This window comes from Ambystoma mexicanum, chromosome 2q, assembly GCF_040938575.1.
Source record: "Ambystoma mexicanum isolate Mex_15411 chromosome 2q, UKY_AmexF1_1, whole genome shotgun sequence".
Taxonomy (NCBI): Eukaryota; Metazoa; Chordata; class Amphibia; order Caudata; family Ambystomatidae; genus Ambystoma; species Ambystoma mexicanum.
Window position 1 is genome coordinate 497,111,362 of NC_090924.1, and position 1,153,433 is coordinate 498,264,794.

Sequence of the window (1,153,433 nt, forward strand, 5' to 3'; positions counted from 1 at the left end):
TGCTGCCTGCACATCAGCCAGGGGTGCTGTTGCTGTGACCACCCCTGCTGGAACCGAAGACTCCCGACTGGAATTCCATCGCTCCACAGCCCAGCCCCAGGACCCAGTTGCCCACCCACTCCTGCCTCTGGGGTTGTCATGTCGGGGAAAACACCATCTGTGAACACTGACAAGCCCCGGCCAGAGAGGCAGAGGGGCACCAGCTTCAGTGCCACCGAAGTTGGTGTCCTGGTGGAGCAAGTCCTGGGGCAGTATGATGCCCTCTTCGGAAGTTCCCGCGCCGACAAGGAAGGACGGACTCGGATCTGGACTGACATCGTGACTGCCATCAACGCGGAGGGGGTGGCAGTCCGGGACTTACAACATGTCAGGGAGGACTTCAGGTCCAGGACCCTGGACAAGGCCCGGCGCCTCCTGAAGGCAGCGGATGCCAAGGGGTGCCGGGGCCACTTGTCGGAAGAACAGATGGGGGTCCTGGAACGCATATCCCCAGCGCTCCACGTCCAGGTCCTAGAGAAGCAGACCCATCTGGAGTCGAGCGGTGAGTGTACATGCATCCTGATTGTGAGCAGTGCGTGTGGTGATTATTCGGTATTGTGCAGGTTGCACATCTGTTTGTATGGGGTCGAGTATGGGTGGGGGTGTACAGGGCCGTGGGGCTGACACATGCGAGGGCTGTAATGTGTGAGACATGGATGGTGCTTGTGTGTGTAGGCTTGCATGGCAAATGCAGTTGTGCGTGCACACATGTTTGGATGAATGTGTATGTAAGTAGACATGTCCGTGATGTCACGCATGTATGTTGTTTTCAGCTGCATGTATGAGCACTGTGTACATGTGCATGTGTGTGTATTTGACAAGGGTGCAACAGTGATGCAACATGGATGCATGTGACAGCGGTATGTGGAAGCCTGATTGGCAGATGTGACATGGATGCCCGTCTGAACAGTGCGACACTTGGCAGAGGTGTACACATGCATGCAAGTGTGGTGGTGTGTGTACATGTGTGGTGCACTTCCTGTGTTGCATGTGATGTCTGGCTCCCCTTTGGCTGCTCATGCTGTTGTATGTGTAGGGATGGTGCTGGCAGTTGCGATATGGCTGTGGTATGGTTTATGTGTGCGAGTTGCAATGACATGTGTGTTGGGGATTGTGATGACATGTCTGAGGTTTGCCAATGCCACTCAGGTGCAACTGTCATGTGTGTATGTGTCCATTGTACAGTGCCCTGATGCCTGTGTTTTGTTTCTCCCTGTCTGCAGCGTCAACTGATGAAGAGGCCGGAGAAGGTGCTGTGGAGCACAGCGGCGGGGATCCGACCGCCAGCCGGAGACGCAAGACCCGGCTCCCCTCCCGTGTTGTCATCTCGTCGGGGAGTGAGGAGTCCGGTGCCGCGTCCCAGGCCGCAGCTGCCGGGGGGAGGTCCAAGAGGCGGAGGTTGCAGTTGGACTCCTCGGCAGCAGGAGGGGCAGCTGGGACCCCAAAGGGCCCAACAGGGGAAGATGGCACGGAGTCATCCAGGTTGGTGGGGGGTTTGGTGGAGGAGGAGGCCGTGCAAGCACCAGAGACGGGGTCTGGAGGTGGGGATCCCACTGGTGCTAGTGGTGCAGTGCAGGACCAGGGACAGGAGGCAGCACAGGCCGCCGCAAAGGTGCCTGTGTGCAATCCTGTCCCCGATCCTGTCCCTGCATCATCTTGCACCAGCAGGGATGCCTATGTCCAGACCCGTTTTCAGGCAGGGGATGAGCTGACGTCAACTGGCCTTCCTCTGCCTGCAGACGTGGCCATCCAGGTCCGGGTTGAGCCTGTCCTGGCTGGTGTGGCGTTGCGTCAACGGGCCATGCGAGGTGACCTGCAGTCTTTTCATGGAGAGACTGCACGTCATCTCGAATGGCTCGTTGACCACGTCAGCCTGCTGGGACAGGTCACCCAGGCCGGATTCCTCCATCTGATGGGGCTTGCTCCGACCCCCTCCTCAACTGGACCCCCTAGGCACCAGTCATCCTCTGTGTCATCTTCCCACCCATCAGTCACCTGGGTGCCCTGTGGAGCTGCCTCTGACGGTGCGGCCAGGCTGGTGGAGGCGGCATCCCTGCCACAGTCGGGAGTCGGAGGTCCAGCAGGGGTGGCCACATCAACAACTGCACCCCAGCCGGCGGAGGATGTGCAGGCAGCTGGAGGCAGTGCACGGGCAAAGGCAGAGCAGCAGCAGCAACATGGTGGGAGACATGAAGGCTCGGGGCTTTCGACATCGGAGGGGCAGGCATCGGCCGGAGGGCAGGGGGACCCAGGACAGAGAGTGTCTTCCGTGTGGTAGCGGTTGGGCCACGCTATAGGTGCGGAGCGGCGGCTGGCGGAAGAGGCGCGGCTCACAATGGTCAGGGCGGAGAACTCCATGCGGAGGGCCCTGAGGCAGGCCGAGTGCCTCGAGGCAATCCGCAGGGGGTTGGAGGAGGACACGGCGTCGTCCCTGCGGACCCTCGGGGCCATGGAACTGGACCGCCTCCAGGACATCGAACAGGAGTTCGATGATGCACTGGCCCGGGACACCACGGAGTGAGCCGCTGGACTTGCCCGCCGCCTTTGTATATAGTTCTTTAGTTTTAGGTTTCCTTTGTTTCTTATTATGATTTGGAGTCGACGGACACTGCTCCACTTTTTGTATATAGTTGATTTTTAGTTAGGTTTTTTAGTAGGTTTCCTTTGTTCAGTTGGGCTCATGGACCCTTGGTAGTTTTTTACATAGTTCTTTATTGCATAGAGATTTTTTTACATTTGACTTTGGACGACATTTTTTTGGATTCTGATTTGCAGCTTTTTTTTAAAATACGGACATGCAGCTTATTTTTTCTCATTCCCATTGTAGTTTGTTTCCTTTCTTTAGCATTCTTTATTTTTTTCAATACAATTTTGTTTTCATGCTTCACTGTGTGGTATCATCTCATTGGTTTCATGCATGTCATGTTGGGTGTTTTCCCATTCAATTGCAACCATTGTGTGTGACGGACATGGGTTCATTAGCTTCATGAACATTGGGGGTGTAACATGTAATTTCCATTTCCATGTGGGTGACTGGGTTACTTGGTAGGGCTTTTTGGCTGTGGAGGCTGACCATTACGCACATGATTGGGGATTGTGAGGTCCTGGTGGAGGGTGCCCCTGGTGGCTGGGGGGTGGGGGTGGTGGGAGACATGAGTGGGGGCCTGGTGGAGGCTGCCCCTGCACTGCTGGGGGGTGGGGGTGGTGGGAGACATGAGTGGGGGCCTGGTGGAGGCTGCCCCTGCACTGCTGGGGGGTGGGGGTGGGTGGAGACATGGGTGTGGGCCTGGTGGAGGGTGCCCCTGCACTGCTGGGGGGTGGGGGTGGTGGGAGACATGGGTGGGGGCCTGGTGGAGGCTGCCCCTGCACTGCTGGGGGGTGGGGGTGGTGGGAGACATGAGTGGGGGCCTGGTGGAGGCTGCCCCTGCACTGCTGGGGGGTGGGGGTGGTGGGAGACATGGGTGTGGGCCTGGTGGAGGGTGCCCCTGCACTGCTGGGGGGTGGGGGCCTGGTGGAGGCTGCCCCTGCACTGCTGGGGGGTGGGGGTGGTGGGAGACATGAGTGGGGGCCTGGTGGAGGCTGCCCCTGCACTGCTGGGGGGTGGGGGTGGTGGGAGACATGAGTGGGGGCCTGGTGGAGGGTGACCCTGGATGCTGGGGGGGTGGGGGTGCAGGGGGACATGAGTGGGGGCCTGGTGGGGGCTGCCCATGGTGGCAGGGGGGTGGGGGTGGTGGGAGACATGAGTGGGGGCCTGGTGGAGGGTGCCCCTGCACTGCTGGGGGGTGGGGGTGGTGGGAGACATGAGTGGGGGCCTGGTGGAGGGTGCCCCTGCACTGCTGGGGGTGGGGGTGGTGGGAGACATGGGTGGGGGCCTGGTGGAGGCTGCCCATGGTGGCAGGGGGGTGGGGGTGGTGGGAGACATGAGTGGGGGCCTGGTGGAGGGTGCCCCTGGTGGCTGGGGGGTGGGGGGGTGGGAGACATGGGTGGGGGCCTGGTGGAGGCTGCCCCTGGTGGCTGGGGGGTGGGGGTGGTGGGAGACATGATTGGGGGCCTGGTGGAGGGTGGCCATGGCGGCTGGGGGGTGGGGGGGTGTTTCGACATGGGTGGGGGCCTGGTGGAGGCTGCCCCTGGTGGCTGGGGGGTGGGGGTGGTGAGAGACATGAGTGGGGGCCTGGTGGAGGCTGCCCCTGGTGGCTGGGGGGTGGGGGTGGTGGGAGACATGAGTGGGGGCCTGGTGGAGGCTGCCCCTGCACTGCTGGGGGGTGGGGGTGGTGGGAGACATGAGTGGGGGCCTGGTGGAGGCTGCCCCTGCACTGCTGGGGGGGTGGGGGTGGTGGGAGACATGAGTGGGTGCCTGGTGGAGGGTGCCCCTGCACTGCTGGGGGGTGGGGGTGGTGGGAGACATGGGTGGGGGCCTGGTGGAGGCTGCCCATGGTGGCAGGGGGGTGGGGGTGCAGGGGGACATGAGTGGGGGCCTGGTGGAGGGTAGCCATGGTGGCTGGGGGGTGTGGGTGGTGGGAGACATGAGTGGGGGCCTGGTGGAGGCTTACCCTGCACTGCTGGGGGGTGGGGGTGGTGGGAGACATGAGTGGGGGCCTGGTGGAGGCTGCCCCTGCACTGCTGGGGAGTGGGGGTGGTGGGAGACATGAGTGGGGGCCTGGTGGAGGGTGCCCCTGCACTGCTGGGGGGTGGGGGTGGTGGGAGACGTGGGTGGGGGCCTGGTGGAGGCTGCCCATGGTGGCAGGGGGTGGTGGGAGACATGGGTGGGGGCCTGGTGGAGGGTGCCCCTGCACTGCTGGGGGGTGGGGGTGGTGGGAGACATGGGTGGGGGCCTGGTGGACGCTGCCCCTGCACTGCTGGGGGGTGTGGGTGGTGGGAGACATGAGTGGGGGCCTGGTGGAGCGTGACCCTGGATGCTGGGGCGTGGGGGTGCAGGGGGACATGAGTGGGGGCCTGGTGGGGGCTGCCCATGGTGGCAGGGGGGTGGGGGTGGTGGGAGACATGAGTGGGGGCCTGGTGGAGGGTGCCCCTGCACTGCTGGGGGGTGGGGGTGGTGGGAGACATGAGTGGGGGCCTGGTGGAGGGTGCCCCTGCACTGCTGGGGGTGGGGGTGGTGGGAGACATGGGTGGGGGCCTGGTGGAGGCTGCCCATGGTGGCAGGGGGGTGGGGGTGGTGTGAGACATGAGTGGGGGCCTGGTGGAGGGTGCCCCTGGTGGCTGGGGGGTGGGGGGTGGGAGACATGGGTGGGGGCCTGGTGGAGGCTGCCCCTGGTGGCTGGGGGGTGGGGGTGGTGGGAGACATGAGTGGGGGCCTGGTGGAGGGTGGCCATGGCGGCTGGGGGGAGGGGGGGTGTTTCGACATGGGTGGGGGCCTGGTGGAGGCTGCCCCTGGTGGCTGGGGGGTGGGGGTGGTGAGAGACATGAGTGGGGGCCTGGTGGAGGGTGCCCCTGGTGGCTGGGGGGTGGGGGGTGGGTGGGAGACATGGGTGGGGGCCTGGTGGAGGCTGCCCATGGTGGCTGGGGGGTGGGGGTGGTGGGAGACATGAGTGGGGGCCTGGTGGAGGCTGCCCCTGCACTGCTGGGGGGTGGGGGTGGTGGTAGACATGAGTGGGGGCCTGGTGGAGGGTGCCCCTGCACTGCTGGGGGGTGGGGGTGGTGGGAGACATGAGTGGGGGCCTGGTGGAGGCTGCCCCTGCACTGCTGGGGGGTGGGGGTGGTGGGAGACATGAGTGGGGGCCTGGTGGAGGGTGCCCCTGCACTGCTGGGGGGTGGGGGTGGTGGGAGACATGGGTGGGGGCCTGGTGGAGGCTGCCCATGGTGGCAGGGGGGTGGGGGTGGTGGGAGACATGAGTGGGGGCCTGGTGGAGGGTGCCCCTGCACTGCTGGGGGTGGGGGTGGTGGGAGACATGGGTGGGGGCCTGGTGGAGGCTGCCCCTGCACTGCTGGGGGGTGTGGGTGATGGGAGACATGAGTGGGGGCCTGGTGGAGGGTGACCCTGGATGCTGCGGGGTGGGGGTGCAGGGGGACATGAGTGGGGGCCTGGTGGAGGGTGGCCATGGTGGCTGGGGGGTGTGGGTGGTGGGAGACATGAGTGGGGGCCTGGTGGAGGCTGACCCTGCACTGCTGGGGGGTGGGGGTGGTGGGAGACATGAGTGGGGGCCTGGTGGAGGCTGCCCCTGCACTGCTGGGGAGTGGGGTTGGTGGGAGACATGAGTGGGGGCCTGGTGGAGGGTGCCCCTGCACTGCTGGGGGGTGGGGGTGGTGGGAGACATGGGTGGGGGCCTGCTGGAGGCTGCCCATGGTGGCAGGGGGGTGGGGGTGGTGGGAGACATGAGTGGGGGCCTGGTGGAGGGTGCCCCTGCACTGCTGGGGGGTGGGGGTGGTGGGAGACATGGGTGGGGGCCTGGTGGAGGCTGCCCCTGCACTGCTGGGGGGTGTGGGTGGTGGGAGACATGAGTGGGGGCCTGGTGGAGCGTGACCCTGGATGCTGGGGGTGGGGGTGCAGGGGGACATGAGTGGGGGCCTGGTGGGGGCTGCCCATGGTGGCAGGGGGGTGGGGGTGGTGGGAGACATGAGTGGGGGCCTGGTGGAGGGTGCCCCTGCACTGCTGGGGGGTGGGGGTGGTGGGAGACATGGGTGGGGGCCTGGTGGAGGCTGCCCATGGTGGCAGGGGGGTGGGAGACATGAGTGGGGGCCTGGTGGAGGGTGCCCCTGCACTGCTGGGGGGTGGGGGTGGTGGGAGACATGGGTGGGGGCCTGGTGGAGGCTGCCCCTGCACTGCTGGGGGGTGGGGGTGGTGGTAAACATGAGTTGGACATGAGTGGGGGCCTGCTGGCAGGTGCCCCACAGTGCTGGGGGGTGGGGGTGGTGGGAGACATGCATTGTTGATCAGTAGTGCAAGGTGACATGTGGGTTGGCTGGGGGGCATGCCCATGGTGGATGGGCTGCCTGCGGGACATGAGCAGGGGTGCAGGGTAGTCCCCCGTGGTGTGGGCTGCCTGCAGGGGCCGTGGAGGTTGTGGAGCGTACACCTGGGAGGACCCACACGGCCAATTCATGTGTGGTACTCCCCAGAACCCCTGAAATACACATACCCTGCTGAAATCGCGTGTGGAACTTCCCACGCACCCCTGAAATACACGTACCCTGCTCGCACTGGGCCAATCGCGTGTGGAACTTCCCGCGCACCCCCGCAATACACGTACCCTGATGAAATCGCGTGTGGAACTTCCCGCGCACCCCTGAAATACACATACCCGGCTGAAATCGCGTGTGGAAATTCCCGCGCACCCCTGAAATACACGTACCCTGCTCGCACTGGGACAATCGCGTGTGGAACTTCCCACGCACCCCTGAAATACACGTACCCTGATGAAATCGCGTGTGGAGCTTCCCGCGCACCCCTGAAATACACATACCCTGCTGAAATCGCGTGTGGAAATTCCCACGCACCCCTGAAATACACGTACCCTGCTCGCACTGGGCCAATTGCGTGTGGAACTTGCCGCGCACCCCTGAAATACACGTACCCTGATGAAATCGCATGTGGAACTTCCTGCGCACCCATGAAATACACATACCCTGCTGAAATTGCGTGTGGAACTTCCCGCGCACCCCTGAAATACACGTACCCTCCTTGCACGGGGCCAATCGCGTGTGGAACTTCCCGCGCATCCCTGAAATACACGTACCCTGCTTGCAAGGGGCCATTCGCGTGTGGAACTTCCCGCGCACCCCTGAAATCCAAGTACCCGGCCAAATCGCGTGTGAGACTTCCCGCGCACCCCGGTATACACGCACACGTATTTTCTGTCAGCGGGTGTCCGTGTTTGTGGGTACCCGTTTGCACGTCATTTGTCCTGGAGGGCCACAGTATAGGACATTCATCATGGCAGTATATAGGTGCTATTTGTTGGCGCACCTTTTGGCGCACATTTCTTACAGCCGCAGAGACGCTACCACCTGCTTTCTTGTGGCGGTCATGTTTGTGCCCGTGCACTGGTTTGAGCGTGCGCTTTTTTGCCCTATTCTATTCCATGAATACGTGTTGTAGGCGAGCGTGTGGGCGTTCCGCGCACTTGTGCCCTGTACTTCCCCCTTGACGCCCACGTTTTGGCAAGTTGTTCCCCATTCCGAGTGTTACGCCCGTGTTCCGCCTACTTTTGTTGCTTGCGCCGCGCTATGTGCGATTTTCGCTGTGGCCTGTGCGATTTTCGCTGTGACCTGGCGCACACAGTTAGATGGCCTGTGCGCCAACGTGCGCCGCGCACTTTTTTATCGCACATCCGCTGGTTTTCTCGCGCACGACCTTCCATGAATCGATGTGCGCTGCTTTTCGTGCGATTTTCGCACTTGCACTGCGATTTTCGCTATTCCACTGCGATTCGCATGTTTTTGCCCACTTGCGCCGCGCTAATTATTCCATGAATCGGCCTCATTGTGTTGCAGTCTGCGTAGGTTTGTTGTTGTGCTGCGGCCAGGAACAAACCAATTCTGGTCTTCATGTATTAGGGTCCCAATAACTTTAGATAACCTATTGGCAAGTATGGTGGTGAGGACTTTTATATCATATTTAAGGATGGCTATGGGTCTATAAGAGCCACACTCGGCAGTTGGCTTCCTGGGTTTGGGTATAGGGATCACTAGGGTTTCGTTCATGCTATCGGGCAACATCCCGGTTTCGAAGGCTTCTGTATAGACCTTGTGTAGAATTGGAGTTAGTTCAGCTGTGAATGCTTTATAGAACTCCGGCTAACCCATCGCTCCTGGGGGTCTTACATGTGGATAGTGCTCTAATAGCCTCCTGTATGTCTTCAATGGTGAGCTCTTAGTTCAGTATTTCCCTCTGGGCTGCCTCCTAGTGTGGGGAGGCCTATTTCGTCTAGCTTGTCTTGGATCTCACACTGGGGGACGACAGAGTCGTGGCTATATAGTTGTGAGTAGAAGCATTTGAATGCCCCGTTAATCGCTGTTTGCATTGTGTGTGTGTAACCTGACTGGTCTTGGATCTCAAAGATTGGGTTTTTTGGATTCTCTTTTTTGCACAGCCATGAAAGTAGCCTGCTTGGCTTGTCTCCCTCCGAGTGGGCCCTGGTGGTTTTCGCCACATAGTCGAATTTAGCTAGTCTGGACCAGGCTTCCTGGCAGTTCCTTATGGTTGCGGACAATTCTTTCTCGAGTTCCAGTGACTTGCTGGGCGCGACCTCTAGTCGTCTAATCTTCTCCTCACCACCCTCCAGTTCCTCCTTGATGTCCTCCGGATCCCTCCGGCACTGGCTATGATATCCCCTCTTAAAACTACCTTCAGGACCTCCCAGATGGTGCTCCATCTGTCCACACTTCCCACGTTATTGTCTGTATATTCCACTATTTTATCATGGAGTTCCTCTTTGAATGCCTCGTCCGTTAGAGCGTCTGCTGGCATCCGCCACATCGATATGGGCAGCCTAGGGCCCTTTGGTTTCCATACCAGGAGGAGCGGGGAGTGGTCGGATATAGTTCTACCTAGGTATGAGGCAGATTCTACTTGCGGGAGGTGTGCTTTGTCTATCAGTAGGTAGTCTATACGAGTGTATACCCCGTGTGGGGACGAGTAGTATGAGAATGGCCTACCTTCAGGATGCAGGTCCCGCCACACAACCGATAGGTCCAATACCTGTATGGTTCTCTGTAGGGCAGAGGAGAATTGGCTGGTAGGTTGCGTCGGAGGAGCAGATCTGTCAAGAGCGGGATCACAGACACAATTGAAGTTGCCTCCCCATATGAAGAAGCAATCTCTGTAGGGAGCTAATTTTGATTGGAGCTTGGTGAGGTATGCTGCGGTCCCACAGTTGGGGAGGTATGTGTTGACCAAGCACACCTACGTCTGTTCAATGCTTCCGTGGAGTATGAGGTACCTGCCCTCCGGGTCTGCCTCTTCGTACCAGAGTTTAAAAGGGACAGGACTGCTAATCCATGTGTGGACTCCTCTGGCATATTTAGAGTATGTTGCACCAAAGCCCTGGCCATCCCACCAGTCGGGGATGTGAGAGTCGATTTCAGCGGTGAGATGTGTTTCTTGAAGCATTGCAATGGAGACATGTTTTCTTCTCAGAAAGGATTTTATCCTGTTTCTGCGCATGTTGGTCCCCATCCCTCTGACGTTCTAGGTCAGAATCTTCATGTCAGCTGGCATGCTTGTACGGTTGGTCTCCTGGCCCGTTGTAATGTTTTTTTTCGCTCCGAAAGTTGAATGTGTTGAGGACTACAGGACTTTTTGACCTAAAACAACAAATGAAACAAACCAAACTTGTCCAACTGGACCAAGTGCACCCAGCAGTTGTGCAGAGTCTGCATTGCTCGGGTGTCCCTGCCCTGCCAAGGCCCATCCGGGTCATCTTGGGTGGTTTTGGTGCATCAGCGGTGTGCTGTTGCGTGTCCGTTCGCTGGGGAGGTGTTGTAGGCCGGTCTGATAGGTTAACTCCCTCCTGCCTTACGGTACGCAATCTTTGGTTCAATTTGCGCCAAATGTTTGTTGATGGGTGGACTCGTCTTGTGGGGTCATCATGCAGATCACGGTGCCCTCTCCTCCCCGTCCACCAAGTTGTTGTGTTCTAGCCACATGGTGGCAGCCGCCGGCGACTTCAGGAAAATTGCTCTACCTTTATCGATTAACTTGAGCCTCGAGGGATACATTAGCATGTATTTGATGTTTAGTTGATGCAATCTGGCTTTGATTGGGATGAACGAGTTCCTTGCCCTTTGTACTGAGGGAGTATAATCCAGATAAATGGCGATCTTGGCGTTGCCTCTTCTGATTTCCTCGCCGTCCCGGGAGAAGCGCAAGACAATCTCCTTGTCTTGAAAATGTAGAATTCTGGCTATTATTGGGCGTGGGTAGGAACCTGGTGGCGGTTTCTTCTGGAGGGATCAATGTGCGTGTTTTGACCGCAAAGCCTTGCAAAAGGTGGGCAGCGCCTATTTCTTGTTGTAGAAGAGTTTCTATAAAGTTGGCAGGGTTGGAGCCCTCCATTCCTTCGGGAATACCGAGTAGGCGCACATTGTTGCGTCTGGAGCGTCCTTCGGCATCTTCCGCCCTCTCTTCCAGGAATGTGTTGCGCTTCTCGGGTTCTTGGACTCTACTCTGTTTATCCTTGAGGGTCTCGGTGGATTCCTTCTGCGTTGCCTCCATGTTGGATACGCGATCCACAAGATTCCGTAGGTCCTGTCGCATTAACATCACCTCTGCTTTTACTTCCCCAATTTCGGTATCTATGAAGGAGCGTAGACCGCTGATGGCTTCCAGTATTTGATTTTCCTTATCTTTAACTTCTGGTGTTGTGGTTTCTGGGCTTGACTCCTTCGCCTGTTGGTCTGGATCCCTGGATTTGCCTGCTGAGAATGACTCCATGATGGTGTTTTTAGCCTTGCCTTTGGTGTTCGGCATGGTCGCTCAAGGTACGCTGGTTCGTCTGCAGGGTGAAGCAGTATTACGTATCACCTAGGGTCACCCAGGGATCCAGGTTCTGGGCGTGGGACGTAGGAGGCAACACCTGGGAGAGTGCTTGTGTGTGCCAGAGGGCCAACGCTGGTTGGCTGCAGAGGTCAGGGTGAGGGGCAGCTGGAGAATGGGAGCCGTTGCCTGCCAATCTTCCTCTTCAGGGCGTAGTGCTTATCCCCTTATCCACATCACGCTGAATTCTCATTCAGTGCATTTCGCGCACGGCGGATGCTGCAGGACGCAACGGTGCCGTCCTTCGTTAACGGGCTGGTAACAATTCATACAGCTACTCGATTCCCCATACCAGTGCCTCCTGTTTTAAGTAAGTTTGTTATTTATGTTACTCGACCTACAGCCCTGTGCTAATTTTACGCTGTTAGGCTGCGTTTCACATGGTGTTGACTATCATATGCCAGCCTCTGCTGTTTACTAACCATTAGGGCAGCGGTTCGCTTTTTGCTAATTTATTACGTGGGCTTTTCTGGCCCACACCAACCTATTATGGTTTTAGCATTGTTTGGTGTACCGTTTAGACACTCAGGGCCTCATTACACGGATGGCGGTAAGGATTTACCGGTACCGGTAAAATACCGGTACCGGTAAATCCTTACCGCCTTACTCCGAGGTCCCTTGGCGGGTTGGGGGATTTAATGCCTGCTTTTGCAGGCGTTAAAAACCAACCCGCAAAGGGACCCAGGGAGCTAATTACGGTACCGCAATTTGCGGTACCGTAATTAGCGCCTTCCCCATTCCCATTATGCCCTATGGGGCAAAAATGGGAATTGGGAAGGGCAATGGTGGAAGGGGGAATTACCGCCCCGCTAACCTTGGAATGGGGCGGTAATTCCCCTTTCCGCCAAGGCGGTGTCGGTATTTTACCGGCATGAACCATGGCGCTAATGGCGCCATGGTTCTCCGCCATCCGTGTAATGAGGCCCTCAGTCTTTTACAATGCCTCTTGGCCTAGGTCACGGACAGGTCCCTGCACCCTGTTAGTGTTTTTTTCATATGGCCCTAGCCCCAGGGACACTATTTCGTTTATTGTGTTGCTATAGGCACGCCTGGACATTCACTTCGTAGTTCACAATATTGCTTTTTGGCCGTGTTTTAGAGATATTTGCTGCTTTATCCTTCTTATTGCTCTTGCGGTATACTGCTTGTTTCATCTTTGTGGATACAGCTTGTGCCTTACATTACTATTTGGTCCACAGCTAACCCAGGCCCCTTAAACCAATAGGAGCCCTTCTGTCCGCATCCTGCGCCCTGAAGGTTTTCTCATCGGAATCTATTACGATGGGCATCACTTAGCATAGTCCATTTGGTTTGACAGGTAACCACTCATCCTTTTCCAGTTAGTCTTTACTGGTTTTTGTCTTGTTTTCTTTTGGCCTCACTGTACCATTCCTGCCTTTCAGTCCATGGATAGCCTTAGCCCCTTGCAGGGCTTTTTCTTAAGCACAGACACTCTGTTCATTCATCGTGCCAGAGCCTGGCTGATCGTGCAAGGTCAGTTTTGTCTATTACTTACTAGTTCACCATTGCATGGGACTCATACCCCTTAGGGTACTCAGTTCCACCCATTGACTTGACACACCTGCCTCTTCCTTCTCTGGCTCTCCTGTGGTGTCTACAACTGTTGCTCCTGCACACTGCATGGAGCAGGCACCCCTGTGTTTGGGCAGCTATTTATACCTCCGCTTTTGGGATGTTCTCTTGATTCTTTCCCAGCACCTAATTAATTCTTTTTCTTTCCACTTGGTCTTAAATAGGTGGCACATGGTGGGTACATAATTATTTTTTTAACTACTTAGCATGCCTTATGAGGTGGGGCACTGCTGCATACTTATGCAGTAATGCTCTTCTCTTGCAGTCTTCTGTTCCATACCTCCTGATGAAGACGTTGTGCAATAGACATACCACGTCGAAACCGGTTTAGTTTTGTTCCCAAGGGATGTGATCCATGCCACATGTTCACCTCTAGATCCGCCCTTGTGATAGATTGTTTTAATAATCTTTTCTATTGTATGTTTTTCTGCTTCTATAAAATAAAAAAAATATATTAAAATCATTAGACGGGATGTGAGGATTGTGCTCGCTCCCCATTATGTATTAACTTTGTCATTTTTAGCTATCGTTGTTTGGATGATTGTCACGTTGAATGTTGTATGGGTTGAATGCTGCACTATGAATGGTTTGGATGATGGACTAATTTTAGCCATGTTTTATATGTACCTCTATTGTTGTGATATGTAATAATATGTCCTCTAAAGCACTGTATCATTAATTGACTATTTTTCCAAATCCTGTATCATGACTAAATAAAACTGATACAATTTGTAAGCCACACAGTTTTTGCTCTCTGGACAATTTTTACGGATTTCTGGGGTACAATAATACTCTGGTCCAGAGTATAGAGTTTCCCTGCTCCTTTCTGTTTTTGTTGTGGTTTCCGGGCTTGACTCCTTCGCCTGTTGGTCTGGATCCCTGGATTTGCCTGCTGAGAACGACTCCATGATTGTGTTTTTAGCCTTGCCTTTGGTGTTCGGCGTGGTCGCTCAAGGTACGCTGGTTCGTCTGCAGGGTGAAGCAGTATTACGTATCACCTAGGGTCACCCAGGGATCCAGGTTCTGGGCGTGGGACATAGGAGGCAACACCTGGGAGAGTGCTTGTGTGTGCCAGAGGGCCAACGCTGGCTGGCTGCAGAGGTCAGGGTGAGGGGCAGCTGGAGAATGGGAGCCGTTGCCCGCCAATCTTCCTCTTCAGGGCGTAGTGCTTATCCCCTTGTGCAAGGTCCCCTCAGCATTAGTCCTACAACCAATCACACTCCCTTGGGGTCCCTGTGCGGTAGTGTGCAGCTGTGGGCGCTGGTGAAGTTTATCCGGGCGTTCCTCCAGGGGTATGTTGAGGGCCAGTGATTCGAGCATTCGGGGTCAGCCCCGACCGGCAGAGTGCAGCCCTCCTGGGGGTTAGAAGCAATGTATGCCACTAAGTTGGTCCCCAGGCTGCGAGGGGTGGACGTGGTCAACCCCCGATATCAAGTCTCCTTACTTGTTGGCGGAGGCTAGGCAGTTGGGCTCTCCCGTGGCCTGGACTGGCGGTAAGTATTGGACACCCCCAGGAGTTCCAGCAGGGATTATTTGCAGGGACCGGGCCCTGTTCATCACAGAATGTAGTCACTTCTCTCCACTGGGACCTTCTCTCTGTTTGTTTGTTTCCATCTGGGGCACTCCGAGGGCTCCGTCCTTTATGTGGATGGATGGCCTTCGGGCGGGCAGGTGAGGTAGTTTGCCAGACAGCCCACCGGATTGGGGCTGTGGTTAGGCTGAGCCCCCAATTGTTGCCTTCAAAGGGGAGAGTCTGACTGCAGAGGAGTGGGGGAATCGGAGCTTCCTCAATTGGCGGCACGTGGAGACCAGGTCTGTTTGTTTGTATCTAGTTATCCTTCTGTTTTGTTCCTTTGTTCAAAGTCACGGCCTCACTCACTGTGTTGTTGTGGCTGTTGGGGCCGTGTGTCGGAGGCCCGGGTCGCCCGAAGGCTGCCGCGTTCTTACTTCCGCAGGGGGGAGGACCCTGCGGATCGAGCCATCCACCGGGGGCGTGTGTCACATTGCTGCCAGCTACGGAGGACCCCGGCCGCTAAGTCCCAGGCGCTCTGCGCGGGTCCTCTGAAGAAGTTGGGGCGCCCACTCTCTTGAAGTGTTGGACCTCGCAGGGGGTCTGCGACGGTCGGTATCTCCGGCCGCTCCGTCCCCGGTGTTGCGTACGCCGGATGCAGGCACTGAATTGCCAGCGCACTAAGAGGTTCGGAGCGGGTGGGGAGGTGCTGGTGTCAGGGCAGAGATGCGGGCACCGTCAGTGTCTCACGTCTCGGGCCAGCGGGTGCTGCGGCATCTCGCGCTTGGCCCCTCCTTCTCCTGGAGCTCAACGCGGAGTAGCGGCCGCCATCTTTGGTCCCTGGGGGCTGGGATTCAGGTGTTGCATTCTTGACGCCCGGGTCTGTTTTTTCTCGGCGGTGCAACACAGGTGTGCAGGATCGGCTTCTGTTGGCCAGCATATATCTGTATGTGGTAAAACATGAATCTAACCGTATTATTTAAGGATTGTTAGTAGGATCGGGGCAGGAGCGATGGAGAGGCACGTCTTCAGCCCATGGACCCAGGCCACGCCCCCCCGCCGCCCTCGTAATGAGGCCCACTGTGTCTAATTTCAGGTCTACACCGTGTGATCAATGTCATGCAGCCCTGCTGGTCTGGGTACCCCCAGAACAGCATGCATAACCTGGGTGCACCCAGGCCACTGTCCCTCTGTGTGATTGCAGAGCAGCTGTTTGTCCGGGAACCCCCGGCAGCTGAGGTCTTGCCATGTGTCTGCCACGTCATGACGTGACTAGCCAACGCTCTCCCGCATCGTTATGTGGGCAGGCCATGTTCGGGTCCATTGGTGGGGGGAAGTGACGTTGGGCTAGGGAGGGAGGGGTTGAGAAAAGGGGATGTTATGGGCAGTTACTGGTGGACCGTGAATAAAGAAGGTTCTCCATTATATGCAGTGTGTGTCACATTTATTTAAGTTGGCATTTGCCTGGTAGCAGAAGCCCTGCTTACACATGAGCATGGTCCGCTCATGCTGACAGTGACCATGGCCATCGGGGTGATCTCTGCAATGGCTGGCCTGTGTGCCTGTGAGCCAGCCCGCAACTGTCCCTGCTTAAGTGCACCTTTGAGTGGAAGATTTACCTCCAGCAAACCCTGGAGGTAAATCTTGCGACTCAACACTCAAAAATCGGCAGAATTGGTGGAATTACCACAGCAGCATTTCTGCTGTGGTAAGTCTGCAAAAAACACCCCATTGGGTGCAATGGACTCCAAATAAATGGGGATCTACACTGCTACCACCATTTGTAATCAGGAGGAAATTCCGCCTGACCAAGTGGTGGTAACTGCAATTCATTTGATGGCATTTCAGAGGATTTCCTCTGAAATACTGCGGGGACTGATCACGTGAGATCTCGGGACGGCGAGATCTTGCGAGAGTTACGCAGGAAGCACGCAACGGACACGGATACAGGCAGAATTGGGTCGAGGCACCAGAATATGGTTGGGCCTTGGCACGCCTCCTACGAAGCCTGTCTCATCCACAGATCCCTGCACACAGCTGAGCGTAATTCCATGGCTGAGGACAGCCTTGTGGGAGCTCCAGTTGGCAGGGGATATCAATACCCCAACATACATATTGTGCAGTGAAGCCAACTGCATGGGGCATAGCATACATGCCAACATTGTGACGCACCTGGGAGGGAGATTTCCCCAGGGAAATTGGGAGACATGCATTTTCCCATAGGAATGCATTGGGGCTACGGTTATTTTAGGCGGGAAACTGTGAAAAACAGCAATATTTTTCACTGAAAAATCAGGTGTCTCCCGCCTAAATTGGGAGGGTTGCCATGTATGCATAGGAACTGAACTGTGAGTACTACCCCCAGTCTCCAGTCCTGAACATATATATATATATCCCTTTTGCCCTGCATGTGTCAAAATAAACACCTCTCGGGCCCGTTATTAGCTCCATCCCCATTGAGCCATATTGAGCCCTATGGGGGCACAAATGGGAATGGGGAATGGTTCCTGGAATGGGGATTTACCGGGTCCTCTAAGGTCGGAATGACCTGGTAAATCCCTATTCCGGGAACACAGACTGGAATGTGGTAAGGGATAGCGCCATGGCTACCTCCCACCTCGTAATGACCCCCAGTGTCCTGTATTCATTAATGACCACTACAAATACCTCCAAACTCGTAATGCGGCCCATTGTATTTCACGTCGTTGTTGTATCCTGTATTCCTCGAGTTTTCAATAGTTTAAAAAAATCCAGTTATGTGATATCTGATGTAGCGGTCATGACGAAGGGTGCCGGTGTTTTGGACCGAAGCGATGTGGAATATCTCTATTTTTCTACAATACCCGCTATGAAAAAGTTTTAAAACTTTGTTGTCCTTCTTTTGTTTCCAAGAGTGTCCTCCAATCGTAGAGAGCGAGCGGTAGGCGGCGGCTGGAGCTTATGCACAGCTGTGGTTTGCTTGGGAATTGTCACGTGGGTCACAGCGGCTCCTGACACACCGCTCCCTGCTTGTAGCTGTTTGCTGCAACTATCAAGAGGTTTTTGCATACTAGTGGGTCCCGGCGTGTCCCCTGCACAAGGTAAGCCCGGCTGCGAGCCCCTCGTCTTCACGTGGCACTTGCTTTGGGAAAGAGACACGTCACTATGGCAGTTGTCTGGAGCAGAGCAAAAGGCATTGAGATTCTGAGGAGGAATGGATGCTGCTGCGCTCCCTTGTTTTATATTACTGGAGGAAGGCTTGTTACTTTGAGCGTGGAGTTTGCTGATGTTTTCCACAACGGTGGAACGGTGCGTTCAGCGCGGGGGTGCAAACGCATCACAGTCTGGTAAACTTCCCCTGGTTTGCGATAGACAGACTCAATGTTGAGAAATATTTTTTTTTGTATTGTTAAGTGTATGTTTATCTTTGGATTTTTTTCTGTCATAAAATCGCTTCAAATGAACGCATTTCAGTGGAAACCTGCCAAATGGTTTTCTTTCACATTCCACATATGCCCCTTTATAATGTCTCATAGTTTGGAGTATGTACTGGTACGGCTGCCTGCTTGCAAATATGTTGTAGAATCTTGGCTTCTCGAAGCAGTGCTAGTTGGTGTGAGTGGGAAGTATACAGTAAGATGTTATATTTGTAGCCTCGTCTGAGGCATTTGTGTGTGGAATAATCTCAAAGAGCATGTCTTTCTGGTCTACAGCTGTGCAGTAAGAGAGTCTAGTTTCACATTAACTCATCAGTAGTTAACACCCTTAACTTGTTACACTTATTAATTCAAAGACGGCTGTAGGGACTATCCTGGAATTTTAACTATAGACTGAAATGGCAAATGGCAGCGGTGCTCAATATATATCCCAGTAACATAAACACAACCAACACACCTGGCAAAGAAATCTATGAATCGGTTCTTGTGTAAATTCTACCTGTATTTTTAAAGGTGATGGGCAATTTGTGTTTTTAAGGCACCAACAGATTAGTTTATCTGTCACCTTATATTGCCCCCCCTGCTGCCCCAAGCAGATGGAAAGCCATGTCTCATTGTGATGGATCCCAAGCAGGGTCGGACTGGGACTAGAAATAGGCCCGGACACACACAAAAAGTGGCCCACCCCTCACTTCAAAAAAATTCGCCCTCAAACCATCATCCGTGAATCGCGTCAATTCACAACTTAACAGAAAATGCTACTTATGGGGGGTTCATGTGTCTGTTGCATGTTATGTTTTATGTAAAACGCCTGGGAAAGTGATAACCGGTCCGATAGCACAGCACTATAAAAAAAATAAAATTAGAGCTCTTGCTTTGACATTTGTGCAGAGCCTGCTGATGCAGGTTCAAATCCCGGCAGGATCAAACTCAGCCTTTCATCCTTCCGAGGTCGATAAATGAGCACCACACACCGTGGGTATTAATAAGCGGTGCTCAGATACCTGAGGGTTCGTAGCGCTATATAAATGCTAAATTATTATTATTTTATAACATTCCTTTTGTTCTTTTTAAAAAATAAAAACATCATCACTTAGTAAAATACTTATTTTGCAGAACCAGACTCAAAGCATGTCTACTCGTTGACACCAGCAATGAAAATAGAGTTGCATTTAATAAGCAGTACAGCCAAATGATGACACAATAACAACACAACTCATAAAATAACATAACGTTGCATACAGTTCTGTGACAGGGTCCACAGCTCCTGGAAATCCTGCTTCCAGCTTCATGAAAATCCTGGAAATCACTCAATCAAGAGTTCCTGCAACAATGCACTTTTATGTGCAACCAGGTCGATTATGTCCGGATTTTGCAATTGGACAAGCACATTACGCTCCACTGACATGAGCATAAAGGCTTCGAGGTTGTCCTGGCAGAGGTGGTTTCTTAGGCGGGTTTTAATATTCTTCAATTTTGAAAAACTTCTTTCACATGCTACCTGTGTGCAAGATAAGGTCAAGATGAACTTGTATGCCAAATACAATTGCCGGTAAGCACTACTAAAAAGTTCATACCTTTTTTAAAATTGCATAGCAACATATTGCACAGTTACGGCATGTATTGCATTTCTGTACTAAAGGTAGCTCTCCAAAATCTTGTAGTGCTAGATCTTCACTGTGCAGGGTTTCAAAGGCATACTCTTCTGGTAGTGTCCTCCTCAGTTTAGTCCACTTGCTTGCAAAGACTGAGAGTTCTTCCCTTAACCCCTGTAGCATTATGGAGTCATCCAGTCTTTCAAGCAAGGAGCACATATTTGTAAGAGCATTGTCGGGTAGACTTTCATTGAAATTTTTGGGATCCAGGCATGCTATATCTGCGGCAAGTGATGAGTGGGTTTTAAAACGACTAGTTAGGCTTTGAAGAATGTTGTCCATAATGGCATTATGTACAGTAACTCTAAACCGGTCTTTAGCCAAGGTGATTGGCTCATCCCTTGCATTCATTCCAGGCATCCCCTCTGGAAGTGCAGTTTCTACTCTTTTATCATAGCCTCTCTCTTCCAAGCCCACGTTTGCCCATTCTGCAAATTTTTCAGCTGCAGAATACACAGAATCAAAATTTCTTGACTGTGCAGCAAGCGCTTTTGTAGTGTCCAAGACCATTCTTTGTGCCTGTAGGATGTCCATTCCACTTGTCTGGAGGTACTTAGATATTGGAGTTGTCGAATTAAATACTCTGAGATATAACTGAGCTGTGAGCACTGTTTGGAATTTGCACAGAGATTCAGAAAAGTTTAAAGCTTGGTAACAGACGTTTGCATTGAATTTATCTGTATTTGAGCCAATATTATTGAGTGCAACAACCACATCAATGAACATTGCTTTGTTTGGGTTATTAAAGGAGCCAAAAACTTTCCGTAGTGCTGCATCCTTTGCCCACCACCTTGTTTCTCCTATTATTTGGATTGTGCGGCCTTCCACAGACAACTCACGCCACACATCCATCCTTTTGTATGACTCCCTGAAAAAAACGGCACAGGAGTTTAACAGGCCAAACAAAGCCATGGATTCATTTGATACTTGTGTCCCCTCTACAAGTACAAGATTTAATACATGTGCATAGCACCAGACATGTATTTGACCAGGGGATTCCTTACTGAGCCAGGATGTGAGACCATTGTACTGCCCCTGCATATTGGATGCACCATCGGTTGAATTCCCAATGCACTTGCGTAGGTCCAGACCATTATCTTTAATAACACTCTGCACCAACTCAAACAGCCCCTTTCCAGTAGACAAAGTGCAGTTGGTTACTGCTAGTAGGCGTTCATGTACAGTGTCAGTAACATATCTAATAATTATAGAGCACTGATCAGTAACACTCACATCTTGGGTTGAGTCTATCTGAATGGAAAATATCTCTGCTTCCTTTATTTCTTGACAGATTACCATTTTGATCAGTTTGGAAATGGCTTCAATCACATACCCAACTGTAGTCTTTGACATGAAGGTCACAGAAGCACCCCGGCCTTGCCCAGTTTTCTTTTTGGATTTGGTTTGAATGACCTCAATATGTTCCTTTAGAGGTCTGTCATATTTACTTAGGAGCAGAAGGATTTCAAGGAAGTTGCCATGATCCAGCTCTTCATTATCCAGCTCGGACATGGACTCTGATTTCCCACGAAAACTGAGCCCCCTTTTCCCAATGACTTTTACAACATCAAATACACACTCCAATATGTCTCTCCTTTTTCTGATTTGCTCACTTCGAGCTAATCTCTGTCGGTGAAAGAGTAAACCGCCTATGTCGACCCCTGAAAAGTTTAACATATATGAATCTGTGCACCTCCGGTGACCTTGGCCTGCCTCATGTTCTGCAATGCGCTGGTAAATACGCCTCCAGTTTTTCATCCCGTTGATGAAAAGACCCCTCTCTCCACGTTTAGTAAACGCTAAACAAACTGTGCAAAAAAGGGCCTTTTGTATTTCAGAGTAACTTAACCAATACCGTTTTCCCCCATCTTTCCTCCAAAAGGCTAAGCTGGCTTTGATGTGTCTATGTTTGGGAGGTTGAATTGGATGGTGCTGAAAGAAATAGGAAAGTTGATCTGGTTTTGGACGTTGAAACAAGTAGTCTGCCACCTGTAGATCATCTTTCCGTGCTCTGTGCTTCACACCCCCGTTCCCTGAGTCTTCAGTATGTTGTAAAGCAGATAAAGATTCTTCCGAATGACTAGTACCTGCCACTTCCTCTGGGGAGATGATGTTGTCTCCAATTATTTCGGGCAGACTTGATTCTGACACTTCCTCCTTGGGGGAATCTTCAATTGTTCGTGGCAGACTGGTACCACCACCGGCTGGCACTTCCTCGAGACGGACAGCCTCAATTATTTCTGGCAGACTTGTTTCTGACACTTCTTCCTTGGGGGAATCTTCACTAGTTTGTGGCAGACTGGTGCCACCACCGGCTGCCTCTTCCTCGAGATGGACAGCCTCAATTATTTCTGGAAGACTTGATTCCAACACTTCTTCCTTGGGGGAATCTTCAATTGTTTGTGGCAGACTGGTACCACCACCGGCTGGCACTTCCTCGAGACGGACAGCCTCAATTATTTCTGGCAGACTTGTTTCTGACACTTCTTCCTTGGGGGAATCTTCAATTGTTTGTGCCAGACTGGTACCACCACCGACTGCCTCTTCCTCGAGATGGACAGTCTCAATTATTTCTGGCAGACTTGATTCCGACACTTCCTCTTGGGGGGCACATTCAATGATTGCTGACGTAGTTGCTGCAGCATCTGCCTCTGTTGAGATGTCTCCAATAACTGCAGAGACTCGGGCTTCTAGTCTTCTCACATCTTGATCTCTTGTGATGGGTCCAGTGAAGAACCAGGTTTAACACTTGTACCTGAAGAAGATGGCTGGTCACCCTCATCCACTTTTCTCCCAGCAACACCACTTGACATTTTGATGGTCTGACCTGTAAACAGATCTTCAATTTCTTTGTTTTGCCGGATTTCCTCTTCAATTCACCTTTTCTTCTTTTCTCTTAGTTTTTCTGCTCCTCCCTTTCTTTTTTTTAATCCATTTCTCCCCTAAAAAATAAAATTAGCTTAATTGTGCATCAGATTCCTACCTTTATCACAGTAGGTCTAAGTAACCTGGCTGCCAGTGCCAACATCCAAAATATAATTTCAGTAAGAGGAAACAAGTGCTTGTCAGCATTTTCAGATGTGACTGTCCCCAGCCTCACCATAACCTCCCTCCCAAAAAAGAGAACAATATCCAGCTGGGTCTATAAAATGCTGAGTCCAACAGTAATCCAGTCCCATGGCATGGTAAATGAACTGGATGCATGCATCTTATTTCTCCAGGCGAGCAAGCAGTGGCCTGGACGTTGTATTATGGCATGACGTCTCAGAAAAAAATAGTAGCCAAAAAGGAAAGCTGCATTGTAATTAACTTATGAAAAACACCAAGGGTGCATGCAGCAACATACATATAGCAAGTGAATGCCTGCTGCATGCACACAAATGCACACATTTGTGTAATCATCCTACCCTCCACCCCAGTGTTTGAGAGAGGTATAATCCAGGTTTTCCTTTTGCCCTAGCATACATTAGGCCTGGATGCAAATTCACAATAACAAAACGTGGCCAGATTGAAAGAGGAGGAATAGGCTAGGAGTTCTGCCTGGTCACTGTTCTGCTTATATGTTGGACTGGAGCCTAGGGTGGCCGTGCATCTGGGGGAGACAACAGGTGTGCACAATAAAGGCTGCCAAAGTGGTTTGAGTGTGCTATACAGGACCACCTTACATTGCACTGCATTGAATATGTACAGTCACTAGTGGTTACTTACCCACAGGGATGGGCTTGCCTGGCTGGCTGTTGGTAGCTCCGCGCTAAGGCCTGACTCGAGTGGATACTTGAACAGTGACCTGCCTGCAAAAAGAAACAAGGTAAAGATGACGAAAACCCAATAAACACAGTATATAGCATATAAATACAGTGCAGGGCTTGTAACAAAGATATGATGGGCACCGAAGCATCCCCCAATAGCTAGGGGCTAAACCATAGTCTGTCACAAAAAAAGGAGTAGAGCATCCAGGTCCATAAAGGCTATATACAAATTGAGCTAAAAACAATAGAGGATGATTTGTGATGTGTTGATGTATTCCTTGTTTCATTTGGAGGATGCAAATTGCTAAAGCATTGCCAGATAGTAATGTGCTATTGCAGGGAACTGGGATTGCAGTAAACAGGTAAAGGTCATTTGAATATAAGCTCAAAACTAGACATCAACTACAAGGGCTTGTAAAAAACAATGTGTGTGAGTGAGACTTGATACAGAGTGAACACTGACTGAGGAATCTGTGCCCAGCAAAGCGCAATGCTATAGAAAGGAATGCATTGCCTACCACGGTTCTCACTGCACAAACACAGATGTTTCTACAGAATCAGTGCCATTAATGAAACACTACCTTTCACCCCTTGACAAAACAGGAAATGAACATGAAATAGCATTGTTCCTAAGTACACTATAAAAAATATGGTTATCATTTCACTAATGTGATATACATTTCATACAAGAATGGATCACCATATGTATCATTAATATCTGTGTGTATAGATTCATATTGTCAAATTACTGTGAATACAAGCAGACGTCCAAGGCCAAATGATAATATGTTATTGTATAGCACTTACGCTTAAGCTCTTTTTTATGGAACAAATATGCATACAATATCACCCAACCTGTCTTGGTACTCATTTATCGCCCTCAGGATGAAAGGCTGAGATGGCCTTGCTGGGATTCGAACCTCCAGATCACAAACACATCACAGCAGAGAGCGCTCAACCCACTAAGCTATCATATCGGCTATAGTAAAATGAGCATCTGCAGGTCTGGTGCAAATTTGGCCGCATTTCAAGCCTGTGTGGTTCTGGACCATGCTCTGTTTTGGGTGTGCTGCTTCCTGCACGCGCAATACCTAAGAGCACTCACACAGTGTGCTCGCCCTTGTGCGCAGAGTGATCAGAATCCTCAAGATAGAAAACCGGGACGGCCAACAACATAAAAGAAGGACTAACCCACTCCCCCACTAACCCAACGACCATCTTGTCACCTCGTCCGCCCCCCAATCCCACGGCTTCTCTCTGCATACACATTGTGTGGTTTTGACTTTTGATAAAAGCATGTAAACAACATGCAAGGTATATTTGAAGTAATGATGCATTCACATGTTAAATGTGTACAATCAACTTGATTATTATTGGAATTTAGTGGGAAAAGTTGAGCATCTCAACCCCTTAACTGGCAGGCATTATGTAGCAAGTCTATGCAAAAAGGACGAGCATATATTTTTTAAAAAGCATGTAAATATCAATGGGGCTGCTGCTCTGTTTGACAGGACATGCCCTGGTGTTTAGATGTTTTTCAGCCTGTCTTTGTGGCAAGCAATTAATGCACACAGGCTACATACCAATTGAATGTGGCATCACCGGAAATTATCATTTCAACTTGCCCTCTGAAAAAAGTGAGAGGAATCCTGGAAAAAGTGGGGGGTCAGCATCTGCGTCCCCACCCGCGTGCACCCTCGACTTGAGCCCTGTGGTGAGTCAGGGAGGGTGCTTGCCCCCAGCCAAACTCTGTGCTCGTCCACATACAGCACACACATGCACACAGAACATTGGACATAGGAACAGACTCGTAGCCAAAGGGAGGCACTGCAACTTGTCTTGCATTTAAAAATGGGCCTCCACTCGCTGTTATTATTAACCATAAGGGTCAAATGAATGGTGGGAACGGAACCCCCCAACCATAGAATATCACAACTGCTTACACCACCAGCCACCGAGGTGGCGGCCGCCTAAAAGGATGCACAGGGCTTTTTAACATTTCTGGGTGAACCCCCGTTCCTTTAAGGAACGGGGGTTCACCCAGAATCTTAAAAGCCTTGATTGGTCCGGCATCGAAACACCTGAAGCCCACGTCGTTATGTCATCATAAATCACCACAGAGTCCACTGGCTTCGAGGAGTGGTAGGTGGTGGCACAGTGATTTATGGTGCTGGACAGCCAACCACACTAAGAACCTGCAGCGTCCGGGGAGGGGCATGTATGCACCCGTACAGCTTCACCACCAGAGAGAGCTGGGTCAAGCCCCCAGCCCCGCACGCACACCCACATACTCCTAAGAATTGAAACGAGGGCCCACAAACGGGGGAGCAGAACTGAGGGCTTAGCCCCCCAGGCACCAGCAGCAACAGGCTCGGACTGTCCTACAGGATAATAGGGCAATGCCGAAACCAAACACGCAAAATGCTGTTGGTGTGTGTGCCCGTTTTTTGGGAGTCACTCAAAGGGGGCCAGTTTGATGAGTTACTTCTGTGTTTTCCATTGTTATGGAATAATAAATGTTCCTTAAATTGCACTATTTGCATCACATTTTATCAGAAAACTCCCCCTGGCCTTGGGCACTATTCAAACAGTGCCACAAAAGGAACGCATTGCCATTTCCAGCTCTGGACACCTTTTCATTGGTGCCTGAGACAATGCTATGCCCCATTTCGAGCCTGCCCACTCAGCACCCATCTACAAGAGAGTTAGCTCAGTCATGGACTGGGCTCCTCCACTCCAAGCCTTATAACACCCCCCGCAACTATAAAGAAAGAGGAGGCAAGGTTGCAGGCCCCCCCACACACTACACAAGTCAAGAAGTTGAAAGAGAGAGAGGCGGTGGGACAAGGAGGCAAAGACTGCACAGTGACCTACAAAAAGAAAGAAAGGAGGGATCAGGGAAACCAGTCAGTCTGTACAAACACCGGCCCTCACCTGGGTGCCCCCGGCGGTCCCATTCTCTGCTCTTGTCTCCGCAGATGATTTTGTGACTCAGTTCAAGGGCGAGTGCTTCTATCTGAGCGGTTGGGAGCGGGTGCGCTTTGTTCAGTGCTGCGCTGGTCCTACAACCAGCAGCAGGTCGTGCACTGACATCGACAGGGGAAGGCTGTAATGCCACATCAGAAAGAGTCCCGCACGGCCCACGCCAGGGCAGGGACACACGAAACACGTGTATGACGAGGCGTTCTGTAGCGGCCACTCGAATGCACCAGAGGTGGCGTGCCCCCCTACCCCAGATGAGTGTGGAATGGGAGGGGCATGGAAAAAAATGAGAGTAATCTTTCACTAATCAGCCTGGGTGGTGGGTGTCGGCCTCCGTGTGATACCATCTGCTCACCCCTCCAAGCCCCCCAGCAGCGATACATACACTGGAGGCAGCACTAGAATCTGCCCCATGGTGGCTGCCTGGCACGGTACACATTGCGTCAGTGCCCCTCACCCCACCCCCACTTTCATATCCCACGGGCAGAGTGCACGCACGGGATACGCAGTGATTAAGGACGTTTTGCAAATTGTGCCTCTAAAAACATGTTTTTTTCAGATTACAATTTTAGAACCTTTTCACCCCCACCTAAGCTAAAAATACAGATAAAACGAATGCATACGTACCCCCCCCTCAAAAATAAGAAACTGCACAAAATGTCCATTAAAAGGACCACAACAAACTAGCCAAGCTCTCCTGGTGAAGGCTCTGTTTATGGCATCAATGATTTTACAAGAATAATCATAAAACTTTTCCTGAACATGAAAAATATGTTACGTTATGTTATGTTACTTTGAATTTATATAGCGCCTTATGTACCATTGGTATGGTCTGAAGGCGCTGGTAGGTTGAACGCCCTTGGGAACCGAAGTTCAAGTCAGTAGAGAGAGTAGAGAGAGAGTCAAAGGTGCGTGTGAGCACCGGATATGTGTGCAGCTGGTGTGGCATTCGTGAAATAGCTGCTTCTTAGCGGTAGGTGTGGTGGTTGAGAGGTCAATGGTATGTGTTCGTTCTGGCAGGATTTATCCAGACCGATTGTGGCTGCGTTGGGCCTGAGGAGAACGCCTGGCTGGGGGGTGTGCAACCAGCAGTGTTTAGTTAGAGTGATGGGGGGTTTGAGGCAGATGTTGGTATGAGAACAGTTATACCGAATGGTGTCATAGTATCGCTGTGTTCTATTTGAGTGGTGGTGTAAAGAAGAGAGTAAGCGTGGAGAAGTGAATATGGTGGTTTACTGTAGGTGCTTGAGATTGCATCCACTCCAATAGTTCTATCAACTTCATCCTTTCCATGTACTCCGACTGTTCCGTGCATTACGACCATTTCAAACACTCAGACCGTTCCTTTCAAAGCTCTTTCAGATGTTCCATGCCTTCCAAACCATTCCATGTACATCATGCCATTCTGTGCACTCCAACCCGTTCCATGCACTCCCATCCGTTCCATGCACTCCCATCCGTTCCATGCACTCCCATCCGTTCTATGCACTCCCATCCGTTCCATGTCCTTCAACCATTTTATGCACTCCACCATTTTATGCACTACTCCTTTCATTCGTTCTACCCACGTTATCCTTTCTTCATTCATCATCCATACACATACATCATCTTCACACTGCTCGTTTCATTCGTTCTACCCATATTATCCTTACTCCAAGCATCATCCATCCACATGCGTCATCTTCACAAGTTCCATTCACTTAACTAATTGCAACCATTTCACTCGTTCTATGCACTTCATTAGTTCCACCCACTTCGCCGGTTCCAAGCACATCACCCGTTCATTCACCTACTTCATCCGTTCTACCATTTCACCTGTTCCACCCACTTCACCCATTCTACATCAGTTCATCCGTTCCATCCTCATACTTCACCCGTTCCATCGACATACTTCACCCGTTCCATCCACATACTTCATCTGTTCCAACCACATACTTCACCCGTTCCATCCACATACTCACCCGATATAGGGCATCCACTTCACCCGCTCACCCGATATAGGGCAGACTTTCTAGACTTTGGCACATTGACGTTATTGGGGACACTGTCAAATCCCGTTATGCCAGAGTGTTGTTGTTATATACACTTCTAGAATCAACTTTGTACCTAGAGGATATTAGGCACACTTCTAAAATCAGCCAAGGCACGCTAAAAGGCACACTTCTAAGGACAACCAGGGCATGCTATCAGGCACACTTCTAAATTCAACTAAGGCACGCTATTAGGCACACTTCTAACTTCCACTTTGCACAAAGAGGATAATAGGCACACTTCTATATTCAGCTTTGCAGAAAGAGGATAATAGGCAAACAAAACATCTTTGCAATGGGGGTGATGTTATTCAACCAAATTTAAAATTGCACAGTGAGGATATTCAACTAAGGCGCGCTAATGGATACACTTCTAAGGTATACCAAGGGCACGCTATCAGGCACACTTCTAAATTCAACCAGGCCACGCTATTAGGCACCCTTCTAAAATTCAGCTTTGCACAGAGAGGATATTAGGCAACCCAATTCAACTCTGTACAGAGAAGATATCAGGCACACTTCTAAATTCAACCAGGGCGCGTTATTTGGCACACTTCTAAAATCAGGCAAGGCACATTAATAGGCACACTACTAAATTCAAATTTGCACAGGGAGGATATTAGGCACGCTTCTAAATTTAGCCAAGGCACGCTCATAGGCACACTTCTAAATTCAACATTGCACAGAGAGGGTATTAGGCACACTTCTAGATTCAACTTTGCACAGAGAGGATAAAAGGCACACTTCTAGATTCAACTTTGCACAGAGAGGATATTAGGCACACTTCAAAATTCAACTTTGCACAGAGAGGATATTAGGCACACTTCAAAACTCAATGAGGGTACGCTATAAGGCACACTTCTAAAGTCAACCAGGGCACGTTAATAGGCACACTTCTAAAGTCAACCAGGGCATGTTAATATGCACACTTCAGTCATGATTTTTACAATAGATGGTAATGTATATGCAATTATTTTCTCCATCTGCTTAACATGGACTCCGAAATGTCTCAAAACTCAATGATGGCAAAATAAACACAACTTCACCCCTCACATTATATATGGGGTGTGGGAGTGTGGGGGGGTGGGGCGCTGGGGCGCGCAAGGTTTGTGGAATTGTGGTGCATCTTAATCTTACCTGAGCACGGCCTGGCTCCTCAGTATGCTGAACTTCGACTGTCTGACGCTCTGTCTCTCGTAGTGGTGACTCGAGTCGTCTTCTCTCTCTTCTCGACTTCTTCTCAGGGCAGGCAGGCTGGGCCGCTGCTGGTCGCCGGGACTGGAGTGTCTCAGGTGTCAGGACAGGTCAGGTGGTAACCACTGTGTGTAGTCGTGGAGTGACTGTGGACTCACTCGTCTTCTCGTGGGGTGCCTGCGTGGCTCCTGGCGCTGCCTGCTGCCAGCTGCCGACGCGTGACACACGATAACTGAACTGGCCAAAATCATCATGCCCAGGGACGGAGGAGAGACCCAACTTATGCTCTAGGCTCTCTCTAGTCACGTGGTTGCCGGAGACACAGAGTCTGGGTCTGAGTGGGCGGCCTGAGTGACTCTGAGCCACATCCATATTCCCAGGGCCCGGCATGGCAGCCCCCCAGGCACAACACAGTTGCAGTTTCAACTTTACACAAAGGGCTACTTGCCTACTTCCTGACTTGAAAGCAAGCAACTTGTTTATAAGGTGCCGGTCGGGGAGGCCGCCAGACTGTGTGCAGTGCCCCGGGGCCCAGGTCCAGCCCCCTGGCCCAGCCCTGGCGGCAGGAGGAGGCCACAGGCCTGCTAAATGCTAATTTCATTAGCATTTCAGAGCGAGCCAGGGGCGGCCCTGGCCCAAGGCGAGTGAGCACCACTACACCCATGGCTGGCACGGTGCATCTGCATGATGCATTCGCATGTGTATGTCATGCAAATTAGCAAATTAATGCTGCTTTATCAAATCATCAAAGCAAGGTAACAACGTGTGTGTGTTACCTTGCTTTGATGATGCGTGACAGCCTTCCCGAACCCTACCCGCCCCCTGCTGCAGTCAGACAATCGGTGTCAGTTTCCTTTCCACGCTGCGCCTGCTACTAGCGAGGGCGAGGCAGCAGCAGCAGCCAGCCTGGCCCAGGCCCTGAGTCACGCGGCCTGTGCTCAGTCCGTGTGGTGTGTGGCACTGGCACACTCTGACACACGCACGCAGCGCCACGGCACTGCCACACAGTGTAGTATACATTATTTATTAAACAAAAAAAAACGGCCCAGCGTGGCTTCACGAAAAACCGGCCCCCCAGGTCCTCAAAGTGCATCGGCCACTGGCCGATCGGCCGATGCGGCCAGTCCAACCCTGATCCCAAGCTCATAATAGTGCCTGTCAATATGTTCTACGAGGTGTAGTGGTATGTGTTGTTTTAATTCGAAGCTGCACAAGCAAGGCTTTTCCAACAGTAGCATGCATGCCATGCATTTTGACACTGATTTGGTATTTTTAAGTGCTGCACAATGGTGGTGTCAGACCGTAAATGTCACAGAATGCCTTCTCTGAGGGCAGAATAGAGGAGCTTGATTTTTAGTAACAAAAGGATGCATGTAGTCAATGAAAGTGAGGTATGTTAGTCATCCAACCACCCTTTCATAATGCTCCATGGTAAAAAGCATAGTGCACACATTATTTCTGCTAAGCCTGTTTACTGACGCCTCTCAGCTGGGACATGTGCATTCCTGCGAGGAACTGTAGGGACCAAAGGTCCAGCCGCCAGAATCTGCTTTTAACCGCGGCTGATCCTGCATCTAAATTACATTGTATTTGATTTTGAATATTTGTAATGCGCCCAAATCAGACGTAAACGTATAAAGGCACAGTTGGAACAACACACATATAGCACAAGAATAATAAGAGGATGAGAAGTCACCAGGTAAGCTATTCTATTACTATTTAAATAGGAAGGCTTTTAGGGCCTTCCGAAACTGGGCAAATGTCTGACAGTCCATAATCTGCTGCGGTAAACTGTTCCAGAATCTGGGGCTGAAGAGCGCAAATCTTCTGTCTCCTCTAGTAACAAATACTGAGTGGGGGCTGCTCAACAGCAGCTGGTCCCTGGACCTGAGTGTCCTATGAGGACAGATTTTAGTGCTTGGGTATTCCGGGGCCAGTCCCTTTTATGCACTTAAAAAATCAGGCATGGCACCTTACTTTTTTTTTTTATTGGCTATTCCTATGTCCCGTCCCCTTTCCTCCATACTTAAGGGATATCTCTCCGTCCTGTGGGACGGGACCGGAGCACTTTGTAAAAAGCATCCAAAAATGTTTCCTAAAATTTGTCCTTCCTCTCTTTCTTGCGCGAGGCCTGGCACGCGGCTGTACCCCGCCTACCTTGGCTCCGTCACACGCATTGCCTATCAGTCCTTTTCTCTGCTTGTTCGGGACTGGATGCACTTGCATCCTCGGAAGAGTTTCTTCCCTTTTTTCATCTCTGGCTCTAGCTAGCGATCGTGTGCTGGTCTTTCTATGTCGTTCAACCTAGATTTTCCATATTGTTCATTGTGTCACCGTCGTTTCGCGAGGGCGGATCCCCATCCTCTTTGTTTAGAGTGCTTGTGTCCGGATCACCGTTGGGACTCCTGTTTTTACTGCGACTCCCTTTCGGTCCGGGCACTTCAACGTCGGTTGGAGCGGTGGGAGGAGGTGTTCCGACGAACTCCTCCTTTGCATTTTCAGGCGAAGAAGAAACGGATTGATAAGTTCTTTACCTTTCAGAGCACCCCGGCCGGGGGATACCTTTCCGGGTTCCTCTCGGGCTGGGAGGGTCTTTGATCGCTCTGCCACCGGGGTTCGCCCTGAGGTGCCCGTTGGGCCTAATAATTGTACCAGAGTTTTCTCAGAGGGTCTCCGTAAGGAGCCTGTAGATACCGGAGTGCGCTCCGAGGCCCCTCCTGTGCGGTCTGTTTGTAGACCCAGTTCTACTGAGTCATGGGGTACCGTAGCTCGCTCTGAGGCCGTTCTATCCCTCAAAAATAAGACCAGGGTGCGCCCCAAGGCCTCCTGTGCGGTCTGTTTGTAGACCCAGTTCTACTGAGTCATGGGGTATCGTAGCTCGCTCCGAGGCCGTTCTGTCCCTCAAAAATAAGACCGGGGTGCGCCCCAAGGCCTTGGGTGGGCTTGCTGTTACCGAACGGATGTTTGAGGCCCGTGCAGATAAGGCTGTTACCGGACCTGGGTCCGAGGTCCCTCGTTCAGAGGCTAAAGCTACCAGCAGTTCTGAGAGGCTTGATAAGGCCTTGTTGGTGTTACACATAGGCACCGAGTGGCTTTGCTCGGTTTACGGCGCTCCCGACTTCAAAGAGGTTGGGTGTCCTTTCTTGCTTCCCCGTTCTGGAGACGCTGGCGGTTGTCAGGGAAACCACGCCACTGGAGCAAGCATGTCCCTAATCAGCTGACTCTGACGCTCCTTCGGCCAAATAATAACACACGTCGTGCAAGACACGGTGCTTCTAATTAGCGTTGCTATTCTTGCCATCGTTCGTGTGTACTCTCTTGGATGATTCTTGTACCTGACCCCGGACTTGTTATCGGACTTGCATCTCGCGCGCCCCTTGTCTGCCTTTGGAATTGCCGGCTGTTGACTCGACTTCGGAACGCCTCCGGACCTGCCTTTGTATTATCCTTTACGGCCAGTTTTTCTCCTTCTTGCAAGTTTACCTGAAGCCCGACCTCGTAACGCTTTCTGACCTGCCTGTTGTCTGGCCCTTATTTGACTACGTCTCTCCTTCCCGCTGGTTGTGCATTACGTTACACTTGTTGATCCGGTTTTTCTGTTTACAATTCAAGCATTGGCCGGATTACCGCTTCCTCTGTTTCCTGATTACGGTTCTTACTAATTACGGTAAGATATTTTCAGCCATTGTGACTTGTCTTCTTAACATACTGCATGCAGTCTTCTGTGAATAGACTTTGTGGATACCTCATTGTGCAAGCTGGACCTCTGCTGATTCCTTGCACCATCCCGAATCTAGTTGCGACCCTCGTGCTGTTCGGGAAGCTACCCTCTACTAACCTTCCCTGTTTATTATTTTATACCTCCGTTGTGTTCTCTTTGGACCTCCTTTCATCCATAAGGGGTTAAGACCTTCTCCTTACTTTTCTATCAATATTAACCACCTAAATGGAACTTCCAACTTCAGCCTTTTCTTTTCTTTCTTTTCTTTAGAATTCCTCCTAAACTAATAGCTGCCAAACCTCTTTGAGGTACTCGCTCACATCCTAGATTTCCATCAATCCCTTTATGTTCTGATTTATTGCCTCTAATCTGTACCTTGTGTTTTTTTGCAGCTTGGTGTGGCAGTGTGGTTTCTCCCCGGTCTTTTGGGTAATACACAAACCTGCCTGTTCTATTATTACACAGTCAAGGGGGTCCATTATCTTAAAGAGCCGCCTCAAGAGAGGCAGTCCGGTCTGAGGGGTCCTTTTCTGGACTATACTTAGCAGTGACAGAAGGTTCCGGTCCATTTGGTGTTCCTTCCTCTTAAAGCCCCGGCCAGTCCTACAGGTGGTGAGTAACAGTCGGTGAAAGCTATTTCTCACCGTTCCCGCTCTTGCAGTGACACCAGACCTTTTGAGGGGGCAAAGAAGCAAAGTTCTTCTTTTACCGGCAGTGCCGAGGTCCTTCCTTCGAAGGCAAATTTGGCAGTTGGTGTGTCGCAAAAACATTCCAGGCCTCACAGTACCGGCTCTGCCGAAGTCCCTTGTGTTAGGGCTAAAGTTAAGACCCCTGATCCATCTGGGGCATTTACGCTGTCTCCCTTGGAGCGTACCGGCCTGTTCTTGCAGAAGGACATTCTGGCCGAGGTATGCATAGTCTGGGAAAAGCCACACTCTGGACTTTTTGTCAGTAAGAAAATTGACGCTAGATACAGGCTGCATTCTTTGGAATAGGTGGCCCTGTCATCTTGTCCGGCCCCCTCCTCCACAGTGGTGGCTGCGGCCACTTTGCAGTCCAGGCCTGCAGCATCCTCTTCCACGACAGCTACTCAGGTTCTGGGAAAGGAGGACAAGCTCCTCGATTCCCTCGGGAGGAAAATCTTCGCCAACTCGGCTTTGCAGCTCAGGCAGGCCAACTCTGAATTGATATTAGCGGGAGCTAACATGCGGATGTGGAAAGGTCTGTCGGAGTTTGAGGAGTTTATCCCGGTCGAGAAGCTTGAAGACTTTAGAGGAGGCCTTTCCGACGCCAGGGTCTTGGCCCAGCATCTCCTGGAGGTTGCGGCTCATCATGTAGACACCTCGGCTCGGGGCCTTATGCTGGGGGTTGATACCTCATGGCAGGCGTGGCTGCACGCAACTACATTTTCGAAAGAAGTGCAGGACAAGGTGCTGGACCTTCCGTTCGATGGGAGGGAGCTCATTCATGCTACAACAGATGTAGAGCTCACCAAGACGAAGGATAGCACTCAGACAGCTAAATCCTTGTCTGCCCTGGTTAAGGCTCATTTCAAAACCCAGAAACCGTTGTCGCAAAGTCGACCTTCCTCTGGCTTCTTTAGGGGCTTCATCGAACGCAAGTCTCGCAGAGTGGATACCCCTGCGGGGAATAACTGCTGTAGGCAACAACGGATGTGGTTTTTCTCCCGTTCCTCAGCCTCCTCCTCAGGTTCAGGTGGCACCGCCACCGATAAACCTGCTAAATGAGGGTTTTCCGCGCTCGCACGCGACCCCGGTGGGAAGACGCATTGCGTCTCACTGGGAGGCGTGGCAGGCCATCACAGAAGACAGATTGGTCTTGTCAGTTGCTCGAGCGGATTTCCGCTTACCTCTACCCCCTAACCCACCCCTCAACCCTCCTTTTCAGCTGTCGGGCTCGCCCTCCCTCAAAGCCGAGGTTCAAAAACTTCTGGACCTCAGAGCTGTGGAACCCGTTCCCCTTGGGGAGCGAGGGGAGGGCTTTTACTCCCAGCTGTTTACGGTGCCCAAACCCAACCAGGCTGGCCTGCGCACCATCCTAGACCTTTCCCAGTTCAATCTTTTCCTACCCCAAGAGAAATTCAAGATGATCACGCCCGACCAGATACGGTCCTTCTTGCAGATGGGCGATTGGCTCAGCGTCGTGGATCTTCAGGATGCGTACATGCATATCCTGATTTGGAACCCACACAGGAGATATCTCCGCTTCTCTTTGGGAGAGGAGCACTTCCAGCTTCGAGTGCTTCCTTTTGGCCTCAGCTCGGCGCCTCGTGTCTTCACGAAGCTGATGTCGGTGATTGCAGCCTATCTTCGTCTCCAGGGTATCCATATTTGGACGACTGCCTCTTACGCAGCCTTGTCCGCTGACAGCAGCGGGCAATCTCCAGTCTCTCCTTCAGCTCCTGTTCCATCTTGGGCTGTCGGTGAACTGGCGGAAATCTTCCATAACGGTCTCGCAGGACCTGATTTTCCTAGGTTTTCGCTGGAACACGATCGACTGCAGAGTGTACCTGACCGGGGACAAAATGGCAGATCTGTTAGCCACGTGTCAGATGTTTGCGCAGTCGGAGAGCATGTTGGCCTGGTGGTTCCAGAGGCTTCTGGGCCTCATGGCCTCGTGCGTGCTGGCTCTTCCTCTTGCTCATCTCAAGATGAGACGGACCCAGATGGCTCTTCGGAGTTCCTGGCGTCAGGCTGTGGACCCGGATTACAAGCTGATAATGATTCCGGATTCCATGAGAGTGGACCTGGATTGGTGGTCATCTCTCAGCAACCTGTCGGTGGGTGCGGGGTTTCAGGACCCAGCCCCCCACGGTGACGATCACGACTGACTCCTCCCTTCTGGGATGGGGTGCAACGTTAGATCTTCTTCAGGTCTCGGACCTCTGGTCGCCTCAGAACAAGCTCCTGCACATAAATCATTTGGAGCTTCTGGTGATCTTCCTAGCGCTCAGGGCATTCAGACCACTCATTGCCAACAAGGTGGTCCGCATACGCACGGACAATGTGGTGTCAATGTTTTACATCAACATGCAAGGGGGAACAAAGTCTACGCCCCCCCCCCCCAATACCCCCCTCGTGAACCTGTCCATCCAGATATGGGAGTGGGCCATGCTTCATGGTGTCTGGCTGCTTGCAGTACACATCCCGGGCCAGCTGAATGTCACAGAGGATGCCCTCAGCCGGAGGACAGTGGTCAGCTACGAGTGGGAGTTGAAGGCGGAGGTCATCTCATGGGTTTTCCTACGCTGGGGCACACCGCACTTCGGGGCACTTCGCTGCGGCGGTAAACAAGAAGCTTCCTCAGTATGCCTCCACAGGGGGACTGGGAGCCTCGTCTCTGGGGGATGCTCTCGAGATTCCATGGCACAACATGAGAGCTTACGCATTCCCGCCTCTGCCTTTAGTTCATTGAGCTATTTGGAAGCTGAAGAACTCGGTAAACTGTTCCCTTCTACTCATAGCCCCTTGGTGGCCGACCAGGTTTTGGTTCTCAGAACTTCAACATCTGTCGATGTATCCGCCGATCAGGTTACCAGTGACCCCCGATCTTCTCCACCAAGGGGAACAGCAGATGTGGCACCCTTCCCCACAATCGCTCAGCTTAGCGGCATGGTGCCTGAGTTCAAGTCTTTAGAGCACCTTAACTTGTCTTCGGATAACATGCGTATTATCCAGGCAGCCAGGCAACCCTCAACCAGATCCCAATACAGGAGTAAATGGCTCAGGTTCTGTCATTGGTGTTTAGAAAAGCAGTTGTATCCAAGGGTGGCTACGATTGACACGGTGCTGCCCTTTGTGTCCTCCCTAGCAGAGTCGGGTGTTCACGTTCTGTCATGCAGAACTTACCTTTCAGCAGTTTCCGCTTATCTTTCTAGGGAACAATGCTCTTATTCTCTGAGTAAGCCAGTGGTTAAGAGACATTTTGCAGGCTTAAAAAACCTCTACCCTCCGGTTCGTAGTCCGCACCTGCCGTGGGACCTAAATGTAGTCCTGACGGCGCTGTGCCATAAACCTTTTGAACCAATGGCCATGGTGGACCTCAAGTACCTATCATGGAAAGTGTCCTTTCTGGTCGCCGTTACGTCAGCGAGGAGAGTGAGTGAGTGAGCTCCGGGCCTTGTCAGTGGAGCATCCATTCTTGGTCTTTCACAAGGACATGGTAGTCCTACGTACAAACCCGGCCTTCCTACCAAAGGTGGTAACTGAATTCCATCTGAATCAGTCGATTTCCCTACCGGTCTTTTTTCCAAACCCTGCCTCAGAGTCTGAAAGGGTTCTGCACTGTCTTGATGTGAGAAGGGCTCTTAAGTTCTACCTTGACAGGACTTCCGAGTTTAGGAGTTTTTCTCAACTTTTTGTGACTTTCGGTAAACCTCAGGATAAGCAGGGATCTAAGGCGACTATTTCTCGGTGGATCGCCGCCTGCATCACAGAGTCTTTCACCGTCCAAGGGCTGAAACCGCCTAAGGGTATTCATGCACACCTGGTATGGGGCAAGGCAGCCGCGGTTGCTTTTCAGAAATATGTCCCCTGGAAGTCCATCGCTAGGGCAGCTACTTGGGCCTCCCCATCTGCTTTTTGTAAGCATTAGTTTGGTCAGGCTGTGCTGAAGAGCCTTTTTCAGTAAGGGGTATTTCCATCCACCCGTAGTTTCTGTTAGGAGTGCTTGGGAATCTCCCATAAGTATGGAGGAAAGGGGACGGGACGTAGGAGTATAACCAGGTTACTCACTGTAGTGACCACCTTACTCCTAGTCCATAGTCCCCTTTCCTCCATACACCCGCCCGCCGTCCCCTCTAATAAGGTTCCTCTGTTATTGCTAATAGGTCTCTGACCTGGCGATAGAAAAGGACTGATGGGCGATGCGCGGGGCGGAGCCAAGGTGGGCAGGGTTACGGCCGCATGCCGGGCCCCGCGCAAGAAAGAGAGGAAGGACGTATTTTTGGAAAAAAGTTTGGATGCTTTTTACAAAGTGCTCCGGTCCCGTCCCACAGGACGGAGAGATGTCCCATAAGTATGGAGGAAAGGGGACTATGGACTAGGAGTAAGGTGGTCACTACGGTGAATAACCTGGTTAAATTTCTTTTTGACATTTCAATATTGTCATAATGCAATGTAAATACGTTTTTCTCTCAACTTTAAACCACCCCGCCCCCCTTTGCTTCATTATCTGCTTCCCATTTGGTCCAGTTTCTTTTGCACTCTTCTTTCACGTGTTCATCTAGAAATATATTATGTCCAATATTTTCAAATTCTGGGGGCACCATTGTAACACATAGTCCTCCTTCATCCATTCCATCGAAATTATATCCTAAACCTTGCGTAACCATTCAACATTAGTGGGAGATGTTTTCTGTTTCCATTTCCTTGCTAACACCAACATGCGGCTATTGTAATGTAAATTTTAATGGGTTATTTATAACGAGCTTCATACCCAGAGGTTTCTAAGCACGGACTCAGCCATTGAACCTGTGTTGTTCAGTGTCGTCTTGCAAGGCGAGCACGTTGCCCCTGAACTATCCTCCTGAGACAATCGGTAGTATAGCAAATGCTTTACATTGGGGTTTTAGTGGGATCTGGAACTCTGGGTCAAATAGGCCGCACATCCATTCCCTCAGAGTATGATGGGGAACTTTGCTCCATATCTTGTATTTTTGATTTGACCTCTCCCCAAAACTTCAGTGCTAACGGGCAATCCCACGATAGTCTCCAATCCCCCCCCCAGTATTCCCGAGACAGTCCAGGGTACATGGCATGAAGCCTTTCTGGAGTGTAGTGCCATTGGACTACCGTTTTGTACCATGCTTCCCAGACCTGTATGGAACGTGTACGTTTCGGGATTTGTTCCCACAGACATTAGCAATGCTGCAGTGGTATGTCTTGCCCTAACTGGGTCTGCCATTTCTCCTCGTATTGCCAGATCTGATCTAGACTTTCCCATTGTATAATTGTGTATACATTTGACACAAGGTGTTGGCCCTGTGTGCGTTGTTATAAACTTCTCGTACTTTGTGAGCTCCCTTTGTGTTGTCTGCCTCATGGTAGGGCAGTGGTCTTCAAACTTTTTTTGGCCTGGCCCCCCCTGAGCAAAATGTGGGCAAAAATGCCAAATGGACAGTATGTACAAATGGCTATGTACTATTGCGTGCTGTCACTGCACCCTACTTACAGTATAGTTGTTGGGCTCCCCTACCTGCTCCCATCAGTCAATGGGCTCCCTCATCCCACTCCTACCCAGTCCCTGTGCTCTTCCCCACCCCATCACAGACCCTGGGCTCTCCCCACCCTGCTCCCACCGCTATCCTAGTGCCCCCCCCCACCCCTTTCCCAACACAGTCCGAGGGGCAGTGGGAGCTGGTGTATTTTTTTAAGTGGAGGAGCATAAATATTTACCACAATAATGCCATAGTGACTGAGTCCAGCGAGGGAGCACAAACCAATCAAGTGGGGTTTTGGCCCCCCCCGGTGAATATTCTTTAAATGGGTTAAAAGTAATCTGTCAGTTATGACCCCCTCCCCCTCCCAAAAAACTAATATCACAGTGAAGCATGAGGGCCACTCTAGGCCCAACCAACCTCCCCCGCCCGCCTGTTCAAACAAAAGTAGACAAAGTGCATATGAATCATCCAAGGGCCCTGTTCTGAGGGTTTCTAGGGTTGTTTTGACCCACTTTCCGAAGAATCTAGGATATCGCATGCCTCCTCTGGAGTTTGAAAAACTCATAGTTGAGAGCAGAGGGGGTGGGGGTTCCGTTGGGTGAAAAGCTATACTCCAGGAGAGCGCTCAAGAGACATGCCAAGATGGCCACCTTAGTGTGAGCATAGTTCATGAAGGGATACATTGCATTCTCAATGTATCCCTTGATTTCAAGTGTCCTCTTCCACTTGCACAGCACCGGCGCCTATCCAGGGACTAGCCCTGCAAGCCCTCTCCATTATTTTTCAATCACTTTTCTTTTTTTGGTAAACCAGTCTAGCTACAAAACCTCTATGTTCCCTTCCAAATGAATCAACAGTCTTGACGCTTTTTTCATTTGATAAAAATAGCTTTCCAGACACGTTGAACTTACTATAGTCATAACATGACCCCTGTCCGGGCTCGAGGGTAGGACCCCTTCAGTTTTTCTGTGGCTGTGAAATCAATTTCTCAGATAACCTCTCGCATCTACAGGTCTTCCCTTGATTTTCCTTGCAGTCTGACCTCCCCTCCTTAAGGGGCCCCAATCCTCCAGCTCCTCCATTCGGTAGCAGTTGACTGATCACCCATTAGCTCATAATCATCCTTTGATGAGATTACAAATTGTTGACTTTGGTATTCGAAAATGCAGCTTGCACGGAAAGCCCCATCTATACTGCTTTTTGCATTCTTCTAGCCGGCTGGTTGCTGTGTTTAATTTGTCATTTGGTCAAGGTGAGCAGCGATAGGTCCTGTAATGAAGAGATGTCCGCATGATGGAGCCCCTCCCTCTGTCTGCTGAGATTATCTTTTTTGCTTCTGGTGAAAGAAGTGGGCCCCGGTCAGGATGTGGGGTAGTTTCTTCTTCGCTGTACTGCCAAGTACACTCTTTGTCCTACCCCGGATCAGCTGTGAATGTTCAGGGGTCTGGAGCAGGCTACATAAGCAGCTCTGGATGAACTCCTTCAGGTCTTGGTCCTTAATCTGGCATGGTACACCCCTCACCTATATTATTTCTGTGCAAACTTTTCTCTATTTATTCCTGCTTTACACAGACCAGTTCCAATTGCTCTTCCAGGGAGTCAAATCTTTTTAGTTCTGCTTGTTCGTGGGCCTGCTCACATAGAGTTCTCTGTATCGTCCAATCCCTTCTCACCCGCTAACATATGGCTATCCCAATCTGCAATACATTTGTACAATTTTCCCCCATTAGTGTTGATCTCCTGTTTAGTTCTGCGAGTAAGTTGAGTGCATCCCTTATTTTTTAGAATGTTTTTTTTTTTTTTCGTATCTGTGGAGTCACTGGTTTCGTTCTCTGCGAGTTAAGTGCACCTGTGCAGGGATTGCAATTCAGATTTTATGAGCAGGAGCTAAAACTATCTCCTGGGTATTGGCCATCACCTAGTATGCGGGAGCTATCATAGGGAACCAGGAGCTATTTAACCTGCATGAGATGCAAAATGTTGTCCATTCTATACAATTCATTATACTTTAAATGTCTTCTAGACGTCTATAATGTTTTTTATATAGATTCCTAGATACAGAAAGTTAATGCTGCATATGCTTGTTTGTATAGTATCAGTTTCCCTCAAGAGCCAAACGTAGCTCCTGGTAGTTATTGGTATCGAGCTAACCAGGCTCTCTTGGGCTAGAAGCAGGAGCTAAAAAGCTCTTAGCAATTTCACACCCTGCTGTGCCACCACCATCTGAGGTTGTTTGGTTTTTGATACCTGGGTTGTTCGCATGGACTTTATATCTCCTGCCCCCCCTTGGGGCCCAGTTTGGACATCTCAGGAGATTATTATATATTTAAAAAAAAATAATAATTTTATTTCAACAAACAGCCAAACTTGCAGTGCATATTACAGTATTTACAATGTTTATGCAACTCCATCAAGGTTTTACTGCGTCTCTCGTTCCCCCGCCCCCGAGCCTACACTACCTCTCGATCTGCTTCTTCATCCTGCGAAGGGGTTCCCTTTCCTGTGTTCTCTGCAGTGTCTTGGTCACTTGACCCGTCTTGTATGGACCCAAACAGTGTAGCTATTAGATGTTTCCAGGCTGTCAAGGTTTCTGCTTCTTCATGCCCACCAACATTACTAGCTTCCTGCCATGCTGCAGTTTCGGCTTCCGTCCATTTCTGAAGGTCTTTCCACCATATTTCTATTCTTGGTCTGTGGCATGCCTTCCACCCCGTGGTGATCCTACGCTTCGCAAGTATAAACTCCAAATCTTCTAGCCTACTTACATGTTTAGTCTTACGTGGCCTAGGAAACCCCCCTATTAAACATGCCCATGCTATTTCTACAGTTATGTTAATCCCTTTTTCTTCCAATCTATGGGCTACCTCTCCCCAAAATTTCTCAATTTCTGGGCATGCCGAGAACATATGTGTCATTCCAGCATTTTCCTTGCCACATTTGGGGCATGTTTGTCATTCTGTGTCTTTAAATTTAGCTATCCTCTGGGGTGCCATATAAGCCCTATGGGTTACATACAGTTGTATTTGCTGTAGCCGCGCATTCCTTGACACTTGTGGAACCCTTGGGTCAGCTCCCACATCTCATCACTCATAGGGGTACCCACTTCTTCCTTCCAGTCTTGTCTCAATTGTACCACTTCCTTCCCCACTTTAGAGATCAGCAGCTCATATATCAGATGTATGAAGAGGCAAATGATGATGAGATTGGCTGAGAACTCCAGATCCAGGGGCATGTCCGTCCCCAGCGAATGCAACGTAGGATGGAGTAGCTGGGCCCCTGTAGATCCGGATTGACCCTTGTTTCAAATGTTTCCAGTTAGAGCTCCTCACTCCCAGCTTCTCTGGGAACTTGGCATTGGCGGCCAACTGGGTCGCAATCATCCCCTCAATGTACTTGCGTTCTACGGCCCGTTTCCTATTTCGCTTTCACTGGGTGCCTGGGATATAGTCAGTGCTCCAGATAAGATTGTGACGTGGGAGTATTTTACTTCCTATTTTTAAACTTTGAGAGTAAATGTGATTTCAAGAGAGTAAAGTTTTTCCTTTTGCAAGAGAGTAAAATGTATGTGACATCCAGCTGACGTGTGCAAAAACGGTATGGAAATCATTACTATGCAGCAGCTTTCTGCATTGTGACAGAATACAGCATTCATTATTTCAGTAAGGTCTGGCCATTTGATCTCTCATGTATATATTTAAATGTTGGCAACGCAAAAACGTAGCCAATTACATGGTAACGCAAACATGAATTATATTGTGTGTTTTGAGGTTCGATAGCAGAACTCTCTATAGATGTTTAATGAAAGTCCTAATTTCCTGGAACTATTACTACCTAATGTTATGATACAACAGAGCAGAGAGGCAAGGACTCCATGCTAAATTCTATATCTAATCTAATGGTCAAATGGTTATTCATATAGCGCTTTTGGCAAAGCGCAGTACATAGAACATATTTATCACAATTATCACCAAACCAGTACTCCTTTATCGACCTCGAAAGGATGAACGGCTGAGTTGGCCTTGTCAGGATTTGAACCTGCAACCTAAAGATCACGCACAGATTTCAGCAATGAGCGCTCAACCGGCTGAGCTATCTTATTGGCTAACATCCTACAGAGGTCGGTTAACTGAGTATCAACTGAGGTATAATAATCACAGTACCTAAATGTTGGGCGAACCATGTATGAAGCGCCAAATGCATTTTAATACCTATCTGGATTATCACAGGGACAGGTTTTGCTGAGTTTCTATTTCAATTACCAATGTAACTCTGTTTGTTTTTGAAGAGCGCTTGCACTTCCTGGAGAGTCAGGTTTGGGATGTTTTCATTGTAGTCTTGAAGATTTGAGAGGCTAGAACACCTGGGTTGGTATAATGGCAATCACTCACCGTTGAGCAAAGACTCTGCTGCCACTGAAAATGTATAGTAATGTACCCCATTGACTGCAAGGTTGAATGGATGTAAACTAGACTGTGCATAGTTATCATTTTACACACTGTTATTATAATTAGAGTGTAAGTTAAATTAAAAGTGGAAAAAGTATGTGCCTCCGCATGATTATGCACACAGCACCGGAACTCGGAAAAATACATATTGTGCAATACAGGTTTCCTTTCACAGGGGGGAAAATGCATAATTTGTTACAAAATATTAATTCTCAATTGCAACTTAGTTTTCCATCTTATTAATTAGAAAATTCTAGGAAAATAAATATGCACAGTGCTTCTGTTTGCTCCATGAGCATCAACACAGCAGAAGCTGAATGGAAATACACAATTCCTTTTATCACTGTGTGCAGTTTCTTTTTTTAGGAAAGGCTTCAGAGAAATACATTCTGTTTCAGAGGCTTTTATCCATGGCTTGCAATTACATCCATGTAGATTAAAAATCAAAAGAAGCCTTCTGGTTTCTGTCAAGTCACCTGACCATTGCCCTGCTCTCTGCCCAAAACATGTGTGTAAATGTACACAGGAAAATAATAAAGCTGTCGTATTTTAATGTGTAAAAAGGCCTGGTATGCACCTTATTTGGAGGCCTGGATGTCGTTCACGGTGGGTAGGGACAGCTGGAGCCTTCAGCTCCTCGCTCTGCCTCCCCACCACTGACGCCGCCTTCTCTGAGCTCTGGTACTCAAGGTTGTCGGGCCGCTATCTGGAAGTTTGGGCCGAGCCGCCTCGGTCCACTCTGTTCACATTGCCACTGTGTTGGGAAGGTTCCAGTGTCATGGTCCACCGTAGACTCGAAGGAAAGTCCCGGCCATGGTCTCAAGCTGCGGCTGCCCCTAAAGCATCCATAATCGTTGTGCTTCCTGTACACCCCTTGTCGCTGCTGTGGCTTCAATACCTCCTGCTATTTTCTGCACCTTCTGCAGTTGTTATGGGCGACCAGAGCCTCTCATCGATCACTGCACCCTATAGCCATCACCACCTTTCTTTTCGGAAACTCTGCCACTCGCGATTGTCCAGGCACCATCTTGTAATCTACGGCAGAGCAGCCATGGATTTCTCTTCGCTGCCTTGTACCACTTGCAACTGCTGTAGGAAGCACTTTTCCCTGGGCCAGGAGTGTATAAGGCTAAAATGTTATCGATTACTACATGGGCTCACGGGCAGTGGACCCACGAAGATCGTGGGAATCAAGTTCCTGTGGTTCTTCACTTAGCCGCGTACACCAACCCGTCCATTCTTATTGCTTCTGGACTTTCAGTCCTATAATTCTTTTCTCCATTCATCATTCTTTTGGCAATGTGGGATTCCTTACCGTTTTTGCACCAGTTGGTTTATTTATAGTTTTTAGTATTGGTCTGCGTTAGAAGCCAAAACTATTGGATTGGAGTACATCTAGGAATGAGAATGAACAGGAGACTTTTTTTTTTTATTTTATTTATTTTTTTTATAAAATTTTATTTTTTTATAAAATTTTATTGGTTTTTATAATTTTAAAATCACACAAACGGTGCACCCAAACATGGTGCATAACTATTCAAACCCCAACTCCCTCCCCCTTTCCCCTCCCCCCAGTAAAGTCTCTTTGAGGAGCCATCCCGGTCCATTAGTCCTCAACTGTCTCTTCTTCTTCTCCGTATTCCTGGGAGCTATCCATGTCCAATTCGTCAGATCCCAAGCCCGTCAATGATGCAATCAAGTGCTGCCATGCCATCAATGTACTTGCTTCCTCTTCACCCCCTTTGCATGCTGCCTCCCTCCAGAACACTGTTTCAGCCTCTGCCCACTGCAGCAGGTCCCTCCACCAGGTCTCTACATTGGGCCTCACCTGAGCTTTCCATCCCATGGCTATCCTTCGTTTAGCTAAAATATAGGCCAGGTCTTCGACCTTACTCACATGCTTAAGTTTACACGGTCTGGGGAAGCCCCCCACCCTACATGCCCACAGAGTGTCTTACCAGTACAATCCCTTTGGTTTTCAGCACTGGAAGACGGACGCGATACGGCATTGCAGACGGGCTCGTGAGAGAGAAGGGAAAAGATCCTGTTGCAAGATCAGTATCAGAGTTACATCTGGTGGCCGCAGATAGAAACAATTCTCTGTACATAAAACGCTCCAACAGTTGAGCATTTCTCTTGCCCGCAGAAATTACATTAATTCATGAATATATCTGATGTGTGAATATAGCAACATAACTAATCTGAGTGGTGATACTCACCCTACTTGATGTTTACGGGAATAAGGCAACTCCCGATTTTCTGTCCTGAAGAAGGTTGCAAGATCCAAGGGGCCATGAATGGGGATGTCCCGAAAAGACAACCCAAACACGTGTAGACATAAGTATCTGTGATTAAGAACACGCAGGCAGAACCATCACAGAATCTGATAGAGGACTTTTGTTGATCACTGTGTAAACAAGTAACTGGAGGCCATCCAGGAAGGTGGCCATGAGACAACAAGACTTATGTGTTGTGTTAACGAAGTAGGAAGTTGAAAGAGTGGTAGGAGTGAATCAGTATGAATGTGTGATGCAGATAGTTGTTTTTGATAAAATGTTTGATTTTATATTTTATGAAATTTTGATATGAAAATAAAGGTTTTTAGAAATCAACAAACGGTACATTTATTGATATTGATAAAAAAATGTTGTGATTAGCTATTCCCCGTTCCGTTGGTCCAATATCAGATTTATTGCAATCCCTTTGGTTGCCAGTCAGTCCGCTATTTCTGGACAATCCCAGAACATGTGTACCATCCCTGCGTTCTCTTCCCCACATTTCGGGCATCTCTGTATAGCTGCGTTTGCAAACTTGGCAATTTTCTTGGGGGTCATATATGCTCTCTGTGATATACAATTGAATTTGTTGTAATCGGGCGTTCCTCTACACCTTTTTATGGTACCCTTGCACCCTTTCCCATAGGCTGTCACTCATTCTCTCCCTGCTTTCTTCCTCCCAATCTCGCCTTGTCTGAAGCACCTCTTTTCCAATCTTAACATCAATAATTCGTAGATTCTAGAAACCTCGTGTCCCCCTGTCTGACACCGCTTGGAACATTTCCAAGGTCTCATCTGGGTGATGGGCCAGTTCTATTTGTGACATTTCTTTAAACAGAGCTATCAACCTCGCATACGTGATATACTGCTTGCTGTGTAAGCCTGTGTCCTCCCTTAGGCTATCAAACTCTATCCCGCAACCTTCCTGCCACACGTCCCCTACCATTGCCACCCCTATTGTTTCCCAATATTTCCTTATGGCGCATCTCAGCTGATCGTCTATCCCTCGCAGTGTCGCTAAGGGGATCTGCGGGGAGTACGGTGTAGGAAACTGGGAAGCCAGACAAGTCCTCCGCCAGATCTTCCTTCCCTGGGTCAGTAGTGCCGCCCTCACACTTGTCGGTGGCTCCATTGTCCACATCCATTCATTCAGGAAGTACGGTGCACATTCCGCCCTCAATTGTCTGCTGTGGTATCTTCAGAGAGCCATCTAGCTACATATTGGAGTTGGCTCGCCAAATAGTATACTTCAAAATTGGTTTGTTTAATACCTTCCTGGTCGTGTGGGTTTTGTAATTTCCACAGGGCCACCCTATTCCTGGTGTTGTGCCAGATGAACCCCCTACAGATATGTTGGAGTCTATTGAAAAAACGTTTTGGTATAAGATATGGGACATTTTCTGAAATTATGCAACAACCTGGGCAATGCCATCATTTTGAGCAATGCTGTCTTCCCCATCATGGTTAGGGACAACCTCGACCAGAATGCCATACTGCTTTGTATCCCCTCCACTGCCTTCTCTGTGTTATTCTTGTGTTTTTCAACTCTGTGTTATATATTTATCCCCAGGTATCCGAATGTATCTACTGCCCAGTCAATCTGTAGCACCGGCAGCGCCTCCCTGGGCATATCCTTATATCTCCCTAACGGGAATATCGTGGACTTCCTTGGGTTTACCGTTATGCCCGATAATAGTGCGTTAACTATCTAGTACCTCTAATATATATTGTATTGCAAGTTTTCTTCAGGATATTTTAGATACAATAACATGTCATCTACGTACAATGATATCAGGTGCTGACTGCTCTTTGTAGTAATGCCCACCTCCCCATATTGGTATCTAAGGTACGCCGCCAGTGGCTTCAGCGATAGGATGAACAGCATCAGGGACCAGGGGCAGCTTTGTCTGGTTCCTCTGCTTAACCTTCACCTTTCCGAGACCACTGCTCCTGTTCGCACTCTCGCTAGCAGTGCACTATACAATAGCTTCACCCACTGCAGATACACTGGTCCCATCCCGAACATTTTTAGGACCGCTAGTAACCAGGGCCACTTGACTGAGTCAAAAGCCTTGACTTCATCTAGTGAGACTATTGCCAGTTCTTGGGAGCTTCCCGCGGTCTGGTCTATAATATGATGTAATCTCCTGAGATTATCAGATATGCTCGGCTGGGGGACGTATCCCGTTCGGTCGTGGTGTATTATAGTGCTGATCAGTGGCTTCAATCTGTTCGCCATTACCGCTGTGAGAATCTTGCTATCCTGATTTAACATCAATAGCGTCTGTAAGAACCGCAGTCGGTGTCTATTTTTCCCGGTTTGAGAAGCAGGATAATGATTGCTTCCCTCCTAGTCTCCGGGAGCGTGCCCCTTTCTAATGCTACGTTCAGCATGTCTAGCAGTGGTGGAAGCAGGTCTACTATGTAGGTCTTGTAAAATTTGCTTAGCCTCTCCCTCTCCTCTGCTTGAAGCCTAGGCAGGATAATGTCCTCCAGCACCTCATTTATGTCCATTTCCTCTGCCTCTACTTTCTCTGCATATCATTTCTTATAGTATCTCTGAAAGCACTTGTTCACCCCTTCTTGTGTCCCTAACAGTATGCCCTCCTCACTACGCATCTCTCGGATCACTTGCTTTGGGGTCTCACTTTTACACAACCAGGCTAGTAATCGGCCTGGTTTATCTCCTTCCGCATGTTGCCTCTCTGTGTATTTCCTATAATTGAGGTTGCATAATCTCTGCCAGTGTGATTTACATTTTTCGGTTAATTGTCTGATCGCATCCGCCTTTTTCGGTTTGTTGGGTCTCTCCTGCATTTTATCTTCAATCGCCCTTTCTGTAGTTTGTAGGTCTGTCATTATGCCATTTAGTAACCCAGTAGACTGTGATATTGCTGTCACTCTTATCACCACCTTAAACACCTCAGAGTGTGCCGGCCGACTCAACACTTCCCTTATTTGATTCGAAGTACTCTTGTATGGCTACCCTTAGGTCTTCCCTAAACATGGTGTCCTTGAGAGCTTCAGCTGGAAGTCTCCATGTCGGTATCCTGGGTGTGGGCAGTGAGATCTGCCACGTCCCCACCAGGGAAGTGTGGTCTGATAGGACTGCCGCTTTGTACTCTGCATGCTTAATCTGCTCTACCATGGTACCAGACACTAGTATGTAGTCCAACCTGGTATATAAATTCTGTGGGGCTGCGTAATGAGAGTACCCCCCTGCGGGCAGGGTGAAGCTTCCTCCATATCTCTGTGAGTTGGAAGTTTCTTGTGAGTTGGAAGTTTCTTGTAAGTGTGGTCAGGGTTTTTGCTGCCGGGCTGGGCTTGTTCAATTTATCATCTGATCTATCCATCTTGTGGTCTAGGGTGCAATTCAAGTCCCCCCACCCCCCTCTCCCCCAATCCCTCCTACTATGACCTCTCCTTCCATATATGAGCTGATAGTGGTATACAGATTCCTGAGATACGGTGCAGTGTCATTGTTCGGGTCGTAGATATTAATCAGATTAACCACTTTATTACCCACCATCCTTTTACCAACACCGTTCTACCATCTTCTCTTACCTCCTGACGTAACAATTTGAACAGGACGTTGGGTGCGATCCATATGAGGACCCCCCTGGCATATACCGAGTATGTAGCTCCTATTGTGGTCCCTTTCCATTTTCTCTTCATCACTTATAGTTTATCTTTGACTAAGTGTGTTTCCTGTAGCATTGCTATGTCTGTCTTTTGCTGTTGTAGGTACATCATAACTTTATTGTGCTTGATATAGGTGTTTAACCCCCTGACATTCCAGGTCACAATTCTAAGATCCCCCATCTCTGCTATATCCTACTCCGCCCGCCCTTCTTCCCATCCTCTTCCTGTACAAGATTGACTGTGCTTGTGGGCAACCCGTGATATGCTCCTGTATTCTTGTCATTATTCCCCCCCACACCCCAACCATTGGATGTAAGCAAGTTTCCCTTTAAAAACCACTGCACACCCTCCAACTCCACTCCGACCCCCCCCCCTTCCCATTCCCAACAGCTCCATCCCTGGATCTCGGGCCTACCCACATCTAGTACTTTTTCGGCGGTGCCGATACTAGGGACACTGCAGGGGATTACCACACTATTGGCAACCCAACTATTCTATCTATTGGGGTGTAAGAATTAGTCCACTGCGACTCCTGTCTACGCTACTTTACACTATGCACCTTCAATACTCCATGCTTCGCCCATAGTTTATTACTTCAGGATCCATCCTGCCCTAACTTATATTCAAGTCCCAATGTCATAGTATATACAGCACCTCAACTTCGTGAACACACCTCACTTGTCCATCCCGTCCTCTCTCTGGCTCTCTGCTCCCAGCGGGCAGTTTTGGGCATCCAGCCACTCTGTAGCATCTCCCAGGGTCTCAAAGAACAGAGCCTTGCCTTTATGGAACACTTTCAGTTTCGCAGGATACATCAGCATGTACTTGTGACCTGCTTCACGCAATCTCCTCTTCATGGTCCCATAGTTCAAGCGCTGTCCCTGCACAAAGTGTGTAGTCTGGGTACGCCGTTATCGTCGCAGATGCTCTTTGTATTGTGCCCCCTTTTCGGAAGTGTTTCAGGATCTTCTCCCTGTCACGGTAGTTCAGTATCTTGGCGAATATGGGTCTCAGGGGGGAGTGGGGGGGGCTGGGGGGTAGGGACCTGGAAGGGGTCTCCTAATGAGCACTCTGTGTGCTCTCTCCACCGTGAACCCTTGGGTGAGCACTCCTTCTCCTATTTCTTGAAGCCGCATGGCCTCGCCCTCCGGAAGGCCCACTATGCGTATATTATTCCTCTGGGCGCGTCCCTCAGCTTCCTCCGCCCTGTTTTCTAGGTGATGTACTTAATGAACAGGAGACTTAATGAGTTTCATCAACTGTGATGTAAAGAAACCCTTTTTTATTACAAGTTGTAACCTCGTTATTGGCAGTCCAGTTGGCAGAGCTAACCTCATGGATTTGTAGAATCGGAATGTCACTTTGGTCTTTTTTATTTATGATTTATTCTTTTTTTTTAAAATGTATTTATTTATTTTTTTTATATGCCCCAAAGCAATATCCTCTTGCAGTGTTAGAACCACAGTTCCCAACAAGCAGTTCTTATTGGATCTCTTTCACTTGTCAGTGCCATGGCCATGGGATGTGGAACTGCAACTCTGAACCTTCTGATATTTGGGCTCTCATTCTGTGCTTTTTTTGTGTTCTGCCCTTGGGTCAACTGCACATTCTTCAATTCTTTGGCTCCTTACTTTCCATTCAGATAACAGGATATTGTTTGTTGCTTTTTGCTGTTGGCTCTATGCAACCTTAAATCCTTCATTATCTTAGTGTTCCAATAACCGCTTCCATTCTCTGGTCCCAGTGGCTCATTGCATTTAAACACCCTGCAACATTATTCACCAAGGGCATTTAGAGTAACTCCTCAAAAATGTCCTCCAGTACATGTCCTGGAAGGCTGTTCATAGATCAGGCAGTGCAGTCCCTTAGTGGTGATTAGTTCATGTTTTCCATCAGCACCTCCATGGTGGGCTTGTCTCTTTTATGCAGAGTTATCTCGGCTCTGCACTGCTGTATGACGATATGCTTCCAACCTTTATTTTTATTTATTTTATATTTTAAACTGCGGACCTAGATCGAGAGCAGCAGAGCGCTGTACAGAGTGTGGGTAGCCAGCATTTGGGCTGCCATCTTTGTATAGTAGCACAATACTGTGAGGTCTGTGTGTCGGTATGTGCATCCATTGGAATGAGTCCTTGGTCAGGTGTTGTTGAAGGAGCCATGTTTTGAGAGATTTGCAAATCTGGAGAATTTTGGGGGCATTCCGGGCCCACACCGGGAATCGAGTTCCAGAGGGTGGATGCATGATGAGAAGGATTGTTTGCGGGTTCTCTATTTACGGACAAGTTGTGATTCAAGCTGGTTGGTCTTTTTGTTGCGCGAGGAGTTTGTGCCACCAGATATGTGGAGCTTATCCGCCAGGTACTTGTGACTGTTTTGTAGATGATACATGCAGTCTGGCTTGGAGTGGAAGCCAAAGCGTAAAATGGGGGTAATTCGGTCAAATTTCTGTGCTCCCGTAATAAGATGTGCTGCACGGTGGTTGGCTGCTTTTAGGGAAGCCAATTGAGCATCGGGGAGCCCTGTCGGGAGAGCATTTTCCCCCCATCGTTGTGCGAGAGAACAAGGGCCTGCACTACAGTCCAGAAGTCCTGCGGCGGGATGAAGTGTTTGATTTCTATTTTTATTTTTTTGGAAGAGTTGAGGTTCTGAGCCACGCTATTTGATCCTTCTTGGCTATGTGTTTCTTGAAGGTGTGAGTTGTGATCAAATCCTTCTAGGCACATACCATTAAGACATAGTTGGTTACATTCAGTCTTGGATTGGTTTAGTTTGAGGTAGGCAGTCAACATCCAGGACTGGATGATGTCTAGGTAATCGCAGAGGTGAATGAGGTCCTGCATGTTATTTACTATAATGTACACTGGAGTATTGTCTGCTTATTGGTGGATGGCTATATTGGGATCTTTGAGGAGAGTGCCCAGGGGCTCCATTTAAAGATTAAAAAGGATTGGTGAGAGGATGGAGCCTTGGGGGACTCCATAGGAGACCTGAAGTTGGCTAGATTGAAACAAGTTAATCTCGACAGCGGGTGTCTGCTTGAGAGGTAGGCAGTAAACCAATTCAGGACAGTGCCAGAGAATACCATCTGTCGGCAAGGAGGGGTTGAAGGATGCAGTGGTCGGCGGTGTCGAATGCAGACGAGAGGTGAAGGGAAGGCATGGTATCAAACAGTGAAGACAGACACAAGTGATCACAGTTCAAGAGTGTTTATTGAACTTATGGGTTGGATGAACACCTATCTAACAAGGATGAGAGCAAGCTATAACCACCAAGTAAAGATAACAGTCCTAGTGGAGTCTTGTCAATATAAAAAAAAAGACTATACTAATAAACCTATTGCCAATCCCTACTTCTAAATACAAATGGTGTGGGAAAATGATGTATGCAAAAGAAAGAGTTTTAACAAATGTCAGGACAGCCGGATAATTAGCTTCCCCTTCCCCATGTTTTCAGCACAGGGCAAGGTGACACACTAGAGCTTAGCACAGACTCTGGCTTCTCCAGAACGAGGATGCAGTTCAGGATATAAACCAGGATCTTTCCGTTCAAAAGTCTCTCATTCGTAGAATGCCTTGTATACAAAAAACAACATCAAAGTTCCTTTTTCTTCAGGAGTCTCACACTTACAAAGTCTTGGGTGCATTGTTCACCCTGGGTCTCCCTCAGCCATGCTCGGACCCCTTTTATACACCAATTCACAATAAGTCTCCCTCGATCAGGCTCAGACCTTGTACTCTCGCTTTCTCCTTATTTCACAGTTCGATAAATTCACAATAGGTCTCCCTCAGCCAGTCTCAGACCGTGATGCATTTATTCATAATCTAAGACTTTAGAGTGTGCAATAGATTTTACTTTTACCCTCGCAGGACCACTTCGATTCATTCTTACTTGATTTCTATTCTTTGTTTTCACATTCACATATTACGGTTCCTTTTGCAACTTCTTTGTGGGATACCTCAGTCAGAGGCCTTCGAATTGGGCGCATACGCTGTGCCGGACCACTCTGCTGTCTTGTATCTTAGCTCACATGAAATGTTCAAACAATTCATTAGCCGTCTGGCCTTTACCCACGTCTTTTATCAAATGCTTCAACATTTACTCTTTCGGATAACAATGCTGCGACGGGCCTCGTACAGTTTCCTTCAACTCACCGGCTGTGTTGATGTCTCTATTAGCGGCTTTGATCTTGGCGCCAAGGACAATACCACAGTGGCTGCTGCTCCTCCCTGACTCTGCCACTCATGCAGGAGGGCCCTGGATATCACAAACACATAATGCAGGATTCTTCGGTTTCCTTGCTTGGCCTTACACATGCTGCTTTCAAGTTCCTAGGAGTATAATGATCACTCGTTGAAGGGTATCTCCTTCCTTGTTCTCCTTTCTCGATCTGCTGTCCCTCTCATCGGCTCAGCTGCTGCCTGGGAAGAACTGCAACTTCGTGTGCTTTGCCTCACTAAGTGAGCTCTCGTGCTCCACCTTCTATCTGTGTGGGGAAGTGTAATTGAAGTCAGGTGCGTGTTGTCAAAGGTAGTTGCCTGACCATGGTAGTAGGACAGGTCGGGTACATTGCTTGCGTACTAGTCTGTTTTCTCCCAGAGCGGGTTGTCTGTGTAGCAGTGTTTGCTTAGGGAAGGGGGGGGGGGGAGTTGGAAGTCCTCCGGCATCCTACATGGTAGGAGGGGTTAAAGGTCTTAGAGGGAAAGGGATACCGTGCCTCGCCATCAGGTGTCCTACTCCTCAAGGACCCGCACCCAGGTGATCCTCCTGCAGTGGTTCACCCCTAGGAACTGGGTCCAGAAGCGATGGCTGTGTCCTGGCTACCTGGATGACACATCCTTGGGTACTAGTCAGTGATACACCCTCTGGTTTTTAACCAAGATCAAGAGGACGAGGAGGCATGTTTCGCCCTTGTCCCCGATTTGGAGATCATCATACACCACCTGGATGGTGGCTGTCTCGATGCAACACTTTGGCCGGAACCTGACTGATAAGTCATTTAGGAGGTGGAGTTGTTCGTTTCTGGCGAGTAGTTGTGTAGCAACTACTTTTTCCAAGATTTTGCCAGTAAACGGCAGGTTTGTAATGGGCCAAGCCATCTCCATCTAGGGTTGTTTTTTTCAAAAGAGGTTGTTTGAGAGCAGTCTTGAAGGTGTCTGGGAAAGATCCTTCTGTGAGGGATGCATTGATGATGTGGAGGAGCGCATTGAGCGCCAGGCCTGTCAATTGTTTAAAGATGGAGGCTGGAATTCTATTGTGAGGGCAAGCAGTAGGTTTGGGGGAGGCATCATTTTTAAGAAGTTCGGGGGAAGGAGAGGGGAGAATTCGGTCCAGGGAAGCAGCGTGCATTCTGGGGTGCAGTGGATGCTACTGCTGTGAGAGGTTGATTCGATGGCCTCTTGGATCTGGTCAATTCTTTCAATAAAATATGTGATTCCGTCGCATTTTTCCTGAGTTGCTGTTGCCTTCGGGTCGGGTGAGGGTTTGGTACAATGCTTTACTACTTTGAAGAGGGCTCTGCTCCTGTTAGAGGCTGCTGCAATGGGGGTGGAGTAGGAAGCAGCTTTGGCCTCAGTAATCAGAATCCTATGGTTTGCGCACAGAGGTTTGAGGTTGGTGAGGTCTCCCAAATTATGGTTTTTGCTCCACTGGTTCTCCAGGGCTCTAATTGAGTGTTTGTTGGATGCTAACATAGGACATATGGATTGTTCTTAGCCAAGCTGGATTTTAGGGGGGCATGAGTGTCCACCAGTTTCATAGCAGGGTTGCTGAATAATTCCAGGAGGCTAGAGGCATTCCCTGTGTTGGGGAAGTCTGCAAAGTTTGCTTCTACCTCGGGGGCATGGCTAGCACCCATGCTGTAAGGACACATTTCCTTCAGCTCCTGCAGATCAGAAAGGATCCTGGCCTGTAACACCGGCGTTAACGTGTGAGGTTTCCAGCCAGCACAACTACAGATGGAGGAAGCGGGCTAGCACAGTTGTCCACAGAGACAAAGTTGGTGGAGGGTGGATGGCCGAGTATGTGCTCACAAAGTTTGGAACCCAGCCAGAAGCGGTGAAAGCAAGATGGCAGACACGAGGCAGGAACTGGCGTACGCATAAGAACAAAGCGGCACGGAATGGAGACGGAACGGCAAGCGGGAATCCTGGTGGCCAAGCTGGCCTCCGCCTCTGAACTAATGCGAGCTCAAGATTTGCCTGGCTGAACGGTGGAGTGGAACAAGCGGTCAACACGGCACAAGCAGCGCACCGTGTCGTGGAGAGCAACGTTGTACAATAATAGGAAGGAGATTGCCGAGCGTGGCCACGACAGCCGGCAGAGCACTGGAGGAGCTGCGCACAAAGCGGTTTTTGTGTGTGTAGTGGCTGGACAGGCAGCCTTGCAGAGCAACAGTGTGGGTGTAAACAGCCTTCAGCACAGGGTGAAATCCTGGGTGCACAGCGGCACAGGGGTGCCCGTTGCCTGAAGTGGCTCCCAGCCCCCAGGCTGCTAGACTCTGCGCACCGTGAACAAACGCAGGGTACAGAAGCAGGCTACGGCGAGGGACTATTGGTGCACAGGGGCCGAAGCAGGAATCTGTCCGCAGGGGACAATAACTGAACAATAATGGAGGAATCGGGCTGCCGGGGCACACAGCGATTTAGTGCAGTCCACATCCTGTCAGGCACGACCCGGGAGAAGGGCCTCAGTAAGCACACGCCGGAATATAAAACGCAGCCAATAACAAGCAGGCGCTAGCGGTAGGGTGTGTGGAGGTGGCTGTGGCCAGGGGAACAGGCCGCCTCGCAGAGCAAAAGTGTGGGTGCAAACAAATTTGCGCGCTGGGCGTAGTCCAGGACGCAGCGATGTAAGGTGGAGCCCGGAGCGGCTCCCGGCTCCCTCGCCGCCAGACCCTGTGCACCAAGAACGAGCGCAAGGGACAGAAGCCGACCACGGCTGGTGAATATTGGTGGGCAGGGGCAGAAGCAATAACCCTGTCCACGGTGGACAATAAGTAATAATTGAGGGACAAGCTGCTGGATTCTCTGCACTTTAGTGCAATCCACTTCCCTGGAGCGTGGTCTATAAGAAGCACATGCTGGAATACAAAGCACTGCCCAACAACGAACAGGCGCATACTGACTTCTATCTGGTAACGGAGCAGTGGCACATGAGATAAAACACCCGAACAGTAGGGGTACGCTGCAAATAAAATTGGCTATTTGGGCAACGTGGGGGCTCGGCAGGGTGCAAGGAGCCACTGGCTGGGTGCGTCGACAAATACACACGATAGCGGCATGATGCAGAAAGACTCCATGAGTGGGTGAAGTCCAAACTGCAGCACCAGTAAAGGTGTATGTGCCTACAGCCAGCTCCCAACAGGCAATTGTGTACCCCGTGGGAGGGACAGCAATTGTAATACGCCCCAATAGACATAAGTACGCGTGGGTGGGTGTGGAATGGCAGTGGCTAATCCTCCTGGGTCAGACTACATCTGACATTGTTCCGTGGGTAACGCACAGTGAGGCAATAATCCACTTCTCCAAAACGATGCACCAAACCAGACATCGAGCAAGATAGTATGTGTCGCCCGTTGGCAAAGTATATGGTGAGCATCAGTGAAGACAACATTGTGGCACTGTAATACTCAAGGTGGCCTCCATCCAATAACAGCGAGTAATCAGTGGATCAACCAACGACAAGTGCAGAACCAAAGGGTGGCAGAAGAACCGGCACTGGCTTAACAGACTATGGGCATCTAAGCCGTAGAAGAACAAATCTAAGCAACCCACATTAGACATTTTTACTGAATCCACAAATTCGACAGAGAAAGCAACGCCAGTGACCGCATCACCATAAGGAGAACAGACCAAAATGAAAGGGGATCAACAAGTGCTGGACGCCATAGCAGCCTTGAAACTACTTTCAATCCAAAATGGATGCCATCAGTCTGGATGTGAACCTCCTGAGGCAAGATGTCCGGTCACTCGTAGAGCGCACTGGAGCTCTTGAAGAGGAAGTTGCAGTGAACGCTGCTAGCATTAAGGACACCTTGAGTGATGTATCGATATTGCAGCAACAAGTAAAGAAGTTTGAGGGCAGAGTGGAAGACTCAAAAGGAAGGGCCAGATGTAATTATCAGACTCCAAAAAGGGGAAGAGGGCGCAAACCTCACCAACCTTATAGAGAATATGCTGTTGGAAGAAATCGGCCCAGACACCCTCACCCATGGCTTCACAGTAGAAAGGGCAGATGGGTCCCTGTGAGGATACCACCACCAAGAGCCGGACTCGGCCCATTCTAGCCTGGATTTTCAATTGCAAAGACAGAGAAAATATTCTTGCACACTTCCGTAAAGGCGGCACGATACAGCGGGCATCAGCCACCATTACCGCATACACGGACTACACTGTGCAGGTGCAAAAACAGAGGATGCATTTTGCATTGGTTAAAAGGAGGCTGCAGGTGGTGAACCTCAAGTACATGTTGCTGTACATGGCATGGCTGAAAGTAATAAGCAAAGTAAGGGCCATCTTGTTTGATACCCACAAATAGATGGACATAGAAAACATGCCAACATGGGTGGTCGATCAAACGACGGATGAGGGAGACGCACGCTAAAAAACCTACAGATGAAATGAGGACATTACCAGACTTAGCTTACTGCTTGCAGTGGGAAGCAACCTTTAAACTCGGGCACTAATAATTTTGCGGATTGCAGGAGCGAGCGGAGCAGATTCCATCCAGGAATGCACTGCAGGGAATTATTCTTCACCTAAGAGTGTATTTGTTTACGGATACTAGCGGTTAAGTATACCCCTGCTGAACCTCAACACCAGGACAAGCAACTGGGGAGGGGGTGAGAAGCAGGGATGCCTGAGCACAAGGTATTGAGCTGGGCAAATGTTGGGGGGAGGGGTGGGGAGAGGCAGGTTATGCGAGTTAGGGTAGTTGGGAGTTAGCCTATAGATCCACACACAAAATGTATAATGCGTGCAATGGTCTGTCGAGACGTGCAGGAACGCCAGCTTAGAATGGCGGAACTTAGAATAGCCTCGTGGAACGTTATTGAACAGTTCTATTAAACTAAATAGGATAATGACATATCTGCGGGGGAAAAAAGATTGATATTGCACTCCTTCAGGAGACTCACCTCGCAAAGGAAAATAACTGCAATGGCCGTAAGTGGGGTGGTACAACTTTGGGCTCATCATTCTGAATGTTATGTTACTTTGCATTTATATAGCGCCTTATGTACCATTGGTATGATCTCAAGGCGCTGGTAGGTTGAACGCCCTCTTGAGAGGGAGGTCCTAATATGGGTAGCGCCGGCTGTGCCATTCAAAGTCCTTAAGACCTTTTAAAGATGAAGAAGGGAGGATGATCATAGTACAGAGACTGATGCAACAGAGAGGACTCTGCATTATTAATACTTATGCACCAAACCATGACACAGCGGCCTACTTCCCTTTGTTGTGTTCGCATATAGAGATGGTACATTAGTATGGGGAGGGGATTTTAATTGCACACTGAACTTGGCACTTGATAGATCAGATGTTATATCAGTACACCCAGGTCCTTCAGCTTAAGCCCTGAATACACTGCTGCAGGCATTTAATATTTCCGACATATTGAGGGCCCTACATCCGCAAGCCCAGGGTTATTCCCATTCCACAGCCCCAAATTATCTATATACTAGAGTGGACTATGTCTTTACTGACTGGGGATGAGACACTAGGCAAATTCAAAACAGGCGAATATATCTATCGGACAATGCTCCCCTAGTGGTCACATGGCAGACTCCCCCCCCCACCCCCCCCTCCCCTCTTAGGGCATGTAGCCCGCCCTGGAAGCTTAGGAGCGAATCCCTAAGAGATCGATGTTCTGGGAATACATAAGAGAGGGGGAGAAGGACCATTTCAAAAACAACACAGGGAGTGTAAAATTGGATGGCACACTATGAGATGCTTTTAAGATTGTTATCGGGGGGACGGCGATAGCCAAAGCAAAGGGAATGCAAGCCAGGTTAGAAAGGGGTCTACATAAAGCAGAAATCAAATTAGTTGTACATTGTGTGAGCGACACACCGAAGGTTAGGGCCCAAGAAGTTACCTGCCTGAAACAGGAATGTTCGGAACACTGGGAAAGATTCGGCAAGCTGAGTTACAAGAAATGCGTAGAAAGGCAACATGCTGAAGGGGACAAGCCGAGGCGCCTGCTGGCCTGGCTGTATAAAAGTGAGGTTAAACGGGATATGATACGTTTTCAGGGGGAAAAAGGGGAGGTTTGTAGGACGCAAGAAGGCATAAACCAGTTCTTCCAAGATTATTACAAGGTGTTATATGCAGAGACATCAGACATACAGTCGGCAGACATAGACTTGCCCTTGCGCAGATAGATCTCCCCAAGCTGGATGCAGAGGCAGCAAGTAAGCTGGAGGCCCCCATAACTATAGAGGAGCTAGAATCTAAAATTAAAGGGTTGCCTACTGGTAAGGCTCCGGGACAGATTGTTTACCTAGTGAATTTTATAAGTTCATGGCAGATGTGGTACCCCCAATGTTGGCGATGCTAAATGAAGCGGTGAAGACCGGCATGCTACCAGTGTCACTACGAGAGTCCATTATCGTCCCGCTATTGAAGCCAAACAAGCCAGACATTGACTGCAGATCTTACAGACGCCTGTCGCTGCTTAACCAGGACGGTAAAATACTGACCGTGCTACTAGCCAACAATATCTAAGCTTATACACCCGGTACCAATCTGGGAATATTACATGCAACTTGAGGAGGTTACACCATATCATTGATCATGCCCATAACCGTTTGCCCCTTTATGGTGTGGCCTTGCTTGATGCGGCCAGAGCATTTAACTCGGTTGGATGGCCATGGTTGCTGGTGGTTCTGAAGAGTTGTGGCACGGGCCCCTCATACATAAAATGGGTATGGCTTGTCACGCATTCCTCGTCACCACAAGCCTCGGCCCCCCCCTTACCTGCTCTGCTGGGGCCTCAGCGCTCGCACGGACTGTGGGTCCCTCTCGCTCGGTCTTCGGCAGCACGCCACGCCTTATGGTGTCCTTGGCGCCTCTGCCCCACCTGCCTTGGGGTTTGCCCTGGTGCTTGCGGGCACGCAGCGGTGCCCTTCGCCTTCACGGGCACCCCAAGATTCCGACGCTCCACAACAAAGGGTCACGTGAACCGGAAGCAATTCAGGAATCGGTCACGTGACCAGATGGGCAGTCACATGACCTGGAAAAACGCTTGGAAAGGGATCCGGTCCACTTCCTCAGTGCTTCTCAGCTGTTTTCTTTGGCGAGTAGCGGTTCTTGTGCTCCTCGTATCTCTCTTGCTGGATTCCATGGAGTTTGGCCCTGTTTTGTTATTCTGGATTGCCTCTTTGGATTTGCCCACTGAACCTTGTGCCCTGGGACTGTATTGTCCCATGGACTGCCTTACTGGACTGTTGCCTGGATTTACCTTTGGATTTGTTTACCTTTGGGACTAATCTTTTGTGATTTACTCATAGCTCCTGGAACGCTTTCTGTACTGCCTTGCTTTCTGCTACCCCAGACTCAAGTACTCAGCCCAACCTCAGCAAACCTTGTCTGCCAGCACCCTGCTCTGCGCTCCTTCAGGTGGAACAGTTAGGCTCTACGCTAGCACCAGTTATCCTTGGGGTAGGTGTTTATTTCTCTCCTGTTCGCCCTTGATTATTGTGGTAACCTAATACCTGCATTCTAACGCTGCCTTTCTTTTCAGCCACCCGGGACCCGGTGCTTCCTGTTCCTGCCGATCTCCTGCGGCCCCAATAACTGGTCAGCGAGTAGTATAGCTCTTCTCTGACTGGTGCTTGGGGACAGAGGCATTATAATCCACATGGACCTCGGATCATAACACGGCTGCTATATAGCAGCCCAATGGCGAGGGTCAAGACGGGCACCCACATTTCGGACCAATGTCTGCTAGGGAAAGGCATTAGGCAGGGTTGCTCATGTTCTGTGATTTATACTGGCTTTGGAGCCATTAGCGGTGCATCACGGGAAGGAATACCAAGAGGCTGGCATAACGGTACGGGGCGTGGATAATTTTAATTTCCTTATACGCTGATATGCTATGTACAGCACCCAGAAACCAACCCACAGTATATTTTGGATGTGCTTGAGCGCTATGCAGAACTATCGGGTATTACTATTAACGTACAGGAATCAGGCTCGTTCCCCTTAGCTGGGTATAAAGGGAAACCCCTAAACACATTGCCAGTGCTACCGATTAAGTGGGACGTGAATTAATTTAGATACCTGGGAGTGGATATCTTTCATGACCCTAACACCAAACACTCCCAGAACACACGGAAAGCGGTAGATAAAATAAAATAGAGCAGTCTATGACTTTCTGGGCCAGATTGCTGCTCTCGGTGATGGAGAGGACAGCATTGTTAAAGATGGTGGTGCTCCAGAGGCTTTACGAGTGCTCTACTTCACTAATGTCCGATACAACATACCCAAAAGCTTTTTAAGAGACTTGACACGATATGCCGCAGCTTCCTATGGCATAATTTATGATGGCGGATGGCACTGGCGGAATTGCAAAGGACATACGATCAAGGAGGTATAAAAGTGCCCAACTTTGAGGCATATTTCGTGGCGTGCCAGCTGCAGTTTGTCACAAATTGTCTGTCGGATGAGCAGACCCAGGACATGCGGTTGCTGCAGCCAGCATGCACCCCGTTCTACTTGAGGGAGATGATCTGGACTGAGACACCGAGTCCCGAAACCACCTCTGCGGTTTATGCTAGGTAAGACGATGTAGCACAGGGCTTGTTGCTTTCTGGAGACAGAATCGCCTCCCCCCCCGCCCCTCCCCCAAACCCCCCCGCACCTCCTTCCTAGATCCCATTGGTGACACTAAAAGTGGAGGATCCACAACTCGGACTTAAGTGTAAGAAAGTATTGGGAACCCATGGGGGTAGTGACGGGGGGGAGACTTACTAAGAGGAAAGTAGACTGATGGACTTTAGTTCACTCACTGCAGAAATAGGCCTACACGTGGGACAACATATAATATACGCTTCACTCCTCGCCAAGTTAAGGCAGAAATGGATGGGTACAGACTGGGTACTACAGGAGGACGAAAGGATAGAAACACTATGATATTTCGGAGGGTGGGCATGCAGTATCAAGAATATAATGTCAAGGCGGGAGGATACGCTCTCCCACAGCCTGTATACTTGCCATTTTTGCGCACCCGAAGCCGGCAAGACATGTTAGTAAGTTGAAGGATTTGGCATATAGTGTGGCGTAACGTAGGATAGCTATGGGTTGGAAAGCGCACAGAGGTCCGGAGGTACACTAATGGTGGAAGGGACCTCCAAAAAATGGACGCTGGCAGAAACCTCAGTGTGGCACGTCGGGGGCCAAGATGAACAAAACATGCACTTGGAATCATGGAGGCATATGGTGCAGGATGTGATGGCTGTGGCGCACACTGAGCCTCAAGGGGCAATAAATGCCCCGCCACAATTGGCAGATAGGTTAATGTTAAAAGATATTTGTACTGCACACTATCACCGCCGGAGTGGTCCCCCGGCGCTCTGGCGGGTCTGAAAAAGGGAGGGGAGGGGGGTGTTAGTGGGAACAGGCTGGAAAAGTGCAAGAGAGCAGTGATGTGCTGTTGGCGGCCTCAGCCCGGAAGTCCGTTGGCTGGGTGTTTTACGGCCAGTAGCCGTCGTGTGCTATGTGTGGTTTGTTTTGTTGTTGCAGTGAAGTTTGTGTGGATTGTTTGTTTAGAGTGTGAGAGGTGTGTGCAGAGGTGGGAATTTGAATTGGTTTGGTTAATTGGCCTCGCTGTCTGCAAACAAGGTGCTAAACTTACGTATTCTCTTCCGGTGGGGTTGCGTGAGCATCTCTGCGTCTCTGTCCAGATCTGGTGTTATTCGACACTCAGTCCCTTTCCCACCTGGCATCCACTCATATTCATAATCTTGCCCAAGTTGGGCACTGACCGCCTACGTGGCACCTGTTTGTATGTGGGGCAGGCAGGTGTTTGTGCGTCCCTTCAGATCTGGGCCAGAGAGCGTTCCCAATCTAGTCGGTGCGTGGCATCAGTGAGCCAGGGTTACTTCCTCTATATGTTGCGACCGCTCAGCATTCATCATCTTGATCAGTTGCTCATGCAAGCTACCATTATCGCTCCTTGCTCCTTTGGATATATTAGTGATAAAATATATGCGTAGTACAGTTCGAGGAAGAGTGGCAGAACAATGTAGGTGGAATAGGCGGGGGAGTTTGGGGGGCAGGGAACACATAGACACAATCGGTTGTATATTGTTATGCTAACATGTATAAAAGTCTGTGGTTCTACTGTGGTTAATAAATCAATAAAAATTGTTTAAAAAAAAAGATTGCTTCTAGCACATTGACTAGGAAGGTTTTGAATGAGCGGTGTTGAGTGAGGGCCGTTTAACCTGACCTTTTGTGAACCGTAATCGAGTGGGTGATTATCCTGACGAGAGGTGTCCTGACCGGTAAAGTGGGATAGGGTCTGCACAGGTGATGCACAGGGATTATGTGAAGACCAATTCTAGGGTGTTGCCTTTGTTGTGCGTGGGTAAGAGCACAATTTTCACACTGCTTAAGGTCCATAGAAGCGATCAGTGTGAAAAACATGCTTTTAGTGTGGTTGTCTGCCTGTGACTCAGGGACGTTAAAATCACAGAGAAAGACATTATTTGAATGTGCTAATTTGACAGAGGAGAGTAAGTTGGAGATGTTTGCAATGAAAGAGCCCTTCCTGTGAGGTGATCTGTAGATGAGGTGGAAGGTGATGGATTTCTTGTGTGTTAGAGGGAGCCAGCATGCGAGTCAAATTAGCTTGTTCTGGGAGAGGAGATGATGGAGCATGACCAACTTTGGATGATTGCCTCTTCGCCAACTGCAATTCTTGGCCAGTCGGCATGTTGGATGCAGTATCCTTGGGGTTGAAGGGCATTGAACACGTGGTGAGGATGGGGTAAACCATGTTTCAGTGAGGAACAGAGCATCTAGGTTGTTTGACGAGATGAGATTAGCGATGTCTGCGGCATGAGCAACTGAGTGAGAAATCAACATGCAAGGGCGTGTGCATGTGGTCCGTGGGTGTTCGATGTGGGCAAGGGCAACATTGATGAGGTTCGCTGGGGCAACTGCGGGGGCTGCTCCGGACACTTGGCCATTCGAACCCTAGTGAGAGTGGGACTGGGCTGTTGGGGGGGAGGAGACACATCGAGATGTCTCTTGGTGAGTAGCAGTAGTAGCAATTTCTGTAGGTGTAATGTAGGATAACCGGTTGGGCCCTTAAAACAGATACTAACAGGTGAGATCCTTATCTTTGCACGTCCTTTGCTGAGGATGCCAGTGATGATGCCTAAGGAGGACTGTTTAAATGGGTGGTGGGCGAAGCGACTGAGTGGCAGGGCCTGGTCATGTGATCAGCAGCCTACTCCTTTTGCTGTTACATTGCTGACTGTCTTTATCCTTCTTACTTTTCTGTTCTCTGCGACTGTTGGTAAATATTCATGGAGCAGGGAAAAATTCTGTCCCCTCCATATTTTAATGATGCAAATGGGCCTATTTCATCACGCAGTGCAGCCAGCTTTAAAAGGAGTCTGGCCTTTCCTCTTGACATTAATTTTTCAAACTGTTTATTGAATTTTCCAACATAAAGAAACCACCACCAAAACAATACCCAAACTTCCCGCACCATAAAAGCAATATAAGGGGTATCCCTGTTGCATCACAGTCTCAAATCTTAACATAGCTTTTCATCAGTCGCTAAGCCATCCCGGTTATCACCTCCCCCACACCCCTGGCTCGGCTCTGAGGCCACCAGCTTCTCTGCTTCCACCGCCCATTGAGGCCCCCCAATGCCAGTTTCAGAAACTGCACATGTAATCGCCATAAGCCTGGAGGCTGTGCTGATGCGGCAATGTGCGATTATAAGCCAGTTCAAAGTCCTGATAGTATGCAATGTCCTTCATCCACTGCACCTTGGTTGGCACCTGTCCCTTCCACTGCACTACAGCTATCCGCCTCCGAGCCAGGACCAGCAGGATGCCACCAATCTCCTATATGGCCTGGCTAACCCCATTCTCGAACCCAGCAGTGCCAACAAGGAGCTCAACACCACAGTTTCCTTTAAAAATGGCAGATAAGGTCTCAAATGCCCACCCCCCCGAAATGCTCAATCAGCTGACATCTTCACACCAAGTGTACAAAATCTGCTTCCGCCACCCGACAGCACGTGCAATCCCCAGGGATTTCTGCATTGTATTTGCCTGTACCTGGTGTTAAGTGACACTCCTCTAGTCTGTGCCACAATATAACTTGACTCCTCTTCCCCAATCTCGACTCTCAATGTGCTCTTCCCACTGTTTCACCTTGCCTCTCACCCCAGACATCCCGGCCCTCATCTTCACATAAATCTGGAGACCAACCTCCCTGTGCCTCCATCACCTAAATGTCTGAAGTGGGAATGAAAGGAAAAACGTTCATTTTGAATCCTAAAATCCAGGACTATATCGAGGGCCCCCCCACCCCCAAACCACTCTTGAACTCTTCCAAGCTGAGAAATGTATAATTCACATAAGTCTCCCATGCACTTAATGCCCACTTAATCCATCAGGGCTGTGTACACCAGTTCATTGGTATTCCCGAGCACGCAGATAAACTTAACTGGTAGGGCCGGAGAGTACATTTTGCATCCCCATTTTTCCTGCTATTCTCCGACCAGGCCTCACATGTGCCGGCCACTATCCCGATGCCTCTCTGCGCAGTAGGTGTGGTGCTACTATTGACCGCTCTATTTGCAAATGAGGCCTACTGGGTCCCTACTCGTACCAAAAGGATAAGAAGCTTGTGCCACCCAAAAGTAATGTTCGAAGTCTGGAAGTGCCAGACCCCCTCCCGGGTATGGTGCACAAGAAACTCCAAGCCCACCCTTGGGATTTTCTCAGCCCACTGCAGTTCCACTAGCATCCCCTGCATTCTCTCTCTTTAAAAAAAGAAAAGCATTTAGGAAGAAAAAGCGGCAGATTATGAAACGGGTAGAGAAATGTAGGCAACACCACTATTTTAATAACCATGACTCGTCCCAATAGGGTGAGCGGAAGATTCTGCCACCACCAATTTGCTCCTGTAACGTGTGTTCTACCCTACCATAGTTTTCCCTAAACAAATCCTCTAGATCCCATGATATCTCTATGCCCAAGTACCCCACGAAAGTAATGATAACGATGATATCCTCCACCCCCACCAGAGGTAAATGGGGGGAAAATCACTGATTTGTCATAATTGTTTTGTAAGCCGCATATCTCCCCAAACTGGATTACATGTCCTATCACTGGGTTAAGATCATTCTTCTTTTTAAAAAATAAATAAAGCTAGATCATCTGCGTAAAGGGAGAGGATAACTGTGTGTATATAACTGAATTCCCCTTTCCCCTTTCAAGATGTCGCTCCCTGAGGCCTGTGGCCAACGTTTCGATAGCCAGGGCAAAGAGAAGCGTTGAGAGTGGGCAGATTTGCAGTGTCATGATTTACAAATGTTACGAACGAGCTAAGACAGTTGTGCCACAGAATACAAAGTACACAGTTGCACAAGGGCTAGTGGCAGAAGACATTTGCTGTAGACGATCCATTGATGAATAACTCTTGTGGGTTCAGCAAAGAGCATGCGCATAGCTTGTTCCGTGGCTTTAGCAAAGGCGATTTAACAAGACATGATACATTCTCTCCTAACCACAGACTAGCAGCCTCTTGTCTTCAACGGCTTAATGCCTTGAAAATACACGTGGTGCTGACACCATCATAGCAATAAGCTATGGACGTTCGTTGGCAAATAGCACGCATTCACATGCAATGGGAGCTTGACTTCCAAAGGACAAAATCAGTCACTAGCTGTAGACTCACAGACCCATGCCGTTAGGATCAGCTAAAGGCGAACAGTTTCCCCTTTCCAACAGAAGAAAGCCAACTACAAGTGGCAGCTTCCTGTTTTAGTTGAGCTCGTAGCAGAGTCAAGAGATGCTTCTGCGCTGATAAGCAGCCAGGGACAGGAAGCGGGGTACCAAAATACACAGGTGCGGTTAAAGTGTCCAAAGCAATTGTCGCGCCTAAACCCCTTCAGAAAATACATCCAATATAAAGGCATTTGAAATAGGCCATAAGAGAACGCAGTGCTTGCTTGGTCGTCAAGCGGAAGCCCATGCATTCTAATGGAAATAATCAAGAAGCAAAGACAGTACCCGTCACCTGAGTTTTAAAGAGCAGGTTCAGACTGTAGCGTGTTAATATAAAAAGCACAACAGACTAAGGCTAAAAAACCTCGGCAGCAGAGAGCAAACCAGATTTGGGGGTGGGAAGAGCCTTCGATCGCAGGTCGGAGCAGCAGGTCCCCGTGGTCACTTTGCATGCAGAACAGCATGGCCTAAAAATCGTGAGTTTAAGTGTGCTGGTTGAACTTTTTGCATAAGTGTGACTGAAGGCGTGCTTTATTATGTCACTCCAATTCTAATCATACCATAGCATAGCTTAGATAACATAACATGAACCCTATGATTGCTCAAGCTGCTTTTTAAAAAATGAATTGTACTTAATCTTTGTTAGATGCCAATTGTGTTTTTAGCTTATGCAAAAACGCTTTCCATATATATGATAGTATGTTACGTTATTATTGCTGTTATTATAGCAGGCATAATGATGATCAAAGCTGGTAGGGAACAGAAGTGAAAATAAATATATTGACTTGCTACCTTCAAGGGTCAGCTTCATATTTTTGAGCAATGCTTCTTAATAAGGTCTCTGAGTCAAAACAAACTACACAACATTTTCTGGCTGTATTTTTGTCTATTATGACAAGGGGTGTAAAACTCAGAACTGTGAAAGCGCTAGGCCGAACCCCTGAAGCACCTCTCATCATAACTCAAGACTTGTGATTCTGTGCCCACTCTACACAGCCCTACCTAGGGGTGAGGGGGGGCAGGCAGGGAATCGCGCCCTAAGGGGCAATCAAGTCAGAAGTGTCCCCCTCGCCATCTGCACCGGTGCTGACTGTTCCCTGTTGATGTCTATCTGGGCGGTAGGGGAGGAATATAACAAGGCAACGTACTCCAGGAACCTTCGTTGTGGTGTAAAGAACAGAAACTCCCACTCTGTATAGAGTCGAACGCCTTCCCTGCCTCCAGGGACTGCAATTGCCGGCACTCCTGGTCTATCGCTTCAAGAAGGCCAAAGAACCTATGCAACCTATAGGTGGTATTTCTCTTAGGAATTAACCCTGACTGGTCGGCCAGGACTAGACTGTGCATAAGGGGAGGAGGCCGATTCGCCAACAAATTGGCCAAGATTTTTATGGTCCAAATTCATTTAGGCTATGGGTCTATACAAGGAGCAATTTTCTACTGGCATCCCCCTTGTGCAGGATAGTTCTGTGGCTTCCCTCAATGTTGGTGGTAAGATGCCCATCTACACCACCTCTTGGTACACCTGAAGTAAATGCAGAGCGATTATATGACTGTAGGCCTTATAAAATTCACCAGTGAGGCAATCCAGACCCAGCGATTTAGTCCCCGGCAGTCCCTTGATCACCCCCAGAATTTCATCTGTTGTGAAGTCCTTATCAAGGGGCTTCCGCTGTTCTGAGGATAACCAATAGAAGCCTACTTCCCCTAAATATTGCTCAATACTATCCTCTGAGTGCGTCCTCTTTGACAAGTCCACGGCACTATAGTACTCCTGGAATGCCTCCCCGATGACTGCCTGCCATTTGATACACATACTAAAACCCCTGCCCCTAACAGGAATTATTAATGTCGTCTACCTGGTGGGTCGGCCTCCGTTCGGCTACCAGGAGCCGTGCTAAAAGTGCCCCCCCCTTCTGGCCCTCCCCGTATTGTTGGACCTCGGACGATCTGTGCATGTATGAAACTTCTCGTAAAGCATTTGCATGAAACCCATTAAGTTCTTTCCTGATATCCGCCAACACCTCATCCTCTCCCCTTTCCAGATACAACCCCTCTGATTTTTTTTTTCAGTTTGTTTTAGTTAGCCTCCAATTCGATTCTTATCTGCCTGAGTATCCCTGCCTCTTTTCCCAGACATAGCACTTTTAAGGCTTTCCACCAGACTCCAGGGGATTCCACCGTGCCCACATTTCTGGCAAAGCAGGACTGTATTCCATCATGGAAAACCACATCCTTCAGCGCTTCCGACTTAAACTGCCAATCCTACGGGCCCCCCAACCCCCTTTCACTCCCCCCGGAAGCAGGAACTCCAATTTTACTGACGAGGGATCTGAGAGTGTTCTAGGTAAGAAATTGCAAGCCCCGCAATTGCATCCCCAATTGTCTGGACACAAGTATTCGTTCTATTCAGGAAGCTGAATGGAATGTATAGTCCAGCTGATTGCTTCGTATGCCACACATCTATCAGCCCATATATAACTCACAAATGCCCATGATCTTCCTGTTCGATTTGGATTGGTGGGGAGCTCCACCCGTGGACCTGTCCAGACCTTCCTCTAGCACAGTATTGAAGTCTCCCCCCCCACCCCAAGAGCATCAGGGAGTCCCCCGCTTGATATAAATGGGATGCCACACAGTCAAAGAAGCCTGGGTCATTCGTGTTGGAGCATACGTGTTTAAAATGGACACCCTCAGCCCCTCCACTTATTCCCTAAGCAGGAGCCCCCTGTCCCGAGTGTCTCTAGTCCCTTCCGATAAGCAAGACCTAAGGGAGCTATGAATCAGTATAGCCACCCCTTTTTGCATAAGGGGAGTAAAATGGAAAAATATCTATGACTGCCCATTCTGCCGCCCACATGCTCCGCTCCTGGGCCATCAAGTGAGTCTTCTTAAGAAATGGCACCTTTATGTCATAGCGCCTCATATATAGGACCACCTTCCTAACGTTATCTGGCCGATTGCCTCCTCGAGTGTTCCAGGTGGCCATCTCTAAAGCTCTTCCCACTATATATCCCCCCGGCCCCCCAGCTCAGTGCTTTTCAAGGTATTGTAGAATCGGTCCCTGTCTCCGGGGGAAGCCTTCTCTATATCAACTCTCCCATCCATGCCGTGATGTCTTACTGGAAATTGCAAGCAGGTGGGCACCCCAAAAAACAAGAACTCCCACCCTGTTATACCCTCTCCCCACCCTACCGAACAACCACCCCAACTTGTTGAGAACCCTCACGCCTTACCCCTTCCACCAAACAATTTGGTGGATCGCACACTGGGGCCTCTTGCGGAACATACACTGGGGCCTCGCGCCTCCACCCAGCCATGATCCTTAGACATGACAAATGCTCTTGATGTTCAGCCACCCTGCAACTTGGGCCTCTGAGGGGCGCCCCTCCAAACTAGCTCCAACGTGCCTAGTGTCCCTCAGGATGATCCCTTGGCGAGCCGTACCATTGCTCCACCAGGAAGAACCCCACATCCATCATTCTAGGCTACGCCTGTTCCCTCAAGGGGTCTAAAAGGATTTTCCCCAGTTCTTCTCTCAAATGGTGCCCCCCCTTGCAACCTAACACAAGGCACCCCCAGTGTATATCATCACACCATCCTCCTATGCAGTCCTTGGCCAGGGCTGCCTCCTTCCTTAGTCTCAGGACTGATTTTGGGAGGGCCCGGACAGATCTTGATCGGAGTTGTGGGGTGACCGGCATCCACCCGGTCCTCTTTACCTGAGTCGATTCAAAGACCTACTATCCTCCTCCAAGGTTATGAAAACGTGTGCCTTACCAGCATACTGGATCCTGAGCGTAGCCGGGAATATCATTGCATATCTGATATTGTGGTCTCTGAGGCTATGCTTCACTCCAACAAAGGTTCTCCTCGCTGCTTGCCCCGAAGCTGAGAAATGTGGGAAAATCTGTATGCGGTCTCTGTCGTTGGTAAGGTCCCACTTCTCTCTGCATAGCCTAAGAATCGCATTCCAGTCCCTGTAGTTGAGGAGTTTTGCGATTTATATGATGGGTAGGGTCCCCTGGCACTGGGTGCTGCGCTGGGATTCTCTGGGCCCGTTCCACAATGAACATAGGTGAAAGCTCTTCCCGTGATAACCTTCACCTCCAAACGGAATCTCATAAAGTTGCAAGTAGTACAAAACAATGCAGTGAGGACAGTGGCCGTCTTAAAGTGCTGAGATCACTATACCACAGCCAGAAGGGCCCTGCACTGGCTGCCTGTGAGGGGGAGGCTAAAGTTTAGTCTACTCACCATCGTGCATAAATGCCTGTTTGGTAAGAATCCAGATTATTTTAAGCAGAGACTGAGTGTAAAACAGCATTCTAGGGTTTTAAGATCATGCCATAGCAGTCCGCTTTCTGTGCCACATTTTAAACTGGAGATAGCAGAAAGATGTGCCTTTACCTTTCTTGCACCAGATCTCTGGAACCGTTTGCCGTCCCACTTGTGTTCTGAGACCTCTCTTACACCTTTAAGAAGGCATTGAAAACATTATTTTTTACCTTTGCTTTGCCAGTTTTTCATTCTGCATTTTTAGTTTAGTTTATGTTGCATTCTTGACGGATTCCTTGCCTGATTCCTTGTCTGGTTTTATCTGTATTTTTATAGTTCTAGTGTTGTATCTTGTTTTTCTGGTGGTTTTATCCATTTACATTTCTTTCTTGTGTTTTACGGTCTGTTCGTTTAGCGCCTGTTCGACTCCCTGGGCTTAGGTGCGTTATAAATGTATAAATAAATCTTGGTTAGGGTGCTGCAACACTGATGCAGTAGCGAACTCCCTCTTTAGCTTGTCAAATGCTTCTTGCGCTTTCTCTTTTCAATGAAGCTGGTTAGAGATTTCAATGGCGCCGCCAAAGAGGAGGACTCTTTATTCTAGAGCCTATTCAAATTGGAAAACCCCAGAAATGACTGCAATCCTTTACTGTAGTGGGGACCGGCATCCGTGACGGCTTTAGCTTTTGAAGCGCTCATGTGTACCCCATCCGCTGATGGCTTAAACTCAAAAAAGTCAACTTCATGTATGTGGAAAAAGGCACTTCTCGGCTTTGGCGGAGGTGCAATATGCCCTCATCTCTAAATTTGTTTTATATGCACCTGGCAGGATGGCAAATAGATCAGTATGTTGTCCAGGTAGACTCTGACATAAGTGTCGATAATATTGTGGAAAATGTCATCCATGACTCTTTGGAATGTAGCAGACGCATTACATAGCCCAAAGGGCATGACCAAATATTCATGTAGACTGTAACAAGTGCAAACGGCAGGTCTTCCACTTGTCTCCTTGGCATATACGCACCATGTTGAACACTCCCCGAAGGTCTAGTTTGGTGAACCACACTGCTTTCCGCAATTTGTCAAGCAGAACAGAGATCAGAGGAATGGGATACCTGTTTTTAATAGTTTACTGATTCACCTTTCTGTAGTCTATGCAGGGTCTTGCGTCTCCTTCCTTCCTAGGCACGGAAAATGAGGGACTAGCTGCAGAGAACTGTGAATGTCTAATAAAGCCGTTCTTTAGAGACGGGTCCAGATATTCTCCCTGTTCAGCAGTGATATCTTGCCTTTTCTCTTCATTCTTATGTGTTTCGCAACACCTTGGCTTATACTTTCACTTCTGGAACCCAAGTTGTTGTATATCAGACTGAGATTTTGTTTTGTCCATGTTCCATAGGGTCAAATAGCTTTTGGTCCTGAAGAAGGCGGTTCCAGTTACCCACTTCCTCAAACGCCATCTTGATATACACGTGTTCTACGGCTCTACCTCCCTTGAAACACTTGTATATGGGCGCACTATAAATAGAATAATTTATCATTCAGCCTTTGGCGTAGACCCTAGCCACTGTTTACTTAACTTATTCTTCATGTCCATGTATGTTGCTACATTGATTTGTGCATCCTACTTCTGATGTAGGCTTATCGTCCTACAACTAGGCTCGACTTTTTCCTTTTGTGACCTACTCAATTTGTAGGTTGACTAGAACAGAACCAACATACAGTTGCTCCTATAGTTCATTAACTGTTTTTGATGTTTTTATGTATATGTACGTAATCATGTAAACATTTTTTTTTTTTATTGTTTTTTTTTAAACTTTATTTTTGAGATTTTCATAACAACAAAAAACACAAGCACACCATCGGGGTGTGCTAACGTAGCAAGGCGAAACAGAGAGGAGGAAAAGGAGGAGTTGAAGAAAAGGAAGAAAAGGAAAGGAATAGAATAAAGTGAAAAGAAGACATAACATTTCCCGCTCACGGGTTCGACCGCGAAGCCGCCCCACCCCACCCATGTCCGCAACAACAAGCATCAGGACTTTCCTGGTTAATTGTCAATCACCATTAAGGCACAAATAGACAGTGTCTTTCAATCTCACAGATCTATTTCGGAGTCAGGAGCTCTCAGTAGCAGAAGGAGCTGAACTGTGTAGCAGATATGTAATATAAAGCCCCCAGATGTCGGGGGGGTCTAGCGTGCAGTGGTAGAGTTCTTATAAATTCGCTCTCTACATCCTGACAATAGGTTATGTCTTTTTTCCAATCTTCGATTTTGGGTAAGGGGCCCCGGCTCCAAGCCATAGCGATCCGCCTACGGGCCAGCTACTTTCTGTCTTCTATGTCTTTGATCGTCCTTTGTATAAAAACAAATCATTCAATTCTAGATTTGACTGTATGAAGTACTAATTTGCCTTGGATTGCCTGAACACTTTAATGTGATTTATTGACATTTCTGCATGACCAGGATGCCCAAATACTGGCAATTTATTCAGTCTAAATAAGTCTATATGGGAACACACATTTTGTGTATATTTTGACTGTCCAGTTCCCATTTACAGTTGGACCTTTTTTCTCTCCGGTGCCAGAGATATTCTCAAAGAACAGTGTTCTCTTTCTGTGTAAGAGAGTATACTCTGCCCCGTAGAATCGCGGCCCCAGGTATGATATCGATAGGACAGTCATAAGGACGATGTGGTGGTAGGTGTTCTGCCTTTTTCTTATCAAAGGTCCTTGAACCCCTGATATTCAATAGGGACAGTCATTGCACCCTGGTCAATGGCTCCTACTATATGCAAAGAAGATCCCAGGGCCTGACAAGGTGTTGGGGATGACATTTAGTCATCAGTAGGAAAACGTGTTTCTCAGGAGAAGGAAGAAGGAACCCCACATTCCTTGAAACCCATTCGATCTGTGGGTCATGCTTTTGTAAGCAAGAAACGCCTGATATGGTACTGAACTGTCAAGCAGCAATGAGATCGAAAGCTGTGTTCATGATGGCCTGGATGGTGTACCAATGAGCAGATCAATCTGCCCTTGACCCAATTGGTCCAGATTAAACTGACCTCTTCTTTGGTCTCGGAGGACAATCCCTGTTGAAATGCCCTGTGCGACCACAATAAATGAAAGTGTCAGCTGCATGTCTTTGCTGTCATTCGACAGGGGAGAGCAGCCCCCTTAGCATCTCGGCATGGGTTCCGTAGCACTGTCTGAACTATGAGAAGAGTTGGTGCCAGGCCTGACTGAAGGAGACATAACCACTGGCCTAACTTCCCCTTTTCATTTTGTTTGGCGTGAATGCACCTGTAGCACCAGGTTGACTTTTTCGGGATACGCAGTAGCCAAAGCAAGGACTACAGCCGTGGCCTCCTTAATCACACAGTTAAGGCCCTGATAAAACAATCCAACTTTCTTTTGATCAGGCTCCTGAGCTTGTGCCCTGCCATTTTTCTCGTGCTTCGAATCCGCTGTGCCTCTAGCATCCCGCTAGGCAGTATTGAGTGAGTTTGAAACTTGCAGACTTCCTGGTTTCCATCTGCTGCAGGTGTTAACGCAGCTTGGGGCCATCCCTGGCGTGCATGTGCATTCCTCTCTTCTCGCTTGTCTCTTTGAGGTCACCCTCATCAAGGTACTCGTCCCAGTAGATTGGGTATTCTGATTTAAAGGGACAAGATCTTCTTCCAGAAGATAATGGGATCTATTGGGACTTACTTTGTCCGAGTCTTGTCCCCTAAGGTGGGGGCCCCCTCCCGGTGAGTTCCCACTACCCCTAGAGAGGGTACCCTCACGGGTGGGGTGGATGCTCCCCTTGAGGAGAAAGGACGAATTCCCTCAATTCGTCACAATACCGACCTGGAGTTGCCTATTTGGATTACCCCTGTTCTGGAACGGTTTGCTAGAACTTTTGTGTACCGTCCTGGAACTGCCTTTTTCAATTATCTTTGTATTTATTTCCTGTATTTGATCGGTTTTGCTGGGATCACTTGCTAACCTTGGGTTTTCCTTATGGATGCCTGAAAGTTTCATTGACTGCCTGCATTTCCTTAGGTTTTCTGGAATGTTTTCTCTTCCATATAGGTACTGTTGTGGCTATAAGGGAGTAAGGATGTGGGAGGACGGTATTGCCCGTGCTGCTACCTTTCCCTTTCAGGTGGAGGAAGCGCAGGTTGGTTTAATTTTTGGTTGAACCCAGCCTTTTTGCCCCATCCATGGGTTGATTTTTACTCCTACGAGACGGAAGGGTTGGTTTAAAATTCCTCCTTGACAGAGCTTCAGAGGTTGCTGTGACGCTTAAGGAGGGCCTGACAAGGAGTTTTTCCACCTGCCACCTAATAACTAAATCTGAGTTTTTAGAGGTTTTTGGCCCCTCCTTCCAGCCTCCTGTCTGGTGGAATGGGGATCAGGTGTGGTGGTTTCATATGTTGAACATAAGAATAGTAGTTCTCTGGGTCTGAATGGATCTGGATTGCAGCTTTGAGAATGATGTCTGCAAAATCGGAGTTCCCAAGTCCCTCTTGTTCTTTAAGCTGCTTGCTGACTGTCTTGGGAATATCTCGCTCTAGCATTGTGAGAAGAATCCTGCAGATTCCTCACTAAAACCCTGTCTAAAGTCTCTTCCCAGGTGGCCTGGGGAGAGCAGATGCATCCTGATCCCAACCCTGGGTGTGGTCTACTGTGGGAGGATCACCTGGGTGGAGACAGGACCCAGGGTAGGGAGGCGATTCCGTGTGCTGCGACAGTTTATTTTCTCTCAAGGGAATATTCTTACCACTATGCCAAAGGAGGTTATGGTTTGTTATTTTAATATCTCCAACCCTACTGCTAAAACTAAGGTTGTAACTCCCAAAGAGAACCTTTTTCACCCCTAAAACCACATGTCCTCAATATCAAGGGTACACTACAAGGAATGGACAAAGTGGTGCCTTCTCTACCACATCTTCCTCTAATAGAGTTAACTGTTATGGTCCCTCTTTTAAAAATACTAAGGGAATTAAATCTACCCTTAAAAAGTTACAAGAAGTGGAATAACCTAACTTTGATAAAGTTAACTACATGTTCCAGAATCCCATAAGGACAGAGACAAAGAAGACGGCTGAAGAGGCATGTAGAAGTAGAAGACGGACAATTCGGCCTAGCAGCCTTTACCAGGGTCAGGAAATTAACAATAATAGACTGCACCTGAAAATCAGTTGCCCCACCTAAAAGGCATACAAGGCTGCAGCACAATGGGGAAGAGAGAAGAAGCTGGGAGAGTAGCAGGGTCTGGAAGGCTGGCAATAGTAGTAGGAGAAGAGCACGAGGCTGGCAGTTCATGAGGAAGTGTGATCATTTAACGGACACTGGGACAGCGAGAGCAGATTTCACATGCAAGTTCTCAGAGGGTCCTGTGTTCACAAACCCTGCCTTTCCGTGGCTGTACTGAGAGATGTGCTGAAAGTGAAGACCTTCATAGGTGCGCCTGGTGGCTGTAATTGCAGTGCTGTGCTGAAACCTGAGGCCCGTAGCAAGAAGCCAGTCGAGGGACAGTGTTCTGGAGCCGGTGAGGGAAGCTTGGCGTTGTGGTTCACTCTTAAAACTCTTGCCGGTAACTGTTACCAGCGCTAAAGTGGCTTGCGTAAGAGTGGAAGCTATTCTTTACAATAGAAATGTATCATGCGCACTTTGAGTAAAAGCTATAGTGCTTGGGTATGAAGAAAAGCTTTCCATTTACCATTGTTGAAAGTTTTAATATTACCAGAGTGGTTGCGTGTTTCCAGTTAAAAGTTCTAAAGACTCTGAAAACTCTGAAGCTAACTTTCACATTTGTTACAATACATTAGTGCATCAAAGGAAGCTTACTTGTGACCAAGTACGATTCCCGACTTGAGTAGAAATTATCTGTGTTGTATGTGGGAATACAAACCCTTACAGACAATTAAAGTTGAAGATCTACGGGAAAGAGTGGTCGCGTATACCTAACATCCTTTTTCCTTTGAAGACTGACCCTTTTTAACTCTAAGAATGAATATTCTTTAAAAGCAGAAGTTGTTGTATTAATAAGGAGAAAAAGCGTTACCCAAGCCAAGAGGCAAACCCTTTCTATAGAGAAGAAAACTCTGTTTAAAGCAGTCCACCTAACAAGGAAGTTGTTAAAGTTCCAGTGTCCTCTGATGCACGGGAGACTTTGTTATCCGAAGTTGGCAGTCTGGCAATACAGATTAAAGGTAGGTATTGGAACCAAGAAGTTGTATACAAAGTTGGGGAAGGGAGCTGGGTGCTTGTAGGAAGATTAACCAAATGACCTGTAATGCTGAGACTGCTAAAGTGGGGATGAAGTCAGTCTGAAAGCAAAGGCAGGTTTTCCTTGTGGCAGTAAGGCAGACTGAAGAGGCAAAGAGGCTACCCTTTTCGTGGAACACAGAAGAGTGCCTTGCCTACCTGCAGAAGTCAAAGTGTCTTGTCTTTAAAATGCCTAACCAGTTTCATATATGAAGTTGAAGCAGAAGTACAAGAACCATGGTTTTGTATAAGACCGTCAGTAGATGTCAGTTTGAAGTTGGCTGTAGTAGTGGCACACTGTGAAACAAAGAGTCTGTTCTATAGTAACAGTAGTAGAAGGGTGGTTGTTCAGAGAAGAACAACCCACGAAGTAGCTGCCTGACAATTAGACCAGCTGTACTGTAGAGGTTCTGACCGTTTGTAGAATTGTAGAGGAAGAAGTGGTTAATCTATTTTCTGAACTGTAACAAAGCAATTCTGGAAGGAAGACATCCGGGATTAACATTTGGTGCTATTTCCTTGGCTAAAATTGGAACAGGATTTTTTCAACTGGAAGCTGGATAACTTTTACCAGTGGATTATTTTTTTGTTTTAACTTTTGTATCTTTTGGAAATTACAAGAACTGGTTCAAGGCTTTATTCTTCCGTTTGAACATTTGGGGAATATGACTTTAAACAATCCTGGGGAAGGGATTTACCCAGGACAGGTGAAGGTCATCCAAATTACTGATGTTTGTTATTCATTCATTTATGTTGTTGGTCATTTACTTTATATGTTTTTGTTGCCTAGTGTGAGGCCCAGTTTGTTTCTGTTGGGAGTGATTCCCTTAGTTCTTAGACTAGGTAGGGAACTCCCTGATAGAGGTAGGTTTAGCAAGGATTTATTTGCATCTTTTTCTTTTAATAGAATTTTTAATTCTGAGAAACATGCAAGCAGTTGTCTGTCTCGCATTACTGACCCCTCACAATAGTTCCTTATTGTACATGGATTCGGGAGCAGCTTCAGCATCCGTGTTACTGGAGCCGAGCATACCAGTGGTGCAGGCCCTGTGGAAACAGTGGTCTTCATCTTGACTTTTTTAAAGGGGCTGGAGTAGGGACAGGTATCCTATGACGAAATTCCTCTTTTGCGACCCTCAACATCCTGCATCTCATGTGTCACTACTTGGCTTCCCCACAGCGGCCAAACGGCAAAAAATGGGATAGCAAGCACCAAGCACTGTGTTGAAAATGAGGTTCTTTATTCTTTTTTTCCCTTTCTCATTCCTTTCTCTTTTACTGTGTATGTGGCAGCTGGGGCAAAATGGCCATTGGGATTCAGCCCAACCTTTTTTTATACAGATGCTACAATGACATTTTTTCATACAGAGTGCTTCCATAGAGATCTAGCTATACGTGACCGAGCATTGATCTAGGTCCCAAAGGGACAGAGTACTTACATGCCCTTGTGTGGGGATCATGTGTCCCTGCAGGCATTAGCTTGCACAGTGGAGTCTAGCAAAAGGAGGCCACAATGCATCTTATTTCAGTGCTGTTCTCATTTTCCCTCTCTGGACCACTATGAGGCGAGATTCTCAAGGAAGTTGTCAAACGGCTTCTCTTCCTGCTTCCTGATCAAGTGCAGGCAGAAGAGAAGCTTAAGTGGTGCCAAGGAACAAAGCAGAAAAGGGGAAGGGCTAAAAAAGTGGTTGCGGGGTGCCCATAACAATATTGGCATAATTTGTCAGGCTCAATTACCATTAAACTGTTAGTTACCATGGTAGTGCTGGCATATACTGTTGCTCATACCAGGGGTAAAAATGGCAAGTTGCAAGCTATTAGCCAGCCATAAAAAGTATCTCACCAGCTCCTGTCTTACGCAGAGCACATCACTGCTTCCACCCCAAGAGTTAATTAGAAGTGCAAATTGTGCACCTTTCACATAAGCACCATTCAAATGTTTTTGCTTTCTTTGCTGGTATATAATGTTGACTGCTGTGCTGGAAAGTGGGGGCAGCACTGGTATATTGCGTGGACCTGCCCCATGATCTACTTGGAGCACAACCAGTATGAAAACGGTTCCATGTCATTTTTTTGAAGTAATTTACTTCGAAAAATCACTTTACATTTTTTTTGTTTCAAATTTGAGGGGGGTCCCCTCCTAAGCCCCCCTTCCCCTACCCTAGTACCCCAACCACCTATATAATTTGAAGTGTTTTTGAAGTAAATTACTTTGAATAATTACTGTTGGAAAAACCACAGGATACCCATGAAAGCATGTCTTTTAGGGTTTGCTGGCATATATTAAGACCAGCCTCATGATTTTTCGATGGGCACAGCCAGCAAGACCATGTTTTGCAAAATGCTCCTCTGCACAGTTAGTACCTAAAAATCTATTGGAATGTTTCATGCGTTCCCTTGCAGAACAGATTGTCAATTGAATTCCTTTTTCTGGTCCCACTAAATAAATATTTTGGGCACATAGGGTGTCTGTGATGACTCTCTGGCCAACTCACCAGATGGCATAATTTTCTTTTTCTCGTTCCCCCTCCCAATTTCTTTTGTCAATTTTTTTTCTTTGTCCAATCACACTCCCTAATCTTTCTCTTACACTGCTTCACCCTTTCATTTTTTTACATGTCTCTTCTTCCCCCCCGCACCCTCCCCCAACACCCTTTTGGTTTTTGTCCCATATTTCATCTTTCTAGTACCTTCTGTGTCTATTCTTTTATTGGTTCCTTCTTTTTTTCTATTGTTTGTGGCAGGCCTGTGTGTTCTGACGTTACTTGGAGCCTTTTGGTTTGGCTCATTTAGGAACAAACAGTTCAAGGATTTAGTGAGAGGGGTTGAATTCTTTCTACAACCTTTCTGGGTCTGGCTTGGAAGTAGACCTGCAGGTGTGGCCAGCTGTGGGGCAGAAAATGGCCTGAAGGTCTACAAGATGCCCTAACTCCCTTTGAGTCGCCCTGGAAAATGTTACAGGTCTACTTCAAGGGATTAATACTTCCCACTCATTTCCGGTATCTGGACTTTTCATCGAAATCCAAGGCATCTAAGACCTTTCCATCAAATTTTATTCAATGAAAATACTTTCCACCGAAATGCATTTTCATTGAATAAAATATGATGGATATTCGATGGATTTCTTAAATTAAAACTTAGGGTTAAGGTATGGGGTAGGGCAAGGGTTAGAATTAGGGTAAGGGGTGGGTCAAGGGTTAGGGTTGGGTCAAGGGTTAGGGTTGGGTCAAGGGTTAGGGTTGGGGTTAAGGTAAGGGGTAGGGCAAGGGTTAGATTTAGGGTTCGGGTAATGGGTAGGGCAAGGGTTAGGGTTAGGCTTAGGGTTTGAGTTGGGTTAGGGGGGTGTTTTGGGGTGGGACTCGGGAGGGGGGGGGGCAACTCCCTCTTTCCTAATCTTTCTCTTCCATTGCTTCACCCTTTGTTTTTTTACATGTCTCTTCCCCCCCACTCCCCCACACCCTTTGGTTTTTGTCCCATATTTCATCTTTCTAGTGCCTTCTTTGTCTATTCTTTTATTGGTTCCTTCTTTTTTCTATTGTCTGTGGCAGGCCTGTCTTTTCTGACGTTACTTGGAGCCTTTTGGTTTGGCCCATTTAGGAACAAACGGTTCAAGGATTTAGTGAGAGGGGTTGAATTCTTTCTGCAACCTTTCTGGGTCTGGCTTCGAAGGAGACTCGGAGGTGAGGCCAGCTGTGGGGCAGAAGACGGCTGAAGGTCTACAAGATCCCTAGAAAATGTTACAGGTCTACTTCAAGGGATTATTACTTCCCACCCATTTCGGGTATCTGGACATTTCATCGAAATCCAAGGCATCTAAGACCTTTCCATTAAATTTTATTCAACGTAAATACTTTTTAAATTAAAAATTAGGGTTGGGGAATGGGGTAGGGCAAGGGTTAGATTTAGGGCAAGGGTTAGGGCAAGGGTTATGGTTAGTTTTAGGCAGAATCGCATGCAGTTCTCTTTGGGAACACTATACACAATTAAGACTAAAGGTGTCAGTACAATTTCACCTTTGGTACAAGCCTGTATCTCGAGTAAAGTGAGCAGTACAAGGGGTTACACAAATGACTAGCAATCACAGTGGTTCAAATAAACACTTACTCAAGGTTTCTTGGTAAAATAATATACGTTTATTTACACATTCCACTAGTAAGGTCAGCTCAATATCACAATCTCATATACTACAATACACAACCAATATGTTACTGAACAAGTTCAGCTCCCCTGAAGTGGAAGCAAAATGGCACTTCATTTACTTTAAAAAGGAGTAAAAAGACAATGTTAAAAGAACTATGGCACAAATACTTTGCAAAGGTAGGGCAAATAGTTTCAGTTCACTACAACCAGCAATTCAATTCACTAGGCCTGGGCCAAAGTCAATGGTTCAGAGTCTTGTATAGGATAGCACAGTTCTGGTAGTAAATGGTTAAGTCTTTGCCATGGTTTGTAGAATGATGTGGTCAGACGAAAAGTTAGATGTTGGTTTAGTGAACGACAAGCCTTCAAAGTTGGATAAGTTTGGCAAACTTTCACCATGGCCGAACGGAGTTCTGAACTGAACTTGCACAGTACCTTGTGAGTGAAGAAAAGCTGTAGCTGAGGCAGTTGTTCCTGGCAGTTCCTGCAGATCTCGCTGTCCTGAGCTTGAGTCGTGAGGGACAAGGAGGACGACGTCGGGAGGTTCCTCCACTGCCCAGGGAAGAGGCCACCATCTTAGCTAAACGTCTGTTTAAGATGCGAGTGCCTTAAAGACCACAAACTGGTTTCCTTCTCAGTGGTTATGTGGTTTTCTACAGCACTCTGCAGAAAATTCAACCAGTATGGAGTTGGTTGTTCCCACCAAACTCAAGGGAAGAAGTTAACTTTGAATGGCTTCGCTGATGATTAAATTTCAGACAATTTGGACCTGCAGCAGGGCTTCACCGGTGGACCAGGAGTTGCGGCAGTCGTCTTCCTTCAGCTCGTCTTTGGCTCTTTCGTTCCAGTTGTCGACTCCAAGTCCCAGAGACCTGCATTTTCCCCGTTCATTCCAGCCTGGCTGTCGCCCACACAGCAGGGTGGCTGTCCTTGCCGGCTAATCACGCCAGAGTGCATTTGGGTCTCCTAGGAGACTAAGCACAGGGAGTTTCGGGCACCTCCCTCATATCCTGCCCACCCCAGACACTCAGGCGCCAGAGGAGGGCTTCAGCACTGAAGCCCGCCAAAGGCCAACGAACAAAGGCCAACGAACAAAGGGACCAAACCTGGTTTGGCGCGCAGAGTTAAACACAAGAAGGACCTTTCCTAAAAGAAATGGTGAAAAAAGTCAACCTGAGTCTGTTTTTACAGATAGTCTTAGGCAAGGCGCCATATTGAAAAACATGGCTGACCCGATTTTTAGCTACCGTTGTTCGCGGTCGGGAAAAATCATGGTTTGAGCTAAACCACTGCCACCAGCCATTATAAGTAGGAAAGTGTAACATTTGACTGTTTCTTGAGTATTTTGACTTCGGGGGTGGGGGGGTGTGGGAGGAGGGGGAGTTGGGATGCAGTGGGGTGGGGGGGGTCAACCCCTCCCAATTTCCTTTTTTAAATTTTTATTTTTTTTATTTTAAATTCAACGTTACATTAAGATGGCCAGTGCCAAAATCCTTTGAAGATTTCAGCACTGGGCAGCTCCATGTAACGTTTTAACGTTCCAAAAAAATTTTCGAAATGCAATTTTTTTACATTTTAAAAGTCCATATCCATCTAAACTTGTCCATTGATATATTCGATGGACTGGTTTCGATGGAAATGCACTTTTACCTATAAAATGTGGCATTCAAAGCAATTACATCAATGAAAGACCATAAACCCCCGTTTCCCTATGCTGTCAAATGATTGTATCCACAGCTTGACTAACCACATCTGGAATTGGATGGATATATATACGCACACGGAATGTACAATACATAAATCAGATTTGATGGGCAGCAATGAGCTTCTTAGAATAGTTTGAGTGACATTCCGACCAGGTTGTGGAGTCGAGTAAATGGAACAGTCAACGGGGATAATGCATGGGTGAACATACATAGATTAAGGACAACCAACATTTGTTCTTTTTAAGTGCAGGTAGATGGTACTGCCAGCTGTTAATGATGTGACCATCATGGCTGGAGTGCTAGAGTGGAGGAAGGGAAAGTGAGGGAAAGAGACAGTTTATAGGCGAGGAGAAAAATGTTAGCTAAACGGCAGATGAGAGGTAAATTTAAAAGGGCAACTGTGAGGCGAAGAGGTAGGCTTTTAGTGTGGTTTTGAACAAATCAGTGTGAACTGATTTTCGGATGTAATGGAACTGCGCTTGACCTGAACTTCTTGACTCTCTAGAGCACAGCAGGGGTCAGCAACCTTTGGCTGTTAAGATGTTTTGGAATACAACTCCCATCAGCCCTAGTCATATCAGTCATTGGTGTGGGATCATGGGAGTATGAGTCCAAAACATTGGGAGGGCTGAAGGTTGCAGACCGCTGCTCTAGAGACATGAATTGTATTATGGGCCACTGGGACAGTGTGGGAGAGCAAAACCCAAAGACCCCATAGTCTGGTTAGACTAGAACTGCTTGAAAAAGAAACCATTGGTTGTACTTTTTTGTTTGTTGATAAAGTGTTGCTATTCTCAATGTCAAATGATTTATATTTTGGACAGCTGTCATTGATGACTTTGTAGTATGCCCTATTTGCAGGCACCTCCACCCGTATCTTTAACAAGTTACAAGTCATACATGACTGCTTTCAGAGCCGCACTAAACATCCCCATGCGTGAGCATATAGCCGCTGCCACGAAACAGGTTCACTGGCTGCCTGTTCGAAAGTGCATCATCATTAAAACATATGCCATTTCACATGAATGCCTCTCCAACGCTGCCTCTAACTACCTGCCACACGAATTTAGAAAAATGCAGTCAAGACCCACCAGCTCCGCTAACGCCTACCGGCTGACCACCCTAAGATATGATCTAAAGAGAACAGGAGGATCAAGCTTCCCAGTCATTGCCTCCAAACATTGGAATTTGCTGCCCCCCAATCTAAGAGCAGAATAATCCTAGTTGACATTCAGGAAATACCTCAAGACATTGCCCTTTGCACATGGACCTCTATTACTATGAAAGACTGGCCTGTTTCCAACCATGTTCAGACTTTGTAACCCTGTAACCAACGCCTTGATGTCCTTGGGCTTGATGCGCTTTATAAATGTGAAAATAAATATTCTTGTCTGCAAGTGTAGTAATGTACACACCTTGGGTATCCATCTGACTAGCATCTGGTTTCTGAATGAATGGTGTTTTGGATGTGTTTTTTATGCCATGTCTACCTGGTGTGGAGAGGTCCAAGGGGTATTCAAAGTGGTGCTGCTAGGGTGTTGCTGTGGCTTGATTGACTTGAAGTTCGCTGTGAGGTTGTTCATGTGAAGTGTGGTCTCAAACTCCATTATTGGGTTCTTTAAATCCCCAATGTGATGCAGCAATTACATTCCTATGACGCTGTAGGGGGTTGCAGATGCCTAGATTTTTCATCGGACGGGTGGGCGGGCGATCCATATATGTTAAAGTAAAATTGTCAAGTTGCAATCTAGTAGCTATCCCTAAAAAGTTACTTGCCACCTTGATTCTACACATACACAGGGCACACAGTTTCTTACACGCCAAGAGTGAATTATAGCTTGCCTAGATCTAGGCAAAATGTATAGTATTGAAAGAATAAAGTTCTTGTGGTCTAGACAATTTGTGTCTCGTGATGTGGCCCTGAAGTGTTGCTCATCCTGGGATGGAGCCAGACTATCCGTTATGTATTCAAGAGGGAGTGGATTGCTATAGTCGGGTGATGGTGATCTTCTTTAGGATTTGAATTTTCAATAATGAGCAGAAAAGAGGATCTGGAAGTGCTTCACCTTTTTTTTATCGCCTAAATTTGTCTAACTTCAAAGTGAGCAGGGAAATTCATAGATGGTCAGAAGCTACATAAAAGAAGGTTGGCCATACACATTTACAAGGTAGAAGCTGCAAAGTACAACCCATGTATGTGTTAATTGGTGGCGATTTATGTGAATGTAAGCTTTTTGTGAGTTCATTTATTTTAAAGATTATGTGAAACTAATAATCTGTAAAACCTTTTGGATCCTGAAAAATGTTGGTACAAATTATTATAATGAAGAAACCTATTCATTTGAGCTGGGTTAAAGCAGTTCACTCTCTCAACCTTAGGATTGTGAATTATTCATTATTGCTCATTGTTAACTTGTTAATTGAAGCCGAGGGGGTATTCACGTGTTTAACTTCGGAGTTTGTGGCTGGACTGGTTGTCCCTGTTTTTATTGCATTAACCCTTATTTGTCAATGTGAAAGTCTTGATTCCTTAAGAACTAAATATTTGAAAGCATATGACAACTCTAGGAATCTTGAGAAATTGAATGAAATATGGGAATCTCTTTTACAAGGAAACAATTTGAATCTTATTTTTCACATGATGAAGCTTTGACTATTCTTAAACAATTGTCTGCTGGCATTCTGTTTTTATAGAAAGTGTCTTTCGCCCCAATGAATTTGATTTTGATTACCTCTTTTTTTTTTTTTTTGTTTTGTTTTTACTTGTATGTGATGAAATGGGATTTTGCTGTTTTTGTTAATTATATTTAAAGCTTTTGTTGGCTGTGAAAATATTAAATACATTAATTAACCCTTAAACACAAATTGGGGAAACTCAACAATTGCTTTGCTCTGCATCAGCACCACCCATGAAATGTGTGTTTTATTTATTATTTTCTTTTTTCACAGCCTGTGGTATATAGAGCTAATAAGTCTTCATTGCATATCCTCAGTTCATATCGACTTTAAAATCTGCAGAGATCATATACAATTAACCTTGCCTCATGAATAGCGCCTGTATGCCAGCCAAACAATTGGAACTGATTACCATTCCACTCCCCATACCTGTGAAACATACAAACTCTGTGAGAGCGATCAGGGGAAGTGTCTTGTCTTGTTTTAGGGATTTTCAAACCACTGCAATCCTTAAGATCCATTACAGGAGAGTTATGAACGTGCTTCCTTCCATCGGTCATGTGTTTTTGTTTTCTGCTTCTTCCTTCCATGCCCTCTTCTTTCACCTCTTATTGGGCAGCGTCCCACATACCACCTTGCACCGACATCTGTTCTGTCCATGCCTCTGCAGAATGTCCTTTAAAACATTCACTGTGAGGTTCTTTTGTTTCTCCAGATAGGACAGGCTTGCTTTAGTCACCAACTTGTCAGAAAGCTGTACAGGAGGATTCTGCATTTTATTTTTTGAGGTTTGGTGGTGAGGAAGGTCGCACAAAGGGTGGGGTCACTACTGCAAGGTGTTCACTCTGTAACTCCTATTTAGGACTATAGGGGTGCCTTTCTTTTAATTCCAACGAGCAATGTTTTTCTTTGCAGAAACGATTATGTGCCATTTAGTGTGACTCCTATGCTTTTTTACCAGGTTTTGGAAGACCTGCCATCTAGTTTAGTATCTATATATTGTACTTTCTGTGTTGATTTACAGTCATTTTAAATCCTGGGTGTTGGTCACTGTCGACTGATAAACTAGAAGACCTGAACTGGAAGACTTGAACGCAATTAGAGTTACAGAGACTGATCCAAGAAATCAAGACTCTGAATATTTCAAACTGATAAATACATGTTGTAGACTGATACTAGAGTACCCAAAGGAGAAGGGAGTCCTTCTCCGAATGTAGGTTAGTTTGCATAGTGGTAGGCCTTTATTTTAATAAAACTCTTGAATCATGCCTGCAAAGTGTCCACGTCCTTCTTCTCACTGGTCACAATTGGGACATCTCCCTCCTGAGTATCCGGTTCATGACACGTCAAGGCAGTGGGTAGCGGGGACCTTCTTGACCTGGGGCAAGAGAAGCCCTTAAACAAAAACTCAACCAGTCCTGCTATGTGAAACAGGATTTGGGAAGGGGAGGGAATCATCAATCCCTAAAAATTCCCATGTGCTGCATATACCGTCTCTGGTACCACTCTCTCCCAGTGCCACCCTCAAACTCTTTCCCTCCATATTCCCATCTTCAAGGACTCTGCTCTTACTGAGTGTTCTTCTACCTCGCTGACCACTCCTTCGACTCATGGGACCTCAGCTCCTCCACCCTAGCTCCCCTCGCAGTGGGCGTTTCCTGAAGTATCTGCTCTAGGCCGACTTCTGTTCACTGTTTACATCTCCTCCAAATTCCTCTGTTTACTTTGGCTTTTTCCTTATTTGCTGACAATACTCTATTCTTCTACTTCCCCGACCTTCACCCGTGCAATCTCTGAATGCATAACCAACTGCCGATCTACCATCCACCACTGGGTGGCTGAATCCTGCCTCATTCTCAAGCCCTCAAAGACCGAAATCCTTGTCCTCCCTGCCTACAAGGCCAACTCCATTGTCACCCCTCCTATCTCCCCCCGACTCCCCAGACCACCCCATCATTGGCCCACAACCTTGACCGTGATCTTTACACTTTACAGTTCATCATGGCCTCTGCCACCCCAGCCAGACTCAACATTCAAAAATTCCACCCACACCTGTGCTACACAAACGGGACTACTGCACAAGCTTACTTTTTGGTCTACCCCTTGTCTCTTTTGCTCCCCTCAACAAATCTCTAAACTTTGTATTATGCACTGTTTTCAACATTCCCAGGCCTTGCTTCACTTATCTGCCATCATGCTGTATAGCTTTCAGAAATGCACTGTAAATTGTCCTTGCTCCGCACCATACAGCCTAACACCTACCCTGTCTATGGCTTTTTTTTATGTTTGTGTTGCTCGTTTGGGCATATGAAATCACCAACTCCACATAAATCACTTCTTGATGGATGAGACGTGTATCTTCCATTAATTGTACAACCATTCCACTGTTTAATTGGCGCGCCATGTACATGTTTTGAACCCTATCAGATCGTCCTCAGGTGGCCCTCCTTTACGAATCTTCACTTTGTGTGCGGCGTGACCGAATCTCGGCAAATGTTGTTTATTGTTCTATGTACATGCTGTGGCAATTAAACTGTTCATGGCTGCCTCATTTTAAAAGCATTTTGAATAAAACATTTTAACTGCACGATGGAAATTTCACGTTGGAATAAGAATAAATCAATGTTGTTAAAAAAGCATAGTTGATATAAACGTCTCATTGCACAAGAAGTGATTTATGTTGAGTTGGTGATAACCTATTTACGATCCCTGGCCGTGATTTACGATAGAGACGCGAAAGAAACTTTTTTTTTTAATTGAGTGCGATTGACCAACTTTTTTCCCCTCTTGTTTGGGCAGACTGACAGCATTTCAAGTGCAAAATCGTACCTTAAGTTCAAAATGCTTGTTAGTGCACTTCACACTGGAGAAAGATGCTGGTTAGTCTCTAGCCGATTTGTAGTCCAATTGTTTGTGCCCGTTATGACATGAAATGCTTCCCTTTGTTTACTGCAAATTGTTTGCCCGACTGTGAGTTGCTTTAGTCAATCTTTTTTTAAAGTGATATTTTCGGTACAATGACAGTTAATGAATTGGTGAGGGTGCATTCCAGAAGCAGATATTGACTATCTTTAGGAAATGTCGCGAATCGTGGCATATCCTGCTTTTGTAATTGTATTATTACAGATGTCCCAACAGAGTGGGGAATGACCTCTTGAGGAAGTGTTGGTGCCCCACTCGGCATTTTTTTTCTCTCGCAGCAGATGTTGACACTGCAGAAATGACATTACTGAGGACGTTTGGTGCACTTTTCTTTCCTTTCCCTGGTTTCATGTTTGTATCGTATGCTCTTTAATACTAAGTTCTCACATAAAAGAATAGCGCACAGAGAATCGTTCGTGGGTGGTGTTTGTGGGATGGGGATAATTACAGATCCTGTGTACTGATAAAAACTAACTTGGACCAATGAAGCCTGAACGGTGCAACTACCCAAGCAGCATAGTGTTGTCCATGACGAGTTCTTGGATCGAGGGAGTGAGGTTGGAGTTTGTGTCTTGGGAGGCAGATGAGGAGGTATTCTGTTTTGGAAGGGTTGAGTTTAAGGCAGGGCTGTTATCAAGTTTGTGATGGTAGGGGGACAGGTTTTTAGGGTGTGAAGTTGTGAAGGGGATGAAAGTTGGAACAAGGCAAAAAATAAGTGGTATCACATAGCAATTCACGATGCAATACCAGGCAGGTGTTGTTCATTTCATGATGTCTCACACACTGCGGTTTGATTTCAGAGGGAATACCTGCTGTGCTAATTGTGCGAGAACACACCTGATTACAAGCGAGGCAGAGGCCTCGATTCAGGAGGCTCATCGGCAGCAGTTTTATTTTTTTAAATATGGCAGGCCCAGTAAACCGGTGCCATGCCTGGCTTGAATGAGATGCTGGCTGCAGACGTGAGGTGTGGTGTCAGTAGCTTCATTCTGTGTCGAGTCGGCTCTGTAAGCAGATCGCCAATAAATTTGTAAGGGGTGTGGCGGAGACCAGCGCTGGCAGCTTTGTCGATGCTGCTTGCCCACTGAAAACCTTCAGATGCTAATCCCTGTTGCCTAAAATTGCTTTTATTCCACCATCACTACAGAGCCCGAAAAACATTCTTCTGATTTTATGTTTTTAATACTATTTCGATTACTCTAGGGAATGTCTGTGATCCTCTTGTTGCTCCCTCACAATCCGTTGCCTTCCTATGAATTGAATTACTGGGCTCATCCTTTACTTTTTATTTGCACATGCATGATAGCACTTGTAACATGCCTGTGTCCATTAACGAATCTCCTCTGCTTTCAATCCTGTCCAATTTAAACACTGCTTTCTCAGATATGTGCCTTCTATCGTAATGTCTAATTTTCATAATCTGAGGAGTTATCATGAAACCAGTGCAACAGGAAGTGAAATGATAAATTATTGTATCCAAAAAGTTACTTGTGGTGTACTGACTGAGGGCACAATGGCTTGCACATGTTCCATAGTAAAGGGAACAAGAAGGGTCTTTTGCCCATGTGCTGCCTCAGTAAAGCAGTCATGATGGCCCCAGTGTCTCGAGTACTCGTATCAGCAGTTCTCCTGAATTTCACATTCTTTTTTTCCAACACTGGCTTTTTGATTTCGAAAAATTGCATCTGTCCGCATTTTTCTTAATGGCTGCACTAGGCACCACGACTCGTGTAGGAGTGGCCATTTCCTCGATACTCAGTTCTTGTGAAGTGTTATTAGCTTTAATAAGATAAAAGGCAGAGAAAGACCTGCCACAATTCTAACATATTCATGCAGGCTACAAAACGATATCTGGAACTTCTTCACATAGGGTCGCTTAGTGTACCAACTTTTGATTTTTCCCTACAAGGCAGAAGAAATCTCGCTCCGCTCACATAGGAGCAAGCTACCTGAGCAAAACGAGGACCGCAAGTTTTCCTCAGATAAAATGTTTTTTAAATTTGTGACCAAACTGCATTTTGCAGCACCTTTTTCAGAAGAAATTGGGGGGAAAAAAAGCTGAAGTAGTTGGACTGTTCAGATGATACCCACAAGTCACTCAACCTGCTGAGCTACTTTTCTTACTTTGCCCCTGTGCACTCCTGACTGAACTTTTAAATTGCTCAACTTTGGATGCCCTGTTAGTGGTTGAAATCACAACATGACCAACAGCTCAGTTCTTGCAGTTGACCTAAGTCAATTTTTTCATTTGTGCATTCATTTAGAATTTACAGTTGGACAGAGCTCTCAAATTATTTCCTGTGACTTTTAGCCTTTTGAAGCATGTCATTTTTCCACATAAATACACACACGTAATATGTGAGGAGGGTAAAAGCCAAGAATTGTGATCCTTTCACCACCTGATATGTGGCAATTTGACAAACTGATAAAGTAGGTATTGCATGAATCTTGTTGTTCTTGTTCATAATGTGCATGTAACATTTGCACTTGAAATAATCAACAGTAACCTGAATATTGGGTAATGGTAATATGATGTGTTATGATTCACATTGTTACGTTGAAGCTACGAGCACTCAGTGATGCAGTGCAGTTTATGCCTTGCGGGAGGGAACCTATGGACTGAAGTGTTGAAGTAGGACGTGGGAGCCCAAGGAGATGGTTGGTTAGGAGTTGCTTCCTTCTTTGGCCACACTGTGAGAGACCTGACACTTCACCAACAATATTGCTTTTTCTATAATTTGTCTTTCCACCTTACCATGCTGGATCCCCCCCTATAATGTCTTTAATTGTTTAGATCAAATATCCTCTTCATTAATGAACTTCACTTTAAATAGTTTATTGAGGAATGTGGAGCGTGAGTGAGCAGCTTCATAAATGTGCAAATAAAGCTCACCAGTCACTACAGATCATAAGGCAACCTTGAATGAAATTTTAGCTTTTAAGTGACCTGTTGGAGGTGTTGAGAGAAATATTGTAAACTGCTAGTTTAGATTTACTCTCCAACTCTTCCTGTGTGGTACTGCAACTTGGACTTTTCTATCTTCTCAGATACTAACTTTATGAATGTATCAGAAATGGATGAGGTGGGGTAGACAATTGCTTGAGACCATGCTAACTGTTCACAAGGAGAACGAATAGGAGAGAGAAAATGAGTCGATAGAGAGCTTGCATTAAAGGACAGGAGAGGCAGGAAGAAGAGAGGCGTGGCAGAAATTGAGGTCGATCGAGGGGACCGAATGCAATGGTGTGAATGGATATTTCAATAATAATGGTTAACAAGCAGAGATTCGGAATAAACGAAAGGGCAAAGGAAAGTCAGTAGACCGGTAAAGGGGAAATGTCACATATTTGCCCTTTTGGCTTTAAGGGGTAGTTGGGTCAGAAATGTTATAATCGATGAGGCTTGTATTTTAGAGCGTGCATCGATCTTTCTTAAAAGATTTCAATGCAACTTATCCAATTTTTTCTCACTTGAACACATGTGAAAACGACAAGTTGAGTACCACCATCTTTTGCTAATCTTATCTGTTGATCCATCTCCCTATTCAGATCATCCACCCCTAACATTGATATCAATAGACGCTCGCAATGAGCTCCACTTATTTTAATGACGTTAGTGGTAGCGTAGCGAAATGTACCCAGTCATCACCAATGTCCTAACCTGTCACGACTCGCTCCCTTCGCTCCCGTTCCCACCACTTGGGGGCATGATTTGGGGTTTATTCCCTACTGGACCTTTCCTCCGAACCTTATGATACAGTGCTGTGATGAATTGGGAGCGCTAAATCCCTATTTTCCAAGCTACTTCCCTTCCGGATCCATTCCAGGTTTTTGGCAGCCAGCATGCTTCTTTAACCAAATGACTATGCTTCCCAGAATGCCTGGCCCACTGCTCCTCCTCCACCCTTGCAGGACAAGGTTGGGTGGAGGATAGGCAACACCTGTGGCTGCAGGTGCAGCAATCAGCACACCTGAGGCGTGTGCTCATTAAGCAGCTTTAAAAGCCTCAGTCTTACTTCAGTCCAGCGCTGGTCATCGTTTGCAGTGTTCCTGTTGTGACTAGTCCCTTGTTCCTTGTTCCTTGCCTTTGTACCTAGTTCCTAGTTCCTGTTTTCTTGTTCCTCCGCCCTGAATCTCGGATTCATGCGCTAATTGATTTCTGCTCCCTTGATTCCCTTTTTGTCTTCCTCTGTTTGCAGGCAGCATTTCTCAGTGCTTTCCCCTTTTAGATGCAGCCCAGTTTGTCTGTGTTCTATATTTCTTTGACTCTGTCCTTTGCTGCTGTAAACCCGTATGCCTTAGCCTTCCTCTTAGATTAGCTTCCTGTCTTTTCCTTGGAGGGGTAGGGAGAAGTTTGCATTGGTTATTTCGTTTTTCCCTGCTCCTGATCCTTACTTTCTATTGGGATCCATTCCATGTTTTCCATTGCACTTCTGCATTTATTTCCCATTTGATTATTAGGTGTGGTGTGCGGTTGTAGCTAGCTCCTGTGTGAATGCTTAGGTTTTCCTCACTAATTTGTAATCACTATTCCAACTTAGGTATTTAGTTTTCCTCCCATTGCTGTTCTAGCCTTTCTGGGTCCCAGTTTCATCAACAGGATTCGTGGGCTAGCTGACATTCAAGAGGTTTATCTCGTCCTCGTGAGTACAGTTCTTTAGTTCCCTTATTTAATACCATCAAGAGTGTTAGTTCACAGATCCTGTCATTGCTTGGCCTCCACGTGGGTTTAGCGCTGTCAGTACCTGTAACAGCAATTGGGGGTAAGGCGCTTGCCGACTTTCCTCGCTGTCAGGTGCTTACCCCACATCCCTTTTCATATATTGGTTTTGATGTCACACTCTATTTGCACTCCTGGGTTCTAGCATACATGAGTCGTTGTTCCTGTGTGCACGTAGTTTAATTCAAAGCTATTCACTGTGTGATTTAGTGCACATTTCCCTTGCCATATTCGCTGCCTTTGTACTCGCCTGACTAATCCTGACATAACCGGGAACATAAACGCACACATCCACAACAGATGCAAAACTTTTTTGTTACTTTTCACAAAAATGATGATAATCTTTTCTTTTGAAGGAAACCGCAATAGCCGGGAGTGTAACGAGCACTTTTAATTTTGTCATAACACTGAAAAGAGGTAATTAAGTCCACGAAAACATGGCTAACATTTTCCAGTAGAGGTTATAGATAGTGAACATTGCATAGTTCTCATTTTTTGTGTAACTATGAACCGTGATCTTGATTCTGTTCATCGATCGATTAATCGCAGGCTTTGCATTCTTCACAGAAAGTTATCTTCTATCACCGATTTCTGACCGGTGCACATGGCGTTCCATTACAGCGAAGAAATGAGTGGTTGAAATTTCAAATGCAACACTTGTCTTCAGAACCTCTAGGCTGCCATGTTGCTCCGTATTACAGCCTCTGCAAAAGGACAGATTGGTGTTTAGCAATTATCCCATATAATGGTCATAACAGATGCGTTGTTGATGATTATTGTTCAATTATGGTTGAAAAAGCTGTTGACTGGTAAACTGTCCCCATCAGGCGCACATCGGTATAATACAACTATGTAAACTCGAGAATGCTAAAATATATTTCAGTGCCCAATTTATAATTGTGTATGTAAACAGTACGTACTATCAATTTAAGTTAACAATTAAGACGTGCAATCGTCTATTATTTGCTTGAGCGTCAAATTGAACATTCATATGTCACAACGTTTATCATGTAGCATACAGCACACTTGCCATCCTCACTTGCATAAATATTATTGAAAACTTTGCTTACATTTTGTCTTGTGTTTCCATTCTCCCCAAGTGACAGATGACCAAACGCTGGGAAAGATGGATCTTGGTAATAGAAACGTAACTTTCCTATGTACGTTTTCAATATAGTGAATCTTATCACTTCTTTGTTGATATGCGACACATTTGGGTATTCAAATTGTAAGTGCAGTGGATTATGCGACCGTTCATCTAGCGTTCACAGCGTGTTAGAGAGAGTTTCGTTCTGGGAACACATGCCACAAAAAGGAACATTATTAAGCTTTGCAGTGAAAAACAAAAATATTTCAAGTATCCCACATATGAAAATATTTACTTCCATTTGAACATTATCAATGTGCCTGGTCCCACAACATTTATGTATTCTTTCAAAGATAACCCTAGGCGAGGTGCAGATGGGCTCGGATTTCTCTGTACTTAAACAGGGCAATGCCCGAAAAAAAGCCAAATTTAATAATGTGGGCAGTTTTGTTTTGGGCAAAGTGGTCACTTCTTTTCTGAAATAAAAAGAATTTCATTACAAAAGCGGTGGGTTTATATATAGAGACTGCACAGACGTACCTGGAAGAGGACAAGGAGGGGGTGGTGATTTGTGGACTGTTGCAGCCAGGGCAACACGTGCAATGAGCAAAGAAAAAAGTCACTAAAATTCCAGCATGCCTCGAATGAGTGCAGTTTTGAAATGCTTACTTGTATATCTATTCCAGCAATCCTATTGATTTCTGCATTGATGCATGCGTGCCTGGTTGTCCTCCACATGTGGGCCTCCACAGTACGCTGTAAATGTGCAAAGGCCACAGGCGCATGTTCATAGTGCACATTGGCAAGACCTATTCCTTTGCTCGTTATTTCAATATTGGCTAACAATGTGGCACATGCACCTTTGGTCTGTTGCAAACTGCTGCCACTTATCATGATTCTTACTTTCCAGCGAGGTTAGACTTCATTTATTTTATTTATTGGTTATCTGTGAAGCGCCTATACAGAAAATTGTGTTTCAAGGTGCCACAAGACAAAAGGTGGGGGTGGGGCAGGGAAGAAAAAAAAAACGGTCCTACTAGGCCTTGTCATTCGAATCATGCAAGAGCAGTAACACAAAGTGCAGGGGGGGAGGGTGGTCTAGGTCAGGGCAGAAGGGAAAATGCTATGGTGGGAGGGAGGTAATGGGCAAGAGTAGATAGTGCAGGGGGGAGGAGGAGGACCAAAGGGAGGGGGGAGGTGAAGAAGAGGACCAACGGGGCTAGGCAAGTGCTAAGGGGAGGCCAGGTGGGCAAGTGCCAAGGGAAGCAGGGAGTGAGGACCATATGCGAAGTGCGGGGGTGGACCAGGCTCAGTAGGGATGCACATCCCGCCAGGCTTGTTGGGAGGGTGGGGGTGGGCAGAAGGGCAAGTTCAGGTTGTGGGGGAGGGCAGAGGAGGCAGGAAGAGGGTTTGCTGGGGTTATACTGGGCGAGCAGGGCTTGGTGTCCTGTGGAGCTCAGAAAGGACCACACAGCCAGTCAATGCATGACAGAGGAGGAGGGGCATTAGTGTGGGGGGGGGGGTGAAGAAGAGAAATGTTTGGACTTGAGATTCTTCCGGAACTTGAGGAGATGAGGCAGAATCCTTAGCGGGGCAGGGAAGCTATTACAGAGTGATGCTCCTGCCGAGGAAAGAGGTCTACCCCACACTCTCTGCTTGGAATAGCATCTGATCTGCAGAGAATTGCAGCTAGGTGACCAAAGGTCTATAAGAGGGAGGTATTTATGGAAAGAGTCAGATGTAATCGGGTTCCTGGCCTCAGAAAGCCTTATGGATGATTCAGAGGGTCTTGAACTTGATCCTCACAGCAACTGGTAGCCACTGGAGAGGTTGTTGTGCTTGAGAGATGCGGTCCCTGGGCTTGAAACGAAGGAGAAGTCTTGCATTCCTATTCTGGATTGGTTGAAGGGGGCAAAGGGAGGATTTAGGCAGATTGAGGAAGAGGCTGTTGCAGTAGTCCAGCCTGCAGAGGACCAGTACGCTGAAGACATTGAGTTTCTGTATGTCTGCTCCTCCAATTTTCTGTTGATGTCTATTGAGAGTTCATTACAAACGGGGCTCGAAATTAGGCTTGGATAAGTAGGAATTACAAGCAGTGCCTGGATATCCAGCAGTAACCGGTCACTAAGAGCTACCTCTAGGGAGCTAGATTATAGTGTTAGATTAGTCGGCCTGGGGAGCCAAAAGTAGCTTCTGGTAACTGTTGGTTTTAAGCTCACCAGTCTCTTCTAAATTTGATTTGATTTCAGTCACATACTTGAAATAATCAGACTGATATTTATTGTTGTAATATAAATCAATGATATTTATGTTATCAAAGAAAAATAGAAATCCTAAGGCCTATCTAGGGACATTACTTCACAGACCATAATTAATGAAAAATATATTATTAAACAATTGCATATCAAGTTACCTACTATTACATTTATTGTACAATGAAAACAGTTTCCAAACAATGTGCAAAAGCTTGAAACTGGCTTGTTAAACATTGTGAAGAGATCCCCTCATCATTTGAATCTTGAAGTCAACCTTTCAACAAGTTCAAGTTTGGGAGGGAAAACCTCTTTTGCAATGTTCTGTGGCATAAACTGGGCCCTGGAAACAAAATCTGGATCAATTCCATGTGTTTGCATGACCAACACATTCAGTCAGATCTTTCGCAAATTCAAAATCCATCTGCTGGAAGATTGACTTTGCCACCCACCGTTTTCTCCTTTTGTTAAACTCCTTGTTGTAACGAGGCATCCCAAAAAATTCCTGCTGTTTTTGCTTGTTCCCTTCCAACGTTTTCGTGTGCAAGTACAGCCAGTCTTGTTCTGCCCTCCATACCGTCTATGCCAAAATGCAACCTTTTAGGCCTGTACTTCAGGCACACATTATGGCATGCTTCCAAATCTCCAGTGTGGCAGAACTCTGAGTCCCCTCATGTCTCTTGAAAGCGTTTTGTCGTACACAATCTTCTCAAGTTCTGTGTGAGGACGGGAAACTGGAAACAAACATCTGTAAAAGCTCCTGGAATTGCTCAGTGGTTTATATACACATTCGTGGACATTTTAGTTTTCTTTCCAAGAGTGTATGTTAGAACAATGGTGCATGAATGCCATTTTCCAAACAGAATATATACAGATAAATCACATGTTTTTTAGCTCCACCAAAGATGGTTGCTGATAGACTGTGACCAATGTAAAATGTGTTCTGTAGCCTCTTTTTTTCGAGCAGCTGTAATTTTTCTCAAAATGGATCTTGCAACTTGCCATACATCATATTGATGCTTTAGTTCTGGGAACTGCTCTCGCATTGCTTTGGCTATTGAAACGTGCCTGTCAGACCCGATAGCCACTATTTGCCTTCCTCTGGATTGCAGAAGTTGAATGGGTTTAATGAAACCATATTTTTTTCCATGGCAACAGAAGATGCACATTCAGATACTTGCACAATGACTGAACTCTCAATTTTTTTTGGTTTCAATATCTTGGAGGTGGTAAATGCAGTATTTAGCAGAAAAACCTGGACTGTCCCACTGTCCATCACCAGCAAGCCAGAGCCTTTTGCCAACGAGAACATTGTCCATTGACATCTGTTTGAGTGTCCATGCTTGGTTAATATCGGGGAACAAGAAATCCTTGTGATATTTGTAATATTAGGTTTTTGAAAGGAACTAGAGTCCCACAAAGTTAAAACTTGAAATTGTACTGTACAATGACTCTTCAAAAATCCTATGTAATTTAAGATCACAGTTAATCATTTTCATAATCTCGATCAGACAGCAGTCGAATACAATGTTATTTTGTTTCCTTTAATAGCCAATCTGCATTGCGATTCCATGGTAAAGGTTATGTCCTCAACACTAGGAAGAGTGAAGTCCAGCCACATCACAAGCACAATCGTCAATCAGTAGCAAAGATGCTTCGGTTATTTCTGTGCGAGATATTTCCGATTTGTCCACATGTATTGGGGAAACAGGGAACTTTGTCTGTTTTTTTAGATAACATTATTTTTTTTTATTTTTTTTGAGGGTGTGGATTGTGTGAGCGGTTCTGCAAGCAAATCTGAAACGTTTTCTGTGTTGTCTGTTTCTTCTGAGCTACTTTGTGTGCTGTAACAATGATCCAGGGTTACTTTCCATGGATAACTGCTGACATTCAATTCAAATTCCGGCCACTGGACCATCTGCATCACAACACTGAATCTTGCGAGGACCATGCTGAGCCTCAAAATGTAGCTGCTCCCAAGTGACGGTTTGAAAAGCGACATCATTATTTTGTGTAGTTGTCAGTCTTTATGCTTCACTTGTTCCTAGGCCTCTAATGGAAGAGAAAACAAAATGCTTAATTTATAGCACACATACAAAATCTATGAATTACATGAAAATGTAATTAACAACTTTGAAACGGTCAAATTGGATTTGCTGATTTCCCCCCGCATAATGTTTGTAGAGTTAAGTTATTCAGTAGGTCAGTTCAACCAGCTTATCCCCAGCTGTTCACCTTTCATGGACCTCAGGCCTAGTTATATCAGCTTGAGTCCCCAACCGTCTCCTGTCTTTTAACTGCTGACACAATCCGGACTGGGGAGGGAATCCCCCCCACATGAAAGCCTCCTCATGCTTAGTGTGGTCGCCTGCAAGACCTTTCCCCAGTTCGACATTAAACATCCCCAGTTATATTTGATAGGTTAGAACTCTGGGAACACCTAGACTTTGGCTGTCTTGGAGCACATCCTCATTGACTGCGGCCCCTCCTTTTCAAAGACATTGAACAAAACAAGTGAATTAATTTCTGTGGGATTCCATTGTAATGGGAACACCATGTTGGGGGTATGACAAAAATTGGACAATTGTCCCTTTAAAGTGCACTGAGATCCAGGTTCATACTTACCCGCCATCTGCATTTACTACCTTTTAACTGTTCTTTGTTGTCTTTGTGTAAATGTCATATAGCTATGGGTCTATCGGGGTGCCACTAACCATGTTTCCTACAGCATGACCTCATAACTTTTTAGGCAGGAGACAATGGTTTAATATGCAAGTTTACTGCAAACTCCGCAGTTTTCCATGAAAGTATAACTAAGCCATTCCCTGACGCGCAATCATTCCTCTCCTATAGGTCATGGGTGATGTCCCTTCTAGTAGTTCCATTGGTGCAGACCAAATATAGATCACTTACTGTGGTTCATGGAGTTCTGACAATATCTTGTTGTCAATCGATTTCTGCTAGAGACACGTTAAGTCATCTCCTGAATGGAGGAATCACATACTAGAATTAAATGTTAACTCTGTTTTTTGTGGATTGAGCATGGGGTGAGTTACACTGTGGATTGAGGGAGTAGAACAGCAGCTGTGATTGGATTGATGTCATACATGGCCTGAAGGGCCATGCAAATTACTGTGTATAAAGAATCCAACACCCCACCCACTCCTGGTGACTGCTTCCTCCTGCAGGGGCTGGTGTACACTGATGGCATTCCTACATGTCAAAAGAAAACAGTGAGATCTCCCAACCTTCCTCCTGCCCCACCAATCCACCCTTCTTGCCTTTAAAATATCCCGAGTTTCATACACCCCGTACATCTTGGTGGTAAGCCAATGTGCCACCTTTATTAGGGACTGAACGTATTCTTCTGAATAAATCAGTAGGGGGTAACCCACCATCACCAGAACCAGGGTGCTAGATCAGGGGGCATTTGAAGACTAACATTCCTCTGCCTCATATTCCCCATGTGTCCTTAAGACCTCCTAGGATCTGACACTGCTCCTTGTGCCCCTATCCCCATGCCGTCTCCCTCAATAGGGCTTGAATTGTGTTCTGGGACAGAATGAGGCATGTTGCAACATTCTGAGTTGCATTCAGAGGGTCCAAAGTGGTACCCCCGATGCGTGCAAGTAGGACACTGCAACCAACCAGTTGGGACATGAACGGGGCTTGAACAACTGTTCTGAAACTCAAGGTAGGTTTTAAGGGCTTGACTAGTGCAATCTGGTACCTATGCTGTTTGTGTCTTCTTGGAGATGTGTGGCTTGAATGATAAGGCGTAGTCAATGGCAAAGTTGAGCACTGAGTGAGAGTTGAGGTGTGAATCTGTCATGTTTATTTCAATCGGTCAATTCTCAGGGACCGAAATTAAAATTGGATAACCAGGAGCTAAGTGTAGCTCCTGGGTATCCAGCATTAACCAGTGACCTGGAGCTAGAATTGGGGTAAGAAGGAGCTAATACATGGCTTTCTGCAAATCTAACTTTCATGTAACATGTATAATTGTGCGTATAATTTATGACCCCTTATGTTTTAGTTTGTGTCCTAGAGATGTATCCTAATGAATAATTATTGATTGTCCGAAACACAGAGTTCTATTCACCTAGGTGTTTGTTGGGCATCGGTTCGCACGGGGAGAAAAAAGTAGCTACTTAGCAGTTGATGTCAAGCTAACCTGGCTTTTTAGCTCCTGCCTGTAGCCTATAATAGCTCACAGCTCCCCTGAATTTCGAACCCTGCAATGATTCGAAAATATATAATTTTTGAATTAGCATCAACAGTTCATCAAAAAGAACTGAGCAATGAAGAAATACACAAGAGAATTTACAAAAGCAGTGAGTGCATTCTGCACCCTGCTGGATGCGGACGGCTGAGGATAGAGGCATGTTGGGGCGGGGTGCTGCAGGGGGGGCGGTGACAGAGGCTGATGTGGTCCCTGGAGCTGGTGCCTGTGCTTGTCATGCTGCATGTTGCGAAACGCCAGTAACCGTGTGAGCCAGAAGCAAACTGGGGTATTCAGAGGCACACGGGATTGTTACCAGGGCACCAGTAACGCATGATAAACACAGCATTCCCAGCAGTTACAAGTCAAGTGCATGTACTGTAGACACTGTAGCTACTGTAGAGATTGTTGTCGGTGTCAGCTGCTCACCCTGTGGATTCTGTTCCATCAATAGAGGGCCTAGACCCAGATTTTGGTACTCTTGTTCCCCCTGGGCTGACTTCAGAATACATTGCTACTGACAGGTCAGAGGAGAGTGCCATAGGTGCTCGGCAATTGGGGGGGCCCTGCATATTTCCTGCTTTTTTTATCATTTTCACAACATCATCAACTTGATGATTAGTGTATACTTTACATCTTCACGAAGCTGACTTTACCTTCAGTCATCTCCCCAGTAGCTATAACCGTGGGAGTTTTGGTGGTGGGGTGAGGGGGGGCACTTCTAACAGCCCTCTTATGGAGAAAAGGCTAGATGGCAATCTGGAGGCAGAAGTAGATCTTGTGGATATTTATACAGATGTCAATGCGGACACTGGTAAAAACAGCTCACAGGTCTCATTAGTCCCAACAACCCACTTGTGTGCTGAAATACAGAACCAGAGGTACACCTTACGATTGCTGTAGCCCTTTCCGAAAGATTAATCGTGGATGCAATGGAGAGATCTATAGACCGAATGTATGAGATGTGTGGAACCTTCACGTGACTTACCTCATTGGGATTCTCTCGCTGAGGCAGATATAGTGACTGTCAACAGTTCAAATTACCCTTTTGAGCCGCTGTCTGGGTCTGCCTCGTCGCTCTTTTTCAAATGGCCCTGACCTGGATTTGCTGCTCAATGAGCCTGATCACGGATTGAGCAGTCGAGCTAACAAGTCCGGTTTTGGACCTCTGGATGAGAGATTTGGGGTGTAAGCATGCAAGCTCTAGTCATGTATCCCAGAGATCGGCTCAGTGATTACTGAGATTGTCTCAAATGAAGAGGGCATCAGGGTTTTCAAGTCGGGGTTGGTCAGTAGCTCTACCCCGAAGGTGGTAACTTTTATAACACAAGAAACCCCAGGAGCTATTCACAGCGCATCATCTGAACCATGGTTGAATTTATAAAATCATGGCTGCCTGGTGGAGGAGGCTCATGGTACTCAGATGAACCTTGCCTTTGCCTCATCCCGCTCCCCTACTTTGTTGGTGGATATTTATTTTTCTGAGGTCATCATGGGACACGTCGCTCTTTTAGAGAGAAGTTGACTGAAATTATAACAACTTTAGAAAAACTAGTCTGCGTTAGAGTCATGGCAAAGCCAAGGAGTTGAATATAGTGGATCGTTCACTGAGGATGGTGGAGAAAGCATTGAACATTCTCCCTAAAAATGAGGGTGGATGTTTCTTTCCACTCTGAGGCTAGGTTAATAACTAATCCTGCCCCAAAGGAATCGTACAATACGGATTGCAAGAGCAGGTCGCTCTGGGCTTTGCGCCTGATCTTGGAAAAATACAAAATGATGACCATTGTGAAGGAAGACCGGTTTATTTAAGTATCCCCACCCATCATGGAACAACATCAGGGGAAGAACAGATCAATAGGGGTCCTATGGGAGTGACTCATCTGAATCATGGGGGAGACAAGTGGTCATCTGTAATCTGGCTGTATTGGAAACCCTACCCGAGGAGTGTACGGTCTCCATGAGTGGGTCTATAGTAGATCCACTGGATGTTTACGATTTGCCCGCACACTTTTTGTTCACGGGCAGACCATACAAAGAATAACAAACATAACCCCTATGTCCTAAATCCCTGCATTCCCCTATACACGTATGGAACATTTTACCACAGCACAAGTATGATATGGCATTTATAATGTGCCTATACACAAGTGTTTCAAGGTGCGACAAGGCAAGGGAGGGGGAACCGAGGGAAGATGGAGACAACAATCTTACTAGGCCAGGTGACCTTGAGATCATGCAAGTGCAGGGGAAGGGGTAAGGGGAAAAGTGCAGGGGGCAGGGGGCAGTAAAGTGCATGGAAACAAGAGTGAAAATAGAATAATAAAAGCAATAAGTAAAAGTGAAGCCAGCTGGTGGCAAGTGCAAGGGTAAGTGCAGACATCAGGTGTCAAGTGCTGGTAGGGGGCTGTAGGGACACAGAAAAAGTCCCCAAGTGAGAGAGACGCAAGGGGGGCAGTGCAGGGGTGCAACTGGCGGGTGTGGGCACCTTGGCCCGAGATCAGAGGGTAGCCAGGTGACCAGTGCAGTTTCAGCCATGAGTTCAGCAGGGGAGAGGAGGAGAGAAAGCAGAAGCAAAGAGGAAGGTTTTGAGGTGCTTCCAGAACCAGAGATGGTTCTCCTCAAGTTTCAGGGAGGCTGTTACAGAGTGAGGCTCCAGCCGAAGAAGGAGATCTATCACCAACTCATTGCTTGGAGAATCGACTGACCCTGAGGGAGTTGGAGGCAGATGAGCGAAGAGCTTGAGAAGGAAGATATTTAGGAAGAGAGAGTTGAGGGTATTGAGGTCGAAGGCCTTATGGACAATGCAGAGGGTTTTGAACTTAATCCTCGCAGCCAACGCGACCCAGTGCAGTGATTTCAGTCCTGGAGAGATACGATTCATTGGCTTGAGGCCATGGACCAGTCTTGCAGTCCTGTTCTGGATGAGTTGCAGAGGGCAGAGGGTAGAGAGTAGAAGCAGGCAGATTTAGAAAGAGGCTGTTGCAGTAGTCCAGCCTAGAGAGAACCAGTGCTCTGGAGCTGGTGAGCTTCTGGGGGAAGGAGAGTAAAGGAAGAATACCTCTGAGGAGGTCCAGCTGGTAGTGTGACTTCTTAGAGATGTCAGAGATGTGAGGAGAGAATGAGAGTATGGAGTCGAAGATGACCCCGAGATTTTTTGCGCAATAGGGCCAAGAGAGGCCGGCCAGAGTGACGGGAAAGGAGGGAGCAGGTGTGCCGATGAGGAGAATCTCGGTCTTACTGGCATTATGGCAGAGCTCATTGGCGGCACACCACTCTTGAATAACAGACAGACAGTCAGAGATGAGAGAAGGAGAAGTGGAGGAAGGCAGTTTTTCTTGGAGTTTGCCCAAGAAAGGAGTGATGTAGTGAGTAGATTAGGATGTTATTTTTGGCCCCCCCGCATCCTTTGTAAAGGATGCGGGGGACACCCCTGCAACCCCTGCTCCTCATGTTCAGGTAAGAAGGTCAAAAATGCATCATGTCAAAGTACATAAAGTAGGTCAAAAGGGCATAACTATCAAAATTAAACTATCAAATTGTGTAATTCCGATCCACTTATATAGCCTGCGTATGCTGATTCGCCCTTCCCAGCTCAATATCTTCTCGAATTACATGCTCCAACCATGGAGAGGGCAGGGACACCAATCGATAAACCCTCGGCTATGGAAAAGGGCCCACTGAATTCTTCAGAGGATCCATGACCCATCACGGTTAGCTGTAAGTGGAGCGACAATGATGGATCAAAGGAATGCATTAAATTTAGAAATGATGATTGCTCCTCTTGATCCATTGGCAGATTGAAGGGAGCTTAATTTGGTTTGTACTTTTAAAGGAAAAAATCACGGTAACAAAAATTCATATAAATACTCGCTCATTAGCGCATTGCCCAATATCCTCAGGGTTTCAAACATTTCTTTGAAGATCTTCACTTCGGTACTAATTTTATCCGACTGTATGTTCTGTGGGGGCTGTAGCATGCGTTTTGGTTTTAATAACCCAAATTTAAGGCTTTGTTTAGTACAGTGCAAGCACTTGTGAATAATGGCATTGAGGTATTTTTGTATGTTAAGGCAAGGCAGTTCCATCGACATGATGGATGGTATGAAGCCCTGCCTTTTATTAATTAGATTTTAGAGGATAGTTAGTTGTATCCCCCCTCTTTAAATACATCCTTTCTTGACATGCCTCCAGCAATTTCAGACCCTTTTCTTCACTCACAATGTAGCATGGTAAGTTTATCGAAGCACGCTTCAGACCCGGTCTTCAATTGTTTAAGTTTGCTTGAGTCGACTCTGGGGTAACACGCAATTTGTAGAGGCTATTGAGTCACAGAGCCCAAGTGTAATTTCCTGGAACATTGCTGGTGTGAGTGAGGAACTACTTGATGCAGACTGGCTATCTTTTATTTGTTCCTATTAGATTGACTGTTTCCAGGAAACCTGGGCACTGTCGGCTGTTACTTTGAGGGGTACACTTATTTAATGGTGCCTGCAAGGAAAAGTCCCGTGGGAAATTCTAGAGGACGTTTATCCACATGCTTTTGTTCAGAGTTGCCATTTAATATTGAGCAACTCCCAAGCAACCAGGATAACTTGTCATTTTTACTTAAGGGATGAGGTTTTGATTTAAATGTGTATTTGCCCCTTAAAGTTAGTACTGCAAAAGATAAAGTTCTATTTGATTCATTTGAGAGATCTTTGTTATCAAACCCTACAGAGCATGTTTTTATTGTTTGGGATTTTAATGTGAAGTTAGGGATTTCTGCTAATTTAGATGAAGAGATTAGAACTTTGGAGGAAATGTGTGGGATACCCAGTAGCATTTCCCTTATGGCTGATGCGCAGGGAATTGTGTTAAGAGGTATTTGCAGAGAATACCCTCTTTTTGAAGTAAATGGCAGGATGGTAGATGACTGCCTGCAGCCCCACATTTGAGCGGCGCTTACGGCTCCACGATTGACTACTGTATCATGGATTGCTATTTATTTTCTAAATTTGGCGGTTTTAAGATATTAAACAGGGTGGTGAGTGACCACTTCCCTCTAATTACTGTAAAGTATGGGCATGTGACAAAATGATCGCCTATTATGACATTGCAAGGAGGAGTTCTCGGACGAAAGATCCGACTTGGCATGGCAGAATTTAGGGAACGTTTTCATTCACCAACGATGAATCAAATTAAGGAGCGCATATTGGCTGAGGAGTGCCTAGGTGGGGGAGTCATGACTTTGATTTAATTTGTGGTACAAACACTAATAGCACATTATCCCAAAAAATGGTAATTCAAGCAACGCTCCATAGTATGACTGAGGGATTACAAGAAACTGTTGAGACGGAAGAAAACAGCATACACTGTGAAACAGTGTGACCTATTTGAACAGGCAGTGCTGACTAACAGCAAACGACTTTGGAAAATGGTTGGCAAAGATTTTGAGGTTTCACAGGTGAGGGAGATGAGACCCGTCTCAGCTGAAAAATGGAGATAATATTAACATAGTCCAGCTGATGAATTGATTTGTCCTGCCTAAGAATGGAATTTATTTTAGTATTAAGGAGATTGATGAGACAATACGATCGTTACCCCGAGGAAAAGCAACTGGCCCGGATGGAATATGCGGCTGACATTATCAAGGAGTTTTGAGATTGGTGGACCCCCGGTTCCATTTAAAAATGTTAATGCTGTTTCCTTATCCGTGGAACTCCCTTGTACTTGGTCACAGAGCATTGTGGTCCCAATATTTAAGAAGGGGGGGACCACGCAGACCCAGACTATTAGAAGCCTATTCCTCTGATTTGACATCTCGGCCAAGGCATTTGCAAAGTGCATACTTACTAGAGTAGAGGAGTGGGCAGACTCTATGAATCTTTTGGAGCCATTGCAGTGATGATTTAGAAAAAGCTACTCTACGATAGGTCATTGCTTGGTGCTCTCCACCTTGATCAACCAATATTGCAAGGTCAGAGGTGGGAAGCTTTATGTGGCCTTTCTTGATCTTGAAAATGCTTTTGATTTTATTCCCGGGCATAAACTATGGGGGAAATTGGATGCTTTGAATATGCCTGCAGGTCTCTCAAATCTGTTGCAACTCTGTTATAGGGTGTGTCTCCTCGGATTGGGTTCCTCTCCGAAACATTCCCAACTAAAAAAGGTGTGAAGTAGGGAAGCCCTTTGGCCCCAAAACTATTTATTTTATATCTGTCTGATATTAACTTAGCAAGTTTAAGAAAAGGGGTGAATGTCACTAGTCTGGTTTTAATTTTGGGTTTTTAATGAACGTGGATGAAACCACTCTGATCGATTTTAACTCCAGGCAAGCTCCAGCAGAGTCTATTGTATGCCAAGGCATATTTTTCTTCCCTTGGGTTGAAGTTTAACAGATCTAAGACACAAGTTTTGGCCTTTGGTAAGGGAAGAGTGGGTTTCACATGGCATCCTGGTGGCGAACCGATCGAGGTAATAAAATCTTATTGCTATCTCGGTATGTTATTCGCCAAAAATGGGAAATGGACAGAGCACATTGCAGCCATTGCGGAAAAGGCCTCTGCCAGGTTGGGTGGCCTTCTTAATTTTGATCACATGTAGGGCAGACATATGCTTAAGTGTCTGGAAGTGTACAAAGCCATGGTTCACACCCTGATGATCTATGGGAGCGAGATCTGGGGCTTTGTCAATTGTATCATTTTGGAGAAACTTAAGAAAAGAATAAGGAAAATATTAGTGGGCCTCCCACAAGGTACGCCAAATAGGGCTCTGCGGTTGGAACTGGGGATTCCATCCTTTTGAGGTAGAGGCACAAATACGGTTTGCTAGTTACTTTCTAAAAGCCTGTGTGGGCCAACCAATAAACCCTCATTTTCAGAGTGGCAGGGGAAATTAAGGGATCCCCTGCAATTAATGAATACCAATACCAATGGCATAATGAAGGAATTAAGTAACTGTCTAGATGGTAAATCCCTTAAAAGGACTATCCTTTGTGCTATACGCTATCTGACATCGTGGATATGGTAAAGCAGGAAACAAGGACGGTGGGGATTTGGAGAGAAATGTCGGGGTGGAGCATTTACTGCCCTCACTTGCTTCTTTTATAGCCGTAAGACATTTTACGCATGGGGCGGTGAAATTTGCTCAGTTGGATCTAGGCCCTGCAGAAGGATTATAATAATGACAAGGTTGAATCTGTTATCTTTGAATGATAGAAGGTGGGGGCATAAAGAAATGTCTAGGATCTGCCACTGTAATCAGGATAGAGACGAGGACTTGTGTCACTTTTTACTTTTATGTCCATGGTACTTAGACTCACGTGAACGGTTTTTAACTCACTATTTTAAAGTACAAAATATTAGATGTTAGTGTGATGTAATTTTTCTAATTATGGAGTATCATGATGATGAATTCTTGTATAACATATAATTATGTTTTCAGAGCACTTAATAGAAGAGCATCTATTTTAAATATTGTATAAGCTATGTTAAATTGAAATATGGAAATGAACAAGTGCTAAATCTGGCGCTAATACAGCTGAGATTTACCTCCAGGCTGGAGGTAAATGACCCAGGTGCCAGGAATCGAGCCACAGGTGAACACAATGCACACCAGAGAGCTACATAAGACCCACCCAGGTCCCAAACATTGTTTGCAACATCATGCTGCTATTATTTGATGCAGGCTGGGACAGGCAGCTGTTCAGGCTGCGCCTGGCCCTTCTGATGTAGGACAACCAGGCCAGTGCACATGAAGTACACCGGAGGGGGTGCGGGACGGAGGTGTGATGGAGGTGTAATGGAGGGGAGCAGGAGGGCAGCCCCAGCAAGGCGAGTACGCATCCCCAGGCCATCACCCTGGGCCCCCAGTGAAACCCTGTTGGTAACAGAGTACCGCCTGGACAGGGAGACCATCACTGAGCTGCTGGCCACAATACAAGACGAAATTGGGAGCAGGATTAACATCCGCACAGCCGTGCCCACTCTGGTGAAGATGGTGGCAGTCCTGCAGTTCCTTGGGACGGGAACTTTCAAGCACTCTGTGGCCAGGATGCATGGTATGGCGTGGCACAGTCAATGTTCAGTGCAGTCCTGGGTCAAGTGCTGGATGCCCTTAAACACCATGTCAACCAACACATTGCACTGCCCACCACCCAGGCAAATGACATGAAGGCCTGCTTTTATGCCACCATACAACTACCCAATGTGATAGCTGCAATCGACTGCACCCACGTTGCGTTGGTGGTGCCCCAGGCCCATGAGGTTGTCTGCAGGATCTGCAAGCACTACCATTCCATGAATGTGCAGGTGACGTGTGGCTCTGACCTCATAACCCACTACTGTGCCCACTGCCCAGGATACGGTACAATGTCCTTTCATCGTGGGATGAAAGGGCGCTGGGTTTTTTTCTGTTATTTCAATGAGAAATCTCATCGAATTTTGTACGGCGGTTAAAAAAATATATAGATAGGGTGTGGGTTTTAGGGAATAGTTGAACAATTTAAAGGGATGAGGGTTGTGGGGAACCCCCCCCCCCCCAAAAAAAAATGAGTTTTCTCATTGAAATATCCATGGAGAAAAACCCATCGTTGTTTCATCCCGCAATGAAATGACATGGAACCCAGGATACACTCACGACTCCATAGTCCTATGCAACAGCACCCTGCCGAGATAGATACATGGTGAGGCACAGAGTACAACGCACCTGGATAGTGGGTTAGTACAAACCCCGCCACATATGCATTTTGAAGTACAATCTAAACAATAGGGGGCCCCGGGGGTAGCCACAGGAAGGACTGCATGTCAAGAGAAGGCACTGGCAGCACCCTTGTAGCCCCTACAAAATCGATTGTGGGCATCCAGGGGTGCATGTGCACGTTTGACACACCTGGAGACACACGTGTTGTACACACATCGCTGCCATCATGACACATCAGACCACATGTAGCACAATGCATCTTGAATGTGCCAATGTGCAGATCCACACAGCCACACCCAACGGCATGTCCACCTGTGCCACAGCTGTCTGCCCATGTGCAGTAAAGCCAGACCCGCCACAGGACATCTGCCACAAAGTTACTGTGTGCATGTACAGGAGAAGTAATCAATGCGATAATCCACAAATTATGCACACCCATCACCCGTACGTATTGCATGGCCCGGATGCACACAAGAATGCCCACAGCTGGGGGCGCTGTTGCGCACATTTAAGATGGCCGCCTAGTGTGGGAGCTCCGGCTCGGAAGAAATCCTTATCGAGAGAAATCCTGTCAGGGACATCTAAAGTGCGGAAATTTTGTACTGCCCTGATGGCCGGAGCTCTGCTGCACATATTGGTGGAAAATCGCTGAAAATCGGAGCAGGGGTGCGGAAATATCCATCTACAAAGTTTGGCGGCGAGTGAAGGCCTGCAGGGCCGCCTGCGAGTTCCGCGGAAGCCCGGCTGAGTGGGGGAGGTGCGCCGCTCATCATACGACGACCCGCCCGTGCGGGAGAAGGGGAGTCCGACCGTTCAGAAAGCACGGAGCTAGTTCCCCGCCCGCGATATCGCCCCAGGTCCCACTTGGAGTGGTCGGACCCCGTGCGAGCGAGAAAAGGAGCACGGAGGCGCCAGATTGCGTCGCGGCCGCCGGGCCCGACTCCCTGCCTGCAGCTCTACGTGGGGCGCGAACTCCTCCCTACCGGGAAGATTGCGGCTGAGACGTAGTTTGGCCCTGAACAGAGGCCCCCTGAGCGAAGTCTGAACTTGATAGCGACCCCCATCAACAGGTCGCGTGCTGGCACAAGGGCGAGTGTGGCTGGAATCTACCCCCCACCACCCACGTTACACCAAGTAAGTGGCTGTGTATTGCGGGAGTGACTCCCCCACTTCGGGGGAGGGAAAGTAGAACTGTGGTGGACGCACTGAAGGAAGGCCCTGCTTAGCGCCCCGGGACTGGAACCTAGGCCCGATTCATATTGCCCCCGCCGGTACAGAAGGCGGCGAACCAAAGGCACCCCAGACTATTTTGGAACAATATCATACAACACCCTGAGACCTCCCGTGCATCGTAAAGGCCCGATAAGCAGCACCCGGGTGGGGACCCACACGTCCTGCAACGACCATAGACCTTGCACTGGGGAGAAAAGGCAGAACTGCAGTGTAATACCAGGATACATTTAGTTCTGTGGGTGAAGCTCTTTAACGTATAATCCTGATTGGAAGTGGGTGAGGCCTTAATTGGCACAACGTTGTGCGATTACACTCTTGCTATTAACTGTAAGCCAGACGATAAAGACGGACACATCGAGGGGTACCCCCTCCCCACACTGGTGTACAAGGGTACAAAATACGTGGAGGAACACAGTCCATCCGTCCAAGAGTGCCGCGCCACATGGGCCGCACTGAGAAAAGGGGGGCAGGAGGGAAGAAGATCGGCCCAATGGACACTTTCACCAGCTTGCAACCGCAGGGAGCGTCTAACGGGGAGCCGCAACTACCTGACGGGCGAGAGGCTAACCCGATGGAACGACTAGCAACATTGGTGGAGAACGGATTCATGGCTATGAACGTTAAACTAGACGATATAGTGGCGACAATGGGATCCTTAAAGGCACGTGTTGAAAAAGAGAAAGCGCACGTGTTACGGAGGCGGAAAATAGAATATGTGCAAGCGAAGACACGATACTGCAGCACAGTCGAGATATAGCACACCTACAAACTGAATTGCACAAGACTCAGATCAAGTGCGAGGACCTTGAATCAAGATCCCGGCGAAATAATATCCGGATTGTTGAAGTTTGGTAAAGGCCTCATGGAAAGACAAGTTGAAGTGTTGCTGAAGGAAATCCTTGGTGCCGATGCCTTCTCGGATCACTTTCTGGTGGAAAGAGCCCATCGCACTCTAGCACCACTCCCGAAACCAGGAGCCCCCCCTCAAACTATAATTGCGTGCCTCCTAAACTACCGAGACAGAGACACTATACTCAGGCTGTCGAGAGAAAAAGGAACTTTACAATTTGAGGTAAACAAAATCCACATATACCCGGACTTCTTGACCAGCGTCTTGACCAAATACAAAGGAGATCATATGAAGGGGTGAAGAGGCAGCTACGTATGCGAAACGTGCTTTATGCTCTCATCTTCCCGGCGAAAATGAGAATACAGCATGGGGGACGGGCTCACTTTTTTGAAAACCCTACAGATGCTATGTCTTACGTGGAGTCTTCCATCCCACTACCCCCAAGTGACCGAATGACAGACCAGAACGCAGATGCATAACTGAAGAGGTAGAGGCGAGACCTGGCTGAGCGAGAAAAGAGGACAGGGCTTGTTGGCCTGTCACACGGTGAGAAAAAATGCAGAAATTGGAAATTGTACGATGTTGACGGACTGAACTATATTTGTTATTGTTTCTGGGCTTGAGCCCCAACTCAGAGCGCGCCAGCGGGCTGCAATTAGTGACCATCAGGAATGTTCCACATGTTTCAGGGACTGTTTATTGCGGGGCAGCATTGTCCTGTTGGGGTTGATGATGAGGGTGGGGGTTTAAAATGTTATATGACTGAACGAGGAGGGAGGGAGGGGGGAAAAATTGAGAACTGGGACTCAGTTGGAGAAGTCTCACAAGTTAAAAAAAAAAAGTGGTGACATTGCAACACTTGGAAATCTCCTGAATAGCAGCAAGGCAAAAAATGTAAACTGGAAGTACAACTATGGCTGATTCTGCCAAGGCAGCCCGAGGGCTCAGATTGAAATTGCTAACTTGGAATGTCCGGGGAGTGAATAACCGAGCCAAATTGAGGAAAGTGGGAGCCTATATTACTAGGCATCAGCCCCACATTGTCATGTTACAGGAAACTCATGCGCTCCAGAAGGTCAATGCCGAGTTCTTGAAAGGGTGGGGCTCTCACAGGTATTGCACAGAATACTCCTCACAGGCCAGAGGGGTGCTAACCCTGATACACCCATCTGTTGGGTTCCAGCTTGAGAGGAGTAAAATGGACCCAATGGGTCGCTACGTTATAATTTGGGTTAGCGTCAAGGGTGAAGAAATGATTTTCATTAATACATATGGCCCAAATATTTATGACCTTAAATTCTACATAAATGTACTACATGAGATCTGTGCGTGTGGGGAGGAGATTTTAATACTATTTTGGATTCGGAACTAGATCGCTCAACTTCCACACATAGGAACCCCTCGAGAGCATCCAACACCCTGCAACAAATCATTTTACAGCTACAGCTGGTAGACGCCTGAAGAACACTCCACCCCCTAAAACGACAATATTCCTTTTACTCCTCAGTACATGACACTGAATCCCGCATTGATTATTGGCTGGTGTCGGCGTTTCTCATGCACCAAATTAATGAAAGTGAAATATTTCCCCGCACATTGTCGGATCATTCTCCCATAGAGTTAGATATGACTTTAAAAAAACCTTAAACCCCCGGCCAGGAGATGGAGAATGCCTTCCGACATCTTTAAGGATCCTGGGGTGGTAGAGGAACTACACACTGAGGTTGAATTCTTTTTTGAGACCAATAAGGGTTCGGTGGATAGCCCCTCGATGCTATGGGAAACATTCAAAGCATGGGTGAGGGGGATCCTGATTTCCAAGTCCACGGGACTATTGAAAGCAGTCAGGAGAGAACTATAGGAGGTTGAGAAGCGGTTGGGGGAACTGGAGCAACAATATACAGCCTTGCATGAGGATGGCACCCTGGCAGACATAAATAGCAACCTACAAGAATTTCTAGCCAATAGGGAGGTGCTGTATATGGCCACTCCGGTTAGAGCATGTCGGTATGGCGAGGGAAACAAGGCGGGGCTGCACACTAGCTAACCTCTTGAAAGCTGACAGAGGCCGAACTCTGATTACCAGCATAATACGGAGCGACGGCACAGTACGAACAAGTAAGGAAGATATTAATGGGGAGTTTGCCCATTTTTATAAAGAACTCTATGCTAATCATGACTTAAAAACCCCCAGAGATATCCAAAGGTATTTAGATAGCATAACGCTTCCAAAATTGATTGCAGAGTATAAACTACAGCTAGACCAACCCCTTACGATTGAGGAAATTAAGGAAGCAATCAAATCTTTGGCTAACGGAAAAGCTCCTGGCTCAGACGGTCTGGGAATCGAATTGTACAAGGAGCTAAGCGAAGAACTCGCCCCAATATTGCTGTCCATGTGGGAAGAGGCCACGGAGATAGGAACACTGCCACCATCCATGAGAGAGGCTATAATCAAGGTACTCTCTAAGCCCAGACGTCCCCCTAGCGAGATGTCCTCATATAGGCCTCTATCCCTTATAAATTGTGATGCTAAGATATTCGCGAAGATCCTGGCCAATAGACTCCTGCCACACATGCCGGCACTAGTGCACCCTGACTGGTGCGGGTTCATCCCCACTAGATCCACAGCACTTAATCTGCGTAGGCTGTTTGGCGTAATGGCCCAAATCAAACCGGAGGCCCAGGCGGTAGCTGTGTCCCTAGATGCCGAAAAGGCGTTTGATTCTGTGTCATGGACATACCTGTTCACGGTGCTTGGTAGGTTCGGACTGGGCCCCAGCTTTTTGAACTATGTCAAAGTGCTGTACACTAACCCGGGGGCCAGAGTTTTAACTAACCATACTATGTCAGACTGGTTTGAGTTGAAGAGGGGTACTAGACAGGGCTGCCCATTCTCCCCCATACTGTTCGTTCTCACTATGGAACCAGCTGCGGCAGCTATTAGAGAACATCAGGAACAGAGGGGTATATGGATGGCGGGCCTTACCCAATCGATATCCCTGTATGCAGATGACACCCTAGTGTACATTAGAGAACCTGACACACACCTGGTTCCAGTAATGGATGAAATGCACAAATTCGCTTCATACTCAGGATACAAGACTAATCGATCTAAGTCTGAAATCTTCCCCCTGACCCCTGCTACCAACTGCCCACACAATACACATGGTCTAAAGTGGTCCAGATAAGATTAGATACTTGGGGGTTATAGTTAATGGAGACAGAACATCTCTATTTTTGAACAACCATGATTCCCTGCTGACTACCATTGCCACTAAGCCCCGCCTCTGGGCCAAACTCCCCATTTCACTCATAGGCCGGGTAGCCATATTAAAAATGGTCATCCTTCCTAAGCTGCTATACATATTTCCCAACATCCCGATCTGGCCTGGCAGAAGGTTTTTAGACACCCTTGGGTCCCTGGCGGTGGAGTTTATCTGGTGCGGGGGGGCGGCTAGGATGAAGTGGGAGAAAATGGTGGAGCCATACAATAAAGGGGGCATAGCGGCTCCCGACTTTGAATTATATTATTTGGTTGCACAAGCCCAATTTGCTAAGCACTGGTATGACGAACACAGCACCTCACCCCACATCTGTCTTGAAAGACATGCAGCGCGCCCGACCGACATAAGGTCAGTCATTTTTAAAGTTAAACATGGGGACGAGTGCCCATTCGATCCAGTTAGTGCGACGGCTCAGGCATGGTTCAAGATCTTCCGAAGACTGGGGGTAAAGACGCCTTATTATGCTGAGGCCCCTTTCTGGAACTTCCCAGGCATAACACCCACATACGATCCAGGTATACAAAATAAATGGGACCCAGATGAAGAATTTAAAATTAAGGACATATTTCCCAATGGGAAATTTATAACGCTGGAGGAATTCAGGACGGGGATGGGGAGCGATCAGCTGATGATTCTGCAATTTTATAGAATGAGATGGGCTTTTAAGGCCCGTTGGCCAACGTTCCCAGATTAGCCCCCACCACACCCATGTCTATTGACCCTTTCAACCCGGGCTGGAACTAGCATCTCGGGACTAAATGTGGCTGTGCAGACCAGTACCCCAACATTAAATGTAATGAAGGCCTCCTGGGAGACAGATCTGGGTGAGGATATAACGGATAGACAATGGGAACGGTACTGCGAAATGACCAAGAAAGTATCCCTGAATGCCGGCCTCCGGTTGATCCAGTTTAAGATGCTGAAAAAACTACACTATACCCCTCAGAAGGTGGAGAGGTTTACAAACAATGGGTCTGGGGCGTGTCCAAAGTGCGGGACGGATCGGGCTGATTCAATGTATATGTATTGGAACTGTCCTCTTGTGCTGGCTTTTTGGGGCAAGGTGGCGAATATCCTGGAGGAGGTGACTCAAATACCTGCAGACCTCAAACCGCGAAAATGCTTGTTTGGGGACATTGGTAAACAATCAGAGGTGACAAGGAGACTCTTTAATATTACATGCGCAGTGGCGAAAAAGTGTATATTGCAAAAATGGAAGAGTGCACAGGCACCGAGAGTGAATCACTTCCTTAGAGAATTGATGTATGTAAATGAGTGTGAAGAATACTATATATTGACTATCCCGAATCCAAGCAAACCGAAAGATATATGGGCCCTGTTTAGAGTGTATCTTAGCGAAGCTAACTCCAACAGTAATAGCCCGGTAGGACCAAGTACTCCATTAAATCAGTAAATAATGCCTATGCTGTAATGTTACCTAACTGAAAGCTTATGTTTCGAAGATATCCTATTTATGTTGTTGTTGCAATGGCATGTACCACAATCATTAAATAAAGTTTTTAAAAAAAAAGAATGCCCACAGCTAACAATTGACGGATACATTGAGACTTCAGACCCATGCATGAGACAAATGACTGATGTCCGCATTACACCCCATGCAGGTGACTCTGGATATCCGCAGCTGACGTGGCTGATGACCCCTGTGCTGACCCACATATACCACATGAGGCCGCCTACAACTATGCCCACAGCCAGACCCGTGTTTGCATAGAGCACTCATTTGGAATCCTGAAGGCACAATTCAGGTGCCTGGACCACACGGAAGGGGCTCTGATGTATGCCCCTGACACCAAGCAGGCAAATTAGTCTTGGTTTGTGCTATGCTCCATAATATTTGCCTAAGGAGAAATGTGCATCTACCCCCTGACAGGCCACACCCAGAGGAAGATGGAGCTAACGACCATGTGGCAGGAGCCAGGGGAGATGCACACAGGGATGAAGGGAGGGAAGGGAGATTGGACTGACAGGCACTAGTAGACAGTTTCTTGACCTGACGCAGTACATAACTTGCACAGTGTAAATAAAGAACACAAGAACAATCCTGAATGTCCTCGCATGTCACTTGTTCAACCGTTTTATTATGTAACCTTTTCAAATTACATCTGCCCTAAACCCCACCCACCACCCCAGCACACTCTTCCCCCCCCCCACCCCCCACACCCACCGACAACACTCCAACACGCTATCCCTGCTCCCTCCATCCACCGCCATGATCATATCAAGGCCACTCTGGCCAACAATAGTCATGCCATTCATGATGGCCATGCCCTCTTCTCCCGACCCGCAGCATCCGAGGAGCATGAGCTCAGCTGGTGCAGGGACCTCCGCCTAGGGGTGCTCTGTTGGGTGTGGAGGTGGATGGTATAGAAGCTGCCATGTGCTGCTGCTGGCGTTGGAGCATATTGCCCTCCCTCACCTGCTCAGCTAGGGCAGAGACACCCTCGCACAGCTTGCACACCTTCTGACCAAACCCTGTCAGTGAGGCTGTGCACGCTTCCACGGCTTTCCTGGTCAGCGCATTGTCACGGGCCATTATCCTTGTGGCCGCTGGGATGGCCTCACTGATCACCTGCATAGACTAGCTGTGCACAGTGGCAACCTTCTCCATATGGGGCTGCTGTTCTCCATCTCACTAAGGCACTCCATGACTGCAGCCAGGTCCACCGTCGGCTGGGGTGTGACGGCACCGGAGCTTGTGCCAGTGTCTGGTTGTGGGCTCCGTGCGTGCCACCTGCATGCTTGGCCCTGTGCTGTTGGGGTGCGCTCAATTGCCTGAACTGTGCTCACTGGCGTGTTGGGTGGAGGAGGGCAGCGACTGTGGCCAGGTGTTGGGCCCCCTGTCACATCCTGGCCGTCATTGCTGCAGTGTTTGCCCCTTATTCCTCCTGGGTGGTGGCTGTCTGTGCTGTGTCCCCCCTGGCAGCCTGGGCTGCCACGCTGTCGTCCTCACTGTGAACAAGTGTGTGCCTGGCAGGTTGGGATTCTGGTGTGGGCGAGACCCTGCTGGCGTAAGATGTGGTGGGGGCATCATGCGCCTAGGGGTAGATTTGCGTCCCCTTTGTGGGGGGTGATGGTGGTGGTGTGGGAGGGCGGATGTGTATAAGGCCCCCCTCAATCTTCGTCCCCTGACACCTCTGGTGTAGCTTGTGTGCTTGTAGGGGACATAGGTGATGGTGTTAGGAGACATTCCCTCACATGTTTTGGCATACATGACTGTAATCACATGATGATGGGTGTGGCATGGGTCTGATGCACAGGCCTGGCCTGCTTGCATTTGGTAGTGGATAGGCTACAATGGGCACACATGATGGAGGTGGGGGGCGGGTTATGCTAATGCAATTGGCTGTGGTGGCATGGCAGGGCTACATAGGTGACCTAGCCGTTGCTTTGCTTGCATGTGTCTGGTCCCCATTTGCAACTGGACTGTTACGCATGCTGATTGAAGGGGGGCGGGGTCTGGTACTTGTCGGTGCCTGTGGTGGCTCCCACACACTATCCCGAGCTGCAGTGTCGGCTCATGGTTAATTGCACTGGTGGATGCTGTGCCGAGCTGTTGTAGTTACATGCAGAGGTTGGGGGTGGGGTTTGACTCACGTTAAGCCTCCTGGGTGCCAGCACCCGCCCCAGATTCTCCAACTTCCTCAATCCCCTCCATGTCTATCACAGTGCTACATTTTTCCTCCCCGGGTGTCTGGTCCAGTACAGATGGTGTGACTCCCACTGTGGCCATGCTGTCCTGTTGATGGTAGGACAGGATTCCCTGGACCCGCTATCACGATCCATGCCCCTGAGCCCCTGAGGTATAACAGCCCCCTGGCAGTAGTGGGGCTAAAGCCCTTCACACTGGCCCCAAGGGCCTTAAAACTCCATCAGAAACATACGTGGAGTCAGTCCCGGCGTTGGCGCCAGGCTCATTATCAGGAATAAAGCAATACCAGTTTTGGACCTTAATCCAACATGGAGGCCTATTACACAGCTCAGTTCTTTAGAACCAAGCCATGCGGTCTAGTGTTTTGGGTGTTGCCGGGACTGGAACTGGAACTACTTGGCCGGGAACTACTTGGCCTGGGCTATTCAAACCACACCCAAACCGCAGAACATGCTTTGTGTTATTCTGCACTCCTGCAGCGTAACGCTCACCGTGTCCAGCTTCTGCTCATCTGCTTCTCCTGCAGCCCGATCCTGAAGCCCCTAGATCTGGATTCCATTAATAACCTGGAAAAACAATAACAGCATTAGCGAGCAAGAACACTTACCTGTGAAGTAACCGGTCTTGAATCCATCCTGCGCTTCGCTTACCTCGCCCATCTCTGGAGTTCGCCGCAACCTGCAAAGGTAAAGAAACAAGGATAGCATTAATAACAATTCTTACCTGGGCAAGCAGCGAGTCCTGGCAGCACCCTGCGCTTCTCTTATTTCGCCCATCTCTGGGTTTCACCGCAACCTGCAAGGGAGAAGGAACAAGGTCAGCATTAACAAAGCACTTACCTGGGCAAGCAGCGCTTCGATCGCCCATCACTCCGGAACATCACTGCAACCTGTACAAAGAAGGGAAGAGAACACAGGTTAGCAATTAACACCAATAAACAGTGCAGCGCTCCGCATCAATAACTCAATGTGATCTTCGCTATCGGCGCGGCACCTCCGAGATCGCAACCATCCCTGTGAAAACAAAAAGAGACATTGTTAGGGAACAGCGTAGTGGAGCAAGATGCCGAGAAGACAGAGAAAACGGAGGGAAAGAGAGACAGAATAAAGACGGAAAAACATTACTCACCTGGAAGACAGCAAGCAGAGTCGGAGTCGCAGCCGGTTTGGACCCGACATAAGGCCACACGGACCAGAGAAGCAACTAGGTCCATGGAACGCCCGCACCACCAACCACGCGCCCCTGAACAGAGACGCAGGACGAAGAGTTCAATGCACAAAAACCTAAGGTGAGCAATAACCCCAAGGGAGGGGATTTGGATCAGAGGGAGGTGGGAGTCCACCCGTCAGAGAACCAGCATCTTAACCCTCCATTCTCCTGTTAAAGGTGCTACCCAACGTCTGGCACATAACCAAGCAGAGAGGGGTCCCGGATAGCGCTTAGACCTCCATCCAGTATCGTGTGGTGCCCCCATGGATACCAGGTGAGCGTAACACCCGCAGGTCATTCCAGCATTTTCAGGCACTGTTGCCATCGGGCGCGATTAGCGTTACCGTCGGGGCCGTGGGCGTGTGCCTGCATACTTGTGATACAGTGCTATTTGCGCCACGGCTCCTGGCTGTAACACTTTTTCCGCTTGGAAATAGCGCCCTCATTACGCCCTACTCGTGATGAGGCCCAAAGTATTTTAAGCCAAGCTTTAACCTTGAACGGGAAATTGCCTAGTGCTTTATGATATGATGATGATTCAGGGTCTGGTGACTTGAGTCTTACATTCTCTTTGACTGCTTGATCCCCTGGCAAGGGGATCCCAACCCAACACTCTACTGTGTTGGTTAGATTTCTAGGAAATGGGAAAGGGGAAGTTTCTCCCCCACCCCTCCTCCGAACTTTCTCTACATCCACCCCTGCCCAGCCTAACACATTTCTCTCACACTCTCTCTCGTACTTCAACAAAACATTTGCCTCACTCCCCCTACTTCCATTGCCTGGTCTCGCTGGTCAGTGCCCGCGCTTTTCTGTGCTTTTCATGCAACTTCACTTATTTGATGGTTGAGAGACAGACGTTTGCCAAGTATAAAGCAAAGGTTCTTAAGAGTCCAGGGGTTCTGGCAGCTGAATTTATTGCAGTTAAATATTGAAATTCATCTTTACTGATTTTGTTGATATTCAGATTTGGGGTTATGTTGTAAACGAGAATAACATTTACTATCTCTCAGATGTTTCTGTACGTCAAGAACATAATCCTCATGACCACAACATAACTATTGCCCCTTTTATTGGAGGGTTTGATTATCCAATTGTCTATTTTTCTGAAGTTCCTTCAACTTTTGAAGATCTATCGATGGACATTTTGACCCAATATTTTGATGCCAATTCATTTTTTTGGGATCTGCTTTCACAAAGGTTTCAAACCATGCAATACATTGATTGGCCAACATTAATACAACAAAAGTGGGTAGATTGGCACAATGTATGGGACACTTTCTAAATCAAAGCTAGTCTCTGGTGTTCCCTGACTCCCAGTATATTTGGTCAAGACTTCCTAAAGCCTCTGCTTCTCTAATGTTTAGATGACTAAATAAAGCATTAGGATGGGGACCCAGAGGTATGGTATTGACAATGTTTCTGTAAATGCAATTTCCTACAGAATCTGAATACATCCACGTAGGTGTCCAAGTCCAGATTGGGTTTGCGGGGACAAAGTAAACACCAAGTTTGAACATGTTTTCTGCTTTGCGAGGGAGGTGGAATGGCGCAAGATTGATAAGTATTGGATTTAATTATACTTTTCTGGTACCATGTCTGAATGTGTCTGTTCCCCCTCAAGTTGCTCGACTCTTCCTCCGATTCCACCTCTTGCCCACGCTTATTTTGTATTTCTTAATTTTGTTAAACTTGTGGAACTGTACCTTTTGCAAACAGAATTCCGATTCCCTCAAGATAATCGCGTTGGTTCATTGGGACGAAACTGCGTCTTCTGCAGTGCTGATGTCTGAAGATTCCAAAATAACTGTGTTGTATATAAAAATGTGGGGCAGAATTGGTACTTCATCCAGATAGGGTTCACTGTGGGCCAAAATAGAGGCTCTGCCCATCTCCACAGTCCTGCCACATGCACTGCATAACCCATTAAAATGGAATGGGGAGATTATGGAGGACAGGGAGCAGAAAATGTCTTACCTCAGTGTGGGCTGCAGTGAAGTGAAAAAGAAAAATCTAAACTTAATGTGGAATGGTACAGATGTATCCTTCCATGAGTTTAGGGGTGGGAATGAAGATCGGTGCATAGGCCGCTGCTGCATGGTGGGAGAGAGAGCAGAATAGGGAAAGAGGTTCTCTACATAATGCAGCCTGGTGCACCTCATGGAGAAAGGGAAAGGGAAAGAGAAGGAACTCGGACACAAGGGACCGGGATAAAAACATTCAAGCTTTAAGATCTCACTCTTAAACCATAGATATAACTGCAGAATCCTCGGGGCAACAAGGATCTCCCGCAGCAGCCTTGTGGAATACAGAACAAAAGGGGCACAATATCAAGTAATTCTAGTTGCCGCATACAATCCAGAGTTGGAATCCCTCCCCAAGATTGCTCAGGAACTGCAACCCATTCTGCACAAATAACTGTGGGAGATCTTCCCGGAAATGCCCCTGCCCCCCCTGTCCCTACTTCCCTCTCTCCTTCATTCCTTCCTTTCGACAGCCAGCAAATCTCAAATGATGAGAAGCAAGTTACATCCACATTGCACACAAAATTGAGAGGAGCCATGCAAAAACAAGATGCCGAACATGTCCATATATCTACAATTCAGATATGATCAAGATAACCTACAAAGGGCAGGATTACAAATGTACAGGAAGCTTCACATGTGCATCAACCAATGTTGTGTTTCTGATTGTGTGTAGGAAATGCCCCTTTTGGGTGGGGGACTGGCGGGTGTGGCACTATGTTTGGGAAGACTGGCTAGCTATTATATAAAAGGATGAATCTACAAAGACCGTGTTTGGCAACGAAGTAAGCCCAATTAGTGAGCACTTTTTGTAACCAAATCACACCCTTGTTGACTTTAAAATTGAAGGGCTGATGAGCAACTTTGGGTCAGAAAATGCAATAAAACACATGAATACAGGCCTTCCAGGGTCATTGCCAGAGCCAGTTCTACCCGTGAGGTGGACGGTGGCAACAGAGAGGGGACCCAATTCCTACTCCTATCACTGCAAGTGCCCATCTGTACAGAACCCGGTCTCCAGCCTTGCCCCTATGTGTATATGCTCACCAGTGTCCTTTTACCTTTTCTGATGCTGGCCCCTGAGGAAAAGCAGAGAACAAGAGGCAAGGAGAGCAAATTGAAGAAATGGAAGCGAGACCTTGCACAAACATAATTTCAATGCCGTAGAGACCCAATCACAGCGGCAGAGCAGTTACCAGAGAGAGACAACTTCATCTGTGCAGCAGCATAGAGCACCTGTGCCACGAACGGGACTGGCTAATGTACCTACTAGACCACCCTGGATTTTCATAGGGAATGTTCCCTGGACTTAGCCGATGGGTCCCCGCTAATGCGACCCAGAGGAAGAACTTTGCCATTGACCTTCTTTCACCCCCAGATCTCCTGCGCAGAGAAAGTTGGCGGGGTCAAGACCTGCTATTAATTTGTTTATTACACATAAACGCCCAGGAAAGGGGAGGAAGTCAGGAGATTTGTTGGGGACAGCTGACCAACTTTCAACAGGGTAGGGCTATTTAATTTGGAGCAGGTACCAGGACGTGTGTGTGTGAATTGGGTGAGGGTAAAGGAGGAGGTGGGCGGCGACAAAAGATGAGCAGGAGGGAGCACCAGGTTGTGAAAGAGGTTTGGAGAAGGTCAGGGTTTGGCCTAGGAGTGATGTTCGTTCTGCAGTTTAAGTGCTTGTGAGACATGTATAGAAATGACAGTGTAATGTGTGAATGTGAGCAGGCTGGTATTGTGTGTAAGGAGGATGACTCCGTGGGAGGAGGAGGCGTGCTTGTAGTGGGAAGAGGAAGCATGCTAGTAGTGGTAGCAGTGGCAGGAGGAGTGCTAATAGCGAGTGTAGGAGGAGTGGTAGTAGTGGGTGGATTCAGAGGAGTGGCAGTAGTGGGAGGAGGAATATTGGAGTAGGAAGACAAAATCAAAGGGTGAAGGCATGAGAGGAGTGAAACCTCAGAGGGATCAGGAAGTTGGTGGGGGAAGAGACTGGGGAGTAGCAAGTAGAGTAGAATGAAAAGGTGAATGTGGGCATGAGTGGAACTAGGTTGCTATAAGGCAAAAGATCCTAACTTTACCCATTGGAACATTAACCAGCAGAGAGAACAGTGGATGTTAAGAGGTTCCTGCAGGAGTTCATACGCCTGCCCTCATTTAGAAAACCACCAGTGTAAGGCAGCTAGTATATGCAGGTTAACAATCTATAGGACTAACCAAGTGCTACATAGAGAGGGAGAGAGGGGGAGAGAGACACACACACAGATACGGATGACTCTGAACAATATCAGCCATAATTGCAAGTAAGACCAACATCATCTATTTTAATTCCCACAAAAAGAGGCCGCCCGTCCAATCTTCACTAGAAACTTAGCATAATTTTTTATGACAATGTGGTTTGAAAGTTCCATTCTACCCTTAGCTTGATGTTTTGGAGAGTAGGTAGGCCTAGCGAGATCCTTGGTATTTGAGCTAGACTACTGCAATGATATCTGTAAAGCTCTAAACAAATCCAAAGTTAACCAACTCTCTCTGTCAAAACTGTATGGCATAAATGATTCTGGGCCTTAAAACACAAGCCCATATCACACTGCTAGAGGCATTATCCTTGGGCACTGTTTCTAGAGCAGATCTACCTCACTTGGATACACATATCCTTTTAGTGCACAGGCTCCTCAAGGGGTAGTTTGGCAGAGCAAACCAGGCTCAACTCTTGGGCAGCTAGGGTGGTTAAAAGGTACAGTAAGAGTTTTAATAGACACTCAATTATTGGCATTTGTAAAATAACAACCCAAAAAGAACCCACAAATCCTCCAGCCTCCCCCACCCCACCCGGCCCCTCAATACCATTCCCCAACTCTCTAAACAGCTTTCATTTGAACAGTGTCAGCAAATTCCTAACCCCCTTCCCCCCTCCCCCTCCCCCTATCCCCTTCTCCCCCCTTCCAGTGTCCGGATTCGCCCACCAAGCTTCCTTTCATTCCATTGGTCACAGCATGCAATCCTACTTCATCTATGATTTCCTTGTAGATTGGGCAGGTCCACCACCAGTTCCCAAGTTCATGTCTTCCATGTTCATCCCTACCACACCACCCCTCCGCCCCTACCCACGCCTCTTCACGGCGGTCGTAGATCATTATCCTTTGACAGGTCGTTCAGCAATTGGGTCCAATGGATCGTTACATCCTCCTTTTCTGTCTCCGGATCCATATTCTGCAGAACCCGTTAGCTGTGCCAAACCCCACCTCTGCACATTCTTCCGCCATAGATTAATCGCCGGCCCTTGTGGGCATTTCCATGCTATCGCCATTCGGCGTTTAGCCAGTATAAGCAAGAACTGGCCCATTCTATTCTGTATTTTGTGCCTCCCCCCTCTTGCCACCCCACCCTGGAAGCTTACCCCATAAACAAGTTTCCAACATCTTTCCAATTTGGTCCCCAACAGCCCATTCACTCCTTTAAGAACCTCATCCCAGTATTCCACTATTAGCCTGCACTCCCATGTCATATGCCAAAACCCTGCCTGCGTCGTGCCACACCTAGGACATTCATCCGATAGTTCTCTGTTCATTGCCCGGAGTACCACCAGAGTCGCATACACCCTATGTAAAATATTAAATTGGCCCAGCTGGAAACGGGCATTCCTTGATGTCTTCTGGACCAGTTTCCAGACCTGTGTGCATTCTTCCCCGATATTTGGCGTTTCATGTCCATCTCCCACTTCTCCTTAACCTTCAACTACCCCCTGAATTTCGCACCCGCAGGGCCTTCTAGATCCCTGGAATACGAGCCTTACCCCCCCATCCGGTCTAACAATACTCGAAGCACCTGGCACAAGTCCGGCTCTTCTGGAATTCCCGCCCATATCTCTGCTAGCCTACGAACCACTGCCCCATACGCTAAGAAAAGCCCCTGCAGTAGTCCAAACTTCTGGCACCATTCCTTACAGGTAAGTAGCTTCCCATCTTCAAAAAGGTCCCCCACCGTTTCACATCCCTTCTCCCGGAGCCTCTGTACTCAATTGCCTGACAAAGCTTCTGATCAACACCCCATGGGAGACTGCCCTCGTACCGTCCTCCAACCCCCCCTGCCACCAACATATTTCTTCCATGTCTCCCTCACCGCCTCAAACACTACTGTTCTACCCTGATCACCCAGTGGGTGCCAAAGTAGTTCAACCTGTCTACAATTCGGTGGCAGATCGCCTATCAATCCCTTGAGGGTCTCCCCTCCTACCCTCCCCGGTTGGTCTCATACCAGCACCGACTGCAATTGTGCCGCCACAAAGTATTTTCCATAGTTCGGGAGGCCCAGCCCCACTTCCTTTCTAGTTCTCTGCAATATCTCTAAAGACACCCTCCACCTCCCCGTATCCCACAGTAGCTCCCTAATCTTAATGTCTAGCATTTTAAAGAAAACTCTTTTGGCCACATATGGTATATTAGTAAAAGAATAGAGCAACCGCGGTAGGATCACCATTTTGCATAGTGCCACCCTGACCATCAGAGAAAGGGGTAAAACCTTCCAGAACTGGACGAAGTCTCCTATCCTAGACAATGCCCTCCCTGTATTGTGTACGAATGTATCCTCCATCTCATGGAATACCGTATCCCCAAATATTGAAATGACTCAGTCTCCCACTTAATTCCCAACTCCGGCAACTCCCCCAGTGGGCAGTCCCGTAACCCCCCCCTAACGGAAACAGCACCGATTTCCCCGGATTAATACGGAAGCCCGACATGAATCGGAAATTTCTCAATATCTCTAACAGCTCTGGAAGGTACACCTTGGGGGTCTACCACATATAACAAGTTGTCCGCATAAATGGACACTATATGCTTTTGACCTCCCACTTCAATTCCAGCCTCCATTTCCTGCCGCAGAAACTCAGCCAGAGGTTCCAGGGCCAGGGCAAACAATATTGGGGAAGCTGCACACCCCTGCCATGTCCCCCCTTCCCAGCTCCCATGTTTGTTCTCACCATCGCCAGCGGTTTCTTATATAGGAGAGCCAGCCATCTACAGATGTTCTCCCCAAACCCGAACTTCCGGAACAACCCTCTCCACTACAAGGAGTCGAAGGCCTTCATAGCGTCAAACGAGGCTATTGCCATGTCACGCCTCTGTGGATTCACTAGGTCCATAATGTGGTGCACGAGAAATATTACCGGATGTATTCCTTCCCCCAATGAACCCGCACTGGTCCGAATGGACGAAGCTCGGAGCCACCCCCGCCAATTTAGCATCTAGGATCTTCCCCAAGCTTTTCCATCAACATTCAGCAGGGAAATGGGTCGATACGCCGCACAATCCCACGGGTCCTTCCCCTCTTTCAAGATCAATATGATGACTGCTTCCCTCATTGATTCCGGGAGACAACCATTCTGGAAGGCCTCCTCATACACCACCTGGAGTTGTGGCACCAGGAGGTCAGCAAACAGTAAATAAAACTCTACCGGGAACCCGTCACTACCCAACGCTGTACCTCTCCTCATTGTGCGGATCGCCCATCTAATGTCCCCCTCCTCGATTGGAGCCTCCAATTCCTCCCACAGGTCCTCCCCCAGTTTCAGAAGCCTCAACGATTCCATGAGGTCTTCTGCATCAACCTCTACATACCCCCCCTTGCTCGTGTATAGCTCCTTGTAGAATGCCACAAAAGTTTCATTAATCTCTTTCTGGGTCCCAACTACTTCCCCCCCGTACCCGTCTTAAGCTGACTTATGACCCGATTCGGGTGTTGCCTACTGATCATCCAAGCCAACAGCTTACCCCCCCCCCCCCCTTACCCACTTCTCCGTGCAGTCTAACATCCCACCTGCTACTATCAAAGCACGACAGCTCTGCCAGGGTTCCCTGATAGAGCTCCAACTTCTGCGCCAAGGCTTCCCCCACCTCTGCACCCCCCTGCCGCCTCCCTATCTAGTTCAGCCACCTGGGCCTCTGTTCGTTGCAGCGTGTCTAGGAGCCGCTTACGCATCCCTACTGTCATGAATAGGCATTTCCCCTCTCATAGTCGCCTTAAAGGCTTCCCACAGCACTCCCCTGGATTCCACCGAGCCCTCCTTCATTTTGAAATACGCTCTAATCCCTTCTCTAAGTCCGCCAACAAATGCCCCATCCCGCAGTGCCTCCCTTTTGTAGATGCCATAACCACTGCGGGGGCTTCTCGTTAGTCCCAAATAACGTGGCCACCAAGGGGGAATGATCCGACAGGGTGCAGCCCAGGTACATTGCCTCCCCAAAATGTTGACAATATTCCCTTCCCGTTACAATGTAGTCCAGGCGCAAATATGAGCCGTGTACACCCGAATAATAGGAATAGCCCCTTTCTTCCCCATGCTTCTCCCTCCACCAGAACAAGCTTTTGCATTATCCTATGAAGCAACCCCGTCATATACTTCTTAGGCACCCCTCTACCCCCGACCCATCCAACTGCACATCCAGATGACAATTAAAATCTCCGCCCCATATTCTCATTTCCCCCCTAGACGCCCCCATCATGCGAAGCACCGCGGGAAAGTATTCCTTATCATCCACATTTGGTGCGTATGAATTGACCAAATTATCCTGCCCTCCCATGAGCACTGCACAAGTACTGTTCTGCCAACCTCGTCCTTTAATACCGTCTCCACCTTCAGTGGTGTCCCCTTGACCACCAAGATGAGCACACCCCTAGCTTGGGTTGAATGCCATGCCGATTACTTGCCATTCCCACATTTTCCCCAGCACCTCTGTGCCCGCATGCATCTCCTGTATTAGAGCCACTTGTATCCCCTGCCTCTTCAGGAACTCGCCCACTCTTCGCCTCTGTGTTTCATATTAACTTAAAAGAAAAACGCTGATCTGTCTTTATTGCTTAGAGAGATTTCAGTTCTGTGGTGAGCCAGGAGGAGTTAGACTAGAGCTTAACATTTCAGGGTTGTTTATTCAAAATAAAGAGAAAATGCCTAGCTGTCACCATTACTATGAGGTATTTTCCATGCCTAAAAACACTAAATTAAGGGTGCTCGTCAATTATCAATATAGTTCTTGGTCCAAAACCTAAGTTCTATCTGGACCTACCACTTTGAGAAAACACCTGATATAAAAATTAGCCAGAGCAGTAGCCTTTCCATTCACGCTTCTTCTGGCCAAAGCTACTTGGGTTGCTCCCAAGTACTGTTCATCAGCCTAAGGTGCGATTTCAGTAGTTTAATAATTATCTTAGTGCGATTCTATCAACTTGAACATTGTCTTTCAAGTTCTTCTTGATTTAGGATTAAGTAATTGAACCCTCTAGGTTACCTGTTTTTCAAGGTGTTGATTTCTAGGGCTCCCCAAAGCCTTCTGGCCCTCTGAATTTGCTCAACACGGCAGAGTGTCTCTTGGGCATCTGCCTGTGTCGAGCAATTTGGTTTCTTTGGGCTCCTGTAACCAGTTTGGCTTCTCCAGCTTCTTGTCACGTTCTCTTTAGTTAAGCCCCTTTTGGCTTTTGGACTTTCGGACTTGCTTAACTCCGAGATGTAACTGTCCGTCCCTCTCCCAAGCTTTACCTCCTCAGGAGTGCTCCCTTCCCGCAGCAGTGGTTACATTTCTCATATGGAGATCGGTATTTGGTTGCTTCATCGCGGTCTGGTCTTTGTGTCGGTCAACAGGCCAGGCCCACTGTTGCTGCTTTGTGGCGCGACAGTCTCTCTACTGTCCCAGTTTCGGCGTTGTCACCGTTTAGAACACCAGCCTTCCGGCATCTCTCTGACTGCTCTCTCCACACTATCGCTGGCTCTGCTTTGTAGTGCAGCTCTGCCCCTTAAGGACGTCCTCGCCTCAGCGGCTCACCTCTGCGTAGGGTTCTTCTTCCTCCATTCCAGCTTCCTTGTCTCTTTCTCACCACCATATTTCCACGAGGCATGTTGATGCTGCATCAGCTGTTGACTTCACCAGGATCTCTCAGCGGTGCCTTCTTCCAAAAATCTGGGCGTAATGTTAGTATGTTGGGCATGCCAATCCACAGCAATAATATCCATCTTTTCTATTCCCATCTACGCATAGCTGGTGTTCTTTGCAGGGAGTTCTTTCTAGGAATGGAGTCCTTGTCCCCTAGAGGGGAGTCACTCCCAGTGAGGTCCCACCTTCCCAGAACCTTAGGGAGGTTCTTGCTTAACAGGCTCACCTCTCTAGCCTGAAAGGGGGTGACTCCACCCTGGGAAGAAGGGATGAATTGCCCAGATATGTGTCATTTCCTATAAACTAAAGGTGCTTGTCCTTATGCAAAACCTACATAGTCCTCCTCAGTCCAAAACCTAGTAACTACCTTGCCCCACCATTTTAAGAAAAATATGTAAAAATAAGCCACAGCAATGTGCCCTCTACTTGGTCTTCCTCGGATGCCTCAGTGTTTCTTCCAGAGTCTGTGTCACAGTCCCAATGTTCGTTCTTGATAGCTTATCAAAGAAAAGTTACATAGTGTTTTAGGCTCTTCATGGAAAAATGGAAGTCTTTAAAGAAACAAAATGTCTCGTTCTTTAAATAGAGGGACTATTCCCTTAATCTGTCCTCACCAGTTGGGCCGCTCTCTTTCTGCTGATTTTTATACCAAGGAAGTCTCCAAATCCCCCTTGTTGCTGCTCTTTGTTTGACTGACTGAACCATCCAGGTTCCCTTTCATGAATAGGTTGCAACGTTCCACTTATCTCGATGGGGCTCTCCAGATCCCTCTGGCCCTCCGGCTTTCTTTGCTCTTTGGCTGTCCCATGGGCCTGTGCCAATGCCCAATACTCTAGTTTCTAGGGCTTCCGTAATGCTAATATTCTCTTTGGGGGTTTGGCCGTCCCCTATGTGGTTTTACCCCACTTGCTTTTCTTTCCTATTTCATGCTCTGTTCGGCTCGCCTCCTTCCACCCTGGGCATCCCTGGTGCCTTCACTGCCTTTGGTGTGCTCCAGCGGGTTAGGCGTCTGAGGGAATGATGACGTTCTTCGCTCTCTTCAGCGCCTCCAAGTAAGCGTTGGGCTTCCTTATTCCACCCGTTTCGTCACTTTCTTTTGGTTCTTGCACTGAGATTGTTTGCAGGCCACAGTCCCACCACGGCTGCAGCGTGGTCACGCCACCAGGTAAGGCTGGGTTTCTTCCATCTTCGACTCTGCAATATTGTACTGCTCAATGGCAGCCTCTAGGCATCGCTCTTCCACATCTTGGTCTCTCCACGCCACTGCTAGCTCCAGGGTGCATTGCGGCTCTGCCCCTCCGGGACATTGTCATGTCTGAGGTTCGCCTCGGCGTAGGATTCTTCTCCGTCCATTCATGATTGGTTGATCCTTTATTCTTGCCGCCATACTTCCAGGGGGCGTGGTGTTTCTCATCAGCTGTTGTGTTTTTGTGGAATTCAGCATTACTTTGGGCCAAAGGTGTATTTTTTGAATTTCCATCAACTTTTACTCCCATGTAGTCAGACAAGGCATTTCTTATGGGGATTTCCTGATAGGACTGGGAGTCCTTATCCACTGCAGGGGAGTCACTCCCAGTGAGGTCCCGCTTTCCCAAAGCCCTATGGAGGGCTCATCTCCCTAGCCTTAGAGGGGGTGGCTAGCCCCAGAAAGAAGATACAAGTACCCTAGATTCCTCACAGAATGGAAGGAAAACTTATTTCAGTGGCAACCAAAGAGAAAGACCGGCGGTAAGGCTTTGGATGGTGAAAGGTCCTACGAGTTGCAATCCTAATGGTCCAGTCAGATTCGAAGGATGGCAAACCGTGGACCTGAATGTGTGACACCCACAGATGAGGATCCAGACGAAGAAGGCCCCAGCAGCTCTAGAGGGTCGAAGAAGAATTCCAGAATCCATGAGCTTGTACCAATGCAGTTGCGGGATGTGGTACCAAGTGGTTCAGAGATCCATTTCTCGAAAGGCCCTCAGATTTCAAAGATGGTTTACTGTTTCAGAGGCTACCAGGAACATTGTGGCTTATTCAAAATACCCCACTAACGCAGAGGTCCGAGCTCGTAGTGTGTGTGATGATTCCAGGGAGACGGCACCTCTCACCAAGGGGGAGCCAGCCCCTTTTGGGACCGGGTAGGTGATCCAGCAACACCCTCTAGGGGACAGGGAGGGCAAGCATGATCTCTTTAAGGTGACTCTCTAAGGTGACTTCCCCCTTTAGGGAAAGGGACCCCCAAGAAGGATTTAAGTCCCCATCCCTCCCTCCCTCAAAGTTGATAACTCCTTTGTAAGGATATGTTATGTAGGGGTTAGTATTTTTAATAACTATATACACACTTTTGCAACGGCCGACTTTGCTACTGACTTTACCTGTGCCCAATCTCCTGCCAAGACAGAGGAGAAATGATGGAACCAGCCCCCTGGAGGAGTGTACCACTTCCAACCAATCACAGATGATATATGGCAAGCACTGTGTAATGTAATAGTGACAACATGGAAGGAAGGGGCGTGCCTGGTAAAACCGTGAGAATGCCAGTATCAGCGGTCCATCCAATGATAAGCAGCATGTTGGGTAGAGGTACCACGGCAGGCATTGTAGCCTCTCGCAGCCAAAGTGGTGCTCAGTTGACCTGACGCGTAAACGACTCCGCTCAATCTACAGAGCCACAAGAGCGAGGACTAGGGACCCTCTAAAGAGCAGGCGTGGAGCCTGACTGACAGATCGCATAAGCAACTTCTTGCCAACCTGGAAGACTCGAACCCAAGGAAGAAAGACCTCAGGAAACCAAAGGAGAGCCCAGCTGAAAAGCTGCACCCACGGATGCTACTTGACCAGCCCGACTCCACGTCCATCCCACTGAGCTCTGCAAGAAGCAAGCAGGTATGTGGAGGCTCCAGGAGAAAGGGATGAGGCCAAAAGAGAGTTAAACAGAAAGCATTCCCAAGTGGGGAGAGAAATGGCACATCCCGTATTGGAATGTGGAACAGAAAAGAGGCCTAAAATGGGGGAGAAACAGAAGGCACCCCAGAAAGAGGGGGGGGGCGGAGAAGAACCCCAGAGTGGAGAAGGACTGAGAATAACCCCAAATGGCGAGCAAGACCAAGGAAAGCCCCAGAATGGGGAACAAACCAGAGGAGATCCTCAGAGTGGGAAAAGACTGACATCAAAGCCGAGTGGTGGGCGAAAGAGAGGAGATCCCCATAGTGACAAGAAGAAGAAAAGAGTGGGGAAAACTTCAAAAAAACAACCCTGAGTGGCAGGTGAGAGAAAGTAGAGCTCTATAGTGGGGAAAAGACTGCAAATACCCTAGGAGTTGAGAATTAAGAAGGCCCCAGAGTGGGAGGTAAGACTGACACAACACCAAAAGGGGGTGAAAAGAGAAAAGGCTCAGAGGCTCCCAGAGTGGGAGGATATGGAGTGAGACCAGAACTGGAATTCTCAGCACCCAGGAGTTAGCTTTTATGAACTGTAACTGTGACCAGAAGCCTGCCCTTAGAAGGGACAGAAAAGGGGCGGGGCAGAAGCCAGCAGCCAGCCCCTGTCATTCATAAGCACCCACCCCTAAAGTCCGTCTTTTATTTTTTTTGTCATTTAAATGTTTTGTATGAGGAATAGGGACAGCAGGGGCTTAGAATAGGATTTGGGACGGAAAACTTATCAGTGTATGGATATTGTGACACACACTTTAAATCTTTCTTTATTAGAATAGGCCAAGCTAACAGGAAAATATTGTTTGAAGCTGACCAAATAAAAGAACATTATGCCATGTCTCATACGAGTCCTGATTCTGGCCTACCACAAGTTTCAGAAGTAGGCATCCAGTTTCCAGAGTCGCAGTTGTTTGTCACTGGAGATCCTTTGTTGGATTCCAGCTTTTGAGCCTATGAATGCCATAGGAACAATGGGGTCATTGACAGAACACCCCAGAGAAGGATTATTCATGATTCGTCCTGTGAACCACCCTGGAGCGGACACTTCTACCTCTGACTATCTGCATCCAAAAGACCCCCCCCCCTTAATTGAAGGTTTGTCATTGCAGTATGGCAACAGAGGGCAGCACAGGTCCCTTGAGCTTCACAGATGGAACCAGGCTGCTTGACATTTGTTCTTGGTTAAGGAAAATCTGGTCCAGCAGTCGCCAATTAATGCTGGGCAGTCGGCAGCAAAGGGCTTACTCTTCTGGGAGAGGTGATGAAGGCTCTGCCGGGAGATTCAGGGAGACTGAACATTTGGGCAGGTGTGGTGATCCAGCTGTCCCTGCCAGATCAGAGTGAAGGAGTGCCAGTCCATTCCTTCTTGGTTGCTGGAGAGGCAGAGCTTCACCGTTGAGAAGTGCTTGAGATGCTAATGCAGAGCTTCAGTCCCCTTCCTTGAGCAGTATGCCTTCCCGGTGTGCAGCTTTGAGCTCCAGCAGTAAGACTGGGTGATTGGTAAGGAGTCCTACATACATACACTGAAGGCTTGGAGTGACCACAGTCTCCTATCTCACACCAAGCTACAGTTAAAGACTTGTCAACCAGTCAATGGTTGGTCACCAACTCCGGCATCCCTAAGCAATAAAGTGGGGTGGGTGTGTTGCTTCACACAAAGGAACAACAAATATCTCTCCCCAGACAGGCATATGCGTATGCCAGGTACAACTGGTTTGGGCTGCTGCAGCCCCCAGATCAGGGAGAAAGTCATCCTGTGGCTATGTATGGCCACATTCACGCGGCCCCACACTCACGCTTGTGCGCACAATATATGATCATCTGACTCATCTGGACCTCGAGGAGAACAAAGACCATCTCTATTATAGGTACCTGAAGGAGAGGGTCAATGGAAAAAGGGTCTCCCGCTTCACAAAATGGTTCCACATGGTGAAGCCATTTTGCACAAAGGAATTCTGCTACCGGTTTTAGCCACATGCCTAATGTGGAGGCTAAATCCACCCTGGCATGTTATGTGGTACCTTTCTGAGTGTTATGGACTCTTAAGACAGAGTGCAAAATTATAGAGCCACCCTTCCAGAGAGGGTTTGGACTAAGCCTATGAAGGAGGGTAAAGGGAGTCAAAAACCAAAGGAATTACTTAAATCTTTAAGCGGCAAACACATTGGGGCAGAAAGAAGACTTCCAACCTGACACACAAGGTCTCCAAGCCCACGTCTGGTTGCTGATAGAAAAGTGCAAGGGAAATCCTCTTACAAACACTACATATAACATGTGACCTTTAACAAACACAATAAATATAACTACATAGGTCCGACCATAGAACATAGATTCCATAGACGGAAGAACTCAGCAGGTCAAAGAATGGCTGATCCTGTATAATATGAAGAACAAACACATCCTGTACATTCCAGTAAGTATTTTTTAGGTTGCTTGAAGTGTGTTTACTTAAGCACGCAAGTTTCGGCTTAGAGACAATTATTTGGTGGCCCAGCCTCAAGACAGTATATTTGGTAACGGTAACCACATTCTCTATTGATTTGATTATCTGTGTATCTGAAAACCAACAAACAGTGTGGTCAAAAAATCAATGTCCTCGCTAAACGGAGTCAGTTAATATTTGTACCGAAAAAGGTCATGTTAGATTTATGCTATTTAATTAAGGGGCTCCACGAGCATCCCTCATACCTGTTACCTTGTTCTGTACATCAACATAAACACCAATGTAAGACCAGAAATGGAAATAAATAAAAGAAAATAAATATGGCTGGGCATGTTCCACGTTTGCTTAACTTCAAGAAAACATAGGATACATTCTGTTTTGAATAGATCCTGCTGTATTTGGACACGTGCATCTCAAACCGACCACTGTGGCAAAAACCTTGTAAAACTAGATCTTTAAGTATGGGTCAGATCTAGAAGAAATGAATACAGGTAAATATTTTGCGGCCAAATATTCCTTGTTCCAAAATTTTAACCTATATAAATAACATTTTGTGTCCGAGTGTAAACATGAATGCACATACTTGGACGCAGCGGAAAAAAGTGGCACCCTCTTGTAGGAACAGTTTCATGCCGACACCAATCACCGATTTTGTTCATAGTTTAATTATGAGCACACTTGATTTCTAAAAAATAACGTGGAACTCCTATTACATAAATTGCGAAAAACACATATTTCTTTGACCTGTTCCAGTCACATATGACTGGTCTCATATAGTTAAGAAAACAAAATGCCATTATTATGCATGTTGCCGACACGTGTTGTCGTGAGGGCACCGCTCAATGAGGCACTGGACACTGTAAATGTGTAACATCTCTATTAGTACGGGGGTAGGCGGCATTGGAACCGTACTTCGCGCTCAGTGGCTCCGCTCATAATGTCATTTCCGGCACCCTGCCCCTCGCATGTTTCCAATAGTCTGGTGAGACCTCATGTCTCCTGAGACGCACCTTCCACAAACATCGCTCACTTGTAACTTGTGCTGGTGTTACTGCATTTTAAAGTCCCTTTAACGAGAGGCCCTCCTCTTCACCCTGTTGGGTCTGGTGTACTTACTGTTTACAACTGGCTTGGTTCATCTACGTTCTTTTATACTGGATTTCTTCACTGTTTTATGTTAAGTCTTCCTATTCCTTTCAACACTCCTTTGCATTCTCGTGCATCCTGCAATATCAAGTGTTCCAGTAGCCTTCCAAAGCATGAACTAAGTTGTTTTAATGAACATGTTTATCTTTATCCACACTATATTGGCAAACTGCCTAGTACACATTCAAACAAACGTTTACTGCTTCAGTCTTGTTCCTAGAACATAAGTGGTTATTAGAGTACAAAACTAAGCATTGTTATTTAAACCCGTTTCCGACTCCAGTTCCTGTACTTCTATACTGCATTGGCTCTTCACAGCCACTGTGCGAAATCTCTTTGGTATAGCTACTGCACTGCTTATTTCTCCCTCATTGGACGTTTAGTTTGAAGAATTAGTCTCCTCTGCGTACTGACCCATTTTTGAAAAATATAATTTTCTGTTTAATTTCCCAATTCCTTCTCATAAAATATAAAACCAATTAGGAATACGATATTATATCGGAAAGCGATGTTTACTCGGATATGTTCACAGTGATAGTAGTAGGGTTAATTGAACAAAGTAAAATCTCAGTCTCGGTGATTGGGGCTGGAGTCAAAGCCTGATGCTCCCCAGCCAGTGCTAAGGCCTAACTCTCATTGGACCGTCCATTTGGAGGCTTGTTGCATGGATAAGGAATTGGTCCTAGTTTCACTCTGCCGGTTAAGGAAGGAATCCTAATAATAAGTCCACTCCACAATCTTCACTCTCTATCAAACCACAGGTTCCAGCCTGCCAGTGGACAATACAACAACCTTTGTACCAGCTCCATCATTCTATATCAGTGGTGGCTACCACATGAGAATGTTTACTTTCAGGTCCATGTCAAGTGGGAATTGGTTGCCACGGTTCTGAGGAAAGAGAGCCACTTGGGATAGCAAAAAGAAAGCATAGTCTTATAGTCACTGACCTTGTAACAATTCTATTATTCATTCGACCGCAAGAAGTAAAGAAAAGACTCCAATGGAATGATTGGATTTGTACGATACACTTGAAAACTCAATATCACCTTGCCCTAAATTGAGAAACTGAAGCGCGTGCATTGAACCAAAACTGTCCAGCACATATGAGGGACACCTTCCTACGGCTCAGGCTTAATTTACTACCAACTCGAGGTGCTGGTAAGGACTAAACCGCTGCCAGAGGCATTGATATTTTGTACATTCTGCTCACAACAGGCCAAATGGAGACAATTCAACATATCATCATGGACTGTGCTGTCCTCAACGATGAGACATTTGTTCAGAGATATGCTTCCTCACTCAAGAATGGAATAGGACACAAACGAGAGATGGGCACAGATTCTTTGTGGCGATAACAAAGTTCTTATTTTTAGAATTATTAAATTTTAGAACTCCATAATTTCCAAAACCACTACTGAGAAAATGGCAGACGCGATATAGACATGATAGTACAGACTGCAGGTGACACTGGATCTTGTAGTATTTTATGTATAAATTAGTAATTTGGCATATGAAATAATGAAACTTTAACAAACCATAACATTAAATAAAAATAAATGTAATCATTCTTCCGGTGGTACATCTCATTTATGAACTGTGTGAATCCAAGTTGCTTTTTCTTTTACCTTTGTTATGTTATGTTTGGCATTTATAAAGCGCCCTATATATCTTTGGTACGATCTCAAACCGATTGTAGGTTGAACGCCCTTGGGGACCGTAGTACAGGTCAGTCGAGAGAGTAGGGTAGAATACAGTGCTTGGATGCACTCAATATGTGTGCAGCCAGTGTGATTTGCGTGATGGTGGCTGCATCCTAACACTAGATGCAGTGGTAGTGAGATGTCAGTCGAATGCATGCAGTCAGGTGGTTGGTCTCTGAGACTCAATTCTGGCGACATTAGGCCGGTGTAAGATGTTTGTGTGCAGGCCGATTTTATTTTTTTTACATTTTTTTATTTTTATTATTATTTTGTACATTTCCTTTCACCGTGGGGTATAGTTGCATTCTAACGGGTTGTTCGGGTGTTCACGGAAAATTGTTTGTATGTGTGCAGCTAGTATGAATTTGATCGAGGGGTGTAGCTGCGCTCTATTGTTTGTTGGTGTAAGGTGGAGAGTGAGCTTAGTGGTAGGCGAGATCAGTGGAGTGTATCGTGTACTCGTGGGAGTCTACTGTTACTGGTTATTATCTGGGTCTGGATGAGCTGGCAGTGATCGTCCTCATGTTTTGCAGTAGTTGGACTCTTGGGTAGATTCACAGGTTGGAGCATAGTAAGTTATGATTGCACAATCAGAGGGTCAATATTCTTAGGCTAAGCACTGTATCGGAGACCCAATTTTCGGGTCTATGGATGTGCTTTATGAAGGTAGGTTAAGTCTTGGCAGGATACTGGTTATAGGTAAGGATATATCTCACTGCAACATAGTTCTACCGAGGCATTGGTGTTACAGAACAGACAGGACAGAGACATTGTGGAGCCCGGTTGTTTGATGCCTTGGGATGGTTCCTAACTTAAGTATGCAGTTAAGGTAGGGGGTGAGTGGGTATGATCAACTTGATGGCACGAGAGGCTGTTGGGCCTGTCTAGTAGTATCAAGAAGCGGATAACATTAAATAAAAGCGGATAAAATTCAAGAAGCGGAGAGTCGGTAGATGCATATTTTAGAGTCTGCAGGACAGTAAGGAGGGTGCGACTGTGGTCTTAAAGTTCCTAAATCTTCATTGATGTTTTATTGGTTTATTTCTGTGGGCCCTTCCCTCGGTTTCTCTAGGAACACTTGTTGGCTGACTGTGATTATTTTCGAATTTAATGTAATTGAACTCATGATTGTATAATAACAGTGAGTTTCGGCAGCCTTGGTCACGGTTTACGGAAAAAGGCAGGTTTTTAGGGCTTTACGGAAGGCCATGTAGTCTTGGGTGTGTCGAATTCTTGGAGGGAGTGAGTTCCACAGAGTTGGAGCCAGGGTTGAGTAGGCAGACTCTCCAATCCTGTTTCAGATGGAGGCTGGAATCACTAGTAAGAGTGTAGTGCTTGACCTTAGGGTGTAGTCTTCTCTTGTAGTTATGCTGGGCCGCTTTTGTGCACTGCTCGGTGGGTAATGCATAGGATTTTGAAAGGGGCACTTCGTCCAACAGGCAGCTAGTGAAGGGTGCAGAGAGCGAGGGAGATGTGATACCTGTGTCCCATTGCAAGAAGGAGCCTGGCAGCAGCATTTTGGGCTATGTGGAGTTTCAGTTGGTATGCTGGTGTACCGAGGTATGAGTTGGCATAGTCCAGTCTCGACATAACCGTGGACATAATAGCAGCAAGTCTGTTGGGGTAGGTGAGATAAGGGAAAGTGCGTTTTAGCAGATTGAGGTGGTAGTGACACTATTTTGATACAATAAATTATTTATCTGCTGGGAGAAGGGTAAGCCAGAGTCCATGGTGCAGCCAAGGTTTTTGACTTTTTCGGAAGTGAGAGGGGGAGTGCCAAGGGATGGGGGCATGGGCGTGGTTGCGGGAGAAGGGCAGTGTTGCTGCTCACCATGATCTCAGTTTTATCAGGGTTCAGAAGGAGGTGGTTTCTTGTCCTCCATCAGTCAATGTCTCTGAGGCATGCTTCAAGATCGGGTCTCGGGTTGAGGCTTGTTTTGGGAATTCTCGGGATAATTTGGGTATAGTCAGCGTAGTTGTAGCAGGTGAGGTTGTGCGCACGGATAATCCCTGGTAGAGTGGTCAGAGGTTGAAAAGGAGAGCAGCGAGGCAGGCGCCTTGTGATACTCCAGTGCGAGTGATTGAGAGAAAAGGGGAGACTAAAGTGATTTGTTTCCTGTTGTTGAGGAATGAGGCAATCCATTTGAGTGCCGAGCCTCAGATTCCAAGGGAGTGCAGTCGGTTGAGGAGGATAGAATGGTTAATGGTAAAATTTCTCGGTTATACAGTCGCTCACATGTGGTACCTCATATGAGGTTACTGAATCAGTTTGTGAGAGCAGTTCATGCCAGTGTACTCGGACCATTCTTTCTTCTTGTAATATACTTTTTTGCGATTCTACTCCACGAAAAAGGAGAGATTTGTCAAACACAACATTTTTAATTTTCAAGTTCTTTTTAAATTGAAAATAATTTCCTTAGGAAGAGAGAGCCAAAGTAAGGCTAACACAAATGGTACAGAGATTTAACGCCAAAGCATTTCGGAGATGACCATCTCCTTCAGGGCTATACTCTGTTGAACGGAAATTGATCTGATAACCTGAATCGAAAGACCCTGCATTCTTCATTGACTTTTACATCAAACAACCTTAACCCCATAAACAAGGAATTGTTGTATGAAATTACGGGGATCCATGATGCAATGACTCTTTACTAAATTGCACATGCATATATAATATGTTTTTTTGGGTTGTTTGGTTTGTTTTCTTGCACTTTATTTGTAGAATTATTGGTTTTGAGTTGCTTTATAATGTTTTGAAGAAATTAAATTTGCTTGTATTAACTGTTTATTACTATTTTTGAAATCTTTTTGTTTCTGTTTTTATGACTATCTTTTATAAAAACGCATTTCTCACCAATCCTTGGTTTGTAAAACTGTACTATTCTGTTCAACTGTTCAGAATTCACCTCCTAAGTGGGTGGTATTGACCGTTTGAGCGGTGGGCTAACCTTGGGATTGCTAAAATCAAGCAACTCAATTTTTTCTTAAGAACTTGGGCCAAACATTGATTTTGACCTGCTCTTTAATCTCTGTGGTTAAAGCTCCAACAGTAAGGGTACCTCTCTTGTTCACAGAACGGTAAAACATAGCCAAATACAACCATCAGGTTTTGCATAAATACACATATGAATTGCATAATATTCATTGTGTGTGTAAAAGAAATGTACATACCAAATATTGATATACAGCATCATGTCATCGAAAGAGGAAAAAGTACAAAGGAGGTTACTGCAGTCTCTCTAAGCATTACCTTTGGTTGCAATTGATAATTAGACTGGGTACCTTAATGAGACTGCCCACTGATCTCTAGATCATCTGAACAATTTACAATCCTGTAATTCGATCTTGACCTGCAAATAATATGTGACTGTGTAAGTCTCAACTGTGTTGGTCCAGAAAATGCCAACAAAATAGTGTTTAAATGTATGTCTGTTATACAGAATATTACTCACATGTATAACAAGCATGTACTAGATTTGCGCTAATCTGAAGTAAATGTGATGAATCGCCTACAGATCAGCGGCTAAACGAGAGTCTATGAACAATAGAAAAATGCAGGGAAATTAGTTTTGTGTCCCTTATTCGGTTGTTAAACTAATGAACTATATTTCATATCAGGAGCTCGTAGCTTACCTTGCTGCCGACGTGAAAGCGTTTGTAAAATGAGCAGCACGTATGCCGCACTCAATTAGTTAATAACTCGTTGCCATGGCGTTTGCTAGAGACGCCTGGATTCCACACTCCCGTGGGTGTGTACATTCCAAGCGCCTCACGTCCCAGCTTTGGCTGTGCAGCCACGGCTGGGACGTGCAGAGCGCCAAGTGTGTACATAAAAATTGTGGGCTACATTGACCCCCTCGGCAGAATTCCAATCCACAAACTGGCTGTGCTTCTGTAGTCGACAGCAAAATGGCTGCGCGGGCTCCTTGGAGCACCATTGCATCAAAACTGCGTTTTGCAGCGACAAAAGGATGGCTGCATCATCTTGCCAAACACCTATTGGGCGAGTTGGAACAGGGAGCACACCGAGAAAGGTGCCAGTGTATGTTTTTGTGTGCACCAAAAGAAGCAAATTGAAAAAAAAACAGCACTGCTGTGCTGTTTGCTAAAAGTTCCCATTGACAAGGGAATATTTTACATTTAAAAGGATGCTGCCCTGATGATATTTTCATCTATTCCACATCACATTGCTTTTATCATTAAGGCCATGCCATGCCCATCCATATCCACATTGTGCTTCAGCAGAAGAGAGCATGATCCCTGCATGACCAGACCGTGTCAAGCCAAATCTGGGAAAATCAAAAGAAACTTCCCTTTCAGCCATGCGGGAAACGCTTAACTTTTGGGATACAAAATGTCAATTTCAGTGAACCGGTGGCTTGAGCAAACTGCTCTATAAAAGAAACTGAATAGGGCCGAAAAACAATATTGGGAAGTCAGATGGAAGAACCGAATTTAAAGAGAAATCCTAGCACCTTTCACCATGAAAGAAAATGCATGTTTTAAAAGTACAATGTTGAATACAAACTTGCCCCTGCCTAGCAATGTAAAGGGGGTTTCGCTGGGAACATATATGGGATGTTTTACTCAACAGGCTTGTTTTTGATTCAGAACAAAATAAAAGAAAATAAAGGAATTAAAATGCATTGGCTGGATTTTGCAAGCTCCAGAACAGGTCTTTCTGCTGGGTAAACTGAGGTCTTACCCAAAAGGAGCCACCATAAACGTCCGGGACACATAAGTGATGATTGCTAGCTTAGAAAACTTTGAATAGGACCAGAAGGCAGCATATCACATACTAAACAGACTTTTGTCTGTGCTCCAGGCTGAGACAGTGATTCTGGGACACCAACCTGTGAAGTGAAGAAGTGGCAATAAACCTTCAATCAAACTGGGAAACCCCCATGGCCACCCTGGGCTGAAATGACAGTTTGTGGTAGCTGAGATAAAAAATGGGCCAAGTGAAGGACAAAGGCCAGTCGCATTTGTTTCAAAAGATTATTTTATTAAGAAACTTGGAAGACTTTTATCTTTGCAACAGGACTTCGCAGGAATGTAAAAATGTAAGTTTAAATGTAATTGTGTGGTTTTTAATTTAATTTAAGACTTTGTAACCTTTGCTGCCATATTGGGAACAGAAATGGCAGAGAATTGCATATTCTAAGGAAAGTGCACATGATGCCACTTTGAAATTCAGTACTGATATGCCTAATAATAATCTATACACATGTATAAAGTTATAGAATTTTAGGCTGGATATTTCTTACTGAAAACAACTAAAAGTTGTTAAGCGAACAAAACTAAGTTTTAGAAACTGGAGGGTTGGACTGCAACGCTCTGCACAAAATATGTAATCTGCCTATATAATTTGTTAAAATGCCACAAATGTAAAAATGGGCCATTTATGTCAAAACTGGGCTGTGGAAAAATGTACTGTGGGAGGTTCTGGACATAGTAAACCCACATCATAAAGCTGATGTCATGTCTCTAAAAGTCCAATTAGCTGATAGGAGGGCGGTATCGATCACCCCTGACCAATCCAGTTGTTAGGGGTGTACCCAGCCTAAGACTGCCCACCAAGAATTCTATGATGTCACTGTCTCTTATAAATAAGGGTGGCTGACAGAACTCTAGACACTGTCTCCTGAATTTCCAGCGCTGGCGTTCCTGATGGTCTACATTTATCTTGCCAGATTCCACTCCAAGGCCAAAGCATAGCTGACTCTATCAAGGCCTTGAACTAAAAACCCCACTAAAAAAAAAAAAAGGGAAAAGCTGTGGTACCCTTTTTGGGGAGCATCCCGAGACCAGACCAGCTTTTTGCCTGCTAGCTGCATGCCCGCTGTACCTCTGCCATCCAGCTGAACCACTACCTGCATCCAGCTGTACCTTTGTCATCCAGTGACCAGACAGGCCTAGCTGTGGTTTTGCCAGGATAGTCTGCTGTTATCTGGCACCCGTCGTGCGGTGACCAGAAACCGGTTGACTGTTCCAAAATCCCAAGCTCAAGCGTGGACTGTCGGTATCTCCCCATCCCATAGAAACACATAGCCTACCCATCTTGATCCTTTGTCTTGTTCCACTCTCCCAGTAACCATATCCATACCCTGGGAACTTGTTTAATAAAACTGTTAGAATTCTCTGTGCACCCTGTCCTTGTTTTTCTAATGTTGCCGCAATTCTTTCATTCATCCCATCTTGTAACTCCTTAGCGATATTTTGAATAATTGAAACTAATTCCAACATAATGTTGAACGCAGGGGTGACAAGGTTGACGTTGCAAATAAACCTTGGATTGTACCGTGTCTTTCTTAACTATCTAGTCTTGATAATCTAGCTTAAGTAAGACCTGTCTTTCTTTCCAAACCAATATCCTCATTTTCACGGCTTCATTTTATCAAAACCGAACCTCCTTTTATCTTGCAAATTTCATCCAGTTCTTTAGCTATAGCTATCCTGTTACCTCTATATTGTCCATGTCATGTGAATCTATCCCCAGCACAAAAAAGGCATTCCAAATCGAAGTATTTCACCCGTTTTTCAAAAAATGCCTGACATTAACAACTGCAATTGAGAAAAGAAAATGTAGCTTTCCAACGTGTGATTCCGGCTGCATTGTGTTCTTACTTTCAACTTGCTTTTAAACTGTATGCCTTTGTTGATACTTTGCCTTGTGATTGCTAGGGTTGATACATTACTGCTATTGTGGGAAATCATATTTGCCTCATAGATTTAACCGCACATTAGTTATTTGTCAATTTCCGTGTGTCATTTTAGGCCATTGCAAAGGGTTTAAAATCCTATTTTGTGAGTGAAGGTGGGATTTTGATTCCGTTTGCTGCCTTATATCCCTGACTACCTGCTGCTTCTTTCTATCCACTCAGAAATCCATTCATTGTGGGTTGAGTGAACATTGCAGGGGAAACCGTAACTTGGGTGCTATCTATCCTAATTGAAAAAGTGCTCCTATTCATTTGCGCTTTGCTTATGTTCTGGTAGAAGGTTACCCAAGTGTATTTCAGTGGTTTTCACTGTAATTATCACCCCATTGGTGATTGCTGCCCAATATAAAAATTTGCATGATTTCTTTGAATTTTAAAATAAATATTGCATTCCCACCAACCGGCCTGGTTCATGGTCCATTGTGTATTTGTAAAAGGGGGTGTGAGACGGGTTGTGTGCGATCTCAAATTAAATTCATAGAAAATAAAGAGAAAGCATTCCAATTGTGTGCTACATCCTAGGCTAAGACCAAGGTGTGTCACCCAATTGAAATCCTTAACAAAATACACTACTGGTAATCTCCTAGTGTGATTGTAATACATAAAATAAAATCACAGTAATTGTCTGTGTGTTTAGATCGGCTCATGCATAAACTAGACCTTCTGTAATTGCTTGGATGTTATGGCAATGCGCGAGCGACCATGTAGGGGGACACAAACTGTGCCTTCTGGCAGCTGTCATGGCACATATAAAAGTCACAAATGTAATACAACTGTCTCTGTATAAACACTATATGTGGGCATCAATGACAGAGTGTGACCGAGTTCTTAAACATATTGATTTGCAAAATGGATTCTAGACTGCAATATAGAGCGGGAGAGTCCTGTAGAAAGTAAAAACGACTGAACTACTCTCATTAAGTATCGGATGTCTCAGTATTTATACTCTGAAAAGAGAGGTGCAAATAAACATTGAATTTGTGATGCTTTCACCATTAATAACAGTGAAAGGATGATGTGTGAAAGTCATTTGGTAGAAAGTAGAACCAAACCAAAACTACAAATGCCAAACTGTTCCAATTAAATAGCATATATTTCGATGAGTCTATGCTGTCAAGAGAAGTGCAAATGAATGCTTGATTCATGGGACTTCAACCACTCATTTTAATAAAGAAATGAAACATTAGTCAGTATGTGTGAAAAGCAAAACACTTCCAATGTTAATGCCACATTGCAACACAGTCTAATGTCCTTATATCACTATTAAACTTAATAAATATCTGACTCGCTCTTTCATCCTACTAAGAGATGTACTGTGGTCAATGCCTTTCTTCGTTTATGCCTGACGGGTTCAAACAGCCTAAACGGTTGATCCAAAAAGTTTCTCTTCTGTCCAATTTCAAGTCCACATTTTCTTGTGGATTTGATGTGCTGACAACCTCCCAAATCTGGAATCTTATTTGGGATAAGTTATGTTTCTTCTCTCTCCACTGACGGGCAACTGCAGAATTCATATTGGAGTAATATACACGACCGATAACATAACTTATCGCAGATAAGATTCCAGATACTGATGGTAACGATTCTTCTTTTACTCTCAATTCCGGTACCTTCTCCCTAATGTTAGCCTGGCCGGAATTTTCAATTCTTTCCTTCCTTGTTTTGATGGCAAGGCTCCTCAAATTCCACCTGATACTTGTGGTTTAAAGTTGCAGCTGTTCTAAAACCTTCCATGAAACTTAATTTCCCACTCAAGTCTTTTAGAATCTGCCTCACCTCCCGTAGTTCAAAATTTAGGGACTCGTACACTGTGTCCATGGTATCTAGAAGCCAACAACTGTGCGCGGACCGGGAAGGTCAACATAATCCACAATTGTTGACTCCAACCCATTTTTAATGGGACTCTCAACCTAGCTAAGCAAATCTGAAAGGGGATTCTTATGATGATGGTCCTCTAAAGCCAAATCAGTATTTTTCAAATATACCCCACCATCCCCCTTTCCCCCCGCTTTTACTTCAACATGCATATTTAACATAGGGGAGCATGCTACATCACATTTCGTAATGTTCTGTGATTCCGGCTGATGAAGAATAATTTCTGTCCAGTCCTGAGAATTAGAAACTGATTCAGGGATTAACCATTGATTTGTCTTGAAGCCTAAGAAATGAGTGAAGACCTTCCTATTTAATCAATCTTAATAGAACCCCCTTGGTCATGGACCTTTCCCTCTGTATCTATCATGCTGCACTCTGAGGCCTACAGGCATGTAGCGCCCTACAAAAACGAAACTAAACTAAACTAAAATGAAATGTAATGAATAAGGAAAGTATGACGCGTTTGCCCAACTCATGGGGGAGAACTTGGGCCAGCATAGACATCCGAGACCAAGTCCACTTCCTGCCCAATATCTCCCAACACCATCTCCTGTATGTTTTCTTCAATTCTGGTCAGCAGTTGGTCTAGTTTACCAGTAAACACAGAAACCTTCTCCCCCGGCTCCAAAAATAAGCAAATTGTGTTTCACTCGGGTAGTCAGTGACCAAGTAATATTGCCTCCTCATCTGGCATTGCTGGCATACCAGGTATCAATACATTGTTTTGGGGGAACCTCCAAAACAATGTTTGGACTGGGGTAATGTTCAGAACAAGGGAGACCTTTGTTTCCCCTGTACACTTCCATGTCCATATTACCTAGGGGTAACTTGGAGGTGGTGGCTTTAGCAGTCCCCGACACCCCCTGGTTAATTGCTGGATTAATCGTCTCTGCCGGGATCAAGGCTGCCATACTTCTTAAAGTGGCCACCATTCTTGAACAGAGTTGCAGTTTTTACCTTTAATTCCAAGTGAAGCGTTACACACAGGGCCAATATAAATTACCTGGTTATGCGGCCGGGGCTCCTCCGACATTCTTCGACCCACACTGGACCACAACAGACCATTTCCAAAGCCACTTTCAATCCGTGCCACTTTTATACAAGCAGAGTTTCACCATAAGTTGCAACAATTTGCCACATGACACAGTTCTTAAACTTTGAGTACACAAAGGACAACAAAAAGCCCTCAAATTGAGTTTGTCTGTAGATTGTAGGCTCATTAAAGTGCACTATGGTACACAATTTCCACCTCTAACACACGAGGACAAAGAGGGCAAAACTGGGCAACCGTTAGCTAGCTTCCCTGTGGTGCGGAATTATGTTTCCTAGGTCACAGCAATCTGTGCCCAGTGCCATGCGACAAAGCCCTCCGAGTTGTACGACAAGTTTCGTACAACTCTGTGTTGAGCCGCAGTGCCACAATGCTTCCAGCGTCAAAGCAAATGTTTTTGAACAGCGCGTTGGGTCAGTCACTCAACACTCTGTTACTTGCTTGCATTGCAGCTTGCTTATTGTGTTTTGCTCATCAAGCCTTCATGTTTTCCCCCTGTGATTGACTGTTGTGCCCCACCCGCCACCTTGCACCCCCCCCACCCCTGTTAGGTCTGTGTACCCCCTGCCCCCCTTGAATTGCCTTCTGCCCCTCCCCCCTTCACTACCCCCATTCTTTGCAACTTTCCTACTCCTCTCCTCCTTTCTCCCTCCTCTCATTCTTCCCTCCACTTAGCATTTACTCTTATTATTTGTTCCCGTGACTTCTGATAGCAGCTTGTCTGTCTCTCCTCCTCCCCCTCCCCCCCCCTTGTCTCCTCCTTCTTCCCCTCACCCCCTGCTCTATTAATTTGCTGCTGGCAAATGTGTACTGTAGCGTGTCTGTTCATCTCCTTCTCCCCACTCATATTCCCCCCCGACCCACTCCTCCCACCCCTCATCCTGTTTACCTCTTGCACTACATCAATTGTCGTCAGGCATAGTAATGTTACTGCTTGTTTTGTTCTCCTTCTTTCCCTTCCCTCTCTGCCTTATTTGTTCTATGCACTTGCACTATCCGAAATGTCGTCAGGCCTATTACGATAGTTAGTTATTTTTTTACATTCTGTACTGTTTCAAGGATTGTAAATTGAATGTAACTGTATTTTCCTATGTTCCCTTCCTCCTTGAAGCGCTTTGAAACACATTGTGTATAGGCGCTATATAAATAATCAATCAATCAAGGCACCACTGACACACAGCAACACACTCCTCCGCACTCAGCCATGCTCCGCTTGGGGGTTAAGTGAAAGACTGCCTTCTTCAAAGGTGACTGAAAAAAGACTGCACTGTTTCTCCGCAGTTTCAATAGTAACCATTCACACCTGTCCCCACTTGACAGTTCTTTTCACTATAAAAGGTGTGGTCTGACACAAATGTATGAGCGAGTAGGAGAGCAGGCAGGAGAACAAGTTGGGAGGAGAGCCGAGACGCCAGCAATGCCCTAGACCCGAGACGCCAGCAATGCCCTAGACCTGGATGCTGAGACACTGTCGCGCGAAAGGGCAGAAGTGTGGCGAATGAGCCATGGCTCTACAGAGCCAAGAAGGGTCCATGTACGGGAGCCAAGCGGTGTGCTGGTGCCCTGCAGAAATTGTGTATGTGAATGCTCATTACCCTGGCCGGTGAGACAGCCCAGGAGTGTGCGAGCAGCAGGTGGTGAGACCCTGACGGAATAAAGAGCCGGAATGAAGCGGTGGTGCAGAAGTCGGCCTAGTGAGTCTGAAAGCTTTGCAGAGTTGGGTTGTGAAGAGCGCGATACAAGGGGACACCAGAAATGCATAAGAAAGAGGCCCACATTTGAATGAGCCTTCGTTTGAAGCTGATGGGAAGTCTTCAACAAAAATACAAGTAATAGTGGAAGCACGAGACGTGTGTGTGTTAGACAATGAAACCCTATGAATGAAAGAGGGCAAGAAGCCTGTGAGAAAAGGTGCAAGAGGCACGAAAGGAAAGGACAGCATAAAAAGAGGGCGAGTGACCCAAAAAGAGAGTAGCAAGTGCAAGAGTGTGCGAAAGCACGAAAAGCGTGCAAGACGCACAATAAGGAATAAAGGTCAGTGCAAGTGTGCACGGAAAAAGCGAAGGGACATAGGCAAATTGTGCAGGAAGCACCTGAAGATAAAGTGTGTGATGGGAAGTGAAAGTAATGAACCAAGAGAGGGGCAAAGGGTCAGAGTGATCATGCTGATGAAAAGTAAAGAGTCTAGCATTTTCGAAAGCCTCTAATTCTACCCCATGAGAGGATGATATGTAGGACAAATTGTACATGAGAAAAAGCACATGCTGACCAGCTGGTTTTGTGTTTTGCGTTTTGAAAGCTGGAAGAGGCTGGAGCTTGGGGAAGGAAACCACCAGGGGCCTATTGAAGAAAGTGACTGTGGTTTGTATTGAAAGCTTAAAGTGAACAAGTTAACGCTTAGGGAAGGGAAGTAAGGGCCCTTTGGAGAAGGTAGTACAGACAGCCCTGGTGAGTGAACCCATCTTTGTGACATTGACCAAATTGCACCCGGTGAGAAGACCACCTGAAACCAACTTTGGTTTTGCCATTTTTGTTGAATCACTATTTTTCCTTCCAAAAGATTTCCTATCACATTTTTGTCCAGTGTGAGGGCAAGCATAGGTTTGGAGACAGACTGACTTTTATTCTGGACTATTGGACGACAATGGCAATTATAAACATCAGTTATGGGAACCATCCTTTTAGAGTTGGGGCCAGTCAGGCATTCCTCAACCCCAGGAACCATAGTAAATACAGGTTTTAAAATGAATACTTTTGAGCCTCTCTCTCTCTTGATACCATGCCTGTCTCACAGTTCCCTACTGGCCTTGCCCCGCCCCCTACAAACCCTGTCGCCACCCCCAAGCACATTACAAACCCCCACACACACATGCACAATGTTTAAGGGGACGTTCAGCGCAGTGCATTGAAAATGCAAGTTTCAACTTCTTCCTACACTTTCATTTTAAAACGAAATAATTCCAGAACTGTTTCTTTTAACATTGTAAAGTATAGGAACAGTAAAATTCAATTAAAGTAGAGCAGCACCGCTACCAACCGCTCCTGTCCACTTTGACCACTGTGAAATAGTATATTTCTCGGAAAGGCTTTATCAGCAGGATTTTGCGGAAGTCCCACTCTATGGGCCCTGTTGATTCCTCTTGTTCATTGGCTTAAGACCGTGATTAGAAAGCAAGCATTGTTGAATATCAAACTAAAGAAAAGCTTTGCTAAGCCCACCAATGAAATGAAAGCGTGTGTGAAACGCACATAATAAATACTTAAAGACAAAGAATGAATTCTTATGAATAAAGTGAAAAGCAAGTGATGAACATTTATGAAGATTGTGAAAGCAAGGGCGTGGAAAAGAGTGAGCACCACAGTCAGTTGTGTGGAAGAACACACTGTGGCAAAGCCAAAAGAATGACATGGAGGATTCGGAGTGAGTGCAAACAAAAGCACAGGTGCAGAGAAACAGAAACCTGTGTGGGCAAGAAGCCAAGGGTTATCTGTTGCATGACCTGTAATGGGTGGACCGGGTGGTCTGACAACTGCGCCTAGACGGAGGATACTCTGCCTGGAAAAGCCAAGGGAAGTCAAGATAAAGAATCTCCACTTGTGAATAAGATTGCTCAAGTGAATGTGAAAGATCGCAATCTGCATCAACAGAACCTGAAGGATTATAAATGGGTTTGAACTGTTTTTGAGAATTAAAAGACTTGAACTGATTTTCAGTTGGCAAGCTGGAAGAGCTGACGTCTTGGGGAAGGTGAACCTGAGAATTGTGAACTGTGTTGTTGCCTTGGGGGAAAGAACCCCAATGCATTTCCAGAACTGCTTTGAATTAGGGCAAGGGGAGCTGGAAAGTAAGCCAAGAGCTGGAAGAAGCTCTGAACCTTATTTGGAGCACTAGTTCTTCTGTTGCTGACATCCCTACACCCTGTTTAGCTTTAGTTGCAAGGGCAAGTAAAGGTTTTGGACACAGACAAACTTTTAAGTCGTTCTTAATCCCACCTTAGCATAGGGCATGTTAGACCTTAAACCATCCTGACATTTAACAAAATAAAGATATTTAGTTTGAACCTTGAATCTGCTATCTGTGTCTTGCTTCATAATGCCGTCACAAGTAGCATACTGGACCTGGAAGGGAAGTGCGATGAGGAAAATATGGATTTAGAGCTCTCAAATCACCACAGCAGTGTCTTTTAAGGTTTGGAAGGAAAATCCATTAAGGAATAAAATGCAAATCAGGCCCCCAATGAGCTGGAATGACCACCTGTTATTGATAACCCTCTGCATGTGGTGCGGGTCTCTACAGTCCGATCTGATCGCTATGGCACCCAGAGGAATGTGCTCCACACCCGGCCACTGGCTCACCATGTGGCTCCTATGTCCCATCAACCCACTTGGTCCCATTCACAACTCTCCCGCTGCGCAGCCCGGCCTTCCCTCACACTCAGGGCTGCCAGTATGGTGTATCATGTTCCCTGGTGGTGCTTTCTTCCCCCCCTGCACCCCACTCCCAGTGTGGTATGTGGGTGTGGCTCCGGTTTAGCTGCTCCCTACTGGGGATTGTGTTTCAGCCGTTCAGTTATGAGTGTGCCCAGTGCCTTTCCACAGCAGTATGTAATGCCTTGGCACCCCTTTAGTAATTGGGGCTGTTATTGATCTCTGCACCAGCTTCTGCTCTCGGTGCCCGGGAGATATAGATGTTTCCCACTCCTAACTTGGACGAGTCACAGGAGGGCATCTCACTCCCCCTTGCTTAGTCGGTTACTCCTCAGAGGGCAGGTCCGTCCACCTCGCTCCGCCCTCTTGCCGCTGCCTTCCCTCTTGGTCTCCGCATAGTCTTGTCGCTCCTGCTCCACCTTCGGGCACCGTTCAAGGCTCTTTGATTTCCTGTATTGGTGCAGTTTCCCCAGTGACACTTTATCTCTTCAAATTTGTTGGATTGGGCGGAGTACTGCCGGAGCCTTGTGGTTCCCCATCCTGCCATGCTGCCATCTTGGCTCCTCCCTGCTTATCACTGTTCATGCTGGTAAGTATCCTAAATCATGGCGTATACAACTTTATAAGGGCCCATACAGCTGTTTTGCATCTAGTTCCCAAAACTACTAAGATATACCCTAGTTTGTTACAGCTTTGTGGTTGGAGGAAATCGATCTGCAAATTCCCAAAGGGGCTATAAAGTGGTGGTGTGCTTCTGGTATAGTCTGGACCTCTCTTCCTGGATTGTTTTGGAAACAAATAACACACCAACTACATTGTTCTTGTGCCATTGCTGCTAACTCGGGTGCATTCCAAGTGTCGGGAGTCTAGCCAGGAAGCACAGGGCAAATGCTATATCTCATGGTATGCGCTGTAGATAAGGGGAGATTCCTGAGGCAATGCTAGCATATAACAGACAGGGTACATACAAAGCTGACTTGAGTTGAAACAGGTATTCACAGGAACTGCAGGGGCAGAAGCTGGCTATAAGCAAAGAGACAGAGAGAAGGCAAAGACACGCAAATATACAGGCAACACCGATTGAATAAAGGGTATACTGGAATATGATAAGGGGTCTGCATGGATTAGGGAAAGCCTTTGGAATCGGTATCAGCAGATTAATCTTAACTGTCATAAAGCAGCGTCATGAGTTAGGCGTGTCGAAGTGACTGTTGTACTCTGTGCAAGGGTAAAACTGGAGAACGTTTACTGAGGCAGGTAAGTCTACAACGGACTAGGCAAAGGCAATAGAAGTCTTTCCCTTATCTGATCGGAACGGAGACCAACCAAGGGGTCACACTGTAAACGGATATAGAGCGAGGCACAAAAGTGGACCAATATATAATACAGGCAGAAAGCAGTGTTGAAAGAAGTAACCAGGTACAGGACAGGATAGAGAAACAAAGCAGAGACTGGAATATCAGAATACACAAGGCAAAGGACGCAGTTATGATAGGTTGCTGCCAACACAGTGAATATGTGGGATTCCTTAAACTCAGAGCACTAAGAACATGCCCTAGAACTATGGACTGAAGTTTGATAATATCACAGGCAAGGAACAAACAAGAGAAAAACTGGGCAGAAACAGGACAAGTCTGTGAAAGGCAGAAAAGATATCGGTAAACACTGAATGTCTTTAACAGCAAAACAGGAAAGGGTTTCAGAAGTCGAAAGCTAGAAATCGAGGAAAGGGGAAACGGGCAGACTGAATAGGGTGCTGCAAAGCAGTAACAAACAGGATTCAAAAGCCAAAAATCAGGATATTGTGGAACGGTTCAAAGGCCCTCCCAGCCAACAGCCAAACAAGGTGGAGCTGATTGCAGCCTGAGCCAGCTGTGTCCAATTAATCCCAGTCCAGGCTTCAGTAACCGGCAGCAGTGGATTGCAATTAAAGCCTCACAATTTCTTGGTAGCCTAGCCTGTAGTAGCTTGAAGCAGGTGAATGCAATCAGGGCCTCTCCAGCTCCTAGATTGCTGCAAATAAATGTACTCTGTAAGCCACCTCCAGCACTCTGCCTCTTGGACAGCATACATGTACCAGAATGCATCTGCTGGTTTTACCCAAAACCTGGAATGGAACATGAAATTAGATGGGTCCAAAACTGCAGCGGTAAAACAAGTAAATGATTGTAGAGGCAGTTTGTAGGTTTTAAACGTGCAATTATGCTATAAACAGAGTCTGAATGTGCACATGCAGCGGTGCTGGGTGGCAGGTGGGTAGGATTGTGACACCAAGTCTCATTTACTATTGAAATCATTCCTGTGACAAATCCTAACCAAGTGAGAGAGAATATTTCTGGCCAAGCCAGACATCCCACCTCCTCTCTCGATGGAGAGATTGCTTTTATAATCAACACCCTATACCCATCCAGCAGTTTTTTCTGAATTTGAGGGAGCATGCTCTTGTATTAATGCTAATTCCTCAAGAGTCTGAAAAAGAGACTGCTCTGGCATCTTTCTTACTGGCATCATATATTTATCCTTCTAATCGGCAGTCTCCACCAGCCCAGCTTACCTGTGTCTGCATAATTGTTGCCACCGTTAACCTCACTGTCCAATGCCCAAAGTGCTGCACATTTGATTATTGCTAATTGTTTAGAGAGCATAATATCATCCAGGAGTGCTCTTTCATATTGATGGTTCTTGGTAGGGGGACCCAAAAGAAGTTCAGAATCCTCTTCGATGCTACAACTGTCAGAAGTTTTGGGTCCTCCAAAGACATAAAATTAGTAGGTATGTTTACACGCTGTTGTTCTGCCAGTTTACAAGCCCTTGTGTGTGCCGCAAGCTCGGATATCTCTGCTGAGGTAACGTTGGGAAATGTATCACTTTCTACCACCTTTGCATCTGCACATAGAGCATATCCCGCCACCAATTGGCCATTCCGATCACAAAAACATGACCCTTCGAATAAATGTCAGATCTAGATTATCTAAAGGAGTATCGGTCAAATTGTTTCGTGGAGTTAGGAGGCTAGAAACATAATCATGTAGTTCAGGTTCCTGTGGTTCACCATCCTGGGGGGTGGGACGCAAGAATGATGAATTAAGCACAGTGATCGGATTAAGGAAATGTAAGAATTTTACAACAGAATTTCTTACTTGTTGGTACGGGAAGCAGAACTTGTATTGAATGTGTTTTGGTTTTAAACAACAATGTCATTACTGAGTGTGGCACAACCTATTCTAGGGGAGAACTTGGATCATGTTTTCAGACTGCTGCACGCCGGATATGCAGCGACAACTAAAGACTGCAAGCAAGGCAGCATGACTGCTTCCATTGGTTCCAAATATTTGCTATAATATGCAATGGGTCTGTTATGCTATGTTTTTAAAAATAAATGTATTTATTAGGTTAACATAAAGGTCAGCATCAAAAACATGTAATAAAATACGTATCATAATTCGGGGTTCTATCTCAGCAAGTCATAAACAAAATATAGTCCAGAGCACGGAGCTAGAGACACATCAGGTTGTTGCTAGCGAAGGAGGACATTCTAATGCCGCACAATCATCCTCACCAGGAGATTCACTGACCATCAACAGCATATCACTAGCCCGAGCTAGGAGAAAAAAGGAGAAAGGGGCCCAGATATCCTAGGGTCTGGCAGCCAAAGTGATCATAGCACAGTTGTCTGGTTCCATAGCACAACACCAGGTCATCACCTCCATCCATGCTGCACAATTGGGCGCCTGACGACTAGTCCGCTTAACTAGAATGCATCTCTGTGCCAGAATCATGCTAAGGGAGAGCAATCTCGTACAGCCCTTGGGTAAACCAGGCAACCACCTAAACATGCAACACAAGAACTCACGAGGCACCTCACAGCCCAGCATGGATGTACATTTTACCACCACGTCATCCCACCACATGATCCCAAAAGTTCGGGACAGGGCCAGATCATATGCAAAAGGTTTGCAGCATCAGTCTGACACCCTGGGCAGCACCCATCTCTAGTAGGATCAAAGAGTTTGTCTAGAAGGTGTGAGACGCGCCCAATGTAGTTCTAAATTGGGTCATTTTAAATCTCGAGCTTAAAGCACAGGTGTGAGTAGTCCAGTAGAGCTGTTCCCATTGTTTTCACTAAACCCACCACCCACGTCCACCTCCCTTTTTTCTCTACAAGTCAGCGTTTTCCTGGTATCCCCGGAAACCGAGTGCATCCAGAACATCATTCATATCCCCAGCCCAGATGAGGTCCGTGTGTACATTTGGACCACAGCAGAGTAAAATAGTCTAAAAAAATTTGGCATCATCCATATTAGTTCCGTAAATATTCACAAACATTACTTGTCTGTGAGCTAACATCCCAGAGACCAGAACATAGCTACCATCCGGGTCCTTGTAGTTGAAACTGCAAGGATTTATGTATCAAAGTGAACACCCCACGGGAATAGGATGAAAAGGACGTGTAATGTCTAGCCGCCCCCCATACCTTGGCCACCCCCACTTAATGTGTTTCCTGTAGTATCATTGGCTATATACAGTGTGGAAATGGGTTTCTGCAGAAGTGCTGTCAGTGTATCTAGAGGGTTCATTGATGCCCATGTTAGATTGTAATAACCGTGACCTGTTGGCAGCTCTGGTCTCAGTCAATGAGATATTGGTAGCCAATAAAATGATTCCTACCTGTTAGGCTCTGGGCTCAGATGGAGGTATCCATTTATTTGCTGCAGGTTTGGCAGGAATCTTTGCAATCCGGGATGTTGCCCTCCACGCAGAGTAAGGCGATAGTGCTTCGTGCTGCTCTCAATAGTTAATCGCCTTCTGTGGGTTGGTTATTCAGCCCCTCACATTCCAGCTCATGTGACACGACTCCATATCCAGGGGGCCATGGGGCCAGGGTCAAGAGCTTCAGGATAAGACCCGCCCTCGAATCAGGAAAGCCAGGGACCAGAGAAGTCCCCGTCCCCCCCAAACAGGTCTACACTGTGACGATCTCTAACCCTGAAACCGCAAGTACATAATCTGACGTGAACCAATTTTTAAGTGAAACCTACACAACCCACTCAAATAACCCCTCCACCCACACTGCCATCCCCCAACCTGCAGTGAAATACCCCCCAACAAAAACTGCCCCTCGCCCCCCCCCCACATTGACCATCATAACCTAAGAGACCCGGGCTAGAAGGAGCAGAGGGGGGAGGAGGCCATCCTCACCAACTCGTCAAAGCAAGTGGACTGCAATGTTACATATTTGACTATAATTGCACCAGCAAACCACTAAAAGCAAAAAGATAGGAGCGGCACACCAAAAGAAGAGCCAACCAAAGAAGCTTATGGACTCAGCCTGCATCAACAACCCACTCCCAAGAGATCCAAAGCATTCAGCCCAGAGCCGCAGCAAACGGAACGTTACATAGTGATCCAAAGGGCTGCCACAGCCAACAAAAGTCAGGCAGAAAAGAACTGCAGTAGACGTCGCCCCTTCGGCAGGGACTCCGGAAAGTTGTGCACCTCAGCGGGGTCTGAAAAAAAAAAAAAGACTTGTCCACCAGTGAAGACTTTGAATAAGTGTTGGCGAAACGACCACTAGATCGTCCCACTGACCATTTGCCTGAGACCATTGTTTCGCCAACTATTCTTGCATGGGTCGCATGCGCAGGCGCGTGTGGGGGACCAGGTAAATACATGATGCCATCATGCCTAGCAAACGCATCGTTTTGTGCACAATCACTGTAAGTCTGGAGGGATATAACATGGCATACTGTGGGCATTGTTCCATCAGGGAGCGTTTAGCTGCCAAGAACTAGAGACTTGCTCTGTGCACAGGAGGGAAATCCGGATAGGAGACCTTCGATCCATTGTACAAGCACCTAATTTCACGGGCCCTACGAAGGACCACTTCCCGGTCTCTGTAGTTTAATAGTCTGGCAATCACAGGGCATGGATTTTGGCCAGGTTTGGGAACCTGAGCAGACACGATGAGCCCTTTCGACTAAAAACTGCAACAAGAGTAGGGGGTCCGCAAGCACCTCTCGTGTAAAGTCTTCCATAAAGAATTCCATGTTCTGATACAAGGTAGACTCGGGGATCCCCACCACTCTAATGTTTCTACAGATCTCGCCTACAAGTCCTCATTCTTATCCCTGATGGTCTTCACATCCTGTTGGAGTGTACGGATGGCTTGGCAAACTTCTGCATTCTATTCCTCCAATATCCCCACTGTGTACTTCGCCTCAGAAACTCGACAGCTCTCCTCCTCTATCTGCTTCTGCATGCAATCAACTTTATATACAAACACACCCATTCCTGGGAGCCATCTCCTCCATCTCCAACGGGACCGACACAGCCCTGTGTGCAGGCCTAGCAGGTTTACACATGGCAGTTGCCTCCTTGTGAACAAAGGGCAATCGAGACTGATGCTTATTACTTTAGCCATGAATGCAGGATGTTGTGTAGGGCCAAGGGTAGGCCCTCTGTCCCTGATGCCTGCACTGTAAGGCTGCGGCTACCCAGGCCTAAGGCGTGACAGGGGGTCTCAATACTCCTTGCAGGAGAGCTAGGAGAATACTAGCTTGAAAAAGAGATCACCGTAGAGTTAAAAAAACAGGAAGATTTATTTTGACAAGAAGACATATTAACAGAATTCTTTGTGCCGTGGCACATAATATATGCATACTTGAAGTACATTTATAGTCTGCATATCGGTGGGTTAGTAATCAATAAATAGTGACAAACTATTCCATGTATTGTTTACATTCACAATATATTAACATTGTCATCTTGTCAAAATAAATCTTCCTGTTTTTTGAACTCTACAGTGATCTCTTTTTCAAGCTAGTATTCTCCTAGCTCTCCTGCAAGGAGTATTGTAACCCCCTGTCACGCCTTAGGCCTGGGTAGCCACTGACTCTACGCCTCTATATCTCTGTACCTCTCAACCCTCTAGAGTCAGGCTCCCAACTAAAAAGAGGGTTCCGCCCATTTTTTTCTTCCTGCACTGTAAGGCTGCCTGGAGTTCCAGGCTGGAGATTGGGTCCAACACCTGTGAACCCACACAAAAATGGAGCAGCAGGTCATGAATGTGCAAATAGTGAGAACAGTCTATGTGTGATGGGGACCAATATGCCAAGCCGTGATAGGGACCATAGACCATAAACTGGGCCCCCCTCAAACACAGAGACACATAGTGCGCCACAGGGCACCTGTCCCATAATAAATAACGTTTAAAAAAAATAAAAAATCCAGGTGGTCTGCACCCTCACAGAAACTGCAACCAATCCAATCGCAGTGGGCTTCCCCACCAAGGTGGTTGTCACAACAATCCAGGTCAAGCTGCCCGACTGCAGGGCAAGGCTCTCCAGATGGCTGACTCCAAAAAGAGCGTCCAGGCTGGGAGAGCTGCAGCCCCTACCCTCACTCTACACTACGCCCACTCCAGGGCTCAGACCCGATCTCCAGCCTGGAAGTCTAGGCAGCCTCACAGTGCAGGTATCGGGGACAGAGGGCTCTCCTGAGCCGTGGCAGCCCGCAGCAGGCGACCACGCACCCACCCAGCCTCAATCCTCGTCCTCTGTTGGCAGAGCAGGACAGGCGTTGCATGCTCAATTCAGCTTGAGGACTGCAGCGGGCTGCTCCAGTGCCATCACCCACAGCCTGTGCCTTCAAAGGAGCAGCAAGCCTCCACACAATAAGGTTGCTCTTTGTCGGAAAAGCCTGAAATTTGCACTAGGTGCGTTCCAGGGACATCCACATGGAATGCCGATCACAAAAATGGGTTGCCGCCAGTATAGCAGGTCGCCGCCCTCCTCCAGTGCAATCCCTGATACGGAGCTCAAGACACTGCAGCCATCTTGGTCGCTGGCTCACGAGCGCCCCCCATGTTATGTTCATTATATTTGTAAAGCGTACTTTCACTGCAAGGGCATCATGCCGCTAGTGATGAGGAAAAGCAGTAAGGACTAGCAGTAGGAAGATGGAAGATTGAAAACAGAAAGGTTTTAAGGTGGCGCTGAAAGAGAAGATGGCTGTCAGTGGCACAGAGGGAGCTGGGGAGGTTGTTCCAAAGAACCACAGTGGCCACAGAGAAGGCGCAGTCACCAATCCTCGTCCGAAGAAACCTAGGGACCTGAATCTGAAGACCAGAGGCAGACTGGAGCGCTCAAGTAGGAGTATATGGATAGATCTTCTGCAGAAATTTAGCACCATGGCCATAAAAGGTCTGTTGAACAATTCAGAGGGACTTGAATTCACTACGGCGTCTGACAGGGAGCAAGCGGAGGCAACGCAGAGTAGGCAAAATGTGGTCCCGGACAGAAACACCTGCAACCACGCTCGCAGCAGCGTTCTGAAGTATTTGAAGGTGGTGAAGTATGTAAGAAGGCTGGGACAAAAAGAGGGTGTTGCAGTAGTCTAAAGTTTCAAAAATAGATGTAGCAACCACCGGGGCACGCATGTGGGAGGGTAAGAACGGAAGGATCTTTCGAAAGATTTGAAGCTTAAAATGGCCTCCTTGACAAACCAATCTCCCTTGAGCATCCATAGGTAAGGTAGCTGAGATCTTATCTCCAAGGTGTTTGGTTTACAACAATGGTCACAGGTTTAGGAACATGGCATAAAGAAGAGGGCTAGATCTTGGAAGTCCAGGCCGAGGTCACCACCGAAGCACCAACTACTCTCTTTGATGATGTATTAGCGTTTGTGTCAGTACTGAAAGAGCAAACCTATTTCTTATGGCAATGCAAGGTAAAACTATTTGTAATTTTCTTAAACCTAAAGTGAGTGTTTCAGAAACTTTTCTCTGTTTTAAAAATGATTCTTCAACTTCTGGTGACCATTGTAAAGATAAAATAGTGTTGGCCTTCGCATAGTGTTGTAATGGTTTCACTGTCCCTGCATAATCCTCATATCTATTGTCTACAGTAGCCTACTGTACCTAAAATGCTCATCTGTGTATCTGTCGTTTGGGAATTGTATAAACTGCCTGTTTTCTGGTGCAGAGGATGACTGACCCATTACAATATTATGTTCCAAATAGTTTACTTTTTCCCTATACAATTGCAGTTTCTGTTTTGAAGCTGTTCGCCAATGCGGTCAATAGCACCGTTGTGCCCAATTTACATACCTCATAGGAAGAGGATACTAGCAATGAATCAACAGACTGCACTAGCCCTGATTTTCCTGGTAAATAAATTTTGTCTAGGTATTTCATAAGTTGTTCAGAAAACAGGATATGGGAACTCCATATACCTCTTGGGCAGCCTAGTTCACGTGTAATGAATTCCCTTATGGGACAATGCAAGCAAATACTGAATGTATTTAAATATGGATATGGGAAATAACGCCGACTACAGGTCCACTACTGTGAAATGTGTGGCTGATTGTGGTATGTAGGATGAAATGGTAGCTGGTTTGGGCACAAGAGTAAATGATGGAATAACGACAGAAATCATTTCCTTTAGGTCTGGTACAAATCTAGAATCCTGCATATGTGATTTTCACTTCAGGTGTTTGAGAAGGTCAATAAAGAAGAATTGGGACACATCTAGAACACATTTAAACATAATGGATCATACTTAATGGGGAAAAGGTTAGTGTAAACCGTGTGTGGGAGTTAGATTTGAAGTGTGCCGTGCACTTGCTCCTGCCTATTGGTGATGCCTGACACCCAGGAGGTGATTTTAGTTCCTTCTCATCAAATCTTTTTTCTTGGGTGTAATTTTATTTTTCAAATTTAGGTTATCGGTGGAGTGGCATAGTTACAGCATAATCAAATTAACTTCTTGCATATTTGTACACCAAATCAAAATGTGGGTTTTAAAAAATGTTCAACCCCCCCAACTGTGGGTATTAACTCCCCTCCTTCCACCCCCCCCCCCAACATTCTTTCGTGGCTCCAGGATCACCATACCGGAAGTCTCTTTGGGTCAAATGCTCGTGTTTTGCCAGATACACCCCATAGGCCTCCACTTCCGTTTTCGGGCCCATCTCGGGGCACATTTATTCACTCTTTTCCACCACTCCACGTTACTGACACAGCCCTCCCTCTACACCTCTGCTCTTAGTTGGCCGGGGGAGAGTTTTGTCTATGCCAGTCCCACTCTGTCCTCTTCTTCCCCCGCTTCCTCGTCTCATAGTAGTCTCTCCGGGTCATATTTGTCCAAGAATGCTGCCCATTCTGTGGACCTCGTTGAGTTTTTGTCATGTAACTGCATGGTTCGTTCTTCCATAGGTCCAATGCTTTGTGTGCCCATTCTTTCTCAGACGGGAGCCTTTCCCTCTTCCACCCTCACGCCAAGCCCGCTCTGGCCGCCAGGAGAAGATAGTGCGGCATATTTGGGAGTTTCAACCATTCTCCTTCAACTGTTTCCATGCCGAACACTAGTATTGGGTTCGCATCCCTGTTGATACCTTCTAGTCCCTTGATCCACCACAGGACCTCCTTCCAATATTGCTGCACTTTACCACAGCCCCACCATATGTGCCAATAGTCAGCCACTTGTCCACATTTCCTCCTCCAGCAGCGAAGATCGGGCCCTGGGAACATTGTAGCTCTCCTCACAGGGTCCCATCTATATAAGAGCTTCAGACCTTGCTGTTTATATTGGTGTGCCACTGACGTACGTTGATACATAATTTCTCCCATTGTTCTGGTCCCAGTCCCGGATCTTCCTAATTGTACTTGTATCTTCTAGCAGCGCCTGATCCATTCTGGATATGACCTCCTTGGTCCCCTTCTCCGAGTCCAATAGCTTTTCTGTACGGGTCAGATCTCTCTGTAATTCCAACTTCCAGTCATCTGACATTAGCACCCCTTTGAGTTGCAAGTATTTAAAGACGGATATGCTTCATATCCCCAGTGATACTTCCAGATCAGGTAACTGTGAATCTATCCTTCTTCAAAACCTGTCCCCATCTTTCCAGTCCTGCATTAAACCACTCCTGGAACTACCATGGTCTGGTATCTGTTCCCGTATCGGGGGTGGGGGGGTGGCATATGTGGCTTAGGGGTGATGGGCAAGTAGTAACCCAGCCATCTCCCTCCTAACCCTCCACAACCTCCAGAGAGGACCCAGGATTATATACATGTGTACGCTGTTCGGGCAGCAGCCGCCAGAGCCACTTTCCAAGGGTTACGGGTCGGAACAGGAAGTTTTCTATCGCCACCCATTGCTTAGCCTTCTCACGTAGGTGGGGTATGAGGGCTCTGAATTGGGCCGCTCTGTAGTAGGTCCGCATCTCAGGTAGTCTCACCCCCCCCCCCTTTTTCCTTGGGTTGCACATTTGCCACCCTGTGCTTTCCTCCCTGCCAGAGGAATCTCGGTATTTTATTTTTTTTATCTCTGTGAAATGTAATTCAGGGAGTTCTATCGGGAGCGCATGATAGAGGTATAGCACTTTGGGGAGGAACATCATTTTGATCGCGTTTACTCTTCCAAGCCAGGAGACTTTCCAAACACTTAGTGCAGTCGGGATCCTCACCTCTAGGTACCTTATATCGCTCCTCTCTACTGCAATCCATAGGTCTGCTCATTTACCCATTTGATCATCTGTACACTCATGGAGTGGGAGGAGTCGACTTATTGACGTTCACCTTGAAGCCTGACACCTCCCTGTATTCTTCCAAAGCTCTGAGCACCCTCTGTAGCGATCTCTTTGTGTCTGAGAGGTAGAGTAGTACTTCATCGGCATAAATGCTCAATTTGTGAGTCTCTGTCCCTACTTTTATTCCCTTTATTTGATCATCCATTCGTATCTTCTCGACAAGTGGCTCCATTGTCAGCGCACATAGTAGGCGTGATAGAGGCATCGCTGCCTAATGCCCCTCCCGAGTTTGAACTCTGTGGACATGATTCCGTTCACCACCACTCTTGCTGTTGGTCTAGAGTAGATTGCTCCTATTGCTGGACACCTTCTTTTCCCCCATCCATAGTTTCTGCATTACTGCAAAGAGGAAGCTCCATTCCACCCTATCAAAGGCCTTTTCGGTGGTGTCCAAACTCAATAGTGCCTGGTCTCCAAACTCAATATTGCGTGGTCTCCTGGGTTACCCTTTGTGTGTTCTGAGGGCTAGTGTTTTTGTAATTGCATCTGGGCCTTGTCTACATGCTATTAACCCCATTTGGTCCGGGTGCACTAAGCAGAGTAGCTTAATTTCTAATCTCATTGCTGGGAGTCTTGTGAATATTTTTTTATCTACATTTAGGAGTGCGATTGGACGGTATGACAGGCATTGGGTTGGGTCCCTTCCCTCTTTTGGTATTACAGATATCAGTGCATTGCTAAATGTCGCGGGCGCTATCCCTGTGTCTAGAATGTGGTTATAGAGTTTCGCCATATGTTGTGCCAGGATTCCTGCATGTTTTTTATAAAATCCTATAGTGTACCCGTCCTCATCTGGGGCCTTGCCATTTGGGAGGCGTGTAATAGCATATTGTATTTCCTCTTCTGTGATTGGGCTCTCTAGGTGCTCTCTCCGGATGTTCGTCTAGTCATGGTTACCCCGCTTAAGTATTTCTCCCACTGCATTTTCCCTGTCGGTAGCCTCGGACTCATATAGCTTTTCATAGTATTGGGCAAATCTCTTGGCAAGGCCTACTGGGCGGCCCTCCTCCCCCCCCCAGCCCCCTTTCTGTGTCTACCAATTTGGTTACCCAGCTCTCTGCCCTCTGCGCCCGGAGTCTGGCTGCTAGGAGTGCATCTGCCTTGCCCCCTTTTTTGTAGTATTTCTGCTTTAAATACCTCAATTTCCATAGGGTTTCACCCATACCAAGTGCTTTCAGCCATGCTCTTTTTGACAACCCCTCCCTGATCTAACCTGTGTTCCCCTTCATGGCATGAATCCTCTCCTCCCCTTCCTGTACCTCTTTTCTGAATTTTTCTTCCATCAGGCCTCATTTCCTCCTCGCTCCCTCCCTAATCAAGAGACCTCTCCATGTGGCCTTGCCCGTATCCCAAACCACTTCAGTGCTTACCTCCCCCGTGTCGTTCAATTCAAAATAGTCTGCTATTCCTTTGGCTAGTTGGTCAGCAAAAATAGGGTTGCTCCAGAGTGATTCATTGCAGCGCCATGTGCCCGTGAGCCTATATAAACCCGTCACATTCAGGATCATTCCAAGCGTCCCATCGCTCTCCATCGCGCAGAGTCTCTGTTGTAAGCACAAGCATATGACAAAATACCACCCCATTTCTGAAAGAAGGCTGGAGTCTCATTACCAACATGATGGACTTCCTTTTCAGAGGCCAGTATTGACCACAGCGTGACCACATATCCCCCTCACTTGGCATCATTGCTGACCTCCAAAAGGATGCTATTGTGGCCTTTGCAGCAACGGGCATCACATGTACCAGTCCAGCATTGGAAATCTGTCCTATGAGCGCCCTCCTCCCACCCCCCGGAGAACCCTGAGGAGGCAAATACTTGGCTCCAGCGGTAATGGGATCCCCTTAATGCAGTAAATTGAAGTCCTCACCTCAGACCAGTACCGTGTGAGATTAGGACAACGCCACCATGTATGTATGTGTGCCCAACTCTCCACACCACCTGACCAGATTCCCGTTCCCCCATGTGCCGCATCTTGTCTGGTGTTAAATAACCTATTGCCAGGAACGCATACCCACGCTCTGAGTACTGGACACTTCTGGTTGCCCTCCGAAGACCCCTCCACTCCTCTGGGGAGAGCACACATCCCAGGTTCATATGCCACGCATCTACATAGGATGGTTGAGAAACCCTGTCATTTCCGCCCAGGCAGGAATAAAGATTAGACACAACACCCCCGGAGAGAGTTAACGAGAATACTGGTTTCTCAAATTTGGTAAGGGGCCTGGTGGCAGCATGCTGGTTATGTAACTGCATCGGCCAGTGCCGACGCTGCTAATACTGTCTCCCTCCACCCCAAAGGTGTCCTTGCAGGATATAAAGGAAGGAATATGGCTCTGGTCAAATAGATGCTCCAAGAATTCAGAGCCTGCTGCTCCCCAACTGGAGAAGGCCTTGCCATCGTAAGCCGGTTGAAAGCCAGTATTAAAATGAATAGGGGATAAAGTGGAGGGAAAGGAGGAGAGTCCCAGATGCCCATCCACCGAGTCCCATAATCGCATGGTTACCCCAGTAGCGGGTAATTTGTGGACACTCAAAGGCCTGTCAACCTTGGGAGTTATCAAAGCGGCTTGCCCGCCACGTCCTCTTTCAGGCGATGCCACTCTTCAGTATAGATCGGGTTGATCCAATCCCGAATGGCTCGTAATTGAGTTGCCCAGTATATGTCAGGTAGTGCTATGCCCCCGATCCCCTGTTCCTGGCCCATAGAGTATCTTTGGTGATGCAGGCTTCTCCTCCACCCCCTGCCTGACATACCTCATAATCTCTGCAGCATAGCCAGTGAAAATGCTGGTATATTAACAGGTACTGCCTGAATGTGGTACAGCGGCCTCGGTCGACTATTCATCTCGATAGCCGCAACCCTCCCAAACCACGAGATGGCCCTCGTGCTACAAGAGCGCAAATCAGTTTTAACAAGCCATTAAAGCGAGACATGGGATAAAACCCCAAATATAGAAGTTTCTCAGCCGCCCAAGGGTACAGAGCTGTCCGTTTCAATGTACATAGACTCAACCCCATCAGGAGATATTCAAAGCCTCGCTTTTACTGAGGTTTACCTTGAACCCTGAAACCAGACAGAAAGTATCCAGGATATCCATCAGCTTGGGGACCAAGTCCTTAGCCCTCGCCAGGAGCACATTGTCCGCAAAGAGTGTGATTTCGTGTGCCGTGCCCTTATTGGGAATAATATAAATACGCTCCTCTGACCCTTGCTGCGAGAGGTACCACCTCTATCGCACGTAGGAGAGGGGACAGAAGCCTAGTACCGCGGGAGAGCACGAAACCCTGCGGTATCTCTGCATTAGCTGATACTGGTGCCTTTGGGCAAGAAACACCCGCTTGATAAAGCCATCCCCAAAGTTGCACCTGTGTAGGACCTCGCTGAGAAAAGGACACTCCACGCGGTCAAACACCTTCTCAGTGTCTAGCCCTAGCAGTATGGCCGAGGTGCCAGTACAGTGAGCTACATCTATGAGGTTCGCAATTTTCCAGACATTGTCTGCCCCCTGGTGTCACTTTACAAATCCCGCCTGGTCCTCCCTCTCACAAGAAATGGCAGCACCTTATCCATCCTCAAAGCTAAGATCTTAGCATGTATCTTTACATCAGTATTTAGCAGCGCGATGGGCCTGTTGGACGCGCACTTGGTGGGGTCCTTATGCGGTTCCACTATGAGGGAAATCCTAGCCTGACCCATGATCTGCTTGGAAACGCCATGTCAGAAATACGGTTAAACAAGGTGTGGAGAGGTTCCAGGAGACTAGCCGAGAATTTATTGGACAACGTTGTCAGACCATCTAGCCCGGGGTGCTTCCCCCCACCCACCTGCACAATCTCCTCCTAATGATTTCCTTTTCTAAAAGGTCACGCTACTCGGTGGGCAGGCGGGCCAAAGGGCACTGATTCAGAAACCTCCCTTGAACGGCCTTGTCTGGCAGGCCTGAGGTATAGAATTTACAGTAAAATGTGTCAAAATCCCCCAGCAGGTCGCAGTTGTTACAGTGAGAAACCTGAAGGTCTCCCTGACTAGTCCCCGGGAATCTGTCATCCAGGTGGGCAGGACATGGCCATCGCCATTGTATCCAGTTCCTGGGGGTGGACCAGTGCGGGAGGATCACCTGGATGTGGGGGGTCATCAGGGAGGGGAGGTGGGACACCTACGGTTGAGAGGCGGTGTACCCCTTCTTATAGCACCTTTTCCTCATCCTACCACGTGGGATACTCAAACTCTACCTACTTCCCTTTTCCGACGCAAACACTTTTGCACACTACGAAAAACAGATTAACACCAGAGCCGTTTACCCGACATGTCCCAACACAAGGATAAGACAAAGTCAGGCAATTGACCGGAATCACACACACCTGATGGCATTTTCCCTTCCCCCACTGGGATAAAATGGAGGACGAGAGCACACTACGAGCAAGGCAGACCACATAACGAGACGGCTATCCCAGTACGGCAGTTCAAGAGGAGGAGCAAGGTGGAGACCTCCTATAATGATGAGCAGGACAGGGAGAGAGACGCTTGCTACTGTGGTACCGTCCTTGACTTCAGAGACAAGAAAAGCCAAGTGGTTCATCACACCTGCTGAGTCGGGTGGAGAACCAATAAGAAACCGAATTGTGTTAAACGAAAGTGGCAAATGCCAAATTAAGGGAAGTTCAAAGAACTGTTAACATTTTACGGGAAGACCAGCTGCAGAGCAGTCCGGCATCTCGTGGGAGCTTACTCGAGAGACTCTGGTTTGTTCTCCTTTTTTTGTTGACACAACCGATACCAGAAGGCCTTAGGAGAGCCGGCAGGAAACGGTCAAAGTGGTCATACAGCGGTCTAGCAAAATCCCCTCTACAGTCGAAAGTCTTTGACCGGCAAACCATTGGAAAACTAAGGGAAGCAACTCCCGTGCAGTGAGAAAGCAGAAGGAACTGTGAGGCTGGCAAACGTGCACCCGACGGAGGGATGCCCGCCGAATGGGGCGAAGCATAATGCCCCAATGAACACGAAGCATAATGCCCCAATGAACATTGTGTTGACCAAGAGTGAACCCGACAGAGGAATGTCCACAGTGGATTGTTTAAAAAGGCATTAAGACTTGTGAATGCAACAGGTGAAATTGTACAAGAAAAGGCCATAGTGAAGGGTCTGGACCCGGAAGAGGGGAATCCAGGGGGTGGAGAGTCATCACCCTATGTACATACGGAAAGGAACCTTTTGGTTTGTTACTTTTGAACATAGCAGGTCCTTGGAGGCAAGAGACTTTTGGTCGAAAAGAGACATAACCACTGAAGGTCCTGATTCATGAGAGCAGAACTGTAGTCTCGTGCTGGGAAAGCTCGAGCATGTGCTGTACTCGAGTCCCGCCTAGTCCCGTGCTCAAAACGTGGGGAAGGGAGAACCCCGGGTACCACATCCTGACTTATCATTTGTGAACACTTCTTTCTTTCTTGTGAACCCTATCCCACACGCGTTTTGTATTTATTTGTAAGGATTGGCAATAGGTTTTTCTTAGAATGGGCCCTTTTATTTGACAATACAACACAAGGACTGCCTTATTTAATAGCTTGCTCCCATTTTAGGTTTAGATTAGGTGTTTTTCCAACCTACCTAAACAGTTTAATAAACACCCTTGACCTTTGATCATTTGTGTCTGTCTTTACTGTTGCCACCATGAGTTCCTTACACTACTCAACACAGCTTGGAGAGCCCAGAAAACCTTTACAAGACCCCTTTTCCACCCCTCTACTCTTCACTTCTTGCCCCATTAGGATGGTTTGCTCCCTTCTAAGTCAATTTATCCCTGCTGCTTTGGAAATGCGCTCCCACCCCCATAAGCATGCCTTAAATGCGTCCCATCCGGTCATCTCTGGGACCTGTTCCACTGGGTTAGTCTGAAAGAACTCTGCAATCGCTCCCCTAACCTCCTCTCTCGCTACATGATCATTGAGGAGAGTGTGATTGAGTTTCCAACACTTATGGCCTGCCTCACTTGGGGGCATGGGGGGGTGAGATACTGAGACTCATGGTGATGGGGGCATGGTATGAGAAGTAGATGGACCCTATATCGATGCTACTTACTTTAGAGATCAACTCTTGCCCCACCCAGAAGTAGTCTATTCTGGAGTATATACGACAGAGCTGATACCAAAAAGTGTAGTCCCTTTCCTCTGGGTGCATGTGACGCAACACTTCGACCATTCAAGAATCCAATATGATAAGCCATTTATAACGTGCCTGTACACAAGTGTTTCTAGGTGCCACAAGACAAGTGAGGGAAGATGAAACAATCTATCTTGCTAGGACTTGTAATTCAGATTGTGCAAGTGCGATAACACAATGTGTAGGGGGAGGGAAGAGGGGGAAGTGTCAGAGAAAGGGAAGGGGGGGAAGTGCAATCATGGAAGCATTGCTCTGAGTAAATACAGCCAGGGCAGCGCGGCTCTGGAAAAGTGCAAGGAGGCAGGGGACTGTAGGGTTAGTTAGAAACCCTAAGTGCACGGTAGGCCTGGAGGCAGTGCCGGGGCGACTGGACATGGAGGAGCCTGGTACCCAGTGAGACTGAGGGTAACCAGGCAACCAGTCAGTGGAGCAAACTGGTAGGTCAGCAGGGGAGAGAGCGAGTAAAGCAGAGGCGAAAATGAAGGTCTTTTGCTGCTTCCGGAACTTCAAGTGGTCCGACTCAAGTTTGAGAGGGGCAGAGAGGCCATTCCAGAGGGAGGCACTTGCAGGGGAGAGACCTACCACCCCACTCACAACCTGGAGAAGCTGACCATCAGAGAGTTGGAGGTGGCTGAGCGAAGGCCTCAAGAAGGAAGATGTTTTGGAAGAGAGTTAGAATGTAGTGCGGGCCGCGGCTCCAGAAAGCTTTGTGGACGATGCAGAGGGTCTTGAACTTCAACCTAGCAGCCACTGGAGGGATAGAGTCCCAGGGGTTGAGGCCAAGGACAAGTCTTGCAAACCTGTTCTGGATTAGTTGCAGAGGACAGAGTAGAGGAAGGTAGATTGTGACAAAGGCTGTTGCATTAGTCCCGCTTAGAGAGAACCAGGGCTATCGAGACAGTGAGCTTCTTGGCGGAAAGTAAGAAAGGGAAGAATACCCCTGAGGAAGTGCAGCTGGTAGTTGGGCCTACTTGGCAAGGTCCGTGATGTGAGGAGAGAAGGAGAGAGTGGAGTCGAAGATGACACCAAGGTATTTTGCCTTCTAGGAAGGCGAAGGAAGAGGGCCCAAGGAGGGTGGCCAAAGTGAGAGAGGGAAAGTGGGAGCAGGGGTCCCAATGAGAAGGATCTCAATCTTACTGACATTAAGGCAGAGATTGTTGGAGGTGCACCAATCCTGAATCATGGCTAGACAGTCGGGAATGAAAGAGAGCAGAGTGTCATCTGCATAACACTGAAAGTAAGAGTTGAAGGTAGAGATAAGGTGTGCCAAAGGGGCCAAGTAGACATTGAAGAGGCAGGGTGAGAGCTGCTTAAGGAGAGTGGCAGAGGAACGCACAGACCACCATTAGTCCTGTTTAGACTCATCCCAATTGGGGTCAATGGGCAAGTTAAAATCCCCCAACCCCCCAGAATAATATGACCCTTAGATAATGCCAACAATTCGCCCAATACCCTGCACAGGAAGTAATTGTGCCCAATATTGGGCCCATACACCACCACAAGCATAACCTGGACACTATCCAGGGTGGCAGTCACAAATAGATATCTCCCTTCAATGTCGTATTTGATCCCCTGGACCTGAAACGGGACCCGCTTCCCTATGAAGATGCCTACTACCAATTTTATGAGGTGGTATGTGGAGAGAAACTCCTTTTTGAGCAGATGCTGCCCACATCAACCTGGCACAGATGCTGCCCACATCAACCCGGGGCAAATGCGTCTCCTGAAGGAATGCAACATCCACCTGCGAATGCTTCAGCCTATGTAGCAAAGTGCTCCGCTTCCTGGGAAAGTTCAGGCCCATAACATGGGTCAAACATCTCAACTCCATGCCCCCTCATAAAAGCATATTGGATGACGGTCCACTAAATGATCACCCAGATCCCCAACATAACTATCGACTTGACCCCTGGACCAATGCTATTTGACATAGATGATGCTGACTGGCACACCGACCCAATTATAAGGAAGCTAGCACACAATCCTATTCTCTGCACACAAACTATTAATCATGCATTGGAAAAAAGACGAAATACTGACCAAACGTGCATGCATAACGCTGATTACTAAAATCTGCTCACATGAATGCTTTGTCCTGAGACGACGAGGCAGAAGTACACAAGCAGACCACTTAAGGGATATATTGGACAGATAAATCGATTAAGATGGTAATCTTGACAAGGCCACCCTCATTGTATAGTTGTATATACGCACCATCAATGAACCAAGAATAGGTTCGGAAGAACGTCAGCAAACAGTGCTGCACAATATAAATCTCCTCCAAACTGGCTGATGTCAATGCAGCGAAACATTGAGCCCTACTAGACAGTTCCTGCCTAACTAACTATATAACGTCGAACATCCCTATAATGTATGTGTGTTATTACTGTCACTGTTCTAACAATGGCCAACACTTATGCTCTGAACAGGTAGATGATGGAACACTGAACAATGTGAACAGCCGGGACGTTGACTCTACTTTTTCAGTATTTTCTAAGCTGGCTGAGCAGAGGGTGGGGGAGGAGGGGAGGGCGAGTATGGATCAATGATACTGAAACCTAGCCTCCGACTTAGGCCGATGAGTCATGTAAGATGTCATTAACATGCTTTGCAAAATTCTAATAAAAAGAGTGTTTAAAAGAAATCTCAACCCCAGCCCACCTGGAACAATAATTGAAAATCTAATTGAAAATCTACCACCTGCCCCTTATTCCTCACCACAAATAGCCAGTCTTGAAATACCACCCAAATAGTGCCTCCCACCAGGCTGAAATTGCCAGGATCATTATGCATCCAAACATCCCCACAGTTAACAAAACAACCATAACTACAACCAGTAACTGCATCCCCCAACCACTCTTCAGGGTGTAGAGGCAGAAATGTCCAGCCAGCGAGCATTCCCCTTCATAGAACAGGCCCGGCCCTCGCCCAATCAAAATGTCACCTGGAACACTCCACTCATATGCAAAGACTTTGAGAACCAGACAGTTCTCAGGACTCTATGCCATACATTACCAGTCAACCCGCGGTGCCCTGGGCAGGCCACCCCACCCCATCTCCTTCAGGCTCCTGTCCCTCACTCTCCTCCCTCTTCTCTTGGTGTTCTCCTCTGTCGAGTGATCGTGACATCCCCAGGATCTATGCTGCCTCGTCCAGCACTGTGCAGTGCCATTGCTCCCCTTCCCGAGTAAAAAGGAGACCAAAGGGGGAATGTCCCCTGGTATGGGACCTGCTCCTGTCTGAGCTTCCCGGTCCCCAGTCAAAATGCCAGATGCTTCTGGAGTGCAAAGGTGGCCATGTCGTGAATGAGGAGCTTGTGCTTGCCGTAGGATATCTCCCCCCCCCCCCCAATGATTTAGAAACCTGCAGGATCTCTTCCTTATCAGTGAAGGCATGGAATTTCATTCAAATGTCCCTAGGCTGTCCACACAGGCCCTTCCGAAGGGGTCCAACACTGTGCACTCTATCCAGTATAATGTCCTTGAAGAAACCGAGGACCCACGACTTCAGATCTGCGTCTTCTGCTAACTCCAAGTCCCCTGGATCCTGAGGTTCTCCTTGCTGTGCCGACGCTCCAGATCCTCGATAGTGAAGATCAGCTCCTCAATACCCAGCTAAGCTCCAGCTAGTTCCCCTTGCAAATGTATGTCCTCCTGGAGGGAGTGAATGGGACTGTTCAGTGTCTCCGACTCTAGTATTAACTTGCCTCAGGCCTTTTGATAAAACATGAAGTGACTTCATAAACGTGCTGTCCTTCCTTGGTGTCCGTATCTGGTTATGTCACCAGTGGTACAATCTGTTCATTCGGGGATTGGACCTTCACCCTCATGACCACTCCTGGTCAGGAATAAGCACTTCCTTTGTCCATACCTGTTGAAACAAGTTTTCCCAATAACATGGGTGCCAGTGAACCTGGTACCAGTTTTTGCCGAACAGCACTTTTCAGTCTGTGAATAGAGGCATTCTTATTAATGTCACTGAAAGAAGTTATGGCAAAGCCAAAAAGGGGATGGTGGAAAACTATGCTGTCAGCTAAAATGTAATGAAACACTAATGGATATGGGCGATATGTCATCATGGTGGGGCAAATAATTTTAGTTTATGCTACCTAGAAGAGAAATTCCTGCCCCTCATTATTTATTCGTATATGCCTTTTATTAAAACTACCTGCTCTCACACCTCTATTTTGCTGGTCATTTAATGCCCCAATACCCTTCTTCCACCTTTCCTTCTCAAAGCACTGTGAAACTATTTGGAACTGTGCACTTTACAAAACAATAAAATGAATACCAATGTTGGAAAGGGAAAACCTATTTTCTCATTCTCTTCTTCTAGATATACATTTTTGATCATTTGTGAATAAATTAATCCTCTTTTAAAAATATTTGAGTGAACTTCATTATTATGGCCTAATATGAGATGGAGACCTTGTACATAAAGACTTGATTGTTTTGTTGCCCGCATTTGCTATGGAGAGTCTGTTTGCAAAGCTTTTCTGTAAAAAAAAAAAAAAAAATTGGTAGTGAAAATTATAAACCCCTGAATCACAAATAACAAGGGAACAGGGGTTTGTCGAGTTTGACATAGTTTACATGTGGAAGGAAGTGGGAGTTAACAGGGATACATCCCAGTAAAACAAGGTGGAAGAAGAGTTTTAAAAAGTAAAAATTGATAAACTCCAAATTGATGAAACTTTAATTGTTGAAAATACTTGAATCCGAAGCTGAAGACGCTGCTCCCTAACACTTTTGTTTTTACCACAGAAAGCATGTGTTTTAAATACTGTATGCTATTCATTCATCATATGTTTTCCTCTTGGCAACAAAACTCTGCCTCCTCTCTGGTCTGGACTCTTTCTCCACCCCTAATTGCTAAATTTGTAATGTGCCAATTTCTTTCGTATACCATTTTACAAATCTTCCAGTTTCTTTTCATGCCCTGCATTTCTCTTCTTGTGTAAAGAACTATATTGCCCTTCGAGGTTAGGTTTTTGCTGTAATAAAGAAAGCAATTAAAATTAGATATAGTTCAGTGACGGTTGCAATTCATGTTCCCCGTTCACTTTCTAAAACATTTTTTTCAAACCTTATATTTCAGATTTTCCATAACCGCTGTTAGTGGAGCAGGGGAACCAGGACTTACTAAAATGCAGGTATCCGAAGCTGACCCACTACTAATTTCCTACACACTGCAGCAGCTAGTTGGGCAGGACACAGTGCAAGTGGAGTTGATTCCTGAGAAGAAAGGCATGTTCATTAAGCATGTGGAATATGAAGTCTCAAGTCAGGTAAAGCAAGTTGAAATGTAATACAATATGTATAAAGTGACTCGTTGGCATGAAAGGGATATGTAAATATTAAATGCTAAAACATTTATAATGGCTGTAAAACGTTTTTGATTTAACCAACTGAAATCTGAATTATTGACAGCTTCTATTGAGGTGTTATGCTCTTAATAGCGACCATTGTGTGTCTGTGTGGTTTACATACTGGTGTTTTTCAAGACATCTATTGGGTCTTTGTTTGCTGCCAGAGCCCATGACGATAAATATTACTGAGGGACATTACTGCTAGGCTCTGCAATTAGTGCAGCCTGGAGGAAGCTCTGTTACAACAGATGCTATTTTGTAGCAGTGAGTGGAGCTGGTTAAGTTAGCCAGAGATGTTCTCAAAGTTGCTTTGAAGGGCTTGTTTTGTTTAAATGTTGCTTGGTACATTCTGTTTTTCCTTTTTGTATATGTTTGTGCAGCCTCCACGCTACCCATATCCTTTCCCCCATCCACATGTTGCTCTTGTGATGTAGTCCCCTTCCTTGTTGTGGAGATCTCTAGTGGGATGGCCAAGGGGATTGCACGCTTCCTCATGCTAGTGGCTGATGGGCCTGGGCTTTTATGGAGTGTCACCCCAACTTATTCTCCACCTCAGGACGGCACAGTCACATGGACCAGGAATTACACCTCTCCCCAACCGCAAACCACAGTACTTTTGCTTCTGATCAAGTTGAGGACTACTGCCCCCTTTTAAGGGAAGCAACGCATAGTGATCCCACTGGAAGTGCCTTCCTGATCGGCTCCCCTCACTAGTACAGGAATCCCATCTAAATCTAAAGGGGGGGAAATATAGGGGTCTGAATTGGGGAGTTTAATTCTAAGCCAACCAGCCATCACACAATGCCTCCACTCCCATAAAGTTAAGAACATATGGGCTAAGGCAGGCCACACCAAGCTCATGGGGAGGGTGAGACAACCAGAGAGAAGGAAGATGGACTAGCCAGCCCGAAGTTAGAACGGAAAGCTATGATCAATATGAGACCCACCAGCCTGTCCCTATGCCAGCTGCCTCAGGAGAGACCTCAAAGGTCCCATACCCAAGAGTGGCTGAAAGGTAGGGCCAGGAGCCCTCCCCTAGGGAAGGACTAGCTAATTCTAAATCCCATGAGGAATGTGAGCCGTCTCAGAGAGCAGATGGGTCAACAACCAGCCCTCATCCCAGCTAACGCACTGGAAGCCTATTTTACCAGGGAGAGGCTGGAAGGCAGAAACACAGCATTATAAGATTACACAGCCCCAGTTTGAAGTAGGAGCTGGAGACAGGAGAGTTAAGGCAAGACCTGTTATGTAGAAGGTTGGAGGAGCGAGCAGGAGGACCTCGAGTTGGAACAGAACCTAGGTGGCTGAAGGATCGGTTCAGAAGCATGGGCCCCATCAGAATCTGTGAGCTGGAAGAGAGACCAAGGAGACCAAACTGATGAGCCAAGAGCACTAAGTTTGTTGGTAAGTAGCGGGGGAGAGGTGTCAAAGAGGGTGACACTAGTAAGAACAGGGAAGGTGTGATTTTTGACAAGTGCCCAAAGGGATGAAAATGTTAATGTTAAAGGACATTTGTATGGAGGAGATGGTCACAAAAGTGCATAAAGGGATTACAGTGAAAATATGGATACTGTGAGAAACCTGAGGGTATCCTCAAAGTGGCCAGGGAAAGGCCCTCACTTTTGGATCCTGGTATCCCCTTGCCCTATTGAAGACCAACCTAACCCTCCCCCGGCCTTTATAGGCTACTGTAACACCTCTTCCCTCATTTCTCTACATTTTACCTCTGACCGTACTGGGACGAGGAAGTTGCGAGTAAGAGTAATGAACACTAAAACTTAATATCACCACTCTAGTACTGGGACGAGGAAGATGCCTACAGAGTACTTTGAAGGTCAGGCATGTCCCTTTATTTATAGTTGGCAAGCTCAATTGAGAGTACACACCTGAAAACTGTCAAGTGGTTGGAGGCGTATAAAGGGAGACCAAAGGAGCAGCAGAGGGAGCAACAGGGAGCCCTGTGTGGGAGAGACCAGCAAGGGACCCTTTTTGTGAGGAGGCAGCTGTGGTGGGTCCTGGGAGCAAGCCAGGACGCCGGCAGATGTCCCAGAGATCCTGTGGAGTCCAGGCCGAGTCAGGCTGTTATGCTGCCAGAGGTATGGCAGGTATGGGAGCCTCCGTGGTCAGGAGAAAGCAGCTGGAGGGGAATACATAAGACCACCTCAAAGTGAACTTAATGAATGGATACAGTGTGTCAAGGCCAAGGACTGGCATAAGACCTGTGACACACAATGGCTAACCAGGAGAAGCTACGAGAGTGTGAACCTGCACATAAATCCAAGAGGTTGACAAGGAGAAGCTAAGTGAACGTGAATCTATAGACGGGGGCAAATGCAGAAGAACCTGTATAGGCTCAAGAGCCTAGGGATCCTGGTTGCGTGACCTGTGATGGGTGGACCATGTGGTCCGACAACTGCACCTAGACCAGGGAGCCCTAAATTGTGACAGCCAAAGACATTGTGAAATAAACCAAGAAGAGCACTGTGAATGAACAGGTGATGCAATCCAGAAGGAAGGTCAAGTAGACCTAGAATTGTGTTCAATCTTTGAAAGATTGAAACAAGTACAAGTTGCTACGTTGACGTCTTGGGGAAGGGAGCCCTGACACTTGATGAACTGCAAATGCCTCAAGACCCCTTATTTGTTTTAACTGTGTTGCCTTGAATTTGGGAAAGTTAATCTTGAGACTTTTGTGGAACTTTCTTGAACTTGGGGAAGGTGACCTGAAGAGTAAGCTAAGAGCTGGAAGAACTTTGGGTCACCATTTATTTTATTATTGACATCCCCACACATTATTTAGCTTTAGTTGTGAGGGCAAGAATAGGTTTTTGACACAGTCAAACTTTTAAGTTGAACTCAGACTTTCTTTAGTTTTGTTCAGGACATCCGACCTTAGCATTGGGCAAGTTAAGCCTTCTACCATCCTGACATTTGATTTAATGAACCATTTTATTTTGAACTTTGAATCGGTTTGTGTCTTGCTTGATGATGCCTTCACAATACCACTAAAAATGTTAAAATAGTACATTACTGCTTGAATGACCCCATTCATTGCAGCAAATTGTTGATTGACCTCCACAGACACTTTTATGATACGCCTTCAAGAAGTTTGTGATGAGGCTATAGAGAGTGGGTTCTTTGAGCAACAAGAGGTGTACTGTGCGCTGAGAGATGCTAGGAACCCCCTCTTCTATGCGTTGTCCAAGATACCTAAGGATCAGGTGATTTTCCCCCTAGCCGGCCAGTTGTCATTGTGCAGCACCATGCTAGAACCCAGGGGGAAATCGTCATGATGAGCAGACCAGACCGCCTCAGCCCAGCAACAGTGGGAATATTGGGGCACATTAAGGGCCCTGACTGGATCAAGCCTCAAAGGAAGGCCACCTGGACCCAGTCTTGGCGCCTCTGGCACCAGGCTCAAGGAGCGAACCTCAAGGAAAACACAGGTATAGTCAGTCTGCCACTGAGTGATTGACTTCTGTGCTAATTGCAGCTTAGGACGTGGCTCTAAGCCATTAACTTGAGCATTAGTCTGCAATCATGGGTGTGGCAGAGAGCTTCTGGAATTAATTGCACAATGGGAGTGGCAGGGCGCGGTTGGCTATATAAGCCCTACCCAAGCCCTAAGGCATAATTTGCGTTATTCTGCAGTTAGCAGCGCAACGCTCTCCGAGGAACTCCTGCCAGCAGTGTTCTACAAACCTGCAAAGAAAAGCCAGAGACTTTCGGGCCTCGCATACTCAACTGCTCTGACTTACCTGTGCCTCCAGCAATGACCCGGTTGTTCGACGAGGACTCCAGCTTCCATCGAGGACTCCATCGGTCGCTGGCACCTGCAGAAACAAGAGAAGGAAAACAAGGTTAACCGCTGAGCTCATTCATTGCGCCCTGTCACTACCGTGCATTACTCAACGCTTCCGTTGCCGTCGACCGGATTCATTCATCACGCCGGCTCACAAGTACCTGGAAAAGAGAAAGAAAGAACAGGTTAGATCACGCAAACCGCACCTGAGCTCACACCGGCCCCCTAGACACAAGGCAGGCCACCCTGGCCCACTGGCTCAGCCGCTCACACACGTTGCACCAAACCAACACACACCGAGGAGAGCTTAGTGCCACAACAGCGACACGAGTCACAACAGTGAAACGAGCACGGACTGCGACACGCAGCAAAGGACAACACAGATAACTGGACACAGACAACATACAATACAACGGATTACACGGACAATAACAAGCAGAGCAACACGAGTTGCGACCACAGCAGTACTGGGTTGCCACTCGACTTCAAGGGTCAGTCTAGTAACTGGATCCTACAGGATATTGCGCCCCTGCTGAGACTAATCATGAAGGAGAGCCCACCAACCAAATACACAAGGTGAGAGAACCCCGGAGTGGGGAACACATGTGGAAGGAGATGGGTGGGGGGTCACACGTGGCAGGTACAGACAGTCTCACTCACCACCCTTTCCCCTGTCGCAGGGGCTGAACCAAGGCCAGTCCAGGGAACAAAAGACGCGCATCACCTCTAAGCAGGGAAGCGGACACTCCACGCATCACCCACGCATCACCGCCTGACGTCCCCGCAGAGACAATGTGAGCGTAACAGAAATATATAGATCTATTTTTACAACCCATAGAATAAGAAACAAAATCCTATTTAAAAGACACAACTGATGTGATCGGACTCATTGAGGGGCAGCAATATGATAGGAATGTGTTACGCTCACCTGGTCTCTGCGGGGACGTTGGTGCATGGTTGCAGCCCTCCCTGGAAATGGCTTCCCTTTGTCAGGCTTCTTACCTGCTCACTGGTTGTTGGCACTGCCCCTGCAAGGATATGAGCGGTTGTGAGAATGCTGTGTTACGACTGCTGGGTCCCTCAAACACTTCTTCCCAGAAGGTGGTGAGCATGCGCCGACCCATATAGTCTCGCCTGTTTAATGATGATGGTGAGCCCTCCGTCCCGCTTCTCACTGCAGGGGCGCTTTTAGATGGAAAGAGTTTCTTCACTGGTCTATGTGTGTGGCAGCCCAGACTGGCTGTGGCTGAACCACTCAGAAGGTAAGTGTTCTTTTAATAGTGTCTTTCCTGGATTATTGTCCGTATCATTTTTATAATGTCTTTGCTTTCTCCAAATAGGTGATATGCGGCCCACCGGTAGTTGCGAGGCAAGAATTGAGCCCCAATGGAAGAGACTGAGTTCACGATGTTCCAATAGATGGTAATGTTGGTTTTAAGGTCAAGCGCAAGGATTTGTCGGAGCAAGACCTTCGCGTAATGTCTTTAATGATTTTCTAACCTTGTTTGTATTTTTCTCTTGCAGGAATTGCTTGCCGAAGTCGGACTGCAGTGTTGCTATCCAGAGATCTGCCGACGAATGATGAATGCCTGGATCCGGGGTGATGGTGACTGAAAGTGGACTCCCGGGTAAGTGTTGTGGCTGGGAGCCGGAATCGGGTAAGCATGCGCTCAGACTGCGGTTACTGCTGGAATCGGGTAAGGATGCGCTCCGACTGAGGTTGCTGCTGGAATCGGGTAAGGATGCGCTGCAGGCGGCAGTGAGCGTTACGCTGCAATAAGCAGAATAACACGAAAGGTTTACAAGCGGGTAGGGCAGGCTTAAATAGCCTGGCTCCAGCCACGCCCTTTAGTTCCGACTCATGGCCCCACCCTTCAACTCCTTGAGAATGCTGCAAGTGCAGCCCAACTCACTCCTATGGCCACGCCCGACCCAGAGGCACGTGGAGGACCTGCAGGGGGAAACCAGCACTTGCACAAGAATAAAAGTGTACAGGGCACACTTACACATGAGTCTGGTGCCAAAGGCGCCAGGACTGGGTCCAATTGGACCCTTTAAGTTGTGGAGTCGGGGTTCTTGCACAGTGGCCATCACAGAATGTAAAATGTTTGGTTACATTTGATGTCTCCGTGCTATATAATAACATCCTCCAATCCCCCAAAGAGACACCATCCATCTACCAAACAAATAACGTAATGATCATCCACCACCACATTCAGTGCCTACTGACTTCATTGTACAATCAGTGGAAATTGCCTTTTATGCACAAATAAAAGGTACTGCGATGGGCGCTGCATTTGCCCCAAGCATATAAAGTGCTGGAAGTGTTATATTAACCATGTCTTTTTTTTATTATATATATATATTATATATATATATTTGGAAGGGCGTTACTATTCAGCTTTTGAATCTTTGTACATGGCTTAATTCTTTAAATCCTAATCTCGCTTTTACAATTACATTTGATCCAGATCAAAATCCATTCTTGGACATTACCATTGTATACAAAGATGGACAGTTATATACTACTCTGTACCGAAAGGAGTGTCAGGTTTCCTCCTGGTGTAACATGAAGACCCATCCATAGGAAACTTGTCTCTCGAAACCGCCACAACCGGAGGATCCAAAAACACCTGGTTGTCGAGCGTTCCGGTAGAAAAGGGTAAGTGAAACAGCAATGGCCCTTGCTGTCACAGAAAAGAAAGAAAAGGACAGAAAGTAAACACTGTATGAACATATGTACTACCAAGTAGGCTTCCCAATAGCCCCTCTCTTACCTGAATCAGAGTCCAAAAAAGCAGAAAACCTAGAAGATTCACCTACCCAAGAAGAAGTCCATAGACCAGGAAGCCACGGACAAAAGCAGAAGGTGACACAATGCACTGATTAGAACCTGGGTGGAAAAGGGGCACAGCTAACTAAAAAGCCCAAGGGACAGAGTCTGACAGGACACAGATGGAATATGCAGGGACCTACCCGGGCGGCACGAGGGAGAAAGCAAAAGAATTCCACAATTCAGTCTGCAAGCACCCCAGGGTCAAAGTACAGGAGAAAAACAAACTGAGATCCAGAACCCCATAGCCATGGGACAAAAGTAGGGGAGAATCCAAGGAAGAAAAGTGAGGTCAAATCCACAGAGAACAGGAAGCCAAAACAAGAAAACACGCCTCTCCTAACGTTGAAGACCTATTGTAACTCCATACTACAATACTCGAGCCAGCACCCCAAAGCCATCCGTGACAAATCTACCTTACTCTCAATTCTTAGAATCAGTAGGAATTCCACCTACAAAGATTATTATAGTAAGCATGCTAATTTACTTAGACTGCAATCACAAAGTTATCCATTTAAACTTCCTACAACACTTTGCTAAACGAGCCTGGTACACAGTAGAGGCATCGCTGTTCACACTCAAGATCAAAAAGACACCAGGTAACACCATGTACTCCTACCTCCTGTCACCTTCCCTCCATACTCTATCGCTGCCCCGATACAGGGACAAGACCAGTATCATTTTGCCTCACAAAAAATGCTTCCTCTTTAAATTTTGTAGTGGGCGAGGGTGCGGTCACGCCCCGTTAGCCTCACCCACTGGTGCCTCGCCTCAATCCTCTTTTCCACTCAAGAAAAGATCAGGTTTACTTCGCATAGCACTGGCAATTTCTGCTGCGCAATGCTTTTTCCCCACATTGTTTTTTCTGGTTTCTATGATTCACTGACCTCTGGTGCTTTGCTCCCCCGGTGTATGTCAGCTCGAGCAGGTTTTCCAGGTGTTCCTCTTGCGAGAAGTCCCTCCTGCCTTCAGACACCCTTTCGATAAGCGTGTCTGGTGGCTGAACACCAGTACGATTCTTCCACGGCCTCTCATGTCTTTAATCTGCTTTCCTTGTTAAATTGGGCGGCGCAATTACCCTGTGAGGTCCGCTTTTTTTAATTGCATTTAGGCAACCAGACAATAGACATTCACCAATATTGAAACAAACCACTAGCACATTAGAAAGCTAATAGACATCGTCTCTGTGTGCTCAATTGTGTCCAATTACTTCTGTTTGCCAATGTCCAGATAACACTCCTTGCCCCAGCCTTCCAGTGTGTCGTTCCCAGTACACGCATCGCTACCCCTCCTGCTCCACAGCCTGGTGGTTCTTAGCAATGTCTCGTTTTCATTTAATTCTTCATAACTAAACACAGACCCAACTACGCATCCTACCCTTCCTGCCCCATCTGTTAATTTCCCCCTTATCTCTTCCTGTCAGCCACATAATTCTTTCTCTGCTGGTGCGCCTTTATTCTCAGGGAGGCCTGTTGTCTGGGGTCGCAAACAGCATCTGCACCAGTGTGCTCTACACAGTCCCATCACTACTGACCTCTCGTTGATCACCGCCCTATGCCACACCACCTTCTGGGCTTCTGCTCATTTCTTTAAGTCTGCCCACCATGCCTCTGTGATACCCTCCACTGATATCCATGCTAGCACAATTCGTCTTTTAGCCAAGACACATACAAGGTCTTTCATCTTTGACAGATGTGCTTCCCCTCCTCGCTGTGGGAACAGTCCCAGCAGACCAGGCCCAGGTGACCACTTGCGCATATCTATCCCCCCCCTCTCCTTATTCTTCCTGCTATATTCTCCCAGAAGACCCTGATCACCGGGCATGACCAAAACATGTTTATAATCCCTGCCGTGTTGCTTGCGCATCTGGGACATCTATGCAGCTCCGCTCCTGGGAATTGCGAAATGGCTTGTGGTGTCAAGTATACCTTGTGTATGAATGTTAGCTGTACCTGCTTAAATCTGGTGTTCCTAGACACTTTGCTCGCGTATACCAGCACTCTGGCTCATTCCCCATCCGTGAAAGTCCTCCCCAGGTCACTCTCTCACTTGGCTCTCACATTGAGCTCTGCCTGACCGAGTGCCTCCAGTACGACATCATAAAGCCTTGATCGCGTGGCCCCTCTCTGCCACATTGTAGAGCACATCCAGCATGGCATCCCCCTCCCTCTTCCTTTTTCAACCCAGGCCATGTGTCTTCAGCTGTCTTTCAGTCTATGTTACACCAAAAATTGTCCTTTAGGGATATCGCATTTTTTCATCAGTTTAGGGAAGCCCACCCACACCCCCTCCTTGTATAAGTCTTCCCATGTGATTATCCCATTCGATACCCAGTAAAGCAGGAGGCTGCAAACCTCACCCAGGTTTCTCCCACAAATGGCTGTCATGGGTATGTTAGTGGAGTACAGGTCTCGCTTCCCAACCATCCCCCACAATCTGCGCCAAATTCTCTGTCCCAGTGTTCTAAGCGCTGATGTCTCCTGTAGACCGGCGTCTCCCACCCATAGTACATCTTTCAAGTGGTATGGTCCGGCTCGCCACGCAGCAACCCTGTGTCAAGTTAGCCCTCATCCGCTAGCCATGTCGCGACAAACTGCAGTTAGCCAGCCAGGTGGTACGCCTCCAAATTGGGCAGTTTGATCTCCCATCCCTGTAATCCCTGCTCACTGTGCCCAGCGAAATCTTGCACCTCCCTCCACCCCAGATGAATCCCCTCGCCATTGACTTCAGTTTGTGGAAGAACTGCCCCGGGATGTCATACGGCATAACGACAAAGTGGTACAATAAACGCAGCAGTACCACCATCTTCATTATCGCAGCTCAACCCATCATAGACAACAGTAGCTTTTGCCAGAATTCCATAGATATTTTGACCCCCCCCTCTATAGCGCCCATAGTGTGTTCTGCTTGTGTTTCTTTCCAGGATCACGATAAACATCCACTCCAGATACCTAAAGATATCCACTGTCCACCTGAGGCCCAAGTTTGGTAAGCGCTCTTGTTCCAGCCCTGCCAGGCCCGCTAATGGGAATAGGCTAAACAAATTTCTTTTTCTTCCCTGCTGAAGGTTAAATAGACAACCTTGCAAACCCATCCAGGACTTCTAATATGAACGGTAGGTTTCCTTCAGGATTCTGCATGCATAGCAGCATGTCATCTGCCCTTTCCCTCCCCATGCAGCTCTATCCATACATCTGAGGCCTAGCTCCTCAACATGACTCTGAATGCTTTAGCCGGTGGTGCCCATTTCATGTGCCTGTCATCTGACCTATCCAAGGTAGGGTTTAGTGTACAATTTTAAGTCCACACCGCCAAATCCACATGGCGCCCCTATACTGGGCCATTCTGGGGTCCAGTGCCCTGAAAACAGCTGTGACATTGTGATTGGGAGCATATGTATTAATAATGCAGATTTCTCGCTGCTCCAGGAACCCGTGCAATACCACCATCCTGCCCTCATTGTCGCGCTTGTATTCCAACAGTCTGAAGGGTACTGAGGGAGCCACCCATATGAGCGCAACCTGGGCATGCGTGGAATAAGTTGAACTGTAAATCTGTCCTCCCCACTTCTTGGCTATCGTTGCTTGTCTAGCCACCCTGAGGCATCTCCTGCAAAAGGGCTATTTGCACCCCTTTCCCCTTCAGGTATGTGTGCACTCTGTTTCTTTTCACAAAACTGTTCAGTCCCCTAACATTCTAGGTGACGACTGTGACAGTGCTCATTCCTGGCTCCAGCACCCCCTTTCCTCAGACATCCCACTCACCTTGCCCCTCCTCCTGCCTCTCTCGTCTCTCTTCGAGCTTCAACACACTCCCCCTGCCCCCTTGTTATTCCCCCTCCCTTGTGCATCCTATGTGGCAGTGTGGCCATAAAGGCCATGTGCCAGGTTAGCATGCGTTGTAATTCCATGTGTAACTGAACTTTGAACACCCCCAATTTCCAAACAGTATAACAATTGCTGAACGGCACTTTCATGCTCGGCCGTTTCTCGCTCTCCACCGGTCGTCACCGCCCCTCTCACTGGTCTCGCAATCTGTTGCCGGGCACCTCTATCTGGCACCCCAAAGAACTCCAAGTTAAAGTGTGGAAATGAAATTATTACTGCATGGCCACTGAACCCCCCCCCCCTCCCCCTTCCTGGAACCTCTGCAGTTTCAGTCTATCACTGTCTTAAATCTCCCCATTTAACATCTGTTCTCCCCCCGCCCCCATTCGTGGAACTTATACTTGCCTGCCACAAGTCTCTGAGGCCAGAATCTTTGTCTTTTCCATCGTCTCTCAAGTCTCTGCACCACACCTCTCTGGGAGAGACGCCAACCCCAGAATGTCGATCCAAGCGTGAGCTCCTGCTGTGTTGTCGAAAAAATGAGGCACTGTCGTGTATGATCTTGAGCTTTGCAGGGTGAATCAACATATATTTGAAACTGGCTGTCAGCAGCCTTTCCTTGGTGGGATCAAACTCTGCTGTTTGCCTCTGGGCTTTCAGTGTGTAGTCTGGGTATACTGCAATCTTGTCTGACCCCATTTCGATGACTCCTCATCTGGAAAACGCAATGATTTTCACTTTATCTCTGTAATTCAGGTTTTTCGTTATCGCCAGTCTCGGTGGTGCCCCTGGCGAGGGACCGATGGGCCCGGTCCTACCTCCTGCAGCAGCTTATTTTCAACGAATGTCATGGGGTCTCTGCCCTCTTCACCCTCTGGCAGGTCCAAAGTCCTTAATTGTTTCGGCATGTCCTGCTTTCCAGCGCTGCCACTTTCAGCTTAAGGTCCTTCACCTCTGTCATGGTTTCCGCTATGTGCTGCTTGTTCTCCTCTGCTTGGTTCTCTACTGTTCACACTTTCTCAGCCAGTGTTCTTACTTCATGCCTCAGCAGCCCCACATCTGTTATAACCTAATCTATCTTCTTCTGCAGCGAGGTTTGGAGCGCTGCTATGACCTTCACAATCTAATTTTCTTCTGTTCTAGTTTGTATGCTCATTGACGCCCTCTTGCAATGGTCCACCACTGCTGTCTACCTTCCGTGCAAAGATGTCCATTTTGGTCTGCTTGGTTTTCCTCTTGTATAGTCTATCAGGCATGTGGGTGGAATGCCTTTTATGCTGTGCTTTCTTTGCTTCCTAGTTCATGCCCAGGAGTGTGTCTGTGAGGCGTCTTGCCCCCTCTCTCTCTCTCTCTCTCTCTCTCTCCCTGTTTGCGTGCTGTGCTGAAACCTGCGTCTTCTCCCTGTGGGGTGCTCCTGCACTGAGTTCCATCTCCTTGCCTCTTCTCCCACTCACTGTATGTAGTCCATGGTGCTTACGTCTTACTTTCTGTGTGGATCTCGCCGCAGTTCCATCCACACCTCCTTGTTGGGCTCACTAGGGTCTCTGTTGGCCTCTGTGATGGCGTTGGCCTGTGCAGCCCGTCACCCTGCGGTTCTCACCTCCTCCTGGTGTGCTAGGGGCCACGTTCCCTTTCTGGCCTCTCCTTTGCCATCTTCCGTGGCTCTGCTCCAGCTCCTCTACCCGTAGCTGCAGCAGCAAGCTCCCAGTGGCGCAGGCCTCTGTCCAGTGGCATCCATCTGCTGCTCTGTCGTGCAGCTCCTCTCTTCGACTCCTTCACCTCGTTTTTAGTGTGCAATCCAGGTATATTGCCAAGAGGCAATTCTGGGCTCAAGAGTGTGTTGCCACTGCTCCTTTCAGACCCTTCAGGCCTTATTTCAACTGCCTCGCTCTCCCTGCCTCCCGATAACTGCCCTCTGCTGCTCTCAGTACTATGGGTGTTTGCTGTGCCTACAGTCTTATCTTACCCAGTCTCCTGCACCTCCTCCTTCCTCTTGTGGTCCTGGTCCCCTGCTCCTGCCTCAAATAATCTGCTTTCTCCAGGCCCCCACGGCCTATAATCTGGGCTTTCACTACCCCAGTCACTCAGGCTGAGGTAGGCAATGTACATGCTCGTCCGTTCCTCCTCTTGCCCAAATTCACTCTGCATTGCTCCAGGGATCCTATGTGCTTCCCAGTGGGGATCTGCTGTCTTCCACTGCACCGCCACTACCCGGTGCCGTCTGTGCTCCTTCTTGCCGCACAGCTATCCGCTGCACCATCACTCACCCCTGCTGCTCGAGGCCATCTGTACTCCTTCTCCCCACTGGGGCCGGCTCTTTCCTTGCTCCTCCTCTCTGCAGCCCGCAGAGCAAAGCAGATCCAGGCAGAGAGCAGCCCGGCTGCTGGGACCTGTTCTGCAGGCTGCCTCCTCGCCCATTCCACCAAGCCGACGGCTACCTGCTGGGCGCTCTGTTCCGCTGCCCCTCACTAGCGGCTGCCTTACACCGGCGATGTCAGTTCACGACACTCTCGCCTGGCTCCTGATGCGCCAACAGACACTCCCAGCCTCTGCTGTAATTAGCATGCCGCCTCCCTCTTCGCAAACTGGTGCTAGGTCACTTGGGCAGCTCCCTCGGCGCTTGCTTCAGCACCAAGTGGCAGGTGCCGTTACTTCACTGCAGACTCTGTGCTCTTCTAGCCTCCCTTTCTTGGCACCCCCGGTGCACCGTGATTTCCTTCTCCCCACCCCCCTACACCCTTCAGCAGTTGGGGGAAGGTAATTCAGTGTTTTCTGCTGCAAGCTGTCATTTCTTCCGCTGCAGGGCTCATCTGTATTAACGGATCCAGCAGGAGCTCTCTGGGCTCACGTCTTTACAGCATGGCTGCTGGACGTGCCCCCTTGTGAGGTCCACCATTGTGGGGGGATGTTTCAACTGGAAGATTGGGGTTGCTGGTGGGGTGTGAGATGATAGAGGGGCAGATGTGCACTTGCTTGGTTAAAGATGTGTTTTTCAGGACAACAGGCGGTTTTCACTCTCATGAGGTTTTGGTCATGAGTCATGGCTGGACTAATCCTGGGGCAGTGGTTTGCGGTGGTGGAGGAGTGAGAATGTATGATGGAAAATCAGGGGTGGGGAAGTGTGCGTAGGAATGCTCATCATACAGACAGGTTTCTCCGATAAATCTGGATAATAAAATCTTAGCGAGGGTGCTCAAACAGCGTTGGCTTGCTGATGTCCACAAGTGTTAAGGCCGATCAAGCAGGCTTTATTCCGAGACGGTCCACATCATATAGCCTGCGCATGGTGTTTGGTCATCTCTCATCGCTTGACCGGCCATCCCCAGTTGTAGCAGTCCTTCTTGCCGCTGAGAAGGTGTTCGACTCCGTGGAGTGGCCCTACTTATTCTTGGTGCTCAGGAGTATTGGGAGTTGTTGAGGCATTTGTCACGGTTAAGGTTGAATGGTAGATTGTATGACCCCGTTAAGATGGGGCGTGGAACGAGGCAAGGGTGCTCCGGCTGAATTAGTTGGATCTAAACACATTCATTGGGGAATAAGACAGTTCACGCATAGACTGGCGATTTCACTTTACACAGATATGATATATGATATGATTCTATTTGTCACTGACCCGACGGCAAACCTGGCACCCATTATGGCAGATGTATTGGAATTCGGGCAATATTCTGGGCTCAACAGTAACCTCACGAAATCTGTGCTGTTCCCCCTGACCAATGGATTGGAGCAGTTCAGTGAAGGGTTGGGCTTCCAGTGGCATGGGGAAAGCACTAGTTGGATGGAGGTGATGATTGCACCCTCCCGCCCCCCCAGTTGTTGTGCCAGGAGAATTCTAAGGTAAAACATAATCTGGCTGAAGTAACCTTGGAACGGTGGAAGTATTTACAGTTAATGTATGTTTTGATTAAAATGTTTATGCTCCCTCGGTTCCTATATACGTTCCTGAATATACCTTTAGTGATTCCCCCTTCCTTTTTAAAAAAAAAATGAAAGCCTTGATTTCTGGTTGCTTCTGGCTGGGTAGGCTTGCCTGGGTACACTGGAGCAAGCTGTTGGCCCCACTAGAGAGGGGTGGGCTGGCACTCCCAGACCTGGAAACCTACTGCGGCGCAGACATTATTCTTAGCATATTGTTACGACCCATTGCCTGACAGATCACATGTTCTGATTGAAAGAGCGCTAGTGGCGCAGTCATTCCTGAGGGCAATGATACTGACCTCCCTGCAGCGCATTGCTAAGTCCAAGAACATGGTTGATATGGCTAAGGTGCAAGGCCTGGTGGCAAATTGAGGGAGGATCGCGGCAGGAAGTTATACTCTTCCCCTCCTGCCTGTGATGCTTGTCCCTGTAATCTAGTTGACTAGTGAGGGTCTACACAATGCATACGCAAGCATAATCGATAAGACAGTGAGTTGGGCCGACTTCTACGGGAAGTGGGAGAGCGCCCTCCGTGTCTCCCTGTGAGAAAACGGAGGGTAGTTTCACTCCATCGACTCATTGGATACTCTACACAGGTGGCCTGGGAAAGGCCATCGCTATTGGATCCTGACCCTTTGGGCGGAGAAGTGAGGGAGCATCACCTGGGTGGAGGGTCCTTGGCGACTAAGAGTGTGGTACCCTTAGGCGAGACCTGGTATCCCCTTTTCCTAGTGACAATCAACCCAACCCTGCCCCAACCTTTATGGGCTATTGCAGGGCTCGCAAAATCTACTATCCCACTAGCATTGGCGAGTCGTTTTTATGAAGGGCGAGTACCATTTGCATGATACTAGACCTTTCTGGTGAGTATGGGGGATGTTGGAAACATATTTTGTAATTTACTGCATACACACTTTGTTTGCAGTAAATGGCAAATGCAAGTTTGTGTGTATGCTTGACAGCATTGCACCAAACATGAAGTGTGCTTATGGCGACATGCACCATTTTACAAAAAGCACTGGTAATTTTTTTTTGCCACCAGCCACCTTGGGGCAAGTGCATTTCTTAGATCTAGCGCGATTTTTAAGAATTCGCAAGATCTGTAAATCAGATCCCCCCCCCCCCCCCCCCTAATTTGTCCACCATTGACACTTGACAGTACTGGGAAGAAGAAGAGGCAACTAAGAGCAATGAAGACTATGCTCCTTTACCACTCTATTACTAGGAAGAGGCCTACTCGGAGTAGTGAAGGTCAGGCATGTCCCTTTAATTGTGTTTAGGCAAAGTGGAACAATCATCCACCCCTGCAGCCTGTTAAAGGACTACAGGTTTATAAATGGAGCTCAACTCAGTGGGGAAGGGGGAATGACAGTAGAAGGACCAGGAGGTGGAGCACCCTCCAACGTGGCGTGGGAGTAAGGACTCCCTGGAGAAGAGCAGGAAAGGTGAAGGAAGCCGTGCTGGGAGGCTACCCCTTTCCTTGTAATTGGACATGTTTGTTCCCCTCTAGTGGAATACCACCCAGCAGTGTTTGTGGGGCAGGAACTGTAACCCTGACACTGAAGAGAGGCTGTGTGATCCGGGCTGCAGAATTCATTTTCAAAACGTACAGCGAGTTTCGGGTAATGGAGAAACCCGGTGCGCGTGTGAGTACTTGAACACTTAAAATACTTTGTATCAGCGTGTTCGCATTTGGGTAGAGGCATGTTTTTGAAGGTCTCTGAACATTGAATGGCTCAATTAAAGTGAAACTAACAAATAGACTTTTCAATTATTTAAAAGAAGGAAATACTTAGTATCCGAGTGGTCGCGTGTGCAAAACGCACGTTTTTGAATCTCTGAACTAACCAATTTAATTGAAGCGAACAACTTGTTTGTGAACTGTTAAGGTGGAATATTTTGCATCAATGTTTTCAAAACATTGAACTATTTATTTAAAGTGAAACAAACAATTATTGAATCATAAAATGAAGGGAAAAAGAACTCTAAGCTAAAGATTTCATTATTGAATACCGAATTGAATTAACTGTACTACTAACAAGATTTGAAGACAAAACGAGCGAAAGAAAGCTTAAATCCATGCAAACCATCATACACTGAAGTGTATACAGAAGTATCATTTGTGTGAAAGCTACAAAATCATCCAAAGCATGCACTTGACAACAACATTTAACTAAACTGTGGAAGACCAAAACATTGTTTCTTTTTGAAACAATTTTGTTCTGATTTCTCTCGATTGATCAGAAATTGTAGGGAGGACAGAAGAGCGCTCACCCATAGCACTTGCTCCCTGAAGGCTGACTTGTTCTGTGCTAGCACTAAGATATCGTCTAAGTAAATACTAATTCTGATGTCTCTGTTTCTGATGGCTTCCGCGACTGGCCGCATCACCTTCGTAAAAGCCCAGGGGGCCGATGCTAGGCTAAAAGGCAGGCATGCAAAATGCCAACTCTGCGCTTTCCAGTAAAACCTGAGATAATCTCTGAACTCCTGAGCTACTGGAATTGTCAGGTAGGCATCTTTCCGATCTGGCCTCGCTAGCGGGTCTCCCTTGCGCAACAAGTCCCTGAGGAGGTGAATTACCTCCATCTTGAAGTGCCTGTAAATCAGCCACCCGTCCAACTCCTTCTGGTTGATAACCGGCCTCGACTTCCCTTTACTGTGCACTAGGAACATATTGCTGTAAAACCCTGTACTTCCAGCGGGACACACCTCTATCGCCCCTTTCTCCACTAGTGCTAGAAGCTCCGTCTCGAGGAGCAGCTCCTCTTCACTTGACATTCTTGTGCTTGTCGGGATACGGGTCTGCTGTGGTGCAACCACGAACCCCCAAGCTTAAACCCGCTATCGCCTGCAACACCCAGACATCGCCTGATAACGCGTGTCACTTGCCTATATGCAGTGATGTCCGCCCCCCCAACCCTGGGGTAACTCTGTGCACTTACGCTCTGGCTTCTTCTCCCACGGAAACCTCTCCCTCTAGCGGGAAAGAAGGCGTCCTGTTGCCTGTTCTCCCAGTACTGTGTCCTGGGTCCCTGAGGCCGTCTTGTGAAGGCGCTACAGGCCGCGCGGCCTCTATGGCATCCGGTCCCAGCAAAAACTTGTCCAAGGAATATCTTACGGATGGATGTCTTGGCCTTGTCCAGCGCTGTATGGGTTCCCACAAAATGGGACATCCCCCTGGCGAATGCCTCGCCAAATAGCATGCCTTTCGCAGCTTTGCCTGCTTCGTAACTGGTGAGGTCTCCTAACTTGCTGTCGATCTTTAGCAATAGGCTGCGGCGCCTCCCTGCCGACAGGGCTCAACTGGCATTACCCATAAAGCAAACCGCTCTCTGCTCAGAGTTGGCCATCATGTGCGGATCTACCGGTTCTCCGGTGTCCTTCCTACTTCCACAGGAACGGCCACTTCTAGGACCGCAAATCCTCCAGTGTACTCCTGACACTGCTACTCCCTGAGCCACTGCGCTCCCAAGTTCTGGTAAGCACCGGTCCTTCATGTATTTAAACCTCTACCTGTGCTAGATACCCACGAATGTGCCCACTCCTATACCATCTTGTTTGTTTATCTCAACAGACCTCACAAGATACTTCCTGCTTTGGAATATCTCGTCCTGATGAAGGCCACACCATCAGAGCTCATCCTAGCTCACCTTCTGGCCGAAACACTGTTGTGTTGACCGTTATATTGTCTGTGTTGTCCTTGTTCAACCCTACATTGTTTTGATGCATATGTGCTGATTATTACATGCGATCACCTCACTAAATCCACTGGTCTCCTTCCCAAGGACCCCTCAGTGGATGTGTAAGCATTGGAAAGACGCTACAAATATTTGACATTTGTTACTTACAAATTGGTCACTATACCTGAAAAATGTGTAAATACTGTTGTATCATGTGTAACTCCTAGTTAAGTGTATCTACAAACACGTAAACTGCAGTTTTATTAAAAATCTAACTGCAGTACTCAGAATTGTCCTGATACATTTTTGTCAGAATTCATTTACAGTAACGTGTACACACTTGCCAAGGTGTAACCCCCATAGGAGTGTGTTCACCCTTCGTTCATCAGCCAAGTATCCCATGACCTTGCTCTTTAATACGTGACTACCCACCTGGGTAGAGCAAGGCATCAACCAGGTGCCCTTTTGGATAAACTTTCCTGGAGTCAAGACCCTACCACGGCCGCGGGAGCTTCCCTTGGTCATTCTTATCGGCATAAGCTTTTACCATGGACATCTGCTGAAAGACACTTGTACTATTGTCCGCAGTTTTAGGCTCCCCTCCACAAAGTTTCTGCGGGCCTGGGATGAAAAGAGCAAGGTCACTTCTCTCCTCGCCACTCTCTCAATTCCTGACACCTTTCTCCTTCGTTTGAACTGCCGCACTTTCTTAGCTGTCTCGTTGTGCTGTCTGTCATGCTCTCCTTGCTCATACGGTGCTCTTTGGCTCCACCTTTTATCCCTTTGGGGAAGGGAAAAGGCTGTCTGGTGTGTGTGTGATTCTGACCAGTTGCCTGACTTTGCTTGACCCTTGTATTGGGACATATCCGGTAAACGGCTCGTGTTAGTCCGTTGTCCTTTGTGTTGTGCGGAGTGTTATTGTTGGAAAAGATGGGAGGAAGGGGGGTTTAGAATGTCGTACGTGCGAGGAGGAGGAGAAGGTGTCAAAGGAAGGATACCGCGTCTCACCTGTCTGTGTCCCACTTCCCAAGGACTCCCCCATCCAGGTGGTCCTCCCTCACTGGTCTACCCCCAGGAACTGGTTCCAATAGTGATGCCTGTGTCCTGTCCACCTGGATGACGGATCCCTGGGGACTAGCCATGGAGACACCTTCAGGTTTCTCACAATTGTATTGGGACGAGGAGGCCCTACACAGAAGTGTCTATCCAGCTACTAAGGATTCTCTGCAAATAAAAACAGAAGAGGGGCAAAATGAGAATGATTGCAGAGGTAGTAGCAGGAGCAGTAGTGGCAGTGGAAATGCAAGAAAAGCAGTTGAATTGTAAAAGTAGCTGGCACGAGAGGATCCTGCATTGGGAGAGCAACAGTGGTGGTGAGAGCAATACATTGGAAGTACAGCATGGTCGTAGCCAAGTAAGGAAGAAGTGGAAATTGAGAACCCTACTCCGGGAAGCGAGAAACGTCTGTTCACTTTACCACCTCCGAACCACTTGGAAGCCTGGAGGCATGCTTTCTCATGCAACGTTTTCTGAGTTATGGAGGAAGCAGGCCAATGAAAACCACTGCTTCGTGGGGTGTTGCTGGATCAGTGCTAACCATCCGCGGCCTGAACGGATAAGCACATTGCCTGTTGGAGAGGCAGAACGCCGGAGTCCAGACGCAGGAAACCTTGACCAATCCAACAAGCAACAGCAGAGCGCAGAAGGCACTCACGAATACCTGGTTATTGACTGGGAAGGCAAAGGATATAGGGACGGGGAACGGCTACCGCTGCATTACACCAAATCCAGTACCTTTGCAGCAAAGCCTCCAGGGGAACCAGAAACACTGAGGCTTCACTGACTGTTGGCAACATGAAACCACTTTGCAGAGAGACCTATCGGCACAAGTGATCTTCTAGCGGAAACAAAGTAACAGTTACCGGTTGGGGTTTGAAGAACTGAATGAAAATGAATTACTCATCATACGTGTTTTGAGGTAATAAGTGTTAACAGGCTCTTTCTCGCATGAAGAGGAGGAGTAGATGAATCTGGAGAGAGGAATAAAACCCCAATATATCCAGAGGAGCAAAGCTAATAAAAAGGCTCAAGGTAGGTTGGGACTCTAATCCACCTAATCCTTCTCACCACTCTTCCTCGTCCCAGTGAGTGTGGGAAATAAAAATTGATGGTACTTAGAATGAAAGTATGCCAAGTCTAATTAGCAAACCAAGGATTCTAGACCAGTAGGAAAAGACGTACACATCTTGGCAGGGGAGCATACCAAGTGTGTACCTAAAATCTAGGCCAAGCTTGCATTTAAAAAGGGCAGCCTATGCACATAATGGGTTCAGACCGCTCTGTAAAGAGGTCAAACAGGACGATAAAAGTCAATCTTAATGGCACAAAAGCAATGACTCATTAAAGGAAAGTCCTGGGAAGAAGACTGTCTGCTTGCCATTCATTTTTTTTTTTAAAGTTAATTTATTTGACTTGACGACAAACAAAACAGTGATGCGTACAGCATAACAATAGGACATACCATTACAACAATACATGTTTCATAGTAAAGTGCTGGATTTCGGGTACATCGAGATGGTCCGGGAACGAGGTAAGTGCATGGGTAGGAAGCTGAAGGTTCACTATTCAAGGGATGACCATTGTGTGGAGAAATGGCAGGGGTAGAGGATGCAGTGTCCGAGCTTGAGATAGTGGCGGACATATAGCTGCAAAACCTACGCCAAATGTCTCTCGGCCTTGAGTGTGGATGTTGCATTGCTCCCCAGGCCTCCTCGGTGTTGTGTGCCCATGTGACAGTCCTGATCCATTGTGCATACGTAGGTGCTCCAGGTCGGAGCCAGTTCATCAAGATGCAGGATACAGCTAATAACATGCAGAGTCCTGCCAGCTTTTTGGAGTCCCTCCCCAGTCGGGGTAAGTCGTGGAAGAGGCATCGCATTGGGGATGGATCGATGGTATAATCCAGTAAGGCGGACAATGTGGTGCATATTTTGGACCAATATTGTGAGAGCCGCGGGCAGCTCCAGATCATATGAATGTAAGGGGCATGATCCGCACCGCATCTAGGGCAACTGGAAGGGAGTTCGCTATACATATGGTGTAATCTGTCTGGGGTGTGATGGTATCTGTGCAACACTTTAAATTGTATTAATCTGAACCGGGAGTTGTATGATACGTTGTGAGTGCGAGCACACATCTGGGACCAGCATTCATCAGTGATCTCAACTCCAAGGTCCTCCTCCCACCTATGTCTTAGCTTACTGAAAGAGGGGTTAGCCTTAGTTTGCAATAGGGTATAGAGCCTTGATACATTTCCTCTAAAGGAGTCAAAGGAGCATAACTCTTCAATTATGGGCTCGTCTGGTGGTATTGCAGGGAAGTTGGGGTATCTGGCTTTGAGATTTTTCCGGAGGGAGTGTTGTATAAAGCTAAACCTTTGTATGCTTTGTTGTATAAAGCTAAACCTTTGTATGCTTTCTTGTTGCTATGGATATCAGCTGTGTTTATGCCAAGCACATCATCTGTAATTCCAGAATGGATTTATGCCTACTGTGCCATTCTGGAATGATGTGTGCTTGGAGATGTTTACTCTGGAGTGAAGTCAGTTATACCCTGGATGCTGCCTGTGTTGGGGGTCTTAAGTGAGTTACTGAAGCTGTTCCAAATAAATTGGCTTTCACTTACCAAGTTTGTGGCTTCTTTACAATGGCAACGTGGATGGGATGTCTGTAGTGATCCCTGCAGAAGCCAAGACCCCCAACAGTGACTGGAAGTGGAGTTTGGCAGGGGCTGTCAGCAGGAGCAGCCACCATCCAGGAGGAATTGGCAGGAGCTATCAGCAGGAGCAACCACCATCCAGGAGCTGTCAGCTGGAGCAGCCACCATCCAGGAGGAATTGGCAGGAGCTATCAGCAGGAGCAGCCACCATCAAGGAGGAATTGGCAGGAGCTATCAGCAGGAAGCTGGAAGCTGCCTTTAAGTGGATTTGGCGCTGAATCAAGCCCAGCTGAATACGGATGTGGCGCTGAATTGAGAAAGGATACTGAAACCTCGCCCAGGGCCCCCTGTGGGAAGGCGAATTAGGGGTGTATGACAAAGGGCACCACAGCTTAGAGAAGGTGCTTTCTCTGGCCCCCCAAAGGAGGAGATATATTTTGTGGTGGTGACTGGACAAGCATAGCCAAAATAGAGTGGCTATGTATGGCAACATTTGACGATATTCTAAGAATCACCATTTGACATCTTGAACGCAAAATTGTTTTTGTTGTATCATATACTTTGGACGCATATTAACCTGTTATTTTACGCATTGTGTTACGTAGCATTTAGAGGTTATAAATATGGCCCTGTCTGGAGTCCCCGGTCCGCAAGCATTTATGCTCACACCAGGCCCGCCAAAAATTAAGTGGGCCCCGTAGAAGAAGGGATTCCTACATTATGTTAAAGCTATGTGTGGGAATGGAATGTCTGTAGAATGTAAAGCAGCGATGTTAATGCATTTTCTGGGGTATGAAGGTCAGAGGATATATGACCCACTTCCTGATATTTCCGAATTAGATTCAGAAGAGGGAACAAATGATTTTGACCTGGCATTGACCAAACTTGATAGGCATTTTGAGTCAAAAACTAGCACGGTATTGGAGCGATATCATTTTGGCATGAGATGTCAACATGAAGGAGAAACTGTTGAAGACTATATAACTGCTTTGAGACATTAATCCCTCAATTGTAAGTTTGGTGGTGGATTAGAGTAACACATAAGAGATCAATTTATGATTCACTGCTCTAATGATAAAATACGGGAGGAAATTTGGTTAAAGGACGATCCAAACTTAGAGGAGGTCATTAGTATAGCGAAGAGAATTGAGCACACATTACAGTGTGTAGCGAAGCTGTCCCTCAAGGAAAATAAATCAGCACCAAGTGTTGAGGTACTAAGAGTTGGAGATAAGAAGGGAGGGTGCCCAAAGGAAAAGAAAAAATGTAGAACCAAGCCCAATAAACATGAGAATACCCAAGACAAAGGTGGGGGTGGTGAGCAGAATAATAGGCGGTTTCAAAAGGACGCCGCTCAATTTAATGTGAAAAAGGAAGATAGGTTATGTTTTCGCTGTGGGAGCTCACAACATTTGTCTACATCTCCCATTTGCCCTGGGAGGCGAGTGAATTGGGGTTTATGTAAGAAGTGGGGGCACTTGAAAATTGTTGTAAAAACTATCGAATTGGAGGTGGAAGGGGAACCCTCCTGATTGAAGAATATGGCGGTGTATCTTCTGAAGAAGCTGATGTTTCTGAGAATGAAATAGTTACCGTTCATATGGAAAAGTATTCAGGTTCTGATGAGTGCGAGCATCCATCAGCATGGATAGAGGTAAATGGTCATATGGTTAAAATGCTTGCTGACTCCTGCTCCAAAATCACATTAATGTCTAAAACTGTTTTTGAGAATGTAATTGGAGGTGGCGTCAGATGTTTGATTCCTTCAGATAAAATGCCTGGCGGATATAACGGAGACAAAATAGAAATTCTGGGGTGCTATGAGACAGAATTCAAATTCAAAGGGAGGTTCACACGTGGGAAAATATGTTACCAAAAGAGGTGAAATCTTGTTAGGTTGGAAGGAACAAAGGGGTTTGGGAATCAAGTTGGATCCTAATAGTGAAGAGCAAGTCCTCAATGTGGTTAATTCTTCTGAGGTTAATAGTGACAAAACAAAATGTGAAATGGTGACTAGATATCCTGAGGTATTTTGTAACAAAGTGGGGTATTTCAAAGGGATGGTGCACAAGATTGAGGTGAAAGAAGGAAGCAATCCTGTTGCGTCAAAGCTCAGACCGCTGCCCCGGTCTATGCTGAATGCTGTGCGTGAGGAATTAATGAAATTGGAAAGAGAAGGAATTATTGAGCCAGCTAGGGCTGTGGAGTGGATATCTCCTGTGGTGGTGGTAAAGAAAAGCAATGGGGATTTGAGGGTATGCATTGATTTGAGGGAGCTTAATCGGTGTGTGGTAGCAGATCGCCATCCTCTTCCCAATATGGGGGAGTTATTAAGTAGTATAGGGAGTGCAAAATAGTTTGCAAAGCTTGACATGGCGAGTGCGTATCATCAGATAAGTTTAGATGATGAGTCACGCAAATTGACTGCTTTCATCACTTATGAGGGAATATATCAATTCAAGCGCATGCCATTTGGGCTGGTGTCAGCGTCTTCCATATTCCAAAAGGCTATGGACAAATTGTTGAAGGATGTCGGCGGTGTATGGTGCTTTCAGGACGATGTCCTGATATGTGGGAAGGACGAGAGTGAGTTAAAAACAAGACTGGATTTAGTTCTCAAGATCTTTAAAGCAAGAGGAATAACTTTGCGTGGCGAAAGATGTGTATTTCTGACTCAAGCGGTTGATTATCTAGGTCATGAAATTTCTGAGCAGGGACTCAAACCAAAAAGGAATTTAGTTGAGTCCATTTTGAAAACACAGCCACCAAAGAATAAGGCTGAGTTGAGATCGTTTCTAGGTACTATTGAGTTCTATCATAGGTTTGTTGAGAACTATGCCGATTCCATAACTAAATTGAGGGCATTATTAAGGAAGGGTGCTGAGATTGAATGGAGCAAGGAATGTGAAAAAATTTGAAGCAATGAAAAGAAAAATTGATATGGCAAAACCCCTATCGATGTTTGATACTAGGAAGAAACCCATTCTGGCCGTGGATGCCAGTGAGACCGGTATAGGTGTGGTGATGTTGCAGCCAGATGTTGATGGTACGGAGATGATTGTAATGCATGCAACCCGCATGTTAAGAGGTGCAGAATTGAACTATTCCGTGTTGGAAAAGGAAGCCCTGGCATGCCATTGGGGCATTGAAAAGATGAACAATTTTGTCTGGGGTCAAGAGTTTACCTTTAGAACAGATCACAAACCCCTTAAGGCGATTTTTGAAAGTAAAGGCCTCGACAAGGTTTCAAGGAGAGTTGCAGGCTGGGTAACCAGGCTACAGTGTCATAAATTTGAAATAGAAGTAGTTGCTGGTAAAGAGAATGTGCAAGCTGATCACGCTTCGAGAATGAAGTTGGAGAATGATGCTGGTGAAAAGGAAGTAATGTATATGGTGAACATGAAATGGATTTTGCAACTGTGGAGGGTATAATTCAGAAACAAGAGTGGATTCAAGTGTTAAGGGCCAATGAAATGTGGAAGCGGATTATGGTATTTGTGGCGGATGGGTGGCCAGAGAAAAGGCTATTATCAGGTGAAGAGAGGGCTATGTGGGAAGTAAGGAATAAACTATCCGTAAAAGGAGAGCTGTTGTACAGATGGGACAAGTTGGTGGTTCCAGGCAGTCTGCGGAGGAAATTGATTGATTGTGCCCATCAGGGACATATTGGCATTTGTAAAACGAAAGAAGTAATAAAAGCCGATTACTGGTGGCCAGGAATTGATCGCGAAATTGAGAAAGTGGTTGGTGCGTGCAGTGACTGTACCAAATCAGGGAAGAATGCGATAGCTGTGTCCCAATCAATGGGTAAAACTACCATTCCTGATGGTGTGTGGCAAGATTTGTCCATGGATGTTCTAGGTCCCGTAGACATGGGTGCAAGTAGAGGTAGGTTCATTTTGGTGATGGTTGATACCTTTTCGAGATGGGCAGAGTTTAAGATCCTGAGGGAAGTCGCGTGTCAACGCATAATTGAATTCATGGAGGATGTGTTTGAAAGGGAGGATTTGCCTAGGAGCATTCTCACGGATAATGGTCCACAATTCATGGGAAAACTATTTTTGGAGTATCTGTACAAATGTGGAATCAAACACAAAAAGACTCCTTTGTATTGTCCCCAAGCAAACGGTATGGTTGAGAGAGTAAATCAAAGTATTATGGATGCTATTCGTGGAGCTAATGCATGTGGTCTTGACAAAAAGGTTGCAGTAAGAGACAGACTGTATGCTTTGAGGATGGCTCGGCGAGTAGAAACGGGGATTAGCTCATTTGAACTTATGAGGGGGCGAAAGGCAAATACCTGTGTTGCACCAGCTTGGTTGGGCAGGGCGAGAGCGTCGGATGCGGTTGTGGATGATGTAAAGAAAGGGATGGAAGCCCGAAAAAACAAGTGGGTGGAAAGAGTCAATAAGAAGCACCCAAGCACCCAAGGAGAATAACCGTGGTCAAAGCTGGAGATTGGGTACGGATAAGGAAGGCTGTTGTTACCAAGAAAGGGGAACCGTTATACACAGAGCCTGTTAGGGTTACACGAGTCTTCAAAAACGCTATGTGTGTAGAAAGTGGTCAAGTCTGGTCTTTGTCCAGAATCACGAAAGTAAAATGATGTAAGTATATATCTGTTCAGTGGGTACATATCCTACAATAAAGACATAAGGGAGGGGGATGTGTTGTATAAAGCTAAACCTTTGTATGCTTTGTTGTATAAAGCTAAACCTTTGTATGCTTTCTTGTTGCTATGGTTTTCAGCAGTGTTTATGCCAAGCACATCATCTGTAATTCCCGAATGGATTTATGCCTACTGTGCCATTCTGGAATGATGTGTGCTTGGAGATGTTTACTCTGGAGTGAAGTCAGTTATACCCTGGATGCTGCCTGTGTTGGGGGTCTTAAGTGAGTTACTGAAGCTGTTCCAAATAAACTGGCTTTCACGTACCAAGTTTGTGGCTTCTTTACAGGGAGGAATATTGCAGCCACGCTGAGGGCCTTCGCTTAAGGGGAATTGGGAGGTCTCCCCATTCGAGGAAGTTGCCCTGTTCATAGACATCCCGGAGTGCTAAGAAGCCTGCTTCAGCCCAACGGGACACCATGGATTGTGGGATATTTGGAACATCGGGGAAGAAGTTCCAGAGTGGGAGGTCCCTGTGGAAGGGATGTGGTGTTCCAACTAGCTTCCAGATCTTAGTGAGAGCTAAGGGTGTGCTAGTAACAGGATCAGTGGAATCCAGGTCAGCCGGATCGGGTTTAAGAATAAGGGACCCAAGTTCTCAACCACTGACCGACCGTTTCTCTAGGCGGATGTGGGAGGGGGTTCAGTGGTGTTAAACCAGTACGAGGCGATTGTGCCTGGGACACCAGCCAATATCTGGCAAAGTCAGGAGCCCCAAATCCGCCCCATTCCTTAGGGGTGGTCAGTGTTGTCAACTTGAGTCTGACTGCACCGGAGTGCCATAGGAAGGTATTGGTTATGCAGCGCAGAGACCGGAAGAATTCATCACCTGGCCATTGGGGAAGATTTGTAAATCGGTAAAGTAGTTGGGGCAGTACCACCATTTTAAGTATGCCTATTCGACCCGCCAAGGAGATAGTCTATTCCAACTCTCAGTTTTAGTGGCTAAGTGTGTGGGGTAGCTCCGATAGCTATCTTCGCGTAGCTTCGTTGTATGCCGGGAAACCACCACCCCCAAGTAAGTAATGTTGGATTGGGACCACGTGAACCCACATAGGTCGGAGGGGGGTAATGTGGAGTCCGTGAGTGGGAACAGAACGGATTTAGTGCAATTCACTCTTAGTCCAGACATGTGTCCGAAGCGGACCACGTCCTCTAGGATTGGGGCAAGGTTGGCTTCCGGGCAGCGAATATGGAGGAGGGCATCGTCGGCGTACAAGGACACAATATCGGTTTGACTTGCAGTGCGCAAGCCTCTATTGGAGTGTGATTGGCGCATCATATCGGCGAATGGTTCCATGGCTATGGCGAATATCAGCGGGGAGAAAGGACAGCCCTGCCGTGTTCCCCTGGTTATCGGAAAGAGGGAGGAACATCTATCTTCTGTGCAGACTTTGGCCGAAGGGTCAGTATAAAGAAGCCGCACCCAGGTGCGGACGTTGGGGCCAAAGTTGCATTTCTTAAGGAGTCGCCAGAGGTATTCCCAAGACACTGAGTCGAATGCCTTCTGCATATCTAGGGTGGCTGCCAACGCCTGTACCTCTGGATCAATCCTGCTGATCACGTTAAAGAGTCTTCTCCGCTTTAGGGAAGTGGATCTGCCCGGGACAAACCCCGCCTGATCAGGATGGATGATGTGGGGCATAAATGAGGCCAGTCGGACAGCTAGTACTTTGGCAAATATCTTGATGTCACTGTTGATTAGTGAAAGGGGGCGGTATGAGCTGCATTGGGTGGGGTTTTGTCCCGGCTTTAGAAGGACCATTATCATTGCCTCACGGAGCGAGGGCGGGATTATGCCTACCTCACAAGCCTCCTCCCATAGGGCCAACAGGTGTGGGACTAGGAGGGTTTTGAATCGTTTATATAGGTCGATGGGGAGACCATCTGGGCCGGGGGCCTTACCTGATGCCAATGATTCAATTGCTTCAGTGGGCTCCTCTGGTGTGAACAGCTTTTCAAGGGAGATGCTAGCATCAGTGGAGAGGACCGAGAGTGGGAGGCTTTCTAAATAGGAGTCCATTTCAGATGTCTGGGGGCCATCAACTTTAGAGTAAAAGGAGGTGTAGAATGATAGGAATTAGGAGTTGATATCCTGAGGGGACGTGGCTAGTGTTCCATCTAGTCTCTCTATCGCTGGTATGTTGGGGCTCCGAATTCTCAGCGAATCAACCTGGCAAGCAGTCGTCCTGGCCGTTCTCACTTGCCATATTTCCTAACTGAATGTGGGTTGTCCAAGAATTTGACCTCTCCTTCCGCTAGCGCGCGGAATGTGTCTAGGTCTGTTCCCAGACATGCCAATGTTTCAGGGGCCTGATCGAGGGCATATTGAGCCTCGAGGGTAGCCAGGGTTGACTCGCTAGCAGCGATTTCTGTGCGGAGTTCCTTCAGGATACCACACCCTTTGGAGATGGCAACGCCCCTTATGTATGCTTTAAATGATTCCCAGAGGGTGGCCTGTGATGCGACCGAGCCAGAATTAATTTCAAAGAAATCCTCGATGGAGGACTTGAGTTCAGATGCAAAGGCTTGGTCGAGTAGGGCATGGAGTCTTATTCTCCACTGCCTTGTTTTATTATAGACCTGGCCCCAGTTTAATGGGATAACTACCAGTGAGTGATCAGACAAGGTTCTAGGGAGGATCTTCTGGTGGGATAGGCACCTGACCAATATGTCTGACCCAAGCCACCTGTCTATCCTAGAGTGAAAATCATGCACTGTGGAATAGTAGGAGTACACAGAGGAGTCGGGGTACATAAGTCGCCAGGTGTCTATGACCGCCAAGCGAGGAAGCGTGATCAAGATTGCATGGGCAGCCCTGGATAGTTGGCGGGGCCTGGAGCCTGACCTGTCCAGGTTGACGTCAAGTATTGTATTGAAGTCCCCGCCCCATATGATTGGGACCAGGGGGTAACTCTCCATCATTGAGGCCAGGTGTAAGTAAAAATCGGGGTCATCAATGTTTGGGCCGTAAATGTTTAAGAGGACTACTTCCTGATTTTATAGTTTGCCATGGATTAGGACATACCTCCCTTGCAGGTCTATCAGTTAGTGGCTACATGAGAACTTAAGGCTTTTGTGTATTAGGGTTAGGACACCTCGACTTTGGGTTGAGTAATTGGTAAAAAATCTTTGAGGCCCCATTGTCTAGCAAACTTTTTGCATTGTTCTGAACGGGCTTTGGTCTCTTGTAGGCATAAGACTTTAATGTCGTGCCGTTCCGCGTATAATTGTATCTGCCTTATTTTTTCATGGTTACCTAGACCTCTTATGTTCCAGCTCATGAATGCTAAGCTACTATCAGCCATTTTTCTGGGGGTGTTGGTTGCTTACCAGGGTACAGAGTGGAAATAGGTAAGGCCGGCCCAACGGGGGCGGGCATGTAGACCCATTCGCAGGCCCTGCGGCCCAATGCAATAGTATGTGTGGCATCTTCTGTGGTCGTCAAGTCCTTTTTAACATAACTCCCAATCCCCCCCCCCCCAACCCACATCCCTCCCCCAACTAGAGGAATGATAACCCAATCAAACCACAGTAACCGCAAACTCATTGGCATCGGCGCCTGGGGGCCCTGGCTTACCCCGACGGGCTCACGGCTGTGGTCTGGCGTTCTGATTGATTACTCGGGCTCTGGGAGGTAGCGGGATCGAGGCCTACACGTATATCATGGTTTCTGTGGGGCTTTCAAAAAAGTGAGCTCTGCCACCATGTTGGATTCTCATTTTTGCTGGGAAGATGAGGGCATATGGTACGTTGCATAGCAGCAGTTGTTTTTTTACCAGTTTGTAGTATAGTCTCTGTGCTTGTATACCAGCGGAGAAATTTGGGTAGATGTGGATTCGAGGGGATTGGGTCCTCTGACGTATTCCATATCTATGACCGTAATCACCACAGCTGTGCTGCTTCGGAAAATATTTCGGCGTCTGCGCGCCCTGCGTCGATGACGTTGATACTCCGTCCTCGAGGACCTATTCTGACGGCCGACGTCACCAGATGTTTCACCAGATGTTTCACCAGATGTTATCAGTAGGACGCACGACGCCCATAGCCTCAGTTCCGTTTTTTCTGCGAACGTGTACGCTTCGGAGATCTCGGCGCGCCTCGTCTCTTTGGAGTTTCTGTTCTTTCGGTTCTTCAAACCTGTTAGTTTGTGTAGTAAAAGTCCTTTGAGATGTCTAACTCTTCCTCCCCGTGTCCGGGCTTCAAGAAGTCCGGGGGACTGCGGGTCCAAGATGTCAGTGACTGACTCGCACAATGCCTGTCTCTGGTGCCTCTGGGAGACCCATGACACGGATGATTGTGTCGTCTGCCAGTCGCTTACGTCCAAAGCCTTGCGGAAGCGCAAGAAGAAACTGTCGGTCGGTAAGGTGTCCAAGCCCCGGAAGTCAAGGTCCACAGGGCTTTCGACGGACGATTCGAGGGGCAACTCTCCGCATCGTCATCGGAAGTCCATTGGGTCTCGGTCCCGGAGAGGGTACCGCCACTCCTCTGCGAGGCACTCCCGGAAGCACCGTCATCGGTCGCCTTCCCCGTCCTCATCCGAGGACTCCGCCCGTCGGCGGGTCGCTTATCCCACCAAGCATGCGACGCCGGAGGAATTGGCTTCCTTCGGTAAGAAAATGCTAGCGATTCTCGAATCGCAGGGCACTGGTCCGTCCGCGCTTCCGAGTGGGGTCAGTCATGATCGGACTAGAGACAGCGCTCGTACGCCTTCGGGCTCGGGTGGTTGGCACGATTCGCGGGAGCGGTCCCGCCCGGACAGCGGGAATCGTTCTAGTCGTGCCCGTTCCAGGTCCCGGTCCTTGACACGCTCGAGACCGTGTGAGCCTGTGATGTCTTCGAGGAAGACGTCGACGCCTGTGGTGCTGAGGTTATCGAGGGACTCTCTCAAGGCTCCGCCTCCGAGGAAGTCGTCGACGCCATCGGCGCCCAGGATGTCAAGGGACACGCTCAGGGCTCCGCCCTCGAGGCCTGTGTTGATGCTGTCGGCGCCGCGTTTGGCGTCGACGCCGATTCACTTGACGCCTTTCGAGGCTGTTTCGACGGGGGTACCCCGGGGCACGATTGAACACCCTAGAAAGGCTCTGGCCAAGGTCAAGCATGGCTTGGTTCCCCATTCTGTGCCCACTTTCCGCCATCTTGAGTAAATTTCGGAGGTGCAGGAGAGGAGGGTGGCAGCAGCTTGGACTACTCCGGTGAGTCTTCCGGCAGTGGGCAAGTCTTTGTTGCGAAAATACCACCCAGCCAGTAGCGACCCCTGCTACTTGACCAAGCACCCCACTCCGGAGAGTTTGGTGGTGCAGGCGGCTACGGCCCCAGCAAAGCAGGCGTCATATCCTACCATCCCTCCTGATAGGGACGACAAGCGTTTTGATGGTTGGGTGAAGAAAGTGTTTTGTTCAGGGGGGTATGGCTCTTCAGGCGGCCAACTCCGTATGTGCCTTGTCACGTTTCACGCACACCCTGTGGAACTGTTTCCTTAGTGGCTGAACATATTCCCGAAGGAGACAAACGGGATGGTTTTTTTGCTTTGGTCCAGGATGTCAAGGACGCCATGTGTGAGGCCGTTCAGTCGGGTTTGGACATGGTAGATTGTGTCAGCCGGTCCATGGCGGCGAGCACCGTAATACGCATGTTTGCGTGGTTGCGGAAGTCGGGATTTGCTCCTGATGTGCAGGCCCGGCTCCTCAACATGCCCTTTGACGGTGAACATCTTTTTGGCAGCAAGGCTGACGAGAGTTTTGAGGTTGCAGACTTCCAAAGCTGCAGCAAACTCGTTGGGTTCTGCAGTTCGCCAACCTCTGCCTTTTCGTCCTAGGGGACAGCAATGGAGGGGAGGTTCCTTTCGTTATTACTCATCCTTTGGTAAAGCGAGAGGAGCTGTCAGTCAAAGGTGCCACTGTAGGAGTGCCAGAGGTGGAAAGCAGGGTACTCGAGGTGCCAAGGCTGTTCGGGCAGTTGCCTCTTGGCCCTCAGGCAACGCCGCAGCTGCTTCAGCTCAGTCCCATGGTTCGCCGGTTGGGGGAAAGCTGGTGCAGCATCTTGTCGAATGGCGTGCCATTTCTTCAGATGTGTGGGTTCTGGAGATCATAGCCCACGGCTACTGTCTTCCCTTTCGGCAGAGGCCTCCCGACAATCCACCGGGGAATCTCTCGTTGCAGAGTCCGGATCCGCTCCTTGTGCAGGAGGTTCAAGCCCTGCTGGAGAAAGGCGCCATAGAACTGGTGCCTGTAGCAGAGAGGAACATGGGATGGTATTGCCCTTATTTTTTGATTTCCAAGAAACACGGGGGATTGAGACCCATCATGGACTTTCGCGGTTTGAACAAACTCCTCAGGAAGGACAAGTTCAAGATGGTTACTCTTTCTCAAGTCCTCCAGGCCCTTCAACTTCTGGACTGGTTGGTGTCTCTCGACCTCAAGGACGCTTATTTTCATGTGCCGATCCACCCAAAGCACAAGAAGTACCTGAGGTTCGTGGTTGGCGACTCGCACTTTCAGTTTTGGGTCCTGCCGTTCGGATTGACCTCAGCCCCGAGAGTCTTCGCCAAGCTCATGGTAGTAGTGACAGTGCATCTCAGGAAAGGGGGGATTCACGTCTAACCCCTACATGGACGATTGGTTGATCAGGGCGTGCTCTCCCAAGCAAGTCTTGGATCATCTGTCCGTCACCTGCCACTCCCTCCACAAGCTGGGCTTCTCCCTCAACTTAAAGAAGTCCCATTTGACACCAACTCAGGTTTACATCGGAGCCGTGCTCGACACGTCCCTTGGGCAGTGTTCTCCTCCCCAGGTGAGGGCTCATCACATTCAGCAGATGGTGCGCAAGTTTCAGCAGTCTCCCAGCGTTCGAGTTCTTGAGATTGCTCGGCCTCATGGCATCCTGCATTCTTCTGGTGCCAGGGGCCAGGTTGCGGATGAGATCTTTGCAATGGGCACTCAAGCTCCAGTGGTCTCAGTCCTCCGGCAGGATGTCGGACCCTGTTGAGGTGCCGTCCTCGGTCGCCCAGGACCACCTTTGGTGGGCCGTCGAAGGCAATCTGATGAAGGGGGCTCCATTTTGGCTACCCTGGCCGGAGGTGACGATCGTGACGGACGCATCTCTCACGGGATGGGGAGCTCATGCCAACGAGTTGACAGTCAGCGATCTTTGGTCTCCGTCGGAGTCCAGACTCCATATCAATCTGTTGGAGCCGAGGTCCGTCAGGCTTGCCCTGAAGGCTTTTCTGCCGACTGTGCGAGAAAAGAATGTCCTGATCCTTACGGACACAACAGTGGCCATGCACTACCTCAACAAAGTGGGAGGCAGGGTCACTTCCTCTGTGCAGGGAGGCGATGCAGCTCTGGTTCTGGGCAATCCAGCAGGAAGTTTCGATCTCGGCAGTTCATCTGGCAGGAGACGAAAACGAGACGGCGGACGCTCTGAGCAGGCAGAGCGTGATCTCTCACGAGTGGGAGTTGGCTCAGGAGATTCTTCCGGAGATCTTTGCCCTTTGGGGGACCCCTCAAGTGGATCTCTTCGCCTCCAGTGTCAACAGGAAGTGCGAAAGGTTCTGCTCGCCGGAATTTCTTCCAAATGGAGCCTTAGGAGACGCGTTCGTGATGGAGTGGTCCTTCCCACTGCTGTACGCGTTTCCCCCAGTCCCCGTCATTCCGCAAGTACTGCAGAGGTTACGGAGGTTCGGTTCCCGGATGATCCTCATTGCTCCGGCATGGGCCGGGAGGACGTGGTACCCGGACCTTCTCGACTTGTCCCTCTGCCCTCCACGTCGTCTTCCCTACCGAGACGATCTGCTCTTGCGGGAGGGGGGTCAGGTTCTCCATCCAGAGGTCAGATCTCTCAACCTTCACGCTTGGTTTCTGAAAGGTTGAGGTATAAGGATTGGGACCTCCCTGAAGACATGATGGAGGTGTTGCTTTCGGCCAGAAGGCCCGCAACCAAGTCCCTGTACCGTTGCCGTTGGAGAAAGTTCTGCGACTGGTGCAGGGTTAAGGATGTGTATCCTTTTTCATGTGACATTCCTATGGTTCTGTCTTTTTTGCTTTCTTTGGCCCACAGGGGCCTGCAAGTGGGTACCATCAAAGGTTACCTGGCGGCGCTATCTATATTTAAGCGCTCGTCTGAGGAGTGTTATTATTTTTAAATCCCTTTAAATTCTCAGTTTTTGAAAGGGCTCACTAATGTGTTCCCTCCGTCACCTTTCCAGGTGCCCGGTTGGGATCTGAACCTTGTTCTCAAGTTTGTAATGGGTGCTCCATTTGAGCCTTGGCATTCTTGTCCTTTGAGACTGTTAACCCTTAAAACTGTATTTTTAGTTGCGGTCACTTCCGCTCGCAGAGAGAGAGTTACAGGCACTTTCAGTTAAGCCACCCTTCACTGTGTTTCATAAGGACAGGGTTGTCCTGTTCGTCCTTCCTTTCTTCCAAAGGTGGTGTCAGAATTTCATTTAGGCCAGAAGGTTATTCTTCCGGCATTTTATCCTCATCCGCATCCTGGTAAGACCGGGTGGACCGCGAAGTTTAATCAAGTTCTTATGTGGTTCTAAGTGGGGTGCCCCTCTGCAGTACTCCGGGGTTGAGTTCAGCCCGTTGGGAGCCGCCTGGCTCTGTCCTTATGTTCCGGGATGTAAACCGTGCGTCAGTAGCCACACTACATCAGGGTGTGGTGTTAGTTTGATCGGCTAGTGTCACTGAGTGCTCGAGGGGGTGCAGCCCCTTACGCCCTCTGTCATGCCAGCTCCAGACTACTGTAACCCATCGGGGGCACCCTCAATGATCCCCACCACTTATCGTGTGTTGTGCACACAGGGCACTGTAATCATTCAATCCCTGTACCGGTTGCAGTTTGTGGGATATATTATGGAGCTTCTCTGTGGTCTCCCCCGGTGGGTTTCGCCATGGCACTGGTGTTCTTCGTCGTGGGGGGATGGGGGGGGTTCTCTGCCCCGCTTCACTTACTTGATATTAGGGGTGTGATGTCTTCCCGCTGCTCCTCCGTGCCCCTCTGTCTGCCTTTGCGGGGGAAGAGGGGGCTAGCCCGCTATGGCCGCGAGGGCCGTATGTTTCTTCGGCTGCCCCGCCGGCCTTCCGCCTCCCTCCTCTTGTGTGTACACGGCTACGGTTTTGCGAGCCTCCACCGGAGGCCTCTCAACGTCCCAGGCTGGGGACGGCTGCGCCGCGCCTCGCTTCTCGGGTGACGCAGTATGAGAGTCACCGCTACGCCCCTCCCCCGCTGCGGCCTGCCCTTCCCGGCGCACCTCCGGCACACAGTAGATGTTCAGTGGAGCTGGGGAGCGGCCGCGTCAACCTCTCCTGTCCGCCAAAGTGCTTCCAGCCGGATCATTCAGCTTCCCCTGCATGTATTCGTACGATTCTTTCGGGGGTCGTTCAGGAGTTCTTCCGTCTCAGGAATTGTCCTCTTTTTAGCATTTGAAACGGCGCTGAAAGGATTTATTGGGGATATGATTTATGTTCGAGCCGGAGCTCTCCTCTCAGGCAGCCATGTTCGTTGCACGCAACACCACTCCCTGCTTGCCATTCATTTTGACACTATTAAGCAGAAGAAAGCCACTTCCCCAGACATTTAATTTTGGACTACTTTATACATTGAACTTTGTACATCGGCTTTTTTCCTGTCACCTTTAATAGCCAAAGAACATTTTATTTTCCCTTGTCGTTATTGTAGTATTTGAGTGTGAGGGTCAGAATAGGTTTTGGACACAGGACAGTGAACATTTATTTTGACATCCTGATGACTGTCTCATTAGTTAGTTTGGTTGAGGCAGGGAGACCCCTCATAGAGTTAAGGCAAGTGAGGCTTTTTTCCAACACCTTTTTATTTTTAAATAAAAGCATTTGTGAAATAACAAACAGTGTGTGTCTTGTTACTCTGACCCCTCACACAACGCTGCACGAAGTAATTTCACTCCTAAAGCAAGGGGACTATATGGCAACATTGGACATGAAAGATGCGTAATTTCATATTTCAATGTTGCCCTTGCACAGAAAGTACCTAAGGTTCAAGGTAGGGACAACTCACTACCAATTCAAAGTACTTACCTTCGGCATAGCCTCGGCGCCAAGGGTATTCGCCAAAGTGCTTGCAGTAATGACTGCATGCCTGCAGTCAATTCCAGTGTACCCCTATCTAGACGACTGGCTAATAACAGGGGACACGCTACAAGCATATCAACAGAACACCCAAGAAACAATCTTCGAATTCTCAATCAACGAGAAAAAAAAATCTCCTTCCCAGTCAGGTAAAAGAGAAGGAAAAAAAATGCACCTTTTTACTAAAAATTGCTTCATTCGTTTACCGGGTACCACACGCTTGTCTACACATGCGTCCTATGCAAGAGTGGCTAGCAAAACAATGGTCGCAGTCAAGCGGTCTATGGGACGATCTAGTGATGGTTTTGTAATTCCTCGTTCAATCTCTGAAGTGGTTAACAAAGGAGAACCTTTTAAAGGGAAAATCATTCACCACTCCCTCAGTAGAAACCACACTATCAGGGTGGAGAGCACATTTCCTCCATTACACCGTGTCCGTAGTGTGAACGTAGGCAATGTTAAACGAGCATATCAATCCTCTGGAACTAATTGCAATGTTAAAAGCTGTACAATCACCAGCTGGCAAACAAAACGGTCAGACTGCACCACAGTGATGTACTATGGGTGGCAGGGGCACACTCTCCAAGTCTGTCAAACTATCCCAGAACATCTGGTTTTGGGTGCTCAATTACAAAACTCGGCTCGGGAGGATAGCTCAGGAGCAACGTGTTCGCCTTGGAAGCAAGATGACACGGTGATCCCCGGGTCCGTGCTTAGAAACCTCTGGGTATTAAGCGCGTTTTAAATATCATATCATATTCCTCCTGTCACATGTTCCAGGGGGACACTACTGTCTTGCAGTTGTGCTAAGCACAGAAGTTTAACTTCCAACAGAACACAAATAGCTGCTGCACTCGGACATCTTAGACCGCATCTTCACAAACTGGGGTCATCAGACATAGATCTCGTTGCAACACAAGCAAACACAATGCCCATACTACGCATCGAGGTATCCCCAGACTGCGTCCAAGAGGAACGCACTGTGGATGTAATGGTCAGGGAGATTTATGTACGCTTTTCCCCAACACCTCTTCTCAACAAAATAGTTCACAATATGCATCAGGAACAAGTCAGACCTATGCTGATGTCACCAGCGTGGGTGCATCAACCATGATTCTCACACCTGCTCAAAATGTGTGTTTGCACACCAGTCAAACTACTGTGCCTTTACTACATGTTATCCCAACATCAGATGACACATTGCATCCATGTCCACAAACACTGAACTTGGTGGCTTGGCTCCTGAAGTCCTAGAATTTGGACACTTGAAACTGCCCCAAAGATGTATGGACATCTTAAAGAAGGCACATAAGCCCCATCCAAGAGACTGCAATTTCAACAAATGGAAACGCTTTGTTCTGTGGTCCAGAACACGTAGCATCAACCTCATTGACTACTCACCTTCACATATTGTACACGATCTGCTTTATCTAGTAAATACAGTGTTCGTTTTTAATTCGCGTAAAGTTCATCTAGCATCACTTTCAGCATATACCACACTTGGAGTAAATTCTCATTGTGGAAAGTCGCAGTGGTGAAAGCATTTATGGAAGGGGTTTTTCAATTCAATTCTACTCCACGTTGGGAACTTAATGTTGTCCTTACAAAACCAGTGGGGTACCCCGTTGAGCCAATGCATAAAGCCAGTCTTAAAAATCTCACTTATAATACTGCTTTTCTTGTTGTTATCATTTCGATTAGAAGGGTCAGCAAATTGCAAGCTCTCAGTTCAAGATCCATTTTGTTATTTTTCACAAAGACAAAGTTGTGTTGCATACACCCATGTTTCTCTTCTAATTGTATTTCAAAGTTCCATGTCAATCAATCCATTTAACTTCCTACTTTCTTTCCAAATCCTCAACACTTTGCTGAAAGAAGCCTCCATACACTAGACGTCAGGAGGACACTGATGTATTACCTAGACAAAACCAAACCATTGAGGAAAACCGACCCATTCTTTGTTTCCCCTGCTGCAGAAATAGAAGGGGCCCTGTCTCTGAGTTGGCTGTTTCAAAATGGATTGTCAAATGCATCCAAATCCGTTATTCAGTGTCCAAGAATACATTGCCTTTCACGTCCAGAGCATCTAACTGGAGGTACTCTGGCTACTCTAGTTTTTATTGCAAATGTGCCCTTAGAGCCTATTTACAAAGCAGCTACTTGGAGTTCAATTCACACCTTCACACAGCATTACCGCTTATATGCACATTCAAGGGGTGACTCACAGGTGGGACAGGCAGCGTGAAGACATCTTTTTGCCACTGTACCTTCCAACAACCCACCATCATCTTCAGGCACTGCTTGCTAGTCTATGCAAAGCTTGCAATTTTAAGCAGATCCTCAAGCCTCAGAATGCTCCCACTTCCACTGGTCACAGTACTTCACAAATAAAGGATATCCAATCCTATAACTGTCTATTTCAGAAGGTTCTCAGTTTCTTTACTTCAGGGAAAATTGATCCCTTCCCGTGGATCAAATGTCCCCAGCATAATTCTTGTTCTGCCAGGTGTAATTACTCCCTTCCCTTGGCCTCTTGGTTTGGTATCTGGCTTTCACACAACACCAAGGGAGTGTCTCCCTTCCCATGGCTGAAGGTTCTGTGGTCTGCTCTCAGTTGTCCAGAGAATGACTCCCTTGTCTTGACTGAGTGTTTTATTTCACCTGAGGGAATTACTCCCTTCCTGAGGCTTCTTGGCCCTTTTTTGTAGATTTGGCACTACACAAAGAATGACTTGCTTCTCCCGGTATATTGGCTTCACAGTCAACTTCACACTCAACTGTACCCAAGGGGAATGACTCCCGTCCCCTGGTTTCCTTTGTTTCACCCTTCGGATTCTCATGTACCAGCAGGGCCTTCGACCCATGCTTCGCCATGATCACACACTTGGTTCTCTGGCTGGCCAAGTGCTTCCACGAGCAAGAGGACTAAGCTTTCTTTTGTTGTGGGTCCCAGACACGTATTTCTCTTCAGTTCACTGAACAGACTTGGTCCACCACCCTGCCAAGTACGGTTGTGACTCTTTCAAGTTGAGGTTATATACTGTCCCCTCTTTGGGAGTTCCACCCCTTTGTATTCACAATGTCTTTCTTTCTTTGGGGGTCTTTGACTACCCCTATTCTTATTCCGGGTTTCTCAGGGACTTTCCGTTTAGTGCCAACAGTCTCTTGTCCCCAACAGCCGGCCTGTGTGCTCCTGTACCTTCAGGGATCTTCCTGGTGGGCTCCGTCTGTCCTAGGATCTGATTTCAGGTTGCTTGCGTCTTCCGCGTACTTCGGCTCTGCTGCAGCCACTCTGCAGCCTCTAGCTCTCTACAGTTCTCCGCCCGTTTCGGACTGCGCGGTCCATCTTCTTCCTTATGCTGTGCTTCTGCTTCGCCAGTTTCTTATGGAGTCATTCAGCATGGGCTCCTTAGAGAGGCCTAGGTCCTCCTGACCGCATCCCTATCTGCTGTCTCTTCGTGCTATGTGCAGAACCGCTTCCCTGTGCTCGGCTCCTCCTGGGGTGGGTTGACATTGCGCCCCAATTGTTTCCCCAATGTGCTTTCGTGGACAACTAAAATGTTCACCCTGGCTCCAGGTAGCATTATTCATAGTTCTGCACCTCCTCCTCGTCTCAGTCTTTGTCACATCAGACACTCTTGGGTAGTCCTTGTCCCAGTAGGTGTTAGACTGATAGCCTGACACACATACATTGGCACACTCCTTATCGTGTCGGGTTTTACTGTGTGGGGAGTTGCGAGTGGTGATGGGGTGAGGTCGTTCTACTGTGTTCTCCCTAGATGTTGGTCCCTGACCCCAGAGGGGGTGTCTCTCCCCCATGAAATCATTCCTCTGTGCACCACCTCCAAAGGGACTGTTTGGTAGCGGCCTCACCTTCCTGGCCTCATGGGAAGGGGCTCCCCCTTGCGGAGAAGTGACATCTAGGGATTTGTCACAGTACATAGACATCTTCCATCTTTCCTTGCTTTTCTGTACTTGTGCATACACTCTGTAAGGCACAAGGGAAATCTCCTTGGGGAATACACAAGAAGCCCAATTGCAGTACCTCTGATAGTCTGCACTTGTGATCACTACCTACCCCTTCAAGTCCCGACTTATCCGATCCTCCTTGCATGTAAGTGTGACCTGCTGGTGTCCGGTCAAATGCTCGAATGCAAAGGGTCGAATGACCTTTTGATCGAATGTAAAATGACCGAAAAAAGTATCGAATTTTTATTTATTTATATATATTTTTTAGTTTAGCATATATAAAAAACTTTTTTCTATAAAAAGAAAATGGGGGGGGGGGGCTTGGGGGGATCCCTCCCGCCCCCCATTTAAAAAAAAAATAAAATAAAAATAAATCAACCTTTTTTTCGGTCATTTTACTGTCGAAAAAAAGGCTTTCGACCCTTTTGTTTTCGAACTTTTTACCTAGAACCTGACCTGCCTACTGCTTTCATTTTCTTCTGGGGAAAATAAATGTATATATAATCTTGTTACACATGTTTCTATAGCCATGTATAATTGGTCAGGTTGGTTTATGTGATTAATGTACTTTTACAGTCATCTATAAAAAGCAGAACATTTTTTTAGCCCTGGCAAGCCAAACATTCACACATATCCGTACCAACTGGAGCTGGTTATGAATGTGGTCTTGTGCCTACATTACAGACTCGGATGACTTAACCAAAGTTAGTGATCCTAAGCCATCATTTCACCTGACTGTGTTTTAGGTTATTAAATCGGGAGCCCATAAAAGTAATTGTTCTTGCAGTGTGTGCTATCAAAAAACATAAATGAACTAGACTATACTGTAACAATAGCTAAATTCTCAATTTTGGATTGCGGATAGTGGAAATGTTTTCTTTTTTTTGGAAACTATTCACTGTGCAAAGAAATATTTGTCCACACATGCGTTGATCGCCTTGAGCATCTTGGTTACTGTGTTGGTTGCTGCTAGTTGCGAGCGTTTTAGTAAATTGAAATTGATAAACCATATTTACAGTCTGTTGTCTGGATAGAGGCTATTAGCTGTAGATAGACGCAATGAGAGCAAATGGAAAGCATACATTACGCAGCACAATAAATGTTTTCGCAGCTGTAAAATATAGACGAGTATACTTAACAATGAACATGCACACAATACAATGTTATTTGTTTGCAATATTGTCTATTTTGATGTCTACGTGTTAAATTTAAGTACTTCAATTACAAGTTGACATAACCAGCTTTTGTTTATATTTCAGTGATCTCGTAATGATGGGGCAGGATTGCAGTACCAGTGTTGGGATATTTATATATTTTCATTTTTATTTTATTGTGCTTTAGAACAAACAGAACTTTTCACAGAGACTAACAAGTTTCACATTAGCAATTTGTGCATCTTTAGAAACTATGGTTAAAAGACATAATAAATACACCATTCAAAAAACAATAATTCCTTAAAATTCAAATAGAAAAATCCTTTAACATATTATTTTGAAATCACAAAATCTAGTTCATTGCCTATTAACAATCTTTAAGAACAGCTTCCAGAAACTTATTGACAGCAAGAGCTCATTAGTATTCAAGATTATAATCCACATATCCTCTGTACTCAGACTAGGGCTGAGCTCAGTTTTTTCCCACACATCGCATAAGTCTAGGCATGAGATACACAGGTGTCTTAGGATCTCATCTGCAAGGGCACAAAAACGACATGACAGTTTTCCTTTTGGAATCTTACTCCTTCTCCCCAACACTTCTATAGTTGGGCAAAGAGTTACCTTCACTCTCAACATTTTGAACCTAAAATCTCTCGATGGATGTTTCCTTAGATATGGGGCTAAAATATTTGTCATTTTTTATTGACCAGTAAAAATGGTAATCAAAGGTTTCATATTCCATTAAGCCAGCCCTAAGCTGAATCCAAACATGTCTAAATAATTTCTGGCATACCTTGTTAGGATTCAGCGAGGATTCAATTTTTGAAAGTAACTGGGTGCCCCACACCACCCATTTCACTAAAGCCATTAGGAGGACTGACTATCCTTGCAAAGGTTTGCAATTTTCCCCAGTCAATTCCGGCCTCCAATGGGATCTGACCCAATTCAGTCAAAATCCCAACCACTAGGACGGAGGCCGGAAGCCGCACAACTTTGTGCCATAATTTAGTCTCCAGCTTAGCCGAGGGTGTACAATCTTCCCTCATTTGTATCCCAAAGGTAAGCTTCAACACAATCTGCTGTCTGAATAATTTCATAACTGGCAGCAAAGAGTACCATCCAAATTTACAATCAAATTGAGATAATTGGAAAGTTGCTGCCAAAAATCTTTTTTTTCCCCACTTAAATTTTATTGAAACTTTTCCGATTAATAAATCAAGCCGTAAATGTTAGAACAGTAATTGCAATATCAACACTTCAAGTAAAGACCTCCCCTCCCCACCTTCTCCCACCCCCCGCTCAGGGATCAACCGAATTCAACATGTTAATGTGTTAATGGAGTCTCAGGGTTCACAAAACAAAGGGACCAATGCATCACACGGTATTACATCATAGGCTCAAACAGAAAAGAGAAGTAGATTGACAAATAATGGGAGGGACACGCTCCATAAGATACAAACCTTCTCACGAGTATTCATAGTCTCAACGATTCACAGTTCTCGTGGAGAACAACCATCCGGTCTTGTAAAAAAGTGTTCATAGTATCATGAGTCAATGCCGAGAGCTTCTCATATGTGAATATCATCCAAAACTTGGCCATCCATTCTGATTTTCTCTGAGGTAAAGCACTTTTCCACTTTTGGGCCAAGACCAGCCTCCCTGCATGGCTTCAACCACCCTGGAGAGGGCAGTTGGGATTCCGTCCAGGGAGGAGAAGCCAAAAAGGAAATCAATAAGGAGAAGTGGCAGAGAGATTCCCATTATGTCATTAATCCAGGTCTGGAGCTCAGCCCAGTAAGGGTCAAGTTTGACAGACCATCAGGCCCTGGGGCATTTGACTTTTTACTTGATATTGGTCATTTGCCCCAGGCTTTATTAGCTGCCAAAATCTTGTGGTATCTTTTCCAAGCATGCTACTTAACATTGTCTGCCTCATTGATCCCGATCAGGAATGTGTGGCCCTTTAACCAGTTTTTTTATTTTTGTTTTATGGGGTGGACTTCGATGTAATTTCCGAGATGCTTCTTCTTCCCTGCTTCCCTTAATTCTTGGTGCATCTGCTTTTTGCACACCCTCCCCAAACGGTCGAAAGCATGGGTCACCCCCACCCTCTACATCCCTCTTTCCAAGTGCCTTGCTGGCACTAGGCTCCACAAAACCATTGAGATGCAGGGGGCAAAACCATCTCGAGAGCACAGGATCTCTGCGCCTGCACAAAAAGATTCATCTTTCCATCAAAGGCCCCCGATATTTTAGAGGACCATTTAACTGCGTGGTTTCTAGGATTAATCTCAGTGTAGTCCATAGACCATAGAATGTTCGCTCAAGTCTGTGGGGTTAATCCTCAGAGTTCACCCTTTCTGAATCAGATCAGCATACCTGAAAATATAGTCTATGGTAGACTTCTGCAGACTATCCCGCCAAATGACGCACGGAGGGACATCGCCTGAGGAATTTCCATTTAAAGGTGACAGGCCCGATGCATCGAACTCCTGTCTTTTCATTTGTCCTCTCCTACAAGCTTCTCCTGATGTTTTTTTCCTGATCGTGGATTGATACCAGATATCCAAACATTCAGCATTAAAGTCTGCCACAATAACAGAGGCACCCTCTTCTGGTGTTTCCCTCAACAGTAAAAAGGATAGCGAATTCAGAGATTATTCCATCTTTCTAGGATCTGGACTTGGGTACACATTCAACAGCAAACACTTGTTAAACTCCCCTACACCTTGAGCCAGCCATTCAAGCAGGACCTCTAACATGTCTTTTCTTTCTTGATCAATTGTGCATACTGTGAACCCCCGATTTCGCCTTGCAGCCGTTAGTATTCCACCAAATCAATTCATTGATCTTTGCCACTGGCTTAGAGAGCTTAGGACCCAGTAGAGGTTTAGAAGTTAAATCTCTTAGGACACAGACTTCACCATCTCCCCTACCCACAATCGCTTCAGCCTTGGGTCCACCACCTCCATACACCCTGTCCACTGAATTCTCCACAATAGAATAGGTTGAAATGTTAGTTAAATCAAAAGAGGGACTATCTTCAATGTGTTGGCACTTTTAGGGACTTTCAGACCAGCACCTAACCCCACGCATTCTAATGAAGTTCAAGCAGGCGCCACAGTCCCCTTTACTTTTCTACTTTTGAAGAAATCCCTCTTCCGTTCCAAATCTAAGTTCCTACCTTGCTCAACCTCCCTCTTCAACATTGCCGTAAATGTACTTGTTTCCTCTTCTTTTTCAGCCACATTTCTTTTCTTTTTGGCCCTTTTACAGGTGGCGGACCTTCCTTGAAGTTACTGCATAGGATTGCATCTGCCACCTCATGACGATTCCCTAAAATGGATACTGGCGCAAAGCCTCTTTTACTGGAGTATGAGGGGCTGCTCCCCGGGGGTTATTTTTTCAAACCTCCATTTCCACTGTTAGTGTTTCCAATATGTTCCCAGTGCCGGTGGGCATCAGAGGTGGGTCTACCCCTTCCTCTTGTCCCTTTTGGCCCGAATTCAGGGCCATGGAGCCTTGATGAGGCAACGATTAACCTTTCTAGGAAGCTGACCTTACCTGCAAGCTCCTTTTTAGGTTCTGCCTTACCACATGTAATTTGAAATTCAATTAAACGTACCCCCTATCCATAGAATTCAGAATTTGTGATAATATTGGGAAGGACAGCTCGTCCACCTCACAAGATGTAACCCCCCCCCCCCCACCTCGCCCCGATTTGAACTCCTCTCTGAGGTGGCTGGGATCCGCTACAGGCCCCGCTCTGTCCATGGAGTCTCAGGCCCCCACCCACCGATTGTCACCTGAGCCCCCCAGTCGCACACATGTTCAATGTAACAGGAGGGGTGAGCAAGAAGCGTCTACTCCACCTGGGTTCACTTCTTCCGACTGGTACTACATGATTTCTGTCAAACCCTCTGCCTTTGCTGGCGGCTCTGCAATTGACCAATGATTCATCTTCAAATCCAGGGACAATCTCACTAAGGTTGTGTGAAATTGCTGGTGCCAAAATGGATACGTCTGACACCAAATCCTTTGTTGAGCCAAAGTCCTCTTCCACCATATTGTTTGTTTCAATTCTTGTTGGTAGTCTCTTAACACTTCCTGTTACCACCTTCAAGGAGTTATCCTGAGTAATTAAAGCCCCAATCTGCTGACCGTCTCCAGGCACTGCCAAACCAATGCTATTGCTTAGAGCTTCAGTCCCTTTAGCTCTACTGCCCAACAACAGCATGGTTGAAGATGACAGGGCTATTCCTTCTTGAACCCCGCCCCCTCCGGTTTGGGCATTACCGTGGTTATATCCCTCCCTCCCCCTTGCTCGGTCTGTGATCAGCCCTGTGCTTCTAAGGGTTGCCACCATTCTGTGCAGGTTCATGCTGATGAGCATCTGCTCTTCGTTTTCAATGCAGTACGGTTTAATGGAGGAGTACTATACAGCAAAGTCACCTAATATGCTGCTTTCCACACCAGCCTTTTAATTAGGGGGTTCAAAGGCCCAACGGCCCGCAGTCACTCTTATTTTGATCAAGAATTATCAAGGACTGAGCTTGGTTACTTGCTAATCCCGTCCCAAGGCACTCTGTGTACCTCGCATATGAAGCATAGGTCAGAGTTTCTTAGGCAGGCTAGGGCAATATTGGCACTTTAGAGCAGCACTCTGTGTGGATTGCTCACTATTTTCTTTGTGCGCCAGTGCTTATTACCTGTACTTGGAGTGGCGGTCTTTGCCGCCCGCACATCCCAAACACACCAAACACACTGCTTCACACCGCTGTGCTGCGTGCAGTAGGGCAGCCTTTGTAGTGTCCTCCTCCAGCAGTATGGAAACTGTAGAAACCGTGAAAAGACTCGGTCTTTGCCTCCAGGGAAAAACTAGCAGCTCCTTCAACGCCACAAATACACTGCTTCACACTGCACTTGAGCCCATAGGCGTGAATGCGATTTCAGACATTACATAAACAAACCCTAAATAATACTTAATGTTGATCAACAAGTCAAAAGGCCGGGTGTCGGTCACACCCCTGGAAAGACCAAAAGATTGTGAAATGTTCTCTTAAAAGATGTCTTCAGTTGTCTTTTAAAAGGATCAAAATTGGAAATCAAAACGCAGGCAGTGTGCTAACATGTTCCACCAGTCTATGGCTAATGTTTGTAAAGGTCTGCATGTTGCGCGACTTGCAGTCCTTTTTAGCTGAGTTGTTGTGTGCTCAAGAGATGGAGACACCACCACCCCCTCTAGTCACACCCAACTCCTTCTCCTTCAAGGAAATCAAAGAATGTGACATGATCAATATCATGAAATCCATCAAACTGCAAAGGGGACATTTGCCCAGTTACACTCATTAAGGATTGTGCGAGCCATCTCACTCCCTTCCTTACAGCATTTGTGAATGCCTCCTTTGCCACCTGGCAAAGTCCCCACCTGCCTTAAGGAAGCCTGGGTTTTCCTTCTCATCAAAAAACCCTCCCTTGACCCCTCTTTACCTAACTACCGGCCCATCACCACGGTTCCCTTCCTCCTCATAATATTGGAAAAAGCGGCCTATTTAAAGGTACAATTATTTATTGAGGAGAACTAACTTCTCGGGTTACGTCAATCCGGTTTCCGTCCAGGGCACGGGATTGAGATGGCCCTACTCGACTTAAAAAATCAAATGGACTATTTAAGAGACTCAGGGAAACCTGCTCTGCTCCTTCTCCTGGATTTATCGGTGGCATTTGACCTTGTCGACCACAAGGTTCTATGCCACCATCTATCCACCACAGCCAAATTCTCACCCAACGCCACCACCTGGATATCTTCCTTCTTGCAAGGTAGGACCATGCAAGTAGTCCCTGACATGGCCTCAGCCTCACCTACCATTTATCCTATGTGGCGTCCTACAAGGAGCATGCATCTCACCCACCTTCTAACATTTGTACATGTCTCCTCTTCCTCATACTCTACTCTGTGGGTATCTCGTACACTACGCTGATGATACCCAGATCCTCCTCACGCTAACAGGGGGGAGGGGAGGGAATATCAACTAGTGAACCTCTGCACCCTATATTGCCTTTATTGATATGAAAAGGTGTCATATGCGTATGAAGGCAAAAAACAGACATGAGTCCCTCTACTCCGTTTACATAATCATTTCTTCACACTTGGTCATGCGCCATAATAAATATCAAATTGATGCAAATTGAAGTTCAATCCAACTCCAATTTTTATTGTTGAGTGGTATTTAAATATTACGGTTTGCCTTCTGCGTTCGCGCGTGGGAACGAACAGACGTGAAAGGGAGAGACATTTTCAGAAGGGATGCAACACAGGACGTACATTCCAATTCCATAAACGATGATAAAGACGCTACAGAACTGGGGTTTATTTATGATTTGACCTGATTTGACAAAGGCATAGTGTATGTCGAAACATGTGTTAAATAAATAGTACAAAACAACGCGCTTCGCGCAGCTCTCAGCACCCCCAAAAGGGAACACATCACCCAGGCTAGGTATGCCGCCCACTGGCTCCCAGTTACAGAAAGGATAAACTTCAAGATACTTACCCTAACACACAAATGCATCAATCACTCTGCCCCATCGTACCTAGCAGACACCATTATCAGAGACCCATCCACACGCCCCAAACAAAGTCATCACGCCAATCAACTCAGCGTACCCCCCCATAAAAAGAGCTAATGCAGGAGGCATCAGCTTCCCACACATAGCTCCCAAACTATGGAATGCCCTACCCAACGCACTCAGAACTGAACCCGCACTCTCCACCTTTCGCAAAACCCACAAAACTACCCCGTTCATATAGCCCTCTCTGCCCGCACCTCCCTCCCTCTATCCACCCAGCCTCCCCTTCCCATCTTCTGATTCCTGTAACTAAGATAGGTCTACGCATACTCTGTGAACTGCAGGATCATGTAACTAAATGTTGATGATATGCATACCCTGTCAACAATAAGTTCTATGCTTTATCCTCTGTAACCAGCAAGCGTCTCTGTAACAGCGCCACGATGCCCAAGGGCTGATGCGCGCTTTATAAATACTAATAGATAAATAAACTGTGTGCCTGATCGCCTATGCCTTTGTCTGGGAGGTTGTAAGATGGTGGTGGCCCCTAAATTATTGTATTATTTTACTACTATCCCAATATGGCCTGGAAGATTATTTTTTTTTTTTACAAAGCTGCGATCCCTGGTGGTCGACTGTGTGGGGGTGATGGGAGTGTCCCGGATGAGCTGGGAGGGGCTAGTGGAACCGTATAACAAAGGGGGGCCTTCCGGCACCCGATGTTGAGTTATATTACATTTTAGCACATACGCAATATGCTGGACACTGGTATACCTCGACCCCCGGCCGATACCATGTCCTCTGGAATTTTACAGCGCGGCACCGACTAACCTTTACCTTCGACCCAGTCCTCACGACAGTGATCGCATGGTGGAGGCTCTTTAAGAGGATGGGTGTGACCGCCCCATATTGCAGAGCGTTACCCTTGTGGAATATTCAAATATCATGGGACGCTGACGAGTGTATGGTCCTATGCGACCTGTACCCCGAGGGACGGTTTGTGATGCCAGAGTACTTCGCATCAAAGCTGGGAGAGAGTCCCATTTAAATATTGAAGTATTATAGAGCAAGGGCGGTGGCCATCGTTTCCGCGGGAGCCAGATACAAATTAATGGTTGGAAGCTGTGGCGTCCTGCAGAGACACCAGGAGGCTGGTATCCAGACTATACCGACTATGTCAGGAAGGGCAGACCTTAACAGGCTGGGCACGGCAGAAGTGGAAGACCGACATAAACATTGAAATACAGGATGACTAATGGCAGATATGGTGTCAACTGACAAAGGATGCCTTGCTTAATGTAAGGCTCCATCTCATACAATTTAAGGTGTTGAACCAACCATACTATACAGCAGTGCGTATTTCCAAATTTGCCTCAAATGTCAGTGATGAATGTGTGAAGTGCGGGAGGGCACGGGCGGACTTTCACATGTTTTGGGTATGGCCGTTGGTTGCACAATTCTGGCAGGAAGTAGCTGATGTGTTATACGACATATAACCCCAGTGCTTTTTCCTTTTATGTACCATCTGGGGGACGTCGGGAAGGTCTCTGTACCGGTATGCAAATTCTTCAATCTGAGCAGCATAATGGCCCAAAAAAATGTGTATTGGAAATCCAAGGTACCTCCAAACGGAGCAGAACGGCTTGAAGCACTAACGTTCGTCATTGATTGTGGGGAGGGATATATTGCAATGGTGATATCGAAATGTAGGACAGAAGACACATGGGGATCCTTCTCGAACTATGTCACACAGATTAACAGGGGGGGGGGTGTGGTGATGAAGTAGATCACTAATATACTATGACATTTTTTGGGTACAGGTCACTCAGATCAGATATGCTGCATTGGGGACTGATAACCAGTGCCAATCTCACGTGTGTTAAATCAAGAACCTGAGCATCTATTTTGCTTTGTTCACAGTTGAATGCTGAAAATATGTATGTCATCAGATATTCCATGGCGTGCCTAGAAACACTTGGGTATAGGCACGTTATAAATGCCACATCATATCATACTATACTTCAGTTAAAGATACTACATTTGTATTTCCAGCTAGTTTCATATTCCCCAAAACAGGTGGATGCGAGCTATATATTCGAAGTTTAGCTCTTCTTGTCTCAAAAATGAACCAACTACAGATAAGTCTTCTGACCTAACACTTGAGAAAGGAAGGGTTAATTCTAGATCACCTATTACGTCCCCGGGTGTTCCTCTCACTGCTCTTAAAGAGCAAGGGTGACATTCATTCTATATTTTGGTTAGCTACACCCTTATCCTTCAAACTTAAATTCAGCAGTTTTCACTACACTTCATGTATTTCATGGATGTTGCTTTTAATCATACTCTTATTACTTTGATAATCTGTTTATAGTTTTTAATAAATTTGCTTTTAGTCACTGTTTTGCTGAAACAATTCTCTCACTTCTTACTTAATGGTAACTCATTACATTTACATTTTATGGTGAGATGCGATTCAAAACATTTATGTACGAATTACATTCTTCTTAGTATTATATTTGTATTTTTGTTACTCCCATATTGTCTGTGTTTTGTGTCTTGTTTATTCATCACTAACAGAGGGTCCTTTGCGTTTGATAGGAGGAAAGATTTTTACTCTGTATTGCCATCCCACACTCACCCTAACATTACTATTATATGAAATTGTGATGCCTTTAAATCATTGAGGGTCCACATCATTCAATTCAGTACAGTGAAGAAAAGGAATTTTGTAACTGTTTTGGTTGCTTAATCGAAGGCTATTGACCCCTTAACTGCCAATGGTTTTCCCTCCCAGTGCCAAGCCCTTTTTTGGTGTTTTCAGTATGTCGCCATTCAATGCCTTGTAACTTTATTTTTCTATGTGATATCGCAACTAAATTTGGCCCCTTTTCTTCCCACATGTAGGCGGCCATAACGCCACCAAGGAATCCTAGTTTGCTGTATGGGGGTGAGAGAAAATAACCAAAAAGGAGCACATTTTGTGTTCTTCGAAAATGCCAATAAAATTATGTGCAAAGAAGCCTGTGTTTTTTATTTCTTTGTAGGAGCTAGGAACAAATGGTTTGCTATGCTAAATTCGCCATTTTTCACAGGTTCAGTGGAAACCAAAGAACATATTTTTATAAGGTTACCTTCGGTTTTGTGTGAGGTAGCTGATTTTACTGTTTTTTCCAATAGGACATGCACGGACGGAATGGAAGAGGGTAGGAAAGAAGAATGGGAAGACAAAGGCATACATTTCTGAAAAGTAGACAAAATGCCAAGTTTAGGAAGGGGTCATTTGCGCAGGTCCGGCAACCACTATATAGGTACAATTCCCATAGTTTGGGGAAAAATTTGAAAAATGACAGGAATAAAAGGTATATGCTGTACATGGTTGGACATGTAAGGTAATGGCTTCTTTGAATATTGAGAAAAGCAATGCACCGCTACATTCCCCGACTCTTCTAGCCTGGAATTCACACATTTTTCATAAGCTTTTCACAAAACAAGCAATACCACAAGCCGAAAACAAAGTCATGGTACACAGGATTTTTATGCTGACGGCCTAAACAGACGTACTTAGCATGAAGGTAAACAAATGTGGTGAGGAATGGCAAGCTTACATTCTCTGTTGTTGAAAATCGTATTTTATTAATTTTTGAGTTATAACATTACATTGCAAGGTTAACCACAAGTCAACATAGAATCAATTATAACATGTCCCCCACCATGTCCCTCCCCCCACCTACCCCCAGTTTGAGCTTTCGTGTAAAGTTCACATAGCGAGTTCTTGGAGAGCGTAGCGCTGTTTAAACATAATGTCACTTTGCACGCTAGAGTTTTGGGCCAAACATTGGGTAGCTCTCAGTTAGTCCGGTGGGAAGCGTCTTTCCCCCTCTAGGGGGGGGGGGAGCCCTTTTGTGAACCTGTCCCGCTAGGCAGGGTGTCCATATTTTTCAAAGAAGGGCAGCCAAAGTTCCTCAATGTTTGATTTGGACTCATCTAGCAGATGCGTGAGAAACTCCATGTCATAGATGGCCCGTACTTTAGTAACCCATACCTTTTCTCCCGGCATGTTGGGACTTTTCCATTTCTGTGCAAGACAACATCTAGCTGCTATCAGCATAACCTGTAACATGTGGCTCTGGGTTCCCTCCTGCCCATCCCCTGTGTCAATTCCAAAGAGGAGGAGCCGGGGACAAGGGGGCCTTTCAACTCCGTCCACCCCTTTGATCCAGTACAGCACCTCGCCCCAGTATGTCTGGACCACCGGGCAGCTCCACCACATATGGATATAGTCCCCTCTTTCTGCCCTACATTTCCAGCATATGGATTGTATCCCGGCCTCATTTTGGCGATCCTCTGCGGGGGGTAGCGCCATCTATCTAGTACCTTAAGGGCCTGGTGCCGGAATTGCAGCGAGGCCTTGAAGCGGTTGGCCCGCCTGCACATTTCAGACCACCTTTCATCACTGATCTCCTCCCCTAGGTCCCTCCCCCATTGTGTGCGTGCCAGTGATGGGTCCCTTGGAGCGGAGTGTAAGAAGAGTTTGTAGAGGCGGGATATTACCCCCTTAGTGCCCCGGGTGGAAATGAGGAGTTTCTCAAACTCAGTTAGGTCTCTTCTGAAGGTGTCCCCCCCCCACCCCACCATGATGCTCCAGTAAGGACCCCCTTGAGCTGGAGGTATCGGAATGGGGAGAGGGTTCCTATTCCCAGGGCTTCCTCTAAATCCTGCAAGGGTAGGAATGAGCCCCCCACCCAAAGGTGGCCAGTCCTGATTAGAGTGGCTTCAAACCATGTCTGAAACGCGGCTGGCTCTGCTATCTTATCTATAAGGGGGGGGCCCAGATACAGCTCAGTGGGGAGGGCCAGGTTGTGAGACAGCGGTAGTAGCCTCCCTCCCTCCAAAGGGACCACATCACTTTCAAGACTGGATGGTTCAGGAGCCTTCTTGGAATATTCTTTCTAGGAACCCAGAGCCATTCCTCTACTGTGGCAGGTGCGAGGAGCTTGTTGTCCATGGCTACCCATTGTTTTTCTGTTCCAGGAGTAAAGTGGTCGATCAGTACCCTCAGCTGGGATGCCCTGTGGTATGTCTCGAGGTCTGGGTAGCCCACCCCGCCATCGTCTTTCGGCCTGGTTAGCACATCATAGGAAATCCTGTGTTTTTTATCGGACCAGAGAAAGTTCAGGAGAACTCTTTTCGTTTCTGTAAAGAATGTCTTGGGGACCTGGACGGGAAGCATTTGGAAGAGGAATAGAAACTTGGGAAGAACCACCATCTTTATCAGGATGAGGCGCGCCATCCAGGAGAGACCCGATCTTGCCCATCTCTCTATATCCTTTATAATTTCAGACCAGAGCGGGCGGAACTTACCCGGGAATAGGCCATCAGGGTCTTGTGTCTCCTGAACCCCTAGATATCGGAACCCGTCCTCCTGTAATCTGAAGGGGGCTCTCTCACATAATTTGCCTCTGGGTGTGCCAGGTCTCCCCCCACAAATGCTACCGACTTCCCGAGGTTGACATTGTACCCCGAAAGCTCCCCATAACGCGTCAGGCCCTGGAGGATTCTGGGGACCGTCTGAGACGGCCGTGTAATGTAAAGTAGTGCATCATCCGCGAACAGGCAGATCTTGCAATGCATATCTCCTATTTGTACCCCTCTGATAGCCTTGTCGTTGCGGACAGAGATTGCCCATGGTTCCATCACCAGTGCGAATTTTAGTGGGGACAGTGAGCATCCCTGATGTGTGCCCTGCTCCAGGGGGAACGTCCGTGATTCCATCACGTTTGCAACCACCCTAGCCGATGGAGAGGAGTATAGCACCGACATCCAACCAACCCACCTCGGCCCCATCCCCAGAGCTGAGAAAACCTCCCCCATGAAGGCCCAACTGACCCCGTCGAAGGCCTTGGCTGTGTCGCGGGCCAATAAGAGCGCGCCCTCTTTCCGGACCACCCTGGAGCTGAGCACATGGAGGGTCTTCCGCATATTATCAGAGCCCTGTCTAGGATGAAACCTGCCTGGTCAGGATGTATAAGGCGGGGAAGGCAGCCCTTCAGTCTGGATGCAAGGATTTTGGCAAAGATTTTGGCGTCGAAGCGAGATAGGTCTATATGACCTGCATTCTGCCTGATCCTTGCCGGGCTTGGGGTATAACAGTGATTAGGGCCTGTAAGAATGTCGGTGGGATCGAATCCCGATTTCTAATTTGGTTAAACAATTTGGCCAGCGGTTTCACCAAGATGGATTGGGTTTGTTTGTAGAAGTCCGCCGTGTAACCATCTCCCCCCCCGGAGCCTTCACAGCCTTTAACCTCTTGATGGCGCCCTCCACTCCATATTTCCCCCTCCAAGACATCCCGCTCCGAGTCACTCAGCCGGAGCAGGGGATGTTCTGCCAGGTAGGACCGAATATCGTCCAATGACTCACCCTCCTGTCTGGAGTAGAGTTCACTATAAAAGTCGGTGAAGCCTTCTGCTATTTCCTCCCGGCTCCTACGAACCCTACCATCTTTGTCCCTGAGGTGGCCCACTACCTGTCTACCCTGCATTTTCGAGCCCTTTGCACCAAAAGGGTCCCCACCCTGTCCCCCCGTTCGTAGTACCTCTGTTTGGTGTATCTGACTTTCTTGATGACTTCCCCTATGAGGACCGTGTAGCTCCTGTCTTTTTTTAGCCTGCATCTCCACTAGAAGAGCCTCGCGGTCCTCTCCGTGAACTCCCAGCCTAAGTCGCAGGGCGGCCAGCTCTGTGCGGAGCTTATTTTCAATTAGGTCCCATTCACGCTTACGTCTTGCGCTTTCAGCTATCAAGAGGCCCCTGAAGGTGGCCTTCGCAGCCTCCCAGACCACAGACATGTCGGTCTCCCCATTGTCATTGGTCTCGAAGTAGGATATCATTTCTTTCTGCAGGGATTCCCGAAAAATTGGGTCCTTAAGGAATGTATCGTGCACTGCCATTGTGATGACCTCGGGGAGATGGGCAGTGACCAGTCGGCTATAAGTAATTCGTGGTATGACCATGTTATCGCCTCCACCCTTGGTTGATCGGCCTCCCCGCTCCCTTCCTTGGAGATTAGCAGGTCAATTCTTGTGTAGGTGCAGTGTGGGGGCGAGAAAAAGGTATATCCACCCTGGGACGGATATGTTCTATGCCATATGTCAACCCAATAGTGTTCCTGGAGAAGGGACTGCATAGCTAGATTGTCCTTGGGGATTCCCTTAGGCGTTCCTCCCTTTGCCGACCACCAGTCCAGGCCATCGCCATTCGAAAGCCAGGTAAAATGGATGCCCCCAGCGATATCGGACCCCTTTCTCCTGTAGCCATCTGGTGATGGATCCACATTTCTTCCACATCTGGAGCGTGAGGGCGGAGAGGTCCTGATAGATTGTCACCCTGGAGTTCGCATACTGAATGTCCCTCAGATTCCTCGCCCTCTCCAGTAGCCTGGTTTTGTCTCTGTAGTAGTGGAATCTTGCCTGCACCGAGTGCGGGCCCCTCCCGCCCCCACCTGACCGGTAGACCCTGTCGAGCAGGAGCATCTCTCTGGAGTCGGATCCCAGGACAATCCTGATAATGTCCTGGACCTTGCCCTCCAAGCCTGTTTGGGTCTCCCCCTCTATCTCCGCAAGGCCGAAAATCCTCGGGTTATTTCTCCTTTGGCGGTTTTCCATATCGTCTACCTTGAGCTGGAGGTCCTCTTTGCGGCGCTGGAGCCCCTTAAACCTTACTTCCATCTGCGTTTCAAGGAGGTCCGTTGACGCTTTATTATTCTCCACCCCTTCCATTCGGTCTTCTAATGTGGAGACCTTGGCCGTGAGATCGGCCAGTTTGGCACCCATATCTGTCCTCATGCCTCTGATCTCCTCGATCGTCTGGATATTGCTCTGGATTGTATTCATGTCTGGGGCTGACGCAGAGGCGGGCCCGGTCTCCATTTCCGAGTGTCCTGGGGTGAACAGGTATCTTGCCAGCATCTCTTTCCAACTCATGGGACTACAATCGTTCTGGGTTACTGTGGCTTTGTGGGGCGACCCCCGACATCCACCCCAGGTCCTGAGTCGTTTGTGCCAATGTGTGAGGCAGATCTGCGGGGTTCCCCCCCCCCCGATACTGGAAGCGCGCGTTGATCCCTGGGCTCTGTTTTGTGAACTATCACACTGGTCTCGTCAAGGCGGCCCCCCCAGTGCGCTGGCCTAGGGTTGGTGGAGTTCTAGTGTCCACTTCAGTACCACTCTCGGGGGGTCGGGGGGGGTGTGTGAGTGGTTTAGTTCATAGCTGGTGTACGAAAGTTCAGATATTGGAGGTACCCGTCCTTGGGTGGGCTCAGTTCGTGTTACTGGTCTCTTCCCCCTTAATGTGTTGAGGGGGTTAGTGCTCCTATGCCTCCCTGATGCTGGTGGTCCAAAGGAGCTCGGCAGGCCGCGCCGAGATCACCCCCCACCGCCGCGGGGACGAATCACTGCTTTACTTTAATTGACTCCGGAGGCGGGGGGAGGATCACCGGCGCAGGCCCTCTGCAGTCTGGCAGGCCGCAGCGGCGTGTTGGGGGGCCTCGCACAGGGCGAGCGGGTACTGCGCGGATGGGGCGCCCGTCTCCTCCTTCCCCAGCGTGGGTGGCCGCGCTGCGGTCTGCTGCCCACGTCTTCTCTGGTGGCGTCGGGGGGAGGGTAAGGGCTGAGGCACAAGAACCGCTGGCACAGGAACGGGGCACCTCTGGGGTCCTCTCGAGCCTCTTCAGATTCCCCGCCGGGTCCTCTTCATGAATTTCGCTGTCTGGTGGGGGCTACACTTCGTTGGGGTGCATTTCTTCGCTGGTTTCCCGGGGCCGTGTGGGGAGCGTGAAGTTTAGGCAGCCATCTTGCCCGCGCCCCCTGGTGGCCTCCGCTTACATTTTTTGAAAGAGCACAGGCAGGCCTTTGGAAGGGTAGGTGACTTGTTCAGGTTACAAAAGTGTACAGTGCCTAAAGCAGCAACTGAATGTAGATCACATTTGGGAAATTAAAGGGATGTGTGACAAAGTGCAGTAGCAAATGTATGAAAACGTTATGAAAACCAAGACAAAACAACAAATGTCCTACCTTCGCATAGTCCCACAGGTGTCCCGACGGAAACGGTGCCTCATATGTGGCAGTGCACCTACTTGGGCGCAAAGGGAGAAGGCCAAACCACTGGTACATCAAGTGCCCTGGGGAAGACTGGATTTGGCTTTGTGGATAACCCACAGATTTGTGCTTGGGTTGTCGCAGCCACCAAGGAAAACTGGGAACCCCATGCAATTCTGAAAAGACTCCTGTGGGAATCCACAGAGGTCTGACTTGCGCGAAATGCCCTAGAATTTATTACCCACAAGCCCCAGAAAAGTCTGAAATTTAGGAACAATAACACAATTTTCAGACATGTCCTATCTTCCCGTGTTCCCACAGGTGTCCCGATGAAAACGGTACCTCGTGTGTGGGTACACCTACCTGGGCGGAAAAGGAAAAAGTGTTGACCGTCCACAAGTCCAACAGCAGTCCCTGGTAGCCGCGGCAGGGTCCACATCCATTCGCCGAGGGAAATTCTGTAATGCTGAATAGCCAGAGCTCCAGGATGGTTTGGGGTGATGTCCCTGGCCTTGCGTGGCTGTCCTTCATGTGGGTTGACTGTCCACAAGTCCAGCAGCGGTTTCTGGGAGCCTCGGCAGGATCCCCGTCCTTTCCCAGTGGGAGAAGGTGTAACGCAGCCCAGCCAGAGCTCCAGGATGGACGGGGGTGATGTCCCAGGCCTTGGGCACCCGTCTCCCTTGTGGGTCGACCTTCCCCAAGCCCAGCCAGGAGCTCTGGCTAGGCTGCGTTACAGCCTTTCCCTCTGGGGAAAAAGGGGGACCCTTGCCGGTGCTCCCCGGAACTGCAGCTGAACTTGTGGACTGTGGAACCCACATGGGAGACATGTGCCCAAAGCCAGAGATATCACCTCCGACCATCCTGGAATCCTGGCTGTCCTGCGTTACAGCTTTTCCCTCCGGGAAAGGACAGGGACCCCGGCCTTGGGCATTTGTTTCCCATGTGTCTACCGTCCCCAAGCACAGCGGCAGCCCAGGGAGTCCCGGCAGGGTCCCTGTCCGTTCCTGGAGGGAGAAGTGTTAATTCAGGCCAGCCAGAGCTCCACGAAGGTGGGGGATGCTGCCCCTGGCATTGGGTGGCTGTCTCACATGTGGGTCGACCATACCCAAGTCCAGCGGCAGTTCCGGGGAGCCCCGGCAGGGTCCCCATTCGTCCACGCAGGTAAAATCTGTAAGCAGCACAGCCACAAGTCCAGAAGTGCAGTCTGGGCTTGCGAACGGTCAATCTACGTGGGAGACAGCTGCTTGCAGGGAAACACCAATGTTCTGCTGGCATGAGGGGCAATATGTGGCCTGACGCTGCAATTGTGTACCAGCCCTCCAAAATAACTCCCCAGACTGCCCACTCCCGCCCACACCACCAACAATCCAGCCCCAGCCCCCACCACCCTACTGACAATGGGCCCTAACCGTAGAATAATACATTAAAAAAATGACTTGCATAACATTGCAGCTCCTCGCGTAAAAAACTAAACCTGTAAACAAAACAAACATTTATTTTCTATGGTCAGCCCAGCAAAAACACATCACTATCACTCTCGGATCATTAGTTTTGTATTTAGTTTTGTCCCTTCCCTAGGGGCTGATGGGCACATTATTGTGCCCATCTGCTGCCAGGGTGTGCAAAATGTATTTCCCCATGCTTTAGGGGCCAGGGAGGGAGAGGGTCGCTTACATAGTCAGGAGCCCCCCCCCCACTTCACAAACAGATCACTGTTGGTCTAATGGCATTGCTGTGCACGCATTGAGCGATCCACGCCCAGCAATGCTTCAAGGTAGATGTCCTTGGAAAGGGGCGAGTCTCCCCTTTCCAAGGACACCTCCCTCGATCTAAACGGCAATTAAGACTACAAGTGGTAATACAAGTTCACCTTTGGTACATGCCTGTACTACACTGTTAAAGTGGCATCAGTAGCGTAGCAGCCAGACTTATCTCCAGAGTAAATGAGCAGTAGTAGAGATTACACAAAGGACCACAATTACTGTGACTCAAGCAAACACTGACTCAAGGTTTTAGTTAAAAAATATAAGTACATTTATTTAAAATCATCTGTTCATAAAACACTTCACTTCTATAATTTCAAAACCACACGTAAAATACAGCACACACAACCACTTCCACTTGTTCCAGCAAATTCAAGGTAAGTACATTAGGATTTGATAGACCGGTGTTGCGATACTAACGCGTACCCGCGGCTAGAAATGCTCACGAAGTTGAAACACACTTTGTACTTTAGAATTTCAAACAAGGGAAAAGGGGTTAAAATCACAGGCAATACTTTTGTCTAGGCAAGGGAATCGGAGGACTTGTTCAAAGATACAGATTAAAGTCGATAGGCCTGTGCCAGTGTCAATGGAGCAGATGCTCAGTTGCCGGGGATCACACGTTGAACAGTTCGAGATTCGAGATGCTAAGAGTACTTGGATATTGTCAATTTGAAGGAAAAGTTATAAGAGGGAGAGAAGAAAGTATAAATCTTCGTGGAGGAAAAGGGTTCACACAGATTCCGGATGGTCAGTCGGAGAGAACGACCAAATGTGCACAGTACCTTATTCCTTTGGAGAAAAGCTGGTCCACTGCAGTTGTTCCTGCAGACTCACGGTTCCTGCTGCTTCAGTCGTGGGGACAAGGACAACGTCTGGAGCGATCTGCTCTACCCAGGGATGAGGCCAGCAGCAGCGAAGAAAAAAGACAGCGAAGAATAAAAGGTGCGCTCTTTTAAATCAGTAGAGGGCTCTTCTGATGGCTATCCAGACCACTACAGCACAGCAGTGATTTTGACCCAGGAGAGGATGCTCTGACTGAAGAAAGGGTGAGCTGGTTGATCCCACCAGGCTCAAGTAGATCTGGGGTTGCAGCAGCCATCTTCTTCTCAGCTTCTCTTCGGTTCCTTGCAGTTCCAGTGGTGACTGTGCCTTCTAACCCAAGAGTCCTGCCTTTTATGCCAAAATAGCCCATTCACTCAGTAGGGGGGTTGTCCAGCCCGGACGACCACCTCAACCAATCAACACAAAGTGCGACTCGGGTCTCCAAGGAGACCCTGTGCAGGAGGTGACTACACCCCTCCCTCACATTCAGCCCACCTAGACACCCAGATGCCAAAGGAGGGATCTGGTCAGAAGCCTGCCAAAAGGTCGGCGAACAAAGGAGGCAAACCTGGTTTGCCGCCCAAAGAAAGACTCAAGAAGGATGTTAACAAAAAGAAATGGCGATTAAACCCAACCAGAGCCGAAATAAAAAGTATTTGGGCCAGCGGGTTTTAAAAGTTTGAGGCTACTAAAATAGCCTAAAATGGTACCACGTTCTATAATATAACCGCGGTAGGAAAATTAGGGTAGGTACCACTGCCACCAGCCAAGTCTTAATGTTAAGGGAGCGAAACAATGCTCCAAGAGGCACAGACAAAAAGCGATAAGAATTAACCCTTTCCAATACTCCATATGAGGTGTACTGGATCCGTGGTTAAAATTGACTATGTAAAGTTTAATGGCAACTTTACCCTTTTCTGGGGGACAGTAGTCAGTCCCAGAAAATGGAGTCGGTGGGAAGCCTAAGACAACCCTGTGTTACTGCACTGAAGGTGCTGTGTAACACGAAAGAGTGGGGCTACTGAAGTGGTGTACTCCAGAGTCCACAATCACAAAAACAGTCCAAATACACATGGCAAAACACAGGTAAGAGTGGGGGAAAAGCTCACACTCTTACCATGTGGAAAAAATAAACTCCAGAAATCCAGCAAAGCTGCTGGGGGACTCACTAGGTGAGGGAAATTAGCCATAGAATGAGAATTCTCCCTAACAAAATCCAACCCCCGGACCGTGAAGCGGAACCTCCTCCTCACATATTCCAGGGGTTGGATTTTGGTTTTGTGCGATCATACAAAGTGAAGTGCTGAAAAGGACGAGATACCTCGTCCTTGGCACTTAAGGTGTTAAAAAATTGGAATCTGTTTTATGCCAACCACACGCTAGAGAATATTAAAAACATGGGACAAAAATGGATTGAGTATAATAAACTGATCACAAGTAATGAATGTGGTACCCTTCTACAAGTAAAAGCAAAATACAATAGGGGGGGAATAAAGAACGCATACATTTGGCCAGCTATTTAACACATAAAAGGGAAAGGTGCAATAATATGCTTGATTCTAAATTCTATTTTACAGGTCTCTAAAGATAAATTGATTGTAGATGCTTTTATAGATTTTTGCAAGACCCTCTATGCATATGAGTCACTGAACAAGCTGTCATTAATAGATAAATGGCATAGTAAACCCCACTCTTGATCAAATAAATTTACAAATCCTCAAGGCTGAAATTGCACAACACCAAATCTGTTTGGTTTTGTCTGCTTTGAAAAAAACACTACTGCTAAATTGTTTAAATATTATTATTTTTCTTCTTCTTGGAGGCACTATTTCGGTATGTCCTCTTTAACTACAGAATGTTTGTGTTTTTATCTATTAAGTTGAATAAAGAAATCCATAGCATTAACATTAGCAGTATTCGATATTTCTACCTATATGGATAATATCTAATCGGGTAACCTCCATTCCATTACTACTTCCTACCATTTACACATTTTCCAAGGTATCTGAACATACTATGGATTTAAATGAGATATTCTCCCTTTAACATCACTGCATAACAACTAGTCCGCAAAGGGAGGACCAGCAAACCGTACTCTCGTCACATACCCCCACCCTCTGGTACTCAGTTTAAGTATTGACTCGCAATGCTCCCACAATTCTCCAGTTTCACATCTCTCTCAAATCGTGGCTTTTTCAACATCACCTGATCATGAACTAATCCCAATGGAAGCTCAGAACACAAATAGATGCCAGCTTAAATGCTGGCTACCCACATTTTGTACAGTGCTCTGCTGCTCTTGAGCTATGTCCCTGCTGTTAAAAATAACAAATAAATATATTTCTGATGTTTGATAATCTGCTTAGAATCACATGCTGTGCATAGGTCCGACATCCAGTGGTCACTGCAGAGTATTGCATTTTGTTTTTCGTAGTCGAAAAGGGGACGTCGACAAGGCGTGTCTGTAACACTATCCCTATAGTGACGTGCGTTGTACCCATAATCCCTCACGCGTCGAGGTACCTCAGATTGTTTTTTTCCACCCAGCTTCTGGTCGCATTACGCGGAGCTCCTAGAGAGACATTGCAAATACTTACTATCGGACCTCGGTCCTTAATTATACTTATTATATTGTTAAAGATCCCTCCCCTCGACATTAGCTGTGAAGCTGTTTCTCCGCCGAGCAAGTTTTCGACGGAGGGGAAGAGACGGAGGAGATCCTTCGGCGCTGTCGAACACGTGGCCTGGCCTTGCCGGCCAACATACAGTAGGGAGAGTGGGGGTTCGAACTTTTATCTTCTCTTTGAGAATGTCTTTCTTTCTCCCCTATCTTTCCCTTGGGGTTGTTATCACCAGTTATTATTGCCTCAGCTATGGAGAGGACAGCTTTTAAGTTTTGCCCACGCTGTAGGGGCAAATACACTTGGAAGGACAAACACAAGCTCTGTAATCGTTGCTTGCCCCTTGATCATAAGGAGGACAGCTGTGCGGCCTGGAAGCTCTTGAAACCAAGAACTCTTAAAGAACGCAAAGTTAAGAGGTGGGAGGACTATGCTATGTCGAAGTCAGTTTCCTCACCCGCCGCCGCTGTTACAGAAAGTGACGAGGAGGGTGATAACTCGACGTCCGTTACGGAAGTCATTAACCCCCAGAAGGAGCGCTCGCGCTCCTCGACGTCCGTCCCCGGCCCCGACGGGCTCGGCTCACGCCCTGCTCATGGGGATGAACACCCCGGCGACAGGGACGCACACAGACCCCATAGGCCTAAGCACACAACCCACGGCTCTTCTTCGTCGAAGACGAAGGATCCATCAGCGCCGAAGGGGACGCAGGGCACTCCGGCGTCTACCTCAGACCGTAAGGGTCTCAAGCCCCACCCGCAAACGCAGCCGCAACCAGCGATTGGGCTTTCATCAAACACGGGCGTAACCCCAAAATCATCCGACGTAACGCTCCATAGAGCGGCCTTCGAGGAACAACGCGTAACGCAGGCAACGTCGACACCAGAGTCCTCTACTGACAAACTCGTTGTCGAGAGCCTGGCGAGAATTGTTTCCGAAGAGACACGTAAGCGGACGACGAAACAAACGTCGAATACCGCACAAAAAGCTATAGAAACGCCGAAAGAGCATAAGAGTAGCCAGGAACTGCCCCTTTCATCTAAGGGCACTTCGGAACTACCGGAGGGCTTTTCAGATGGCGACGGAAACCTTTCTTCGACGTTGTGGGAGCGTTCTAAGCGTTTCGAAGCTGAAAACACTGATTTCCCCCCTCTAGACTATTCAGGGGTCCCCCATGAGACCTTTGAAACACTCCATCCTTGTATGGAGAAAATGGAAAGGTTTTTGGGAAACCAAAACCCACCCACACCCAAAAGACTAAGAGAATGTCCCCAGGATGACCCTAGGGTCAAAATTCCTAGGCTGTTTCCCCCTTCTACAGACGTATATGACCTCACGGAAGAGGAGCAATACCTCCAGGAGGATGATGAGTGTTTGGGTGGAGAGGAAGAACATGAGGAAGAGGGGTTTGAAGAAGATCCTTACACTAGTGCAGGAGCTTTCGAAGAAGATACAGCTACCTCTCAGCCTTGGCAATCCCCATCAGTGCACTCAGACCCTGATGTCTTTCACCCTTCTCCTCCCAAGGATTCACCTATTGGACACACCTCTCCCATAGATGACCAACCTTCACTTAATGCACTATTGCGCAAGGCAGCAGCGCATTTTGAAATAGACACAGGGGAGACTCTTCCTGACATAGACTTTGTAGAGAAAGTTATTAAAGAAAAAGCCCCTGTTAGTTAGTCTATTCTGCTCCTGGCTTCTATAAAGAGAAGAATAACTCCTTCCCTTTCCAATCCTGCCTTAGTCAGAGGGGTCAACCCTCGGATAGAAAAGCTCTTCAGCCCTTCGCCCTTTGACCCGTTGTACATCAGAGGCCATTCTATTCCGGACTCCCTCGTAGTTACTAATACAAGGAAAAGAGCAGGGGTACCACTATCCACTAGTGAGGCACCACCTGACAAAGAGGGCAAAAAGCTCTACGCACTTGGGAAGAAAATCACAACGTCCGCCGCCTTTTCAACTAGGATTGCAAATAACAATTCCCTACTAGCTAGCTACGCAGATGCACAGTGGAGCAAGCTGCACAGCGAAGCAGAGGACGCACCAGAACCCCTGCGTTCACGCCTGTTAGCTACAATCTCAGAGGGATCTCTTGTAAACCAGGGCATTGTAAAGAACACCTTAGATGCTGCAGAGACGGCTGGCCGTTCCCTGGTTCAGGGAACACTTCTCAAACGCCATGTCTGGCTGCGCAATTCGGGATTTAAGCCGGAAACCCAGGCTTCCCTGATAAATAAGCCCATAGAAGAAACACATCTGTTTGGGAAAGCAGTTGATGAGGCCCTAGAACATGCGAAGAAAGAGTTTGATACCATCAAAACTCTTGACCACATTTCTAGGCCCCCTAACAGACACGGCTATGGCAATAGACACTCCTTTCGTGGCCAACGCCAGCAGCAAAACCAACAGCAATTTTACTCTGCTACCAACTGGCCCTCTAACCAGGGTAACAACACCAAGTTCAGTCAAAGAGGCCAACGCCGTGGCAGGGGAAGAGGTCGCGGCTCCAGCCCCAAAGGTTCCACGCCCAATGCCAACAAATGACCCGAAGATTCGGGTCCCCTTCCATGCATCACCGGTCGGGGGCCGGCTAACATCGTTCCTTTCAGCATGGGAGGGAATATCGTCAGACCGCTGGGCATTATCCACCATAGCCCACGGAAACTGCATCGAATTCAACGGTTCCCCGAAGTACAGACCCCCACGGAACCGACGCATGACACCGGAACACCTCACCATTCTTCTACAAGAAGTAGAAGAGCTACTGAAAAAAGAAGCTATAGAGGCTGTCCCCCTATCTCAGGTAACAGAAGGTATTTATTCAGTGTACTTCCTTGTACCCAAAAAGGACTTAACCATGCGCCCTGTATTAGACCTGCGCCCAGCGAACAGGTTTGTCAAACCCCAAAAGTTTCATATGGTGACCTTGCAGGAAGTAATCCCACTGTTATCACAGGGGGATTACATGACAACACTGGACATGAAAGATGCATACTTTCATATTTTAATGTTGCCAGCGCACAGAAAATACCTCAGGTTCAAGATAGAGAACAAACACTACCAGTTCAGAGTACTACCCTTCGGGATAGCATCTGCACCAAGGGTATTCACGAAGGTACTGGCAGTGGCAGCGGCCCACCTGCGCAGGTTATCCATCCCGGTATACCCTTACCTCGACGACTGGCTCATAACAGGGGATTCTTACGAAACATGCTTCTCCAATACCCAAAAGACTGTAGACCTTTTGTTCCAACTGGGCTTCTCCATCAACGAAAAGAGTCCAGCTTAGACCCCAGCCAAATCAAACAATTCCTAGGGGCTCTAATTCGAACAAAGGACGGCCTTGTCTTCCCCTCCAACGAGAGGGTCCAAAACATGCTGTTTCAGATCCCCCATTATGTGGCAGGTCGAGAGGTGACGGTACGCAAAGCAATGCGCTTGCTAGGAATGATGGCGTCATGTATTTATTTGGTACCTCACGCGCGCCTGCGCATGCGCCCAATGCAAGAGTGGCTCAACAGCCAGTGGTGTCAGGCCAGCGGACAATGGGACGATCTAGTGGTGGTCTTGCAGGCCTTGGTTCTCTCGCTACGGTGGTGGACAAAAGAAAACCTGTTATTAGGGAAAACTTTTGCCACACCCGCAGTGGAAGCCACTCTAACCACAGACGCATCCCTTACAGGATGGGGGGCTCACCTATCCCATCACACTGCTCACGGAGCGTGGACTCCGAGCTTAGCATCCAAGCATATAAACCTGCTGGAACTACTAGCGGTGTTCAAAGCACTGAAAGCCTTTCAGGAACACCTACAAGGAAAGACAGTGATGGTCCTCACAGACAGCACCACAGCCATGTACTACCTCAACAAGCAAGGGGGCACTCACTCTCCAGGACTGTCCAAGCTGTCCCAGAACATCTGGAAGTGGGCTCTCAAACACATGTTCCTACTATCACAACATGTACCAGGGGAACTTAATCTGCTAGCAGACGAACTCAGCAGAGACTTCCCCCTCCCCGTAGAGTACGAATGGCGGTTACAAGAAGACATTGTCTTCGACGTCTTCACACAGTGGGGTTTCCCAGAAATAGACCTGTTCGCAACTCTGGAAAACTATCAATGCCAAGATTACGCCTCCAGGTACCCCCAGAACCAGTCCAAGGGGAACGGTCTATCGATTCCATGGTCAGGGAAATTTGTTTACGCTTTTCCCCCCCGACTCCCCTTCTCAACAAGATAGTGCACAAGATGCACCAGGAACAACTTACCATGATACTGGTGGCCCCTATGTGGGCCCGACAGCCATGGTTCGCTCACTTGTTAAAGATGTCTCTATCTCCTCCAGTGAAACTGCCCTGCCCGTACAACATGCTGTCACAAGACAGGGGCAGGACACTGCACCCATGCCCTCAGACCATGAACTTAGCAGCCTGGCTCCTGAGGTCATAGAATTTGGACATTTACAACTTCCACAGAGGTGCATGGACATCCTCAGAGAGGCCAGAAAGCCTAACACTCGTCACTGCTATTCTAGCAAATGGAAAAGATTTGTCATCTGGTGTAGAGGGAAGAGTATCAACCCCGTTGACTGCTCTCCCACACAAATTATTCTGTACCTGACCCATTTACTGGACTCGGGTCTAGTATTCAATTCTATTAAAGTACACCTGGCAGCGCTTTCTGCTTACACCACTTCACAACTCAAAGTATCGTGGTGGAAGATCCCAGTAATCAAAGCCTTCATGGAAGGGGTAAAGAGAATACACCCTCCAATAGCAAACCCAGCTCCCGGCTGGGATCTAAATGTGGTACTCACCAGGCTCATGGGGTCACCCTTTGAACCCATGCACAAGGCAACTCTTAAAGATCCCACTCTTAAGACTGCTTTCCTAATAGCTATTACCTCCATTAGGAGAGTAAGTGAACTACAGGCCCTTTCGGTTTTAGACCCCTTTGTAACAGTTCACAAGGATAAAGTGGTTCTACGCACACACCCAAGGTTCGCACCGAAATTAATCTCCAAATTCCATGTCAACCAGTCTATAGAACTACCAACGTTCTTTCAAAATCCTTCAAATCTAGGAGAAAAAAGCCTGCATACACTTGATGTGCGCAGAGCTGTCATGTTTTACATGGAAAGAACTAGTCCACTGAGAAAGACTAATCAGATCTTTGTCTCGGTGGCAGCAGGAAGAGAAGGAGATGCAGTTTCAAAATCCACTATATCTAGATGGATTGTACAATGCATCACTCTCTGTTTCTCTCTTGCTAAGAGAGAACTACCCTTCAAGCCAAGAGCACACTCTACTCGAGGCACTGGGGCATCCATAGCATTCATTGCAAATGTTCCCCTTGAGTCCATCTGCAAAGCGGCAACCTGGAGTTCTGTACACACCTTTACAAAACACTACTGTCTAGATGCCCACTCTAGATCTGATTTCCAGGTGGGACAAGCAGTATTAAGACATCTTTTCTCTACTGTTCCTTCTCACAACCCACCTCCAACTCCGGGTACTGCTCGCTAGTTTATGCACAGCATGTGATTCTAAACAGATTAACAAACATCAGAAGACAATGCATTACTTACCGTAAAAGCATTTCTGATGGTTGTATCTGCTTAGATTCACATGCGCCCACCCTTCCTCCCCGCTCGGATGGAAGGAACATAGACATCCTTTTCTATATCTCTCTTTTCTGTACTCACTCACGTCTAGAAGGCTCCCTCAGGGCAGAAAAATACAAACAGAGGGACCTCGATGCGTGAGGGATTATGGGTACAACGCACGTCACTATAGGGATAGTGTTACAGACACGCCTTGTCGACGTCCCCTTTTCGACTACGAAAAACAAAATGCAATACTCCGCAGTGACCACTGGATGTCGGACCTATGCACAGCATGTGAATCTAAGCAGATACAACCATCAGAAATGCTTTTACGGTAAGTAATGCATTGTCATACTCTATGTTCACTCTGAAATTACTACTTTAGGTATGAACTGGATGCAAGATATCATCTTGAGGGTTTTATTTAGTGCAGCGGTCACCAGAAAAAATCATGGCGCTACAGAATGGATGAAAAGTAGGGGTTTGGAAGCAACACTTCGACCTAAGAAACATTAAGTAGGTAGGTTTGAAGGTGCTTTCAGAAAGTTGGTAAATTGCACTTGCTTCGTAATGCAGATGGGAGATAATTTCAGTTATGCTTCCTGGACCATGAAGGAGCGACCACCCAGTCTTTCTTTCCGATAAATTGGAACAGTGATTCTTCTGACCTGATTAAATCTTTGTGGACAATTTGGAAAAGAAGGTCTTCATTGATTTAAAAAAAAGTAATATCACATGTGTGTACTCTTTTAACGGTAAGGTACATGCTCTTGAAGACAATCTTAATTATTTTTTATTTTTATAATTGGATGCCAGTGAAGACCTCGTAGTGTCGGTGTTATAGGTCTGTTTTTTTGTTAGAAAAATATTCTTTGGACTCTTTTCAGTGGGTAGAATGAGAAATTTGGTAGTCCTAAATAGATACTGTTATTAAAATCCAGGCAGCATGTTACAAAGGGGTTCATAACTAGAACCTGATGTGAAAAGGACTGAAGCGGAAGGATGCATTCCTGAAGAAGAAACATGATTTCGTAACTGCAGCGATTTTGCTTTTTAGTGTCAGTTTGTTATCCAAGATGATACCTACGTTTTTAACTTTGGATTTAGGCTTTGGACATTTTCTGCAAATGGTTGGCCAATAGGATGGATTCCAAAGATTGGTTTCTGATTCACAACATAGATCTCTGCTTTGTCAAGATTGATTTTTGGTAAATTCCTGTCCATCCAACTTTTGCCGAAAGTAAGCATTCTTCCAGACAGGTTGTAGTCCAACTCTTGTAAGTCTACCAAAATTTGAGTGTCCTCTGCATAATTTAAAAAAACGCACAGAAAATTGTGAATAATGGCCATTAAAGGGCAGAGCTATAAATTGAACAGTGCAGGTGAAAATGCAGAGCCCTTTGGTATGCCACAGATTATAGCTAATGACTGATGAGAGAACAAGCATACCTATTGTGACACTGCTAGAAAGGAATGGGTTCAGTTAAGGTCTGCTCCCCGAAAGCCTTGACTTTCTAGTTTGGCATGTAAGATTCAATGATCGACCATGTCAAATGATGCTGACAAATCGAGAAAGATCAAGGCCCCTGGTCTAAAATTGAAGTAGTGTTTTAGTTCTGTACTGTGTGATTACATCAAATACTAAGGGGCTAATTCATAAAATTTAGCGCACAAGTGGCGCACGCGGCTGGTGCACAGTGTGCGCATGCGAATCTCTGCGCCAGCCGCGTGCGCTAAAATCCAATTCCGTGCACAGCGTATTCATGGATTTTAGCTACCAAAACCAGCCGTGGCGTACAGTGGTGCAGCGACCCTGCAGCAGCGCCAGTTACGCCCCCAAGAACGCCCCTCGCACAGAGAAAAGCCATCAAAATCCCCAATCCAGCGCAAAGGGCTGCGCTAACCTTGTACCAGCACGGCAAGCGGGGAACGTGTATTACTGGGGTTCGTGGGAAGTTTCACACGCGATTTCAGCAGGGTACGTGTATTTCGGGGGTGTGCGGGAAGTTTCACACGCGATGGGCCCTGTGCGAGCGGGGTACGTGTATTACTGGGGTTCGCAGGAAGTTTCACACGCGATTTCAGCAGGGTACGTGTATTTCGGGGGTGCGCAGGAAGTTTCACACCCTGTGCGAGCGGGGTACGTGTATTACTGGGGTTTGCAGGAAGTTTCACACGCGATAGGCCCTGTGCGAGCAGGGTACATGTATTACTGGGGTTCGCGGGAAGTTTCACACGCGATTTCAGCAGGTTACGTGTATTTCGGGGGTGCGCGGGAAGTTTCACACGTGAATCAGCAGTGTGGGTCCTCCCAGGTGTTCCCTCTACACCCTCCACGGCCCCTGCAGGCAGCCCACACCACAGGGGACTACCCTGCACCCCTGGTCATGTCCCGCAGGCAGCCCATCCACCATGGGCATGCCCCCCAGCCAAGCCACATGTCAGCTTGCACTACTGATCACCAACTCGTGTCCCCCTGCACCCCACCCCCCAGCAGTGCAGGGAACCTGCCAGCAGGCCCCCACTCATGTCCCACTCATGTCCCCTTGCACCCCCACCCCCCAGCAGTGCAGGGAACCTGCCAGCAGGCCCCCATTCATGTACCCCTGCACCCCCACCCCCCAACAGTGCAGGGCATCTGCCAGCAGGCCCCCACTCATGCCTCCCTGCACCCCCACCCCCCCAGCAGTGCAGGGCACCTGCCAGCAGGCCCCCACTCATGTCCCCTTGCATCCCTACCCCCCAGCAGTACAGGGCACCTGCCAGCAGGCCCCCCCTGCCCCCCAGGTCATGACGATCCTCAATCATGGCCCTTATGGCCAGCCTCCCCAGCCCAAAGACCCAACCAAGTATTGCATCCACCCACATAGAAAAGGCAATTACATGATACAACCCCAATGGCAAGTATGTAAATGAACACATGTCCGTCACACACACAATGGGTGCAAGTGAATGTGAAAACCCATATCATGACATGCATGAAACCAATGAGATAATACCACACATCGAAGTATGAAGAAAAAAATGTATTAAACACAACATGAAAGTAATTAAAATCCAACACACAACAATGGGAATAATAAAAGAAAAGCTGCATGTCCATGAAAGAATAAAAAAACAAGAAATCATAATCCAAAGAAATCCAAAAGAAATGGTGTCCAAAGTCCAACAAAGCAAAGCCAAGGGAAAAAATTAAGTGAAAACCATTGCTCCATGGTGAAAAGAAAAAAAAAAAAGAGAATAATCCAATGGTGAACTATGTACAGATGAACAATCCAGGGTCCATGAGCCCAACTGATGAAATGAAACCTATCAAAAATACTACCTAATAAAAAACTATATACAAAAACGTGGTGCTTTGTCCAAGCGCAACCAAAATAAAGAAAAAACGAAAGGAAAAACCTAACACTATGTAACTATATACAATGGCGGTGGGCAAGTCCAGCGGCTCACTCTGTGGTGGCCCGGGCCAGGGCATCATCGAACTCCATGTCTATTTGCCGGAGGCGGGTCTCTGTCCTGGCCCAGAGGTCTCGCAGGGAGGCACTCGTGGCCTGTTCCAACTCCCGCGAGTTGCCTCGAGGCACTCTGCCCGCCTCAAAGCCCGACGCATGGAGAACTCCGCCCTGACCATGGTGAGCCACGCCTCTTCCGCCCGCCATCGCTCCGCACCGATCTGCTGGCCCAACCGTTGCCACACAGAAGACACTCCCATTCCTGGGTCCTCCTGCCCTCTGGCCGATGCCTGCCCCTCCGATGTTGATGGCCCCGAGCCATCATTGCTCCCACCTAGAGCCTGCTCCTGCTGTCCATGTGCCATGTTTGATGGTGCCTGCACATCCTCCATCAGCTGGTCTCCAGTTGTGGTGTCCACCCCTGCTGGGCCGCCGACTCCCGACTGTGGCAGGGATGTGCGCTCCACCAAGCTGGCTGTGTTGGTCGGGCCAGTTCCACAGGGGGCCCTGGTGGAATCTGGGCCGGAAGACGGTGTGGAGAATGACTGGCGCATAGTCTCCACAGAGGTGGAGAGAGGTCTGCCAGAGTGTGCGACACATGTAGGAACCCACCAACCAGGGCCCCTCCCAGCAGTGCCACGTCACGAAGCTGCTCTCCGTGATGGCGTGCGTTCTCCACCCAGGAAGAACGCACGTCATCACAAATGACACGCGTGCGCAACACGACACCAACCAGAACGGAGCCCATACGTTCGTGGGACTCCTCGTCCGCAGGTAGTGGAGAGGCAGATGACATGGCACTCTCCCCTACCTGCGGAAGGGCCTGGGACGGGCCTCCCTGCTGGTGCATGGTGGTGCAGTCACAGGGTCAGGGTCAGGGACAGCGACATGCACAGGCCCCCCCCCGCGGTGACCTGTGCTGCCTCCTGACCCTGGCCCTGGACTGCACCACTTGCACCAGTGGTACTACCCCACCAGGCCCCATGTGCGGCTCAGTAGTGGGCTCCTCCTCCTCTGTGGAGACCACCAACCTGGATGTCTCCACACCGTCTTCTGCCATTGGAAGCCCTGTGGGGGCTCACCCGGCCCTTCCGCCACAGCCGTTGTGGCAGACGCAGCACCAGCCCCCTCGCTCCCGGATGATGGTAATTCCTGGGAGGATGGCTGGGCCTTGCGTCGCCACCCAGTGGAGGCATCACCGCCGCTTGGCTCCACAGCGCCGTCTCCGCCCTCTTCTTCACTTGACGCTGCATAGAGGGAGACATAGAACACAAGCATCAGGGTACATTACAAAATACCCTAGACAGGAAGCAATAACACATGAGTGGCACTGTCAAATGTCACTTCCATCCTGTCATTCCACAACACATGGGTGAATGCACACAACACACATGCAGAAATAGTCCCGGCGCCTGCAATCAACATCCATGTAGAAGGGCCTCTGTAAACCAAGATGTTGCCTTCAAAGTCACATGCATCCATGGCGTTTCAAAGTCACACACACACACACATGTGCACCATACATGTACATGACATCAGCACCCATTCCTCGCCCCCCCTCCATGTCCAGGAACAGACACAGCCATGCTTTCATGTGTGCATTCCGCATAGAGCTCCCCATGTTGCATTAAAACACATGCACCAACAATGTGGTTCACACGTAACTGGTCTCGCATGCATGACCATGATGTCCCTGCACACACACATCCATGCATGGCCTATGTCACACATACAGGCAAGCATCAGACTACCAGCACACTCCAACATGCCCTGTCTCACACAGCAATGCTTGGCCACTTACTGCTCAACTCCAGACGGGTCTGCCTCTGAAGGATCTGGGCGTGGAGCGCTGGGCCTACGCATTCCAGGACACTCATCGGGATGTTACTCATGCGTGCCCAGCCCCCCTCCGCAAGGCGCCGGGCATTGTGGAGGGTCCTGGACCTGAAGTCCTCCCAGCGCTTCTTGACATGCTTGATGTCGCGGGTTGCCACCCCCTCCGCGTTGATGGCAACCACTAGGTCGTCCCAGATCCTCTCCCGCCCTTCCTTGTTGGCGCGTGATGTTCCGAAGAGGGCATCATAATGCCCCAGGACATGCTCCACCAGGACACCAACTTCGGTGGCGGTGAAGCTGGTGACCCTCTGCCTCTCTGGCTGGGGGTTGCCAGTGGTGCCAGATGGAGATTTGCCCGACATGGCAACCCCAGAGGCAGGAGTGGGTGGGCAACTGGGTCCTGGGGCTGGGCTGTGGAGCGATGGTATCCCAGTCGGGAGTCTTCTGTTCCAGCGGGGGTGGACACAGCAACTGGACCCCTGGAGATGGCTGATGTGCAGGCAGCAAATAGCAGGGCACGTGGGCAGCAGGCAGTCAGGCAGCAGCAAATGGCAGGTGGGATTGTGCTCTGGGCTCTGGGGGGCAGTAATTCGGCTTTCTGGGCAGGGGCGTGGTCTTCCGTGTGTTTTCGCGTGGGCAGCTTGATACGGAGTGATTTGGCATGTGAAAAATTGCTAGTCAGCGTGTAATCCGAGGAAAGGGCCTTAGCGCGTAAACGCGTCAGCACACGCACGCGATTTCATTGGACCAAAGGCCCTTAGCGCATAAGCACGTAAGTTGCATTACGCGCGCAGCCGTTTCCCTCATAGCACGTGATGACAGAGCACACATGGAAAAACTGCATGTCCAAGTGTCATCGCGTGTAATTGGAGGAAAGGGCCCGCGTATACGCGTATCTGACGTGTACGTGTGGGCCGGTTTAAAAGCTATGTGTAGGACGCCATTTCCTTGTACATGCTTTTCGTGGAGAGCGAGTGGGTGAAATCTGTACTTCTTGTCGGTTCACACGCGATTACTTCACAGCGTTTCTAGTTTGTACTCCCTGTTACCTCAGGCAGCATATAATTTTTCTTTTGGCGGGGGTGTTGCCAAGGCGCACACGCGTGTATTTTTCACGTTCATTTTCCAGGCAGACGGGTTCCGCACATACTTAGCAACTGTGCTTGTCCCTTGTGTCGCGTTCCCCTTCAGAGGTCATTGTAGGCTGCGTGTATTGCACGTACGCTTATTTTTGTGTTTCTGGGTGCCACAGCGTAGTGCGGGTTCATTTTTTCACGCACGTGGTCTATGAGGGGTTGCGTGCACGTTCATTTTAGATTTTGGGCTGCCTGTGCATTGCGTGACCCGTCATCTTCCCCCAGGGGTCACAGACAGCCTTGATAGAGCACTAGGGTACAAATTCCATCTAGTATCCTACCCCTTTGACCCCCAATTGCCCAGGACAATAGTTTACTGCAACTCCCATACGCACAACATCATCACTGCCATGGTTGGGAGGCGACCAAGCGGTAAGGGAGGCAAAGGTGGCCGACCTTCAAAAGGTGGGCGTGGTGGGCACGGTAGGGCACGTGGCCGGGATTTGCAAGCTGCCCCTATACCCCCATGTGTGGAGGAACAATCGGGGACACCCATGCCCCCCCCCCATTGTTGAGGGAAACATGGCTGACACCATCCCAGCTCAGCCCCTGTTGGACCAGCCCATTGTGGCACCTGACCTGGCACAGGATGACCCCCAGGCTGATTTCCAGGTCAGCAAGTCTAGGCCACGTGTGGCGGTGCAAGTTGTTGTCACCAAGCCACGTGGATCTGGGGCAGCTATGTCATCTGCTGCCCCAAGTATGCAGGGTGGGGAGGCCGCAGGGGCAGCTGCAGCTCCATCCGCCCCAGCTCCGACTCTCCCAGCCAGGACAGTGTCAGTCCAGGTCCATCAAACTGACATTCCCCCTGCCAACATTACCCTGCAGCCAATGCCTGCATCAAGACCTATGGTCATTGTGCATTCCCACACTCCTACTACCCAGTCCACCGGTGATTCTGCCCCTACTGACCAGAGCGGCGTAAGCCACTCTGGCTCCGCTCCACCTTTAAATAAGAGGAAGAAGGGTGCTCTGGCACGACAGGCTGAGACCCCAGACACGGCTACACACTCCGGCACGTCAAGGAAGCCTTGCTTTAATGACGCGGAACTTGATGCACTTGTGTCCTATGTGTCGTCACATAGCCACGAAATGCTGGTGACTGCAGGGTCCAAGACCACAACTACTCAACGTAAGGCACACTGGCAGATCATCGCCGACCGCATAAGTGCCCTTGGATTTGTGAGGCGCACAGCTGATGATTGCTACAAGCGGTGGAATATCTGAAACATAGAGCAAAGAACAAGCTGGCCTTAAATCATGCCGCTACTCTGGTGACTGGCGGTGGGTCTCCACAAGAGGACAACAAACTCACTGAACATGAGTCTGTTGCTGGGGCCTTCATCACAGAGGAACAGATCCAAGGTGTGGGAGAACTACCTGATTATGATGCATTGTCCGGTGAGTGCCCATGCATGTGTGTGTAATGCATGTGTATGTTGTTTGGGTGACGGGTTCTGATTGAGTGCCAGGTGAGGGTGTGTGTGTGTGCCTGAGTGGTATGGGTCACCCATGTGATTCATCCAAAACATTCAGCGGCCTTGGATTTGGGTGTGACAGTATCCCTTCTGCCCACAGTAGTAATTTAGCGCAACATTACGGCAGTTGCCCTTGAAGTGGCATCTTGCAACAACATTGTTTGTATTTTTCAGTGTTCGTTCAGGCTGATTGTTTCAATTCTCCCACTTTTGCTACGCATTCCTCAGCCCTATTGTCACATTTGTTACATGCTTCTGTCATTGATGAACCCCACATTGGCCCACATGTGTTACCTTGTTAGGTCAATGATTTGACCATTCAGGCTGATTGAGTATTGGCCTGATCACATACATTTTTGGGGCCTGTTTGAATGTGGAACATGATAGTTGTTTCTTGTCATGTTGAAGTGCACAACCATTGATGTGTACATCGGCCTGCAATCACTGTATTTTTGTACACTGGATGTGTTGCAGTGTGTGGCACATGCGTATTTTGTCACACTATGTAGCATTTTTCATCTCATGTCCATCTTACATGGATGGCTGACAGTACTCATTCACTGACATATGGATGTACTTGTGCAATGTACCATGGCTATGGTACATGCCATCTGTGTGATGGCATGTGTCATGTATGTGTATTGGACATGCCACTCACAGGCCAATGCGTGATGGCAGTGCTACCCAGCATGCAGCAAATGTGTTGCTCTTCCATCTTGGTGTCATCAGTGTCTGCCTTTTGCCTCCCCTTCCAACTCAGTGACAGTGCATGCATGGGAGGGTTATAGTCATGTGAGACATGTGTAAATCATGTACTGGTTCTGTAGCTTGTCAGGCCTATTTGTGTGCTATGGTGCTAATGCCTGTTTCCATTTTTTGTCTCATGTTTTTGCAGGGGATGACACACTTGATGTTGTTGAGGTTGAGGAGATGGTGCAGACCCAGGAGGAATCTCGGGCACGACCGGGCACCAGTGGGGGACGTGGTGGTGGATGACAACCCAATCTTGCTGCAGACCATTCTGTCCAGGGGTGTCTCTGGGTGCACCTCCCAGACCTCTATTCAGGTGCTGATTCGGATGATGAGACCTATGTGCCGTCGCAGGTAAGTGTTTCTGGCAGGGATTCTGTTCTGTCCAACCCACCTGCACCAGGGGGAGAACCCTCTATGGGGATGTCAGTGTTGGTAAGTCCGCCTTTGGCGGTTACGGATGCAGGGTCACACTCCACAACATCTGATCCTGTTCCTGGGCCAGCAGATCCGAGGGGGAATGTAGTCCTGCAGCCTCAGGCGGTGCCGGAACAGCAAGGCGCATATCGCCTTGCCCCAAACGGGTGTAGTGCCCGCCGACGCGGTGGCCGTACGCCACCAGGCAATACCGTTTGTGAACAGTCCATGTACGGTATGGCAACCCAACAGGCAGCATCAGTTGAGATGATGGCTCAAGCAATGGAGAGGGTGGCCACTTCCATTGTCCCCCCTGAAAGGCAGATGGAGCAACTACAGCAAGCAACAGACTCAATTTGCCAATCACACAGGGAAGACATGTTGGCGTCCAACAGGGACCGACTGGCGGCACTGGAGACTCTACGCCAATCGATATCAATAGAGTCCCAGGGCCACAGGGAAGCCCTGAGGGTAGAACTCCATCACCTCAGGGAGACTCTTGTTGACCTTGAGGCTTCCACTAATTTGAGGACAGAACAGCAGCTGGAGCGGCTCACACATTCGGTCTCAGCTGAGATGCAGGCAACTCGAGAGGAGATCCGGGCATCACGTCGGGTGCTGCATGGGGATGCCCGCACTATAATCCTCCAGAACGAGACCTTCCACACCCGCATGCTTGCTGCCATGGAGGACAATACCAGGGCTTTGCGTGGGCTGCCTCCCATAGCACCACCACCTCCTGATGCAGCAGCAGAGGGTGATGAGCGACAGCCGCAGTTCTCCCACAATGGCATAGCCGTGCAGGCCATGAGCCCATGGAGGTGTTTTTTTTTCCCCAACATCCGCACCCTGTCCTCGGACCTCCTGGGTGGCCCCACCATCCCCTGGCCCCCACATGGCCATTTTTGATTTTTAATTTTCTTTTACAGTGTGTTGCCTTGTGTGGCTCCCGTGGGCATCCACTGTATTCCGGCTGGGCACATGCAGGCTTGTCCTGAGTTTGGGTTAGATGCTTGGGTTCGTGAGACACACACCCCCTCCTGCTTCCCGTTTCCATGGGCTTGCAAAGGGTGTGCCCAAGTGACCGTGAATTACATAGTGGCGTTGGACTCCCATGAGCTGTGTGGGCAGTCTGTAGTCAATACTGTGTATGCATTCCTAGTGGATATTGTTGTTGTATTGTACACTGCATGGTGTATTGATATGTGCTTGTGCATCCATGCCTTCCTCCTAATTTGCAGGTTCATTCCTCATGTCTTCACAAGGCCGTCTACTTTGGAGATGGAGTTCATGTTGTAAGAAGTGCACCTACACATTTGCGTGGCAGCAACACTGTACAGTTGGAAGTGGTCGATGTGCTGGCATAATCGGGTTGTAAGACTACCACTACTTTAACTTAGTACTGTCATGTTTTTGCTATGTTTGAGGTTGTGTAGCTGCATTGTATTGTTGGTAAGTATTTGGTCATGTGTGGTGTTAGTTCTATATTACTGAGAGCATATTGTGTGTGGCCAGTTTCCGTTAGGGACACTGTACTTTGTGACACTTGTGTCAGGTTTTGGGGATTGCTTTGTTTGCTCTCACATAGCATGACATGCCATGGTGTGTTGGGTGGCGCTGCTGGGGAGGGGTTGGGGTGACATGGCACTGTTATGTTGTATTTTGCAAGGGGGTAATGAATTTAGCAGCATGGAAGTGTGTCTTTTGATGACACATCATTGGTGGTGTTTGTGTAGGTAGGGATGCACACAATGGAACACTTCCAGGTGTCCAATCTCAGACTGGTATGGTTGTGACAGTTGACTGTCCCTTATGTCATCATCATTGATTGTCAGCTGGTATGTGCCAGGGCTGTGTGCACTCCACAGGGGTGTGATTTTAGGTGAAGTAATTAGCCACCAGCTGCGTACGGGCTGCCTCACCCCGTGTCCTTTCCCCTCCCATGCGGAGTGGCTGTGCATGTGGTTGGGATTGTGGGGGCACCACCATGTCCACCGGCAGGCCCCGGCGTGTTGCAACGTTGTGCAGGACACATGCTGCCACTATGATCCTGCACACTACTGGGGGAGCGTATAACAGCTGCCTGACAGAACGGTCAAGGGAGCGAAATCGTGACATGAGCACTCCGAATGTGCCCTCCACTATGCCCCGGGTTGCAATGTGGGCTGTGTTGTATCTTACCTAGGGTGGCATTCCTAATTGGCGTCATCATGTGGGTGTTCAGAGGGTAGGCACTGTCCCCTGGGGAGGTGGTGATGGGTATCATTAGTGGGGTTTTGACATTACTCAGTCTGTGACATGCATGCATGTGCTGTGGCATTTATACTCACCGAGCAGCCATGTATCGCCATGCCGACCCAGCTTCTAGGTCCCGGTTTAGGGTTGACATTCTGTAAATAAAACTGTCGTGGGTGGACCCTGGATAGTTGGCATATACTGAGGTGATGATTCCCTTGGCATCACATACTACCTGCACTTTGATGGAATGCCTGTGCTTGCGGTTTCTATAGATGTGCTCTGATGGCCTGGCGGGACGTAGAGCCACATGGGTGCAATCAATGGCATCTAGGACTTTGGGGAATTGTGCCACCCCATAGAAATCCTGGACGGCAGCCTGCCTTTCTGCAGGTGTTCTTGGCAGGTATATGTGCCTGCAGACTGATGGGCGTGCAGTCATGATGGCCAAGACCTGGTGTAGGCAGCGTGACTGCGTGGCCTAACACCCCACCTTCCCCCCCACTATAACCCTTGTCCGCTGAAATGATCCAGTGGCCAAGAAGTGCAGTACATTGAGGACCTTCTCCAGGGGGCTGAGTGCTTGGGAGCACAGGGTGGGTGATGTGAGGTCATCCTCCCACTCACTCACCAGGTCGAGTATTATGTGAGGTGGAAACCTGTACCTCCCATACACCTGGTCATCAGGCATCCCAAAAAGGCTGGTGCTGGGTGTGAAAATTCTGGGCCTGACTATCCTCCTCCTCCTCCTGCGGTATCCCACGACCACTGCTGCTAGGAACGGTATATTCATCCTGGCGTCTGAGCTTGTTTGTTTGCACGTACTTTTATGCTGCGCGAGTCCACGTACGCCTGCCTCCTGCTGGCGTACGTGTTTCCGGATTAGCGCGTCTTTTTTGGCGCACGCGTTAGCCCCATTCGATTCCATGAATACGTGTTTTGAACGTGCATGTGGGCGTTCCGCGCATTTGCCTCCTGTACTTCCCCCGTGACGCCCACATTTTCACACGTTGTTCCCCATTCCACGTGTCACGCCCCCTGTTCCTCCTACTTTTGTTGTGTGCGCCGCGCTATGTGCGATTTTGCTGTGCGCGTAGCGCACGCTGTTTGGAGACGTGTGCGCCAGCGTGCGCCACGCAGAATTTTGGCGCACATCCTGGGATTTACACGTGCACTGACTTCCATGAATCGCCGTGCGCGGGTTTTTGCTGCGATTTTCGCACTGGCGCTGCGATTCGCACGTTTTCGCCGAAAATGTCAGTGCACATTAATTCCATAAATCGGCCTGTAAGTATGCATTTTGCTATAGATTTAACTGCCACCATTCGACCCGATGTCAAATACATTTTAATAGAAATAATAAATGCTCTTTCTTTACTGATGTGGTCGTTTAGAGTCAATACAAATTAAGTTGGTTTTGATTATATTATCTTTTATCGATTCACCCAATCTTTTTGACCCTTTCTTGACCATTTCTTTAAAGAAATAAGATTTTATTTTACAAAACATTTTGTGGTCAAATAAAATGTGCAGAATTCAGTTAAAGTATTTCTTCCTAAGAACAATGGAGTGATAGTCTGATCTTCAGTAATTATCATGAGGCTCTTGTCGGGCAAACCTATTACTTTCTTCAGCATGGTACTGCAAATAGTCTGCCCTTAAATATTTTTGTGGAGAAACGTGTGTGTGTGTGTGTGTGTGTGTGTGTGTGTGTGTAAATCCACACTGTTGAACCCACATCTACCATATAATTTTGCATGGATTGCTCTTTTGTCTGGGGCAAGATGGTAGTCTGTTTGGATGCAAAAAATTCACTCCGTAGACCCCCTCATTTACTTATGCTCCACTCGATTCCCTACAGTAGGTGCTAAGACGCAACATTTGGAAAAGTGTCTGAAGCCAAATGTTCAATGTGTTGGCTAGTCGTTTGAAATATATTGCTACTGTAAACAGTTTGAAAGTTTCTAAAGGGAAAAAAAGATTTCACGTCACTCCAAATATGGGAAATGGCAAGGTTACAGTTTACTAAAGCTCATTCATGAGAAGAGAGCACAATCAATATTTTATGGACATTGTCTAAAATTTGCTGAAGCCATTGAGTGACGGGAACATGCTGCACAAAAAACGAACATCACTTGGAAAAGCTCCATCTGATGCAAAGCGAATATCGAGAGCTTCTGAAACACAACAAACGGCACGACTTGCCGACCAGAGCACAAGAGCAGCATCCCACAGGGTACATGAGACACCCCCGATCAGGACACGACAACGCTGGGTACCCCAGCTATAGAATTTACTTTAAAGAGTGTCATGAGAAATGGATTTGCAGAACTGGTTGTTTCACAAGGATGAACCCAGGTCCTTCTCCCTGTTTTCTTCCAAGTTTAATATTACTGTGAAAGATCTGCAACTTTTCAAAAAAGCTAACAAGTATGATTCCGAACCTCATTCAGAATGGTAGTATCACACACTGTTTTGGTTAGACTTTTATAATCGGTGGGTGATTTCGGATGGCATCTAAGGTTTACAAAATCATTTTGAAACCAATTAAAGCTTTACGAAGTCGAATATACCATCTCAGTGGGAAAAAGGCCCGGTAGTTGAATTCTTAGAAAAAATGTGCCAAAGGATTTGGAGTAAATTATTCAATATATGTTTTAGGTAAGCGGTCTCAGTCATTATTGGTTTATGCATGCATTTCATTTTATACTCAAAGAGCCTCAGAGTCTGCTAAAAACTGTCCAGCTGGTTATGTAATTTACTCAATGGTGAATGGCTTCAGCATATGTTGTTCTATTGCCCTCATGTGTTCTTTTTGAAAGAAAATGTGCTTCATTTTGCAACATATTTTTAATTCTCTGAATCGTCCTTTCCCAGGATTGTTCTTGGTTCATTAAATTCCCTCATTTGTATTTCTAGAGTGAAAAGTGAATTTGTATTAATTAACTGCATTACCTTTAAAAATGATTTCTTGCACTTGGGAGGACTCGTCTAAGATCTCTATACAAACTTAGTACCATTTTTGCTGTTCATTTCACAGACTTTGTAAATGAATAAGATCGTTTCTTTGTCTAAATGCACCAGAGAAGCAAATGTTGCTAAATCTCCTAAAGTATGAGAAACAACCTTTAAATATTTTTTCGGCCTCCAATATCGAGTTCACCTCTGTAGTACATTGTACATCTCAGTAGGTCTATATCTTTAGCTTTGTCTTGCTGCTACTCATGATAACAAATATCATTGATATCTTTGATTATATCTAATGTTGCTAATTACAATTGCAATGTCTTCATTCTTAACTACTTATAACATGTCTTAAACTTGAAAAAAGAATGTTGGTGAGAGTAAGATCACATGAATCTGTTTTTTTGTTGTTTTAGCATTCAGTGTAAAACGCATGTTCTGATGCCTGTGCCATATATATATATATATATATATATATATATATATATATATATATATATATATTTCTGAGGCTTGTGGAATCTGCTTAGATCACATGCTGTGCATAGGCCGACATCTAGTGGAAGCTGCAGAGTATTACAGTTTGTTTTTCGCCATACTGGTCGGAAGCATTTCGCGGAGTTCCCTGGCCTTAGCCATACTTTTTCAAAATATCGTTATATTTTCCCCATTCTCCACCCCAACGTCGAGCCACCGAACTTCTCACACTCTACTCCGGCCCGGAGAAGAAATCGACCGTCGAGAGCTGCACGATGGATTTGGGCCTCGGAAGGCCTCTGGCCCCGGCCCTGCAAGTAGGCAGAGTGAGGGGTGGACATACTCTACACTCTTTGGTATATAGGTACATTCTTATATATTCCTACACTTATCAGCCCGCTGCCACAAGGTGCGTATGGAGGGTACCCCTTTCCAATTCTGCCCCAAGTGCAACCGCAAGTACCCTTGGGTTGACAGACACGCCACGTGCAATCTCTGCTTGCTGAGGGACCACCCCGAGGCGAACTGCAGAGCGTGTAGTAGGTTTAAACCGAAAACACTTAAGGACCGTTCGATCAAGCGTTGGGCCCACCACGCCAGGCGTCAGGAGGCCATGGCAGTGGAGGGCACCTTCAGCGATGGCTGCGACGCCGTGCTTTCGGACGGCGAGGGCAACGTGGCGTCAAGAGACAGTCGAGCGCAAGTCCCGGACCTCGGAAGGTTGTCCGGCAGGGCGGCTATGGGGAATACCCTGGGCGACACAAGCGCTATCCACAACACTTCCACAAAGCACATGAAGTCCAACCGAGACTCGACGCGCACGTCGAGTTCTCGGAAAGAGGCTCATAGAGAACGGTCCAAATCGGTGTCCTCTGGGCGTTCTTGATCTAGATTGCCGCATGACTCCAGGCAATCATCCACCTTTGCCAAGAGTGCCTCGCTCCCCAATGTAACGGAAGTTCGATCGTCGGAAGACGAAACTGACTTCCATCCCCAGACTGCACTCCAGGAGTCGGCGCCCGCAGACCGCATAACGGCGGCTCCCGAGTCCCTACCTCCACGTTCGAAAGATAGGGACACTACCCCCGAATCTAGACGCCAGGCGTCGGAAGGCTGTGAAGGGGCAAAAAAGCAGGGAAAGCACTCTTCCACCCACGGGAAGGGGGAAAACAACAAAGGAAGCAGTCTTAGCCTCCTTCCACACCTCTAAAACTTTCCACTCCACATAAATAGACAGACCAGTCTTCTGTTATCCCAAAGACCCCTGCTAAAACCAGTAAGTCTAGTCAGGATAAGGCGGAGAAAGTTCCAGAAAGGGTAATTCCCAGTTCTAGAGAATGGTCTAGTGATGACATAGACAGGGTTATGTCAAGGATGTCATCATTGGCAGATTTTTACGCAAAAAAACCCTGAACACTTTCTCTCTTATACTCCCGATGGGTCAGCACCCTCAGGCTCTAAGGATCCAATACCTCCAAGTAAGAAGTACCGGTTTGAAGCCCCAACACGGTCTTCGGACCCCTTCTACATACAGCCCTACTCTCAATATCAAGGGGATACATCCTTTTGTGAGGATCCAGATTTGGGCATGTTGGAAGAGCAAACTGGTACGGGCTACTATGGGAAAGATGAGGGCCAGGAAGAGGAAGAGGAAGATCCTGAAACCTACAGAGTAGATTCCCCGGTAGAGAAAGAACCCCCGGTTACTGACTCCCCTGTCGACAATCGACCTCTCCTGAATGAAGTTCTGTCCCGAGCGGCAGAACACTTCCACATTGACACCCAGGGTGCTCAAGAAGAGAGGGACTTCGCTGAGGAGTTAATAGGAGAAAGGAGACCTGTTGCGCAGGCCATCCCTATCCTTTAGTCTATTCAGAGAAGAATAGACCCTTCACTTGTAAATCCCAACCTCACCAGGGCAGTGAACCCAAGGATTGAGAAACTTTTCAGGGCAGCCCAATCAGACCCACTATACATAAGGGGGCATCTGAAACCGGACTCCCTGGTAGTTACAAACACCCTTAAGAGGGCGGGAACACCCTTGTCATCGTCTGAAGCTCCTCCCGACAAGGAGAGCAAGACACTATATGGTTTGGGCAGGAAGGTAGCCTCTACTTCAGCCTACCAGGCAAGGATTGCCAACTCCACCACCTTGTTGGCCAGTTACAACTGCCACCAGTGGTAAGAAGTCACGGCACTCATAGACTCCGCCCCGGAACCCTGAAAGAGCCAATTGGCACGAGTTTCCGCGGAGGGAAGAGCCGTGTCCGGTTGCATTTTAAAAGCAACCTTTGATGCCGCGGATAAAGCTGGCAGATTGATAGCAGAAGGGACTGTTATCAAGTGACACGCTTGGTTACGGCAGTCTGGATTCAAAGCTGAAACCCAAGCATCATTTTTAGATAAACCGATGGAGCCCGATCTGTTGTTTGGTAAGGCGGTCGAGGACGCGCTGAAAAATGCCAAGGACGAGTATGAGACACTCAAATCCCTAGGCCAACTAACCAATAAACCCCCTAATCAGAGAGGAAATGGCAATTTTCGTCGCCCACGCGGACAAAATTCCCAGAGAGGATCTAACTATTCCCAGGGGCAGGGTACACCATGGAACAATAACAACCAGCAGTCTACCCAGGGTTATGCCAGGGGTAATAAGAGAGGATGTGGTAAAGGTAGAGGCAGCCCCAGTAGAGGCGGCGGCACGCCTCCACCAAAACAGTGACGCTCCGTTCAGGGTCCCTTCTCACGCAACCCAAGTAGGGGGACGCATTTCCAACTTCACCCAAGCTTAGGAAGGGATCACATAGACAGATGGGTGCTGTCCACAGTATCCGCAGGGTACTGCATAGAACTGTTAGAGCATCCCCGGAACCATCCTCCACGACAAAAAATACATTCTTTGGACCACCAGAAGATCCTCCTCGAGGAGATCGTCAATCTGCTAGCAAAGGACGCAATAGAACTCGTCCCGGGACACCAGGTAAACAATGGTATTTAATCAACTTACTTCCTTGTGCCAAAAAAAAAATTTGACAATGTGCCCAGTATTGGACTTACGGCCTGCAAACAAGTATGTCAAGCCCCAAAAATTTCGCATGACTGCTCTCCAAGAGGTAATCCCCCTCCTAAAAAAGGGGATTACATGGCAACATTGGACATGAAAGATGCCCATTTTCATATTTCCATGTTCCCAGCGCACAAAGTACATGCGCTTCAAGGTGGACAGTCGGCACTACCAGTTCAAGGTACTGCCCTTCGGGATAGCTTCGCCTCCAAGGATATTCACCAAGGTACTGGTGGTGGCGGCAGCACACCTACGCAGGGAGGCAATCCCGATGTACCCTTACCTGGACGACTAGCTCATCACGGGGGAGACCCCAGTAATTTGCAGAACAAACATTCAAAGGACGATCGACCTCCTCTTCGAATTGGGCTTCTCAATAAACGAAAAGAAGTCAAGTCTGGTGCCAAGCACCTCCAAACAGTTCCTAGGAGCTATCCTAGACACTCAAGAGGGGTTGACCTTTCCATCCAAGGAAAGATTTCGTAATATACTACTGCAAATTCCGCATTATCAGGCCGGTCGCCACGTAACAGTATGCAAAGCAATGCTTTTTCTGGGTATGATGGCGTCCTGTATTTACCTGGTCCCCCACGCGCGCCTGCACATGCGACCCATGCAGGAATGGTTGGCGAAACGGTGGTCTTAGGCAAGTGGTCAGTGGGTCGATCTAGTGGTCGCTTCGCCAACACTTGTACAAAGCCTTCACTGGTGGATCCCGAGATACAGGCGGTAGTCACAACCGATGCATGCCTGACAGGGTGGGGAGCTCACCATCTCCACCACACAGCTCAGGGTCTCTGGCCTCACTCAGTTGCCAGGAATCATATCAACCTTCTAGAGCTTCTGGCGGTATTCAGAGCGCTTCAAATGTTCGAGCCCTACCTGCAGAATCGGTCACTGCAGATCCGGATGGACAGCACTACAGCCATGTTTTACCTGAACAAGCAAGGGGGGACTAGTTCACCAAATCTGTCCAAGCTTGCCCAGAAAATTTGGATATGGGCACTCAGACGGAACATCTTCCTGTCATCTCAACATGTTCCAGGAGATCTCAATTCTCTGGCGGATGCTTTGAGCAGAGACTCCCTTCCAGAGGAACACGAATGGTGTCTACACAGAGAAATCGTAGAAGATATCTTCTCTGTGTGGTTCCCCCACTATAGACCTATTCGCCACAAGCGAAAACAGTGCCCAGGATTTGCATCCAGGTTCCCCCAACCAGACTCCCAGGGGAACTCCCTGTGGATGAACTGGTCAGGGATGTTTGCGTACGCTTTTCCACCAACTCCCCTCATCAGGAAGGTGGTCAACAAGATGAACAGAGAATCGATGACGCTTGCAGACTAGCAGTGTGCAAACCCATCAGACTCCCAGGCTGTTACAACCTACTGTCCCAGCACCAAGGGCACAAGGTGCATCCTCAACCCAACTCATTGAACCTGGCAGCATGGCTCCAGAGGTCGTAGAGTTTGGACATCTCAAATTACCACAGAGATGTATGGACATCCTAAAAGAATCTAGGAAGCCAAACACGAGGCACTGCTACTTTGACAAATGGAAAAGATTCGTTATCTGGTGCCAAAATAAGCAAATCAACCCGGTTGATTGCACACCTTCAACAATTGTCACATACATGCTTCACCTACTGTACGCAGGACTGGTTTTTAACTCACTAAAGGTACACCTGGCAGCTCTGTCAGCATATACCACCTCCCATAACAAGGTGTCATGGTGGAAAGTACCAGTAGTTAAAGCCTTCATGGAAGGAGTAAAGAGACTTCACCCTCCTATTTCAAACCCACCACCAGGATGGGACCTTAATGTGGTGCTATCTAAGCTCATCGGCCCCCCTTTCGAGCCCATGCATAAAAGCAGTCTCAAACACCTGACTTATAAAACAGCCTTCTTAGTAGCTATTACATCTATAAGAAGGGTCAGTGAAATTCAGGCTCTGTCAGTGCAAGATCCTTTCTTTACAGTTCATAAAGATAAACTGGTTTTACGCACACACCCTAGGTTCTCACCTAAGTTTATTTCTAAATTCCACGTGAACCAGTCCATCGAGCTTCCGGCTTTCTTCCAATACCCTCAGAGCTCAGCTGAGGTGAAACTACACACCCTAGATGTGCGTAGGGCGGTCCTCTACTATGTAAACAAGACCAGACCGCCAAGGAAAACAGACCAACTGTTTGTCTCCGTAGCTACTGGCAGAGAGGGGGATCGCATCTCTAAAGGTGCCATCTCTAAGTGGATTATTAACTGTATCCAGCTGTGTTACTCCCTTTCTGAAAAAAACTCTGCCTTTCACACCAAGAGCCCACTCTACAAGAGGCATTGGGGCCACTCTGGCTTTCGTTGCAAATGTACCCCTTGACACCATTTGCAAAGCAGCTATTTGGAGCTCTATTCACACTTTGACTCAGCACTACTGCATTGACTCCCATTCCAAGACCGATACCCAAGTGGGACAAGCAGTTCTAAGACATTTATTTTCTCATGACCCTTCTCACATCCCACCTCCTCCTTCAGGTACTGCTTGCTAATCTATGCACAGCATGTGATCTAAGCAGATTCCACAAGCCTCAGAAGGGATACATTACTCACCGTAATCGTATTTCTGATGCTTGTATCTGCTTAGATTCACATGGGACCCATCCTTCCTCCCCTCTGAGAGGAGGCGCATGGATGCTTGTTGTCTTACCTTTCTTTCTATCTGCTTGGATTATCTGTACTCGCGCTACTCATCATGCTACCTCATGTCAGACAAAATACATTCTGAGGGTCCTACACACGTGAGGGATCATGGGTACAGTGGACGTCACACTAGGGATAGTATTACTGGCACGCCCTGTGTCTACGCACATTTTCGAGTTTCGAAAAACAAACTGTAATACTCCGCAGCTTCCACTAGATGTCAGACTATGCACAGCATGTGAATCTAAGCAGATACAAGCATCAGAAATACGATTACGGTGAGTAATGCATCATATTTATATATATATATATATATATATATATATATATATATATATATATATTTCTGAGGCTTGTGGAATCTGCTTAGATCACATGCTGTGCATAGGCCGACATCTAGTGGAAGCTGCGGAGTATTACGGTTTTGTTTTTCGAAACTCGAAAATGGGCGTCGACACAGGGCGTGCCAGTAATACTATGCCTAGTGTGACGTCCCCTGTACCCAAGATCCCTCACGCGTCTAGGATCCTCAGATTGTTTTTTTCCGCCATGCTGGTCGGAAGCATTTTGTGGAGTCCCCTGGCCTTAGCCATACTTTTGCTAAAATATTAATTTATTTACATCCTTCCCCGTCCCAACGTCGAACTTCGACCCTCGACGCCGGCTGGAGAAGAAATCGACCCTCGGCTGCTGCACGACGGATTTCAGCCTCGGAAGGCCTCTGGCCTCGGCCCGGGCCTTGGAAGGCCTCTTGCCTCGGCCCTGCAAGTAGGGAGAGTGGGGGGTGGTCCATACTCTACACTCTTGGTATATAGGTACACCTTATACATTTCCTACACTTAACAGCCCGCTGCCTCAAGGTGCGTATGGAGGGTACCCCTTTTCAATTCTGCCCCAAGTGCAATCGCAAATACCCTTGGGTCGACAGGCACACCACGTGCAATCTCTGCTTGCCGAGGGACCACCCCGAAGCGAACTGCAGAGCGTGTAGTAGGTTTAAACCTAAGACACTTAAGGACCGTTCGACGAAGCGTTGGGCCCACCACGCCAGGCAAGCGGCCATGGCAGCGGAGGGCGCCTTCAGCGACGGCAGCGACGCCGTACTTTTGGACGGCAAGGGCATTACGGCGTCGAAAGACAGCCGAGCGCAAGTCCCCAACCTCGAAAGGTCGTCCGGCAGGGCGGCTATGGGGAAGACCCCCGGCGACACAAGCGCTTCACACACCACACACACTAAACACACAAAGTCCAACCGAGACTCGACGACGTCGAGTTCTCGGAAAGAGGCACAAACAGAACGGTCCGATTCGGTGTCCTCTGGGCGTTCTCGATTGAGATCGCCGCATGACTCCAGACAGTCATCCACTCTTGCCAAGAGTGCCTCGCTCCCTAAGCTAACAGAAGTTCGATCGTCGGAGGACGAAGACGACTTCCACCCCCAGGCCGCGCTCCAGGAGTCGGAGCCCGCAGACAAAATCAGCGAGGCCCCACGCTCGAAGGACAGGGACCCTACCCCCAATCCTCGACGCCAGGCGTCGAAAACCTCCGGAGCCACAAAAGGACAGGGAAAACATTTTTCCACTCACGGGGAGGGGGGAAAACAGCAGAAGAAGCAGCCTTTGCACTCTTCCACACCTGTGAAACACGCCACTCCCCCTAAACAGACAGACAAGACCAGGTCTGCTGATATGTCTAAAACCAGCAAATCTACTCAAGATAAATCCCCAAGACTTGCTGAGAGAGTCATTCCCAGTTCCAAAAAATGGTCCAGTGAAGACATGGATAGGGTCATGTCAAGGATGTCTTCTTTGGCTGATTTTTACGATAAAAATCCAGACCATTTCCTTTCGTATGATCCACAAGGGGCGACACTCTCAGGCTCTAATGATCCTATCCCCCGAGTAAGAAGCCCCGGTTTGAAACACCGATGAGGTCTACAGACCCCTTCGAGGTACATCCATACTCAAGACCATACTCACTGTATCAAGGAGAGGCTTCCTTTGGTGAGGACCAAGAATTTGGCATGGTAGAAGAGCAAACCGGGACGGGATACTATGGGGATGATGTGGACCAAGAAGAGGAAGAGGAAGACCCTGAAACCTACAGAGTAGATTCCCCAGTAGGAAACGAAGCCCCGGTTACCGACTCCCCTGTCGATAACCAACCCCTCCTAAATGAGGTTCTCGCACGTGCAGCAGAACATTTCCATATTGACACCCACAGTGTCCAGGAGGAGAGGGACTTCGCAGAGGAGTTAGTGGGAGGAAGGAGGCCTGTTGCCCAGACCATCCCGATCCTTAAGTCCATTCAGCGAAGAATAGACCCGTCCCTGGTGAACCCGAACCTCACTAGAGCAGTCAATCCCAGGGTTGAAAAACTTTTCAGGGCAGCCCAGTCTGACCTTCTCTATATAAGAGGACATCTGAAGCCAGACTCCCTAGTTGTCACTAACACTCGTAAGAGGGCTGGAACACCCTTGTCATCGTCCGAAGCTCCTCCCGACAAGGGGAGCAAAAAACAATATGGTTTCGGCAGGAAAGTAGCCTCAACGTCCGCCTATCAAGCAAGGATTACAAACTCCACCACCCTGTTGGCCAGGTACAACTACCATCAGTGGGAAGAAGTCACGGCACTCATAGCCTCTGCTCCTGAACCTTTATAGGGCCAGTTAGCTCGGATTTCCGCAGAGGGTAGAGCCGTGTCTGGTTGCATTTTGAAAGCAACCTTTGACGTTGCGGACAACGCAGGCAGATTGATAGCAGAAGGCACTGTTATCAAGAGACATGCGTGATTACGGCAGTCTGGTTTTAAGGCAGAAACCCAGGCATCATTGTTGGACAAACCGGTGGAAGCCGATCTGTTTGGTAAGGCGGTCGAAGACGCACTGAAGAATGCCAAGGACGAATACGAAACACTCAAGTCCCTTGGCCAGTTAACCAATAAACCCCCTAACCAGAGACGGAGTAGTAATTTTCGTTGCCCACGCGGCCAAAATTCCCAGAGAGGATCTAACTATTCCCAGGGGCAGGGTACACAGTGGAACAACAACCAACAGTCTACCCAGGGTTACGGCAGGGGTAATAGGAGAGGTTGTGGTAAAGGCAGAGGCAGCCCCAGCAAGGGAGGCGGCACGCCTCCACCAAAGCAGTGACGCTCAGTTCAGGGTCGCTTCTCACGCAACCCCAGTAGGGGGACGCATTTCCAACTTTACCCAGGCTTGGGAAGGGATCACATCAGACAGATGGGTGCTGTCAACGGCATCCACAGGGTACTGTATAGAACTACTGCAGCGTCCCCGGAACCATCCTCCACGACAAAGAGTACACTCTTTAGAGCATCAGAAGATTCTCCTCGAGGAGATCGCCATTCTTCTACAAAAGGACGCGATGGAACTCGTCCCGGGACACCAGGTAAACAAGGGTATTTATTCAACTTACTTCCTTGTGCCAAAGAAAGATTTGACAATGCGCCCAGTATTGGATTTACGGCCTGCCAACAAGTATGTCAAGCCCCAAAAGTTTCGTATGACTACGCTACAAGAGGTAATCCCCCTCCTAAAAAAGGGGGATTACATGGCAACCTTGGATATGAAAGATGCTTATTTTCATATTTCCATGTTCCCAGCGCACAGAAGGTACTTGCGCTTCAAGGTGGACAGTCGACACTACCAATTCAAGGTACTGCCCTTCGGGATAGCTTCAGCACCAAGGGTATTCGCCAAGGTACTGGCGGTGGCGGCTGCACACCTACGCAGGGAGGCAATCCCAGTGTACCCTTATCTGGACGACTGCCTCATAACGGGGGAAACTCCAGTAATTTGCAGGACAAACATTTAAAGGACTATCGACCTCCTCCACGAGTTAGGCTTCTCAATCAACGAGAAAAAGTCAAGCCTGGTGCCAAGCACCTCCAAACAGTTCCTAGGAGCAATCCTAGGTACTCGAGGGGTTGCCCTTTCCTTCAGAGGAAAGAATTCGGAATATACTACTGCAAACTCCGCATTATCAGTCCGGTCGCCAAATAACGGTACGCAAAGCAATGCGTTTACTGGGCATGATGGCGTCATGTATTTACCTGGTCCCCCACGCGTGCCTGCGCATGCGTCCCATGGAGGAATGGTGGGCGAAACAGTGGTCTCAGGCAAGTGGTTAGTGGGACGATCTAGTGGTCGTTTCGCCAACACTAGTACAAAGCCTTCACTGGTGGACTAGAGAGAATCTCGCACAGGGGAAACCCTTTTACAATCCCGAAGTACAGGCAGTAGTCACTACCGATGCATGTCTGACGGGGTGGGGAGCTCACCATCTCCACCACACAGCTCAGGGTCTCGGGTCTCTGGTCTCCCTCAGTGGCCAAGAACCACATCAACCTGCTAGAGCTTCTGGCAGTATTCAAAGCGCTTCAAGCGTTCGAGCCAAACCTACTAAACCTGTCAGTGCAAATCCGGACAGACAGCATAACAGCCATGTTCTACTCGAATAAGCAAGGAGTGACTTGTTCGCCAAGTCTGTCCAAGCTTGATCAGAAAATCTGGATATGGGCACTCAGACGCAACATCTTCCTGTCATCACAACATGTTCCAGGCGAGCTCAATTCCCTAGCGGATGCTCTGAGCAGAGACTCCCTCCCAGAGGAACACGAATGGGTTCTGCACAGAGAGGTCGTAGAAGATATCTTCTCTCAGTGGGGTTTCCCCACTATAGACTTATTCGCCACAAGCGAAAACAGACAATGCCCAGGATTTGCATCCAGGTCCCCCCAACCAGACTCCCAGGGGAACGCCCTGTGGATGAACTGGTCAGAGATGTTTGCGTACGCTTTTCCACCAACTCCTCATCAGGAAAGTGGTGAACAAGATGAACAGAATCGATGACGCTCGTCCTAGTTGCTCCCATGTGGGCAAGACAACCGTGGGTCCCACACCTACGCAAGATGGTGGTGTGCGAGCCCATCAAACTTCCAGCCTGGTACAACCTACTGTCCCAGCACCAAGGTCAAACAGTGCACCAGCAACCCAACTCAATGAACCTGGCAGCATGGCTCCTGAGGTCATAGAGTTTGGACATCTCAATTTACCACAGAGGTGTATGGAGATCCTAAAGGAATCTAGGAAACCAAACACAAGGCACTGTTACTTTGACAAGTGGAAGAGGTTCGTTATCTGTTGCCAGAGTAGACAAATCAACCCTGTTGATTGCACTCCTTCCACTATTGTTACATACATGCTCTATCTGCTAGATGCAGGATTGATTTTTAACTCACTGAAAGTACACCTGGCAGCCCTGTCGGCATACACCACTTCCCATAGCAAGGTCTCGTGGTGAAAAGTACCAGTAGTTAAAGCCTTCATGGAAGGAGTAAAGAGACTTCACCCTCCTATTTCAAACCCACCACCAGGGTGGGACCTTAATGTGGTGCTAGCCAAGCTCATGGGACCCCCTTTCGAGCCCATGCATAAAAGCAGTTTCAAACACCTGACTTATAAAATGGCCTTCTTAGTAGCTATTACTTCTATAAGAAGGGTCAGTGAAATTCAGGCTCTGTCAGTGCAGGATCCCTTCTTTACTGTCCATAAAGACAAACTGGGTTTACGTACACACCCTAGGTTCTCGCCTAAGTTTATATCAAAAATCCATGTAAACCAGTCCATCGAGCTTCCGGCTTTCTTCCAGGACCCTCAAAGCTCGGCTGAGGTGAAACTACACACCCTACATGTGCGTAGGGCGGTCCTCTACTATGTAAATAAAACCAGACCGCTAAGGAAAACAGATCAACTGATTGTCTCCGTAGCTACAGGCAGAGAGGGGGATCGCGTCTCTAAAGGTGCCATCTCGAAGTGGATTATTAACTGTATCCAGCTGTGTTACTCACTCTCTGAAAGAACTCTGCCTTTCACGCCAAGAGCCCACTCTACTAGAGGCATCGGGGCCACTCTGGCTTTCATTGCAAATGTACCCCTTGACACCATTTGCAAAGCAGCTACTTGGAGCTCTATTCACACTTTTACTCCGCATTACTGCATTGACACCCATTCCAAGGCAGATACACAAGTGGGACAAGCGGTTCTAAGACATTTATTTGCTCATGACCCTTCTCACGTCCCACCTCCTTCTTCAGGTACTGCTCGCTAATCTATGCACAGCATGTGATCTAAGCAGATTCCACAAGCCTCAGAAGGCATACATTACTCACCGTAATCGTATTTCTGATGCTTGTATCTGCTTAGATTCACATGCGACCCACCCTTCCTCCCCTCTGAGAGAAGGCGCATGGTTGCTTGTAGTCTTACCTTTTTATCTATCTGCTTGGATTATCTGTACTCACGCTACTCCTCATGCTACCTCATGTCAGAAAAAATACAATCTGAGGATCCTAGACGCGTGAGGGATCTTGGGTACAGGGGACGTCACTCTAGGGATAGTATTAGTGGCACGCCCTGTGTCGACGCCCATTTTCGAGTTTCGAAAAAAAAATTGTAATACTCCGCAGCTTCCACTAGATGTCGGCCTATGCACAGCAAGTGAATCTAAGCAGATATATTACTCACCGTAATCGTATTTCTGATGCTTGTATCATATAATAAAATGTTGCCGCCGTCCGATGTTTTAATGATGCTTTGTAAATATGTCAGTACTGACACTGGAAGAACATACTTGTGTAGGCTGTACCCTGTGTGGCGGATTTGAGGGAGGAGGCAGTTTGCAGACTTGATTTGCAAGTTCTTTTTTTTAAAAAAAAAATAAAAAAAAGGATAAGGCCTAACTTTCCCTGTCTCTCTGGCTGGTCCCCTATAATCTTAACTAAGGTGCTTGTTTGTCAGTGAATGTTCAAAGAAATAGTCCACTGTCCCAAAACTACGCTACTCTGATCCTACTACTATGCAAACTAACCTATATTCAGACAATTACTACCTGCTCCATCTTGGTACCCTAGTACCAGTATATAAACTTATTTATCAGTTTGAAATATTGAGAGAGTCTCTTGTGATTTCTTGGCTCAGTCTCTGTAACTCTTTAATCGCGTTCTGGATTTTTCCCTTCTCCCTGGATCCCCTTTTGAAGCTATAAGATCCTAGTTGTTTTTACCAGCATATTCTGGGAATATACTATTCAGATAGTCTTTCCTTCTGGGTAAAGTATAGCTTGGCATATTTTGTACTACAGGATTATTTGTTTCAATTTCCTAATTCCTCCGAAGACTGGTTGAGAATATTCAGCTGTGTCGATATTCTTAAACTCTTGTGCAAAATATCTAAGGACTCTCCCCTTCTTTCCTATCCTCTATCTTCCTCTCCACCTGTGTGGTTCCCCAGGGTCTAACCTCTCACCCTGGCTTTTCAACCAATACCTGGCAACTCTCGCTCACTGCATTGCCATTTTCTGCTCAAATTTCCAGTGCTACGCTGATGACACTCAACTCATTTTCCGGATGCCCTCTGCCACCTCCTCTCGCTCTCTCATCTCCGACTGCCTAACTGCCATTAAAAATTGGTGTGCCGCCATTTGTCTGAATGCCAGCAAGACGGAGATCCTCCTCATCGGCACACCATCTCCATCCTTTTCCCTCACTCTCTAGCCGGCCTCCCTTGGCCCTCTCCTACCTCTACTTGCGAGGCTAAGAACCTTGGCGTCATCTTTGACTCCACACTTTCCTTCTCGGCCCATATCTCTGATGTCTCTAAAAAGTCCAACATCCTACTGCACCTCCTCAGAGGTATTCTTCCTTTCCTCTCCTTCCCTCAGAAGCTCCCTGTCTCTCAAGCTCTGGTTCTCTCTCGGTTGAACTTTTGTAACAGCCTCTTTCTAAATCTACCTGCCTCTACTCTCCGCCCTCTACAACTTATCCAGAACAGGACTGCAAGACTTGTCCTTGGCCTCAAGCCCTGGGATCGTATCTCTCCAGCTTTGAAATCTCTCCATTGGCTCCCAGTGGATACAAGGATTAAATTCAAAACCCTCTGCATTGTCCACAAGGCTTTCTGGGGCCTGGGTCCAAAATACCTTCAGCTATCCCTCCGCAAATACCTCCCATCTCGAGCTCTTCGCTCCTCTACCTCTAACTCCCTCAGGGTCAGTCGTTTTTCAAAGAAACAAGCTGGGGGTAGATCTCTATCTTCGGCTGGGGCCTCCCTCTGAAACAGCCTCCCTGCCACTCTAAAACTTGAGGAGAACCATCTCCGGTTCCGGAAGCACCTCAAAACCTTCCTCTTTGCTTCTGCCTTCGCTCCCCTTCTCACCTGCTGATCTGCTCTCTTGGCACTGTGCACCTGGCCACCCTCTGTCTCCTGGGCCCAGGTACCTGCTCACCCTGCCACCTTCCTGCACTGCCTCCTGGCCACCCCTTGCACTGGGGACTGTATCTGTACCCATACAGCCCCACCCCATCTTTCTTCTTTTTCTGCACTTATTCAGACTTACCCAGTCTGCTGCCTAAAACACAGCACATCTGCGCTCCTCGGCTTCTGCACTTTCCACTCTCCCCCTTCCATGCACTTTTTCCCTTTTCCCTTTTCCCTTTCCCATGCACTTGCACGTTCTCAATGTCACTGGACCTAGTAAGATCGTTTTTATGTTGTGCTGTGTTCTCCCCTGTTCCCCTCCTTTGCCTAGTCGCGCTCTGAAACACTTGTGTACGAGCGCGATACAAATATAATATCATATCATATCGTATCCCGGGTATTGTTATTGCTTGTTCTAGTCTCTAAATGTTATTTCTTTTCCTTGTATCCCAATTATTTTATTTAATCTGCTTCAAGGATATATCTGTCTCAGGACTCCTACTGAGGCAAGTTGTTTGCTCCATATAATGATTACTTTTCAAATGTTCCATTCTCCCCGGTACCTTCTGTAACGAGGGGAACATGCTCTGGAGCCTTGTCCTTCCGCAACCTTCTTTCATCTGTTGGAGCGTAGCCGCCTTGCCTTGCCTTTGTCTGCGTATTTCTCCTTCTGTTCTATCTTCTCTTCACGGTGTGCTGGTGTTAGGACGAGGGGCCGGACATCCTGCGTTTCTCCGTGCGCGATGGTATAGGCATTTGTTCTTGGACGGTCCACCATGGGCCTTCTGTGATCTCGCCACCACCTTCGTTAGGGCTACTGCACTGTTGATCTCTCAAGCTAGAGTTACGCTGTGACTCTGACGTCCCAGCTTGCAGTCTCTGGTGAGTAGAAACTCATGGACTTCCTCGCTTGAGCGTCTTCCGCCACCACCAGGTATGCATTAAGCAGCATAGGGCCCTCTCTAGCTCGCTTAAGCGTTCTTGTATCTCCACGATCTCCGTCCAGAGTAAATTATTATTTTCTGTTATTGGCATATGGTTTATTTCAAACCTTTACCATTTTACAAAATTACACAAAGGAGAAAGAACAGAATAGAAATAGAAGGGAAAGATCTTTGAAGAATGCAAGAAGCATTAGTAAAATTACACTGTTAAATTCCTTGCGTAAAATATATTGAATTTTAAAAAGAGGGCATTTATGTTGGTGTACAAGTTTAATTAATTAAAAAAAAATGGAAAGACCAATAGGAGTCTGATCTAAAATGATGTTGGCATATAACATTCAGCTCAACGCGTTCCCGTTTATTTTAGGGGGAAAGACGTCTGCTATCATGTCTTTTAGATCTGATATAAACAACTTAAACAATTTTGCGGCTAACGAGAATCCTTGTTTCAGGCCGCATGAAATTGGTCTTTTTTTGCTTAATAATAGCCCGTCTTTGTTTAATCTTATTTTGATAGAGGTATCTGTGTAGAAAGCTCTGATCTGAGCTAAGATGTGGTCTGGGCACTTCATTGTACCATTTATTTCCAAAGTAGTTGTCAATCCACAGTGTCGAAAGCCTGAGTAAGGTCAACTGATGCAATATACATTTTGTTCCTTCCTTAAGAGTTTAGTTTAAGGACATTCAATATAGATAAATTCAAGCCACATCCCACACCTTTGACAAAGCCTGTTTGTCTTCGGTCAAGATGACCGGAAACTAATGCCCAGTCTTAGTCTGGCCAGAATCAAGGATGCACATATTTTCCTGAATACTTTGCAGAGAGCTATTGGATGGTAGTTTTTAGGGTCCGCTCTAATACCCTTTTTAAAAATGGGGATGACGATAGCTGTCTTCCATGAATCTGTAATTTTTCTTTTGGTCAAACATTCTTCGAATAAGACCAAGCAAAAGTCTGCACACTCTTCTATGGCTTCTTTAAGTATTGAATTCGAGAGGCCATCTGGGCCTGGGCCACAGGAATTGCTGGCTTTATTGATTATTGCTAGGACTTCAATTTTGTCAAAGGCTACTTCCCATCGTTCAATTAAAGATGGAGGTTCATAAGTCATCTGCGATTTTCTTGCCAAAGTTAGAATAAAAAAAATGTATCTATGCATCTTCCTGCACTGCGTTTTTTTTTGCAGAGCTTTGATTACCTCCCATCTCATTCAGTACCAACCACTGGGCTCTCAAGTCATTTGATGCCAAGATTTTAAACCTGTGTTCTGCATATTTCTGCAAAGTGGTGCACATATGACTTTGCAACCAATTTTTATATTGTTTGTGTTTTTTTTATCATTTTTTTTTCCCGTTTGAGAACTTCATTTTCTAATATCCCGGCGCAGCTCACGTTTCTTTACTACAATGTCTTGGTCATATATGTGTTTTTAGGATTAAAATGTGTTTTCTGCTCAGGCACTCCTGTCATGGTAAATTCGCTAAACAATGGAGGATAAATAAAACCAATGTACTGCTCTTCTAGGGCTTTTTAAAGTATCTTGTTGACTGACTGAACATTTTGCACAGTCATTCGCAACCTGTTTCTTCCTGGTCCTACTTCAATGTTGTACTTCCACGCCTCCATCTCTCTCAGATTCAGATCACACAAAGACAATTTCACCATGTCATGATCGCTGTATACTTTTTGAATTATATTTAGTGATATGACCAGGGGGGACACAGTAGTGGATACAAAAAATTATGTAAGATGGGTGATTGGTTCCCTCTTCTCCATGAGGGAGCTGCTGGAATATCGCTCGTAGTCTGCCCATTCAAGAGGTGTAGATTTCGCTCTTCAGTCGCTCGCATGCAGATATTAATTCTCAAATGTTTCTTATTGATCTTGATTCTCTCATCAGCCTACGGATTACAGAGAGAATATCCTAAACAGTTCATATTTAGATTGCCTCATAGAATTAGCGTAGGATCATGAAATTGAATTTGTTAGCTGTTAATAAGAGACATTAATTCCTCAATATAACATTCATCCTGCCACACCGAAGGATTCCATTACAGATAGGTAGTTACTGACTTCTGTATTTTAAAAATAGTGTATAGCCTTCCGCTAGCAGTGGGGACGAAATCCACTTTTCTTGAAGATCAAGAATATCAACTTGTTTTTTGTTTCACACTATCGTTGTAGAAGAGGTGCCTAAACCCTTTAGTGTTCCAACTGCTGATCGTAATTATTTTTATTTGGGGGCATCTAAGTATTATTGTTTTTTATTTGAATTTAGAGTCTTGGAAAGCCATCCCCAGTTTGCATCTGTAGATGATTTTATATTACTGGTCACTTTGAGGTTTATTTGCCTTTTGCCCTCAGATACTATTAATGGTGATCTCCCATGGAGCATTTGGGTCTTTCAGCTTGTCTTCGCACTCTCTAGGGCCTTGGTGCGTGTTTCTGCCTGTTGCTGAAATTGCTTCAGCAGTGTCTCGCTTCCTTGCACCCTTCAAAGAGGCACTATTCGTACCCATGGGTGGGTGAGTCTGATGTACATTGGCTCTCTGGAACTCTGCTTCTTTAGGTCTTAGTTTTTATATTAAACCCGAATGGCCAGAGCGTCTCGGCTCTTCTAAGAGCAGGGAACGTATAATTTTCGGATCTATACGCAGACCTATGCAGTCAAATTGGTTTGTTATCGGGAACTCAATTGCTGCAATGTCACGTGATTCCAAACTGCAGAGCTTAGGTATATGCTTGAACAAAGACATTTGAACGATTAAATATTAGATCATCGTCCAAAGAAAGTATCCATTCTAACTAGACTTGTGGTCTTTCATTGTCATATTGCACTGCTGTTTCTTTTATCTTGTTTTACCTAGATTCCTAAATTTGAACACTGGGACATGCTCTGGTTTTTATTGTTTCAGCCAGGTTCCTGGAGACTTGGTTTGACACGGTTGTTTTTGAAGTTGCTTGAAGATTTTCCTTGTTATTTGGGGATCTATTAAGTATGTAGTTAATTGACAGCTGTTCGACAATATGGAGTCTCGGCGAAATTTGATTTCTGCCTACTTCTAATGCAGCAACAGAGTCAGGAAGTGTGAGTTTTCAAGTTAAACAGCAAACAGAGTTATTAGGAGCAACGTCAATGGTAAAACCTTGGATTGTTTATCCAGGCTTGATGTGTTCATGGCTGCTATTGACACTACAACTCGCGTAAGTTCACCATTTTCAATTTCCTCTTCATAAACTGAAATTTTTGTAGCTCCACGTTGCTACCGAGACGATTTGAGTTTCTAGTGTGATCCAAATGATTATTTGAGATAATAGATTGTGACAGTGTGGTCATTTTGACTTGGTTGCCAATGGGTCTTCTTTTCTCACAGTTTGCATTTTCTGGCAAAGATTCCTCTGGTTCCAGTAGGAAGGACTTTAGGTTTCGAATGAATCCACGAGATCCATGTACTTTGGGTATATGCTTTGCCGGTATAATTTTAGGTTTCTTTGTGTAAGTTTGTTGTTTCGGGTTAGTTGCTTCTTTTTCTTCCGTGAATAGAAGATTTCATAATTATTATCTTCATCCGCCACCAACGTGTCTTTACTCAAGTCAGGAACTGGGTTCGGCAAGCAAGAGGTCAGGGAGGTCGTGGGTAGAGCTTGGTCAGCAGGTTTTTCTTCAAGAGCACTTGATAGACAAGGTGATGAAGAGCTCATAGATGGAACTTGCATGTCGGCAGAAAGTTCTTCTGGAACAACATTGTTCACTGCCATCACCAGCTCTGTATTGAGGAATTGCTTTTGCTGATTCAATTGAATGAACATGGTCTGCAGTTGAAGCCTCGACTGCTGCTGGTGCTTTTGATATATCTTCAACCTCACCGTTGAAGATGTTTTGATTTATTGTCATCACCGGTGTCACTAGGCTGTTGTAGGGTCTAATTATGACCTGTGGTTTAAGGGGGGCTCGTTTTATTGATTCTTTGCCCCATTTCAAGATATCTTTTCAAAGTCCAGTTGGGCTTTCTTGTTAGCACCAATCTCTATCATATGGCCATGTAGTAGCTTTTGCAACAAACCTTCTGAATCAGATTCATGATCTATTCTTTGTTGGATTAAAGTTATAAATGCTTCCCAATGGATCAGATTTGTATGAGCCATAGCTAATAATGTGGCCTGATCCTTAAAACCCTCGTTAATGGATTCATATAGTTTAAGGAATGATGCTAGCGCAATTGTCAAGGCTGACATTAGATTACATTGAGTTAGGAAGAGGTCTGTTTTTGCTCAATGTTTTTGTCTGCCTCATTATTTTAGACCTGAAACTTGTCTGGGAGCTCATGGAATTTAGAGGGGAATCTTTATCTGTTGATGTTTGGGTATCGTCTTCTGGAGAGTGTCAATGACTTTGAGGGTGGCAAAGGCGGCCACCGTCTTTCCTGTTAATTTATTTTTGGGGATGCAACTTTTGCTTGGGTAGCAATTGTTTTGCTGCCCTTTGTTTCAGGTTGAGTGTGTAGCGGTTCACAAACACTGGGTAGAGTTGGAATAGCACCAAGGTGCTTTTCACACCAATTTTTTGAAACAGTTGTGCTAAAAGCAAAGGGGATGCATCTTAACTGGGCTGAGGTCTTCGGTATCGCAGAGTTAGGCTCCTTCACTTTTTCATTCAGTTTGTTTAATGGCCCAATTTTGAAATTAAGGAGTGTCTTTTGCAGGTAATCTTGTTTCTCGCACTGAAGCTGTTTCAACCCCAGCTTCTGTATCTAGTTTTATCTCTGGCCCTTCGAGTGCTAAAGGGCTCCTTTGTAAGCTTGAATTCTTAGGACTGGCAACAGTTAAAGAGGGTTCACTCACCCGATCACCCTAAACATTTGCTCGGTCTAGACTTTTTTTTAACTTTCTTTTCTGTTATGGAATAGACTTGCTGAGTCCATTTTCTTTGGAGACACAGCCTATGACGCGTTATTGGGTGTCTCCGATCTCTTGTTTGAAATTTCTTGTGAGCGGCTTTCATGTTGTTGCTCTGGGTCACCAGTCTCGCATCTTGCGTCTTGCTGTACAATACGCTCCAATGGAAGAACCTCCAAGGGTGTCAGCCTCACTCTGTTAGGCAACGATTGATGTTGTGACCCTATGGCAGACTTTACAACACTTGTCCTCTTGGTATTAGGTAACCTACTTACTGGTATAGGCCTGTACTACGCAAGCTGGTAGTGTGACTGAGCAGCCAGGCTTAACCCAAGGGGGGGATGTGAGCTGTAGAGATGAAATCCACAAATACAAGTAGCCAAGTAACACTTAAACTCAAGGTTTTTGTTATAAATAATTTTTTGTTTTTTTGTTTTTAAATAAGCATTCTTTTAAAAGGGTCAATATTTGCAGCAATCAAATGCACTTCAAAATACTTTCCAGAATCCACAAAAAGCTAGTAGATACTCTTTAGAGATGCTTCCTTCTTACACACCTCATACACCCTGAGGTGACTTAATTAACTAGGAAAGTAATTGCATTTATATATCACTAGTACAGTTTGTAGATTCTGTGGTTGGCAGAAAAGAAAGGTTAGAGCAAGGAAAAAGGTTAAACAGGTTCTCTGAGGATGTGTGCACTTTAAATCCTCCAATGAAGCCTAGATAAAAACCTTTCCCAGCAATATTAGTTTAAAACCAATGCATCACTTATGAGGGACAGTAAGTATCAAAGTCAAATGGAATAGAAGAGTTTGCATGGAGCCAGGACAGTCAAAGTCAATTGGAACAAAGTCCATGGATCTGAGTCACTTCTTATATAGTAAAGGTCTTGCACAAAGTTAGTCTGTTGAAGAAAAATCACTGTAGGGTCAAAAGCGGTTATATTTGTGATGGGTAGTGCTGAAATCAATTCTGGCAAGGTAGCTACTGCAAGTCTCAACTGAGAAGAGCAAAGCTAAAGATACTGAGGTAAGTATCCCAGGTCTGAACAGTACCTTTTGGTTAGAAGAGTGGTTCAGCTGGCTTCTGTATGGTTGCAGCGATGCGGTTCCTGGGCCTCAGTCGTGGGGACATGAGGGAGGACATCTGGGGACTCCTGCGGCAGCAATTCGAAGGTTGGTGGCAGCTACAGGCTCTTTTTAAATCGGCGGCACTTCGCAGTTTCAGTGCTTTGTAAACAGCACCACCGCGGATAATTGATACTGGTTGGGCTTCCTTCACTCCTTGAATCCTGCACTCTGGTGAGGGGACCCGAGCTCTGGTCATCCTGCTTCTGTAGGGTCCTGGGGAGACTCCAGGAGCTTCTGGCTGGATCAGAGACATTGCACTTTACTATGGATTTCTCGACCCCTGGCACTCGGTTCCTGCAGCAGCTAAGAAGTAGAGCCTGCCGGGGAAGGTCTTCCAGTGGAGTTCGTCTCGGGGTTAGTTGGTCCCACTAACCCAAAGGAAGAAGTTGTCCCTTCCGGAGCTTCTCTTGTCGATTCAAAAAAAAAGAAGTTTCAGCACAGCAGCAGGTCTTCACCGGGCATTTCAACGGTCCAGGAGGATGCAGCACGCTTTGTTCACGGTTTGTAAATCAGGTTGTTCTTCCCAGTGGTCGACTCTGACTCTAGTCCCAAAACCCTAGCCTTTTAAGCAGGTTTCTCCCATTCATGTACAGCCTGTCACTCAGACAGCAGTGTGGCTGTCCTAAAAGGACAGCCAGCCAATCGGGACTGGGTGCATTCAGGTTACCCTGGAGACGAAGGACAGGGGAGTTTTGGGCACCTCCCTCACTTCCTGCCCTTCCAGACACACTATAGCCAGAGACGGGTTTCAATACTGAAGCTCGGCAAAGGCAAAACGAACAAGGGGCACAAACCTGGCTTGGCACGCAGAGTAAAACCCAAGAAAGACCTCACAAACAGAAAATTATGAAAAAAGAGCACCGGGGCTATTAAGACAAAATGGCACCCATGGGTGCTATACTGCAGCTGAGGATTCAGCCTGCTTTAGAAAAGCACAATGGTAGGAAAATTAACCACTGCCACCAGCCATTTGAAGTAGTGAGCGTAAAATACAAAATGTTACATGATTAAGTAGGAAAAGGGGCTACTAAGTAACCCCTCAGCACTCCACATAAGATGTGTGTGGTGTTCTGGACCTACAAAGAGAAAAGGTAAGTAAAGTCAATTTCACTTTACTATTCTTGGGTACTGTAGTTCACCCAAGAAAAGGTATTTAAACCTTCGGGGAAATCTAAAGGATTTCTGTGACACTGCACTGAAGGTGCCTGTGGAGTTTGTCCTGCTCCAAAAACAAAGCAAACACATAATCCAAACCAGGTCAAAACACATGAGCGAGTAACAAAAAGGGCTCATTCAATCCAGGCTTAAAAGTAGAAAGTCCTAAAGTCCAGCAAAAGAGTTGGGGGTCTCTAAGGTTGAAGGGAATTGGCACAGAAATTAGAATTCTCTTTAACACACTCAACAGGGAGTTTGACTCATTGCGATCTTTAAAGCAGATGAATGATTCACTCAATGCAAGAGGCTGCAGGAAGTGGGCTTGCGCTAGCAAAAGGTGGGTCGAGCACTTTGACTTGGACAGGAGTGTTAGTGGGAGGGACACGGGTGTTTGTGTGTAGTAATTGTCTGATTTGGACAGAGTCAACATAGTTTCGCTCTTTCACACGGACAACGCTCTAACTTGTATGCAAGAGTTCTTTATTTCTCCATACCTGGAAAGTGTACAGGCGCGACTTTGGGTTTGCGGAGTTGTGGTCACGCTGGCAATGGGATCCATCTGCAAGTCCTCCTGTCTCCTTGAGGCACCCCTGACAGCCTCTCTCTGCCACTCCGTGTGGATCCGCGTGTGAATGGTAGTTTTAATGCAAGGCTCCTCCTCTAGCAGTTCAAACTCGGAAAACCGACTGCCGACCAGCACAAGACGGCACTGATGGCCATTATTGAATGTATTCCTCTCAGTGACTGGAGTTAAAAGGACATCTTCTTTTCCTGTAACATACTGGCATCTCTGAAGAGTTTTTGTCCCAGTCTTGAATTTTAGAAACTTCAGATAATGGGGAGGCTCCATGTATTTCATAGTGTCTAGCTCTAAGGAGTTCCAAACAGAAACAGGAGTCTTTATCCGCTAAGGGGTGTTCTCGCGCGGTGAGGTCCCACTTACCTTTACCCTTAGGGGAAGATGTTATGGAGCGGGCTCACAGGTGGGTTTCCCCTTTGGGGAGAAGGGTCGAATTCCTTCGATTTGTCAGACTTGTAATGCCACTTGTGGTGATTTGCCTGGGCGGGGGGCCTTTCCTATGAGACTATGGAGGTGCAGCCACTACCCAAAATTCCCCCCTCCCCCTTAGGAGTGGTAATATGTGGGAGGACCTGAAGGGGAGGGACTCCCCTCCTGGGAATAAAGACGTCCACCTGGTGAAACTCTGCCTTAAAACTATGTCTCAAAGTACCTCACACGCATTCTTGCAACCCCTTCCCACTATTGATAGTGAGACCATGTGCTTTTGTGAGACTCACTGTTCCAAATGTGAAGTATACAGGGACAAGGAAGAACAGGAGAAGCACATGGAATGGATATGTGAAAAAGCAACCAGCTACTGTGATGTGGTGGCCCTCAGGAGGCATAAAGATTGAACAAGGAACTCTTAAAGATGGTGTTGACGTTACGCGAGGGTAGAGCCATCAAAATAAAACTAGCATGAAAGGACTGGTAGAGAACCACTGTGGAAGATGATAGTCCGCAAGTGAAGCCCAGGAAGTTCAAACTGGGCATTTTGTTGGGCAAGTCCTCGAGAGGGAAGAGGCGAACTGAGGGTTGCAAGTTGCACTTTAAACTAGTCTGAAAGGAGCCGACATGCTGAGGTCAGAAAAGGACCGTTGTGATGGCGTGACCCATGGTGGGTGGACTGGATGATCTTGGAATAATGCTGTGACCGCTAGCAGTAACCTGCTACAGAGCCGCACTGGCGAACAGAGTAAAAGCAAACGGCAAGAAGCAAGAGCTACAGCCCCGTGAAGAACCAGTGAATTGTTCCTGCAAAGCAGGTAACTGAAAGACAGTCTGGGTGGGGGACTGGGTGAAGGAAAAGTGATTCAAGAGTGCATCAGGAGTTATCATCCTTAGCGCAGTGGCCAGTACCATACCACTGCTAAAACCGAGAGTAAGGAAGAGGGCATCAGAAGTTATGTCCCTTGGCACAGTGGCCAGAATCCTACCACTGCTGAATCAAAGATTATAATAGAGAAGAAAGTTGGGTTCTAGGTACTGAACACTCCTGTGCTGGGTTCAGTGAGTAGTTTGTTTAGAGTCTATTAGGTTCTGCCGGGTCACAGGCTGGAAAAGGTAAACCCAGTACCTCTTGAGAAAGGAGTTTAGTGAGACGTCCAGGTTACCTTGCAAGTAGAGTATTGAGACCCTTTCAAATAAGGAGGATCTTTATGCGTTTTTAGCTGTGGTTTTTACAGGTGTATTTTTATTTGCATTGAAACATAGTCTAGACACATTGTCTGTAGAGAGAGGATCAGCCGACACGTGTTTCAACCCCAAAGGGTCTTTATCAAGGCAGATTGGTAAGGTAAAAGGAATCAATTCCGTGAGATTGTCAAAGGCCAATGGCAGGAGTCATCCAATATGCTAAGGTTCATTCAGGCTGATGCCTACGGTAAATGTCTGTCCGTAGGAACCTTGGCATATTGGATGACTCCTGCCATTGGCCTCTGACAATCTCACGGAATTGATTCCTTTTACTTTACTAATCTGCCTTGATAAAGACCCTTCAGGGATGAAACACGTGTCGACTGACCCTCTCAATACAGACAATGTGTCTAGACTGTTTCAATGCAAGAAAAACCACACCTGTAAAAACCACAGCTAAAAACGCGTAAAGATCCTCCTTATTTGAAAGGGTCTCCATACTCTACTTGCAAGGTAACCAGGACGTCTCACTAAAGATTATAATAGGGTTTACCGAGAACAGTCTACCTCAGAATGGCATTGTGGTCTGAAAGAACCTCGGTCACAGTGAACTCGGAGCACTTTTGTCGGAGTAGCAAGTGGGATGTAGACAATGGTTGGAGTTTCTATACATCCTGGAAGGAGCTAAGAGTAAAACAAGCGTGTGGTAAAGAACTTTCATCAGCGTCCAGCTGAAGGGAGCCATTTTCCTGGTCCCATTTTGGATTGAACTTTGAAAGAACTATTCATTATAAAGCTGAAGATGCAAACCAGGAGAAGGGAGGCATTGTTCTGGAGATGAAGATTTGAACTTGACTGTTTCTTTTGACTTACTTACTGACCATACTGTAGTATCCTTAGTTGAAGCAGGGAAACCCCTCTGGAGATGGGGATGGATCGGTTTCATATGTATGAAAATAAGTCTCTAGCCCAAACATGAACCCTCATTGTCAGTTTCGTCCTTCTACACCCTCACGCATTGTAAGAACACTTGTGGTCAGGCCAGTATTCGCTGGCTATACCTTGTAATGCCAGTAGTTGGTATTGTAAGAACACGCATGTAGGTTGTGCCTAATAATAATGCCAGCCGTTACCACTGTAAGAACACTCCTTTTCAGGTTGAGCTCAGTAGGTTAACTTATTTTCCACTGTAGGAACACTCATGTTGTCTATGTACAGTAATGCAAATATTGCCCTGTAAAGGTTTTCTTTAATTCATGGCAGACGCCCCTCCCTCTTGAAATACATGGGGAGGATGAGTATGCTGCATACTATGGAAACCTTGGATGCAGACACTTGTGCACTAATTCTAATCACTCATACACACATGCACAGCGGAGGACAGGAGCAGGATTAATTCACAGGTAAGTGTGGACTAACAGTGTTCTTGTTCTTGCAGGAAACCGGCTCCGTAATGCTGGTGAAGTTCCGAGCTGAACGTGGTGAGCGTCACGCTGCCAAGAGCAGAGTATCGCGAAGCGTGTTCCTCAGGCTGGCCGTGGTTTATATAGCCCCCAGGTATCCCAGGCACCCCTAGGTCTGACCACACCTAAAAGACTAGACCGCATAGCTCTGTTCTAGGGTTGAGCTATGCGGGGGCATCCATGTTGTGCAAAAGGCTATTGCCAAGCCCAGTTCTGAAGTTCTTTTGCTTCACACATGAGCCTGGCGCCAAAGGCGCCAGGACTGGCTCCAAGAGAGCCTTGGGCGAGATGGTGAGTCCTTGAAGACCATGATGGAAGGTTGTGGCGCAGCCCAAATGGCTTGCCTATTAGGGCCAGGGGTCATGACACAAGCATGCCTACACAGACTCTTGCACACATGCTCGCCCTTAATCAAATGTACTGTGAAAAATCATGTGACGTCATCCCTGAGGCACAAACGCTTTCCATGAGGGCAGAGAGGTGAGGCCGCTGCCTGATAGTCTGCCTGGGGGTGGTACTCGGCGGGTGGATCTCATGGGGAGGGATTGCTTTTCTGGAATACAGGAAGGACATCCTGGGCTAACGCTGTATAGTGCTCCAAAACCCACCTTTCTTCCCTCACCTTTTCCTTCTTCTGGTCACTTAAGTTCCCCCCATGTACTTTTGCAGTCGTACCAGTAGTACTGAGACGAGGAAGATCAAGAATAACTCCACTGAACTGTCACCTCAATATACTGAGACGAGGAAGAAGCTCGGCACCCGAAAGAATTCACATGACCATAACATTGAGCAGTCTAACTTTTGTGTTCCATGGATATTAAAAAGTGAAGAAGGGTGTGGGGGCGTGGCAGAAGCTGCAGAAACACTCATTTGGAGGTGAGAAGCGACTTTTATTGGTGCCGGAGACAATTATATGGGCCAGTCCGCCACCGAGGAACAGGAGCAACATTAGGAATGGCGGGACTCTGTTAGCCAAGCCCTGCTCATTTCATAAGTGTGGCAAGCTGAAACGGTGTCCATATAACTGTCTTTCACACGGACACTGTTTTAACCTGCCACACTTGGGGAAAGAAGCAGGGCTTGCTCCTAGAGCCCTGCCGTTTCCAAATGTAGCTCCTGTGACAGATAATCAGCCCAGGGCAAAACAGAGGCATTTAGCTATCGGGCTTAATGTCTCTGCCCCATCCTGGACTCATTTTCAGTCATATAAACTACTCTTAGAAACGGCAGGGCTCCAGCGAGAGAGTCCTGAGAGGGCTTGCTAGCCGGAGACCTGACCTGCCCTGCCCTCTTAAAAGTAGCTTATACGATTGAAAATTGAGCCCAGGACGAGCAGAGACATTAAGCTTGATAGCTAAATGCCTCAGTTTCGCCCTAGGTTCCTTTCTGCAGAGAGTTGCTGCTGAGCTGCCTGCCCCTCCTCCGACAGCGCAAACAGCTGTGCGCACATGAAAGGAGGAGGGTCCGCAGTAGCTCGGCACAAAAATATTTCCCATCCTCTTCCCCCAACCTCACCTCATGTGTTGCTTCGGACAGCCAGCCTACATCCTCGTAAAATCTAAGCCCCAGCCCAGCTCCAAGATGCAAAAACTGTGCGCCATGGTGCTTTTAAATGAGTAAGCCCGGGCTAACCCCAGAGCACAAAGGGAAACCACTGTGGCCAATTGGGGTACAGCTTCCAGCAAGGAACTTGCTCTAACCAATCACAGGACTCCGTCTGTGCTTTAGAGATTTGCAGCCCTGTGATTGGGCAGAGCACTTCTTCTGAAAGTCGAGCGTGGGCGACTTCATAGGCTCAGGCGAGCTACTGGTTCGTTCGACAACCCCTGATCTAGACCAACGAATGGTAGAGGCAGATCAGAGGCTGCGTGAGGTGGAAGATCAATCTACGGGCGAGGTAGCGACAGTGGCGGAACTATATTGCAACATTAAAGCATTGGACGGTAGAAGGGACGCCATGGAACGCAAACGGGAAGACATGGAAAACTGAGCTCGCAGGAACAACCTGCAGATCTGGGGGGGTTCCCTCATCAGTCGTCAACTAAGCCCTTAATGAATACACAGGGGGTGACCTCTTCCAGACCCTCCTCCCGCCAATTGATGAGCCAATGTTGCTCCAGGACCGCACTCGCAGGCTGTGCTCCCGGGTGGGGGATTGACCTCGAACCTTCTGCCAGATGTAATCCCGAAAGTCCATTTCTTCTCGAGCAAACAAGAAATCCTCAATCAGCCAAATATGTTTAGAGTTAACTTTCCAAGGGATACTGCTCCAAATCTTCCAAGACGTAGCCACAGCCACAGTACAGAAGAGGAGAATGCTCAGGCCATTGACCACCTTCCTGCAGGATCAGAAAGTTAAATACTGCTGGCTGTTTCCTGCTACTCTACAGTTTGTGCTGGAAGACGCAACCCGCACCATCCGCTCCCTGGAGGAGATGGAGGGCATTCTCCCAGACACCTTCTTGGATACGGGTGCCCCCCCCCCCCCATACCCCCTCTAGCTCTCCCATCCCCCAAAAAAAGATGCCCCCCCTCCCCACCTAAACGCAACGCCTGGGCAAAAGTGGCCAGGGGACGAAAAGCAAAACTGCCCTCCCAACAAACCTGAAGGCCCCCGGGCTAAGCTACTAGCTTGAACCTTTTGTGGCATGACCACCCTGCAGCCAAACCGGCCCGACCTAGCAGTGAAGCCTACCTGGACACCCGGCTTCAGACCTGTGCCCAAACTTGGGTATGACCCACACAGAATCTGACAGGGCTCTGTGCCCAATTCTTTTGTTGTTTTATGGTTACTGGTTACCAGTTGGAGTTATGTTGAATATCCAATTGCTGAAAGGTACTGAGTCAGGAACAAGACTGAATGAAGGATGAAACTTGCATGGTACCCCCCCTACGCACTGTAGAATTGCGACGCCTCCACCCCATCAGAAACTGAACTTTTTTGCTCAACGTGAAAGGCCTGATCGCTCCACCCGAATGCAGATCCACACTCCAGCCCCTACAGGACCTCAACGGCTTGGTAATATTTCTGCAAGAGACCCATCTGCTTCTACCATATTTCACCTGCCTTGGGAATAACCACTTCCCAATCCAGTACCAGGCCTCCAGTGGGTCCAAAAAAGGCAGCACGTTCAGGGAACTAGAAACCCTCTACAGCTTGTAGGGCCGATACACAGGGATCAAAGCTGTTATTTGGCCAACTATACACACTGATCTCTGTTTACACCCCTAAAGAAGGGCAAGAAGCCTTTCTCTAGGAACTAGAAGCTTCTCCCCTTCCTCAAGGGGCAGGTCATCATTGGGGGAGACTTTAATGGGGTCCAGACCTCCGGTTAGATAATAAAACACCAAACAACTTCAAACTCGCTTTAAGTCTCCTTCACTTATTTAAAGCCCTGGGGGTGTTTGGCACGTGGAGAATATTACACCAGAGAGAAAGATTTTACCTTGTTCTCGCATGTACATCGAACTTCCTCCCGAATAGACTTACTCTTGGCATCCCCCAACTTATGTGCTACATTGAGGAAGTGGCTATAAAACCTAAGATGTTGTTCGATCACACTCCAGTCTTACTGACATCCCGAGTCCATGACCCGAAACTATCCCCCCAGCCCGCAATGGAAGCCTCTATGACCCGATCCAGAATGACATGGTGCTTAGGGGCGCATTCGCTAAAGCTATGCGGTCCTACTTCCAGGAAAACCCCACAGAACTGACTTCACCGGGAACCTCATGGAATGCCATGAAAGCGGTAATGGGAGGGGAACTCATAGCCCACGCCTATGGGGAACGTAGACGAGAGGCCAGGGTCCAGTTAGAGAGGGAACTTCCTGAAGCAGAAGAAAAACATAAAAATGGGTGGTCCCCCTAAAACGCACTACTCCCTGAGGGTCGCCTGAAACAAACCAGAAGCCCACTATGCTCAAATGGCCCACTCCTTACTTAAATCCAAACAAGCCTACTATGCCAAAAATAATAAAGCCAATAAATTCCTGGTTAAGGAGTTAGCAAAAATAAAATGACACAATGTCATAATTGGCCTGCGAGACTCGTAGGGTAAGGTCCAATATACAGAAGAGGCCAAACTGCAACTTGCAGCAGCTCACCTGACTAAAACCATGACAGCATCCCCCCCGGGAATTTAAAGAACAGACACAATACATTGAGGGCACCACCCTGCCACACCTCACGGAAGGGGACTATGAAGCCCTAGAAGCGCCGATCACTAGTGAGAAAATTGACACGGTTATCCATTCCCTAAGAACAAGAGCCCTTGGCCCCCAATAGGTTCTTGACTAGATTCTACAAGCTCTTTCATCTTCAGTTGCTGGCCCCCCTCACAGCCCTTTTCAAATCCTTTCGTCAATCTGGCTCCATGACCACATCAATGCAGATTTCTTCAACGATCCTCCTACTGAAACTCTGCAAGGACCCCTGAGACCATGCTGCATACAGGCCCATATCACTACTTAATGTAGAGGTCAACATCTATTCTAAAGTTTTGGCCAACTGCCTTTCCTTGGTTCTCCCTAAAATAATGAATCCAGATCAGACTGGCTTCATTAAGGGCAGATCCACAGGGGATAACATTCGGCAGGCCCTAAACTTAGTCGAGGTGGCGGTCTCAGACAGCTGGAAATTGGCCCTCCTGGCATTGGACACGACCAAAGCCTTTTACAAGGTGGACTGGCCCTTCTTAAATGCAACTCTTGATGCCTTTCAGTTTGGCCCCCTGTTCTGCAGGATGGTCCTAGCCAACTATAGCTTGCCGAAAACTACCCTTCGGGTTAACCGAGGGCAAACAACGCCCATCTCTTAAACTTGTGGGACGAGGCAGGGGTGCCCTCTATCTCCTTTACTCTTCGCCTTGGTAATGGAACCTTTGGCCCAACAAATTCGGAACAACTCTTGTCATTGGGGGGGGTGGTTCAGGTGTGCCAGACAAACTGCAAGGTTTCCCTTTATGAAGATGATGTCCTGCTCTCGGTAACAAACATCCACGACTCCCTTTAATCACTTTTAGAACTAGAGAGATTTGGCAGGGTGGCTGGGTTTGCTATTAATTACCACAAGTCATCTGTCCTGGGAGTGGGTTTGACCTCAACAGAAATAGATGTCCACTGACCTTTATGTCCCATCCACTGGAACGAGAAGTTGATAGATTACTTAGGGGTGCACATTTCAGCACTCCCAGGTGAGGTATATGCGACAAATATCCCCCTGGCCGTTATTTGAAGAACTAGAGGCAGACCTGAAAAGGTGGACCACCGAAGAGATCGCTGATGGGTCGGATCAGGAACTACTTTTGCGCCACTCTCCCCACAGTGGCCCCCTTGGCCCCCTTACCCCCCTCCTTTGCCTACAACAAAAGATGCTACAGTTCAAATGGAAGGGTAAGAAAGCAAGGATCCCTAAGAGGGTTATGATGGTTAACGCTCACCTGGGTGGTTTGCAGGTCCCTAATCTACGAAAAATACTATGTGGTGGTGCAACTAGCGTGCTTCCAGGCGTGGCTCACTCCGGCAGACCACCGGAAATGGGTGGAGATCAAATAATCAAGGTTGCTGCTGCCCCTCTGCTCCCTCCCCCACATCCCCCAGCCTGCACGGAATACTGGCCGGGCATACTTTTCACCACAAAAGCCACAGTAAGAATATGGGACTGGGCCAGGAAACTCAAGGGCATCGCGACCGATCTGAGTCGATACTCCCCGGTCTTCTTTAAACCAGCTTTTACGCCAGGCATGCACCCTGCACATTTAAAAAACTAGGTGAGGGGCAGATTGCAAACCCTGGCGTAGCTATCTGTGAATGGCCAGCCATGCACCTTTGTGGACTGTAAGGGGGCATTTCAGCTAGCTGAGAGTGAAAGATTCTCCTACGCTCAACTTCGTCACTGGTACACGCACCCTCTGGTCCGTCCGAAGGCTACACGCAACCTCGGTCCCATTGAACTTACTTTGCAGGAGGGACTTAACGGAGGGATTGTTTCCAAGCTATACAAGGTACTGCAGGAGGACATGCGTACTCTTCGCCTTGTTTATGACACAGACGTGGGATGCCCAATTGGGGACCAGACTTGGGTCGATATCCGGACAAGAAGCTACTCCTCCTCAGCCTGTGTGACGAACAAAGAATGTGCACTTAAATTGCTCCTTCGCTGGTATTACCCCCCGGTGCGGCTTCACCATATTCAGAATGCGTTGGACCCGCTGTGCTGGCGAAACCGTGGGAACCAAGGCATTTACCTACACATGTGATCGGATTGCCCCTCTGCCCAAGCCTTTTGGGAGGAGGTACTCTCGGTGATTGAAACTGTTACCCTGGTTAAATGCCTGAAAAGGCCCAAAGTGATCCTCCTGAGCTCCCTGGTGCTGGGGGGGCAAGGGGGCTCCAGATCCGGGACGACAGCTAAACTGATTACCCAGCTTCTCCTGGCAGGGAGGATTATGATTGACAGGTATTATCTCCAGAGGGCCCATAGATGTCTCTGTGGTGGCTCAAGATATGGAACATCCTAGTGGCGGAAAAGGTCACAGCAGCAAAGAGGGCCTCCTGCACCACTTCACAAATATATGGACACGTATCCTGGAATATGATCAGGACTTCCTGGCCCAAAAAAACACAAACTGTGGATCTAGAGCCTGTTCCTTCAAGACAACATTTGAAGCAAGACCCTCCCGGCCAGCTGTTGCCTGGTTGGGGGGAACAGGTGAAGGCAGGAGTGGATCTTGGGGGGTGGGGGAGGGGGGAGGGTGTAGGGGTGTTGAGGGGAGGAAGGGGTTACTTCTATCTTTATAGTTTTGATTTAATGTTTGAAATGATATGCAACTTGGTACTGCCGTTACTTGTCTGCAACCGAATAAAATGTGTTTTTTAAAAAAAAAAAAAAAAAATCTTTTTAAAAAAGGAAGAGGGACTAACATTCCGTCCATCCACAGAAGCACCGCAAGCAAGGCAAGCACCACAGAGACAAGCTGAACATGCAGCTACTGACAAGGACGTGCCGGAAGAAGAGATGGCGTCTCTAACTGCTTGGAAGAGGAATGACAACCAAAGGCTGGAAGAGGCTGAGGCTCCGGATGCGGAAGAGCGAAGAGGAAGACTGTCCAGCAAGTACGTGTAGCTGGGCTCCCAGGCACTGCTAGGGAGTTGCAAACAGGAAACGGTGCAGAAGAACCGCTGAAAGACGCAAGGCATAAAATGGGCAGTGTCGCATAGCAATTTGCTATGCAATTCCGTAGATTTGCTAATTAAATGGACACTTGTGTAGCAAAGCTAGCTATTTAAGTTATCCTGTTTAATGAAAGTCACTATCTTCATTCCTTTCGCTGACTCTGTACTGTGTCACGTTAATTAGCACCCCTGCTTCTATCATCTTGGGGATTTCCTCTCTAGCTTTTCTGCACCCTAACACCCCAAAAAAACCTTGGTTTGAGCAGAACATATTCTGCCTCTATCAACTTGACATCGCCAGTTCTGGTATTCAAATACGTACACATAGGGCTAGTAAGAGATACAACAGCTTGGGGCTAACGTTCATTTTCACTGAAGCAATTCCCCCTATCCATGTATTGTAAAGCTTCCTCAATCTATAATAATCTTGGTACAAATAGACCAATTTTGAGACTCTCAATGCCCAGTTGATTTCCCCGCTCTCTCGCTTCCCCATTTCAACTCAAATGTGCTGTAAATATTTCCCCCCCGACAGCATAAAATGGAGTGGAGTAAATGTACACCAGGCTTCTTTTCCCTTCACAACAGAGTCCAAGATACATCAGTTAATGCCCATCCTGGCCCATGGCGTTTGGTCTCTGTCACCCGAGTCACATACATGTACATAACCCCAGTCCACGTGATGAAATTCCTTCTAACCAACAAGTGAGAGAAACACTGATGAGGTTAGATCTGTGAATATTATCCTTACATGGCAAACACATGCAGCATTTTCGATGGCACTACTATTTGGGTGGACACCTGCCTGTCTTAACCAATAAGGTTGGAGAAAGAGGACTTGATGTGGCCCTTTTAAATTCTCATGTACATTTTTACATCAATATTAATGAAACCAGTTTGTAATAGTAAAACAGTCGGGTATCCTTCCCTTGCTTGGATAGAATTGTGATCTGGGATTCCTCCATAGACTCAGTGATTTGGCCTATGCACCTTAAGGGGTTAAACAGTTGTGTGAGATAAGAGGTTAAGGAGGCACATTTTTCTTTTAATCTTGGCTATGACTTCACCAGGGGTAGAAATCATTTCATTTTCCATTTTGTAAATTACTCAAGAACCACATCTCCTGTAATAGGAATGTCTGGTTACTCTGTTTGGTCTTGCATGCATTTTAATAAGGGAATCTCATCTTGACATGTACCCTGAGCTATCGAAGCACACTCCTCCATAAGATAAAGGGAAATATGAAATTCTTGCACCAAAGTCGATCTGCCTTCTTATTGATGGTGTGATCAGAAAACCTTTCGGGCTTATGTACTGCGCCAACCCTGGCGGGTGAAAAATACTCCATCTTATTGTTTGCTGGCGATGCAGCCCTAATTTATTTATCTCCAATTTGTCTAAACTCTCAATTTGACACATTTGGAGATTTTTGTGCTTGCAATGGTCTAATGATGGCCAGGAAACCAAAGCAATTTCCCTCGGGGGACGTAGGAATATGAAGAAAATGAGGATTGATTTAATGCTCATTGGTGAAAGAATTGAGCAGGTGGAATAATATGAATATTTAGGATTGAGAGTGAAGGATAATTGTAGTTGGTCGGCACTAATGGCAAATGCAGAGGATGTCTTGGCTAGATACAGCAGTGAAATTGCAAAATACACACGGGAACATGGTAACGGGGCTGTTAAGGTTTCATTGGAATTTGTAGATACAAGCCAGACAATCGTCATTGTATAATGCAGAACTATGGGGGGTTGCAAATCGCAGCACCGTTGATCATGGAAAACAAATTTGTTAAGAACATCTTAGGCTTGCCTGCCATGCTTTCAGACTCACCCAATCACGACCGGGTGATATGCAGGCGGCGGAGAGAAACATGGACCCCTCCCGCGATCACCTCTGCTCGATCGTTAGTGGGACGCTACACTCTGAGGCATCCCTGGCGTCGATTTCCACGCCTGCAGTGGGGATTGCCTTGGAGATTGCAAGCGCGGAGGAGATCACCACTCCATACTGCGGTCCTCTGCTTGACGCGATTCGTCACGAAGAAGGGGTCATGTGACATGGCTTCCAGGAAACAGGCATCAAATGAACCACTGGATCATGTGACCAAATGAAAGATCACGTGACCAGGAAAATGGATCATGTGACCAAGTGAAAGATCATGTGACCAGGAAAACGTCCCCGATTGGCCAACGAATCAGGAAGACTGCAATAAAAGGGGCTTGGCCTTTGCACACATTGCTTCTCAGCTGATCTCTCGGCGTTTAGCAATTTCCTGTGTTTTGAACTTCATGCTTATCGAATTTCTTGGATTTTGGACTTCGTTTTTCTTCTGGATTGCCCTCATCAAATTTTGGCACTTGGATTTCTTCTGACCTGTATTACTGGATTATCTGAACTTTGAACTGTTTTCTTGGATTGTTTATGGATTGACCTTTTGGATTTGGCGCTTGATAAACCTTCAGTTACCTCTTGGAACTTTGTCAAGAACTGTGCACCTACAATCAAGCCCTCTCCTCTCCCTTCAGATCCTGTGGTCCCGTTATCCCCTCTGCACTACTCATCTGACCCTTGGGGAAAACTCACTTAGATTCAAGTCACTCATCATTTACCTCCAGGGTAGGTCTTTCTTATTATTTTTTTATGCTTGTTGTGAATACCGTGTAGCCATTAGCTAACCTGGTATTTTCTTTGCAGCCACCCGGGACCTGGACTTTCCTGTTTTCCCCACCTGTGGCTCCAATAACCGGTCAGCGAGTACTTTGCCCCTCTCTGACTGGTGCTTGGGGACGGAGGTATACTAATCCACGTGGCCCTCAGGATTTGACATTGCCTTTGATGTCCCGAATTTCCTGTGTTCTTGGAGACCAATTTGCAGAGAATAGACCCCCATATGTATTGTTAAACCCATTAATTAACATGTCAGTGTTAGAAAGATTTCTCTTTACAGTACCCTTCCCTCCATTTTTATGGACCCCCCAAAGTTTTTGTTTTTGAATCTGACCTGAACTTTTTACTTATAAGCTAAGCTATGACTAGGCTTGTCTTTATGTGATGATGTAAAGTTGCACTGCAATGGTAACCAGATATGTGAAATTTGAACATGTCTAGCAACCTCTTTTTGTTTATATGTTGACACACCAATGTATGTGGTGTTTGTTTTATGATGTGTATAATGACAAAAGGGAAAGGTCAAATAGAAAAATGTTAAACAAGAAAATGATAAAAAAAAACTGATAAAGGTTAAAAGAAAAAGGTAAATTCACAAGCTAAATAATAAATGCTTTGTGTACTTGATCAGTGTTACTTCATGATGTTTATAGTTGACATAGAGAAATCCTTGCCAAGACTAATGTGAAAATTAAAATATTTGCATGAATGCATGTGAATATGCAAATGTATGTGGCAGGACGCCCCCTTTGTTTCAAAGTTTACTAAGCCCTTAGTCCTCCCACAACCAGGGCTGTCCCTTCAGTTACCGCTGAACTTTTTACTGTGTAGTAAAGCCTTTAGTTTCACTGCACTGGCTTTTGGTCATTTGTCATGGTGAAACGGACATGTCCTTCAGGCTGCCAGTCCCTTAGTCTTGTTACATTGTTATGACTTATGGTAACTTTTTATCATTGTACAATGCATCTTAAAATGCACTACAATGTGGTTCGCTTTTTGTTGTACCCTTGACTAACACTCAGAGGATGTTTGGTTACTCTAGGTGGGCCTAAGGGACAAGCTGGTGGCAGCATTTACTTTTTGCTATTTTTTGGTGCATTTTACTTTCGCCTTACCGCGTTTACTGCTTTTGGCTACCTACTGTTGCTAGTGTCCAAACATGGCTGTGCCACAAGGTTTTTCATTTGTCTCTTGGCCCTCTTGTTCCTATCTCTTCCTCCTGACGTGTGAGGACAGGAAAATCCTTATGGACTTCCAGGGCCCGGGAAAAGAGACTTTTGTGAGCTTCTGCAGGGCCAGGTATGTTTCCTGCCAGAAAATGGGTTGGGACTGTCTGGTCCCAATCCACAAATTGGTCTGTGTGTCTGAATGGTATGGATGAGCTGTGCCAACGGTGATCCTGATTGGACCAGTGCTTGTGCGCGCATGTGTGTGCGCGCGCGTCAGTGGCCGTGTCAGATCTTTGATTGGCTTGTGGGAGTTTCGACTCTTACCTGCTTTTTGGATAAGAAGACCCCTGCACCCCTTCTTCAGAGATCCTGGAAGAAACCCGAAGGAGCCAAGTATCCTTTCCAGCTGCAAGACGTTTGAGGAGACTGTGAACTCGTTGGAAGAAGGCCTTGTGACCAACTTCTGCTGATGTCCTGGAAGAGCCCCGTATTGTAGGTGATCTTCAGCAGTTATGTGAACGAGCTGCAACCCTTGGAGTGGAAGGAACATCCATTCTCGACGTCTGCTCGGAGTCCTGCCAAGAAGAGCCCTCGGAAGTGCCCCTGGATCACCTAGTGGCTGCCCAGCTCAGAGTTTGAGCTACTGTGCTGCAGATGTCACTGTTCCGCGTTGAGGCCTGGAACTTTGGGGATCGACAGCTTGTGCTACTGGACACTGAATCATGCCAAAGTTCAAGGTTCCAGCATCGAGGGGATCGTGGCAAGTTTCTCCCTGCGTCACTGTGCATCAGTGGCAGTTGTCTAAAATAGCTTCCCTGCATTCAGTCCTGTGCTGAGAGGGGCCATGCATTGATTTTTTTCGGCATTCTGCAACTGGAAGACCTTGCTGCAGCATTTGTCGCCAACCTGAGAAATGCTCGAACATGCAACCCCTGGGCATCAGGGACTGGAGCTGAAGGTAGGAAAATCGACTCTCAAACCCTTTTCAGAAGTGACCTGCCAAGTTTTAAGAAGAATCGGAGTACAGGGGTGAGTTGTAACAGACTTACCTCAACTCCTATCTCCCCTATTAACAGTTTGGTAACTTTTAGAACAGTTTAAAACAGTTTGGCTTTACCACTGCTTGCTCCTGCAAGTACTCCGAAAGTGATGGACACTTATTATAATTCTTCATTGTGGTCAGCATTTGGGCACAGGGCTTCATACATTTGGGTATGGACTTCTAAAGTTAGTGTTGTATCTCTGTGGACCTTTAATGCTGCATACTAATACTTACCGTCCTTTGCCGGGATTTATGGATGTTGCCCTACTCCAGTGATCGTATATATGTATCTTTTTTTTAGTGTTGTGTGGTAATGTAATGTAATATTACATGCTAGTAGTAATTTCTAATAGCGTTATATGGCCATAAATAAACAAGTATTTGTATAACTGATTGTCTAAGTGTGTTCCTTGACTTTTCACTGTGTGTACTCCTTGAGGACCCCTTACAGGCTTACCACTTCTTGACTCTTGGCCTTGACCACTCACCTTGCTACCTTGAACTAGTTTGGCTACAGCTCCCAGAGTTGTCCCTGTCACTAAACTAGGTTGGCCGTCTTTATATCTGTCCCCCAGGCCAGGCCAGAGTAGAGAAAATCAGTCTTCACTGTTAGGATTTGGACCCTGCCTAGGCTTATTAGATTTAGAGAAGCCCTGGAGGATGTATTGTCATAGGAGGGGGGGGGGAGACATACGTTAGCGTGGTTTGCACATATTAAATCATTGCTGTGTAGTCTAGGACATTGTGAATGTTGGAGCACACCGAATTGCATGGGGTAGTGTTAAGCCTTCTATTAAAAGTGCTGTGCATGGACAAAAAGGAGGGTGAAGTCACAGATGGGCTTCAGAGATATTGGGAAATAAAACAAATCCTAGGCTACGAGCAGTACCTGGATAAAGTCCACCCAAAGCATATGAGAACTGCGCTTGGGCATATCCCGGTGGCAGTTTTTTGCTAGATGTAGGAGGTTTGTGCCTCGGATAAATGCCCACTTTGTACAGAAAAGATTGAGAACATTGTGCACTTTGTGCTTTTTTCGTCCAGGATATCTGAATGCATCAAAAATATATTTGAAACCTTGCTTTTTGATCAGATCGGTTAGAACCACTCAACAGGCTATTTTAGCTGAATACTGCTGAGGTAGTATCTTCTCGGGAACGGCATGGGGGAGGGCTTAGTCTTCTTGAAGGCGCTTGGTGTTTCTGAACTTCTCTGCTCCTCAAAACCAGGACAGCTGATGCTGCTTTCTTATTTGATGCACTCTGCTGTTCGGTGTCATTCAGGGGTTTTCTGAAAATGAAGAAAAATACTCGCGAGCATCTAAACTTGAAGGGTAAGGCTGGAGATGCCAGTCTGCAAAGAAACATACTGGCACATGGGAGGATTGGCATTGGGGGGGTGGGGCGCATCTGTTGCCACATCCACTCCAGGGGTAGGACTGGCTCTGGATTGTTTCCTGGTAGGCCTCTCAACTACAGCTGACAACTGAGAGGTTTTCCATCCCTCTTGACAAGGCCACGTTTCATGTCTTCATTACTGAAGTGTTTGTGAGATGTACGTGCGAGTAAAAGGAATAATCTAACTTTTCATGGTGTAAATTCCATAACACACTGAGGAGACCCAAACAACGTACCGTATTAAGTTTAGCAGACATATCCCCAGTCAACTTATATGGGGAGTTTGAAGAGAGGTTTGATGGCTCTAACACCAGATTGAAATTGTCAACTATTACTTTTTCCTATCCTTCCTTTTCCAATCTCGGGCATTCTAAGAAAAAGGAATCCTGCCTTTTTTTTTTTTTACATGCATACAGTATTCTCTGTCAAACTGGAGCCTTTCACCAGTTCCAGAACCAGAATATATCTGCCTCTGGGATCAGCTTGAACTTTCTCTCCTGAAAGAGGAAATTCCTATGAAATAATATCGCAACACCCAGTCATTTCGATTGATTTCCTGTATTATATTGCTCGTGGTAGCCTTTTTTTCTTTTTTTGCGTGAGCATCTCTGCCACAAATGACTCTTGGAGAACTATTACCTTGCAGAAAATGGTTCTCTACAGCCATGTAGCTGTTACACTAGAATTGTGGATATACTCGACCCTAAGCCAGAGATCGCCCTGACAAAGGACGCTGGTCTGAAATACATTGGCCACGACAAATGTTTCTGCCACTCAGGATGTTTTGATTAAGGAGCTTTCATAATAAAGATGGTGTGCAAAGAAGGAATAGAAAGAATCCCCTTACCTTAATTTGAGTCTATTTGTGTCCAATTTATATGTAGTATTTACTACTTTGGTGGAACCAATTTCGGTGGCGTTTCCCCAATTTTTGTTGAAGTCCTTAAATCCAAACCTGTTTAAAGATGCTATATATATCAATATATCCCATAGTACCACTATCTATATTTTGCTGGTATTGATTTTCTACCTTAAGGTCAAAATATCGACCTCATTTTCACTAATTGCTTTAGTTAAATCTGTCCCTATGTTCCTCATCGCCTCTTTCATTAAATCCTACAAATAATCTCTCAAAGCGGTCATCACCACTTCAAAAATGTCACTTGTAAGCACAGCGGTTAGACTGCTTGACTGCCCCGATCTACCATAATATGCATCATACTTCCTGACAAATTCTTCTTGAGGGATGTCATCTTCCACAATTATCTTGTATTGCTGGGAGTTTTCAATGTTTTCATATCCCTCGTGTAGGAAATTGAGAGGTACTGTTGTGTCAGTTTCTAACCCTGCTTTTTGGTTTTGCATATCACAGGTCTTGCATTTAGGTGCCTCCCACTCCCTGGTAAAGTGTCACCCGATTCTTATAGATCCCTGGTCTTTCTCCAGGTCAGCTATCCAGTGCCCGTTGGTCTGATCATCCTCTACTCACTGTTATAATCCCTCACTTGAGGCGCATGCATTCCCACTCATAATTACACAGCCATTGATCCAATACTGTAGCACTCTGGATCTGAGTAGGTGGGTGCTGCCAGAAGACACGCTAGCTCTCTCGCAAGTGGTACCCTCTTCAAGTGAGCTTGGGCTGGCATAGGCCTACACTATAGGCATCCCAGACTAACGTGGTGAACTGCTTTCATGCTCGTGGTGGGCCTATTATGGATCCTTTTGTCAGTAGTATTTGAATAGGTATTTTTGTTCCGCGCATGCCACTGCACCATATGTCAGGAACACTCCAATCTATGTACATTGTTCGTGACGTCCGCACGCTCTTGTAATGAACTGCAACAACTTCGATGTAATAGCTGAAACCCAGCCTTCAGACACCTTTCAGTGTCATTGCCTCCTAGGCCGACCCCTTACTGGCTGCAGCTGTAGTGCTAGGTCTCCCCCTTTATCAGAGTTTCTCTTCAGTCATCTTTTCCCAAGTCCATAAAGTCCCTTTGTACCCACAGAAGGCACCCATGGAAGGTACCTTGCTGCTGCCACACACTAGCACTCAACCCCCTCAAAATTCAAAGACTCGTGCCATGATTTTCCTATGTGCGCTCCAGACCCAGGGTCAAGCAACTGCTGCTGTGTATGTATATAGTTTTCCCCATCTGTGCTGAAGCATATGTGAATTGACAAACCTGGTTGGGGTGCAGGTTTCGTCCCAGTTTTTGCCCTGAAGCAAAGAGCCTTGACAAACCACATATGCCCGGCTCTTCGCACTATTAGTCTTTCTCTTTTCACAAGTTACTGGGGGGGGGGGGTCTCTGTGGCCTTAATCATAAGATAATCTATAAATCTGCACTCCCAACTCAAACACATTTACAGTGTAGTTCACTTTAATAGTATTCTATTATCTGTGCAAACATGTATAGAAAACCAACATTTGGTTTCTATTAAACTAATGTGGAGATAGTCCTTATGCGCCCGAGACCCCAGGGCTTGGCACGCTTTACAAATGAACAAAATACAAGAACAGTGAAATCTATAGAAACTATGCTGCTCTCACCATAGGGCAATCCCCCTATAACATTTTTTGGACATTCTGAAATCATTTATTAAGTATAGCCAGTCTTGTCGTCTTTCATCCAAATAGCAATTCTAAGCAAGCAAATTATTACATGTTATAAACACATATGCAGTGCTTAAACCATAATTGTTTTTTTTTTACGTCAAAAAAGACTGTTTTCATTACATTTTTTCCATTTACTGTAACAATTACGTTGACCTTGGATGTATATACACCCTAAGTGTTTTGAAATCTGAAACCCTTCATCAGGAGTAATAAATCCCAACTCATTTTCAATAAAATAATAAAGAAATGTTATAAGTATTGAGTACTCAAATTATCTTAAAGACTAATGTATTGTAATATTGGAAATCCGTCATAAACTAACCTTAATTAGAAAAAACGTGATGCATGTCTGGACTGAACTACTCCAAATTTAATAACGAGTACCCTAGTTTGTTACCCAGCAATTGATGCGGAAGGAATTGTCCACAATGTAGCAAAACAATGACTAGTCTAGTCAAACTATCTGTCTTTAAATACATCCTTCACTAGCTGATTCAGTATACCCACGCTGTAATTTTACAAGACCCAATAAGTTCACATTTTACAATAGAAATACAGCCAAATTAAGTTACCAATTACTCTGTCCTTTGCCACATTGGAGTCCTTATCAATTAGCTGACAGAATCCTCCCCCCAGTGGTGGCAGCCCACCCCTGTATCCCCCCCTTACAAATCTTTTATTAAAGGGGGCAACTAGCTTCACTTAGCTACCCTCAACTTTCGCTCTATGGAACACTCCTCTGACATCTGTCACCTCCTTGAAGACCTTGATGTCCTTGCTCTCACTGAGACGCGGTTGAAGGCCAGCTCCTTCCTTCTCCCTGAGGGCTACAAGATCCTGCCAAATCGCAGGCCCTCCCGGGCTGGGGTTTTTAGTGGCTCTGATCGTCCCTGAGTGGGTTCCTGCCTCCATTATCCTCACTCAAACCTACTCATTCTTTGAAGCTAGTCTGCAAGCTCTCACCTACTTCCTATTTTTTTTCACTAACATCTACAGAACCCCCGGACTGTCCACCCTCTTCCTCTCAGAATGGGCTGACCTGTCCTCCTCTCTTCTTTCCTCCTCCCCCAAACGTATTTTCCTTGGGGACTTCAACATCCATCTCGGCGCTCTCGTTGGGGCCACTGTTCTCTTCTGCTACCTCTGTGACACACTTTTCCTCTCTATCCTTCCCTCTGGCCCAAACCACCCTGCCGGACACACCTTGCATGCTCTCCTTTCAGCAGACATCCCTCTTTATCCCTCTCACTACCCCACTCTCCTGGTCTGACCACACTCTCCTCCCACCGTGACCCCCCCTGACACCTCTGCCTGCACTGCGAGTCCCTTCCCTGTCATTCGACCGATGAAGCGTATCAGTCGCTGCATTTGCCTTGATCACTCCTCCGCCCCCTTCATTAGACTCTCCTTCTGACTCTGTTCTAGCTAACCTCCGTCTCACTATCTCTAACACCCTGGACATCCTTGCCCCCTTCATGAGGATCCGCATGAAGCTTGCCTCCAAATGTAACTCTTGGTATGACTCCCGACTTGGCTGCTTTGAAACACAAGTGCAAATCTGCAGAGCGGAAGTGGCAGGCATCTAGCTAATACTCTGACAACTGGCCTACACCTACTCCAAAGGCAATACCGTACCTCGATCTGCTCTAAGAAGAGGGCTCTTGTACAAGCCCACATCTCTGGAGCCACATCTCTAGAGCCACGGCTGAACTCTTTAAAATCTGCAAGCACCTTGCCAATCCTACCGCAGTCTCCTCCTCTTCACCTCCCCCCCATTCCCCCCAAGCGCTGCACTTGCTGCCCACTTTCCTCCAAAACTCTGGACATCCTGTCCTTTGTCCTCTCGCCCCCCCCCCTTCTCTCCCCTCCCCTCGATCCACGTCCCCCCAATCTCTCATCTTCTCTCCCATTGCACCAGATGAGATATCTAGAATGCCTGCTCTATGAAAGTCTCCTCTAAAACAGGTGCTCCCTTGTTCCTCCAGAACCATCAAGGACAACATTGCGCCTCTCGCTCCAGCCTTGGCTGACATCTGCAACCACTCTTTTGCCACTGGCTCCTTCCCTCAAGCGCACTCTTGTGCACCCTCTCCTAAAATAGCTATCTGCTGACCCTTCTTGTCTGGCTAACTATCGCCCTATCTCATCATCCCTTTCTTGTGCAAACTCCTGGAGAAGCTGTTAATCCCCCAATTTATCCTCCACACCAAAATGGCCGGCTGCCTCCATGACCACCCGTCTGGTTTTCGGGCTGCCAGAGGCACGGAAACTGCTCTCCGCAACACTGTGAAGACCTACTCTCCAACCTGCACTCTTAACACTCCCTCTGTTCTGATACTCCTCGATCTCACTTCTGCTTTTGACACCGTCAACGACTCCATCCTCATAAGCTGCCTCCATGATACCAAAGGCATTGCAGACTCGGCACTGGCATGGCTGACCTCCTTCCTTTCAAACAGACATTCCCAAGTGCAAATGGGCTCTTTTCACACCTCCACCTCACTCTCTACCTGTGGCATCCCTCAGGGCTCTATCATGTCACCCTGGCTCTTCAACATCTACCTGGCCTCTCTGGCCCACCTGATCTCTACTTTCTCACCCCATTTCCAGTGTTAAAAAAGATGACGCACAGCTCTCTTTCAAGCTGCCTTCCTCTACTACCTCCTCCCTCATACCTGACTGCCTTACTACTATTAAGGCATGGTCCTCTGACAATGATCTCTGCCTTAATGCCAGTAAGACAGAGATCCTTCTCATTAGGACATTTGCTCCTTGCTCTCCCTACTCTTTAGCCAGACTCCCTGGGCCCCTCTCCCCTTACCCACTTGTGAGGCAAAAAACCTTGGGATCATCTCTGACTCCTCTCTTTCTCTCCACACAGTTGTCCCACCTCGGGCATTCTACCTTTCCTCACCTTCCCCCAGAAGCTCAAGGTTTCCAGAGGCCATGTTCTCTCTTGGCTTGACTACTGTAACAACCTCTTCCCAGTCTGCCTCTTTCCTCCCTTCAACTAATCCAGAATAGGATTGCAAGGCTTATCCTTCTCTAAGGTCATTATTAACGTCTACCTTAATGGCGCCGTCCTGGTTCAAGGCACTCAATTAAACCTCCTCTTTGACGGACGCTTCCCGCGCCTTATCAATTTTCTTTCCCACCGACCTTTCTCTCCCTTCGGCTTCCTTGCCTCAAGCCTCTGCCACCTCTCTGGCGCCCTCTTCCTCCTCCTCGGCTACCTTGCCATCTCCTCTAACCTCTTCTGTCCTCCTTCTACTCTTCCATAGGGAGTACCTCTGATTTGTACCCCGCAGAAGTCTTTCAAGGATGCCAACCTTCTCCACCTCACCACTCTTAACTCTCGCTCAGCTGTCAAACACTCGTCTGACATCTGCTGTCTTCTGGAAGAACTCGACCTTGATGTCCTTGCTCTCACCGAGACATGGTTCATGGCCAGCTCTGTCACAAGCTTTGATACTCTTTCCCGATGGCTACAAGATCCCCTCTGCACCCATATCCAACCGGTCCTCTGGGGGTGTAGCCTAGATCTTCCCATAGTGTATTCATGCCTCTATCCTTCCTATGCAGGCCTACTCCTTCTTTGAATGCCTGGTCTGTAGGCTTTCTCTCCCTCCTGCCCACTCTCTCACAGTGGCCATCTACCGGTCACCTGGTCAGATCACCTCTCTCCTCTGAGTGGGCAGACCTCTCCCCCTCCCTCCTGGCCTCAACCACTTAACTCCTCCTCCTTGGTGACTTCAACACCCAACTGGATGCTTTGTGTCCTGCCATGGGACTCTTTTGAGACCTGTGTGACTCTCTCCCCCTGCATTGTTCCCTCTGGCCCAACTGACTCTGCAGGTTGCACTCTCTATATTCTGATCTCCTCAGGCCTCCCCCTCTCTTACCCTCTCACCACTCCTCTCTCCTGGAGTGACCACTTTCTCCTCTCATCTCTACCCCTCAGGCCAAGCCTACCCCCACCCTGCCGCCCACCTTCTCAGTCATTCAATCCATGAAGCGTGTGTCTGAGGCTTTCGCTGCATCTCTTGCCCCCTCCTGCACCTCTGGCTGACTCACACCCTGACACAGCCCTTTCCATGCTCCACTCTACCTCTGATCCTCTCGATGTACTTGCCCCTGTCATGAGGTTCCGCATGACACCTAAAATCAAGTGCAATTCCTGGTACGACTTGACCTTGTCACCCTTAAACGCAAGTGTAGGGTGGCTGAGAGGAAATATTTGACATCTTGTACATCCTCTTACAAACTGGCCTTCCGCCTGCTCCAAAGGCAATACCCTCTCCTCACTAAGAAGAGAGCTCATATCCAGGCTCGCATTTCTGCGGCATCTAACAATTCGGCCGAACTCTTTAAAATCTGCCAGGAGCTGGCCAATCCTGATGCAGTCTCTACCTCTCCTGTCTATTCCCAGGCCCTCTGTAAGGCCATGGCTTCTCACTTCATCTCTAAAACCCAGGACATCCTGTCCACCTTCTCTGCCTCTCCTGCTTTTCCCTCCACTCTCTCCTCTTCCTTCAGCCCTCCTGCGGCCACCCCCCTCCCTTCCTTTCTCCTCTTCTCCCCGGATGAGGTTTCTAGACCAGTCCGATCTAAGAAAACCTCATCAAAAGAGGTTCTTCCAAAACCATCATGGACCACACTGACACCCTCGCTCCAACCTTGGTTAACTTCTGTAACCGCTCTTTTGCCACTGGATCCTTCCCCTGCCTCCTGAAGGGCTCTCTTGTGCACCCTCAGCTCCCGGTAAATGATCGCCCAATCTCTCGCAAACTTCTGGAAAAGCTGCCCATCTCCCAGCTTAATCTTCACACTGAAACTGTTGGTGGCCTCCATGACCATCGGTCTGGCTTCAGAGCAGCCAGAAGTACGGATACTGCTCTCCTGAACATCTGTGAAGACCTGCTCTTGGACCTTGATTCTAACCACCCCTCTGTCCTCATCCTGCCGGATCTCCCCTCTGCCTTCAACACAGTCAACCATGCCATCCTGCTCAACCAGCTCTGTAATAATCTGGGTATTACTGATCAGTCTTTGGCCTGGCTGACTTCTCTGACCGACCCTCCCAGGTCCAACTTGAGTACTTGCTCTCCTCTATCTCTCTCCCTACCTGTGGTGTTCCCCAGTGGTCTAACCTTTCTCCCTGGTTGTTCAACCAATACCTGGCACCTCTCGCCCAAGCTGTCATGATGCCTACCCCCGGAGCACCAGGCCAGGACCAGCACCCCCGGGAGCAGGCATCATGCCCCCGGGTAAAAGCCCAGCGGCCCTTTATAGGGGCTCATTGAACTCTGTCCTGGCGCCGTTGGCGCCAGGCTCATGTTGGACATCAGTCCTGGCACCATAGGCGCCAGGCTCATAAGGGGAAGTGTTTGGTGCACTTACCTGAAGCAGACCATGCTGCACACTCACCTGATGCAGACCATGCTGCATGAAGAACCAAGCCAAATGAGGCTTAGGAGGGACTATTTTTCTGAAGGAACTATTTTGTTACTTGGCTGGGGCTGTGGAAGAATACTCACCTGGAACTTCTTCCAAGGCTATTTAAGCCACGCCCGGACAGCCACACGTGCTTCGCGTTGTTCTGCATCCCAGCAGCTGAACGCTCACCGTGTCTGCTCTGCACCTGGACTCCAGCCACGCCCGCCTCGAACCTGGAACACCTGTAAGGAAAGAAGAGAAGAGAAAGGTGAGAACCAAGAACTTATTCAACCTTCTTACCTGCATCCGGAATCTTCACGCCAGCATTCCTGAAGGAAGACTTCCATTTAAAAGCACTGCGTTGCTCGCTGCAGCGCTGTGCTTCACTCACCTGTTCCCGAGACGCCACCCGGCTCCATCGCGGCTCTCAGCACCGGTCGCCACATCTCTGCACCTAGGGGAAAGAAGAAGAGACAAAAGGTGAGCAAGGGAACACAAGAGGAAAGCCGAATTTTCAGCCATATTACTTATTGGCTTTTCTTGGTGAACCATTCCACATCTCGGGTCGGCGCCGCATCTTTGGCAGGTACAGCACCCCGGCCCCTATGGGGAAAGGACAAAAGACATTACTGGGGAATTATAAAGACATTTAGAGGAGTCGCCCTCATCACTAACTCACCTGATTTTACCACCGGCAGTTTAACCCCTCAACGCATCGCCTTTGTTCTGCACCTGAAATAAAGGACAGATCACAGGTTAGGAAAAAACAACATAAAAGGAGGCTCACACTTGAACTTTTGCATTTTCATACTTACGGCGTATCGCTCAGAAAAGTCAAGTGGATTTGCAAGCGCCATTCTGAAAACCAGTGAAGTAACTGGACGAACGCACTACCCTGCACCAGAAGCAGGATGGAGAGTTCATCCTTCCAAACCATAAGGTGAGCTTAAACCGGGGGTTTTGGAGGAAGTCAGAGAAGAACGAAGGGGGGAAAAGGGGGGAGCAAGCACACTATTCAGCAGACAGTTAATCCCCTTTCTCATCTGCAGAAGGATATTCCTACGGGCCAGACAAGCAAGATTTGGGGGTCCTGTTCAATCGGTGGTCCGAATTCTGCGCATCACGCTTGAAGAGGCCACAGCAACCCAGACCAGACCAGCGCCTCCGTGGGAGCCAGGTGAGCGTTACAGAACGCAAAGCCTTCCTACAAATTCCCACCCAGGCGCTATGGAAACTTCTGAGACTGACCAGTTGGCCCAACTACTGGGGGAATTACGGGCCGAAGTACACGCCGCTCGTCAAGATACTAATGCTCTCAGGAGGGAAGTGATTGTAACAAAGGAAAGAGCTGATGACCTGGCTAGACAGCTTTTGCAAGGTCAAGCTGGACAAACTCCTTTACCCGGTTCCGGAGGGAACCCCGCTCCTGTGCTTTCCAGTAACCCGGTGCAGATTAATCTACCTGGAAACATGCCGCTGGCCCCACCCGAACGCTTTGCTGGGGACCCCAAACGATTCGCCGTATTCATGAATCAGTGTCGTTTGCATTTCCTGTGCAGACCTGGGGCCTTCCCTAATGACCAGACCAAGGTAGCCTTTGTATTGTCATATCTCGGCGGCAGTGCTGCCGATTGGTCAGTTCCACTGGTAACTCAAGATGACCCGATTCTTCGTGATTTTCAAGGATTTCAAGCAAGCATGGAAAGGTTATTTGCTCGTCACTCCCAGGGGCAGGCTCTAGATGACAAACTTCTATCTCTGCGACAGGGCAATCAAGACCTCCTTTCCTACATTGCAACCTTTAATAGACTAATTGTGGAAACTGGGTGGCCAGAGGATAAAAGAATCACGTTATTTTATCAAGGTCTATGCGGAGAACTTAAAGATGTCCTGGCCCAAGTTGTAAATCCGCCCCAAGAATGCTCAGAATATATAGATTTAGTGGTCCAATTGGATCACAGACTGCAAAACAGAAAAGCAGATCGGTCCAAGTTTGAGACTCGGGTGTTAGTCAAGACCCACGCTAACCTCAAGGGGGCTGAAGCCTCTGAGCCAATGCAAATCGGAGGAGTTAAAGGACCTTTAACTCAAAAGGAACGTGAAAGAAGACGGCAGATGCACTTATGTCTTTATTGTGGATCCTCTGGACACTTTCTACGAGATTGCCCGGTAAGGGCGCCCAGGAAGGTGGTAGGAGCCGCTGATAAAATCCATGAAACCTCTGTATCGGGAAATGACCCAGCCCTACAAGCGTAGGGGTCCGCTTGCCGAGCTTGAAAACGAACTCTCAGACCTCGCATTTCATTGTGCCAATGGTCCTCGTAGATCCGGAACAGCCTAAGCGGTTGCATGCAATAAAGGCATACATCGATAGTGGGGCTATAGGAAACTACGTGGATCGTGAATTGGTCTCCAGGATTAACCTCCCTCTGCGTCCTAAAACCAGCAAAGATGTCATCACCACAGTTGATGGAACCGAAATTGCCTCGGGACCGGGAACACATTACACAGCTGAGGTGACACTTGTAGGTCCGGACGGCCATCGGGAGGCAGTTGTGTTTGATGTAATCAAGGCTCCACAATTTCAGGTTATTCTCGGAATCCCTTGGTTAGAGACACAATCCTCGAATTGATTGGCGAGCGAAGAGAATAACCTTTGCGGAGTGTGCATGAACCTGCTACCCAGAAAATCTGAAGATCAGTCTAGCATCAGTAACCTCTGTCTCCATGCAACTACCTCCGGAATACCAAGACTTTCAGGACGTCTTCCAAAAGGAACAGGCCAACACGTTACCTCCTCACAGATCGTACGATTGCCAAATCGATCTGGTGCCCGGTGCACAACCCCCTTGTAGCAGGATTAATGCCCTTACTGAGCCGGAGAATCTGCATTTGAGACAATATTTAGATCAATACCTAGCCAATGGTTTCATTCGCCCGTCAAAGTCTCCGGCATCCTCGGCTTTGTTCTTCGTGCCAAAAAAAGGCGGCGACCTTAGAACTTGTATCGATTACCGCGCATTGAACCAGATAACTGTTAAAAATCGTTACCCTCTGCCTTTGATCCCTGAACTCCTTGACCAGGTGAAGGACGCTTGCATATACACCAAGTTAGATCTCCGGGGGGCGTATCATCTGGTACGAGTAAAAGAAGGCGACGAATGGAAAACGGCCTTCCGTACAAAATATGGACTATTCGAATACCAGGTGATGCCTTTCGGGTTGTGCAACGCGCCTGCTGCCTTCCAATTCTTCATGAACGATGTCCTTCGGGAACTCATTGATGTCTGTGTTGTCGTGTATATCGATGACATTCTGGTGTACTCCTCTTCGGAATCAGATCACAGAAAACATGTCAGGGCCGTCCTTGAGAAATTGCGCCAGCACAAACTGTTTGCAAAGCTGGAAAAATGCTTTTTCCATACCACCGAGGTTGATTTTCTTGGATTCATCCTGACACCTAAAGGGGTCCTAATGGACTCACGGAAAGTGGATGCCATCCTCAAATGGCCATCACCTAGTTCGGTGAAAGGTGTCCAAAGCATGCTTGGTTTTGCCAATTTTTATCGCAGGTTTATCCCGGAATTTTCACGGGTGGTGCAACCCATCACTGCACTCTTGCGGAAGAATAAACGTTTTGAATGGACCGAGGAAGCTGAACAGGCCTTTCAGGAATTAAAAGCTAAATTTACGTCCGCACCTATTTTGAAACATCCGCGTCCTGATCTCCCATATATAGTCGAAACCGACGCATCCAGCTTAGCCATGGGAGCTGTCCTGTCTCAGAGAGACCCCGAAACCAACCAACTGCACCCCGTAGCATTTTGGTCCAGAAAGTTCTCGCCGCCGGAGATAAATTATGCAATCACCGATAAGGAATTATTAGCCATTAAGTCCGCCTTTAAGGCTTGGCGGCATTATCTTCTTGGCGCCAGGCATACCATCACCGTGATCACTGATCACCGAAATGTACAATATTTAAAAACTGCCAAGGCTCAGTCTTCACGACAGCTCCGATGGGCTTTATTCTTTGCTGAGTTCGATTTTGTAATCACTTACCGTCCCATCTGTAAGAATGGCAAAGCGGATGTGCTATCTCGAATTGGAATGGGAGAAATGGACACAAACTCAGAACCTGTAAGATAATTCCCGAACAAAGAATCTTGGGGATAACCACTTTACAAACCCTTGAAGACATTCAAGCACAGGTAAAACTATTCCTGGACTCTTCAGCCTTGCAGGATTGGATCAAAAGGGGGTCTGACTTTTCAATCAACGATGGCTTACCTTACTTCCAAGGACGTTTATTTTTGCCAGAAAAGGAATTGCAAGAACTGGTTATTTCCCGTCATCACGATACTCTGATGGAAGGACATCCTGGCATTGCCAAAACAGAGGAAAAAATTAAACGACAATTCTGGTGGCCGTCCTGGCGAAAGGATATTAGATTTTTCGTGATGTCCTGTGGAGTTTGCGCCCAAAACAAAGGTCAAAAAACAAAACCCGCCGGTCTTCTTCAACCCTTAGACATTCCACCAGCACCTTGGCACACCTTGTCACTAGATTTTATCACGGACCTGCCCTCTTGTAATGGATACAATACTATTCTGGTTGTGGTGGATTTATTTTCCAAGATGGCCCATTTTATTCTGTTGAAAGGATTACTTTCAGCTTTTGTTCTTGCCAAGGAATTCCTCGTAAATATCATCCGTCTGCATGGATTCCCATCCATACTAATCTCCGATCGGGGAAGCCAGTTTATTTCTCATTTTTGGAAAAAGTGTTGTCAACTGGCACAAATCGACGTAAGACTCTCAACCAGTCACCACCCACAGACCGATGGTCAGACGGAGAGAACGAACCAGACCCTTGAACAATATCTACGATCTATGTTGCACCAATCGGAGGGTAATTGGAAGGATATTTTATGGGTGGCTGAATATGCATACAATAACTCGACACACTCTGGAACTGGTCAGAGCCCCTTTTATACCCTATATGGACATCACCCTCGTACTTCAGACTTGGACTCACCTTTGAGCCTCGAAATGCCCGCAGTGGACCATTTGCATTCTACGATTACTCAAGCCTTCAAGGATGCTGCTGCACACTTACAACATGCGAAAGGGAAATACAAAAAGAATGCGGATCTGCATCGAAAGGAGGCGCCTCCATACCAAATAGGGGATCAAGTATGGTTGGCTACCAAACACTTATCGCTCAAGGGACCTCGGACTTTTAATCCAAGGTATTTAGGCCCTTACTCGATCAAAGCTATAATTAACCCAGTGGCAGTCAAGCTAGATCTACCAGCTAACATGCAGATTCACCCTATTTTTCATGTGTCACTTTTGAAACCAGTGCAACCAGGAACCAGATTAATAAATCCACCAGAACCAATCCAGATAGATGGGGAGCCTGAATTCGAGGTGAAGAACATTTTGGACTCTAAGATCTCAAAATCAAAACTTTTCTATCTAATTGATTGGAAGGGGTACGGGCCTTTGGAAAGATCTTGGGAACCCAGTGACCACGTACATGCACCTCGGCTAGTAAAAAGGTTCCATCGGAATTTCCCGAACAAACCGAAACCTCCTGAGGGAATGACCTTGGGAGGGGCCTTGGGGGGGGGGGGGGAGTGCTGTCATGATGCCTACCCCCGGAGCACCAGGCCAGGACCAGCACCCCCGGGAGCAAGCATCACGCCCCCGGGTAAAAGCCCAGCGGCCCTTTATAGGGGCTCTTTGGACTCTGTCCTGGCGCCGTTGGCGCCAGGCTCATGTTGGACATCAGTCCTGGCGCCATAGGCGCCAGGCTCATAAGGGGAAGTGTTTGGTGCACTTACCTGAAGCAGACCATGCTGCACACTCACCTGATGCAGACCATGCTGCATGAAGAACCAAGCCAAATGAGGCTTAGGAGGGACTATTTTTCTGAAGGAACTATTTTGTTACTTGGCTGGGGCTGTGGAAGAATACTCACCTGGAACTTCTTCCAAGGCTATTTAAGCCACGCCCGGACAGCCACATGTGCTTCGCGTTGTTCTGCATCCCAGCAGCTGAACGCTCACCGTGTCTGCTCCTGCACCTGGACTCCAGCCACGCCCGCCTCGAACCTGGAACACCTGTAAGGAAAGAAGAGAAGAGAAAGGTGAAAACCAAGAACTTATTCAACCTTCTTACCTGCATCCGGAATCTTCACGCCAGCATTCCTGAAGGAAGACTTCCAATTAAAAGCACCGCGTTGCTCGCTGCAGCGCTGTGCTTCACTCACCTGTTCCCGAGACGCCGCCCGGCTCCATCGCGGCTCTTGGCACCGGTCGTCACATCTCTGCACCTAGTGGAGAGAAGAAGAGACAAAAGGTGAGCAAGGGAACACAAGAGGAAAGCCGAATTTTCAGCCATATTACTTACTGGCTTTTCTTGGTGAACCATTCCACATCTCGGGTCGGCGCCGCATCTTTGGCAGGTACCGCACCCCGGCCCCTATGGGGAAAAGACAAAAGACATTACTGGGGAATTATAAAGACATTTAGAGGAGTCGCCCTCATCACTAACTCACCTGATTTTACCACCAGCAGTTTAACCCCTCAACGCATCGCCTTTGTTCTGCACCTGAAATAATGGACAGATCACAGGTTAGGAAAAAACAACATAAAAGGAGGCTCATACTTGAACTTTTGCATTTTCATACTTACGGCGTATCGCTCAGAAAAGTCAAGTGGATTTGCCAGCACCATTCTGAAAACCAGTGAAGTAACTGGAAGTAACTGGACGAACGCGCGCCCCTGCACCAGAAGCAGGATGGAGAGTTCATCCTTCCAAACCATAAGGTGAGCTTAAACCGGGGGTTTTGGAGGAAGTCAGAGAAGAACGAAGGGGGGAGAAGGGGGGGAGCAAGCACACTATTCAGCAGACAGTTAATCACCTTTCTCATCTGCAGAAGGATATTCCTACGGGCCAGACCAGCAAGATTTGGGGGTTCTGTTCAATTGGTGGTCCGAATTCTGCGCATCACGCTTGAAGAGGCCACAGCAACCCAGACCAGACCAGCGCCTCCGTGGGAGCCAGGTGAGCGTTACAACAGCATTGCTGCTCACTGCACCAACTTCCAGTGCTATGCGGATGACAACCAGCACTCCTTCTCTCATCCCTGACTGTCTGCAATCCAGGAGTGGTGCATCGCCAAGGATCTCTGCCTGAATTCCAGTAAGACTGAGATGCTCCTCATCGGCACACCTGCACCCCTCTTTCCCGCCACTCTCTGGCCGGCCTCTCTTGGCCCTCTTCCTGCTCCCACCTTTAAGGTTAAGAACCTTGCGGTTCTCTTCGACTCCACCCTCTCCTTCTCTCCTCACATTTCCAACATCTGTAAGAAGTCAAACTTCCAATTGCATCTCCTCAGAGTTATTCCTCCTTTCCTCTCATTCCCCCAGAAGCTCACTGTCTCCAGAGCTCTGGTTCTCTCTTGGCTTGACTACTGTAACACACCCTCTTTTTAAATCTACCTGCCTCCACTCTGTCCTCCGTAACTCATCCAGAACAGAGCCTCCCTCTGGAACAGCCTCCCTGCCTCTCTGAAACTTGAGCAGAACCATCTCCGATTCTGGAAGCAGCTCAAAACTTTCCTCTTTGCTTCTGCTTTCGATTTTCCTCTTCCCTGCTGATCTGTCAGATACTGCACTGGTTACCTGGCTACCCTCTGAACCTTGGACCAAGGTCTCTGCGCTCTCAGTTGCTCGCTTGCACTGCCTCCTGGCAAACTTGCACTTGGGGCTGTATCTGCAACCCTACAGTCCCCCTATTTGCACTTCTTACACCTGTTGTCTACACTTAACCCCTGCACTACACCTTTGGCTGCACACTTTTTCTATGTCTTGATCCTATGTTTCTCACTTCGCTTCGTCCCCTTCACCTGCCACTTTTCCCCTTCCCTCTCCCCTGCACTTGTGCGATCTCAATGTCACTTGACCTAGTAATAGTGTTGTCTTTTACTCCCTTGTTCTCCTCCCTTGCCTAGTCGAGCCTTGAAACATTTGTGTATAGGCTTGCTATAAATACAATATATCATATCCTGGACCTCAAGCCTAGGGACTGCATCTCTCCAACCTTAAAATCTCTCCACTGGCCTCCGGTGACTGCAAATTCAAGACCCTTTGCATCATCTACTAGGCTGTCTGGGGCCTGGGACCTCTTTACATTCAGCTTTCCCTCCCTAAATACCTCCTGAACAGAGTTCTTAGATCTTCTGGCTCCAACACTCTGCAGGTCAAATGCTTCTCCAAGCAGAGAATGGGAGGTAGATCCCTTCCCTCGGCTGGCTCCTCCCTCTGGAACGCCCCCCTGCCCCTCTCAGACTTGAGACGGATCTTCAGTTTCCGGAAACTTCTCAATATAATCGTTTTTGTTCTAGTTTTTTTATTCTTATGTCACCAGCCCCCACCCCCTCCTCATCTGGTCTTGTGGCACCTGGATACACTTGTGTATAGGCACCATACAAATGTCCAATAAATATATCAAAAACATAACCCAACAAAATCATATTTGAACCAGAAATATGTTCATAGTCCTGACTTATGCTCGAAGTGAAGTCCCCTTACCCAGATTCCACCAGGGGCATTTCACAGTTCAACAGAAAATAAGAAAATCCTGGTTGATAACCAAGTTCTATCTCCATACTTTGTAACTTCCACTGGACGATAGAAAGTTCCAATACATCAAAACAAAATATTTTTTCCTTTGCATACAAATTTACCTCAGGATAACCTTCTCCACAAGGCAAAACAACTTGTCTTTGTCAGGATGATTTTTGCCACAACTGAATGCCTTCAAGAAATGTAACTGCTCTACAGCAGGATTATACAATTCTTACTTAAGCGCCATAAACGATGACAATTGGAAGTACAGGTACAACTCAAAATGATCTTTTCCCTAAGGTATCACAAATTGTCTTTGTCAGGAAGATTTTGCCAAAACTTGAATGCCTACAAGAAATGTAATTCTTCCACAACAGCTTGCTACACTTCTTCCCTCAGTACCATATATGATAACACATTGTTTATCAGGACCACACTTAGTGTCAGTTCAGCACTTTATCAACTGCTACTTGGTCTCTTCCCATGCCATGCCAGGCCTACTACTTCAAGGGTTCGACATCCAGGTCTACTCGCCTGCCAAAATAGCTCTTTATAAACAGCATGTGCTTCAGTGGTAACAACAACTTCAATAATTTTGTAGTAACTCCACAATGCTCTTGGATTAGCAGCATGAAACTCATCAACTTTTTAGGGAAACGAGATTTGCTGTTATGCTCTTCAAGATTCTTCTGCAAATGATGCTCCTCTCCCTCTGAATAACCTCCTTCAGAAGGTCAGGCTGTTTTCCTCCTTTGGTTCCCCACTGCACCAGAAACCATATATTGCCACCAATACAGATTTGCTTTGCTTCGCTTTTGGCTTTGGCAATATCTGTTGGACTTATATTGCTCAGAGTTTAAGCTCTCCCGGCTTTGGTAATAGTTGTAGACCTTCGTTTTTAATAATGCTGCATCCTCGGGTTGGTGGACTTGCCATACACTCAGATGCCCAATTTGACAGTCACTTGGTTTTTTAATAGGCCACTTTCACTGCTTGGTTATATTTCGGTATTCAAAATTAACTTTATTGCCTCTTTCACTCACTCGCAGGTGAACCTATCTGCCTGCACCATGCAATTGACATTGGAGCGTTCTGGAGTCACTTTCACACTGTGAACTCAATGGTTGGGTTGCACGCCTCCGATTCTCTCCGTGGTTGCAGGGCTTTTGCTGTTGTGGCCTGCAGCGACTGAGCTAACACCTTCTTCTGTTCCGCCTTAGCCCGTACCACTTGTTGTTGGGCCCTCCTGGCTCCTGAGAGTTCCTGGTGCATGCAAGCCACCAGTGACCTCTCCAAAGGGAAAACGTGCCTCGCAATATCTGCAGAACAAGCATTCACCGGGACAGCATTCCCTCAATACGCTTACCACTGCACAACCTCTACACCTGTGACCTCTGGAGACACAGCCCCGACCTTGGCTGCATATATGGTCTGCACGGCTTCTTCTGCTCACACTGCTCTCTCTCCTCCTGCTTTCTCCGCACAGCTCTCCTTATCACCTTCCTTCCAACTCTTTGACTGCACCTGATGGGCCCTTTTAAGCCTCACAGCCTCCTTCAGGTGTGGGTCCTTTACATTAATTGACTGACCACTCCTGCATTGTTCCTCTTCAGTCCTCTTCCTCGTGCCAGTACTTGGGGGAATTATTGCACTTGAAGTCCCCAGTAACAAAGTTAGTTTTTCTGTCATTCATAACATTCTCTACATAAGTGTTACACATGTATCCATGGGACTTTATTGATAGGAGGAATAACGTTCTTTCAGAATTCAAACTGGTATTATTCATATGTCATTTCACTATCCTTTGGGAGTTAGTGGAGACTTTAGGTGTTTGACTCCCTCTAGTTTGAGAAGGGCTTTTCTTCCTCTTTGTTACAATGTTGTAGACTGCTTTTACCTTAAACAGGGTGTTTAACTTGTGGGTTATACAATCATGACAAGCCATTATGTATTTTGGCATTTGTTATACATCTGCGTCTCATCCCACGGATTTCTCTCGCTCCCCTGGGCCTTTTCTCCTCCCAGGTGATCCTCCCGCAGAAAACCACCCCCAAGGTCAGGATCAGAAAGCATCTGCCTTTCCCTGGCCATATGGGAGGAGACTTTAGGCAGGGGTTTAGTGAGGGATCCTTAGGATTCATCACAAAAATGTACATCTGCTTTGGAAAATTACAACCAGAAAATAGAAGGCTATAAAAAGGAATTGCAAACAAAATTAAATGAGAATACAAGTTCTATATTGTATACACTTAGCAAGAGGTATACCAGAATAAAATGTTCTTTAGATCTGGACCATCTCATTCCAATAAAAAATCTTTAGAAGTTTGTATTGGAGATCTTTTTTGGTAAATGTCATTTTATTTTAAAAAGAATGTATTGACATTTCACATAACTGGCCCTTTCGGTGGAACATCAGCTTTGTGGCCTTGTGTACCAGAACATCATCAAGGATACAGACCATCTGCATATCGTTATCATTCCACAATCCCCTGTTTCAGTCCATGGTGCCTTTAGTGGAGATCTTGACGAGCAGCCACAAAAATTGTCAGAAGTAGTAAGTATGTTTGCAGAACTAACAGTTTCCAAGACTAATCTAGTAATACAGGATAGGGAAACACCATTGATTGACGTTAAATTCAAGAGAAGTCATTTTTTTAGACAAAGATAGCTGATACAAAGAGCTGAAAAGAAGACATGTCTTAAAGGCAACGCACCTTAGAAAAAAATGTACTGAATAATCTGTCTGCTTTACAACTCGCGGACTTTCAGGAAAGTACTACAAAGAGACCTACTAGCAGTGCTACTTTAAGAACAGATTGATTTATTCAGACATCTTTGGGAAATTAAGTTAAACATTTTCTTTGCAACACAAGAATGATCTGAAAACACTGTTTTAAATAGTAATGCATCGTTTTTGCTGAAAAGTATATTCAATCCACAGGTTCAAAATCCTGGATTAGATTATTTTCGTAAAGTAACATTAATTTACTTGTGATGTTTAAACTATGAGAAAAATACATATGTTAACATATGGTATAATTAATTGAACCAAATGCAAGCTCTTGCTAATAACAAATGACCATTAAACCTGCTGATAAAAGTGGCACATTGGAAACAACGTGTACAACCAATTATGTTGTGTGCGCACACCAAGTAAACGATGGATCTACCTGTTTGAAACTTGAAAGAGATCTGGCCAGGCTGATGACCGCCAATTGACTGCCCGTTAGAGACAGATTTGAAGAAATGGGGCAGTGGCTCTGCCTCCCAACTTGGCTGCCTTGAGATGGAGTGAAGAGAACGGGTACAGTACTGGTACACACAGTGTAAATGTTCACACACAGAAAAGGCAAGACAACACATGCAGCAGAATTTGAAACCTCCCTGACATACAGGAAATGTACAATATGGGTATCGGCGCAAGTTACCACCACACAAAAAACAGGAACGACAAAAAGGGAGCAGAATTGCAAGCTTCCGTCAAACACTGGGCAGATCCATCATGTTCCGCAACACTGTACATTACTATCGCACACACAAATCTGGTACAGCATGGGAAGCAGCAGGTACAAATTCCCTCACAGGCCCCCATAGTTTACAGTCTAGACAGCAGATTTTCCGAAAGTACACAGTTTCCTCCCATATAGAGCCCATACATAGTTACTAAATGCGTAGGACCAGCACAGGCTTCCCTCCCAAAACAAAACCGGTCCAGGACCAGCAGAGGCTTTCGTCAAACAGGTTCAACATAGACCAGGCAATTGCAGGCTTTCCTTTAAAATCCATCAGGAACCCAATGGGCAAGGCCAGTGGATGCTTTCCACAAAGCGGTACAGCATGTGAAGGGTCACTACAAGTTTCCCTAACAGCCAAGCATACATACAGGACAGACTGGGCTAGTGCAACGTTCCATCTCAAACAGAGCATTTATACAACAAGATCGCACTTCTCTCTCAAACTATTCAGCATAGCCAACTGGAGGTGGCCTCACAAAAAAGTCAATGCAAGCTTCCCTCACAAACTAGTATGGGCATTGAGTGGACTGGCCAATGCATGTTGCCCTTACAAGTGGGTACACGTGCAGCATGGACATGTCAATTACCAGTTTCCCTAACAAGTGGGAACATGGACAGCATGGCTAGGGCCAGAGAAGTTTGCCTCACAAATAGACACAATATGTGCAGGGTCACAGCAAGCTCCCCAACAAACAAGTACAACATGGGCATGCTTAGTGCAGGTCCTGAGGATACATGTACTCGCACTACATGCGAGGGCCAGTGTATGTTTCCCTCACAAATATGGCCCAGTACAGCATTGGCAACTGATTTCAAGGGGCTGTGAACATTTCACTCAAATTGGTACATTTCTGGTACAAATAAGATGAATGCAAGCTTCCTTCACAGACTTCTACATGTACAGCATGTGCAGGGACAGTGCAGGTTTCCCTCCTAATTAGCACAGGTGCAGCATGGTCAGAGGCAGGACAACTTCCCTCAACAGATAACTTGCAAAGCATAGGCAGAGACAGTGCAAGTTTTGCTTGCAAAGCACAGGCCGAGCGAGTTTCTAGACCCATGCAGCCTGCTAGCTCCCTTGCCTATGGAGAGCTCCTCCTTACACTCTTAGCTAATCAGCAGCTCTTACCATTGACAGTGTGCTGGCTGGGGAGTAGGGCAGGTACAGGGGGTGCACTGTGCAAACTTGCCTGCTTTCTGCACTCTGTCTCATCAATCGCTCATTAGACTTATTTGGTAGTGGGTAGAAGGGCAAAGGTGAAGAACATGGCGTGGTAAGGGCAGCTGTCACTGGCCAGCCCAACACACACAACTATTGCCAATTGTGAAAAGTCTCCAAGTCTTCAGACTGCCCACTAACCAATGTCAGGCTATCCAAGTAGGTGGGAGGGACAGCCAGAGAGCATGTTCTAAGACTACAGAGCAGTGCATCTTGGTTGGTCTTTATGTGGCCCTTTGAAGCAGAAGTGCACTGCAGGCAATGTGCCATCAGCGTCGTCTATATTCAATCAATCAAAGCATTTATAAAGTGCACTGCCACTGAAGGTGGCATGGTGCGGTCTAGATGCAGAGAAAGAGAAGACGCAATTAGGCAAACAAGTGTGTTTTTAGGCTACGTTTGAAAAGGCGATTGTGACAAAGCACTAAAGTCAGAGCATTCCAGAGTTCCAGGCCAGCAATGGAGAAGGCCCTACCTCCAAACTGCTAATGACGATAAGCTGCTATCTTTAGTAACACTGCGTCCGCAGAGCGAAGTGTGTGCCCTGGCCAGTATTACTGAATTATCTCAGGCCTTCCTATTTAATGCCTGATGAATAATTCATAAAGCCTTAAAATGGATTTGAGCTGGCGCAGGCAGCCAGTGTAGCTCACGCCACGCTGTGGAGATATGGTGACCAAAGGGAATGCCCTTAACCAGACTAACAGCTGCATTTTGCAGAACCTGTAAACATTTTAATGAATACACTGAGAAAGAAGGGTAGCGTTGTATTAGTCAAGATTGCTGTTAAAGACTGAGACTACAGATTGTATTAATCTGGGTGTCCCTGGTCAATGAGGCTAAGATTTGTGTACCCAGGTTCATAACTGTTTTAGCTGGGACAGGAAGAGAGTGCAACAATATTGGTCAGAAATCAGAGATCCAGCTTTCTGGAGCGGCAGCAGAACCAATAATCAAAACTTCAGTCTTCTCGCAGTTGAGTTTTAACCAGTTGGCTCCCCTCCAGGCACCAATCGCTTCCAGACAGGATCTCAGCTGATTGGCAGTTACTGCTCAATCCAGGTCAAGTGTGAACAGGATTTGTGTTGTCTGCATAGAAAAAGAAATGGAACCCAAATGAGTGGATGAGTGCTGCCAATGGTTGGATGTACGCGTTAAAAAGCAAAGGGGAGAAGCAAGAGCTCTGCGGATCTCCACAAGTAACGGCTTTAGGGGAAGATCTGAAAGAGGCGGGAGAAACAGGTTGCGTACATGTCAAAAAGCTTGGAACCATTCCAGGACTAACCCTGAGATGCCAGATCTCTGCAATCTAGATAGAAGGGCATGATCATTGGTATCAAAGGCGGCAGACAGGTCCAATAAGAAAAGACCTGCCATAACCATCAAGTCGCCCAGCACAAAGACTAAAACCGAATCTGTCCCCATTAAGGGTCAAAAGCTGTAAAGGCGTCATGATGCAAGACACACACAACAGATTCAAAGGTCAAACAAAATATGTTAACTTAAATGTCAGGATGGTGTAAGGCCTAACTTGCCCTATCCTAAGATGGGATTTCCCTACCTAAAGAAACTAAGGAAAGTCCGAGTCAGTAAATTCAACTTAAGTCTGTCTGTGTCCAAAACCTATACTTGCCCTCAAAGCTAAAGATAAACAATGTGTAGGAATGTCAGCAATAAAAGGAATAGCGTTTCAAATAACGTTGTGAGCTTCTTCCAGCTCTTTAAAGGCAACACAGATGCAAAAGGGCCTTGGGGTTCCTTTCCTCAAAGCAACAACACAGGACACACTGTCTTAGGTTTCCCTTCCCCAAGATGTCAGCTTGTCCATCTTGCCAACTCCCAATCAGTTCAGTCAACTTAAAACTCCTTCAGTCTCTTCAATAGTTTAAAGAGATTGCTATTTTCTGTATTCACTTCAGCAATTTAGTTCATAAGTGAAGATTTGTTATATGTATTTTCCTTGGCTTTTCCAGACAGTGTATCTTCGGTCTAGGTGCTGTTTTCGGACCACACAGTCCACCCTTTACATGTCATGCAACTGATTACCCTAGGCTTTCCTGCCCACATAGGTTTCTTTGTCACTACACCTGTGCTCTGGTTCACATTCACTTTGGTTTCTCATTGCCACTCTTGGCTTTTCCACAATATGTTCTTCCATACAATTCACTCTGTGGTGCTCACTCTCTTCCACCACCTTACTTTTACAATCTTTAGCAATGTTCATTACTTGTTTTTCACTTTATTCATTAAGATTTGTTCTTTGTCTTTCAGTATTCATTACGTGTGTTTTGCACATGCTTGCATTTCATTCGTAGGATCATCAAAGCATTCTTTTAGTTCGACATTCAATAATGCTTGATTCATTTTCTTTCACTTATAGTTCGACTTGCTTGTATTCAATAAAACCCCTCATTTTGGGTTTACTTTCAATTGCACATATATTTCCGTTCATCCAGCAGTCACATCTACCCTGTCGTAGCCCCAGGAGCGCCCTGGTATGAGTATTGCCTCTGTCCGTGGCGGCGCCTCCAGGCGTTTTCGCTCTTCGTTCTCGGCTCTGTACAAGTTTCTGTAGCTTTGCAAGCAGCGTTCGCCTTTCGAAAATCTCACTGTGGGTTGCTGGTAAATCAGACCGTCACTTACTGATGCTCTGCGTAAGACTCCCTCACGCCCAGGTCGCTTAAGCACTGGCTCGAGCGTGGGAGGGAGCTCTGACTGTGGGCACCCGACGAAGGAGGCTCTTAAAGCTTTGACCCTCTGACGGCCCTCTCGAGCCCCATCATCAGTCTCTCCTTGACAATTGCCAGCGACCTGGCCTCCAGGCAGGACCCTCCTCGGCAGCGTCCTTCTTAGGAGGATTTTTCCCCCTCTCTGGCCCGTAACACCCGGACCGGCTTCTTTCCTGCTGGTCGCTCCTTCTCAACAGGTCGCTCCACCTTTTATGAATCTGTGGCCTGTTAACAGGTTGCACGTGCGAGCCCTTCCACTCCATTGCCTGACTCCAATTACCTATATTCTTGGGACATGCCTGACCCTTTCAATAGTTTGCAGGTCTCTTCCTTGTCTCAGTACCAGAGTGGTGTAACTGAATGTACTCCTAGGTCCCGTCCCCCTTTCCTCCATCCTGTATGGTCATCCCTCGCGAGGGACGGGAATGGAACCGTTTTTCCACCAGAAAGACATTTCCCCTTTAAATGTAGTCGTGTGGACGCAGGAGCGCTGGCTCCCTTAACCCCGCCCACCAGCACCACGCTGCAGTCCCCTTTTCCACGTCGACTGAAACAGACTGCTCCACCAGCGCTCCTTCGTAATTCCATGCGCTTTCCCCAGTATCTTATATTTCTTTTTCCATTTCAGACTTGGGAACACTGTGCACCGGTGCCCTAGCTCTGTCCCCTGCGCATATCTGCCCCGACAGGCTTTAGCAGATGTCTGTCGTGCGACAGTTCCTTCCCTACAGCAGATCCCCACGCTCTGTCTCCGATGTCTTGGTGAGGACCACGGTTGGGACTGATGCTCTGCGTAAGACTCCCTCACGCCCAGGTCGCTTAAGCACTGGCTCGAGCGTGGGAGGGAGCTCTTCAACAGGAATCCTCCTCCAGAACGTCAAGGACTGCGTCCGGAGGAAGACACAGAAGGTAGGTGCATTATTCTCCAAGGCACCCGGCAGAGGTGACTCCTTCCCAAAGAAGCCCTCTGGCGGGAGGGGTTGGTCTGGCCCTCAGTTGTTCAAGGAGCGCTGAGGCTCACACAGGTACCAGCCTCACAGACGATGTTTCCTAGGACCCTACCGGTTCTGCTGTCGAGGGGCCTGTGAGCTCTACTACCACTGGGTTCTGTGCTGAGGGGCATCACCCTAATACCGGGTCCTTACCGGAGGGGGTGCCTTCACGCACGGCCAGCACTAGTAGCCAGTCGGGGTGTACACCTGAGGTGCAGGGCAGGGCAGGGCAGAGCTGGTGCAGTCAAGCATGCAGGCCAAGCCCTGGAACACACTGGCTATTGGTACATGTGCTCCAGGTGCAGACAAAATGGCGACAGCTCAAGACAAAATGGCTGCCATTCCCAAGCAGCAAAGGCGGGAAGCCTTGCAGGCAGGAATGGAGGCTAGTCAGCCCATCGATCAACAAAGGAGAAGTTTTACTCGTAGGACAGACTGGGTACCACTGACCCCCATCACCTGGTCCATGTCTTATCCCAACAGACCTGTTTGCGACAGCACAAAATCGGACGTGTGAACAATTTGCATCCTGGGGAGGAAGGAGGTGCAACTCTCTAGGGGACGCACTCCAAATATCTTGGGGCGGGATGTGGGCTTATGCATTCCCACCCACACCGCTCGTGCAAAAGGTTGTGAGCAAGATCAGGAACTCCAAGAATCTCATGATTACCCTTGTGGCGCCTCGCTGGCCAGCGCGGCCATGGTTCTCAGACCTGCGGCAGATGTCACTGCCGCCGTAGATTCTACTCCCCCTCTGAAAATGTCCTCTACTAGCACAGCAGGGAGGCACGGTGCTACACGCCTCTCCAGAGAGGCTAGCCCTATTGGCCTGGTTCCTAAACTGCTAACGCTCCAGCACCTTCAGCTTTCCAGCAACAATCTGGCATCATTCGAAATGCCAGGAGTCGGGCTACATGCAAGCAGTACAAAAGTAAATGGACATGATTCTGCTTTTCAGCTAAAGAACAGGGGGTGAACCCGTTGGCATGCACCCTAGACCAAGACTTTGTCATGGACACTGGCCCAGAAACACTGACCCCATGCCATCAGTGGATGAGGGCAAGGGGTGACAACTTTTAATTGTCCAATTGGGACAGTACAACATAGGAAGGACAGCTGGACTCGGTCCTGGCACCTTTGGTGCCATGTTCATGAACAAATTCAAAACTAACGCACTTTATTTTTTGCAAAGTACTTTCTTTTCCTGCAAGAACCTCCACATGCGTTTATCTGGGTGTGGTCACAGGGGAAGCTGGATTACACATGCAGCATCCTTTGAGTGGCAGGGTGGGGCTGGTGAGTCAAGGCTGATGGGCGTGGCCAGAGCTAGACTATTTAAGACCGCCCAGTCTTCATACAAACGCTTCGCGTTATTCTGCACTGATGGCAGCGTAAAGCTCACTGTTGCCTGAGCGCATCTTACCTTGTTTCCAGCTACCCGCCTCAGCACTCACCTTGTAACCTGTTTTCATCGGCACGCATCATCGTTGTCTCTGGCATTCTTCATTTATCTCCAGACCTCCAGAAGGCAGTGCTCCACCCGACATCGAGGCACGGCGGGCAATACATCCGAAGACGGTGCCTTTACAGGAAAAAGATGAAGACAAGGTTAGAGTTCATTAAGACCTAACGTTTAAGGTCACGCTTTTGACAAATCTTCGTGCTCAACCTTAAATCAACACTCACCATCTGTCGGAGCATCGTGGACTCCATTCCCGTCCATTTTGGCCTCGCTTCGTGCACGGCAACTACCGCAGGGCCGCATTTCATCTGTTGCGAGAAAGCAGAGGATAGACCTTATTAAAAGATATGTGGAAAGTGCCACATGTCTACCTTTGACCTAGCCCCGCGTGGGCGACCATGTTGTCAATCTCAGAAAAATCTCCTAGCGGGGTGTGGATCACTATGCCCCCCTTCTCTTGTATCTCGGGGCCTTTGTGCACTGTTACTCCTAGATTACTCCTAAATTACTCCTATGGACACACTAACATAAGACACAAAGAAAACACATGAATCGAATCAACAATAGAAACACTTTTATTCATACATAGCAATGCATGATGCAAACACTACTATAATGCAAATCTCGAATTTGCACCTTTTATGCTTTTGGTGCAAATCTACCGTGCAATGCAATAACTATACGCCTTACAGGCTTCTAGTGCAAGCAATCTAATAGAAACTCCATTCCACACCATACTTCACACTCTCTAAGACAAACCCTGTCTGATTACCCCATCTATCATGTCAGCCAAAGCTCTGTGTGAGTGTCTGTTCTAATTCCCTATGCACGTGTCTTATTCAGCAATACTCCCCTTTTTCTCTGTGTTACTCTGTCTCTCATCTCCAACTAACTTCTGCAATCAGCCAGTCAGTCAGGGCCGGGCCTCTCTCTGCCAGATCCCTGCTGAATCGATTTCATCAGCTCTGCTGCACCTAAAACCGCTTCCCTAAGTACATCCAATCCCTCTCAAACGCCTCTCCAAGTCATCTCTCGATCTGAGTGTCGGTGTGCCATCTCGAACTACCAACTCCCTCTCTCCTCAGAGCAGACCAGCAGAGAACAGCCACTCAAATCTCAGAGCCTCACCTCTCATTATACTGTTCAATGACACATTCTTATCCATGGTTACATGTCTCTCTAGCTGAAATGCCTCTCCTTCTGTCTGTCAGCAGAAATGTGAGCAGTGCCCAAAAGTCTGTGATGCACGTCTTGTACTTTTCAATCACTGTGTGTTATGGTCATCATGACATTTTCTACTTATCTATACCATATCTTCTGTCTGCCTGCGGTACAAAACACCATCTCCTCATATTTCTCCATTCAAATACCTCTCTCCTTCTGCATGTCTCTCCGTGCAAAAGCTCTCCCTCTCTCTTCATGGTGCTGCCTGCCCTCACCTTCTCTCTGTCTGCGAAGCACCAGCCAGTCTGATAAGGCCTCCCTTGCCTTCTCCACTCGGACCAAAAGTCGTGTTATCTGTCTGCCAAGCAACTGTTTACGCATACTTTGTACACTGTAACTCATAACTTCTCCGCGGAACGAACAGCTTCTGAATGGCTTCAGAGCCAGCTTTCATGCTCTGTCTAGCGTTTACTCTTTCTCTCGCAAACCCAAGCGCTATCTATAATGGGGACTTCATGCATTTTCTAAGTTCACCCTCAATGCATACATAATACATAACAACATATCTCTACAAATATAACATGTGTCTCTACATGGCACTTCAAATATAACAGGCCTCATTCTATAGCAAATTGCTAATGCATACAAAGTGGCAGAATAATGTGTATAGTCTAATGTCACTACTAATCAGAATGAATGATGGATAACTAGATCCCTAAATGGGTAATGATTCTGTAACAATGGGTAATAATTGCATAATGATAACAAACCAGGCTTCTCCATACAATCAGGTTTCACAGATACGGACAATAATCAAGAATCAACATCACAATACTTAAAAGCCAAAAGATACCATCAGAAAGATTAGCCACAGCTGGTCTGGGCAGCCACGTACAATGAGCCAGTGAAGGAACTCGTTGCATTAAGAGCGCCCCTGCAGTGAGAAGCAGGACGGAGAGCTCATCATTAAGCAACAGGAGCAGTGTCATCAGCTGTCGCAGCCAGCAGCATATGTGCAGGGGAAGAAGCCTGATAAGGTTGATCCACTTCCAGGAAGGGCTGCAACCGTGTCGCAACGTCCCCGCAGAGACCAGGTGAGCGTAACAGACTTATCATTCTTAACCTATCTTGCGTTAGTCGCCTCGAAGCTGCACACTGGATTTCACAAAGACAAGGTTGTGCTCCACACGCACTCCAAGTTTCTCCCAAAGGTGGTATCTTCCTTGAGGGGCTGGGGGGGGCGTGGCTAAGCAGCCATGAGCTAGGACGCCTACTCTGCAGGCTCCCGCAGATCCGTCTATGATCCTGCACCTCAAGAAGAAAGAAATGTAGCTTGAGTCACTTGAGTCACTGGAACTGTCCCAGAGAAGATTGGAAGCGGAGTACGGCAACTGTAGCAGAAACCGCAACAGAGACTAACAAAGACACTGAAAACAAAATGGCGGCCGGCTTCATGTTTCGAACAAAGGAACACGGAGCAAGTAAAGAGATATATCCGTCGAACGGACGGAGAGAAAAATCCTACTGACACCTGCATGCAAGCTGTGTGCTAGAGTCCGTTGCGGCTGCGGACCTCCGATGAGCAGATAGCAGAGACGGCCGCCGCGGCAACCGGGGTCCCCGCGCTGTACACAATTGAACATTGCGCACCGCGCATGAGGGGAAAGAAAGTGCACCGGAACGGGCCCCTGATAGCGGAGGGTGTCGGCGGGGGCCTGTGAAAAGTGGGCGGAGCCTCAGCGCACAGCCCCGAGCAGGCAAAGGGGGCCAAGTGGAGGAGCGTAAGCAGCGGTGAAACCAAGGCGGCTGAAACGTTGTTGCAGAGGCACCCATTGAGGCACTGGAAGCCTCAAGTTACAATTACTGCATGCGATCTGACACGTGGCCACGGACTGTGCGTGGGATCAAATGATCCAAGCAGAATGACCTGTTGAAAATGGATACAGTGTACCAAGAAGACAGCCTAAGGACAAACTAACGGCACAGATTCCCAGCATGAGATATGGCGCTCTGAGAGGCCACTCAAGCCTATGGCACATGGAGCGCATGGATTCAAGGCAAATAATCACTGACCCGAGGAGACAGCTGTGAACCCCCCACAACACCAAGGCAAGGGTCCGACCACATTACTTAACCCAGCTGCACTGCTGCTGAAAAGGGCCCCCAAGCAGTACAACACACAGGGCAGAACCTTTGAGAAACAGACACCACGGTAAGCACACTGCAAGATGGACCGGAGGGAAACCACAGCCCCACCGGGGAAGTGGAAGCCTACACCCAGCGAAGGGCACTGTGACCTCAGTCAGCATAGCGGTAGCCCCCTGACAAAAATCTAACATTGGGCACAGGGGGGTAGGCTCAACATACCCAGACCTCAACTGTCTCGAACTGTAACGCTGGGATATAGGACAATGGCAGCCAAACCACCAAAGACAAAGGGGAAACAAGCCACAATGGAGGACTTTGCAAAGACACCACAAACGATGGAGGGGGCCAAGAACAAAGAGAGGAATGCACAGGGAGACCCGTCTCCAGCATGTGGCGACCAGCAAATTCTAGAGGCCATAGCAGACCTGGAGGCTACCATGACCACACTCCAGGAATCATTGGAGGGTAAAATCGACGCAGTACAGGTGGACGTCAACCTATTGAGACAGGACATGCTGCTACAAGAGATGAAGGGGGGGGACACTCATTCAAGGATTTGCAGTGGAGAGAGCGCACAGGGTGCTGACAAGGAGATCCGCCCCCCCGGAGCTCCACCGAGACCCATCATCGCTATGATATTAAATTATTGAGACAGAGAAAGGATCCTGGAACATTTCCGCAAAGGAGGCACTATACAAAGGGTGTCTGCATTTGTCACCGCATACCCAGACTATACACTCCAGGTGCAAAGGAGACGACTAAAATTTGGAACGGTTAAAAGGAGACTGCGTGAAGCCAACTGCAAATACATGTTAATGTACCCTGCTAAGCTGAAGGTGTTTCACAGGAATCGAGCAATATTTTTTTAGACATCGGAGGATGCGACAGAATGGCTAGACGCACAGAATTGCCCGGTGGAATCAGAGAAACAGAAGAAGAGCGGCACAGAGTAACGAGAAAATGGTTCCGGATGCTAAGGTGCCGTATGAACTGTGACAATGGGACTTGATTACAGACATGGGATGATGGACAATGACGTGCAAAGCTGATGAGGCATTAAAGCTGAAGGGAGAGAGAACCCAAACTCATACCCCAGCTGGGCAACATTTGGGGATGGGAGAGGAGGCGGGAGGGCGGAGAGTTGGGGGGGTTTGTAGTGGTAGTAATAGGGAAACAAGCTTATACCCACACGTTATGGCGTGCAACACGAATGACAAGGAGGGATAGAGATGGGAAAGAGTACGGCTGACAATGGGAGACCTTAAGATAGTGACTCGGAATATCAGAGGGCTTAACAGCTACTTGAAGAGTACCAAGATAATGATGCATTTGAGGAGGCAGAAAATTGACATAGTTCTACTACAGGAAACCCATTTTACGAAAGACGAACAAGAGGTAATACAGGGAAAATGGAAGGGCACTACTATTGGGGCAACATACTCCGCATACGCCAGGGGAGTAATCACCTGGATCACTCCGCATGTACCCTTTCAGCTAGTAGGGTCCACAGAGGACCCGAATGGGAGGATGGTGGTGATAAAGGGATTGATTGAAAACAGAGGTGTGTATAATCAACACATATGCCCCCAACCAAAATACTGTGGCCTATTTCAAGACATTATATGGTAAAGTCAGCCCGTACTAGGGAGGGATAGTCATATGGTTGGGGCGGGGGTGAGTTCAATTGCACGCTAGACCTGGGGATGGACAGATCGGATGGGAAACAAAGCAAACCCACCCTGGCTGCCAAAGCTTTGAAGAACCTAATGGGTGAATTTCAACTAGAAGATATCTGGAAGTTGCGCCACCCACAAGATAGACATTACTCACACTATGCGGCTCCACAAAACTTGCACACTAGACTGGATTACATGTTTGTCTCCACAGAGATAACTGGAGAAATTGAGCACAAAGCGAGGGTCCTCTCGGACCATTCCCCACTGATGTTAACCTGGCAATACCTACCTCCCAGAGCTAAGATCCCCACATGGCGACTCAGAGCTGAGGCGTAAAAAAGATGCAGTGTGTAGGGAAAACCAGAGAGAGGACATTCTGGAATATTTTGAAAAAAACACAAAGTGTAGATTCGGCTGGCACTCTGTGGGAGGCGTTTAAGGTGGTGGTGAGAGGAGCGGCCATATCAAAATCCAAATGGCTCCAGGGCGGAATAATCGGAGAACTACAGGAAGCTGAGAGGCATCTAGAGGCAATTACAAATAAGGTGGACAACTTCCCGGAGACGGCCGAAACCATAAGTACGCTACAGCGGGAGTGTGAGGCACACTTGGAGAGGCTAAGTAACCTAAATTATAAGAAATATACGGAAAAGCAACATGCGTCCGGAGACAAACCTGGGAGATTGTTGGCATGGTTATTAAAAAGGGAGGCACCTAGACAAACCATAAAGGCAATAAAGGTGAAGAACGGCCAGATATTAGATACCCAAGAGGGAGTGAATACAGGGTTTCTCGAGTTTTACCAACAGTTGTATGGAGACACAGCAAGAGGGGAATGGAGTGAGATCGTGGAAACGCTGGAGGATATAGGTTTGCCAAAGTTGAGCACAGAAGACAGAAAACCTAGATGCCCCGATCACGTTGGAGGAACTGGAAGCAGTAGTTAAGCAACTACCTACCGGGAAGGTCCCAGGGGCTCACGGACTCCCTAGAGAGTTTTAGAAGATGCACGGGTCGGAGGCACTAGAGCCCCCCCCCTCCCTTTGCTGGATATGCTAAACGAAGCATGGGAGAGAGGGAGGCTGCCAGAAACCCTCAGAGAGGCAATCATCATCCGCTCCTTAAACCCAACAAACTAGCACGGATTGCGGGTCATACAAACCACTATCCATGCTAAATCAAGACAGCAAGATTCTTACAGCGGCGCTAGCAAACAGACTGAGACAGGTTATAGGCAAACTCATACACCCCGACCAGACAGGATACGTGCCACATAGAAGCATACCTGACAATCTTAGGCGGCTTCACCACGTCATCGAGCAATCGGAAGGAGATCTACAAGACCTAGCAATTGCGTCACTAGATGCAGTGAAGGCCTATGACTCAGTCAAATGGACCTGGCTGATGGCGGCCTTTAAAGAATATGGAATAGGGCCTGGGTACTTAAAATAGGTTACATTTCTGTATAGCTCTCCACTGGCCAGGGTTAAGATGGGAGCGAACATTTCAGACAAATGGGAGCTCAGCAGAGGCACCAGACAAGGTGCCCCTGGTCTCCAATGCTGTATATCCTCGCATTGGAACCTCTTGCAATATATTTGAGACAATATGAAACGGTGGGGATTTATATGAAGGGAGGACTGCATCTGATATCACTGTATGCCGACGACATACTGCTATATCTGAGATATCCGGAATAAAACCTACAGTACAACCTAGAAGTAATAGAGTGGTTTGCATCGCTCTCTGGGATTGCAGTCTACCCCATGAAATCAAGCCTGTTCCCATTGGGTAGATGCAGAGGGACCCCACAAGAGAATTTACCAGTACTGCAGATACCCTGGGAGACTAGGTCCTTTAGATACCTGGGGGTTGATATTTATCAGAGAGTGGAGGACGAACACACATATAATACGGAGAGGGCAATAACATACTTGGAGAATAGCATAAAATTCTGGGCAAAACTCCCCCTGGCCATGATGGGGAATGTGGCACTAATGAAGATGGTCGCGCTGCCCAGGCTATTACTTTTTCGTGAACATCCATTATGCGATACCCAAGCGCTTCTTCGGCAAATTACAAAGCCTATGGTAGAGGCTTTATATGGACAACACCAGGAACAGGATAGCCTTATGGAAATTGCAAATCAGAAGTGAGAGGTGAGAGAGCGCAACCTAGGCTGTTGAAACTAGGATGGGTGATGTGGCGTAGAGCTTGCCGAGCTATAGATAACCCGACCCCATGTTCCTCGCAGACGCCACTAATGGCATTGCTGGGTGTAGAAGAGCAATTAAAGAAGACTATCCGTAAGCACTGGGAACTGGTGGGCATAGCCACATTGGGAGACCTATGGAAAGAAGGGGAAGTAACTAAATTTGAGGCGATAGCAGAAGAAACTGGTCTACACCCAGGGCAATATATCACCTGTACCAGAGTGGTGCAGAAGGTGAAGGAAACGTGGCCAGAAGAGATGTTGACTAATCAGCCTGATGAAGTTATAGAGACAATCTACGATGTCTCGGAAGGTGGACATGAAGTCTCTCAAATCTATGAACTTCTGATGTCTAGGGTGGGCAAGGAAGTGACACAGTTGAGACAAGACTGGGAAGATGAAGTGGGGGAGCCCATGCATGACGGGTTATGGGAAAGAGCCCATAGATATCATAAAGTATCTAGAAATGCGAGGCTGCAACAAATCCAACTATAAATAACTCATAGGGCATATATGACCCCTCGGACAATGTGGGGAGGTGAACACGGGGATGGTGCATATGTTCTGGACATGCCCAGAGATTAGTAAATTCTGGAGTGAAATCATGCACCAGCTAGCCGAGAAAGAAATTAAGCTAGATGTGGAATCTGTATGGGCTTGTATGATGGGGGGGCTTTGTAAGACCTCGCAACCTGGGACATGTGAGTAAACTGAAAGACCTGGCCTACATACTGGCCAAGCGCAGAATCGCCATGGGCTGAAAGGCAAGCCACAGACCTATATTAGAGGTATGGTGGCACGTATTATGGAAATGGGCAGAGGCCGAAACAGTGACATGGTATGAGGCAGCCAGCAGGGGAGGTGAGGATGAAACCGAAACCCTAATGGCCTGGAGACACCTGGTAGCTACTCTGCAAGGGTCCACCCAAGGCTGCCCGAACGATCAGAACTCCTCGATAAATACAGATGAGGAAAAACCCTCAGCAGAAACTGAAGCTGGAAAAGCGGGTGAATAAGCTCGAGTTAAGGGGGGGAGGGTAATGGGAAAACAGTGACCACCTGCAACTTTGTGTCTGATGCTGGATAACTGAGACATGCACTGTTAAGTTTGTTTGTTTTTGTTGGTTGTTGTTTGGAATAAAAATAATAAAAATTGTTTTTAAAAAAAGGTGCTATCTTCCTTCCATATCAACAAGTAGATTGTGCTCCCCTCATTCTTCCCGTTCCCCAAGGAGGATGCTGAAAAGACACTCGACTGCCTAGATGTTAGGAGGGCGTTGAAATTCTACCTTGACAGAACGAAAAGCATCCGCAAGACTGACGCTCGATCTGTAACATTTGGAGGCTCTAGGCCTGGGTAGCAGGCCTCCAAGGCATCCATAACGTGGTGGATGATGGCGGGGATCCAGGAGGCATACAAGGTACAGCGCAAGGACCTGCCGCAGGGTATGCATGTGCATGCTCTACGAGCCAAGGCGACAGCAGTCGTGTTCCAGTGCCATGTTACCTGGCAGGTGATCAGTAGGGGGGCAAGGTGGTCCACTACTTTGGCTTTTTGGAAGCACTACTGCTTGGATACCAGTGCCAAGGCTAATGCAGCGTTCGGCCAAGCGGTGCTTCCTAATCTATTTGCCTAAGAGGTCAGGCCCTCCTTGCAAGGGTGTTGTCAGTTGTAATTGCCCATACAGGATGGAAGAAAGGGGACGGGATGTAAGAGTAATTAAGTGTTACTCACCGGAGTGACTAACATACGCTTAGTCCATAGTCCCCTTTTCTCCATACGTTCCACCATCCATCCCCATATAATAAGACCAGTGAGGTTGTTAAAGAGTAATACAGCCGACACGTAAAAAGTGGACTGAGGTGTGGTGCTGGTGGGCATGGGTTAAGGGAACCCGCGCCCCTGCGCACCAGTAAATTTAAAGGGGAAATGTAATTTTCTTGTGGAAAAGAGGTTCCATTCCCCTCCCTCGCGAGGGACGCCCATACAGGATGGAGGAAAGGGGACTATGGACTTGAAGTACGTTTGTAACTCCAGTGAGTAACGCTTAATTTAGTGTGCACAACTCCTAGTCGCCTCTTCCTCGTCCCAGTACTAGAGTGATGTGACTGAGGGGAAATGCAAGGTAAGAACTGGCAACAACTTATGAAGGTAGGGGGAGGGTATGATTTGTTATCACAATGGAATGAGGATACCATGCCTCGCCTAAAGACATTCTCGCCCCACTCCCAAAGGACCTTCCACCCAGGTGATCCTACATCGCATCTCCACTCCCAGGGGCAGGATCCAAAAGCATTTGCCTTTCGTTGCCCACCTGAGGAAGATCCAAGAGGAGTAGGTGTGGAAATGCCTTCAGGTTTCTCACAAAGTCCTTTTGACAAGGATTTAAAATATTATGGTCTTCCATAAAAGATCTCAATTGAGGAGTAAAGACCGCCTCCATAACTTTCATAAAGGAGGGAAGTAAGGGGATAGGCCGATAGTTACAAAACGTCAACACATCTAGGGAAGGATTTTTCAATAATGGAATCACCAAAGCTTTTATATGTTTTGAATTTTTCATAACTGCTGCATTCTGACCAAGAGCAAGCAAGAATTGATCGCTTCTACTGTTATGTCACTAATACTCTTGGTTGCAGACTTAAAAAAAAATGCAGGGGAATATCAAGTGGTGATGCGGATTTCAGAAGTGCTACGATACGGTTGATCTATGAACAGCCAGTGGACTGATTGTAAGTAAAAACCGGATGATCAGCATTATTCTGGAGCAGCAGGTTGGTGTTAACAGAATTCGAAGCACCAATGAAAGAGTTTGCAATGCTACCCCTAATCTTTTCCATTTTATTCCTAATAATATGAGACAGCTTCACACAGTCTGAGACACTGGGCCTATAGAAACTGTCCTAGGGTTTGATAAGACTTTAACCATTTGAAAGAGTTTCTTAGGCATATTTACTGCAGACTTAATAGCAGTTGTAAAGTAAGCGCAAGTTTAGCACCTTTAAGAACTTTGTGATACAAAACAGGCTGTTTATTCAAAGCATCTTTTAAGAGTTTATCATAGCGGGTACTCACTTTACGTTCCGTCTGATGAACTGCCAGGCGAAACAAACGTAGCTCACTAGAGAATCACAGAGCGGAAGGACGCAAAGGCTTTTAGGTTAGGTCCATTGGAAAGGTGCTGAAGGATTAGGTCATGCAACCAATACACCTTACTTGTTTCGTCTTTACCATTGCTTGGCCACTTCTCATTTATTGCAACGTCATACATTTGTATGGCTCTTGCCAACCTTTGGTTAGGCTCTTGCCAATGCTCGTTTCACACAGTTTAAGAATGGCTCTTGCAAATGTATGTTCCACTTTCAATAACACTTTTGTAGCATCTAAAATGTCAGTTAAATTGCTTTAAAACTCTCATATATGTGGCAATGTGATTTCATATTTTACCCGTTTGTAACTTGCACATTACTCTCACAGCCTCTCCTTAGACAACACAATATTCTCCTAGCTTTTACGGAATAAGCATACACCTCTTTACTTACCTTTAGTTCCCAACAATGCCGGCATCGAAGGTTCAGTCTTATTGTAAAGGAATGGTTTGCTGGCAAGCTGTCTTTCTACAGCAAAACTGTTTAACAATGCGGTGCTATTAAGTTGCTGTTCGCGTGAGAGTTCCTTTTTCTGTTGCGAATGTGTTCAACAATGTCATTTACTTGCGTTCGCTTGCAAGACCACTCTGTCAATGAAACTCACTGGTGCAGGCGCTTGTCTTTCCGGTCTATGCGAACCATTCTGCACTGTTCCGCCTTCAGGGGTCTTCAGCCTGCCCCGTGGATACTCCGGCGTTCCCGTAACGGCCGGAGGTAACGAGCACTCTTTGTGGGGATCATGGGATGGCTCTCTTTAGCCTGGCTTCCCACTGCACTGACTCTCATGGGACCCGACCCAAACAGCACAGGGGGTCAGCGTCTCGGTATGTCTGCACCCTCATATACTTGCTCTGTGCTCATCACCCTCAGCGATGTGAGATGGCCTTACTGTTAGGAAAGATTTCTCTTTACAGCACATTTCTTTCCATTTCTATGGACTGCTCTTTTTGCAGTGCAGTGCACTGGCTTTTGCTAATTTATGTCATGAGGAAACTGACATGTCCTTCAGGCTGTGTAAGGAAGGCAGGGAAGGCATGGTATAAACAGTAAGACAGACACAAGTGACTACAGTTTAAGGGTGTTTTTTGAACTTGTGCAAGGGTGTGATGAACGCCTATCTAAACCTAAATCTACAGATGGGAGCATGCTACGACCATTAAATAATAATGCAGTCCTAGTGGAGTCTTGTCAAAATAAAAGGGCCTATACTAGCCTATACTAAAAAAAAATCTATTGCCAATACTTAGAATTAATTTACAAATAATGTGGGATAATGTTCATGTCATGGTGCATGCTCCGAAACCCCTGGAACTGTTGAGCCCACCCCAGTCCCTGTCAACCAGAAGGACTTGTCTGGCCCCAAGGAGGTGCCCCAGAGCCTCATCGATTCAGTCCTGGCGCCGTTGGCGCCAGGCTCATGAAATGGGCTGAACTTATGGAACCACTTAATCTGCCTAGTGAGGCTGAGCCTTGTGTATATCCAGGGTGTGGCAGAGGGACTACTTTTCCTGAGGCAGGGTGTGGTAAAGGGACTACTTTACCTGGAACTACTTGCAAGGCTATTTAAGCCACACCCTGCAGGCAGAACACACTTTGTGTTATTCTGCACTCCTGCAGCGTAATGCTCACCTTGTCTGCTCTGTTCCTGAGTTTGAAAGCCACGCTGTCTGAGAGTTCCATCCATTGGTGCCTGGAAGAAGAAAAGGAGAAAAACAGGTGTTACTACAGCGACAAAGGCCTTACCTGCATTTCCGTCCATCAGTCTCGTCTCCTGCTGGTCATCTGACCGCCACCCCTGTTGGGAAAGGACTTCTGCGCAGGCTTCCAATACTCACCCGGGATTCTGCATCCCTCCGGAACTTCGAAGCGTTTCTTCCATTCTTCATCTTGGGGCCGCGCCTGCAAAAAGGGAACAGAAAACAGCAGGTTAGTCGCGCACAATACAAAAAAACACACTATTGTTCAGCCATCCAGCGACACTCCTCCGCGCTAATACTCACCTGGAGGCAACCAGTTCAGCATCCTAGGAGAGTCAATTCCTCTTCTAACCCTCCGCACGAAACTCCGTCTGCAAGCAAGACAAAACCCGTTTAAACCTTGGAACAATAAGACTTTGAGCATCTATACCAAGCTGTCATTGGGATAGAGACTTAACTGATTAATCCAAGCATTCCCGAAACACAGCAACAGACACTCCGGAACAGTGAAGTAACTGTGCCCACAGAAAGACTGAGCCTACTGCGCCCCTGCTGAAGGTCAAGCAAGACGGAGAGCCAACCTCACCAAACTCGAAGGTGAACAGGAGAGGAGTCGGGCATTAGGAGGTTGCAGGAAGTGGGACCAATCCAACCCACTCATTAGCTGACATCTTGTTTCAACATTGCAGGCTAACGCCTCCTGGGGAGATAACAGGGGAGAGGACACCATCATACTATCAAAACTACGCCAGTACAGATACCGGTCATACGACTACGTGCTACGCCCCCGTGGAGACCAGGTGAGCGTGACAGTTCATGAAAGAAAGAAGTGTTCACAAAATAATATTTAAGGATGCTTGGGCTGTTGGCCTCTCTTCCGCACGGTTTCAGCATGGGACAAGTTGGGTCACTTGAGCTAAGTAGACACTCTGGTTTCTGCTGCATGAGGATACAGTTCCATTTTCCCAATTCAGGACCCTCTGTTTGCTAGTCTCTTGACGCAGACGGCCTGCTGTACTAAAAACAAAACTGAAACGTAATTTCCTTTTCACCAGTATTCAACTTGGGTATTCACCCTGGATCCCCCTCAGTCGAGCTCAGATCCTTTTCAAAACTAAAATTCAACGTTGGATCTCCCTCTTCCGGGCTCTGATCCTTTTCAAAACAAGGTTCAGAGAATTATTTTTCAGGTGACTTCTGGTTCACCCTGGATCCCCCTCTGCCAGGCTCAGATGCCTTCCTTTCTTTCAGTTAGTCTCCCTCACCCGGGCTCGGCCAATTGCGATGCACATTAAACTATCGAAGACTTTCGAATGTGCACAGGGTTTAGCTTGAACCATTGCATGACCACTTCGATCTCAATATTTCTTTCTCTCACACTCAGCATCAGTTGGATACTTAATAGAGACATTCGAATGAGCACCCACATTGTGCCGGACCACTCTGTGTATGGTATCTTTTGTTGGCCTCTCAAACTTCAATTATATAAAATTCAACTACTTCCTTTGGCTTCCAATTGTATTTACGTCACTCATCACAAACGCTTCACACACTTTATACAATGTTGCCTCTTGCAACCTTGGTTCGAAACACAAGCTGTTTTGCCATCAGTCTCTCCGATTCACCGGCTGTGCTGTCTTTTCTGACGCTGCTTTGTTGTAGGAGCCAAGGACAGTAGTGTTATAGTCTTGTACATAGTTACAGGGTCCATGGCAATTACAATTGTAGACTTTATAATGCTTCATGATAACTAATGTTATGCAGCTTGTAGTTGTGCATTGTTCTGGAAGCTCTAGAACACAACTGGGCTGGTGACCACATATGAATCTGGGAAGAATGTTTATATTTGAAAGGGGACTGTTGTGGATAGGCAAGAATCCGGGGCTGCTGAGGATTTATCTGGAATAAATAAGTTTCACAAACTTACTGTTGTCAGTGGATTAATTAACATTATACTGGCGACAAGGATAATACTGGTGACAGCAAAGAGTGTGCAGCATTAACAGCAGCCCCATCCAGTCATAGGCCGTGCAGGAGAGTTGAGTGGCATAGCAGCGAGCAGCAGGCAGTGTGCCGGCTCATGGGCCAGGAGTTCTACAAGCTTCAAGATAGAAGCCAGAAGTGCCCAGGAGCGCTACAGTTCTGTCCCACCCAAAGAATACTTTGAGCGTATGGGAGGAGGGACATCGTTCCATATCCTAGAGTGCTTGAATTTGAAGGACAGCCCAGCGCCAAGTGAGCCCTTCCACTTAAGGCACTGCGCTGAGAGTGTAAGCGTTCCCAATGCAGCGTTAAAGCAAGGGACGATCAGCTGACTACCATACCAATACGGAGGAAGTCCTGCAAGACTTCAAGGATGCCATTTTAAGGGCAGGCAAGTTGGAAGATATAGCAACGTTCTGCATGTGCCACCACCATTTTGAGGTCAGGCATGCCAAAAGAATTGCAAATTGCTGCATTCTACAAGGTTAAAAACACTCAAAAAAAGAAACTTCAAGGCAATTTTGATGATACCAGTGGGGATGCTTACCAGTACTTTGCGGTGAAACCTAGATGGTGTTCGCTGGTTAAACTAAGGTTAAACAAAGCTCATTGAAACATAAATATACCTTGTTCTGCATTATTTTTGGTGAATCCAGGTGAGCCAAATGTCAAGTGGGCAGACTGGAAAGATGGATTCATGAGATGTCTGCATGGGGTATATGGCATTAACTTTGCTGCTGCCCGCAAGGACTCGACGTCATATCATTGTCTGGGTCAGAAAGGTCAGCAGCCCCAGACCCTAAGCAAAGGAGGGGCGAGGTTTTCATCTCTCATTAAGGTGGTGAGGGATGGTAACAGTATTATTGAGTAATGGCGAGTGGTGAAGTAAAGAGACAGTGGCTGTGATGAAATGTGATGGTGGTGTTAACAGGCAGCGGTTGGTGGTGAGCTAAGATTCTAGGACTGGAGGTGTGTTGTAAAGAATAGCAACGCATTAATGTCAATGCATATAGTTGGAGGAGAGGAGATGTATTAGTGTTGGATCAGCCTTAGTTCCTGGTCTTCAGTTTCTTACTTTCCAAGGCTCACGAAAGTAACGGTCTTTACAGGTCAAGGTTACTTCCCTCTGTGTAATCCTCTATGGTCTCGGCGTCTTTTTCCTTGTATTAAACTGCCACCTTGGAACTGCTGTTTCCTTGTGTGTTTTTTGCCTCGCTCAGTCTGCTTTCATGCTCCGCCCTTTATCCATGTGGGGAAGTGTGATGCAAATCAGGTGTGTGTAATGATCCATAATTGCCTGATCATAGCTGTGGGATATGTCTGGTATAGGTCTCTGGGGTTAGTCCGTTGTCGCTCACGGTGAACTGTCCTTAAGGACGTGTTCATGTCAGGAAACGGGGCGCAGGGGGCTGGGGTTGATTTCCTAGGTATCCTACCTGGTAGGATGGGGAAAAGGTGTTACAGGGAAGGGGATACTGCGTCTCACCCTCAGGTGTCCCACTTCCACTCCCCGAAGACCCCTCATCCAGGTGATCCTCCCGCACTGGTCCGCTCCTAGGAACTGGATCCAAAAGCGATGGCTGTGTCCTGGTTGCCTGGGTGACAGATCCCTGGGGACTAGCGGGTGAGACACCTTCAGGTTCATCACAGCTGTCAGGACTGGGAAACATTCTTTCCATTAGTCTAGTTACTTTGTTACAACTTTTAGTAACTTATCACTTTGGTAACTTGTTATCATTGTACAATGCATCTTACAGTGCAGTACGATGGGGCAGACGTTTTGTTTTTTCCCTAGACTAACACTCTGAGGAATTTTGGATACTCTAGGTGTGCTAAATGGACAAGCTGGTGGCAGCATTTACTTTTTGCTGTTTTCTGGGGTATTTCGTTTTAGCCTTAGCATATTTGGCTAGTGGTCAATAATGGCCATGCCACAGGGTTTTTTGCTTGTCCTTTGGCCATCTTGTCTTTCACCCTTCTTCCTGGCTTGTGAGTCCAGGAAAATCCTTATATGGACTTAGTGCCTGGGAAAGCAGAGGCTTTTGGCGGGCTACTGTAGGGCTATGGGTGTTTGCTGCCAGGAAGTGGGCTAGAGCTGTCTGGTCCCATTCCATAAACTGTTTTTAGTGTGTGAATTGTATGCATGAATTTTGCAGCCAGTGGTCCTGATTGGACCCACTGCTGGGCTGTGTGTGTGTGTGGGCCATATCGGTCATTGGCTAGTGGGAGATTCAGCTCTTACCTGGCTTTTGAGATAAGAGGACCCTTGCACCCACTCTAGAGAGATCCTGGAAGCAAAGTATCCTGCCCAGCTGCAAGACCCACAAGGAGAACAGAGACCCATTGGAAGAAGGCCTGGCAACCAACTTCTGCTGGTGTCCTGGTAGATTCCTGTCTTGTGGAAGATCTCCAGCAGTCCTGCGAAGGAGCTGCGACCCTTGGAGTGAAGGGAACATCCATTCTCTATGTCAGCTAGGAGTCCTACAAGGGAGAGCCTTTGCAAGTGATCCTGGCCCGCCCAGTGGCTGACAAGCTCTGAGTTTAGACTTCCATGCGTGTTGAGGCCTGGAACTTGAGGGATCTTCAGATTGTCCTATAAGACTTATCTCAGCATAATTACGTGGTCCTAGCATCAAGGGGACCCTTTGCGTCGCCATGCATCGGTGGGCGTAGTCAGAAACTGCTTACCTGCGTCTATTCCTGTCCGGGGAGGGGTTCTGTATTGAGTTCTTTTGCAGTTTTCAACCGGTGTACTGCTAACACCTGCAACCCCTGGGTCTCAAGGGCTGAGGCTGATGGTGGGAAAAGGAACCTTGAACCCTCTTCAGCAGGCCTGCCAAGTTCTATGAAGAATCCGAATATGGGGGGTGAGTTGTAGCGATACTTAACCTGAACCCTGAACCCCTAACTCCCTAAGTTTTTATAGAACTTTTGTAATTGTTTGGCTTTGCCATTGCTTGTTCACACAAGCACTCCGAATGTTGTGAACACATTTGTTAGATTAACTTGTCCCCTGACACGTGTAACTGTTCATTAGACACCAGAGACCCCACCTTCATTTTTTTCAGCTTCACAAGTCTGAATGTAACTTTGCTGAACTTTTGGGCCATACATCTTATGGATGGACTTCTGAATCTAGGATTGTAAATCTGTTGACCTGTAGTGCTTATACTAATCTGTACCTTCCTTTTCAGGGGGTTGATATGCATTTTGCCCTACTCAAGTGATTGTGTCTATGCATCTATTATTTGTGTTGTGTGATAGTATTACCTGTTAGTAGTCATTTTTCACTGTTATTTGGCCATAAGTCAAGTGTTTTTGTACCTGTTTGTCTAAGTGGGTTCCTTTACGGTTTCACTGTGTGAGTGCTCATTGTGGACCCCTAACAAGCTCACTGCCTCTTAAGACTTAGCTTGGACCATTCGCCTTGTTACCTTGAACTGGTTTGGCTACAGCTGCCAGAGCTGTCCCCGTCACAATACTAGGTTGGCCTGCTTTACATCTGTCCAGCAGGACTGGGTATATAAAATCAGTTCTAACACTTAGTGTTGCATGAAGTGCTATACAAGCAAGAACTGTCATATCTTTGTCTGGTGAGATAATCTAACATTGGCAGCTCCCCCATGCGGGAATGTTGTCCTGTGTAGAGTCTATGCTCTCAGTGTCTTAAAATATATTATCAGAATATTACACTTAACCCCCCAAACCCCACCTGCCCCCATCGGTCTCTGTAATGGCCATGCAAGTATGGTATTCTGAGAAATGGCCCAAACACCTCATTTTTCTTCCCCTGTGTGTACTCATCATTTACCTTGGGCTCTCTTCAGACAATCGGAAGGACAATCGCACCAGCATTTTTGTGGAGTCTTTCAGGTATAGATAACACCTACAAACCACCTTGCCTCAAAGGTGGCTTGAGCACATCTCAAGCACATTATGCAACCTCTGATTGACTAATTTGAGTAATTTGTTAGTACTGGAAGCTGCCAACATGGGAGTGCACTCTTTCACAGAATCATTAAGCTGATTGCCTGGTTCTGGTCAGCACTGTGCCCTGATAGTGCCTAGCTGATTGCACATCCATGCAAACTATCACAAACTGTACCCTATTCTTCATTTTCTTTCTTAACTGCACAAATAGTTCAAATGCTTCTGACATATTTCCTCTGTAGTATTTACCTTCCCCTTCTTTGTTCTGACAGACCATGGTCTGGATACTTGCGGCAGGGGTACAAAATGCTATTTTAAAGTGAACCCTCTGCACTGTTAGACGTGGTGGCTGAGGCAGTAGAAAAAGCTCCTAATTTATGTATCAATTTAATTGTTGAGCCTTTACTTCAGATGTCCCCATAGAAAGTTGATCCCCTATTAGATGGACCTACTGTTTCCAAATTGCAAATGGAGTGCTTTGGGTCTTTCCCCATTTGTTACATCTTTTGCTTGCAACTCAACAGTAATATCTTTTGTCCTGAGACAATGGGCCTTTGGGAAGGACCTTTGGTTTAATAATTTTAACAACATTTAAATGCTACGTTGTCATGAATAGGTGGGTTCGGTGATGTCTTGGGATTGCACCCTCTAGTTCAGAGCACAAAGCAAGGGCGGAAGGCATTACGTTGCATTAATATCAGACACCTGCACTTTAATGCAGTAAAAGCATACTTATTATTTGCTTCCCACCTGCCCGTAGAGATTCTGCTTGCTCGAAGTCTAACTGATTTTTGTTTTATTGCACAATACAAAAAATGGTAGTTTGTTCATTGTTTTGTCATTTGCGATTCTCAGCAATTTAGATCATAGGTCATGACAGGCATTGTTTTCTGGGAAGGATGTGTATACTTTTATCTGGTTCCTGCAGCATGAACGTTGGCATTAGCTTCTGCCCAGCAAAACCTAGCCTAATCTAATTTTGTTTGTGACAGATAACTATTCTTATATTTCTGACATGCAGAAAAGCATCTGTGCGACCCCAAGCCTTTCTGAGAAAATGGTACAATGCTTTTCCAAACCTTGGGACTTATGCTGTCTTTTCTTCTCTCACATCTCTTCCTTTTTTTCCTCTGTTGCAGCGTTTCAAGTCTACAGTGTTCAGACGGTACAATGATTTTGTGGTGTTCCAGGATTTACTTCTGCAGAAGTTTCCGTACCGCATGGTTCCTTCACTTCCACCAAAGAGAGTGCTGGGAGGTAAAGCTGGCCTTTGCAGCAGCATTTCTTATATTTTATCACGACCGTCCTAATCAGTTATACTTGTATTATTTAAAGGGGACCTTCTTGTTTGACCATAATGGGTTTAAAGGATCAAACAATGCCATGAAAACAAACTCCTCTCCACCTTCCCCTAGCATCACCTAGAGGATGGGTTTATTTTAGAGAGGGGGCAGTAGAACATGTGACCTGTGACAGCTGTGCATATACACTTGCCAAATTGCATGCCCCTTGTGCTCTGTGGGCTCTCGGGAATTGGTGTATGTGGCCCCTGACTCAGGCAGAGCCGTCCTTGGACGGGTCTCCTGTCCCTTATCTATTACATGCTGTCAGAAAAAAATCAAAACAAACACGCAATTCATCAATTATATTTTATTAGAGTGCCTTTTAATTCTTTTTTTGTTATTTTGGTTACAAATTGAAACTTTTTAACACATACAAATTTAATACACATTTACAACATTCCTTCATATCAAAACAATTGTTAAAATACATGTATTTGTGGCAATCAATCATTACACCAATCCAGTATATTTCATTTCACAATAATAGTCACAAAATCAGTTATATATAAAGAAAAAAAAACAGTTGTCTGATATTCATTATAGAATAAAAGTTTAAGTAATATAAATAGCCCATGATATTAATATCCTTACAAGAACTCTGCATTCATTCCCATTGTGAGGTATCCCCCATCAAATGCTCAGATCTTTTCCTTCAGACCGATTAAGGCATAATTCATGAGTTGTGAATAATCTGTAACAAATGCAGCCACACATAATGCACTCTAAAGTTCACAACTGGATTTTCCCCAGAATAAATATAGGCCTATGTCTGAGATCTCTCCAGGTTATCCATGCCCAGGTACTCCACATAGCCTTTTCTATATACTTCCGTCAATCTTTGCCACACAGTAAGTAGGTGCATTGAGGTTTCTATGTCCATTTTACAGATCCTGCATGGAGTGGGTTTTGGGCACGTGCACCCAAACGGGACATGGTAGGTAATTGTTCCTGGCGAAGTTGCAGAATAAAATCTTCTGGTTTTTACATTGCTAATTTTAGTAAGGTATGTACAAGGTGCATTATTCTTGACGTGACTTTGGTGAACATTGGAGCCCACATGACGGTGTAAAGTGAATTTTTAAAATTGGAAGCCTGTGGACAAGATGGCAGACGGGACTGGGTGTCCTCCCTGTGGTGCCTGCGGCTCTGCAATAATCTGGAAATGAGGGCTTTGGCGCAAAGCAAATCTGGCCAAGCGAGCCTTCAGGGGCGCCAGAGACACTCTACCTTGATCCGCTTGGACCAGAGCGTGAAACTTTAATGTCGCACTGGAGACGGAGGTTCTGCATTGTGCCTGCATCCCTGCGATCTGTCCACGTGCCATCGAACCCAGAGGAGAGTTCCCAATCCGGGAAAGGGTAAAGAGGCTGCGGGGGTGTTGGCGTCCAGTGGGGTGGCGGTTGTAACTGCAGTGCCCCGGACAAATTAAACAGCTGGTCCTCTCGGGACCGAAAACTGGTAGAGGAGAACAGACACCACAGAGGCGCGCAACGGCCCGAGCGGCTGGGTGCTGCAGGGGGGGCCTGGGGCATCGGCTGCCAACTGACATACCCATGGACACTTGGGAGTGAAGCCTCCCTTCGTCTTCGGGAGCACGCGGGTTTCCTTTCTATCTGGACTGGAGGGGCAGCCCTAACTGGGGAACGCTCAGAGTGATGGGGGAGGGAAGCTAAAAACGGAGTGACGAGGAGAACAGTAGCCAGGCTGCGCGACATCTGTTTGGGGGTTTCATGTGACCCTGGTACAGAACTCGCCCACCCAGCATAATATAGGGTGATTATTAAAAGGCTGGGCACTGGCATGAAATAAAGCAGCTAGCACCCTGCGGGAGACCAAGAACGATAGACAACGCTGCCTGAGGTGCGTAGTGGCGGCCGGGTGCCAACGCAGCGCGAAGCAGATATAAACTAATCTCCAAGGTGCCAATGAAGTGGAGAGAACAACCCCTAACGGCACATCAAGACGTTTTGGGAGCAGCACCAGGGGACTAGGGAACGCAACAGCAGCCAAAGTGCTAGGCTTGGATGTCCACTGAATTGCTTTGCCCCTCCACTTATCTGTAATGGGGTTTGCATGAGGCTGGTCCACCCAATGAAGCAGACCATAAACAGCTAGACATAAACAGGAACAGGTGGCAGGGGCAATACGGAGAAGAAAGGAATATATACTCCCACTGTACAGCAAACTGAGGCACACAACCCAAAAAGGGGTGAAGGAAGAGGAAGGGCGGATCTCTTGAGGCTAAACCCAAAAGTGCAGAATAAACCTCAGTCCACAGCACAAACATAACATAGATAAAGGATTACACCTGGTCCTACATGGGTTTTCCACATTCCACCACTTAGGGGATTCCCATCTGGGGGCAACAATGGCGAGCAACATCGATCCTGGCTCATCAGACCTAATCTAGAACGACAAGCAAGAACATCACACATCGACCAATTTGTCCAAACAAGCAACGAAAGCTAAAGGCCAGGGCACTGGCGATATCCAGGCCCTGCTGCCGATAGCAGCCACTCAGAAACGCAATCAGGTGCAGGGGATGGCCCAGGTACATACCCCCCCTCCGGATGGGTCGGGAAACCTCGAAGACCCACCTGTTCGAATGTCAGATCTACTAGAAATGCTGCAGGAGCTTAAAGACATTAAAGATAGTGCAAATAACCTAGCCAAGTCCATATCTGATCTCAGTAAAGGACCCTTAGCGGTCGAAAAAAGGATCAATGAGGTTGAAACAGTGGTAACGGAACAAAGCCATGAACATGACATCTTGGCAAACAGAGTGCATGAGCTGTAACAACAAATGGAACGTGTGCAGAATAAACAGGAAGATGCCGAAAACGGGTCCAGGCGAAATAATATTCGAATTTGTGGAATTCCGAAGTCGGTAATGGACTCTGACTTACAACAATATGTGATGGATCTGTATCGACACATCCTGGACACAGAAGAGAACAAAGAAATCGTGCTAGATCGGATGCACAGGATCTACTCTGCATATCAACTTAACAAGAATCTGACTTCCGGTGTGCTAACCTGGATACACCTGTATCAACTGAAAGAGGACATTATGCGGGCTACTCTTAAGAAGGAACCTATCCGATTCCGTTCCGCATCAATTCAGCTGTTTCAAGAGCTAGCCCAAACTACACTCGCCAGGAGGAAAAGACTGAGGGTAGTCAGACTGGTTGAGAGCCAGGGATGTGCGATACCGGTGGGGACACCCGACATGCCTTCGTTTCGAGTGGAAAGGCCAGAGGTTCACCGTCTCCAAAGAGGAGGATATGGCAGATCTCATGCAGGAGGACAAAGGAGGCAACTTCACCGACAAGGAAGGATCTCCATCCCGGAACGAGGAGATAGAAGGTGGATCGGGAAGGGGCCAATGGAGGCTAGGACGTCCTCGACCACGGGGGCTTAATAAGGAACCTAAACCCACAGACCCCACCTGAACAACTGCTAAGCACCTGGAGGTCCCGGACAGTCACTTCAAAATTGAAAAATGGGGACGACAGAGAGAAGGGTGACACCTACATCTGGAACGTAATCCCAAACTAAGTTGGGTGCACAAGAAGCAATCGTACTAGCCGTCAGGTGGCAGAAACGGGGGGGGGGGGGAAGAGAAGAGACCGAATCCCAAACTTCCTGGGTGAGTAAAGAACCCGGTGACCTACTGTGAATACATTAGTGAGAATGTTATTGGGAAGTTTTAATTCAAATGTTTGGGGGCGGGGGGGGAGTTTTTTTTCTTTTTTGGGTGAAAAGGTACAATGGCTAAAGTACAATAATGACTGGGTTAACATTTGTTTCGTTAAATGTCCAGGGGCAATTTAATTCCCCAATCAAGCGGAAATCTATGTTAACTAGGTTGAGAGAGATGCACGCCTCAGTGGTATGGCTGCAGGAGACACACTTACTCCCAGAGGAAGAACAGAGGTTGAGACATAGAGCCTTCCCTACACAGTATCTGGCCTCCAGTGGGACTAAAAAGCTGGGAGTGGGCATCTTATTAGCAAAAGGTATCAGTTTTGAGAAACGATTTATTAAAAAAGACCCGGAAGGCCGCTATTTGATACTGGGGGGGGGGACTGATGGGCCAACTGGTTACGTTGATTTCAATGTATGCCCCTAATGTGAAACAGGACCACTTCCTACTGAGCCTATTACCCAAAATTGCACAATGAGGAATAGGGAAAATTCTAATTTCAGGCGATTTTAACGGGATGATGGATGCAGCAATGGATAAAACCCTCCCAGCCACCTCCAACGATCACACATTCAGACAAGCCCTGGCCAAATGTCTAAGGGAACTACACCTGCTGGAAACATGGCGATTCTTTCACCCATGAGATAGAACATATACCCACTATTCAGCAGTACACAGGGGTTATTCCTGTATCGATATGGTACTTATCTCAGAAACAGTGGTCCCACAGGTTACAGGCTTAGAAATTGGAGTGCGATGCCTATCAGACCACGCTCCGGTACTCCTGAAAATAGAACAATGGGGTAATATTGAGAGACCTAACGGTTCGGATAGGCATAGAGCAAACCTTAGAGAACTATTTCTGGGAAAATATGACACCGGGGGTTGACTGGTCGACTATCTGGGATGCCAGCAAAGCGGTAGTACGGGGGGAGTTTATTGCGCAAACATCAAACTATATTAAGAGTCGGGAGAGGGTGAGACATAACATGGAGGCCAATATACACAAGGCAGAGGTGGAATACAAAGACAGGGGCTCACAGAAGGCGTGGCGGGAATTAAAAAGGGCCAGGGTGATCTTAGAAACCCACTTAGCAGATGATGCAGCACGCCTTCTGGTGCAAACAAAACAATTTTACTATATACATGGGGGTAAAGCTAACCGATTCCTTGCTGCTAAACTGAGGCACCAGAAACTCCGGAACCGTATAACCCAACTTCGTAATGGAGACGGGGATTTAGTGAGGAGGCAGAAGGAAATGGAAGAGGCGATGTTGTCATTCTACGCCAACAATCTGAAAAGGGAAAACCTAGAGGGGGAGGCACAGGTTGCATTTTTTAAACCGGATAGTGTTACCGCAAATTAATGAGGCAGACAGGCAAAAGTTGGAAGCTCCGATAAAAGAGGAGGAAGTGGGGGAGGCAATAGGGGGCACTAAAAGGACACAAAACCCTGGGCCCAGATGGGTTAAGCAATGCATATTATAAAACATTCAGGACCATCTTAATAGGCACTCTAAAAAAACATATTTAACTTCATTATGGACACGGGGCGAGTTTCCCAGCAGCTACGGTACTACTGTTGAAACCAGACAGGGATCCAACGGATTGTGCCAGTTATCCCCCGATCTCCTTATTAAACGGGGATGCAAAGATGTATTCCATGGTACTGACCCGGAGATTAGCAGTGGTACTCCCGGAGATAATCAACTCCGCTCAGGCAGGCTTTGTGAAGGGGCGCACACATACGACAATATTCGCAGAGCCATAGATACGATAGACTGGGGACGGTGGATGGGTCAGATTTTTTCGGTGGAGGCTCTGGATGCTTCCAGAGCCTTTGATGGCCTACACTGGGCTTTTCTACAGCTAACCCTTGAAAAATGTGGATGTGGACCTGTCTTCACTCGCATGGTAATGGCCAATTTTACATACCCATCCACACGGTTAATGGTTAATGGGAAACTTACAGGGAGTAGCCCCATTCAGAAAGGCACAGGACAGGGGTGTCCGCTGTCACCTCTGATCTTTGCCATGGCTATGGAGCCATTTGCATGTAGGGTTCGTAACCATCCAGGAATCCAAGGGGTTGAAGTGGGCACTGTGGGACCTCAAAAAGTAGCACTCTACGCGGATGATATTCTTCTGTTTCTGAAGGACACCGGAAACTCCCTACCAGCGGCCATACTATTATTGGAAGAATTTGCGAAGGTCTCATGATTCCATATTAACTACCTCAAATCCAAAGCTCTTAATATTACGGAAAAGGCAGAACGAATCCCGGAATGGGAGAATCCATACCCCCTGAAGTGGGAACATAAGGCGGCAAAATACCTTGGGGGTACAATTGACCCCCAGATATGATGGACTATACGGTGCTAATATTCCGGACCTCCTGAAAACACTAGCAAGGGATCTAAAACGTTGGGAGCTGCAGGAACTGTCCTGGCTGGCACTTATTATAGCGGTTAAAATGACCCTACTTCCTAAAATTGTATACGTGTTGGGCGCCCTCCCAATAAGAATCCCGGGCCCAGCCATCCAGACATTACAGAAGGAAGTGATGACCTTTATCTGGGGGAAAGGGGGAAGAAACCGAGAATTCCCAAAAAAGTACTATTTAGACCACAAGCCTTGGGGGGACTGGGAGTCCTAGAACTTTGTAGGTACCTATGGGCAGCACAGGTAGCACGATGCTACAATGGACATCTGGGGAAGATCGAAATTAGTGGGTAACATTAGAAAGAGCAGCAACCAAGATACCCCTGGGGAACCTAGGCTTCCTCGCCACACGACATAGGGAAAAGGAAGTATGCTACTAGAATCAACTAAAACTACTCTGTGGTATTGGGATAAGGTATTGAGAAGTAAGAAGATCAAAGTGGGGGGGGACCACTCACACCGATTGCTTATAACCTGGATTTTACCCCAGGAATGCAGGCTAATTTTTGGACACATTGAGGGAGCAGGGAAAGTAACATGGTTCTAAAAGACCTCTATACAGATGGGACACCCTTAACGTTTGAAGACTATAAGGCCAAGTTTAACATACCGAAGCGAGAACGATTTCACTATGTTCAGCTTAGGCATTGGGTCTCAAACGCAAGGGTGAAGGAGGGGGCAGCTAGAAGCCCAATAGGAGTGGAGCTAACAGTACAAGAAGGCCAACCAGATAAGGGAATAACTAGATTATATCGTCTAATGGGGGTGATGGATCCTGGAGAGAACCTCACATATATGCAAAGATGGGAGAAGGATCTAGGGAGACCAATCTCTAGGGAAACTTGTGGCCACATTTGGCATAGAACTGCTAAGAGCTCTAAATGCCCCTCAATTAAGGAAGCAGCATACAAGCTCTGCCTTTTGGATGGTATATGACGCCCGTACGTATGCATTCCATCAAACCAGAATACCCTGCAGCCTGCTGGAGAAATTGTGGGACAGCCCGGGGATCTTATTCACATGTGGTGGTCCTGCCCACTAGCAGAGACCTGTTAGGAGATTTTAAGTTATATTAAAGAAATAACTGGTGTGGGGCTTCCCTTCGATCCGCTTGTGGTGCTCCTGGGATAGGCGGTCGAGGGATGATATGTGAACTCAGGGCCTACAGCCACGCTTATCACCCACATGCTGAGCGCGGCCAGAATTGCTGTTGCACAAGCATGGAAGACTAAGGAAGGACCAATAGTAGCCATGTGATGGGTGAGGTTGTGGGGAGTGATGGCCATGGAAAAGGTGACGGCAATAGCCCATGGCTCTTACTCAAAATATCTGAATACTTGGCTACCACTAAACGAGTTTACAGACGATAAAGAGCAGATGTACTTTAAGCCTAGGTTGCTCCGTGCAATATCTGTTATTTGATAAACACGAATTTTAAGCTGGAAAAGCGATCCAACCCGTTGAACTCTTAAAATAAGAACAGGACACTTCTTCACCAATAAGTTGGGGATATGTTTGATGGTTATTATATATGAGCAAAGGAATTGAACTGAACTGAAACCTCCGAGATGGGGCAAGAAAGAGTTGGCATGAGCAAAACAATTTACGTTTGTCATTAGCTGTTTATTGATATATACATGCCTATGATATATGCTCTAAAAATTAAATAAAGTTGGTAAAAAAAAACTGTTTGACATCATTTCTCAGGGTAGTCTTTTGGCTAAGTTTCATCATATTGATGCGTCTATCCCAAACCAGAGCCTTCTGTTTGAGATCTGTTATGTCAGTCAGTCCCTAAGCTTCTTGAATTGCTTGGCACAAAATCAATATCTTAGAAAAATGCTGTGATATCTGTATTCATATTCTGCGAGCTTAGGAGGGATTTCTTTGTCCAATAATTTGCCAAAAATCGAATATAGAGAATACTCTTTTTCGTGAGTAGAGAATCATTTCAACATAACAATTCTGGCTGCAATTTTCCTTTTATACTTTCATTGATGTTCTACCCAATTCACAATGAATGGTCTCAATAGGAGTAGATTTTGATAGACCCAGGGCCTCATTACGAGTTTGGCGGCAGCCATGGAGCTATTAGCTCCATGGCTGCCGCCAAACCGGGCTCCTTTACCGGGTTCCCAGAATGGGGAATTACCGGGCCATTCCGAGTTCGGTGGGCCCGGTAATTCCTCCCTCTGGGAACCCGGGCCCGGACCTTCCCCATTCCCATCTGAGCCCCCATAGGGCTCAATGGGAATGGGAGAGGGAGCTAACAACGGGCCGATTACGACCAGCCCGTTGTTAGCTCCCTCTTCCCCTCACGGGACCTGGTAAAGACGCCTGGTTTTACCAGGCGTCTTTACCGGGTACCGCGAGGGGACCTCATAATTTCGTGGGACATAATTTCGTGGGATGGGTTCAACGGGTCCGCCTCCATTAGCGGAGCCCGTTCACCCGTTCTGCGAAAGTTGTAATGAGGCCCCCCAGTGTTGGATGCCAAAGCTTTCCATCTAATTTATTGTTCATTGGCAAGTAATATTTCTGCTTTACACCAAGCAATTTGTTGCGCAACTATAAGAGCTCAATGGATTATGCAGAATAACCACTTATTATTCTTTTTTGCTGAAGGACTGTTGAGTATAAGACAGGCGGAGGATGTGTCCCTGGGGGTGGGGGGAGATGGCCATCTCTGACAGCACACCAGGGTCTGTTAAGTCCGGTCCTGTGAATCAAAGTACTAGGGCACATGGCAGGAGGAGCTGATTCCCGACACTGGTAAAGACTAAGTCCCTGGCCATGGCATTGTCTGGGCAGCCTGGGGAAATGGCTGTGACATGGGCCACTTTGCCAGTGTGTTTATATGTGTGTGCGCCAACGGGAGGCTGACTGCCTGGGCAGCATGAGCAGGGTTGCCTGGGCGGCACAAGGAGGTGGTAGAGCGGCATGTAAATTCGGGCTGCATTCATGGATGGGCTAGATAGCAATGGGGAGAAGTGTCTATTGTGTCCGCCTACTCCATGGCGGCGGTACGGAAGGGCCGAGTGCAGCAGTGCTAGCAGTGCAAGCCGGAAGGCTAGCATATATCTGAATGCACTAGGCGAGGGTCAAAAGACATGTCCGTTTCCCTCCAACACCCAGGGATGCGCCACTACAGGGAGCGGTTCAGGGCAAGCGGGGCCCACCCTGTCTGTGTGACGCATCCACAGCAGCCTGCATGGCGCAAGTCCATGGATGAACGAGGATAAGAGGGGCGGTTCTCAGTGGAAATGTAGCTATTATGTCTTTCTTTTTTATTTGTGTTTTAGCCAAGAGCAGTAAACCGAAATCTTGACTTTTCACACATTGAATTAAAAGGCAAATTAAAACAAAACACACAAACAGAAATTGCTGTACATACAACAAAGAGAGAAGAATAAAGGAAAATAAGCGAAACATATCAATCACTATAAAATAGACTAAATCATTTAGTTTCTATTAAATCCAAATCTCTTAAAAAGTTGACCACCTCAGCTGTAAGAAAGTTTTCATTTCCAGATGAGTCTGGTCCAAAATGTTTTAGAGTCCAGAGCACGGGTATCATGCACAAACCTGTGGAATCTTTGAAATCTCAGGTTCCATGTGCTTGTGCATCATGAGCAAAGATGCTCAGCCGTTTGTCTCTCCATTTGATCACACTTGTCGCAGATATCTGAGGGGTATTTTCCTTTATCTCTAGCATGTAAAACCTCTCGTGTATGTTTTAAATTCAATCGGAATCATAGAAATTCCATTTGAGTTCTTGGATCTGATGATTTCTTCAAGTATGACGGCACGATGGATCTCGGTTTGTCTTATCGTGTAAAGCATGACGATGGCTTTGCACTGCTCATCTTATCAGTAGTTTGTATCCAGTCCATTCTTTTAAGACACACTTTTTCATTCATCTTATTTGATTTCCCTGGGCATTAACTGATAGTTGCTGCTCCAACAAAATTTTCTTTTGAATGATAATCAATTCAACAGTACAATCGAGAATAGAGTGATCATCCAGATTTCATTCAGTGACAGTGAACCTACTACAGCAATCCAAAATGGATTTTGAAACAAACATGTGGTCAATAGTAGAGGAGGCAGAACCTCTCTGCCATGTAGGTGCACATGGAATGTCCCCCCTCAACATTACCAATTAACAGCCACAGATTCCAATTCGATATAAATTGACACCAAGAGACCCCATTGGAAGTTTTATATTTGTATCCATTTGAATCTAATAGTCTGGTTTTGAGACATTGTGAGTTCAGATCCCCCATTATAATGATCTCATCAAGAGGGAACTGAAAAGTAAATTCCTCTAAAAGATCTGATACATTTTGTAAGAATTGTGTCAGTGCTGAGGGGTTCCAATATACATTTACTATTAACTAGTTCAGATTTTTCATGTTGGTTTCAATTTGAGCTCTAATCACCTGAATTTCTTGAACCTCATTTGACAATAAATTAGAAGACACAAATAATTAATTTCGACATGCAAGGAGTAAACCCGCTTTTGGTCTACCCCTACCCGATCCCAGTGCCATTTGAGAATATATTGAAAAACCATCATTAACTACTGACATGGTCAACCAAGTTTCCTGGAATGCAATTAAATCGTATTCTTGAAAAATATCACGCTTTCTGATGTTATTACAAAATGAATTGTAACCCCTTGTATTCCTTGTACTAATAGGAACCAAAGTTGTGCTGCCATTAAAGTGGGTTAGTCACTTTTTCTACCCCGCCCATTTACTGCACACACTCCCCAGGGGTGGGCTGGGCTGGGGACCAAAAGAGGCCCTGGATATAATGTTCAAAGTGGTCCCATATTACATATTTGCAGCAAGCCCAACCCTTTTCCTATGAGAACCTTTGAAAATTAAATGGGTTACCACACAAGAGGCGCAAGGTGCAGACACCTACCGGGAAATCTTTAGAGATCCCTTTAGGTCAGTCCACCCCTGCTTCAGGTTCTCCCCTGAATTATGATGAAGTGTAGTTGACTGGAGAGGGGGATTCAGGCAGTGAATGAGTAATGGCACAATATGTTGGGATATCCTTTTTAATGGTGCGACCTCCAGTTGTTATACAACATCTCTGCGTTTATTGCATCTGTTTGAGTTAACAATGGATATCCCCTCACTCAGAGGTTTAAAACGTCACCAGGGGTGTCGTGCTTTTATTTTGAGGATGGTGTCTCGTGCTTTGATTCCCAGGGTCATAATGGTGCAGTGTGCAAAGGACCTCAGTGTAAGGTGTTTCTCCTCTTTAATTATGTATGACGGAGTGTGCAGCAACCTGTATGGGACCTGAGCCGGGGATACTCACACCTCACTGCACACATGTGCAAATGAAAAACCAGGGGATAAATTGTGAACCATCTTGTAAAGGCCTATAGAGACCTCAGTATATGAAGGCTACACTGGGGGGAGTTTGTCCCTCTCCTATGGCTGGTCAGCCCTGATGACTCTCAGTTGTACCTGAGAACCTGGTTAAATAAACACACAGCCTTATACATTTGCAATGCGTGAACAGCCTTTTTATATAACTGCATGGGTATATAGCATTCAATTTATCACATGAGTAACTTTACTCCTCTGCACCCCTAGAGTGTGGCACTCTCAATCCTTACATAAAATAAATAAAAAATGGACATATCAATAAATAGCATCACTTCAATCACCTGTGCAGAGGGGTGTTTGAATGGGAATATTTCATACATAAATGAACTAGCTGCTAGGTAGCAGGAGTTCATTGACATCTGATGATAAATAACTAAATAGCATCAATTCAATCACCTGGCAGAGGGGTGTTTGAATGGGAATATTTCATACATATGCTACCTAGCAGCTAGGTCATTTGAGTTAATTGACATCTGATAATAAATAATTTAAATAGGGGGGCCTTCCTAGATACCCGGAATGTCACCAGGCCACTCCTAATGTTAACTCCGCTGCTTTAAGGCATTGCCCTACCTTCCCCAGGTAGGCTCAGGAGGCAGCACCAGGACACTTGAACTACAGGTAGCTGCAGACTACCACAAGACACACAACACCAGGTACAAATGACCAACAAGCACAGACAGCCCAAATGGGTTCACTTAAACACCACTACTCCTCCTGGGGAGCAGGGGATAAACTAGCGGGAGTATCTCCAGCCTTAACTAACCCCTCCTTTATCCCTGATCCAGCTGCCTGAGGAGAAGAAAGGGAAACCCCTAAATTGTGTCACACGACGTTGCCCCAGCACGGCTCTGTGTAACCTTGAATCTTGGCTGTCTACCGCCAAGCCGGGCACGTCTCGCATGAGAGGCTGCCCTCCAACCTCTTGCGGATCCAACCCCCAGAGTTGGCGCGCTCCCCACCACCCAGGGTGAAGAAACAAACACAACCTGGGAAAACAACACTGTGATCACAGCGCTCAATCTGTCAGCTTGCACTACCCGGCTCAGTTCTTCACGGCCGCACTACTCGCCAAATCCTCCCCCAGAAAAGGCAAGGAGGAGGAAGTGAACAACCCCACTCGGAGCCAAGCGTGACCTATGAAGAATAACACCATGTATCCAAAAGGGGTAATTGACCACCCTCACCATGCTCACGGTCGGGTACTTCTAGCTGGTACCCTAGAGGGGCATCAGATGCGTGCCTAAGGGGGATTTGCCTCAGCAACCCAGTCGTGAGTGGCCTACCTAGCAGTGTGCTGCTCCGCGAGGCCCTATGACCTGATATAGCTCAATCGAAGACAAGCCGGTCTGTGACGCACAAAACTGCTTTCAACTTTCATCAATGTCACTGAAGGAGAGTGGCATTGAGCGGTCCCTCACGGAGCTGCTCTGGAAGCGTGGCTCAGGCACTCGCCAACTTTCGCCTAGCTCCCTGGGCCGGCTCGCCTTCGCAACCCTTAGGAAGGGGGAGAGCGAGATTGACGGCCCAGACACGGAACAGCCTCTGGGGACGTCCCTCACGGTCACAGTGTTACCGCTGTCCACGTACCCTCTCTTCTCCCTAACTCCCCCTTAACATGCTTCTCCTGCCGGCTATATTCCCCCACGGGGACCTTCCACCGGCATTTCTACGCAGGGGGCCTCGAGTCTGCACTGCGGTGGATTCACCTCACAGACGTGCCCGCTGCCCGAGCAGGTGGAGCATACCATCTCCACCGGTGCGCCCCTCGCGCTGCGAGTTGGCAAACAATGAGAGCTAAAGCCCGCCAAAAATAAACATGGAACACACAGCCCCCTGGCCACACAGAAAACCCGCAATCAAGGCGGGATTACATCAGGAACGCAGGCAGCTGGTAGATCTCTCCTGTTCACTTCTGCCATTGCAGGTTGCGCAGTAAATCCATGGCCCCTCCAGCTGCCCTGCAGAGGGGACTGGGGACACTTCAGCCACCCACCAGTCTTTTGGCAACTGCCTTACCCAGCAGGCCTGAGAAAATATACCCTGGATTACACCTGTGTTTTATGGAAGTCACGGGGACAGATTGTGGTCTCAGAACATCCATCCTAATCCTTTTAGATATTTGGCATCTAAGCAAGATCGGACAGGTTGTAATGGACAATAAGAGGAATAACCTCCCTTGCTCCCCCTTCGTTTGTGATCAGATCTACTGTGATTGTAAATATTCCCCATCGTGGGTTGTTCATTATTACTCATAAACACAAAATTGCTCGGCGTATGGGCGGGCTGCCGAACGCTTTCTTGGAAGTAAAGGAAAATCTTCCAAATATCGAAATAAATGCCTATGCATCGTTTTTGTTCTTTTTCATTGAAGGAAAAAACAAGTAAACACTTATTGATGCAATTGTAACTGCAGAAAAGAAATTGTTACTTTAAAGGTTGCCATTTTTCTCTGGAGCAAGGATTTCTGCCCACTGAAATAATAATGGGAACACCTGTCATTGCTGAGACTTGAGGTATTTGTTACTGCTTTGAACAGTGTAGGCCAGCAAAAAATATTTTTGACATGAGCCCCGGATTCATGGGTTATTGCATTTTTCCGAGCTGCATCAATATGCTGCAGGCCTTTTCTTTGCTCTGATTTGGGACTGGCAGAAGCAGATGAACAAACAGGTACATGGCATTGACAACTGAGTTACACGCCTAAAAACAAGGAGTTTGAACATTTGAAAGGGTTAAACCTATAAACAAAGGTTTTGGGAAATTGTCAATATAAATAGGAAGAACTGAAAGACTAACACGGGTTAACTTTGAATAAGTTACTATATTGCCATGAAAGTCTTTAGTCCGAAACACGGCTCGTTATTAAACAGCTCAATATTTGGTACACACAAGGCTAAAATATTTTTTGGGCCAAGTGGATGAGAACAAATCAGTATGAACAATTAAGCTCAAATACGTTTTTGGGTAAATTGAAAAGGTGATGTGTACCTAACACGACAGTACAGAAACTATTATAACAAAAGGCAAAAACAGTGGCCTTTTTGCAATTCGTTGTATGTATATACAAAACAGCCATTTAAGACACTGACTTATAAATGTATTTGGTAAATGCATAGAGGAACTGAATGAATGATGCACGTGAATTCACTTTGAACATTGCTAGTGTGCCGTTAACCCTAGTTATTCGGATCCCAAACTGCAGGCTTATTTCTTGTCTATGCAATCTGCTTCATGATTAATTGTAAACCGCCTCATATCATCACTGATTATTGTAACATTGTTCTTATAATTGCAATAGCGATTTGGTGAAAGCGCAGTGCATAACAATAAAATACAAATGCAGACCTTTTTTCTAAAAATGCCCAAAAGTAGTGAGGCCAAAAGAAATTGGAACGGTCCTTTAATGGGATTTTAAAACCTCTGCATGTATAACAATTGCCATCTGCAAATTTGTTTAGATTGTCTATTGTGGCAGTCTCCTGCCTGCTCTTGGAGTTACTGGATGCAGTGATCATGGGGCTGTACGCTGCCACCCACTTTGTGATTCTGGGCCCTAAGGAGGTATACTCGGGTTTCCCTGGACCACCCTCTGTTTTCCCAGGACTGAGGCAGGAAATCCTCAGAGGCAGCCTAAACGTAATTCTTCTGGCCATTTATGGAATCCCCGGGTATTTCGAAATGGTCTGTACACCAGTGACCCTGTACATTATGATTGCTTTAGCAAGCTGGAGGCATTATGTGTGCAGACTGCAGTCAGCTCAGATGATGGTAGTGCAGAATAGAATGTGCAAGTGAGGCCCGCCTGCCCTCATCCTGAGAACACATGAGTTTCAAGATTGAGGCGAGCCCAATATGGCTTGGTCCGCATTGCGACAGTGTGCGGCAGGGACACATCAGTCACAGTTGAGTGATCAAAGGAAACGTCTGACCCAATCCTGAATGAAACCACACCAACATATACAGCTGTCATTACACCGGCATGCAGGGGGCCATGGGAGTAAGCCAATAAGGGTGCAAAAAGGAGTACAGTGGGGGTGCGGTCTTGTAAGTCAGATATACGAGACAGATAACAAGACATGGTTCGACAAGTAGTTTTATTATAGAAAAGAAGGCTTCCAGCTGTCCTTATAGCAGTGATGGGTTGGTTTTTCTAACTTCAAAGAAAACAAACTGGTGCTAGTCTGGATGTCCCACCAAAATTCTGTCTTCCATCCTATGCTTTATGCCTACAACTAATAAAATAAAAAACATAACTGTTGTTTCTCCAGCATGGGGTCTGGCATGGATTCACATGCTCATGAATATTCCCCGTCGTCAGGCTGGGAATCCTCGGTAAAGAAAAAATCAGTTTCGTTTCTGATCTGTCTTTCGTAGTAGTAACCAATCATTGATCTCTGCGTCATACTGACCACAGCCAATGACTGCCCTCTACCTAAGCCCCGCCTCTGGCAGCCATCTTCAGATTTTTACCGCACGTTCAAGTGTTCGGATCCTCGTGCTATTGCTCTCTAGCGTTAGTGCTATTTTTCACGTTTTTTCTCAGAAACATTTCTCTTTTTTCGGTCAAAAGAGCCTCAAGCTCCACCGTTTCTTCATCCGATCAACGGGGACCCGTGTCGGATTCATCTACGCCCCTCAAGGGTGAAGATTTCATCGAGCCACGCTTTTGGAGGATTCCAGAAGTTTCTCAGGCCCATCTCGGACATGGCCCAGGAGAAGGGAAGCTCGACGCCCGGAAAGCTGTTCAGGGTCTGCCCTGGATGCCAGCTTCAGAATGTCTTTAAGGAGGACGAACACTCCCTTTGCCTTTACTGCCTACATGAGGACAAGACGCACGTGGAGAAGGCCTGTGCGTTTTGCGGCAAATTTCAGAGCGGACCATGAAGGACCGCCATCAACGTCTCGCCAACTGGCTGGAAAGAAAGAGCCCGTCAGGCGAGAAGAAGAAGAAGTCTGAGCGGTCTTCTAAGACCTTTGAGGGCTCCCCGGCGACGGGGGTCCAACAGAAGGCCAAGCACCGCGAGTCCGCTGACACCGGGAGCGCCGAACGGTCGGGCTCTACGGGCGCCAGGCAGAGCGCATCCTCCCCGGCGCCATCAACCATGAGCCAACGCTCTGGCTCGGGTAAGAGGAAGGCCGAGCACCCGGCGAAGCTCCTGGAGAGACCCCGGTCGAGCTCGAAGGCCCCATCGGAGGGGGAGCGAGGTGGTGACCCTCCCCCCAAGGAGAAGGCGGTGAGCGCACCTAAGGTGGTGAAAGCCTTGATCCATCCGGCCAAGGCCTCTATCGAGACAGTCGCGGCGGCCCTGGCTCAGCCTGTGGAGGCTACACCAGTGGTGGCGACCCCGGGGCCCAGAATCTCCCTGCCACCGCGGAGGGAGTCCTCTTTCATGCCCATCGACAGGACCCCCGTGAAACCTCCGACGGAGAAGAAAAGGGGGGGCAGGAGGTCGTCGTTGACTCGGCCTCAACCTCTGAGGAGGAGCTGATCGAAGTCTTAGGCCACGGCTCTGGCGTGGAAGAAGGCCATCCTGTCGGGAGGGACCCCGACGTGGAAGACGACAAGGGCGTCGAGGATGCCGACGGGGCTCCTGATCGCCTGTCGGATCTCCCTCAACCAGTGCCGCAAGACAACTCGGCGGCCATTTGTTGGCTATACAGTCCTTATGCTCGGAGATAAGGACGAGACTGCCGTTAACACCAACAAAGGAACCGCTCCCGACGGGGGACCCGGAGCCAGGCCCTTCTGGGAGCCCTCCCCCTAAGAGAAGGATTCATCCTCCACCTCCTATTCAGCCATCACGCCCTGTTCAGTCCTCCTCCCCGTCCACAACACGTGGGGATGATACGGGGACTGACACGGCCACGACGGGTACAGACGACGAGGTTTACGACGAGGATCTCCCGTCATCACCTCCCACCCAGGCTTCCCCGCCCGACGAGATTGGATCGTTTCACTCCATGATCGCCAGGGCATCCGAGCTTTTCCAGCTCTGCCCGGAAGAGAAGAAGGAAGGTTTCCTTCATCAACGGCGCAAAACCAAGAGGAAGACGGTCCTCGCTGTACCTCTACTAGACGATATTTGGGATGAGGGCCTCGCCCTCCTCAAGAACCCATCCACGACGCCGGCTAGAAGGGATCGGTACAAGAAGAAGTACCGGGTCCCGGATGCGGCCCCCTTGTACCTTCGGGCACAGTCGACCCCGGACTCGGTCGTCTCCGCGTGTGGGGCGCGGCCTCTACGTCAACCTCCCCGCCGGACGGCGAGGGAAAGAAATTAGACACGATGGGACGCAGAGTCATCTCGTCGGCAGCGACGACGATTAAGGCGGCCAACGCCTTGGCTATCGTAGCCCGCTACGACAGGGAGTTGTGGTACAAACTGGCCCCCCTACCAGACGACAAGAGGGCGGAAGCCCTAGAGATCTTGCAGGAAGGAGAGGTGGCGTCAGACCACGCCATTACGATTGCGACGGACATCGCTGACGCTGGATTTCGCCAGTTGGGCAACGGCGTGTGCCTTAGGCGGCGTGGATGGCTCAAGGCTACTGACTTCCGTCAGGACGTGCAGACCAGAGTCTTGGACATGCCGTTCGACGTAAACAACCTGTTTGGGAAAACAGTGGACGATTCCCTTCAAGCCATCAAGGCGGACACGGAGACGGCCCGGGCTCTTGGGGTTCTCCAGCAACGGCGGCCGCCCTTTCGGAGCGGCGGAGGCAAACAGGGTGCCTCCAAAGGTTCCAGCGGCGGATTTTCCACCTACCGTCAAGCGGCCTGTTCGTCGTCACAGGAAGCTTACAGGGGACAAGTCAGACGGACCCCGCCGTCGTCGCCAAGGAGGACAAGGCGGCAAAGCCTCGTCAAAGCAGGACTGAACTGGCCGTGGGGTCGGGCCCCCACCGAAGCACCCTGGTGGGAGGCCGGCTGGCGAGCTTCGTCAGCGTGTGGGAGTCCATCTCCACCGACCGTTGGGTGCTGGACGCCCTAGCTCAGGGTCACGCGCTCAAGTTTCTAAAGAGGTGCCCGCGCGTGCCCCCCGTGGCCAGGAATGAACATCACGTCCCTCAACTTCTCTTGGAGGTAAAGGCGATGCTCAAAAAGGGCGCCATCGAGCTCGTCCCAAAGAGGCTTCGGGGCTCCGGAGTTTACTCAAGATACTTCCTCGTGAAGAAGCCGAGAGGATGGCGTCCCATCATGGACCTACGACGACTGAACAAAATCATCAAGGCACAGAAGTTCCGGATGGTCACCCTCCAACACGTCCTGGGTCAACTGGAGGAGGGCGATTTCCTGTCGTCGTTGGATTTGGAGGATGTCTACTTCCATATTCCCATCCTAAAGGGACACCGAAGGTTTCTCAGATTCGTGGTCCAAGGGCGTCACTACCAGTTCAGAGCCTTTCCCTTTGGATTGAGGTCGGCACCCAGGGTGTTCACCAAGTGCCTCGCACCGGTGGCGGCGCAGCTGCGCCGAGAGGGGATCCACGTCTACCCCTACCTGGACGACTGGCTCATCTGAGCAAAGACGAAGGAGCTCGCCGTGGAGCACACGGCCAGGACCATCCAACTACTCACGGACCTGGGATGCTCCATAAACTACGCCAAGTCCCACCTGGTTCCCGCGCAAGACGCACTGTTTCTGGGAGCAAAGCTCGACAGTGTCGCTTCTGGCCTCTCCGTCGGAGGAAAGGACGAGGGCCATCTTGGGCAAGGTGCAGCGGATGCTGGTTGCGGACGCGGCCAGGGTGAGGTCCATCAAGTCCCTCCTCGGAATGATGTCTTCTTGCATTTATCTCATCCGCCTGTGCAGGCTCCGGATGCGCCCGTTGCAGGAGTTCCTGGACGCGCGCTGGATCCAGACGACGGGCAGCTTCGAGGAGAGGATCACACTCGACGGGAGTTTCTGACGAGCGATCCGGTGGTGGGGCACCCGCACGCATCTGACGGCGGGCATGGACTTCCAGACCCCCCGGCCACCAGGAGACAGTGACCACGGATGCCTCCCTGAAAGGATGGGGAGCGCACACCGAAAAACTGCACGCGAGAGGCCTTTGGCTTCCGATGGAGAAGTCCCTCCATATCAATGTCCTGGAGCTCCGTGCAGTGTTTTGGGCCCTCAGGTCCTTTCTTCCGTCCCTCAAAGGCAAGGTGGTGAGGATCTTCACCGACAACACCACCACCATGTTCTACATCAGGAAGCAGGGCGGTACCAGATCCCCAGCCCTGTCCAAGGAGGCGCAGGATCTGTGGCATTGGGCCGTCGCCCAAGGGATGTTTCTGGTGCCGTTTCATCTGGCAGGGATAAAAACACCATCGGCGACTCGCTCAGCAGAGAGCTGCGCTCGTGCCACGAGTGGGAACTACGACAGGATCTAGTGGACCGCCTTTTCCGACGGTGGGGCACACCCCAGATCGATCTGTTCGCGACGGCTACGAACTCCAAGTGCCGGAGGTTCGCCAGCAGGTTTCCCCAGCCGAGGAGCATGGGCGATGCTTTCTCGTTCCCCTGGGAGGGCCTGTTTCTATACGCGTTCCCTCCATCGCCATTGCTGATCCGGCTCATCAACCAGCTCAAGAGGTCACGGTGCAGGATGATCCTCGTCGCACCCGCGTGGCCGAGGCAGATATGGTTCCCGGACCTTCTGGACTTGTCAGCGTCCCCGTCAATCAAGCTGCCAGTGAACGCGGACCTTCTCTCCAGGGAAGGAGGCGCCATCCTCCATCACGACCCGAAGTCGCTGAACTTGCAGGCCTGGCTCCTGCAGCGTTAGAGTTTGGAGGATACGACATACCGGCCGACTGCAGAGAGGTTCTTGCAAAGGCCAGGGCGTCCTCAACTCTTAAATGCTATGGACACAAATGGAAGAGGTTCTCTGTCTGGTGCCACGCACAGATGATTAACCCTCTACGGATTATGGCTCCCCAGGTACTGCCGTACCTTCTGACGCTGGCCAAGGCTGGACTGGCGCACGCGTCCATCAAGATTCATCTTGCTGCGATCTCCCGATACATCAGAACCACGGGGCGGACGTCTTTGTGGTCTCATCGTCTGGTGAAAGAATTCATGAAGGGACTGTTCAGATCGTTCCCGCCGGTGAAGGCTCTGGCCCCGGCGTGGGAGCTCAACGTGGTGCTGACCAAGCTCATGGGACCTCCGTTCGAGCCTCTGCATTCGGCTCCGTTGAATTTCTTGTCGTGGAAAACAGCGTTTCTTGTGGCCATCACCTCTGCACGAAGAGTGGGAGAGATCCAGGCCCTTTCCTGCAAGCCCCCGTACTTGACTTTTCACGACACGAGGGTAGTGCTCAGGACGCACCCCTCCTTCATGCCCAAGGTGCCGTCGGACTTCCACCTCAATGAGCCCTTGGTGTTGCCTGTTTTCTTCCCGTCGCCTTCGTCGCCGGCCGAAAGGACTTTGCACTCGCTGGATGTGGCTAGAGCGCTGAAGTTTTACGTGGACCGCACGAAGTGTTTTCGGAAGACGTCACAACTTTTTGTGAACTTTGGACCTGCCAATCAGGGGAAGGCTCTCTCAAAGGCCTCCATTTCCAGATGGCTCTCCGGCTGTATCATGTACTGTCATCGGTTGGCAAACCGACCGCTGCCTGGCCATCCGAGAGCCCATTCCACCAGAGCGATCGCAGCTACCACGGCGTTCCTATCTGGTGTGCCCTTGCTGGACATCTGCAGGGCTGCTACGTGGAGGTCGACGCACACCTTCACGAAATTCTACTGCATCGATCGGGATTCCAGGGAGGAGTCCAGGGTCGGCCAAGCAGTGCTGCGCAATCTGTTCGCCTAAGGTGAGCCTGGTGAGGAGGTAAGAATTGCTTAATGTTGAGTTTGATGTAATGCTTAATGTTGAGCCTTTTGCCACCTCCTGTGGTTGTGCATGTGTGTACTGCTATGTATTCTTTATTCATGAGCATGTGAATCCATGCCAGACCCCATGCTGGAGAAGGAACAAGTTACTTACCTGTAACTGTTGTTCTCCAGCATGGGTCTGGCATGGATTCACATGCGAACCCTCCCGCGCCTACCCCTCTGCGGCTCTTCACTTGGTCATACTGCCACTTCACGTGCTACCAAATCTGAAGATGGCTGCCAGAGGCGGGGCTTAGGTAGAGGGCAGTCATTGGCTGTGGTCAGTATGACGCAGAGATCAGTGATTGGTTACTACGACGAAAGACAGATCAGAAACGAAACTGATACTGATTTTTTCTTTACCGAGGATTCCCAGCCTGACGACGGGGAATATTCATGAGCATGTGAATCCATGCCAGACCCATGCTGGAGAACAACAGTTACAGGTAAGTAACTTGTTCCTTACACCCACTCTACTTCACTTCTGGTGCTGGGTTCTGAGCACCCACCCCCACCCCACCCCAATTTTGTCTTGGGTTCTCCTTCCCTCCCCATCTCTCCTGCTACCTTACAAAATTGTGTCCTTTTAATCTACTTCTCTTCTTAGACAAGGTTGCTCTGGATTGCCATGCTAGTGTTCTCATCAGTTCAAAAAGTTCATATCCACATTGGAGTAGTTGGTTCTTTAAACCTGTTCCTTGTATTCAACAACATTGAGGAGTCCTGATTTCTCTTATTTTATTTTCAAACTCCTGCTTCCCCCCACTGGGCCTTTGAAGCTCCTCTGGGTTTTCACATATTTGAGTCCTGTGTGGTCTATCTGATTATGGTATGGCATTCACCTCCTCATGAGGTATACTTTGATTCAGCCCCTCCTGGGGTATCCGACCTCCCAGGTCATTTGGTTATCACATGGTTTTCACCCCTTTCTAGGGTGTTTCTGAGTCAGTCCCTTGTGGGCTGACTGGCCTCTCAGGCGTCTGATTCTCTGATGGTATTGTTGGGGTGAGCCCCTTTTGGGCTCTCTCAGGGCCTCACCGCCCGCATCTGCTGCATACCTGTTCTCCTGCAGTGATGCTCATAGGGCAAGGCGGCTTCTCTGTTAGTTGCTGAACCGTAACACAGTCTTCACGTTCGGGTCTCATTTAGTTACTCCTGCCTGCGACCGACAGCATTTCACCGTCTCGAAAACTGGACGCTGGTGAACCGCTCCTGCTGCGACTCAGTTCTCCCTCAGTTTGGCAGTTCTGCATGATCCTGCCTCCAAGCTCCTCCTGGAAGGGAGTTGTCCCCTCCTCTGGGGTCCATCGCAGGCTTCTGTGTTTCATGCTTCTGCATGGGTCTCAGGCCATTAAGTTCCTTCCTGGAACGAAAAAGGAGACACAATTGGCCTAGTGGGTGTTAGGCGGAACAGGCTCACCTTCTTAGTCCCAACGGGAGTGATTCCCCCTTAGAGAGAAGGGACACATTCTCTGCATTAGTTACAGTGGACCGCAGTGTGGAGGTTGTTCGGAGTTAAGGAAGGTGGAGGAACTAACGTGTAGAAGGGCAGAGGAAGGGAACACATTGAGGTGATAGGAAACGGGAGAGGAGAACGTTTTTTGGTAGAAACCGGAGAGAGCTGGCTGGTAGAAACAGGAGCAAGGAGGTACAAGAAGGAGAAAACATCAGAGGAAGGTGGAGGAAAGCTGGGAGAGATGGAGGGGGTGAAGGAAAAGATTCTTGAACAAGATAATTGGGAGGTGGGGGAAATTTGGTGATGAGGGAAGGAGATACTAGGAGGAGGGTACTAGAAGTTACAGGGAGGAGGTTGGAGGAAACAATCGGTAGAAGAGGGGCAGGGTTTCTTTGAGGAGAAGAGACATCAAGGTGGGCCGGAAGGAGAGGATGGTGGGCGAGACGTTGAGGATGGAGAGGGAGGGAAAAGGGATCATGTAAGGAAGGCCAAGGGTGTCGAAGGTAGAGATGAGGAGATACAAGGAGAAGGTTGGTTGGAGAAAGGCAATCCCAACACTTGATAAAAGGTAACCTGCGAGGGATGGAGGAACAAGCATGCAGCAAAGCATTGAGAAGGTGCAGGAGGAAGAACAGTTCAGAGAGGAGAGTGCAGGAAATGTAGAAAAGTTTCCCTTAAGCACATTACTATTGTGATCCGCTGCAGAGATTGAGATTTTGTTTGGAGAGAGTGGGGCCAGGAAACAGAGGCAAGGAAGTGGCAAGAAGCAGAATTAAAGTTTGTGTCACAGATGGCCCAACGAACACACCAACTCGCAGAGATAGTTCAAGGTTGTTTACAGTGAACCTTTGCTGGGTGCTTGTGGCCGTCCATAAATCTCTCGTCTTGAGTAATCTGTTCCCACCCTAACCCATGTGTCCCTACTTCCTGATCACCCCTGGCTGGTACTGATGACCTAAAGGGTAACGCCTTGTCCGTCTATACTCCCTCAGAGATTTTCTATGTTATCCCTACTTTAACATTCTGGTTGGTTCTAAGGGATTTGTAAGGATGTGCCTTACAGACACTCAAATCCTACTTGGGTTGCTTACTAGCGAAAATACATGGGGCCTCGGTCTTGGAGTGGTTCCCGCCATTCCTCTGCCTCTTTGAAGCACTCTAGGAAGCGCCGTCACCGGTCGCCTTCCCTGTCCTTGTCGGAGGACTCTGCCAGACGGTTGACTTGTCCCACCAAGTCTTCGTTTCGGAATGAATGGGATGCATTCCGCCAGCAGATGGCGATTTTCGAATCGCAAGGCACAGTTCCGGCCGTTCCTTCGAAAGAAGCCGGCAGGGAACGGGCTCGGTCCACCACTCGCACGCCTTCGGGCTTGGTCGGTCGGCACGATCATCTGGAGCCGTCGAGGTCCCGCTCGGACAAGGGAGATCACCATAGCCATGCCAGATCCAGGTCCGGGTCCTCAATGCCATCAAGACCGTCGGAACTGTGAAGCCTTCGAGGAAGGCGTCGATGCCATCGGTGCCGTGTCCGTCGAGGGACGCTCTCGGGCTCTGCCCTCGGAGAAGTTGTCGATGCCTCATTCGACGTCGATTCCCTCGATGTCGTTTGTGGAGGATTTGCCGGAGGTGCCCTGGGGGGGTTGTGGAAGCTCAGAGGAAAGCTTTCAGTAAGTCTGTGAGGCCTGTTTTTGAGCCCTACTCTGTTCCTCCTCCCAGATTGGATTTGTTCCAACCTTTGGAGTATATTTCAGAGGTGGAGGAAGGGTCTGATGAGATGGTTGTGCCTCCGGATGTCCCTGATGACCTTTTGTCGGGGCACAGTCAGATGGAGGAACTCTGTCAGTCCTTGCATGACGCCAGTGGTCTTGACACCTCTCCGTAGGTGGAATTTGGCAGGCCTGAGCCTGGGACGCATGCCGAATCCTTCTATAGGCGTCTCTTGTCAAGGGTGACTGGATACTTGGGGTGGTCTGCTCCACCTGTTGAATTTGATCAGGATGATCTGACGGACATCCTGGACCAAGGTCCACCCACTGACCCGGTGTTGCCGTTTCATATGGCTTTGCAAAGGAGGGTGGTGGCGGCTTGGACTGCTCCGGAGAGTCTACCAGTGGTTAATAAGTGGCTACCGAAAAAATACCAAAAGAGAGAAGTATAGGGGTGCACAGACAAGTTAAATAAAGAGATACCGCCCATCCAGTAGTGACCCCTGCTATTTATCGACGCACCCTACTCGGGAGAATTTGGTGGTGCAGGCGGCTACGACCCCCGCGAAGCAGGCTGCATACCCTACCATCCCTTCTGATAGGGACGATAAGCGCTTTGATGGTTGGGCGAAGAAGGTATTTTCATCTGAGGGTATGGGGTTGAAGGCAGCCAACTCCACTTGTGCCTTGGCGAGATTCACTCACACTCTGTGGAACTGTGCATCTTTGGCAGCTGAGCATATTCCCGAAGGGGAGGAACGGGATGGTTTTCTAGCCCTCGTGCAAGACGGCAAGGATGCCATGTGTGAATCCGTTCAGTCGGGTTTGGACTCAGCAGACTGTGTCAGCCGGTCCATGGCTGTGAGCACCGTGATACGCAGCCATGCGCGTGGTTGTGGAAGTGGGGGGGTTTGCTCCTGATGTGCAATCCCGGCTTCTGAACATGCCCTTTGATGGAGTTCATCTGTTTGGCAGCCAGGCTGACGAGAGCCTTGAGAGGTTGCAGACCTCCAAAGCTGCAGCGGAGTCTTTGGGCGCTGCAGTACGTTAACCTCGCCTTTTCGTCCTAGGGGACAGCAATGGAGGGGAGGTTCCTTTCGGTACTACTCTACCTTTGGTAGATCGAGAGGAGCTGCCAGTCAAAGGGGCCACTGTAGGAGTACCAGAGGTGGAAAGCAAGGTACTCGAGGTGCCAAAGCCGCTCGGGCAGTTGCCTCTTTGCCCTCAGGCACTGCCCCAGCTGCGTCCGCTCATTCATGAGGCCATGTCCCATGGTTCGCCGGTTGGGGGCAGACATGAGCAGCATCTTGGAGAATGGCGAGCCATTACTTCAGATGTGTGGATTCTGGAGATCACAGGCTACTGTCTTCCCTTCCGGCATAGGCCTCGCGACAATCCACTGGGAAAGCTCTCTTTGAAGCGTCCGGATCCGTTCCTTGCGCAGGAAATCCTATCCCTGCTGGAGAAAGGCGCCATAGAACTGGTGCCTGTAGCGGAGAGGAACAAGGGATGGTATTCCCCTTATTTTTTTGATCCCGAAAAAAGATGGGGTATTGAGACCCATCATGGACTTGCGTTGGTCGAACAAGCTCCTCAGGAAGGACAAGTTCAAGATGGTAACTCTTTCTCAAGTCCTCCAGGCCCTTCAACTTCAGGATTGGTTGGTGTCTCTCGACCTCAAGGATGCTTACTTTCATGTGCCGATTCATCCCAAGCACAGGAAGTACCTGAGGTTCGCAGTTGGCGACTCCCATTTTCAGTTTTGGGTCCTGCCGTTCGGATTGACCTCCGCCCCAAGGGTCTTCACCAAGCTGATGGTGGTGGTGTTGGTGGCAGCGTATCTCAGGAAAGGGGGGGATTCATGTCTACCCCTACCTGGACGATTGGTTGATCAGGGCGCGCTCTCCCGAGCAAGCCCTCGATCATCTGTCCGTCACCTGCCACTCCCTTCACAAGCTGGGCTTCTCCCTCAACTTAAAGAAGTCCCATTTGACACCTACCCACCGGCTCCAATACATCGGAGCAGTGCTCGAAACATCCCTGGGGCAGTGTTCGCCTCCCCAGGTGAGGGCTCATCACATTCTGCAGATGGTGGACAAGTTTCAAAGTGCCCAGAGTCTCCCGGCGTTCGAGTTCTTGAGGTTGCTCGGCCTCATGGCATCCTGCATTTTCCTGGTGCCAGAGGCCAGGCTGCGGATGAGATCTCTGCAGTGGGGCTCTCATGATCCAGTGGTCGCAGTTCTCCGGCAGGATGTTGGATCCCGTTCAGATTCCGCCATCGGTCGCCCAGGATTTTCTGTGGTGGGTCGTCGAAGGCAATCTGATGAAGGGTGTTCCATTTTGGCGACCATGGCCGGAGGTGAAGATCTGGACGGACGCAAACCACACGGGATGGGGAGCTTATGCCAACAAGTTGACAGCTAGCAGTCGTTGGTCTCCGGAGTCCAGACTCCACATCAATCTGTTAAAGCTGAGGGCCATCAGGCTGGTCCTGAAGGCTTTTCTGCTGTCTGTGTGCGGGAAGAATATCCTGATTATGACCGACAATACAGTGGCCATGCACTACCTCAACAAAAAGGGGGGGGGGAGGAACAGGGTCACTCCCGTTGTGCAGAGAGGTGATGCAGCTCTGGTTCTGGGCCATCCAGCAGAAAATTTTGATCTCGGCAGTTCATCTGGCCGGTGACGAAAACGCAGCGGTGGAGGCTCTGAGCAGGCAGAGCATGGTCTCTCGAGTGGGAGCTGGCTCAGGAAGTTCTGTTGGAGATCTTCGCCCTTTGGGGAACCCCACAAGTGGATCACTTTGCCAGTGTCAAGCGGAAGTGCGAAAGATTCTGCTCACTGGAATTTCCTCAAAGAGGAGCTTTAGGAGACGCATTCGTAGTGGAGTGGTCCTTCCCACTGCTGTACGCATTTCCTCCAGTCCGTCATTCCGCAAGTGTTGCGGGGGCTATGGAGGTTCGGTTCCCGGATGATCCTCATTGCTCCGGCATGGGCCAGGAGAGCGTGATGCCCGGACCTTCTAAACATGTCCATCTGCCCTCCACACCGTCTTCCCTACCGAGACGATCTGCTCTCACGGGAGGAGGGGGTCGGGTTCTCCATCCAGAGGTCAAGTCTCTCAGCCTTCATGCTTGGTATCTGAAAGGTTGAGGTATAAGGATTGGGACCTCCCTGAAGACGTGATGGAGGTGTTGCTTTCGGCCAGAAGGCCCGCAACGAAATCCCTGTACCGTTGCCGAAAGTTCTGTGACTGGTGCAGGGAACAGAATGTGGATCCTTTCCAATGTTCCATTCCTTTGGTTTTGTCTTTTTTGCTTTCTTTAGCCCACAAGGGCCTGCAAGTGGGTACCATTAAGGGTTACCTGGCGGCGCTGTCAATATTTAAGAGCTCGTCTGAGGAATGTTCTTATTTTAAGATCCCTTTGATTTCTCAGTTTCTAAAAGGGCTAACAAATGTGTTTCCGTCGTCGCCTTTCCAGGTGCCGGGATGGGATTTGAATTTGGTTTTAAAGTTCTTAATGGGAACTCTGTTTGAACCCTTACATTCTTGTCTGTTGCGACTGTTGTCCTTTAAAACTGTATTTTTAGTTGCGTTTACTTCCGCACGCAGTGAGTGAGTTATAGGCACTTTCCGCCAAGCCACCCTTTACTTTGTTCCATAAGGACAGGGTTGTCCTGTGGGTTCGGCCTTCTTTTCTTCTGAAAGTTGTGTCGGAATTCCCTTTGAGCCAGAAGGTAACTCTTCCGGCATTATATCCTCCTCCACATCCTGGTAAGGAAGAGGAGAGGCTCCATAGGTTGGATCCTAGGAGAGCTTTGAGTTTCAATCTCTCACGGATGTCCCGTGTCAGAGTGGACGATTAGCTCTTTGTTGGTTATGCTGGAAGACGCCTGGGTCAGGCTGTTTCTAAGCAGACCTTGCCCAGATGGATAATTCTGACGATCTCTGAGTGTTACCGTTTGGCGGGAAAGGACCCTCCAGTAGGCTTACGGGCTCACTCTACTAGGGGTATGGCTGCCTCTACTGCTCTGCAGAGGGGTGTTCCTATTCGTAACATTTGTGACGCAGCCACATGGGCCTCTGTCCATACTTTTGTGAGACACTATTCCTTGGATTTCATCCATGGGCAGGATTTGGCCTTTGGTAACACAGTCCTCTATTCAGCCATTTGATTGGGCATTCTAAATTCTAAAATTGTAAATTCTTTTCCCACCTCCATACGTTGGTACTGCTTTGGGAGTCTGCCATAGATGTGGAATACGTTGGAGGACACAATCCCCTTCTTATCTGGTAACGTTCTTTTGATGGGATGTTCCTCCGACGTATTACATATCGCACCCTCCCATCCTACCCCTCTACAGAATTTCTTATGCGATTGCAGCTTACGTTTCCGCAAGGCTTTCTGCAGTCATACTGGCAGGAGATTGGTGACACACATTCTGGGGGAAAAAACTACAACTGAGGCTACAGGCGCCGTGCGTCCTATATATAAAATCCAGTGACGTCGACCCTCGACGGAGGCCCTAGAGGGACAACGTATCAACATCATCGAAGTGTCGGAAGTGTGTAGCTATTGGTAGTAGCAAGCTGCTCCACAGCACAGTTGTGTGAATCCCTTTGATTGGGCTCCGTCGCTGTTGCTTGGTGGTGTGCCGCATTCCTCACAGCTTTGCAGATCCCCTTTCTCTCGACTAGCTGGTTCGCGCTGTGGCGTAGAAAGCTCTGCTGAGTGCTAGTTCTGGAGGATCTGATGGGCTAGGCTGTTGCTGGTGGTCTGCCTAGGTTATTGGTATATGTAGCTGCCTGTAAGGTTAAAACTAAGACTGGCCAGCATGTTTTCTGAGGTTTGGGGTGACAGAAGCTGGTACCATCCAGATTCAAACAGGCGCTTGTGGAGGGGACAAGATTTTGGACCTTCCCAACTGCCACTGCCTCTGCTCCCCATGGGCTTCCACCCAGATAGGCATCCCATCCCAGGCTGAGGGTACCGATCCCAACATAACTAAATTCGATTACTGACCTTGTCACGTTTGATAGTAATCGCAACACCTTGGTGGAAGCTTGTCTGCAACTAAAGCACTGCATCTTCCACCTTTTGGGAAGGCCTGCCGGGCCATCTCGTGTGATTCAGAGTTCCAAAAACTATTCACCAACCACCAGGAGCAGAAGCAGATGAACCAAGTACACCAACTGAGTAGAACAGTGCAGGGACACTCAAAACCCTCTGTTTGTGAGTGGATCCTCCACCCCACAGAAGAAGCCAGATTAGGATTACCAAAATAAGGACTGAACTGTTAACTTGAAGTAGAGGCTATTATTGTATTGGTGAGGCTTTGTTTTGCATACTAATAAATGGACCCAAAACTGTACATGAGCCATAGGTCTTACTGCAACATTCTGCCAAGTTCTCGGAGGAGGTGGTATAATATTTGCAAAAGACCTCATCGAGCAATTGCATCCTTTCCCAGTGGGCAAAGGAATCTACTCCTTGTTTCCTTGTGCAGATGAGAAGCTCAGATAAATGAAAGAATTGTGATGTTATCTGTACAACAGAAACTACCACACTTCACATAAGTTGATTGGCAATGTGCACTGGATCTCCAAGATGCATACTTTTATATTCCAATAGCCAGGAAACATTGTGGGCTTATTTACAGAAATTGGCAATGAGTATTGCCCATTACAAAAGCCAGCTAGTACGGGTCGGAGATCCCTGTCCTCTTGTTTTTTTCATGCCTTTGGGGGACCTCTGGCCAGTACAGCCGGCAGAGAAAAGGTTGGGCGAATGCAGTAAACGGTCAGGCGCTCCGCTGGTGCAAGGTTCCGGTTGGCCTTGTGCAAAGCCTCTTAGCCACCTTACTCCAAGGCACCTTGCTCCCCAATGCAGTGAATGGCTTGTTCTTCGCATCTCCCTCGATTGTTTTCTTCATTTGTAGGCCTTTTGAAGTTTTGGGTTTACCTTAGTTCTTCCCTTGGGAAGTTGTTGGAACTTTTTATGTGCCTCTTGGATTTTGACTCTCGTTGGCTGCTTACCCGGAAACCTTTGTTGCATCGTGTTCTCTTAGTTCTTTCCTTTGGATTCTAGGACTGGACTTCTGTTCCCTTCACCTTTTGTTCCTGTGTTCTTGTCGCAAGTTCAGTAGAATCACTGGGCTAGACTAAGAATGTTGACCCTAATGGGACAAGAGCAATCCCACACCCCCAACCTCCCCTCCAGCTGTGCTAGCAATAAGGGCCTGCTCAGTTCATTCCCACATGGGGATCCCATAATTCTCATTAAGAAAAGCAAAAAGCTTCAACATCAACTAAATTCAAAAAAGAAACATGTTCAACTCCACTTATCAAAATACAAGCCTGTATTCGAGAAACCACATGCAATGAAATGTAAGAATAGAAACACCTTCTCTGGTGCATTAATTCATTCTCATCTCTACCAGAGAAAGACCAGCATTTTAACATTGCAAGAAAAACCAGTGTATTAACCTAGAAAAACCAACATTTTAGCATAATTGAAAGGGAATGCAACAATGGAAACACATTAGATCATTGTATTAAGCAGCTATCTATATCGAATGGAACAAATGACTAGTTGACGCAACCCAATTCAGTTAAAACCAGGAAATAAGGTGCAAACTTCAAAAGGAAACAAACGCCCCATGCCATTTGTTCTTGAAAGTTCTGCCTGACAGCCAACCTCTGCTTGTCCCATCCGATTGTGCTAGCCTTCCCCAATGGACTTTCATGGGGTTTATATCGGGCCCTGGTGGAAATTCCTTAATAATGAACTTGCATGTCACTCGATCATAAACCTTGCATCGTGTTCTATGATGTTTGTACACCTCCTACAATGACTCTTTCCCATCAGCACAATGTTTTAATAACAATGCTTTAGGCTCTAGTCTGGTCACTTTGTACAATGCATTAAGGACAAGGTACTCTAAATGACATATTCAGTATATCAGATCACACTGTAGCTTGCCGCTCTGAAGTCTACACTTCTAGTCTATTCACATCATCAAGCTATTATTGCTAAGTAAGGGTGGCATCCTGCTGTGCTAGGTGAAAAGGGAAGGCCTTGCCTTCCCTTGTTCAGCCATTTCTTAGCTCCTATCATGTAAAGAATAATATTGAATTTGCTTGCGTTTCTTGCTGGTTCACTGTGTAAGTAACAGGATTCAATGCAGAACTAAATAGGTATGCATCCAGGTATATTGGAATAAGTAAAAGCAATCAAACCTCTGTGTAAGTAACTTAAACACGCACCCCTCGCTAGAGGCTGCTTTGCAAAGGTAAAGCAAATACTAGTTAATAAAGGTATCTGGCGCATCGAGTGCTTCATGTTTTTTTCCAAGCACTACATTCCATTCTACTCACAGACTTTGTTTTAGTTTAAGCTAGGCGATATATATTTCTTCATGACATGGCATCTTATTTGCAGCTTTCCTACTCCATAGGGGGCAGAAGGTGTGCCTTTACATGACTGCCTTGCCCTGTGATTGGTCTGTCATCCCACCGTGGGTCGGGAACCTGTTTTCACTTCACCCACGGAACCTCCATCAAGGAACCTTGTACCAGGTGAATCCTCCACCCCAAAAGTTACCCTGGACTAGCAATGCCTCTGTGACGTGTGTGTAGTTCACCTTTGCCTGGCATATCAACCAGTTAAGTGCATGTTTGCTTCTGCTTGGGTTCTTGGGTTACCACTGCTAAGAGTGGAGGGAGTTTGGCTCCTGGTGATATCCCTGACATTGTAGAATGTTTTAATTGTGTGACAGACAATTCGTGGGAATTTTTCACCCAGCCCCAAATCACATGACCACCTACTTGGCCTCCTCTCCCCGAATCCCACACCACTAATCTTGCTTGGTGACTTTAACCTCCATCTCTCCACCACTCACCTAGGCTCCCCCTTCCTATCAATACTCTACTCCTATCTTCTTACACCTCTCCCTACCCCACCCACTCACTCCTCCGGCTCCACTCTCAACCTTACCTTTGTTTCTTCTTTCACTGCTTCCTCAGTATCTGACCTCCCTAGCCATCTGTCTGACCATTCTTTACTCTGTCTCCCTCCCGTCTCCCCTCCCCCCCCCTCACCCGCCACCTCCTTCTCCCGATGCGACCTGCATAACTTTAACCCCTCTCAATTCTACAATTCCTGCACCTCCCTCCCCCTCTTACTCACTTCTCTTCTCTCTCTGCAAACAAGGTCTCATCCACCCTATCCTCTTCCCTCACCTCCAGCCTTGACCAACTCTACCCTCTCACCTCCTTCCAGCCTACCCGCAAACCCGCTCAAACCTGGCTCTAGCCACATTTTTCTTCTATGCACCACCTCCTCAGACGCCTTGAAAGATGCTGGCGCAAACACCGCTCTTCAGCCAACCAGCCACCTACTTCTCATACCACACCCTCTGACCACTGTATCGATTCTGCTAAACAAACTTACTTCTCAGACCTCCTCCACTCTCAATCTTCTCACCCCCGCCAAATCTTTCAAACCTTAACTCTCCTTCTCTCTCCTTCTACCTCTGATCACTCTATTGCCTCACCTCTTTCTGCTACTGATCTGGCAAACTTCTTTTCCTCCAAGGTTCACACTCTACGTAAAGACATTTTACGATCCCCCTCTTAAACTTCCCCATCTCCCACTACCCCCCTCTTTCCTCCATTTCTAACTTCACGCCAGTCTCTCACTCTGAAGTCTCCCTCCTTATGTCTAAGACTCACCCAATCGCTGCTCCCTCTGACCCACCTTCTCACCCCTCTCATCCCCAAAGTCTACCCTCCTGATACCTTCTTACCTCCTTTTTCAACATCTGTCTCACTACCACCACCTTTCCTTCTGCCTTCAAGCACGCAACTATCATCCCAATCCTGAAAAAGCCCTCAGCCAACCCTCTCCTGGATTCCAACTTTCACCCCATCTCTCTTACCCTTCCTAACCAAACTCCTTGAACGCCTTGTGTACTCACAACTCTTAGCCCACGTCTTTTTTCTCTCTCCTACCTTCTACCCAATCTGGGTTTCGCCCCGACCACTCCACTGAAACTGCTCTCACCTCCGTTCTTAACTCCCTCCTCACTGTCCGCTACTCCAAACACTCTTCTGTCCTTATTCTTCTTGACCTCTCAGCCACCTTTGACACTGTAGATCACTCTACTTCTTGATTCTCTCTCCTCCCTTGGCATCAGAGGCTCCGTCCTCAACTGGTTCACTTCATATCTATCTAATCGCACCTTAGCAGTTTCTTGGGGCAGCCGCATCTCCCCCTTCTACTCCCTCGACTATGGTTTCCCCCAAGGATCAGTACTCGGCCCTTTCCTCTTCGCTCTGTATACCTCCCTTCTTGCCGCAATCATCTCTTCCTTGGGTGTGTCTCACCACTTCTATGCCGACGACACCCAGCTTTTCCTCTTCTTCTCATCTTTTACCTCCGACATCCACCATAATCTCTCATCCTGCCTCATTGCCATCAAATCCTGGATGTCCTCCCACTTTCTTACCTTGAACACTGACAAAAGCGAAGTCTTATTCTTTCCTGCTAAAACCGAAGTCTTATTCTTTCCTGCTAACACCCTCCCTCCTCCCTCCACTCTCTTTCCTTCCTCCCAGCTCCCCATTTCCCCCTTTGCCCGCAATCTTGGTCTCCACTTCCACTCTAACCTCTCCTTTACTCACCACATTTCTTTTAACGCCTGTGACTGTTGCTTCCATCTTTATAACATTCGCAAAATCTGACCCTTCCTTACCTTCCACGCCACTAAACTCCTAATATCTTCCTAAATCTTCTCTCGACTTTTCTACTGCTCAGCTCTCCTCTTTGGACTCCCTTCCTCACATCTAGCCCCTCTCAAATCTACCATTCAGCCATTCACTCTCTGTCCTCTCTCTCTTCATGACTCTATCTCTTTTTCTCTCTCCTCTGGGCTGGCTCTCCTTTCACCCTCAACTCAAATGCAACTTCCTCAGTCTTGTCTTCAAATCTCTATGGACTTGCCCCACCCTACCTTACCTCACGTCTCTCATTCTACTCTCCCCCTCGCCCACTCCACTCTGCTGATCATTTCCTACTTACTGTTCCAACTGCACCTTGTGCCCCATCCCGTTTCTGTTCCTTCCAAATTCACGGGAACCTTCTCCCTCTCCCTATCTGCTCCATCACTTCATAGTCCTCCTTCCGCACTTCTTTAAAATCCCACCTACTTCAACTTCCATCCTGACAGTTCTTTACTGTTTTCTGACATTTGTCCTGCACATGTTTATTCTGATTGTATCATGGTAAATTGTTCTGTATATTGTTCTCTGCTTCCTGATTCATGTTGTAGTGTTAACTTGCTGGCTTGTAATGTTTTACTTGTTTCATGTAAAGCTTTTTGACTAAAAGCGCTATATAAAATTCAATAAATACAAATACAAAGGACGTTTTATGACCCTGGGACAAAAATTTAATGGTATAGATTCGACATAGCCTTGCTCAATCCCTCCCTTTCGGACAATAAACTGTACTGAAAGTGTATTTATTCAAGATATAAATAAGCAACACCATGTAAATATCAACAAATTGCTCATCTAGGAAAACCTAATATCAAGGGTTACCACATTGAAGAATGATCAAAGCGCTAGTAAATTCAATTATCCAAAGCTGCATTTAACTTAAATGTAAACTTTTTAAAGCACATGTATTACCATACGTACATTTTGTTTACCCTGTTTGCACTTTGAACGTCTGTATAAAGAAAAATTAATGAGGATTCCCGGACAAAGTTTTCATTTGATATAAAACCAAGTTAAATCCAAACAGCTCTGCCTATCTAAATCACTCTTTATTTTATCTATTGAAAATAAACATACACACACTTTCCTCAACTGGCATGGCAAAATCTCAAACCGAATTCTAGAAGACGGCTACTCGATATTCCTACCTGTGAATTGCTTGCAAAAATAAAAAAATATCTTTGATATATATGTTTGCTAGTTTCCCTTTTTAATGGTGTTTTTATTGTATTTTTTGGGTAGAGGAAACTGGATTGGCAGCAAACACACTTTCCAATTTCCTTTTGAGTGGTTCTGTGGTAGTAACATGACTCTGATTGGTGATATGACCAGGGAATGACATTAATCCAATTATTTTTCTAGCTATGTGCAAAGTGAGTTTATTTTGGCTCCCCGTCTGTACTTGTCCAGGGGAGTAGGGGATAGGGAGTCGTATGTAGAAATATACAAACCATTTGTTTCTTTTTTTTGTCAAATCCAAAGTTCCAGAAGCACATACACTTATGAAATATCTACTAATGTTCCTGGATGTACAGTCCATTTATATTCAACCCCCCATTACTTTCAAAAATAAAAGGGATGGGATTTAATCTATTCCCCATTAGCGTATAGCTCCCATCAAAATGATATTTCCCCTTAACATGGTACTTGCATAGGAATGTCTTTTTGGTTGAATCAAAACAGGTCGGCACCCTCTTAAGAACAGGCTACATTTTCCCTCTTTGGTAACAGGTGGACATCAGTTGGCAAGATGAGCCAGCTTCCCTCCACAGCCTAGTTTCCCTCCTCCTATATTGGCCATGTCTGCTTCCTTTTCCACCCCTGTTCCTAGAACAGAGCATGTGTGTCTTTGTGAATCCCGGCAGTTTTATCAAGTGTGTAGTCCAGCTTCAAAGGCCTGTGTTTTTCCTCTCTTGGGAAATCCACCCCAGGCCTGTAGCTGTAGGAGGAGGCCTGCAAGTTTGATTATGTGGCCAAACTTACTGTTTAATTCACAAATTCATAATTTGAAGTCATTTTCTTTTCCACATTTCCACACTATAATTGTCACTTTAAACTGGCGGCAACATTAGAACATTTTAGTAATCAGACCTGTCAAAGCTTTATGCTTTCTCTGTAAGCTTTTACTTTATAATGCTGATACTCAGTCCTGTAAAGAAGGAAACAGAAATAATATAGGCATTCATTCGATTTTGCTCTTTAATAACATCCTGTGCTTTTACATCCCAGATTAACTGTTTTCTGTTTAATAAAAGGTTGTTGGATACTTTTATTTTGGGCTACTGACTTTACAATACTTCCTAGCATGTGTCTCTTACAAATAATTTTCACAGGATGTTGTTCACGTGTTTTTAAACCAGGCATTTCTTTCTGCATTCATGTATAGATTTGCCTACAGCATAATCCGGTTTGTAAGGATCACACAAGCATCTATGTTGCTTAATTCCTTTAAGATGTCTTTTAGGTACAGCACTAGTAAGCTTTATAAATTCAATCCCTATCTTACAATAACAAGCCTCTATTTTTAGTAATGGTTAAAAACTACCACCATCGAATAGTACATCACTGACAAACATTAACACACAACATAAAACAGACACTTCTGGTAACTTTCTCTATTACGATTCGCCTTTCCCATGCTTGGTAAGTTTACATTAGTTATACAATTCGTTGAACAATCCCCAGACTTCAAAGTAATGTTCCTCCCGTTTCTGTTTCCTTAAAGCATTTTTTTCATATTTGGACAAAGTGCGAACATCTAGTAAACAAGTCCTCAACATTTTTTCTTTTCTTGACTGACACACTTTTAATATTTTTTTTGGTGCTACAACCAGAACTCTATTTATCCATTCATTGTTCTTTTGGGCCATTCCACCTCTCCCCTTGCTTGACAACAAAATTGAGTGAGGTGTTCTCAGAATTGCATTCCCCAGCACAAGATCTAGTCGGCTTAAAACGTCACTCCAAAAGTCATTAACTCTCGGGCATGCCCATAACATATGTAGCAAAGTGCCCCCACTATGCCCACAACCCCAACAAGTATCATTGTCAGATAGTCCTGCCTTGGCCATCCGCAAAGGGGTCCAGTACAATCGGTATATGATTCTTTGCCATACATACCGCAGGCCTAGATCCATCTTTGACAGCGTGCCTATGCGTGGTAGTTTGTCCCACTCTTCTTTTGAAATGTCCGTTCCTAGCTCTTCCATCCAAGATTGACGCAGTTTCTCCCATCCCTTCGCATGCGAGCTATCCACCGGCATCAATTTCATATACGTCGACACTGCACATGGAGAGAAGCGAATGATGTTACAAACTGTAGGTCTCTCTTGCATGGGGTAACTTACCATTCCCTGTCGTTCGGTTAGGAGGTATTTTAGATCCATGTAGCGCTTGTGCTCTCTGCCCCCTAGCCCAATAGTTTCCCTGAGCTGTTCAAATGGAACCATTTGGCCACCTACCCATATATCCCGTACTCTAAGAATACTTCTTTTTATCCAGCTCCTCCAGCACAAAGTCTTGTTGCTATCTGTAGCCCCGAATTGTTCCATAGAGATGCATCATACTGAACCCAGATGTTTTCCCCCCTAGCAATCATGAATTCTTGTAGGGTCTCTCTAGTAATGTCCATGGTTAGCAATCAGTTAACTGAAATAGGTCTTACACATTGTGTACATGTCTTGTAAGGCATACGGTGAGGATTTCTCCCTCTCAATTTGCCAATAGGGCATTTCACTGTCCGTACCGACAAAGTAAATAGTTGATTTTTTTCAGAACAAACCCTCTACAATAATTAGTCAGATTGGGATAGCCAAAACCCCCTTCCTGTACAGATCGCATTAAAATGTACTTCAAGGGGATTGTGTCCTCTGACGTATTCCACATCTATGACAGTAATAACCACAGCTGTGCTGCTTCAGAAGAAATGTTCTGCGTCAATGATGTCGATACGCTGTCCTTTGATGGCCTCCGTCGAGCGCCGACATCACCGGATGTTATACATACGACGCCCGTAGCTTCTGTTCCGTTTTTTCCGCAAACGTGTTCGCTTCGGAATCTCGCTGTGCCTCGGTTCTTCTCCTGTTGAATCGGTTCTTCGTACCTGTGTAATATGTCTGTCTTTTTTTACCCCGAGGTCGGGCTTCAAGAAGTGCTGGGAATGCGGTTCCAAGATGTCACTTACAGACCTGCACAATGTCTGCTTGTGGTGCCTCGGCGAGAGCCATGCCACCGATGATTGCGATGAATGCCAGTCTTTGACGTCGAAGGCCTTGCGGGAGCGGAAGAAGTTGTCTGTAGGTAGGGTTTCCAAACCCTGTTAGTCGAAATCCGCTGGGCTTTCGACCGACGATTTGAGGGGCAACTCTCTGCGTCAGCGTAAATCCAGGGGGTCTCGGAGTGGTTCCCGCCATTCCTCTACCTCTTCTAGGCATTCGCAGAAGCAAAGTCACTGGTCGCCTTCCCTGTCCTCGTCCGAGGACTCCGCCAGACGTTGGGTTGCTTGTCCCAACAAGCATTCATCTCCGGCAGAATGGGACGCATTTCGCAAGGAGATGATGGCGATTTTCGAATCGCAGAGCACCGTTCCGTTTGCGCCTTCGAGAGAAGCTGGCAAGGAACGCGCTAGGGCCACCGCTCGCATGCCTTCGGTCCTCGGGCAGTTGGCGCGATCATCAGGAGCCGTCGAGGTCCTGATTGGAAAAGGTTGATCGCACTAGCCGTGCCAGGTCCAGATCCTGGTCCTCGACGCCCTAGAGACTGTTGGAGCCTTTGAGGCCTTCTAAGAAGGCGTCGGCGTCATGTCCATCGAGGGACTCCCTTGAGGCTCCGCCTCCGAGGAAGTCGTCAACGCCATCAGCACCTAGGCCGTCGAAGGACACGCTCGGGGCTCCGGCCTCAAAGCCGTTGCCGAAGTCGTTGGCGCCTCGCTTGACGTTGACGCCAATTCCGTCGATGCCTTTTGAGGATGCCTTGTCAGAGGTGTCCCAGAGGCTGGTGGAGATTCCGAGGAAGGCCCTGAGTAAATCAGTGAGGCCTGTGTTTGAGCCTATTTCTGTACCCTCATCCAGGGATTTATTCCAGCCTTTGGATTACATCTCAGAGGTGGATGAAGGGTCAGATGTGGATGGGTTTGTTCCTCCTGAGGTTCCTGATGACCTGTTATCGGGTCATAGCCAGATGGAAGACCTGCGTCAATCCTTACATGATGCCAGTGGTCTGGACACCTCTCCGGAGGTTGAGTTTGGCAGGCCTGAGCCTGGTAAACGCACTGAGTCGTCGTACAGGTGTCTCATGTCGAGGGTGACGGAGTACTTGGGGTGGTCTGCTCCACTTGTGGATTTTCTGCAGGATGACCTGACAGATATTTTGGACCAAGGTCCACCCACTGACCCGGTGCTGCCATTTCATATGGTTTTACAAAGAAGGGTGGCGGCGGCTTGGACTACTCCGGAGAGTCTCCCGGCAGTGAATAAGTCGCTACCGAAAAAATACAGTCCAGCCAGTGGCGACCCCTGCTACTTGTCTACGCACCCCACTCCGGAGAGTTTGGTAGTGCAGGCGGCTACAGCCCCAGCAAAGCAGGCTGCGTACCCTACCATCCCTCTGGATAGGGATGACAAGCGTTTTGACGGTTGGGCGAAGAAAGGGTTTTCATCTGGGGGTATGGCTTTAAAGGCAGCCAACTCCGTTTGTGCCTTGGCAAGATTCACTGACACTCTGTGGAACTGTGTATCTTTGGTGGCTGAACATATTCCCGAAGGGGAGGAACGGGATGGTTTTCTTGCCCTCGTTCAGGATGGCAAGGAAGCCATGTGTGAATCCGTTCAGTCTGGTCTGGACATGGCAGACTATGTCAGCCGGTCCATGGCGGTGAGCACTGTGATGTGCAGGTTTGCGTGGTTGCAGAAGTCGGGGCTTTGCTCCTAATGTACAGTCCCGGCTTCTCAACATGCCCTTTGATGGTGTCCATCTTTTTGGCAGCAAGGCTGACAAGAGCCTTGAGAGGTTGCAGACCTCGAAAGCTGCAGCGAAGTCGTTGAGCGTTGCAGTACATAAACCTCAGCCTTTTCGTCCTAGGGGACAGCAATGGAGGGGAGGTTCCTTTCGATACTACTCTTTTCTTTTTGGTAGATCGAGGGGGGGGCTGCCAGTCAAAGGGGCCAACGTAGGAGTACCGGAGGTGGAAAACAAGGTGCTCGAGTTGCCTCTTTGCCCTCAGGCACTGCCGCAGCTGCTTCCGCTCAGTCATGAGACCGTCCCATGGTTCGCCGGTTGGGGGAAGGCTGGCGCAGCATCTTGTAGAATGGCGTGCCATTACTTCAGATGTTTGGGTTCTGGAGATCATCGCCCATGGCTACTGTCTTCCTTTCCGGCAGAGGCCTCACGACAATCCACCGGGGAAGCTCTCTTTGAAGAGTCCGGATCCGCTCCTTGCGCAGGAAATCAAATCCCTGCTGGAGAAGGGCGCCATAGAACTGGTGCCTGTAGCGGAGAGAAACAAGGGATGGTATTCCCCATATTTTTTCATCCCGAAAAAAGACGGGGGATTGAGACCCATCATGGACTTGAACAAGCTCCTCAGGAAGGACAAGTTCAAGATGGTTATTCTCTCTCAAGTCCTCCAGGCCCTTCAACTTCAGGATTGGTTGGTGCCTCTCGACCTCAAGGATGCTTACTTGCATGTGCCGATTCATCCCAAGCACAGGAAGTACCTGAGGTTCGTGGTTGGCGACTCGCATTTTCAGTTTCGGGTCCTGCCGTTCGGATTGGGTCTTCACCAAGCTAATGGTGGTTGTGGCAGCGTATCTCAGGAAAGGGGGGATTCATGTCTACCCCTACCTGGACGATTGGTTGATCAGGGCGCGCTCTCCTGAGCAAGTCCTGGATCATCTGTCGGTCACCTGCCACTCCCTTCACAGGCTGGGCTTCCCACTCAACTTAAAGAAGACCCACTTGACACCTACCCACCGGCTCCAGGACATCGGAGGAGTGCTCAACACATCCCTTGGGCAGTGTTCGCCTCCCCAGGTGAGGGCTCATCACATTCTGCAGATGGTGGACAAGTTTCAACATGCCCAGAGTCTCCCGGCGTTCGAGTTCTTGAGGTTGCTCGGCCTCATGGCATCCTGCATTCTACTGGTGCCAGAGGCCAGGCTGTGGATGAGATCTCTGTAGTGGGCTCTCAAGATCCAGTGGTCGCAGTCCTCCGGCAAGATGTCGGATCCCGTTCAGGAGCCGCCCTCGGTCGTCCAGGATCTTCTGTGGTGGGCCATCGAATGCAATCTGATGAAGGGTCCTCCATTTTGGCTATTCTGGCCGGAGGTGACGATCGGGACGGACACATCCCTCAAAAGATGGGGAGCTCAGGCCAACGAGTTGACAGTCAGCGGTCGTTGATCTCCGTCGGAGTCCAGATTCCATATCAATCTGTTGGAGCTGAGAGCCGTCAGGCTAACCCTGAAGGCTTTTCTGCCGTCTGTGCGGGGGAGGAATATCCTGATTCTGACGGACAATACAGTGGCCATGCAGTACCTCAACAAAAAGGGGGGGCAGGGTCTCTCCCACTGTGCAGAGAGGCGATGCAGCTCTGGTTCTGGTCCATCCAGCAGGAAATTTAGATCTCGGCAGTTCACCTGGCCGGAGAAGAAAACGAGGCGGCGGACACTCTGAGCAGGCAGAGCATGGTCTCTCACGAGTGGGAGCTGGCTCAGGAAGTTCTTTGGGAGATCTTCGCCCTTTGGGGGACCCCACAAGTGGATCTCTTCGCCACCAGTGTGAACCGGAAGTGCGAAAGATTCTGCTCGCGGGAATTTGCTCAAAGAGGAGCCTTAGGGGTACCCGTTCGTAGTGGAGTGGTCCTTCCCACTGCTGTACGCGTTTCCTCCAGTCCCCGTCGATTCCGCAACTCTTGCGGAGGTTATGGAGGTTCGGTTCCCGAATGATCCTCATTGCTCCGGCGTGGGCCAGGAGAGCATGGTACCCGGACCTTCTCGACATGTCCATCTGCCCTCCACGCCGTCTTCCCTACTGAGACAATCTGCTCTCACGGGAGGGGGTTCGGGTTCTCCATCTAGAGGTCAAGTCCCTCAGCCTTGATGCTTGGCATCTGAAAGGCTGAGGTATAAGGATTGGCACCTCCCTGAAGACGTGATGGAGGTGTGTGCTCTCGGCCTGAAGGCCAGCAACAAAATCCCTGTACCGTTGCCGTTGGAGAAAGTTCTGCGACTGGTGCAGTGTACGGAATGTGGATCCTTTTCAGTGTTCAATTCCTGTGGTTCTGTCTTTTTTGTTTTCTTTATCCCACAAGGGCCTGCAAATCGGTACCATTAAGGGTTACCAGGCAGCACTGTCCATATTTAAGCGCTGGTGTGAGGAATGTTCTTATTTTAAGATTCCTTTTGATTTCTCAGTTTCTGAAAGGGCTAACTCATGTGTTTCCTCTGTCACCTTTCCAGGTGCCCGGTTGGGATTTGAACTTAGTTTCAAAGTTCCTAATGGGAGCTCCGTTTGAGCCTTTTCCTTCTTGTCCATTTTTGACTGTTGTCCTTTAAGACTGTATTTTTAGTTGCAGTTACTTCCGCTCGCAGTGTGAGTTGAAGGCACTATCCGTCAAGCCACCTTTCATGGTGTTCCATAAGGACAGGGTTGTCCTTGGGGTTTGTCCTTCTTTTCTTCCGAAGGTTGTGTCGGAATTTCATTTGAGCCAGAAGGTAATTCTTCTGGCGTTCAATCCTCCTCAGCATCCTGGTAAGGAAGAGGAGAGGCTCCGTAGGTTGGATCCTAGGAGAGCTTTAGGTTTCTACATCTCACACATGTCCCGGGTCAGATTGGACGATCAGCTATTTGTAGAATACGCTGGAAGGCGTTTAGGTCCAGCTGTTTATAAGCAGACCTTGTCCCGTTGGATCATCTTGACAATCTCTGAATGCTACCGTCTGGCGGGTAAGGACCCTCCGGTGGTTTTACGGGCTCATTCTACTAGGAGTGTGGCTGCCTCCACTGCTCTGCAGAGGGGTGTTCCCGTTCGTAATATTTGTGAAACAGCCACATGGGCCTCTGTCCATACTTTTGTAAAACACTACTCCCTGGATTCTATCCATGGGCAAGATTTGACCTTTGGTAAGGCGGTCCTCTATTCTGCAATTTGATTGGGCATTCTAAAATTCTAAATTCTTTTCCCACCTCCATACGTTGGTACTGCTTTGGGAGTCTGTCATAGATGTGGAATAAGTCGGAGGACACAATCCCCTCGAAGAACAAGTTAATTTCTTACCTGGTAACGTTCTTTCGATGGGATGTTCTGACGTACTCCACTTCGCACCCTCCGAGCCTGCCCCTCTACAGAATTTCTTATGCGATTGCAGCTTACATTTCCGCAAGCCTTTCTGTAGTCATACTGGCAGAAGATTGGTGCCACACATTCTGGGAAAAAACAGCTGAGGCTACGGGCGTTGTGCATCCTACATATAACATCCGGTGATGTTGGCGCTCGACGGAGGCCCTCGAGGGACAGCGTTTCGACGTTATCGACTCAGGACGCAGACAAAAAATTGCAAAGCAGCACAGCTGTGGTGATTACTGTTATAGATGTGAAATACGTTGCAGGAACATCCCATCGAAAGCACATTACCAGGTAAGAAAGTAACTTGTTCTTTGGGATCTTGGGTCTATTACCTTCCCCCCCAAAGAAAGATTTGGAAAATCTTATCAATACGGTCAATAATTTTTTGGGTAAATTTTAAAGGATTAGTTTGGACAATGTAGAGTACCTTTGGCAAAAGTACCATTTTAATGTCATTGACCCTTGCCTACAGCCCCAGCACCAATCGGCCCCACTTCAGTTTATCCCTCTGTATCACCTCAATAACCTTTGACACGTTAAATTCCACCATCTTTCTTAGGTCACGGATAAAGTAGACGCCCAAATACTTTATTGATCCAACATTCCACTGACAATTCCATGATTCAAAATCCTCCCTTGGTTGCACAATATCTAGAGGAAAAACCATTGACTTGGCCCAGTTGATATTGTGGTCAGACAAGAGCTCTACGTCCTCAAACATGCATTTTAGTTTATCGCCCCCTTCCCTGGGATTGGTCAATATGACGGTCATGTCGTCTGCGTAGCACAGTACTTTAATCTCGCTGCCCCCGAATTTAAGTCCCCGAAGACTTTGCTTTTGTCTTATGTATGCCATCAATGGTTCTAGTGCCAAATTTGAAAAGATACAGCGATAACGGACAGCCCTGTCTAGTACCTCTTGTCAGGAAGAAGACAGAACACCATTAACCCATATTCAAGCACTAATGGGCGAGTTCAGCATTTTTATAGTTCCTAAAAAGTTCTCCCAGAAACCCATCTTTTTGAGTGTGTAAGTCAAGAAGGTCCAATTGACCCTGTCGAAAGCCTTCTCTGCGTCCATGATGACTAGAAGTGCATGCTTAACCTTCTCTTTAGGGAGTCCCATTATGTCTAAAATCGTCCTAATGTAGTCATATCCATACCTAGGTTTATTTTTAACGCAAGTAGACATGTCAGAATTCAGGTACTTTACATTCTGGGACAGCTTAACCTCCTTTGACCTGTACCTGTGTTTCCTCCGCCTCCCTTCCTTCAGAGTCCTTGGGATTAATAATTTCCTGCACTCTTTTCTTGGTTGTCTGGACTTTTTTAATCTTGTTGCTGTTGTCCGGCTTGGTTTTGGTCTTCTAGACCCACAAACCAAGCCCTCTGCATCTGGTAGTTCTAGCTCTCCCATTGGTCCTGGCTGGCTGTAGGAACTGCTTGGCTTTTAGAATAATGCTGCCACCTTTTACTGCTTTGGCTTTGAAGACCTGCCTCTCAACCTTGTCGTTTGCTATGTTCGGAATATGCCTTTGGGAACCTTTGCGCTGGCGGAAGAAAGGAACACATGAACTGTGTAGTTTGTAAACTTGTTTAATCAAGAACATTCGATTCCAAGCAGGTAGAGATGTTCAACAGTCTCTGGATTCTATTTTTTGAAAATAGGAGGGGAGTTTTGCTTCCTTCGTATCTGCTTTTTCCAGATCCTTAGCCTCCAGGCTTGGGTTGCGTTTGGTTCCTTTTCTTGCCTTTGGACAGAGTCTCAGCTGGTTCTGCACACCTTCCATTTCTTGGGTCTCTCTGTTCCCTCAGTAGGTCCAGATGAAGTACTCCTGCTCTTCCTCAGTTGGTTCCTTCTCTGCAATACTGGAAAGGTGAACAGTTTACTTCTGGCATTTGATTGTTTATATAACCCCCCTCAAACCCCACCTCATGAGTGGATGAGTGGTCCTGGTTTTCATCTCATTTGCCCTCCCCTGTTCAATCCCTGGGCTCCACCCCTCAGCATGTGTGTAGAGCCTGCCAAAGCAGGCTCACTCTTTTCCTTCCAGGAGATGTCCCCTCCTCTTCCTGATCTTCTCCCCAGTGACACGTCGGATCTACTCCTAGGTCTCCAGCTCTGCTTGCGGCAGTCTCTGCTCCATCAGGTCTCCACCTCTGCTGGGCCGACCGGTTAGGCATTCAGCCACAACATGCGGCTCAGGGAAGGCCCCTCTCCGACTCGTCCTGGGTGGGGACCTTCTCTCTTTGCCCAATGCTGCTGCCTGCTACTGTTGCCAACATCCCAGGCGGGGGTTCCTCCTCTACTCGTCTCACTGTGATCTGCTGCCAGAACTCCCGGCACTGCTGGTGCACCAGTACTCCCACAGCCTGGGGCTCCACCCCTCTGTCTCTGCCATGCTACAGGTGAGTGCCCTCACAGAACCTTTTAAATGTGAGATTTGTGGGTGGTTCATTGGCAACTCCTTTTCCGCCTTACTTCACCCTTTCATGTCCTTTTTTTCCTCAACTTCCCTCCTCCTCCTCTTGCTTAATTTTCTTTCTCCTCCTCTTAGCTGCTATTTTGATCTCTAATGCAGGGTCTTCTCTTCTGTGTTCTCTCCACCCCGCCCTCCTCTGTTTTCCCCACTCACCTCCTTGTTGCACCATTAACACTTTAACCTGCACCTCTCTTGCCGTTCTGCTAAGTCCCATGTTTCCTCTTGGCCCACTCCCTTTTTATCATTTTGCAGGATTGGAACAGGAACATGTAATTGCTTAAGCAGAATAAGCTGTTTGCTTAGTGTGTGATTCCTTCACTATTGTGTGTCAGCTGTTTGAACTATGGTAATATAGGTGTAGAGGAGCACTACTGTTTCAATCTGGTTTGTGTTGAATGCTCAAAGTTGTACAGTTTCTGAATACAAACTCAGGTGCTAACAGAGACTGATTCTGGGCCATCAAATAGCCAGTTACACAACATTTCAAACGAGAGACACAACATCGCCCAGATGAGGTTCATCATCCTGGAACAGGTGAAAACCCCAAGAAGGGGAGGCAACCTTAACAAAATGTTGCTTCAAAGGGAAACTTACTGGATCGAAAAATTGAATACTATGCAAACCAACGGCATGAATCCTGATTGGGATTTAAGTTGTTTTTTATAACAACTGAACAAATGAAGACGGGCATGTGAACTACATATGAAGATTGAAGATCTCAATACGATGACACAACTAGTAAGGATATGTTAAAATGGCGCCCATGGAATACGAGTAATAAGTCACCTTGTCTAGTTCCTCAACAATACAGTTACCATAACAACCAAATTGAACGGGAACGCTGAGCCTCAGTGGAACGCTCCACACACACGGAAACATCAAGCGGTGGACGCCGGAGTAGGAGAGAAGCAAAACGAGACGAGTGAAAGACCTGTGAACGGTCGATTCAACACAGACGGCGACGCCGTTACAGCGACGGGAACACACACGGCACTGGAACTCTAGGACTAAGGTGAGCACATGATTGAAATGCGCATTAACATCTACTCTTCCTGAAAATGTTAACAATCAGGGTTATGACACTGGGACCCAGCGCTTCTTCCCAAGCGACTGATCCCGGTGCATAACCCGCATCAAAACGCCCCAAAAAAAAGACTGTATGGAGTGAAAACAATCTCCTATTGTTTTCTCAACAGATCTAACAAAGAGACTGTTCGTTGCACGCTAAAGAAAAACAAATCATTAAAAATCTACCGCCCAAGTGTGGAAGGTGTTTGGAAGAACACTGGATTTTTTGTATCAGTGAAACTGAAGGTCGGAGGTATTTTCAATTAACATTTTTGAGAAGCACGTAATAAGTATTCTGGAACACTGAGTGAACAATGATACTGACTAGAATTTTTCTCTACTTAAATTACAGAAATTGATTTATTGGTACTTGTGAATAACTCGCACCTGATGAAGGGCTAGAATAGCCCGAAACGCATTGTGCATTAAAAATCAACACAAAGGCAATCAAATTGAAAGAAAGGAAGCCACATATTTGGACTACCCCCATCTGTAAAAGACAGGGAATAGGAAATTGTGGATTAATTATGTAAATTTGAGTGGCTAATTCTATCATCACATTTTGTAAGCATGTGTTAAAGAATCACACTGGGCAATTTAGTCACTTGAAAGAATTGTTTGTTTCTGTAAGTAATGAAGTTATGTACACAATAACCTGCAATCCTAACCATTGACTAGTACATCATAATTGAAAAGTAAGATTTAATTTGCATATTTCTATGCATAAGAGTGTGCACGGAGAATAGGTCACTCCGGTGTGGAGCGACCCTGTTAATTTTAGCTGTTTGAACTATCCCAGGAGCCAATAAGCTGTAGCCAAGTCTACAAAATGTCTTTCTGCCATCTTGGAACTCGTTTGTAAACCGCTTGTCTTCTGCCGGCTGTTTGCGGTTAAGTGGGTCTGTGACTCAGGTATTCTACCTTTTCAAGATGTTTGTTCTGTCGCATGTGCAAACCATTAAGTTGGACAGTCAGGATATGCTGCTATTATCGCTCATTAACCTTTTCTCTCAACGGACCATGCAGGCGACCAGCTTGAGTATTGTAGAGACAGCCAGATGATCAATTTCCATTTTAGGTCTTCCTAGGTTAGGAACAGAAAGCAGAAGACCACGAAGGAGACTAGCAGAGACAAATCATATAATGCATGCAATAACCAACCCCAAAGCGGGATACCAACAACTTAACCTCAATGCGGGTTAACCAAGAGCAATCCCCAAGACAGGGTACCAGAGAGGCAACCGTAAGGTGGGGAACCGAAATCCAGCCCCAAAATGGGTTAACCATAGCCAGACTGTTATGCTCACCTGGTCTCTGCTAGGACGTTGGGGCACGGTTGGAACCCTCCCTGGATTCAGCTCCCCTGGATCGGTTCTCACCCTCGGCTGCTGCCCAGTACACGGTTCTGGATGCTGGTACTGCCCCTGCGGGAACACGAGAGGCAATGAGAAGGGTGTGGAGGCATCGTGACTCCCCTCTGACCTTTTTCGCCAAAATGAGCTAAGTAAGCGTTTGCCCATATAGGCTCACCTGATATATAGTTAGGGTGAGCTCTCCTTCCTGCTTCTCATCAGCAGGGGCGCTTCATGATGACCCAGTTGCTTCACTGGTCCATAGATGTGGTGGCTGGCCCAGGCCGGGTGTGACCGAAACACTTTGAATGTAGGAGTTTTGAGATGATTATTGTTCATATAAGTATTAAGGTCTTGTCACATGATTTAAGTTTGTACCCTTAATAATGTCTTTCTCCCTTTTTTTAAAACAATTATTACATATTCAAACAAACAAAACCAATACAAACCAAACACGCAGTGCATATATCAACAGTACAATTGTTCATTGTATAATTTGTCACTGCTCCCCTTATCCCACCCCCCCTTGCGAGCCTATTTGTTCCACTCACTCTGTATCTGCCACGCGTGGTGGGGTCCCATTTTCCGTGGATTCTGTCAGATCTTGTATCATTCCAAACAATTCCGCTATCAACGATTTCCATGCCATCAGGGTTCCCACCTCTTCCTCTCCCCCTATGTTACTTGCCTCTTGCCATACCATGGTCTCCGCCTCTGCCCACTTCTGCAACTCTTTCCACCACACCTCCACCCGTGGTCTGACATGTCTTCCATCCATCTTTTTGCAAGCCCATATGCTAGATCTTTCAATTTATTGACATGCTTAAGTTTCTGCGATCTGGGGAACCCCCCCAGCAAGCAGGCCCAGGCTGAATCTATAATTATAATGACCCCCCTTTCCACTAGTTTCCACGCTACTTCACCCCAGAAGCGCTCAATCACCAGGCATGACCAGAACATGTGTACCATGTCAGCTTGTTCTTCGTCGCATTTGGGACATGTTTGTCGTCCGGCATTTTCAAACCTCGATATCCTCAGAGGTGTCATGTATGTCCTGTGCGTAATATATAGCTGTATCTGTTTTAGTCTCGCGTTCCTTGACACCTTCTTATGATACCCCAGGGCACGTTCCCACATCCCATCCTATATCGGGGCTCCCACTTCCCAGTCTAGTCTCAATTGCGTTAATTCTTTCCCTGACCTTAGACATCATCATCTCGTACAATCTAGAGATCTCATGCCCTCCTTCCATAATATCATATATCACGTCTATGGTAGCATCTGGTGGTTCTTCTAGTACTTTTTCAGGCCATGTTTTCTTTATTCTCTGCACCATTCTATGATATGTGATATACTGGCCCACGTGTAACTCCATTTCCTCTCCCAGCTCTTCAAAATGTATGATAGTCCCCTCCCGCCAGACATCTCCCATCATTTACCAACCCCACCGATTCCCTGTGGTTTCTGATTGTCATCTGTAGCTGCTCATCTCCCCCTGCCAATGCAACCAACGTTATCTGCAGGGAGCATGGAACTGGGTTTTCCATCATCTGGCATGCCCGGCGGGCGCCACATTTTCCACCCAAGCATCATCATCTTAGGGCGCTCTTTCATTTCTGTCTTGGGCAGCCAGATCATCTCTTTTAAATAGAATGGGGCACAATCTTGTCTGAACAACCTGGATTCAGGGGTTGCTTCATCTGAGAGCCATTTGGCGATATATTGCAGTTGGCTCGCTACATAATAGACCTCATAATTAGGCAGTTTTATTCCCCCTTTTTCATAAAAGTTCTGCAGCTTCCATAGTGCCACCCTTTTCCTGGTGCCATGCCACAGGAAATCCCTGCACGTGCCGTTCAGTTTAGTGAAAAACTTCTTAGGTATCGGGTACGGAATGTTCCCATAATAATGCAGGAGCCTGGGCAAGACCACCATCTTGAGCATTGCCCCTCGTCCCATAATTGCTAGAGGCAACTTCACCCAGAATTTCATACACTTCTCAATTTTCTCTGGCTACCTCGGTATTGTATCTGTGGTGTTCTTCCACCATGTGGTACACTTCGAAGGGATTGTGTCCTCCGACGTATTCCTTATCTTAGATATCTCCTTCCAGCTCTGCTGGCCTCGGAAAATTTTTCTCTAGAGGGCGCTGCGCGTCGACGTCCTCCGAGTCGATGTCCCTTGACAGCCGCCGTATCGACATCATTCTGCCTATAAAGGCCGCGCGCAGCGTCCGTTGCTCAGTTCCGTTTTTCCGCGCTTACTCAGTGCCTCGGAATACCGTTGCTCAGTTTTGTCAGGTTAATCCTATTTACCTTGAGTTATTCGATCCGTACTCGATGGCTTCTTCGTTGGAACCGACAACTCCTCGGTCCGGCTTCAAAAAATGCCGAGATTGTGGAAAAAAGATGTTGCTGACTGACCCTCACAGAGTTTGTGGTGTTTGGGAGCTGAACACCATTGTTCGGAGTGCGAGGACTGTATGTCCATGACAGCTAAGGCCCTGAAGGAGCGTAGGGGGAAGCTGGAGAAAGGTAAGACTTTTAAAGCTTCTTCTTCCTCGACAAAGTCGAGACATTCGTCTCCTCGTCACCATTCGCGCTCCAGGTCTCGGAGTGGGTCCCATCACTCCTCGAGATCGAAGCACTCAAAGAGGAGACGTCGAAGATCCCCTTCTCCGTCTTCCTCTGTTTCTCCAAAGAGAATCCCTTGCCCCACGAAACATAGTTCCCGGCCTGAATGGGAAGAATTCCGCAAAAATATGATGTGCGTCTTCCAGAAAGCAGCCTCGACCCCCTCGAAGACTGCCGAGAGCGATGCTCTGGTCGGAAGACCCGAAGGTCAAAAACGCCGCGAGTCGCAGTACCCGGCGAAGGAAGCTTCTCGAGCGCGTCACGAACCCTCGAGTAAAGCTATGACTTCGAAACCTTCTTCGAAGGTTCCGTCGACGCAGTCGACGAAGGTTCCGTCAATGCCGAGGTCGGTGTCTTCGACGCCGTTGTCTAAGGGACCTTCGACACACGGGTCTGTCGACTCGACGCCATCTTCGACACCGGCGTCAACGCCAAGAAAAGTCACGGTTACGACACACCCAGTGGCTATCCCCAGGTCCTCGATGACGATGGCGTCGAGATTGTCGAGCAGAATCCCAATTCTGTCGAGGTCATCGAGGCCTCCGCCTTTGTTTTCGACGCCACGCTCGAAGCCTTCGACGTCGATGACATCGACGTTTTCGAGGCCGATTATGACAAGTTTGGCACCCTCTGCCTTGGAGATGGGGTTTACACCCTTTATGAGTTCAGAACAATTGAGAACTATGTCCTCAATTATGGAAGAGGGTGAATTGTCTGAACAGGAAGACACATTTGAATTGCAGGGACCTGTAACTCCAATTAGAGAGGAATTTTCCTCTGAAGAACGCAGGTTAAAGGATCTTCATGATTCCTTACATGAGGCAAGTGGGTTAGACACTTCCCCTGAGGTGGAGTTTGCTAGGCCAGACCCAGGGGAGCATGCTGAAACCCCCTATAGAGCCTTAATGGCCAGGATCACAGAGTTCATGGGGTGGTCTGCACCTTCTCAGTCTTTCCAACAAGATGACCTCAAGGATATTCTTGACAAAGGCCCACAGGAGGATCCTGTAGTGCCCTTTCATAAAGCTCTTCAGAGGAAGATTATGACGAACTGGGAAACCCCAGATGTCGTCCCGGCAGTAAATAAAAAACTGTCTACAAAATACAGGGTATCTTCTACAGACCCGGAGTTTTTGTCAAAACACCCATCCCCAGAAAGTCTGGTGGTACAGGCAGCATCTTCTACTGATGTCAAGACTGCTTACCCTACGTCCCACAGGACAGGGACGATAAAAAATATGATGCTATGGCAAAGAAAGTTTTTTTCGGCATGCAGCATGGCATTAAAATCTGTTAATGCTACTTGCACCCTTGCTAGATTCAGCCATACACTTTGGGAGTGTGCTTCTACAGCGGCTGACTGCATCCCGGAGGGAGAAGAAAGGGAGGCGTTCCTGAATATCATACAGGACGGTAAAGACGCTATGTGCGAATTCCTCCAGACGGGCATTGATTCGGCTGACAGTATCAGCAGAGCAATGGCGGCAAGTACAACAACCAGGAGATTCGCTTGGTTGAGAAAGTCTGGTTTTGCCCTAGATGTGCAAGCCAGGCTCTTGAACATGCCATTAGATGGCTCTTCTTTGTTTGGGGAAAAAGGCGGATGACAGTTTAGAGAAACTGCAAACTTCAAAAGCAGCAGCAAAATCCCTAGGCGCTGCAATCCGTCAGACACCTTTTCGTCCCACAGGAACCTCTGCGAGGGGCAAGTCCTTTCGCTTCTACTCCGCATTCGGAAGAGGTAGAGGAAGACCGGCTCAAAGGGGACAAAGAAGAACTACCCGAGGTGGATGGGGTAGATATTCAAAAGCCGCACCAACAGCAGGTGCCTCTTTACCATCGGCATCTGCATCAGCCGCCCCAAAACCACTCTGAGGACTTCCCTCACAGGACACCTGTAGGAGGCAGGTTGACTCAACATCTGGCGGAATGGCAGGCTATCACGTCAGATGCTTGGGCATTGGAAACAGTTGCCTGAGGTTACTGCCTGCCTTTCCTACGCATACCTCAGAGTCATCCACCGGGGATCAGCTCTCAGAAAGGTCCAGATCCGCTCCTCTTGCAGGAAATTTTGGACCTGCTAGAGAAAGGTGCCATAGAACCGGTACCTGTAGCGGAGAGGAACAAGGGCTGGTACTCCCCTTACTTTCTCATTCCAAAGAAAGACGGAGGACTGAGACCCATCTTGGACGACAAATTCAAGATGGTCACTCTTTCTCAGATCCTCCAGGCCCTTCTGTTCCAGGACTGGTTGGTATCTCTGGACCTTCAGGACGCTTATTTCCATGTGCCTATCCATCTCAAACACAGGAAATACCTGAGGTTCGCAATTGCAACTCTCATTATCAATTTCGAGTGCTGCCATTTGGGCTGACCTCCACCCCGAGGGTCTTCACCAAGTTAATGTCGGTAGTGGCGGCAAGTCTAAGGAGGGAAGGGATTCACGTCTACCCCTACCTGGACGATTGGTTGATCAGGGCTGTATCTTTGGAACAAGCTCAGATCCAGCTAAATCACGTGTGCCACTCCCTTCACAAACTGGGCTTCTCCCTCAATTTAAAGAAGTCACAAATGATACCATCGCAGAGACTCCAGTTCATAGGAGCGATCCTGGACACTTCCCTGGGAAAAGCCTCGCCACCAGAGGTGAGGGCTCTAGATATTCTACAGATGGTTACCAAGTTCCAAGATGCCCAACGTCTCCCAGCCTTCGACTTTTTGAGGTTGCTAGGCCTCATGGCATCCTGCAGTTTCCTAGTGCCAGAGGCTTGCCTGAGAATGAGATCCCTCCAGTGGACACTGAGGACTCAGTGGTCACAATTCTCAGGGAGAATGACAGATCTTCAGGTTCCCGACAGGGTGGCTCGAGACCTTCAGTGGTGGGCCTGTCAGGAGGACATTCTGAAAGGAGAACAGTTTTGGCAACCCTGGCCGGAGATAACAGTAGTCACGGATGCCTCACTCACGGGGTGGGGAGCCCACGCCAACGACTTGACCATCAGCGGTCGTTGGTCTCCATCGGAGTCCAGACTACATATCAACCTGTTAGAGCTGAGAGCCATCAGACTTGCGCTGAAGGCGTTCCTGCCAGCTGTACAAGGGAAAAATGTCCTGATAATGACGGACAACACGGTGGCCATGCATTACCTCAACAAAAGAGGAGGCGTAGGATCACTACCCCTGTGCAGAGAGGCAATGCAGCTCTGGTTTTGGGCAATCCAAGAAGGAATCTCTCTATCGGCAGTTCATCTAGCCGGAGAGAAGAACTTGACAGCGGACGCTCTGAGCAGGCAGAGCACAGTCTCCCATGAGTGGGAACTAGCTCAGGAAGTCCTTCAAGAGATCTTTGCCCTTTGGGGAACCCCTCAGGTGGATCTGTTCGCCACCAGCGTCAACAGGCAATGCGATCTGTTCTGCTCAAGGGAATTTCCCCCGAGAGGAGCTCTGGGAGACGCGTTCATAGTGGACTGGGAGTTTCCGCTTCTGTACGCGTTCCCACCGGTCCCTGTCATTCCTCAAATGATCAGGAGGTTGAGAAGATTCCGGAGAACCATGATCCTAATTGCCCCGGATTGGGCCAGGACAACGTGGTACCCGGACCTTCTAGACTTGTCCATCTGCCCTCCAATTCGACTTCCACTCAGAGAGAACCTACTCTCACAGAAGGGAGGTCAGGTTCTCCATCCAGACATCAAAACCCTCAACCTTCACGCTTGGCTTCTGAAAGGCTGAGGTAGAAGGATTGGGACCTCCCTGATGATGTTATGGAGGTGTTGCTTTCGACAAGGAGGCCAGCAACAAAGTCTCTATACCGCTGCCGTTGGAACAGATTTTGCAGCTGGTGTAGAGAACAGAATATCGACCCCTTTTCATGTGGTACACCAATGGTTTTGTCCTTCCTACTCTGTTTGGCAAATTCAGGCCTTCAAGTTGGCACCATTAAGGGCTATCTCGCAGCGCTATCCATCTTTAAGCGCACTGCGGAAGAACCATCCTATTTCAAGTTACCCTAGGTAATACAGTTTCTAAAGGGGTTAACCAATGTTTATCCCCCAAGACCATTCCAAGTTCCCCTATGGGATTTAAACTTAGTCCTAACTTTCCTGATGGGCACGCCTTTCGAACCACTCCATTCTTGTTCGTTAAGATTCCTTACCCTTAAAACTGTTTTATTAATAGCGCTTACATCTGCTAGAAGGGTGAGCGAATTACAAGCTCTTTCTTGTAAACCCCCTCATACAATTTTTCACAAAGACAAAGTTGTCCTGCAAGTGAAGCCTAATTTCCTCCCAAAGGTGGTTTCTGAATTCCATATCACTCAGAAGATTACCCTACAATCTTTCTATCCTCCTCCTCATCCGGGGAAAGAGGAAGAGAGGTTACGCAGGCTGGACCCTAGAAGGGCTTTAAGTTTTTACATCAGTAGACTAGCCAGGATAAGACAGGCAGACCAGCTGTTTGTAGGTTACGCAGGCCACAAGCTGGGGTTACCAATAACCAAGCAGACCATTTCCAGATGGATCATTCTAGCCATTTTGGAATGTTATAAACTGGCAGGTAAAGAGCCCCCTCAAAACCTTAGGGCTCATTCGACCAGAGGTATTGCAGCTTCATTGGCCCTCAAAAGAGGTGTGCCGGTTAAAGACATCTGTGCGGCCGCTACATGGTTGTCTGTCCATACCTTTACACAATTTTACAACTTGGATTCCTCCTCCAGTCAAGAGACTAGGTTTGGAAGGGCTGTACTGCACTCTATTCATCAATAGAAGACAGCGTGAAGTGAGTACTCCCTCCTCCAATAATAGAATACTGCTATGGGAGCCTATCTAAGATAAGGAATACGTCGGAGGACACAATCCCTTCGAAGAACAAGTTACTTCTTACCTTGTAACGTTCTTTCGACGGGATGTTCCTCCGACGTATTCCTTATCGACCCTCCCATCCATCCCCGCAGTTCTACTTCCCTTGTTGTTGCAGCTTACGCTCCTTCAGGGTGATTAGTCTAGTCCAGACAGAAATACTGTGGGCTACAAAACGGAACTGAGCAACGGACGCTGCATGCAGCCTTTATAGGCAGGATGATGTCGACGTCGATACGGCGGCTGTCGAGGGACATCGACTCGGAGGACGTCGACGCGCAGCGCCCTCTAGAGAAAAATTTTCCGAGGCCACCAGAGCTGGAAGGAGATATCTAAGATAAGGAATATGTCGGAGGACCATCCCGTCGAAAGAACGTTACAAGGTAAGAAGTAACTTGTTCATCTATCCCAAGGAGTTTGCAGCACCGGCAACCGTCTAATAGGGATTCCCTTATAACTACCTAGCGGGAAAATAATAGATTTCTGAGGATTCACCGCTATGTCAGACAGCCCCGCATACCTCTCCATCACCTCCTGGATGTACTGGAGATTCTCCTCCGGGTGCCTCAGGTACAGCAGCAAATCATCCGCATACAAGGAGATCAAGTGTCGCTCCCCTCCCACCTCGATGCCTATAGTATCGTACTGCTGTCTGAGGTATATCGCCAAAGGCTCCAAAGCGAATATGTACAGCATAGGGGACCATGGGCACCCCTGTCTCGTGCCTCTGCCTAGTTGCCACCTTTCGGATATCACTGCTCCTGTTTTGACTCTGGCCAACGGTTCACTATATAGCATCTTTGCCCATTTTATGTATCCAGGCCCCATAACATAGCCCGCCAAGGCCGCCAGCAGCCATGGCCACTTGACAGAATCGAAGGCCTTCACAGCATCCAAGGACACAATTGCCATTTCACCCTCATTCCTGCTCCCCCATTCAACAACCTGATGGAGTCGTCTATGATTGAGTTATGTTTCTATTCGGGACATAGCCCGTCTGGTCGGGGTGTATTAGTTTGCCAATGAGTCTTTGCAATCTGCTTGCCAAGACAGCCGTCAATATCCTGTCCTGGTTCAGTATTGACAATGGTCTATAGGAGCCACAGCTATTCCCAGGCTTGTTAGGTTTGGGAAGCGGTATTATGATCGTCTCTCTAAGTGACTCTGGCAGTCGTCCCATCTCAAACGCTTCATTTAACATATCCAACATTGGGGGGAGCACATCTGCTTTGTACACTTTATAAAATTCACTTGGAAACCCGTCCGGCCCCGGGGTCTTACTAGTAGGCAGCTGCCTCACCACTTCTTCTAACTACTCTAAAGTAAGCGGTGCAGCCAGCTCCTCTTTCTTCACCACTTATTGTAGGCAGACCTATGTCTTTTAGTGTTTCTATTATTTCTTCATAACTGCTTCCCTCCTCATCCACGTATAGTTCCCTGTAGTAATCTGCAAACTCCTGATTAACTCCCTCCTGGGTGTCAGCTATACTGCCATCTTCTCTTGTTATTGTCCTAATGGTGGGTCTGGGGATCTCACTCTTGTATAACCATGCCAAAAGCCTTCCTGTTTTATCTCCTCCTGCATGCTGTCTCTCTATATATTTTTTATAGTTAAGGTTACACAGTCTGTCCCATTGCTCCGCACATGTCTGCTGCAGTTTAGGTATCCGCTCCATGTCTCTTTCAGTGTCCTCTCTCCCCCTCAGTGCCTTTTCCAATTCCCTTTCTGTTTCATGTAGATCGGCCAGGATCCCGCCTTGCAGGCCTTTATATTTTGCTATGGCTACGCCCCACATCACCACCTTGAAAGCTTCCCATAGCGTGCTCGCCGAGTCCACGCTGCCCGTATTCACCTCAAAGTAGTTTATAATCTCCTCTCTTATGTCTTCCCTAAAAAGGGGATCTTTAAGCGCCTCTGCCCGGAGACGCCATGTCGGAATCCTTGCTCTCGGGGGGGCAATATTGCCAGCCAATAACCAGGGGCGAGTGGTCTGAAAGGACCCTCGCCTTATATTCTGCCTGCGTCGTCTCCATCATTATTTCCGACATGTCAAAGACATAGTCCAGCCTCGTATGCAACTGCTGCGGGGCAGAGTAGTGCGATTACTGCCTTTCTTTGGGGTGTTTCATTCTCCACACATCCGCCAGACCAAAGTCATCCAGCAATGTCTGCAGCGCTTTAGCCGCTGGGGCGGGTCTGTCAATCTTCCGATCTGTCCACCCTAGGGTTTAGTACACAGTTAAAATCCCCACCCCAGATCACCGCACTCCCCATACACATGCTAAGATTAGTACTCGGGGTTCTGAAATATGCTGCCGTATTCTGATTGGGGGCGTGTGTATTTACAATGCTTATCTCCCTATTCTCCACCAATCCCCTCAATATGACCATCCTCCCATCTTCTTCTTCAGTTTCCTGCAACAAGTGAAATGGGACATGCGGCGCCACCCAGATGAGCACTCCTCTAGCATAGGCAGAATGTCGAGCTCGCCACGACCCCTTTCCATTTTTTCACAACCGTTCCTCAACTTTTCCTGTGTCAGGTGAGTCTCCTGCAGCAGTGCAATATCTATCTTTTGTCTGCGCAGGTACAACATGACCTTGTTTCTCTTTAGATAACTATTGAGCCCCCTGACATTCCACGTGATTATTTTAAGGTCCCCCATGGCTTGTTAGAGTCCCCATTCCCCCCCCCCCCCATCGGTGCAGTCCAGTTCCCCTTCCCGTTTCGGTCTATATAGGCTTGTTCCCCAGTTCAAACTACCCTTAACTACAAACACCCCAAATACCCCTCCCCCTCCCCCGCCCGCCACCCTTTCCCTTCTCCAACTTTACCCCCCCTCCCCCCCAACAGTTGCCCAGCTCCATCCCTGGATCTCAGGCACCCCTGCATCTAGCACTTTCTGGCAATAGCCTGTACTCGAAGCTCAGCAGGGTGAGGTAGCCCTAATGGCTATCCTGCTGCTTCTACTACTACTTGGGGGGCGGGGAGGGGTAAGGTACCTGTGTTCTGCTGCTCCTATTTGCCACAATTCAGCCACATACTACTATCCAATTTACTTACATAATCAAAGTTCTATATTCCAGTCCAATGCACCTCAATAAAATCAAAGATATCCTAACCTAGCTTCCGCACCTCCCATCCCTACTCATCTATTGTTTCTATCGAGTCTCTACTGGGATACCTCACAGGGTGATTTACCAGTATGCATGAATTGTCTTAGTCACTTATTTTGTTCTCCTTGGGCCCGTGCAGCATCTTGTTCCGGGCAGTCCTGTAGGTCCAGCCATGCAGCAGCCTCCTCTGGGGTATCAAAGAAGAACATTCGACTCTTGTGTAACACTTTCAATCTTGCAGGGTACAGAAGCATATATTTGATGCCAGCCGTACGCAGCCTTCTCTTCACCGCTACATAGCTATACCTCTGCCTCTGGACCAGCATTGTATAATCTGGATAAGCTGTGATGGTAGCCGAGGCTCTATCGATCGTTCCCCATTTCCTGAAATACTCCAAAACCTTCTCACGATCTTTATAATTCAAAATCTTGGCAATTATTGCACGTGGAGGGGCTCCGGGCTTCGGTTTCCTCGTGAGGGCTCTATGTGCGCGCTCCACTGTGAATCCTTGTGAGAGTTTGTCAGCTCCTATTTCCTGCAGGATCATATTCTCCACATAGTCTGTAGGATCCTGGCCTCCTTCTCCTTCCAGCAGACCAACCACTCAAATGTTGTTCCTTCTCGCTCTCCCTTCCGCCTCCTCCGCACGGTTCTCCAGGTTAGCCACTTGCTGCTTTAGTATGTGGACTTCCTTTGCATTATCAGTGCTGGTGGTCGTGTTAGTTTTGACTGCACTTTCCAGGCTGCTCGTTCTGTCTGCCAGCGCCCTGACATCTTGTCGCAGCAAGTTGACATCTATCCCCACCGCGTCGATCTTAGCCTCCAAGGAAGTCCTTAAGTCCTCCATTGCTATCCCCCAAGAATCTCTTAATTCCGTTATGACTGCCAATATCTGGTGGTTTTCAGTCCCAGGGGAGCTTCCCGTGGACCCACTTGCGCCGCCAGCGCTGGCGCAGTTGGAGACTGCCGTGTCTTGCCAAACGCCTCCATCGTGGGTTGCTTGCTCTTGCCTTTGATCACTCTCCCCGCCATCTTGTGATCCAGGGCAAGTGTCCCACACTGCTCCGTCCGTGGCACAGCAATTTTGTTGCTCTATTTCGCCGTGTTGTCTGCGGGTTACTACTCGTTCTGATTATTGTTTCGTGGTGCCCGCATGGATTTCTGCGCGCTGAGCAATGCGCTAGAGTGGGTTATGTCCTCACACGTATCAGTTGGCTCATCTACCACACAGCGCAATTCAGTACTTTGCGCTTTCCAGCATCCGCTCTTGAAGCACAGCCCTTGTGTTTTGCGGGCTATCTGCCTCCCCCCGGCGCTTCGGGGCTCGTGTGACGCGGAAGCCACGCAGTCGTGCCCCAGACGATGCAGGAAGGCCTCCTCTCTTCCTCTGCCTCCCACACTTTCATCCAACGAACACAGTGGCGCAATCCACCTATATCGGGCGCTCCACTGGGCACCTCTCATGTCCAGTGGCTGCTACAGTTAATGTCCGATCCCAGACTCCAGGTCCCCCACTATGTCTATGCCAAGGACAGCTCCCCTTTGTCAGCAGCGCCTTGTTCCAGGTGTCTCCCTTCCAGCTTGCCTGTCGTGAGGGGGAAACGTCCTACAAGCAACGCCGGTCCCACTTTGCATTCAGTCCAAGTACTGCTGATTATTAAAGGCAGCAACCCCCTGTTCCTCGCTCTCACGGGCGCGGGTGCTTTCACTGTGTAATGGTGGCACTTCGTCTCAAGACGACGATGGTAGCCCCTCCCTTTTTCCGCCGCACAGAAGAGACAAAGGAAATGTCCTCCGAGGAGCCGCGCAGCTCTCTCATTCCAGGTGTCCCGGTGCCCAGAGACTCAATGGACTCAGCAAGTCCCGGCACCATAGTCCTGCACACACGGGTGTCCTTATATATTTTATGAGGCGCCCGACACGCACACACGGGACCTCCGCTCCCGTCGCTCATAACACTCGGCAGCTGTCCGCTGCCCGGGCCCTCAGCCGCACCGCCACTCTTATTGTGCGGCACCCGCGCATGCAATTTGTTAGCCCTCGTAGGTGGCAGCAAACCGCTCGCACGATATTCCACGCTGTTGGGGGGGAGGGGGCCTGCGCAGGCTCCAGTCACCGGCCCCCCATCTTCTCCGCATACGGCCACCACTGCCACAGCCTGGGCTCACCCGCACCTTCGGTCTCCTCACGGCAGCACGACCTCGTACCAAGTCGCAGCTCTCCGTTCTGTCGGCAGGGGTCCAATCGAACTCCAGGCAACAGTGTATTCTTGTACACGCCGCACTTCAGTTCATTCTGCTGATCCTGCATTCGCGGCCGCTCGCCCATTGCTGTCCGCCATTTTTAGATACTTTGTCTCAGGGCCGCGGAACGTTCCAAAGTCAGTTTCACTGCTGCTGCTCACACGATCTTCTCAATATTTTCAGTAGTGGCAGGGCATCTATTCACCCGCCCGTGTTTCCATTATTGGAGTAGGTTGTCCATTTCCAGTATGTGCAATTTTGGATCTCCGGAGCTGCTCTCATCAGGCACGTCTTGCTACATGGCCGGTTAGCCACGCCCCCCAATGTCTCTTTCTCCCTTATAGGTGATGGTGTTCCAGCAGAGCTGTTGCGCCGGTGGAGGACTTGGAAGAATTCCCAAGAAAGAATGACAAGTTGGAACTCTAAGGTAACCGCTAGATGCGATGGTGCACGACCGTAATAAATGTCTGTTTGCTTTCTAACTTTATTTGTTCTTTCCTCCTGGAGGTATGATCTGGCGGTGCCTGGAGAAGAGTTGCGGTGTGCGGACCTGGAGACGGGTGAAGTATGCCTGTGACCGCGATGAAGCTGATCGAGTAGATCTCCAGTATTGGTGTCTGAGCTGGAGGTCAGGTACGGCGTGCAGTCAGTGGTTGTATTCCACGAGCCAGGTAAGTGTGCTCTGGACGATTGCTGATGGAGTTAAGAGGCGCTCCAGCGATGATTCTGCTCGTTCTGAAGGAGAAAAACTGGCAATGGTTTGGCTGGCTGTGCAGGTAAGAAGCTTCTCTGAGATGTGTTCGCTGGAGAACAGGTAAGTTGCCTCACCGAGATGGTTTCGCTGGAGAGCAGGTAAATTGCCTCACCGAGAGGGTTTCGCTGGAGAGCAGGTAAATTGCCTCACTGAGCTGGTTTCGCTGGAGAACCGGTAAGATGCCTCACAGAGATGGTTTCGCTGGAGAACCGGTAAGATGCCTCACCAAGATGGTTTCGCTGGAGAACCGGTAAGATGCCTCACCAAGATGGTTTCGCTGGAGAACCGGTAAGATGCCTCACCGAGATGGTTTCGCTGGAGAACCGGTAAGATGCCTCACCGAGATGGTTTGCTGGAAGACAGGTAAGAGGTTTCTCCGAGGTGGTTGCACTGGAAAACAGGTAAAGTGTTTCTCAGGCGGCGGTGAGCGTTACACTGCTTAGGCAGAATAACGCGAAGCCTAGGCCTGCAGGCGGGACAGGCTTAAATAGACTGGTTCTGGCCACGGCCCCTTGCTCTGCTAGATGGTTACACCCTGCCTCTCCCAAATGAAGCTGCATGTGCAGCTTCATTGATTCCAATGGCCACGCAAGGCCCAGATGCACATGGTTGGCTGAGATGAGATGACACGTGCCAAAGGGAAAAAGTGTGCGGAACACACTTTCTTATGAACCTGGCGCCAAAGGTGCCAGGATTGGGTCTAACTGGGCCCTTTAGGAGATGTAAACTGTGGTTCCTGTCAAGTGGCCATGCCACAGACCCTAAGGTGGGGTAAACGCAACCAAGCCCCAGGTAAGAGTGTGAAACCCAAAACCCATTGAAAGGGCTAGAAACCAGGGAGAACAGTGCAAAGAGACTACTACAAGATTCTGTGACAGGAAGACCAAGTAGAGGTGTACCTTGGTTCAAGTTAGGATCTTGTTTCTTTGTTCTGTTACATTGGTATGGACAGAATCCACACTAGACTAGGTTTTCTGAATGACAGACTTTGATTTAGGACATCATGATGAGCACTCCTCAATTCCTTTTCCTTTACTAGGTTAGTGCCAAGAACCTTTGAGCCAACTTAGTTATGTTGGGAGAAATAAAATTCTAAACTCAACATGACATCTTGTCTGCCTCCTGATTTTTGCTTTCCACAGAGCTCGTTCCAGGTTATTTAAATGTAAAAGTTTGCCCTTTGTAAGATTACATTTGAGCTAAAAAGCCAACATTGATGTCATAGAATGTCACTAATCTGTCAAGTGCTACTATCTTGGTTGTCAGTCTTGATTACTAAAGGAAGCTATGCCTTGGTTTCTTGAAATGTGCTGCACAATTCCACAAGATTAAGTTTGGAGGTATTTTCAGGTAACATACTGTGAGGAACCAGGAAGGATACACATACACAGAGACTTATGGTTTTGGCTATAAACGCTTATTGACGACAGAAAAGGGGTTGGGAAAATGTCTCTGTCCCTGCACTAAGAGGTGTTTTCCTACCTCAAACAAAACTGAGGGTATGTCGGATGTCAGAATGTCCAAAGTAAAATTACCTGTGTTCAAAGTACTATTCTGGCCCTCACATTCTAACAATATTAACTCTAAGATGAAAAGGGCAATGTCTTTGGCCTTGAGTGAGTTATCAAAGTTCAAAAAGGAAAATGTCTAACAAGTTACAGAAGGAATCAGCTAATTATTCCACAGGGTGGTTCCCTTCCCCTGGGTGTCTCTTCTCTCTGTTTATTCAAAGATATCCGTTCCTTGAGTTTCTCTTGATCCACAAAGCAGCTCTTATACAAACAACTTGGCTCTTTTTCTTTCTGGTCAGGACACCTAGTGTACTCTCTTGCCAGGTTTGTACCCCTCTTCTCTTAATAACATAACTGGTATACAAAACAAGTTGGCTGTGAATTTGTATCTTGGTGCAATACCTGGCGTCCTTCCTGCCAGGATTTCAACGTTCTTTTCTTGTTCAGCAATACAACTCGTACACAAAACAACTTGGTTGTGACTTTGTAGCTTGATGTACTTCCTGCCAGGAGTTTACTCCTCTTTTCTGGATCCTCAGAGCCTTTTTGTTAGTCCTTGTATATCCATCTCAGGACTCCTTTAGGTGATGTATTTCTTATACACGTTTCAATGTGTCATTGCTTAGTGCATTTCCCTACCAGGGCCTTCTCATATGAACACACCTGCAACTGCCTGGTGTACTCTCCTTGCAGGGCTATCCTCATGTGGGCCTCTTCCGAGCGTGATATCTTCTTGTATCTGTTTTATCTAATACTGTATCTGCCTTGTTCAGTATCCTGCCTGAGCTTTTCTTAAATGTGTATTGCGTAGACTCAAAAACTTGAAATTCTCTTACTTTTTGTTTTTCCCTTTTAAGGAAATGTTCACGGACTCCTTTTCGTTTAAGTACTTAATTTTCTTCCTTTACAATTATTCGCCTTTGGCATGCCTGCCAATACGCCTCAGTGTCCCTGCTTCCCTTCCGTGGACTCACCGGTACATACTGGCGTACCTCGCCCCTCTCGCAGCAAGCCGGTGGTGGTCGTTCAGCATCTCTTCCTGTCTCGCTGCCCTCGTTCCTCTGCTTCTCCACCTCACGGGGTTTGCCGCTGGGCATTTCTGCTTCGTATCAGGGTTTGGTAAGGCAAACGCTGCCGCTAAACACCTGCAAATGCGCAGTAGCCTTGCATCTGCTTGTGGCATTCCTGCAGAGTGCTCTCTCTCGTTGAGCTTTCCTCTTCTTCCTCTTTGAGTCAGATGGCTACACTGAATTGCTGATAGTCCCACAGTCTCTCAGTCATTACTGAGAGAAGTAGCTTAATCCCTCCAGCAGCGCGCCTCAGTCAGCTGCTTCTGCTTTTACATTTCCGGGCCACAGGTATCCACTCACAACAACTAGAGTGCAGATTGTGGTCTGTCTTTACCGCTCTGCATACTCGGCTCATCTTGCTCGTCCCAGTATTCTTGCAGTTATGGGAATGGAAGTCTATTCTTAATGTTTTACATGTAAAATCTGGATAAGTGTTCTCAGTGGTCTTTAAGGGCAAGTTAGCTCTGAATAACTTGTAGGTAGTCTGAGAAGATATTTCCATGAGTCTGAGGCCAAGTCAGATTTTGATGGCTCATATATAGATCTTATTAGGTCTTCAGTACCCTTCGCAGGTGGGTGAGGGGAGGTGTAACAAAATACCATTAAGTCATTGGGTGTGGATGTGGTATCCTCAAGAAAGGAAGGGGAATTCCATGCTTTGACCGTTGGTGCCCTGCTGTTCTCCCAGAGGTTGTTTCCCCCCTATGTGATCCTCCCTCATATAGCCGCCCCCAGGGTCAGGATCCTGTTGCGGCTGATGTCCCCAAGCCACATGGGGAGAGGTCTCCACCAGGGAAAAAGTGATGACCCCATCAGATTCTTCACAATACACATAACATCCATTGCCTTTTGTTGAGGTTCTTTTGTCATTTATGAATCTGCTCAACTGTTAAGTCTTTTTTTTAATGTTGAGATAATCACAGCAGGCCATATTTCTCAGACCGATGTCTGTTTCTTCTGCTGTGGAACTGCAGTAGATTATTTCTTGGAACACAATTTACTCAAAGCACTGGCACTGAGTTGGAGTGGGACTGCTGAATTGCGATATAGGGCAGATGAGTGGCACCTACAAAAGTTATGTGCTAAAGACTTTATTAATGGTGTAAGTTTTCAATAATTAAGTACTAATTCATGTGGCCTCATGTAATACTGGAAATTGCAGGCCTAAGAGCTTGACTTTGCTAAAGACGAGAGCGGAAAAGCATGGCCTAGTTGGCATCATTACTGGTATTGGTCACTGCTGTGAATGACACAATTAGCACCTGGACTCGGGGCTTAGTGATGATTCTGGGTGCCAGTTATGTTTGCAAGCAGAGTGCAAAGCTATCGTCATGTGCAAACATGAAGTCCATGCCCGAAAAGAGATTCCAATTTGGCTGCCATGAAAATGACATGAGACGTGTGAGAAAGAGCAGCCATTTTATTTGTATGCACCTAGGAGAAGGAGACACAGTGCCAAAGAAGGAACCTGAAAGTATGTGAATTTGTGATCGACTGAGTATTATGGAATCAACTAGACTGATATGATATGGCATTTATAACGCACCTATACACAAGTGTTTCTGGTGATATAGAAAAAGGCTACGAGGTGGAGGAGCAAATGTAGAGACTAAGCAAGCAGAAGCCAAACACATTTTTAGTATGGTACTGTTCATTAAATATGAAGGAAGGCAAAGTAACTATTAGTGCTACTTCACTTCAAGAAAGATAAAGGGGCTAGCCTTGACATATTACCTAGGAAGTACCACCAGCCCTACAGGATGCCTGGAAGAAGATGCCCCTGAATTGAAGAGTCACATTTGTCTCCTCCCACAAGGGGTGTACTGGGAACCAAAGGGATCCTTGGAAAGAATTTTTGAAGTGGCCCCATATTACCCATTTTCAGCAAGCTCCCCCCTTTTACTATGAGAACATTTGGAAATAACATAAGTTACCACACAGAAGAGGTCTAGAGTGCGGAGGCCTACTGGGAAATTTCCAGAGTTCGTTGTAGGCAAGCCCACCCCTGCCTCCCAAAAAGGCGTAGTGGGCTCCTCAATATTCCAGCCATCACCCACCAATAAAACATACTGTCATTCCACTTGTAATAAGGGCTGGGAAAAATTGTGAAATTCCGTTCCACCAGTTGCAGAAGTGAAATCTGTAAGATTTCCATCCATTTCGCTGCAATCTGCTGTTCCGCCACCCCTGTATATTGAAAAGGGCGGCGCAAAGCTACTCGTGCCGTCTCGCAAATGGAAACGATCTGTCATGATTTGTTCCCTTTTCTCTCGTTCCCTCCACTTGGAGGCATGATTTGGGAACTGTTTCATATTGGACTTACATTCTGAACCCTAAAACACAGTTTTGGGAGCTCAAAAGCCCTATTCTCCATTTCACTTCCCTTTATGATCCCTTTTGGGTTTTTGGCAGCCAGTGTGCGTTTTTAGTCAAGACTATGCTTCCCAGTATTCCTTGCTCACTCCCTTGCCGGACAAGGTTGGATTGAGGTTAAGGAACAACTGTGGCTGCAGGTGCTAGCAAGCATCACACCTGAGGCGTGTGATTGTTAGCCAACTTAAATAGCTTAAGTTTTCTTCAGTCCAGCGCTAGTCATTGTTGCAGTGTTCCTGGTTCACCGGTCCCTTGTTCCTGGTTCTTATGCATAGTGTCTAGTTCCAAGTTTTTTATGTCTTGCTCCTGGATTTTGAATTTAGTGTGCTTATCAGTATTTCCTGCTTCCTAGATTCCTCTTCCGTCTTAATCTGTTTTTCAGTCAGCGCGTTCCATTGCATTCCTTTTCCTGTGCAGCCCCATTTGTCTTTGTTCTTTATTCCTTCGACTTTGCCCTATTCTGCAGCAGTTTAGCCTTGATCTTTTATATCACGCTTCATTTATAGATTTACAATTTTGGACAATTTTTCTTCCTTCCCTGGATAGCGAGGGAGGAGGTTTTGCACTTGAAATTTTGTTTTCCGTGCTCCTGTTCCTTTACCTTCTCTTGGAGTCTGTTCCTGGGTTTCCCTTGCACTTCTCGCTTTGTTCCCTGTTGATTGTTAGGTGTAGTGTGCTGTTGTATCCAGCTCCTGTTTGAATGCCTGTTTTCCTCACTATTCTGTAAGCACTATTCCTATTTGTTCCTTTTCAGTATTACTTTATCCTGCCTTTCCTGTTCATAGCCTTTTTGTGTCCCTATTTGATCAGTAGGGTTCGGGAGCTTCGCTGTCATTCCAGGTTGCTCATACTCTTGTATATTGTCTTTAAGTTATCTTCTACCCTATCATTAAGGGTGTTGGCTCACAGATCCTGTCATTGCTTGTCCCATATGTGGGTTTAGCGATGACCATGACAATAACAGCAATTGTAGGTGAGGAGTTTGCCGACTTTATTTGTACTCATAAGGAGCTTCTAAGTGCTTACCCCACCTCCCATTTCATATATTTGTATTTGTATCACGCTCTACATGTGCATCCTGGGTTTTAGTGTACATGTATGTTGGTTACTGAGTGACTGCTGTTTGGTAGAAAGCTGTGTGTTCTTGATCACATATTTCTTGCCATATCCACTGCCTTTGAGCCACACAAAGTTTCTCATGCCACTGCACGAACCTACCATGAATCAGACAAAAAGCTGCATGAAGTTTCTCGTACCACAACTCGAAACTAGAACGGTTTGTGGAAAACTGCACCAAGTTTATTGTGCCACTGCACGAAACTAGTCTGGAACGAAAAAAGACCACCGTGAAGTTTTTTGTGGCACTGTAGAACTGTGGAATACTAGCATAGTTAGAAAAACCTGCACATAGTTTCTCATGTCGTGACATGAAACTAACTTGGGAACGAAATGCCTCGTGAAACCGCATAAAACCGGGTGAAATGTCAGTCGTGGTATAACTGCAATGCTAATTTTGCAGACCAGGCAGAACCGGAATCCAGTGCAGATTCAGAGTTTTCGCTTCATGGGTGACATTTTCACTCATCCCTACTTGAAACTAGTCAAGCAGTTCCACGTGGAACCCCAAAGGGATGTATTCCATGATTTTGAGCAATGCCAGGTGCACAAATCGATAGTCTCTCACGATGAGCATGAATACCCTTGAATGAACCTGAACTTTTAATGGTTGAATCCCTATTGATGTGGGCGGTGAGAGGCAAGACTTTGTCTCCACTAAATGCGACGAGACCGCACATCCTACAGGTCGTCTGGTCATCTTCGACAACACATGTATGACAACCAGGCTGAACCTGTAATATTGTCAAGGAAGGAGAGCAGACTTCTAAGCAAGTCATTGATACAACTTCCTGGTTTACAGGTGTCCCACACCCTCTGTTCATCTGTGCAAGGGGATTGCCTTGATGTCTCAGGTTGGGCTTAAGGATTTACCCCGACTTTCTTCTCTGGGCTTCTCTGGTTAACTTCACCCTCTTGATTCTTCTCAATCTCAGGTTTAAGGGTTTCCTGCACCGTTCTTATATTACCTTCTCTCAGCTGCTTCTGCTTTGGACTGTCGCATCCCTTTTCCAAAAACGGGTTTTTATTTTTCGGGTGAGGCCAAGCTTGAGGGGTTCCGGCATACATCTTCTCAGGGTCTCTCCTCCACTGAACTCTGGGTACTGGGACAAGTCCATGGAATAGCCCCTTCTCCTCAAAAGGGAGCACCCGCTTTAATACTAGAGGGGTGAGCCTGCTATGCAATACCCTCTCTAGGGGACAGGGCAAGCAGGATCTTTCTGGGTGTGACACCCTACCTTAGGGGACAAGGAATCCCCAGCTAAAAAATCTGTAACATCTCCCTTGGCACGAATGTCCCAAGTGTTTGTCGGATGTACAGGATTTGATAGTAACGTTAATGTAAATGAGCCTTTAACTTTGCTTGGTTTGGCTGCTCTCCCCTCCCTGAGACCGGAATCCCAGGACCAATGGAATTATGTTTCTCATTACAGGGAGAGACATGTAAGAGATTAGACCTTTACCATTCAGAATGAGTTTACCGCTGGTGGCAGAACAACCAGAGAGACCGTGCACAAGGGAAGCTGCCACTGTAGAGTGGAGAAGACTCATCTTGGAGACAGGATTGTGACGCGCATGTACTGGTTGGATAACCCGTGTAACACTGCAGAGCCCAGGATGACTGATGCGCAAGACCGGCGTGCCAAAACTGTGGCACCCGAAGGAAGCAACAAGGGACAGATTACCCAAGGAGCTCTGTGCCACCATGGAAGGAGCTACCGCCTTTCACAAAGAAGGCTACCACGAAGAAGCAGGTATGCAGTTCTCGACATGGAGAGGGCGGAGGACAGTTGAACTCTGTGGCACTCGACAGGAACCAGTGCGCTGAGAAAGCAAAGTGGACTGAGGGCTCAAGAAGGCCATTGGGCCTATAAGACCCCAGAGACTAAGAGAAATATGAAAAGGGGGTGCACTTGAGAGCCAGACACAAAATACCAAAAGGGGGTGAAGTTGAGAGCCACAACCCGCAAGGGGTTACTAGAAACCAGAAAGCAAACTTAACTCCCAAAGGGGTTAAACTTGAAAGACGTACTGAAATGAGAGATGGAGAACTAACTGAGAAGGGTTCAGAGAAACGAAACCACCCAAAAGAGAGGAAAACCTGGCTAAGAGCCCAGTCAGGCTAAGAAACCCAACCAGTCACAAGGGACAACCCAAAAATGTTACGTAGAGGTACAAGGTCCCTGTTGGGCCAGGAGAACTTACTATTGCATAAATCTGAGACACCCTGGGTGTGTGAGCGAGAGTTGGACCGAGCAGGTCGGAAGTTGTCTGTATCTTACTGAACCATGGGCGACGTGCGTTCTAGTCTCAGAGAACCAGAGTAGCGAAATACAACAAAATGGAATGGACTCTGCAGGGTGCACATGGGCAGCCCGGCCATTCATTTTTCATCAAGGACGCGGTCTCTAGCTGAAACATGTATGCCCACTCACCAGTTTCTTCTGATGCAGCACCTTTTCCTCTGCAATTTCCACGGGGTACAAGACCGAAGCAAGCCGATGGCCAGGCGTCATGGCGGGTTCTCTGTGGAACGACGGAGGAAGTGGGCAGAGTTCCTACTTGCATCACACTGTCCTGGTACAGACGCAGGATATCATTGGTCTTCTGGGCAGAGCTATAGTGTAATAATAATGAGCCTAGGGTAAGACAGCTTGTTCACACATCTGGCAACTTGTAGGTAGCCAGAAACAATGGCGAAGGTTGATTGTTAATGACAAGTTGCTGAACATGTCCATTGAATATAATGGTCAACTACAGCACATGCTTTAGACGGAGAAGGTGCATTCCATTCACTTTTGGCCGAGCATGAATGGCTACAAACGGCACGTCCGCCGACGTGGATATACCAAAGCCCACTATGTTCACAAGGAAAACACACAGCAAGGTTCGGAAGGCAAAACCGTACTGAAACCAGAACAAAAACATTTGTATAACTGAATGGAATGTTGAGAATCAGATACCTTCTTTCAAAACGAAGGGTCAGGTTGATGAGACTTTGAGGGGAGTCCGAGAACAAGTGGAAACCACCCGGGAGGATCTAAGGAGAGATCCTTGGTTTAAGGAAAATAATAGATTGTTCTACCGTGTAAAGATGGGCCCAGAACAGAGGGAACCTGAGAAACTAAACACATGGGAATCCACCATCGATGTGACCACAAAGTGCTAACGTCTGATCTTGGCCTCAATACTAGAGGAAGCAAGGCTCGGGTATGGGCGTCCCTCCCGATTTTACCTTGTTTCTCGCAGCTCAAAAAGCTGCAAGACTTGCCATTGTAGATAAATATCTAGCATTGAAATAGGATGCAAACCCTACCTCTCATGTCAATACCAGGATTGAGGCCGGGAAAGAAGACCTGTGTTCACAAGACACATCCATTACCACATCCGAGACATTTGAATCACATCTAACCAGCCCAAACGTCCCAATACAGCTTACCGAAGTGGCCCTAGAGTCAGACCTACAGAGCAGTAAGCTCCCCAAGCATGCCTGAAATCTTAAACTTCGAAACCATGCAGAGAAAATCCCTCATATCGAGTTGTCGTCCGAACCGGATTGATGGAGGGGATTCAGCAATCCCGGAAGGATACTTCATTATTTGCAAACATCGAGCCACAGTATATGGAGGTGAAGTGGCAGTCCTTGCAAAAAAAGCGCTTTCCTGTTTTTGAAAGCACCAGTTCCTGTGACAACTGCGAGGTACTTCACTTAAAACTCACCCCCTCCCATGTAGCAGCTTTAACCTTATCCTAGTATATCGGCCACCCCAGGATATGTACCACTTTAACAGTGATCTACTACAAATTGTAAAAACCATCAATGCCCCGATTTGTTCCACGCTGGTAGTAGGCGATTTAAACCCATGGCTTCACAATTCCCTAGACAAAGAAGCAGTTTCATTAGAAGAATCACTCCTGGAACTGGGATGTAAAGTGGAGAACAGTGCATCCACTGCAATCTCCAGAAATATCTTAGATTGGGTGATTTCTAGAAACCTTGATGTAGTCATGAAGAGCACTACTCCATGCATATGGTCAGACCATTGTATTGTTGAATTTACCATATTATGATATATCAAAAACCTACCAAAACCCTGCTGTGGTTGTGTATAACCGTAACTTTAAGAAAGTGAAACCTCCCCACCTTAAGAGTTGCCTGAAGGAAATGTTATCCACAAATAGCTCTGACAGCCCAGAGAAACTGGTGGAAACCTATAATATCGTCCTGGTTAAAATGCTGGACAAAGTGGCCCCTATAGCAAGGAAATTGATGAGAGAAAATAGAAATCACAACAAATGGTTCACTTACGAACTATTAAGCTTGGAAAAGCTGAAGAGAAGTGCAGAAAAGTCATGGCTAAAACACCCTTCTTTAATAAAGAAATCACAGGAGCCAATAACAACAAAGCTATTTGAGACCCTGAAGCTTCCAGAGAAGCCGAAGGCATTAACACAACTCATCCCTACAACAGATAAATACTGTGATGATGTCCAACTGGCCTTTGCAAACAAAATTAAAATAGCCCAGCAAAGCATTTAAAAAGACTTGGGCAATGGCCGAAATAAGCACTTGCGGTTGACCAATGTCGGTAAACAGACCGAACAATCGAACATAGTCTTTACACACGTGACCAACCTTGAGATGGAGTCAATACTATCCTCAAATCACCCTAACTCGTGCTATTAGAAGATTCTTCCAGCGACATCTATTACGGAGAATGGTAAGGATTTTGTCCCGTTCTTTTCCAGACTGGTCAACGGCTTGTTCGATAACACCTCAGTCCCAGATAAAATAAAGATTGTTACCATTACCCCCCTGGTGGAGAAAGCTGGTCTGAACCATGAAGTTGCAAAAAACCTAAGGCCCATCGCCAATACAAACTTTTTGCAAAAGATGCTAGACAAGGTGGCTACAAAACAACTTCAAGCGTACTTTGAGTCAGCATCTTCATTCCACAGCAATCAATCTGGGTTTATATCTGACCTTGGCACAGAGACGGCCATCCTTGATTAACAGACCAACATGCTGGAACTGGAAAGAATGGGCTTCTGGTCCTTGTTGACTTGTCTGCAGCTTTTGACCTGCTGGACCACAACCGCTTAATTGACACACAATCTGGCACAGGGAACTGTGTGCCACAAGTTGGATCAAATCCTTCCTCTGCCCCTATCTTTTATGGGGTCCCTCAAGAAGCCTGCATCTCGCCAACACTTTTCAACCTGTATATAAGACCTCTGTGCAGTCTCTTGGAGTCTTGCTGGGCCACACTTACAAACTATGCTGATGACACCCAACCTGATCCTGGAAATCGGTGGGGATTATGAGACAGACACCAGGAACTTGACCACAATCTACGGGGTGATAGAACAATGGAGGACAGAAAACTGGCTCTGCCTCAATGGAGCAAAAACTGAACTGCTACTCTTTAGTAGCCCAGGGGCAAGAGTAAAGCTTGAGAATGAATACCGACACTTCCACATCAAAGACTGTCCCATAGCAGAAGCCGAAAAAGTTAAGACCCTGGGGGTGTTCTTTAACGCCTCCATCAGCACTGAGACACAGACCAGCTACATCTCGAACATTTTTAACTATTACCTGAAACTTCTTAGGAATATAAAACCCTACATCTGAGTTGAATTGTGCCTCTATTGCTCGAGCCATCATACTGTCATACTATCACGACTACTGTAACTCCCTTTTTATCGGGGCCAGGAAGAAATGCATACATTACCTGCTGACGCTCCTAAACTATGCATTTCGGATCATTAAGAGCCTCCCTAGATGTGAAATGTTTTCGTCTGGGCGAGAATCCCTTCACTGGCTTCCAGTACCTGTCTGCATTCACTTGAAAACAGTTGTTGGTGCATAAGTGCTTGTACGGAAGGGCCCCGGTGTACTTGAAGTCCTGATTTTTTTTCTCTACAACCCTAGCCGCAGTCTTAGGTCGGTTAACACAGGAACAATTGGGTCCCTCAAATTTGAAAAGGCTAGTGCACCTGGTAGAGCTTTCTCCATGAGGGCAGCACAAGTGTGGAATTCACTCCCAAGCTCGCTCGGTCTGGAAAAAAAGTCAACATTTTCCGTACTGTAAGGAAGGCATGGTATCAACAGTAAGACAGACCAAGTGACCACAGTGGTGTTTATTGAACTTCAACAAAGGTATGATAAACGCCTATCTAATACTAAATCTACAGATGGGAGCAAGGTAGGACCATCGAATAGATAATGCAGTCCTAGTGGTGTCTTGTCAAAATAAAAGGGCCTATACTAAAAAACTATTGCCAATCCTTACCTCCAAGTACAAATAGTGTGGGGGTAATGTTTATGAAAAAGAAAAGTGTTCACAAAAATGATATGTCGGGCTGTTCAGGCCATTGGCCTCCCTTCCGCACGTTTTCAGGACCAGCTAGCTCACTCGAGCGTGGCACAATCTCTGGCTTCTTTGGCACGAGGATACAGATAAATTACCAGCATCAGGGCCTTCCGTGCCCAAGTCTCTTTACTTATCAAAGTCTCTTGATTCAGAGGGCCTGATCTATCAAAAACAGTTATTTTCCTCTATATTCCTCTTACCAAGTACTCAAGTCAGGTGATTCACTTTTTAAAAAAAAAGTTTTTTAAATGTATTTATTGGCAGAGGTTTACAGTAAATGCACATGTCGGAGCATAATCCATAGTCAGTTAACAGGTCATGGTACAGACAAGAAGCAAGTAGTATATTGCTAAATGAACAAATGGCCCCATACGAAGCACATCAACGTACCAGAATCCACTCATGTGGTCATGGGAGAGTCCAGTCCAGACCCACAGGGTAGCTGTTAAAGGCGGACCATATGTTTTTGGGACGAGAGTGTACCGGGAGCAAGGTAAGGTGGTATTCTTCACAAGTTTGGGGCCAGGCAAGTACATTGAGCCACCTCTGAAAAGTAGGGGGAGAGGGACTCTTCCAGTTCTGAAGCATACATTTCTTGGCAACCATACAGCTTATGTTTAAAAATGTAGCCATCCGTTTGGTATCATCAGAACTCCACACACCAAACAGAATTCCCAGTGGGCTAGGATCGACCACCGCTCCAATGATTCCATCCCAGAAATCTCCCAACATGCGACAGGTCCAGAACATGTGTAAGTGGTCTGCCCCCTCTAATTACAGCGAGCGCAGGCATGTGTGCCATTGCGAGAGAACTTAGAGATTTTGTGGGGGGTATAGTATAATCTGTTCAATAGCTTGAACTGCATACATCAATACCGGAAATTGAGGGATACTCTGTGTGTGAGCACATCTTTTTCCATAAATGATCGGAAATGTCACGGTCCAGTTCAGCTGCCCAATCAGTACGAGCATCCAGTTCAGCTGCCCAATCAGTACGAGCACTGGAAGGAGGGGATGGGGTCCCGGTCAATAGCAATCTATATAAGGAGGAGACAACGCCACACGCGCCACTTGAGTTAGCTATATATGCAACCTCTGGGGCGTCAGGGGGATGGGGTTCGTTGGGAAAGGACGCCCACTGGCGCGGAAAGCAGCGCAAAGTCTATAATATTGTAACAACTCGAGAACTGATCCCGAGTGGCCCTGCCTCCATGTCTGTGGATCAATACATTTCCCACCAGGAAACCGATCAGTCAAAGCCTGGTATCCCAGTGCGCTCCAGTGCCGGGCCAGGGCTTTATCGTGCGTAGACTCCAGCCCAGGAAATCCACAGATGGGGAGCTATTTGTGATAGGGGTAATATTCCCCAGTAGGGTTTAGAAGCCAGCCCCAGGCCAGTAGTCGTTGCCACAGGATGAAGCGGGGAGTCCAGCACAATGTTACGACAGAATGTCAGGGTCATAGAATTAACATCGGTAGCATTCATAGTTTCCAGCTTGACATGTAGGAGAGTCACAGGACACGGGTACCAGTACGTGGCAAACTGGGCCTGTGCGGCTATCCAATACAGTTTTAGGTCTGGAGCAGTAAGACCCCCCACCCCTCTTGACGAGGGAGAGTTTCCCAGCTAGTGACGGGGGAAGGGAGCACCACCTCACCGTTTTGGATTCAGCTAATTGTGCAACGGCGGTGTAGTTGTCAGCCAGCAGGGTGGAGACGGACCGGGACACACAAACTCCCAGGTATCTGATCCAACTGGGGGACCAGCGCAGTGGGTACTTCAAGACAGGGTGTTGTGTGGCGTTAGTGAGCGGGAACATTTCCGATTTAGAATAGATGATTGTGAAGCCAGAGAAGGTACCCACACATGTGATATTGCGTAATATGGGATCCAAGTGGGTGGCAGGGTTTCTGACTTACAGTAACGTGTCATCAGCATAGAGGGATATTATTTTGGGGGAATCTTTCAAGCGTATTCCTCTGTGGGCAGGACGTGCTCTAATATAGTCCGCCATTGGTTCGATGACCAGTGCGAAAAAGATTGGGGAGAAAGGGCAAACCTTGGCGTGTCCCTCTAAAGAGTGTAAATAATGTGGATGTTAGAGAATTAACACGAACTCTCGCAACCGGAGACGTGTATAGCAATTTAATGTATCTAATCATATTAGGACCAATCCCCACCATCTCCAGAACCAACCGCATATACTGCCATGAGACCAAGTTGAACGCTTTTTGGGCGTCGAGCGCAACAGCACTTGAGTCTTGGTCGATCCTAGCCATCACATTGAAGAGCCACCGGATATTGTGGAATGTAGATCTCCCAGGCACAAATTCACCCTTGTCTTCCTGTACTAGATATGGCATGACCGGCAGGAAACGATTAGCTATTACCTTTGCAAAAATCTTAGCGTCAATATTAATGAGCGAGAATGGCCTGCATGAGCCACATTCGTCCTCCGGTTTTTCGGGGTTGAGCAGCACTATTATAGCAGTCTTGCGCATGGAGGGGGATGGGGGGACAATGGACTCCTGGAGTGATCCGGCCCACACTTCCAACAATCTAGGAGCAAGGATTGCTACGTGTTCCTGGTAGAACTCTGGGGTTAGTCCCGGGCCTGTTAGGCAGAATCCTGTGCAGTGCCCTTAGGGACCACTACACGCAATTAAGACTACAGGTGGCAATACAAGTTTACCTTTGGTACAAGCCTGTACTACTAAGTTATAGTGGTGGCAGTAGCAGAGCAGCCAGGCTTATCTCAAGAGTATCTGAGCAGTAGCAGAGATTACACAAAGGGACCACAATTACTGTGACTCAAGCAAACACTGACTCAACGTTTCAGGTAAAAAATAGAAGTACATTTATTTTTAAACCATCAGTTATAAACACAACACCTCTATTAAACTTTAAACAAAACCACACGTTAAATATACTACAACTAACCAATTCACTTTGTACAGTATGTCTCAAGGTAAGTACCCTGTGTTTGAATGAACCGGTGTTATGAGCAAAACACGATAACGCGGATACGGTTGCAATCACTTTTTGACAGTTCGGTCTACTCAATAAATGCATATCCGTGACATGAAATGCTACTGGGGCAAAAGCACACTTAGCACCTGAGATACCCAGAGGGAGTTGGAGGCAAAAATCACAGGCAATATTTAGGTTAGGCAGACAGTATCGGGAAACACTCAGAAACAGGAGTTCAGAAGTCAAAGGGTCGGAGCCAGGTTTAAGTGACACCGGAGACCTGTGCCGAAGATCACACCATTAGACAGTTCACGATTCAGCATAGCCCAAAAGTACTTGGATATTGGCAATGTTCGGAAGCAAAAGTTATAAGAAGGAGGGAAGAGGAGGACGAGCCTTGAGGATGAAGAAAAGGGATTCACCCAGTTTCCTCGAGTAGAGCACAGTACCTTATTCCAACGATGCAGCTGGTGCCCTGGCAGTTGTTCCTGTTGGTTTCCCGCAGACCTACGATTCCTGGAGCTTCGTTGTGAAGGAGGACGTCTGAAGGGGGTCTGCACCACACAGGGATGAAGCCGGCAGCAGCAACAACGAATAAAAGGTGCGCTCCTTAAAAACAGGAGAGGCTCGGCAGGTGGCTATCCGGACCACTACAGCAGTGTGCAGCGATTTCGATCACGGCAGAGATCTCTGGCTGAAGAAGATGAGCTGGTTATCCCCACCAGGCTCAAGGGAAGATGATTCCGGACTGGATCTCCTCTTAGTCGTTGAAGGGAAGATGGCTCAGGACTGCAGCAGGGCTTCACCGGGACGGGGTAGTTGCAGCGGCCGTCGTTCTCTCCGCTTCTCTTCGGTTCCTTGTAGTTCCAGAGGCGACTCTGACTTCTAGCACAAGAGACCTGTCTTTTATGCGCAAAACCCCCATCTAATATAATCGCGGTAGAAAAGTTAGGGTAGATACCACTGCCACCAGCCAAGTCTAAATGTTAAGAGCCAAACAATGCTCAGGGAGGTACAGACAGAAAAGGGGTACAGATTAGCCCTTTCCAGAACTCCATGTAAGATGGGGTGTACTGGGTCTGTGGTAAAAATTACTATGTAAAGTAAATGGTAACTTTACCTTTCTCTGGGGGACAGTAGTCAGCCCCAGCTAAATGGGAGTCAGAGGGAAGTCTTGAAGACAACCCTGGGTTACTACACTAAAGGTGCTGTGTAACCCGTACAAGAACAGGGGCACCTGGAGTGGTGTGCTCCAGTGCCCAATATCCCACAATGAGTAAAAACACATAGGTCAAAACACATGTAAGAGTGGAAAAAGGATGTACACTCTTACCAGGTGGAAAAAATTAACTCCAGAAATCCAGCAAGGCTGCTGGGGGACTCACTAGGTGAGGGAAATTAGCCCTAGAAGGAGAATTCTCCCTAACAGGGCCCTACCCTTCGAAAGTCAGAGATGGCCTTCACAATCTCCTCAAGCAAAATCGGGGAATCTAGTTGTTTCCTAGAGGCGTGGGAGATGAGAGTTGTGGGGATCTGGTCAAGGAGGTCCCTCATGTGTTCACTGTGTTACGGCGTTGATGCATAGAGGTTAGTGTAACATGCAGTAAAGATCTCCAATATCTGTTGGTCAGACCAGTGAGGAGTGCCCTGTGTATCCCTGACAGACACAATCTGGGTGTTGCCCTGTTCCCCACGCACCATCTGGCAAGTGTCCTACCCGGCCTCTTCCCCCTCATCGTATTTGCGGGCAGCTAGTGGGCGGCTAAGATAGCGAACCACCCTCACAGCGCATGCCTCGAAAAACCAAGTTCCTCTCTAATTTGTGCAAGTTTAATGGGGTCGGCTGCGGACGTGCAGTCCAGCCCCAACTCACGAAGTTTGGCCTCGGACCGACTCAGGTCGTTCCTTATCACCTTGCGCACCCCCGCTTCGCTGGAGATGGACATTCCCCTTATGTACATTTTAAAAGCTTCCCAGCTGACCCCGGCAGTAGTAGACTCTAGGGTATTACACTTGAAAAAGGACACAATATCTGCCAGTATGTCGGCTTTGAACAATATGTCAAGGAGGGCGGCGGATTTGAAACGCCAAGTACTGTACATAGGCACAGGCAGTGCCAACTCGATCGACAGGGTGACCGTGGCATGGTCCGATAATGTACGAGAGAGTATCTGGACTTTAGCTATCTTCCCGATCAGATCACCAGACACCAGGAAGAGGTCAATCCTAGAGGACCTATCATGTACGGACGAATAGTATGTATACTCGCACGTCTGGGGATGAAGAGCTCTCCAGACATCCCGGACCCCAAGTGATGTGATGTGTGATTGCAGTCCACGCGCCGAGCGCGATAGGGCTCTGGGCGACGGTCCTGTTCTATTGAGTATAGTGTTGAGTATAAGGTTCATATCACCTCCCCAAATTATCTGGACTCCCACATAGCCCAACAAGATGAAGTCAACAGTATCAAAGAAATCTGGGGTGTCCACTTTGGGGCCGTAGGTGTTCACTATGAGATATTCCCTATTCACCAATGTGCAGTGTAGAATGACATACCTGCCTAGGGATCGATGAAGCTTTTATGGAGTACAAACTTGATTTATGAATCCGTGTCAATACCCTCTGGCCTGGGTGGAATAAGTGGTGTAGAATCTATCAGGCCCCGAGGACTGTGCGATGCTCGTTGCCAATCGGCCACCGGCATGTGTTCCTTGCAGCTTAAGTATTTTGATACCATGCATTTGGGTGTAAGCCGTGATTTTCCGGGCCTTGGTGTAATTGCACAATCCCCGGACATTCCAGGACAATATGTTTATAATCATTGCATTACTTTAATGTACATCCCAGCTAGTGAGACCTAACGTGTGCCTGTCAGTAAGATTGATACAGTAATGCCACCTTTCCATAATGTGAAACACTGTTCCACCTCTGCCATTTTCAAGATAACTTCCCGCAACAGTTCCTCCCCCCTCCCTCACCGGCCAGTCCCAACTGGCAGTGTTCCCCCCGACCCCCGCATTCCTTCACGGACCCCCCAAACCAGGGGTCAGTTGACCAAGCCCAACAAGAACCAACCACACTAGTGGCCTAACAGGGGCACACACCCAACAGTCCCTCCAAAATAACCATTGCAACTGCAGTGGGGTATGCTGCTGCCGTGCAATTAACTTGTAGGAGCAAATGAAATAAGAAAATTGGCACGCATGGTCGGCGGTGGAAAATATGGGTGCATGTTCTCGCCTCATGGGCATATACAATGGGCAACTGTACATGTGTAATATAAAAACAGCATAGCAGTGACGAGTTATCAAAAGCACAGTGCAGTGAGTCAATAGGCAAATAGGATACCAACATGTGATTAGTTGTATAAGGCAATAACACTTTTGGAGGGGCTCCCTCCGTGGTCCACATGGGTAAGTAAGCCACATCTAGACATACAATTAAGACATGCTCTAAAGAAGTAATTAGTTCGACACTACCATCAAACCGGGCATGGAAGGATATTTGTTACCAAAGCCCCGGACCAAACCGAGATAATTAGCCACTGGTCAGTCATTATCTATGAGGTCATCGGCTGGGTTGTTGAGCGGTATCTGTGCCTCTATAAACGTAACCGCTTCATCAGGGACAGTGAAGAAGTACAACTTCTCTCTGAAGGTGAACTTGAGGCGTGCCAGAAATAGAATTGCATAGGAGATGTTGCATTCCCTCAGCATCTTTTTCACTCTGAGGAACTTGCGTCTTTCCTGCTGCACGCCCATGGAGAAGTCAGGGAAGATGCGGATTGTTTGGGAGCCAAGGCGTAGTTCCCCTTTGTCGCGTGGCAGACTGAGTACAAGGTCCCTGTCCCTGTAACTAAAAATCTTTGCAATGATTGGTTTGGGGAAGTCACCGGGCTTGGGGCATGGGGATAGAGCACGGTGGGCGCGCTCAACAGTGAAGAAGGGAGACAGCTCAGGGTTGCCCAGCAATTCTTTAAGCAGATTTTCAACTGCCAGTTCCATACAGCCTTTAAGAGCATTCTCCGGGACCCCTACAATACGAATGTTGTTCCTGCGTAGGGGACCCAGCGAGAGCCAATCCGTTAGACGTTGGGTGGCCGGGCCTAATCATGTAGCTTCGCGACCAAGGGGTCTATATACGGATGTGGCACATCCGGAAGGTCCTGGCGCAGAAGGTTGGGAGTAAAATAGGTGTGCAATAGCCGTGCAGTCCTCTACTCCAGCTGCACCCCACCAGCGCAAATTTATTGCCTCCACTCCAGGGCTCACACCCGGTCAGAACATGGCAGGTGCCTGTGCACTCAGGCATAAATATGCAGGGAGAAATATAGTATATAGTAGATGAACCAGATGCACCGCTAGGGCACAGGGAGTGTGGCTCAGGCAGCCTCAGAGCAGAAAGGTCATGTACAGTGCTACAGACTGTAGCTGCAGCAGAGACGGTGTCCAGGACAGCAGGGGTTCGGGACCACAACCAGAGAGGCCCACCCAGCAGCAGGCCGCACAGAGCCCCAAGGAATCGGGCAGGATCGCAACAACATGTGGTGATAGCAATGCCGGTAAGAGCCACAGGGGATTATCAGGCAGGGAGGCCAGCACACCTCCAGGACCAGCACAGTAGTGGGGCCCCCCAGGTGTCGGGGGAGTGTTGCCCAGAGCCCCTCACACATACCGGCGGGGTCATGGGACCCGAGAGGGTTCCACCGCAGCCATGCGCAGCACACCCCAGGGCCCCTGACCTGATTAGAGGGGCCAACAGGTTGCCGCAAAGTCCAGTGTTGTCCCCCGCCGAAGTCCGGGGCAAAGACAAAGGGGCACGAAGTATCGCGGGCAGCCCACCACACTCGCTGCGCAGGCTGGCGCTGCGTGGCCTAGGGGCACCAGAAGGAGGAAGACATACTGAGGCGGCCGCCTTTCACAACACGGGCAAGCGTGCAAGCGGGGTGCGGGTCATCCACACCTTCCCCCAACGCAGAGCAGGCACCTGTAATGACGTCACTACGTCATGGCGTAACATGATGCCACTGATGTAAACAGTATTTATTTCGTTCTGAATATGACGGAAGACGTTCTTGTGTAATTAGCCAAATGTTCTAATGGTTAATTGTAGTCAGCTTGGACATGAGATGTATGGTTCCTTGATATCGGAGTACATAAAATGACGTCGATTCGAAAGTAACGCGGTTGCTTGAAAAGTGCATTTGAATAGATTAAGACAGTAGGTTATTGTAGGTTTCTAGGCTGGGGAGCCAGATGGAACGAGATGGTGGAGGAAGTACATGTGTGGTGGAAGAGAGTAAGATGAGTACATAATGTGACGTAGATTCGTAAGTAATGGGGTTACTGTAATAGTGTATTTAAATGTCTCGAGATAAAGACAGCTGGTTAGTGTAGGTTTCTAGGCTGAGGAGCCGTGATGAAACGAGAGGGTGAGGGAAGTACACCTGTGGTGGAAGAGAATATGAGTGTTGTGTGGGGGGAGGTCAATGGGGGAAGTTGAAATGAATCTGGAAAGAGCATCTTGGTCTGGATATCACAAGGTGATAATAGTGTCCGATGGATATCAAGTTAACACAATGATAAACCGTAGGAGACTTACATTCTATCAAGTTATTCAAGTGTTATACAATTTAAGATGTCTGGGTTAATCATGGTTACAACAGTGTTAAATTGTTTCAAGCTTTCAAAATGTTAACCAGTAGGAGACTTACATTCTGTCAAGTTATGCAAGTGTTTTGCGTAATATGATGTACTATTCAAGTAGAAGACCTTGTCATTATGACTTATATTATAGTGGGGACAACCGCTTGGTCTTGTTGTGACCTCTATATCGTGGTTAAAGGGACCTTGTCCACCTTATCACAAATAAAGGTATGTGAAACTCTCTCAATGTCTTATGTAATCGGTGGTGCCTACTGCCATAAGCATTCTAGATCTGATGGGCAAACTCATCGTGACTATTCCTAAAGTTGTTATATATTGGTTTTTTGGTCTATAAGTATGCGCCCAAATAGAAATCTTTGTTGAGACCTAATGGGGTCATTGCGTCCAGAGTATGGATCCAATATAATTCTCTTTGTGGCAATCTTTTGGCCATATCTCCTCCTCTGGGTGCTGGTCGAATTACTTCTAGTACAACTACTTTGAGTTGGGAGATATTGTCCATTTTCTTTAAAGTGTTTTGCTACTGGGGATTTGATGTTACCCGTCCGTATGTTGGAATTGTGTTCTGTCCATCTTTCTCATGCCTTACGTATGGTCTTCCCCACGTAATACTTGCCACAAGGGCATTTCAGTCCGTAGATAACGTTCTTGCTTTCACAAGTCGCGAAGTCTTTCAACATAATTTTTTTGCCACTGTTGGGGTGTCTTATTTGGTCACCCTTGATTAAATTGGAGCAATGTTGGCAATTTAGACATGCATGGGTTCCTCTCTCGTTTTCTCAATGTGGTTTGTGTAGCTTTTTTTGGTCTTTCTCCCCTAATAAGGTTGTCTTTCAGATTCTTACCCCATTTGTAGGCCAGCATTGGTGGGTCAGGGAATAGTTTGTTCAGGTTAGGGTCTGATTTTATTAGGTCCCAGTTCTTATTGATTATTCTTTTCACCTGATAGCTTTGGCTAGAATATTTTAAGGTGTGAATTAATCTAGTCTCTTCCTTTTTTGGGTTTTCCTGTAGTAGATCTTCTCTTGTTGTAATGCTTGTTCGTGCCAAAGCTTTACTGATCGTTTCTTCTGGAAAACCTCTGTTCATGAATTTCTCTTTCATGATTTCCTGTTCTGATTGCAATGCCATGGGGTCGGATGTGATCTTTTTTAGGCGGAGGAATTGGCCACATGGAAGATTATCTTTTAGATGGAGTGGATGGAAACTTCCAAAGTTTAGGAAACTGTTCACATCCGTAGGTTTTCTGTAGATGTTCATGTAGAATTCTGTATTTCTCATTTCAACTTGAACATCCAAAAATTGGACACCCGCTTTTCCAATCTGAAGCGTGAAGGTAATGCCTTCCTGGCAGTTGTTGTGGTATGTAAGGAAATCTTGACGTTCTCGATTCGTTCCTTGCCAGATTCCGAAGATGTCGTCAATGAACCACTTCCAGAATTTAATTTTGTTTTTCCAAGGTTCTTTATGTAGAATGTGGTGATGTTCGAAGTGAAACATGAATATATTTGCGTAGGATGGTGCTACAGATGAGCCCATCGATGTGCCGGATATTTGGAGATAATATTTACTGTTAAACCTGAAGTAGTTGTTATATAAAATGATCCTGATCAGTTCAATTGCGAAGACTTTGTTTGAGTGTTTCATTCTGTCCAAGTAGGAGCCATTCCAGAGCTTCTATGCCTGCTTGGTGAGGAATTGATGTTTATAAACTGTTGCCATCTAGTGTGAACAGTATCAAATTTGTTTCATCTCTCTGCATCTGTCTTAGTAGTCGTAGGAAGTGCGCTGTATCTTTAAGGTAGGTGGAAGTTTTCTGTACAATCGGTTGAAGAGCCTTATCAAGGTAAATTGCAAGTGGATGAAAGATACTTTCTGTGCCCGCTACTATGGGTCGAAAGGGTCCTTGGGTCCTACCACAAAGAAGCGCCAGTAAAGTCAGTACAGCCAGTGAGTCAGGCAGACTGATACCAGACTGGTCTGTGTTAGAGCCAAGGTTGCAAGCAGCAACATTGTATAGAGAAATCTGAAGAGAACAGTGTGTGAAGCGTCTGTCACGAGCGACGCAAATATATAATTAAACAGCAGATAAGTGACTGAACTTTTGAAGGCAAGACAGACACCGTAATCCGAGTTGTCCGGCACCACGTGGGTGCTCATTCTGAGATCTCTGTTAGGTATCCCACTGAGAGGTAGAAAAAGACAAAAAGGAATTGTGAAATCAGAGTGGTCCTGTAACGGGTCAAGCCACACCTCGTGCACATTTGAAAGTCTTCGATGGTTAATACTAATTGAAATTGGTCTGAACCCGGCTGAGGGAATCTAATTGTGTAAGGCGAAGGATCCGAGCCCAGCTGGGGGGGATCCAAGGTGCACTGTGAATCACCCAAGAAAGAATATTCTATGAACATGGTAAAAGGGGATTTGAGCCCTGAAGTTGGGGATCCAGGGTGAAGAATGAATCACCTGGGGGGGCACTGTTGAGCTGCCTGAAAAATGGCCGCCTAGCTCACGAGCTCTGTGCCCAATTGACGCCAATCCGACTACATCGGCATGCATTCTGCTCTGCACTAGCTACAACTTCTACCATACCAAGGGTAGAACCTGAGGCATCTTCTTCGGTCTTTATCCTGAGGAAAATCAGCCCTCAATGACCGAGCTGTGACTGGCCAAACTTTGGGACTGCAGGAAGCTGCGCTGTCAGCTGTGACTGTTTGTGCTCCGTGGGCTCGTGGAGCGGCCCCCCAGAGCCGTCGCTCGGTCTGGTCTACTGCCGGCAACTGACTGGTACATCTGAACCTGCTGCTACCAGGGATTGCCATCCTCCCCCCGCTGGTCCCCCCACTCTGGGAGTCTCCCACTGCTCCCCTCCGGATTGCAAACTGAAGAAAGATACTCATCCTTGAGATTAATCATTGGAAACTACAATATGCTTGTATGCCAGCAATCATAATTGAATGTATTAATTGAAATTTACTTCTAAAATGTTCCTAAATGTTTAGCTCTTTTATGAGCTTGTGAAAGTGTGCAGGGGACGGGAGTTCCTCCATCAGGAACTTATCTTGTTCACGTATATTCCACAACCCAGATGCCAGGGTTGGTTGATATCTCCCGTGCACCTTAAAATCATCAAAAGCACTGTTGTCCTATTAAGTGTTTGCTTAAATTTTGGAACTACCTAAAACAAAGGTGAACAGATCAGTAGATTATAGGAGCCAAGGACAGTACCATGGCAGAAAACGCTCCTCCCCGCCTTGGCTATCGACACAGGAGTGCTCCAGGTACCTCCGACAGGTGTTGCCGATTTCTTCAGCTTTAATTCCAGGTCTTCTGTTTCTTATTCTCGAACGCTCACAAAAGTAACAGTCTTTCTTTGAAAAGGTCAAGGGCACTTCCCTCCTTGCAACCCTCACCTGTCTTCCCGCATTTCTCCTCATATTAAACTGCCATCTTGGAACTGCTGCTTCCTCATGTGCTTTGCCTTGCTCAGAGTGTGCTTTCATGCTCTGCCTTTTATCTGTGTGGGGAAGTGAGATGGAAGTTAGGTGTGTAATGATCAGTAATTGCCTGACTCTGCCTGACCATTGTGTTGGTACATGTCGGGTATACGGCTCAGGTGTTAGGCCGATTTCTCTCACAGTGAGCTGTCCATGAGAAAGTGTTTTGTGTTCTGAAAGAGGGGGGGGGGTGTGTTGAGTTCCTAAGTAACCTACCTGGTAGGATGGGGAAATGGTGTTACAGGCAAGGGGATACAGCGCCTCACTGTCAAGGGTCCCACTTCCACTCCCCGGAGACCCCTTATCCAGGTAGTGATCCTGCACTGGTCCACCCCGAAGAACTGGATCCAAAAGCGATAGTTGTGTCCTGGCCACCTGGATGACTGATCCCCGAGGACTTGCAGTAGAGATACTTTTAGTTTTCTCACAGTACCCAATTGAAAACCTTGCTCTTCAAATTAACTCACAACTTTGAACCATGAAGTGAACAGTCTAAGGGTCTGAACCTTTCATGTATGTCCCGTCCTCTCACATGTCCCTTCGTGTTTGTGTTGGTGCCCTGATGCCTGCAGGTTCCCGACGCGGTATAAATAAATAAAATAAACTAATACTGAAATCCTATCGCGTGTCGATATTGCACTTAGCCCATGATCATGTGACAGGACGCTACATGGCCGAAGAGAAGACGCTAAAGAAGGTTCTACAAAGATTTTACTGGCCGGGAATATGTCTGGAAGTAACCAATTATTGCCTAGGTGCTCTACTTGTCAAATGGATAGACCCTATGTGCCTCCCAAAGCACCCTACACTAAATATCCCTTATCCAATGAGCCGTTCCAAAGGATCGGAGTGGACATAGTCGGACCCTTAGAACCAAGTAGCCATGGATCGATTATGCTACCAGGTATCTCAAAGCTTTTTCCCATGCGAGGCACATTGGCCAATCAGGTGTGTGATTTGTTACTTCCATACTTTGCCAGAGTTGGCATACCAAAGGAAATCATCTCTGACCAAAGGAGTCATTTTTTGTCTGTGGTAATGAAGCGGGCTTGCCCTAATTTGCACATCACACATCTATGAAATCACTGTTTATCACCCACAAACCAATGGTCTTGTAGAGAGATACAATCAAACTAATAAAACAAATGTTGAAGAAGGCAACTACCTTATGGTTTCAACTGAGACAGAGCCCTCCCTTGGGCATTGATGTTTTAAAGGACGCCCCACAATCAACTGGATTCTCTCACCATTTGAACTGCTATTCGGACAATCACCCAGAAAGGTACTATATGGTGTGAAAGAAGAATGGGAAGCAGAAGAAGATAGAACTCTGACAGAATACGTATCCAACTTAATACACATATAGGACACCTGCGAGATCTAGCATTTGACAATTTAGGTCACTCCCAGCAAAAACAAGAAGAGCAATATAACAAAACTAGTAGGATGAGAAGGTTCTGACCCCAGTACAAGGTATTGATCCTACTCCCCACTTCTTAGAATAAGATGCTTGCCCTGTGTAGGGGACCCTACGTGATCAAACAGAAATTGGGACGCTTGAATTATCTAGTCAGCCAACTGGTTAGAAAGAAGGAACAGAACTAACTATCATGTCAAACTTCACTATAACTTGGTGGATGTCATATTGAAACGTCCTGTACTACACTGTCTGGATTTCAATCAACCTTTTTTTTTGTTGCAAACTGACACCTGTGGTTGTGGATTACGGTGCCGTTCTCTGGCAAGGCACTTCAGAAGATCTATGTTCTGTGGCTTTCATCAGCCGGAAACTTGCATTATGCAACCATTGAGAAGGACTGCATGGCCATTAAATGGGTCATCAGATCGCTCCGATATTACTTGCTCCTGTGATGTTTCATGTTGTATACCGACCATGCGCCCCTGGCTAGTGATGCAGAAGAATTTGAATCACAGACAGTTTTGAGGTCATTGGGGACTATCAGTCCTGCGTACCGGATCAGCATGACCGGCTTGATCCCACAGTGGGGGTTTGTGACACTGAGTGTTGGACCGAGTAGGTCAGAAGTTGCCTGGATCTTACTGAACTACGGACAACGTGTGTTCTTTCCTCTGAGCACCAGATGAATAGCAAAATACAACAGACTGTTGGGGTCACACGAGAAGCCCGGCCATTTATTTTTATTAATGACACGGCCTCGAGGTGGAAACCTGCCCACTCACTGGTGTCTTCTTATGCAGCATCTTGTCCTCTGCAATTTTTACATGGTACGGGACCGAAGCAGGCTGATGGCCAGTCGTCATGGCAGGCGCTCTGGGGTTCGACTAAGGAAGTGGGCGGAGTTCCTACTTGCATCACACGCATTCCTGGGACAGAGGTGGAATATAATTGGTCTTCTTTGCGGTGCTATAGGATAAAAGGTGTCTCACCAGATACATTGTCTTCTTGGTTTTCTTTCTACAAGGAGCGAGACGCAGAAGGACCCGGCTCTGAACCCTATCACTGGGCTTATTAACCGCGTGGGAAGAAGCTGCTAGAGGACCCAAACATATCGACGAAAGTACAGCAGCTATGAATTGAACGCCGTTTATATTTACCTGAATAAAGTAACTTTAGTTTCAGCAAGTTCTGTCTCCGGCATTGTACTTTACAGCGAGAGACCGCATTTGAACAAGACCTACAAATTCAACTTGCGCATCGAAGTAATATGTTGCAGCTAACCACAACCTGGAGCTGGGGCAAAGGAGTATGGCAGAGGTGTTGGTGCTGAAATGTAAGACTTCTTGTTTGCTTGACTATGCAAAAAGATGAGAACTAAAACCTGCTGAAGGGGCACAGCAGACGAGCACTGTTTATTTTCTTAGATTAGGGACCCTCCACCATAGTGATGGGGCTAGGTGAGAGCTTTTTATGTTACTTTAATAAAACTCAGAAAGTTTAAAATATGTCCAGTTGTCGGCGTCCTCTCTGACAAACCATAGTATTCTGCTTTTGTTTACTTTCCTTTGCTTTTGTGACTAAGGACTTTTTTCGTTCCTCGAGTTTTCACAGGGCAATATTTATAAGGGCCTTGTCACCTTCCTGCACTAGGGTTCTGACGCCTACCACATAGCTACTCTTGTGCTAGTTCTTTTCCTCTTTGGTGAGCTGCAGACTTTCATCCTCACATTGTGGGATAACCTCAGTTGCCCACCTGATCCCTGCCTTGGGCCAAGCTTGTCCTCTCAAATCTTGCTAGACTGACTAGCTAAGGTTTTTCTCTTGTCCTCTTTTTGATCCACTGACTGACGTTCTACTTTCTCATCCTGGTGTCCAACTCTACCTCCTGATATGCTTCTCCTTCCACTTTCTGATCATCTTCCCTTTTTGCCTCCTAATGGTCTGTACCTTTCACCCATCATGGTGGTCTCCTCTTAGATCCTGCTGTCTGCAAGGAACCTCCTAATTCCTTGAACCAACCTCCTCCAGATTAATTAACTCAACCTCCTCTTTGTCTCTAATTGACTTTCTCATTAACTTTTAATCTCACCTTCTTCTGATGCCTTATCCAAACCTCCCCCTCCTCTCTCAATCCAATCTCCTCAAAGTGATGACTTAATTTTTTTCATTTTTTTGTAATTGTATTTGGTTAAAACAAACCTTTACAAAAACATCATGAATCTTGACCAAAATTTAAAAATGCCAATTCTATACTTCGATTTAAACCTAAAACAAGGTGATGACTTAACCTAACCTCCCCTTAGTGATGAATTCATCCATCCTGAACTAGTTGCTTGCTCTCCAAGTCTCTCATAGCTCATGTTCCAAACACCTGCACTGCCTGTCAGGGTGCTTGGGATTAAATAGCCTTGTGGCCCTCCCTTGGGGTTAGCCTTCCTGTGGAGGTCTGGTCATGTGGAGGTGAATGAGTATGGGGTTCAGATTGGCTGACCTTAATTGTTTCACCTGTTGGTTGTTTGGGGCTTGGGAGTTGGGCCAAGTGTTGATGTGCCACTATGGATTTTTCTACTCATTCCTGCAGTGTCCTAGTCTCACCATGGCAACCCCCTGTAGAAAGACTGCGTGGTGTGTGCCCGGGTCACACAGTTGGTTTAGTTGAAAGTAAGCATAGAAAAATCACTTTTGCATGTGCTAACTTTACCCTGCAGGAGCTCACTGAGCTTGCACAGCAGTTCAAACATGGCATTTGCATCTTCAGCAGATGTGCTGCATTAGTGTTTATAGGATTGTCACTGTGTGCCATTGCCAATTGTATGGTCCACAGGCTTTCTGGTGGTTCTGGAAGAGATTCGGGAAGGGAGGGGTTTGGTTAGTTTGGCAAAGAGGCAATGGCAAGATTGTAATGCTTTGTGTTGTTACTGTGGATCCGAAGTGCCTTGTGGTCTCTGTGCATGTAAGCTTCCTAGGTGTGAAATGTAGAAGGCATCACTGTTTTTGTGTCCAGCGGGTTGGCCCTGTGCTTATAGTGTTGGTCAGAGGCGGAGTGTATGAGTTGTAGTTAAACTTTTATGTGAATGTTATTTTTTATGTTTGGGGAGGTTTTGTTCTTTTGAAGCCCTGTGTAAGTGGCTTGTTTGCGTGTGGTGAGAGATGGAAAGATTCAGGTTAGTCAAAAAGTTGACAGTGCTCTTGGGAGTTCTGTTTCAAATAATTGGTCTTGCTTTTGGCTGAGTTAAGGTGAAGGATGTGCTGTGTTAGTGATTGATGCGTGAAGCAGTCATTTGCTAAGATTTAGATATTCCGGGGGACAGGATAGGCGTTCTGTTAATGTTTTTGTGGTGCTTGACGGTCTTCCAGTCACGAATTTCCTGAGCTCCGTGTATTGTTTTTCAGGTGGACAGTTGGCGTCTAGAATGGTGTTCCCTAAGGTTGTATTTGTGTGAAAGTCGAACTATTGATAAGTGTTATTTTCACTGTTTGATGGATGTAGGTTCAGATCTGTCGAATAAACATTGAAAAGCCAGTATTTGGCAACCATTGTGGAAAAGGCAGAACCGTTGTCTTTCTCTGCAAAATCTTCAGGTTTCTAATGATATGTCGTTTCTCAGGTCTTAGTTCTTAGTCGAGTGATTTCTTTAGAAGAATTTTGCTCCTTGACCTTCAGCAGTGATGTATTTACAATAAGGCCAACTAGGCCTGGTCTAGGGTGGCAGATTGTCACTGGAGAAACCCTTTTAATAGCAGTTAATTTCAATTTACTCAGTCATTTTCTAAATTAAAGCTTGTTTTGTTTCTCAGTCTGTCAAACACAACAATGCATGACTGATTTGGAGCTGTTATTAGATATTGCACTCAGACAGCTTAAGTATTTGCTGGCCAAACTTGTACACCTGCTTGATGGTTACAAAAGCTGTATTGTTAGGGTGACGGTTGTTAACAAATAAATGAGGAAATGTGTACAAAACCGAGTGTGCTTTAAGTATTTAGTGATTCACTCGTACAACTCTCACGACCGTTGTGACAGATATAAACTTCTTTGTTCATTCTTATGTTCCCAGATTTCTACTTAATATGCAAACCAGTCAGAATCTCATTGGTTTTATTGGAGCCACGCCCCATTATCATTGGAGTGTGTTCTAATCAACACATAGCTACACCGTGTTAAGCAATCACTTTTCTGTTCAAATACACGACATACATTTTTGTAAACCATTGCAAAAATGAGCGTTTCCCTGCAGAAAAATAAAGGTTAAAAATGATGCATCATTTTCCAATATTAAATGCATGCATGTGGTAACATCAAGGACAGCAATCCCACAGGTAGGCACTAAAATGATGGCCAGAGGCAAACACCACTTTCTCTAACCTGCCACACATTTCGGAGGTCTGTGGCCGCCCAGAAGGTACAAACATAAAAAATTGATTGTACAGAGGTTAAAATTGTGAAAAGTACATCTAAATGTGCAAGTGCATCAAGAAGCCTGTGAAATTATGCCCAACGCCATAGAAGGGTGAAAGAGAAAACAAACTGTGTGCCAAAGGCTAACACGATTTCAGAGCTGTAAAGAAAAAAGGTCTTAGTTGTCCCTTCAAGATATTCATTTGGCCATCTTTACAGAAGCTGCCCAGTACTAAGAAGGTAAATAGCACCCCTGCTCGGTTTATTATGTGCCTTTGATGACATTAAGCTGCATGCTCAGTGCTACCAGGAGTACTCTAAAACATGCCACCCAATGCATAACAATTGCACTTATAAGTAACCTTTACATGAATTAGATTTAAAATACAAGGTATGAATTTTACTGTGGAACAGTAACTCAAATGGCAGCACAAAATCTATACCTATAAACCATAAATCTGAAAATGTTCCTTTTGTATTTTACAGTCCAACCAACTCTAAGGAGTTAACACAAAATTTTAATTACCACAAACGCAAGCTGGCAAATTCCACACCCGCCAAAGTAATGTTGTGCTGGAAAGCCTGACCCATTACACTTGGGGTGTTGGGAGTTTCAGACAATGGCACAAACAGCAAAGATGTAAACAGTTTGTACCACTTTGTTATAAAAGCTGCCTTGACTGCCTTGACTGTTACCCATCCATTACTCCACCGTACAAATGCTCAGCCAAAGGTCCTAGGAACCTTCGCCAACATATTTTTATTCCACAGATGTGTTTATGCCCAGGCAGAATTTACAATTTTCACTTGTGACTTTGTCATCTTTTAATGGTGTTCCAGCCGAGGGATTTGTAGGTACATGGGCTGCAGCAGGTGTTAACTTGTTAATCTCCGTAATGGATCTTGCCAACACCAGAGCTGTAACCATGGGAAGGCGGTTTAGTTATTTTTAATTAACATTTTTTCGTGATGCGTCTGAACCACCTGTATATATATTTCATATGTAAACTATACCATTTCACAAGACCACATGTAGAATTGTAGTTACGTTGCCTGAAACATTCATATTACAGACCAGCCCAAGTGCTTCTCAAGGGTTGACTGTAGGCAACTCTAGAGAAACCAGATATTCGCATTGAAATCAAAATTCCTTGTTCCAATGATCCCACACTTGTGTCCAGTTGGCAGACAGCTCATGCTCTGATTGCTTCTCTAAAAGATTGTTCTGCAACCTAGTCGAAAGTAGGCAGTTGGCCTCAACAAGTACCTCTAGTGAACTTAACTGTAGAACACACTGTTTCTCCAAATTCTGGGCAGCGGAGATCTGAAAACACTGTTTCAGCTAACATAAGTCAATAACAGACTTCAATGAGAGTGTAAGCAATAAGTTCCTAATCCTTTCATCCTTACACACGTCCTTATGTTGCTATGAAGCCAAAATAGGACGAGATGGCAGTGAATGGGCATAGTTTGGCCAAAGCTGACAGTGTTTGTTGAATGTGCGGAATCTGGCGAAGATGCAGAATCTTGCAGAGGTGGGGTAAAGTTGGGGTGCATACAATTAGTTTGGCATAGGGCAGCACAAAGCTTAAATACGCCACTGCCTTCAAGTGCTCTGTGAATGAAGGAGGACGTTGAACTGGATACTTTTTTGATTGGTAGACAGGGGAGTGCTTAGAGGGCCGGTGTTGGGTTTTCCCTCTCAAGTCTGAGGAGTCGTCAAGCTACTGTGTTTCAGAAAAAGTTTTCAAGGAGAGCAATCTAATGTGCCTCTGATGTCTGCCTGACCACTCACTGTGCAGGTGCCAGAGAAGAATGTAAACTGCTTCTCTCTGAAAGTTTATTTCTACCTGTGACATACATTTTTCTTCCCTTGCTCGCTGTGTTCAACTTTCTTAATGGGGCAATGTTGATGAATTCTCCTGTGGAAGAAATACAAAACCTGCTCCTTTTTGGGCCTGGATAAGAGGCTTCTATTACTGGTGCCAAAATTTTCCAGATTCTTAGAGTTGGAAGTGATCGCCCTTAAAGGGACAGGCTTATTTATTCGGGAATGAGTCTTCAAATGGCCAGAGCATCTGTAGTATGCTTTTTCTGGCTGTTCTATGTGGGGAGAACTATCTTTAGGAGAGAAAGGTAGGCTCAAACTGAATGTTTGACCCCTGCCATGTGACTGGGACTCAGTGAGTGTGTCCCGGTGGTCCTCCCCCATACCCTACTGGCTTCGTCATGCACCATCTTTGGGAGGTAGCTGGCTCCATGGTCACCTCACTAGTCCCCAGAGTCAGTCGAGAGACTTTGGCAATGGCACTGTGTTGTGGCAGCGGGCATGGATGAAAGCCACAGACATTGGAAGTGCACACTTCTTAATCTACAATACCATTCAACTAAAATTACCTCTTTATGACAAAGGTGCCTGAGACACTAAGGGATATAACAGCAGAAACTGCAATTGTGAGGGCCATATAAACTCTTTTATGTCAAGGCCAAGGAATCAACTGAATATTCCACAGCAAGATTTCCTTTGTTGAGACCAAGAAAAACTACGATCCGGGTACGCCACTAGGTGATGTCTGAAGTAGGGCGAGCAGTGGCACAAGTGGCTCAAGATGTATAAAGTTTATATTTGGTTAATTGGTACAATACAGGACAGGCTTGGATGAACATCGAAGGTTCTGTGTGAAAAGACCTTATTCTAAAGGACTCAAGAGAAAAGGTCGATTTACAATGCCTGATTTTTCTTTGGCTCGTAAAAACAGCACTGTAAGGGTCTTTTTCTCTTGAGACCTTCAAAATGTGTTTTTTTTTTTTTTTGTTTAAATATTCGGAGGTTTCACTAACTCCACCCCCCACGAGAGCTCCCCATTGTTATTAGCCACCTTCCGACCCCATCCTCTCCTGCGTGATTTCACCCCCAGCCCACTCCCCGACTCTCCCACCCCGCCCAAACCAAAACACATACATACATACATACACACACCAACACACGCACCCACACACTTACCCGTTCTCCTCACCCTCCACTTCCGGTTCCCGCAGAGCCTGTTAGCCCCTGCGCGGTGAGGCAGGGGCATGACAGTTTGATTTAGAAAGACCGCTCTGTGCGTACACAGAGCGGTCTTTCTAAATCTGTCGTGTAGTGAAAAGATCTTTATAAAAAGATCTTTTCACTTTGGACCAAATCTAAGGGCCATATGTGTATCACTTCAGATGCTATATTATACTATATAGCCAAAGGATGTGAGGGGTCAGGACAAATGAAACTGAATGATCTACCTAGAGTTTTCTCCCCTCTCCAACCCCCCCCGCCCCACTAGCCCCAAATCCCCACCCCATCTAACTTAGTCTGTCTCGTTTGCGGACACTATATAAAGAGCTAATGTTTCAAATAGGTGATTAGCAAACAATCCAACACCCTAATCTCATTATTTAGCCTTCTGGCTACCCAGGTCTAACAACTAAATTCCCATCGGTTATACAAGACAAAACGCCCATAACCTACTCTTCAAACATCCATCCCTATATTAATGGAGCAAACAACGTGGCTGTTCTTGAAACAGTTCTCATAGTGGTTTTTGACAACTTTGGCTTTCATTTAGACCTCTTTGCTTCCACTTGGTTTTTCCCATAGACCTAGTAAATGTAAGTATTCAACTGTCCACGTATCTTCTCGTGGTCTTTTTTTTTTTTAAACCCTTTATTAAGTTTGCAATGAACAACAACTACCAATAAAGTAAACAATGTCTCACAGTAAAGCATCACAACTTAATTTACAGAACAATATAAGCATCATACATCTTCAATCTGTCATAATAGCTTTATCCTGCGAAACATAACCGCAAACTGACAAATATACACGGAACAACACAAGAGACAACACAAGTGGGGCGAAGAGAAAAAAAATATATATATCCTCTGCCTTATCCCCCTTTCCTCCTCAGATGACATATCCACCAGATCAGCTCCACTGTCACATTAATCATAAAGAGCCAAAAATGGGCCCCATAACTTTATGTATTCCTCATCTTTATCTTTATTTTCCAATGAAACCTTATCACACTGTGATAGAATATGCAACTCTGTTAACCACTCCTCGACATTAGGCTTTTTCCTCTTTTTCCAAATTCTGAGAATTAATTTAATTGCTACCATCACTGCCCTATCAATCCAATAAGTACATTTTCTAGAACGCACACATCTATTTTTATGTGACAATAGAACTATATTAGCTGCAGACCTTTGTAAGTTTATTCCATAAATCAGATCAATCCTATGAATGACATCCCGCCAATACAATTGCACTCTCGGACATTCCCACAGTAAATGTAACAGGGTGCCTCTACCAATGTCACAGCACCAGCATAAATCACAAGATTGAAGACCCAATTTAAACATCTTAACCGGTGTCCAATATAGCCTTCCAATGATGTTCTGTCGAATCAAACGCAAACCCATGTCTGCTCCCAAATGTAAATTCACCCTCAGTATGTCACTCCAGTCCTCATCAGTAATAACCCTCCCAATATCATGTGACCAACATTCCTTCAGTCCATTCCATGCTGATTGAATATTTTCACCAATAGGCATAAATTGTATATAAGTCCGTACACAATATTCCTGACCTTCCAATAATTTGCTAAGTTCTGGTTTTCCCCCAACAGAACCCCCAGCCATACCTATCGTTGGTCTTTTTGAGCACCATTTTTGGCCTTTGTTTATCTTGCTTTCTGCACCCTTCATGCAGAGTCTTCAATGGCCCTCACATTGGACATCAGGACTCCCTACATGTCCTGGCTTCTCCTGGGTTGCACAAGTCAGTTGTCAGACTTTTGGGTTCTGTCATTGCCTCAAGATCCCTTTTTGTATCTTATTTTAGCAACAAGTCTCTATGAATTTCTGACCCATCGTAAGGACGGGCTCACATAGACCTTGACTTTCTAGTTATACACCAGGTTTTCCACCAGACATGGGCTTCGAGAATTTCAATCAGCCCTTCATCAGACCTTAGGTTGTCAGTGTTAGGGAGAATTCTCTCTTTAGGCTGAATTTCCTAACCTAGTGAGTCCCCCAGCAGCTTTGCTGGATTTATGGAGTTTGTTTCTTTCTCCTGCCAAGAGTGAGACTCTTTTTCTCCCACTCTTGGACATGATTTATGGTGTTCCTTTGACTGTTAATATGTTTTATGGGCTATGGGGTCCTTTACTCCATAGGGTCTCATGTGTTTTTACGATGTGTTACACAGCACTCTCCGTGCAGTAACACAGGGGTGTCATAGTGACATCCCACCATAGACCCCATACCCTGGGACTGACTACTGTCTCCCAGGGCATGTAAAGTCACCATTGGCTTTACTAGTCCCAAATTATTAACAGAAACCAGTACAAACCATCATATTGTGGACGTACTGGTCAGGGCAATTCAATTGCCCCGGGGTCTGTTAGTCGAGGGGGCACGTATCCGTCCCCCCTGATCGAGTTTGGCTGGTGGCAGTGGAAACTACTTTTTATATTCGACCGCAAATATTTCCCTATGGGATTTTCCCATTGTTCGAGGCTACCAACTTTAATGATTTAATTCTCATAGCCTCAAATATACTGCCGGTTTATTTATTTAATATTAATTCGCCGGTTGGTATTTTTTGCCAGGACTCGATTCTAAAATGGCGTTTGTGTTCTCTTCTGTGACTCCAACCCAAGTCGAGCCCTTTGTTCCACTTTTTGGCGGGCTTCTCCACAGAAGCCTCCAAAAGTGGTGCCACTCTGTCTGGGTACCACAGGGGGTGTGAGAGGGGGTTTAGGCACCCTGGACTGAGTTACCTTGGTAACTCAAGTCGCACTCTTGTGTGATTGGCCCAAGTGGTGAGCCGGCCGGCTCACCACTTAGCATGTTTGATTGACAGCTAGGCTGAGTAAATGGGGGTATGCTGCATAAAAGCAGGGCTTTGGGGATTGGAACGTCAGAAGTCGCCACAGGACCTGAGAATCCGACGAGGGAGAAGCTGAGCCGACCTACCACGACAACACCACCGGTGGAGCCCTGCGGAACCGACTCACCACTTCCCGACGACAGAGAAGATCTACCGGCTGGAGAGGCTTCTTCCCCTGACTGGTGGGCACAACCAGTTTACCTTCTTTCTTCGCACCCCAGATCGGTTTGTGGTCGAACTGCCCGTGCCAAGCACCCCGGTGGCCGGATAGCCACTTATGTTAGGTTATGTTACCTGGACTTGTAAAGCGCACGGTCGCCCAAGGGCATCACTTACCACTGAACCGCGAATCAACGGACCGCTCCTTGTACCTGAGAAACTCCGCGGCTGGTTTCTTCCCTGGCAGTGCAACGGACTCCTGTCTTCCTCCCCGACGAGATCTTCTCTTCCCCCGGACGAAGCACCGACTTGCATCCGCTGCCAGGAACTGCTGCCCCCGCTGGACTATTCTCACCACTTTAAGGTACCGTGTCCGCCAGGCCTCCCTTTCTAAAGATTGCTACAAGGTAATAATAACCCCTTAACCTGCTGGACTGGGCTGGCTGCCTTGACCCTCTAACTGGTCCCTTTCTTTGGTCCAATTCCTTTTTGAATCATTACAAGACTTTTGTGCACTGCAACCGTGTGACCTTGGACACATTTCGTTTTGATCCTCTTAAAGCAGATCCGGCCTACTGATTCTGAATTCAGTGTTACTTTGCCTTCCTCTCTTGTTGTGTTCGTGAAAAAGTGTTGGGATCTGTTTCAATTTATTCTCTGCTTTTCTCTCCCTTTTTAAAACAAATTATTAGAGTGCCATCTACGTTAAGCGCTCACCGCTGTCTGAAAATAAGTGGGGCTTTACGTAAGACTTGTCTAATATTCTTTTTAGGGAGTGTATATCTTTTAGTGACTGCGTTTTTGAATTGCTTACTATTAGTGCCTGTGTGTTTTTCTAGATGTGGTTTTAAATAATTATATCTCTTTTACACCAAGCCCTGGTCAGTGTTTACTTGTTCTATGGTGTTCTCCTGACCTATTGTGAATACTCTGTATGCTGCCTAACTCTTCTTGAGGGAAGTCTGACTGCTCAGCCACAGCTACCAAGTGAATCTGTGTGGTGCAGACTGCTACCAAGTGGGCTTACTGCCAAACACCTGTAGTCCTAAATCTTTTGCAGTGGTCCCAGAGGGAACTGCACAGGTTTCTGCCTAACAGTCGGCTTCCTAGCCAGGTTTTATGGCAGCCTGGGCTTCATGACTCATTAGGCCTTTCCTGGACCTTGAGCTAAGGTTTTTCTTCAGGTCTTCAACCAGACCTTTGTCTTTGGTTTCATGGTAGGCCTTTCACTAGATCTTACTTTTAGGTTCTTTTTCAAGTCTTCTCCAGGCATTGGGTTCAGAATTCACAGCAGGCTTTTAACTAGACCCTGGTTTCAGTTTCCTCCCCAGGTGTTGTGCCAGAACTTGGTTCTTGTTTGACAATAGGCCTTTCACTAGACCTTCACTTCTGGTTCCTCTTCCCGTCTTCTGCCAGACCTGGTTTTACTCAAGGTAATAGGCTTTTCTCCCTCAGTCCCTTATTTGAGTCCTTGTCAGTAAACCAAAATTCTGATGCCCTCTGCCACAAGCCAGTTAATTTTCCTGAGTTTTCTGGTGAAAGTGCTAGGGACTTGACCACTCTCGTTCTCCACTGTGTAGGCCTGGTCCAAGGCTCGCCCTTGTGTGTAGTTTCAGCTCTGGTCCTTTGTAATCTTCCCAGAAGTCAGCAGGTTTCCACAAGCATGCAGTCTTTCTGGGGAGCTCCTCCTTCTGTTCTCCCATTCACTGAATGGAGCAGGGACAACATGTCTGCCTCATTCATGATCCTACCCTCGTCTCTAATTCTCTGAGCCCATTTTATCCTCCTTAGTGGGACTGGGGTGTTCCTCTAAATTCTTATAGTTTATTCCCTAGGTCTGTTTGAACTAGGGAACCATATTGGTTTTTACCTGTTTTTCTCTTACTACCCTCCATTATATCATTCGAATTTGAATAATTTGTATCGTGCCACCGACTTACTTAACTGCATCTTGGTGCAGATGTTAGAACATATAGACTCTGAGCACAACCGAATGATGCGAACAGCGAGCTGAAGATCAAACCACCAAAGGCCCACTTTTTAAACAAATGAGTTTTTTAAGCCATTCCTAAAGTAAGCAAACAGCGTAATGCTTCGAATATCAGCTGGCAGTAAATAGGACCATAGACAGAAAAACACCTATCACCCGGGAGACGCATCTGGATGACTGGATAATCAGTACAAACTTATCTGAGGAATGTAACACCTTTGATACATAACTGGTCCATTTCGCTAACAGATATTTTGGTGCTAAATTGTCAGACACTTGAAGACCTGACTCAGGATCTTAAAATCTATCCTTTCTTTGATGGGCAGCTAATGCAGTGTTCAACGCAAAGGCGAGATTGATGCTGTTTTGGGCACTTTAAAAATAAGTCGGACTGCTGCATGCTGAGCCCTCGCAAGCTGGATCAATTGTCTCTCAAGAATGCCCGCTAAAATACTATTGCCATAGTCCAGTTTGGAATTCATGAAAGCCCCCAGCACGATTAGTTGCCTGCATCGATCAGATAAATGCTAGATAGGTTTGATTTACTCTGAGGGTTTGCAAAGTATTAAATGGAAGCGTTGGAGTCCGCACCATCTTGGAACTTATTGGGTCAGGGATGCATGGTTTGGCTTCTTCCGTGTCTTTCCAGCCCAAGCCATTTTCTCCAGGACCACCTACTTTTGGTGCGCATGAACCTCGGTCTCCTGGCTTTCACTTATTTAACACTTGCCGATATCTAAAGCACATTCCGGGAGTGCCCCAGGCTTGCAGTTCTGTTAAATCTTCACCAGGATTCCAGGTATTTAGAGGAAGGGCCAAGGTCTTGCAGTGTTGCTCATACCTGTCCCTCAGATACATAGGGAGTTCTGTCAATGACCTAGAATTGCTTATTGAAGAGCACTCCGATTCCTGGCTAACAGAAAAGGTACCTCGGAAATGATGGGAACTGTGGTTTTCCAAGTCCCCTCATAAACCCATATTATTTGGTGTTGTTGCTGTGCCTCCTGCCCAGTAGCAGGCCTGTAAGATCCCTCCTGATCCCTCTTCATCCACACTCTGGGACGCACATCGGGTAATTTCATATCTAGCAACCGATTCTTACCAGCAGGAGGGACATAAATCAGCAAACTCAGCACAGGTCTCACAACCACTTGAGGACTGTGGTCTTTATTCCTTCCATTCCATACCTTCCCTTGTTCATGGCCCCCTCCTTGACAGGGCAAACAGTCACTCAGTCGCTGGGATTTATAGTCTCCCATATTTATTTGTTCTGCTTCTTTCTTGATTGCACTGGACCTTTCAGGATGTCAGTGGTCTGCCACATCCTTTAGTTTATCTGCCACCACTACCCCGGGTGCCCCAAGTCGTTCTGATGGTGGTCACATGTCACTCTTTCAAAACCGTTGAATCCCAGCGGTGCTTATGGTACCCTTTCCGAATCTGGCTGTGTAAGTTTGTTCAACCCCACTAGTCCCATACTATCACCTTGGAATTGTAACTCGGAAAAGGAAAGCCCTCCTCAAACAGGAAATGGGCAGAATAAGGGTAATACAAAATAGGTTGTTACTGTTGAAGTGTTTAGATTACATTGTTGGGGTTTACTTTTTTATACAGCATCCAAACCAGTTCTGTTTTGATAGTTTTCTGTTTCGGCAGAGGATAAGTATAAATGCTATATCATTTTCAAAGGAAATGTTTTCATCAAAGGTGATTATTTTCCTGTACAGTACCGTTTTAATAAGTTTATATTACAAACAAAAAAGTGTTAAAAATGCATGCTGTAGAATAGATGAGACGCAAATCAATAAATGAGTAAAAGGTGTAACAAAAATAAGAACTTCACTAATTTGTTGCATGTATTTTGATAAAACTACATGATAAAACTACATAAATGCCAAGTTGATAGACTTCTATACTTGAGTTTGAAACTAATTGAGGTTAACAATGTGCATGTTTTGTCGTTATGTAAAATACCTTCATCAGAACTAAGACAAGTAGTAATACTTAAGAAAAGAAGTCTGAGTATTGCTAAAGCTCTAGTTCACCGCTCCTCAACTTGGTATAGGCCTGTGTTTAATCCTAAATTGTTGGCTAAAATAATGAAAGGATTCGAAAGGTACCCCGCCCAGATATGGAGAACTATTTAGAGGGATGGCATGACCCTCCCCAGAGGTAATTTGATCCAAAAGCCAATATTCATATATCCAGCATCTATGCCCCTCCGTAAGTTAACAATAAGGCTTCCAGAGAATTAAGCTTCAACTAGACCAATTACGAAAGATAGACGTATTCTGTGAGCACAAGATAAAGGGAGACCCATAATTCAGTATAGGAATATTGCACCACTCAGTCACAGCTTGTGCAAGTGACTGCATGCTGTAAGGGTGCAGAAGTAAGGTTCGGACACAAAGGGGACATGGTTTTGGTTACAAACTTTTATTAACCAGTAAAAGGTTTGGAAAAACGGCCCGTGTGTCCCTTAAGCTAAGAGCAGTTTCCCGGCCTCAAAGAAATCTAATGAAAATGCCACAATGTCAAATAGTCACTCTTGTGTCCAAAAACTCTACTTCTGACTTTACCAATAATGACTCAAATCTAATGTGCAAGTATGCTGTATTCTGAAATAGTGTTGTTGACAGTTCCCAATATCTCGGGCTGTCAAACAAAACAAATGTTTCTTTTCTGCAATGTAGTATTTCAATGATTAGGCATAATATCTTTTGCCCTGGATTTCTTTTTGTCCTACTTGGCAAGCTAGGAGCTCTTCTCCTTATGTAGTTTCCTTTACAGTACATGCACAACAAACGTTTCCAGCTTTCCCGTAAACAGCCCTTGTTTGGTTCACTCTACTCTTCTTGGGTCCCAGACACTGTACTGTCTTGAATGCTCTTCACCTTTAGGCCTTCATATGGGTGCAAGTCCCAGACTCTCAATGATGAATTATACCAGCTTTGTATACCCTCCTGCCAAGCACATGGTTCCTTCATGTTCATCTCTTTTGCTTTCAGGGTCCCAGACCCTCTTTTTCTCTGGCTCTCATATGGGTCCCAGACTGGCAATGCGGTTTCACAATAGCGTGGTTTACTCTCCTGCCAAGCACAAATATCCTTCTGGACTGTCTGTTTCTCTCAAGGTCCCAGACCCTCTTGTTCACGGGATCTCATATGGGCGCGGGTCCCAGACTCGCAATAATGTTCCTGACCTGCTTGGTTTACTCTCCTTTCAAGCATATACATGATTCTTTCTCTCTGTGGTTCGCATGGACCAAGTCCCTCTTATCTCGCACTCTGTAGTTGTTCCACGATTCCTCCCAGACCTCTAGCACCTCTTGGTCTGCCTGTGTATCTGTTTGCGTGGTTCGTTTCTTCTGAGTGGCGGTACTCGGCTTCGAGGCTCCGGTAGTGTTCAGGTGCTCTCTCGGGTCAGCCGGCAGCTCTGCCGTTTGCTCCTTTTATTTCTGGCTGTGCTTTCCATCTCCAATCACGTCTGGGTATCTCTGCTCGTCTGTGGTGGCTCTGCCAGTCACTTGTTTACTTCTCGAGCTGCAGGCCTTGCTTCTAGGAGCTCTGCAGTCTGTGGGACTCCTAAAGGGTTTCTTGGTCAGTTGTCGGGGTAGCTCCTCTGTCCTGGATTACCTTTGTGCTCCCACTTGCCTCAATGCACGGCATCTCATCTTTCTCTTCCTGCTCACTGGGTTTGCATCTCCTGGGTTTCCTCTTCAGAGGATGGCGCTCTCCTTCTTGCTTTCCTTACACTATTTTGTATTCCCTTGAACCAATCAAATGCTGTGAAAGACTAGACCATTCACGCTGGTTCTATGGTGGGATCGTCATACTCCTGGTCATCCTCTTCACAGTACTTGCATTGGAACTTTATGGAAAACACATTATGTTCTTAGGTGCTTTAGTCAAGTCTAGCATACTATGTTAGCTGCTTTTACAATAACAGATATTGGCACGTGTTGGGCAGAGGGAAGGGGAGTTACACTGGGGGAAAAAGGGTCTAACAAAGCAGTGGTATACTGCGTTCTCAGGGGATAGTCGTCCCTAATTCCTTAAGGGGCTTCCTCTCCCAGGTGATTCTCCCCCGATGCGCCACCCCTATTGTAGGGCTATTGTACTGTGGACACGCTGCCTTGGCCCCATGGGAAAGGTCTCCCCCTAGGGGAGAAGGGACGACATCCACAGATTCATCACAACACCAAAGAAACATTGATGTATCTGTGTTCTGTAGACCGGGAAATATCTGGTATGTGTGGAGCTCCATGGCTGCTCCAGCGGGGAGGTGTCTGGTAGTATTGTTGGGAAGTTAGAGGAAGTGGGAGACACTGACAAAAGGAGCTTGCAGCAGAGCTGGTGGAAGGAGGCTGAAGAGAGGTTGCCATAGGGGGGGAAGGAGAGGAGGTTAGCAGCAATGAGGAACTTCCAGGAGGGGGCTGAAGGAACAAGGGGGTGGGGAAAAGGAACATCATGAGTGAATAGGATGTGTCATGAGGAGGAATATCTGACAGAGTGAGGAGGAAGTGGCTAGGTCAGAAGGAGGTTGGAGGAAACGCCAAGGCGTGAGAGGAAGAGTACATTAAAGGAGTGGTGGAGAGGCATTGCGAGAGCAGAGGAGGAAGAGGAGGAGGAAAGTGGAGATTAAGATCTTAGGTTGGAGAAGGGGGGGCCGGGGTGCAGTCACACTCACATTGAGAGATGCGAGTCGAGGAAGGGTGAGGTACAAGCATGTGATGAGGAGAGAGAGGTGGGAATTGAGCGAAAGAAAGAGAAAGTAAGAGAGAGGGAGTCAAGTGGGTATGTCTGGAGTTGCATGTAAGGGCCTCTGAGGTATGACTCCATTGTGACTTTTGGATGAGGTGAACATGGTGTTGATGAGAATTTGAGTCCGCACCTCAAGACAGGGAGCTGAAGAATGTGCACCCTTTGCCAGACAGTTAAGAAGCTTTGTTGGCAAAACATTTAGTGGAAGTAGAACTTCTGGGGCTCACTTACATCTCACCTCGCCATAGCCCCTGCTAAAGCCAAGGGTGCAGGAGTGTGCAGGGCCTGACACCCAGACAAAGGTGTCTCCCAGAAGTCAAGGAAAAGAAGCAGAGGACCTGCTTCTACAGACCAAAGATCCAGGAAAGGTCGGGAGGATTGCTCAGGGGCAACGTGCTCACCTTGGAAGCAAGATGACATGGAGCAACACAGGTTTGATCCCAGGGTCTGCGCTTAGAAACCTCTGGGTATTAAGCAAGTTATAAATAACCTATCACATCACATCATGTCATATGATACATATCATGTAGAGCCACTCAAGCCCCTGAGGTGTTAGTTACTCAAACATGTGAACATATACCGGAAGGGATCCCGGGATTGATGATTGTGAACCCAAAGACGATTGTCAAAACTCTGACCTTTTGCTGAATCCATATACATCGCTGAACACAGAGGCTTTCCTATGTTACTTGAGACAATTTTGGAAGGAAAAACCAGAGTAAAGGCCTACGTAGTTGAGACGTGTTACTTTCTTGTAAGAATTCATTCTGATTGTTGGTTACATAGTTTGCATCGAACAGAGTGCATTTCCTGGACTTCCAAGATTAATTGTATGAGTACAACTCTTAAGGAACCTGTGGATTGGTGGCAACAACATTTGGTTTACTTTGACCCAAAATCTTAACTACCTAATTCAACCCTTTCCTTGGCGTACTTTTGTATCCGTCTCTTCTGCTCAGCTTCAAGACACTAATTGTTTAGGTGAGTGGTGTAAAGTAGTGGTGTAGTGTGAATTAATGTTTAATTTGTAATAGTTTTTGTGTAAGGAAAATGTTTACCTGGGATATTGTTTTTCTACCTTTACGTTGGCATTCCCCACCTTGGTACACTTTTTGTCACCTTTTCGGGGTTTGGGATAATTTAGTCCTTTTCTGGGGGTTGGCTCAAAGATGGTCAAATTGGGCAGGAATCTAATGTAGTAGGGCCCACCGCAGTGACGTGAACATCTGTAAATGGCCACGCAGCGCTGCTGACTGGGCATTTAGAGATTTTGGGTGGGCCTTGGCCACTCAGTCCCTACCCTGTCTGCACTTCTGTATACTCAGTCTATAGTGATAGTAGTTTTTGGATGATTTGTGGGCCTCTAGGAGGTTCTATGTAATGTCTTGTAGACAGTGAAGTTAAAGCTTGAGGTGTGTTTGCTGTCACTGAAAACTCAAATGTGAAATATTCTTGTAGTTTAGAGCTACACATCAATAACACTGCAGCACTATGCTTTTTTTCCATATCCCCTAATGTTACCCTTATTGTCCATGCTAGGCAGCTTGACCCCTGTCTTCTCTTTTGTACAACGAGGTGTTATCCATGCCTACCCAAAAACAGCATTTTGCTGACTTGCGGAGCAGGCCAGTGTCCAAAGTCTCAGCATCTAGTCCCTGCCGACCAAGCTATCAAACTGGGGAGGAGACCCTGCTTGATGCGATCACAAAGTTCTCCAGCATTGGATCTTTCATGGATTCACATGCTTAGAATGTTCCCCGTCGACAGACTGGGAACCCTCGGTACACTTAAAAAGCCGTTTCCCATAGGAAAACTTCCGACACTTTTGTGTCCTATCTACGTCGTTTTTAGGGCTGCCCAGGCATGCCCCATTAGGATGTAACGGTATAAATGCCCCGCCCCCGTGGCTCCCTTCAGATTTCAACCGTCTCCAAAGTAGTGGGAGCACCTCGTGTAGTCTACTATTTTGTCTAGGTTGTGCTGTTGGAGTTTTTGTCCTGATGTCCGGAAAAGCGCTTTTCCGCCCGTGCGCTACGTGCGGGTTGAAGAAGGTGTACGAGGGGGACGGACATATGGATTGCATATATTGTCTACACTCATCATTTGGCAGACAAGTGCGACATATGTAAGGGCTTCTCCCAGAAGACTCTTAAAGATCGAAGTCGAAGACTAGTGGCATGGTTAAACGATGGAGCTGGGGCATACCCGCCTTCGGAGGTAGGCTCCATGCGCAGCGTGGCCTCAGTGTCAAAATCTTCAGGGGCCCCGCGCCGCTCAACATCGTCGGAACTCCCGGTGCAGAAATCACGACCGGCGGAGAAGGAATCATCGAGAAGCCATTCTCTAAGGAGTCTTTGTCGAAGAAAGCCTCGTCATCCTCAACTTCGACAAAGAAAGACAGAAAAGTCGAAATCCTCCTCGGGCGATCATCATAGATCGACCTCGAGTCGAGAAGCGTAGGTCGAGTTCAGAAAAGGCAGGAACGCCTCAGGGACCTACACGACCACCACCGTCGTCGACGGCAGGGCAGTCGTCGACCAGTTCTCTGCCACTGACACAATTGGTCTCAACTGTTCTTGGGCGGCAGACAGTGACGACGACGATGGGGCCAGCTTTAGCCTCGTCGACGGAGATCCCGCAAGAGGCCTGGCGACCAGAATTATTCGACCCGGTTTTGCCAGAGACTCTACTGTAGCAAGAGGCCTTGTCGGTGTCCTCGGGAGATGAGGATGTGAGAGTCGTTGGCCCTGCAGACCTTGGGTTACGAGAGATTACCAGGCCTCTCTCCGGGAGCATTCCGAGGTCTACCCTTCATCTCAATCCACAGTCACTCTTGTCGCTAGAGGTTTTATCCACGTTACAAACGTTGCTGAAGACACTGGACGAGAGGCTACCTCCGTCAACCCCCACGGCAGTGCCAGCGGGTGGAGACCTCTCAGCTCCATGCCACGAGGAAGGAGAACTGATAGATTCGGACTCGGACAGGAGAACCTTATCGGATGTCTCACTTTCCCCCTCCAGGGATCCAACCTGGAAGTCTGAGGTGGAATTAGAAACCCCGAGAAGCCCGGCTCAGCCGTCTTCCCCCGGACAACATTGGGGTCATTTCACGCCATGATGGCCAAAGCGTGTACAGAATTCGGGTTGGCGCAGGAAGAGGAGAAAAAGGACTGCTTTCTTTTTGACCACATGGGAAAGGGAATGTGGTCGGTTTTTTCGTTACCCATCCTGGATCATGTGTGGCAGGAGGGGTTACAGACCATGCGTCACCCTTTCTCGGAACCGGCAATAAAAGGTCGCCTGGAGAAAAAATTTAAGGCCCCAGAAGCTACCCCCAAGTGTCTGTCCTCCCAACCAACCCCGGACTTGGTGGTGTTGGCGGTGGTGGCGAGAAAGGCGAGGGCCCAGCACAAGTACATGACCCCCCCGGAAAGTGAAGCCAGAAGACAGGATGCCTTCGGCAAAAAAGTGCTGTCGGCAGGAGCAACCACAGTGAAAGCGGCCAATTCTCTGGCCATAGGAGCCAGATACGACAGGGAGATGTGGCACCGACTGGCGGCTATGCTGGAGCATCTTCCGGAAGAAAATCGTAAGGCAGCGATGTTACTGGTCAGGGAAGGTGAGGAGGCCTCCAATCATGCCATAAACATTGCGGTGGACCTCGCAGAATCGGGGTTTAAATCGGTGAATAACAGTGTGGTTCTCCGAAGGCAAGCATGGCTAAAATGCACCAACTCTAGACCAGAGGTGCAATACAAGATGCTGGATATGCCTTTTGAGCGAGACCTTCTGTTCATCGAGAAGGTGGACGAGGCCCTGAAAGGCATGAAGGAGGACTCGGACACGGTGCGTTCCTTGGGGGCCCTCCAATGTGGTCGAAGTTTCAGGTCTTTTCGTCCCTTTAGGGGAGCATCGAGAAACTCCAGATTCTCAGAATCGAGAGACAGATCCTTCAGTAGGCCAGCATACCCCTCCCAGGGATAAAGACGGGCTTCTCAAGCGGCAAACCGACGCAGAGACTACCAGGCCCCCAGGAAAAGAACAGGTTACTCGTCATCGACGAGGGATAAGCAGACCAAGGACCAGCAATTACGGGCATCGGAACGTTCTGGGAGGCAGGGTATCGTGCTACATCGACGAATGGGAGCAAATAACAACGGATCAATGGGTGTTGGACACTGTAAGATACGGTCATTCCCTGCAATTCAAAAGCAACCCTCCGCACATTCCACCAGCGTTTGTAGCTCAACCCCATCTCAGCGTGTTGCAGCAGGAAGTAGCACTTATGCTACAAAAAGGTGCTATAGAATTGGTTCCGTCGTCGCAGAGGGCTCAAGTGGTTTATTCCCGATACTTTGTGGTGAAAAAACCAAACGGAAAGTGGCGTCCCATTCTAGACCTGAGCGATCTAAACAAGACGTTGAAAAGCCTAAAATTCAAGATGCTCATGCTCCAGGAAGTGATGCGGTCAGTTCAGGAAGGGGACTTTCTGGCGTCTCTGGACCTGCAGGACGCGTACTTCCACATACCAATGTGTCAGCGATACAGAAAGTTCCTAAGGTTTGTGGTAGGACGGACTCACTACCACACATTACTTCCTTTTGGGCTGAAATACTCTCCCAGAACGTTCACGAAATGTTTGGCCCCGTTGGCGGCCTGGCTGAGAAGGCAAGGCCATCATGTGTACCCGTATCTCGACGACTGATTGGTGAGGGGGTCCTCCCCCATGTCCACTCACACAAGTTTGCAGGCCACCATGCACCTTTTACAACAGGTCGGGTTTGCGGTAAACTTTGAGAAATCCTCGTTAACGCCGTCGAGAAGCTTGGTGTTCTGGGCGTGCAATTCGAGACCCAGTTAGGGTTAGTGAAGCCATCCCTCGACAGAATCACCAAACTCAATTGATTGGCATGTCAGCTGAAAATCAATATCAGACTATCAGTGAGAAAATGTGTCAATTCTGGGCGCTTTGACGTCCTGCATTCCTCTGGTGGGCAACTGCTGCCTGTTCATGAGGCCAGTTCAAGAGTTTCTGGCGGACCGGTGGACGCAGGCCCAAGGGCTCTGGTCGGACAAACTGACCGACGACGAGCTCCTACTAGCTCTTCAGTGGTGGCAGAGCTTTCAGAATCTATCCAGAGGGATACCTCTACAGGAGCCGGAGTTTCGGCTAACCATAGTGATGGACGCATCCCTGACAGCCTGGGCAGCACACATGGGCACTCTACAAACGCAAGGTCGTTGGTCTCAGAGGGAGTCTCTCCTGCACATCAACGTTCTGGAACTGAGAGTGCACTGGGCTTTGAAGTCTTTCCTGCCGCACATCAGAGGGTCCATAGTGAGAATATTGACAGACAACACAACAGCGATGTTTTACTTGAGGAAGCATGGGGGCACGCGATCCAGAAACCTTTCCACCGAGTCTCAGAAGGTGTGGCATTGGGCTCTGAAACACGATATATCCATCGTAGCTCATCATCGTCTGGGAGTATGGAACGAGCAAGCGGACTCACTCAGCAGGAAAATGGACCAAATACACGAATGGGAGATAGACAGCGTTCAGTTGTCGAACGTCTTCGAGAAATTGGGACGGCCTCTGCTGGATCTCTTCGCTACGAAGAGGAACAAGAAGTGCGAGATGTATGCCAGCAGGTGGCCACAGGAAGGCTCTTTGGGGGAAGCGTTCTCCTTCCCGTGGATGGACAAGTTCCTCTACGCCTTCCCTCCGTTCCCTCTTATAAGGAGAATTCTGCAGTGGATACGCAGGTTCAGGTGCCGGGTCATCCTAGTGGCATCGTGTTGGCCGAGACAGCCGTGGTTCTCCGACCTGCTTCACCTGTCAGTGGATCAACCAATAACGTTCCCGAAGGTTCCCAATCTCCTGTCCCGGGACGAAGGAACAGTGTGGCATCACAATCCAGACAGTCTCAATCTCACAGCTTGGCTCCTGACTTTTCAGAATTTGGTGCCTTGAGCATTTCGTCGGATTGTCGGAGAATCCTGCAAGGAGCACAGGCCCCTTCCACCAACAAGTCGTATGCGTGTAAGTGGAGAAGGTTCTGTACGTGGTGTCAAGGACAGACGGGAGTGCAACCTCTAAGGGTAACTCTGGAGCAGCTTCTACCGTATCTGCTACACCTGGTAAAGAGCAGATTATCTTTTTCATCAATAAAGGTGCACCTGGCGGCCATCTCTAGGTTCACGAGGAGGAGGCAGTCGTCTCCCTTATTTAGTGATAGGCTGGTGAAACACTTCATGAGGGGTCTATACCGAACGTTCCCTCCGGTTAAACATTTTCCACCAACGTAGAGTCTTAATGTGGTGCTGGCAGGGTTAATGAAAGCACCCTTTGAACCAATGGCCACATCATCGATGAAGTTCTTGTCATGGAAATTGGCTTTTCTCATAGCTATAACATCTGCTAGGCGGATCTTGGAATTGCAAGCATTGGTCGTAGACCCGCCGTACCTAAGGTTCTTTAAGGACAAAGTGGTTCTGTCAACTAATCCTCGTTTCATTCCAAAAGTTCCTACGGCTTATCATAAACACTCATCCATTGTCCTGCCTACCTTTTTTGCGACCCCCTCATCGGCTGCGGAAAAAGTCCTCCATACCTTGGACGTGAAGAGAGCTCTAAAAATGTTACCTTCATCGGACTCAGCAACTTAGATCTACGCAACAACTCTTTATTGCATATGGTCTGTCGGCGAGAGGAAAAGCAATTTCAAAGCAGGGACTGGCCCGATGGGTCTCGTCGACGATTGCCTTCTGTCATTCCAAAGCGGGACAACTGCTACAAGGGCGTCCGAGAGCTCATTCCACGAGGGCAACTTCGTCGTCGACGGCATTGTGGGCAGGAATCCCGCTGACAGACATTTGCCAGGCAGCGGCATGGTCAGTGCCTCACACGTTTACCCGCCATTACTGCCTCGAACGCCAGCATGCGGACGAGATACAAATGGGAAGAGCAGTCTTACGCCATCTGTTTCAATAAGGTAAGCCCTTTTCAAGAAGTCTGTACTTATTTGGGCATATGTATGTATGGATGTATATATGGATAGGTATATATTGATATGTGCATGTACTGTTGCGTATTTATAAATTGGCAGTTTTCCGTAAGCGTGGTTCGCTATACGTATGCTTAGGAGGGTGCCCGATTGCATTCACACCTCCCTCTTTTTTCAGGATCACTGCTGTGCATTCTATTCTAAGCATGTGAATCCATGAAAGATCCAATGCTGGAGAAGGGAATAGTTTCTTACCTGTACCTCCATTTCTCCAGCATTGGTATCTTTCATAGATTCATATGCGCCCGCTGGCCTCCCCGGAATGCAATCGACTTGTATAACTAGGTTTTCACTCCATTCTGCTTTGGAGGGGTCGAAATCTGAAGGGAGCCGAGGGGGCGAGGCATTTATACCGCTACGTCCTAGTGGGGCATGCGTGGGCGGCCCCAAAAACGACGTAGATAGGACACAAAAGTGTCAGAAGTTTTCCTATGGGAAACGGCTTTATAAGTGTACCGAGGGTTCCCAGTCTGTCGATGGGGAATATTCTAAGCATGTGAATCCATGAAAGATACCAATGCTGGAGAAATGGAGTTACAGATAAGAAACTATTCCCTTTCTTCGTACTCCGAAGGTCAGCCTGGTCACACCCATCGTGATTGCGATCTTGCAGGCCCTTGTTTAGTTTCCTCACCCTGATTTGCAATGCTATGTACTGTTAACACACATACCGTGCAGCACTCTGTTCGTTTGTCCAATGTGGTCGCAAAATTGACTGCACTTAAACACTCTCCTGTTCTAAACCCTGCTAACAATACCTGCTCTGCGGAGAGTAGCCGCGGCTTTGCCAGAAAGCGCTGCTCTCTTACTCTTCTTCACTGTGTAATTGCCAAGGACTACCTGAGTTTCTGACACCGCCCACTGCTCCCTATTCCTGCTTGAGGCATCATTCTATGCAGACTGCTTTAATATGTTCCCTGCAGGAGGCGTTCTTCAATTTTTCACTGAACTCTTTGATCCCCTAGGACTTTTTCCTATGTCTTGTGCAACCTTGAGTTGCAAATGCAACTTCAACCTGCCAATTATACTTGTGCAGCCTTGCGCTGCTTATGCATCTTAACTCTAACACTTGACAACATCTTGTTACATGATTTCCACTGTAACTAGCTCCTAGATGCCCCAAGGCTTTGTGTGCTGCTATAAATGTAAAAATAAAATAATAAATAATAATGGGCTAGGGATTGGTATGAGGAGAGGATGCCCTGGTCACCCCCACTTTGCCCTCTTCAATGGGCAAGGGACCGTCACATATGCCAACCACGTATAAATGCCCCTTTTACTGTCACCTTCCATTTTGCAGTCACCCTTTGTGTTATATGCATATATCTGCATTGTAGGGAAGGTAGGGCATGAAGGAAACACACACAATACAAAATCTCTCCAGGTTCCTCATCAGTGTGCACCCACCACAGTAAGATTTAGGCGGAAATGTAGTAGTTTAGGATAGAGACAAAAAATAAATCACTAGTTTGTTTTGGCCAAGTTGGCAACACTTGAAACTTTTACCCCAAATCTGAAGCCTGTGCGTTTGATACAAATTAGGTCTGCTCTACTCGCAAGGAGAGACATTGTGCACAAGTGGCCGTGGCCTATCATGGCCAGGAAAAAACGGGTAGACAAGGGCCAGCCAATCAAAGCCCTTATTGGGTGGGGTCGGCTGCAGGGGATTCTGGTGATGCAGTAGCCAAGGGGAAATCCTGGCTAAGGCAGAGTTCCTATTTAGGAACTGGAGACCCAAGATATCCGGAGCTTAACCAAGTGCCAACATAGTCGCTGAGTAAGTAGGGAGCACTATATTCCCTAATTTTAGCATAGCAAGCACTTTGCTATATCCATAAAACCAATAGGATGGAAAGTGAAAATGATTGTTTTTCAGAAGAGGGGGTGGAAAGGAGCACTCCATCAGGCCTACATAAAGACCCTGGAACTGGTAGCCAGGTGAAGAGGATGGAATGCCTTCCCGAATGTTCTCAGGCAAGAACAGACATCACATAGAACCCCCAGTGCAGGATTGAGAACTACAGACATGCCCCTTCCAAACCCTTAGGGACATGAGTGGTGTCACACGTTTTACAGAAACCATTGACCGTCCCAATGGGCAATGTGGCTAAGAAATATGCATCAAACTAGACCTGGGTATTGGAGGACTAAAAGTACATCGTAACAATAGAAGTTCCCAGGATCTCTGTCGCTGAGGCTGTCGGTGATTTTTGTGTTCTCTCCCCAGGGATGATATTGAGGAAATCTTGCTTTCTAGACTATGGTGTGGGCTGGTTGGATTCAGGCCCTTGTGAAGCAGGGAATACACTTTGTTTAGCTCATTTTGAAACCTGTTTGCTGATAGAAAGTGCCTATCTGTTGTTCCATAGAAAATCCTCAGCCCATTGAAGTACTCACATCACGTACATATTGTTTTGGGAAGTACTGACCTGCAGGCTATCTGCAGGTAGAACCTGGGAAGGCACGGAGCATGGTTATTTTGGCAGGTTACTACATTGCACAGAAGGTTTTCTTTTTTATTATTCCTAGGAGTGTGTAAATATCAAGATTTGTGTCACCAATTGGGCTGTTCCTTTCTCTTTGTGACATCAGACAAGTATTTGTAAGGTGCATTTTTGGTTACAGATCATTGGAAGGGAACTTTCTTACTTTCTGGATTAGAATGTTCTATCCCATTCTCATTTTCTAATTTCACCTTTTCTCTTCTTATGCAATGTGCTTGCTATTCCATTTCCTTTTTTATTGCCAATTAAGAACCCACGATTAAGGAGGAAAATGTACTTACTTGTACTTAGTTCTCCATCATGGGTATTGAAATTAAATGAACCCACCCGCCTCCTTTATGTAAGTTGAGGTCAAAGTCGGAGGTATTGGCGGGCTTGAGATCACTTGCACTATATTAAACATAAAACAGGACTCTAAGTAATAGTGCAGTGCTTTCTTGAAGTGAACAGCAGTGTGGCTGCCCTAAAGTGTATGGGGACCTTTTAAAAAAAAAAAAATATTTATGCAGAAATCTTATCTGTTTCATGTTTTTCTTTATTAGTGAACTGTTTATAAACAGCACTGTTGTGGTTTTCATACTGCACATTGGCAGACAGTAAAGCCGGATTGGCACAAATATTTGCTAGTTAATAGTTTTAAATGAGAATGCTTTCTCTTTATTATTTAGTGTTCCAAGTTGCTGTGACTATATTCGTTGTGTGAATGAAGACACCCCTGATGGAAAAAAAATGTGCAAGAAATCAACTTTAGCTTACGTTCTGAGTAATATGACAGCTGGCAATGAAAGCAGTTTGCCATAAATGCCATATTGCACTTTCTGATGCACACTTTAGCGCACTTTTGTTTTTTACTTACTGTTTCTTTATTTCATTTGATGCAGTGAAAGGCTGTGTGCCATTGTAACCAGTTTCGTTATTTCCCCAAGGTCAGGTCAACCAACTCCACACCTGTACCAATTTATGCAACATCAAATAACTACTCAGACTATACCTAATACCACATTGTACTTGAGATTGACATTTGTTCATTCTATTTATTTGCAGTTCTGTTTTGAAGTTTTTTCAAAGCATTTTCTTTTCCCATTAGTGGCCTAGGACTATGTGCCCCTGCATGTAGGCATGCACTGAGCAAAACACGAACATACTGTAGGTTTCTGCACAAACGTATAGGTTGGAAGGCAGTACCGCCTAGCTCATGCAAGTTTGGTAGGACAGGCATCCTATAATGTTCACAGAAACAATCTGCAATTCTCAATCAGCCCCGGTCTCTGCTACAGCACCAGCTTCTATAAAACTGCTGCTTTACTGAATCTGCCCCCACCCCGCTGCTAGCTTTCCCTCCCCCACAAATGCACACCTTGAGTGGTGAGGCCTGCAAGGGTAATTTGTGCTGTATATCTGCAATATAACTTCCCTAAGGAGTGTGATCGACACCCTTGAAGTGACCACAGCTTATAGCGGCACTTATAACAGAAAAAGTAAGGCATTTGCATGATGGAATGACCACTGAATTTAATATGGCTCATGTAGCACTTAAAAGGAGAGATTGCCAAGTGCACCTTTACTGCTCGTTCAATTCTGAACACTGTATTTGCCAATACCCAGTGCGAACCAATCATTAAATGGGGAGCAACAGGTTGTGCAACAAACAGCAGACCTTGCCATGCCAACTGCTCCCCTTAGTCGATAGATCAACTTTGTGATGTTCGGAGCCTGCTATGAAATTTAAGAGTCCTAGGAGTGCAAAGGAGAATGTGCTCCTGAAGACCGAGAAAATCCAAGCGGTTCCAGCCAGGGAAGAACCAAGATTCTCTTCAACACCTGGGCTAAATTGGTGCACATACATATATAGTACAGAGAAAGCAGAAAAAGTGCGGAATACAAAACCAATGTGCACCTTTTCCAGTACGTATGGTGCATTAAAACGGACAGGTTGTAATAAGATTTAATAGAACGGCGCTAATAAAATATTCTAAATCATTGCAGAATATATATTTAATGGAAGTTGATAATACGCAGCTTCTGAAGAAATGTTTAATTACGAAACACTTCAAAAGAATTGACCAACTATTGTCATCGAAAAATGTATACAAAATTGATTATAGTTATACAGATTTATTTTAAAAAAGTTTGACCAAAAAATGTTAATTGAACCGATTTATTATAGGAAGGATTTTTCTGGTTTAGAGTGTGGAGCTTAACCCATGAGATGATTTTCTGAGGGACGTTTAGTCATTTACTTTGAGTCATTGCAACAGCATGAGAGTGAGAGACAAGTTGGGGTCTGGATGAACCGGCCTACAAGTTCAGCGAGTGGTGGAAGTACAAGGAGTGAATCCTTATAATGCGACTGGTGAATCCTTATAATGAGACTGCACACAAAGTTCAGAAATGTCATTTTAGGGTACTGGAAGGAACCAGGAATGAGACGTGGACACAGAGGACTCATAGTGATTGCTACAAACTTTTATTGAAATAATCAAAGGGTTGGAAAATGCCTCGCTATCCCTTCTAGGAGTTGGAGTTATTTCCATACCTCAACCAAAACAAATCGTCTGTCGTGCGTCGAGATGTCCTGTGTCCGAAATCCTATCCTAGCCCCCACACTTTAAAAGTAACTATAAGATGCTAAGGGTATTGTCTCTGCCCTTGAAAGGGCACAAATGTATAAGTTCAGAGGAAAAGGTTAACTCCAACAAAAAGGTTCCAAATGGATAATGTTCACAGTTCCAGGGGATGACTCCCTTCCCCAGGTTTCTTTCCAGCAAAACCAAAGTTCCCCAAAAATATAATCAGTTTCTTTATAGCTCAAGAAAATCGCTCCCTCTTCCTGATATGTGTTATTTAATTCACAGACTGGGCTCCGCCTGGTATGCTCTCCTGCCAGTACTTTCTTACACAGTTCAATCAATTCTCTGTCCCCAAGGGCATAGGTCTTCCTTAGGAATGTTTGTCTCGTGAAACACCTGGTGTTCTCCCCTGCCAGGTTCTTTAGTCACGCAATTTGGGCATGAGTACCAGTCTCACAAATGCCTGGTATTCCCTCCTGCCATGACTTTATTACACAGTTCACTTTTTGCATTTGCAAATTTTACTCTGCCCGGTATACTCCCCTGTCAGGGCTTTCTCATGCAATACAACTCTTTCATATTTGGGTGTGGATTCCAGGTTCGTGACCCTTTTCTCATTACTTCATTCTTCCAATTTGTTTCTCCTTTCCCCCGATATTGGATCCCAGACCTGTTCTCACATTCATCAATTCTAGACATTTGCCCCAGCATTTCAAATTTTTGCTGTGGGCTTGCTTTGACTTGCTTAGTGCTTTGTTTTCCTACGCGATGCCCCGAGCCAAGCGCCCTGGTGTCCCAGCTCCCTTCTTTGAGCTCACCAGTTTTGGTGGACCGCTCCAGAGCTCATCAAGGTCTTTGATGCTCCTGCTCTCTGGTTGTCGCAGGCAACTGGTGTTTCTACTGCTCTATGGTTCCTGTGACGTCGGAGGGGCTTCTCCTCTTCCCTTGTTCTCAACGCTTACACAGGACTGCTCTCCCACAGGATTCCTTATCACTGCTAAGAAGTTCTACTATAGTCAGAAAGTTCAATCAGCCCTTAACAAACCTAAGGCCCTCTTTGATCATGTTCAATCTCTCGCCTCCCCTGAGAACAGTAGGGCCTCGGTCCTTCTGTCGCAGGGCCTGTGTGACTCTCTCTCGGCCTTCTTCCTTGAAAAAATCTCCACCATTCGTGACCATATAAAGGATGTCCTACCATTGCTCACAGCTCCTACAATTGCTACTGTTTGTCCCTCTTCTACTGCCTCCTGGTCCTCGTTTCCGCAGTTTTCCAACTCTGATGTACTGTCAGCTATTTCTAAACTGAAGTCGTCATCTCCTAATGATGCTATACCCCCTGCTCTTTTAAAGGAGTTATCGCTGACTTGATAGAGCATATTGCCACTGCTGTTAATACCTCCTTTTCCACTGGGCTTATTACCCCATCTCTTAAGCACGCCCTGGTAGTCCCTCTTCTTAAGAAGCCCTCCGTCGATCCTGATGTTCTGTTCAATTACTGTCCTATCGCACGTCTCCCTTTCCTTATGAAGCTGATGGAGGCGCTGGTGACCCCTTTTCTGTCCCACTTTCTTGAATCCTCTCACTTCTTTGACCCATTTCAGTCTGGTTTCCGACCTGGGAGGGGCACTGAATTTGTCTTGAACTCTGTACTCGATGATCTGTTATGTCTGGTGGACAAACAGGTGTCGGAGCAGTCCTGCTTTTGGACCTGTTGGCTGCTTTCGACATTGTCGATCATTCCATCCTGCTCTCTCGTCTCTCCGACGCTGGTCTCTCCAGCCGGGTCCTTCACTGGTTCACTTCGTTTCTGTCTGATCGCTCCCAGTCTATTTCTCTTCCTCCTTTCCGTTCTGGTTTGGTTACGCTTCTTTGTGGCGTTCCTCAGGGGTCTGCACTGTCCCCTATTCTTTTTAACATTTATATTGGATCTCTTCTGCTTCTCATCCAGTTGCATGGTTTCCGTTACTATTCTTATGCGGACGACACACAGATCCTCGTCCCCCTTGATCTTAGTCAAGCCGAGACTGGAGCACGGTTCAGGAGCTGCCTGGAGGATCTGGGGCACTGGATGATGAGTAATTGGCTAAAGCTGAATGGCAGTAAGACTGAGGTCCTGGTTCTGGGTACTTCATCTCCCCAACTTTTTTGGACCTCTCAATTTTGGCCATCGAGTCTTGGCCCTCTTTCGGTCCAATCGGTCAGAAACTTGGGTGTTAAAATCTCTGCCTCTTTGTCCCTGGATAATCAGGTGGCTAGTGTATGTAGTGCTGGGCACTTCAAACTTCGCATTCTGCGGAAAGTCCTGCCCTTTATTCCTGCTGAATGTCAAGCTCCGGTAGTGGCAGCTCTGGTTCTCAGCACCTTTGATTACTGTAACTCTCTTTATTTGGCCCAGCCTCGTTATTTGATCCAAAGGCTTCAACTGTTACAAAATGCTGCCACTCGTTCCATACTTAGCCCTCCTCTTGGATCTCACCTTTCCCCTCTGCTTAAGAAATTGCACTGGCTTCCTGTGGCCAGCCGGATTCTGTTTAAATCTGTGTCTGGTGCACTGTGCCTTCTGTGGCATGGGTGCTGAGTACCTTCAAGCCAAGTTTATTCTCTACGTCCCTACCCGTTTGTTGAGATCTAAGTCTGCATTTCTTGTCGTAGTTCCCCGCTATCGCCTGTCGCGCAAGGGAGGTTGTGCCTTCTCTGTGGTTGCTGCCAGAGCCTGGAATGAGCTTCCTACTGCTCTTCGTGCCACTGAAGATCACCTCACATTCCACAGGCTGCTGAAAACCACTTTTTTAGGCTGCTTTTTCTTCCCTCTGCTGTTGGTTTCTGACATTGTTTCCCTCCTAGTAGCCAGCGCCAAGATGCCTTTGGATGTATGTGCGCTTTACTAAGTTTATATAACATAACATTCCCACGCGCGCTGTCTCCAAGAGCCGCTTCCTACTGCGTGACCGCCTGCTTCCTCCATGCTCCCTGAGTGCAGAGGCGTCCTGTCTCTCCATTCTACATTTGTATTTCTTTTAAATGTCCCTGTGCTTGTTGGCCGCCTACAACCACAAGAGCGCATCTCCAGCTTCTCGGCACCAGTGATGTGTGTCGCTCCAGTCATCTTCCTCTTCTCACGTTTTGTCATGTTGGTTTCCATGAAATATTGATGCAGCTGGTATTGGTTCTTTTTGGGAGTACTCATTACTACTCCTTGCCTCTTACACATACCGGTTTTTGTCATACTATTTTCCATCTGGTATTAAGGAATATTGGCTATAGATTTGGCAAGAGGTTGAGGGAGATTGTTCCAATATGCCTTCACAGCATGAGGAAGGGAGGGTACATCCCTAAAAGGGACAGGGGGCTATGTTTTTTCATCTGATGATGCTGTATTATCCCCTTGAGGGTCGAATCCACCCATGTAGTCCTCCCTCACATAGCTGCCCCCAGGGTCAAGATCAGGTAGCTACTGCAGTCCCCTGTTCACATGGGGAGAGGCTATCTTAGGGAAAGGTTTGCTGACATAATCAGATTCGTCACATTACCTACAAAAAAGTCTGGCTACTAGTGCACCCTGTGCTCCTGAATACAGAATATTTATTCAGAACTCTGCATCCAGCAGTGGCAATTGGGTTTCCTAAGGAACAGTGTGTACCTGCTATAGTGGACGGTGTAGGAGTATGAGGGGGTTTCACTTAGCTCCTGCTATAACAGGTAAAACTGTCTGATAGGTTTGCAACATATTGTCGAGAAACCGCCCTGGAATGAAGAATGTACAACCATGGTGAGTACTATGATAAACCCAGGGAATTTGTCCCTTCTCCCCTCTTCACCTTCCCCTTTGGGACTAGGAAAGTGAGCCTGTGATGCTTAACACCCCCAAGGGGGACAGGACAAGCAGGATCTCACCATGGGTAACTCCACCCTCCCTCCCACTTAGAGGACACGGAATCACCAAGTAAATATTTTACTACACCTCCCTTGAAAGCAAAGTCCCAAATGTTTGTTGGCTATATGGGGATTGAACAGTATAATAATGTGACCCTTTTAAGGTGAATGGCTTGGTTTCTGGACCCACTCTGTTAATCTTCATGCCTGAAAAGCATAGCCAATGCCTCCTTTCACGTTCCAGGGAGGAACATTAGAGTTGAGGTCCATACAATGAGGGAGAGCCAGTCTGAGGGTGCAAAAATGGAAGTCTGCGCTGGAGCGCAGAGAAGAGGTCTTATCCTGGAGGCAGGGTCATGCAATTGGTGTGGTAGGCAGAGGAAACCCAGAGTGTGTGGATCTCTGTGAGCCCAGGAATACAGAGAGCCTCAGAATCTCAGGATCACAGAGCAAGCAGGAGACAAAACCGCCACAGATTCGGCATACCGGCATTCAGCAGCTCTAGCACCAAAGTCCTGTGCGTTGCAGACCGGAGAAACAAAAGCGTAAGACCTGAGCATGTTGAGGTCAGCACTGCGGTTCTGCAACAAACTGAGAAGCTGCCTCCCCCGACGAGCACTCCCACTGAGAACCATGCACAGGACTTAGATGAGCGGGAGGACGGTCGTGAGTCACCGAAATACCCCATGAGGGGCTAAAAGCAATACGAAAGCCAGATGGCTTGAGTGTCAAATAGCCCACGCCGGAAGAGCCCCAAAATGCCCAATGAAGGGGTGAAAGCAATAAGAATGCCAGATGGCCTGAGAGGCAAGCTAGCCCACGCCGGCTGAGACAGAAGGTATCCCACAAGGGGTTGAAAGCAACAAGAAAGCCAGATGGCTTGAGAAGCCAAATAGCCAACACCAGGCTGAGCCACCAGATATCCCACGAGTGGGTGAGAGCAATACGAAAGCCTGAGAGGCCTCAAAGCCCATGCAGGGCTGAGGAAGCAGTTACCGCACGGAAGAGTGAGAACAGTGCTAAGCTGAGAAGGGCTGAAGAGCCAGAAGGTTCACGCCGGGCTAAGGCCTAATAACCCGGAAGAGACGGAAACACCTTGGAGGGTTGAAAAAGGAAGAGATGCTAGGAGTACAGAGCCTGTTGTACTAAGTAAGTAGCCGGTTTGCAGGATCAGTTACTCCAATTGAGGAATAAACTGTTTGAACTGACACGTATGTCTATGGGGGTCTGGAGTCCCCTCTTCTTTAAGGATAAAGGCCAAGAAAATGTGGAAGTAATAGTTCAGCCTAAACACTTTTTTGGTGCAAAGCAATAAAAGTAAATATAAGTAGTGGACATAGAATACAACAATTTAGCTATAAGAGAATCATGTTAACACAATAAAATAATTACACATAAATGGGGGCGTGGCTAGCAACCATGGTGTGAAGTCTCTCTCCTTGGGAGCTCCTGAATGATCCTGCAGAAGACAGTGATCCTAGCTCTGGGGGAAGCGCTCTGCCCAGCAAAATATAACCACCGACACCGGAGCACAGTTGGAGTCGGCAGGGGTCGAAACTGAAAGAATTGGAGGCGGGTGCCGGCCTTGCAAGTCAAAGGCGCACTCCCCGAAATGTCAGCCCCATCACTGAGCGCGCATGGGGAGTGGCGCTGAGCCTGCACCTGCATTGACTTGCCTATCCAGAGGGCAATCAGACACGCCACTGACCCACGGCGCAGACACCCTGGGTCCTGCCCAATATAGCAGCATAACAGGTGCACAGGGCGCTGACACTGGTGACACACAGTAACAGCTAACTAGAAGAGCTCAAGTGTTGGCTGAAGCAGGACGAGATGAAGAGCTTTCTCCTAGAGTGTGGAGCACAATTGTGAACGTAGCCCCAAGGGTGCGGAATCCAAGACTTTCACGAGCAGAGTGACCCACGACTATCAAATAAGTTGGGCACGGAATTGCTCTTTAATGGCAGAGAAAGGCAAGGAAAAGGTTGACAAACTGTCATGGAGGCCTATGCTCAAAAAGAAGATGGCAGCCAGAAACAACAAGGGGAACAAGCAGGCACGTCCGCAGGACAGCAGGTGGCCGCACAAGAAGATCCTATTCTGGTGGCCACAGCAGCATTGAAGACCACCCTGAAGTACAAAATCGATTCAGTCATAGTGGACGTGGGCATACTCCGACAGGACATCAAGGCGGTGGTTGACCACCTGGGAACAGCAGAGCAGCGGATACAGGACAACGCAGCAAAAATAGCTGGTGCCCAGACCCAAGTCGTATACCTGATCGACAAGGTGAGGGTCCTGGACCATTGTGTGGAAGATGCAGAAGGGAGAGCCTATCGAAATAACGTCTGGATACTTAGACTCCCCAAAGGGGACGAAGGAAAAGACCCCACGGAATACATTGAGAATATGCTACTGCAGGAGGTGGGCCCAGGCGGACTAACACATGGATTCACGGTCGAAAGGGCGCTCAGTTGATGAGGCCACTTTGGGCACACCCCCAAGAACAATGATAGCCAGGATCCTGAACTATAAAGCCAGAGAAACAGTGCTTGCCTTCTCTAGAGAAAATTGAACCATCACAAGGAGATCCTCAAAACTTGAAATTTAGCCTGATTATACTGCTTTGGTCCAGAAACGGAGGACACCTTTTGGCCCGTCTAAGGAACAGCTGAGGAGAGGGAACCTACATTACATGCCAATATACCCGGCCAAATTGAAGATCATGCATGACAGGAGATCGCACTTTTTTGACAGTACGGGGAAAGCGCAATCTTGGATGGACGCACAGGGGTTACCGCAACTCCTGCGCAAGAACAATGATGGACCATAATGAAGACACCCAATGTAATACGGAACCGACTCTGGGTGTTACCACACAACAACAAGCTGGAACGGAAGTACACTGAAAGAAAGTATACGGGGGCACAAGAAACTGGGACACCATAATACGAACTAGGTGCCCACAAGAAGGCTGCCGTAACTGTGGCCACATGCCCTAGGCAAAACTTTATACATCGGTTTCAAGACGCCAAGCTGCTGCACATTGCCCGAAGGAGGAGTTTCCGGAGCGAGAGAAGAAGCTGGGCCTGAGCGAGAACATTACCGCTGGGTCATTGTTTGGTTTGGTGAAGTTTCTCTGGGTTGTTGAAGCAATAAGGGAATGGCAAGTGAGGGAGGAAAGTAAACAGTGGGAAATGTTGGGGGTTCATTTTATGTTAGTAGACAGGTGGAACCATGAACATGGGACATTGGGTGAGGAATGCATAAAAGTGAAATACAACGGCACATTGAACTATCAAGGCGTGATGATGAGACGTGAAGGGCCGATAGGCAGGCCAAGGGGGCGATGGGAATTGGGAAGCCCGAAAGCACGCAGCGATCACAAGACCTAGGGTTGTAAATATAATTACTTGGGATGTAAGGGGCCTTAATTATGTCGATTCCATGTGATCACTGCGCTGCCGAAAATGTCGGAGCAAATTACGGCGCAGTGCAGTGATCAGATAGTTAATTTTGCCCGCATCCCCCAGCCCACATTCCCTTACCCGACCCCTCCACCCCACTTACCTTTATGGCGGTACACTTCTATGTGCACCGCCTAGATCCCACTATCCCTGCAGCGTCAGTTCCTCCCACTTACATGGGTCGGAGAGGACGTACCAGGGGGCGTCTCTTATTTTCTTTTTATTTATTTTTTACTTTCTTGTACCCCGCTTACCACAGTGGTAAGCGGGGGACACACCCTCAACCCCCGACTCCCGTTACTACACCCAAGGAGAGCGGGGGACACCTCCGCTCTGCATGGGCGCTGTAATGGGATTTGGTATTTTGTGGGCCCCCGAAGTCGCAGTAACTGTGGGGGCACAGTAGTGGAGACGACATTTTGGTACATTTCCATTATGTCACGAGACTAAGAGTACGTACCTACCTGTCTAGGAAGGGTGTACAGGTAGTGATGTTACAAGAAATGCATCTAACGGCAGACCATCATATTGATGAGCCATAATGATGAGGAAATGGAGGGTGAACTATATGGCTCGCCCTTCTCTGCGTATGTGCGAAGGGGTCCTCATTTGGAACTGTTGGAGTTAAAAAAAGACAAAGGCAGATTGTTTGTTGTACACGGATTGTGGGATGGCAGGGAGGTCTGCTTTGTAAACACCTACGCCCGAACCGCTTTGCCACGGGGTTCTTCAGATCACTGCATCCTAGATTGTCTATGTATAGACAGGGGACGTGGGTGTCGGGATGAGACTTCAATTGCTCCCTTAACCCAGTGCTTCATAGATCGGACACTAAATATAGGAAGCTGGCACCCCCAGCCAAAACTCGCAATGGCCTGCTGCAAGATTTAAGATTGGCCGACATATGGAGGGAGAGGCACAGTGAACAGCGGGGCTACCCTCACTTCTCAGCACCTCACGCAGTGCACACTAAGATAGACTACATGTTCACAGGGGAAGAAACATTGAGTGACTTTGTGTATATATGTTATGAAGCAGGATGCTCTCAGATCATGCCCTTCTAATAGCAACATGGCAGAGCATGGCCCGAGACTTTGAATACCCAGCTGGCATCTGATGGCAGAAGCCCTGCATGACGAGCTGTTCCAGGACTACATGGGAACCCAGATAGAGGAATACTTCAACCGAAACACGGGCAGCATAGCACAAATGAGTACGGCATTCGAGGCATTCAAAGTGGTGATATGAGGAATGGCAGTAGGGGAAAATGGAGGACCTTAGGAGGGAAATACAGAAGACCCTGGAGAACACTGAAAACAAGATAGCAGACCTGGAAAGCTCTGGGGGCGGGGCACCTGAGAAATTGAGGCAAAACGGTATGGGGGAATGGGAGTAGCTAGGGCGCCTCAATTTCGCAAAATACACCCAAAACCTGCATGCACAGGGGGATAAACCGGGGCAACTGCTAGCATGGCTATGTATATGTGAATAACCAAAAGACGGAATTCACGCCATCACAGGCGGAAAAGGGGAGGTAGTTCGGACCCAACACGAGATCAATGAGGTGCTCCCTAGATTTTACGAATCCCTGTACACTGACGAAGGAACAGAGAGGGGTAGGGACATAGAAGAAGCACTCGGGCAGATAGCCCGGCCAAAACTCAGAGAAGACCAAGTGGAAGCACTAGATGACCCACTGACAGAGGAAATAAATGTATTAATAAGAGATCGTCTGACCTCCAAAACCCTGCAACCAGACGGATTTCCCGGGGAGTTGTATAACGCATATGCAGACATACTAGCGCCCAGACTGCTGAGTGTCTAAACAGAGGCATACAAACGGGGAGTGCTCCCAGCACCCTGAGGGAGGTGACTACACCAATCCTCAAATCGGCAAACCGAAGCAGTTCTGTGGATCATACAGACCGCTCTCAATGGTGAACCAGGATTGTAAAATCCTAACGGCAGCCCTATCCAACTGGTTAAAGAGTTTAATAGGAGACCTGGTGCAGGCAAATCCAACAGGGTATGTCCCAGATTGGAATACCACATGGAATTTGCAGAAGTTAACCACATCATAAATAGTATGAATCAACGGTCAGAGGAAAGTGCTGTGTCCTCATTAGAGGCAGTCAAAGCCTTTGATTCAGTCCGGTGGGACTGGATGAATGCCCCTCTGGCGCACTTTGGAATCGGCAAAGTCTTCCTCCGATGGGTAAAATTGATTTACACAGAGCCCAGGGCTCACATGAAGACAGGTAGACAGATTTCTGAAGCATGGGAAGTGCGGAAAGGCACCAAACAGGGCTGCCCGTTCACATGGATGCTGTACATCCTAGCATTGCAGCCGCTGGCTGTGTTCCTTAGAAAAAAATACACTGAAGCAGGAATAGCCTTAGACTGGGTAGTACACCTGATCTCCTTCTACGCGGATGACATGTTGTACGTAAACAGGCCAGACGACAACTTGACACTTTTGTTAGATGTTATTGACCAGTTCGCAAGGCTATCGGGATCAGAGTAAACCTAGGAGAAATCCTGTCTGTTCCTGCTGGCGGGACTCGGGGACCTAGATAAGCGACGGCCGCCCCGGTCCGGCCTCCAATGGGAGACGGAAATCTTCCGCTACCTAGGCATTAACGTGTGGTATGACCCAGAGGCCTCGCAGAGGAGCAACACGCAGAAAGTTATGGATGGCATAGCTCCATGAAGTTCTGGAAGAAACTCCCCCTAGGAGTACTGGGTTGAGCGGCCCTCTTGAAGATGATTGTACTTCCCCGTCTCCTGTATTGCTTTGCCAATGTGCCACACAACATACCTGTGGCCTTCTTTCGAGAGCTGAACTTGCTGATGAGAGAATTCCTGTGGGAGGGGGGGAGAAATAAAATTGCCCTGGGCACTCTGCAAAGAGACTATGATGCGGGCGGGATGAAAGTGCCGCACTTTGAAGCCGTACAGGACACCTGGTTGCTACAACCGTTATTGAAGCAATATTATCTGAAAGAAGTACTGTGGGTAAAGGAGCTGGCCCTAGAGAGACCTTCCCAACTATTGCAGCTGGGTAAGCACACATGGCACAGAGCTTGGACATTTTTGGGCAGCCCAGATCCCTATTCGGCACATGTCCCCCTTGGTAGGGTTCATCGGCGAAGATTGTGAAATAGTACCCTTTCAGGCCCTAGTAAGCGAACATGACATCCACGAAGGTCAGTTTCTACTGTATTTAGGCATGGCCAAGAGAATCGCGAGAAGATGGTTGTCAGCAGCATGAGGAGGGAACCAATAGACACCATGTACGACGTGGCAAAAGGGGGGACACATAGTTTCCAGACTATATGACCTGTTTCTGAGCAGCTTGGGAAAGGAGCCGGAGGCGCGTAGCAAATGGAAGACTTGGGGGTGGGGGGGGACCCTCACAGATGCTGAATCGGAGAGGGCACTGTTCTACACCAAAAAAGTATCGAGGAACGCCAGATTTAAGCTCAACCAACTGTACATCACACATAAAGCATACATGACTCCACATAGGTGGTCTCTCATAGCGGAACGGGGGGGCCAAACCTGCCCAAGATGCACACGGGAAGGGGCGGGTTTGATGCATATGTTCTGGGGTGCCCTGTAATCCAGAAATTCTGGGGAGATATAGCAGAAAAGGTGAAGCGAGGAGGCGTTCAAATACAGGAGTGGCCACCGAACCACTACCTGCTGGGTCTGTTCCCCAGGGCATTGAGGCAGGACGTACACCTCACCAAGATGAAGTATCTGGTCTGTGTGTTGGGGAAACGTAGAATTGCAATGGCATGGAAATCTGCGAAGGCCCTAGAATGGAATCCTTGTGGGCAGACCTAAGACGGTGGTCCTTGCGGGGACAGCAGTGTGGCACAGAGCACTACAGAGGGGAATGCATGAAAGGAGTGAGCGAATCACAGCATGGAACACTCTTGACGCAGGAAATCTTTGCCCTTGAAATAGACAAGTCTCGGACGGGCCACCAGGCTTGGAATCCGGTAAGAACAATCGGCAATGTGGGGTTTAGGAACCCCCACCAAAACTTTCCCCGAGAGGTTGAAGGGCAGGGAGCACTGGGCGCAACGCCCTTGCTACACTAGGGACCCTAGCCCTATTCGGGGGCATAATGTTAGGTTTATGGTTAAATGTTGGGGGGGGGAGTTCAGGGGAAAGGGACAAGGTGAAAGGGGACACATTATCAGCATAGAGGCAAGGAGAGGGAAGCCAAGCACAATGAACTTATGCCTTACCGAATGGGGAAAATCTGCATAGTATCTTATAACATAAGGGGGTTGAACCACCCCACGAAAAGAGTAAAGTTGGAAAAAATCATCAAAAGGGAAGGGGCGGACCTCCTGCTCCTGCAGGAAACCCACATAAGAACAAAGGACAAACAGAAAATCCGTATAAGGGGATATACAATCTGGGCCCAGGCCAACACGACTTAAAAAAGATTGGGGGTCCTAATAGCAGGGAGGGATGGAAGAGACGCTAAACTGGAGGACACCTTGGCAGATAAGGAGGGAAGGTTTGTCTTTGCTAACGTGGTATTGGAGGGGCAGCGGCTCACCCTGGCATCAGTATACGCGCCCAATGTGGGACAAGACGGCTTTTTGAGAGACACCCTGGGAAAACTTGAATCCTTCGCAAGGGGGGAGGTGATTCTGGGGGGCGACCTGAATATGGCATGGGACCCACAACTGGACAGGAGCTCTGGCGGCGCACACGGTCTTGGGGCACCATCGAAACGCCTCAAACAGGTGGACCAACTTGCCCTGAATGATGTGTGGAGGGAATTGAAGGGGGAGCAAAGAAGGTATACATTCTTTTCACATGTACATAACACCATGTCAAGAATTGACTATTTTTGGGTTTCAGTCGGGCTTATGGGCAAGATCCAGGGGCTGGAAAAGGGGGCAATTGCACTTTCAGACCATGCACCCCTGTGGCTAGAGATAAAATTCCCGGGGAAGCCTAAAGGGCTGTGGAAGTGGAGGCTACCGGAGGACATTATCCGGGATCCAGTTTCGGGGGAGTCCATAAGGGAAATGATTGAACAATATTTCATTCAGAATGACACGGGGGAGGTCTCTGAGTACGGTCTGGGAGGCCTTTAAAGCGGTGATCCGCGGGAAGATAATGGCACTGAAAATCACAAAGGAGAAGCAGAGGGCTATATGGGAAAAGGAACTGGAAAGATCAATAAGAGAACTACAAGGGAAAATAGTAGCACATCCCTCTAGAGACCTGAAGAAGACGCTTAGACATACCCAAGGTCAACTTGAGATGCTACATACAAAAGGTGCGGAAAGGAGCCTACTCTACCTAAAACAAAGGTACTACATAAAAGCAAAGCAAGACAACTCCGCGCAAAACAGAAAGACACCACGATCAAAAGCATCACAGCCAAGACAGGGGAACTTCACATGCGCACACAAGACATAGGGGAAGTGTTCAGAGAATACTATCAGGACCTCTACTCCTCTGACCACCCACAGGCAGACGCACAGGACACATATATGATATCCCTCACCTTCCCACAAATCTCAGTAGCAGATAGGCAGGCCCTCGAGGAATCCATTAAAGAAGAGGAAGTCAAAAAAGCAATAAATAACCTCCAAATGAATAAAGCCCCAGGCCCGGATGGCTTCACGGCCCCCTTTTATAAAAAAAATGCGAATTTCTTGACTCCAGTACTGACCAAACTCCTAAACTCATTTAAAGATAGTGGCACAGTGACCCCCACAATGAATGAGGCGAAGGTCCTAGTATTTCACAAACCAGGGAAGGACCCTATAAATCCGGCTTCATATAGACCTATCTCCCTAATAAACATTGATGCAAAAATCTATACGAAAATCCTAGCCACCAGGCTCTCCCCTATACTTCCCAAACTAATACATTTGGACCAGTCGGGCTTTATCCCAGGAAGACAAACCCACGACAACCTGAGAAGAATAATCCATTTGGTAGAAAAAACTGGCATAAAACAGACTCCGGCTATCCTACTCGCAGTAGATGCGGAAAAAGCCTTTGAAAGGGTGGAGTGGGCCATGCTCTTTAAGACACTCCACTCCTTGGGCTTTGGGGAGAACTTCATTGCAAGAATAAGAGCGAACTTTATCGCCCCAACTTGCAGGGTGGCCGTTAATGGGGAGTTAACGGAAAAGGTACACATAGCCCGTGGAACTAAGCAGGGATGTCCGCTCTCCCCGTTGCTATACGCCATATTTTTAGAACCCCTACTTCTGAAACTAAGAGAAGCCACACATATTAAGGGGATAAACATGGCAGGCATACAACACAAGGTAACCGCATATGCAGACGACATGCTGCTGGCATTAGAAGAACCGGGCCGAACATTGGCGGCAGCGGTAGGGGAGCTAGAAGCATTTGGGACCATCTCAGGCTTAAAAATTAATAGAAATAAATCGGATATTCTGATATTGGCGGGAGACAGGGGGGAGATTGTCAAAGAAGCTAAGGCTCTAAATCTCAAGATAGCAGAGGATGGCATCAAATATTTGGGAATTACACTCACACACAGGGTGGAACAGCTCTATGGTAAAAACTTCCCGCAGCTCCTCACGAGCATCCGTAGGGATGTGGAGAGATGGAACCCTTTGCTGATCTCGTGGTGGGGTAGGATCCAAGCGGTAAAGATGTCCATCTTACCAAAACTTCTCTATTACTTCCAGGCCCTCCCGATAGGGCTACCCAGATTATTCTTTAAAACTCTGTCCCGGGTAATCTCAACCTTTGTGTGGAAAGGGAAAACGCCAAGAATGGCTAGAGCGGTCATGACCACATCAACCAGGGAAGGGGTTTGGCGCTCCCTCACTTCCAGAAATACTATCAAGCGGCACAGTTAGAGGTCCTACGGGAGTGGCTAGGTGTGATGACCCACAACCGATTTGGGCAGCACAGGACAGAGCAGTGGCAAGAACCCCATTAGTGGAACTATTATGGAAACAGAAACAGCACAGACACCCCAACATAGGGATAAGCGAAATAATGAAAACAACGATGGAGGCGTGGGACACGCTAACTCGTAGGGGCATAATGACCACCACGCTAGGCCCGTTCACCCCCATTTGTAGAAACCCGCAGTTCCCACCGGGGATGGAGCAGGGGGCATACGACAGCTGGGAGGAGGAAGGAATTATGAAAATTGGGGAAATGTTTATCAACAATGAAATTAGGTCATTTGAAGCCTGCCTCCCACTCACAGCACACTCCACTCGGGAGAAATACAGACACAAACAACTCAAACATTGGTTGAGATCCCTGGATATAGCGAAGGCAGCAACGAGAACTCTCACCCCATTTGAGAAATATATTACGACGAGCTCAGGGGCTAAGAAATGGGTTTCCACCTTATATTCCTTTATAAATACACAGGATGAAGTAATTAAATGGTCATATATGACTAGATGGAACGGCACCCTGGGGTGGGAACCAACAAGGAAACAATGGGAGGACTTCTGGTCTCTAATTCCAAAAATGACCAGAGCTGCTCAAACAAGAGAAATGTGGATAAAAATAGTAACACAGTGGCACTACACCCCAGAGAGACTCCACACTATGTTCCCGAAAACATCATGCTTATGCTGGAGGGAATGCGGAGAGGTGGGAACCTGGAAACACATCTGGTGGACTTGCAAAGGAGTCAGGCCTTTCTGGGAAGAAGTTAAGGGGGAAATGAGCAAAATATTCCCAGATGTGGGGCAATTAGGAGAGGGAGTCTGGCTGTGAGGAATGAGAGACGACATGGCTAGAAGATATAATAAAACACAATGGAGAAGTCTTATGGGCCTCATTATAGCGGCATGGACAACAATTGCCCACAGTTGGAAAAAAAAGACACACCACTGATCTTCGCATGGCTCCAAAGAGTCTGGGCCCAGATGGCGATTGGAAAAAATAACACACACAATCCAGGGAACGAGAGACAGGTTTGCAAAGGAATGGGGCGGAGTCCTGGAGTATCTCCAATCAGACTATATGGAACAGTGGTGCCCAAACAACATCAAGATATCGGATATCTTTAATGCATAATGTAACCCTTATACTAAAGCTCACGTGTCCCCAGGGAGGGAGGGGGGGGGGAGTTGAGGAGGGGATGTTGAAGTTATGTTATTTAATTATTGCTTTCTCGAAAAACAATAAAGACAATTTATTAAAAAAAAAGAAAAAAAAAAAGAAATAGACAAGTCTCATTGAAGGCACATGTTTGAAAAAAGGTTAATTACATCAAAAGGCACACATGGGAGGGGGGCTGCACACAATGGTTGGCAAGGAAACTGTGAGAAATGGCAAATAGATGGGTAATCAAATTGGGGAGGAATGTTAACCCCTGGAAGATGATTGAATTGGTATACGCTGACAAATATGTAACAGCATGGTGAAATTTGTCTGTACATTTGTTCATGAATCAAAACCTGTTTAAAAAATAAATAATAATTACACAGAACCTTTCACATAATTTCAAAGCATTTCTTATTTCCAAAGTTCATATAGTCCCAAGGCATGTGATGAATGCAATGGAGTCATCACTGATGCCCACCCTAAAGTCTCCTCCCGTGTGGCTGGGGGAAGGCAGCCGCTACCTGATCCTTCGGGTGGTAGTTTGAAGGTGGATCACATGGAGTAGATGGCTGTCAGGGAGAAGTGGGGACTCCAACAGGAGAGACACTGTATTGTTCTCTGTCCTGTGAAGAACACCCTTTAATTCCAGAGTTCCTCCTGATGGCATGTTGTCATTATTCAGAACCCTTCAGTGGTAAAACCTTGAAACCCCCACTTGTCAAACATTGCAGACAAAATAATGTTCACTCTTCATGTATATATAAGACCCCTAAAACACACTTGACGTCTACTATTTATGATGGTTATTTAAACACAGATGTCCAGCAATATAACTTAAAATGGTCCCAAAAGCCTCAAGTACTGAGACAAAGAGGAGGAGTAAGCGAATGAAAGTAACATCAAGTTCAATATGCGGTCTAGTTGTCAGGTTCTCAATCAGCTGCAGAGGACATTTAAACTTGAAGATTACCAGCAAACAGAGAGGAGAGGAGAGCTGTGGAGAAAGCGACACAGGAATCGGACCCAAAAGAGGGGGCAGACACACAGACGAACCCCGTTAGAAGAGCCAAATGCTTACAGGCAATCGCCTGGACGCGTACCTTACTGGAGGAGCGGGAGCCCAGTGAACTCACAGCGAGTGCACTGGAGGAATAGCTAAAAGACAGCCAGCCACCTTGAGACCGAAGACGACGCAGTCCTGTGTGGTTGTCCTGGTTTCATCAGCGAGTAGGTGGAAAGCAGACACGGGACACGAACAAGAGTCTGCCTGACAGGGGAAGCCTGCCCAACAGTAAACCTTCGCCTCAGGTGCACGTTACACCAGTGAGTCGACCCAGAGAAGTTGGGGCCCACGGGACATGCCAACAAACTCAGGAACACTTGGGTAATTATTTTGAATACTGACCAAGTAGAATTGAAGGGCAAAAGTGATACAAATCTCCTAATGAGATATCAATTTGGGGAAAATTGGAACATGCATTGCCATAAACCAAGAGACGCTTTTGAAGTTGAAAGGCTAAAGTTGTACAAATCTCTTTTATATGAAACGTACATTTGGGGAAAATTGTAACAAGCATTGCCAAGAGATACTGAGAAACAAGTTGCCAGACAGAACTTGTACAAACCCTCCATATATGAGATGTCAATATGGGGGCGATGTTGGAACATGTGATATCTGAAGTCAATGGGGTATAAACAATGAAGAAGTGAAACTGTTATATTTGAAAAAAAGTGAAGATTGTAGAAAGACCTGGTGAAAGATTAACATCAGGCAGTGGGCCCTTTTTGGAAAGAGTTACCTAGCTGGAGAGTACACCAGAGGATCTGCAAGAGCCAAAAGGGAGAGATTCCTGGCAGAGAAGTAAACCAGACAACAACATGGGGTGAAAAGAAGGTAAGGTTTAACCACATAGATTTTAAGTTTTTTAGAACCACATTCAGCTGGTTTGGCACAAGAGAGTTGTAAACATACACATTTCAAAAATTATTTAAAGTGCAGTGTACAAAGAAGTGCAAAGAGTGTGTCCCTCAGATTGGGGAGGAATGGGAAGAGGAATCTTTTAAAGTGCATACATAACCATCACCTGCTGATCAATATGGATGAAAGAAGGTTCCAAATTGATTCACAATCTAGAACAGATTATAAATAAAATCCAACAAACCAACAATTTGGAATGATTAGCAGTCATAATGAGATTATGTCATTTATAACACGCCTGTACACAAGTGTCTACGTGCGACAAGACAAGGGAGGGAAGACGGAGGGATGACGAGACAAATGAAATTACTAGGCCCTGTGTCATTAAGATCATGCAAGTGCTACGACGTAAAGTGCAGGGGAAGGGGGGGTGCAGTTGGAGCAGCATTGCTCTGAGTAAATGCAGCCAGGGCAGCGCACGGCTCTGGGTAAGTGCAAGAAGGCAGGGGACTGTGGGAGGCAGTGCAGGAGAGACTGATCATGGAGGAGCCCGATACCCAGTAGACTCTTAAGGTCACCTAGCAACCAGTCAGCGACGGGTTGGTCAGAGACGGAGAGAGACAGACGGACAAGAGCGAGACAGGCAAGGGAGCGAGACAGGCAAGGGAGCGAGAGAGACGTAGAGACACTCACACGGCTAGTCAGAGTATGGCCTCCACTAAACCCCTCTCTCGTTTCCTCTGAGCTCCTTCCGCAATGAGCAGCCCCCTAAGTGTGGCATTGGTTGCCTCCAACACCATAACTATGTACACCTCGCTGATGTTATTGGCCTCAAAGTACACCCTGATCTCCTTCTCCAAAAAGTCCCGGAAAACACCTGATCCGTTGTCAGTGTGTCATTACACCTCCAACTGCACCATCCACTCCGCCGGCACTAGTTTGTGACCTGACGAGGTTATCGCCTCAACCTTGGGGTGTTTCATCCCTCCTGACCACTCGCGTGGGCTAGAAGCAGGTCTATCCTAGTGTCCGACAGGTGTGGGGGGAGAAACATGTATAGCCCCCTGGCCCCTGGAAGTGACTGCGCCAAACGTTCACCCACACGTGGTCCTGTAGGCGATTACCAATTTTCTTTTCCTTTGCCAGTACCCTCGTGGCTCCCCCCTTTTGTCAACCACCAGATTGAAGTCCCCTCCCAGGATCGTGGCCCCCTCCACCCATCCCTCCAACATTCCCAAAATGGTACGCAAGAATTTCATCTGTTCATTTGGTGCATATGGTGTGACTCGCGTACCCTCATAATAGCCTTTAATCCCTAGGAACTGCACGGCCCCCATAAGCCCTCTTGATCTGGACCCCCGTCATCTGGAATGCCTTTCCAACTACATTGCCCACACCCTGTTTCTTACAATCCTTGCTAATGTCCCTCCCCCGCCGCTTATAGTGGGTCTTGTGCAAAAAAGGATCGCTAAGCATTGTTTGTGAAACATGTTGCTGGTGAGCAATCTCTTATTCTGAGAGTTAAGCCCCTTCACATTCAACGTGGCCACCTTATCTCAGCCATAGCCCTTCAGTACCTTTCGCAACCTGTCCACCAACACCTGTAGATGGTATCTCCAATTCAGCCTCTGAGCTGACAGCTGCATATGATCACTCCTTCCCTTTTCCTCCCCCCTCAAACCCCCCCCCCCGAATCGTTCCCCCTCTGAGGCGCCCAACCTTGTGTCCCGCCCAGCCCATCACAGTCCACCCAGTCGAACCACCTGGGTTATGGCCCCTGCCCTGGCACCCTTAGGACGTGGGAAGCGACCTAGCAAACAAGCCCCTGGGGAAAGCACGTCCTAACTCAGCCTGCCTCCCTGTAGCTTATCCGCCACCTTTTGCCAGTACAATCTCACTACTGGGCATGCCCAAAACATATGCAATAAGCCCGCCACCCCTGCTCTGCACCTGGGAACCTCAAGAACCTTTGTGGTGTCATATAAGCCCTGTCGTCACCAGCAGCTTTATAAGCTGCAGTCTACCGTTCCGTGACACTTTTGTGGTATCCCAGCACTTGCGCCCATTGCGTATCCGTAAACTCTGCTCCCAAGTTCTCCTCCCACTTACCCTGTATCTCTAAAGGGGTGGAAGGCATATTAGCCAACAAAAGGTCATATAGACACGATATAGTATGCCCTTCTTCAGCCATATCATACAGGACATCTACCACTGGACCATCAGTTCGCTGTATGCAGGCCATCTATGCACCATTTCCCGTTTAATTGTTTTATATACCAAATATTGGCCTTTATCTAGTCCAGTGCATTCCGACAACACTGAGAAGGGTATAAAGGACATATCCCCCAATACGTCACCTATTGTGGACACTCTGCACATTTCCCATCTAGTACCCACCCACCACCTGCTTTGCTTCGAGAGTGCCATCGCCGAGGTCAGCATTATTTGCACTGAGATTGGGCCCGTTAGCCCTAATATCGCTAGTGCCCTATCCCACATCTTCACCCCCAATGACGCCAAGTGCGACCATTGACTACCCTGTGGTGTATGGATGCACACTAATTCTTTCAAATAAAAGCCGGTCAAGTGGCACAGCGAGTAGAGCGCCCGCTTTGACACCCGTGCAGAGCCTGTTAACGCAGGTTCGAATCCCGGCGGGGCCAAACTCAGCCTTTCATCCTTCCGAGGTCGATAAATGAGCACCACACACCGTGGGTAATAATAAGCAGCGCTCAGATACCTGAGGGTTTGTAGCGCTATATAAAAGCCTAATTATTATTATTATTATTAAAAGCTCAACCCCGCAGGCTGCAGCATCAAAGTGTCTTGGGCAGGGTCATCAGCCAGCCAGTCAACTTCAAACTTGAGTTACCCCAATACATAGTATAGCTCGAACTGTGGGACTTTGATGCCACCTTCAGCGTGCAGTCTATGCAGCTGTGACAGAGCTATGCGATTCCTCCCATTTTGCCATAAGAACTCTCTACTAATGCTGTCCAAGGTTTTAAAGAAGTATCTGGGTATATAGAATGATTGGACATTTGCAAAGAAGTGCAGCAGTCTGGGCAGCACTACCATCTTCAGCAGAGCTGCTCTTCCCATCACAGAGAGAGGTAACCTAGACCAAACTGCATAGAGCTCTGGACCCCTTCTAAAGCCCTCAGCGTGTTCTGCACGTGTTCCTCAGCAGAGTCACGATGCATGTTAATTCTCAGATAACTAAAAGTGGACATTTCCCATCATAACGGCAGCTCCCTTTCTTCTAACCCGCACAACCCTGCTATTGGAAACAGCACTGACTTATCCATGCTAACTGTGATCCCCGATAGCATCGCAAAGTGTGCTAGTGCCTCTAATAACAGTTCCAGATTATCTTCCGGATTCTGAATATACAATAGTGTGTCGGCCGCGTACAGTGATATTGGGTGTCTCGTGCCTTCTATATCAATACCAGCCTCCACATAATCTGCCCTGAGGCACTGAGCAATGGGCTCCATTGCCATATCATAGAGCAACGGCGACAGAGGACAGCCTTGTCTGGTCCCTTTCTCCACTTCTCATGCCTCTGAAATAAGTTTGCCCGTTTTAACCCTAGCCATCGGTCCAGTATACACCAACTTCACCCACCTAATATTTGCCTGCCCAAAACCAAACCTGCGCAAAGTAGCGTAAATCCAGTCCCACCTAAGTCAAATGCCTTAACGGCATCTGGAGTGGCTATGGCACACAGCCTGTCCCCAGATGCTGTACTATCACATGGTGCAATCGTCTCAGATTCCATGACAAGCTACGTCCTGGTATGTATCCCGTCGGATCAGGCACTATCAGGTTATGTATCACTGCTTTCATGCAATTTGCAAGTATGGATGCAAGTATCTTGCTGTCTTGATTAAGCATGGATAGAGACCTGTACGAGCTGTACTCTTGCGCAGGTTTGTGTGGCTTAAGGAGTGGTATGATTATAGATTCCCTCAAGCTCAGCGGGAGAGCCCCCGCCTCATAGGAGTCAGTAAAATGGCCTAGCAAGTGGGGGGGGCCAGGTCCTGGGCGTATTCTTTATAGAACTCTCTGGTTAGTCCATCGAACCCAGTGTTTTCCCCGTTGGCAGGGCTGCTATCGTGCTCAGTATGTTGTCTAGGGAGATGGGCGCGTCTAGACTCTCGTTCCCCTGGACTCAGTAGGAAGGGAAATGTCGCCTAGCACTTCCTTTATATGGGCTAGTGGAATCTGGGAACTTTCCTGATAAAGGTCCTGGTAGAATTCCAGAAACGCGTGTAGAGCTACTCTTACAATGTGCATCCTAATTGTCCCCCTCGCTACCACCAGGGCCTATCTTCTCCCTGTCCATCCATGACTGCATCTTCTGGAACATCAAAGAACCAAGTCTTGTGCTTGTGTATGATCTTGAGTCGAACAGGATAAATTAGCATTACTTCAGCCCAGCCTCGCGTAGCCTTTCCTTAGTCGCTGTGAACTGCTCTCTGTTCTTCTGGACCTGAAAGATGTAATCGGGGTAGACCGCCGAATTCTTCAGGTCTGCTATTGCTTGCATCAGCTGGTTGTGCAGCTCCATAGGCTCATCGCCTTTTCTCTGTGCTGGTTCCATGCCACATTCCTGCAGTTGTTGCTTGACCTTGGCGAAGGTGTCTAGCGTTGGTTGGGCTTGTTTCGACATAGCCAGCTTGGGAGGCATCAGGCCTGCCAGGTTCCCAGGACGCCTCCCATATTTCTGCCCATTGCTTGTCCTCTCTGGGTACTGTGGCGTGGGTATCGGCACCGTAGCTGTGGCTGAGCGCCCTCCAGTGCCTCTAGTGAGAGCCCTGTTATTAAACACTTCCGACGCCTGTCACTTTCTGTGACTCCTCTTCTTGGGGGAGTGGCTGCAAACCAACGCCTCCCGTGGCATCCAGCACAGACTAGCACACTCCTGGATGTGTGTTCCTAGCAATACCTTGGCGCCACACTATATATGGCTGATACAGTAGGCTTGTCGCTGTGATGTGAGGGGTCACGAAGACGGCGCCATTTGCACAGCCAATGGCATAAGTAGTCAGTCACACTCTGCGCAAATTCAGTTGCTTGGGGAGTGCAGGGACTTCCCAATCTCCCCCCTGCCTTGTACCTTCCCGGCTCTGCTATAGGCCCTGCGTGCAATTTTTCTCTAAGATGAGGGCAGCTGTTCTCCATCAACCTCTCCGTTCTTCGCCTGCTGTCCCTGGACTCCACTTAAATCCACATCAAGTCCCCTCTGTGTAATAAGGCAGATGTCTGGCAGAATCTCATTGAACACCCAGGAGACGCCCACTCCAGCGATCCGTAGCTGTGCTTTTCTCTTGTGCTAGGGCACTGGCACTCTCCCATTTGCCAGCGCTGCGCTCTGCGGCTCGCCTCTTGTTTTTTTTCTTCTTCCTGCGGGCTCCCCTCTGGTCCGCCCGGTTAGAAAGGCAGAGAGTACCCAGGAAAATGTTCGCGCCGGGGCAGCGCTCCGTTACAATGTTATTTTTGCTGCCAATTTCACTTTACTGTTTTGTCCAGTTGGATCTTGCTCGCCGCTATCCTCAACATCCCCCAAGCGGCCCATGACACTGCTGATTCATGCTCCCTCATCTAGCAGCGCCTTACCAGATCGTCTGTGTTCGCTTCTACGTGGCCTTCTCTCTGGTCTGCCCCGTTCCAATGCGCCAGAGCACGTATTAGAAATAGCCGTGCTGGGGCAGTGATTATCCACTTTGTGATGGTTAAGCAGTGAGGGTCCCAGATTGTCCCCGTCACCCAGTCCAGGGGCAGCGCAAGTGACTTTCCGTACCGGCCCTCAGTAGTCTCGCCTCACCCGGCCGCGCTCCGACTTTTCCAGGCACCAGCTCAGGCACCCGAACAGCAGGGCAGGCTTTCCCCTGAGCTCGGCTGCACTTTACACGGCCATCCGCCCTCTGATCTTATCGTCCTCGCTCAGCCGTCACCCCGGCTAGATCCACGGGCCAGCCACTATCCAACTGCATCGTCTCCACCTCCTCGCGGCGGCGGCCATCTTACACCAAGTCACCTTCGTCCTCATACAGTGTTTCGCCTCGCAATTCTGTTGTCAGCACCGCATGGCTCCAATATCGGCGTCCCACTCTACCAGGGCATTTCCACGCCTTTCCTCCAATTTGCTGCTGAATCCCTGCAGTAACACTTGCCGTCGTTCCAGGATCACTGCAGGATCAGGCAGAGCTGTCCGTTCTAGTGACCTACTCCAACGGCTGCCAAGCCACTCCCCCTCCAAGGCCCCTTCATGTGTCATCCTGCCAGGGCGAGGGGCTAATGAGCTTCCAGAATTTCCTAGCCCCCTGGATCTTATTCCTGCTCCCTGTAGACTGCGGGCCTTGCAGACCCTGGCCGGGTTCAGCCCCACGACTCCCTTCCTTCTGAGAAGCACCGCTCTGCAACCTTCCCATCACTTTTGTGGTCAGTTTGTTTCTTGTGAGAGAGGGTATGCCCAGACGTGGGTCCCTTGCTCGCTGCGCCACAGGGTACCAGGCTGCACCTCACTGAGGAGGTCCAACAAGGCCGAAACATGTCTGGGGTTGCTTGGTTTTCTGTGCAGAGGGGACCTGGCCTAGCAGTTCGGGCTGGGCTGCTATCTTCGGTGGCGGCAGCTGCTGACTGATTTGCACATGGCTGGTCCCCTTTTGCAATGGGGCAGACTGGCTAAAAAACGGTGGTGTGCAAGGTTGGCCCAGAGCAATTGCCAGTGGTTTAGATTCATTCGAAACCTTCCACCCATCGCTTTTGTGGCCGCTCTACGGACCCACCAGGTCTATAACCTGCTTAACCTCCATCTGCGTGACCAGGTGATACCTTTCACCCTCTCGCTCAAAAATCAGTGCAAACGGGTAGCCCCACCTATGCTTGACTCCCTTCTCCTAAAGCCACCTAGTGAGAGGCCACACTTCTTGTGCCGCAGTAGACAACTGGCTCACAGGTCCTGAAAGATGGCTACTCTGGAGTTCACGTACTCCTTTGCCCATACGGCGTGCCTTCTCGAGGATCCTCACCTTATCACTGTAGTAGGACCGATCACAGCCCTCTACTCCCTTCCCCCCGCACTCTATCCAAAGTGATACGTTCACCCTCTTTGGAACCCAGCACCATACCCATGATGTCCTGGACCTTCCGCTCCAGGCCGCTGGGGAATTCCCCTTCCACCTCTCGCAGCCCAAAAAATCAGAGGTTGTTGCGCCTCCCTTGATTTTCAATGTCCTCTTCCTTGAGGCGCAGCTCCTCCTCAAAGTTCCTTTTCTGCAAAACGTGTCTGTGGGCACCTCAGTTCCCTCCGAGGCCTGGTTGGCTTCCACTCCCTCCACTCTCTCCTTAAGTGTGTTCACCTTCTCCGAGAGGTCTGCCATCTTAGCCCCTATGTCTGACATTGCTCGTATCTCCTGCAGAATGGCCCGAATGTCACTCTTGATCATCCCAATCTCTCCCACGCACGGATGTGGGTCTCTGTCTCCTTTAATCTTTGCCATCTTCATGCTGTCGTGATATCGATATTGCTCAAGGGTTTCTCTCCAACTCACCTACCTGCACCCCCTCCTTTGCTTCAGTGTGCTGCAGCACGTTCAGGCTTAGTGGCGTCTGCTTTTGACCTACGTTCCCCATATCACCACAGGGGGGTGCCACCTAGCAAGTCTACTCTGCCATTGGGTGGAATCTCCCCACGGGCTTGGTAACCCACCTGCTGCCTTGGGCCACCAGCCGCAGTCGAAACCAGCAGGGAGTTGTCGCCTCTACTCCAATGGGCCCCCTAACCCCCGCACTGAGCTCCACCGCTGCCCAACACCCCCTTGTCTTGCTCCACCCTTCTGAGGTTTCTGTGGCATGTAGATACACAAGGTCCCTTAGGCACCCTTTCCTTGCTCTGCAGCGGTCTATGGCGTTTCCCCTCTGGTGGCAGAGAGTCCTCCGCACACTCTCCAGGCATAAGGCTGTTACCCCCCAGCACTCCAGCGAGCCCACGTGTACTACACCAACCGGGCACGGGGGGAACTCGCCTATAATGGGCCACAAGCCCACATTTCCCCACTCCTCTATCCCTGTGCCTTATAAAGTTATGGTCATCAGAGTAGCCTCCTCTTCTAAAGACTGTGTTGTGCTGCTCACCCTTACAAGTGCTTCCCCGGGCTTGTTTTAACACAGGCTGCTGCTCCAGCCTCACACAATCCGGACTCGGGGCTCCTGTCTTGCGACCCAGGCTGGTATCACTGGCCTCCGCCAGCCCCCGGCCCTTGTGGTATCCTCTCCAAACACTGAGCGCCCTCAAACACCACAGGGCTTACCATCTGCTTCCTCAGCTGCAGGCCGCCCCTCCAACTTCACACGGGCCGCCGAAGTCCTCTGCCGCCTCCTCCTCCTTCCATTGCCTGGGCCTGCTGCCCAATTTGCTAAATATCGCCGATGGTATCTGTCTCCCATCCCGCTCCGGTACACAGCACTGGGGGCCGTCCCGCAGACCAAGGGGAGGTCACACGTCCAACAGCAATGCAGCCTTGTCTGCCGCTTCCTCCAAATCTCAGTACAGATGCGTGGCTCTTGTCTTCTCCTGCCATGCCTGTGCCCAGTCTCCTCACAGCAGGCCTCTGCTTCCAACACCACTGGGGGTCCGCCTCCTGGCCCGCCCGGGTCACATTAACTCGGGCCACCTCCCAGGCTGGGGGGTGGCACACCCCCAGCATTGCTGCAGCCCGACAGCCACTTCCTCTGGGACCTCACACAGGAGCATGGCTCTGGTCTTCTCTCGCCTTGCTGTGCCCAGTCTACACACTAGAGGCCTCTGCTGAAATCACCTCTGGGGGCTAGTATACAAAGGTGCAGCCCCCAGTTCTTTGCCCGCTAACACCATGGCAGGTTCACCCACCCGAGGACCATCAACTCCACCAGCCTGCACAAGTTAACTTTGGGCAGGGGATGGAGCTACTTGTTCAGGCTTCCATCTTGCCTGCGCCCCCTGGTGGCCCTCTGAAACTTTACTTTTTAACCCACCCTAACACTGTTGCGCTAGACCATTCCCAGGCAGGGAATCCCTGTTATACAACCAACTGGATTGCCACAGCCATGCAGGGGGCAATCTTGTTTACCTGGTGGTGGGTATGTGCATCTGAACCTTGTTTCATCTTGAGACTTTAGGGGTTGATCAAGTAGGGCCCTCAAACGCATAGGTTGACCACCTCAGCAAGCTTGGTTTCTCTCTTTGAGAATTGGTGCCACACAAAAAGTAGATACGTTTGTGTTCTTTCAAACCTCATGTGCAATTTGAGTCTTGGATCAGTAGGGATCGTCCCTATGGTACCTTTTTACCTTGGGCTGCCCTAGGTGATGATTGTTTATCTTCTACAGAGGGTTGTAGACGTTTCTAAGACATCTGTCATGCCACATTCTTCTGAACGCATTTGGTTTTTAGTTCTCTTGTGTCTGGTGCTGGAAAGTGGCAGATTTAAGGCAAAGGGCCCCATGGGTAAAAATTAGAGGGCCCCCAAGTGGGCGGGTCCTGGAGGCGGGGCCCCAAAATGGGCAGAGTTGCGCAAAGATGCACTTTAGGGACACACGATTCATTTTATTTAAGTTGTGATTTTTAAGGCCCGAGCGCAGACATCCAGCCCTGAACTACAATTACAACAAGCAGAATTCAGGTCTGCTTAAATCTGCATTATTTCTTAACTATAATACATTAAACACTTGCTAGAGCAGAGGAGCGTGCGTTTCTGGAGAGGTGATACGGCGAGAAGTAAACTTCCCAGTCAGAGCACCCTGGACCGAGCAGCAGTGAACAACTGGGAAGTGATTAACACAGAGTAATAGTGGGCATTGTGCACCGCGCGCAGGTGTTTAAAGCCCATTAATAGATTCATTGTCTCCATTACAGTGTGCTCTGACCATCTGCTGAATTTTCGGTCTGACTGCAACGTGTGTCTCAGAGAGATAAGGGGTGGGGCAGGGCACAGGGTCCTGCTCGCCGTTTGTCTGCCGACCGTTAAGTCCGCCTCTGGTGCTGGGTACTCCACTTTTTCTTTTAGTGTGTGAGTGGAGGGACAAAGGAGGGATGTATTCCAATGCACTCGTTTCCATCAATTTGTGGCTGTTGCAGTGAATCGCGGTACTGCAATCCCCCACAAGAGTTACCCATGACTTCCTGGTGTCGATGTCAGCGATGGCTACTGGATTAGGACGCCATGGAAGATGGCGGTGGCACTGCTCGCACCCCATGGAGGAACAGCTTGGCGTCCGCCCCGCATCATTCCTCTGCTGGAGCACCAGGAACCGGGATGGCAGCATGCTTCATGCTGTGGGAAAAAAAAGGAGAGACACTGATAGAGAGGTGCTCCAGGGCCTCGAAGTAAAAGCCCTAGCCTTTTACTTCGGCAGCGCAAGCACAGGTGCAGGATCTGTGGAACACCATAAAGCCTATGGGAAGAGTTGGATTTGAATCCCCATAGAGGAGCTAGGGGAAATGCAAGGGGTATTTAAAAGGAGCCCGGAATAAAACCAAAATAAATTAAAGAAAATAAGGAAAAGTGAATCATTAATTGAACTAACAGAAGTTCAGACGAGCCAAAAGAAAAGTATTCAAACACAGGAAGAGCAGATTGGAAACACCCTGCCATCCATTCCTGCTAGCAGGGCTTTACCACCAATCAGCAACCAACAGGATGAGGATGGTCCTGGCTATAAAGGTAGAGCCAGCTCACTCTGTACTTGTCTGTCAGGGACAGGACCCCTTTCCTTCTCCCCAGTTGCTGGGGCATGACAAGGAGCTGTACCCTGAAGGAAGAGGAATTGCTGCCTGGGTGAAGAAGCCTTGACCACCCTGGAGCACTACCTCCCTGGACGATACCTGGCGAAAACTGACTGTACTAGGAGGAAGGAGAGTACTACTGCAGCGCCACCTAAGCCAAACGAGTGGAAGAGCTGAACCACCTGGGAAGAGGCCATAACCCTGCTCAAGAGATGAGGACAAAAGCAGGACCATTGAAGAGAAGAGGGACAAACCAAAAACCCTATTCAGAGAAGAGTGGCAAAAACAAAGATCTGCTGTAGAGTAGAGGAGCCATAACTCCAGGTCCCATGAAGAAGTGAAGGACAAATGGAGAGAGAAAGAAGGTAAAGAACACTCCTGAAGGAAAGAGGAGAGGGGCAAAGCAAAAGGAAAGAGAAAATACCAGATAAAAGGGGCCACCAAGTAAGAAGTGCGAATACCCCATTGAGGTGGGGAAAGTGACAGAAGCTGGAGAGACTGAACAAAAAAACCCGGGGGAAGAGTCAGAACCCCTACATGGAAGACTGAGGCTATGTAAGATCAAGAAACAACGGACCCCAATGGGAGTTTTGACATTAAAAAAACCTGGAAGCATAAGTGGGGCGGAAGCTAAAGGCTGGTAAAATAGAGGGGGAGATTAGTTGGTTCCAATCCTTTCTTTTTTCATGGAGTTTTGCCACGGCTGGGGAAACAAAAGACAACTCCATTCCAACTGGTATTAGAAACAATAGGGAAATGGGGGGATTATTTTTAACTGACCCACACAAGGTTGGAAGCATGTACAGCTTGGTTAGACTTTCCTTAAGACTATGGTCCTCAGGCCTTCACTTTCTCCCCCAAAGCAGGTCTGCTTTTTTTTTGGTGCAACAGCATGCAGTCCCTGGGTTTTGAGTGCCCCACGCCTATTTCTTGGCTTGGTCTCATCAGGATGTTGTAGTTGTCCACATGATCACGTAGAATACCTTGTACCACCACCTCTATTACCCTGGGTTGTCTAGATGAGGGCAAGGTATCAGACTCCTTTACTGGTGCTGGGCCTCTGGCTTCAACTTGTCTTTCCCCTCACCTTTTAGTGGTGACCAGGCGCAACTGGAAGCTCTGTAGCTGAAACCAGTCCCCTCACCACCAGTGGAGTATTCAGTTACAGGTTGAGCTTCTAGGCACTTAACTCCCTCTTTGAAACCTTGTTTCTTCCCAGTGGTTTGCTTACCATTCTTCCCTCTCCTCTTTCGATTCCTCCTCTTCCTCCATTCCTTGGCTTTCGTCCTTGCCGTGTTGCCACACTCCTTAGTTCTTTTTCTCACCGCCCTCTTCTAGTCTCTCTTTCTACCACCTCCTCTGTTTCTTTGTTCGTTCTCCCGCCTGCTCCTTTTTTCTTCCTTAGTCTCGTCCTCTACTATTTTCTCTTCCTCCTCCTCCTTTCTGGCCCTTATTCTTCTCGGCCATCTTATGTCTTACCCTTCTCTTTTCTATGTTCTGCTCATGTTCACAAATGTCATTTCTCTGCATTTGTCAGATGCTTCCAACCTCTTCATTCCCTGGCCTCTTGGCTGCTCCGCCACATTTCTTTCCTTCTCCCCTATTTCAGCCTCCTCCATTATCTTCTCTACATGAGTCTTCTTTTCCCTCTTCCACTCTTCTCTCCTACATTCACCTTCCCTCTCTGCTCCTCCCTTTCTTTCAAATCTGCTTTGCTCTCTCCTTCATTCCTTCTCATTGCACTGCCACGCTTTAACTGTAATCCCCTGACTCTAAAACTCCCCTCCTGGTTTCACTTTCATTTTTCTCCAGGCAGTATGATTCTTTGAATGTATAAGTATTCCACTGCTTTGCGGTGTTAATAACATGCAAGTATGCCTTGTGGTTAGATGTTAGGATTATGGATTCTGCAGCCCGAAGGTTGAAACAGTTGTATAGTAGACTGTTCCACTAGCCAATGTCCACTAGCCAATGTTATCGGACGTCTTGGAGTCATTCCGAGGTCTACTGGTGTTGCCACTCCCTCTGAGGACCAGCATCTCATTTACTTTACTACCAGACAGTCAGGTTTTTCATACAAGTTACACTCTAGTTGGGTGAGTGAATGGGGACTGCAGTTTACTATTCAGGAGAACTTGGTCTTTGCCTGACCAGCTTCCTTAATATTTAATGGGCAGTCTATGGACACATTGTGGTTGCATTCTGTACACCATAAGGGCCTTTGCCTCCTTTCCATTGGGTCCAATTGGGGCGTTTTCTCCTAGAATGCCAAGATGTTGCATGCACTGTGAAGGCATCATGAAGCAAGACATAGACAACATACTTAAAAATCAAACAAAGATATTTAATAATTTAAATGCCAGAATGGGTGAATGCCTGACTAAGGTGGGATTTCCCTACCTGAACCAAACTAAGGGAAGTCAATAGATCAACTTAATAATCCATCTGTGTGTTAAACCTATTCTTGCCGTCACAACTAGAACAAACGCATGTGAAGGGATGTCTGTCAAAATAAACAGCGTTCAGCTTAAATTTCTGAGCTATTTCCAGCTCAGTTTTCTCTCGACTACCCTTGCACAAGCAAGTTCCACAAAAGAGAGTCTTAAAGTTTACTTTTCTCTGGTTCAAAAAGGAATGTAATTCACAGTCACTCCTGCGGTTCCCTTCCCACGATTGAAGCACAACAATCCAACTTTTGCAAAAGTGCATTTAGCTCAAGTGTATTTAGCGATTGCTGTCTCGCTGGGGAGCTCTGCTTCATTTCACTTGGATTGTGTTACCAGCCGTGGACGTGCTTGGAGCGACTGACCCACGTGACGACTGCTGTGTGATCCGGCGTCCAATAGGAGTTAGCGGTATGAACTTTTGAACCGCAAGACTTTTTGAACTTTTGAACTGTTTTACTCCGATACGAGCATTTGGCAGCCATTCTTCATTGCTATTTTTTCTTTATTTTTTTCTTTTCCTACTCGGATCTTAGCCTGCCTAACCTCCCAGAATCCTACTTAAGTGTAGTGCGCGCGCATTTGCAAAAGTGCATTTATCTCAAGTATATTTAGCGACTGCTGTCTCGCTGTCTAGCGGGAGAGGCGAGAGTGGTGAGGTTTATTTATTTATTGATATTTATTTTTGGCTTTTCTAGCTTTGTGTTTTTTTTATTTAATTTAATTTGTTCTTCTTTTTCTTGTTGTAATCTTTCTAATTTGTTTAACTTACTGTGTTTTTGCGTACCCCGTTATACTTCGTAATCCATTCTCGTCTATTTTTGTGATAAAACGTGCTAAACGTGTAAGGAAGGTAAAAATCTGTAGCCGTTTATTTTGGAAAGTGGTAACAGTGTCTATTTTTGAGTGCTCAGAGCGGTACATCTGTTAGGGTGACCCGACGAACAAGATTATTAACATTGTAAGGATACATCTGCATACTGAGAATTTTACACCTATACAAGTGATTTAGCAATCGACGCATTCCCACGGCTGTAAAGACAAACGTACATTGCACGAGTGGTCCTCTTTGATCTCCATTGATTGTATTACTTGAAAAGAAACAAGAGTTTGGGGAAAGAAGGAAGAATACAATGTCATTTACTTTAAAAACAGGAATGCCAGTTATAAGTGTGACGTTATTTAAAGAAGGGGTAAATGTGATCCCACCAAATGTGGTGCCCGTTCCTGGCACGCCATTGAAACAGCAAAAGAAAAATGCTTTGACTCGTGTGGGAGACAGGAAAGTGGCGAATAAAGTTAGGAACCTCTCCATAACCAAAGGATGCGATATTCGCCAATATTACAATCTGGGGCCGGTCATGGGTTCGGGGAAAAATGAAATTGTTTTGAACAAAGTCAGTCATGATAAACGTGGCAATCTTCATGAACTAAACACTCGTCTTGACTTGGAAGTGGCTACTATCAAAAACGGTGTACAGACCAGTGAGAGTTCAGTGTGGGGGTATGATATCAGACACGACGATGTAAAATGAGAGTAAACGTTGTGATGTCATACCAGTAGCATGTAAAACACTTGGCATAATCAATGAGAGCCCGCCCAGAGTGTGCACTGTTGAAGCTCAACATAGATTGAGGGAAGCTTATCACAAAATGCGCATAACAGGTCAAGTAGACGAGGAAGCTCTTAATTTCATGGATTTGTCTGGGATGTCAACTAGTGAGGAAGAAGTGGTATTTGTTCATTCCAATACGGGCAACCTTATGCAGGTGGTTGATCTATCCCCAATCAGAATGCAAAATTTAAGTACCCAGGTCTTGCCAGAGGTGTTAATCGAGACTAGTGATCCACAAACTCTAATAAATGAGGACTCTAAAATAACCCCTAAAATATCAGCAATTTCTGATAAGCCTCCATCTGCTCATTGTCATTTGTTCTTCCTACTCCAAGGCAAGCAAAGATACCTTGGGAGGGACATGGGTCCCCCGGGGTTGGATAATAATCATATGGAAGAAATAGTAGCACAGGGTGACATGAGCCCAACCCTCCTGGCAATGAATTCAGCCTTATTATCTCTGGCTAAATTATATGAAGCCTTCGATCAAAAAATTAATTACCAGACGATATTGCTGACAAAGCTAACAAACAAACTCAATGAAGGAGGAAGTGCGGGGGAATCCAGAGTAGGTGACACTCAGTTTGAGATCTTCAGACATTGTAGTGTCAGAGACTCAGAGTCGCAAACCGAATGTCTGCAAAGTAAGGGAAGTAAGGCTGCCTCAGTTCAATCATTTCATCTTTGGTGGAGGTAAAGAAACCAAGGATGGAGGTAAAGAGTTAGAGGCCAAAATTCGGATCAATCTAACTAGAGAAAGCACTGAGGAATTGTTGCCTGGTCCGGATATAGTGAGAAAAGAGGATGTCTTAAGCAATGAGGGTTGCCAACCCGATATAATCCTTGCACCAGTAAAAAATGCTCCAGGCGAGAATACCGTCAAGAAAGGAGCTGAAGCCCTTAAAAAGAAAAAGGCTAACAAAACACAGGCAGAGCCTAGACGATTTCTAAAAATAACAAATGCCAAACGAGATGAGGCCTCTAAAAAAAAAAGAACCCTGATTGCGGGGAACAACTGAATCAGCAATTGGTGAAGAACAAGGGGAAAGTTTCCTTTGGGGTGTGTTATAAACCTTCTAGATGATCTGGTGGCTGCAAGTGAGGCTGCAACTGAAAAAGAAAGAGTATAACTGCAGGTTCCCTCTGGAACCTTTCCTCTTGTCACACAATCTGAAGCTGACGTGGGTGGTCGAATTGACGCGCAAATGCGCGAGGAAATAAATAAAACAATAGAACAATACATTGTGGAAAGGCAAATGGAGAAGTCCAAAAGGGACAATGAACAGGTAAATCAAAACACTTGGAAATCTAAGACTGGCTCTTGCACCACTTTGCCGCCAGGGATAAATACTGAGAGGATCTTGTAGGAAGGGAAGGTGGTGCCAGGGGAACACTGGAAACCCAGTACAGGCTCAGGCAGAGAATATACCCCGAAAGTGAGAACAATGGGGCACACATTTGATTGTATCAGGCCTTATGGTCACCTACAGACCACATTTGATTGATTTGTGTTGTGCCTTATGGTCGCCTACAGACCACATTTGATTGATTTGTGTTGTGCCTTATGGTCGCCTACAGACCACATTTGATTGATTTGTGTTGTGCCTTATGGTCGCCTACAGACCACATTTGATTGATTTGTGTTGTGCCTATGGTCGCTAATAGACCACACTTGCAACCCCTGCTTACTAGCAACACTGCCCACATCATGTATTGGTGCCTATCTACTCTCATCCACCTTCTGTATATCTACACTAGACGTTGGACTAGTCAACCTAATCTATTTCCTAGTCAAGACACTTACACCTGCACATGCATGTTAACCACCACCCTCACCTCGTGGCCTAGTACCATGACACCTGCTAACCCGTATTTGGATGATCCAGCACTCTGGATACGCCACTTTGCTACCAGACCAACACCTAACCAACCTTGTACTACGGCTATTAGAAACAATAGATTGAATTCTAGAACTAGCCCACCTACCTTTCCATGCTCCCACCACCCTAGCATTTCTAATAGAAACATTAGATTGAATTCTAAAACTAGCCTACCTACCTTTCCATGCTCTTTCCACCCTAGCATCTTAACCAGAAACTTTAGATTAAGAGCCCGTAGCATGAAACATTTGCATACTGACCACAACCCTGCCAATTCGACCACTGACTCAGTCAAGTTAGCCCATACCTATTTGCACGACCTACCTATACCACCTGAAAAATCTTCCCAAAAAGACAAACTCATTAAAGCAGCTTTGGTGAATGCTAGGTCTCTTCCTTATATCGCACGAAAAGCTCGATCTCCTCGCAGTCGCATAAACTTGGCTTCATACTGCCTCCGGTCCATCTCTGGCCCTTGCTATACCTAATGATTATGCTATTATTAGATGCGACAGAACCACCACTCAAACGAAGGGAGGTGGACTCGCCATCATATTCAGAAATACATTCAACATCAAAGTCATCCAGGACGCTCACATCCCATCTGCTGAATCCTTGTCTATTAAGCTACCCCTACCACCAAACCACACGGCAACTATGCATCTTATTTACCGACCACCAGGTCCCATCTCCTCCTTTATAGAGGACATTGCATCACTCATAACCACAGATACCAAACCCAACTCTCAAACGATCTTACTTGGGGACTTTAATCTTGGTTTTAACGACCCTAAGAACACTAACGCCCATGACCTAGCTAACACCTTATCGGACTTGGGTCACACGCACATTATTCACGAGCCCACTCGTATCAAAGGCAGAACTCTGCACTGGATCACTCACCTCAATTGCTCTATTGATCTTCTATCCAATGACCCATTCATTTGGTTGGATCATCACAAAATAACCTTCTCTATCAAAGCCAATAAACCTCAACTGGCGCCTATCATCGCACCAGCACGAGAAATAAGAAAGATATTAGACCTGACAAACTCTTACCCATACTACTCCCCATCCTGAACAATATCGACTCAGAGGCTTACCCCACAGTCTTAGTGGATATCTACAACCAGGCTATACTTAAAGCACTGAACACCATTGCCCCCCTAAAATTGCGGAAACCCAAACCACAGCGTCAACTTAACACTTGGTTCATGCCGCAGCTAAGAGAATTACGCAAAGTTAAGAGAACCGCAGAGTCACATTGGAAAAAACATCCCACAGCATCCAATAAGACTGAGCTAACCCTAGCCTCTTCTAGTTACAAAGAAGCCATCTTTCTTGCTAAAAAAGACACATATAACAAAAGGATTACACAAGTGGAATCCAACACAAAGGAACTCTTTAAGATTTTGAAAGAACTAGAATCCCCCATTGCCCCCATAGACAAATGTGTTACAGATGCACTATGGTGTAGTAATATTCAGAAGGCCTTATTAGATAAAATAGCTTGCCTACAATCTAAAATCAATGCAAAAAAATCCCTGCTACTTGCTGACCCGGACTACAATTACCTAACAAATCACCTACCTTTAAGTCCACTTGTTAACCTTTCAGCTTCTCACCCCTCTCAATCTGGGAAGTAGAAAACATCATCAGGAAACTTAAACCTTCAAATTGCCAAGGTGATGGCTGCCCTGCCCCGATCATCAAAGCTGCTGCGCACGACCTGGCACCATTCATAACCAACCTCATCAATGCCTCCTTCAAAACTGGAGTAGTACCTGATAACCTAAAAGATGCGTGGGTCATCCCACTCCTTAAAAAACCTACTCTTGATCCAGCCAACCCGTCTAACTATAGACCGATAACAACTGTACCTTTCTTATTAAAAATACTGGATAGAGCAGCCTATTTACAAATACAGGCCTACTTAGAATCAAACAATCTCCTAGGACTTAGGCAGTCAGGTTTCCGACCGAGACACGATATGGAAACTGCATTAATAGATCTCACTTCCCAGATCCAAATCCTGAAAGACAATGGTAAACTTGCACTCCTCTTATTGCTTGACCTGTCAGCAGCTTTTGACCTGGTCAACCATCAAACACTCTGTCACCACTTGAAAACTGCAGCACACTTCTCAGACGCAGCCACGGCCTGGATCAGTTCCTTCTTGGCGAACAGAACCATGAGGGTCTTCTATGCCACTGATTCTGCTGAACCTTCACCAGTACCCTGTGGAGTCCCGCAAGGCTCTTGCGTGTCCCTGACACTTTATAATATATTCACAAAGCCCCTCTTTGATATCCTTGACTATCTGGGTGTCACGTATACCAATTACACGGACGACAACCAGATAGTCATTCCTATCTCGGGGAACTATGAAACAGACAGCAAAACCTTTAATGAAATCTACTCCGTAATTCAAGCATGGATGGCACATCATGGACTCTGTCTCAATGACGAAAAAACTAACTGAGTTGATCATCCTTGGCACTCACGCCAAACTCAAAAATCTCAATCCCGCATTTAAATCCTTCACCATAAATGGCAATCTCATCCCCGTGTCAAATAACACCAAAACCCTTGGGGTTTACATCGATGCCACCTTATCCTTCTCCAAACAAACTAATGCAGTAGCATCATCAGCCGCTTACACCTGTAAGCTGATCACTGCATGTAGGCCGTTCATCTCCTCACCCAATTGCATTACTCTTGCTAGAGCATTAGTCCTATCCAAGATAGACTATTGTAATGCCCTTTACTTAGGCACTAGCTACAAAAATATCAACAAACTGCAAGTAATTCAAAATAATGCCATCAGAGCTGCCCTCAACATCCCCAAAAAGATGCACATCTCGGAGACCAGACGCAAACTACGTTGGCTTCCAGTCAAGCACAGAATATCCCTTAAAACTCTGGCCCTTACACATAACGCCAGGGGCAACCTTGCACCAGCCTACCTCACCAACCAACTTACACCTCACACTTCTTCAAGATCACTTAGAGCAGCACAAGCTAACACTATGTCCATACCGAGATTTAAACTTCATAACTCGGGGGGTGCTAGCTTCCCTGTACAAGCCTCTAAATTATGCAACACAATACCTGCGCTTTTGCGAGCAGAACCTTCATTTAACCTATTTAAACATAACACGAAGTGTTGGCTTCACAACATGGACTCTGACAGCCTAACCGCCTGATCCCAGCATGATTGACTGTCACTGGCACACTTTTGTAATTAATGTACTTATACTAGACTATGTATATATGCATTTGCATGACTAAGTTTGTACCCACCTGTAACTGCAATGTAACGTAACCCTTATTGACTGCTTTCAATTGTAACTGTAACCAGACCTAACTTATGCGCCCGTATGCCCCTGGGCCTGGCTGCGCTTTATAAATAAATAAATACAAATACAAAGTAACTTCCACTGCTTTATTCTAGAATGTAGAGAACACCCCTATGCACAATACTACCTTAATTGATCCTGTGTCCTCAATATTTGCAAAGAAATACCCGAGTTGAGGAATCTGACATCCTCTGATATTGATAGGGTTGAGTTCTTGAGTGACAAGGATCTATCAAGGTCTACGATCATGTTTCGATCAACTGTCCTGGCTGATATTGTGTGGGAGGCGAGGAACTCTCTTCTCCATATGGGTTTTAATATCTATAGAGAGGAGTGCCAGAAAGCCGGAGGTGACAGACTGAGAGTCAAAAAATGGGCACCTCGCATTTATGGCTCTAACAGCAGGGGACAAAACAATTATGGAAATAAAGGTTTGACCATGCATAACAATCCAAAACAAAAGAAAAAACCAACCTTGTATGCTGAATACTCGGGGTTTCAAACACTTTATCAACACTCATAGTTCGGAGCTGAATGACTTTGACATTGTTGTATTGCAGGAAACTTGGTTGGTTGAAACTCCAATTTGGAATGACTATGAGAGAGTGATTGAACCTGCCATCTCCCTGCCTAGGGGGATACCTATGGCTGGCCTTCTCATGGGTATAAGGAAATCAAAAGGGTTCAAAGTTACAATTTTTAATTCTGGTACTACTTTTATTCAATTCATCAAATTGTCCAGTGAAGCTTAGACCATCATAATAGTCAATATCTACTGGGGGAAAGCTCATTTGTCAACAGATTGTTTTTTTGCCCATTTAGAGAAAATCTGCTTCAGAATTGCACTAGAAAAGCACATAGATTATGTGCTAGTTATGGGTGACCTTAATCTTCACCTCATACCCAAAAGCAAAAGGAAAAATAATAGTTTAAGGACAAAGATGGAATCAATGTATGGAAAATATGCAATTGGTCATGGTTAATGGTTCGGTGGAAGGGGACACGCCGCCTGCAAGCACTTGACATAATGGTCTATTTGAAGCCACCATTGATTATATCTTTGTAAACAAAGCAATGATGAACATGATCCAGTCCCTGAATATAAGACATAACAGTAAAAGTGACCCTCACCAACTTTGTTTAGAGTGGGAGTTAGAGAATAAGCACCCGGCAAAAAGTTGGGGGAAATATAAAGGCAATGTAGTTGCAATAATGCGAGAAATCGATTAAAATGGTCCAACGCCTCATTGATGAGCTTTGATAACCATTTGTCTTGTAATTCGGGGAGGGATTATGTGTCATCCATGCAAAAATATGTGACAGTCAATGACTCTGTTCAAGGCCATAGCTATAAGCATACCCATACATTGGATATGGAGGTGAAAAATAAAGTCTGAGCTAAGACATCAGATACGCATGATAAAACATCTCCCAAGCGAAGAAAGGATGTTGAGAACTAAACAACTTCGTATGAGGTACAAAAATTGGCAAAGGGGAAGGAAGGCCTTGTGCTTTCAGAGAGACAGTGAACTTATGCTAATAAAAATGTCTTCCAAGTCGACTGCTGAAATATGGGGTGTGCTAAATGAAGCAACATATAAAGACCAAAATTCGGTCCAGCTAAACTCTATTTCAGCTGAAACTTGGTGCGCACACTTCCTACATATATACCAAACGCCCCTGATAAACAGCCAGATTGCCATTGAGTGTGAAAAGTGTGACCATCAAATTATATTTGACCAGGATGATATATTGTTGTATATTTCAAAACTCGGGGCTGTTGGTCCCGATGGGCTTAGGAACAAAATGCTCAAAGAACACCCTGAAATTTGGTAGAGTATACTTTTGCAAATATTCAGAGAGGTGATGCGCTCTGGGCATTTGCCTATTTCCTGGAGAAAATATATACTCCTTCCATTATACAAGAAAGGTAATAGATTGGATCCGGTATCTTACAGGCCCATTGCTCTCCTAGACTGTCTGGGGAAGATCTTTGCCCACCTAGTACTGCGAGAGTTTAATTGCTGGCTTGACAGTAAAGAGCTGAGATATCCATGGCAAACTGGCTTCCTGAAAGGTCTAGGTACAGGGATTAATCGGTTATGTATAAATGCAATTGTTGCCAAGCAAGCCAAGCAGAAATGACCCTTGTATGTGGCTTTCGTCGATTTTAAAACCGCTTTTGATTCAGTTCCAAGGGAACTCCTTGTTATGAAGTTGATGAAAACTGAGTGTCCATGGAACATACTCAAGTGGATTATTGATCTCCACTCTGAAAAATCCTTACAAAATAGACTGAATAATGAGGGAATTCTTTCAGACCCGATTTGCAGTTCTAGGGGTCTGAAACAAGGGTGTATACTTGTGTCATCAATCTTTAACTTCTTTATCCTTGGCATCGGAATGGAATTTGATAACATCATGACCGACTCCCCAAGGCTGGGTTCTACTGAGGTTAAATGGCTCTTGTATGCTGATGACCTTTTATTGTTATCTAAAACGCCCATGGGTCTACGAAATATGTTAGGCGCTTTAGAGAACTATGCGATCCATAACAAAATGACCATAAACATCACAAAAACGCAGGTGATCCAATTTGGCAACTGTAAACAACGTAATAAAAAGTTTGGATGGAGTTTATATGGCAAAGAAGTGGAATCGGTATCTGAATACATATAGTTGGCATAAACATCAGCAATAATCCAAATGACTCTCTATGTGCTCAGTTTAATTTCAAAATGGAAGAGTTTGATATCTCAGTCAAAAATTATTAGTGGCAGATACAGTAAATGTACTATTGCGCCAATATTAATTTACTATACACAGAAAGCTTTGCCAATACTGCTATATGGTGCTGAAACCAAACCAATTCAACCTAGTAGCTTTTGGAACAAGAAAGAAGGGCTCTTCTGGAGAACTCTGCTAAATTTACCATCATCCACACCTATAGCCCTGATAAGGCATGAATTGGGGCTAACGTCGATATATGCATCATATAAATGGAAGTTGTGTATGCTCTATAGAAAGTGTGTCCTGGAATAGCACCGGAATGGTCTAGTTACACAACTAGCAGATTATATCCAAACATCTAAGGATGCCTTTATTTTGCAATGGAAAATGCAGGCGCAGAAGTTTATGCAAGAAGCGGACATAACAGATAACTTGCTTCTTCAAAATCCGAATAAAGCCAAGTGCAAAATGTGGGAGAAGGATTGGATAGAGACCAGGGGGCTGTGCAATCAGTACCAAAACTTCAAACAAAATCCCTTTGGTCTCAAAGCATATGACATTACAGAGGCGTATCTTCTGAAATCTCCCAGTGTCATGCATCGTGCAGGACTTCTGCTCCTAAGATTGAATCTATGGCATACCAGAGCAGTAACAGCGAAATGGGCCAAGGATATCAATGTCACCAGTATGTGTCTTTTCTGTAATGTTGAAAAAGAAACTCTAGAGCACATTATTACAGCATGCGACAAGCTAGTGGAAATGAGAATCAAATATTTTAAAACCTTATTTGAGTACAAGTCACATATGGGGGCAAAAGACCTGTAGAAGTACATATTTCATGTGTACTCGAGAACAGTTGGCTATGCAACAATAAACTTCTTGAATGAATTGAGTCTTGACAAGGATAGTATGCTAATTTTATTTTGTTTTTATTGCATATATGTTTTCAGCTTCAAGAAGAAGGAAAGTAGAACAATTGTTTGATTTGTATCAATTTTTAATTGTATTTAAATGAGAATTGTAAAATGAATTTGTTTTTTATATTGAAGGTTGAGTTTCTCAACCAAACCAATAAAAAGAAAAGAAAAAAAAAATCCAAGTTTGCCAGGCCTCAGGGGTTCCTTCCCCAAGACTTCAATGACTTGACACTTACTCCTGTGCGCCAAGTTACTCTCACTTGCTTAACTTTTCCAGTTCATAGTTTAATGCAGTCTTTTAATGTATTTTTATGTTCCTTAATTCGATTTAGTTTCAGGATTTGGAACTGTTCATTGTACAGCATACTTTTAGCTTCTAAATTTATTCCATGTGTAACCGGCATTCAGCCGTCAGCGTCTTACTGTTGTCTTTTAATGTCAAAGTTATTTTAGTTCAGCATTTAATAATTGTTGTTTTCCGGGAATGTCCCATATAACATTCCAAGGCAGTTCTTCCGAGACTTAGAAAAGATATTCAGGGGGTTCCTGTGGTGGGGGCGGGGAGGAACAGGTTAGCCCTGAGCACACTGCAAAGATCGTATGAGCATGGACGGTTAAAATTACCAAATGTTGACGTGTACTTTCTGGCGTGCCAGCTACAGTATGTGGTGCAATGGATGGCTGATGATCCCACGACAGAAACAGCACTGTTACAACCTGTTATCAAAAGAAGGTACTTTAGAGACCCACTTTTATTCCCCCCAGGGAACAAACCGATTATCCTTATTTGGTAGACCTGGGCATCTGAGTTTGGAAAAGGGATTGCGGGATCATGGGACTGGTGGATTCCCTTTCGCCACAGGCATAGATAGCAGCAATGTTGGAGGGTAAACCAGGTAGTAGGGCGATGGTGCGAACAAGATGGGAGGAGTGTGGTATAGCTACAGTGGGGGACCTGCAGAATGAAAAGTGGCTGATGACGTTTGCAGAGTTGCAAGAAACCACGGGTATACACGAAGGCCAGTTTCTGTTACATAAAACAGTGATGAAGGTATTGCCGGATAGATGGCCGAATAGCAATGCTGAGACCATGGAGTGAAGACTTTGAGACACTGCTAGCGGTGGCAGAGGCCGGACACGCCGTCTCTAGGATTTATGAGGTATTGATAGACTGGAATTCGAGAACAGAACCGAAGTGCAGATAGAGATGGGAAATGGAATTGGGGAAGACGTTTGAGGATAAAGAATGGAAGGAGGTGAAGTTGTACCACAAAAAGGTCTCTAGACTGCCAGACTACAACAAATACAATTGTATATTACACAAAGAGCATACCTCACGCCTGCCACTATCGCGACTTTTAAGGGCGCGAAAAGACAAGAATGCCCTAGATGCAGGATGGAAAATGCTGGACTGATGCACATGTTTTGAGGATGCCCGATAGTGCAGGGGTTTTGGAGGGAGGCGGGACACAAGGCATCTCAAGGTGGCCTAGAACTGGATATCCAGACCCCGGAACCTTGCAGGCTGGGCAGATACAAGAGAAATGTAAAAGATAAACCGCTAAATAAAATTAAAGATTGCATGTACATAATAGCTAAACGTAGTATAGCTATGAGGTGGAAAGATGCTAGAGAGCTGACTAGTTGGTGGAGGGAGTTGTAAAAGTGGGTCACCGTAGAAACTGGAGCATGGGAAAGGGCACTGAGTGAGCAAAAGGCCGAGCTGGGAATGCACATTCAACAATGGATAGCGTTAACTGTGACTTTGTTTACATGCAACGGTGAGGACGACGACACACAGGCCACACCAGGAGAGGTAGATGCAGAGTGATTAAAAGCATATATCCTGACATGTTATGTGCAGGCTGAGTTGGTGGGGATTATGGTAGAATTAGTTAAAGTTGGAAAACGGATAGGATAAAAATATGCTGTACAACATTGAGTGTTTTGTTATTGATTGTTGTGATTTTAAAAATGCAACACAAATATATATATTTTGTAAACTGTTGCTTTCTGTACTTTTATTACATTCTTTCAGCCCGACTTAAGCGTTACACCCCAACTCGCTCTCTAAAATCTTGTGCTCGGTTTAGACTGGTGTCTGCTGGTGGACTGAGCTTCAATGTGTGTGGCCCTACTGCTTGGAACTACATCCCGTTGATCCTTCGGTCCATTCCTTCAACTATGGATTTTAAAAAGGGACTAAAGACAATGTTATTCAATCAATCTCCAGATTAGTATTTTTTTGCTATTCTTCTCGATACTCCCCCTGCCAATCTGATCTACTTATACTTGTTCTTTAATTTGTTGCTTTCTGTTTTGTTTTGTTTAGTTGTGTGTGCGCCCTGAGGCCTGTGGGCATGTGGTGCACTCAGCAAGAATTCAAATAAATAAATAAATTGCTGAAGACTTTCGAATAACGTTCCTGCAAGGCACGCGGCCAAACTGATTCACAAAGGAAGAATTCACAACGTTCTGAGCCTTTTGAAAACGTGTTTGTTCCTTTAACAAGGCACACAACCACTCAGCTACATTCTATCAGTTCAGATTCATAGACAATAGCGCTTCACTCGCTGTCACAGTAACACCGGGTTTCTCTGAAAAAGTCATTGGTTCACTTTGGAGTCTTCTTTTGCATTGTTCAGGCCACAAAATGGACGGCTTCCCGGGAACGTCGAGGGAGACATTCCACCTTTGACATGGAAGAGGGGTGAGCGGTGTTCGACTATTGATGAACTCTTCTTGTCCAAGGACTTGTTTGAGACAAATAGCCATTTCCATGTTGAACAAGGGGACTCAAGTGATCATGAAATGCTGGAAGGGACGTTTTCCCTCCAAATTGTAAAGTGTGAAGAATACTTTAGGGAGCAATTTGAAATAAATAATGGGGAAATAGAGCTGAGAAATATGGGAGATGCGATGTGACCTTATTAATAAGTTGCATAAGGAGCAATAATGAATTGGCAGCATTCTGTAGTGCAAATCATTTTGTAAACTTTTTATGGGATCTAATTCCTCCTGAAATAGTGGGAAAAAAACCAACATGCCAGTTCAAACATATTTGATGACAGAACCTGGGAAAGGAAAATAAAACTGAGAAGAGCAGTGCATGCTTTAAAATTTAACCATCTGGCAGTAGATGTGTTTTTGAGATAACTGAAAACAATTAGAAATTAATGTAGAAACTGGTCTAGATCTAATAGATATTTGCACCTGTAACGGGATGGTGAAATTGTTCTACGTGTGGTGGGTCAGACCACTTCTGTAAAAGTTTGGCCAGCAGCATACATCATCATTTCTACTTATTTACACCAATCTAGATTCACTAATGAAACACTGACACTTCATTAAACGCACCATTATTGTAAATTCTTTGTAAGAAAGGATTGCATCATTTTCATCCCATTATATACCAAAGCTGATTAACCAGTGTAGCAAACAAACACCGCTGTTTCTAATCGGGCCAATGCACTAGTCAAAGAATGCACGGCTACATTGACTCGAAACCCATGATAAATGGATTTCGTTGCTGCTACGAGAACGCTTGCAAATGCTCTCTTCCATTTCAACACGTAAAACTCTTGCAACAATAGACTTCTGCCGGCAGTATACATGGAAGTCTTCCTTTATAACGCTGCTGCATGCGTCTCATTGTTTCTATGCCGGTAAAGCGACCTTGAAGCCTCACTCGTTATTGTGCCCAAAATTGTCAGGGTGCCGCCACACTAATTACTAAGTATTAAACGTCCTCCTATCTGTGCCAAAACCGTCCATTTATACTGTGTGGAGCGCCGTCTGAAGAAATCTCTGGTGTTCCACTTGCCGGAAAAAAACTTCCTGTATGCACATAGCATCACACTGAAATGCGTAAAGAGGGCCTTTCCTCTAACCATCTTCACGGCATTCAATGAAGACAAGCCATGGTTCCAGCCCAACGGCATGGCTTGAACACAGAGGCTCTCGTGGGGGGGGGGGTGCTCGGCCCAACGGCCTCCAGGACCTCGGCTAGGCCCCAAAACGTACTCCCTGGGCCTCTGCTTCCATTTTATCCAATTTGGCATACCTTTTGGACAGACCACAAGTCGCACAATCAGGGGTGTTGCTAGGTCTGGAAAAGGCCCGGGGCTACCCTGATGTCGGAACTGTCGGGACTGGGGGCTAGCTAGCCTTTTGGTTGTAGCTCCTGAGATTCTATCTGGGGCTACAACCAAAAGACCAGGGGCTATAGCCCCCTTAGCACCACCTAGCAACGCCTATGCGCACAATCCTCACTCAGGGAGCGCAACGGCGCTCGGATCAGCAGCAACTTTATAATTCTCAACACACAGCATGTGTGCACCTCTGTGGCTGCACTGGCCGCAGGACTTGTGTTGAGCTATTTTCTGAGCTCCAAGACAGCTGCTTTTCAGGGTGAGCAGATAATATCACAAGCAATGGCACATTGAACAGCACCACCTTTCAGCTTTGTAAGATTCTCCTGGGCTCTATACTGCCACAGCTTCTTCAATCTCTGTAGCTGCCTACTGCACTGCTTCTTCTTTTGCAGCAACTGCTCTCCCCTTCCTCAAATGGGTTCTTTGAAAGATAACTCATTGCAAAAATGTAGTATCTTGGGTGGCAAGAATCATCAGTCTGTAAGCGGGAACCACTCCAGAGCCAGATACAGGGAGGAAGGTAAGTAGGAGAGCAGGTAACCAGCTTCTACTCTCTGACACAGAGAGTCGCTCTCTCTCTCTCTCCCATTCCCTCTCCCTCTTCTCTCCCCCCACACCCCTGCGCTAGGCCACTACAGTTTACAAAAAGAGGTAGAACCAGAGGTGACGGTGATTACAACAGGAGTGGTAGTAAAAGAAGAAAAACAGTGGGCATAAGGAAGAGAATGATGGATGGGTGACAGATGGAGGAGCTAAGGTGGTGGCATGTGGGGCATCTGCAAGAAAGAGCAAAGAAGGTAGAGAAACATCGAAGACAAGTCAGAATAGGAAGGAACAAAAGAGTAAGTAACAGGCAGGCCAAGGGGTATGGGTAACAGCCCTGGATCTGATGGGATTGAGCCTGTGGTCAGAGGAACTGACAGGTGGCGTGGCATTGACGAGGGCCAGGATCAGAAGACAGGAAAGTGCTGAGCAGGTTATAGACCAGGAGCTTGATGAGGGGAAGTGATAGGTGCCTAAAAAGAAAAAAAAACATTTCTGGAAATTAGGGCTGTTCAACCTTTCTGGCTCTACCTTCCGTCCAAACTGTTGCGACTAGTTACAGCAACTCCAGACCCCTATAGGTCTTGCAGAGGGGACATGAGTCGACTAAACCAATCAACAATGGAAGCAGTGGCCGGAGGATACTTGTCGGACCATGAAGAGATGCTTTGTGTGCCCAGAAAGATACCAATAAACACTTGTGAATGTTCTAAGGAGTTAAATTTGATACATTTGTATAGAGACACTAGGTAAACCTTCTAAGGAAACCTATTTTTTATTCGTTTTTTTTCTTTGGTTAATTTGATACCTTAAGGAAAAAACAGTGACATTTCTTTAACTTAAGTTTTCTACAAATCTTGACTTTGATGACAAACTGAGAACAAGCCCCTTTCAATTTATTCAGTGAAAGAGCTGCCTTAAGTTGATACTTTTTCCTTATTTGAAAAAAAGGAAAATGGCAGAAAACTTTGTTTTTGTATGGGTGATTTCAGGCAAGGATACATTGTCATGTTTTTAGGGGTTGGGTAAATATGTTTGGGGTAAGGGAATCAGTTGCTTGTGGGGCGTTTGTTGGGGGTTTTTCAATTGTGAAACAATAAGTTAAGGAAATGGATAATATTGCTAGGTTAATTAAAGTCGTTCTGTAAACTATTTAGGTCTGTTTTGTAAATACCAAAGTTTCAACCACATTACTCAAAGCTGATGAGCATGCTATGTTCTTTTGAAATGGAGGGTTTTGATAAATAATTTTAGCTATCAAATGAAACTAAGGTACTGGTTTTGAGGGATATTCTACACATTTTCCTTTTCTTCCCCAACCTTTAGCTGACCGGGAGTTCATAGAGTCACGGAGACGTGCACTGAAACGCTTTGTTAATCTTGTTGCTCGTCATCCATTTTTCTGGGAGGATGCAGCTCTGAAGATCTTTCTTACATTTAACGGCTCTGTGAGTATGTAGTGTCTTCTGCAACCCCCGAATTTGCCACAAAAATTGATCAGTCTTAAACAATTGTAACTGCATTCTTAGTATATTTACTAAAATTGTACCAAGAATTATAGTTATCAATTTGTGTTCTTCCTGTAAATGACATCCGTTTGCATTGTCCCGTCGTTTGAGTATTTTCATCCTATTGAACAAAGTAATTATTTTCAAATGAGGCATCTTATGCAGGATCTTAATAACTTTGGTGGTGCCAGCAACATGTGCAAGTCATGCTCTGAGTAGTGTGCAACAGCTTAGCAAATGAATCGCTTGCCCCAGACTTCTACATTCAGCCCGCATAACAATATCCCTGACTGAATTCTTCATCTGTGATTAAACTGAGTGCTGTTAAATTTGGTACTATTAACACTATTTTGTTACAGTGTTTACAAACTTGAATCTGGCATGAAATGACATGAAATGCTGTATAAATACTAGATATTAATAATTATTACTGGTCTCACAGCATTTTCAGATGAATTGGGTAAGACATTTGTAATGTCATTCGGTTTTTGACAATGGAAATGTCAACCCTTGCAATGATCTATTGTAAACAATTAACCACCTTCATAGCAATTCATTAAACATGTCAAACTGCGAGGGCGCGGCCTGGAGCGCCAGCGATGAGGCAGCTCCATTGATGGCCTCTGCATGGGTCCGCGGCTAAAAGCTGATTCCTCCCGGTTCCTGCTATGCCCGCCATGAACGCTGTCAGATTGAGGCAGCGGAACATCCCCAGCACCATCGCCTGCAATCTGGGAGCTTATCGCCCCTGGGTTCGCCATAAACGCGGCGAAAGAAACATTCCTCCGGCTGCCGGCGCCGCATCCAAGATGGTGGCTGCATCTCTGAACCCACGCCTCTGCACCCCGCCAACTCCTCCTCCCCGACGCGCGGCTGACACTGGGGTCAGGAGCCTTCCTGGCACCCTTTAGGGGTGCGCTGATGGTCCCTGCTCCCGCCTGCCTGCCACTTCATTCTGGAGCAGCTCGTAGGATCCTAGCCTGCGCCCTGCCATTGGACCGCGCCCGATGCCTCGGTGAGCCCGCCATTGGCGTGATCTGCATGCCGGTCCCCTGGAGGCCTGAGGTGAGGAGCTGGGGGTGGCCTAGCCTTCTGAGGCTTGCAACATCTGCCCCCCCCCCGACCCACTTACAAATCCACGCTGTTCCCCGGAGTGTGACACTTTCCCTGCTTTCCTGGGGCGCCCCGGCCCACCTCCCCTCTTTGCCAGCCGGGGAAAACCTGCACCCGCCAGCCGCATCCTGGACCCCGTCGCAGAGGGCCGCCTGGAGCCCCATGGCTATTACGGCGACCCAGACCGCTTCCTGAGGGCCTGGAATTCTTCCCACCTCCTGGGGCGCTCCGGCCCACTCCACCCCCAATCGCTCTCGCCATTTTGGATCCTGCGCCACGTGGATTCGGGGCCGGACCCCCAGAGGGTGCCCCTAATCCTGAAGCCATGTCCCAAGCGCTGAAGTCCTCCAAATTGGCTGACATTTCCACCATGCTACAGGCCGCGGATAAAGGAAAGAAAGCAGATTCCTCCAAACTTACACCCCAGAAAGCGAGCGACGACAAGGGGACACTCGCAACAAAGGAAGACCTCCAGGCCTTCATGTTGGACATCAAGTCAGAATTTAGAACCTGCAAGACAGAACTCACTGCTAAACTGGCACAAACTGACCAAAGGGTCGGGAGCATAGAGCAGAGGATGGGGGAGGCCGAAGACCTGGCCACAGATCACTCTAACTTGTTATCGGCTCTACAACGCTCCGTCCAGATGGTAACAGAGAGGACCGAAATTCTTTAGTTCAGACAGGAAGACATGGAAAACCGCTCCCGCCGCAACAACCTGCGCATCCGAGGGGTACCTACCTCAGTTTCTGATAAGGAGCTCCCCGGATATGTAAGCACTTTCTTCCAGTCCCTCCTGCCGGACCTGGAGGAGGCCCAACTCCTACTTGATCGGACCCATAGGTTGGGTCCTCGCCGGGGAGTGGATTCCGACTCCCCTCCAGACGTAATAACAAGGATCCATTTTAACACCTCTAAGGAGGCCATCGCAGCAATAGGCCGATCAAAGGAGGAGCTCTCCTTCCAGGACGTCCCACTAAGGATCTTCCAGGACTCTCCCCTCTGACTCTCCAGAAACGCAGGATGCTTCGCCCCCGGTTTCGCTATTCCTTCGAGACCAGCAGATTCGCTACCGGTGGCTATTGCCAACGGCACTACAATTCTCCTACAAAGGCACTCCCCGCACCATCAGCCACCTCGATGACGCAGCATCTATTCTCCGTCCGGACTCCCCCGGGACCTCAGATCCATCCCTCCCGGGCCAAACCAGCCCAGCCCCGAACTCCAGCTCCCCCCGAACTCCAGCTCCCCAAGGCCGAATCGGGCCCCTTGGTCAAGGGTGCAGAGAAGCTGCAAACCCAAATGACGTGCGTGGATGCCCGCACAGGACACATAGCACTGGAACCACTTGAGCCTCTCGAGCTCGCCGCGGACCCTATGCGGTCCATACCCTCCACCAAGGGGCCACGCCGATAGTTTAAAATCGGCCTCCTTGGTCACAGTTTGGACCTCCCATTGGAGGCAGTTGTTGAACGCTCATAACTTTCGTTGGAGACCAGTCTTAAAACCCTCAACCACAGGAGAATCTGAAATAGCTAAGCTCGCACAGCCAAGGCTGATTTAACCCCCCCCCCTAGTTCCTCCCTCCCAGCAGCCAGCCGCCACATCTGAAACTCAAGTTCACCACCTTGAACGTTAGGGGCTTGAACTCCCTCTCCTCCTCCCCCCCGCCCCCGAAGAGGAAATCCATTCTGCAGAGGCTACAGGACGATGGGACCTGAATCGCTTTCCTGCAAGAAACGCACCTAATCCCATCGGACTTCTCATTTGCGAAGCAGACTCTTTCCGCTACAATTCTTTGCTTCCAATGGAACTAAGAAGGGAAGCACCGCTATTCTATTCACGAAAGACCTGAAACCCCAGATCCTGGACTTGCTACGATGTTAGGAGGGTCACTTTATCGCAATAAAATGCATTGTCCTGGGCCAGTTCTACACCCTCATCTCGGCCTATGCCCCGAACGAACACCAGGAAGGCTTCTACCAAGACCTAGAAGACTCCCTCCTCCCATTCATCGAGGGGCAAGTCATCATGGGAGGGGACTACAACGGGGTCCCGGACCCCCCTCAAGGACAGATCCCACCCCCCCTACATCCAGAGATTCGAAGTTGGTCACTGGCCTGCTCCATCTGTTCCGCAAGCTGAACATTGTGGACTCCTGGAGGCTATTGTCCCCAGACGAGAGAGATTTCACTTTCTACTTGTACGTGCATCGCACCTTCTCCAGGATCGACCTACTCCTGACCGCCCCCAGATCCTGACCTTCACGGAAGATGTGGTGATTGGCCCCTGGATCCTCTCGGACCACGCACCAGTCACCCTGACCCTGCGGTCTCATGACCCGGATCCCCCGCCTCGCCGCCAGTGGAGTCTATATGATCCTATTCTGGGAGACATGGCAGTGAGAGACTCAATCGCTTGGGCAATAAACTTCTTCGCAGAAAACCGGGATGAGGATACTTCCCCGGCCAACACCTGGGATGCCATGAAGGCAGTGCTCAGAGGGGAACTGATCGCCCAAGGCGCCGCAGTCCACAAAAGAAGGCAGGCGACCCATGCTGCCCTGGAAGCCGAGGTCCGTGAAGCTGAGGCTATTCACAAAAGAAAGGGCTGGGCCCCAAAATCTTATTGGGTCCTGCAAATGGCAAGGAAGAAGCTTGAAGCACATTACGCTGAGGCTACTGCAAACCTATTAACTAGAACCAAGCAGTGGTATTATGTTCATAACAATAAGGCCAACAAATTGCTGGTTAATAAGCTGACCAGGTAGAATAGCAGGAATTCCATCCTGAGCCTCCGCGACCCGCGGGGGGCGATCCACTATGCAGACCACGAGAAATTAAGCTTGGCGGCTGCCTACCACTCAAAAGTAATAACGGCAGCCCCGAGGGATCCGGCCGAGCAGCATGCGTACATCCAAGAGGCGGCACTCCCGCGCCTGACCTCGGCGGCCAGGGAAGAGCTTGAAGTGCCTATTACGACCAAGGAAGTGGAGGCTGCCATCAAAAGCCTGAAATCTACAAACTCTACCGGCCCCAACTGGTGGCCCCCCTGGCTCGACTCTTCAACTCATTTGCGGCCTCTGGAACGGTCACTCCAACGATGCAGGAATCCATCACAGTCCTCATCCTTAAGCCTGGAAAGGATCCCCAAGAAATCAGTTCGTATAGACCCGTCTCTCTGCTGAATCTGGATGCAAATATATATTCGAAGATCCTGGCCAATCGCCTTGCACTTATCCTTCCGAGCATCATGGACCAAGACCAGACTGGGTTTATGACTGGGTAACATTCGCAGGGCACTGAACCTGATAGAGATCGCCAACTGGGACTCTCAGCAATTGGCCCTACTGGCGGTGGATGCAACCAAGGCCTTTGATAAGGTGGACTGGTATTACCTACGCCTCACTCTGGAGGCCTTTAGCTTGGCCCGACCTTCAGGAAAATTGTCTTCGCGAACTACCAAGCCCCTAAGACTAGGCTGAGGGTCAACGGCCGCCTATTGGATCCAATTCACCTCACATGCGGGACGAGGCAGGGATGCCCACTGTCCCCGCTACTCTTTGCTCTGGCCATGGAGCCGCTGACCCTACGGATTCGCAATAGCCCCCGGATCAGTGTCCCGAGGGTCGGCTCCGAACAACATAAAGTGGCCCTCTATGCAGACGACGTCCTGTTGACCATCACGAACATTGAAAGCTCCATGAGGGCGGCCCTGGGTTCGCCATTAATTTTCAAAAGTCAGCGGTGCTCAGAGTGGGCCTGACCCCAGCCGAACGAGAGACCCTAGAGGAACAAGGCCCGTTCCAATGGAGCACTCACTCGATCCCATACCTGGGGCTCCAGATTCCCTCACTCCCGACAAAAGTGTATCAGGCTAACTTTCCGCCGCTCTTCGAGGAATTGGAGAAGGACTTGGCCCGCTGGCAATCGCAGAAATCTCCCTGTTGGGCCGCATCACGACATGTAAAATGAACCTTCTCCCATGCTTCCTCTACGCCTGCGCCTCCCTCGCAGCCCTAATTCCGCCCCCCCCACCCACAGCAGCTTCAAAGAAAGATGGTCGCCTTCATCTGGAAGGGGAAGAAAGCACGCATCCCGCGAAGATCGATGATGTGCCAGCACGAGACTGGGTGGATTGGGGGTGCCCGACCTCCGAAAATACCAAATTGCAGCACAGCTGGCCCACCTTCAGGCATGGGGGCTTGACACAGGGCGGCCAAAATGGGTGGACAGTGAGCAATCCTGCCTCCCTCTCCCCCTGCGCTTCCTCCTGTTTCTCCCCACTGCCCTATGCCAGAGCTGGCCAGCAGTCCTGACGCTACAAAACAGTCAAAGGCTTGGGAGTGGGCCCACAGACATTGTGGTGTCCCTGGAGACCTGAGTGCACTCTCTCCAATCTTCCTCAACCCAGCGTTCTCCCTGGAGCCTGTCCAAGGAACTTTAAGAATTGGGTCGCGGGAGGCCTTGAAACCCTGGAGCAACTCTTCGATGGGGACTCCCCCCTAACCTTTGAACGCTGTAAAGCGGCATTCCAACTAGCGGAGACGGATAGATACTCCTATGCCCAACTCGGGCACTGGGGCTCCCACCCCCAGACCCGGACAGCGGCCACAAGAACCCTTACTTCGCTAGAGCTAACAGTGAGCGACCTGCCGGCCCGGGGAAAGATCTCAACTCTCTATAAGCTGCTACAAGAGGACCCCTTTCGTTCCAGGCCCTCCTATATGTCTCAATGGGAGGCGGACCTTGGGTGCGCCATAGAAGACCACGCGTGGGTGGACATTTGGTCCAGAGCACGCACAGCATTCCGCTGCATCACCAACCGAGAGTGCGCCCATAAACTGCTCCTGCGGTGGTATTACCCCCCCCTCCGCCTCAATCACTTCCAACGGGCCCTGGACCCTCACTGCTGGCGTCTCTGTGGCCTCTCAGGATCATACTTTCACATGTGGTGGACCTGCCCCAGAGTAAAGGACTTCTGGACTCATTGCCTAGCCACTATAAAGGACGTCACCCAGGTGGCCATTCCACTCACACCTGAGCAAGTCCTTCTGGGGATCCCGCTACCAGACGTATACCCAAGATCGGGGTGGAGAGCAGCCCTGGTATCCTAGTTCTTGCTGGCAGCCAAATGGTCCCTTGATGACCCTCTGCTGGATCAAACTCTGGGACATCCTGACTGCTGATAAGGTCACGGCAGCTAAAGCAGGACTGCTCCACCGATTCATGGACATTTGGGCTCCGGTGCTGGACTATGACCAGAACCTTCCGGCTCTGACATTTAAGCCACGCCTGATTGCGAGAGCCCTCCATTCTATGGACGATCCGTCGCCACTACTGGACCAGGTCGTCTAGGCCCGGGTACAGTGCTCACAGAGGGACATCAAGGGGAGGGGCAGAGGGAGGGGGGGGCTTTGTGCCTTATGTCTTGAGATGCTATAAGTACTGTTAATGTATTTCCTCCTGCGTGTTGAGTTATAAATAAACAACAAAAAAAACATGTCAAACTGCTCAATAATTACTCATCCCTTAACAAAGGTTCTTTATTGCAAAGGCTATGGGTAGTGGATGGAGGTAATCTTTTGTTTTTCCCCTCAGGAAATAGTACTTGACGGAAAAAACTTGGGTAAATGATCTTTAATCTATCCCCTTCATCTCCTTTAATGGTGAGTAATCTGTCATCAATGTGGTAATTCACAATACTGTTCAACTGAATACACAGACGCACTCTCTAGAATAGAGTCCCGTCACCAAGCACACATTAAAACTGTTCAACCACAAGTCACACTTTGGAACAATATCAACGCCCTTGGCATACATTGGCTCTGAGCACCTTCATCCCTATTGAATGGGCGTGGATAAGTCAATTAATGGTAGCAACTGTCCTTTTCTGTTCTGGGGTTTGCTCAGCCACTTTGGTTTTAATACGAGTTAATACGGAAAACATCTGGAATCCTGTTCTCCATCATGGATCTTCCTAAATCTTCATGAACACTCAATTATATCTGTCCGTGTATATGTGTGGAATTCCAGAAGATGTTTGCTATGAGAAAGACTTCTTCCCAAAAATTGTTTTGAACTAACTACAAAAGGTTTTTGACATAAATTAGAATGCAAACTAGGTAAGACGACAACCAAAGCTGCAACCGTGTCGGATGAAAACCAGCATATGGCCCCAGACAAAATATCCGCAGTGCAGAAGATGATGACTTGCATGCGGGAGGGTATTACTGCAGTCATTACCAAGCTGGATCATATTACAGGCACCGTTAACTCCCAGTTTGAGAAGGTTGAAAAGAGGCTGGCAGAGGCAGGGACATGAATCGGGCTAGTAGATGTGATGATCACTGACCAGGTGCGTCCAGGGTACCCAACAGTACAGGGGAGGCTGGTACACATTGGTGCATAATTGACGCTTACACCAGCCCCCTCATGAACCAAGACCCTTCCAACATGGTCGCCTGGAGACCAGAACAGACCTTCAAGATGGCTGCCTCCTAAACCACAGAGTCCATACTCTATTTACTGCTCCTGCTCCATGCAACAAGGGCAGTTGACCCAAAGCTATATAAACCACAAATCGGGCCCATGCTTGTGCTTCGCATTCAGGACTGCCACTTGTGAAGAAGCAGCAGCACTCACTGCACGCTCACTCTGAAAAAAGAGCCTTTGCTCTGCACCCGATACTTGCCCTACTCTGAGGGATCCTGCATAAAAGGAAGGAAGACAAGCAATCGTAGTTCTACATTTCTGCGCACCGCTTTTTGGGAGTAAGATTTAAAGATCACTGCAACCCCTAGAGTTTCAGCTCCTCTGTTATCTTTGGTCCAGAACTTCAGCTCTTGCGCCCTGTTTGGGCCTTGCACTTCTAGGTGATCGCCATCACCTATGAAAGAAAAGAAAAAGACATTAGATACCAACTACCACGAACTCTGAACTTTGCCAGACCGACATTAAGACGAGAACTGTAAGAGAATTTGGAACAGCAACATATGTGAAGAATTAACTACAAGCTGCAGCAGGACTGGGCCTTCACCACTGACGTAACTGGTCGAGAATAACTTGCATGCAATAGCACCACATGGGGATGTCGCTGACGACCAGCCATCCTGGTGCATCCATCTTGACCTCAAAGCCCCACCCCTATTACCCAAAACCTGTCAGTGCACCATTCCGAGTGCCGTATGTGATTTCAGTAGGAAGAGATCTGGGATTCATTACTGGGTATCCAGATGCCCCCCCACCCAAAGACATCAGGTGAGCATTGCAGTAGAAGGTGGTGTCTGTCCTCAAGGCTGAGTTATCACACTTTCTAAGCAAGTCCACATAACTCAAAAAGTGTGACTAGCTTCAATCAAGATCACACCGTAACATCTGTATAATGAGAATACCAGCAGGGAAACGCTAAAGACGACATCGAATAATGCTTGGATATAACCCCCATGTAACTCCTGGGCAGTCTTAATCCCTTGCCCAAATACATGGTGGAATAAGCACATGGATCGTTGGTGCCTAAGCCTGGGGCATCCCCAAGACCAGTTCTCACCCGGCTTCAAAATTATAGAGAGGGACGCCGTTCTGTGAGATCCAAGTGAAAAAGGTGACCTTGGGCATTGATCCTATAAGGTCCACATCTATCGGGACTTCTCTATAGCTGTGCAACAAGATCGTAAAATCTCCCTGGGAGTAAAAAGATGCTGCGGGAAACAGGGGTGAAAAACACAATGTTATATCCTGTGAAACTGATTTGAAATCCACAATAAGATGTAGTTCAACTTGTCTTGGTTCTAGATCCTACGATGGAGTTAAATTGTATACTCCAGTTTGACATTGCGTCTTCTTTACTTATGTCTGAAACACCTACTGTGACAGGGTGCATACGCTTTCTATACTACATGATTATACTTTGATGGTTCGACAAAGCTTCCAGGCCGGACCCAGTGCTCATCTCTCCCAGACCCCAAGCAGAGTTGCAAGTTTAGTTGGGATTGTAGAGTTGTTTTAAACTGCCACAATTTATTGAGTAGTGAGGGTGACGGCGGAGTTGGGAGGGGTTGAAGAGTTAAACAAAAATGTCATACTTGGCTGCTCTTACATGCATTGGATATGTACTTTTAATAGTGTCACACCGAGTGAGAAGCTCTTCTTGTATTTGATTTAAGGCTCCCAGGTTTCTGTTTTTACTGATTTGTACACATAGATACAGATGGAAATCAATCTACTTTGTCTGTATTTATCAATAAAAATTGGAAAAAACCTGAAAGAGGTCTTTCTGCTTGGTTCCCTATGCTGTCAATCATGCATCACAGGCCAATTGCTTTGAGATTGGCAGCATGGAGAGTGTAAAAGTTGGAAAAAATAGCATTACAGTTCTTCACATAGCTGACATCATATATCTAAAGTTGACAGCAATCATGGGAGCAACCATTTGTTATAGCAAAAATAGAGGTCGCATTTCTTTCCTGTCTGGCTGTGTATGTGCTTTAGTAAATGCATTTTTTAATTGGAACGCATGCAGAAAAATACTGTTTGCAAATTATCTTTTTACATGACAAAAAACTAATATGGGTAAATGCAGACGGAAATGGTAGAAAGAAAAATGCCATTAAACCGGGAGCCTTAATTAAATTATGCTGAATCTGTTGCCTCACAAGTTATATTGCAGCTGAAATAACATGCATAAACTGGAATGTCAGCCTCTTGGGTAACCATGTTAAGATGCGTAAACTGCTCTCATATTCCAAATGGCATGTGACACAAATTATATTCTTACAAGAACCCCATGGACTAGAAATGTTCAATGTGAGGTTTGCTTGGTATTGGGGTAAGAGCAAATACTTCACGTCCTATTAATGCCAGTTGAGGGAGGGGGGGAGGGATGACAATCCTGCACAAGTCTCTCCTATTCCAGCACAGGAAAACACACATAGACATCCAAGGCAGATAGGTTATTATATATGGTAAAATTGCAGACCGGGAAATACTCTTGGTTAATGCTTATGACCCCAATATTGGCGATTCACAATTCTATGCTGGCATAATGGAGATTGTGGCTACCTATCCACTAGTTTCTGTGATGTGGGATGGGTACGTCAAGACTATTCGGAACACAGTACTAGATTGTTCCACTACTAAACAAGGGAATGACTAAAGCTGCCCATACAATACTAGATGGCATGCAAAGGTTGGGACTTATAGATGTTTGGAGGGTATTCGATCCTATGCAAACAGTTATCTACAATTGATTTATGGCGAATCTCGGCTTCCCTCATGAAAGGAGTGACCGCTGTTTGATTACTCCCCAGAACCTACTTGGACCGTTCGCCTTAATGTTAAGCTCAGGGGTAACCCGGATGATTACAGATGCTGGCTGTTTAAACCGCAGGTGCTCCTAAACCTAGTATTTGAATCAAATATACATGACAACATGAAACTGTTTTTTGACATTAATGTGCCTACAGTTCACACGATGAGCACACTCTGGCAAACACAAAGTATACGAGAGGCATTGCCATGTCCACTGAGTTGGGGGTGTTAAGTGATCAGAAAGGATATCAACGATTTTGAGGACGAGCTATGCAGGCTTGAACTAGGGTAGGCGGCGAACCCCCCTACAGCAACTTACTGTACCCCACTTGCAATTTACCCTATTTGCAAGTCGAAGAGGCAGTAGACAAATGGCAGCAAAATGCAGAAAGGGAGCTGAAATGTTTTGGCACCCCAGCATCTGTGATGGGGGGTGACCAAGGAGAATCCTAGCAAGGATAATCCTATATATTAACCTAGAATATTTCTTGTTCTGCAGTGTTACCATATATAATCCTAGCAAGGCTAATCAGAAAAGATGGGGGCAGCAACTACATTCTGCTTATTAATGATGCTGCTGCTGCAAACTTGTTGTACACAAGCTGTGATATCAATAATGTATTTAGCAGCTTTTACACTAGGCTCTATGCACAAAGTGCTACATGCACCTTGAAAAATATAGACCAGCTTCCTTAAAGCAGCTATCCCATGATGCCCTCATACAATTAGACTTACCGATTACAGCAGTGTTTGTCCGAGGGATAGAAGACCTACCCACTTGAAGGCACTTGGCTTAGATTGATTAAATGTTGAATTTTATGAGCAATACAAGCTGATCCTCCGTCCTCCTCTCCTCAAGGTTTGGTAAGATTCCCTGGAGGCCCGGATACTACTTTGACCCATACGAGAGGCCATCATTGTCAGTCTAGAAATCTAATTTGAGACCGCAAACGCATTTTGGTGGCCAACCATCTCATGCACGATACGACAGAATATAGGTTTTGGAGTTTTCCAATGAACGGCCATTTTGATGTAACAAGAATCGCCATTTTGTTTTCTAACCATTGCTCATTGCTTTCTGTTCCTATTGCTTTGCAGTTTATTTTCTGCTTACACTGCTCGACAGTGGAACATTGTTGTCTGTATATGAAAAGGACAAGGCCACCGGGCCGAGAGGATAACAAGAGTTTTGCTGAAACACAAACGTAGGCCGCGCCAGGAAGAATGCCCGGCTCCCTCCTTAATGTAGCCTTGAAGCAGAGCTGCAGGGCATTTAATCATTTCACAGCTGCCAGCCAGTCTCGTTATATGGTAGAATATGTTAGAATAATACCGCTAAAGGCTTGAATTATGCTTTCCTAACGGCCCCCCTTTGCTGAGCCCGCTGAGAACATGGCGGCTCCCAGGACATGAATAGCATCTGATAGATAGCAAGGTCTGGAATGCAACTCCCTCTGTATGTAGTTTGCTTCCAAGAACAGAAGCGCCGAGTTCTATTCAATAACCGAAAGATGCCTACACACTCACAAATTGCAAATTGTTACTAGAATAGATGTTTGAAGGTGTCATAGTGGTCGGAGATATCCATCATCACACCAAGTTCAAAGAAACCCAATGAAGAGGGGTGTTATACATGTCATAGCTGATTGTTTGATATGCATTTTGTATATATGTAGCTGATGTACGTAATTCACTCTCTTGCGTCCCTCGAGGTCTAGAGATACACGTCGCGGGGCGTGAGACCGAGTTGGCCAACTGAGACTTTTGCTTTGCAATAAAACCCTAGCTTTGGGAATACAACCTCATGTCTGGCGTCTATATCGTGTGTGGTGACCCGCCTTGTTTCCATAGATGTTAGGGTCCCTTAGGGGCCCCTTTCATCATGGCCATCATAACCATCCTACTCAAGCCCAATAAACCTGTGGATGACTGCAGCTCCTATAGGCTATCATTCATCAACTCAGACATTAGTGTTTACCAAGATACTGGCTAATCGATTGACCCGTATTATCCACCCTGACAAGTCTGGGTTCATTCTGGGATGTTCAATTGCCCTTAGCGTATGACGTGCATTCAATAAAATTTATTTAAATAATATGCTCATAGCTTGAAATAACTTTGTATATAACAACATACAAACATAAACAAAAGATAGAACAATACATAGTAAAATAGACAATATTCTAAAATGTCCACATCAACACATTAAAATATCCCAATAGAAAGGTTGTTTAAAATTTCAGTACATAGAATACAAAATTTCATCACGTGGAACATCAAATTCTCCAGCATGGGGTCTGGCATGGATTCACATGCTCATGAATATTCCCCATCGTCAGTCTGGGAATCCTCGGTAAAGAAAAAATCTGTTTGTTTCACTTCTGAACTGTGTTTCTCCTAACAACCCATCACTGGTCTCTGGGTCATACTGCCCCCAGCCAATGACTGCCCTCTACCTAAGCCCCTCCTCTGGCAGCCAACTTCAGATTTTTACCGCATCAAGTGTTGGGAGTCCTCGTGCTATAGCTCTCAAGCTTTTACTGCTTTTTGCAATTTTTCTTAGAGTTCTACTCTATTTTTCCGGTCAGTGGAGCCTCAAGCTCCAATGATCCATCTTCTGATTAACAGGGATCCTTTTTTCGGCTTCATCAGCGCCCCTCAAGGACGATATTTCGTTGAGTTTCTTCTTGGAGGATTCCAGAAGCTTCTTCAAGGCCTATCCCAAGTGGATATGGCAGAGAAGGAAGACTCGACACCTCTGTTCAGGATTTGTCCAGGATGTGTCCTGCGGAATATCTACTTGGATGATGGGCTTTCCGTGTGCCTCCACTGTCTGCATTCTGACCAGGCACACATGGAGGATGACTGTGCGTTTTGCCAGGAGATGGTCCCCCACACCATGAAGGATCGGTGCAGGCGTCTCACGGAGTGGCTGCAGGCCAAGGCCCATGCTACGGTTGGGTCCCGGCAGCATGCCTCCCCCAGCCACAAGAAGAAATCTGAGCTGTCTTCTAAGACCTTTGAGGGCACCCTGGCGACGGGGACCCAACAAAAGGCCAAGAACCGCAAGTCTGGGGGCACCAGAAGCACCAGTGCGACGGGCTCTTCGGCGCCCGGGGCTGGCACAGTGTCCCCGGGCACCTTCGACCACAAGCCAACACTCCGGTTCGGCAAAGAAGAGGAAGTCTGACCACTCCGATAAGCTTCTGGAGAAGCCCTGGAAGGACCAGTCGGAGAAGACCAAGGGGCGCGGGGCGCTGACCCTCCTCCCCCCCACCCCCAAGGTGACGTCTCCTAACGCGACCAAGGTCATCCAGGGCCAGATTCACCCGGCAAAGCCTTCCATTGAAGGCGTGGCATCGTCCCTAGTGAAAGCCACAGACGCGGGTTTGCAGGGTATGGTCCCCTAGACGAGAGTTTCCCTGCATGTCAGGAGGGAATCGTCGTTTCAGTCCATAGAGAAGACGCCGGAGGAGGGGATGCCCATCATCTCCCCGAAACAGTCTCCCCTGGTCGAAGAAGGGGGGGGCACTTTAGTCCTGCAGGGCACGGACATCTCCTCTGAGGAGGAGCTCTCTACTCTCCAGACCATTTTGGAGAAGAAATTTGTCGAGGCCAAGGCCTACAGGAGGGACCCCAAAGAGGGAGACGTCGAGAGTGGCGACGAGACCGACGAGGAGCAGCAGGGCGTTGAAGACTTGAAGAACCCTACACCGCTGCCCCCCCACTTCCCCCTCCCTCACCTCCGCAACCACCTCAACCCCCTACGGACATTTTTCGGTGGACATTCTCCAGGCACTCCACACCTTGTGTTCGGAGATTCGGATGAGGAGGCCCCTGCCGCCGACAGAGGATCCTGTGGCACGTAAGATCCCGCGCCACCGGAGCCATCAGGTGAGCCCTCTACCAAGATGTGGAGAGTTCACCCTCCACCACCTTTTCACCGGCCCCCCTGGATCCCTGAGGGTGGATATGGACCTGGGCACAGACTACCACGGCGGGTTAGGCTCGTTCCATGCCATGATCTCTAGGGCCTCAGACTTGTTTCAGCTGACACCCGAGGAAAAGAAGAGAGGGGTTCCTGTACCAACACCGCGAGGCGAAGACGAAGACCGTGCTGTCGATCCCTCTGCTGGACGACATTTGGGACGAGGGGCTGTCCCTTATGAAGAACCCGTCCTCGGCCCCGGCGAGGAGGGACCGATATGAAAAGAAGTACAGGGTGCCGGACTCGGCACCCAGGTGTTTAAGGTCCCAGCTTTCCCCAGATTCCGTTGTCTCGGCAGCAGTGAGGAAGAAATCCTCTGGCTCTGCAGCGTCAATGACCTCCTCTCCCCTGGACAGCAAGGGGAAGAAGTTGGACGCCATGGGACGACGACCATCAAGGCGGCCAATGCACTCGCCATCGTGGCGCACTACGACAGGGAGCTCTGGTTTAAGATCGCTCCCCTCCTTGGCATCCTTCCAGAGGACAAGAGAGCGGAAGCTTTGGATATCCCGCAGGAGTGCGAGGTGACATTGGACCATGCTATCACAGTGGCCACGGACATTGCTGATACAGGATTCCGCCAAATGGGCAACAGCGCTTGCCTTCTTTGGCAGGGATGGTTGAAGGCCACAAACTTTCACCACTAGGTGCAGTCGAAGGTATTGAACATGCCTTTCGACGGGGATAATTTGTTCGGAAAGACCGTGGACGAGTCCCTTCAGGCCATCAAATCGGACACCTTGGGCACCCTGCAACTGCGACGGCCGTCCTTTCAGACCTCGGGAGGAAAGTCCCAAGGTTCTTTCAAGGGCTTCGGGGGAAGCTAGTCGTTTTACCGTCAACCGTCCCGCTCTTCGGCCTAGGAGGCCTACAGGGGCCACAGCAAGTCCGGAGGAGGTCACCGTCGTCGCCAAGGTCCCCAAGACGGCACTTGTGCAGCAGAGCAAGATTGAACCGGCCATGACGTCGGGCCCCCACCCGTGCACCCTGGGGGTGGCCGGCTGGCTAACTTCATCAGCATGTGGAAGACCATCTCTACCGAACTGGAACCTGTGCATCCAAACTGCAACTGCTTGGGTCTCACTGGATAACCTGGAAGTGCCTCTCCGTTATTCATCCCCACTTGCGATCAAGATGTCTTCTGGTCGTCTCCTACAACAGATGGAGAAGAAACCACGAGGGCGGGCATAAGACAATCTGAACATTAAATACATCACACATAGGTTCAGAGTTTGTCATCTCACTGGGTGGGATATAATGCTCGCCTCCTTGTCTTGAATAGAATGAAGACTTCCTGAGCTGTAAGCGTTGGCAATCTTTATTCTATGACAAGACAGGATGCTTGCATTATGCTTGTTCAAAGCTCGCCACCACTCTACTTGTTATATTAGATACAGGCTTAAAATAAAATGTCTTCAAGGTCAACTCAGAGAACCAATTTGCTGACTTCATTATGTCCTCAAGTGATGCTCCTGCGGCGAAAGCTCTAGAAGCCATTGCACCCCTAGCTGAATGAGCTCCAAATATGGACAGGTCTATCCCTGCCCACTGCATAAACTCACGCACCCATCTAGCGATCGTCGCTGCTGCTACTGCATGATAAGGCTTCCTACGTGCTATAAGCAACTGGGTCACCCCTCACGGTCTAAGCTGCACTGTGACGTTCTCGTAATCTTTAATACATTGCGCAATGCGCAACTTCCTATTCTCTGCAAAGTAAGGGTACGAAATAACTTGAGCATCTGTCTTCGTCCACTTAGCTATGGAAAATGCTACTCCATCTGGGTAGAATACTTTTCTATCAATCTCCAACGCTTTAACGTCGGATACCCTCCAGCATGCTGTAAGGCACAATAACATTGCCAGCTTGCCTGATAGCTGTGAGCAAGAAGATCCTCGTTCGCTGGCCATCCAAGGAAAAGTTTGAAGACTTCGCTGACATTCCACAACACTGCATACTTCGGCTCCGGAGGCTTTCTCAGCTTTATGCCTTTCAGTAGACGCAGGACTGCGAGGTGTTCACCCACTGCGCCCCTTCTACCTTGTCTTGTCCTGAAGAGATTGCTGATCTGTACACTTCCATTGTTCTAAAAGCGCAGCCTTCCTGGAACTTAGCGGCTAAGAAGTTAAGGACCTGCACTATAGGGGCGGAAACGGGATCCAAACCCTGCTCCGAGTACCACTGAGCCCAGGCTCTCCATGTGCCGCTATAGCTCCTAATGGTGGAAGGCACCCAGGAGTCCTTGATGCAGTCTGCAGCGAGTCGCGAAATCCCTGGTAACTCCCATTTTTTCCTGAAATCCTGCAGGCCATCAACTGCAGCTTGCCTTCTGTTATCAACGGGTGAGTCTGACCGGCCAGTCCGAGCAGAATGTCCGGCCGATGAGGAGCTATCCTCAGAAAATCCGCAGAAAGTTCCATCGCTACTGGAAACCAAGGCTGTGACTTCCAGGGGGCTAGTACCATCATGATTTCGGCGCGTTCCCTGCGAACCTTTGCTAGCGCTCTCGTTAGCCTGATAAACGGCAGGAAGGCACAAGGAAGCACTCCGACCCATGGCTGCAGAAAGGCGTCGATGCCAGCTGCACTCGGGTCTATCCTCCAGCTGAACTACCTCTGTGTCTGAGTGTTCACTCTGGATGCAAACAGATCTATGTGGACCCCAAAGCTCCTGAAATTTCTTGAAAACCTGCGGGTGTAGCTTCCAATTGCTAGAATCTACAAGATATTGCGAGTTCCAGTCTGCTACCTCATTGCGGGTCCCCGGTAGGTACTCTGCTGTCACTGCAATCTGGTTCTGAAGGCACTAATGCCAGAAATCCTTTGCCAATTCGGCTAGCAACTTGGATTTTGTTCCCCCTAGTTTGTTAATATAACGCACTGCTGAGATATTGTCCATCTTGAGCAGCACACAGCATTTTACTCTTTCGTGAAAGCGCGCACTGCAAAAGAACCTGCCAATAATTGTAGACAGTTGATGTGCAGCCGCAGTTCCTGATCTGACCATTTCCCTCCTGTTTCTATGTGCTTGCACCTGGCCCCGCAGCCTGACCTGGTTGCATCCAACGCTATGACTAAGTCCAGGGCGTCCCCGAATATCGCTCGGCTGTTCCAAGCCTCCATATTCTGCGGCCACCAGTGGAGCTCTGTGAAGGCATCGCGATCGATGGTTACGAATTGGTGATAACCTACACCCACCTGCAGATGCTTGATCTTGAGTCGCTGGAGTACTCGGAAGTGGAGCGGGCCAGGAAATATCGCCTGAATCGAGGCAGCTAGCAGACCCACTAACCTGGCCAGAGTCTGAAGCGAAATAACTCTCTTCGCTATCAGTACTCTGACCTCCTTCTTTATCGCCCTCACCTTGTGTTGTGGGAGCTTGAGTCGCTTTGACTGTATCTATCATAAACCCTAGAAATTCTAGCTTCTCAACTGGCAACAGATGTGACTTGTCTAAGTTCACTAAGAATCTGAGCGAGGACAAGAGCGTGAAGATCCATTGTACATTCTCGGTGAGAGTCACCTTGTCCGGAGCTAGCACGAGGATATCGTCTAGGTATATAATAATGCATATTCCGCTTTCTCTTATGGCTGCTGCCACTAACTTCATTACCTTGGTGAAAGCCCAAGGTGCAGACGCTAGGCCGAACAGAATACATGAGAAACGCCAAATCTCTCTGTTCCAGCGAAAGCGCAGATACCTCCAAAACTCTTGCGCTATCGGAATCATGAGGTAAGGGTCCTTGAGATCCAGACGTGCCAACCGGTCTTCCGTGCGTAGGAGATCCCATAGCAGATGGATGCCCTCCATCTTGAAATGATTGTACACGAGCCATGCATTCAAGCTCTTTAAGTTTATGACAGGCCATATCTTGTCTCCCCTGTGAACTATAAACATGTTGCTGAGGAAACCCGGTCCACCCTGGCCATCTCGCTCTATCGTGTTCTTGTCGCCGTGCAATAATGCTGCTTCTTCGCCAGCCATGAATATGGGGTGAGGTTCTGCGCCCTGGACGGGTCTCCCACAAACTCTAGCTGCAGCCCTGCCACTGCATGCAGCACCCATGCATCGCGCAAAAAATCTTGCCACTCGCTTAAAAATTGTAGAGTTCTCCCTCCTACTTTCATTCTTGATGTACTCACCGCCGGCAGTACTGGTTTGACAATAAGATCCTCTCCCTCTACGACCTCTGGAAAATCTGCATCTGGTCGGGAAGAAGGTATCCTGTTGCTTGCCTTCCCAGTATTGGGCGCGCTGTCCCTGGAGGAAGAGGGGGTGGTGGGGGAGGTGCTGCGTTGGTAGTTGAATCGACTGGACGCACGACCCCAGTGTCGTGCGGTCCCGGAAAAAACACGAGCTGGAAAGATCTTCTTTTTCAAGCTCTGGGCCTTCTCTAATGCCGAGTACGTGCCCACGAACTACGACATTTCTTTTGTGAACGCCTCGCTGAACAAAAGGCCTTTGGCGCCCTCCCCTCCCCTGCCTCGTACTTAACGTTCTGTCAATTTTCAATAGAACGCCTCTTCACCTCTCTGAAGAGAGCGCGCAGTTGGTGTTGCCCAGAAGACACACTGCTCTCTGGGCCCAGTTACCAAGAACGAGGGGGTCCTCTGGGGCTCCGGTGCCCTTTGCCTTCTCTGCCAGGTCCATTATCTTCGCTAATGGACCTGCTATGACCAGAAGCTTGTCCTGGCATCCCCTCCAAGCGCGCCCCCCCCTTCCAGATGTGCCGTGCGGACTTTGTCACGAAGGTGACCATCTTGGGGTCCAAATCAGGCGTTTCTGCCAGCTTCCCTGGCAAATCCGGCCTCAGGCATTCCGACCTCATGCGCGACCACACTTCTCTATCCAGCAGCTTCCTTATGTGCTGGGAGATGTACGCCGCTACCTTGGGCAATGGCACCCACTCTGAGGACTTGGGGTGTCTGATGGCCTCTGGGTCAAACATATCCGTGATGTTTTCCACATCTTGAGGGTCGCCGTTTTCATCGGTGCACCGGGAGGCGTCGTCTCCTTCCCCCTCATCGGGCGAGTAGCCCTCGTCATGATCCCGTGAATTGTCCACCCCTGTGGCAGGGGATCTGTCCTGGCGTTCCTTCTTTTCGTCCAGGAAGCTCTTGCTTATTCCTGGGGAGCAGTATCCTCCCTTTCACCTGTGCTTGGGGTGGTCAAAGAGTGTTTGCTCTTCCGAGCTGCTTTACGCCCCTTTGTCAACCTCTTCTGCGGGGTGTCTGGCTGACGGTCCCTCTCCAGGGCTCTTTGCCCGTCTTTTTCTGGCAGCTAGCTGTTCTTGCTGCTTTGCCATGATCACCTCCAATACCTCCAGCCTATGTGTGATAGGCTGTACTCCTAGTGAGACCGCTTGTGTCAGAAAGTCTCCCAGCACTCTTTTAAAGCTCTGAGATAAGTCTGGCTCCAGCTGAAAGGGATCCTCCTCCCACTCCTCATCGCTCCATTCCGGAGATGTTAATGGAGTTTCAGCAGGGCTCTTGTATTGAGCCATTCTCTTTGTTGGCAGGGTCAACTTCTGGGCTGTGAGCAATGAGGGGCTGAGGTGGCTGCACTAGTTGACAATTATGCTCTTGGGCTGGTAGGCTTTATGTCTTTGCTCAAGCCTCCTCTCACAGGGCTAAGATATTCATATTTTCCCTCCGTTCAGCAAAGGTTTTTTTTTTTTAATGTTAGAAATGATCTGGAAGCCCATCATACTCTCCGCTCCGTTATCGCAATATTAGTAATTGCGCACAAGCATCAGACAGCTTCCCAGGGGACGATTGGAAGCTTAACGCCTCCTGCTCCCCTGGGTCTTGCTGTCCGCCATGTTCTCTGGTGCGACTATTACGAGGAGCGGGGCAGGCTGCCTTGGGCGGGCGTGTTCGCTCGTGGCTCTGGCCCTAGCTCCTCCCAACATTGAATCAAGAAGGATTTAGGAAGGCTTACTTACCTTGCAAAAATACGCCGGTGCTCACGCCAAACTGACCCTCGCCATGGCGGCCGCACGCTGTGACTGACGCCGCAATCGAAGGTGATAGCCTCACAAGCACTCTCAATTACTTAAACTAAACTACTCTCATAGTCCGTAAATAATTAAGCACTCGCTCGCTGACTATTCACTAGCACTCTTTAGAGTTAGCTCCTGCACAATGAGAGTCATAAAATATCAGGTTTTTATCTTCATGAGGCAGCAAAAAGAAAGAGGAAGGGACCTGGTGTAGGAGGTTCTTGTACTTGCGACTGGACTCGGATAGGTGGAAGATGAGGGGTCAGGTTTACCAGACCCCATAGGATCATGGGAGTTGTAGTTCTTGGATGGGACACTGATTTTGAAACTTTAAACCTCTCAGATTTGTATTTTTCAAAAAAAGCACAAATGTTGCAGTTTTAAAGTTTTGTTGAAATGCTGATATGGCAGTTTTGAAGGAAGTATAGCATAATGCGAGCCTCCTGTCTTGTCATAGAATACGATATGCTCTAATTGTGGCACTATGTGGAAAGGCATTAATGTATTTAGGATGTTCAGTTCAAATCAAGACCGATTGGATACATTCACCACTATTTGCATGGGTAGACAGTTGTACTATCGAGCATTCAGTACTGTGGCTAGTGATCTTTGTTTTGAGCCATCGTTTTGGTGATGTGGCAGATATAGAAGCATTAGCAATAGGAAACCCCTGCATCCACTTTTGATGGATGGTCTGTAAATGACTGATTCTGCCAAGTGATCCACCATCCATATTTTTATAGGCAGACATCACATCTTCCATTATGGTCTTTTTGTCTAGATGTATTAGGGTTTCAAAGTTTGAGGCTAATTTATACTGCACTCTAGCCATAATCCTCATGATATTACATTCTAGTAGCAGGTATTCAATTGACATAGATGTGGGCATTTGAAATAGAGTGTGCAGTATCTTAGCCTTAAACCTAACTAAATCTAAGCTAAATCTCGTTCCCCATACTTCAGTGCCAAGTCATGCAAGTGACAATCTTAGCAGAGTATAGCAATAGTATGATTTTAATCGAGTATCTTCCTTGAGTGCTGATAAAGTGGCTTAGAGCATGGCACATATGCATACATTTGGTTTTAATTTCTTGCCATTGGGTCTCCCAATTTAGTTTGTCAAAGTAGACCCCCCAAGTATTTATAATGGGGAACATCTTCGACCACATTCGTATCAAGTTTCTATGTCATTTGATTGAGTTTGACATTTGGTTTTACCTAAGAAGGTGATAATCTTGGTTTTAGCAATGTTGATATGCAGACCATTTTCATTAGCGTAGCTACCCGGGATCATCAGTTTCTCTTGGAGATCTGATGGTGTATAATCGAGCAGAAGAAGGTCGTCTGCATAGCCGAGCCAATCTATCCGCAAGTTGCCTAATTTGAGGGGAAAAGATTTACTAGATTTGAGGGCACCATCAAGATCTACTCGACATAGATTAAACAAAGTGGCTGCTAAAATGCATCCGTGGTTCACCCAACGAACCGTATAAAACTGGCCACCCATACACCCCTCCACATCCAGCCTCACGCGCACCAATGTATTAGAGTACAATAGTTTAATCATGGACAGCAGCCCAGAAGGAATTTTCCATGATACAGGTTTATTCCATAAGCGATTACGCAGGATTGTAGCGAAGGCTGCACTGAAGTAAATAAAAGCGCCATAAACAGGATGTTTGACGGCATCCACATGCATGCTCAATCAAGCTTACCAAGATTAGTACATTGCCAGTTGTGCTTGATTTTGCTCTGAAGCCTGTTTGCTTAGGTGGCAGTATTGCATTTTCATTAATCCATTAATTTAGTTCTTAATAATACTTTTGCGAAAACCTTCACTGGAATGTCAAGCATGCGATTAATTTAGGGGATCATTTCTGCACCCTTTTTTTTATGAATTGGCAGAATAATACTCTTTCCAACTGGGGTGGGGGGACCATACCACATTTCTCCATCTGTATGAAGAGGACATGGCGAGTATTAGCCCATAGCCCAGACGACAATTCAAAAGCCCATTACAAGTACCAGCCGGACTGACTCCGAGATGTAGGTAGTAATCTAATTGCTTGGTGATATCAGCAACAGTGGGTGAGCAAATCCATTGTGTGCTGTGAGTCACATGTTGGTCATCTAATGTCTCACCTGATCCTAGGGTATTTCTAATGAGTCTCCCAACATGCCTCATGCACATTATTTATTGGGAGATTGTGCTTTGTGATGCAGTTAATTGTGCTCCAGATCGCTTTATTTGATTTTGCATGATATGCCAATTGTAACCATATGTTCTACGTCAAGACCCTAGGCAAGCATTATGCTGTAACTTCTTTAATACTGTTTCGAAAGCTTTTCAAATCAACTTTTTTTCCCTTTTTAATTGTATTTTTTTTTTTTTTTACATCAGCCGGAGGCTGGGAAAGCAAAAACAGTGTGTAAACCAAAAAGGAGAGTAGAGAACCACAAATCCCATGAGTCTCTCTTGTATGGTAGTCCTTAGCCTCAGTTTCAATCCCCAATCAGGGCTCGACCATACATACAAATCCATGCATCCTCGGGTCCTTTCCTCTTCTTTTTTGCTGCTCGTCCGACAGTTAAGTGCCATTTTCAATTATTTGCATTATACTTTTCTAATATAGCTTTGTTCGTATCGACAAGCATTTACATAAGATTCACATTTACACGATAACTGCGTTGGTTTAGAGTTGTTCTTATGCACGGTGTGCCTCAGTGATTGTAGCCCTCAATTGTATGCGAACGGTTTTCTACCTCAGCAGACCGGACCTGGGAGCCCTGAACTCTCTCGCATTAGGGCTCGCTCTGCATTCTTCATGACTATCAACTTGTCGTTCTATGGAATTGGACCTACCACCCTTCTCAGCCTCTGTACGCCATGTGAGAGTAGCATGACACGCTATGCGTGCAATGCGCATGCGCATGAATTCGCATTGGTAAATCTGACAGACATGAACGCTGGACTCGGTTTCTCCCGCTTCAGAAGCAGTATTCAATTAATCAGACTTCACGCTGACACAGCAGGTCGGTAGGCCTCAGGAGACGCGTTGTCATTTATAATTGTAAAAAAAAGAAAGTTAAAGGAAGATTCTCCTGCTTTCTGTGGGACAGTGACTAAGTAGGTATCATTTAAAGAGAAAGTGCCTCCCTTATTGATTAGAGCCTACAATACATTGCCAGGTGAATAATTATGGCATGTGATACAGGGGACTACACTTGGAGTGAGGAGAGTGAGCAGGACATGGGGGAGGAGGAAGCAGTACTCTCACAGAGCTTCAAGAAAGTGTTGGGGGACTCCTTGGTGAGAGCGGTCACCCAAAGAGTGAAGTCCCTACAGGACAGACTACAGGTCCTGGAAGACATGTTGGGCAAGAGAGCTGGCGGCCTTGAAGATCCATGTAAGGGAACCTCCACAGATCAGCCCCTTCGAGAAGGGGAACAATATAACCCAAAAGAGAAAGGCCTCTTCTACTCCCCAGGCACATTGATGGGGATAAAAAGAACGCTCCAGGAGGCGGCTGTTAGCTTTTTAATAGGCTTAAAAATGCTTTTCTATTAAAATCAGCCATGCCCAGCCTCTTACCCCATACCCCAGGGTGAAGAATACAGGGGAAGCTTTGTCATCAGCAGAGGAGTTTGATCAATTCGATGAGGAAGATGATGACAATATGAGCATTGACACGCAGAGCAAACCTATCTGAACCTGAAGCCAGCAAGGTGGAGGTCCTCAAGAGGAGGATGACATGCCAGACATGCTTGAACCGACTCTGAGACACCCCCCATCTGAGTGGGTCCCATCACCAAGCGTGGCGCTTTACGTGGCGCAGAAGATGCACAAGCCCTTAGAGAAGGAAACCAGATTTCACTTAAAGGCAGAGTGCCCAAGACCGGAGCTCACAGGAAAGGTGGCAGATAAGCCAGAGCTTGACCCGAAGATACTCACGTTTGTGACCAAAGCGGGAAAGGATGCCAGAAAAGGCTTGGATGGGGCTTGGCAATCTTTTCAGGACAAGATCCTATATCTAGCCGGACGCATAGGAAAGATTATGGATCTAGCAGAGAGGGCGAAGGATACAGGTGAACCAGTCGAGCCACAGGTTCTAGCAGGCTGGGCGCAGCGAGCAGTATGTTTTCTGGGAGACGCAAACTGCGCAGTATCCTCCGACGTACCATGGTACTGGAAAAAATATGAAATATTGGGGATCTACCCTCCTATGAGGAAGGAGAAGGTGCTTAGGGTTACTCTTTGGTGAGGCTTTCGTGAAAGAAATGAACACGTTTGGGGGGTCTTTCACAGCACTGGAGAAAGCGCAAGCCTCCATTTGGAAGGTCTTTCCGAGGAGAGCTTTTGCAGGGGCCGGCCGACACGGGCTGTTCGATTGGCTGTTTCAATTCGCAGAGAATGCCCCAAGGTCCTAGAGCGCAGTATTGGGAGTTAAGGCAGCAAGATGCATTCTTCCCCAACAGAGTTCGAGGGAGGTATAGAGGCCGTAGAGTCCCAGGATATTTCAGACAGCAAGGAAGTACTGCAGGTGAGAGCGCACAGTGTCCCCCAGTGGGAGGGAGAATGCAGCTTTTTATAAACCATTGGTTCAATCGGTCTTCCGACGCCTGGGTCTTGCAAGCTATAGAGGGGTTCAGACTAGACTTTCTGGAGATTCCCAGGCAATCACATCCTCCCCGTGCATGCATGGTACACTAGCAGAAAGTGTTCTATTAGATAGAGATGCAATTGCTAGTGCATAAAGAGGCTATAGAAAGAGCGGACTTGCGCTCAACTATTTGCCTGAGCAACATGTTCTTGCTACATCGCAAAGGGAAGGTGCGCCCAGTAATACATTTGAAAGAACTGAACAGTGTTCTAGTGTACAGACATTTCAAAATGGAAGGGATCCATTTGTTAGGGGACATGCTCAGGAAAGACTGGTTAGCACGTCTAGACCTGAAAGATGCATATTTTACAATACCCATAACGACAGGGCACCGTCCATTTATGGGGTTGATTTGGAGAAGACACGCTTGGCAGTTCAAAAGTGTCCCGTTCGGTCTCGCCTCAGCTCCCTGGGCCTTTACCAAACTGATGAGGCCAATAGTGGCAGCCTATCCAGAGTAAGGTATCTGGATTATCATCTATTTAGACAACCTCCTTTCCATGGCAAGCGACAGAGAGAGGCTCACCAAGTAGGTGCAGTGGGCAATTTCGATGATATCAGGGCTGGGTTTCCTGGTAAACGAAGAAAAATCTGCTCGAACGGAAAGCAAGAGAACAGAATTTGTAGGCTTTGATAGACACCCGGAAAGCAACCTTAGAGCCCACTCCCTAGATGAGAGCAATAAAGAAGGATCTGAGAGCAGCTTTCAGGAATCCGGTTATATTGCTTCAGAACCTAGCCATATTGGTGGGGCCTACTCTTGGCATCTATCCTTATCTTTCTCGGGCCTCTTCACTATCGAGCCCTTCAGAGATTGAAAATCAAATATCTTCAAAAGGGTTTGAGATATCATCAGTTAGTACCGCTAGATGAGGACAGTAATGTAGAACTACGATGGTGGCTTCACAATAAGGAAGCGTGGAACGGCAGAGCCATTTTTCTGTACCTCCTCGTAGAGTGCAATGCCAGCAGGTCAGGCTGGGGCGGCAGGTGTGTTCAGACACAGGAGAGAAATGGTCGCAAGAAGAATTCGAGCTTCATATCAACTGCCTGGAGCTTCTGACCGGCTCTTTTGCAGTGAAAGCTTTTACCAAAGGCATAGCATGTGTGGTGTATACTTCTGCGGATGGACACCATCTCTGCGGTAAGGTACATAAACAAGCTAGGAGAAACAAAATCGAAGATGTTAGCAGAGCTAGCAAAGGACTTCTGGCATTTCTGCCTGGAGAAAAAGATCTGTCACAGCAGAGTATCTGCTGGGAGTTCAGAGCACAGTCGTGGACTGGAACTCCTGCTATCTCCTAGACGCGAGCGACTGGAGGCTTCACAGATCCGTTTTCAAGAGGTTGCAACAAATGTGGGCTCCGTTCCATATGGATCTTTTTGCCTCGAGACTGGACACCCAGTTGACTAAGTACTTCAGTTGAAGACTGGATCCGGAGACCCTGGGGACAGACACTTTTCTACACAGTTGGGAAGATCAGACCCATTATGCGTTTTCCCCCATTTTCGATGCAGGCGAGGGTACTAGCAAAAGTGCGCAGAGACTAAGCAGAATTAGTGATAGTTACACCAGAATGGAAATCGCAAGCATGGTTTCAAGTTCTGGTGGAACTTTCTTTGGATTTCCCTTGGAGGATTCTGCAGAGGGCAGATCTCCTAACCGATCTGGCGGGAAATCAGCACCCGCTAGTGCAGAGTCAGACACTAACTTTATTGGCATGCAGAATTTCAGGCGCAGATGGTGTTTGACAGGGCTTTCAAAGGAAGCTACAGAGCTAGTCAGAGTATCATGTGCACCCTCCACCATTCAGAGCTTTAGTTCCTCTTGGCAAGCTTGGGAGCTCCATATTTGCAATGATAATCTTTGAGCGCTTTAATGTAGGGGGATAAACCATCTGCCTCTGGCTATCTAGGGTACGCTTTTAATGCTTTTGCAATATCCAGGTGTAATTTATTTTTTGATGCCTGGATTTCATGGTCGTATTTAGCGCTGTGGCGACAACCCTGGTTCCAATGTTCGCTCGGCTCTTAAAATTTCTTTTTGGCAGTGGCCGCTTTGATAATTGAGATTGCCTTAGAGAATTCAACTAAAATCGTAGGATCACAGCCTTCAGTCACAGATCTTCACTTTGCCAAAAATTATGGAAGGATATATTTTACAATGGAGTTTGCCCTGTCTAAGTTAGTCAGGGTCCATCTAATGCGGTTCGCCCCGTTGTTGATATAGATATCATCATTTAAGTCATGGAGCTTAGTCGCACGCTTGGATTTAGTGAGAACACACAATGGTAAATGATCACTCTCCTGGCGAGAGCTCATTGCCATATCAATTACCATGTTGAGGAAGCCGTCATTGACTAAAACATAGTCATGGGTGGAGCAATGCTTGCCACTTATCCGCGTAAAAGCTTTGTCAGCATCACCAGGGCAGTAGCCATTCAACATTATCATTTTATGGGCACTCAAAAGGTTGGCCCATTCTTTGCCTTGTTTATTGGAGTCTGAGGTGGCATGGGGCTCAGAAGTAAATTGCTCAGTTTGCCATTCATAAGTAAGGGAAATTCCTGCAATAAAATCACCAGTAATAATGATGGAAATATCCCTGCCATAGTCATCAAGCCTTTGTTTAGCTGTGGAGCTATTGGTTTTGGTAGAGACCCTATTTAGTGGATCATAAATATTAAAAATTAGAACTTTACTAGCAGCAGAGGTGGGTACATTAATAATGGCTGCTTGCACAGTCAATGTCTATGAATGGATTGCATTCATTGTTCATGGATGACAAACAGATATCAGCAACCCTCCTTTAGGCCGTCCAATGGGTCCCTTAGTTACATTAATCTGGTAGGTACTACCCCATCAATATTACAAATCTCCATTAACCATGTTTCTTTCAAAGCCACAATATGAAACAGATCTATGAAGGCTAGTAGGCCTTGTTGGGCTACTAAATGGGTTGACCCTCTGGTATTCCATGAACAAATCATATCAGTCATCAGAAATATTTTTCAAACTGGGCCTTGAAAGCACTTCGTAACCATTGCCAGTAGCCTTCATTAACACCGATATCTCCTATGACTGTTAACTAATGTGGTTGCACCAGTGTCTAGCACAATAGATGGTATATTTGAGGGATTTTAGCAGTGTAAATCAAAACCTATACTACGTGACTGATACGGTCAGCATCATAACTTCAGTCCAGCTATAGCCTAACTTAAGCAGTTCATTCTCGAATTGTAGAATGTATTCTCGGCTCACATTGGAGCGGCACCAAATGTTAGATGTGACATTCATTTTATCCTCCAACTGATCGACAAATGTCATCATTCATAATCACTCGGAGGGACACAATTCCGTGTAAGCTTTGTAGGACTGCCGCTCAATTTAGTGGGGGATGGTAATCAATTCCAAATATAGATTTTATCTGTAGAGCATTTATTTGAGCAGTCTTGCCACCTTCTTTGCAATCAGCATTGCTCAGAAGTTTACAGCTTCAACGCTCATGAATTTTAGGCATTGGATGGTTAGTGACCTTTAGTACATCTGTAGCACTGGATTCAGGAATTATTACGATCTTAACACCTACAGAGTCCCTCAGACATTAACAAATGGTTATCAATTCTGGAATTTGTTTGGTTATCTACAAATATGCATTTGACCGCTTCTAATATTTGATCTGTGATAGCTACCTACTTTTTAGTTTTTACTGTTAGGGAGAATTCTCATTTATGGCTAATTTCCTTCACCTAGTGAGTCCCTCAGCAGCTTTGCTGGATTTCTGGGGTTTATTTTTTCCACCTGGTAAGAGTGTGAGCCTTTTTCCCACTCTCACATGTGTTTTGCCATGTGTATTTCTACTGTTTGTGTGATCTTGGGCTCTGGAGCTACACCACTCCATGAGCCCCACTCTTTGTGTGTGTTACACAGCACCTTCAGTGCAGTGACACAGGGTCGTCTTTGAGACTTCCCACTGACTCCATTTTTCTGGGGCTGACTACTGTCCCCCAGAAACATGTAAAGTTGCCATTTACTTTATATAGTCACTTTAAACTGCAGAGCCAGTACACCCCATCTTACATGGAGTACTGGAAAGGGTTAATTCCTACCCCTTTTTGTCTGTGCCTCTCTGAGCTTTATTTTGCTCTCTTAAAACTAAGACTTGGCTGGTGGCAGTTGTATCTACCCTAACTTTTCTGCTGCGATTATGCTATATAGACTTGTTTTGGGCTATTATATTAGCCTCGAAACTTAAACCCGCTTGACCAAATACTTTTTATTTCGGCTCCGGTTGGGTTTTATTGCCATTTTCTTTTTGTTAAAGTCCTTGTGTTTTACTTTGCGCGGCAAAACAGGTTTGCCTCCTTTGTTCGCCGACCTTTGGCAGGCTTCTGTCGAGAAGCCCTCCTTTGGCGTCTGGGTGTCTAGGTGGGCTGAATGTGAGGGAGGGGTTTAGTCACCGCCTGCATAGGGTCTCCTTGGAGACCCAGGTCGCACTTTGTATTGATTGGCTGAGGTGGTTGTCCAGGCCGGACAACCGCCCCTGCTGAGTGATTGACAGCCAGGCTGTGTGAATGGGGGATTTTGGCATAAAAGGCAGAACTCTTGGGCTGGAAGTCAGAGTCGCCACTGGAAATGCAAAGAACCGAAGAGAAGCGGAGAAGAAGACGGCTGCTGCAACTCCCGAGTCCCGGTGAAGCCCTGCTGCAGTCCTGAGCTATCTACCCCTCAACGACAAGAGAAGATCCAGTTCGGAGTCTACTTCCCTTGAGCCAGGTGGGATCAACCAGCTCACCTTCTACAGGCAGAGGATCCTTTTCTTGGTCCAAATCGATGCACACAGCTGTAGTGGTCCGGATAGCCATCTGAAGAGCCTCTACTGTATTAAAGGAGCGCACCTTTTATTCACTGTTGATTTGCTGCTGCTGGCTTCATCCCTGGGTAGTGCAGATCGCTCCAGACGTCGTCCTTGTCGCCAGGACTGAAGCTTCAGGAACCGTAAGTCTGCAGGAACTACCAGGAACAACTAGACCTACAGAAAGCGTTTTACTCTGTCTCATGGCAATGCCTGTCCACTGTGCTTACTAGATGTCTGTTGGGACCAAGGTCTATAGCTTATGTCCAACTTTTGTATACATCCCTAACTGCCAGAGTCAACATCAACCGCCAATTATCTGATCCTATCCCCATCGAAAGAGGTACATGCCAGGGTTGCCCTCTATCACCTCTCCTATTCCCTTTAGCTGTAAATCCCCTAGTGGTTGATGTTGACTCAGACCAAAAATACTCCCATAGGGACGTCAGCATAGCGGGAAACCCAGACATATCTCTGTATGCAGATGACTCAATCCTGTTCATAAGGGACCCTCAAACTAATCTGGATCCAATTATTAAAGATGTCATATGCTTCAGTATGTGTTCGGGACTGCTCATAAATTGCAGTAAATCCAAAATATTCCCTCTGACGGAGGCAGCAACCAGGCTGCATAGCACGACTGACTTTATTTGGTCCCCACAATCTGTAAAATATTTAGTAGTCAATCTCTAGGAACTCTGCTTCCCTTTATAATAGCTAATATGGTAAATATATGCCATGCTTAATCATTAAGCTACAGCGCTGGGCACACTTATCACTTTCCCTGGCAGGCAAAATATCTGTTAAAAATGGTTGTCCTCCCAAAACTGCTTTATTTATTTCAGCACATACCAAAATGGCTGGGTGTGCAATTGAGATAGGCTCAGCAATCATGAAATTCATGTGTCACTTAGGACCTGTGCACCTGAAATGGCCACCCCTTACTAAACCATAAGAAAAGGTGGGGGGCGGCTTTGCAGCACCGGATTTCATATATTGAATGGTGGCAACATCTACAATCCATGACAAATGGGCCAGAGACCTTAATACCGACACAAATGGAGATGCCTGACGCGCTATGTGCAAGGTGACATAGGCGGCCTCTATAAATTCTTGTTTTAGTCTTGGACAATTAAAATTCTGAAGAGATATCACTATACCTCTGCTAGGTTGCGGCTGTTTGTGCAAGACTCGAATGGCAACTGCCGCCATTGTGGTGAGGATGATGCGAGCAATATACAAAGAATAAAAGTGGTATCACCTAAAGAATCCAGGCCCCAAGAAAACTGATAAACCCATGAAGTTCATCTGTTGAAAACCTGAGGGGGGAGGGGACACGAAAAAAGATCTATTCCTCCTAGAGAAAAAAAATAACTCTAACACCGAAGAAAGCAAGGGACCCACAACCCTAAATCCCATATGTTTCTCCTGTTGTACAAGGAGACCTATAGCTTGAGCTTGCCCAAAAAAACAAACTGAGGAACCCATGGAGGTGGGCTGGTTGGGAGGTGAAGAGTGTGGGGAACCAGGAATACCTGAAGAAATCGAATCCAAAGTAGCCATTCTCTTTAAGTCCCACAAATCTTTTGGGATCAATAGTATCCCAGTTTCGGCCCTAATAGATTCAGGAAGTAAACAAACCGCGGTAAGGGCTGACCTAGTTTATACTGACTAAATCCAAGAGGGTAAACTTGTTAGAATTCTATGTCTGTGGGGATCAAGAAGTGTAACCCAGAGCCCCAGTTACTATCTTCACACAGGTAAGAAAAACTATGAGTTTGACTGTTATCCCAGGCTTACCTGAGGAAATCATAATAGGCATAGACTTTCCAGGGTTCTCTAAGATTAATATGGGAAATTAATAACACTAGTGCCTATTCTGCCATAGATACCTGGGAGGAAGGGGATTTCTGAAGTAACAACAACCTAGTTTGGCAGTGGCAAGAAAATTCAGATTGGGAAGCCATCAACATTCGTGAAGGGTATATGATGAATCCTTGCATGTAGTCACTTATCCCTTTGGGGAGGAGGTGGATCCTTTCCATTTCGCCTGGGAAGTGAGGCCGCTGCCCGATAGTCCTGCTGGTTCTCAGCAGGAGGACCTCATGGGGAGACTCCCATTCTAGGGACAAGGACAAACATCCAAGGGAGACACAGTATAATAATCCTCAACCACCACCCTATACGCCTCCTCCACTTTGTAAATCCCAGTCCTATACCAATCCAACCCATGTATTTATGTGAAACAAAGGGGGGTCTGGGAGTCTCTCTACCAGCACAAACACAGCCCAATGACCTGTTCTTGGGTGAATAACCCCTGGGAGAGACTCTACCAAGTCTTTAGCTCACTGTCCCTTTCACATTGAAGCAGGGGCAGTCCAGTGCCGAAATGCTAGGCAATTCTTCCCTGAACAAGAGTACCAACAGTAACCCCATACACGTGTTTCAGCCTTGTTGGGCATCATTAGTGAGGTGAAGCTGTGCCTCTCTAAGAACCTCAACTGTCCAATTACTGAAAAAATACCTGAAATGTATGCGAGATGAACACAAAGGTATAGTTTTCTCAATATTTGCCATTTATTTATTAAAAATGAAAGATGAAAGGGGGGGGGGCTGTCTGGAGGCTAATGGAGGAGTAGCCCCATGAATGTGTCAGCCCTGAGAAGAGGAAACCATAAATGAAGCCTCTTATCTGCGGATCTGGGTACAGTGCTTGGAATACCCAACCCATCAGAGGCCTGACTTTTGGGGATCGGGTGATGCTTAACGACCTAAAATAGCTACAGGCATGAAGCCCGCCTTCTTGAAGCCTGTTTGCGCCAGTATGACGCCCACCTGCACCGAAGCAGCAAGGAGCCCTAGCCCACATGTGGCCTGGTGTTAAGCTTGAACCCCAGCGCTGTCCACATTAGATCCGGGAGTGGGCCGTAGTGAGCCAGAACAGCTACCATAGCCGTGGTGTTGCCGGCCGCCGCAGGAGAGGCCTCCGAGAGCAGAGTTGCGCTTCTGGGGAGTGGGTCGGCCTCCCTGGAGAGTAACCCAGCGGGCCTGCACACTTGCTGCTTGCCACACCAATATGGCGCATACCCCTTCCAGGGAGGTGAAGAGCCGTAGACAACAGGGGCTTGCCGCTGCGGCAGAGCCACAATGCTGCTGGGGTCAAGCCCGGGCACAGGCAGCAGCGAGTCGGAGAAGATAATGATGTGTTATTTATATAGCGCCTTAATCCAAAGCGTTTCACAAAGCACATATTTACATACAATATCACCCAACCGAAATTCATCAGTCCCTGGAGCGGGAGACACCATGAGTCCCGGCTGATGTGGGATCGTTCTCGTGGAGCATTGCTGCCCTTCCGGAGAAGCGGATCGGCTGCTGGGAGCCATGGAAGCGAATGGAAGGCAGCGCGGAGCAATCTTAATCCTGGTGGGGGAGCTGAGCCTGTCAACCCTCGGGTCCACAGACCTCTTTTGGCATCTATACTATACAGACCCCAGCATTTAATAGTTATTTCTTCTACGGGTTCCACACACCTGTTCTCCCAGTGGACAGGCCAAGTGAGCCGGCGCATCCGAGTGGCAGGCAGCATGCAGGAATAGGTGGAAGAGAGTAGCTGAATAGAGGGGGAATGGGGATTCTGCTGTCGATCTGTAGTACTCTGGGCATAGTTTATCTACCACCACCGCCGGATAGCTGCTGACCTGTGCATCGAGCACAAAAGGCTTGATTGAGCACCTCGCTCCCCATCAGATTGCATCACACTCTGCATCTCGAAGCCCCTTGATCAGGGCGCTGCAAACCTGGATCGCTCTCTAACTGGGGGTGTTTGGTGAAGAGCAGCCTGGGAGAGAGATCGGTGTGTGCGAGGAAGCCTAACTGGCTAACTGGCAGCCGGGGCGGTAACAGCACCCAGTTATCAATGAACAGATTGATAACTGAACGCATATCCCCCAACTTGTACGCCAACCTCCCTACACCTGAGCCCAGCACCTACCCCCGAGTACATCATGAAGTCTGATAAGGTCAAGACAAACTAGGGACCTCAATTAAGGAGATGCTCCTACAGCCGCCCTCTAGCATAGATGCGGATCCACAACCAGCCACGAAAGGAGACATTGCACACTTGTTTCCATTTATACAGAAAGACATTGTCTTGACACTACTAGAATGAAAGATGAAAGAGCTCTTTTCAGGAACTATCGCACAATGTCCAGCAGAATGAAACAAGACCCGGGGAGCTGGAGACAGCATTCTGTGGCCAAGCGAACTCTCACGACCAACTGGAACAGCGGATGGCTGCGTTGGAAACCTATTGTAGTTCCGCAGAAGAGCAGCAGGAGGATGCTGAGAACCAGTCCCACTGGAATAATATCCGCATCAGAGGGATCCTAAGGGATATCTCCATGGGCTTAGAGATTTTGGGGGGTGCATGGGTGGACCTCACTCTTGACCGAACGCATAGGGTGTACTCCAATTTTAGCTGAGACAGAACCTCCTTCAAGATGTGCTGACGAGGGTCCATTTCTTTAACACTAAAGACCTTATCTTCCAGAAGACCAGAGCGCAGCAGGGACTAGAGTACAAGGGGGCCTCTCTTAGCTATTTCAGGGAACCATCTAAAAGCGTAGAATGATGAGGCCATTGACTAACTGGCTATCTGAGAAGGGTGTCTAATACACATGGGCATAGCCGTTCCGTATTCTGGTCCAACTGGACAGAGTTCAGCATCAGTTTGCACAGCCATTGAAACTCTGAAGATTTCAGAGGCGGACATACACTTACCTGAAGGGCCAGTTCAAGAGTCCGCTCCCTCTACCTGGTCCCAGGCGCGCTTGAGGAAGAAGGGTTTGTCTGAGGCACGTCATTTAAAGAAGAGAAAGGAGCAGAGACTCTGATGTGAAGCCTGGTCCCATACGTTTGGCCGATGAGTTGCTTACAACATACTGGTAAAACACAATGGGGTTTGCTGTACATTTCAGGTTATTGTGAGTGGTATTTAGAGTTGTTGAGGCTTCTCTGAGCCATATTGGTTTGAGTTCACTGCAGTTATAAGGGTATCGGGAGCATGTACCTGCTTTCAGGCGTCTTGCCACAATGATTACCACAAACAGAGTTGCTCTTGTTCTTACTTTCCTTTTTCCTTTTTCTTGTTTATTGATCAAGGTGCTGTACAGTGGGTGGTTAATACAGAGCAGTAAAGCCCCAAGCGGGATCGGGATGGAAATGGATCTGATCAGGAGAGCGAGACCTGGTCAGGGGCTCAAGAGCTACATGGCATTTGGGGTCCTAGAGGGGAAGATAAAGGGAAGTTAAATTGTTTCTATGGCTGGTGTGAAAATCATTTTTAATTAAATGTCCAGGGGTTAAACTCTGAGAAAGAGGAAGAGCGTGCTATCTAAAGTGGTGGATCTCAAGGCTGGCATTGCTCTACTCCATGAAACCCATCTCTTGCTGAGGGACTGGCCGTGGCTGCGATCTCAATGGTTTCCCAACCAATTCTTTGCATCTTCCTCTCAGAAGAAGGCTGGGGTAGCAATCTTAATTGTTAATTCTTTACACTTTGAACGGGTGAAGGTTGTGAGAGATGCCCAGGGCAGATATATTGGGCTGCAAATACGGATAGTGGGCAAGGACCTCACTCTGGTTTCCGTCAAACCAAACCAGCAGCATGACATTTCTACGCCTAGATCTTCTGGCATATTGAACAGTTTCAACAGGGGGAATTTGTGGTTAGGGGGGGACTTTAATGCAGTGCTGGAATGAAGGGGGGGATAGGTGAGGCCCAAAGGCCCCGGCTGAAGCATCAAAGACTGTTTCCCTTAAGAATGCTCTGGTGGATAAGCATTTGGTGGATGGATGGAGACGCCTTCTCCCCCACGCTCATAACTATTCTCACTTTTCACATTTCCACTGCAGTTACTCTAGAATGGATTATTTCTTTGTATCTCAGCCTTTGCTTTCAGGGATCTCCTCAGCCACCATAGAGCTAGCATTGGGATCCGATCACTTCCCTATTACCGTACAATTAGACGGCTATGGGAAAGGCAGTAGGAAGAAAAGATCACTCAATACTTCCATGAAAATCTCACAGGGGAGGTCCCTGTGGCAGGAGTATGGGAGGCTCAAAAACCTGCATTACGGGGTGAGCTAATTAGTCTGGCCTAGGCACGTAAAAAGGTCCTTGTAGCCCATCGGGTTCAGACTGAGGAGAAGGTTAGGGAGTGGGAAGTCCAGTATAAACGGGATGGGGGATAGGAAGACTTACAGGCAGCTTCAGGTAGCAAGAGCAGAACTGAAGGCCCTATGGGTGGATGACATTTCTCATAAATTGTTCAGATGAAGCATTTTTATTACAGCACGTCCAACAAAGCATTGTATATCGTGGCATACAAACTCCAGGCCCAGAAAAATATTACTGCAATTGGTGGATTAAGGGAATGAGCGAGCCCAATTACACAATGATGAGCCTGCCAAAATGTGTTTACTGACACAGTATTACACAACACTGTTTGCAGAGGACTCTTGCAATGGCTTGCAACAGCATGCATTTATTCAAGTGGTTCATCTCCCCTGATTTTCTGCGTTAACATACAAAAGCTCGACTTGCCCATAACGGTGGAGGAGGTTGCACAAGCTATTTGCTCTCTCCCAGGTAACAAGGCCCCAGCCCCGATGGGTTCACTGCCCTTTTTTATAAAAAATTTCTCAGGGATACTCTCTCCTCGCATGTCTGCCTTATTCAATTATTTCGCTGATACACCCTCCATGGGGCAATCGGCAATCAAGTTAATAAGTAAACCGGGTAGGACACCACTTTGTTCCTCCTTTTGGCCAATTGCAGTCCTTAATTATGACTCTTGAAGTGTTCGAAAGTCTTGGCCACGTGTTCAGCGACAGTATTGCTTGGTGTGGTAGCGGGGGACCAAACCGGGTTTGTCCCCAGATGCCAAGCATTCAACAATATTCAGCACACTGTTGATGTCATGACCTGGGCACGTAAGCATAGACGGGCAATGGCTTTACTATCGATAGACGCCGAAAAAGCATTTGATCGTGTAGACTGGACATACCTATCCAATGTTTTAACTGAATTGGGGTTCGGCCCCCTTTATTTTCTACTAGTACTTGCCAATTTCATGCTCCCAAACATACACAACTCAAAGTGAATGGTGTCCTATCGGACCCAGTCAATCTGCAGAGGGGTACTTCGCAGAGATGCCCGCTATTCCTGCTTCTGTTTGCCTCATCTATGGAGCCCTTGGACTGTATAGTCCGTTCCTCCACTGACAGCAACGGATTAGACCTAGCAGGATATCCGCACAAAATGGCGTTGTACGCTGATGACCACCTGTTCTATATGCGGGATTCCCATAACTCCTTGCCCCTCTGAGAAATACGAGTGTATTCTCACTCCTACTCCCCTTGGATCCTCTATGCAGGTGGTCAGGGAAAGGCCATTGCTATTGGATCCTGACCAGGGGGGTGGACAAGCAAGGGAGGATTACCTGGATGGAGGGTCCTTGGGGATTGTGAGTGAGGTACCTTTAGGTGAGACATGGTATACCCCTTATCCTCGTGATAGCCAGATTAACCCTCTCCAACCTTGATGGATCATTATAAGGCAGTTCCCCTTTATTCCTCTGTTTAGGTACCTAACAGTACTGAGATGAGGAAGAAGCAACTGAGAGTAATAGACACCACTTACTCGCACCACTTTGATACTGGGAAGATGCATGAAGGTCAGGCATGTCTTTGTAATCAGAGCCAGGCAGCATTCATTAATGCAATACACCTAGAGCCCATTAAAGGACCACAGGTGTATAAGAGATGGAATGCAAAAGCACAGGAGATCAGCAGGGGAAGAGGAAGATGCAGCAGAAGGAGCTGTGCAGGAGTGCGCAAACCTGAGTCATGGACCAGGATCCCGGTAGTCCAGGTTGTGGGACGGTGCAGGACAGAGAACCCTCGGAAGGGAAGGCAGGCAGCAGGTGCTGCCGTTGAGTGGACGCGTAGCTGCGCACAGGCGCCAATGTGTGCTGAACGAAGCACCCAGCGAACAGGCTTTTCCGCTTAGGGAGAACCCGTCGCGAGGAGCTGCCAGGTCCAGGCAAGTGTCGTGGACCCTGAAACCACCCAGGTGCTCAAAGGGATCGTGAATATAGTAGTGGTCCATAAAAGTAAAGCAAAGATGCAATTATTGAATACCGAATTGAATGAAGTAAGCAAAGATGCATTTATTGAATACTGAATACCGAACTGAATAAAATAAGCAAAACCTACACATATTGAATACTGAAGTGAAAGGAAAGGCAAGACTACTCGTTTTGAATATTAAACTGCATGAAACAGCACACTTGCTAACATTGACCAAAATGAATGCAAAGTTGGCTGAATGTTAAACTACTTAAGGAGAACTGGACGTTCCTGGTTGCGTGACCTGTAATGGTTGAATCGTGATCCAACAACTGCGCCTACACCAGAGAACTGCTACCCATTCAATAATGAACTCCTGAAAGTGAATGTAAGTTTCCTGGTTGCGTGACCTGTAATGGGCGGACCGTGTGCTCGAACAACTATGCCAAGACCAGAAAACCCCTATATTCTAACAAAGAAGTTTGATGTTGTGTAAAAAGGAAAACTTACCGTTGGTGCATACCAAACTTGGGGAAGGGAATCCTGAGACATACTGCCCTGGAATTATATTGAACTTGGGGAAGGGCATCCTGACATTTACAAAGGTGTGGAACTTTGTTCATTCAAGTCCAGAAGAAGGTAAATTGAACAGTGTGATAAACTGGTTGACATTTGGGGAAAAGAGACTGAGGAGTAAGCCCGAGCTGGAAATAGCTCAGAACTTTACTTTTGGAACACAGTTTAGTTTATGGTCGACATCTCTATACATTGTTTTGCCTTAGTTGTGAGGGCAAGCATAGGTTTTGGACACATGGACCTTTCAGTTGAACTTACTGGTACAGACTATCCTTAGTTTCTTTAGGCAGGGAAATCCCACCTTAGCATAGGGCAAGTTAGGCTTGACACCATCCTGATATTTTCTTTAATAAAAACCTTTAGTTATATGTTGAATCAGTTGTCTGCGTCTCCTTCCATGAAGCCAACCTCACACCCCACATAGTCTCATTGCTAGAATAGTTGCACAGGGTCTCTAGGTTTAAGATAAACTATACGAAATCTACAATTTTCAATGTATCAGAAACGTGGTCCTGCCATTGAAGGGTGATTTCCCATTTTCATGGGCCTCTCAATCCCTGAAATATTTGGACGTCCCCTTAACTGCACACTATACCGCCCTATACACAGCCAACATACCAGCACTCTTCGCTACGGCCAAACATAATTGCATGCGGTGGGGGGAGTCAGAAATATCCTAGTTGTGGAGAATAACGGCGGTAAAGATGACTACTACTCTGGCTGTTCTATTCCTTCTAAGCACTGCCGATCTGGGTCCCTAGAGTGGCGCTCAAGGACCTACAATCCCACATTTCTAGATTTATTTGGGCCAAGAAATGTACATGGGTCGCTAGACGCACTCTTATGGAGGCTAAGAACGTAGGGCGGTTTAGCGGTAGCAGACTTCGAGCTATATATATATGCGGCCCAACATGCACCCATATTGGAAAGCCAGGCAACCGCACAAAACCCTAAAAATGGAGTTGATATAGAGCGGGACATCCTGGGGACCCCCTCCCAACAATGGTGCTGGTATTCCCCCGTTTTGTGGAAACAGGAGGAACGGGGGCTCCCAACGCCCAGAGTGACAATGGAGTACTGGGATAAAGCTACCCGGAGATATGCCATAACCACCTTCTCCTCCGTCATGATGGATGTATGGAAAAATAGGGAGTCCCTCCGGAACTGGACACATGGCGATTCCCTCGTTGGATCGAGGGAGTTTTACACAGATTGGGCCAGTTGTTTGCAGAGCCCATCCTCTGGTATTCGAGCAATGCATGCAGGCCTATACGGTGGAAGACCTGGATGGATATGGCTATATGCAGCGAAGACATTGGGTAGCCCTGACAAATATAACTAATCGGGTGCAGAGAAACTTCCCAATTAGAGGTCTTGTTCATAGAGGATACCCCGGCAGCCAAGCTAGTTTCTCTTTCAAGGGTGCTGAATTCCAGTGGGTTTAAAACCCTGCATGCGTACATGGCTAGGTGAGAGGAGGATATAGGCAGGCCTATAGATGACCTGGCCTGGTACAATATGTGGACAAGGGCGGGTAAATCATCTCAGTCAGTTCAGCTTAAAGAGAATAGCATTAAGCTGCTATGTCATTGTTATCTTACCCCCAGAGTGCCTGCACAAGTTTAACCATGCGCTCTCCCCCTTTTATTCGACATCTAGGGCAGCCCGGGGCTCCCTTTTCCATATGTGGTCAGTGTGTCCCCAGATCTAACTGTTCTGGAAGGAGTTCCTAGCTCAGATCAAAGGAATATGTGGAATTGTGTTGGACCCGCTGGTCTTCCTACTGGGGATGAGCACTCACAGGGGCATTACAAACTAGGGGCTAGAACCTTCAGATTGATAGCTCGCTTCCTGGTAGCAGCGCACTTGATGATAGCTAAGAACTGAAAGTCCTCTGCGGCAACCAACATGAAGGAATGGTAGGTGAGAGTGTGGTTTGATTCAACAAAGTTCTGTTCAGTTCAACACATTCTTTTACCTCTACTGCGTCCTTCCACTGGGTAAAGTAAATGTCTTTCACAAAATACAAGTTCATAAACCCAGACCATTGTTTTCCTCAGGATGCAAAGCAATTATTAGCATGTCACTTATTCTTCCAATGGAATACATTGGTCAGGATAGCACAACTACCTTTGTTGATCCAACTGTTGGTCAAAATTAAAATGTTAACAGGTTCTTTCCACTACACCTTTTTGCCACAACCACACTTTTTAAGAATATTTTATTCTTTCCTTGTATACTCACCTGCCAAGACTAACTACTACTGATCCCTTTCCTGGTTCACTCGCCTGCCAGCATGAAAGCTCCTACAACTGCATTTGGTCTTAGTGCCAATCTTTGTCCAAGGTTCTCTACACCAGTATCCTATGTGAGGAGGCCTGAACAATGGCTGCCTTTTTTTTTTTTTTACAATCTCTCGACTCTTGGCAATGTGGGTTACAGGTTTCCCCAAGTCGGTATAGAATAGAAGGGGAATGTGTTCCCTTGTCGCCTTTTTACTTTAATTGTTCAGTATTCAAAAGTTTTAGTTACTTCCTGCTCGGAGCGCGCGGGCACCTGAACTTCAGGACAACTCACCGTTCTTATTTGGCATCTACGCCTCTCTCTGCTGCTGTGGTGAACCTTTCTGCGTTCTGCCGGCTCCATTGACAGCTCCTGTGTAACGTCTGCGCAGCTCTTCTCCAGAGGTCTGCCAATTCTGTTGGGCCTCTGTGTCCTCCTGCACACGGTAGAACCTGCCGTCTGGTTGGGAGCATGCCCCCCATACAGTTGGGCTTCTCCTTCCATTGCCGTCCACAACGCTGCTTCTTGCTGCATACAATCTTCAATGCTGCACGCCATCTCTCTCTGTCTGCCTCATCTGGCACTCTTCCTTGTACGGCAATCCCAGTACCCCGAACTGCCTATGCTACTCCTTCTGTCTCTCCTCAGCTGTAGCTCATTCTTGGGTTTAAATTTGCCACGCTCAGGTGCCTTGGTCTACAACTGGACCGTACATTCTGTTCAATAGTACCTGTGATCCTTACTAACTCTTGGTCCTTCTTCTTTGTCCCAGTACCGCAGGCATTATGGATCTTTAAGTCCATTATGGATTGCTTAGCATTTACATTGGTTTGCTCTACTTTACAATAGGCTTTCAATGTTTCAGGGAGGATAGGGGGAATCATGAGTTACATAAGTGAACTCTTACCCCGGTAGAGCTCCTCCCATCTGATCCTCCGACATTACTGCCCCCACGATCAGGGCCAGGTGGCGGCTGAATTCCCCATGCCACATGAGGAGGCCCATACCGGGGTCTTAGTGATGATCTGATTAGATTCATCACAATATGCACAAATCCTTAAAGGCATTTTTGTCAGAAAATAGGGATTAACAAAAGATTGGTTTAGGTAGCGTGGTGATTAGGATAAGGTGAAAGACTAGGGTAGGGTACTCATGTTGGGGGGGGGGAAAGGGACAAATCACTTAAAGAAAAATGACAAGGATGCTTTTGGAAACAAAACACATACATACCTCTTTAAATGTTCACCACTCCTGTTCAATTCAAAATAACAGAACAGTAGTTAATGTTGTGTGTCATATATAGCGTTTGCCTGTAGTGCACTGAATGCATCTTTAGTTTCTCACATTTTTAATGCCACGCTAAAGGACTTTGCAGTTAATGGTCACCATAGATATTTATAGATATGTATAGGTCTGTGAGACCACATACAATGCACAAATAATTTGGGAGCATCAATAGGGTATGTAGATAATTGTCGTTCCATTTAGATAACTCTCTTGCATGATGGGATGCCTTGAAAGCCTACGTGTACACTTAACTGAAGAACTATGGTAAAAAAAATATATATAACAAATACATGCATAAAATTGTATGTTAAGTAACATAAAAGAAATCACTTTATGACTGATGGGCTTTAGTTAACGCTTCAGAAATGCTGTAAAATGAGTACAGCAACGTAATCTCGCTTTCTGATTTGAGGACAAAGGATCACAGACCGATATGATTTAAACATTCTTACGACTCAACATTTTCTATGGAAAAATGTTTGAAGTCGGTGACGCCCTAGTTACAACAAGCATATACGTGATTGTAATGGTTGAAAAACATAAGCGTGACGGTAGATGTTTTTGGTTTTGTAATTACATTGGTTAAACTAATAATTCTCTGGCTTTAAAAATGACTGTATTTGGGGAGATGTGTGCCAGGGTGTCACTCACTGGCAGCGGTAGTTTAAACAACCAACAAACCGTATATAAGCATTGGGAAAAACTTTCATCGGAAGAATTAAAAAGACGATTCACATCATATTAACCAGACTTAATACAGTAAAGATGGTAAGCAGTAAAGGTATGCATACAAAGTAATACACACAATCAAGTTTAAAAGATTGTTTGTTGATAATGTTGTTGAAAAGAGGAGTCAAAAGCTTACTTCCTCGCCTGGTCCATTGAAACCTGTTGTATAATGTCACTAGTGGACCCAGCTTGCCCTAGATATGTCTGGTATCAAGAGCTGCTGGATATGCGCATTTAACCACCCATCCAACCCAAGGTAAAGCTATCACTCTTATCGGGAGCAACAGCCCATTGTTGCACCACAAATTGTGATTCCTTCATTTGGCACATTTTGCTCCTAGACACTTTGTTTGTTTGTTTATTTATTTGTATAGCGCTCTTGACCAAGGGGTATATGTGCGCTTAGAGCATCAAGTTACAGGCAGCAGTAGGGAACAATAGTACAGTAGTAATGAGGCAGAGTAAACAGAAAGACAGTTAGTGCATAATAAGAAACATTTGTACATTAGGAAAGCATACATACATGGTTGGTTATTTGTTGAGTAACCAAGTGATGACCTTAGTTCTGAAGGGTTGGAAGGTAGGTGTGGATTTGATATCCAGTGGAACAGTGTTCCAAAGTTGTGAGGCCAGAGTTGGGAAGCTGGATCCACCAGCTCTTTTGAGGGAGTATATGGGCACCGTCAGTTGTAGTGTGTTAGAGGATCTAGTGGTTCTAGTGTTCTGTCTTAATGTAAATTTGTTAGTGAGATAGGGTGTGGCTAGATGGTTAAGAGCTTTGTATATAAGGCATAAGGTTTTTAGGTTGAGTTTTTGTTGGATGGAGAGCCAATTGCAGGAGATTCTTGTAGCGGAGATATGTTCTCTTCTGGGAATATTTAGGGCGGCACGGAGTGCGTTGTTTTGTAAGACTTGCAGTTTGTTGATTACTGTTTTGTTGGCGCCTACATAGAGGCTGTTACAATAGTCCAATTTAGATTGAATGAGTGCTCTGGCTAAAGTGAGGCAGTTGTTGGGGGAGATCAATGGCCTGCAGGCCCTGATTAATTTACCAATGTAGGCAGTGGCTGAGGCAGTCATATTAATTTGTTTGGCTAGGTTGGTATTTGTGTCTAAATAGAAACCGAGGGTTTTTACACTCTTGGCAATGGGTAAGGTGTTGCCGTCAATGGTAAAGCTGGTGTAACTGGGGCAGAGTTTCCGGATGGTATTAGGTGAGCCGACAAGAAGCAGTTCGGTCTTATCATCATTCAGGCAGAGGCCATGTATGGCCATCCATGCCTGAATGATGGAGAAGACTTCATTGATCCATTTGGCGTCTGCGTTGTAATTACCGGATAGGGTGAGGAGTATCTGGGTGTCATCTGCGTAGTTCGTGTAGGTGACACCCAGATTGTCCAGTTTGTCGAATAAGGGCTTTGTAAATATATTATACAAAGTAGGTGAGACACAGGAACCTTGTTGGACACCGCAAGTAATGGGAATAGGGTCAGCCTCTGCTAGGGATGAGAAGACCCGCATGGTATTATTATCCAGGAAGGATTGAATCCATGTGACCGCAGAATGGGAGAAGTGTGCTGCCGATGACAAGTGGTTGCACAGGATTTTGTGGTCAACCAGGTCAAAGGCAGCAGAGAGGTTGAGGAGAAGGAGAATGGCAGCCTTACCTTTTATCTTTGAGTTCGTCTATCTGGCACTTGAGGTCAACAAGGGCCGTTTCTGTCCCATGTTGTGGTCGAAAGCCAGATTGGCGAGTTCCTAGTAAATGGTTAGTCTCAAGGTAATCCTGGATTTGTAGATAGGCCACTCTATCAAGAATCTTTAGTAAGAATGGGACGGTAGTAATGGGTCTATAGTTAGTGGGTATGTCCGGGTCGAGAGTGTTTTTTTTTTAGTAGAGGTAGGACCCAGGATTGTTTCAGATTACTGGGGACCAGGTTGTTGGAGAAAGACAGGTTTATTAATTTAGTAATGAAGGGGGAGAGATCCCTGGCTGCATCTTTTATGATTTGTGCGGGGCAACTATCCCCCTTACGATTCGAAGGTTTCAGAGATGCTATAATTTTCTGTACCTCGGTATGGATACCTTTTTGAAGGTAAAGCCTGAGCTGGTGGCGGTGGGGGGGAAGAGGGGTAGAACTGGAGGTAGAACAAGGAGTGAGTTGTTGTCGTTTGTTGTCAATTTTGGTTTAGAGCCCTGAAATTTTGTTAGCAAGAGCATTCTGGATCCCTGTGCACCAGGATTTATCCTTGGTGCAAGAGTCAGTTGGAGGAGTGGGGTTTTCTAGTTCTTTTAGGATGTTAAAGAGCTCTTTTGTGCTAGAGCTTGCCTGGGAGATCCTAGTGTTGAGAGATTCTTTCTTAGCGCGTGTAATCTCCTTTTTGTAGAGTGGAGATATTAGCGAGATTAGTTTTGTTGTTTATTGAAGGCACGGATTTCCATAGTGCTTCAAGTTTACCTTTTTGTTGACGGAGCGTTTTGAGCTCCGGGGTGTACCATGTATTCAGGTGCGCTTTAGGTATCTCTTTGCACATTTTCAGTGGGGCAATGATGTCAATGGCTTTGGTAATGGAGTCGTTGTAGACTTTGACCAATTGGTTCAGGTCAGTTGTAGCTGGAAGTGCGTTTAGAGTCGGGATCACCAAAGGTATTAGTGCTTCCGCTGTGATGTTACTCTTTTTCCTAGTTGAGCAGGCAGGTGCAATAATGGGTTTTTTGTGCACTAGATTACTGGTATTAATGTCAAATGGGAGGAGGTAATGATCGGTCCAAATGAGCTGTGTGGGATCTTTCACGGTAATGTTGCAGTTGAGGGCGGTTATCCAGTCAAGGATTCTACCCTTCGAGTGTGTGGGTTTGGAACAGAATTGTTTTAGGCCCTGCTCCCCTAATGCCGTGGCCAGGGCAATGGCTGGTGTGTCGAGAGGGTCATTAAACCCAAGATTAAAGTCTCCCAAGTATAATCATTTGTGCTGATGGTTTAGAGCTTTCTGCAACTAGTGAGGTGATGTCTTCTTCAAATGAGCCAGGTGGGCCCGGGGGTCTGTAGATTAAATGCAGCGTAATAGTGCTATTGGGGGAAGTTTGTAATTTGACTGTGAGATGCTCACAAGATTTAAGTGGAGGAGAGGGGGCTAGTCTAATATCAAGCAAGGACTTAAAAATAATGGCTACACCACCTCCTCGCGCGTTAGGTCTATCTGCTCTGAGGATGGTGTAGTTGTCAGGTATGGCTAGGGTGAGAGATGGTCCTGCAGCATCATGCAGCCAAGTTTCGGTTACAGCAAGGAAGTCCAAGTTGTTAGTTAGAATAATATCTGCGACTTCTATGGAATGGGCGACTAATGATCTAACATTTAGAAGAGCTCCTTTAGGAATAGGAGGGATAGGATTCATGGGTATTACCGAATGAATGTTAGTCTTATTGGGCGGTTTAACTGGGCAGTTGCTAGATCTATGGTGGGTTCTGGTACCAAGTCTAATGTTCCGATCGGTAGTGGTTCGAGAGATGGTTGGGTTAGCAGTTGTGGGGGTGCTATAGTCAAGGGTGGCGTAGGGTGCTCTCCTGTCGGTGGTGTTCCGCTTGGAGACGGCTGAGTGCATAATAGCTGGGACATGAGAGGGGTGAGCATAGCTGCAGGTAGGGTTGGCGTAGTGCGATACCGGGAGGAATGCCGGTGTGGTGGGCAGAAATGGTGTAGGGCAGGTGATGGGGTGATGTCTTGGGCAGGCAGGTCTGACTAGACCATTGTTGAAGGCTGTGTAACTGTTGCCAGTGCAAAGTATGTTACTTTGCAGGACACAAAAGGGGAACATGATCATGGTAAAGTAGAGTAGCATGCTAGGGCTGGGGTGGCATGCAGAGGACTGGCGAATAGAGGGCATTGGTGACATAGGGTAGGCGCAGTACAATTTGAGTGTGGACAGGAAACGACCATGGGTCGCAACACAAAATCGAAAGTGGTCCTGAGTCGACCATAAGGCACAACACAAGGCAGATGTGGTGTGGGGGCGACCATAAGGCACTACACAATGCAAATGTGGTCTGGGGTGACCATAAGGCACAACACAAAATCAACTGTGGTCTGGGGCGACCATAAGGCACAACACAACACAATGCAGGTGTGGTCTGGGGCGACCGTAAGGCACAACACAGTCTAAATGTGGTCTGCTGTTGACCATGAGGCACAACACAGTATAAATGTGGTCTGCTATTGACCATAAGGCACAACACAGTCTAAATGTGGTCTGCTATTGACCATAATGCACAACACAGTATAAATGTGGTCTGCTATTGACCATAAGGCACAACACAGTATAAGTGTGGTCTGCTATTGACCATAAGGCACAACACAGTATAAGTGTGGTCTGCTATTGACCATAATGCACAACACAGTATTAATGTGGTCTGCTATTGACCATAATGCACAACACAGTATAAGTGTGGTCTGCTATTGACCATAAGGCACAACACAGTATTAATGTGGTCTGCTATTGACCATAATGCACAACACAGTATAAGTGTGGTCTGCTATTGACCATAAGGCACAACACAGTATTAATGTGGTCTGCTATTGACCATAAGGCACAACACAGTATAAGTGTGGTCTGCTATTGACCATAAGGCACAACACAGTATAAGTGTGGTCTGCTATTGACCATAAGGCACAACACAGTATAAGTGTGGTCTGCTATTGACCATAATGCACAACACAGTATTAATGTGGTCTGCTATTGACCATAATGCACAACACAGTATAAGTGTGGTCTGCTATTGACCATAAGGCACAACACAGTATTAATGTGGTCTGCTATTGACCATAAGGCACAACACAGTATAAGTGTGGTCTGCTATTGACCATAAGGCACAACACAGACAGTGAGGTCAGTAATTATTCATGAGCCAAACAGGTGTTGGGCTCTATAGATAGACCCGCAAAAGGAAACAGTGTAGAAGATTGAGAGGTATATTGTGCGTCTTAGCAACCAAGGCCAGGTGGGCTGCAATCTCTAGCTAGAGCGCCTGGAATCAGAGTATAACACCTAAGACTGGTTTACTTACATGGCCTGGTGGGTATGAGGAAATTTGAAAACATTGGCACATCAGTGGCGCCTTGTTGGCTGATGAGGTAATTAACAGGGTTTCAAGGTTTCAAGGTAGTTCTGTAGACGGGTAGGGAATGTTCCGGGCCTTCACTTGCCTGAGTTAAGGGGCAGCATCTGTGGCCCAGGCCCACAGTGCTCCGAACAGGCGCAGGAACAGGCCTTTGTATGGCCTTCGGACTGGCCGGCAAAAATGTGTATTGTCTAATAAATATTTCTATAAAGTGAATGAATATTCTTAAACAATAGAGTGTATTCTACAAGGTGGTGATGTATGCCTAAAATCTAAACTAATTTGGTTGGTGCAATTTCGGGAATTAGACGCATTATACTTCTTTTCTCAGCAAATCTTGCTGTACTTGGAACATTTATTTGTAGTCGTATACAGATTACATTTGTTAGTGTTCACATCTTTCTTCCATACACAGGAACAGGAAGTTATTTTTTTGTAGGCATTTATTCCTTAAGGGAGTCGATGCATGATATTTTCTAGTAAGGATGCAAACATTTCAGCAGAGTTTTTCACCTGTATTGCTGCATACTCGCCTACCTTTTTGCTAAATCATTCTAAAACGGTCAAGAAGCATTTGCCCTCGTTAAACATGAAAAACTACTAGATACTACATACAAAGAACGGTATGCAGTGATTTAAACAAATGGAAAATAACGAACAACATTTACATCTAAACATTTCTACAAAATAAAAATGCAGAATTTTGGGGGTCGGTTAAGGGGTTAAAACAGGTGGGGAGGGGGTTGCGTGGGATTATAAACAAAGGAAAACGGAGGATTTGGAGGGGGAGCCCAAATTTAAAACTAAATGTTTTCATTCGTTAATGTTTACACACAAATATTGTTATTTTCTATTAGTTAAAATCTCATTTAACCACACAGAACAAGTAGCAGAAGAGCTTCCTAGCAACTCTATGGCAAGTGTCGGAGGAAAGTATTTTGCTGTCTTTTCTTCCAACTTTTGGCAGCAAAGCAAACGCAACCAGAAACAGAAAATCCGATCACTCTTTTGGCATTTATGTATATGTACATTTTTAGAACACATTGTTTACACTGTCCAAATAGTTTAACTCTATCCCCATGATATGTCCTGTCCCCATCACATACTCTTTACTGCTTTCAGCAGGTTAGTAACATTTTTGTTGGACCGTGTATTTGTGTTTTTATGCTCTTTCGTAGTTCTATATGGGTTGTTTCTGCTTGACGTATATACTATTTGCTTTCATCTTTTACTTTTGCACATTCTCATGAGGCAGACGAACCTCTGACCATGCCTTTTCTCACATCACAATTTTGATTTGTTTTTTGCTCTTGTGCACCCACAGTGTGTGTTCCTCTGCAGTGTATAACCCACACCTTGATCAGCTAGGTTATCTGCTTCTCCTACAATATTGCAAAAACAAAATGTTGCTTTGGGAAAAACCTCCCACAGTCCTCTTCCATGCACTCACCAAGGAAAAGGACTACTCAAAAGGTATATAAATACAATTAATAGAATAGTTGAGATATTGGATATTACTCACATAGATAATCCAATATGGACATTTATCTCATCCACCTCTTATCCATTGTTTCTGAAACTAAACAAAACCTTATTAAAACATGTATGGTCAATAAATGCTTGTTATTGGACTTAGCTTAGTTACTATTTGTTATGCCAAAGCTACTGTTCTTATCCCAGTCAAACAATCCACATGTATATTCTTTTACTTCATTTTACTTCATTATTAAAGTGTTTTCACAAACATGTGATAATATTGGCGAACAAGGGTAGTGATCACCAACTATACTATATTTTTCTAAACAGCATATAAAGTATATCTGCGAGTTGAAATGGACTTAATTGAAATTTCAATCCATCAGGTGGTCGGGGATACTTCAAAAAGTGTGCGTTATTCTGCCCACTCTTTTATAAATGCTAAGCATGTTAAGCGCAGACAAAATGGCTGCATACCCATCATGTACTATTATGTAGTTTTTCAGTACAATGGACTGCTTCCTCAAATTTCTCTACTTGCTTTATCATTTGTAAAGTGATCTATTTTTCTAGTAAATCTTTATGCATATCCTACTTGGATTTAGGTTTTACTGATTTGCTATGTCTTTTTAAACAGAAGTTTTAAGATTGCCAACACGTGATTAAATACAATATAGCCATTTTAACAGGGCTGCTGCCATGACCAAAACATACGTTCATTGCAACATTGTCTATTATTCATCAGACCATAAAAAATACATGATAATAGTTAAGATAGTCAGTGCGGATCACATTTTATGAGATAGACATTTACAGGCAAATTATATGCAATATAGTAACGTTAATGACATTTAATTCAGGGTTCAATGGTTATGAACGCACATCAAATTCATAAAGTATAGACATAGACGAATATAATGCTACCAAGCTCATCGGTTAATATGTCTTAAATGGAGCATCACAAATCATAAGTGTCTACAAGCCCTGATATAAAATATGATTCTATTTGCAATGCTGTTATTCAAATTCTGTAGTTGTTTTGACACATTACTTGACAAAATTCAGATACCTATAAAGCATAAGAAACCGTGTGGTTCCAGTTCCTCGAAGTATTCTCAGGTTAACTGTGTCCATTTTGTCTATCCAAAATGCTTCTCGTTGGAGGAGAAATCTAACCAGGTCACCTCCTAGAGTTAATAGTTTGAGCACTTCAAATATAACACATTTTATTTGTAAAATGTTATGATTACCATCTCTAAAATGTCTTGTTTATGGGTTATTTTAGGTTGCAGTTTCTAATGTTGGATTTGTGCTCTGTCCACCAAATTTTAGCTTTTCTATTGGTTTTGAAGTTCACACTGACATTTGATAGCATAGACCACATTAGATGCATCACAGGTACTGTAATCATGAATACAAATATTTTTGCCAGTATGTAGATGTAAAATTAATTCCCCTTTCATAATGCTGTTACAATGTTGGCAGTTGTAACACAGAGATGTTACTTTTGTTTTCTCCAGCGTGGGGTCTGGCATAGATTCATATGCTCATGAATATTTCCCGTCGTCTGGCTTGGAATCCTCTGGGAAAGTAAAAGTTTCACTTTCACTTACAAAACTGTATTTCACCCATACACCGATCACTGTCCTCTGGGTCATACTGCTCCTAGCCAATAATGGTCCTCTCCCTAAGCCCCTCCCCTGGCAGCCATCTTCAGATATTTACTGCACGCTTCAGTGTTGAGAGTCCTCCAGTTTTGCTTTCCGAGTTAATTCTAGGTTTTTGTTTTTTCGTGGAAAAGGGTTCTATATTTGTTCTGAAAGAGCCAGTGTGCTCTTCTCTCCATCTGCCGACAGCAGGGATCCTTTGTCGGTGAAGTTCAATGACCCTTGAGGGCGAAGATCATTGAAGTTTCCAGAAGACCATCAGGCCTACTTCGCGCCCTCTGACTGTAACGGAGGCCAAGAAAGGAGGATTCCTCTTCAAGCCCTGCACTAAGTGCGTGCTCCGAACTGTGTTCGTGGAGGAGAAGCACCTACAATCACTCTACTGCCTGCTCCTGGACCACATGGAAGGAGATTGCGAGAAATGCAGTGGATTCTCCAAGAAGACGACAAAGGACAGGCACAGTAGACTAGCGGCATGGCTGAACGCCAAGGCCTTGGCCACGTGCCCCCTGAGCAGGGGCATGCCTCACCCAAGGATGGTCGGTCCGAGGAGCGGCCTTCTAAGTCCTGTGAGGGCGCCTCATCCGTGAGGGCCCAAGATGAGGCCAAGCACTGCAAGTCCGGGTTCACCGGTGATGCCGGGGAAGCATGTCCCATGGCAAACAGGGCGCAATTGACATCACCATCTGCCTCCACTGACAGCAGTCAATCGAGCTCCTACTCGAAGCAAAAATCGTCCAAGCGGCGGGAGAAGCCTGAGAAGACACAGATGGAGGAGAAGAAGGCCGAACTGCCCAAGAAGGACCAGGCGGTACAGGAAAAGTCTTTGTTGACGATAGAGCTGGTGGCGGCTGCTATTGCGACAGCTAAAGGGGCTGACCCTGAGAGGGTAGCCACCACAACGCCAAAGGTATCCCTTCTTCAGAGGCGAGAAGCTGCCGTGGTGACTTTGACAAGGTCTACGGCATTCCGGAGAATAGGACACCGCCTCAGAACCCAGTTCTAGTCCCTAAGGGTGAAAAACAAGGGGGGGCATGGAGGCCCGGATCAGGCCATGGGCCAAGCCATGGACATTTCTTCCACAGAGGACGAGGATATTGAGTCCCTACACACAGTCCACAAGGGCATGGAAGAGGATGAGGGTGACAGCGCAGGGCCTACTGTTCGATCACACAAGTTCTGCCAAGGCATGTGTCTCTGGACATCATATCAACCCTCCACACCTTGGTTCCGAAGATCCAGAAGAGGATGCCACAAGGGCCTGTTCTAGCGGTCCTACAGATCCCCCCCAATCAACCGCAAACGAAGAAAAGAAAGTGCCATCTGACGTCCCCTTTTCTGCCTCCACACCCGCATCTGGTCCCATCTCCCCCAGCATACCAGGACATGGGGAAGGATACGGCCACGATGACGGACAACGACTAAGATATCGTCGGAGCAGGCAGCGGGTCCCCACAGCATAGGGCGTCCTCATTGAATGAAGTGGAATCGTTCCATTCTATGATCGCCAAAGCCTCAGAGCTGTTACAGCTTGTGCCCGAGGAGACCAGAAAGGAAGGTTTCCTATATTAGAGGTGCAAGGCCAAGAGGAAGACCGACATGACGGTACCCCTCCTGGATGAAGTGTGGGAGGAGGGCCTAGACCTCTTGAAGAACTCTTGCATGGCTCCAGCCAAGTGAGCTAGGCTGGAGAAAAAATATTGAATACCAGAATCTGCCCCCAAGTGCCTGAGGTCTCAACCATCGCCGGATTCATGAGGAAGCGGCCATCTAACCCATCCTAGTCTTCAGTCCCTCTGGACAGAGAGGGTAAGAAGTTGAACTCCATGGGGAGGAAGGTAATCTACACAGCGGCGTTCACCATCAAGGCAGCCAATGCACTGGCGATCCTAACCAGATAAGACTGAGAGCTGTGGTACAAGCTGGGGCCTATTCTGGAGTTTCTCCCCAACGACAAGAGGATGGAGGCGATCGCCCTCGTTCAAGAGGGAGAGATAGTTTTGGATCACACCATCACAGTGGCGCTGGACGTTGCCGACAGAGTGTTCCGCCAGATGGGCAATGGTGCGTGACTTCGTTGCCAAGGCTGTATGAAGGCCACGAATTTCCATCAGGAGGTCCAAACGAAGGTAATGAAATGCCTTTCGACGTAGATAACCTTTTCGGGAGGGCCATTGACGAGTCCCTGCATGCCTTCAAGCGGATACAGCGTCAGCCGGCTTTTCCTTTCGTTCTTCCAGTGGAAAGTCGGGCAGGTCGTCGAAAGGTTTCTTCTCCTTCTCCTTGTACCATCAGCCTTCCAGATCCATGACCCAGGAAGCCCACAGAGGCCATTCCCAGGCCTACGGAGGAGGTCAGCGTCATCGGCAGCAAAGCAGGATGCTGATGTCGAAGCAAGCCTGAACTAGGCAAGGAGTTGGGGTGGAAGGGAGGTTTGGGGGTCATCACCGTCCTGTGCACCCCGATGGCAGGCTGGCGAAGGAGGTTTGTCAGCAAGTGGGGGAAAAGGTCACCACCGACGCATGGGTGCTGGATGCTCTCGCCCAAGGACATACCCTGGAACTTCAGTACAGGTATCAGCGGATCCCAACGGTTGCCCATCAGGAGCAACAAGCCCCTCAGCTCTTGGAGGAAGTACAGGTCATGCTGCAAAAAGGGGCGATAGAGCTGGTTGCCCAGCGACTCCGGGGCTCCGGAGTCTACTCCAGATACTTCTTAGTAAGAAAAAAGACGGGGGGGCTGGAGGCCCAATCTAGACCTGAAACGTCTAAAGAAGTACCACAAGTCTCAGAAATACAAGATGGTAATGTTGCAGCACGTGCTCCGCCAACTGGAAAGAGAGGATTTCTTGATGTCGCTGGACCTGGGAGACACCTACTTCCATGTCCCCATTCACAGGCAACACTACAAAATTCTACGCTTTGTAGTGCAGGGACAGCACTACCAGTTCAAGGCCCTATCCTTTGGCTTAAAATCGGCTCCAAGGGTGTTCACAAAGTGCCTGACACCGGTGGCGGCCCGTCTGCATCTACGGGGGATTCAGGTATACCCGTACTTTGACTGGCTCATCCAGGCCAGCTCACGGGAGTTGGCCGTCGGACACACGGAGGCAGCCATCAAGCTGCTGACAGATTTGAGATTCTGCATCAATTATCTTAAGTCCTGCTTGACACCATCGCAGAACGCACTGTTCCTGGGAGCCAGGCTCGAAACAGTGTCCTGCCTAGCATCGCCCTCTGAGGAGAGGGTAGCAGCCATTCAGGGGAAGGTGTAGCAGCTGTTGACGATGAAGACGGCCATGGTGAATACCATCAAGTCGTTGCTCGGCATGATGTCATCCTGCATCTACCTCATTCGGCTCTGCAGGTTCCAGATGTGACCTCGTCAGGAGTTCCTGGACACTCGCTGGGTGCAGGTGTCCGGAAACATTTCAGAAAAGATCATTCTAGAAGACAAGTTCTGTTGTGCGATAAGGTGGTTGGGCAACCGCTCCAACATCACCCGTAGCACAGGATTTCAGAACCCTCCATTCCAGGAGACTGTTACCGTGTACGCTTCCTTGGAAGACTAAGAAGCCCACAACGGATGTCTTCACGCCTGGGCCTGTGGCTGCCAGAGGAGAAGGATCTCCATATTAACATCCTGGAGCTACAGGCAGTGTTTTGGGCCCTCAAGTAATTCCTCCGTCTCTGAAGGGCAGGGTGGTGAGGATCTTCACGGACAGCACCACCATGATGTTCTACATCAGGAAACAAGGGGCCCTCTCCAAGGAAGCGCAGGAACTGTGGCGCTGGGCCGTGGGACAAGAAATGTTCCTCGTCCCCCTTCCCCTAACGGGAGTCGATAACACCATTGCGGACTCCCTGAGCAGAGAGTTGCGCTCCTGCCACGAGTGGGAACTTCGGCAGGACCAGGTGGACCGTATCTACACCAAGTGGGGAGGCCCCTGGTCGACCTGTTTGCAATGGCAGCGAACTCCAAATGCCAGAAGTTCGCCAGCAGTTTCCATCAGCCGAGGAGCCAGGGGGACATTTTCTCCTTCCTGTGGGAAGGGATGTTTCTGTATGCATTTCCGCCGTTGCCTCTCCTGCTACAAGTCATCAACACACTCGGACAGTATCAGTGCAGGATGATGCTCATTTCCCTGGCGTGGCTGAGGCAGATTTGGTACCCAAACCTTCTCAGTCTGTCAGCGTCACCGCCAGCCAAGCTACCAGCGGTCTTGGATTTCTCACCAGAGAAGGAAGCTCAATCCTGCATCACGACCCAGGATCACTCAATTTGAGGGCTTGGCTCCTGCAGCCCTAGAGTTTGGAGGATATGAGTTGCTGGCAGACTGCAGGGAGGTCCTCGACTCTGAAGTGCTATGGGCACAAGTGGAAGCGTTTTGCTACATGGTGCTGGTCGCAGAAGATTGTCCCTCTGAGGCTCATGTCCCCGCAGATTCTTCTGTACTTGATATCCTTGGCCAAATCTGGACTGGCACACCCCTCAATCAAAGTACATCTGGCTGCTATCTCCTGCTACACGAGGTCTCCAGGAAGGTCTTCACTTTGGTCTCATTGGCTCATCAAGGAGTTCCTCGAAGGACTCTTTCTATCTTTCCTGCCGTTGAAGGCGCCTGCCCCAGTGTGGGAACTCAACGTGGTTCTGACTAGGATCATGGGGGTGCCCCTTCGAGCCTATGCATCAGGCCCTTCGCAAGTTCCTCTCATGGAAAACTTATTTTCTTGTGGCCAATCACCTCCGCCAGGAGGTTGGGTGAGATTCAGGTCCTGCCCTGCAATCAGCCATACCTGACTTTCCACGAATTGAGGGTGGTGCTGCGGACGCACCCCTCTTTCATGCCGAAGGTTCCGTCGGAATTCCACCTCAATGAACCTTTGATGTTACCTATTTTTTTTCCCCAAAACCTTAGTCTCCGACTGAGACACCCTTGCACTCGCGCTTGACGTTGCTCAAGCTCTGAAGTTCTACGTAGCACGCACAAAGAGTTTTCGGAAGACGTCTGAACTGTTCGTGAACTTTGGTCCTGTGAACCATGAGAAGGCTTTGTCCAAGGCTTCCATCTCAAGGTGGCTCTCCGGCTGCATCATGCACTGTCATCGGTTGGTGAACCGACCACTAACTGGCGGTCTGAGAGCCCATTCCACTAGAGCGATCCCTGCGACAACAGTGCTTCTGGCTGGTGTACCCCTGCTGGACATCTGCAGGGCTGCTACGTGGAGGTTCACACACACCTTCACGATATTCTACTACGTTGACAGGGATTCCAGGGAGGAGTCCAGAGTTCGCCAAGCAGTGCTACGCAACCTGTTGGCTTGGGGTGAGTCTGTTCCAGAGGTAAGAGGGAATTGCTTCTGTTGAGCCTTGCCCCCTCCAGTGGTTGTATAATGTTGTACTGCTGCATATTCATTATGAGCATGTGAGTCCATGCCACCCCCCCCCCCCATGCTGGAGAAGGAACAAGTTGCTTACCTGTAACTAATGTCCTCCCTCATGGGTCTGGCATAGGTTCACATGCGAACCCTCCCTCCTTCCCCTATGCGGCTCTTCTTGGTCATGCTGCCACTGTGCTTATCATATCTGAAGATGGCAGCCAGGGTAGGGGCTTAGGAACTGTCATTGGCTGGGGGCAGTATGACCCAGAGGACAGTGATTTGTTTATGGGAGAAATACAGTTTTGTAAGCGAGACTGTTTTTCTTTAACCGAGGATTCCCAGCCTGACGGGAATGTTCACAAGCATGTAAATCCATGCCAGACCCATGCTGGAGAACAATAGTTACAGGTAAGTAACTTGTTATTTATCACTTCTCTAGTTAGCACTTAAATCTTTAGTAATGTATGATTTAACTAGTATGTTACTCAAACTTTAGCTTTTTCTATAGGTCATTGTCAGAGGTTCTGGAAATAATCTATGCAAAATAGGATCATATTTGTTAGTTCCCAATTATTTCTGATAATATTACTAAACTTGGGACTTTGCTTCGAAAGAGTAGTGATGTAAATCCATGCCAGACCCATGCTGGAGAACAATAGTTACAGGTAAGTAACTTGTTATTTATCACTTCTCTAGTTAGCACTTAAATCTTTAGTAATGTATGATTTAACTAGTATGTTACTCAAACTTTAGCTTTTTCTATAGGTCATTGTCAGAGGTTCTGGAAATAATCTATGCAAAATAGGATCATATTTGTTAGTTCCCAATTATTTCTGATAATATTACTAAACTTGGGACTTTGCTTCGAAAGAGTAGTGATGTGTGTCCAAATAGGATTTGTATGTCCATTTGCATTATGAATAAATTAATCTCTGGTTTATTTGATGATTTAGTTTTAGCTTTAGCTTTGGTGGATATATTATATCCACATTCTTCAAATGTATTGGATTGCTCTTCAATACATACAGACATAGTAATTTCTTCAGAGACAATCCTTTTGATTCTGATTATTTGACTATACGGGAGACGCTTGTTTTTTTAGGATGGAAACTTAATGCGTGCAGCAAATTATTCCTCTCTGTACATTTCCTATAGATATGTCGTAAGTATATTGTGAGAAACCTGTCTGTATTCTTCCACCCACTCCCTTGTGATCTTTTATTCAGATGGCTAGGGAAGGGCCATCGCTTTTGGATCCTGACCCTCGGGTGGACAAGGGAGGGAGGATTACCTGGGTGGAGGGTCACAGGGGATTGGGAGGAGGATACCCAAGGGCGAGACATAGTATTTCCCCAGTACCAAAAACACCCCAACCTACTCTTCCTCAGCCTTTATGGGGTATCTCCAATAAAAACCCCAACCGCCCACCCACCACATCTCCCCCTCTTCATTTTCAACAAATACTGAGACAAGGAAGAGGCAACTAAGATCAGTAAAGATTACCCATAGGAATAACATGGTCAAAGTAAAGGAAACCTACCATAGAAAGAACTCAAGTTGTCCCACTAAATCAGGCAGGATCAGGCATATGATATTAACCATTCACACATGACTCCACTTGACTGGTATTTTCACTATAAAAGGTGTGGTCTGACACAGATGTATGAGCGAGTAGGGGAGCAAGCAGGAGTGTGAGTTGGCAGGAGAACCAAGATGTCAGAGGTGCCCAGGACTGGAGGCCAGAGACCAGGACCATGAGTTGCTGAGAAACTGCAATGTGAAAGAGCAGAAGCGTGGTGAGGAAACAGTGTCTCCAGGGAGCAAAGAAGGGTCAGTGTATGGGAGCCCAGTGGCGTGCTGGTACCCTGCAGAACCTGTGTATGTGTATGCATATGTTCATTTGTTTGGGCCAGTGAGACAGCCCAGGAGTGTCTGAGGGGCAAGCAGTGGGACCCCGACCTCGGAACGAAGAGTCACTGTGGAGCTGCAGCGCAGAAGTCAGCCCAGTGAATCTGAAAGCATTGCAGAGCCGGGTTGTGAAGAGGGTGATATAAGGTAAAGCTAGAAGCACGTAAGAGGACAGCGTTTCAGTGAGCATTCGATTGAAGCTGATGGGAGGTCTGCTATAAAGATACAAGTAACAGTATAAGCGCGAGATGCGTGTGTGTGAAATGATAAATGAAAGCAAGTTGAATAATGAAGTGATACGAATGAGAGTGCCAGAAGCCCATGTGAAAAAGGTGCACAAGGCAAGAAAGGAAAGGAAAATATAAAAAGGGGGGTCAGTGAACTGGAAAGAAAGAAGTGCAAGAGTGCAAGAGTTAAGAACAAAAGAAGCGTGCAAGAGGCACAACAAAGATAATGAATAAAGGACAGTGCAAGTGTGCACAGAGAAGGGAAAGGAATACATGAAAATGGTGCAGGAAGCATCTGAAGAGAAAAAAGTGCAAGAAAAAGGAAGTACAAGAAACGGAGAGGGTCAAAGGATCAGGGTGGTATCGCTGTCATGGCCACTAGTCAAGGGCCTTTAACATTATATCCTGCAGGGTCCAATGGAACCAGTCCTGGCGCCTCTGGCACCAAGCTCATTTAAAAGTGTGCTCTGCCCACAGTATGCTCAAAGCACGTTCACCTAGGCCGGGCGTGGTCATATAAAAGCATTGGAAGCACGTGCAGAAGACAGGGGGAGTGGCAAGGTGGGGCCACAAGGCGGGGCCTAAAGGGAGTGGCTTGGGCCAGGCTATATAAGCCAGCCCTACCCGCATGTTGGCGCTCCGCGTTAGTCTGCTGGAAGCAGCGTAACGCTTACCGCCGTCTACAGATCCTTACCTGTTCCAGTCCAGCACTAGCATCTTCAGTCTCCGGAACCCATCCTGCATCTTACCTGGAATCAGCCACGCCATCAATGGAAGCACTGCTACCCGCTTCCAACTCTGCAGCGGCCGCATGCCTCTTACCTATCTCCTCAAATCCACCTCTTGCGGCGCCTGGCATCCTTACCTGTCCCGAACCCCCATCCACACAGTCATCTTCCGGTGCAGCATCCTCACGGATCCATTATCCGGCAGGAGTTCGGAGGACCGCGTGCCATTAAATGCTGATCGGCTGCACCCGCAAGGGAGACGGAAAGCACAAGGTTAGCAATTGCATAAACTTTAAACGCTGGACTGCGCAACTCATGAACTTAGTGCATCATCCGGAAAGTCCACTGACCTCTTGTAGGTTCTCCGGATTGGACTCTCTTCCATCTCCACGTACTCGTGGGACATCTTCATACCTAGAGGGAGAGGAAAGGAATATATAATGTTACGGACAATAATCATGTGGGAAATTACCACAAAAGATACAGACAATAATCATTGTTATAAAACACCTACTTTCAAGGCGGAATTGTTAGCAGCTGGTCTGGACCGCCACGTTAAGGACCAGTGACGCAACTAGGTCCATCCACGGCGCCCCTGCTGAGAGAAAGCAGGATGGAGAGCTCATCCTTACATTTAAACAGTTGAGCTTGCATGGGCAAACTCTTGCTCACTTCATTCTGGCATGAAAGGGTCGAGGGGGATCACGACAAAACCACGCCATTCTCACTGCCTCTCTTCTCTCAGGGGCAGTACCAGCATCCCGAGCCTTCGATTCCGCAGCAGCTGGGGGAGAGAGTCGATCCAAGGGAGCCAAGTCCTGGGAGGGCTCCAACCGTGCCCCAACGTCCCCACAGAGACCAGGTGAGCGTAACAAGTGCTGAGGAAAAGAAAAGAGCCTGGCATTTTCGAAGCCTCTGAGTCTACCACATAAGAGGATGATCTGCAAAAAAGACTGTACATTAAAAAAAGGGCATATCCTGACCAGCTGACTCAGTATTTTGAAACTAGAGCGGCTTGGGGAAGGGAACCCTGAGAGGCCTATTGAGAAAAGTAGACTTGGTGTTTTGTATTGAAAGCTGACAGTTGAAGCTTGGGGAAGGAAACCCCAAGCAACTCAGATATTGTAGATATTTGGATTCACTGTAAGGGCCCTGTGAAGGTCTTACAAACAGCCCTGGTGAGTGAACCCATCTTTGTGACATTGACCAAATTGCATCTGGTGAGAAGACCATCTGAAACCAACTTTGGTTTTGCTATTTTTGTTGAACCACTATTTTCCTTTTCAAAAGATGTCCTATCATATTTATGTACAGCATGAGAGCAAGCATAGGTTTAGACACAGACTTTTATTTTGGACTATTAGACAAAGACGGCCATTAGAAACATCATTTAAAGGAACCATCCCTTTAGAGTTGGGGCCAGTCGGGCATCCCACCAACCCAGGAACCTTACTAAATGAAGGTTTTAAAATGAGTACCTTTGAGTCGGTGTCGCCCTTGATACCATGCATGTCTCACAATATCTTCATCCCATTTTAGAAACATCCACAAATAGTATTCCATTATCATTGATCTCAAACGTGAATATAATTCTTTCATGAATACTATTGACATAACCAAAAAAGTCATTAAGTGCATCTCTACTCCCCCGCCACACTCCAAATAAATCAGTATACCTGACCAGTTTAACCAGTGAGTTTGTTCAGTCAGGGTTATGAAGAATAATAGTACATTTGAAAGAATGCATTTGCATATGAGATTGCCATTGGTGCTCCCATAGCGGTCCCCGACAACTGGAGGTAAAAATTCTCATAAAACTTAAAGATGTTGTGTTATAAAACAGTATGTCATAATTCTATCACAAATTGCTTGTTGGCTCCCCCATTATATTCTTCTTGAAGTAACCACTCCGCTGATTCTAAACCCTCCATTATGAGGGATAGATTTGTACACAATTTTAACATCCATGGTAAACAATAGACATGTAGTTAAGCGCCTAAATTAGAATGTGTTTCATACTCTTCTCCTAGAGTATTGCCATGGCTGAGCCACTTTGCGGGCGTGTTGGGCAAAGGAACTATGGCTGTGTAGGATACAGGGTGCATGTGTGTTCCAAGCAGTGAGTTGCAACTTGGGGCAAGGAAGCTTGGGCCATGGGGATCCCTGTCAGGCCCTAAGCTGGTCTTTGCATTCCTGACGGCTCCCCTGGCATCAGCAAAAGTAAGTGAATGGAAGATGCAATAGAGTTCACTTTTTGCTCTTCTCCCCTCCATTCCTTCCCTGTTTAGGGAAGTTGGGTTGTTGCATGCTCAAAGAGGCCACGTTGGCAGATAGGAACCATAGTTTGTCTGTGACACTGATCTGTTCATTATTTGATCAACTCTCCTCTGCAGTCTGTGGGATCGGCATAATGACATCAAAGAGTATTGTCTTGTGATCATAACATGCCCACCGCACGCTAAGGGCCCTATTATTGTAACCAGTTTCACCATGTCCACTGAAGAGTGGTTACAGCAGGAGGGTGAGGGGGCATTAGAATATGAACACTAAGGAAGAAGTTCATATGTGGACTCATGGTCCTAATGTTTATTAGGGGCAGCCTCAAGTATTTGCCACATCCCTCTGTGCTACCTATTAAAGTGTAGGCCATTACCAGTCAAAGCTTAATTGAAGAGGGGCCAAGTGTTTTGTGGTGGCACCCACCTGCTTCAGTCAGATGTGCTGCAGCATTTGATTAACTGGCAGTGTAAGTAGGAGTGTGAATGCATGAGCCTTGAGTAAGGAACTATAGAGATGAGTAGAGGAGGATCAAACCCGGGAGTACTGGTTAACTGGCCTGGCCTGGGCTGGCGCTAGGGGCCGCTAATGATCGGGAGGGCACTTGATCCAGTAAGAGTTGGGCACAACATCAGATATGCGACGCTGAGATGCACAGGCAGGAATGGACACAACAGGACCTCTCAATGTCTTTCTAAAGGGATTGGAAAACTTTGAAACCTCTCCCTAATACAAGATCATTTTGGAAGACTGCATCCCCCAAGAAGAATTTGTCGTGCAGAACACCACCAATGAGTAGACTAGGGACAGATGGCACAGACTGGCTTACATGAGAATTGTTGGAAGTAATGATGATCAGTTTGAGAGGGGGTGTTGATAGTTTCTTGAAGGGGGAAATGGGGAAACTCTGGGCTGACATGTAACCAAAGGCATTGGCAAAAATGAGGCCACGATTTCGACCTTGGAGTAGAGGATCAACACATGCAAAGCATGTATATCAACAATCTGGGAGAAAGTCCAGCCAGTGGACACAGAAATGCCATCTTTAAAACAGGCTTCAATTTAAGGACTTTATCAAGCAATATAATGTAGGAATTTGATCTAAGCGTGTGTCATTATTTCATAGGAATTTCGACTTTCAAGTAGAGAATGTTCAAGCTGATCCAAGAGGCAGATATATTCCGGTTGTGTAACAGGTGGGAGGTTTCAATTTGACCATGAGGACTGAACACGCACCTAAACAAGGGCAGGATTAATTTCTCTTAGAATGCCTGAGGAGACTGGAAAAAGAAGGGAAGGGAAGAATAATAACTGGCCATTTCAATCTGTTGCCAGTCGCCAAACAGCTCTTCAAACTCCCCATATCGGACAATGTGGTTTATGCATGCTAAACGTAAGAATAGGTTATGTAGTTTATGCCTCCTCGTTGAATGGCAGAAATTCCACCTTGTAAAGGTGGGCTGTTCCTTTTACTTGCATGTGCATCACACATACGCCAGAAATGACCTTATACCAATATCCAGAATGTATTGGAAGTACACACCAATTTCACTAGATGCTAAGCGGGGTTAATCAAGGAATACATCTGGAATCATTCTGCTTGCAGGTAGGAATTGTTGGAAATTATTGATTTATTAAGGATTTGTTTCAAGGAGATGTCTTTTCAGACCAATTGGGGCACAATAAAGGCAGCGTTTTCTGGGATAAATATATAGTGTATCAAATGGATTGTGTTTGCCAACGTATTCCACATCTTTGACATGTAATGTCCACAGCTGTGCACTTCGGAAACTTTTTCAGCAGAGGGCGTCCTTCATCGATGACATTGGGTCTATGTCCCTCGAAGGCTTCCGTCGAGGGCGACGTCATCGGATGTTATAAATAGGACGCATGGCGCCCGCAACCTCCGTTCTGGTTTTTCCACAAACGTGTTTGTTTCGAGAACTCGGCGCACCTGGTGTGTTTCATCGTAGTGATGTCGTCTTCTTTGACCCCTCCGACTCTGCGGTCTGGCTTCCAGACCTGCCGGGACTGCAAGTCTAAAAGGTCGATCACCGACCCGCGTTGCATTTGTTTGTGGTGCGTGGGGTAGAGTCACGACACTGCCAACTGTTCAAAATGCCAGTTGCTGACTGCCAAGGCCTTTCAGGAGCATAAGGAGAAGCTTCAGGAAGGTAGGGGTTCTAAGCCCAGTAAGTCCCAGAAATGGAAATCCAAAGGGGTGTACACCAATGACTCGAGGGGCGACTTTCCGCGTTGGGAGGAGGCCCGGGGTTCTCGTTCCCGGAGTGGTTCCCGCCATTCTTCTTCCTCGTCGCTGCATTCTTGGAAGCGCCGTCACTGGTCGCATTCACCGTCCTTCTCGGAGGATGGAGCTGTGCGGAAAGTGGCATGCCCGACAAAGGGGGTCATTCTGAGTTTGGAGGCAGCCATGGTGCTATTAGCACCATGGCTGCCTCCAAACTCGGGTCCGGTTAGTCGGAATGGGGACTTACCGGGACATTCCGACCTATGCGGAACCGGTAAGTCCCCATTTAGAAAAAAATTCCCCAACGGGCCCTCAAATAGCGGGCCCGTTATTAGCTCCATGGTCCCTTAACGGGTCCTGCTAAGGACAGCTGGTCAAACCAGCCGTTCCTGGTGGGAACCGCTAAGGGATCTTGGAATGTGGCGGTAGGGGGTTAACGGCACCGGCATCCTTACTGGTGCCGTTAACCCCCTACCGCCATACTCGGAATGACCCCCAAAGTGCTCGACTCCAGAGAAATGGGCTGCCTTTAAGGAGCAGATGTTGGCGATTTTTCAATCACAGGACACGCTTCCGGTCGTGCCTTCTGATCAAGCTGGCAGGAAACGGTCTTGTACTGCGGCTCGCACGCCTTTGGGCTCGGGTCCGCAACGCGACTCACATCGGGAACCTTCGAGGTCCCGTTCGGACAAGGCTTTGGATAGTCGCAAGAGACGTGCTTCCAGGTCTCGGTCCTCGTCCCAAGCGAGACCGCTCCAACCTGCTAAGGGCTGGAAGCCTGCAGCGACTCGGTCGGGGCTGTGTCCGTCTGACTTGGACGTTGAGGCTTTGCCTTTTTATCAGCCATCGGTGCCATTGACGCCGAAGCATTCGGCGCTCTCGACGCCGAAGCTGTCGATACTCTCAACGTCGAAGCCTTAGGCGCCCTCGACGCCTTTGGGGATTTTTGCCCGAAATGTACCGTTGGAGTTCCCTGTTCTGGTGGATCCTCAAAGGAAGGCTACTGCTAATTCTGTGAGGCCAGTGGTGGACGCCAGGCCTCCTTTTGTCCCCAGGCCAGGTTTCACCTCCCTTTGGATGACCTATATGAGGAGGAAGAAAGGTCTGACTTTTATGACCCTGTTGAGCCGGATGTGGCTCCTGTCTTTTCTGAAGACAGTCAATTGGAGGAGTTAAGGCAAACCCTCAATGATGCCAGTTGGTTGGACACTTCTCCGGAAGTGGAATTTGGCAGGCCTTAGCCTGGGGCTCATGAAGAGTCGTCATACAGGTGGCCCATGGCTAGGGTCACAGAGTATCTGGGCTGGTCCAGTCCTCCTGAAGATTTTGTACAAGATGATCTTACAGACATCTTGGACCAAGGTCAATCCTCTGACCCGGGGTTACCTTTTCATCTCACTTTATGAAAAGGGTGGCAGCTGCTTGGCAGTCACCGGAATCGCTTCCGGCTGTTAATAAATCATTGACAATGAAGTACCGCCCCTCCGTTAGCGACCCCAGCTATTTATCCACTCGCACCACTCCTGAGAGTTTGTTGTTTCTGGAGGCTACGGCCACCTCGAAGCAGGCGGCGTAACCTACCATCCCTCCTGATAGGGATGACAAACGCTTAGATGGTTGGGTTTGCAAGGTAATTTCTGTGGGGAGTATGGCGTTGAAATCGGCCAACTCCACTTGTGCTTTGGCAAGGTTTTCACACACTCTGTGGAACTGTTTTTCTTTAGCGGCTGAGCATATTCCGAGGGGGAAGAAAGGGATGAGTTCCTTGCTCTCGGCCAAGATGGAAAGGATGCCATGTGCGAATCCCTTCAGTCTGGTTTAGATGCAGCCGACTGTTAGCCGGTCTGTGGCTGCGAGCACCGTTTTACGCAGGTTTGCGTGGTTGCGGAAGTCGGGTTTTGCCCTGGATGTGAAAGCCCATCTTTTGAACATGCCCTTTGATATAGTGCACATTTGTTTTGCAACAAGGCTGATGAGAGCCTTGAGAGGTTGCAGACCTTGAAAGCTGCAGCAAAATCTTTAAGTGCAGCTGTAGGTCAACCTCAGCCTTTTTTCGTCCTAGGGGACAGCAGTGGATGGGAGGTTCTTTTCGTTACTACTCCTCCTTTGGTAGAACGAGAGGGCCCACCAGTCAAAGGAGTCAGTGAAAAAGTACCCGTGGTGGTCTGGGAAATAGAGGTGCCAAAGCCGCTCAGGCAGCTGCTTCTTTGCCTTCAGCACTGCCGCAGCCGCTCCAAAGTAGTCATGAGGCCATGTCCCATGGTTCGCCTGTTGGGGGCAGGCTGTCTAATCTCGAAGAGTGGCGAGCCATTACTTCGGATGCGTGAGTTCTGGATACAATAGCCCATGGCTACTGCCTTCCCTTCCTAAAGGGGCCTCACTACAATCCACTGGGGAAACTCTTTGAAGCTTCCAGATCCGCTCCTTGTGCAGGAAATCTTGACCCTGCTGGAGTAAGGCGCTATAGAACTGCTGCCTGTAGCGTAGAGCAAGAAGGGTTGGTATTCCCCTTATTGTTTGATCCCAAAGAAAGACGGGGGATTGAGACCCGTCCTGGACTTGCGTTGGTTGAACAAACGTCTCAGGAAGGACAAGTCCAAGATGGTTACTCTTTCTCAAGTCCTCCAGGCCCTTCAGGATTGGTTGGTGTCTGGACCTACAGGATGCTTACTTTCATGTGCCGATTCATCCCAGTCACAGGAAGTACCTGAGGTTTGCGGCTGGCGACTCACACTTTGTTTCGGGTCCTGCCATTCAGATTGACCTCCGCCCCGAGGGTCTTCACCAAGCTAACGGTGGTGGTGGCACCGTATCTCGGGCATACCCCTACCTGGACGACTGGCTGATCCATGCACGCTCTCCCAAGCAAGCATTGGCTCACCTCGGTCTCGCCTGCCGCTCCCTCCACATGCTGGGCTTCTCCCTCAATTTCAAGAAGTCTCATCCAACACCTTCTCAACAGCTCCAGTACATAGAGGTTGTGTTGGACATGTCCTTGAGGAAGTGCTTGCCTCCCAAGGTGAGGGCTCATCACATTGTGCAGATGGTGGACAAGTTTCAACGTGCCCAGTCTCTCCCGGCTTTCGAATTCTTATGGTTGCTCGGCCTCATGGCATCCTGCATTTTTCTGGTGCCAGAGGCTAGACTGAGGATGAGATCCCTGCAATGGGTCCTCAAGATGCAGTTGTCGCAGTTCTCAGGCAAGATGTCGGATCCCATTTAGATTCCTCGATCTCCAAGAATCTTCAGAGGTGGGCCAAAGAAGGGAACCTGATGAAGGGGGAGCTGTTTTGGCAACCATGGCTGGAGGTGACTGTAGTGACGGATGCTTCCCTCACAGGATGGGGCGCTCATGCCAACGCCTTCACCAGCGGTCGTTGGTCTCCGTCGGAGTCCAAACTAGACATCAACCTGTTAGAGCTGAGGGCTGTCGGGCTTGCCATGAAGGCTTTTCTGCCATCTGTGCGGGTGAAGAGTGTCCTGATCATGACGGACAATACAGTAGCCATGCATTACATCAACAGAAAAGGGGGGTAGGATCACTCCCGTTGTGTAGGATAGCAATGCAGCTCTGGTTCTGGGCCATCCAGCAGGGAATTTCAATCTTAGCAGTTCATCTGGCCGGAGACGAAAATGCAGCGGCGGACGCTCTGAGCAGGCAGAGCACGGTCTCTCACGAGTGGGAGTTGGCTCAGGAAGTCCTTCAGGAGATCTTCGCCCTTTGGGGAACCTCCCAAGTGGATCTCTTCCCCACCACTGCCAAATGAAGTGCAAGAGATTCTGCTCAAGGAAATTTCCTCCGAGAGGAGCCTCTGGAGACATGTTTGTGGTGGATTGGTCATTCCCACGGCTGTACGCGTTTCCTCCAGTCCCCGTCATTCCTCAAGTGTTCCGGAGGTTCGGGTCCCACATGATCCTCATTGCTCCAGATTGGGGCCAGGAGAGCGTGGTACCCGGACCTTCTTGAAATGTCCATCTGCCCTCCACGCCGTCTTCCCTACCGAGAGGATCTGGTCTCGCGAGAGGGGGGGGGGGGGGGGTCAGGTTCTCCATCCAGTGGTCAGGACTCTCAACCTTCACGCTTGATATCTGAAAGGTTGAGCTATAAGGATTGGTACCTCCCAGATGATGTGATGGAGGTGTTGCTTTCGGCCAGAAGGCCTGCAACGAAATCCCTGTACTGTTGCTGGTGGCGTAAGTTTTGTGACCGCTGCAGAGGACAAAATGTTGATTCTTTTCAGTGTTCCATTCCTATGGTTTTGTCTTTCTTATTTTCTTTGGCCCACAGGGGCCTTCGTGTAGGTACCATTAAAGGTTACCTGGTGGCGCTGTCTATATTTAAGCGCTCGTCTGAAGAATGCTCTTACTTGAAGATCCCTTTTTGATTTCTCAATATCTTAAGGGACTGACTAATGTATTCCCACCGTCCCCTTTCCAGGTGCCGGTTTGGGATTTGAACTTGGTTTTGAAATTTCTCATGGGTGCTCCGTTTGAACCTTTGCACTCTTGTCCTTTGAGTTTACTGTCCTTCAAGACTGTTTTCTTGGTTGCGGTTACTTCTGCTCGCTGAGTGAGTGAATTGCAGGCACTTTCATCTAAGCCACCCTTTACTGTGTTCCACAAGGACAGGGCTGTACTACGGGTACGTCCTTCCTTTCTACCCAAGGTAGTGTCTGAATTTCATTTGAGTCAGAAAGTGGTTCTTCCTTCTTTCTATCCTCCTCATCCTGGTAAGGAAGAGGAGTGACTACATAGGTTGGATCCTAGGAGAGCCCTAAGCTTTTATATTTCTAGGATGTCCATGGTCAGAGTGGACGATCAACTCTTTGTGGTATATGCTGGACACCGTTTGGGCCAGGCTGTTACCAAACCGACCTTGTCCAGGTGGATTATCCTCACCATTACTGAGTGTTACCGATTGGCGGGTAGGGACCCTCCTGAAGGGTTGCGAGCTCATTCCACTATGGGCGTGGCTACTTCTACCGCCCTCCAACGGGGAGTTCCTATTAGGAATATTTGTGAAACAGCTACATGGGCTTCTATCCACACTTTTGTTAAACATTACTCCCTGGATACGATCTATGGTCAAGATATGGCCTTTGGTAAAGCGGTTCTTTTTTCCGCCATCTGATTGGGTACGCTAAACTCTTTTCCCTCCTCCATCTTTCTGGTACTGCTTTGGGAGTCTGTGAAAGATGTGGAATACGTTGGAGGACACAATCCATTCGAAGAAAAAGTTACTTACCAACTGGTAACATTCTTTCAACTGAATGTTCCTCCAACGTATTCCACATCGCCCTCCCGACCCGCTCCTATGGAGAATTTCCTATGCGATTGCAGCTTACGTTTCCGCAAGGCGATGTGCAGTCCAGCAGGCATTGGATTGATGCCACACATTCTGGGGGAAAACACATAAACTGAGGCTATGGGCGCTGTGCATCCTATTTATACCATCCGGTGACGTCGCCCTCGATGGAGGCCTTCGATGGACATCGACCCGACGTCATTGATGCATGACGCCCTCTGCTGAAAACGTTTTCGAAGTACACAGCTGTGGACATTACATGTGGAACATCCAGTCGAAAGAACTTTACCAGTTGGTAAGTAACTTGTTCATTATTAGGAACAAACATTGGGATGTAGCGCCCTTTTGTGATTGGAGGAGGATAGATGACTGAGAGCCCACTTTGCCATTTGAGGAGCCTGGTGTGATGGCATGACCTAACAGAAGGGTCTCATACTTTGGTTCTTTTCAAAGAAAACTGTTTATTAAGCAAGTGTAACAGGCTTTAGGGAATAAAGTGAAGTGTTCAAACTTAAGGGACTTAAGTCAATTCTTGTATAAATAAATCAAACATAAGGTTCATGTCACCTATTAATTAAAAATGTGACCAAAGTACTAAAAAAGTAAAGTAAACTTGCCTGTCACAACCAACCCTCAATGAAAAATAAAGCTTTCTTTTAAAAAAGTTCCTAAAATGTGAGTTTTCAGAATAGCCAAATGGTGCAATGAGGAAAATAACCTTGAAGTCTTTCCCTTAGGGTGAAAAGCGTTGCGAGTAAAATATCTAACCTGTAGTCCTCTAGTAAATTAACAAAGTCCAACAATTCAAAGAGGTCTGCTCTTAGGGTTTCATCGGGTAGACAACCAACAGGGCCTCTTACGCGAACAACTCATACTGGGACCTGTAGCTGCCTTCCAGGTGCAGGGCCTCTTAGGCGAGGGATCAGCTGGGTCTTGCGCTTTGGTTCTTTATCTGTCCTTTTGCTGGTTCTGCTCTGTCTCATACTCACTCTCTTGGTCTTTTGGTATGTTGCCCCAACTTCCTCTTGAATTTCTGGGCTTTTTTCTCCTTTGTCCCCAGCCTTTAGCTTTTCCCTTTGTGACTATTCATCCGATGTCGTCACTTCTCCCATAGGGGAGCCCCTTTCCATGAGGCCAGGAAGCTGAGGCCGCTTCCCGATAGTCTCACTGAGGATGGTTGAATGCGGGAGGATCTCGTAGGAAGGGATCCTCCACCCCTTAAGCAGAAGGACGAACATCTGGGTAGAATTAGGCACAATATCCTTAACCTAACCTTCCCAAACCCTTTGCCTTCTTTCAGCCAACCTTTGCTTACTAACACTTGCATTTGCTTTTGTAGCATTGTACCAGTTAGTGACTCTAGTACTGAGATGAAAAATACCTGGGAGGCCGGTACTGACACGAAAAGGATGCACGGATGCAGGAAGAGCACATAAGTGAACTCAAGCGTTCTAGCCTTCCAGGAAGAAACATGCCTGTATACATTTCAAAACCGAAGAGGGGGGGCGCTGTTGAGCGCCGAACAAGATGGCCGCCTGAGTGTGTGTCTCCGCGGTGGGTAGATCCCACAATCCTTTTTTGGGCACTTTCTGGCTCTGTGACTTGGCCCTGGAGAGTGCGACTTGTATCCTGAGGCAACAGGCTACCACCCGGTTCGGTTCCTGTTCGGATTGTGGCTGGGGATCCCGAGATCTGGGCGCCCCTTCGCCCTTCCCCCATCGGCAGCGCGTCTTCGCGCCAATATCAGACCTGGCTGGGCGAGACGCGCTTGCCTCCCTGCATCCCGGTGACTGCGGGACACCCCGGTGAAGACCTGCGGTGCTCCTCGGGGCTCCGTCCCCCATTACCTGCTTCTTCAGGGACCCGCCGAGCGGGATTGGCCCCCCCGCCGTTCCGGGGGCGCTGCGGCTACGATCGCTGCTGCTGCGCAGCTCCTTTCTGGATCCTTGGTTGCGCTCCACCGGAGACCCCCTCCTCTACACTTCTGACTCTGCTGACCACTCTGAGGTGGACCCGCGAGGTGCTCCGTGATCCCGGCCCACATCGCCAACCTCTACCTGGGCCCACCCTGCAGGAGCGGACCCCTTCGGTGCTTTGGCCCCGCTCTGGACCTGGGGCCCCCTCCAGCTACTGCGGGGGGGCCGCGGCCGCTGCTACTGGGCGGCTCGTGCCTCCCTGGAGGCCCCCTCGGCGCTGCCGGGGCCTGACCTCCCCTCTTGCCCCGGGACCGCCTCCAGCTGCTGCGGGGCTGCCGCAGCCCGCGCCTCCCCGGGGTCTCCCTCGGCGCTGCTGTGGCCGGACCTTCTCTGGAGCCTCGGCCGCGCTCTGATCCCCGGACAGCATTCTACTGGGCCCCCCCCCCCGCGGAGGGGAGCCGTGGTGCGCCCTGGGACACAGAGTGCCGCGCTCCCCTGGAGTCTAGCTTGGCAGGCCAGGAGTGATTAAGGTACGTCAAGGGGGTGCTGCTGCGCGCCCCCCCCCCACTTGGCCTCGAGACTCTGGGGCACACTTGGAACACTGGTCTTCCCCCGCACCTACTGCGCTCGGACTCCCCTCAGCATCAACCCAACAGTGTGCCCCCTCCGCTTTGTAGCCATGATTGCACCCATTCGCCTTACTGGGGGGGGCCCTGGACCTTGCCGGTCACCCACACCCCTACTCTGGGGGGTCTCCTATCTCCTGAGTGGGCCGTGGGGTCCTTGGAGCCACCACTCCGTACCAGATCTGCTGTTCACCTGGGGCCTACTTTACCCCACATCGCTGTTCCCGAGACTGCGGCCGGCCGGCCCGCCCTGCACTTGGCTAACCCCTACCTCCACGGCGAGCCCTGGTCATCATCACCCCCACCCCAGGGGCCTCTTGTTCTGGTGCCCGCCTGGCATTGCCCCCCAGGTCTCCCCGGGCTAACTTAACTCCATCAACCTGCACTGGCAGCCGCAATATCTCTTACTCATTGAACTCACAGCCTCTGGTTCCTCCTTCGTGCTACCTCCGGTCCCATACTGCACCCCCAGCTACGAGGTATACGGTCCAAGCTCCTCCCTGTGCTGTTGGGCATTCCCCCTCACCCCACCCGACATTCTACTTCGCCAGGATGACCAAGGGGGGCGCGAGGAAACAGAGTTCCATCAACATGTTTGCAAAGGCAACAGTGAGATCGCCGAAGGGGACCGCCGAGCGGGCACATAACGCCTCATCTGACACAGCTCCTGAATCCCAAAACATGATGGACTTTATCCAGGAGGGCTTCACCGCACTTCACTCAAAACTGGACGACATGAACGGCACTATATCATCAATTAAAGCCCACATTGAGAGGACTGATAGCCGAGTGTCGGAGGTCGGGACACGGGTCGGCTCCGCTGAGGATGCGCTGGGTGCCCTGCGCTCTGAGGTTGTTGCTCTCTCCGGCCGAGTCCTTGAGGTGGAGAAGAAGAACGAGGACTTGGAATCCCGCTCAAGGCGTAACAACCTCTGCATTATCGGGGTTCCCGAGAACGAAGTCCATGAGCCAATGGAGGAATTTGTTGAGCATAAATTGTTGTCACTCCTGGATTCACCCAAGCTTTCCCCCCACTTCGCTATTGAGCGGGCAGACCGCGCCCTGACGGCTAAGCCTAAGCCGGGGGCCCCACCTCGACCCATCATAGCCCGAGTGTTGAACTACCGTGACCGTGACGCTCCGCTCTCCTCAAGGCCGCAAGGCTCAAGGGTGAGCTACTACTGGGTGGTGCAAGGATTCATCTCTACCCAGACTTCTCAACTGCCGTCCAACGTGAACGCAAGACTTTCCACTCAGTCAAATACGCTATGCTCTATCCCGCCAAATTACGCATAGAACACGCTAACCAGGTGTTCTTTTTCACGATTCCCGAGGAGGCTTCCAAGTTTATGGACGAACATTTCCCAGGCTGACCCTCTCTCTCTGACCATGGTCCTACAGTTACCCTTTGTGCTCGACGGGGAGAGGCCAGGTCCGGCCGCCTCCCTGCATTGGGGCCGCACTGATCCTCTATCCCGTAACCTGCTTGTCCTGCTCATCTTACAAATATGTGCCATACCACCATGTGCAAAGTACCTGGTCTAAGTTACATGTAATGTCTATTGGGGGCACCTTATGTTCTACTGGATCTGCCGTACCCAGAGTGGCGCGGCTAGCTCGGCCTACAGGCCCCCAGGCGCTGATGCCTCTAGTTTGGTTTTGGTTGAGGGGGGTTGGGATTGCCATCCCTCTGTTTGGGGGGGGATGTGGGTGGCGGTGGGTCATGTTTGGGGTTCTGTTATTAAAAAGTTGGCGCTGGCAGCGAAGGCGGATCGCGGGGTGGCACTCATCCACTGGCTATCGACATTCTCTCGGACTCGAACACTACTGCATCTATGGCCGAGAGTGACTTGACCTTCATGAGCTGGAACGTACGGGGGTTGGGCAACTATAAAAAAAAATGAGGCGGCTCCAGCTGCAGGCTGAGCGCCATGGGTCCAAGATTCTTTTTTTACAAGAGACACATGCCCGCACGGAACAGTGCTCACGTTTTGCCAAAGCCTGGGGCCCCCATAGATTTTTTACTGATTTCTCCACTCAAAGCCGAGGGGTCATGACCCTCATTCATAAGAGCCTCAAGTTCACCCTTATTTCCTCACAAATTGACCCCCAAGGCAGGTATGTCCTGCTGCATGCCACGCTTCAGAACAAGGAAGTGGTTCTGCTGAACCTCTACGGCCCTAACCTGGACGACCCGGAGTTTTATGCACATGTCACGTCCCTTCTTGATGGCTTCCTCCTTATCCCCATTCTCTGGGGGGGGGCGATTTTAACACAATCTTTGACGTAGCCCTTAATAGATCAGGTTCCAAGCCCCGTCATCTCTCCACGCCTGGCCATGGTAGATGCATGGAGGTTCTTTTACCCGGATTCCCGCATCTATTCGTTCTACTCCTCAGTCCACGATTCCTATTCCCGTATTGACCGATGGGTGATCTCCAACGTTTTGGTTAAGAACGTTATACAGCTGATGATCCTTCCCAGAACCCTGTCTGACCACTCTCCAGTGACTATTACCATAGGTTGGGGTCCAGACCCTGGCCGGACTCGTTGCTGGAGGTTGAAACCCCTCTCCCTACTTGATCAGGAGTTCTGCTCCGAACTCGAGGTGTCTATCGAAGAGTTCTTTGAGACGAACACGGGCTCGGTAACATCACAGGCCACTTTATGGGAGGCCTTCAAGGCCTAAAATAGAGGGATTGCGCTGTCCAAGGAGAATGGGGTCCTTAAGTCAATCCGGAGAGGCCTTGCCGAGAGTGTATCCCGACTGTCTACCTTGGAAGCTACAGCCTCACTTCACGCTACCCCGGGATGCCTGGCGGAGATCGGGGTGGAGCTAGATATGTTTCGATCCCTCGCGGAGCGCGAACAAAGGTTTCTGGACAATCCTGGTGTGGCGAGGAAATACGGGGAGGGTGAGCGCCCTGGTCGGCTCCTGGCGAGACTGATCCGTCACGAGACGGGGTCCCTGCACATACTTGGGATCGAGAGGCCGGATGGCTCTATGGCTGTCTCCTCGCAAGACATCAATAGTGAATTTTTTTCTTTCTATGAGACCCTATATTCTAACTCAGATGAGGTGTCAATGGCGGAGATTGACTCTTTTCTCGAGGCCCTCCCTTTGTCGACGTTATCTCCAGAGACTGCAGGTTCCCTTGATTCCCCTCTTACGCTGGAGGAGATCTCAGATGCCATTGACTCCTTATCCTCGGGGAGAGCCCCCGGCTCAGATGGTATCCCAGTCGAATTTTACAAGCGCTATAAGGCACTGCTTCTCCCCCACTTGCTGGCTCTTTGGGAGGAGTCGGTTGAGGCTGGTGCGTTTCCCCCTTCACTCCATGAGGCCTCAATTATAGTATTACTTAAACCTGGGAAATCCCCCTCGCAATGTGGTTCTTATCGCCCGCTCTCACTTATAAACTGTGATGTCAAAGTATTTGCAAAGGCTCTGGCGCTCCGGTTAGCTCCCTTTTTACCATCCATCATCCATCCAGATCAGGCGGACTTCATCCCGGGGCGCTCCACGTCCCTGAACCTAAGGCGGCTATTTAATATAATTAACAGAATTAGTCCTGAGGCACACGCAGTGGCTGCCACGCTCGACATGCAAAAAGCGTTTGACTCAGTTTACTGGTGGTATCTGTGGCGGGTTCTCGAGAGCTGTAAATTTGGACCCTCCTTTCTCTCCTGGGTCAGATTGCTTTACTCAAACCCTGTGGCTAGGGTCCGCACCGACGACCGTTGCTCCCCTCTCTTTGGGATCGCCAGGGGGACGAGAAAGGGGTGCCCCTTCTCTCCCTTGATTTTTGCTATAGCAATAGAGCCCTTCGCTGATATGCTCCGCCAATTTCACGCTCAGAGGCCTCCGCACTGCGGGTCAGGCGGACATAGTGTCCCTATATGCGGATGATGCACTGTTGTTTATACGCTCCCCTTCCATCAATTTACCCCCAATACTGGAGGACATCTTTCAGTTTGGCCGGATCTCGGGCCTTAAGGTGAATTGTTCGAAGTCCACTCTCTTCCCACTCACGGAATGCACTCTCCCCCCTTCTGACACCCTGGGATTCACGTGGGCTCAATCCACGTTCACCTATCTGGGGATAGAGGAAACGCGCCAGCAGGCGCTAACCTTCAAGGAGAATTATCAGAAGTATCTTAATCACCTGTCGGCTAAAGTACTAGCCTGGGACAAGCTCCCGATATCCCTTGCAGGCAGAATAGGGCTATTGAAAATGGTGGTGCTACCCCAGTTGCTTTACAGGTTCACCAATGTGCCCTTGTGGCCAGGAGTGGACTTCTTTCGTGATTTGACCCGTACAGTAAATTCCTTTCTTTGGCACTCGGGTGCGGTCCGTCTCAAGCTCGAGACCTTGTCCACCCCTATGATTAACGGGGGATTCGGTGCCCCTGATTTCTTTAAATACTGGCTGTTATCCCAGATCCAATACACGTCCTACTGGATTAATACAACGGGCCCCCCCCCCTCATGTCCGACTCGAGAAGCTTGCGGTATGCGATCGCGACATCCGGTCCCTGGTAATACAACCCGCCCCCCTAGCACTGGACTCACAATGCCCGGTCGTTTGCACATCCCTCGCTTTGGCAAAAACATGGAAGCTGACCGGAACTACTTACGCTTTCCATGGCAACCTCCCGCTTTGGAACTTTCTCCCGGGGGTCCCACGGGTTGCACCACTCACGGCTCGCCGCTGGGCTGAAGCGGGCTATGAGTTGCTGCGTGACGTGTTTGATCAAGGCATATTCGTTGAATGGCCTGATCTGCCATTACCCTTGAGGAGCGGCCAGAGTGTATGGCTCCAATACTCGTCTCTCCGAAGGACCCTGAAGCGTAATTATCAAACGTTCCCTGCATTACCACCGGACGACCCTGCCATCGAGGAACTCACCTCCCCCTCGCCCACAAGAGGCAAAATTTCCGGGTTATACTCTATGCTGCAGTCTAGATCTGTCCCAGAATTTGCTAAACTTAAGCGAGCGTGGGAGGGGGACCTAGGGGGGGAAATGTCAGATGAGCGCTGGGCACACTTATGCGAGCGCACTCACCGAGTGTCCTTCAACTCCCGTTTTAAACTCATTCAGTTCAAAGTGCTGCATAGGTTCCACTAAACCCCGATCAGATTGCATCGCATGTCCAATGATCATCCTTCTAGTTGCCCCAGATGCGGTCAAGATGATGCTGACTACATCCACATGATTTGGTCCTGCCCCCGCCTCTCACAGTTCTGGGAGGCGGTTTGCTCAACGGTGTCTGCAATGCCCGATCACCCCATTGACCCTTCCCCGGCATTGTGTCTCTTTCATGACCTCCCAGGCCTTTCCCGAGACCCCAAAAAACTGGCAGGCCTCTGGATGCTCCTCGCGGTGCGATCCATCCTGCTTTGTTGGCTTCGCCCCTCACCTCCCACGCATGCCCAATGGCTAAGGGCGGTCACGTGGGCCTCGGACTCTGAGGAAACCTGGTCTCATATGCAACCTACCCACTCTAGGCCTAGGAACATCTGGCTCAGGTTCCGTTCTTACATGTCCGACCTCAACACGACACCGGAAGCTTCACCCCCACCTGCTTCCCCCCACCAGGCTTGACTCTCCCCCCTATCATAGCTCCCTCCCAACCTCCCCCATGTCACAAACATTACTATGGTTTTGTGTTAATGTGTGAAGTAGTCTCTGTATGTTCATACTGTATACACTGTATTCATATTGCAATTGCCTGGCGCTGTTTGCCTGTGTTTTGCTGCCACGCCGAATAATAATAAAAAGAAGTTTAAAAAAAAAAAAAACGAAGAGGGACTTGACACAAGGTTAAGCCATCCCTGGAGCAACAGCATTCCTGGAAGCTGTTCAGCGTGGGAGATTGGAAGGGCTGGAGACCGGGATGCCGTCTGAGGAGTAGAAGTGTCTCTAGAAGGTCTGACTTGTGAGATGCTGGTGAAGCAGTAGCATGGTCTCCATGAGGAGGTGGACTGCACAGTCCCTAACAGGTGCATAAACTGCAAGGAGCCAAAAGCTGTGAAGCCACAGCAGCGACGTAGAAGCCGTCGGAAAACGCTGAAGAGCGAAAACCAGGGCAGTGCAAACCCCAGGAGCGGGACCAGAGCCTTTGCGAGAAAAACCCAGAAGTTTTGGAAGAGAGCAGGCTGAGTAGTGTAGGCATGAGAGGGTCCTGGCAACTGAATAACGGTGAATAGGGAAACCGGAGTATGCATCAATCCCTTAATTTAAAAACAAGTGACAAGTTAACTGTGCCTAAGAGGAAGTCTTCCTTGTGCCAGTGATGATGCCAAAATCACTGACCACCAGGGAAGGGTCAAGCACCACAATGTGAGATAGTGTGACTTGCATCCAAGGATGTCTTCCTCGTGTTGGTAATAGCCCCAAGGCCACTCAACGTCAAAGGTTGTGTATCCCAACAATGGAGAACAAGATAAAGATACAAGTACTCTTCCTTGTGGCAGTACTTGGCAGGGAAGTGAACCAAGCGGGCTGAGTCAAAGAGGAGGTGAAACCGAATAGGGTGTGAAGCCTGATGGAAAGAAGGGCACAGGAAGGGAGTCATTCTTCTGGTCGTCGGAAACTGCAGTAAAGTCCAAGAAGCCCTGGGGAAGCAAGTAATTCCCCCAGGCTATCTGAAAACATAGTTCAGGAAAAAGGAGTCATTTTCCTGACCTTCCAAGAATGAGTACCAAAGTGTTAAGGACTCTACCATCAGGGAAAGGGAATCAATCCCCCTGCTAACATGCCAAAAGTAGTTTTTGTAACATTACAAACAGGGGATGGGAGCTATTACCCCCTGACAATGTGAGACACACAAGACTGTTTTGAACTGAATAGAACTGTTATAACAAAGCAGAAACTTCTACCCATGAGAAGGGCGTCATTCCCCTGGTATCGGCAAGGACGGTACTAAGTTAGTTATAGTTTCAAGTGTGAGGGTCAGAAGCAAGGTTTTCATGACGCAGGACGGTGGACACTTGGAGTTGACAGACATCATGACAGATGCCTTAGATCTTTTAGTTGAGGCACGGACCTCCTCCCCAACCCCTCCTAGAGTTAGGTTGTTTTTATTTTCTCCTTTTCACTGAATTTAAGTTTTTGCCCACAAATATTCCACCTTTGAGTCAGTCTCCACCTTCACCCTTCACTCTCTTATGCTTCCTGCTGGGGTACGCTCTCCTTCTTTCTCTATTTGATCTTAACCCTGTCTTCCTTTCAGGGGTTTCAACGTTCCTGTGTCTTCCTCTGGGGGGTTGGTTTGAGTTCTGGTCAATCTCTCCAGCTTCTGTTTTTTACCCCCTCAAGTGGGCTAGTCTCACTTCTTACTTGGTGGCCCTTTTCGCTGAGATTTTCTTTTCTCCTTCTCTTCAGGGGACTTGGCATTGATCCTCTTTCCTTCAGGAATCTGACTTCTTTACCTTCTTTCTCTCTTTGCTCCTCATATCTTCAGGGATTCTCCCCCCTCTCCTCTTCAACTGATCTTTGCTTTTGGCCCAAGGAAGTTGAAGTGGTTAAAGATGATCCAGGTCCATTCCCCCATATCCATTGCTCTGTGAGCTAGGAGCTTCAGGCACAGGATGCTCTACTCTAGTCACTGCACAAAGAATCGGTCCTGGTGTCAACAGGCAAAAAATTATTTGAGGCACTGGAAGCGGCAAGCTTCATTGCTAGTCATGATGCGGCTTGACGGCTACTTGACGTAGAGAGGTGCTCTCTTCTAGTCCACCTCAGGAGTGTGAGTTGGTGCCCAGAGAGATGCTGTGCTTTAAGACACCACATTTTGGAGTACTTTGTATCCCGAATCCCATGCGATTCATGGGTTGCTCCAGTGCCTGTCTTGGTTCTTCTGGTTCTCCCCCATAGTGGGACATAACCCTGCAACTTTAACAGCCGTCCGTCTAGGCAGGGTGAAGTTGCTATGTGCCTTGTGGCACGGTTGCCGATGGAGATTATGGCAAATGTGGTGATCACAAGTGCGCTTGTAATGAGTGGAGAGCCCCAAGAAGAAGGGAACATGTGCAGAGTGTGCAAACCTGAGACCGGTAATCTCAGTGGTGCATCGTAGTCCATGACCGTCAATCTCTGGTGATCTAGGGGACGTAACGTGTAACATTGTCGGACTGTTTGTACCTTGTAGAAATACCCAAACACCCAAGTTTTGGCATGCCGACAGTGGCTTGTGGTCTCATTTCAGTTTTCCCAATGCAAATCATGGGCAAACCATGTCCAAGAAATGAGTTTCCAGCAAGGTGGGGGAAACCGATCAGGTGCCCGAGAGGCGGGTTAGCCAGACCGCCAAGCGCAGTGGTGTGCTGAGGCAATCTACAATTAAATTAGCCGGTCAGCTTTAAGTGCTGTTGCTGACCCAGAAATGGCTAATGATCCATCTTTGTTGCCATTAAACCAACTGCGATCTATGACTACATGTGAGACCACCTTACACAAGAGATTCTTAGCCCATCCTCCATTTTAGGCAATGCTCCCAATGGAGAAATTGTCCGTTCCCATGTGGTATGCATGTCAGTTGAACTTTCTATACGTGTTCTAAAAGCCGCAACTCTCCCACTTGCTGCATTTTCGATAGGTCGCTACTTGAGGAATTGGAGGCTTCGATCAATTGCCATTACGAAGAAAACTGCGTCTGCAGAGAGTCGAGAGAGCATGTATGTCTGGGGAGAGAGGGGAGAGGGGAGGGGGGAGGGCAAGGTGGGTAATTCGGCTCAGTTTACTGCTTGTAAACCTGTAACGCCCTTCACCTGTAACACAGCTTTTGCTGCTTCCCATGTGGAATGCTCTCATCTCAGGAGCACTTTTCCAGCTATTATGAGACTTTCAAATGTCCTAGTTGATCATACTGTGGCTTGGACTACCCGCGATGGGCCACGAGATAGAACAGTCAGGCATGTGCCTTTTCAGCTGACTTCTGCGCTTGCTTCCTCAGTACTAAATCGCCCCTCTCTTGGACTTCCTGATCAACCGGACCAAATGGGAGCCGGATTTTGCAGATTTTCTGGAGCATCTTTTTCATGTGTTTGGATGTGTCTCCAGAATAACAGTGTGGTCAACCCTTCTACTAAATTAATACCTCAGGGGAGCTGCCTGGATAATTTCCCTGGGTCAGTTGACGTAGGGTCTACTGCTGTGGGTGCTCAAGGTGGCCCTATTATTGTACCATTACCATCTAAATTGAACCCAGTCTTGGACGGGTATGGCGATTCTTTTCCTCATACTGGTTGGTCGAAAGAGTGTGTAGTTTGTGGTCCAGAGGCGGCCATAACTTTCGAGCCCGCTGGTTGTGAATGCAGGTGCTGCCATCCAAACAAAGTCCCAGAGTAAATTTGATACAAGAGGAACTGCTTCGGGTGAAGAGCACCTGGCTGGATGGCGGGAAAACAATCAAATTCTGTGTTTCAAGGGTCTCGCGCATGGAAATAAGAACTCTTATATTGGGAGTGAACGATATTTCTTTTTTAAAAATTTGAAGTGTTCGTATTCTTTCTGATTGTATGTATTGCAAGGGCTGTACTGTTTGGTTTTGTTTTTCAAATGTATTTTTTCGCTCTTGTATTTTAAATTGCCTCAATGCTCTGTCATGCAAAGGAATAGAGGTCCATGAGGTTGTTCAGGTCCTTTTATGTTATCTTCACGATACATGGCTCATCCCTTGTTACTTGGCAGAGCCTGCAGCTGGCTTCAATGATCAAAAAGCATTTTTCGGTGTCATTTTAGACCCTAATGGCCTAATTATCAACTGGAATAGAGAATAGCTTGAACAGAGACTGTCTCAGCCACCTCCTTTTAAATTTAACTATATCTAAACAAGCGCAGGAGAAGGTCCACGCTTACGCCAAGCAAAGTCCTCCTACAAAGTCGCTTTAGTCATCATCAAACCTGATTTGAGCTGTACATATAGTGATGCAAAAAACGTTTTAACTGGAACCCAGTCCACATTTCCAGCTCTTGTGATCATGCACTATTAATCCTCACTTCCCCCAGCAGTAAGGCAGTCATCCTGGGAGGGCCCACCTCGTCAACCCTAGAGTTAAGAAGGTCCACAATCAGGTAGAAAGACACACTTCCAAAACCCATTCCCTTCACTGGGCATTTTGAGATTGTGCAGTATATCAGTCACAGGAGATCTGTTGGAGGTGGTGGTGGGCTCACAGCGCACCCGCTGCTTCCAAAAGCTAAGAGCGTGACACTGAATAAAATCAGTTGTGACTGAATTCAATCAATATAAAAACTGTTTACATATATTTAGTCAGCAATAGATCTTTTAAGGTTCAAAGCTTATACATATGTTTATAACCAGTGTGACAAATCTGAGAATGTGGTCCCTTGTTCCCCAGGGTGAGACCTTTCCAATGGGGCAAGGGCGGTGGGTCCACAGTATATTAGTCCCCCTGAGGGTGGTGCACAGGGGGAGGATCACATGGAGAAGGAATCCCCTTATGGGATTTGGGACGACCCTTCTCGGAGAACGCGGTATGAACCTGCTTCAATGTGCACAACCCATTCTCCAATAACAAAGCCTCCTTTCCCCTGTCTAGATGGAACCAGTGTGTTCTGTTGTCAAGTCAGTCAACTTAATACACTTGACCAGATTGAAATATCAGAGATTTCAGATTATGTTGCATTTATTTTATTGAGCAGAATTGTGTTTCAAAGCGCCACAAGGCTAAATGGGAAGGGAACAGGGGGAATGCAAACAATGGCAAAACAGTAATATACAGTTGTGGTCCTACTAGGCCTTGTGGCATTCAGCCGTTCTAGTGCATTGAGGAGAAGTGCAGCATAGCTAGTATAGAATCCTTTGTTTCCCTTCCTAACTAGTTTATCTGCACGGCTAGTAACATGTAGTAGTAAAATTATTTTGTGTTTCATGTTTTTGCCACAGGGAAATGTGATGAAGTCCCATCCTGGAGGCCAAGGATGGGCACTGGCGGACCAGGACCGCCACCGGCTCAGTGATGCAGGTCCTGGAGGGTGTGTATGGCTGATATCCCCAAGAAGTGTTATTGAGATAAGGGTGTCCTAGAGCAAGGGAAGATGGGGCAAGCCGGTCAGACTCACTACTGCAGGCATCTGTGAACCACTTGTTAAAACTCTGGACACTTGGTTCACCATGAAGCAGACGTTTGCGAATGACACTAGTAACATCACCCACGGTCCCCACCGCCTATAACACTCGGGGTTGTACACGTCTCCGAACATGAATGTCATACAGTGGCCCTACCAAACGACCGCAGGAATGAAAGGCCTTCACACACGGGTTCCAAGAGTGTGGAAATTATGAGATGTCATGTATCCGCTACCAGGGCCAAAGGCATTCTGCTAGCTAATTGCAGATACCTGATGTTTCTGCAGTTCATGTAGTGAGCACATAACTCAAATAACACATGATAAGCATTTATAGCTGATTCTTATTGTGCAAATGCCTGTTCTGGGCCCAATCTTGTGGCAAGATGAAAAGGATGGGGAGCCATTGGAAGATGTCAGTCATGAGTAGGACCAGTGAACTGCTTGTTAGATTGTGATGATGCCACAATAAGGATATAAGACCTTCCTTCATTCCCAAGCGCTTTAGAATTAGGCAAGACTTCTTTTGACTGCTTCGAGGCACTACAAGAGACCAGTGGGGTGGAGGAGCACTGAGAAAGCTTTTTGACATGGGTGTGCAATAAAAGAAGGCAGTTATTTAAATATAAGGTGCAAATAACTATTAGCTGAATAAATTGGTAAGTGTTAAATCCAATTTAGTTTTTATCAAAGCACGATAGAAACAGGGTCTTTGCCAAAAGGAATGTGGCCTGCACTAGAAATGGTCCATAGGCATTGCTGTGGTGTTAGTGCTAGCATGAGCGCACTGACCAGCTTTTTGCTGTCTGTCAAAAAAGCCCATGCATGCTAAAAGGAGATTTTATCATGATATATGCACACAATGCAGAATTATGGAAAACCAGGTTTCAAAGATTATAAGACCAGATGAAAATATGAATAGAATGAGTGAAGTATGGAGAGAATGACGGGAAAAAGTGTTTATATATAAAAGTTCATAGGTAGCCAAATGAAGGAAAACATGAAGCTACAGTATATTCTTGCATATGCTAGCAATTTGTAAAGTAGCATGTCCTAAATGGAAATCCCACAATTAAGAAAGGAAGACTAGAGCATCCCTTGTATGGAAGGTGGACGGTTTGGGATGGAGCCATAGCCTGTATCCAGTGACCAAGCCAAGAGTATATAAGCTCCTGCCTGGCACCAGTTTGGCAGGAGAAAGGAATGGTTGAGGAAACAGAAGACACAGTTCAGGGAGCAGAGTTCTTTGCCCTATCCTCATTTCTGTAAAGGATACATGTGTTATCCTTGCAAGATAGACTTTTGGCTTTACTTCCCTAGAGGGGTGCACTTTACTCGGGTGCGAGCGTGATTTAGGGGCACCCATATAATTGGGGATACCCCTATAAATTGGGCAACCCTTAAAGTGGTGACGACCTGACGTGATCGCAGTTATTTTCCCCCGTACTTCGTGAAGTCCAAACCAGCCACCAGGTGTCTCACCCATCTACAGAGACCCGTCCCTCAAATAAAAAAAAGGTGTATCCTGAGCGGTTTTACTAGAAGCCATTTAAAAAGAAGTCCCCTCCGCTCACTGAAGCAGGGCGCGGCTCCAGAGAGAAAGACAGGCCAGCTTTGTAACGGAGGAAACTCGAGTGAAACACGCCCATGCAAGTGATAACAACAAGGGGACATGTATGTATGACAGTATTGTGATGTGGATGAAGTACAAGGTACATGGAATAGATTAATTGGGACTTTTGGCGCTTTGTTAAGGAATAGATTGAATAGGAATTTTTGGTGATATGGTAGAAATTGGATAGGATTTCAGGTGATTTAAGGAGTAGACTGGGTAAGAGGTGGGTTATGTATTGGAATTGTTGTGTATTTCTGTTTTTGTACTTTTTATAATGGAAAAAGAGAGCCCCAGCGTATAAAGACTGGGAAGTAAGGGATCCTCAGCCATAACAGGTTGAGAAGGTAGCACCACACATATTCTTTTATGACGATAAAAGCAATGGGATCCTCAGCATATTAAAAAAGCTGGAAAGGTGGTATTACAAGGATAAAAAGAAAATAAGTAGTGGCTCAGTATAAGGAATGGGCCTGGATTTTAGTCAATTATTTTTGTATATTTTCTCTTGCTGTCTTTTGTGGTAAAAAAAAAAGGAAGAATGGTGGCTGAGTCGCCGTGCGTGTGTGGGTGAAATCAAAGTGGAAAAAATAAGGTGGGTGGGGGGAAAAAGTGGGTTGGTCTGTATTTTTGTGTAATAAGCAGAAGCGTGCGCAGCATAGCAGTAGGGTCTAAGTGAAGCATTAGGGACACGCACAACATTATGGACGAAGAAACCCCAATAAAACACATGCATAGGGTCCTGCCACTGTATTGAGACAGAATAAATAAGTACCACAAAAAATGGATAGTAGAAACAAGAGGGATGATGTCTTGCTCCTGGCCTTAGCAGAGCTCCCATAACAGAAACATGCTAGAAAAAATGTTAATCTTTTTAGCAGCAAAATATAAAGGGAACAAATTAAAAGAAAAGAGATTCTAGTTCTCTGGCAAGTATTTGAGGATATGGAAGATCAGGAAGATGAAAGAGATCCAATGTGAGGGAATATACCCCGTAAACCTAAACTTGAGTAGGGTATACAAACCCAGTCTCTAAGCCTCCAGTGGTAGAGAGAGTGTCAACAGCTTTATCAGGATTAGCAACTAGGGGGGGACTCGAGAGCTTTTGCCCCTCCACCTCCATATTACCCATCCAAAAATACAGACATGCCTGTATCATCAGTGTACCCACAAGTAGATATAGACAACAAGTTAAGAGCGTTGCGGGAAAGGTTAGTCAGGTTACAAGAACCTGAAGAAGTATCAACAGAAATAAGGGTACCATTGCAGAAAATGGGGGATTGGAAGTCAGGAGATTTTTGGGTTAGATTCAACCTTGGGGCAATAAGAAATGTTTGTGTTGAAAAAGAGGATGGGGAAAGGGTATGGATGGTCCTGGGCAAGCAAGGGAAAATGAATGGGAAGATCAAGGTGGCAGAAATAATGAAGAGACAGGGCAAGAAAGAGATCAAGGAGAGGAGGTGGCGAGAAACCTGTCTCTGACACAAGAGCCAGTGGGGAGGGATAGACAAAGAAATAGACCAGATTCAATGGTCGTAGTAAACGATCAGAAGAATACTAACAAAGGGATAGAAGACAAATTAGACATGCAGATGCCTCTTATACATAAAGGAGTAGGGATAACGCAGTATGTTGCATGGCCTTAAATGGACACAAAAGAATGTGATTAAAGCTCTCCCCTAGTTGATAGCCGGAGCTAGTAAATGGATCTATGAATTTGAAAAACAAACAGCAGGGGTAGCTGTAGCTCTAGGAAACCTTAAGAGTTTACTGGTCGCCATAGTTGGTGACCAGGCTGGGGACACATGGGCAAGGGCTGGGTACCCTGGGGTAAGTCTTGCAGATAAGGAACATGATGGAGCAGCCTTTAATGAGGTAAGGGCAAAGGTATGGGATGCCCTATGAAGGATATACTCAGATAACCCTGACTTACATTCTTTAATGCAGTGCACAATGGGCGATGATGAGGACCCAGTTAGGTTTATTCTTAAGTTACAGGAAATGTGGAGAGTTGAGACAGGAGGCCAATGGGACCACTCAGTACCATTTTTTGATTTTATCGTAAAGAGGGGATTAGCAAAAGAGGTCTAGAAGGCACTATTTAAAATTGCGGGAATTGAAGCCAAAGGGTGGGCAGAGATGCAAAGTATAATAGTCGACCATTGTAAGAGAATCAAGGAGCGGGACAGGGAGACGGCCCAGAAGTGGCGAATGGATGAGGCAAAACTAGTCGAAAAGAAGCTAAATAATAGTGTCATCAAAGCACCGGTGACGGCACCAGCTCAGTGGGAAAGGACAGGAGACACTCAACAAATGGTGAATGCCACAATTCCGACACTATGGGGTGAAGGAGGACCGGGAGAATGGGGTGGAGGCGGGGGACAGTACCCCTACCCACAGTGGTAGTATGAAGGCGCACCAAGGGGAAGAGTAGGATTGTGAGGAGCAAGAGCAGGAGGCTTTGGCGGGATAGGGCCCCGGGGAGGAGGATTGGGAACATCACAGTGCTTGTATTACGGAAGATGGGGGCATTTTGCAAGGACATGCAGGAACTGGCCAGGGATGGGATTTAATTATGGGCCATCACCTCCAGGGCAGGGATGCCGAGGGCCTCAAGGAATCGGACAACAGCAATTTGGGGAAGGGAGTCAAAATCAGTTCCCTTATGGGGCTGACAGGTAAGGGCAACGTGTGCAACAACTACAGCAGGGTGAGGGAACACAGTTTAACAGGATGGCAGGGGGAACTGGTGCCCCATTCCAAGGAGTTATAATGGCAGGGCCGACCCTTTTTTTCATTTCCTGTGACAAATACATATTCTGATTAGGACAGCCCACAGAGAGCACTCGCGTGTCCAATCCAATTGACAACCGCACATCCTGAAGCGGAGCCTTTGGTGGAGGTGGAAATGGGAAACAAGCAATTTATATTTATGGTAGATTCAGGTGCAACTAAATCATGCATTATGGAGGGGAACTTTCCATTATCAGGTAAAACTCTTAACATACGCAATGATTCACTGGGTCTATTTCTATGGTTCCATACACTGAGGAGCTAGATATAAAAGTAGGAAGGAAGGAGGTATGAGTCCCCTTGTTATATTCCGAGAGTTCCCCTGTGAACTTGTTGGGTATGGATATGCTCAGTAAACTAAATAGAATTTTATCATTCACAGATCAAGGGATGGTGTGTTCTACTCCAGGGATGTGTGTAGCTCGAGCAATGGTAATAATCAATGCAATGGCAAGAGGGGCAGTAGTCTGTGGGGGTCCTCCGAGTCCCGGCACCAATGAAGGAAAAGCCACCCAGTGGTAGCTTTTGTTTACTACAGCTGGCTGGCTTTTCCTTCATTAGTGCCGCAAAAGCCAGCACAGGCGGGCATCCATTTCACAAAATGGATGCGCCCATGTGCTTGCTTTTTCAATTTTTGAGCTTGAATTGCTCAAAATTTTACATAGGAACTTAACAAAAAAAAGTGCCAGTATATTTGTTTTATTATTGCCCATCTTTTTGGGCAATAACATTTTTGGGCGAACCATTCCTCTAAGATATTGGGTGCATCTCTTGGATGTCTGAAGAGCACCTGAGACAAGGCAAAGCTCAATAAGGACCTAGCAAAAGAAGACATTTTAAAAGGATCCATGCTAGGGGGTGGTGTGCAGTGGCACACACCTGATATTTTTAAATTGTTCTTTTTCTTTTTTTATTCTTTTCTTTTTTTTGTTTGTTTGTTTATTTGATAATGCGCACAAAACCCAGGGGTAGCCGGGCGCAGCAGTCATAAGAATACTTGAGCTTAGGTTACATACATGGAATACATACAAGGAATGCAGTACATTAAGAAATTACAGAACAGGTATACAGAGTGCATTAAGTACAAGATACGTGAAATACAGGTTCCTAGTATGAGGCAGTCTAATGTCAGGTAACAGAGGTAACAAGGCAGTTAAAAATGCTAATCGGTCCTGGCCTAGCGCAATTGTAGGTCGTCATTGGTCCAAAGCCAACTTTTCACTTTGCATCTAAATCTGGTGTAGGGTAGGTTGGCTCTCAGTGCGGTGGGCAGTGCATTCCAGGCACGGGCAGCTCTAACAGGGAAGCCCCACCCGCTTTGGATAGTCTGAATCTGGGTATTTCAAGTAGAAGGTGGTTAGAAGCTCTAGTGTGTTGAGTAGAGGATTTTCTTGTCAGTCTGGCCGAGATATATGGGGGCGCAGTGTTATTCAAGCGTTTGTGGGTGAGGGATAGTGTCTTGAGGCGAACTCTATCACTGATTTTTAACCAATGCTGGTCTTTTCTGATGTTAAAGATGTGGGCTCGACGGGGTATGTCCAGAGCTGCTCTAAAAGCATTGTTCTGCAGTATTTGCATTTTGTTTGACAGTTTTGCTGGCACCTGCATAGAGGGCGTTACAATAGTCCAGTTTCGGCATTACGAAGGCATTGGCTAGGGTGATGCAATTAGTTTTGGAAAGGTAAGGTCTGCAGGCCCTGATTAGTTTGCAGGTGTAAGCTGTGGAGGACGCTAAGGAATTAACTTGTTTTTTAAGAGATAGAGTGGAGTCGAGGTAGAAACCTAGTATTTTTACCTCCGTTGCCACTTTGATTATGTAGCCATCTATGTTGAAGGTACAGTAGTTTGGGCTAAGTTTTCTGAGGTTGGAGTCGGAACCCAGGATCAGTATCTCAGTTTTGTCATCATTCAGGCAGAGGCCGTGGGAGGCCATCCATGCCTGAATGAGGAGGTAGATCTTGTTTACTAAAGCTGTCTTCGACAAAGTTGCCAGATAGTGGTATGAGGATCTGCGTATCGTCCGCATAGTTGGTATAAGTTACCCCTAGTCTGTCCAGTTTGTCGAAGAGTGGCTTAGTGAAGATATTGTACATGGTAGGTGAGACACATGAACCTTGTGGGACGCCACAGGTTATTTGCATTGGGTCCGCTGAGGCTAAAGGGGAGAACACGCTCATTGTACGGTTGGCTAGGAAGGATTGTACCCAGGCTATAGCTTCACTTCAGAAATAGGCGGCAGACGCTAGGTGGTTGCATAACACTGCATGGTCCACCAGGTCAAAGGCCGCCGATAAATCAAGGAGGAGGAGCATAGCTGTTTTACCTTTATCTTTTAATCTTTTTTCAATTTGTTTTGATTACTTTTATGAAGGTCCAGAACCCGGAGGCCCTGGTAGGAAAAGTGTATTTATCCCCTCTCTTTTACCCTCTCCCTTTCCCTCTGTCTCCGCCTACCCCTCTCCCTCTTTCTTGATAACCTTTTTTTCTCCTCTCCAGGCATAAGCAATGGTGCCTGACCAACGTGTTCAAACCTCTGTTATGTAGAGATAGAGTTAAGATAAATGTTATTTGTTCTAGGAATTATGCAGTATATCTTTTAAGTATTACATTGCTTTGTATGACACTGGTTGTGGTTGTTGGAGTGGATGAAGGTATGTATGTTATATGGGCTAGCCATATAAAGGGGGGCGATGGACAGTTGGAAAATAATGCTATTATGAATGTCTATAAAAAAAGAATTGCAAAATGTCTCACTTTTGGCCGTACACCCCTACAAGTTTTCTTAGACAAATGAAACGGGAAGTATGAATGACGTATGATTTATATAAAGGGTTGGGCTTTGACGCCATTTCTGGTATCATGTACACAGAATCCTCCAATAGCTGTACTCCTACATGCGCACTGCAGGAAGGAATTTGATCAATGAAAGCTGTTACGCGTGTGCACTTAACCCGCACGCATCAGGGGCTCCTAAGGTTTTAGTTTCACATCCAGTGCCAATTACAAAGGCACAATGCCTGGTACATCTTGCACTATGTCGAATAAAGGACACATTCCAGGCACACAGCGTGCAGTTGAGGAGCATTGATCTAGACCTGGCGTTCTGCAATGGCAACACAAAATACCGCCAGTGTCTACAAGTACCATAGTTTTCCTTGGGAGGTTACTCACATGTCAACGACAAATGACAGGGAACCAATGTTTTGTGCCCGCAGATGGACTGATGGAGTACAGCAGAGAAGCAACAGCCCAATTAGAGACTGTCTGTGCGCAGATATGGTCCCAATACATCACTAGGCTGACATGGATTGCAACAGTGGAGAAGCCAGTGCTAATACATAGAGACATAGACTATGAACTTTGTTTTAGCAATGAAGCAACAGTTCCTGTTGGCGTAAACACACAGTGCAACCACACTCTTGTGATCCCTGATATGACGAAAAGTATGGCAGCGGTGATGGATTACTACTGGGTTTGTGGCCGACAAGCCTACTTAAACCTGCCACCCTCTTCGAGGGGCACATTTTCACTGCCCACCCTGTACTCGGTGCTACTAGTAGTCCAGGAAGAACACCTGAAGGGAGAAGAAATGCCTGTCGAGGTGCCAACAGCAACTCCAGCACCTAAAGAAGCAGAAAAACTTGCAGATCAGAAAAGAATTTGGTATGCTGCCAGAAAAAAGACGATTTCAACAGCGGGGAAGAAAGAAGAGATCAAACTGTTTCAAAAGACTTGTCCACGCTGCTCAAGGGAATACCTGATGAGTATCGACTTTTTAGCTCAGCTGAGACCTTTTCATCTTTTTTGGCTCCTAGGGTACAAGCAGCTGCTGCACTTTTAGACCCCCAGAGGATGCTGAGAATGGGTCACTATCCCACGTCATTGAGGTGGTGCACAGTATAGGTGTTCAGAACATGGATTGGCTATCGCTTTCCTTTTTATTGGTTCACTCATGGCTGGGGGCAGCAGTAGTAAAAATACTGGTGCTGGTTATCGTATTCTTCTTGGTCCTCTTCTGCACGTGCCAATTGGTTCTCCAATCTTGTCAATATAGTGACAAGATTGGAGTGTCAACTATTAGCTGAATAAATAGGATTTAACATTTACCAATTTAGTTTTTCTCAACGCACGATAGAAACAGGCTCTCTGCCAAAAGGAATGTGGCCTGCCCTAAAAATGGACTATAGGCATTGCTGTGGTGTTTGTGCTAGCACAAGCACACTGACCTGCTGTTTGCTGTCTTTCAGAAGCCCACACATGCTAAAAGGAGATTTTAACATGCTCAATGCACACAATGAAGATTTATGGAAAACCAGGGTTTAAAAGAGATTATAAAACCAGATTCAAATATGAGTACAATGAGTGAAGTATGGAGAGACTGACAGGAAAATGTGTTTATATATAAAAGTTCATAGGTAGCAAAATGAAGGAAAAAATGAAGATACAGTATATTCTTGCATAGGCTAGCAATATGTAAAGTAACATGTCCTAAACAGAAATCCGACCATGAAGAAAGGAAGACTGCAGCATCCCTTGTATGGAAGGACGGTTTGGGATGGAGCCATAGCCCGTACCCAGTGACCAAACCAAGAGTATATAAGCTCCTGACTGGCACCGGTTTGGCAGGAGAAAGGAACAGTTGAGGGACAGAAGAGACCGTTCAGGGAGCAGAGTTCTTTGCCCCATCCTCATTTCTGTAAAGAATACAATTGTTATCCTTGCACGATAGACTCTTGGCCCTACTTAACTAGAGGGGTGTACTTTACTCTGATGTGAGTGTGATTTAGTGGCACCCTTATAATTAGGGATACCCCTGTAAGTTGGGCTACCCTTGCACCATCCATTGCTCACATCTTAAGTAAGCAGTTCCCACCCAATCCCAGGCGTCCCTACTCCCCTGGTTAATAAGGAGTATTTACCCCTCTACCACCTGGCTGGTACTGGGAGCCTAAAGATTATCTATCGCCTTGACTATCTGAACTCCCTCAGAGACTAGACCTACTCTCATATTCTGGTTATTTCGGAGGGATGGGCCTTGCAGATACTCAAACCCCACTTGGCCCTCTTTCTCTCACTTCCTGATGTTCCTCTTCCTATGTCTCTCTATCTCCTCCTCATCTGGCTACTCTCTTCCCTCCAACACCTCCCACCTGTTCCCCTTTCTTGTCCTATGTCTGTCTTCTCTTTTCCTTGATTTCTCTCTCGCTCTCTTTCTCTCTCTCTCCTAACTACCTCCACCTTCCAATGTTGTCTCCTCTTGCTCTATCTGCACTTTTATTCCATCTCTCAACGCTACTACTCCCTCTCTCCTTGCTACTACTCTGTCCTCAAAACTGCCATTCCCTTCTACACAGTACTACTCCCTCTTCCACACCACTCTTATCACTACAACGCACTTTCTTCTCAGTCACTCTCCTTTCAGTCACTCCCTACACTCATGCAAACACCAAACTTGCACACAGCCTCACCACACAGTACCACTTGCTCTCACCAACCAATACCTTCTTACATTTTCTTCTAAACTCCTCCACACTCCAGTCGACTATCCTTACTCCTTCTGGTCTCATCTACCACCTCCTCCGCCTCTTACCTCACCCGAATAACCCAAACCTTCCTTTTTCCTGTCTCCCTTCTTATCCCCAACCTGTCCAAATTGGACATCTGGCCCTAACCAATCAAGTTCTGTTTTCCCTGCATGGGAGCTTTTACAATTGTCATTGCTTTAAAAATAAATACTGTTAAACTCTGTAATTTGAAATTGAAATGTAATTAAATGATTTCACACTGCATATATAAATACACATGCTTTAAACTCCTGTTAACTGCTGTAAACTATCGTAACTGTACTCTTACCTGTTGTTCGTTTAAGCAAATCTCCTGTAACAGCGCCACGATGCCCAAGGGCCGATGTGTGCTTTATAAATGCAAAATGCAAATACATAAAATAAAATAAATAAAATGCTCTGAAAATGGTGGCCCACTTTGGCAAGTGCCCAGGTTCGTGTTTGCGATCTGCTTTAAGAGAATTCCCGGGAAAGTGTTGGGGAATTGGTAATGGAAAGCCACCCTGCAGCAGTGATGAGTTTTAGTGGGGGGTGTTTCTCATGGAGCACAGCATATTATGCAGATGTTTCACAATGCTTTGAATTCCTTGAAGCTCCATGAATCCACACACTCTTGGTTTGCTCTCCTCTTGCATCACATGAAGCTCTGCTGACTGGAGTACTGGTTATAAAGGCTCTGATGGGTTAAGGGCGTGCTGGTGGTCGACCAGGGTTTGCATGATGTGTAGTTGGCAGCAATGATAGAAGTAAGACTGGCAAGCATTTGTTTTCCAAGGAATGGGGGTAATACAAAGTGGTACCTTTCAGATTGAAACAGGCTCTTGTGGAGGGGATCGGAATTGGGGCCATCTCAACTGCCACCGCCCCCCTCTGGAGTAGGAGCGGTTCTGACTTCCATCTGAATGGGGTTACCAACCCCTCATGACAAGACATGGTTGCTGACTTTGTCACACAAGGTAGAGGAATAAAGGGGCAATGCCCATATTAATCATTGGAAATGCTCATAAATGGAGTCGCTTTTCACCAGTCGCTGCCCTACTTTCCACTCAGTTTGGAGGATTTGTGATATTCTGGGCTATTACAGGTAGTTTCAGAATTGTGGAAGATATGTAGCTCCCCCCTCCTCCCCACCAAGGAGAGGGGCCATAACTATTTTTTAAAAAAATGTTTTAAACAAACTGCTTGTCGCTGGGAGTAGATCACCTCATATTTTTAAGGAGTGTGACGAGGGGGAAAAGAACTTTATGTAATGAGATTACCAGTTAGTCATCTGGTATATGCTTTAAAACTGATGAATGAACAATAAATCAGGACTAGGATGTCAATCAAAATTGTTGTTCATAAGAGCTCTCCTTTTCTTTTTTTTCTTTTTAAGGAAGTTCAGAACATTATGCGGGAAAGTTCACGAGGAATCGGAGATGAGTTCATGACTTGTAAGCTTGCCACCCGAGCCAAGGTATCTCTCTCCCACTGTCAGAATGGACTGCTTCTTTTCAAACACTCACTTCTGGACTCACTTCTCACGTTTCATACTTTCTTTATGGGACCTTTTGGCTCTCTTCTGTCATTCGGAAATCTTTTTTGTAAGTAAAACAAGTTTAAAATCTGGGGTGAAAGCAGGTTGCTTGAGCTTTAGAAGTTATTTATTGGAGGCAGTACTTACGTAATTTACCATAGCTTAAACTGTTGCATCACTTACTGATCTGGACGTCTGATTGTCAACCAATCATTTTTGTCCTTTTGCTTGTACCTTCTGGCTGATCTGATGTCGTTTGCTATTTTCCTGAGAACAGACGGGACTGCCTTTTGGAAACTGTATTTAGCTTGTCCGATTATTAAAAGGGGTAGGTACCACTCTTGTTCATCTGTAAATCGTCTATAACACACCCTGCGCACTTCATGACGATGCGCTGTAAAAACCCATTCACATCACTTACTTGTACATGCCCTAAACACTGTGACCTAGCCTCCTTCGGCAGAGCCATCATGTAGTAACACAAAGTCAGACCTAGGCAAGTTAACTGCCACTGCTCTCGCAACACATACAGTAGCACATGCGCCTGCTCTTGACATGTGCGGTCACCAAAGAAAAACGCTCTCTCAATGTCTTCACATAATTATTTGTCACCATGGAAAGGCGGAAACCTATGCATTTGCAGTTCTCCCTTTATTATCCCTGTTTTTGTCTGGTGACTTCTCGCTAATTGAAAGTGTTTTCAAGACTAAATATATGCTATACCAAATCTCCTTCTGCATCTTTGTGAAAGTATAAGACTCAAGCATTGTCTACATCAGTCACAATAAGTGTTTTTACATTAATAAATTATATATATTACTGATGCAGGATGTTTCGGTGGAGGGATGAATGTAGTTTTAATTTAAGTATTTTAGACTACTGAAGGATCTGCAGTGGAGGCGTCTGCCTTTCACTAAGCATTCTAAGGCAGTGCGATTGTTATTATTCTTTTTTTAAATAGTTGAGCATGTTGTTCTATCTCTCGATTTATTTTAACCAATAGTGCGATTTCCTCTGTTGAATCATTCATCATCCTTTCCGCTAATGCTGGTTTTATATATACTTTCTAATACGTCGGCACCCTTCCAAATTATTTTAGACTACCCATATCTTTTATCATGGATGGTTTACATGCATTTGTTTGACCCTGATTATACTGATGAAGAAATAGTAGCAAGACCAACGGAAGATCTCCAGATGCAAGGAAATGGCATTCCTGTACATCAACCAAGTCATATGGACGATATTTCAAGTTGCTGTTGTCATAAATGTCAGCTGATACCCACATTATAGGAAAACATCTGTTGTCTGTATAATTTGTCATGCTTATCTAGCTGAAGAAGATCCCACCATAACAATGTATCCCTCTTCATAAGGAATTAAGGGCAGCATGTTTTACCGGCTCCTTCCTTCATGCCCTAACGAAATTGATTCTGCTGATAACAATAATGCATGAGCTATGGGGCACTGTTCATCTTCGTGTCCCCATTTATGAGTGGCTGATTTGATTGGAAAATATTGCAGTAGAAATAATCTGTATGAAACCAAAACATCGACCTCTTGCACGCTCAAGGGCACGCACGCTCAAAGCAAGTGAGCGGTTTGGTGGCAATCCCTGGTTCCCTTGAATCTGTGGCGGAGATTTGCAGCAGGCATCTACTCTGCACACCTAAAAATGTGAAAATACGACTTATTTGGCTCCCATGTGCTCATGCGCGCGCGGTAAGTGAGCACATGTGAGGGGTTTGGCGGGCTCGTGGGCCGGTGGCCTGGTGTCTGGTAAGTTCATTTTGTTGTCCATTTGATTCAAGAATGTACCTCTACTGTTAAACCGCTCGCAGTACAGTGTGGTGGGTGATACTGTACGTGATTGACTATTCGATCTTATTATTTGAGACATTGAAACTTCAGATTTGTAAAATATTACATTACTCAGTGTACTGAGCCACTACACGGAAGAGACACAGGGGTGACTGCGGGTAGTTATCTTTGAGCCCTGGATGTTCTGTTGCTATGCTTTGCCGTTCCACCTGTAAGCTCTCAACCGTCTGTAGCTCTTCAGAGGCTTTCCTGCTCCGTTACTCACACAGCCTTTATCGCGTGTGTTTAGATCGACACCTTGCTAGATTCTTGCCTCCCCCTCTCTCTGCTTCGAGCGGCTGGCATGCGTAGGGGAGGAATGTTGTGGCACCTGGACTGCGAAGAACAAAGCAGCTTTCACCACTGTCCTCCCTACTGCATTCTTTTACTTTCCATCTCTAAGCCTGCATCTCTTGTATGTCTAAATAGCGCAGCGGTAGGAAGTGGGATCGTGAATATTGTGGAGTTAGGAAAATTGAAGAAAATACATTTATAAGTGACTTCCTTTAAGTTTGAACACTAGCTGTCAAGACCATATGGATAAACCACATATTTCCAAAATGTTACCAGATGGGATGACTACTCAGTTGAAGAATCTAGAGAACTCTTAACTAAGTTGACGTTCTGGTTAACCCAGTAGTAAACAAGAAGAATAATCTGGCCATAAAATGAGGGATTTGAGTACCTTTGTAGAAATGCAGACGCCAAATAGTGTCTTTTCACTCCAGAAAACTCATAATGATTCCTTAGAACCAGGGGGGAGACCAGATTAAAAGCATTACGCAATAAATTGAGCTCCTCATCTACACCTAAGGGAGCAGAATTAACGTGTACTGCACTAGGAAAGGGGCGAGAGCCATGTAAAAAACAGGACCGGAGAACAAATGTGTCCTTGCACTCACTGGACATAAACATATCAAACAGACTGAATGTGGGCGTAACCATAGCCCAAGTATATTTGGCACCCACCTACCTCCCCCCTGTGTGAACCTTTTATCTTTGGGAATAAATCGGAGGAATATGAAAGACTTTTTTTCTAAAGCTAAGGGCAAGATCTACAAGGGAAATGAATGCTGTAACGAAGACCTATCAAAAGCTGGTCCCAGGCGTGTCAGATGGAAGTCTACTGGAAGCTTTCCCATTGATGGAAAAAGAAAGAGATTAATTGGTAGACCAGAATATGCATGTAACTGTAGATCTTAGTGCCATTAAGCGGGTGGAATTAACATGATCCAGCTTTTTTTGTAACTGAACATTTCACTTTTGACTTGGTGGGAAGGACAGGGTAATCTACATCAGGAGAATCTCCATGAAACATTGATAGAGATGGATGAAAAGGTAAAGCTCTCAGCCCCATCAATATCAACCCTGAATGTAGTATTGAGTTACTTCGTCACCCTATGAAAATATAAAATATACTCTCTCAACACAAGTGTATCCATCGGCTGAAATAAAGTTGGTGGTAGAATTGGTGGCCGATTTGATATCGCAGTAGAAATGTTTCTAAATGAAAGCAAGACATCGACCTCTTTAGAGGGCTTAAATCAAAACATTGAACATCTTTCAACTATGCTGGAAAAACAGTACTTTGCAGTTTCTAATAGATTGTCATCACAGGAAACCAAAGTAGATTCAAGCAGTGACAAAATAAAAACTCACTGGAGAAACTCTTAGCAATGTTACAGAAGAAATACTAGAGAAAGACAAAACGATGATTAAAGACAGAAACATTGCAATGACCCAAATGGAACACCGGTGTAAGGATAGAGGTGAAGTGGTGAGAAATGGGGATGATACTGGCTTGATTAAACACATCCCTGAGATGGAAGTGATGGGATGTAACAACCTTAAGGATATTGAGCGGGGAAATGGGGGCAAAAAAAGAAAAATAAGAAAAGGAAGAATAAACGAGGAAAACATCTTAAGGGATCGAGAAAGTATGAGATTTGTGGATCTATCGGAGGATATAAGATTGGAAGAGGAACTGCCCCTCGATGGAGACAAAAATGGATTGATTGGAAAATGTGTGGAAAGAGTGAAAAGTAACTGTAGGGTCTTAGGCGAAAGTTTGGAGACAATTGACTGCCTGGAAAAAAAAATCAGTTACGACTTAAAAAGAAGGCCTGTGTAAATGTACAAACGCAGGTAGATCCGATTTTTCCTAATTTGGAAACATAAAACAAATGCAAATTTGGCTAGGGATGGTAAACTGCCTCAAAAACAAAAAACAAAAAACACTTTTGGTACCTGAGCAGACCCAGCCAGGGGCATTTTTGCCTCATACTAGTGCAGTGTCAACAACAGTGCTGGAAAGTGACACGGAAAGGATTGTGATGGACTCACTTGGAAATGAAGTCAGACAAAAAGGAAAATAAACAACTAGTGTAGATCACTTTTCGAACTCCTTTTTTGAGCGCCCACATTTGTGGATAGAACATTGTACCAAATTGTACGATCAGTGATGAACAAATAATATTGAATAGGCAGTCAATTTTAAATGTGCCGGAGTGTTACGCTCACCTAGTATCCACAGGGGCGCCACACGAAACTGGATGGAGGTCAAAGCACTATCCCGGACCCCTCTCTGCTTGGTTATGTGCCACACTTTGGGCAGCACCTTAGGTTTTTGTGTGTTGAACTCTCCGTCCTGCGTCTCTGTGCAGGGGTGCGTGTTTGGTGCGGGCGTTCCGTGGACCTAGTTGCTTCACTGGTCCGTGTGCCCTTATGTCGGGTACAGACCGGCTGTGACTCTGACTCTGCTTGCTGGCTTCCAGGTGAGTTCCGTCTTTATTCTTTCTTTCCCTCCATTTTCTCTGTCTTCTTGGCGTCTTGCTCCACAGCGCGTTTCCCTAACAATGGGCCTCATTACGACCCTGGCGGTCCGGAAATAACGGTGGCGGTAAACCCGCCACCACCGTTGTTTCCGGACCGCCTGATCCCGACCCCTGCAAGCGGGAGGTGATGTTCCCGCCAGGTCTGACCTGGCAGGTTTAACACCTCCCGCATGCAGGCGGACGAGGAAACACCGGCAGCATTACGAGATGCTGCCGGTGTTTCCATGATCCCGATTCCCATTGAGTCCCATAGGACTCAATGGGAATGGGGATTTACACCATTTCGCCTCCGTGATTCCCGGAAAACCGGGGTTGTAATGCCACGGTAATTCCAGGAATCACGGAGGCGGAATGGTAATACGAGTCCGGCGGTAACCAGGCGGTTTTACCGCCGTGGTTACCGCCGGACTCATAATGAGGCCCAATGTCTCTTTTTGTTTTCACAGTGATGGTTGCGATCTCAGAGTTGCCACAGCGAAGGCGAAGACCACAGTGAGTTATTGATGCGCGGAGCGCTGTGCTGTTTATTGGTGTTATTGCTAACCTGTGTTCTCTTCTCTTTGTGCAGGTTGCAGTGATGTTCCGGAGTGTTGAGCGCTCGAAGCTCTGCTTGTCCAGGTAAGTGCTTTGTTAATGCTGACCTTGTTCCTTCTCCCTTGCAGGTTGCGGTGAAACCCAGAGATGGGTGAGGTAAGAGAAGCGCAGGGTGCTGCCAGGACTCGCTGCTTGCCCAGGTAAGAATTGTTATTAATGCTGTCCTTGTTTCTTTACCTTTGCGGCGAACTCCGGAGATGGGCGAGGTAAGCGAAGCGCAGGATGGATTCAAGACCGGTTACTTCACAGGTTAGTGTTCTTGCTCGCTAATGCTGTTCTTGTTCTTCCAGCTTATTAATGGAATCCGGATCTAGAGCTTCAGGATCGGGCCGCTGGAGAAGCAGATGAGCAGGAGTTGGACACGGTAAGCGTTACACTGCAGGAGTGCAGAATAACACCAATCGCGTTCGGCTGTTTGGGTGTGGTTTAAATAGCCCAGGTAAAGTAGTTCCAGGCCCAGTCACACCCAAAACACTAGACCGCATGGCTTGGTTCTAAAGAACTCAGCTGTGTAATAGGCCTCCATGTTGGATTAAGGTCCAAAACTGATGCTTTATTCCTGATAATCAGCCTGGTGCCAAAGGTGCCAGGACTAACTCCATGTATGTTTCTGATGGAGTTTTAAGGCCCTTGGGGTCAGTGTGAAAGGCTTTAGCCCCACTGCTGCCAGGGGGCTGTTATACCCGAGGCGGTCAGGGGCATGGATTGTGACACAGCTGTAGCTTTTCTACACTTATGACATGGACTATATATACTTCCCATATGAAAATACAACTGATATAGTGGAAGTGGGATTACGGTCACACTTGGGGTGAACACTCTACTATCAGCAGCAGGCTCCTTTTTGAAAAGGGGTTTTAAGATCTCAAAAATTAAGCCTAAAGAGAGGGAAAATGTGATGAGGGGGATACTAGGTGTGAGTCAGTTAAGTTCGGAGAGAAAGCACCAGAGGCCAAGCCCAGTAGTAACCCAAGTAAATGTGATTAAGTTGGGACCTCCTGGAGTAGGATGTGGGCACTTCTACCAGGAATCCCAGAAACTGGATGAAAGTGAAGCTATACTTTAAAAGATAATGGATTTTATATATTGAGTTGGAACACAGGAATATAGAAGCTTCATGACAGAAATCTTTAGTCAATATGATTTAATCCTATTACAAGAAACCCAGAAGTTATGATTGATGGCGTTACTACCATATGCCAGTCGGCAACTACTGAAAGTGTTGGTCGCCCATCTGACGATCTACTAATTGCCACAAGGAACTCTAGGATTGTGAAAGTAAAAGCAATAGCAAATTCTAATTATGGAATTCTTGCTATAAAATTGTAACATCATATTGGTAATATAAAGATGAGCATGCTAATCCTGAATATTTACTATAACCCTGTCTCTTACTTGCTAGATGAATTTCTGGATTTGATTTCAGAGGTCCTATCAAACTTTGTAAGTCAGGAGGGAGGTACAAGTATCTTAATAGCAGGCAATTTAAACTCCTTTTGTCTGGAGCAGAAGCATGCCGCCACTGGCTCCAGTACTGCGGAAGAAAAAGAAAGGGGTAGGAAGTTGCTAAAACTTTGTACTGATTGGGAGCTGGTGATCTGTAATGGGAGTTTAGAGGGCGATCTCCAACCAAGATAATCCTGAGTAGGAAGCCAGGCAAAATCTGTTATTGAATATATAATTCTGTCAAGAACCCATTTGAATGTTGTACTGGGTTGTGGATAAAAGCAACAGAGAAGTGACCATAATATGTTAGCCCCCACAATGCTAGATGGGATGCATCCGGACAGAGGTGGGCAGTACATAGATATGATTGTTAATGAGGGGAAAATCGGCTGGTTAAATTCAATCTAAATGGGAAAGGTTTGAATACAAATTTGAAAAATTCACTAAAAGACATGCCATGGGAAGAGCTAAATCTAGCATGTCAACCTAACAATTTTAGACACTTATTGTGGAATCTGGATGAACCTCAATAGGATGTGCAAAAAAAGGGAGCACTCATAAATCTGGTTTTGATGAAGCAAATTGGAATTGCAAGAGAGAACTAAGGAGAAAATTGTGATCTCTAAGAAAGAATATTAGAGATCGGGATTTGTTCCTAAAAGAGAAAAAAGTATTGTTGGCTTCATATCAAAATTGATATAGATCGAATAGACCTCTTGGATATCAACAGGGGGAGAAAATGCTGGAAACACTTGTTACAAATAGTCGTAATTTATGGTCACTCGTGAATGGTGGGAAGACAATACAACCTTCTGTCCAAAGTCCTTTTGTGTCTGAGGACTTTTGGTGCTCTCATTTTGGATCACTATTTTGGATCACTATTCAGTAGGGAAGAGACTACCACACTGGATGTTCCTTGGGCTCGATGTGTTTCACCAGGTATCGTATGAAATCCGATAAAGCATCCTGGTCAAGAGCAGCAAGCCCGAATGGCCTATTGAACTCCATTCAAAAGGCTGACTTAAAGACTTGGACCACAGTACTATAATCTGCTCTTTGAGAGTTGTATCGAGAGGAGACAGTGCCCAGTGAGTTGGAAGTCTGTGGTGGTAGTTCCTATCTTCAACAAGGGCGATCAAGCGAACCCTAACAACTATCGCCCTTTGTGATGCAGACGGTAAAGTCTTTGCTGGGGCGGTCCTTTGTGGTTTGGAAAGCTGGGCAGATGGTAAGGCTATATTTGATAATGATACCTTCAGACGTGGCCTGTCAACAACTTTAAATGTGCTGATAGTGCAATGCCAGATATAAACTATTTCATTATAAAATTGTCCACAGAACACATTACACTCCAGCCAAATTGAAACGCATATACCTAACAATAGCAGGTACATGCTCAAGATGTCACTCTGAAGAAGCAAATATCTTCCACATGCTGTGGGCATGCGTAAAACTAAGAATACTGGGTTGAGATTTGTGCAGGCCTAGACGAAATGGCTGATCAGCCTATCGAATGGTCACCAATGCTATGCCTACTGGGTGCTACAGGAAAGATTAACCCTACTTGTAGGAAACTAATGAACTTGAGTCTACTGATAGCCAAGAGAGCCATACTGATGAAGTGGAAATGTAATACCCCGCCGACGAAGCGAGACTGGGATACAGATATGATATGGACAAGCGACACCAAAGAATTATACATAGACTCAGTACTCCCCACCTCGAGACCCAGGAACATATGGGCCAGATATAAACAATACCTGTTTGACAAAACAGCAGCCGACGACCCAGATTTTTTTTTTTGATAAGACATTTTTTATTTATCAATTAGTCATAACATAGACAAGACAACCAAAACCAAGGGAGAGGAACAAAAGAAAGAAGAGGCAGCTACATCAAATGAGGCCGACACAGCCCGTTAAGCAGTAGTAATAGTAAGTCTTAGATCACCATTCTTATGGGACACAACTACAATTCACAGTGTAAATGTTCAAACTAGCGTCCCCCAAGTCAATATCTTTCAGGGCCCTCCTTCCTCCCATATTTTAGAGGCCGTGTTAGGACAGCCTCTTGCGTTATAGATCCGTCTTTCGAGCATAGCACATGTGTCCATGTCCAGCGCCCACTGCTCCATTGTCGGAGACTCGGGGACTCCCCATTTCTGTGCAATGTTTTGCTTCATTAGGGCGGCTGCCGTGTGCAGTAACAGTTCTTCCCATTTATTCAGTTCGTACTCCCCTGGTACTCCCAGGAGTAGGACCTGTGGGTCAAGTTCTATTGTTTTGGAGAGTATCCGGGCTAATTCCCGACAGCAGGCCTACCAGAAAGTTCGGATGCGGGGGCAGGACCACAGAATATGGAAAAAGGTCCCCTCCTCGTCCCCACACCTGAGACAGTTCGGGTTTGTTGCTTTCTTCCACCCAAACAGTGCAGTTCTAGGGTAGTACACTCTGTGCAGTATTTTAAGTTGCACCAGTCTGAGTCTCGAGGAGATGTCAGTTTCCCGTGGGTGCATTAATACCCGTATCCAGTCCTCAGGGTCGATATCCCCTACATCTGTTTCCCACTTGGCTTTTAAACTGGTCAATTCAGGGGTCGCGAAGGATGTGATGGCATTATAAAGGATGGATGTGCATTTGGAGGGGATATATTCAGGGAAAATGTTACGTTCTATAGGTGAATACTCCGGGGTGTTGTCTTCTGTCGCTATGTGGAGTCTTAGGGCGTGGGACATTTGCATGTGATGGTATCTCTCGGTGTCCGGGAGCCGAAATCTGTGTTGTAGGTCCGCAAACGGGGCAAGATTCCAGTCTTTCAGGACATCCCCCACTTTCTGAATCCCAGCTCTTACCCAGGATGGCCAAGGTTCAAACCTCGCAATTTCTCTCAGGTTGGCGTTTCGCCATAGGGGCTGCGCCGCTGATATCTTGTTCCCCCCATCCCACAAACTTGTGTACGTTCTTCCAAGTGGTGGTAATCTGTGCCCTTGTTGTTGGTGGGGATGGTCTAGGGGGGGCTTGGTACAATAACTGTATTGGATCGGTGTCGTGCATGGCAGCCACATCGGCTTTGATATGGGGTAGTTCCCGGTCCCCGTGTAGTAGGTCATTGATCACCGCAAGTTGTGAGGCTCAATAGTAGGTCTGAAGGCGGGGCACTCCGATCCCACCCTCCCATACCGACCTTTGAAGTGTGGCCAGTGCTATACGCGCCTGTCCTCCGCCCCACAAAAGCTGCCTAAGGAGGGTTTCCACCCGGCCAAATTCAGCCCCCGAGATCTGCAAAGGGGCGTTTTGAAGGATGTAGAGGAATCGCGGGAGGGCCAACATTTTGAAGAGAGCGGCTCTGCCCATGAGGGTCAGGGGGAGAAGCTTCCAGTGTTGTACGTCGTTCGAGAATCGGTCCAGGATTGGTTTGAGATTGTGCTTGCTATAACTAGTTAGATCCGTTGTTATCCAGATCCCGAGATATCGGAAGCCAAGTTGTTCTATTTGGTATGGGCATTCCCTTGGGTCAGGCTGTCCCCCTCCCTTCACCGGGAAGAAAACAGATTTCTTCCAGTTGATCCTTAGACCGCTAAATTCCCCGTACTGGACAAGAATCTGGGTCACTATGGGGCAGGTTCGGGTAGGCTCTCCCAGGTATATCAGGAGGTCGTCAGCGTATAGGGATATCCGATCTTCGTGACCCTCTGGCCATTTGAATCCCACCCAGGATGTGCTCTGGCGAAGCCATATGGCCAATGGTTCTATTGCCAGAGCGAAGAGAAGGGGGGAGAGAGGGCATCCCTGCCGTGTGCCCCTGCCCAGTCGGAAGGGGTGAGATGTCCACCCGTTCACCTTGACTTCCGCCCAGATGTTTGTATATAGCAGCTTCACCCATCCCAGGAACCCCTCCCCAAAGCCCATCCGTGCCAATCTCCCAGAGGCCATCCCATCGGACCGAGTCGAAAGCCTTCTCGAAGTCGATTGCTAGAAGGGCAAGTGGATTGTCAACGGTAGGGGCCCTCTCTAACGCTAAGTGAAGTCGGCGCAAGTTCATCCGGGTCGATTTGTGTGGCATAAAGCCACATTGGTCCGGGTGTATTAGGGTATCAGCCACCAGTTGTAACCTGTTGGCCAGGACCTTCGCGAGGACTTTAGCCTCGCCATTGATTAGCGAGATTGGCCTGTAGGAGGCACACTGCTCCTGGGGTTTGTCAGGTTTAGGGATGACTGCGATGGTAGCCTTACACAGGTCTTGCGGGAGAGCGCCTTGTTCCCGGGCCGTCAGTAACATTTTATGGAGGGAAGATGCTATGTTGACCCCCCTCCCCCACCTTCTGCCATGTTTCGACTGGGAACCCACTCGGGCCTGGCGTTTTCCCGGTCTGTAGTTGGGCTAATGCTTCAGCCACCTCGGTCTCCGAGAGGTCAGAGTCCAAGCGCGCTTTTTGTTGCACTGAGAGAGTTGGGAATATTATGTCGTTTAGGAGGGTTGGGTCCAGCTGTGAGGTCGGGGCCCGGTAAAGTGCTTCATAAAATTGGGCAAAGGCTTCAGCTATCTCTGCGTCCGAATGGAAGGTCTCACCCCGTGGGGTGACAATCTCGCGAACACATCGTTGACCCTCATCCCTCCTCTCCAACCAAGCTAGCAATCAACCAGCCTTGTCCCCATGCTCATAAATTCTGGCTCTGGAGTCCCAGTGGGCTTGTTTGGCATTGTCTAATAAGAGGTTTCGGAGCCGCTCAGTGGCACGTTTAAGGGAGAGTTGGGTCTGCGGGGATGGGTCAAGGATGTGCTCGTTCTCACATTGGGCCAGTTCGTCTTCCGCCTTCGTTATATCTTGGAGTCTCTCCTGCCTTCTATTTGCCACCCAGGAGATTAAGGCACCCCGCAAAACGGTCTTATAGGCCTCCCAGATCACCACCGGATCTTGTTCTCCGTTATCGTTAATTTCGAAGTACTCGGAGACTTCAGTGAGGTGGTCAACAAGCTCAGGGAAACCCAGATAGTAAGTGTTTAGTCTCCATGTCCTAGGGGGGGGAAGCGCCTTGTGCGCGAATCTCCACGAGTAGAGGCAAATGGTCTGAGATGCCCCGGGGAACGAAATCCGCCACAAGTGCCCTGTCGAGGTCCGTGTGTGGGACAAAAAGATAGTCGATCCTGGACCCACTAGTGTCTGGGTCCAACTCTCGCCATACATCACCCAAACCCAAGGCAGACGCAAAGTTGGATAGTTTCGTGGGGGTGTCCGGGTTGCGTTGTCTGAGATGTGTACGGTTAGTGGAATTGCATATGACATAATTAAAGTCTCCCCCCCAGAAACAGCTTGTCAGGTTGATGTTTACCTATGAGGGCAGTCAACTCGTCCAGCAGCTATTGCCCCAGTCCGGGCGGGGAGTACACCGAGACGAAGGCGACCTTCTCATTCCACAACGTACCAAGGATCAGTATGTAACGGCCTCGTGGGTCTTGTTCCGAGCATTGGAGGGTTAAAGGAACACGTTTGTGTATGAGAATGAGATACTCTTCCTAGGAACCTCAAAAAAAAACTTGGAGAGGCTACAAGTCATCCAGAATAGTGCTCTCCGAGCAGCCCAAGGTATTGCCAAAAGGGACCACATCTCGGAAGCCAGAAAACTAGCCCACTGGCTCCCAATAAAGGAAAGAATAATCTTCAAAGCGCTCACACTGACACACAAATGCATCCATCACACTGCCCCCGATTACCTCTCACAAAGAATCCACTCCGTCGTCTCTACAAGACCAACAAGATCACCCTACACCAACATGCTCTCTGTGCCATTAGTAAAAAGATCCAGAGCAGGTGGATCCAGCTTCCCCTATCTCGCACCCACTCACTGGAATGCCCTACCTCCCACCATCCGCGGTGAGCCCTCCCTCCCAGCCTTCTGCAAAGCGCTGAAAACCACTCTCTTCTCATAAGGTCCCTCGCAGCTGCATAATACCAACCATATTACCCATTGCCTAAGTTGTATTGACCAACCGCATAAGCTGTAATGATAACCTTGCTTGTTCCTATCTGTATTATGCCTCTTACTGATACCATGCCTGTAACTAAGCTCATGCAAGTAACAGCGCCTCAATGCCCCTGGGCTGCCTGCGCGCTATACAAATTTAAATAAATAAATAAAATAAATAAATCCCATCGTGTATCCCGCGTGGAAAGCAGACCTCTAGTTAGTGCGTTGGAAGTAAGAACAATTTGAGCCCGCTAGGTGTGTTTCGGATAGCAGGGCCACATCGGGGGAGTGTCTACTGAGTATTTGTTTAATCAAGCGCCTCTTGATCGCAGAGCCCATCCCGTTTACATTCCAGGTGAGCACCTTGAGAGACTTGGGACGTTCAGTCGGGATCGACTGGGGTTGTGAGGATGCCATCCAGAGATTGGAGTAAATAGTTGGACAGGTGTTTTACGAGGAAGGTGTCTCTGCCAATGGTGATGTATTGCGGTGTGTGTCTGAAGTGCCGAGTATTGTGTTGCCTGGACCATCTGTAGCCTCGTCCTACCCTGAACCTCAACATATTTCGGAGCCCGCGGGGACACGTTGCTCCTAGGGTAACAAAGAACTTATTAGAACTTTCCCTTCCCTTCCCTTCCCTCCCCCTCCCCATACTCCACCCCAACACGAAGTACCTGTAGCCCCAACATCTTGACCCTCAACAAGTGTAAAGTGCGATGGAGATATGCCCCCGCAAGCCACATTATTCATGACATAGACGACTTACAATAGCTTGGTGGCGCACCCGGTCCTTCTGTGGCAACAGTTTGGCCGTGCCCCCGCTCGTGGGGCCAGACCCATCCGCAAGAAAAAGTCATGTTCAATCTCCAGCCTCTGCCGGCTGGTTCGGTGAGGGTGGCCTGTCCGGCTCCTGAGGATGGTCCGGCGGCGGTCTAGGATTTCTGCCCCTGTTGGTTCGAGGTGCCAACCAGTCCCCCTCAATGTGTTGCTCTGCCCATCGCCAGGCCTCCTTCGGTCGTTGAAGTGGACCGTTGTGCCCTTGTGATATATTTTCAGCTGGGCCGGGAAGAGCAGGCCGTACTTGACTCCCATCGCTTGGAGCTGTCTTTTAAGTCTTTCAAAAGATTGCCTTGTCTTCTGGACCTCCCGCGTATAGTCCGGGAAGAAGGCTATCTTGGAGCCATTAAAGGTGGTCGTACCCTTGGTTCGTGCAAGGTGCAGCAGCCTGTCTCGGTCCCGATAGTTTAATAGCCTTGCTATCACCGTGCGCGGCGGAGCACCAGGCACTGGTCTGCCAGTGGGCATTCGGTGTGCCCTCTATCGAGAAGAATTTGGAAAAGGATCGCTGATCGAAGAGGTCCATCAGCCACTGCTCCAGGAAAAGTTCCATACAGGGATCTTCGGCCTTCTCGGGGATACCGAGAATTCGAATGTTATTGCGCCTGGACCTGCCCTCCCCCTCCTCGACTCTGGCTTCCAGAGTTTTAAGTTTGCCGGAGACTCCTTGAAGTTGTTGCTGCATTGCGTGCAACCCATCCTCCGTGTTGGGAATACGCTGTTCCACCTCGCCCGTTCGTGCCGACAGTTTCTGCAGATCGTGTCGGAGGAGGGACATATCCAGGCTGATTCCGTCCATCTTCTGCTCCATCGACAAGCGGGAATCCGCTATGGCTGCCATGATGTCCCTTAGGGAGAGCCCAGATGCAGAGTCCACTTCTACCGACGGCAACGGTTGAGTATCGGGAGATTGCGATGGAGGCATTGTGTACTGGTCGATTCTGTTTTGCATGGTGGGCCTTCTAGTTTTGTCTTTCCCCATGGCAGCCGTCGGGCCCCCCGGGCACCCCCTGTATCTTGGGTACTGTCCTGTTACACACCGGCCCAGCCTCACCAAAGAGTCGCACAAGTCGGTAAGCGTTGCCGACGCCGTGTGGGTTTAGGCACCCCCCCAGCCAGCGGGGAAAAAGAGGGCACAGAGCCGGATGGTGAGCCTGTGATAGTGGGTGTGTAGGCCCAGCCACAGACGCTGGGAGTTTTGCTGTGATGTGCCGGGGGTGTTCGCCAGTTGCAACACCCGTTGTACTTTCAGTGGTCCAACAGCCCCTAAAGTGGTCACTCGGGTGGGGGGGGCACTCACCGGCGGGGCCGCCTCCGCAGCGCACGGGTCTCCGTAGCGGCGCTCTGTTGTTCGCGCCCGTCCCTCCTCGTCCGGCCGTCCCTCCTCGTCCTGATTCCTCCAGGAGCCTCGCTCCGCCTCCGTTGCGGTCGCCGCTGGATGTGTGGGTGCTCCGCTCCCCACTCAGTGCGCGCCCGAAGGTCCGACGGCCATCTTGGTTCGTCCTCGAGCCACAACGACGTAACTTTCCCTCGCTCCTGGTCTCGAAGCCCCTGCGCGTTTCGGGCTGGGATTCGCCCCAGATGTGCCCCTGGGTGTCAGGCACCGGGGGTCTTGCTTTGGGGGTCACCAGATATTTCCAGGTGGTCGTCTGTAGCAGGATGTTAGGCCGCGGGAGCTCCGAAGGCACACGTCTACTGCATCGCGCAGTTGGCCACGCCCCTCCGACGACCCAAATTGATATAAAATGCAACTGATTGTATTGTGAATATCTCATAATTAATGCTTGATGTGTATAAATCCTACCTGTGTGCAACTATAAATAAAGGTTTAAAAAAAAAAGTGCTGATGGTGAATTTGCTTGGGGGCAATGCATGTTCAGCTAGCAACTCTCCATTCTATGTAGCCCTGATTGATCTCGCCAAAACCTTTGACACTTGAATAGGACTTAGCTTTCGGGAAAGTTAAAAGAATGGCGTATACCTCCCGGGCTTCTGGCTATCTTGATATATTTGCATCAAGATAGGAATATTTTGGTCAGATTGGATGGATTAATACCCACAGAAAGGGGAGTGAGGTAGGGATGCCTCTTTAAACTATATCTGGCAGATCTAAAAAAAAAAAACTGAATATGCATGCTCTGGCAAGTCCCAGGATTGGGAAGCAGAAGGTGAGCTGGCTTTCCTATGCTGATGACAAATTGCTCATGGATTTTACCCCTTTGGGAATCCAGCAGTTGCTGGGAGCCATGAGTGAGTATGCATCGGGGGATGATTTGGACATTAATCCTGGAAAGACACACATAGTGAGGATTGGTAACCGGACAAAAAAGGAAACGCATATAGGTGGACTATGCAGACAAAAATCATCAAGCCTGTCTTGGAAACTCAATACTTGGGTTTTAGATTAACAGCTTATACAAATGTTGCCCCGATAGAGGATAAGCAGCGAGCTAAAATAGATCAATTAGCCGCAGAAATTAAGAATATTAAAACTAACTTCTATAAATTCTCATTGTCACCTCTGATTAAATTCTATAAGGGTAAAGTTATTTCCACCCTCTCATATGGTATGGACATTGAATCCCAAGTGTGGGAACTTGATTGCGGCTACCTGGAGGGAAGGCTATGGAAAAAGGTATTGGCGCTACCGCGCTCCCTCCCGATAGTCTCACTCTGATACGAGTTGGGACTAAAGTCACTTGGGGCATACATGGAGTGGCAACTGGACCAACTATATAGGCTAGTTAAGTGGCCACAAGAAAACACACTGTATGTAGCCCTCTATCAAGAAGCACTAAAAGATACAAATGTCTTCATGAAAAGGCTAGCGGCAAAGATGTCTTCCATTTTCTTGGGCCTTTTTAGAAAAGGAGATGATTTAAAGACTAACATGAAGGGGGGTAAACAAACGTTAAATGAAATGGATTGGATAAGAACCATAGAGACAATGAGGAGGCTAAAACTCCATAGTAACCCATCTATTCAGGATAACAGTCCCTGGGAGCCCTTCTGTGATATTTGAAGTGGCTCTCGGATAGCTGAGGGAGAGACGCTCTGCTAACATTCTGCTTAAATCTACTACCTACTGGAGAAATTCTATCAAGTAGACTGAGGGTAAGACCAATGACAGACATCTGCCCGCTATGTAAGCTACAAATATGACAGTTTCTGTTCCACATCTTGATTGAATGTCAAGGGACAAGAGACTTAATAATTCAGTCATTCTCTGATTCGTGAGCAATCCGCGATGGCTGGAAACATGAGACTTTTGGTATCGGCCGTCCTCTAGGCATGAAGCTTTTTTTTCCAATGAACTTGGATTATATTACAAAAAGCCCTAAGGACTGGTTGGTTACATTTGTGAATTTTTCTTTTTCTTCCTTTTAATTTTGCTGTAAGTTAACTAATATGTTTATATGATCTATTGATACTTTGAAATGATTTGTATTATGTGAAAAGTCAAATGACTAACACAATAAAAAAGTAATTTTATGAAGGAGTTTTGCATTACATTAATAAAGATATTACTGTACTTTAACCAGCCCAACTGGCTGTTATCTTTTTGATGGAAAAATGTTCCACCACTAACCCATACCCTCCTGCATGTCTCACACTTTACATACATCCATTACCTGTTATATAGATTTATCTTAATTTACTATGCATACATTGTTTACAACTCAGTTATTTTGAGTATTACCCAAGGTTGGACTGGGGATGAAGTAATCTCTGTCCTCAATGAAAAGTGCCTCACACTTACAAATGCCAGTTCTTTCCTTTGGTGACACATTTTGAGTCCTTCCTAGTGAGGATTTATTTTTAAAATGTCCTTCAAATTGTGCATTTGTTCCTTGCCACTCTTCAAAAGTAGTAGCTCCAAAGTGAAGGTAACTCATCAAAAAGGCACACTTTGACAAAAAAGGACCCACCCTAGCATGTTGGCCCTTCACTTTCTGTATTGCCGCATTTCCCTAGTGGTTCGTGGGTGCCTGGTATCAGTGTGTTTAGTAGTCGGGCTATATGTTATGGCTAGGTAATGACTGCCATGTGTAATATCTGTTCTCAGAACGATATTAATAGCAGGTCACTCTTTCAGACACCAGCAGGCCTCACTCAGCCTTTCACCTTACTTGGTAATAGTTTGCATACCGATTTTGAGTAAGGGGACCTCTTATAAGCAGTGTGTGCACTCTACAGCAGTTACTCACGCATACAGACCAGCTACTGAGCTTGGTCAATCCTTGGGAGTTCTCACAGAGGAGTGCTGTTCTCAGAAGCAAGTCTGTGTGGGCGAAAAGATGCTGCACGTTTCAAACACTGCTAAATCTGGGGCTCTGGGCTGGCTGATGGAAATATGAGACATATGGGATATTTGGTGGCACTCAAATTTCTTTTTTTCTTGGACTTTCGGGGGGGGGGGGTAGACAAGGTATTTATAAAAGGGCGTGTGGTTCAAGAGATAAGTATGAAATTCACTAGGCAAGGGGGGTGGGGGGGGACGGTTGTAGGATGCCATGATTTTTATTATAACATTTTATAGTGGACAGAAAAAACATTGTGGATGTTTTCATGTTAATTATGGTTACTTCATGAATCCCTTCCAATCCCCCTGCAATGCTAGGGTCCATGTGAACTGGGCAAATAGCTGTCGCCAGATTTCAAACCGAAAATAATGAAACAAACAAGTAATTGAACCTACAAACACCACAATTTGTATGACTACAAATGCAAACTGTTATATGATTATGAGATAAACTTCTAAACTATTTCTGCTTAAAAATCATGAACCAAAGTTTGACTTTGACTTGTTTTATTAACGACGATACATGGGAGAAGCACTTGTGAAGATTGTCTGTGACCATAAAGAATAGAGATTTCAAGGACCTTAAAGGATTTAGAGGTATTTGACAGAATGTCTGAAATACCATCCCAAAAGATTGCATTTGAATATTTATCAAATGGAAGCCTAGACAGGGTTGGCATTCTTGGCTTGCAATGAAAATGTGGGTAGGGCACATGCTGGTTTGCCAAGCCAATTTATAAAACTATGAACTTTCAATTTATTTGACATTAAAAGATGTCGCAGCAGTGGAGAACCTCTTGCATTCTAACAGATTGCATCAACGTACAACAGCGACCATTGTGTACTGCTTAAATTGGTAGCAGACTTAAATGAAAATCGTGTGCGCTCCACTTTAGATTATGCTTTTGTAAATGGTCAGTTCTCCAGCATGGGGTCTGGCATGGATTCACATGCTCATGAATATTCCCCGTCGTCAGGCTGGGAATCCTCGGTAGAGAAAAAATCAGTATCAGTTTCATTTCTGATCTCTTTTGTAGTAGTAACCAATCGGTGATCTCTGTGTCATACTGACCACAGCCAATGACTGCCCTCTACCTAAACCCCGCCTCTGGCAGCCACCTTCAGATTTTTATCGCACGTTCAAGTGTTGGGAGTCCTCGTGCTTAGCTCTCGAGCTTTTACTGCGTGTTTCGCGCTTTTTCAGGTGAATTTTCACATTTTTTCGGTTAATCGAGCCTCAAGCTCCACCGTTTCTACTCCCGTAAACGGCTACCCGTTGCGGGATTTTCCTACGCCCCTCAAGGGTGAAGATTTCGTCGACTCAACTTCTTGGAGGATTCCAGAAGATTCACGGCCTACTTCGAGATGGCCCAGGATGCGAGTTCGTCGCCCGGACCCAAGCTGTTTCGCAGCTGCCCTGGATGCGGGCTGCAGAATGTGTTTAAGGAAGATGAACATTTGCGATGCCTCTACTGTCTTCATGGGGACAAGACTCCTGTAGAGAAGGACTGCCAGTTCTGCAAGAACTTGTCAGAGCGGACCATGAGGGACCGTCGATCCCGTCTCGCCAGCTGGTTGGAGAAGGGCTCAACGGGTGAGAAGAAGAAGAAAGGGTCCGAGCGGGCTTCTAAGTCCTGTGCGGGCGCCCCGGTGACGGGGGCCCAACACCAGGCCAAGCGCTGCGAGTCCGCTGGCTCTGGGAGCGCCGAAAGGTCGGGCTCTTCGGTCGCCAGGCAGGGCGCACCTTCCCCGGCACCGTCAACCACGAGCCAGCGCTCCGGTTCAGGGAAGAGGATGTCCGAGACCCCGGGTAAGCTTCGGGAGAAGCCCCGTCCGATCTCGGAAGAGGGGGAGCGAGGTGTCGCCCCTCCCCCGAAAGAGAAGGCCCGGGACGCACCTAAGGTGGTGAAGGCCCCTACCCATCAGGCAAAGGCCTCTAGCGACTCTGGCCAAGCCGGCAGAGAGCCCGCCAGCGGGACTAGTTTCCCTGCCGCCAAGGAGGGAATCCTCTTTTCAGCCCATCGTCGTGGCCGCCATGATGGAAGAAGCGAGGGGGGGGCACGGTAGCCTACTCGAGCTCGGAGTAGGAACTGACCGAGGCCGTGAGGAACCTCGAAGTCCAATTCGAGAAGGTTCGATCCCGTAAGGAAGATCCTCGGGAGATAACCGAAGAAGACGACGATGGCGAGGAAGAGCAGCCTTCCCTTCCGGCGCAGCCGGAACCGAGGCCTCAGGATGGCTTGGCGGCCATTTTGACTGCAATCCAGTCCTTATGCTCTGAGATAAGGACGAGATTCCCACGGCCCAGGCCGGAGGACCCGCAACCTGGCCCGTCGGGAAGTCCTCAGAACAAACGACGGAGGACCCAACCCTCTCCTCCACTCGCCCCTGTAAGGCCTACAGTTCCCTCCTCATCCTCCCACGAGTTGGGAGATGACGGTGCGTTGGGCTCGACGACGGGTTCTGAGGGCGACGATGACGGAACGGGTCTCCCGTCGCACGGGCCTCGCCGCCCGACGAGATTGGCTCATTCCACGCCATGATCGCCAGCGCGTCCGAATTGTTCCAGCTCTGCCCGGAGGAGCAGAAAAAGGAAGGTTTCCTCTATCAGCGCCGGGAGGCCAAGAGGAAGACTGTCATCGCGGCGCCTCTAATCGATGGCATCTGGGAGGAGGGCCTGTCGGTTCTCAAAAACCCCTCCACGGCACCAGCCAAACGGGACCGGTACGAGAAGAAGTACCGGGTCCCCGAAACCGCTCCCCGGTGCCTCAGGGCCCAGCCAACGCCAGACTCTGTCGTCTTGGCGGCGGCGAAGAAGAAAGCGGCGGGGTCAGGAGCCTCGACGGCGAGGGAAAGAAGTTGGACGCCATGGGGTGGCGGGTCATTTCGTCGGCGGCGACGATGATCAAAGCGGCCAACGCCCTGGCGATCATGGCCTGTTACGACAGGGAGCTCTGGTTTAAGCTGACCCCCATATTGGACTTCCTGCCGGACGACAAGAGGTCCGAGGCCCTGGAAATACTGCAAGAGGGCGAGGTGACGTCGGACCACGCCATAACGGTGTCAACCGATATTGCCGATACCAGGTTCTGCCAGCTGGGCAACGGTGTTTGCCTACGACGACGGGGTTGTCTCCGGGCGACCGACTTCCGTCAGGACGTCCAGACCAGGGTGTTGGACATGCCGTTCGACGGCAGCAACTTGTTCGGGAAGGCGGTGGACGAATCCCTCCAAGCCATAAAAAAGGACACGGAGACGGCCCGCGCCCTAGGAGCCCTTCAGCAACGACGGCCCTTTCGAAGCTCCGGAGGCAGACAGGGTGCCTCCAAGGGATCCAGCGGTGGCTCGTCGTCCTACCGCCAGGCGGCACGCTCCTCGTCTCAAGAGGCCTACAGGGGTCGCGGCAAGCAGGGAGCGCCTCGCCGCCGTCGGCAAGGTGGCCAGGGCGGCAAGGCCACCACCTCCAAGCAGGACTGAACCGGCCGTGGTCTCGGGCCCCCACCGAAGCACCCCGGTGGGAGGCCGGCTGACGAATTCCGTCGGCGTGTGGAAGTCCATCTCCACCGACCGTTGGGTGCTGGATACCCTGGCAAGAGGACACTCTATCGAATTCCTGAAGAAGTGCCCTCACGTTCCACCTGTGGCCAGGAAGGAAAATCATGTCCCGCAACTGCTGTTGGAAGTACGGGCGATGCTCAGGAAAGGCGCCATTGAGCTTGTCCCGAAGAGGCTCCGGGGTGTACTCGAGGTACTTCCTCGTCAGGAAGAAGACGGGCAGCTGGCGCCCCATCCTGGACCTTCGTCGTTTGAACAAATACATCAGATCACAAAAGTTCAGGATGGTCACCCTCCAGCACGTACTGGGACAGCTGGAGGAAGGCGACTTTCTATCGTTGTTGGACCTGGAGGATGCATACTTCCATGTTCCCATCCTCAAAAGTCACCGAAAGTTCCTCAGGTTCGTCGTCCAGGGACGCCACTACCAATTCAGAGCACTGCCGTTCGGATTGAAGTCGGCCCCCAGGGTCTTTACCAAGTGCCTAGCACCAGTGGCGGTGCGGCTGCGCCTGCAGGGGATTCACATCTACCCCTACCTGGACGACTGGCTCATCCGCTCAAGGACGAGGGAACTCGCCGTCGAACACACCGCGAGGACCGTCCAGCTACTCACAGACCTGGGATTCGCCATAAACTACCCAAAGTCCCACCTGGTGCTGTCACAGGTGGCCCTGTTTCTGGGAGCGAAGCTCGATACAGTGAGGCGCCTGGCGGCCCCGTCGGAAGAACGGACGAAGACCAATCTAGGCAAAGTGCAGCGCCTGCTAGCCACGGACGTGGCCAGGGTGAGGTCAATCAAGTCCCTCCTGGGGATGATGTCCTCTTGCATCTACCTGGTGCGCCTCTGCACACTACGGATGCACCCTCTTCAAGAATTTCTCGACGCCCGTTGGATGCAGGCGACGGGCACCTTCGAAGACAGGGTCCCCCTCAACGAGGTGTTCCGGCAGGCGATTCAGTGGTGGGGTGTTCGAGCGCACCTCACGGCGGGCAAGGACTTTCAGACGCCGGCGTACCAGGAGACGGTGACGACGGACGCCTCCCTGGAAGGTTGGGGTGCCCACACCGGAGATCTCCACGCAAGAGGCCTCTGGCTCCCGGAGGAGAGGCTCCTGCACATCAACGTCCTGGAACTCCGAGCCGTGTTCTGGGTTCTCAAATCGTTCCTCCCGTCCCTCAAGGGCAAGGTGGTGCGGATCTTCACGGACAACACCACAACAATGTTTTACATACGGAAGCAGGGAGGCACCAGATCCCCAGCCCTATCCAAGGAGGCACAGGATCTGTGGCACTGGGCGGTCGCCCAGGGGATGTTCCTGGTTCCCTTCCACCTGGCAGGAGAAAGCAACACCATTGCCGACTCGCTCAGCAGGGAGCTGCGCGCGTGTCACGAGTGGGAACTGCGCCAGGATCAGGTGGATCAACACTTCCGACGATGGGGCAAACCCCAAATCGACCTGTTCGCAACAGCGACGAACTGGAAGTGCAAGAGGTTCGCCAGCAGGTTTCCCCAGCCGAGAAGCATGGGCGATGCGTTCTCATTCCCCTGGGACGGCTTATACCTGTATGCGTTCCCTCCGTTGCCGTTGCTGCTTCGACTCCTCAGCCAGCTCAAGAGGTCCCGGTGCAGGATGATCCTCGTCGCACCGGCGTGGCCGAGGCAGATCTGGTTGCCGGACCTTCTGGACTTGTCAACGTCCCCTCCTATCAAGCTGTCGGCGGACGCGGACCTTCTCTCCAGAGAAGGAGGCGCAATCTTCCACCACGACCCGGCGTCGCTGAACCTGCAGGCTTGGCTCCTGCAGCGCTAGAGTTTGGAGGCTACGATATACCGGCCGATTGCAGAGAGGTTCTTGCAAAGGCCAGGGTGTCCTCGACTCTCAAATGCTACGGTCATAAGTGGAAGAGGTTCTCTATCTGGTGCCGAGCACAGAAGATCAACCCCCTACGGATTACGGCCCCTCAAGTGCTGCCGTACCTGCTATCGCTGGCAAAGGCTGGGCTAGCCCATGCCTCCATTAAGATTCATCTGGTGGCGATCTCCAGATATACCAGAACCACAGGACGGACGTCCCTGTGGTCCCATCGACTGGTAAGAGTTTATGAAAGGACTGTTCCTGTCGTTCCCGCCGGTCAAGGCCCCGGCCCCAGCGTGGGAACTTAACGTGGTGCTGACCAGGCTCATGGGGCCCCCATTCGAGCCGATGCACTCCGCACCGATGAAGTTTGTGTCGTGGAAGACTGCATTCCTGGTGGCCATTACCTCCGCACGACGAGTGGGAGAGATCCAGGCCCTATCCTGCAAAGCACCGTACTTGATTTTCCATGCCTCGAGGGTGGTGCTTAGGACACACCCCTCCTTTATGCCCAAGGTGCCGTCGGACTTCCATCTTAACGAGCCCTTGGTGTTACTTGTTTTCTTCCCGTCTCCTTCGTCGCCGGCCGAGAGGACTTTGCACTCGCTGGATGTGGCTAGAGCGCTGAAGTTCTACGTGGACCGCACAAAGAGTTTCCGGAGGACATCACAGCTGTTCGTGAACTTTGGACCTGTGAATCAAGGGAAGGCTCTCTCGAAGTCTTCTATTTCCAGATGGCTCTCCGGCTGCATCATGCCCTGCCACCGGTTGGCTAACCGACCGCTGCCAGGCCGTCCGAGAGCCCATTCGACCAGAGCGATCGCTGCTACTACGGCGTTCTTATCTGGTGTGCCCCTGCTGGACATCTGCAGGGCTGCTACGTGGAGGTCGACGCACACCTTCACGGGATTCTACTGCGTCGATCGGGATTCCAGGGAGGAGTCCAGGGTCAGCCAAGCAGTGCTGCGCAACCTGTTCGCTTAAGGTGAGCCTGGTGAGGAGGTAAGAGATGCTTAATGTTGAGTTTTTTGTATTGCTTAATGTTGAGCCTTTTGCCACCCCCCGTGGTTGTGCATGTGTACTGCTATGTATTCTTATATTCATGAGCATGTGAATCCATGCCAGACCCCATGCTGGAGAAGGAACAAGTTACTTACCTGTAACTGTTGTTCTCCAGCATGGGTCTGGCATGGATTCACATGCGAACCCTCCCGCCTACCCCTCTGCGGCTCTTCACTTGGTCATACTGCCACTTCACGTGCTACCAAATCTGAAGATGGCTGCCAGAGGCGGGGCTTAGGTAGAGGGCAGTCATTGGCTGTGGTCAGTATGACGCAGAGATCAGTGATTGGTTACTACTACGAAAGACAGATCAGAAACAAAACTGATACTGATTTTTTCTTTACCGAGGATTCCCAGCCTGACGACGGGGAATATTCATGAGCATGTGAATCCATGCCAGACCCATGCTGGAGAACAACAGTTAGAGGTAAGTAACTTGTTCCTTACACCCTCCGATCAACTAGTCCTGTATTGCATTATTTTAATAATAGTTTCAGTATTTACTATACTGAAACTGTTTCACATATAATTGTGGATTATATATTTACTTTTTTATAACACTATTTATTGGTTTTATACAATAAAACACAATGAACATGGGCATTCAGCTGAAGATTTCGGCAGTGATGATAGTAAGAGGCAGCAGGATCAAGGGGGTACATTGGATGTCCAAGGGGGGCAGAGAGGAGGGAGGCAGGGGGAGGGAGGGTGGGAGAGAGAGGCATTTGTCAGTACACATCTAGCCATTTCCCCCATATCTTCTCAAATTTCCGGGCGCAGCCCCTCGCGTTGTACTTGCAGTGTTCCATTGATGCGCACCTGCTTACTTCGTTGATCCATCGGTTCAGGGATATTGACTCTGCCGAACCCCAAGTTGCGGCAATCAGCTGTTTCCCTGCTCCCAATGCCACAGCTAGGAACGATTTTTCATATTTGGTGAGATCTACCTCTCCCCAGATCCCCAGGAGAGTCTCTTTGGGGTCCTTTGGAATTGGTGATCCTATTATGTTGGAAATCTTATTGATACATTTGTCCCAGAAGGTTTGTAATACATCGCAGTCCCAGATCCTGTGGAAGAAGGTGTCTGTTGCAAGTTTACATCGGAGACCAGTCTCATCTCCGGTCCCTCCCCCATTTATTTGGCAAGGGCTGTCTGCGGATAATAGGAGCGGTGGATTATTCAGAGTTGTATCCGTCTCAGTTTAGCCTCTATACCTATCTCCCGGGGGAACATTAGTGCATCCACCCAGTCTTCCGGTTCCAGCACACCCAGGTCTCCTTCCCACTTCTCCTTTAGTTTAGTTACTTCTTTCGCTCCAAAAGAGTTAAGGGTCTGATGGAGCGATGAGGTGACTTTGGAGGCAATACGTTGGGGGAGAATGTTCGTCTCCAGGGGGGAGCAGGGAGGTATAGTGGTTATGTCGGGGAACTGGGTGTGTATGGTGTGAGCAAGTTTGTGCATGCCTGAACCGGTCCATAGCCGCCAGGCCAAATTTGTCGTTCAGGGCTTCAAAGTGTAGTAGGCGCCCCTCTTAGATCACGTGTGCTAGTGTGCATATCCCACGTTTTTCCCAGTTCTCAAAACAACTAATTCTTTGTATCTCTGGGAGGTGTGCGTTGTACCATAGGGGTTGGGCTAATGTTGGTTTTGCTCCCCAGCCTACGTGTTTGTGTGCTTCCTTCCAGGTATGGCGGATATGAAGTGACATTCTTGGTATTTTCGATACTCGTTCGTTGTCAGCGTGTAGGGCCTGGCGAGGTGGTACGGGGTGCATAGCTGCTGTCTCTATGCGGGTCTGCAGTAGTGTCCTTTGCCACCCCCGTCTGTGCCGCTAGATAGTATGTGCGGATGCATGGTAATCCAATGCCTCCCTCCCATACTGAGCGCTGTAGTGTTGTGAGCGCGATTCTGGGATGCTTCCCCCCCAGGGCAATGTACGTACATTCTTATCTGTTAATGCAAATGTTTCGATGGGGATGGGGAGTGGCGCATTTTGTAAGACGTATAAGAGTCTTGGTAGTATCATCATCTTGACCAGCGCTGCCCTACCCATTAATGATAGTGGAAGCGATTGCCAGTGTGACACGTCCCTAGTGAATCTGTCTAGTACAGGTTGTAGGTTAAGCTGGAGGAACCGATCCAGAGTTGGGCCAATACGTATGCCCAGATATGTGAAGTCTCGGATGGAGACGTGGTACGGGCAAGTCTCAGGGATCGCGGCGTCACCACCCTGAATCGGGAAGTACACCGTTTTTTGGTTGTTCACCTTTAGGCCGGTGAAATTTTGGTATTCCCTGAGAGTATGGGACACAATTGGGCAGGAGCTCACCGGGTTGCTAAGGTATATGAGAAGGTCGTCTGCATATAGTGAGGGTCGATCCTCACCGCCACCCGAAAGGTGAATCCGGACCAGTTCTCATCCGTTCGGAGTTTAATTGCTGATGGCTCGATAGCTAACAGCAATAGGAGGAGGGAAAAAGGACAGCCTTGCCTGGTTCCGCGGCCCGGTGGGAACAGTCTGGAGGGCTTGCCGTTTACTCTTGCGGTTGCCTCTGGGGATGCGTAGAGAAGTTTATCCCAGGAGATGAAGCCCTGCCCGAAATTCATCCAACACATGGTCTCCCACAGGGCCTCCCACCCGACCGAATCAAATGCTTTTTCCAAGTTGACCGCTAGCAGGGCTAGTGGGTTTGGTATCTCCAGGGCGCTGTCAAGCGCAAGTTGAACTCTGCGTAGGTTCATGCGGGTGGACTTGTTGGGCATGAACCCACACTGGTCTGGGTGGACGAGGGATTCAATCACCCCGAGTAGTCTGTTAGCCAGTACCCGTGCAACGATTTTTGCCTCTCCATTGATCGGTGAGATGGGTCGGTAAGAGGCACAGTCTTCCGGGGGCTTCCCAGGTTTAGGGATGACCACTATGCTTGTTGTTCTGAGGTCAAGGGGGAACACGCCAAGTTCTTTGTTCCGGAGAAGCATGTGGTGCATATGCCCAGTTAATGCGTTGCTGAGGTGTTTCCAGGTTTCCACTGGGAACCGTTAGGCCCGGGGGTGGTCTTTCCGGTTTGGAGCTGTGCTAGTGCATCTAGTATTTCATTTTCTGTGATCTCTGTGACTAGGAGCTCTGCCTGCTGGAGAGTCTTGGGATCTCTATCTGGTCGAGAAAGCTGGATGAGCGGGTGTGGGGCTCACTACAGGCGGGGAGTACAGTTTTTCGTAGTAGGTGGCAAAGGCCTCCACTATGTCTGAGTCTGCCGTTAATAGCACCCCATCGGGCAATCAGATGGTCCGCACATACCCCTTACTGTGTTTGAGTCTCTCCAACCTATCCAGGGTCTTGCTTGCCTTATTCCCTCGCTCGTAAATCTGGCTCCGGGCCAGCCAGTTGTTAGGCAGAAACCTGTGCAGTTCCCTCTGGAACCAGTGCAAAAGATTTAAGACTACAGGTGTTTGGCAGTAAACCCACTTGGTAGCAGTCTGTACCACACAGATTCACTTGGTAGCTGTGGCTGAGCAGTCAGACTTCCCTCAAGAAGTTAGGCAGTATACAGAGTATTCACTATAGGTCAAGAGAACACAATAGACCAAGTAAACACTGACCAGGGCTTGGTGTAAAAGAGATATAATTATTTATTTAAAACCACATCTAGAAAAACACACAGGCACTAATAGTAAGCAATTCAAAAACACAGTCACTAAAAGATATACACTCCCTTAAAAGAATATTAGACAAGTCTTAAGTAAAGCCCCACTTATTTTCAGATAGCGCTGAGCACTTAACGTAGATGGCACTCTCATAGTTTGTTTAAAAGAAGGGAGATTAAAGCAGAGAACAAGTTGAAACAGATCCAAACACTTTTACAAGAACATAACAAGAGAGGAAGGCAAAGTAAAACCGTGAATTCAGAGTCAGTAGCCGGATCCGCTTTAAGAGGATCGAAACGAAATGTGTCCAAGGTCACACGGTTGCAGTGCACAAGTGTCTTGTAATGGTTCAAAAAGGAGTTGGACCAAAGAAAGGGGACCAGTTAGAGGGTCAAGGCGGCCAGCCCAGTCCAGAAGTTTAAGGAAGTTATAATTACCTTGTAGCAATCTTTAGAAAGGGAGGCCTGGCGGACACAGTACCTTAAAGTGGTGAGAACACTCCAGCGGGGGCAGTTGTTCCTGGCAGCGGATGCAAGTCGGTGCTTCGTCCGGGGGAAGAGAGGATCTTGTCATGGAGGAAGACAGGAGTCCGTTGCACTGCCAGGGAAGAAACCAGCCGCTGAGTTTCTCAGGTACAATGAGCGGTCCGTTGGTTCGCGGTTCAGTGGTGAGTGGCTATCCGGCCGCCGGGGTGCTTGGCACGGGCAGTTCGACCACAAACCGGTCTGGGGTACAAAGAAAGAAAGGGAAACTGGTTGTGCCCACCAGTCAGGGGAAGAAGCCTCTCCAGCCGGGAGATCTTCTCTGTCGTCGGGAAGTGGTGAGTCGGTTCTGCAGGGCTCCACCGGTGGTGTCGACGTGGTAGGTCGGCTCAGCTTCTCTCGTCGGATTCTCCGGTCATGTGGCGACTTCTGAAGTTCCAGTCCCCAAAGCCCTGCTTTTATGCAGCATACCCCCATTCACTCAGCCTAGCTGTCATTCAAACATGCTAAGTGGTGAGCCGGCCGGCTCACCACTTGGGCCAATCACACAAGAGTGCGACTTGAGTTACCAAGGTAACTCAGTCCAGGGTGCCTAAATCCCCTCCCACACCCCCTGTGGTACCCAGACAGATTGGCACCACTTTTGGAGGCTTCTGTGGAGAAGCCCGCCAAAAAGTGGAACAAAGGGCTCGACTTAGGTTGGAGACACAGACGGGAACACAAACGCCATTTTAGAATCGAGTCTTGGCAAAAAAATACCAACCGGCGAATTAATATTAATTAAATAAACCGGCGGTATGTTCGAGGCTATGAGAATTAAATAATTAAAGTTGGTAGCCTCGAACAATGGGAAAATCCCATAGGGAAATATTCGCGGTCGAATATAAAAAGTAGTTTCCACTGCCACCAGCCAAAACTCGATCAGGGGGACGAAGATGTGCCCCCTCGACTAACAGACCCCAGGGCAATCGAATTTCCCCGACCAGTATGTCCACAATATGATGGTTTGTACTGGTTTCTGTTAATAATTTGGGACTAGTAAAGCCAATGGTGACTTTACATGCCCTGGGAGACAGTAGTCAGTCCCAGGGTATGGAGTCTATGGTGGGGTGTCACTAAGACACCCCCTGTGTTACTGCACGGAGGGTGCTGTGTAACACACATAGTAAAAACACATGAGACCCTATGGGGTAAAGGACCCCATAGCCCATGAAACACATTACCAGTCAAAGGAATACCATGAATCATGTCCAAGAGTGGGAGAGAAAGAGTCTCACTCTTGGCAGGAGGAAAAAAACAAACTCCAGAAATCCAGCAAAGCTGCTGGGGGACTCACTAGTTTAGGAAATTCAGCCTAAAGAGCGAATTCTCCCTAACACCAGTGAGCGGTCCGGGCATTATCTAGGGCTATGTTGCTGAGGGTCTCTTGTGCCGTTATCAGGGCCTCTTGTGAGGCCTTTGTTCCCCGCGCAAGGAATTGTTCCTCGCTCTTGGACCCGTCTTTCGGCGTCCATAATCTTCTGGGTGTGTTGCTTTCGGTGAGCCGACACCAAGGAGATGGCTTCCCTCCGGAGAATTGTTTTGTACGGCCATTTCGTAATCGGGCAGTCCAGAGCCTTTGTTTATTTCGAAGTATTCCCCGGTCTTTTTCTCTAGTCCCTTGGCAATCTCGGGCAACCCCAAGTAGTATGTATTCAGGCGGTGTCAGGTCAGTGGCGTGCGCTCTTCAGGGTTATAAGCAAAGGGGAGTGATCCGAATTACCCCTCGCCAAAAATTCAGTGGACATGAGCCTATGGGACTTGTTGCGGGGAATGAAAGCATAGTCGATTCTCGAGAATGTCACTTGTGTACGAACGCGATATAAATAAAATATCAGTATCAGTATGTGCATTGGAGTAAAACGAGAACCCGGTGTCGGTACTGTGTAGTGTTCTCCAAGTGTCAGATAGTCCTAGTGTTTCGGCAAAAGTGTGTAGGGCGGTCGGGGTACGCCGAATGTCGGGTCCCCTGTGTGATCTATCAACAGCGACCTCCATTACTTCATTAAAGTCCCCCCCTAGGGCCCACAGGTCAGCTTGTTCCTCCAGCAGTATGTATTGTAGTTCACCGAGGAGTTCCTTCGTGAGTGTGGGGGGAGCGTAAGCCACGCTGAGTCCCCTCGTCCACCCCCATATGTCAAAGTACCACTGCAAATCGGCCGCGGGGGTCGGCCCGCACTTTCCTGACCTGTAACGGCACTCGTTTGTGGATGAGTACCATCGTGCCCCTGGCACCTCTTGAGAACCCGGCCTGGAATGTGTGCGGGTAGTTGGACCTTTTAAAAAGGGCACTGCCGGTTACGATCAAGTGGGTTTCTGTGAGGAGGGCTAGATCTGTTGAGTATTGATTGAGGTATTGGAGCACTAGTCTGCATTTGATACAGGCACCAAGGCCATTGACGTTCCAGGTCAATAGGGACAGTTTATCAGCGTGTGTCCTAAGTGCGTGCGCAGTGTTTTGAAGCGTCAGTAAGGATCATATGTCTTCGTGGCCCCTCGATTCGTGTATATGTTCCCTCCTGCGCGTTGGTCCCGCCGTTATCAGGTGGGTATATGATGAGCTCTGGGTGTCCAAGTGTACCTTTTCCCAGGACCTGTATGGAGGCTGCCAAATTGCTGCATAACTTAAACCAGTGCGTCTAGGGTGTCTCAATCACAGCGGATGAAGTGTCTACATTTCCTGCACCAACAACGAGTATCCTGCCTTCTTGTTCTATAATTCTTGGTAGCCAACACCCATAAACGCCCCCCAACCTGTACTCTCCCCCCCAACCCCAACTGGAAGCACCTGTCGCCCAAACAGATAACCACGAACAATAAAAACATATTCGGGGTAACCCGGACTGAAACAGCCAACTCGCCATGTGGGGAGCGGCAGCCACAGTGTCATATCCGTTGGAAAATTATGTTGCAGCCCAGTCAGAACGGTGTGGGAGCTTTACCCGTTCTCTGTGGTGCGCACATCGGGGTGCGGTGCCGTTTTGTATTCCAGGCCAGTGGGGGTTGAGCGAGCGAGGGCTGTTTGGACCTAGATTTCTGTCCAGATGGTCCAGGAGGCGATCGGCGGAGGCCAGGCTCATTGAGGATTTGAGTTTCAAGCCATTCCCATGCCTCTTTGGGAGTATAAAACAGGTGGGTAGCGCCCTCATGGTGGACTTTGAGTAGTGCCGGGAAGAAGCGGGCATATTTGATTGACAGGGATTGAAGTTTTTTCTTCAGTCGAAGGACTGGCAGGCCTTCTGGGTCTCCTTGGTGTAGTCCGGATAGAACCCAACGCGGTATCCGTTCTTTGTGATTGGGCCTAAGGTACGGGCCATTTGAAGGAATTGTGGAATATATTGATCACATACAATAATCAAAGTTTAAATGCATATTATTGATGAGTGAATGCCAAGATGTACACAAGATAGCTTTGTGGGTCAAGCACTTTCAGAGGTGGTCTGTGTTTATGTTCAAGTCTAGTGATGTAGCATGGATATTGGAACAGAGTGGCATGAGGGGTCAGTAATGAAAGCTAGAGACAGTTGTCATATTTAGGTTATAGACTTTTTTTTCAAAAGAAATAGATTGGAAAAATGCCTCTGAACCTATTCCCTACACAAAAACCAAAATGAATGATCGGTCTTTGCCGGAATGTCGTTAAATCAAAGACCGTCCTTGTGTCCAATCTATCCTGACCCTCACACTAAAACAAAACAATAAAGTGACAAGGGAAATGTCTATAACCTGGTACTTTCAAAAAGTGTTTTTAAATAAAAGTAGAATAACTCCAACGTAACCGTTCCCCAAAATGGAAAAGACTTTCATTCCAGAGGGTGATTCCCTTCCCCTGGATTCTTCACCGGTATCAAAAAAGTCTCTGGGTCTAACAGTTCCTTTGTGTCTTTCTTGGCCTGTAACAGTCCTGTTAGACAAACACTTTTCAGCCTTGTAAGTTCCTCTTTAACAAAAAGTTCCTTTTTGTAACACAAGTTCCTTTCTTGTTTCACAAACCCTGTTTGGAATGGATTGTGTCCGCCCACGTATTCCTCATCTTATGAGATCTTCCAGCTTCAACTGCTTCGGAAATATTTTTCGACAGAGGGCGGTGTGCGTCAATGCTGTCGACATGATGTCCCTCGAGGTCTTCCATCCCTGAGTCGATTTTATTGTCGGTATATAGTTTAATTTTTCAGCGATTAGCTAACACTTCGAAGAATTACCTTCAACTCCAAAGACTGTGGTCAAAAAGTGCTACAATTGCGGTGCCAAGATTTCCCAGACTGACCACATCGGGTGTGCCTGTGGTGCTTTGGCATCGAGCATAGGACACCGGACTGTGAATCCTGTCAGTCGATGACCGGCAAGGGTCTGAAAGAGCGCAAAGGCAAACTGGTGGCGGGTAGGCCACCTACTAAATCCCCTTCGATGACTCCATCGAAAAAACCATCATCCGAGTGGAGAGGTGACTCCTCGAAGGAAAAGTTCAAAAAAACACTTGCGCTCCAGGAGAGGGACCCATCATTCCACGTCCTCTTCAAGGAAGTCGAAGAAAAGGCATTATAAATCGCCCACTTCTAGTTCATCTGATTCTCCCTGGAAAGGAATATAACCTGTCCAAATAAATCCTCTACTGCAACACAGTGGGAACATTTCAGGCAGGAAATGCTGAAAATCTTTGAGAGAGGCTCCGACCCCCCTCGAAGTAGAAGGTAAAAAGCCATGCTCCTGTCGAGCCAACTAAGGTAGACGAGGAAAGGCCTAAGGCTACATCCTGCACGCCCTCGAGCCAGGGACGTAAGCTGGAGATGCTTTGAGTTCTCGACACAACGAGAAATCGCTGAAGACTTTTGCATCGAGGGTCAAGTCCTTCGAGGGCTCAGGCAAAGATAAGATTGACGGAAATGTCATTGAAGGAGTTGACGTCATTCGCAACAATACCGTGAACGCCGTCAATGTCAAAGTCGTTGACCCTGTTCATGTTGAGATCGACGCCTTCAGCGAAACAATAGACACCTTTACCTTTGAAGCCCAATGAAATTCAGAAATCGTACAAACCACTACAAAAGAAAAATGTCTAAGTCTTATCCTCAGTTTGAGGAATATCAACCTTCAAACCACGATATTTCATAAAAGGTAGCATGCGCTCCTCTCCAGAAAGAACATGGCATGATAACCTGTTTTGAGATGAGAGTTTGCAGCACACGCTTTTTGCTCACTGTACCTTTCGCAGATGGGAAATACCATTTGCATATCAGTCTTTGTCCCGCCCACATGGGCAGTCCAGCACCGAAATGCTATGGCAATTCCTCTCTGAACAAGAGTACCAACAGCAGCCCCATACACGTGTTTCAGCCTTGTGGAGCCTCATCTGAGGTGGAGCTGTGCCTCTCTGAACAAAGTGAGCAGGGAGTCCACATCTGGTTGCCCCCAGGTAACTCAGGGTGACCAACCACAAGTTCCTTGCAAATATTTCAAAAAAGGTAGCAGGCGCTCCTCTCCAGAAAGAACATGGCATGATAACCTGTTTTGAGATGAGAGTTTGCAGCACACGCTTTTTGCTCACTGTACCTTACACAGATGGGGAAATACCCATTTGTTCCGCCCACATGAGCAGTCCAGCACCGAAATGCTATGGCGTTTCAACCTTGTTGGGCCTCCTCAGTGAGGTGAAGCTGTGCCTCGAGAAATCGCTAAAGACTCTTTTTCGCGTCGAGGGTCAAGCCCTTCGAGGACTCGGGTCAAAGATCAGATTGATGGAAATGTCATCGAAGACGTTGGCGCCATTAGCAACAACACTGTCAACGCCAAAGTCATTTACACTGTTTGTGTCGAGATCGACGCCTTTGGTACAAACCACTACCAAAGAAATTTCTTTAAGTATTATCCTCAGTTTGAGGAATACGAACCTTCAGACCACGATACTCCACCATTTAGATTGGAATTAAGCAGACCTAACGTCCTAGAAAGCCTTGTTTCAGAAGAATCCAGGCTAAAGGATTATTTAAAAATGTGCAATCACCTATTGGGGTCAATGTGAAGGACCGGAGGGGGGGTCTGTACTTCTTCTCTCTATATGGTACAGGAGAGGCACAGCAGACCCCAGCCAAGATGCTCTACTACGGTAGCAATGGATGAGCAATCAAGGCCTAGCTTCTCAGGAGGTGATGCAGGCTTGTTCTTAAGTACAGTGTAGTCCCCAAGCACCCACAAAGGAATGTCTGCACACTGGATTAGTTAAAACAGTCTTTATATAATTAATATTCAAGGTTATGTACATGATCACAATAACTCACTTTGTACTCCATTATCTATAATGGAAAATCTACGCGGTACCACAATTACTATTATATCTCTTTAAAGTGCATCAACTGTACGGTTAAATGTCACACAAATCAGTTCGTAAGGGAAACCAACAATAGATATGAGGAAAGCAGTTGGTTAGAACAATAGGCAGAATACTGGCCCGATACCTAGACACAGTTCTGTGTGGATATCCCCCCCCCCCCCCAGCTGGGCGACCTGTAGAATAAAGATATATCACAAGCCCAGTCCATATATTGTTCACAAGAGCTTTCCGATAGTTCTGCAACCCCAAAGTACCTGGCGTTGTAGCGTTCTTTGTCGGGGAATCGACGGCCGTTCTTGAGTGCGCTCCCTTTAAGGCAGGAGTCACGGGTCGTCGAAATTCCGACGGAGAACAGGGTGAACTACGGCGGTGAAGTGGCCACTTCTTTCCTAGCAGTGATCGTCGACGGGCAAGCGTAAACATCCTGCAAGGAAGAGGTGTGTGGGGCTCCTCGATGTCGATAGTTCTGGACTGCAAAGAGTTTGAAGAACTGTGGCCCAGCAAGGGCGTCAAGTCGTCGGCATCTTTGTGGTCTTTTGGTGGCAGGGAAACACACCGGTGGATACTCCTCGGCATGTCAACGGCCTTGCCTTCTCCAGTGGGATAAAACGGGCGATGATGCAGACGGCGTCCTTGAATCAAGAGTTCTTAGGCAAACGGAAGCACAGCGACTCCGGCGTCCACGGCGGTCGTCGACGGTGGCGGACAACAGTCCGGGCGCTTCTTTTTGGGATTCCTTGGCAATCCCCGTCTCGGGTTGGCAGCCTGTCGTAGGTCTGTCTACCAGGGAGCTTTGGCAAAGATCAGCAGGTGCACGATAGTCCCTCATAGCTCGGGAAGAGGGCGCCATACCAGGTCCTCTCAGGTCAGTCCTTGGAGACACAGCAGCTTGCAGATCGATGAAGGAGAGCAACAGCAATTCTTGTCTTCCAGCAGGGCTTCAAGGTCAAGCGTCAGTTTCACTCCAGTTTCTCTTCGTAGTTTGGCCTTCAGCTCTGAACACCATTCCTAGCAGTGAGAGGTCCCCAGATATACTGTTTATCTCCCATTCATTCCGCTGGGTCACACTCGAGCATCCAATCACTACGAAGGGTATTCAGCAGTCTGTTAGCCAATCAAGCGCATGGTGCATTCAGGCCATTTTTCTCCATCCAGACACTCACAACACAGAATGTGGATTCGGACAAGTACCACGCCATTCAACACTACACACTGCATTCATACCAGTTTCGGGCAGGGCTGTCTCATTGTTTGTGTCAAACACCAGAAACTAGACATCCACAACAAGAAGTGCATATTCGTCACACACTCCATTCACCCAGGCTCCACCCACAGGTGTACCCACAACATACGGTCGTTGGGAAGGCCCCCGCCAGTGTGGTCGGCACTTCCCCACACTACCATATATGGAACTTCCACCCAACAGTCAGTCAGGGGGAAAGGACAGAGTCAGGGCTTCCCGGGACTTCTGGAAGATCAAGGTAACAGGCGGTGGAAGGCAAGAGGCCATGGGGGCCATTTTGTCTCCATCAGGAATCTACCGATTCCAATGACAGGGCCTGGGCATCCCAAAATGGAGGACGCTCAGGGCACCAGTCAATTCAGCACAGAACTGCCACCAGCCTGTACCCTGCTCTGTGGGCCACACACAGGTGCCCAGAAACATACACTAGGGGCACAGGGTTGTACCCCCACCCATGGGTGCCATAAGGGTACACCCCGGGTCCGTTCACCAAAACCAAAGGAGAGAGCTGCACCGCCAGGAGTCCCACATGAACAGAAAATACAAAATAACACACGATAAAAGGCAGTAAAGGACAGGGATACGGAGGCCCGGTCCCTCCAATGCATTTCCAGCATCACAGTCGACACTTCACCCGAGATAGAATTTGGCAAACCGGATCCGACAGACCATGCTGACGCCTTTTATAGGCATCGGATGACTAGTCATTGACTTTCTGGGATGATGCAGACCTGCTCCACCGTTTGAGCAAGACAACCTGAGAGATATCCCGGTCCACAAAAGGATCCTGTACTTCTTTTTTATGTAGCCCTCCGGAAAAGGTTTATGGCAAATTGGGAGGTTCCTGAGTGGAGCCCAGCGGTGAACAAAAACCTCCCCAAAAATATAGACCATCTATTAGTGACTGTACCTTCCTGTCAAAACACCCAACACCTGAAAGCTTAGTTGTTCAGGCAGCAATGTCAACCTCGAAACTGACTGCATATTCTACCATCCCACCAGATGGGGATGATGACCGTTTTGACGCTTGGGCAAGAAAGATATTTTTTGCTGCAAGCATGGCACTCAAGTCTGCAAATTTGACTTGCGCTTTAGCAAAATTTACATTCACCCTGTGGGACTGTGTAGCTATGGTGGCTGACCATATTCCCAAAGGGCAAAAGAGACGGATTCCTGACCATTGTAAGGCAAAGAGGCTGTGTGAGTCTCTGCAATCAGGATTGGACTCAGCTGATAGCATCAAAGCCATGGCACTCGGCTGTTTGGCAGCAATAAAAGCTTAGAGAAGCTGCAGACCTCAAAGGCACCAGCCAAGTCCCTTGGAGCCGCCATCAGACAGCCACTATCTTCGCATCCCAGTGGATCATCTTGGAGGGGGTAGGTCATTTTGCTTCTAATCCTCAGTTGGAAGACCAAGAGGACTGGCTAATCAAAGGGGTCAGAAGGTCCCTTGTGGTGGACGAGGGAGAGGTGCAAAGCCCCCCCAAGCAATGGCTACTTTAACATCAGCCGCTGCTTCAGGTGCCTCAAAACCTCTGTGAGGCTTTAACCCACAAGAACCCGGTGGTATGCAGACTCTCACTGCATCTGAAAGAATGGCGAGGCATTACTTCAGAAGTCAGGGAGCCCAAAGCCACTGGAATCCCTAGGCAGGGTTAGAGTGGTCATTTTAATTCTAGGCCTCTTCCCCTTACATATGAATTTGTTTATCATCATTAGTTTGTCAAAGTAGGGTTCATGGTGGGGGTTCAGGGGTTAGTAAATGGGTACAGCAGCCTTGAGAGTACATTCATCTTGATGGTGACTTTCCTCGCAAACCAAGAGCGTTAGGGGGGGCCAAACGTGTTAGGTCTGATTTGATCTTCTGCAACATTGGTGTAAAGTTGTGCTCTACCAGTGTTGCGAGATCCCTGGGAATTTTTATTCCAATGTACGGGGTAGCTATGTTCTCAATTCTCAGCCCACCCATATTTCTCCTGTCTCTAGTTGTGGAGTCAATGGCTCCAATGGGTGTTATGCTAGGCTGGGGAATGTTTATTTTCAGGCCTGAGAACCGACCAAAACGGTTTGAGTGAGAAGTTCGGGTAGGGAATTTTCTACGTCTGTCAAGTAACACAGGATGTTGTCTGCAAACAAGGAGAGCTTAAAGTCCAAGATACCACAACGGATTCCTGTAATATTCTGGTTGTTCATAATTGCAATGGCCAGGGGTTCAGTTGTGAGATTGTATATCAAGGGTGAAATGGGACAGCCCTGTCTTGTTCCTCTAGTCAGGTGGAAGGGTGCAGAAGTAGTACCGTTAACCGCCACCCTAGTTACTGGGTCGTTGTAAAGCGCTACGATCCATTGCCGAAAATTACTACCAAACCCATCTTTTGTAGGACCTTCCCCATGTAGCTCCATTCTACTCGATGAAAGGCCTTCTCTGAATCTATTGAAACCAAGTAAGCATTCATCCGTTTGTTTTCTGCCTCATACATTAAATTGATCGATTTTTCTTAAATTATCTGATCCCTGGCTGCCCAGGATAAACCCCACTTGTGGGGATCAGGGAAAACATTATTTTGTGGAGTCTATTGGCTAAGATTCTAGCCATGATCTTTATGTCCATATTCAGCAGAGAGATAGGGCAGTAGGATTGGCATCAGGAAGGGTCTTTACCTTTCTTCGGGATAACATTAATGAGGGCTGAAAGCATGGATCTCAGGAGGGAGCCTGATACTAGGGCATTATTAAACAGTTTAGGCGTGAAAGGGGCAGGGTGAAGCAGAACTTTTTAAAGAATCGAACTGTGAAGCCATCTTCCCTGGGCACTGTGCCCCCTTCATTTTACCAATGGTATCAAGGACCTCATCCTCGATGAATGGGGCTTTCAATGCCGCTACTTTGTCTGGGGACAGATTCGGGATGGGGAGGGCGTTAAGTAATTGGTGGATGTGGGACCCTTCTTCGATGTATTCCGATGTGTAAAGGGTTTCGTAGTACTTACGAAATTCGTCTGTTATCTGGGCATTGTGCAGGAGTTTTTCTCCTCTCGCTGGTTGTATTTCGGCTACCCTCTAGAGTTTCTTTCCTTCCCTAGCCTCCAAGCCCAAATTGTATAGGCTCGTTCCCCCTTCAACATGCATTTTTGTTTGAGAAATGCCTGTTTAGGCTCCGTTTGGTGGATCAGTAGGTCCTTCAGTTCGGCTCTGTATTTCTGGAGTTTCTCCTGATCTCCAGGAAGCATTTGGGACCTCCGTTTCCCCCCAGTCTGCAGTTTGTCTATTTTACCCCTAAGTGCTGACTACTGCGCAGCTCTTTTTCTCTTCTTGTTGGCTCCCATTCCCATCAGGAATCCTTAAATGGTTGCCTTAAATGCCTCCCATACTCCAGGAACCCCCCACCTCGCCATTGTCATTAAAATGGAAGAATTCTTGAATTGATTCCAGCAGTGTCTGGGTCCGTTACTTGTCTTTTAACAACAAGTCATTTCAGGACCATTTGGTGCTGTTTTTTTCTGAGAACCATTCTCCAATTCTGACTCTAACCATATCCCGGTCCGACCACGGAATGGACTCTGGCTGACTCCAACACTGTTTTTTAGAGGGCTCTCGATGAGGAGGTAGTCTTTCCTTGATAATGTGTTGTACACCTTTAGAGTAGTAAGATTTTGGGGAGGTCCCGCTCCCTCACTTGGCAAAGAGTCCACCACCGCCAGATCTGCATTGGTTTGTTGGAAACGGAGCCCTTTTCTACTAAGCACTGGTGGTCGCCTATGTGGTCGCCCTTTTTCTGTCCCTGTCAGGGTCAAGGACCATGTTAAAATCGCCCCCTATAATCAAGGACCCTTCAATGAATGATTGGATTTTGCCCTTCATTGATACGCAGAACTGGTCTTGCCCGTCATTTGGACAGTATATTGAGACTAGGGTAAAACTGTTGCCTTTTTTTTTTTTAACTTTTATTTATTCATTCAGCTTGGCAACACAGATACAGGTGAGTAACAATAAAGCATATGGAATCAAAACAATGCAATCGGCACAAATTCATACAGTACATATAAACGGGGTACATAAAGGAAAGGGAATCGACATATGCACACGGGGGACCCATAGAAGGTCGGAGCGAAGGCAGATGGAAGACAACTCGGGGACCAACTAAGGATGAGCTAGGAGAGGGAACTGGGGGATGCAGGATCTGAGTCAGTGGAGGACATAAATGAGCGGAACTTCAGCCAGATATCTCTAGGTCTGGAACAGGCGGGTTGTATCGCCCAGGACTCTTTGGTGTCGGAGGCCCACGTAACTGCCTTGAGCCACTGTGCGTGAATAGGGGTGATAGGCCGCAGCCAGCAAAGTAGAATTGTACGCACAGCTAGTAGCATACAGAGGCCAGCCAGTTTTCTGGAGTCACAGTGGAGCTCGGGGAAATCGTGAAATAGGCATTTCATTGGGGATGGGGGGGATGGGGGATTCGAGGATGGACGATGTAGTGGAACACACTGAGGTCCAGAATTGAGTGAGTCGGGGACATGACCAGATCATGTGGATGTAATCGGCATCCTTATAGCCGCATCTAGGGCACCTAGGGGAGGAGTCGCTCGAGATGCGACGTAGCCTGGTCGGGGTGTAGTGGTACCTGTGGAGCACCTTGAATTGAATTAATTTGAACCGGGAGTTGAAGGAAACCCCCTGGATCCGTGCACACATATGGGTCCAACTCTCATCGGACATCTCGAGGCCGAGATCTGTCTCCCAGGAGCGCCGTGGTTTGGAGAATGTGGGGGGTGATCTGGTTTGAAGCAAAGTGTATAGTCTGGAAATTTTGCCCCTCATAGGGACAGGTGAGGACAGTTCGGTGATTGCAGGTTCATCAGGTGGCAGTGCTGGGAAGCATGGGTACTTGTGCTTGAGTACTCTACGGAGGGATGAATATTGAAGCCAAACGGAGGGTCTCTGTCTAAGGGACGCCGGGAGGACAGGCCATTCTATAAAATTACCCTGTTCGAATATGTCACGCAGCAATTCATAACCCGCTTCGGCCCATGTGCGAACCACAGAGGGAGGGACTCGTGGGACCTCAGGAAGGAAATTCCAAATTGGGAAGTTACCGTGAAAGGGATGGGCGGTGCCCAATACTTGCCAAGATTTGGATAAGGCCAAGGATGTGCATGTCGCTGGATCCAGTGAGTCCGATACCACTGGCATTGGTGAGATCACCAGAGATCGGATGTCGCGATCACTGACTGATAGCATTTCTAGTCTGACATGGGGAGGGGGGTCCGATATATTGAACCAGTGCGCAGTGTGTTGGAGTTGTGCCGCCAGCCAGTACTTGGGGAAGTCTGGTGCCCCAAAGCCGCCAGCTTCCATTGGGGCGGAGAGGGTCTTGAGCTTAAGGCGGACCGCACCAGAGTGCCAGAGGAAGGAGTTAAGGGTGCGTGTCAATGCCTGAAAGAAGTCATCTCCCGGCCACAGCGGAATATTAACAAATCTGTACAGGAGTTGGGGAAGTACCACCATCTTCACTACCCCTATCCTACCCGCCAGTGAAATCGGAAGTTTGTTCCAGCCCTGTATTTTTATCATAAGGTTTGTGAGGTATGTCTGATAATTATCTTCCAAGACCCGTTCAGTGTGACGTGACACCACTACGCCCAGATAAGTAAATCTAGATTGGGCCCATGCGAATCCCATGGTATCGGGAGGGGGGGGGGGGGAGTGTGCTGGGAGTGAGCGGAAAGAGGGTTGATTTAGTGCAGTTCACCGTTCCTGTTGCCTTTAACCTCCCCCTTGACCATTACGTATCGGGTTGGGGTCCTTTGATTCTGCCTTTGGGGAAAAATGTAGCTTTCTAGCCACCACAATTGAGACCCCCCTTTTTTTGGACTGGTTGAATGCATAAAAGACCCCCCCCCCCCCACCCTCCCTATTGCGCTGGCTGTAAGGGCTGAGTCCTTCCCTCTGTGTCTCCCCTGCAGAAACTTCGATCAGTGAAATTTGGGTCTAAGTTTTTTTTTTTTTTAAATATGATTTTTATTGGCATTTTTTAGGTTATTACAACAAACATGTCATTTCAATTTGATTCCATTCCCAGGAAAAACATTCAGTCAATAACCCTTTCGCCCCCCACCCCCAGTGAACAGGTGTCGATTTCAAACGTGTCTCGCAGGGTCGCATTGTCCAATATTAAGTTCGGACTGTCGAGTAGTCTGGTGCACACATAGTCCAGGGCCCAACTTAGTGGCACCCCATGAGGGGGCGCGTGCCTCGTACAACAGGTACCTATAAAGTCCCCAAACTCCTCCTGGCCTGGAACCCGGACAGGTCAGCAGATCCAGGGCTCACCCCTCAGGTCGGCCGTTCATATTTTTCAAAGAAGGGGAGCCAGAGTTCCTCAATGTTAGATCTGGATTCATCAAGGACATGGGTTAGGAACTCCATGTCATATATCGCCCGAACCTTTGCATCCCATTCCTTCTCCTTGGGCATGTGCAGGTTCCTCCATTTCTGGGCCAAGCAGCTCCTGGCCGCCACAAGCATGACCTGTAGCATGTGGCCCTGGGTGTCCTCCTGGTCATCTCCCACCTCAATGCCAAAGAGAAGCAACCAGGGGCACAAGGGTCTCGTAACTCCATCCACCCCCTTGATCCAGGACAAAACCTCTCCCAGTATGACTGTACCATTGGGCAGGACCACCACATGTGCATGTAGTCCCCTTTTTCCTTTCGACATTTCCAGCAGTGAGGGTCGTAACCCAAACTCATTCTGGCTATCAACTGTGGAGGGTAATGCCATCTGTGTACAACCTTTAGAGCTTGGTGTCTGTACTGGGGGGAAGTCGTTGAGCGGTGGGCCCGGATGCACATTTTAGTCCACCTTTTGTCATCTATTGCCATGGCCAGGTCTTTTTCCCATTGTGTCCGTGCTGGCGGGGGATCCCTAGGTTTCGAGAGCAAGAGGAGCTTGTACAAACGGGATATGACCCCCCCTGGAGCCTCGGGTGGAGATGATCATTTTCTCGAAGTCCGTGAGGTCCCTCCTGAGAGTGTCCCCCCATGAGGGTTCGGAAAGAACTCCCTTCAGTTGAAGGTAGCGGAAAGGTGATAGCTTGCCCAGCCCCAGGGCTTCCTCAAGATCCAGAAGGGGCATGAAGGACCCACCCACCCACAAGTGGCAGGCCCAACGAGGCCCGCCTCGTACCAACTCTGATATGCGGCAGGCTCCGCTACTTTGGCCAGGAATGGTTGTTAGGCAGAAACCTGTGTAGTTCGCTTTGGGAACACTGCAAAAGATTTAGGACTACAGGTGTTAGCAGTAAACCCACTTGGTAGCAGTCTGTACCACCCAGATTTACCTGGTAGCTGTGGCTGAGCAGTCAGACTTCCCTCAAGAAGAGTTGGGCAGTATGCAAAGTATACACAATAGGCACTCAGACACAATAGCATATCAAACACTGACCAGAGCTTTGGTATCAAAGTATATAATTATTTATTTAAAAACGCACTGAAACACTCCAGCACTCTTATTGTAAAACACTCTAAACACAGTTACTATTATGATATATACAACCCTTATTCCTTATCAGACAAGTCTTAACACCACTTATTTCCAGACAGAGGTGAGCGCTTAGCTATAGATGGCACTCCAATAAGTTAATGAAGAAGGGAGGGGAAAAAGACAGAATATGTGAAGATAACACCACTCTAAGATTTAGGAACACTTTTAGCAAGGCAGAAGAGCAAAAGTCACTTGTGAGCCAAAGTCCATAGGCTGGGCCCACTCTTAGAAAGAGCAGAGCACAAATGCGCCCAAGATCACACAGTTACACTAGGCTTTGAAAGTCTTGCAGAGAGTTCGAAAAGAGTTTAGAGAGGCTCAGAAAAGTTTAGCCAGGGTGTCCCAGGCTAACCCAGGTTCGAAGGCCGGGGGCTAAATCTACCCCATACAGTCGGTGGCAAGGGAAGCCAGGCAGAACACGGTACCTTAAGTGGGAAGGATCCTCCAGCGGTGACAGTTGTTCCTGGCAGCGGGTGCAAGTCTCGGCGTCGTCCACAGGAAGAGAAGATCTCGACTTAGAGGAAAGATGACGGTCGTTGCACTGCCAGGGAAGAAACCAGCCGCGGAGTTTTCCGGTTAAAGGTATTACTCTTTATTTCGCGGTCATGGTAAAACGTGGTATTCCGGTTGCCGGGGTGCTTGGCACAGGCAAGGCGGCCACGAGATGCGTCGGGAAGGCGAAAAGACGGTGAAACTGGTTATCCCCACCAGTCAAAGGAAGAAGACTTCGGCGGGAGATCTCCTCTGTCGTTGGGAAAAGTGGTGAGACGGTTCAGCAGGGCTCCACCGGCGGTGTCGTCGTAGCAGGTCGGCTTATCTTCTCCCTCGTCGGATTCTTGGGTCCTGTGGCGACTTCTGAAGTTCCAGTCCCCAAAGCCCTGCTTTTATGCAGAAAACCCCCATTCATCAGTCCTAGCTGTCACTCAAACATGCTAAGTGGTGAGCCGGCCGGCTCACCACTTGGGCCAATCAGGACAGAGTGCGACTTGAGTTGCCTAGGCAACTCAGTCCAGGGTGCCTAAATCCCCCTCCACCCCTCCTAAGTACCCCAGACAGAGTGGCACCACTTTGGAGGGCTTCTCTGGAGAAGCCCGCCAAAAAGTGGAAAAAAGGGTTCGAATTGGGTTGGAGTCACAGAAGAGAACACAAACGCCATTTTAGAACCGAGTTTTGGCAAAAAATACCAACCGGAGAATTAATAATAATTAAATAAACCAGCGGTATGTTCGAGACTATCGTAATTAAATAAATAAAGATAGTAGCCTCGAACAATGGGAAAATCCCATAGAGAAAGATTTGCGGTTGAATATAAAAAGTAGTATCCACTGCCACCAGCCAAAACTCGATCAGGGGGGATGGAGACGTGCCCCCTCGACTAACAGACCCCGGGGCAATCGAATTGCCCCAGCCAGTATGTCCACAATATGATGGTTTGTACTGGTTCTGACTAGTCAATGGTGACTTTACATGCCCTGGGAGACAGTAGTCAGTCCCAGGGTATGGAGTCTATACTGGGGGGGTCACTATGACACCCCTGTGTTACTGCACTGAGGGTGCTGTGTAATGCACATCACAAAAACACATGAAACCCTATGGAGTAAAAGACCCCATAGCCCATTAAACACATCTAGAGTCAAAGGAACACACTCAAATCATGTCCAAGAGTGAGGGTAAAAAGAGTCTCGCTCTTGGCCGGAGAAAAAAAATAAACCCCAAAAATCCAGCAAAGCTGCTGGGGGACTCACTAGGTTAGGAAATTCGGCCTAAACAGAGAATTCTCCCTAACAATGATGGCGCCCAAATACAACTCAGCGGAAAGGGCCAGGTTGTGAGCCATCTGTAGTAGCTCCCTTCCTTTCAGATGGACCATAGAATGCCCAGTACCGGATGGTCCAGAACCCGCCTGGGGATATGTGGTCTAGGGACCCATAACCCCATCGTCGAGCATGATCGGGGGGAGTAGTCTATTATCCAGTGCCACCCATTGCTTTTGTGACCCAGGGTTGAAGTGGTCAACTAGAATCCTCAACTGGGAAGCCCTGTAGTATGTGTCAAAATCTGGGAATCCCACCCCTCCGTCTTCCTTGGGTCTTGTTAGGACATCGTAGGAGATCCTGTGTTTCTTTCCCGCCCAGAGGAACCAGAGCAGGGTGCGTTTCATTGAGTGTAGGAACGTGGTAGGCACCTGAGTGGGGAGCATCTGGAGGAGGAACAGAAATTTGGGAAGTACCACCATTTTGATCAGGTTGAGTCGTGCCATCCATGAGAACCCCGAGACCGCCCACCTTTCTATATCTCTCTTGACCTCTGTCCACAAAGGGGTGAAGTTGCTCGGGAAGAGGTCCGTTGGGTTGGGTGTGATCTGGATTCCCAGGTGTCGGAATCCCTCTCTCTGCAATTGGAAGGGGAGACCTTCCACATACTCCTCGGTTTCCGGCAGTCGACCCCCCATGAAAGCCACCGATTTGCCCAGGTTAACCTTGTACCCCGAGAGGTCCCCGTATCGCTCCAATGCCCGCAACACATGGGGGATCGTCTAAGACGGTTTAGTGACATAGAGGAGAGCATTATCGGCGAACAAGCTGATCTTACAGTGGGAGCTGCCCATCTGGACTCCGGTGATAGCCTCATTGTTGCGCACCGAGATCGCCCAGGGTTCCATGACAAGGGCGTACATCAGGGGGGAAAGTGGACAACCCTGTCTCGTTCCTCACCCCAAGGGGAAGGCCTCTGATTCCAGCCCATTGGTGTCCACCCTGGCCGTGGGGGTGGAGTATAGTGCCGCCATCCATCCCAACCACCTCTGGCCCATCCCTATTGCCGCGAGAACCACCCCCGTGAAAGCCCAACTCACCCTGTCGAAGGCCTTTTCTGCATCCAGGGACAGCAGCAAGACCCCCTCGTCCCGGGTTTCCCTTGAATGTAGCACATGGAGGGTTTTGCGCATGCTGTTTGAGGCTTGTCTATTTATTATGAAGCCCGTCTGATCTGGGTGAACCAGGTGGGGCAGGCATTTCTCCAGGCGAGTGGCCAGGATCCTGGCAAAGATTTTAGCACCGAGGTTCAAGAGGGAGATGGGTCTATAGGTGCCGCACTCTGTCATATCTTTTCCTGGCTTGGGGATTACCGTGATGAGGGCCTCTAGGAATGTGGGGGGATCGACTTTCTTTCGGATTTGGTTGAACAATTTGGCCAAGGGTTCCATCAATATGGGCTGGAATTGTTTGTAGAAATCGGCCGTATACCATCTCCCCCCGAGGCCTTCCCTGCTTTAAGTCCCTTGATGGCTACCTCCACCTCCTCCACCGCTATATCCCTCTCAAGGCCCTGCAATTCAGCCTCCGTTAAGCGGGGCAGTCAGTGTTCCTCTAGGTATGCCTGGATCTCCCCCAACGATTCCCCCCCCCCTGTTTTGCATACAGGTCCGTATAAAAGTTTCCAAAGGAGCCCACTATCTCTGCCTTTTTATTGAGGACCTTACGCTCCCCGTTTTTAATAGGTCCGACCCTCCTCTCCAGGTTACAACCCCTGGCTCTATGTGCCAGTAAGGTCCCCACCCTGTCACCCTTTTCGTAGTACCTTTGTCGCGTGTACCTCAGTTTCTTGACCACCTCCCCTATGAGGACCGTATGTAGGGCCTGGCGCTTCTCTCGCATTTCCGATAGGAGGGACTCCCTATCAGCCCCCTTCTGGGTAAGTCTGCCCCGTAGGCTCTTAAGTTCCGTCCGTATCCTGGCCTCAATAAGCCCTCTTTCCGCTTGCGCCTGGAACCCTCAGCTATGAGGAGACCACGAAAGGTGGCCTTCGCTGCCTCCTACACTGTCACCATATCTGTCTCCCCATTGTCATTCGTCTCAAAGTACGCCTCCATTTCGCCTCTCAGGAAGTCCCTAAATACCGGATCCCTCAGAAGCGTGTCATTGCACCGCCACTGGGCTGATCTGGAGGACAGGGGGAGCGACCAATCCACCACAAGAAGCTCATGGTCGGACCACCTTATTGTCTCAACCCTTGGGGCTGTAGCTACCCCACTCCCCTCCTTAGAAGTTAAAAGGAAGTCAATTCTGGTGTAGGTGTGGTGTGGGGGGGAAGAAGAATGTGTATCCCCCGGGCTCCGGGTGTGCCACTCGCCAGACGTCCTCCTAGTAATGTTCCCTCAGAAGGGTCTGCAACGTTAGGTTATCTTTAGTTGTCCCCCTCGGTTCAGTCTCCCTTGCCGTCCACCAGTTCAGCCTGGGGTCTATTATAAGATTGAAGTCACCCCCCAGTATTATGGCCCCTTCAGCCCATTCGTCCATTACCCCAAGGATTTGGGACAAGAAACCGATCTGACCTGAATTGGGAGCATAGAGGGTGGCCGGGGTTATGCGTGTCACTTCATAGGTACCCTTAATCTCCAGGAACCTCCCGCCCCAAAGCCTCTTTTGGTTTCTATGTTAGTGAGGTGGAATGTTTTGCTCAAGAGGATCCCCACCCCTTCCTTCTTCGAGCTTCTGTGGGAGGCCCAAAAATTGGCTCCATTTTCCCTCCCCCTGATGGGTGATTCCCTGCCCTGTCTGTAGTGGGTTTCTTGGAGGAACAGCACCATTAGCTGTTTGCGGAACATATTACTGGTCAGTGACCTCTTGTTTTGAGGGTTGAGGCCCTTGACATTGAGTGTGCCTATCTTGCCTTCAACCATTTTCGTCTAGGTAGTCCATCTCCATCTTCACCGTAGTGTAATGCTTATGTGCAGCCTGCTGTAAAATAGAAGGTTCTTGTTCGATCTGGCTAATCCCTCCACCCCCCCCCCATAGACCCCTCTAGGTGTTACTGTTTTGACCTTAATGGTGGTCATTCTCCCCCTCGCCCCCTGTCCCTTTCCGTCTCCCCCCTCCCCTCCATCGTGAGGCGTTCGTCCATGTATCCCGATATCTTTCGGGGACGCTCAACGAACCACCAAGGACTCTACCCCAGCCCCGGGTAGTGTAAACGTGTGGATAACCCAATGCCCTTCAATTCAAAATGTACTTGTGTGAACCTTTAAACAAATATGTCCCCAGGCATGGACCCCATGTGCGGGTCCGTCGAACCAGTCAATAAACGTTGTGAAAGAACAGTAACCAGACCCAAAACCCCTGCGGGCCCAACTTGGCGCCAACTTGACACTCCTCCATGTGACCCCCGGTCTTCGGCCCCAGAGAGCCATTGGCGTAAAACCCAGCGACCTTAGTCACTGGGAAATTCCAAGCTTAACTGATGAAGTGATGTTGCTGTCATTTCAGGTGGTCCTCCGAGGCCGATGATGGGTGCCTGGTTTTTGGAACATGCGTGCCCCTTTGACCCAGGTCTTGCCACTGGGTTGCCCCAGTCTGTCGGGCCCCCGTGGGGGGGGGGTTCCTGGTCTCTCCCCCTGGTCCGCCAGATGGGCCGGTAGGTCACCAGTGGCCCGCAGAATGTCCTCTTCCGTCACCAGGTGGTGTCTTTGCCAAGTAGAAGGGGTGCCCCCAGCGATACCTGACCCCGCTTGCCCTGCAACCATCTAGTAAGGGCGCCACATTTCTTTCTCATTGCAAGGGTGAGGGCTGAGAGGTCCTGAGAGATTGCCACCTTAGAGTCTCCATATTGGATATCACCAAAGTTCCTTGCTTTCTCCAGGATCCTGGCTTTGTCCTTGTAGGAATGCAGTCGGGCCAGCACCGACCTCGGGCCCCTGCCTCCTCCACCAGCGCGGTGCACCCTGTCGAGCTTAATCTCGGTGTCGGCCTCCGCCCCCATGACGATTCTTATATCGTGAACCTTGCCTTCCAGTCCCTGTGGGCTCTCCCATTCCGATTCCACTAGGCCAAAAATACGCAAATTGTTCCTCCTTTCCCTGTTTTCCATGTCATCCACCTTGAACCGTAATTCCTCCTCCCTATGATGTACCTCTTGAAACCTGGCCTCCATTTGCGTCTCGAGGATCGCCGTAGAGAGCTGGTTGTTCTCAACTCCCTCCATGCGGTCCTCCAGGGTGGTGACTTTAGTGGTAAGGTCGGCCAGCTTGGCTCCCGTGTATCTCCTCCAAGATCATCTGGATATTATTTTGGATGGCTCCCAGGTCGGGAGGCAGCACTGATGGGCACCCGGTGGCCATTTTGTCCCCTCAGGCCGCAAACTGGTACTTGGAAAGGGCCTCCTTCCAACTCATGGGGTGCTGGTTGCGGCAGAGTGTGACAACCGTCCACCGTGTGGCCCGCGGCCGCGGTAGGACTCATGTAGGAGGAAAAACCAGAGCATCCACGATGGGAGGTGCCTTCGGAGTGACTGTCTATGGATGTGTCGGCCGAGTAACTCTAGGGCTTCAGCGCCAGTGGGAGAGCGGATTTACCCCCCCCCTGTGGTTGGGGAAACGACTGGATGTCTGGTCGTGGTCGGTGGGGTCCTCTGTGGCGGGATATGGGGGGACCCTTTAGTCAAGCGGCACTAGTAGGGGCTAGTTCATAAAGTCCTGGCCCAAGGGCCTCTCACCTGGAGCGTGCCGTCTTCAATGCCCCCCCAGTCGGATATAGTGCGGCGCACTCCCGTGACGGCCCGGACCGGGGAGCTCTGGTGTGAGGGTAGGCGGGCCCGTTCAACTCCTGTTGATGAGTGGTGTGCCGGGGTGCTTCGATTCTCGCTGGGGTGATGTGGGTCCGTGTTCAGCTCCTTGGGAGTCGCTGTTCAATGTCGGGCGTGTCCTCATGTCGGCCCGCACCGCTTCACTGTGCCTGGGAGCGGAGAGCCAGAGGCCTCGGGGCACGGCAGTTCCGCTCCGGTGAATTCCGACGGGGGGGGGCGGGCCACCAGGCACTCCTCAGCACGGCTCGGCTGAACCTCCAGGGTCCCCCGCCCCTGACTTCTCCTCGCTCCAGGTGGATACACCCCCTGCCAGCAACCGCAGTGTTTTCCTGCTCCTGCTCTCTGCTGTGGCTTCGGCGTGCGCCGCTTGCGTTTTGCTCGGGACCGCGGGGGGGGCCGCGGGGACCTCAGGCGGCCAAACTCGGTCCGTGGGTGCCGTAGAAACTCCTGGTTTGGAACCCCTGGGGGGGCGAGGGTTCACACAGCCTTTAAGGGGCTTGTGAGGGATGGGCTCCTTCTTCCTGCTCAACTCCGCAAGTTTCCCGGGGCTGGGTGCAGAGCTATCGGCTCAGGCGGCCATCTTGCCTGCGTCCCCTGGTGGCCTCAACAGGTCTAAGTTTGAAACAAAATACCACCTTTTAATATATAATACCTCATAAACCCAACATTGTTGACTGATAAGGTCCCACCCTCATGTAGAATGGCCATAATGAAACTGGAAACCATGGTAAACCCCTTGTAAGAAACAACCCCACATCCCCCTAACCCCACTAGCTTCCCCCCTTCCACCCTGGCATCTGGACTCCTGATGACATCCTGTACATTGATGGGCCAGACCACTATTTGCACCCCCGCCTGGCGGCCCTTTGCCACCACAATGCTACCACTGAGCCCCCTTCAGAAAGCCCCCATCTAGTATGGTTAACATGGCACTCGGTCTCTATAAACTTATGGAGAAACAGAATAGAAGAGAAAAAAAAGAGAAAGGGAATCCCCCCTCTAATATTTGTAAGGCCAGAGAGGTTGCCAAGCATTTAACAGGCTAGAAAAGTCCTGCTTGTCTCCTTTATTTAGAAAGAACACCAGTTTTCTCCACAGTGCTGCCAGTGTGTACCTCGCCCCCTCAGGGTTGTGGGTGAATGCCGGATTCAGTTTCTTGAATTTGCGAAGCCCTTTGATCCGGCATCGATCTATGGAGCCCTTGCTTTTTGGGACCGTACTCTGCGATCCTTCCGGGCCCTCCAGGACGGCCACTGGGGCGGCCTTTCGAGCACCTTTTGCGTCACTCTATTGATGTCGTCCTCTGTGACCAGGTTATATTTGTACCCCTCGAACTCGAAGTCAAGCGAGAAGGTGAATCCCTATCTGTATATCACCCCCTTTGTTACAGGGGGGTGCAGAGTCTTCTGTGGGATAGTGAAGGACGACAGGTCCTGGAATATTGAAATTTGGGAGGATCCCCAGGTCACTAGGCCTCTTTTGCTTGCCATGTCCAGTATCTTTGCTTTTTCCAAATAGTAATGTAATGTAATTAAGCAAGAAACCACTGACCTCGGTCCACGGGCACCCTCTCCTGCTCTGTGTGCTCTGTCAATGGTGGGTTCCATGGTATTGTCATTGTCAAATACTTTCCTAATTACTTTAATGATGCCTTTAATTATGTCACCTTGCGTTTCTCCCTCCCTTTCCGGAAAGCCAAAAAACCTCAGGTCGCATCTGCGTTCTTGATTTTCGAAGCCGTCCATTTTTAAAGCACTCTGCTCCTTCCTTCTTTCCAGTTCCGAGATTCTGATGTCGATCTGGGTATTCAGGATGTCGATGGAGGATTGGTTTGCCTCCAGATCCTGGATTCTGTTGTCCATATTGTCTAACTTCTTGTCGTAGTGAAATTTCTGAAGTGTAGATGACCAACTCATGGGTCGTGGGCTCCCCAGGGAAGATTACAAGGTCAGGAGGCCAGCCGTTCCAGGGGCGATCGGGATCCTGCACCAGTCGAGCGCCCCAATGTTGGGTGGATAAAGTAGCTCTGGGGTCAAGGGCCTGCGTCATCGGGATGGTCACAGATCTCCCCCTCCAGGCCTTCCTGCGGCGGAACTCAGGTTGTTCCACTGATGGTGGTGTGTGGAGCCACAGGGGGGCGAACCTCAGCTGGCACTTCCTCATGCTCTGTGTTCCACCAGAGCTCAATATTGCTTCTGACAGAAGGCCTCAGTGGCAGGGAGGGTGGCCCCGCTCACTAGGGCTCCTCGGATGTGGGCAGGGTCTCCCGCATACCCCAGTTGGGGGCGAGGGGTGTGCCCTTGCTGGGCGAGATGGTCGGAGGGTGCAGTCTGTGCCCCCCCCCATCCAGCAGACCCCCTGACCTGGCGGCCCTCCTTACCTGGGGGTGAGTGGGTATTGCAGGGAGCTCTGGAGCCCTTTCTTGTCTCTTCTCTTCTCCTCCCTCCTCTCCTCTCTTCCCCTCTCTCCTCCTCTCCTTTTTCTTATTCTCCTTCTTTCCCCTCTCCTCCCCCTGCGGGGGTCTTGAGGCGTGGTGGGGTGGCTCCTCCTCTTCTCTGCACTCCAAGGCTGGACTGGCAGGCTGCTGAGATCCCCCTGCTAATGGCTCTCCCTCTTGGGGGCTTAGCAAGGGGGCTCCTCTACTTCACAAGGCATAAACTAGTTTTGCAAAATTGATTAGCAGAAATTGCTACAAAAAAATTTGATTAGCAATCCAACCTAAATGATTAGCATTTTTTATATATCTATTTTCAAAGGGATGCGCAGTTAATTGCAATGCCGAAATTGCCTAACCATGAAATGTTTAGCATTAGTAATTGCAGGGCCCTTTAAACCATGTAGCACAGGCACCATGCATTTATCATGTGGACATTCAAACATGTAGAAGGCCTCATGCCTATAGGTTAATAGTGCGGGCCAACTACAAATGGCGGGGAATAATAGCTCTCCCGCCAACCATCGGGCGGGAGATAACATTCCCAGACACTTTATAGCATGCAGGCGAATGTCTCCTAAATGCTCTTGGAAGCACAGGACAGCAGCAAATTCCTGCAGTCCAGGGGCAGCGTCCAGGCCTTTCAGCCTTTTCAGTTGAAAGAGGTGGCCTGAACCACAAGGTGTTTCCCCCCCCCCCCCCACCCCCAGCAACGGCCCTATGTTGGCAGCCAGGAATCTTATGCCACAGCAACATACTCATTTATTCCGTACTTTAAATGCACACTTTGCATCGCACACATTACAAGCTGCATTTGCTGTAGCCCGTCACCTTCCCTGGGCCTCTGCGGTATCTAGAAGTGTGATCACCTCATTGTCTCTAAAATAAACCATTGCTGATAAAGGAGGATTCATAGTTTTTTGGTCAAAGTTTAGTGATTGTTACCTGTTGCATGGCAGTCTTGTGACAATCTGCAGCTATTAACCCATTGGCTGTTTTTCTTTGTCGTCATTAGATTGTATGCACCACCGCCTGCCTCAGACTTAATCCCAGCTCCAGGCAGAGAGGCCACCAAACATGTTGAAATGGGCTTGCACAAGCTGTGACACATCCTCAGCATTCCCTGCTGCAGTCCATCGGTTTAAAGACATTTAGAAGGTGTGCTAGCAAACGGCTGGGAATAACATCTTCTGCAAATCATCGGGCAGGAGAAAGATTATTCAGACACTTGGATAGCACACAACCCCACACTGATACCACAGCCTGCAGGCAGCCCTGCCTAACTTCCAGGATAGTCTCAGAGCCTCAGAGCCTCCATGTTTTCATGCTTTTCTCTGGCTCTCTGAGAAAGAGCATGAAGTCTCTGTGATTTTCAAGGCCTGCAATAAAAGCAGTGCACATATTCACTCAGCAGTGATCAGGGGGTGCCCAAAAGAGAAAGGGTACACAATGATGCTCAATCAGAAAATGCCAGAGTGCCCCCACTGTAAGAATGAACACCTCTTTGTTAATATAATAGTCACTGATCCGAACTGAGTAGGCACTGCCTATTTTGTATCAAAGCTCAAATAAAACACCAGTTGAGTACCTAAGTCTGTCTCATTTACAAGAGAAAAAAATTTAAACCGCCTAATTTTCATGATGTGCTCTTATTTGGTACACAAAAAGGAGATTACATTCATGCCGAAATTACCATTTTTCTCCACACTGCATATAAATAAGCAGACTGCATGGGTTAATCAATGAGCAGATCACTGTATTTTTTGTCATAATGATTTGTTTATTTATATAGCGCTTTGATCCAAAGCGCTTTACCAAGCACATATTTACATACAATATCACCCAACCGAAATTGGTACTAATTTATCGACCTTGGAAGAATGAAAGGTTGAGTTGGTCTTGCTGGGATTCCAAACCTGCCACCTGGAGAACATGCTCAGATTGCAGCAGTGAGCGCTCAACCTGCTGAGATATCATGTGGCTTTAAGTATTGGGTGTACTACTAGCAAACCTTTAAGATTGTTTTGAAGCATTGAGTTGAGGACAGAGTTTATAGTAATTATAGATGCTGTGAGCCGCACAAATCTCAAGGTTTTGGATTTTTAAATGTAGGCAGGATTGCCTGCATGCCTAAGACCTTCTAAATGTAATTTGAAGTGCTGTCTGGTAGCAGATCACTGCAGTCCTGCTCTTCAACGAACATTGGAATGTAATATGGGTGCATGCTGTGTTATCAGTGCTGGGCTGTGCGAGTCCCGTACTAATAACACACCATGCAGGGCCAAGTCTTTCTAAACGTTTTTTGAAGCGTAGGACGGCAGTAAAACAAAGGCCGTAAGAAGGCACACCACGGATCCTACCAATGAGTTGTGACCTCAGCCTCCTCACTGGGCAAGAAGCTGTACTATTAACCTGACAATTCACATGCATAGCTCAGTAGCAGGTGCGCTAACCCACTGAGCTACTTTAACAATCTTGTTAGCTGCTTTTCATGTCAGCACTGGTCTAATGTAGGGCACAAACCCCTTGAAGGACGCGTCTCAGCCTGCCCCCCACCCCCTGCTGCTCAGGCCCTGCCTTTGTTCACTGTCTGCCTCAGGGGAAATAGCTGGTCTCTAAATCTGCGCTGGGGCCGGCAGAGGCCCCACAAATATATGCTGTGCTGCATCCCCCGCCCACACATGGACGACGTGCTGGGGTTCTGTTGTGAAATGTAGACGAGGTCGTGGTCATGGGAGGCTGTAATGGGAGATACCTTTACCTCGTTCTCCGTGCTCTGGTGCTGCTGGGATTTCCACAGGAAGGGACAAGCACAGGCCAGGCAAACTGTACTTACGATATTTGCTCTGTAAGTTAGTGCGACATGATTATTGAAATGTAAAGCAAATAAGCGGTATTGTATCGCAAACTGCGATGCAATACCGCTTATTTTATGCCTTGCTTCACCCTGGTGGGTGCCCGGGGTTGCTCCAATCGTGGCTCCTCCCGGAACTGGGAGGCCCTCTCCAGATGCCTTCTCTCCTCTGGGATAGAGGATGCCACATATTGCGAGCCGGGGGGTGGGACAGGGGGTTTCAAGGACGCCCCACGCCTGTCCCTCGCTCCTCACCTTATCCTTGGGGGTCTCGGCTTGTTCTCCTCCAGACCTCTCACTGTGGGGAGGTGGGTTTCTGGGTCACTGCATGCCTGCCGCGGCTTCTCTTGCTGGGCCCACTCCGAGGCCCAGGCTCTGGTTGTTTGCTTGCGAGTCCCGCGCCTGGATCTTAAGCGGGTCTCCATCTCGGTCTGTCTCCGCTGGTCGGTTCTCAGGCGTTCTTCGTCCCCGACGCTCAGCGGAAATCCCAGGAGGGGCAGCACGGTGTTACTGATGGTGGGAGCTCTCGTGGGGGGCTCAAGAGCATGAAAAGGCCCGTTTGTGAGGAGCTACTCAGAGCAGTTAGCTCAACTCTCCGTCTTTTGACTTTTTGAGGTTGCTCTGCCTCATGGCATCCTGCATTTTCCTGGTGCCAGAGGGTCGCCTGAGAAGGAGATCCATTCAGTGGGCCCTCAGGACGCAGTGGTCTCAATTCTCAGGCAGGATGTCAGACCTACTTCAGGTTCCAAACGGGATCTTCTGTGGGGGTACTGCCAGGACAATATTCTGAAGGGAGAACCTTTTTGGCAACCTTGGCCGGAGATTTCAGTAGTTACAGATGTCTCACTCACATGGTGGGAGCCCACGCCAATGATGTAACTGTCAGCGGTCGTTCATCTACATCAGAGTCCAAACTACACATCAACCTTTTGAAGCCGAGGCTCACCAGACTAGCGCTGAAGGCCATTGTGCCCTCTGTACGGGGAAAAAACGCCCTGATATTGACAGACAACACAGTGGCCATGTACTACCTCAACAAGAGAGGTGTAGGGTCACTACCACTGTGCATAGGGGCAATGCAGCTCTGAGTCTGGGCAATTCAAGGAGTAGTCTCTGTAAGGAACTCATGGTAGCAACAGTAAAGACCGACACAAGTGATCACAGTTCAAGGGTGTTTATTAAACTGTATAGCTAGGCTGGAAAAAAACGCCTAATCTAAACCTAAATCTAAGATGGGAGCAAGCTACGACCATCAAATAATAAGGCAGTCCTAGTGGCGTCTTGTCAAATAAAATGGCCTATGCTAAGAAAAACCTATTGTTAATCCTTAAGCTAAATACAAAGTGTGTGGGATAAGTTTCGTAAGAAGAAAAGTGTTCACAAATGATAAATCAGGGTGCGGTAGTCTGGGTCTCCCTTGGCTACGTTTTGAGCACAGGACAAGGCAGGACTCCGAAGCACAGCACACACTATAGCTTTCCCAGCGCGAGACTATGGTTCCACTCTCAGGTATCCGGACCTTCAGTGATTAAGTCTCTTTTCTTCAAAAAGTCTCTTGCCTCCGCAGACCTGATGTTTTCCAGAAATTGACAAACAAGTTCCTTTCCATGGGTACGTTGGGTGATGTATTTTCACCTCTGGATCCCCCTCTTCCGTGCTCAGATTCCCAAAAGTTCCTAGCGATATCAGGACCTTCAGTGGTTAGTTCTCTTGCTTCCGAGGGCCTGATATGTTCAAAAAAATCAAACTGAAGTTCTTTTCTGATTGCATTTTAGGATGATAGTTCTTCACCCCTGGATCCCCCTCTTCCAGGCTCAGACCCTTCTCTGTTTGGCTTCACTCTGTCAGGTTCACTATAGTCTTTTGCGATACAATTTCACCTGTTGCATTCACAAGTCTTAATGTCTTTTTGAACACTCCACTGTGGACATCCCTCTGTCGAGTTCACTTTTTGTCAACACAATGTACATTGGGGCATCATACTTTGCCCCGTTCGGCAGGCATCCCTCAGTCTGGTTCACATTTGGCAGCCTCACAGTTTCTTCTACTTCATTCTGCTTTCTCACTGTGCGGGATATGCTTTCCTTAGACTTCCAATGATTTGCCTGTCAAAGACTTTTTGACTGAAAGACTATCGACCCTTACGGAATTAAAGAAAACAACAAAGGAGAAATGAGAACTGGCTAAAACATCCATCACTGGATAATAAAACCAAGTGGAAAGAAAGTGAAAAAGTATACAGAGAAGCCATTCGTTCTGCCAATAAAACTTACAACAAAGAGATTAAAACACTGGAAAATTCAACCAGAAAACTCTTTGAAATCCTTAAGACTATAGAAAAGCCTAAGGTCCTAGCACCCCCTATTCTCTGACCCAAGAGGACTGTGAGACAGTCCAAAAAGCCTTCTCTGAAAAAATTCAGAAGGACAGGGATATCATAAGTGAATCTCAAAAATCTAGCACCAATCGGCCAGAAGCAGATCTTGAAACAGTACCAATACAAAGTCAAGAACCTTTCAAATTCCACCAAATCACCATTGAAGAAATGACAGATATAAAATTCAATGAAACCCACCACCTGTGCCGAAAATGCTATTCCATCCAAACTTATCTTAGAGAACACCGCCATCTTTGCACCATTTTTTACCAAAATGGTGAACGCCTCCTTTAGGAATGGCTATGTACCAACTGAAATCAAAACAGTCATAATCCCATGCCTGCCAAAAAAAACTGAATTGGACCAAAGAGACCCAAACAATTTAAGACCCATCACTAATTGTAACTTTCTACTGAAAGTATTGGATGAAGTTGCCACTAAACAGCTTCAAGCATACGTAGAAGCCAATGAGATAATCCACAACCAGGTTTCCGTGCTGCACATAGCACGGAAACAGCTATGATTGACCTACAGTCACACATGCGGAGCATTGTAGAAGACAGGAAAGCCGGTCTACTCATGCTTCGCGACCTCAGCGCGGCCTTTGACTTGCTGGATCATGTTCAACTGAAGCAAGCACTTAGGAAGGGAGCAACTTACTCCCAAGAAGCAATAGATTGGTTAACATCCTTCCTTTTGAATAGAAAATCTAAGGTACACTGGAGGGAGAACTTCTCATTTGAAGAAATAAGATGCAGCATACCACAAGGGGCAAGCCTATCACCACTTACCAATGCAACTTGACAATAACTCCGAAGTGACTGCAGGTGGTCGTAATTTTTGACTGAATCCCACGCCCTTTAGTTTTTTAATATTTGAGCAGTGCTGAAAGTTAGGTTCCCAATTAAGATTGAGAAAGGTTACGAGTCAACTTCATAATCACACACTTTGGTTGTTCATGGGCAAGACAACAGTTGGAATCCAGTTTACCAGGATTGGGCAATTGGTGAAGTTTTAGATTTGAAAATGAACTCTCCTCTACGTTTTAACACCATAGATCTCAACGATAATAAGCCCAATTCAAGGCGGATATATTCTATGGAGGTCGAAGGGGGAAGTCATAATACACATGGATAAAAATACCCCTCTAGTACATTTAGCAATTCCAAATCACACATCTCTAGTGCCTTATAAAACAACTAAACAAAACCATTGTCGGTAGAGGTCAAGTATACCACCTAGAGAAAATCCAGCACAATGATATACAAACCTACGTACCATTAGTGTGATATGTTTAGCTTTTTGTATCTTAAAGGTGACCAATTCTGGGTGTCCCTTAGATTCAGATATCTCTATTCCAAGATATTTATAGTATTGGTTATATTCAGTACGTCCCATCACTGTGTTCAATGGCTGTTTTTTAATGTATCGTGCAGTAACCAGCATGGATTTAGTTTTTTTTCTAAATCGTTAACCCATGTTCCTACGCATAGCATGCTAAGGTAGACAACATGGCTTTCATTTCTAGGAGTATCTGTACACACAGTGCAAGGTCATCAGCATAGAGCATAGCTGCAACAATACAATTTTAAGAGGGCATTTGGCAAATGTTGTCATCCTTGATGGGAGATCGGCTATATAAAGGATAAATAGCAGGGCCGCCAGCATACATCCCTGCTTTACCCCTCTATTTATGGAGATCTCAAGAGCCAGGAGCCCACCATCACTTAACCTGATCTGAGCACTGGTACTGGAGTGCAATGCCACCCAAATATGGAAGATCCATTCAGGACAACCAAGCGTCTGAAGTTTCCACCGTAGCAATGTGCGCTTCGCTTGATCGAACGCAGTGCGAAAATCATTAAAGGTTATAAACACAGATGGACTTTTTTTGGTTTTGGCCCTTGCCCCACTGCATCTAACAATCAGATACTGGGTGGTACTAGACCCCTTACGAAATCCCTTTGTTATGGGTCCAAGATATTATATTCCGTAACCCATGCCTGTAGATGGACCAACAATAAAACAGTGATTCCCTTACCCATGATGTGAAGAAGAGACAGCAGACAGTAATTTTCTGGTAATAGCCGATCTCCATTTTAAAATATTGGTATGTATATCGCCTTTTTCCAGGAGTCTGGTATAATCTTTCCCAACATATTTTGTTAAATAAATCACATAATACGATAGCACATATTTCCATATTTCCTTTAAGGCTGAATTTGAAAGACCATTTTGCCAAGGTGCTCTGGAATTGTTTTGTTAAATGGGTTATCATATCTGCTGTTTCGAAGTTAGGAAAGGTAAATCTATGGTATTGTCTTTCTTCATTTTTGTCTCAATATAGGAATACCAGACATTCTCTGAGATCGGATTGATGATGGTTCTTATAGTCGGAGGTCTAGCCTGGTTAAGGTTACGCCATACTTTTTATCTTTTTTTTTATAATTACTGAGGGCTTTTATCATCTTTTGCCAGTTAGCTGTCCGACTTAAATATTTCATGTGAACTAACCCATTTTTATATCGGTTTTTCAATCGACGTTTTTCAGCATGTATTTCTAAGCTTGGGGTAACCTCTTTGTTCAGCTTATGAAGAACGATTCTCAACAATTGCTTTAGTCTCTGGATTTCAATATCAAATGGATGCACATGATTCTTAATTGACAGAGCTTGGGTGTTCTTTCTGCATTTTGTATTTTCATACACCAATTTCGTTAAACATGATTCAATTTCATTTCCAGTCTGTAAACTAAAACAATCATTAAGCATAATTGTAAGTTTTCGACATATCTTACCGATATTACGGTCAGACTATATCACCCGGTTACCTTCCTGATTAGGTTCCAGACCACAATTGGTATATTGTCGTACCTGGGTCATGTTAAATTCTAAACACAGACACAATGTGGCATGGTCACTAAATATATACTTGGCAATTCCTAGACTTTCAGTGATGTTAATCAATTGAGGATTACTGCATAAATAGTCTAGGGTTGCCTCTTTGTGTCCACATTTCCACGTAGTTTGACCCGGGATGTCACTTGTGCTTCCATTCAGTATGACCAAGCTACATAGTTCCAAGAACCTAAGCCACTGCTTACCTTTAGTGAAAAAGTGTACTATCTTGTCTAATTGTGGTTTAGGATTCCTTTGTTGAATATTCCCCACATCTTGCATTCAGATCCCATCCCAGTAATATCATATCTGAGTCAACGTCTTCATACCAATTTGAGATGATTGAATCAATTGATTCCAGAATATCAGTCTTAAGTATACCGGAGCTCGTACACATTAATGACGAGCATACGTTGATCTTTAAAACCATTATTGATGATCACTTCAACAGCCAAAACATATTTATTAGCATCAAAATCTTTGACTAGAGTAGAGTGAAACTTATGTTTAACCCCCATCGTAAGACCTCCAAAAGGGCAGCCGTTTTATCCTTTTTTTGCAGGAGATTGATATACAACAAATCCATCAAGAACTAATCCATCAAGAACTGTTCTATCAACCATATCTCCTGTAGCATGTAAACATGAATTATTTAACATGTCAAACGATTGTCTTATCACTTGCAGAAGATCTCCAATTAAAAATAGCACACCCTGGAGTTAAATACCTGGGGATCACCCTGACACATAAGACACAACTCCTATACCCCCAAAACTATCCTTCAATACTACGTCAAATAAAAAGGGACCTGGAGAAGTGGAACCCATTAGCAATATAATGGTGGGGGCGGATAACAGTTATCAAGATGACATTCTTCCCAAACTCATGTACCTATTTCAAGCTCTCCCAATTGGAACCCCCAACCCCCTCCGAAATTCTTTAAATCCCTAACAAAAGCGGTTAAGGAATACATATGGCAAGGGAAAGCCCAGAGAGTATCCAACGCAGTACTCACAGCCTCCAGAAAGGACGGGGGATTTGCACTTCCGCATTTTAAAAAATACTACGAGGCAGCCCAATTATGGATTTTGAAAGAATGGATACTAGCAACTCCCAGAAACTGTGGGCGGCACAAGACAGAGCAGTAGCAACCACATCCACGAGACACTTGCTATGGGCGGGGGAAAAAACATAGACATCCCAATCTCCAAAAAAGCGAAATAATGCAGACGTCCCTGGATATATGGGATAGAGCTACACAGAGAGGCACTTTGACCAAAAACCCAGCACCCTTCATGCCCCTATTCAAAAACCCAGAATTCAAACCAGGTCTAGAGAAAAAGGCATTCCTTAAGTGTGAGGAAGCAGGCTGTAAAATGGTGTGACACATGTATCAGGGGGGACAGATAAGATCATTTGAAGAGTGTACCACATTGTTGAATCTCAACCCCAAGGATAAATATAATCAACTATACCATTGGTTAGACTCACCCAAAATAAGAGAAGCGGCCTTGAGAGAACTAACCGGATTTGAAAAATACATCATGACAAACGACGGATCCAGAAAGTTAGTGTCAAACACATACAGATTCATAAATACTCAGGAGGAGGAAGTAACATGGCAATACAGAAAGAGATGGGAAAAGACCCTAAGAATAACGATCCCCAGAGAACACTGGGAATATACGCGGGACCTGAGACCCAAAATAACGAAAGCAATACATTCACAGGAAATGTGGATGAAAGTTCTCCTTCAATGGCACTACACACCTGAAAGGCTGCATACAATGTTCAGGGGAGCCTCCAATTAGTGTTGTAGGGCATGCGGGGGACTAGGCACTTGGCGACACATATGGTGGGACTGCCCTAACCTACAACAATATTGGAAAGAGGTCAAGGCGCACATGAAGTTAATGTTCCCGGACAACGAAGACCCAGGGGAGGAGGTATGGCTATGTGGGATTTGGGACCCAAGAGACAAAGCCCTCACCAAAACTCAGAAAATAAACTTTATGGGCCTACTGATCGGAGTTTAGCTGGAAATAGCCAAAAACTGTAAGCAGAAACATCCGCCAGTGGCACTAGACTGGATAAGAAGAGTATGGTCCCACATAACGATGTAGCACATAATTTATAATCTTCAAGGGAACTATCAAAAATTCAGAGATGATTGGGCAGTAACCTTGGAATACTTACAAGGTGACTATATGGAACAGTGGTGCACACAAAAAATAAAGATACTGGACATGTTTAATTAAACAGAACCAGCGACTCTTCGGAGCTCGGAGCACCAACAAGGACTAACCCGGTGGGGGGGGGGATAGGGATAAGCGGGAAGTTTAGGAGTTCTCTTTTGTTGTAAAACTAATAAAAATACTTTAAAAACATTTTCAAAAAACAATTGTCTTATTTACAAAGTGTGTATACTCACAGGTGTTCCAACCAGGTGAAGATCAAATTTCACTTCAGCAGTTGCTCAAGCACAGGGATCCATTGCCAACCTTTTTTGTCAACAAAATCGTCATTAGGTCTTCTACTGGTGCAATTTACTGGAACATAGCTGAAGATAATCTTGTACAATGGTCAAATTTTGTGATAGGCGTCAAAATGCAAGGTTTATCCAGTTCATACTCCAATGAGTCAGATTGGTTTCTTATTAAAGCTGCTGTCATGGGCAACACGCCATACACACTAGTCAAATCAGCACCACCACTTTGTGGTGGTGCTATAAAATCAAAATCACAAGAGTTCAGTATTCTTAACGAGGGGATTTTTTAATAGATGTTTAACAAGTTGGGCCTGTTAATGTTTCTTTTTCCCAGCTTCAACTTTATATTTTATTGTCAAAATGAGAGCATCCAAGGTTCCTCCCGGACTTGTTTGATCATGTGCAACCGACTGGCTCTCTACACCACTACATTCACACTTATTGAGTCAGCCATCGCCATGTCAGAATTTATTTTGTTGTCAGTTGAAAGAGATTTGTCTTATTTTCTTTGAGTAACCAACTAGTGAGTATGCCCGCACTTTGTTGGTGTAGTTGTTTTCTCCTTGATACCCTTTTCTTAACTTTTTTTGATTACTGTCACAATGGTTGAGTTTAATGGCTCAACTGTAACTATCACAGCTGAGTCTGTAGCAAAGTGCAACTCGCAACTTTTACCAATTTATTTTTTTGACTATTTATTCCTAAGTATTTGTTTCAACGGAATGGCTAAGAGGCGATTCTACTACTTCATTACAAGTAGGAACACCTTCTACATCAACAATTTCACAGGATAAATCTACTCTACTGCTGTCATTTCTTTCTTTATTAAATACACCATCATCATGCATGCTTTGGGCCTGATTGTTATTTAGCAGCAATTGCTCTAGTGTGAAACCATGTTTCTTAACATCCTCATGGGTGTGACCACAGAGTTTCAGCAGAATATTTACAGCAAAATTAAGCACCCCCACGCACGATCATCACTCAATTGATCACAGCCATTGGAGGATTTGCCAAGTGAACAGGCATTGGATACATCAGTTTGGGTATTGGAAGCCACATGCACTATGTTCTCGTTTACAGAGCAATTCGACAAAAACATCTGGGGTGAAGCAGACAACCCTGAGTTCATACGAATTTCATTGTTGGTCTGGGTACTGGAATCTATTACATTTATGTTACTAGTATCCAGGTGTACCGATACAGGAAATGAATTAACTTTACACATAAAATAACACAACTCAAGTAATGATTTGTTATCGATGTGATCGTCTTTTTCACCGTTGAGATTACCATCCCCTTCAGTTAAATGTTTACAAGAACCCTCTGGAGATTTATCAGGCTCACAGGAGATCTTTTCCGGAAACGTTTTGGATTTGCTTTCTTTATTGATAACTTTAAAATGAGCAGTAATTTTCCCACTTCCACTGTTTCCTGTACGCGCCTCTGTTCACGGCACGTTTATATCCCTGTGCCTTTACATAGGGCTTGTTATTTCTTAAATTATACGTGGATTTACATTGGGTTTTCCCAAGCATGGTGTCGATAAGCAAGAAGCTGGGCACGTGTGTAATAAATCAAACGTGTATTTCCTGTGCACGCACAAGGTGAAGTGGACAAACGGGGAGCTCGATTATTACACGTCAGACCAAATGAAGGGAGCGATGCAAACCGTACAGTTAACTGCTGCCTGCTTTATCAGCGAAGAATATCTGCGCGTGCGTCCAACTGGCAAAACAGATATTTATCACTGTGCCTTCTGCGCCAATCACGCCACTAGGATAACTTAAGTGAAATGCCCATATAATCACTTTACATCCGTGTGCGTGTAAACACAATGGAGCAGAGCCGTGTGCTGAACTACAGGAGCAGCGTTTCTGGTTCACAAGCAGCAATTTACAGCAAGTAACAGCATGGTGCACACCTGAGACTAAGTTCATATTTGGGAGGTCTTGGCCTTCCTCTGCCTACCCCAGTGAGACGCGACAATCATAATATGATAAAAGGACAATAAAATAATCCTTTGATCAATAAAGAATAATCGGCATTTAAGGAGTCGCCGACTAGACCAAGCTCAGGAAAAGCCAAATCCTTGGAATCCAAGTTCAAAAGGCTCCACACAGTTTTACCTTAAGATTCCCCGCCAGACGTCCAGCACGCACTGCACAGACTGCAACACTCAGTCACACTCCGTGGTCCGCTCTGCAGTGTGGTAATGTTTTTAAACACTAGATCAGATGAACTCTGCCTCCTGGGGAGATGAAACTGGAAAAAAGACTGGGATCCGATTACACAGACTGCAACACTCGCAGTCACACTTGCAGCATAACTTTTTAACAGTACCAGTAACCTGCAAGACCTCTCTTGCCAGCATGCAAAGCTGAAGGTTTGGCCCGGGAAAAGGAGGTAGGGGTTTGCCACTCATGAAGCGGCACGTCTATACCGCTGGTGCCAGATCACATTTCCAAATCCTTGCAAGGAATACTCAACCATTCCACTACCTGCAGTAGGTATAGTCATGCATGTTAACCATAATAATTTGACAAGACTTAACACGACAGTTAAGTGCATGGTGCTTAAAGCTGGTCCGTACATCTTTGTGGTATGGAAACTGTAACTCTATATATTGAAATAGTAGCCAGCTATTTTGCTGTTTGTAATTATAACGTCATTTGTTTTGCTCTTGCTGCAACCTCACTGTAACAGTACACAGTGAAATTGTAGCTAGCTATTCTGCTGTTGTTGCAGCTGTAATGACATTTTTGCTCTTGCTGTAACCTCACTGTAATCTTAAAGATATGTGCCCAGACACCTGTGGGTTAGGTGTGCGATATAAATGCATAAATAAAATAAAAAATAAATATGGGGTGTTGTGGAGAGAGTTTGATGTAGGTGTTTAATCTAGAACAAAGGCATTTAGATGCATTAAGTTCTCTGTACTGGTTGTCGTTCGTTGACGAAACCTTCCCTGATTCACACACAATACATTGTGAACTAGGGTTTGATCTTGGTGTTCACTCAATAATCTGGGAGACCACCTAATGAATTGGAAGACCCCACAGGTCAACTCTGTCCCCGTAATCGTTACACTCACAATTGTTTTTTAATTTTCAATCAAATTATTTTAATAAACAATATTGTATATTTTCATTTTTACTAGGAGAGAAGAAACAGTTGGCACTGTCTCAATTATGCTTTACATTGGATAAAAGAAAATTCTCCTTTCATAGATACAGTATCATCTTTTAAATAGGCCATTGTTCCTTTGCTGACGATATAACTATTTGCACTAATGGGGGATGTTGTTGGCCTTGGCATTCCATCAGCCGAGCTGTCCGAATTCCAAGGTCTTATAGAGGACTTTAACTTTTAATAATCTATGTAAAAAAAAAAAACTCTAACAATCATTTTTGATGAACACTAAATATACATTCTATGTTCTGTGCTTCCTTTATGGATGCCATCAGACTTGGATATCTGAACAAAACAACGTAGCAACAACTTCCCTTGTGTTTGTGTAAGTACAAAATGAATTGCGTTAAAGGCAAATTTATGTTTAGTGGGAGTGTTGCTGGGCTTTTTTGCGCATGAAAAAGCCTAGCTTGGGGTGGAGCTCAGACAGCTGAGGGAAGGGAGTGGTTAAAATGTGGACTTTATATGAAATCCTTGTTATTTAAAATGATTGATATGCAATTTTAGATGTAGATGGGAGATGCAGTTTTAAGTGATGGAGACAAGGTCCACATTTTGAGCGGACCACTTGTGATTGTTTATTTGTTGTGCTTTTTTGTATGGATGCATACTATAAAACAAGTTCCTTCTTGACATGGGCTTGTGTGCATGGATATTTTCTCTGATTTTCTGATGCCACTGATGTCAAATCATTGGTGTCCCTCTCTTAGAAGTTATTATTGAGCTTTGTTTACAGTTTTTTTTTTAAACTTCAACTTTATTGGTTTTCAACACATTACAAAACAAATTGCAACCAGCACATAGCTGTATCTCTCAAATAGTGCCCAAATTGGAGGCCAGTACATTTCATGCCCCAACTTTTCCTCCTCCTCACTGTCAACAACAGGAAGTGCGCCACATGGGAGAGGCCCACAGATACCCCACCAATGCATTCCAGTCAGAACAGTACTAAGAGTGGTGTCTGCATGCGGTTTATTCCATCGATGTCTTTAATCCACCCAAGCACTTCATCCCAGAACATCTGGACCTTCACACGTCCCCACCACATATGCCAATAATCTGCCCTGGACCCAGCAGAGAGGGCTCAGTTCCGGGAACATTTTAGAAAGGTGGACCGGGTCATATTGCCACCAGTGGAGCAGTTTAATGGCATGCAATTTGTATTGGGCAGAAATGGAGATCTTGTATGGTTTACGACACATTGTGCCCCACGGTGATCCAGCCACCTCTGTTACCAGGTCTCTGTCTTCCGTAACCCCTCTGTGCTTCCCTTTCCCGCTTCTACCAGCCCACCATACAAGGAGGAGATCAGCCCCTTCATTTTACTTGTGAATCCAGAATTTTCTCCACAGATGCGAGGGTCCTTTGTATTTTACCCTTCCAAACCGCTTGTGTTAATACTCCCTTCAGTTGCAGGTAAGAGAACACAGAGGGACCCCGCACCCCCAGTGCTGCTTCCAATTCCACTATTGTAATGAAGTTGCCCTGCCTCCACAACTGCCCGATTCGTGTTAGGCCTACCTTAAATGAACTCTGGAACCTGTCCGGGTTCGCAATGTGGTCCCTCACGCTTTGGGCCCATAGATAACTCAGCGGAGCTGGCCAGGACGTTACCCCACCATTTCAGGGCATGGTCGTCAAATCTCACAGATGACCCCCAGAATGGCATCTTCCCTAATTCCCCCACCATAGCAGTTTGAAGATGGTAATTATCTAGTGATACCCACTGGAGGTCCCCCTGCTCTCTGAGGTGCAGGGCTATGATTCTGAGCTGGGCAGCTCTAAAATAGCGGGTCAGGGAAACTACCCCCCCCCCCCCATTTCTCCTTGGGCACCACCAGGACCTCATATGCAACCCTGGCCTACTTTCCCTGCCAAAGAAACTTAAGAAGGTGTCCCTTTATTTCTCTAAATGTTGATTCTGTGACCATTATAGGGAGCATCTGAAACCGATCTAACATTCTCGGGAGGAAGTTCATTTTGATAGCGTTAAGCCGCCCAAACCATGAGATTGTCAGCTTCTCTCATTTCGGATCAGGAGCTGGACATTTTCCTTCTTATAATCCTTTTAGATCCCTGGTGACCACTATTCCCAGGTATTGTATTTGGTCTTCATTGATCACAATCCCCAAAGATGGCAACTGCTGTCGCTCCCGCTCCTCCATCAGTTCCTGAGGGAACAGGATAGACTTACTCTTATTGATCTTGAAGGCCGAGAGTGACCTATAACTTTTTATCAACTCTACAACAACTAGGATAAACACTGCAGGGATTTGCAGGTGAAGCAGTAGATCATCTCCGTATAATCCAGCCTTGTATTCTACTGTAGCCAATGTGATTCCTGTCACCCGGGGGTCGTCCCGTAGGCTCTGTGCCAGCGGTTCCATGGACAGGCCGAACAAAAGTGATGACGGAGGGTAGCCCTGCTGTGTCACCCATCCCAGCATGAACCATCTAGATAGCCTTCCATTCGCCATCACCCGTGCTTCTGGGCCCGAGTATAGTGCCATGACCCCTCTCAAGAATCCATCCCCCAGTCTGAACTTGTGCAGGACCCCCCTCAGAAATGTCCTATCAACCCTGTCGAACGCTTTCTCTGCGTCGAATGCCAAGAGTTTTGGGTTCCCATCTTTTCCTTGGGCTTGATCAATAAGGTGCAGGGTTTTCCTCATCGTAGCCGCCCCCTGCCATCCCCTTATAAACTCAACCTGATCCGGGTGGACCAGTCGTGGCATGAATTCATCCAGTCTTGAGGCCAGCACCCTCGTGAAGATGTTTGCATACACATTGAGGAGTGAGATCCGTCGATCGGATCCGCAAGCCTTCGGGCCTTTCCAAATTAAATCATTTCCTGGCTGGTTTCTAGGATATGGTAAAATAAATTCACCATGTGCGGAACGAGTGGGTTTGCACATTTTTTGTACCAGCCTGGGCTATAGCCATCTTCCCGCGTTGCCTTACCCGTCCGTAACCTCTCGATTGCTTCTAAAATCTCATCCCTGGTAATGGTGATGTCCAACCCCGTGGCCTCCTGGGTTGTCAACATCGAAAGGGAAACCCCCCCCCCGGGTAAGCCCCCAAATTCTCCTCACCTGGGGGGATCCCCCCACCCCTTAATAGAACTTCTCATAGAAGTAGGCAAAGGTCTCGACTTTGCCCACCGCTGTCCCCTCCATTATCCCCTTCGGGCTCCTCACTTCCGAGAGCCACCCTTCCGCTCGCTGTCCCTTTTGGCAGGCTGCCAGCAGTGCATCTGCCTTGTCCCCTTTCTCATAATATTTCTGTTTCAGGAATTGGAGCTTGCAGACTATCTTCCCCTCCTTCAATAGCTGCAACTTCAGCCTCTTCCCCCGCACTTCCTCTACCCATTCTTCCGCTCCCACCTCTGAGTTGTATATTCTCCTTTCGAAGGCCCCTATCTCAGTTTGCAGTTTGTTCTCCAAGAGCATCCTCTCCCTCTTTCTCCGAGCCCCCACTCTAATCAGAAGTCCCCTCCAGGTCACCTTCACTGTATCCCACACCGTGCTCAGGTCCACTTGCCCAGTATCATTCAGGGTGAATTATTCCTCGATTGCCCCCTCCATCTCCTCCCTAAACTCCCGATCCATCCATAAGGACTCATTACACCTCCATAGTAAGTTACCTGCCTGCAAACCCCGCCACGATAGGTCCATAGAAACCATGTCGTGATCTGACCAACTAAGCGGATGAATCGTGAAGCCCAGAGCCGACTCCCACAGCTCCCTCGTGATGCACAAATAATCATTGAGTGTACGTCCCATGAGGTGGTGGATAAGTAAAGTCTGTCGCTTGTGGGTGGAAGAAACCCCACACATCCCGTAGTTCATGAAAATCCAACACCTCCTCAAGGCCCTCTCCACTTCCTCCCGAGGCTTCCGTCCCCAGCTGGTTTAGGGCCTTCCTGTCTAATGTAATATCTGCCCACAGGTTGAGGTCCCGTCCCCCCACAATCGTGTGCCCGTGCCCTCCATCAGCATTTTCACTAGCATTGGGCGCACACATTTTAACTGGCCCTGATTAGGCTCGTACATTGTTACGAGGTTAATCACAACCCCCTTGATGATTCCCGACACTACCAGCGCTCTCCCATCCACACTTCTCCACTCCTTTTCCTCTACTATCCTATGTCGTTTATGTATTAGAATGCCTACCCCACCTTTCCTAGTGTCTCCGGAGCACCAATAGGTTTGTCCAAGTAGTCCACAGCCCTTTCCTCCCCTCAGGAGCACCTTGTCTCCTGAATAAAACGCACATCTATTCTCCCAACCACCCCTGAACTCTCTAACCACCAAGGATCGCTTTGTGGGCAAGTTGACAAGTTGAGACCCTTCACGGTAATCCCTATCCTCCCCTCCTACTCAGGTCTGCCATATTGCCATGATCTACTTTGCTCCACTTGCATAAATTCCCCTTTCTTACATGGCCAGCTTCACCCGGGTTTCTTAATCGTCCCTTGATTGCTCCCCTATGCCAAGACTCCTCAACCCCACTCTCTCGTTATCTCCCAACCTCCCCTCATCCCTCAACCGCTTCCCTCCCTACCTAAACCCTCCCACCATCTTAGGTTGTTCCTCCTCTCACGGTTTTCAAAATTATCCATTTTAAGGGTGATTTCAGTTTCTCTTCTATCCATCTGCGCTATCCGCATGTCCATTTTGGGTTTTCAACATATCGAGGGAGGTCTGGTTGTTTTCCACCGTCTGTAGTCTCTCGTCCATTTTATCGATCCTCGCGTTGATCTTGTCCAGCTTCCCCCCTATGTCTGCTCTCATCCCCCTATCTCTTAGAGTATGTGTGTGATGTCTTTCTTAATGGACTCCGGGTCCGTTTCCCCCCTCTGCCATATTTTGTGTGGGGCTCGGTCTCGGGTTCTCGGATTCCCGGTTTTGGTGTTATTCAAATCGCCCCAGTGCGGTTCTCCAGTCCATGGAGGAGCGGGGCGGGGGGGGGGGGTTACTCTTTTGTCTAACACAAGTCAAACACTAAGTCAAGGTTGTAATTCCTCAAGGTCCGGGGGTGGGGGGACAGTGTTCACTCCCACCCACTGGTCTGATCCCAATCATTGGGCACTCCTAGAGAATCTACCCCCACTATGTCTTCACTCAGGAATCTTCCAGATGTCAAGGGAGAGGTCCTGGTCTGAGACTCCACCGGTGCAGTGTTATCGCAGCGGGACCCTGTCCCATGAAGAACCTCCAAACCGCAACGCTCTATGGCGTTCAAGTTTAGGACTCTGGTTAGGCCATGCCACTCTCGCCCATGAGTCCCGACTAACGTCCTTCGTCCAAGTTCTGTTCACTGCCAATTCTCTGATACACTGCCACAGGGGCTCACAGGGAGGGCAATGGCCTTCTGTATGTGGATTCCGGGCTTTAGCGTTCTTCCAGCACACTCCTCACCAGGTCTGTTATATTGGGCGGGCACACGCCCCTAGCTGGTGCCTGGGAGCCTCACACCCCTGCTGTTGGGTCACTTCCCCAACCTCTGTGTTCCTCTGTATGTGGGTTCTGCACTTTATTTCTTCATTCTGGGAGCGGGGGGCACTATGGGACCCAGCCCACCTTTAACCTCTTCAACAGACGGGTTGTGAAACTCACCCTGGGGGTATCCGGGTCCTCGTTGCCAGTCCTCCCCTGTGCAGTGTAATAGGAGGAGGGTTGGAGTGGGGGTGCCGATTTGTGAGTGCTCAGACACCACCCCTGGACTCTCCTGATCTGCCCTTCGTGTGAGGCTGAGGCCCCAACCGGCTCTCCTTCCCGGCTCAGCGGCTGTCCTCACTGCGTGGGCTTCTTTTCTCGGGTCGACTAACTCTGGCTGTACTGAGCCAATTCGTCCTAGGTTTTGTCCCATTATGCCCGGGGGGTTAAGGCACCATCCAGTCTCTACTCCGGCTGCTGGGGTGTAGGGGGGGGATTCAGAAGTGGGGGTTCAATCCATTTTGAGACCCGTTGGTTCGGGAGCAGCGCGCGTAGGCTTCCGGCATTCGCGCGCCTCCTGCTGGCCTCCCACAGTTTGTTTTTAAGGTCCTCCTTTTTAAAATCATTCTGTTGTCTTGACCGATTCTGCCAGCGTGCATGCTTGTGGTATGACTTGACTAAATGATGGTTTATTTAGAAACCCAGCATTAATTTCTTCCAAACTGACAAGTAATAATCTTGATGCTGCTTGACCCTCAAACACAGATGTTTCCACTCGCTGTCCCGTGTTTTTCAGCAATAGCCTACAAATCCCTATCTGAAGTGACATTGAAGGAATGCCCAACAGTCCACAAACAGTGAAATATTTTGCACCATGCTTTGCCGATCTCTGAGACGACTAGAAATGGGTTGTTGTGCTGCGGTTTTGCAGATTTCTCATGATTGGTCTTAAACTGAATTGTTGTCCATTTAATGATCAATACCTCCAAGCTCCCTCTCATTTAGAGCCCCCTCCCCTTAGGCACATGTTCACCCTGTAGAAGGACTGTTTTCAATAGACATCAATAGAGCAATCATAAAGGGCACTGCAGGATTTCAGATGATTTAAAACATGGTCATGTTCCAAAAGTAACTGACTGTGCCCACCTTGAAGACTGAAATGTTGGTAGATGTTCTAGTTCTTGTTTTTACCTGTGCCGAGTTATAACACAGTACTGATAGCTGTTTTCCTTTTGAGAAATCCAATCTTGGAAAAAAATAATGTATAACGAACTGAGAAAGGGTGTGTTAGTGTGCGTTTGAGTTGATTGCATCTTCTGCCTGCCTATGGTGGCACTTGATTGAAGGCGTTGAGACAGTGGTCTTCTCCACTGGCTTCACACGTCCACTACAGGGGCATGTCCTGTGGTCTGTGCCACAAGTAAGTCGAAGTTAACTCTTGGGTCTTCGTGTCGGTTACCACAAGATGGCCATGTCAAACAAAGCTGAGTTGCGGTGTTGAGGCATGGTAAATTAAATGATGCTCCATAGAAAATGCTTTTGGCTATGAGATTTGGGGAGGGTATACAATTGATGGAGAAATAGAGAGGTAACCATCTCTTTAAATATTGTTGCAGAAATAAGTATTCATTGGTCTTTTTCCTACCCAACAGACTCGGTTGTAAACAGATGAATCCTAGAGATAGTGGTTTCTCACATACCATGAGCCAATATAACATTAGCCACGTTTTCTGAAGTCATTCTGTTGCCCTTTTAAATGTTAGTGTGTGCTCCCCATTGCACCTTTTAATACTTGCCCTCCAAGTTATGTCATGTTAGCTTCTTGTGGTGCATTTGCTGACTTTTGGCTTTCTCGGAGCACGGACGGGAAACCGAGGAGAAAAGGGGAGTACCTGAGTGAGAAACTGGGAACAGGAAAGACTGCAGTAAAAGAGAGAAGAAAGGATCCTGATGTTGGTTTTACTGCCTTTCTTCCAGCACAATGCACTAATTGGAAAGCAAATGGGTAGGAGAAGAAATTGAAGAGTAAGGAATAGGGAAGAACATTTTTTATCTGGAGATTGAAGGAGAATGTCCACGTCATTGGTGTATCAAAGTAATAACAGAATGGATGTTTTCACATATTGCCTTTTGTAGAGGAAACCAATCATAACATTTCACTTTCCCCTTGTTGTGTCTTATTCTATGTTCACTGTCACTTTACCCTATTTTTCACCCTCTCGGTTCCTTTATTAGGATTTCCTCCCAGCCGATATCCAAATGCAATTTGCTGCCAGCAGGGAGTTGATCCGTAACATCTTCAACAGCTTTTACAAACTGCGAGACCGGGCAGAGAGGATGGCTTCTCGATCCATTGGGAGTGCTGCAGATCTTCTCATATTTGGAAAGGAATTAAGGTTAGTCCCACAATTAAATGCTGTATATCAGTAGAATACAAACAGAAAATCTCATCTGCCACATTAGGTTGAATTCACATAGTTGTCATTGAGGACAATTGCATATTAAATTACAAAAATATTTATTTGAGCATTTTCCGTGATAAATGTCAGAAGACAAACATCAAATAGCAATATCAAATATGACCACCATATCTAAATACAGTGTTTGAGAGCTGCATATCATTCCAAAATGCATACTCTCTCAATCACACTCATACAGTCTGTCAGTCTAACAAACAATCAAAGCACATCACCTATATGCACAGAGGCTGTGATGCCAAAGAAAAAAGCACACAATGCGACATGTATCAAAATAAAGGGAAAGCAGTACAAATGGTAATCATTCCAGGAAAACAGTAAAAGCAAGGATAGTACCAACAATTATGGAGAACTGCAATCCACCGGCAGTATTTATCAGTCATAGAAAAGTGCAAAGAAGTGCCTAGTACATTTCAGAAGCCTAATTAGCAGATTGAAGCTGCATCGTTTTGGCTAGAAATTAATGATCAATCTTCATATATCAATTCCTGAATGAAACGTGGCCTACTCGAGTTTCAGCTTGTATGACTGTTTTTGTCAGTGAGCCCAGACTACTTCAGGGCCAGAAATTCTACTTATAGTGCAAGTGATGTAGACTACCTTATAAAACTTGGAAAAACTCCAAGGGTGGTCATATCCATGAGGCAGGCCTCACATTGCCAGTGGTGGACCAGAGATGGCAGGGGGGGCCGGGAAGGAACACCAAGGTTAACAAATAATAATAATTTGTTCCCCACAGTGTTGCAGTCTACTTTTATGCATCTCAAACAGTATCTTAATTCAACATTCTTCACCAAACCTTCCCATCCCTCGCAGGTGTCTCTGTATGTGTAAGTTGCATTAGTTTTGAAATAAGTGCTTCAGGGTCTGCTGCCTGAAAAAGATGTGTTCCTTGTCTTGCACAAATTCGAAGAATGGGGCCCAGGTTTGAGAAAATCGAGTCATGCTCTGTTATATGTGCAGTCAACTTTTCCATAGCCACTATTTTCCATATCTCAACCCACCAGTATGACATGATTGGCCCCCAAGTTGTTTTCCAAAAGCATGCTCGATTTAGTTTAGCTGCCAGCAATAGCTCTGTTATGAGCTCTGCCCTTGTACCTGATGCAGGAAAAGTACCATCATCGGGCACATCCCCCTAGGTGCATGATAAGGGAGCACATAAGGAGTAAACACCCTGTGATATCTTTTGTCCTCGACCTGATTTCTTGCCAATATGTTTGAATTGTAGGGCAAAGCCATCACATATGTATGAGATCCCCCAGCTGCCCACACCGTGCCAACAGCAGTCCGGATATTCGGGTTGGATCGAATGTAATCTTTGCGGAATCATTTACCAATGATAACATATTTTTATCGCACACCCCTTGAACATGGTGCACCTGGAGCTTCTTTGAGCTGGAGCCCATATTTTCTGCCATGAATCTGTTGGGATCTTTGTCCCAAAGCTTTTTCCTATCGTATCATGTATGAGAGTTCGTCTTCAACAGAAGCCTTTTGTAACAGGCGATGACAACTGGAGATTTTCCGAAGACCTTGTGCCTCTGAGACCTGGAGTACGATGCTCTCGGGGAGGCGTTTACCTGCCTGAATAACTCAGTCATTGGACGCCCAATGTCTAATTTGAAGTATCTGAAACGTTCTGTTTTGGGTAAGGTAAATGCTTTTTTACATTCTATGAATGTGAGGGGGATTTCATTCTTTGTATATGTCCCTGAGCCGCTGGGTCCCAAGTGAGTATCCCTGTGCAAAGATTCCTTTTGCCATTCCTGGGGAGAATTCTGGATTCTCTAACACCGGTCATAAGGGCCCTAGTCCTGTTTTAACCCCCAATTATGTGCAAGCTTTAGCCCAGGTAATAAGAGTAGACTGGGTGGATTCTAGTAAGAGGGCCCTGTCTGATTTTGGTAGGAGTGGCAGATGAGCTAGAGGGAAGCAAGTGCAGCCTTGCTCAATTATCTTCCATTTTTCGGGTATCCTGTCATCCAGCGCCCAGTCCAACATTGGTGCAATCTGTGCTGCCTTGAAGTAACACTGTATCGATGGGACCCCCATCCCCTTCGACCTCAGGAGTATATGGTGCGGAATTGTAGGTGGTTTCGATTTCCAAGTGAATTGGCCTATCGCTTTCTTTAATTATAGAAGGTCTCTTTCGTAGATGAGGATTGGCAATGCCTGGAATGCAAACAGGAGTCTTGGTAGAATTGTCATTTTGATTGCGCTGACCCTACCCAGCCATGATATTTCCTAGATTTCCCAACATTTTAGGGTGGGTTTGGTCTCTTTCCACAGGTTAGGGATGTTGGCTGCCTTAAGAGTTTTATACGATTTAGTAATGTGCATCACAAGGTATATGATCTCGTTATCCACCCATTTGAAAGGAAAGGCTGATTGCATTGCCAGTTGGGTTTCAGGTGGTTGCCTGATTGCCATTCCCACCGACTTCTGATGGTTAACGCGGAAGCCGGATACCATTGTACTTGGGGGGGGGGGGGGGCCCAGCCGGCCCCTTAGAGTCGGGGTTTGTTCCGCAGTACTTTAAGACGAGATAGCTGCACCTTTGAGATGGATGGGGGTGCGTGTATATTACTCCAACACCAATCAATAAGGACAACTCAATGGTTTGACAAAGGGGAGCCCGTTTAATGACAAGTACAAAAAACAGGGAAACATGGAAATCAACAGTGATGCGTTAGTCTCGCTACAACTCCCTCGTACTTCATACAAACAGTAACATTTATACCCAAAACCCGTCATCATTGAAGTGTAACACTCAAAAGTTAACATGAAATTCTATTGGTTAGGAAAAGGTAACTTTACTATAGATACTATATCTGCATATGGTAACGGATTAAGAGGATTGGATAAACACTATCAGGTGGGTGTCTAAGCCCTTCCTTCTAACATTAGTCTAGTAGACGTCACTGAGTACGACGTCTCATCGTTTTTACTATTTATAGGACCATAGATTATTTGGTCCATTGTGATTGGATTGGCTTCAACCCCATGTATAAATTTGCACTTTACTAAGCAGCACGCAGAATCAGCCAGGTGCAGGATACCCCAAGATTCACCCGGCCTCCCTTTGTCAATTATTACTTTAGTGGCTATGTGTCAATTAGTTGGCTGTGGTCGGCCTTGAAACTGTATCTTCTTGTCAGAAAGTTATATAATCTCTGTCTGGGTGACAGCCAGGCGTAGGTGTGAACCTGTGCCTCTTCTTACTCGGATGGTCACGTGCTGCTCACACCGTGAATCTGCCTAGTTTCCTTCAATTTGTGCATTTAATTCTTGTTCGGCTTGCCACCTGCCTGGGCCGCCGTATCTTGGCCCAGAGGCTGTTCTGTTCTTAAGTTTCGATTCCGCAAAGCTACTGTTCGCTCCTTCTATTAGTCTGACCTTTGCTCCCCAGGCACGAGTTGCATTTGTTGAGTTTTGATTCAGCTATCTCTTCTCGTTTTAGCTGGAATACGAATCCTGTCCTGTTTGACCTCTAGTAACCTGAGTTAATTCTGCTTTTGTGTAAAATGGACTCGCACTTGTGTAGTGTGCTTTGTTGAGGTAGATCTGTATAGGTGGCGCCTGCCGCGGTGTATCTTCTACTAAGCATAGCAAGCCGCACTGTTTCCTTAGCTTTCTTGCGGTTTCAAGCATATGTACAGGCGTTTAGTTGGTTGAATGACTTCATCCTGCTTTACAGCTTAAGTTTCTTTATATTTCAACCTCGTCTCTCCTTCTAGGTTCACAATATCCTTATTCATGACGTTTCGTCTCTGTATGTCATCTTTGGGTCATCTTATCTTCTATCTGCATGTCTGTCCGGGCCTTCGTGACGTCACCATTCGTCTTCAATTAAAGCCTTTTGAGTTTCTTCCGGGACAGTGTTTAAGCAACCTTCATTTCGTTTTATTTGCTGGTCGGGTTTTCTGAATGAATACCTTACTGTCCATGGTTGTCTGCTTATTGGTACTACAACAGGTATTGTTCTTCTGATAGGCACTGGGCAGAGCCCTACTGCGGCTCTCTGCTGGTTTGTTTGCTCACCCTACGTCACATATCTCGGTGTGAACGTTCCTGGTACTTTGAAATGGGCGGCTGGAGTGCAGGCTTTATTTTGGACCTCCTCTTTAACCTGAAGAATCTTTCAAGGCGATCCTGTAAAGGCAGGATCGACAGGAGAGGTTTCTGGAGGAAGCAGATGATCTCGGCGTACAGCGCTACTTTGTGTGTTACACTCGTGCGTCGGACCCAGTATGTGTGGATTACTCTGTATCATTTGTTCTAGGAGCTCTAAAGCCAATGCTAAAATTAGGGGGGACAACAGGCATCCTTGCCTCGTGCCCCCACAGAAATGGAGTGGAGCCGTCCTGGCATCATTAACTTTGATTATGGTGGATGGTATTTGAAAGTTAGCCAGTATTCGTTTATTTAAGACTGGGCCAAACCCATAAACTGACAATACTGTAGGACATCCCATGATATGCTATCAAATGCTCAGTGCGCATCCAGGGAAAGGAGTGACAACCCCATGCCCCTGGAAGTTTGGGTGCCATCGCTATTAAGTCAACCATCCTCCGAATGTTGTCATGAGCTCCTCTATTTTTCATGAACCCTGTTTGGTCTTCGTTGATTAGGTGAGGAAGGACCTCTCCCAGCCTTGTGGCTAGGACTTTACTATAGAGTTTGGCGTCGGTATTCAGGAGGGTTATGGGGCGGTAGGAAGTACAGATCTCGGGGTCTTTTTCCAGTTTCAAAAGTAGTGGTTATGGATTCTGCCATAGAATCCATTTCTTACCCGATCTGGAGAAATAATTAGAGTAGTGAGTAGCGGGATCAGGGGCCCTTCAAATGCTTTGTAAAATCTGTTGGTGGAAGGGAACATATGGACTGGGCTACCTCTTGGGCAGATAACAAACTGAGGGTGGATTGCATATATATATTATATGATGGGGACAGCATTAACTGCTAAAACCCACGCTCTACCTTTTCTGTACGAAGAGCAAATGTGCTGCTGAGACACATGCTGTGCCTGTTATTTAGAGGCAAATCTGCTTTGTGGAGGTCCATGATTAGATTTTGCTATATGAGCAGAGCACTGCCTGCATCATTATGCCTGTTCTATGCGAGTGGAGCATGGCCTCTAAAGGCCCATGCTATAACTGTTCTGCATGAGGAGAGCGGGCACTGCCAAGGCCCATACTGTGAATGTTACATGTTGGGGTGAGATCGCACTGCCGAGGCCCTTACTGTGGCTGTTTATCTTGCAGGGACCTTGCACTTTGGAGACTCATGCTGTGCCTGTTTAACAGAAGGGGAACTTGTACAACTGAGATCATTCCTATGTTCATTCCTTGTGACTGGAGCTTTATTGCCTGGCACAATACTAAACCCCTTGCAAGTGAGGCCCATGTTGCAATCATTCTATTTGATGGAAGCTCACACTGCTGATCCCATATTGTCTATATGATGGGTGATTGCACTTCTGTGGCTCATACTTTCAGGGTCTAGGTTGAGGGAAGGTTACATTGCACCAGTGCATCCCATGTGATCCTTTTCTATTTGAGGGACGGTCTCTATGCTAATGCAAACTCTGACTTGTTCTGTGTGAGAGAAGCTTGCAATACTGCATTCCATGCTGACTTATTGGTGAGGGAAACATTCACTTCTGCTGCCCATGCTGATGCCCTCTATTTGAACAAACCTGCACTGCTGTGGTCCATTCTGTACCTGGTCTGTTTAAGGACATACCTTTTTACAAGGCCTATTGCAACATACTCTGAGGGAAGTACACGTTGAACAGTTGTTTTAGTGTGTGTGTGTGTGTGTGAGAGAGACTGACTACTTCTGCATATGGAAAGTTTACATTGCTGTGGTACATGCTGGGCCTGGTTGTTGTGCCAATTAAACTTGCAGTGCTGATGCCCACAATTTGCCTGTTGTGTGTGTCAAAGAATCCTTCCCGACCAAACTCGCAAGATTCCAAGCCAAAAAGTCTTCAACCCCTTCTTGACATCTTGCCGCTTGGGCAGTATGTGTCGGTGGCTTCCTCTTGTGAGAAAGGCATGGTATCAAGAGTAACAGAGACTCAGAGATGTTAGTTTCAAAACCTTTATTAAGCTTCCTGGGTTGGTGTAATGCTTAACTGGCCCTAACTCTTAAGGTATGGTTCCCTTAACTGATGTTTCGAAGCGCTGTCGATATCGAAGTCCAAAACAATAAAGCGTCTGTATCTAAACATATGCTTGCCCTCACTCTTTACAAAAATGTTTTTTACTAAGTCTTAAAGGAAAAATAGTGGTTCAAACAAAAGGAAATGTAAACCACAGCCGGTTTCAGATAGTCTTAACAACGGGTGTAGTTCTACGAGTGCAAGATAGTTCAAAAGGGGAGCCCTTAGGACCTTCCATGCAGGGCTCTTGCAACAAATCAACAAAGTTCATAATATCCGTCGGTCTCTTGGGGTTCCCTTGCTCGGACTCTTCCAGTTCCAAACAAGAATAGCCAGTTCTGGTCAGGCCTCTCAGCGTTCCCTTCCGCAAGTCTAGGCCCCTTTCATCTTTAAGCAAAGTTCTCCTTTCACTGTACAGTTCTTACATGTGGTAGTATCAGACACTTTCTGGAACGCTGGCCTCTTTGCTCCTCCCAAGCACGACCACTCTAACCTGCAACCCCTCGCCTTGCTTTCTGTACATTTCTTCTGGCATCTTTTCTCTTCTGTGCTACTTTCACTCTGTTCTTTTCCACTTCACCATGCCTTCTTTTCTATTGTGCATACTTGCACCCTCCTTTTATCTTGTTGTGCCTCTTGCACCCTTCTCTTGCCTTTTAGTGTGCCCCTGGCACCCTCTGTTCCTTTGGTTGTGCACTCTTGCACCTTCCTGTCCCTTTCTCGTGCTGCTTGCACTTTGTTTTCACCTTCGGGTTGCTCGTACCCTCTTTTCACTTCCTCTCCTTTTTACTTTCCCTTTTCAAATCTTTCCTGCTTCGGACCACTCGCACCTTTCTCTTATAGTTCACTTTCCTCTTATTTTTCGTCACACCTAATGCTTTTCAAGCTTTCCATCTGACTTTCTGCTTGTTTTCTCTCTTCCTTTCAGCTTTCTTTCTTTTGTGCCGCTTTACACTCTTTCTGCTTGCTTTATATGCCTTTTCACAATCTGTCACTTGCCTTTCGCTCCCCGCTGCTTTACTTAGGTGCTTTGCTGCAGTCACATGCAAGCTCTTTTGTTTCTCTCTCATTAACTTTCATGAAACTCACTGGCATCATCGCGTTGACAGGCAGTTCCTCCAGGATACGCAGGGTTGAGGTCAGGGTCTCATCACCTGTCCCTTAGATACCCTTGAGCTGGCACAGGTCCCAAGGGAACGAGTACTCCACTGAACACCGCCAGCAGGATGCAGGCAGCCTCACTCCGCCACCTTGGAGACCTGGGCTTCCTCGCTATGCTGCAGCCCCTATCAAACACTGGCCCAGCGTATCCGCACGCCATTCTCCTCCAGCCTTCAGCTCCTGCCCTTTTCTGCTCCTTGGCAACGCTGGTCCAGACAGCATCCCCAACTCGCTCGCTGCTATAGCGTAGGGAAGAGTCAAGTGGAGTCAGGTGTGCTCAGTTGGGATAAAGTGCCTGAACGTGCCTGACTCTTAGTGGCACAGTCTAGTGGTAGATTGTAGTAGCAGGGGCTGTCTTGCCTCCCAAAGCTTTTCCTATGTGTAATCCTCATTGAACTTATTTGCATCTTCCTCGTCTCAGTGTTGGTTGGAAATGGGGAGGGGGAGCTGGGACCAGATCAATGATGGTTCTTGCAGGGCAAAGGATAATAAGATGCTTGAGAATGGGGACAAGGGGAACACCCAGTGTGATTTTATTTTTTATATGTCCAGGGCAGTTCCCTTTTCCCCATTTCCTCTTTCTTTACTGGTGATTTGTAATAGTTGGACTGATATGGATAAGAAGTTCTTTTACTTCAGTTGGGGGAAGGACCTGTTGATGTTATCGCCAATCGTATTCTGCTGGTCCCTCTGATTCGCATATTTCCCCACCCTTGTCATTCTATTAAGATGGGACTTCTCTTTTTTATTCAGGAGAGACCAGAATATCCTATAAAGCTGCCAGGGATGTCTTCCTCACGCCCTGTTACCCTAACCGGATACTGCGTCTCGCCTGAGTGTCTCCTGGATTTATTACCCTGGACTCCTTGTCATGATTCCTTCCCCTCATGTCCCCAGCCCTCCAAGATGTCAGGCTGGAGCCAGGCCACAATCACCTACATGGCCCTCAAGGGCCTCTCCATCCCTCCAAGGACCCCCTTGGAGTCAGACATTGCGCTTGGGGCACCAGACTCACTCACTCTTATAGGATAACATTGGGGATTGGACTTGTAGTGCATTGATGGGGGAAAAGATGGATGCCCCCACATATTTTGGTTCCCAGAACTTCATTTGCGGTCTAGTCTTTTGGGTGTGGTTCAGCCCAGAGACACCTGGGATACCCAGAGACTATTTAAGCCACACCCAGGCTGAGAAACATGCTTTGCGTTTTCTGCACCTGCAGCGTGACACTCACCGTGTTTGGATCGGTCTCCAGTAGGCCTGCATCTTTCTTCTGCGCTCAGCTCCTGCAAGAACAAGAACACTGTTAGGAACAGCCTTCCCTTGCGGCGTTCCGGTCCATCCTTCATCGCTCCTTCTGTTCTGCGGGCATCTTTGGCAGTGTCATTCCCATCCCGGCACGCCGCTTCCTAAGGGAAAAGAACAGGAAAAAAGGCATTAGTAAGCATTGTGCAAATCTTTGCTTATTTTTAAATAATATACAAGCTTCAAACGCTTACCTGAATCCCAGCCGCTCTGGGGGAACGCTGTCTCCGGAACTTCTCATCCATCTGCAAGAGGGAAAAGACACTCCAGGTTAGCGTGGAAACATCTAGAGGCGCCGCATACCGGGCTTACCCACCACATTTGTTCTTCATAACCAGCATCCACGCTGAAAACGTTGCAGCACCTAAAAGACACAGAAAAAGAACTCGGTTCAATGCAAATACGAAAGGGGTGCATGGCGCTCTCACTCACCTTCAGCGCTACTCATCTCAGCAGCACGCCGCCATCCCCGGACGCCGGCCATCATCTAAGGAAGGAAAGGAACAAAGTTAGAGAACTGTTCAAAAGACTCATTATACTTACCTGTTGGACTCTGGCCAGTGAAGTAACTAGGCAGCAACAAACCTGCATCAATCAATGCGCCCCTGCGCTTAAAGCAGGATGGAGAGCACACTATCCAAGAAAACAAGGTGAGCTGTGGATCAAAGGGTAGGGTTGGACCCCGGGGAAGAAGGGGTTCAAGCACACAGACAATAGGGAGTTAAACTCTACCAATCCTGTGTTTCAGGCCCAGTCTCCAGTCGAATAGCCTCCAGGGAAGGGTTCGAGGTCGTAAGAGGTCAGAACAGGCTGAGTGACGTCCCCGTGGCTACCAGGTGAGCATTACACTCCTCTACCCAGGTGATCCTCCCTCGCTTGTCCAACCCCAGGGTTGGGATCCAAAAGCGATGGCCCTCCCCTGGTCACCCGTATAGAGGAACTTCGGGGCCTCCCAGGGAGAATACCCTCCGGTTTCTCACACTGTAAATGTGTTGAGCCCTGGCACTTATTTTTTGAGACATTAAACACTGTGTAAATTCCACCAATTATTGGAGGTAATGAGGAGGATTTACCTTCAGCAGCAAGCTGGAGGTTAATGCCACACTTTTCCTCTGGAAATCGGCGTATTTACTGCATGGCAATTGGCAGTGTGGGTAAAAGTGGCAGTAACGGAATTACCATCACTTTTTTCACACACTGCCAAACTAGTAATAAGTGCCCACACTCTAGTCCTCAATGGGAGTGAAACAAAGGTGGTCCCATGAGTTTACTAGCAGACATTTGTTTTGTTGAGTGGCACAACCCAAATGAGCGAGAGTTGAGAAGTTTGCTTATGTGGTGGGAGGGTTGAGGCAGCCTCATATCCCAGGTTATTTCATTACAGAAGCATGGAGGGTGACCATACATCCCAAGCAGACAATATAAAAATGTTAGCTACTATGGATAGGATTTGCACTGTATACTTAAGCCGTAGACTCCCTCCCGTCATCACTTTTTAAAATTACTTGTCAGTTAATTCCTTGTGTATAAGACTTCTTCCTTATGCAGGCTCTCCCATTCACAACTTTCTGCTGTCCTCTTTTCCTTCTTTACTGCACCTGGTGTATTTCCCCTCCTTCCTTTCTGAGCTTGACTGTCATTTTCCTGTTCTCTCACCTTCCCACATAAAATATGTTTTCCCTTTTCATTTTCTCAAATTCACCTTTCTCTCCTCCTTTCACACTTCCCATTCTCCCTTCCCTTCATCCCTTCCATTCTGTCTTTCCTCTTCCTCCAGTTGTGTTTTTTAGTTATCTATCCCTGTGCGTATTTGCTCTGTTGACTCTCTAAACCTCTCATTCTGTGTATTGGCTACATATCATTCTTGATTTGTCTTATTTTTTTTTTCTCCCTCCAGCGGTTTCTGCTCTCTATGCGCCCTATGAATTATTTTTCTTTCCCTTCCGTTCTGTCTCTTAGCTTTACTCCCATTCTGCCCGTCTCTTTTCCTGTTCTGCATCTTCTCTTACTGTTCTGATTTAGTGTCTTATTCCAATATTCTGATCACTATCACCCCCTAAGTTCACCTCCATTCTCTCTATTTCCTCCACTCTCATAGTCTTACCCTCTCCATCTGTGTTCTTTCCTTTCCCATTCTGGCACTTTCTCTCTCCCCTTCCGATTCAGCCTCACTCCATTAACATTCTAGTTTGTCCTAATTTCCAATTCGGTCTCCGTCCCTTCCCTCCTATTCTGTCCCACTCCCTTCCATCCTATTCAGTCTCCCTCCCTTCCTCTTCAATACTGTCCCACTCCAATTCCTATTCTAACCAACCATCGGCCTCCTATTATTTCTGCCTCCTATTCTGTCCCTAGCATTCTGTCTCTTTCTCCTTTCCTATTTCAGTTCATCCTCTTATCCCTTGCTATTATTTCTGTTCAACGGTTCTCATTCACAATTCTGACTGTCCCCCCTGTCCTGTCCCATTCGATCTCTCTTGTTCTCAAACACTCTTATTTCCACATGCTCTTTTTCCTCTCTGCATTGTCTCTCCACCTGTCCTCTACTATACTTGCTTTACTTTTCATTGTTTTCGTGACTCCACCTCCTTCCCATCCTCCCCAGTCTCCCTCTGCCCTTGACCTCAATCTGGGCCTCTTTCTCTGTAGCTCGTAGCCTCTTGTTCATGCTAGCGTTTTCTTTTGCTGAAGTGTGCTGCAGAAAAGAAAAGTAAACCCAGCGCTAACTCCATCCTGTGTTTACTTGAAAGGAGCACCTGACTGAAAGGCAGAATGCAAAGGCAGTACTTGCTGCAACACAGCCGATAACCAGCTTATCAGTGATAAACTGATGTGTTGTGGTAAACTGCATTTGCATTCTGCCTTTCAGCCTGGTGCTTATTTTAAGAAATTCATGAAAGGACCACCAGACAAAGGATGTGCTTGCCGCAACACAGCCGATAAACACTGATCTGCGTTAATTGTTCTTCAAGCTGTGGTTTTCAAGCCCCAAAGGGGGTACCACCACACATTTTAAATTACACTTGAGTAGATAGAGGCATAAGACGGCGATGCCCCTTGTCGCTCTTGTATGTTTATAATGCAACTGTTTGTCATTGCAATTATGGAAGATTCCGATATTTTGGGAATGGAGTTTGGGAATAGAGTGAAATTGGTAGTCTTCACTGATGTGCTACATTACAAAGAATTTTTTTTTTCAAACACTGTTTGACAGGTGCTCCCAAATGAATATTTATTTGATTTTAGTTATTTTGAAAATATCTGTTATCTTCACAGAATTAGAAAAAGTGATTTTCACATGTTTTACCCTCGACACGTGTTTCCCCACTTTGTATTAAGTGGTTCTTCAGGAGGTAAGTTTACAAATATTTCTGTTGTGAACAAGAAAAAATACAATATTTTTAAAGACAATAGTTGTGAAAGAAAATGATCAATTTGTAACTTATAAACATCATTATATTGTGCAGGTATATCTGTTATCTTCACAGAATGAAATACAGTGGTTTTCACAAGTTTTGCCCTCTAAATCTTTGAACATTCATGATGCCAAGTAATTGCAATTGTGTACCTTGATACAATACTTTACCCTGAATCTTTTAAAAACTTGTTAAATAAGGATCCAAAATGGTACACAAGAAAATGTTTAAAGAATTATTCTTACTGATCAGTGTTTCCTTATGACTTTTGAAGGAACAACTGTTAGATTTCTGTGCATCCTAATGGAAAAAGGATCTTGCTGGATTTATTTTTCCTTTAACATTGTGCGAGTCAGTCCCTGTTGGTGATTCAAGAGAGAAACTAAGTTAAAGGTGGATTAAGGCTTTCCATCCTTCTATGTACAAAAATGAGCTTCCTAAAGTTTAGAAATTCAACTTAGGAAATAATTCCAGTGTGAATTTTCTTACTTGGATTTCTCCTTAGGTCCGATTGAGCCGGATTGTAATTCGTGACTTGAACTGCTCGTTTTAGTCACCTAAAATGGCTGCTATTTATTTATGTCCTGCAGCGTCATGATGTCATCCGTAAAATTACGTGATGAACGTGATCACGCTATGGACGCCATCTTGGAGTATCAGTTGGATCCGTAATGTTTATCCAATTAGTATGGCTGTTGACTTAGTGCTCACATAATTCAAGTTTCACAATTAAATTTAAAGGGATCACTGTTTGGTCTTACGCATATTTTCTACTAGATGGATTTACTAATTCCTCGGTGAATGTCTGTATTTAGGCGTGCCCTAGTGGGATGGAACCATCTGCACATGGGCGTTACGGCCTACATTGCGCCGCGGCCGCCATTTTGTCTGGTTCTTGCTCCTGATTTTTTTAATATGCTTTGTCAATTTTAAGCATAGGTATGTTATTTTACCCTTTGAGGAGATCTTACTTTGCATAAAATGATTACTCTTTACTATGTGTAAAGATCCCTAACCTATATAATGAGAGGCTTGATTTTAAAGCTGTATTAAGATTTGATGTGAGTCAAAATACAATGAATCCAAATTATATATATGGAGTGACATTAGATATGGTGGCAGTTTATCATAAGAAATGACACAGTTCATGGTCCGCATTTAAACCTGTGTTTGTGCTGTCCATGTGGAAAATCCAGTTCGCTTCCACTTTCCGTAATTTCTTTTCTCTATTCCCCCCTCTATTAGAAATAGTTACTTGTTCAATGCCAAAAAATCTCATCAGAGCAATATCTTCTTATCTGTGGTTTTCTAGGAAGTGCTTGCTGAGAGGGTAACGGATGTCGCGTAGTTTGATGGTTCGAATATGTTCATAAATCCGTGTTTTAAGTGGTCTGCTGGTGCTTCCTATATATAATGTGGCACATATGCATTTCATGGCATACACTATAAATTTGGAATTACAATTGTGAAAATCTTTCATCATGTAGGTTGAGCCATCTGCTTCAGAGCATTCCTTTAAGCCATTGGTGCATAGTCACACATCTTGCAAGTTCCGCATTTGTAATATCCTTGTAGATTTTCTGTTGCCCAAAGTTGGTGCTGTCCTTTGATTTTTAAATAAGGTCTCAAATCCTGATCTGTAGTTAATATGTTCCAATGTTTTTTCAAAATATTCCTCAAACTTAATGCCTCTGTATTGTAGGTTGTGACAAATCTTATAGTTGGGGCACTTACATTCGCCACCTTGTTTTGCTTGCCTGATGTGGAACTTAATAGGTCCGGTCTGTTTCTCTCTTGACTTTTATTTTTGGCCACAAGTAGATCCGTTTTGTAACCTCTTTTCAAAAAAATATATTTGGCTAATTTGAAATGCTTTTGCATTTCCTCATTTTCTGTACAATTTCTTTTAATTCTCAAAAATTCCCCATACGGAATATTATTTTTGATGTGGAGTGGATGGTAGCTTCCTGCATGCAAGATGCTGTTCCCTGCTGTTGGTTTTGTGTATAAAGTTGTATAGATGTTGTTGTTAAATATGTACAATTCTAAATCCAAAAAGTGGATTTTGCTGGTGCTCTCATCCATGGTTAGTTTTAAATTGTATTGGTTGTTGTTTAAAAAATGATGGTATTCACTAAGTGATTGCTTGTCTCCTTTCCATATGATTAAGATGTCGTCTATAAATATACTCCAGTAGATTATCTGGTTTAATTCACTGAAAGATCAGTGTTGCCATGTATGATGTAGTTCAAAGGAACCCATATATAGGTTAGCATATGCTGGTGCAAATTTTGCCCCCATGGCTGTTCCTCTTTTTTGTTTGTAAATGTCATCATTGAACAAAAAAATGTTATTGTTGAGCGTGAAGTTCAGCATCTCTAATATCTCATTTTGATTTCTGTATGAGATGGATCTTGTTTCTAGAAATTCTTTGTTTCAATTCCTTTTTGATGGAGTATGTTGGTATAGAGACTAGTAACATCAAAAGTTACTTGTCTGAAGTCTTGTTCCCATTCTATTAATTCCAGTTGGTTTATTAAATCTGTTGTATCTTTAATGAAAGAGGCCAGGTTGGCTGCCAATGGTTGTAGGTGTTTGTCAAAGTATGATTAAATGGGTTCCGTTAATGATCCAATGCTGTTGATTATTGGTCTGCTTGATGGTAAATGATGATAATCTTTATGGATTTTTGGTAAGAAATAAATGCTTGCTAGTACCGGATGTTGATTGTCCAAATAGTTTTACTCTTCTTCTGTTATCAGTTGTTCATCTAGATGATGCCTGTTGAGCTGATGCCATTCTGTGATTAGGTTTGGAAGTGGTTTTTTGGTCAGTTTCTCGTAGGTCTGTTTGTCATTGAGATGCTTTGCCACCATTTTGATGTAATCTGCTGTATTTAACAATACCATTTTCCCCCCTTTATCTGCTTGTTTTATTGCCACTGTTTCGTCCTTCTGTAGTTCGATTAAGGATTCTCTTTCCTTGCTGGTTAAGTTGTAGTGAAGATTTTTAGGTTTGGATGTTTTGAGGTATAGTGATCTTAAATCATTAGAAACTGCTTTTTCAAGGAGATCTATAACGTTGTCAGTGTACACATGTGAATAAAAGGTTGATATAGGTTTTAATTTTGTTGATTCACTGAGATCCGTGGTGATGCCTAGATCTTCAGTGAAAGATTCCAAAGTATGAATATTGTCTTCTTCCGGAAGATTAAGTAAATTCACTGTTAATAATGAGTGAGCAATTGATAGGTCTGAGGGAACGGGTTCCTCTTCTGGTCTCGGTTTGGCTTTGAAACCAGTAGCAAAGTATTTCTTAAGTTTAAGATTTCTGCTGAACTTGTATAGGTCAACTCTTGAATAATGAATGAGGAGCCGAAGATCCAGGATGTCAAGGGAACAAAATGGGCATGGTTGGCAAAAAGTTTAAATGGCGCAACGAAGAGTTAATGCCAGGAGAAAGTGACAAAGCTAGTGATAGCCTCTTGGAATATGAGAGGCTTTTCCCATCTTCTGAATGCTCCACTGGAAATTATAGGAAATGCAGATTTGATATGCCTGCAAGAAACGTGACTTGCGAATATACCCTATGTTGAGGGCTTTGAAGTTGCAATAAATCCAGCCATTAGAATGACTAAAGGACGTCCAATGTCAGGCCAATTAACTCTAGTAATGCAGTATGAGAATCAAATCAGCATTAAATATTTCACCCTTCGTGCAGAAAATATGTGTAGAACCAGCAAGCCAGTCAGAGCTGAAGGTGCAGGGGATTCACCTTCTAAATGTCTACTGGAACACAACGCCGAAAACACACCAAAAATTCAAAGATCTCCTAGACGCAATCGACAACATCAGAATTGATGACCCGGAAGCTAGGTTGATCGTGTGTGGAGACTTCAATATGAAAATAATAGAACTTGACCAACAAAAAGTCCCTGCAAATTCCAAAGAAAGATATAACGGCGAATGCTGGTTAAAAGAAATGTCATACAGGAACCTGACAATGTTGAATGGAACAACGCAAGGAGATATCCCAGCCAAACCAACCTGGGAAAGAGGTGGTCAAAAATCTATATTGGATTACATCTTTGTATCGTCCAACCTGGTGCAAGAAATAATCTTTCTTGAGGTGAACAGGTAAACAAAAGTGACCATAATATTGTGGTTATGGAATGGAAGACGAACAAACCCGCTCAGAGGAAACAATGGAGACAAGGAGTGTCGTTGGTTCCAGAGCGGAACAGATTGCGACTGAGAAATGCCGACATGCTGGCGGTGACAGAAACTTTGAAACACTATCAGGAACAGGGTCGGTCTGAATTAATTGAATACCAGCAGTTCTTGGAGATTTATAAAAGTTGGAAGGTCAACCATATTGTCAATCTGTAAAAATGAATACCCTTCATTGGAATGATAGACGTAACTTGATGGCCGTGGGCCAACCGTCTTATGCACCGAATTATAGAAATATAGACTGTTATGCTTGACCAACAAGTGGTCATTTTAAACGTAGCAGAATCGCCATTTTGCTTGTTAACCATTGCTCATTGCTTTCTGTCTAAAAACTGCTTTGCAGCTTGCAATTCTTGCGGATTCTGCTTACTCTGCTCAACTGTTAACATTGTTGTCTGAATATGAAAGGACAAGGTCGGGGGACTGAAGAGTTTGCTGAACTTCTCATGAGTAGCCCAGAAAGGAATGCCCACGCTCCCTCTCTGTAGCCTTGGGAGGAAGCTGGGGGGCATTTAATCACTTCACAGCTGCCAGCCAGTCTCGTACGATGGTAGAATATGTTAGAATAAAACAGTTAAAGGCTTGAATTATGCTTCTCTTACGGCCCCCCTTCGCAAAACCCCTTAGAACGTGTCGGCTCCCAGGACATGAATAGTACCTCATAGATAGCAAAGCTTAGAATGTGGCTCTTCCCCCGTGTGCAGATTGCTTCCAAGAACAGAACCACCGTGTTCTAAAAGATCCCTCCGCACTTTCTAAATTGCACATTGTTACTAGAATAGACATCGAAAGCATTATGATCGTCGTACTCGTCGGATATGTCCATCATCATTTTCCCGAGTTCAAAGGAACTTAATACAGAGAGGTGTTGAACATGACTTTGCTGATTGTATGATATGCATTTTGTATATATGTAACTGATGTACGTAATTCGCTCTCTTGCGTCCCTCGAGGTCTAGGAAACTCACGTCGCGGGGCGTGAGATCAGAATTGACCAATTGATACTATCTTTTGCTTGCAATAAACCCTAGCATTGGGATTTTGAAATCTCGTGTCTGGTGCATATTTTCGTGTATGGTCATTGCCTTGTTTCCATAGCACGAGGAACCCCTAGGGGTCCCTTTCAATATGACTAAACCGGGGTTCAAAAATCACCAATACGATCCTGAGGTAGCGAGAAGAAAAAGAGAGTTGAGGAAACTCATAAGAAGAATTGGTGCTGTAAAACCAATGAAGGACAACAGTCAAGCTAAAAAGGCAAAGAATAAATACTTCAAATGGTACAAACAGCATCGGGCGACAATGGAACGAGATGCAGAACTAATGTTGAAGGCTCTAAACCAAAGAAACTCCAAAGTTTTCTGGGTCATAATAAATGAAGTATCTAATTCCGAAAGGGCAATAATATCAAGTATGGTACCTGAAAAAGAGTGGGCAAGTGTCATGATGCCTACCCCCGGGCATCCGGATCAAGCCCATCAGCCCCGGGAGCAGGCATCCAGACATTTACAAAAACCCCAGCAGCCCCAGCTAGGGGCTGTCTGGGTTCAGTCCTGGCGCCGTAGGCACCAGGCTCATAATAAAAATCAGTCCTGGCGCCATAGGCGCCAGGCTCATAGACATAATTTACCTCATGCAGACCATGCTGCAAATAAATCCAAGCCAACGTGAGGCCTGGATGGGACTATTTTACTACAGGGACTCTTTTTTACTCGGGTGTGATCCTGGAGAACTTCTTTCCTGGGACTACTTTGGAGGCTATTTATACCACGCCCGAACAGCAGCACATGCTTCGTGTTGTTCTGCATCCAACAGCGTGACTCTCTGTGCCTGCAGCCAGCATCCAGTCTTCTGCCACGCCCGCATGCCTACAGCCAGCATCCAGTCTTCTGCCACGCCCGCCTCGAATCCAGAGCTCCTAGAATAAAGAGGAAGAAAAGGACAAGGTTATAAAACAAACTTATTTCAAATTCCTCACCTGATTCCGGATCCATTTCATCTCCCGACCTGGAAAGTACATCAGTCCTGCACACGTCGCTTCGCCAGCTCCAGCACGGCGCCATACTCACCAGTTCTCACAGCATCTTTCGATCCGGCACTGTCTCCATCATTTCTTCGCCGTACTCCGGCACCTAGGGGCACAAGAATAACAAGGTGAGCCAAGGGAATCAACAAATACCTCTTACCACCTTAGACTTACCTGATTTACCACCGGCGGTATTATTCTCCATATGCCATATCTGTAAAGAGGGAGAAAAAACACGTTAACGCATGCAATAGTTACCGGACAGCGTTGGGTAACACTCTTACCTGAACACCAGCAGCAGCTACGAGACCTTCTTCTCACTAACTCAGTTGCAACTTAAGGAAGGAAGGGGACAAGAGTGAACATCAGGCACATTGAACTCTTTGAACTTGATACTTACCAATCCCGCCTGGGACTTCAGAGTCAATGCTTACCGGAACTCTCCCAACGCCTTCAAACCAGTGAAGTAACTGGTATCTACGCGCCCCTGCAAGACACGCAGGATAGAGCGCTCATCTTTTACAAACATAAGGTGAGGTTACTAAGGGGATATCGGAGGTGATTAGTGGGGGAGAGCGAGAACAGTTGGGAGGCCATCACTAAAACCCACAGGTGGGTAATCCCTGTCTCCACTTGCAGGAAAATAATTCTTCAGGTCCAGCAGACAAGACCAGGCGGGCCAGTCCAGACAGTCATCTCTGCAATACGCATCACGTTGACAGAGACCGCAGCTGTCCAGGTCCGATCGACACCCCTGTGGGGTCCAGGTGAGCGTAACAGCAAATCACTATGAAAAATTATTCAAAAAGAGAAAAATCTCGAGTACCATACATTTTCAGTGGAGTGAACCCTTGGAAATTGAAATAGACAGAGAAGACATTCGTGCAACTATCAAAAAAAGCAGTGCTTCGCGTGCAGCCGGACCGGATGGTTTGTCGAATGCAGACTTAAAAGAGAACATGGACGAGTGGGTAGACTTCTGTGACATTTTGTTCCGCTCAATAATCAAAGAAGGTCGGATCCCTGTGTCAGGGAAATCTGGGATAATCGTACCCATCTTTAAGAAAGGAACCCGCACGGACCCGGCTAATTATCGTCCAATAGCCCTCTTAGATGTAGTGGGCAAAGTGTTTGCAACACAACTATTGGCACAACTTACAACATGGATCCGAAAGGAGGAGATTTACGATGACCGACAGTCTGGGTTCATCAAAGGTGTAGGCTGTGGTGTAAACTTACTAATGCTGAATCTGCTAAAAATTGATGCAATTCAATCTAGTCAAAAAATATACCTTGCCTTCATTGACATGGCAAATGCGTTTGATGGAGTAGATAGAGAAACACGCTGGTACAAACACATGGAAAGAGGATGTAATGAAAGCCTTATCCAAGCCTTCAAAGAGCTATACTCAAACACTCATATCCAAGTTTGTTTGGACCGAGAAGGTAACTTAACAAACCCTATCACTACAGAGAGGGGTGTAAAACAAGGCTGCCCATTAGGGGCAACTTTGTTTAACTTCTACATATCAGAAGTAGGCACCGCTCTAGCAAACGTTGTCATTTCCACCGCGGATGAATGGATGTCCGATAAATCATATCATGTATGCTGACGACATGGTGATCTTAGACCGGACACCAATTGGCCTTCAACGGAAATTGACAGCGCTAAGAATTTTCCTGGAAGATCTGGGATTGGATATTAATGCCCCAAATCTGAAATTCTGGTTCTAGAAAACAAAAGAGGAGGAAAATCCAATGGGTTTAGACGAGGTTGGTCGCCTGGTGTGAAAAATCTGAAAAAAGTCCCATACACAAGGTATCTGGGTACAATCATCAGCTCAAGTATTAACGACGCTCCGATGGTGAAAAAACTTCTAAACAGTTGAAAACTGACTGCGTAGGTTATGATAATCCCAAATAAATATGGAAAATATTCATGTGATCCAATAAGAAAATTCTACCAGAGCAAAGTCTCACCAGTTCTAACCTATGGAGCTGAGAACATGTTTGGGTTGGAACACAAACTATGGTCACGATGCAAAGGCTTCTTCTGGAAGAAAATCCTCCAGATCCCCCAAGGGACGCCAACTGCGAGTGTCCTGTTTGAAGTTGGGATGTCGTCGCTTAATGCTAGGATCACATGGAACAAGCTCTATCTATTTAGAAAGACTTGTGATGAGGCAAATTTACCTCCGTTCAAAATTTTGAGAGAAGAGATGAATCCAAAGAAATCGGTGCTAAACGAATAGGAACAGTGCAAAGTAATCCTAAAGCAACTAGGAACAGACGAACGAACCCTTTGGGCTAATCCAGACTCAGTGAAAAATAAATTCTTGGATCTGGATTGGATTGAAATAGCAGCGAAAAGATTGACCCATAAATCTATGCAAAATCAACCACCAGAAGCAAAAAAACGAAATACACTCCCAAATTACCTGAGGCTAGCTCCATGCAAGCGTTTAAGAAGGTTGTTCCTAAAGTTCTGATTAAATATCTTAGAAACAAAAGAAATTTTGAGTCATCGACGGATGATCCCGATAAACAATACAAAATGTAGACTGTGTGCAAAGGATGAGAAAAACTTAAAACATCTAATTTTGTTTTGCACGGACCTAAGGATCCAACGTGAGAATTGTCTGGGTAAAGTGAGGAGCTCATACCAGTCATATAATGCCGATGAATGGTGGAAACATCTGCACATCGGGGAAAGCAAAAAGCTGATGATTGGAACGATGCGATTCCTGGAGCAAATCCAAATCCAATTGGAGTCAAGATCACCATACACTTGTAATGCTGCCGCTGAGTGCGAGAAGAAAGAGACTTGAAGTTTTAAATGAAAGAGTTATAAGATAGGAAACGGCCTAATTCATTTTTGAGTAAAGTAACATGTGATAAGCAGAATGATTAAGGAAAAGGACTGATAAGAAAAATGAATGATTCCAGAGGATAGGAAAATGCCATGTTGACAAGTTTTCTTGTTGTTTTCTTTCCTTTTTTTTCTTCTTTCTATGTGTATTTATTTTCAAAAGGTTTGTATAAACTAAATGAAATAAAATGAAATTAAACAAAAATAGGTCAACTCTTGTTTGAAAGTAATCCATTTTGTGTGTAGGACAAAGGGATAGGCCTTTGTTCAAAGCAGAGCATAATGTAGCAGAACATGTTTTGTCAATAGGTTAAGAATTAGTTCTTCTTTTTCCTTTGCTCTTTTGATCTTATTTTGACCCTGTTTTGTGATTCGTAGTCTTCTGATGCTGCCTCGTCTGGCTCTTTTGATGGGCCACCATTTGTGGGTGCATTTGTTTTACTTGGAGTGTAATTGGTTTTCCATTGTTTGTGCTTGCGGTATTCTTCTAAAAAAGAATATGGTGGTGTTTCTGATGTTTCTGGTTCAGCAGATGAACTTGATGATTCCTGTTCTCCTTCGCTACTTTGTTCTGTTTCAGAGGATTGAGATGACTGGGTGTTTTTAGCTGCTTGAGGATTTGTCTTTTTGGCTGATAGGGTGAATCCTTTTGGTTTCCTATTGGTTTGTTTCTGGAACGTATAGACTCTTTTAAATTTGTAGTCCATCTCGTCCCGATGGAAAGTCTGTTGTTTTCAGATTTTGATCTCTTGTTCAAATTTATCTAGATATTCATCAAGGATTTGATAATTCTTAAATGTTGCTTCCGGTAAGTTGAGATCTTTAATTTTGGTTTTGATGTCATCTATTTCCTGTGTTAATTTGTGTTGTGTTTTTTTGGTGTTGTTAATGATCCTCCGCATCATTTCTCTTGATGTATTTTTAAGTAGCTCTTCCCAACCTTTTAATTCTTCCAAATCTTCCTCATCAAAGGAGGGAAGAATGCAAATTCGTAATCCTCTTGGGATTCTACCCACATGTAGATAATTTTCCAAAGATGTGAATTCCCACCATTTAGACAGTTCTTTTTTTGATAAATTTTCAAGTATTTCAAAAAGATGTTTTAATGATTTGCTTGTTGTATTTTGTTTAGTTTTCTGTTGTTGAGTTGGTAATCCAGACAAAATGTGTTTTTTGCTTCTTGTTCGCGTGCTTTGTATTTGTCATCCACTATACTTTTGTTGTTTAATTGGTTTTCAGTCAATGAGAAAACAGCCTTGATATGGAGTGCTAAGTTATCTGAGAGATCCAAGGAGGACGCCTCTGGCCCTTTTGGGGGATAATTGGGGATCATGGGAAGGTTTCAGGTTTTAAAGTTTATTTCTCAAGATCGGCCCTGTTCCCCCACACAAAGTCAGACTGTACAGAGGACAGAATATATAGCTTTGCTCCCTTTTGCAGTAGCAAAAGAAGAAATACAGTATCTTGGGGTTAGGGTAAGTAGATCACTGGTGCAGCTCTATGAAGCACATTTTCTATTATTCAAAAACGAATAGAAGCAGCTGTGGGTTGATGGTTGTGCCTTCCCTTTCATGGTTAGGGAGGCTAGCAGCGATTACAATTAACATATTGCCAGGGTTATTGTTTCTTTACTAAATGCTGCCCATTAAGGTTTGAGATAACTACTTTAAATTAACTACATTGTTGAAATTCTTGTGGTGGGGTGAGAAGCAGACAAGAATTGCCCAAGATACTTTTGTTAGACCAAAAAAACATGGAGGGGTAGCTTTTCCAGATGTTCACTATTATAGAGCGCCTCAGTTGATAGTACTAGTGCAGTTGATGGTACTAGTGCAACATCTCAAGGTAGAATCGGATAAGTAATAGGTTTACTTAGCAAACGCTATTATGCTGACGGTCATAGTGGGTGAGTGGTTATGAATACCCTGAAAGAGCGCCATTATTATACAAGTGTGTTTATACAAGGTTCTTCAGGTTTTATGGAATCTATGCAAGGAAAGAGATCACCCATGATGACTATTGTCATGATCCGTCCAGCTAAATTGTATATGAGCACCAACCATTTGAAATTTAATCCCGTACCACTGTGGTTCCAATTATGGCGTGAAGCAGGCTTTGAAAATGCAAGGCAAAAGGCAAATGTGGGAAGATGGGGCTTTTATTACTCAGTGCAATAATTGTTGAGACAGCAGATGCTTTCAGCTTTCTCGTATTTACAGTTTAAAGGAGTGCTTGGGAATTCCAAATGGGAGAATACATGAGAAAATATCTTGCTCAGGTTTGAAAAACATACTGTGATACACACACACACACCGACACACACAAGAGGCTTGATAGTGAGCATTTATTGAGAGATGTTGGTGCCAAGGTTAGGGAAACAGATCACAGCTACGCGCATTGAAAGATGATTTGCAGAGAGCCATCTCTGATGAAATGTGGGATTTATCATGTAGAAAAACAGCCCTGGGTGCTGTGATCAGCACAATATAAAATGCATGCACTGGTGTTACTCCACAGGTGGCAGTATTCACCCTGAAACTATCCAAGATGTACCCGGAAGGTAGCTCTTTATTTTGGAAGGGATGTGGTAAAGCAGGGGCATGTTGGTATGTTCGGTTGTCTTTTAAATAGGTCGAGGTGTACTGGAGGGAAGTCCTCTCGGGTATCAAAGAAGAGGATGAGATTTCGAGGCCGTTGTCCTCATTGTTAATTCTATTTGAATTCCTAGAAGGAGATGAGCAGAATTCCTCATATGGTACATAGTTTGCTTCAGGCAGCCAGAGTATGTTTAGCTGTAAATTGGAAAATCTCTACGCTTCCATTCAAGTATGAATGGCTTATGTTGCACGTAATAACAAATGATACAAAAAGGATATTCAAGTTTATGCTTTTTATTTAAGGTGTCAGAATGTTTTTTTCAGAGTATCTGACACTTCACAAGGAGCCTGTGTCCTTCTTTCCTAGGTTAGTACCAAGGGGAACTTTTTCTTTTCTTCAGCTCCTCCTCATCACTGTCTTTTCCATGGGGATATAGTGCCCTGCTCAGACTTCAGGGTTTCCGTCCCTTCTTTTTCATGTTTGGGCTTTTACCCTTTGCCCTTTTCCTGCTCAGCTTTCTCCTTGGCCAGAGCCTTCACAATTACCTCCTTTCTGGGTCTTGCAATCCATGCTTCTACTCCATGTCTTCTAACCATCGCAGCAGTCTTCCTCTCTTTTGAGTTTTACAATCTGGACTTCCATTCCAGGTCTTACAGACATCCCAGCAACTTTCTTCCTCTTTAACACCACAGCTCGTCTTCTCTGTACCACAAACCTCCCTTCCACTCATGGGAGCTGGCCCTTAAATAGTGCTTGGACTGACTAGATTCCCGCTGATTGGCCAAAGGGGCCATTTGCCTGCTGTGGGCATGCTCCATGGCACGGCTGTTTGTAGTCCAGAGCTCATGGGGGAAGTCTTTAAATAAGGAAGCCGCAATCTTAAATTCGAATTCAGTCTGTTTTTGCTGGCTGAAAGAGAGCTGCGGGTTAGTTCCCTCGTCGCAGACTCGTGAGGCTCTGAATTGAGTTTTGGTGTCCTCCTGTGTGAAACAGCTCGGGGTATGTATTATGATATGATGTGGCATTTATAACACGCCTGTACACAAGTGTTTCTAGGTGCAACAAGACAAGGAGGGGGAAACAAAGGGAGGACAAACTAGACATTATTCCTGTGGGGTGGGAGTTTGGGAAACAATGTTTCTCCTTTGTTTGGTGCAGTGATGGTATCCTTTCCCTTGCTTTTAATGGAGGCTGCAAATGCAGATGATTCGGTCTCCCTTGTGCTGGCAGTTGTGAGGGAGGCATGAGTCCCCCCTCCCTCCTAGTGTTCCTCAAAGTGTGGGAAGAAAGTGATGCTCTGTCTTTGTGTCCATTAACTGTATGGGTGAGGGCTGGGCTGCCACTCTGGATATCAAATGGGGGAAGGGCATGTGTGCCCCACGTCTGTCCCCCTTTGGGGGTGTATAACACTTCTGTGCATTGTCATGGTTTTACCTATTCTTTTGTGAGTACAAATCATTAAGCAAGTTTTGCTAGGCCATTCTAGGTTTTCCTCTGATGGGCAATCGGGATCATGGGAGTTATGATCCCTCTCTTGTTGGTTTGGGCCGTCTTGCCCAGGGATGCTTTCCAGACTTCTTCCTTGCCTAGGTGACCTAACTGGGTCTTCTGTATAGACCATTCCCTCCCTTTTCCAAAATTCAATTGCTTCAATCCAGCCTGGGTTTTTGTTCAAGAGTGGGAGATATAGGATGTCTAGTTCTTTGACCTTTCAATGCTTGAACTGTAACAAGTGAGATGTGAGATTTTAAAGGGATTCACCCACAAGAATAATGTGTTTATCTAATCAATGATAATATGGCTTGTTACAGGTCAAGCATTGAAACCACGGTGGTCTGGGTAACAACATAGGACTGTCGAGGCGAACATGTTAAGAGAGTGATGCACTCAAGTAAGTTGGAAATAGATAGTCATGGTGAGTGGAAGCTTGAGGATATTGTGAGAAATAGTGTTCATTACAACTGGCGCTACATATATATATATATATATATATATATATATATATTTCTTGCAGCTCCAAAGATTGTGAGTCCAAACATGAAGTGTCTATTTACTGGGAATACTCAGACTTCGATTTGAGGGAGAGACCATTATATATACTCCACCTGAGTAAAGGAAAACCCTCCTCCATTGGATGAGGTAAAATGGGGGAGAGATTACCCGAGATATTGAGAAATGTGGGAGATTGTTTCAACCAGAATCGTTTAAACTACAACTTTTGGTAGTGGGTGTAGTCTTTTTCCTTCTAGGTGGGGGGAAACGGGATAATCTGATACTCATCCGTACAGGAAAGACAGCTGCAGCAACACAAACGGTTGCATTGTGGTCGAATGTTTGACTCCGCTACACCACCCAGGTAGATTAATGAATATCAAACATGTGACCCTTGGGGCTAGGGTTTTTGTGCTAGGTCTAATCATAAGACCATTTAAGTATAGTTTAATTTTGTCTCTAGCCCTATAGGGATCCTCAGGAAGACAAGGGAGATAAAACAGTGGAATCCATCACAATCCACTCCAAGATACACACCTTTTCTGCCCTTGATGAATGTCCGACAGAGTAAGCCATATAGGACCGAAACCTATACAAGTTGGACTAAGACAAACATAGCGTAACAAATGAGTCTAGGTGACCAAAGCTATGAAGAACCAGGTCAAGGCGACTTGTAAATCAATGTGTTAAAGTACATAATTGTGCATCAGTTTTATACTAATTAATGTAAAAGTGGATATGTTTTTCAACGATTTGTATTTTTGAAGTGTACTGTGGAATATCTGTGTTTTTATTGTATAATGAAATTGAGTTTTAGTTTTGTAAGAAATTGACATTAGACAGCGATTATGTGTTTCAAAGCACGTTCTAGAGTTATATGAGGACACTAGTAGTGACATATACTTATGGACCTTTCTGTGTTTTACTCAGTACATACATTCCCACTTATTAGGAAGGTCTATTACCCTTTAGTGGGCTTAGCCATTGTGAGAATGTCTCTTCTCCTGGTATCCAGTAAGGTAAAAGTCCAGGAGAATGCCTCTTCTTGCAAGCAATGAAAATTCAAAGCAAAAGAAAAGATCTCACCAGGTGAATGCCTCCCGTCCCCTGGTGTCTATAAAGTCCTGGAGGATGCCTCCCTTCTCCTGTTTTCTTTCCTCTTCTCAAGGAGCTGTCTCTAACTCTGGTAGCTCCTGCCGAACTTTCTTCACTAGGCCCTCAAAGGCTTCCTGGGTCCGGCCTTCTCTCCGAATGCCTTCTTGGTAAGGGATATTATTCCCTGTGAACAGGTCCCTTAAGATTCGGTAAGTGGTATTTTGACTACCACTTCAAAGAGGATACTCCTCTGATGCGATGTTTACTCTTGGTTGGAGTTTTGTTAAGTGGCTTTAGGACTGCCACTGTGGTGAAGAAACACTTCTCTGTGGTACTGTCTTCCAACTTGAGTCAGTGGTCTTATGCCTGCTCCTGGTATGAGGAAACCTTCCTCTTTTGCACTTTTCAGCTTCTGTTGGGTGTCAGTGGGCTTATGACTGTCACTGTTGTGAGGAAGTTCTCCTCGGATGCTTGATTCGATACTGCTAGGGTCCCCGCTCCATGTCATGATCTCTGCTTCCAAAGGGTCAGGACTTACCCAACTCCCTTGGAAGCAGACCCATAACCCCGGTTCCGGGTGCCGGCCAGTCCCAATTGGGACCTTTTGGACCCTGTCCTGGCGCCAGTGGCACCAGGCTCATAAATATGCCCAGTCCCAGCGCTGGAAGCGCCGGGCTCATAATGCTTGGGTGGACTTATCTGCAGCAGACCATGCTGCTTACTTACCTGCCAGTTGAGCCCCTGATCCTCTTCTGTTTGGGACTACTTTTCCTGTTGGGTGGGGCAGGAGCCACTCCCTAGGTTCAGAACACTGGAACTCTTCTGGAAAGCAGGAACTCTTTTCTTATCTAGGCGAGGCCGTGGAAGGAGAAACCTAAGCACTACAGGAGGCTATTTAAACCACACCCGATGGATGAATCTTGCTTTGCGTTATTCTGCATTCTCTGCAGCAGAACGCTCACCGTGTCTTCTGATCCTGTGCCTAAGGGAACAAAGGCTTACCATCCTGGAATCCAGTCTTCAGCAGCACCTATAAAGACAAAGAAAGAACAGGTTAGCACTACGGTCTTCAGTGGCAGCGCATCTCTTACCTGGTCCAGCGGCTGTCACCAGCGCTTCGCGCTGCATTCCGGCATCTGAAAGACAAAAGCTTACCGGCTCTTTGCACGCTCCGGAGGCCTTCAACGCTGCATCCCGCATCTGAAAGGCAAAAGAAGGTGCGTTTAGAGACATTGGGCAACTTTACTACTCACGTGCCATCACTCCTTCCCACGCCGAAATCAGCGGGTATCCCAGCACCCTTCAGCTTCTCTAAAGCTCCGAACTTGTACCTGCAAGGTAAAAGAGACAGTGCACATCGTGAAGCAGGCAACAAGCGCTCACTTACGTGCTTCCAAGCGCTTCTATTCCTCACGCGGGTTCGAGCCTCAACTCTCTTCAGCCCGCCATCCGCCATCGCCGGAACCCTGCAAAACAAGAGGTATCATTACAAAAGAACTTTACATAAGTCAAAAGCCATACTCACATGCTCCTCGGCACCGCTCCACAGCAGCTACGCCTTACGCACTTAAAGACTTTTAAGACATTTGAAGTGCCCAGAACTTACTGTTCGTGCAGTAAACGACGGACAGCAGTCCTCTGAGGTCAAGAGGCCTGCACCCTTATCCAGTGAAGAAACTGGTTACGGCACCCTGCCCCCGAGGCAGATGGAGAGCTCGGCGTTCACCTACCTAAGGTGAGATCGTTAACCTTTGGGGTCCTACAGGAGAAGAGAAAGGGAAGAGGAGAGAGGCACCCAATAACCCCAGTTCATTAATCCCATATTTTCTATCTGCAGACATCTTACTCTCCGAGTCAGACACACAGTGCACAGAGGTCCAGCCCGAGGAACCAACCGTGTGTTACACATCACCTTTGAAGACACGGCATTCACCCAGTCAAGACCGGCGCCTCTGCGGGAATCAGGTGAGCGTTACACTCCATCCCTGGTGGTCAGTGGGCTTATTGCTGCCACTGCGACAAGGAGGTTCTCCTCGGATGCTTACTTCACTCTTCCCAGTAGTTTGGTTCTTACTACTGGGTCAGGGGAAAGCTGTTCAAGCCTAACTCGTTCCCACCTGTGTCCCCTCTGGGTCATTCGTACCTCCTGTTACCTTCTTTGGGACTACGGTACACCACAGGGGCAAGCTGGGAATCTTCAGGTTCTCTCCTCTGCTTCCGCACCACAGCGGCAGCTCCCTGCTGTGTTGTACTGCTTAGTTCTTTTTTCCTATTTCGTGCTCAGGTCTGCTCCAGCTGGACCCACGAAGAACTCCCTCAATGATTTGTCTGCGTCCTCCACTCTTGTCGATGTGATTTGAACCTGCCCCTCTGGATGGTTTCCACACATGTTGCCCCTCCTGGCTTGGCTTGACAACTTCTTTAGTCCATCGTCTGTTCTTTAAAAATGTTGCCAGTCCCTGGCAGACTGTCAGTCCTTTATTTATTTTGACACCTTGATCTTTGACTGCTCGGGGCCAACTCATACCAGTACTAGCAAAGTCAGTAATCTTTGTCTTCTGTGCTCTTCTTCGTGCTAGTACTTTCGGTTTTGGCTATATCCCACGTACTACAGTAATACATTGGTCCTCTCTAATGGAAGTAGTTTCGTATTAAGGGGAGGGACTAGGAAATGCTGGGGTGTGATGACGTTCAACAGGCTTTACCCCAGGCGGTCGTCCTTGTCCCCGCAGGGAGGAGTCCCTCCCCATGAGGTCCTCCCGCATTTAACCACCCCTAAGGGGGGACTATTGGGTAGTGGCTGCACCTCCCTAACCTCATGGGAAAGAGCTTGCCCCTGGGGAGAAGTGATGATACCTGGTGAATAGTCACAAATTACAGATTTGCCTCTTTTAATTATGTTTTGTTGTATTTTGTGCATGTTAATGGATTCAGTTTTATTCTCTCTCAGATTAAATACATTATTTACATGGGTGTGACTGCTGCAGTCACTCACAACCTAGGCCCTCTAGTTCAGGCACAGTTCCTTTGTTGTTGGTGTGGGGTTACTCCGGGTGGGACACGTCCCTATCTGCTGCTTCTAAGAGGGGCCAACCTACCTGAGGTGCTGTTTCTACTCGGGAAGTGCCCTGTCCCCATGAAGCCATCCTTGCTTCCATAATGGGCAGGGGAAGGCTCTTAATTATGCGGCGTCCTGTACACCACGTGGGACGCCACTACCATTGCTGCAACCCCAGCGGAATGTTGCACTTCAATGCAGTGGCCCCATGACTATGGGAGATGGCCGCACTGACTTGGCTCCCACTTGGAGTCTACAGGCAGGGCCTACCCCCCACATCCGATGTGTCTGTGTGGTGCAGTGGGATGGGCCTGCTCATTCTTCTCAGTGCTTCAGCACAGATTTGACACCCGTGCTGGAGCCCCTTAAACGGACTGCCACATCCTTGGCACACCAAAACGTATGAATTTCACCAGCCAGGCCGGACTCGGCAGCAGCCTTTCTCTTGCTCCCTTACAACTCCTAACATGCGCTGCCTGGGGCTTGCCACCATGGGGTAAGGCCACACCACCTAGTCCTGTGCCTTTCCGCTAACCCTGCTCTTTGCAGAGTTGCTATGATCTTTTCATGGTTTGCCCTGCACAAACCCTTTCTTCTGTTTTCTGGGCTCGCCCGGCCTGGTCCCCTGGGCGGGCAAACATAGTGGCAGGTCCTGTGGGCACCTGGACTGCAGTGGGCCTGCAGCCTGGGGCCCACTGTTCAGCCAGTCTGCTCAAGGCATACTCGGCCTACATTGTTCCTTCTTTGGCTCAACATTCCACCAAGCCACAGGGAGGGAAACATGTAGTACAATACAACACAAAAAATAAAATGCTTTTATCCCCTGGTATCTGTCTCTTATTTTTTTCCTCCTGTGACAAACAATACAGCCCTTCTAGCCGGGCTCTAAATGGGCAAGGGGACATATTTTTCAATGTATGTGAATTATATTTTTATTAAAATGATAATTGGGGCTGTGGGGGAATGAATGACCTGTTTAGCAGTAACAGGCTTTTAGACCAATTTAGTTTCCTCTTCATACTGTTGACACATTTGCGTTCTAGTTTTCTAGTAATTTCTATTTTCGTTAGTTTTGGTGTGAACCAGTAGGATGTTTTTGTGGTGCGTTTAGAACAGCACACAGTGAGCCGGAGGAGCTTGTCTACATTTTTAGTGGGCCAGTAAGAAAACACCTAGGGCTTGGAAGGATTGAGGGGCCAACTACAAGCTGAAATGGAAGAAAGCTTCTTAGAAGTTGGGAGACGGATCAGTAAGTTGAAAAGGTGACCAGGATCTATAAATAACACAAGATGGACATGTAGTTTAAACTACTTTATATTAACTTGGGGAGTATGACAGGATGGCCTAAACCACAAAAGGGGACTCTATATGTAAATAAAAGGAAATTGTGTCTCTTCTCATACCCTCTGGGTTGACCAATAGGGTGGCACAAGTTCGGGCTTGAAGTAGTTACCACACCATTTGTCCCCATTTTTCTCAGTCTCCCTCTGAGGTCTCGGCATGGGCTTATAGGGTTTACTGCATCCTTTTTCTTGATACTTTTAGGTGTCTCCTCGAAGTCCCTGGTTTAAGGGTTTCTCCCACCCATCTTCTGAAGTTTTCTGTTTTTCTCTGCTTGGTTCTCACTCTCTGGGTTTCGAGGGTATTGGGTCCTACAACGTATTCCATTTCTATGACCGTAATCACCACAGCTGTGCTGCTTAGGAAAATCTTTCTGCGTCCTGCGTCGAGGACGTCGATACGCTGTCCTCGAGGGCCTCCGTCGAGCCGACGTCACCGGATGTTATAAGTAGGATGCACGACGCCCGTAACCAGAGTTCCGTTTTTTCCGCAAACGTGTTCGCTTCGGAGATCTCGGCGCGCCTTGGTTCTACTGAATCTTGTTCTTTCGGTTCTTTGAACCTGTTCGTTTGTGTATTGCAATGATGTCTTCGGCTTCTTCTCTCCCGTGGTCGGGTTTTAAGAAGTGTCGGGTGTGCGGGTCCAAGATGTCGTTGACGGACATGCACAACGCTTGCCTCGGGGAGGACAACGATATGGATGATTGTGTCAAATGCCAGTCACTTACATCGAAGGCCTTGTGGGAGCTTAAGAAGAAGCTGTCTGTGGGTAAGGTGGCCAAGCCCCGGAAGTCGCGATCCACTGGACTTTCGACGGACGATTCGAGGGGCGACTCTCCGCATCGTTGTCGTGAGTCTGGGGGGGTCTCGGTCCAAGAGTCGGTCTCGCCATTCCTCTGCCTCTTCGATGCACTCACGGAAGTGCCGTCACAGGTCGCCTTCCCCGTCCTCATCCGAGGACTCCGCCCATCGGCGGGTTGCTTGTCCCAACAAGCATTCCACTCCTGAGGAATGGGATTTCTTCCGAAAGGAGATGATGGCGATTTTTCAATCGCAGGGCTCTGTTCCGTCACGAGCGGTCGTCGCTCGTTCGAGGTCCGGTCGGATAACGATTGTCGCTCTAGACATGCCCGTTCCAGGTCCCCGTCCTTGATGCCCTAGAGACCGTGTGAGCCTGTGAAGTCTTCGAGCAAGACATCGACGCCTGCGGCGCTGAGGTTGTCAAGGGACTCTCTCTCGAGGCTCTGCCTCAGAGGAAGTCGTCGACGCCATCGGCGCCCAGGCTGTTGAAGGACACGCTTGGGGCTCCACCCTCGAAGTCTGTGTCGACGCCGTCGAAGTTGTCGGCGCCTTGCTTGACGCTGATTCCATCGACGCCCTCGCCGCCTTTTGAGGCTGCTCTGTCGGATGTACCCCATGGCACAGTGGCACCCCCCCAGAAAGGATCTGGCCAAAGAATGTCTTTGTCCCTTTTTCTGTGCCCTCTTTCCGACCTCTGGAATTTATTTCTGAGGGAGATGAGGGATCTGAGGAAGGTTTGGTGCCTGATGAGATTTTGTCTGGTCACAGCCAGAGTGAAGACCTGCGTCAGTCGCTGCACAACGCCAGTGGTCTGGACACCTCTCCAGAGGTGGAGTTCTGTCAGCCTGAGCCTGGCACCCATGCCGAGTCCTCGTACCAGCACCTTATGTCGAGGGTCACGGATTACTTGGGGTGGTCTGTGCCACCTGTGGATTTTCTGCAGGATGACCTGAGGGACATCCTCGACCAAGGTCCTCCAACTTACCTGGTACTGCCATTCCATATGGCTTTGCAAAGAAGGGTGGCTGCAGCTTGGACTGCTCCTGAGAGTCTCCCGGCAGTGAGCAAGTCTTTGCCACGAAAATACCTTCCAGCCAGTAGTGACCCCTGCTACTTGACCGCGCACCCCACTCCGGAGAGTTTGGTGGTGCAGGCGGCCATGGCCCCAGCAAAGCAGGCGTCGTACCCTACCATCCCTCCTGATAGGGATAAGAAGTGTTTTGATGGCTGGGCGAAGAAAGTGTTTTCTTCAGGGGGTATGGCTTTACAGGCAGCCAACTCTGTGTGTCTTGTCACGTTTCACGCACACTTTGTGGAACTGTATTTCATTGGCAGCTGAACATATTCCCGAAGTGGAGGAACGGGATGGTTTACTTGCTATCGTACAGGATGGCAAGGATGCTATGTGTGAGTCTGTTCAGTCGGGTCTGGACATGGCGGATTGTGTCAGCTGGTCCATGGCGGCGAGCTCCGTAATATGCAGGTTTGCGTGGTTGCGGAAGTCTGCGTTTGCTCGTGATGTGCAAGCCCGGCTCCTCAACATGCCCTTTGATGGTGAACTTCTTTTTGGCAGCAAGGCTGACTAAAGCCTTGAGAGGTTGCAGACCTCTAAAGCTGCAGCAAAGTCATTGAGCGCTGCAGTTGGCCAACCTCTGCCTTTTCGTCCTAGGGGACAGCAATGGAGGGGAGGTTCCTTTCGATATTACTCATCCTTTAGTAAATCGAGAGGAGCTGCAAATCAAAGGGGCCATCGTAGGAGTGACAGAGGTGGAAAACAGCTTACTCGAGGTGCCAAGGCCGATCGGGCAGTTGCCTCTTTGCCCTTAGGCACTGCCGCAGCCACTTCAGCTCAAACATGAGGCCATGGCCCATGGTTCACCGGTTGGGGAAAGGCTGGCGCAGCATCTTGTAGAGTGGCGTGCCATTACTACAGATGTGTGGGTTCTGGAAATCATAGCCCACGGCTACTGTCTTCCTTTCCGGCAGAGGCCTCACGAAAATCTACTAGGGAATCTCTCTTTGAAGTGTCCGGATCCGCTCCTTGCGCAGGAAATTCAGTCCCTGCTGGAGAAAGGCGCCATAGAACTGGTGCCTGTAGAGGAGAGGAACAAGGGATGGTATTCCCCTTATTTTTTGATTTACAAGAAAGACGGGGGATTGAGACCCATCATGGACTTGCGCGGTTTGAACAAACTCCTCAGGAAGGACAAGTTCAAGATGGTTACTCTCAAGTCCTCCAGGCCCTTCAACTTCAGGGCTGGTTGGTGTCTCTCGACCTCAAGGACGCTTATTTTCATGTGCCGATACATCCAAAGCACAAGAAGTACCTGAGGTTCGCGGTTGGTGACTCGCACTTTCAGTTTCGGGTCCTGCCGTTCGGATTGACTTCCGCCCCGACGGTCTTCACCAAGCTCATGGTAGTGGTGGCAGCGCACCTCAGTAAAGGGACGGATTCACGTCTACCCCTACCTGGACGATTGGTTGATCAGGACACGCTCTCCCGAGCAAGTCCTGGATCATCTGTCAGTCACCTGCCACTCCCTCCACAAGCTGGGCTTCTCCCTCAACTTAAAGAATTCCCATTTGACACCAACTCGGAGGCTGCAGTACATCGGAGCAGTGCTCGACACGTCCCTGGGGGCAGTGTTTTCCTCCCCAGGTGAGGGCTCATCACATTCAGCAGATGGTGCACAAGTTTCAGCTTGCCCAGAGTCTCCCAGCGTTCGAGTTCTTGAGATTGCTCGGCCTCATGGCATTCTGCATTCTTCTGGTGCCAGAGGCCAGGTTGCGGATGAGATCTTTGCAATGGGCACTCAAGCTCCAGTGGTCTCAGTCCTCCGGCAGGATGTTGGACCCTGTTCAGGTGCCGTCCTCGTTCGCCGAGGACCTTCTGTGGTGGACCGTCGAAGACAATCTGATGAAGGGGACTCCATTTTGGCTACCCTGGCCGGAGGTGACGATGGTGACGGACGCATCCCTCACGGGATGGGGAGGTCATGCCAACGAGTTGACAGTCAGCGGTCGTTGGTCTCCGTCGGAATCTAGACTCCATATTAATCTGTTGGAGCTGAGGGCCGTCAGACTAGCCCTGAAGGCTTTTCTGCCGACTGTGCGAGGGAAGAATGTCCTGATCCTGACGGACAACACGGTGGCCATGCACTACCTCAACAAAAAGGGGGGGGGGTCACTTCCTCTGTGCAGGGAGGCGATGCAGCTCTGGTTCTGGGCAATCCAGCAGGAAGTTTCGATCTCGGCAGTTCATCTGGCCGGAGACGGAAATTATACGGCGGACGGTCTGAGCAGGCAGAGCGCGATCTCTCACGAGTGGGAGTTGGCTCAGGAGATTCTCCTGGAGATCTTCGCCCTTTGGGGGGCCCCTCAAGTGGATCTCTTCGCCTCCAGTGTCAACCGGAAGTGCGAGAGGTTCTGCTCGTGGGAATTTCCTCCGAAAGGAGCCTTAGGAGACGCGTTTGTGGTGGAGTGGTCATTCCCACTGCTGTACACGTTTACCCCAGTCCCCGTCATCCCGCAAGTACTGCAGAGGTTACGGAGGTTCGGTTCCCGGATGCTCCTCATTTTATTCCGGCGTGGGCCCAGAGGACGTGGTACCCGGACCTTCTCCACTTGTCCATCTACCCTCCACGTCGTCTTCCCTACCGAGACGATCTGCTCTCACGGGAGGGGTGGTCCGGTTCTCCATCCAGAGGTCAGATCCCTCAACCTTCACGATTGGTTTCTGAAAGGTTGAGGTATAAGGATTGGGACCTCCCTGAAGACGTGATGGAGGTGTTGCTCTCGGCCAGGCGGCCAGCAACAAAGTCCTTGTACCGTTGCCGTAAGTTCTGCGACTGGTGCAGGGTTAAGAATGTGGATCCTTTTTCATGTGACATTCCTGTAGTTCTGGCTTTTCTGCTTTCTTTGGCCCACAGGGGCCTGCAAGTGGGAACCGTTAAAGGTTACCTGGCGGCGCTGTCCATATTTAAGCGCTCGTCTAAAGAGTGTTCCCATTTTAAAATTCCTTTAATTTCTCAGTTTCTGAAAGGGCTCACTAATGTGTTCCATCCGTCACCTTTCCAGGTGCCCGGTTGGGATTTGAACCTTGTTCTCAAGTTTCTGATGGGTGCTCCGTTTGAGCCTTTGCATTCATGCCCTTTGAGACTGTTAACTCTTAAAACTGTATTTTTAATTGCGGTCACTTCCGCTCGCCGAGTGAGTGAGTTATAGGCACTTTCAGTTAAACCACCCTGCACTGTGTTTCATAAGGACAGGGTTGTCCTTAGAGTTCGTCCTCCCTTTCTTCCGAAGGCGGTGTCGGAATTTCATTTAGGCCAGAAGGTTGTTCTTCCGGCGTTTTATCCTCTTCCACATCCTGGTAAGGAAGAGGAGAGGCTCCATAGGCTTGATCCTAGGAGAGCGTTAAGCTTTTATATTTCACGCATGTCCCGGGTCAGAGTGGACGATCAACTCTTCATTGGTTACGCTGGAAAGCGTTTGGAACAAGCTGTGACGAAACAGACTTTGTCTCGCTGGATTATTTTGGCTATCTCTGAGTGTTACCAATTGGCGGGTAAGGACCCACCGGTCGGCATACGGGCCCATTCTACCGGGGTATGGCTGCCTCTACTGCCCTACAGAGGGGTGTTCCTGTTTGTAACATCTGTGATGCAGCCACCTGGGCTTCGGTACATACTTTTGTACGTCACTACTCCCTCGATTCCATCCGGGGGCAGGATCTGGCCTTTGGCAAGGCTGTCATTTACTCCACAATTTGATTGGGCATTCTAAATTTCTGTTTTCTAAATTATTTTCCCACCTCCTTGCATTGGTACTGCTTTGGGAGTCTGTCATAGATATGGAATATGTTGGAGGACCCAATCCCCTCGAAGAACAAGTTACTCTCTTACCTGGTAACGTTCTTTCGATGGGATGGTCCGACGACGTATTCCATATCGCTTCCTCCCTGCCTTCCACGCTACAGAATTTCTTATGCGATTGCAGCTTACGTTTCCGCAAGGCTTTCTGTGGTAATACTGGCAGTGGTTTGGTGCCACACGTTCTGGGGAAAAAACTACAACTGAGGCTACGGGCGTCGTGCGTCCTACTTACAACATCCGGTGACGTCGGCTCGACGGAGGCCCTCGAGGAGAGCGTATCGACGTCATCGACGCAGACGCCGAAAGATTTTCCGAAGCAGCACAGCTGTGGTGATTACTGTCATAGATCTGGAATACGTCGTCGGACCATCCCATCGAAAGAATGTTACCAGGTAAGAGAGTAACTTGTTCTTTGGGGGTGTCACTTAGGCCCAGCACCTGGGATCAAGGAGGATGCCAAGACCACTTCATATCCTTCACTTTACTGCTTCATACAGCATTATTTAGCTAAAGTATTGGTGGAATTATTATTTAACTTGACTAAACTAATCTTTATATATTAAGCTGAATGTATGTTTGTCCGGCTATACAAATCCACACTGTTGAACCCACGTCTAACAAATTGTGCATGGATTCCACATTTGTCTGGGGCAAGATTGTAGTCTTTGGATGAAAAAATGTACTCCGTAGACACCCTCATTTACTCTCCTCCCCCTCTCCCCCACCCTACGATTAACTATAGTAGGTACTAGAAGGAGGCAAAATTTGGAAAATTGTCTGAAGCAAAATGATCAATATATTGGGTATGCCTTTAAAATGTATTAGTACTGTATACAGTTCAAAAACTGTTTATTAAAACATTTTTAAGGGATTTAAAAAAAGAATTAAAAACATTTTTTATCACGCCACTCCAAATAAAGGAAATGGCAAGGTTACAGTTTACTAAAGTTCATTCATGAGAAGCGAGCACAATCTTTCTTGGACATTTTCTCAAATTTGCTGAAGCCATTAAGTGACTGAAACATGCCGCACAAAAAATGAACATCACTTGGAAAAGCTCTTGAGCTTCTTAAACACAACAACAAACAGCAGCACCCCTTGCCGACTAGAGGACAAGAGCAACTTTCTCCAGGGCAAATGAGATGCAAGAGCAAACTGAAGCACGACTTGCTCACTTGAGCACCAGAGCAAAATCCTCCAGGGCACATGAGACTCCACTCGATCAGGACACGGGCAACACCGGGTACCCACACTATGACTAATAAAAGTCCAGGCCCAGTTGAAATTCCAGCAGACCTGTTAAGATTTAACAATGTCTTGTGGGGTCCTCTTCTATTAAATGTTTCAATACAGTATCCTCGACAAATGAATTTACTATTAGTTGGAGGCATTCATTCAGTGTTGCAATGTATAAGTAGGGCCACAAGGGCTTCCCTGCCTCTTATCACCCTTTCTTACACAAGGATGCCTCCCCAGAAATGTATGTACGACACTACGCAGACCAGTCAATTCGCATACACCTGGGAAAGAACTAGGACGGCCACAATGCACAACTTCTGTAGAATAGACGACATGGGCTGTTGTCTTGTTGCATTGTCTTATCCCAAAATATTTTTGCTGGAAATCCGAATTCAAGCCAAGATGAGGCAGGAGTGACAGGAGCATCGCTTACAATTTGGTTGTTGCTTTCCCTGGTTAACAGCTGGACAGCACAATAAGATGATGGCTCCACACTACGGTCTTGGCAGCATTCAGGGCTCTGTGACATTCTTCAAAGCGCAGCTTTGCTTGGATCCCCTGTACCGTGGTGGGCAAGTGACAATGTTAAAAAATGGTTGAGTGTGTGGGAATATAAGTCTCTATCTTGGAGAGTTTTTCATGTTCTCCTATGTGCAGCACCCTTTGTCCGTCCTTGGAGAAAGGAACACATGCAGTTGGAACGTGAGAGTGCCAGAAACTCAATAATGCGGTGTTATGAAGAGGTATGTCTCTGGATGCTAAGGTGCCAGCCTGCAGGGTCTGCAGAGTTCCTGCTCCTTTCCCGTGTGTATATTACACAATGGGTGGAAAGCCCAGAGGATGCTTTTCGAGGTGCCTTTAGTTCGAGAGCGCTATATAAACATGAGAAATCCCCTCACTCAATGGCCACTGCGAAGGAGTATGATGTTGTGCACCACTAATACATAAGTATTGCCTACAATCTATAAAATTATAACAAACATATCTTTATTAGTCTTACATTAAAAGTTCATTTTTGCCTTTTATCGTGCACTCCATTAAAAAGGTTTGGCTCATTATAATAGGCCACCACACTATAACATTATTAATCCAGACAAATATCCAGCACCTCACCCAGTGCTAAAACATGCTACACTAGTTGGAATGAGACTGGTTAAGACTCTGTTGCACGGAGCATTATTAAAAAACCTAATATAAACTGCTTTCTATAACATCCAAATGTTTCTGTTCTTATCATTGAGAACATTCTTCAGGGAAACAATCCTCAATCAAGGTCATCCATGATGTCAATGCTTGAAGTTCTTTAGTGTCTTTGGTATGCTTAGCAACCGTAACCTCTAAATAATATGTGAAAACACTATCCGTGGACATACCACCTTCCTATTGCACTGCACATAATTAAATCTGTTATCTGTTGGTACCTGTGAAAGAACCAAACAATAGATTCAAATATGCCATTAGGGGTACAGTGAATTTAGACGCGAGCCATGATTGGGAGCACTGACCTGATTATACTATGAGCATCCAGCCACCTCGTATTCTTGCTGGGGACTGGCTGGTGCAAGACATCAAGGTGCCTCCTTAGCCGAGACATGCATACAGAGGGTAGCCGGGAAACCGTCTCCAATGACAATATTCCTGTTTGGTTCACATTGTCTATGAATATAAAATATACGGGCTGCACCTTCTTTTTGTGAGTTGGTATTTGGTTCCCTTTCTTGGTAAACTTGGCGAACCCCAAGGATAAGCAGGGCTGCATATTGGTGTCTTGTTGCGGATCCTTGCCATCAAAGACACTTTAATGTTGCAGAAAATCATTTTTGCCGGATCCTGTTTTAGTTTACTTTTTACTCAGCTGTAGCTTAGTTCAGTAGCATAGTGTTAAGTATAGTATGTTATGTGGGAACTGTGTACAGTGCATTTCACAAAGAATGTTGTGGCTTCATGCTATTAGGTTACATGCTAATATTTTACTTTTTGTGGATTTACAGGTAGTGAAAGCTAAGGGTATGTATAAAGTTTTGTTCCCATTCCTTCTGACTGCAGGATAGATAGTGGGGTGCATTGTCTTGCGGCATGCCCGTTAGTGTGATCCCTCATTATACCAGGTAGTTAGTTAGTTTGCTGTATCTTCACTTTCGTTTCTAGTGTTTTAGGTATTGTGGCTAGTAAGTAGTAGAGGGCTTTAGAATATTTGATAGTTAGACATGTTTGTTCTTCTGAATTACTACGCAATTACATTAGTCTTTTTTTTTTCTTCAAAGGAAAGAACATTTCTGTAATATGTTCACGTGCGTAAATCTATACTGCCTGCATTGCTTTACGTGTCTTTGGGCCTATGTGTGTGTTGGGCATGCAAGGTGCCTGTGTGCAGGCTCTTATTTACTGTTGTGATTGCAACTTTATTTTTACTCTTTCTGATAACTTGATCGTATTATGTTGTTCGTTCATCTTTTTCACTATTTAATTCATAGAGTAGGTTCTCTAACATTTCTTTTTATTTTGGGTGTTGTATATGACGAATCCTGAGGTGTCGTCACTGCTTTGGATTGGGGAGCCCCTTTCCATAAGGCCAGGGAGATGTGGCCGCTACCCGATGGTCACCCTAGGGGTGGTACTCAGCAGGAGGATCTCATCGGTAGGGGGGACCCCTTGAGAGTGTGCTCTCCCAAGATGGTCACTACTATCTCTTTAACTCTCCCACCTTCTCTTACCCTCCGACAGCAACCCCAATATACCTTTTTTGCACATCTCTGGTAGAAACCACCGAGTCTGAAAATACCCATAAGGTTTTCACTGACCATAGTGACACAAAGAAGAGGGCAAGAGCAATGAGGATCAATGCTGAGAACCAAGGCATGCAGTCGAGTTGTCTGAATCCAGCAATTGGCTTGCTGTCTTTCAAAACGAGAGAGGGAACCGAACAAGGGTGTCTTCTACCTCCCGGCACAGACTGGGAGCTCGGCAAGCTAGACGAAGGTCAGACCAGAGGAGCAGGCTGAGTAGGGGAGAGGAGCAAGGCTGCGATTGTCCCTTGAAGCAGAATCTTCTTTCAGAGGAGGAAGTACTCTTGTTGGGAACGAAGACTGATGGAGCTGGAGAAGCCGCACGAGATCCTGAGGGCAACCACCAAGACCATGCAAGTAGGAAGGAATACAGACTTTACACTTACAAATAGTGCTCACAGACCTTGTCAGGCGAGTAAACCAGGGCTGGGGCATAAAGAGAACTGTGAAGTTAACCAAGTGAAGAGTGTCTAGGACCCACGCCGGAGAGGTGCGCCCCTAATAGTAATCAAGAGAAATACCAATTCTATACGCACGATTGACACTGAGACTTTGGTAAGAGAGTAAACCAACGATGTGGGTGGAAGTCAGGGAGAAAAGGCAGTGAAAACAAGATTGTTGAGTACTCCACTTGGCAGGAGAGGGAACCAAGAAGGGGGCACTGAACAAGGGTCTGGGACCCACACCACAGCTTGGAAAAGGCATCCAGGTTGTTATTCATCGCAGTATGAGAAACCCAGGTTTGCTCACAAAGTGTCTGGGACCCTCGAGGCGGATTGGAAAAGGGATGCAGGCCATTCAACCTTTTCACAGGGCCTGGGAGTCCGGCTTTTCAAGAAGGTTGGAAAGACTCTGGGGAAAGGGAATCAAACCCTTGAGTCTTATGGAACATTTTGTTTGCTTTCTGCACCTTTTTGGAACTTGTTGCTGCAACTTGCAAAGCTGGGCTATAGGCGCATAGCCATGAGACCTTTCCCTTAGCACATTATACTAAGTTTAGCTTGTGAGGGATAGGTTACTGTTTGGAAACTGGACAGCACTGTTACTCGGTTACATTCTGACACCGACCGGTTCATTAGCTAGTTTTGTTGAGGCAGGGAAACCCCTCTTATAGAGAGAGTCAGTTAGGTTTTCCTCCAACTTCCCCTCCCCCTGCACAGCTGTCCTCATTTTTGTTATTAGGTCTTTGCCAATCAACATTCCAACCAACATGCCAACCTTGTGTCCGTCTTACTCCTACACCCTCACAATTGGCACTTTATCATATTGATTTATTATTTAAATGGTTTATGTACTCTAGTAACATTATACTGTAAGTGAATCACAAAGTGGGAGGCATTACCTGCTGATGCAGCATTTCTGTCCAAGACACAGGGGGGGGGCATCATGTGGTACGGACTGGTAACCTGAATACTTAAGCAGGTAGCAATGGAAAAGTATAAATATGTGAAGTATGGAAGATGGCAATTCTGGTTGTCTAAGCGGGTGGATTCTCAAATGATCTGTTCAAATAACCTGTGCAAACAGCAGAACAGTGGGTCTTGTGTGACTGGCAGCAGACGTTTCCCAGTCTGAGGCCAGAATCTGATTTCAGTCATGCGCACATTCAAAACTCCATTGTTTTTTCAGCGAATTGAATTTTAATGTGTGTTGTGAAGGGGTGGGGCTGGCACACATTAGGTTTGCTAGTGGTCATGGCACGTAGTTTCAATGTCCGGAGGCGGAGTACCTTTGATGCCCTGGAGCTAAGCTGAAGAACTCAGGATGGGTCTCACAGTGCCAGGCCCTGGGGGTTGATGGCATTGCAAGAGATGTGTGCACACCTTGGACTTGGTTTGAAATATATTTTTTGGTTTGCTTATCCGTTATTCTGCAGAAACAATTGGGTGTAGTCCTTACAGTTGAATCCTGCTAGGATTTGTTGGTGTTAACTAGGTTTGTACCTCAGTACAGTGCCTGGGATCCAAAATACCAGCCTCCTTGGATGCAGGCTCCATTCTGCGTGGGATCTTATCAGCGGTTCAAGCTGAATGAGCAATCAGACAGCATACCAAAAAAAAGAAAAACTCCCTCCCCCCTACCTTGTTGGAAACGCAGCATCGAGTACTTACCCAGTGTGCAATTAAGGACCTTTCCAAACTGGAGAAATAGGGTAGGGATGGAGCGCCTGTATCCAAAGAACAGTGGGCCTACTTCAAGTGTGGAGGCGAGTGGTGGACAGGTGTAGAACAAAAAAAAAGGGTTTTGTGAAATGGATGGATTGTCACATCAGGAACACTAAGCCCGGAATTGGAGAGCTAGGATCCCTAGATTGAGCTGAAGAGCTAGGAGCCTTATGTTGGATTCGTGGAAACATTTAAAATGATCATTGTAGTTGCAAAAAGACCCATGATTCCATGCACAGTTTAGTTTTATCTTTCACTCAAACCTAAAGCAGTATATATAACCGTTTGATGTCCAAAACCAGAATATCATTTGTGGTATGCCACCCCTCCAATGTTGAAGGTGTGGCGGTCTCCTTTTTGTGTGCTCTTCCCCCCTCAATGCACATTCACATTGATTGCTTTAAGTAATATAGTAGGCATTGCCATTGCCGGAGGTCTGGTTCAAGAAAAGAGCATCACCTAATATGTCAAATCACAGTGACTAACTCAGGTGGAGATTTAAGCCAAGTGTGTCCGCACTACGGTGGGAGGTTTAGGGAATAAGGGTGATCACAGCATAGGAAAGGCAGCATGATGTATGATCAGGCATTTATAATGCGCCTGTACACAAGTGTTTCTAGGTGCTGGAAGACCTAGGGAGGACAAGACAAGCGATCCTACTAGGCCTTGCCATTCGGATCATGCAAGTGCGACAATGGAAGTGCAAGGGGAAGGAAAGGGTCAAGTGCAATGAGGAGGTGGGGGGGAGTATGATCAGGGCAGCATGGCTCTAGGTAAGTACAGGAGGCCGGGGGCTGTAGCGGTTACAGTTACAGCCCCTAAGTGTGCAGTAGGCCAGGAGGCAGTGCACGGAAGACTGGTTGTGGAGGAGCCTGGTACCCAGTGAGAACTCTGATGGAACCAAGCAACCAGTCGGTGCAGCAGACAGGTAAGTTAGCAATGGAGCAAGAGACGGAAGACAGAGGAGAAGAGGAGGGTCTTAAGCTGCTTTTCTGGAACTTCAGGTTGTCCGGCTCGAGTCTGAGGGGGCCAGGGAGGCCATTCCAGAGGGAGGCACCTGCAGAGGAGAGAGACCTACCCCCAACTCTCTGCCTTGAGAAGCGCCTGATCCACAGAGAATTGGAGGTAGCTGAGAGAAGAACTCTATAAGGAAGGTGTTTCGGAAGAAAGAGGTGGATGTAGTGTGGGCCCTGGCCCCAGAAAGACTTGTGTACAATGCAGAGGGTTTTGAACTTGATCCTTGCAGCCACCAGCAGCAAGTAGAGATTTCAGGGCTGGAGAAATACGGTCCCTGGGCTTGAAGCCAAGGATAATCCATGCAGCCCTGTTCTGGATGTGTTGCAGGGGGCAAAGAGTAGAGGTAGGCAGGTTGAGAAAGAGGCTGTTGCAATAGTCCGGCCTGGAGAGAATCGGGACTCTGGAGACAGTGAGCTTCTGGGGGAAAGTGAGGAAAGGTAGAATCCCTCAGACGAGGTGGAGCTGGAAGTGGGCCTTCTTGGCAAGGTCCGTGATGTGAGGAGAGAAAGAGAGGATGGAGTCGAAGATGACATAAAGGTTCTTTGCCTCACAGGAAGGTGAGGGTAAAGGGCCCAAGGAGGGCTGCCAGTGTGAGAGAGGGAAAGCGGGAGCAGGGGTCCAAATGAGAAGCATCTCCGTCTTACTGGCATTAAGGCAAAGATAATTAGAGGTACACCAATCCTGAATCGTGGATAGACAGTCAGGAATGAGTGAGGGAGGAGAGGAGGCTGAGGGAAGCCTGAAAAAGAGCGGAGTGTCATCCGCATAACACAAAGTTAGAAGAGAAAGTGGAGATCAGGTGGGCCGAAGGGGCCGGTTAGACATTGAAGAGCCAGGGTGAGAGGATAGAGCAGGTGCAAGTGGATCTAGGTCACCTGGCCTAAGCCCTGCCCACCTGGTTGCCGCTCTTTTTCCCCACTTAGCAAGCCCCGCCCACCGGCGTCTTCCTGGTTGCAGCTCTTTTCCCTACTTAAGGAGCCCTCCCGCCTCTTTTCCTTTGCAGATGGGGAACAGGTGCAAGTGGATCTAGGTCACCTGGCCTAAGCACCACCCACCTTCTTAGCCCTGCCTCTTCCTTCCTGCTCTTAACTCTTAGATCAAGGGCATCTCTCGCCCGGGGCGTCCGAAGCGAAGGGCAGACAAAGAAAAGGCTAATTCCTGTTTGGAATAGGACCACCCACAGCCCAAACTCATGCTAAGACAGCAGGTAAGCATGCACCAACATGTGTTTGCTCCCTCTGTCCCCACAGGCCATCCCCAGTCTCCCCGTGATGTTCCGTGTGCCCCCCACCCTCCTATTGCGCACACAGGTGTTGCCTGTTTTGCCAAATTCTTCTACCCTGCTCTCTCCCCCTCCTCCCCCGCCTCCCGCCCTCTCCAAGTCAACTTCTGCACTTCTGCAGGAGTCTGTCCTGATACATTTTGGTTTCACCATCACCATCTTGTGGCCAATGCTGGATTTGACTTTTATTTGTATTTGCATTTTATTTAATTTATTTAGCCTTTTAATCCAAAGTGCTTTACATGAGAACAAGCAATTGCATCACAACTCAAACAGTATAAAGAACAATTTACAATATTGCAGAGGTGAGTAGGGAGGGGCAGGGGCGTGTGAGGGAATGGTAGGTTTTAGTGGAGGTAAGAGCTGGAGTAAGAGGGAATGCAAGAATGTGTGAGGAAGAGAGGAAAGAGTAAGACTAGATGAGAGCAGGGGGTGGGGAGGAAGGAGGTAGAGAGAATGGAGAGGGTAAGGAAGAGCAGTAGTAGGAGGTGAGGAATGAGGGGGAGGGAGAAGAACAAGGGTAACGAAGGGAGCTAGGGAGGTGAGTGAAAAAGATAAGATTTTAGAGAAGAGCGAAAGGAAGGGTAAGAGGGGGAAGAGCGGATGTGAAGGGGGAGGCGGTTCCAGTGGAAGGGAGCAAGGAGTTGGCAAGAGCAGAAGCGGGCGGGGATGCAGGGAGGTGGAGGAGGAGAGAGTAGGAAAAGATTAGCAGAGCGGAGAGAACGAGAAGGGGTATAGAAAGTAAGAAGCGAGGAGAGGTGGTGGTGGTGGTGGGGGGGGGGGGCAAGACCATAGAGGGATTTGAAAACAAGACAGAGGAACTTGAATTTGAGCTGGGAGTGAAGAGAGCCAACCTAGAGAGGTGAGAGAAGAGGAGATGGAATCAAGAGGTGAGAGAAGGCAGAGGGAGTGGATGGCAGAGTGGTAGATGGATTTGAGTGGGGAGAGACGAGATGAGAGGAGGGGAGTCCAAAGAGAAGGGAGGAACAGTAGAAGAGTCTGGAGAAGATGAGGGAGGTAATTAAAAGTTTAGTAGCGTGAAAGGTAAGGAGGGGTCGAATTTTACATATGTTGTAGAGGTGAAAGCGACAAGACTTGGCAGTAAGAGAACTGTGGTGAGATAGAGAGAGGTGAGGGTCAATATGAAGACCAAGGTTACGGGCATGGGGAGAGGAGAGCTGGGAGGGGGGGAAAGAGAATGGAAGTGGGAGGGCAGGGTGGAAGAAGAAGAGAAGTTCAGTTTGTTCAGTATTAAGAGTAATGAAGTGAGAGGACATCCAGGAATTGATAGCAGAAAGGCAAAAAGAGAGTTTCATGAATGTCTGGAGAGAAGGAGGAGAAGGAGAAGAAACGCTGGGTATCATCCGCGTAGAAATGGTGCGAGATGCCAGAGAAGGAGATAGGAGCTTAGAAGGAAATGTAGAGTGAGAAAAGAAAGGGGCCAAGAACAGAACCAGGGTTATGGACTTCATTGATTCACGGTGCATCACCCTTTCTCAACTCTCATGCTGTACTTCCATTGCATCTTGTACCATGGTGGCCCTGAATCATGCTGTTCCCATCTTCATCTTGTATCCTGGCTTGCAACATTGTGTTACTACGGATTTCTGTAATTGTATTCGCTCTCCCCTCTTGCTTTTTCACTCTTTTTGACTGCTTACTCTCCGTTCTCTCCTCCCCTTACTTTCTTGTATGCACTTACTCTATCGGACCTAGTATGATAGCAACCTTGTCTGTCTCCACCCCCTCCCCTTGTTATTTTCCCACACCCCCAATCCCCTGCTCCAACAGCCCCCCCCCCCCCAAGCCCCCTGCCGTCCAGCACTATCTGAAATGTCATCAAGCCTAGTACGATAGTCGGTTGTTTTGTTCCTCCCCTCACTCTCTGCACCCTACTCCCTGACCTTTTGTTTTTCTCCGGCTCTACCAGAAATGTCATCAGGCCTACAACAGTAGTCGGCGGTCTGTCTCCATTTCCTTCCCACGCTCCGCCTCCTTATCTATGTCTTAGCTCTTGCACTATGTTGTCAGGCCGAGTACTATAGTTAATTTCACATCCTTCCTGTTCATGGCCAATAAGATAAGAATGTCATTGTATTTTCTTTCGTTCCCTTCCTTGCCTTGAAGCGCTTTGAAACACATTGTGTATAGGCGCTATATAAATAAACTATCATATCGTATCATATCTGGGGGACACCACATGTGGAGAGAGAGGTGGTTGAGAGAAAGGACCCAAGTTGGAACTGGGGTGGACGCTCGAGGTGGAAGGACGACAGCCACGCTAGGGCCTGATCCGTGATGCCCAGGTTCACACAGAGTATGTTGATCAGTGGCGTGATTGACTGTGTCGAGAGCGGAGCAAAGGTCAAGGGGGATGAGGATAGAGTGACAGCTGGAGTTGAGGTTAGAGAGCGGATCTTCACGGGTGTTCAGGAGAGCAGTTTCTGTTCCTCTGGTTGCTCTGTAACCAAACTGATGGTCATGGAGGCGTCAATAGTTTCAGTATGGAGGGCAAGCTGTGAGATGGCCAGCTTTTCTAGGTTTTTGCCCAAGAAAGGAGTGATAGAAATCGGGCGATCATTTGCTGGGCGTATAGGATCGGCAGAAGGCTTTTTTAGGAGGGGGTGCACAAGGGAGTGCTTGAGAATGGAGGGGAAAGAACCAGTGGTAAAAGAGTGATTGCAGAAATCAGCCAAGGCTGGAACGAGGGTGGCAATGTGGACCTTGGTGGTTTTGGAGAAGTAGGGGAGCACCTGTTTAGACAACACTTTCATAGATCGGACTTGTCTAGAGACATGGTCTGGTGTTTACATAGCGAAGGAGGAGAAAGGAAGAGGCGAGGGAGAGGCGGCCAAAGGGGGCTTGAGTGGTAGAGGGGACAAGCCCTGAAGAGGAAAAAGGACATAGTGTCCTGACTTTTAGTGGTGAAGAGAGGCCAGAGCCATACGGAGGGCCTGGGAGGGAACAGGAGCGGTGGAGATTGCAGTAGGATTGGCCAGTTCCTTGCAGATTTTAAAGGGTTTGGCCGTGTTAGAGGCCACAGAGCGGACTTGGATATGGACCCTCTTCTTGGAGAGGACAGGAAGTCTGTATTGCCTTTGGAGCAGGTGGCAGGCCAGTTTCAGAGGATGCGCCCAAAGCCCTCCACTTCCTCTCAGCCACCGTGCACATGCATTTCAGGGCGGCGAGGTCAGAGTCATGCCAAGGGTTGCACATGGAGGTAGGTTTCAGGCGGATTCTTATGAAAGGGGCAAAGATGTCTGGTGTATTGGCGATAGAAAGATGCAGTTAAGAGAGGGCTGCGTCAGAGTGCAAGTCAGCCGCAAGAGTAGGAGGAGCAGAGAAAGTAGAGGCAAAGGCGTCCACTGACACTTGCTTCTTGGGCCGAATGACCGAGAAGTAAGGTGGCAGTGGTGAGGTACACTTCGCTTGAGGGGCCAGAAGTTTCGGGTGAAAGAAGAGCAGAAAGTGGTCAGTCCAAGAGAGAGGAGGGTTAAGGGGGTTAGAGAGGGGGATGCCTGAGGAGATGAGAACATTCAAAGTGTGTCCAGCAGCGTGTTGGACCAGAGGGTTGAATGGAAAGGGAGAGAGAGTCGCATAGGTTGCGGAAAAGCCCAGAAGAGGTATTAGAAGCATACAGGTGGATGCTGAGGTCTCGGATGAGCGGTTTGGAGGTCGAGGGAACAGGCAAGGTCACCCCAATCTGAGGGGAAGAGGGTGACCTATCCAGGTGGCCTCTGAATAGTGGCCACAGTCAGAGGCCAGGAGACCGAGCCTGCAGACTAGGCATTCAAAGGAGGAGTATGCCTGCATACGAATGACAGAAGCAGAGGCACATTCTGGAAAGATCAGGGCCTCTCCACCTCCGGGCTTGTCGGTTCTGGGCTCAGAGAGGTTCTTGTAGCCCTCAGGGAGGACAGTGTCAAAACTTGCAACAGAGCTGGCCATGAACCATGCCTTGGTGAGATCGAGGACATCCAAGTCAAGGTCTTCGAGGAGGTGGCAGATATCAGAGGAATGTTTGACAGAGTGAGAGTTGAGAGTAGCTACGTTGAGCAGGTTGCCACATTTGAAAGGATTCCGGGGTGTGGAACAGTGAGGTACACCCAGCTGAGGCAGTAGAAGGGCCCGAAACTGGGCAGAGAGTAGACCGAGGTGGCATAGGGGCCACAGCGGAGGAGCTGGTGGGTGCCAGAAAGGCGGTGGCGGGGGAAGAAGGTGGCATAGGGGCCAGAGAGGAGTAGCTGGCGAGATTGAGAAAACTCGGGAGACTCCCATCAAGGAGGAGGAGGAGATTGGGCTGAGAGCCTTTGACCATGATGGTACCATTCAGATAGACATTGGTGATGGTCTTGGAGGAATGGAAGGGGTCCATGAGGACCTCCCACCGGGTGCCACCATTAATAGTAGAGGAGGAGAAAGACGAGAGAACAGAGACCATATGAGGGGTCCATAGGTCTGGAGAGGGAACGACAAAGAGGATGTTGGTTAGAGTCTGTCTGGAGAGAGCGCTGATGTGTGTATCAGCGATAGGGAGGCCTGGGTTGGAGACCAGGATATCCCTTTTGAACCTTTTCCTTCCAGACTTAGTGAGAGGCATAGGATAGGAGATAGAGTAGCATTTTGAGAAGATGGGAGAGATTGAGAGCACCACAGAGGGTGCAAGGAGGCAGGAAGGGAGAGTGAGGGAGTAAAAACTCCGTCGAGCACCACAGGAGGCAACCGAGGGGGAGAGTTCAGGAGGCGCATGCAGGAGGCAGCAAACCTGCAACCACAGGGGAACGCAGGAGCAGTGTGGACGGAAGACTGGGGGGGGGGCGCACTGTAAAAACACCCAGATTCTACTTTCCTAAAAAGAGGGATAAAGGACTAGTTTCAAAACAAACAGCAATGCAAAAAGGAAAAGCAAACTTTCCTAGAGAGATGCGAGATGGCAAAGCAATACAGTTCACTGAGATGCTTATGGGTGGTGCAATAAGAATAGAGTAATTAGAGGGGTGGGTCAGTTTAGTGGGGTTCAGGGATTGCTTCCCCGCTGCTGACCCACCGCACTTACTTAAGCAGTCCTAGCAGGTTGACGGCTGCATCCTTCATGCTTCCCCGGCAGACACCATTTGGTGCTGCTTCAGGGACCGCCCTTTGCTTTGGGGCCCTATGCCGCAGGGGCTTCCCCAGATGCCAGAAATAAAGGGACCAGTAGCCAATGGGGGTCAGGGGAGGGACAAATGAGGGAAGCTACAAGGAAACACTCACGGCACACAAAGGAAACACGAGGGATGAACGAGACAAGTAGATTAAAATTACCCCAGCAAGATGTTAGGAGGCACTCACCTCAGCACCCACAGTGTAAAGCATGTCCAGAGCTGCATGCACTGTCTGAATTGCAACCATAATTGTGGCGGTCACACCAGACACCCACAGTACAGCCTGAATTATATGATGAGAGTAATATAGTGTCATACAAGTATAAAGAGAAGTCGTGGCAGGTCTCTTAAAAGTAATAATATGGGGTGGTATTGAAGTTGAATCTCATAGAAAACTAGGGATGTGTTGGTCCACTGGAGGTATATAAGATGGAGTTGGAGGGTGTGCGTGGGACTTTCTGAAGTTAAAAGATTTTGTAGTGGTGAACAAACATCTTTTGGAGATGAAGGCCACTGCATCGGGCAGAAGGTTTGGTGCAGTTAGTGGTGTATGTCATTCAGAGAGAGTAGAATGTTGCAGTTGGAAGATGTTCCTGTGAATGTGAAGGAACATCATGTGGATTTTGAAAAGGCGGGTGGAGTTTGGTAAGGTGGGCTTTGGTAATGATGCTTGCATGTAATGGCAGGGATATGCTCAAATAAACGTCACTTCGAACGCATTTACTTTTTCCCAGTTTGATAGAACTCCAGTGGTTGCAAAGAATGAATGCTTCTGTCCACCCAGAAGCCCACCCGGAAAGGACTACAGTACAGAGTTCTGCATGTGTTGGAGGTTTTCCTGGGGATGGTATTGGGTAATGGCATGTGCTGAGTGCCTATGGTGTGTCATTAGAAATGTATTGCATGTGTACGCTATGTCTCTGGGTTGTCCTGGAGACACGGTGGCATGCCCAGAGTGAATCTTGGTGGTTGGCATTGGGACATGATGGTGTGTGGCGAGTGTGTATATGGGACTGTTAAAAGGACACCATGCGCAGAGTGCATCTGGTTGACCATAGCAAGATTGTATAAATTGATCTGAGGTGGTTATCAAGGCAGGAGTACATGCAGAGTATCCTTATCTGGTTAATATGAGTGCAGGATCACAAGCCCAGTGTGCATTTGGGGTTGGCATAGGCTCACAACATGGAATGCAAAATGTCACATGCTTATTTTGCCTTGGTCATGACGGAATGACTTTTTTGGTTGGTAGGTGTTTACGACCTCCGGGAGGGGAACGCGCTGGTCCATCTCCATCACTTATAAATACTACTGTCCTCACCCCCAGTTGTGTCAACTCGTCAGTAACCCACCCATTGATTATACCGTTTTATTAGAGAAATCTGCATGTTTTTAGGTTATTTCTTGTCACAAAACGGATGCTATATACCTGGTAGCAACGGAGTGTAAGAGCATATGAGAACACTGAAAAACATGGTGGCATTTGGAAACCTGTTATGTTATGTTGGTGGGATTCATACCCTCCACCACTGCAATTTGTATGGTCTCCAGGCACCCTGCTGGATCTGAAAATGAATGAGAGATGTCTGTTTGTTAGTGTGAGTGGAGAGATGGAGGGAGAGCGAAAGAGGGGTGGGACTGGGGGGGGGAGAAATAAAAAGGGTGCTTTGGTTGTACTGTTGGTACTTTATTTGGAAAAACCGCCCGCTGTGTGTAGATTTGCTTAAACGTTGAAGTGGAGGGACGGGGAAAAACCCTGAATATAATAGCAAGAAGCCCGATTCGGGGGAAATCCGCACGGCCAAGAAACTGAAAAGTCCAAAAATTTGACAAAATAAACTGTTATGAGATCTCAAAAACGGGGATCGAACATGGATATCAAAGGATTTCCAACACTTTCTCTCAACTCGTTGCATGCCTCTCAATATTGTTAAATGGCTTGCGACATCATAAGTGAAGCACTATTCTACGAAAACCTAAGGTATGCTGGGGTAGGTTAGTGGGGCAAACTACATGTAGAAGTTAGATGGTGTTAGTGTTTTCATTGGCTACACACTATCTGGTGGCTCCACCTGTGACCACCACCTAAATGATGCAAATACAAACATGTCGGCTTAGTGCATTATAATTGGACAGTCAGGTGTCCAATCTAGCAACCTGTTATAATGCCTGCCTTTGTCTGTGTCCTTGGATGTCAATGTGCGAGACTCTCTCCTTTTGATAGCTTTGGCTGAAACATATCCACCAGCTACACAACCTGTCTGGTCTGCATTTCCCTGCTAAATCAGAGAGTCGGGCCTCTGCCTGCATTCTCAAGCCTTTTCCGTGCTTTCCATGCACTCCAATGTGGCTGCATCTTTCATTTTGGTTTTCATGGCTATCTATGTTAACTGCATTCAGTATTAAGAAAGCTTCATGTCTTCGATTCCTCTTGCGTTACAGCATAGCAGAGAATGTATGTCCTCTATCTATGTGGGTCAAAAGCATGTTCTTCGTGATTGAGAGGTTTAATTTAAGTGTCTCTGTAGCTTTGTGCAGGGATGCATATGTGCTTCATGTCTAATCATCTACATCTTGGTCTTATTCGTGGTGTCATTGGCTCTCTGCATGGTCAGTCTGTCCACTTGCTCCATAACCTGCAGGTTTATTTCTTCTACTATGTCATCAAGATAGGGTCTGAATGGTTGTCTGAATGAGTAGCATTTCTCACATATGCAGTACAGTGGTGATGGCGAGGAGGGGGCCAGGAACAAAGTACACCTGTCATTTCAGGATTGTCAGGATGAGGGAGGGCCCAGAGCTACAAGGGCCACTGTCATCTGTCCCTCTTCATGGTGGTTTATGTTGGTGGGCATGAAAGTAATTTGCGTCCATATGGGCGGCTTTGTGTGCCCCTAGTGCATAGATGCATTGGCCATATTGAGATTGTAAGAGTTACTGGACGGGGGTGTGGAGTTCTGGTGTTTGGTTTCAATGTGGAGAGAGGGAGTTATAGGTGAGGTGTAGTGTGTTCTGTGAGGAATCTGAGAGCGTTCTCACTTTTTCCCCCAATATACTCCTCCCATTCCCCCCAGGTAGCCAGGGAAAGGCTGTCGCTATAGGATCTTGACCCAATATGCGAGAGAAGACTACTGGGGTGGAGGAGACTTGGGGAGAGGAGATGAGATAGCCTTAGATGAGACATGGTATTCCCCCTGTTCCCTCTCAAAATGTCCCCTCAATCCCCCAGACCTTTGTGGGATGCTGTAGGTCAGATCCATATTTAGCCATTGAGATTTACTCTTGCACACACGACTTTGGTACTAGGACGAGGAAGAATCAACAGAAGGAGACAAGTTTCTAGAACCAACAATGTGTGGTCTAGTAGTCGGAGAGCCAATCACATCAGCGGGATGTTTAAATACCCACGATGAAGGTGTTGGTTATGGCTGTGGACGTGAAAGGACCAAACCTCCCTGGGAAGCTGTGCAGAGAGAAGAGCGAGACCCGTGTCGCTGACAAGAGCCATGGCAAGAAAGCGGCATGCTGCCGGGACGCAGAGAGCAGCGGAGAAGCTCTGTGGCGTTGGCAAGCCAGGCAAGGGGTCTCTGATCTGGCTGCCCTCAAACGCAAATGTAGAGCAGAAGAACGGAAATGGGGTGGCCTCAGGTGCGCCCTCTGACAAACTGGCCTGTCGCCTTCTTCAAAGACAATATAGACTCTGCATCCGGTCCAAGAAAAGAGTCCATATTCAAGCCTGCATCTCTGTGGCATCCAAAAACACAGCCAAACTTTTCAAAGTCTGCATGGAATTGGCCAGTCCTTCTGCAGCCTCATCTTCCACGGCTCTCACCCAGGTCCTCTGCTCAGCACTGGCAGCACATTTTACCAACAAAACCTTGGACGTCCTTTCCTCTCACTCCTTTACACACACATGCACCAACATGCTCCTAGCCTTCTTCGGTCTCTCATTCTCCTCCTCTGCCTTTTCCTGCTTTTACCACTTTCACACCTGAGGAGGTCACTAGGCTAGTCTGGTCTATGAAAGCCTCTTCTAAACGGGTGGATCCATACCCCTCCAAAACTATCAAGGACAACATTGACACTAGCTCCAGCCTTCTCGAACCTCTGCAACCTCTCCTTTGCCTCTGGAGTTTTCCCCTTCACTCTCACTTTCTGATGCGCCCACTACTCAAAAAACCTTCTGCCGACCCTTCTATACTTGCAAATTATCGCCCGATTTCTATCACTCCTTTCATGGGCAAACTACTGGAGAAGTTGACTATCTCTCAGCTTACTCCCCACACCACCGAATCTGTTGGTTGTCTCCACGATCATCAGTCTGGCTTCAGAGCATCCAGAGGCACGGAAACTGCTCTCCTGAACACCCGTGAATGCTTGCTCTCAAATCTTGACTCACTCTCCTTCTGTCTTCATTCTCCTTGACCTCTCCTCCGCATTTGACACAGTAAACCATAACACCCTGATCAATCGTCTCTGCAATACCTTGGGCATCACTGATCAAGCCCTGGCGTGGCTCACTCCTTTCTTTCCAACCGTCCATCCAAGGTGGAACTTGGGCACTTTCGTGTTATGAGACTCTCCTTTAAGCTACCCTCGGCCTCTTCTTCCTCCTCGCTCATTCATGACTGTCTGTCCACAATTTAGTCCTGGTGTGCCGCTAATGTGTCGCTCTGCCTCAATGCCAGCAAGACAGAGATTGTTCTCATTGGGAACCCTGCTCCCGTTTTCCCACTCACTGTGGCCGGCCTCCCTTAACCCTGCACCTACACCCACCAATGAGGCAAATAATCTGGGGGTCATCTTCTATTCCACGCTGTCCTTTGCCTCACACAGCTCATATTTCCCAAAAATCTTACTATCAGCTGCACCGCCTCCGAGGTATTCCACCTTTTCTCACTTTACCCCAGAGACTTACTGTCTCTAGAGCGCTGGTTCTCTCTAGACTTGACTACTGTAAGTCTCTTTATCAATCTCCCTGCTTTTACACTAAGACCTTTACAACTCATCCAGAACAGAACCGTGAGACTTATCCTTATCCTTGGCCTCAAGCCCAGGCGCCACATCCCTCTGGCACTGAATTCCCTCCACTGGCTCCCCGTGGCTACAAGGATCAAGTACAAGACCGTCTGCATAGTTCACAAGGCTTTCTGGGGTTGGTGCCTGCACTACTTACAACACACTCTTCCCAAATGCATTCCGTCTAGAGCACTCTGCTCATCCGCATCCAACTCTCTGAGTGTGAGCCGTTTTTCCAATCAGAGACTTGCGGGTAGATCCTTATCCTCTGCAGGGGGCACCTTATGGAACAGTCTCCCTGCCTCTGTCCGCCTTGAGCCGGATCTCCTGAAATTCCAGAAACTCCTCAAGACCTTCCTCTTCTCCTCTGCCTTCTCTCTACCTCTTCCCCTGCTAACCTCTGCTTCTACCTGCTACCACCTCCTGCTGCTCACCTGGCTGACTGGTCACCTGGCTCTCCTCAGAACCTTACAGGTCCCAGGCACACACCAGTTCCTGCACTTGCCTTCGGGCCCCCGCTCTACTTGAAGCACTACGCACATCCCTAAGAGATAACCCTCTGCACTTAACGCAGCCCCCTGCACCAGACACGCTTCTTTTCGCCCATCCCTTGCACTTCCTGTATGCACTTCCTGTACGGCACCTACGCAATCTGTATGCACCTTACCCAGTAAGTTGTCTGTATGTTCCTTGGTCCCCCACCCGCCCCCGCCAGCATTATGTACCTGTATCACTTAGGGTAGGGCACATTATAAATGTGCAAAATAACCTGCTCATATCCCCTCCTATCCTCACATCCCCTCCTAACCTCACTTCTTGTCACGCACTTGATTATTGTCGGTATTTCATGCCTGTACCGCCTCATCTCCTCCTACCCTCCCTGCTCTCCCCAAACTACCTGTTAAGCACTTGAATCAGCAGAAATGTCGCCAGGCCTAGTATGCTTATTATTCTCCAGCATGGGGTCTGGCATGGATTCACAAGCTCAAGAATATTCCCCGTCGTCAGGCTGGGAATCCTTGGTAAAGAAAAAATCAGTTTCAGTTTTGTTTCTGAACTGTCTTTCTACTAATAACCAATCACTGTTCTCTGGGTCATACTGCCCCCAGCCAATGACTGCCCTCTGCCTAAGCCCCTCCTCTGGCAGCCATCTTCAGATTTTTACCGCACGTTCAAGTGTTGGGAGTCCTCGTGCTATAGCTCTTGAGCTTTTACTGATTTTTTTTTTTTTTTTTTTTAAATTATTTTTTCGGTCAATCGAGCCTCAAGCTCCACCGTTTCTACTTCCGATCAACGGGGACCCGTTTCGGAATTTTCTACGCCCCTCAAGGGCGAAGGTTTCGTCGAGTTCCGCTTCTTGGAGGACTCCAGAAGATCTTTGAGGCCTACCCCGCGCAAACATGGCCCAGGACAAAGGGAGCCCAACACCCGGATCCAAGCTCTTCAGGAGCTGCCCTGGATGCGGATTGCAGAATGTCTTCAAGGAGGACGAGCATTCTAGATGCCTCTACTGCCTTCACAAAGACAAAACGCACATGGAGAAGGACTGTGCGTTTTGCAAGACCATGTTGGAGCGGACCATGAAGGATCGGCGTAATCGCCTCACCATCTGGCTGGAGGGGAAGAACCCAGTAGCAGGTGAGAAGAGGAGGTCCGAGCGGTCTTCTAAGACCTTTGAGGGCGCTCCGGCGACGGGGGGGCCCAACAAAAGGCAAAGCACCGCACGTCCGCGGGCACCGGGAGCGCCGAACGGTCGGGCTCCTCGGCTGCCAGGCAGGGTGCACTTTCACTGACGCCATCAACCACGAGCCAACGCTCTGGCTCAGGGAAAAGGAAGTCAGAGAACCCGGGTAAGCTTTGGGATAAGCCCCGGTCGATCCCGATGGAGACAGCCGAGGGGGAGCTTGGCAGCGACCCTCCCCCCAAGGTGAAGGCCTCAAGCGCGTCCATCATGAAGGCCTTGAATCACCCGGCTAAGGCCTCTATCGAGGGAGTCGTGGCGGCCCTGGCGAAGCCTGTGGAGGCTACCTCAGTGGAGGCGACCTCGGTGCCCAGAGTTTCCCTACCATCGCAGAAGGAATCCTCTTTTCAACCCATCGATAAGACCCTGTGAAAACCCTGGTGGAAAAAGAGGAGGGGGGGCTTGTGGCCATCATGGACACGGATATAGCCTCTGAAGAGGAGCTGGCTGAAGTCATGAAGATCCTGGACAAGAAGTTTGAGGAAGTCTGGTCCCGCAAGAGGGATCCCGACGAGGAGGACGAAGAAAGCTACAGTGGTGCCGACGAGGTTCCCATGGAGGTGTATTTGTTTTATGGATTCCAGACCCCAACCGTCGCGCCTCTCGCAACCGGCAGCTGGGCCACAGGACAACTCGGGAGCAATCTTGATGGCGATCCAGGCCTTGTGTACAGAGATGAGGACAAGGTTGCCCTTGCCCCCAACGGACGACCCAGCGGAGCTTGGACCGTTGGGAAGCCCTCCAAGCAAGCGGAGGAGAACTCATCCCCCGCCGCCCTTCCAGCTGGCGCGGCCCTCACAGCCTTCATCTCCTTCCCCGGATCCAAGGGATGACACGGGTACAGAGACAGCCACGAAGGAAGGATGACGACGGTGGTGACGACTGGATGGGCCTACCATCACCACCTCCTTGGGCCTCTGCGCCGACAAACTTGGCTCCTTCCACGCCATGGTCGCCAGGGCATCCGAGCTCTTCCAGCTCTGCCCCGTAGAACAGAAGAAGGAAGGTTTCCTCTACCAACGGCATGAGGCCAAGAGGAAGACGGTCCTCTTGGTCCCGTTACTTGACGACATCTGGGATGAGGGGCTGGAGCTCCTGAAGAACCCGTCCACGACCTCTGCCAAGAGAGACCGGTACGAGAAGTAGTACCGGGTCCCGGATTCCGCCCCCATGTACCCCTACCGTCTTGGAGCGCTTTGAAGCATTTGTTTTGTGTATAAGCGCTTTATAAATAAACAATACAATATATGTATTACTGGCATCTTGCTGTTTCCGCTTTGGCAAGGTATGTATATATACATATATATATATATATGTGTGTGTGTGTCCGTCTCCTACCTGCGTGAGTCATAAGCATTGGTTATGTGTCTACCTACAATAATCTAATGTATGTTTGCATAGCTTTGTGCATGGATGCCTGTGCACTTCATTAGCGTCTCGAGTTGTAGTCGGTCGACTTTTTCGATTGATGATAGCTCTACCTCCTCCATATCGTCATTCGGGTATGGTCTGAATATATATGAGTAACGTTTCTCACATCAGCGATACATCGACGATGGTGACGAAGGGCCTGGGAATGATGTGCATTTATCATTTTTCTGCCTTTGGGCTGTGAGTCGGGTGGGGGTCACGAGGGCCGGTCTTGTGTTCTCAAAGCCACCTGAAATACCTACAACAGAGCTTGTGGGTGAATCTAAAAGAATCTAAAAGATACCTAGTGTAAACTGGAATTGAACATTGTGAAATTGTTGAAAGACTTGAAACCTTGGAGAAGGGAGACACCCCTTGCGGCTTTGTGAACTATCCTGAATCATGGGGAAGGGAGATCCTTTCCAACCAAGAGCTGGAAGAAGCTTGGAACCGTTATTTGAATAATTAAGATTTTGAAGCTGACATCCCTACACATTGTATATAAATAAATGTGAGGGCAAGTATAGGTTTTGGACACAGACATTTACTTTGGACATCCTGACATAGACTCTCCTTAGCTTCGTTTAGGTAGGGAAATCCTAGCTTAGCATAGGGCAAGTTAGCACTTTTTCCAACCCTCCTTTTGATTTAAAGGATAAAGGGCAAAACGGAGTACAGTTTTCTGTGTCTACTTCATGATGCCTTTACAGTATGTGGCATGCTTGTTTTTTCATGCAGTATGTTTGCAGGAGTATGGAGGGTTTTAGTATGGGTTAGTGGGGGTGGGGGATTGTGATCCTCATGACATTGGGTAGTAGATAGTTTTTTGGGGCAATTGAAACCCAGTGTATTGGTTTCCTGAAAGGTCTGGCGTTCCTCTAATATACGTATTCCCTTGGGGAGGGAGTTCCAGAGTTTCTTGGAGATGTTTGAAAATGCTGATCCACTGAATTACATTTTTGAATACTGTGTGGGTTCAAGGCGAATGTCATTGCTAGACCTTGGGACTCTGTTCCATCTGTAGATGGCGATATTTTTTGGGCAGGACTTGTGCTACTTAGCCGTGAACTGCTCTGTGAAGAATGTGTTTTGAAATTGATTCTTTTCTTGACTGGTTTTCAGTGTAGTGATCTTAGTGCTGTCATTGTGTGTTCTCTCTTGTTGAGTCTTAGAAGTCGTGCTGCTGTGTTCTGGATTCATTGTAGTTTTTTGGTGAAATAGCCCACCATGCCAAGGTAGATGCTGTTGGCATAGTCTATGCTTGACATGACAAGTGAGGGTATGGCGAGTGGTCTGTGTGCAAAAGTGAGAAAGGGTAATATGCCTCTGATAGTAGCGGGAAGAAGCATTTCTTCACTACTGCATAAACTTGAAAGGCCAGTGTTAGCACTTTGTCCATCAGGATCTAAGACGTTTAAACACTTTGGAGGTTTCTTGTCTGGCTCCCATTTCTATAGGTCATGGGTGGGTGGTTGGATAACAAGGGTGCTGGGCATGATGATTTAAGTAGTTTGTTGTTGCTCATTCATACATTGATTTGTGGTAGGCAATTGATGAGGGTTTGGTTTGTCCTTGATGGAGGCAATTTTGTAGATGATTTGAGTGTCATCTGCTTAATTGTAGCATGGAAGCACATGTCATTGAAGAGTTTCATGAGAGGCCATGATAGTTGTGCAAGGGATGAGCCTTGCGAAACATCACTTCTGAATATGGGTGAGGTTGAGCTAAAAGGGGGCCTGGTGGTTTCCGTTCTTTCAGTCATGAAGTTATGTTATGTTGAGGAAATGTGTAAAGCTCAACATACACCAGCAAGGGCATCAGGACGCTAGGCAAAGAAAGTGAAAACAGCTACAACTGAAACAAGACCAGTCAAGAGGAGAAAAGTTTTTTTTTACCTGCATCTGAAGGTAAGATGATCCTGTACCAAGCGTAGAGAAAGAGAATTCCACAACTGACCTGCACAGATGGAAAAGGAAGGGTCAGAAACGCGTGAGCGCCGGATGCGAGGAACAGAGATGCAAAGTGTAGAAGAAGAGCACAGGGAACATACTGAGCAAATTTAGCCTGCCTATAGGCTGGACCACCCTTGTAAAAAGCCTGTTGAACAATGCACAGGACTTTAAAGTTTACCCTACTAACAATCAAGAGCCAGTGAAGAGAGTTGAGAGCAGCAGTGGCCGAAGAAAGCCGTGGAGCCCCCAGAGCCAGGCGGGCCACAGAGTTCTGAAGGCGGTGGGACAAATAATTAGCTTGGGCTAAATACAGAGAGTTACAATAGTCAAAAGAACCAAAGATAAGAGAGGAGATGACAATTGGGCGTAGAGAGGCAGGGAGAAAGGGGAGGAGCTTAAGTAGGACACAACGGTTGAAATTAACAGTTTGACGGACCACACTCACCTGAAGGAGAAGAGAGAGCAAAGAAGATAGTTTAACACCTACGTTTTTTAAAGCAAGCGAAGGGCAGGGGAGGAGCCCAATCTAGGGGGGGCAAGAAAGTGCCAGACCAGAGAGGGGCATCGGGATGGGAGCAGACTAGAAGAACCTCTGTTTTGTCCCCATTAAGGCAGAGCCAATTGTGGGCCATCCAAACTTGAATGGCTGAGAGACAGGAGCGGCACCGAGAGGCTGTATCAGGACATGCAAGGTCCAGCCGCATCAGAATCTTGGTGTCGTCAACATAGGAATAGCAGAGAAAGCCAAAAGAGTGAATAAGGGAAATAAGAGGGCAAATATAAACATTGAAAAGAATGGGTGAAAGCGCAGATGACGTGAACGGGGACAGAAGAAGAGATTGGGAACAATCAGTTAGAAAAAAAGTAAACCATTCCAGAACTTTGCCAGAAAAAGCCAGATGGGAGAGCCCCTGGATCAGGATGGCATGGTCTATGTCAAACATGGCAGAGAGATCCAGGAGGAGGAGAAAACGCACCTTCTGCCCCATGTCTACAATCTGCGCCAGATCTTCAACCACTGACACCCAAACTGACTTGGTGCCCTGATTGGGCCTAAAGCCATACTGAAATGGCTTAGGGAAATCGGTTGTCTCAATAAAAGAGGAAAGCACCGGGGGGACAAAGCGCCTCATTACACGGATGGCGGAGAACCATGGCACTATTAGCGCCATGGTTCATGCCGGTAAAATACCGGCACCGCCTTGGCGGAAAGGGGAATTACGCCCCATTCCAAGGTTGGCGGGGCGGTAATTCCCCCTTCCACCATTGCCCTTCCCCATTCCCATTTTTGCCCCATAGGGCATAATGGGAATGGGGAAGGCGCTAATTATGGTACCGCAAATTGCGGTACCGTAATTAGCTCCCTGGGTCCCTTTTGCGGGTTGGTTTTTAACGCCTGCAAAAAGCAGGCGTTAAATTCCCCAACCCGAAAAGGGACCTCGTAGTAAGGCGGTAAGGATTTACCGGTACCGGTAAAATACCGGTAAACCCTTACCGCCATCCGTGTAATGAGGCCCATATTCTAGAAGTTTCATAGAAAAGGTTAAAAGAGAGAGAGGATGGAAATGAGCCGGATCAAGGTGTGATTTTTTTTTTTTTTTAGAAGGTGGAATAACCAGTACATGTTTAAGAGGAGAAGGAATATACCCATTAGCCAAAGAAAGATTAACTGCGGATGACACCAGAGGAGCAATCTGAGGAATGATCTCTTTAAAGATCCTAAGTGGAATAGGGTCAGACAGGGAGGCAGATTTGGGACACAAAGTGGCTGAGATAAAGTCTGCTTCAGAAAAAAGAGGGAATTGGGACCAGAAAGCCAAGGGAAGGTGAGCAGGGCTGTCGGAGGGCAGCATGGGAGCAGAGTCCTGTGAAATAATCTGCCAAATGAGAGTTGTTGTCCTGATAGAAAGATGACAAAGACAGACGAACAGAAAGAGAGGGACTGATCCGATTGACGCTAGGCAAAGTGGCTACGGAATGAACTATTTTAAAAAGGGCTTCAGGGGCATTAGCGTAGGATTTAAAAGAAGACTTAAAGAAGGCATGCTTGGCCTCTATAATGGCTAACTGGTATGTAGCTGTTGCTCTACGAAATGCGAGCTGAGAGTGAATATTCGATTCTCCATCTACGTTCAACCTGACGTCTAAATAGGCAGAGCTCGACAAGCGCTGCGGAAAACCCCAGCTGAGTGGGGTGGCCCTGTGGCTGAAATGCTAGTCGAGGGGCAAGAAAGTTGGCTGTGGATGTAGACAAAGCCACTAGGTTGGCAAAGTCAACAGGAGTACCTATAGGAAGATGATCAGAAATGGTCCTGACGATGGGATTCCAGCGATGGGACAGGGGATGAGAACGCGGTGATACCGTAGGTGCGGGAGCCGCCCTGATGGAGAAAGGAATGACTACATGGTCTGACAAGGAGACTGGAAGACTAAGGTGTACTGTGACCAGATCCGGTGAGTCAAGGATGCGGTCAAGTGTATTACCCAAAGAGTGCGATGGGCCAACAATCAGCTGGCTCAGGACAAAATCTGTGAGAGCAGTCACAAGACGAGAAGCTGGAAGGTCAGATGCATCATTGGGGTGAAGGTTCAAATCCCCTAATTACATACATTGTATTGTGATTTTGCTTAACTGTGTTTTTTTCTGTTATTTTGATGATGGATGCATGTGTTCAAAGCTGCTCAAAGGTCTAACCGTATCAGTGCGGAGGTGGTGTTGGAGTCTGAGTTAATTGTTAGGTCATCCCCAATGGAGAGTAATGTCGATCCAGTCTGCCTCATAGGTCTGAAACCAACTTTTTCCTCGTTCAGTAGATGGTTTCCAGGTTTTCAGATTTGTCCATTCCTTAAGTTCTGGGGAGTTTGACCAAGTAGAGGATGTTTGCTATTGGCCTCACAGTGTAGGTGTGACTTCTTCGGTTGGCTGGTTGTACGGCTTTGTAGGTTAACGTGTATCGCAAGACATCAAGCTGTTTTGGTTGAGATGCCCACACTTATTTGTAAATCGGAGAACAATTTACTCTGATCTAGGTTTATGTTCATAGAGAATACATTAGGCACATCTTTCTCCAGTTTCTCACAAAAATTAATTGAGCAGGCCAACTTGCTAATCATAGTGGTAGTCTTCTTTTTATGGGCTACATGTTAGAGCTGCCAAAAGGGAAAGTAAGATCATGAATCTGAGGAGAGCATGCACAATGACTCATCACATGAAAATGGGTTCATACAAACAGGATACAGAGTTTAATGGGTAATGAGTTAATCACCCATAAACATAGCTTCAATAGGATTGTAGAGAATTACATCCATTAAAGACAGTCTCTATATTGGAAGGATAGACAGACATGTCTTTCTATAACAACACAGTTCTTTAGGCAAATGTGTGTCTGGTGGTGTTCTGTTCAGGATATACTCGCTGAAAGACAAGTGTTCGATAGCACACAAATGTTAATTTCTTTTCCTTCTGCCGCACACAACACTTTAAAGTTTTATCTGTATTTTGAGGACTGAAGGATGCACTTTAACAGGGTAATTTGCATGATATACGCAAGCCAGGAAGAAAAACAATACCTTTACTTCTAGTAATATGAGGGACCCCCTACCATATGCTTTACCAAAAATGCAGGAAGTGTTTGCAGATCAGCTGTTCTACTCACTTGATAGATTTGTGTGCAGCATGCCGTAACTGTTTTCGATATTGTCATGTGGGATATGGCCATTGAGTTGGGTAACTCACTGCTAGGTGGCTGCTGGGTGATGAGGAGTCACTCCTCTTTCTGTTGCTTTGGGGGGGTAGGGGAGTATTGAGTCACAGAGTTAAGGTTTTTCCTCAGTGCCCTGCAATATAGTGATGAGCATCCTTAGCAGGGACCTGGTATGGGGAGATGGAAGCCCAAGACTCTGCAATGCTTGGATGGTGAAATTGTTCCTTACCATTTAGTAATGCAGAAGAGACTGCTTCTTCAGAGCCTGCTCTCTTTTTTATATTGAATTGCACCTGAAGTTATGAAATGTGCACAATCACCTATGTGTTAGTGAGATTGCTGCAGTGTGGCCCCAAATCTTCATATCGGCGCATAGATGAAACAACCAACAATGTTTTTAGCCAAAGGCACAAGATGGAAATCCAGAGACCAAGTTGTTCCTGTCAGTTGGTTTTATGTTGTGCTTTGTTAAATTTGAGTATATCATGGCTGTACTGTGTTCGAAGGCATCAATGAAGAATATGAATGTTTCTCCTTCTGCCTAAAAATCATGCACCTAGGCCCATCATAAGTGCTTATCTTTTACATTTGCAGTAATACAGTACAATTCATGTTCTTTGTGCAGGCATTATAGTACCAGCTATATTCAATACAAAATATGCAATAAATGTCGGAGACCCTCGACCTAGAACCAAACACTGCCAAATAACATGTTCTATTGGAAGGTTCCCACTCAAGAGGTTTTTCAACCATATTTAAGCTCACTGTCGCATGCACTGAGGAGAAATATTGATTTGCATACAAGTCTGGTGCAGCCTGCATAGACAGTCCAGCACTGAAATGCTAGGCAACTCTCCTCTGAACATTGGTACCAACAGCAATCGGACAAACATGTTTGTCTTGTTGGGCATTATCAGTGCGGTGAAGCATGTATATCAGCATGTGGTTGAAGACCCTCCTGAGTGGGAACCAACCCATAGAACAGGATATTTTGTCATGTTTGTTCCCAGTAGTGGGGCTCCCACATTTTTGTAAATATATTGAAAGCAAGTTGCTTTAAAATACGCTATTGGGCAAGTCATTATAATTTACCATCTCTAGTACCTATAATCTAATGCTTTTTAGGCACTCTTTCTGTGAAGCTCTCCATACATTGTACAGTGTAGACCTAATTTTTCTAAAATGTTATTGAGGAGACTACCCCCTGCTCCCCTTAATGGACTCCATATCTGAGGGTTCAAGCTGCACTGGCTCACTCAATAGAGAAATTGGAGTAAAGCATTTCTGCCCCACCACTACAAAGTCACCAGCCACAACTGCTCTCTATAGCTGCTAACCTAAACTGGCTTGTGTGAGATCTGTTTCGAGGGGATTGGGTCCTCCGACGTATTCCATATCTATGACTGCTTCGGAAAATCTTCGGCGTCTGCGTCCTGCGTCGATGACGTCGATAAGCCACCCTCGAGGACCTCCTCCGACGGCTGACGTCACTGGATGTTATAAGTAGGACACATGACGCCCGTAGCCTCAGGTCTGTTTTTCCGCGAACGTGTTCGCTCTGGAGATTTCACCGCGCCTCGGCTCTTTTGAGTTCCTGTTCTTTCTCGGTTATTCAAACCTGTTCGTATTGTGAAGTCTTTCTTCGTGAAGATGTCTACCTCGTCTTCCGCACCGTGTCTGGGCTTTAAGAAGTGCGGGGACTGTGGGTCCAAGATGTCGGTAACAGACTCGCACGACGGCTGCCTCTGGTGCCTGGTCGAGGCCCATGACACGGATGACTATGTTGACTGCCAGTCGCTCACGTCCAAAGCCTTGCGGGAGCGCTAGAAGTTATCGTTAGGTAAGGTGTCCAAGCCACGGAAGTCGAGGTCTGCGGGGCTTTCAACGGACGATTCGAGGGGCGAGACTCTGCGTCGGAAGTCAAGTGGGTCTCGGTCCCGGAGTCGGTCCCGCCACTCCTCTGCCTCTTCGAGGCACTCCCGGAAGCGCCATCATCGGTCGCCTTCCCCGTCCTCTTCCGAGGACACTGCCCGTCGGCGGGTCGCTTACCCCACCAAGCATGCGACGCTGGAGGAATGGGCTTCCTTTGGGAAGAATGTTGGCGATTCTCGAATCGCAGGGCACTGGTCTGTCCGCTCCTCCGAGTGTGGTCGGTTGTGATCGGTCGAGAGACAACGCTCGCACGCCTTCGGGCTCCGGTGGTCGGCACGATTCACGGGAGAGGTCCCGCTCGGACAAGGGGAATCATTCTTGTCATGCCCGTTCCAGGTCCCGTTCCTCGATGCGCTTGATACCATGTGCACCTGTGGTGTCTTCGAGGAAGACGTCGACGCCGGTGGCGCCAAAGTCGTCAATGGACTCTTTCGAGGCCCCGCCTCCGAAGAAGTCGACGCCATCAGCGCCCAGGCTGTCGAGGGACACACTCGGGGCTCTGGCCTCGAAGACTCTGTCGACGCCGTCGATGCTGTCGACGCCGCGTCTGTTGTCGATGCCAATTCTCTCGAACGCCGGCGCCGATTCACTCGATGCCTTTTGGGGTTGTGTCGACAGGGGTACCCCGTGGCTCGGGGGAACCACCTAGAAGGGCTCTGGCCAAGGTCAAACATGGCTTTGGTTCCAGTTCTGTGCCTTCTTACCGCCATCTGGAGTTCATTTCAGAGGTGGATGAGGGCTCTAATGATGACATGGTGCCTGACACAGTGCCTGACGAGATTCTCTCGGGCCATAGCCAGTTTGAGGACCTGAGGCAGTCCCTGCATGATGCTAGTGGGCTGGACACCTCTCTGGAGGTGGAGTTTTGTAGGCCTGAGCCTGGCTCTCATGCCGATTCTTCGTACCGGCGCCTTATGTCACGGGTCACCGAGTACTTGGGATGGTCTGCTCCCCCAGGGGAGTTTGTTCAGGATGACCTTACGGATATCTTCAACATTGGTCCACCAACTGACCCGGTACTGCCGTTTCATATGGCTCTACAGAGGAGGGTGGCGGCGGCTTGGAATGCTCCGGAGAGTCTCCCGGCAGTGAGCAAGTCTTTGCCGCGAAAATACCGCCCGGCCAGTAGTGACCCCTGCTATTTGTCCAAACACCCTACTCCGGAGAGTTTGGTGGTGCAGGTGGCTACGGCCCCGGCAAAGCAGGCGTTGTACCCTACCATCCCTCCTGATATGGACGACAAGCGTTTTGACGGCTGGGCGAAGAAAGTGTTTTCTGCAGAGGGTCAACTCCATTTGTGCCTTGTTTCGTTTCACGCACACTCTGTGGAACTGTTTCCTTGGCGGCTGAATATATTCCCGAAGGGGATGAACGGGATGGTTTCCTGGCCATGGTTCAGGATGGCAAGGATGCCATGTGTGAGGCCGTTCAGTCGGGTTTGGACATGGCAGATTGCGTCAGCCGGTCCATGGCGGCGAGCACCGTGATACGCAGGTTTGCGTGGTTGCATAAGTCAGGGTTTGCTCCTGATGTGCAGGCCCGGCTCCTCAACATGCCCTTTGACGGCGAACATCTTTTTGGCAGCAAGGCTAACGAGAGCCTTGAGAGGTTGCAGACCTCACAAGCTGCAGCGAAGTTGTTGGACGCTGCAGTTCGACAACCTCCGCCTTTTCATCCTAGGGGACAGCAATGGAGGAGAGGTTCCTTTCGTTATTACTCATCCTTTGGTAAAGCGAGAGGAGCTGCCAGTCAAAGGGGCCACCGTAGGAGTGCCAGAGGTGGTAAACAAGGTACTCGAGGTGCCAACGACGCTCGGGCTGTTGCCTCTTTGCCCTCGGGCAACACCACAGCCGCTTCAGCTCAGTCATGAGGCCATGTCCCATGGTTCGCCGGTTGGGAGAAGGCTGGCGCAGCATCTTGCAGAGTGGCACGCCATTACTTCAGATGTGTGGGTTCTGGAGATCATAACCCACGGCTACTGTCTTCCTTTCCAGCAGAGGCCTCAAGACAATCCACCGGGGAATCTCTCTTTGAAGAGTCCGGATCCGCTCCTTGCGCAGGAAATTTAATCCCTGCTGGAGAAAGGCGCCATAGAACTGGTGCCTGTTGCGGAGAGGAACAAGGGATGATATTCCCCTTATTTTTTGATTTCCAAGAAATACGGGGGACCCATCATGGACTTGCGCGGTTTGAACAAACTCCTCAGGAAGGACAAGTTCAAGATGGTTACTCTCTCTCAGGTCCTCCAGGCCCTTCAACTTCAGGACTGGTTGGTGTCTCTCGACCTCAAGGACGCTTATTTTCATGTGCCGATCCATCCAAAGCACAAGAAGTACCTGAGGTTCGCGGTTGGCGATTCACACTTTGTTTCGGGTCCTGCCGTTCGGATTGACCTCCGCCCGAGGGTCTTCACCAAGCTCATGGTAGTGGTGGCAGCGCACCTCAGGAAAGGGGGGATTCATGTCTACCCCTACCTGGACGATTGGTTGATCAGGGCGCGCTATTCCGAGTAAGTCATGGATCATCTGTCAGTCGCCTGCCACTCCCTCCACAAGCTGGGCTTCTCCCTCAACTTAAAGAAGTCCCATTTGACACCAACTCAGAGGCTCCAGTACATCGGAGCAGTGATCGAGTCGTCCCTGGGGCAGTGTTTTCCTCCCCAGGTGAGGGCTCATCACATTCAGCAGATGGTGCACAAGTTTCAGCTCGCCCAGACTCTCCCAGCATTCGAGTTCTTGAGACTGCTCGGCCTCATGGCATCCTACATTCTTCTGGTGCCAGAGGCCAGGTTGCGGATGAGATCTTTGCAATGGGCACTCAATCTCCAGTGGTCTCAGTCCTCCGGCAGGATGTCAGACCCTGTTCAGGTGCCGTCTTCGGTCACCCAGGACCTTCTGTGGTGGGCCGACGAAGGAAATCTGATGAGGGGGACTCCATTTTGGCTGCCCTGGCCAGAGGTGACAATCATGACGGACGCATCCCTCACAAAATGGGGAGCTCATGCCAACAAGTTGACAGTCAGCGGTCGTTGGTCTCTGTCGAAGTCCAGGCTCCATATCAATCTATTGGAGCTGAGGGCCGTCAGGCTAGCCCTGAAGGCTTTTCTGCCGACTGTGCGAGGAAAGAATGTCCTGATCCTGATGGACAACACAGTGGCCATGCACTACCTCAACAAAAGGAGGGGCAGGGTCACTTCCTCTGTGCAGGGAGGCGATGCAGCTCTGGTTCTGGGCAATCCAGCAGGAAGTTTTGATCTCGGCAGTTCATCTGGCAGGAGACGAAAACGAGACGGCGGATGCTCTGAGCAGGCAGAGCGCGATCTCTCACAAGTGGGAGTTGGCTCAGGAGAGTCTCCTGGAGATAGTCGCCCTTTGGAGACCCCCCAAGTGGATCTATTTGCCTCCAGTGTCGACCGGAAGTGCGAGAGGTTCTGCTCGCTGGAATTTCCTCCAAACGGAGCCTTAGGAGACTCATTCGTGGTGGAGTGGTCATTCCCACTGCTGTACGCGTTTCCTCCAGTCCCCGTCATCCCACAAGTACTGCAGAGTTTACAGAGGTTCGGTTCCCGGATGATCCTCATAGTTCCGGCGTGGGCCCGGAGGACGTGGTACCCGGACCTTCTCGACTTGTCCATCTGCCCTCTACGTCGTCTTCCCTACCGAGACGATCTGCTCTCACGAGAGGGGGGTCAGCTTCTCCATCCAGAGGTCAGTTCCCTCAACCTTCACGCTTGGTATCTGAAAGGTTGAGGTATAAGGATTGGGACCTCCCTGAAGACGTGATGGAGGTGTTGCTTTCGGCCAGACGGCCCCCCGCAACAAAGTCCCTGTACTGTTGCCGTTAGAGAAAGTTCTGCGACTGGTGCAGGGTTAAGAATGTGGATCCTTTTGCATGTGAAATTCCCATGGTTCTATCTTTTTTGCTTTCTTTGGCCCACAGGGGCCTTCAAGTGGGTACCATTAAAGGTTACCTGGCGGCGCTGTCCATATTTAAGCGCTCTTCTGAAGAGTGTTCCTATTTTAAAATTCCTTTAATTTCTCAGTTTCTGAAAGGGCTCACTAATGTGTTCCCTCCGTCACCTTTCCAGGTGCCCGGTTGGGATTTGAACCTTGTTCTCAAGTTACTGATGGGTGCTCCGTTTGAGCCTTTGCATTCATGCCCTTTGAGACTGTTAACTCTTAAAACTGTATTTTTGGTTGCGGTCACTTCCGCTCGCAGAGTGAGTGAGTTACAGGCACTTTCAGTTAAGCCACCCTTCACTGTGTTTCATGAGGACAGAATTGTACTTAGAGTTCGTCCTTCTTTTCTTCCGAAGGTGGTGTCGGAATTTCATTTAGGCCAGAAGGTTGTTCTTCCGGCATTTTATCCTCTTCCACATCCTGGTAAGGAAGAGGAGAGGCTCCATAGGAGAGCGTTAAGCTTTTATATTTCACGCATGTCCCGGGTCAGAGTGGACGATCAGCTCTTTATTGGTTACGCTGGAAAGTGTTTGGGACAGGCTGTGACGAAACAGACTTTGTCTCGCTGGATTTTTTTGGCTATCTCTGAGTGTTACCGCTTGGCGGGTAAGGACCACCGGTCGGTTTACGGGCTCATTCTACCAGGGGTATCGCTTCCTCTACTGCCCTGCAGAGGGGTGTTCCTATTCGCAATATCTGTGATGCAGCCACCTGGGCTTCGGTACATACTTTTGTACGTCACTATTCCCTCGATTCCATCCGGGGGCAGGATCTGGCCTTTGGCAAGGCGGTCCTTTACTCCGCAATTTGATTGGGCATGCTAAATTTGTTTTCTAAATTCTTTTTCCCACCTCCTTGCATTGGTACTGCTTTGGGAGTCTATCATAGATATGGAATACGTCGGAGGACCCAATCCCCTCGAAGAACAAGTTACTCTCTTACCTGGTAACGTTCTTTCGATGGGATAGTCCGACGACGTATTCCATATCGCTCCCTCCCTACCTTCCCCGCTACAGAATTTCTTATGCGATTGCAGCTTACGTTTCCGCAAGGCTTTGTGTGTCAGACTGGTAGCAGACTGTTGGCACACGTTCTGGGAAAAAAACTACAACTGAGGCTACGGGCGTCGTGTGTCCTACTTATAACATCCCGTGACGTCGGCCGTCGGAGGAGGTCCTTGAGGGCAGTGTATCGACTTCATCGACGCAGGACGCCGAAGATTTTCCGAAACAGCACAGGTGTGGTGATTTCTGTCATAGATATGGAATACGTTGTCGGACCATAATAATGGATTATATATTCCTAACTACGATCTACAATAAGTAGTTCTGTCCATGTGCCATGACAGTCATATAGCAGGTCTCGCAGGAATTCAGGGGCATAGAGACTTATTACAACAGTACTTTTGGAGGTTCTCGGCACACAAGGATGTGAACTCTTATATTGCCTCTTGTTCTGCTTGTGCCCAGAACAAAATACTCGGATGCCTTCCGGTTGGGATGTTATGTCCACCTACTTTACCGTAAACTTGGCGAGATTTGTCTACAGACTTCATGGTGGATCTTCTGCCTTCACAAGTGCATACGGTTATTATGGTTATGGTGTATCGACTAAGTTGGCTCATTTCCCGCCACTGCTGAAATTGCCTACTGCGGACGAAATGTCTTCCACTTTTCTTGAAGAGATGATTCGGTTTCATGGCCTACCTGATGCAATCATTTCAGACATAGGGAGTCAGTTTACCTCAAGGTTTTGAGCCATGACCTATAGGAAATTAGGCATACAGCGTTTACCCTTGTCAGCTTATCATCCCGAGATTAACGGCTCTACTGAAAGAGTGAACCAGACAGTGTTAAAACAGTATCTTCGTTGCTTTTCATCTGCCACCCAAGACAGTTTTTGCGAGCTACTTCCATTGGCCGAATTCAGCTACAATAACCGTACCCATACCTCACTTTAACACATTCCTTTTTATGTTATGTATTGATAACAACCTCAGGTCTTTCTCAACATTGACTGAGTAGGATTGGGGCCTAAGATGGAAGAATTTATCTGGACTCTGCAAATGGGTCTCACTGCGGCTGGGGAATCGCTGAAGAAAGCTCAGGATAAGATGAGAAGAAAAGCTGATCGACATAAACAGGATGATGATTATCGTATGTGCGAGAAGGGTTGGTTGGCTTCTATGTTTTTGCCTTCCCATTTATGTCTGGGTAAATTTTAAAGTATTTTGGACCCTTCAAGATACTCAAACTTGTTACTTTCTAGATACAGCTGCCTGTTACATGGAAGAAAATGCATCCTAGCTTCCACGTGTCTTTGCTAATGAAATGTTGCAAGTCGCTTTTCGGTGCAGTCCAGATCACCACCTCTTACTACATGAGAGGTACAAGGTCCTGAATAAGACATTGCATTACGTGCATTATGATGCGTGGCATAATGCCTGCGATGAGGTCTCTATCCAGGAAGCTAAAGGCTCTGCACCGGAAGAGCATTGCCTCTCAACGCTCCGCTTCATTGAGCAGACGCTGTCCAAGTTGATTGTAATGTATAACTCTTACCCCTCAGTTCCCCTTCCTTCTAGTTTCAGCCTATTTGTTGTCCTGCCGTCTCGCCCTTTCTGAACATGCTCTCATCCTATTCCTGCTACTGAATCCCTGGTCATTCTTCTGCTAAGTCGTACAGCCCGATTTCTGCTAAGTCCTACAGCTCGATTCTAGCTCTACGTTCTGCTGCCAAATGGAAGTCGTCCTCTGCTGGAAGACCTGGGTGTGTCACACATCTGGAGGTTTTTTCTATCAACTCTTGTTTCCTCCTTCATTGCTATCAATCCAGGCTACCATCTGACACTTGAAGTTTTTACCATCACCCATTCTCACAGTGGAAGCCTGGGAAGACCGGCCTTATCGCCATAGCCCATCTCGACTGCCAAGGAGTCGGGGGAAGGCCGGTTGGTGAAACCCTGTTACGGAGGGAGAGCGGGATGCCTAACCCAAAAGATTCTCCACTGCGGCAAGGGATGTCGTCACCAGCGACTCACGGGACAATGCCACTGCAAGCGCTGGATTCCAAAGATGATGGCCACAACACTGGGCAAACAGGGAGTCATGGCGGCCCATACGGGTACATGGATTTGAGAGAAAAGGGGGGGGGCAGAGCTAACACAAACTGGGGCATGAGGACCAACTCCTATGAGACCACCACAGGAACACATACATCCTTCCCATCTTTACAGATGCTCATGATCACCTTGGGGATAGTCACAAAATCATTCACACACCACTGCTCCAACTGATAGGCAGGAGCCACAAGGGGATAGTCTTTGGGTCATCTTCCCCCCACCACTAATGCCAATATGCAGGACACCCAAACTGGCAGTCACAGGAATGCCCACCCACCTACCAACCCTGTTGATGCACAGAACCACCGTGTTTGGGTACACGTGCACTCATAACCCCACCACCCCTACTCGTATGAGATACCACCCAAAGGGAAAAGGGAAGGCCCACCCTCTAAGGAAACGCTTACTCATGAGGCCAACACAGGAATTGAGGTATCCAAGGACCCTAGCCAGATGCACACATGCAGTGTGGAAATTGGAGCCTCTCCCTTTAAGGGATTAATGCTGCAACAGTCCAACATACCTGGCAAACGAAGAAACACATCTTCGTCAGCCCAAAAGCAGATGGACCTATTCTATATTGGGGTGCATGTCTGCCATTAAGTGAGTCATATACGGACAGTATTTCCCCTAAACAAGGAAGAAGTGCTTTCAGCGGATTGCACTAGCAAGAAAATAAACTGGTCCATTCTCCCAATTTACCTAGTGTAGCAATCCCAAAACTGTAAATCTTCTGCAACAAAGATGCTGGAATGACAACAGGTACCAATTCTAACTTACATGGGGATTTTCTGACTCCTCGTTTACATGCAGCCCAAATATGGAGCCACGACGATTGACACAGGCAAAGACAGCCAGAATGTAAGGGATAGGTAAGGGAAACCCTCATTTATCCTTGCGCTTAGTAAATTCAAAGATGGAGGCAGGGCCTTTTATAAGTGTTACGCTCACCTGGTTCCCACAGGGGCGTCGATCGGACCGGGACAGCTGCGGTCTCCACCAACGTGATGCGTAGTGAAGAGATGACAGTCTGGACTGGCCCGCCTAATCTTGTCTGCTGGACTCGTAGAAGTATTCTCCTGCAAGTGGAGAAAGGGGTTTAGCCACCCGTGGACTTTAGTGATGGCCCCCCCAACAGTTCTCGTTCTCCCCACTAATCACCTCCGATATTCCCTTTTGGTAACCTCACCTTATGTTTTTAAATGATGAGCTCTCCATCCTGCATGGCATGCAGGGGCGCGTAGATGCCAGTTACTTCACTGGGTTGAAGGTACTGGAGGAGTTCCGGAGGAATATTGACTCCAGTGTCTATAAAGTTCAAAGAGTTCAATATGTCCGATGTTCACTCTTGTTCCATTCCCTTGTTAGGTTGCAGCTGGGTCCAAAAGAATTTTGCTTGGAGGCAGCTGATGGTGTTCAGGTAAGAGTCTGTATTACCAAACACTGTCCGGTAAAAGTTGAATGAGTTTAATTTGCTGTTTTCTCTCCCTTTATAGGTGCAGCATAGGAAGATGCGGCAAATTAAAAAATAATACCTCCGGTGGTAAAGCAGGTAAGCCTATGGTGGCAAAGAGATTGTCCTTGTTGGTTTTCTCGGCTCACCTTGTTATTCCTTTTGTTTTCCCCCCAGGTGCTGGGTTTCGACAAAGAAAATGATGGAGGCAGGGCCAAGTCGAAAGATGCGGTGGACTGGTGATTATAACGCGGCGCTGCTGCTGACGAAGTGACGCGTGCTGAAATAATGTCCTTTCCAGGCTCGGAGATGTGCTGGGTCCGGAATCAGGTAAGGAATCAAATAATGTCTGTGATCTAACCTCTTCTCCTTTCTTTGCCTTTTGTCTAGGAGCTCCGGATTCGAGGCGGGCGTGGCAGAAGACTGGATGCTGACTTGCAGACACGGTGAGCGTCACGCTGCTGGATGCAGAATACCGCAAAGCATGGGCTGCTGTTCGGGCGTGGTTTAAATAGCCTGCAAAGTAGTCCCAGGTAAATAGTTCCCCAGAACCACACCCGAGTGAAAAATAGTCCCTTTAATAAAATAGTCCCATCCAGGCCTCACGTTGGCTTGGACTAATTTGCAGCATGGTCTGCATAAGGTAAGTAAAGTCTATGAGCCTGGTGCCTATGGCGCCAGGACTGATTTCTATGATGAGCCTGGCGCCTAAGGCGCCAGGACTGAATCCAAACAGCCCTCAGCCGGGGCTGTTGGGGTTTTAATGAGTATCTGGATGCCTGCTCCCGGGGCTGATGGACTTGATCCGGTTGCCCGGGGGTAGGTATCATGACAATAAGCTCAGGCCAGGCCCCTTCTAAACCACCTGACCATCACCACATGGCCCATTCAAAAGAGAGCACAATCCTCAAGACAGACATCCTCAGTGTTTCCAAGCACTTCTAGGGGGACATGAAAACTAAATTGTAATAAGCAGGCGATTCATTCTGGCAGGTTGTTGGAGTAGGAGTCTGAGGACAGAGTTTGGCACGAGGGTGGCAGGAGAAAGGAGTATTGAGAGGAGGCAGAGTATAGAGGTGGTTGGAAAAAGAGAGAGATGTCATCTGGTGGCAAAGAGAATAGTTGTTGGGGAGCAGAGAAGGTAACTGTCGGAGAAGGACAGAGAATCTAGAGTAGGAGGGAGAAGGTTATCAAGGGGAGATTTGTTGGAGATTGTAGGAGACCAACCATCAAGGAAAGAGGGAATTGGGAGGATGTGGGAGGAAGAGACATTTCTCATATAGGGAGTAGGAATTTATGGGATGTGGAAGAGGCCGACTATTGGAAAAATAGGACGAGAGTTGTTGATGTTGGAGGGAGGAAATACCAGATTAAGAGTGGGGAGGAGGTTAAAGCGCTTTAAATCAGTGGTATAAAGAGAGCTTGGAGGTTCCGGCAGACTAGATCATTCCATTGGCGAATCTAGAGCTGGTGGGAGGAAGAACAAGATGGTGCAATCTCATAGCGGTCAAGGAGTACATCTTCGGCGGGATCAGGGAGAGGGTGACCAAGTTCCTCAAGCAAGGTGTTGCTGAGGGGCTTGTGAACACCCTGAACCCAATCCAAAGGCCTGAGAGAAATGCACCTCAGCTGAAGAAGTACAATCACAACCTCTGGGAGGTGTTATTCATCTTTCTCTGAAACCTGCGACATGTTGGCTTCGTAAACAGTCGACAAATATTCAGGAACCCTGCCAATCGCGCAACCCAAACACAAAGAGGAGGGATGTCTATTGGACAGTTGAGCAGAATCAGACTGAGGTGAACTCTTAGGATTTTGTAATTAACTGTGCTGTATTTTGATTTTCGCTCAGGCCATCTAGGAAATTGATTACTCTCGTTTCCTTTCCTTCATCTTTCTCCAACCCTCATTTCCCCCCGAACCTTTTCTTCCCCCTTCTTTCACACACAAGGGATTTTTACAATCCAAGGTTATGAGGCTGACACTCCACTAAAGTAGACTCGGAAACGTTTCCATGTTGAATCAAGGTGATCATTTTAGTTTCTGTATCAATTTCTCACCCCTCACACCCCTCATTTTGAGCTATCCACTTAGAGACAATTACTTTGGTCTTGTCTTGTATCCTCTACTTGGCACATTCTGTAACACGCTTTGTGGGTCCCCAGCCTCAATATAATTATTAGCCCACTGCATCGGTTTCTTCCAAACAGAACGTAGCATTCCCTAATAGGTTATAGTAATGAGCGTTGAACCTGGAGTACTAGATTTATATGTGCACAGCTTACATATTTTCTATAGTTTGTTGATTCTTGCAGGGTTGTTTTAGATTTCTGTGGACTGTGACCAATGTATGTTGTCCATCCTTGAGACACTAACAAAATAATACTGTTGCAGTTTAAATTAAAATATTAAAAAAATCTTTTTCAGTGCTTTAGGCTCGGATACCACACCGCTTCCCTCATGGGCAGCTCTGAATAGCAGTACATGGGGAACACTGAAGCAAGCATTGAAGGGTCTATCTGTGGAATTTGCTCTTCTAGCTGACAAAGCAGCGCAGCAGGTGAGTTTGTCTATCAAATTCCATTCCTTTGCTTGGAGTTTTAATAAACCATAGTTTGAAAATGTATAAAAGATGACCTAAATTGTATTTGATTCTTTGCTGCTTTGTACATTTCCAAAACATAACAAAACAAATGAACTGGTGCCATAGATGTTTGTTGCTGAAAGCAATATGTTGCTTCCCTCACATTACAGTCACAGCTTAGTTAAAAATAATTTTTCTTGCTGCAGTAGCATCTCCTGACTGCCCGCACACTCTCCTGGAATTTGTCTACATTGCTTCATGTGCTGGCCTAGCCATGCTTACACCAGAATTTATTTACACTTCAGAATAAGATCGAGATTGTCTTTTTAAACTCCTTGCTTGCTTTTCTAATGTTAATTTGTAGGTATTGGGACTTAGCCAACCAACCCGCTCGAATCGCAACTCGCCCGCAAAGGGAGGAACCGCAAACAATCCTTCACTTGTCATGAACACGCCTTTTGGAACTCGATCCCGGTATCCGCCCTGGAGGCCCCCACAATTCTCACAATTCTCCAATGTCTTAAATCTTTCAAAACTTGGCTTTTTCAATACCACCTGACCAAGGGCTAATCTCAGTGGATCTGCAGACCAATGCACACATAACTCAGTGCTGTGCACATTTTTTAAAAGATTACATCCCATACGCTGGCTCCAACACTTTGTACAGCGCTCCAATGCTCGCAAGCTAGTTCCACACTTTATATGTTCAAAATAAATATAATGTCACAGAATTATACAGAGATTTCTTTCCCCCAAGCCCGAAGGCCTCAAACATTGACCCCAACCTTCTTGCAGTAATTTCAAAGTAGAATAATTGTAGTCTACACCATCCATAATGCATCATCTCGTATATGAAAAATCCTGCACTTGATAGTACCATATCCAGAATGGCTTCATGAATCAAAAAACTGCAGGGTAAGTGTAGTGGCACAGGGAGGACACTATTCTCAATTGCAATCCAGGAAGTATAGTGATTTTGCATTCGGGCCAGAGACCTCAACAATACATACTAAATGGAAAGGGTAGAACACCATTGCCCATAATGCATTTCTCCCCCAGACTGAAAATCTGCAATAGATCCGGTTAGTCCCTAATGGAGCTAGATAGGTAACGTCACAAGCGGAAACTAGAATAACCTCAGAATTGCTCTCCCTTTCAGTGAATAACTAAATGGGGCAGACATATTGTTCTTTCCCATAAAATATGGGGAGAAGCCTGGTTCCTCATACTAACATACTGACAGAAAAAATCCCTACCCTTCTCCCTTACTCGGACAGATGTGGAGATATGAAGATGCCTTTTTCCATGCTTTTGATATTCCTACAAGCACTCAAGCACATGTTCAACCCCACACCAATCCAGGGAAAAAATACTTCCTTTAACCTAGTTTCTGAAAACTTTTTTCTCACTGGGGAATTTTAACAAAAGATCCTTTCATCATATTGGCTGGCTCGATGGTCATTGGGAAATACCATTATGACCTCGTGAAAGCAGGCTCTCCCCAACAGGTGAGTCCGAAAACAATGAAGTTGGACAATACCCAGAGAAACAATCCTGCCACAAATAAATCAGTCAGCAGGCAGTGTGTGCCTGGAATTAATCCAACATGGCGGGTAGCCCTTACAAAGACTTCCTTTGCTTTTCAAACGACACCACGTCATTATCAATGGGGCTTCTCGTGTAGTCCAGCTGACTACTCCAACTAATCAGGAAGCCAAACTCGTCAAACAGTATAGAATGTAGACGAATTCTCAAGAAGTGCTTATCTGCACTGGATGGAGGAAGAAGACAGGCTGCAGAAAAGGAGAAGGGACAGGTAGAAAAGGCTGAGAAGGAGGCATGCTGCCACTGGATCCCAGCCTGAGTGAGTGCTAAGGGCCAAGAAGTCAAGACGGCTGCACATCCTTTAATTTCAACCAATCACCATTCCACCATGTGCTTACTTCAATCATCAAAACAAGTCCAATAAACAAAAATGTGTTGCGGACACCAATTGACTCAGTAGTCTTTGTGGAGGAAGTCCAATACCAAGTACCAGTCCTCCTTAAACTTTTGCTGGTCTTCTTGTACCACATAAGTTACCCACTCCAAAGAAACCTAATGCCAGATCTTCACCAGCCATTCATGTTCTGCAGGGGCTGACATCTGTTTCCATTTCTGAGCAATCAACGAAGCGGCTGACATACTGAGAATCCGCCTTCCTTTGAGGTTTTGTTAACCAAAGTGTCCAATACATCGCCCAATCCCAGCATTGCCTCACACATTTCTCTGTGTATCTGAGGACCAAATATACCCTTTATTGCTGCATTAACACTCTCCCAAAATGTTTCAAAACTGGGCAATCCCACCATATGTGCCCCTAAGTACTGACAATTGTGCAACCCCGCCAACACTCCCTAGACATATTGGGTACAATTTGCATAATTCTTCGGGTGTTAGATGCCATTGTTCCATTGCCTTAACCCACATTTCTCGAATCTGAAGCAATCTCATATGTTTTGCAATCCCCTGCAACACCTCCTGCCATTGCTTCTCCAGTATTGGGGTGTTCAAGACTTTTTCCCCATTGATCCATATACCCCCAATGCACATGGGTTGGGGATTCTATAAACAATATATATAATGCTCCAACTGTATGACGATAGCCTGAATTGGTAATCAAATACTTTTCAAATCGGGTAAGGTCCCTTGGTGCCGCCCGTCTTTTTCCTAGTACATGCAACCAATGTCTCAACTGGGTATATCTAAATCCTTCCTTTTCGTATATATCAAACACCTGTTTGCACTTGGAATGTTTTAATCTCCTGGCCCTCAATCATATCTCCCATCTCATGACTACCTGCCTCCTCCCATTGCCTAAAAGCTCCTTGCTCTGTCCCTGGTATGAACTAGGGGTTACAAATTAGGGGCATGAAAGGGGATGGGATCGTAGTTGTACCAGGGACGTCATTTCACCAAAATGCCAGGGGTAGCGGAAGTGACATCACATGACCCTTGACCCCTTGGTGACATCACAGGAAGTGATGTCATTTGACCCCACGCCGAAGTGATATCGCGGGATGCGATGGAACGCGACCATTCACTCGTTGACAAAAAAGGTAGTGCTATCACATAGCATTGTACACTACAAGAAATATTGTTACAATATCGCTATAATGTGATGTACATTTCATACAAGAATAGATCGCCATATGTATCATTAAGATCAGTGTATATAGGCTCATATTACCAAATTAATGTGAATGCAAGCAACCGTCCATGACCACATGATAATGATGTGTTATTATATAGCAATTACGCTTAAGCGCTTTATATAGAAAGAATATACACCCAATATCCCCCAACCTGTGTTGGTACAGAATTCCAGAAAGACACATTATTTGGTATTCCTAATCTTTCTTATTTAGGGTCAGTGCTGAAAGTGTTAGCCTTGTGTCACTCTTTTTTTTTTTTTTTTTTTTTTTTATTTAAGGGGCTTTAACAGGAAAGCCAGCCACTCCAGAACTAAAGAGCCACATGGTGCTCCATGAGCTTACATTACCAAAAAAAAGACAAACCCCCCCCTTTTTTTTCCTTTTTTTCTCTAGAGGTTGCAATGGTGACCAGAGGTCGCAAAGGAGACCTCTGGTGACCCTTAAATGACGTCCCTGAGTTATACCCACCTGCCGCACCAGCTCATCCCATACGTCACCAATCAAAGCCGTGATTTTACTCCTATACATGTTAGCCGGTCTATCGACCTTCTGACAACATAATACTTCCTCTAGGGGCCTTCCAACTACTGCTCTATCCATTTGTAACCATATCTTCTCTTGAGTTCCCCCAAACCATTCCTGTATTATCTGCAACTGGGCAGTTTGATAGTACATTAAGAAAATTGTGACCCCATCCCTCCGCACGTTATGGGCGCTATCAACATCTTTCAAGCCACCCTTGGTTTTCCTCTTTCCATATAAAAATCCCCAGCATCCTATTTAAGTCCTTAAAGAATTTCCGTGGAATTACTACTGGAAGAGCTTGGAAATAATATAGTACCCTTGACAGCACCATCATTTTAACAACATTGTTCCTACATATCCATGATATTAAGAGTATTACACTCTTCCAGCCATTTTCTTTATTGATTCTAACGTGGGGGGTAATTAGCCTGATAGAATGATTGCAACAAGTTTGTTATCTTACTCCCAGGTATTTTAGCTCATTCTCTGTCCTCAAATACTGACCCACATCTATGGACCGTTCTGTTGAAATATTACCCCTTTGTAAGACCATTGCCTCAGATTTATGAGTGTTAGTCTTAAATCCTGCTACTTCACCAAATGTCTTCAGTTCGGTTGATAACCTCTGGAGAGAATTAGCCAACTCTATTGCCGTGATAATCAAGTCATCAGCAAACGCCATCGTTTTATATTCTACTCCTCCAAATTGAGTGCCTCTAACGTTCTTCTCCTCCTGGATCTTAGATAAGAATGGCTCCAGCTGCATAGCATAGAACACCGGGGATAATGGACTTCCCTGTTTTGTACCCTGAGATGCCCTAATTAATCCGTTGCAAAACATGACCATTGATGGCCAGCCACAGGACCGTTGTCTGATAATTTGCCTTTATAATGCTAAAAAATCTCAGGCCAAACTCCATCATTTCCATTGTACAGAACAGAAAGGACCACTCTACACAGTCAAAGGCTTTTTCTGCGTCTAACATTACTATCTCCCCAGCCAGCCCTGATTTGTCATTCTTCTAAATCAGGTGACTCGCTTTCCTTTATTATCAAAGGTTTGCCTCCCTTTAACAAAACCTGATCCTGGTGGATTAGTTCAGGTATACATTTTTCCATTCTGACTGCTCGAATTTTAGTAAATATTTTTGCATCTATGTTGAGGAGAGATATGGGTCGGTAAACCGAATTCTGTTATATCTTTGTTAGGCTTAGGGAATAGCACTACTTTTGCCTCTTCCGTTGTCTGGGTGATACTTCCCGAGATGATGATAGAATTGTACAATGAATACATTACCAGAGCTAATGTGTCTACATATGTCTTGTAAATCAGTGCTGGATAACCACTGGTCCTGGAACCTTATTCAAAGGTAGTGATCTAATTGCTACACGTACCTCCTCTTGGAGCAATATCGCCTTCCAACACCTCTTTCACTAGGGTCAAGTTTATTCAAGTGACACTGCTTCAGGTATTCCTCCTATACTGGGGAATCAGTAGTGTATAATGCAGAGTAATACACTGTGAATACCTACACTATGTTTTCCGACTTTGAACTAAAGGTACCTAGTCCCATTTTAATTCGAAGGATGTCCCTTACTTTCTCCTTTTTCCTCAGTTGCCACGTTAACGTTTAGTCTGCTTTGTTCATCTTATTATAATACTGTTTCAACATCTTTCAACTGTCCTGGGTGGAACTCTATTCACACATAAACATTCCAGACTTTCAGCAAACATCCCACACATGACACACTCCATACATACCTCATCGCGCTCTGAAACCCTTGCGTATGAGCGCAATATAAATAAATCATCATATATTATATCATCCAAGCAGGATAAATGCACAGGAAGGAAAGCCAATCACAACAACCTGTTACTGTTATTTTCTCCCCTGTGCATCCCCCTTGACTTGTAAACACTTTTTAGGTATAGGTGCCGTAAAATTACTCAATAAATAAAATGAAGTGCTGACTAAAGATTTGAAGGGCTTCACTGGATTTTGCCATACTCAGGGATTTGGATATTTTCCAGAAAATGTGCCTAAAGTACAGGCCCAAAAGGTTGCATTTCGGCATAGACAATATAAAGGCCCGTGCAAGGCTAGCAGTACTGGCTCACAACGCAAACATTGGTAGGTAACAGTCCAAAACTACAGGTGCTGCAGGCCTGTTGTGTTATAACATGGGTTTTACAACAACCCAAAAAATGGCTGCACAGGCCGGTATCCGAGCTGATGGAGTTTGAATTTGTGGGAGATCTAAATTTGGCAGTATGGAAACTCACAAGCTGATTCAAGTAAAATGATGTGAATCAATCCACTTGTGTAATGTAAATAGTTAGTGTTATTATTTTTTTAAGAAAATGTATAAAATGTTGTTTGTAAATGTACCGAGTATGATTTTTAATTGATTAATGCCCTCTTTAGAAATATTGCTTGTACTTGTAAAAATATTGTCAATTTTTGTTAGTCGAATTAAAGAAACAGTCAATATAAAATGAGATATTAATTAATTTGTAAGATTGTGTAGTAATATTTCTTTTAATCATTTCCACAAATATAAGCTTGGTTGTAAACCTTGTACATGAAAAGGAAAAAATTTATTTGTGTTACTTAATGTCCTATATCTCAAATTTACATGTTGAAATTTTTATTTTGAGAGCAGAACATAAATGTTTATTTCCCCACCCATTCTCCCTTTCTTAATCTGTCTTTCTCTGCACTATTACTTTCTCATGCTTCCTCTGTCCTCTTACTCTCAGTCTCTCTTTCTCATATCTTTCTTTCCCACTATATATCTTACTCTCTATTTCTGTCTATCCTTTTTTTCTTTCCCACCTCTTTCTATCACTAGATCACTTTACATCTTTCTCTTTATATTTCACTATTGCGCTCTTTTTTCTTTCCATTTACTCTTTGTATTTCTCTCAATTTCTTTCTTTTGCTCTTTCACTTTTACTCTGTATTTGTCTCGTACTATCTCTGTATCTTTCTTTCTCATTCTATGCGTTTATCCCTCCTTCCTCTTACATTCTATGTCACTCTTCCTCTTTTACTCCCAATGTCTCTGTACTTTATTCCCTTTATTTCTTTTTCTATCTTTTTCTTTTTTATAGATCATTCTTATCTTACTCTCGATATAACTGTTTCTTCTTGTAACCCCCATGTTTCTTTCTATCCCTCTTGTTCTCTCACTCCTTCTTTCTCCCTTATTCTCTCTCCACCTCTAATTCTCTATTTTGCTCTATTTCATCCTCTCTTTCTATCCATCTCTCCTTTCCCGCTCAATCTGTTTATCCTCATTCACTATTTCTCTATATTTTACCCTTTCCCTTTTATCTCTATTTTTATCTCGGTATCTCCATCTATACCTTGATCTCACTACCTCTGTTTCTATCTCTATCTCACTGTCTCTTAATCTCTTTTCTCGTTCTTTGTCTGTTTCTATCAGTCAGCACTGATTTTCTCTCACTTTGTCTCTCTGATTATCCAACCTCTCTGTCTGTATCTGGTTTTCTTGCTTTCTCAATTTCTGTCACCCCTATCTCTTTCTGTGCCTTCTTTCTCCTTCTCTCTCCATCTCCATCACTTTCTCTCTCTTCCTCTCTGTTTCTATATTTTTATCTTTGTCGACATTTTTTTGTCTTCTATATTCCACTCTCTCTCCCTCCTCTCTCTACTAACTCTTGTACCTCACCTGGATTGTTTTTCTTGCTTTGGTAAAATTTAAATATATATCTTGTCAAACGTTTTAAAAATAAGAATTGAGTGAATAAAATATATAATAATTTAATAGTCTATTTTTTGCCTATATTTCACTTTGTATTTGTAAGGTACTCTATTATATTCATAAGTTTCTTTTTTTAATTTTTTTTTTACAAGTGCCCGATAGTAGAATTGTAGCTTTGAAATACAAGTGTGAACACAGATGTCTCTACGCCGCTGACCTTCGTGCATTTTTTAAGTTTTATTTTTAGCAAACTCAATTCTCTGCCAAGCCCAACCATGAGAAATTTAGCAAGTTTGGTTTTCCAGAGAGATTTTGCCGCAAGTAACCACAAATTAAATGAGCCTTAGTTCAAAATAGAATATTTGGAGCTACCTCAAATAATATTTCACACTTGTTCAAGAGCAAACATCATAACGTATCACTGATGGAAGCCGTTAACATTCTCTGTGCTTTATATAATGTATTTATAAAACAATTATTATAGAAGTGTAAAAACCCAAACTGTAAATAGACCTTTATTGCTGGACTTTTTTAGTTGGCAAAAAGTAGGTGAGTAAAAGGTTTTAAATTAGCATCACTCTTTTGTACTATAAAAGTAGCGAGCATACCATACAAAGGTATATTGAGAGCAGTCAATGCAATACATTTTTAAAACACAACACCCACCAACCCAGTGAAATGATTTTGGACACGGCAGGGTAGATGTCTTCAATTTGAGGGGCTGGCCCCCCTTGGGGGCGGGGGAGCCCGAAGGGACTCTGACAGAAGAGCAAGGCTCTTCAAAAAGCTAGTACAGTGACTGCATTCAATAGATAATATAAGCAAATACCACCTTCTCGCATTGACCTCATCCAGATAGGTGCCTCATCATGACAAATCTCGGGGTAAGACACAAGAGGAAAGGTTGTTCTGGGGAGGAGAAGGGACACACCTGCAGAGACCAGGATGACAAAAAGGAAGGGAGTCTAAACTCAGAGGGTGATTCCCCTTCATATTAATCCTGTAGCACCCCAGCTTTGGCAGTCACAATGCTAAACCTTCCATGAACTTCCCCCAGATCCCTTTGTATTTCCACTCAACACTCCTACTTCTAAGAATCGCCATCTCATGCAAGCATGTTTGCATCATCTCGGTTTCCAGTGCTTCATCTCCAGGAAGCAATCCTCTTTCCACCTCCTTGGCACCATTTTTTCCCCACTAAAAATGCATGCATCCAAAATGTCCTTGAACCCCAGTCCGCATCCCTAATCTTCTCATTCCACAAAAGCAGAATTGGGGCAGCCGAAAGATTAAGGCGTGCAGGCCAGTGACTGAGCCCACCATCCATGCAATTCCCTCAACAGTGGTCTAACATGCCAGAAGTCCCAAAGTACATGTTTCAGTTTACTGTTCCCTATTGCCCCTCTAGCAGTGAATATCTCCAAGCAGCCCACTATCAAAAATCCATGCCGAAGTCTGGAGTTTCTGGAAGACCGTCTTCTGTTGAATGTAGATCAATGATTGGCCCACAGCTGACCCAAGGTTTACCTTAAGTATCTCTCCTGCTGTGCCATATGTCAGGTCTATCCCCAGTTACCATTTTGGGCCATGGCCATCTTGTCTAGTGGTAACAATAAGGCAGGGAGAGCATTGTTGTCAATCAGCGGATATCCTCAGCCCCACCCCGGGTGAGATCAGCAAAAGAAAAGCGTCTGAGCCTTAAAGGACTGCTCCGGAGCGGCATCAAGCGGTCCTATTTGAAATGACTGCCATAGTGCAGCTGTGCTGATTTGGAAGGGTGCAGCTTGTGTAACGGGTTGAGGTGGACCACGAGGACAGTGGACACACCATACAGACCACAACCCTAGTGGAGGTGAGAATTGCTGGCAAGCAATGAGTGCCTGAAGCTACGGTTAGAGGGTGATGGCTGGCTCGCTGTATCATTTTCTGCTCAGTGGCTTTGACATTGGGCTGGTGAAATGTATATTAGTGGACTTTAGTAACTAGGTGCCACAATGGGTAAAGGGGAGAAGAGCCAGCGGCAGCTCTGATTTGAAGGGGTAGCTGTGGAGAAGAGACGCAAGAGCATGGCCCAGCTTTCCACGCCATCTGTAGGAGCTGGAGACACGCTGAAAGCCCTAGATGAACCTGAGGTGGGCATTAAAGAAATTCTACTTCATCTTCAAGCATGCTTCAGCAAACTTGACATTAAACTGGATGCTCTCACAAGTAAAGTGGATTTATTGCAGTTGCATCTTGATAAAGATGATGCCAAGAACCAGATATCCGCTTTGGAGGACTCGTCGATAATTTTTTTTTCTAAGATGAAAGCAATGGCGGCAGCCATTAAAGCAGTCACTGCAAAGAATTAAGATTTGGAGGAGCGTACATGACGGAACATTATATGCATGGTAGGAATCTGAGAAGCGCAAGGGCCCAGTCGCATTGAAGATTTTGTTGAAAAGGTCTTCACAACAGTCTCTAGCTTGTTTGTTGTTGAGAGAGCTCATAGGGACCCTCCAGTTCAACTGATACCAGGCACTCCACCGCGACCAATTATTGCACGTATCCTTAGTTATCGTGACCGGGGCACCATATTGAGGTTGTCGCAATTGAAAGGCGAACTGAGCTACGTTGGGACAAGGTTCAGATATTTCCTGACTTTTCGGCAACAGTACAAGCCTCTAGAAGAACCTTTGCAGGAGCAGAAAAGGCAAGCTTCGAGACACTGACATTAGTTAGTCCATGTTGTTTCCCCCTCCAAGATATGGATTCAACACAATGGTAAAGTTCAGTTCTTCACTTCACCAGCAGCCGCAACTGCATTTGTGTGAAATAATTACAAAGGCATCGCTCAAGGGAGGTGCGAGGATGGTGAAATGGGTCTTTGTGTTGATACACAGGTGGATCCCTGATCTTCTATACTTTAACGATATCGAGGCCCCAAACTGAGAACCAATGTTCTTGGATGAGCCTGGTCGGTCTGGGGACAGCAGGTCTTTCGAGTATTCCCCCCTTGGATTGTTATACTCCATGGATATATGACTGTGTATTCCATAAAAATGTACTTAAGCTGGTGCTTGGGAATGGGTTGTGCAGCCCATGTGTAATCATCCAGGTTTGATTAGGGGAGGGCACTCCTGGGTTGGGCCAGTTGGGGTTGTCTGGTTAGGTGGGTAATGGGGGGGAGGGGAGATTCAGAGGGAGATTCTTTTGTTGGGGTTTGCGATGAATCCCAAGGTATCATCACTGCTTTATATGATGGGGAAGCTCCACCGCGTGCCCCCCCATGAGTCCAGGGTGGTGAACCTTCTACTCTATTGTCCCCCTATGGGTGGTGCTCAGCAGGAGGACCCAATGGGGAGGGAGGACCCAATCGATGGCAGTGACCACGTAGGGGGAACACAGTAATCCCTTAACCCTCCCCAAACACCTTCTCTATACCATCCACTCAGTACCACAATGTACTACTGGTGTAACGTTTCTCTAGTAAAAAAAGAAACGCTGAGGGAAAAGACATTCACACAATAGCCAATGACAGCACTGGGACTAGTAAGAGGGCGCAAGCAATGAAGATCTCCACAGGTACAAAGGCGTACGCTCTATTCCTTGTGATAATGTGATTGGTCAGCTGTCAATTAAAGACCAAGCGGGAAGAGAAGGAGAGTGTCTTGGATCCCAGCTTGGTGCCGACCAAGCACTTCGCAGAGGCCGTGCAGAGTTGCAGCAAAAAGGATCCAATGGTGCGCAGATGTAAAACAGGCTTGCAGGAGACTGACAACAGGGAAGGACAAAACTAACCTGCCGGCTACTGGGGCTGCTAAGCAGATGCCAATCCAGCAGAGACTTGCAACAAAGAAAATCCGCGAACACCCGGATGAACAAGGCCAAGGTCTTACATACTCTGTAAAGAAATACAAACTTTGTAAAAGTGAAAGACATTCACATACCCTGGCAGCAGAGTAAACCGGGGCTATGGAATAGAGAAACATTGGAAGAAAGCAACGCTGAGAGGGAGCATGTGAAGGGGGTCTGGGACCCAGGCTTGTGAACTATTGGTTGGGGAGCACTTTCCAAGGATACAAGCATTGCATGGGTCAACAACACTCAGAGACCTTGGCAGGAGAGTAAACCAAGGCTATGGGTGAGCTTCAAAACAGAGAGAAATCTGTGAATTGAAGAACTTGTACCCCACTTGTCTAGAGAGTAAAACAAGAAGAGGGGTGTAGACGTAGTGGTCCGATACCCACAACAAGTGATAGGCAAAGTTTGGGAAAGAGAACCAGACTATTTTACCTTTGCTGTGGCCCCTGGGAGGTGGGTCTGCCTACAAAGAAGAAACTTAACAAACATTGGAAAGGGGAAAGGTAGTCCAACCCTAAGTCTTCTGGAGCTTTTGTTTGCGTTCTACAACATTTTTTGGGAGTTTCATTTGGAGCTATACAGCTGGGCTGCAGGGCAGCAGCCAAAATACATTTCCCTTGTACACCTTTTTATTTGATTAAGTTTAGATTGTGAGGGATAGATTAGGATTTGGACACAGGACGGCACTTTTATTTGGACATTCCTATACTCACAGTTCAATTAGTTCGTTTTATTGAGGCAGGGAAACCCCTCTTCTAGATGGGGCTATTTGCGGTTTCCTCCAACCCCACTATTTCTGTTATAAACAAAACTTGTGTTAACCAAACGGCCACCCATGTGTCCGTCTCTTACTCCCAGGCCTCGCAGGTGGTTTGGAGTGTTCTGGTAGAAGGCTAGCACAAATGCGAATAAGCTTAGCATGTCTGCTGACGTGAGTAGAGGCTTGATACTGATACGTGTATGGTTGAGCAAGCAGCAATCGTTTTAAAAGATGGCCCCCTGGGGAGGTGGAGATCCTGATTGCACCTGATGACATTTAAGTTGGCAACATGATAGACACGTGTAGGTAACCAGTTGGGGAAAACCTCTTCTTTATATTGGGTGTCATGCTGTTAATGTCGCTTTTATCTAGGAAAAACACCTTATACAATGCATGGAAAACAGATGGGCCACTCAGAAGGGGTGTCACAGATATTATTCTTCCTACTCCACATACTGTAGAGAAGTTGCAATACTCATTCATAGTTCCCTTAGGATCCGGTTACAAGAGGTCTTGAGGGATCAAGGGGGCAGGGCACTTATAGTAACTGGGTTTCTAGAGACCATTCAGGTTACGTTGGTTAATGCATATGCCCCAAATGTGGATGATCTGAGGTTTTTTGACTAGGTGCTTATTAGATTTGGCTCCAAGGGGGACTCTATAGTATTCTAGTGTGGCATTTTCAATACAGTTTTGAATACCATGATGAATAGATCCAGTATTGGTTTGAAGCGACATACCAAGGCTAGTCAAAAAATAAGACATTTTGCATTATGTATGGTCTGGTTGACATTTGGAGGATACATAATACTGCACAAAGGGGGTACATATTGCATTCATGGGTTCACAACACAGCTTCACAAATGGATTTGATATTAATCTTGGGAACGGCAGCACTTCAATTTAGGGAATGTGCAATTCTCCCAAGGACCGTATCTGGTCATTCTCCCGTCAGTCTGGAGTTCTCTATTCCAGAAGTGGCACTTGGGAAAGCCAATTAGTGCTTTAAAACCTAAGCCCTTAAGGGCGCAGTTTTTCGACAGGAATTGCATGACAAGATTAGCTCAATTTTTACAATCATTGAAGACTTGTGTGTCCAAACCTATTCTTGGCCTCACTCTTAAACCAAACGTGATATGGGGGAGTCTTAATGGAGAAATGGTTATTCAAAAGGAAATGTAAACCACAGCTGGTTTCAGGTAGTCTCATCAATAAGTGTAGTTCTGCCAGTTCAAAATAGTTATACTCAGAAGAGTTGCACTTGGAACCTTCCATTTAGGGCTCTTGCAGCAAGTCAATAGAGTTCATAATGTTTCTTGGGGTTGCCTTCCCAAAGCTTCGGTCCTTCTAGTTCCAAATAAAATAAGCACTGTTCACGTTAGGCCTATTGGGGTTCCCTTCCCCAAGTCTAGGCCTCAACGAATTTCAACAATGTCTCTTGTGAGCCTCTTAGGGTTCTCTTCCCCCAGCCTAGGCCTGTCTGGTCTCAAACAAAGTTCCTCTTGTCCAGATGTACCTTTCATTGTACTGTTCTTTCATGGGGATTACATCAGAGACTTTCGAGAACGCCAGGTTCTTTGCTCCTTCCAGGCACGACCACTCTGACCTCCAACCCCTCTCCTTTTTCTCAGGCACCTTTTGCTCTTCTGTGCCTCTCAGTCTATCCTTTTCCACTTTACTGTGCTTCCTGCACACCTTCTTTTTCTGTTGTGCACACTTGCACCTTCTTTCCACCTTTCTGTACCTCTTGCACACTTCTCCTTACTTTTCACTATGCTCTCTTGCACCTTCTGTTTCTCACTGTGCTCTCTTGCACCTTCATTTGCCCTTTAACGTGCCTCTTGCGCACTTTCTTTCTGGTCACTTGCACTCTCTTTCTCACTTTCGGGTTGCTTGCACCCTCTCCTGTCTGTTTTCCTTCTCACTGTCTCTTTGCTGTCTCTCTCGGTTCGGGTCGTTTGCACCACTCTCCTTACATTCGGGTTCCTCTTGCACCCCCTCTTGGCTGTTTCCACACCGCCAGCACACTTTGCTGTCTTCTATTACTTCTGCGTCGCTAGCACACCTTTTCTGTTATTCTGCATGCCGTCTGTGGGCTTAGTCGCTGTTCACAGGTTTCCGAATTCTGTAGAAACTTGCACAGGCTCCCAGTTACGCAGCATATTCATTTTAAAGGCTCTGTTCTAGTGGTTAAATGTCTGATAGGCGAAGCCCCGCTCTACCTTTCCTTTAGAGTAAAAAGGACTCCTGTTAGACGGACTCTCCATTCTAACAATAGCATGGCTTTAGACCAACCACGTGTCTCTCTAAAAAAGATTGGGGGGGAACTGGCTTCAATGCCTTGGCTCCCTCCCTTTGGAATTTGCTTCCTCCAGACGTCGGGGGATGTGCATCCTTATCGCTTTTAAAAAAAACATTTTAAAACTTTTCTTTCGAAGGGATTGTGTCCTCTGACGTAGTCCTCATCTTAGATATCTCCTTCCAGCTCTTTTGGCCTCGGAAAATTTTTTCTGTAGAGGGCGCTGCGTGTCGACGTCCTCCGAGTCGATGTCCCTCGACAGCCGCCACGTCGACGTCATCCTGCCTATAAAGGCCGCGCGCAGCGTCCGTTGCTCACTTCCGTTTTTCCGCGCTTACTCAGTGCCTCGGAATACCGTTGCTCAGTTCTTAGTCAGATTTATCCTATTTACCTCGAGTCATTCGATCCGTACTCGATGTCTTCCTCGTCGGAACCGACAACTCGTCGATCCGGCTTCAAGAAATGTCGAGATTGTGGGAAAAAGATGTCGTTGACTGACCCTCACAGAGTTTGTCTGTGGTGTTTGGGAGCTGAACACCATTGTTCGGAATGCGAGGACTGTATGTCCATGACAGCTAAGGCCCTGAAGGAGCGTAGGGGGAAGCTGGAGAAAGGTAAGACTTTTAAAGCTTCTTCTTCGTCGACGAAGTCGAGACATTCGTCTCTTCGTCACCATTCGCGCTCCATGTCTCGGATTGGGTCTCATCACTCCTCGAGATCGAAGCACTCGAAGAGGAGACGTCGAAGATCCCCTTCTCCGTCTTCCTCTTCCTCTGTTTCGCCAAAAAGAATCCCTTGCCCCACGAAACATAGTTCCCGGGCTGAATGGGAGGAATTCCGCAAAAATATGATGAGCGTCTTCGAGAAAGCGGCCTCGACCCCCTCGAAGACTGCCAAGAGCGATGCTCTGGTCGAAAGAACCAAAGGTCAAAAACGCAGCGAGTCGCAGTACCCGGCGAAGGAAACCTCTCGAGCGCGTCTCGAACCCTCGAGTAGGACTATGACCTCCAAACATTCCTCGAAGGTTCCGTCGACGTCGAGGTCGAGGTCTTCGACGCCGTTGTCGAAGGGACCTTCGAAACACGGGTCTGTCGACTCGACGCCAGCTTCGACACCGGCGTCGACGCCAAGAAAAGTCACGGTTACGACACACCCAGTGACTATCCCCAGGTCCTCGACGTCGATGGCTTTGAGATTGTCGAGTAGAATTCCAATTCTGTCGAGGTCTTCGATGCCTCCGCCTTTGTTTTCGACGCCATGCTCGAAGCCTTCGACGTCAACGACATCGACGTTTTCGAGGCCGATAATGACAAGTTCGGCACCCTCTGCCTTGGAAATGGGATTTACTCCCTTTGAGTTCAGAACAATTGAGAACTATGTCCTCAATTTCGGAAGAGGGTGAATTGTCTGAACAGGAAGACACATTTGTGTTGCAGGGACCTGTAACCCCAATTAGAGAGGAATTTTCCTCTGAAGAGCGCAGGTTAAAGGATCTTCATGATTCCTTACATGAGGCAAGTGGGTTAGACACTTCCCCTGAGGTGGAGTTTGCTAAGCCAGACCCGGGGGGAGCATGCTGAAACCCCCTTCAGAGCCTTAATGGCCAGGATCACAGAGTTCATGGGGTGGTCTGCACCTTCACAATCTTTCCAACAAGATGACCTCACAGATATTCTTGACAAAGGCCCACAGGAGGATCCTGTGGTGCCTTTTCATAAAGCTCTTCAGAGAAAGATCATGACAAACTGGGAAACCTCAGATGTAGTACCAGCAGTAAATAAAAACTGTATACAAAGTACAGGGTATCTTCTACAGACCAGAGTTTTTGTCTAAACACCCACCCCCAGAAAGTCTGGTGGTACAGGCAGCATCCTCTACCGATGTCAAGACGGCTTATCCTACCGTCCCACAGGACAGGGACGATAAAAAATATGATGCTATGGCAAAGAAAGTCTTTTCAGCATGTAGCATGGCGTTAAAATCTGTTGATGCTACTTGCACCCTTGCTAGGTTCAGCCATACACTTTGGGAGTGTGCTTCTACAGCGGCTGACTGCATCCTGGAGGGAGAAGAAAGGGATGCGTTCCTGAATATTATACAGGACGGTAAAGACGCTATGTGTGAATCCCTCCAGACGGGCATTGATTCGGCTGACAGTATCAGCAGAGCAATGGCGGCAAGTACATCAACCAGGAGATTCGCTTGGTTGAGAAAGTCTGGTTTTGCCCCAGATGTGCAAGCCAGGCTCTTGAACATGCCATTCGATGGCTCTTCTTTGTTCGGGAAAAAGGCGGATGACAGTTTAGAGAAACTGCAAACTTCAAAAGCAGCAGCAAAATCCCTAGGAGCTGCAATCCGTCAGACTCCTTTTTGTCCCACAGGACGTCGCTTCTACTCCGCATTCGGAAGAGGTAGAGGACGACCGGCTCAAAGGGGACAAAGAAGAACTACCCGAGGTGGACGGGGTAGATATTCAAAAGCCGCAGCAACAGCAGGTACCTCTTTACCATCGGCATCAGCCGCCCCAAAACCACTCTGAGGACTTCTCTCACAGGACACCTGTAGGAGGCAGGTTGACTCAACATCTGGCGGTATGGCAGGCTATCACGTCAGATGCTTGGGCATTGGAAACAGTTGCCCAAGGTTACTGCCTGCCTTTCCTACGTATACCTCAGAGTCATCCACCGGGGATCAGCTCTCAGAAAGCTCCAGATCCGCTCCTCTTGCAGGAAATTTGGGACCTGCTAGAGAAAGGTGCCATAGAACCGGTACCTGTAGTGGAGAGGAACAAGGGCTGGTACTCCCCTTACTTTCTCATTCCAAAGAAAGACGGCGGACTGAGACCCATCTTGGACTTGCGAGAATTGAACAAATTCCTCAGAAAAGACAAATTCAAGATGGTCACTCTTTCTCAGATCCTCCAGGCCCTTCAGTTTCAGGACTGGTTGGTATCTCTGGACCTTCAGGACGCTTATTTCCATGTGCCTATCCATCTCAAACACAGGAAATACCTGAGGTTCGCAATTGGCAACTCTCACTATCAATTTCGAGTGCTGCCATTTGAACTGACCTCCGCCCCGAGGGTCTTCACCAAGTTAATGTCGGTAGTGGCTGCAAGTCTAAGGAGGGAAGGGATTCACGTCTACCCCTACCTGGACGATTGGTTGATCAGGGCTGTTTCTCCGGGACAAGCTCAGATCCAGCTAAATCACGTGTGCCACTTCCTTCACACACTTTGCTTCTCCCTCAATTTAAAGAAGTCACAAATGATACCATCGCAGAGACTCCAGTTCATAGGAACGATCCTGGACACTTCCCTGGGAAAAGCCTTGCCACCAGAGGTGAGGGCTCAAGATATTCTACAGATGGTTACCAAGTTCCAACATGCCCAACGTCTCTCAGCCTTCGACTTTTTGTGGTTGCTAGGCCTCATGGCATCCTGCATTTTCCTAGTGCCAGAGGCTCGCCTGAGAATGAGATCCCTCCAGTGGGCACTGAGGACTCAGTGGTCACAATTCTCAGGGAGAATGACAGATCTTCTTCAGGTTCCCGGCAGGGTGGCTCGAGACCTTCAGTGGTGGGCCTGTCAGGAGAACATTCTGAAAGGAGAACAGTTTTGGCAACCCTGGCCGGAGATAACAGTAGTCACGGATGCCTCACTCACGGGGTGGGGAGCCCACGCCAACGACTTGACCATCAGCGGTTGTTGGTCTCCATCGGAGTCCAGACTACATATCAACTGTTAGAGCTGAGAGCCATCAGACTTGCGCTGAAGGCGTTCCTGCCAGCTGTACAAGGGAAGAACGTCCTGATAATGACAGACAACACAGTGGCCATGCATTACCTCAACAAAAGAGGAGGCGTAGGATCACTACCCCTGTGCAGAGAGGCGATGCAGCTCTGGTTTTGGGCAATCCAAGAAGGAATCTCTCTATCGGCAGTTCACCTAGCCGGAGAGAAGAACTTGACAGCGGACGCTCTGAGCAGGCAGAACAGAGTCTCCCACGAGTGGGAGCTAGCTCAGGAAGTCCTTCAAGAGATCTTCGCCCTTTGGGGAACCCCTCAGGTAGATCTGTTCGCCACCAGCCTAAACAGGAAATGCGACCTGTTCTGCTCAAGGGAATTTCCCCCGAGATGAGCTCTGGGAGACGCGTTCATAGTGGACTGGGAGTTTCCGCTTCTGTACGCGTTCCCACCGGTCCCTGTCATTCCTCAAATGATCAGGAGGTTGAGACGATTCCGGAGAACCATGATCCTAATTGCCCCGGATTGGGCCAGGAGAACGTGGTACCCGGACCTTCTAGACTTGTCCATCTGCCCTCCAATTCGACTTCCACTCGGAGAGAACCTACTCTCACAGAAGGGAGGTCAGGTTCTCCATCCAGACACCAAAACCCTCAACCTTCACGCTTGGCTTCTGAAAGGCTGAGGTACAAGGATTGGGACCTCCCTGATGATGATATGGAGGTGTTGCTTTCGGCAAGGAGGCCAGCAACAAAGTCTTTATACCGCTGCCGTTGGAACAGATTTTGCAGCTGGTGTAGAGAACAGAATATCGACCCATTTTCATGTGGTACACCAATGGTTTTGTCCTTCCTACTACATTTGGCAAATTCAGGCCTTCAAGTTGGCACCATTAAGGGCTATCTTGCAGCGCTATCCATCTTTAAGCGAACTGCGGAAGAACCATCCTATTTCAAATTACCCTTGGTAATACAGTTTCTAAAGGGGTTAACCAATCTTTATCCCCCAAGACCATTCCAAATTCCCCTATGGGATTTTAACTTGGTACTAACTTTCCTGATGGGTACACCTTTCAAACCTCTCCATTCTTGTTCGTTAAGATTCCTTACCCTTAAAACTGTTTTATTAATAGCTCTTACATCTGCTAGAAGGGTGAGCGAATTACAAGCTCTTTCTTGTAAACCCCCTCACACAATATTTCACAAAGACAAAGTTGTCCTGCAAGTGAAGCCTAATTTCCTCCCAAAGGTGGTTTCTGAATTCCATATCACTCAGAAGATTACCCTACCATCTTTCTATCCTCCTCCTCACCCGGGGAAAGAGGAAGAGAGGTTACACAGGCTAGACCCTAGGAGGGCTTTACGTTTTTACATCAGTAGACTAGCCAGGATAAGACAGGCAGACCAGCTGTTTGTAGGTTACGCAGGTCACAAGCTGGGGTTACCAATAACTAAGCAGACCATTTCCAGATGGATCATTCTAGCCATTCTGGAATGTTATAAACTGGCAGGGAAAGAGCCCCCTCAAAACCTTAGTGCTCATTCGACCAGAGGTATTGCAGCTTCATCGGCCCTCAAAAGAAGCGTGCCGGTTAAAGACATATGTGCGGCCGCTACATGGTCGTCTGTCCATACCTTTACACGTTTTTACAATTTGGATTCCTCCTCCAGTCAAGAGACTAGGTTTGGAAGGGCTGTACTGCATTCTATTCATCAATAGAAGACGGCGTGAAGTCAGTACTCCCTCCTCCGATAATAGAATACTGCTATGGGAGCCTATCTAAGATGAGGAATACGTCGGAGGACACAATCCCTTCGAAGAACAAGTTACTTCTTACCTTGTAACGTTCTTTCAGCGGGATGTTCCTCCGACGTATTCCTCATCGACCCTCCCATCCATCCCCGCAGTTCTACTTCCCTTGTTGTTGCAGCTTACGCTCCTTCAGGGTGATTAGTTAGTCCAGAAAGTATTATTGTGGGCTACAAAACGGAACTGAGCAACGGACACTGCGCGCGGCCTTTATACGCAGGATGACGTCGACGTCGATACGGCGGCTGTCGAGGGACATCAACTCGGAGGACGTCGACGCGCAGCGCCCTCTAGAGAAAAAATTTTCCAAGGCCAGCAGAGCTGGAAGGAGATATCTAAGATGAGGAATACGTCGGAGGAACATCCCGTCGAAAGAACGTTACAAGGTAAGAAGTAACTTGTTCTTTTGACAGGAAATCTGATGAAATAAAAGTTATGACCGCAGGTTCTCAAGGGTTTTGTCCACTAAACGGCACCCACCATTGTGCATACTTTCCTTTTCTGTGTTTATGCTTGTGAGTTTTTGTGAGCGCCCTGAGGCCAATGGGTGAGAGGCGCTATATAAAAAATTCTTAGATATATTCTGCTTTGCTTTCTTTCACCGATTTCCAGCTTCCGCTTGCTTCTGTCCCGCTTTTGCTCACAGGCTCTTCTTTCAACAACGCTCCTGCTCCAGCCACCTGCACACTACTGAGTTTCTCTCTGTCTCATGAAACTTAACAAAAGTAGCGCTGCACCAGTGAGCAGGTCCAAATGGGTTTGAGTCGAGGTCAGGGTCTCGCCACCTGCCCCTCAGACACTTTTGGGACCGGCACACGTCCCAAGGGAACAAACATTTCTCTGAACACCACTGGCAGGATACAGGCTGCCTCACTCCGGCTCCCTGGAGACACAGCACCCTAGCCACGCTGCAGCCCCTCATGAACACTGGGCCAGCGTCACAGCATACCGTTCTCCTTCAGATCCTCCAGGCGTCTCTTCCTGCAGCTCCATGCTCATTGGCTCCTCTGTTCCTGTTGGCATCCCCAGCTCGCGTCTTGCTTCTGGTAGAACCACTAATACAGGTTAGTCAATTGGAGTCAGGTGTGCACAGTTGGAGTAAAAAGCCTGACCTTGCTTGACTCTTAGTGGGACAATTCGAAGTTGTTACATGGTAGGCCTCACTTTGTATTCCTATGTTGCTTCCATGGGTAATCCTCATTGTTCCCGATCGCCTCTTTGTTGTCAAAGTACTTATTGGAAATGGGGTAGGAGAGATGGGGTGTGATTGGAAATACTGCTCCGAATGATCAGTGCCATTAAACAGACCGGAGAAATACTCCACCCATGATGTTTCATCCACATGTGTTCCCTTTATCCCGTTATCCTGTTTGTGGTCATATATGCTGACCCCATTCACAAACTCCCCAAATCATTTTGAATCCTTGGTTGAATCAGCCTGCAGCAAACCCACCCACGCTTCCTCATCTAGCTGGATTGTCCTCTTTTGCAAGGCTGCATGATACCTTGCTCTTGCCTGGATGATGACACTCTTGGAGCCGACTGGATATTTGAATGCCAAAAGCAAATCTTTAGCAAGGACAAATGCTTTATTAAACCACCCCTTCTTATTCAGCTTCGTTTTCCTCTTAAATGTCTTCACAAAACCCTTGGAGAAAGCCCCCATCAATGTTATAAAACTGGTTACCACATGGGCGTTATTACCAGGATTGTCTAAAATTGACAACACTGCCAGGATTTTAAGATGTAATTTGAATCCACAATTCTGGCCAATTAATTCTCCTGTTCTGCAGCGTCTCAACATCCACTAAATTTGAGAAGTTATTAACAATTTTCCTTTCATTACCCGCAATCCCCTTCAATTTAAGACTTATTGGGTGGTGATCGCTACTGGTATCACCCAGTACTTCATATTCCTGAATCCTGTCCCACATTTGCACTGAAATGCAGAAATAATCGATAATGGATGATCCCTGATGGTTTTGAGCCAAACAAAAAAATTGGAGGCCTTTGGCACAGACCCGAGCGTCCTGCATCTGTGCTTTGGGAATTCAAAGAGTCATGTCTTCCAAAGGTTAAAATCTCCTAGCAGGAAAATTGTACTATTTGCCCTCAGTGCCAATTGTTCTTCAATAAAGATTTTACAGCCTATTTTTCACCAGGATAACAGGAACATTTGTAGGTAGTCCCCATCAGTCCTAATATCCTCCACCTTACAGTCAAGGGTGGCCTTGATTAATACTACCAGAGCACCAAAGCATCTGCCCCTATTTGTATTGGCTGCTACCTCATAAGACACAAAACCGTCAAGGAGAGTGGTCTGCAGGGCCCACGTTTCCTGCAAAAGGATCACATCATGCAATTTCAAAGAATACAATGTATCAGGATTTGAACATTTCCCTTTAGCCCCAGCAATGTTGCATGAGAGGAAATGTGTGGCGGAAGGCTGAGCCGATTGCCGTGATAGGTCTTCCTCCTCTTCCAGGTTAGAAAAATTCCCCCTGCTTTCTGGACCCATGACGCATACTGGCGGGGTGGGGGAGGGATACCTGTCAATCAATTCCCTCAATAGTGGATAATCATTCATACCAATTTGAGATCACTGACACAGCCTCTGGGGCTAACGCCCTTCCAGCCTTGGTGGCCGGATGATCGGCAGAGGGTCTGGTCATTTTATTTAATAGAGGGTGATTATTAGAATAAGTCAACAACCTTCCAGAGGTCACTGTTGGAGTGATCAACATGGGAGGTAATTGTGCCCCGGGGTTAGGGTAGAAAGAGGCCAGCTAAACCACTGTTTCTGAATCATTTACTGCCATTTGGTTTTTAGGCCTCTGGACGGATTAGAATTAATTAATGGTGAGGGATCAGCTGGCAAATGAAACCAGTATACAGTGTCCCTCAACATATTTTCTGGTTGAATCAACCCACCCTAGCCTTCTAACCATCAGGATTTCACCCGAATTTATACTGGGGCCCATTAAACTGGAAATTATCGAATGGCCAGTTTTATTCATTAGGGAAGTAGTGGATTCCAATCGTCCTCTAGGGGAGGCCTGGCACACCCACTTTTACCTCAACCAGTGGGATGGCAGCTGGTGGCAAATTTAACGTCCCCCCCCCCCCACACCCCCCTTCGTGCTCATGTTCGCCAGACTCACTTATTCCCTCCCATGGGTAGTGGATCCCAACAACAACCTTCCCCTATGGTTCTCTGGATCTATCTGATGACATGAGTCAGTAACCACACTCGCACGATTGGGGGCGCTAACCTCCAATTCCACCATCTACGAATGCTCAACGCTCCTGTTGCCTTCCACCATCACTGATCCTTTGTTTGACCATGATGTTTCCAGCTGGGATTTTCTCATATTGTCTCCTAAGTGCTCTATTTAAATCATCTAGGATAGCTAGAGTATTCATGACCCCGTGCTTGAAGGATTGCATGAACTCCAGGATGGATTTGATACTGTTGTACCAAGCGTTGTTGCACCCACGACTAATCTTGCCCTCAGGCATGTTGTTTTTCTGCCTTGAGGTAAAAGTTGATTAATAGGGTTTAATTTCTCATCTAATTATGCCTTCAGCCAGACCTTATCCTCATCTTCGTGAGGGGCCTGGGCCTGGGATTCCTTAATGATTCTATCCCCCCCTTTCCCCCCCCCCCCTGCTCTCACCCAGATTTCCATTTTTCCTGTCCAAGACAGTTGATTTCGGGCTGTCCTTACTGCCCAGGCGGTTAGTATCTTTGCCACCAAGTTCCTGGAGCCGCAAAGCAACTTTTCCGTTCAGATCCTTTAAGTAAAGATCCAAGGATTTCGGTGAATTTGCTGTGTTTCTCTCCGGAATGTGTTTGTTTTTTCGCCTGTCTAGCGTACATACTTTCCTCCCGGGTCTTTCGTTTAACCATTATACGAAGGCACAAACCCTACGAATTCTCCAAACACTAAGGGATCCTATGACACCCTCAAACGACCTAGAAATTAAAATAATCCCGCAATTACAATAAGTATAATCAATAAAAGTGCAATTAGGCAGAAATAAAATAATAGGAACAACAGTTTAAAGATATTAAATGGTAGAACAAATCACTAAAACATTAAAACCATCTAAAAAGGAAATATCCTTCAGATGGGCACTAAAAAATGAAAACTTGGCTTATCATTGGGAGTAACTGTACTATTCAGTGGTGTGCAATGGTAGGTTTCAAAGCTCAAGTTTAATGTATGAATATGGTAGCAAAAAGCTATGGAAAAGTGTTGAGTTAAAGTGTGCAAATGTGCAAAAACAGTATAAAAATGTTTGCCAAATTTAAATAAAAATCCAAAATATCAATATCCATATCTCGAGGGCATATGCAAAAAGGTCCCTAAATCTTCATTGTAAAGCAAAGGCCAATGTAAAAGGTCCCTAAATCTTCATTGTAAAGCAAAGGCCAATGTATGCTATACTATACAGGCAAGGGTAAAGGCTGGTGCTGCTGGCTAGAAGTTTGCCCTGACTGTTGAGATGCTCACCACAACAGGAGCACAGGGCACGCTGCGACAGCTTGGGGGTCAGAGTCCATCTGACCCCCTAACCCCTCCGATCCCCTCTGGTGAGTGACTCCCACACACACACACACTCACTCAAGTTTCTTCCCCTTTGTCTCTCTCGCAATAGCTGCACAATGGCTGCAAAGACCAGCAAACCAGAGTATCAAGGCTAAGCTGGATGCAGAGTACAAAGTGCTGTGTGCAAAGGAAAGCTCAAAAAGTCAAGGTCCAAGTTCAGAGATCAAGTCCAGGGCAGGCCACATCCTCCTCCAGCCAATCCTCCCTTGCTTTCCTCTAGCAGTGCAGCATAAATCGGCAAAATATGTCAGTAGTGCAACCTTCTCTTTGCACGTAACCAAAGGAACCAAATAAGTGAACTGGCCAGTCGAGAGATGAGGTGTGCTGCTACCATCAAGGGAAAATGGATAAGAAAAGCAATTTTCCCCACACAAGCTCCTTAACATTCCTCCAAAAGTTCCTTAAAATTGGCCGTGTGCTGCTTTTGGATCACACAGCAGTGCACCCACGAGAAGAAATCCAAAGATAACCCTCAGTTAACTCAGGCCTCCGGGTCTTGCTGTGCCATTAACCGTATTCCACAATCATGGTTAAAACAGCCAGTCGCAGTCACAGAGGCTGGGGCCAAGGGTACGGGTAAGGCTGCAGCTGGGAAACAATAGGGGATTGGGACGAGGACCAACACATGCAGCATATGTATTTGAACCTCAGCAGGCCGGTAGACTGAAGGCGCTTGTAGCCTCTGTAACTGCAGAAAATGCCTTTGGTGCTGGTTTTAAAGCAACCCGTGTTATGAATGACCCATACACGTTATATTAAATTAAATGGGTTTAATCGTAGAGCCCCCGGAGCGAACATCTGAGGAAATCAAATCATACACAATGGTTCTAAAATCAACATATTCCAGAACTATAACAACATTAATTCCACACACCCACGCGGTGATGACGCGTAGTGTGTGTGAATCTACATAACATCCCCCTTTCTTATAATATTGATATTAGTGTTGCAGAGGGAGCTTAAAACAAGGAAACAGGATAATGGAGACACATATAATTAACTGAATAATAAACTTGCACTTAAAAGGATACATGTGAACAGCAAACTGAAGAATCGTCAATATGCATAGTCCTTATTAAAGTTTTGTATGATTCTGAGGTTTCTTTTAGATAACCCGCTTGCAGTGGTCCCACTGCTATGCTCTGTCTCTTTGATGCATGTATCTTGGCCACCATTTGATTTTTCAGAGTCAATGCGATCCCATGTAACACGGTTGCTATTCCCACTGATACTTGGCCTCTCCATCATTTTGCACCCACGCAATGTCATCAATGGACCACTTCTTGCCATCTTCCAACACTACTGACTTGCCAGAGCTGCTTTGTATCCTCTGTGGTGGTCTGAAACAGGATTCACCTTTCATTGTTTTTTTTAGGTTCTTTAACACAAACCCAATCTCCTTTCTTAAACAATTTTTCTTTTACTCCATTTCTACGATCATAATATTCCTTGTATTTTTTTTTGTTAAACAATTACTCTCTTGACAATTTACTCCATGTCTATGTGAACATCCTTAGTTCCTGAAAACATCCAAGCAGGTCTCAGACGATTGAATGCTTGTCTGCCCCTCATCATGGTAAAAGGTTCTATTTCTGTAGTGGAATGTGGAGTGGTTCTATACGTGCAAAGTGCTTCTTTGAGAGCCTCTTTCCATGGAATAGAATTGGCTATCGCTAATTGAATCACTCTCTTCACAACGGTATTCATCCTCTCAACAAGACCGTTTGCAATGGGATGGTATGGTGATGTTATGTGGTGAATGGCTCTCTTTCAAAAACATCTGAAAGTCTAGTGATATAAATTGTGGTCCATTATCTGACACTATTTCTTTAGGGTCGCCGTCTCTGTTGAAAATTTCACTTAAGAAGTTCAACATTTTTGCAGTGGTGACACTTTCTTCTACAATTCCCCACTCAACCCATTTTGAGGTATAGTCTACCAAAACCACAATGTATATTTCACAACTTCTAGATTTTCATATGGTCCCATGATATCTATGGCCAATTTGGACCACACTTCATTGCGAATTACAACACGTTGTAGAGGTGTTTTTCTCACATTTCTGGTTTTATCACTTGTGGCACACGCAACACAGTTCCTGACCTTCTCTTCTACATCCCTCCACAACCCGGGCCACAAGTATATACTCCTTACTCTTCTCTTAGTCAAATTTCTTCCTAAGTGTCCTTCATGTGCCAAAGCGATTATTTTTCCTCTCGGGCCCATTGGAGGGATGGCTCGATCTCATATATATATATATATATATATATATATATTCTGAATCCATCCAAATTTCTTCCTTTACTTGGGCATAATCTCTTAAACTTTGGTCGCATTTGTGCCAGTAATTTTTTATAGCGTCTCTGATATTTTCCTGTTCTCGATCACCATCAGCTATGTTTTTCCATTCCTCTTTCGTTACACCACGGTTTATGGTGCCAATGATGTCATCAGCTCCCAACTCTGTCAGTATTGGTCTTCGTGCATTCTACTGGCAACCTTGAGAAGCAATCAGCCACGAATATTAATTTCCTTGGGGCATAACATATGCAAATGTTGTACTGCATTATGTCAAGAATCCAACGTCTAATTCTTGGAGATATCAAATGTGGTGTCTTGGACTGTAACACATGTACTAGTGGTTTGTGGTCAGTTTTAAGGATAATAGGTAAACCCCACACCACGTGCCTAAAGTGTTCCAGTATCCATTTTACTCCCAAAGCTTCTCTTTCAATTGTAGAATAATTTAATTCTGCATCTCTTAACACCCTCGATGCAAAAGCTATTGTCACCAAACCTTTCTCCTGTACTTGCTCCAACACACCACCCAAGCCGATTTTGCTGGCATCAACTGAAATTACGGTTTTGGCTTTGCAGTCAAACATGCCGAGTGACGGGGCTTTATTGATATTGATGTTAATTTCTTCAAATTCTCTGTTGCACTCACTTGACCAATTGTATTTTGTGGACTTCTTTATAAGTTCTCTCATATTTTTAGTTTTATTGGTGTAATCACTCACAAATTTGGAAGAATAATCAGTCATGCCCAAGAAACTTCTCAGTTGATCTTTGTTTCTTGGTTCAGTGATGCCCAAAATAGTATCAATTCTTTCTTTGGACTGATGCCATCTGCATCAATTGAATGACCCAAATATGACACCTTATTACACTTGATTTTGCATTTATCAGTTTCGCATCATGTTCTTCTTCAGTGTTGGCTGATATTAAGATGTCATCCTGAAAGCAGCATACTCATTCCAAACCACGAAACAATATTGACATCAGTCTTTGAAATACCGCTGCAGCTGAAGCCAGACCAAACAGCATCCTCTTGAACATGAATGCACCCAGCGGCGTGACAAATGAAGTTAAGTTCTTGGATTCATTTTCCAATGCTATCCGATGGTAAGCCAAAGATAAATCTAGGGTGCTGAACATTTTGGCTGGTTTCATGATCATAGGTAATTCTCCTATATTTGGAAGGGGATATCTGTCTATCCAGATATTTTTGTTGAGACCTCTGAGATCCACACACATCCTTATGGACCCATCAGGCTTTTTTACCAGAACTATGGGAGCCAACCACGCAGAACTCTCTGTGGGTTCTATTATGTTTTGTTCGCACAATCTAGAAAGTTCCTTTTTGAGCGCTTACTTTTAATTGGCGTCTTGAAAAGAATCTAACACAATATTGGTCTTGTTTCCAAAGTGTTTTGCCAATTTCCCCAAAGCATTTTCAAACTTGCGATTGTTATCTCCACTATCTGTTTCTTCAAGTTCAGGAAGCGCTCTGAAGATCCTTAACGCTTCTGCACCTATGCAATTAGGTAGGGTGGCATCTTTGAGGTCCTCATTATATTTGCCACCACCCAGAGCTCTCAAGTACACCTGAAAACCATCTACCCATTGTTCTCATGGGCGTGTGGGGCTGCCAGGTAGTGAAAGGAACTGTGCAGGTGCCGTGATATGTTATATTTTGTTAGACTGGTGGTATATTCACGTACAGACTTTGAGGTCTGTGCTCAGACTTTATTTTGCTTGAGAGTTCATTTTCACCATAAAAGATTGTCTTTTAGGGGTGTCACGGTATTCGTTTTATGACGGTACGATAACCTTCTTGCCAAATGACGGTATATCATGGTTATCGCGGTATAGCAGGTGGAGTTAACTGATCTTAACAAATATTTTCTAAAAGGTCATAAATTGACAGATGTATCATCACAAACAAAACCAGGCACCCAGGGCCAGAATTGGGCTTTTCAACATACTTTCCACTGAAACGCCTTGCTTCCACCAAACTCAAACACACGTGTGGAGAGGAGGGGTTGGGGTGGAGGCCTGCTGCAACTGGCAAAGCAAACTGAATAGCTTTTCTTAAGTGGTCATTTAGGCTTTTTGCTTCCCCACTGGCTACTGGTGAAGATGAACATGTTGCCATCTTGATAACCTGCATGCCACAGATCAATGGAGGCTGATGGTAGTATACACTTGTGTGTACACACACGTACACACACACACGTACACACACGTACACACACACGTACACACGTACACACACACGTACACACTTTCTCTTTACGTTACAGCCTTTAGTTTACTTGCGGACCAAAAGGTGTTCAGTAATCACTGACATGTTACCCTTTGGTATGGCAGCAGGGAATACCCACAGAGATGAGTGAATTTCGCAGTGTGACCTATTATATGTAAATTCAATGATAGAACCAGGGAAATCCCCCATTGCCATATGTTTAGAGAACATTATCAATTATAAATATATAAACCCCAAAGCCGCCACCCCAAAGTAAACCCTTTTCCTTCTTGGCACTGTATCTATTCTTCCTATTGCTAACATATTGATTTTGTGTAAGGCACGTGTGGTTTATGGAATGGCATTAAAAACTGCTCCAACTGAAACTACTTGGCAGACGGCACATCCAACAGTGCAAAACCAAGACTGCCCAGCAATTGCTTACTGCAGCCTTTCCAAATCAGATTGAAAAGCACACTTAACGGTATGAACGGTATAACGGTATAAACAATGTGACGGTTATTATTGTTCAATTAAGTGGTTCACGTTATCTTTAAAGGTATACCGTTATACCGTTACATCTCTACTTTACATAGTGTATTGTTGTTAAAGTTTATGGGTTGATTTGCACTTGGTATGTTTAGAATTGTTCAAAACACTTGTATATGGTATTGACGCTTTTATATTCGGGGGCAGTGTGTGTGAATCTACATACCAACCCGCAGACTATTTTGATCTGGTGATATGGCAGGTTATTAAATTCGGGGAATTTTCTGCTTTAAGAATTAACCATAGCAAATCAGTTATCTTCCCATTGATTGGGGCCACTAGTCTTTCGCTGCTGATTTCGGCTTTAAATGGCAGTGGTAAAACGCTAGATATTTGGGAATTGAAGTCCCTCGGGACTGCTCTCAAACACCAGATACCCTCCAGCTTTTTTTTTTTTTTTTTTTTTTTTTTTTTACACAGCTTTGGGGAGTTCTGTTGGACTTCTTCTGGGCCGAGAAACGGGCTAGGGTGAAGTGTACTACTTTATCACAGCCACATGAAAAAGGGGGTCAGGCACTTCTGGATTTTGGGTTTTACTAATGGGCAGCACAAGCAAATTTTTTAAAATCTTTTTGGTATACAGTGCGACCTTCCCGGCCACGTGTTCAGATAGAGAGCGCACTGGCTGCCCCTGCACTACTGCGGACAGTCTGTGGTAATTGAGCGCATAAAACGCAAATGGAAGGATGTAAACGTGTTCTTCAGCAGCATGGTACAAGATAGTTGATCAAATTGGGCGTTGAAATCTTGTATTCTCCACTTTTTCCTGCCAGATACATGCTCGGGATGGAGGTTACACATGATTAGGGTTACATAATTTAGTAACTAAATTGGGCATTGCTACCCTAGGGTATTATGTGGATGGAAGTTTTATCACTAGAGAAGTTTAAAGAGAAAGGAGGGACCACCCTGCTAGATCCATTTATGTATTTCCGTATTCCGTAAATTAATTGAAGGTGCGTTTTCCCTCCTTTAGCTAGTGTAGAGGAGGTCCCAAATGCAGCCCGCACTCCAGCCGTCCATTTTGAAGCACCAGGAACGTTCACACCGAGATATGTGACGTATGATCAGCAAATAAACCAGCAGAGAGCTGCAGTGGGGCTCTCTCCGGTACCTATCAGAAGAATGATGCCTATCGATGTACCAGTACCGAAGAAACCATTGAGAAAGCCAGATCAACAAATGAGACGAACCGAAGGTCATCTAAATACAGTTTCTGAAGAAACCAAAAGGGTCCTAATGGATTACGAATGGTGACGTCACGAGAACCAGGACTGACTCATCTATAGAAGAAATGACAACCAGAGAATGACATAAAGAGATGAAATGCCATTCATAAGGATATTGTGAACTTAGAGTGTGAAGGCCATGTCAAATAAAAGAAGCTTAATCTGTAAGCATGGCAAAGATATGTGACCAGTTTACATGTGTACATACGCTTGGAACTGCAAGAAAGCTAAGAGAATTGTGCGGCTTGCTATGCTTAGTAGAGGGATAGTGCGGCAAGCGCCATATACATATCTACCTCAAATAAAGCACTTTATATGAAGTATACTTCCACTTTGCACAAAAAGCAGAATCAACAAAAATTACTAAGGCCATTCAAGAAAGGTTTCACGTTCAACGACATCAGGAGCTGAGCGGCAGAAACGAAACTCAGCAGAGGCAACTCGTGCCTAGGCAACCAAGGTCGTATCCATCAAAATTAATGAGCAGTAGCTACAATTAACTGAAGCAAGGACCAGAATATACTGCTTTGAAGGGGTAAGATAAGAAGGCGAAGGCAGGTGAACATAAAACCAAATGCATGAATTGTTGAGGAAAAGGCAATCCATGGTGTCCGAATCACGTGACCAGCCGAACAAGCAAAGCAAGACCCCCACACCTACGCATGGCTGTGAGCCAGGAGAAGATATATAGGCAGAAGATGCAGCCTTGAGTACAACCACAGCGAAATAATTGACACATAGCCACTAAAGTGATGATTGATTGAAGGAAGGCCGGGTGCGTTCAGGGGCACCCAGCCCCAGGCCGACCATTCTACGTGCTGCTAAGCAAAGTGAAAAAGTATGCATGGGGTTGGTGCCAACCCAATTACAGTGGACCAAGTAGTATAGGGTCCTATAGTTAGTAGAACCAATGGGACGTCGTACTTGTAGTGACGTCTGCAGTTGTCATTTTTGAAGGAAGGGCTTAGATGCCCACCTGACAGTGTTTTCCCAATCCCCTCACTCCGTTACCATATACAGATATAGTACCTATAGTAAAGTTACCTTTTCCTAACCAATAGAATTGCATTGCAACTTTTGAGTGTGACACGTCGATGATGATGAATCTTCAGTATAAATGCTATAATTTGTATGAAGTTCGTTGGAGTTGAAGTGAGAAGGAAGATCGCACCATTGCTGATATTCTGAACTCCTCGTTTTTTGTACTTGTCATTAAACTGACTCCCTTTGCCAAATCATTGCGTTGTCCTTATTGATAGGTGTTGAAGTAATGAATCTGCACCCTCATCCATCTCACAGGTGCTGCTATCTTGTCTTAAAGTGCTTTTGAACAAACCCCGACTCTATGGGCCGGTTGAGGGTCTGGGAGCACACTACCCACCTTCTCTCTTTTCCCAATGTTTTATTTATTTATATAGTGGCACAGCTTGCAAGCATTAGGGCGCTGACTTAGACGGTAAGACATAACAGTAAGTCACGGGACAGAGTCCTCGGTGTAGTCATTTAAGGATGTATCTCTCTTGGATCCAGATTATTATTTGAAAAGATGTGTGTGTATTTCTGTTCAAGTATTAAGGAGATGGGCTGATTGTTCCACATCATAGCTGATTTGATGTGGAAAGCTTTTTCAAGTCTGTTGGCTTTCTTACATCTGGCTATTTTAATTTGGCCTTTTGAATCGGACCTAAGTGCCCGTCTTGGTACCTACGTGATCAGTTTGCTTTTGAGGTAGGGTGGGGCGTTCCCATGATTGCATCTGTGAGTCATCGTCAAAGCCTTGAATGTAATTCTATCCTCGACAGGTAGCCAGTGAAGTTTCCTTCTGTTGTCACTAATATGGTCGTTTTTGGTTTCATTTTTATGATTTGAACCACATTATTTTGGATGGTTTGGCATTTGGCAATCTAGCCTTTATTTGCACCCAACATAAGGGCATTGGCACAATCTAGCCTTGATAAAATGGCAGCTCTAGGTATTGAGCAGTAGGCTTCATCTAGGTAGGGGCAGATTTTTTTGAGCAGACAAACGTGATATGAGCAGTTCTTATTTAGTTGAAGGACATGGGCTTCTGCAATCAAGGTCGAATCCATTTACATTCGCAACGTTTTTACTTTGTCTAACACCGTGATTTGGGCATTGTTAATGAGAAATGATTGATGTGAGCTGTTTAATTTTAGCCTTGGCGTGATTAGAGCCAAAGACCATCAGCTTTGTCTTATTTGCATTTAAGCAGAACCAGTTGTTGTTCATCCAATTCTCGATGGATTTGTACGTTTTGACCACCCTTTTGCTGTCTTGTTTGTAGTCCCTGCTCAGTTCCACCACTAGCTGAGTGTCATCAGCGTAGTTGGTGAAAAAGGCTCCGTTTGTCTAGGACCAGGCATAATAATCTTATATACAGATTGAAGAGCAGTGGGCATAGGCTGGCTCCTTGAGGCACGCCACAGCTAATGGTCTCCTCGATTGCGAAGTTATTGCCCCAGTGAACCTTGGATTTTCTGTCCGACAGGAAAGAAGCTAACCAACTGATTGCTTCTGAGGAGCAGTTTGCGAACTTTGCTAGCGCAGTTTTAAGTTGATTGTGGTCTAAGCGATCGAAAGCAGGGCTGAGGTTGAGCAGCATGAGGAGACTGGTGTTCCCCTTTTCCACAATTCTTAGCATATGAGACTGTAGGTTCAGCATTGCAGTTTCGGTACTATGGGCTGTATGAAATCTGGACTGCTGCCCATGCGGTACATTGTTGGTTTTGACATACATTTGAAGTTGGGCAGAGGCTATCCTGTCGAGTACTATAAGCAAAAAGTTGCTATTTGTTATTGGTTTTAGGTTGCTATGGTCTCTTTGGTGTAGACCCATTTTTTTTGCTAAAGGGTGACAGTGACTGATTTGATGCTTTCTGGGATAATATCCGTCACGGAAGGATGCGTTCGCCATTTTGGTTAAAAAGGGGGCAAAGATATTGGCGTTTTCCAAGATGTGTTTTGGGGGTATGGTATTTTCTGCACATGTGGTAGGTCTCATTTGGCTCGGGGTTCTCATTTTTTCTTCTATAGTAAAATTTTTGAATTGGAACGGCTCCTGTTTGCATGGGGTCGAGGCACCCAATGAGTAATCTATTTGGTCTGACTGTTCTTGTTGAGCCTTCTGAAGAAGAGTCCTGGCTCTGTTAACCTTGCTGTGAAAGCTGATTGTACCTATCACATTACGCCTATCCTCCTTGGACGGCGTGAAAGGAGGGGCTAATACCTTGGGTTTTTCTATTGATTTTAATATCTCAAACAATTTGCTCGTAGAGTTTTCGTCTTTGTTTATTAAATGTCATCACGGTCCAAGGTGAGGGTTGCCTAGTCTCATGAATATATAGTAGATTAACATCTGAGTTCCCGCAGGTGGTCAACATTTCTAGACAAAGGTGGGAGACCAGTCTGGGCACAGTGATTCGGGAGGAGGATTGGTCATACATAATGGGTCAGACCAGGCAGGTTTCCCTGAACACTAGATACAAACTGCTTCATTTAATTGTATGTATCAGATGTACCATACTCTGGCGAACTACATGGACACTACCCGGAAACATCACCCATCCGCAGCTCCCTCCCCCTCAAACGCCTCCCCAGAGCCCCGCATAGTTGCAGTTTTTCCTGGCCGAACTGTAGGGACCAGACTGCTGAGCACTTGGCCCAAGTTTGAGCCTGATCGGACATCTGATGCCAGAGCTAGCAGTGCGGGAGGCTCCCGTGGTGAGGGATGGCGTCTCCGATCTGGAGCAGTGCTCCAGGTGCAAGCCACACAGACTCATGGTTTTTCAGGCAGCTGTGATACGAAAATCAGGAGGGCAATGTGAGCCTCCACAGATGGCGGCAACCTGGATCCCGGGGTCCTTCTGGAAGGTCCCCTGATTGTGTTGCAGAAGGCGTTCTTTCTAGGATGTCATTTCAGCAGATACACACGCTGGCATCTCTGCTCATTCTAATTGCTCTCCCCCTGCTACCGCACTTCTTGCATTGGCTCCTTGCCAGCACTGTGGAGAGAGACGAGGTAGCAGTAGGACAACTCCAGCGGGCATAACTCCCGCACCTCTCAACTTTTAGACTGACTCACACAGCGCAAGACTTTCCCAACCCACTTTAAAAAAAAGCTCATCAGGTGCATCATGCTCCATTCACACAAGGAGAATATTTGCAGTTTGAATGACCTTCACTACTTTAGTGGTACTCGCCCACCGCAAGGCTTTCCCAACCCACTTTAAAAAGCTCATCCGGTGCATCGTGCTCTATTCACACAAGGAGGATATCTGTAGTTTGAATGACCAGGAACAGCTGTTGAATTTAGTGGATGGTGATATAGCTCCCATCATTCCACCAGCCTTTTCGCCATCGAAATGGCCTGCGAAGACGTGAGCCAGCTGATGAAGACGTCCGCAACCCGAGGCCCGCATCTAAGGTGTTTACTGCCCGCCTCGCCCTACAAGAAGGATAACTTCCCTGTCCTCAAAGACACTGCTGGCCAAACCTCAGTGGCCCCCAGCACCTTGCATGTTGAACTGGAACAGTTGACCCCTGATTAGACGACTGCCATGCTGAAGCCAGAGCCGAAACCATCCAGCAGGTCACTCCTTTTGGAGGAAGCACCGGAAAGCATCACAGCCCGTTTTCACCATTGAAATGGCCTGCAGAACCGTGAGCCGACTGACGAAGCCAACAGGAACCCAAGGCCAGCCTCTAAAGCCTTTATTGCCTGTCTACACCTACAAGAAGGAAGACTGCCCTGCCCTTAAAGACACTGCTGGCCATACCTTCTTGGCTCCCAGCATCTTGCATGTTGAACCGGAGCAGTTTCCCCCTGATAAGAAGACCGCTGTGCTGAAGCCGGAGCCGACACCATCCAGCAGGCCCCTCCTTTTACCTACTCCAACTGAAAGCGCAAAGAGCCTATACGCAGCTTGCTGCAGTGTCTTCTATATAGCTATGATGCACCTTTTATACCCAATTACTCCTCCGTGATGCGTCTTCCAAACCCTCCTTCCTCCCTTCCTTGAACGACTTCCACAGACACCGCCAACTCCACCTAACTAAACTCCCCCCATTCAGTTTCTCTCTACACACCCCAATCTCCAAATCCACTGGGAACCACCAGATTGAAGTCGGAGGATATTCTCATGCGAGTGCGCCACCTGCCCTACAAGGCCACATGACCATCATGCATGATACTGTTCTGCAACATCCCACAGTCCGCACCTTCCTAGCGGAGGTACGACCTACACCCTACATCTCGCACCTGCTTCTGCAGCCTCAAACTCCACTGAGTACCTCACAGTGCCTGAAAACATGCGCTCTGGACACCCCCAAATCCCCTGGAAACCGACAGATCAAAGTCAGAGGATACTCATGCCAGTGCGCCACCCACTATACAAGGCAGTCTGACCGACATGCCCATTACTGTTTTGCAATATGCCATAGTCGGCACCTACTTAGTGGAGGTAGGGCTTACACCGTTCCTCCCACACCGGCTTCTGCAGCCCCAAACTCTCTTAAGCACCTCCAGGTGCCTGCAAATGCGCACTCTGGACGCCCTGCAACAATATCCCCCCACAGCCAGCACATATCTAGCGGAGGTATGTCGAACACCCTTCCCCCCGCACCTGCTTGCCAAGCCCTGTGCATCGCCTCACGGTGCCTCAACATGGCCTTAACTGACAAAGCAACCACTGATCTTTTGCAATGCTCACTTCAACCATTTGAGATCATTGTCTACATGACACCTGACAGCACACCCCCTGATGTCCTCCCTGCCTCCCCGAGCCACTCGCTTCACCACACAGGTTTTCCACATACCCTTTTACTCCTCCACCACTCCCCCTACGCATTTCCTTCCTGGTGGCACCAGATGGTTAGGCACTAGGAGGATTGACACTCCTCCCCATGACGCACTGCCTAACCCCATACTTCTGCGCAAGCACTACCAGAGGGGACACACCATTGCAACCACTTGCTCCCTCGCCCCAGTTAACATCTGGCCTGTGCATCGGGGAATGAATTCCAAAGCTCCCACCCCTTTGCTGAGAGAATCTACCATTGATCTCACTATCAACCCATGCCTCAACACAGCACAGAAACTCACATTCACCACATCATGCAGATGCAAAAACCGACTTGCTCATCTCTCAAGTCGAACTTATCCCCCTGTCGCCACTCACCTAGCCTACCCACAGGACCTTCAGACCTGAAACTCCTTCCTCTGTTATCGCACCACAACTCAATGCCACCTTCCTGATTTCACATATCATACAAAATGCCACCCACCTCAATCCATCCACCTTCCTTGCCACTCTCTTGCATCCTGATCAATTCTAGGTCCATTGTTGCCAACGATGTGGACATCCATGGCCACATCACATCCAACAACACTGAGATCATTGCAATCACTCACTGAAACCCGGCTCACTCCTACATCTGGCCCAGCCCTATCCATTGCAGTGCCATCCGAATATACTTTTATCCAAGAGGATAGACCCATAGGCAAATGGGGAGGGGGTCACCTTCATTCTCAAAACCGCTCTGGCCCTCTGACCTATCGCCCCCCTTCTATACCACACAGCGAAATCATCTCAGCCAGCTAGCTTGTTCACCTATTTCACCATCTCACTTCACCTCGTCTACCAGGCACCAGGCCCTCTAGCCTCATTTGAAGACCTTACCCAACTCCTCTTGACCAACTTCAAACCATCCACCCAGCTGACCATCCTAGGCGATCTCAATCTAGGTTACAATGACCCCACAGACTCCGAAGCGGCATCCCTTACCAAAACAATGACTGCCTTTGGATGCACCCAACTTGTACAAGACCCTTCCCACATACATGGTCAAACTTTTGATTAGATTTTCAACCATAATTGTAACATCTCCATCCTCTCTAACAGACCATGCCCCTGGAATGCATTAGCTTCCCTATACCTCCGATTTGCCCAGAAAGGCCTAGGCTGCTGCCCCTACCATAGCTTGCAGCTCCCACAATCTGACAAAAGAGCGCCTACTCCCATTGCTTTCCCCCCACATACCCACAAACCTAGACACCAAGGCACTTGTTGCTCACTACAACACTAAGCTTATCAAATCTGTCGAGACCATTGCCCCATTCAAGCCACGGCAATCCAAGAACCCTAAATATAGGAACTCCTTGTTCACAGCTGAACTAGAATCTCTATGTGCAAAAAAACAGCCCGCAGAAGCCGCCTGGAAGAAACTCCAGCACAAGCCAAAACAACGCACGATTCACAGAGGCAGCAGAAGTTTACAACAACAAAGATCTACATATCTAAAGCAACTACCTATCACACAAGAATTACTGAAGCTGTTTCAAACACTTGTGAATTGTTCTCCATTCTGAGAGAATTAAAATCCCCCATCACTCCTCTCTATAATGTCAATAAAGACACTGCCTGGTGCAACACAATTCAAGAAACCCTAACAAATAAAGTCACAGAACTTCAGGTTAAAATTAAAGCTAAACTTGTCAACTACTCTACAAATGGGTCCGGTCATCCCCAGAACAATCGACTCCCATCGCCCAACCGTTCAAATTCAAACCGATTTCAGAGCCTAATTTAGTTACCATTATCGCAGGCCTCAAGTCATCCCGCTGCATGGGTGACATCTGCCCTGCCGCTTTGGTAAAGGAAGGCGCAGACCCTTTGATCCTCCTTATCACCGCCATTGTAGATGTAATTTCTGCACCATCCTGACCTGCCTTAAAGAGTCATGGATCACCCCCACCCCCTCCTCAAGAAACCTTCCCTGGACCCAACCATCCACACCAATTATAGACCCATCACCACAGTGCCATTCCTTCTGAAAATCATTGATAAAGTAGCTTATACCCAAATCCAAGCCTTCTTGGAAACCTACCTTATCCTCGTCCCTCACAGGTCTGGCTTCCGCCCTCGGCATGGGACTGAAACAGCACTCCCTGATTTGAAGAATCAGATTTGACTAGGCCAACGATGCAGGAACACTTTCTCTCCTTCTCCTTTTGGACCTATCGGCGGCCTTCGACTTGGTCAACCACAAAACCCTTTGTAGCCACCTCACTAAGGTTGCAGGCTTCTCCCCTGAAGCAGCCAACTGGGTTGCTTCCGTCCCGGCTAACCAATCCTCCAGAGTCTTCTCCGACAAACCATCAGCCATACCCACTCCTATATCCTGCAGTGTGCCCCAAGGTTCATGTGTCTCGCCCACTATGTATAACATTTACACCAAACCATTATTTGACCACCTTGACGCTCTGGTTAGCACCTTCACTAAATATGCTGACACTACCCAGATCCTCATTCCCCTTTTGGGTGATTATAACCAGGACTCAGAGCATAAACAAAATCTCTGAAACAATTCCACATTGGATGGCCTCATAGTTGGGACTACACCAACCTTGGCACGCCTTGACTCAGCATTCCGGTTTTTCACCATGGATGGCCATAAAATTCCAGTCTCGCCATTTGTAAAGACCCTGGGGGTTTACCTTGATGCCTCACTAAGCATGTCACGCCAAATCAGCCACATCATCTCTTCTGCAGCTTACGCTACAAAATTGATACAAGCAAGCAAACCATTCCTATCCTCTGATGACCACCTTACCATCGCACAAGCCTTCTAGGTTCAAAGTTCTATTATTGTAATGCATTGCTTTGTGGCTCATCTGACAAAAACATAAAAAGCTCCAGGTCATACAAAATACCCCCTGGGCAGCACTGGACCTAAGCAAATTTGACCACATCTCTGAAGCTCGGAGATCTGTACACTGGCTCCCCGCCAGAGAGAGAATTATATTCAAAATCCTCTCAACTGCACATAAATGTTTATCCAACAATGCCCCATCTTACCTAACCCAGAAAATTACTCCCCATACGTCATCCAGACCTCTAAGATCCACCCAGAGCCACTGTCTGGTCAAACCTAGATTCAGACGCAAAAGAGCCATTGTCTTCAGCTTCCCTATCATGGCAGCCAACCTCTGGAACAATTTAGCCCTGCACATATGCTCTGAGCCATCCTATCTCACTTTCTGGAAACGCCTAAAGACCAATGTCTTCAATTAAATTTATGAAAATGTACCTAATATGTCTGTAACCAGCGCCTAGATGCCCCCAGGCCTTGTGCGCTCATGCAAATGAAAAATAAATTAAATAAATCACAGGAATGTATGTGGTGCGGAGCCTGCAGATTTTGTTCTACTGGCATGGACCTGACCTCCTATAGCCAGGTTTTGGGGGTCAGTTTTTGAGACAGTATCTCTTTGTCATGAAAGAAAAGGTCACTGTTGAACCAAAGTTGCCACTGTTGGGGTTGTCGGATGTTCTTCCGAGGCATGTGCGCAGGATAGAGCGGCTCCTTTAGGTGTTGGCTCGTAGGAGAGTGGCCATTGCCTGGTGGAAGCAGCCATTACCAACAATTGCAATGTGGTTGGAAGATATTGCTTATTGTTATGACTTAGATGTGGCATTTGTTCGCACGATGCCCTTGCATCCAAGACCCCCAGATACTTGAGGTCCTTATATACAGTATTTGCCATCTATGCCAAGTATGACTTTAGATGTTGACCAATGAATATTCTGTCTATACCCACAGCTATCCTTTTGTAATCATAATTTTTTTTATTTTTTCACTTTTACTGTCACTGGATATTCCAAGGTTGTTCTTTTGTGTTGTGTTTTGTTATGTATAACTAAAATCAATAAACAAATTACCAAAATAATTCTCTTTTTTTCCTGGCCAAGCCTGTATGTAAGGCATAAAAACCCAAACAGCATACCTCAATCATGCTAGAGGTGATCCACGAGGTTCCAACATATCTTTCTGCTGGTTACCTCTAATTGTAGGCAATGTCCAGCATCTTCCACATCGCACAAATCGTTGTTGCCAAGCACACCTGAATCCCCTGTTTCAAGTGCAGGATGCGTCTCCCTTTTGGCAGCATCCCAGTTTTCATATCCCTGATCGTGAAAGGGACCAGCATCTCTTCCTCTTTTTCCATCCAGTTATTCTTCACTATACTCCTTGGATATCGTGACAACTGTCTTACGCTAATGGCCTCAAAAATAGACTTGAACAAGCCTCCCAAGTTCCTTGCAACCCTGACTCTTCCATAAACACCTGAGCTTTTCTCCGGACCCCAAAGGAAGTTGCCCATTACCAGATACAGCATTTTCTTTTTGGTTTACATTTTCTTACTCCACCCATATGGAATACAACAGAACATAGAGGTTTATTGGTAAGACGTTCATTTGTACAATATGAACTTGAATGAATTGTTCGAGATATTAAAATCAAACGGTTTCCTATAATGTTAGGATGTTATGATTTAGCAAAATTTCACATCTCTAGCCCTAGGTACTTTAACAATCCTTGTGCGTCTGAATACACATTTCCTTAAGTGAACCGCTAAAGCACACAGTATATTGACATGGCCTCAGTTTTTTCCATGTTTCGCTTATAACCCAAAACCTCACTGCAAATCTGTAAAGATTCATATAAAGCAGGAATTAAGCCTTCCTGGTCCGACACTAGGAGCTAGACATTGTCTGCAGCTGCCAATATTTTACAGGAGCTGTGATCCCTTAACTTTCTTATGCTGACAGTCTCAGAAAAGGTTCCAGTGACAGGTCATATAGTAGAGAAGACAGACTGCAGCCTTCCCGTGAGTCATGCCCCATTGGGGAATTCCTCTGATAGTCGGCCAGTCGCAACAACCCACACTTTGGCGTTGGTGTAGATTGTGCCCACAAATATAGTCAACCGCTCTGGAAAGCCAAATGTTAATGAGCACTCTCTCCAGAATATCGCATGCACCCAGTTAAAAGCCTTTTCTTCTTCCAAACTTATCGCCATCATGGGTGCACCAGAATTCACAATAATTTCCATGAGCAATTACAGCTGTGTTTAGATGGTTGTCCCTTTTCCTGGTAGTGATGAACGAGTTCACCATCCGAGTTGCAATTACTTTAGTTTAATATTTTCAGATCACAATTCAAAAGAGATACCATGATGATTCCTGCCTAAGATCTTCTCCTTACCTTCCTTTGGTATTGGTTATAAGCACTTGTTCCATAGTGGTGGGCTTCATCCAATCCTCAAGAATGTTGTTAAAAACCACACACGGCACATGGGTCCAACCGGGACACAGTTTCATGTAGTATTAGACTGGAGTCTTAAGTGTTCCCGTCGTTTACTCTTTTTAAACCCCTTTATCACATTATTTTCCTCTCTGAGATCCGCTCCCACTGATCCCTACGGCTCTCCCTCTGTCAACACGTCAATATCGATATTTATTAAGTACTGTTATATAAGGGGCGTATCTGGGAGTATCTTCGAGGTTGAGTTTCCCCATAAAATTCCCTGAACAACCTGTGGCGGGTCAGGAGGACACTGACAGTGTGATGACATTTCCACTAGTTATTTATTAATAAATAAGAAGGCCTATCTTTTCCTATTGCTATACAGGTGTTCCTAGCCTATATTAATAACTACGGTGGGCATTTGTTTGTCAGAATGTCTCCAATTAATCCACCCACCGTCCAAAACTAATTTTAGCTGACCCTACCACTATTCTAACCAACTTAAAGGTCAGGAGGATGCCGCTTTCCTCCTGATTGTTATGGAAATGTCTGTCCTTCTTTTCAGGACCCCTTGTGGCTCTTTTTAAAGTCTCTTGTCACTTTATGTATCAATTCTTGCCACTCTTTCACAATGTCTTTGGGTCTTCCTTCCTTTATAGGGATGCTTTTCCAATATTCAGCTTTTGGTCTCTTCCCTATATATGTAGGTGTCACCTTTTGGGCTTGGTAACCAATAACTGCGTATTTGGGGTATGCTGTCTTGGGTTTTAGGGTTCCCCCTTTCCTTGTATTGTTAATGAGTATCTTTCCCCATAAGTGGTTCACTCAACTTCTCTTCGTATTTATATATGTTTCTTGTATTTATATAAGTCTCTCTGTGATAATCTACACTTTCACTTCCTGACTTGAGGTGCTTTCCCCTTTTCTCAGGGTCTTTTGTGCCTCTCTCGTAGGATCTCTTCCACGTTTTTTTGTGATTTATAGAAGTCATTCTCTGATACTTGCCACACTTTAATTCTTGGCTAAATGTAGATTTTCCCTTCTTCCCTGGGTGTCTGTAACCCTCTTGTTGTGCTCGCTTTCAGGTTTGTCAATCTCTTTCTCACATTAATACAGTTCCACTTTATTGATGTCAATTTCAATGGGACGAGTTGTTCTTGCTTTATGACAATTCCCCAATGTCCTCCCAGTTCTCCCCGTTACCTCTGACTCTCATGGGGAAAGTCGCTGGGGCCTGCTGTTGATCTGGGGCCTGCTGTTGATCAGGTTTACTTTCGCTGTGGTTCTCCGTCTTGTCAATAAGTTGCTCGGGTTTGCTTCGTCCGCTCCAGTTCTCCTCCTTGTCTACTCCGTCTGCATCCTGCTGTCGGTCCTCTCTCTCCCTAGGACCAGGTACGCTTGTGGGCAGTGGTTTTGGTGGTGTTGGGCGGGTATACAGCCCACTGTGAAATCCCCATGGTCATGCCAACACTGGGATTCAAATTCCTGGTATGCAGTAATAAAATTGCGGCAAAAATGTTCCCTTTACAAAAAATCGCAGCAAAACTGATGTGGTTTGACCCGGTAAAGGTGTACCCATTATACAATTTAAGGGAAGCGGGGGTGTCCCCTGCTCCCCTTACATGGTATAATGGGTGTAGGGGTTGCGGGGGTGTCCCTCGCATCCTTTACATCACAACTTTTTTGCCACGATTTTCTGTGTAAATGGCCATTTTTACAGTGATTTTAACACATGGAACCAAATTCCTGTCTCCCTCTCTCCTCACTGCATATAGACGCTGGGCCTCCAACATCTTGCTCTTGCATTCAGACCACTTCTGAAAGACATAGGCTCCACGGTTCCCCTCGGCTTCACCTCTCGGAGGTGCCACAGCGTCAGGGGGCTTCCCCTGCTTACACCCTCCACTCACTCTATGGACTTTGCTAAATCTCGGGTAATGCTGTTCCTCCTTCTGTGTTCTGTATGCCTGTCTCCCCTAAAGAGACAGACCTTTCTTCTCCAGAATGGGGTCTGGCATGGATTCACATTCTCATGCATATTTCCCATAGTCAGGCTGGGAATCCTTGGTAAAAGAAAAAGCAGTTTCACTTTCATTTTAAAACGGTATTCCTCCTCTAAACCAATCACTGTGCTCTGGGTCATACTGCCCCCATTCAATGACAGTCCTCTCCCTAAGCCCCGCCTCTGGCAGCCAGCTTTAGATTTTTACTGCACTCTTCAGTGTTGGGAGTCCTTGAGTTTACTCTGAGAGCTATTTATGTTTTTTTCATGTTTTCCAATTTGAAAAGTTAAATTTTTGTTCCAAAGAGCCTGTGTGCTCTTTTCCTCATCTGACGGCAATGGGGATCCATTGTACGCTCCCTTCAAGGGGAAAGATTCAACGAAAATTCTAGAAGGCCCTCTTGGTCCTACATTGCACCCTCCAACCATGTCAGAGGAGGTGGGCAGTCCCTCTTCAGGCCCTGCACCCAGTGCGAGCTACGGAATGTGTTTGTGGAAGACAAGCACCTTAAATGCCTCTACTGCTTACACCCGGACTATAAGGAGGTGGCGTGCGAGATATGCCAAGGTTTCTATATGAAGACGACGAAAGACAGGCATAGTAGGCTGGCGGTATCCAGTTATATTTTCGAATGTAATAATTTCGAAAGTCAAAATGTCGAAAAAATTATTTCGAAAATCATAATGTTGAATAAACAATATATCGAATTTTTTCGAACTAATTCTACATACAAGTTAAGGTTTGTAGTATAGTATATATTTTATTAAACAGTAAAACTAGTATATTAAAAAGTAAGTCGTCCATTATGTACTCTATTAAATTGTAACTTTGGTTATATAAATATTTCATTAAATAACATTTGTATTAAATATCATTTATAAATATTTTATTAGAAAATATTTGTATTTGTGAGTTTTAACTTGGATTAATTTATATCTATTTTCCCCACTAAATGGTGCCATTGTATAACAAATTGCAATGTATTTATTATTGTTATTTAAGTTTTTGACGTAACTGTACGTCAGCGTTACGTCGACCTAAGCGCCATTTTTAAAGTCCATTTCTTAGGCGCTTTCGTTCCGGTCGGGTCTCCTCGTTGCAGGTTCTTGGATTTTTTGTATTTGGATGTTTTTTTCGTGGAATTCCTGAACCTGATGGATTGTTTTTTTCATATGGATTTTGCCTTTGGATCGTGGATTGGGATATGGATTTTGTTTTTTATTTTGGATGTTTTTTACTTTGGACTGTTTGGAATCGTTGGGCATGTTGGATTGGCATCATTGGTTACGCCGGATTTGCCATGGAGGATTCTGGATTCTTCAATCTGTGAGTATTTTAACATTTTAAATTATATGCAATTGAGTCTAAGTAGTTGTCTTTCTTCTTGTTCAAACTGTTTCACTCTTTGTTGAAGGTGCCACAGCGTCAGGGGGGCTTCCCATGCTTACACCCTCCACTCACTCTATGGACTTAGCTAAATCTCGGGTAATGCTGTTCCTCCTTCTGTGTTCTGTATGCCTGTCTCCCCTAAAGAGACAGACCTTTCTTCTCCAGCATGGGGTCTGGCAAAGGTTTTCTCAAACAATGCAAATTCAGTGCACGTGGGGATGAAATCTTCCATCGCCCAGTATACTCTGGCTACACGTGCATCTTGATTTGTAGGGTGACCACCTTCTCAAGGGTCTTGGCAAAAAATGGGGTATTGGCAATGGGCTTGTAGATGGATTTTTCAGAAAATGCATGACCCGGGAGATCTTGAGATAATCATGTATGAGCCCTTGTGAAAGCAAACAGTTGACCCATGTAAATCTAAAAGTTATACTTTCTTCAAGGCAGCCTATAATGAACGTATCATTATGGAGGACTCGGCATCTGTTTCATGGAGAGGATAACTGACCAGAGTGCTTCTCTAGAAACATAATGGCAAGTAAACTCATATGAACCATATTCAGGGTAGGAGGAGTTTGAATGGACTGTTGGGCATAAGGGCGCAGATGTATGCAATATGGCTATGAATGTTGGGAATTGTTTAGTTGAAACAAGTTATGGAGTGACTGAACCCAGCCTGAAGCAATTTGGACAGTAGTTCCGGGTAATACTTACATTTTCTATAGACAAAGCGTAGAAAAGCATTAGCCAGAATAATTTGCTGTTGATTATTTAGACAGAATATAGCATCTGCGGACTATCAACTAATTAGTGTAAGGGAGTTTTTGTTTCAACAGTGTTATAGCTGCTCGTCTGAGCTCTCCTAAATTTAGTCAGAATAGTTTGAATAGCTTGAATATACCATTTAGGAATGTATACAGTCACCAGCTTTGTTTGACGATAACATGATTACATTGTGTAACTGGGAGATGGGTTTGTCAGAAAAGGAAACCTAGAGAGAGCTGCTTTAATCAGAGTTGTGAAATATTCTGTTTTTTTGCTGTTCTGCAGGACAAAATATTGGGGGGGGGAAATGTATGCATCAAGACACGAAAAGTTGAAGCCTAAAAAGTGGGCAGTCCAGCCAAGAGATTTGGTCGCTAGACTGGAAATCATTACACTTGTATAGTGGATCCGCTTAATATGTCCTCGCACATGGGTAGCTGCTGGAAGTGAGTGTGTGAAACCCAATTCTTGGAATGAGATTTGAATGTCCTGAGATAAATGGTCTGAAGGGTCATAAGCACATATATTAAGTCACCTAGTATATGATATGATAATTTTCCGACAGTGTCAAGATGTAATGTAGAAAGGTCTGATCTATTCTTTTTTACTAAGATGAAGAGGGTGATAACCCAGAAGGAGATTTATGGTCAAGTTGGTTATTGTAAGCAATTTGGCAGCAAGCCATCAAACCTGGAAGGTTATAGGAAATGCACTTGGTAGCTCTGAAGTTAAGATTTAAAAATTATAGCGAGGCCACTTTTACTTTGTGGGGACGATCTTGATGGTTTATGGAATTGCTTGGTGGAAGCATAAGAAGTTGGGCTGGACCAGAACATGTGTTAAGCAAAGTTTCCATGGTAAAGAAAGTATCCCAATTAATGTCTCTAATGGTGAGACTTACCTGAGTAGCACGAGAAATTGCAAAGCGAAGGTTCACAAGTGGGCCTTTTAAAGAGATTGCCAGGTAAAGACACTTAATAGATAGGGAGGCATAGTACTTTTGCACCTGGGCGATGTGGCACAGAAAGTGATGTTTACAATATCATTGATTAACATTTTAAGCCAAATTCGATGAGGAAGGGATTTAATTTTGCACAAACTGCTTAATTTCTAAGACTGAGTATCAGTTTCTTGACAGTAATTTTTATCATCTGCATGAGGCTGTATTATGCATTTAATAAGGTACTTACCAAGGCAGGCGGGTAAAATCACAGACTATCACTGGCATACTAACGCCTAGAAAAATTTGGTGGAAGCTTCTCACTGCCAGAAATAACCATGGTACCCAGCTGAATCGGCTCATGCAGGCTCTTGTAGACAACTTTTGAGCTTGTGGATGCAGGTCCGTGACAAATTAGGTCCGAGGATCGGGAAATGTGTGAATAGCTTGTGTTGCAGAGGAGGCACAGTGTGTAGAAGTATGCCACAGGACCAGAAGACCTTAATGAGAATTGAAAGGCAAAAATCTACATTAAAATAAACATTAGCAGATTAAATTAGTCTAAACAATATTCAAAGTGGATTTTTTGATCCAAACAGTTGAAAATTGGACTACAAATGTTGGGTAACGGCTAGCAATCGACCTAGTGATATTCTGTTGTAAATTCCCATTACAAATAAACGAGCATAACTTGCACAAGGAGTATTGTTACCTGACCAGCAGGAGAAAAGTCCGTTTGGCCTACGAGAGCCAACTCTGTGGCTGTAATGGGAGATTTCATCCTAACCAAGGCACCATAAACACTGTTTGGCTGCATTCAGAACTTAATCGGCCCAAAGACACCAACATCAAGTTGTATAGGAAGGCCTTGGTAATTGACATACGCTGGCCTGGAAGGGTTGAAAGTGAGTAGAGAATCCTGACGCCAAGAGGCAGTCTCTAAGGGAAACCTTGACTCTGGAGATTCAGACAGTGCTGCATCCCCATGTCTGTGGGGCGGACCAGGAAGTAGCAATAATATAAGTTAATACGCGACACATGGTCCTGGTTTAGCAGCCTTATTTATACCTCTTCTGGTGCCCTACTGTACATGCCTCTTTCCCTGCGTCAGGCTGCTCCACCTACCACTATGGACCAAGAGATAATACAGGACATGATATCTCCTCGTACATAAATAGACACTAATGTTACCCAATCTCTTCAATCCATCTGGATGGTTTCTTAACCAGTTTTTGAGAAGGGTATTGTGGAATGATGGACTGGCTCCCTTCACTGCCACTGCTGTCTCGCGTGTCAATGTCACCATCCATGTTGTCAGAGCTATCATCCACGGAGTACGAGTAATCGGACTCTTCCTCTGTCACCATCGGCTCAGCTATTGTTTTCTTGAAAAAGGATGAGTTTCTGGTAGTGGTCCGTCCCCAAGATTCTGCCAACACCATAGATCCTTTGACGTCCTTCATGGTCAGTGGAGTGTGACTGAATGCAGGTGTATCCTTCTGTGACTGTGTTTGGCTCGCTATCACACAGTCACCTACTTGGAGATTCAACTCTTCAGCCCCTCGCCAGTGGTCGCATATGTTTTCATCTTTGATTTGTTCTCTTCATAGCTTCGTTGGGTCCTCTGAACCACTTATTCGGACGCACCACAAGACACCTGAGGTAGACCTCTCAATTAAACATGAGTTCTGACAGGCATATTCCCATGGTGCTGTGTGGGGTGTTCCAATACTCTTTCAATAAATTGAAGTTGGCCTGCATGAATGATCCCTTCATGATGTTACATAGTTGCAAGATTATTTTGATATTGACCATGAACCTCTTCACAGTACCCTTGGCATGACGACACAGTGGTGTGAACTTCCTATGCTGAAACCCGAGGTATTCGGCAAACGGCTTGAACTCCTGCTTGCTAAATGGAGGGTGATTATCAGACTTTACTACCATTTGAGATTCCATAGTCAGCAAACATTTTGTCGATGGTGGGGATAACTGATTGAGCCCTCATGGAGGGCACCAGCTGTACTTCCGTTTATCATGACATTTCATCAATTACTGCAAATATCTATTTGCTGTTTGATAGTGGGCCAAAAATGTCGACTGCTGCTTCTTCCCACACTCTTAACTGCATATACGTAATTTTCAATGGTTCTGGGAATGTCCTTGGCACTGCACACAACACAGTTCTCAAGGGCCGCTTCTATCTCGATATCCATCTGTAAGGACTACAGAGGTGATTTGCTCGGGAAGACTGGACCTAGCGACCCGGTTGATTGCAAGGAAGGAAACGAGCGGCTCCCGTGACACAACGCCAACCAACAGGAGTGTTCACTAGTCTTACCTGCGGTGTCCCAGCCCAACGGGACAAACATTGGCATCCAAGATTCGAGGACACGTGAAGAGGCATTATGGACGCTGTCAATTTGGAAAAAAGGGGCGGGGACTCAGGGGTGCTTTTCTAACGTACAAAACTTAACCGCTCCCGATTGTCTTAGTGTCAGCCTTATAAGGGGGCTGGTGGGTGCTAAGAAAGGACGAACGTGTTCTTCTCTGCTCTGTTACAGAACAGACCGGACCTAGAGGGGAGCGCTACAGAACACTGCTGGGCTTACGAGGGTTAGGACCAAAAGCCTGCGTGTCCATCCCTACATCCTGAAATTGCATAAGAACAGATGTGCACTGCCAGGCTGCGTTAAGCCTAGAACAACTGACTTTTTCATTGATTGATTCCTTATGCTTTATTTCATTTTTTGTCAATAAAGGGAGCAATTTTGTTCAGGCACCAGAGCTGTCTGCTTCTTATTACAGCATCTTGTAGAACCAGGCCTTTTCCCTCAGCAATCTCTTGGTCGATACTATGCCCCTATGGCCGGCATTTGCAAGTTCTCTAACCTTGCCTTGTCGTACTGATGGAATCACTATTCTGTTTTCCTTTAGAGGAAGCCCTTGTGGGCATAATGTAGATCTCATCCTTCATGAGTGTAAATGTCTACAGCATCTTCCTTTCTTCTTCATTTAGTTTTTCTTCTGGGTCGCTTGCACTGCACCACCTTCCAGATGAGACCTTTTGTTTTATCTTGGACAAGAGATCATTCTTATTTGACTTGCACAATGGAGGACATGTCAGGAGACTTTGGGAGGGTTTTGTGAATGATGTAGTTAATGTATTGGTCAGCCTTTGATGTCTGAGCGTTCTCCGACGCCGGTCGGGGATGTCTGGACAGAAAATCTGCTGGGTTGTTATCTTTACTTGGTTTATGTGCAATGTCGAACTGATATTCTTGCAAACGTAGTTCCCACTGTGCATTCCTTGGCAGCATCTTGATATTTGGTTTGCCATAAATAATTATGAGAGCCTGGTGGTCCGTGACAATTGTGAACCGCTTCCTGAACAGGAACAGATGATAGTGCTTGCATGCCTGGACTACCACCAGGCTTTCATTCTCCGCTGGCTCGGAGTATGGCACTCTGTGGTTTTAAAGCTCTGTGAAAAACCTCAAGGGATTTTCCTGCTTACTCCCCAGGGATCTTCTGTGCAGGTGGGCAGGGAAGGGCCATCGCTATTGGATCCCAACCCTGGGGGCGGACAAGTGAGCAAGGATCAGCTGGGCAGAGAGTCCCTCAGGATTGGGGAGGGAATGCCAGAGGCTGAGCCATGGTATCCCCCCATTCCTAACTTTGACCTCAGACCCACCCCCTCAGCCTTAATGAGATATTTCAAATCCAATCATATCCCTTCTTATGCCACCAAACTAAGTACTGGGACGAGGAAGAAGAGAATCCAACCAGTATACTCTTCCTATGTCAAACCACACTATAGTACTGCGAAGATGACTGCATGGGGCATATCTGTATACTCAATGGACATGTCCCACTATTAGATACAGGGAAGGTCAGGCATTTGAAGCTAAGCATACACACCTGCAACCTATCAAAGTCTCAGGAGAGTATAAGATTGAGCAGAACCAGAAGGTAAAGAGGAGTAGAAGAGCAGGTTGAAGTCACAGCTGAGCCAAAGCAGCAGAGGACCACCCAAAGGGGAGCAGAACGCCAAGAAATGGAGGGTCTGCAAGGAAAAGCAGCAGGTTAGCAGCGTGGCGAGTGAGCCGTGTCTCCAGGGAGCCGCAACCATCCTAAGAAGGGAGACAGAGGCCATGTGAGCCCCTTTTGCCTTGCCTGTGTCGAAATGCTTGTTCACCTGGGTCGGAAGAGGAGCCCAAGGGGGTCTCCGGGGCAGGTGGTGAAACCCTGACCTTAAAAAGCAAAGCAGCATTGAAGAAAAGTCAAGAAAAACCACCAGTGAGTTAATAAGCTTGGAAAAACTGGTATTCATTGTGAAAAACTGAATATATCATAGCTGAGTGGTCACGAATCAAAGAGCACTCTGTTGAACCTGTTAATGAGGGAACAATGAGCAATGAAGTGTTATGAGAATACAAAGTAACAGAGTGGTCTCGTATTGAGGAAGATATGCATTCGAAAGTGTGTAATGAAAGAGTGTGTAATGAAAGAAAGCTCTGTAACAGAAGAGGAGCTCTGCGCAAATGAAGTGGCAGCAAACTAGAAATCATTGAAAGGAGAGCTGTGCGAAAAGGTGAAACATGAGCAAAAGCCCCAAGAACGATTGCTCAGCCATGAAAGACAAGTGAAGCAAAGGGAAATAAGGAAATACAACTTTGAAAAGAATGTGAATATTGGAAAAGGATATGGAACAAATGTAAATGGCAAAAAGAAGAGAGAAATATGCTTTATATTGAATGTGGTGAAGGGAACCCCCGGAAGCAATCAGTTGAACTTCATTATTGAAAGTGGAACATTGCACAACCAAGAGGGGCTGTGAGCTTGGGCAAGGAAAGCCTGTTGAAAAGTGTGAACGAAATAGCTTGGAGTATGGGACCTTTGTAAACTTTTGTGAACCCGAGTACTTGGAACCCTCTGCAAATCTGTGACCCTGACTACTTTGAACCTTGGGGAAGGGAACCAGGGTTGAACTCCTTTGATCTTTACATTTGAACACATATGCTTTATTTAGCTATTGAAGTCCCCTACACATTGTTAGAAGTGAGGGCAAGCATAGGTTTGTGACACAGACAACATTTTGTTTTGAACTGACCAGACCAGGGGATCCCTTAGTATTATTTAGGTTGGGAACATTCCCTCCTTAGAGTTAGGGCAATGTAGGAGTTACACCACCCTCACAATTCAAATAAAGCTTTTTGAACTGTGCGTCTGTTGTCATCTCGTAATACCATGCCTGTCTGACAACTCCTACTCACATAGGATACTATTCGATGTGGTGAAGAGGATCCTGGTTTAAATTGAGGCAAGATAATTCCCAGCCCCACTGGACTGGCATCCACCACCAGTTCAGTTTCTAAATCCGGGTGGCAATAGGCCATGCTTGCCGCCGATGATATGCGACTCTTGAAATCTCTAAAAGCCTCCTCAGTCGGGTGACCACTGGAATACTCGTCCAATTGTGGAGAGTAGCCTTAGCATTGTGCTGATAGGGTCAAAGTCTTGGATATAATGGATGCAATAACTTGTCATCCCTAGGAAAGACCGTACTGCAGATGTGGATGTTGGAACTGTACTTTTTCTGGATAGGGTTGGAGACCATTGTTGGAAAATATATGCCCAACAAATTACTTGTTTGCGTTTAGTGTTGATTGAGCCTCTTCCAATGCAATGCAAATGATTGACAAGGTTTCGTCATGGGCTTCCTGAGTAGCCCCGAACACCAGGATATCGTCACTATAATTGACAGTGTGGGATGTGACGTCACGGCATAAATTAGTTTTCAAAAATGGATTAGCAGAGTTTGCTAATTACATTTTTCTTGATTAGCAAACAAACCCATTTGATTAGCAATTTTGTACTAACGTTTTGAATGCCGCCAGAAGATACTTGTTCCCAAGATATAAATTGAGCATCAATACAGCAGTTTTGTATACCGCTGAAGTAAGGCATTAGTGAGATAATTCAGGCCTTGCAAATTCTTTCTGTAAAATCGTGCATGTCACCACAAACCCACTTTAGTTTGTCACACTGCTGCCTCCCAGAGGCCAGCCATGCACAGTGAAACATTTGACATTTAATGCAAACAATGTAAAGTTTAAATTAGTTTCCAACATCCCCTGCAAATGGTACTGGCCCTTCTTAAAATCTACCCGACTATGCGAGTGGGCGAAAATACTTTGCGAGCCCTGGATGAGTGTCTGTAAAAAGGTTAGCTGCATGATTGGACACAAATAGATATGATAGAAAGGTTCTTAAACCTGTTTGGCCAGCTCTCTCTACTGCAGGTGCAAATATATAATGCAATCATAATCATAGAGCAAAGTGAGCTCTGGAGGCCAACTACAGTATACACTTTTGCAGTAGGTATATAGATGTACAGACTTGAAACTATTGATCGCTACTTTAAGTAAATATCAAGTTAGCTTTGTGTATTCATTATGTAAAATACTAAGCAGAGTCGAAGGCATAGCAGGCAGAGAAATGGGCAGACTAGGCAGAATATTGTAATTTGCGGCCATCTCACTTTCAGGGTAGCAGGTATAAACCAACATGGTAAGATAGAATGTCAAGGGGTATGGGATCAGCTCATGGGTTGAGCACCAGTTGCAAGCTGTTTGTAACCAGTAGGCCACAGGACTAGGTTTGCCATCTAAGCATTTGGCTGCATGGTCATGTACATTTTCAAAGTTTTCCACTCGTCAATATGAATCATCTTCCCCAACAAAATTAAATCTAACCGACATTGAGATTTAGATGCACTTCACTGGAAAGCATGGAGACAATGCAATGTTTTACAGTAGCAATACTGTAATTATGCATTATGTAACCTATTACATTTTTAGAAAAGGAATTGAAAGCCTTCTTTTTAAATAAAAAAATGACTAACTCATACTGGTCTTTGGCAGACAGGATACCGTTAGCTTAATAACAGTATTATCCCGATTATTTCTGGTTTGCAATGATTTGAAATAGAATTTGCGTAGCACTCCCACACAGCCTGTTTGTCACATGAGTGAAGGGGATGATTACTGCTGCACTCTCTTTCCATTAGCCCCTTTGAACTTGCAGTGAACAAATAAAAGAGGGTGGAGAGAGCTCTGAAGGCAAGAGAGGACTGCAGAGTGAGGTGTGCTTTCATTGAACGGGGTAACTTAAATAGCTGAAAATAGCATGGTTCAGGCGGATATCTTGCGCTCACACCATACACTTATGCTTAAGTGACAAAAAATTATTATTATTACAGCGGCTGTGTTTTTGCGTGAAGAATTAAAACCACTCAATTTTGAAAAACAATATGCCAATTGACTTTTTTGGATAAGACTTCGAATGAATCTATGAATAAGGATGTTGGACTTGTAAAACAATAATAATAATTTGTCACTTAAGCACAAGTGTATGGTGTGAGCGCAAGATATCCGCCCGAACCACGCTATTTTCTGTTTACTTGATACAAGCTTTTTGGGAAGCTTGAGGGCAGTTTATCACTTGCTGCCGACTTTTCATTTTAGGATTGTAGAGTGGTAAATAGCGCACGCAATTTAATAGCGATCCCACAATACTGTGAGCCTAACTTAAATAGCTAACTTTGCTACACTAGTGCCAATTTAATTAGCAAACCTACAGAATTGCATAGCAAATTGCTCCGCGATACTGCATATTTTATGCCTTGGACGTATTACCTTGTGAATCTCATTCTGAAATATCTCCGCTACTGATGACTCTTACACCTGAATTAACCCTAGGTCTGTCGTGAAGGTTGTGATCTATCGTGAATCTGGATGTCACTCAAGTTAGTGGTATCCTTTATTTAAGTCCAGTTTGGAGAATACTTTCGATCCATGTATCGAAATGCATCATATCTGTCATTCTGGGTGATGGATGTCTTTCTCTTTCTATAGCCTGATTCGGGGTACACTTTTTCACGCACAGATGGACCTGCCCATTGTTCTCCCTTTTGAGGAACTAGCACTATTGGGAACACCCAGGGTGTTGGTCCTTTTGTGTGCTCAATTATGTCCCGTTTCAGCAGTGCCTGTATCTCGTCTTCCTATTTGAGAATGTATGTTCAGCAGGATGCCTCCTTTAGTGTTGTGTAACATGTTTGTTTCATTTATGTGTAATTGAACTCGTCTGTTCTTTAAGTTGCATAGGCCTTGGAACTGTGCTGGATATAGCTTCATGACCATGACTTTTGCACTCGACATGTATGCTGACATTATTCTGTACAGGATATGCAGTAACCCCATTTGCATTGCTGATTTAAAGCTAAGGATGCATCCTCCTGATATGTCTCCTCTGACAACATAGGCATTCTTGCTGCTTTATCTTTGTATGCGCATGTGGTTCGGAAAATCCCTTTGCACAGAAGCGCCGTCTTTGAGCCATACTGGTATATGTCAACATCAGGTGTCAGCAGTTTAGCAGCGTATTTATGTCCTGCATACGTTACTTCACCCATGACGTTCAAGGTTGCTCTTGTGTCAATTAAGAATTCTCAAATGCTACCATTCACTTGAAGTAGGAACGTAGAGCTGTGCTCCATCACTGTCTTGTTCCCTATGGCGTATATATATATCCTCTCTTGCTGTCTCCACTGGATGACTAATCCGGCTCCTCTTGACGCCTTGGTGACTCTTCCAGGTATCGCACCTTGTGACATGTCGACCTCCTTTTGTAGTCCTCCGGCCTGGAGTTTTGTCGTGACTCTCTGAATCCCGCTGCTGACTTCGGGGTCTCTGTGGAGACATTTGACTTTTTTCTGGTGATGATCTTTGTCGTGGCACTGCTGGTTTTCTTCTCTCGTATTGAGAATGTGCCACATTTTTCCATGATCTTCTCGTCTCACTTACACGTTGTCCATATTTGAAGTTTCCACACATCGATTGAAAGTGATTGTCTCTGCCACAGGCAACACACGTGTGTCCAATGGCTGGGCATGTCCCTTCATTGGGATATTCATATCCACATCTGTAACATTTACATTGTGGAGTGTTTATTTGCTGGTTAGCTGCACTGTTCGGACAACCAGGTGCTAGGATCATTGCAATATCTTAATCTTGTCCATGGCGTCCACCTGCATGTCAGTGGCATTGCCCTGCGAGCGAGCATCGGAATCTCTTGCAATGATCTAGTTTTCTGTAGATGTTTCTTGCAGAACCCCGAGGACCCGCACCGTACAATTGTCTGTAAGCGAAGAGCTTCTTCTGTGGAGTAATGATCAAAGTCACAATATTTTATTCTCTTTCTTAGTCGCGTGACAAATGTGTCCAGAGACTCGCCCTTTGTTTGAGTGTTGGTTTGAAAGTCATGTTTCATAATCATTTTTCCTGTGTGGAACAAAATATGCGTTTAGGAAGTCAACCAGTCCTACAAACGTGTTTGTGCCTCCCTCCAGCATCTCATAAACAACATCTCTGACTGTGGGCCCAATGTATACCCCTTATATGTCGATCTTCTCTAACGCCCATTGTATCCAACTACACGTATAAATCTTTGAGCCATCTGGACCGATATTACGGTTATGTCGAATGGTGGCAGTGCCTGCAATTGTATGGTGTTGTGGGCGGTGTCAACTCTGGTGGGTTGGGAGGGAGGAAAGTTCAGTGACATAGGGCCTCATCACGACTTGGGCGGTAACGCTGGCGCTATCTGCCCTACCGCCGAACTCACCGGCGCTAATAGCGCCGGATCACGAGTTTGGCGGTAATGTTAATCCCCATTCCCCATTGAGCCCATTCGGGAATGCCCCATTCCCCATTGGGCTCAATGGGGAAATTTCGCGCTAATACCGCCGGACGATGAGCGCTAATCTTCGGCGGATTTCACCCCAGCTCAGAGCTACCGCCGGATTTAAGGGTTACCGCCAAAGTCGTGATGAGGCCCACAGTCACGTGTCCCCTTCTGACATGGTGATCTTGTATCACATTTTCATGCAAGGGTTTTCGTGGACAACGCTTGTCATCAGTATGTCTGCTAGCTTTGTGAGATGGCACACCCGCCTCCTTGACCTCATGCTCATTGTCAGCACCTGCCTATGAGATGTGTGAGGCTTCTGTATGAGGTGCAGAAGTAAGACTCGGACACAGAGGTGATATCATTTTGGCTATAAAGTTTTATTAACCAATAAAAGTGTTGGAAGAACACCCTCTATGCCCCTAAAGCTCCCTGCCTCAAATAAAACAATGGAAAACATCAGGATGTCAAACAAATAGTCCCTCAATGTTGTGGCCAAAAACCCTGCTTCTGACCCTAACACTAATAACCTAAATCTAATGGCACGGCTGATCGGTCCAGAACTTGGAGATAATGAAAGTTCTTGCCAACAGAAAAGTTCCCTATGTCTCGGGTGGTCAAAAACAATGAGAGACAGTCCAGAGGGGGCACAGATCATGATGGTTGCGCGAGACGGAGCTCTGTCAGAGGCCGTCCTGCCTTTGCTTTCTGAGCATACTCCCCGGTGCAAGGTAGTTTTGGCCGTGCACGGGAAGCAGAAGTGCCGTGCTGGGGACTGGTGGCCAGTGCCGGTTCTGTGGATGTGTCAGTGTTTGGGGCGGTCTCGACCCCAGACGGGACCGGCGAGCTGAGCCGAGATTGGCCCAGGAGGTGTGGCATGCACCGAAGGGGAGCTGGAGCCACCCTGCAGCGTGGATGGGGCTAAGTGAGGTGGCTGAAGAGGCCCACAATTGCCGGCCCATGAGAAGGCCCATTACGAGTGGTGGGCATAGCGGGGGAGCCCGAGCTTTCCTTGAGCGGGTGCCTGTTGAAGCAAGTGTAGGAGCTGGTGCAGTGCTTGGCAGCAGGTGGCGAGGGAGGACGGCCCAGGAGGAGGAGCTCTTTCCGCATTAGGCACGGTGTGGAGTGAGGCACTGAGTGTCGGAAGGGCACCTGCAAAGCTGGCTATTTTGAGAGTGAGCTCAGGAGGCCTGCGGCTGGCGGCTCCCTTGGGAGCAGAAAGGAGACAGCACCCGTTCAAGGGTGAGTGAGGTGGTGCCACGGCGGCACAGTGACGAATGCGCCCAAGGCTCAGATATCCACAGTGCACAGGGTCGTGCAGAGGCCAGCTGAGAGGGAACCACAAGGGGCCCTTGCAGGGAAGGCCCCCACAGTGTGTGCCTGCTGCACAGGAAGAATTTTGCTTCATCGAGCCACAGGAGGCCAGGAATGAAGGGAGCAACAGCCAGATAGGGGGTCAGGACCCCAGTGGAGGTGTGCCTGTGGGGGTGATCTCGGGGTGGTCTTGAGCGGTGTTGTGTCCACCGCATGCCCTGTTAGGAGGGGCATGAGTATGGGGTGGCAAGAAGTGAGCAGCACAGCGCCCCTGCAGCTGCGAGAAGGGGGCCAACAGGGAGCCCCAGAGTTTGCCCGGGTGTGCAGAGGATTGGGAAGCCAAGGAGAACGTTTGCCCAGGATAAAGACTAGGCCTTGGGGAAGCTGGAGAAGGGGTCACTCACATGGATCCAGTCCCTGCAACTTGGCCGGAGGGGGGAGGGGTGGTGCGAGTGACTCTGCGACTATACCAGGTAAGAAGGGCAAGCTGGAGGAGGAGGAGGTTGGGTGGGGGGAAATCCCCACCTAACGAGGGATGATCTGAAGGAGATCCTTCAGGAGATTAAGGCCATCCAGAGAGACATTCCGGCCACCATTTGTGACCTCAAAGGGAGGGTTGATAAACTGGAGGACAAGATGGAAGAGATGGAAAACCACCATGTGCAGGTGGACGTCATGACCATGAGATATGAGGCAAGGTTAAAAGACTTGGAAACGAGTGCAGACACCCTGTTGAAACTTGATGACCTCGAAAACGGGGACCGGGAAAATGACCTTCGCATCCAGGGTCTGAGGGAACAGAAGGGGGAGACAGCAGCTGATGTGGGAAGGAAGGTGCAAGGGCTGATTAATGCTTGCTTTCTCTCGGAAGGAGGTTCAGCTGTGGGGGCCCACAGAGGCTGTGGAGGTGGGGGGCAGAGTCCTGAGATTGATTGTGGTCCGCTTCTTCAGGTACAGGGAGAAGATGGAGGTGCTGGAGAGAGCAAAGCACATGGGGAGGGCCCAGTACGAGAGGGACTCTGTGAAGATGTTCCAGGACCTCTCAGGGCTCACTTTGTCCCGTAGGAGGGACTGTCGCCCTCTCTCGTAGTGGCTGATGAAAAAGGGGGTCCGATATCGTTGATCTTTCCCATTTGCACTGATGTTTGAAAAGGGCAACACAGACTACCTGATTACCTATGGGCAGGAGGCGCAGCAGGTGCTGCAGGTTTTGAAGAGGGAGGATTCGAGCCTGGGTACTGGTGGGGAACAGGGTGAAGCATCCTCCGAGTCTGAATGGTGGAATGCATTCCTGATGAAGAAAAGGATGCCAGGTGGAGGGAAATGTAAGAAGCTCAACACTCCCTCTCCAGTGGTGAAGTGACTGTGACCTGAACATGAGAGGTTCTGTTTGGGAGTGTTGGAGCTCCTCCGGGCTGAGGGTGTGTTTGGTAGGATCAGGGAGGTTAGATGGGTTTTGAAGGGCATATGGCGGGGTAAAATTTTTCCTTGGTGGCCTATCATATGGTGGGCGTCTGTTTGGAGATGGGTGAACGGGGAGGCGAACATATGGGGAGGGTGGGAGGGGAGGTTTTGGGATGGTTGGGTTTTTCATGCAACGGAGGAGGGGTCATATGTTAGTTTGATGTACAGCTATGGTGCATATGGAGGATGGCGGGCGGACATGCTCAGGGTGGAGACATTAGACCTAATGTGCAGTACAGAAACCTGGCTAAAGGATCCCATTGTTCCTGTATGTGAAAATGCTGTTCCAGAAGGGTACATTATGTACAACAAAAATTAGGGAGGGTGGGGTTGGTGGAGGAGCAGCAGTTATAGCTAGAGATACTATACAGCTATTTAAAGCTAACTTTACCTGTAGCGGCTGCGAGACCTTACATCTGAAACTCGCCACACACCTAATGACTGCCTTAATATCATTGTCGTCTATAGGACCTCCTCCTTAATTTCTGAGTTTGATAATGAGCTTAGCTCTCAGCTAATCAACCTCAAATCTTCCAACACATCCACTTTGTTAGTGGGAGATTTAGATAGATGGAGAGGGAACACAGCCGATAAGGAAGCAATATCTTTGGAAAAGACAATGAAGAATATAGGCTTTCTAGTTGGCAACGATGAACCCACAACTCCTCAGGGGAACCAGCTAGACTGGGTCCTCACTCAGAAGGTAACAACTGAACCTTGCATCTGGTCAGACCACTTCTTGGTCACTTTAGAGATAATGCTAAAAAACCTGATCAAACAAACCAAGAACCCTCATATCAAGGTGCTAAGTAGACATTTTAGAACTTGGGTCCAGGGCAACTAAAACCATGCCTATCTAAGATCCTAGAGTCATTTCAAGATAAAGATAGCTGTGAGAACATGCTACAGAAATACTCTCAACACATGCAGGATTTAGTGGAACAAATTGCTCCACTGAAAACTAAACTAGTGAGAAAAAACAACAATCAAAAATGGTACAATGAGGACACCAACAAATTTAAAATTGGAAAAACGAGCCAAGGAAAGGATATGGTGACAAAATTCTACCCTGGAGAATAAAGCCTAAATCAAATGTACAGAAAAGGAGTCAGAAAAGCCAAGGAGAATTATTATAACAATGAAATAGCAGCAGCTACAAATGCCACTAGCAAAATTTTTGAGATACTTAAGGGAATAGAAAAACCAAAGACGCTCGCACCTCCTTTTATTCCCACTAACAAAAGATGGCGAGGTTGTACAAGAAGCATTTTCAGCCAAGAACCAGAAAGCTAGAAACAACGTTCTTAGCCAGAGAAACTGCACACACGACAGCACACTTTGTAGACACTCCCAAACTGGAAGAAAGAAACAGCTTCACTCCTATTCCAGAGGAAGAACTATGCTCAGTACTAGCCAAAATGAAACCCACATAGTGTGCAGAGAATATCCTGCCAACGAAAATCATTTTAGATAACAAAGAGCTATTCTCTACAGTTCTCACCAGGAAAATTAACGCATCGTTCAGCAAGGGCACAGTACCAAGGGAGATTAAAGATGTGACAATAACACTATTGGTGTTATTATATAGCTGGCCTGGATCCAAAAGATCCTAACAATTTACGACCAATCACGAATTCTAATTGTATCTTGAAGATTCTTGATAAAATAGCAACCAACCAACTTCAAAAGAATGTGGAATTCCTAGGTACTTTACACAAACAGCAATCAGGATTTTGAGCGGCCCATAGTACCGAAACTGCCATGCTAGATTTACAGAATCATATGCTGGAATTGGTAGATAAAGGCAAAACCGGGATCCTTATGTTACTTGATCTCACTGCAGCATTTGACCCGGTAGATCACCAGCTATTACAACGAGCACTGGATAAAATAGCTGGCTGCTCTCCAGTGGCCCTGGCATGGTTGTCTACCTTTTTGAAGGATCGGCAAGCCAGAGTACATTGGGGTGACAAATTCTCTGAGGCTGCCCCAATTATTTTTGGAGTTCCTCAGGGAGCAAGCTTATCCCCTCTATTGTTTAATATCTACACGAGAAGTCTCTGCAACTTACTGGGGGGGGTGGTCGGCCAGGGAATGAGGGCTCCCAGATTGACGGTGGTTTCCGTAGCTATATGATGGAAAAAGGTCTTGTGGATGTTTGGAGAGCGTGTCATTCGGGGATAAGGGGCTACACTTTTTCCCCGACACATGGTACTCTGACACAGATCTACTAGTCCCTGTGGCGATCTGATGACCTGTTGCTCAAAGACATGGGTTTTGTGGAGGAACTTAGAAAAGCGGTGGGTGACTTCTTGTTTAATGACACAGGGGAGGTGGACTTCAACGCAGAGAGGGATCCTGATAGGAGAAGATGCAAAAAAGAAAAGGATTAGGACCCTTTTTTGGTGGAAAGGTTGAGCGAACAGATCTGCAAATTAGAGGCCGATGGGATAGGGGGCACAGGTGCCGATCGGGTAAAGCTTAGGTTGGCGAGGGAAAAGAGGCAGAAGGAGCTGGAGGTTGGGAATGTAGTGTCTAGCCTTCAGTCCTTTGCGACAGCGCTATTATGAGAAAGGGGACAAGCTGGACGCAATGTTGGTGTCCCGCCTTCAAGGACAGTGGGCAGGTGGTTTGGTGGGGTCAATTGAGGATGTGCAGGATAGGCTTCACTCCACCACGACGGGTGTATTACACAAATTCGCTGATGGAACAGTGGTGGATGAGGGGAAACTCGAACAATACTTGCAGGGAGCCTCATTACCATGTCGGGACAGGGGGGAGGTGGAGGAGTTGGATGGTCCCATTGCCCGGACGGAGGTGCTGACGGGATGAAGGTAGGGAAGATGCTTTGGGACGATGGATATACATTGGGATTTTTTACAGCCTGCCAGTGAGCTGGCCCCCCATTTCGAAAAACTGTTCAATCATACCCTGGTGATGGGGACGGCGCCCAGCTCTTTTAGATGGTCCCCAATATCAGTGATTCCGAAGGAGGGGAGGGATCCCCGGAGCTGCAAATTGTATCGACCCATATCTCTCCTGAACGTTAACGCCAAGATCATTACTAGGGTGCTGGTTTCGAGAATGGAGCGCATTATGCCCCGCCTAGTCCACATGGGCCAGGTTGGATTTATCAGGGGCAGGCATGGGGCGGATACGGTTCGGGAGACACTGGACATGATGAACTTGCCGGGGAATCAGGATGGTAATTACACGCTGTTGGCCTTGGACCCCGAGAAGGCTTTCGATAGGGTCGGCTGGAGCTTTCTATATGGGGTGATAAGGAAATGTGGGTTTGGGGACTGATTTCTCCAGGGGATCCGGGCGTTGTACACTCCCCCCTGCCTGGGCACGGGAGGCGATCAATGGAAAGTGTAGGGTTACTGAACTGCAGTGGGGGACGAGGCAAGGGTGCCTGCTGTCCCCCCTGTTATTTGCCCTATCTTTGGAGCCGCTTGCGAAGCAGCTGAGGGGGGGCAATTCAAGTGGAAAGCGTAGTGGTGGGGGGGGCAGAGAATTTAAACTGGGGTTATATGTGGATGATGCCCACCTGCACCTTAAGAATCCACGCAACTTGGTTCCGGCAGCCATGGTCCTCATAGAAGAATGTGGATCCCTCTTGGGGTGTAAAGTAAACAGTCAGAAGTCTGTCTTGTTCTCGTTTGCTAGGCATGGACAGAGATATGTGGAAGCACTCCAGCAGTTGGGTATGGAAATTCAGGTGGAGAAGGCCAACTCCCCGCCGCTGTTGAATAAACTGTACCGGGAAAAGGTTGCCTGGGGTAGATATAATATTTAGTGGATGTGCCGTTTGAATGCTTTGAAAATGAATCTTCTCCCAAGGGTCTTGTATTTGTTTGAGTCTGCCTGTGGGGATCCCAGAGGTATGGTTGAGGGAGGCAAAGGGGCGGATGCTCCGCTTTCTCTGGCAAGGGCAGAAGCCAAGGGTGTCGTATGATATCTTGGTGCTACCAAAGGACCGCAGGGGTATAGGGTTACCAGATCTAATGCTATATTACAAAGCCACCCATTTGAGGGTGATGGTGCCACCCCTCTGGGATGACTCAGACAGGCAATGGGTATATCTGAAGAATTATCATCTGTGCCCGGCCACGGTGGGGCAGTGGCTCTGGGTCCCAAGGATTAGGGAGCACCAGATATTGGGTGTTTTGTGCGAATTGTGGAGGATGAGTGCCGGAATGCAAGGGGTCACCACGTTGCTTCCACCAGTAAACTATATTTGGGCTATATTTGGGCCCACCAATCCGGGCTGACATACCTGAGCTCGAGAGGTATCAGGGGTGGTTTTAAAGTGGGCTTGCCAGGGTGGGTTAAGCAGCGTTTTATTGGGATTCAAGAGCTAAAGATGGGATTGAACATTGGGAGGCTGACTGTTTTCCTATATTTGAGGCTGAAGGGGGCTCTTACAGCCAGGAAATTGAAGGATATGGTTAACAGAGATCTTGCCCCTTTTGAAAAGATCCTAGATACCCACAAAGGGACTGATTTTGTACTTTACGGGAGCGCTGGTTGGGGCGACTAAGGGATCAGTGGAAGGGCTCATACGCTGGGAACGAAACCTGGGGGTGGAGCTGGACAAGTACCTGTGGGCCCTGATGTGTAGGAGGGTGTTTAAGACCTCGTGGCCTGTTTGTTCGTCTGTCTGTTCAAACTACATGGAGTGAAGCTATTGCACCAGTGGCAGTATGACCTGGTACGGCTCGCAAAAATGTTCCTATTGATGAGCCCTTTGTGTTGGCATGGCTGCTGGGAGATGGCAGATTATTGGCCTATGTGGTGGGGGTGCCAGAGGGTGCAGGTGTTTTGGGCTGAGATCCTGGGGTGGATCAAGGAGGGGGAGGGGGTGGACCGCAGTCTGGACCTGATGTTGATACTGTTCCGATGTGTCAGGCAGAGTGAACATTGGACACAAGAGAGACACAAACTGTTAGTCGCAGGGACATTTTGTGATACCAGTGAAGAATCCAGGGGAAGGGAATCACCCTCTGGAATTAAGGTCTTTTCCATTTTGGAGAACATTTACGTTGGAGTTATTCTACTTTTATTTAAGAACACTTTTTGCAAGTAACAGGGTATGGACCTTTCCCTGGTCACTTTGTTTTTGTTTTAGTGTAAGGGTCAGGATAGATTGTTTGGACACAAGGACAGGTTTTGATTTACGACATCCTGACAAAGACAGATTCCTGGTTTATAGCTAGGGAAACCCCTTTTTAGAATAGGGTTAGGGAGGCATTTTTACAACCCATTTCTTTTGAATAAAAGTCTAACTCAAATATGACAACCTTGTGTCCAAACTTTTAATTTCTGACCCCTCGCCCCCCCCCCCCCCCACTGTTTTTATTACAAATAAAGGTATTTGCCAATCAACATGTCACCCTTGTGCCTGTCTCTTTCTCCTACTACTTCACATTCTGTATTGTCTCGGTTTCTCTCAGGGTCTCAGACCCTCTGATTCTTTGGCTCTTCGGAGTGTGGGTCCCAGATTCACAATGTGCCGTCTCAATAGCTTGGTTTGCTCTTCTGCCAAGCAAATGCCTTTTTCAGCACTGTCTGTTTCTTTCAGGGTTCCAGATTCTCACTCTTGCTTTCATAGGGGTGTGGGTCCCATACTCGCAATACTGGTTCTTGTTTGCTCTCCTGCCAAGCACACCAGTGTTTCTTTCCTTCTCTCTTGGTCCCGGGCTCCCAGACCCTCTTATCCTTTGATCTGCAGCTCTTTCCCCTACTCCCCCGGACCTAGAGCACCTCTCGGTCCGACCACATACCTGTTTCTATGGTTTGCGTCTTCTGAGCACCAGTGTTCCTGGCAGGCTCTGGCAGTGTGAGTCTTCTCTCGCAATGGCAATGTTTCTACCAGTCAATTCTTCTTTGTTGGGCTGGACCCTCCATCTACAGCCACATTTGGGTTCTCTTTTTTGTCTGCAGCTGCGCCGCCAGTCACTACTTGCTTCTCGAGCTGCACTCTTGCTCTCCGGCAGCTTGCCAGATTTCGAGATACCTGGAGGGTTGTTTGGGCAGCGAACAAAGTAGCTCCTTTTGTATGGACTACTTTCGTGCTCCCGTTTGGCTCAGTGTACGGAGTCTCTTGTTGTGCTTCCCTGTTCACGGGGCGGCGACCTTCTGGTTTCCTCCCCATGTTGGTTTCCCTCTGTATTTTTGTATTTCTCCTGACCAATCAAATGCTGTGAGAGGCTAGACCGCTCACTCCTGTCTGGGGTGATCATCATACTTCTGGTCATCATCTTCACTGTACTTGAATTGAACAATATGGAAAGTAACTTTTTTTCTTTCAGGGCTGCTAGTCAGGTCTAACATACTAGGTTGGTTAACCTTACTATACATGATGTTGGCACTGTTTGGAAAAAGGCAAGGAGAGTTTGCAAAGCGGAAGATGGAGGTTTTAATAAGGCGCAGGTATAGGTATACTGCGTTCTCTGGGAATGGTCGTCCCTAATCACATAAGGGGCTTCCTCTCCCATGTGATCCTCCCGCGGTGCACCATCACCAGGGGGACTATTGTACTGTAGACGGACCGCCCTGGCCCCATGGGAAAGCACTCCCCGCCATGAGAGAAGGGACAACATCCACAGATTCTTCACACTTCCCAGCCAGGTCTGTCTTCCAACTAAATAGCTCCTGCTGGCAACCACGCCGACCTCCACACGCAGTCTGGCTGGGCCTGCAGCTCAGGGGTTTGCCTTCCATCTGTCAGATTGGGCCTGCATTCAGCTGGCACTGGTGAGAGACGCCCTCCAGTGTGACACTTGATGGTGCACTACGCCACAGCGATTCGTCACAGATTACAACCAGAGACAACAGAGGGCTCCACCTCGTCGACAGTGTTGTGTGCCTGAGTCCATGGGCGGACCGAGAAGTATCAATATAAGTAAATAGGCGACACAGGGTTCAGGTTTAACGGCCTTCTTTATTCCTCCTCTGGCGCCTACTGTGTGTACTTCTTTCCCCACGTCATGCAAGTCTGCTCCTCCTATTGCCATGGACAGAGAGAGAAGATATGACACACAGCAGCCCAGAAGGGCAGCGTTCCAATCAGAAGAGGACATGGAATGAGGATATTATTGGGCTATTGGGATTGCTGTGTAGGACCAGCACTCCTACAGGTAAAAACAGGTTTAGACATTTGCTTAATATATGGGGACTCTACCGTAGGGCTCGTACTCTTATAGTTAGGTTATAGGTTTTCCAAGACTGCCCCCGAGGATGACCCATGCTTAAACCGGAGAGAGACTGTTATTTTAACACCCCATCTTATTTCCAGTTGCTTTTTCTTTTATTTTAGTTGCTTTCCTTGTTCCTTTACTCACTTCATTCCAATAATGTTTTGAGCCCAAATAAAGGTTTTGAAAGAACAATGTTTGTCTGTGTTCTGTTTGTTATTCGCGTTTGACAGTGCGCCACAGAATGTAAAGCATTGGGACGACTTTTTCCTTTCTTCTTTTGTGCTTCATATTTGTACTCTGATTGCTGAATTGACACTTTCTCAGTGTTTTATATCATTCTTTAAGATCTGTTCTTAAGGTGTATAAAAGACCGCGATTTAGGTGTGTTCTGGTTTTTTGTGGGAAAGGTAGTTGTATCAGTGTGGCTGTGTGTAGTGTTTTATATCCTTTAGTTGCTCAGTTCTACACCTTGTGATGACAGCCTGTTTTCTATTTCCTAGGGTAAACTGGAAGAGAATGATGTGGTGGAAAAATTGAATCTTTTCTTGGACCTACTGCAGTCTTACAAAGTGAGTTGTATTTAATGTTAGGCAGAGCTTCTAAACATGTTGTGATACAGGTATTAGATGCCATATATTTGTGGTTAAAATACGTACTGTGAAACCAGACACATTTTAAGATCTATGATCAAATTGTTTAAATGTAAAGGAATTTCAAATCCAGTTCCTCCATTTATTCCAAATTAGAAAAACTTTACATAAAATAGGGTTGTGTAGCTTTTCAGCATGGATCTTGCATGCATCCATGATTTCAGGAGCCAGCATGTTTGCTTACAGGATACATTATTTATGTATGTGCCACAAGTACTGTAATGCGAATGACTATTCACATCTGTATTCATTTATCGCAAATGAATAACTTCTATCGTGTTCTGTGTGTTTTGATTAACTGAGGACCTATGTGAGAGGCATGAAAAAGGGGTATTGCATAAGCATCAGAGAGCATTGCAAACATACAGCCTCATGAAGAAACAAATGATGAGTGCAACTGTACAGAACAAGGAGCCAGAATCTGTGGAACAACTTGAGTCAAGAATTGTGGCAGTAAGTGTATGCACGGTTAAACTGTGACTGCCTAAAGAGTGCAGTTGGTAAAGCAAATGCTTACCCCCTGCAATTAGCAGTATATTATGAAAGCAACTGTTGAGTACTTCTTGTGAGATGTTGCACCTTGCTTTTCGTGTTGTTCATGATTGTGTTTGCATATGAATTAAATGTAATTTAGAAGGTTGTTCATTCATTTTGTCATTTGTATAGGGCCTTTCACCATAATCGTGGTCCCTATGTGCTGTCGATTGAAAGCCCTCAGAGCGTCCAAAGTATGGGGAAAATGTGGAGGTGCTATTATGCGTGTGTGCATTTTATTTATTTATTTTTATTTTTTTACATTTATAGAGCGCGCTGCAGCCTGAAGGCATCGAGGCGCTAAACATGAAAGTGTACGCAGGCAAGCTAGTGGATACATAGAGAACATGAGGTACTTAGTTGCAGAGTCAGAACGTGGTTACATGTGCTATTGGCATGCAGGCAGAAGTCAAAGCAGGTGGGTCAGACAAACAGCCTGGTTTTCATGGCTTTGGAGAAGGCCAGGTGAGTCAATCGCCCTGAGATGCGTAGGTAGGGCATTCCAGTGTGAGGCTGCTAAAGCTGGGAAGCTGGTGTTGCCCGCACAAACTCTGCAGGTCTTAGGGATGGAAATCAGGTTGGTGTAAGCAGTTCTGGGAGGCATGGAGGAGGTCGGCCGGGATATTTTGTGGCGAGGTAAGGAGCAGCAAGGTCATGGAGACATTTATGGGTGAGGGAGAGGATTTTAAAAATGATTCTTTGGCCATTAGCATTATGAGCGGGTGCTGGGGGCAGGGGGGCCTTGCCTTTGGCCAAATTATGCAGGTGCAGAGTGCGAGAGAAAATCATGGGTTTGCTGTAGAAACAACGTTGAATCCATGTGCAAGGGGCAGTTCTCAGTGTCGCATGCGTTCTAAGTGCGATAATTAAATAATTGTAAATACTCATCCTGCGAGTGAAACATGGAGTGATACATTGCCAATCCCAGGTCCTCCAAGTGCGAAACAAAGACAGTTCCCACTTTACATCCTTACATGTCAAATTGCTGCATCAATGCCTACCCTCCTATGATTTGGAGTTACATACAATGCCGACTACAAAAGAAGATTAAATTGGAACTAGCCTCCCCCAAATTGATCCAATAGCTTGACCTAAGGTATGCTTAAGTGCAATGCATTGCCCACCCTGAGATCCCAATTGAGTGCAATACCCGGCCCACTCTGAGTTTTATCTTGTGCAAGTTGCTGGATACCTTCTTGGGTCCTCCGTACGGGTTGGCGGGGCACAGGTGGGCGGGGATAGGGTGGCAGTGCACAGGTGATGAATGAGAGAATGAGGCAAGGTAGCTAAAGGATGGACAGTAGGGAGGGCGTGTGCATGCGATGCAGTGATTCTTGACTGTGGTAGTTTAGTGCTGAGGTTTAGATGCCTCCTTGAATGTGAAGTCTAAAATGCAACATACCTTAAGGTGTCTTTTAGTTGGGCTCGGATCCTATGCCAATTTCATAACCTTTATTCAATATAAAATCGTTAGGTATAGTCCTAGAAACACATCAATTGCATAGTTGTTCCAAATAGTAGCACAGAATGGTTAAAAGTAATTGTGATACATAAACGTATTAAAAAGTACACCGGGGTAAAATGTCATGGGCAAGTATCTCTACAAATTCCTTCTTATTAACCAAGCTTTATGTACAGATTCGGCTACAGTAATGACCAAAGTCAGATCTTGAGTCTGTTTGCCCATTATAAGGACGTTTGATTTCCACAGATTTTATGCCTGATGAAGATTGGTTTTAAATATAGCCTTCTAAAAATATATGTAGTATTTTTGCTGCCATTTTTTTCAATGTATTTATTTATAGAGCGCTGGAGCCCGCAGCCATAATGGCGCACATCGACACAGGACAACATCTGGACTTTTGGTCAGACAGATTAAAGATTTACTCAAATAGGCAGGCATTTCTTCAAGATGGAAATATTCCCTTCCTGTCACAGTTCGACCGGAAGGTTGTTCCAAGCCAGGGGTGGCTTCAGCAGGGAAGGAACGTCCATTCCCTCTCGTCCTTCTAGTGCATGGGCATATCAATGGATTGGTGTTACTGGAGCCTAATGTTCTTCTGGGTTCATACCGCACCATTCAGGACCGGGCAGCTCCATAAATGCATTCATAGGTCAAGGTATTCACTTTGAACTGGACTCTAGCAGCTACAGCTAGCCAATGTAGGTCCTTCCTTGCGATTGACATGTGTTCTCCCTTCTGAATATTTCTAACGATCCTGACCGCTTTGTTTTGAAGTACTTGAATCCTTTGGAGATTGGCTTTACTGGCTCCAACTAGGCCTCAATTCTGGGCAAGATTATTGGCCTCACTAGTGTTTCGCCATTTTTGATGGTCATTTGTCGCAGCAGCCGTGGATGGTATTGTGATTTTATTCCCGATTGTTTCGGCCTGGATCCCGTCACTTAGGGAAGCCTCAAAATATACACCCAGGCTTTTCACTTTTTTTTAGTACTGTCACACTGTTATCTTCAATTTTGAAGTTCAAGTACATGGGTTCCAATTTAGCTCTGTCCTGTGAGGGACCAAAGATCAATAGCGCCATCTTAGAGATGTTCAGACACATCCAGTTGGATGACATCCAGCCACTGATGGAGTCATAGATGAGTCAATGTATCCTAGTCCTTGGTGTAGTCTCCACTGAGCTCCATCAGCTCCTGGAAGTCATCAGCATAGTTAGTGAACTGGACACCCATGCCGGAGAGCATGTCGCAGAGAGGTTTTAAATACATAATGAAAAGGGATGGTATATTGGTCACCAGGGGGCGCAGGGATGTGCTGACTCTCCTACATTACTCCCCTCCCGCAGGGCACAAACGTGAGATGAGCCACCCCATTTAGCCCTCAGAAGACGTCATCGACCCTACCCCGGCCCAGCTCACATTAGGGAACGTGGCGGTGCAAAATTGCACTGTGAGCTCTGTGGAAAACTGAGGGAAACTCGTGGAAAAACTCTGGCAGCAAAGGCTACTTCTCTGCGCCGTCCCGCGGCACCAGCCAGCAGCAAGGCAAAGCCGCTGTGGAACCTCAATGCCACCTGGAGAGCATCACACAGTGAGAGACTTTTGTCTTGGAGGAGACCTCACGGCCCGATCCCCATCTGTCCCCAACCAGGGAACAGGGAGAGCGGGAGCCCAGCAGAGGAGGAAGCGCATAAAGAGCATTGGTGCCGGTGACAGGGGTTAGTGTGTTGTTCCTCCCCCCCCTGCCCATACAGCCCTGTGGCTGTTAGAGGCTCAGGGAGAGGCCTGGGAGGCCTCCCCAGCATGGAGTCTTGAGTACCTGGGGGCGGGCCAAGTCCAGTGTAGCAGCCGAGGTGCCGGAGTGCCTGGGGCCCGGGGGACAGCCTACGTTGGAGGGAGCACTTCCCCATTGTCCAGCATAAATCAGATTCAGCAGCCACCAGAACCCTCCAACTTTCTACTGCCGGGAGGCCCATTGAGACTCCTGCACACAGCAAGGAGCGGTGGGGCAGGGGAGAGTAAGAGTCACGCCAGGAGGGGCCTGGCCAGGGACCACGGCAAAGACACGGAAAGGATCAATACACCCATATAGGACACGTCCACCCTATGGCTTCTTTGATGATCCAACCGTTCCAGGTCAGCAAGCACCTGCTCCAGAGTGCCCCCAAAATCATTGATATAAATAATAATCAATACCAGGACAAAACCCAAACCCTTGCAGTCGCTGTTTGCGGCCGAGCCCTACATCCCGTGAAGAAGCAGAGTCCATCTGGTCTGAGGGGACTGTGCTGCCTCCCTTTGTTTTCCCAGCCAGCAATAACAGCAGCCCTAGACAGTAAAGAGAGAAACCCACGGTGAGGGAGCGGCCTGGTGCCCTCTAACCTAACACACCTACTTGAGGTCTGAACAACACATTAAACAACCCAGGAAAGAACGCGTGTCGGGAGAGGAGGGGGCCCGGGCTGCCCCCACACTCCCACCCCAGCAAAGGCACAGGATAGTTGTGAGACCAGATCCTCCCTACTCTAGCACATCTAACTAAGGAGCGGAGAACACGACAAAGAGCCCAAAGAAGAATACTATTGTGTGTGTGTGGGGGGGGGCCTCAACCAGCAAGGCTCAGTGAACCAAGAAGCAAACCCAAAAAGTAAATCCTTTCTCATTCCATGAGGTGGATGGCCTCACTCCAGAAGTTTAAGTTCACCCCGACCTCCAAACCTTCTCAAGCCCAGTCGCCCTCGGAAAAGTCAGTCATGGCAGACAATGTGTCTGGGACAATGAGAAGGGACATGGCAGCAATATTGGAAGAACTAAAAGGCTTCCGGTCCGATATCACCCATAGGCTGGACGGTCTGGATAAGAAAAGTAGAGGATATGGATGAGAGACTTCAGGGGTTAGAAATCAACCAGTCATCAGTGGATGTCCTTGAAACCCAGCTCGATGTGAGGATCTCAGAGCTAGAAAGAAGGGTAGCAGAAAGTGCCCTAAAAATGGATGATTTTGAGAATGGGAAGCGCTGAAGTAGCCTATGCTTTTTTGGACTTCCCACGAAGGAGGGAGAAACGCAATGAAAAATGTTGCAAGCAATCAACGGAATCATTAAAAACCTTCAACAATGTGAACACCACAAAATCCACCAGAGACAGAGCCCAACGAGCAGGGGTAGGGAGGCTATCCGAAGCCCCTGCTCCATTTTAGCAAGGTTCCAATACTACCCTGAAATAACCAAAATTCAGGAAAAGTCCAGGGCAATGGGCCCGATAGACTGGGGAGACTCCAGTATTTCCATCTACCAGGATCTGTCCTCATTCATGCTGTCTAGATGTTGTCTGTGTCCCCCTTTGACAAAATGGCTCAACTCGAAAGGCACCCGCTACAGATGGGAATTCACCTTCTCCCTACATTTTGAATATAAGGGGTACAAGTATAATCTGTCTTCTGAAGACGACATTGGTAGGGTTTCACAAGAATTAATGGGAGACCCTGCACTGAACGAAGGCCCCTCGGAAGCGTAGGAGGGATGAGCAAGTATCCCAAAGGCTGAGGGATCCAACAATAGGCGACAGATTAGGGGATTCCGTAAAAATTCAAGAAACTGAATCCTCCCTCCCCAGCACAAACTTGAAGAGGGAAGCAGAAAAATGAACTATTTAAGTGGGGAAGGGTTATTGGAACGCTATTAAGGTAGAAGGCTATGCCTGGAAAAGTGGGGAGACTGATGGTCTGGACCAATAATGGTGGTCATCTCATCAGAGGCTCAGACACGATCAAAAGGGGGAGGGGGAAAGTTACATTTATGGTTAAAGTTTGACAGTCTGCCCATGGGAGGGGGTGTTCATTAAGTTTTTAATATAACACAACACAGGATTACAATTAAACATCTGGAAAAGCAGGAAAGGAGTCAGTTGGCTCTAGGTACAGAGATCAATGGGCGGCAATTAAATCCGATACCGAAGCAGTGTCAGTATGGCTGACTTGACCACAGAGATCGCCTTGGGCTCATTGAATGTCAGAGGTCTAAATTCCCCAATAATAAGAACCTTGACGGTCCGATAATTCAACCGCCTAAAACTTGATGTCATGTTCTTACAAGAGGCACATTGGAAGGGGGGGGGGGGGCAGAAGGGGGAACCAGCCATGAAAGAGAGATCTATCGATAAATGATACTAAGCCTCGGGAGAATCCAAAAAGAGAGGGGATAGCAGTGGCTATTGCCAACAAGTTGGGCTTTACAGAACGCGACTCCGTCAGGGCCGCTTTATACTGGTGAAGGGAATGATAAAAGGGCGTAAACCATCCCTAGCTTCAATTTGCTGCCCAAATGAGGGACAGGCCCGGTTCTGGTATAAAGTGAAGGGTTTAATTCAAACCTTTTGTAGAAGGGCATCTACTCATTGGGGAGCATTCAACATAATTCTTTACCCGGCAATGGATAGAAGGGGAGCAACGCCAATAAGAGGTTCAAACACACCGCGGAAAATGGCCTGACACTTTGCCCAAATTAACAATGAACTGGGGGTGGCAGATGTAATGGCACGGGAGGGAAAACCTGAATCATTGTACACATTTCACTCAAAACTCCATAACACTTTCACAATGATTGATTGTGTATTACTGGGCTCTGCCCTGATGCATAGTGCGTCTACTGCAGCCATAGAACCGGTTCCCTGGTCTGACCATGACCTGGTCCATGTGAAGATGGGCGAGTGGTCAGCAGGTCAGAGAAGGGGGAGGTGGATGTGTAATGATATTCTGGTGAAGGTTAGAGAGGTGGCACAGGGTCTTTTGAAAGTGAAAAGGGAATTCTTCCAGTTCAACAATGATGGAGAGGTAAGGTTAACAATGGTCTGGGAGGCATTTCAGGCCATGTTAAGGGGGGAATTAATCTGTCTGGGATCCGGAAAGAAAAGGGAAAGGGAGAAAGAGGAGCTAGACCTGAGGAATAAGATAGACAAGCTAAAGCCCAAGGGGATGCTAAACACCCAAATAACACCAGATAATCTGGCAAAAGTGCACAAATATAGGACCCAGTTGAAAGACCTCCTCTTATATCAGACCGAAAAGAAACTTGCGTTTCTCAAGCAAAAATGTATGGAAAAGGGGGAACACGCAGATAGAATTCTGGCCTGGAAACTGCGGGCGCAAAGAGGGAAGCTAAGAGTCTGGCCTATACGTCAAGTAGGACAAGAAAAGGTATATGAAGACCAACAAATTGCAGGGAAATTCCGCAAATATTATGAAACCCTATTCAAGTCTGAATACAAGGGCGAGGGAACCCAGATAGATGATTTTATTAAAGCTCCTGATGCCAGGTATCTCACCAGAACAAGAAGCACTATTGGAAGCCCCATTTACAGCTGCCGAATTAATGTTATCGATTGTGAGATTGAAATCGGGAACCTCCCCAGGAGAGGACGGCTTCTCAATCTGTTTTTTCAAGACATACCGTTCCACACTAGCCCCCTCCCTGGCTAGGCTATTTAATCAAGGGCTAGTGATGGGGATCCTACCGGATTCCCTACTAGCGGCCTTGATAATAGTGATCCCAAAAGAGGGCAGGGATTTGACACCATGCCTGTCATACAGTCCAATCTCCCTACTAAACAAGGATGCCAAAATCTTTGCAAAGGCGGTAAGCATTAGACTGGAAACACTCATGCCTGTGTTAGTCCATGGTGATCAGGTCGGATTTATCTTGGGTCGACAAGGCGCAGATAATATTCGGAAAACAATCGACCTAATGCACATGTCCCAAGATCAGAACCTGAACAGCTACCTGGTCTCATTCGACTCTGAAAAGGCCTTTGTTAGGGTTCAATGGGGGTATATGATGAAAGCACTGGAGAGAATGGGGTTCGGCCCCAACTTTAGTAGATGGATAATGGCTCTCTACAGGGACCCAACGACCAAAGTTATGATCAATGGCATAATATCACAAACCCTTCATTTAATCAGGGGATCTAGACAGGGATGCCCTTTCTCCGCGCTCCTTTACGTCCTCACCATGGAGTCCCTTGCGATAGCAATTCGGAACAACTCGGGCATCGGAGGGATTATATGCGGGAAGTGAAGTTCAAGCTAGCATTGTTTGCAGATGACATCCTGTTACATATCTGAAGCACAGCGCTCCCTTCCATGCCTACTCAACCAACTCAACACCTTTTGGGACTTTTTTACAGGCCTAAAAATGTATGACTTGAAGTCTAGTGTAATGCCACTAACGCCAGAACCCACCCACACACTAGCTCAGAGATTACTGGGAGGGATAAGGTTGAGAAATAAACAAATTACCTACTTAGGGATATGCATATGCCGTGATCTGTCCCTCTTGATTGATGTCAACTATACTCCTGTCCTAGCCAGACTGGGCTCTGACCTTACGCATTGAGCCCCCCTGACACTCTCATGGTACAGCAGGAGGACCTCAATCAAGCTGACTGTCCGTCCGTGCCTATTGTACCTATTTACTGCAATCCCTGCACTCGTTCTTCGGGAAACTAAACTCCATGATTTCCCATTCATATGGCAACCACCCTGACCCTCCCTAAAGACTAGAATTCGCCCTACCTGATTTCTTCTTGTATTACAATGCTGCCAAATTGCGGGTATTATTAGAACACATGCGAGATGACATGGGCACATTCTGGTCCTACTTGGAGGATATGTACTCTCCCCTAGGGAAAGTGAGACCTGCTGTGGTCCTCAACCAAGTACATGCCACGACTCGGGGAACACCCAATGATGGGTGTAATATGGGCCTTGTGGAAGAATAGACTAAACAATAACCTCACCTCTTGGCCTTCTCCACTAAGCTCATTATGGGATCCCCCCATAGATCTAGGTAAAAGGGGATTTAAAAAGGCACAGCAATGGTCTGATAAAAGCCTGGAGAGGGCGGGTCAACTATTCCAAAAGGAACGGTTCAAGGATATGGTGAGTGAAGTGCTGAGAGGAGGATGTAACAGTTTGATTACCTACGGTTAAAGGGTATGTGTAAGGCACCCGGGGTCCTTTTGAATCTCTCCCGCCCATTAACAGCCTTTTACCGTGTGATTACTGAGGCCACCTCCAGGAAAGGGATTGTGTCCAAAATGATTACAGCAAACTTGGAAGGAAGGCAAAAGTTCAAACAAAGTTGGGATGTGTAAATCGGGAGGGCGATCCCCGACGAGACGTGGAACCAGGTTCATTAGATTGTTGCATGGGAACCGATTTACGCAACAATGGAACACAACTTTAAAATGCTTTGCGGCTGGCACCTGGACCATGGAAATGTAAAACGATATTATAAGAGCCTAAATGCATCACCACATGCAGTGTATATAATCCTTGCTTTACGGCCAAAGTACATGTAAATCTCAGAGAAACCATTATTGTAACCTATTGTGTAAATTGCATTACAGTGGAAGGGGTTGGGGGGGGGGGGAGGAGGGAAATAATAGGAACACTTGTTGTCCAAAACAGCTTTATATCTGCGTTTGTTCCAGATATTGTAAATTTAATAAATACAAAGTAAAAAAAAAAAAGGGAAGGTGATGGATATGCACCCTGCGGAACTCCACAGATGTGGGTATCCAGATCAGATGTGGCATTGCCCCATTGCACCCTAGATTTCCTGTTAATAAGGGCGGAGTTGGTCCAGCATACTGCCTTCAGAGAAGCATCCTGTTGTGATAAGGGTTTCTAAAAGATGTTCATGGTTGAGATCAAATGCTGCATATAAGTAGAGTAATATTAGCTGCCTCATTTTGCTTTTATCCAGGATATTCAGCATTTGTGATTGGAGGTCCAACAGAGCACTGTTTGTGCCGTGGTTCGGCCTGAAACCAGATTGTCTCGAGTGAAGGATGCAATTACTTTCTAGGTATTGAAGTTATGTGGTGGCCATCTTGTCTGTGATTGAAAGGGACGTTTGTGATTGATGTTAGGTTGGCGGCATCACCAGGGTTCAAATTCGCTTTTGTTAAGCGTGGGGTTACCACCACCTCTTGGTTGGTGTCCGGAATTGTATTATGTACAAAGGTGGAATTGACAAAGCGTGTAAGAAACGCGGGAAACTTTTGAGTTACTTATAAAAAGTTTAGATCTATTTAAGTCTCCCACAAGTATAGTGGAGCAGTTGAGTTTATTTAATGGTGCTAGTAGGTGGTTTAGTTTATCATTTAAGTCTGGGTTGTCCACAGGGGGGCAGTATACTAATATGATGTTAACACAACTGTTATTAGTGGTAAGCTTCAGGTGAATAATTTAGCAGCCACCACAATTGCTCAGTGATTCAAAGAACTGGAGGTCCTTTTTGGCGATGACCGCAACCCAACCCCCCTTGCCATTTTCCCAATTCCTATTGCAGGGATTGTAGTCATCAGGCACTGCTAAGTTGATTTTAGGGCCACTTCAGAGTTGTGATCCATGTTTCGGTCAAACATAATATATCAATGTTATTATCTGTGATATAGCCCCAGATATCAATAGTGTGTGTGTTTATGACAGTGTGTTCAACTGGGACATTTTGATGTATTTATCTTCGGGTGTATACGAGACAAATCAATAGTCTTAGGGAGATTCTTATTCCCTTTGTACCACACTTTTTCTTCTTTTAGCCTCAAGATATGCGCTATACATGGTGTCTTTGTGCCCATCTTTAGTTTTATTTCCCTTGGACATGCTATAGTTTTGAATTTGGTCATTAGTGACACCCATTATCTTATGCCTTACCATATGCCTAGTTTGTAATAAGTGGGGCGAGGATTTCTCAGGCATGGGGTTTGTATCGTATGCGGCAGGTGTTAATACTTGAGCATTGCTGGAAATAGGATGTATATGATCCGGGGCCTTAATATCTTCCTGTGTATCCTTTGCTACTTCAGGGGGTTAAGGATTAGTATCGGAGAATCGTAGGTTCAGGTAATGACATAATTATTCTCTGGCAGTGTCACGGACGCATCCCAAGATTAGAAAGGTTTTCCAGAGTTTGAAGGTAGATTGACTGTGCGTTTATTGTCACATAGTCAATTCATGTTTCATTAGATTTTCTCAGTGTCGAATTTGCGATTCGATTTACAGTGCTACTAAGAATGCGTTCCTCCTCCTCCTCCTTCATTTGAAAAACTTGTTTCATAACTCGCTGTGGTTTTATCTGTTACATTTGGCTTAATCCAAAACTGTGGGTGGTGTGAGATACCAAAGGGTGTCTCACCCAATAGTCCCCGGGGATCTCTCTCAGGTGGCCAGGGCACGGCCATCGCCTTTGGATCCAGACCCTGGGGGTGGACCAGTGCGGGAGAATCACCTGGGTGAGGGGACTTCAGGGAGTGGAGGTGAGACGACAAATGGAGAGATGCTGTGTTCTCCAGCATGGGGTCTGGCATGGATTCACATGCTCATGAATATTCCCCGTCGTCAGGCTGGGAATCCTCGGTAAAGAAAAAACCAGTATCAGTTTCGTTTCTGATCTGTCTTTCGTAGTAATAACCAATCACTGGTCTCTGCGTCATACTGACCACAGCCAATGACTGCCCTCTACCTAAGCACCGCCTCTGGCAGCCATCTTCAGATTTTTACCGCACGTTCATGTGTTGGGATCCTCGTGCTTTTGCTTTCGAGCGTTAGTGCTATTTTTTCAAATTTTTTCTCAAAAACTTCGTTTTTTTCGGTCAAAAGAGCCTCAAGCTCCACCGACTTTCCATCCGATCAACGGGGACCCGTTTCGGATTCGTCTGCGCCCCTCAAGGGTGAAGATTTCGTCGAGCTACGCTTTTGGAGGACTCCAGAAGTTTCTCAGGCCCGGCTATGGCCCAGGAGAAGGGAGGCTCGACGCCCGGAAAGCTGTTCAGGGTCTGCCCTGGATGCCAGCTGCAGAACGTCTTCAAGGAGGACGAACACTCTTTTTGTCTTTACTGCCTACATGAGGACAAGACGCACGTGGAGAAGGACTGTGCGTTTTGCGGCAACATGTCGGAGCGGACCATGAAGGACCGCCATCAACGTCTCGCCAACTGGCTAGAAGGGAAGAGCCCGTCCGGCGAGAAGAAGAGGAAGAAATCCGAGCGGTCTTCTAAGACCTTTGAGGACGCCCCGGCGACGGGGGTCCAACATAAGGCCAAGCACCGCGAGTCCGCTGGCACCGGGAGCGCCGAACGGTCGGGCTCTACGGGCGCCAGGCAGGGCGCACCCTCCCCGGCACCATCAACCACGAGCCAACGCTCTGGGTCGGGTAAGAGGAAGGCCGAGCACCCGGCGAAGCTCCTGGAGAGGCCCCGGTCGAGCTCGAAGGCGGAGGGGGAGCGAGGCAGTGGCCCCCCCCCCTCAAGGATAAGGCGGTGAGTGCACCTAAGGTGGTGAAGGCCTTAATCCATCCGGCCAAGCCCTCTATCGAAACTGTCGCGGCGGCCCTGGCTCAGCCTGTGGAGGCTACACCAGTGGTGGCGACCTCGGGGCTCAGAGTCTCCCTGCCACCTCGGAGGGAGTCCTCTTTTGTGCCCATCGATAGGACCCCCGTGAAATCCCCCGTGGGGAAGAAAAATGGGGGGCAGGGCGTCGTCGTAGATTCGGCCCCAACCTCGGAGGAGGAGCTGGTCGAGGTCTTAAGCCACGGCTTCGGCGTGGAAGAAGACCGGCCCGTCGGGATGGATCCCGACGCAGGTGACGACGACATCGTCGAGGGTACCGACGGGGCCCCTGATCGCCCGTCGGATTCCCCTCTGCCAGCGCCGCGAGACAACTCGGCGGCCATTTTGTTGGCTATACAGTCCTTATGCTCTGAGATAAGGACGAGACTACCGTTGCCGACGGAACCTCTCCCGTCGGGGGACCCAGAACCGGGACCTTCTGGTGTTCCCCCTACCAAGAAAAGAAGGATCCACCCTCCACCTCCTTTTCAGCCATCGCCCCCCTCCCAGCCCTCCTCCCCGTCCACCCGAAGGGATGATACGGGGACTGACACGGCAGCGACGGGTACGGACGACGAGGTATACGACGAGGATTTACCGTCGTCGCCTCCCACCAGGGCTTCTCTGCCCGACGAGATTGGATCGTTCCACTCAATGATCGCCAGGGCATCCGAGCTTTTCCAACTCTGCCCTGAGGAGAAGAAGAAGGAAGGTTTCCTTTATCAGCGGCGCGAGGCCAAGAGGAAGACGGTCCTCGCGGTGCCTCTATTGGACGACATTTGGGATGAGGGCCTCACCCTCCTCAAGAACCCGTCCACGACGCCAGCTAGAAGAGACCGGTACGAGAAAAAGTACCGGGTCCCGGACACGGCCCCCCTGTGCCTCCGGGCGCAGCCTACCCCGGACTCCGTCGTCTCCGCGGCGGCCAGGAAGAAAGCGGGGGGGGTGCGGCCTCCACTTCGACTTCCCCACCGGACGGCGAGGGAAAGAAATTGGACGCTATGGGACGCAGAGTCATCTCGTCTGCAGCGACGACGATTAAAGCTGCCAACGCCTTGGCTATCGTGGCCCGATACGACAGGGAGCTCTGGTACAAACTGGCTCCCCTGCTGGACTTCTTGCCGGACGACAAGAGGGCGGAGGCCCTGGAGATCCTGCAGGAAGGTGAGGTGGCTTCGGACCACGCCATTACCGTTGCGACGGACATCGCCGACACTGGGTTCCGCCAGTTAGGCAACAGCGTTTGCCTTAGGCGGCATGGATGGCTCAAGGCTACGGACTTCCGTCAAGACGTTCAGACCAGAGTCCTGGACATGCCCTTCGACGGGAACAACCTGTTTGGGAAAACGGTGGACGATTCCCTTCAGGCTATTAAAGCGGACACCGAGACGGCCCGGGCCCTTGGAGTTCTGCAACAACGACGGACGCCCTTTCGGAGCAGCGGAGGCAAGGGCGCCTCCAAAGGTTCAGGCGGCGGTTTCTCCTCCTACCGTCAAGCGGCCCGCTCGTCATCTCAGGAGGCCTACAGAGGACGAGGCAAGCCTGGCGGACCCCGCCGTCGTCGCCAAGGACAAGGCGCTAAAGCCTCGTCAAAGCAGGATTGAACCGGCCGGGGGGTCGGGCCCCCACCGGAGCACCCCGGTGGGAGGCCGGCTGGCGAGCTTCGTCAGCGTGTGGGAGTCCATCTCCACCGACCGTTGGGTGCTGGACGCCTTGGCCCGGGGGCACGCGCTCGAGTTTCAAGGAAAGTGTCCGCGCGTCCCCCCGTGGCCAGGAAAGAACTTCACGTCCCTCAACTCCTCCTGGAGGTGAAAGCGATGCTCAAGAAGGGCGCCATCGAACTCGTCCCAAAGAGGCTGCGGGGCTCCGGAGTCTACTCGAGATACTTCCTCATGAAGAAGAAGACGGGGGGATGGCGCCCCATCCTGGACCTGCGACGTCTGAACAAGTTCATCAAGGCGAAAAAGTTCTGGATGGTCACCCTCAGCACGTCCTGGGTCAGCTGGAGGAAGGAGACTTCCTGTCGTCGTTGGATTTGGAGGATGCCTACTTCCATATTCCCATCTTGAAGGGGCACCGAAAATTCCTCAGGTTTGTGGTCCAAGGGCGGCATTACCAGTTCAAAGCCCTCCCCTTCGGTCTACGGTCGGCACACAGGGTGTTCACCAAGTGCCTCGCACCGGTGGCGGCTCAGCTGCGCCGCGAAGGGATCCACGTCTATCCCTACCTGGACGACTGGTGCATCCGAGCCAAGACAAGGGAGCTCGCCGTGGTCCACACGGCAAGGACCGTCCAACTTCTCACGGACCTGGGATTCTCCGTGAACTACGCCAAATCCCACCTGGTACCCGCGCAAGACACTCTGTTTCTGGGAGCGAGGCTCAACACAGTGTCCCTTCGGGCCTCCCCGTCGGAGGAGAGGACCAGGACCCTCCTGGGCAAGGTACAGCGGATGTTGGTGGCCGACGCGGCCAAGGTGAGGTCCATCAAGTCCCTCCTCGGAATGATGTCTTCCTGCATCTACCTCATTCCCATGTGCAGGCTCCGGATGCGCCCTTTGCAGGAGTTCCTGGACGCGCGCTGGATCCAAACGACGGGCAACTTCGAGGAAAGGATCACACTCGACGAGAGTTTCCGACGAGCGATCCGGTGGTGGGGCACCCGCGCGCATCTGACGGCGGGCATGGACTTCCAGACCCCAGCCCACCAGGAGACAGTGACCACGGATGCCTCCCTGGAAGGGTGGGGAGCGCACACCGAAAATCTGCACGCAAGGGGCCTTTGGCTCCCGACGGAGAAATCCTTACATATCAACGTCCTGGAGCTCCGTGCAGTGTTTTGGGCCCTCAGGTCCTTCCTTCCGTCCCTCAAGGGCAAGGTGGTGAGGATCTTCACCGACAACAGCACCACCATGTTTTACATCAGAAAACAGGGCGGAACCAGGTCCCCAGCACTGTCCAAGGAGGCGCAGGACCTGTGGCATTGGGCAGTCGCCCAAGGGATGTTTCTGGTGCCGTTTCATCTGGCAGGGATAAAAAACACCATCGCCGACTCACTCAGCAGGGAGCTGCGCTCGTGCCACGAGTGGGAACTACGGCAGGATCTGGTGGATCGCCTCTTCCGACGGTGGGGCACACCCCAGATCGACCTGTTTGCGACGGCGACGAACTCCAAGTGCCGGAGGTTCGCCAGCAGGTTCCCCCAGGCGAGGAGCATGGGCGATGCTTTCTCGTTCCCCTGGGAGGGCCTGTTCCTCTACGCGTTCCCTCCTTTGCCACTGCTAATCCGGCTCGTCAATCAGCTCAAGAGGTCACGGTGCAGGATGATCCTCGTCGCACCTGCGTGGCCGAGGCAGATATGGTTCCCGGACCTTCTGGACTTGTCAGCGTCCCCGCCAATCAAGCTGCCGGTGGACGCGGATCTGCTCTCCAGGGAAAGAGGCGCCATCCTCCACCACGACCCGAAATCGCTGAACTTGCAGGCCTGGCTCCTGCAGCGCTAGAGTTTGGAGGATACGACATACCGGCCGACTGCAGAGAGGTTCTTGCAAAGGCCAGGGCGTCCTCGACTCTTAAATGCTACGGACACAAATGGAAGAGGTTCTCTGTCTGGTGCCACGCACAGAAGATTAACCCTCTACGGATTATGGCTCCCCAAGTTCTGCCGTACCTGCTGACGCTGGCCAAAGCTGGACTGGCACACGCGTCCATCAAGATTCATCTTGCTGCGATCTCCCGATACACCAGAACCACGGGACGGACGTCCTTGTGGTCTCATCGTCTGGTGAAAGAGTTCATGAAGGGACTGTTCAGATCGTTCCCGCCGGTGAAGGCTCCGGCCCCGGCGTGGGAGCTCAACGTGGTGCTGACCAAGCTCATGGGACCTCCGTTCGAGCCTCTGCACTCGGCCCCATTGAAGTTTCTGTCGTGGAAAACAGCGTTTCTTGTGGCCATCACCTCCGCACGACGGGTGGGAGAGATCCAGGCCCTTTCCTGCAAGGCCCCGTACTTGACTTTTCACGACACGAGGGTAGTGCTCAGGACGCACCCCTCCTTCATGCCCAAGGTACCGTCGGACTTCCATCTCAACGAACCCTTGGTGTTGCCTGTGTTCTTCCCGTCGCCTTCGTCGCCGGCTGAGAGGACTTTGCACTCGCTGGATGTGGCTAGAGCGCTGAAGTTCTACGTGGACCGCACGAAGTGTTTTCGGAAGACGTCACAACTCTTTGTGAACTTTGGACCTGTCAATCAGGGGAAGGCTCTCTCGAAGGCTTCCATTTCCAGATGGCTCTCCGGCTGTATCAAGTACTGTCATCGGTTGGCAAACCGACCGCTGCCCGGCCGTCCGAGAGCCCATTCCACCAGAGCGATCGCAGCTACCACGGCGTTCCTTTCTGGTGTGCCCCTGCTGGACATATGCAGGGCTGCTACGTGGAGGTCGACGCACACCTTCACGAAGTTCTACTGCATCGATCGGGATTCCAGGGAGGAGTCCAGGGTCGGCCAAGCAGTGCTGCGCAACCTGTTCGCCTGAGGTGAGCCTGGTGAGGAGGTAAGATGCTTAATGTTGAGTTTGATGTAATGCTTAATGTTGAGCCTTTGCCACCTCCCGTGGTTGTGCATGTGTGTACTGCTATGTATTCTTTATTCATGAGCATGTGAATCCATGCCAGACCCCATGCTGGAGAAGGAACAAGTTACTTACCTGTAACTGTTGTTCTCCAGCATGGGTCTGGCATGGATTCACATGCGAACCCTCCCGCCTACCCCTCTGCGGCTCTTCACTTGGTCATACTGCCACTTCACGTGCTTCCAAATCTGAAGATGGCTGCCAGAGGCGGTGCTTAGGTAGAGGGCAGTCATTGGCTGTGGTCAGTATGACGCAGAGACCAGTGATTGGTTATTACTACGAAAGACAGATCAGAAACGAAACTGATACTGGTTTTTTCTTTACCGAGGATTCCCAGCCTGACGACGGGGAATATTCATGAGCATGTGAATCCATGCCAGACCCATGCTGGAGAACAACAGTTACAGGTAAGTAACTTGTTCCTTACCCCCTCCCCTTTAGCGTACACCTAACCCACCCTATTTCATAGGATTCTCCAATGTCCCAACTCCCTCTCCTTCCCCCCACCACCACCACCACCCTTTCACACAAACACGGAGCCGAGGAATAGGACGACTAACAAGTTTAACCCTTACATATTGCATAGGACATGTGCCGCTAATTGGGTTAGGCAAAGTCAAGCACTTGACTTTAAGGGCATATTTAACATTTAGCTCTCCTCACACAGATAAAAGGAGGAACATGGAGAGACACTCTGAGCAAGGTGGAACACGAGCAAGTGCAGAAATTCCAGGGCGAAGGCGAACCTGCTGGAGTAAAGCAACGGACAGAGGGATGAGAGCAGAGGGTGGAGAACCCCAGGAGTTCCCTACAGGAGGTCATTGCCTCAAAAGGGCTGCCAGAGACACATGGAGAAGGCTGAATCCCAAACAAGAAGGCTGCATTGTGTTTCAAGGATGCAAGCGTCCCTCCCGGGTGAGCGACAGAGTTGGGTGGCGATTCCAGGCCTCTTGTGCTTAACTCGTGAATTGAAAAACTGCAAAGACAAGAAAGAAATGCACACAGCCGTTGAGTTGGCAAGGAACATGAGAGTTGTGTGTGTTAAGGAAAGACTGAGGTTGCAACATTAAATCGCACAATTGAAGGCTGCACGCGTGTGATGAGACGCAAAGAAAGGCAAACCTGTGGATGAACTTTGAAGTAATGATAGCTGTGAAATGAGAGTTACTGAGTAATGAAGTGGTCCGGCGAATGGAAGTAGCCCACTTGAAAGTCTCTGTCAAAGGTGAAATGTTTGTAATGATAAAGTGAATGAACTGAAAAAACAAAGTGGTCCAAAATTAACCCAGACGAAAGGGGAGAGTAAAAAGGCAAAGGTTGAATTTTGGTGCTTCCAACCTAGAACTACACCGACCAAGAAGCACTGGGGCAGATAGCACAAGACTGTGAGTTGAAGGGAAGGTCGAAGTGGTCCTGCTGAAGACTGTAAGTTAAAGCCACGCACATTCTAAGGTCTTTGACATCAGAAAGCGGTTTGAGCCCGACTTAGGCAGACCGGAAGTGTAACAAGTTAGGGAAAAGGAACCCCAAAGGATGTGAATTTACGCTTGGCATTATGATGACAGAATCACCAATGCCACCAACACACAAAAATAAATGTTTAACATAATTAAAGAGAGGAGAAACCCACCAGGCTGTGACAACACCCCAAACCCCTCATGGAAACTATGCAACGACCTGGCAGACCACTTCAAGAAAAAAACAATCACATTCGACAAACCATACAAAACATACCAACCGACCACAACATACTACCAAACAAACCTCAGCACAAACTCAGAAACTTTCCTGAAATACCAGCAGAGGCATTTGCAATGCTGGTAAAGCACAGCAAGAAAGCTGGATCACCCATGGATCCCTGTCCCCCCGGACATCTACAAATCAATCCTCACACAAGGAATGCCAGCAGAATACTAAAGAAACCTTATGAATATATCAATGGCAACAGGAACTGTACCGAGGACCTTAAAATCAGCATTTCTGAGGCTTGTGGAGTCTGCTTAGATCACATGCTGTGTATAGGCTGACATCTAGTGGAAGCTGCGGAGTATTAGTTTGTTTTTCGAAACTCAAAAATGGGCGTCAAACTAGGGCGTGCCAGTAATACTATACCAAGTGTGACATCCCCTGTACCCAAGGTCCCTCACGCATGTAGGACCCTCGGATAGTTTTTTTCCGCCATACTAGTCGAAGGTTTGTTGCGGCGTTCCCTTGGCTTTAGCCAATTATACTAAAATTGTTAAACTTCCCTGCTCTCTTCCACCCTTTGCCGAAGATCGACGTCGGTGAAGATTGAGGAAACCAGTCGTCGAGAACTCCATGACGGACTTGGGGCCTTGGAAGGCCTCTGGTCTTGGCCCTGTACAAGTAGGGAGAGTGGGGGGTGGTCATACAGGCTTTTCCCCACATTTACTTCTTACATATACCCGCCCGCTGCCAATTTGAGACATATGGAGAGTACTCCTTGCAAATTCTGCCTTAAGTATAACAGGAAGTTTCCCTGGGTAGATAAACACAATACCTGCAACCTGTGTCTCCCACGAGACCATCCCCAGGCTACCTGTCGAGCTTGCAAGCTCTTCAAGCCGAAAACACTTAAGGACTGCTCCACTAAACGCTGGGCCCACTACACCAGGCAACTAGTGATGGCAGCAACGCTGCCTTATCGGCCGGCGAGGGCAGAGGGGTGACTTCGGACACCCACGCACAAGTCCTCGACCCCAGAGGACTGGCCGGCGGCCCAGTTATGGGGACAAAACCCGGCGGCATAAGCGCAACACACACTACTTCGACTAAACACATCAGCCCCGGCCATGATTCTCCTCAACGAGGTACTGGCTAAGGCAGCAGCCCATTTTCATATTGACACACAAGGTGTCCAAGAGGACAGGGATTTCGCGGAAGAGATCCTAGGTGACAAAAGAGCCATTACTCAGACTATCCCTATATTAAAATCTATCCAGCTTAGAATTGAACCCTCACTGGTAACTCTAAATCTTACTTGTGCGGTTAATCCATGAGTTGAAAAATGATTCTGTGCTGCACCCTCCGATCCCCTGTACATAAGAGGTGAATTAAAACCCAACTCCCTGGTAGTAACACCACCAGAAAGAGGGCAGGTACAACACTTGCTTCTTCTGAAGCACCTCCTGATAAAGAGAGCAAAAGACTATATGCTCTGGGCAGGAAAGTTGCCTCCACTTCCGCCTATCAGGCACGAATTGCCAATAGTGCCACTCTTTTGGCAAGCTACAATTGCCATCAGTGGCAAGAAGTAGCTGCTTTGGTATCCTCCGCACCTGAACCACTGAAGAGCCACTTGGCTGAGCTGGCAGCAGATGGAAGGTCTCTATCAGGATGCATACTGAAAACAAACTTTGATGGAGCAGATAATGCTGGTAGATTAATAGCCGAAGGCACTGTAATAAAGCGTCACGCTTGGTTAAGACAGTCAGGGTTCAAACCCGAAACCCAAGCCACTCTTAGACATGCCGGTGAAGGCGAACGTACTATTCGGCAAGGCAGTGGAGGAAGCCTTAAAAACAGCTAAGGACGGGTACGAGACCCTAAAATCCCTCTGACAACTCACAAATAAACCCCCAGGACAGAGGGGAAACACTAGTTGTTGTCGCTTTCAGGGCCAAAGCTCCCAGAGGGGTTCAAACTACTATCAAAATCAAGGAACCTCATGGTGCAACAATCTGTTCCAATCATCACAGGGCTTCCGCAGATGCCGCGCTAGAGGGTAGAGGCAGCCGCGCCAGAGGTGGTACGCCACCCAGTAAACAGTGACATTCCGCTTCAGGTCCCTTCCCATGCATCCCCAGTAGGGGGGGCGCATTTCCACCTTCACCCACGCATGGGAGGGGATCACTTCGGACAGATGGGTGCTGTCCACAGTGTCCGCAGGATACTGTATAGAGCTACTAGGGCGCCCCCACGACCATCCTCCGACAGAAGGTACACTTGTGGGAACACCAGAAAATCCTCCTCAAGGAGATCGCCATTCTGCTTGCAAAGAACGCCATAGAACTCGTCCCGGGCAGCCAGGTAAACAGGGGTATTTATTCAACCTATTTCCTTGTGCCAAAAAAAGATCTAACAATGCGCCCAGTCTTAGATTTGCACCTTGCAAACAAGTATGTCAAGCCACAAAAATTCCACATGACTACACTACAAGAGGTAATCCCCCTACCAAAAAAGGGGGATTACATGGCAACATTGGATATAAAAAATGTCTATTTTCATATTTCAATGTTCCCAGCGCACAGAAGATTCTTGCGTTTCAAAATAGACAACCAGCACTACCAGTTCAAGGTGCTGCCCTTCGGAATAGCTTCGGCTCCAAGGGTATTCACCAAGGTACTGGCGGTGGTGGCGGCACACCTACGCAGGGAGGCAATCCCAGTGTACCCTTACCTGGATGACTGGCTCATTAGAGGGGAATCCCCCTTCATTTGCAGACTAAACATCCAAAGAACAATCAACCTCCTCTTCCAATTGGGCTTCTCAATCAACGAGAAAAAATCAAGCCTTGTGCCAGGCACCTCAAAACAGTTCCTAGGAGCTGTCCTAAACACCCAAGATGGGTTGGCCTTTCCATCAGAGGAAAGAATTCGAAAATCTGTTGCTGCAAATTCCTCAATATCAGGCCGGTCGCCAGATAAGGGTGGGACAAAACGATGCGTTTGTTAGGCATGATGGCATCTTGCATTTACCTGGTTCCCCACGCGCGCCTGCTCATGTGACCCATGCAGGAATGGTTGGTGAAACAGTGGTCTCAAGCAAGTGGTCAGTGGGACGATCTAGTGGTCGTTTCGCCAACGCTAGTACAGAGTCTTCGCTGGTGGACAAGAAGGGGAAACCCTTCTACGATCCAGAGATACAGGCCGTTGTCACAAGAGACGCCTCCCTAGCAAGGTGGAGAGCCCACTACCTTCACCATACAGCTCAGGGTCTCTGGTCTCACACAGTGGCTCAGGACCACATCAACCTGTTAGAACTTCTGGCAGTCTTCAGAGCGCTTCGGGCTTTCGAAACCTTCCTATCCAACCAATCAGTGCAAATCCTAACAGACAGCACGACTGCAATGTTTTACCTAAACAAACAAGGGGGCACTCCTTTGCCAAATCTGTCCAAGCTTGCCCAGAAAATTTGGAAATGGGCACTCAAACGGAAGATTTACCTGTCATCCCAACATGTTCCATGGGATCTCAACTTGTTAGCAGATGCTCTGAGCAGGGACCCCCTCCCAGAAGGACACGAGTGGAGACTGCACAAAAGTTGTAGGAGACCCCTTCTCTCAGTGGGGTTTCCCCACTATAGACCAATTTGCCACAAGCGAAAACAGGCAATGCCCAGACTTCGCATCCAGGTTCCCCCAGCCAGGCTCCAAGGGGAACGCCCTATGGATAAATTGGTCAGGAATGTTTGCCTACGCTTTTCCACCAACCCCTCTGATGAGGAAAGTGGTGAACAAGATCCACAGGGAACCGGTGACTCTCATCCTGGTTGCTCCTATGTGTGTGAGACAACCATGGTATACACACCTACGCAGACTGGCGGTGTGCGACCCCATCAAACTCCTGTGTCGGTACTCTCTCAGCACGATGGGCAAACAGTGCATCCTCAGCCCAACTCGAACTTGGCAGCATGGCTCCTGAAGTCAGAGTTCGGGCATCTCAAATTACCCCAGAGATGTATGGATATCTTGAAAGAGTCAAGAAAACCGAACACGAGGCACTGTTACTATGATAAATGGAAACGATTCGTTATTTGGTGCCAGAATAAACAAATCAGCCCTGTTGATTGTACTCCTTCTAATGTGGTCACCTATATGCTCCACCTACTGGATGCAGGGTTAGTGTTCAACTCACTAAAAGTGCACCTGCCAGTTTTATCAGCCTACACCACTTCCCACAACAGTGTCATGGTGGAAAGTGCCAGTCATCAAAGCATTTATGGAAGGGGTAAAGAGACTCCACCCTTCAATTTCTAACCCGCCTCCAGGTTGGGATCTTAATGTGGTACTTGCTAAGCTCATGGGTCCTCCCTTTGAGCCCATGCACAAATCTAGTCTCAAACACCTGACTTATAAAACTGCCTTCTTAGTCTTAGTAGCCATCACCTCCATAAGAAGGGTCAGTGAAATTCAAGCTCTGTCAGTGTAGGATCCTTTCTTTACTATTCATAAGGATAAACTGGTTTTACGCACTCGCCCTAGGTTCTCATCTAAGTTCATTTCCAAATTCAAAGTTAACCAGTCTATTAAGCTACCGGCCTTCTTCCAAGAACCCAAGAGCTCTGCCGAGGTGAAACTCCACACACTAGATGTGAGGAGGGCGGTGATCTACTAGGTAGACAAGACCAGACTGCTAAGAAAGACAGATCAGCTGTTTGTCTCCATAGCTCCAGGCAGAGAAGGAGATTGCATCTCTAAAAATGCCATCTCTAGGTGGATAGTCAGGTGTATCCAACTGTGCTATTCCCTTTCAGATAAAACACTGCCTTTTATGCCAAGGGCCCACTCTACAAGAGGTACCGGAGCCACTCTGACTTTTTTTGCAAATGTACCCCTTGACAGTATTTGCAAAGCAGCTACACACCTTTACTCAGCACTACTGCATTGACACTCATTCCAAGACAGATACTCAAGTGGGACAAGCGGTTCTAAGACATCTGTTCACTCATGAACCTTCTCACATCCCACCTCCTTCTAACACTGCTCGCTAATCTATGCACAGCATGTGATCTAAGCAGGTTCCACAAGCCTTAGAAGGGATACATTACTCACCGTAATAGTATTTCTGATGCTTGTATCTGCTTAGATTCACATGCGCCTGCCCTTCCTCCCCTCTGAGAGAAGGCGCATGGATGCTTGTAGTCTTATCCTTCTTATCTTCTTGGATACTCTGTACTCGCGCTACTCCTCATGCTACCTCATGTCAGAAATAAATACAATCTGAGGGTCCTAGACGCGTGAGGGATCATGGGTAACTGGGACGTCACACTAGGGATAGTATTACTAGCACGCCCTAGTTCGATGCCCATTTTCGAGTTTAGAAAAACAAACTGTAATACTCCACAGCTTCCACTAGATATCGGCCTATGCACAGCATGTGAATCTAAGCAGATACAAGCATCAGAAATACGATTATGGTGAGTAATGTATCCCATATCAAACCACTTCTGAAAAACACAAGTGGCAACGTAGAAGACCTCCAACTACAGGACGATTTCAAACATTCCCTGCCCGGCAAAACTCTTGGAAACCTACATATATAAAATCACCAAGAACAAGTAGAAAACCACCACCTGCTAGACCAAGCTCAAATCGTTCTCAGACCCGCAAGAGGAACGGAAACAGCACTACTATCCAACTGGGATGACCTAAAAACCAACACAGACTCAAACACAACCTCGGCCCTTATCCTACTCGACCTCTCCGCAGCCTTCGACACAGTTAGTCATGACACCCTAACCAAAAGACTAGAAGACATAGGCATAACAGACACATCACTACTCTGGACTAAATCATTCCTAGCAGACAGAGCTCAAACTGTGTGGATTAAACCCTTCAAATCAAGAGCTAACAACTGTGGAGTGCCACAAGGATCCTCACTATGACCACTGTACTTCAACATCTGCCAGACTCCGGTTATCAGAATCTTCAAAAAATACAACATTACATGCTACAACTACGCAGATGATACTCAAATCATCTACAAAATCAAAGACACCCAAGCCGATCATTCAACCCTAATCGAGTGTCTAAAAGAAGTCTTAAACTGCATGACTGCCAACAACCTGAAAATCAACCCAGGATAGACAGAAATCATGATCATATCCAAAGACCAAGAGAACAAAACCTCCATCCCGTGGCCAACGGAAATGGGAACTGCACCATCTAAGGTAGTACAAAATCTGGGAGTCCTGATGGACAACACCCTAACCTTAGAACCACAAATAAATGCAACAGTCAAGAAATGCTTTTTCCTCCTCCACACGGAAAGAAGAATCCTGCCTTTTCTCTCCTTCACGCACAAAACACTCACTATCGTCGCCCTCATCATGTCAAGAATCGATTATGCAAACAGCATCTACCTCGGAATACCAGAATACCTCCTGAAGAAACTACAACGGATCCAAAATGCAGCAGCCAGACTACTCCTCAAACTATCGAGAAGAGAACATATCACTCCTGCTCTAAAAACACTGGACTGGCTCCCAGTAAAACATTGCATCACCTTCAAAACAATGTGCATAACACACAGGTCAATCAGCGGACAAGGAGCAGAATTCCTACAAAAGAAAATAACAGTCTACAAGCCAACAAGACTCCTCAGGTCAAGCAACGAAATCCGCCTGGAAACAAAACCATACGTCAAGAAAAAACTTGGAGGCATCTCCTTCTACCACTTAGCCACAAAAACCTGGAACAACATCCCAAAAGAAATAAGAAACACCAAAGATCACCTAAAACTTTAGAAAATTACTAAAAACCTGGCTCTTCAACACCACAGACTCAAACTGAAAACCGAAACAGAAAGGAAAAGAGATGACACGGACAACTCCCAGAACCGACTGGGAAGCTCCCATGGCACCCGGACGAGTGAAGCCGAGTATTAAGTGGAACACAGGCGACATCCATGGAGACAGTCAACACCCCACCCTAATCCCACCCAACACCCGCCCCTTAGTTGCCACCAGGTACCACAGTGTTGTGAAATTGTCGGGATATTATCAAACACCACAATAGCTGCGCTGTGCACATTGGCAGGCGCACTGGCTGTATGAGTGGGAAGGGAAGACCGGTAGGGCTGCGAGGGAGGCTGGGGGAGGAGGGGGCCATATGTGAAAGGGACCTTGAAGGCCGGACAGACCCAGATCAGCACAGAGGCGCAGGGGTGCTCCCGAAACCCATCTGGGGAGATTACAGAAGCCCACCGCCTCAAGTCAGGATAGAGATGCCAACTAACCAATTGCACTAAGTTTCCCCCTCTGCATACATCTCTCAAACTCCAAACCAAACACAGACCTACAGCACAACAAACCGCACAAACTTCACTAAATTGCAACAACAAAACAAAAACACACATAGACTTGCAGAACAGTACACGACGACTACCGGCCGCAAACACCCCAGGCCCAGCCAACGGACCCACCGGGCTGAGGCTGCCAACAGCACATCATTGCTCTCTTGCATTTTTCCAGCTTCCTCCCACTAACCCCCCTCCCTTTCTCTTTCAGAGCCGCCAGAGCACCAGGGGACCGCTCCGTTGGTGATAGTGCGCGGTACAAGTTTCCGTTAACATTAAGATTGGGGAAGGGAACCCCTGCTAGTGTTTTGAACTTTTTGCTTTGAAAGGTCTGAGCATGACAGAGGTGGACCGGCTTAAACTTTTAGTTGAACTGTGTTTTGAAAGCTGAAAAAAAAGTTTAACATGGAAGGCGAGGCAGGACTCGATCCACGTTTTTAACTGCCTTTGTGTTAAGAAACTGAGCCAGATTGTGTCAGCCTTCATACGGGGACTGCCTCACTCCGTGCTTTCTAACGGTCGGAGGAGAGCTGACTCAGCCACATTTATTCTTTATATTTGAACACTGACTTTCCTTTGCATACATATTCTCCTTTACACGCTCTTTGTACAAGAGATGGGGCAGGCATTAGGTTTTGTTAGTATAGGTCATTTTTATATGATGGACTCAACTAGGACTATATTTATTTTTTTATGGTGGAAACTACTCCCATCCTAGCTATAGGGCAAGGTAGAAGTTTTTCTAAACCCTGAAAATTGAATAAAGGTTTTTACAAATTGTACCTATTATCAGTGTCATACTTGTGATACCATGCCTCCCTTACAGTGGTCAACGTAGAAAGCCACATTTTTAAATACTTTTTGTACCTGGTAATAGAGTGGCCCCCATCCTGCATCATTACATCTTGCAATGCAGTTCTGTAGTTTCGGGGGAACAGGGATGTTCCAGATGCGTACACCATATAATAACGTATATAAAAAAAAGTCAAACAATTCCCTGCAGATTGAATTCCAGCTGTAACATCAGGATTGGTGTAATTTTTAGCAAACCTAGTGTTATGGAGAAGGGGGTGCATTGTCAATAGCCCAAATGTTCGGCTCCATAAATCGCAGCTGGCCTAGTTTGTAGCTTGTACACCTTGTCCACCGATCTAACAGAACTCTGACCATGATATCTAGCAAAGATGCTAGTAGGCGCAGCGAGCGTACCTGGATAATACAAGGTTTCATTTTTCCAACTGGGCAGGCCAGCTGCCATTGGACATAATTCTGAAACCCAACTAGTCGTAAATGCACGGTGGTCAGTCATAATTTCGAAAAAAAAATTCGAAAGACAATGTCGAAACAATAATATCGGAAAAAAATCTCATTTTTTTAAAAATTATTATATATTTATTTTGGGGCCCGGGAATAAAAATAAATGGGTTAAACAAAAAAAAATTAAAAAAGGGGAGTTGGGGGGGGGGGGGGGGACCCCCCATTTCAAATAAAAAAACATAATAAAAAAAATGCGACTTTTTTTCGATATTTTTTTTTTCGATCTTTTGACTTTCGAAATGTACTATAAACCTAAATGCACACTTGCTGTATGTATGTGCCTTGAATTGCTATGGACTTCAGGGATATTTCCCCCAAAGGAGATGTGATCACTCTGATGGAGTCATGACCGAATCCCTGGCGGTAACCTCCTCCCATGTGGCCCGGGTGGACGGCCGCCGCTACCTGATCCTGAACTTGGGGGACGCTATATGAGGGAGAACCACATGGCAGAAGACAGCCTCCAGGGTGGTGTTATGGCTCCATTGGGTGAGACATGTTATCCCCCACTTTTCCTTGAAAATACCCTCCCCCTGTCTGAAACCCTCATGGCCTATTCTCGTGCATCTCCTCCTTTTCCTATTAAGAACAGGGAACCCCCTCTTATAATCTGATGGAATCCCCTTTGACTATTCCACTTATTCATCAAATAAAACTAACTTGCCATCAAAACCTTTTTATGCTTGTTCCACTTTGTAAGTCAATTGTCCCTAATCCTCAAAATACTGAGACGAAGAAGAAAGAATGGAGCAAAAGAGATCACAAGCTCAATGACTGTTCTAGTGTTTCCCTGCACACACCTGTGCCCGGGAAATGTAAGCAGCCCAAACCGGGAGACATTAAGATACTGCTCTGGCGAGTGAGAACTGATCCTCACTACGTGGAGCGGGGAACCGGTAGGCAGGAACTAGCGTGGACAAGCCAAGCGACTTGCAGACGGCGAAGAAAGCTGCAAATTAAAGATCTGCCGCAGGAATGCTATACGCCGATGAGGGACTTCTGGGACTCCTGGGCATTCGCAAACAGAGAAGAGCAGCATTCTGCTTACTGGAATCGAGAAGAAGCAGGCCGTGAAGGACTGGCGAACAAAAAGAAGCGAGCATGCTGAGTGCAAATATATGAAAACCAAATTACGGAGACACAGTATGGACACATTAATAAGGGCAAATTTAAATTTCAATGAACCCCTCTCCCAGTGTGTTGCTGTGCAAACTGTAAATACTTAAGGAACAGAGAGAGGGTGGGAGCGGGAAAAGATCCAGAGTGTATGAGAAACAGATGTCTTGGCAGGAGAGTACACCAGTCAATTTCAAGTATGTGAATCAGAAGTCCTGGCAGGAGCATATATTCCAGGCAATTGGAAAGGAGTGTATCCAACAAGAAAGAAGAAACCAAGATTGTGAAACCAAACAGTTTTGTCTACAAGTGTGGTAGTTGACGTAGCGAGGCCCAAAGAACTGTGTTGTGGAAAAAGCCTCAAAGAGCAAGAGGGAATCCAGGGGAAGGGGACTTCCTTCTGGAACCAAGAATCCTCTTCTCTGAGGAACTTTTGTTTGAATCATTTATTCTTTATGAACACCTTTTTCTGAACCTTCCAAGGTTGAAGAGATTCTCCCCTTTCACCTTTTAGTATAGTTTGTAGTGCGAGGGTTAGGATAGAACATTAGACACCAGACAGTTTTGATTTGACATCCTGATACAGACGGAGCCTTCATTTTTGGTTTAGGTAGGGGATTTTCTCTTGGAGCAGTGTCGGAGGCCTTTTCCCAACCCTTTTATTTTAATAAGTCTTTAACCAAAAACATGGCAAACCGGTGTCCAACTTTCATTTCTGACTCCACACAGAGAACTGACAATTGCTTTTGTTGTCTTCTGATTTATTGCAAGCCCCCCCCCCCCCCTGTGCAGAAGTCACAGAATGCAGTTAGTTGTGTTTTATTATCTGAAGGAGTAAGAGGTAACCAAACTGTGTCATCTGCAAACAGGAGCAAGGTGTGCCTATCTGGCCACAGCCTGGGGGCGTTCGTCAGTGTGGGCATCACACGATCCACCACCTTATTGATATGGATACAAAAAATCAATAGGGCTAAGACGCAAACCTATGCCTCTTTGTACTTCGAGGGGGGCAGTCACCTCACCACGAGTCCCCCACCTGACAACTGCTTTGTTGTTCATGTGTAATAAATACCTTTATAGCAAAGAAGAGAGTTAGAGGTAAGTTCAATTTCCTCAAAGCTTTCCATTGCTTCCCTCATTTTCGGCAAGACAACATATTTCTGTATTAGCATAAACAGCCTAAAGCCCTAATCGATGGTGCTTGTTTACTAGCAAAAGCCCTTCTGCAAGTTGATAACGTTGTGTAGGGCCACCCATTCGTCTAATCTGCTGATTATAAGCCTTGCATAAATCTTGCCAGTAACATCCAAACAAGATTTGGTGCGATTTATTTTATTTTTGAATTTTAAAAAAAAAAAATTTAAATCAATGAGGACAATTTCCTCCAGTGTCCAAGATTTAGACACTGTGGGTGCCAGTGTAGTAGGTTCCGTTTTAAGAAGTCCTGCAGCAATTTGTCCAGACGTGCAGCCATAGTATTTTGTTGGGCTAATATGGCTCTATGTATCTCTTGAATAGTGTAGAGAAGAGTTGGAGGGCCCCTGTTCATGGCAGGATAGTTTGGATGCTGGGCAAAGGGCTTTCTGGATTCATGATTGTGCCTCAAACTGCTCCAGCCACTTGTTTCTGTGATGTTAGCCTGGAGCTTGTGGCTCTGTATTTTTTTCCTACTGTAACCAATTTTCAAATTTTAACATAGTTTCCTTTATTAATGGAATCCAGAAGGACTTCCCAGAACTCTTGCATGGCTGCTTGGATCTCCTATGCACTTTCCCCCATTTTATTTATTTACCTTTTGATAGATGTCTTTTAGCAAGTTTGTATTCTTTGTTGAACCATTGTGTAGTTCTTACGGTATTACCTATGAGTGCTCTGCTCAGCTGCATTTACACCACCATTTTTTCTAACAATGTTAACAAATCTTTATTGGAATTTCTGAGGTCTACAAAGGTTCTTTCTAGGAATGGGAGAGCTTCCCTGGAAATTTGGCTCAATATGTTTTTTCTCCATTGTCTCCCATTTTATTGCTATATTTGAGTGCCCACTTGTTTAAATTAACCAATTATCTTTGCTTTATTTGTGTACATTGTCATTTTGGGAGTTCAATAGGGCCATTTGCTTTGGATGGAGTGGTTGATGGCTACTATCAGTTCTGGGGATAACTGAAAAATCTTGGGCAAGATGCCAAGCAGGCAGGTTTAAAAGGATATAAGCAATGTGGCTTGTTCTATTGCAACTGACAACTGTTTTGGCTGCAGGGTGATCCCCAGTTAACCTGCAGTTGCAAGCCCTCAGGCCTAAAGAGAGCCATATTCGCGCCAGTGGGAAAGCCTTTGGATGGTGTCTCTTCCGACAGCAGGCTACAAGGTCCGGCATATCCCAAACCTCGTCCTCCTGTGCTATGCTGATGTTTTGTGGAAGGGGTCCAACTGAATATTGGGAACACCGACAAGTTATAATGTGGGAATCCTTCTCCAAATTTTCATCCATTCTTTAATTGAAGCACATATCTATTTAGAGGTGGTGTCACCCTAACACCTGCAGGCTCTATTATAGATAATAAAGCTTAAGAAACAATTGCCATTTTCAAGGTGTAGTTTAACTTCCTGTAGGCCAGGATAGCCTGATATATTGAATATTGAGGCATTGATTGAGAGATTGACCCACAGAGAAGGTCTACCGCTTGGTTATAGTATAGTAGGCATACACTTGTATAGTGATCTCAGCTGTCATCCAAGTTTCCTGGAAACATGTGATATTCTATTGTCTGGTGAAGTCTTCTGCTCCAGTGCTAGGTTTCAGTAGCTGTAAGGTGTTTTGAGTTCAGTGTTATTGGGATCATTTATGGACCTTCCTCCAGAACAAACTGTCTTAAAGCCAGCCTAAAAGTATTATTCGAGGGGATTGGGTCCTCCGTATTCCATATCTATGACAGTAATCACCACAGCTGTGCTGCTTCGGAAAATCTTTCTGCGTCCTGTGTCAATGATGTCGATACGCCGTCCTCGAGAACCTCCTCCGGCATCACCAGATGTTATAAGTAGGACGCACAACGCCCTTAGCCTCAATTCTGTTTTTTCCGCGAACTTGTTCGCTTCGGAGATCTCGGCGCGCCTCGACTCTTTGGAGTTTCTGTTCTTTCGGTTCTTCAAACCTGTTCGTTTGTGAAGTATTGTGGGGATGTCTTCCTCTTCTTCCACCCCGCGTCCGGGCTTCAAGAAGTGTGGGGACTGCGGGTCCAAGATGTCGGTGACGGACTCGCACAACGCCTGCCTCTGGTGCCTCGGGGAGGCCCACGACACGGATGATTGTGTCGACTGCCAATCGCTTACGTCCAAGGCCCTGCGGGAATATAAGAAGAAACTGTTGCTCGGTAAGGTGTCCAAGCCCCGGAAGGCGAGGTCCACTGGGCTTTCAACAGACGATTCGAGGGGCGACTCTCTGCATCGTAGGCGTACGTCTAGGGGGTCTCGGTCCCGGAGTGGGTCCCGCCACTCCTCTGCCTCTTCGAGGCACTCACAGAAGCGCCATCATCGGTCGCCTTCCCCGTCCGAGGACTCCGCCCATGTGCGGGTTTCTTATCCCACCAAGCGTTCCTCTCCGGAGGAATGGGCTTCCTTCGGGAAGAAAATGTTGTCGATTCTTGTATCGCAGGGCTCCGGTCCGTCCGCGCCTCCGAGAGGGGTCGGTCGTGACCATACTGGAGACACTGCTCGTACGCCTTCAGGCTCGGGTGGTCGGCACGATTCGCGGGAGAGGTCCCGCTCGGATACGGGGAATCGTTCCAGTCATGCCCGTTCCAGGTCCCGGTCCTCGACGCGCTCGAGCCCGTGTGCACCTGTGAAGTCTTCGAAGAAGACGCCGACGCCGAGGTAGTCGACGGACTCTATCGAGGCTTCGCCCAAGAGGAAGTAGTCGACGCCATCGGCGCCCAGGCTGTCGAAGGACGCGCTCGGGGCTACACCCTCGAGGCCTGTGTCGAAGCCGTCGATGTTGTCGACGCCGTTTCACTCGACGCCCTCAGCGCCTTTCGAGGCTGTGGTGTCGGAGGTACCCCGTGGCACGGGGGAACCCCCTAGGAAGGTTCTGGCTAAGGCAAAACATGTCTTTCTCCCGTATTCTTTGCCCCCTTTCCAGCCTATGGAGTATATTACCGAGGTGGAAGAGGGTTCTGAAGATGGGTTGGTTCCGGACACGGTGCCAGATGAGGTTCTTTCTGGTCATAGTCAGATTGAGGACTTGCGTCAGTCACTGCATGACGCCAGTGGTCTGGACACCTCTCCGGAGGTGGAGTTCTCTAGGCCTGAGCCTAGCACCCATGCCGAGTCATCGTACCAGCGCCTTATGTCGAGGGTCACGGACTACTTGGGGTGGTCGGCGCCCCCAGTTGATTTTGTGCAGGATGACCTGACGGATATCCTCGACCAAGGTCCACCCACTGACCCGGTACTGCCATTCTATATGGCTCTGCAAAGAAGGGTGGCAGCGGCTTGGACTACTCCGGAGAGTCTCCCGGCAGTGGGCAAGTATTTGCCGCGAAAATACCGCCCAGCCAGTAGTGACCCCTGCTACCTGACCACGCACCCTACTCCGGAGAGTTTGGTGGTGCAGGCGGCTACGGCCCCAGCAAAGCAGGCGTCGAATCCTACCATCCCTCCTGATAGGGACGACAAGCGTTTTGATGACTGGGCGAAGAAAGTGTTCTTCAGGGGGTAAGGCTCTTCAGGCGGCCAACTCTGTATGTGCCTTGTCACGTTTCACGCACACTCTGTGGAACTGTATTTCATTAGCAGCTGAAAATATTCCCGAAGGGGACGTTCGGGATGGTTTTCTTGCTATTATTCAGGATGGCAAGGATGCCATGTGTGAGTCCGTTCAGTCGGGTTTGGACATGTCAGACTGTGTCAGCCGGTCCATGGCGGCGAGCACCGTGATACGCAGGTTTGCGTGGTTGAGGAAGTCGGGCTTTGCTGCTGATGTGCAAGCCAGGCTCCTCAACATGCCCTTTGATGGTGAACATCTTTTTGGCAGCAAATCTGACGAGAGCCTTGAGAGGTTGCAGACCTCCAAAGCTGCAGCGAAATCGTTGGGCGCAGCAGTCTGCCAACCTCTGCCTTTTCGTCCTAGGGGACAGCAGTGGAGGGGAGGTTCCTTTAGTTATTACTCTTCCTTTAGTAAAGCGAGAGGAGCTGCAAGTCAAAGGGGCAACCGTAGGAGTGCCAGAGGTGGAAAACAAGGTACTCGAGGTGCCAAGGCTGCGCGAGCAGTTGCCTCGTTGCCCTCAGGCAACGCCGCAGCCGCTTCTGCTCAGACATGAGGCCCATGCTTCGCCGGTTGGAGGAAGGCTGGCACAGCATCTTGTAGAATGGCGTGCCATTACTTCAGATGTGTGGGTTCAGGAGATCATAGCCCATGGCTACTGTCTTCCTTTCCGGCAGAGGCCTCACGACAATCCACCAGGGAATCTCTCTTTGAAGAGTCCGGATCCGCTCCTTGCGCAGGAAATTCAATCCCTGCTGGAGAAAGGCCCATAGAACTGGTTGGTGCCTGTAGCGGAGAGGAACAAGGGATGGTATTCCCCTTATTTTTTGATTTAGAAGAGAGACTGGGGATTGAGACCCATCATGAACTTGCACCGTTTGAACAAACTCCTCAGGAAGGACAAGTTCAAGATGGTTACTCTCTCTCAAGTCCTCCAGGCCCTTCAACTTCAGGACTGATTGGTGTCTCTCGACCTCAAGGACGCTTATTTTCATGTGCCGATCCATCCCAAGCACAAGAAGTACCTGAGGTTTGCGGTTGGCGAGTCGCATCTTCAGTTTCTGGTCCTGCCGTTCGGATTGACCTCCGCCCGAGGGTCTTCAACAAGCTCATGGTAGAGGTGACAGCGCATCTCAGGAAAGGGGGGATTCACGTCTACCCCAACCTGGATGATTGGTTGATCAGGGCGCGCTCTCCCGAGCAAGTCCTGGATCATCTGTCAGTCACCTGCCACTCCCTCCACAAGCTGGGCTTCTCCTTCAACTTGAAGTCCCATTTGACACCAACTCAGAGGCTCCAGTACATCGGTGCAGTGCTCGACACATCCCTGGGGCAGTGTTATCCTCCCCATGTGAGGGCTCATCACATTCAGCAGATGGTGCTAAAGTTTCAACATGCCCAGAGTCTCCCTATGTTCGAGTTCTTGAGATTGCTCAGCCTCATGGCATCCTGCATTCTTCTGGTGCCAGAGGCCAGGTTGCGGATGAGATGGGCACTCAAGCTCCAGTGGTCTCAGTCCTCCGGCAGGATGTCAGACCCTGTTCAGGTGCCGTCCTCGGTTGCCCAGGACCTTCTGTGGTGGGCCGTCAAAGGCAATCCGATGAACTGATGAAGGGGGCTCCTTTTTGGCTACCCTGGCCGGAGGTGACGATCGTGACGGACGCATCCCTCACGGGATGGGGAGCTCAATGAGTTGACAGTCAGTGGTCGTTGGTCTCCGTCGGAGTCCAGACTCCATATCAATCTGTTGGAGCTGCGGGCCGTCAGGCTTGCCCTGAAGGCTTTTCTGCTGACTGTGCGAGGAAAGAATGTCCTGATTCTGACGGACAACACTGTGGCCATGCACTACCTCAACAAAAAGGGGGGGGGGGCAGGGTCACTTCCTCTGTGCAGGGAGGCGATGCAGCTCTGGTTCTGGGCCATCCAGCAGGAAATTTCGATCTCGGCAGTTCATCTGGCCGGAGAAGAAAACAAGACGGCAGACGCTCTGAGCAGACAGAGCACGATCTCTCACGAGTGGGAGCTGGCTCAGGAGATTCTCCTGGAGATCTTCGCCATTTGGGGGACACCTCAAGTGGATCTCTTCGCCTCCAGTGTCAACCGGAAGTGCGAAAGGTTCTGCTCGCGGGAATTTCCTCCAAACGGAGCCTTAGGAGACGCGTTTGTGGTGGAGTGGTCCTTCCCGCTGCTGTAGGCGTTCCCTCCAGTCCCCGTCATTCCGCAAGTGCTGAGGAGGTTACAGAGTTTCAGGTCCCGGATGATCCTCATTGCTCTGGCATGGGCCCGGTGGACGTGGTACCCGGACCTTCTGGACTTGTCTATCTGCCCTCCATGTCTTCCCTACCGAGACGATCTGCTCTCACGGGAGGGGGGGGTCAGGTTCTCCATCCAGAGGTCAGATCCCTCAACCTTCACGCTTGGCTTCTGAAAGGTTGAGGTATAAGGATTGGGACCTCCCTGAAGACGTGATGGAGGTGTTGCTTTCGGCCAGACGACCAGCAACAAAGTCCCTGTCCCTGTACCGTTGTCGTTGGAGGAAGTTCTGCGACTGGTGCAGGGTTCAGAATGTGGAACATTTTTCATGTGACATTCCTGTCGTTCTGTCTTTTTTGCTTTCTTTGGCCCACATGGGCCTACAAGTGGGTAACATTAAAGGTTACCTGGCGGCGCTGTCTATATTTAAGCGCTCGTCTGAGGAGTGTTCTTATTTTAAAATCCCTTTGATTTCTCTGTTTCTGAAGGGGCTCACTGTGTTCCCTCTGTCACCTTTCCAGGTGCCCGGATGGGTTCTGAACCTTGTTCTCAAGTTTCTAATGGGTCCTCCTTTTGAGCCTTTGAATTCTTGTCCTTTGAGACTGTTCACACTTAAAACTGTGTTTTTAGTTGCTGTCACTTCTGCTCGCAGAGTGGGTGAGTTACAGGCACTTTCAGTTGAGCCACCTTTCACTATGTTTCATAAGGACAGGGTTGTCCTTAGAGTTTGTCCTTCCTTTCTTCTGAAGGTGGTGTCGGAATTTCATTTAAGCCAGAAGGTTATTCTTCCGGCATTTTATCCTCCTTCACATTCTGGTAAGGAAGAGGAGAGGCTCTATAGGCTGGATCCTAGGAGAGCTTTAAGCTTCTACATTTCCCGCATGTTCCGGGTCAGAGTGGACGATCAACTCTTTATTGGTTATGCTGGAAGGCACGTGGGACAAGCTGTTTACTAAGCAGACTTCGTCTTGATGGATCATCTTTCCAATGTTATCGCTTGGCGGGCAAGGACCCTTCGGTAGGCTTACGGGCCCATTCTACCAGGGGTATGGCTGCCTCTACTGCCCTACAGAGGGGTGTTCCTATTTGTAACATCTATGATGCAGCCACCTGGGCTTCGGTCCATACTTTTGTACGTCACTACTCCCTCGATTCTATCCGGGGGCAGGATCTGGCCTTTGGCAAGGCGGTCCTTTACTCTGCAATTTGATTGGTCATTCTAAATTTGTATATTCTAAATTATTTTCCCTCCTCCTTACGTTGGTACTGCTTTGGGAGTCTGTCATAGATATGGAATACGTTGGAGGACCCAATCCCCTCGAAGAACAAGTTACTCTCTTACCTGGTAACATTCTTTCGATGGGATGGTCCGACGATGTATTCCATATCGCTCCCTCCCTACCTTCCCCGCTACAGAATTTCTTATGCAATTGCAGCTTACATTTCCGCAAGGCTTTCTGTGGTCATACTGCCAGAAGATTGTTCTGGGAAAAAACTACAACTGAGGCTACGTGCGTCCTACTTATAACATCTGGTGACGTCAGCCGTCAGAGGAGTTTCTCGAGGACGGCGTATCAACGTCATCGACGCAGGACACAGACGCCGAAAAAGATTTTCCGAAGCAGCACAGCTGTGGTGATTACTGTCATAGATATGGAATATGTCTTCGGACCATCCCATCGAAAGATCGTTACCAGGTAAGAGAGTAACTTGTTCCTCTGTCTCAGTCCGTACAATGTGTTAACTTTCCACATGTGTTTTTCTTCTCAGCAAGAGAATGCCATCTTGACTATGGAGTTGCGGAACTACTTCTCCCTCTTCTGCCTGCATCAGGAGACGCAGTTGATCCACATCTACTTACCTCTCACCTCCCACATCTTGGGGGCTTTTGTGAACTCTCAGATCCAAGGCCACAAGGAGGTGAGCACTGTTTCTTCATCTTGTTTTTTATTGATATTTATAAAGCATGAAATATCTCCAAGCATGTACTGCTCCTCTTCTTAAACCACATGTTGTTAAATCACCAAAGCGATATTATCCTAAATGACTTTTAGTGTGTGTATTATTGTGCAAAAATATCTGCATCTAGTGCCTCAGACACACTTGCCTCCTCTCCTTTCCCTCTTGTGTTTTACAATAGCAGAGCCCTGTCCTTAAAGCATAGAACATAGAATACTAGAAGCTCATGCAACGGAACTACTACATGTAGAACAATCCCAGAGCTCTGCTATTCTTGAGACACACAAGTCTGGGATTTTGAGATTAGTTTTAGGAAATGTAACCTGGTAGCTTAGAAAAGAAAGGAACTGGTAATTTTCTCCATTCTCAAAAATTGACACACATTGATCTGCCACCTCACATTAATTGGCATTTCCAGTTTCTCCCATAGTTGAGGATATACATCCCTCTGCTGCAATAAGTAGTTTGCAAGCCACACTAGAGACTGGGATACCGAATGCAGTGTTCTATTCAGATTGATAGCCAAAGAGAAAGTAAGTCTGTTCTTCTGGGATTGGGAAGCCCAGCAGGTCCATGATATTGGTCCAGTTTCCATCCAGTACTTGCAAAGCGCTGGCCCCACACCACCAGATATGGTAGTAAGATTCCCACAGCCTCTCTAGCCCATTTCTGACCTATTTGAGTATTGTTTAGGAATTCTTCCTAATGAGCAGTACCTATCTATATACAAGTTTGTACTGAACATCTAGGGCTTAAGGAACAAGTTACTTACCTGTAACTGTTGTTCTCCAGCATGGGTCTGGCATGGATTCACATGCTCATGAATATTCCCCGTCGTCAGGCTGGGAATCCTCGGTAAAGAAAAAACCAGTATCAGTTTCGTTTCTGATCTGTCTTTCGTAGTAGTAACCAATCACTGGTCTCTGCGTCATACTGACCACAGCCAATGACTGCCCTCTACCTAAGCACCGCCTCTGGCAGCCATCTTCAGATTTGGAAGCACGTGAAGTGGCAGTATGACCAAGTGAAGAGCCGCAGAGGGGTAGGCGGGAGGGTTCGCATGTGAATCCATGCCAGACCCATGCTGGAGAACAACAGTTACAGGTAAGTAACTTGTTCCTTCTCCAGCATGGGGTCTGGCATGGATTCACATGCTCTTGAATAAAGAGTACATAGCAGTACACACATGCACAACCACGGGAGGTGGCAAAGGCTCAACATTAAGCATTACATCAAACTCAACATTAAGCATCTTACCTCCTCACCAGGCTCACCTCAGGCGAACAGGTTGCGCAGCACTGCTTGGCCGACCCTGGACTCCTCCCTGGAATCCCGATCGACGCAGTAGAATTTCGTGAAGGTGTGCGTTGACCTCCACGTAGCAGCCCTGCATATGTCCAGCAGGGCCACACTAGGAAGGAACGCCGTGGTAGCTGCGATCGCTCTGGTGGAATGGGCTCTCGGACGGCCAGGCAGCGGTCGGTTTGCCAACCGATGACAGTACATGATACAGCCGGAGAGCCATCTGGAAATGGAAGCCTTCGAGAGAGCCTTCCCCTGATTGACAGGTCCAAAGTTCACAAAGAGTTGTGACGTCTTCCGAAAACACTTCGTGCGGTCCACGTAGAACTTCAGCGCTCTAGCCACATCCAGCGAGTGCAAAGTCCTCTCAGCCGGCGACGAAGGCGACGGGAAGAACACAGGCAACACCAAGGGTTCGTTGAGATGGAAGTCCGACGGTACATTGGGCATGAAGGAGGGGTGCGTCCTGAGCACTACCCTCGTGTCGTGAAAAGTCAAGTACGGGGCCTTGCAGGAAAGTGCCTGGATCTCTCCCACCCGTCGTGCGGAGGTGATGGCCACAAGAAACGCTGTTTTCCACGACAGAAACTTCAACGGGGCCGAGTGCAGAGGCTCGAACGGAGGTCTCATGAGCTTGGTCAGCACCACGTTGAGCTCCCACGCCGGGGCCGGCGCCTTCACCGGCGGGAACGATCTGAACAGTCCCTTCATGAACTCTTTCACCAGACGATGAGACCACAGGGACGACCGGCCCGTGGTTCTGGTGTATCGGGAGATCGCAGCAAGATGAATCTTGATGGACGCGTGTGCCAGTCCAGCTTTGGCCAGCGTCAGCAGGTACGGCAGTACCTGGGGAGCCGTAATCCGTAGAGGGTTAATCTTCTGTGCGTGGCACCAGACAGAAAACCTCTTCCATTTTTGTCCGTAGCATTTAAGAGTCGAGGACGCCCTGGCCTTTGCAAGAACCTCTCTGCAGTCGGCCGGTATGTCGTATCCTCCAAACTCTAGCGCTGCAGGAGCCAGGCCTGCAAGTTCAGCGATTTCGGGTCGTGGTGGAGGATGGCGCCTCCTTCCCTGGAGAGCAGATCCGCGTCCACCGGCAGCTTGATTGGCGGGGACGCTGACAAGTCCAGAAGGTCCGGGAACCATATCTGCCTCGGCCACGCAGGTGCGACGAGGATCATCCTGCACCGTGACCTCTTGAGCTGGTTGACGAGCCGGATTAGCAGTGGCAAAGGAGGGAACGCGTAGAGGAACAGGCCTTCCCAGGGGAACGAGAAAGCATCGCCCATGCTCCTCGCCTGGGGAAACCTGCTGGCGAACCTCCGGCACTTGGAGTTCGTCGCCGTCGCGAACAGGTCGATCTGGGGTGTGCCCCACCGTCGGAAGAGGCGATCCACTAGATCCTGCTGTAGTTCCCACTCGTGGCACGAGCGCAGCTCCCTGCTGAGTGAGTCGGCGATGGTGTTTTTTATCCCTGCCAGATGAAACGGCACCAGAAACATCCCTTGGGCGACTGCCAAATGCCACAGGTCCTGCGCCTCCTTGGACAGTGCTGGGGACCTGGTTCCACCCTGTTTCCTGATGTAAAACATGGTGGTGGTGTTGTCGGTGAAGATCCTCACCACCTTGCCCTTGAGGGACGGAAGGAAGGACCTGAGGGCCCAAAACACTGCACGGAGCTCCAGGACGTTGATATGTAGGGATTTCTCCGTCGGGAGCCAAAGGCCTCCTGCGTGCAGATTTTCGGTGTGCGCTCCCCACCCTTCCAGGGAGGCATCCGTGGTCACTGTCTCCTGGTGGGCTGGGGTCTGGAAGTCCATGCCCGCCGTCAGATGCGCGCGGGTGCCCCACCACCGGATCGCTCGTCGGAAACTCTCGTCGAGTGTGATCCTTTCCTCGAAGCTGCCCGTCGTTTGGATCCAGCGCGCGTCCAGGAACTCCTGCAACGGGCGCATCCGGAGCCTGCACATGGGAATGAGGTAGATGCAGGAAGACATCATTCCGAGGAGGGACTTGATGGACCTCACCTTGGCCGCATCGGCCACCAACATCCGCTGTACCTCGCCCAGGATGGTCCTGGTCCTCTCCTCCGACGGGGAGGCCAGAAGGGACACTGTGTTGAGCCTCGCTCCCAGAAACAGAGCGTCTTGCGCGGGTACCAGGTGGGATTTGGCGTAGTTCACGGAGAATCCCAAGTCTGTGAGAAGTTGGACGGTCCTTGCCGTGTGAGCCACGGCGAGCTCCCTCGTCTTGGCTCGGATGAGCCAGTCGTCCAGGTAGGGGTAGACGTGGATCCCTTCGCGGCGCAGCTGCGCCACCACCGGTGCGAGGCACTTGGTGAATACCCTGGTTGCCGACCGTAGTCCGAAGGGGAGGGCTTTGAACTGGTAATGACGCCCTTGGACCACAAACCTGAGGAATTTTCGGTGCCCCTTTAGGATGGGAATATGAAAGTAGGCATCCTCCAAATCCAACGACGACAGGAAGTCTCCTTCCTCCAGCTGACCCAGGACGTGCTGGAGGGTGACCATCCAGAACTTTTGCGCCTTGATGAACTTGTTCAGACGTCGCAGGTCCAGGATGGGGCGCCATCCCCCCGTCGTCTTCTTCTTCATGAGGAAGTATCTCGAGTAAACTCCGGAGCCCCGAAGCCTCTTTGGGACGAGTTCGATGGCGCCCTTCCTGAGCATCGCCTTTACCTCCAGGAGAAGTTGAGGGACGTGAAGTTCTTTCCTGGCCACGGGGGCGACGCGCGGACACCTTCTTTGAAACTCGAGCGCGTGGCCCCGGGCCAAGACGTCCAGCACCCAACGGTCGGTGGAGATGGACTCCCACACGCTGAGGAAGCTCAAGGTACAAACGGCTGTTTTCGAACAAAGAAAGGCTGCCATTCCTGTGTTCTCTTCTTAAAGTATCATGTATTCAGGACTCGAGCGCTTTTACGCCACACGCCACACGCTTGAATGGTTCAGAGCCTTCTTGTTCAAGCTCTGCTGCAGGTTCTCGGAGCCAGCCGTTCCACACTGGCCTCGGGCTGGAATTCAGTAAATAAACAAACTTTCCTTTTTACGCTGTTGTGTCTCAGGCGTCTTCATCTGCTGTGCAGTCTGATTTCACTACCGGTCCGGTATGGGACACTCCGGTGAGATTTTCTTTTTCCTCTAATGCGCCCACCGATATGGGGTACTGTCCTCGTACCATTCCGAGACCACTCTGTCAGCCTCCTTCCACTCCTGCAAAACGAGAGAAAAGTTGAGCTGTTTTCTGATGCTTTTAACCCCGGTGAGTCTCCTCCCCAGCAATTAGCGTTGGGCGTTCCCAGCCCTGGGCTCCTTACACCTGAGGCTAATTTACCTCCTCCCAGCTTCAACTTCACGGAGTTCGCCTTGTATTTAACCCTCGCCTGCCCGGAACCCCCATTATATGGAAACGTGGTTTTTCGTCTTACTTGTCTGATTTCTATTCCCATTTTCTGGCTTTTGTTTTGATTATGCTTCCGTTGGGGCATTCTGGGATATGTAGTTTATTTTCTCTCGTGTCTCTTAGATTTGTTTTGTCCGGTGTGATAGTTGATTGGTGGGGCATTCTGGGACATGTAGTCTGGGTTTTTAATTGTTCCCGCGTGTCTCTTAAACTTGTCATTATACGGGCCGGTGTGATATTAGACTCATACCCCTCCCTCCTGTTTTGTTCCGTATTGGCCGCTACTGTTTCCCCCATCACATCTCCAAGAAGAATTTCATATTGCCATTGCATAACATAACTCCCAATTTGATAACTCCTCCTTCCATCTAGTACATGTGTGTGCATCTATACCTGGTGTAAGAGGTGAGAGGAAGGACACAAAATGTTGGTACCTCCTATACTTAATCCCCTATAGGATGTCACTATAGCGACAGTATTGACACAAAGGCTGTTGGCTCACTTCCTTGGGTGTAACCATGGGTGTTTCCAAAATGTGCACACCTGTCACAGCCTGTTCCATGTGCAGCTTGAATTTCTCTGAGGTAGATTGCATCCATTCACCCTCTAGTTTGTTATGTAGCTTTAAACTAGACGGGTATATCGGGCATCCCAATGCCCCCATTCTAACTCGATCTGAAACATTTTTTTTATCAATGCAAGGTTTCCTCCTAAGCCATGTAAAATGTGAAGGGTCCATCTGAAGGTGTACGAAATATATCCTGGAGGCCATAAACGTGTGTCAGGAAGGCATACACTAGGCGGAGGAGAACATTAATTTTGAGGGTGGCAATCCTCCCCATCTGTGTAGAATATAATCCCCCTCCAGGTATGCAAGTCTTAATAAATCTGATTTAGTAGACCAATAGAGTTGTCCTGGTATGTAATGAAGAATTTACTAATCAAATATCCCTCAGGACTTGAACAATTTTCAAAATCCTGCGTGAAAAAACATTACCAACATTGTAAATCTTTTTTTCAGTATTTTCTTCCCCCCCCCTGGCACAGGTTGCAGCATTTCCTATAGACCGCAGAGAGCACCAGATTCCCCATGTTTTACCTTGCATTCGGTTGATGCTAATATTACGGTTATAATAGGTTTAGGTGAAAACTTAGTTTGCAATTCCTTGTTGGTTCGAGTTCGGGTCAGAATAAGTCTAAAAACTAGGATATCAATTGAGATTAGTATAAATAATCCCCTACACAATGGACCATCAACTGAGGCCCATGATAGGGGGAGTGTGAGTTAGTGTGTGGACTTAGTAAACAAAGGAGCATTAAATAGTGCAGGGTGTTAGATAAAGAATATGGGTGGCTGCTATCTTATGCAGAATTATATCAATATCATTAACAATGCATGTATATATTTAAATACTGAATGGAATCTTTGTACCACACAGTGCAGCTGCTCACTAATGTGTGCTTTTTGTTTTGCACAAAATCAGTACAAGGGGCTACAGGCTGCTGCCCACAGTTGGCTCAATCTGCGCTAATGAAAATGGATGAGCAGGGCCATTTGTGAATATAAATGACTAGTACAGGTATGACTTGTTCACTTCGCTCTTCCCTTGACAATTTAGTATGCTGGCGATTCAAAACATGATATTTATATGTAAAACCATTCAAGAGTCTGTCAGCACAGTTCTTTATTGTAGCACAATGTCGGCTGACACGTGTTTCGACTTGATCGTCGTTATCAAGGCTATCTTCATCTAATTCCGTGCGCAAATAGATGCAGATTATAAATGGTTAATTAAGGTGGTCTTCAAACAAGGTCATCTGATGCAAATATCATTCAAAAACTGCTTGCGCCATACATAAGCGCTAGGGACAACTTATTATGGTGCAGCAATTCAAATAGAGCCATCTCGCCGTTGCATGTTTTGTTAGTTTGTCCTATTACTGAGGGTTCGATCCCTTCACAATGAGGTTCTGACTGAATATAAATGAGCCAATGATCTGCCTCTCCCAGATCAGCGCCTCACCACTACAAGGCCACCAAACAGCTCTTTTACAGTCAATATGTTTATTTTTCAAACCCACTTCAATGCTTCCCTTTCTCAACATTGGCTCAACCGTATAAACTCCAAATATACATAAATTGATAGAATAATTTATCTGACTAATTAGCAATGTTAAAATAAGCTTCCAAAATCTAATTGATCTTGTGCAGGCCTGGATAGCACAGCCAAAACCTTCATCCAGCCAGGATGTGGACATGTGGTGTGGGGGGTGGTCTGATGTGGTTTATTATGTCATACTGACTGGTGTATTGTCAAATTTTTATTGTAGTATGCCAGTTTTAGGCCACAAGGATGCCTTTTTTGTACTAATTACTTACAGGTCTCTGTGACCACTCTGCTGTAATCTCTTCTTCGAGAACGCAGAAGGTCAACCCAGAGGCAGGCAGACCTATTGGTTCACATCAGTTCTGCTCCAGAGCCCATCCTCCAAGACAACCTGAATGGCAGACTGCCACATATTATCTTCTAGGTCATTTGGTTTTACCCAGGGCTCTCTACAGGGCAGCTCAGGATAGAGCATACAAACATTTCTGAAGGGTCAATCTATCACAGGATTGAGTATCATGAAAATGGTAGTCGACTTGGCTAAAATGTACTAGACTATGCTACTGGCCGAGTGGATTTCACAAGCCCGGTCCTTTGATATTTCAAGTATTTGTTAGCCCATTTGAATGGTCCAACTATTTCTTTTCTGAGAGCATCGAGTTCTACAATTTGGGTTCCCACATATTTACTTTAACTCTGGATACTCCAAAAAAGGCTTGAATCTCCTCAGATGTGGGGTTTGAGAGAGACTTTCGGTTTTAGCCGGCTTACAGGTTGTCATTTGCAAATGAGCATAACTTGTGCTCGCATCAACCCCATTTTAACTCCTTGAGTCTCCCTTCTCTGTCTGATATTGGTGGTGAAATATTCCATTACTAAGGCAAAAAGAAGCCGCAACATGTTCCACTGTTGTGTCCCCTTGTAGATGAAATGTTTTCCAATATGTTTAACCCCCATTCTGCGCGAGAGGTTTCTGTAATAGGGCCAGATCATCTGTGTCATGGTCTCGACAAATCTACATATCTGTAATACCTTATGTAAAAATGTAAGGATGATTAGTACATTTTGTAGACTAGGCTTTGAAGCCATCTGGGCTTGGGCTTTTCTTTAAGGATGGGCGAGCCTTTAAGTGCTCCAATGCCAGGTCGAACAAGTAAAAAAATTAATTTGATTCAGCTTGATCTATTCGAGCTTCAGTAGAGATGTCTTGCAAGTGGAATGGAGCTGAGCCGGTAAATGTTTGATTTCCCTACTATACCGCTCAGCCCAATAGGTCTCTATGGTTTGAAATTGGATTAAAGCATTTTTGATTAGAAATTAGCTTAGTGCGTTGATTGGAAGGAATTGATTTGAACTGTGTTGAGTTGGCTCGACTTTGTAAGAGACACTGAAAGCAGAAAAAGTGGCTTTTAAAACAGTGTTCTGAAATGAAGACATATGACAGAAAAAATGCATCTTGCTGTTGGAGCACAGAATTATTGGGGCTCATTATAGGTTTAGCTGTGTGGTAAAAAAATATTGGCAATTTTGTTAGCACCATTTTCTTCAACGATAAGGGAATTACTGCCACTTTTACCACACTGCCAAATTCAAGGTTTTCCATTCCATGTGCTTTAATAGCAAATAGTTAAGTAATTTCCTTAGGCAAAATTACCACCACAGTATTTCCTTCCCAATCACTGTGCTGGCCTTTGGACTCTGAAAATGGGGACTAACACCAACATTACTACACTAACACCACACTAGTTATCTGGTGGTAAATTTGCCAGAACAAGTACCAGTTACAGTAAGATTTTGGTTTTCTTTTCCAGTGAAAAACTGCCAATGAGCCCCAATGAAACAGTCCCCGTTTTCTTCTTTCTATTAACATGAATGAAAGAAAAAAACATGTTTTCCTAAGAGAAAAGGATTTACCTACAAATGTAGAGTGTAGTTTGTAAAATGGAGGCGGATTAAGAGAAAGGCTGGCCTTATTTTAAATCGTATTGTAATGGGCATTTGTATAGCTCCTTTCACCATTGGTATGGTTTCAACGCGCTGTAGGTTGACCGCCCTTGGGGGACCGAAATTCAGGTATGGGAAATTAGTTAGAGAGAAAATAGCGTGTGTGTTTACTTTGCCAGAACAGAGGTAGGTAGGGTTGGCCAAGTCCCTGCTAGACACCTATGTTGAGCAGGCATGCGAGTGGGTGCGGAGAGGTAGCACAGAGACAATGTGAGACATTATGTGTGCAGCTAGACCGAATATTATCCGGGGGAGGTAGCTGCATTTCAGTGTCTGAGGTGTTGTGCAAAGTATGTAAGGCAGGAGAGGCATTATGTTAGCAGGTAAAATGTTGTTGTGGGGGGTAACTGTATGTAGTACCAGAGGTTTTGTGCAAAGTAATTGAGGTATGAGACACACACGAGGCCTAGATGTCTCTCTCAGCTATCTCAAAAGAGGAAGTGGTCATGTGCACTGCTCTGTTGCATGCACGGCAACAATGTGGTGTGCAGTGTTGTGCTAGTATGGGCTTTGAAGCTTGATGCTGTTTCTCGATTACACCAATGTCTACCCACTGAGACCCCTTGCCTCCTGATGATGCTATTCTCTCCACTGTATCGCTTTGAGCAGCTGGTGGCAGTAGTCTGACCTCATTCAACTAACAGTGCTGCCAGGCGATAAACGCTACCTCCACAAGTATGCAAGGAAGCCATAGTAAGGTGGCAGGGATTGCCAGTATTTGGGAGATTGTGGTTGATTCTGACAGTGTAGCAGTGATGGCATTCTACAGGCTCACATGTTCAGGTGGGAAAGTAAGATGTCAGAAACGTCGAGGTTTTGGATTTTTGGTTGTTGTCTCTGCAGGTTTTGCAGCATTTTAGGTCGGTTTAATGCTTGTGTCCTAGGGCAGGTTGATGTCGGTGGGAGGCTAGCAGTGAAACCGTGACTTACGTCCTGAGAATGTGATCATCCTGTAATGACCAGTTTCCAGGATGATTGGTCCCTTTGTTTTACCATTGTGCACCATCGCTTTGCAATCACTTCTTACTTTGAGAAGGGAAATGGGCCCAAATATGCCTGCTACAAGAGCACAGAATCTAATTTCACTTTAGCACAAGTTAATTTCAGATAACAGAAGCAATGACATTGCAGTTATAGGTGTGTACGTGAGGTTAAATGCATCTACAAAGTCTTTGGATAATACTGCACTTTCCACATTGAGAGAACCCCCAAGTATAATGTTGATATGTTTTTAAATACTGCCCAGACCCCATAATCTCTAGAGCATATATGAGAGGTGGTGATCTCTTTAGCTATATTAAACAAATAAGACGCACTCTCATTTGGACTAATTGATGAGTTCACTGAAAGATCTATTGTGGGAGGGCTTGTCAAAGCTGTCTGAGATGAACCCTCAAATGAAATGAGTCTGAAAATAATTTGTTTTGGCATCTATAATGGTGGCAGTAAATAATGTCTATATTAAATTCACAGGGGATTTGCTTTCCACCTACATTCAAAGAAGCTTTATTACGCTGGTTGCCCAATGAGGTCTGTGCTTAGCTACTGAAGGAGACAACAGGAATAGCCTATCCTAAGAAGAGAAAGTAACAGAATGAAAATCGTCAGAAAGAGTATTGGAGGAAGAGAGTTCAGAACAAATAGTCAATTAGAGCAGGAATAGATAATTGCTCAGATTATGTTGAAAAATATGGTTTTAAATCTAGCAGCATATTGTTGTGGAGTATAACAAAATTCAAACAATGGGCAAAACCTGAAGCATGGTGGAATCTGCCCTTTCACAATGGTGACCATGTTTGCCCCATTGTCAGATACCACAAAACTCCCATGTGATTCATCAGATGCATCCAATCTCATATAACATATTGAAGCCCATCTAAAATACTATTTGCATTATTTCCTTTGGTTTTTCTTTCCAAATGAATGGCTGCATACCACTGCCTGTGTTCCTGGTGGGGGAGCATTTTTAAGGCAAAGCATTCAAGGAGATTTCTTGATATAGAAGTCTACAAGGTCCCCCAATATGCATTGATGCACATGTTAATCTGCTGTGCTGGAGCTGGTCTACATATTAGTTATACAATTGCAGAGGTTAAACATAATTAAGGGATCCAAAACCACTGTTTTCATCAACACTGAATGGTTGCATATACTATCAACTGGTTGATTTCTGGAGGAGTTCTGTGGTTTTTGGCATAGGCTGTTCTCTTTTCTAATATGCCTTAGTTTGCTGGTGAAGTGATCTTCTACTTCGTTTTGAAGATGCAGCCCTTCTGGAAGTACTGTCAATGTTCTTCTCATTTTTAACCCCAATTGCTGTATGCCCACAACCCTGTGATGGCTAGAAATAGGGTTGAAGATCTTGTTGAGGATGGCTCTTAAGCAAAGTTGTACGGAATTGCTCGGCCTAATTTCCATCACTCAGTTTCCGATTACAAATAGTATAGTTTGCCCTAGTAATATATTCAGGGTTGATTTGAAAGGGGCTCCAAACATTGCATGTACAAGGTTTAGTACTTGGACCTGGAAAAGGGTGGGATTAGTCTCGGGAGGATAGCTCAGGGGCAACATGCTCACCTTGGAAGCAAGACACGGAGCACCACAGGTTAGATCCCCGGGTCCGCGCTTAGAAACCTTTGGGTATTAAGCGCGTTATAAATAACCTATCATATCAAGGTTTTTCTGAGTGGGCAATTATATTCGTTTGTGTTTTTGGCAGGCTACTGGTGATTTTCTTTGGAGTCCTCCAGATTCAAAATATTGAAACATCGTCCCATTATTGTTCTCTCTCATCAATCGACACATTGGGTTTCACTTTCTTAGCATCTGCAGTATCTTCATCGGAGTCCAATCCCTCCATAGTGTCCCCAATATCACCTGTTCCCCTTTCAAAAGGTCACTGTTAATTTCGATGGCTGAGCAGATTAAGATTTTCCCTCCATCTCTACTATGGCCTCAGACATTGCTGCATTTTTCATGTGTGATTTGTCAGTACTGAGAACGCCTTCTTTGTTTACAAATTGTCTTGCCGCACTATTAGGCAAAGACCTTTCATTTAAATACACCTCAGTTGTCACCGAAATGCCCTGTTGACTTATTACACTTCCAAAATCTTTACAAGCACTTGTAAAGCATTATTTTTCTTTTTGTTGACGGCCCTTTAGCAATTTTCTGATACACCTGTTCTGTCATGTGTAACATTTTCTTTTGTTGCCCTTCCACTTGCAAGCAGAGGATGATGTCTATAAATGTATTTCTTTATATAGCCCTTGCTCACAGAAAAGTGGCTCCCTTTAAAACTGCTAAATAATGTTTGCCTTGCAGAAAAGTCACTCTGTCACACAATTTGTTCTGGCTCTACCTCATAGAAATGCTTTTTCCTTAGAAAATGTAACGTTTCTCCTTCACAGAATATTGCCTCTCTGAAATTAGAGAAACGGCACTCTCAAACATTGTAATGGCTCACCCACAAAAAAATAGAGCTTCCTGAAAACCTGTAATGGCACTCCCTCTCTGTCTGTCATGCTTTGCTAGCCAGTACCAACCTTTGGAGAACATTTTTCATGTACAATTATTTTTTGCCAAGGATCGAGGGGCTGGGACTTGTGGGACTTGAAATTAAAAAAAAATGTAACAAGGAAATCGGCTTTCTATTAAAGAAATCAATTACAGTGTATACTGAGAAAAATTGTATAGAAAACTGTACAAATCTGTTTCTAGGATAAATGAAAGTGTAATAAATAACATTTAAAATGGAAATCTCTTCTGAATACCTTGTTTTTTATAGCAATCACAAAACAATGGCTTACACAAACTATCTGTTTTTTGGAAAATATCAAAATAAATGAAAATGATCATAAAAGAGGAAATTGGAGGAAATTAAATAAAAGAAAATGTGTTTGCAGAAAACGTTAAATGGCTTAAATGGAAAGAATAAACAAAATTATACATTCATTGGAATTATATTAAAGAAAATGAACTGAGTGCAGAAAAAACGTACTTTGAAAAATGTTTTATAGTTAAGTATACCTAGTGTACTAAGTGTACCTAAGTGGACTTAGGCAAATCCAACGATCTCTCAACTCAATTCTCTCACCTCCTAAACACTCCTCCATCTCCTCAACTCTTTCTGCTAACGGTTTATCTCTAATTTGCTTCAAACATTTCCAACATCCAAAATACCCTTCCAAAGTACATTCTTGCCCCCCCCCCAACTGCTCACCTTTCTCCACCACCTCTAACCACCTCTCCTGCAACAATGTCTTCCTTTACCCCCACTAACCCTGATGAAATTCTTGAACTTTTCCTCAGTGCTAACCCTTCATGGGCCTCCACCGACCCTCTATCCCAGTGACCCCCAACGTGTAGCTTGGGAGCAACATGTTGCACGTAGCACACTAAAATGTTCCTCTCCAATTGCTCTGGACCATGGAGTGGAGTACAAGAAGGTGGAGGCACTGCCCAAATGAGACTGCAATGGCAATGTAGCCTGTGTCAGGACTGTGCTGGAAAGCTAGACAAACAGCCTCCTCTGGAAGGCAGACCTGCCATGCCATTAGTTGTTGAAGCATCAGCAGCATGGGCTAAGGTTTAAGTGGGATGGGTAGGTTTAAAGTGCACAAAGAGCCTGGATGAGGATGATGGAGATGATTCTTAAGCCATCACAAGAGATGAATCCCAGAACGACCACTCTTGTGCAGAAGTTATGGGGCTAAATAAATATAAGTAACAGTCTATTGTTGCCCTCACACTATTTGGTTAATGTTATGTTATCTTGCATTTGTACAGTGCCTCCTGCCATAGGTTATGGTGTCAAAGTGCTTCGCCTGTCAGTGAGGCAACGAGGAGTATGATAGAACATTCAGTAATGGTAGGGAGGAGCAGATATATAGTGGGGGTGAGGGATGTGGGCAGGCAATGTAAATAGACTTACTTACTTAGCAAAGCAGTGATGAATATCTGCTCCTGAACATCCGTGAAGATCTGCTCTCAAACCTGGACTCAAATATTCCCTCTGTCCTCATCCTACTCTATCTCTCTTCTGCCTTAGACACGGTCAACCATACCATCCTGCTCAACCGTCTTTGTGATAACCTGGATATCACCGACCAGGCTCTGGCCTGGCTGGCCTCTTTCTTCTCTGATCGACCCTCCCAGGTCCAACTGGGGTCCTTACTATCATCTACCTTCCTCTCTACCTGTGGTGTTCCCCAGGGGTCTAACCTCTCGCTCTGGCTTTTCAACCAATACCTGGCCCACTGCATTGACATTTTCTGCTCAAATTCACAGTGCTATACTGATGACACCAAACTCATTTTCAGGCTGCCCTCAGCCACTTCCTCTCCCTCTCTCATCTCGGACTGCCTTACTGCCATTTAAGATTGGTGTGCTGCCAATGATCTTTGCCTAAATGCCAGCAAGACTGATCCTCCTCATCGGCACACCTTCACCATCCTTTGCCCTCGCTCTCTGGCCGGCCTCCCTTGACCGCCCTCCTATCCCTACCTGCGAGGGAGGCTAAGAACCTCAGGGTCATCTTTGACTCCACACTTTCCTTCTCCGCCCACATCTCCGATGTCTCTAAAAAGTCCAACTTTCTACTGCACCTCCTCAGAGGTACTCTGCCTTTCCTCTCCTTCCCCCATAAACTCAGTGTCTCCCAAGCTATGGTTCTCTCTAGGTTGGACTATTGTAACAGCCTCTTTCTAAATCTACCTGCCTCTACTCTCCGCCCTCTGCAACTAATCCAGAACATGACTGCGAGACTTGTCCTTGGCCTTAAGCCCTGGGATCGTAACTCTCCAGCTCTGAAATCTCTCCATTGGCTCCCAGTGAATGCAAGGATCAAATTCAAAACCCTCTGCATTGACCACAAAGCTTTCTGGGGCCTGGGTCCAAAATATCTTCAGCTATCCGGCCCTAAATATCTCCCCTTTTGAGCTCTTCGCTCCTCTACCTCTAACTCCCTCAGGGTCAGTCGTTTTTCTAAGAAACGAGCTGGGGGTAGATCTGTCTTCGGCTGGGGCCTCCCTCTGGAACAGCCTCCCTGCCACTCTAAAACTTGAGGAGCACCATCTCCGGTTCCGGAAGCACCTCAAGACCTTCCGCTTTGCTTCTGCCTTCACTCCCCATGTTGATCTGCTCTCTCCTGGCACTGTGCTCCTGGCCTCCCTCTGTCCCGTGTCCAGGTACCTGCTCACCCTGCCACCCACCTGCACTGCCTCCTGGCCACCCCTTGCACGGAGGACTGTAGCTGTACCCATACAGTCCCCCACCCACATTTTCTTGTTTTTATGCACTTAACAGACTTACCCAGTCTGCTGCCATAAACACAGAACTTGCCACTTGCTGGCTGCACTACCCCTGTTTATTGCCTGCACTATCTATTTATTTTTCTTTTATTTATTATTATTTATTTCTGTTCTCCTCTGTTCTGCACTTTCCACTCACCCCCTTTCCATGCACTTTTTCCCCTTTCCCATGCACTTGCACGTTCTCAATGTCACTGGGCCTAGTAAGATCGTTGTTTGTTCTCCCCTGTTTACCCTCCCTTGCCTTGTCACGCTCTGAAACACTTGTGTACGAGCGTGATACAAATAAAATATATCATATCATATACACGAGGCCCAGAAATAGGCCATACCAGTGCAGACCATAAAACTGCTGCTCTAATTAACGTTACAAACCGCCCTCAATTAATCTTCACTTTTCTGGCCAGACCCACTCTACGGTCGATGCGCCACTAAGTTGCATGACACTAGTAGGTGAGCTGCCAGCGGAAAAAGGTACTTAATCTGGTCAGCAAATGTTGAAATCAACCAAACATTCCAATGGTGCATTTAAGTAGGTTACAATGGGGCTATTCACAGAACGTGCTTAATTCAAATACATTTGCCACCTAATGTCCTTAAGTTTTCTTATGGGAGAACTCCAAGCACTAAGTAATGTTAAGATGTTAAGTGCGGCCAAGTTTTTGAACAATTTCACTGGCCTCCAGTCTCTACAAATGTCCAGCTTGCCACTTCATTTCATAAACATTCTGTGTAAACACGAACTTAGGGTCAAATGAAGCTAAAGGCTGTTAGTTCCTGCACATTAACATAGCCTCTTAGCATTATTAGTTTCTTTAAGGTATAACTTGTGTTGAAATAGTTTTTCCACCAAAAGAACGCAGATGTTATATCGAAGCACAGATGTTGCTCACCACTCCATTTGATAAACACATGTTGCTCCTTGTTTACAAAAGGTTGGGGGCCCCTCCTCTATCCCCACACATAGTGAAACTCATAGCTCCCAGTGTTGTTCCATAGCTTACTTCCAGTGTCGGATTGGCCTTTCGGCCCGTGGCCGGGCCGAAATCGTCCATGGGGAGTGGGGGGCCGGTTTCTGGCCATGCCTGGACTGGTTTGGAAAAAAAAAAATAATCAAAATAATGATTATTTTTTTCAATTTTCTTTCTTTTTTCAAAAAGCCTTTCATCCTTCTTGGGTCGATAAATGAGTACCAACAAAGGCTAGGTGATATTGTATGCATATTTGTTCTATAAAAAAAAGAGCTTAAGCGTAAGTGCTATACAATAACATATCATTTGGCCTTGGACATCTGCTTGGATTCAGGCATTTAGTGTATTTAGGAACAATGCTATTTGATGCCACTTCCTGTTTTGTCAAGGGGTGAAAGGTTGTGTTTCATCGCTTCCCGGGATGTCACTTTGGGGTGGGGTCAAATGACATCACTTCAGTGATGTCATCAGAGGTCATGGGTCGTGAGGCGAGGGGTGGGCCACTTTTTTGAGGCGAGAGGTGGGCCACTTCTTTTTGGGTGAACGGGCCATTTTCTTGTCCCAGTCCGACCCTGCTTACTTCCCTCTTCAACTCCTCTCTCGACTATCCCACTTTTCCATCATTCTGCAAGTTGGCAACTGTCATCCCTATCCTTAAGAAACCTGACCTGGATCCTAACTGCCCTGCCAACTTTCAAGCTGTCTCTCTTGTACCTCACTATTCCCAAATCCTAGAGCGGTGAGTTTTCAACTGACTCACTGAGCTCCTGGACACCCACAACCTCTGGGATCCTCTTCAGTCTGGTATTGATCTATGCACTATGATCTATGCGGTGTGAGCTTTCCTCAAGTTCAGCAATTACATCTCTTCCATTCGTCATGCTAACTGTTCCTTTATTCTTATCGACTTCTCTGCTGCCTTCGCTACCGTAAACCATTCTGACCTCTCAACTCCATCTATCCTAGGCATCCGGGACAGGCCCCTGGCTTGGTTTGCTTCATATCTCATCCTCGGACACTACCATGTGTACTGGAACATTCTTACCCTCCCCACTCACCCCCCTACTGTTGGTGTTCCCCAAGGGTCAGTACTGGGTCTACTTCTCTCCACTCTCTCTACCTCTGCAGGGTTTGAAATTGAGGGGTGCTGGGAGCTATTTAGCTCCTGCTTGTTGCCTAGAAGAGCCTCCCTGGTTATTTAATACGAACATCTAGCAGGAGCTACTTGTGGATCGCCAGGCCAACTGATGCTGAACAAATAAACCTATGTGAATTTAACTCTGTGCATTTGGGATAATCTCTAAGCAAACATTTGGAAACATCTATACTACATTTAAAGCACAAGGAGTCCTAAATAATGAACTAGATATGTTTACATCTTGTATGAAAGTTAAATTTGCGGAACGCCATGTACTAGCTCCTGGTCACAAGATAATGATGGATACCCAGGAGCTACTTTTAGCTCCTGCTTATGCAATCGTAATTTCGATCCGTGCTCTACTCTTGGCACCTTGATGATCTCCTATGGCTTTTCCTATCAACTTGTTGCTGATGACATTCAGATCTTCAACTTTTATTCCTTATCTGACAAGCTATGGTCAAACATTTCTAACCATCTCTGCGCCATCAAATACTGGATGGCATCTCGCTCGCTTATGCCCAACTCCACTAAGACTGACGTTCTGTACTTCTCATCCAAACAGGCTATCTTTTACTCTCCCCCTCTTCTAGTCTTCTCTCCTGATTACTGCTACTCGCAACCTTGCTGTCATCTTCGACCCATCTCACAACTTCTCTCTCTTCACCTCCAAATCTGCCACTGCTGTCGAACTTAATCTCCTCAACATCTGCCAGACTTAATCTCCTCAACATCAGAAAAGTAAGACAACATAAGCCCTTCTACACTGCTAAGCACCTAATCTCCTCTTTAGTACTCTCTCGATCTGACTACCGTGCCAGTCTACTCTATGGCCTTCCCAACTATGCACCTCTCGACAAAGTCCTCAACTTTGCTGTCCATACACTCTTCAACCTTCCCTGCTTCACATCCACCTCCCCAGCCTGTCGTTAGTTAGGCTGGTTATCTATGAGACAGAGGGTAAAGTATAAACTCATTCTACTCTTCAAAACTATACACAGACGTTCACCACCATACCTTTCAACCCATTCCACTCCCTACTCTCCCCCTCACTCCCTATGATCATTCTCAGCTCACCTCCTTGCCACCTCTCGTGCCCCTTGCACTCCCTCTCGTTTCTGCTTTCTTCCGCTTCTCACTCCCTTACTCTGGAATGCTCTTTCTCTCTGCACTACTCCCAATCTATCTCTATTTAAATCCAGCCTCCTAGCGCTTCTTTCTGAAAATCCACTTGCATAGCATTCTACTCCACTACTTCTCCATGTACTTCTCTCTCTCCCTACCTCTCAACGACAACCCCACAGCACTTCTCCCTCACCCCTTTATCCTAAAACGCAGCACTTAATCCACTATCCCATTCCTATATCATGCCTCTCGCCCATTAAGGACACTGGTCCTAAGCATTGTAAATTGTGTCTAGTCAAATGGTCGACAGACAAATGGTCGACACAATTTGGTCAATCAAATTTTTTTTTTGTTATATATATTTTTTTTAGGTTTTCGTTTAGGGAAAAAAGGGGGTTTTAGCAAAGAAAAGGGGGCTGGGGGAGGGCCCCCGCCCAAAAAATAAAAATGTGAAAAAAATAAATAAAAATTCAATCATTTGACCTGTCGACCTTTTGGTGTCGACCATTTGTCCTGTCGACCATTTAGATTCGACCAGTTGACCTACAACCATTGTAAATCAGTGTTGAAATGTTTTGTCCGAATTTGTGTGCCAGAAAACATTGTTATTCCTGTCATTTTCATTAAATCATAAATAAGTCCGAGACAGAGCACTGGCTGAGTCTGTAGCTTACTGATTGAGCACCAGCCCAATAGCTTAGCCATAATGTCCTTTATGTTAAAATAAAGTAAACTAAAATGCATTTCCTTATTTATTTTTATTTTAAAATGTTGTTTCTTTTACAAAACTTTTCATTTAATGTGAGCTATTCATACTAGTAAACAGTAAAAAAAAAAAAACAAGGGACACATGTGCATGTGTCTTGGTTAAGCTTCTGTCTTCACACTTAACAGCTCCAGCCAGATGTAGAAGGTTTCTTCTCTTTGTCTCTTTTTTCTGTGTTTGTTATATTATTCCAAAATTGAATGATAGTTATAGTCAGGCTTTTGTTTTCCCCTAGCAACAGTTGGGCCCATCGATCTTTAGGGACCAGGATTCGCAATCATTTCTCTAAATAGATTTATTTTTCCAGTTAGGCTGGGACATTCCATTATTACATGATACAGTGTCTCGACTATATCTTGCTTACAAAATCGGCAGTAGCATAGTGATTTTGGGATCTGTCTTGTTAGGGCAAGTAGTTCTCGTGTGGGTAACTGGTTTAATCAAAATCTAAGGAACTGATCTCTGATGTGGTGATCTGGAAAGAGCGTCAAATATGATGGTAAGTGATTGATCTAGTATCTAGGTCACATTGAATGTTCAGTCGGGAGTTAGTTTTTAAATTCATAGTATTGATCCAATCGTTCTGTTGGAGACGCTTCTTTGCTAGTTGCGGACAATTGATGAGCATTTGCAAGGTCAACTCATTTTCTTGCATTTTTTTCTCTATTGCAAATTTCCACGTTTCAAGCACTCCGATAGCGAGTTCTGTCTATAGCGGAGAATGTTGATAGCCGGGATGTCATCTTCGTTGGACATTTTCCTGTATATATCAAGTTGTTTCCATACAACTATGGATTTCAAAGATTGTTTTGCTAGCTTGTGTCGAATTGTTACGGGAGGGAACGACATGGGCAGAGCTAAGATTTTTCGCCAGAAAATACCTTCCGAGTCCCATATGGTTTGATTTAGATAAATCATTGTTTCCCTCCCATATGTGATGATTGCAATAACCTTCTGTCGGTAAAAGTTTATGGTAGGTTTCATTGAGTATTTCCCAAATTTGTAGTGTATTACTGAGCCTTGGCGAGCTAAAGAGAATGTTTTCAATTTCAGCTGTTCCGCCCATTCTTTCTCTACCTCAGACTGGTTCAGAAGCATTCCTAAATATTTGATCGTATTTTGGTGTACCAACTTTTCCCCATCCATGTAGAATGTTGTCGTTTTTGTTTTGTTTTTTTGAATAGTCATCAGCGACATGATTTTTGTTTTGTTCGTATTGATTTCTAGTTCATTTAATTTCATGTAACGCTCCAGTTGTTTTAGACTTCTGTCTAAAATCACAATGTCATCAGCATAGACTAGATGTGAGATCAATGTCACATTGAGTTTCGGGGTGGGTTTGCTGTTTGGAAACGATCATCAGGGATGTCTGAGGTATACAGGTTAAAAAGTGTGGCTGCAAGGGGGCAACCCTGTTTCAAACCGTTAGTGGTGGCAATAGGGGCAGATAGTGTTCCGTGTTGTGATATCCTGATCTTGATGGTAGTATTTGTGTACAGTTGTTTAATAGGCTCTAAGATTTCTTATGGGCAGTTCTAAGTTCTCAGTTTTCGCCACAGGTTCTGCCTATTCACCAGATAAAATGCTAAGTGGAGATCGATAAATGCCACATAAATGGGATATTTGTTGATCAAAGATTCGTGTTTTCACAGATTTAGTATTATTAAATTGACTTTTGTTCCTGTATTTTGTGTAAAATCGGTTTGTCTAATGTCAAAACTCTTGTTTGTTTTTATCCAGGTTGTCAAATTTTTTTAATAGTTAGACTGCAAATATTTTACCAATTGGGTCCAATAGGGCAATTAGTCGGTAATTAGCGGGTGCTTTCCAGTCTCTATTTTTATAAATTGGAATCAAAGTGGCTACCCTCCATGAAATTGGAATTTGTTTGCACTCTGTTATGTTTGCGAATAGGTGAGCGCATTCAGTTGGATTCTGCTTTATGATGGCGTTGCACAGCCCATCACCCCAGGTGCTCTTGATGTATTTAGATTTCTTATTATCAGCAAGATTGTTTCTTGATCCGATGTAGATGGCCATTTTAATTCCTCTTGTAGTATTTTTTAATCATTTATGGTAGATTTTTCTTTGTATAGGGTGGCAAAGTGGGCTGTCCACTGGTCTTCTGGTATGACCTGTATCAGTTTATCTTGGCAGGCAATCTCAGGTTTTAAGAGATTCCATAGTCCTCTTGTGTTATTTGTCGTCTTCATTTTTAGAATCGATTCTGCGTCATTTTGCAGCATAGGTATTTTTGCATTTTTGGCCCAGTTTCTAGATTTTAGCTTCGCCCTTTTCATCATTATGATTGCGTTCTTATGATCTTTTTTTTTTTTTTTTTTACCGGAGTCAGTTCTTTTCATAGTTCTCTTTTGTTGCCAACATGAGAGGGTTAAAAGTGTGTCTGAGTTTTCTTGACAGCTAAGTTCTTATTTATGTTTTGTAGAAATGGTCTTAGCATCCATTCGTAGTTTATTTTATTCAATCCAGTGTGAGTAGAGCTCAAATGCGATTCCACTAGTTGGTCGACTTGTTTTTAATTAATGCGAAGTCTGGTCACGGCGCAGTTGGTTTCCATCTGGATCAACAGTGTTTTCTCTCTAAGTGGGCGTGAAACCGTTCATTCCACACTGATGATATGGTAGTCGCTATTCACTGATTGTACATTTCCAGTATTGATTAATTTATTTTTTAATGCTTGAGACATATAAATATGGTCAATTGTTGCTGGTGACTTCCCACGGGACCATGTAGGTTTCAGTCCTTGGTCCTTTATGATGCGAGAGTTATAGTACATCAGACTTCTGATCTTCACTTTGTTATTACAGATTTGCGCTCGGAGTGATAGATTATCTTTTGATATCTGTTTTCCTGTGTTATCAAATAGGTTAAGGTTTAAGTCACTGCAGATTATTATTTGAATGTTTGGATAATCAGTCATAGCTTCATTGATGGTGGTAAATATGGTATCGATAAGTTCTTCAGTGTTGATTGCAAGGGGATTACAATACAGGTTTAGTATCCCAAAGGTCTCTTTTCGTTGAGTTAGAATATGATCATCTTGTGCAGAATGTAAATTGTGACCACTGGTTTAGGTTTTTAGTTTCTCCAGCATGGGGTCTGGCATGGATTCACATACTCGTGAATATTCCCTGTCGTCAGGCTGGGAATCCTCGGTAAAGAAAAAATCAGTTTGTTTCGTTTCTGAACGGTCTTTCTACTAGTAACCAATCACTGGTCTCTGGGTCATAATGCCCCCAGCCAATGACTGCATCTACCGAAGCACCTCCTCTGACAGCCATCTTCAGATGTTTACCGCACGTTCTAGTGTTGGGAGTCCTCGTGCTTTAGCTCTCGAGCTTTTACTGCGTTTCGCGTTTTTTCGAAGAGTTTATTCTTATATTTTCGGTCAATCGAGCCTCAAGCTCCATCGACTCTACTTCCGATTAACGGGGACCTGTTTTCGGAATTTTGTACACCCCTGAAGGGCACTTTTCCGTTGTGTTTTCCACCTCTCTGAGGATTCCAGAAGATCTTTGAGGCCTACCCCGCGTGGACATGGCCCAGGACAAGGGAAGCATGACGCTTGTTGGATCCAAGCTGTTCAGGAGCTGCCCTCGATGCGGACTTCAGAACGTCTTTGAGGATGAGCACTCTTGGTGCCTCTACTGCCTTCACGACGACAAATCGCACGTGGAGAAGGACTGTGCATTTTGTAAGAACATGTCGGAACGGACGATGAGGGATTGTCGTACTCGGCTGGAGGGGAAGAGCCCAGCAGCAGGTGAGAAGAGGAAGAAGTCAGAGCGGTCTTCTAAGACCTTTGAGGGCGCTCTGGCAACGGGGGCCCAAGAAAAGGCAAAGCACTGCGAGTCCACGGGCACCGGGAGCGCTGATTGGTCGGGCTCCTCGGCTGCCAGGCAGGGCGCACTATCACCGACACCATCAACCACGAGCCAACGCTCTGGCTCGGGGAAGAGGAAACCGGATAACCAGGGTAAGCTTCGGGAGAAGTCCCGGTTGATCCCGACGGAGACAGCCGAGGGGGAGCGAGGCGGTGACCCTTCCCCCAAGGTCAAGGCCTCGATCGAGGGAATTGTGGTGGCCCGGGCGAAGCCTGCAGCGGCTATCCCAGTGGAGACGACCTCTGGGCCTTGAGTTTCCCTGCCACCGCGGAGGGAATCCTCATTTCAGCCTATCGATAAGACCCCCATGAAAACCCGGGCGGTGAAAGGGGGGGGCGGCAGCCATTACAGACACAGATGCCACCTCTGAAGAGGAGCTGGCTGGCATCGCAAAGATCCTGGACAAGAAGTTCGAGGAGGTCCGGACCCACGGGAAGGATCTCAACGAGGCGGACGAAGAAAGCAACGGCGGTGCCGACGAGGAACCGTGGGCCGTGGAGGGGACGGAGGATCCTACTGCCCAACCGTCGCTCCCGTCGCAACCGGTGCCTATGACACCCGACAACTCAGGAGCAATCGTGATGGCTATTCAGGCCTTGTGTACGGAGAGAAGGACAAGGTTGCCCTTATCCCCAGCGGACGATCCAGCGGAGCCTGGACCGTCGGGAAGCCCACCGAACAAGCGGAGGAGAACTCATCCCCCCTCCTCCTTTCCAGCCTGTACAGCCTTCACAGCTTCACCTCCTTCCCCTCCTCCGAGGGATGAAGGAACGGAGATGGCGATGACTGGGACTGATGACGGTGGCGACGGAATGGACCTTCCATCACCACCCGCTCAGGCTTCCCCTCCCGACGAAATTGGCTCTTTCCACGCCATGATCGCCAGGGCATCTGAGCTCTTCCAGCTCTGCCCTGAAGAACAGAAGAAGGAAGGTTTCCTCTACCAAAGGCGGGAGGCCAAGAGGAAGACTGTCCTGTCAGTCCCGTTACTGGCTGACATCTGGGACGAGGGACTGGTGCTCCTGAAGAACCCGTCCATGGCTCCGGCTAAGAGGGACTGGTATGAGAAGAAATACCGGGTCCCGGATTCCGCCCCCATGTGCCTCAGGGCGCAGCCGCCCCTGGATTCAGTAGTCTCTGCGGCGGCCAAGAAGAAAGCGGCGGGGGCAACGGCTTCAACTTCAACTTCCCCTCCGGACGCTGAGGGAAAAAAACTGGACGCCATGGGACGACGGGTCATTTCGGCGGTGACTACTATTAAAGCGGCCAACACGCTTGCGATTGTGGCTCGCTACGACAGGGAGCTTTGGTTTAAGATCGCTCCCCTGCTGGACTTCCTCCCGGACGACAAGAGGGCTGAGGCCCTGGAAATCCTACAGGAAGGAGAGGTGGCGTTGGACCACGCCATTACGGTGGTCACAGACATCGCCGACACTGGCTTTCGTCAGATGGGCAACAGTTTGCCTTCGCCAGCGTGGTCGGCTCAAGGCCACCGACTTCCGCCAGGACATGCAGACCAGGGTTCTGGACATGCCCTTTGACGGGAACAACCTGTTCGGCAAGACAGTGGACGAGTCATTGCAGGCCATCAAGGCGGACACCGAGACGGCTCTGGCCTTGGGGGTTCTTCAACAACGACGGCCGTCCTTTTGGAACTCCAAGGTGCCTCCAAAGGATTCAGCGGCGGTTCCTCGTCGTACCACCAAGCGGCCCGCTCCTTATCTCAGGAGGCCTACAGAGGACGTGGCAAGGCAGGAGGATCCCGTCGTCGTCGCCAAGGAGGCAAGGCCGCGACGAAGCAGGATTGAACCGGCCGTAGCGTCGGGCCCCCACCTGAGCACCCCAGTGGGAGGCCGGCTGGCGAAATTCGTCAGCGTGTGGGAGTCCATCTCCACCGACCGTTGGGTGCTGGATGCCCTGGCCCACGGGCTCACTCTGGAATTTCTAACAAAGTGTCCCAGTATTCCACCCGTGGCCAGGAAGGAAAACCACGTCCCTCAACTGCTGCAGTTGTTACGGGCAATGCTAAGAAAGGGAACCATCAAGCTCGTCCCAAAGAGGCTCCGAGGCTCCGGAGTGTACTCGCGCTACTTCCTCGTCCGGAAGAAGACCGGCAGTTGGCGACCCATCCTGGACCTTCGTCTAAACAAGTACATCAAGTCCCTGATGTTCCGGATCGTCACCCTCCAGCACTTGCTATCGTCACTGGACCTGGAGGATGCCTACTTTCACATCCCCATTCTAAAAAGACATCGCAAATTCCTGTGATTTGTTGTCCGAGGGCGACACTAACAGTTCAAGGCCCTTCCCTTCGATTGAAGTCGGCTCCCAGGGTGTTCACAAAGTGCCTCGCACCAGTGGCGGCGCAGCCGCGCCTGCAGGGGATCCACATCTACCCCTACCTGGACAACTCGCCGTCGATCACACAGCAAAGATCGTCCAACTGCTCACGGATCTGGGATTCTCAATCAACTTCGCGAAATCCCACTTGGTACCGTCTCAAGTCGCCCTGTTCCTGGGAGCCAGGCTCGACACAGTGGCGCGATTGGCTTTGCCGTCGGAGGAAATGACGAAGTCCATCCTGGGCAAGGTACAACGGCTGTTGACAATAGACGAGGCCAGAGTGAGGTCCCTCAAGTCCCTGCTCGGCATGAGGTCCTCGTGCATCTACCTCGTGTGCCTGTGCAGACTGCGAATGCGACCGCTACAGGAGTTCCTCGACGCCCGCTGGATGCAAGTGGCGGGCAGCTTTGAAGACAGAATCTCACTCAACAAGACTTTTCGCCAAGTGATCAGGTGGTTGGGCACCCGGATGCATCTGGAGGCGGGCAGGGACTTGCAGACCCCGGCACATCAGGAAACTGTGACGACAGACGCCTCCCTGGAGGGATGGGGACTGTACACCAGGGATCTCCACGCAAGAGGCCTTTGGCTGCCGTAGGAGAGGTCACTACACATCAGTGTCCTGGAGCTCCGAGCCGTGTTCTGGGCCCTCCGGTCGTTCCTTCCGTCCCTCAAGGGCAAGGTGGTAAGGGTCTTCACCGACAACACCACCACGATGTTCTACATCCGGAAGCAGGGAGGCACCATATCCCCAGCCCTATCCAAGGAAGCCCAGGATCTGTGCACTGGGCCGTCGCCCAAGGGATGTTTCTGGTACCCTTCCATCTGGCAGGAATAAAGAACACCATTGCCGACTCACTCAGCAGGGAGCTGCGCTCGTGCCACGAGTGGGAGCTGCGGCAGAATCAAGTGGATCTCCTATTCCGACGATGGGGCAATCCCCAGATCGACCTGTTCGCGATGGCGACCAACACCAAGTGCCGGAGGTTCGCCAGCAGGTTTCCCCAGCCGGGGAGCATGGGCGATGCCTTCTCCTTCCCCTGGGTCGGCCTGTTCCTTTATGCATTCCCACCGTTGCCGTTAGTGTTGCGACTCATCAGTCAACTCAGACGGTCCCGGTGCTGGATGATCCTCGTCACACCAGCGTGGCCGAGGAAGATCTGGTTCCCGGACCTTCTGGACATGTCAGCGTCCCCCTGTCAAACTCATCCCCCGATCCAACCTGTTTGTCCTTCGCCGCTCTCTTCTTTGTGGGTTTCTCTGATTTCCGAGAAGTCCTGGACTTGAACAGCTATGGCCGGTAGTCCTCTATATCCAGCGTGGAACATGAATGAGACCGAGGAAGAGTTCAGGATTCTGGGAAGCAAGGGTAGACTACGTCCAGGAATAAGCGCGGAAACCAGGAAGGAAGTTGCTGCTCACAAGCTATACAAGCAGGGTGTATGCACGGAGCAAGGAAGGGAACCAGGAAGGAAAGAGCTGGCGGCCTGGTAGAGGAGTAACCGCTCTGAGGTCCAGGAATGAAGGGGAGAGAGGATAGACGTATCGGAACAGCGATACGAGGAAGGAACGCTAAGCACACTAGCTGCTAACTCGTAAAGCGGCGTTGAGACGCAGAGCGCCGCGGGGGCGTGCCCTTTTTGTAGGAGTCCATCGCTCCAGCGTAAACGCTGGAGCGCAGCATGACTGATGCGGCGGCCATGTTGAGAGGAACACTGCCCCGGTGGTACGATGCGTCATGGACCAGGAAGTCCAGAAGGGGTGCGAATGGCGGTTCATGACACCCACCCCCCCAGTCAAACTGCCGACGGATGCGGATCTTCTCGCCAGGGAAGGAGGCACCATCCTCCGCCACGACCCGGGGTCGCTGAATTTGCAGGCCTGGCTCCTGCAGCACTAGTTCGGAGGGTACGATATCCCGGCGGACTGCAAGGAGGGTGCTTGCAAAGGCCAGGGTGTCCTCGACTCTCAAGTGCTATGGACATAAATGGAAGAGGTTCTCTGTCTGGTGCCGTGCACAGAAGATTAACCCTCTGCGGATTACGGCCCCTCCAGTGCTGCCGTACTTACCATCGCTGGCCAAGGCGGGGCTGGCGCATGCCTCCATTAAGATCCATCTGGTGGTGTTAGGCAGAAACCTGTGCAGTTCCCTTAGGGACCACTGCAAAAGGCTTAAGACTACAGGTGGTGGCAGTAAACCCAATTGGTAGCAGTCTGTAACACCCAGATTTACCTGGTAGCTGTGGCTGAGCAGCCAGACTTCTCTCAAGAAGAGTTAGACAGTATATAGAGTGTACAAGATAGGTACCAAAATACAGTAGCACAAGCAAACACTGACCAGAGCTTTGGTATCAAGTATATAATTATTTATTTAAAGACACACTTAGAAACACTCTAGCACTGTTATTGTAAGCAAGTTCAAAAGCACAGTCACTATTATTAAATATACATCCCTTATTCCTTATTAGACAAGTCTTAGTTAACACCACTTATTTCCAGACAGAAGTGAGCACTTAACTAAAGATGGCACTCCAATAAGTTAAGAAAAAGGGAGGGAAAAGGCAGAAATTAGGAACAGCACACAACACAATACTTTAGAAGCACTCAGCAAGGCAGGAAAGTCAAAGTCTACTTGTGAGCAAAAAGTTCAGAGGCCAGGCTCCCTCTTGGAGAGATTAGAACACCAATGCACCCAAGATCACACAGTTTAAAAGGCTTGGAAAGTCTTTCAGAGAGTTTAAAAAGGAATCAGTTTAGCTCAGAAAAAGTCAGTTAGCTAGCCTAGGGCCAACCCAAGTGGGAAAATGAGGATTTACGAGACACCCCACACAGACCGTTGCGAGGGAGGTGAGCCGGACGCAGTACCTTGAAAGTGGAGAGAATCCTCCAGCGGGGGCAGTTGTTCCTGGCAGTGGATGCAAGTCACGGCGTCGTCCAGAGGAAGAGATCTCGACGTGGAGGAAAGCTGAAGGTCGTTGCACTGCCAGGGAACAAACCAGCCGTGGAGTTCTCCGGTTAAAAGGTACTACCCTTTTATTTGTGGTAGTGGTAAAACGTGGTATCCCGGTTGCCGGGGTGCTTGGCACAGGCAAGGCGGCCACAAGGTGATCCGGGAAGTCGAAAAGGCGGGCAAACTGGTTATCCCCACCAGTCAAAGGAAGAAGACTCTTCGGGATGAAGATCTCCTCTGTCATTGGAAGAAGTGATGAGTCGGTTCAGCAGGGCTCCACCAGTGGTGTCGTCATTGCAGGTCGGCTCAGCTTCTCCCTCTTCGGATTCTTTGGTCCTGTGGCGACGTCTGAAGTCCCAGTCCCCAAAACCCTGCTTCGAAGGGATTGTGTCCTCCGACGTATTCCTCATCTTAGATATCTCCTTCCAGCTCTGCTGGCCTCGGAAAAATGTTTCTCTCTAGAGGGCGCTGCGCGTCGACGTCCTCCGAGTCGATGTCCCTCGACAGCCGCCGTATCGACGTCATCCTGCCTATAAAGGCGGCGCGCAGCGTCCGTGTAACGCTCACCTGATTCCCGCAGAGGCGCCGGTCTTGACTGGGTGAATGCCGTATCTTCAAAGGTGATGTGTAACACACGGTTGGCTCTTTGGGCTGGACCTCTGTGCACTGTATGTCTGACTCGAAGAGTAAGATGTCTGCAGATAGAAAATATGGGATTAATGAACTGGGGTTATTGGATGCCTCTCTCCTCTTCCCTTTCTCTTCTCCTGTAGAACCCCAAAGGTTAACGCCCTCACCTTAGGTAAGTGAACGCCGAGCTCTCCATCTGCCTTGGGGTAGGGTGCCGTAACCAGTTTCTTCACTGGATAAGGGTGCAGGCCTCTTGACCTCAGAGGACTGCTGTCCGTCGTTAACTGCATGAACGGTAAGTTCTGGGCACTTCAAATGTCTTAAAAGTCTTTTGTAATGATATCTCTTGTTTTGCAGGGTTCTGGCGATGGCGGGCTGATGAGAGTTGAGGATCGAACCCGCGTGAGGAATAGAAGCGCCTGGAAGCACGTAAGTAAGCGCTTGTAGCCTGCTTCACGATGCGCACTAACTGTCCTTTTATCTTGGAGGTACAAGTTCGGAGCTTTAGAGAAGCTGAAGGGTGCTGGAATACCCACTGGATTCGGCGTGGGAAGGAGTAATGGCACGTGAGTAATAAAGTTGCCCAATGTCTTTAAACGCACCTTCTTTTGTCTTTCAGATGCCGGAATGCAGCGCGAGGCGTTGGTGGCAACCAATGGGCCAGGTAAGAGATGCGCTGCCACTGAAGACCGTAGTGCTAACCTGTTCTTTCTTTGTCTTTACAGGTGCTGCTGAAGACTGGATTCCAGGATGGTAAGCCTTTGTTCCCTTAGGCCCAGGATCAGAAGCAGAAGACACGATGAGCGTTCTGCTGCAGAGAATGCAGAATAACGCAAAGCAAGATTCATCCATCGGGTGTGGTTTAAATAGCCTCCTGTAGTGCTTAGGTGTCTCCTTCCACAGCCTCGCCTAGGTGAGAAAAGAGTTCCTGCTTTCCAGAAGAGTTCCAGTGTTCTGAACCTAGGGAGTGGCTCCTGCCCCACCCAACAGGAAACGTAGTCCCAAACAGAAGAGTTCCAGTGTTCTGAACCTAGGGAGTGGCTCCTGCCCCACCCAACAGGAAAAGTAGTCCCAAACAGAAGAGGATCAGGGGCTCAACTGGCAGGTAAGTAAGCAGCATGGTCTGCTGCAGGTAAGTCCACCCAAGCATTATGAGCCCGGCGCTTCCAGCGCTGGGACTGGGCATCTTTATGAGCCTGGCGCCACTGGCGCCAGGACAGGGTCCAAAAGGTCCCAATTGGGACTGGCTGGCACTCGGAACCGGGGTTATGGGTCTGCTTCCAAAGGAGTCGGGCAAGTCCTGATCTTTTGGAAGCAGAGATCATGACAGTCCGTTGCTCAGTTCCGTTTTTTCGCGCTTACTCAGTGCCTCGGAATACCGTTGCTCAGCTCTTAGGCAGATTAATCCTATTTACCTCGAGTCATTCGATCCGTACTTGATGGCTTCCTCGTCGGAACCGACAACTCCTCGATCCGGCTTCAACAAATGCCGAGATTGTGGGAAAAAGATGTCGTTAACTGACCCTCACAGAGTTTGTCTGTGGTGTTTGGGAGCTGAACACCATTGTTCGGAATGCGAGGACTGTATGTCCATGACAGCTAAGGCCCTGAAGGAGCGTAGGGGGAAGCTGGAGAAAGGTAAGACTTTTAAAGCTTCTTCTTCGTCGACGAAGTCGAGACACTCGTCTCCTCGTCACCATTCGCGCACCAGGTCTCGGAGTGGGTCCCATCACTCGAGATCGAAGCACTCGAAGAGGAGATGTCGAAGATCCCCCTTCTCCGTCTTCCTCTGTTTCGCCAAAAAGAATCCCTTGCCCCACGAAACATAGTTCCGGGGCTGATTGGGAGGAATTCCGCAAAAATATGTTGAGCGTCTTCGAGAAAGCGGCCTTGACCCCCTCGAAGACTGCCGAGAGCGATGCTCTGGTCGAAAGAACCGAAGGTCAAAAACGCCGTGAGTCGCAGTACCCGGCGAAGGAAACCTCTCGAGCGCGTCTCGAACCCTCGAGTAGGACTATGACCTCCAAACCTTCCTCGAAGGTTCCGTCGATGGCAAAGAAAGTCTTTTCAGCATGTAGCATGGCGTTAAAATCTGTTAATGCTACTTGCACCCTTGCTAGGTTCAGCCATACACTTTGGGAGTGTGCTTCTACAGCGGCTGGCTGCATCCCGGAGGGAGAAGAAAGGGATGCGTTCCTGAATATTATACAGGACGGTAAAGACGCTATGTGCGAATCCCACCAGACGGGCATTGATTCGGCTGACAGTATCAGCAGAGCAATGGCGGCAAGTACATCAACCAGGAGATTCGCTTGGTTGAGAAAGTCTGGTTTTGCCCCAGATGTGCAAGCCAGGCTCTTGAACATGCCATTCGATGGCTCTTCTTTGTTCGGGAAAAAGGCGGATGACAGTTTAGAGAAACTGCAAACTTCAAAAGCAGCAGCAAAATCCCTAGGAGCTGCAATCCATCAGACTCCCTTTCGTCCCACAGGAACCTCTGCGAGGGGCAAGTCCTTTCGCTTCTACTCCGCATTCGGAAGAGGTAGAGGACGACCGGCTCAAAGGGGACAAAGAAGATCTACCCGAGGTGGACGGGGTAGATATTCAAAAGCCGCAGCAACAGCAGGTGCCTCTTTACCATCGGCATCTGCATCAGCCACCCCAAAACCACTCTGAGGACTTCCCTCACAGGACACCTGTAGGAGGCAGGTTGACTCAACATCTGGCAGTATGGCAGGCTATCACGTCAGATGCTTGGGCATTGGAAACAGTTGCCCAAGGTTACTGCCTGCCTTTCCTACGTATACCTCAGAGTCATCCACCGGGGATCAGCTCTCAGAAAGCTCCAGATCCGCTCCTCTTGCAGGAAATTTTGGACCTGCTAGAGAAAGGTGCCATAGAACCGGTACCTGTAGCGGAGAGGAACAAGGGCTGGTACTCCCCTTACTTTCTCATTCCAAAGAAAGACGGAGGACTGAGACCCATCTTGGACTTGCGAGAATTGAACAAATTCCTCAGAAAAGACAAATTCAAGATGGTCACTCTTTCTCAGATCCTCCAGGCCCTTCAGTTCCAGGACTGGTTGGTATCTCTGGACCTTCAGGACGCTTATTTCCATGTGCCTATCCATCTCAAACACAAGAAATACCTGAGGTTCGCAATTGGCAACTCTCACTATCAATTTCGAGTGCTGCCATTTGGGCTGACCTCTGCCCCGAGGGTCTTCACCAAGTTAATGTCGGTAGTGGCTGCAAGTCTAAGGAGGGAAGGGATTCACGTCTACCCCTACCTGGACGATTGGTTGATCAGGGCTGTTTCTTCGGAACAAGCTCAGATCCAGCTAAATCACGTGTGCCACTCCCTTCACAGACTGGGCTTCTTCCTCAATTTAAAGAAGTCACAAATGATCCCATGCCAGAGACTCCAGTTCAGAGGAGCGATCCAGGACACTTCCCTGGGAAAAGCCTCGCCACCAGAGGTGAGGGCTCAAGATATTCTACAGATGGTTACCAAGTTCCAACATGCCCAACGTCTCCCAGCCTTCGACTTTTTGAGGTTGCTAGGCCTCATGGCATCCTGCATTTTCCTAGTGCCAGAGGCTCGCCTGAGAATGAGATCCCTCCAGTGGGCACTGAGGACTCAGTGGTCACAATTCTCAGGGAGAATGACAGATCTTCTTCAGGTTCCCGGCAGGGTGGCTCGAGACCTTCAGTGGTGGGCCTGTCAGGAGAACATTCTGAAAGGAGAACAGTTTTGGCAACCCTGGCCGGAGAGAACAGTAGTCATGGATGCCTCACTCACGGGGTGGGGAGCCCACGCCAACGACTTGACCATCAGCGGTCGTTGATCTCCATTGGAGTCCAGACTACATATCAACCTGTTAGAGCTGAGAGCCATCAGACTTGCGCTGAAGGCGTTCCTGCCAGCTGTACAAGGGAAGAATGTCCTGATAATGACGGACAACACGGTGGCCATGCATTACCTCAACAAAAGAGGAGGCGTAGGATCACTACCCCTGTGCAGAGAGGCGATGCAGCTCTGGTTTTGGGCAATCCAAAAGGAATCTCTCTATCGGCAGTTCACCTTGCCGGAGAGAAGAACTTGACAGCGGACGCTCTGAGCAGGCAGAACACAGTCTCCCACGAGTGGGAGCTAGCTCAGGAAGTCCTTCAAGAGATCTTCGCCCTTTGGGGAACCCCTCAGGTAGATCTGTTCGCCACCAGCCTAAACAGGAAATGTGACCTGTTCTGCTCAAGGGAATTTCCCCCGAGAGGATCTCTGGGAGACTCGTTCATAGTGGACTGGGAGTTTCCGCTTCTGTACGCGTTCCCACCGGTCCCTGTCATTCCTCAAATGATCAGGAGGTTGAGAAGATTCCGGAGAACCATGATCCTAATTGCCCCAGATTGGGCCAGGAGAACGTGGTACCCGGACCTTCTAGACTTGTCCATCTGCCCTCCAATTCGACTTCCACTCAGAGAGAACCTACTCTCACAGAACGGAGGTCAGGTTCTCCATCCAGACATCAAAACCCTCAACCTTCACGCTTGGCTTCTGAAAGGCTGAGGTACAAGGATTGGGACCTCCCTGATGATGTTATGGAGGTGTTGCTTTCGGCAAGGAGGCCAGCAACAAAGTCTTTATACCGCTGCCGTTGGAACAGATTTTGCAGCTGGTGTAGAGAACAGAATATCGACCCTTTTTCATGTGGTACACCAATGGTTTTGTCCTTCCTACTATATTTGGCAAATTCAGTCCTTTAAGTTGGCACCATTAAGGGCTATCTCACAGCGCTATCCATCTTTAAGCGTACTGCGGAAGAACCATCCTATTTCAAATTACCCTTGGTAATACAGTTTCTAAAGGGGTTAACCAATGTTTATCCCCCAAGACCATTCCAAGTTCCCCTATGGGATTTAAACTTAGTACTAACTTTCCTGATGGGCACACCTTTCGAACCTCTCCATTCTTGTTCGTTAAGATTCCTTACTCTTAAAACTGTTTTATTAATAGCACTTACATCTGCTAGAAGGGTGAGCGAATTACAAGCTCTTTCTTGTAAACCTCCTCACACAATATTTCACAAAGACAAAGTTGTCCTGCAAGTGAAGCCTAATTTCCTCCCAAAGGTGGTTTCTGAATTCCATATCACTCAGAAGATTACCCTACCATCTTTCTATCCTCCTCCTCACCCGGGGAAAGAGGAAGAGAGGTTACACAGGCTAGACCCTAGGAGGGCTTTACGTTTTTACATCAGTAGACTAGCCAGGATAAGACAGGCAGACCAGCTGTTTGTAGGTTACGCAGGTCACAAGCTGGGGTTACCAATAACTAAGCAGACCATTTCCAGATGGATCATTCTAGCCATTCTGGAATGTTATAAACTGGCATGGAAAGAGCCCCCTCAAAACCCTAGGGCTCATTCGACCAGAGGTATTGCAGCTTCATCGGCCCTCAAAAGAGGCGTGCCGGTTAAAGACATCTGTGCGGCCGCTACATGGTCGTCTGTCCATACCTTTACACGATTTTACAATTTGGACTCCTCCTCCAGTCAAGAGACTAGGTTTGGAAGGGCTGTACTGCATTCTATTCATCAATAGAAGACGGCGTGAAGTCAGTACTCCCTCCTCCGATAATAGAATACTGCTATGGGAGCCTATCTAAGATGAGGAATACGTCGGAGGACACAATCCCTTCGAAGAACAAGTTACTTCTTACCTTGTAATGTTCTTTCGACGGGATGTTCCTCCGACGTATTCCTCATCGAACCTCCCATCCATCCCCGTAGTTCTACTTCCCTTGTTGTTGCAGCTCATGCTCCTTCAGGGTGATTAGTTAGTCCAGAAAGTATTATTGTGGGCTACAAAACGGAACTGAGCAACGGACGCTGCGCGCGGCCTTTATAGGCAGGATGACGTCGATACGGCGGCTGTCGAGGGACATCGACTCGGAGGACGTCGACGCGCAGCGCCCTCTAGAGAGAAAAAATTTTCTGAGGCCAGCAGAGCTGGAAGGAGATATCTAAGATGAGGAATATGTCGGAGGAACATCCCATCGAAAGAACGTTACAAGGTAAGAAGTAACTTGTTCTTTTATTCAGAAAACCCCCATTCTTCAGTTCTAGCTGTCACTCGAACATGCTAAGTGGTGAGCCGGGCGGCTCACCACTGGGCCAATCACACAAGAGTGCGACTTGAGTTGCCGAGGCAACTCAGTCCAGGGTGCCTAAACCCCCTCCCACACCCCCTGTGGTACCCAGACAGAGTGGCACCACTTTGGAGGGCTTCTGTGCAGAAGCCCGCCAAAAGGGGAACAAAGGGCTCAACTTCGGGTTGGAGTCACAGAAGCGAACACAAACGCCATTTTGGAACCTAGTTCTGGCAAAAAATACCAACCGGTGAATTAATATTAAATAAATAAACCGGCGGTATGTTCGAGGCTATGTTAAAAAGTATTAGCCTCGCACAATGGGAAAATCTCATAGGAATATATTTGCGGTCGAATATAAAAAGTAGTAGCCACTGCCACCAGCCAAAACTCGCTCAGGGGGGACTGGACATTGCCCCTCGAACAACAGACCCAGGGGCAATCGAATTGCCCCTACCTTTACGCCCACAATATGATGGTTTGTACTGGTTCTGTTCACAATTTAGGACTAGTAAAGCCAATGATGACTTTACATGCCCTGGGAGACAGTAGTCAGTCCCAGGGTACGGAGTCTATGTTTGGGGGTCACCATAACACCCCTGTGTTACGGCACGGAGGGTGCTGTGTAACACACATACCAAAAACACATGAAGCCCTATGGATTAAAAGACCCCATAGCCCATAAAACACATTACAAAGTCAAAGGATATCTCAACTCATGTCTGAGAGTGGGAAAAAAGAGTCTCACTCTTAGCAGGAAAAAAAATTAAACCCTATAAATCCAGCAAAGCTGCTGGGGGACTCACTAGGTTTGGTAAATTAGCCTCAACAGAGAATTCTCCCTAACATGTGGCCATCTCCCGCTACAGTAGAACTCCGGGGCGCTCGTCGATAATGGTCCCATCGCCTGGTGAAGGAGTTCGTGAAAGGACTGTTCCGATCGTTCCCGCCGGTGAAGGCTCCATTCAAGCCACTGCATTCAGCACCGTTGTATTTCCTATCGTAGACAACAGCGTTTCTTGTGGCCATTACCTCTGCACGAGGAGTGGGAGAGATCCAGGCCCTCTCCTGTAAACCTCCGTACCTGACTTTTCACGAGACAAGGGTGGTGCTGAGGACGCACCCCTCCTTCGTGCCGTCGGACTTCCATCTCAACGAGCCCTTGGTGTTACTGTTTTTTTTTTTTTCCCCCTCGCCGGCTGAGAGGACTTTGCACTCGCTGGATGTAGCGAGAGCGCTGAAGTTCTACGTGGACCGCACGAAGAGCCTTCAGAAGACATCACAACTGTTTGTGAACTTTGGACCTGTGAACCAAGGGAAGGCCCTCTTGAAGGCTTCCATTTCCAAAAGGCTCTCCGGCTGCATCATGCACTGTCACCGGTTGGCAAACCGACCGTTACCCGGCCGTCCGAGAGCCCATTCGACCAGAGCGATCGCTGCTACCACAGCTTTCTTGTCTGGAGTACCCCTGCTGAACATCTGCAGGGCTGCTACTTGGAGGTCGATGCACATCTTCATGAGATTCTACTGCGTCGACCGGGATTCCAGGGACGGCCAGGCAGTGGTGCGCAACCTGTTCGCCTTAAGGTGGGCCTGGTGAGGAGGTACGAGATGCTTAATGGTGAGCCTTGCCACCTCCTGTGGTTGTGCATATGTGTACTGCTGTGTATTCCTATATGCATGAGCATGTGAATCCATGCCAGACTCCATGCTTGAGAAGGAACAAGTTACTTACCTGTAACTGTTGTTTTCCAGCATGGGTCTGGCATGGATCACATGCGAACCCTCCCGCCTACCCCTCTGCAGCTCTTCTCTTGGTCCTACTGCCACTTTACGTGCTACCAAAACTGAAGATGGCTGTCAGAGGAGGGGCTTAGGTAGAGGGCAGTCATTGGCTGGGGGCAGTATGACCCAGAGACCAGTGATTGGTTACTAGTAGAAAGACAGTTCAGAAACGAAACTGATTTTTTCTTTACCGAGGATTCCCAGCCTGACGACGGGGAATATTCATGAGCATGTGAATCCATGCCAGACCCCATGCTGGAGAACAACAGTTACACGTAAGTAACTTGTTCCTTCCACTATCTGTATCTGCGGTTTGTTCGCTCTGATGTAACCATTGCACCCAGGAAGTATTAAAATCAATGTTTCCTGGAGGCACAAAGTGATGTTTCCAGAGATCATCAGTATTGTTATGAAATGAGTGGTTTCAACCTCTGGTGTTCCAGGAGCAGAGGGATAAGAATGTATCTTGTTGTGTTGTTAATGGTTATCTTCAGGAATTCGATGTTGAATTTAATGAGGAATTCCCTTCTAAGTCTCTCCAAGTGAAGTGTTTTGTATAATTTATCTGCAAATAATATACATTTTCCTTCTGAGTGGTTCTAAGATCATTTGTAGGTTGTTTCTTATTAATAGAGATTTGTTGCTGTGAATTTGTATCTTTGGTGCCTCTGGACATTTTTTCTTGTTTAATCTCACCAGCTCCTCTGAATTCACTTCCGTTGGGTGTTGTCAGCTTCCAGGTGAATCCTAGTTTGAGCAATTGTGGAGTTGCGTCCAGAATGTTTTCTGTGATGTCCAAGGATTTAAATTCAACTAATATTTTGTCCATAAAGTTTTAATTAATAAATTCTACCGAGTTTATATGGCCCGAGTGTATCCATTTTAGTGACGCAACCGCTTTTAGGAGTCGCAATGGGTTGGTTATATTAAGGATCAGTAAATCTTTTCTGGTCTCCATTTGCTCAATTCTTTTGTCGTTTGTATCAATCCCATTGGGTCTACAAATATTGGGAGTTTTAAGACGCGATTATGGACGGAATGGAAGGTGCTGACCGTCTCATCCTTGTGTCTCCAATATGAGCGGTCTAAATTTTGAATTTTCCGCCCCTCATCTTCTACACTGGGTCAATGATTGTCGGCTTTTCCAACATGGATGTTTCCAATTCAGGATCTGATATGTCTACACATGACAAGTCCGTATAGTTGGTCTGGATTGTATGACCTTCTTCGTATAGGTCGATTGTGAATAATGAATGGTCGTTAGCGGCGCTCATATGGTTATTTTCTACTGGATAGATGGAAAGATTTAGCAGCAGCTCTTGTTGTAATTGTTCCTCTGTTGTAATTTGCTGGTCCAAGTTGATCAAGATCGCATCTATTTGGTTTTGGTCACAGCTTTTGGTTGTAATATCAATCGGTTTATCATAAAATTGATTTTTCTATCTTTTTTACATCAGGCTTTTTTAAATTCGGTTTAGGTGTAGTAAGGTTTCTAAGGAATGCTCTCAAACCATTTAGCTTTTTTTTTTCTTTGTTTTGTTTGAAACTTCTTGTTGCTGGCTAACCTTCTGGTTTGGCTTGGTAGCGTTAAAGATCGCGAAATGTTCTATTTATTCTGGGGGTAATTGTGTTGTATCACTTTTAGTTCCCTTAATTGTCAGAATGGATTTTTCCGTCGCCTTACCTAGTCCTGTACTGCTTCCCTCCTTCGTGGCAGTGGTCTCGGTGGGTAAGGTTTGATTATTGGGGTGAAGTTTTTCAGTAGTCTTTTGTAGTTTTTGATTTGTAAGTGTACAGTCTTTTGAAAGTATGCATTTCCTTATAAATAATAGGATTCAAATACAAAAATGAAGTCACTTTTTTTTTTAAACTAGATGGGGACTTTGAGTGAGGATGGCTTTGCAATGAAGTACGAGGTCTAGAGGTCTTGGGGTCTCTCTGCTCACTCTGTAATGTAATGGTCATTTGTATAGCACCATTTCCCAGTGGTATGTATGGTCCTAAAGCACTGTAGGTGAACGCCCACCAGGGACCGAAGTCCAGTTATGGGATATTCAACAGAGAAGTTTTGAATGTATGTGTGCATTTTAGACAATATGAAGGTAGGGGTCGCCGAGTCCCTGCTAGCTACCCATGTAGAGCTGGCATGTGGAAGAGTGCTGTGAGGTAGTCTGGAGAGTATGCGGCAACTGGAGAATCATCATGTGTGCAGCTAGACCAAATTTGTGTTTGTGGGGATAGTTGCATTGTTATAGCAGAGGTGTTGTGCAATGTATTCTAGAGCAGTGTATAATAGCAGATGTGTGCGGATGGGTAGCTGTGCCTTCGGCTATCTTCATAAGCATGGAATGTGATACATACCCACGTGTCCTGATTGGTTTCTTGGTTTCGTAGATGCACCTGAATTTAGAAGGGAGTGAATAGCATGGCTAAATTCTACACAGTGGCTATACTCCAGTGAGGATTAATTAAAGTCTGAGGCTATACTCAAAAAGGCTGTTGACGTTAATCATGGCTCTACGCAAAGCAGCTAGATGCATCAAGATTGCTAAATTCAAAATGCAGCTATATATAGCATAAAGGCTATGTCCAAAAGAAGTGCTGCTAAATGAAACCTAGTGCTATACTCAAAATGCAGAGAATATAACACTGGCTGTATGCAGAAATGTGGGGGAGCTTTAAGCGAGACTAGATTCTACACAGCGCCTATACTAAATAAATGCAGCTAAATGTGATACAGCGGAAATACTCAGAAATGCAGCTAGATATTACACATAGGCTATACTAAATGGTTAAATATAACATAGTTTCTATACTCAAAGATGTAGCTAAATATAACAGTCGTTCTACTAAAGAAAATGCAGCCAAATGTAACAAGGTGGCGATATTCAAGGCGGCTAGTTTTAAGGCGGCGGGGGGAGTTTTAAGCAAGGCTAGATTCTACACTGAGGCTATGTTCAAAGCAGCTAAATAAGACACAGTGGCTATAATCAAAAAGCAGCTAAATATGAGAGAGTGGCTAAACTCAAGAATACAGCTAACACAGGGATATACTAAAAAATGCAGCTTAATATGACACACTGGAAATACTCAAATACAGCTAGATATTACACAGGCTATACGAAATAACAGTTAAACCTATCACAGTGCCTATTCTCAAAATGTAGCTAAATGTAACAGTGGCTATACTGAAGAAAATGCAGCTAAGTGTAACGCAGTAGCTATACTCAAGGCAATTAGGTTTAAAGGGGGGGGATAAGTGAGCCTAGATTGTATGCAGAGGATATACTCCTATATGCAGTTAAATAAGACACAGTGGCTATCCTCAGAAATGTAGCTAAACTAGACAGTGACTACAAATCAAAAGTGCAGCAAGAGTAAAAGCTGTGGTAACATTAAAGTTCTGCTAGATACAAGACAGTGTTAAAAAACAAAAAAAATTGCAAGTACAGAACTGGCTATCTAGCCAAATAGTCATCTTTTGGCCGGATGCTGGAACAGACAGTTTATAGAAGCCTGGCAGGGGCTCCCAAGGCAAACAGGCAAACCAGTGATGGAGGTGCCAGTGGGGATGCCTTTCGCAGGCTACACAGGGTCTCTCTGTTAAGAGGGGTTCCTGGAAGAAGCAGCAGCCAATCGGGGAGGGGTGGGTGGGAGATGGTAGGAGAAAGGGAGGCAGAGGAACAGAGTGAGGGGAAGGCCACAGGGAGTGAAGTCGGTGAGGAAAAGATAGCAAGCAATACAAACAGTAAAACAATAGATTTGGCTCCTTGTTGCAAGAATGGCTTCTAGTTTGAAAGTTTCTAATCATTTTGAGAATTGGATTCAAATGGTTTGAACCATACCAACTGATGAACCCCCATCATTTCAAGAGGCTTAAATCTGATTAAGGTCGGTTAACCCAGCTCTACTTTTGTTCCATTTGAGGAACTTAACAGAATCTCTTCTGTAATGGTTCCTTCTTACTCTTCCTTATGTATTTCATTTAGTGATGGACCTCTGTTTCCTAAAGGAATTGTACCTGTTGGCAGGTACCAACCAGCCTTATATGAAGAGGTGTAGAATTTTCACACGGCTGCCAATTTCTTACCTTCAGTTCAGACTACATGCTCATCCGTTCTCTTAGTATGCTGGATGAATGTTTTATTTATTTTTCTGTTTGTTTGGATGGTGGCACCCCACAAAATTCCCAAAACATTCTTATGCTTTTTACATTGTTTTCTATATTTTACTTAATGATCAGACTATTAAGTAGTGTCTTTGCCTGAAGTGACTTCCTTTGTAGTCCCTATGAATGTTTTTCCATACGTTGGGCCCCAAGTTCACCAATTTTTTACAGTGAGCGTAAGCAGACAATTGGCCTCAGAGAATACTTTGAAAGTGTATCTCTTAAAACTCCTTTTAGGGTTCTCTCGTGTGTCAGTGGGGCTGTTTCTGTGGAATTATCTGTATAAATCGGTTCTCTGATCATTTGCTCTGATTATTTGTTTCAGATCTCTTAAGCAGATAGTTTTCTAAGTGCTAGATTCTTCTCCCTTTTCCCCTCTAGCCAAGTGTCTGCATAAGAGGGACCTTGATCATACCAGGTTACCGACCGAATGCCTGCGTAAAAAAACAATGCCAGTACAAAAGCATGTGCAGTGTATATCAGAATAAATGGAAAACTCACTGTCCTTCGAGGTGCATCATCCTCCCGCTATCAAACAGTACTAATGTATTTTACTTGGCTTTAAGTCTTGCTGAATTTGTGCCCAAAGGAGTTGATGATCTTGTGTTTGACCGGTCAGTCATTGTCTGGGCAAACAGCTATATTCATGTCATCAGCAAAGATGATCTGAACCCACCAACCCTCTAATGAGTTTCTGATCATTTCAGATAATCTGTTAAAAGTGGGCCTTGTCCCCGATTCGGAGAGTTATACTCGGTAATCATGTTGCCTTGCAATTTCCCTTCAGAAAGATGGAACTGCCTTCCCTGTCGGCTCTTAGTTTTAGCAAATGTGAAAATTAATGTGGGTGCTTCTGTGTAGTCAGTCCGTATCTATCTTTTGATAAAAGGTGTGTTTACTGCAAACTATTTTGAGTTATGTAGATCTTAATCCGTAAACAATCAGGCTTCCTTATGTGGGGTTTTAAGTTACATTAAATTACCAGGTTCGAATCATCATTTCCTGGTTTTTAAGTGTCCTACATATGACTCTGGGTGATGGCCCACTAATTATTTGCTCCCCAATGCAAGTGATCAAAGTGAGAAATGAAAAATGAACAATAACCGGGACCGATTGAGTCATAAAACTTCCTGAATAAATTCAAAACCAAAGCATTCCCCTTACCCTCCTTTCCTAACCTGCTCCTTAAATAACTTCCAACGGCAGAACTAAACCCAGGATCACTACGCTGTCTTATAATGGCCTTTCACTCGCTTTCCCTTCCATCCCCCTGCACACCCTTTCTTATCTAAGGAGCCAACCCAGGGCTCAAAACCAGTGACCAGTCAAAGAAGCCATTCGCAGTAATTGACTATTCCCCAGTACCTTAGAAATGAGTCACAACAGGAAAAGGAGTGAAGCACCTGTTGAAAAGACCCTGTAGATGTATACATACTTCCATAACACTATAACGTTAACTAAACCTCTCACAGTCAGTTATGCAATTTACAAATTGAATCCACGTTCAAAGGACTGGTGGTGAAATAAGTGTCTGGTAGAGCTAATCCAGCACAAAGTTCATCAGCACCCTCAGAGCCATCCAAGCCAGAAAGCAAGGATTTGTGAAAATTCATGAATAGTAGCAAACGTTCAGGGGGTCCTTTTGAGTTCGGTTGGTCATATACCCTGTTCTCATGGATCCTGATGACCAAACATTGTCCTTTGTGGTTGATGGATGATCGCTGGGATGTTCCTGTTCTTCTTAGTTAGCTACTCTTTCAGCCCCTCCCTCAAGAAACGCCATGCCTTCCTTAACATTTGTGACCTTTGCCAGCTGTTCCTGATACCTGAATTTCAGACTGAAAGGGAACAGCCAGCGATATCTTTTTCAGTCTGCAGTATCCGCACCATTCACTTCAATTGCTATTTACAGGTTAAGGTAGACTGTGCAATATCCTGCACAGAATTGTTCCGAATTTCAGCTGTGCACTTGTTTCTGGCTGCACAGTTATTTTCTTTCATTTGAAGGTGGTGCATTTTGACCAGGATTATTTTCGGTTGGTGCCAGAGTGTCTCTTCCTCAGACCCACAATGTGGGCACTATCTCTACATAGTGTGCAGCAGGTCTCCCAACAAAGAGGAAAGGAGCTGTGTGAGGCCTACTTTTATGTCTGTTTCCTTTAAGCCCCGTTTACTGCTCATATGCACAGTTTTTTCATTCTGGAACAGTTTTCAAGGTGCTCGCATTTATGTTGCAGCACCAATATGGAGTGTTTAATGTATTTTAACTCCGAGCTCTTGGTTGCACCCAATTCAGAGTGAAGGGATGTCTTCCTCACAGTCTGACACTCACAAACCAAGGATCTCGATATATTTTTTATTTTCCGCTATGGCTTTGGTCAAGTTGGCCCTAAATGTGGGAACTTTGTCTTTGAAAAAGGCTTTCGGGTCCTTATGGAGTTAAAATCCATTTGCTACTGATGAGTGCCATGGCTGTGCAAACTGTGACGGCTTGAAAGGTGGAATCATCTGGAAGTTATTTGATTAATAGAAATGTCAGCCCTGGAAAAGGCCTGTGTCACAGTTATGCTTAGCAATTTGTTGAGGTCTTGCCCACTCCTTTTCCTTGTTTTTTGCGACATAGGCACATGGTCTGCATGGGACCCCACCCTTTTGTCAGAATATGAGAATATCTTCAGCTAAAGGTGAGTCAATACCTCAAATGCAACATGTCCTACTAGAACACAAGTCCAAATATTCTGTGAGTGACTTCAGGGATTTATCACTGCAGGGTTATCACAAGGAGGGTGTCTCTGAATAGAGTATGCCAGTCCCCATGCAGTTAAGGTGAATAAAACAATTAAAGCAATTAAAACTATTAGCAGGTTCCTTTCACCCATCCTTCCATTACATGTAGTTATCCTGTTTGCCTCTGGATCAGATTTACCTTTTTGATTCCCCCCCTTCTTACAGCCTGCCATGTACATAGAAAGGTGCGCCATTACGGCCACTGTGCACATGTCAGATTACGCAGGTCGGGAGCTTTCGCTTCAGACAAGTGGATGCTCCAGTCTCCCACCCAAAAAAGGTATGCACTGTCTCCTCCGCTCCAGACCGTACCTCCTACCACTCATCTCTCGAGTGCAACCAGGGGGGTGTTCCTGTGACAGGTTGCATGCCCTCATAGACCTCCCCTTACTTTCAGTACTGAATAAAATGGAAAAATGCACCCAGTACCAAGAAGATGAGATGGAAAAGCAGGGAGGAAGGATGTCCAAAGTCCTGCCCAATCTACAAGAACAAAAATAGCTCAGATGGGAACAGTACAACATATTATGCATTATAAATCACGTTAAGGTACGAAGAATACATAAAGAACTAAGTCGAGGAAGAGCAAACGTCTGCCTGAGCCTTGGAGGAAGGCTTTGGTTAGATTGGTCAGCTGAAGAGCTATAGTAGAAAACCCCATAAAAACTGAGATGAAAAGATAGCACCCAAAAATCCGTGTAATTCCTTGAGAGTTCTGGGTTCCGACCAGTCCATCCCTGCGTGGATCATTTTGGGGTCCAACTTTACTCCTTGGGGAGCTTGCAGCAAACCTAGGATTTTCACTGCAGTATTTGCACTTTTCCTCTTTAGCATAGAGAGGATGAGTTTTGAACTTGTTCAGGACCCAAGAAGTAACGTGTCTCTCGTGTTCGTATAAGCTTGCTGAGTAGAAGAATATTTGAACTAGATCTATCACAAGAAATGTATTCAAAGCTTCCTGGAAAACATAATTCACAAAATGCGAACTATGGCATTGCAGAGTCCAAACTCCCCAACTTTAGATACAAACAAGCCGTATTGAGTTTGGAAAGCTGATTTCCACTCACCTCTTGCCCATATTCACACGGTTCTGTGTCTCACAGATCTAATTTGGTGTACACTTGATCCCCTCTCACTTGTTATAATAATGTGGATATTAACGTAAGAGGGTATCGGTTTTTAACCCTGAAGTTGTTTAAGGCGCAATAATCTATGCAGTGGTCGAAGTGTACGAAAAGAAGTAGTGGAACTATGTTCCCTGCTGGCATGGCCCTGCTCCGCACAAGCCCCATCCCTGCGTCCCCTTCCACACACAATCGAAATCCCCAAACACACACACCTGCTCTTTATGGAAATGTTCAGTGCAGTGCACTGAAGTGCAAGCTTCAACTTGCTATACTTTTATTTTAAAACTAAACCATTCCAGAACGGTTTCCTTTTAAAATAAAAGTATAGGAACGGTGAAACTTAAAGTATAGGAGCACCGCTCCCGACAGCTCCCACCCACTTCGACCTCTGAATCTATGCAAGGTCTTAACTCCTCTGATCCTTTCTTGGATGCGAAAAACGGTGAGGAAGTGGCTGGAGAGCGAGAATGCCATATGAATCAATTTCTCAGTGGCAACTCTAGATATTTTCTAAGATATTCTTCCTTTTCCAAGTAGCACATATATGCGCCTACAAGGATTGTTGGCGAGCCGCAACAACTCAATGGAGCATTCGTTCTATCTGTGCAGCAGGAGGACTGCTGCTTCCATCTTATTTAATACCTCCTTAAAAGCACAAGAACAGGAGGGTACATCCAGAGATACCACTATAATGTGATTTGGCAAATATGGAACAAGTCCAAATAACACCAGATAAAAGGGCATTGATTAGATCAACGATGATGACTTGAGAATGGCCATCTTCGCTGCCTGATCAATTTGTATGTCACAGGTATGCATTCAGACAGGTCTGGAACATAAGAGTTACTCCACTGTTTGCCTTGGATTGGGTCTTCCATGGTTATGTGCTAGGAAAGAGCCAGTGCAAGGCGCATGTACGTTCCTGTAGCCCTGCAAGCAAGAAGTCTGTGGTTTCAATATAGTGAACTTGGCCATTTTAGTGTGATACATGGATTTGCACGGGGAATGGCCAGTTGTACCGTATTTGATTTAAAAATGGAACTAGGATGTGTGGAGGTGTTGCTCCCAATTCTGGGGCTTCATCTGGTAATGGTTGCGGATTAGGCTGGACTTGATCAAGGTGTGCATTAATTAATCACTGTATACGTTGCGGTCAACTCTGCACCCAGTGCCTGCTGAGCCTGAGTAATTGCTCCTACCGAGTCAGTTGGCTTTTCCATAATGGCAACCAACGTACATAGGCTCCCTAAGCTGTCATGGGGGGCTTCCTGTGCCAGGTTGCCAGCCCTCATAGACTTTTTCCTCTAGTACTGGATAGATGGGGATTAATGCACCTAGAACCAAGAAGAAGAGCAAGAAAGATGGGGAGGAAGGGTGGCCAAAGACCCCCAATTAGCTGTAAGAACACCAATAGGTCAGAAAAGAACAATACTGTGTAACATGCATTACACAAAGTATAGATAATAAACCTGCTCTTTAAACGACGTTGGGGTGCAGAGAATTCAGTATAAATTACAGCGAGGATGCTCAGGCAGGAGCAGTCCGCCAGTGACTTCGTCGGGTTGCAGTCTAAACTCGTAAAGCATTCCAAGAGTCCACGTGCTGTCCAAAGAAAAGGGTCCAGAGTCACAAGAAAGTCGGGGATATTCCATGTCCAGAACAAGATGCCGAAAGTACAGAATAAGTATGTAGAATTAAGTGGGCGTGGCTTGGCGGCCATGCGGTAGGAAGCACGACTGAGAAGCTCCTTCGAGATCCTGAAGAAGATCCGATCAAACTGCTACCAAAATGTTGCAGATTTATCTGAAAATCACAGATTAGACGTCGGAATACCCGCAGAACATTCGCTGAGTCTCCTGAAGGAAATCGGAGGTCGGATTGCAGAGAAAAGGCAAAAGTAGAAGCTGCCTGCGCGAAACAAAATGGCGGACGCGAGGAGCTGAACAGCCGGGGAGAACGCCAGAACCTTGTGAGCGAGGAAATCACATGCGTGCAGCTGCAGGCCGGAGACAAAACAACATCCAGCTGGTCCACGGGTCTGCTGGAGAGGGGATCGACGATCGGCACAGGTGGCCCAGCAACAAGCCAGGCCCGGCCACTCGTAAAGAGACGGAAGCGGTGAAAGCAGAGAGAGCACGCTGAGGGCCCCACCCTGATGCGGCGAGGCGGCCTACGGACTGTATCGCCCTCCTGCAAGCATCACAGCCGCAAGGCGGGAAGAGGCGGCAGCAGGAAGGGGACCCGCATAGACCAGTAATTTGCGGTAGACAGCAGACGCACATACAGCCGGGAGAGCGGACTCTAATTTGGCAGATAGGACGCCGGAACATGCGCACAACAAGCGAGGAGCTCCCCAGAACAAATCGGTGCTCGGAGCCAGGGGAGGAGGGGAGCGGCTGGCCCAAAAAACAGGGGACACCCGGAGCAGTGGTTGGAGACCCAGGAAGGGAACCCGTGCGCACAGAGGGGGACATCCAGGAAGCGACAACCCCGGGCACAGTAGGATCCGGATTAACTGAGGGCCGGGCCGCACCAAGTGAGCCCCGACGACATAATGCCAAGTCGAAAGACGGAGGGGAAGGCAAAGCAGACCAGCATAGAAGCCGTTCACTACACCACCTGGAAATAAACAACCTGCACAGCCCACTACGGCAACGGCCTCCTCAGCTACTGGACAACAACCGGGAAACACTACGGAGAGACCGATCCTGGAGGCCATAGCCACTCTGCAAACATCCCTCGAAGCCAAGATGGACACGGCGATAGGGGCCCTCGAGGCTTCCTTGGAGAACAAACTCGACACTGTCATGGTTGATGTGGGCCTTCTTCGGCAGGACGCCAGAAACTTGACAGAAAGCATAACAACGGCAGAACAGCAAGTGCAGCAAAACACCACGGACGTCGCAGCCATACAAACACAAATGTCGGAGGCAGTACAGAAGATCAAGATCCTGGAACAAAGGGCTGAGGACGCGGAAGGAAAGGCACGAAGGAACAATATTCGTATAATCGGGTTTCTGGAGGGCGAAGAAGGCGGAGATCCCACAGAATATGTCGAATCCAAGAGATTCGACATATTCAGCTCAGGGATCACTGTCCCAGGGCTTTGCGGTTGAGAGGGCACATAGGGCATTGACCAAAAGACCACGGCCGGTTGCCACCCCCTCCCCCCCCAAGAGCAATGATTGCCAAGATCATAAACTTTAGGGACAGGGAGAAGATACTAACATTCTCAAGAGAAGGGGGAGAGATTATAAGGAACTCCTTTAAGATCGCTATTTACCCTGACTATACGGTCATGGTCCAGCAACAAAGAGCAAGATTCGGCCCAACCAAAGAACGTCTCAGGTCGGCAGGAGTGCGATACATGCTCTTATATCCGGCCAAACTTAAGGTACTACACCAAGGGAAATCATGTGATTCTTTGACTCAACGGAAGAAGCCCACATATGGATGGACCAGTAGGGCCTCCCCCAGCAGGGACGGAGAAACTTCAACAATAATGAGAATCAGCCCCGGTGAAAAGGAGCACAGACTCCCAGGAACAAGACGTCAAGGTGATTTGACCAGGCCAGATGCATAGCACAAAGGAGCGACTCACTCTAACCCAGCTGGGATGGCACAGGAAGACCACCCCCCAATTCAGAAAGTTCTACAAGTTTGGATACCAGTTTGGAGGCATCACGCTGCGCCGAGCCAGTCCCTCTTCCAGGGACAGAGAAAGAGAAGTGGCGAGGCCCGAGCAGGGGGAGGGTGGCTGGGCGTTAGTTTGAAAGTTATGGTTTATGTGTTGGTTGGCTGTAGGCAGTGCCGGCTGTCCCACAGCGTTAAGGGTGGAAGGAACAATGTAAACGTCCAGCGAGGACCGGATCTTTGAGAGGTTCCTCGGCCACATGAAGTCTCCAGATATGGGGGCTGTCATCAAGGACGCAGTCAGGAAAGTCCTTCCTGCTATGCTAGCGGCACTACAGATGCCTCAACTGACTCCTCTGGCCCTGGCGCAGCCGCCTCCTTCGCCTCCTTCGGCTCCTCAGCCTACTCCACAGGCGGTTCCATACCAGCCTCTTCCTCAGCGTCTGGCGGTGGTCCCCGTCCTCCACAGGATCCCCCAGACCCTCAGGATACTGATGAGGAGGAGGAGAATCCTGACACGCCCTCATCGGCCAGGGCCTTCCACAAATGTATCTCGGGCCTGGCGGAATACCTGGGCCTCCCACAGCCCCAGGTTGAAAAACCGGCATAGGGCGTCCTCGCTGAAGGCCTCACGAGGCGTACTTCTGCCAGAACAGGGATTCCAATGCAGACCGACGTGGTAACCCTTGCCACGAAGGGGTGGCTCAAACCCCACTCTGTCCAGCCAGTCAACCGCCACCTGGACGCCAAGTACAGGCAGATAGAGGGAGATACACTCTTGCTCTCCTCCCACCCTCAGCCACACTCCACGGTGATCGCTGCAGCATCACTGTACTCCAAGCCTCAGTCCTCGTCTTTGTCATCTACGGCGCTGTTAGGCAAGGAGGAGAATGCCTTGGGGGCATATGGTAAGAAGCTGTATTTCAATGCTTCCTTGCACCTCCGCCTGCGACATGCCAACGCAGACGCCATGCTGGCAGCCGCTAACCAAAGATTATGGCGGGAAATTGCAGACTTCCTCCCAGAACTCCCCACCCACAGCCAATCACGTTTCAAGGCGGGGCTAGCCGAAACCAAGCTCGTGGCTCAGGATATCATGGAGTCCACTCTGACACACATTGATACCTCTGGACGTGCCATCTGTATTGCCACGACATGAGAAGGATGGCCTGGCTCGGGGCAATCAAGTTCAACCCGGATGTCCAGGAACGTATTCTAGACCTGCCCTTCGAGGGCAGTGACCTCTTGCACTCCAGCACAGACCAGGAGCTGGACAAGAAGAATAGCAGCTCTCAGACAGCTAAGTCTTTATCCATTCTGACAAAGACCCCACCCAAAGGGTACTCTGTCTCAGCAACGCTCGGATAAGGGTCACTCATCTGGAGGCTTGCGCAGCTTCCAGGAACGAAAGTCTAGGCAGCCAGAACGCTCGCCGACCCCTGGTCGGCGCAAGCATCAAAAAGGGGGGGGGGCAAGGGCTTTTCCCTGTCCCCCTCCTCCGAGGGTAAGAAGTCATGACAGACACCCACTTGGGTCCACGTGTCGCCAGTGGGGGCCAGGCTATCTCTTCATGCACACTTTTGGCAACAGAACTTCATCGACCCCTGGATCCTGTCAGTAGTATCCTCCTGGTACCGTCTTCCTATTCCTGCCTCTCCTCCCTCCTCTACTCCTCTTTCGCAAGTTGGGGCAGCAACTCTTTTGACAGAGATTCGGTCACTCGTCCTGAGCCAGGCCGTGGAGAAAGTCCCAGCCTCCGAGCAGGGCTCGGGCTTCTACTCCAGGATCTTCGCCATTCAGAAAAAGAACCAGGCTGGCCTGAGAGTTGTTCTGGACCTTTCCACCCTCAACCTCTCCTTACCTCTCGAGAGGTTCAAGATGGTGATGCAAGCTTTTATTGCGGAGACCTAATGCAGGGGAGACTGGATGCGCTCCCTGGATCTGAAGGACGCCTATCTGCACGTCCCGATGTGGCAACCCCATCGGTCTTTCCTCCGGTTCAGGATCATGGGCTGCCATTTTCAGTACAAGGTCCTCCCTTTTAGCCTCAACTCGGCCCCCAGGGTCTTTACCAGACTCATGAATGCGGTGGCAGCCCTACTCCGGGCCTCCATATATACCCCTACCTAGGTGACTGGCTCGTCAGGGCTACATCTCAAGAAGCAGTTCACCACTCCTCCCATGCACTGATGAACACGCTACATGACCTGGGCTTTTCGCTCAATCTCAAGAAGTCACAACTGCAACCCACACAGTCGTTGACCTTCCTGGGCCTCATCTGGGACATGCGCTCCGAGAGGGTCGTCCCCTCGGAGGACAAGATCGTGGCCATCAGGAGGGCCACGTCCCACTTTCTCAGCCGGGGCGCTACCTTGGCTTGGTGGTACCAGCATCTGCTGGGTCTTTTTGCAGCAGTACTCTTGGCTGTCCCCCACACAAGACTCATGATGAGGAGGATTCAGCTACACTTCGCAGCATTGTGGAACCAGAAGAGGGGCTCTCAGGCCGAAATTATCAAGATCCCCATCTGGACCTCACATGGTGGTCCAGTGACTGCAACCTGCGACGGGCAAGCCCTTCCGGCCCCCCGTCCCTCAGGTGACGATTACCACAGACTCCTCCCTAGAGCTGGAGGACCTCTCGGTCCACAGCACGTGGACCCATCAAGAACAAGAGTACCACATCAATTGGCTGGAAATGAACACCATCTGGTTAGCGCTCAAAGCCTTTATCCCAAGTCTCAAGGGAAGGGTTCTCCTCATCCAGACAGATAACTCGACCAGTATGAACTACATCAACAAGCAGGGGTGGGGGGGGGGGCAGGTCCCCTTCCCTGTGCAGACTGGTGATCAGCATGTGGGAATGGGCCTTGGAGAACAACATCTACCTCACAGCAGTGCACCTTCCGGGGGAATCCAACCTGCAAGTGGACAGGCATAGCAGGTTGGGAGCAGACGACTACGAGTGGCAGCTGAATGACCTTGTTGCACAGGAGATCTTCCACTGTTGGGGCTTCCCTCAGGTGGATCTCTTTGCCACCAGGCATAATAAGAAGTGCCCCCAGTTCGCCTCCTGGCAGGGGCAGGGCCTAGGCTCCCTGGGCGACGCCTTGTGGATCCAGTGGAATGGCATGTCAGCAAACGCCTTCCCGCCCACTCCACTGTTTCACAGAGTACTTTGCAAGTTCAAGGAGTCTCGCCAGCTCAACCTCAATCTGATAGCTCTGTGGTGGCCAGCCAGGCCATGGTTCTCGGAGATGCTCAGCCTCTCGACGGTCCCTCCAATCCACCTCCCAACTGGCCCAGCACATCTTCTGACACAGCAGGGGGGGCAGGGTCGTCCACCCCTCCCCCCAGAAGCTGGCCCTCAGAGCGTGGTTCCTGAACAGGTAACGCTCAGCCACCTCAACCTCAATCTCAAGCCAATCTGGAGATCATACAAGGGGCTAGGAGCAAGGCTACCAGAGCCCAGTATAAAAGTAAATGGACTAGGTCCTGCCACTGGGCTCACTCCAAGGAAATAGACCCGTTGGCTTGCTCATTGGACCATGTGCTGTCATTCTCAGCTCACTTCGCCAACTCGGGCGTGCAGGTGGACATCTGCTGCACATACCTCTCAGCCATTGGGGCCTACAGCATCTCCTCTTCGAACCCGGTCGTCAGGAGACATCTGGCTGGGCTTGCTAGGCTCTACCCGCCCATCAGGAAGCCACACCCCATGTGGGATTTGAATCTGGTCCTGGGCACCCTTTGCGCACAAGCCTTTTGAGCCTATGGCGACTCCGGACATCAGGCTGGTCACCATCAAGACGGCCCTGCTAGTCAGCCTCACATTGGCGCGCAGGGTCAGCGAGATCCAGGCCCTAGTCGCCCCAGAGCCGTACACCACCTTTCACAAGGACAAGGTGGTCCTGCGGACCCATACGGCATTTTTACCTAAGGTGCCATCAGCTTTTCACTTAAACGAGGAGATCGTCCTTCCCACATTCTCTGCGGACCCGAAGGACGAGCCTGAGAGAGTTCTGCACTGCCTGGATGTCAGCCATGTCCAGAAATTCTACCTAGATGGGACCAAGGGCTTCCGCAAGTCTGACGCCCTGTTCATCACCTTTGGAGGCATCAGGCCAGGCTATGAGGCTTCCAAAGCCTCCATCTCCCGCTGGATGGTCTCGGCCATCAAGGAAGCATACGAGGGCCAGCATAGACCCCTTGCGGCGAACATGCATGCCCACGCGGTCAGGGCCAAGGCAACGGCCATCTCCTTTCAGCGCCATGTCCCCTGGCAGGTCATGAGCAGGGCAGCCACATGGGCCACTCCCTCAGCTTTCTGCAAGCATTACTGTTTAGATAGCGGCTCCAGAGCAGATGCGGCTTTCGTACAGGCGGTCCTCCGGAACCTGTTTGCTTAAGGAGAGGTCTCCTCTCCACCTTTGAGCTACATTCAGTTGTAATCAACCATGCAGTAAGGAGGAAAGGGGACGGGACGTAAGAGTAATTATAAGTTACTCACCGTAGTGTCTTACGTACTCTTAGTCCCCTTTCCTCCATACGTACCACCATACTTCCCCCCCCGCCCCCCCTGGACCTCCCCTAATAATCTGTTGTCATTAGGCAATGGTATATCTATTGTCGACGTGTCTTTGGGGACTGAGTTGTGGTGCCGGAGGGCAGTCAGGGCAGCGCATGCTCCCATGGCGGCGCCTCCGCGCGCCTCTAAATTTAGAGGGGAAGAAAATGTTTCTGGTGAAAAAAGTTCCATCTCCTGTCCCTCGCGAGGGACGCCCATGGAGTATGAAGGAAAGGGGACTATGGACTAAGAGTATGTTAGTCACTACGGTGTGTAACTTATAATTTTCTGTGAAAGCCATTTTCTCCGGCACCTCTTTGCCTCGGTGCCTGAAGGTTGCAGGTTAAGCACAGATGCACTATCTTGCCTTAAACTTCACTAGTGTGTGAACACCCACATCAGAACTTATTTTCGCCTGCACCATAAGTTCAATCAGCTCCCTGGAGAGTTGCCTACTATTTTCCCATCACCTTTGTCAACTCACAAGGCCCCAGTAAATACTAGGGGTCCACAGGCCTGGTCTGGGAGCAGGAACCGTGCCAGGCACGCTATACCCTGTCGCCATCTTGGACACCGCCATACCTGAGCCGCAAACAATTTTTTTATAATGGATAAAAAAAAAACAATTTCAGAAAAAAAACATTAGTCTCATACTTTAAATAAAAAATATATATATTTTGCCAATCTGGCCTTTTCTTCACTTTGCTTAAAAAAAGCACATTCGCTATACATGCAGTTTCCTACACTGGCAGTAGAATAACAGGAAACTCAAGGCAACAGATAAGCAAGCCTTTAAAGTATGAACCTGAGTCAAATGAAGGCAGCCGGATGAAGCTGCATCCCATCATTCACTTTACTGACAGTTGAAGCCATTTCTTTTGTCTGATCCAGTGAGCTGGATCTAGAAACAAGTTTCTTTTTCTTTGATGTAAAATTGTGTGTTGGTGTTTTGCATTTAGTCCGCGTTTCTTAGCTTCAACAAACTTGTGAGAGTGAATTTGTTTGGTGGAGGGAAATAAAAGATGCCATTTCCTATACGTAGGTAACCTGTCTAATAGCCACCCATAGGTAAGTTTACTATTTGCCAAAAAGTGTAATAAATGAGCTTTAAAAATAGGGAGGGCATTGAGCTTAAGGCAACGTTGGGATCTTCTCTTGTGAAATCTAACACTGAGCATTCAGCTGTGGCACCTGCACCCCTGAAAAAAGAGCAGATTGCAGGAATCTAAATCCTCTGGCTCGGGGAGAACCCTCCGATAGCCTCAGGATCCTTCAGAGCAGGTAGTACTGGTACCACAACTACTGCTCTATGTCCTCAACAGCAACCTGCTCCCCATAGGCAGAATCTCGACATTGAGAGCATTGCCTCCAAGAGCACCACAAGTGGCTTTGACATCATACACCCACATAAACATACTTTTTCCTTGTTATCATTATCAAATGTACAATCTGGGTCTGTAGTTTGGGCAAAAGCACCCCCAATAATGTCTGTGGCTCCACCTTGTCCCAAGGAGCATCTATCAAGACCTTGTAAACCTGGTTCATTGCTCCAAAGACCAGCATCATGACAAAGGCTCCTTTTCATCGCATTTCCCTAACAATCCTTAAAAGCACTCTCCAAGACACAGATTTGTCAGACTACTTAAAAAACCACTGAACTCCATCCCAGCCAGGATCTCCCCAACAGGCGAAGTCTCTTTCTCAGAAGTACAGAAAATGGTCTCTATGAAGCTCAACACTTATTTGCCCTTTCAGGAATCCTTCTACCATCTTTGAATCACTTCATGCACATGGTCGGCAAGCAGGAGTGGGATAGGTAGTATTGGGCACCTGACTTTGACCTTGTCATCTTGCGCAGTGGCGGCTGCTGTATATTTTTAAATGGAGCGATGTAAACATTTCCCATTAAAGAGAATGAGCAACTGAGCATAACACAGGTGCTCCAACCAGACCTAGGTGAGTTCAGGGGATCCTTTCTGTTTTAAAATAATGGACTTGGCAAATTTAGTAAAACGTCAGTTTATAATCTGTTTTGTAGAGTAACACATGAAAAAACCCCATTAGGTGCCTGGACAGCAACAGTGAACATGAGCATTTTCATTATGCTTTTGCCCACAATATATGTCAGCATAAAAAATTATTTTCCTGCTGGCTGTGTCCAAAAATGTCCATGCTGGCTGTGCCAATACATGCCAGTATTTCCACGTAAGAACATACTCCTGTTTGCTTGTCCAGAATGGCAGTAATGATACATTACGAAAACATTTGCCTATAAAGTATAGTATCCCCACGCAGGAAAACATATGTTGGTTGTCTCGGCCCATAATGCCATTGAAAATACTATGTCAGTAAGCAAAAAAAGTTCATACTGGCTGCTCCAATGTCGACCATTATAGCAATGTAAGAACACTGATCATGTCGACCTTGGCCTAACGCTAGTAAAAATTATACTCCCTCTATAAGAAAAGAAGTCCATGCTGGCTCTGCCAATATTTTGCCGACACCAGCACCACTCATGAGGAATAAACCCCAACTCTGCACCTTCGTTCACTTGTCCATTCAACATGCTTTCGCATTCAATCGCAAGGAAATTCAACTACATTCTTTCACACACGCATTTACTATTTACCCACATTCATTCAGTCACTTGCACTTTCAACCACATTCACTCGTCCCACTAACCTCCCACCCTGCATACACTCTATGCACACATCTACATCACAATCACAAACAAGGTTATCCATGCACAATTGTATGCCTTCACAAATGCCTCACATGCACAAACTCATATTAGATGCACACACATCTTTTTAAAGAATTCTATTTGCTTACCTGCTCTTTGTCCTGGTTCCTGGCCTGGATGTGGAGCAGCAGCAACTCACTGCCCCAACCCATCCTTATCTGCCTGAATGTGCAATAGGGCTCCATATACTTTTTTACGTTGCTCATGCAAAACTCAGCGTGTACAATACCATGTCTAGGACAACAAGGAGGAGCGTGCAGGATATTGGAAGACATGTGCCAAATGCTAATTTGGTGCAAAAACATGGAAGGGACGAAGGGAAAAGGTGCTCCACTAGGTCTTGATGAGGGCTTCTAAAGAATTGGACAGCAGTCCCAGTATTGCCTCCAGATTAGACATTGAAAGCAAAATAGACAAATGACTGGCCTTCCAGTGTGGGAACTGGACTTGATATAAGCAACGCTGAGAGGGTTACTTAGCTGCATCCTCTGGTCAATCTGCTTCCTGTTGTTCGGTTCCAACCGCCCTGAAGCTGCTCTATTTTTTCTCTGGGCACGTTTTGGTGGCTTTTTGTCTCCCTCTCCATTTCTCTGTCACTTCAGTGTCATCCCTTGCTTCTTTTTGTTTTGCTCCTTTGTTTCCCATGGATTCCCTCACTGCTCCAGTCTGTCTGTGTTTTGGTCCCTTGCAGCGCTCTTTCTTGTGTCCTCTCCCATACTGCTTCTATGGTTCTCCCTGAACGGTCTCTGGTTTCTCACTCCTCTGGTTGCAAGAGCCTTCCTTTGCATCCTCCCTTCCCTTGCGGTCTGTCCCTCAGCTAACCTTCCTCAGCATTTTCCTAGATAGAACCCTGCATCCTTCTCTTCAATGGTGCAGTGATCCGAGCAGCGTTTTTAACTGGCTATCCAGTTTTTTTTTCTTCATTCAGTATCACAACATGGGACAGAGGGTGTCATGCATGCTGGACGCTACGCTCTTAGAACAGCTAGACCGTTCTACTCCAAATGGAGGCTATTCGATACGTTACCGGGAAAGCGACGTTTACACTTTTCACGTCGCTAACTTCACGTGACTTTTGCTTCGTCACGTGAACTACGGTATCACGTATTTAAGCAGCGTAGAAACTTCACTCGCTGCTTCTGATCGTCTCTATTGGCGTCGTGTAGCTGAACCTCTGATCTACATCCTGGTATATTCCTACAGCTACTTTTTGGGCCTTCGATAGCGTGTGTTCCGCCACACGCTGATTCCTGGAGCTATCCCTTCGCGTGCTATTCCACATGCGCTCTTCGTCTGCAAGTGCGGCCGGCCCAGGCTGCGTGAATCCTGCCCGCGTGTAAAATCCACACGCGCTCTTTGTCTTCATACGCGGCTGGCCAAGGCTGCGTAAATCCTGCCCGCGTGTAACATCCACACGCGCTCTTCGTCTTCAAGTGCGGCCGGCCCAGGCTGCGTGAATCCTGCCCGCGTGTAAAGTCCACACGCGCTCTTTGTCTTCATACGCGGCTGGCCAAGGCTGCGTAAATCCTGCCCGCGTGTAACATCCACACGCGCTCTTCGTCTTCAAGTGCGGCCGGCCCAGGCTTCGTGAATCCTGCCCGCGTGTAAAGTCCACACGCGCTCTTTGTCTTCATACGCGGCTGGCCAAGGCTGCGTAAATCCTGCCCGCGTGTAACATCCACACGCGCTCTTCGTCTTCAAGTGCGGCTGGCCCAGGCTGCGTGAATCCTGCCCGCGTGTAAAATCCACACGCGCTCTTCGTCTTCAAGTGCGGCTGGCCAAGGCTGCGCGAACCCTGCCCGCGTGTAAATCCACACGCGCACGTTGTCTTCACACGCGGCTGGCCCAGGCTGCACGATTCCTGCCCGCGTGTAAATCCACACGCTCACGTTGTCTTCAAACACTATTTTCTTCTAACTCCTGCATCTGTGGAATTAACAGAAGGATTGATCCCTAAGTGGGAAGGAAGCCTTTCAAGGATTATTGGAAGTGACTTTGAACTGAACTTTGGACGCTATCCTGTGGTGAATTCAACCCGTATCTAGCGTGAGCCTCGTTCCGTCCGGGATAAGTCTCCCTTACTAATTTTCCCTTCCCTGTCGTTTTGTTCTTCATTTCAAATCCATCAAGAGACTTCTGGATTGTTCTACCCAGAGATACAGGTCAGTGTGATCATTCCTGTCATTATCTAACTCATCATACTCAGGTTGGAGCAGTTATTCATGATACTTTAATTTGTCCTAGGCTGGATTACTATACCTTACCCACGCCCTTTCCATTGATCCATCGCTCTGCCTGTTTTATCAGCCAGAGGGTTGTATCATTTGGAAGGTCTTTGTTGACTTCACGACTATCAAGTCGGGTGAACAGGGATCCGGAAGACCCTACCTCCTGTATCCTTTTGAATATTGTATCCTTTCGGTTGATACTTTGGTGCATTCTGACAGAGGGGGACTCATGGGTGTTGACAGGACACTGTGTTCTTCACCTCTACCAGGTAAGTGCCTTTGCACAGTCAAAGTATTATCATTACCTGCGGATCAACAAATCAAATGATTTCTTGCATTTTTGTCTTGTACAAGGAATATGTGATGGGTCTGCTCCTTGCCTTCCCCTTTGTTGTCTCCCCATCGTTACCTGGGTTCTGGAATTCTGGGGTGTGGTTCTCTTCCAGGTCGTTCTAGGCACTTAGCTGAAGGGAGGGTTTGGCGTCTGGGTGAACTACCGTGCAAACAGCACACCCTGACATCTTGTTGGGTGTGCTTGGCTGAGCCAGTCCACCCTAATGTGCCTACAACCCAGCCAGACCAGGAGTGCTTCCTGGGCTGCATGCTGCAGCTCAGGGAATGCTCGGGATTTCATAAGGTTTGCTTTGGCTCATCCATAATGGGTGGTGGGTTGGGCACCGGGTCATCCATTGTTGAGATGATTTTTCAGTATCAGCCCTGTAGTAGATTCTGAGGGCCACCCTATTCTGGTGGACAGGGAAGACACTAATTATCTAGTCAAACTTTATCTCCGTAGTGTGACTTGGCAGTTTCACACTAACCGTACATTACTATTATATACACTTTCAAAGGAGCTCTGGCTATAGAGCACCAACACTTTACTTTCAGACATAGTTGAAATAATCTTAGCACCTTTATTGTAGCGAAGCAAGTGAATTGGAACAAGGTAAGAACCAAATTAAAGAACTAATATGTAGAAAAAAGGAGAAACCTACACAGCGTTATGAAATAAGGCACTACTCCATACAAGGTTATTGCCTAGCTATAGAAGAGAGGGGCCTTTTGGCCTTAATCACAGGTCCAAATGCAGTTCCTTTCTGAAAGCACAGTCCGAACAAGAGTTGGCAAAGCCAACAGGCAGTTCAGAAGTGTTTCAAAGTAGTAGAACAGTTCTTAACAGACTTGCTCCCAATTCAACAACCTTATGGAAAGCCCAGGGGGGAGGACCCTTGATCGGGACTCCACTAATCAGAGTCAGGCAAGGGAGAGGTAGGACGAGGCCTTTGCAACTCCCTGTGGAGGTGGGGGGGTAGGAACTGGTATGTTTGCTCACCGCCTGTACTCCGATTAAGGGTCCACTTTGGCAGCTCCTGAAATCTCTGCGCCCCTGTGCCCAGTCTGTTAGTTCCAATGAAGTTCCATGGGTCTCAGGTGCAGAGATCACTTCCAGCCCCAGGATTTTAGGTTTGGCTAGTCACTGGTTTCGTGCTCTGGCGAGACGGTTCCTGGGACTGGACAGGTACGCAACCCAGGCACTATGAAGAAAGGATCATCACATTGTCGAAAAACTCCTGGGACACTCAGAACTCTATGTAGGCAGAGATCTGCAGTAGCCACTTTGAATAAATGGCAGACGATGACCCTCATGGCGGAAGCAAGGAAGCTGGTCCTGCAATACCCCTCTTCGTGCTGGAGAGCTACAACTTTAGGGGAAGGCCTTTTCGCAAGTCATGGGTATGCAGAGTCCCAAGTCTGAACTTAAGGCGGTGACCGATGCAGGGAAATAGCCCATGATGAGGCTGCTCAGCCTATAGGATGGTTCCAGGACACTCCCGAAGGCTTCCAATAGCAGGATCCTCAAGCAGGGGTCGAGATTGCTTATTCCGACCAATTCAGTGGTTGAAGCACCGATGAAGATCGCCTGTAAATCAGATAAAGAGCAGGGCTTCACCTGGACAGTTGAAGACAATGTTGGTTGGCTGAAGGCCAAGTTCCAGGTCTTCAGTGGGATGCTCCTGTTTGTAGGAGTCTTGGATCCAACTGTGATTTGTCTTATGGCTGAAAAAGTCCTCCTTTTATCCAGGGTTCAAGCTGGAGTTGCACCCAAGCCCACCAGTGGTAATGATCTGCACCATTCAAACTAAACTAGGCTGTCCAATCATGGACAACCTTCGGCCACCACATCTGCCCAGCAGCACACACTTTGGCATGAAAGTGGACTGGGGTCAGGCAGTCTAAACCTCGTCATCGGGCCACAAACATGCACCACCACTTTGCCTGGGAAAGCTGGATATTTGCCTTGGAAAGTGCTTACCATAGATGGAAAATCCAGCCCCGAGAGGGCAGGAAGAATGCCAAACTACAGGATGGCCAAAGGAGAGGGAAATATTTTTTGGCAGGGCCCTTTCATAGTAAAAGGTACTGTAAAATGCAAATGAGTAGAAAAAATATCTGCTCCAACCAGCCCTTGATGGACACAACATACAAGTGACCATAGCAAAGTTGTAGGGACACAGCGTATCCCTACCACACCTCGCTGCAAGGTAAAGAGTGAAGTGTAAAATAATCAGAGAATTGCACAACAGAGAACATAGTTCTCCTGCACTTACAGCCATAGGGACTGCTCAGTGCCCCGGCTCCCTTGATTTCATATTCGAGACCGGAACAAAACAGAAAAACATTGTGTGTGTGGGGCGAGGGGGCGATGATGGATATCTATGAACAGAAAGCAGCAAAAAGATACATTTTTCCTAAAACCCCTTATGGACAAGCCACCACTTCCTAAGGAACCTCCACTTGTCTCTCATCTCAAATGCCAGATAGAGATTATTCCCACTTGTCCATGTTATTGATACGTACTCGCAAGGCGAGCCAGAGGATGGACTCTACATGGAAGAACAAATGTTCCACTGCAAAAACCACCATCCCAGTTGCAAGCTCACGGACATATCCAGAGAGGTATGACCAATCTCCTCATGACTTCCATCTGCCTCTTCTTCGTCCCAGTCCTTGGGTATTTCAATTTAGGAATGGGATTATGGGAATTGTGGTGTTCTACAAAAAAAGGGATGCAACACCCAGAACAAAGGATACCCGGGAATAACCTGGGAGAAATGCTTATGGTTTCTCACAAGGTATATTGGAAGGAAGTACAGGCTGCTCTTAAGGGAATATTGGGAACTGATCTCCTCTTCAGCATGGAAATCTGTTTGTTGGGGCTCGCCAGGAATGCTGCAAAGCATGATCAGAGATTCCTTGCTATTGCCTTATTAATTGCAAAGGAGCGTGTTGCTATGGGCTGGTTGGGTCCCGAGGTGCATGTTAGTGTCCAATTTTATCTCCTTCTCCTCCCCACTCTCCTCACCTGATTGGTAACCCTCCAACTCTTTGGTGTTGAGATGCCGACGGGAGCAGAAGTCTCTTTTTGTGGTTGACGAAGCTTGTCTACCACGAGAGGAAGCCACAGTGAATGCTTGGAACAAGCAGTCCTGGGACTCCTCTCCCGTAGCAGGCGACAAGGGAAAAAAGCCTTGACGGCAGAAAAAAACCCTTGGAAGGGATGATGCCAGTACGGAGTCCTTAAGGATGATTGATGGAACGTAGAATCCAGTAGCAGCAGGAGAGCCGGAATCCAGGAGCCGAGGAACGGGGGAGGTAGATGGCGGCTTAGAGCTGAAGTGACGGAAAAGGCAGGATTTGCATTCCACGAAGGAAACAGAGAGAGAGAGAGAGACGAACCGGCGGCGAGAGAGAGAAAGAGAGAGCCGCTGGTGCAGAGAGGTACCCACGAAAGTAAGGAGAGAGAGAGAGACTGAGAGACGCCCCGCTCGTAGCTAGCCGAGGCGAGACAAAGGTACGGACAAAGCCGCGGAAAGAGAAAACTAGCGTTTACGCCCAAAGCAGGAAAACAACACACTGAAGGGTGGTTGCAACGCCGCGATCGCTGGCAGAAAGAGGCTGAAATACCTCCCAGCGACCGCCATGTTGCCGCAGCACTAGACCGCGGCTGCACGTAAGCGAAAGCAACATGCTGGGAATACAGGCTGCGCCGGAGCCTCCAAAGCGGAAGCAACCGCCATGTAGCCGCAGCACTAGACCGCGGCTGCACGTAAGCGAAAGCAACGTGCTGGGATTACAGTCTGCGCCGGAGCCTCCAATGCGGAAGCAACCGCCAATCGGCCCGGCCGCGGATGACAGTATGCCCCCTCACAAAGCGTACCCCCCCGGCTTCCCCGGATAATTGTGATGGAAACCACTCAGCAACCGGGGGGCATGGATGTGGGAGAGTGGTTCCCAAGAGTCCTCCGACTCAGGGTAACCTTTCCACGACACCAGGTATTCCAATCGTCCCCTGTAGAATCTAGAATCACGGATGGTCGATACTTCGTACTCATCCGTCCTTCCAGAACCCAGTACCTGCAGACGGGGATGAGATCTCCGGAGAGGATCAGAAAAAAAAGGCTTGAGAAGGGAGGAGTGAAATACAGGATGTATGCGCCTAAGGGAAGGAGGCAGTTTCAATCTGAATGCGACAGGGTTGATCTTAGATAGAATAGAAAAAGGTCCCAAAAAGCGAGGAGAAAGTTTGGAAGGGCGAACCCATCGAGGCAGAAATTTAGTAGAGAGCCACACCTTGTCTCCCTCCTTCCAATTGGGACAGTCCTGCCGATGTTTATCCGCCTGTTCCTTGTTCCGGCTTCTGCTGCTTTTTAGACTGAATTCCGCACTCCTATGTGCTTCTGCTAGGGACTGAAGTACTGCTTCCGCAGTGGGGGAGTTCGAAGGAACTGGTATAACGGGAAAAATGGACCGAGGATGCACTCCATACGTGCAATAAAAAGGAGAAAGACCTATCGCGGAATGTGTTGAATTATTGTACGTAAATTCCGCGGTGGGCAACAACGACACCCAGTTGTCTTGGTGTTTGTTGGTATAACATCTTAGATATTGCTCCAAGGTGGCATTCAATCGTTCAGTCTGGCCATTCGACTGCGGGTGGTAACCAGATGACAGTGCTCTCTCCATGCCCACTCTAGTACACAAAGCCTTCCAGAAGTTTGAGATAAACTGACTACCTCGATCGGAAATGATCTTGTCAGGTAATCCATGTAGTCGAAATACATCTCGTGTGAAGACCTCTGCCATTTGAGTGGCGGTGGGTAAGCCAGGTAGGGGGGAGAAATGTGCCAATTTCGTGAAAGTGTCTATCGTCACCATGATGCAAGTGCAGGATTCCGACTCAGGTAACTCCACGATGAAATCAGTAGAGATGAGACCCCAAGGGCGTGTAGGCATCTCGGGTTGAGTCAGCATACCTAAGGGTTTGCCCGATGGATATTTGGCTCTGGCACAGATCGGACAGGTCTTGATGTATTCTTTAATCTCTCCTTTCATGTCCGGCCAGAAGAATCTTCTTGCGATGCATTCCGTGGTGTTCTGTATTCCTCTATGCCCTGCGGTAAGTGGGTCATGGCCCAGATGAATGATCTTCTTACGCCAAGGGCCTTCTGGAATGTACAGTCGGTCCTCATGAAATACGAAACCATCCTTCTCGGTATATTTTCCTCCCTTTAGCTTCGAAAGTTTCATCCTTTCGGCGGCTAATGCGGTTTTTACTTCTTGGAAGAAAACATTGACGTGTCCCAGGATCTTGTTTCTTCTGAACATAGCTTCTCGAGAATGGGAGTTATAGTCTCCAGGAACTTCCTTCCTAGATAGGGCATCAGCGACTTTATTAGATGTACCTGGTAGATAGGTGATATGAAAGTCGTATTGGGCAAAAAAGTAAGCCCATCGAGCCTGTCTTGAATTAACACACTCCATGTTTTGTAGCGCCTTGAGATTCTTATGGTCTGTCCTAATGAGAAAAGGATGACGCGCACCCATTAGTAAATGTCGCCAGTCCTCACAGGCCACCTTCATGGCGAGTAGTTCCTTCTCTAGAACTGAATAGTTGAGCTGGCTAGGAGACAAAGTTTTTGAGAGATAGGCTACAGGATGTTCCACACCGTCATAGGTCTGTAACAGAACAGCCCCTATAGCCAAAGCAGATGCATTGGTCTCTACGATGAACGGTCGGTTTTGATCCGGATGTCGTAGAATCGGAGCGGAACAGAACAAACCTTTCAAGCCCTTAAAACCTTGTTCTGCTTCTGAGGACCATAGGAAAGGTCCAGAATCCTTCCTTAAGAGTCTCGTAATGGGTAGGACTATCTCGGAGAAGTTAGGAATGAACCTCCTGTAGAAGTTTGCGAGACCCAGAAACCTTTGTACCTCCTTAACACTGTCCGGAGAAGACCATTCGAGAATTGCAGAGACCTTGCCTGAATCCATGGAAATCCCTTCTTCCGAGAGCACGTATCCCAAGTAGTGTACCGATGAGACTGCAAAAACACACTTTTCGGGTTTGACCAGAAGCTTATAGCGTTGAAGACGCTCCAGCACTTGAGTCACGTGAATGGTATGGGATTCCAAATCGGATGAATAGATCAGAATATCATCCAAGTAGATGATGACAGTAACCAGTAACAGATCAGAAAATAAGCGATCCATGAATCGCTGAAAAACGGCCGGGGCATTAACTAGTCCGAACGGCATAACCTTGTATTCGTATAATCCGAATGGGGTGCGGAAAGCAGTCTTCCATTCCTCTCCCTTAGCAATGCGAAGCAAATGGTATGCGTTTCGAAGGTCCAGTTTGGTAAAAATGCGAGCCCCCTGTACAGCCTCTATGATCTCCGATATGAGTGGCATGGGATAGCGGTCTCTGATAGTAACCCTATTAAGTCCTCTGTAATCAATGCAAGGACGCAAATCGGTGGAGTCCCTTTTTTTATGAAAAACAATGAAGCTCCTGCCGGAGACTTAGAAGGTTGAATCAGGCCGTTATGCAAGTTGGTATCCAAGTATTTCCTTAATACCTGTCTCTCAGTTTGGGTTAAGGAAAACATCCTGCCGAAAGGCACCAAAGCATTAGGTACCAGCTCTAAAGAGCAATCCTCAGGCCTGTGTGGAGGTAAAACCGCAGGTATCGTTTCCTTGAATACTTCCTGATAGGGTAAACAATAATGGGGTAATGCGTGAACCCCCACATGATCACTCGTTAACACCGTCGAAGTAAGAGACTCCCTATGGTAGGTTTCTGAGAGGCAGTGTTGTCTGCAGTACTGAGATGTGAAACTTAACTGGTTGCTAGTCCAATTCACCTGAGGATTGTGTTTTCGAAGCCAGGTAACTCCAAGAATAATAGGAAAGTGTGCGGCTCGGATGATATCGAACCTGAGCACTTCTCTATGTTGAAAAATGGTAACTCCTAGTTCTTCCGTGGTATGGGTTATCAAACCCGACGAGAGGGGTGATCCGTCAACGCCCTCTACCTTTTGATCTTCTTTGCGGGCTACTCTATTAAGCCCCACCTTCTCTGCCCAGAGAGTGTCCACGAAGTTTCCGGCCGCCCCACAATCCAAGAGGGCTAGGGTGTCTATCGAACTTCCCCGGGATTTAATTTGAACAGGAATAACCATCAATCTAGAATCCTCCAAAGAGTTGGGAGCTGAAATAGAAAGAGAAACATAGGGACTAAACGGGTTGCAAGGTAATCCTCGGAACCAAGTCCCTACTGGCGCCGAGGATGTTCGTTTCCCTGTGGCCTGGTTGGAACCACCTGGCAATCTTGGAGCTGGTGCTGCTCAGACCCGCAATAGGCACACAGGCCCTTCTCCTTTCTTCTTCTTCGCTCAGAAAATGTAAGCGGACCCCTGGTAGCTCCGATCTGCATTGGTTCTTCGAGGGAGTGGGAGGAGGCGTGAGAAGAGGATGTAGAAGTACTGGAAGTCTGAGGACTTGTTGCTACACGATGTTTGCGGCGTTCTGCTCGACGTTCTTGAAGACGGTATTCAATTTGTAGTGTGGAGGACAGTAGATCGGCGAAAGTTGGTGGACGAGAGGACCTGGCAAGCTCGTCCTTAATCTCCTCTCTTAGGCCCCTTCTGAAGATGGCATACTGGGCCTGTTCCGGCCAACCTGCTTCTGCTGCCAAAGTCTTGAATCGGGATATATATGTTAGAACATCTGAGGAATCTTGCCGTACGTCCAACAAGTCTTCACATGCAGTGAAGGTTAGTTCCGGTCTTTCAAAGGTCTGTTGCAGTAAGGCCTGAAACCCGGCAAAGTCATGCAGTATGGGGTTGGCACTGATCACCAATGGCGTGGCCCAAGAAAGGGCGTTACCAGTCATGTTCGAGATCAAAAAACCTACCTTGGATTGATCAGTAGCAAAGGAACGAGGCCGAAATGTAAAGTATACTACACAAGCTTCCATAAATTCTTTGATCTTCTTAGGTGAACCATCAAACTTCCCCGAAGGCAACGACATATTCGGTAGTTCTGTAGGCAAAGCCTCCCGTGCAGTGGCAAGTTGTCGCAAAACCACATTCTACGCTTTAACAGTCTGTAATTCTTGTGACAGACCCTGAACAGCCTTCCAGAGTTCCTGGATCTGTTCCTCGGCAGACATTGTGTTCCTTTGGCGTTGCAAACTGTCCAATTTTATCTCCTTCTCCTCCCCACTCTCCTCACCTGATTGGTAACCCTCCAACTCTTTGGTGTTGAGATGCCGACGGGAGCAGAAGTCTCTTTTTGTGGTTGACGAAGCTTGTCTACCACGAGAGGAAGCCACAGTGAATGCTTGGAACAAGCAGTCCTGGGACTCCTCTCCCGTAGCAGGCGACAAGGGAAAAAAGCCTTGACGGCAGAAAAAAACCCTTGGAAGGGATGATGCCAGTACGGAGTCCTTAAGGATGATTGATGGAACGTAGAATCCAGTAGCAGCAGGAGAGCCGGAATCCAGGAGCCGAGGAACGGGGGAGGTAGATGGCGGCTTAGAGCTGAAGTGGCGGAAAAGGCAGGATTTGCATTCCACGAAGGAAACAGAGAGAGAGAGAGAGACGAACCGGCGGCGAGAGAGAGAAAGAGAGAGCCGCTGGTGCAGAGAGGTACCCACGAAAGTAAGGAGAGAGAGAGAGACTGAGAGACGCCCCGCTCGTAGCTAGCCGAGGCGAGACAAAGGTACGGACAAAGCCGCGGAAAGAGAAAACTAGCGTTTACGCCCAAAGCAGGAAAACAACACACTGAAGGGGGGTTGCAACGCCGCGATCGCTGGCAGAAAGAGGCTGAAATACCTCCCAGCGACCGCCATGTTGCCGCAGCACTAGACCGCGGCTGCACGTAAGCGAAAGCAACGTGCTGGGAATACAGGCTGCGCCGGAGCCTCCAAAGCGGAAGCAACCGCCATGTAGCCGCAGCACTAGACCGCGGCTGCACGTAAGCGAAAGCAACGTGCTGGGATTAGTCTGCGCCGGAGCCTCCAATGCGGAAGCAACCGCCAATCGGCCCGGCCGCGGATGACAGTTAGGCTGAGGGATCTCACATGGTGCATTGAGCAGTTGGATACATAAAGAGAGTAGTCTCTGCATCCATCCTAAGCACTACTAGGAAAGGTTTAGGTCTTACCTAAATACTAGAATGTCTTCTCCATGATGAACATGCTATTTCGAATGTTTGATATGCCGCAACCTAACTGGATCTGTCCTATATGTAATTCTCTATTCACAATATGCCAATGGTATTGTATGCTCTATCGAATATGTAAGTTACCACTGGATATGCCATGTTGCACTTAATCCCTTATTATTTATTGGTGTATTGTGCACAGCTGTGTGTTGTGTAAATGTAAGAAAATGATCAAAGTTAAAGAAAGAACGACCTTAGAGATAGATGTAACTTTACACAATATTGTTTAAAATTAAAATGAACTAAGCTTCACTACGTTGTAAAGACTTGATTTCTCTTAAGAGTTCCAACAGCTCTGGATCAAATTACTCTAGCATTACTTGTACCCCCAAAAAGTTGAGTTCATTCCCTCCAAATAAAATAAACATCAAGCGCCAATGCTAGGTTGTTCTCTCCTTTTAGAACAACCAAATTCAGCAAGTATCAGGTAATATTGTCCACATAAATGTAGCCATGCATAGTCGCAGGGAAACGCCATATGTAACATTATTTATGGGGACAATATATGGGGTAAATGGGGCATGCGGGGGTGTCCACGCAGGCTCCATATGATGATGTTGCTGCAAAAAAGGCGCCATTTTTGCGGGGACATTATCACATGGAACTGATAATGCTGCAGCAGAAAATGCTGCAGTTTTTAATGCATTTTCCCACTCATTTATATGCGGGGGAGACTCCTGCAACCTCCAATATACATATATATATATATATATATATTTCTGAGGCTTGTGGAATCTGCTTAGATCACATGCTGTGCATAGGTCGACATCTAGTGGAAGCTGCAGAGTATTACAGTTTGCTTTTCGAAACTCGAAAATGGGCGTCGACACAGGGCGTGCCAGTAATACTATCCCTAGTGTGACGTCCACTGTACCCAAGATCCCTCACGCGTCTAGGATCCTCAGATTGTTTTTTTCCACCATACTGGTCGGAAGCATTTTGCGGAGTCCCCTGGCCTTAGCCATACTTTTGCTAAAAATTTTAAATAATAATCTATTGACATCCTTCCCCACCCCAACGTCGAACTTCGACACTCGACGCCGGCTGGAGAAGAAATCGACCGTCGGCTGCTGCACGACAGATTTGGGCCTCGGAAGGCCTCTGGCCTCGGCCCGGTCTTTGGAAGGCCTCTGGCCTCGGCCCGGTCTTTGGAAGGCCTCTGGCCTCGGTCCGGGCCTTGGAAGGCCTCTGGCCTCGGCCCTGCAAGTAGGGAGAGTGGGGGGTGGTACATACTCTACACTCTTGGTATATAGGTACACCTTATACATTTCCTACACTTAGCCCGCTGCCTCAAGGTGTGTATGGAGGGTACCCCTTTTCAATTCTGCCCCAAGTGCAATCGCAAATACCCTTGGGTCGACAGGCACGCCACGTGCAATCTCTGCTTGCCGAGGGACCACCCCAAAGCGAACTGCAGAGCGTGTAGTAGGTTTAAACCTAAGACACTTAAGGACCGTTCGACGAAGCGCTGGGCCCACCACGCCAGGCAGGCGGCCATGGCAGCGGAGGGCGCCTTCAGCGACGGCAGTGACGCCGTACTTTCGGACGGCGAGGGCATTACGGCGTCGAAAGACAGCCGAGCGCAGGTCCCCGACCTCGGAAGGTCATCCGGCAGGGCGGCTATGGGGAAGACCCCCGGCGACACAAGCACTTCACATACTACACACACTAAACACACTAAGTCCAACCGAGACTCGACGACGTCGAGTTCTCGGAAAGAGGCACAAACAGAACGGTCCGATTCGGTGTCCTCTGGGCGCTCAAGATCAAGATCGCCGCATGACTCCAGGCAATCATCCACTCTTGCCAAGAGTGCCTCGCTCCCTAGGCTAACAGAAGTTCAATCGCCGGAAGACGAAGACAACTTCCACCCCCAGGCCGCGCTCCAGGAGTCGGAGCCCGCAGTTAAAACCAGCGAGGCCCCACGCTCGAAGGACAGGGACACCACACCCGATCCTCGACGCCAGGCGTCGAAAACCTCCGGAGCCACTAAAGGACAGGGAAAACATTTTTCCACTCACGGGGAGGGGGGAAAACAGCAGAAGAAACAACCTTTGAACTCTTCCACACCTGTGAAACACACCACTCCCCCTAAACAGACAGACAAAACCAGGTCTGCTGATATGTCTAAAACCAGCAAAGCTACTCAAGATAAATCCAATAGACTTGCTGAGAGAGTCATCCCCAGTTCCAAAAAATGGTCCAGTGAAGACATAGATAGGGTCATGTCAGGAATGTCTTCTTTGGCAGATTTTTATGATAAAAATCCAGAACATTTCCTCTCGTATGATCCACAGGGGGCGATACCCTCAGGCTCTACTGAGCCTATCCCCCCCCCTGAGTAAAAAGCCCCGGTTTGAAACTCCGATGAAGTCAGAACCCTTCGAGGTACAACCATACGCAAGACCATACTCACTGTATCAAGGAGAGGCTTCCTTTTGTGAGGACCAAGAATTTGGTATGATAGAAGAGCAAACCGGGACGGGCTACTAGGGGGATGATGAGGACCAGGAAGAGGAAGAGGAGGACTCGGGAAACATACAGAGTAGATTCTCCGGTAGAGAACGAAGCCCCGGTTACCGACTCCCCGGTCGATAACCAACCCCACCTAAACGAGGTTCTCGCACGCGCAGCAGAACATTTCCACATTGACACCCACGGTGTCCAGGAGGAAAGGGACTTCGCAGAAGAGTTAGTGGGAGAAAGGAGGCCTGTTGCCCAGACCATCCCTATCCTTAAGTCCATTCAGCAGAGAATAGATCCGTCCCTGGTGAACCCGAACCTCACCAGAGCAGTCAATCCCAGGGTTGAAAAACTTTTCAGGGCGGCCCAGTCTGACCCTCTCTATATAAGAGGACATCTGAAGCCAGACTCCCTAGTTGTCACCAACACTCGTAAGAGGGCTGGAACACCCTTGTCATCGTCCGAAGCTCCTCCCAACAAGGAGAGCAAAAAACTATACGGTTTCGGCAGGAAAGTAGCCTCAACGTCCGCCTATCAAGCAAGGATTGCAAACTCCACCACCCTGTTGGCCAGCTACAACTGCCATCAGTGGGAAGAAGTTGCGGCACTCATAGCCTCTGCTCCTGAACCTTTAAAGGGCCAGTTAGCTCGGATTTCCGCAGAGGGTAGAGCCGTGTCTGGTTGCATTTTGAAAGCAAACTTCGACGCCGCGGACAACGCAGGCAGATTGATAGCGGAAGGCACTGTTATCAAGAGACATGCGTGGTTACGGCAGTCTGGTTTTAAGGCAGAAACCCAGGCATCATTGTTGACAAACCGGTGGAAACCGATCTGTTTGGTTAGGCGGTCGAAGACGCACTGAAGAATGCCAAGGACGAATACGAAACACTCAAGTCCCTTGGCCAGCTAACCAATAAACCCCCTAACCAGAGAGGGAATAGTAATTTTCGTCGCCCATGCGGCCAAAACTCCCAGAGAGGATCTACCTATTCCCAAGGGCAGGGTACACAGTGGAACAACAACCAACAGTCTACCCAGGGTTACGGCAGGGGTAATAGGAGATGTCGTGGTAAAGGCAGAGGCAGCCCCAACAAGGGAGGCGGCACGCCTCCACCAAAGCAGTGACGCTCAGTTCAGGGTCCCTTCTCACGCAACCCCAGTAGGGGGACGCATTTCCAACTTCACCCAGGCTTGGGAAGGGATCACATCAGACAGATGGGTGCTGTCAACAGGATATTGTATACAACTACTGCAGCGTCCCCGGAACCATCCTCCACGACAAAGAGTACACTCTTTAGAAAATCAGAAGATTCTCCTCGAGGAGATCGCCATTCTGCTAGAAAAGGACACGATAGAACTCGTCCCGGGACACCATGTAAACAAGGGTATTTATTCAACTTAACTTCCTTGTGCCAAAGAAAGATTTGTCAATTCGCCCAGTATTGGACTTACGGCCTGCCAACAAGTATGTCAAGCCCCAAAAATTTCGTATGACCACGCTACAAGAGGTAATCCCCCTCCTAAAAAAGGGGATTACATGGCAATCTTAGATATGAAAGATGTTTATTTTCATATTTCCATGTTCCCAGCGCACAAAGTATTTGCGCTTCAAGGTGGACAGTCGACAATACCAATTCAAGGTACTGCCCTTTGGGATAGCTTCAGCACCAAGGGTATTCACCAAGGTACTGGCGGTGGCGGCTGCACACCTACGCAGGGAGGCAATCCCAGTGTACCCTTATCTGGACGACTGGCTCATAACGGGGGAAACCCCAGGAATTTGCAGGTCAAACATTCAAAGGACTATCGACCTCCTTCACGAGTTAGGCTTCTCAATCAACGAGAAAAAGTCAAGCCTAGTGCCAAGCACCTCAAAACAATTCCTAGGAGCAATCCTAGATACCCAAGAGGGGTTGACCTTTCCTTCAGAAGAAAGAATTCGGAATATACTACTGCAAATTCCGCATTTCGAAGGGATTGTGTCCTCCGACGTATTCCTCATCTAAGATATATCCTTCCAGCTCTGCTGGCCTCGGAAAATTTTTTCTCTAGAGGGCGCTGCGCGTCGACGTCCCTCGAGTCGATGTCCCTCGACAGCCGCCGTATCGACGCTCGACGTCATCCTGCCTATAAAGGCCGCGCGCAGCGTCCGTTGCTCAGTTCCGTTTTTCCGCGCTTACTCGGTTCCTCAGAATACCGTTGCTCAGTTCTTAGTCAGATTAATCCCATTTACCTCGAGTTATTCGATCCGTACTCGATGGCTTCCTCGTCGGAACCGACAACTCCTCGATCAAAAAATGTCGAGATTGTGGAAAAAAGATGTCGTTGACCGATCCTCACAGAAATTGTCTGTGGTGCTTGGGAGCTGAACACCATTGTTCGGAATGCGAGGACTGTATGTCCATGACAGCTAAGGCCCTGAAGGAGCGTAGGGGGAAGCTGGAGAAAGGTAAGACTTTTAAAGCTTCTTCTTCGTCGACGAAGTCGAGACATTCGTCTCCTCGTCACCATTCGCGCTCCAGGTCTCGGAGTGGGTCTCATCACTCCTCGAGATCGAAGCACTCGAAGAGGAGACGTCGAAGATCCCCTTCTCCGTCTTCCTATTCCTCTGTTTCGCCAAAAAGAATCCCTTGCCCCACGAAACATAGTTCCCGGGCTGAATGGGAGGAATTCCGAAAAAATATGAGCGTCTTCGAGAAAGCGGCCTCGACCCCCTCGAAGACTGCCGAGAGCGATGCTCTGGTTGAAAGACCCGAAGGTCAAAAACGCAGCGAGTCGCAGTACCCGGCGAAAGAAACCTCTCGAGCGCGTCTCGAACCCTCGAGCAGGACTATGATCTCCAAACCTTCCTCGAAGGTTCTGTCGACGCCGTCGACGAAGGTTCCGTCGAGGTCGATGTCTTCGACGCCGTTGTCGAAGGGACCTTCGACACACGGGTCTGTCGACTCGACGCCGGCCTCGACACCGGCGTCGACGCCAAGAAAATTCACGGTGACCACACATCCAGTGACTATCCCCAGGCCCTCGACGTCGATGGCATCGATATTGTCGAGTAGAATTCCAATTCTGTCGAGGTCCTCAAGGCCTCCACCTCTGTTTTCGACGCCACGCTCGAAGCCTTCGACGTCGACGACATCGACGTTTTCGAGGCCAATAATGACAAGTTCGGCACCCTCTGCCTTGGAAATGGGATTTACTCCCTTTATGAGTTCAGAACAATTGAGAACTATATCCTCAATTTTAGAAGAGGGTGATTTGTCTGAACAAGACACATTTGAGTTACAGGGACCTGTAACCCCAGTTAGAGAGGAATTTTCCTCTGAAGAGCGCAGATTGAAGGATCTTCATGATTCTTTACATGAGGCAAGTGGGTTAGACACTTCCCCTGAGGTGGATTTTGCTAAGCCAGACCCGGGGGAGCATGCTGAAACCCCCTACAGAGCCTTAATGGCCAGGATTACAGAGTTCATGGGGTGGTCTGCACCTTCACAATCTTTCCAGCAAGATGACCTCACGGATATTCTCGACAAAGGCCCACAAGAGGATCCTGTGGTGCCCTTTCATAAAGCTCTTCAGAGAAAGATCATGACAAACTGGGAAACCCCATATGTAGTACCAGCAGTAAATAAAAAACTGTCTGCAAAGTACAGGGTATCTTCCACAGACCCAGAGTTTTTGTCGAAACATCCATCCCCAGAAAGTCTGGTGGTACAAGCAGCATCCTCTACCGATGTCAAGACGGCTTATCCTACAGTCCCACAGGACAGGGACGATAAAAAATATGATGCTATGGCAAAGAAAGTCTTTTCAGCATGTAGCATGGCGTTAAAGTCTGTTAATGCTACTTGCACCCTTGCTAGGTTCAGCCATACACTTTGGGAGTGTGCTTCTACAGCGGCTGACTGCATCCCGGAGGGAGAAGAAAGGGATGCGTTCCTGAATATTATACAGGACGGTAAAGACGCTATGTGCGAATCCCTCCAGACGGGCATTGATTCGGCTGACAGTATCAGCAGAGCAATGGCGGCAAGTACATCAACCAGGAGATTCGCTTGGTTGAGAAAGTCGGGTTTTGCCCCAGATGTGCAAGCCAGGCTCTTGAACATGCCATTCGATGGCTCTTCTTTGTTCGGGAAAAAGGCGGATGACAGTTTAGAGAAACTGCAAACTTCAAAAGCAGCAGCAAAATCCCTAGGAGCTGCAATCCGTCAGACTCCTTTTCGTCCCACAGGAACCTCTGCGAGGGGCAAGTCCTTTCGCTTCTACTCCGCATTCGGAAGAGATAGAGGACGACCGGCTCAAAGGGGTCAAAGAAGAACTACCCGAGGTGGACGGGGTAGATATTCTAAAGCCGCAGCAACGGCAGGTGCCTCTTTACCATCGGCATCTACATCAGCCGCCCCAAAACCACTCTGAGGACTCCCCTCACAGGACACCTGTAGGAGGCAGGTTGACTCAACATCTGACGGTATTGCAGGCTATCACGTCAGATGCTTGGGCATTGGAAACAGTCGCCCAAGGTTACTGCCTGCCTTTCCTATGTATACCTCAGAGTCATCCACCGGGGATCAGCTCTCAGAAAGCTCCAGATCCGCTCCTCTTGCAGGAAATTTTGGACCTGCTAGAGAAAGGTGCCATAGAACCGGTACCTGTAGCGGAGAGGGACAAGGGCTGGTACTCCCCTTACTTTCTCATTCCAAAGAAAGACGGAGGACTGAGACCCATCTTGGACTTGCGAGAATTGAACAAATTCCTCAGAAAAGACAAATTCAAGATGGTCACTCTTTCTCAGATCCTCCAGGCCCTTCAGTTTCAGGACTGGTTGGTATCTCTGGACCTTCAGGACGCTTATTTCCATGTGCCTATCCATCTCAAACACATGAAATACCTGAGGTTCGCAATTGGCAACTCTCACTATCAATTTCGAGTACTGCCATTTGGGCTGACCTCCGCCCAGAGGGTCTTCACCAAGTTAATGTCGGTACTGACTGCAAGTCTAAGGAGGGAAGGGATTCACGTCTACCCCTACCTGGACGATTGGCTGATCAGGGCTGTTTCTCCGGAGCAAGCTCAGATCCAGCTAAATCACGTGTGCCATTTCCTTCACAGACTGGGCTTCTCCCTCAATTTAAAGAAGTCACAAATGATACCATCGCAGAGACTCCAGTTCATAGGAGCGATCCTGGATACTTCCCTGGGAAAAGCCTCGCCACCAGAGGTGAGGGCTCAAGATATTCTACAGATGGTTACCAAGTTCCAGCATGCCCAACGTCTCCCAGCCTTCGACTTTTTGAGGTTGCTAGGCCTCATGGCATCCTGCATTTTCCTTGTGCCAGAGGCTCGCCTGAGAATGAGATCCCTCCAGTGGGCACTGAGGACTCAGTGGTCACAATTCTCAGGGAGAATGACAGATCTTCTTCAGGTTCCCGGCAGGGTGGCTCGAGACCTTCAGTGGTGGGCCTGTCAGGAGAACATTCTGAAAGGAGAACAGTTTTGGCAACCCTGGCCGGAGATAACAGTAGTCACGGATGCCTCACTCACGGGGTGGGGAGCCCACGCCAACGACTTGACCATCAGCGGTCGTTGGTCTCCATCGGAGTCCAGACTACACATCAACCTGTTAGAGCTGAGAGCCATCAGGCTTGCGTTGAAGGCTTTCCTGCCAGCTGTACAAGGGAAGAACGTCCTGATAATGACGGACAACACGGTGGCCATGCATTACCTCAACAAAAGAGGAGGCGTAGGATCACTACCCCTGTGCAGAGAGGAGATGCAGCTCTGGTTTTGGGCAATCCAAGAAGGAATCTCTCTATCGGCAGTTCACCTAGCCGGAGAGAAGAACTTGACAGCGGACGCTCTGAGCAGGCAGAACACAGTCTCCCACGAGTGGGAGCTAGCTCAGGAAGTCCTTCAAGAGATCTTCGCCCTTTGGGGAACCCCTCAGGTAGATCTGTTCGCCACCAGCCTAAACAGGAAATGCGACCTGTTCTGCTCAAGGGAATTTCCTCCGAGAGGAGCTCTGGGAGACGCGTTCATAGTGGACTGGGAGTTTCCGCTTCTGTACGCGTTCCCACCGGTCCCTGTCATTCCTCAAATAATCAGGAGGTTGAGAAGATTCCGGCGAACCATGATCCTAATTGCCCCAGATTGGGCCAGGAGAACGTGGTACCCGGACCTTCTAGACTTGTCCATCTGCCCTCCAATTCGACTTCCTCTCAGAGAGAACCTACTCTCACAGAAGGGAGGTCAGGTTCTCCATCCAGACATCAAAACCCTCAACCTTCACGCTTGGCTTCTGAACGGCTGAGGTACAAGGATTGGGACCTCCCTGATGATGTTATGGAGGTGTTGCTTTCGGCAAGGAGACCAGCAACAAAGTCTTTATACCGCTGCCGTTGGAACAGATTTTGCAGCTGGTGTAGAGAACAGAATATCGACCCATTTTCATGTGGTACACCAATGGTTTTGTCCTTCCTACTATATTTGGCAAATTCAGGCCTTCAAGTTGGCACCATTAAGGGCTATCTCGCAGCGCTATCTATCTTTAAGCGTACTGCGGAAGAACCATCCTATTTCAAATTACCCTTGGTAATACAGTTTCTAAAGGGGTTAACCAATGTTTATCCCCCAAGACCATTCCAAGTTCCCCTATGGGATTTAAACTTAGTACTAACTTTCCTGATGGGTACACCTTTCGAACCTCTCCATTCTTGTTCGTTAAGATTCCTTACCCTTAAAACTGTTTTATTAATAGCACTTACATCTGCTAGAAGGGTGAGCGAATTACAAGCTCTTTCTTGTAAACCCCCTCATACAATCTTTCACAAAGACAAAGTTTTCCTGCAAGTGAAGCCTAATTTCCTCCCAAAGGTGGTTTCTGAATTCCATATCACTCAGAAGATTACCCTACCATCTTTCTATCCTCCTCCTCACCCGGGGAAAGAGGAAGAGAGGTTACACAGACTAGACCCTAGGAGGGTTTTAGGTTTTTACATTAGTAGACTAGCCAGGATAAGACAGGCAGACCAGCTGTTTGTAGGTTACGCAGGTCACAAGCTGGGGTTACCAATAACTAAGCAGACCATTTCCAGATGGATCATTCTAGCCATTCTGGAATGTTATAAACTGGCAGGGAAAGAGCCTCCTCAAAACCTTAGGGCTCATTCGACCAGAGGTATTGCAGCTTCATCGGCCCTCAAAAGAGGCGTGCCGGTTAAAGACATATGTGCGGCCGCTACATGGTCGTCTGTCCATACCTTTACACGTTTTTACAATCTGGATTCCTCCTCCAGTCAAGAGACTAGGTTTGGAAGGGCTGTACTGCATTCTATTCCTCAATAGAAGACAGCGTGAAGTCAGTACTCCCTCCTCCGAATATAGAATACTGCTATGGGAGCCTATCTAAGATGAGGAATACGTCGGAGGACACAATCCCTTCGAAGAACAAGTTACTTCTTACCTTGTAACGTTCTTTCGACGGGATGTTCCTCCGACGTATTCCTCATCGACCCTCCCATCCATCCCCGCAGTTCTACTTCCCTTGTTGTTGCAGCTTACGCTCCTTCAGGGTGATTAGTCTAGTCCAGACAGTAATACTGTGGGCTACAAAACGGAACTGAGCAACGGACGCTACGCGCGGCCTTTATAGGCAGGATGACGTCGAGCGTCGATACGGCGGCTGTCGAGGGACATCGACTCGAGGGACGTCGACGCGCAGCGCCCTCTAGAGAAAAAATTTTCCGAGGCCAGCAGAGCTGGAAGGATATATCTAAGATGAGGAATACGTCGGAGGAACATCCCGTCGAAAGAACGTTACAAGGTAAGAAGTAACTTGTTCTATCAGTCCGGTCAACAAATAACAGTACGCAAAGCAATGCGTTTACTGGGCATGATGGCGTCATGTATTTACCTGGTCCCCCACGCGCGCCTGCGCATGCGTCCCATGCAGGAATGGTTGGCGAAACAGTGATCTCAGGCAAGTGGTCAGTGGGACGATCTAGTGGTCGTTTCACCAACACTGGTACAAAGCCGTCACTGGTGGACAAGAGAGAATCTCACACAGGGGAAACCCTTTTACGATCCTGAGGTACAGGCAATAGTCACTACAAATGCATGCCTGACGGGGTGGAGAGCTCACCATCTCCACCACGCAGCTCAGGGTCTCTGGTCTCACTCAGTGGCCAAGAACCACATCAACCTGCTAGAGCTTCTGGCAGTATTCAGAGCGCTTCAGGCATTCGAGCCCCACCTACTAAACTTTTCAGTGCAAATCCGGACGGACAGCACAACAGCCATGTTCTACCTGAACAAGCAAGGAGGGACTTGCTCGCCAAATCTGTCCAAGCTTGCCCAGAAAATCTGGATATGAGCTCTCAGACGGAACATCTTCCTGTCATCACAACATGTTCCAGGGGAGCTCAATTCCCTAGCGGATGCTCTGAGCAGAGACTCCCTCCCAGAGGAACACGAATGGGTTCTACACAGAGAGTTTGTATAAGATATCTTCTCTCAGTGGGGTTTCCCCATTATAGACCTATTCGCCACAAGCGAAAACAGACAATGCCCAGGATTTGCAACCAGGTTCCCCCAACCAGACTCCCAGGGGAACGCCCTGTGGATGAACTGGTCAGGGATGTTTGCGTACGCTTTTCCACCAACTCCTCATCAGGAAAGTGGTGAACAAGATGAACAGAGAGTCGGTGACGCTCGTCCTAGTTGCTCCCATGTGGGCAAGACAACCGTGGTTCCCACACCTACGCAGGATGGCGGTGTGCGAGCCCATCAAACTTCCCGCCTGGTACAACCTATTGTCCCAGCACCAAGGTCAAACAGTGCACCAGCAACCCAACTCAATGAACCTGGCAGCATGGCTCCTGAGGTCATAGAGTTTGGACATCTTAATTTGCCACAGAGGTGTATGGACATCCTAAAGGAATCTAGGAAACCAAACACAAGGCACTGTTACTTTGACAAGTGGAAGAGGTTCGTTATCTGGTGCCAGAGTAGATCAATCAACCCGGTTGATTGCACTCCTTCCACTATTGTTACATACATGCTCCACCTGCTGGATGCAGGATTGGTTTTTAACTCACTGAAAGTACACCTGGCAGCCCTGTCGGCTTACACCACTTCCCATAGCAAGGTTTCGTGGTGGAAAGTACCAGTAGTTAAAGTCTTCATGGAAGGAGTAAAGAGACTTCACCCTCCTATTTCAAACCCACCACCACGGTGGGACCTTAATGTGGTGCTAGCCAAGCTCATGGGCCCCCCTTTCGAACCCATGCATAAAAGCAATCTCAAACGCCTGACTTATAAAACGGCCTTCTTAGTAGCTATTACTTCTATAAGAAGGGTCAGTGAAATTCAGGCTCTGTCAGCGCAGGATCCCTTCTTTACTGTCCATAAAGACAAACTGGTTTTACGCACACACCCTAGGTTCTCACCTAAATTTATATCTAAATTCCATGTAAACCAGTCCATCGAGCTTCCGGCTTTCTTCCAGGACCCGCAAAGCTCAGCTGAGGTGAAACTACACACCCTAGATGTGCGTAGGGTGGTCCTCTACTATGTAAATAAGAACAGACCGCTAAGAAAAACAGATCAACTGTTTGTCTCCGTAGCTACAGGCAGAGAGGGGGATCGCGTCTCTAAAGGTGCCATCTCGAAGTAGATTATTAACTGTATCCAGCTGTGTTACTCACTTTCTGAAAGAACTCTGCCTTTCACGCCAAGAGCCCACTCTACTAGAGGCATTGGGGCCACTCTGGCTTTCATTGCAAATGTACCCCTTGACACCATTTGCAAAGCAGCTACTTGGAGCTCTATTCACACTTTTACTCAGCATTACTGCATTGACACCCATTCCAAGGCAGATACACAAGTGGGACAAGCGGTTCTAAGACACTTATTTGCTCATGACCCTTCTCACATCCCACCTCCTTCTTCAGGTACTGCTCGCTAATCTATGCACAGCATGTGATCTAAGCAGATTCCACAAGCCTCAGAAGGGATACATTACTCACCGTAATCGTATTTCTGATGCTTGTATCTGCTTAGATTCACATGCGACCCACCCTTCCTCCCCTCTCAGAGAAGGCGCATGATGGCTTGTAGTCTTACTTTTCTGTCTATCTGCTTGGATTATCTGTACTCGCGCTACTCCTCATGCTTCCTCGTGTCAGAAAAAATACAATCTGAGGATCCTAGACGCGTGAGGGATTTTGGGTACAGTGGACGTCACACTAGGGATAGCATTACTGGCACGCCCTGTGTCGACGCCCATTTTCGAGTTTTGAAAAACAAACTGTAATACTCCGCAGCTTCCACTAGATGTCGGCATATGCACAGCATGTGAATCTAAGCAGATACAAGCATCAGAAATATGATTACGGTGAGTAATGTATCATATATATATATATATATAAATAATAGTAATCCTGCAATTAATGTTCTTCCCACCATTTGCTTATTTCACTCCTCTGTATCTTCTCAAGCTCTCTTAATAACTTCACTTCATTGTTTGAAGAAACCGCAGATGCGGTTGATTTGGATTTACTATTGTCCATACCGGGTTGCTCTTCACTGAACAGACAAGCTGCCTGCTCTCTCCGAGCACTCTCTCGGTCCACTTGTGTCATCATAAGTTAGAATTGGATTGTGTGAGAAGGGACCGAAAACAAGAACAGTGTTCGCTCTCTTAGCTTTAACAAACGCATGCAACCATGCTTAGCGAGTGTTAATACTAGCAAAAGTGACTGTTTAGAAGCACAGTAGAAACATTTTAGCAAACCAAATCCCGGGGAAAGCCGGACTTGCCGTGATAGAAGCAGTCCTCCCTCACCCTCTGATGTGGAAAAAACCGCCCACACACGGTTCATTTAGCAAGCAACCTGAGAAATGGCACCTGCCTCATAAAATACTGCAGGTCACATCGGAGCGCAACAAAAAGGGCTCCCAAAGGGAAAAAGGGAGGCACAGCTCAGCGCTACTTCATAGAATGCGGGGCAAAATCCAAAATTATCAAAAAACATCAATGTACCAAGGTACAAGAGAGCAGAATGCACTCCAGAGAGCAGCAGCACACTGAGATAGCCAGGCTGCAAGAAAAGGCACTGTTAAATCTATCCAACTGTAAAAATATAATCTTTATTAGTGCAGTGGAACAAAACGAAAGTGCTCGGAAATTGATGTGTTTCACGGCTATCACAATGAGGAATATGTAAAACAGGTTATTTAAAACTGTGGTTCTTATTCTATGGTTCTAAGAAACAGTACAGATAGTAGATGTACACAGGAAAAGTAGCATTGGTGAAGCAGTAGTAAAGCCAGACATCTTGGAGTGGGTGAATAGCAAGCATATGTAGTGCACGGAAAACACGGTAAAGCTAAATATAACAAATACTAAATATATAATATGAAAGCAGACAAACGCAGATTGTAACTTAATAAAATTAGAGGCACAATCCTTGGCAGAATATCAGACGTTCGCTAAAATGCATTCTGCGCAATGTCTGAAACCATATTGCCATACAGGCTTGTTGCTGTGTCAACTAACGCGGTATTGACATTATGTTTGATTAACTGTGGTGGTGTATGTTATCTCCTCGTTTGGCATCTCCCACCATTTCTATGCTGACGACACTCAATTCTTCCTTTCTTTCTCTTCTTTCTCAGCTGACCTCTAACTAAAACTTTATTCCTGCCTTACTGCCATAAAGAAGTGGATGTCTTCCCGCTTTCTCTCCCTTAACCCTGACAAGACTGAAGTTGTATTCTTTCCCTCCAACTCTCTTCCCCCTCCCTCTCCTCCACCTTTAATTCACTTTCCTCCCACTAATCTCCCTATCTCTCTCCATGCTCGTAACTTATGCATTCACTTTGACTCCCCTATCTTTCTCCCACCATATCTCTCTCACTTCTCGTGCCTGTCGCTACCACCTCTTTAATATTCGCAAAGTCCACCCCTCTCACCTTCCATGCTACCAAACTTTTAATCTCCTCCCTTATCTTCTCCCGCCTCTTCTACTGCTCTTCCTTATTCTTTGGGCTACCTACTTCTCATCTCGCCCCCCTCAAATCTATCTACCATTCTGCTGTTTGTACCCTCTGTCTCCTTACCTCCCGTGACTCCATCTCTACTTCCCCTATTCCCTTGGCTAGCTTCCATTTCACTCCCAACTTAAATTTCACTTTCACTGCCTTGTCTTCAAATCTCTCCATGGTCTTGCTCCCCCTTATCTCTCTCCCCCCCCTCCCTTTCTACTCTCCCTCCCGTTCCCTTCGTTCAGCTGACCATTTCCTTCTTACTGTACCTCCGTCCCCTTGTACCCCCTCCCGTTTCCGCTCCTTCCAACTCCTAGCCCCCCTGCACTGGAACTCCCTACCTCTCGCAATCCGCTCTACCCCTACCTTCTCCTCATTCCGCACCTCCCTTAAATCTCTCCTTCTCCATTCTCCTCCTTGAAACCCCTTCCCCTTCCTGCTTCCCCTCCCTCCTTTATCTTTCCCCTTGAATATCTCCCTCCCCTACCTCCCCACTCTCACCTTTTCCCCTTCCCTCCTCCTTCTCCTCCTCACCCCTCCCACACAGTCCTACTCCACTACTCTCCCCATTCCCTTCAGTTAATTGCTCTTCTTACTGTTTTGTTGACTGATTCATATTGTAATTTGCTTCTACCGTTATATTGTTTGTTTCATGTATTAAATTGTTCAATTGTGCAGCGCTTTGGTGTAAAGCGCTATATAAACAAATAAATACAAATACAAATAATGCACGTAAATACTAGCGTCCATCTCGTAATGCAATTATACCATAACAAATGTAAAAAGGCAGATAAAGTGCTAAGTGGCTGATTCTATGTCAAGACTCGGAGGCTCAGATTATGCTCTGAACTTCTCTTTACTACTCGAGCAGCAACTTCAACAAAAACAATAAAACAAAAAAACTACAATTCCCAACCAAACCAGTGAATTTGTAGTCCGCTTTTCATAAGTTCTTAAAATCACGTGATTTCTCAGACCAATTATAACACTTCACATCTTCTATAACACTTGCTGCAACCATAGTCCTTCCTCTTTCTTTGCTGCTCAAGCAGCCGAGAGATAAGTATATTAATTTTGTCATTGCAACTGTGATATTAATGTAAAGTTTACATTTATTTATAACTTCTTTAGAGCGCGCGCAAGGTTAGAACGCTTGTAAAGCGGCACGTAGGACTTTTAGCGGAGCATATCCGCTTGAGGGACGCAACGGGATAGTACATTCCGGCGTCGGGTTGCCTCATTAGGAGGCACTGTGATGCGGAAGTTCGTAACGGCGCGACGGGACTTTGCGATTCCGGTGTGTGATGCTGGAAATGCATCAGAGGCACAGGGCCTCCGTATCCTTGTCCTTTACTGCTTTTTATCGTGTGTTCTGTCGTGTTTTCCGCACAGGAGCTCATGTGGGACTCCTGGCGGTGCAGTTCTTTCTTTTGGTTTGGTGAACGGACCTGTGGGATACCCTTATGGCACCCATGGGTGGGGGTACAACCCTGTGCCCCTAGTGTATGTTTTTGGGCACCTGCGGGTGGCCCACAGAGCAGAGTATGGGCTGGTGGCAGCTCCATGCTGTATTTGACAGGTGCGCGGAGTATCCTCCATTTTGGGATACCCCGGCCCTGCCATTGGGATCAGTTGATTCCTGATGGAAAACTAGATGGCCCCGGTGGCCTCTTGCTTTCTATTACCCATTACCTTGTTTTCCCAAAGTCCTGGGAAGCCCTGACTCTGTCCCTTCCCCCTGACTGACTGTTGGGTGGAAATGCCATATATGGTGGTGTTATGAAGGCCCGGCCAGACTAGCTGGAGCCTTCCTGGTGATGTATGTTGGGGGGTACCTCCTGTGGGTGGGACCTGGGTGAATAGAGTGTATGACGAATATGCATTCTGTGTTGTGGGTGTCTAGTATCTGGTGGTTGACACAATGACTGAGACAGCCCTGCCCGAAACCGGTATGAATGCAGCTTGGAGTGTTGAATGGCTCGGTACTTGTCCCAATACACATAACTTGTTGTGAGTGTCTGGAGAGAAGTGAATGGCCTGAATAGCTTGTGTGCCTGATTGGCTGCCTGCCTGCATGAATGCCCGTAGTCGTGATTGGATGCTTGAGTGTGACCCAGCGGAATGAATGGGAGATCAACAGTATATCTGGGGACCTCTCACTGCTAGGAATCGTGTTCAGAAGCTGAAGTCCACTACGAGTAGTAACTGGAGTAACTGGCGCTTGACCTTGAAGCCCTGCTGGATGAGAAGAATTGCTGTTGCTCTCCTTCACAATCTGAAAGCTGCTGTGTTTCCAAGGACTGACCCAGAGAGGACCTGGTAAGGCGCCCTCTTCCCGAGCTACGAGGGATCATCGTGCACATCTGATCTTTGCCAAAGCTCTCTGGTAGATAGACCTACGACAGGCTGTTGACCCGATACAGGGACTGCTGCGGAACTCCAAGGAGAAGCCCTCGGACTATTGTCCGCCACTGTCGACGACCGCCGTCGCCGACCGGAGCCGCTGTGCTCCCATTTGCCTAAGACCTTCAATTAATCATCGGACGCTCTCGCCTGCATCGTCACCCGCTTTTCTCCCGCTGGAAAAGGCCCGACCGTCGACGCACCGCGGAGCATCCGCTGGTGGGTTTCCCGCCACCTAAAGACCGCAGAGACGCCGATGACTCAACGCCCTTGCTGGGCCACAGTTCTTCATCTCTTTGCGGTCCAGAACTATCGTCACCGAGGTGCCCCGCACGCCTCTTCCTTGCAGGACGCCAACGCTCTGTCGTCGACGAGCACCGCTAGGAACGAAGCTGCCACTTCCCTGCCGTAGTTCACCCTGTTCACCGTCGGACGTTCGACGACCCGTGACTCCCGCCTTAAAGAGAGGGCACTCAAGAAGGGCCGTCGATTCCCCGGCACCGAACGCCGAGTTCCTCGACACCTCGACGATCTGTGACTCCTGCCTTTAACGGGAGTCGCTCAAGAAGGATCGGTCGACGCATCGTCGGAGAACTCTACTCCACCAGGTACATTGGGGGGAGTAAAACCTTAATAGGAAGAAGTGAGACTATTGAACATATGGACTGGTCTTGTGCTATATATCTTTATTTACAGGTTGCCCAGGTTGGGAGGGGGGATCTCCACACAGAACTGTGCCCAGTGGTAGGGGTCAGTATTCTGCCTACTGTTTGAACCATCTTGCGTTCCTTCCCATCTCTATTGCTGGTTTCCTCGTTATTAATCTGTGTGACATTTTAACCGTACAGTTGATGCACTTCAATGAGATTTAATAACATGGGTGGTACCACTTTAGAATTGTATATATTTATCATTATTGACTTCCGAGTACAAAGCGCGTTATTGTGATCATGTAGATACCTTTGAATATTAATTATATAAAGACTGTGTTTTCAGTAATACGGTGTGTGGACATTCCTTTGTGGGGATTCGGGGACTACACTGTACTTAAGAACCAGCCTGCATCACCTCCTGAGAAGCTAGGCCTTGATTGCTCGTCCATTGCTACCTTATAGAGAATCTTGGCTGGGGTCTTCTGTGCCTCTCCTCTACCATACAGAGAGCAGAAGAACAGACACCCCCTGCCAGTCTTTACACGGTGCCATTACGAACTTCACTTCAGAAGGTACCAGGAGCATTGGCAAGTCATGGGGAAAGAACTAAAAGCTAATTGTGAGTGGCAAAACGCCCAAGGCTCGGAGTGAGAGGAGCACTCTTTATACAGACGGCAAGCGCCACCTAGTGGCAGAAAGGCAGCATTACAGGCTTGAGGCCACTGCTGTCCAGTTTATAAGTTACAGGCCCAGCCCAGGTAAACTAGAGCAAACCCCTCATTACACTGCCTGACTGGGGAGGTGATACTTGAAAAGGTATTGCTAAATATCTTATTGACGGGCACAGTCCCAAGACAAACTATCATTTCCTGAGACTCGCCTAGCTACAAATAAAAGCATACTTGACAAGGGCAGCCCAGGTAAATTGCACACATATATATTAAACGGCACATTGAACAAGATGAGTGATTACTCAGAGGGATCAGAAGGTCCTCACGTGAGCGGCTTGCGCATGAGCGAAGCAATTCAGAGACTGGAGAGTGCCGAGAGGCCCCATAAGGGAGAGGGGTATATTACATGACCTGGCGGCTTTGTCACAGGGCAAGGCGCACAGCAAAAAAGGGGAAGTAAGAAAAACTCGCAGGAATTGTAGTGCCCAGAAACCCCCCCTGGCGTGTCACAAGTTCGAACGAGTCTGATGAAGATTACTGCAGAAGCAGTTCAAAATCAGAGGTATACAGTACATCAGAGTCTCAGACCTCCCCAGATGAGGACGAATGGGAGCCCAAAAGCAAAAAAAGGCAGGAGGGAAGAGGAGGACCCACAGAAAGATGAGTTCGGTCCGGACGAACTGGTGCATCCGAGGTCCAATGAGTGGGATCCTCCGGAAAAGATTGCAGAATATATCAGGAAAAGATTGAGGGCACCGTTGAGCAAGAAGCAAGCTAAAGAGAATGCCCGAGGCAGAGGGTTCAGGACGGGGTGGCCGAAACCCCAGAGATTGACAGGGTAATGCCGTTCCTGGGCAGATATGGCAGGGACGTGGAAAGAGTCATTGACAGGTCCTGTCAGGATAAACTATTAGACATGTTGGGACCGATTACAAAAATCGGGCAACTCGCTGAGGAAGCCAAAGCTAAGAAGGAGCCCATTTATCCGGACATTGAGGCTGGTTGGGCGCAGAGGACCCTATGCCTGGTGGGAAATGCCAACACAGCGCTAGCCACTGAGAGGAGAATTTTAATGAAATTGTACACCAGGCTAGGTGAGCTGGCGGCATCAGAACAGGCGAATGCAGCGAAGGGCAAGCTGTTCGGAAACCTGTTTATTAAGGATATGGCAAAGTTTGCCAGCACATGTGCCCATGGACAGAGCGCAATCTTCATTGAACATGTTCGGACTAAATTTTTTTGACAGGGCTGGAGGAGGTAAGGGCCGCTCGTCCAGCCGTGGCCAATATAGAAGGTCCTGTAGTGACAGATCCAATTGGAAGCAAGATGACCGAAGGTCAAACCCCATCTTCCCTTCCAGGGGAAGAGGCAGGGGTAGAGGTTGGAGAAGTAACAATAGACAACAGCACCAGAATAATTCAGGTGAGAAAAATAGAAGCGGTAGAAAAGGTGGATGTGGGTATTCCTCCAGTAGGAGGGAGAGTGAAGTTAAATGTAGAAGAATGGGAGGAGTTATCCTCAGATGCGTGGGTGAGACAGACTGCAAGGTTTTCAGTTGGAGTTTTGGCAAGAACCCTCTCAAGTAACATTGCCAAGGCAGATAAGGTTCAGCAAACAGGACTAGGAGCTATTGGACAGAGAGGTAGTTACTCAAGGTAATGAACATAATAGGCCCTGCTTCAGAAGGTCTGGGAGGTTTCATAAGCACCCTGTTTTTAGTGAAAGGGAAAAACAAGGTAAAACCAGTGATAAATCTAAAAGGTCTGAATTATTTTCTAGTTTACAGACATTTCAAAATGGAAGGGATTCATCTTTTAAGAGATGTCCTTCAGAGAGGAGATTGGTTGGCAAGGATAGATCTCAGAGATGGGAGTTCAAATGTCTTCTGTTTGGTCTGGTGTCAGCTCCATGGTGCTTCACCAAGCTGTTGAAACCAGTAGTGAGATATTTGAGAAAACAGGGGATCAGGATGATTATTTGTCTGGACGATATCTGCCTGATGTGTCAGGACAGGGAGATTCTGGTAGAGCAGGTTCAGGTAACTAGAGTTTTGTTGTAACAACTGGGGTTTTTGATAAACTGGGAGAAGTCGGAAATGGAGCCAGTGAAGGAAATGGAATTCCTAGGCTTCATCTTGGAGACAACTCAAGGTTCTCTCAAACTCCCGTTAGAGAAGGTGAATTCTATAAAGAGGGAGATAAAGTGTATAATGGCAAAACAGGAAATTTCATTGAGGGAGATAGCGAGATTGGTAGGTTGTCTGTCATCATCAATTCAGGCGATATTTCCAGGTCCTCTGCACTACAGAGCGTTGCAGAGGCTGAAGATGGATCATCTCAGGAGAGTTCTATCTTACAAACAGAAGGTGGTTATGGCACAGGAGGCGAAGTTGGAACTGGAATGGTGGTATTACCACATGGAGGCATGGAATGGCAAGGTGATATTTGGCTCATCCCCGGACCTAGGGATAGTCGGATGCCAGTCGATGGTGATGGGGCGCCAGAGGTGGAGACCAATCGACAGGGGGGTGATGGTCGAGCGAGGAGTTGGGTCTACACATCAGTTGCCTGGAGCTTCTGGTGGGATCCTTCGCAGTCTGGTGTTGGACTCGGGAAGGAGTGAAAGGAGCCATTCTTTTAAAGATGGACAATGTTTCGGCAGTCAGATATATAAATCGACTAAGCGGAACGTGATCAAAGATGCTGACAGAGATGGCCAATAAGTTTTGGTAGATATGCCTTCAGAAGGGATTCAGTGTGAGTGCGGAACACCTGCCAGGAGATCCCAATCTGATAGCAGACTGGAATTCGCGATACTTGAGGGACTCCAGCGATTGGCAACTGGACGACTCAGTATTTCAGGAGATAATGCATCAGAGAGGTCCATGTCAGACGGCTCTGTTCGCGTCGAGATTGAACAGGAGGATCTCCAGGTTTTACAGCTGGAGACCAGATCCGGAGGCAGCAGCTACAGATGCATTTCTACTTGAACCTGATAGCATGGGCGATTTCAGGAAGAATTGGTCCAAGCCAGGACTTTCGGGGACGGCTCAGCAGTTATATGGGAGTCATGGGCCCCAGCTACCGGGAAGGCCTACAGAGTGGCACGGAGTAGATGGAGTAATTGGTGTATGGAGAGAAAGGTTGATCCCATACAAACAGATGTAGTACATGTAGTGAATTTTCTGACAGCACAGGCGGCTCAGACAAAAGCTTACAGGACCATTAACAATTATAGATCAGCGATATCGGCAGGTCATGTGTACTTTGAGGGTAGACCAGCAGGTGAGCACCCCCTAGTATGTAGGCTTCTGAAAGGGGTCAGAAGCATGAGACTACCCACACCTAGATATTCTCCTTTGTGGGATGCAAGTGTGGTATTAAGGATGTTTGAGGCTTGGCCAGATAATGAGCATCTTTCTAGGAAAGCGCTGTGGGCTAAGTTAACTACTTTGTTATGTTTGATTTAATGCAAGAGAGTGTCTGATGTGACGGCTTTGGAGGTAAATGGGAAATCCTTTTCACCTTCAGGAGTAGTATTCTATATAGAGAAGAGAACGAAGACAAACATTAAATCGGTTGAGTACATGGCTTTTCCAGGGAAGCCTAAATTGTGTCCGGTTAGGTGCTTGAAAGTGTATGAGGACAGGGCGAATATGGTGAGACCCAATGGAGAATATCAATTGTTGATAGCTATTAGGAAGCCTTTTAAAGCGGTAGCATCAGCCACCTTGTCTAGATGGGTAAGGTGGTGTATGGCAGATGCAGGCATAGATGTAGATCAGTTCAGAGCACATTCCACAAGGGGTGCTATGGCGTCATCGGCCTTTATGGCAGGAGCCCGCCTAGAGAATATTTTGAAGGCGGCAGACTGGTCTAATGAGGAAACGTTTAAGAATTTCTATTTTAGACAGGTAGAACAAGTAGCGTCATTGGTGGTAAGTAAGCTTTAAACCAGCATAATCTGAACTTCCTAGTCTTGACATAGAATACATATTTTCCATACATTCGTTACAGAAAGTCATGATTCTATTAAAGACTCTGAAGCGAAAGATTATTCCACCCAATTTCAATCGCTACAATAAAAAATTTGTAAATATGGTATTTGAAGAATAATGTGATGCTGTATATGATATTGTAATGTTGTTGTTATGCCATTGCCCACCCGTTCATGATGATAGGTGATGGTTTATACATGTTTCAACTGGGCCGGAGCAGAAGACGACGCCTTGAGAGGGGAACAAGGTGAAGTTAGTCGTCTACCGGTTGTGGCGCAAGTTTGGATGATCGATCAGCAAAAGAAAGAGGAAGGACTATGGTTGCAGCAAGTGTTATAGAAGATGTGAAGTGTTCTAATTCGTCTGAGAAACCACGTGATTTTAAGAACTTATGAAAAACGGACTACAAATTCACTGGTTTGGTTGGGAATTGTAGTTTTTTTGCGTTGTTTTTTTTCATAATTGTTTTTGCTGAAGTTGCTGCTCGAGTAGTAAAGAGAAGTTCAGAGACTAATCTTTCGCCTTCGAGTCTTAAATAGAATCATGACTTTCTGTAACAAATGTATGGAAAATCTGTATTGTCACTCAGTGTCATCCATGATAAAAACCAGTCTCTAATACCACATTATTTTGGGACAATTAAGAGAAGCAGCTCTTGTGAAGTGACTCATAATATATGAACAGTATTGGTCCAAACCGAGCAAGAAAACCGCATAGTGCTGGACCAGCGTTCTATGCATTCAGTAATGCATACTCCGATTTGCAGATAAAACGTCCGAATAGGACCAACAGATGAGAAAGAGTCATATTCATACTTAAGAAACTGCGATTGTCAGAAACCAATAAAAATATATCAATAGGATGACAAAACAGTGTGCAAAGATTGGCAAGTAAACATGTCTCGATAAGAGTACTTGTGTAAACAATCACAGTGCAAATATGCAAATAAAGTGCCAAGTGCCTAATTGTGCCACAATGTCATGGATGATAAAACAAGTCTCTAATAGCAAAATGTTTTTAACAATTGAAGAAAACAGCTTGTGTGAAATGGCTCATTATGTCTAAACAATATTTGGCTGAACCGAGCGAGTGAACAGCATAGTGCCGGACCAGCAGTGTATGCATTGAATAATGCATGCTAAGGTTTACAGATGCAGATGTAAAAGAGTCATAATCACACTTATGAAACTGCAACTGTTAAAAACCAATAAGAGTATATGAATAGGATGACAAAGCAGATTGTGCAAACATTTGCAAGTAAATTTATCTCCATAAGGATGTATGTGCAAACAATCGCAATACAGTACATAAAATAAAGTGCATAGTGCTTTATAATTATAATCTGCATTACACTGGAGCTGATATGGACATAACTGCACAATAAATATGTGCAAGAAAATGCAAAACAGCATATCAAATAAAGTGCATCAGATAAAGTGCATGATATACAGTCATCACAATGATCTTATTTAAAATTGACAAAACGCCAAACCCATAAAATTTCGATATACATGTAAAGGTTTCCTGCCCCATCGCTCCCGTACAGCGGCAAGAATAGCCAAATACCCATGTTAAATACACCAAAAACACATCCTCAACGAGAACAGGCTGCTATATTTCGGAGGCTTGTGGAATCTGCTTAGATCACATGCTATGCATAGGCCAACATCTAGTGGAAGCTGCAGAGTATTACAGTTGTTGTTTTCGAAACTCGAAAAGGAACCTCAACGGGGCGTGCCACTGATACGATCCCTAGTGTGACCTCCACTGTACCCATGGTCCTTCACACGTCGAGGTCCCTCAGATTGTTTTTTCCGCCATCGTCAGCGGATGCTTATCATGGAGTTCAATTTCAGCATAACACCTTTTGCTTATAACAAGTTTAAAAATAGTCTACTCTTTCTGTCCTTTCCTTCCGACTTCGAACAATTCATCGATGCAGTGGAAAAGACAGTGCCGTTGAACAAATCAAGATCGACGGACTCCTTCGGCCTTGGAAGGCCCACCGGGCCTAGGCCCTTACAGTAGGGAGAGCGGAGGGCGGTCATTGTACAATGCATTTTCCCACCCTTTCACTTTCTCGCCTGGCTGCCTTTCACAGAAATGGATAGAGAAGACCTTTTAAATTCTGCCCCACTTGTAATAAAACATTTCCGTAGATCGACAGAGTGTGCAACCTGTGTCTAAACCGCGTCCACAACAAAGGGCATTGTCGAGCCTGCAAGCTCTTTAAACCTAAGACCTTTAAAGATTGCAGAACCAAACGCTGGTCTAATCACGCAATGCAGGCCAAGACTTCCATTGACATGGAGGGTACTTCCAGTGACTGCAGCGTCGCCGTCTTTTTCCGACGGCGACGGTGACTGGGAACAGCCAAGTTCCCAAGTGCTGGCCCCCAACCCTAAGAGACAGACCGGCGGCTCTGTTATGGGGATGACACCCAGCGGCAAGAGCACTTCCACTACACATGCCACTAAACACATCCCAGGGCGATGAGTCGGCACCGTCGACTAAACGCCCAGATACAGCGTCTAGAGGGAGATCTGTATATTTCCTGTCCTCTGGGCAATCGAGGTCCCGATTGCCCCATGACAGGCCCCGGAAACTGAAAGACGCCACCCATAAAACAACATCGACCAAACGCCGATCATCAGCAGATGAGGCGGAGGTCCATCCAATCACAGAGAGTCGACATCCCTCGTCGAAATTGGCAAAAAACACCAGGTTTTCTCATCTGGTTAAGAAACATGTCCCTGAAAGTCTGTTAAAGGCTACTCATTTAAAAAAACATTAAGAAAAGTCTAAAGACAGGTCTCACAAGAACAAGTCTACCCCTTCTAAGGAGACTATAACTGCCCCACAACCTGCCTCACAAAAAGAGGGTTCTTTGGCTGAAGCTTTACAGAATAAGGGTCTATCCACACCTACACCCTTAGTACCAGTCCCCACCCCCCAGTACCCTGAGGTCATCCCCAGTTCAGCCCTATGGACTGCGGAAGACATACATAGGCTAATGTCAAGAATGACCACATTCACCATTTTTTTTTTTTTTTTTAAAACCCTCAGGCTTTCGAAAACTTTTAAGTTACACCTCCTACTACTCAGGCTTCCAGCTCACAGCCCCCGGCTTCCAGCTCACAGCCCCCAGCTTCAACCCAGCCCCCAGCAAAAAGATCTCATACAGCAGCAGCTGATCTTTATGATGTTAATACAGATACTGAAGGGGATAATGAGGACTACCAGCTATCTGACCATTACTATTTTGGTGATGATGATGATGAGGAGGCAGAGGTGTATACCATGGCCTCACCACTTGAGCAGGATTCCCCAGTGCCTGATTCTCCAGTAGAATCAGCACCTCCACAATAACATATTAATCAAAGCAGCAGAGCACTTGACTGAGCAAGACAAAGACTTTGTGGAGGAAATTTTGGGGGACAAAAAGGCTGCCACCCAATTCATCCCGATTTTAAAATCTGTCCAGAGAAGAATCCAACCTTCACTGGAGACACCCAATCAAACACAGACAGTAAACCCGTGGGTAGAGAAACCTTTTCGCCCAGCGCCGTCTGATCCGCTCTATATCAGGGGCCAACTTCATTCGGATTCACTTGTGGTCACAACTACCTGTAAAAGGGCAGGAACACCACTAGCCTCTTCAGAGGCACCCCGAGACAAATAGAGCAAGAAGCTCTATATCATGGGAAGGAAGGTAGCAACTTCGGCATTGTTTCAAGCTAGAATCGGCAACAACTCTACACTTTTGTCACGTTATGATTGCCATAAATGGGATGAAATAACTGCTCTAATAGATTCTGCTCCCAAGCCTTTAAAGTCTCAACTTGCATTAGTAGCAGCTGAAGGCACAGCTACGGCCAGCTGCATTCTCTGGAATAACCTTGACGCCCTGAAATTTGTCAAGGAGGAATACGACAACCTCAAGTCCCTCGGGCAACAAACTATTAAACCTCCTGGCCAGAGAGGCAGGAACAATTTCTGATGCTTTCGTGGCCAAAATTCCCAAAGAGGCTCAGGGCACGGACAAAGTCAAAATTCCTCCTGGAATAACAACCAAGGTCAGGCATCACAAGGTTACCAGAGGCCAGCGCAGATCCCGCGGACGGGGGAGGTCCTCCATCTAGAGGTGGAGGAAACATCCCAAGCAATGACAGCCCGCTACACGTCCCCTCCCATGCTTCCCCTGTAGGGGGACGGATTTCACACTTCATCCACGCATGGGAGGGATAACCACGGACAAGTGGGTGCTTTCAACAGTAGTGGGAGGGTATTGTGTGGAGCTCCTCCAAAAACCATTGAACCATACTCCGCGCCAAAGGAAGACAAGAGAAGAACAGCTCATCCTTCTCGAAGAGGTCAGCGCGTTGCTTCTCAAAGACACCAAAGTGATTGTACCGTCCAACGAGTTAAACAAGGGTATTTATTCAACCTACTTCCTTGTGCTAAAGAAAGATCGAACTAGGCGCCCAGTGTTAGACTTACGCGCTGCAAACACCTATGTAAAACCACAAAAATTCTGCATGACAACGCTACAAGAAGTAATCCCCCTGCTAAAACAGGGAGATTAAATGGCAACACTGGATATGAAAGATGCCTACATTCATATTTCAATGTTCCCAGCGCACAGAAGACACTTGTGTTTCAAAATAGCAAACCAGCACTACCAATTCAAAGTGCTACCCTTTGGGATCGCTTTGGCTCCAAGGGTATTCACCAAGGTACTGGTGGTGGTGGCAGTGCACCTGCGCAGGGAGGCAATCCCAGTGTACCCCTACCTGAACGACTGGCTGATCACAGGAGAATCTCCCCATTTTTGCAAGCTAAACACGCAAAGAACCATAAACCTGCTCTTCCAATTGGGTTTCTCAATAAATGAGAATAATTTGTCAATTCATCTACCAAACACGACAAAACCGTTCCTAGGAGCTGTCTTAGACACAAAAGCAGGCTTGGCCTTTCCATCCATGGAAAGAGTTCAAAACATGCTTCGGCAAATACCCCAGTATCAAGCCAGTTGCCAAATAAGCATACGCAAAGCAATGCGTTTACTAGGCATGATGGCATTGTGCATATACCTGGTCTGTGCATGCGCCCCATGCTGGAGTGGTTGGCGAAACAGTGGTCTCAAGCAAGCTGTCAGTGGGACGATCTAGTGGTCGTTTCGCCAACACTAGTTCAAAACTCTTCCACGATCCGGAGGCGCAAGCGATCATCACAACAGACGCGTCTCTCTCCGGGTGGAGGGCTACCTACCTTCACCACACAGCACATGGTCTTTGGACTCGCATCACAGCACAGAACCACATCAACCTGTTGGAACTACTAGCAGTATTCAAAGCTCTTGAACCATTCGAAGCGCAGCTGACGAAACAGAAGGTTCAAATCTTAGCAGACAGCACCACTGCAATGTTCTATATAAACACGGGGTGGCGCACACACTCTCCAAATCTGTCCAAGCTGGCACAGAGAATATGGAAGTGGGCACTCAAACGGGGGATGTTCCTAGCATCCCAACACGTTTCAGGGGAACTCAACACCCTAGCAGACTCTGAGCAGAGATCCCCTACCAGAAGAACACGAGTGGCAACTAGACCTAGGTGTAGTAGACCACATCGTCTCCCAGTGGGGTTCCCCCACGCTAGACTTGTTCCCCACAGGAGGAAACCAGCAATGCCCAGATTCCGCGTCCAGGTTCCCCCAACCAGGCTCCAAGGGGAATGCCCTATGGTTGAACTGGTCAAGGAAAATTGCTTAAGCTTCACCCCCACCCCCCACACCCTCCCTTGACTCCCTTAAAGAGCAGGGTAGTGAACAAGATTCACAGAGAACAGATGACGCTCATCCTAGCTGCTCCCATGTGGGCAAGACAGCCATGGTAACCACATCTGGTAAACCGGTGATTTGCGATCCCATCAAAGTCCTGTGTCTGACCTATTGACCCAACACGGAGGAATGACGGTATACCCTCAACCACAATCAATGGACCTGGCAGATTGGCTCCTGAGGTCATAGTTTAGACACCTTAATCTGCCTCAACGGTGTATGGATATCCTCAGGGAGGCTTGAAAACCTAACACTAGACACTGTTATTTCGACATGTGGAGATTTTGAATCTGGTGCCAGTCTAAACAAATAAACCACATTGAATGTACTTCATCCCACATTCTAAACTATATGCTCCACTTGTTAGACTTGGGGTTAGTATTCAACTCCATAAAGGTCCACCTGGCAGCTTTATCAGCGTACACCACATCTCAGAGTAAGGTATTGTGGTGGAAAATTCCAGTAATTAGAGCTTTCATGGAAGGGGTAAAGAGACTCCACCCTCCAATTTCTAATCCACCGCCAGGCTGGGATCTCAATGTTGTACTCGCTAAGCTCATGGGACCCCCATTTGAGCCTATGCACAAGTCAAGACTTAAACACTGGACATACAAGACAGCCTTCTTAGTAGCTATTACTTCCATAAGATGAGTTAGTGAATTTCTAGCATTGTCAGTGCAGGATCCTATCTTTATCATTCATAAGGACAAATTGGTTTTACATACCCATCCAAGATTCTTTCCTAAATTAATTTCCAAATTCCACGTAAACCAATCCATTGAGCTACCGGCCTTCTTTCAGAATACAGCTAGCTCAGCTGAGGTAAAACTCCACTAATTAGATGTAAGGAGGGCGGTCCTTTACTATGTAAACAAGACCAGACCGCTAATGAAAACAGACCAGCTGTTTGTCTCCATAGCACCAGGTAGAGAGGGGGATCGTATTTCAAAGAATGCCATCTCCAGATGGATAGTCTGTAGCATACAACTGTGCTATTTATTATCGAACAAAACACTGTCTTTCACACCAAGAGCTCACTCCACTAGAATCACAGGAGCTACCTTGGCCTTCATCGCAAATGTCCCCTTAGACAGCATTTACAAAACAGCTACATGGAGCTCAGTACATACAGTCTCTCAGCACTACTTCATTGATACCCATTCCAAAGCCCCGCTACCATCCCCACTACCTTCCGAGGAGCAGGAGCTCCAGGCCATGTCCCTGCAGGAGCAGCGGACCCACGGAGGAATTCACACATGCCCAGCTGTATTCGTGATGATTGCGGTAAGTGCTGATGTTTTCTGCGCATTGGATGGAAAAATGCCACAATAGCCTCTACATTACAGCAGGCGAGCTCACTCTGATTTTAAAATGCAAGAGTTCCAATTTGCATTACTTTTCTGCCCTGAAAGGCTCAAGCAAGCCCATTGCCGCCATTAAGGTACACGAGGTACCTAATCACTCAAAGATGGCCGCCCGCCCGATGCTTGCTGCCCCCTCAGCCTAATCCAGCCTTCCAGTAGCCCTCTGATGGCTTACTGGCCTATCTTCACCCCCATTGGCTGCCGGCAGGCGAAGCCGGCCCACTCCCTCCAAGGCCCACGGAGGCAAGGCTGCTACCTGTTTCGAGCCTGTTTCCTGCCGATTCTGCCTCTGCCAGTCCCCCTGGCCCTCACAGGAGAGCACCAGCATGGAGGACTCGTTGCCCCAGGACCACTCACCGTCGCCTTGAAGCCCTTGAGGTCAACGGGTAAGCCCACCAGCAGCATAACACGCGCCCCCACTGATCCCTAAGCTGGCTAACTCCCACCCCCATGCGCCAAACCCTACCACCTGGCTGTTGCCCTACACACCTACATCCAAGGACAGTACGTGACAATTGTACTAAGAACTTGTCTTGCTCGCTCACGGCTGCACACCTCTCTCAAGCCATACTGTGATTCAATGCAGTTACACTGCTTGCACCGCCATATGCTTATTTGAATGCCCCTTATTGCCTAAACACTGCATTTTGCTCCATTTTGTGATATTGGAATCTAGGCAGGTTGCCACTGCTATTTATTGCCTAAACACTGCATTTTGTGATATTGGAATCTAGGCAGGTTGCCACTGCTATTTATTGCCTAAACACTGCATTTTGCTCCATTTTGTGATATTGGAATCTAGGCAGGTTGCCACTGCTATTTATTGCCTAAACACTGCATTTTGCTCCATTTTGTGATATTGGAATCTAGGCAGGTTGCCACTGCTATTTTGCTATGTACTCTCTGCCCGTCCTCACCTGCTTAATTAGCACGCTACTCACCTTTATGACCACACCCTTCTACATTAAAGCACCCCCACCACTATCAAATCAGCCCGCGTCATCGAATACACACGATGGACCGCCTGCCCAAGCCCTCACACACTCCAAATAACACAGCACTAATGATACCTAACCTCAACCTCAGACTAGACAGACTCAGAGCCCGGACCATCCCTATCCACCACCATGCCACTCCTACACACATACCACACAGAAACTGCAGACTTAACTCACGCACCTCTAAAGTGCACACACTCCACATCCATGATAACACATCCATATGCCACAAATTTAAACACACACTTACTACACCGAGCGGTAACTCCTACTCTCAATGTACCACTGTACCTAAAGCAGACACCCACACCATACCTTCAAAAATCTCTTGCCCTTGCCCAACGCTATACAAATGCGCCTTAATCAATGTACGATCACTCGATGCCCACGCACTAAAAGTAAATGACCTAATAACTACCCAAAACCTAGACTTACTCGCTATCACAGAGACATGGCTCAACGAAGCCTCCGGCCCAGCCATTTCACTAGCCCTACCACAAGGGTATGCCATCCTTAGACAAGATAGGATAGCCAGAACAGGAGGGGGGGTAGCCATTATTCACAAAGAAACCCTCTCTATCAGAACCGTACCCCACCAAGAGGAAGATAATATAGACATCCTATCAGTCAAATTAGCACTCTCTACAAATAGCACAATAAATATTCATACCAAATATCGTCCACCTGACCCAACCGCTAATTTCATAGGTCATGTCAATCACCTCCTAAGAAACAACCTTAAAAAATCCACAAAATCACTACTTATAGGTGACCTTAACTTAGGATTCAACGACTCTAAGGACAAAGCTGCTATCTCTCTAGCCAAGGACCTCCAAGACCTAGGCTTCTCTCAAAAGAGCACCTCGCCTACTCATGCTAAAGGACGCATCCTAGATTGGATTGTAGACCACAACTGTAACACAGCCATCACCTCCAATACTAGCCTCCCATGGACAGACCATAACCTTCTCCTATTTGACATCCCTGTCTTACTAAGCGCTAAAGTGCCTACTAAAGCACCGGCGACCTTAGCAAGAAGCGCCAAAAAACTCACTGCAGACAATATCAGTGCACTCCTCAATCTACCATGCCTAGCGCCCCCGTTCTCCGATGACCCCAACATCCTCGCAGAAATATTCAAAGACACCATCACAATGGCTGTCAACACTGTTGCCCCCACTGGAAAACAAAAAAGAAAAAAAATCCTTCCATTCCAATTCTTGGTTCACTCAGGAACTCCAGACTTTGCGCAAAGACAAACGCTTAGCCCTAAAAAATTGGCAGCTTAACCCATGCGATACCACAAAAGCTAACTTCAAATCTATAGCAAAAAAATACAAAGACGCAATCTTCCTTGCTAAATCTGAAACCTACAACCACCGCATTTCCAATGCCAACTCCCACTCTAAAGAACTTTTCAATATATTCAAAGAGCTAACCATACCACCTACATGCCCTGATGAGATTGTCAAAGACGAGGCATGGTGTACAGGCATTCAATCAGCCATGCTTACAAAAATAAACCTCCTCCAAAACAAAATATCCCACCACTTCAAAACCTTAACTAAGCAAAGTGCACATGCACAGATAAAACCTAATGTAAAAGTAAGAAACGTGCCCACATTTGCATTTACCAAAATCTCCGAAACCGAGGTCACTGACATTCTCAGACACCTCAAACCCTCACAATGTAAGGGTGATGTATGCCCCCCTAAAATCATCAAAGATTGCGCAGAACCACTCGCCCCCCTGCTCACATCCTTCATCAATGCATCCTTCAAAACGGGCATAGTCCCAGACAGCCTTAAAGAGGCCTGGGTACGCCCTCTCTTAAAAAAACCGACGCTAGACCCTGCTAACCCTAACAACCCATAACCACAGTCCCTTTCCTCCTGAAACTACTTGACTAGGCCGCCCACAAACAGATTCGACTATACCTTGGATCGAACGCAGTCCTAGGTAAACGACAATCCGGGATCCGCAAGGGACACGGTACTGAAACCGCCCTTCTAGACTTAAAAAACGAAATTACCAACATCCTAGACAAAGGCAAGCCCGCCCTCCTCCTTCTCCTTGACCTTTCAGCTGCGTTTGATCTGGTAGACCACACTACTCTTACCAGTCACCTGACACACGCTGCACACTTCTCAAAGGACGCAGCATCCTGGGTAACATCATCCTTAGAGGGAAGAGCGATGAAAGTGTTCTCTAACACAGCACATGCAGCACTCTCCATCATCCACTGTGGGGTACCACAAGGTTCCTGTACTGCCCCCACGCTCTATAATCTTTTTACCAAGCCACTATTTGATAAACTAGACGCGCTGGGGATCACTTACACAAACTACGCCGACGACACGCAGGTTCTCCTCCCCCTGACAGGGAATTATCACCAAGACGCCTCTACCATACAAGCATGGATGACTACTAACGGCCTCTGCTTGAACGGGGACAAGACCAAAATCCTCATTCTAGGACAGAAATCCACCCTCTCCAACCTCAACCCACTGTACATCAATTGTATCATCCCAGTCCTATCCTCAGTCAAAACACTGGGGGTTCACATAGACGCAACACTATCCATGGACAAACAAGTCAGCGCCATAGTCTCGGCCTCAGCACTGAGTACTAAACTCATGAAAGCAATAAAACCATTCCTAACCAAGGATAGCTGCTTCTGCATCGCCCGAGCAACTATAGGAGCCTATTGACTATAGACTATTGTAAAGCGCTCCTAGCCGGCACCTCCCAAAAAAACTTATCTAGGCTCCAAACAACCCAAAACAACGCTCTCAGAGCAGCCCTCAGCATACCAAAAAGAGAACACATCACACAAGCCAGAATGGCAGCTCATTGGCTCCCAGTCAAAGACCGTATCTCCTTCAAAATTCTCACAACCACCCATAAATGCATCAACCTCACAGCTCCCTCTTATTTATCTGACACGATAGGTAGATATCAATCCACAAGACCAAGAAGAGCACAATACACGAACCAACTAGCAATACCTTGCATCAACAGAACCAAAGCAGGAGGCATAGGCTTCCCCTTCCTCGCACCTAAACTCTGGAATTCCCTACCTACTGACCTCAGAGCTGATACATCTCTTTTCTCCTTCCGAAAAAAGCTCAAAACTGTCCTATTCAACTAAACCCGTTTTCATGTGCTCCTGCTGCTCTTGCATAGCTGTAAAAAAAAAAAAAAGTATATCTCGTCCAATGTAACCTTACGGACATGAACTGTATGTAACTAAGTTAACTAAGTATAAGCAACACTGTAACTAGTGCCACGATGCCTTCGGTCTGATGTGCGCTACTAATGCAAATAAATAAATAAATAAAAGCAGATAAACAGGTGGGACAAGTGGTTCTAAAACATCTGTTTGCCGCTGCTCCTTCCCACAACCCACCACCTTTTCTATAGAGCCGTTTCGGCAGTAGTGAAGGCAACACGACTAGAAGAGGAAAACGAGACACTCATAGTACCGGACTGGGTCATAAGCGACGACAGAGGTATTTTACGTTAATAAATTGATAAATATTAAATGGTGTAAATGCACACTGATAGCACAATATGCATAGTTTAAAACTCTTATTTGTAAGTGTTTGAACACGAAAAATGTTGGGGAAAACATTTGATTGTGGGTAATGATGATACCATGAATTAATAGATCCTTCTGTTTAAATTGTGGATAGAGGTGAAGTTAAAAAAGATGCCATGATACATTTGTCATGCTGAAAGTTGAAGGTACCATGTTTTTAAGACCAAATATTTGTCTGTTTGTTTTTTGTAGAATATTGAGAGTATGGCTACAAACGTGTGATGACATACGTGAAAATGAGAATATATGACAAAGATTAAGTGCCCTGAAGACAGCACCAAAAGGAAATGCAATGTGGATTTATCTCTGTGCTTTTCTATTAGATTTAGACTTATGTTGGTCCTAGAAACACATTTTGTAAGGGTTGGCACAGCCTTTTGCCCGTATGAATTAAGAAGGGCAGTATCAACAACAGTGGTGGTAGAGATATTGATGGGCTCTCCGCTTAGGCATAGAAGGGTTTGAAGTGTCAGCTTCTCTGCCATATGTGTTAAATGTATATGTATAGATGTGATTTTTAGAATGAATTTTTGATAATGTTGATTTTACAGAAATATATTGTAAATTGTGATGTTTTTGATAAATATTAAAATGTCTATTTTTGGATAATACATGGTTATTCGCCCTTTTTGATGGTTAATGGGTGAACATAACTAAGTTCATAGGCATCTAAACACTCACCCTTAGCAGAAGGAAAGGGACGCTGGTATGTGGGCTATTGTAGAGTTTGTGTTTAATTGTCCTCACCCTCACAGCCCCTAAGAAGAGGACTTTGAAGCTCTTGATAGCTGAGATTATACCTATGGTGTGCTGGCTGGGTTAGCTTGTTTTTGAGACATGTTTTTAAGGTCATGTAGTCTGGGGTTATATTGAGGCCAGTCGTCATTTTGGAGTCTTTGAAGTCCTAGAATACAAAAGTGTCCTCCTCTCTTCCTCTGTCTCCTGTGGGCCTTATGGTACCCAGAATATCCACTAGAGCCAGCATGAGACTGCCTCCTGCACAAAGGCATGTGCTCATTCCCAGTGTTCAGAGATTTCAAACAAGATATTAAGTATTATTTGACTTTAGTGACGATACCTAGGATGGGGAACTAGGATTACAAGTAAGTAACGTATCCTTCCTCAGATCATTCTCATTTCCCCTCCGTTTGCACTGTTTCTTCTTACTGATATTTTTAAAAGCATATTGTGCTTTTGGATGTGATGTTGACCTGACCAACAGTTCTCTTATTTTCTGCACTAGATGAGTCTTGTATGGAATGAACTGAAGCCAAAACTGAATTGTCTCTTCGTGGGAACAAACAGCATGCAAACTCCGCCTCTGTCACCCCAAGATGGCAACTTCTTCTCAACTTAGTCCTCAAAATGAATGTGTCAAGTTAACAAAAAAAAAAAAAAGAGGCAACTAGGAAGGGCAATCACCATTTTAGCATTTGGCCTACAATCATTCTTACTCCGCTGCTAGAGGTACCCAAAGAATATGAAGCTTGTAAGGGGCCAAAGAGGTAGGCAGCATAAATTGAACCTCTTGTTTAAACACTCACATTATAGGATGATTATTGGACTACAGCTCATGGCAGATTGGACCTTATTGCAGCTTAACAGAACTACATCTAAAATGACAAACAAGTAAGCAGCACAATGGCAGCAAAAAACTGTTTTGAACAAATCATTATAAATGGGTGCTAATATTTGACTGGAATATCAAGAAAGGGGTTGCCAAGTTTTCTCCATCTTCACTTGCCTTGAAGAGGCTGAACAACTGTCGGTATGGAACCCTACGCCTGATCCTCTTCGCTCTAGCTACACCTGTTTGAATGCAAAAGCTGAAAGCACAAAACAACTGAAATAATGTCTAAGCTTGATCAAAATGTCAATGTTTTTGCAAAAGGGAAAATGTGTGTAAATACATTCGTGTTTTCTGGCACATGCATGCATTTACTTTGATAAACTGGAAGCAGTGGCAGACGTCACCTTGTTTGTTTGTTGCCAGTGCTTTTGGTAGTTGGTGCTGCTTGGTTTTACCATAACCAATTGAAGGTGGACTTTTATATGGCAAGTGAGAAAACTGATGGAATTGCAGTGCATACAACTTGTTTTGCACTACTAAACTGTGCAATGTCTTTTACAGTCTCATAGTAGGGCCTGCTACACACCAGTGCACATTAATTTGTACATCAAACAAAGTAGAGATCGGTTTTGAAATATCACATTAAAAATGGAAACTTCTGTGTATATATTGTAATAGCCATACAAGTGGGTCACATTATATTTTGTTTCCTCAATATAAATATGTATTGGATTCTGGAATGGGAAAAGTTGTAATATAAAATGTTAACACATTTTCGCACAAAAGTGTGTGAAACTAGATATTGGTTAAATGTTTGGGAAGCTCACCTATGCAGAGTTAACATGTTCCCAAATACTAAGGTATATTCACAAATTGCTTAAAATCATTGAATCGGAGATGCCTATAAGGGCATACGTACCATTGGGTGCTCCAGTCGGTGTGATCATAATAAGAGGTGGTGGCAACCAATTATGACCTGCGGCATAATCTTCATTGCTTTCTTGTTTTTCTAGTGAAATTATTTCTGTGACACATCTTTGCAGCTTTATTTATTGGATTCCCCTACGGTCTCCTCAAAGGATGAAATAGGAATGCGAATCCTTTCATCATGGTGTCCAAAAAATAATTAAAGTACCACATTCAGCCAGGCCACTGCGTTAAGAGTGGACACTGAGCATCTGCAGAGAAATAAAAAGGGGATTGTGAATTAATTGCATATACAACAGTACAAATGGAATAAAAGGTAGTGCTGCTGATGTCTTGCCTAAACAATTGCTTACCGTTGGTTTGATGGAAGGTGACTTGACTTTGGTGCCAGTTGATGTTACCGGGAACGCATACTGTGATGGAAGAATCTGTGGGGCAGGACCTCTGCTTTGTGGAGTACATTAAATGCTGGTTGCTGTCACTTTTTGTTGTGTCACTTTTTGTTGTTGGAAACCTGAAGAAGATTGCAAAAATAACTAATATGTGCAAGGTTGCACATTAGAATGATTGCATGTTGCAATGTTCACTTTACTGTGGTCTGTCAAAACCTAAATTAGTGTCTTCCATCCTATCTCCGTTTGGAAATTTTGGAATAGTTCGATATTATAATGCAGTTTCGCTATCTGTACTTAAAAAAAGAGTGGGCACTCTACTCTGGCGTAATCAATTGCTTTCCCTGTTTATATAGATTGCTTACAGTGAAGCTTTCTACATATGTAGAGTGTGGACCCATTCTTTTCCTTCAGTTCTTTTATATTTGTGTCAGCAAGTTACCATTTCAGTTTGTAGCACTGAGTTAGTGAGATTAACAAACTGTTCCAGTATGGCACTCAACCTCCGTATATTAACAGTCACATGCATATGAAGGATTGCCTACCACTGCAGGAAAGGCTGTGACTTTTGGCCAATAATACAAGGCTAGACTTCTCAAATGGTGGGCATTACTTGAATGTATGGGTCAGATTTTCATACCATGGTTACTTTTGTTTTACCTGAATTAAGGATTACAGGTGTTAATTGTACCGCAGGCTCTTTCTATGAAACGTTGTTTTACCAAAGGACACTAGTTATGTATGTCTGTGCCTTTCTGTTGACTGCTGGGTTTCTTTAACCTTTGTAGTTTTTGATCATAAGGTAATTTGTGGGCCTGGAGAACTTCTAGCTTTTAATACTACGAATATATCACATTTTGTCATCCAGGTTATTTATATTGTCACTATACGGGCACTATATGGGAATTCAAATACATGGTGGCCAGCACAAGAAATTGTGCTAGAACTGTATTAAAAAAAAACAAAAAACACCATTGTGTTCTGCCTTGGAATACTCTCCCAACCCACTGTACTAATTATGCCATACTGGTAATTGTTTTGCACTGGCCTGAAAATACTGGAATCCACTTATAGTTGGGTTGCCTAAATTCTCTTCACCTCGGCTGTTTTTTCTGTAAACTTAGTAATTACTCCTTTTTGGTGGCTGCCCTGTCTTGCAGCAATTGATGACCTTCGAATTGTGGATGAACCCCAGATCCATGAGAATGCTCTACTGCCATCAGCACAATGTCCTTTCATCACTGGTAATCTGGTATGTGAGTACAGAGTTTGTATCAATGTTCTGCCCGGAAGAGACTACCTAACATTCTGGACATAGGTTGAGGCATTGCATGTTTCTGCACATCCATGACGCAATGAGTAGTTGTCTTTTTCCAGAAAGATAGGGCCTGCTTTCATAATCTTGGTTCTACAATACTGCGGCCCAATCTTACAACCTATTCCTTTAGGACTAGATGAAAATGTCTGCAAAATTGCTTCTTACAAATTCTAAGGGGTTGTATCTTTGTTTGACTTGAGACATAATGGCAGTTCTATTATAGCTGCAATTAGTTTGGGATGTTATGGATACAGCCACTAGAGATGTGTCTTTGGAATCTTCTGTAGCTAGAGAATCTCCATTATAGGACGGAACATATCCATTGGTTTCTGCCGCTGGACTCTTACCTAGGTATTCTGGCTGCTAAAACTGTTGGCTGGTAATTTTGTGTCAGATTGATCTTTCTGCCCTCGAGCCCTGGCTTTGGTTTGTGGTTCTGTCATTATAGAACAAAACCGTGAAAACCAGGTTGCAAATCACTGGATGGCACTTCGGAAAGAAGAGTCCCACTCCAAATGCTGCACAACCAATACATTGTAAATTGTTTTGTGATGAGAACTGTGCTCAGAATTGTAGGAGTTCCACATTGTTGGTGTCATCCCGCAGTTCCCCACAACAGTGGCCTCTTCAGAGTTCAGGTGTGGGAAGCGTTGGCCTCCTTTGGATCACGGTCTCTGGTCAGAGTGCAGTGGTTTTACACATTAGCCTGCTCAGTTTAAAGTCATGGTTGTGGGGTTTAAATCATTCTCCCAATGCATGTGGTTCTGGTGTACACGAGCAACACAATACGTACGTTGTGAGAAACATTGTGCTTTTTATCATGATAAAAGGCGGTAATGAGGGACTTAGGCTTTTAGAGCGTTTTCCTGTCTTGTTTCTTTGCCACCATGTACAATTCCATGTTTTCACAGAACTAGTTATTGATGATGAAAGGCCATGGCTGGAGATGATGCTAAGCAATACCTGGCAAGGGAATATCATGCATACATTACAACCCTTCCAGCAATCTTCAGTGATTCAACCATTCATTGTAGACAGGACCATCCCATGAGGCTCACAACTGCTGCCACGATCCACTAATTCTAATAGCTGAGGACTTACGTTTGCTTACACAAGTGGAACAGGCATGCATGCCATGCTCCCTGTCCTCTGTTTATTTCTTGTAAGATTTTGCAGATTTCCAAATCTTGAAGATTAACGGTGTTGGTGTTTTCATCCATTGTTAGTACAAGGAAGGCAATTGACAAAGAGTAATTGATTCAAACATGAAGGGTTAACTATTTACTAGCGCAGATGTGGATCAATCCTCTCATTCAATGGATATACATTTTGGGAACAGCTGCAGATAACATTGATCGATAAAGGGTCGATAAGATCATGTCTTCACCAGAATCCTCTTCAATTAATATGTATGTGTCAAACTGCATTAAGAAAAATGTTCTTGTTCCTCCATCTTAAAATACCTTCTGGTTTGTTTCCCTGGAGTAACATAGCTGGATATTTTTTTTTTAAAAGGGTATTTCTGCTTAGCCTTGCTAGTTCATATGAAGCACTTTATCTGCCTGCAAAATATAGAAAATGTCTATCAGAGCAAATAGATTAATAAGTTTACAAACTATATTGCATTCCAACAATGTTATGCCAAAACGTATATATGAATCGATGTTAAAAGAAATATATAAATATATATGAATGAAATCTGTATAATAAAAACTTGTGGTTTGATGTGGTGTTTCCTTTTTTTTATTGAGCTCTCGTGCTCTAAAGAGGTCAGGGTGCTACAGTGTAAACACGTTTTAAAATTAATCTGTGCATGCATTTTACTATTCTGCTTTTTTGTTATGAAGATTGATACTGAAAAGCACTTGCCTGGCTTAACCTACAAGCATGGTGAATAGTTGTCCTCAGTGACGTCCTTTAACTAGGGATGGAAATTAACATTTGATGAGTAGGTAGGGGCTGAGCGCAGTAGGCAGGATCTTCACCAGAGAAACCAGGAGCTATTAAATGGCACACATCTCCCATCCAAATGATTACCTTTTCAGTGAATCTCTTGGCTCTGGAGGAACAAGATTGTTGTAAAAATTGCTAACTTGTAAAAATTGTTAACTGTAATTACAAACAAGTCAATAAAAATGTTTTACAAAATTAAAAATGAGATGCAAACATTAACATTGCCCATTATATAGGATTCATTATGCCAGGGGTCTGCAGCCTGTGGTTCTCTGGATATTTTGGATGAAGACTCCCATTTCTCCTCACCATTAACTATGCTAGTTTGGGCTGATGGGAGTTTTAGTTCAAATCATCTGGAGGGACAAAGGTTGACGAGCTATGCATTATTTGACGAGCTATGCATTATTCTGTAAATGTATTTCATCTCCATTATACAGATTCTCAAACATGCACCGTAAATATAACAAAGGTATGTTTGTACAGTGCTAGTTGATTGCCAATCAGTGTCCACTAAGCTTCAAGTAGGAGATAAATGGCGCCCAGGCCCCTGCAATTGTACACTGCCTGTTGAATCTACGGTTATATTACCATTATTCCATCTAGACAACTGTAATCCGTTATCAAGGTTCAAAAACGCGGGCCTCACTGGTTTGTTGTAAGTATTCATATAGTGCCATTTGTTTCCAGGCTGCTGTATAAATGGTTGGTAAGCGCAAAACCGGCCCTCCGATGAATTGATGGGACAGAGGCAGCAGACAACAGTGACTGGAATTAATGATTGCTTACAAGGGTTTAGTCTACTCTGAACTGAACATAGAATGCTGCGTATGGGAAAGTATTTGGCCTTAAAAATGTGCTGCACCCAAACTCCAACTGCACCTACGCATAGTGCTCAATCTGTAAGTAACTGCTATGACCCAAATATTTCCTAGCACACCTGTGCCACTTTGGGGAGCAGCTGGCCACCCTCTGCTGCTCCCCACAGTGTCGGAGAAATGCAGAGATGGTCATTAATGAACTGATGAGTTTGCAAGTGAAGCACTTCAGCAAGATCGTCTGTCGTTTGGCACTCAGCAAAGTCACTCCTCCTTGGAAGTTTTTTTCTCCAGGCCTTGCACCTCTGGTAGTGCTGTTGACTGTTGTCCTATCTGTGCTGGGTGTCCCTCTGCTTTACCAATGGCATTGGCGAATGAGTGCAACCGATCAGTCGTGTGTGTGTGTGTGTGTGTAGGTGTAGTGAGTTGGCAGCCCAGCAAGGTCATTCGTATTAGGTACCCTATGCGGACGGTCTACCAGAAGGTCAAATGAAGTGCCCAGTTTATGAAGGTTCTGTATTATTACAGAAGTGACGGCATGTGCGTCATGGATGCTCACTCATGAAGTTGGATACTAGGCACAGCAGCTGCAGCTTGGCTCATATCTCTCGCTTGTTATGTGACTAATGCTGAGTGACCGTTTAAAAAATAAAGCTTATATAACACTAGTTAAAAATTGACTGAGCAGTTCTGGTGCTCAGATATAAGCCACCAATCTCAGACCTAGATAGCATCCCCCATAAATCAAACGCTGCCTACACATAGGTGTTCCAATGCAAATATAAACCAGCTCTCTCTAGTTTACTAGTGGTACATTGTTTGGTAGCTTGACCCGGGCTAATGCGTGAACACTGATGCAGGTGGTAATGTCAGTTTTTCTGTCTCGCTTCTTGACATCTTCCACCCTTTTCTAAGCAGTGTAGTATGTGTCACTAATATCTCATTTTTATACTCCATTTATCAACCATGGAAAGATAAAGGGCTAAGACCACTCTGTTGGGGTTTGATTATTTAAATGCGGGTTGCCTCACATAAGTCTGTGATCTAGCTTACCCACCAAACGTTAACTTACAAATGGGGGGCAGGGATTGGAACAAGATACAGTAAAACAGAATCTCAGTAGTGTTAAAGAAGTAGTGTCCAAACACAAAAGGTTCTAAAAATAACAGAACTTTTATATTGGCTATTAAACTTCGCAAAGTAAGAAAACTGTTATTTGTCACTACAATTGCCCAGTGTTGGCATCTTTGATGGAGTCATACAGTTTGTAAATTGATTGTCAACAGGCTGGAAATGATTTAGTATAATTTACAATAGCAGTTAAAACAAACTAAAATGTCACTTTGTCTTCTAGCCTATTAGGACTTTTATCCCCCAGTTAGTGAGTTGGGTAGTTGTCCTGGCAGGACAGCTCCGTGGCAACGGGCTCGCCTTGGAAGCAAGACGACAGGAAGCAACAAAGGTTCGATCCTCGGGTCTGCGCATAGAAACCTCTGGGTATTTAAGCACGTTATAAATATGCAACTAAGACAACAACAACAAAAAAAGAATTCTGTAACAGCGCTTCAATGCCCCCGGACTGTGTGAGCGCTTTAAAAATGTAAATAAAAAAAAAGGACCATCTGCCATGATGACAAGGTACCTCTTTGTAGTCTCACAACATGCTGGAGTGTCCCATACATAAGCCTAATGGGGGCAGGCAGCATGTGCAAATATGAAAGATGTCCACTCCGGAGGGAGGAATAGATTCTACCTGTTCTGGCTTCTATACTCCTAGTCAAGTCCCCGTTCATGCATACCAGTGGGATATCCTTTAGAAGGGAGCGACATTGAAGCATGTTGTGCAAAATCATTCAAATTCACTGCCTGCAAGCATGGTTATTGCCCTGCTTAATTACTCTTTTATACATGCTCCTGTCACCAACCAACATTCCTAATATCAGATTTAATTACAGACTGGTTAGCAGTGTGGTAGGAGGGCCTTATAGAGATAGGGGACTAGGAAAACCGTGCTCACAATGGTGAGTAACTTTCTATTACTCCTACATTCTGCATCTTTTCCTTCATACTAATAGGTGATTGTGAAGCACCCCAATGAATGTGTGTATGGCAGTGCATTGAATAGAAGGAAATTTAGTTTGAGGTGGAGATTATTCATATGTTGTGTTGAGGTCTGGAACTCGTACCTATAGAGTAATGTCAGCAGTAAACAATATGGTCCATACATCATGCCACCTTACTGTGACAAATTGCAGGCATCCACTACTTCTCACCAAGGGGGGGGGGCACCCCCATGTGAGGGTAGGGAGGTCAGCCCACTCCGCAAAAGCCTCCCTAGGGGTCGAGGCAGGTGGGACCTCACCGGGATAGGCTCCCTCTTTGGGAAGTAGGACTCCTGTTCCTGTGAGGAACGCCCTTCACCACTGAATTTAATGGCATACACAAGACTACCTGATAAGCCCAGGAATGTGGCATCCATGTCTTTGTCTGAGGTCAATGCAAGAATAAACCGAATGGTATGAGAAAAGGACGATGTCTTTTTTAATGTGAGATGCATATTTAACTGTGACGAGGAGGAAGGAACCTGATGCGCAGGGGAAGCCCCCTGACGACATTACGTTGGCAGGAGGCAGAGCACAAGCTAGTTGCAGAGCACACGACTTGTGGAGAGAGGGAACACGAGGATGAGCCGCCAGAGAACCAGTGTGTGCAGATGCAGGAAGAGTCTTGGGTCAACAGAGAGAAGCAAGCAACCCGGTGATGGCGTGACAACATACTGGACGTGGTGGGCCTGATGCCCTAAGAACTATGTTGATGCCGGCCGTGAAGGAAGCAAGGCACGCTTCCAGTGAGAAGCACCAGTTTGAAACCGGAGTCTGACACGATCCCGAGAACGCGAAGGTGAGAAATCAAGAGAAGGAGAGAACAGCCCCGAGAGAAAGCCGAGCCCAACCACAAGCCCCTACCAAGTAAGCAATACCTGGGGGACTTGGAGAAGTGGATGGCTCGCGGGATATTACTGTCACTAAGAGAAAACTTGTCCCAGTCTCACCAACAAGAAACCAGGGCTAAAGTTATCTGATGGGAGTGGGAGACAAATGACGATTGACTGAGGGAGGGAAGAGTTATTACATGGAGCTGTCACCTGGTCCCAGTACAAAGGGCGAGCTATCAAATAAGCAACAAAGTCAAGTAAGATGTAAAAAGCCTAGAAGAGAAGGGCTGAGTCCACACAAGTGTTGCATAACCAATAAGCAGAGAGATATTCAACCCAGAAGAGAAAAGCCTAGAAGAGACGCTGAATCGGTAAAGCTGGGATATTCCCAGTCAGATCAGAGACCTTGTCAGAGTGAGTGTTACTGATGATAATAGAAGCTTAGAATGGGGCAAAGGAAAACCCTGACCAAGTACTCCCGCTGGGAAGACCTTGGAAGGAACTACCAATAAAATAATCTGAGTAATAAGAAAGGTTAGCTTGGAGGACATTCTAAAAAGGAGACCAAAGAAAGCATGAGAAAGTGTTGTTTAGGAAGAGTTCATTGTAATTTTGTATTTGTAAAGCGCTTATACACAAGTGAAGTGCAAACAATTGGCTGCTGTGCTAGGCCTAACAACTTGCCAGATTGTACAAGTGCATGACCAGGAGTGTGGAGTTGGGGGGGGTGGAGAGGACATGCAGAGCAATAAACTACTGTGCTAGGCCTGGCAACATTCATATTGAATGATGGTAGGTCATCAATAATGCGCCTATGCACAAGTATTGCAGGCGCAACCAAGCTAGGGACGGAAGACTGGGAGGAGAGGCCAAACGATCTTGCTAGGCCTAGTGCATTCAAGGCTGTGCAAGTGAGCAGACCAGAAGTGCGAGGGAAGGGGAGCAAGTGCGCCCAGTCCATCAGGGGCTTGGATTAAGTGCAGAAGAGGTTGCCTCTCACCCGGAACGCACTCCGAGTGCAGGAGCCCGAAGGCAAGTGTAGAACTGGCGGGGAAGCCTGGGACCTGTGTGGTTCTGGAGGGGGCACCAGGTGACCAGTCAGTGAAACTGAGCAGAGTTTGGAGGAAAGCAGGAGGGAGGAGAAAGGGGGTTAGCAGGGCAGAGTCAGTGAGAAAGAGGAAGAGAAGAGGAAGGTCCTGAGGAGTTTCTGGAACTTGAGGAGAACCGGCTCAAGAAAGAGAGAGGCAGGTGGGCTGTTCCAGAGAGTTGCAACTGCAGAGGATAAAGTACTGCCCCCAAATCTGTGTTTGGAGAAACGGCTCACCCGCAGAGGGTTGGAAGAGGTCGAGCGGAGGGCTTTAGAAGAGGAGTATTTAGAGAGCGAGCCTTGTAGGTAGTGCAGGCCCCAGAAGTCCTTGTGGACTATGCAGAGGGAACTTGATCCTTGCAGCCACTGGGAGCCAGTGGAGAGATGTCGGCACCAGAGAGATGCGGTCCCTGTGCTTGAGGCCAAGGAAAAGTCTTGTGATTCTGTTCTGGATAAGTTGAAGAGGTAGGAGTGCAGAGGTAGGAAGATTGAGAAAGAGACTGTTGCAGCAGTCGAGTCTAGAGAGAACCAGGGCTCTGGAAATGAGCCTCTGAGGGGGGGGGGTAAAGTGAGGAGAGGTAGAATACGTCTGAGGAGGTGCAGCTGGTAGTGGGACTTTTTTTTTTTTTAGAGATGTCCGGGATGTGAAAAGAGAAAGAGAGTGGAGTCGAAGATGACCCCAAGATTCTTTGCCTCACTGGTGGGTGAAGGCGCATGACCAAGGGAGGCCGGCCAGAGTGCAAGTGGGAAAGCGGGAGCAGGGGTCCCAATGAGGATGATCTCTGTCTTACTGGCATTTAGGCAGATATCATTAGCAGCACACCAGGACTGAATTGTGGACAGACGTCCGGGTTGAGCAAGGAGGAGGAAGAGGCCGAGGGTAGCCTGAAAGAGAGCCGTTTGTCATCCGCATAACACTGAAAGTTGGAGGTGAAAGAAGAGATCATGTGGGCCAAAGGGGCCATGTAGACATTGAAGAAACAGGGGGATAGATGCAATCCTTGGGGAACACCATAAATAGAGAGAGTGATATGGGAGAGAAAGGACCCAAGTTTCACCTGGGTAGGACAATCTGAGAGAAAGGGCGCTAGCCGCACCAGGGCCTGCTCTGTGATGCCCAGGGTATCACGCAGACGGGAGATCAGGATGTTGTGGTTTACTATATCGAAAGCAGAAGGGAGGTCCAGTAGAATGGGGACAGAGGGAGAGTTAGTGAAGATTTGAGAGGTCTTTGCGGGTGTTCAGAAGAGCAGTGCACTCACAGAGACTGTCTGTTCTACAAAGAGGGTGTATAATTCAAGGAGTTATCGGATAAACTGAAGGCGGTACCAGGTAAAGACAAATAGTTTCCCTTGGTCTATTTAAGTTATTAAATATTAGTGGCAGTGCCAGATAGGGTAGTTTGGACGGAGGACATATTTTATCTTGGACTTTGACAACAGACGAGCACCTTTAGTTTCTTTAGATATGTGGGGTAGCCCCTTTAGTGATGGGGAAAGTTAAGCCTTCTACTTATAATTATTTGCATTCAAAGAAATTGAACCATGTCTTCCGAGTGTCTGACTCCTTCCTCCAACCCACCATGTTGCACATGTCCTTGAAAGAAACCCCCTTAATGGAAAATCCCCAGGGCTGATGTATTCTTTACCTAAAAAATGCATTCCATTAGGAGTGGGGACTGCTTTTCAAATTGTATGACCTCGGGAATGAATGAAATTACCCACTGGGCAATTGAGTTGTCAACAGTGGAGTGATTTCCCTCTGTCTTAGTTCCACTTGAGGCCAAGAACCCAATACCATTTGTTATAGTTCACTATCATGATTGGGGAGATTCATAACAAAAATGATCACTTCCGAAAATTGGATCTTCCCAAACAAAACAAAGGTCAGGATGGTTGCCAGTAAATGATATTATTTCTCTCTTTCTCTTCAGAGGCTCTCCATGTGTCCAATGTCTTTCCCAGAAATATAATCCTAAGCCTTTTTTGCCTCTTAGGTAAATGTGCCCGTTTATACAGTTCAACAAAGGCAGTAACCACACCACACATCGTTTTGCAGGCTTTAGGGAGACCCAAAAGTACATTCTTAACTAGATGTAGGCTTTCCATGGTCCCATAGCCCATGACTCACTCTTTTATGTCTTGCGAACGGATGGGTCAGTGGACATAACTGGTGGGGAGGGCTAGAGGGGTGGAGGGGCCTTGATCTGGCAGGCCTCGCCTTCTAGTTTGTTTTACACCTCTCTGATTTCACAACAACATCCCTAACCCCCTCTAATTCCTCCTCCCACCATCTGCCACTACCTAGGGTCAACCAGGCCAATTAAATCCTTCCTGCTCTGTCTATCATGTGTGGTGCTCTTTCCTCACCTTTGGGCCTCCCTTGCTATCTGACGTTCTTGTCTTTGCTCTTAGCTATCTGAATGTGACCCTCTGGTCAGTTCTGGTCTCCACCCACTGATGTTACCTCTATGCCACCTTCTATTCTTGATGTTGCCTCCTCAGTGGTATTCTCTTCTTCCTCAGACATTTTACCCACAGCCTCCTCTGCACAGTGCGTTTTCTACCCTCTCTACCTTAGGATGATTCTGTCTTCGCCTCTGTATCATTCCATCGCTTTGATGTTGCAACCTCTGAGTCGCTTCTTCCAACTGACATTACATCCTCCTCCTTGGACACTGATACCTGCGCAGTCGTTACCACCTCTTCCTTAGACACTACTTCTCAGCATGGGGTCTGGCATGGATTCACATGCTCAGGAATATTCCCCGTCGTCGGGCTGGGAATCCTCGGTAAAGAAAAAATCAGTATCAGTTTCGTTTCTGATCTGTCTGTCTTAGTAGTAACCAATCACTGATCTCTGGGTCATACTGCCTCCAGCCAATGACTGCCCTCTCCCTAAGCCCCTCCCCTGGCAGCCATCCTCAGATTTTTACCGCACGTTCAAGTTTTTGGAGTCCTCGTGCTTTAGCTCTCGAGCTTTTACTGCGTTTTCGCGCTTTTTCAGGAGAATTTTCTAATTTTTTCGGTTTTATCGAGCCTCAAGCTCCACAGTTTCTACTTCCGATAACGGGGACCCATTTCGGAATTCTTCTACGCCCCTCAAGGGTGAAGTTTTCATCGAGTTACGCTTCTTGGAGGATTCCAGAAGATCTGTGGCCTACCTCAACGGATATGGCCCAGGACAAGGGAAGCTCGACGCCCAGATCCAAGCTGTTCAGGAGCTGCCCAGGATGCGGATTGCAAAATGTTTTCAAGGAGGACGAGCATTCGAGATGTCTCTACTGCCTTCATGAGGACAAGACGCACGTGGAGAAGGACTGTGTGTTCTGCAAGAACCTGTCGGAACGGACCAAGCAAGATCGTCGTTCCCGCCTCGCCGCCTGGCTGGAGAAGGGTACAGCAGGTGAGAAGGCGAAGAAAAAGTCTGAGTGGTCTTCTAACTCCTGTGAGGGCGCCCCGGCAACGGGGGCCCAACAGAAGGCCAAGCACTGCGAGTCTGCGGGCACAGGGAGCGCCGAAAGGTCGGGCTCCTCGGCTGCCAGGCAGGGCGTGACTTCCCCGGCACGATCAACCACAAGCCAGCGCTCTGGTTCGGGGAAGAGGAAGTCCGAGAACCCGGGTAAGCTTCTGGAGAGGCCCCGGTCGATCTCGAAGGGAGCCGAGGGGGATCGAGGCGACGACCCTCCCCCCAAAGCGAAGGCCCAGGATGCACCTATGGTGGTGAGGGCCTTTATCCAACCGGCAAAGGCCTCTATCGAGTTTGTCGCAGCGGTCCTGGCGAAGCCGGCAGAGGCTACGCCAGTGGAGGCGGCCTCAGGGCCCAGAGTTTCCCTGACACCGGAAGGGAATCCTCTTTCCAGACCATCGTTAAGACCCCAGTGGAAAAAGAGGGGGGGCGGTGGCCATTACGGACTCGGATTCAGCCTCCGAGGAGGATCCGGTGGAAACCGTGAAAGGCCTCAACGAGAGGTTCGTAGATAGCGAGGTCCCAGTGGAGCAGCCATCCCGTCCGTCGCAGCCATTACCCGAGCCCCAGGATAGCTCGGCGGCCATTTTGTTGGCGATCCAATCCTTATGTACTGAGATAAGGACGAGGTTACCACAGACCCCGACGGAGAATCCAGAACCAGGACCGTCGGGAAGCCCTCTGAACAAGCGGAGGAGAGTCCACCTTGCGCCGCCCTTCGTGCCCGCGAGGCCTGTGGACCCCTCATCCCCCTCGTCGGACCCTCGGGAGGATACGGCGACGGATACAGCGACGGGGACGGACAACGGCGGCGATGATACAACGGACATCCCGTCATCACCTCTGGCCTCTCCGCCCAACGAAATTGGCTCTTTTCACGCCATGATCGCCAGGGCATCCGAGCTCTTCTAGCTCTGCCCTGAGGAACAGAAAAAGGAAGGTTTTCTTTACCAACGAGAGAGGCCAAGAGAAAGACGGTCCTCGCGATGCTGTTGCTCGATGACCTCTGGGACGAGGGGCTGGCTATCCTGAAGAACCCTTCCATGACACCCGCCAAAAGGGACGGGTACGAGAAGAAGTACCGGGTCCCTGATGCCACCCCTTGTGCCTCAGGGCCCAGCCCACGCCAGACTCTGTCGTCTCGGCAGCCGCCAAGAAGAAAGCAGCAGTTGCGGTGGCTTCAACTTCCACTTCCCCGCCTGACAGCGAGGGCAAGAAGTTGGACTTCATGGGACGACGAGTCATCTCGTCGGCGGCGACGACCATTAAGGCGGCCAATGCCTTAGCGATTGTGGCCCGTTACGACGGGGAGCTTTGTTTCAAGATAGCTCCTCTGCTAGACTTCCTACCAGACGACAACAGGGCGGAGGCCCTACAGATTCTGCAGGAAGGCGAGGTGGCGTCGGATCATGCCATAATGGTGGCAACGGACATTGCCGATACCGGATTTCGCCAACTGGGCAACGGGGTTTGCCTCAGACGACGAGGATGGCTCAAGGCGACGGACTTTCGCCAGGACGTCCAGACCAGAGTGTTGGACATGCCGTTCGACGGCAACAACCTGTTTGGAAAGACGGTGGATGAGTCCCTCCAGGCCATCAAGACAGACACGGAAACAGCCCGAGCCCTAGGAGTCCTTCAGCAACGGCGGCCCTTTCGGAGCTCTGGAGGCAGACAGGGAGCCTCCAAGGGATCCAGCGGTGGCTCTTCTACTTACCGCCAGGCGGCCCACTCCTCGTCCCAGGAGGCCTACAGAGGCCGCGGCAAGCAAGGAGGGTCTCGCCGCCGTCGGCAAGGAGGCCAAGGCGGCAAGGCCTCTTCCAAGCAGGACTGAGCCAGCCGTAGCGTCGGGCCCCCACCGAAGCACCCCGGTGGGAGGCCGGCTGACGAAGTTCGTCAGCGTGTGGTAGTCCATCTCCACCGACTGTTGGGTGCTGGCCACCCTGGCCCGCGGACACTCGCTAGAATTTCAAAAGAAGTGTCCTCGCATTCCTCCCATGGCCAGGAAGGAGAATCGCATCCCTCAACTGCTGTTGGAGGTAAGGGAGATGCTCAAGAAAGGTGCCATCAAGCTCGTCCCCAAGAGGCTCCGGGGCTCCGGAGTATACTCAAGATACTTCCTCGTCAGAAAGAAGACAGGCGGTTGGCGCCCCATCCTGGACCTGCGTCGGTTGAACAAGTACATCAAGGCACAGAAATTCAGGATGGTCACCCTCCAGCACGTGCTGGGACAGCTGGAGGAGGGCGACTTCCTATCGTCACTGGACCTGGAGGATGCTTACTTCCACATCCCCATTCTAAAAGGACACAAAGTTACTCAGATTCGTAGTCCAGGGGCGTCACTACCAATTCAGAGCCCTGCTGTTCGGATTAAAGTCGCCACCCTGGGTGTTCACCAAGTGCCTCGCACCTGTGGTGGCGCGGTTGCGCCTGCAAGGGATCCACGTCTACCCCTACCTGGACGACTGGCTAATCCGTGCAAGGTCAAGAGAACTCGCCGTCGAACACACAGCGAGGACAGTCCGCCTGCTCATGGAGCTGGGATTCACCATCAACTACCCCAAATCCCATCTGGTCCTGTCGCAGGTGGCACTGTTTCTGGGAGTGAAGCTCGATACAGTGAAGCGATTGGCATCTCCGTCGGAAGAAAGGACGAAGGCCATTTTGGGCAAGGTGCAGCGCCTGTTAGCCATGAATGTGGCCAGAGTGAGGTCCATCAAGTACCTCCTCTGGATAATGTCCTCATGGAGCTACCTTGTGCCCCTTTGCAGACTTCAGGTGCGTCCGCTACAAGAGTTCCTCGACGCCCGCTGGATTCAAGTGGCGGGCAGCTTCGAAGACAGGATCCCGCTCGACGAAGAGTTCCGTCGGGCGATTCTATGGTGGGGTGCCCGTGCGCCCCTCACGGCAGGCATGGACTTTCAGACCCCGGCGTATCAGGAGACTGTAACGACGGACGCCTCCCTGGAGGGATGGGGGGCCCACACTGGAGATCTCCACGCAAGAGGCCTCTGGCTCCCAGAGGAGAGGTCTCTCCACATCAACATCCTGGAGCTACGAGCCGTGTTCTGGGCGCTCAAATCGTTTCTTCCGTCCCTCAAGGACAAAGTGGCGAGGATCTTCACCGACAACACCACCACGATGTTCTACATCCGGAAGCAGGGAGGCACCAGATCCCCAGCCCTATCCAAGGAGGCCCAGGATCTGTGGCACTGGGCCGTCGCCCAGGGGATGTTTCTGGTTCCCTTCCACCTGGCAGGAATAAAAAACACCATCGCCGACTCACTCAGCAGGGAGCTGCACTCGTGCCACGAGTGGGAACTATGCCAGGACCAGGTGGATCGGCTCTTTCAACGATGGGGCAAACCCCAGATCGACCTGTTTGCAAATGCGATGACTCCAAGTGTCAGAGGTTCGCCAGCAGGTTCACACAGACGAGGAGCATGGGCGATGCTTTCTCGTTCCCTTGGGACGGCCTGTTCCTGTACGCGTTCCCTCCGTCTCATCAACCAGCTCAAGAGGTCCAGGTGCAGGATGATCCTCGTCGCACCGGCGTGGCCGAGACAGATCTGGTTCCCGGACCTTCTGGACTTGTCAGCATCCCCAACTATCAAGCTTGTGACGGACGCGGATCTTCTCTCCAGAGAAGGAGACGCCATTCTTCATCACGACCAGGAGTCGCTGAACTTGCAGGCTTGGCTCCTGCAGCACTAGAGTTTGGAGGATACGATATCCCGGCTGACTGCAGAGAGGTTCTTGCAAAAGCCAGGGCGTCCTCAACTCTCAAATGCTATGGACATAAGTGGAAGAGGTTCTATGTCTGGTGCCGTGCACAGAAGATTAACCCTCTGCCGATTACGGCCCCTCAAGTATTGCCGTACATACTGTCGCTGGCCAAAGCTGGACTGGCTCACACCTCCATCAAGATGCATCTGGCGGCCATCTCCCGATACACCAGAACTATAGGATGGGCGTCCTTGTGGTCTCATCGCCAGGTGAAGGAATTTATGAAGGGACTATTACGATCGTTCCCGCCAGTGAAGGCCACTGCCTCGGCGTGGGAGCTCAACGTGGTGCTGACTAGGCTCATGGGGGGGGCCCCCATTCGAGCCTATGCATTCGGCGCCGTTGAAGTTCCTGTCGGGGAAGACAGCATTTCTCGTGGCCATCACCTCCGCACGACTAGTGGGAGAGATCCAGGCCCTATCTTGCAAGCCTCCATAATTGACTTTTCACGACATGAGGGTGGTGCTGAGGACGCACCCCTCCTTTATGCCCAAGGTGCCGTCGGACTTCCACCTCAACAAGCTCTTGGTGTTGCCAGTTTTCTTCCCGTCGCCATCGCCTCCAGCCGAGAGGCCTTTGCACTCGCTGGATGTGGCTAGAGCGCTGAAGTTCTACGTGGACCGCACAAAGAGTTTTCAGAAGACATCACAGCTGTTTGTGAACTTTGGACCTGTGAATCAAGGGAAGGCTCTCTTGAAGACTTCCATTTCCAGATGGCTCTCCGGCTGCATCATTCACTGTCACCGGTTGGCAAACCGACTGCTGCCCGGCCGTCCGAGAGCCCATTCGACCAGAGCGATCGCTGCTACCATGGCGTTCCTGTCTGGTGTGCCCCTGCTGGACATCTGCAGGGCTGCTACGTGGAGGTCGACGCACACCTTCACAAGATTCTACTGCGCGGATCGGGATTCCAGGGAGGAGTCCAGGGTCGGCCAAGCAGTGCTGCGCAACCGGTTTTCTTAAGGTGAGCCTGGTGAGGAGGTAAGAGATGCTTAATGTTGAGTTGTTGTATTGCTTAATGTTGAGCCTGTTGCCACCTCCCGTGGTTGTGCATTTGTATACTTCTATGTATTATTATATTCATGAGCATGTGAATCCATGCCAGACCCCATGCTGGAAAAGGAACAAGTTACTTACCTGTAACTGTTGTTCTCCAGCATGGATCTGGCATGGATTCACATGCGAACCCTCCCTCCTTCCCCTCTGCGGCTCTTCACTTGGTCATACTGCCACTTCACGTGCTACCAAATCTGAGGATGGCTGCCAGGGGAGGGGCTTAGGGAGAGGGCAGTCATTGGCTGGGGGCAGTATGACCTAGAGATCAGTGATTGGTTACTTCTAAGAAAGACAGATCAGAAACTAAACTGATACTGATTTTTTTTTTCTTTACCGAGGATTCCCAGCCTGACCACGGGGAATATTCCTGAGCATGTGAATCCATGCCAGACCCATGCTGGAGAACAACAGTTACAGGTAAGTAACTTGTTCCTACCTTCTCCTGTATGCCTTCCCTCTGTTTTTCCGAGCACCTCCTGAATCCTCTTAGTTCTTATCTCTTCCTTCTGCTATCCACTGCTGTCATTTTACCATGTGCCTCTGTCCCACTTACTCCTTCTCCCACTACTCGCCAGACTCCAGCCTTCTCCAAAAGCGAGCAGTGGCGGCTGGTGAATTTGTTCATAAACATTTCATACAACTGATTGTACTGAAGCCGCCTCCAACAAAACGCAGGACTTTTTTTTAACAAGGGTTGAAGGTATATTGCACTCAAAAATGTTATTGTCACGAGCGTTCGGGCATGTGGTTTTAAGCAAACTGTGATCGATTGTAAAAACATTTCCTATGCATTTTACCTTAGTTTTCTGCACCTTTACACATGCGAAATCAACTAGCGGGGCACGGCCATCTTGCGCTTATATCCGTGGATCATTCGCTCTAAGTTCAAGTGCCCCTGCGGCACTAAATCCCTAAAGCCCCTGAAGCTGACATCACTATCCCTAGCGATTTTCTCCACCTACTTTCATGATGTTAGTGGGCAGCGTAGCCAAATGCGCCTAGTCATCACCTATGTCTTTAACGTCAGTTGATGCAGAACACGGCCATTCAACAATCGGATCCTCTCACAGCACAGCGCGTCCCAAATCGGAATAGAAAACACTATTTTAAAAATAAAAATGAATCCTCTGCAATTTATAATGTTGTTTTATTGCATAAAAAACGCTCTGAGAACATCCACAGATTTCCATTTAAGACTCATTTTTTAATGTCCTTGGGTTGCAGCATTAACACTTTATCATGAGGCACACAGTGTTCCTTTCAGGAGAAAGATGCGCATTCGACGCACCTTGGTTCGCAAGGCTTTGGCATCAGCTTCTTGCTAGACCACCATAAATGATGACAGGTTGCTCCTTGTAGCTGGTACCACCAAAGGGCATATCTGCCCCGGGCGATCGTCCCACATCGGCGTAATCGAAATCCATCTATTAAGGTGTATCTGCCATTGCTGGATGAAGTAACAGTCACTCGGCATCTGGAAACGATGACATTCGCAGAAAGGAAGAATGTAGCTGTGTAGAAAACACAATAAAAATATTTCACTAGTATTTCACTATTTCACTAATATTTCACTAGCCATTCTTTATTCAAATGTATCCATTTACCTTTTGATTCTGCACTGGGTGAAACCTAATAACCAACACAAATCACAAACAATGGAAAAACACAGAAAACATCAGGGAAAAGTCTACGATGTGTTTGAGAGGTTAGCGCTGTGGAGTATGTTTAGCTCCCAATGGGATGCGGAAGCTGACGGAAAAATTAGAGCACCACATAAACAGCATTATAATGGATTATTAGCGACAAACTTGCGGTTGGTGGAACATGGGGGAACCCAGACATGGACTCCATGCTCACTGTGCTCATAGAGGTACAGCTCCAGCTCACTGATGAGGCACAACAAGGCTGCAACACGTGTATGGGGTTGCTGTGGGTACTCTAGTTGAGAAGGGAATTACCATAGCATTTCGGTGCTGGACTTCCCATGTGCCCAGGATAAAGACAAATATGCACATCGATATTTCCCACCTATGAAAGGTACATTGAGCTAAAAGCAATAGCTGCGTACACTCAGTGTCAAAATAACACAACAGGTTATCATGCTTTGTTCTTTCTAGGGAGGGGTGCCTGCTACTCAGTAATACAGGGTTGATAGCACACACTGATATGTCATGGGACAAAGTGGTTTTGATATCACTAGCCTGCATAGAGGTTGTTTTTGCGTGTCGTCACAATATGCCCCAACCAACAACCCATAACAATGCAAGTAAGCAATACCGGTTAGAAAATGAAACTTTTAATCGTTAGTCTATACATAAGCTCGTCTTCAGTGAAACTTACATGATATTTGGTATTTCCATTCTCTCAGCGTAACGCAGAGTGTCCGCTCAGAAAAGCGGTTTTCATAGAATGAAAATAAATGTTCCAATGTCAAGTTTTAAAATAGTGAACCTTAAAAAATGTTCGGGTGTTCCAGAACTTCCATCCTTCAATCCATAGAGCAACCTCCCTTTCTTCCGATGTCGAACAATTGAACCTTGTTTTGAGCGTGTATGCCTGCTAACTTTAGTTTTTGTGAAGGAAAGCTGCAAATCAAAAATATACTGTACAAGGCGCGTCAGCTTGAACTCCCCACAAGCTACATCAAACAACGTGACCTTCACTCCATGGGAGTGATCAGCCCGCCGGCCGACCAATGTGGCATTTCAAATATCTTTAAAAAATAAAAACGAATTGTTTGCGCGCATCCACCAATGCCGCGCTATCGTGAATAATTTTGTCATTTTCAATAGTGCTAGTGATTTCATTTTTTTTGGGAAAACAGTCAGTTAGGGTAACTAAAACAGATAACGTGGAAACCATTTTCAAATAGGCCCAATGACATCTTTCTACTATGCCCGAAAATCCATCTCTTTGTACAAATGCAACTCTCCCAGCGCCTAGCTCAGCCAGCCTACCCCATGTCCTTGCCATGTCTGCTGGCGCACTGTTCTCGCAGAAGAATGTGCTCTGCAGATAACGTGAGACACTGATGAGTCATAAATCCAAGTGCCCATTCATCTCCACTGAACTTCCTATGCACTAACAACCTAGACCCTGCCAGGCCTGCCCCCACCAGCTCAGACCCCGCAGTTCCTTTCATGCTGATATCCATCTGACCCTCCTGTCCCCTGATCAGTCAAGGACCCACAAGAGCGGGTTGAAAGCATGACGGGGCAAAACACAGAGTTACATTGTATGGCGTCCTACAACAAGCACTTCTTGCAAAAAAAGTTGACAGAGGATATGTTTGAAAAGGCAATTTGGACGCTTTGGCCACCTATATCAAGCTTTACAGACACCAAGCAACCACAGACATGCATGTTATCGTTCAAGATATAAATTAATGAATCATAAACCGGATTAATTATGCATAATTAAATACTTCTTAATACTTTTAATAGCTTTGATATTCGAGTTTAGTAGCATTCCATTGTTCATGTACGAACACTGCTGCAAATCATTTATACCGGGAAGTCAACTGTTCAACGAGATCCGCTTTAGGTGGATGGGGCCCGTTTGCAATGTTTTGTGGCAATGTATGTGTCCTAGGAACAAAATCGGGATCTATTCCATGAGTGTGCATGTCCAACACAGTCAAAGTGAGATCTTTCACAAAATCAAATTCCATTTCCTGGTATGTATTCTTGGCCACCCATATTTTGTGCTTCATTTTGCAAAGGCCATTGTGTAACGAAGCAACCCAAAGTTTCCTGCAGTTCTCGATTGTTCTCTCCCTAGATTTTCGTTATGCGCTAATACTACTAGTCATGTTCGAGCTTGCATACTGTCTATGCCGAAATGCAGCCTTTTGGGTCAAGAACTTTGTGTGGAGGGGAAGATGGAACCAACCACTTCTTCTTGCGTTGCTGCCCCTCCAATAAAGGTCTGTTTGCACGTTGCAAAGTTTGCACATTGGAGCATTAATGAGTGCCATTTTTCAAGTAGAATTTCCACAGACCCATCACAAGTTTTGGAGCTCCACCAAAGGTGGTTGCTGAAAGACTGAGATCACTGTAAAATATTTTCCGAACCCTTCTTTTTATCAGCTGCTATAATTTTTTGGACTGATTTGGCAACATGCCATATCTCAAATTGATTACAAATGTTTGGAAATTGCTCTCGCATGGCCTTGGCTATTAAAACCTGTCTGTTACTGGCTATAAGGTCTATTTGCATTCCCCTCGATTGAACTTGTTCCAGGGATTTTATGAAACCATGTTTCTCCATCGCCACAGAGGATTTACATTGGGACACCTGCACGATCTCTGAGCTCACCATTTTTTTTCTGTCCATGTCTTGAAAGTGGTATGTGCAGTACTTTACTGAAAATCCGGGGCTGTCACACTGTCTGTCACCAGCTAGCCTCAACCGTTTGCCCGAGAATGTGCTTTCAATTGACATTTGTTCAATTTTCCAGGTTTGACTAATAGGGGGGAATAACAATTCTCTTTGATATTTGTAGTACTGTGTTTTAGCAAGGAACTGAACTCCCACAAATTGACAGAAACTGGACAACTTACTAAAAGTTGAGCCACTAGAGAGTAAAGCTGCCGAACACAGTAGATTTCCATCTGGCACTTTGCCCAGCATCGGTTGAGCAGACCATGAAAATGTATCATGGAGATGGACACAGCTGGCTTGGATTTTCAGGTTAGTGCCTTGTAATACACGAGACACATGCACCAATGGCTGCCCTCATATTTCCCCCTCAATGTATGAACACATTTCAGCATCAGTATAATCTCTGCCAGGCAGCTGCTGAATGCAATGTATTTCTGCTCCATTATTAGCCAATCGTCGTGCATGATTGTGGTTTGTGACTCAACTGTGGTGGACAAATCGGCCAAACTAGACAAACTGTAGTCGAGATCTTTGGCACGTTCCTCGGTCAAGTGTGTAGAAGCTTCAGTCTTTGTTAGTTCAGATTGTGTTATTTGCACCCGAATTGGAGAAACCATCAACGTTGATTGTTTATTGGGTGTACCTTATTTTGCGGGTGTGGGTTGTGTCGAGTGGTCTGCGAGGAATTCCAAAGCATCTTCCATTATATTCAGTTTCATCTTGTAGAGTTCTCACATCGTAGCAATGGTCCAAGAACACTTTGCTGGCTTGGCCGGTCACATTGCATTCAGTTTCAGGCCATTGGGCATAAGCATCACGAGTCTGCTTATTGAATAGACCACGCATGTGTGCATTCCTTGAATAGAATATTCATTAAAAAAAATAAAAGTCAATCGTATTGGAAAATAAAAGCTTTTATCGCAGACACATCGCTTACACACATAACCTCGCAAACACGTTGCGTCATTTAGTCAAAATATACTTTTCGAATTTCACCTGATTGATGACAAGTGTATTTGATCAGAGATCACTGTGCAAAACATATCGATTGTAATGTTGCCCTCAAACATTTTGCAATGTTCTGCATCAGGGAGGAAGTGTAACATTAGAACTGAAATGAGAAAAGTTTGAAACGCTGCACGTTTATATACATGTCACTGTCTAATAGTATCCTATGTAGGATTTAATTTCTTTCATTCAATGTAACTGTTAGTATGCATACCTCATACTCTGGACCAGCTGCAAACGACGATGTAATTGTAAGTCAAAGTATCAGCATTCCCCTGTAACACAGTACTTGTTTTAGTACGGATGAAAACGGCAAATTGGAACAGACACAATGGGATGCAGACAATGGTACATATAAAGAGAAACCCATAAATGACACCTAGTGTAAACAACCAACAGCATAATACATTGTCGTAAAGGAAAGGTAAAATAAAATTACCTGATAAGCGCTTGAAGTTGTAGTTGACTTGTTAAAATAAATGGATGCAGAATCTTGCTCCTTCATTTTCAGTGCATTGTCATGAAGTGGTAAAAGGGAAAATTAGATTTGCATTAGATATGTAGGTAAAATGCAACTGTCGAATATAAACTTCTGCAAGTCTGTAGGGCTCACCTTTGTTATACTGGACGTGTCTGGTTTCATCACTTTCGAGGGTCTGTGCTTCCGTCAGTAAGCTTTCCTAAAAAAAATGGACATATCAAGCAACCGATTACGAAAACATTATGCTTCTTGTGAAGGGCACTATGGCATTGTTTTCCATGGTCATAATTACTTCATTTGAGGCTCCATAAACCAGGGACAGATGTGTAGTAAAATGTGTTATAGTTAAAATGTAATAGAATCTGGTAAATATGCAAACTTTAGCAAGGCACATTTACACCGAAAGCACCAATCTGTGCATGTCGTTACCTGTTCAGTACCCCACTGCCTACAGCTAATTAATCATCCGGGACTCACGAGAGGCAGCGTGTGCATCAATAGAGTTGGAATTGCATTTGAAAGCAATTTACGAAACATTCTGGGTCGACCATTTTTTTGTGTTTGTTGATTGTTTGTACACATCCTGGCTAAAGTGGAGGCTGCAGATGCGGAATCGATTGGCCCTCAAGTCTCCAAAGACAGCCTGGGCTCTACTTTCAATCTCGTTCACCGCAAAACCACAATGTCAAAACCATCATCTTATTGAATGAATATCCTTCGGGAATGTCTGCAGGATTGTGCCCTGACTTGTTTTTTTTATTTTATTTCAGTTAATTGAATCAACAATTCTTTCAAAAAATAAATACAGTGCTTTTCTTCTCCCTTCCAATTTTCTTATTTGTGTGCCAGACTTTCTACATATTCATTACAAATAAAGAGAAAAGAGGGGAAGAATCCAGAACTCGCTGAGGTGAGAGGGTGAGCTTTTTCTTGGACTTAACTGTTGAACAAATGGTATTGTTCCTTCTCTTAGGGTGGTTCTCATTCCAATTTTGGGATTATAGTTTTTATCATAAACACCATGACTATGACCATCACTGTCTTTTCACCACTCATCAAGGTCCTCCAACAGTCTTCAGTGTCCAAAATTCTATAGTTCTCCATCACAGGAGTCAAGTATTTTTCTGTTTCCAACCAGTACAGAATATAATTAGGTGCTTGATGGTCTCGAGTTCCTCTGTTGGCTGACAAAAACGACAGATTCCACAGTCTGATTTGCTGCGGATTTGGTTTATCATTTGTTTTTAAGAGATTCAACCTCATTCTCAAACAAATATCTCTGTAAGATCTATCAGGAAATTTTGTTAGGTAGCTTCTACAGTGATTTTATTTGATATCAATAGCTGGTAAGTTCTTGGATAGTTTACTTTTATTTTTTTGCTGCATTGAGTGCGTCTATCCAGTCCTTTTCTATGAGCTTCTTTTTTCCTCTGGTAGGATTCACAACCAAGTCCCGTTCGGAACAACCAATGTCATCCAGTATCTTTTTTCGATCACAAACCCACTTCTTCAGTTTGGTATTTGTATTTTTCAGAAATTCATCAAGAATTATACCAAATAGCTAGGGAGTAGATGGTAGCCATATTTTGCAGAGTAAAGCCAAAGAATTCCACTCAACAATACCAGCAAGGGAGGATAGTCCAAGCTCCTTTCGGATCAGAACAGTTCCAGCTGAATTAGGAAGGTTCAGAACTGTCCTCCAAAAGCTGCCTTCCAATGTTAACCATGGTTTCACTGGCATATGTATCATGGCATTTGCTCCATATGTTAGAGTTCGAACAACCTTGCTTCTATAGAAATGAATCACTGCGACCATGGAGAAGTGACCAAATCTCTTCTACATCAGTCTTGCTTGTGTTGCTATCGTTTGTCTTAACCATCAGAGTCTCTTGAGCAGGTGCTTCAATAGGGCTGTTGTTGTAAATGACGGCTAGGTATTTGAATGTGTCCACCTCTTCGACCTTCTTCGAGCCCAGATACCAATTGAGCGCATTTTTTGTTTTTTTGCTTTCTGAAGGCAAATAATCTTTGTTTTGTCTTCGTTGATCTCCAAAGAGTTTAGGTGTAAATATCTTTGGAGACTGTCCAACTGCCGTTGCAACCCAATTGCCGTCTGGTCAATCATAATCAGATCGGCGTACAACAATCTGGTCACTTTTACTTTCCCTATTGTTGGTGGAAATGATCTGATCAATGGTTCAAAGTGAACAATATCTGAAACGCAGAAGTTGTAGATTACAGGAGCTAGGGGGCATCCTTGTTTTACCACTCTTGAAGTTGAAATTGGGGGGGTTGGTTTAGTATGCCTTCCCTATTCAGACGGACTCTTACTGAGGTGTCAGAATGAAGCTGAACTAAAGGCTCCAATATATCCTATGGGCAATTTCTTTCAGAGAGCTTTTGCCACAGTCAATCTGTTGACCCGGTCGAAGGTCAACAGAAGGCAATATATATTCTTTTTCCTGTTTGGTGGCTCTGGGCTTTAAGGATGTTTAACATCATTATATTTGCTGATTTCACTATGTTTTTGATAAACCTTGTCTGGAAGGGATCCAACCAGCCATTTGTAACAGTCCAACTCAGAAATGTTGACAGCAGCATGGAAGCAAAGATTTTCCCTATCACGTCTAACAGCGCGTTAGGCCAATCATTTTTTGGGTCTTCTCTATTTCCTTTCTTGAAAATCGGCACTATCATTGTGGTCTTCCATGAGAGTGGTATTTGCTCTTGTTGGGATATCCTTCCAAATATGCTATATTCATAAAGCGTAGCCTATCGGATGGATGTTCTAACATTTGGTTTGTCAAACCATCTGGGCCGGTGCTCTTGAAGCATTGGGATTTTGTATCTTCAATCGGATATCCTCCATGTCAAATTCGAGATTCCACCCTTTTTGGCTCTCGGATGTTGCCAAGCTGGTGGTCTTTGTATAGCCCTTGAAGAGTGAGAGGAAATGGTTTTGCCAGGTTATTTCATTGACGTAGTTTTGCAGAGCATCAGGGATAATTGGAGAAGCTGGTTTAATCAGGGACCAGAAGTCTCTTGAGTTTCTTTTGCTCAGTACCCGAAGCATTGGTTCTGAGTCATTCTGAAGGAGAGTTCTTCTTCGCCCTGCTCCCAATTTTTGTAGGTTTGACTGGCAAATCTAGCTTCCTGTTTTACGTGCACAGATTTGGATTTGAGGGCAACTCTTTTAATACGTCTTCGGACGCTGCGTTTTTCGACTAGTAATTTGTCGTAACTATGTCTAGTCATATGTTGAGCTTTACTTTCACTGGTGTTCTTTACCTTGAAATAATCAAGTAAAGGTTGATAGTCTACAATTTTGTGCTCTTTCTCCACACTTATCGTTTATCTCACAGACATAATCCCTTGTTAATGACTTGATGTCTTGACTTTTTAGTCGAAGGCGATTGCCTCTGGTGTTTACCTCTACATCCGCTCTCATCACTTGACACTGTAATTTCATTCCATTCCTCAGTACAACTGATATTAAATTATGGTCACTGTTTTTTGTTATGGCATTGTGTTCTTTAATGTACTGAGATCTTTGGAGACGTATACATGGTCTAAATTTGCTGATTGGTCTCCTCTCATCCACGGTGGTATGGATAGTTTAGATACATGATTAGTCAGTTCCAGGGGAAATATGCCTCATGAGGCCATAAGAGATGATCACAAAGTTCCTCTGGTTTCTCGTTGGGTCATGGATCTTTGGTTACCCCCAGTTGAAGGCTTAATACAACATATGGCATTCAGGTCTCCACATATTTGAAAATGTGATACGTCAGTGTTGATTAATGCCTTGTCGATGAGGTTTGTCACTGTTTCCATTAACTCAAAGTTTGTAATCAGTTCAGGGTTCCAGTAGCAATTGATAATCAGTCTTTGAGTATGACTTCTAGTTACCATAGAGGGCATTGTGTTCCGGTGGACTAAAAGAACAAGGAACAAAAGTTTGGCGAAGAGTACTTCCAGGACTGACATTCCTGATCCTGATTTTATAGCAGTCAGCAGTCCGAGGTAGGGCGACCTTTTTGAGCCTTTTTATTCTAATGATCCTTTTACATCATATCCATCCAGGAATGGTTTACGTGTCAGCCAAGTCTCCTGGAGACAAATTATGTCAAAGGAGCCCAAATTGATGTCTCTGGGGGATGTCTAATGACTGAACCCCGTAGTGTTCCATCATGCCATGGAAAACTCCTTTAGACTAGACTGTTTAATTTATGTTGTAGTCTCATTCTCTTGGTGGTTTCTCGTGAATGGCTATTCTTTTCATGGATCTGCTAGAGCCTTTGAGACCCACCTCCAGTGTTTTTCCAGGTTCCTTTGAGTAAGACTTCAAGTCCTCAACTGTGTCCATTTTTTGTTTATCCACTTTGTCTGGTTTAAAGGTAACCGTTAGGGAAACCCCTGGTCCCTTTGGAGTCCTGGTAAATTCCTGTTGGTATTCAGATTGGTTGACATTTTTTTCTTTTACTGTTCTCGATTTTTGTTCAGATATCAGATTTCATTTTCCAGTTTCACCCTGCCTAGTATCTTGTTTCATGTCCTCTTTGTAAGGTGATGGTAAGGGGGATTCCTCTTTCGTGGTTTCTTCTGGTGATCCATCTAAGGACTCTTTCTTATTACTTTCTCTTTTCTGGTCTCGTTTTTTGTCCGAGTTTTTATCTATGTGGGTCACTTCTGACTGTTTGACCAGACTTAGATCGAGTCCCAGTTTCCGGAGGTTGTCTGTTGCCTCGGACAACATTTCTTTTATCATTGGGGACTTAATGTGTAAATATACACTGTCTGTGATATGTTTGTCTCCCAATTCCACTATTTGGATATCATCCGTGTTAATTAGTTGTACATTTGGTACACAGTGAACTAACTGCAATGTAGCTTTCCTATTTAATATCAGTATCTCTCTCTTCCCTAAGATTCTTAGTAGTTTGAATGTTCTCAGACTCTGTGGGGGATATTGAAGATCATGAGGCCTTTCATTCTTAGTTGAATGATTCCTAGGTTTTTCATGGTACCTGGTTCCTGATAATCTTATTTGCCTCTCGTCCTTACTGTGGTGTCCTTGTTGGGATCTTTCATTCCTTTGCTCTGAGTTTCCCCGACTCTTCTTCCTACCACGTTCTTCGTGAATCCCCACACAAGTTTTGACCGTTCTAGTTATTTGAGTTTTGGAATGGTGGTCCTTTTCAACGGTCGTTCATCTTGAGATGTAACTATTTGATCTCTTCTGTGTATTTTTCTCTTTTTTCCGATAAGGTTAGAAATGGGCGAGAGTTTAGAGTTGTTGTCGGCTTCTTTGATTTTTATGTCTGTTCATCAACTCGTTGATCTTTGAGTTTTTGCGTTAACTGTCTCTGAGCATGTATACCTTTGTCGTGTTGTTCTCCCTCTAACACAGACAGAAGGTCTGATTCTGAGTCCTCAATTGAGTATTCTGACCGATCCATCAAATCAATTGAGATGTTAGTTTCTTCTGCCACTGTCGGAACCAAAATTCTTGTCGATTGCGGTTCGACTAGTTTCTCAAGAGTCTATTCACCCTGGTTTTTTTCCCCCCCATCAATTTGTGATCTTGGTCGAGGTTGTGGCAGTTTTTGGATATCATTTACTGCTTTTTCTCCTTTATTAGTCGACTCCCCTGTTATATGTACACCTTGGTTTGCTGGTTTCTTCTTTAGCTCTCCCCAATTGGCCTTTTTTAGGTTCTCAGAAAGTATTCTTTAATAATGTTACCATGTTTGTTCATCGATGCCCGTTCTGTGCCAATTGGAGTTTGGGTCTTGGATTTATCCACATTGGTTATTTTTACTTTTTGTTTTTGTTTTGGCTGAGATGACCGGTCTGCTGTGAGATCTATTTGATCAATTATGTCTTGTATTTCTGTTTGATGTTGTTAATTTTCCAATCTCCTTGTGTTCCCCAATGTATCTGTTTGGGTGCTTATGTCTTTCCTACTTGGATGATGGAAGTTTTGGGGACTTTTTTTCTCAACCGCCATTACGTATCCCCCAAGGAATACCAGTTTACTATGCATCATGGTGATGATGGTTGTATGGTCTTTAACCGCCTCATTTATTGACTCATAAAGTTTGAAAAACGGCGCCAGAGCTATTGTCACTGTAGACATAATTGATAGAAGGTCCGATTTTCTTGAATTGTCATTGTTTATTTGTTCAGACAATTTACTTGAAATTCTTTCTTATTGTGGGGGTGTGTCATTAGTGTTACCAGTGATCAAGTCTGTTCCTGATTTGTCACTGAGTTCCAGTATATTCAAGTTGGTGCCTCTGACCAGCCCACTCATATCTTCACTGTAGGCAGAGGGACTGACATCTTCTTCATTTTAAGTCTTTTTTTGAGGTTGCAGCACTATGTTCCTTTGTTTTCTTTTTCACTGTTTTGCCTGATTTATCTTTTTTTAATGCAGAATTTATAGGTTTCAGGCACGCATAAGTGCGTTTTCTTTTTTGTTTTCTGGCTGGTAGTTTCTTTTTCTTTTCCGGTAATGTATGTTTGAATGTAAAAATTGGAGCTGTGTCCTTTGTACTGGGTCTGCACTTTATTCTTGTCTATTGAGGTAGTGTTGTCATTCAGGGCCTTGTCGACATATTCTGTGTTGTGGGGGGCTATATGGGAGACTGTATCCATCTCAAGTCTCCCATTTGCTGTTATTTTTTGTCAGACTGTCACACCCCGATGCACCTTCGTGGGCGTTGTCAACACAGAGCAGTGTTTCACTCAGGTTTGTTGTAGCGGGAAACATTTCTACTGTAACACATAAGGCAGAGTTTAGGCCCAGCTCATCCATTTGTGAAAGGAACTCTGGGACCTGATCCAAGACCCAGTCTCTCACAGTGACGTCCGAGGCTACAGAATGTATTTTGTCCGAGACATCTTGACTGTTAACCCCTTGAGGAGGGCCGCATTTATTAAGGGATGTGGGGTGTGACTTCACCGGAGGGGATGCAACGGCACCCCCCCCACCAGTTATCTGCAGGGTGAGCGAGTTACGCTTCGATTTGTGAACATTTTCTGGGTTAGTCCCAAGAGTTAAGCTCTTAGATACGATTGGGCTAACGCTGTTTGAAAAGACCTCGTCCGTCAAGTTGTCAGCCTGCTGGTCGTCTGTGTATGTGAAGACAACCCGCCCCTTGAAGCAATTGGAGATCGACACGCATCTATCGGAGGGAGCGTGGAAAGATTGAGGTAAGCGGGCTTACCTGCCGGGGGCTGCGTTGCTTTCGTCAAATCTCTGGGCGTGCAGGTTACACCCGAAACATCCATGTAAAGGGCAGCAGCCTCATCAGGTCTCCATGCTCTCTCCTCTTCGTGTCATCTTGAACTCCTGAGCAGACAACCTTCTTCCACGATGTCGGCGGAAGCTGAAGACTGCAGGCTGCAGGACTGCAACTCACTGCAACTCTGTGGCCGCTCCGCGACCAGAAGGAGTTTTTACAAGTGTCCGCCCACAATGAATGAAAGCAGTAGACAGACTGCAATTTTCCACATGACTGGTAGCCACAAGATGAGAATGAGCTGCAGGACTGCAACTCACCAAAACTCTGTGGCCGTTCAGCGGTCAGGAGTTTTCAAAGTGTCCACCCACAATGAATGAAAGCAGTAGACAGACTGTAATTTTCCACACGACTGGTTGCCACAAGGTGAGAATGAGCTGCAGGATTCACTGCAGTGACCTGCCTTTTGACATGGCTCCTAGAACTGCAACCAAAAACCATACAAACAGGCATTCTTGAAAAATCGATACGATCTGTATAAAAGAATTACAAAAATTACAAAAAAATTGTACTGAATGCATGAGATTGATGGAATTATAGCACAGTTTTCTATTCCACATTTGTTTTGTTCAAAGAAGCAAAACTTGTGTAGCGTAGGTGAATACTGCATACATACAGAATTGACATACATACAAAACTGATTGATATGATGCTAATCGTAACGTGTTACTCATCCGTTGAATGTACTTTCATGCATCAAAAGGAAACATGCTTATAGACGTGGTCTGAGAAAGATGCGATTCTATTACAATTGACAATGATAAAATGTACTATATATCAAGATCAGAACACTTGAAACATTAGACAATGGTAAAGTCATTCAGATGAATGAACATTACACAACTGGGTACATTTGGTCAAAATAGATAGATATTTTGAGATCAGAAAGGGATGCATATAGTGACATACCCTGCATAGGTGACCTGCCCTGTTTAAGGATTCCAATCGGGTGTTGCACACCGGACCAGGACTCTTGCCTTTAGCTGTGATGTAGCGCTCAATTAGAATACTTTTTCTTTATTTTCTATGTATTCAAATTTAGCTAGCACCCAACCCGTCTCACAACCCCTTTTACCAATACCCCGGGTCACAATGGACCGTGAACCAGGCCGGTTGGTGGAATACAATATATATTTATTTTAAAATCAAAGAAAAGCACACAATTTTAATATTGTGCATCAATCACCAAGGGGGTGATAGTTAAAATGTAAACTAAGGAAATACACTTGGTTGACCTCTACAAGAACATCCAAAGCACAAATGAATAGGAGCACTTTTTCTATTCGGGTTAGATAGCGCCTGAGTTATGATATGATATGGCATTTGTAACGCGCCTATACACAAGCGTTTCAAGTGTTTCAAGGCGAGTTAAGATTTCCCCTGCAATGCTCCCTCCACAATTTTGAGTGGCTAGAAAGGAGCAGCAATGAGTCGGGGATATCTGACCGCAAAATCATAATCTGACAACTCCCAAAATAAGAGGCAAAAACAGATTTTAAAACCCTTTGAAATTGCATAAACTGACACTCGGAATTGCTAAATAATTTTAAATGTGCTGTTGAATAAATAAATGGTAAATATGATTCATCACAGTATCAGGGATGTAATATCACTAGCAACTACTAGGCCAGGCATCAACAAAGGGCATACAGTTCAAAAAGCAACTTGAAAGTAAAAACACTGTGCAGCCAAAATCACACGTTGAAAAGCTGCATTTTTCTCTTTTGCAGTTTTAAATAACGTTGTAAAATCGGGTTAAGTACAGAATCGGAATGTGGTTTTTAGGCTGGGTGATCCACATCACAGGGATAATATAGAAGTGAAAGAGTGACTCTAGCTGAATAACTGGACGAGATTGTCAACGTGGAAGGAGATTCAGTTTTGGGAAAATAAACGTAGTCCACAGAGAAAGTCGGTTTGGAAAGAAAGGACAAGTTTTACTTACACTAGATTATCAAGACTAGATTGTTAAAGAAAGACACGGTACGCTCCAAGGTTGATTTGCAACGTAACCTTTTCACCCCGCGTTCAGCTCTATGTGGGATTTACTTAAATTATTCAAAATATGGCTAAGGATCTATGCAAGACAAAGATGAGTAGAAGACTGGCGCAAACACTAGAAAATCAAGGAACAAAATACACAGAATTCTGACAGTTTGGAACAAGTTACCAGGGTATGGATAGGATTACTTAGAGAGTAGGACAAAGACAAGGTATCACGATGGTGTATGCCATGTGTTGCTATGGGATGAGGAAATACTCACAATCAGCACTTAAGTTGGGGATTTGGGACAGCCAACCAGGTTCTGGACTTAAAGGCTCTGGTCACCACATGGCGGACTCTTTGGGCAAAAGACAGCTGGGCAAAGGTCTGGTCACGGCCCAGCGACGCCTCAGCTTGATGGAGCGGGTAAGCAGGGCAAGCAGGCAGGCGGCACTGGAGAATACCAAAGCGGGCTCAGCTACCTTTTCCATTTCTCCCTGAATTTAGTGGGATTTTGTTATGCAGTTTAGTGCTAAAGGGTGGTTCTGCCTAGATAGGAAGGCCTGGATCAACTATCCCTTTTCTGGCAGTGGGGGCTGGAATCTTGCAGGGTGAAGGTGGAATATCGGGATACGCAGGCGCTGGAAAAATCAGAAGTGTGTGTCCTCTCTGTGAGTTTCCCCCCTTTATTTATAAGGTGGGTGACATCACAGGATTTATTGGGCAGAACTAAGCTAGACCTTCCCCTAAGAACCGGATATGGCAGCCTATGTTGGTCGGCTTCTCAAGTAGGGGACTCAGTTTATGGGGTTGTGGTTTATGAGGTACAAAGCCATCCCACAGTCCTTTTTGCCAAAAATCAATCTTAACATAAATCACACATTTATACAGTTGTAGCACGTTTGCAAATTACATAGGCAAATGACATTTTTATAGAGAGCATGGTATTCCAACTCCCAGGTCTGTACGACATTGGTTCACCCTTCTAATAATTTTTCGTGATTTTTAGTGGGAACCGCCTCACCCAAAATGCCACAATTTTAGATGTGTACATATTATCATAGAGCATATTTCCATTCATTTTTAACATTCCACCATATGTACTTTTCCCATGATTCACCTTTTCCTGGAGTTTCCGTCCCCTACTTGCTATGGTCAGCCACGATATCTTGTTTTAAAGCCACAAAAATTACATTTAAACTGTAAGACTTTTACATTACTGCGTTGTCCGGTTGTAGCTCCTGATACACTGTAAATCTTGTCGGGATTAGTTACTGCATTTCTGTGAAGGAGGAGCATTTGTAAACACAACTCGTCTGTGCCATTTAAATGTTTTCCACAATTGCTGCCATTTGGAATAGAACATTTATTGTGACATTTGCATAGCAATTAACACCTGTTGTATTAGAAAATTTGAATGGACCAGTTCCTTCTGTGTCTGAGTACTTTGATGGAAGGGTACGTGATGTTTTTGATGAGGCACTTTTTTTACGTGTGTGGAGTTGGGTATATTTTGTGTTTTTTACTCCTTTTGTCTGTGCTTTTGGTGGTTTGGTATTTGATGCAGTATGAGCTGATTTCACTTTTTTTGGTGGTACTGTTACCAAATCATTTAGCGCTGTGCCTTTCAGAGTTACAATGGGATTCTTACAACAAACAAAAAGGCACATAAATTCAGTAACAATTTACATATCAACCTTTATTTTCACACTCTCATAGCCACTATTCGGAAAGGGAAGGGGGACTAGAAATGGATACATATACTGGGGATTTCGGCATTTCTAGAAGTTGGTGGTGAGGGGAGGAAGGGATTGAGGTCCCATCAAAGTGTCTCGCGTGACACACAATTTGCAGGGATGGGGGGGCATGTGCAGGTGGAGCAGTGGTATTTTCTTTTCTCCATAATATGTTATTGTACAAAATTATTCAAGGCAGCAAAATTGTTCAGCAATTCATTCATGCTGGCATCCATGTGGTCTACTTTCATATTTACAGCATTTTGGCTTCAGTTTCTGTGGCCGTATGTTGCTGTGGAAGAGGTGCTGCTTATGGTGTACTCCTTTGTATTCCTGTATATTCTGTCAAAGAAAAACAAATGTGTTTAGTATATATGAAGCAATATATTGTAATTGTGTTTCTTTTCACACTGCGTTCCTTACCTATGGGATTACTATGGTTACTCATTTCGTCATGCAGGAAACTCTCCTCCAGCCATTCTAGGGTGCTTGCTCTTGCACTAGTAATTATTTCCCTTTGACACTCAGGTGCCTACCAATGGGGTTATCGTCCTAATTCATTTTTTCATGTGGAAAATTCTCTTCCAGCCATTCTAAAATGGTTGCCATTGCTGCACACAAAAAGAAAACATTATGCTTTTCTACTAATGTACACTACAGGACCTGTGCAATTACAACATAAACTTTAGAGTACTTACTATGTTGCACTTATGTTCTGCTCTCAGTAGTTGGCGTCCCTAACTCTGCCTCTTCGTCCTTTGTTGGAATGTCAAGCAGGGGTGCGCTAAGATTGTTGAAGGCAGATGTTACTTCTCTTGTTTGCGCATTCCGTTACGCTGCATACACTATGCCTTTGCACTGTTTGTTTTCGAAAGTAAAAGTATAGACTTTGTGCAGCTACTGCATTTTTCCCTTCCTATTCACAGACTTGCTGCGGTTTGTATATGTTTCTTGTCTTTGCTGCATGGTACCACTTTGTACAACCACCCCTCCCTTTCTCGGCAGGTTGGACACTCCACCCGATGTCCGCGAACAGACGCACTGTCCACAACCATTGTGCCTATTAGTATAGAGCAACTGGCTTCAGTATGCTGTACAGTACAACTATACACACACTATGAGTATCCAGTTAAAAACCTATGGAATTCAGTGGAAAAAACATTAGTAAAGGAACGTTATGGTTAAAGTGCCCTACTAAAAACCTATGAAATTCACTAACAAAAACATTGTTAAATGGATGTTATGGTTAAGTTGCTACTAAAAACCTATCACCTTTACATAAAAAACTATGCTAAAGGAACATTCTGGTTACAGTGCCCTACTAAAAAAATCATTGTTAAAGGGACGTTCTGGTTCAGTTGTCCTAAGAAAAACCTATCAAATTCAGTGCAACAAGTACATGAAAGGAACATTATACATACTTTGCACTAATAACCTATCCATATTATGGTTACCAGTAAAACCCCAGATATTTGCCAGTTATGGTAAGCTAAGCACCATAACTCACACCACCACTATGTACTGCTAACACCCATGACATGAAAGATGACATCACAAATTCATTGACATCACTGATGTACCATGCACATTCTAGGAAGGGAAAGATAATTAAACTACCGAGCTGAAATGCAAAGTGCCCTTTTCGTACAAGAAAAACACAGATCAAGATCGGCCAGGAATGTCTCCTTGTGCTGGGAACAGAGTGAACCTCATTGCTCTGACAACAGTAAATTGTACAGACATGGCATAGAGCGAGGCTCCATGTGTTGCCATGCTTAATATCCATGTTGCGCAGGTCGTAAACCATCTGGAATTACAACAACCAATGCCGCTCTGAACTGTATAAAGAGGCTAACTGGCCGCCCTGTAAATTGCCCAATTGCTCTATGACTGTTCGCAGACATAGCTGAATCTGAGACCGCTTGAAGCGAGAATAAAAACTCTTGTTATATATTTGTTTTCGTGACTGGTGTCTGCAGTAACTAATTTTTGGGACTTAAACTATGGCTATTGAAAATCATCAGCTAGCTGTCGAAACCAGTTGATACAAGATACACATACTCTGACTTCCTCGCTTGATGTCTAACAGATGGTTTTGTGGCTTGTGCAGGGGAAGCCAAATTGGGTGACTGAAATATCTCCATGAAGGTCTTCTTGAATTCTGTAATATTATCCAGAATGGCAATGTTTGGTGAACTATATGGTGCTGCTCAGAAGATAGCCAATCTTGGCCTTCTTATGCAAGAAGTGGAGATGATACAAAAAGTGCATTTTCTAGTGATTGCAGCATAGCCAATTTGCACATATTGCCATAAGATGTTCCCTGTGCTATTGTTTGTTTGAGTGGTAATTTATTGTTTGAGAACGGCCACTTCTAACCGCAAGGATTATAGCTCGTCACATAATTCCTATATGACGCCATAACAGGATCTGCCTATAGACATCTTAATCTGCCATAAAGTGTATAGTGCTTTGCTGCCTACCTGTCTTTCCTTGGTTGATCGATTGTGGAGGGTCCAGGATTCTGGAGGGTCCAGTCTCACAGTGGATGCTAAGATGTCAGGTGAAGTGGCAAACCAACCATTGGGAATTGTTACTCTGGATGCAACCCCATCAGCTGCCTGTACCGTGAGGCAGCTGCACCAGATTAGCATGGTGCAGGGGCAGCCCACCCACTGACGGGAGAAGCCAATGCCGGAAGGTGTCACAAAATAAGAAGGATAGCATAAATATGGTACATGCAGGACCCAGATGAGAGGACGCGTGGTCAGAGGACGTGGCAGACAAGTGGAGGCAGTTAACAAATGGGAAACTACATAAACCTCAATGGACAACAAAATCGGGAAATGAAGCCAATGCAGCTTTGGGAAAAAGAAAAAGGAACCCATGAGGACAACTAGCAAAGAAGGGAAGTGCCCACGGTGAGAAACCAGAAGGTGTCTCACCCACTAGTCCCTGGTGATCTGTCATCCAGGTGGCCAGAACACGGCCATCGCTTTTGGATCCAGTTGTTGGGGGTGGACAAGTGCGGGAGGATCACCTGGGTGAGGGGTCTTTGGGGAGTAGGACACAGGATGGTGAGATGCAGTGTCTCCTTCCCCGTAACACCTTTACCTCATCCTACCAGGTAGGATATTTAGGAACTCAACCCCCCTCCTTCCTTTGACAACACAAACACTTTCTCACAGTCAGCTCGCTATGAGAGAAGATGGACTAACACCCGAGCCATATACCTGATGTGTCCCAATACAATGGTCAGGCAATTACTGACTATCACACACACCTGACTTCCATTACACTTCCCCACACAGATAAAAGGCGGAGCACGAGAGCACACTCTGAGCCAGGCAAAGCACACAAGAAAACAGCATTTCTAAGATGGCAGTTTAACACAAGGCGAAACAGAAGGAGAATCACAAGGAGGGAAGTTCCCTTGACCTTTTTGACAAGGAACCGTTACTTTCACGAAACCCTGAGAATAGAAAGCATAAGACCAGGGAACCAGGCTGAAGAATCCTGCGTTGTGTGTTGGTGGTGGCAGGGGCCCTGCCGTGTTGATAGTCAATGCAGGGAGAACCGCCAGCTGCCGTGTTACTGTCCTTGGCTCCAACAACAAAGCAGAGCCAGTGACATTAACACAGCCAGTGAGTTGGGGAGGCCGATACCAGGCCTGTCTGTGTTGAAGCCAAGGTTGGAAGCAGCAACATTGTATGGTGAGCGCTGAAGCAAACAGTGTATGAAACACATGTGATAACCAACGTGAGTAAAATAGAACAGCAGATGAGTGATTGAACTTTGAAACCAAGATACGATACACTTGACAGAATGGTCCGGCATTGTGTGCGTACTCATTCGAAGGTCTCTGTACGGCAGTGGTCTTCAAACTTTTTTGGCCTGGGCCTCTCCTGATCAAAATGCGGGCAGGTCAGGCCCCCCCAAAAATGCCAAATGGACAGTAAGTCCAAATGACTATGAACTATTGTGTGCCGTCGCTACACCCTGCTCCTATTGTAGTCCCTGTGGTCTCCCCCACCTTCTCCCATCACAGGCTCTGGACTCCCTCATCCCACACCTAGCCCAGTCTCTGGGCCTTCCCCACCCCACAACAGACCCTGGTCCTACTCAAGGAGGGTTTCGGGGGAGTGGGTTCTCCCTCCTGTAATTTCTTTAAAATAATGGGTTAAAATGCTGCATTTTGGAGCACACTTTTAAATAATTGGGTAAAAAGCCAAACAGTTTGCATTTGGCACTAGGGCCGGGGGCATCGGTGACAGCTGCTCTATTTCTCTATGATCCTTTTATGTTCTAAAAACTGAGAATGCCACTAAAACACAGTATGCTAAGAAACAATTCCCAAGATTACTAGAACTTAAAGAGGCTGACTGGAATGTTTCACTATGCCATAAGTGCACAGGGTAAGAAGAACCTTTTCATATGCATCATTTGAAGTGTCCACTAGAAGCACTATTAGATATGCCATTCATGTAGCATGGAACTTTGTATGCAGAAGAGCACCAGGGAATTGGGTGTGGCACGTTGCGCTCACAATATGCACACATTTTCAGTACCATTTTGAAAAGTGACGATGATCAGAAAATTTGAGCTATTGCGTGGCAGAGCTACATATAAGCCAAAACTATTGCATTAGAGTACACATAGGAGAAATTGCATATGATGGACACAAAGCTTGAAGGTGTTGTTTGGGATTTTGCCCACCCATTGATTGTCCATGACCATGTTAATTCCTATGGCCATTCCCATCCAGTTTCTGCCCAAAACAACTCTTTCAGCTCGCTTTAATCAAGCCTTACCCTCAAACTTTGTGCTCAAAGTGCATTCCAATGTTTATTCAAAGCAGTCTTCAGAGAGTTAATGACTTTATTGGAGTTGTAAATATGCTAATTGTATAATACAAATGTCTAAACCAGGTCTCCCTTCAGTCAATTGATTTATAAGTACTATGCGTGTCCCTCACTGAAGACCTGTTAAAAACAATCATTGGCAAAAACCAACATTTAACTTTTTTAGAAGTCTTAGGCATTTACCACGCACCGCTATTAGATGAACAGGTCTTCCTAACATTTTGCACCCGCAATGAGCAGTTAATACCACTACGGCAGTGCCTGGCAAGTGCATTTCCCATGCCTACCCTAAAGCCCAAACTGCTGGCATTTCCAATGCTAGTTAGATATGTCTTTCACCGCAGGTCCTTTTCCGCCTTGGAATGTTTGTAAATGCATACATTATAGGTACCTTTGTATTATTGCCAGTGGTTGTAGATTCAGTTCTGTTTTTGCTGATATCTGCCAAGTGCAGAATGTTCCTTCAATAAAGTATTTCGAACGCTAAGGCAAGATTTTCAACCCAAAAGTGTTTGGTGAACAGAAGTCCGCCATTGTGTTGCTTATGGGCTGGAATCTCCCCTGTCCTCTCACCATATGGTGGTGGGGCTTTCGCGCTTCCATGATTGAGCCCTGTGTGAAGCAAGAGAATAGACCAATAGTGTCCAACTCAGAACAGAAAAGCCAGGGCAGAAAGATGTCAGCCTTGCCCACAAGTCTGGCACAGTCACACATGAGCAGGAAGGGTTCATGTACTGTTGTAAGGTCCATGGGTTGCCCTACCCATCCAGGAACTCTCGACATTCAAACATAATACCTCACATTACCAAAACTCTCAACAAATTCAAAAACCTCTTTTCCTTATCGCGCTAAGATTATCACACAGTCCCCTAGTCCTACTCAACTTCCCTGTCCTGCAGTAAAGACGAAAGCAAAACGGTCACTACTGATATCATGGAAAAGAACCTGACAAAAAATGAGACCGAAATCTTCAGTGCAGTCATATTTACCGCAACACGAACAGCAAAGCCCTGGAAAATATGCATGTTGACATCAGTGCTCAAACCAGAATGGTACTAGTAATACGTCTGTCAGGCAAATTGAAAGGAAGATCCGAACACGTATGCAAATTAGACTGCTATTTTTTACTTTTTTTTAAATCTCATTTGAATTAACAGATGTTCCCACACATTATCGAACCTGCGTTCTTGTTTCCAATTGACAGGTTGATTTTTGAGGTGCCATGCCAGTACAATAATCTAGATCATAGGTCTTCAAACTGTGGGGCGTGCCTCCCCAGTGGGGCACGACCACACTGGGGAGGCACGCCCCACAGAATTCGTGCAACTGAGCATTTCAGCAAGCTCAGCGTCATTCTACAACAGAGCGCCGGTAACGCCCATACTTGTTTTGGATTGTGTGCTAATGTGTGTTTGACTGCTGCACTGTTTACTTAATTTGCAACCACCTTGGACTACAAGTCCCAACAGCACTAGCGCTGCTGAAAAAGAAACGTCAGGCGCTTCAGCGCCGGCGCTTCTGAGACGGTGCCGGTCTACGCCGGTCCCGGCGGGCTTACCATAAAACATCTCCTCCCCTCTCTGACTCAGGTTAGTCAGGGTTTGAAGCACAGGCTACGCCCTTCTTTGTAACTCGAAACAATCTGTTAGCTGAAATCTTGAAATCGAATCTTTTTGAATTGTGCATTTTGTCACTACGTGACTTGCTACTGTTTTGCGGCTAGCGTGTAACATCTTGTTCCTAGTTTTGACAACATTAAGTGTTGGAAGTGAATTTGTGAATTTGTGCAACTGAGCATTTCAGCAAGCTCAGCACCATTCTACAATAGAGCGCTCGTAACGCCCATACTTGTTTTGGATTGTGTGCTAATGTGTGTTTGACTGCTGCACTGTTTACTTAATTTGCAACCACCTTGGACTACAAGTCCCAACAGCACTAGCGCTGCTGAAAAAGAAACGTCAGGCGCTTCAGCGCCGGCGCTTCTGAGACGGTGCCGGTCTACGCCGGTCCACGGCGGACATCGGCCTTCGGCCTGACACTCTGCTCCGGAACTCAGTAACAAAGGTAAAAAGATGGGTTTCCCTAATTTATTGCATTTACTTAGTGATGCTAAACGCCTAGAGAATGAACAACTTGTCAAGCACTACATCGACTCTAGGGATGTGTCGCACACTGATGCTATACTACCCCTAAATTGTAGTGGGACATCGATCCTAGAACAACCTAAGACTCCCTTCAAACCAGAGGTCCTTAAAATAGCATAACACGAGGTCCCTTAACAAACATGCCCAAAACGTACACGACTACATCCTTGAAGAGAAACTAGACATTCTCTTCCTTACTGAGACCTGGCTACAAGAACCTACTGGTCCGACTATTAGCTCAGCCGTCCCTGCCAATTTTAGTATCCACTTCGAAAACAGAGCAACAGGAAAGGGAGGCGGAGTCGCCATTATAGTCAGACAAGATATACATCTTTTCACTTCTCCCATTCAATGCCCGGGGTGCGAAGTTCTCCATCTCAAATTCACCCCCTCTTCAAACAATTGTATCAATTTTATTGTAATCTACAGACCCCCTTCACTCACATCGGACTTTAATGACGACCTTTGCCATATTCTTAACAATCTCAAAGGAAAGAACTCAGGCACACTCCTCCTGGGCGACCTAAATAGACGGAGGGGAAACCCCACTGACAAAGAGGCTATTAGTCTAGAAAAAAACTTATCCGACATCAGTTACTCGATTGCCAATAATGGCCCTACCAACAATTCAAACAACCAACTTGATTGGATTATCACAAACAACATAGACCTCACAGTTACAAACACACAGCCCTGTATTTGGAGTGATCACTACAAAATTGAAGCTACACTCTCACTGTCATTTAAAAAAACCCTCCTCGACAACACACCCAAAACTATCCAGAGCAGAAACCTCAAGAGAATCACGCCAGATATTCTCTCGCAGGGGATCTCATACATCTTGGATAACACCTCAGATGATGATCCCTGCGACATTATCATTACCACCTATAATAACCACTTCCAAGAACTACTAGATAAGAATGCCCCACTGAAAAACAAACAAGTGCGCCCTAACCTCAACCATCAAAATTGGTACAACGCGGAACTAGGCACCCTCAAGACTGCCAAAAGGAAACTCGAAAGACAGTGGCTTAAAACCCCCACAGAACATAATAAAGACAAATGGAAGGAATCTGACATCCTGTACAGAAATAAAGTAACCGAAACAAAGAAAAACTATTACAATGAGCAAATTATAGGTGCATCTAACTCCACAGGAAAGTTGTTTCAAATTCTAAAAAGCTTCGAAAAACCGTCCACCCTCACCCCTCCCTTCCAGCCAACCATGTTGGACTGCGAAAAAGTTCAAATTGCTTTCGCACAAAAAATTTCAAAAGCTAGAGATACCATCCTAAATTGCAATATCATTGACTCCACACTGACAATTAACAAAGTTGACCCTGAAATTAAAGTACCCAAGTTTCACTTCGCACCAATAACACCAGATATCATGTTGGACACGCTCTCCAACATGAATTGCACATCATGCCCTGAAAACATACTACCCCCCAAATTCATCCTAGACAATGCAGATATTTTCTCACCCTTCCTTTGCCGTATGGTACCTCGTCCTTTAGAGACCGGACTGTTCCCACCAGTCTAAAAACAGTAACAGTCACACCTTTGGTTAAAAAGCCTGGCCTTGACCAGCAAAACCCAGCTAATCTTCGACCTATTACGAATTGCAACTTCTTGTTGAAGATTCTTGATAAAATAGCCACGCACCAACTCCAAGAGTACGTAGACCAGCACGACTTGCTACACCCCCAGCAATCAGGATTCAGAAGTGCACACAGTACGGAATCTGCATTACTCGACCTTCAGACTAAAATGCTGGAAATTCTTGATAAAAGAAAGGTCAGCCTGCTCATCCTGTTAGACCTCTCAGCGGCCTTCGATTTATTAGATCATGGAAAGCTTCGTGAGGCCCTGGGAAAAGCAGGAAACTGTTCCGAGGAAGCCATCAAGTGGATATCCTCCTTCTTAGAGGACAGAAAATCTAAAATTACCTGGGGCGGTTATTCCTCCACTACGAATCCTGTGGACTGCGGCGTCCCACAAGGCGCCAGCTTCTCCCCTCTCTTGTTTAACCTATATATTCGTTGCCTCTGCACCCTTCTCTCGCAGTTGGGAATTTACTTTACCAACTTCGCAGATGATACACAACTGATTATAGAACTCAGCGGAGACCATACGACAGACAACAACAGGCTGTCAGCAATCTATAAGACTATAGAATGCTGGATGAAGGCCCACTGGATGTGTCTGAATGGTTCAAAAACAGAACTCATGACATTTGGTTCTACGAAAGCCTTATCCAATCTAGGCCCAGTCTATTCGTCATTCATTATAAAGGACACCAACATTGTGGTCACAAGTAAAGTGAAAACACTTGGCATATATCTGCAATCCTCATTAGGAGCTGACGCACAGGTCTCATACCTAAAAAAGAACTGCCAATACTATCAGAGATTACTACGCCGTATTAGGCCTTATCTCAATGCCAAAAACAGCGCCACCATCGCTAGAGCCACGATTTTGTCCCGTCTGTATTATGGGAATGCATTGATGCTTGGTTCAAGCAACTCCTGCATCAAACAATGCCAGATAATCCAGAATAACGCTGTTAGAACTATCACCGGGAAATCCAAGCGCGAGCACATCACCCACGACCGAATAGGTCTCCACTGGCTCGCTATAGAGGAGCGTATTAAATTCAAATCATTGACTCTTGTCCACCGCTGTCTATTAGGCACGGCCCCATCCTACCTCAAAAGGGAATTTCACTGGTATGAACCAAGCTGTTGCCTAAGATCAGCCAAAAAAGGGTTACTTAAAGTTAGCCATACCAGAATAAAAGCTACTGGACTCGGGAAATCTTTTCCCATCAAAGCTATTGCACTCTGGAACGAGCTTCCAGATAATCTCAGACTGGAGTGCAGTCACTCCCTATTCAGGAAGCAGCTGAAAACATTACTTTTCTGGTAATTGTTATTTTTCAGCCTGGACTCCTCTGAGTCCTCCCCTCTCTCTTTTTACGTAGTCCCGTGACCTCTGTCTTTTTGTGTTTTTGTCGCGCCCTGATGCTCGCGAGCTGCGGCGCGTTATAAATATATAAATAAAATAAAATAAATAAAATAAATCCCAAGGGGGGGGGGCGCAAGAGCCCAGCATGAAATGTAGAAAATAAAAAAAAAATTGATTAGATTGGAGGAAATGGGCAGGGGCAGCTCACATGGTCAGACTGGACCATAAAACGGCCATAGGCACAAATGAAAAAGTGGCCAGCAGTTGCAAATGGATATTCCGTCCTTTAGTCAAAGACTGCTTGAATAGTACGCAAGGGGGTGGAGGGGTTTGTTCAAATATAAACAAATTGTGATATTTAAAGAATATTTATTCAGCAACAATGGTCAAAACTACTAGCTGCTTAGTAAAGTAACTCCTCAAACTGGCCCACATTGGCCAAAAAAGTGGCCCATTTTGACTGGCCTACACTAGCATTCTGTATTTTTGGTACTGTCATCGCCCTATAGGCCAGTCCAAGGCTGGCGGCTCATCCATAATGGGTGAGGGGGCGTCCACCCACTGGCCCCCCGTACCCATTATGGAGGAGCCGAGGAGCCAGCCCAGTGAAACCCCTAGCACTCCCTCAGCTGCTTTTTTCAGTTAAGGGAGTGCTCCTTGGCTGGCTGAACTGTCAAAGAGAAACACTGTTTGCCTTTGACAGTTCAGTTCCCCAGCTGCACATGATCACTGAGCCATGCAACGCTGGGGGCGTTTTGCTTCACCAGCCTTGCATAGCTCACTGGAAATGCTGGCTGGGGCACTGCATGTATGTATGTGGGAGGGGGTGCTCCTGGGCCTCCTCGCACATACGGGGAGAGCAACCTGGAGCGGGGCCTTTTAGCAACTATGCGCAGGCCCCTGCAGAAGGTACGTTTATGGGGATTTATTTTTTATTGAAATGTGTATGGATGCGTGTATGATTGTGTTATGGGACTGTGGTGGGAGCAGGATGGGCGGGAGCACAGGGATAGTGGTGGGAGCAGGGTGGAGAGAGCCCAGGGTCTGTACTGGGAGTAAGGTGCGGTGACGGCATGCAAAAGTTCATCTGGCACATTTGGTGGGGCCTGGCTTGCCCAAATTTTTGTTAAGGGGGGCCCAGGCCAAAAAAGTTTGAAGACCACTGATCTAGATTTTAGACAATAAAAAATGTCAAAAACATTTTTATTTTCAGTTTTTTCCAGTCAGACTGTGGGTGCGTGACCCCCTGGACATGAGGCCGTGGCTCCCCCAGATGGTTGTGCCTCACATTTTGAATACTGCTGCTGTAAGGTATCGAACAAGAGTTGACAAAGGTGAAAGAGTGGCAAAAGAACTGTGCATCAAAGTGTTCCTGCGATGGCTCAAGTAAAATCCTGTGCATAATCTAAAGTCTTTGACGTTGATACAGTAAAGAAAGTTGATGGCAAAGTAGATAAAGTTGGTCCGAGTCCACTCGGGGAGATCAATTGAAATCTTTGGGTTAAAGCAAAGTTGTGTTAAGGTAGATAAACTGGTCTGAGCCCGGCTGAGGGAGACGGATTGAAGATTTTGTGGTAAAGCGGAACTGAGCCTGGCAGAGGGGGATCCGGGGTGAACCATGAATCACCTGAGAAATTGGATAGATGAAAATATATAGCCCCTTATATTATGACAAGACGCCACTAGAACTGCGTTATTATTTGTTGCTCGTTGCTTGCTCCCATCTTTAGATTTAGGATTAGATAGGCTTTTTTCAAACCCTTTTTTGAAGTTCAATAAACACCAATGAACTGTGGTCACTTGTGTCTGTCTTACTGTTGATACCATGCCTTACTCACACCACAGGATTAGGGAGCAGAGTAGTAGAACAGGGCTGCACTCAGGAAAGGAGGAGAAAGATAAAAAAAAGAAGTAAAAAGTAAGCAAGAAGGCAAGGCTAACTGGAGCAGATCCTGGGAATTGTTAGAGCATAGGACGCCACCATGACAAGTGAATAATGGGAGCTCTGCCCAGGAAGGCGACCGTAACGAAGGAGCAAACTCACTGTGACCGACTGCATTTCTTGTGTGCTGGGGACCGGGGTGATCAAGTGCCTTGTGCCCCTAACAACTGGCAACGGTTCACTCCTCATGGAGACGGCGCCATCATCAGACCATGCCACAGGATCCGATATTGGTGGGTGGCGGAACTCGGCTGCGCTCTGTGCCGCATCGGGGCACGGAGACCTGTCTCACTGATTTGATTGCTTTTGCTCACACTGCAAACCGGTGGGATGTCTGGTGTACTAGGTTTTCTTCCTGAGCTGGTGGAAGATGGCTTTGACCCCTTGTGGTGAGCAGCAATACAGAATCAGAGTAGAGACAGACCTGCATCTGCAGGCCCATCCCAGCAGCCTCAGGCATACATCTGCAAGCCATCCAGTTGGTGGCAAGTGGCTGTACCAACACCACACGTGACTCGTGTAGTGACAGACCACAGGTCCTGCTCAGGACAAGAGGGGTGGTGCTGCAGGTCCCTTATCAAATGGGGCAGTCCCATTGGGCCCACAAACTCCTCAGCTTGAGGCCCACTGGTTGTTTCTGCGGTTGTGGGACACGTGCCTGGGTGGAGCATCAGATAAGACGCAGTGGGCAACAGAGCCACTGTCTCGGGTGGCACCATGGATTCAGATGAGGATGCAATGGCCCCACCCCGAAGCGTCCATATGGGTGGTGATAGCACCCGTGGCGCCCCTCACAGCATGCATTGTGGATTCATTGGATCACCAGTTCCCGAATTTGACATCAGCGTTGCCACTGCAAACCTAGATCCAAGATGGGACTTGTGGGTAGAGAGATTGGAAATGTTTTTTGACATTACAAATTAAACGGACGACAAGACCATGAAGGCGGAGCTTCTGTTTTATGCAGGAAGAGTAGTCAATCACATTTTCAAAACGCTCAAGCCACGGGGAACCTCTTACAGGGGGCCAAAGATGTCTTGCAGGCATACTTCTCACCACTGGTCAACTGGGATTACGAGACGTTTTGCCTCTGCCAGGCACCTGAAGACCTGAAGACCTGGCAGAATCCTTAGATGCCTACCATGCCCGCCTCAGACACCGTGCAATGTCATGCCGCCTCTCCGATGAGACAGACAAGATCAGGGCGCAGATCATTGAGCACTGTGCGTCTGCTGCCCCGAAGCAGCAAATTCTGAAGGCGTCAGACATACACCTAGAATCTTTGAGCTGGGACGCACCCAGGAACTGTCGTCTTCAAGAGCAGCCCAGATTGAAGAGGCCTTGAAGGGTGCCCAGCCCAAGATGGTGTGGGCAGTTCACCATGTAGCCAATCATGCCCCAGAGGTTGATTCTCGAAGCAGAACCACCAGGGCCCGCCACAGCAGGCTCATAACTCGCAAAAGCAGTGCAACGCATGTGGGGGCCAAATGTGCCACGCCCATGTAGGCCTGACAATCAGCTACACCTACGGATGGTGTTGAAGGACACATCACTTCACCAGGATGTGTAGGGCCCTGTGGCCAACAGGTCAGTCAACAAAGTCCCTGTCCATACCGCCCCAACCACATCGGGTTGTGGCAATGGAGGAAGACCTCAGATCCGTCCTCTCAAGGCTTGATGGGAAGCAGACATTGAGGACGCCTTCTTCATCTCTGTGATCTTCCTGGACGGGCCGAGAACATGAAGGAATGCCAATACTGATCGACACAGGGGCGTTGGTCAATGTCATGCCGGTGGCCCAGTTCATGTGCCTCAACCTGGCCCCCAAGTTACATGTTCCCCAGATCCAGATTTTCACCTATGGGGGTTCATCACTGCTGTCTCTTGGCAGTGCCTTTCGGACAAAAGTTCAGCATGAGCTTGCTGAGGTAGATGCTAAGTTCTATGTGATGCCTGTAGCCCAGGAGATGCTATACAGCTGCTCCACCGCAGAGGATCTGGGGCTGGTGCAGTTTGCCTTTCAGGTGTACCGGTCCGACATTGACTGCCTGTTGCTACGATTGGATCACCTATTCGATGAGGATGCCTCAAGGTTCGATAAGTGCAGCTACATGTAGAGCTGTCAATGCAGCCCATTGCACTGTGCCACCGTGTGACTTACATTTCATCTGCGGCAGAAAGTGGAGGAGGAGCTAGCTAAAATGGAACTTGCAGACATCACAGAGAGTGGTGAGCCCTACCCCATGGGCCTCGCCCATTGTCGTAGCCAACAAACCAAAGTACCCTGAAGAAATGAGGATCTCCGTGGACATGAGGTTCCCGAACAGAGCTATACGCAGGGAACACCATCCCACACACACACTAGATGACATCTTGGCCAATCTGCAGGGAGTGAAAGCATTCTTGACACTATACTTCAAGGCTAGATACTACCAGGTCCTGCTGCATGAGGACTCGAGTACCCTCACCACCTTTTCCTCGCATGTGGTGGTGTTCCGTTACAGGCGGCTCAGTTCCAGCATGTCCTTAGTCAATGAGGTTTTCCAGCACACAATCAGGGATGTGCTGACAGGTCTCACCCAGCAGAGGGGAAAAAAAGCAGGAAGTAAATGAGTGGGCACCATGGGAGTATGAGTCTGTTTAGTATCCTTAAAGGTCTCTAGTGTGATGAATACTTTTTTATAAATATGGTTCAGTGTACAGGAGCCGACTGAAAAAGGTTTGGAGACACCCGAGCCCAAAAACAGTAGACGCAAAAGATTAGGTAAAATACCCAATCATACAGCCGCTCTTTGAAATCCCAATCTGGGTTTTATATTAGTTGAAATTTTACTAAATGTGGTTAGTGTGACCATTCCAGCTGATTCATGAAAAAATTCAAAGTCGTTGTAGTTTTCAAGGTCGGTTTTATCCATCAAACCAAAGTTTTTTAGTAAAGAAGTCACGAATAATCACTAATATCGTTCTTAGTGAGGAAGGATTTGCCACAAGTCACTCTATATGTAGACTTATATTGTGCCAATGCATTTCGGAATAAAACAATTCCTTCATCAGGGCAAGTCTAATCCATTTAAACATAACATATGCATAAAATTGTGCCAGCCATATCATGGATAGGGTCCATGTATAATCAATCCCATTTTCAAAAAAGGGGCATGTGTGTGTAAACATGAACATGAACAGTCATCATTCACATGGTTAAATAAAATGATTAAATAAAAATGACGTAACCCAAATGGTTAAAAATGTGAAAGATTGCACATACCCAGAAGTATCGTATGCAGAATCAGAAGGCAGGAAACAATGGAAAATAAAGAAAATGCAGAAAACAGATCAGTACCACGGTTAGTAATGGTGTCATGTAACAGATTTAGGAGGGAAAATGGTCCATTACCTTATGTAGGTGAATGGTGGCGTTTTCTAAGCTTCAAAAAGCAGACAGCAGCACCAAGCTCGGTGAGCAGTGGCTGCAAACAAGAAAGTATGCATAAGGAGCCTTTCAGAGCATATACTGATGCATCGAGTAGTGACAAGCGTGGAAGTTGCCTTACCGCTTTAAGGATACGGTGCAGAGCTGTTCTCTCTGTGTCTGCCGAAAGCAGACTGTCCTTGTTGCATCAGCGCGTTGCCGAGCAACCTGATTTTATGTGACATGTGATCGCGGCTCTTCGCTGAAGAGCGCGAGCCACGATCAGTGTCTGCAAGCACACCCATCGGCATGAAAATCTTGAAAGCAAATAATTATGGGATATCCTGGGCATATTCTGGAAAAAGTCATCACCAAAAATGAAAAAAAGAAAAAAAGGAAAAAATGCGCAACTCGTGGACATGGAAAAAATACTAAAATACCCAAAAAGTTACCAGACAGGCTAATAAATGGGAATATCAAAATTATGAGGGAAAGAGCTGTTCATTGAACACAGGTCAAGAAATAATGTTGCACAGTTATTCATGTGTGCCCAAATATAATTACACAATAAACAAACCCTTAAAACCAAAACTCGTGGCTATATTATGCAATATATGCGTGTCCCTTAATGCCGTTAGTGGTGTTGTCTTGGAAGGCGGCACCTTGGGCCCTGGATGGGACTCCAGGAAGCGCAGCATGTGGGTCACTATATCAAAATCATTTACATATGTATGTGAGAAGTTATATCCATTCTGAGTGACCATCAACATTCAGGTCATGTGTGTAGTGGTGCCATCTGCACCTAGGTGCTGATCCAAACAAGAGATTGCGACATGCACTTAGAAAAAACAGAAGATTGCAACATACAATTAGAGAAAACAGTTAGTGGAAACAGTGAAAGTTAATCTCCTCATTTAGTCCATTAGGTACCTGTTGTGAAGATGAGGCGGACACAGGTAAGTTAGATAAGTAGATTTATTTAAGTTAATAAATCAGAAAAGAAGACCCCACATCTCATGGCCTCCCTTCCCTTCAGCTCTTTCCTCCAACTGTCTCATTTAGAACCAAACAAGAAACCAGCATCAACATTCCAAGTGACATCATAATGTGCTTTCCCCTCACTAGAGATCTCCTCTCTAAAGGAGATGCACTACAACACATCTCCCTTCATTATTATTTTTTTTTATATATATATCTGATCGCCTTTTACCTTTCGGCATGTTACACTAACACCTTCTCATTTCATACAATAGGTTTAACTAAAACATTTTACACTAACTAATTCACACTATAAAACTTGTCTAGAACAAACGCCATGGGTGGCACAGTTGCCATTCCCTTCTTCTTCCTCCTGGGCATATCCCCACTTATGGCTTTTACACATTTCCTCTCCTCACAGATGCCACTCTATCTTTACTCCACACTTGCCCTCCAGCAACTCGCACAGCCCCTTTCATGACTGCCACCACTCTGACAGGATCCGAATAAAGAGATTCCCCCTTTCTCCTTATCACTGCTTTCTTTATCCTAATCCAGTCACCACACTCCACACGCAATTCCTTCTTTCCTCTCCTCAAGTTTTCACGCTTGACCCAATTTGATTTTTTTTTCACTAACGATCTTCTCACTTCTTCCGCAACAAGATCAGTCTCCCTACATCTTGCCAGCCATGGCGGACAAGCCATGGAATATGGCTTCCTTCCCCTCATGAGCTCAAACGGGCATAGACCGGTTGTAGAATGCGGCGCCATCCTCAGAGCCCACATTCTACTTTGTATTAGAGCTGGCTTGTCTAAACCACACTCCTCTCCCATACGTACACTCTCCATTACACACCTATTCATTCTCTCAACTACACCATTTGACTCGGGATGGTACAATGAAGTTCTTTTGTGACCAACCCCATACTTCCTCAAATAGTTAGAACATTTTTCTCCAATAAACTGGGGACCATTGTCGGTCAACACGGTCTCAGGCAAACCTTCACTTGCACATATTTCCTGCAGAACCTTTATCATACTTTCACTCGTGATCTCCCTCACGACCTTAAAATCCACCCATCTGGAAAACAAATCCACTACCAAAACGATATACTTTCCCCGGGCATAACCCAGTTCCACGAGACCTAGTATATCCATGGCTATATCACACCATACCCTGGATGGGAGACCCACATCCACTAAAGGTTGCTTTCTGGCCGCTATTCCCTTTCCACTCTCAACACAAAACTGACAATTTGCTAAACGATCTTCCACCTCCTTGTCAAAACCCGGCCACCAATAATCTTCTCTTAACACTCCTTTGGTCTTGGTAACTCCAATATGACCGCTATGTGCTAAATCTACCACTTTCTTCCTTAAACCTATCGGTACCACCGCTCTACCCCATCTGAACAAAATTTTATCATTTGCAGACAATTCATCTTTCACTTCCCAAAACGGCTTCACTCCTTCCGCCAATTCCACCTTATTTGGCCATACCGTGGTTTCAACATATGTGATCACCCTCCTTATGATGCTATCTCTCTCCATTTCATCCAACCACTCCTGCTTGGATACAATGCCATCAGTGTTGACAAACACCAATTCCATTTCCTCACTTCCCATACTCTCGGTTGCTGCCACCCTTATCCTTGATAAACTGTCGGCTAAAACATTTTCCTTCCCGGGAATGATCTCCATTCTAAAACAATGTGTCTGCATCCTGGTAACCCACCCTGCCACTCTCCGGGATACTTTGTCAAGACCCTTATTCTCAAAAATAGCTTTTAAAGGTTTGTGATCCGTTCGCAACACAAACTCTACACCCCACACAAAATTTCTGAACTGTTCAACAGCCCAAAAACATGCCAAGCCTCCTTCTCCAGTACCGAATATCTTACTTCCGCTCCCTTGGGACCCCTCGAGGCATGGGCGATTACCTCTTCAGAACCATCTTCTTGCTTTTGAGATAAGACAGCTCCCAGTCCACTCTCACTAGCATCAACTGTGATCATGGTTAACTTCCTCGTGTCAAAACACCCTAATGGACCAGCCATATTTATTTCTTCCTTTATCCTGTTAAATTCCCTGTCACACTGGTTATTCCACACAAAATCAGCACCCTTCTTGAGAATCTTTCTCATCTCCTGTACTTTGTCCGCATAATTTACCACAAATTTGTGATAAAATTCCGTCATTCCTAAAAAAGAGCGCAGCTCATTCTTGCTCTTAGGTTTCTCAACACTCTTAATGGTACTATTAATCATATCTTCCTTGGGCTTAACACCATCCCCCGATACCTCATGTCCTAGATAGTCCACTTTCGTCACTGCAAACACACATTTCTCACCTCTCAAAGTAATGCCTCTCTCCTCAAATATCCTCAAAACCTTACGTAGATTTCTATCATGTTCTTCCATCGTTACACCGCTCACCAACACATCATCCTGAAAACAGAACACTCCCTTCAGTCCCCTCAACAAGCGATCCATGATCTTCTGAAATACTGATGAAGCGGACGCCAGCCCAAATGGCATTCTCCTAAATTGAAAAACACCTTCATGCGTTACAAAAGCCGTAACTTTCCTACATGCCTCCACTAATTCGACCTGATGATAAGCTGATGTCATATCTAACTTAGAAAAAAATCTCCCCCCACCCACCATGGTCAACATTTCACCCATGTTGGGCAGTGGATGTCTGTCCACCAACACACACTTATTTAACTCACGCATGTCAACACATAACCTTATGTCACCTGAACTCTTCTTCACAATCACCACTGGGGATACCCATTCAACCCCCCCAGCTCTCTCAATCACTCCTGACTCTAACAGCTTCTGTAATTCCTTTTGCACTTTCTCCCTCAAGGCTAGAGGCACCGGCCTGAGTTTTGCCACTATAGGCATACTATTCTTCTTCAATGTTATCTGGTGCTGAAACCCCTTTACCTTTCCCAACTTCTCATTAAACACTTTCCTAAACTCCGACATGTACCTATCATGACTAGCAGACACTTCGGATATTTGCAGCACTTGCTCTGGGTGATTGGGATCGAGTCTGATCCCCAAATTCTTTTGTTCTCTCCATCCTAATAAAGATTGTCCCTTCTTGGTGACATGCACTTTGCCATCACAACTGCGACCCTTGAATTCAAATTTACTCCATGCATAACCCAGTAAATCAATGAGGTCTTGATTGTACCCTCCTGGATTTATGTCGGGCTCTGATAACTCAGATACTACCCCTTTCATCTCGCACTCAAAGGCAACTCTGGATATTAAGGTTATTTTCGACCCTGAGTCAGCCATCATTGACACCTTATGCCCATTCACCGTTACCACAGCGTAAGGTCTCTCACAATCCTCAAGATCCCCACCATTTGTAACAACATTAACTGTATTCACAATAACATTTTGTAATGGCACCACAACTTCGTCTTCTGATGACCTTCCATCTTCCTCCTCATTTACATACAATACTCTCCGTTGGACTGTTTGCCCAAATTGGTAGTTCTTGCAGCACGATGCTAAATGTCCGCTCCTTTTGCATTTTGAACATGTACTTTTCCGCCCTGGGCACACCACAGATGATGCAAAGTGCGTTGCACTAGCACACCGATAACACAACCTTTTGTCCTTCCTTTCCTCTTTCTTTTCCCATTTCTGCATATAATCTTGACCCATCCTCTCTTCCGTATTGTTCTTCCCTGACTGTCTGTTTCTTCCTTTCCTTTTGTTCTTTCCCTCGGCTACGGATAACACCTCCGATTTACTTTCTTTGGGCTCCCCTCCTTCAGTTTTGGAAAGTCTGGCCACACATGCCAGGGAATGCTCCACACGTTTCGCCAAGTCCAATACCTCATCTAAACTTGGCTCATCCTTTAGCCACAACTCCTCTCGTATTTTGTTGGATCGACAATGTGTCATGAATTGATCACGAATATGTTCGTCGAAACTTCCTTGAAATTTGCAAGTAAGAGCCAAATGTCGCAAAGCAGTCACATAATCCTCAACAGATTCACTTTGAGCTTGTGTGCGCATCCGGAAATTGTACCTTTCCAAAATTGTGCTTCTTTTTGGGTTAAAATGTTTGTCCAGCTTCACTAATGTGGATTCGAACTCATTTAATTCATCCCCGCTCCCGTCACTCACAAGTTGTGGTAGAGTTTCAAAAATTCTTTGACCTTCGAAACCGAAAAAATGTAACAACAGAGCCAACTTCCTCTCGCTAGAATAGGCTGTCCCGCCGGCTGCTTTCATGTAGTGCAGAAAACCCTTGCGCCATTGGGGCCACATAATTCTCGCCGCGCCTGGAGCAGGCATAAAAATGGGGGGTCCCGATATTCCCGGCAAAGCTGCCATTTAATCTGTCTGCAGAATGTCACTTAGTATGTGGCTTTTATGTTCTCCCTGCGCCAGGAACTGCTTTTGCACAGTTGAATTGCCACGCTTCAATTTTCTTTAATATTTCTCTGTAAGGTCGCTTGTCCATACATTTAGGACTGACACTGCAAAACCATACTGCACAGTATCTTGCTTATGGTTGAAGCCTACCTGCCTGATGGAATGTTCCTGCGCAGGCACAGACCTCCCTGTTGCACTGATACACCAAATGACATATCAAGTAACCCAGCTCCTCATAAAATGGCCACGCCCTTCTATTATATGGTTCACGGTAATGCTCTGCTCACATGTCCCTGTGTTAGGGGAAATACGGTACTCTGGTTCAGAGTCCGCTTCCCACGCCTTCCCTCAGCTGTCAGTGCTCGGCAACACAGTGAACGCTGCGACGGAGCCACTAATACGTTCGGGCACTTACTTCGTTGGAGATGTGTGTTGGGGAGGTGCGTACACACAGGCCTGCGCACAGTGGCCGCTCAACGCTCGGAGGAGCGGAGCAGCCGACACACAGGCCTGCGCACAGTGGCCGCTCAACACTACGGTGAAGCGGAGCGGCCCTCCCAGGAGTTCTTCAGATGCCGGCAGCCTCTTCTAATTGACAGCGCCTGCCCAACTGGAACGTTCGTGCTGCGAGCCGATCAGTGCAGCTCTGATCCCAGCAGCAGATCGGATAAGCTGATCACGCAGGCCCGAGCGAGCAACCACGAACAGCGAGGGGGTTCCTCTCAGCAACCGTTGTTTGTGCTGCGTTCTCCTTCAGAGGCCGCACTCGGGTAAATGAAGTTGGCCTTCACGCGCCCTGCCGGCGCACGCAGGAAGGGCTTGAAGGGCACGACTGGCAGCAGGAGATGAGTCCACTTCACAGGCCGTACGTTTCACTCAAAACTGGGCCCACAGGAGCGGCCTATCACAGCCGGGGTCTTCTCTTCACCTGCGTTCCATGGCCTCGGATCCCATCCTCGTCGCCATTGTTGTGAAGATGAGGCGGACACAGGTAAGTTAGATAAGTAGATTTATTTAAGTTAATAAATCAGAAAAGAAGACCCCACATCTCATGGCCTCCCTTCCCTTCAGCTCTTTCCTCCAACTGTCTCATTTAGAACCAAACAAGAAACCAGCATTAACATTCCAAGTGACATCATAATGTACTTTCTCCTCACTAGAGATCTCCTCTCTAAAGGAGATGCACTACAACAGTACCAAACTGGCAAGTTTATCAATCCAATACGTTTCTCTACGGTTCAAACGTTGGCATGCATCCTCATGAGGACTATTCTTAGCACTTCCAAAATCACAAATCTTATCTGTGACACGTTATGTCCATTGGCCATCCAATGATGTGCCACGGCAAAGTTAGTATTCGCATTACGAATACAGGACCGGTGTTCACCCCACCTCAACTTGGCTGTTCGTGTTGACTGTCCAACATAGAATTTCCCACATGGGCATTTAATACCATAGATGACATTACTACTGTCACAAGTGCCAAATGTTTTAAGCATAATTTTCTGCCCTGTTCTAGGATGGTTAATGATGTTCCCTTTGATAACAAAGTTGAAGTTGACACAATGAAGACAAGGATAGGTTCCAGTTCGCTGTGTTATAAGTTCTTTAGTTGTGGGTTTCGTTTGCACCAGTTCATCCCTGAGGTTCCTACTGCGTTGGTAAGCAAAGACAGGTTTCTCACTGAATAGATCTTGTACTCGGATGTCATTCTTAAATATCTCCCAGTGCTTCATGATGGTTCTTTTGATTTTGTTACTTTGCGTGGAAAACCTGGACACATATACCGGTGACTTAAGTTCTCTCTTGTCCTTGGGATTCTGTCCTGACAATAGAGTCTCTCGTGACAAAGCATCAACCTTGTCGGATGCTAGATCAAATTCATCTTGCTTATATCAACGGGCCAGAAATTTTCCTTTCATCTCCATCTGTTGTATTCTATAGTCTTCAGGGTCACTCACTATCTTTTTTACCCTTAGTAGTTGACTGTATGGCAGGTTCTTAAGTAGGCTCGGCTGGTGGAAGCTGAGACGGTGCAGGAGATTATTGCGATCCGTCATCTTTCGAAACAGTGAGGTACTGTAGTTGGTCAGTTGCTTCCTAACTTGGACATCCAGGAAAGTTATAGTGTCATTTGAGAGCTCCCTAGTGAACTGTATCCTTTGGTCAATGTTGTTAAGATATTCAAAAAATGTCTCGAAGGACTCTCTGGTCCCCTTCCAAACCCCAAAGATGTCATCTATGTATCTCGTCCATATCCGGATATCCTTATTCCGTTCATGTTTGTCCAGTACATAATCTGTCTCGAACTTATGCATGAAGCTGTTGGCATATGAGGGTGCCATGGTGGCCCCCATTGATGTTCCTGCAGTCTGTAGAAAAAATTGATTGCCATACTGAAAATAGGAATTCTCTGCAATAAACTGTAATAGTGCCAATATGAATTCTTTCTGGGCACGGATCTCTGGTGCTTTTAGTAAAAGCCACTCTACCACTTCTATCCCTAAATCGTGGGGTATAGAGGTGTACAAGCTTTTAACATCTATAGTGAACATCCAATCTTCTGGCAGAGGTGTCAAGGAGTTGAGTTCTGCAGGAAATGGGTAGTATCCCTAGTATAGGTACTAGTTTCTTGTATTAGCGGCTGTAGGAAGAAGTCAATGTAGATGCCTAGAGGTTGGTTAATACTTTCTATGCCTGCAACAATTGGTCTACCTGGTGGTTTAGTGGCATCTTTATGGATCTTCGGTAACGTGTAGAAATTAGGTATTCTAGGATGTTCTTTCAAGAGAAATTTTTATGTATGCTCATTGATCCACTCCAATTCGGGTGCTTTCGTCAAAAGGCTCTCCAGATTCTGTTTGATTGTAAGGGTATGATCCTGATCCAGGGTGGCATATGTGGTAAGATCTTGGAGCTGTCTTTTACATTCAGCATCATAGTCGACCGTATTCTGAATGACTAAGGCTCCTCCCTTGTCCGCAGGGCGGATGGTAATACTCTTGTCACTATACAGGTCCCTAATTAACTTAATCTCGTGAGGTTTTAGGTTCCTGTGAGGAGGATTCTTGTAGCTGATACGTTCAAGGTCCCTGGTGACCAGTTTCTGGAAAATTTCTATGGATGGTACTGTGATAGGTGCAACAAACCCACTTTTGGTTCTAAATTCTTGATAGTCTGGGATCTTAATCGGACTCTCTTGTGTCTCCAGTTCCTTGAAAAAGACTTTAAGTTTGCGAACGAACTTGTAAAGTTCAATCTTCGTGTCAAACAAAGTGGTTCCGTAAGTAGGTACGAAACTAAGACCCTTTTGTAGAGTCTCTTCCTCCGCCTTGTTCAGTCTCCTCTCAGATATATTTATGACTAGCTTTTCTTCTGCTGCAATCTGGTCTGAGGTTTGTTTTTTACGCTGCCTCCTCCCTCTGCGGGTTCTTTTCGGCGGGCACCTAAAAAAGAAGTGGACGGAGCTCGTACTGAAGGGCTTGTCGTCCATGCAAGGTTGTCGGTGGGTTGTTCAACTGGAGTCGCAGACTCTCTTTGGGCCTCTGAGTCGGAACTGGAAGTATTGTCCGATGTACATTTGAAAGGTTTCTTAGGTGCTACCGGGCCGTATCTGTCCATCCAGGTGTATACTTCGTCGTTAATATAGTCATAAGTATCACGTTTAAATTTCTTTTGTTCAAGCTCAGATTTGTAATCTTCAAGTTTAGTGTTGATCTCTAGTAGTATGGTATCATATTCTTCTCTTCCAAGTGTACCAACTAACTCTTTCTCTATCTCCTCGATTTCTGTACTAAGGGTTGTTAGATTTTTTGATAATTCCTGGATAGTTAGCAGGATGAGGTCCAAGGAACACTTGTTCAATATCGCTTCCCACCTTCGAACAAATTCTTTGCTCTCTTTGCACAAGGTTGGTCGGAGCTGAATGCGAAGCCCCCTTGGAATGCGTTGATTCTTGTAGTACCGTCCAAGGGTAATGGCATGTAGTTTCCTGTTTATCTCTTTGCATATGAGATATTCTAATTGTTTGATCCGTTTGGCTGGATCCTTTGGTGTGGTACCATGAGCACCAATAGATGTTTCGCTAATGAGTTCGAGAATGGCAGATGCTTCCTCAGATGAGAAACCAAGAGTTTCAGCACATTTGTTAGATAAACGTCCCGCAGCCCTTGGTAAAATAACTATATTATTTTTTCTCGAGGCCACTCCGCTTCGGCTACCTAACGGTTGAACTGCGTGACATATGTCACCAGTTCTTTTCTGCCCTGCCTGAGTTCTTGGTCCTTGCATAAGATGGCAGCCCGCCAATTGAATATCTTCTCAAATTCACTCAAAAAGTCGTACCAATTGTATAGGACTGCCTCGTCCTTTTGCACTAAAGGATTCACCCATGCTGCGGCATCTCCTGTGAGATAAATTATGAAAGCGGTTCTTAATTGAGCCAATCGGAAGGCCACTGGTTTCATTAGAAATTGAAGATGGCATTGACTGAGAAATTTCTGAGGATCCCCAAATAGCGCTCTGGGGGAGCAAGAGGTATTACTGGCTCAGGTGACACCTGTACTGGGGTTAGGGCTGGAACAGGCAATGGTGAGGTCTGTGCCACTAGGCTGTGCACCTGTGCCGACAAGGTGGCATACTCCTGCCTGGGCGTAGCTAGTTCGCTCTGAAACTCGTGCAGGGCTTTGGCAATCTCTTCCATGTTGCACTTGGGGGTTGGCTGCACCACCCGGGCACCTTTAATGCACGTGGGCTTGTGTTTCTGTCAAGGTCACACAGGTCCCTGGTGCAGGAATGGATTTAACCAACCACACCTGCAGTGGTCTTGGTATCTGCAAGTCAGAGCTTACGCAGGCGTGACCAGAGCAGGGAAGGAGGGTTAAGATCTTGTTGGTTGGATGGGTACAGGGAAGTTAGGGTAACCGGAAAAAGGGAATAGGTAGAGATTATGGATAGGACTGGGTAATTTAGGGGTGGCTTTGATTCTTGCGCACTCTTACCACCTGGTTGTCATGGTGGTTCTAGTACACATTATGCAGTGTTCCACTGCTCACTCACAAAATTGCAACACAAACAGTGGTTGGTTCACAAACATTATAAAAACTGAAAGCTGGGTAAAATGCACTTAGCACCAGTTAACAATCCACTGGCGTGACTCATAATATGCATGCACACTCTGGAAAGTCCCAATCCAGAGATGTGGTCCTTGCTGTCCCCAGTCGAGGGCTGTCAGTCTTGTGCCACGTCCTTTTTTGTTATGAGCAAGGTCAACACTACAAAAGAGAATACAGAGTTACTACGTGCTCACTGAGTTCGTGATCATTCTCCCTTCATGCCACACTCATGCACACACACACTCCTTGAGATTGCTATTAACGTGCAATACCGCATGTGCCTCTTTTTCCCCCCAGTTTAGGTTTTCGCTATGCGGGCCGTTGTCTCGCGACCCATGCCAGCCCAAGTGCTGCCAAACAATGTTTGCCAGAGAGTCGCTGCGTGTGGCTTGCTGCATGTTTTGCCGTCTCGTGTTTTGTGCCCTTGGGGCTTTGTTTGCACAAGACCAAAAACACACGTGTCTAGGAGATCATCCATTGTAGTGCGGAAGTACAAAGAAAGCAATGAACAGCTGGTGCTGCACCGAAGGCGCGCTTACTTAACTTTGCATTCAGGCGCAATGAACGGACAAACCTGGCCCCCTGCGCTTGCCGAGCACCCCTCTGCATCGCTGCAACACTTATCTGAAGTGAGCGAGGGACAGGGTTGCTGGTCTGGTGGGGCCGGGCCCCTCGCATGTGTTTTCGCCAGAGCTGCTCTGCATCTGTCCTTTCCCCTTGGATTCTCAAGCACAAGCCCTGTGCCTCGGGGCTTGCGCATGCGCAATATCACGCCCACACGGTCTGATTCCTGATTAGCCACTGAATGCCCAAAGCATGCTGGGCTGTGTAGTTTCGGCGTGCCTTGAGCCTACAGAGAGGACAAAGCAGTCTCCTGTAAGGCCGTATGCCCCTCAGTGAAGTTTAAAGAGTTTTATAGTGTTTTTGGCAAAAACATGACTCAAAGCTCCTACAATTACTTTGTCTTTTACTGTTTTTTTTGTTTTGTCCCTTTTGTCAGTTTCCTTTGCCCTTTACCCTGTCCACACCCGACAGCAGCGATGAAAAGTGACTTGCTCAGGAACCCACAATCAATCAAGTGTAGAAGGTGGGGCTTTGGGCACAGTCTTCCAGGTTCCATAGATTCCAATTTAGAAAGCAGGGAAGACTTCATCTTCTCCTATTCAATTAATATTAGAAACAACAAAACACTTTCTGCAAAATTGTAATTAAAGGATTAAACTGATACTGTTCAATAAATTTGGCTTTTGAAACAGCAATTTACCTATAAGAATAAAGCCTCTTAATAGTCTGTATTCTAAAGCAAAACTTTAGAAAGTACACACAGTTGTATAGACAGATTAAACTGATAAAGTGTGGGGTGTGGTCAAGATGGCTGACGGAGCGGACGGCTAGTGCTAAGCTCAGTCCTACCATCCCATATGAATGTCTAACGGGTGTGTTTTCCCACGTCCCTGGAGGTCGGCCCTGGGCCTGGGCGCAGTGGTAAAAGGGAAGTTTCCTGCTAAGTTAGTCAAGCAGAGAGCACTTCCCCGTGGGCCCCAGTGTCTGGAGTGGTTAACCTGGAGACAAGATGGCGAACTCGGCAGCATGGGCTGAGCGGAGGCTCCTCATGGCAGCGCACATGTAGCCATGCAGGAGTGAGGCTGTCTGTGCCCCCAGGGTGTGCCATGGTGAGGAGTGAAGTCTGAGCAAGGGCGGATGGTGGAAGAACCCGATCGCTGCCTGGTGCACGGGAGCCGCCATGACAGCAGAGCACCTAGGGGTGGGCCGTGTCCCAGTCGGCGGTGCCGCGTGGAAGGGAGGAGTGGTGTCAGCCGCAGCCAGCAGCAGTGGGTCCCTGTGGTGGCGGGAAACAGCAGGGGGCCCGCAGCAGCCTTGGGTGGTGACGTGCCTCACTGGAGAAGTTGAGGTGCTGGAGCTAGAAGGACGCTAGGAGAGAAGCAACTAGGCCAGAACGAAAGTGGGGACAAAGAGGAGCCTTAGAAGGAGACCAGGATCATAGATCCCTGTAAGAGAGAGCCGCGTGAGCAACTGAAGGCAGAGGAAGAGGGTGAGAGGAGTGGCCCCACCAGACCCTCAATAAGATAAGGGCAGCTTAACAGATAGCTTGGATAAGGAGGATTGAAGTCCCTCCTCCCCCAGTGGGGGTGGAAGGAAACTGGGCAGAGACAGCAGAGTCACGTAGCACCCGGGAGAAGGTGGCCCAATTGACCCAGGAATACTGGGTGGAATTTGAGAGGCTGACAGACTAGGGCCAAGACCACTGGGGAAAAGTGAAGGAAGCGGGGGCTACTGATGCTGTGCAGCAATATGGCAAAGATCAGCAAACGCACAAAAACAGCAACCATCAAGACCTTTTTGAAAGGGGGAAACAACACTGACAAAAGGGAGGAGACCAAGAGCTCACTGGATGGGGTAAGAATGGAAGACGGACCACTGACAAAAGGTGCAATGCTCTCCATAATTTCTGGTCTCAGGGAGGACATTTCCACCCTGCTCATAGAGGAAACTACTGCGATTAAGGAAGAGCTTCCGAAGGCGATATCAGAAACCAGAAAGGAGATCCCTGAGCTAGGGGACCAAGTGGTAGAGAATGAGAGAGTCATCTCGGAGGTAGATGCTGGAGCCATCAAACTCGCCTAAGAAATGCGCAACGTCATGGACAGCTATGCAACTTTGCAGAGTAGGTGTGAGATGATCTCAAAAACCTCTGCCATTGGGACAATTTACAGATTACATTCCTATCAGAGGGTGTGGAGGGGAATGACAAAAGTGGGTGCATCACAGACCTCTTCTCTATGTTGCTGGCTGATCCAGAGGGAAGCCCAATCCAGAGGGAACCCCAATTAGAATTGACAGGGTTCACAAAGTAGGGGTGAGAAGAGAGCGAGGAGGGGCACCAAGGGACATCTTGGCTAAGCTCCACGATTTTACAACCAAAGAGGCCCTGCTCAGGGAAGCCAGGAGACACAGATCCAATGACTTTAAAGGGACAAAGCTCCAGATTACCCAGGATGTTACCCAATTTACAAGTTGGTAGAAGGAGCATGAAGCCAATCACTGAGAAATTGACAGAGAAAGGAATTCAATACCGATGGACAGATCCATTTGGCCTGCAATTCTTATGGAATGAAAAGGTAATCGCGCTGTTTAACTGGAGGACAGGACCTCCCTCCAAGGACTGGAACTTGCGAGAGTTCAAGATGGAGAAATGGAGAGGTGACCCGACAAGGAGCGGACAGCAAAAAGAGGAGACTCCTGAAAGGAAGGCAGCATTGAGTCAGGGTAAAAGATGAATATCTAAGGAATAATTGGTAAAGTAGTATGTGTTAAGTTGTGGAGGACATTCCTGGATGAAGAACACACACCCATTATTGATGTTTTAAGATGTTATTGGGGCCAGGGATGTAAGGGTGGGCTGGGTCTGGTTCATGAGTGCCGATCAAGAACCAAAGGGGCCAAGGAGACGGCGCTCCTGTTTGGTGCGGCTGGGGTCAGGGGGAGGGGAAAATGTTAAATGAATATTCATGGGGAAGGGATACTTGGCATAGTGTGGAGATGATGCCTTCACAAGTACTTTTACGTTTCAGGGGAAGGGGGATGGAGAGAAATGTTAAGGTTGGTTGGGGTTATCTGTTTTACAAAGCAAGGAAGGGGAGCGCTGGGGAGAAATGAAGCACACTCACTCATGGCCCAAAGAAATTAGTCAATCAAGTTACATAAGGGAACTTAATTCCCGAACAAGCGAGTACAACTGTTGGGGGAACTGAGGAGAGAGAGGGCTGATGTGGTGGCACTACAAGAGACCTTAGTGAGCCAGGACTAGACCAGATGGCAATGTAAGAACTTAGCTGCACAAATACACTCAAGTGCCCACTCTAAACGGGCGGGGGTGGCAATTCTAATAGACAAGAAGCTTAACTTCGTACTGAAGGAGTCTTTCAAGGACACTGAGCGAAGATATTTAATTGTGAAAGGCAAAATGGGGAGCACCCTATTATGTGCCTATCAAGGGGCAGGAGCAATTCCATCTGATATTTCTGCAAAAATTAGAGAAGGGAAGGGAAAGGAAGTGCTTTGTTGTGTGAGACTGGAACCTAGTGATAGAGGGTGAACAAGATAGATCGGCTACAGCCAAGGATCCGCAGACAGGAAAGTTCACAGAGAATGTTTAGGGGGCTCCGAGGGAGCTGGGGTTAGTTGATGCATGGTGTTACATGCACCCCGGTGAAAAGAACTAGACCCATTATTCTGCAGTACACCAATCGTACTACTGGATAGATTAATTCTTCATGTCAGCTGGCTCCCTTAGACTGGTCCAATCAGTGGGAATACAAACTAGTACAATGTCAGATCACTCGGCGATAGTCCTACAAACTACGGTGCTAGGGAAGGCAAGAGGAGACCTATGTGGAGGCTAGATGAGGATCTACTGCAGGATACACTTGTGAGGGATAATCTAGAGAAAACCTTGCTAGAATGTCTGGCTCTCAATAAGGCAGAGGACATCTCACTGGGGAACCAATGGGATGCTTTAAAAGCGGTGGCCAGGGGGGAGTTTGATAGTTGCAGCAGTCTCTCTCAACAAAGTCTGGAAGCTACAGGAGGATTCCCTACTGGTAGAGGCCGGGGAGTTAGGAAGGCATTATAAGCTGAAACAAACCAGGGCCACCCATAGACGCTTATGGCAAAGAGAGGTGAGCTCAATACCTTAAGAGTCACCAAGGCAGGGAAGATATTATTGAGGACCAGGCTGAGATTTTACGATAAAGGGGAGAAAGTCAATATGCTCCCAGCAAATAGATTGGGGACACAGAGTGGCAAGGCTTCCATACAAACAATAGAGGATGTTTGGATGGGATAAGGGAAAGGGGGAGGAGCACAAGCGAAAGGTCTTCTCAAACTATTACCAGTTCCCAAGGGGGAAATAATCAATACCCAGGGCCAGGAGAGGTATCTGGCGTCAGTGGTGCTACCCACCATTCCCGAGAGGAATAGAGAATGGTTGGACAGGTCGATAGAGAGAAAGGAAGTGTTTGAGGCAATCAAAGGGATGGATTCGCAGAAGAGCCCAGGGTGGGACAGTTTCTCAGCAGCCTTCTATAAGGTGATGGGACATATTTTGATATACCCTTTACTAGCACTCTTCAACTCATTTCAGGAGAAGGGGGTCACATTGTCAAAATCCATGATGGAAGCCCAAATAGTCCTCATCCCAGAGGACGACAATGGCCTCAACCAAATGTACTTCTTACAGACCCATCTCTCTGCTAAAACTGGATGTGAAAATATATACCAAAGTCATAACCAACAGGTTGCACCCATTTATGTAAGCTCTGATAGACCCGGATCAAATCGGATTCATGGCCAATAGATCTATGGGGGGATAATATTAGGAAGCTCACCCTACTAGTAGATGGCGCTAACATGGGATTGGAACAGGTGGTTATCCTGTCTTTGGATGCAGAGAAGGCCTTGGACAGGGTGGATTGGTCCTTTCTGGGGATGGTTTTGGGGAAATTTGGGTTGGGTCCTAAAATTATCAATATGATTGCGGCTAACTATGCCTCCCCAAGGCTAGAATTGCTGTCAATGGAAAAAACCACCAAAATAAATTAATTGCCAAAATCAATTAATTGGGGAGGGGTACAAGACCAGGGTACCCACTGTCTCCCATTTTATTTGCACTAGTGATGGAGCCATTCACAAAGAGGGTGCTGAACTTGGCACACATTAGAGGGATCAGTTGGAAAAGGTGAATATAAAATAAGATTGTATATAGTGTGAAGCTCACATCTCACACAGTTGTTAAGGTGAATGCAGGAAGGGGAGCCAACAATCAGAGTGTAGCTATCTGACCCTGCTGGAAGAACACCTTTTCCCTACAACGGGATGCCTATCCCTAGGCAGCGTGTGGCACAGCTCCTATCTAATAGGGGTATAGAGTGGGAGAGAAACTGTCCCTCCAATAACCAAACGTATGGGTACCACCAACCTGCATTGGTTTTTTATTTAGACAAAATAAAAAAACTGTGTCTCAAAGGAGCAACCAAACAAAAACAACTACTCCTATATGTCCAGACGTGACAGAGCTAGGTATTAGATCACTGTCGTTCCCAGCTAAAGGTAGCTTGCATGAGTGCTTAAATGACCGTGGGAATTTCTATACCATGTTTTATTCACCCATAGGCAATTTAGTCAAATCACATGTGGAGTAGTGGGTCTAGAGAAAAACTTAAAATAGGGGGCTTCAAAGTGTGGTGTTGATGATGCCTACTAAATATAACGTTCTATAACAAGAATTCACAACTTGTGAGTCAAACAGTTACTGATACATTTCTTCTAGGATATCACCCCTTGTTATTGAGGATATCTGTAAAAGGTCATGGGTCCGCCCATGACCAAAGAGGTCAACCGGTTTCGCTGGAATAAAGTGATTCCAACCATCTTCTTCAGGACCGATTCATCAATTAGCGGTAAGTCATCTTCCGACCATGCCCAAATAGTAGGGGCACCAGCATCTATGCATCTATGGAAGCAACCATGGCTGTGTAAAAGGCAAAGAGCTGAAGGGCTATACATGAATCAAATCTCTAGGTGCACGATGGTGGCCTGAGATACAGTGCACAAAAAGAGTACACGTATAACCTTCCCATCGCCCTTTACACCGATTCACAATAACAATGATTTTACACCAGCCCAACAGGATAGAGGTTGAGGTCTGAAAAAGAAAGGGTGTAGGAAAATAGGGGATTTAGCAAGGGGAGATAAGATAAAGGCATTTGAAGTATGCAAGGAGCCCTTTGGGGTGGAGGAAGGGGAATCAGTTTAGATATCAGCAGCTTAGGTGTTGGTTCCACGACCCAGTTATGAAAGCGGGAGCCACAAGGCCACTTACATCACTTAAGAAAATTATCTGGGAGGCTGGTGATAAGAAGGGGTTAATAGGGAAAATTGTCAGTTGCATATTGGTGGCACAGGTGGAAGAGTAGTAGCCATTCAAGAGGAAATGGGAGGAGGAACTAGGAAGGTCCATTAGCCCAATTTACTGTAAGACCTGGAAGAGCTCCATGTGTACACAGCACAAGGAACTCCAGGTTCAAATCCTGCACAGGTGGTACTACCCCCTGTTAAGATGCATAAGCTTAAGCTGGGTGCGGATAAATTCTGTTGGAGCAGATGTGGCCATGAAAGCTCATTGACGCATATTATGGGGGTACGTCTGAAATTAGGTGATTTATGGGCTACAAATGAGAATGTAATACACTGGGGGCATAAATGCAAATGATCACTGAGCTTCAAAATGTTTGTACTTTATACCAGGATGGGGAGTGGGAAGGAATACAGATTCACGTTAATTCAATTAGGTCGCTGCTGCTGGCAGCAAAACTAGTGATAGTCTCCAGTTGGGGAAGGAAGGAGCCACCTTCAGTAGGGCAATGGCTGCAGGGATTTTGGTAAATTGTGACTATGGAAAAGTGGACAGCTCTGATTAGGTGAGCGGCAAGCACTTATGAATCAGTATGGAGCACCCTGATCCAACACCTGAGCTCTACAAGACTAAACTGTTATAAACCAAGGTTATTGCGAGTCATCTTTCAGGAGACTCTGATTGGGACAGAATGAGTGAAATGTATGGAACTGCACTTATGTGAGGGAGTACCTGGACTCTCAATCCTGCGTGAGCGGGGTGGATGATGGGGCATAGGGGTGTTTGGTGTTATTGAAAAATCAATACAAATAAAATTTAAAAATGATAACGTTTTCATTATACTTACAATCTTAGTCTATACAATTTTGTCTACTTTCAAAGCACCAAGACACATGATAAAGTAACCTGAAAAATATAAGAGAAGACTTAATTGAAAAATATGTCCATAAAGAAAGTATGCATAACCTTGTCACAAAACAGGGGTAGAGCCAGCCCCAGAATTGGATGCAGTGGCATGCAGGTTAGCTACAGATCTCAGCAACAGTCAATCGAGCCGCTGGCCTACATTTCCAAATTTGTACCTCCTACGTCTCATGTACTCTATTTTCCTTTCCGATCACCCTCAGATGTCCTTTCCTTGCACCACATCAGTGATGCCCCTTTCCCCCTTCCTTACAATTAACATTCAGACCTCTGTTTCTATTTTTCTCCATTCTTTAACACTCAACTCAATCCCTTTCCCCTCACCCTTTCCCCCTGCCCACATTGCACAAATTCCTCACCACGCACCCCTTTCCATGCCTTGGCTCACATGTAGACAGTGGACCACCTTGATTTGCCCGTCAGCCTCTGGGGTCTGCACTTGGACAACACAGAGTGAAAGACGATGAAAGGACTTGACTTTCATTGTCCTCTCAACTTGCACTTTCTTGGAAAGTCGGCTGCATGTTTCAATTCATGGAAGCACATGGAACTGCAAGGGTTGCCCACACGGGATCTGACGATGGCGGCGGACAAACAGCGATTTATTATGTGTTTTCAATGAAGGGGGTGTGGGGGAGATAGATCGGCTGGCCTACATTTTAAAAAAACAATGTTTTACTGTAGCGAAGGAAAGCACAGGTGCTTTACAAAGTGACCGGTTAAGGGGGGGGGTGAAAATGTGGGCATCGCTGATGCCCATTCTCACTAAAGTACCCATGTAATGCATGAGAAGGTCAGATTTGACTCTTGTGCATACAAAAAATGTGCAGTTGTGGTATAAGCCACATGGAAAGTACACATTCCTGAAAATGTATTTTAAAAAAGCTGTTTATGTTACCATTAGCATAGGTATGCAGAAATACAACGTCCCCCGGTGGTAAACTATATTTTAAGAAATACAATTGGTGAAGGTTGCAACTTTCTCCAGCGATATTTCATTAAAAAATCCACCCAACTCTGAATGGCCCCTTAATATTTAGTCTACTAATAATAAAGCACTTACCTGACTGTTAAATCTTTCTGTGTGTATTTTTCAACGGTGCCCCAAAAGTGAGTACCACAAACAATCTAGCATCTATATCCATAACCGCAATATAGTAGCATCCATTGTGCTGTTCAGGTTGCTATGAAACTGTTTTAATAAGGAACTCACTAGTGATCGGGAAATTCTAAGGGACGTAGGGGAAGAGTTTGTACATAATGAAACCGAGGACAAACTATAACAAGATGTGGAGCCTTAATTCCTTGGGAAGTAGGAACCATGATAACCTGCAGAGAATTGTAACAGACCTATGGGGTGCAGTGGTTCAACATTATTATTCAGGGTCATGTCATTCAAATGCATACATTGCCGCTGGACGGTATGAACATGAACCTGTAGCTTAGCCTCTCCTCACTAACTCAATGTGGAGGCCCATGTGTGTGTGGGCCACCTATACACATCTGCAGCAATTACGCATTCAAGGCACGTGCCTCACCCCATCTACAAAGAAGCTGAGCAGGCCTTACAGCACTCAGTCCCTTTGAGGTAGCTTAGATTTATTTATTTATGACATTTATAGAACGCCCAAACTCAGGGGTATCACAGCGTTTGCTACAAAGAGGTTAGAAGAAAGAGAACATACAGTGCAATACATCTATCATACTTATTGAAGAGCCAGGTTTTTACACGTTTTTTGAATTCATTATAAGATTGTTCATTTCTGATATTCGCAGGGAGAGTGTTCCAGAGGGTTGATGCGCTGATCCCAAAAATAGTGCCTCCAGTCCTTTTACTCTTGTAACGGGGGAGAGGGGTGACCAATTAGATACTGGGACTGGATCTCTAAGTACTCGTACTGGATGTTTCTGGGAGAGAGTGACGTTGAGGTAGGTAGGTGCCTCTTTGTACACACACTTGTGAGCAAGAGAAAGGGTTTTAAATTCAATCCGTGCTTTGATTGGCAGCCATTGAACGTCTGATGACCGAGATGTGGTCAGATTCTGAACGACTTTGTCTTTTTAAATTATTTTTGTGAATTTTGCCTTGCAAGCAAAAACCCAGCCTGTCTGGGGGTAATTGTTTCCTTGCCCCCTTCCCAGCTGTTGTATAGTAATACGCGCTTCAACGCATGCGCGGCCCATAACGAGGCTCGCGCATGCGCGTTTTCAATAAAGACGGTCCCGGCCGGCAGTTCGCGCCGGAGTCCAGAGCAGCAACATGTCTCCGGCGTGCCTCTTAGCGCGAGCGCTGTGTGTGTGCGTGTGTGCCTGCAGGTGGGGCCTGCCATCGCCCCACCCCATCACACCAGCCCACCCAGGTTCTGGTTCTTCCACCAGTTGGGCAGTCAACCAGCATGAAACAAATCAGAATGGAAACTACCAGCCCTGAAGAACCAAACAGTGGCAACACAGGGCTGACGGGACTCCTCACTTAACGATGATTTTTTCTGGGCCACGGGCCATTTAACATTTGGTACTAGTACAACCTTGGATTCACAGTTAAGCACCAAAAAATGAGTCTGTCGAAAGGTTGATATTTTATTTACGGTTGAAGTCTGCCACCGTGTGGACAAACCTCTGAACAACAAGCATGCTTCTCTGGAGATTCCAGTAACAGCAAAATGTGAGGTGGAATTTAAAGTCGGACACGTATGCTTTAACTTATGAAAATGTATTTTTCCAGATCAGCCTTGGTGGGTGGAGGGGAATCCTAAGGTGAATTTAGTTTGTGGGTGTTATTTTCAATAGGAAGGAAAATGTTTCCTACCATTTTAGTCTCTTGCTATCTTGCGGTGGCCAGTGGGGCTGATTAGTACGTGTCTTCCGAATCTTTATCAAGCACCTCACTGGATGCATCCAAAATCCCAACCCTTGTGGACTATCCCTTCTGTCTGGACTTTTCCAAGTTTCTTCCTGTAGTCCAGGGGTCAAGTCCTAAAAATTAAAATTTGGGGACACATCAATAAACGCAATGGTGTGTGACGTCACCAGAAATTAGCATTTCAGGGTGAAATATGCACATTTCATTAAATTGGCTTTGGATACCCACCCAAATTGGACAGGAGTCAAACGGCAGTTGTCTTTCATAAAATCAACACACACACAAAACCACGAGAGGATATTTTCTTCTAATAGTATTTTTTGAAAACGTTAAAAGGTGTACATGTTTTAAACTCCAAGAACCAATACACATGTTTTCCCTGGAACTTGAAGTACCAAAATGGGACATTTAACCTTTAGTTGTTATTTATTTTTCATCAGGTTATGTAGTTCAGTGGTGAAGTGTCGAACCTGACAACTGCGGTTAGATCTCTGCCGTTGGCTTTAATTCATAAATTCAAAGAGGTCATTCAATGGGCCTCATTACGAGTCCCGCGGTAACCGAGGCGGTAAAACCGCCTGGTTACTGCCGGACTCGTATTACCATTCCGCCCGCGTGACTCCCGGAAATACCAGGGCATTACGACCCTGGTGTCCCGGGAATTCCGGAGGCGGAATTTGGTAAATCCCCATTCCCATTGAGTCCCATAGGACTCAATGGGAATGGGGAAGGTGCTGGTGTTTCCATGTCTGCCTGCAGGCGGGCGGTGTTAAACCCACCAGGTAGACCTGGCGGGAACATCACCTCCCACCTGCAGGAGTCGGGATCGGGCAGTCCGGAATTAACAGTGGCAGAGGGTTTACTGCCACTGTTATTTCCGGACCGCCCAACCTGTAATGAGGCCCAATTTTTTGCTAGGTGGGGGGGCTGAGTCCACTCTCTGAAAAAAGTGGGTGGATTCCATCCACATACGTGTACCCTCCACCTCAGCCCTGCTGTAATCCCATTTTTTCACTGAACAAAAGTACAATTGGTTCTCAGTTTTCCATTGTCACTAGTAGCTATGATGTGTTGATTACAGGCCTTTGGGTTGTGAGGCAATGGATTTAAAGGCACGGATCAGGAACTTTGTTAGGGTGAATTCCCTTCTACCTTAGAGACCACCAGCTTTTTGCTGGACTTTAGGACTTTTTATCTCATGTAATTTTAATGTGATTTATTCTCTGTGTTTCTTTTGACTTTGGAGTCTGACAAACTCCATAGGCATCATCTTTGCATTGTGTCACACAGCACCTTCAGTGCAGTGGCACAGGGAAGTCTCTTATATTTCCCAAAGGTTTAAATACCTTCTCTTGGTAAAACTCGAAGAGCAGTGAAGTGATATTGACTTTAATTACATTTTGTAACTTTCTAGACCCAGCACACACTATCTTAACATAGGGTGCTGGAGGGTTTACTTAGTATCCTATTTGTCTAGTTTCTCATGTAACCTTTTTATGTTACCCTTCCTACAATGAATGGCTGGTGGCAGTGGTTTTTTACTTTTACTACCATTGTGTGTTTTTACCGCAGGATGTGTTTCGCAGCCACGGTAAGGCACCAACGGGTGCCCATTTTGTCAAAATGACCCCAGTCATCTTTTTTTGCCATTTCCTGTCAGAAAGGTCGTTCTTGAGATTTACTCTGCGCGCCAAACCAAGTTTGGTCCCTTTTTTCATTTTGTCTTTGGCGGGACTAACAAGTATGTCTGGCAGAGGCAGGAAGTGAGGGAGGTGCCCAAAACTCCCTGTGCTTAATCCCCTTGGTTACAAGAATGCACCCAAAGGTGATTGGCCGGCTGGCTGTCCGGCAAGGACAGCCACCCTGCTGCGCGATTGACAGCTAGGCTGGAATGAATGGGAGAGACCTATGTAAGAGGTGAGGCTTTTTGGCTTGGAAGGCAGAGTTGACCACTGGACGAAGGAATCCGAAGAACTTGGAAGAGACGCCTGCTGCAACTCCTGGGCCATTGCTTTGCCCGGTGAAGCCCTTCTGCTGTGCTACAGCTCCGAATCTGCCTCGACTAGAGAAGCCCTGCAAGGACAACTTCTCCCTTTGAGTTGGTGGGACCAATCAACTCCAAAGTAAGCCTGTCTGGACATCCTCTTGAAGCTGGTTGCATTTCCACTGCTGCTGCTGCTGGAACCAAATAGCCAGGGAGAGGAACACCAGATTGTGTGCGTTGCTTTTAAGTTGGACCCGAGCACTAGGAAGATCCTCCGGACTTCCCTGTTGCAGGACTGACCAAGTGTGAGCCACCTCAGCAGAGTGCTGGACCCCAGAAGCAAGGAAAGTCAGAAGTGGTATCCGAGAACCGCAGTGTTGCTATTTGCTGTCAGATGCGAGGAGCTGAAACATTGAAGAACCGCTGAATTGAAGTTTGCCCATTGCTGCGGCTGACCTTGACATTGAAGAGCAGGAGTCCCCAGACGTCCTCCCTCTTGTCCCCATGACTGAGGCTCAGGAACAACAGGATCTGCAGAGCTGCACAGGAACAGAAGCCAGCTGGAACCATTTCTTCTAACCAGCGGTTCTGCAAAGTCTAAGAGAACTTACCTCTTGCTGTATAGCCTTACTTGCTCTCAGTTGAGACCTGTCTTGGATACCTTGCAGAGTTGCTAAAGCTCTGCCCCTCACATGCCTCTCAGCTTGTGGCCCTTCAAGTGTTCTATTTTCTACAAACATTTCTACAAACATTGTGCAAGACTTTTTACCTACTTGCAAAAGAAGTTCTTCAGCTCCCCTTGACATTGTGCAATTAACATTGGCTGTCCTGGCTCCCTGAGAGACTCCTCTTTGCCTCTGACTTTGTGCTTTGACCTTTCCCCCAGGAAAGGATTAATTTACTCTGTTTTGGAATGTGTTTAAAAGTACTTTCCTGTTTATGAATTATTTGTTAACCTTTGTTTTATTCCTCTAGTCTATCTTTTTCACCAAACTCAGTATTGCTCTAAATGTACCCGTGATATATCAATGTCCACAGTGTCCTAGCTATTTAAGTCACCTGAGGGTATAGGAAGTGTCTGTGTGCCATCCCCAAAGGTTATCATCTGTTTTAGAGAAACTAAGAGTGTGTTTTGAAGTATATTTAAGTGTTACATATTTTGCTCCCTTTCTGAAGGCTTATATAACTGACTGCGAAATAAATTAAAAATTGTTTTATCAAGAAACCTTGAGTGTAAGAGTTTATTTGAATAACTGTTACTGTGAAACTCTGTGTCACAACATTATTGCTCACATTGACCCCTCTTGAGATAAGCCTGGCTTCCCAGCCACACTACCAACCTGTGTAGTTCAGATGTATACCAAAGGTTGGGTACCTATTGCCACGAGGTCAGGGTTATTGTAGTGCACCCAAAGGGTACTGCATACAATCTTTCCTAACAGACTTTAATAGAGAGCCGTTTTGCCCAGAGCACTATCTAGCATTGTGAGGGTAGGTTGAGGTGGGTAAGTTTTTAGAAGGATTTCCAAACTCTGATCTGGTGGGCAGATGTTTAAAAGGTCACCCTAGTTTAGTGAAACAGAAAAACCTTCTGGACAAGCCAGACCAATCAAGGTAGCTTGGCGGGTGGTCAAAACTAGGTCTCAGGAGGGGTGAGAGTAATCAGAAGCCCACAATGAGCACACACAGTAACGAGCCACAGAATACTCTTAGACAGGTGTTTATCAAAAATACATATACGTTTATTATAGACCTTATAATTAAACACGAATAACTACAGTAACAGAGAAACAGTTACCACACAAGCGTTTCACTATTTAACATATATACAATCACTTTTAACCTAATGCAAGATGGGGGAAAACACATCCACAACCTGTAACAGAAGGGGGTCAACACAATTATTGCATTGGGAAGACTTCAGGTTGCAAACCCTAACTTAAGTAGTCCAACCCAACGAAATGGGGAGCCTTGTACTCAAAAGTACAGCAGTGTATTTACAACGCATGGTTGTGTGTAAGGAGTGAAAGCGGTACCTCTTCAAGGGGCTGTATCATTTCACAGAGGGGCTTGAGGTGATGAAGAATAAAATCCTAATATTCAAGGAGGGTCTGCCCTGGAAGGCACAGCGACTTTCGAGGTTAAGGAATAGTTAGATAGCGTAGGCTATCCCAGCCAAACTGAGGATCTTAAAGGAATCCTTGTGCGCAAACGTACAATGGATGCGCCAAGGGTCACCGGTAAGTTAAGCAAGTACTTACCACCCCTTGGCACACTCCGGCCCAAACTTTGCCAGTTCAGTCGAGGTCGTTGGTAGGTTCAAACCATGCTGTTGCTAGTCGTTCTGCTCTCAGGGTCTGCGGGAGAGGACGGTCATCCGTGACATGACAGCAGCCTTCACTCCGCTCACGAAGGGAGTGTAAGGCAAGAATTGATGTAGTAACACTGTGGGAGACTATACAACACTTGTCCTCTTGGTATTAGGTAACCCACCTTTTGGTATAGGCCTGTACCATACAAGTTGGTAGTGTGACTGAGCAGCCAGGCTTATCTTAAGACAGGTAAATGTGAGCTGTAGAGCTGTAGCAATAAAATCCACAAATACAAGTAGCCAACTAACACTTATAATCAAGGTTTTAGTTATAAATAGTTAGTTATTTATTATCAGTTTTTAAATAAGCATTCTTTAAAAAAAGGCAATATATGTAACAATGAAATATACTTTAAAATACTTTTACAGAATCAACCCGAAGCTAATACCTACTCTTTAGAGATGCTTTTTACACAATTCCTACACCCTAAGGTGACTTCACTAACTAGGACAGTAATGGCATTTATATATCACTAGTACACTTTGTAGATTCTGAGGTTGGTAGAAAGGAAAGGTTAAGGGAAGGAAAAAGGTTAAACAGGTTCTCAGAGCATGTGAGCACTTAAATATTCCAATGAAGTCTAGACAAACACTTTTCCCAGCAATAATAGTTAAAAACCAAGTTATCACCGCTGAGGGACAGTAAATATCAAATTCAAATGGACTAGAAGAGTCTGCAGGGAGCCAGGACAGTCAAAGTCAATTTGAGCACAGTCTATGAAGCTGAGGCAGTTCTTAGATAGCAAAGTCTTGCATAAAGTTAGAGAGTTTGTTGAAGACAAATCACTGTAGGGTCACAAGCTGTTGCACTTGTGAAGGGTAGAGATGAAATCAACTCTAGCAAAGTAGCAACTGCAAGTCTCAACTGAGAAGAGCAAAGCCAAAGACATTGAGGTAAGTACCCCAAGTTGGTACAGTACCTTTGGTTAGAAGAAGAGTGGTCCAGCTGGCTTCTGTCTGGTTGCAGTGATGCAGATCATGGGTTCCTAGGCCTCAGTCGTGGGGACAAGAGGGAGGACATCTGGAGGACTCCTGTGGCAGCAATTCCGAGGTCGGTGGCAGCTACGGGATCTTTTCAGATCAGCGGCACTTCGCTGTGTCAGTGCTCGGTAAACAGCAACACTGCAGATCTTGGACACCGGTTGGGTTTCCTCCACTCCTTGAGGCCTGCACTCTGGTGAGAGGACTCTAGCGCTGGTCGTCCTGCTTCTGTAGGCTCCTGAGGAGACTCCTGCGCTTCTGGCTGGATTGCAGAAGTTGCACTTCACTTTGGATTTCTCAACCCCTGGCACTCGGTCCCAGCAGCAGCAAAGAAGTACAGCCAGTTGGGGAAGTTGGTCCAATGGAGTTCGTCTCAGGGTAAGTTGGTCCCACTAAGACAAGGGAAGAAGTCGTCCTTCCACAGCTTCTCTTGTTGATCAGAAAAAAGAGTTTCAGCACAGCAGGATGGCTTCACTGGGCAATTCAAAGGTCCAGGTGGATGCAGCAAGCTTTGTTCATGATTTCTTCATCGGGTTGATTTTCCCAGTGGTCGACTCTTCCTCTAGTCCCAAAACCTTTGCCTTTTAATGAGGTTTCTCCCTGTTATGCACAGCCTAGCTGTCACTCAAACAGCAGAGCGGCTGTCCTGAAAGGACAGCCAGCCAATCAGGACTGGGTGCATTCAGGCATTTCTAAAGACAAAGGACAGGGGGGTTTCGGGACCCTCCCTCACTTTCTGCAGTTCCAGGCACACTGGAGCCAGATGCGGGTTTCAGTACTGAAGCCAACTAAAGGCAAAACAAACAAAGGGCTCAAACCTGGCTTGGCGTGCAGAGTAAAACCCAAGAAAGACCTCACAAACAGAAAATGGCAAAAAAAGAAGACTGGGCCGTTTTGACAAAATGGTCACCTATGGGTGCTATCCTGCAGCTGAGGATTCAGTGTGTAGTAGAAAAGCACAATGGTAGGAAAATTAAACCACTTCCAGCAGCCATTTAAAGTAGTGCGGGCAACATAAGAAATGTTACATGAGCAGGTAGGAAAAGGGGATACTAAGTAACTCCCAGGACTCCACATAAGATGGTGTGTGCTGGACCTACAAAGAGAAGAGGTAAGTAAAGTCAATTTTCACTTTACTATTCAAGGGAACAGTACTTCACACAAGAAATGGTATTTAAACCTTTATGAGAAATCTAAAGGATTTATCTGTGACACTGCACTGAAGGTGCCGTGTGTCACCATACAAAAAGTAGATGCCAGTGGAGTTTGTCAGACTCCAAAAACAAAGGAAACACATCATCCAAATCAAGTCAAAACACATGAGAGTGTTAGAAAAAGGGCTCACTCATTCCAGGGTTCAAATTAAAAGTCCTCAAGTCCAGCAAAAGAGCTGAGGGTCTCTAAGGTGGGAGGAATTAAGCACTAAAATGAAACTTCTCCATAACAGGGAGGACAAAGACATTTCCGATGGAGTAGGATTCAGGGCACAGGGGAGCAGGCAGGTAAGACGGCCACAGTGATCATCACCACAGCTTAGTGACATAATGACCGCACAGATCTCCTAATTCGTGACCCAGAAGACCTAGGCTTTTGGAATTTGGCAGGAGACAGCCAAGGACCACAAACTAGCGGTTCCCCAGGTTTTGAGTCGCAACTTGAGATTGCGGCACTCCTATGTGAAATCCTGGGGTAGAGCTGATCAGTTCACAGGACGGCCCAGGAACACTTCTGAGAAGGCCCTTTTGGCAGGAAATCACGAGGTGCCGAGAGTAGTTGTTCCCACTACTCCAAATGGTCCAAGCGTACTTGCAGGCCTTCTAGGATCGATGACAAAGCAGAGGTCTGACGGGACAACAGCGTGCTCTGGGTGCCAAACCTTCCAGCATGTCTCTGGCGGGTCCACAGGTCTGCTTCAGCTTACAGGATACTTGCCTCCTTTCGTAGTTCGGTGTGAACCACGGTAGATCGACCAGGAATGGATGTAGAGCCCCTTTTCTTACCCAAAGTTTTGAGCTGTGCTCTGATTTGGACAGCCAATGGAAGATCTGCCCTCTTGCATGCACACCAGACATGGACCAATCACGGCCCACAGTGGTCTCAGTCAATCAGGCACACCAGACATCCTGGCACCAGTATTGTGGATAGGGACCAGACGGTCACAAACCTCTTCCTGGGCGCTAGCACACGTGACATGCAGGAGCCTGCGAAAGATGCAAGTTTCGTGGGAGGCTGCATGTCCAAATAAGGTCAGGTCAACCTGGAAAAGGTTAAGGGACAAGATGGCCAAAGGACAGAACAAAAGACTTTGTGACACGACCATTTTCAGCAAATGCGATAAACGCGGTATGGTCTGATAAAAAGAAGTAAAAATACCAGTAAAGTAACCTCTGCCACCAGTTCTTCCTAGGCATACTTGTCTCACCACCAAGAATTGCTTAGATGGTGTCTAGGGGCCATAAAACAAAAATACCCCTGTGCGCGGTACAGTAAGGTACTTGGCGCACAGATAAGAAGGTACCAAGAAATGGCAATATAGTCGAAGACTAAGGAAAACCTAGTTTCCCAGTACTGACAGTCTGAAGGATGCGTCAGTTTCCCCATAACAAATGAGCAAAAGCCCAGGGGAGCGCAACTGAAGGCTGTCATCCACTGGAAAAGTCAGGTTAGGTCAGCCAAACAAAAGCAAAAGGTTTGGGGGGTCCATAATATGGCGGGAAAATTGCACTTAGCGAAATCTTTCCTAACAGTGACTATCTGGATAGGTTGAATAGGTTGTGTGTAGAACAGTTGATGACTTTGCCGAAAGGCGCAGAAAGTAAGACCTACAAGTATGCTTCAGCAGTAATCTGGTCTTGCTGAGCACCAAGGTAGAGACCAAAGCTTTAGTAGACTGGTGCATTTGGCGTAGGCAGCCTTTTCTTATACCAAGGAGGTTGAGCCTGGTTGCATTGGCAGTGGCCATGGTGAAATTGAAGAATTTCAGGTTGCTGCCAAATATCACTGAAGGTTTGTGAGCAGAGGGTGAAGAACTCAGGGGTCGGGGTGGGTCAGCATTGGAGGCAGAGAGAAAGAGTTCTTTCTTAGAGGAGATAAGTACAAGGCAGCCTGGAACCATCCAGTGGCGATGTAATTGGTTAAGCATTCAGAAATAGGAGAGGAAATGGATGATGATCTGGGAGTCGTCAGCAAAGAGGTGATAGTTGAAGCCAAATTAATCAATCGCTTTACCCATGGAGGCAGTTTAGAGGGTGACGAGAGGTAGACTGTGGTACATCTTTGGTTTGGGAGGGGTAGAAGGATGTAAAGACAATGGTGTCTAGTGAAACGGTCACTAGACTTGGAGACACCTGGAGTGTAGTGAATACTACCGAGTATTAACCCCTTAACTGCTGAGAATTTTCACTCCCAGCGCCAAGGCTTTTTTTGGACATTTCGGTATGTTGCTATCAATCCCTTGTAATTGTTTTGTTACAAAAGATATCCTGGCCAAATCTGCACCCTTTTGTTCACATGTGTATTCGGCCAGAACGCCACCAAGGATTCCTGGTTTGCAGTAGGGGGGTGTGAGAAAATAACAAAAGAGTGACTAAATGTTTTTTTTTCTTCAGAAAATGCCAATAAAATGAGTTACAAAGAAGCCTGTGTTTTTTCATTGTAAGAGCTAGAAACAAATGGTTTGCTGTTCTGAATTTTCCATTTTCCAAGTTTTCAAGAACAGGTTGAGTGGAAACAAAAAATGTTACCATCAGTTTTTTGAGAGGTAGGCAATTTCTCCCTTTTTTCAACAGGACATGGTTGGCCTGAATGGAAGAGAAGAGTAGGAAAGCTGAATGGGAAGACAGAAAAAAACTATGCAGCTCAAATTCCCATAGTTTGGGAAAAGAAATTGAAAAATGACACAAATTAAGGTATGTGCCGGACATGTTTGGACTTGTAAGGCAATGACTTCTGTGAATAGTCAGAAAAGCAATGCACTGCTACATTCCCCCCACGCTTCTAGTTAGAAAATTATATTTTTTTGTAATGTTTCACAAAACAAGCATTACTACAAGCCAAAAACTGAGCCATGGTGCACAGGTTTTTATGCTGACGGCCTAAACAGATGTACTTAGCATTTGAAAATAAGGAAAACAAATGTGGTGAAGAATGGCAAACATATTTTTTTTGAAAGAGCACAGGCAGGCCCTTTGAAAGACAGATGACTTGCGCAGGTTACAAAAGCGTACAGTGCCTAATGCATCAACTAAATTGCAGTAGGAAATGTATGAACACGTTGTCAAAACCAAGAGAAAACAACAAATGTCCTACCTTCCCACAGGTGTCCCGATATAAATGGTACCTCACATGTTTTGGTGCACTGACCTGGGTGCAAAGGGAAAAGGCTAAACCATTGATACATCAATCGCCCTGGTAATACTGGATTTGGCCATCTGGACAACCCACAGATTTGGGCCTGCGGTGTCGCAGCCACTAAGGAAAACAGTGAACCCATGCATTTCTGAAAAGAAGACACCCATGGGAATCCAAAGAGGTCTGAATTTCTCAAACTGTCCTAGAAATGATTACCCACAAGGCCTACCAAAGTCCAAAATGTAGGGAAAAACCACAATTTTCAGACATTTGCTACCAAGAAACCACTGAAAACACGACAGCAAAAACACATGGCCTACCTTGCCACATTCCCACAGGTGTCCCGACGAAAACGGTACCTCACATGTGTGGGTGCGCTGACCTGGGCGCAAATGGAAAAGGCTAAACCACTGGTATACCAAAGAGCCTGGGAAGACGAAATTATTACGGTAATTGGTCTTGTGGACAGCCCACAGACTTGGCCCTGGGGTGTCGAGGTCACTAAGAAAAACAGGGAACCGCATGAATTTTTGAAAAGAAGACACCTGTGGGAATCCAAAGAGGGGGGACGTTCGCGCGTCGCCCTAGAATGTATTACCCACAAGGCCCGGCAAAGTCCAAAATGTTGGAAAAAAACACCCATTTTCAGACATTAACCGGCAGGATACCACTGAAACCCGACGGCACCAACACATTTTCTACCTTACCATGGTCCAACAGGTGTCCTGACAAAAATGATAACTCACATGTGTGGGTGCACCTACCTGGGCACAAAGGGAAAAGGCTAAACCAATGGTACATCAAATGCCCTGGGGAATACTGGATTTTGACATCTGGATATACCAAAGATTTCGGCCTGGGGTGTCCAGCCACCAAGGAAAACAGGGAACCCCATGCATTTCTGAAAAGAAGACATCTGTGGGAATACAAAGAGGTCTGAATTTCGCAAATCGCCCTATAATTTATTATCCACAAAGCCCAGCAAAGTCCAAATGCAGGGGAAAAAAATGGCAAGACTCAAAAATATCAAATGTAAAAAGTCAGAATGTGACATGGGGTCGAATTTCGGCTGCCCAAAAAATCCTATCAAATGCCCCATTCGGTGGTATTATAGTGAACAGGGGGAGCAGGGACTGCAGGGATCTCCCCTGCACCAGTTCGCATAAAGTGAATCAAATATATCTTTTAAAAACATTAAAGGACCCTTCAACACCTGTTTCTAATCACTTACGTGATTGGGAACAGGCGTTGCAGGAACACGGCGAGTCGGCGGCACACAGCGGAGTGTGCCACTGACGGGTAAGTAAGAAGGTGGGTGGGATCGGGGTATCCGAAATGGCTGCAGGAAGAAAAACCAAATGTTATTTTCGAACAAATAACATTGTCTTTTCTTCCTCGGTCATTTCGGATACAGTAACTTCACCCAAATTCCCCAAAAAGGTTTTCAGACATTTGCTGCCAGGAAAGCACCAAAACACTATGGGAACACCACATGTCCCAGCCGAGGGTGCTGCCCGGAGGTATAAGCTGTAACACAACGTAGCCAGAGCTCCAGGATGGTTGGGGGTGCTGCCAGCGGCCTTGGGCGCCTGTCTCCCATGTGGGGCCTGCTCCCATGTTGGTCAATCATCCCCCAAGTCCAGCGGCGGTCCCAGGGAGCCCCGGTGGGGTCCATGTCCCTCCCGGGAGGGAAAAGCTGTAATGCAGCATGGTCAGAGTAGCCGGTTATGGGCGCCTGTCTCCCAAGTGGGTCAGCCAGCAACACGCCCCTGTGATGGTCCCAGGGAGCGCTGGCAGGCTACCTGTCCTTCCCCAGAGGGAAAAGCTGTAATGTGGGTGCTGCCCCTGGCCTTGGGTATCTGCCTTACACGTGTGTCAACTGCCCCCCAGCCCAGTGGCGGTCATGGGGCGACTCGGCAGGGTGCCCATCCGTCCCAAGAGGGAAAAGCTGTAATGCGGAATGGCCAGAGCTCCAGCACAGCTGGGGTGCAGCTGCTTGGCTTGGGTGCCTGTCTCTCATGTGGGTCGCCCGTCCCCAAGTCCAGCAGCAGTCCCAGGGTGCCCTGGCAGGGTCCCCATCCTTATCTGGAGGGAAAAGCAGCACAGCCAGAGCTCCAGGACAGTCAGGGGTAATGTTCCCGGCCATAGGCGCCTGTCTCCCATGTGGGTCGAACGTCTGCAAGCCCAGCGGCGGTCGCAGGGAGCCCCGGCGGGGTCCCCGTTCCTCCCTAGAGGGAAACTCTGTAACGCAACACAGTCAGAGCTCCAGGATGGTCGGGGTGATGTCCCTGGCCATGGGTGCCCAACTCCCATGTGGCGCCTGTGTCTCATGTGGGTTGATCATCCCCAAGTCCAGTGGCGGTCCCAGGGAGCCCTGGCAGTGTCCCCATCCCTACCCGGAGGGAAAAGCTCCAACGCAGCAGAGCCAGAGCTCCAGGATGGTCAGGGGTGATGACCCCGGTCATGGCTGCCCGCCTTGCATATGGGTCGACAGACCTCAAGCCCAGCGGCAATTGCAGGGGGCACCGGCAGGGTCCCCCTCCTTCCCCATAGGGAAAAGCTGTAACGGAGCACAGCTAGAGCTCCAAGATGGCCGGGGGTTCTGCCAGCGGCCTTGTGCACCTGTCTCCCATGTGCGTTGCCCATCGCCAAGCCCAGCGATGGTCCCAGGGAGCCTTGGCATGGTCCCCATCCTTTCCCGGAGGGAAAATCTCTAACGCAGCCCTGCCAGAGGTCCAGGACAGTGCTGTCCTTGTTCTTGGGCACCTGTCTCCAATGTGGGTTGACCATCTACAAGGCAAGTGGCGGTCCTAGGAAGCCCAGACAAGGTCCACATCCCTCCCCAGAGGAAATAGTTTTAAGGCTGCACAGCCAGAGCTCCAGGACGGCTGGAGGTGCTGCCCTTGCCATTGGGCACCTGCCTACAATGTGGGTCAACCGTCCACAAGTCCAGCCACAGTCCCAGGGAGCCACGGCAGGATCCCAATCCCTACCCAGAAGGTAAAGCTCCTAACGCAGTGCAGCCAGAGGTCCAGGACGATGGGTGATGTCCCCTGCCATGGAAAAGCTGTAATGTGGCATGGCCAGAGCTCCAGGACAGCCAGGGGTGCTGTCCCCAGTCTTGGGTGTCTGCCTCTTACATGGGTCGACTGTCCCCAAGGCCAGCCGCAGTCGCAGGGAGACCCGGTAGGGTCCCCATCTGTTAGGCAAGATTGTATGCAGTACCCTTTGGGAGACTACACCAACCTTGTGCTCCTGGAAATAGGTAACCCAACCTTTTGTATAAGTCTGTAGTACACAGGTTGGTAGTGGGGCTGAGCAGCCAGGCTTATCTCAAGAGGGGTCAATGTGAGCAGTAGGGTATTTACACAGAGGTTCACAGTGACACGTATTCAAATAAGCTCTTACACTCAAGGTTTCTTGATTAAATAATTATTAATTTATTTAACAGTCAGTTGAATAAGCCTTCTTCATAACCAGGCATCAAGTCCTAAAAATTAAAGTGGGGGGACTCATCAACAAACGCAATGGTTTGTGAAGTTGCCAGACATTAACATGTCGCAATGTGAAATATGCACATTTCATTAAATTGGCTTTGCATAACAACCGAAATTGCACAGGACGAATGGCATTTGCCTTTCATAAAGTCAAAACACACACACCTAGAGAGGATATTTTCTTCTAATTGTGTGTTTTTGAAAACGTTGAAAGGTGTGCCTGTTTTGAACTCCAAGAATCAATACACATGTTTTCCCTGGAACTTGCAGGACTGAAATGGGACATTTCACCTTTAGTTGTTTGTTATTTTTCATCAGGTTATAGTGAAGTGGTGAAATGTCTGGGCTGTGATCCTGACAACTGCAGTTCGATCCCAGAGGTCGGCTTTAAATAATAAATTCAAAGAAAACATTCAATGTTTCTCATTTTAGCTGGGGGGTGGACTCCGTCCACCCACGTGTACCCTAGACTTGAGCCCTGTATGTAACAAAAAAATACACTTCAAAATACACACTCTCATTTTCTCTAAATCAGTAAGTACCGATTTGGGATGGCACACAGATTCTTCCTACACCCTGAAGAGACTTGATTAACTAGGACACTGTGGACATTAATATATCACTGGTACATTTAGAGCAATACTGAGATTGGTGTCAAAGAAAAGGGTTTTGAAATTAAACAAAGGTTAAACAAATATTCTGAAGCAGACAAGTACTTTTGAACCCCCAATGCAAAGTAAATTAACCATTTCCTGGAGGAAAGGTAAAGCACAAAGTCAGACGTAAGACTAGTCTTTCAGGGAGCCAGGCCAGTCAATGTTAATTGAGCAAAATTCTAGGTGAGCTGAAGCACTTCTTGCAGGAAGTAAAAGTATTACACAATGTTTTAGAAGTATTTGTAGAAATATGGAATCACTGTAGGGCCACAAGCTGGGAGGCTTGTGAGGGGCAAAGCTGCAAGCAACTCTGCAAAAGCAACCAAGACAACTCTCAACTGAGAACTAGCAAGGCTATATGACAAGAGGTAAGTCCCCTTAGTTTTACAGTACCTTTGGTTAAAAGAAATTGGTTGCAGCTGGCTAAAGTCTGGTGTTCCTCTCCCTGGCATGTTGGTTCCTGCAGCAGCAATGGGAGTACAGCCAGCTCCGAGAGGATTTCCAGATGAGCTTGTCTTGGGGACGATTGGTCCCACCAACCCAAGGGGAGAAGTCGTCCTTTGCAGGTCTTTAATTCGGAGCTTCAGCACTTCCGCAGGGCTTCACCGGGCAAACCAACGTTCCACGAGTTGCAGCAGGCGTCTCTTCCAAGTTCTTCTTCTAATTCTTTTTCCCAGTGGTTGGCTCTGCCTTCCAAGCAAAAAGCCTCGCCTTTTATGCAGGTTTCTCCCATTCATTCACAGCCTAGCTGTCAATCACACAGCAGGGTGGCTGTCCTCTGAGGACAGCCCTCCAGCCAATCACCCTTGGGTGCATTCCTGTAACCAAGGGGACTAAGCACAGGGAGTTTTGGTCACTGCCCTCGCTTCCTGACCTGCCAGACATGCTGGAGCCAGAGGCAGGCTTCACTCAGTGAATCCCACCAAAGACAAAACAAACAAAGCACCGTAAATCTCAAGAAGGACCTTTCCAACAAGAAATGGCGAAAAAAGAAAACCAGAGCCATTTTGACAAAATGGGCAACCATGGGTGCTTTACTGCAGCTGCAATTGCAGCCAGCGGTAGAAACACACAATGGTAGGAAAAGGCAAACCACTGCCACCAGCCATTAATCTTAGAAAGGGTAACATAAAAATGTTACATGAGAAACCAGACAAAGGGGATTCCGAATAACGCCTCCAGCACCCTATTGTAAGATAGTGTGTGCTAGGTCTAGAAAGTTACAAAATGTAAGTAAAGTCAATTTCACTTCACTGCTATTGAAAACAGTAGTTTCACCAAGAGAAGGTATTTAAACCTTTGGGAAATCTAAGAGACTTCCCTGTGCCACTGCACTGAAGTTGCTGTGTATCACAATGTAAAGATGGTGCCTATGGAGTTTGTCAGGCTCCAAAGTCAAAAGAGACATAGTCCAAATCACATAGAAATACATGAGAGAGTGGGAAAAAGGTCTCTCTCTCTCCAGGTTATAAATTAAAAGTCCTAAAGTCCAGCAAAAAGAGCTGGGGGTCTCTAAGGTAGAAGGGAATTAGAACATTTCTGAGAATTCTCCCTAACCTAACACCATCCCTGCCTGGAGGGAAAAGCACTAACGCAGCACAGCCAGAGCTCAAGGACAGTCGGGGTGATGTTCCCAGCCATGGGCGCCTGTCTCCCATGTGGATTGATGGTCCCCAAGCCCAGCGTCGGTCCCAGGGAGCCCCGGCAGGGTCCCCATCCCTCCCTGGAGGGAAAAGCTGTAACACGGCATGGCCAGAGATCCAGGAAGGCTGGGAGTGCAGCCGCCGGGCTTGGGTGCCTGTCTACCATGTGGGTCAACAGTCTGCAAGCCCAGCAGCGGTCCCAGGGAGCACTGGCGGGGACCCTGTCCTTCCCCAGAGGGAAAACCTGTAACATGGCATGGCCAGAGCTCCAGGACGGCCGGGGGTGCTGCCAGCGGCCTTGGGCATCTGCCACACACATGTGTCGACCGCTCCCCAGCCCAGCGGCGGCCATGGGGTGGCTCAGCGGGGTTCTCATCCCTCCCAGGAGTGAAAAGTTGTAATATGGCACAGCATGAGCTCCAGGACAGCCAGTGGTTCCACCCCCGGCCTTGGGCGCCTGTCTACAATGTGACTCTACCTTCCACAAGTCCAGCTGCAGGTCCAGGGAGACCCGGCAGGGTCCCCATCCCTACCTGGCGGTGGAAAGCACTAATGCAGCACAACCAGAGCTCCAGAACAGTCGGGTGATGTTCCCGGCCATGGGCGCCTGTCTCCCATGTGGATCGATCATCCCCAAGTCTAGCGGCAGTCCCAGGGAGCCCCGGCAGGGTCCCCATCCCTACCCAGAGAGAAAAGCTGTGATTCAGTGCAGCCAGACCTCCAAGGCGGTCGGGCGTGATGTCCCCAGCCCTGGGCACCTGTCTCCCATGTGGGTCGATCATCCCCAAGTCAAGCGGCAGTCCCAGGGAGCCCAGGCAGGGTCCCCATCACTACCCATAGGGAAAAGCACAAACGCAGCGCAGCCAGAGCTGCAGGACAGTCTGGGATATGTTCCCGGCCATGGGTGCTTGTCTCCCATTTGGGTCGACCGCAGGAGTCGCAGGGTGCCCCAGTGCTAGTCGAAGGGAGCCCTGGCGGGGTCCCCATCCTTCCCCAGAGGGAAAAGCTTTAACATAGCATGGCCAGAACGCCAGGATGGTTGTAGGTGATGTTCCCGGCCAGGGCCAACAGCCCCCAAGCCCAGTGGTGGTCCCAGGGAGTCCCGGCAGGGTTCCCATCCTTTCCCAGAGGGAAAAGCTCTAACTCAGCCCAGCCAGAGGTCCAGGATGGCCAGCGATGTTTCCAGCAGCCTTGGGCGCCTGTCTCCCCTGACCCCAGCACAAGTTTTGTATTAATGTTGTTGAATTTAAATTTGTAAAACTGCAGACTGCTCCTCACCCACACACCACAAAACTGCCCTAGGTTTTGCCCCTCAATGCTGGAGCCCCAATTTGCTGCAGTGAAGTCATGACAGAGAATAAGATCACATTCATGACATGGAACATCCGTGGTCTCAATCACCCTATTAAATCAAGAAAGGTGATGTCGTATTTGAATCGCCAGGCCCCAAAGGTGGTGATGCTGCAGGAGACATATGCTATGGGGGTACTTAATGAAGGATTTGCTGTTGCATAGGGACCTCAGCGAGGCTATACTAATTACTCATTGCAATCCCGAAGGGGGATGACACTGATATACTGCTCCATCCCTTTCCAAGAAAGTAAACTCAACATAGACCCACAAGGCAGAAATGTTATCATATGGGGCGAAATGGCGGGTATCACCACAACCTTAGTGAATACATATGGCCCAAATATTGATGACCCGGAGTTCTATGGTCAGGTATTGAACATCCTAATAGGGGGAGCCCACACGTGTATTATATGAGGTCCGGACTTAAATTTGATACTAGACTGTGTACTTGACAGATCCAGATCCACTCAAAAGGATTTACTATCGCAGGCCGCACAGTGTTAAACATAATGCAACACCTTGATCTAATGGATGGGTGGCGTGGCCGAAACCCTGATACACGTGAATACACATACTACTCATCGGTCCACGACACCCAGTCCAGCATTGATTACTGGCTGATACCTGCCTCACTCATGACACAAGTAAAAGATTGCAAGATTCTCCCACGCACAATTTCTGACCACTCCCCTATCATTATGACATTGTTGTGGGATGGACAGGCCCCAGCATGCATGTCAGACCCAATACTTCTTGAGACGTTACATAGTGGGACGATGGAATTTTTTCAAAGAAACGAAGGAACGGTGCAACTTCATGGCACGGTCTGGGAGGCCTTTAAGGTATGGGTAAGGGGGAAGTAATCTCTATTGCTTTGTGGGCCTCTACGAACACTGGATGGGAGCTGGCTAAGATAGAAACTCATCTTAAGACGTTAGAAGATTTATATGCTAACAAACAAGAACGTGCCCTACTGGGCTGCACTAAGGGTAATCTCTTGAAGTTTAGTGACCTGGCGGACATGGAGATCCAACTGCTGTACTACCCCATACGAGCGCGACAATACAGGGAGGCCAATAGACCGGGCTGCCTGCTAGCAAACGACAGTCCATTAATCAACCACTGACCCCCTAGGAGATTACTGACGCCATCTTGTCGCTTCCGTCCGGCAAAGCACCTGGTCCAGATGAGTTGGGTATTGAGTTCTACAAGGAGATACGTACTGCACTTGTTCTTAATCTCCTGTGTGTATGGGAGGAGTCACTTAGGTTTGGCCGGCTCCCCCCTTCCCTGTCTTAAGTGGTAATCACAGTGCTGCGGAAACCAAACAGACCAGCTGCCGACATGGGCTCATAAAGGCCACTATCCCTGATAAATTCGGACACAAAAATGTTTGACAAATTGCTATCCACAATGCTCCTCCCATACATGACGACGCTGGTTCACCCAGATCAATCAGGTTTTATTCCCGGTTGGTCAACGGCGTTCAATCTGCAAAGACTATTTGGCATCAGCTCGCAATTTAACCCGGGTGTGCAGGCGGTGGCTGCCTCACTGGATGCCGAGAAAGCTTTCGACTCGGTCTCCTGGCAGTTCCTTTTTTTCGGTGCTACGTCGGATGGGATTGGGGGAATACTTTATTCAATGTGTCTGCTTACTATACGCTTCCCCGGCGGCCAGGGTCCACACTGGGGTCACACTCTCTCCTGCATTCTTGCTTGGACGCTGTATGAGACAGGGCTGCCCACTGTCCCCTCTGCTATTTGCGCTCACCATAGAACCCCTGGCATATATTATGCGCCTCAAACACATTCACAGAGGCTTGCATATAGCAGGTCCACCACAAATTATCTCCCTTTATGCCGACGACTCGTTGCTGTACATAAGAAACCCGGCTTCAAATCTTGGCCCAACATTGGATGATGTGTGCAAGATCGCCACCTACTCGGGATACCGCATCAACGAAGCTGAATCAATTATGTCTAAATATGGGTATACAAACATGCGTAATACTGATGGTAATATAATAACATGTATGTATGTGTCGGAGGAAGTATGTCTTGCACTGCACTGAATAAAGGTTTAAACAAAAAAAATGTTTACCCTCTACTTTGCAAAGCCATACCAATTGGCTTTGCCAATGTATGTTATTTTAGATTTGCCATTGAAGAAGATTAACATTGTTTCCCTTCCAGATTTCCCTCCAAGCTTGCTCCGCAGGCTTATATTTACTTTAATTTCTCAGACCAGCACCTACCAAGAATAGTGCTGAAAAGGACCACATCTCATTTGCAAACCTATAAAGCACTCTTTTTTGGAGTACACACTGTTGCTTATTTTCCTGAAAGCATGTCACATTTTCACACAGGATGGATTACAGCGAGTTCAGTGGATGGACTATGGTGTGAGAATAAACATACTGGCATTAGGTTTGAAATTATTCAAAAATAGTGCAATGAACACCAATGCATTCTACTTGGGAAAAGCATGTATAGTACAGTACACTAAAAATACCACAAGTTGCATTAGCAAAATCAGTGCACCTGGCCCCTGTGGCCAGCAGCGCTGCAAACAGTTATACTATTTTGCAAAACTGTTAGCAAAAATCTTCTCCTTTAATAGAATGCTAGGATACATTCACAACCAAGGTCCACCCACCATCTGTAAATGCCCACGCGCATTTACAGATGTTAATGGCACTGCACAGTGTACAACTACATTAGCTTCAGCCCCCACTAGTTAGACAATCCTGGCTACGCCTCCAATTACAATTCACAGCTCAAAGTTCTAAAACCCAAGGAAAGCGCACAATAATTAAAGATGTATTCACTATAATGTGTGCTAACATGCCAAAGCTTGAAGTTATCACACACAAAATGAAAGCGCACACAAATGCAAATATCATGGAGCTGACGCACAGCCACAAGTAAAGGATAACAGACTAAAGCGCATCCTACCACTCCACGGCAGCACTTGTGGAAATTCTGCTTTTGGCAAGATGCAATGGTGCAACCGGGGTACTGAGAAACGTCATCGAGCCGCTTAAACAAAAACAATCACCGAAACAAATAAGCGATCTTACAAAAGTCACCAATCTGTACGCGAATATGATCCCTAATACTATAATGCAGTGATTCATTCACTATGATGTTTCAGTACCTAAATGCCCCTCTTCCTCGTCACAGTACTTACTTTTGAGGTGTTCCACCACCTAGCCAGGAACCTCTAACCAAATTAAATCTTCCTGCCACGCTTCCTTTCCAGGAGGATTTTAATGCTTTTGCTACTCACAATCCTCTGTTAATTTCCACTCAGATCATGTTCCCTTCCATCCGAATAGTTTGGAAGTGTGTTTTAAACACCGGTGAGGAAGACTAGTGTGATGTCGGTCTGCTGGTCAGCATGCAGACCCGACATCCAGAGATGGGCCTTGATGGGCCCGCGATGGCACGCAGCGCGCAAGGCAAAATAAGACACGACCACTCCGTTGGGGTGCATAAACACGGACTGGCGTTCTGACGCCAGTTCCGGTGGTACCTTTATTTTTCCCGTGTCACGGGACCCGGGACCCGGAACTACCTGGGCACCTGACACCACAACTAGGACTAGTAGTAATGAAGATTTCTGACCAGTAATCGATTTGTTACCTCCGCATACTACTTCATCACAGTGCTAATGTTTTAGGCATACCTAAGCAACATGACGCAAGGGGCCATTGAAAAAGACCCCCACAAATCCTACTGAATGTGGAGCACACCCTGTGAGGAAAACTTCTCTTTACTCCACCTTTCCTTCCATTTCTATGGACTCCCCAAACTTTTTTGCTTTTACTTGTGGATATGGCCTGCTCTTTTTACAGTGCAGTGAAGGCTTAAGCTTCACTACACTGTCTTTTGCTCATCTGTTATGGGGATCTGACATGTCCTTCAGGCTGTCAGCACTGGGAAACCTTGTTTCCCTTAGTCACGTTACTTAATTACTACTTATAGTAATGTATTATCACTTGTAGTAACTTTTTATCATTTTACAATGCATCTTACAATGGTACAATGGGGTACTTTTTTTACCCTAGACTTGCACTCAGATGATTTTTGGTTACACTAGTGTGTTAAAAGGATAAGCAGTGATGTTTTACACTTTTTTGGTACTTTTTGTTTTAGCCTTACCGTGTTTACCGCATTTGGCTACTAACTGTGGCTACTGGTCAAAGATTTTTCGCTTGTCCTTTGGCCGTCTCGTCTTTTTCAGCCTTCTTTCTGGCCTGTGAGGCCAGGAAAATCCTTATATGGACTTCCAGTGCCCAGGAAAGCAGAAGCTTTTGGCGGGCTACTGGAGGGCTATATGTGTTTGCTGCCAGCAAGTGGGCTGGGACTGTCTGGTCCCAATACAAATACTGGTGTCAGTGTGTCTGGGTGGAAAGAATGGGTTTTGCCACCAGTGGTCCCGATTGGACCACTGCTGGGGTGTGTGGGGCAGATCTACTAGTGGCTAGTGGGGGCTGCTGCTCTAACCTGACTTTTAGGATAAGAAGAGGACCCCTACACCCACTCTAGAGAGATCCTGGAAGCAACTGAAGGAGCCAAGACTCCTATTCACCTGCAGGACCCACGAGGAAACCAGAGACCCGTTGGAAGAAGGCTTGACGACCAACTTTTGCTGCTGTCCTGGGAGAGCCCCGCCTTGAAGGTGATCTCGAGCAGTGCTGAAAAAGCTGCAACACTTGTAGTGGAGGGAACATCAATGGTCGATGTTAGCTTGGAGTCCTGCAAAGAAGAGCCTTCAGAAATGCCCCAGGACCGCCCTCTGGCTGACCAGCTCCAAATTTGGCTACTGTGCTACAGACGCCACCATTCCGAGTTGAGGCACGGAACTTGGGGGCTCATCAGCTTGCAATACAAGATTTACCTCTGCGTAATGTGGTGGTCCTAGTATCAAGGGGACCCGAAATAGGAGGGAATGTCTGACTGCAGCTAGTGAATCCCTTTGCGTCGCTGTGCATCAGTGTCTGTAATCGGAAACTGCTGACCTGCATCCATTCCTGTACTGAGAGAGGCCTTGTATTGAGTTTTGCTGAATTCTTCCACCGAGGGGCCTTGCACCTGCATCAGACACCGACCGGAGAGCTGCTTGGACCTGCAACCCCTGGGGATCAAAAACTGAGGCTGATGGCGGGAAAAGCAACCTCGGACCTTCTTCAACCAACCTACCAATTCTCATTAAGAATCGGATTACAGGGGGTGAGTTATAGCGATTCTTACCTCCCCCCTAAAGTCCCCTTTAAAAGTTTGCTAACTCTTACAAAACTTTTCATAACAGTTTAGCTTTGCCATAGCTTGTTCACACAAATACTCCGAAAGTTGGGAACACGTTTTTTAGTTAGATTAACTTGTCCCCTGACTCTTGGAACTCTTCACTGGACCCGAAAGACCCTTCCTTCATTTTGTCCAGCTTCAAAGAACTGTGTGAAAGATTTTTGGGGCATATGACCCCAAGCAATTTAGGGTTGGACTTCTGTAGTTAGGTATTATTCTTTGTGTACCATTAGTATGCATACTAATCTGTACATTTCTTTTCAGGGGTTTCATCTGTATTTTACCCTAAGCCAGTAACTGTATATATGTACCTAATTGTAGTATTGTGTGATACCTTTACCCGTTAGTAGTCATTTTCACAGTGTGTTTTGGCCATAAGTAAAGACATATTTTGTATACCTGATTGTTTAAGTGTAATCTTTGACTGCTATATCACAAGCTCATCACCTCTTGAGATTTAGCCTAGAACTCTCGTTACTGCTACCTTGAACTGGTTTGGCTACAGCTCACAGAGTTGTCCTTGTCACAATACAGGTTGGCCTTCTATACATCTGTCCCCCAGGCCAGAGTATAGAAAATAAGTCCTAACACACCCCTGCCCATACATCCATTCCCTCAGTGGGTACTGTGCAGAATCCTGTGGATCCCCCACTGAAACCCTGCCTAAATTCTCCTCCCAGGTACAGTTCCGGGTCCCAATCCTGGGGGTGGTGTACTGCAGGAGGATCATCTGGGTGGAAACAAGGCCCGGGTAGGTGGGGGTATTTCACAAGATGAGACACTACTTTTCATGGGAGAGGAATTAGTCTATCCCAAACTTAGGGGATGAATTGGCTTATTGCCCTTTTAAAATATCTCAGCCTCCTACTAAAGGTATGAAGGTAAAACCTAGAGAAATACTTCCACTTAGTGTTGAACCTAAACAACCTATCTTTTGTACCCCTAAAAATTCATAACCTCCACAAGGTCAAAGTTATGCCAACAGGAGCGGCGAACCTGTGACTTTCTCTACCACATTGTCTCTAAAAAGGTTAAAATAAATCTCCTATTATAACATCAAGTAAGAGAAATCTTTACTTAATCATTTTGAAGATGTAGAGAAATTAAAACTTTCTACCAAGGGCTGCATGTCCCAGAATGTCAGGCAATTAATTCTAAGGACCTGTACCTGAAACCAATTAACTTGCCTGAGTGGCATAAAAAGCTGCTGCTGGGAGGAGCAGTACAAAGAAGCTGTACTGTAAACCAGAAGATCGGCAGTTGTAGAAGGAGCAGAGCACAAGGCTGTCAGTTCACAAGGGAGTGTGACCACAGAAGGGACGCCAGAGTAGAGGAAGGGCAGATTTCACCTGCAGACTGAGTTGGTCCTTTGCTCACAAACCCTGTTAGGCTGTGGCAGCATTGGAAGAGGCTGGAGGAAACAGGCAGTCTTTCCAGGTGCACCCAATTGCTGTGAATGCATCCACCCAAGGCCCGTGTGAAGAAGCAAGCGAGTGAAACAGGAGAGTAGAAGTCTCTCCTTCGATGAGGCTGGATCGGAGACACTCATGTAGCAGAGAGGTGTGGGTCCCGAGAGTGCCTGCAGCAGTAGTATTTGAAGAAACCAAGCCAGAAGGCAGACGCAGCCTGCAGTTATCGTGTTTGTGGAGTGGGGAAAGTGAAGCTCCGTACAATAAATCAGCTAAAAGACCTTGCTGGTAACATTAGCCAGCTCTCTCAATGCTTGCATGCATAATTGAGCAAGATAAACTTGTTTGCAGAAGTGGAAAGTCCTGTTAACAAGGGAAAAGTAACACACAATGATATCAAAGTGAAACACCCACGTGTTGTAAAAGTATTTTTCTTTTCCCATTGTTAAACACAACTCAAAGCAAAGCGGTCGCATGCCTCTTGTTAATACTGAGAATGCTGCTGGTAAATCAAGAATTATTAATGGACTCTCCCGAAGCGTTACAACCCCATGTTCAAATATTAAGTTGTACATGTAACATTGTGTCCAGAGTACCTTGACGGCTAAAGAAGCTGACTGAAAGGTGGGAACGCGCAACTTCGAAGTGGCAGTTCAAAGGTAAAATGAAATTGCGTGTGCCTAATTACGTTTTTATTGTAAAACTGATCTTTTCCTACAACACGAACAATAAAGCAAAAGTTGTAAAAGCAGTAGAAGCTGAGCAGAGAACAAGTGCACCAAAGCCAATAGCCTAAACCCAATTACAGCATATCAGCCCATCTAAGAAATAAACAATACTGTTTAAGAGTTGAAGCTGCGTTACCTCAGCAACTTCCAACACTAAGGGTGATAACGGTTATCCAAGGCTGGAGAGAGGGGCATGATAGCCTTGGGATAGCCACTGAAGTCACAGTGTCTTTCAAACTGGGGAAGGGAGCTGGATACTTGCTCAATATCACTGAAGTTGCCTAAATATTTTAAAGTTGTAGCAGCAGCAGAATAATTGTGGTTGGTAGCTACAAGGCGGATGGAACGGTAAAGAGGCTGCCCTTTCTTGTGACAAGAGAGAAGAGTGCCTTGCCAGCCTACAGAGGTTGAAGACATTTTGTGGAAGTTGTCTAACCTTGTAAATTGCAGTAGCAGCAGAACTGTGGTCGCAAAATACAATTGTCAGCAGTGACGTAACACAAAATGTGGGGTTGGAGGCCTGCCAGCCATGCTGATGGCCCTCCCCAACTTGGCAACAAATCATTGGTTGTGCCACACTCTGGGCCGGCCTAGATCATCACGCTTGCGCAATACGCACGAACGTGCTGCTGAAGGGGTATGCCGCACACTGTACTAGGAGAACCATATAAATATGTGTTTTAATGCAATATACAGCACACTTTCTGAGAAAAAGTGGCTAAAAAGCGAGAGTGTTTGCAATTGTTTTGTAGAGTAACACCAATCCAATACATGCAAGTCACCAACAGTGCACAGGAACATTAATGCTTTGCTATTAAAAATGCCATGCCACATTGAAAGCATGTCCCACTGGCTGCACAATGTAGACCAGTGAAGATATGCAATCACATCACAGTAAAGCATGCCAGGCCACATTTAGACATACCTAGACTGGTTGCACCAAAATGCCAGTCGGAGCAACAACACTCATCAAGAAGAGACCACAAAATCAGCCTGGGTCTCTGCAGCCTCTAACAACACGACCAAACGCTTTAAAATCTGTGAATCCTGTTGAGGTCTCAACCCCTCCTGTTCCCTCCCATGCCCTCTGTGTGGCTCTGGCCTCTCTTTTTTTTAAAAAACTTTCTTTATTTGACTTGACAACACACAACAACATCAAGAGATGCACATAGTGCGACAGCAAGATACAATCCCACATAATGAATACAATACAATGCGTAATGAGTATTTCATACAAATTAATTGGTCAGGGACCAGGTGACACCACAGGGGAGGATTAAAGAGTCACTATGTGCGGGGCAGTGTCAGGAGAGGAGAGCGCGGGGATAGAGGATTCCGTGTCAGAGTCCGAGTTCATAGAAGAAATGTAGCTGCGAAATTTCCACCATATATCCGTTGGCCTCGAGTGTGGATGCTGCAATGCACCCCAGGACTCCTCGGTGTCTGACTCCTCAGCCCAAGTGACCGCCGCGAGCCACTGAGTGTGCGTGGGTGCTCTAGGCTGGAGCCAGATCCTCAGAATGCAGCGCACAGCTAGCAGCATGCAAAGACCAGCAAGCTTCCTAGAGTCTCACCCCAAATGGGGAAAGTCATGGAACAGGCATCGTAAAGGAGAAGGGTCTATTGTATGGTCCAGTATAATAGATAATGTGGAACATATTTCTGACCAGAATTGTGATAGGTGGGAACAAGACCAGATCATATGAATGTATGACGCCTGCTCGGAGCCAAATCTGGGGCAGTTGGAGGGAAGGTCATTGAACATATGGTGCAACCTGCTCGGAGTATGATGATACCTGTGCAACACATTGAATTGTATTAATTTAAACCGGGAATTGAAGGAAACATTATGGGTGCGTGCACACATCCGGGACCAGCGTGCGTCTGTTATTTCTACCCCGCGATCCTCTTCCCACCTGTGTTTCAGCTTAGTAAATGATGGAGCAGCCATGGTCTGCAGCAGACTATAGAGCCTAGACACCTTCCCCTTTGAGGAGTCGAAGGAGCATAGCTCAGCTATAATGGGTTCGTCAGGTGGCACCGTAGGGAAATTAGGGTATTTTGTTTTGAGATTTTTCCGGAGAGAGGAGTACTGTTTCCAAGCTGATGGTTTCCGTTTAAGGGAGGGCGGAAGATCTGACCATTCAAGGAAGTTACCCTGTATATAAACATCTCGGAGTGCCAAGAAGCCCGTGTCAGCCCATCGGGTCACGATGGATTGCGAGACACGTGGAACCCCCGGTAGGAAATTCCAGAGCGTAAGGTCTCTGTGAAAGGGGTGGGGTGTGTCTAACAGCTTCCAGAGTTTAGTGAGGGCCAGGGATGTGCTAGCTACTCGGTCTGCTGTCCCAGGGACCGCCTGGCGGGTTTGAGAATGAGGGAACAGATTTCACAGTCACTGACCGCCAGTTTCTCCAGCCGAACATGCGGGGAGTCTGTTGTGTTAAACCAGTGGGACATGAATTGGGATTGTGCAACCAACCAGTATCTGAGGAAGTCCAGAGCGCCGAAGCCTCCACATTCCATGGGGGTGGTTAATGCTGTTAGTTTGAATCGCACTGCCCCGGAGTGCCACAGAAAGGTATTGATTGTGCAGCGTAGTGTCCGGAAGAAGTTGTCTCCTGGCCATATAGGAAGATTAATGAAGAGATGTAGGAGCTGGGGTAAAGCCACCATCTTAAGTATGCCTATTCGGCCTGCTAAGGAGATAGGGAGACTGGCCCAGCTTGTAGTTTTAGTGGCTAGGTTTGTGAGATAGTTTAGGTAGTTGTCCTCACGTAGCATCTCAGCGTGTCGGAAGACCACCACCCCAAGGTAAGTGAACTTGGATTGGGACCATGTGAATCCCATTAAGTCAGAAGGTGGTTGCGTATGCTCGGTGAGCGGGAACAGGACAGATTTAGAGCAGTTCACCTTCAGTCCGGATATGTGTCCGAACCGGACCACATCCTCTAGAATCGGGGCAAGGTTGGTATCTGGAGAGCGGATATACAGGAGGGCGTTGTCGGCGTATAGGGAGACTATATCGGACTGGCCTGCCGTTCGCAAACCTCTATGAGCATGTGATTGACGCATCATGTCTGCAAATGGTTCCATGGCTATAGCGAATATCAGTGGGGAGAAGGGGCAGCCCTGTCATGTTCCTCTGGCTATCTGGAAGGGAGAGGAGCATCTGTCCTCTGTGCGGACTCTAGCCGATGGGTTTGTGTAGAGTAGTTTAACCAAGGATCGGAAGTTGGGGCCGAATTTGCATTTCTCTAGGACTCGCCATAGGTATTCCTATGATACAGAGTCAAAGGCTTTTTGCATATCTAGGGTGGCTGCCACTGCCTGATTCCACTGGGCCGATTCTACTGGTCACATTAAATAGGCGTCTAAGATTAAGGGAGGTGGAGCGGCCTGGTAAGAACCCAGCTTGATCCGGATGGATGATATGGGGGATAAATAAGGCCAGTCGCCTAGCCAGTAGTTTGGCATAGATTTTAACATCACAGTTGATTAATGACAGAGGTCGGTACGAGCCGCACTGGGTAGGGGGCTTGCAAGGCTTGAGTAATACTGTTATCATTGCTTCCTGGAGCGTGGGGGGAGTGTGCCATCTTCACAAGCCTCCTCCCATAAAGCCAATAGGTGTGGGACCAGAAGGGATTTAAATCGTTTACAGAGATCGATGGGGAGGCGGTCCGGACCAGGGGCCTTGCCAGATGCTAGCAAGTCTTTGGCTTCTGAGAGCTCTTCAGGAGTGAACGGGTTCTCGAGGGAGGTGCTGGTGTCGGTGGAGAGGGCAGAAAGAGGGAGGTCATCTAAATAGGAGTCGATCTCTGATATCCGAGTTAATGTCCTGTGGTGAAGTAGCCAGTGTTCCATCGGGTCTCTCTATCGCAGGTATATTGGGGGCACCAAATTCTCGGCGTATCAGTCTGGCCAACATGCGGCCTAGTCGCTCTCCCTCCCCATATCTCCTTACAAGATGGGGGCCGTCTAGAAATTGAACCTCCCACCCGGTTAGGCTTCAGAATTTGTCCATCTCTGAGCCCAACAGCACTAATATTTCAGGGGATTTATAGAGAGCATATTGAGCCTCAAGAGCGGCGAGGGTCGACTCAGTGCTTGTGATGTCTGTGCGGATCTCTTTCAGGATTCCACTACCCTTGGAGATGGCGACGCCTCTAACATATGCCTTGAAGGATTCCCAGAGGGTGGCTTGTGATGACATGGAATTAGTATTGATTTCAAAGAATTCCTCAATGGAGGATTCCATTTCCGAACTAAAGACTGGATCAAGCAGGGCATGTGAGCTCATTTTCCACCGCCTGGCTCTGTCATAGTCTGTGCCCCAAATTAAGGAGATGAAAACTGGCGAGTGGTTGTATAGAGTGCGAGTTAGAATCGATAGGTGTGATAGGGATCTAATCAAAATGTCCGATATAAGTCACCTGTCTATCCTGGAATGGGAGTAGTGTACAGAGGAGTAGAAGGAGTATGCACGTGAGGCAGGGGTACATGAATCGCCATGCATCCACAATCGATAAGCAGGGGAGCGTTGTCAAGATGGAGCGGGCTGCCTTGGAGAGCTGGCGGGGTCTGGAGCCCGATCTATCAAGGTTGACATCTAATATAGTATTAAAATCTCCCCCACATATGATGGGGATAAGGGGAAACCTTTCTAACACAGAGGCCAGGTGTAGGTAAAAGTCAGGGTCATCGATGTTTGGGCCGTAGATGTTTAATATAGCCACCTCTTGATTTTGTAATGTGCCTAGGGTTAGTACATATCGTCCCTGTGGGTCTACCCGTGAGTGAGCGCACTTAAACTTCAGGCTTCTGTGTATCAGAGTCAGCACACCACGGCTCTGGGTGGAATAATTGGTGTAATACCTCTGGGGTCCCCATCGTTTAGCAAATTTCTCAATTTGTTCAGAGCAGGGATGTGTCTCTTGTAAGCATAGGATTTTGACGCCGTGGCGTTCAGCATATAGCTGTATCTGTCACATCTTTTTATGGTTACCCAGACCTCTTACATTCCAGCTCAGGAACGTTAGAATATTATCTGAAATTTGTATGGAGATGTTGGTTGTAATCTAATCTACAGCAGGGTGACGGCCAAGGCTGATCCGACCTGGGTGGACTCATCACTTTGCGAATATAACCGTATCCCGATATCGCAGCATACGCGGCATCTCTCGTGGTCGTCAAGTCTTTTTTAACATAACCGTATCCGAGCTGGTAGTCTGTAACGCTCACCTGACTCCCACGGGGGCGCTGGCCTGGTTCGCGCTGCTGTGACCTCGTCTAAGGTGATGCGCAGGGTTCGGAAGACGGACTGGACCGGGCCCCAGATCTGGCTTGTCTGACTCGCAGAAGTATCCTTCTGTAGGTGAGAATAGGGGGTTAACTGTCTGCGGGGTAATGCAATCGGCCTCCCACTTACCCCTCTCACCCTCCTCAAAACCCTTCTGTGCTTCCCCGTAGCGTCTCACCTTAGGGTCTGGAAGGACGAGCTCTCCATCCTGCTTCTGATGCAGGGGCGCGTTGGTATCCAGTTACGTCACTGGATTTTCAGATGGGTGAGAACCAAACTTGCTTGGCTTCCAGGTAAGTTTTTCTATAAGTGGTTCCCCTTGTGTCCATGCATTAATGTTCTAATGCTAGTGTCTTTTTCCCCTTTGGGGCCGGGGTACGGAATGCCGGGGAACAGGGACCGACCCGAGGTGAGCGGTGAAATCCTTGTGGAAATCAGGTAAGTCTTTAATGAGTGTTTTGGTAATGTCTTTTCATTCACTCATTAACGCTGATGTCTTTTTCCCCTTATGGGCCGGGGTCCGAAAATGCCTGGATGTGGCGCGGACCCGAAATGAAAAGGGAATGACCCAACAGGTAAGTCTTGACATGGAGTTTTAGCTTTCCTTTTCCCTTCTTTCTCTCACCTTTGTTCTTGTCTTTTTCTCCCTAGGCGCGGGGGCGCGACTGCGAATCCGGATGGTCGCTGCTGAACATGGAGGCGCCCTGTAAAGGTGAGTAGAATGCGGCGCTGCAGTGATCGATGCGATGTGCTTTTAAAAATAAATGTCTTCCTTTTCAGGATTGTCGGCGAAATGTCTCTGGGATGCAGATTTAGCAGGTGAGGCCTTTTCCTTCTTCTGTTCTCTTGTTCCCTTCCTTTGCAGGTGATTCAGGATGCTGGCAGGTGTGGCAGAAGTCAAGATGCAGGAGCAGACACGGTGAGCGTCCAGCTGCTAGATGCAGAACAACGCGAAGCATGTGTGGCTGATCGGGTGTGGTTTAAATAGCCTTGGAAGAAGTTCCTAGAATGTGTCCTTCCTCCAATCAGGTATGTATCCTTCCCCGACCACGCCCGGGTGGTAAATGAGTCCCACAGGTAAAGTAGTTCCTTTCAGGCCTCAAGGAGGCCGGGGTTCTGCAGCATGGTCTGCATCAGGTAAGTGCACCCAAACACTTTCATAATGAGCCTGGCGCCTATGGCGCCAGGACTGACGTTTTCTATGAGCCTGGCGCCATAGGCACCAGGACGCTGTCCAAAGGGCCCCTATAAGGGGTTGCTGGGACCTTCCCCGGGGACTAGATGTCCGCTTTCGGGGACCCAGGGCCTGAGCTGGCTCCCCGGGAGCGGGCATCCTGACAAGTGCATTCCAGAGAAGGGGTCCCTGTACATCAAGGGTGGTGCCCCCAAATCTAGCTGTCCTAACTCTGGGGTGTTTGACGACTTGCGGGGAGAGATTCGGCGTATCCAGGAGTGTTGCAAGAATGCGTTCCACAAAGTCCTCCATGGGCTCATTGATATTGTCCTCAGGTATTCCGACAATACACAGGTTATTTCGTCTAGAGCAAGATTTAAGGTCATCATTCTTTCTCTCAACTGCTAGCACCCGACTGGAGAGTGTGGAAACCGCAGCCCGCAGGGAGCCCAAGTCATCCTCAGCGGCCCCCACCCTTGTTTCGATCTCGGCCACACGCCCATCGGTCTTCTCAATATGAGCTTTTATGGAGGAGATAGTGCCATTCATGTCATCAAGTTTGGTATGTAATGTGATGAACCCCTCACAAATATACTCCAGCATCTTCTGCGAATCATCCGGTGCCGGAGAGGCGGAGGCGGCGGGTGTCTCCTCAGTCTCAAACCCTCTTCGGGTTCGCTCCAGATGTAGGCGTCACAAATTCAGTTGATCTGCGTCTGTAGCAGTGGCGGCGGGGGACCACTTAGAGGGTGTACAGTGAGGAGGCCGTTTACCAGCATGGCGGTTTAGGGGGCCAGCCGCATACAGGGTGGGTGCTGGTGCTCAGAATGTATCTCAGTGCTGTTTGAGGCTTATTAAGTGGTCCCAGCAGAGTTCATATCCCTGCCTTGTCTGCCTATGAATGCGCCTCTGATTCTGGTGTTCCCAGTGTCATTAATTCATTGTTGAGCCAGTAGCAGTGCGGGGGTCATTCAGAGTGGGATTCAGCCCCCAATTGCCTATCTAAGGCGGCAGGAGTGGGCTGCGTGTGATGGGGGGGGCCTAGCGTAGTGTCAACCGGGGAGGCCAGCCACAAGCATCCATGCGAATGAGTGGATGGGAGACTCCCTGCAGTTCGAGAAAAGGCCAGTCTTGGGGCGCCGGAGTCACCCCCTGTAGAGTGCCAGGGCCGAGAGTATCCCCCGGTGTCTCAGATCAGACTTGCAGACCACCACTAGCCTCCTATTGAGCCCAGGAGGTGGGGGGACGAGGGAGCTCCTGTGGCCGCGGAGGGCCAGCGCCTCCACAATGCAGGTGCAACCCGCCATGGCCCCAATCCTCCCCCCGGGGCTCTTAACGTGTCTTATGTTCTTTGAAGCATGGGTACGCGGAGGCGAACAGCAGGGGGGCCAGGCGACCAATGCACCAGTGCGGGGCCAACAGAGGAGCTGCAGTCCCACTGCGATGCCTTTGCCCATGAATCGGGGGGACCCGCGGTGTGAGGATCACTTTTTGGGCTGGTGGGGGGTCCCCAGCGGACCTCGGTTTGACCCACTGTGCAGTTCCGGGGTCCCCCAACCCGGCACAGCACTGGGGGATGCAGAGAGCACTTAGTCCGAAGATAGCAACCTGGCGCGTTTTCGGGGCCGAGACACCCTTCCCCACGAAGGCCCGGGAGCGCCGTGGTGCACAGCAGATGAAGGGGCCGCAGGCGTCGGAGCCGCCGCACGGGGCGAGCCAGGTGCACACAACACTGGTTCTTACTGCGGCCGCCTCTCCGCTCTCAGGGGGTCTTCCTTCCTGCAAGTCGGTGGGGGTGTGCTAAAGGGGCTTCCACAGAGGCCACAGCGAGGAGGGAAGGATCTGCTGTGTGAATCAGGTTATTTTTTAAACTAAGCTTTCTCCTAGTCCGGAGCTCGGCGATCAGGCAGCCATCTCGATGCAGCGCAACAGCGCCCCCTGGCTCTGGCCTCTCACTTCTCTGCTAAAACTCAGAAAATCCTGTCCTCCATCTCCTCTTCCTCTCTTTGCCTGCCTTTGGCCATCTCTATCTCTCTTCCTCCTTTCTCCTCTTTCTCTCTCACAACACCTGACGAGGTTTCTAGATAAGTCCGATCTTTGAAAATGTCGTCCAAATAGGTGCTCTCCCGCTCCTCTAGAACCATCAAGGACCATATTGACACCCTCGCTCCAGCCATGGCCGATTTCTGTAATCACTCTTTCGTCACTGGAATGTTCCCCTCTCCCCTTAAGGATTGCCTTTTGCACCCACTCCTTAAGAAGCCGTCTGCCTGTCCCACCTACCGTCAAACTATCACCCAATCTCCATCCCCCTTTCCTAGGCAAACTCTTTGAAAAGCTGGCCATCTCCCAGCTTACTCTCCACACTGAATCTGTTGGTTGTCTCCATGACCATCCAATTGGCTTCAGAGCTGCCAGAGGCATGGACACTGCTCTCCTGAAAACCTGTGAAGATCTGCTCTCTAACCTTGATTCCAGCATTCCTTCTGTCCTAATCCTCCTTGACGCTTTCCTCTACTTTCTACACAGTCAACCATGCCATCCTGATCAATCGCCTATGTGAGAACCTGGGCATCACGGATCAGGCCCTTGAGTGGCTGACCTCCTTTCTCTTGGACTGCCCCTCCCAGGTCCAACTTGTTCCCTTTCTTTCCTCCACCTCTCTCTCAACCTGTGGCGTTCCCCAGTGCTCTTTGTTCTCACCCTGGTTTTTCAACCTCTACTTGGCCCCTTTGGCCCACCTGATCTCTACCTTCTCCTCTAACTTTCAGTGTTATGAGGATGATACTCCACTTTCCTTCAGGCTCCTCTCCGCTCTCGCTCATTCCTGACTGTCTATCCGCGATTCCACGATTCAGGATTGGTGCACCTCCAAATCTCTGCCTTAATGCCATTAAGACGGAGAACCTTCTCATTGGGACTCCTGCCCCTGCTTTCCCTCTCTCACTCTGGCCACCCACCTTGGGCCCTCTTCCTTCGTCTTCCTGCGAGGCTAAAAACCTTGGTGTCTTCTTCGACTCCACTCTCTCTTTCTCTCCTCACATCTCAGACGTCACCAAGAAGTCCCACTACCAACTGCTCCTCCTGAAAGGGACTCTTCCCTTTCTCACTTTCCCCCAGAAGCTCACTGTCTCCAGAGCCCTGTTTCTTTCTAGGCTGGACTACTGCAACAGCCTCTTCCTCAATCTGCCTTCCTCTACTCTCTGCCCTCTGCAACTAATCCAGAACTGGACTGTAAGACTTATTCTTGGCTCAAGCCCAGGGATCGTATCTCTCCAGCCCTGAAATTTCTCCACTGGTTCCCCGTGGATGCAAGGATCAAGTTCAAGACCCTTTGTATTGTCCACAAGGCTTTCTGGAGTTGGGGCCCACACTGCATCCAACGCTCTATTCCAAAATACCTTCCTTCTCGAGCCCTTTCCCCAGCTACCTCCAACTCTCTAAGGGTTAGACGCTTCTCCAGGCAGAGAGTGGGGGGTAAATCTCTCTCCTCTGCAGGTGCTCCCTCTGCTTTTTCTCTCTCCCTCCCCTGCTGACCTATCTGACCTAATTGTCTGCTGTAATGACTGGTAGATTGGCTACCCTCAGAGTCTCACTGAGTCAAGGCTCTTTCTTGATCAGTCACCCTTGCACTGCCTCTGGGCCTACCACGCACTTAGGGGCTGTAACTGTAACCCTACAGTCCCTTGTTCTCCTTGCACTACCCAGAGCCATGCTGCCCTGGCTGCACTTAGAGCATTACTACCCTGTTTTCCCCTCCGTTCTTCCTTGCACTTCCCCCTTGCATTTCTTGTTCCCACACTTGCATGATCTGAATGACACAAAGCCTAGTAAGATTGTTTATCTTGTCCTCCCGCTATCTTGCCTCCCTTGTCGTGTCGTGCCTAGAAACACTTGTGTACAGGCGTGTTATAAATGATTTATATCATATCATATCATTTTTATCACAGATGCCCAAAAGAATATACAATGCAGCAGTAAGAAATGGCTAGACTGGCAGCACCCAAATGCCAGTTGATTACACTTCGCAGGACTGCTTTATCAGGAATGCGCAGTAAAAAAAAAGTCATACCAAACTGGGGAATGGCTAGACTGGCTGCACCAAAATGCCTTTCTTGCCACTAATACCACATATCATGCCCGCTTAGCCAGGGCATGGGCAACCATTATGATTCATCACCCAATCCCACCTCTCACACATCCCTTCTCACTCCCACCCTCTGCCCTAACCTCCAAAATCAGCTCCTTGGCCCAACGTTTAACCTTCACATCCCTCTTCCTTGGCCCTGAGCTTATGTATGAGGCTCCTTGCCTCATAGGTAAGTACGGGGATGAGGAAGAGTGGGATTAGGAGTAATGAAGATTAAAGGTAGCCAAGTCAGGCATTATCTCCATGTACCTCTACCTCAACCCAGTACTTGTGTATGAGGCAGAGTGCACACCCATACTGCCTCATACACAAGTACAGGGACGAGGAAGACTAAGACTACAAGTAATGACAATTACCAATTCAAGGCATTAAACACAAGTAGTGGCGTAACATCATTGAGTTGATTGGGCTTCAGCACTCCCCCAACCCCCTGAAATTCTGGGCTATGTTTCTCAACCTGGCTGACCTTCAGTGCAGCTGCCGGACAGAACAGGACACCAGTAAACGGCACCAGTGTTTCGCTGTTAACAAGGGTTCAGCAATTACTAACGTAAAGGATTTCACTGTTAGTACCTGCATTCAAATGGCACATTTTTTAGGCAATTTTAATCGTGATGTGGGTTTAGTACTTGCATGCCAGGGTAGTGATTGGAAGGGTAGAGAGGGAACAGGAGACCGCTCATTCTCACAGCAGTCCATAAGTGGGTGTTTTCAGACTTAAAGGAGAGAGTTAACTGCTTGTAATATTGAAGCAGCACTAGAATAGTCTCATTAAAATGCGTAAAGCAGTTAGAGGCCCCCACACAAATACGTTTGCCCCTCCCTCACCGCCCGTGAAGTTAGCGCCTCTCCCAACATTTTAAGGATTAGCCCCCCAGAAATGTAGGTTTTGCTGCGCCCCTGAACAAAAGCACACACACCATTCACCATATACAAATACACACACCCATCAATACATTTAAGTGTGCACCCTTTCACCATACAGGCACACCCAAGCAGCCACCCGTACATTTAACTGTGCACCCTTTCACCATACACTCACACAGGCAGCCACCTATACATTTAAGTGTACACCCTTTTACTGTGCACACACACACAACCAGCCACCCATACATTTGAGTGCACCCTTTCCCCATACACTCACACAGGCAGCCACCTACAAATGTAAGTGTACACCCTTTACCATACACTCACACACGCACACATCATCGGGTTGAGGGGTGCACTAATACTTAAAAAAGAAATTGTTTCTTTTTGAAGTCACTCTGAAGTTATTCCGTTAAGGACCGAACCATAACAAAATATTTTTTTTATGAAGGCAGTGTGACTTCCAAAATAAACTATTTCTTTTTGAAGTTATAGGGCTTCCCCCAACCCCATGGGATGAAGGACTCCAGCCGGGGGTCTTCCATGTCATGGGGTGTGGGGGAGCCCTCAGACTTCAAAAAGAAAGTTTCTTTTTGTAGTCGCTCTGCCTTCATAAAGAAATTATTTCTGTTACAGAAATTATTTCTTTATGAAGGTAGAGTGAATTCAAAAAGAAACATTAAAAAAAAAAGAAATTGGAAAACTTTAAAAAAATAAATGTCTCCAAGTGGGACCCCCTCCCAGGACATGTGCTAGCAGGGCCTCCCGCACCGCAGGGCTTTGGGGGCCCCGTTATGCCAGTGATTGTCAGTATTGTAGTAGTTCAATATAGTAGAAACCAAAAGTCAACTGTGGGGCGGAGGAGCCTGCTTTCATAGTTGCATCAAGGGAGTTGCTGGAGAGAGAGCAATTTCCATGTGGAAGCACTCTATCAAAACTGTATCTAGCAGACGCTTCAGAAGTTGCAAACAGAAGAGTTGTCAAGCAGAAGTAGTATATGTGTCATCCACTTTGTTTGTCTTTTCTTGGAGAGTCGCTCTCCGGCAATACCATTGGTACAGTTTTCTTTTTGTAATTTAGAAAGGGGAATCTTTTCATCCAGTGAACAGGAACTGCTACCAGTGGAATTGTATGTGTGTGAACTTTTGTTTCTTTGGAACTTTGAAATACTTTTCTTTTCCTTGGAACAATTGACTTTGGGACATTTCTGGGGGACAAGAAATGCCCAGAATAAGTAAGTCATCAACGATACTGGTTGTTTGGTAAATGTTCATTCATATTGTTTCATGTTTATTTAAAGGTTTATGTTGAATAGTGTGAGGGTTAGTATTGCAAATGCAAGTAGATTTTCCCTTAGAGTCTACACTACGTAGGGAATCCCATGGTAGAGTAGGTTTACTCAGGGTTTTTTGTGTATTTAAAAAAAATGCACTCCAAGATGGCTGCCTATATAGCTTACACGTGTAGGAAGGCACTCCCGAAGCTTGGTGCTTAATCGAGGCATTCCACCACCCCAGTGCCACGTATAATACTCAAACCGGAGTCGGAGAGCAAGGGATCACTTGAGCAAGTGATTCGAGACAGCTGACGCGCACCCCGATGAGAAATCTCAGAACAGACGCGGACTGCGGCACTGCGGCATCCTGCCACCGTCCTGACTGCGAGGCAGAAAGAGGTGGCCGGGAACCAACGCAGAGGCAGTCGGAGGCCCACACCCCCCGGTGGGAGTGTGAACAAGTGTGCGTGCTTAAGGGTGCATAAGGCCGAAAATTTCGAAATACAAATGGAAGACAAGGAAAACAGATCAAGGAAGGTCAACATACAGATGAAAGACCTCCCAGGAACCATGGGCGACAGGCAACTAAAGGGGATAGCCCAGAATATATTTGCAAGCCTGCTAGAAGGGGTAAACCCGGAAGAAATAGAACTGGATGAGATACACAGAACAGGCAGACTGGCGAGAGGCCCCAACTCGAGAGCAAGAGACGTTCTGGCTGCGTTTACAAAATATGGGAAAAAGGAAGAGGTACTATGTGCTGCCAGGGCTAAAGAGCCAGTGATGCATAACGGCCTCCAGGTCTCCATGTTCCAAGACCTGGCTGTCGGCACCCTCCTTAAGAGATGACAGATGGGCCGGCGGCAGATGTATGCTAATTGACCTTTTCACAATTGACCTCGGGAGAAATGACGCTACCCTGAACCGACAAGGAGAGGGCGCACCCCCAAAATGAGAACCGCCCGAGACTTAGACCATGGGAATGGTCAATGCAGGGGGACAGGCGCAGGAGGAGAGCCACACTGCGGGGCCCACAAGCCCAACAGGGAGGAGAGGCTAAGGGCGGGGGCCCAGGGCTTGGATAAGGAGACTGGCCAGCAGAGTCGGATCACACACAACTACAAAAGGGGTGGTGGACCATTAGGAGCAATCTCTAGTGGAGGGAGTGCAGCAGGACACATCCTCTTGGTTTCAGTAAAGGCGGGGAGGCCCAAAAGGGTGGTGGGGGAATCCCCAATGTCATGATGCCTACCCCCAGGCATCCGGACCAAGCCCATCAGCCCCGGGAGCAGGCATCTAGACATTTAGTAAAACCTCAGCAGCCATCTAGGTGCTATCTGGGTTCAGTCCTGTGCGCCTTAGGCGCCAGGCTCATAGTAGGAATCAGTCCTGGCGCCTAAGGCGCCAGGCTCATAGTCATTACTTACCTCAGTCAGACCATGCTGCAAATGACTCCAATCCAACATGAAGCCTGAAAGGGACTATTTTACTACAGGGACTATTTTTTACTCGGGTGTGGTTCTAGGGACTTCTTACCTGGGACTACTTTTGAGGCTATTTAAACCACACCCGACCAGCAACACACGCTTTGCGTTATTCTGCATCCAGCAGCGTAACACTCACCGTGCCTGCAGCCTGCATCCAGTCTTCTGCTACGCCCGCCTTGAATCCAGAGCTCCTAAAACAAAGAGGAAAGAAAGGGACAAGGTTAGAAAACAAACTTATTTCTATTCCACACATGATTCCGGATCCATCTTGTCTCCGGACCTGTAAAGAACATCATTTCTGCACGCGCCGCACCTCCAGCTGCAGCGCCGCGCCATACTCACCAGTCTTCAGAGCATCCTTCGGGTCGGTGCTGCCTCCATCATTTCGTCGCCGAACTTCGGCACCTAAGAGACAAGAGAAAACCACAAGGTGAGCCGAGGGAACCAACAATATAATTCTTACCACCATAGACTTACCTGATTTACCACCGGAGGCATCCTTTTGTGACTCTCCATATTTTCACGTGCCGCATCTGTAAAGAGAGACAAAACAACACGTTTTCCTCGTGCAACATTTACCGGACAGCGCCTGGTAATGGAGACTCTTACCTGAGCGCCACCAGCTGCCACAAGAGCATCTTTTCATGAGCCAGCTGCAAGACAAGAAAGGAAGGGGGGAACAAGAGGGAACATCGGACATATTGAACTCTATGAACTTAATACTTCCTTGTCCTCAACAGGAATCTCAGAGTCAATACTCTTCGGAACTCTCCCGAGCCTTCAAACCAGTGAAGGAACTGGAATCGACGCGCCCCTGCAAATCCACGCAGGATGGAGAGCTCATCTTTCAAGAATATAAGGTGAGATTGCTGTGAGGGCATTTCGGAGGTGATTAGTTGGGGAGGACTGTGGGGGTGCCATCACTTGAATCACAAGTTGCTAAATCCATCTCTCCACTTGCAGGAGAATATTTCTACGGGTTAAGCAGACAAGATTAGGAGGGCAGATCCAGTCAGTCATCGCTGCACTACGCATCACGTGGGTGGAGACCGCAGCTGTCTGGGTCCGACCGACGCCCCTGTGGGAGCCAGGTGAGCGTAACAGAACGCAAAGCCTATCTACAAATCTCCACTCGGGCATTATGGAAACCTCAGAAACTGACCCACTAGCCCTATTGTTAGGGGAACTTAGGGCAGAAATGCACTCCGCGCACCAAGAGACTAATGCCCTCAGGAGAGAACTAATTGTGTCAAAGGAGCGCACTGATGATCTTGCTAGACAATTACTGCAAAACCAAGCTGGGCAAACACCATTACCTGGACTCGGGGGGAATCCAAATCCTGTTTCATCGAGCAATCCTGTGCAAGTGGTTCTACCAGGGAGCATTCCTTTAGCTCCACCCGAACGTTTTGCTGGGGACCCAAAAAAGTTTGCCGTGTTTATGAACCAATGCTGCTTGCACTTTTTATGCAGACCTGGAGCTTTTCCGAACGTCAAACCAAAGTAGTCTTTGTACTATCATATCTTAGTGGCAGCGCAGCGGATTGGTCAATTCCATTAGTTAACCAGGATGACCCTCTTCTTCGGGATTTTCCAGGTTTTCAATTGAGCATGGAAAGTCTATTTGCCAGACATTCACAGGGACAGGCCCTATATAACGAACATTTATCATTACGACAAGGTAACCAGGATCTACTAACCTATATCGCCACTTTCAATAGGTTAGTGGTGGAAACCGGATGGCCAGAGGTAAAACGAATTACATTATTTCATCGTGGACTTCGTGGTGAACTCAAAGACGTTTTGGCCCAAGTTGTGAACCCACCTCAGAATTGTACAGAATATATAGACTTAGTGGTCCAGTTAGACCACGACTTCCGAATAGAAAGGCTGATCGAGCTAAGTTCGAGAATCGGGTATTGGTTAAACCCAATGTTACCCTCAAAGGAACAGATGTATCAGAACCGATGCAGATCGGGGGGGTCAAGGGACCCTTAACTCAAATGGAAAGAGAAAGAAGACGGCAGATGCAATTGTGTCTGTACTGTGGGGCCTCAGGACATTTTCTACGGGATTGCCCTATAAAAACATCTAAAAAAGTAGTCGGAGTTGCTGTTAAAAATCAAAGAGAGCCTGATTCGGGAAACGACCATGCCCGACAAGCGTAGAGGTCCGCTTGCCGAGCTTGAAGAAGGATACTCAGACCTCGCACTTCATCATACCAATGGTCCTTATAGATCCAATTCAGCCATCACGTATGCACGCAGTGAGGGCATACATTGGTAGCGGGCCATAGGAAACTATGTGGACCACGAGTTGGCTTCTAGGATGAATCTATCTCTCTGCAAAAAGACCACTTCGGATGTCATCACCACAGTCGATGGAACTGAAATTGCCTCTGGGCCTGTAACTCATTCCACCGCAGAGATGACACTATTGGGTCAGGATGGGCATCGAGAGACTATTGTGTTTGATTTAATCAAAGCCCCGCAGTTCCAAATAATACTGAGGATACCTTGGTTGGAAACACATAATCCTTGTATTGATGGGCGAGAGAAGAGAATAACCTTCCCGGATTGTGCACATACTTGTTACCCAAAAAAACCCTTGAACCAAGGCCTGGCCACAGTCGCTACTCCAGTCGTGCAGTAACCTCAAGAATATCAAAAATTCCAGGATGTTTTCCAAAAGGAACAGGAAAACACCCTACCACCTCACAGATCATACGATTGTCAAATCGATCTCATACCCGGTGCACAACCTCCATGTAGTAGGATCTACGCCCTTACGGAACCCGAAAACCTTCACCTACGACAATACTTGGACCAATACCTTGCTAATGGCTTCATTCGTCCATCCAAGTCCCCTGCATCTTCAGCTTTGTTCTTCGTGCCTAAAAAGGAAAGTGACCTCAGAACGTGCATAGACTACCGCGCATTAAATCAGATCACGGTTAAGAACCGATACCCATTGCCTCTGATCCCCGAATTACTAGACCAAGTAAAGGACGCTTGCATCTACACTAAATTAGATCTCCGAGGGGCATATCATCTGGTACGTGTAAAGAAAGGCGACGAATGGAAGACTGCTTTTCGCACTAAGTACGGGTTATTTGAATACCAGGTGATGCCCTTCGGGTTGTGCAATGCACCAGCAGCCTTCCAGTATTTTATGAACAATGTCCTTCGTGAACTCATTGACGTCTGTGTTGTTGTATACATAGACAATATTTTAGTGTACTCAGAATCAGACCATGTGAGGCACGTTCGTGCAGTCCTTGAGAAACTACGCCTGCACAAGTTATATGCAAAATTGGAAAAATGTGTTTTTCATGCTACGGAAGTTGAATTCCTTGGATTTATCCTGACTCCAAAAGGAGTCCGAATGGACTCTCGAAAGGTGGACGCCATCCTCAAGTGGCCATCACCCAGTTCAGTTAAAGGGGTACAAAGCATGCTCGGATTTGCTAATTTCTACCGCAGATTCATTCCGGATTTCTCACATGTTGTACACCCTATCACAGCACTTTTGCGAAAAGACGTAAAGTCATTTGTAATGTCTTGTGGCATTTGCGCCCAAAACAAAAGTCAGAAGAAAAAACCAGCAGGCCTCTTACAACCTTTGGATATTCCACCTACACCATGGCACACCTTATGGTTAGACTTTATTACAGATCTACCTCCATGTAATGGATTTAACACCATTCTAGTTATTGTGGATCTTTTTTCCAAGATGGCCCACTTTATTCCTCTAAAGGGATTACCTTCTGCTTCAATTCTGGCCAAGGAGTTCCTCGAAAACATTGTTCGAATACACAGATTTCCTTCCGTATTGGTCTCTGACCGAGGTAGTCAATTCATTTCACAGTTTTGGAAGAAATGTTGTCAACTGGCGCAAATCGACGTGAGGACTGTGGGGGTGCCATCACTTGAATCACAAGTTGCTAAATCCATCTCTCCACTTGCAGGAGAATATTTCTACGGGTTAAGCAGACAAGATTAGGAGGGCAGATCCAGTCAGTCATCGCTGCACTACGCATCACGTGGGTGGAGACCGCAGCTGTCTGGGTCCGACCGACGCCCCTGTGGGAGCCAGGTGAGCGTAACAGAACGCAAAGCCTATCTACAAATCTCCACTCGGGCATTATGGAAACCTCAGAAACTGACCCACTAGCCCTATTGTTAGGGGAACTTAGGGCAGAAATGCACTCCGCGCACCAAGAGACTAATGCCCTCAGGAGAGAACTAATTGTGTCAAAGGAGCGCACTGATGATCTTGCTAGACAATTACTGCAAAACCAAGCTGGGCAAACACCATTACCTGGACTCGGGGGGAATCCAACTCCTGTTTCATCGAGCAATCCTGTGCAAGTGGTTCTACCAGGGAGCATTCCTTTAGCTCCACCCGAACGTTTTGCTGGGGACCCAAAAAAGTTTGCCGTGTTTATGAACCAATGCTGCTTGCACTTTTTATGCAGACCTGGAGCTTTTCCGAACGTCAAACCAAAGTAGTCTTTGTACTATCATATCTTAGTGGCAGCGCAGCGGATTGGTCAATTCCATTAGTTAACCAGGATGACCCTCTTCTTCGGGATTTTCCAGGTTTTCAATTGAGCATGGAAAGTCTATTTGCCAGACATTCACAGGGACAGGCCCTATATAACGAACATTTATCATTACGACAAGGTAACCAGGATCTACTAACCTATATCGCCACTTTCAATAGGTTAGTGGTGGAAACCGGATGGCCAGAGGTAAAACGAATTACATTATTTCATCGTGGACTTCGTGGTGAACTCAAAGACGTTTTGGCCCAAGTTGTGAACCCACCTCAGAATTGTACAGAATATATAGACTTAGTGGTCCAGTTAGACCACGACTTCCGAATAGAAAGGCTGATCGAGCTAAGTTCGAGAATCGGGTATTGGTTAAACCCAATGTTACCCTCAAAGGAACAGATGTATCAGAACCGATGCAGATCGGGGGGGTCAAGGGACCCTTAACTCAAATGGAAAGAGAAAGAAGACGGCAGATGCAATTGTGTCTGTACTGTGGGGCCTCAGGACATTTTCTACGGGATTGCCCTATAAAAACATCTAAAAAAGTAGTCGGAGTTGCTGTTAAAAATCAAAGAGAGCCTGATTCGGGAAACGACCATGCCCGACAAGCGTAGAGGTCCGCTTGCCGAGCTTGAAGAAGGATACTCAGACCTCGCACTTCATCATACCAATGGTCCTTATAGATCCAATTCAGCCATCACGTATGCACGCAGTGAGGGCATACATTGGTAGCGGGCCATAGGAAACTATGTGGACCACGAGTTGGCTTCTAGGATGAATCTATCTCTCTGCAAAAAGACCACTTCGGATGTCATCACCACAGTCGATGGAACTGAAATTGCCTCTGGGCCTGTAACTCATTCCACCGCAGAGATGACACTATTGGGTCAGGATGGGCATCGAGAGACTATTGTGTTTGATTTAATCAAAGCCCCGCAGTTCCAAATAATACTGAGGATACCTTGGTTGGAAACACATAATCCTTGTATTGATGGGCGAGAGAAGAGAATAACCTTCCCGGATTGTGCACATACTTGTTACCCAAAAAAACCCTTGAACCAAGGCCTGGCCACAGTCGCTACTCCAGTCGTGCAGTAACCTCAAGAATATCAAAAATTCCAGGATGTTTTCCAAAAGGAACAGGAAAACACCCTACCACCTCACAGATCATACGATTGTCAAATCGATCTCATACCCGGTGCACAACCTCCATGTAGTAGGATCTACGCCCTTACGGAACCCGAAAACCTTCACCTACGACAATACTTGGACCAATACCTTGCTAATGGCTTCATTCGTCCATCCAAGTCCCCTGCATCTTCAGCTTTGTTCTTCGTGCCTAAAAAGGAAAGTGACCTCAGAACGTGCATAGACTACCGCGCATTAAATCAGATCACGGTTAAGAACCGATACCCATTGCCTCTGATCCCCGAATTACTAGACCAAGTAAAGGACGCTTGCATCTACACTAAATTAGATCTCCGAGGGGCATATCATCTGGTACGTGTAAAGAAAGGCGACGAATGGAAGACTGCTTTTCGCACTAAGTACGGGTTATTTGAATACCAGGTGATGCCCTTCGGGTTGTGCAATGCACCAGCAGCCTTCCAGTATTTTATGAACAATGTCCTTCGTGAACTCATTGACGTCTGTGTTGTTGTATACATAGACAATATTTTAGTGTACTCAGAATCAGACCATGTGAGGCACGTTCGTGCAGTCCTTGAGAAACTACGCCTGCACAAGTTATATGCAAAATTGGAAAAATGTGTTTTTCATGCTACGGAAGTTGAATTCCTTGGATTTATCCTGACTCCAAAAGGAGTCCGAATGGACTCTCGAAAGGTGGACGCCATCCTCAAGTGGCCATCACCCAGTTCAGTTAAAGGGGTACAAAGCATGCTCGGATTTGCTAATTTCTACCGCAGATTCATTCCGGATTTCTCACATGTTGTACACCCTATCACAGCACTTTTGCGAAAAGACGTAAAGTCATTTGTAATGTCTTGTGGCATTTGCGCCCAAAACAAAAGTCAGAAGAAAAAACCAGCAGGCCTCTTACAACCTTTGGATATTCCACCTACACCATGGCACACCTTATGGTTAGACTTTATTACAGATCTACCTCCATGTAATGGATTTAACACCATTCTAGTTATTGTGGATCTTTTTTCCAAGATGGCCCACTTTATTCCTCTAAAGGGATTACCTTCTGCTTCAATTCTGGCCAAGGAGTTCCTCGAAAACATTGTTCGAATACACAGATTTCCTTCCGTATTGGTCTCTGACCGAGGTAGTCAATTCATTTCACAGTTTTGGAAGAAATGTTGTCAACTGGCGCAAATCGACGTGAGGACTGTGGGGTGCCATCACTTGAATCACAAGTGGCTAAATCCATCTCTCCATTTGCAGGAGAATATTTCTACGGGTTAAGCAGACAAGATTAGGAGGGCAGATCCAGTCAGTCATCGCTGCACTATGCATCACGTGGGTGGAGACCGCAGCTGTCTGGGTCTGACCGACGCCCCTGTGGGAGCCAGGTGAGCGTAACACCCGATAGATCGGGGGAGGGGGACATCCCAAAGTTGGGGACCGAGATGGGGGTTGGGACACGGCGTATGAGGGAGGTGAGGGGTCCCCAGGTTTAGGGGATGGAGACACAAGGGAAAGGGAAAGAGCCAAAGGAAGGAGGGATGGGGCGAGGCAGTGTTTGTACCCAGTTCCTACTCAAGTGGTCAAGACATAACATGAGGGGGTTGAACAGACCACTTAAGAGGAAAAACCTGGAGCAATTTGTCAGTTCCTCTTGGCCGGACGTCCTCGCAATTCAGGAAACTCATCCTCTTAAAAAAGGACCAAATTAGACTTAGATTACGTGGGTACACTCAAATTTTCCAGGCCTCGGGACCAACTAAGACAGCGGGAGTCGCCTTGGCCATTCGCAACAGAGTCGAGTTTAAGGTGAAAGAGATTAAGGTGGATAAAGGATGGAGATACATATTAGTAAACGGGGACCTAATGGGAATACCATATACATTGGCCTCAATTTATGTGCCAAACTTGGGACAGGAAGCATTCCTGAAGGAACTCCTAAATATATTGGAAGAATTCACGAAGGGACACATAATAGTAAGGGGAGAGCTTAACTTCTCTTGGGAAAAGGCCCAGGACAGGTCCTCGGGGGGTAGACAGTATAGGGTGGGGGGGGGGGAATGGCCTTGGCTAACTTACAAGAGAGATTTGAGTCACTGGGACCGCACAATGTCTGAGAGGGGTCATGGGAAACCGGGAGGGATATGCATTTCTGTCCAGTGTTCACTGAACACAATCCCATATAGACTACATATGGGTCTCGGCCTATCTGATGGGGTCAGTCGAGAGAATCGAAGTAGGACCGCTGGGGATAGCGGACCACAAGGTGGTCTCTATGAAAATGCATCTACTGGGGCTAAGAAGGGGGCTCTGGAAATTGAGGTTCCCGAGGGAGCTGATGTGTGACCCGGTTGTCAGGGAGGAACTAAGGGATTAGATTAAAGCTTTCTTTGAGCTCAATAGGAGCATGGACACAGGAGAAAGCACCCACTGGGATGCATTCAAAGCAACAATAAGAGGGGAGTGCATAGCAGCAAAGCACAGAGAGAAAGGCACCTGAGGTTGCTGGAAGCCCAATTGGAAGGGGAGGTTACGGAAGCTAGGAAGGGGATGGATGCAGCTCCAACGAGGAACTCAATGAAGGACTATAGGTGAGCAGTGGGTCAACTGGGTGTACTTAAAACACAAAGAGCGGAAGGGCACTCCTTTTCATCAGGCAGAAGTATTACGCAAAGGCCAACAAGGCTGATGCACTCATGGCATGTTTACTAAGGGGGGGCCACAGGTAGTAGTACTATTGGGGAAATAACGGACGATCAGGGACTCTGTCATACATACCCAAACTGAGGAAATTCAAGCCTGCCTGGCTGACTACTACAAAGATCTATTCTCCTCTCAAAACCCTCAGGCCCAACAACAGATAGGTTTTCGAGAGAGAATTCACTTGCCCTCAGTGGAAGGGGACGAACAGGAATTGTTGGAGCTGGAAATGACAATGGAAGAGGTTCAGAGGGTAATGGCAGCCCTCCCCTCTAACAAGAACCCCAGACTGATGGGTTTACAGCGTCCTTTTATAAAACCTATACGAGGGTGCTAGTTCCCCACCTAACAAATGTATACAATCACTTCAGGGAGAAGGATAGGAAATAACTTATCTCCAGGCCTAATAAGGACCCCACTAAATGTACATCATACAGGCCAATAGGCTTGATAAACGTAGATGCTAAGGTATTTACCAAAATCTTGGCTAACACACTAGAGAGGCTCCTTCCGACTCTCATTCATCCGGACCAGTCGGGATTTGTATTGGGGAGGCAGACATTCAATAACATCAGGTGTGTGGCGCACTTAGAGGAGAAGGCACAAAAGATGGCCATCCACTGGGTTCTCCTGTCTCTGGATGCTGAGAAGGTGCTCGACTGAGTAGAGTGGTCCTTTTTGTTTAGGGTGATGGAAAGGATGGGGCTGGGGGAAACTTCATGAGAATGATCATGGCCAATTATAAAACACCGGTGAACAGGTTGGTGGTCAATGGGTCCTTGTCCCGAGTGATTCACCTGAGTTGAGGCACTAAGCAGGGGTGCCCTCCCCCCCCCCCGTTGTACACAATATACCTGGAACCTTTATTACAGTTGATAAGGGAGGCAGAGGGGGTGAGAGGCATACCTTTTAGGGGGGTTACAGCATAAAGTCGCTGCATTCGCAGACAACGTGTTGTCACTCACTAGGCCGGAAGGATCACGTAGGACATGTAGGAAGATACTGGAGAAATTTGGAGAGGCATCGGTCTATGTAGCAATCTCACAAAGTTAGAAATGCTTAATCTATCGGTGAGAGGAAGAGAAATGGTGTCATGGTCATGAAGTCAGGGGCACAGGAATGCAGGGGTCGCATGCACAGGAGACCTGGCTGGACACTGTCTTGGCGCCTTTGGCACCAGGCTCATGAACAAAAGTAAACAAGAATTTCCATTTAACACCAAAAAGCTTTTATTATGGACATAGCACTTCGGATGCATTAACCTTGAACATTCCATCCATTAAGCAGGATGCATTAACCTTGAACATTCCATCCATTAAGCAGCCCCAAGTGTATTCTTGGGTGTGGCTGCTAATGGATTACCTTTGCATGTGCTCACTCTCTAGGAGTGGCAGGGTGTGGCTGGTAAGCCGGCCCTAATGGGCGTGCCCACGATCTCAGCTATATAAGCTGCCCCGATCCTCAAGACAGACGCTTCGCGTTATTCTGCACTTGCAAGCAGCGTAACGCCCACCGTCGCCTGTGGTCAGACTTACCCTTGAAGATCCTGCTTCCTGGACATCCTGTTTCCTGCCAGCATACTTACCAACTGGGGGTACAGCTCTTCGGTGAACCAAGTATTCATCTTTACACTTTCCGAAACGCCGGAATCTTCATCTTGGCACCGCAGCACGACACACTCCATCGTCGACAGCAGCGCATGCAAGGAAAACAGAAGACAAGGTTAGACATAAAAAAACAGTCCGTTTAAGGATGCGCTTCACCATACTTCGCACTTTCCTTAAACCATCACTTACCTGCTGTCGAACATTGCGGTAGCATCCATCTTCCATCCGGCCGCGTCTCGCGTTTAACAGCTGCATTGAGGCCGCATTTCCATCTAAGGGAAGAAAACAGAAGAGAGACATGATTGAGGAGCAACATTTAAAGACATTAAACAGAACGAACAGCATCACAAGAGCTCAAGAAAGACTTACCAATCATAAGGAGAAGCATAGTCGCAGCTGAACTGGACTAATCCTTATCAGGGATCAGTGAGGGAACTAGATCCTATTCGATGCGCTCCTGCCAGAAGTAGCAGGACAGAGAGCTTATCTTCCATAATTCACAGCTAAGCTTTATGGGCCGGCGTATGCTCACAGAAACCGTACTTTGGGGTGAAGGGTTCGAGAGGTACAACAATCACAGATTGGCGCACTCACACACTCTTAACTCCATATAGGAGCAGTATCACCACGTACCACCGCTCATAGCTTTTCTAGTGAGGGAGAGGCCTGAAGGGGGTGATTCAAGTTCAGGGAGAGCTGCAACTATGCCCCAACGCCTCCGCAGAGACCAGGTGAGCATACCAGAACGCAAAGCCTCTAATACACTCTGCCTGGGTGTTATGGAAACCTCAGAAACAGATCAGTTAGCCCTCTTACTAGGGGAATTACGGGCTGAAGTACATGCTTCAAGACAGGAAACCAATGCATTACAGAGGGATCATATTGTAACTCGATAAAGAACTGACGAATTGGCAAGACAAATGCTACAAGCACAAGCATGACAGGTTCCACTGCCTGGAGTGACCCATGCTTCTCATTCTCCCACACCACAACAATCAACACCGATTCAGGTGCTTCTTCCAGGAGCAGTACCTCTAGCCCCTCCCGAATGCTTCATCGGTGACCCAAACAAGAGCGCTGTATTTATGAAACAATGTTGCCTTCATTTCTTGTGCAGGCAGGAGCCTTTCCTAATGACCAAGCCAAAGTGGCGTTTGTACTCTCGTATTTAAGAGGTAGTGCTTTGGGAATTTCCAACATGACTTGCAGAAATTGTTTGCCCGTCATACTCATGGACAAGCTCTGGACAACGAGTTGTTGTCACTCAGACAAGGGAGTCAAGATCTATTAACCTATATTGCAACCTTCAATTGTCTCATAGCCCAGACCAATTGGCCAGAAGAGAAGAGGACTACACTATTTTACCGAGGGTTATGTGGAGAATTTAAGGATGTGTTGGCACAAGTGGTGAATCCCTCTGAAAGGTGTTCAGACTACATAGACCTGATGGTGTAACTCGAACATAGGTTGCAGAATCGGAAAATGGATCGAGCTAGATCAGAGGGACGGTCAATTTACGTACAACCTCCTGAGAATCAGGCTAAACCACATGAACAGTCTGAACCATGAAGTCCCCATACCAAAGCAGAATGGGAAAAAAGAAGACACCAGCTTTGCTTATATTGTGGACAAGCAGGTCACTTCCTCCGTGACTGCCCGGTAAAACCACCCAAGCAAATGGTTGGGGCAACCGACAAAACTGATGAAGAAGAACAGAACTCGGGAAACGCCAATGCCTGGCAAGTGTAGGGGTCCGCTTGTCGAGCATGAAAAAGGAATCTGTACAGACCTTACATCTAGTCCTTCCAGTGCTTTTGGTGAATCACAAGCTACCATCAAAAATACATGCCTTGGAGGCATATATTGATTGTGGAGCTGTGGGTAACTACATTGACCAAGATTTGGCTCTCCGAATAGGCCTTCCTCTCCGACAGAAGCAGAAATTGGAAAATGTCACTGCTGTGGATGGTTCTCAGCTATCATCCGGCCCGGTGACTCAATACACCGAGAAAGTCAAGCTTCTGTGTCAGGACGGGCATCAAGAGGACATTACTTTCGATCTCATCGGTGCTCCTCAATTCCAGATGATATTGGGAATGCTCTGCCTGGAGACCCACAATCCTAGGATCGACTAGCGAAAACGAGTTCTGACATTTCCTCATGAATGTGCCGACACATGTTACAAAAAAGATGACACCAATCTGAAACCGAAGAAAGGAATCGGGTTGGGCCTCATCAGCTCCTAACCGCTTGAATACCAAGATTACCAGGATGTCTTCAAAAAAGAGCAAGCCAACGTTCTGCCCTGGCACAGACCCTACAATTGTCAAATAGATCTTGTACCCGGAGCCCAGATCCCTTGCAGCCGAATTTACGCTATGACAGAAGAGGAAAATCAGCATCTTAGAATTTACTTTTTTTTTAAAATGTGCTTATAGTTACATAGTAACTTTTACAAAAGATTTATTTTCTTTAAAAACATGGCATGCTAGATGAATATAAATATACATATAAATATAGCATAAACTTCATAGTACAAAGATTCACAAAATTGCAATTATACACATTAAAAGAAGAAAACACATTTTTCACATTCGATTTCATTTCTTACAAACATCTAATATACGTTAGGGAGATTACATTTTCCCACCTTCTATTTCTTTTCCTCACAGAATATCCAAATGCTCCCAGTTCCTAAAAATAGCACAAGATACTAATATGTCTAACCCAGTAAACGGTTCTTCTAGCACATTTTTTAAAGACGGCAATAGTTCTTCAGAAATCTTACTACTGCAATCTGTAATTTGACTCGTTTACCGTGCAGCATGTCTAGCCACAGAAGGTCCAAGTCAACACACTCAGTGTTCGGTACATATTGACTAAAATGAAAAATGGGTTCTTTCCTTAGTCCATTACATTTGGTCAACATATGCTCCAAAGTCTCACAGTTCTCCTTTTGCTTGCAGAATCTGCAAAAGGAGTACCCCTTGATCTGTCCGCTTCTGATATCTAATATTTCTCCCGTGCCCAGCACGTTGAAGCAAAATTTCATATATTCCTGCCTCCATACCCTATCAGGAAATTTAATTAAATAAGCTGCCAGCTCCCCCATCTTTTTGCAGTCAGATACGATATGATTATATAGATGAGTCATCTTAATCTCATGGACAGTAAGATTCTAGTCGGAGTGAAGCAATAGTTTTTTCACTTTAATTGGGTTCGTAATAAGCATATCTCGTGGGACCCCCAATTTATCCAAGACTGCATTTACTTCCTCCATCGTGTCCCTAAGATACTTAGATGTAGGAGCACCACTCCTGATGCCCTTACTCATGATGTCATATAATGTTGTTTCCTTACTGGTTAGCAATTTCCTATATAGGGCCATTCTATGACACTTCTAATCGAATGCAAACCAAGCTCATATCGGATCGCCACCAGAGGCACACATTTGGGTAAACACCTCACCATCGATTTTACAACTTTGGATTCATATGTTACAGCCTCGATCCTGCACCATAAAGGCGCTAGTTCTAAGCCGTAGCATAGTTGAGCCACTATTCTGTTTTTATACAGGGTACTAACGAAAATTTGCCATATTTTGAATCAATTTTACATAGTTGAGCTATCATTGGGCCTACTTTCACCTCCAATAAGGCACGGAAATTGGCCTTTTTCTTATTCCCGAACACAGGGTATCCTAAGTATCTTATAGCAGTGCTGGTTGACAAATTCTCGTGATTTAGGAACAAGGTGCTTGTTTTTTGCTTTTTCTTGTGGGACAAACATACGATCACTGTTTTAGAGTAATTAATTTTTAAAGCATTTGTGAGGATATATTCTTTAAAAGCAGTTAAAAGACGTTGGAGACCTATGGGAGTATGATCATATAGGGTCACGTCATCTGCATACGCAGTCCATTGGATCTTTGTACCCTCAATTTTAGGGGAATTTACGACAAGCTTTTTTAGGCTCCATCCCATATCTGAAAAATATAAATTAAATATAGTCGGCGCATATATACAGCCTTGCCATAAACCATTTTTAACCCTAATTTCTTGTGATAGATTTCCCTCCACACTAAGTCGCACCTTTAGTCTAGAATCTTCATGCATGTTATATAAAATCGACAACAGGAGAGCTGGCATTCCTAAATTGACTAATTTAGTCCACAAGATTGATCTATCCACTAGATCAAAAGAAGATGTTAGATCAATTGACGCTATGTAGATTGGAAGATTTCCTCCTGGAGTCCACGCCGCTTTTTGCATAATGTTAATTAATAGACCTCCTGCGTCTGTGCCCACATTCTTTCTGAACCCAAACTGGTTTGGCGACAAGATGTTACATTTATCCATCCAGCTCCGAATGCTTTATTCCCACTTTTCCTCTGATTACAGACTCAATATAGGTCACAAAGGAATCGTGGGAATACATCTTTTTTTTTGAGCATACACGTTTTTTTGAAAATCTGCCTGGAAGAGCATATTGACTTTCTCAGTGTTCGTTTTGTGCCATGATATTCTATTCAGTTGGGCATTCACTGATACCTTCAGACTGTAATTTTTCTCCTCAACCCTGTCATATCTACTAGCAGTGTCATCTTTAAAATTTTGTGGTCGCTCTCCTGAGTACCAATCAAACTAAACTCCTGAACAAGGTTGAAGGTCTTGGCACAGACAAAAATAAAGTCAATAGTAGATAACCAGCTTCCATTCAACCATGTGGATTTATCCATTGAGTCTTCCATTAAATCATTTATACCTTGCATCCCCCATCCTCCCGTGAAATGTGCCCACGTGTCCCCCTGATGGCGTTTCCGTGTATCACCCCTTTCACTGGTCAACCGGCCAACACTACATTCGTTCAGACCTTCTTCCACACATATTTCAGAATTGAAGTTCCCACACATAATGATATACAATTTCTTATTCATATCCTGACATTCCAGAATCACTAGATCTATTGCCTCAATGTTGGCTTTTAGATCATAGTCTGGTCGCCAGTATATGTTTATAATTAACATGTACTTCAGTAGATTCTTCCACCCTACTTTTACAAGGATGGCTATACACCCTTTGTTAATGTGGAAGTTCTTTAAGGTTGTAAAGTTTATGTTATTCTTAATTGCAATTAGTAGGCCCCCCGACGGTCTCCCCTTAGATTTTTTGGTGGCGGGTTCCTGAAAAACCGTGAAACCGTCTAGTGATATCAAGATCTCAGCCCACGTTTCTTGAATACATAAGAACGAATAACCCAGGAGCGCTGAACACGTGTTATAAGAGTACATTAGGGCTCGTGATCCCCTCGAGTTCCACGATAAAAAAAGTATGCTTAGCAGTGCTCTAAGTAGTGGCTTTCAAGCATTGTATCTTGGAGATTGAGTCTCTCAGGGTCAATGCCAGCCATCTAAGCTTGGCCGCCTCATTTACATGTGTCTCAGTGTTTGTGCTTCGCCCTCCTTGTGTGTTGTTGCTCCTGTATGCCTCACTGGATACCCAACCCGCTCCCCTCCCTGTTGTTTGCCTGAGCCCTGACTGAAGTTTACTACGTCATACCCAAATCTTTGCAGGGCCACTCCTTCAGTAAGAGCGAGTTCGTACGTCGCTCTTGAGTGAAACACTATCCTTACGCAATCATATCTTGTCGGGTGTATATAATCAATGAGCCTGATGTCTCTTGATGTAATTAATGAAAGACGAGGTATCTCGTTGAACAGAGAGAGAATCCGCCCTCGGTTTAGTGACGGGGTTCCTCCTATTGTTAACATAAAATTCAGTATGACACTACGGTCATCCATCAATTTTGGCTCCCTCCATTCTCTTCTATCTTCCGGCCATGCGTTGTAAAACATTGGGTCTTGCCCCTCCGTCTCACAGTGCCTACCAGTGTCCTTCTCCCTGTTTTCCCCTCCCATGGTGTCACTCTTCCCGTCCTTCTCTCGTTTGTATTCTCTACTGTTTGAATCCCTTCTCTGTATTCCACAATTCGAATTTCTCTCTAATCCGCTCTTCGAATCCCTTAGCCTCAATTTGTATTTGATTTACCGGAGGTCCCCCAGCCTTACATTCCTCTCTCCTGTCCATCGCGCTAGCCTGTGCATTTGCTGATTCAAGCCCATGTTTTAATGTAATCACCCGTGTTTCGGGGCCAACTTCAATTATTTGGGCCTTTATTCCCTGTTGGTTCTGCTCTTTGTTTTCTTCCGCTGCCTCGTTCAGAGGGGCCCTCTGCTGATCTCCCTCATACACTTTACAATCAGATAACGATAGTGCCGATGGTAAAGAGGGTCCATACTTGGAGGAATGTTGGAGGATTTTAAGGAGCGCTTCTTGTACCAGTTTTTTTATTTCTTCACTCGGGATCACAGGCGACTCACTACTAATGCACTCCATCGTATCTTTCCCTCCTACAAGTTCCGTCCCATCTTGCTGTGTGGAGCTGATAGGGATGTTAGGGCTGTCTACTGCCTTTATGGAAACCTTGTTTTCTTCTATTTTGTCTCCCATTTCGGGCGCTCTATCTACTATTGTCTTTTCCTTGGATTTAGAGCTAAGGAACTGTTGGATGCTCCTTACCGCATTGACTCCTTCTAGTTTGTTGTCATTCTGCTTATTTTTACGTTTTTTTAAATTTATTTCAATTTTTTTATTTGACTGTATTGACTTTCCCTTTATGATTTGTAGCTTCTGATAAGGTGTTCTTAGCTTCTCCATATTCCTTACCATATACCACGGATGCACTTTCTACTGTATGGTCTATATCTCCCTCCTTCACCTGTTCCTGTCTGCCCGGCCCTTCCTTCACCTCCAGAGCTAGCTTGCTTTCTTCATTTAGCTGGGTGAAGTCTGGTAATCCTCCCTCTCCTGATAGATTGCACATGTCTTTGATGTTTGTATTCGTGTTTTTCAATTTGGGAGAGGGTTGATTTTTCAGTTTTTTGGTCATCGTCATGTTTCCCCCCTTCTCGCTCTTCGCTCTTCTTTTGAGGGCCCTCGCTCGCATTTTCTTTTCTCTGCGCGTGATAACATACACAGACGGAGCCTCTTCTTCCTGATTTAAGTCTCCCCCTGGTGACTGCTTCTGCGCCTGCTTATGAAAAGCCTCCTCCTCAATCACCTCCAATGGTGTTGACGGACTGTCCGACTTACTCCCTGTACTCTGGTCTAAGGTGTTTGCTACGTTGTTATTTATTTTTTCCTGCTCCCTTTCTCTTTGATTTTCCACAGTTTTAATCTTTTCTGAATTAATTAGTATCAATCTCTTTAGTTCCTTCGCGTCTTCCCAAGTTATCTTTTCCTTGCTTTCAGTCACACAAGGTAAAATATCTCCATAGGGTTGTTCCCTTTGGGCCCCGAAATTACTGCTTCTGTCTGTTGCCACATCCTTATGCTCTCTGTCTTCATTCACTGTTTGGGAGCCTTTGTTGTTCATCATCTTAGTTTCCTTAAGTGTTTTTGTCGGGGTTTCTTTTTTGCACATGTTTAAAGCATGTACAAACCCTTCCAACCTGCTTAGTTTTTCTGTACATTCTACAATCATAAGTCTTAGTTCCTGAATATCCCCATGAGTCCTTTCATGTCCCTTATCCAGGAGATTCAGGATCCTGGGATAGGACCGGAGAGGACTCAAGTTTGGACATAATCTCATCAGCATTAGGTTCCTCACTAGGCTAGTTGAACATCAATGCCTCGTGCTGAGGACTCCGAGGGGGGTCGGGAGAAGACAGACTTGAGCATTTGTGTGGAACTGACTTTGGGCCTCATCACGAGTTGGGCTGTAGCTCTTAAATGCGGTGGTAACGGTATTACAGCCACATTTAAGGGCTGGCCCTATCACGAGTTGGGCGCTAAATCGACTGTTTTACCTCCAGCTTTTTTCTGGAGGTGAAAATCCCTGTTTTCGGCTGTATTACAGCCGGCTGTATTAGCCTGCATAATTAGCACCGAAAATTCCCCATTGGATCCAATGGACCCAATCAGGAATGGGGATTTACCGTTAAGGCCTAACTCGTGATCCGGTGGTAATACCACCGGACTGGTCGGTGTTAGGGCTATTACAGTCGGCTGTATTACAGCCAGGAATACAGCCCAACTCGTGATAAGGCCCTTTGTGTCTCCTGTTTCCCCACCCACGAACATACCCATCAATTTCCCCATCTTGTTTTCGTGTGGGCGGAGTTTTAGAGGTGTTTCATGGCCCTCCATTCTTCCGATGGTTGCTTTGTGGAGATGTACATTTTCGAGGCCCCCTCCCCTAGCCCTTACAGGGGTTGAGGGGCCAGTTGAAAGCCTAACCCTTCTATCCAACTCTGCAGACACTACGGGGGCAGACACTTGGATCAGTACCTGGCGAACGGTTTCATTGGCCCGTCCAAGTCACCTGCCTCCTCGCCCTTATTCTTCGTGCCTAAAAAGGAGGGGGACTTAAGAACTTGCATCAACTATATAGCCATCAATCAGATCACAGTAAAAAATCGATATCCTTTACCACTTATACCAGAGCTCCTCGACCAAGTGAAACATGCTAAAATCTACACAAAACTGGATTTAAGAGGAGCATACCATCTTGTAAAAGAGGGCGAAGAGTGGAAAACGGCCTTCGCACGAAGTACGGACTCTTTGAATACCAGGTCATGCCCTTCGGGCTATGCATGCCCCTGCGGCGTTCCAATTCTTTATGAATTATGTACTCTGTGAACTACTGGACGTTTGAGCTCTTGTTTACATTGACGACATTCTTATCTACTCAAATTCCATGGAAGAACATGTAGGCCACGTTCGGGCAGTCTTAGAGAAGCTTCGACAACACCAATTGTATGCCAAGTTGGAAAAATGTTTTTTCCATGTAACCGAGGTCGAATTTCTCGGTTTCATGCTCACACTACAAGGCATATATATGGATGCACGAAAGGTGGATGCAATCCTCCAATGGCCCTCACCAACAACCACGAAAGGAGTGCAAAGCGTGCTCAGATTCGCCAACTTTTACTGTCGGTTTATACTTGGGTGTTTACAAATTGTACATCCAATTACCTCCTTGTTAAAGAAAAATCAAAAGTTCCATTGGTCGACAGAAGCTGAAGAAGCCTTCCAGAAGTTGAAACTAGCATTCACTACAACACCCACGACCAGACCTTCCTTACATAGTTGAGAGAGATACATCAAAAATAGCCAAGGGAGCAGTATTGTCACAACGAGACCCTGAAACTGGACAACTACACCCGGTTGCATTCTGGTCCCACAATACTTCAGCCCCCGAGTTGAACTACGCAATCACAGATGAGGAATTACTGGTGGTCAAAGCAGCATTCAAGGCCTGGAGACATTACCTTCTTGGGGCGAGACATACGGTCACTGTCATCACGGGCCACCGTAACTTGCAATACTTGAAAACCGCCAAAGCACAATCCTTGCGTCAACTTCGTTGGGCTGTCTTTTTCGCAGAATACGATTTTATTATCACTTATAGACCTGGAGTATGCAATGGGAAAGCAGACGCTCTATCACGCATGAGTGAAGAAAAAGAGGCTTTTACAGCATCCAACCCGTGGCTATAATTCCTGAGGAAAGGATTCAAACCAGAATAGCTGCCACCACATGTGCGGATGACCAAAGAACCAGTTTGCAATCTCTGATGGATCAATCAACACAACAGGAATGGCTGTTAAAAGGTGACCAGTACACCATCGAAGACAATCTACTGTATTTCCAAGGACGATTATATGTCCAAGACCAAGAACTGCAAAAGCAAATCATCACAAATTACCACGATTCATTAGTGAAAGGACACCCAGGAATAGCCAAAACTCAGGCTAAGGTAAAACAAAACTACTGGTGGCCAACCTGGTGAAAAGACATCGCCCAATTTATTGAAACCTGCAGTGTCTGTGCACAACACAAGTCTCAGAAACAGAACCCTGCTGGTTTACTACATCCCCTAACAGTACCGCCAGCCCCTTGGTATACCCTGTCGATGGACTTCATCACGGATCTTCCACCCTGCAATGGATACACCACCATATTAGTCATTGTGGATTTATTCTCCAAAATGGCCCATTTCATCCCTCTGAAGGGACTTCCAACTGCGTCAACTCTCGCTTCTGTGTTGCTAGAGCAAATTGTTCCATTGCATGGATTTCCATCAATATTAGAATCTGATCGCGGAACGCAATTTGTTTCTGCCTTTTGGAGAAAGTGTTGTACGATTGCCAAAATTGATCTCTGGTTGTCCACAAGCCATCACCCTCAAACTGATGGGCAAACTGAACAAACCAACCAAACTTTAGAGCAATATCTCAGGTGTATGTTGCAACAGTCCGAGGATTCTTGGAAAAATATACTCTGGATAGCTAAGTATGCATACAACAACTCAGTTCACACAAGCACAGGGCAAACTCCATTCTACACTGTGCATGGAAGACATCCAAGGACATCAGTATTTGATCCACCCGATACCTTGGAAATGCCAGCCATAAAAAACTTGCATAAAACCATCACTCAGGTTCTTAAGGAGGCAACAGAGAATCTGACCAAGGCTAAGGAAAGACAAAAACTGTTTTCTGATCGACATCGTAAGGAAGCTCCCGCCTACCAGATTGGAGAAAAGGTGTGGTTAGCATCCAAATATATTCCCCTGAAGGGGCCAAGAGCTTTCCGGCCAAGATACGTGGGCCCCTATACTATAAAGTCCATAATCAATCCTGTCGCCATGAAATTGGAGTTACCATCTCACATGAAAATGTACCCCATATTTCATGTCTCTCTCCTCAAACCAATGAAGTCCAATACACGGCTTAGTTCTCTGCCAGAGCCCGAAGTAATAGATGTAGAACCAGAATTGGGAGGAGAACCACCCTCGATAGGGGCCTTGAGGGGGAGTTCTCTCATGGTGATGAAGTCAGAGGCACAGGCATGCAGGGGTCTCATGCACAGGAGACCTGGGTGGACACTGTCCTGGCGCCCTTGGCACCAGGCTCATGAACAAAAGTAAACAAGAACTTCCATTTAACACCAAAAAGCTTTTATTATGGACATAGCACTTCAGATGCATTAACCTTGAACATTCCATCCATTAAGCAGGATGCATTAACCTTGAACATTCCATCCATTAAGCAGCCCCAAGTGTATTCTTGGATGAGGCTGTTAATGGATTGCCTTCGCACGTGCTCACTCTCTAGGAGTGGCAGGGTGTGGCTGGTAAGCCGGCCCTAATGGGCGTGCCCACGATTCCAGCTAAATAAGCTTCCCCGATCCTTAAGACAGACGCTTCGCGTTATTCTGCGCTTGCAAGCAGCGTAACGCTCACCGTCGCCTGAGGTCAGACTTACCTTTGAAGATCCTGCTTCCTGGACATCCTGTTTCCTGCCAGCATACTTACCAACGGGGAAAGCTGTTCTTACCTGTACATCTCTTAGGCGAACCAAGTATTCATCTTTACACTTTCCGGAACGCCAAAATCTTCATCTTGGCACCGCAGCATGACACGCTCCATCGTCGACAGCAGCGCCTGCAAGGAAAAAGAGAAGACAAAGTTAGACATCGAAAAAACAGTCAGTTTAAGGTTGCGCTTCGCCATACTTTGTGCTTACTTTAAACTATCACTTACCTGCTGTCGAACATTGCGGTAGCATCCATCTTCCATCCGGCTGCGTCTCACAGCTGCATTGAGGCCGCATTTCCATCGAAGGGAAGAAAACAGAAGAGAGACATTATTGCTTGCATAAATAGGAGCAACATATAAAGACATTAAACAGAACAAACAGCATTACAAGAGCTCAAGAAAGACTTACCAATCATAAGGAGAAGCATAGTCTGAGCTGGACTGGACTAATCCTTACAGGGATCAGTGAAAGAACTAGATCCCGTTCGACGCGGCCCTGCCAGAAGTAGCAGGACAGAGAGCTTATCTTCCATAATTCACAGCTAAGCTTTATGGGCCGGCGTATGCTCACAGAAACCATACTTTGGGGTGAAGGGTTCAAGAGGTGCAACAATCACAGATTGATGCACTCACACACTCTCATCTCCACGCAGGAGCAGTATCACCACGTACCACCGCTCACAGCTTTTCTACTGAGGGAGAGGCCTGAAAGGGGTGATTCAAGTTCAGGGAGGGCTGCAGCCGTGCCCCAACGCCTCTGTAGAGACCAGGTGATCGTAACAAATGGCCGTCCTGAAAGCATCCTCACCCTTCCTATTGGACCCGAGTGGTATCAAATACTTGGGGGTGCGTATTACTCCCTAGCTCATGGGATGGTATGCAGCTAATTATCCCATCATGTTGAAGGCAATCCAGAAGAACTTTCAGAAATAGAAGAATCTTAAGATTTCCTGGGTGGGCAGAATGGCAGCTGTCAAAATGGTGATCCATCCCTCAGATATTATACTTATTTCAGGTGATCCCACTGGCCGTCCAGGCCAGCTTCTTTAGAGAATTGGTGAAAGTGACTGGGAATCTTGTCTGGGAGGGCAAGAGACCAAGAGTTAGTAGATTCCAGTTGACATCCCCTCAGCTGCAGATCATACAGGAGTGGTTCACACCTCCGACTGGGAAACAATGGTTGGCAATGGACCGGGCAGTAGCAAGACACACTAAGGGACGTCCTGTAGCTACCCCGTAGACATAGACCTCAACACATATACCAAGTGCAAAAACAAGGTTGATGGCAGAGACCTAGGACAGCTTGGTGAGGAAGTATGGGATTATGACCTTTCTGTCACCTTTCACCCCCATTCTTAATAACCCAGAATTCACCCCGGGAAGGGAGGAGGGGACATTTGGACAGTGGCAGGATGGAGACTGCCAGATTATCCAGGATATGTTCATGGGCTCAAATATTAGATCATTCACAGAATGCAAGCAAGACTTTGGGGTAGAGGAAAAAGAGAGGATACGCTACTTCCAACCATGGCATTGGCTCCAGAAAAAGCAAATAAGAGCAGCAGCCCCCACTCACAGACCCCTTTTGAAATGTTTCTGACCACCCAAGATAGGTCCAGGGGTCTGGTGTCGAACCTATACAAAATATTGTATAATGCCACCCCCCCGGCAGCATGGCCTTACATGACTCGATGGGAAAAGATAATTGGGAAGGAAATTAGAAGGGAAGAATGGGAAAGATTACGCCAGTTGATCCCAAAGGTAGCCAAAACAGCTCAACTACAAGAAGCTTGGTACAAGATACTATATGGCTGGCATTACACCCCAGCTCGACTGCATAAGATCTTCCTAGAGGTCTCGCAGGAATGTTGGAGGGGCTGTTGAGGGATGGGTACCGGGTCCCATACCTGGTGGAGAGGCCCGAAAATTGAACCCTTCTGGAAAGAAGTACAGGATGCACAGGCTCAAATTTTCAGGGGAGGAGGCAAAGGGCTCCCCCAGAGAGGGTTCTGCTGGGGATGGAGGGAGGGAGGCGGGATGGGGGACCTAGGGCTTGCACAACAGCACAAATACTCTTCACACTGACAGGGATGTTATTGATAGCACAGAGGTGGAAAGGATCAGTGGTCCCCACATTCCAAGATTGGATACGTAAAATTTGTGACATGGTGGCATTGGAATGGGCTACATATGCTATGAACAACTATCTCCCTAAATATGCAGAGGACTGGGGGAGGGGGGGTTCCTGGCATTCTTAAAGGAATACCCTTCAAGATGTGACCCATTGTACCTTGAGCAATGGTGCAGATTTCATGGTGGAGAGTGGGGGAGGGAAGAGTGGTAAGTTAACTTTGTTGTTAAAAAATTCCAAAAACAAAATATTGAACCTTCAGAATACTAAACAAAGTCTTGAGTCTCGCATTGCTGACCCCTCAGAATACCTGCCCTCAAAATTCTAGTGCCAATACGAGAGTAAGCACCCTCATTATTCAGCTATTAATACCTGTAGAAGGTATTAGGGTTCTCCAACATGACTGCCTTGCAAATATCCAATAGGGAAACAGGGAAACCTGTAACAAGTCATCCCAGCAGGCTGCCAAAACCCTGGTTGACCAGCCCCGAAACCTTGTGAGTAGGGGCATGCCTCAAAAGTAAGTACTGTGACAGGTAAGAGTATGAGTAATGATGGTTACCACTAAGTGATTGAGGCATTATATGCAACAGTTCCAAGTTGCCACATACAGGTAAAACACACTGTGACAAATCCAGGGAATTCGTCCCTTCTCCCCAAGGGGGAGTTTCCCACTTTGGGACTAGGGAGGTGAGCCCACTACACTTAACACCCACTAGGGGACAGGGCAAGTGGAATCTCACTGGAGGCGACCCCACCTTTGTGACCAAGAAATCCCTAGAAACGGATACACGTTATCCTCTCTTATCGCAAGATGCCAATATCTTTGTTGGCTATATGGGAGTCTGTGTATTAACCTATTGTGTATTTACTGTGCAGACTACTGGTATGGTTTCTGACCATTGGTATTCACAGTCTGCACCGGTAAAGAAAGAGAGAACAGTGGATAGTCCCCACCCCATTGCACTGGGAGAGAGAAATTTGGAGATCTGAAGAGGAGGAAAAGAGAAGCCTGCAGAGCTGCAGAAGCCGAGAGACCTCCTTCTGGGAAGTGTGACTAACAACAGGTATTCATCCCTTCTCCCCAAGTGGGAGCCCCCCTATGAGGCTATGGAGGTGACTCCACTACGCAAGGCCCTCCCTAGGGGTCAAGGCAAGTGTGACCTTACTGGGAGTGACTTCCCCCTTTGGGGGACATGGGCTCCCGTTCCTGTGAGGAACTCCCTAGGCCATCTACCATAGCAGCATACATTGGACTACATGTTTGAACAAATAAGGCGGTAGTCTAACTGAAGGCAATGCAAAATGAAATCCATTTGCAAGAGAAAAGGAAGATGTCTCTTTAACAAGGGATGTATAATTAGGCTTTCCTGTTTTCAGTGAAATCTGAAAAACACCAGAAGAACACCCCCGGAAGAACAAGTGCCTCCTAGGTTTAAACTGAAAAACACTGTTTCCCCGATCCCTGTGGTGCCTTAGTGTGAGCAGGGATGGGAGGAAGTTTGGGGCTGAAGGGGTGTCTGGAGAGGGGGCTTGGCACACAGTAGGAAAAGGACCCTACTCCCCTCCATGTATGCTTGTTTGTTTTCTCCCATTACTTCCCCTTCTGTACCGGGACCTTATTCAAAAATACTGCACATTCAATGTTACATCATTTTCCTTGTAAAAAAAAGAATATTTGTATTTGTATGTGGTTTTTTTTGGAATTGTAAACAAATTGGAGCTTTGATTTGTCAGTGTCTGTTTGTGGCCGCAGACTTCCATGCATCTGTCTGGAGGAAAGCTCAAAAGTGTCAGATGCCTGTCGGCTTTGTAAGTAAAGCCGTGTGAAGCTTACATGAATGAGGATTGCATAAGCCACGATGTCACGGTCACCTCCCAAACTACTGTGGCTCTCTAGAGCACCCTCACCCAGCGGCCCATCAGAAGCTGCAGGCGCCTTAATTGCTGCTTAGCACTTTTTTTCTATAAGGAGAGTTTATAAATTAGGAGCGATTTACAAATGATGGCTCATTTAAGGGATTTATTTATTTATTAACATTTTTAAAGTGCACAGCAGCCCAAAAGCATCGTGGCGCTGTTACAGTAAAAATCTGTTACAGGTGACAAGAACAGCATCAATCAATTTTGGTTATAGTGGAGCAAAAGCTGTTACATGTATGAAAAAGAATTGCAGGTACAGTAACAGTTATTCTTGCATACTTAGTTACAATTGTCAGTATCAGGGGAATGCAGAAGGAGATCGGATGGGCCAGTTGAACAAAATGGTTTTGAGGCCTTTGCAGAATGTGGCAAGGGAGGTTTCAGCTCGCAGGGCGTTGAGCAAGGCATTCCAGAGTTTGGGAGCTAGATAGGGGAAGCCTATACCTCCTGCTTTGGCCCTTTTGATTGGGGGTATGCTTAGTTGGTTGGTGTGATGTGTCCTACTGGGGCGTGTGGAGGTATCTCAGTTGATTGTTTCAGAGAGGTAGGAGGGGGCCGAAAGGCTTAGGCATTTGTGGGTTAAGGTAAGAGTTTTGAAAGTTATTCTTTCCTTAACCGGAAGCCAGTGGGCATCTCTCCTGGATTGGGTAATGTGGTCTCTCTTGGGATGTTGAGACCCGCTCTGAGCACGTTATTTTGTACTGTCTGGAGCCTGTTTAGGTCTTTTGCAGAAGTGCCCGCTAGAAGGCCGTTACAATGATCTAGCTTTGTATCGATGGTGGCTCTCGCGATGTAGAGGCAGATTTGGTTAGTAAGGAATGGTTTGACAGCATTTATAAGTTTGGTGGTGTGAGCAGAGGCAATGGCATTGACCTGTTTGTCCATGGATAAGGTGGCGTCTAGATATACCCCTAGGGTCTTAACAGATGGGGAGACTGGGATGGTGGTGTTTTCAATGATGAAGTTCTCATATTTGCGGTTCAGTTTGTTCAGAGTTACTTTTGGGCCTATGATAATGATCTCGGTTTTGTCTCCATTGAGACATAAACCGTTGGTGGCCATCCAGGCCTGGATGGTGGAGTAGATTTGGAGAAGGGCTGCCAAATCATTATCGTAGGAGCCTGTGAGTGGGAGGAGGACTTGAGTGTCATCGGCATAGTTTGTGTTAGCTATGCCGAAGGAGTCAAGCTTGTCAAAAAGGGGCTTGGTGAACAGGTTATAGAGTGTAGGGGTAGTGCATGATCCTTGCGGCACACCGCAGTGGATGGTGGTGGGAGCAGCTTTAGCTATGTCTGAGAAGACTTTCATAGCTCTTCCTTCAAGGAAGGAGGTTAACCAGGAGGTGGGATGGGTGGAGAAGTGGGCCGCGCTAGTGAGGTGGGAGGTGAGGGTTTTGTGATCTACAAGGTCGAACGCGGCTGATAGGTCCTGTAGTAGTAAGAGGGCTGGTTTGCCTGTGTCCATTATTTTAGTCATTTAGTCATTTAGGTCCAGGAGTGCAGTTTCCTGATTGTCTTTTGCCTAAGATGGCGTGGGTTTCTAGGAAGTGTTGGATTTGTTTGTGGGCGGCTTTGTCAAGGATTTTAAGGAAGAAAGGGACTGTCGTGATGGGACGATAGTTGTTGAGGGATGAGGGGTCTAGGGATGGTTTCTTGAGGAGGAGACAGACCCAGGCTTCTTTGAGGCTGGTTGGGACGATGCCTGAGGAGAATGATGCATTAATGAAAGCTGTGATAAGTAGAGCCAGGGAGTCAACACTATCTTTAATGATGTTAGGTGGGCAGATATCGCCTTTGCAGGTGGAGGGTTTGATGTATTGTATGAGCGCAGTGACTTCGGTTTCAGTGGCGTCTCTGAATGTGAAGAGGGGAGAGTGAGGCTGGTGATTTGGGGGGTAGGTACGTCCGAGGGGTCTGATTTGGATAAGAGAGTGCACTGTTTTTGTATTTTACCTTGGAGGAGTGAGATTGTGTTTAGAAGTGCTTCTTGTATACTGTTGCACCAGGCTTGGTCTTTGGTAATCTCATCAGGGCTTGCAGATAGGAGGTGAGATCCTTGAAAATGGAAAATAGTTCCTTGGACTTGGAGTTAGCCTTGGAGCGAGAGTTGATGTTATTGGATTTGGCAGTGAAGATCGCTTTTTTGTATACTGTTGAGGTATTTTTAAAAACATCTCTAGTGGCCTCACAGGGGTTGGATTGCCAGTTGGAAAGGGCAGTCCGTTTGTTTGTCCGGAGGGCCATTAAGTCCTCAGTGAACTACGAATTGGTGTTCATGGATTTTTTCTCTTTTTTAGCTTCAATAGGGGCAATGGTGTTGATGGCTTTCATGAGGGTGCGAGAGTAGATGTCAGCCAGGACCTTTGGGTCGTTGGAGAATGGGGGTTTATGTTCCTTGATGTCTAGGAAAGGACGAAGATTGTTAGCCTTGAGTCTTTTTGAGCTTCTGACCATGGCAAGGGGCGCATAAGATAGAGTTTTAGTGGTGGTTTTGGTGGGGATTGAGAATTGGATGCAGTTGTGATCTGTCCATGGGTAAGCAAGGTTAGATGTTATGGTGGAAGAGCAGTTGTGATCAGCCACCCAGTCACGGGTGCGGCCTTAGGAGTCGGTGGGGTCTGTCATTTAAGGTCTTTAAGGTCTTTGGCCAGGGCTGAGGCAGCTTTGTCTTTGGGATCGGTGAGCCCTAAGTTGTGGTCGCCGAGTAGAAAGATTTTAGTGGAGTTTTGAAGTTTGTTGCTTAAGGCGTGGAGGAGAGTCCTTGGAAGTCAGGGAGTGTTCCAGGTGGCCTGTAGATAATGTGTATGTTTAAGCTGTCAGTGGCTGATGTGGGGAGTTTGACTGAGAGGAGGTCGGTATTACCTTCCCAGGTGTGGTAGCACAGTCTGACGGGAAGTTTGTTTCTGTGTATGAGGGCAACACCACTTCCTATGGCATGTTTTCTATCCTGGTAAAGGATGGAGTAGCTTTGAGGGAGGGTAAGTGTGATTGCAGGGCCTCGTTCAGCCAGGTTTCAGTAATTTCGAGAGCACGAGCTGGGGGGAACGAGCATTGATAAGAGCACATTTAAGTGCATCAGTGGTTTTAGTCTTGTTAGGAGAGGATCAGAGGGTGGTGATGTGGGCTGATGTAGGTATGAGTGTGGTCATGCGTTTGTTGCTGATGGGCGTGGGTTTGGGGTACCCCAGAGGTAATGTGACTGGGTGCAGATGTGAGGTCAAGGATGTGCTTGCTGGATTACAGAGGGTGTGTATAATAGGAGAGGAGTAAGCGGCTTTGATGTGGTGCCTAGTGAGAGGTTTCTCTTGTGGATAGGTTTAGGGAAGCTGGGGAGGGACAGAGGGTGGGTGTGCGTTCTAAGTCTTAGGTTCCTGGTTTCAGCATGGGTCGTGTGGACAGGAGTGAGAGAGACGTGGAGTTGGTGGAATACTTAGAAATGGATGTAAGTGAGAAGGGTGGTATGAGGGGGTGGTCAGCATGGTTGTGATTCAGTGTGAGAGAGTTGCTAGTGTGACAGCTAGTGTAATGAGTTGTAAGGGGGAGGGGAGGAGGAAGGGCGTGTTTTGGCATGTAGGCCTGAAGGGTGCTTTGCGTGGAGTAATTGGATACATTGGGTTGAGTAGGAGTGTGCAGCCATGGGGTGGTGTGCTAAGGTGGGTGGACACCGTGGTCGTGTTAGTGGTAGTGGCCAGGAAAGAGGCACTAAAAACTAAGGTAGCAGGAACTGCTTGGAGCAACATTCAGTAACATTTATTTTGGGTAGCAGGCTAAATGAATGGTGATGTGCAGCAATCAGTATTCAGACTACTAAGGCGGCTATACGTAACACTCAGTCGATAAGCAGTGCTTAGACTAGAGGCACCAGTCAATTCTAGGGCTAGATTAGAGGCTGGAGGCAGCAATCAGTATTCAGGCTACTGGAGTGGCTAGATGCAACAATCCATTAAAGGGCAGAAAATATGCTAGATGCAACAATCCATTAAAGGGCAGCAAATATGCTAGATGCAACAATCCATTAATGGGCATTGCTTGGTGCAGCGAACAGTAATCTGTGTAGTGTTATTGTTGGGATCATTGTTTTGGACAAGATGCTTGTAACCTTTCCGTCCTCCAGGCCAATATCACACAGAACAGTTTAAACTAAATACATTATTTTCAGATACTCATATTTAACACCAAAAGGTATTTATTTTTGATAGAATGTAATATTTTCATCACATTATAGATGAACCCTGCATTTGGCAAACACAACCAGGTAACCCTTTCACAAATTACATTGTTATAAGCCTTTCGAGACCCAAAGGTAATTTTTTGCCATTCATTAAATTGCATTCAGGTATTTGTAGTGTCCCAGTCACGATGGATGGGCGTGGGGGCCGAAGAGTGCCAAATTTGTACACTTTTTTCGAACATAGTTCTGTAAGGATTTAAATATTTATATGAGTACCTAACTATGGTATGTGTACTTTTCAAGTTATCTTTATAAAGCAGAGCATTGTTGAAATTCAGACATGGGGGTGAGGAGGGGAAATTATGAGAGGGCAAGTGAGTCATGAATATTTTCCCAGGATATGGCTAGAGAGGTTGCAATCCTGGAGACGTGTGCATTTATTTGTCCCTGATTGTGGATGCTTTTCAGGACACAAGTAGAGATACATGTGGATGGACAGCGTAATTTTCTTTCAGAGCGAGGACGCAACCCTTGGCTTTCTTTTAGGTTGGCAAGCTTGCTTGAGTATTTGGCCACCAGGATTTTACTCAGGTTGTCATGTACCCAGTGCAGACGCTTACCCACAGGAAAACAAGCACTTGGCTTGGATCGGGATTTTATTTTTCAGGGAAAACTCCACTATAGATTGTTTGGTTCATGACTTTTTTTTTAAGTCCAATGCTCTTTTGTCTTGCACACTTTCTTCTAAGGGGAATGTCAAATAAACCACATGTGTGTATTTCAGTTTAAGATATGTTCACTTACTACGCGTAATATTCATGAGTGCTAGCTTTTGATTTTCCCTATGAGGACAGATAGAGTGAAGCGAGAGAGCCGTGCTCATCCCCAGTCAAAACACATTTTACAGCACATGTTGCAGCAGAAATAGGAAAAAAGTCATTTTATTTACAGGAAGGTATAAATATATAACATCTCAGCAACAATCAGCTAACCTGCCGAGTTGCCTTTTCAACATTCCCTGATATTACCGCACCCGACAAACAGTTTTGGTCTGCTCACCCCCTCCAAACAAGCCTCAGGGGGTACATTAATGAGACCCCCTTCTCATTTTGTACCAAAGGACACTTGATAAACATTTATTATCTGCTTGGAGTTTATTTCTTTTGACATCAACATAATCATTATCTTCACCAAAGTGAGTGCTCCCGGGCAAATCCTTTTATCACAATATGCCTTATCTGCTCAAATTAGAAGTCTCTACAATGTAGAAAGTTTATTTTCACAAATCAAAGTCTTCATGGGAAGAAAAGAAAGGAAAATGATGGGCAAAAAGTCCCTGAAAAAGTATTGCATGATTTATTACAATAATTTTGACTTGTAGAAATGTTAGATATTACTGGATTAACGCATTCATATTTATTCTCCAGAAAGTGTTCATAACATCTTGCTCTGAGACATTACCCCGCTTATGGACGCAATTAAACAATAAAATAATATTTGTATGTTTACACTGGAAAAAACAGTTATCAACGATTTCTTAAAGGAGGCAAACGGAAAACACCGATAAACACAGATTCCGAACATTTGGGAAAATACTGGAAAAACACCCCTGGAAGTAAAAGAAAATAAACCCTTAAAACAGGAAACTGTATGTATAATGAAGTGGGACGAGTAGGAGAGGCTGAGAACGCCAGTACGATACACCAGAGGCCCAGCCTGCATTGATGCGAGAAAGGCATCTTGGGGAAGGAGAGAGATACTCATCCCAGTCCCAAGGACAAGAAACCAAAATAGAAACCAGTTAAGAAAAGAAGTGAGAAGCATGCAACAGAGGAGTTTAAGCAACCTAGGTGGGGAACAAGCAGAGACTGGAAACAAGTTCCCTGGGAGGAAGGAAAGAGACCCTATCACCTCAGAATTGAAGGCTGGAGCAAGTCTAACATAAGAATATGTAATGAAAAACAGGATATAACAATCCTGAATGAACAAAATAAAAGGAGAAACATTGGAAGACAAAGAAGAGGCCAGGCGAAGATAAGACATTCTCTTGGCCTATTTAAGTTAAATAAGTGGTAGGGTCAGATAGAGTTAGTTTGGACGGAGGACATTTTTACTTTGGACTTCCTGACAACAGAGGTGCAGTTTTAGTTTCCTTAGATAGGTAGGGTATTCTCTTTAGTGATAGGGAAAGGAAGACCTTTTACTTATAAGTTTAATAAAAGGTATTGAAGCATGTCCTCAATGTGTCAGACTCCGGACCGAGACATGGGCGAGCGAGCGGAATGCTCAGCAGCCCTGCTGAGACACCAATCGGAAACATCCAGCCCAGGAGACTATCGTGAAGTCGAAGCCAGCCAAGAAATGGACAACCTGCACATAGAGGAGCCGAAGCTTAGCCGGAAGCCAGCGGGCAAGCTCTGCCGCATGCAGAAGCTGAAGGTACTGTGACACCTCGGCCGCTGATGATAGGAGTTTGGCTCACAGTAATTTGGTGAATCCATCTTTGAGCAAGCTGAGTAAATGGTTGTCGGAAGGAGAGAGTGCTGCATGTAGTGATACATTTAAAAGCTCTACATTCTTATTTATTTAAATGCACTTATGAAGAATGAGTGTGAGAAAAAATTTCTCTACTTCACATGGTAGAATCCAGACTGAGGAAGTTTTATGCAGAATGTTCAAACTTCAAAATAAATTACAGAATTCAAATTAATTTGAAATGAATCAGATTTTAGGAAACTTTTTTCATGATAATCTCAGGTTGGCTGTGCAACATGGCATACATTACCCACTGTAATCATATTTCGTATGCGTATATCTGTTAGATGTACAGCTAGTGGTAATGCCAGAGTATTACAGGATTTATTTTCGAAACTCAAAAATGGACGTCAACTGTGCGTGTTAATACTATCTCTAGTGTGAAGTATACTGTACCCATGGTCCTTCATGCGTCGATGTCCCTCAGATTCGTTTCTTTCTGACATGAGGTTGTATTAAGTGTAGCACGAGTAGAGGTAATAAAGCAGACCCATTGATGGAGCAAGAAACATCTATGCACCTTCGACTCCAGGAGGGGAGAAAGGGTGGGTGCATGTGAATCTAAGCAGATACAAGCATCAGAAATATGATTAGAGTGAGTAATGTATGCCTTCTGAGGCTTGTGGATATGCTTAGCTCACATGTTATGCATAAATTAGCCACCAGTACCTGGAGAAAGAGGTGGGTTGTCAGATGGTACAGCAGCAAATAGATGTTTTAGCACCATTTGTCTCACCTGTGAGTCTCTCCTTTAGAGTTTAGTTTATTTATAGAGCGCACCTAACTCTAGGGTACCTGGACGCTTACACTTGAGCAATAGTTAAAAAAACAAAAGCAAAAAAAGGCTGTTTATCAATGCAGTAATTCTTGGTAAACGTATGAATAGAGGTCCAAGTAGCTGCCTTGCAAGTTGCGTCTAAGGGTACATTTGCAATAAACGCTAAAGTAGCTCTGTACCTCTGGTAGGGTGAGCTCTTGGTGTGAAAGGAAGAGTATTTTTTGCTAGTGAATAGCACAGCTGTATGCACTTGACTGGTGAGTTGCACAGCTGTATGCATTTAACTGGTGAGATGCACAATTGTATGCACTTGACAAGGCGAGATGCTATTGCTGCTTAGTGCTTCTAACCCTCTCCCCTACTATTCCTCCAATCCCCCCTTTTTTGTCTCTGCCCCCATGGTGCTCCCCATCCCACCTATGTATTCTAATTGCTTCTCCATCACCTATCCTCCGTCTCTCACGAAGTCTGGAAGGAAGAAATTAAAAAAGGCACTCCTGAGTTCCAACCCTGGTCTGCCCATTGCAGACACCTACACCAGTGCTTCCTCCAGACAGACTATCGCTGACATTCTCTTTGCCGTTCCTTCTTCTGACTTATGGACTCCCCATATGGTTTCTGTCCTCTCCCCCTTTTCTTCCTCACCCATTACTGGTGGCACCAGATGGGAAGTGCTCTTGGATCACAATGGCACTATCATGGCACAGGGCTCTCAGCCCAACCTTCTCCCCTTCATGATAGGCATCTTCCATCTCTCTTCAATTTACTCCCTCTCCTGCCACCCCTCCCTCCCTCCCTCATCCCCCATTTCCCCCCCATTGGTGGGACACCACCCGTGCCCACCCTCGCAAATCATTTAAAGGGGCAACCAGCTTCAGTTAGCTATCCTCAATACTTGCTCACCTATCAAACACTCCTCTGACATCGGTCTCCTCTTTGAAAACCTTGATCTTGATGTCCTTGCTCTCACTGACACGTGGTTCAAGGCCGACACTCTTCTCCATGAGGGCTACAAGATCTTGTCCAATCCCAGACCCTCCCGGCTTGGTGGCTGAGAGGCTCTGATCTTCCCAGAGTGGGTTCCTGCCTCCATCATCCCCACACAAACATACTCATCCTTTGAAAGCCTATCTGTCTCGCCTACCTTCACACTTACTCTCGCTAGTATTTACAGGCCGCCCCGGACCAACATCCCTCTTTGAAAAAGACAACCCGACAGAGGCGCTTGGGCAACACGTCAGCCACAACAATGAATACACAGGATCTATCAGGTAAGATCCTTCGAGACCCCATCTGTAAAAACATGACTTTAAATTCTGAGAGTTATTCTGTTAATGACCGTCCCCCTCCCGCCTCCCAACCATCTCAATCACCCCCTTCACAGAAGCAACCTGTTTTTCCTACCTCCGAACAGGTCTCTCCATGCTCCTCTACCCCTGCTCCCGTTTCCGCATCCGCCACTTTGGCGAGGTCTCCGTTGGTGGAGCTGTCGGGCGGGTCCACGGAGATGGAGGACGCTGTGTTTACGGCGTGTCGACTTTCGCACGCCCGTCTAGGTGGAGAGGTTGATGGTGGGTTGCAAGCCGAGATGAGAGCGGGGGGTGGAGCAGTCACTGACACAAAGATGAAGGAGATGAAGGAGGGGACCGCGTGTGACATGTCAATGTTGAAGGAGAATGACTACGCGGCTAAAGGAGGTGAAGTCATTACCCTGCCCCCACTTGGCGGTGCTGCTGAATTAGCAGCAGACGGGACCATGGTGAAACCAAAGGAGGGTGGGGGAATTCCAGATAAAGAACAGCAGACCCAGTGTGCGAATGTAAATGCTGGAGCCCGCATAGACATAGCTATAGAGGTCCTCCTGACGAATCTATGTGCGGACTTGAAAAGCGCGGAAACAGTACTGACAATGGATGAATCAATGCTAAATGAAAGCATAAGCACTGAGGATACATCAGTACTAGAAAATTCGCCACTTGATTCAAGGATGGACATGGACGACAGTAATCTTCAAAAACAGGCCCCCTTGTCTACAGGTAATGTGAAAAAAACGACAACGAACAACCTAAAAAGTAAAAACAAAATTAACGACCAGGTAGACTCATCATCGGAAGCAAACATACAACGGCAGGTTCTACATGAAGATATTTCAGTACATAAAGAAAAAGACGTTCTGAGAATTGATAACAATACAGATAACAACGGCCTTAAACAAGTGCTTAAAACACACGAGGAGTGTGAGGAAGTGCCAAGGCTTGGCCAATTGTTACCATTCAACACAGCAAAAAAAGTAGCTCAAGAGCTAAAAGACAGAAAACCCAAATCATCGATAGCTAAGGGAAAAAGATCTTTAGAGGCTCGATTGAAAAAAACGGTGAGAAAAGTTAAACCTAGAAGAAAAGCGAATTTGTACCTAGTAAATTCAGTCGCCAGATTTTTCAAAAAAACACCGATGGAAATATATGATCAAAGGGAGGAATTATCTGACGCGGAATTACTGGAGGGCGACATTTCCCAAATATCAGAAGATATCCCAGAGGCGAGGCCTGCCGTGTTAGGGATGAAAACAGCTCCCCCGCGAATCGGCTTAAAACCAGGTATTCGATATTTCAAAGATCCCGAAATATGTGAGATACCTGCCAGTTTGAATGTACAACCCCTAAAAGAAAAATCGACTGAGAACTCACATGAAATTTGCAGCGAAGGCAGTAAGTTGATTCTTAACCAGCTAAATACAGGGACGCCTGATATAGTGAATGGAATTACTGTTAGTGATAGCACTAACGAAAAAATACAAATTACATCACTGGAGTCTAGTACTGAAATAGCAGCCAAAAATGGACTAGTAGCTACAAAATCGCTGACAAGGGAAGAACCCCAAGACCTTTTAGAAACAGAAAAGAACGACAGAACTACGAGTAAGGAGAAGATTAAGCTTCAAGAAATTAGCGGACCAAGGATGAAATCATTGGAGGATCATACGAGAAAGAAAGATTATGAGTATCCATCAGGAAAGAAAATAGCTCCAGAAGTCGAACTATTAAGAAAAAAACAAACAATGGCTTACGACACCAGTAACAGTTTTACAACAGGTTCATATGCCTGTCACCATTCACAAAATAGAAGATCATGGAATGGGACAGAGAATAATGAGACAAATATGTCAATGCAAAATGGGAGATCTGCAACGATGAATATTGGCAATGAGAAAGAATCAACAACAAAAAAACCTGACATCTTTGCGATAATGTCTGCAATGAACATCGCCATGAACCCATTTTGCAAATCATACGAATCTATACATGATACCTTAAAAGACCAGCAAACACTGATAGAAATGCTTCATTCGAAAAAGATCTATGTGGAAGGTTTTATCACGGCCAATGAACTCAGGTGGGGGAAACCCCATACACCCGAGGGTATAGTCGACCGAGACGTTGGCCAACAATTCAATTCAGAATCAATGAGAGATAGGCAGCAACTTATCTCAATTGCTACCCAGACAGAGGATAAAATAAAAAAAAGAGATGAAATAGACCAAGATTCAGGAGATGGGAGGGGTCACTTACAAATGACAAAAGAGAACGATAACCACAGCCGAAAATGCGGTGAAGAATTCAAAAGCATCCCCCAAACGAAAGTTCGAATCCAGCAAGGGGGAAAACAGAAGGGGTCGTTAGAGAACCAATCCATAAATGGATGGGTAGTTTTGACTCTGGAAAAAGATGGAATAAGTAAAACAGTGGCGGAGGCCATTGGAAACAGAAAGTTACATAATGACCAGCAAAAATCAAAAGGACAATCTGAGGTCAACGAGAAAAAATACAAACTATAGGACAGTCAATTTATCCGCTGTTCGAAAATGGTAAAATAAATGTAAATAAAGCTGGGCATAGATTGGTTACTCTAGAAGGAAATCGATCTCACACTAAATCAATACAAGAAACTGACACCTCCCAGGAAACAAGAATTAAATCAAAAGAAAAAGAGAACAACCGAGCAGCTCTAACTGCGGAAACAGAACCACCAAATAGGGTAAATGAAACTCATACGATACCAACAGGCATAAGTGATCAAGATGACGAAGATAGTGAAGATAGTATTGACATTATGGAGTTGTCAATCTATCCTGAGGAAAGTGGGGATATAGATGCTAGTCTAGAATCGTCGGAACTGGAAACTGAGACAATAGAAGACAAAGCTAACAGTAGTGAAAAGATAGAGATAGATAGCAGCCCTTTTTTTACCTTAGAAGATAGGCGAAAAAAAATCGCCATAGCGCAAGGGGGCAGTGCAAGTGATAGACCAATAATAAAGGAAAAGATAATAAGAACTACTGCAATTAGAGAGAAAGAATGGGACTCAAGATCACCATATTATCGAAGACGATCGAGAAGCCCCAATGGAGTCTCAAAATTGCAAATGTGGAAGGAAGTAAAATCTGTCAACAACCAAAAATCAGACTACACGCGAAAGGGAAATCAAAGAGACGTAACTCTAGAAAGAAAGGGGAGAAATACAAGAAAGAACTCAGAGTATGAGAAAGAGGATTATATCCCTTATAGGTAAAAAAAATGGAAGCGAAAGGTCCTTTAAATTAGAACGTGTGGGCGAACAACGAGATAATTTGATATTGAACAGAAAGAACGTATTGGCTCTCATGAAGTGCATACCAAATTTGAGACAAATAAATTCTGAAGACGTCAGATTTGTGGAATTTAGCTCGTCGTGCAAAAGAGACAGTGTGTATCTACACATTTCATCACCAATAATCAGAGCCATGCTAATAGCAGAATCAGAAAGTTTTCTGATGCTAGGGTACGATCTAAGCATATATTGTCAAAGAAATCAACAATCGGAACAGGAGAATGACAAACGGAGAATATTTGAACAATCACAATCAAAAAGGGTGAAAACAAGGACTGATATTAGTGGTCCTCGATATAGATCAAATGAAAGTGCAAAGCGGAACGATGAAAAACTTTCGAATGCACCAAGCATTGAAATAGAAGAGAAGTCAAACTTGAAAGGAACCCGGATTGTGATTGAGCCAGCGAGAACTCCCCACCGGGACCCGTTAAATAATGGAAAACAGCCTAAGGGTCTGGTGAGGAACCTGACAATAACAGTTCCACAGGAAAATGTAACAAGAGAAAATTAGCTTAATGTAAACCAACTACCAAAAGACAAAGCAGATAGTATGGTTTCAAGATGGACATGGATCTCAGAAGCACTAGCTAGAAAGAGCTAGCCACCCAGAGAAACAAAGGAGCCCTGGGATCAGAGATTAAGAGGAGGGCAAGAAGAAGAGTCGAATGACATCACACTGGGTAGTTGGAACACCAGAGGCTTCACCCACTTACTAGCAAAAAGCGATGTGAATCTGGGAGATTTCGATATCTTATGTCTCCAAGAAACTTGGCTAATTAATAAACCCTTCCTAGAAGGATATTAAACTTTCTTAGCACCAGCTAACTTCTCGGGAAAGGGTCGCCCAACATCAGGTCTAATGACTGCCATTAGATCAGGTGTGGGTATTGAACACATAAAAACAGAACTTTCAGATGCCCATTTTCAAGTAAACATTTTTAGATGGACAAAAACGGCGGCGGACACTAACATTCAAAAAATCGAAAACAAAGAAACAATTGGTGTGATAAACACCTATTGGAATCCGGCCGCAATCAAGAACGATGTCTTTTTGAAAACAGGAAATTCCATACTAGAAAAAATGCACATAGACTGGGCACCAAAATACGTAATAGTATGTGGGGACCTGAATGCGGTATGCCCTAGCAAGCAATTTAACAAGAGAAATATGAAAAGGGTACCCTTAAACATGGCTCGGGGACACCTATGGCTGAAGATGATGTCAACATGGAACCTCTACAGTCTGGAAACATCTATGCATAGCGAAGGGGCAACAATCCCGACGTGGGAGCGAAACCATCAGAAAGCAAATTTAGACCACATATTTGTTTCCAATGAACTGTTGAAGATAATGGTCAACTTTGAGGTAGTGAAAACATTCAACAGCGACCATAATTTATTAAAGGCGACGTGGACAAACATAAGGCCACCCAGGAAAATTATGATGGCTAAAATTGAAGATTGCAGTGGAGGCACAAGACTAAGACTTCCAGCAAAGGCAGTTGAACAGCTGACGAGTATCTATACTGACATATGTAAACTGAACCGAGAAACAGGAATTAGAACAGGAAAAGACAATATTGACTATCGTCCTCTATTAAAAATCTATGAAAAAAAGAAAAAAACGTGGCCTAATCGTGAGATAAAAGATCATATTCATGAATTCAACAAAAGCATTGTGGAAGAAAGAAAAAAATTAAGAAAACTGAAATGTCCTGCAAAAAAGGAAAACACTCCGGAGATGTTGAACCAAGTAAAAAATGCTGTAAGGTCTTATAAAAGCTGGCTTTGGCTCAATAGAGCAACAATTGAACAAGCAGATGCCGCCACAATGTTGCGGACGATATGTAGCAGGAAATCAAGAGACTTTTGGTCCCTGATAAGAACAACTTCTAGGGCTCGAGAGAACATAATAAACAACTTTGTGGGAGAAGAGACTTGGATGAAATTTTTTAGAAATTTGTTCAAGAAAGTCGGACAGCAAGACACTATAACCCCCGTCTCCCTAGATTCCCCATGGGAAATAGCGTGGGATCAGGATGACATCATGAGAAAACTGGTGCGGTTAAATAACTCGAGGGCCCCAGGCCCTGATGGTATCAGAAATGCTGATCTAAAAGAAAATAAAGAAGAATGGGCAAATTTCATCTATGAAGTAATAAAGAAGTGCACTCTCCATAGAACCATACCCATTCCATGGACAATGGCAACAATAGTGGCAATATATAAACATGGACCAAGAGAGGAGCCTAAGAATTACCACCCAATAGCACTTCTAGACGTGATTGGAAAAATCTTTGGTTCACTTCTTCTGGAAAAATTCCAACACTGGGCAAGAGATTCGGGCAATGAAGACCCTTTACAATCAGGGTTTGTAAAGGATGCAGGGACAGCTGTAAACATTTTGCTACTAAGCATCTTAAAAAGCAAGATACATGAAGGAAGCCCAAAAATCTATCTAGTATTTGTAGACCTGGTCCAGGCATTTGACCAGGTCAACAGGGAAATACTATGGGACAAATTGAGAGCTAAAAAATGTCTGATTGGAATTTTGGCACCGATAAGAGCTCTTCACCAAGGCACTACTATAAGAGTATGTCTAAATCAAGCAGGACTACTTTCTGAAGAAATATCTACGGCCAGGGGAGTGAAACAAGGGTGCCCCCTCGCCTCAACACTATTTAATTCATATATTTGGGACATCAAAGAAGGAGAGGGGGCGAGACGTGTTTTTCCACCCACAACAGGAAGATCAAAAATTGCAAGACTGCTATATGCAGATGATCTCATCTTGTTGGATTTGACACCAATTGGACTACAGCGACAACTCAATCAGCTGGCAGACTATGTGAGGAAGAACAACTTGGAAATCAACAAAAGTAAAACTAAAGTTATGATCATGGAAAAACATAACTCTCGCACTGAAAAATTCAGATGGACCCTAGATGGAGAAAAAATTGAACAAGTGAAGGAATTCAAGTATCTAGGGGTAATACTCAGTAACAACAGTCAGGAGTCTGCAATGGAAGATCATCTCTTGGAAAAAACAAAGAAGTTGGCGACTCAAGCCAAAATGATCGACGTAAGATTTTGCAAATTCACCATAAATCCCTTGATACAATTCTACAAGGGAAAGGTGGTGCCATCCGTACTTTACGGAGCCGATGCAATGCTGACGATACCACGAAAATTCTGGAGGCGAATTGAAGGACTTTTTTGGAAAACCACCTTAAAGTTACCAACATCGACTCCTATTTCAACGATACGACAAGAACTAGGGTTACAGTCTTTAGAGTCGATGGTGGTATGAAATACATTAGTGCTATACAGAAAAATCAAAATTAGCAAATGCCCAAGTGTAGCAACCATCATCAATACAGAACTTGAGGATCAAAGTAATTTGCTCATAAATTGGGCAAAGGAAAATCGAAACACTCTGGTGGATATTGACAGCACTGAAGAAGAGCTGATTCAAAACCCAAATAAAGTCAGAAAAAAACTATTGGAACGAGATTGGATTCAGACGACATCTTTGCAAAACAGAAGTTAAATAATAAACCACCAACCGCCGACAACAAGGGGCATACATGAAATGCCAAATTACTTTAAAAAATTTCCAAACAGACACTTAAGAAGTATCTTCATGCGTTTTTGCTTAAATCTTCTACCCACAAATGAAATCAGGGCGATAAGAAAGATCTCATTGGAAAGTGGGTGTCGCTTTTGTAAAAAACCAGATGAAATTGAATCATTGAGGCATTTGTTGTTGACATGCACAAATCTGAGGGACTGAAGAGATAGACACCTTGGCCATATATTTAAAGAGTCGACAACATGTGGTGAAGAGGATTGGTGGAATAAATTCATAGAGGGAGACAACACCTCCCATGTTATAGCGGTTGCACAATTCCTCACGAACTTGAAATTAGAACTTCAGGAATGAATCAAGGGGGAAATCCTCTTACAATACTAAGCTGTAAATTAGTCTGGTGTTAGGCAGGAAGGCCAACTTTTATCATCGTATTGTCCCCTTTGCACCGTTGCACACTCTTTCTCTCGTTTCTCTGCCTATTGTTTGTCAGAGGAGGACATTCTCCCGTTTTATTTCATAGGCTGGAATGGACAATTTGGAAGGAGGGAAGGAGGGGAAAATGTTTATTATCTTGTAAAAATTTCTATTGTAAATTGAATCAAGTAAATAAAAAAAAATAAAAAAATATCCCTCTTTCTCTCGGAATGGGTGGACCTGTTCTCGCTTCTTGTCTCCTCTCCAAACCTATCTTCCTTGGGGACTTTAATATCCATCTTGACTCTCCTGATGTAGCCACTGTTCTTTTCCGCAACCTCTGCAACACTCATTCCCTCACTATCCTCCCCTATGGGCCAACCCACTTTGCCGGTCACACCTTGGATGCTCTCATCTCAATAGACATCCCACTCTCCAATCCTCTTACTACCCCTCTCTCCTGGTCTGACCACTCTGTCCTCTCTTCCCACCTTGACCTCCCCTGGCCCCTGATGATGCCGCCGCCCGCACTACCAGTCTCCTTCGACCAATAAAGTGTGTGTCATTTGCTGCATTTGCCTCTTCCTTCATCCTCCCCTCATTTGACTCTCCTTCCGACTCTGTTCTAGCTAACCTTCATCTCTCTCTCCAACACCCTGCACATCCCTTGCCCTCGTCACAAGGATCCGCATGAAACCTGCCTCCAAATGCATCTCTTGGTACAACTCCGATTTGGCAGCTTTTAAACGCAAGTGCAAAGCTGCACAGCGGAAGTGGCAGGCATCTAGCTCATCCTCTGACAAACTGGCCTGCCGCCTACTCCAAAGGCAATATTGTCTCGCCATCTGCTCCAAGAAGAGGGCTCAAGGCCAAGCTTGCATCACTGGAGCCACCAATAACATGGCTGAACTTTCTAAAATCGGCAATAAACTTGCCGTCCTAGTGAATTCTCCTCCTCTCCTCCTTCATCCCAAGCCCACTGCACTGGCCGCCCACTTCTCCTCCAAAACTCTGGACATCCTGGCCTCTCTGTCATCTGCTTCCCCTAACCCCTCTTCTCTTGCATCCCTTGGCCCCTCTCCCCCATACTCTCCTTCTCTCCCATTGCACCTGACAGCTTCTCTAGAGTTGTTCACTCAATTAAAGTCTTTTCTAAACAGGTGCTTCCCTGTTCCTCCCAGAACCATCAAGGACAACATTGCCTCTCTCTCCCCAGTCTTGGCTGACCTCTGCAACCATTCCTTTGCCACTGGCTCCTTCCCACAACCCCTGAAGCACTCCCTCATGCAAACTCTCCTTAAAAAAAGCCATCTGCTGACCCTCCTTCCCTGACTAACTATCGCCCCATCTCTATCACCCCTTTTTTGGGCAAACTCATGGAGAAGCTGGTCACCCCCACACTGACCCACCACACTGAAATGGCTGGCTACATCCATGAGCGCCAGTCCAGTTTCAGGGCATCCAGAGACATGTAAACTGCTCTCCTGAACACCCGTGAAGACCTGCCCTCTAACCTGTACTCAAACACTCCCTCTGTCCTGATCCTCCTCGATCTTTCTTCTTTCAGAAAGACACTCCCAAGCACAAATGGGTCCTTTGCTCTGTTTCACTTCACTCTCTACCTGTGGCATCCCTCAGGACTATATCCTATCGCCATGGCTCTATCAACATCTACCTGCACCCTCTGATCTCCACCTTCTCCCCTCTTTCAAGTATTATACAGGCACACAGCTCTCCTTCAAGCTGCCACTATCTACCTCCTCTCCCTCTTCTCTCAAACCCAACTGCCCGACTGCTAGTCGGGCATGGTGCTCTGCCAATGATCTCTGTCTTAATGCCATTAATATGAAGATCCTTCTCATTGGGATGCCTGCTCCTTGTTCCCCCTCTCTCCTCACTCTCTGGCTAGTCTCCTTAGATCCCCTCTCCTCACCCACTTGTGAGGCAAAAAAACTTCAGATCATCTTTGACTCCTCTCTCTCTCTTTCTCTCCTCACTGCATGGACCTTGCCAAGAAGTCCACCTCCTCAGGGGCATTCTAGCTTTCCTCACCTTCCCCCAGAAGCTCAACGTCTCAAGAGTCCTGGTTCTCTCTAGGCTTGACGACTGCAACAGCCTCTTCCTCAGCCTACCTCTTTCATCCCTTTGCCCCCTTCAACTAATCCAGAATAGGACTGCAAGACTTATCATTAGCCTCAAACCCAGGGACCGCATTTATCATGCTTAAAATCTTTCCAGTGGCTCCCGGTGATCACAAGGATCAAATTCAAGACCTGTTACATTATCCACAAGGCTGTCTGGGACCTCTCCTCTTCCAACTTTCCCTCCTCAAATACCTCCCTGCCAGAGTCCTTCGGTCCTCTGGCTCCAACTTTCTGCAGGTCAAACGTTTCTCCAAGCAGAGAGTGGGTGGCCGATCCCTTTCCTCAGCTGGTTCCCCCCTCTGGAACGGCCTCCCTGCCCACCTCAGACTTGAGCCGGATCTTAAATTCCAGAAACTTCTCAAGACTTTTCTTTTCCCCTCCTCCTTCCCCCTCCTATGCTAATGTTACCTCTGCTGCTGCGACTGGGGTCAGGTGCCTCCAGAGTCATACAGGGGCCAGACTGCCCCCACTACCAGTCCCCTCAGCATCCCTCACCAGCACTTGCCTCGGGCACCCTTCACGGGACAAGCCCAACCTGGTCCACCCTGTCCATTTCTCTCTTACACCCTTCTCCCTTGCCATCTTTGCCCCCTCCAGCATTTACCCACCCCCCTCCCTTTGGGCACCCAATTCCTGCACTTCCCCCTTTACCCACCCCATCCCCCTTGCACTTACCACCTTGTCTTGCACTTGCACGGTAGGATTGTCACAAGGCAATATAACCATTTTTGTTCAACTTTCTTTCCTATGCCCCCCGCCCCGCCCAAATTGCCTTGTGGTACCTGGAAACACTTGTGTATAGGAGCCATACAAATGTCCAATAAATAAATCAATCTGGAGATAGCATTTTTAGAAATGTGGTCTCCTTCTCTACCAGGTGCTTTGGAAACAAAGAGTTGACCTGTTTTCTTTAGAGGTTTTGGTTATGTAGTACAAGACCGCCCGCCTTACGTCTAGAGTATTGAGGCTTGTCTCGGCAGAGTTTGATGGTGTTTGAAAAAAAAGTAGGCAGTTCAATTAACTGGCTGACATGGAACTTGGATATGAACTTTGGTGTGAATCTAGGGTTGTTCGGAGAACCACCTTGTCCTTGTGGATTACGATGAAAGGATCTTGTACAGATAATGCCTGTAGCTCACAGACTCATTTTATCAAGGTGATGGTTACCAGAAAGGCAGTTTTTTAGGTTAAGTGTTTCCGGCTTGCCTTGTGCATAGGCTCAAAAAGCGGGGCCATGAGCTTTGAGAGTACAACGTTAAGGTCCCATCCTGGTGGAGGTTTAGAAATGGGAGGGTACAGCCTCTACTCCCTCCATCAAAGCTTTGATCACAGATACTTTCCACCAAGACATCTTGTTTTGTGAAGAGTGTACGAGGACAAGGCCGCTAGGTGTCCCTTGATGGAGTTAAATACTAAACCAGAGTCTAGTAGATAGAGCATGGAGTATAGAATTTGGATGGTGAACATTCAATTGGGTTTAAGGATTGTGATCTGCTTGTGGCAAACAAGTCTACATGAGGATGACCCCACAGCAAAAAAATGTTGTTGAAGATATCTTTGTTGATTTGCCACTCATACTCCTCGGGTAGAGGGTTTCTGCTCAGAGTGTCTGCTAGAACATTGAGTTCAACTGGAACGTGTTGAGAGACTAGGAACATGTTCCACTTGAGTGCCCACTTCCACATTTTTGGGGATAGACTGGACAGACATGGAGAGCCTCCCTGCTTGTTTAGGTAAAACATGGCAGTGGTGCTGTATGTGAGGGCTTGTAATTATCTGACCTACTAGATGCTGCTGAAAAGACTGCAGAGCCTTGTGAACTGCCAGAAGTTCTAGAAGATTGATGTGGCTTTGGGCTGCAGTGCATGTCCACTGGCTGTGAGCTATGTGGTGAAGGTAATGGACTCCCCATCCAGAGAGTGAGGCGTCTGTAGTCAGTATCGCTTGCACTTGTGTATTGGGAAAGGGTTTTCCTTTTAGCAAGTTGTCCTTGGACCACCAGGGAAGAGCCTGTACTAGGGTTAGCGAAACAACCACTAGATCGGCCCACTGACCGCTTGCCTGAGACCATAGTTTTGCTAACCACTCTATTGGGCACATGCACAGCCGTGGTTGTAGATCTAGATAAATGCACAAGGCCATCATTCCAAGCAGGCGCATTGCCTTGCTATGGTTATCTGGCGACGGGCAAGATAGTGAGGTACTTGCAACAGCATGTTTTGTACTCTCTCCTTTGAGGGGAAGTCTAGCTTCTCTTTTGTGTTTATGATTGCTCCCAGGAATTGTTTTATTTGACTGGGCACAAGACTTGATTTTTTCTCGTTGATAGAAATTCCAATTGGAGCTGAATATGGATTGTTCTTTGGGTGTTGTATTTGCAAATTTGAGGAGACTCCCGTTATCAGCCTGTCGTCTATATAAGGGTACACTGGGATTGACTCTTTGCGTAGGTACACCGCTACCACTGCTAGTACTTTTGTGAATACCCTTGGAGCTGAGGCTATGCCAAAGGGGAGTACCTTTTGCAAGCAGAGATATTTTCTGTGCACAGAGAACATTGAAATATGAAAGTATGCATCTTTCATATCCAATGTTGCCATGCAGACCCCCTGCTTTAAGAGAGGAAGTACTGCCTGAAGCGTTGTCATGGGAAATTTTGGAGGCTCAACATACGTGTTCGCTGGGCGCAGGTCTAGTATCGGGGGCATTGTTTAGTCTTTCTTTGGCACAAGGAAGCAAGTTGAATATATACCCTGGGTTTACCTGGTTTGCTGGGACGATTTCTATGGAGTCCTTTTCCAGCAGGGTTTTCACCTCCTCCAGTAATATGCGCCTTTCCCCTGGTGCCATTTTTTAGTGTTTTGGCGGGTGGTTGGATGGTTTTTGTGTAAGCGCTATACAGTATCCGCCCGCTACGGTGGATAACACCTACTTGCCTGAAGTGATCTCCTCCCATGCGTGGGTGAGTTGTGAGATACTACCTCCTACTGGAGTGGCATGAGAGACCATGAGCTGAGCGTCATTGCTAGGGTGGAGTGGAGCCACTGGGTGAGGCTCTACCTCTGCTCCTGGACCTTTTGTAGCCTCTTTCAAAATTGGAGGACTGTCCATGTGAAATGCCCCACGATGGTGATTGGCTGCCCTGACCGAAACTAGAGGAGAGTTGTGGGCCCTGCACATGGAACCTTCTTGTGTTAAATGACCGCCCTTTGGACAAAGGGTTTGCTGGATAGTTGTCCAAGAGATTGTAGGGCATCATATTCCTCTTTGGCATGCTTGAGAGCATCCTAAACTACCTTAGCAAACAGGGCATTTGGTCCACGGGGCATGTTAAGCAACGTGGCCTGTATCTCTAGTTTAGAACCAAGTTGCCTCAGCCAGGATGGCGCTTAATTAATGTGCCCTTGGATATGATGCAGCCTGCATGGTCAGCAGCATCTATTTCTTTTTTTTAAATGCAGCCACCTGTTTGCCCTCTGACACGTTTTTTTTTAGACGTTGTGACTTTAGAGGCTCTGGGACAGCCTCAATTTGTTGTTCCAGCTCGTCCCACTTATGGCAACCAAAGCTAGCCAGAAGGGTGGTATTGTTGGCTATTCTAGTTTGGTAGGCAGCTGAGGAAGCCACCTTTCTGTAAAATGCATAACTCATCTTGCTTTCTTCATCAGGCGGGGCCTCCACAGTGGCCAGATATGTGCCTGCCCTTTTTCTTGCTGTGGGGACTACCAAGGAATCTGGTTTTAGCTGACCCGTGATGTACAGTGGGTCAGTAGGGGCCAGGCCTGAGTACCTGCGGGTTGAGTGCTCTTGTAAGGTTTGGTGATAGGAGGAAAGGCTGAATACGCCTTTGGATAGATTGCAGACAGGGAATAAATTGTGTAGCAGATTTCTTGTCTCTGAGAATGTCTTCTACAAAATCCTTGTCAACCTGGGCCTCCTCGGTGTCTATTTTAAAATGTTGTGGTGGCCCTGAGGAGTAGCTCATTATACTGGAGTCGATTGTCAACTGGTGAGTCAGCCACAGGCTGATCCTGATGGTCTGGGGACTGAATGATGTAGATATCCTCATCGTCATAGTATTAGTATTGGATATACTGGTTCCCCCCTGGTATCCCCCTGAGATCCGGCATCCTGAGAAATCGAGAGGTCTATAATATAAAGATCCTGAGTGGGGTTAAGGGAATGTGAAGTAGCATGGCTCTGGGCGGAATTGCTGTGCTGGGAGGTGTCCATCCGTGTCACCTTGGAAGGTGGTTCAACCCTGGCTTTTTCTTTTTGTGTAAGGCCCTGAAGGTTTTTGAGTTCTTCAGGTTGGCGGTCCAAGAAGTCTACAAAGAAAGACATTCTCCTCATAACCCTATCGAAACTTTCTGGGGTCCAGGCAATTGACTTCGCAAATACTGAGGGGGTAGGAGTGTCATGCAAGGGTGTAGTATCCTTGTGGCGCAGGGCACCTGAAAGGTTGTCCCCAGATGGAGAAAAGCTGCTATCTTGGGAGTTAAGGGCTGGGATTGTAAGGGTGTCAGAGTTTTTTTTGGTTGTTGACTTTTTTCATTTTAAATGTGTGACCGGGACGTATGAGTTCCCTCATTTTGGACGTGGTGGAAGGGGGCATTGAACCACCTTTCGAAACGTGGCCCTCTGCGCGTGAAAGGCCGTTTTAGGCACAATGTCTGAAACGGGCCTCGGCGCCTGTTTCGGAGACTTGTCGTGTGGCGATGCTGATGGTCCAGAGGACAGAGGCGACTTGGGAGGACCTCTCCTTTGACAACGGGTGGCTATAAACGGTCGACAATGCAGTCAATGTTTGGTGAGATGTGTGGGTGTGCCTGTGCTGCCAGGTGATTTCTGTCACAGGACCGCTGGTCTGCTTGTTGGAGCCAGGGCTCGCACATGGGATTCCTTCTAACCCTGCTCACCCTCGGCGTCACTTAGGATGTCGATGCAGCCTTCACTGGATTGCCCCAGCATGTCTGAATGGCGTGGGTGGCCCAGCGTTTGGTTCAACGGTCCTTCAAGGCGTTCGGACAGAAAAGCCTGCAGGACTTGCAGTTCTTTCCGGGTGATCCCTTGGCAGACAGTGATTGCACACTTTGTGCATATTTTGCCAGAGGTATTTCCTGTTACATGATGGGCAGAACGTAAACAGTGTGTTATGCATGGTGTGTGGAAAAGGCAGAGCGGCGACAGAAGAGGCATTCTCAAGACCTCCCCCCACTCTCCCTACTGTGATGAGCCGAGGCCTGTCTAGGCTGCATTCGTTGTTCGTCGAGGTGGTTGAAGCGTGGTCGATGATGGAGTCGTCCGTTGAAAGCCCATAAAGCAGTTGGTAGTGCAGCAGGCAATGGGTAGTTGTTGAAAGAATAGCAAGAAAGTCTAAAATTAAACTTGGTCTAATCAAAGGTGTTAGCCTGAAGAACTCTGCAAACTATTGACCGACCACAATGGCAGAAAAAAACAATCTGAGGGATCTTGACGCGTGAAGGACCATGGGTACAGTATGCGTCACACTAGGGATAGTATTGCTAACACGCCCAGTCGACGTCCCTTTTTCGAGTTTCGAAAACAAATCATGTAATACTACATGACTACCACTAGAAGTCGGTCTATGCATAGCATGTGATCTAAGCAGATCCACAAGCCTCAGAAATATATTTTTTACTGAAAAAATATTAGTTACGTTGTGCAGATTTAACACAATGAAACTCTTGAAATTCAGCAGATGTGGGAATTCATGACCAACTTAACTCTCTGTGCCCCATAATGCCATTCTGTATGTCATTGTGAATCCCTTCTCTTATAGTATATGTGTGCTCTTGGGCTTTGCAACAGGAATGCGCCGAGTTAAGCTGGTCATGACTTCCCAAATGTGCTGAATTTCATGGGTTTTGTTGCGATAATTATCGTCAACTTAACTCAACTTTCACTAAAAAAAATTTTCAGTAATTTTCATTTTTCTTTTTATGCCATAGTGTTTTTCTGCTTTAGCTATGCCCACTGTATATGTTCCGCCAATATTTCAGGCCCACTAGACAGGGCCTTCGGCTCTGGTCAGTAAGCACAGCCTTTGGCCATGCCCACTCTAAATTTAAGAGGAGTACCGGGCCCCACGCCATGGCCTTTCGGCAGTGTCCACTGTACATGTTCCCCCAATATTTCAAAGCAGTACCGGGCCACCCGCAATCTCAATTTAGCTGTAAAAAAATGTTTTTACTCTTTTAGAACAGTGGCTATAATAGTTATTTGTAGCTGAGTTTATTTGGAAAAACAATGAAAAAAAAAGTTCCCCTGCCCACCCAGGCACTCAACATCTGTCCACCTCCTCCTATCATGATCCCCCACTCCTTACCTCTCCAGAGCTCTTCCATTCTCCCCCAACACTCGTGGTTTTCTGCAACGCACATCCATTTCCGATCTCGTTATCTTTGATAGCCACAGTTATCCTGTCGAAAAACGACCTTTCCAACTCCCAAATTTCCTGTGGTCTCCTCTCCACTCTCCCCTCCCTCCACCTCTAGCCTGATGGCATTTCCCCATTTTTTGCACCCTGAAATAGCATGTATCTGCCTTTGCTGTTTGGTAGTCACAGGTATACCCGCGCTTATCTCTCACATCGAAAAATAAATGGCAGAATTTCAGTTCTGAAAAGCCTGTGTGCTGCACCTTAGCAGATAAAGGTGTACTTTTGGGAGAAGGGGGCATCCCCTTCCCCATCAAATATTTTAAAAAACTACTGGATGCAATAAACCCAGACCCCACTGGAAATTGAGTCAACGCTTCATGCCCAAGTTGTTTTGTACCTGGTACAGTTCTGTATTTTTTTTTTTTTAAATGAATGGGGACTAACTAGGCCGAAACTGCAGATTTTTATTTTCTTAACAACTTCTTTATTTTAACGCATTTTTTCCAAAATGTCCAGTCTGGGGGGCTCGTCACTACAATTTTGTCTGCAAAATTTCAGCTAAATCTCTAATACGAGTCAAAAGTTTCTAGCGATTCACTTTTTCAATTTCCTATGTATCTCAATACTCAACCATAGTGTGGGGCGATGGTGTATATATATATATATATATATATAGTACACAGCCACGGTAGTGGCTGTGTAGTTATGGTTAAGTTGGAGAAGAGCACTTCTTGGGCAGCCTATAACTCCGCTCCCCCTGGACGAATCGTCACCAAACTTTGCAAAAAAAGTTTGGTGATGTTTGGTGATGTTTGGTCCATGGGGGTCCCAAAACATCTTTTTTCCCCTTGACTGAATGGGGGAAAAACTTTGCGCACGCCTACAGGCAAAACCGCTGGACAAATGTTCACCAAATTGCGGCAGGAGCAGGGGCTCGGTCCCGAAAGAGTGCTTTTGTAAATTTGGTGACAATCCGTGCAGTAGTTTTCTTTAAAACAACCAAAAAGTAGGTCTAAAAAAATGAGTGATATCTATGTCCGCTCCGCTCCGCGGTCACATTCCCTGTTCGCTCCGCGGACAAGATACCGATTGACTAAGGGGCTGGCGTCATGACCGCGGACACACAATGTCTCCGCCGATTGGCTGCAGTGTGCCGTGTTCTGCGTCAGATTGTTTGGATGCGCCCGGCATCTTGGATCCGTCGACAGCACGGCGGGGACCAGCGGCAAAATGCTATTTCGGAAACTGTTTTGGTGTGTCAGAGTGCTTGGGGAGGTTCAGAGAGTAAGAGATGGGTGAAATACTGTATTTGTTCAGGTGGTAGGTGTTAATGATGTATTCACTATGCCCGCCTTGTTCGGGATGTTTGTAAGTACAGAAAATGAGGGGTCTCACAAGGATAGTCCTTCAGTCCGTGCTGTGCGCAGGCAACTTGAAAATGTTCCAAGGACACGCGTGGTGTTAGCGAACATTGAAATTGAGTACATGCCGTAGTTACATTTTTTTTTCTATGGGTGCGCTTTTGATTTATATGCCGCCATGGGTGTGACATGCTGCGGTGGTTGTGGCCAGGGCCTAGAGTCTTGGGTGCATGGCCTATGGCTCCAGGACTGATTTCTATGATGAGCCTGGCGCCTAAGGCGCCAGGACTGAATCCAAACAGCCCCCAAACGGGGCTGTTGGGGTTTTAATGAGTATCTGGATGCCTGCTCCCGGGGCTGATGGACTCGATCTGGATGCTCAGGGGTAGGCATCATGACAGCACTCCCCCCCAAGGCCCCTCCTAAAGTTGTTCTTCCCCTTGGCCCTGGCTTGTCTGGGAAGTCCCGATGGAATTTTTTCACCAATCGAGGAGCATGAACGTGGTCACTAGGTTCCCATGACCTTTCTTGTGGTCCGTAACCCTTCCAGTCGATTAAATAAAAAAGTCTTGATTTAACCATTTTAGAGTCCAGGATGTTTTTTACCTCGAATTCAGTTTCTCCATCTATTAGGATGGGGTCAGGTGGTTTGGTTAATCTTGTCCCGGGTTGAACTGGTTTTAGAAGTGAAACATGAAAGACAGGATGAATCCGCATATTAGAAGGTAATTCTAATTTGACGGCCATTGGGTTGATAATGGCCTTAATGGTGTAAGGTCCCAAATCTCTAGGATTAAAAGTCTGAGTTCCTTTCAGAGGAATATGTCTTGTAGCCAGCCAAACTTGGTCTCCGATTCGATATGGTGGGGTCTCACTTCTATGTTGATCAGCATTTTTCTTGTATTTCTCTTTTGCTTGTTTCAAATGTTTTGTTGCCTCTTTAAAGGCGTGTGTAATAGTAGACTGCAGATGAGTTACTGCCGGCATTTCTAAATGCTGGGGTGAATCGAGTTCTGAGGTTCGAGAATGATGTCCATATATGGTATAAAAGGGGCTTTGTCCGGTTCCTGAATGTACAGAGTTATTGTATGCATATTCAGAAATCCATAAAATGTCCTTCCAATTACTTTCGGTTTGGTGGAGCATACAACGTAGGTATTGTTCAAGAGTCTGGTTGGTTCTCTCCGTCTGACCACCGGTTTGGGGATGGTGACTGGTTGATAACCATACGTCGATTTGTGCCAATTGACAACACTTCTGCCAAAATTGTGAAATGAACTGACTACCTCGGTCAGAGATCAATACGGAAGGAAATCCATGTATTCGAACAATATTTTCAAGAAATTCCTTGGCAAAGATTGAAGCAGAAGGTAATCCTTTTAAAGGAATAAAGTGGGCCATCTTGGAAAAAAGATCCACAATAACTAGAATGGTGTTGAATCCATTACATGGCGGTAGATCTGTAATAAAGTCTAAAGACAAAGTGTGCCATGGTGTGGGTGGAATATCTAAAGGTTGTAAAAGACCAGCTGGTTTCTTCTTTTGGCTTTTGTTCTGGGCGCAGATGTCACAAGACTGTACAAATGACTTTACATCTTTTCGCCAGGTGGGCCACCAGAATTGTCTTTTAATTTTAGCTTCAGTTTTTGCAATACCTGGGGGCCCTTCCATCAGAGCTTCATGGTAATTGGAGATGACTTGTTCTTGTAGTTCCTTGTGTGGTACAAATAGACGCCCTTGATAGTAAGGTAGGTCATTGACAACTGAATAATCTTGGCCCTTTTTAACCCAGTCCTGCAGGGGTGCTGAATCGAAAAGTTGTTGGATCTTTAAATGAATATCTTCTTCTTCTAAGGTCTGTAGAGTAGTTATCCCAAGAATTCTGGAATGATAGGCACCGGTTCCGGGTTCAAATATGCTTCTCCCATCCCGATTTGGGATAAAGCGTCTGCCTTACCATTCTTACAACCTGGTCGGTAAGTGATCACGAAATTAAATTCGGCAAGGAATAAGGCCCATCGAAGTTGACGCGATGATTGGGCCTTGGCTGCTTTAAATACTGCAAGTTCCTGTGATCGGTGATTACAGTAATGGTATGCCTGGCACCAAGAAGATAATGCCGCCAAGCCTTGAAGGCGGATTTGATGGCTAACAACTCTTTATCGGTAACCGCATAGTTTAATTCGGGGGCCGAGAATTTTCTGGACCAAAATGCTACTGGATGAAGTTGACCGGTTTCTGGATACTTCTGGGACAGGACAGCCCCCATGGCTAAACTGGATGCATCGGTTTCAACTATGTATGGGAGCTCGGGCGTGGATGCTTTAAGACAGGTGCCGACGTGAATTTCAATTTCAGTTCTTGGAAGGCTTTTTCAGCCTCTTCGGTCCACAAGAAGCGTTTGTTTTTTCGCAAAAGTGCTGTGATGGGGTGTACAACATATGAGAAGTCAGGAATAAATCTGCGGTAGAAATTAGCAAATCCAAGCATGCTTTGCACCCCTTTAACTGAACTGGGTGATGGCCACTTGAGAATTGCGTCCACCTTTCGAGAGTCCATTCGGACTCCTTTTGGAGTCAGGATAAATCCAAGGAATTCAACTTATGTAGCATGAAAAACACATTTTTCCAATTTTGTGTATAACTTGTACTGGCGTAGTTTCTCAAGGACTGCACGAACGTGCTTAACATGGTCTGATTCTGAGGAGGAGTACACTAGAATATCGTCTAGGTATACGACAACACAGACGTCAATGAGTTCACAAAGGACATCGTTCATAAAATACTGGAAGGCTGCTGGTGCATTGCACAACCCGAAGGGCATCACCTGATATTCGAATAATCCGTACTTGGTGCTAAAGGCAGTCTACCATTCGTCGCCCTTCTTTACACGTACCAGATGATATGCCCCTCGGAGATCTAATTTAGTGTAGATGCAAGCATCCTTTACTTGGTCTAGTAGTTCGGGGATCAGAGGCAATGGATATCGGTTCTTCACCGTGATCTGGTTTAATGCGCGGTAGTCTATGCACGTTCTGAAGTCACCTTCCTTTTTGGGAACGAAGAATAAAGCTGAAGATGCAGGGGACTTAGATGGACGAATGAAGCCATTAGCAAGGTATTGGTCCAAGTATTGTCGTAGGTGACGGTTTTCGGGTTCCGTAAGGGCGTAGATTCTACTGCATGGAGTTTGTGCACCGGGTATGAGGTCGATTTGACAATCGTATGATCTATGAGGTGGTAAGTTGTTTGCCTGTTCTTTTTGGAAAACATCCTGGAATTCTTGATATTCCTGAGGTAACTGCATGACTGGATTAGCGACTGTGGCCAGGCTTTTGTTCAAGGTTTTTCCGGGTAACAGGTGTGTGCACACTCCGGGAAGGTTACTCTCTTCTCTCGCCAATCAATACAAGGATTATGTGTTTCCAACCAAGGTATCCCCAGTATTATTTGGAACTGCAGGGCTTTGATTAAGTCAAACACAATAGTCTCTCGATGCCCATCTTGACCCAACAGTGTCACCTCTGTGGTGGAATGAGTTACAGGCCCAGAGGCAATTTCAGTTCCATCGGCTGTGGTGATAACATCCAAAGTGGTCTTTTTGCAGAGAGGTAGATTCATCCTAGAAGCCAATTTGTGGTCCACATAGTTTCCTACAGCCCCGCTATCAATGTATGCCCTAACTGCGTGCATACGTGATGGCTGCCTTGGATCAATAAGGACCATTGGTATGATAAGGGACGAGGTCTGAGTGTCCTTCTTTAAGCTCAGCAAGCGGACCTCTATGCTTGTCGGGCGTGGTCGTTTCCCGAATCAGGCTCTGTTTGATTTCTATCAGCAACTCCGGCTACTTTCTTGAATGGTTTTATAGGGCAATCCCGTAGAAAATGTCCTGAGGCCCCACAGTACAGACACAACTGCATCTGTCGTCTCCTTTCTCTTTCTTTTTAAGCTAAGGGTCCCTTAACCCCCTCGATCTGCATTGGTTCTGATGCATCTGTTCCTTTGGGAGTAACATTGGGTTTAACCAATACCCGATTCTCAAACTTAGCTCGATCAGCTTTTCTATTCTGAAGTCGGTGGTCTAGCAGGACCACTAAGTCTATATATTCTGCGCAATCCTGAGGTGGGTGCACAACTTGGGCCAAAACATCTTTGAGTTCACCCCGAAGTCCACGATGAAATAATGTAATTCGCTTTACCTCTGGCCATCCGGTTTCCACCAGCATGGTCTGCATAAGGTAAGTAAAGTCTATGAGCCTGGCGCCTTTGGCGCCAGGACTTATTTCTATGATGAGCCTGGCGCCTAAGGCGCCAGGACTGAATCCAAACAGCCCCCAGCCGGGGCTGCTGGGGTTTTAATGAGTATCTGGATGCCTGCTCCCGGGGCTGATGGACTCGATCCGGATGCCCGGGGTAGGCATCATGACAACCATGGTTTTGATATGCTGCGATGGTTGTGGGTAGGACCTATAGTCTTGGTTGCTTGGCCGCAGGGTGTAGGTGGTAGGTTATACATCCAAGACGCTAGGCCCTGCCTACAGCCACTGCACCATATCACTGCCATAGATTAGATGTGTAGATTCAAATATGTATGACATGTGTGCAATTATACTTACTGTTTACTTTGTTGAGAATCCATATATTTCTTACATGACTTTAGTACTTGGCGGAAATATCCTTTTTTTATTTATGTGATAAAAGAAAAGAGCATGTTAGGGTTTGTATTTTATGAAGACTTATTACATTGTACAATAGACATTTTAGCTTTTTTTTACCCTCATATTTAGTTTACAAGCCAGTGTACTGTGCATTTTGCTCAGTTTCTTTGTTTGTTTTTCAAATCCTTCTGTCTGGGGAAAAACATCCTTGTTGGATTAATAAAAACCTTTCTTTGCTACGCTACAAACAATTTCTTTGTTTTCTTTGAGTGTATCCTTGTTGTTTCTGATTAATGTTATGTCTGTTGGCTTGTTGCAGATTTTTTAAAACAGTTAGATACCTGTTGGCGTATTCTAACTGTGCATTTTTTGTTACGGATCTGTGCTATTCATTTATCTGTGTGGTTGTTATACACTCTTGGGCAGTTAGATACCTGTTGGCGTAGTCTAACTGTTTATAGTCTTTTACTTGAATTTTTGTTAATGTCGAAGTACACATTAGTTATTAAATTTTGGCTTTAAGAAGATTAAATACGCATTTGTAAGATTAGCTGGCAATCTCTGCTTTCGAGTACTGCTCTTGCTGGTATTTGATATGCAAGGCCCCGGTACTCCGCTGACAGGCCTTTATTCCCCACTCACAGTCATGGTGACACGCATTACACAACTGCTGAATCCGCTTTCTGAATTGCGACACCACTGCGGTTCATGCGTGGATTCCTGTACCCCACTGGGTGAATAGGGGCACTTCTTATACGACCGCTAACACTGTTCATTTTGTAACGGAACTAATTGGTTCCAGGCTCGCTTGTGCATGGCAATAGCGCACCCCACTGCGATTGCACTGTTCCTGGTATTGATTTTGTTGTGGATCAGCCCCAGTTGGGCTTTTGGACAGACTGGGCCTATTTGGGGTCGGCTCAGCTCTGCACTGTTGAGGGTGGGTGCCGTTTACACTGCTGATTTTGGGTTAGTGGTGAGGGTGGTGGGTGGGAATGGGTTTTGCAAATAAAAGGCATGCGAGGTGTCACGGCGCGCGCACCGGAAAGCTATGAGCGCACTCACTACTTTGACCTAGGGTATCCGCGCTACCGCTGGACTTGGGATGTTCATTAACACGTGTACTATGTGCTCAGATATTTGCCATTGAAATGTCTACCGTCATAATGTCCTGGAACATCCGCAGTTTAAGCAATCACACCAAAGCCCGTAAGGTCATGGCCCTCGCTAATAGGCATAGTTGCGAGGTATTACTCCTGCAGGAGACACACTCCAATGGCCGTATTCCAAACACCATGGCCCCGTCATGGGGCCCTGCTAGATTCTTCACTTCCTACTCCTCCCAATCAAGGGGCGTCCTCACAATGATCCATAAATCGATTAAATTTATACTGCATAAAATTTATATAGACCCTGAAGGCCGCTATGTTATACTGCACTGTACCCTGGCGAACAAAGAATACTTACTTGTCAATACATACTGCCCCAATGTGGACTCCCCTGAGTTCTTTGACGCGGTGGCTGCCATACTGCTAGGCTATGTAGGAATCCAGACTATATGGGGGGGGACCTGAACCTTATTTTGGACACCACCCTGGACAGAACCGGCACGGCCCCTCGAGCACTATCTGGCGCTGCGTGCAGGCTACACGGTCAGATGCAGACACTCAATATTTGGGATGCCTGGAGGACACTGCACCCCCAGTGCCGGGAGTATACTTATTACTCGACCGTACACGACAGTTCATCCAGAATAGACCTGTTTTTTTATGTCAAAAGAAACCATGGGCAGTGTGGAGGGGTCCTGGATCCTACCTCATACACTATCAGACCATGCTCCAATTACACTATCTGTGAAGTGTATGGGAGGATAGATCCAAGAGACCACCCTCCCCTGCAGCCCCCCCCCTTGTGGAGTCCATGGCTCGTCGGGGACCCCCCTGCCACCAGGGCCCAGGTGGCGGGTGGACCACTGGCTGACACATTGACCAAACGTGCTGTATTATGCTAGGCCCCGGAAACCACTTTGTGAAACCAGAATGACATGAGCCTCTGTGCGCCGCAGCACGGCCCCCACCCTTGGAGAGTTCTCACTTGTCCCTGTGGCCGCAGCTCCCTGGCAGATCCGCTGAGAGCCCGTTCCCACAAACAGGCGGACATGAGCTAGTGCTAGAAGCAAACACTGTAACATTCACCTTCCGCAGTGTATCACTGTCCACAGTATGACCCGGCCAGCAGGGTCGGGGTGGAAAAGAACTGTAAAATGGTCCCCCGACAAAAGTAGAGACCCTAAATACCAATATGCAAACTGCCTGTGATGAAACTCCTTTCTCCATGACCTTTTGATAAAATATGTAAACTCCATGAAGATGGCAGAATGTGTGTTCATGTGGCATCCTGCTTGAAATACCCATATCCCCTTAGCTATGTGCAAATGGTAGAAGTGTCCCGTGTTTTATGTTATATGTTTCTCTAAGAAGACTGTACTCCAAGGCCCTATGCCATAACTGAACTAATGCTGCTAGAGTGCAACAGAAATCAAGTGCAACTACATTGGGAGCTCATGTAAATTGTGTAAGAAAGCGCATAGAATGTATTTGAATGTTCAAGCTCACCATGTGTCAATGCCATCAGTCTTATTGGCCAGTTGTTCCTGCGCACTCCACCAACCTTAATACTACCTCGCTTATTGTGTATGCATAGAGTGTGACAAAATGTCGTGGTTGTTAAATACTTAACATATAGTTATCAATGGCAAAATTGGTATAGGTAACGCATTTGAAATGGCTATGTAAAGGTACTAACAATGTAGAAATGTAAGCTTTTACAAAAACTCAATGAGTATTGTACATTAGATGAATGTTTATGCCTTTTTATATAATCTGCAACACACGAGGAGAATACCATTGTGGGAATGTCCAAGGCCATTTCCCCTCCCTCCCCATTGAAGCCTGCCAGATGACAGGCAGAGGCCCGGGCTGCTCCGCCTCACCTCACCCAATTTGGCTGGAGCCGCTTCAAGCATTCACGTTCCCCTGCAGCTCACATGGCCACGGCCTGCCACCTGAATTATTTACAACCCAGCCGTAAACCCCGGCCATAAATGCAGGCCAGTGGTGCCCTGTCTTAGACTCCCTGACCCACCAGTTCACCCCAGGTTAATGGCCCCTGTAAAATTAGGACACCCAATATTATAGCAACACTGTAGGAACACATTCATAATGACTTCTAACGAGACATGAAAACTTGGACAGCTCACCCCTTGCCCTGAGACCCAACCTTGTGACCTATGATACCCGGCCAACAGGATGATGTTAACCATGTATTGATGTATCACCAAAGGACCCCACTCTAGGTGCATTCCTCCTGTGTTGCATTAACCTGTAGAATAACATATTGTAGGATTTACAGGGAAAGATAATATTGCGGTATTAAATGAATGGGGTGTGCGTGGCCCTTAGGGCAGAAAGCCAAGGAAGACGTTCATCAATGACACTGGCCACACCTGGCAACGCAGCACCGCCCGGATGAGCCCAGCTGACCTGCCCGACCCACGTTGGCACCCAGTGACGTCCACCAACCACGGCGCAACACATCATAGCTGCACCTATAGTTAGTCGCCACCACCCAATCCCCACAAACATGTGCCCCCAATAGTGTGTAGGCTCTTATGACGCGTTTTGTAAATATATACGCCTGTCTTTGCTAGTGTCGGACAGAGCGCTCTCGGAGTTTGCAGAGTCCTTTGCATGCCCTATTTTGACTTATATAAACTCCCATTAAGCTCACCCGCACTTTGTCTTAGCCTTATTCCCATCTTGGGAGAGTCCATTACTGCCTCTCATTGTGGGGAGGGTCGTGCTATCTGGGGACGCTCGCCTTCAGTGGTGACCCCGACAGCGTGATTATTTTTCTTAAATATATCCCTACCGTCCCCTTTGGCACGAAAATCTCTGGTCGAAAAGGGATACGCACGGTGCGCCGGCTCCGGTAAGCTGCCCGCCAACGGCGACCGGTACGCTTAGAAGTGCGCACTCAACAGAGAGAGAGTACGGGATCCCGGTTGAAAAATCCGCTTTGAGTACCGCTCGCCGGGGCTGACCGTTGAGGGTGCGGCAGCGCTGCCTGGACGGACCCAGTTCGGAGACTCTCGGTTCAAGACGGGCACGTGAGTATTAAGTGCGAGCGACCATAAAGGGAGCAGGGGAGGAAAACAGGACAGGGAACGAGGTCATTTAAAAAGGGACACTTTGGGAATACTAAGAACCACTCTAGACTTTCTTTACTTTTTCTTTGCATGTGGCCATTAGGATCAAGAGGTGAAAAGAGATAAAGAGACAGGAACCTAGCTCCGCAAGGGGGTAGAAGGCTGCGCCGCATAGTGCTATCTTGACTAGTACTGGGAATATATGAAGAAGTGAAAAATAAGATAAAGGTGTCTGGTAAAAAAGGGAGACACAGTGAATACGTTAGTAACTGCTATTCTTTCTATTCTTCTCTCTGGGTTTATGGGGAAAAAACAGGGTTAGTACAAAATAAAAAAAGAGAGAAGGAAAAGATAACCTAAGTAAAAAGAGGAGTCTATATCAAAGTAAGAAAGAAGGAGACAACTAGGGAGGGAGGAAAAGGATTACGAGTTGAACTGTGAATAGAGTGTTGCTTGTTGGTGTATATGCATCATGTGTGTCAGAACATAGTTTGTTAAGACGAATATGGAATAATGGTAAAATGTGCATAATTATGGTGTGGTCATGGTAAGTGTGACCAGAAGAAATTTTACGGGGATGAGCCTGATGCAGTAAACTGACTATTTTTTGAATAAGTGTGCAGAAGATATCAGTAGTGTACAAAAGGTGGTTTGCTTTTGTATGTGCCCCCTAAACTATACAGTGTATAAGCTGTGCACACCCACTCCCGTATTGCCCAGGTGGTGGAAACACACAGGTCCCTACACGTATATATATATATATATATATATATATATATATATATATATATATATATATATATATATATATAGAGAGAGAGAGAGAGAGAGATATATCTAGTAAAATATAGGGCAACTAGACACCATGGGGGCAGAAACACCTCTGGCCCATATTTGTAAGAATCTAACCTGGGTATGCTGAACGTATTAAGAAATATCACGATCAGTGGATTACAGAACTAAAGGGGGAAGGGTTACCCCAAATATGGCCAGAAGGAGGATCGTTTGACAAGTGTGTCCTGGATATGGTAGCAACATGCATTTGTATAAAATACAAGGGGAAGCAGTTACATAATAGGAGAGAAATATTAGATCTATGGAGATTGTTTGAAGAAGTGCCCCCTCTCAAAAAAAGAGAGCTAGGTACTGATTTGCCATATACCACTGATAATCCATTGCTGATACCTGAAGATGACAAGGTGTTGCAAGAAGGGGGACCACCAGTAGAAGTAACTAGATTGTACCCAATATTGAATAAACCAGTACCTGCAGAAGGATATAGTGACCCCACATATGTGCCCCCAACAACAGTCTCTACGACTCGAGGGCCAACTGCACCCCCACCGTATGAGAGCCATAGACAGAGCGACCAGGTAAGTACACCCACAGTAAATATAGAGAAACTAACAGAAGACTTAGAGTGTAGGCTCTCCATAGCAAAAGATGAGCTCTCAAGGATAAAAAGCATATGTGAACAGAGTGGGGCTAACCTTACTCAGTCAGAGCTGACAACAAGAACACTGGGTCATGATAAAACAATTGAGGAAGGGTGGAAGAAGGGGGAGATACTGTTCAGAATACAAGAAGAACCAACTCGAATAATTAAACTAGAGGAAAGGGGGGAGCATACTGACGATGAAATAATGGCCACAGGAGGTAGAGAGGAACTATGGTGCGATATAGAAGAGGACTCAGAGGAAGGTGAAAGATTAAGTATGACGATGGGAGGAAGAAATGAGGGGATGGATGTGCATGTTCGGGAAGAACAATGGAAGAAAAATGGACAGGACGACTAAGGAATAGGTTGGGGAAAATGGCTCCACTAGGAAAGAAAGGAATGAAGGTGAGTACAGGCAAGGCAACAAAGGGGAGGTTACAACTCCCAATAATACACAGGGGAGGAGGGAGGCCGAATTACATACCCTGGGCTCAGATGGACAAGGCAAATTTGTTAAAGCTATTACCACCGCTATCAGGAGGGGCAAGCAAGTGGATATATGCATTTGAGAAACACACAGCCGGGGTACCACTAGCAATAGGTGATGTGAAACGTCTGCTAGTATCGGCAGTTGGGGATCAAGCTGATAGAGTATGGGTAAAGGCTGGCTTCCCGGGGGTAACGTTAGATTGTGATCGCCATGATGGCACCTCTTTAAACACAGTACTTGCAAGGGTGTGGGACGCATTAAGAGAAACATTTCCAGACACCCCAGATTTGCAGTCAGTCATGCAATGTACGATGAATGATGGAGAAGATGCTATGGATTACATTTTTCGGGTCCAGGAGATGTGGAGAGCGGAAACGGGCACGCCCTGGTATCAGTCACCCTCGTTATTTTACTTCATAATAAAGAGGGGGCTCCCTAAAGAGGTACAAAAAGCACTTGACAAAATTGCAGGTATTGAAGCGAAAGGGTGGCCCGAAATACAGAGCATAATAGTTCACCACTGTAAAAGGATAAAGGAGAGGGAAAAGGAAATAGCGCAAAAAAGATTGGCAGACGAGGCAAAGGTAGTACAAACAAAACTGGTGAAGGTCGCTGCAGCAGTAGCCGCGCTCCCACACAGCAGGGAGGGAGAAGAGGAGGAGGAGGGGCTGGTAGCAATACAGGGGAGGATGGCAACAAATTGGGCAGGAGCAGGGCAACCACAGTGGAACGAGCAGGAGCAGAACGGAGGTCCGCAGTGGCAAGATTGGGCCCCTCGAGGGGGACGAGGTGGGTACAGGGGTCGCAGAGGGGGTGGACAAGGGTACGGAGGGAATGGATGGCAAGGTCCCAGAGGAGCCCAGGGAAGTTGTTGGAACTGCGGGAGGTGGGGACACTTTTCTCGAGAGTACAGAAACAGACCAAACAACGGATTTCAAGAGATGGAACAATATGGTAACCCCCACCCGGGAAGCCCATACAGTCTTCCAATGGGACGACAACAGAGGGAACAAGAACAGGTGTATGCAGAGCAAAGACAAGCACAACATTATAAAACACAGAATCACCCACAAAACAACGGCAATATGTAATACACTCCAGGAAACCCTTTCGCAACGAGTGCCAATGGAGCACCAGCCCCAGCCCCCTATAGTGGTGTGTCAGTAGTTTCAGGAAATGTCTTCAGCCAGGGGGGGGGCAATGAGACAACCAGCATAGGACAGCCCACAGAGAACACTTGCGTGTCCTGTTCTATCTACCACCTACAATGCAGCAGAGGAACCATTGGTAGGGGCGCAGATAGGAGACAAGCAGTTCATATTTATGGTGGATTCGGGAGCCGAGAAATCATGTATCCGTGAAGGCCGGTTTCCGCTATCTAACCGGAGGTTAGAGACGCAGGGGTTCTCTGGGGCTGTAATAGAAGTTCCTTACACAGAAGATTTGGATGTGACAGTAGGGGGCAAAACGGTAAAAACGCCCTTACTTTATTATGAACAATCACCAATAAACCTGCTTGGAAGGGACCTTCTCAGCAAGCTTAATATGACAATATCGTTCACAGAAAGAGGGATAGTGTGCTCAACCCCAGGAATATGCCCATTGCACGTAATGCTAGTTGTACATGCCCGAGCAACAGCGCCAGAAATACGCGGCATGCCAGTGGACGAAAGAATGTTTATTGAAGGATTAAAAACACTAGCGCAAGTAGTACCCGAGTAAAAAAGTTAGAGTGGAGGGTACCAGCAGAATTCATCTTCCGCCCAATAGTACGCCCAGACATAGCCCCAGGTTCAGTGGTATCCTTAGACCTGCATGCTGTGCAAGTATCAGCTAAAAGGATTTCAGTAATTGGGATGGACATAGATGGGTGTGAATGGCGCACTGTACTGTGCATCAATGCTTATATCGCCCTACATGACTTGTCTGATGAGGATCTCTTTTCTGATTCAGAGAGTGATGGCGAAATAATAATCGAAATAGCAATACCATGTGACATTTTAATTCAAACAAGACAAGTGACCGTCCAGTTGATGGCAGTGGTGGGAGCACCGCCGCCATTCTTTGATGATGACATGAGAATGGTGCCAAACAATTTGTGGACAACAGGCCCCCATGATGTAGGGTTCTTGCATGGAGTAACACCAGTAGTAATAAAACTCAAACCAGGGGCAATTGTGCCCCGAGTGAAGCAATACCCATTGTCCTGCGAAGCTGAGGGAGGGATAAAAGAGACAGTAAGTGCATTGCTAGCACAGGGGATAATAGTGCCCTCGAACTCCCCATGTAATACTTGTATCTATCCGATCAAAAAAGCAAAGGGAGGGGCTTGGAGGATGATCCAAGATCTACGACCCCTAAATGATGTCATACAAAAAGAATTTCCATTGGTCCCGAACCCTGCATCCATACTGTGCAGTATCCCAAAGACGGCATCACATTTCACAGTGGTTGATTTGAAAAATGCATTTTTCTCCATCCCCTTGGCAGAAGAAAGCAGATACTTGACAGCATTCACACTAGGGGGGAAGAGATACGAGCATTGCAGGCTACCACAGGGGTACTGTGAGAGTCCCAGCATATTCAACCGCATACTACACGAAGACCTGGGCAATTTAACAGTTGAAAGCACGATCATTCAGTACGTAGACGATTTGCTTGTCTGCGCACAGAATGAGGAGATGTGCAGAAGAGACTCGGTTACCCTCTTAGCACTGCTGGCCCACAAGGGGTACAAAGTGGACAAAGGGAAACTACAATACTGTCAATCAGAAGTGCTGTACCTGGGGCAGCTGATATCAAAGGATGGGAAGAGGATAATACCTGACAGAGTGGAAGCAATCAGGTCAGTGAGAGAACCAACCACAGTGAAGGAGATGCAAAAATTCTTAGGAATGTGTAACTATTGCAGAGCATGGATACTAGATTACGCAGCCTACACCAGACCTTTGCTGCAAGCGCTCAAAGAAGCCCAGCAAGAGAACAGGAAAATGGAGTGGTCAAAAGAAATGATTGACTCGTTTGTATCACTAAAAGAACTGATTTCGAGTGCTCCAGTACTCGCCAATCCTGATTATGAGCGCAAATTTTACTTGTTCTCACATTGCAAGGGGACTCTTATGACAGCTGTGCTGACACAAAAGACTTCCCTAGGACACAAACCATTGGCCTACTATAGCGGTAAATTAGATGCAGTAATGCAAGGGCACTTTGCGTGTGAGCAGTCTCTCGCTGCCGCCGCATTCGCCATTGAGAAAAGTGCCACAATAGTAATGGGGTTCCCTGTCACGTTATTCGTGGAACACTCATTGTTTGCAATATTGGAAAGATCAAAAAGTACACTGACCACACAGCGAGCAACTGCCTATGAGATAATATTGTCCAGCGCCAACATTCACGTAGTCAGGTGCAGGACAGTAAACCCAGCAACATTCATCACAGAACCGTGCACACTAGAGGACATGCAAGAACACAATTGTGCAACATACACAGGAGAAACAGGGGAGGGCACGGTGGTGTGTGAAAATGCCCTGAGCGAGGGAGAGGTGTACTTTGTAGATGGGTCAGCGTCAATTGACATGGACACAGGAGAGAAACATGTGGGACTAGCAGTAGTGAGGCTAGAAGAAGGTGAGTATGAAGTGTTAGTACAATACCGCCTTCCATCCCATTTCTCAGCCCAAGCAGCAGAACTTATCGCCCTAATAGAAGCATTACATGCAGCTAAGTGATGTGCAGTGACGATATACACAGATTCAGCTTACATGACGACCACCGTACACGGAGGTCTAGCCCGGTGGGGGCGGAGAGGGTTTCGAAGGGCGGATGGGACCGCAGTGCAGCATGCCGAACTGTTGAAGGAATTAATTGAAGCTCTAAAAGGCCCAACAATGGTAGCAATAGTGAAATGCCAAGCACATACGTCTAACACCAACGTTGTGTCTTTGGGGAACGCGGCAGCAGACGCTGCTGCCAAGGAGGCTTCATATTCCCCTTCAACTTCCAGAAGGATACAATGCCATGCCCATATCACAAATACTAGAGCTGCAGGAAGGTGCAAGTAGGGAAGAAAAAGTGTTGTGGGAAAAGAGGGGTTGCAGCCAATCAGCAATAGATTTATTGTGGTGCCAAAATAACTCAGGAAAAGTAGTGATGCCCATCAAACTGTTAGAGATAGCATTCCAGCAATTACACTTTCCAGCGCATAATGCTAAACAACACATTGCGGCAGAGATACAGGAAGATTGGTTCGTGCCATGTCTCCAGCAGCACATATCCAGGTTGACAATGGAGTGCACGACTTGCCATATATGTAACTCAGGGATGACCCTACGGACGCTCAGGGGGACAATTCCAAGAGAACTGCATATTGATTATGCAGACATGGGGGAGAGGTGTAATGGGGCACGCTACATGATAGTGATTGTATGTCCATTCTCCAGGTGGGTGGAAGCGGGTCCATGTGTGCGCCCTGATGCTAAGAGCGCTGCAAAGTTCCTAGTGAGGGAAGTGGTCCCACGCTGGGGAATTTGTGACGTAATTCGTTCAGACAACGGCACTCATTTTGTGAACAAACTCTTCAAGGAAGTGACTGCATTATTGGGAATAAAGCATAAACTCTGCTCGATTTATCCACAAAGTAACGGAGTTGTTGAGAAGATGAACGGCCTGTTAAAAGGAAGATTGTCTAAATTGTGTTTTTCGTTAAAGAAAAACTGGATCTACTGCCTACCGCTTGCACTGTTTGCGCTGAGGAATCAACCGAGCAAGGATCATCACCTGTCCCTGCACGAAATTGTGACAGGAAGACTGATGCACACAGTACATTCCCCACTGCGCCAACACTCAGATGTACACAGAAGCGCCACAATATTAGGAGATGAATTCACAGATTACCTGAAGAAGCTAACTAGGGCAGCGCGTGCAATTTCAAGGCAGCTCTCACCACCATTTACAAGGGAAGAAGGGAACACAACGGTGTCCTTTATGAAACCGGACACACAAGCACAATTAATGCCAGAAGAGTTCATTTATGTCCGGAGTTTTGTGCGCTGGTGGAATGCCCCAAGGTTCCATGGCCCATACGAGGTAGTTTTATGTACACCCACAGCTGTGAAGGTGAAGGGACTCAGATACTGGATACACTTGACAGATGTGCGAAAGGCATACAATAGTGTGCGGGAAGAAGTGGATGAGGAGGCACAGACAACAGCAAACAAAAATGATGGAAATGATGAGTAAAAAGGAACGATGAATGGGGGAGTGTAACTGGTGAATTAAGATGTTAACGAAACAATTCTATTACAGGTTATTGATCGAGATAAATAAAAAAAATAAATAATGAAAAAAAAAACAAAAAAAAATGTTTAATTAAAAATAATAGTGTAAGATATATGTATGTTCTTTTCCCTTCTCTGTGCACCCCTCTCCCCCCACCCAACCATCTCCGTTTCTATGACTTCCTGGTACACACAGTACCAACAAAAATGTTTACATGCACGTACTTAATGCACTTTTATATTTTAAACAGGAACTACCATGGCAACAAACGGGCAGCCCGCAACGAATAGATTGATTAAATGTAGAAATGATTTAGCTGAAAGGTGTAGATATTCGTATGAGTGTGGATTGTCTGTATGCATCACATTATTTTTTACAATACTGTTTTGCTTGGCTACCTATTGGTTTATAGCGTTCATCTCTATGGAGATGAACGAGGGGGGAGGGAATAACGGGACTAATGTAACAAATCAAACTACAACTGCAAATCAAATACTAAAGAAGGTGATTTTTTGGTGTGGGACGGATCTAAACTTGTATGGGGATTTAACACGAAACCGCCCAATGCAGCTACCTTGCCACATGAAAGACTGCAGGATAAAATGCAGGATAGCACAACTTCCCCGCCAAATGTTTCCCCGCCAAATGTCTCTGATTACAATGCCCACAGTTTAAATGATCGCAACCCTTCTGTTATATCATGGCTGTACAACACCCCCACGACCGTGCCCATACATGTAACCACCCCCACAACAGAGAACACACTACCTAATAGAATAAAGAAAGAGAATGAGGAGATGGCAGTGAAATACGCAGCATTATATGATGAATGGGAAAAGGGGGGTGGAGGGAAGAAAGGGGGGTCTAGACTGCTCCTCGCCCGTGAAGCCGGGAGATATCTTAGAAATAATAGGATGAAAAGGGAGGTGGGAAGTAGAAAATACGACGAGTATTACGGGTTGGGACTGGACAAGATGGAAGACCCACGACACCCCCACCAGACAAATAAATGGTATGCAGACATGAGTGCAACTGCAAAACAAACAACAAATGAGAGTTGCTATGTCTGCTCCCTTATTCCCCATGCTTCAGGTACACCCAAAGTATTGATACCAAAAGAACTGCCTATTGTGGATGCCCAATGTCTCATTCATCTCACGTTGTGCAGAATTAAGAACACCTTCCAGGCACACAAGGTAACTTTTAAAATGCTGCAGAATGAGAAGACCTGTTACCCGAAAGCAAAAGGAGTAATATGTTTGGAAGAACCATTTTTTATAATAAAAGGGACCTTATTTTCAGAAAATAAGTGGAAAGATGAAGAAATAATGTGCAAAGCTGAGGCGCTGTGAGGTGTGACACCAGAAAAACTGCAGTGGATAGACAAAACATGTACACCAGTATGGAAGGAGCACATCTCAAAATTGACATGGGTGACTGCCATTGAAAAGCCCTTCAAACTACAGAAAGAAATAAACTATGAAGTGTGTTTCAAGGGAGACGGGAAGACTATCATGGGGGTAAACAAAAACTGCAACAAGAACCTCTCAATCCCGGATATGAGAAAAGGGACAGCGGCACTCATGGACACTTACTGGGTATGTGGCAGCCAGGCATACCTGCACCTCCCACAATCCTGGAGCGGCATCTGTTCATTGGCCACCCTACATTCTGCACTAATGGTGATACCAGAGAGCCACATTGGTGGGAGCAAGAAAATGCGAGAGACTCCTCGGAAGAATGATGCCCAACCAACTGCAGAGTCACAACTACATGTCCTGTCTTCCGGCAATAAGGGGGAGATGCTGTCTCGGAACAGACGCTCATCGAACTACATATCCAAAGCATCCTCAGAACTACTGCCACAGATCCCAGACAGATATCGATTGTTCAGCTCTGCAGAGACTTTCTTTGCCTCACTGATCCCCAGCATCCAGGCACGGGCAAATGCGAAATGGCTCCAAATCACACGCTGGGAGCTGATCCAGTTGGCAAATGACACTGAAGAAGGGTTTAACGTAATAAAAGTGGAGCTGAGAGCACTGCGGCTAATGACCATGCAGAATAGGTATGTCTTAGACCTATTAACAGCGATGGACGGAGGTGTTTGCTGAAAAATTGGAAGTGCATGCTGCACATTCGTACCTTCACGTGATCGAAGCAGTACATAACCTAGGAGAGAGGATGAAAAAGGAAGGTGGGGCCAAGGCAAGCACATGGTTCGACACATGGTTCGACAACCTCTTCTCCTGGGCCCCGTCATGGTTGGGAATGACTGTCAAATTGCTGATGCCCACGGTGGTGTTCCTCCTTGTTATTTTTTGTATGTGCCAGGTGGGTCTTCGATGTTATGCAAACGCAGTACCGAATAGTGCGATGATGATGGTGACAATGGGCAACACTCGCGGTGCAATACAAAATATGCAGGAGGTGGAGGTGCAAACAGGAGAAGAAAACACACCAAAATTCCAGATGTGCCCATATACCACAGTGGGATGTGGTGGACAGGCCATGGCACACTACAATTAAAGAGCCCCATGAACTTGAGTGGTATAAGGAAGTGTGGGTGGATTTGGAAGGGGATGGGGATTGTATATATATGACCTGTACACCAGACGAATATGCTAGAAGGGGGGAAAGCCTGTGAGGGGTATGTAGGGCATGGATGCCCATAAAAGGCACCCCTGCGTGGGACAAGGCAGTAGCTGAAGAAGAGGAACGCCAGAGGTTGGGGCAGTTACAGTATTCGTTACTTAAGTAACAAAAGGGGGGAAATGTATGGGAGGATAGGTCCAAGAGACCCCCCTCTCCTGCAGCCCCCCCTTGTGGAGTCCATGGCCCGTCAGGGACCCCTCTGCCACCAGGGCCCAGGTGGCGGGTGGACCACTGGCTGACACATTGACCAAACGTGCTGTATTAAGCTAGGCCCTGGAAACCATTTTGTGAAACCAGAATGACATGAGCCCCTGTGCGCCGCAGCACGGCCCCCACCCTTGGAGAGTTCTCACTTGTCCCTGTGGCCGCAGCTCCCTGGCAGATCCACTGAGAGCCCGTTCCCACGAACAGGCGGACATGAGCTAGTGCTAGAAGCAAACACTGTAACATTCACCTTCCGCAGTGTATCACTGTCCACAGTATGACCCGGCCAGCAGGGCCGGGGTGGAAAAGAACTGTAAAATGGTCCCCCGACAAAAGTAGAGACCCTAAATACCAATATGCAAACTGCCTGTGATGAAACTCTTTTCTCCATGACCTTTTGATAAAATATGTAAACTCCATGAAGATGGCAGAATGTGTGTTCATGTGGCATCCTGGTTGAAATACCCATATCCCCTTAGCTATGTGCAAATGGTAGAAGTGTCCCGGGTTTTATGTTATATGTTTCTCTAAGAAGACTGTACTCCAAGGCCCTATGCCATAACTGAACTAATGCTGCTAGAGTGCAGCAGAAATCAAGCGCAACTACATTGGGAGCTCATGTAAATTGTGTAAGAAAGCGCATAGAATGTATTCGAATGTTCAAGCTCACCATGTGTCAATGCCATCAGTCTTATTGGCCAGTTGTTCCTGCGCACTCCACCAACCTTAATACTACCTCGCTTATCGTGTATGCATAGAGTGTAACAAAATGATGTGGTTGTTAAATACTTAACATATAGTTATCAATGGCAAAATTGGTATAAGTAACGCATTTCAAATGGCAATGTAAAGGTACTAACAATGTAGAAATGTAAGCTTTTACAAAAACTCAATGAGTATTGTACATTAGATGAATGTTTATGCCTTTTTATATAATCTGCAACACACGAGGAGAATACCATTGTGGGCATATCCAAGGCCATTTCCCCTCCCTCCCCATTGAAGCCTGCCAGACGAAAGGCAGAGGCCCGGGCTGCTCCGCCTCACCTCCCCCAATTCGGCTGGAGCCGCTTCAAGCATTCACGTTTCCCCGCAGCTCACATGGCCACGGCCTGCCACCTGAATTATTTACAACCCAGCCGTAAACCCCAGCCATAAACGCAGGCCAGAGGTGCCCTGTCTTAGACTCCCCGACCCACCAGTTCACCCCAGGTTAATGGCCCCTGTAAAATTAGGACACCCAATATTATAGCAACACTGTAGGAACACATTCATAATGTCTTCTAACGAGACATGAAAACTTGGACAGCTCACTCCTTGCCCTGAGACCCAACCTCGTGACCTATGATACCCGGCCAACAGGATGATGGTAACCATGTATTGATGCATCACCAAAGGACCCCACTCTAGGTGCATTCCTCCTGTGTTGCATTAACCTGTAGAATAACATATTGTAGGATTTACAGGGAAAGATAATATTGCGGTATTGAATGAATGGGGTGTGCGTGGCCCTTAGGGCAGAAAGCCAAGGAAGACGTTCATCAATGACACTGGCCACGCCTGGCACCGCAGCACCGCCCAGATGAGCCCAGCTGACCTGCCCGCCCCACGTTGGCACCCAGTGACGTCCACCAACCACGGTGCAACACATCACAGCTGCACCTATAGTTAGTCGCCACCACCCAATGCCCACGAACATGTGCCCCCAATAGTGTGTAGGCTCTTATGACGCGTTTTGTAAATATATACGCCTGTCTTTGCTAGTGTCGGACAGAGCGCTCTCAGAGTTTGCAGAGTCCTTTGCATGCCCTATTCTGACTTATATAAACTCCCATTAAGCTCACCCGCACTTTGTCTTAGCCTTATTCCCATCTTGGGAGAGTCCATTACTGCCTCTCATTGTGGGGAGGGTCGTGCTATCTGGGGACGCTCGCCTTCAGAAGCTAGGGATACCCATCCCGACACTCAGCACCTGGTGCTTTAAATCCAAGGCCCTCAGGGATATTGGCCCTCATTACGACCCTGGCGGATTTTTACCGCCATCGGCGGACTTTTCCGCCATGGCGCAAAGTCCCTTTACGCCATGGCGGATGGCGGACTTACCGCCCCATTCCGAGGTCGGCGGGGCGGTAAGTCCCCATTGACCCATTTACCCTTCCCCATTCCCATTTCGGCCCCATAGGGTATAATGGGAGTGGGGAAGGAGTTAATTACGCCACCGTAAATTACGGTGGCGTAATTAACACCAAGGTCCCAGAGCGCCATGGATTTTTCCGCCCGCAAAAAGCGGTCGGAAAAATGACCATGGCGCTCCGGGAACTCGTAGTTGGCGGTAAGGGGTCGGCGCAGCTAACGCTGGCGCAGACCCCTTAGCGCCAGGGTCGTAATGAGGGCCATTGTGTTTAAGGCCAAAATCCTGGCCGACATCGAATCCTTCTTTGAGCACAACTCCCCTCAGGGCACGTCAGCTGCGATCAGATGGGATGCCTTCAAGGTGTACATTAGGGGAATATCTATCTCGCGGGAGGCTGGGGTACTAAAATCAATCCGTGCCACCCTCGTCCGCTCCGAAGCCAAACTGAAGCAATTGGAACTGCAATGCTCCACGGGCGCTGACCGTGCTATACTTGCCCAAATTAATAGTGAACTGCAGGCGTACAATGCGCTGGCTACTAGCGAAGTCCAATACTTCAGCCGCCCGCAAGCCGCCAGGAAATATGGCGAGGGGGATAGACCGGGGAAAACGCTTGCGACGCTGGTGAGAGGGGAAACTGGCCGGACCCAGATCACCTCCATCAAAGACCAATTCGGCAACGTGCAATGGGTGGATCAACGAATCTTAGATGTGTTCACTGAGTTCTACAGGTCCCTCTACTCCCAGCCGGCCGAACACACTGAACAGCACATGCGCGAACTGCTAGACCAGATCCCCACCACTGAAATATCCCCTACCACTCGCGACCAGCTGGACTCACCAATTACGCTGGACGAGATAGTAACGGCCATCTCAGACCTGCCCAAAGGCAAGGCGCCAGGACCCGACGGCCTTATTGCCGAATTTTATCAGGAACACGTGGCCATATTAGCCCCCAAGATACTCGAGGTCTGGGACGAAGCACTCCGCGTCTCCATCCTCCCCCCTTCTATGCTCGAAGCTGTCATCACAGTCTTGCTCAAGACTGGCAAACCAGAAGACGAGTGCGGGTCCTTTAGACCTCTTTCCTTCATGAACCTGGACACTAAAATCTTTGCAAAGATCATAGTGAACCTATATCCATGCACACCATGCCCGCAGGGGAATAAGATTACAAGGTGACCCTGAGATCATATCCTTATATGTGGATGATGTGCTGTTGTACATCAGAGAGCCCACAACCCATATTGAGGGATATCACCCGCATCGGCACCTACTCCGCTTAACGATCAACTTTTCAAAGTCGGAGATCTTTCTGCTTACTAAATCTACTCAACAACCTACCACCGAGTACCCCCTTCGCTGGTCCCCGAATGGTGTCCGATATCTCGGTGTGCAGATTTCCTTAACCAAATCCACTTTACTCGCCGACAACTATTCTGCAATAGCACAAACGGTTGAGACCAAGATACTACGGTGGCGTTCTCTCCCATTATCCATGGCTGGTCGGCTCTCCCTAATTAAAATGATTCTGCTCCCCAAGCTCCTTTATACCTTCAGCAACATTCCTGTATGGCCCGGGAGGGGATACTTCGCCAAACTTCACACACAATGTACAGATCCTCTGGCACTCTGGTGCGATGCGCAAGAAGTGGACGGATATGGCTCTCCCATATAAACAAGGGGGTCTCACTGCACCGGATCTGATATTTTACTGGCCCGCGGCCCAGGCTCAGCATGCCACTCATGTCAAGTTGGAGCGCCTTGCGGCCGCCGATACCAACTTAATGTCCCTTATACTGCATCGTCATTATACACCTGACTCTCCTATTGACCCCGTTGGAGCGACCATTCATGCCTGGAAACGCTTGCTGTATCCGACAACCAAGTCCTCTCCTTACTATAAATGGCTCCTGGTGTGGGACTTCCGTGGCCTGGAGCCCACACATGATACTGCTTTAGCCCGACACTGGGGGGAATTGGGATACCAGGCACTCTCCGACTTCTACCATGATGGTAGGTTCATCGACCCCCAAACATGGAAGCAAGGGCACACCAGATCCGCCTTAGAAACGCTTCAATACTACAGACTTCGGGCTGCGTTCCGCACTGCATGGCCCTCATTCCCGGACGAACCCCCAGAGCACCCTGCGATCGCATACATTGCTAACGCCAGCGGCGCCCGTGGCGTCGTCTCCTCACTATATAAGATCCTGCAGGAGAGCACCGCGACCCCAGCACTCAGGGCGCGTGACGATTGGGCAAACGAACTGGGCCTAGAAATATCCGATGGGGCCTGGGGTGAAATGTGCCTACACACCAAGAAAGTCTCCCTCTATTTCCACCACCGCGCCAAGCAGTACAAACTCCTCAACAGGCTCTACTACACCCCACATAGGACCTTGAGGTTCATCCGCACGACGGCGCACCTGTGCCCTCGGTGCGGTGCAGAGGAAGCTGACCACTTGCATATGTTCTGGACCTGCAGTGAGCTGTCTGGCTTTTGGGAAAGCATTTTGAAAACACTGTCTGCGATAACCGAAACCGTGGTTGGCCCCGATCCTTTGGCGGTCCTGTTTGGGGCCTAGAAAACAGATGATACCAGGCTTCTGGCTAAATTTCTAAACATAAGCTGTATGATTGCAAAAAAATGCATACTCCAGAGCTGGAAAAACCCCTCCCCCCAGTCTACGAGAAATGGTTACGCTTGCTCACCTGGTCACGAAATTGTGAGGAAGAATACCTGACTGTGCTCCCTGCCCAATCTCGCCCCAAGAACATCTGGGTTGAATTTAACACTTATCTTAACAATCGAAGCGAGGGCACTCCTGAGTCTGGATTGTCCCCCGCCTTGCCAGACCCTGACCCCACCACATGAGGCCTTGCGAATGCTTCTTTCAAGTGCCGCTCTTATGCAAATGCTGTGATTGCTGTTTCTTAATTAACGTGCTGCTCTATGATGTAATTGTTGTATACACTTGTTGCTTTGTGTACGTGCCTTGTGAACCTCTGCCGTCAAAAATAAAAGTTTAAAAAGAAAAAAATCTCTGCTTTAGAGTAATGGTGCTATCATTACATTCGAACCATCCACATTTCTTTTTAATGTATGCAGTGTAGTGACCCGCATTGGTTGTAGCTCCTGCGTGGTAGATTATACTTACTGTTGTAAAGGTTTTCTTTCCAAGTGACACTTGACCGTGTGTGAATCCAGTCAGCTTGCAGTTGTTTTTGGTACCATCTGCATTGTAACGTAGCAGCATAAGTATTATGTAGTTACTATGTGTTTGTATCAGTAAGGTGGAGCGATTATCAGAATTGCACAGAGCACATAATCTGCCATGGTTTGCATTCTGTACAAGTTTCTGAAATGGAATGTTTTCACAATTAGGTATGGATACATACACAAATCGCTCATTTGGGATTTGTTCCTGTATCACATTGTTACAGAGAGTGCATGTATGAAATCTGGAAGATTTCATTTATAGGTATGTTTTTGTTTTCCAGTACGTGTAGTAAGTACATTAGAAATTCTTGTGGATCTTCTTGTGAGTTTATAGTGAATCTCACCATTGCAGCACAGTAGTCCAATTCTTGTCTTATTCCGTGAACACTGTACGTGTTGTCAGGATTGTTTGTTGCGTTTCTATGAAGGAGTAACATTTGCAAGCACAATTGGTCTGTACTGTGTAAGTAAATATTGTTAACAATTGGTGGCAATTGAAATAGAATATTCATTGCTACATTTGCATAGCAACTTACACCAGTTTCATTTGAAAATTTTAATGGACCAGCTAGTTCTGTCTCTGAGTGTTTTTTTCAGAGTTTCTGTTCCTTCTTTGAAGAAGTACCTGATTTACTTTCCCTAATAGGTTCTTCTTTGCTTGTGGTAATTGATGAAGTTTTAGCTTCTTTTGTTTTCTTTGAAGGATTTGCTGTCAGATTCTGTTGCATTTCTGTTTGAATTAGTTTTCTTTTACCACGTTTTACTTTTTCTGGAACAGGATATGGTTTCAGATGGGGGGTGTACAGTGAACGCAGTCTATTGTATTCTAAAATGCAAGGAATATCAGCATTCAGTTTACTTGCATCAAAGTTGATTAGAAATAGACCGTCAAGTGTACGTAAGCGTGATAGTGCTACGTAGCTCATGCCTTCTTTAAATACTGTGTTTCCTATATCTATCAATGCTTTGCCTAGGGTAAGAGCTTGGGATTTATGAATGGTAACTGCATATGCAAGAGTTAGAGAAAATTGTTCTCTACGTACATACATGACTTTGAAGAGAAGGAATCAAGCAGTTGACCGCCCTATCCTTTTCACTTCTGAAAGTTTGTCAAAGCGAATATTGACAAAATGAATGTTGTTGTCACGTGGGTATGTTTGAAAGCCTGTGTACCCAGTGCCCCATTAACTAGCCCTTGCTCCACGTCAAGGTTACGTTTAAGCATTACTCTACAATTTAAGGATAATTTTAATATTTTTTCCAACCCACTGTGTTGGAGATTGAATTTTCTAAGGTATTTAGTCTTGTTGTGGCTTGCTCATACATGGGTAGTGTCATACCATGTATGTCTAGTTTGTCTGTGGCACAAAATTCCATTATTGGTTGCATTTCTTTTTTTAACATTGTTTCATTGAATTTGAAACAGCTTGCAAGAGTTGGCATTAGGCGATACAATTGACATTTTTGTGCGCTAATTGTTCCATAACATTAGTAGCAGAAGCGTTATCGCCATTAAGTGCATGAATGTGCCGGTTTTTCAATATTGCTTGAGCTTCTTGAGATAGTACACCAACTCTAATACTTTTTAAAATGTTGGCATAAGTGAGATCTGCAGATTGCCGCATGTTTTCTGTTAATTGTCTGTATTGGAAATGTTGCCAAAGGTTGACATTTCCTATGCTGCCAACAGTTTTACGGCAGAGTTTGTGTCCTAAGGTTTTAAAAATAGGTTCACCTTTCACTGGTGTCAATTGTAGAAGATCTCTGAAAACGATAATGTGTTTCCCTGCAAATAGTTCATCATAGTTTGTTTTAAGTACTTCTTGCAATCTGAGGTGAATCAAAGCCAACATTAGGTTGGAGAACATGCTCACTTCATCTATTAGTAGCATTTTCATTTGTTTTAATACTCTGCATAGTTCCATTGCAGCTTCTGCAGAAAGTTTGTAATAGTCTAATTTGTTTTGGTGTTCTACTGGAAGGAGGAGTAATCGGTGTAAAGTGACACCGCCTATGTTGTAGGCAGCTAAACCTGTGGGGGCAGTTTCAACAGCTGACAGTTTGTTGTTTGTGAATTGTTGAAGGAACTTGCTGATGATTTTGATTAAGAATGTTTTTTCTGTCCCAGCTTCACCACTGACGTACAGCAGTATAGGTTTATAGGTTTGTAATTTTGGCAGGTACATTCTTTATTTTCGTGTTGTACACCATGTGCAATTTGTTTTTTTACTTCTTCAAAAATGGTGCGCTGATCTTTGTTAAGTTTTGCTTGTATTACAGTTAAGTCTTCTATATCTTCTTCATAGTGACACAATGGGCCTCATTACGAGTATCCCGGTAACAGCGTGTTCAATACCGGCATGCCGGAATGTGCGAGTCCGTGCCCGTATGAACCCGCTAACAGCGGGTGATTACGAGTGCGCAAGAACGTGCGTTCCCCCATGCCGGTATTGGCAAAACCGCCATGCCGGTAACAGGCACCAACTCCCCTATACCGGCATTGCGGGTGCCGCCCATTCCGTAACCGCGTCATAACAACCACTAAATACCGGCACGGTAATACCGGCACGGTATTACCGTGTTTGCAAAAAAAAGGACCCGGAAATTACGTCATTGCGCAGGAACAGGAAATGGGCCGGCGGCCATCTTTAAAAACACAATCCATTGCCATCCTCCATAACCACCACTACTCTCGTGTTGTTGTGTGTCACTGCAGAAGCAGGATGTCGAAGGCCACCAGGAAATCCTCCCAAAGGAAGAGAAAGCAGTGTTTTTCTGACGCGGAACTCACCATGCTTGCCAACACCCTTGAACAGCATGCAGATACAATCAGGAGCACAGACCTCAAGCATGCGGCCCAAAAAAAAAAAAAGAGCTCTGGCAGGAGGTCGCACAGAGGGTGTCGGCAGTGGGGAGCACCCCAAGGAGTGCGCGTGACTGCCGGAAGTGCTGGGACGACCTCCGCCTCCGGGTGAGGAAGATCCTGGCAGAGAACAGGAGGGCCGCAATGGCGACAGGCGGTGGCCCACACTCCCCTGTGAAGTTGACGGCATGGGAGGAGACTGCATGTGCATTCATTGACCCGGAATCAATTGAGAGAATAGGAGACCAGGAGGTTGGCGCTGCATCTACCATAGAGGAAGGTGAGTGAACCATCACATCCACTTATACTAAACCATGATGCGGCACAAGTGATGTGGAAGTGAGACTAGGCAAGGTAATGCATGTCCCAAGGCTACATCAACATATCCATTGAAGAATGAGTGCCACACCCTGCCCCCCACGCATGCTGAGTGACAAACCTAATCCAAACAGAGGTGCAACATGACCCAACCATGCCCATGGAACCCACCACACAGACACCAAACCAATGCTATGCCACCAGCCATGCATTGATTCGCCACATGTCCCATCAGGACACCAAATGCCACACCACAGAAATGAAATGATGCCTGAATGTATGAACATATTACACTGCAATACATCATAGCTGCCATTTGACAACATCACTGATGACCTGCATCTCTTCTATCCCCCAGGCGTGATGAGGAAGGTGGAACACAGGACAGGGGTGTAAGTACATCCAGTGCACGCAAAGGGACCAGGGCCACCGCCACCCCCAGCCCAAGAAAATGCCTGCAGCAACAGCTAGTGTGCCACGCAAGGCAGTAACCCTGCAGGGGACACCTGCAGCCACAGAACAGCAGCAGGCACCCACAACAATAGGAGCCGTTCCGCCAGCCACCACGGACGTTGTGTCCACAGAGGTGGATGATGAGGCTGGAATCATGTCTGGCACACCCACCCCAAGCCCCATTGCCAGCCCCCCCCTGCGGAGTCTGAGAGCCTGGACGATCCGTGCCTCCATGACTCGGACCTAGGAGAATCAGACATTGCCATCTTTGAGGAGGACAGTGCCCTGGACGAGGGCCCCATGCAGGTGCCTTCCACCACCCTTCCAGCCACCACCCTTCCAACCACCACCCTTCCAGCCACCACCCTGCCAGCCACCAGTACATCTGCGGCCGACAACTCTTTTGAGGCTCGACTGGCAAGGGTAGAGACCCGCCAAGAGTCCATGCTGCAACTCATGCGGCAACAGGTTGACGCTGGGAATGAGGCCA

The 1,153,433-nt window shown here is 47.2% G+C and overlaps 1 protein-coding gene across 2 annotated transcripts; it reads left to right on the forward strand.

Moving 5' to 3' along the window:
• Positions 1-17,578: 17,578 nt before the first annotated feature.
• On the forward strand, positions 17,579-965,199 carry SNX8 (sorting nexin 8). Of its 2 annotated transcripts, none has more exons than XM_069647618.1 (11): positions 17,579-17,713; positions 176,158-176,347; positions 344,335-344,452; positions 509,236-509,357; positions 603,670-603,750; positions 677,900-678,060; positions 755,429-755,561; positions 822,846-822,914; positions 823,299-823,448; positions 860,267-860,416; positions 963,465-965,199. In XM_069647618.1, the coding sequence occupies exons 2-11, from the start codon at positions 176,207-176,209 to the stop codon at positions 963,576-963,578; spliced, it is 1,239 nt and encodes a 412-aa protein (XP_069503719.1). In that variant the 5' UTR covers positions 17,579-17,713; positions 176,158-176,206; the 3' UTR covers positions 963,579-965,199. The 2 variants fall into 2 exon arrangements, with proteins under 2 accessions (XP_069503719.1, XP_069503720.1); XM_069647619.1 differs by lacking the exon at positions 17,579-17,713 and adding an exon at positions 122,530-122,651 and having other exon boundaries at positions 963,465-963,633.
• Positions 965,200-1,153,433: the final 188,234 nt, after the last annotated feature.

Coding starts and splice junctions, on each gene's coding strand:
- SNX8 (XM_069647618.1), top strand. CDS start 176,207: ATGCAGGTATCCGAAGCTGACCCACTACTAATTTCCTACACACTGCAG. Junction 176,348..344,334: donor AATATGAAGTCTCAAGTCAG/GTAAAGCAAGTT, acceptor CCTCTGTTGCAG/CGTTTCAAGTCTACAGTGTT. Junction 603,751..677,899: donor AGCTTGCCACCCGAGCCAAG/GTATCTCTCTCC, acceptor TTCCTTTATTAG/GATTTCCTCCCAGCCGATAT.